The sequence below is a fragment of the Rhodnius prolixus genome, unplaced genomic scaffold (genome assembly GCF_049639745.1).
Source record: "Rhodnius prolixus isolate KJV_2025 unplaced genomic scaffold, Rpr scaffold_3, whole genome shotgun sequence".
Taxonomy (NCBI): domain Eukaryota; kingdom Metazoa; phylum Arthropoda; class Insecta; order Hemiptera; family Reduviidae; genus Rhodnius; species Rhodnius prolixus.
The window spans coordinates 1,626,796-2,713,762 of record NW_027411603.1 but is presented as its reverse complement, the minus strand read 5'-3'; the positions used below and the strand labels follow the sequence as shown (position 1 = coordinate 2,713,762).

The 1,086,967-nt window shown below is 35.1% G+C and overlaps 19 protein-coding genes and 6 long non-coding RNA genes across 59 annotated transcripts; 15 read left to right on the top strand and 10 right to left on the bottom strand.

Moving 5' to 3' along the window:
- Nucleotides 1–3,485: 3,485 nt before the first annotated feature.
- LOC141452848 (pro-neuropeptide Y-like) lies at nt 3,486–183,875 on the bottom strand. 5 transcript variants are annotated; one of them, XM_074125303.1, is made up of 3 exons: nt 183,636–183,875; nt 4,781–4,968; nt 3,486–3,705 (listed from the first exon to the last, which is right to left on the bottom strand). In XM_074125303.1, the coding sequence occupies exons 2-3, from the start codon at nt 4,966–4,968 to the stop codon at nt 3,576–3,578; spliced, it is 318 nt and encodes a 105-aa protein (XP_073981404.1). In that variant the 5' UTR covers nt 183,636–183,875; the 3' UTR covers nt 3,486–3,575. The 5 variants fall into 5 exon arrangements, with proteins under 5 accessions (XP_073981404.1, XP_073981407.1, XP_073981403.1 ...); XM_074125306.1 differs by lacking the exon at nt 183,636–183,875 and adding an exon at nt 183,469–183,490; XM_074125302.1 differs by lacking the exon at nt 183,636–183,875 and adding an exon at nt 91,704–92,003.
- Nucleotides 47,012–49,670, top strand: Gr22e (Gustatory receptor 22e). Its single transcript, XM_074126945.1, has 4 exons — nt 47,012–47,945; nt 48,039–48,101; nt 49,291–49,380; nt 49,462–49,670. The coding sequence occupies exons 1-4, from the start codon at nt 47,037–47,039 to the stop codon at nt 49,516–49,518; spliced, it is 1,119 nt and encodes a 372-aa protein (XP_073983046.1). The 5' UTR covers nt 47,012–47,036; the 3' UTR covers nt 49,519–49,670.
- LOC141452203 (uncharacterized) lies at nt 85,421–87,314 on the top strand. Its single transcript, XM_074124122.1, has 3 exons — nt 85,421–86,260; nt 86,333–86,803; nt 87,198–87,314. The coding sequence occupies exons 1-3, from the start codon at nt 85,421–85,423 to the stop codon at nt 87,312–87,314; spliced, it is 1,428 nt and encodes a 475-aa protein (XP_073980223.1).
- On the bottom strand, nt 109,359–111,259 carry LOC141452926 (uncharacterized). Its single transcript, XM_074125481.1, has 2 exons — nt 111,186–111,259; nt 109,359–111,083 (listed from the first exon to the last, which is right to left on the bottom strand). Exon 2 carries the CDS (start codon nt 111,080–111,082, stop codon nt 109,745–109,747), a length of 1,338 nt encoding a protein of 445 aa, XP_073981582.1. The 5' UTR covers nt 111,083; nt 111,186–111,259; the 3' UTR covers nt 109,359–109,744.
- spab (space blanket) lies at nt 119,675–187,699 on the top strand. The gene is made up of 6 exons (XM_074125300.1): nt 119,675–119,934; nt 129,856–130,030; nt 157,328–157,454; nt 161,196–161,339; nt 162,060–162,148; nt 185,320–187,699. Exons 2-6 carry the CDS (start codon nt 129,884–129,886, stop codon nt 185,455–185,457), a joined length of 645 nt encoding a protein of 214 aa, XP_073981401.1. The 5' UTR covers nt 119,675–119,934; nt 129,856–129,883; the 3' UTR covers nt 185,458–187,699.
- A 2,282-nt stretch (nt 187,700–189,981) lies between these two features.
- On the top strand, nt 189,982–191,473 carry LOC141452849 (uncharacterized). Its single transcript, XR_012457656.1, has 2 exons — nt 189,982–190,360; nt 191,138–191,473. It is a non-coding gene; the product is annotated as an uncharacterized lncRNA (long non-coding RNA).
- Nucleotides 191,474–196,386: 4,913 nt separating this feature from the next.
- Nucleotides 196,387–201,487, bottom strand: LOC141452404 (uncharacterized). Of its 7 annotated transcripts, none has more exons than XR_012457380.1 (8): nt 200,572–200,913; nt 200,358–200,455; nt 200,156–200,283; nt 199,937–200,079; nt 199,691–199,786; nt 198,158–199,383; nt 197,810–198,057; nt 196,387–196,733 (listed from the first exon to the last, which is right to left on the bottom strand). It is a non-coding gene; the product is annotated as an uncharacterized lncRNA (long non-coding RNA). The 7 variants fall into 7 exon arrangements; XR_012457385.1 differs by having other exon boundaries at nt 198,291–199,383; XR_012457379.1 differs by having other exon boundaries at nt 197,810–199,383; nt 200,572–200,914.
- Nucleotides 201,488–205,033: 3,546 nt separating this feature from the next.
- Nucleotides 205,034–248,060, top strand: LOC141452121 (uncharacterized). Of its 3 annotated transcripts, XM_074123988.1 has the most exons (7): nt 205,034–205,177; nt 236,018–236,164; nt 243,385–245,409; nt 245,509–245,695; nt 246,530–246,798; nt 246,911–247,065; nt 247,308–248,060. In XM_074123988.1, the coding sequence occupies exons 2-7, from the start codon at nt 236,041–236,043 to the stop codon at nt 247,476–247,478; spliced, it is 2,931 nt and encodes a 976-aa protein (XP_073980089.1). In that variant the 5' UTR covers nt 205,034–205,177; nt 236,018–236,040; the 3' UTR covers nt 247,479–248,060. The 3 variants fall into 3 exon arrangements, with proteins under 3 accessions (XP_073980089.1, XP_073980087.1, XP_073980088.1); XM_074123986.1 differs by lacking the exons at nt 205,034–205,177; nt 236,018–236,164 and adding an exon at nt 241,638–242,991 and having other exon boundaries at nt 247,308–248,056; XM_074123987.1 differs by lacking the exons at nt 205,034–205,177; nt 236,018–236,164 and adding an exon at nt 241,639–242,755 and having other exon boundaries at nt 247,308–248,055.
- Nucleotides 213,315–239,186, bottom strand: LOC141452122 (uncharacterized). Of its 7 annotated transcripts, none has more exons than XR_012457238.1 (5): nt 238,526–239,186; nt 238,031–238,335; nt 224,944–230,764; nt 216,232–221,954; nt 213,315–213,731 (listed from the first exon to the last, which is right to left on the bottom strand). It is a non-coding gene; the product is annotated as an uncharacterized lncRNA (long non-coding RNA). The 7 variants fall into 7 exon arrangements; XR_012457240.1 differs by having other exon boundaries at nt 216,232–230,764; nt 238,031–238,113; nt 238,249–238,335; XR_012457239.1 differs by adding an exon at nt 237,103–237,429 and having other exon boundaries at nt 216,232–230,764; nt 238,249–238,335.
- A 2,406-nt stretch (nt 248,061–250,466) lies between the features above and the next one.
- On the top strand, nt 250,467–254,343 carry LOC141453680 (uncharacterized). 3 transcript variants are annotated; one of them, XM_074127162.1, is made up of 5 exons: nt 250,474–250,519; nt 250,617–250,725; nt 252,113–252,280; nt 252,420–252,586; nt 253,240–254,343. In XM_074127162.1, exons 3-5 carry the CDS (start codon nt 252,124–252,126, stop codon nt 253,606–253,608), a joined length of 693 nt encoding a protein of 230 aa, XP_073983263.1. In that variant the 5' UTR covers nt 250,474–250,519; nt 250,617–250,725; nt 252,113–252,123; the 3' UTR covers nt 253,609–254,343. The 3 variants fall into 3 exon arrangements, with proteins under 3 accessions (XP_073983262.1, XP_073983263.1, XP_073983261.1); XM_074127161.1 differs by having other exon boundaries at nt 250,467–250,725; XM_074127160.1 differs by lacking the exons at nt 250,474–250,519; nt 250,617–250,725 and adding an exon at nt 251,468–251,782.
- Nucleotides 254,344–257,760: 3,417 nt separating this feature from the next.
- LOC141453681 (uncharacterized) lies at nt 257,761–276,411 on the top strand. 3 transcript variants are annotated; one of them, XM_074127164.1, is made up of 4 exons: nt 257,761–257,918; nt 271,715–271,876; nt 274,653–274,822; nt 275,853–276,411. In XM_074127164.1, the coding sequence occupies exons 2-4, from the start codon at nt 271,720–271,722 to the stop codon at nt 276,216–276,218; spliced, it is 693 nt and encodes a 230-aa protein (XP_073983265.1). In that variant the 5' UTR covers nt 257,761–257,918; nt 271,715–271,719; the 3' UTR covers nt 276,219–276,411. The 3 variants fall into 3 exon arrangements, with proteins under 3 accessions (XP_073983265.1, XP_073983264.1, XP_073983266.1); XM_074127163.1 differs by lacking the exon at nt 257,761–257,918 and adding an exon at nt 259,620–259,650; XM_074127165.1 differs by lacking the exon at nt 257,761–257,918 and adding an exon at nt 271,477–271,628.
- A 3,288-nt stretch (nt 276,412–279,699) lies between these two features.
- LOC141453682 (uncharacterized) lies at nt 279,700–285,128 on the top strand. 3 transcript variants are annotated; one of them, XM_074127168.1, is made up of 4 exons: nt 279,700–279,858; nt 283,364–283,527; nt 284,012–284,178; nt 284,326–285,128. In XM_074127168.1, exons 2-4 carry the CDS (start codon nt 283,368–283,370, stop codon nt 284,689–284,691), a joined length of 693 nt encoding a protein of 230 aa, XP_073983269.1. In that variant the 5' UTR covers nt 279,700–279,858; nt 283,364–283,367; the 3' UTR covers nt 284,692–285,128. The 3 variants fall into 3 exon arrangements, with proteins under 3 accessions (XP_073983269.1, XP_073983268.1, XP_073983270.1); XM_074127167.1 differs by lacking the exon at nt 279,700–279,858 and adding an exon at nt 281,674–282,485; XM_074127169.1 differs by lacking the exon at nt 279,700–279,858 and adding an exon at nt 282,621–283,154.
- A 3,314-nt stretch (nt 285,129–288,442) lies between these two features.
- Nucleotides 288,443–296,132, top strand: LOC141453679 (uncharacterized). Its single transcript, XM_074127159.1, has 4 exons — nt 288,443–288,557; nt 294,254–294,417; nt 294,875–295,041; nt 295,557–296,132. The coding sequence occupies exons 1-4, from the start codon at nt 288,496–288,498 to the stop codon at nt 295,920–295,922; spliced, it is 759 nt and encodes a 252-aa protein (XP_073983260.1). The 5' UTR covers nt 288,443–288,495; the 3' UTR covers nt 295,923–296,132.
- A 1,334-nt stretch (nt 296,133–297,466) lies between these two features.
- On the top strand, nt 297,467–302,285 carry LOC141453714 (uncharacterized). Of its 3 annotated transcripts, none has more exons than XM_074127253.1 (4): nt 297,467–297,844; nt 299,707–299,870; nt 300,686–300,852; nt 301,214–302,285. In XM_074127253.1, the coding sequence occupies exons 2-4, from the start codon at nt 299,711–299,713 to the stop codon at nt 301,577–301,579; spliced, it is 693 nt and encodes a 230-aa protein (XP_073983354.1). In that variant the 5' UTR covers nt 297,467–297,844; nt 299,707–299,710; the 3' UTR covers nt 301,580–302,285. The 3 variants fall into 3 exon arrangements, with proteins under 3 accessions (XP_073983354.1, XP_073983353.1, XP_073983355.1); XM_074127252.1 differs by lacking the exon at nt 297,467–297,844 and adding an exon at nt 297,999–298,324; XM_074127254.1 differs by lacking the exon at nt 297,467–297,844 and adding an exon at nt 298,730–299,506.
- Nucleotides 302,286–302,635: 350 nt separating this feature from the next.
- On the top strand, nt 302,636–305,875 carry LOC141453715 (uncharacterized). The gene is made up of 3 exons (XM_074127255.1): nt 302,636–303,459; nt 303,962–304,124; nt 305,332–305,875. The coding sequence occupies exons 2-3, from the start codon at nt 303,966–303,968 to the stop codon at nt 305,695–305,697; spliced, it is 525 nt and encodes a 174-aa protein (XP_073983356.1). The 5' UTR covers nt 302,636–303,459; nt 303,962–303,965; the 3' UTR covers nt 305,698–305,875.
- A 1,829-nt stretch (nt 305,876–307,704) lies between these two features.
- LOC141453716 (uncharacterized) lies at nt 307,705–314,300 on the bottom strand. The gene is made up of 2 exons (XR_012458132.1): nt 313,941–314,300; nt 307,705–308,446 (listed from the first exon to the last, which is right to left on the bottom strand). It is a non-coding gene; the product is annotated as an uncharacterized lncRNA (long non-coding RNA).
- LOC141453712 (uncharacterized) lies at nt 308,169–321,262 on the top strand. Of its 2 annotated transcripts, none has more exons than XM_074127248.1 (6): nt 308,169–308,328; nt 309,072–309,238; nt 309,448–309,809; nt 313,327–313,490; nt 314,751–314,914; nt 320,503–321,262. In XM_074127248.1, exons 1-6 carry the CDS (start codon nt 308,169–308,171, stop codon nt 320,869–320,871), a joined length of 1,386 nt encoding a protein of 461 aa, XP_073983349.1. In that variant the 3' UTR covers nt 320,872–321,262. The 2 variants fall into 2 exon arrangements, with proteins under 2 accessions (XP_073983349.1, XP_073983350.1); XM_074127249.1 differs by having other exon boundaries at nt 316,278–320,567.
- Nucleotides 321,248–347,641, bottom strand: LOC141453713 (uncharacterized). The gene is made up of 10 exons (XM_074127251.1): nt 347,451–347,641; nt 345,945–346,066; nt 343,856–344,009; nt 342,696–342,878; nt 326,977–327,093; nt 324,274–324,365; nt 323,683–323,860; nt 322,953–323,079; nt 321,787–321,956; nt 321,248–321,439 (listed from the first exon to the last, which is right to left on the bottom strand). The coding sequence occupies exons 1-10, from the start codon at nt 347,524–347,526 to the stop codon at nt 321,303–321,305; spliced, it is 1,356 nt and encodes a 451-aa protein (XP_073983352.1). The 5' UTR covers nt 347,527–347,641; the 3' UTR covers nt 321,248–321,302.
- Nucleotides 347,642–448,157: 100,516 nt separating this feature from the next.
- Nucleotides 448,158–454,376, bottom strand: LOC141452606 (uncharacterized). 2 transcript variants are annotated; one of them, XM_074124915.1, is made up of 4 exons: nt 454,239–454,376; nt 453,988–454,152; nt 453,581–453,747; nt 448,158–450,358 (listed from the first exon to the last, which is right to left on the bottom strand). In XM_074124915.1, the coding sequence occupies exons 2-4, from the start codon at nt 454,142–454,144 to the stop codon at nt 449,996–449,998; spliced, it is 687 nt and encodes a 228-aa protein (XP_073981016.1). In that variant the 5' UTR covers nt 454,145–454,152; nt 454,239–454,376; the 3' UTR covers nt 448,158–449,995. The 2 variants fall into 2 exon arrangements, with proteins under 2 accessions (XP_073981016.1, XP_073981015.1); XM_074124914.1 differs by having other exon boundaries at nt 454,218–454,344.
- Nucleotides 454,377–468,745: 14,369 nt separating this feature from the next.
- Nucleotides 468,746–480,689, top strand: LOC141452403 (uncharacterized). Of its 2 annotated transcripts, none has more exons than XR_012457377.1 (4): nt 468,746–469,354; nt 473,760–473,952; nt 474,045–474,261; nt 476,157–480,689. It is a non-coding gene; the product is annotated as an uncharacterized lncRNA (long non-coding RNA). The 2 variants fall into 2 exon arrangements; XR_012457378.1 differs by lacking the exon at nt 468,746–469,354 and adding an exon at nt 470,526–472,261.
- Nucleotides 480,690–483,446: 2,757 nt separating this feature from the next.
- On the bottom strand, nt 483,447–1,085,960 carry LOC141453409 (uncharacterized). Of its 2 annotated transcripts, XM_074126614.1 has the most exons (11): nt 1,085,304–1,085,960; nt 982,000–982,084; nt 781,024–781,120; nt 598,741–598,943; nt 548,245–548,381; nt 516,984–517,184; nt 514,935–515,278; nt 500,085–500,304; nt 488,117–488,410; nt 486,703–488,006; nt 483,447–486,193 (listed from the first exon to the last, which is right to left on the bottom strand). In XM_074126614.1, exons 4-11 carry the CDS (start codon nt 598,940–598,942, stop codon nt 485,878–485,880), a joined length of 3,018 nt encoding a protein of 1,005 aa, XP_073982715.1. In that variant the 5' UTR covers nt 598,943; nt 781,024–781,120; nt 982,000–982,084; nt 1,085,304–1,085,960; the 3' UTR covers nt 483,447–485,877. The 2 variants fall into 2 exon arrangements, with proteins under 2 accessions (XP_073982715.1, XP_073982713.1); XM_074126612.1 differs by lacking the exon at nt 781,024–781,120.
- LOC141452136 (uncharacterized) lies at nt 793,308–806,501 on the top strand. 5 transcript variants are annotated; one of them, XR_012457248.1, is made up of 8 exons: nt 793,308–793,485; nt 793,851–794,139; nt 794,224–794,449; nt 794,544–794,678; nt 795,590–795,815; nt 796,364–796,477; nt 799,286–799,329; nt 805,828–806,501. It is a non-coding gene; the product is annotated as an uncharacterized lncRNA (long non-coding RNA). The 5 variants fall into 5 exon arrangements; XR_012457250.1 differs by having other exon boundaries at nt 793,308–794,139; nt 795,620–795,815; XR_012457247.1 differs by having other exon boundaries at nt 793,308–794,139.
- On the top strand, nt 905,301–910,852 carry LOC141453410 (uncharacterized). Its single transcript, XM_074126615.1, has 3 exons — nt 905,301–905,855; nt 905,952–910,285; nt 910,369–910,852. The coding sequence occupies exon 2, from the start codon at nt 907,082–907,084 to the stop codon at nt 910,088–910,090; it is 3,009 nt and encodes a 1,002-aa protein (XP_073982716.1). The 5' UTR covers nt 905,301–905,855; nt 905,952–907,081; the 3' UTR covers nt 910,091–910,285; nt 910,369–910,852.
- Nucleotides 911,638–912,864, bottom strand: LOC141452198 (uncharacterized). The gene has a single exon (XM_074124119.1). It carries the CDS (start codon nt 912,862–912,864, stop codon nt 911,638–911,640), a length of 1,227 nt encoding a protein of 408 aa, XP_073980220.1.
- Nucleotides 914,057–914,800, bottom strand: LOC141453411 (uncharacterized). The gene has a single exon (XM_074126616.1). It carries the CDS (start codon nt 914,798–914,800, stop codon nt 914,057–914,059), a length of 744 nt encoding a protein of 247 aa, XP_073982717.1.
- Nucleotides 1,085,961–1,086,967: the final 1,007 nt, after the last annotated feature.

Below are 1,086,967 nucleotides of genomic sequence, written 5' to 3'. Positions count from 1 at the left end.
ATTGGTACTGCTTATTGTTTTAATTATCTTATTATTTATCATTATTGTTATTAGATTATGTTAAAAGTTTTAAAAAAAATATCCAATGGATATTCATGGATACTCACATATCGCAGCTAACATATTTATTTTAAAGCTTAGAAATGTTACTTGACCTTTCAATTTAAGTAAGTTACCTTAACTTACCATTGGAACCATTTTCCAAGTATTAAGAAATGAAGAAAATTGTAGAAGATGTTAAAAAAAAAAAATAAAAAATCTCAAAAACAAAATGGATACAATTAAGTGAGACTTTAGATTAGATTAAATTAGGGTGGCCTCAAGGCCTGCTCCACCGCGACCCCTATGGATCTATTTTGGCTCCCCGGCTTTAGAGCTCACCCTCCAGACCCGTCCACTTAATCAGACTCTTAATTCTGGAGAGTGGCTCCTGGGTAAAGCTCTCAGGCCTTGGTTTTTCCTCCCCGAGAAGTAACATCCTTAGCCATACGAGCCCCTCACACTGACACAACACGTGCAGTGCCGTTTCTTCCTCTTCCTGACAGAACCTACAAAGGCTATCATCTGCCAGGCCCATGCGATGCATGTGCTTTCTGAGCCTGCAGTGGCCCGTTAATAGGCCTACAATTATCCTTATAGCCCCAAGTGAGACTTTACTTCCAAGCTCACGCTTTTTCGAACTCAAGATCGATCTCAAATCGATATTTCCGGTGAAAATTAAAAAAAAAAATCGAAAGTTTAAAAAAGATCGCCAACTTATGATGCAGTAAGAGCATGTCTGGTGAGTTTTAGATTTCTTTATTTTATTTTTTTATTGTTTTTTTTCTACTTAATTTCTAGCTGAAGAACATTCTTTGTTAAAAAGAGACTTAGTATTATTGCTATTATTTTTTTTAAAAAATTAAAAGTTATTTGGAACAATCAGTGACTCAAGTTTGCATTTTAGGAATTTTATTTATATTGTTACTCATTATGTTATTTTATTGTTTGTAAAATTATTTAATTTGATAGATTTTTTGTCTTATATTTACATGGATGCCTTTATTATCTTGCCAAAATAGTTGTTGCAGTATTATTATAATTATTAAACGCTGATTATTGAAATTTTTGTACTTTGACTTCAACCTTACTCTTTATCTAGCAAGGCTAACCATTCATCCAGAAATCCCTACTCCTTTTTTTAATAACCAGATCAAAAGGATCATTAAGTGCTAAGGCCCATAAATGACTTATTTTCCAATTTTCTACGAACAGAATTAGATGAATTTTACAGGCTACCCAATAAGTATTTTATAGCACAATAATTATTGATTGGACTATTTGCCACCGCCAAAAGTCTTGATCAAGTTACTTAGTCTCAAAACAAAAAAATCTTGTTCGGTCAGGCAAATTTTATGGAATTTATTAACATTATAGGACTTGGGACTCCTAATTTTTGTTTATCTATATAAAGGTACCTAAAAGTCCATGTGGTTAATAGATTCCTAACTTTTGTTGACCCATTTTATAAAAAAAATTATAATAAACAAATAATAATTACTTGTACTCGGCAAACAAAAAAGGTGAAATACTATGACTTTTAGTTGAGACTTATTTTAACCAGTTAAGCGTGGAATTTAGTTTTAAAAAACCCCACAGTGTACGGAATTAAAATCAGACAATGACGTGTATACACGTCGAACGCAGCGTCGAAAACAACCAAAAGTCTACAAAGTCGTAATAGTCCCTTGCAAGCGACTTTTTCTTCAATCTCTCTGGAGGCTTGAGATTCTGTGCTCACTCAAAAAATCTTGCACCGCTTCACGTATGCATTGCCTCTAGTTAACTAGGGACGCACAAGAGCTTTGAACAAGGAAGAAAAGAGCTTTTTGAATTCTGTGCAAAATGAAATCATGGTCTGAACCTCTGTCTAAAGTAAAAACGGCATTAAAGATAATTAGAATCATCAGAGTTTCGTAGGTAAGTGTGTAAGCTACACACTTAAGTTTAGTAGCTCAAACGAGAAATTGGTATGAATACTCGAACCAGTTAAGCGTGGAATTTAGTTTTTTTTTTTTTTTTTTTTTTTTTTTTTTTTTTTTTTTTTTTTTTTTTTTTTTTTTTTTTAAAAACCCACAGTGTGCGGAATTAAAATGCGTCAGACAATGACGTGTATACAAGTGTCGAACGCAGGGCAAAACAACCAATTGTTTACAACGTCATAATAAGTCACTGCAAGCGACTTTTTCTGCAATCTCTCTGTGGGGCTTGAGATTGCAGAGCATTCTCTGTGCTCATTCAAAAAAAATCTTGCACCGCTTCACGTTATGCATTGCTCTAGTTGACTAGAGACGCTAAAGAGCTTTTATAAGGTAGAAAAGAGCTTTGAATTCTGTGCAAAATGAAATCATGCTCGTACTGGAAGTCTGAATCTCGTATCTAAATGGTAAAAACGGGCATTGCACAAGGGTTGAGTGCTTCTATTTTGTGTGAGGTAATTTCCCCAATCTCTAATGCGGAGACCAAACATGTACCAACCACTTATCATTTGGCTGACTCCTACCACACCCCTCCGTATAAAATACTTAGCAGTTCTATTGGTAAGATAAAGGGGAAACATCCCTACCAAATAATATTCTTATTGTATTTTATTAAAATTTCGAGTTTTTATAGTTAACGGCAATTTTATATTTTTCACGAGTATACACGTCAAACGCACCGTAATAGAGATGTGGTTTGACGTGTACATACACGTCAAACACGCTTAACTTGTTAAAGTCACCTTGGAGCATGTAATAACTAAATTTTTTCAATAAAATCGAAAATTTAAAACAAGAATGAGTAATGAGATTAATAGATTTTATTTAAATCTATTTAAGGAGAAATTGATCTGATGCTGCAAGCTCAAAAAAAAAACAGAGTAATAAGGAATGTATTTCTTCTGGTTTAATCGTAAGGATACACAGAATTCTTTTTCTTTCCAATGCATGTTATTTACACAAATGAATAAATAAACATAAAAAATAAACCAAAAGTTCTATCACATATATTTTTAAAAGAAATCCTTAAAGTAAAATAAAGAAATAATTTAAAAGTAGTACATTTTTAATAATTATTATATTTCAAATGTATATAGTACATAAATATATGTTATATATTAATTTCCAGAGATTATATTATCCATTTGACCCTTTTTTTAATAAGAGAAAGTCATTTCTTACTTTTGTAAGAATAATTATTCTTCAATGAACAATCTAAGTAACAATCATCTAAAATATAAGTAAGAGTTTTATCATTTTATATTATTATCCCAAAACTTTATAATATTTACAATCCTTTCCTCTTATTTTTGGTAAATATTTTAACTTAACAAAATTTTTTTTTGTTTGTTTATTAGATTCTTTTTTCTCTTTGTCATTATTTTGAAAATACAGAAATATGATTCCAATCTCTTTGTTTTCCCCCCCTAACATAATTCAATTAATTTTAATAAAAAAATATCATCATTATTATTTTTTTTTTTTTTTTTAAATTAGCGTAAAAGAAAAAATCTGCGTAACAAAGAAAACTGACTTCTAAAAAAAGAAAAAAGAATTTCATTCTGTAGACTGTTGTTGGAAAAGCAGATCGTAGAGGTCGCTTGCATCGGCTAGTGGATACCTGTAGTTGACACCGTCCACTGCTAGATGGAGTCTAGGATTAATTCCGCCTGCTCTTTTGCCAAATCTAATGAAAAGAACAAGGAAAATATTAATTAACAATTAGGTCAGGCTAGTTGCTGATTAAGGTTAGGCTACCATGTCATGGTGTATAAAAGACTTGTAATGAAATAATTTAAAAATGTAAAACGTAAAATTTAATACTTTTGGTTTATATGAATACTGTTTGTCGCCTGGTGCTACTTACTTTTAGTCAATATAATCACATCAAACTATTTTGTCTTTTTTCAAAACCAGACTATATTTTACTAACTTTGAAGGCTCTTTTAACCATGTTTAATGACGATTCTCTTGTGTAATTTAGTGATGGGCAGAACGAGTCCACCTTTGGAGTCGTTGGATTTGAATCAGTTCCAGGGTTGGAATCGTTCACCTGATTCTAGCCTCTGTACTTACCCACAATGCATTAGTACAAAATGTCACCGCAATTTGCTAAAATATATCATTAAAATTTAGCTTTCCCAGTTAATAACAAAACTATATTTCTTTAACACACGTTAAGTACTATCCCTAATTTCCAATTGCTCTCATAAATATAAAATTAACAACGAATATTAACACAAAACTAGGCTAGTCAAATATAAAAATTAAAGCAATGCAGTTTAGTCATTATCTAGCTTGACCAACTGGCAGACTGGAGTTAACTTGCTTCAAGAGGATTTAAGGTAGAGAAACGGAAATGGGTAGGAAATTATTCCCATACAAAAATTCAAACCCTTCAAGCAAAATGATAATTATTCAAGCTTTAAAAATATGATCTTATTGTTTTACAAAAAGAAAAAGCTGTGTGCTTAATCTTTAACTAAGCGCTGGACACTCTTACTCTTATCTTCATTGGCGTATGTTTAAACTTGTAACATGTTCATGCGATGGGCAAAGTAAAACTGAGCCAAAATGTAGTATTACCTAACTGGGTTACTTGTGTAATTTTTGTGTACGCTTGTTATTCTTCCATGGGGAGCGAGGAACCCAGTCTTAAGATACAACCACTTTGCATCCTTGTTTACAGTTAATTTAGAAGAAAGTTACAAAAAAGATGAAATAACAATATATCCGTGTAAAGATAATGCTTTTTCTTTTACCTCGGCCTGCCGGCAACAGCATAATATTGTCCTAGTTGGTCAAGATAGGTCCTTAGGTCGTCCGGTGAGGCAAAGGATTTAGGTCTAGCTGGACGTGCCATTGCGTCAGCTGGAATAGGTTGTGCCATAGCCATGGCTGCATTGCAGGCCATCAGTCCGGTCCAGAGCCACAGCAGCCAACAGTTCATCTGCGCAAAAATGCGATAAAATCAGTTATTCAGATGAATGTAATTGTCACTAGGAGACCATAATGTGGTACAGAATAGAAAATTCATGGGTAACTTTTAAAATTATTTCAATAACCTCAGTCAATATACCTCAATAATATACAGAACAGATATGCAATATTTTTTTTTGTCACAATCCTCAGATCTCAGTCACTAGGCAGTCAGTCTATAGTTATATTAAGAGCAGTAAGAATAAGCTTACGCTAGTAAGTAAAGAGCGGAAGTCTTAAGAAATATTTCTGTATCACCGACCAGTTAGCTGTAGGAAGCTCTTAGGTAGCAGCTGGATTCGAACCCTGGATCTCCGCGCGGTAATCCAGCACACTAACCACTAAGCTAATCCCTTTCCTAAGACGTTAGATATTAAACAAGTGCAGACAAAATTGGTAGTGGGGCAACACCCCTTTACAGAGAAATCCCTAATTTCCCTCGGGCAGTCGGGGCAGTTAATCGCCAGTCCTTTCTTAACTACTAGAAAATCTCTTGAAAATGTTTATTGCCATCCGTTTGAATTTATAACCAGTTATTTCGCTAAAAATTGTGAGTAATTTAACGCTATAACTTAATCATTGGACGCTACCAGTTGTAATGGTTTGTTCAATTGATGTATACACCAAACATCCTAGATATTTACAGTGGCAAATCTGATGCATGTAATGCATTACAATGATTTCAATTACAATCAATTTCGACGATTGCATTACAATGATTTCAACCAATATGCAAATGCCACTAAATTACCTATTTGGATATTTCTACCGTTTATTCAGAGCGCAGACTTTATAGGGAGATCCTTTCCAATCTGGAGTATTCTCCAAATGTCGCCCCATTCTGTTTGTTAAGAGAACTTCGCGATCCGATTCTTCACAAATGAAATCATCTACAGAATTACCTTGATAAGTATTTTGCAGCAAAACCAGTTCGTTTTTCCGTAGTAATTTCAATTGGTCCAGCGTTGAATAATTTGTCTATGCTCACTTCAAATCAAGATAAATTACTTTGGAAAAGAAATCGCATGGGTTTTTCTTTTGCTTCAAGCAGTAAATCATTAAATTTTTAATATTTTTTCTTAATTAAAACAAAAAAAATCACATAAAAATAACTAATCCAATTTAACATCAATTAAATTGTAAATTAATTTTCTTCAGTCAACTCCAGAACATTTTAATTGTCTGTTGACTTTACTTTGTATTTTTTAAATTATTTTTTAATTAATAAAACTTTGCAGGGCTGCGAAGTTTGATATGTTTTGTAATTAAAAGAAAAGCCGGCAGGTGGTGTTGCGACATGAAGAGGAGGTGAGTGTGAATGTTGCACAGTTTCAGGTTATAATTTGGAAAGACACCACGATTTTAGCGCTAAAACGAACATGTAGTCGAGAAAAATAACATTTTCCAATTTTATTCAACTAATTCAATTAAGTTATGATCTGTTATCAAATCATGATTGATGAACATGTCTCTTTAAGAAAGCAGTGTTTCAAAAATTTAGTAAAAGACAGGTCCTTAGAAAGAAGTAAGAGTTTCAGGGCGGCTATCTTGTTAATTTTGTTGAGGTTTTGCCAGGAAGCGGTGGTGACAAATCAAAGCCTAGGGTATCCGTGTACTTGCTGCAAAAATTGGTAGTGTCTTCGGCGCATTCATACTGTGGTAAAATGGAATGTTGGATAGTTCCGCAGAACTTACTTCTTAACTGATTGCCAGGTGATTGGATCTTGCCTTGTTCTTAAATCTATCTGATTCAGGCTTTTGAAAAATAATAGTGACATGTGTGATCAAAAGTGGATTAGCTGGCTAAATCCTAACGCAGATGGTTAATTGTTGGACTGCTGTCAAACTAAACGTTCTTTGGTATTGCAAGGCGGCTATTTCCACTGTTAGGATTCGCAGCTTCTACTTTTGGAATATTTGGGAGAGTTGTATTGATGACTCCTGTGAGGGGCTATCCTTGACTGCTCTCTTCCTGGAACTTCCCAAGAGGGCATGGTTCCCACAATCTGGGATCCATTGTTTGAAAATCTAGGGAAGCGTTGGGTATTGGTACGAGTTTACTCTAAATGCCAGCTTCCACTACTCAACCTACTTTGATCAGCAGAAGTAACAATAATATCTTGATATAGTGTTGCTTTTCTTTAAAGATTAATTTTATTAAAAGCAAATGAAAAAAAATCTCATCTTAAGCTTAGAGATTTCATAGCTTAATTTATGTAAGAAACCGGGCCAACATAAGGAGGACCACTTATGCTTACATCCTAGACAGATTATAATTAAATTGAAATAATGTTTCATAAGTCACCAATATTAACAACCTACATGACGTTAATTAGATAGATAGCGGTGGTAATAAACCTGAGCAGTCTATTGGCTGCTCACATTGGAATGAAAGATGGGGAAGAGATGTTTTAAAAGCTCGCTCGCTTCTCTTAATGTTCGTCTAATTTTTAAGCATGTTTAATCAAAATTAGGGTCTGAGTAGGGTTTTTTTTAAGTGCATCATGGTTTCCGGTTTGAATTAAGGTGTAAAACAGCTGATATCCCTACTTACTAGCAGTATTTTATTCATTAGAATCGTTCAATTACCCGTCTGTGCACTCTGCCAACGATGTTCTTTTGATTAATGAATGTGTTCACCTTGATTAATTAATCAAATTAATGAGTGAGTTAACATGCTTTAAAAATAAAGAAAGATCAATTCGTTAGAGCGTGTAATGGCGGCAGAATCAGAAAAGCTGAGAATTCGAAATAGGAATTCAGAAATTAAAAAACTAATTTAATGAATATGAAAAACCCAAGTTAGTCACAGTTTTGGTGGTGCAGTCGGAAAGTAAAATACAAAAAGGAATTAATCTTACAAGTTCAGGGTGGCCCCTTAGATGGGTAACATCGATACAAAGAAGATGAATACAAAGAATTTCTTCCTTTGTCTAAACAAAGTGGTATCATGCATTAATAGCCCTAAGTGATGGGACAAGAACTTTAGATCATAGTGCCAAAACGAGGGATTTCAAAAAAAAAAAAATGCTTTGAAGAAGTCCTGCCCAAGATTTTGAAACGTCTCAAATTTCACCCTATAGAAGGAAGCTTCATCAGCATTTTCAATTCTCTTGGCTACCATGAATAACATCAAACTTTCTTTTCCTACCTTCTTTATGGAGATTCACGTAGTGAAAGATGTCATTGAAGAAATCCAACCATAATCTCAGAAACTCTTGCACACTCCATAGACTTAATCCAATCATTATTTATTGTAATAATGGCAGTACGAGCAAGACGTTTAAAAGTTTCGTGTCAAATAATTTTAAAGTAACAATTTTTTTAAATTGAATTATGTATATCTTTCGCCATATTTTTATTGAATAAAATATAATGTTCCCTGTCAAACAGACATGATTTCAAATGATAAAAGAAGAAGAAGAAAAAAAATAAGTGAATCAACTTTCTTTAAATAACCTTCTACTGTAAAGGGAAGGTTATGTCAGACAGGTTGAATTTCTTTCACTGCCTTCTAGCTAGTGTCATTCTTTTAATTTGAATCTTGGAAAAAACAATTATCTTAGTTCTTGCTTAATTTTCTCCAGTTATTCATGGAGAAATACTCATCCTCCCTTTTTCCCGTTTTTCATTTTATTTTATTTTTCTTGCTGGAACAATTGGTTCGTTAATGTCATAATTTATTTATAGTGAGAATATAAACTAAATTATGTTACAGTTGGAAGGTTATTAAGAATTTAATTCAACAGTTTGTAAGAACTAAATTAAGAAAAGAAATAACAACTTTCCTGTGACTCACATGACTTTCTCTTACTACTAAACTCAAACTTCTAACTTACAAATTTTCTTCGATTATCCGAACGTTGGACTCATTTTAAATTCTTATCGATTTAGAAGGAAACTACCCAACCCCTCTCACAGCATTATCCTGAATGGAATTTCTGGGAAAAATGTTTCCAGTAAAAGTTGTAGATTTAGGAGTTTGTAATCAGTATACAAAGTTTAATTAAAATCACAGCAGCCGTTTGTGAGAGAATCTACAAAAACTGAAGTTTATCATGGGAATATTTATTTTTATTTTTTGTCGAAAGTGCCTATTATGATTTGGTAAAAGTAATCGTCAATTTTTTCCAGGCGGAGATTAACGTCCACTACCTAATTAGGTGTCGTGGACTCGGGGGCAGGAGCTCATAATTTACTATAAACAATTTTTTCTAACAAATAAAAAAATAGCCATACGCTGGATTCGAACTAGTGATCTCCAACTTACAAAGCCATCGCTGCTCTTGACCACTAGACCAACACCCGCCCCTCATGATTTGTATTCTTGCAAAATCGATTAAATACAATTAGATTAATGTTATTTTATTTTTATGTAATTATTAATTTAATATTATTTTTTCTAAGAAAAATCTTTTCTGTGGGCGGATAAGGATAGATTTTTCCTTAAAATATCAATTTCGGAATAAATGTGCAGTTTTATGATCTTGGTTAGGTTAGTAAGAATTAAATTTGTTTTAAAAGTACAGGGTTTTAACAAAAAAATCGATAACTTATAATCTCGAGTCACGTCAGGTTTTTTGTTTTTGCTCACAGTAACGATGTTTTCTCGCGGAACACTTCGAGAAGATAATATTGTTTACAGCTGTGACGTTAACAAAATACTTATTATTGTATATTTATTGTTTATTTTATAGCCTGGAACAATAACAAAAATTTATTAATGTTTGTTATATTTCCTGTTTTTTTGGTTGTTTGCTTTTTATTATTATTATTAAAAGAATTAATATTTCCATTTTATTAGGTTGAGTTGCAAGATGGTTGCCGTATAAAAATGTGTGCGTGAGCAAACTGTTTCCCCTCACATAAGAGATTTTTATGTTCATATTTACGGTGACGTTAACAGTTTTTCCGGGGCTGTGGAAAAATATGCTGGAGAGTACACTCAAACGACTTTCTCTAAGAACAGTTTACGTAATTTGGATTTTCTTGAATTACTCAGACTCAGTAATATTTTTAGTCGTGCAAATTTTCAAGTATTTAATGCTTACCGAAAATGGACGTTTAGATGAGGCGCTTTGAGTCTAAAAAAGTTATTGACGTGAATACGTCTTTAAATTTGCTATCATATGGAGGCAATCCAAAAAACCTAATGATAACAAAATCGGGGGATACAGTTTGGCATTATAGTTTCGAATCTATCGTCTACATCCAAAATTAAATTAGACCCACTGGTTAGCTAAAGGATCAAAGAATTCATTACGATAAGCGAGGAATGTGACGCATCGCGCGCGGTGGAGAGGGAAGTGCCGCCATTTTGAGATCATTTTGCTGCGTATCGAGATTTGCAAATAGTATAACTTTTGACTCGGAGAAACTACGGACGTTCGTTTAAGTTTTAATCGTCAGCTGTCATCACAATTTATCGATTGTATATAAAACATTAGTATAAAATAGTGACAGTGAATATAATAAGGTGTTAGAATAAAAAAATATTATCAAAAATATATAATGTCGGCCTATACGCGTCGAAAAGCCAAAACCAAATACAGAGATCGTATACGGTTGGAAAGGGCTTCTCAAGAACTATCGAAAAAACACCATATGACCGAGTCAAGTTGTGCCGGGAACGTAAAAGAATGAATGCGGCCGAGTGGTGTCAGTACACCTGCAGCTGGGGCGGTTGAAATTATGCAAGTGGATGATGAAATCGCTTCTACATCGACAACGGACTGTATAGGCATAGATTGTGTTCGATCGTCGATTTGTTTCCTTGATTTCATCCTAAATACATAAATAAAAACATTTTGTATAAAAAATATAACTCGTTACGTAAAAGTATTCACGTACCACACACGGCCGTGTCCATGACACAGCCACAATGTGTATGTGATTGTGTGTCTGTCTGTCGATCATTTTTCAACTCAAAAACGAAAGACGCATCATCTTCTTCACTTAGGTAAGTTTTTACCATCAGGTGACGCAACAATAAGGTTATGATTAAAATTAGGTAACCGATAGTACATTTTACTGGCTGAACTCTACTTTTCATTGGGTCAGGGCGTGGCTTATTTGTAGAAGACATGGCCGCCTAACAATCCCGACTTTTCATTGGCCTTTACAGAACGCCTACATTTTCCATTTCAATGCACCACTGTAATTGGTCATTTCTTTATTTTTTTCACTAATTTTCACCCGTAGGTATTTCATATCTAAGTTGAGAGAAAATCGCTAGACGCGTTTTCGTAATTAAAAGAAAAAAATAAATAACGAGGAAATCGGAAATTCAATTCATAAAACGGTCATTTTACTTTTACCTACCAGTTTTTAGGAAGTAGTTCAATCGTGAGATTTTCGACTAGTTAGTCGTACCAAATAGCTAGTCTTTGACTTTAATATACATGTTCACTACAGTAAATGTAACGTACTTCCGGTGGATATTCGAAAATATAAAATCCACGATAGCAAAATATCTTCTCATTCGATGAATAAAAGGAAGTAGAAATGTAGAGTTTCCTGTTTAGTTTCTAAGTAGAAGAATTTCCTTTACTTATTTGAAAAATTCCAAGATTCGAATCAATCTTAAACATATGTATTTATTTTAATTTTGTAAATTGTTGTTTTTATCCAGCATCTACATAAATCCTAAACAGGAAGTGAGTACTTTATCGATTCTAACAACATGACGAGTACTGTGCGGTTCCATTTCAGTAGTTATCCATTTAAGTGCAGTGCTTTTAAAGGAATTAAATATGTAGTTGCCTGCAATTTACACAATCAATCACTTTTAACACACTTAGCACACATTCCAATGTTATTTGCAAAAACACTGGTTGTGAGAGAGCATAAAATACTTTTGCTGTATATTTGAGAGAGGCTTTACTTACCAATTTTCGTAATAAATGATAACTTGTTCATCGTACGTTCGATACGAAGAAGTTACGTTCGATCTCATTTTTCTCGACCAATTAGAATGCTCCTAGAAATTTTCTTAAATGAGTTTTCCTTGGAAAATGTTTTGAAATTAAAGTTTTCACCATGCTGGTGAAAAGTGCAGGAAATTTTGAGAAAAACCTCGATGAAACTTTCAGTTACCCACTTCCTGCAGTATTTTTAGTAATTCATTTAACTTTGCTTTTAGTATTATACAAGTGGTCAAATCGTACATTACACTCAAATGAAACTTTAGAGGGAAGCGAAACTACTTCTTTCCCCAGTGGTGCCCTAAAATGAATTAATTTGGGAAAATGTTTTAGATAAACGTGTAAAATCTGTTTGTAAAATACTACGTTTAAAGGTAAAAAGTTAAAGCCATTTTGTGGAAAAACGTTTAACAAATTAAAAAATCCGTTTAATTAAGTATTATTTGTGGTTAAGAGATTTCCTAACTAAGTTATGGACAGAGGTCAGAGTTGTGTTTATTTAGTATGTTTATTTACAACAACAAACCACCACAAAGCTAAACTTGTAGGTTACACAAAATATAAAGTCACCAGTGATTACAACATGTGCAGGTAAATTTAAAGTTATTTTTGATATACGAGGGTCGTTTGAAAAGTCAGTGCAAAGTCAGAGAGATAGCACTACTGGCGCGTATCGAGGTTATGTCTAGTTAGTAGCATCTCTTGGAAGAACAAACACCAAGTTTCAGCCACATCGGTCTATTTCTTTGTGTTTGGCATTCGTTTGAATCGAGGAAGTCGAGTGATTTTCAAAAAATGGACGAAAAAGAATTTCGTGTGTTGATTAAACACTACTTTATGAAAGGCAAAACGCCTCAGGAGACTAAAGAGAAGCTTGATAAACATTATGGTGACTCTGCACCTTCGATTAGAACAGTTTATAAGTGGTTTCAAAATTTTCGGAGTGGCCATATGGGCACAAGTGACGCTGAACGTTCTGGACGCTCTGTTGAGGTTACTACTCCAGAAATCATTGATAAAATCCATGATATGGTGATGGATGACAGAAGAGTGAAGGTGCGTGAGATTGTTAGTGCTGTGGGCATCTCGAATGAACGGGTACATAATATTTTGCATCAACATTTGGACATGACAAAGCTCACGCTTGACCAAAAACGAAATCGTGTGAAGTGTTGCAAGGACGGTTTGCAGCTGTTCCAGAAGAATCCGCAGGACTTTAAGCGTCGTTTCGTCACTGTGGATGAAACATGGATACTTCACTACACTCCTGAGACCAAAGAACAATCTAAACAATGGGTTACCAAGGGGGAATCTGCGCCAAAAAAAGGCGAAGACCGTTCCTTCGGCCGGAAAGATTATGGCGACTGTCTTTTGAGATTCGCCAGGAATAATCCTCATCGACTATCTGGAAAAGGGTAAAACTATTACAGGTGCATATTATTCATCGTTATTGGACCGTTTGAAAACCGAGCTGCAAGAAAAACGCCCACGATTGGCCCACAAAAAAGTCCTTTTCCATCACGACAACGCACCAGCTCACACCTCAGCAGTTGTGGTCGCAAAATTAATGGAAATAGAGTTCCAACTCGTTTCACATCCCCCCTATTCTCCAGACTTGGCTCCCTCGGACTACTATTTGTTCCCCAATCTGAAGAAATGGCTGGCGGGAAAAAGATTTTATTCAAACGAGGAGGTGATTGCAGAAACGAATGGCTATTTTTCAGACATGGACAAATCCTATTATTCGGAAGGGATCAACAAACTAGAGCAGTGTTGGACGAAGTGTATAAGCCTAAAAGGAGGCTATGTTGAAAAATAAAAAAGGTTTACCCCAAAAAATTAAGTAGTTTTTATTTTTGCACGGACTTTTCAAACGACCCTCGTAGGAGTGGCAGCACTGATGAGGGTGTGTTGAGAGGGGATGATAGTTTTTGATGGGGTGAGTAGTCTTTATGTAACACGTGGTGTTTTATGTTAGCGTTTATGTATTTATTTATGTGTTAAGTGAATTAACCGAACTTAGGTTTAATTTGTGTTTGATTCAACCATTAAGTAAAGTAATACATCTATAAATTTTTCTCTTTTACACATGCAAGATTTTTATTATTATCATTTTTTTTTATAAAAATGCTGCTCTACTTATCTCTTGCACAAGAGCTTTACGGGTCCTGAATTTTCTCAGCTTCTACAGCATCTACTCTACAACTTTTCTATTCTCTGAATGTGCAACACTCTCAGGAAACAAAATTGACTTCTTCATTTAGAAGCTCAAAAAAAAAAAAAAAAAACTAGTCATACATCACTCTTTGACGTCAACGGAAGCCTCATAATCTCACCTCTGACTTGAATATTTGAGAATGCGAACAGATTTCTTTTACAGGTACCTCAAATCGTCGTTATATTTTTGTACGTATTCTAAATAATGGAAGCGTACACAAATTTGGTCCTGATAAGGCAATAAATTTGTAGGATTGCCAGGGGAAAATCCTAGATATCCCTAAAAATGCCTACAATCGTAAAACTCACAGATTTTGCTGCCTTCATCAATGTACTCTTTGAATTGGATACTCTGAACCATGGTTCTCAATAATTTTATTTCCATGTGGGAGAGAATCTCTAAGAGGCCTAAATATGTGGTGTTTTCTTCCAAGTGAAGAGGTAATTGCAGCGCATTTTCTTAATGCATAGGATTTAGATTCGACCAATCGCTCAGGTAAATCAGGTCTTCTTGGAACTTCTGATGGTTCTCAATCACTGTTTTCTCAGAAAATGTTTCAAACCAATGTCAAAAAAAAAAGAAAAGAAAAGTGATATCTTCGAAACCGTCTGGCAGATCGTTCATGAAAGTCAGACACATCCCAGATCCAAATTCAGATTCTTTTCAAGAGCTGAAGAAATAAATCTATAACATTTGAAGACCTGCGTTAGTTACGATAAAAACTAAAATGCGTAGTGATCCCCTAATCCAATGCCAGTAAAATAAAGTTTGCCTTTCCCGCGAATATTTCCTTGTTTAAACATTTTGTTCACAGATAGACTGACAAACTTTTCAATTTTCCAGGAACCCTTTTCTTTGTGGGGTGGGTGGGGCACTTCAGAGACCTGAAAACTGTGTCGCTCCTCTATTCCCTTTAAAAGAAATATAAAAAACTTTCGTGATAATCTCAGTACTTCCGCTTTCTGTCAGTTGGAAGGAAGTAGAAATGGATACGATATCATTACTTCCTCTGTAGGATGTAGTAACAAGATAAAAGTGATCCTTTATACCTGAGGATGCTAACATTTAATCCCAGAATGGTATAACCTACTTAGTCTCTCGAATTTCCTAAATTCAATTTAACCAAAATGGAATGTCCTGTCTGAGAACAGAAACTATATAGTTTGATCCAATTTCATTTCTTACTCATATATAGGTCGCTAGAGGCTAATCTGATTGGATACTTGAGTAATAACCGACAAGAAGATATATAGATAATTCTAACCTAGATATGTGAATCATAAAAACTCTCCAATTTTGTTCGGAGGAAGAACGTTACTTCTTATTTTGTTTATAAAAACAAATTAATATTCGGCGAAAACATAAAAAATATAAAAATCTGCATGATTGGCTAGATTTTTTTTTTACAAAAAATTGAAGTTTTAAACTTAGAAATTGAAACCCAAAGTGTTCTTTATAAGGAACCCTTATCATTCTTCTTCAGGAAAACGTTGTGTATAAAAGTTATCGATAATAGATCGATATACATATAATCATGAGTGGTTCTTGGTTGATGATTTTGGGCAAACCATTATCATGGCGTTCTTTGCTTTGCCACATTCTGAAAAAGTAACCTTCTTACTCCAAACAAAACGATATAATTGGGGAGTTTCTATTATATACGATATAGGTTATTATTATATATAGGTTAGAAAATATCTATTTACCTTCTTATCCAGCGTTTCCCAACCTTTTTTGGCTCACCGTACCACTTGGTGGTAGTACATCATGCTAAATTGTACCACTTCGTAAAAATGTTTAGTATTTCGTGAAATTTGTTATTCCGAGTGTGTTATTTGTATAGAGATAACAATGTATCTGCTACAAAGGAGTTCCTAGTTCATGTTCACTTTATAAACTTTGTAAAGTGTAAGATCTTAGTTTTAAAACTTTTTTTAAATAATGCAAAAATTGCGTACATACGAGGTGTGTTCAAAAAGTAACGGGAATTTTCGTTTTTTGAAAAAAATATTTATTTATTCATCTACATTAATATTGTCGCCTTCAAAGTAGTCCCCTTCGCATACAATACACTTGTGCCAGCGCTTTTTCCAATCCTCGAAACACTTCTGAAACTCGATCTTTGTGATAGCTTTCAGCTCTTTCAGCGATTCGCTTTTAATGTCATCTATGCTTGTAAAACGACGGCCTTTTAATGTTCTCTTTATGTTTGGAAATAGAAAAAAGTCACATGGAGCCATGTCTGGCGAATATGAAGGCTGGGGCATCGTTAAAGTTTTGTTTTTGGCCAAAAATTCACGAACAAGCAATGAAGTGTGAGCAGGTGCATTATCGTGGTGCAAAATCCATGAATTGTTTTGCCACAAATCCGGGCGTTTTTTTCGGATTGCTTCACGCAAACGGCGTTGAACTTGTAGGTAGTACTCCTTATTGATTGTTTGACCTTGTGGCAAGAATTCATGATGCACTATGCCATTAAAATCGAAGAACACAGTGAGCATAACCTTCACATTCGACCGCACTTGTCGAGCCTTTTTCGGTCTTGGCGATCCAGAATGCCTCCACTGGGACGATTGAGCCTTAGTTTCGACATCATATCCGTAAACCCATGTTTCGTCACCTGTTATAAAACGTTTCAGTAGATCCGCATCGTTGTCGACTTCATTGAGTGACTCTTGAGCAACTTCCATTCTCCGCTGTTTTTGTTCGAAATTCAACAATTTTGGAACAAATTTTGCTGCCACACGTTTCATACCCAAAACATCCGAAAAAATTTCATGGCATGAGCCAATTGATATGGCAACATCATCAGCGACTTCTCTGATTGTGATTCGGCGATCGTTCATAACCATTTCTTTCACTTTTTTCACGTTTTCATCGGTTGTTGATGTGCTTGGACGTCCAGGTCGTTCGTCATCTTCAACGTTTTCGCGGCCATCTTGGAAACGCTTATACCACTCGCAAATCCTTGTTTTACTCATAGCAGACTCACCATATGCCTTTATTAACATTTCACACACTTTATTACACTTTATTTCATTTTTTACGCAAAATTTAATACAAATTCTTTGATCCATTTTTTTTAACAAACAAAAATCGCCAAGCTCGAAAAACACGTCTAACCTTAACGGCTGCCACTTAAGAAGTAAACAATGAATATTACTGAAAATTTTATCGTACTTCAGGGGCATGTGTACCAACATAATAAAAAAAAAAATTTTACAATCAGACTCTCCAAACCCGCGAAATTTAAAAATTTCCGTTACTTTTTGAACACACCTCGTATTTTTCTCTTCTAAATTATTAATTAATTTACAAAGTTCTTCCTTTAGGATTATTATATTTGTGCCCAAAATCTTCTAAATTAATCTCTTTTAAGCAATCAACTACCTGTAAGTACCAATTAAATTTAATGTTGCTTAGATAGAGCTTACTCATTACAATCCAGTCACTTTAAACAGAAGATCTTTACATAGTTATCATTTAAGTTCTGTCACATGATAATTCTATTAAATTTTCTTTATCTTTTTGTTGATAATGATGTAGCTTTACCTAAATTTTCTTCATAGAAGGGGGTTTGAAATCCAATTATCATTTGTTTTCAGATTTTGGGAAAATACTCCCATGAAAGACAATTTTAATCCTGTTAAATGTGCTCTTTATATTTTCTCGTATATCTCGAGACAGACTAACCTTATTACTCTACATATTAACAACTTTACTGTTCTAATATTATTAATTAAAATAATTTTTATGTATTATTGGGGGAAAAAAACGTTTCTGTGATATTTTTGATTTAATTTTTTGTAAATTTTTTATGTCCGCCATTATTGATTATTTTTCGCGTACCACCAGGTTAGGAAACGCTGTTCTAATCGATTATTACACAAGCATCCAATCAGATTATATCGAATTTGAATACAGACGTATTCAAGTTTAGAACTAACAGAAACAAAACCCTCTTTTATTTAAGGCAAAGGAAAAATTAAATCAAAACTCCGGAAATGGAAAATAGAAATAAACTTTAACTGTAAAATTCTTATAATAATAGTTACAACTTAAAATTAGAAGAAAAGTAAATAAACCTTAAGACGTCACAAGAAATTTAGGCGGAACATTTGCAAAAAGTAAATTTACGTTATCCCAAGTGCGGTAGACAATAGAAGTATAAAGATGTACAGCTGCACTGGACCAGAGCCAGAGATATTAGTTATTATTGTTGACGGTAAAGACACTTCATAGGTTATTGCAGTGTAACAGTCAGTGAATGTTTCCCTTGTAGTAATAAAATATAGCCAATTCGAACAGCCTATGCCATCTAGCGTATATTTGGGTTACATAGTGACATCTCATAATGGAACTATTATAATATTTTCTCTTCCTGATGGAATAGGGGGGGAAAACATTCCGAGTTTACAGAAAATTTTACGAGAAAATAATGAAAGTGTACCCTTCTGATTTTCTTTTTTAGAAATTCATTTCTTTTTTTTATTTATTTATATTTTTTTACTGTGGTGATTACTATGGTGATTGCTTTTTTATTCACTTTAGATTGGGATATTTTTTTTTTAAATTTGTTTATTTTTTTAATTAAATTTAAAAGCTGTCCTGTGCCTTTTTTTTTTGCTGCCTGTAGTTAGAGTCATTTTCACTTTTAACTGGGATTATCCTCTTTACACCCTAAGCTGAAAGCATGCACCAACCTGTCTAAAGTGGTGCACAAAGTAATTCAGCTGATTGGAAAACAGACACACCGATCTCCTTTATTGACCATTCTCAGCAAGTATTAACCATCGTCGTTAAATTTTATACATTCAATTTAATTAAATGTTTGATTTCTAGGGGGGGGGGAAACTATATAAATAAATATACCTATTTGAGTTAGCTAGCATTTCAAATCAATTTGATAAATTGATTCAGATAAATTTTGCAATTTTCAAAGTTAAGTTCATGCCTAACTTTTCCAGCTTTTCTAGCCGGTTATTGTAGACGGATGCTATTCCCCTTCCCCCCTCGAAAATTATTTAATAAAGGACCCATTATTGTATTAAATACAGTGCAGGAACTAGGCGCCACGGTAGCCCTTGCGGTTATAGGCTAGACCCGCAAAGCTAAGATGTATTGCGGTAGTAGTCTAGCCCTTGGATTTTATTTAATGTGTTAATATGAGGAATTTATAGTAAAGTGAGTTGGGCGGTTATAGGCTAGACCCGCAAAGCTAAGATGTATTGCGGTACTAATCTAGGCCTTGCATTTTATTTAATGGTTAATACGAGGAATTTATAGTAAAGTATGTTAGGCGGTTATAGGCTAGACCCGTAAAGCTAAGATGTATTGCGGTACTAGTCTAGCCCTTGGATTTTATTTAATGTGTTAATATGAGGAATTTATAGTAAAGTGAGTTGGGCGGTTATAGGCTAGACCCGCAAAGCTAATATGTATTGCGGTACTATTATAGGCCTTGCATTTTATTTAATGGTTAATACGAGGAATTTATAGTAAAGTATGTTAGGCGGTTATAGGCTAGACCCGTAAAGCTAAGATGTATTGCGGTACTAGTCTAGGCTTTGAATTTTACTTAATGTGTTAATATGAGGAATTTATAGTAAAGTAAGTTGGGCGGTTATAGGCTAGACCCGCAAAGCTAATATGTATTGCGGTACTAGTATAGGCCTTGCATTTTATTTAATGTGTTAATACGAGGAATTTATAGTAAAGTATGTTTGCTAGTCGCCTTCGTCCACGACACCTAATTTGGTAGTTGGACGTAAAGCCCGCCTGAAAAAATAGGCGATTATTTTTACAGTATAGTATCTTTAACATTAAAGAAAGTCTTCACCACTTTTATAGTATTTGTCCAGTCTATAACATGTTCCGTAATTAAATTCATACCATTATTTGCTCTTTTACCTATCACAAGTTTTTGCTCTGTCTTTTCACACGCTCTCCAAAATTCAAATTATAGTCTCTAAATCTACACATTATTTTGTTTCAAATTAAAATCGTTTCTTTTTTGTAATCTTCCATTTCTTTTTGTAATATTTACTAATCTAATAACAGTTTCAAATTTCGTATTTGGTTATACTGTTGTAAAGTTATTATTTTGTATATTTTTGTATTATTGTACCCAAACTGCTTTGCATGGATGGGGCAAGGCCCCGGTCGCAAATAAATAAATAAATATCTCCTTAAAAAAACATCACTTTACAATTTGAAACAAATATAAGCAACATCAGTATCTACAATGGTGCGAAATATAAACTCAAACGATAGTTTAAGAGAAAACGGGCAGCCAACTTTCTTTAATTTCAAACTTAAGCTTGAATTTATGACCTAATATCTAGGTTTAGATTCATTGGATTATGGTATGGCTGTATCTTTCAGAATTCTTCCTTATAATCTTCTTTAATGTGTAAAAATGAGAGAAAAAGCAAAATTCTACGTTTAAATACTTTTCTTAAGGCTTGAATTAAACACAATTAAATATAAGTTTAGTTTATTCACTTAATACATAACAAAATACATAAACGCTAACATATGGCACAACATAACCTAAAAGGACCACTCGCAACTCAACATAAACTATCATCCCCTCTCATACTCACCCTCAACAGTGTTGCCACTCCTATATCAAAAATAAATTTAAATTTACCTACAAATGAAAATAATTTCGGATGAATACAATGCTTTTCATTCGGAAAAGTTCTCGGTTTAAGTAAAACGTTTTACACGAAAACTGAAATGAAAATTGTGAAAAGATTTCGGCTAATTATCTTGGGTACTAATTGGATTTATTTATTAAATTCACAATGAGACTTTGAAATCGGAAATAGTAACAATGTTTACTGTATTTGTTATGTTAATTATAGTAAGAAGTATCCAGCCTCTCTGCCACTAATTATCTCTGCTGTTGTTACCATAGTACAGGTCAGATAAGCTAGCTTATTGCTGCTAGAATGTATAAATAATCTTTTGCAGCAGAAAAAGAAATTACTGATTTCATTTATAAAGAAATATCGAGAAGGTAAAGCTAGAATCGATTTCCTGCTTCTGTGAGAGTTTTCCCCCACTCAAGGAAAGATAGGCAAGCTTAGTGGAATTGAAGAAAAACATTTTTCACATTTTTATTAAATTTTTCCGCATATTTCTTAACAGCTGCACTACAAAGTATACAGTTTACAAAGTACTGGGTCATAGATAAAGTACTCGTATACTTTAGTAGTTTTACGTAATTCTATTTTATTTTCAGTTTTGTACATAATAGGTTTGTGTCAGATAGGTTACTTTGTTTGAAAGAAAGTTAAACATTAATAATCTCCCTTTTTTATTAAAGGGAATACAAAACGAACCCTTTTTTGGATGCGTTTTAAAGGTAAGCTCTTAAAGAATCGTTTAGTGGATGTACTTTCAATAAAAAAAATGGAATAAAAACAGCTCTTTTTGGGGGGCATCTTTATAAACCGATCGAGAGTACACTATTCGGGGGCCGGCAGTGCCACTAACCACTGAGCTAACCTCTTCCATAGTAAACAACTGTCTATTTTATTAAAGGGAATACAAAACGAACCCTTTTTTGGATGCGTTTTAAAGGTAAGCTCTTAAAGAATCGTTTAGTGGATGTACTTTCAATAAAAAAAATGGAATAAAAACAGCTCTTTTTGGGGGGCATCTTTATAAACCGATCGAGAGTACACTATTCGGGGGCCGGCAGTGCCACTAACCACTGAGCTAACCTCTTCCATAGTAAACAACTGTCTATTTTATTAAAGGGAATACAAAACGAACCCTTTTTTGGATGCGTTTTAAAGGTAAGCTCTTAAAGAATCGTTTAGTGGATGTACTTTCAATAAAAAAAATGGAATAAAAACAGCTCTTTTTGGGGGGCATCTTTATAAACCGATCGAGAGTACACTATTCGGGGGCCGGCAGTGCCACTAACCACTGAGCTAACCTCTTCCATAGTAAACAACTGTCTATTTTATTAAAGGGAATACAAAACGAACCCTTTTTTGGATGCGTTTTAAAGGTAAGCTCTTAAAGAATCGTTTAGTGGATGTACTTTCAATAAAAAAAATGGAATAAAAACAGCTCTTTTTGGGGGGCATCTTTATAAACCGATCGAGAGTACACTATTCGGGGGCCGGCAGTGCCACTAACCACTGAGCTAACCTCTTCCATAGTAAACAACTGTCTATTTTATTAAAGGGAATACAAAACGAACCCTTTTTTGGATGCGTTTTAAAGGTAAGCTCTTAAAGAATCGTTTAGTGGATGTACTTTCAATAAAAAAAATGGAATAAAAACAGCTCTTTTTGGGGGGCATCTTTATAAACCGATCGAGAGTACACTATTCGGGGGCCGGCAGTGCCACTAACCACTGAGCTAACCTCTTCCATAGTAAACAACTGTCTATTTTATTAAAGGGAATACAAAACGAACCCTTTTTTGGATGCGTTTTAAAGGTAAGCTCTTAAAGAATCGTTTAGTGGATGTACTTTCAATAAAAAAAATGGAATAAAAACAGCTCTTTTTGGGGGGCATCTTTATAAACCGATCGAGAGTACACTATTCGGGGGCCGGCAGTGCCACTAACCACTGAGCTAACCTCTTCCATAGTAAACAACTGTCTATTTTATTAAAGGGAATACAAAACGAACCCTTTTTTGGATGCGTTTTAAAGGTAAGCTCTTAAAGAATCGTTTAGTGGATGTACTTTCAATAAAAAAAATGGAATAAAAACAGCTCTTTTTGGGGGGCATCTTTATAAACCGATCGAGAGTACACTATTCGGGGGCCGGCAGTGCCACTAACCACTGAGCTAACCTCTTCCATAGTAAACAACTGTCTATTTTATTAAAGGGAATACAAAACGAACCCTTTTTTGGATGCGTTTTAAAGGTAAGCTCTTAAAGAATCGTTTAGTGGATGTACTTTCAATAAAAAAAATGGAATAAAAACAGCTCTTTTTGGGGGGCATCTTTATAAACCGATCGAGAGTACACTATTCGGGGGCCGGCAGTGCCACTAACCACTGAGCTAACCTCTTCCATAGTAAACAACTGTCTATTTTATTAAAGGGAATACAAAACGAACCCTTTTTTGGATGCGTTTTAAAGGTAAGCTCTTAAAGAATCGTTTAGTGGATGTACTTTCAATAAAAAAAATGGAATAAAAACAGCTCTTTTTGGGGGGCATCTTTATAAACCGATCGAGAGTACACTATTCGGGGGCCGGCAGTGCCACTAACCACTGAGCTAACCTCTTCCATAGTAAACAACTGTCTATTTTATTAAAGGGAATACAAAACGAACCCTTTTTTGGATGCGTTTTAAAGGTAAGCTCTTAAAGAATCGTTTAGTGGATGTACTTTCAATAAAAAAAATGGAATAAAAACAGCTCTTTTTGGGGGGCATCTTTATAAACCGATCGAGAGTACACTATTCGGGGGCCGGCAGTGCCACTAACCACTGAGCTAACCTCTTCCATAGTAAACAACTGTCTATTTTATTAAAGGGAATACAAAACGAACCCTTTTTTGGATGCGTTTTAAAGGTAAGCTCTTAAAGAATCGTTTAGTGGATGTACTTTCAATAAAAAAAATGGAATAAAAACAGCTCTTTTTGGGGGGCATCTTTATAAACCGATCGAGAGTACACTATTCGGGGGCCGGCAGTGCCACTAACCACTGAGCTAACCTCTTCCATAGTAAACAACTGTCTATTTTATTAAAGGGAATACAAAACGAACCCTTTTTTGGATGCGTTTTAAAGGTAAGCTCTTAAAGAATCGTTTAGTGGATGTACTTTCAATAAAAAAAATGGAATAAAAACAGCTCTTTTTGGGGGGCATCTTTATAAACCGATCGAGAGTACACTATTCGGGGGCCGGCAGTGCCACTAACCACTGAGCTAACCTCTTCCATAGTAAACAACTGTCTATTTTATTAAAGGGAATACAAAACGAACCCTTTTTTGGATGCGTTTTAAAGGTAAGCTCTTAAAGAATCGTTTAGTGGATGTACTTTCAATAAAAAAAATGGAATAAAAACAGCTCTTTTTGGGGGGCATCTTTATAAACCGATCGAGAGTACACTATTCGGGGGCCGGCAGTGCCACTAACCACTGAGCTAACCTCTTCCATAGTAAACAACTGTCTATTTTATTAAAGGGAATACAAAACGAACCCTTTTTTGGATGCGTTTTAAAGGTAAGCTCTTAAAGAATCGTTTAGTGGATGTACTTTCAATAAAAAAAATGGAATAAAAACAGCTCTTTTTGGGGGGCATCTTTATAAACCGATCGAGAGTACACTATTCGGGGGCCGGCAGTGCCACTAACCACTGAGCTAACCTCTTCCATAGTAAACAACTGTCTATTTTATTAAAGGGAATACAAAACGAACCCTTTTTTGGATGCGTTTTAAAGGTAAGCTCTTAAAGAATCGTTTAGTGGATGTACTTTCAATAAAAAAAATGGAATAAAAACAGCTCTTTTTGGGGGGCATCTTTATAAACCGATCGAGAGTACACTATTCGGGGGCCGGCAGTGCCACTAACCACTGAGCTAACCTCTTCCATAGTAAACAACTGTCTATTTTATTAAAGGGAATACAAAACGAACCCTTTTTTGGATGCGTTTTAAAGGTAAGCTCTTAAAGAATCGTTTAGTGGATGTACTTTCAATAAAAAAAATGGAATAAAAACAGCTCTTTTTGGGGGGCATCTTTATAAACCGATCGAGAGTACACTATTCGGGGGCCGGCAGTGCCACTAACCACTGAGCTAACCTCTTCCATAGTAAACAACTGTCTATTTTATTAAAGGGAATACAAAACGAACCCTTTTTTGGATGCGTTTTAAAGGTAAGCTCTTAAAGAATCGTTTAGTGGATGTACTTTCAATAAAAAAAATGGAATAAAAACAGCTCTTTTTGGGGGGCATCTTTATAAACCGATCGAGAGTACACTATTCGGGGGCCGGCAGTGCCACTAACCACTGAGCTAACCTCTTCCATAGTAAACAACTGTCTATTTTATTAAAGGGAATACAAAACGAACCCTTTTTTGGATGCGTTTTAAAGGTAAGCTCTTAAAGAATCGTTTAGTGGATGTACTTTCAATAAAAAAAATGGAATAAAAACAGCTCTTTTTGGGGGGCATCTTTATAAACCGATCGAGAGTACACTATTCGGGGGCCGGCAGTGCCACTAACCACTGAGCTAACCTCTTCCATAGTAAACAACTGTCTATTTTATTAAAGGTTACGTTTGTATCTTTAAACCAATTTTTGTGTTTGAACTCAACGATTATTAACGAGCCAAATTAGTAAGAGAAAAGAAAAATTGATTTTCAATTTTTCTGACTGAAAAGGGAAAATTTGGATGACAGTGTTCAAGAATCATTTCCCGCATTAGTTTTCCTAAATAAATAATTTATTGTTCAACTGGGTAGGTTTCGCAAATCTTCGACGTGAAGGACCTGCAAACGATGGTCCTTGCAAAAGCTGATAGCAAAAGCTCCTTGCAAAAGGTTCTTGCAAAAGCCTCACTTCGTTCAAAACGTCTCCCATTAAAAAAACCAAAAAAATTCACAGGTGCTTTCCAGGATGATGCAAGCTTTAGTTAGGCGCAGTAGTACATTTTTGGCCATTCAGTCTCTTCTAGGCAACAGAAATTTGAACCTTTCAGGGATAGCCCACTTAAGTCCAGTAATTGATTGAAAAATCTTAAGTGGTAGCAGAGATAAAAGTAGAATTATTTGGTTTTTTTTTTACTTACGGCGAAAGATTAAAACGAAGATTTGTAAGACTTGTAAGATTTTTGAAGGTTTAGTGGAAGTAGATAATGGCCGCTCCAGATCTCTTGGAGATTTGTACTGGTATAATATGGGATTAATGTGTAGAACGTTTAGAATCAATGGTGAGTTCTAAGAAGCATCACAGAATGTGGGTCCTGATACTGTGTAAAGAGATAAATCTAGTTCTTAAAGGCTCTCCCAAGTCTTGTGCAATTTCCCACTAAAGGTAGAAGATACTCAATGTAATTTATTTAATAAAGGACCAACTATTGTATTAATAAATACAGTGCAGGAACTAGGCGTCACGGCAGCCGAGCGGTTAGAGGGTAGACCCTCAAAGCTAAGATGTATTGCGGTACTAGTCTATGCCTTGCATTTCATTTAATGTGTTAATATGAGGAATTTGTAGTAAAGTATGTCAGGCGGTTAGAGGCTAGACCCGCAAAGCTAAGATGTATTGCGGTACTAGTCTAGGCCTTGCATTTTATTTAATGTGTTAATATGAGAAATTTATAGTAAAGTATGTTAGGCGGTTACAGGCTAGACCCGCAAAGCTAAGATGTATTGCGGTACTAGTCTAGGCCTTGCATTTTATTTAATGTGTTAATATGAGAAATTTATAGTAAAGTATGTTAGGCGGTTACAGGATAGACCCGCAAAGCTAAGATGTATTGCGGTACTAGTCTAGGCCTTGGATTCTATTTAATGTGTTAATATGAGGAATTTATAGTAAAGTATGTTTGCTAGTCGCCTCCGTCTACGACACATAATTGGTAGTTGGACGTAAAGACTGCCTGAAAAAATAGGCAATTATTTGCGCCTGAATTTTTTGGGCAATATTTGTTCTTGCACGAATTCAGCGGGGAAAATTTCACCTTTATGTCAAAACTGGGACAACCTACGTGCCATTCGAGGACCCTAATTGTAATTCTCCAGGTTAATAACCTTTTTTTCTTTAAATCCTAATTGTACAAAGTTAAAAAGACATTCAGGGAATACGACACCAGACTGGAGTTTTTATCGCACGCACTGGCCGGCTGCTGTATCTTCAGCGGAACAATTACTAGGAGTACAAGAGCTGAATAATTTAAGGGGTCGTAAACCTTAATTACCTAATCTGTTTTCTTTTTTCCTTACTGCAAACAGGAACAATTTGATTTGGTCCGACCGGAAATAGAAATTTTGAGGGATTCGAAACTTAATGTAACTAAAGTTTTGGGACCTTAAATTAACTATGGATGTATCAAAAATTTTACTGCTTGTAGGTTAAAATATTGTTATATACTTGCTGAATGAATTCAGTTATTGATGACGTGCAAGAATGCAGGAGCTTAAGTATGTCTTTGAATGATATTTCTATTTTATTATTTTGGAATAAAATTAGTAAATTATGCATTTTATTATTGTAATTAATATTGATTAATTTTGGTTAAGCGCACAAATCTTTATCATATCCAATCCATCTAATCTAAATACTTCACATCGTCCAACTAAAAATCCATCCAGTTCTTGACCAAGGCAAATCCTTTAAACCAAATCCACCACCCAAGGACGATCGATTGCCTCGCGATCATCTGATCGCTTTACAGAAAATGACAACCTATATAGCAGTCACAATATGGCGTTCTCTTTGTTTTTGTGATAATTACAGATATCTTCTTTTTTTTTTTTTTGTAATTGTAAATGAATTATAAAAGAATAACACTTTGTGACAGAGACCTTTTATCCCCGAGTGGTTGTATAAATATAGGCTAAACGCGTGGGAGAAATTGCTTGCCCCTACACATTTAATTTTTTTACTTCTATCCCTTCAATTTTATTTCCTCCCATCTATGCCTTTTATTCCCCAACGAATTCGAAAAAAAAAACTAGTACGAACAATAAACATTAGCATGAATTTAGATCGCCTGTTTGACGGGAAGGAAGTGTGTGAGAATGGAGACACGCAAAGAGGAAGGAAGTCTTTGAGAATGCTCTTTATAGTACGGTAATGTCACTAGATATATTTACAGTAATTTCATCACGTTAGGTTGGTAATGCGAGCCCAACTTGCCCTTCTGTTTCCGTTAAGATACACATATAACCTATAAAAACACCCACGGGTTTTCCTACTTTACTCCATTACCTTTTAATACGATTTACTACCATTAGACAAGCAATATTTACAAATGCTCTACTTCTGTAAAGATATTCTGATGTAGCTACCATTTTAGGTGTGTTATTGTTTTGATGGTAAAATATTTGCTAAAAATCTCGAAACCAGACTGCATTTACGTATTTTAGTAAACAACATCGTTTTACTGGGACATCAGGCTGGCTGGTCCTGTACATTAAGACACTGCAGCCAGTCTTATTGTACCATCCCATTGGAAGTTCTTGTTGATCAAGCCACACCCCCTTTTTTACAGGTCCAGGTTATTACCCACTACTCGGTTTCTGGGACATAATCTTCTGTGGTCTCAACATACCACAAAGATCTTCTGCCACAGCCTAGCGATTTGGACATCGACAATCAGAGAGGTCATCTCCTACTCTCTTGTCAGTGGCTGCATAAGGATACTAGGTGGATGACCTTATCCTGAGAAGATAACAGGCTTATTGTGGTGACTACTTGTACGCCTATTTTGGATAAAGCTCGCCCTTTAAAGAAGTCCAAGGTCCTGCAAGTGCCGGAGGTCTTGCTTCGCAAACCAGCGATTACCGTGTAATCTGACGAACGGTTAAGAGAAGCTTCCCCTCTTCCTATCACAGTCCCTAAGGAATTGGATCCACTTACAGCAGAAAACTGCGAAGATTTTTTTTCTTTTTCTGAAATATCTTACCGCAAAAGAAGACATAGGATGCCAAAAACCCGCGACTAGTTACCAGTTATTAGCCGGGACCTCTTGGAGGCATGTCTTGACCAGCAGATGCCTCAAAGTAGTCCTGCTTCTCCAATCCAAGAACTGCAATAGCTATTGGGTGGAAGGGTTAGTTTCGAAATGATCTTCGCCAATTTAGGGTCTACGTTACTTTGCCCACAACTCTTCAGAGGCACTCCACATCAACCCAAGTTTAAGTGGCAAACCACCAAAGTTTGGTGACGTAAGTGTCCAACAACTAATCGTAGTTAACTCTTTGTGACACCAGCACTGTCTGGTGCAAAATGACCAACAAAATGATAGCCACCACTTCCCGCCAATTACCGTTCTAGTAGATATGCACTTTGTCCAAGGTTAATGTCCAATGAATAGAATTCATCCCTGAAGTACGAACAACTTTGCAAGCTCACAAATACTAGGTGATTCGGAAACAGGTAGAAGTGTTTGACTGCTCATCAAGCTCTCTGGAAGATGGACAATCTACAGATAACTAGTTTAGACAACAAAAATATCTAGGAAAGTCTTAAATTTGCAAGAAAAACTATTTAATACAAAGAAAAGCTCATTACGTCAGAAAGTAATAACCCGGGGGGAGTCAAATATGGCAGTTTAATGACGTACTTAAATACATTTTACTGTTGTTACTATAACAACCATGCAGTTCTGCCAACATCGTTTCATAAAAAAAAGAAAAAAAGAAACAAATTAAAATGATTATATCAATTTAATGCGAGTGAATTAGATTCAATCAACTAAATATATTGTGGGGAGGGGGCGAAGGACATTAAAAATGATTTTAGTAATACTCGGTGTTGAATGACAACAACATTTGTGAAACAGAGTCCTAAATATTGTAATGATATCGATTATACAAAGTGATGTGAGTGACATTTTGCATAATTTATTGACAGTTGACTTGAAATCAAGACCCTCCCCAATCACCTGATATGTCACAAAATTGTTTGAAGTAACAGTGAACAGGGAAATTTTAATTTAGCCAACGATATATTGGCTGCACTGCACAATAAACAGGATAGCTCTAGGTGAATCAAAGCTAATATTGTTTTAAACTAAAAGTTACCATTTTATCTGTTTCATTTTAGTTCATCATCACTCTGCTATAGATATTGTAATCGTGCAGATTATCGATTTCTGCTATAGATATTTTGATCGTGCAGATTATCGATTTCTGCTATAGATTTTGTAATCGGGCAGATTATCGATTTAGAGCTTATTACCGGAAATGACCTCCGTTTAGAGGTCCCTTGAGTCAGAAAAAGTGGTTTTTCTGGATAGGGCTGTTACGCATGCGTGTACATGTATGTTTCCGCCTCACTAGAGAAAAAATAAAAAAAATTCAGGAAGTTCTAATTTGCTCATTAGCAAAGGCACCAACCGGAAGTACTCCTTTGCTGATGCGAATTTTGTTAAAATTTTCTCGCAATCAGCTGTTACGATTTCCTTTAAACTCTGTGCAGTGATTACACACACACATAAATCTTTTACTAAGAAAACATGAGTAGGGAATTCTGAATTCTCCTGATATTGTTTGTATCCCACTGCAATTGAAGAAATGTTTTCTCATCAAAGTGAGAGGAACATGTGAAGAAGCCCAGATCTTCAAGATGTGCTGAGGTTGGCTCCCTCCCTAAATCAAGGAACCAGACTTTTTCCAGGGTAGTTCTAAGAAGAGAGAGAGAGGGAGTGAGAGAGAGAGAGAGAGAGCGATTGACAGGATAAGCACTTGCCCTTAACCTGCGGATCCCTGTAGGCCCTAAAGTTTGGCGAGGTTCCAGCAAGTGTTATCCAGCGTTCCTTTCCTAGTGGGGAGGGATGGCCTTTAGCGCATTCTATGAGTAGAATAAATGAACTATCACCATTACTTATGGACTTACAAAATTTTTCTTATTAAATAACAGATAATATATTATTAATCATTAATATTATTCAATTTATCATTTACTTTTTAAGGTCTGCTGGAATTCAATAATAAAAAAGGGGACAATAAAATGCGAACAACTGGATAAAACCAGACAGTACGCAATAGCTAGCCGACTTGATGGGCGTTTGTCCGCGGTAAAGTTAAATATTCCGTCAACAGGTGCGAACAGCTGTGTCTGTACGTGAATATGTTTGTAGCTATCTCTTCTCATTCGATCTCTCTTCCCCTTCTTGACCTTCGCCATTTTCATTTACATTTAGCTAAATTTAATTTGATCACTTATTTATTATCATTTAATTAGAACTGAATGTAATTATATTTGCACTTTTACTCGTTATCTGGTAAACGGAAATATTGCTATCATGGTTTCAAAACCGAGTTTTTACCGGAAATATCCAATTGAGCTTCACTGAGTCCAACTTTATGAACACTTGAGCTCAAATAAGTGGGTTAGAGCTTTTTAAAGATGGCCGCCCACATGAATGTTCATGATGTGGAACGAATTGAGGGTGACCTTCAGTTTATTTCTGAGGATTTGATGCAGAAAGTTGACGTAAAAGTGAACTACCAGTATACAGTATACATTTCTGCATTTGAAGATGCATCTGAGTAGCCAGCGCCCACGACGACGTCGATGATGACGACAAAACGACCGTATTACAGTGTTTGTCAAATCAGGTGGCAGACTTCTATGAGGATGGGATTCCAAAAGCTGGTTGTACAATACGATAAGTGCCTTAATATTAGTGGTTATTGTGTAACAAAGTAGATTAAGGTTCCAGGCTTTCTTGTAAAAATCAAATTGTTAAGAAAAGTATACTTTCTTTCATTTCAAAGCGGTACTTTCAAAAACACGTCTCGTATTTCTGACGATTGAAAATATTCTGTATGTTCGCTCTTAAATTAGGGTTCTTTTGACGGAAGGCAATACAAAATAAACTAGAGAAACTTAATGCCGGAAATGAGAGTAGCATTGTCGTTCGTTTGACCATTCATTCTTCATTAAAAGTGAATGAAGAATGAATGAATTTTTAAATATAAAGGAAGTAATATAATAAAAAAATGGATTTATTGATATTAAAGGCTTTCATAGAAAAATAAAATTGTTAAGAAAAGTATACTTGTTTTTCTTATATTTACTGACTTAACAAACACACGCCACGAAATAAGCGAACATTATACTGAATGGGTACTTTTTTTAGAGAGAGAGAACGATATCAACACTCTCTCACCTTTATTTAGGATTTTTTTGGGACAAACTTGTCGCCTAAAATTAAACTTACGCACCTGCATAACTGCAAAGAGGATGCTGAACTTAAAGAAAATCTTTTGAGTTATTTTCGAGGAAGTGTAAAAAAAATAAAAAGAAAATGGAAAATCTATTCACAGGAAATGCTACTTCCCGTTCCGGGATTTCGCTCCTTAAGATACATTTAGCGCTCCTGTTGGGATCTAATCGAAATATTCAGTTTCAGCTTCCGGCTACCACCCACACAAACTGTGTGTGTGTGTGTGAGAGAGAGAGAAATTTCTATGAAACCTCTTTTTTTCGAACTCAACGGAAAATCAAAATAGCTATTTCCGGTAAAAATCGAAATATCGAAATTTTGTTTGGTCTGATAGCAATATCGAGAAATCTCCAGGAAAGAGAAACAATACATGAAAGTCAGCGCCAGCTGATACTATTCACAATGAAGACTTTGAATCCAGAATAATCTAGACCAACTCTACTCGCAAGGGGATAAAAATGAAAAAACAGGTTTTTACATATCCAGGTTACAACGAAGTGCAAGCTGGAAAAGCTGCGCCTAGGTTTTCCTTCTCTCTTTTTTTCCCCTTCTTTCCCAACATCAAAATGTGCTAAGTAGGTGGGTGACATTGCAATAAATCAATAAAGAGAGAGGATTGTGTCCTGGGAAATCGCGCGTCATACCGGATCTACATACGAAGAGGAAGTGTAAGAGCGGTTAGTGCTTTCCCCGCCGCTCTGTCACAAGTCACAAGGCTTGCACAGACACACATGCACAAACCATGTAAGATGTAGGACCGAGTGCTTCCTGAGTGAATCTTCCAAGTCAAACTTTTACCCGCCTAGTAACTATCAAGCATCTGCTCAACTAGTTCTTCCACGTGAACTTTAAGACTTCCTTTTTTGCTCCAATCTCAGGGAAGTCATCCGACTTCCTCTTGCCAAGTTATCCCAAGTTGTAACTTTTACAATTTTTCAAATCCTAAATTTTAAAACTTAATTCATTTTATCCTACTTGAACAGCCCTTTATATCAAACGAATTTTTTCTATAAAAATTATTCAAGTAAAAGCTTTATATGTGTGTATTTGTTGTACATAGAAGTTTAAGTGAAAATCGTAAAAACTATTTTGGAAAAGTCCCACGAAAAGGAAAAATCCAATCAGCCTTCAGTTAAGAAAAAAAGAAAAAGTAATGTCTATTTTTCCACGTGGGCTAAAGCCATCAAAAGGTGTCTTAACGTAAACGTTCTACCACCAAATTAGGTAACGTGGTACATCCGCTAGTGGAATTTTCTTCAAAAATTCAGAATTTCAGCAACACATTTGTGCGCATAACGTAAAAGAGCAGTTTCGTAATGTTTACGGAAATAGAACTTTAGAAGGCAAAAAAGTAAAGTAAAGTAATTGCCCATTTTTTCAGGCAGGCTTTACATCCAACTACCAAATCAGGTGTTGTGGACGGAGGCGACTAGCAAACATACTTTGCTATAAATTCCTCATATTAACCATTAAATGAAATGCAAGGCCTAGACTGTACCGCAATACATCTTAGCTTTGCGGGTCTAGCCTATAACCGCCCAACATATTGTACTTTGCTATAAATTCCTCATATTAACCATTAAATAAAATGCAAGGCCTAGACTGTACCGCAATACATCTTAGCTTTGCGGGTCTAGCCTATAACCGCCCAACATATTGTACTTTGCTATAAATTCCTCATATTAACCATTAAATAAAATGCAAGGCCTAGACTGTACCGCAATACATCTTAGCTTTGCGGGTCTAGCCTACAACCGCCCAACATATTGTACTTTACTGTAAATTTCTTGTATTAACCATTAAATAAAATCCAAGGCCTATGTCCCACAACACATATTAGCTTTAAAGTCTCGCCTCTAACCGCTCGGCTACCTTGGCGCCTAACTTTAGTAGGAAATGTACGCCATTTGCCTAGAAGTTTCCCAAAATTGAATAATTTGGAAATGACGTTTCCTTGAGTACAACGTGTGCATAATGTTTATAAGAAAATCACAAAAAATATCTATGTGTGTGTGTGTGTGTGTGTGTGTGTGAAAAAATATTTCAAAAAAAGGCAAATCATAGGAAGCTGAGATCCTACCAGGGTACCCGACTGCACTCTAGCGGTCAATATCTCTGAACCGGAAGTACTACTTTAACAAAACTATTTCTTTTCTTTTTTTGGCGTATTATCAGAAAAAAAGGCATCAATTTTCTTTAAACTTTTTATGCTTATAATCCACTCAAACAAAGATAATTTATGCTTAAATAAGTAAGCATTAAATAAAGGGCCAGAAATTTCGAGTTCAGAAGGAAATGAATGAGCTTAAACCCCGGAACTGCAGTAAAGAAAAAGTCGTTTCGAGTATTCTCACCAATTTCTCGTTTGAGCTACTAAACTTAAGTGTGTTTTGATTTTACCTACGAAACTCTAATGATTCCAGTTATCATTAATGAAGCTTTTGATCAATAACTTATCACCGCCCACACCATCCAGTTAATAATGGGCAATGATTAGAAAAGCATCAAATCGTATGCAGACTAGCGGTAATATGAGAAGCTCTAAAAGCACAGAGAGGTTTTGGGCAAAAAAGAGAAGCACTTCAAAGAAATTATTTTAATTAAATCACAGCTACATAGAGTTTTATTTATTATTTATAATGAGGCAAAAAAAAACAACATTAGACCTGTTATATCCGGTTACAGACGGATGCTGGTCAGTTTTCCTAGATCTCCTATTTCAGGAGTGTTTTGTTAAGTTGAACTTTGGTATTTTTTTTTAAGTTTTCAAATTTCTATGGTACTTGCAGAATAAACAATCTCTTTTTAAGTGCAAAGGTTAGTAAAATACCGTGGTTCCCTCAGGTTCGTAGGGGCTATATTCACTTTCCCCCACCTGGATTATAATTCTCAAGATCAAGTAATGAAAAGCTACAGAAATTTGCTGAAGAAGCATATTTTAAGTTATGCTTTATAAAAAAAAAAGAATAAAAAATAACAGTACGTCACCACCAGTTCTTGCTTGAACGTCCGGGAGTAAATGATAGAATGTTCTGAACTGGTCAAAATGAGCGATCTATTTTCAGAGATGACAACTTGTGGACGGTTCTCATCAGATCAGTCCATTGATGGTGGGACCGTAATGATGAAAACGGAGCAGTCCAGCTGGTTCAACGAACCGCAATATATCACGTGTACTGCCAGAACTATGGGTGGGGGTGAGTTGGTAACTATGTATGTATCTCCCGCCAAAAACATACTGCCAACTTACTAACTTCCGTTCTATCAACTCAATTTATTTTCTTTCATTTAGGAAATCTTTTACTCCTCGTACGACGTTTCGTGAATGTTTTCTGTTTCCGGTTTTTTTTGGGGGGGGGGCCGGAAATGCACTTCTTTTTTAACCGCCGTAAAAAATTATTTTATTGTGCTCACAATGGAGAAAAAAGCGAGCGCATCAGCCACTGCTTCTGAAATCTTAGCATTTATTGTGAACATCTAACTACGTAAACAACACTTCTTTCCTTCACACAATGAAGATATTGTAAAGTTTTTCCTTCTATTTGAAAAACTGTGAATACATCTTGGTGACTGCCACTAGTTAATAAGTGGGTTCGTAAATAATAAAACTCGCTAAACTAGTAACAAAACCTGATTTATTAGCACATTAAATAACATTTACTAGCAACTATTACTATTCACTACATTTACTATTCCCAACAGTCACAACAGTTTACTGTTGAAACACTTACTACATAAATACACGATAAAAACTGCTTAATGACTGACTACTGGACCGTACTGCACTGAATTGCACTAGACTCGACTGCACTAACAAAACTCAACTCAACTCAACTGTTTACTAACTAACTCACTCACTGGAGCCACTCTCTTGGTTTTTTTTATATAGCCGTGGAATGTTCTGGAGTTCTCCAGAAATTTGCAGAAAAATCTTTCTGTCTGGCCCTGGTAAAGTCTGGACTTTTGTTAGCTTCTCCCCAGCGGCGGCTCTCCAACAAACCATAGGCCCTATTTAATGCTTGTTCAGTTTAATGCAAGGTGACGTGGCCAGTCAACTGGAGATCGTGTTTTCTTTCTGAGACAACTGGCGCTCTCTGGAAGTAGGAAACCGAGCTGAATGTGCTCTCGAATCGATGGTTCAGCTGGGTGAATAGTTAATTCGTTATTATTGTGACCAACTACTTCCAAGTCTATTTCCATGAACGAAAGTGCGAATGACATCCATTAATGTTCCTTTCCCCCCCCCCATTCTAGACTTTCTGTACTAAGTTTACGATCAATGAGGAAGTCGACTATTTCTCACCGGAACTTATTAATACTCAAATTGAATCACTCGCTCTTTGTTTTTAATTATTTCTCTTTAATAGACACCCAATGTATTAAAGTTATAATTTCCTAAGGTGATTTGTAACTTTTCAAAGGCGAGGAAAAAAGGATAACTTTTTAAAGATTTCCCAATATTAAAGAGAAAAAACTTGTTTTCCAGAACTTTTCATGTAAAAAAAACATTGATGTCCTCCGCTGTATAAAATATTGATAAGATTGGAACGAATCCATCAATATTAGATCAAACGGAAGGTAGTTTTGTTGTGACTTAATTTTCTTAGCTCTCGATAGAGTATAAAGGAAGCTTTTCTATTAAGTTCATATTAGTTTAGCTTAGAAAGCGAGCTTTGGCAATCTGTCCTCGATTACTTTCATCTAAGTTCAGAGCCGTTTTCTTTGAGCCTGACTCTCCTAATCAACATTTTATATATTGTCGCGAAGGTATGATGCGAAGCCAACTTCCAGTGGAAGTCCAGAGTGAAAGAAACGCCCTTAGGGTCATCAACAGCAGATTAAGAATAAATATAGGCGGCCCTGATTTATTGGTACTAAATGTAGATTTTTTTTTTTTTGTAATTCTTAATTAAAAACTAAGAAAAATATTTTGGGAAAAGATCCTAGAGACGAAAGGTGGTTTAAATTGTTCTGTAGAAACAGGAAAAGGCAGTCCGCAGAGTCTAAAATGCATTCGTCCTAAGACCTGGACCGTATAGAGAACGATTCTATTTTAAGGATTTTGATTGTTAGGATGTAGTTAGATCAGTAGTGTGATAACGACGATTCTGGGTCAAATTTTTGAGCCCAGTGTATGGGGAGATGAGGGGCTGCAGGGGGGAATCTCCCCACTCCCATGTGCTCTAGGCCTATTCTGTGTCAAATTTTTGAACCCAGTACTATATGTTTTAAAAATAAGGTGTTTTATACACAGGTCAAAAATACAGATATGTATTTAAAATTCTTGTTTCATACACGTAGAAAATACTACATAATATCCTTGTTATTAAAACGCGCTCGCGGGCTCAATTCTAGAGCTTCACCCTGCAGGCCCGCTCAGCACAGTTCTTATGGAACTCAAAAAAATTTGACCCAGAACTCCCGAAATGACACTACTTAGATCGCCCGATAGATCTCAATCTAATCACGAACTATCCAGCTTCCTGCGATTTTTAGTTTTTTTACGATAATTTTGTTCACACAGGAAGACCACTTTGAAAAAAAAAAACAAACACTTTTTCAGACTCTGTGGACCTTAAAACGTAAATAAGTTAAAAATATGATCGCAAAACTTTCCCTTAGCTGGTAAGAGGAAAAGAAAAAAAATAAAAAGAAGCTAATTGCCCCAGTAGCAGTTCCGAAAGATCCCCTTTAATGGAACTCAAGTTAGCAATGGCAGGGATCACGCCTGGGATCACTTAATGCAAAGATATCTAACTCTCCAGATATTGTTCCCCGGAAGGAAGAAAGCGGGGCGTTATTATCAGCTTGGTTTAACTATCGATTATCGACTTATTAAAGTGGCCACTTATATGTTAAGGTGACACTGGATTATTATACCACACCTCACGTCCCCCTCTAGATCAAGTTCCTCTACTTTCTGTATATTTTTAATAACCCTATCAGGGCACTACATAAACGATGACGTAAGAAAATTGATTGTCACAAAGTGGGTGTTCTTACACGTGTAGTTTAGGAGTGAATAAATTATTTTAAAAAGAGATTTTACAAATATTTTGTTTATATTATATGAGTTCATTTTTGGTAAAAATAAAAAATAACATGACGTCATCAAAAACTTGGGTCAATTTAATTTTTGCGTTTCAATTTTTTTCTGTCTCTCTCTCTCTCTCCCTCTACTGCGTAAGCAGTCTATGACGTTTTATCGGGTTTCCCTCAAAAAAGAGATCGTATATTTCCGGCAAGAATTCAAAATAGAAAATCTGCACCGATTACTATACTTCCTCTTACCTTACTACAGGAAAAGGAATTAAAAAAAACTTTTTTTTTACACCAATTAGTAAAGAAGTAAAGTAAAGTAATTGCCTATTTTTTCAGGTGAGTCTTTACGTCCAACTACCAATAAGGTGTCGTGGACGGAGGCAACTAGCAAACATACTCGTTCTTTATTATAAATTCCTCATATTAACACATTAACTGGAATGCAAGGCCTAGACTAGTACCGCAATACATATTAGCTTTGCGGGTCTAGCCTATAACCGCCTAACATATTTTACTATAAATTCCTCATATTAACACATTAACTAGAATGCAAGGCCTAGACTAGTACCGCAATACATCTAGGCTTTGCGGGTCTAGCCTATAACCGCCTAACATACACTTTACTTGTAAATTTCTATTATTAACCATTAAATAAAATCCAAGGCCTAAGACCGGAAATCGAACCCAGTACCACAAAACATATTAGCTTAATTAGTTAGTAAAGAAGTACTTTCTTCCGTTAGAAAGATTTTGATGACCAAATTACAGTCAAGTCCCCTGAAGTTTCCGCGGTCCGCATGACTTTGCTTAGCTCGTGTAACAAAATTGAATAAAAAAAACAACATTATTATTCAAATAATTTATTTAAATTGATTATACTATTTTCATAATTTCTTTATTGTTAAAAAATAAATTAGTAATAAAGTATCACATTTAATATGGAATTTATTACTTTCATTAATTGTGTCTAACTAATTGTATAAACAATGCCTAATTTAAATAAAATTGGTCAATACTTTCGTTTGTCAAAAATAGTAGAAAGGAGAATATATAAAAAAAAAAAATATACAGATCTTCCATTTTATTACGGGCAAAAGAGGGCGTGGCGTAACATACATGGACGGTAGGCGTGGTTTCAATAAACTGTTCTCACTTCTGATTGGCTCTTTAATCAACCTATTTTTTACAATTCCATTCTTCACTGTGGTTGGCCAATTCTTTATTAGTAATTATTTCTATGAAAAATAGAAGTTTAATTTTTTTTACTAATTTTTCTTCCGTAGGTATTTCACGAAGTATCGAATTATCCAATAAAAAATTTTCTCAATAAAAACTTGAAAAATAAAAGATTTTTCTTGCTTAATGTCTTGTTTTCTGTACTAATAATGGTAAGGGTAAACAGAATATTGGGAATAATGGTTATTTTCTCGGGAAGTAGGTAAAAGGAAATTGTGGGTCCATCTGTGGGTATGTTTATCTGCGTAGGGCTGTTATTTATCGATTTTTAATGATTTAATGATTAATAGATTGATTGTAATCAATCTAAGTTAAATCGGCGCTACAATTTACTGAACAAATATTTTTTGTATTTGAAAACGGCCTGCATAAGGTTCTGTGTCATCTAATAAATTCTAAACTATATTAATGAAATGTTAAAACAGTAAAATTACGATACTAATAAAATTTAAATAAAATACAGAAGCTTGTTCGTACGTTTCTAAATGGCTGAAATTACGAGCTGAAGTATGAATGAAATGTTGGGTACTTGCTGATTTGTTTAATTTTTATCGTTTAATCAACCCTTAAACTTTAACTTTTTAAACTGTAAGTTTTTGTTAAAGAGATATAGACATGGTCTATTTTTGATAGTTGATTAGAATCAACAAATACAAGTTTGTTGATTGAATATGTGTCCTAAACTTGTTATTGAAGTAACAATCGGGCAATCAAACCACTACCAAACTATTGTTAACATTTTCCAAACAAATACAGGTTCCCCTTCCTATGGCCGAAAGAAGTGAAATAGATAATTTCTCTAGGATGCACTCTGGTTGGCAAATACTTTCAATAACTTCTGATGAAATAATTCCTCTACCTTGTTTTATTATTTCACTAGCATCATTCTACCAATAATAATGTTGGTAACAATTAACTGTTTTTTTTAGTGGAGTTATTCAAAGAGAAATATCTCACAACTCACACGAAATGTTAGCCGGTTATAGGCTAGACCCGCAAAGCTAATATGTATTGCGGTACTAGTCTACGCCTTGCATTTTATTTAATGTGTTAATATGAGGAATTTATAGTAATGTATGTATGTTAGGCGGTTATAGGCTACACCCGCAAAGCTAAGATGTATTGCGGTACTAGTCTAGGCCTTGCATTCTATTTAATGTGTTAATATGAGGAATTTATAGTATAGTATGTTAGGTGGTTATAGGCTAGACCCGCAAAGCTAAGATGTATTGCGGTACTGGTATAGACCTTGCATTTTATTTAATGCATTAATATGAGGAATTTATAGTAAAGTATGTTTGGCGGTTATAGGCTAGACCTGCAAAGCTAAAATGTATTGCGGTACTAGTCTAGGCCTTGCATTCTATTTAATGCATTAATATGAGGAATTTATAGTAAAGTATGTTTGCTAGTCGCCTCCGTCCACGACACCTAATTTAGGTAGTTGGACGCTAAGCCCTGCCTGGAAAAAATAGGCGATTACTTTACTTTACTATGGTGGTTCACCCAAACGCTCAAATCTCTCTAAAGGATCCATCCAATCCTAGCAGTCTTCTGCTCTATAGTTTAACGCTCCTTTCACCAATCAAACCATTCACACAGACTTTGTACATTCCTTTCTTGTAACACAAGTTACTCGAACACGATACAGAAAACACCATCTTAACATTTCATCACAATCCACTGGTACAGCATCTATCTTCCAGAACATTTCCAGGGCATTTCTGGAAGAGAAGTTGGTGTGGCTTACCTCTACTAGAAGTGGGGGGGGGCAGTGAAATGAAGCCACGATATAACTGCTGAAAGTGGAGAGATAGTCTGATGCTGTATGGGGGGAAAAAAAACAATTAACTGATTTCATTCTACTACCCGCAAAAACGGTCGGGTATAAAAAAATTAATACCAGAGCTTACAAAGAGTCAAATCATTGTGTTACCATGGAGAACAGTGTTTTCCAATTCATCATATTTGTGGGTTCTCCCACTCAGCCACACACTAACACACAAACACATACACACACACTTCTAAATTCATTGTCGTATCGCATAAAAAAAGGTACACACACGGAAATCTCCGTCTACTGTGGGATGAGTCTCGAAAAATGTTTGTTTGTTTCTTTCAGTTTCATTCATATAGCTTTGTTTGAATGCGTTATTATTCATTCTAGCGTGATGCAATTTTACGAACATCCGGTAACATTAATACGCAATGTTTGTGCGTTTATCAGTGCGTAGTTTTATGTATTTAATCATTTTTTTTATTTTATTTTTTGTAGAACTAATTGAATGTGTTTCTATTTTTTTACTTTTTTATTCAACTTCGAGAACACATCAGCGCTCACTCCATCTCTCACGAATGCAGACTCTCTCTGTCTAATCGGATTTGTCATTAAACCGCCATCGCTGCTGAACAGAATGCAGTGAATGGACAGGAAGTAAGTACTAAATGGCTAAATGAATGAAAACTAAAAGCCCACCAATGAATGATCGAATTGTCGAAGTTAAGAAAAAAAAACGAATAAACGAACAAATCATATTATATTCAACAAACTGGTATCCTGTATACAAATCAAATCCACGACAAATTTTATTTAAAAAATTAACTAATCTTAGGCTATTATTTTAAAAATAAACGCGTCAATATCTGCGATCATTTTGGACAGGAGCTTTTACTTTTTCAGTGCATCCTCTCTCCCTTCGTACTGTTTAGAATTGAACGAATTCTATACCAAATTGTAGAAAAAAGTTAGCTGTATAACCGATGAAAAAGGGCCATATTTTAATGATAATAGTTATTGAGATATGGAAGTTTAAATTTTCGAGGTATTGTAAATGGTCCGAATTTCCAACCTTTATATCTCTTCTTCTATTCATCAGAATGCAATGAATTCTATACCGAATTGTAAAGAATTCTAAGCTCCATAGCTGATATAAATGACATTGTTTTAGTGATAAGAGTTATTGAAATATAGAAGGTTAAATTTTGGAGGTTTTGTAAATGGTCCAAATTTCCAACCTTTATATCTCTTCTTCTATTCATCAGAATGCAATGAATTCTATACCGAATTGTAAAGAATACTAAGCTCCATAGCTGATATAAATGACATTGTTTTAGTGATAAGAGTTATTGAAATATAGAAGGTTAAATTTTGGAGGTTTTGTAAATGGTCCAAATTTCCAACCTTTATATCTCTTCTTCTATTCATCAGAATGCAATGAATTCTATACCGAATTGTAAAGAATACTAAGCTCCATAGCTGATATAAATGACATTGTTTTAGTGATAAGAGTTATTGAAATATAGAGGGTTAAATTTTGGAGGTTTTGTAAATGGTTCAAATTTAAACCATTATATCTCTTTTCCTATTCATCAGAATCCAATGAATTCTATACCAAATTGTAGAAAAAAGTTAGCTGTATAACCGATACAAATGGCCATATTTTAATGATAATAGTTATTGAGATATGGAAGTTTAAATTTTCGAGGTATTGTAAATGGTCCAAATTTCCAACCTTTATATCTCTTCTTCTATTCATCAGAATGCAATGAATTCTATACCGAATTGTAAAGAATACTAAGCTCCATAGCTGATATAAATGACAATGTTTTAGTGATAAGAGTTATTGAGATATAGAAGGTTAAATTTTGGAGCATTTGTAAATGGTCCGAATTTCAAACCATTAGGTATATCTCTTTTTCTATTCATCAGAATCCAATGAATTCTATACCGAATTGTAAAGAATACTAAGCTCTATAGCTGATATTAATGGCAATATTTTAGTGATAATAGTTATTGAGATATTGAAGGTTAAATTTTGGAGGTTTTGTAAATGGTTCAAATTTCAAACCATTATATCTCTTATTCTATTCATCAGAATCCAATGAATTCTATACCGAATTGTAAAGAATACTTAGCTCTATACCTGATATAAATGGCAATGTTTTAGTGATAAGAGTTATTGAGATATAAAAGGTTAAATTTTGGAGGTTTTGTAAATGGTTCAAATTTAAACCATTATATCTCTTCTTCTATTCATCAGAATCCAATGAATTCTATACCGAAGTGTAAAGAGAAGTACTTGCTTTGCGCGCTAATCTAGATTAAGTCCATCCTGTTTTCACTTTCAACCGCTAAAAAGATTAGCAGCATTACTTCCATAGGGTGCAAGTCCTTTCTGCAGTTTGAAGGATGTTTCTCTCTTTGGCTAAATACCGCGGTTCAACAACCACTTTTACTTCTTCAGTAAACTTCTATCTACTCCATCAACGTAAGTTCATTAAAGTTTCTAGAACTAGATGAATTGTACAGGCTAAACAGTATCAGAGTTCTTAATTGTATAGTTCTAACGCGTGCTTAATGGGATCTTTCAATTTATGTACGACTCGTAAAAGTCGGAAACAATTGGATTTGGCGGCTGATTTTTTCAGAAGGACGGAAGGTCGTTCCCTTAGAATTCCTTAGAAGAAATAGGTATTTGGAGAAAATAAGGTCGGTTACTGGGTGGCGGATGCTGAACTTAGCTCTTAATTTGGAAAGAGTAATCTAGGAAGAAGCAATTTCGCTTGGAACCAGTAAGGGGGCCGTAGTAGACCTGTAAAGATCGCATATAAAACCCTCTCCCAACCAATACCAAAACAATTAAACGATTCTTGAACAATGATCCGTTAGGAGCTTTGAGCTGCCATTGATTCACCGGTAAGTTTAAGCGGAAGCAGCTTAAGCTATTGATCATCAAGATCATGGACTTAATTTCCTCAAACTCCAAACGGAACACCGTACTGCTAGCGATCCTAGGTGGATCTCTAAGAAATGTCCGTAAAATATCGCAGAATTTATTTTTTTTAGAATAAATTCATCTTTCATTACCGTTTTTTTTTTTCCTCATCTGTTTTAATGATTCCACAAACTAGGAGGAGGTTATAAATACCCAGTTGGCAATCTTTAGGGCCAGAAGATTGTTTTTTTAAAAAAAACTTTGTAACCACACGCAGACGAAACTAGTAAAAATCACTTTTTCTGATTCAGAGGTCCTCAATAACGGGGGGGGGGTATTTCCGGTGAAATCGCAAAAGCGAAAAGACGCACAATTACAGTACTTCCTCTCTATGCTGTTGGGTAAGAGAATAGTAAAACAGTGTGCTCAATAAACTGTAATTATTGTGATGATCGATTATATTAATCATCGATGTAATTGTAACGATATATTACCTGCCAACTTCAAGTAAAACCAGCAGAGATCCAACTTATGTTACTGTACCAGCTTAGCGTCAAGGCTTAACTTCCGCTGTCCAATCAAGCAGGAAGTTTTTTTTCTGGCAGAAATTACCTAACGGAAATATCTGGGACCAGTAAGGGGGGTCATAGTAGACCTATAACTTGTAAAGATAGGTAGATTAAACTTGAGGGCGGCCTCAAGGCCTACGCCACTGCGACCCCTTTGGATCTATTGTGGCTCCCACTACTCTAGAGCTCGCCCTCCAGACCTGTCTGACCTTTTCATCAGATTCTTGATGCTAGAAAGGTAAAACTCTCAAGGCCTTGGTTTTTTTTCTCCCCGAGAAGTAACCATCCTTAGCCCAGACAAGCCCCTCGCACTGACAACACGTGCAGTGCCATTTTCTCTTCTTCCTGACAGAACCTAAAAAGGCTATGTTCTGCCAGGCCCATGCGATGCATGTGTTTTCTGAGCCAGAAGTGGCCCAGTTAATAGGCCTACAATCATCCTTATAGCACCACGCGGCCTTGACGGATTAATTCTGCGGTCAGCCTCGGCGAATAGCTTTTAATAAACTCCTTCAACTGTCTCTGCCCGGTGGTGGCTGGTTAAGGGGAGACATTTTTTAGGTTTTCAGGAGGTTTTCCCTGAAGTAGCCACGCCTAAATAAACTATACGAGGGTCGTTTGAAAAGTCCGTGCAAAAATAAAAACTACTTAATTTTTTGGGGTAAACCTTTTTTATTTTTCAACATAGTCTCCTTTTAGGCTTATACACTTCGTCCAACGCTGCTCTAGTTTGTTGATCCCTTCCGAATAATAGGATTTGTCCAAGTCTGAAAAATAGCCATTCGTTTCTGCAATCACCTCCTCGTTTGAATAAAATCTTTTTCCCGCCAGCCATTTCTTCATATTGGGGAACAAATAGTAGTCCGAGGGAGCCAAGTCTGGAGAATAGGGGGGATGTGAAACGAGTTGGAACCCTATTTCTATTAATTATGTGACCACAACTGCTGAGGTGTGAGCTGGTGCGTTGTCGTGATGGAAAAGGACTTTTTTGTGGGCCAATCGTGGGAGTTTTTCTTGCAGCTCGGTTTTCAAACGGTACAATAACGATGAATAATATGCACCTGTAATAGTTTTACCCTTTTCCAGATAGTCGATGAGGATTATTCCTTGCGAATCCCAAAAGACAGTCGCCATAATCTTTCCGGCCGAAGGAACGGTCTTCGCCTTTTTTGGCGCAGATTCCCCCTTGGTAACCCATTGTTTAGATTGTTCTTTGGTCTCAGGAGTGTAGTGATGTATCCATGTTTCATCCACAGTGACGAAACGACGCTTAAAGTCCTGCGGATTCTTCTGGAACAGCTGCAAACCGTCCTTGCAACACTTCACACGATTTCGTTTTTGGCCAAGCGTGAGCAATCGCGGCACCCATCTTGCCGATAGCTTTGTCATGTCCAAATGTTGATGCAAAATATTATGTACCCGTTCATTCGAGATGCCCGCAGCACTAGCAATCTCACGCACCTTCACTCTTCTGTCATCCATCATCATATTATGGATTTTATCAATGATTTCAGGAGTAGTAACCTCAGCAGGGCGTCCAGTCCAGAACGTTCAGCCCATATGGCCACTCCGAAAATTTTGAAACCACTTATAAACTGTTCTAATCGAAGGTGCAGAGTCACCATAATGTTTATCAAGCTTCTCTTTAGTCTCCTCAGGCGTTTTGCCTTTCATAAAGTAGTGTTTAATCAACACACGAAATTCTTTTTCGTCCATTTTTTGAAAATCACTCGACTTCCTCGATTCAAACGAATGCCAAACACAAAGAAATAGACCGATCTGGCTGAAACTTGGTGTGTGTTCTTCCAAGAGATGCTACTAACTAAACATAACCTCGATACGCGCCAGTAGTGCTATCTCTCTTACTTTGCACGGACTTTTCAAACGACCCTCGTAGTAGCACTTTATTGCGTTACTAACCAACAACCAAATTTCCCCGGATATGAACGTCATCTCTGAATAAGGCCGAGAGCTTTTTGACGTTTCCTTTTTTTTTTTCAGCATCACCACTGAAAGTCATTTACCTAGCCATAGAAATGAAGTATGGCTTTCAGTAATTGAATTACACGTGAAAGACTAGAGTACAATTAAATGTAAATTAAACAACATTTATGACGTAAAACACTTATTTCATTTCTTTAATATGAACCTTTTTCCTTCGAATACTTGAGGGACGAAAGGTAGACACCATATCTAATCATTTTAAGGGCTAACATATCCAATTATATAATTTCAGTAATCGATATGAAAGTAAACACGTAAGAAAATGATCTATCATATGATAAGAGATAACCTATCTATACCCTTCCCACCATGGGAAAAAATACACCCATTGATCATATGTTCATTGTGGGGGGGGGGGGGGGGTGAGCGGGGGATGGAAACAAAATTAACTTCTCCAAAAGTCCATACAACTTTAGTGTGGTAGAACTGCTCCAGTGTGCAAGTACCATGTCACTTCCGTTAGTGTTTACATACGGTGAACGTAAAAATCTACGCGTAACCAACATATTTACGAATACCATTGATTATAGTAAACAATTAGGCTTACCATTTACTATTTCCCGTTTACTAGGCTTATTTCCATATGATAATTACTTTAATTTCTGTAGATTTTGGTATATTATCGGTATAATTGATGTTATATTTCAATGCGTGGCCATCTTGATGATTATTTTCTTTCAAACTTATAAACATATGTTAGAGAATAAAACGGAAATATCAATACTATTTACGCTAACTTTTAGTTTATTTTTACAGAATTTCTTACATTTATATTCACAGTATTGTGGCGAAGAGATCTGGCTGAAATTCTATTCATATCTGAAGTATTACACAAATAGTAACAGAAATGTTGGTATTACTTGGCCCAATATCATTTTTTGGGTTTCATTTAGTATGTCCTCGGTTGGATTACTGATCAGAATTATCATATTATTTGTGGATAACATAAAATCATTTATAATGGCTTTTTCATTTCTATATCTTTGTGAAGCTTCAATATTGTATCAATTTTGTGTATACTTGGATTTATTAAATATAATCATGAAAGAAATCAATCATGAATTGATTGCAATCAACGATGTTAAATATGGACAGGAGAAACTGATTGCTTTAACAGATAGTCACTCCAGTTTGATTGATTTAGCTGAAAAAGTGAATCTTGCTTTTACTAAACAAATGCTGGTGATTTGTTTATCAACTTTGGCGGCATGTACTGGCGGTATTTATAGTGTCATCAATGCGGCCGTTTGTCGGCCGACTGTTCATGTTAAGATTATCTATAGGCTGGAGGATGTTATACGTAGTTTGTTCAAGATTTTTGCTATTGCTTATTTCTGTGAACAGTTAGGAAATAATGTAAGAATAAATTTTGTTCATAATTATCTTGGATTTTTATTTGGTAATATTTTATTTTTAATTTAATCTCTTGTTTTATCTTAAAAAAAAAAGGTTCGCCAGTTTAACGTTAAATTGTTCTATCTGCTGAAAAAATCTATTGGAATGAAGAAAAATGTAAGTTATTTTTTTAAATAATTATAATCCTATTTTACTATAAATTCCTCATATTAACCATTAAATAAAATGCAAGGCCTAGACTGTACCGCAATACATCTTAGCTTTGCGGGTCTAGCCTATAACCGCCTAACATACTTTACTATAAATTCCTCATATTAACCATTAAATAAAATGCAAGGCCTAGACTAGCACCGCAATACATCTTAGCTTTGCGGGTCTAGCCTATAATCGCCAAACATACTTTACTATAAATTCCTCATATTAACCATTAAATAAAATGCAAGGCCTAGACTAGTACCGCAATACATCTTAGCTTTGCGGGTCTAGCCTATAACCGCCTAACATACTTTACTATAAATTCCTCATATTAACCATTAAATAAAATGCAAGGCCTAGACTAGCACCGCAATACATCTTAGCTTTGCGGGTCTAGCCTATAATCGCCAAACATACTTTACTGTAAATTTCTCATAGTAACCGTTAAATAAAATGCAAGGCCTAGAACAGGGATCGGCAACCTATTTTAAGTAGAGAGCCATTTCTCCTTAAATAATTTTAATAAATCTTACCAAGAGCCGCAAGGATGATAGTGTAAAGAACTCTGTAGATCATTTGTATTCACAAATTATTATTTTATGATATTCAATAACATTCAAATGTTTTATGTATTTACTTTTAACATATTGCAAAGTAAATAAATATAAATAAATAATAACTAAACCTGTGTTTGAATGAAAATGGCGACAGTCCGATATATTACGTACTGTATTTTAATATAATTCTATTCAATTTCTAACCTATCACATTTAAAATTCTTTTTGAAAAAATATCTTTACTTTAATAAATGAAATTTTCATATATTTCAATAAAATTGAAATATACAATATATTTTGGACAGGCTGAAGAGCCAAAAAATTTGGATAAAAGAGCCGCATGCGACTCGCGTGCCGCGGGTTGCCGACCCCTGGCCTAGACTAGTACCGCAATACATCTTAGCTTTGCGGGTCTAGCCTCTTAACCGCTCGGCTATCGTGGGACACATGGATACATTACATTTATTCTAATATTTTAGAAAAAAATATTTAATTGCTGTTCTCAAACTTTTTTGCATGTTTGAACGTGCAGAAATTGTAGTAAGGGAGGGAACCATGTGTTTGCTTATTAGCCAGGATATACCTGTTCACAGGAAGAGCTGGTATTTTACTGTCTGAAAGAGAGGAATATCAAGTTCACCGCTGGAGGTATCATTAACTTAGGATATCCTTTTATCGCTTCCGTAAGTAAAGTAAAATAATTTATATTTTGTTCTGTAATTGAGAGTGTTATTAACAATTCTAAAAAAAAATTTAAATTACAGATGTTGGGTACAGCGATCACATACGTAGTGGTTGTAATACAGTTCAGCTCATGTTAACCAGTAAGACTGGAAGTTAGGACCATATTGTTTGGTCTATTGACCAAAAATTTTATGGGCGAAGTCCTGAAGTACTGTGTACATTCACTTAAAATAATGCAAACCCACTTACTGTTCCTATTTATTATCAGGTAATTTATATGTGTAAAATAAAGGTGAATCTTATTGAGTTTTATTTATAATTACTTTCTCTTACTACAAATTAAGGGAAGTGCTGCAATCGCGTCAAATTTTCTATATAGAGTTTTCACAAGTCGTTTTGAGGCTATCTGGGTTTGGAAAAGCGATTTTTCTTTTTTTTATGGAAGATTGATCTGGAAAATGGCTGTGCAAAAGTTGTCCTTTAAATCGCAATCATACAAAATTTTATTAGGAACATTTTTTCCTGGGACATTTGATTAAGGGAACGAAGAGGACTAGTTAGCTTTTCCTTAAGGAGCCTTTATAGGGAAATATACCGTCCATTTGGTCACTTACACGTAGGGTCCCGAGGGTCGGCAGATTTGGGTAACTACTACCTGGAACTAACATCCCTTCCCCTATTTATCCCATTTCAAGTCAGACGTCTTGATCGTTGATTGAAACTTCGCGATACTTCTCTTCTAATTGAATAAAAATACTCCCGAGCAAGATTTATTGACTAGACGTTGTAGCGTATCCAGGCTGGTGCTGCTATCTCCTTGATAAACACCTTGGAAAGTGTCTGTCTTCTTGTAAGTCAGGATAAACGAATATTTCGACGACTATGGCCCCCGGATAATTGCGGATTAGGCTGCCCCCTTCCACTTGTTACGCGAAAAAAAAAAGTGGCCCACTTCAGGCTTGAGAGTAGAAGGGAAAGTTCTCGGGAACTCTCTTGGAAGGCAAGCCCACCCTCCAGAGCCCTAATTTTCAAGCCCAGTTTTGTGGGGCTTTGTTCAGTGAATCGCGCGGACAACGATTTGAGGCTAGCTTTGTGTTGATATTATTAGGCTAGGCAATTATAGCTGTGCCTTCTCTACTCTTTGCTGGTTTTGGTTGGTTTTAGTGTCTTCACGTTAAGCCACAAGTGGTTAGCGATTTTCTCGCTCACTAACCTAACCATCCTCTCTTCAACATATGAGCTTTCCAAGCTCATGTTATTCTACGAAAATCTATTTTTTTTTCTAAGCAAGCGCGCTTAGTAACGGTTCTACACAGTTATTCTAAGAGTATTGTTTGTAGTGTTATGCTGGGCTATCCACAGGGACGCCAAAAGGATACCTGCTAGCAGAAGTTGCTAGTCCACAAATCTGCTGACGAAAAACTCGAGAAAATGTTTAAGATTTAAGAAAATTAATTGAAGAAAAAACAAACCACAGAGTTTCCTCTGTTTCGTGTATAATAAGTAAATAAAAAGGCAAAAAAGGTAAGCACATAATTTGATTACGTCATAAATACGTAAGAAATTAATACAAACACCTCACTTCCTGACTGACATACGTATTCTCACACACACACTCACATATCTGTTCAGTAAATCTACCAAGAGCAACTTAATTAATGTTTACTGGAGAAATCACTTGTACCAACCACAAAACAATATGGTAGCTACACCTGGAATATTGCAACTTCCTGTCGCTGAGTTATACAGCTAAATTTCCGTTCTAATATCTACAGTTTCTGCTAGCAGTGAATCCATTTTATCCTTTAATAGGCTATTTAATTGCAAGAATATAATTCCACTGAATCAAAATTATTCATATTTTGAATACAAAATATAAGATTTTTTTTTACAATTTACATTTTTCTTACTATGAAACGGAAGTACTACGATCGAGTGAAATTTTTTTTTTCAAAATGCACCGGAAATAACAAGTTTCCCTCCTTCAGAGTTTAAAAAAGCGGGGTTTTTTTTCTCCCGCACGGAGAATGTTCATATTTTGTGTCAGGTTCTACGTTCGATCTTTGCTAGTTGCTTCAAGGTGTACCGTTAATATCGACCGCTTTATTGAATCGATTTTCCAGTTTTTGGGGTTAAGGGTTATGGGATTTTCTCGAATATTCTAATATTTACTACAATCATGTCATACTAATAGCATAAAAATTATTTGAAACATGTTGTGTCCTGCATAGACATTAAACAATCTCCAATCTTTTTGATTTTATCCGTTGCAGCACGCATATTTCCGGTTTCCAGACTTTTATCCACCATCAGAGGTAGACGCAGGGGTCGCCAAACGTTTTTTTTTTATCATGGACCCCCCCTATATAATTTTTCGAAATCACCATCGAACCCCGTCCCATAAAATTAATTTTCAGTTAATTAAAAATAAAACTATCTATTAGGTACTGTGTTTGTACATTTTATTTTATGATTTTAAACATTTTGTTAAAGTAATTTTACATTGTGTAACAAATAGTTTTATGAAAAATATCTTGAATGTTGAAATTTAAATACCTTAATATTTATTAAATAATAAGTGATTATAAATAAGTAAAGTAACTACAGTATCGCTTCTTAATTAATGGGATGGGTATGCCTGGGTGTTTCTTTGCAAGGTTCCGCTATATTGGGTTCGAAATTGTTTTTCCCAATCGACCCCCTCGCTCAAATCGACCCCCTACTTTTGTTAAATAGACCCCCTGGGGGGTCTAAAGGGTGACCAGAGTCATATGCTCCACCCACTTTTTTTTTAAACGGCGGGAAATTTCGAAAAAATAAAAAACACGTATTTAATCATTTTTAGTCTAGTTTATTTTCAGTGATTGACCCATTTTTTTTTAAAAAAAAAACCTGTATCTCGAGATACAGCATCCAACTTTTGTTTTTCAAATGGAATGTTATATTTTTTGTTGCATATTTTTATAGTATTTGAGTTCCTAAAAAAACAAAAATTGTCAAAATTGCGTTATTTTTTGTTTTCAAAGAATCTGTTCAAACTGGGCACAATCAACGGATAGGCAAGCCAAAACTCTGGACTCCCACGCTTTACTTGTAGCAGCAATTATGGTGGCGAAGTCAACATCTTGGCAGGCTAGAGTTATTCGACGTTCAGGTTGTTTTTTCTACAAACGTTTGGTGTGGAGTTTTAGGAAATCAACTAATCGGCCCATACTCCTACAGAGAGAACTTAACTGGTGCAAGGTATCTAAGTTTTTTAAAGAGACATTTTGCCAGTTCTGCTTGAAGATGTTCCTCTCTAAAAACGTCGGCTAGATATTTATTTTCACCAAGATGGTTGCCCGGCACATAATGCGAGAGTTGTTCAAGGTTACCTGGACAGAAATTTCCATGAAAAGTGCTTAGGGACTCATTGTCCCATCCAATGGCCACCTCGATCTCTGGACTTAACCCAATGGACTATTTTTTCTGAGGATATCTAAAAAATAAAGTGTACAGTATCCTTAATTCCGTGGCTTCAGTCGATGATCTGAAACGTCGAATAACTCTAGCCTGCCTAGATCTTGACTTCGCCACCATAAGTGCTGCTAAAAGCAAAGCGTGGGAGTCCAGAGTTTTGGCTTGCCTATCCGTTGATTGTGCCCAGTTTGAATAGATTCTTTAAGAAAAATAACGTCATTTTGACAATAAACTGAAATTTGTTTTTCATATTTTAAATTACCATAACTTTTGAAAAACCTAACCGATTTCAAAAAAATTTTGTTTTGTTTTTTTAGGAGCTCAAATACTATAAAAATATACAAAAAAAAAATATAACGTTCCATTTGAAAAAACAAAGTTGGATGCTGTATCTCGAGATACAGGTGTTCAAAAAAATGGGTCAATCACTAAAAATAAACTAGACTAAAAATGATTAAATACGTGTTTTTTATTTTTTCGAAATTTCCCGCCGTTTAAAAAAAAAGTGGGTGGAGCATATAACTTTGGTCACCCTGTGTATTGTAGACCACTTTGGCAACCTCTGAGTTAGATTTATTAGTTTGGAGTTTAGAGATTTCGACTTCACTTCCGTTAACGTCTTGCACTACACTTCTTGACTAACTTCACTTCGCTCAGTTGGGCAAAAAAATGTTTTTCTACCCATAGCAGGAAGGCGAAATATAAAATTGGAACTTTTTAGTTTTTTTTGGGGGGGGGGCCCACAGGAAGACCTTAAAACTTGAACTTCCGGTGTCTGTCAGATCGCAATACTTCCTATTACGAGTGGTAAGAGTAGGTAAAAATTCCAATATTAATAGAATTCTATTAAATACCAAACAAAATCATGGAAGATGTGCTTAGGAGGAGAATGAATTGATGCAGGACTGTTATGTTGAAAGTACGTAGCCAACTCAACCAAATATATCGATACATGCAATCGAAGCGTTTAGAAACACAATTATATTACACATACTAATCTATCATTAACTAGATTTCTGTAGTTAGGTTAGTTGTCTAGACACAAGTTTGTACCAGATGAGATCTGTCTTAAATCATAAAATCTTTATTCTTTACTTCCTTGTTTTATAGTGAGCCACTATTGTAATTGTGCAGATTTCCCAATTTTAGGTATATACCGGAAGTAACTTTTTTTTTGAGGTCCCTTGAGTCCGAAAAAATAGTTTTTTTTTTTTTTATAAAATGAGTGACAAGTGACAAGCTAGTAAGTGACTAGTTTTCGTCAAATTCGATCAACCAGAAGTAACATATTACTGTTTAAATTACTTATCGATTAATTGTCGACTTATCGATTGCATAATATTGATTAGTTTGTTTTTTTTACAAAATGAGTGACAATAAGCTAGTAAGTGACTAGTTTTCGTCAAATTCGATCAACCGGAAGTAACATTACTGTTTAAATTAATTATCGACTTATCGATTGCATAATATTGATTAGTTAAACAAAAAATCTTTCAACTTTAAAGAATATCGGCTTACCGGAAGTGCCACCACTTCATGAATAGATTTTTATAAAAAATATTTTTACGAAAATAGTTTTTATAAAGTAACTATTCTACAAAATTCAAAATTTCAATTTCAATTTTATGACGTAAACTATGGTTTATGGAAAATACGAGGGTCGTTTGAAAAGTCCGTGCAAAGTCAGAGAGATAGCACCACTGGCGCGCATCGAGGTTATGTTTAGTTAGTAGCATCTGTTGGAAGAACACACACCAAGTTTCAGCCAGATCGGTCTATTTCTTTGTGTTTGGCATTCGTTTGAATCGAGGAAGTCGAGTGATTTTCAAAAAATGGACGAAAAAGAATTTCGTGTGTTGATTAAACACTACTTTATGAAAGGCAAAACGCCTGAGGAGACTAAAGAGAAGCTTGATAAACATTATGGTGACTCTGCACCTTCGATTAGAACAGTTTATAAGTGGTTTCAAAATTTTCGGAGTGGCCATAAGTGGCTGAACGTTCTGGACGCCCTGTTGAGGTTACTACTCCAGAAATCATTGATAAAATCCATGATATGGTGATGGATGACAGAAGAGTGAAGATGCGTGAGATTGCTAGTGCTGTGGGCATCTCGAATGAACGGGTACATAATATTTTGCATGAACATTTGGACATGACAAAGCTATCCGCAAGATGGGTGCCGCGATTGCTAACGCTTGACCAAAAACGAAATCGGGTGAAGTGTTGCAAGGACGGTTTGCAGCTGTTCCAGAAGACTTTAAGCGTCGTTTCGTCACTGTGGATGAAACATGGATACTTCACTACACTCCTGAGACCAAAGAACAATCTAAACAATGGGTTACCAAGGGGGAATCTGCGCCAAAAAAGGCGAAGACCGTTCCTTCGGCCGGAAAGATTATGGCGACTGTCTTTTGGGATTCGCAAGGAATAATCCTCATCGACTATCTGGAAAAGGGTAAAACTATTACAGGTGCATATTATTCATCGTTATTGGACCGTTTGAAAACCGAGCTGCAAGAAAAACGCCCACGATTGGCCCACAAAAAAGTCCTTTTCCATCACGACAACGCACCAGCTCACAACCTCAGCAGTTGTGGTCGCAAAATTAATGGAAATAGGGTTCCAACTCGTTTCACATCCCCCCTATTCTCCAGACTTGGCTCCCTCGGACTACTATTTGTTCCCCAGTATGAAGAAATGGCTGGCGGGAAAAAGATTTTATTCAAACGAGGAGGTGATTGCAGAAACGAATAGCTATTTTTCAGACTTGGACAAATCCTATTATTCGGAAGGGATCAACAAACTAGAGCAGCGTTGGACGAAGTGTATAAGCCTAAAGGGAGACTATGTTGAAAAATAAAAAAGGTTTACCCCCAAAAATTAAGTAGTTTTTATTTTTGCACGGACTTTTCAAACGACCCTCGTATGTTACTGTTAACATCAGATTGTGGTGTTTGATTTATTTAAATAGAGTTACGTCTTTATATTAAAGAAAAAGGAAGTTCCAAAAGGTCTTGTTTTTTTATTTTTTTTTTTAAATTCAAGTTCCTGTAATAAGTTCACCATTTTCTGGGCGTAAGTCCCTAGTGCGACCCTGTTATTGCAGAAGTTTTTTAATATAAAGATGTATATATATATTAAGGTAATCCAGACATTTCTCGAGTTCCTCAGGGCAATGCTTTTTTTATTTTAAGCTCAAGTAAATTTTACTTAAATTGTAGCAGCAATAGTACAGGTGTTTTTATTTTGCGAAAAGGTGTTTATATTTGTGGGCGGTACGTCATAACAATGACGATATTAAGCCTCAATATTTTTCTTTTTAAATTTAATTTAATTTATTAAATAATATCATTGGCAGGAATTTTGCCTCAAAGTAATACCAGCCTATCCTAGGACAACAAACCAACTAGGGGAGCTATTCTAGCCAATTCTAGCTCTGGACATAAGAGATTGAATAGCTTCAACGAATATGGGATTTACTGGAGTAAACAACAAGGTGGAATGTTTTTTAGACTTCTAGAAGGATTGTCAGGAAGATTTGTCCAGGAAGAGAGGCGACGAACTAAGGGATTATGACCTCTGCAAGTAAGCTGTGGTGGGATTCCTGGTAGCGGATCAAGTTTAGGTCGGTTAGGAAAGGAATATTAAGGTCGTTAATTATGGTTTCCTGTAGGAGGGGGCGTTGATGATTGGACGGATGATTTTGGATTCACTCCTCGGGGAGGGAAAAGGCCTGTGAGCTTGGCCCAAGAGTCTCTCTCTCTCTCTCTCTCTCCAGAATTAAGAGTCTGATTAAACGGACGGGTCTGGAGGGCGAGCTCTAGAGACTAGGGGGAACCACCATAGATCCTAAGGGGACGCAGTGGCGTAGCCCTTCAAGACCGCTCTACTAGAATCATATCTTATCTTATTCCTGGCAGGTTAGACCGCTTGGCGGAACCTCCAAGGACGACTCTATCTAGGAGGGATTGTCAGGATTTCTTAAGCAAGATTGGCGACAATTGTCTAAAGGATTGATGCGCTAATAAGATGTTGAATTTCTGGTGGTGGATTTAGGTTACTTTGAATAGGAAAGTAATTCCCATATTGAGGCCATTGCGAGAGGTTCGGTTGGTTAAGGGAGCAATGACAATGACAATTATTTGGAGGATTTATGATTGCAAGGTTTGACGTTGGTCCATATTGGTTCAAGTAGTACAAGAGGCTGTTTGTTCTCTAGTGATAATCGTGATCTGTCCGTATCGTGCGTTCAATGCTTGTCACTTAAGTCGAGTGTGAGGGTTCCCAGTTAGTCTTTTATCGATGAACTGCCTAAGATGGTGGACGACACCAGTGATTTGAAGAACAGTTTGAGGAGGCAATGGTTATTTGCTCAAAGTGTGAAAGTAATATAACACCTAAATTTGAACGGTGATCCAGCATATTTCTGTGGTAGATTACTAGATCAAATATCAGTGTAGAGGATAACAGTATCATCAGAACACTTGGGTAAGATAGTCTTAGGATCAATTGGAATATTTGCAGTGTGTACTCTTTACAACAGGAAACCTAGCATCATGCTTCCTTCCGGGAAACTCGCTTCTGTTTAACAGAAATGTGATAAAGTGATGGCGACCATTACGGTAGGAAAGTAACGGTCAAGGAGGTATGACCTATGGAGGGGGTTATACGTTTCCAACTTTTTTTGAAGTTATGGAGCATTCTTTTGTTGAAGGGCCAGAAAAGAAGCATAAAGTACCACCCTAAAGCTTTCATCTATGGTGGTGGGAAAAGCTTTTTAAGACAGAAGAAAAGCATTAGGTGAAGGTCATGCCCTTCTCACCCTAACTAGGTGGAGAGACAAAGAGCGCAACAATCAAATCTATCCTGAATAAAAGAAGCTACTGCAAAGAAATATTCGAATTTACTGGAAAATAATTCCGCAAAGTGCCACTTCCGGTTCGATTAATTTTATCGATAAGGTATTATTACTTGGTATCGATTGTAATAGCTAAACCAAATATCTGAGTTCAGCCCACATCAATGTGCTGGCCTCATTCATTCACACAAAACGTAATACCAATTTTTTGAACCCGGGGCTCTTCTAGCTCGTGCATTTTCCGGTAAACACAAGAATATAAGATCTGCAAAATTGCAAGTAAATCTGTACAGCTGTTTATTTATTTATTTTTGTCGTCAATTCCAAAAATATAAATAAAAAAATATGATTTAAAAAGCCATAGACTTTAATCGATTACTAAAACCATAGACTTTAATCGATTACCATTATATGAGAGAGAGAAAAAAAAAGATATGCCCCCAGCAACAACTTAAAATATCTGCAAAATTTACAATAGCTAAATCTTCTCAAACTGTAGCTAATTATTATTCAAGTGGGCTTGGAATAATAATGTAGCAATTGTAATGAACAATAAGCACTCAGATCATAATTCTGCTTATTTAGTTAAGAATACTTTCGCCATGTTTAATAATATTTCTATTAATAACAATACAAAAAGCTTTAAATTTCTGTCTGAGAATTGTTATCTACGTTTTAATAAGAGAATAAATTTACAAAGAAATATATCCAAGTACTTCACAAGTACTCTTACTTCTTCTACATTCATCAAGTTCGTGCAGAAGTGTTCTTGATTGGTAAGTCTGCCAATCTGGTATGAAACAATAGTACGACTATCGATTATCGCAAATATTAAGCTATTAATTTATACATTTTCTTTCAATAACGGAATCTTAAAATATAATACGGTAAATTACTCAGAAATGATATCTTGAAGGAAGATTACCCCCACACCTAAGAAGGAAACCGCCCTAACAAGGAATTTTCTTATTACGATTATTCAAAATAAAGTTATAGGACAATGAAAATATAATTATATCTTTAGGTTGGATCGAATTGCGAGAGAATATCAAAAAAGAAAACAAAAAAGATCCGGTGAAATCTAAAAGTGAAATACTACTTCCGGTGGGAGGAATTTCCTTTAAACTTCCAACTTCAGCAACCCCCCACTCAATAGAATTGAAGTGAAGTGGAGTGGATTGACGCTGAAACGGCATTTTGGACTGAAACGTTCCCCGCTTCCTCTCAAACGTATCCTAAGTCAAATTACTTAAAAAAAAAAAAATATATATATATATATAAAAGATCGATGTAAGCAATTAGTTTACAACAACAATTTTAAAGAAAATCAACAGAAAATTTGGAAATCCGGTTAGTTACCAAGTTTGGGGTGGGAATGGAGGTGGGAGAGGCTTAGATCTCTAGAGATTTTTTTTTTTTCACAGATTCTTCTGAGATTTCTCAAGATATCTTGAATTTGAAAATATTAAATCTAAACTGGGCGAAGTGATTTACTCCGTGGTTAATACGCCACGGTAGCCGAGCGGTTATAGGCTAGACCCGCAAAGCTAAGATGTATTGCGGTACTAGTCTAGGCCTTGCATTCTATTTAATGTGTTAATATGTTGAATTTATAGTAAAGTATGTTAGGCGGTTATAGGCTAGACCCGCAAAGCTAAGATGTATTGCGGTACTAGTCTAGCCCTTGGATTTTATTTAATGTGTTAATATGAGGAATTTTGTAGTAAAGTATGTTTACTAGTCGCCTCCGTCCACGAGACCTAATTTGGTAGTTGGACGTAAAGCCTGCCTGAAAAAATAGGCAAAAAAAAAAGTTAAAGCTAATTTGAGCAAGTTCGATGTTACGTATAGAGTGGCAATCCACTTGACTGAAGACAATGTAGCCGATTCCTCAGGCATCCTAGAACAGTCCTAAGATAGCTACTCAACAGCCCAAAACATTTACACAATGCACATTAAACCTTGGAAATGGATTTCCTCTAAACTTCATAATTATTTTAAAAGTTTTTATCTAAATAATATTTTGAGGGGGGAAATTCGTTTCGGCCATATTGGGATGTGTCCAAATGTTCCCCTGTAAGACAGGAAGTCGTGTGGGTGTTACACCATCTTTTTGAAGTAGTATTTGTTCACCAGGTAATAAAATGGAAAAATTATTTGTACACACAATGAAATAAGCGAAATTTAAACATTCTCTATCGTGTATGCTAACAGCTGTTTTTCGGGAACAGTGAAATCACGTATTAGGGATATATTCCCATATAAAATCAATATGGTGTCCAATCTACAGCCAAAGTAACAGCTGGATAACAGCAATATGCAAATTTGGAAGTAATGAAGATATTTTTGGAAGTACGTACGTATGTACGTAATGTACGCATAAGATTAAATAATAGATTTTATCTTTACACCAAAAATGTTTGCTTCTAATTAACGAGAACGTTTACGTTACCATTAAAGTACGATAATAATCTGGCAGTAAATTCACAGAGCGCAGAGTACTTTATAGTTCTAGTTATTGTCCTTTCTCTTACTCCTAGTCAGAGGTAGTTTAGCGATCGTGATAAATTATCGAAATATGCTTTTTACCGGAAATACCAAAAGGATAGTGCCAAATTTATCATCCGCATATGGATGACGTTGTTATCAATGAAATTTTATTGACGTGAATACGTCTTTAAATTTGCTATCATATGGAGGCAATCCAAAAAACCTAATGATAACAAAATCGGGGGATACAGTTTGGCATTATAGTTTCGAATCTATCGTCTACATCCAAAATTAAATTAGACCCACTGGATAGCTAAAGGATCAAAGAATTTATTACGATAAGCGAGGACTGTGACGCATCGCGCGCGGTGGAGGGGGAAGCGCCGCCATTTTGAGATCATTTTGCTGCGTATCGAGATTTGCAGTTAATATAACTTTTGACTCGGAGAAGCTACGATGTTCGTTTAAGTTTTAATCGTTAGTTGTCGTCACAATCTATCGATTGAATATAAACCATTAGTGTAAAATAGTGACAGTGAATATAATAAGGTGTTAGAATAAAAAAATATTATCAAAAATATATAATGTCGGCCTATACGCGTCGAAAAGCCAAAACCAAATACAGAGATCTTATACGGTTGGAAAGGGCTTCTCAAGAACAATCGAATGGTAATAATAAAACACCTTATGACTGAGTCAAGCTGTGCCGTCGGGAACGTAAAAGAATGAATGCGGCCGCAACGGATCAACGACGGTGTCCAGTAAATCTGCAGGTGGGGCGGTTGAAATTATGCAAGTGGATGATGAAATCGCTTCTACATCGACAACGGACTGTATAGGCATAGATTGTGTTCGATCGTCGATTATGAAGACACGTTGTTTCATCCTAAATACATGAATAAAAATATTTTATATAAAAAATATAACCCGTTACGTAAACGTATTCACGTACAACACACGGCCGGGTCCATAGCACAGCCTCAGTTTTTTTTATTATGTTTGGTACACGTATCGCAATAGTTAACTATATCTGTCGAGTTATTTCCTGTGTATATTAACGTTAATGTTAATTTGATTCCTGGGAATAGATAAACTAGTATATCGCGACCTCATTAAACATCGTAAAGGATAGTTTATCGTCACAGTTCCTGGAAGTCAGGCCCCAATCATAGTGAAGCATGGAGCGGATATCTTTGTCGTAACAATCATGTAGATGAACTACGGTCCAAAACTGCAATCACCTAAGACCATAAGACTAGAGAAATTAGGAAATAGTAGTAATAATAATACTAAAAATACAGGAGCCTAAAATCAGAGAAACCACCAATCAGAAATGATTTTAAAGCGTCCTTTTTCTCGGGAAAAATGGTGGCAGATCAAAAGTTGCTCAGCAAACAATGGAGCCGGAAACAATTTCGTGAAAATCTCGAAAATAATGAGAAATTAACTGTGAAAAATGGTGCTTCCGGTAGGGAAATTATGATCGTTTAGTTAATATAGCGGAAGTACACAATGGAAATTCTAATCTATCAGATATGTTTCCGAGATGTATACACCAAACTACCTCTGATGGTGGATGAAAGACCGAAACCGGGTTACAATACGCATGCGTATTACGACGGATAAAATGGATGATTTTTTTAATATTTTTTTTTTCAGCAGTTTGATGAGAAACTCTTCAAATATTCTGAAAGAGAAAGTATTGTGTGTAATTACTTCAGATTTTCTCTTGGTCTGAGGAGTCATTAGTTACCTGTTGCCTTTACAAAGAGCTAGGTAAATAGCCTAAGGCTTACCAAACTAATTGTCACTCACGACTATGTTTCGTAATTTGTGTAAATAGCCTAGATTAATTGTAATTCCGTTCTCTTTAGACAAAATAAAAGTTGTGACAAAGAAAATTCAGTATTCAAGGGGCAGAACAATATTTCATTGGAAAATGTAAAAGAAAAACGATAACAAGAACAGTTTTCCAATTCTAATTGTAATTTTTGCTCTCGTAGCTATAGAGTTGTCTTTTAAGAAGGTTGAGGATAGCATTGAAAGAAAGCAAATGGGGTGCTAAAAAAGAATCAGAGTATTAAAGTGAAGCATAAGGAGGTGAGGGGGTAGTTTTCTTCTGGCAATAATAGAGGGTATCGTTAGCACATTTCGATTAGACTGCCGCAATCTCCACAGGCAGGATATGGCCGGAAATAATACGAGTCAGAACTTTCTTAATTGCTTCATTTTGTAATAGACTGAGTCTAACATCCTAAATACGCTCGTCTCCCATTAATACGAGGCGAAGAAAAAAAAAAACAAATTAAAATCATTTCTCGGCTCAATATGATCCACCTCTTTTCGCTGGAAATAAGAAGAAAAAAATCGATGGTGAGTTTCAAAAACTGTTTACACTGATACCTAGTATTGCATGGTAAGATAGATTTCCAAAACGTGGAGAGATTCAAGTTGTTTTAGGTTATATTTTTTGGGGGAAAATGAAAGCAGAAAGGGGCTGTGACAAAGCCAAACCAAAAAAGAGAGTTACCCCCCAGCTTTCTATTTATTCCAAGATTAAAAGACCGACGTTAATCCCACAGGAGCCGATGTTTGGTAGAAAAAAAGGTAAGGTTGACTGCTTTTTAAGAATAGAAGTTCTTGGCGATCCTATAGGATAGCTCCCTGGATATAGTAATAAAAAAGTACAACAGGTTAGCCGAGCGGTTAGATGCTAGACCCTCAAAGCTAAGATGTATTGCAGTACTAGTCTGGGCCTGGCATTTTATTTAATGTGTTAATATTAGGAATTTATAGTAAAGTATGTTAGGCGGTTATAGGCTAGACCCGCAAAGCTAAGATGTATTGCGGTACTAGCCTAGGCCTTGCATTTTATTTAATGTGTTAATATTAGGAATTTATAGTAAAGTATGTTAGGCGGTTATAGGCTAGACCCGCAAAGCTAAGATGTATTGCGGTTATAGTTTGGGCCTCGCATTTTACTTAATGTGTTAATATGAGGAATTTACAGTAAAATATGTCAGGTGGTTATAGGCTAGACCCGCAAAGCTAAGATGTATTACATCTTAAAGGCCTTGCATTTTATTTAATGGTTAATATGAGGAATTTATAGTAAAGTATGTTTGCTAGTCGCCTCCGTCCACGACACCTAGTTTGGTAGTTGGATGTAAAGTACGCCTGAAAAAATAGGCAATTACTTTACTTCACTTTTTACAACAGGGTTAGTGCAGTAAGAGTTTGCTCAGATATTCCAGGCTGTTTTCTAAAACCCTGGGTAAAACCAAGTTATTCATCAAAGCTGACAGATGGAATGTAGAAGAAGACTTTAATGGATTAGGCCTGAAGAAAACAGTAAGCCTACTCTGGGTTTTTAGGACATCTACGGAATCCAAGGCAAAGAAAAGGCATATGAGTTCTTGAAGGTGTAGGCTCTCTTCACAACTATTCATAGACCCAGAACCCAATAGCTTCCAGAATCATAAGAACTTCCAGAAATGGAGCCCCCAAGACTTGGCTCAATGAAAGAGATTTATTTAGCAGGTTAAGTTTCCCTTAAGATTACTAAATTGGAGCAGGAAGAAGAAAGTCCTGCACCTGTGCCTGGTGTATCTAAAACGGTTTGTTAATACAGAATTAGAGAGTGGTGTCGATGAGCTAACCTTCCTCTTCTGTACACGCATGTTCTCAGATACTTGGAACAGATGAGCAAGGCTTCCGTCGTGCGTAGCCCTTGATTATCTGTAAGAGATGTTTCACACGACTCTTCAGTCCCATTCAGAGCATGTAATTTCCGCCAGAGAGAGAGAGAGAGACACTTAGAGTATCCTAGCTTTCCTTCCCAAAGAATCACAGGGAAGTCCCTTGATCAAATCCAGCCAACAAACGCCAGCTCCAGATTACTTTTGAGTGAAACCATCAGAGTCACAGCAGACTCCTGCCGGATAACAAGACGCGTTAAGACACAGACTTCTGTGTGGTGTTTTAATTCTTTATTTTTCTTAAATTTGGTTTTGCTTTTAGCCTAGAACTAATTAAAACCTAACTTATTTAGCAGAACAAGAAATTAACCACAAAAACTTTTAATGGAGTTACTGGAAAAAAAGAAAATGATCTTTCCTTCATTTTTATAAAAAAAAAACTCATCAAATTTTCCACTAGAAATTTTTCAAACTTTAAAAAAAAGAAAAAAGAAAAGCGAAAGTAAAAACTAGCGAGAAAATGAAGGAAAAAGTGACCTACAGAATTAAGTTTAAATTTAATTAAGTAGCTAAACGAAGTGAATAGAAACTTAGGATTAAAAAGCAAGAAAAGACAGGCCCCCAAGTTGCAACGTCATCTAGTCCGTTTATCCATTTACGTCATCGATAACTTGTTAATATTTTATGAAAAAAAAAATATGGCGGAAAAGGAAGTTTTTACTTAGCTTTGATTAAATTTGACATTTCATTTTTCAAGTGCAGAAATTGATATTGAAAGAACGAGTTGCTAAAAAAGGTGAATCATTCTTAGCTTTTAATCTCATCTTTTTAGAAGTTGAACTTACTTTAGGTGGAACTTTGTCTTTTCTAGTGGGTGTCGTTGTGGAGGCAGGAAACAGATGCTTTGTTCGCATGTTCAAAAAAGGTTTTGTGGTTTAAGGATTTGTCCCGCAAGGATAAGATAATAAGGATAAGGTCTTCAAAACCATTGTCTGATTCATCGTCACTTGCGCCAGCAAAACTAGTAACGAAAATGAGATAGATTCTCATTGATTGGGGGGGGGGAATATTTAGAAAGACTTTTTGCCTGAAGTGCTGTGAATGGCTGTGTCTGGAAAAGAAGAAAGAATCAAAAGCTGATGGAATTGTTTGGAGAACCAGATACGTATGGTCGAGGGGAGATTGAGATGGCTGGGGGACACGTGGAAAGGATGCCTGCGGGAAGAGTACCCCCGAGGGAAACTGCTAAATGAAAACCCAGGAGACAGAAGAATTCAAGGACACCCTAGACTGGAGATGGCTGGAGGAAGACCTTCGTCTTCAGAAGATGGCGCCTTAAGGCCGCAGATGACTGGAGGGGGGAACTTGTTGAGCAGTTCCAGGTCTTACTTTAAGGACTGTTGAAACCAAGTAGTAAGTAAGTCGTTGCGGTGATGAAGATGTGAGAAATATTAAGAGAATCCTGGAGATTCTTTAAAAAGTTGATGGTAATGGAATGATGTGGTCTTCTACGGGTGGAATACCAAATAGTTGTTTGGTTTAGCGCAGCGGATATTAAGGAAGGCTGCAAACGAGAGATCCCAGAATCTTTAAGAGCATATAGTAACATTCCTCGATTACCAAAAGTGGCTTAGAGCGTATCTGCAAGGCTAATTCTTGTTCAGCCTTCATAGCCTAAGGCGCTTGAGTGGCAGCTCTATGTCCATCTGCATTGACCTCGCTCTATGAGGCTGGAAACATAGCGATGATAGCGAAGAGCAAAGCGGCGAAAACAAACACACAAGTTAACCGTATGAGACCGCGCATAGTGGAGAGCAAAGCAAAGATAGAGCAACGCTATCTATAGAGTTTTTGTTTTCGCCGCTTTGCTCGCCGCTGCACTATGTTTCCAGCCTGACTCAACCTGTATCCTCAGGTCAAAGAAAAAATCCTGTGATGACCATTATTGACTCATGTTTCTTCTGAGCCTGCAATGTCTAGTCGAAGATTCTCGAATCATCTGACTTGAGTTCAATGACTATCTACACCAACCCCCCCTCTTTTAGAGACTTTTATTCTCCATTATAGTCTTGATCTGTTGTCTAATAGTCTTTTGAGCTATCTGGTATCATAGTCTATTTCGCTTACGTCGAGTGTGTGAGTTCTATGTTAGTCTTATTTCGATGAACAACCCAAGGTAGTGGACGACATCAGAGGAGGTAAGCTGACTCTATATTACAGCAGTGTTTTTTTTTTTTTTTATCATTTAAGGCGCCTCAACATCTAAGGTTATTGGCGCCCGGAGCTTTTTTCAGTGCACTGCCGGCCTCCGGACAGTGTTCTCTCGTTACATTCATCACCGGACAGTGAGCTGTAAGAAGCTCCTAGGAAGAGAAAATCTAAGGGTCAGCAGCTGGATTCGAACTTGGGACCTCCGTGGGAGTCCAGTACGCAAACCGCATAGCTAATCCCTTCCCTTACAGCAGTGTTATTTTTTAAAACGGAAATAATAACTCAAGCTGACTCCTACTTCCGTTTCATGTCCAACCACGAAACAATCTATACTTGGAACTTTATTTAGTGAGAGATTATTGGGTAAATGTCTGAGGTGTGGCTGGCAGTGTATACGTGATGAATCCTAGGATCGATTGAGATATCTGCAGTGTATACCACACGATATAGCAGAGATATCCTGTTTCTGTTTTTTGTCAAAAGGAGAGGTTCGCGATCATTGCCTGAGAGATATAATTTTAGGGGTGCTTAAATGGGGTGGAAGTCTAATTTTAACTTCCTGTGTAGACGAAGAATGCCGATTGTACGATGGTAGAACCTGAACGAAGACAACCAAGCAACATTCCTTCCGCCCAGAGGGGCAAACAATAGTTTGTGACTGAATGGGCAGAATGATGTTTACCTGAAGCCAAATTTTGACGGGAATTCCCGCTCCTGCAGAACATTTGGTTTCAATCCTTCAAAACACACCCACGTACCTTCGAGAACATTTTCGTTACCAACCCAGCTGACCTTTGAAACATTGTATTTTCGGTGAACTTTCAATTTAGGACCAACGGGCCGGATGGAGACCTAATACATCCTTTTTTTTTTAGGGCAAGAAGAGGTAATTACATCTGACAAACATCAGAACAAATTAGATTCAACCAGATTATTGAATAAGGTTGAAATCGATATCGAAACGTTAGTGCTCGTGAGGGTGGGGGCCAATAAAACAAAGGAACCTTTATTTTTGTGTATCCTCATTCAGCCCATAATTTGATTTTTCATTTTTATGACGTAATCTACGTTTGAACGTTTTACGTCCTTCTTTCAATTTTCGTTTGATTGAGCTTTTCAATTAACGTCAAGCTTTAATTTCTAATTCAGAAAAGCTGTAACCACAGCTTTAGGTTAGCTTTTTTTTAAAATCTCTTAAATAAGAAGTACTTATACAACTTTCTCAGAAGTAACGAAGTGTTACGTCATTAGGTTTCAATCAAAACTTATTGCTTATTTTAAATAATAATATATTGGCAACAATATTATACACATTTCGCTACAATAAAATGGTAGTTTTGAAGACAGTATGACGTCATAGCTATCCTAGAATCAACAAAAATTTCATCAACAATTTAAAGTGAAAATTTATGGTGCCTAAAGTCCACTACTATTTATTTTTTTGGTCCCTCTGTGACGATATAACACGCCCATCAAATTGCCTGTCGAGATATCTCTGTACATGCCTGATGGTGTTATATCGACTCGGGGGCCAATTCAGTGGCCACCTCGTTTACCGGATTTGACACCTAAGGACTATTTCCTTTGGGGACACCTGAAAGACAAGGTGATTATTCATAACTTTTTCTTTCTTTCCTTATTTCTGCTTACCTAAAAGCATTTCTAAATCTAGGTGCATCTGAATCAAGCCGGAATTGCATCTGTAGATGAACTAAAGCAGAGAATAATAGGTACCTGTTAGTCGGTTAAAGGCGAATCTATTTCTTTGGCAGTAAGGTACAATTGGCAGGAAAGAGCATGTCTATGCATCTCTAATGGTGGAGGACATTTCGAGCATGATCTGTAATATTAAAGGGGGAGTAAAATTTATAATAAAATAGTACTTTTCTTCTTATTCAATCAAAAAACCGTTATAATATTATCATTTAGAAATTTCTTATAAGAATCATGTTTTCATTCCTAACTTCTAAAATATCGCTCACAGAAAAAAACCGTTTAAGTAAATTTTTCTTAAAAAAAAATAGAGGAATCTATGTCTTAAATAAAAACCACACCCCCCCCCCATTTGAAAAAATGAAGTTGGTGCCTGTATCTCGCTTCTGGAAGCAACGAAAAAAATTACAAATTAATTTTGGATTTCTAACAAACAGAACTAAGGGAACACGTATTTTTTAGTTTTTTTTCTAAGCTATCTTTCCGAGAAAAAGTCGTTATCCATATACCTTGGGGACACCCTGTATTTGTCGAAACGTTTCGGCAAAAAAAAAAGACGAGTTGTTAGTTTTTTATTTCTGGACCGATTCTTCGCCAATTTGAATCCTTAATTCAAATAAATTTTTCTTAAAATTTAATTTTCATTACCATAATGTGGTTTGAAGTCAACTACCATTTTTTTAAAGTATAAATTCTTACTTTCAAGGGAAAAAAAGAAATAAATTACGTAAATAGTTGTAAAAGGAAGTCATGAGAGTCTTTACTGCTGATTCTTTTTTTTTTATAAATAAATAAACGTCATACTTTTTACAAAGAAATATATATATTTTTTGAAAAGAAGATATCTACATAAAAGACGGGCACCTAAGGGCGTGTAAAGGAACTGAAGCGAATGTCTGTCTACCTGCCTGAAATACAGACATGAATGGTAATATACCTGGCCAGAGAGTGGTGGAAGGGACAGCCGAGAATATGTCACAGGTGTTACTTTTTGGCATGCCTTATATCAAGAAAACCCTACTGGAGGACATCTGTTACGGCTGCTACCCACGGCCATAGAGGTCAGCACCGCAGAGCAATCATGATCTGAGTTTATTCACATGACGCCTTGTATTATTATAGCTACTTTGATCCTGTATATCTATTTACATTTTTGGGCTTGTGGAGAGGGGGGGGCAGGAAATAGAAGTAATATTTATATTTGAATGTTCAAAAAGGAGTAAATTGCTTCAGGCTATTTTTTAACCAATTGAATTTTATTTTTTGTAGTTTTTCATGAAAACAGATTCAATGATTTTCTTTCAAGTTGGTACATCACCATTGAACACACGTGAGATCAATAATTTGTATTTTTGTGGAATTTTCCAAGAAAATTTGATAAAGGATACTCAAATCAGAAACCAACACACTCAAAAAAAGGAAAGTGCTAGAAATGATGTACACTAAGAGGCAAAACAAGTGGCCACCCTTCAGGATGTGTACTGATTTCAAATCAATTTCTTATTAACGTCTCCAAATACTTTTAGAATAAATAACAGGCCACTTGTAACATACTTAGGAATATTAATGGTAAATAATAACAGGTGGTATTGCGGCTCCTGGTAAGATTTATTAAAATTATTTAAGGAGAAATGGCTCCCTACTTGAAATAGGTTGCCGTCCCCTGTCCTAAGGGATACTTTCATATTCTTCCGCTAGAACAATCCTTAACTCCTGAAGCGAATCTGCTAATGTTGGACGTCTCTTAATTCGTCTTGAAAAACTCATCCCATAGATTTTCAATAGGGTTTAGATCTGGACTACATGCTGGAGGCCCACTCTAAACATCGGATTGAAGCGTTTTCCAGGTAATGGGAAACAATCTTTGCTACCTATATGGGGCCGTGCATTATCGTGCATAAACAGAAAATTCCTCGCCAACGTAGATGGGACAACAGCCTCCGAAAGAATGGTCGTCTATGTAGCCTGCAGCTGTTAGAGAGACCCCCTCTATAAAAATACATATTTTACATATACATACATAAAATACATATTTTAAGGGTGGCCACTTTTTTTGCCGCTCAGTATACATAACAAAGACAGAAAATAGTCTAAATTTCAAAACTGACTCGAACTATTTATAAACAACATATACACCAGCTTACTTACTACAAAATACTTGACAATTGGCAACACTGAGACTTCCTCACAACCAAACAAAGAAAACAGATCACACTTAGTCCCATGAGCAAACAAACAGAAGACACACCAACCCTTTAATGAAGTAAAAGATTACATTACGTCAATTAGGTAAATATACTGATGGACAAAATTAGCGCACCACTCAGTTTTTGTTTAGTTAAAATTAAATAAACTATTTTCCGCTTTTGTTTTGGAAGTACATCACTTGTCTAAAGCGATTTAGGGAGGCAAGAGGTCATTCAAGAAGAGATGTACAGCAGAGAGAGAAACGATAGGTACATCTGGCACCTGGCTTTGCGAAACAGAAGTATAACGGGAAATGAGATAAAAAGTCTCATAAGGCAAGTCCAAAATGTTTCCATCTCCAGCAGGGCTGTTAGTAGAAGACTTAATGAAAGTAACCTTAGAGCCAGACATCCTGCTCGTGGCACTCTCCTTACCACAGTTCACAAAATGACCAGGCTTCAGTTTGCACGTGAACATGTGAATTGGACTTTAGACAACTGGAAGAGAGTTCTCTTTACCGATGAGGTGAGAGTAGGCCTAAATTCTTCAGATGGCCGTAGTTACAAATGGCTTATTTTTTCAGCCAACAATATTTTGAAAGTCCAAAATTTGCACAAATTGGAAATAATAAAAAAAATAAGGGTGGTGCGTTAATTTTGTCCATCAGTGTAATTTTGTAAATTTCGTCACATTATACATATTAATTGGTAATATAATTATTGTTAACAAACTGTAAAATATGTTCCACAGCCCTGAAGATGACCTATGTCTCTAGGTCGGAAAGCTCGGCATAATAAAAATATATCATGACTGAAACTGGCAGTTATTTTTTCATCCTACTGAAACTATGAATCAGTCACCAAAAATAATGAACAGTAATTGATAAAGGACCCTGATTAGATAACGGGATTACGTACATTCCGGAAACGCTACAGAAAAATCGTCATTTTTTTAGTGCTAATAAACGATATCCGTATCTTGTACCTCCCTTACCAAATACGTACTTACATTACAAAAAATGAAGTATAAAGTACAAGAAGCAAAATGAATGACAAGGAAAGAGAAGATGGTGAAGATTTTTTGCGATATTCCTTTAGTTAAGATTTATCAACTCTTTTTATTATTTCAACTAAACTTAAAAGTGATGAAAGTAGGGCTAAAAGAAAGACTGTGGTCGCATTAAGTGGTTCAGCGCTGAATGATTGGATAATTCATGATGATAGCCGCATTATTTCCACCAATGGGGAACGAATAAATGAACCACTTAGCGTATTACCTCAATCCCACATTTTTTTTTTTTATTTCTTACCCAGAAGGAGATATTGCAATCGATAGAATTTTCGATATTTAGTATTGACCGCAAACTTCTGTTATGAGTAGTCGGCAATTAAATACTTAGGATGCACATTAGTACATCAGTGCTAATATGAGTGCAAGAATCAATCGTGAACCATTAAAGAGAATTAAAATCGAATTATATTTTTTAAAAATTTGAAAAAGAAGAAGTGAAAAATAATTGATCTAAATCATGCAAAAGTGCTGCATTCCGCCGAATGCACATTAATGCATTCTTCAGCTTATGAATGCTTCCACTACTGAGAGCGAATCTGACATTAGAGCTACATTAGCGGAGCGGAAAAATGGAAGAATTGTACGATCTACAATACATGACGTATTACTTCCTCTTTTTTTTTTCTAATGATGTAAGGCGCTCGGAGCTTTTTTTTTCCGTGCACTGCCGGCCACCAGACAATGTTCTCTCGTTACAGACAACACTGTGAGCTGTAAGAAGCTCCTAGGAAGAGAAAAAAACTAAGGTCCCAGCAGCTGCTTTCAAAACCCGGGACCTCCACGTGGGAATCCAATACGCTAACCACTCAGCTAATCCCTTCCCCCTACTCAATTCCTAATGTACATGAATCTATGATTGGCTACTGATACACAGATGGAACGAAAAAAAAATTCTACCTTGTAATTAGATTAGATTAGATTAAATTAGGGTGGCCTCAAGGCCTGCGCCATCGCGACCCCTATGGATCTATTGTGGTTCACCGGCTTTAGAGCTCACCCTCCAGACCCGTCCGCTTAATCAGACTCTTAATTCTGGGAGGGCGACTCCCCGGGTAAAACTCACCAAGCCTTGGTTTTTTTCCTCCCCGAGAAGTAACATCCTTAGCTATACGAGCCCCTCACACTGACACAACACGTGCAGTGCCATTTTCTCTTCTTCCTAATAGAACCTAAAAAGGCTATCTTTTGCCAGGCCCATGCGATGCATGTGTTTTCTGAGCCTGCAGTGGACAGTTAATAGGCCTGCAAATATCCTTATAGCCCCACGGCCTTGACGGATTAATTCTGCGGTCAGCAACCTTGTAATTACAATAGTATTGGAGGTAAGTTGTCAGAACTTGGTAATTTCCAAAATATTATATATTTATTTATTGTTTTATAATACACTGTACTTTAAACAAAGAGTTGGCCTGATTACATTTTAGGTAATACATAATAAATTAGATGAAACAGAACAGAACAAAATTCTTACTAAATTAAACAAACGCAAGAAATTATAAAAATAATATTACAAGAAAAGATATCAGAACTAGGTTACAAAAATTTCATTGAATAAATCTTTTTTAATACGAGGGTCGTTTGAAAAGTCCGTGCAAAGTCAGAGAGATAGCACTACTGGCGCGTATCGAGGTTATGTTTAGTTAGTAGCATCTCTTGGAAGAACACACACCAAGTTTCAGCCAGATCGGTCTATTTCTTTGTGTTTGGCATTCGTTTGAATCGAGGAAGTCGAGTGATTTTCAAATCGTGTGAAGTGTTGCAAGGACGGTTTGCAGCTGTTCCAGAAGAATCCGCAGGACTTTAAGCGTCGTTTCGTCACTGTGGATGAAACATGGATACATCACTACACTCCTGAGACCAAAGAACAATCTAAACAATCGGTTACCAAGGGGGGAATCTGCGCCAAAAAAGGCGAAGACCGTTCCTTCGGCCGGAAAGATTATGGCGACTGTCTTTTGGGATTCGCAAGGAATAATCCTCATCTACTATCTGGAAAAGGGTAAAACTATTACAGGTGCATATTATTCATCGTTATTGGACCGTTTGAAAACCGAGCTGCAAGAAAAACGCCCACGATTGGCCCACAAAAAAGTCCTTTTCCATCACGACAACGCACCAGCTCACACCTCAGCAGTTGTGGTCGCAAAATTCATGGAAATAGGGTTCCAACTCGTTTCACATCCCCCCTATTCTCCAGACTTGGCTCCCTCGGACTACTATTTGTTCCCCAATATGAAGAAATGGCTGGCGGGAAAAAGATTTTATTCAAACGAGGAGGTGATTGCAGAAACGAATGGCTATTTTTCAGACTTGGACAAATCCTATTATTCGGAAGGGATCAACAAACTAGAGCAGCGTTGGACGAAGGGTATAAGCCTAAAAAGAGACTTATGTTGAAAAATAAAAAAGGTTTACCCCAAAAAATTAAGTAGTTTTTATTTTTGCACGGACTTTTCAAACGACCCTCGTAAACCGAAATATTAACCTGAACTTTGTACATATAATATATAATTTAAACTTATAAAATTAAAAAAAAAAAAAATTTTAAAATAAACGTTTAAATTTACCTTAATTTTCTAAACGTCTTTAATAACAATTTACAGTCTGAAGATTCATTAATAAAAAAAATCACTTCTCACTTAAATTCCCTTAAGTGATGATACAGAAGAGATTTATGGGCGGAAGCAGTGTGATAAACTGACCTCATGCATCTTCATCCTGCTAAGTGCCTAAGTCTGCTAAGTGATGTTCTGCTATTTTAACTGCTTAGTTTACCCGATTAAATTTTTTAGCAAAAATTCAAAGAGAAATTTATTTATTAAAAATAAATAAAAAGATATTGATGCACTTTCATTGTTTTTTTAGTAGAACTGTCATTTTAAGATGTACAGTTAGTAAAAAAGTAAAGTAAAGTAATGACCTATTTTATTACTATTAAATAAAATGCTAGTACCGCAATACATCTTAGCTTTGCGGGTCTAGCCTATAAGCGCCTAACATACTTTACTATAAATTCCTCATATTAACACATTAAATAAAATGCAAGGCCTAGACTAGTACCGCAATACATCTTAGCTTTGCGGGTCTAGCCTATAAGCGCCTAACATACTTTACTATAAATTCCTCATATTAACACATTAAATAAAATGCAAGGCCTAGACTAGTACCGCAATACATCTTAGCTTTGCGGGTCTAGCCTATAACCGCCTAACATACTTTACTATTAATTCCTCATATTAACACATTAAATAAAATCCAAGGCCTAGACTAGTACCGCAATACATCTTAGCTTTGCGGGTCTAGCCTATAACCGCCTAACATACTTTACTATTAATTCCTCATATTAACCATTAAATAAAATGCAAGACCTAGACTAGTACCGCAATACATCTTAGCTTTGCGGGTCTAGCCTATAACCGCCTAACATACTTTACTATTAATTCCTCATATTAACCATTAAATAAAATGCAAGGCCTAGACTAGTACCGCAATACATCTTAGCTTTGCGGGTCTAGCCTATAAGCGCCTAACATACTTTACTATAAATTCCTCATATTAACACATTAAATAAAATGCAAGGCCTAGACTAGTACCGCAATACATCTTAGCTTTGCGGGTCTAGCCTATAAGCGCCTAACATACTTTACTATAAATTCCTCATATTAACACATTAAATAAAATGCAAGGCCTAGACTAGTACCGCAATACATCTTAGCTTTGCGGGTCTAGCCTATAAGCGCCTAACATACTTTACTATAAATTCCTCATATTAACACATTAAATAAAATGCAAGGCCTAGACTAGTACCGCAATACATCTTAGCTTTGCGGGTCTAGCCTATAAGCGCCTAACATACTTTACTATAAATTCCTCATATTAACACATTAAATAAAATGCAAGGCCTAGACTAGTACCGCAATACATCTTAGCTTTGCGGGTCTAGCCTATAAGCGCCTAACATACTTTACTATAAATTCCTCATATTAACACATTAAATAAAATGCAAGGCCTAGACTAGTACCGCAATACATCTTAGCTTTGCGGGTCTAGCCTATAACCGCCTAACATACTTTACTATTAATTCCTCATATTAACACATTAAATAAAATCCAAGGCCTAGACTAGTACCGCAATACATCTTAGCTTTGCGGGTCTAGCCTATAACCGCCTAACATACTTTACTATTAATTCCTCATATTAACCATTAAATAAAATGCAAGACCTAGTCTAGTACCGCAATACATCTTAGCTTTGCGGGTCTAGCCTATAACCGCCTAACATACTTTACTATTAATTCCTCATATTAACCATTAAATAAAATGCAAGACCTAGACTAGTTCCGCAATACATTTCAGCTTTGCGGGTCTAGCCTATAACCGCCTAACATACTTTACTGTAAATTCCTCATGTTAACCATTAAATAAAATGCAAGGCCTAGACTAGTACCGCAATACATTTTAACATTGCAGGTCTAGCATCTAACCGCTCGGCTATCGTGGCGCCAAAAAGAAAAAGGTTGAATGCATGGAAAAGAATCTATTGGATCCGGCAGTGGGTAACTTGATTAGGCAGAAAAGTGTTAAAAAAAAGAAAATTTGCGGGAAGCTGAGACTTTACGAGAATCCGATTGCAACTTTAATATCAACGATTCTCTCACAAACAAAAGTGTTAATTAATTTCCTCGAAAACGGAGATTCTTGGCGGGCTCATTGCTCATATTTGTTAAATGAAAACGAGATTAAGGGTCTTTCCAAAAGGAGAGAGTGGTAGTTAGTCTTACTTCTGAATTAACACAGCAGGGCAATATGCGTTCGTACTGTTAGTTATAAAGTATTAAGGAAGTATAAATGAGCTAGGCGCTACGATAGTCGAGCGGTTATAGGCTAGACCCGCAAAGCTAAGATGTATTGCGGTACTAGTCTAGGCCTTGCATTTTATTTAATGGTTAATTTGAGGAATTTATAGTAAATGTTGTTAGGCGGTTATAGGCTAGACCCGCAAAGCTGAGATGTATTGCGGTTCTAGTCTAGGTCTTGCATTTTATTTAATGGTTAATATGAGTAATTTACAGTAAAGAATGTTAGGTGGTTATAGGCTAGACCCGCATAGCTAAGATGTATTGCGGTACTAGTCTAGGCCTTGCATTTTATTTAATGTGTTAATATGAGGAATTTACAGTAAAGAATGTTAGGTGGTTATAGGCTAGACCCGCATAGCTAAGATGTATTGCGGTACTAGTCTAGGCCTTGCATTTTATTTAATGTGTTAATATGAGGAATTTACAGTAATGTATGTTTGCTAGTCTGCTCCGTTCACGACACCTAATTGGATATAAAGCTCGCCTGAAAAAATAGCCAATTACTTTACTTTACTTTTATAAATGAGCTTATGCAACTTGCAACAGTTAATTATCGGCTAAAGTTTATATGACTTGCCGGAACTTTAATATTTATTTTTAAAAAAAGGAACACAAATGTTTTTGTTAATATTTTCAAGTACTTCTGTGGAACCTTGCTTCCTTAGAGTGATTGGACCAATACGGTGAATGGTAGGGAAAACTAAGTAGGTATTCGCAGCCGTGGAAAAAGGAAAAACTTATCTAAAGAAAAGTTTGCAACAAAGTTACAGATAAAGACGAGACCTCCCGCCTCACTTGTTGAGGAAATGAAGGTGAGTTGAGGTCAAGAGGAAGGAAAACCTCGAGACAAACAATCCCACGCTTATAGTTTCCGTTTTTCCCCGGAAGTATTTGCATTTACGTATTCTCTTTTAATTGAACTATTGATTTTTTTTTTTTAATTTCACTCAAAAAGTAAGGTTATGCTCATAAAGGGTTTTCTATTTTCAGATTTTTTTCAGGAAATAACACGTGATCGCCAGGGTACGAAAAAAGCTATTCACAAATTGTTTTGCCTGTCTGTACTTTAGTCAACTTATTTTTTTTTTTAAATGGCATCCCTTATACTTAATATATTTTATTTTAAATTGTTTTAACTTCGTCAAGAGTTTTGGAATAATGAAAAATTCAGCCCAAGAATTCTGCTGTTTACAATTGAGTGTTGCTGCGCTTACATTGACAGCTAGCTGACTGTAGATTTTCCTATATACTGTGACAACAGAAGAAAACTGTATTTTAAAGGAAAAAATAACAAAATGTCTAACTAAATTTAAAAATTATTCAAAGAGAAACTCGGAGGTCCCGCGGGTTCGAATCCAGTTGCTGGCCTCTTTAGATTTTCTCTTCCTAGGAGCTTCTTACAGTTCACTGTCTGATGGCGGAGTAACGAGAGAACACTGTGCGGAAACTGGCACTGAAAAAAAAGCTCCTGGCACCAATGATCTTAGATGTTGACGCGTCTTAAAAACTAAGAAGAAAACAAAAATTTAAGAGAATAAGTACGCCAACGATTACGTCATTTAAAGGGGGTCCAATACGATACTAAAATTCTAATGTTGATGAAAATCGACCGGAAGACCCTATTTTTCCGAATAAATATTTCATTTTTCAGGGATTTCTTTTTATTGAGTGCATTTTTCCCAGTAAGTTGGTTTTCCCGAGAGAGAGGAAGTTGAACTTTTCTTTAAAGCGCCAGTTTATAATAAAATTCTGCGATAGCCAGCTAGTCCTTCCGTTTCCTTCAACTATTTCAGTTTTATTGTCTTGAAAATCTAAATAATATATTGAAGCCATTCCATGTATTTTCCATGAAAACTTCCAAGAAAATTTACTCTCGTATACTATGTCAAGGAAAAGCCTCGTCAGTTTGAAAACCAAATACTTTTTAATGTTTTATTTTGGACAACCGTGCCTTTGCAAAACCCAGTGCCACCGACAGTGCAGATATACGGCAGATTGAATCAGTTTGGTTCTGGAGAAACGTTTCAACAGTCATAGACATCAAAGTGAAATATATATAATCTGTACACTAAATCATTTCCGGTTTGCTGGAGTGAGATTTAGAACGCTTCGCTACTGTTTGCGTCACATTTGTTCACCTCTTTTCCGCGTATAGATGAGTCATTAAAAAACTATGCAGTCAAAGAGACCAGCTCAGGGGAAAATTTATGGGAATTTTCCCGATTTTCCTATTGGTTTACCTGTTGTTAATTATAAACAAGCTTTTGTATGATTCTTACAAGTTGTGGGAAATTTTTCTGAACACATTTTCTTTTTCGGAGGAAAACTATTTTTAAAATTTTCATGTCGATCACAATACCTATCACCTCTCTCACAATTTATGGTTTTGAGAGAATGTAAACAAAAAATAGAAGATTACTAAACGGAAATATATTGTGTACAAAGAATAGCAGTAGATAAATATTTTCAAAATATCAATGAGAAAAAATATTGGGTAAAATATCAGATCTTTCTCCATTTACAAATATTTGCGAAATATAGGGAATACAAGAACTGAACAAACAGAGACCGGAAAAAGAGCAAAACAAGACAAGAAAATACACGAGTGAGACCTTGTACTTCCGGTTTAATTGCATAGAGTTCCACTGAATTCCGGCCATTATCATTAATTCTTAACATAAAATATTCTAGTTTGATTTCTCATACAATTTTCTCTCTTGTTTGTATTTCTCGTGGTTTCAATTTAAACACTTTTTCATATACTCAAAATATCCATACTCAATACTTAATTATTACGAGGCACCTCGGTAGCCGAGCGGTTTATAGGCTAGACCCGCAAAGCTAAGATGTATTGCAGTACTATTCTAAGCCTTGCATTTTATTTAATGTGTTAATATGAGGAATTTATAGTAAAGTATGTTAGGCGGTTAGATGCTAGACCCGCAAAGCTAAGATGTATTGCGGTAATAGTCTAGCCCTTGTATTTTATTTAATGGTAAATACGAGGAATTTATAGTAAAGTATGTTAGGCGGTTATAGGCTAGACCCGCAAAGCTAAGATGTATTGCGGTACTAGTCTAGGCCTTGCATTCTATTTAATGGTTAATATGAGGAATTTATAGTAAAGTATGTTTGCTAGTCGCCTCCGTCCACACCTAATTGGTAGTTGGACGTAAAGTCCGCCAGAAAAAATAGGCAATTACTTTGCTTAATTAATACGAACATTTTTTTTTTCAGCAGATGGCACAATTGCACATCATAATAACCTAGGAGGTATTTCCGGCGAATACTTATATTCGAAAATTTGACACAAATACAATACTTTTCTGACGCAGTTTTAAAAGGGAATTTTCCCATCGGTACCTACTTTACAAATACAAGTTATGTGCAGAAATGAAAACCCATTATTGAAAATTTTCCACGATTAAAAAGAGATAAAAGAGATAGTAATAAATGAAAATGAATAGCTGCATGTTAATTAGGAAAGCTCTGGTGGCTGGAAAAAGCAAACGGTGGTAGCGGTAATTCAATATTTGTTAAGAAAAGAACTTTGACAGACTTGATTGTGGCGCTTAAAAAAAGAAAAAAAGAAAAGCTCTCGATAAAGCGTGGAAATTCCTCTTCCGAAAACAAGAAGATATTTTTAGACCAATACTTTACAATAAAGCTCCTCAAGTAATGAAACTTTTCAGCATAGTTTTAGACGAAATTAAGTTTGTGTAAAGTGTTAAAGTGTACCAGATTTGAACCGAAAAGTTTAACAATAAAACCAATCAAATGGAATCCAATTGGATGTTCTGCATGTTTGAAGTAAATTTAAATTGAAAGACAATAAAAATAAAAGACAAGTTAATCTTGCTTGAATAGACATTCAAGGATAGGGGATTTGAATAGAATTTCGGAAGTATGTTGTAGGTTCACATTGCGCTAAGATAGTTATCCGGTATCATCTACAGAATCGAGGCGCCACGGTAGCCGAGCGGTTATAGGCTAGACCCGCAAAGCTAAGATGTATTGCGGTACTAGTCTAGGCCTTGCATTTTATTTAATGTGTTAATATAAGGGAATTTATAGTAAAGTATGTTAGGCGGTTATAGGCTAGACCCGCAAAGCTAAGATGTATTGCGGTACTAGTCTAGGCCTTGCATTTTATTTAATGTGTTAATATAAGGGAATTTATAGTAAAGTATGTTAGGCAGTTATAGGCTAGACCCGCAAAGCTAAGATGTATTGCGGTACTAGTCTAGGCCTTGCATTTTATTTAATGTGTTAATATAAGGGAATTTATAGTAAAGTATGTTTGCTAGTCGCCTCCGTCCACGACACCTAATTTAGGTAGTTGGAGGTAAATCCTTTCCTACACTCTCCTACCATTCCTGACAATTTTCGCTAAAGCACCCCAGGTCCCGAGAACTCTTCCCCGAGAACTGACCAGCGAAAACGGGTACCACTTCGAGAGTGGATAGTTTTCCTCACAAGACTGCATTCTTTGGGCCCATTATCTGATTTAGAGGCAGAATTGAAGTTATTCTTATCTCTAGAAAAACTATTTTTCAGTGTATTTTATGCTTCTAAATTCGAAATAATATTTATGAGTAGATTAGATTAGATTAGGGCGGCCTTAAGGCCTACCGGCCGCTGAGACCACCTTTAGATCCCTCCATTTTAGAAAAAGCTCGCCCTCCAGACCTGTCCTTTTAATCAGACTCTTAATTCTGGAAAGCGACTCCTTGGGTAAAACTCTCACAGGCCTTGGTTTTTCCTCCCCGAGAAGAAACATCCTTAGCCAGACAAGCCCCTCACACTGACACAACACGTGCAGTACCGTTTCCTCCTCCTCTTCCTGACAGAACCAACAGAGGATATCATCCACCAGGTACCCATGCGATGTATGTGTTTTCTGAGCCTGCAGTGGCCGGTTAATACGCCTACAATTATCCTTATAGCCCCACACGGGCCTAGACGGATTAATTCTGCATATTTATGAGTGAGAAATTTTTGCAACCAAAATTCAAATTTAGGAGTAGTTCACCGGAAGAGCGTATGATAGAGTAGCCAGTTGCCAAAAGATTTTTATCTAAACTAAGACTACAAACATTTTATGGATTTTATGAACTTTTGATGGATTTTTAATGGAGCTGTGACTTCACGTTTCCACCAATAGAATCTTTTCTTGCAAAATATTAAACAATGCGATCTTTTCAGTATAAATGTTTTAAAGAAATATAATGTTTTAAATTGCACTTATTCATGATCGTTTTCTTCTAGCGTCCTGAAAGCACACAGGAAGTGAAGCCTAAGCTAACATAAAACAATTTCCTTTGAACACAAACTAATCCTTAGCCTTATTTAACATTGAAAACACTAAGCAAATGTCTAGTTGGTTTATTTTTGTCAAGTTAATATCGTATTAAGTTTGTCTAAAATACTTTTGGAGGAATATCTAGTCTTATAGTTAATTAATTTCCCCACCTGTGGTTTCACCTGTGCAGACATACCTACGCATAAATATTTGATCAAATTACACGAACAACATAGCAGCAAAACCAAACATCATACATCTACGCATATAATGTAGGTACAAAAAAAAATTATCTTTCCTAATATGTATATGTATAATATACTTCGTCCTACATGCTGTTATATTATAACAATTATTAAGATAATATGTTTTATTTTAATTGATATTATCACAACTTTTAGACATTAAAAACTTTGTACAGGTATTGGTGGTTGATGTTTCCGTCATTTATCGTACCGGATATGCTCGTGTTTTTTTAGCGACAAAAGTTTTTTGATGTTGATGCAAATTATTTTAAAGTATACATGTACCTAATATTTATTATATGGAAATCTGATGTGCACAATTACAACAACTAACCACTATTCTATTCTCTTGCCGCCATTTACGTACGTAATGAAACTTAAGACTCTGGACATCAACATTATCAACAAGTTCACTGCAATAAAAGATTTCTGCCGGAAGATAAGTGACGTCACAATTGCCCCTCCCCCTAAAATTGCACTGTTCTGAAAAATTTTCAATCCAAACTGATGGATAGGCCTTTTAAAAAGTAAAGTAAAGTAAAGTAATGGCCAATTTTTTCAGGCGGGGCTTAACGTCCATCTACCAATTAGGTGTCGTGGACGGAGGCGACTAGCAAACATACTTTACTGTAAATTTCTTTTATTAACCATTAAATAAAATCCAGGCCTAAAGACCGGGAATCGAACCCAGTACCACAATACATATTAGCTTCGCAGGTCTCGCCTCTAACCGCTCGGCTACCGTGGCGACTAGCAAACATACTTTACTATAGATTCCTCATATTAACACATTAAATAAAATGCAAGGCCTATACTAGTACCGCAATACATCTTAGCATTGCGGGTCTAGCCTATAACCGCTCGGCTACCGTGGCGCCTTGTAGAGAAATAAAATTGGACAAACATTCCGATATTAAAGAATATTAATATAATTAATATTTAAATATAAGAATATTAATGAGTTCATATCTTGAGAATGGCAGAATAAGAGGCTGTGAGTGATTTATATTTTCAGAAAACACTTCATCAATTTCCACGTTGCTCTTTTTTTCCTTATGAATGGGAAAACAGCCCGCCCACCCCTTCTAGATTGTACAGGAAATTAAATTCAGTAGAAACCCTTATCACATCTGGTGACAATTGTGTTTTTGAAAGTGTGATTTAAACAATGTTTAGAAAAAAAAAAGTCACAAATGTTACTTTAAGTAGAACGAGTTGTCACCACACGAGTTTTTTTTTAAAAAAAAACTGTCACCAACAATTAAAACTTTGTTCACCGGAAGTTGAAGAATTCCAGCATTCTTTGACTATTCGTGATTACGTCATCATTGTTTAATAATTTATTACAACAATTTATTTATTTATTTCAATTAATGTTTAATTTTTTTTTTTTTTTCTTGTTTTTAATGATTCATGGCGTTGTCAACATCTGAGGTTATGAGCGCCTGGAGTCTTTTCCGTGCACTCTGGACAGTGTTCTCTCTCGTGACAGACAACACTGTCGCATCACCGGACAGTAAGATGTAAGAAGCTCCTAGGAAGAGAAAATCTAAGGGCTCCAGCAGCTGGGTTCGAACTTAGCATTCGCTAATCACTTTCGCTGATCTTTACTCTTTCAATTATTTTCTATATAGGGCGGCAAGAAGTATTGGCGTAAGATTTATAATTTTCCGGATGTACGTATTGAGATTGCTAGAAAGTAATCTACAACTTCCAGAAAATACTCGATCTAGGAGAAAATATGGCTTTTCACTTAAGGGCCATTTGAATACTATAAATGAGGGATTGAATTTGTTGCTAAAATCCTGAATTTAACGAAAATTCCACTACCGGAAGTATTACTTTGCTGAATGGATCATTTTCTTCTTTTTAGGATTTCCTTAACCCTTAACTTGGCAATTATATATTTTTTTAATATCAAAATAATATTCATACATAAAGTGAAGTTTGACAGCTCATCAGTCTGGCCAACATAAAAAAAAAAAACTAAACGTGCGTTCGAAAACTAAGAAATTACCTTAACTAAAAAAACAATGGCATTAGATTTTTTCGAAATACTGATGTATCTCCACGGATACATTATCAAGAAAAGGGTTAAAAGTAGTTCTACTTTAAAACTATTCTCATTGCAGTAGTGGCGGTCTTCAACTATTTCTTTTTTTTATCAATATTTCCGGGACAATTCGATTAAAGGGACTTTTGGGTAGCGGAAGTGGCTATTCTGTACTCCAAAGTTCCCTTTCAGGATAAAGTAAGATTCTGCTTGTTTTATATTACCAAGAACGATTCAATGTCTATATTAAAGTCCTATTTCTAAGAAAAGTCTACATCTTCCGGAAGTAACTCCATTACTCAACAGATTATTCAAGTTTCTGATATTTGGGGGGGGGGAAGTCTTCAAAAATTTTCTCTTAACTTCCTATTTATATTTAAAAAAAATTATTTTGAAACATTTGGGTAAGGGGCGAATTCCTTTTAGGCATTTTGAGTAGTGTCGTCCCCTGTAAGTCAATAAATCGAGCATAGTAATTAGTAAAAGTCTTTATGTATTTAGTTAAAACGGAAATATTTAGTAAAAACACAAATTCTGATAAAATTCAGGTAGCCCAAATACTTAATACAATCCGTGGTATAACCAAACATTATAGACGAACATTACACTGAATGCTAATTAGGAGCTCCCATATGGTGGTCCAGCATCTAAAATAGTGCGGGTATCTAGTACGCAGCATGCATCTGATATGATCGTGTTCAAGATTAATAAAGTTTAATTAATGTAGATGTATATGTATACATTTTGGGGGCGGAGAGATTAAAGAGTTTGTTTTTGTTTTTAATTAAAGGGAAATGATTTGCTGCTTTGGTTTCCGGTTATCCTTAAGTACTGTGATCGTACAGATTATAGATTTTTGCGTCATGATCAGAAAATAGCGGGGTTTTGAACGGTGAACATGGCTTTTTCTGGCTACTATTCTCAAGGTTCGAACCCGCAAATTTTGGATTAGTACTTAAATTCTGGTCAACATTATATAATTTGAAAGAAAAAAAAAAAAAAAAAACGAACTATACAGTGAAATGAATCAGTGAAATCAGTTGATACAGTACAGATCAGAGAATTATCCAATTTGAATATTACAGAAATACTCAAGGAACAAAATCAAAAATATAAACAATTAGAACAAGAAAATTTAGAACTGACTGATTTAATATCAAACCAGACAAGAGAAATAGAACGCATTAAAAGAAGAAATAATGTTGTTTTCTTTGGTATACAAGAGGAGGAAGAAGAGGATTATGAGAAATTAGAACGTACTATCGTAGACGTTTGTACAAACGTGATGTCAGTAAATCTAGATAAATCTCACATAAACTACGTTAGAAGGTTTGGAAAGAATAAGGGGAAAAAACGTCCTGTTGTACTCTCCTGTGTTTCTAATAATTGTAAAAGAAAATTACTGAAAAACTCCTCGAAACTGATTGGTTCGAATATATTTATCGCCGAAGATTACGACAAGGAGGACTTACTACAGAGGAAAAAACTAATAAAAGAACACTTAAAATTCAAAGACTTAGGCCATATAAGTAAATTAAGGAAAAACGGCCTAGTAATTGATGGTAAATTCATGCATGTCACTAAATTATTGGACAGAGAGCAGAAAGAAAACAATTTAACTACACAAAAAACGTCACCAGAAGAATTTAAAGGAAAACAAACTAGAAAGGAAAAGAAAACTGTGTTAAATAATATTTCTGGATCTAATTTGAATTATCAGGGTTTAGATAAATCAATGAAGAAAATTAAACATGATCTAGCGGTATAGCAATTACAGAAAAGTGATACTTGCAACGAAGAAAGTATCAATGATGAAAACATTATCCACATATATAGTTATAACTGTCGGACACTAAAAGATAATAATAAATTATTAGAATTAATAGAAGAAATGAAAAATGTAAAATGGGACTTAATTGGACTATCTGAAGTAAGAAGAAACGGTGAAGAGTGTATAGAATTGCAAAACAATATGAAATTTTACTACAATGGCGATGGAAGTATAGGGGGAACTGGTTTTTTAGTTAATAAGCACCTGGCAAACCAGATAACATCATTTAAAAGTTACTCACAAAGAGTATCAAAACTAATATGGAACCCTGGTAGAAAGAAAATAGGACGAATTAAGATAATACAAATTTATGCCCCGACAAGTGACTCTACAGAAGAAGAACTAGAAGAATTTTATGGTAAACTTCAACCAGCAGTAGATGAAGATCCCTGCAGATTCACCATTATAATAGGTGATTGGAACGCTAAAGTGGGAAAAACGGAAGGAGAGAATGCAGTGGGAGGGTTTGGATTTGGAGAAAGGAATGAGAGAGGTAATGAAATGATTGAGTTCGCTGAGGCTAATAACCTAGCAATTATGAACACTTTCTTCAAAAAAGATCCAGAAAGAAAATGGACATGGATTAGTCCAGACGGAAATACTAAAAATGAGATAGACTATGTAATAGTAAATAGAAAAGAAATAGTGATTGATGTAGATACTGAAGACAATATCAATATCGGAAGTGATCATAAAGCTATTAAAGCTACAGTTAAATTAAAATTCAGAAGAAAAACTTATCAGCAAAGTAGAAAGAGTGAAATAGATAAGAAACAATTAATGTCGCAAGAATTCGAAAATAAATTAATATTAAACCTGGATAAGGAGAAAGACACAACTAAAGACCTTAATAGAATGGAAAAGAGATTAGTGAAAGCCATAAAGGAAACAACAGAGGAAGTAATCGGAAACAAAGGAAATAAGAATAGAAAAAAAGGAAGATTTCCTGATGAAATAAATAAACTGATGCAGAAAAGACGTAAACTGAAGAGGAAAGGAAGAGAGAAAATAGAATTCACAGAAATTTCTAAAACTATAAGAAGAATGATAAATGAATGGAACTCAAAGAAAAAGATAGAAGAAATGGAAGAAGTCATACAAACAGGTAGTAGCTTAAAGAAGTGTATAAAATCTCAAATGTTAGGAAGGAAAAGCATTATAGCGATGAAAGATAAGAATGGGATAATTAAAACAGAAAAGGAGGATATACTAAATATTATTTGCGACTTCTATAGTGAACTATATAGTGCACCAGAACCGATAGATCAAGTGCATTACGATAATCAAGACCTAGCGGAACTTCAAAAGATACTACCCTGCGAAGTTGAAAATGCTATAAGTAAATTGAAATGTGGTAAGACTGGAGGACTAGACGATATTGTGAACGAACAGCTGAAAGTGGGTGGTGAAAAACTAGCAATTGAGCTATGCGATTTGTTCAATGTTTGTTTACAAGAACAAAGCGTTCCTCGGTCCTGGCTGAAATCAAAATTAATCTTACTTTTTAAGAAAGGAGATAAATTAGATATTAAAAACTATAGGCCATTAAACCTCTTATCTGTAATATACAAACTATTTATGAGTATTTTAACTAAAAGAATGGATAGACATTTGGATTTCGATTCACCTGTGGATCAAGTTGGTTTTAAGAAGAATTTTTCCACTTTGGATGCTATTCTGGTGATTCGTGAACTAATAAGAAAAGCACAAGATTATGGAATCACCCTGCTACTACTGTTCATAGACTTCGAGAAAGCCTTCGACAGTGTGTACACCGAAGCAATTTTGAAAACCTTAAAGAGTAAACAAATTAAATATGAATACATTAAAATTATAGAATTTATTTACAAAAACGCCGAACTGCAAGTTAACATTGGAAATCAAAGAAAGAATATTAAAATACGAAGAGGTCTACGTCAAGGAGATGTACCTTCTGCAAAGATATTTGGAGTAGTAATGGAAGAAATTTTTAAGAGTTGCCAGTGGCATAACTACGGTATTAAAGTGAATGGTGAACAATTGGTCACTATGAAGTTCGCAGACGATTTAGTGCTGATTGGAAAGTCTCATGAAGAGATAATGAATATGTTGAAAGACCTAGTTAAATATGCCGAAAAACTCGGATTAAAAATAAATCCACAAAAAACTAAAATAATGAAAATAAATAACACTGAAGATATGATGGTAATGATAAACGAAGAACCAATAGAAGAAGTAGTTGAATATGTATATTTAGGGCAACTCATTGATAAAGAAGAGAAAATAGATAAAGAAATTAACAGAAGAATAAGACTAAGCTGGGGAATGTATAGTAAATACAGAAAATTATTTAGATCAGACGTGAGTATCGCAGTAAAGAAGAAGCTATGGAACTGTGTAGTGAGACCAGTCCTAACATATGGATGCGAAACTTGGAGTCTGACTAGAAAAGATTTGGAGAAGATAAGAAAGACAGTAAGAAAGATGGAAAGAAGCATGATGAAGATAAGTAGGAGAGAAAGGAAAAGCAACAAATGGATAAGGGCACAGACTGGAATGGATGATATTATAAAGGTGATCTGCGAAAAAAAATGGAAATGGGCTGGCCACATTGTGCGTTCGGAGGATGGCAGATGGGCCAAGAAAATACTGGAATGGTGCCCCCTGGGTTTAAAAAGAAAGAGGGGTAGACCTAAAATAAAATGGGATCACGAGATGAGGAAATGCTGCGGCGGAGTAGCATGGAAGAGAGTCGCCCTTGACAGAGCAGAATGGAGGAGAATGAGCGCAATATATGTTGAAGCCTGGCTACCACAGGAGAAGTAAAAACAATACAAAATATTAGCAATAAATTCGGTGAAAAATAAAATAATTAGAAGCAAAAATAATTAAATTAAAATATGTTGGTCTATTAGTGTAATACTCTGTGTGAATAAAGATGTAAATAAAAAAAAAAAATGATAACCTCTGAAATTGTAAAATTCTGTTTAAATTAGTATTTTTGTGTAAGTTAATATTTTTAAACTATTTTATTAAGACTATATAAATTTAAATAATTTTGAATTAAAAAAAAAAAAAGTACATTTATGTTGAAGATTATTTGATTTGAACTAAGAACAGATAAATTTTATTTTTAATGATTAGCAACTCAAATTTCCCTTAGGGGAGCCACAGCATTAGCTGATTTAAATATTTAAATGTATTGTTTAAATGATTTAATAAATGGCTTTCATTTCATTTCATTTCATTTCACTTAAATTCTGGTCAACATTATATAATTTGAAAGAAAAAAAAAAAAAAAAAACGAACTATACAGTGAAATGAATCAGTGAAATCAGTTGATACAGTTGTTAAGCTTCTGAACGGCGCCCTAATGTTTGGTATCATACCGGAAGAGCTATTTTTAAGTAAAATTACAAAAAAAAAACACTAGAAAATGCCCTACACTCCGAAAAAGTGGCACTTCCGGTAAGTCGTTGTTTTTGAAATTTAGAAACAAGAGTTTCTAGGCTAAATTCGCAAAGCTAAGATGTATTGCGGTACTAGTCTAGGCCTTGTATTCTATTTAATGGTTAATATGAGGAATTTATAGTAAAGTATGTTAGGCGTTTATAGGCTAGACCCGCAAAGCTAAGATGTATTGCTGTACTAGTCTAGGTCTTGCATTTTATTTAATGGTTATAATATGAGGAATTTACAGTAAAGTATGTTAGGCGTTTATAGGCTAGACCCGCAAAGCTAAGATGTATTGCGGTACTAGTCTAGGCCTTGGATTTTATTTAATGATTAATATGAGGAATTTACAGTAAAGTATGTTAGGGGGTTATAGGCTAGACCCGCAATGCGAAAATGTATTGCGGTACTAGTCTAGGCCTTGCATTTTATTTAATGATTAATATGAGGAATTTATAGTAATGTATGTTTCAAGAGTCCTACATTTCATTCGTATAAATTTTATGCAGGTAACAATATTGTCAAAAAAAAAAAAAAAAAAACAGTAATGGCATTTTGAGAAAAACTATCCCCTCTCTCCAAGAAGTAAAATCTTAAACTAATTTTCCCTCCTGGAAAACTCTTCCAAAATTGTGTGAATTTAAAAAAAAAAAAAGTTCAACAATTCATAAAAGCCAATCAATCAACAGTGATGACTCAATTTTTAAGAAAACCGGTCCAATAAAGTGATATTTATGGTTTAGATTGATTTTGATCCAAACCTTCGAATTTCCGTCCCAGTGATGTCACTAAATCAACGCTTGAAACTGCAGCAAGAACATTGAAAATAAGAGAAATCAAACAAGTGCATGACCGACCAGACGATGCAGGTACCCCCGGTACTTGCTTGTGACTTAACCTGCTTGCTAAGGTTGCCTGCAGCATGTAAATAGACTTCACACGTAAGCAGATCATTCATGTTTTAAAGGAATTCTTAAAAATGACTTTTAAAAAAAGTAAAGCAAAAAATCTTGAAACGAGCCCAAGAAAAAAACAAAAGCAATAAATAATTTAAACCTTGAAAATGGAAGAAGAAAACAATATGCCACATTGCCAAAGTTGGCATCTTATACAATCAATCAATATTTATTGTCAATTATAAATAAATAATGATTGATCGATTGCATTCGTAACAAAATCACTTTCAGTATAAAAAAAATAATAATTACAAGATGATAATATAAAAATTTATCGTACATAAATCTAATAATGATAAAGTCGAAACCGGTTTTAAAATAGTAATCATTAATTTCAAATATCCTGATGCATCCTTCTACTATCCTTGGAAATTCCAGACACTGAAATCGCTGAAAGGCACTGCACAACCCTGTACTAATCTAGCAATCAACTTCCTTGAAGAGATCTTTTTTGTGGTTTACAATCAAGGATTTGAGTCTGAGAAATGTTAAGTGTAGAAGAAATAAAAAACTGAAATTGAGCATTAAACTCAAATTGATGGTAAAATTGTCTCGACTATCAGCCTAGACGGGAGTCCATTGTTAAGTCTTAATACTCAATAAATGTTGGTCGCTTTAAATCAGTTATTGAATCAAAGGAATCTTTGAATTTAGGGGGGCAATTGTAAATAATGTTTAATTGAGTTCGTAACGCTTTTGACGTAATTTAACATAATTTTGGTTCAAGTTTAAACCTGTAAAACAATTTTTGATTGTACCAAATTTGGCACTTCATTTTTATTTATTAAGATAGTTTTTGTCATGATTATTGTTTTAAATTCTACGCAAATCAGAGTGATAAGAGTTTTATTGTGTTTTACGTACCCAAATCATCGATTGTTTTTTGTGGGGGGGGGGTTAAGGTAGAGAGAAAGTGACCCAAAATACTTGTACAATGTTAAAAAGAAATAAGTCGAAAGCAAGAATTTAGAAGGGGGGACAGATACTCGACTTCATCCTTGAACAAGAACCCCCTGAAGATCAAAAAGTCATCAATTACAATTATTCTAGATTTCAGCATCAGGGTGCCCGTCTCCAAAAATAATCAATTCCAACGATTGGATTTTACTCCAAAGTAATTAAAGATTAAGAATCCAGAACATTTCCATTTGAACGTTTTTTTCCGCAAACTCCCTGAGACGAAAGATCTAAAAAAAAAAAAAAAGAACTACAAAAAAACGTTCAAAATACAAAATATAATTACTACTCAACATAGAATAAACATTTTTGACCCTTATCAGCAACTTAATATTCTTGAATATTCTTTTTTCATACTTGTATATGTAAAAGTTATTTTACTTCAATTTTAAATATTTTGATTAATAGGAAATAAATGAAATCAAACTAAAGATAAGAGGACAAAAGTAATCAAAAAACATTTTGTAAAAAAATTGACTACAGCAATACACTGCTGTAATGAAGGCTTAGCATACCTCTTTAATCATTTACAGCTAATTCAATGAGATGTTCTAATTGATAAGTAGGTATTTAAAACACGACCGGAGTCCTGGGTTAGGATCGTATTTTACAATTTTTAATTGAGAATCTATTTAAATCATATTATTAATAAAATAATTGCAAATAATCCGAAAAAGTATTCATAAATAAATAAAAATAAAAGAAAAGATAAAAATAATAAATGATAAAAAAGATAAAGGTATTTACAAACAATGATTATACAATACAGCAATACACTCATGTATGGTTGGCTTAGCATAATCCTTTTGTTCTAATTCTGAATTTCTGTGAGAATTACAGTATTTGAATTACAGAATGAGAATTAGCCATTTTTTTTTAGTACTGTTATTGTTTAAATTAATTTTGGGAGCAGGAATTCATCTTAAACAGTAGGTCCGATATAAATTAATGTATTTATTTATTTTTTTAAAGAAAATAAAAAAGTAAACTTTACGTACCTTTGAATTCGACTTTGTTTTTAAACTGAAGGTTGACTCGGTTGTTTCAGCAAGTTTTTTTTGATGACGATGAAAATTAAATTTTGTAAACAGATTAAGTAATTAACAGGAATTACTACAAAAGATCGGATTATTTATTAATATTTTTTTGAAAGAGGAATAAAAAATCGATTTCTGAGATGTTCAGACAAACAACAGGTATGACTGGACGAGGTAGTATTTTTTATTTTTTATTTTATTATTATTATGGTTTGTTATGCGAAGGAGAGAAAGGGCCGTTTGTGAAGGAATAGCGGACCAACGGCTGTCTTATATAAGACCCTACACCCAGGCGGCACCCCTTCTACAACCCCGGGGCTACTGGTGGGGTGCCCTACTGTAACTACACTGACTAACACATAGACACATGCTCGTCGCGCATACCCAGCCAGAGCAGGGGGTGCCTTGCCGCCCCCTAGAGGGGAAGGGAACTGGCTGGCAACAGGTGGAATCCTGTCACGCTGTGTGTGTGTGAGTCACATTTCCACCTGCCCCCCACTCTTCCCTTTCCTAGTATCAACTACTAACTCAAAAAATTGTCAACCCCAGTTAGTTATTTTTTGTATTCCATTTCTTTTTTTAAATCTATTTTATTATATTTTTTGAATTTCTTAAAAGATTATAGAATTATTCGAGAAAAATCAAATAAAATAAAAGTCGATAGAAGTTGATGGCGAGTTTTTATACCAAATTTAGACGATTAAAAACGGCATTTCCAGGAAAATGGATTTTCAGTTATGCGCGTTTCGTCTCAAGAAGAAAAACGTCCCTTTTTGATGTTTTTTTAAATGCCATTTAATGGTTAATGAGTAAAGTAATTGCCTATTATTTCAGGCGTGCTTTACGTCCAACTACCAAATTATTAGGTGTCGTGGACGGAGGCGACTAGCAAACATACTTTACTATCTTCTTCTTCCTTTGGCACTACGGCCCTTGTAGGACCTTGGCCTCTTTAAGCAGATTAGACCAGCCCTCTCGATCTACTGCCTTTCTTCTCCATTGGAGAATCTGCATTTTTTGGAGGTCATCCTCCACATCTTGTAGCTAACGGAATCGCGGTCTTTTCCCCCCAGGATGTCCAAAGCTTTGCGTGGGCCTCTCCCACGCTCCACTTTTTCTATGTGCCCCAACCATCTCAGTCTTCCAACTTTAATAGCGGTTACCATGTCCGCATCCTTATAAAGTTCCTTCAGCTCGATGGTACTTTACTATAAATTCCTCATATTAACACATTAAATAAAATGCAAGGCCTATACTAGTACCGCAATACATATTAGCGTTGCGGATCTAGCCTATAACCGCCTAAAATACTTTACTATAAATTCCTCATATTAACACATTAAATAAAATGCAAGGCCTAGACTAGTACCGCAATACATCTTAGCTTTGCGGGTCTAGCCTATAACCGCTCGGCTACCGTAGTACCTATGGTTAATGAGTTTGTACTGTGGTATGAACGTAGTTTAGCGAAGCAAAGCAAAAAAAAAATCAGAATTTGACTAAAATTTATGGAAAAACTTGGAAAATTTTAGCGAAAAAAAGAGAATTTTCATCAAACTTGGAATTTAAGAAGTATATTCTCTTCGATAAAGGCTTCTTTAATCGATAAAGATAACTAAATCGATAAAGGCATCTTTAAGAGAATCCATTCATTATTTCCGGTTGACGATTTAGATCGCTGTTTCAGTTAGACCTCTTGATAGCCCAATCTAAATATAACATTTCAACTTCCTGCTATTTTTGGTACCATTTTTCTAAAAACTACAGTTTCGAACTCAGAAGACGTCGAAGCGATCGATATTTCCGATGAAAACTCAAAATTTAAAATATGACATCATCGAAACACTTCCTCTTATCTAGTAAGTGAAAATGACGTTTTATTCTGAAAACCTAAAAATAGTAAAAGTAGGAGATTTGGATTGAGCAAATCAAAGCTAGTTTGATCATATTGATCAGTTTCAGGAATTTCCTGTATATCATTGTGTGCACAAGGATTCACTTCTGTCAAAGTTGCTGTGACACTTTTGCAGAGCATCGCAATTTGGAACAACTGTCAATATATTGACAAGGGCGATGATTTCCACGATAGTTCGCTTAATTAGATAACGGGGGTACCGCGCTTGCCTAAATATCTGAACTTCCATTACGTAATTAATGATTTGTAGGTAACAGTTATGAACTTTGAAAGGGAATCATTGCATACTAATAAGTCTTATGAAAAGAATTGAATTATATTTAGATATATACAGGGTGAACCAGTAAGTATTGTACATAGGCCTACTGTGAGTAGTACATCTAAAGTGGAGTTCAATGACGTATTGGCCAACTTCATCTTTTCCTCTGTTCTTGAGTGACGTGACTTTAATTTTTTGTTCTAAAATCATTACTTTTTTCCAATAAAAATGTTATTACTCAGAAAGTTTTAGTCTGAATTCGATTCCGATGACACGGTTAGAAAGACAGATAAATTTTCTAAAAATTGATACCATTTCGAAGCATAAGTTATTCTCCAAACTGCCTTAATCTCCCTCCGGATGCTTTTTTAGATGGACCAGTAGTCAATATTTTTCTTTTTCAACAGTGTATTGTGTGTGAAATTGTAATTTGGAGTAAATACAAACTATATGATTTTTTTTTTTATATAAAAATAGTACTTGTTTAAAATATTTCCTAACATTTTCTCAGATATTTCAGAGTTTAGACTTGTTTTTTCTTTTTAGTGCAATTTGTAACTTTTGACTTCGGGTCATTCCATGTCAAATCAACACGGGGTCTGAACCTCACCATCTCGGATTTTCTTGAAATTTGGCACATGTGTACTATTGGTATAGGCTTGGAAAAATATGAAATTTTACTGTGATATGTCAACTGGTTTATGAGTTACAGGGCTGTAAAGTTGCCAAAAATGGGCTGAAAAACAGGGAACCCCGTGTTTTTGAATTACTGTAGAAGCTTTCCTAATTGAGCTACAGACTTGGGATTGGTGTCATTTTATAGCATATGTAATGCCCTTTCCTGTGATATGCGACACCATATGGGTTAGGATAGATAAAGTTTGTTAAATTTAAATTTTAAATTTTTTAAAAAGTACATATTTTAAAATTTTCAAATTAATTCCATGAATAGCTAGTAGTGTTATGAATCACTGGGCAAAATATTAATTTGGGACGACAATGGCTTCATTGTTAAAAAAAATTAGGACTAAAGCTCCAATCCGATTAATTCAACTCTGAATTCATGTTAATACAATAATGCTAATAATAATTCCACTAATAAGTCCAAAGTAAAACATACTGTTAAGTAATAGGATCTCTTTATTATTTTAAGCTTGAAAAGGCTTCATTTGTTCGACATGCATCACTTTCTAGTAGGACATATGTAGGTTCTTCCAGTCAGAGTCACAGGATCAATTTTATCAAAACATCCACTACTGAGACCCAAAGAATATCGGCATTTCTTGGATGCCAGATGATTTAGAGAGTCCAGCTGGATGAAGAAAAGTTACTTTTACTTCATCAAGTTCTTCATTTTTCTCTAAAACATATCCAAGCCACCAGTTTCTTTATAGACTACACTGATATAACCTGATATGTCGGCTAATTTTTAGTTTATCAGGGAATTTTGAAACTTCCATTTCGCAAGCTTCTGAGTTCATAGAAAAGTTTTTAACCAATATTTTGGATTTACTTCAGGGAATGAAAGCATGGTATTGCTGTGTTCCTTTAATAGCCAATGCTTGAGCAAACCGATTTTTTAAAAAACACTCAGATTCAACACAGTCTTCCTGGGTTGAATATGCAAAGTCTATGTTGGTGATGTTTTCTACTGCCCACTCAAAAAGTTGTAGTGAAGTTTGGATTTGATTTTCATAGGGTCGTTGCAAACTGGCACGAGCTGCCAGTCTCTTTACCTAACTCCCTACGCCATTACAAGGCCCTTTGCCGACTTAAACCAACTTAAAGAGGCTGTTATCTCAGCCAAAGAAGACTGTTCTTGAACAAAGATATTGAATTGAATTATTTTTGTATAATTTGATTAACTGCATAATTTCATTAAAATAATATATTATAATTAATATGAATAATTACTGTAATCATAATTATTAATTCTAAAAATGATTTCAAAATCAATATTTTAAATCTTAATAATTATTAATTATGATTCATTGATTCATTATTACTATTTTCAATTTATTTATCACTTTAATTTTATTAAAATATATTTTCCATGAAAAGGAGCTTTAGTCTTAAATTTTTTTAACAATGAAGCCATTGTCGTCCCAAATTAATATTTTGCCCAGTGATTCATAACACTACTAGCTATTTATAGAATTAATTTTAAAATTTTAAAATATGTACTTTTTAAAAAATTTAAAATTTAAATTTTAAATTTAAATTTAACAAACTTTATTTATCCTAACCCATATGGTGTCGCATATCACAGGAAAGGGCATTATATATGCTATAAAATGACACCAATTCCAAGTCTGTAGCTCAATTAGGAAAGCTTCTACAGTAATTCAAAAACACGGAGTTCCCTGTTTTTCAGCTCATTTTTGGCAACTTTACAGCCCTGTAACTCATAAACCAGTTGACATATCACAGTAAAATTTCATATTTTTCCAAGTCTATACCAATAGTACACATGTGCCAAATTTCAAGAAAATCCGAGATGGTGAGGTCAAAAATGGTCTTTTTTTGTGTTTCCTAATTTAAGGACAGTCTACATTAAAATTGACTACTGGTCCATCTAAAAGAGCATCCGGAGGGAGATTGAGGCTGTTTGGAGAATAACTTATGCTTCGAAATGGTATCAATTTTTAGAAAATTTATCTGTCTTTCTAACCGTGTCATCGGAATCGAATTCAGACTAAAACTTTCTGAGTAATAACATTTTTATTGGAAAAAAGTAATGATTTTAGAAAAAAAAATTAAAGTAACGTCACTCAAGAACAGTGGAAAATATGAAGTTGGCCAATACGTCATTGAACTCCACTTTAGATGTACTACACATAGGCCTATGGACAATACTTACTGGTTCACCCTGTATATTTTTGTTTGCAGAGAAATCTGAAAGAAGATGGATTAATTCGAGCAAAAGATTTTTGCAATTGAAATGGAGCTAAGAGCAAATATTATACAGCCTAAAAGAGCCTATGTCTGGAGCAAAGCATGCCCTAACAATCAATCAATCGAAAACCCTAATTCCAGTCAACCCAAGGAGACGAAACACTTCTACAGTCTCCCGGAGTGCTCGAATCAATGCTTCATCAACTTCTTCATGGTCCGCTGCAAAAGTTTTCTGTCCCAAACTTGTTTTCTTGTCCGCTTCCACTTATATACGGAACCACAAAAAGTTTTTCAATAATTCCGCAGTTCTTCCGCTCTCCCATGGCATGCCCTGATAACCTGAAGAAGTCTGTGAAGTTAATAGGAACAAAAGGCGCAATTCCTGTGCGATTACATCAATTTTTGTAGGAAGTCAGATTATCTTTATAAAAATGGCTCTGATGAAAAGTAAACTTAGAAAAAATTCGATAGAATTTCTAAGCACCCTTTACTAGAGATAAGCGAATCAAATTATCATAATTTTAAATTAAGTCCAGCTTTTTAAAGTACAAAAAGTAAGACAAAGAATACTTGCAAAGTTGAACGAGGCGAACACGATAATAGCTTGCCAAGCAACTGTGAAGCAGCCCAACAGGAACTGTGAAGTTCATCACGATTATGTTCAATTACCTTGTCAAGTTGTTGTTGCTCCACCTGTTCCACTTCCGCTCTAAACGCCGTTGTCAACACATAATCCAGTTAATTTAATATACAATTTCCAATTAAACTCTTCTAATTTAAAATTATACCGGAAAAGTAGTATTTTCACTTAATTAGAATTCAGAAAACTGGTATAACGGTGTAACGGAAGTCGAACGGGTAGTTTATATCCAGTGTTAACAGCTACATTTTAGGGGAGCTTTAGTTACTTTAGGTGATGCAACAATTTTCTTTTCAGGTTCCTTATCTAAACAGATGTTTTTCTTTTTTCCACGATACTTCAAGGATGTTGTTTTTTAATTTTCCTCTGAATTATTTCGAGAGGCTTTTCCATGTACACTACTTCCTTTTCTTTCCTTTAAAATTGAATTAACCGCCGTGTATATTTCCGGTCTCAAAAAAACCCAGAGAAACATGTTCTTTTATCATCTTGAACGTGATACACAAAAAGTACCAAGCACACAAACTTGACATTCTATAATTCAAACTTGATAGTACTATAATCGCTTACCGGTAACCGGAAACAGAGGTGGAGCAGTGGATTTTTGAAGGAACATCGGAAACGGTGGAGATCTCGAGAGCTGACTGCCGACCAGGCTAAGGAAATCCTTGGCCTGCCAAAAACGGCTGTGTTTTGGCTTTAGCAGGTCCCAGGATCCGGCCAGTTGGTTCAGGTTGGTTGAGTGGACATGCGAATTTAGCGTACCCATCTTACCCAGTCTCGCCAATTTGCGCTGGCTGTGGTGAGTCTCCAATGAGACTGTGCGGCACTTTGTAGGAGGTGTGTCCCGCGTTTATTCTAAAACGTTTGGCTTTAGCAGGTCCCAGGATCCGGCCAGTTGGTTCAAGTGTTGTTGAGTGGACATGCGAATCTAGCGTACCCATCTTTTCAGATGCGATCTTACCCAGTCTCGCCAATTTGCGCTGGCTGTGGTGAGTCTCCAATGAGACTGTGCGGCACTTTGTAGGAGGTGTGCCCCGCGTTTATTCTAAAACTAGATTTCTCGTCTTCGGGAGGTTTAATGTTTCCCATCCCGGAGATTGTAGCTTCTTTACCAGAACTCTCTTAGGTTTATTCCAGTGCACTGAAGCGATTGAGTCGCCATGCTCCTTAGTGTCCTGTTGCTACTTTATTAGTTTATTATATTGGCATCTGGCCACCTTTAGCCGGATTTACTGGTTTTAAAGCCCCGGTATTTCTTGTAAGGGCGGAGAACAATGGGCATTTTGGATTGCCTGCGTTCCTTCCCCTTTTTGGTGGAACCGCCATTTTAATACAATCTAATCTCTACGGTAACCGGAAACTGTAATTTTATTGATACAATTTTGAAGTTCAAATTGCAGCAAAGGAAGTCCAAACTTTTTATTACTTTTTGTGAATTACCACAAAATGGGACTCGATCGTAACTTATAACTAAAATCTAACTTAACCGGAAATAATTACTTCATTTATTCCAAACTATTTGATTTTCTGGAAAATGCTTTCAACAATTTCCTTGTTCTATTTATATCTCGTTCCCATGGAGATCCACAATATTCTTTTGAAACATTACTTCCGGGAAAAAATTTTGTTAAGGACACTTCCTGCAGAGGGAGGTTTTCCGCTATTTATTTTATATTTGAGACAAACTGGACTTTAAAAAAAAAAATTACTTTTATCCGATTTTTCATACAAACAGACAAACTTGTCCCCCACTACTCATACACAACAGAGAAATACCGACCTCCACACAAGTACGGCTACCTAGGACTGTATTTAGATAGTCGACTTACATGGAACCCGCACACTAGACTGAAAAGACAAGAAGAACTCAACAGATGATACGGACATGAACTACGAAGACTGCTGGGGCGGAGATCAGCCATGAACGTACAGAACAAACTGACTCTATACAAGGCACTACTAAGACCCATCTGGAGCCTACGGAGCTGAGCGTGGGGCTCTGCGAAACCTTCAAACATCCAAAGAATCCAATCCTTTTGAATCTAAAGTCCTTCGGCATATCTTCAACGCTCCTTATTATGTATCCAATTTAACCCTTCATAAAGACCTCAATATCCCTTTTTAAACCATTCTCGGCTTCCTTAATTTCCATAATAGCCTAACCATACATCCTAATCCCAATAGCACAAGCCTTATCCACACAACAATCCATCCCGACAGTCCTCCACAGACGCCTGAAACGACGTTGGCCCCGGCCACCTTTTACATATTTCCTAAACTTCCTTCCAACCTCTAGAAGAGTTCCAGCATTGGCTGGTGGCCCCTCCCAGCATGCCTTCCCCGATTGTGGCGCTGGATCCTCCAGCATTCAGCCTACAATCTGTGCATAACTAAATGATGATCACATTTACTGGATGTATATGTATACAGGTTGTAAATAAATAAATATATACAATAAAAAAAAACATAACCGAAATAGCATGAAGTCGAGTGAGTATACGCATCAGACGCTTTTTAAATGTAGATATGTAGATCGAATTTAATTAAGATAGACTATGTAGTTTATATATACGGGAAATTATCTCTTTAAGCTAAATGTATTCATATTTATACAATTTATGAAAGAGATAAATTATTTTTTGACATAAGTGAAAATAAATTGAAGCTAGAAAATTAATTTAGTGAATCCCCACCCCCCAAGGTAAAAAATTAGGATGTTAAAATAAGATTTTCCTTGGGTGACAGGAATTATGAAAATTGTCTGATAAGCAAATGGCGGCGGGCTGCATTCTAGGTTGATTGTTCCATTAGAATATACGAATGTAAACAAAAACATTATCATAGCCGCCATAATTATCAGCACTTTTTTTTTTTGGCGCGTCAATAGCGCGCTCTAATATGGCCGCAAATCGATCACGTCTACCCCGCCGCCTGCCGCGGGGGGGATCGCTTTGAGATCTCCTATAAATAGTTCCCTCAGCCTCTCCGGCGTGTCCCAAAAACAGATTTACATGTTAATATGAAAAGTTATTTAAAGTTGTTCTCGTTTAATTAAAGTTTATAGCTTTCTGAAGAGAAACAACATGTGTGGAAGTTTAGCTGGAGGTGGGGTGGGGGCCGGATGGAGACGGCAATGACACGGTGGTTGGTTGGTTTGTGTTTGTCAGTATCCAAGAGGCGCGGGAAATGATGAAAACATTAAACAATCTTGTGAGTTGACATGTGTGTGTGGCAGAGAGAAGTTGGCTACACCGTTGCTGATAGGGTTGCCATAAGGTTGATGTTGAATCTGTGGTGTTTGGCAGGCAGGAGAAGGAGAGGGGATAACTCTTACTGCTGAAAAGCATCTGTTGCGATCAAGTTGCTAATCGGAAATCAAGTCTCAAGGGAAATTTAGATTTCATTATATCCTTTTATAAACAAAAATTATGAAAATCAAAAAATTCAACGACTTCCTCTTTTCCACAAAGAATTTCTTTCATTCACAATATACAAGACACAGTTCTGTACTTCTTTTAACTAATTTTGACTATAATAATTTGTAAGTTATCGATTATTTTTTTGCACAATTGATTTTATTTAAAAAGATATTTGGACACTTTTCATTATTATCTTGTGCAAATGACCGTCACCGCATCGTGAATCGTTAGAACATAGATCAGCATGCAAGATGGATTCTTTCAAGTTACACGTTGAAAGTATCTAAAATTTCATATCTAAAATTGATTGCTAACTTAAGATTTCAAATTTAAAATTGTAAATTATTCAAATGGATTTAAAAATTAAATTATTTGGTTATTATGATTAATTTTGAGATGAAAACTTACTTACTTACTTATTGAAATTACTAGTGTTTGAATACTGAGCATCCTTCCGTAATCCTCAGACCTAAGAGCGTCGTCTGGCCCATTAAATTACCACTAACAATAATACGAAAAACAAATGACCACCCAAGACGTAATATAATGAACATAAAAGGAAGTGAAAATCTTGACAATGAAAATAAAAGACAATAAAGTTCATTCAGGACAATAAAATGTGGAGGAAGAAGCGATTCAAGCGATGAAAGAGTATAAAATAAATGGAAAATATTCTAAAGTAACTAAACATTTAATTGAAGTGAAAAAGATATTAAGCTGATTAAAATGAAATGGATAGATTTCAATTTAATTTGATGATATCGCTAAATGTATACCACGATATGGAATGAATGATATTTGATCACTAAGTGACCGGTAAGTCTTCCGGAAGGCTCAAGTATAAGTGAAGTATAAAGTTTCTGTTTCCTGCAATGTGACGTACTTGAGATACGTTTTTCACACGCATTTTGTTGCATTCAAAGTCTATTTACTTAAATTCATTTTTTTCTTTTTTTAGGACCTAGCTGATGTTAAAATAGATGATTCTGGGTGTAAAGTTGAAATTAAAAAAAAATTAACTCATCGGCGAGGCTCCTGAATTCCTGTCCTCTTCCTTGGTACAGATCTGGTGCGCTACCTTGGGCTCTACATAGACAAACGACTCACGTGGAACCCACACACTAGACTTAAAAGACAAGCAATGACAAAACATGCGAAACTGCTTAACAGAGAGTACTTGGACGACGCTCGAAATTCACTGTAGAACTGAAACGATTGAGATTAAAATACTTATTCTCAAACCTAAGTGGACTTCCGGACTAGATCTGTGGAGTTCAGCCAAACCTACAAACATACGGACTGGTCAGACATTGCAATCAAAAAACTCCTGTGACAGATAGTTGACTTGAATAACCTCACTCTTCACAATGACCTCAACATCCTCATTCGTACACCAACTCGCCAAGACTAAATACCAAAAGTTCCTTACTGCTCTCTCGACTAGCTCTAATCCTTCCTTGACATCTCTGAATATAGTACTGAATCGCCAGTACTATACTGCTCTCTCTACTTGCTCTAATCCTTCCTTGACATCTCTAACAATACTCCTCGCCCGTACTATACTACTCTAATCCTCTTGTACTGTCTCTCGCCTTCTCTGACATCTCTAACAATCCTCCTCGCCGACTGAATCGCCAGTACTATACCGCTCTCTCGTCTAGCTCTAATCCTTCCTTGACATCTCTAACAATACTCCTCGCCCGTACTATACTACTCTAATCCTCTTGTACAGTCTCTCGCCTCCTCTGACATCCCTAACAATCCTCCCCGCCGACTGAATCGCCAGTACTATACTGCTCTCTCTACTTGCTCTAATCCTCTTGTACAGTCTCTCGCCTCCTCTGACATCTCTAACAATCCTCCTTGCCGACTGAATCGCCAGTACTATACTGCTCTCTCGACTTGCTTAATCCTCTTGTACAGTCTCTCGGCTCCTCTCACATTCCTAACAATACTGAATCACTAACGGCCCCGCGACTTCCTTGCAGTCTGAAGACCTAAGGATTATTATATCCTGTAGAGAGAGCTACCGCTGGGTAGTTTCTCTCCTCCTGCTCATCACGCACCAATACGAGTATATCTCATCCACCTTCTAATTTACTTATTGTATATGTTTACACAGACTTTAAATAACTAAGTAAATAAATATTTTTTAAAAAAAAAACATGATCACTTAACTTTTGACTAGAAGTTTTTTTTATTTTTATTTTTTTTAATTTTTTTAATCATTTATTTAGTTACAATCAACGCATTTTGCGTTATAAGCAACAATGATAACTATAAATAACAGAATAAAAGAGTGGAGAAGTTACCCAGCGGTAACACACCAAAAACATTCTACATTCTACAGACTCTCTTCATCAGAGAGGAGATCGCGAGGCCACAGTCTTTTAAGACGTCTGGAAATGTTCTTGAAGATAGATGTTGTACAAGTGGATTGTGATGAGATTGAAGGTTAAGATGGAATTTTCTGTATCGTGTTTTCAGCAACTTGTGTTGCACGAAAGGAATGTTCAAGTCTGTGTGAATGGTTTGATTGGTGACGTAGAAAGGAGCGTTTACTATGGAGCGAAGAATTTTAGATTGAAAGGACTGGATCCTTTGCAGATTTGAGCGTTTGGTTGAACCCCACAGTTCGATGCTATAAGCCCAGACTGGCTTTAGTATACTTACATATATAAGTCTTTTGTTGTCCAGAGTGAGTTTTGATCTGTTGTCGAGTAGTCTTTTCAGTTGTCGGAAGCGTCTGTTAAGTTCTGTTCTCTTAAGTCGAGTATGAGGGTTCCATGTGAGTCTTCTGTCAAGGTAAAGCCCAAGTTAGCGGGCTACGTTGACAGCTGGTAAAGGAATAAGATTGTAAAAGACAGGAGGAAGAGTGATGTGTCGAAGAGTGAAGGTGATATTTTGAGATTTAGTTTCGTTCAGTTTGACAGCCCATTTTTTGAACCAATTTTCTAAGGAGGTGAGGTGAGTCTGAAGGTTTCTATGAGCTATTATTGGGTATTTGTCAGTAGATAAGATGGCAGTATCGTCAGCATAGGTGAGAAGAGTAGTTTGAGGATGAGTAGGTATGTCTGAGGAGTAGATTGTGTACAGAATGGGGCCTAGTATGCTGCCTTGCCGGAACTCCAGCGTCAGCATGGCTGAATGGAGAAAGAATAGTTCCTACCTTCACTCTAAAATGTCTGTCAGTCAAGTAAGATTTCAAAATGAGGAAATAGGTGGCTGGAAGGATGGTCTTGAGCTTCCAGAGAAGTCCAGTGTGCCACACTAGGACTAGAAGTTAAGATAATATTTTCAAATAAGTCTGGACCATAATCTTTTTTGTGCGTACCGCACCCACGCATTCTTCCGGGACTAATAATTCTTGCCTTCTTCTCTCATATGTTCTCCTTTTTTTTACTAATTATTGTTTATTATTTTTTACTTTTTTTAAAACAAAAAACTCAGATAAAAGAAAAAGATTTTTCCAAAGGAAAATTATAATAGAAATAAATAACATTTCTTTTTTACATTTTCCATAATGGACGGGCCATGTCAAGTCTGAGCCTTGTTTTCGATGAAGGCGGATTGTATTTTTTAGCCCCTAATGATCCTTTTGCTTTCGCTTAATCAAGTAAAGAAGGATGGAAGATATTCCCCCTCCTCCTCTTTTACCCTTTATCCTCTTATAACAAAGAAATATTTCAATCTTACAGATCTCTGAATAATAATCTTACAGGATAATTAGACTCTTGCAAAACAGGAGCTTTAGAGAATGATTTTTGAGTTTGGGGTTTTACGATCAACATGGATAGGTCAGAAATCCTAAAAAGGGGGGGGTTTATTGTAAAAACTATCTGGGAGAAATGATATAAGTAAAGTTATTTCCGGTAACTTAGCGATCAAAACCCTTCCACCGGAAGTAGTGCATTTATTGAATAGGTTTTGCCATTATTTTTTTTTTTGTTTTTGTTGAAGATGGCTTTGGATCCAGCTTTAACGATTTCCTGTGTACATCGTACACGGATTATACCCGCAAATTGCGTGTTTTTTTCCCCTCTCCGGAAACTGATCATCATTCTTCCCTTCAACTTACACCCGTACAGAACCGTTTGACTTTTTTTTTCACTTGTTTAAAAAATTTAAAAATGTACTTTTTCAAACCGTTACTAGTTTGTATAGAATTGGTTACCCAGAAATGCAGTGTTTTTGAACGGATTGCCTAGGATTACTTTTGGACTTTGCACGAAGAAGGTCGAGCTGGATGCATGGAACAGCGTGCGATCTTGTTCTCAATTTGTGGACTTGTTTATAATCCTCGTGAGCGAAATGCTTGACAAAAGTTCTATTTGTGGTTTGAAATATAAGAAGCTACAAAAAAAGTTAATATAGGCAACGCTATCCATTTAAGAAAACTTTTCGGGCAACCTTAGCCTAGAGTCTAAAATAAGTGGCTACGTCAATAACCAATAACTTTTCTACGATTTCCCTATAGAATGCGCCACCTTTCCAATATTAGTGCAGAGAAACGTTAGAATGCGCTAGTAGAATGCAGCATTCACTTGAAACTATCTTGACAAGGATGTGTAGGATAAATGTTTGGAAGGTTGCGTGTCTGAAGAAGTCATCCTAAGTCATTGTCGTGATGAACGGGATGTAGGACAGGACTTGTGCACTAAGATGGGAGCTTCGGGAAGCCAGAATGGGTTATTGCTTGGTAGCAATAGATGTCCTCCAGATCTTTGTAGAGTGTAGAGTTTTGTTATGGTAGACAATAAGGCGGAAGGCTTTAGACTGAAAGGATGTTGGATTTACTGAAAGTTGAAAGTGTTTCCGGAAACGGTGCCGCTTTACTAAGTCCAGATCGTTGCTAAGGTAATGATTTTTGAAAAATTTATTTTGCTTTCTAATTAATGATAAGTCTGTCTCCAAGCATTGTTCGTAAATTTTGTTTAATTCTTGTCTTATCAGTGTGGTTAGAGAGCCCCAGGTAGGTCGGTTCTCTAAATTCAGTCCCAGGAAGTATACCTGCCCAGAGATTGGTGTTGATTTGTATGGAAGGACGTAAAGACTCAGTTGCCATTTGTTTTCGTTCAGACATGTTTCAAATTTTTTTGCACAAATAGAGAAGACAAACTTTCACCGAGTTCTAGGCTGTTGTATGAGGACGATTGAGTTAGATTGGGAGTTACAGATTAATGGATTTTTTTCTGGATAGGTGGGAATATCAGCGGAGGATACTGTAACCCAAGACGACACTAAGGATCCTTTCTTGCCTGTGCACTGGACTGGTGCGACTTTGATGTCAGGGAATTCAATGCCGCACACGTAACTCGTAGAGTTTTTGAAGAAAACGGTAAGATGAATTAAGTGCGCTTATACAACCAACACGCTTGGATGTTGCACCGAACTGAAGATGATGAGTTACGTTCAAGATCGCATCTAGACAGAAACTGCTTTCCTTTTTTTCTTTTTGAAATGAAAATATTTTATTAGAGCTCATCCGGTCATAAATAAAGGAAAATACAATAACACTTTCCAAAAACTCAATTACACCTCTATCCCACGCCACAAAGTGAATGCTTAAAATGAAAGTATAAACCAGCGCTTTCTATTGGCCAAGTAAGAAATCACAGACCAGCCAGACTCCAAACAAGCTCCACAGAATGCGCTTCTTTATTTCAACAAAAGAAAAGTCTACATTCCACTTTCTGTAGAATGATGCGCTCGCTGTCCATCATCTAATGTTTACTACGTTAAACGTAAGAATGCGTTTTTTTTTTGTTTTTTGATCTAAATTTTTGATTTTTGCCAACTTTTGTCGCTTACAAAAACGTTTTTGTAAAAAATACATCTAAAAATAACTTCGATTTACGTATTTTAATGCTTCGTTAATCTTCAACATCGATATTGTTGCCGACAAAGGAGTCTCAGAATGATGGAGTAGTTCCGCAGGAAGAAAGTAACTCTTACTCTTCACAATTTAGCCACTAGTTTGTTAAGTTTCTGTTGCAATGTGAATTTCGAGACTAAAATAGATCTCGTTAAGGTGTACATTCTTCCGGAATCCGGGTTTTTCTAATCAGAATTACATATTAATGTAGCTAAAATTCCAACATTAAAAGAAATCGCTTACCAGGTTATCTTCTTACAATTATCAATAATAATTTTTTATCTCTTTTCCCTTTTATTTTTTTAATTAAAAGTGCATCAACATCTGAGGTCCTTGGACATTGGTACTCGGGAGATTCTGGATAATATTCTCACGTTACAGACAATATGGTCCATCACCATAACAGTGAACTGAAAGAAGCTGCTACGAAGAGAAAAAAAAAAACTAATTGGCAGCTGCTGCAGCCCAGTTCGCTAGCCACTGATCTAATCCCTTACCACTTGTAAAAGAAAATGTCCTGATTATGACGTTTATTTCGATTTTCATTAGAAATATCCAATCAGAAGTCTGGAAAAGAGTTTTTCACGAAATGAACAGAGCTTTCTGGGTTATTTGCTTAAGGGATTTTTCATGACCTTGAACTTGAAAGCTCTTGTGTTCAAACTTTTTTCCTCAGCATAAAAAAAAAAAATGTGAGGTTCAGGGAAAATTGTAACCCGAATGTTTTTCTTTTGGACAGTATCACGGAAATGCGTGTTTATTTCGAAAACTGTGTTCACAGGAAGTCAAAGAGAGTGTTCAAATCGGAACTTCATCCGTTCAGAAGACATCAAAACAGTGTGTACTGCACAATGATTGGGTACCATTTTGAAAAATTAGATCCCTACGTCACAATAACTTCTCTTTAAGTAACTGTTGAACTTCAGGACAGACAAGTCCCCCTAACTTAGTCCTAAGTTCACATGAGACATTCGGTCTTTGTTAAAAAAAAATTACGATCAATAAAGGCCAAGGACATCATTTTACAGCCTAAAAACGGCATTAACAACCCTTACTTAATATTAAACCAATATTCTCCGCTATAATCGTGAGCCTTTAAATTATTTATATTATTTCCGCTACACTTGTCACTTCCTCTTTCGTCTTTTAATGATATTTTATAAAGTGTAGCCCTTTTATTAATTTCTTCAACTACATAAACTAGTATTGTTGGCAATTTTTGATCCGGAATTTCACTGTGAATATTCGTGAAAATGAAATGCAAGGCCTAGACTAGTACCGCAGTACACCTTAGCTTTGCGGGTCTAGCTATAACCGCTTAACATACTTTACCTCAAAATTCCTTATATTAACCATTAAATAAAATGCAAGGCCTAGACTAGTAGCGCAATACATCTTAGCTTTGCAGGACTAGCATATAACCGCCTAACATACTTTACTATAAATTCTTCATATTAACCATTAAATAAAATGCAAGGCCTAGACTAGTACCGCAATACATCTTAGCTTTGCGGGTCTAGCCTATAACCGCCTAACATACTTTACTATAAATTCTTCATATTAACCATTAAATGAAATGCAAGGCCTAGACTAGTACCGCAATACATCTTAGCTTTGCGGGTCTAGCTATAACCGCTTAACATACTTTACCTCAAAATTCCTTATATTAACCATTAAATAAAATGCAAGGCCTAGACTAGTACCGCAATACATCTTAGCTTTGCAGGACTAGCATATAACCGCCTAACATACTTTACTATAAATTCTTCATATTAACCATTAAATAAAATGCAAGGCCTAGACTAGTACCGCAGTACACCTTAGCTTTGCGGGTCTAGCTATAACCGCTTAACATACTTTACCTCAAAATTCCTTATATTAACCATTAAATAAAATGCAAGGCCTAGACTAGTAGCGCAATACATCTTAGCTTTGCAGGACTAGCATATAACCGCCTAACATACTTTACTATAAATTCTTCATATTAACCATTAAATAAAATGCAAGGCCTAGACTAGTACCGCAATACATCTTAGCTTTGCGGGTTTTTCATTACAACTCTTTTAAGAAAATCGTTCTACTCCGTTAGGTTCACGCGATCCTATTATAGGCCATTATTTAGTGCTAACTAGAGAGCACTAGCATTAGCTACTCTAAACTGTTCGAATTTTGCGTTTCTTACCGGAAATACTGGTTTTGGAGCTCCAAAGAACGCACACACCCAGCCGGAACTTAACTGACGATATCTAGCCTATACACAGCGGCTTCAATACTCCCAAACTATAACAAAGTACTGTTAATTTTAAGTTTAAAAAGAAAAGCAAATACTTAAACTGAGCTTCAAGAAAGCAGACACCTGTGCATCGTATGCATAATTTAAGTTTGTGTGCATAAAAACATTTTAGCTGAAATTTGTTCTTGGTCAGAAACAGCGTTTGGGCTAACTTCAATATACGAGTATTATATAAATAATTATGTAAAAGAAATTGAATTAAAGGCTTATTTATTATAATAAAAGTTAGTTCTGGCGGAAATTTAGAAAAAGAAAATAATTTAACTCCACCGGAAACTATAAATCTAAAACCATAAAATAGAATATTAAAAAGTCACTGACTTTGTAAATAATTTTATTATTTTTTGGGGGGGGGCAAACTAGTTAAACATTTGTTTGCATGTTTGGGATTCATCTTTTAAGCTGGGGATTGTGTGAGTGAAATCCATTTATAGAACAAATTGCTACCCATAACCGTGGTGTGTATATTAAATTCGTGTTCGAATCTGTTGAGAGAGCTTTTCTACCATAGTTTTGTTTAAATTGTGTTCATCACTTTCAAAATACTTTTTTTTTCTACACTATCCCTACTTAAAGGACTTAACTAGGAAACCAGACTTTTGTCCACCAAGTTCCAAGCACACTTTGTGGGCGACGCTTAACTAAAGCTTTTTTTTTTTTTTACCAAGAAGCTCAAGTTGGCCAAACACTATTCCAACACTATTTATTTAAAATTATGTCCCAACACGGACTTAGTGTACTCATCCAGACTTGAAGAGTAAGACCATCCCGTTTCACGCACCTTCTTCTTACCCAATGAGCCGATATCTTCTAAAATTTTCACATCGAATTGATTGTACAATTTGGTACGCGTTTTCTTAGTTTTCTTGCTTGGATTGTGAGCACTGTTAGTGTTTCCGCCATTTTGGTCAATTAATTCACTTTTCTTATGCAATTCGTTGAACGTTATTGGCTGTAATTCTGGTGTACAATGTGTGACGATTTTCCCAAACAATCCGCATGAGTATGTTTGATAATCGATATTCTGTTGGAAAACGTATCTTTTTACATTTTGATCGATAGTTTGTATGGATAGATCGATATGTTGGTTGTGTGTATGTCGAATAGTTCTACAACGAAACCAGCCGTCTATACAACAATAGATATATCCCTTACCATCCATATAGTAGCACAAAACGTTCGGCAGATAGGTTAGCAACAGATCATTGACGTAAGTCATATTCCCATATCTGATACCTCTTTGTAAATACTTCATGAGATGGAGTTCTTTTTGACCAAAATCAAAGTATTCGTTGAAATCATTTAGTAGATTGCAATCGTAAGGTATGTTACGTAATTGTAAAATCATTTCAATTTTAGTTACCATACGATTAGTTTGTTCGTATGTGATTTGATAATTGGCCGCCGGCGATAAAGTGACAATATCGATGAATTTAATTAGAAAACGATTCTTTTCAATTTCATCCTCGTTGAATCTAATCTCAATGGTATCGTGGAAATCGTTGATAAATTCTTGCAATTGTGGATGTACCATACGACAACCGTCGTAGAATAATCGATTATCTTTCAATTTACTTATGACAACCATTTCACGATCGATTTCATCCATGATTGGTTGCATAAATCTAGCTAAATAAGACCATATATGTATATTCTTTACATATCTCCATACTAATACATAAAACTGGTGTACATCACTTTGTAGAAACGTCATCTGTATCATTGCCTCATATATCCTATTGATATTGTATTTATTTTTTTGTAAATTCTGCCACATTACCATAACTTCCGTATCGATACGCCGTTTTTGGCTTAATAACTTATCACGAGTATTCAAGGCTATGGCATGTCTAAATAGCCTACATTCTGTATTTAAATTCACTAACTTACTTAAATTTACATAAGTGAAAATTTTGACAACCATCTCTAAGGAAAGCTCTTGGAATTTAATATTTGGCTGAGTTTTCAAATAATTTTCTTCTGTATTTATGGCAACACTGGTACAGGTTTTCTTTTTAACTTTAGACTTTCTTTGACTCATTCTTTTGGGTGTCCAAAAAATAAAAGAAGAAGAAGATAAATCGAAGAAATTATCGAATCAAAAAAATCGAAACCATTAAGAATTGAAAAAACAGTTTTCTTACTTTCGTTTCCTTTTTTGTTAATAAATAAAAAATAATTATAAAAATAAAAATTGTAACAAAACTAAATTAAAAACACTTTAAATTAAATAACGTATGTTATTTAATTTATTTATAATTAATTAAAAATTAAATAGGTAAATTATCATCACATGATTTATTTACATCTCAACTTACGGCGAGGAAAATATTTTTGCAATTTTCATTTTCTGCAAGTACTGCAGAGAAAATGTTTTTTGACGTGAATACGTCTTTAAATTTGCTATCATATGGAGGCAATCCAAAAAATCGGGGGATATAGTTTGGCATTATAGTTTCGAATCTATCGTCTACATCCCAAATTAAATTAGACCACTGGATTAGTGCTGCACGAGAAAAGAGACAAATCCGAGACGAGACTTGAGCAACCGAGACCGAGACCGAGATCGAGACATGATATATATCTCGTCGAGAAATCTCGGTCTCGTCTCGGTTTTTCAAATATTAATTTTTAGCTACAAAATTATAAAATTGTGTTCTTTATTAATAAATAATCATTACGGGTATTGAATTAATTATTAAAAGATACGATTTTATTATATACGTTCAATATTACTACATCTATTTGACTTCGAATTACTCGTACATAAGTAAAGTAAGCAAAGTAAAGTAATCGCCTATTTTTTCAGGCGAGGCTTTACGTCCAACTACCAATTAGGTGTCGCGGACGGAGGCGACTAGCAAACATACTTTACTGTAAATTTCTCATATTAACCATTAAATAAAATCCAAGGCCTAAGACCGGGAATCGAACCCAGTACCACAATACACATTAGCTTCGCAGGTCTCGCACCGCTCGGCTACCGTGGCGGCCCCCTTCGAATTACATAATTTTTACATAAATTCACTAAATTTCACTATTCATATCATTCATTCATTCAATTTCATAAATTTCACTATTAATAATCTAATACTTTGAACTTAGATATTATTTGAATTATATTTTAGAATTTTGGAATTAGTGAATTTGAAAAAAAAGACTATCACCTAAAAATATTTCCACAAATTTTCGTTTTTAAGATACACTTTGTCCAAGCATTGATACATAAAAGAACTTTTACTGAGTCAGAAGTTAGAGAAGATCTTCTATTGGTCATTATCATCTTTCCGATGGCACTGAAGTTGCACAGATACTAAAAATATCTTTCGCCATTCTAGACAAATTTTTGAAGGTTTTCCACCATTCTAAAATGTCAACGTCTACTGGTGCTTGGTCTAATTTGGTGTAATTAATTATTTCTGTCTTCCATGCTTCGGTGATATTTGCTGATTTTTGAGCAAATGGTGCAAAAATATTGATGCAGTCGTCGTCGTCGTCAAAAGGTGAATCATCAGATTCTTTATCTTCACCAACAGCCATAACTAATGGAGCGGGAAGTTTGTTGGGAGGTGTATTTTTTATTTCACGAATCGACTTGTTATAGCAGGCAGATATGTTATTTGGGTCTTTCATTTGGCGCGTTTTTAACATCTTTTTGAAATTATATAATGATATACAACAGTAATAGTAATATATGATGCATTGAAGTGTAAGTAGTTGTCTTCTTTTACACACATTTTCATTACCAATATATAAATTAAAATAATTATTAGAAAATAACATTTTTTGAAAAGATTATTAATAGCAAACCGCTTTTAATACTTAAACAAAAATTCAAAAAACCGAGACCGAGACCGAGATCGAGACTGCATAAAGTCTCGCCTCGTCTCGGTCTCGTGCAGCACTACACTGGATAGCTAAAGGATCAAAGAATTCAGTACGATAAGCGAGGACTGTGACGCATCGCGCGCGGGTGAAGGGGAAAAGCGCCGCCATTTTGAGATCATTTTGCTGCGTATCGAGATTTGCAATTTGTATAACTTTTGACTGGGAGAAGCTACGATGTTCGTTTAAGTTTTAATCGTCAGCTGTCGTCACAATCTATCGATTGTATATAAAACATTAGTGTAAAATAGTGACAGTGAATATAATAAGGTGTTAGAATAAAAAAAATATTATCAAAAATATATAATGTCGGCCTGCACGCGTCGAAAAGCCAAAACCAAATACAGAGATCGGTATACGGTTGAAAAGTGCTTCTCAAGAACAATCGAATGGTAAAAGTCGCAAAGCCGGTGGAGTCGCCATATATCGCAACATCAAATAGCTTCACTGATAGTAATAGAGTTAACATTGACATTTCGGAAATTTATTTGGAAATGAAAGACGCAAAAGCTGGTGATGTCTGTCTAGTAAACGGAAAAAAGCCAAATGGCATCTTCAAATTCGTACTCAGGTTTGTGTATATCCTATCCGGGCACAGCGTTAGCAGAAATTAAACTCTTTATGTTACGATCGTTGTTAAAATATTCCAAAATCATTTCTAAAATTATAACCTACGAGCCCTGATCTTACTACACCAATTATGATAGTTGGTGACTTTAATGTTGATGTCTCACAAAACCGCTCATTGCCCCGACTTCATGCTCAGCGAGTTCAATTTGTCTTATATTGAAACTTCTCCAACAACGTTAGGTAATACCTATTTTGAATTAACGTTTACCAGAAATCTCGATGTATCTTGTATGCCATTTGTGTCGTACTTTTCGTATCACAGACCTATAATTAATAAAGTTATATTGTAACACAGTAATTATTTATTTCCTTGATTTCATCCTAAATACATAAATAAAAATATTTTATATAAAAAATATAACCCGTTACGTAAACGTATTCACGTACAACACACGGCCGTGTCCATGACCTCAGCCACAGTAGGGCTTTTTTTTTAAAAAATTTTCATAAAACGAAAAATCACAGAAAACTGAAACTTCATATTATTTCATCCAACCAGAAAATACGATGGTAACTTTGAAACCGGAAAAAAAAAACGTCAATAGAAATATAAATTGATTTTTCGCAAATATATTTACCCGGAAATGGCTTCAAATAAATGTGAAACTATGTGTGTATTGTATGTACACTGTAACTATGAAGATATACGAGGGAGTACCCAAAAATAACCGGAATTGCGTTGCCGCGCATGGTGCTTATGTAGTACGCATTTCTGCCGCTAGACGTGAATAGCGCAATTCCTTGCCAGTTCAGTCCTGCCTGTGTTGTCTGCCTGGCTTGTTCTGTTCATCTGCAGTGATTGTTTTTACCAGCGCTGTTTTGTTCTTTTTTCGTTTTTTATGATGGCAAGTTTAAGTGAACAACGTGCAGCTCTGAAATTTTGTTTTCTACTCGGCAAAAATGCTGCTGAAAGTGTTTTAATGTTGAAAACAGCTTACAAAGATGACGTTATGGGAAAAACTCAAGTATACGAGTGGTTTACTCGGTTTAAAAATGGCGACATGTCGATTTGTTGACAAACCTCGTTCTGGACGTCCATCAACTGCCCGAATCGACGAAAATGTTGAAAAAATTCGAGAGCTGGTGTTCACAGACCGTCGACAGACAATTGATCAACTGTCAGAGAGTAGTGGGTTATCTTGGAGCTCGGTTCAGCGAATTTTAACGGAAGATTTGGGGATGAAAAGGGTTGCTGCCAAGTTTGTTCCTCGAGTTCTGACTGACAATCAAAAAGAACATCGAGTTGAAACATGTCGTGCTTGGAAAAAACAGCTTGAAACTGATCCAGACTTTCTGTCAAAGGTCATTACTGGTGATGAGTCATGGTGCTATGGTTATGACCCAGAAACAAAGCAACAGTCGAGCCAATGGAAGACGTCATCTTCACCCCGACCAAAAAAATGTCGTCAAGTCAAGTCAAACATCAAAACAATGCTGATTTGCTTTTTTGATGCCAAAGGCGTAGTCCATTCAGAGTTTGTCCCCCCAGGTCAGACCGTCAATCAAACCTTGTATTTGGAAGTTTTGAAAAGATTGCGCAATAGTGTTCGCCAAAAAAGACCCGATTTGTGGCAAACAGGAGACTGGTTCTTCCACCACGACAATGCACCTGCACATACAGCCATCTCTGTTACACAGTTTTTGGCTAAAAATGGCATGGTTCCGCTGCCCCACGCTCCTTACTCGCCTGACCTGGCTCCGTGCGACTTTTTCTTATTTCCACGCATGAAAAAGGGCATGAAAGGTCACTGATTTGACAACATTGAAGAGGTCAAGAAAAAAACGAAGAAGGAGCTGTCAGCCATTTCTAAAGATGACTACAAAAAATGTTTCGAACAGTGGAAGCACCGGTGGGACAAATGTATTAGTTGTAATGGAGAGTATTTTGAAGGGGATAAGGTTGTTCTGTAAAAAATTTGTAAATAAATAGCTTTTAAAAAATAATTCCGGTTTTTTTTGGGTACCCCCTCGTATTTTATAAATTTAAGATTCCTCAGATAACATCTGGAGGTCTTCAATAAGGCTTAGAAAGTGTACCCAATAAAAAGAAATCACTGAAAAAGTGAAACATTTATTTGGAAAATTAGGGACTTCCGGTTAGAAGACTTTTCATCGATTTTAGTGACTTATTGGACCCCCTCTTTAAATGACGTAATCGTTAGCGTACATACTTATTCTCTTTAATTTCTGATTCCTCCTTAGTTTTTAAGACACGTCAACATCTAAGATCATTGGCGCCAGGAGCTTTTTTTTCAGTGCACTGCCAGTCTCCGGACAGTGTTCTCTCGTTACTCCGCCATCGGTCAGTGAACTTTTATAAAGCTCATAGAAAGAGAAAAATCTAAAGAGGCTAGCAACTGGATTTGAATCCGTGCACGATTAAACACTGAGCCTTCCCCCCCCCCGGTTATATCCGACTTTTCTAAAGCAAATTCTGGATGATTGGGTGCAGTTTAGGCATTCCTCTAAAGTGCTCTTTTAGTAGTATGTACAGGCCAATGTGCCTTAGGTATTTTAAAAGAAGGTTGAAGCAGTTGCTAAAATTACTAGTTAAAGAAAAAATGATTTTTCTTTTTTTAGAGAGAGAGAGATTTTCTGGAAAATTGATTATATTATTATTTATTTTGTTTTAAATGCAATGAACTTTCCGTTTTGTATCTTCTCTTGAAACAAACCATAATAAAAGAGATGGTGCCTAATGATGCACACAAATATTTATTGCAATGTTGCAAGTAAATGCAATTTATTACTATTTAAATATAATCAAAACGAATGTATCCAGTAAATTTTAAACGAGCTATTGACTCGCGTATCGATTTTTATCAATTTATGTGATTTGCAATGCGATTTTTTGCGCTGATCTAATGGAATCGCGCGTATACTTTTCATTGCTCTAACTTATTATCGAGAACATTTTCCTCTCGATCTTAATAAGCGAGCTCACCATCTTTCATTAACTTCCCTCAACAAGCTAGTGGAGTTTGCTTTCCCCCTAACGAGGCAACAATGAAAATTCAGTCAATCCATAACAAGGAAAAAGGATATAATCTAGCAGAAAGGGCGCCACGGTAGCCGAGCGGTTATAGGCTAGACCCGTAAAGCTAAGATGTATTGCGGTACTAGTCTAGGCTTTGCGTTTTATTTAATGGTTAATATGAGGAATTTATAGTAAAGTATGTTAGGCGGTTATAGACTAGACCCGCAAAGCAAAGGTGTATTGCGGTACTAGTATAGGCCTTGCGTTTTATTTAATGGTTAATATGAGGAATTTATAGTAAAGTATGTTAGGCGGTTATAGACTAGACCCGCAAAGCTAAGATGTATTGCGGTGCTAGTCTAGGCCTTGCATTTTATTAATTTAATGTGTTAATGTGAGGAATTTATAGTAAAGTATGTTTGCTATTCGCCTCCGTCCACGACACCTAATTGGTAGTTGGACGTAAAGCCCCGCCTGAAAAAATAGGCGATTACTTTACTTTTTTCGTATTGGATACATTCATATTGGATATATATTTAAATATTTAGTAACAAATTGCATTGACTTGCAATATTACAATAAATATTTGTGTGCATCATTAATCACCAAATCTTTTATTATGGATTGTTACAAAAGAAGATACAAAACGGAAATTTCATTTCATTTTGAAAAAAAAATCTTAGAATCAATTTTCCAGGAAATCTTTGGGAAAAAAAATCAATTTTTCCAAAGTAGTACTTTAAGGATAAATTTTTCTTAGATCAACTATTAATTCTAGAAACTGCTTCAACGTTCTTTTCAAAGATTTTTTCGCTGATATAATGGAGCCGTCGTAAGCTTCTCATTGCTCTAACTTATTATCGAGAACATTTTCATTTCGATCAAATTCTTAATAAGCAAGCTCATTAATTAACTTCAAGCAAAAAGCTACTGGAGTTTGCTTTCCCCCAAACGAGGCAACAATGAAAATTCAGTCAATCCATAACAAGGAAAAAGGATAAATATAATCTAGCAGAAACAGATTCTCTGCCCGTATTTAATAATTTAATAATTATGATAGGTGAAAATTACTTTCATGAAAATGAAGACAAAGGTTACGTAACTTGTCATGTACACATGTTCGTGCGTAGGAGTAGCCCGTAGGCTGTGGAAAATGCTAGAGTTTTCTTTTGAAGTTTGGTTAATAAAACTATATCCTAAGGGAACTTAATTAATTTGGAGTTAATTAAATAAGAAAATTGGCGTGCTAAATGAAATGTGGACTCCACTTAAAAGGAAGTACGTTATTTTCCAAATTCGAGTAGATTTTCGATTTGATATTTTCACCGGATATATGTATTTTGTGAACCAGGAAAATATGTTGTTCACAGATTTTTTTCTGTGTCAGCAGCGTAAATCCCGAAAAATCAGCTGACCGGAAGTGCCTCTTTTTTTTTTAATGCATAGTTCCCTTTTTCGGAAATGGCGCCAAGGCTTTTCGACAAACTTTGTATTGATCAGGTTAGGCTACTCTGTGAGGCTACATTTCAGAGTAGTGTACGCTTTTACCAATTATAATGTTGGTAAGAATTATATGGGTCTAATAGTCCGAGTTTGAAGAGTTATAATGAGTTCGAAACTCGGGGATAGCAGTAAGGGAAAGGCTAGGGGTGGGTTCATCTAAGGTTTTTTTTTTCTATATTCTTTGTTTGTTGAAAAGGAATTAAAAAAGAAAAACAAGAAAAATGCAAAATTGGTGGGAGAGAATATAAAAAAAAGTAAAGTAAAGTAATCGCCTACTTTTCCAGGCGAGCTTTACATCCAACTACAAATTAGGTGTCGTGGACGGAGGCGACTAGCAAACATACTTTACTATAAATTCCTCATATTAACACATTAAATAAAATGCAAGGTCTAGACTAGTACCGCAATACATCTTAGCTTTGCGGGTCTAGCCTATAACCGCCTAACATACTTTACTATAAATTCCTCATATTAACCATTAAATAAAATGTAAGGCCTAGACTAGTACCGCAATACATCTTAGCTTTGCGGGTCTAGCCTATAACCGCCTAACATACTTTACTATAAATTCCTCATATTAACAAATTAAATAAAATGCAAGGCATAGACTAGTACCGCCAATACATCTTAGCTTTGCGGGTCTAGCATCTAACCTCCTAAAATACTTTACTATAAATTCCTCATATTAACCATTAAATAAAATGTAAGGCCTAGACTAGTACCGCAATACATCTTAGCTTTGCGGGTCTAGCCTATAACCGCCTAACATACTTTACTATAAATTCCTCGTATTAACCATTAAATAAAATCCAAGGCCTAGACTAGTACCGCAATACATCTTAGCTTTGCGGGTCTATCCTATAACCACCTAACATACTTTACTATAAATTCCTCGTATTAACCATTAAATAAAATGCAAGGCCTAGACTAGTACCGCAATACATCTTAGATTTGCGGGTCTAGCCTATAACCGCTCGGCTATCGTGGCGCCTAAGAATATACCAAAAATTAAAACTGTTTTGCAAAAGAAGCTGACTAGTTGCACTCTTCGAAAGAGAGAGAAAAAGGAAAAAAACCATACTGCAAACAACTATCTGCTAAAAAAAACCATCCCCCGGTGGTTGCAAAGCCTCTCCATGGAACATGTTGTAGGCGGTCAGAGACTATTCCTGGTGGACGAGTGAATGTGTAGATCGGGTGACGTAGGTGTACAGTTGGGAGGCCTCCTTTTTTTTTTTTGGTGCGGGGAAGATAAGGTAGTGGGGAGAAACCACTGTGGGATCACAGGTGGGTTTTGGTTGGGTTTCCCAAGTACGGTGCGTACCATTTTGGAGTTTTTGATGACGGGACTTTGGGGCCTACACGGGAAAGGAAAGATTTCACCCACCTCTTGTTGTGAAAATTAGCCAGAATGAGAGAAGTGTACGAGAGAGAGAGAGAGAGAGAGAGAAGGATAGACTGGGGCGTGATAAGACAGGTGTTAAGAACCTGGTTCGTACAGTGAACTGAACCTCCCCTCGCTAGAACGGGATGGTAAACAGGGGTTAAAATAAACTTCTTTTTACAAGAATGAGCATGCGCCGTGAACGCCATTCAGGGTGGGGGGAATTTTGTAGCAGGGGGCCGCTTATAGATCGACCCGCCTAGCGTACAACTCATCACTGGGTGTCCTAGCACAATTGCGCTCAACCACTTTTACGCTGTTCTGCACTTTAGTCTCATCCAATCCAGTAACAAAGATACACATCCTATAAATCTGTAAAAAAAAACATTTCGTCAGTTAGAGAGCAGTTTCTCTTCTGCTATAAAACGCTTACAATTTTCACGAAGGCGCTTTCAGATTTTAGTCACTAAACCCACACTAAGAAAAATAACCCCAGTAAATCGCAGTTATTGTAGTAAGTATTAACAATATTAATTAATTAATTAACAAATCATTATAACCGGAAGGAATTGATCATTTATTTCCAAATTTTCTTATATTTTATTTTGTATTCTTATTTATTGCTGCTTTCTAATCCATTTTTTAAATTACACTAATTAGTGAATGCTTCAATTTTATTACATTTCGCACTTTTTATTATTAACGCACTTATAAATTACAGGAGAAAACAGGACACGATTTTTCATTGGTAGATATCGTCCATGCCAAATTTTCTTTATTGTTATTCTTATTTTTAATATCGACAAGGGGGAAGGATATTTTCTTTGTATGTTTTTTTAGAGTTTTCCAACTGAATATAGGTTTTGTAACAACAGGATGGAAAAAATTAATGCCAGTTTCAGGTCATTATAAACTTTATTCTGCCGGAGCTATCCGACCTAGGGACTAGGTCCATCTTCAGGGCTAATTTACAATTCCATGAAGAGACAAGACAGAAGACACATCAACCCTCTAATGATTGCCCTGAAGATGGACCTAGTCCCTAGGTCGGAAAGCTCCGGCATAATAAAGTTTATAATGACCTGAAACTGGCATTAATTTTTCATCCTACTGAAACTATGATTCAGTCACCAAAAATAATGAACAGTAATTTTCTAATAACATTTTATATTCTGAATGGCCCTGAGATTGAATGAAAAAGGTTTTGTGAGTTGTTGTATGTCACAACCGGATGTGAGTGCAGAAACTGAGCGAAGGTGTATAAAGATCAAAGTTCACAAATCTTTCTCTTACAAGGTCACAGGTGACATTGTATTGCTTCGAGTCAAATTTTTCAAGATTGGATTTTAATTGGAAATATCTTTTTTATTTTTGAAATGCTCTGGGTGAAAGGAATTAGTTGATTGGTTAGCAAATTGGATTCCCACACGGAGATGCTGGGTTTGAAACCAGCTGCTGGCCCCTTAGATCTTAGGAGCTTAGATCTCTTCCTTATTTATTTATATTTAAGTAATATTTTGTTTAGGAAATGTCTGGCCCAAAATCAGTATTATAAATAATGTCAGCACACCGGAAGTGAATTTGCTTGGCAGTTCCCAAGGTATTCATGTGCATATCGTCAGTAAAGTGTTTTCCTTCATCCCTAGCGAGCAACCCCTTCTACTCTTCCAACTGGTCCTCCAGGATAGACTCAGGCCGGACCAGATCGCTCTCAGTCTGTCCCCGTAAACACTGACCTGTCACAATTATAAACGGAAGTTCTGTTTCTCACTCATAAGCGCAGCTTTTTTTTTTTTTTATAAAGTACCAAGTTTATCACCTGCTTACTTGAGTTGAGCGCTTCTTCTGCTTCCGAAACATTTTTTTTTATAGACATCTTCTAGTGCAATTTCCGGAAGAGCGATTAGTCGGAAATTCTAGTCTATTCTTATTTCTAGTTCCTGTTTAAGTATTTTGAGGCATTTTTTTTCGGGACGATTCCGGGAAACTTAGCCAGATAGTTCTCATTTTGAAGGGCTTACTAGTAGACCACATTATTAATTCATACATAAGCGATATTTGTCCAAGCCCATCTTAAAGTCCATGTCGTTTGTAGACTCTTGTCCAAATTGCTGGAAACTGAATGTACCATAAAAATCCTTCAATTATAGTGTAAATATTTTCCTTAATTAAGCCATCACTTCCTAGACAGGTCTCTTGATCCTTGCAAGGAATCTTGAAGGAATGCTGTGGTGCTTTGCGTCAAGTTCCTTTACTTAATTTACGAGATAAGATTATTTCCTGTAATTTTCCAAGACTACAGTTCTCCATTTCCCAATCACGTAACCTGTACTTTCAGCAGTTGATTTTGTAAAAACAATGGTAGTCTCACATTGGTCCACAGAAAAATTATTATTGAGGGGGGACTCTTATTGCAACTTACTTTTTTTTTCTTTTTTTTTGGAGCCAATCAGACCAAAAATCTACCGACTACGAACAATCACAGTCCAAAATACTACGCAGTGTAACCAATACTTATGTTTTTACTAACTAGAACTGTTCACTCCGAATAAAATACATTTTGTCCATGAGTTAATTTCGGTCCAGACAAGAAATTTCATTCCCCTTACTCTCCTCTAGTCCCAAACCATCTTATTTGGCCAACCTTCGTCTTTAACCCTCTATCAGACAACTCCCTAATCATCGCGGAAATGGTCACGGAGATGTATTCGGCCGGTAAAGGCCATGATTCTCTGGAAAGCCGCTAGTAAGTGGTAACTCCCATGAGTGGATAACTCCTTTAATGTCACGGAAACTGATTACCACTTGTTGCCCAGAATTCCAATAAATTATAATTCGGTTTATAGTTATTTCCGGAATCAAATAGGCACAGTTCTTATGAAAAAAGTCTTTATAGAAACTTCCAATCAATTATTTGATAAATACCAAATTTTAAAAGTCTTGGGAGTGTCTGAGATTATCTTTTAAAAAAAACAAAACAAGAAAAGTAATTATCCCTGATAAAAGTAATTCAGAGCCTATTTTATTACAGTCCCTTTATTCCAGGCTGTGTGCTCATCATTTAATTGAAAGATAATTGACGCTAAACAAGATTGATTGTGGGTGTCCATGAAATTCTTAGTCTAGAATAGAATCAGCCATTAGCTGAAACCGGACCAATCAGAAAACGTCCCACTACAAGATTAACTTCTATTGGATAAACTTTGGAGCCAATCAAATGACGTTTTTTGGTGAATTTAATCTTGTGGTGTGTAATTTGGTCCTTTCCTTTATTACAGGCTCATAGTTCTATCTTTATTACAGTCCCTTTATTAGCTCTTTATCTTTATTACTTTCAATTTCATTACTTGTGGGGTGGCAATTATTGCGATTCTGGAAAGATTTCAAAATTAAGTTTACGATTTGATTTCTTAGACATCGACAAGACTTTGTTCTAATACTTTACACACTTCGCCTAATATTCATTTTGATCTTTGTTCCACCATATTTTATTATTTTATTTTACTACTTTAACTAATGCGGTTAGCATGCTGGACTCCCACGCGGAGGTCCCGGGTTGGAATCCAGCTGCTGACCCTTAGATTTTCTCTTCCTAGGAGCTTCTTACAGCTCACTGTCCGGTGATGGACAGTGTTGTCTGTAACGAGAGAACACTGTCCGGAGGCCGGCAGTGCACTGAAAAAAGCTCCGGGCGCCAATAACCTTAGATGTTAACGCGCCTTAAATTATTTTAAAAAAACAAATAATTAATTAATTTTGCACCAGAATTGTCGGCAGTGTGTATAAAATTGTGGTGAGTGTGTGTGATTGAATCTTGAATCTATGGTCCACCAGCTAGATTCAAACCCATGATCTCCGCTAGGGAATCTAGTAAACGCTAAGCACTGAGCTAGTTTCCTTCCTAATGCAGCGGGGAAGCCGGAACATTACATTTCAATCATGTCGCCCCAAAGAGGATGCGAAATTAAGAAGCGATTACAATTTCCCAACCGTATGTACCACTTTTCCTAAATGGGAGTTTTCACTTTTTCAAAAATGGCTCCCTCCAATTTTCTTTAAACTAGGTAATCCATGTTGTTCTGTACAGCATTTGTTGTTAACGTTCTTCTATGGAATTTCGATTAAGTACACTTCCGAAATGTCGGGTGGAAATGCTTCCGTGTAGAGTCATTTTCGGTGTATTGTGTACGATCTACCCAATGTTAGTAAGAATTAAATTTTGTTATAAAAATTCAGTGTCTAAAAAAAAAAAAAGTGATAAAAGTTAGAACCTTTGGGAATTATAGTTAATAAAAAAGCACTGTTTAGTCGTTCCCTTTATTTTCAACTAATTTATTGCGGAATAAAGAGAAAGAAATGATGTTGGAAAAAAAAAGGTGCGGCAATGAAGAGTAACTGCCAGAATGTGGGACTGGGATAAAGTGCCCGTGGGATCCCCTGAGAGGGAGAGTGACGAGGGTAAACAAAAAGTTGTGGAATTTTGGCCGGGTAAGTTCCTTTACTTTATTATTGGCCTTAACTTCCTAAACTTCATAAACTTTACGCGCTTTTGATGTTGATCGTTAAGAAAAAAAAAAAAAGAAACCCTCAAAGAAATAAGGTTTAGGACATGTTTGATTTTGAAGGGCATAAAAACGGGGTTTAGTATATTTTCTTCTAGGACCTTCAATACGCTTAGGTTTGGTGCTTTAAATTGCTTCTATTTTCAGTTTATTTTAAAGTTTTTCACAATAAAAGGAAGTATTACAATCTAGACAAAGTTTTAGTTACTGAGTTTTCAGCGAACGTACTTGCCTTAGGCTCTCCTGGACATGAAGACAAATCTGCAGTGAACACTAACCCTACTTCCTCTTCAGCCAGTTATTCCAATGCTAATTATATCAATCGATCTATTAGAATTTCCTACTAATAATGAATGAACGAATACACCTACGTTGGACCTGTTAAACTGACCATTGTAGGCGCCACGGTAGCCGAGCGGTTATAGGCTAGACCCGCAAAGCTAAGATGTATTGCGGTACTAGTCTAGGCCTTGCATTCTATTTAATGTTAATATGAGGAATTTATAGTAAAGTATGTTAGGCGGTTATAGGCTAGCCCGCAAAGCTAAGATGTATTGCGGTACTAGTCTAGGCTTTGCATTTTATGTAATGGTTAATATGAGGAATTCTGAAGTAAAGTATGTTAGGCAGTTATAGGCTAGACCCGCAAAGTTGGTTTATTGGGTTCGATTCCAGTTCTAGACCATTTAATGGTTAATAATGAGAATTTAATACGTATGTTTGCTATTTGCCTTCGGCATGACTCCTAATTTGGTAGTTAGACCTAAAGACTGCCGGAGAAAATGGGCATTATTTTCCTATTTTTGTACTACTAGTACCTTTGCATTTTAGTACTGGTATCACAACAAGTTTTGCAAGTGTTTTGTACACAAATTTTTATAATGTCGGTGATGTTCAGTTTAAATTTAATTCTGTCAGTTCATCTCGCGTGCTCTGAGTGTAATGCTTCAGTTTGGAGCTGGTTGTTGTTGTTGGCCGCGTCGTTTGCATAGCAGATTAGCCGAGTCCCTTTAGAAATACAGTATATATTATAAATTAAATAACAATACCCATGAAAAATAATTTAAATTTTATATGGCAAAAATTGAGTTAGCAGTGGTTTTCCTTTTTCTCTTAATTACTTCCGCTCAGTGGAGGAGGCGACCTCTCGAGTCCCAGGGTCATTGTTATTTCTAATAAAATATTCCTGGGTTACACAATTTTATCCCACTACTACATTACATTGTTAAACTTAACGAGATTTATTTTTTATTTATTTATTTTATTTAAGCCACGTCATTGGTAGTTTTAGTGCATCGCCAGCCTCCGGGCAGTGTTCTCTCGATAAAGATTCATCACCGGACAGCGAGCTGTAAAGAAGCTCCTAGGAAGAAAAAAAAATAATAATCACCAGCAGCTGGATTCGAACCCGTGACCTTCTCGTTGGAACCAGTATTCGCTAACCACTCAGCTAATCTCTTCCCTTCGTAGATTTCATTAAATAAATGAATAAAAATAAACAAAAAGTTTATTTAAGCGAAGTTTTTTTTTTAGAGAGAGTTGAAATTAAAAAATTAATTCAAATGACAGTTATAAACTTCCGCGCAGAAACTTAATATAGATGAGAACTGTGACGTAGTTAGGTCACATGATGAAACTGTGCGGGAAATTCCGTCACTCATTCATCCGAGGGTGATGTCAGTGTACACTTACTTGTCCAGTAATACCTTAACAGCTAACAACACGCAACCCTAACTACGTCACAGTTCATTGCTAAAATATTTCTCACCTTTTATTCATTTTTTTCTCTTACTTCGCGTAAATTGCGTAAATGCAAGAATCGAGATCGTTGATTTTATACCGGAAATACACTTTTTTTTGAGCTCGAGAATAGAGGTTTCGAATTCGGGTTCTGAAAGAACAAATAAAACAGAACTTTTAAACAGCAATATTTTGATTACAATAACAACAAGTGGTTTAACAATTCAAGATCAACAAGTTGGTTTTTCTTTTTGCACAACCTGGTAGTTTCCTGTAAAATTTAAATTACGTAAAATACGAAAAACGGAAATTCAAATCAGCTGTTCACAATTACTAGATTGTTAAAATTAATTAGCAGTGAAATTGGAAAATGATATTCAGCCATTAATTGTAACTAAATAGTCCAATAATATTAAGTGAAAACCATCTGCAATGCAGTGGCTTAGTAAAAGCTACTAACTTTTCATTTTCATTGACTTTAAACAGGTTCTATTTTCTTTTTATATATTTTCACAGGAAGGGGTGTGACACTTATTTTCCACAACAACACCTGCTACTTTTCTATCTTCTTAAAGGTTTTTTCTTTTTTACTCGTTATTTTCCATGGTTTCCCCATTCTCTGATGGGACTCTTTTTCTTATCGTAATTTCTCTTGGAGAAATTTTATGGGGAGGAACTAGTAAAGTAAAGTAAAATAATGCCTACTTTTTCAGGCAAGCTTTACTTCCAAATACCAATTAGATGTCGTGGACGGAGGCGACTAGCAAACATACTTTACTATAAATTCTCTCATATTATCTATTAAATAAAATGCAAGGCCTAGACTAATACCGCAATACATCATAGCTTTGCGGGTCTAGCCTATAACCGCCTAACATACTTTACTATAAATTCCTCATATTAACCATTAAATAAAATACAAGGCCTAGACTAGTACCGCAATACATCTTAGCTTTGCGGGTCTAGCCTATAACCGCCTAACATACTTTACTATAAATTCTCTCATATTATCTATTAAATAAAATGCAAGGCCTAGACTAATACCGCAATACATCATAGCTTTGCGGGTCTAGCCTATAACCGCCTAACATACTTTACTATAAATTCCTCATATTAACCATTAAATAAAATACAAGGCCTAGACTAGTACCGCAATACATCTTAGCTTTGCGGGTCTAGCCTATAACCGCCCCTAACATACTTTACTATAAATTCTTCATATTAACACATTAAATAGAATGCAAGGTCTAGACTAGTACCGCAATACATCTTAGCTTTGCGGGTCTAGCCTATAATCGCCTAACATACTTTACTATAAATTCCTCATATTAACCATTAAATAGAATGCCTATACTGGAACCGCAATACATCTTAGCTTTGCGGGTCTAGCCTATAACCGTTCGGCTATCGTAGCGCCTAAACACTGATTACTGTTCATTATTTTTTGGTGACTGATTCATAGTTCCAATAGGAAGAAAAAAGAACTGCCAGTTTCAGTCATGTTATATTTTTATTATGCCGAATTTTCGACCTAGGGACTAGGTGAATCTTCAGGGGCTAATTGACGTAATGTAATATTTTATATCATTAAAGGGTTGGTGTATCTTCTGTCTTTTTCTGCTCATGGACTGAATGTGATCGGTTTTATTTGTTTGGTTGTGAGGAAGTCTCAGTGTTGCCAATTGTCAAATATTTTTGTAGTAAGTTGGCGTATATGTTGTTTATAAATTGTTTGGGTCAGTTTTTTTGAAATTTAGACTGTTTTCTGTCTTAGATATGTATACCATTTCTAGCACTTTCCTTCTTTGGGCGTTGGTTTCTGATTTTAAGTATCTTTGTGTTATGATGTAAAATAGTACATCATTGTAAACTAGGTAAATATTTTTGTAAATTATGTTACATTATATATATTCATTTTAATATAATTATTGTTAACACACTGTAAATATGTTCCACAGCCCTGAAGATGACCTAGTCCCTAGGTCGAAAGGTCGGCATAATAAAAATATATCATGACTGAAACTGGCATTAATTTTTCCTCCTATTGTAAACACTGATATTTACGTGCAAACTTCAATTAAATTTAGACAAGATTTCCTTTAGGTAATTTAGTAGGAGAAAAATTTAAAATAATTATGTATAACCAAACATTTATTTATTTTTTTTATATCCATATAAAGGTAGAAGGGTGTATAAAAATGGGGAAGTTAAATGACAAGTCCTACAATTCTCCTGACGATGACTGACATTCAAAAGGGCGGGCGGGGGGATAAAAACCTGTTCGTACTGCCAGGAACAGGATGAAAGGAGAGCGGAACTCAGATAGTTACAGGAAGAGTTCAGCTTCCCTCAATAAAATTGGTCTGAAATAACGAAACGACGGGGGGTGCGCTGATGTAATCATGGAAGGCAGACTGAATAGCTGACTCTACTTCCGTTCTGCACACGCACGCACACAAAACAGGAGCATGTATACTGAATATAAAATAGAAAAGCGCCCGTCTCTACCTTCAGTTTCCGCCACCGTTTCCGGTATAGCCGGGCTTTTTAAAGTACCAAATTACATCCTCTGCCAACGGCATACCTGGATAGGTATTAAATTTTTTATGCCCCCCTCTAGAAGATACGTTTACTTTAATTTTGCTTTGTATTAAAATTTTTTTTTTTGACCATCTTTTAATATTCAAAAGGGGGACCCGGCGGATTTATTCCATTTTGAGTATTTCACCAGAAATACAGCTTTGAAGCTCATGGAAGTCCTCAAAAAAGCTCAATTAGGGAGAACAAGCTGAAACTTTGATGTATTCCATTGCTAATCTCATGTAGGTTCAAGCAGAGGTAAATTCAGAGAAATAAAAGTAAAATTGAGAAAAAGCAAGACTTAGAAAAGAACCCAAAATGAGGTTATATATCTGTAACCCTAATAAAAGTAGGGAGTCCATCATCCAACGGGGACATTCTCCTCTCACTCCCGCAGAACAACCAGAGTAAAATTCAATTAGTTACAATGTGATAATTAAACATAACCATTCCACTTATCGTGGCATACGAATGAACTGAATTATTCCAGAAATTAGCCAATTAGTATATTACAACATAAAGTCTCCCCTCCAAACTATTAAATTCATGTTTTCATTTAATTTTCCCCCAGATATTTATGAAGGAAAATGAAACTGGTTAAACAATTTTCAGATTTTTTTTCACACACTAAAAACTGATTTTACGTGGAAAAATTGCAGTCAACTTGATTTCCACCACCCACCAAACGGAATAGATGTCTCCAGAGAATTCGACAGTATATGAAAATATTGGAAAATTGAGCTCAATTTTTCCATTCATAAAATTTTTTAAATTAAATGTTTTTTAATGCATCCCCAGGGAGAAAAAATGTTTTGTATAATCCTGGTTTATTTTAATCTGTTTTCCCTATAATAATAGGGATGCATTTAAAAGGAAAAAGAAAAGGAAATTCCGGCTGTTTGCGCGTCATCAGAGCGTTTGGTACCGCCAACAACCGCCAGGATGTTTTAAATTCCAACAGGAAGGCAACAATAAGGTTTCTGATTACTCGGAAGTATTACACAATTGACTCGATTTTCTACTTTTCGTGAAGCTTTTCCTCCTGTTGGCTCCATCTCCCAATTACATCCAGTAATTTTTCTAGCCAATTATAGCAGTAAACATTTTTAATGGCGCCACGGTAGTCGAGAGGTTATAGGCTAGACCCGCAAAGCTAAGATGTATTGCGGTACTAGTCTAGGCCTTGCATTTTATTTAATGTGTTAATATGAGGAATTTATAGTAAAGTATGTTAGGCGGTTATAGGCTAGACCCGCAAAGCTAAGATGTATTGGGGCAATAGTCTAGGCCTTGCATTTTATTTAATGTTTAATATGAGGAATTTATAGTAAAGTATGTTAGGCGGTTATAGGCTAGACCCGCAAAGCTAAGATGTATTGCGGTACTAGTCTAGGCCTTGCATTTTATTTAATGTGTTAATATGAGGAATTTTGTAGTAAAGTATTATGTTTGTTAGTCGCCTCCGTCCACGACACCTAATTTGGTAGTTGGACGTAAAGCCCCGTCTGAAAAAATAGGCAATTACTAAACATTTTTATTGAAAACTTTTCCAGATAATCTCAGATTTTGAACCAACCAAGCATGCTGTCCGTAATACTGCTCCTAACTATAGGCGTTCAAGCCGCTTTCGGCTGGGGTGGACTCTTCAATAGATTCAGCCCAGAGATGCTGTCCAATCTTGGTTATGGTGGGCATGGATCTTCGTACAGGGTGCAACCATTTTTACAGGTAAACAAGTCTTAGTTGTTGTTTTCTTTGATTTGTATCTTTATCTATCTTTTTTAACTTACAGTTTGAAAAGTTAAGTAAAAAGGTTAATTAAACACCAAAAGCTACACAAATCAGCAAGTTACCCAACATTTCATTAATACTTCATTGATATCGTTTAAGTAATTACACTGTACTAACTTGTCATTAATATTTTTTAGAATTTATTAGATGTCACAAACCCTAATTCTGTCTATTTTCATCTACAAAAATATTTGGCAACTAAATTAAAGCACACCATTTAACTTGAAATTGATTGCAATAAATATTGATCTTCCATTTTTTTTTACGGGCCAAAGAGGGCGTGGTGTTACATACATGGGCGGTAGGCGTGGTTTTAATAAACTGTTCTCACTTCTGATTGGCTCTGCACCCAACCCACTTTTCACTCTTCCATTCTTCACTGTGGTTGGCCAATTCTTTATCAGTAATTTTTTGTATGAAAAATTAAAGTTTAATTTTTTTACTAAGTTTTCCACCGTAGGTATTTAATGAAGAATCCAAATATGCAATGAAATTTTTTTTTTATAAAAACACGAAAAATACAAGATTTTTCTTGCTTAATGTCTTGTTTTCAACACTAATAATGGTAAGGGTGAACAGAAGATTGGGAATAATGGTCATTTTCTTGGGAAGTAGGTATAAGAATATCGTGGGTCATGTTACATCTACTGTTTCCTGCCATTTTGTATGTTTATTTGCATAGGGCCGTTATTTAATGATCTTTAAAGATTTAATTATTAACAGTTTGATTGATTATAATCAATCTAAGTGAAGTTGGTGCTACACATTATTGAACAAATATTTAGTAGATGAAAATGGCCAGCATAAGGGTCTGTGATATCTAATAAATTCTAAAAAATATTAATAGAGACTTTAATGCAGTATACGAGTAATTTCGACTTGAATGATATCAATTGTTTTAAAATTTAAATAAAATTCAGAATCTTTTCGGTACGTTTCTAAATAGCTGAAATTACGAGCTGAAGTATGAATGAAATGTTGGGCACTCGCTGATTTATGTACCTTTTGGGCGTTTAATCAACCCTTATAATTAACTTTTTAAGCTGTAAGTTTTTGTTAAAGGGGATTTTTGTACCTTTTGGATAGATTGTCCTTCTTTTTTTTTTCATAATTTGAACAATTTGAAATATATCTAGTGGTAAATAAATGTTAGGATAACTAGAAAAATTAGGCTGATAAACGACGGGAATAGGGGATACAAATGCCTTGAATTTCTGGACGCCCACTCTCTTGAGACATTTGACATCATTGTCACAGGATAGGACAATTGTTGATAGCAAAAATGAAATTCTGAAATTACCATGTTAATCAATGGAGTAGTTCAGCTGAAAGAGGAAAATTCAGGCAAGAATTGAATGAAGGGATTATTTTCACCGCTAACTAACAAATAATCCCTACAGGGCTATTTCACCATCCGGAAAACCCACCACTTGGAAGTAATTTAACTGTAGTAAGGACCCACGAACCCATGAAAATTCAAACTTCCTGCTACACCCACTTAGAAGAAAAATCTCCCTTGTCACAATTATATTTCCACATCGGAGAGAGTAATTGGGAAATGAGTTTTTCTTTTTTTTCACTCTTTCTTTTTTTTTCTAAGTAATTAATTTAAAACGTTTCTCTGGCGGAAGTTTTTGCCATTAATTTCCGTCAGTTTAGTCAACATAATAGCTGTAGAAAATAAATTGTCGTATATTTTTTTACCCCCCCCATTTTCTGATCTTACATCCCCTCTTATTCTCGTATTTTCCCCCCCTCTTGATTGTGTTCGAAATTGATTTTTCACTGGGGAAAATTTTTAAGGCCCGCAGGAAAAGAAGGGGCATTTACTTGGGAGGGAGGGAATCTCATTTTTATTTTTTTAGGGCATCGGTATTACCCATACAGCCAGCATATCATTTTTATTTGTATATTTAATTATACAGGGTGTTCATTTTAAGACGGCTCAAATGCATTTCATGTGCTTAAACGGTTAATCTGAGCGAAAAAAATGGGTCGAGGAAAAATTTGTGTTTTTCTTAACTCTTTGATAACAAGTTAAAAAATTTGAAATATGATTAATAAATATGTACCAGATTTTGAAATGGCCTAGCACCTTTAATTTTAAAGATTTATCGAATTGCGGTTTCCGGTTTCTTTCATAACTTTTTTGCACTCTTTAAAAATGTCTATATGAAAATGGGGGGTCAACCGCAAAAACACTCACTTTTGGTCGCGCGTCTGCCGCGTATGGAGGGCAGGAATCTAAAATCAAGTCACATATTCTGAAACTAGAGGTGATGGGCAACAAATTTTTCCTCTACCATTTTTTGCTCAGTTTAACCGTTTAAGCATGAAATGCATTTGAGCCGTCTTAAAATGAACACCCTGTACGAGGGTCGTTTGAAAAGTCCGTGCAAAGTCAGAGAGATAGCACCACTGGCGCGTATCGAGGTTATGTTTAGTTAGTAGCATCTCTTGGAAGAACACACACCAAGTTTCAGCCAGATCGGTCTATTTCTTTGTGTTTGGCATTCGTTTGAATCGAGGAAGTCGAGTGATTTTCAAAAAATGGACGAAAAAGGATTTCGTGTGTTGATTAAACACTACTTTATGAAAGGCAAAACGCCTGAGGAGACTAAAGAGAAGCCTGATAAACATTATGGTGACTCTGCACCTTCGATTAGAACAGTTTATAAGTGGTTTCAAAATTTTCGGAGTGGCCATATGGGCACAAGTGACGCTGAACGTTCTGGACGCCCTGTTGAGGTTACTACTCCAGAAATCATTGATAAAATCCATGATATGGTGAGAAGAGTGAAGGTGCGTGAGATTGCTAGTGCTGTGGGCATCTCGAATGAACGGGTACATAATATTTTGAAACAACATTTGGACATGACAAAGCTATCCGCAAGATGGGTGCCGCGATTGCTCACGCTTGACCAAAAACGAAATCGTGTGAAGTGTTGCAAGGACGGTTTGCAGCTGTTCCAGAAAAATCCGCAGGACTTTAAGCGTCGTTTCGTCACTGTGGATGAAACATGGATACATCACTACACTCCTGAAACCAAAGAACAATCTAAACAATGGGTTACCAAGGGGGAATCTGCGCCAAAAAAGGCGAAGACCGTTCCTTCGGCCGGAAAGATTATGGCGACTGTCTTTTGGGATTTGCAAGGAATAATCCTCATCGACTATCTGGAAAAGGGTAAAACTATTACAGGTGCATATTATTCATCGTTATTGGACCGTTTGAAAACCGAGCTGCAAGAAAAACGCCCACGATTGGCCCACAAAAAAGTCCTTTTCCATCACGACAACGCACCAGCTCACACCTCAGCAGTTGTGGTCGCAAAATTAATGGAAATAGGGTTCCAACTCGTTTCACATCCCCCCCCTATTCTCCAGACTTGGCTCCCTCGGACTACTATTTGTTCCCCAATATGAAGAAATGGCTGGCGGGAAAAAGATTTTATTCAAACGAGGAGGTGATTGCAGAAACGAATGGCTATTTTTCAGACTTGGACAAATCCTATTATTCGGAAGGGATCAACAAACTAGAGCAGCGTTGGACGAAGTGTATAAGCCTAAAAGGAGACTATGTTGAAAAATAAAAAAGGTTTACCCCCAAAAATTAAGTAGTTTTTATTTTTGCACGGACTTTTCAAACGACCCTCGTAATTGTATATACAAATAAATGGTATGCTTATATATGGGTAATGCCGATGCCTTAATAAATTAAAATAAATAGAAAATAAGATTACTACGAATACAGGACCGTTTGTAATACTGAAATTTCTATTAAATGTTATTAAACGTAAACACTAAGAGATGAATAAACAATATGCATATTTAAATAAGCACAAAATAAACAACCTGTTGTTGGTTTATTTTCATTTGTTTGTCTGTTTGTTTGTACTCCACAAAAAGATTGTGTTTCGTAACAAAGAAAACCTCCAAAATGTAATTATAAAACAAAAAAAGCTAAGAAAAAAGTTTCGTTAACAAAAGTTTGCTTTGTCTTTATTTATAATTTCTCATCAGCGATTTTCTCTGAGATAAGGTATTTTTTCTCTTTCTCTCTACAATAAGAGAAAATCTTTTTATTTTTTCATATAGAGTTTCAATTTTGTGTATTAATAAGAAAATATCCGTTTTTCCTGCATTCGGAAAAATGAATTGAATGAGATCGCAATATGAATGTTCAAAATTAGAAATTTCTCTTAGTGGAGCGGCGAGCAAAGCGGCGATGATGGCGAAGAGCAAAGCGGCGAAATCAAACACAAGTAAACATATGGGACCGCGCATAGTGGCGAGCAAAGCGAAGATAGAGCAACGCTATCTATAGAGAGTAGAGCAACGCGTTATGACATGTTTGATTTCTTCGCTCTTATCGCGCTCAATTTGTAAAGGTTATTTTTCAAAGGTTATGGTTATTGATACATTATTGGTCTAGTTTGTTTAAAGAAACCTCTGTGGGACCATAATATTTGCGAAGCTACAATAGTTCTTAACAATTAATAATTAATAGTTAAAATTAATTAACAATTAGTAGGTAATGGAGAATTCGGGTAATTTTTGCTACATTTAATTTGGTTCTCAATCCCTTATGCTAACTTTCATCTAAATACTAGGCAAAATTAAATTACATTTTCACGTCCTACTACTTCTGATCAGAACGAATTCTCCAATCCTTCTTCTGTAGCGTCGTACTACTCCAGTTTTTCAGATGAACAACATTAATTTACGACAAATCATGTAGTGATTTAATTTTTTTTTTTTTTAATTGACTAATTTCTTTTTATCTGCATATTTTGTTACCTTAAAGTAACTGCTAGGATTAATGGGGTTACACTTGGCTAGTATGTAATCAAATGTTGTTATAGACATTCGAAAATACGCATGAAACTTGCCAGGATGCTCCCGAAGTTGTTGGTACAAGTGATGAAATTCACCAAGTTCATTTCTAGACTTATTTATGTCATGTACACTGCAGCTCCTACTACTAAGCTGCTGCAAATACCAAAGTTTCAACGAAGAATTTTCATATAAAAATAGTTCCTCCATCTTGTTTTGTTAAAAGGAGAACGCGACTAAGCTCGTCACTATGTGCATGCGACTCTTTGCTCGCTGTTCGTTGCTCTCTTTGATTTGAAGCAGCTATCATCGCCGCTTTGCTCGCCGCTCCACTATGTTTCCAGCCTTAGGGTACGTTCACAACGGAGCTGTGAGCATAGATGATAGCAGTGATGCATCAGCGCTTATAGAATAACCTAGTACATTCTTATGTGAGCGTGCACAACGAAGCTTCGACTAGTGACTCATACGCGCTGCTATAAACGAGCATAGCGATAGAATTGAATTTTTCATTTTTCTGCTAGCTGAACTCCAGTATCGGAGCTTCAAAATGGACGTCGAAAAATTATTTAGTGCTCTCTTTATTCATTATTTTTGGTTATTATTTTATTATTTACTTTTAAACAATATTTTGTTTTTTAAATCGTGCTTACATTTATTTTCATGTGTATTTATTTGTTTTTTTTCAATAAAATCATTACTTACCTCAGAGTAATCACTAGTTTTTCTTCTATGGTTATAGGATTTCCATGACAATTTTTCCAAAGTTTTCTTAATTTTGACCTTATTTTTTCTAAAATATAGTCGAACGTGGGTGGACCCATCCTCACATATTCAAAAAAACGATCCGGATAATTTCTAAGTTCCTTATATAAATGGTGAAATGCGCCCAAAGTACTTCGTTTTTTATTTATGGGATGTACATGATATTTTCTAAAGCGTTTCTTCTTTAAAATATACCATTTTGTTGCTGGTGAACATAAAAACTCTTCTTCATTACTCGGGCATGTTGCATGTATCACAGCTCCGTTGTGCACACTAATCAGCGATTATATTTTACTCTCTCAGTTATCATCTCTGCTATCATCTATACTCACAGCTCCGTTGTAAACGTACCCTTAGGCAGCCAATAGACGATAGCATATCAAAGGTTTTCCATGATAAAACCTGTCCACCGGAAGTACCACAATATTGAATAGATTTTTCCAGTTTTTCCAGAATTTTCTCCAAAAAAACGGCTAAAACTAATTTCCTTTAAACTTGACGCGCTAACTTAGATCCAGGAAAACTCTCCTTCAAGGGAGTAGGGTTGTCGTTCCCCTTGAATGTTCCATTTCAGTTAATTTATGGACTTACCACTTATTAAATATACTCAATAAAGAGTAAGCTGGCCGGAAAAGCCACATATCACTGAATAGATTTTTTTTTTTGTGGAAAATGGGGGTACCTTCACCTTGAATAATGGAGACATCAAACATACAGCTCAAATTCAGGATTCAAAGAAAATTTGATCTCAAAATCTGCGGAAGAGCGTAAAGATTAGATTTCTAAAAAAATTATCATTAATATATTTTCTTTCTTAGTGGAAAATCTCTGAGTTTCCAATCACCAGAAAAACACCTTATAGATTACCTGCTTAACAGTTTTCTTTTTTTAAAGAAAGAAAAACATCTTCACCTTGACCTACACCTACACTCAGCTTGTGGCTGGAAAAACAACAACAAAAAAAAAAAGGAAGTCAAGAAAAGCTAAAAGAAAATTATGCGTAGTTTTCCCCCCTCCCCTGGCTATAAAATTTTAAATAAGTTTTTCACGCTTCATTAAAGGGCAGCCTTTTCTTTGGAAGATGAAATACAAGAGGAAAACTCGGAATTGGTTTTCAGTTCGTCCAGATTTCTATTTTTCCGGTTTCAGTCAATAGCTAATATGGTCAGGGTCAGGGCTTCATTTGGAAACCGAGAAGTAAAATACAAGGCAAAAAAACCGGAAGTGGCTCCCAGTTTGTCCAGATTTCTATGTTTCCGGTCTCAGCCACCTACATTTAGGGCTAAAGGTGAACTATACATCAACTGTAGCCCTCATTTAGTAAACGCAAGGTAAAATTCAAGAACGAAAAATACGGAAGTGGCTTCCAGTTCGTCCAGATTTCTATGTTTCCGGTCTCAGCCACCTACATTTAGGGCTAAAGGTGAACTATACATCAACTGTAGCCCTCATTTAGTAAACGCAAGGTAAAATTCAAGAACGAAAAATACGGAAGTGGCTTCCAGTTCGTCCAGATTTCTATGTTTCCGGTCTCAGCCACCTACATTTAGGGCTAAAGGTGAACTATACATCAACTGTAGCCCTCATTTAGTAAACGCAAGGTAAAATTCAAGAACGAAAAATACGGAAGTGGCTTCCAGTTCGTCCAGATTTCTATGTTTCCGGTCTCAGCCACCTACATTTAGGGCTAAAGGTGAACTATACATCAACTGTAGCCCTCATTTAGTAAACGCAAGGTAAAATTCAAGAACGAAAAATACGGAAGTGGCTTCCAGTTCGTCCAGATTTCTACTTTTACGGTTTCAGTCCCCAAACTTTTGTAGCTAGCCCTTCTCAGGGTACCACAAAATATGTAAGCGCGTGTGTCTATAAGTACTTTTTACGTTTGACATAAAAAGCTGTTTCCGTTTTGACGATCACAGCTAAAGCTGGACATTTATCACATAAAACTGTAATTATTTTTGTATTTATATAATATAAAAAAAAAGAATAGGTCGCTTGCTGACAAATTATCCCAGGATTCGTTAAAAAGAGATCCAAAGGGATGCGGCAGCAGCATAAGGGACAATGTCGCCTGCAAGCGGGAAAGCGCCTTAGATAAGAGAAAACGAAGCTGAAGAGAGAAAACGAAAAAGCTCAAGCTCAAGTTTTCTACAACTTTGAGGAATTGAGCTTAAACTCTAAAATCTATAACAAAACAAAAAACCTGTAGTGAGAGAGCAGTTTTTAGATTTTTTGTATCGCACTTTCTAGAAGTATTAAGGGAACAAAAACGATATTTTTCTTTCTATTGGATCACATACTTGGTGAACAATATTATAAACAAGTTTGCTTATTGGTTGGCAAACTCAGCCAATAGGAAACAAGGTTAGAGAAGGGATAAAGATTATTTTAGTTTCTTTACTCTTTACTTTGGGAACTGGAGGATATTTCTCCATGGGAAAAATCCACTACCGCTTTGAGAACAATGGCTTCCTTGTTTACTCCCTATTTTAGGGTAGGTACTTTGAGCTTACTGTTCTATTTTATGCCCAAAACTTAATATCTTAACAAAATGGAACATTATTTACTTTACAAAACTCAATTATCTAAAATACCAATAAAGTACACAAGTACTATTATCTCTCTACAGTTTGAAAGTTTTAGGTAGCCATTTTGGGGGGAGTTACTATCCCCTTGTCCATGGAGGCCAAGTATCTTGGGGTTATCTTTGATAAAAGGCTCACGTGGAATTCTCACCTAAACATGATTTCCCATAAGGCAAAAGTTTCCTTAGGATACTGTAAAAGGCTGTGTGGGAAAAGTTGGGGACTGAGCCCTAAGATGACACTCTGGATTTACAAGAGTGTAGTAAGACCCATGGTGTCACATGGGGCGGTGGCTTGGTGGGCAAAAACCTTGCAGGTGGGTGGAGTCCGGGCGCTCAGTGGTATTCAAAGGCTAGCGTGCCTGAGTGTCACCGGTGCCATGAGGACCTCCCCTACTACGGCCTTGGAGGTTTTGTTAAATCTGCCCCCACTGCACATATACATTCAAGGCGTTGTAAGGGCCGTTGTCGTTAGGCTTATGGAAGGACAAGCTCCTATTACCGTCAGGCATGGAGGAGCATATCAAGAGTTATATGAGGAGCTAGAGGCCGATTCTATTTTGGGCCTGCCTTCGGATTCTATGACTCCCAAATATAACTTCGACAAGCCGTTCAAAATCTGTATTGGAGACCGGGAGGCTTGGAGACGTGGACCCCCAGTGGTGGGAGATTCAATGTGGTACACTGATGGCTCCAAGATGGAGGAGGGAGTGGGAGCGGGAGTGTACGGGGTGAAGCCGAAATGTAGCTTTTCGGTTAGCCTAGGGAAGCTAGCTACAGTTTTTCAGGCTGAGCTGGCTGCAATTAGGTTCTGTGCTACCGAGATTGAAGGGCGAGGAATTATTAATTCTAAAGTCGTAATTTTCTCGGATAGTCAGGCTGCTCTACGGGCAATTAGTTCCTATCAGGTTAACTCAAAACTGGTTTGGGACTGTCTGGGTGCCCTCAAGGAAATTAGTGACCAAAATAAGGTCTTTCTGGTCTGGGTACCTGGTCATTCAGGACATAAGGGTAACGAAGCGGCAGATTTATTGGCCCGGGAAGGCTCTGCGAGATACTTCGTTGGCCCGGAGCCCTGTTTTGGGGTTCCGAAGTGTATTAAGACTGCGACCATTAACTTATGGGTGCAGAGTAGGTCTCAGGAGTGGTGGTCTGCCACCACTGGACAGAGACAGGCGAAGGAGTTTATTAAAGGCTATTCGCCGAGGCTGTCTGCAGAATTAATCCGCCAAGGCCGTGGGGCTATCAGGATGATTGTAGGTCTATTAACTGGCCACTGCAGACTCAGAAAACACATGCATCGCATGGGCCTGGCAGATGATAGCCTTTGTAGGTTCTGTCAGGAAGAGGAGGAAACAGCACTGCACGTGTTGTGCCAGTGTGAGGGGCTTGTTTGGCTAAGGATGTTACTTCTCGGGGAGGAAAAACCAAGGCCTGTGAGCTTTACCCAAGAGTCGCTCTCCAGCATTAAGAGTCTAATTAAAAGGACAGGTCTGGAGGGTGAGCTTTAAAGTTAGGGGAGCCACAATAGACCCAAAGGGGTCGCAGTGGCGTAGGCCCTGAGGCCACCCAAATTTAATCTAATCTAGGTAGCCATGTTTAGTGATGGTTCGTAACATCGAAGGCAATTTAATCGAACTGTTTACAAAAGATATTCGATTAAAGAATTTTGTAAGCTCCCTATACAATACAAAGTTTTAACCAGTGTTTATAATAGATCTCCTTTTTTATTTATTATATTTAATACCTTTTCAAGACCAGCTGATATAAAAAAACAGTGTTTACAACACAAGATCAGCTGATAAAAAAAAAAAATCCCGTTAATTATAAAACAGATGATTAAAGCAGTTATTATGTTCTATTGATTGGATATTTAAAAAAAAAAAATTAAAAAATATTTATTAAAAAAAAGAGAAAATCTTTTTTCCTTTAGAATAATTTTCCGGCTATAAATAAAACACCCACTCAAGGAAAAGTGGAGTTTTCTGATTAAGAGATTAAATGAAGCAATTTTAAGATATTCTTTTTTTTTCAAATATTTATTTTGTAAAGCTCTTTTGAAGGTCACTTATACTTCGCGTAATCATTTTCTTTGCTTTTAAGTTTTTATAAATAGACCGCCATATTTTTTTTTATAATTTTCTCGTAATATCATTTATTATGGATTTTTTTTTTATGGTCAAGTTAATTGCAACCTTTTTCCTCATCAATTTTAACTAATAATTTTATTGCATTGAATATTATTATTTTTAATTTTTAGTACATTAACTTTTAGGTTTTTTTAACATCCCAATATTTATATCTTATAGATGCTCACTGAAAACTCCGAAGGATTCTAATAAAACTCTGGTTTCGTTGAGTTGTTTTTGTTAAAACTTAACCAAAAGATTCTGCAAGGATGTGTGCCCTCATCAGTGGCTACATTAGAAGACGAGTTTTCGTGTTCTACGTATATATACGAGGGTCGTTTGAAAAGTCCGTGCAAAAATAAAAAACTACTTAATTTTTTGGGGTAAACCTTTTTTATTTTTCAACATAGTCTCCTTTTAGGCTTATACACTTCGTCCAACGCTGCTCTAGTTTGTTGATCCCTTCCGAATAATAGGATTTGTCCAAGTCTGAAAAATAGCCATTCGTTTCTGCAATCACCTCCTCGTTTGAATAAAATCTTTTTCCCGCCAGCCATTTCTTCATATTGGGGGAACAAATAGTAGTCCGAGGGAGCCAAGTCTGGAGAATAGGGGGGGGATGTGAAACGAGTTGGAACCCTATTTCCATTAATTTTGCGACCACAACTGCTGAGGTGTGAGCTGGTGCGTTGTCGTGATGGAAAAGGACTTTTTTTGTGGGCCAATCGTGGGCGTTTTTCTTGCAGCTCGGTATTCAAACGGTCCAATAACGATGAATAATATGCACCTGTAAATAGTTTTACCCTTTTCCAGATAGTCGATGAGGATTATTCCTTGCGACTCCCAAAAGACAGTCGCCATAATCTTTCCGGCCGAAGGAACGGTCTTCGCCTTTTTTTGGGCGCAGATTCCCCCCTTGGTAACCCATTGTTTAGATTGTTCTTTGGTCTCAGGAGTTTAGTGATGTATCCATGTTTCATCCCACAGTGACGAAACGACGCTTAAAGTCCTGCGGATTCTTCTGGAACAGCTGCAAACCGTCCTTGCACACACTTCACACGATTTCGTTTTTGGTCAAGCGTGAGCAATCGCGGCACCCATCTTGCGGATAGCTTTGTCATGGTCCAAATGTTGATGCAAAATATTATGTATATTCGAGATGCCCACAGCACTAGCAATCTCACGCAACTTCACTCTTCTGTCATCCATCACCATATCATGGATTTTATCAATGATTTCTGGTGTAGTAACCTCAACAGGGCGTCCAGAACGTTCAGCGTCACTTGTGCCCATATGGCCACTCCGAAAATTTTGAAACCACTTATAAACTGTTCTAATCGAAGGTGCAGTGTCACCATAATGTTTATCAAGCTTCTCTTTAGTCTCCTGAGGCGTTTTGCCTTTCATAAAGTAGTGTTTAATCAACACACGAAATTCTTTTTCGTCCATTTTTTGAAAATCACACGACTTCCTCGATTCAAACGAATGCCAAACACAAAGAAATAGACCGATCTGGCTGAAACTTGGTGTGTGTTCTTCCAAGAGATGCTACTAACTAGACATAACCTCGATACGCGCCAGTGGTGCTATCTCTCTGACTTTGCACGGACTTTTCAAACGACCCTCGTAGAAGACGAGTTTTTGTTTCTACGTATAAATAGCAATCAAATTAGAACACAATCTACAATTCAGAATATAAAAGATGAAAAAGAAATTGTCAACAGATGTCACCATAAATATTCATTCTCTCTCCATGGTATTCTGGTTTTCAAATGCTGTACTTCCCATTCTGATTTTAACCTCATCCTTGCTTCATTTTTTTTTCTAAAAATTGTTGCAAAAACTGTCCCAATATACGTGGCTTTGCCGAGGAAAGATTGACAAATAGAATAATTTGTTACAAAACGTCAACATTTTTTAACAAACCAGAAATTCAAAACGACAAAGAAGTAACGTCAACAAAACAAATGACGAACAAAAAAAAAATTGAATAGAATTTAAAATCATAACACAAACAATAAGACTTAAAGTTTTGTTAACAAGCTGTGCTCATCCGACTAAAGTGAAGCACAAATAGACGACATTAATTTAGATAAAATGGACAAAGTAAAGTACAGCCAAGTTAATATAAATAAGACTTTAGCCAAGATAAAGTATCTTTAGTGAAGCCTGTTTCGACGACGGGTACTTATTATGATTTAATTTGGTCAAATTTATTATGACAGTTAAGTTAAATAATAATAATAATAATAATAATAATAATAATAAATAATAATAATAATAATAAATAATACGTAATAATAATAAGGGAAGGTATTAGCTATGCGGTTAGCGTACTGGACTCCCAAAAAACAAAAAACTTCTTACAGCTCACTGAATGATGGTCGGTGTTGTCTGTAACAAGAGAACACTGTCCGAAAGCCGGCAGTTCACTGCAAAAAAACTCCAAGCGCTAATAAACCCAGATTTTGAAACGCCTTAAATTAAAATAATAATAACAACTAGGGAGGCCACGCCGAGATCCCGGGTTCGAATCCACCTGCTGACCCTAAGATTTTCTCTTTCTGGGAGCTTCTTACAGCTCAATGACCGGTGATGGACAGTATTATCTGAAAAGAGAGAACACTGTCCGGAGGCCGGCAGTGCACTGAAAAAAAGCTCCGGGCGCAAATAGCTTTAGATTTTCTCTTCATAGGAGCTTCTTACAGACAACACTGTCCGGTGATGGACAGTGTTGTCTGTAACGAGAGAACACTGTCCGGAGGCCGGCAGTGCACTGAAAAAAAGCTCCGGGCGCAAATAGCTTTAGATTTTCTCTTCATAGGAGCTTCTTACAGACAACACTGTCCGGTGATGGACAGTGTTGTCTGTAACGAGAGAACACTGTCCGGAGGCCGGCAGTGCACTGAAAAAAAGCTCCGGGCGCAAATAGCTTTAGATTTTCTCTTCATAGGAGCTTCTTACAGACAACACTGTCCGGTGATGGACAGTGTTGTCTGTAACGAGAGAACACTGTCCGGAGGCCGGCAGTGCACTGAAAAAAAGCTCCGGGCGCAAATAGCTTTAGATTTTCTCTTCATAGGAGCTTCTTACAGACAACACTGTCCGGTGATGGACAGTGTTGTCTGTAACGAGAGAACACTGTCCGGAGGCCGGCAGTGCACTGAAAAAAGCTCCGGGCGCAAATAGCTTTAGATTTTCTCTTCATAGGAGCTTCTTACAGACAACACTGTCCGGTGATGGACAGTGTTGTCTGTAACGAGAGAACACTGTCCGGAGGCCGGCAGTGCACTGAAAAAAAGCTCCGGGCGCAAATAGCTTTAGATTTTCTCTTCATAGGAGCTTCTTACAGACAACACTGTCCGGTGATGGACAGTGTTGTCGGTAACGAGAGAACACTGTCCGGAGGCCGGCAGTGCACTGAAAAAAAGCTCCGGGCGCAAATAGCTTTAGATTTTCTCTTCATAGGAGCTTCTTACAGACAACACTGTCCGGTGATGGACAGTGTTGTCTGTAACGAGAGAACACTGTCCGGAGGCCGGCAGTGCACTGAAAAAAAGCTCCGGGCGCAAATAGCTTTAGATTTTCTCTTCATAGGAGCTTCTTACAGACAACACTGTCCGGTGATGGACAGTGTTGTCTGTAACGAGAGAACACTGTCCGGAGGCCGGCAGTGCACTGAAAAAAAGCTCCGGGCGCAAATAGCTTTAGATTTTCTCTTCATAGGAGCTTCTTACAGACAACACTGTCCGTTGATGGACAGTGTTGTCTGTAACGAGAGAACACTGTCCGGAGGCCGGCAGTGCACTGAAAAAAAGCTCCGGGCGCAAATAGCTTTAGATTTTCTCTTCATAGGAGCTTCTTACAGACAACACTGTCCGGTGATGGACAGTGTTGTCTGTAACGAGAGAACACTGTCCGGAGGCCGGCAGTGCACTGAAAAAAAGCTCCGGGCGCAAATAGCTTTAGATTTTCTCTTCATAGGAGCTTCTTACAGACAACACTGTCCGGTGATGGACAGTGTTGTCTGTAACGAGAGAACACTGTCCGGAGGCCGGCAGTGCACTGAAAAAAGCTCCGGGCGCCAATAACCTAAGATGTTGACGCGCCTTAAATCATTAAAAAAAAAATTAAAAAAAAAATAATAAGGAATAATAATAATAATAATAGAAATAATAATAATAATAATGCATAATAATAATAATAATGCATAATAATAATAATAATAGAAATAATAATAATAAGAAGAAGAAGAATAAGACTTTGTTTTGGTCGGCGGAGAGTTCAACTTCTGTGTCGTTACGTCCCCTTTGAAGTCCTTTTTTTTTTTTAAATTGCTTCAGCATCTAAGACTCCCTTGGCCTGGGCTTCTTTTCGGTATTCTATTGTTGTTATAGACAACCACTGTCCATCACTCTGTAGTCAACAGTAAGAAAAAACTACGAATAAAAAAAAACCTAAGGGCCCACAGCGGGATTCGAACCCATGATCTCCGTGTTGAAAACCAGTATACGCTAACCACTCAGCCAATCCGTCTCTGGTTATTTCATGTGTAGTGCGCCATTACTCAAGATGACTGTAGCTATTTAATATTTATAAAAAAAACTTCGATATATGAAGAAACAAGATATTACCTTCGAGTTGTGCGTTTTTGTATTCACGCTAGATTTAGATATTATATAAACGATTTAACCATACACACGTACAAAAACCTGTAGACTAAAATATATTTATTAGAAATCACAAAATATGTTTAAAAAAAGTGTTGCGAGATGTTGGCATAATTCCAGCAAAACATGTAGAATCCAAAATATTGCTGTAAAAGATTTGCTAAAGTATAATATTTATTGTTCACATATTTATGTCAAGTTGGAAACGTAATTTTTGGTTTAAAGTTGAATCAAATTAGTCCAACCAAATTGTGTCCAAAATTAAAAATAGTTTGGCGTTTTTTTTTTTGAACAATTTATTGTCGTTTATCGACCATCATTTTTAGAAACATTTATATGGTGCCCATGAAGTCAAAATCTTTACACTAAACTGAACAATCTTCTTCTGATTATGGATGGAAATCTGAAACCAGGGATACAAAAAAAACATGCGGACTGTGAGGAATAAAATAAAAATATATTATCCAGCAGTGTGAGCGAAACTACGTTTTCAGGATAAGGAGAATCAGGCTAGCTACTTCTCCGGAGCCCGTGACGTTCCTACGGGAATCCCAGATTGACCGCACGAGTAAAAACAAACAAACAAGAAGCCTGCACATGTAATTAATGCGTACCACAATTCGGGTTTAGCAAACCCGCAGCTTCACCAAGTTTTTATCTTCATTAACTCTTCCATTCTACAAGAATACCCAATCACAGTCACAAACCCGCCACCGGACTGCTGGGACTATTGGGGTTTTGGTTGGGGTTGCTTGGAGTTTCGATTCTTTGCAATACTTACTACTATAAAAGGACAGTCTCGAAACGTGACATCACGACTCCTCGTGATAACTTACTTGCTTACTTACTCAAGGGCTCTAACGGTCCATGAAGGACCCGAGCCACAGCCACTACAGCTTTCCACCTCTCTCCTATCTCTTGCCGACGTTTTCCATTTCTGCTGACCAAGGGCTTCCAAATCTTCTTGCACGTCGGTCAACCATCCTAGTCGAGGCCTAAACCCTCGGCCTTTTTCCACCAGTGTGTCCATATAGAGCTTTCCTGGGACCTCTCTCGTCTCTCCTCCATTCGGTGCAAATGTCCCAGCCATCGTAGTCTACCCAGACTTTATAGTGGCTACTATATCAGGCTCACCGAACAGTTCAACGGTTCTATAGCCATCTTGCGTCACTTACAGGTCCGAAAATCCTTCTTAATACTGCTTTCTTTCCCACCTGCACAACCTTTTGTTCGTCCGCTTTGGTTAACTCGTGATTACTGCTATCAATATTTCCTGAGAACAAGTTTCCAAAACTAATGAGGCTCTGCGTCATGTTGAACTCCCCAAATTAAACCACTCCTAGGATTGTCTAGTCAATAAGTTGGCTGATGTTCATGCTAGTAATTTAGTAAGTCTTTTCATACTTATAGAAATATTATACACGCTAGAAAGTGGTTTGTTTCGTCATGCCGGTTCGTTGAATATCGTTGATTAAGGTCGAGAATGGAAGTGAATTTTAAAGGAAACACAAAGATCAAAATTAAAGGAACCTTTTATTAAAACAGAAAATTAGTAATTATAACTCAGGAATTCCACCTTTACTAACGGCGTACTAATGGTCGTACTGGACGTCTCCAGGTCGGATGCCACAGCTGGCTAGAGACAAGCGGCAGGTAACAGAGCGCTACTCCCTCCTCCAATAAGCCTTATCCGCTCCACAGGCCACCCTGACTCTCTTCTCGCTGTGATGTCCTATCCCCACTCCACTCCAAGTCTTCTCCGCCCCCCCACTCCTCACAATAATATCCGCCATAACATGCATACTTCCGGTTTCGGTCTTTCATCCACCATCAGAGGCTAGACTAATCACTTTGGCGTAAAGATTTCATCTTCACTTATGTTTCCGTCACACATACTACAGCTTGCTCAATCTCACTACATTTGCTGGGCTTCTAAGTAACTACTTGAGTGCTCCTATTACTTGAGAAGGTGAAATTCAAGGAGGTTTAGGTTGTTGTAAGTAGTAATTAATTATTTGACAGGAGTCCAGAGGAAGTGGTATCAGATATCTCCCAGAGCGGAAAGATGAAACTACTATTGTTGAGCCAAAGTTAGGTTTAGTACTTTGAAGTGTTGTTCAAAACTCCATGAGTGATTTTGAAAGCTTTTGAAGAGATTCAGTCTTGTTTGTTGGTCCATATTCCAATATCTTGTCTTGCTCTATCTACTGAGACAGATTGAGAGATTTTAGATTCCACCGGAAATACACGTTTTAATGGCTCCTGAGTCCGGAAAAGTGATTTTTGCAAATTGTTCTGAGTTTGTACATCCGTAAGTCAATTACGAAAGTTCAAATTTGGTATTTAGTCTAGGTACCACCGGAAGTACCATTGCTTGAGCAGATTTTCCAGTTTTTTTTAAAGGAATTTTATAAAAAACAGCTCTTAGGATCTCCTTTATTGCCACAATTCACGATACTGGAGTTTTAGAGACAATCTTAGCAAAAAAAGATTTAAACAGAAAAGTTATTAGTTTTCTTCCGATAAAATGAATAAAAGAAACTTGAGTCAAAAGAAAAGAAAGTGAAATGTAGTCCTGATTTCCATGAAACATGAAAATGAGTTTTCCTCTTTTGGGTGACAGAGCGGAAGAGATTTTTCCCGATGATGTATTGACTAGTTGACGTGTTTGAAATTTAAATCAGCCTCACTAAGCCGAGGACCAGAGAGAGAGAGAGAGTGAGAGAGAAATAAAGACAAGTTTGTTTAAGCACCAGCGAGGTGTTTATTTAAGATTGTGTACCCGGGTCTGGTGGTGTCCAATACCCCTAGAAGATGTAAAAGTCGTCGAAGAAGCCGAGGCAATAGCAGGAAATATGGTAATGATCACGATCTGGGGGACGACAAAAGAGAGTGTGTGACATGAATAAAATACGACCAGGGTCCTAAATACCTTCGCCCGTCCTTCCTTGAATCCCGGGTCTTAAAAAAAACCTTTTGCCTTGGCCCTGATGGCCACGTCAGTTCGACGTGCTTTAAATATGGCGGCTGCAAGATGAAGCCCGGTTCATAACTTTACTGATCCTTAAGTTTTATGCTTTTTTTTTTCTTTTTCATGCTTACAGGAAGTACTGCTGTGATGCAGATTTTGGGTTATTTCAGTCTTCACCGGAAGTCGATGGTTCTACCATAGTTATTATCATTATTTAATGATTTAAGGTACGTCAACATCTAAGGTTATTGGCGCCCGTAGCTTTTATCAGTTCACTGCCGGCTACCGGATAGTGCTCTCTCGTTACAGGCAACACTGTCCATCATTTCGTTCAGTGAGCTGTAAGAAGTTTTATTTTTTTTTTGTAGGAGAAGAAAATCTAAGGATTAAATCCGGGATCTCCGCGAGGGAATCCACAGTACGCTAACCACTTAGCTAATCTCTTCCCTTATTTTTTTTTTTTTTTTTTTTGGCGCATCAACAGCTGAGGTCATTAGCGCCCGGAGCTTTTTCCAGTGCACTGCCGGCCTCCGGACAGTGTTCTCTCGTTACAGACAACACTGTCCATCACCGGACAGTGAGCTGTAAGAAGCTCCTAGGAAGAGAAAATCTAAGGGTCAGCTGCTCTTCCCTTATTATTATTATTATTATTATTATTATTATTATTATTATTATTATTATTATTATTATTATTCGCCATACTTCTATACGGGTGTGAAGTTTGGGCCGACGCTCTTAAAAAGGAAAAGTACCGGAAGCAGATGGCTTCGGTACAAGGAAGAGGAGCGTTCATCGAACAGTCTCGGAGCCTGCGGCACTGGTGGTGGCTGGAGTGATCCCCCATTGATTTGATGGCCAAAGATCGTAAGATGCCTTACGATCTAAGGGAAGTCCTCGGAAGATCGGAGGTGAAGGTGGTGGCCAGGGATCACTCAATTCGGTCCTGGCATGAGAGGTGGCGGACGGACAGCCGAGGCAGATGGACTGCACGGCTCATTGGCAATCCCTTCTGAGTGGGCCGGTAGAGAGCCTGGCGAGGTCGACTACTACCTCACCCAGTTTCTCACAGGGCACGGGTGCTTCTCCTCATACCTGTATAGGATGGGGAAAGTTGAAGACCCTGAAATGTATCTCCGGAGACTCTGACCTCGATGAGGCCCATCATACCATTCTTTCTGTGTGATAGATGGGTGCCGGAGAGAGATAGCTTGGAGCAAGAGATCGGGCTAATCATGCCCGAAAATATAATAGAGATTGTGCTCTCCCACAGAGTCGGCAGGGATAGAGTGGCTACCTTTGTGAAGGCAGTATTGGTAAGAAAGATACAGGAGCTGGATTTCCGTCTGCTCCGGTCGTTCCAGAGAGGAGAACACTGTCCGGTATGAGCTATTGTGAGGCACCACCCTAAAGTAATACGTAAGTGGTTCCAACGGTGGGTTTCAATGTCTCTAGGGAGGTGGGTTTTTTAGTGGGTGAGGGTCCCACATACTGTGGGCATTTCTCCCACAATGATGCATTATGCATTTTTCCCGCTCCATACAAAAATTATTATTATTATTTTAATGATTTAAGACGCGTCAACATCTGAGGTTATTAGCGCCCGGAGCTTTTTTCAGTGCACTACCGGCCTCCGGACAGTGTTCTCTCGTTACAGACAACACTGTCCATCACCAGACAGTGAGCTGTAAGAAGCTCCTAGGAAAAGAAAATCTAAGGGTCAGCAGCTGGATTCGAACCCGGGACCTCCGCGTGGGAGTCCAGTACGCTAACCGCATAGCTAATCCCTTCCCTCATTATTATTATTATTATGTTATAAGCATTGTCCCCAGGCTTTAATTAATATTATTACAGAAAAAATTCATGCACAAAAAAGTTATATTAATTTGAAGTAAAAGAACAATAGAGTATTTAATATAAACGAGATATAAATCAACTCAAATTGTTTCTCTTTGCTCACTGCCTTATAACAGATGCCCATTCAGAATTTTCCTTTCTAAAATTCACATAATACTTCCGCTTGTGTACTTACATACTTACATGCAATATAAACACTGAGTTTCCTTTTTTGTCTGTCAGTACGCTGCGAGCTTTGTTCCTATATATACTTTTGTTTGCCCACATTTTCCTGCCTTGTTTAACTTTTCGCCCGAGTTAAACAACGACCGTCTAGGGACCCGTTTTCTCGAACAATACGGCAAACAAAAAAGAAAAATTAGAGAAATAATACAAGTATTTCCGGTGAAGTACGCAAGCAACCCCCGAGTTCTCTGACCTTCTTCCGCTTCTTTCATTAATAAAAAAAAAAAAAAAAAAAAAAAAAAAAAAAAAAAAAAAAAAAAAAAAAAAAAAAAATAATTTAATAAAAGTTCATTTATTTTTATTTATTTATTTATTTCATTTTTTTGAAATATCACCGGAAGTAACCTTTCCTCTCAACACGAAAAAAAAGGTTACAACTAATGTTGCAGACAACAATTAAAGAAGATAGAAATTATAATTGGCAAAACAAGAAATCAATCAATCACACTTTAATGCACACAACGGATGTGATTCATTGAGCACTATTATCGGCCTGTTTATGACGTCATAAACAGCGTTGATTTATGTTTTCGTATGATGTGATTAATTGATTTAATAAAACAACAAATCACATCCATGGTTATGAAATTATCCTTTAAAAATGTGATATTTGTGAAATATACGGTGCTACACTTTGTGTACTGTTAAGGGTGGGGGTAAATGAGTGGCTAAAATTGAGTTGAAAAAAGTGTATTCGGGGAGGGCTTGGGGAGAGGATTTCCCTCGTTTAATTTCAGTGTAATGTACGATTTTTACAAACTGTAATGTTGGTAACAATTAATAAAAAAAAAAGTAATTGTCTATTTTTTCAGGCGGGCTTTACATCCACCTAATTATGTGTCGTGGACGGAGGCGACTAGCAAACATACTTTACTATAAATTCCTCATATTAACTATTAAATAAAATGCAAGGCCTACCCTAGTACCACAATACATTTTAGCTTTGCGGGTCTAGCCTATAACCGCCTAACATACTTTACTATAAATTCCCCATATTAACACATTAAATAAAATGCAAGGTCTAGACTAGTACCGCAATACATCTTAGCTTTGCGGGTCTAGCCTATAACCGCCTAACATATTTTACTATAGATTCCTCATATTAGCACATTAAATAAAATGCAAGGCCTATACTAGTACCGCAATACATCTTAGCTTTGCGGGTCAAGCCTATAACCGCCTAATATACTTTACTACGAATTCCTTATATTAAACATTAAACAGAATCCAGCATAATTAAAAAAACAAAAAACAAAAATTTGATTGAAAATCGTCACAAAAGCTCAACATTTTTTTGTATGCCTTCTTCAGTGTCTCTGTTGTGATGAAGACGTGAGATTGAGGTTAAAATTAGGTTTTATTTTAGTTGAGAAATGATTTACTTTGATTGCAGAAAATGAATGGGGGGGAAGCCTTCCATTTCCGCCTCACTCTCGGGGAAAATGTTATAGGTCTGGGCTATTTTTTTGGGATAAATTCAAAGGAAATTGTAGGAGATATATTTTTTTTTTTTTGAGAAAATAACAGGAATAGGGGAAGTCGATTTTGTATTGTGGCACTTCCGGTGGTTGTAGGGCCTATAATAGTTGTGCCTAACACTATGGTTCCTCGTTATAGGGTTACGCTGATCTTACATTCCACAGGCAGACAGACAGATATCCGGTACTTACAGACCAAGTTTTTTTTTTTAGGACTCAGGGTCGCCTTAAAAAAAATATCCAAGTCTAGACAAAGTAAAAACTAAATTAAAAGGCATGTCAGAGAGAATATTTAAAGGTGATTCTCTTTAATATTTCTCTCAGTGAAAATTGCTAGGGGATTTGCGGGGAAGTAGGGGAGTTTGGAGGATGAGCGAAAGCCGGGTTAGCTGAGGCGGCAATACGGAGGAGACTGCAGCGCAGGTGGTGCTGGGGGCGGACGGTATTGATTTGGCCCCCAAACTGGGAGCCGCTACTATGCTCCTCTGCCTCCGGTGGCCATTCACCCACACTAAACAGCTCCACTTGGCGCTGCTCTACACACACAAACACATAAAGCAATTCTCCTACCACTTCTTCGTCGTTGTTTCCAACACCACGCTCTTATCAACACTTCATTCTTAGGGCGTCTCCACGCGAGCTTTATATTCCGTGAGTGCCACTTCATCACAAGCACCGCCCTCAAACTAACCTTTTTAACTCTTCACCCCTTCTTCTTTCAAAGCTAGATTTACTACTATTTTTCGAAATTGAATTACCACCCATTTCCGAATTTGAGAATGTACCCCGGAAGTGAACGTTGTCATCAGGTCTTGTTGGATTGGATCGCTTAGATTGCTAGGGTTGTTGAAGTATGTGAAACTTTTCCGTTTAATGTAGTTCAATTTTATCATTGTCCTATACTCTACTGGAGCACTCTAGCCTGCTGGAACAGAATGCTTCTCCAGAACAGCAGGCATGGCCACTTCCAGTACTCCTCCTCCGACCTCCATTCTACAGTTTACCAACATCGCCAAAACGATCTTAGTAGAATGATATTTCGATTTCTCCATCCTCAGTCCTCTATTCTGCAGTTATCATCTTCGCCTAACGATCTTGTTAAGATGATAAGTTACCACAGTCGATTTCTCCAACTCAACTGCAGTAAGAGAGATTGGCAGTAATCGAGCAGAAAAGTTCTAACCGGAAATGCCGGTATTAAGGTACCCTAGAGTCAGGGAAAAAGGGGTTTTTACAAAATAGTGAGTCTGTCCGTCTGTCTATATTCACCATAACTCAAAGACGAATAATAGCAGGAAGTTCAGAGATGATATTTAGCTCAAGTACAACACAGGAAGTCAAATAAGACTTCAGCCTACCGGAAGTCTCACTTTTCTGGGTAGATTTTTCAGTTTTTTTAAAAAACTTTTCTCGAAAACGGCTCCAACGATTTTCATTTATGATTTAGTGCAGTGATTACAAACACATAAGACTACAATTTATATCGGAAATACTTTTCCTGAAATTTAGATTACGTGTAAATAGTGTGGGAAAGAGATGGGTAGATTCTCTCCCAATAAGGGACGGGTACTACCTTTTGTATACGTATTGTTAAAAAGGGTTAAAGCTATTGTTAAAATTCGGGTCGGAAGAAAATCAAAAAATCCTCTACCGGAAGTAGCTCTTTAATCAACGGAAAGTCCACATACTCCAAACTGGGGTCTCTGTGACTGTTTGGGATAGGCTTCTGTTTATAGTTATATTTTCAGTGTAATGTACGATGCTACCGAGTTTGCAGGAAATTAATGGTTCAGAACCTTGAGAATGGTAGTTAAAGGTATTTTTTTTTTCTGTTCAAAGGTTTCGATTAAGAGAGTCTAACCTTCATCAAGTGGAGCTGTGACCGGTTAAATATAATATGATTACTTTAAATGAATTTTTTTACAAAGATAATTTCCGTTTTACTAAAAATTGAAACTGACTTTAAATTTGAATGGTACGTGCTGTGACCACTCACACTACTTCCCATTACTGCCATACTCAAGGTTCGAACTCATTAATATTCTTCGAACACGGAATATTTAACCCTTTATTAAATTCTTACCAGGCGCCACGATAGCCGAGCGGTTACAGGCTAGACCCGCAGAGCTAAGATGTATTGCGGTACTAGTCTAGGCCTTGCATTCTATTTAATGGTTAATATGAGGAATTTATAGTAAAGTATGTTAGGCGGTTATAGGCTAGACCCGCAAAGCTAAGATGTATTGCGGTACTAGTCTAAGCCTTGCATTTTATTTAATGTGTTAATATGAGGAATTTAATAGTAAAGTATGATAGGCGGTTATAGGCTAGACCCGCAAAGCTAAGATGTATTGCTGTAGTAGTATAGGTCTTGCATTTTATTTAATGGTTAATATGAGGAATTTATAGTAAAATATGTTAGGCGGTTAGAGGCTAGACCCTCCAAGCTAAGATGTATTGCGGTACTAGTCTAAGCCTTGCATTTTATTTAATGTGTTAATATGAGGAATTTAATAGTAAAGTATGATAGGCGGTTATAGGCTAGACCCGCAAAGCTAAGATGTATTGCTGTAGTAGTATAGGTCTTGCATTTTATTTAATGGTTAATATGAGGAATTTTGTAGTAAAGTATGTTTGGCGGTTATAGGCTAGACCCGCAAAGCTAAGATGTATTGCGGTACTAGTCTAAGCCTTGCATTTTATTTAATGTGTTAATATGAGGAATTTAATAGTAAAGTATGATAGGCGGTTATAGGCTAGACCCGCAAAGCTAAGATGTATTGCTGTAGTAGTCTAGGCCTTGCATTCTATTTAATGGTTAATATGAGGAATTTTGTAGTAAAGTATGTTTGGCGGTTATAGGCTAGACCCGCAAAGCTAAGATGTATTGCGGTACTAGTCTAAGCCTTGCATTTTATTTAATGTGTTAATATGAGGAATTTAATAGTAAAGTATGATAGGCGGTTATAGGCTAGACCCGCAAAGCTAAGATGTATTGCTGTAGTAGTATAGGTCTTGCATTTTATTTAATGGTTAATATGAGGAATTTATAGTAAAGTATGTTTGCTAGTCGCCTCCCTCCATGACACCTAATAAGATGGACGTAAAGCCCGTCTGAAAAAAAAAACGCAATTACTTTACTTATTAAAGTTGCCAGAAGTCCTATCTAACTGTATTAAAGTTCCAAAATTACAGGAAATCGGTTGAACAAAAGTGCCTCCTTAATAAATGTTTACTCGAGTTTTCTTTTTACCGGAAATATCCGTTCTACGGCTCCCTGGGTCTGAAAATTTGATTTTTAGAAAATGAAAATGTGTCCAGAACTGGCAATCACAGGAAGCTGTAACTTCAAATTTTGATTAGACCCCACCGGAAACTGGATTGTAAGCTAGCGATAAGAAAATCCCTAAACCGGAAGTCCCTCTTTAACGCTTTATTTTTGCTGTATAACCTAAAAAAAAAGAAGGCACCATCAAGTAGGCCAAGATTGTGAAGTGACATTGATAGTAACAGTGCCTTAATAGTTCCTAAAACCCTAAAATAATCCAAGTCCGTGTTCTTCCTTTAAGACACCTGACATTTACTCGAAACCTCCCACTATCGAGTCGAGTCAGATGTATAAATGCGCCCGCTTTCTCTCTCACTAAAAATCGCTTAAGTTATTAATTAAGCTTAACTCTAGAAGTTATTTTATAAGCAACAATATTCCAGAATAACTTAAGCTCCTAGTAGGATGTTATCGCCTTAATATTTATTTCTGATTAAACCATCATCTCAACCCACTCTGCAGCCCGTTTTATAAACTATTCAAGAGATTACCATAAACTGTTTCTCATAATCAAAAAACCGTTCTGAGTTTTCCTTATTTTCCCAAGCTCATCGTATTCTATTTTCATCCTCGTGGAAATTTCAGTTTGAGTAAAGAAAAGTTAATTAAAAAGAAAATTAAAGATGGAAACTCAAAAAACTGGACTAAATTAAAAGTTTTAAATCTATATTGAATTATTAAAAAAAACCTTTTAATTTTTTAAAATAACGCAAAAGGAAATAAGTCTACTTTTTTGCTTCCTGCCGTGAAAAAAAGAATTAAAAAAGAGAATTTAAAATACTGCATAAGCGGATTCAGTTCATCCTTCATCCCTGAAAATGGAAATCCTATACTTTGTTAGGACGAAAGGGGAAGCTTAAGTAAACGATACCTTTGACCCAGCTTAGGTTTAAGTACGTTGTTGAAAAACAAGTAGAAGAAAAACAGTCAGGCCTTCCTTGCATGTCCTAAATAGATAATTTTTTTTTTCCAGGTGGGCTTTTCGTCCATCTACCAAATTAGATGTCATAGATGGAAGCGACTAGCAAACATATTTACTATAAATTCCTCATATTAACCATTAAATAAAATGCAAGGCCTAGACTAGTACCGCAATACATCTTAGCTTTGCGGGTCTAGCCTAGAAACGCCTAACATACTTTACTATAAATTCCTCATATTAACTATTAAAAAAGAGATAAAAATTATCAAAGTTGAGTGTTTTTCAACGTTACGCTTTTTCGTGCAGTTTTTGACGATCAACCCTTATACAACTGTCATACCGGACAGTTTTAATAAAATCCAATGCTTAGACTAGTACCGCAATACATCTTAGCTTTGCGGATCTCACCTCACCTTGGCTCGGCTAACGTGGCATCAACCGGAAGTAGATCTTTACACAACGGCCTTCTCGGAAATGACTTTTCTGAAATCTCCGGATATATACACTATAGAGAGTAGCATTAATGACGCCCTACTTTTTAACAGAAAACTCGGCAGTTCTCGTGGAATTGGGCTTATCCATAAGCGGTGACCCAATTAATTGAACTTTTCAGTTCTTGATTTGCAGTACAGCAGTGTGTTGAGGTTAAATTATTGTCCCGGTTCTTGAGGGATCAAATTTATCTGAGCAAGTAGTGCCAACTAAACGCTTATGACGCTACATGGTTATTACATTAAATCCTTACTTTAAACTGTTGAATTTGTTTATTTCCTTCCAACAATTACAACAATACTTCCGTCAGCGATCAGCAAGAGGAAGTGAGAGAAGGGGATGAGCTCTGATGTTATCATGACGCGTGGAATTCACGGTTGAAAAGTAATCATCCAAAATTGAGAACATTATCTTCTATTTCTCGTACTCAATCTATCTCCCCCACCCCCTCTAACTACCTCTCTCTCTGTGACATAAAATAACGTCCTTGATGAAAGAATATTTCATCGTAGATTGCAGCCTAAGACTGTTCCAACGCAGTCTACGTCTCTTAAATTTATGAGCTCCTATAATGATAAGCACACCTGGAGAAATGGCTCATTTCTTCCAGTTTATTGTGGAAAAGTTTTTCCTCCAGCAATGCTTAGCCATTCTTACCAACATTCCTAGTCCTCATGTTCACGTAGTTGGTCTGAGACTTTTATTAAACAACATTTATTTATTTTTTACTTTTATTACTCCCTTTTACTACAGGAACTTTTGGTACAACCGCTCGGCCAACGTGGCGCCTAGCAACTTTAATAATAACTTTGGTCAAAAAAAAAAAAGTGGGGCGGTTTCTCCTTCTAGAATTGAATTAGGTCGCCATAATAGACTTCTAAACCTTGGGAACAGCATCCACCTTGTATGATCTAATACGATTTGAAATTCTAATCTTCAGGGGGGGGGGAAAAATAACAATGAATCTCTGTTCACAGAACAATGGTGCCATGGAGACTCTGCAAGAATTACAAGAGGCAGAAATGGAAGGACCTTGCTACGGCAAACGGTGCACGGCCAATGAACACTGCTGTCCAGGATCGGTTTGTGTTGACGTAGACGGAAGTAAGTTGAATTCTACTGTACAATTCTTAGAATCCAATTTGGCTTTACTAATTGGCTCCAGTAAATAAGGAAAAAGTGGGAAAAGTTTTAAAGTAAAATCGAGTTAAGGGAAACTACTTAGGCGAGGACTTTTGCGGAAGTTACAATAATCTAGTTGGGCATTCTAGGCTTTCTTTGATTGGCTGGAGAAGATTGCAAGCGAAGAGAGACTACTTTACTGGCACAATACCATTTGGCCAGACAAGTATTTCTTTTTACTATTACGTCAAATTTTACTTTCCACCGGAAGTATCTGCTTTAAAGTACTCCAAGTCACAAGAAGTGGTTTTTTGAAAGGGTGTTTTCTAATAATAATAATAATAATAATAATAATAATAATAATAATAATAATAATAATGTATTTATGCATATTACATATTACAGGGAGTCAGCTTCGTACATTTTTTTTAACATCCATTTTATTACAAATAAAAGAAATAAATGAAAATGAGAATAATTAGTTAAATAATAAACTCCTTTTGAAAATAAATTAATTAAAAATAAATAAATAACACCAAATAAATTAAAGTATACATTTTAAGGAAACATAAATTAAGTAAAATAAAATAACAACGCAAAATCCCTTCTTTTAATAACAGCCAGCATAAAGAATGCTATAGATTTCAGTTTGTTCAAATCATTAATCATTAACAGATTTACTGAATTTTCTTCCTCGCTGATATTTTTATCAATGTATCTTTCTAGGAATTGGTCCAATTGGCGACAATTCTAATATATTTGAGATTGCAATTGTATTTAAGGTATTGTTCGCCACCAATAAATGAAGCCATCAATTTATAACTGTTATTATATCTCGAATTAAGGATCCTTTCAATGTCTTTACTTTGTAAGTGATTAGCCCATTTGCTTAGAATGTCATCACAGTTATCAGCAATAGTTTTACAATCGTAAGTCATATTTAAAATTGAGGGACATCCCACGCACGTTAAGATTTCATTTAAATACGACAACCAATTTTTTGTGAGATTTTTTTTAGAGAAAAAATTTGTAGGTTAAAATTTTGGAGATTATTTGCTACAGGAAGTCGAGTGAGTGTTTTCCGAAACAAGAGAAAAATAAAAATTTAAGCAAAACCCTAATTTGCATCGTAATCCGAATATTCCTCGATGTACACTCGTGTTATTTCCGCCTACAAGCTTGTAGCTTGATTTACTTCCGCTCTAGTCAGCTGCAAACAGGAAAACTAGTTTGGTTTTAACTAATTAAAAGCTCTTATAATTAACTTCTGAAAGTTATTATGTTGCACATATCCGGTGTGAGATGCGACAGAATTGTATTTGGCGGACAGTTTGTCTGTGTGCATTTTATGTACACGTATTGTAATGGTAATAAAAGTGTGGGCGTACTAGGGGAATGATGGGTAATAAAGGTGAAATGAGATTTCCGGTTACACTGCTTCCTGAAGACTCCTCTCTTCAGGGCTTCCCTGTTTAATTTGCAATAACAACAAAAACCTTCGTACAAAAATTCGTGAGGTAATTTGTTCACAAATACTAATTCTAAATAATGTTTTCCATGTTGTCTCTTTAAAGGCAGTTTTTATATCTGTCACACAAAATTCTCAGTTACTTCGCAGACCAGCTTCCGCTATAACAATTCCATGGTACAATTACACCGATTACTGGATGTAATATCTCTTGTTTTAACCAATTTTTAGACCTGATTCTCAATGCCTTGCAACTCTCGATATTCGAATCTGGCTGACCATCCTGAGTTTGACTAAAGCGCAAGTATAATAAAATATAATCCTCATTTAGGCCCAATAAACTGATATCTCTGTACAAGCGACTATAGCCAGAATGAACGGGCGGCCCCTATCGACATCGAGCGAAAGAACATGATTAGCCCACTTTTCAATCAAATCTGGTACCCTCTGTTTTATGCACCTCTCATTATCGCAAAGAACGAAATCAGATACGCCAATAACAGCGTCATTGATTTATCAAAAGATCGTACAGCACAGAATCCCTGAAAGGTGTATATTGAAACACTAAATACAGTAAATTATCTATGTAAGTCGTTAGATGGTCTACTCCTGATATTTTATTAATAGCATTAAATGTAGAGTTAATTAGGAGTTACATAATTCTGGCGCCATGAAAATTTAATCCTGATTCAGGCGTTTTCTTATCCCGGCCAAAGTTCATTTAATTTCCCAGCTGGGTCTCTAAACACATGTAGCAACTTGCCCATTAAATACGCCCACGCGCGAGGAAAATGCCCCGCCCCCCACTCACCCACACTAAAACTTTCCCATTATCATGCATTAATGAAAACTGTACCATTTCCATTAAGCCCTGTAGCATTATCTCTAGTCGGCTCTTTGGGAAATTTATCTGATAAAGATAGTAAACTTGGGTTTTTGTTTTTTTTTTACGTCTTCTTTCTCTAACAAAGAGAGTTACAGGAAGTATTACGATCATCTCGAAGCTGTTCGTCCGGAAGTAGAAATATTCAACTGAAATACACTCACTTGACTCTTACCATAAGTTACGCAATAAAAATTTCTTAAAATTAAGACTTTATTCTTTAAAAAAAAATAGTTGAGGCTTCAGTGTGATAACGTAATAATGATACTGTGACGTCACACACACACACTCGCACTGTCAGTGAGCGTATATTTCTGTGTTATGTATAGTGACTCAAAAAAAAAGGCAGAAAATTTGTAATTCGACTTTTCACCAATCAGAAGCTAGAACTGTTTATTAAGCCACGCCTACCCGTATGTCACGCCACGCCCTCTTTGGCCCGCCCGTAATAAAATGGGCTTAAATTATATTATTAATATAAAATTTTGAATAAAACAAAAATAAGCTTTTTCGAACGTTTCTAATTGGCTGAAATTATGAGCTGAAGTACGAATGAAATGTTGGGTACTTGCTGATTTGCGTACTTTTTATCGTTTAATCAACCCATAACTTTTCAGCCGGGCTTTACGTCCAACTACCAAATTAGGTGCCGTGGACAGAGGCGACTAGCAAACATACTTTACTATAAATTCCTCATATTAACACATTAAATAAAATGCAAGGCCTAGACTAGTACCGCAATACACCTTAGCTTTGCGGGTCTAGCCTATAACCGCCTAAAATACATTACTATAAATTCCTTATATTAACCATTAAATAAAAGGCAAGGTCTTGACTAGTATCGCAATACATCTTAGCATTGCGGGTCTAGCCTATAACCGCCTAACATACTTTACTATAAATTCCTCATATTAACACATTAAATAAAATCCAAAGCCTAGACAAGTACCGCAATACATATTAGCTTTGCGGGTCTAGCCTATAACCGCCTAACATACTTTACTATAAATTCTCTAATATTAACCATTAAATAAAATGCAAGGTCTAGACTAGTACCGCAATACATCCTAGCTTTGCGGGTCTAGCCTATAACCGCCTAACATACTTTACTATAAATTCTCTAATATTAACCATTAAATAAAATGCAAGGTCTAGACTAGTACCCAATAAGGTTACATTTTAGTATAATTGACGGTTACAGAATGTGTTTTAAGTTCGTAAAAATGGTGTGAATGTTAACACCAGATTTTCTTAATTTTTCTGGAGTCACCAAAAATCTATTTTCACAAATCTTGGGAAGCGCACGTACAACGAACAACCTTTAAATGTTGTGAATCATCATTAATGTGTTGGTTTTTATCTCTCTTTTCAGTGGGATCATGCTTGTTCCCATATGGTCTTGGCCAGGGAGAGCTGTGCCGAAGACACTCCGACTGTGATACTGGTCTGATCTGCTCTGACACTGGAGACGGCGCTAAAACCTGTCAACCACCATTTACCGCACCCAAACAATACAGTAAGTAGGTCATACGATTACTCACAAAATAGGATCCAGTAAAATGAGTGAATTTTTAGAATGTTTAGAATAATGTAGTATAATCTAGTGACTGGAACTGAGATTGCGGAGCCCCAGGTGGTTGTTTCATTATACAGGAAGTTCGAGGGAGGAGGCCGGGGTAAAATGGGATGCATGACCATGCTCAATATCAGCAATTAGCGCACGCACGCATGCGCACCAACCTAGCTCACTATGCACTGGTCTAACTCCTTCTGATGAATGGTAAAATATCACGGAGTTTGTGGGGGGGTTCACTCTATCCACTCTATCTGTACTATAAGACCCCCCTTGGGGCAAAGTACTTATTATAATCTGAACGGGAACTCCCCCTGGGGAGTCTTGTGTCCCTGGTCCATGCTGCTATTGTAGCATGTAATGTCAAAGTTCAATAGATTGTTCGCCCTAATTTCCCCATTACCTAACTCTTATTAATTTAGAACAGAGTTCATTTGGGCCACTTTGTTATTAAAACCTTTCTTGTTTTTATTTTCTAAATAAAGAAACTTCGAACACTCGCATGACTATTTCTTACAACTGTTTCCAAGGTTAAAGATTACATAACTTTTACAACAAACTCTGCATATCAAAACAACTTTAATACTTACTAACATTGTGACCAAAATGCCCCTTTTTAAGATAGAAGCATGCCACGATCACACGAACTTCAACCTGTTTCAGGCGAGGAGTGTACAATGAGCAGTGAATGCGACATACATCGTGGTTTGTGCTGCCAATTTCAACGCAGACATCGACAAGCCGCAAGAAAGGTAAGTATTCGAATTTTTATTCATTTAATATAAATTAATTTTTCAAATATTTATTTTGTCATAAATTTAGGCGCCACGATAGCCGAGCGGTTATAGGCTAGACCCGCAAAGCTAAGATGTATTGCGGTACTAGTCTAGGCCTTGCATTCTATTTAATAGTTAATATGAGGAATTTATAGTAAAGTATGTTAGGCGGTTAGAGGCTGGACCCGCAAAGCTAAGATGTATTGCGGTACTAGTATAGGCCTTGCATTCTATTTAATATTTAATATGAGGAATTTATAGTAAAGTATGTTAGGCGGTTATAGGCTAGACCCGCAAAGCTAAGATGTATTGCGATACTAGTCTAGGCCTTGCATTCTATTTAATGCGTTAATATGAGGAATTTATAGTAAAGTATGTTTGCTAGTCGCCTCCGTCTACGGTACCTAATTTGGTATACGTATCTAAAGCCTGCCAGAAAAAATTGGCAATTACTTTACTTAGTCCAAAAACATCTTCCAATCAAAGTCAATGAACGAATGAATGTTAGCTTTACGACAAAGATAAATGCCACTTTATTGGAGAAAGGTTCTTTCATGGCAATAGTTAAAAAAACAAAAAAAATCCAAGGCCTAGACCGAGAATCGAACCCAGTACCACAATACTTCAATACAGCTTTGTAGACCTTGCCTATGTCGTTCGGTTACATCATAGAATATTTTATTCCCAATTCGTATGGAAAATTTCCTGTAAGAAGCTTCCGCTAAAAACGATATAAATTCTCACTTGTATAAGCAAAAAATAGTTAAAAGAAATGGTTGTAAAATTTAAAAAATCGATCGGCTACAAAAAAGCTCGAAAATCGATTATGTTAAGTTCAACTATCCAGTTGAGGAATATTGGCCAGTAACTTTTAAACGAAAAGCACTAGTTTTTAACAAAAATTTAACCAAACGGAATACTGTTCGTATCTTTAGAAAGAGGAAATGAAAAATACAAATTAGACAACATTTAATTAGTTTGACTAATTGGTCTATAAAAACTAATTTAAGAGTGACAATGAAGACGATTGCTTGTTGGTACATGAGGAGATCAAAGCTAATCAAGGCGTTAATAGAGTCAAGCTTTAGCTTGCTACAGGCAGGTGCAGAAGCAATGAATATTCTACGATCTAATTAACAGCTTCCTGTGTAAGAGATAATGGATTTGCAAAGCAATAACACCCTGTGACGGACAGCTTCACCAAACTACCACGGATTTGTTTACATCAAAGATATTAACATTTTATTAAAAGACATTAACCTCGTTACTTGCAGAGCAGAAAAGTTTGAGCTTCACTAATTTGCCCCCCCACAAAAAAAAAGCACAACGAAAAACAGCTGTTAACATACATACGACCAAAATCCTCGAAATTCGACGAACTGAATAAATTTAACCAGCCTTTAAATGCTACAAAAAGAGGAGGAGTTTTCTAAAAAATAAGAAATTTTAAAAACACAATCATTTTGTTTTTGAGATAACAGCAGATAAACTTTCCACCGTTTGCAAAACTAATAAATTACAAGTCTCAATATACAAGAATCAATACATTTATACACAATATCATTCACTATAAAAGTGTACAATATGATCCGTTTCTTCCCTTTAGTTTAGGAGATATTAGCATTAAAAGTTTTCACCGTTTGGAAAACCACCAAATTTCAACTCTCAATATCTCACTCCCATTTCAACAAATTGATAAAAGAATCTTTACATTTATACACAATATCATTCACTATAAAAGTGTACAATATGAACCGCTTCTATCCGTTAGTTTTGGAGATATTAGCATTTAAAGTTTTTACTGTTTACAAAATCAGCAAAATTCAACTCTCAATATCTCACTCCTATTTCAAATGATTAATACAAGAATCTATACATTTATACACAATATCATTCACTATAAAAGTGTAGAATATGAACCGTTTCTATCCGTTAGTTTTAGAGATATTAGCAATTAAAGTTTTAACGTTTGCAAAACCACCAAATTTAAACTCTCAATATCTCACTCCCATTACAACCGATTGATACAAGAACCTATACATTTATACACAATATCATTCACTATAAAAGTGTACAATATGAACCGCTTCTATTCGTTAGTTTTATAGATATTACCATTAACAGTTTTCACCGCTGCCAAAACCACCAAAATTCAACTCTCAATATCTCACTCCCATTTTAACCGATTGATACAAGAACCTATACATTTAAACACAATATCATTCACTATAAAAGTGTCCAATATGAACCGCTTCTATCCGTTAGTTTTGGAGATATTAGCATTAAAATTTTTCAACTTTTGCAAAACCACCAAAATTCAACTCTCAATATCTCACTCCCATTTCAACCGATTGATACAAGAATCTATACATTTATACACAATATCATTCACTATAAAAGTTTACAATATGAACCGCTTCTATCCGTTAGTTTTGGAGATATTAGCATTAAAAGTTTTCACCCTTTGCAAAACCACCAAAATTCAACTCTCAATATCTCACTCCCATTTCAACCGATTGATACAAGAATCTATACATTTATACACAATATCATTCACTATAAAAGTGTACAGTATGAACCGCTTCTATCCGTTAGTTTTATAGATATTAGCATTAACAGTTTTCACCGTTGCCAAAACCATCAAATTTCAACTCTCAATATCTCACTCCCATTTTAACCGATTGATACAAGAATCTATACATTAATGCACAATATCATTCACTATAAAAGTGTACAATATGAACCGCTTCTATCCGTTAGTTTTATAGATATTAGCATTAACAGTTTTCACCGCTGCCAAAACCACCAAATTTCAACTCTCAATACCTCACTCCCATTTTAACCGATTGATACAAGAATCTATACATTTATACACAATATCATTCACTATAAAAGTGTAGAATATGAACCGTTTCTATCCGTTAGTTTTAGAGATATTAGCATTTAAAGTTTTAACGTTTGCAAAACCACCAAATTTCAACTCTCAATATCTCACTCCCATTTCAACCGATTGATACAAGAATCTATACATTTATACACAATATCATTCACTATAAAAGTGTACAATATGAACCGCTTCTATCCGTTAGTTTTGGAGATATTAGCATTAAAATTTTCACCTTATGCAAAACCACCAAAATTCAACTCTCAATATCTCACTCCCATTTTAACCGATTGATACAAGAATCTATACATTTATACACAATATCATTCACTATAAAAGTGTACAATATGAACCGCTTCTATCCGTTAGTCTTGGAGATATTAGCATTAAAAGTTTTCACCTTTTGCAAAACCACCAAAATTCAACTCTCAATATCTCACTCCCATTTCAACCGATTGATACAAGAATCTATACATTTATACACAATATCATTCACTATAAATGTGTACAATATGAACCGCGTCCATCCGTTAGTTTTGGAGATATAAGCATTTAAAGTTTTTACTGTTTACAAAATCAGCAAAATTCAACTCGCAATATCATTCACTATAAAAGTGTACAGTATGAACCGCTTCTATCCGTTAGTTTTATAGATATTAGCATTAACAGTTTTCACCTTTTGCAAAACCACCAAAATTCAACTATCAATACCTCACTCCCATTTTAACCGATTGATACAAGAATCTATACATTTATACACAATATCATTCACTATAAAAGTGTAGAATATGAACCGTTTCTATCCGTTAGTTTTAGAGATATTAGCATTTAAAGTTTTAACGTTTGCAAAACCACCAAATTTCAACTCTCAATATCTCACTCCCATTTCAACCGATTGATACAAGAATCTATACATTTATACACAATATCATTCACTATAAAAGTGTACAATATGAACCGCTTCTATCCGTTAGTTTTGGAGATATTAGCATTAAAATTTTCACCTTATGCAAAACCACCAAAATTCAACTCTCAATATCTCACTCCCATTTTAACCGATTGATACAAGAATCTATACATTTATACACAATATCGTTCACTATAAAAGTGTACAATATGAACCGCTTCTATCCGTTAGTCTTGGAGATATTAGCATTAAAAGTTTTCACCTTTTGCAAAACCACCAAAATTCAACTCTCAATATCTCACTCCCATTTCAACCGATTGATACAAGAATCTATACATTTATACACAATATCATTCTCTATAAATGTGTACAATATGAACCGCGTCTATCCGTTAGTTTTGTAGATATTACCATTTAAAGTTTTTACTGTTTACAAAATCAGCAAAATTCAACTCTCAATATCTCACTCCTATTTCAAATGATTGATACAAGAACCTATACATTTATACACAATATCATTCACTATAAAAGTGTAGAATATGAACCGTTTCTATCCGTTAGTTTTAGAGATATTAGCATTTAAAGTTTTAAAGTTTGCAAAACCACCAAATTTAAACTCTCAATATCTCACTCCCATTACAACCGATTGATAAAAGAACCTATAAATTTATACACAATATCATTCACTATAAAAGTGTACAGTATGAACCGCTTCTATCCGTTAGTTTTATAGATATTAGCATTAACAGTTTTCACCGTTGCCAAAACCATCAAATTTCAACTCTCAATATCTCACTCCCATTTTAACCGATTGATACAAGAATCTATACATTTATGCACAATATCATTCACTATAAAAGTGTACAATATGAACCGCTTCTATCCGTTAGTTTTATAGATATTAGCATTAACAGTTTTCACCGCTGCCAAAACCACCAAATTTCAACTCTCAATATCTCACTCCCATTTTAACCGATTGATACAAGAACCAATACATTTAAACACAATATCATTCACTATAAATGAGTACAATATGAACCGCTTCTATTCGTTAGTTTTATAGATATTAGCATTAACAGTTTTCACCGTTTACAAAACCAGCAAAATTCAACATTCAATACCTCACTCCCATTTTAACCGGTTGATACAAGAATCTATACATTTATGCACAATATCATTCACTATAAAAGTGTACAAAATGAACCGCTTCTATCCGTTAGTTTTATAGATATTAGCATTAACAGTTTTCACCTTTTGCAAAACCACCAAATTTCAACTCTCAATATCTCACTCCCATTTTAACCGATTGATACAAGAACCTATACATTCAAACTCAATATCAATCACTATAAAAGTGTAGAATATGAACCGTTTCTATCCGTTAGTTTTAGAGATATTAGCAATTAAAGTTTTAACGTTTGCAAAACCACCAAATTTAAACTCTCAATATCTCACTCCCATTACAACCGATTGATACAAGAACCTATACATTTATACACAATATCATTCACTATAAAAGTGTACAGTATGAACCGCTTCTATCCGTTAGTTTTATAGATATTAGCATTAACAGTTTTCACCTTTTGCAAAACCACCAAAATTCAACTCTCAATATCTCACTCCCATTTTAACCGATTGATACTAGAACCTATATATTTAAACACAATATCATTCACTATAAAAGTGTACAATATGAACCATCTATCCGTTAGTTTTGGAGATATTAGCATTAAAAGTTTTCACCGTTTACAAAACCACCAAAATTCAACTATCAATACCTCACTCCCATTTTAACCGATTGATACAAGAATCTATACATTTATGCACAATATCATTCACTATAAAAGTGTACAGTATGAACCGCTTCTATCCGTTAGTTTTGGAGATATTAGCATTAAAATTTTTCACCTTTTGCAAAACCACCAAAATTCAACTCTCAGTATCTCACTCCTATTTCAAATGATTGATACAAGAATCTATACATTTATACACAATATCATTCACTATAAATGTGTAGAATATGAACCGTTTCTATCCGTTAGTTTTAGAGATATTAGCATTTAAAGTTTTAACGTTTGCAAAACCACCAAATTTAAACTCTCAATATCTCACTCCCATTACAACCGATTGATACAAGAACCTATACATTTATACACAATATCATTCACTATAAAAGTGTACAGTATGAACCGCTTCTATCCGTTAGTTTTATAGATATTAGCATTAACAGTTTTCACCGTAGCCAAAACCATCAAATTTCAACTCTCAATATCTCACTCCCATTTTAACCGATTGATACAAGAATCTATACATTTATGCACAATATCATTCACTATAAAAGTGTACAATATGAACCGCTTCTATCCGTTAGTTTTATAGATATTAGCATTAACAGTTTTCACCGTTTACAAAACCAGCAAAATTCAACTATCAATACCTCACTCCCATTTTAACCGGTTGATACAAGAATCTATACATTTATGCACAATATCATTCACTATAAAAGTGTACAATATGAACCGCTTCTATCCGTTAGTTTTATAGATATTAGCATTAACAGTTTTCACCTTTTGCAAAACCACCAAATTTCAACTCTCAATATCTCACTCCCATTTTAACCGATTGATACAAGAACCTATACATTTAAACACAAAATCAATCACTATAAAAGTGTAGAATATGAACCGTTTCTATCCGTTAGTTTTAGAGATATTAGCAATTAAAGTTTTAACGTTTGCAAAACCACCAAATTTAAACTCTCAATATCTCACTCCCATTACAACCGATTGATACAAGAACCTATACATTTATACACAATATCATTCACTATAAAAGTGTACAGTATGAACCGCTTCTATCCGTTAGTTTTATAGATATTAGCATTAACAGTTTTCACCTTTTGCAAAACCACCAAATTTAAACTCTCAATATCTCACTCCCATTACAACCGATTGATACAAGAACCTATACATTTATACACAATATCATTCACTATAAAAGTGTACAATATGAACCGCTTCTATCCGTTAGTTTTATAGATATTAGCATTAACAGTTTTCACCGCTGCCAAAACCACCAAATTTCAACTCTCAATACCTCACTCCCATTTTAACCGGTTGATACAAGAATCTATACATTTATGCACAATATCATTCACTATAAAAGTGTACAATATGAACCGCTTCTATCCGTTAGTTTTGGAGATATTAGCATTAAAAGTTTTCACCTTTTGCTAAACCACCAAAATTCAACTCTCAATATCTCACTCCCATTTCAACCGATTGATACAAGAATCTATACATTTATACACAATATCATTCACTATAAATGTGTACAATATGAACCGCTTCTATCCGTTAGTTTTGGAGATATTAGCATTAAAAGTTTTCACCTTTTGCTAAACCTCCAAAATTCAACTCTCAATATCTCACTCCCATTTCAACCGATTGATACAAGAATCTATACATTTATACACAATATCATTCACTATAAATGTGTACAATATGAACCGCTTCTATCCGTTAGTTTTGGAGATATTAGCATTTAAAGTTTTTACTGTTTACAAAATCAGCAAAATTCAACTCTCAATATCTCACTCCTATTTCAAATGATTGATACAAGAACCTATACATTTAAACACAATATCATTCACTATAAAAGTGTACAATATGAACCGCTTCTATTCGTTAGTTTTATAGATATTAGCATTAACAGTTTTCACCGTTTACAAAACCAGCAAAATTCAACTATCAATACCTCACTCCCATTTTAACCGATTGATACAAGAATCTATACATTTATGCACAATATCATTCACTATAAAAGTGTACAGTATGAACCGCTTCTATCCGTTAGTTTTGGAGATATTAGCATTAACAGTTTTCACCGTAGCCAAAACCATCAAATTTCAACTCTCAATATCTCACTCCCATTTTAACCGATTGATACAAGAATCTATACATTTATGCACAATATCATTCACTATAAAAGTGTACAATATGAACCGCTTCTATCCGTTAGTTTTATAGATATTAGCATTAACAGTTTTCACCGCTGCCAAAACCACCAAATTTCAACTCTCAATATCTCACTCCCATTTTAACCGATTGATACTAGAACCTATATATTTAAACACAATATCATTCACTATAAAAGTGTACAATATGAACCGCTTCTATCCGTTAGTTTTGGAGATATTAGCATTAAAAGTTTTCACCTTTTGCTAAACCACCAAAATTCAACTCTCAATATCTCACTCCCATTTCAACCGATTGATACAAGAATCTATACATTTATACACAATATCATTCACTATAAATGTGTACAATATGAACCGCTTCTATCCGTTAGTTTTGGAGATATTAGCATTAAAAGTTTTCACCTTTTGCTAAACATACAAAATTCAACTCTCAATATCTCACTCCCATTTCAACCGATTGATACAAGAATCTATACATTTATACACAATATCATTCACTATAAATGTGTACAATATGAACCGCTTCTATCCGTTAGTTTTGGAGATATTAGCATTTAAAGTTTTTACTGTTTACAAAATCAGCAAAATTCAACTCTCAATATCTCACTCCTATTTCAAATGATTGATACAAGAACCTATACATTTAAACACAATATCATTCACTATAAAAGTGTACAATATGAACCGCTTCTATTCGTTAGTTTTATAGATATTAGCATTAACAGTTTTCACCGTTTACAAAACCAGCAAAATTCAACTATCAATACCTCACTCCCATTTTAACCGATTGATACAAGAATCTATACATTTATGCACAATATCATTCACTATAAAAGTGTACAGTATGAACCGCTTCTATCCGTTAGTTTTGGAGATATTAGCATTAAAATTTTTCACCTTTTGCAAAACCACCAAAATTCAACTCTCAGTATCTCACTCCTATTTCAAATGATTGATACAAGAATCTATACATTTATACACAATATCATTCACTATAAATGTGTAGAATATGATCCGTTTCTATCCGTTAGTTTTAGAGATATTAGCATTTAAAGTTTTAACGTTTGCAAAACCACCAAATTTAAACTCTCAATATCTCACTCCCATTACAACCGATTGATACAAGAACCTATACATTTATACACAATATCATTCACTATAAAAGTGTACAATATGAACCGCTTCTATCCGTTAGTTTTGGAGATATTAGCATTAAAAGTTTTCACCTTTTGCTAAACCACCAAAATTCAACTCTCAATATCTCACTCCCATTTCAACCGATTGATACAAGAATCTATACATTTATACACAATATCATTCACTATAAATGTGTACAATATGAACCGCTTCTATCCGTTAGTTTTGGAGATATTAGCATTAAAAGTTTTCACCTTTTGCTAAACCTCCAAAATTCAACTCTCAATATCTCACTCCCATTTCAACCGATTGATACAAGAATCTATACATTTATACACAATATCATTCACTATAAATCTGTACAATATGAACCGCTTCTATCAGTTAGTTTTGGAGATATTAGCATTTAAAGTTTTTACTGTTTACAAAATCAGCAAAATTCAACTCTCAATATCTCACTCCTATTTCAAATGATTGATACAAGAACCTATACATTTAAACACAATATCATTCACTATAAAAGTGTACAATATGAACCGCTTCTATTCGTTAGTTTTGGAGATATTAGCATTAACAGTTTTCACCTTTTGCTAAACCACCAAAATTCAACTCTCAAAATCTCACTCCCATTTCAACCGATTGATACAAGAATCTATACATTTATACACAATATCATTCACTATAAATGTGTACAATATGAACCGCTTCTATCCGTTAGTTTTGGAGATATTAGCATTAAAAGTTTTCACCTTTTGCTAAACCTCCAAAATTCAACTCTCAATATCTCACTCCCATTTCAACCGATTGATACAAGAATCTATACATTTATACACAATATCATTCACTATAAATGTGTACAATATGAACCGCTTCTATCCGTTAGTTTTGGAGATATTAGCATTTAAAGTTTTTACTGTTTACAAAATCAGCAAAATTCAACTCTCAATATCTCACTCCTATTTCAAATGATTGATACAAGAACCTATACATTTAAACACAATATCATTCACTATAAAAGTGTACAATATGAACCGCTTCTATTCGTTAGTTTTATAGATATTAGCATTAACAGTTTTCACCGTTTACAAAACCAGCAAAATTCAACTATCAATACCTCACTCCCATTTTAACCGATTGATACAAGAATCTATACATTTATGCACAATATCATTCACTATAAAAGTGTACAGTATGAACCGCTTCTATCCGTTAGTTTTGGAGATATTAGCATTAACAGTTTTCACCGTAGCCAAAACCATCAAATTTCAACTCTCAATATCTCACTCCCATTTTAACCGATTGATACAAGAATCTATACATTTATGCACAATATCATTCACTATAAAAGTGTACAATATGAACCGCTTCTATCCGTTAGTTTTATAGATATTAGCATTAACAGTTTTCACCGCTGCCAAAACCACCAAATTTCAACTCTCAATATCTCACTCCCATTTTAACCGATTGATACTAGAACCTATATATTTAAACACAATATCATTCACTATAAAAGTGTACAATATGAACCGCTTCTATCCGTTAGTTTTGGAGATATTAGCATTAAAAGTTTTCACCTTTTGCTAAACCACCAAAATTCAACTCTCAATATCTCACTCCCATTTCAACCGATTGATACAAGAATCTATACATTTATACACAATATCATTCACTATAAATGTGTACAATATGAACCGCTTCTATCCGTTAGTTTTGGAGATATTAGCATTAAAAGTTTTCACCTTTTGCTAAACCTCCAAAATTCAACTCTCAATATCTCACTCCCATTTCAACCGATTGATACAAGAATCTATACATTTATACACAATATCATTCACTATAAATGTGTACAATATGAACCGCTTCTATCCGTTAGTTTTGGAGATATTAGCATTTAAAGTTTTTACTGTTTACAAAATCAGCAAAATTCAACTCTCAATATCTCACTCCTATTTCAAATGATTGATACAAGAACCTATACATTTAAACACAATATCATTCACTATAAAAGTGTACAATATGAACCGCTTCTATTCGTTAGTTTTATAGATATTAGCATTAAAATTTTTCACCTTTTGCAAAACCACCAAAATTCAACTCTCAGTATCTCACTCCTATTTCAAATGATTGATACAAGAATCTATACATTTATACACAATATCATTCACTATAAATGTGTAGAATATGATCCGTTTCTATCCGTTAGTTTTAGAGATATTAGCATTTAAAGTTTTAACGTTTGCAAAACCACCAAATTTAAACTCTCAATATCTCACTCCCATTACAACCGATTGATACAAGAACCTATACATTTATACACAATATCATTCACTATAAAAGTGTACAATATGAACCGCTTCTATCCGTTAGTTTTGGAGATATTAGCATTAAAAGTTTTCACCTTTTGCTAAACCACCAAAATTCAACTCTCAATATCTCACTCCCATTTCAACCGATTGATACAAGAATCTATACATTTATACACAATATCATTCACTATAAATGTGTACAATATGAACCGCTTCTATCCGTTAGTTTTGGAGATATTAGCATTAAAAGTTTTCACCTTTTGCTAAACCTCCAAAATTCAACTCTCAATATCTCACTCCCATTTCAACCGATTGATACAAGAATCTATACATTTATACACAATATCATTCACTATAAATCTGTACAATATGAACCGCTTCTATCAGTTAGTTTTGGAGATATTAGCATTTAAAGTTTTTACTGTTTACAAAATCAGCAAAATTCAACTCTCAATATCTCACTCCTATTTCAAATGATTGATACAAGAACCTATACATTTAAACACAATATCATTCACTATAAAAGTGTACAATATGAACCGCTTCTATTCGTTAGTTTTATAGATATTAGCATTAACAGTTTTCACCGTTTACAAAACCAGCAAAATTCAACTATCAATACCTCACTCCCATTTTAACCGATTGATACAAGAATCTATACATTTATGCACAATATCATTCACTATAAAAGTGTACAATATGAACCGCTTCTATCCGTTAGTTTTGGAGATATTAGCATTAAAAGTTTTCACCTTTTGCTAAACCACCAAAATTCAACTCTCAATATCTCACTCCCATTTCAACCGATTGATACAAGAATCTATACATTTATACACAATATCATTCACTATAAATGTGTACAATATGAACCGCTTCTATCCGTTAGTTTTGGAGATATTAGCATTAAAAGTTTTCACCTTTTGCTAAACCTCCAAAATTCAACTCTCAATATCTCACTCCCATTTCAACCGATTGATACAAGAATCTATACATTTATACACAATATCATTCACTATAAATGTGTACAATATGAACCGCTTCTATCCGTTAGTTTTGGAGATATTAGCATTTAAAGTTTTTACTGTTTACAAAATCAGCAAAATTCAACTCTCAATATCTCACTCCTATTTCAAATGATTGATACAAGAACCTATACATTTAAACACAATATCATTCACTATAAAAGTGTACAATATGAACCGCTTCTATTCGTTAGTTTTATAGATATTAGCATTAACAGTTTTCACCGTTTACAAAACCAGCAAAATTCAACTATCAATACCTCACTCCCATTTTAACCGATTGATACAAGAATCTATACATTTATGCACAATATCATTCACTATAAAAGTGTACAGTATGAACCGCTTCTATCCGTTAGTTTTGGAGATATTAGCATTAACAGTTTTCACCGTAGCCAAAACCATCAAATTTCAACTCTCAATATCTCACTCCCATTTTAACCGATTGATACAAGAATCTATACATTTATGCACAATATCATTCACTATAAAAGTGTACAATATGAACCGCTTCTATCCGTTAGTTTTATAGATATTAGCATTAACAGTTTTCACCGCTGCCAAAACCACCAAATTTCAACTCTCAATATCTCACTCCCATTTTAACCGATTGATACTAGAACCTATATATTTAAACACAATATCATTCACTATAAAAGTGTACAATATGAACCGCTTCTATCCGTTAGTTTTGGAGATATTAGCATTAAAAGTTTTCACCTTTTGCTAAACCACCAAAATTCAACTCTCAATATCTCACTCCCATTTCAACCGATTGATACAAGAATCTATACATTTATACACAATATCATTCACTATAAATGTGTACAATATGAACCGCTTCTATCCGTTAGTTTTGGAGATATTAGCATTAAAAGTTTTCACCTTTTGCTAAACCTCCAAAATTCAACTCTCAATATCTCACTCCCATTTCAACCGATTGATACAAGAATCTATACATTTATACACAATATCATTCACTATAAATGTGTACAATATGAACCGCTTCTATCCGTTAGTTTTGGAGATATTAGCATTTAAAGTTTTTACTGTTTACAAAATCAGCAAAATTCAACTCTCAATATCTCACTCCTATTTCAAATGATTGATACAAGAACCTATACATTTAAACACAATATCATTCACTATAAAAGTGTACAATATGAACCGCTTCTATTCGTTAGTTTTATAGATATTAGCATTAACAGTTTTCACCGTTTACAAAACCAGCAAAATTCAACTATCAATACCTCACTCCCATTTTAACCGATTGATACAAGAATCTATACATTTATGCACAATATCATTCACTATAAAAGTGTACAGTATGAACCGCTTCTATCCGTTAGTTTTGGAGATATTAGCATTAAAATTTTTCACCTTTTGCAAAACCACCAAAATTCAACTCTCAGTATCTCACTCCTATTTCAAATGATTGATACAAGAATCTATACATTTATACACAATATCATTCACTATAAATGTGTAGAATATGATCCGTTTCTATCCGTTAGTTTTAGAGATATTAGCATTTAAAGTTTTAACGTTTGCAAAACCACCAAATTTAAACTCTCAATATCTCACTCCCATTACAACCGATTGATACAAGAACCTATACATTTATACACAATATCATTCACTATAAAAGTGTACAGTATGAACCGCTTCTATCCGTTAGTTTTATAGATATTAGCATTAACAGTTTTCACCGTAGCCAAAACCATCAAATTTCAACTCTCAATATCTCACTCCCATTTTAACCGATTGATACAAGAATCTATACATTTATGCACAATATCATTCACTATAAAAGTGTACAATATGAACCGCTTCTATCCGTTAGTTTTGGAGATATTAGCATTAAAAGTTTTCACCGTTTACAAAACCAGCAAAATTCAACTATCAATACCTCACTCCCATTTTAACCGATTGATACAAGAATCTATACATTTATGCACAATATCATTCACTATAAAAGTGTACAGTATGAACCGCTTCTATCCGTTAGTTTTGGAGATATTAGCATTAAAATTTTTCACCTTTTGCAAAACCACCAAAATTCAACTCTCAGTATCTCACTCCTATTTCAAATGATTGATACAAGAATCTATACATTTATACACAATATCATTCACTATAAATGTGTAGAATATGAACCGTTTCTATCCGTTAGTTTTAGAGATATTAGCATTTAAAGTTTTAACGTTTGCAAAACCACCAAATTCAAACTCTCAATATCTCACTCCCATTACAACCGATTGATACAAGAACCTATACATTTATACACAATATCATTCACTATAAAAGTGTACAGTATGAACCGCTTCTATCCGTTAGTTTTATAGATATTAGCATTAACAATTTTCACCGTAGCCAAAACCATCAAATTTCAACTCTCAATATCTCACTCCCATTTTAACCGATTGATACAAGAATCTATACATTTATGCACAATATCATTCACTATAAAAGTGTACAATATGAACCGCTTCTATCCGTTAGTTTTATAGATATTAGCATTAACAGTTTTCACCGCTGCCAAAACCACCAAATTTCAACTCTTAATATCTCACTCCCATTTTAACCGATTGATACAAGAACCTATACATTTAAACACAATATCATTCACTATAAAAGTGTACAATATGAACCGCTTCTATTCGTTAGTTTTATAGATATTAGCATTAACAGTTTTCACCGTTTACAAAACCAGCAAAATTCAACTATCAATACCTCACTCCCATTTTAACCGGTTGATACAAGAATCTATACATTTATGCACAATATCATTCACTATAAAAGTGTACAATATGAACCGCTTCTATCCGTTAGTTTTATAGATATTAGCATTAACAGTTTTCACCTTTTGCAAAACCACCAAATTTCAACTCTCAATATCTCACTCCCATTTTAACCGATTGATACAAGAACCTATACATTTAAACACAATATCAATCACTATAAAAGTGTAGAATATGAACCGTTTCTATCCGTTAGTTTTAGAGATATTAGCAATTAAAGTTTTAACGTTTGCAAAACCACCAAATTTAAACTCTCAATATCTCACTCCCATTACAACCGATTGATACAAGAACCTATACATTTATACACAATATCATTCACTATAAAAGTGTACAGTATGAACCGCTTCTATCCGTTAGTTTTATAGATATTAGCATTAACAGTTTTCACCTTTTGCAAAACCACCAAAATTCAACTCTCAATATCTCACTCCCATTTTAACCGATTGATACTAGAACCTATATATTTAAACACAATATCATTCACTATAAAAGTGTACAATATGAACCGCTTCTATCCGTTAGTTTTGGAGATATTAGCATTAAAAGTTTTCACCTTTTGCTAAACCACCAAAATTCAACTCTCAATATCTCACTCCCATTTCAACCGATTGATACAAGAATCTATACATTTATACTCAATATCATTTACTATAAATGTGTACAATATGAACCGCTTCTATCCGTCAGTTTTGGAGATATTAGCATTAAAAGTTTTCACCTTTTGCTAAACCTCCAAAATTCAACTCTCAATATCTCACTCCCATTTCAACCGATTGATACAAGAATCTATACATTTATACACAATATCATTCACTATAAATGTGTACAATATGAACCGCTTCTATCCGTTAGTTTTGGAGATATTAGCATTTAAAGTTTTTACTGTTTACAAAATCAGCAAAATTCAACTCTCAATATCTCACTCCTATTTCAAATGATTGATACAAGAACCTATACATTTAAACACAATATCATTCACTATAAAAGTGTACAATATGAACCGCTTCTATTCGTTAGTTTTATAGATATTAGCATTAACAGTTTTCACCGTTTACAAAACCAGCAAAATTCAACTATCAATACCTCACTCCCATTTTAACCGATTGATACAAGAATCTATACATTTATGCACAATATCATTCACTATAAAAGTGTACAGTATGAACCGCTTCTATCCGTTAGTTTTGGAGATATTAGCATTAACAGTTTTCACCGTAGCCAAAACCATCAAATTTCAACTCTCAATATCTCACTCCCATTTTAACCGATTGATACAAGAATCTATACATTTATGCACAATATCATTCACTATAAAAGTGTACAATATGAACCGCTTCTATCCGTTAGTTTTATAGATATTAGCATTAACAGTTTTCACCGCTGCCAAAACCACCAAATTTCAACTCTCAATATCTCACTCCCATTTTAACCGATTGATACAAGAACCTATACATTTAAACACAATATCATTCACTATAAAAGTGTACAATATGAACCGCTTCTATTCGTTAGTTTTATAGATATTAGCATTAACAGTTTTCACCGTTTACAAAACCAGCAAAATTCAACTATCAACACCTCACTCCCATTTTAACCGGTTGATACAAGAATCTATACATTTATGCACAATATCATTCACTATAAAAGTGTACAATATGAACCGCTTCTATCCGTTAGTTTTATAGATATTAGCATTAACAGTTTTCACCTTTTGCAAAACCACCAAATTTCAACTCTCAATATCTCACTCCCATTTTAACCGATTGATACAAGAACCTATACATTTAAAAACAATATCAATCACTATAAAAGTGTAGAATATGAACCGTTTCTATCCGTTAGTTTTAGAGATATTAGCAATTAAAGTTTTAACGTTTGCAAAACCACCAAATTTAAACTCTCAATATCTCACTCCCATTACAACCGATTGATACAAGAACCTATACATTTATACACAATATCATTCACTATAAAAGTGTACAGTATGAACCGCTTCTATCCGTTAGTTTTATAGATATTAGCATTAACAGTTTTCACCTTTTGCAAAACCACCAAAATTCAACTCTCAATATCTCACTCCCATTTTAACCGATTGATACTAGAACCTATATATTTAAACACAATATCATTCACTATAAAAGTGTACAATATGAACCGCTTCTATCCGTTAGTTTTGGAGATATTAGCATTAAATGTTTTCACCTTTTGCTAAACCACCAAAATTCAACTCTCAATATCTCACTCCCATTTCAACCGATTGATACAAGAATCTACACAATATCATTCACTATAAATGTGTACAATATGAACCGCTTCTATCCGTTAGTTTTGGAGATATTAGCATTAAAAGTTTTCACCTTTTGCTAAACCTCCAAAATTCAACTCTCAATATCTCACTCCCATTTCAACTGATTGATACAAGAATCTATACATTTATACACAATATCATTCACTATAAATGTGTACAATATGAACCGCTTCTATCCGTTAGTTTTGGAGATATTAGCATTTAAAGTTTTTACTGTTTACAAAATCAGCAAAATTCAACTCTCAATATCTCACTCCTATTTCAAATGATTGATACAAGAACCTATACATTTAAACACAATATCATTCACTATAAAAGTGTACAATATGAACCGCTTCTATTCGTTAGTTTTATAGATATTAGCATTAACAGTTTTCACCGTTTACAAAACCAGCAAAATTCAACTATCAATACCTCACTCCCATTTTAACCGATTGATACAAGAATCTATACATTTATGCACAATATCATTCACTATAAAAGTGTACAGTATGAACCGCTTCTATCCGTTAGTTTTGGAGATATTAGCATTAAAATTTTTCACCTTTTGCAAAACCACCAAAATTCAACTCTCAGTATCTCACTCCTATTTCAAATGATTGATACAAGAATCTATACATTTATACACAATATCATTCACTATAAATGTGTAGAATATGAACCGTTTCTATCCGTTAGTTTTAGAGATATTAGCATTTAAAGTTTTAACGTTTGCAAAACCACCAAATTTAAACTCTCAATATCTCACTCCCATTACAACCGATTGATACAAGAACCTATACATTTATACACAATATCATTCACTATAAAAGTGTACAGTCTGAACCGCTTCTATCCGTTAGTTTTATAGATATTAGCATTAACAGTTTTCACCGTAGCCAAAACCATCAAATTTCAACTCTCAATATCTCACTCCCATTTTAACCGATTGATACAAGAATCTATACATTTATGCACAATATCATTCACTATAAAAGTGTACAATATGAACCGCTTCTATCCGTTAGTTTTATAGATATTAGCATTAACAGTTTTCACCGCTGCCAAAACCACCAAATTTCAACTCTCAATATCTCACTCCCATTTTAACCGATTGATACAAGAACCTATACATTTAAACACAATATCATTCACTATAAAAGTGTACAATATGAACCGCTTGTATTCGTTAGTTTTATAGATATTAGCATTAACAGTTTTCACCGTTTACAAATCCAGCAAAATTCAACTCTCAATACCTCACTCCCATTTTAACCGGTTGATACAAGAATCTATACATTTATGCACAATATCATTCACTATAAAAGTGTACAATATGAACCGCTTTTATCCGTTAGTTTTATAGATATTAGCATTAACAGTTTTCACCGCTGCCAAAATCACCAAATTTCAACTCTCAATATCTCACTCCCATTTTAACCGATTGATACAAGAACCTATACATTTAAACACAATATCATTCACTATAAAAGTGTACAATATGAACCGCTTCTATTCGTTAGTTTCGGAGATATTAGCATAAAAAATTTTACCTTTTGCAAAACCAGCAAATTTCAACTCTCAATATCTCACTCCCATTTCAACTGATTGATACAAGAATCTATACATTTATGCACAATATCATTCACTATAAAAGTGTACAGTATGAACCGCTTCTATCCGTTAGTTTTATAGATATTAGCATTAACAGTTTTTACCGTTGCCAAAACCATCAAATTTCAACTCTCAATATCTCACTCCCATTTCAACCGATTGATACAAGAATCTATACATTTTTATACACAATATCATTCACTATAAATGTGTACAATATGAACCGCGTCTATCCGTTAGTTTTGGAGATATTAGCATTTAATGTTTTTACTGTTTACAAAATCAGCAATATTCAACTCTCAATATGTCACTCCTATTTCAAATGATTGATACAAGAATCTATACATTTATACACAATATCATTCACTATAAAAGTGTAGAATATGAACCGTTTCTATCCGTTACTTTTAGAGATATTAGCATTTAAAGTTTTAACGTTTGCAAAACCACCAAATTTAAACTCTCAATATCTCACTCCCATTACAACCGATTGATACAAGAACCTATACATTTATACACAATATCATTCACTATAAAAGTGTAGAATATGAACCGCCCAATATGAATACCTTGGTCCCAATGTGGGGCCCGAAGAATTAGCTGAATGTGGCAAATTTGCAGATGTAGAGATTTGTATGAATGGTTCATTAAAACAGGTAGTTAGCTAACTGGAGGATGAAGATTCAGTTAAGGTGTGAATTCACAGTGATTTTGGTGGGGATTATTGAAATAATTCACAATAGATGGTTTTGTGTATGTGTGAGTGAGGTTTTGGCGGGGGACATTAATGGCGGATAAATTCAATTTATTAGTGCTGCGTGCTGTTTTGTAGTACTTCATTCTGTCGTGAGTGCAGCGCCACTCTTGCCCAATTGCTATTCTCCTCAGGCTTACCAACTGGATTACAATAAAAGTTTTTATTCTTTTATCTGGAAATGGGGGGGGGCCTCTATAAAACAAAAAAGGCTAATCGAAATCAGGGGAGCCAAAATCGATAAAGCACTCAGCTTAATGCATATCTCTATGAAATATTCATACCCGAATAATGTGAACTTTCACAGGAGACCCGCCCCTCTAACTATAATTTTTTAAATGAAATTTTTGATTATGCCCTTTCTTGATTATATGATGCCTATTTACCCCAGAGAGCAAACTAACCTACAAGTCTTCTCACAGACTTTTCGAGCGTCATACATTCAAAACTAATTTTTGAAAATTGATATCCTAGAACATTGATGGCGAACCTATGACCCGCGCAAGCTTTTTCACTGACCCACAATCAATCATTACGCGGGTTGATTTAGTTTAGATTTTCTAATTGTTGTGGATAATTTATATTCTATCTGTATTTTTTTTCAATCACGCATTTGACACAAAAGCAATTTAAATGCTATCTTTGTTTGATCATTACAGTTCTAAAAGCGCAAATGACGACAAATGCTTTTGTAGTATTTGAAATAAAGCAAAATTGTTTACAAAATATCAAATAAAGTGTATAATTTTACTGATATTTTGTTTGTTAAAAATATCGATAACCCAAAGTAAATAACCATATTTCAGATTTTTCTTCAGATAAAACACACTTTTGTAAGGTTTTGTTCAGTTATGTTTGTAAAAAGAGACTTCCATAGCCACTTGTTTCGTCCCGTTTTACCCGTTAAGCCAACTGAATTTTAAAGATGTTTAGTTTTGAAAATATTCAGTTTAAACATTTTTAAACTTAACTCTAGTGCAAATGGGCATTAGTGACCCAAGAGCTAGTACTAAAAACAAAAAGAACAAAATTTGACCCACGTCTCAAAAAGGTTCGCCATCCATGTCCTAGAACAATAAATAAGTCGGTTATCTTGGTGGACTGACCACATTGATTTCGATGGATTTATTGTGTGAAAACTGAAAAAAAAGGGTTCTTCTGGAAATTTTCCCTTCAAAATCTACGCAACATTATATAACCTAAGGGCTTTCGCTTTAAAACAACCCTATTGCACCATGCAGCTATACTTCATTGCACCCTCTCCCGTCAAAAAGCGGCCATATCATCTTCTTTTTATCAAAGGGCAAGCTTTGTCGAAAAACTGATGTTTACTTTTTACGTTTTCAATAAAAAAAAACCCTTACAATTTTATTGTATGAAGTAATCTTTGTAAGTCTTCATCTGAGTACGCAAAGAGCTATCCGAATCTAATAACATATCCATTACCATTGGAAAAAGATCGAATAACCCTAATTGAATTTTCCCCGGCGAAAAACCTAGTCACCTTGCTCTTATACTATACATCATGGAAAGAAAACTCTTCGCCCTTTACTTTTTTAACATTTCTATAAAGGTGAAAAATATGGCATATAAAACATTCACCTCATTTTCTGTAACAGCAGTTCGCGTAATTAAATTTCCACGTAACCAAAATGATACGAAACACAGTTTTTCTCACGTTTAAAACAATATGATAACTGACAGGTAAAATCACAGAAAAAGTCAAAACAAGTGATTAGGCCAAATGCAAATATGAACTTTGAACTCACCTTTATTGTTTTTAAGTTCCTCTAGTTACACGCACTCAAATAAAAGGTTTCTCCCGTTTGAAAGTTAATAAATTACACTACTTTATCATCCTCTTTCAGCTAATCTCTTTGTAAAACAATAATTAGATCGAAACATATGTAAATGTTAAATTTAAAAGCGAGCTGACTTATAAACGCATTGTACATTATACGTCTTTGTGTTTATTTAAATTAGTTCTAAAATTAGTTACAAAACAAACATGTAAAATTTAAATTACATTATCTTTACAAATTTAATGTTAAAACACCACTAATTACAATAATGAAAATGTTTATCGTTTGATTAAAACAAAATATTTGTGTTTACAAAAAAGGTTATATTCTGCCAGCCATGTGCTACTATCTGGCGACGAACCTATAAATTATTCTCTCTTCACTGCTTCATTCGATTCTTAATTTTTGCCCAAATAGTCGAAAATTGGACATTTTAACTGTAAAAAATAATAAATCCAATTCATTTTTTACGATCTCCTTTTTCCATTCAAATGGAATTAAATTTCCTTGTAACCAAACTGATACGAAATACAGTTTTTCCCACGTTTAAATCAATATGATAACTGCCTGGAAAAATTACAGTAAAAACCAAACAAACCTTTAATGATGCACTTTCAAGTGAACTTCCATTTATCTTCGTATGAGAAATTACGTTTGTTTTACAAGAAAACGTGTTCACGAGCACTCAACAGTGTTAGTTATCAAGTTGTTTAATTCATTGAAAACTCTTTTAGGTGGACCTGTAGTCAATTTTTACAGTAGATTGTCTTAAAATAAGGAAGTTAAAGGTTACAAATAGCACTTAAACAAAAAAAAAAAAAATTACTTCCGATCTCTCTGAAATATTTGAGAAAATGTAAGGAAATATTTTAAACAAGCACTATTTTTATAAACAAAAATTCATATGTACTTCCTCTAAATTACAATTTCACTCACAACTACACTGTTGAAAAAGATAAGAATGTGAATACGATATACCTTAACAACCTTTTTTTTTTACTACTTTAAAAATTGACTACTGGCCCACCTGAAAGAGTTTTCAATGAATTAAACAACTTGATAACTAACACTGTTGAGTGCTCGTGAACACGTTTTCTTGTAAAACAAACGTAATTTTCTCGTACGAAGATAAAAGGAATCCTGGGAAATGATATACCGTTTGAAAGCCCATTAGACAAGGAAACTTTTATAAAAAGTGCCAGCACCTAGGTCTGATAATGATCACGTAAGGGCCTAATGGAGTTTTCTTAATGAAATTTCGATTACTTTTATTTTTCCAGCATTCGGTGGAAGATTGAGGCTGTTTGGAGAATAACTTATGCTTTGAAATGGTATCAATTTTTAGAAAATTTATCTCTGTCTTTCTAACCGTGTCATCAGAATCGAATTCGGACTAAAACTTTCTGTTTAATAACATTTTTATTGGAAAAAAGTAATGATTTTAGAAAAAAACTTTAAAGTGACGTCACTCAAGAACAGTGGAAAATATGAAGTTGGCCAATACGTCATTGAACTCCACTTTAGATGTACTACACACAGTAGGCCTACCTATGGGGACAATACTTACTGGTTCATCCTGTATATTGGTACTAAATATCGCATCTTAAGGTAAATCACAGCAAATTAATAAAAAATTTCTAACTGTTCCCAGGTATGCTCATATTTCAAAGACCCAATGGTTTGTATAGGACCTGTAGCTTCGGACCAGGTAAAAGATGATATTGAACGAACCGCTGGCGAGAAACGAATCACCGGAAAGACGGCCGCTTTTAATCATCTACGTCGTTAGAGAATACAGGAAATGTGGAAAGAATTAAAAAAAAACATCTTTCTGATTGGTAGAATCTGTGTGTGTGTGTATGGGTGTGTGTGGTCGAAAGGGGCCTATGATTACTTTTTCTTTTTTTTTTGATTTGTTGTTTTCTAAATTTTAATTTTTCAGTTTTAATTTCAGTAGTAAAAACAAAGTCGCCCCTCTTTAAATAAAAAAAAAGTAATTAATATCTCAAAAATTATCTCAAAATAAAGCAAATAAATTAACACTAGAGAAAGACAGCCTAGTCAAAAGCGTAACCTAGATTCTAATTGTGTAACCTTCCACTTCTTTCTTCCATTACAAAAATAAAATCTCTTTGTAGGAACTTTATTTTTTATTCCTTAAAATATATATTTTTTAATTAATATTATTTTAAATATATATTTATCAAATGTATCGGCACAGTATATAAAATTACATAATTATATATATTTAGAAGAGAGATATATTTATCACATAATTGCAAATATATTAAATTTAAAAAAAAAATACATATCAAAAAGGAAAACTAAAAAAATAAATATGTACTCTTTAAGGCTACAAAGCAAACTAACAACATATCATAGCTCCTAAAACTAAAAATTAAACATATCATAGTTTTTATTAGTTATAGAAATATTTTATTTCATTTTTTTTGAATAAAAAAACCATTAATTAAAAAAAATAATAGTAATATTAATAAATAGAATAAAAGAAAAAAGGCGAATAATAAAAGAAAATATTAAAAGATATTTACCAGAGTTACCAGTGCAAATCCACAATAAATAAATAAATAAAAATTAATAAGTTTGGCCTAAAATCATAATGGCTTTAAACAATTATTTGAAAAAAAATAAATTATAAATGTATGTTAAAAAGTCTTTTTAAAAAATTATTTATATAGATGTATTTTATAAAAAATAAAAAGTTTTCAAAAGATAATATTATAATCATAATAAATAAATAAATTTATTTTATTGCTTAATAAAGGAATATTAAACAAAAAAAAAAGTATATATATGCTCAGGAGCGATATTAATAAACGACATATCAAGAAGGCCGTGAATTAATTTTTAAAAATGCAATCAGCTGTTCTTAATTTATGACAACAATGGTATTGTTATTTTCAAAATAGGTTAGTTTCATTTTTATTATTATTATTTGTTTATGAAAAAAGAAGAAAAAAAATAATTAAGGAAGAAGGCAGAAATGAGAAATTTCTTATCCAATCCACTACAACAAGTAGCCGGCTTGGACAGTGTTAGCGTGATCATAAAGAGCTACAAATTAACAATCTAATTACATTAATCTGAGCCACTCTCAGTAGGATACCCCGAGGGGCCCCTGATTAAAGTCCTGTCCCTAAGCACTATGTAATGGCCAAAAAAAAAAAATTATGATTTAAACTTTAGTACAACTTATTAACACTCTTCCAAGTATCTACCCTCATTCCAGCCAGTAGTTCAACTCCGCCGCTAAGGAAGAAGTAGGAGACTCGGTTATCGTCCTATGATAAGTTTTTGGGAGGGAGAGGAAGTTAAGGTTAACGCTGGACACCAGAAGGACGGCCAGTCCATGAAGAACAATCTTGCACCGAGTATACAATGTTTGTCAAAACGATTAATTTTGTTTAGTCATACAAATCGATAGTTAGTTCATTTAGTCTAAAAAAAAACCCGGTCGCCTAAAAAGCAATGGGTCAGCATCGTTGGCGTTGCGCAGTAGAGCGCCATTTTTTAAACCTTAAACATCTTTTAGTTCAACCATTTCCATTATCTTCATTCTCTTAATCACTTATTTCTCCCTGTTCATATTTCTCACGTTACTCCTAACCTTGAATACCATTAAGCGCTCTCTTATTGCAGAAGCTCACCGGCAGAGTTGCGAAGCTTTGCGTTTGTGACCGAGTCTTTTGGCTGAGTTTGCGCAGTATAGAGTGTTAACCTCTTACCCACCTGACTCGTCGTAGTGGAGGGGATGAAATTCTCTCACTTGTTCTGTAACAAATGAAAATTATTTTGCCGGGGAATTTATTAATTTTTTATTAATACAGGCTGAAACTGTTAACTTTAATAAAATAATAAATTACTAATTCATCTGTTAATTTGATTAATTCGTTATATTAAAGCTACACATATCATTAATAATATTATGACGGTTTATATTAATAAAAATATAAATATATAAATGATAAATTTAATAAAAATATTATTAATAATAATAATTACTTTATTGACCCCGTAATTTTTTTTTTTTTTTTAATCTAAAAATCTAATTCTACATTATTACATTTTCAGCAGATATATTCTAGTGTCTGAAAATATTTATTATCATCTAAAATAAATAAACTGTAAAACATGTTATATGAGTGTATACTTACAGTAACACAACTGATTCATTCTTAAATAAAAATATATTAATGGAATAAAAATATGTGTATTCTCTTATACATCCTGAAATCCTTTCAGTTTCAGCAACAAGTAGGAGAAAATACGATATTTTTGTGTGTGTGTGTTAGCGCAAACCTGATTAATGATGATTATTTAATAGATGTGTGCCTTCATCACAGGACCACAGAAAACGATGGTGTGCTAACTTGTAGATTTTAGTAACAATATTTTCTCCTACTTAATGGAGTCCGAGAAAACAGTACAGAAACTTTGTCTAGTTTCGAATTTCAAGAGAAAATAGAGCGTTGAAGTTCTAAGATTTAGTCCTGCAGCAGCTACTGGGGAAAAGACTGAAGACTAAACGGTGTCCAGGCGATTTGTTTATCGTCGTAACGGACAAAGGAGCGACAAAATGCGGAAGTAGCCTTAGTCAAAGTTTCCAGAATATGTGTTTCATCTAACAGCTGTAAACAAATCAAGTTTCAAATTTTTTTTTGTATAAAATTTAAAGAAAATCATGGAGCCATTTTCACGGAAACAACAAAAATGGTAAACCAATTCAGGGGTACTTCCGGTAGCGATTTTTTTTTTTTCTAATTCGATTTAATAATAACACAATAATCCTTCCTTGATAATATACATGAAACTTAGCGCGTCATCCTGAAATACTGTTTTAGAGACGAGCTATCCCAATTTTATCCCCCAGAACTGCTCTTAAACATTTTGGGACAAAATTACACATGAGAAATATCGTAATAAGTAATTAATTATGAGTAGGCGGTACAGTTTAAGGAAAATCGAATATCGATTAAGGCTAACGAATATCGGATAACCACGCACCACTTATTCGTTCGATTTTAAGGTAGCCTATGATAGTGTAGATAGAAGTAGGTTATACCAGGGGCATTGGTGGATATGGGAATTCCTGCAAAATTGATTCGACTCGTCAGGATGACGATGAATAAGCCATGTGGACAGGTGCGAATACAAGATCAACACTCCGAAGAATTTGAAATTGATATTGGAATACGTCAGGGGGGGGGAAGCCCTAGCATGCCTCCTTTTTAATTTCGCTCTAGAAATGGTGGTGAGGTAATCCAACATACAAACGAACAGCACTGTTTTCAATAGAATGAGGCAGCTACTCGACTATGCAGACGATATCGATATAGTGTCAAGATCTATGAGGAGAAATGGAGAAAGCATTTACGGATCTGGAAGCCACCGCAAGAGTTTTTGGTCTAGAAATAAACCGGACAAAAACAAAATACTTGCAAGTCCAAATGCCGGAGGCCCCCACGCCACAGTCATTACCATTGGTCCGTACACTTTCGAGTGGATAGACCAATTTATCTATCTGGGATCAGAAGTAAACGCCCAGAATGACATTTTCCGAGAGTTAGGAAGGAGGATTGCTGCAGCCAATAGATGCTATTTTGGGCTTAGCAAACATCTCCGGTCTAACCTGATCTCAAGAAAGACGAAGGTGGGACTCTATAAATAAACACTGATACGGCCAGTTCTCCTGGACCTGGACCACCAGAAAGGCAGATGAAAAGAAGCTCCTGGCGTTTGAAAGCAAAATACTCTGTAAAATACGATATATGGCCCGGTTAGGAGCACGCAGATATGGAGAAGAAGGAAAAACCAGGAGTTTTATAGCCTATATGAGGAAATGGATGCGGTAAGGTTCATAAAATTAGGAAAGCTAATATGGGCAGGAAGAAGGCGATATAGCCAGGAGAGTGCTGAAAGACGAGGAGCTCCACAGTCTAAGAAAGATTGGCCGGCCGAAGGCGAGGCGGTGGATTGATGGTGTTGTCGCGGACGCAAGTTCATCACTTGGCGTCACAAACTGGATGGCTGCCGCACAAAATAGGGACGCCTGGTGGAGGCTTATTGAGAAGACCCAGACCCATTAGTGGGTTGTTGCGCCATTTAAGTAAGTAAGTTAAGGAAAATCGAAGGAGCCGGATTTTGACAAAATTTCGTCAAATAAGGAAATAATGTTTTTTTCTGTTTTTCTCTTAAGGAAAAGCTCGCGTATTGTGAAGGACATTTGCTCATAGCGTAATAAAATAGGCAATAAAACTATTACTATTGTGAATCGATCCGTCTTTATCTTCTTTATGATTTCCCGTAAATTATCCCCCTTTTGCTTCTTTTTATTTTTCAAGAACAGTAGAGTTTTTTGTCCAGTAAATCACAGCGGATGTTGGATGAGTAGAGATAGTAACATCAATATAAATACATACGCGATACAAAGCGACTCATTCATACAATCACTTAGCAAGTGAACAAGTTGATACTGTACTCGTCCATTCTATTAACTGCAGCCGTGTTGTATAGATTCCCAAATCTATTAAAACAAAATGTTTATCTATTATACAATTTTCTGTCTAGTTTGTCTGTCTGTACTGCAGACGATAACCACACTTCCCGTTATTGACAACCAACTGTTACGCCCTCAAGACGAAGAAATACCAACTTCGCTGGATGTTTTATCTGTGAGTCGTTGTTAATTTTTTTCCACGTATTTAAAAGTTATTTGAAGCACTGAAATGTTTGTCTGTAAGTCGCTTGAAAGTTCAAATGGTTTTCTTCCTTTAACTTGACGGAAGAAGGGAACTGTTTCAAACTCTGCAGCTTAACGATTTCAAGTTCTCTTCAGAAAAACAAAAAATCTAGTGTCCCTCTACTTTGACTAACTTCTATTCTCAACATTTTTAATTTATTTTATTTTATTTTCACCACAAACAGCTGATTTAAAAATATATTTCAGGCTGGCCAACAATAATCGAGTAAATAAAATTATTGCTGCATTAAAGTTGAGAAATTTTTCTCAGAGAAAAACTGTTAGCAACACATTTAACTTTCCTTATTAATAGATATAATAGAAAGAGTTCGGCCTGTGTTGTAGTGAGTTTGAGAGTGAGTAGATGTTTACAGAAATATCGATGAGAAAAAAAAAAATCGATAAATTATACTGAAAAGTATCTTTAGAGGGAAGCCTATCTCTCTCCGAAAAGAGCTATTAATAGAATTTCGAGAAAAACATAGATTAAAGAAAATTTACGAAGAAAAACTTAAAATTTTTCTTTAAAATGGTACATCCGGTAAAGGGATTTTGAACGTTAAGATACAGACTGATACCAAACTGGGAAATTTTTAGTTACAGCTTCCGGCAAGATTTTTCTTATTTTATTTTCTGAAAACCTAGTTATTTTCCCCCCCGAACTTAGACCACGATCTCATTTTTTTTTTTTTTTATTAAATAATTTCAGAAAGTCATGAAACCATGCTATGGTTTTCCTAAAGGATGTAAACGAATCAAACGCAGTTTTCCGGAACTGGAAGTGAACTTACTGGAAGTGGTTTCACCGGAAAGGCTTCACAATGGAAGACAGCCGAAAAGTATTCAAGAATAGGAGAGGTCACGTTTGCTGCTTAAGAATTGTATAAATATTCGAAACCAAACTTTCGAATCATAATATTATTTATTTATTTTGATTAAATCTAAATAATTAATTCAATTACCAAAAATGGAGAAGTTAAATTGTAAACAATTTTTTATTGACAAATTGAAATTATTTGTAAAAATAAAAATGTAAAACTTTTAAGGTGTTGCTCTATCATTTAAATATGGATGTAGATGGAAATAAAAAACTTTCCAATTTCCCGGTGATGGCCCGGAAAGTGTATCCGCAGTGTAACATGGTTATGGAAAATTATTTCATCATAGTATAATGGGGATACTCTGCGAACTCAATTAAGCTCTACTGGCACCCAGTTGATGCTAAATGACTTCTCCCACAGGCGATGAAACAAACCTGATCCTCTAAGCAAGTTAGAGCTGGCAGTTTACTCCCAACGATCCACAGATTTTCAGAGAATGGCTTCCCTCTAAGAACCAGGCTCTCCAGCCAAGTGAGAGGAGCCGTTAGTCCAGGTATAATCACTTAATTGATGTCCAATAAGCGCGTCCGGCTAGCAACACTCTCCCAAAGTTGGTTCCCCCAAATAAGACTGACGGAAGTTCTCGAAGAAGGGCATAATTCTCTGGAGGAATCCCATAGACTGGAAAGCTGGTAGACTGGGGATAACCATACACCTTAATTGCAGACAACCCATCGTACCATAAATGAATGTGCTTCTGAGGTAATGAAATGCCCCTTTTCTAGTTCGTGTTACGCAGGGGGTGTTCTTTCTCCAGACTTTGGGGTCACCGTACGACATAGGATAACGCATGACGCTTTGAACTGGGCTAGAGAAGATGGAATAGCATCTGTTAGGGACGTCGCACTCCCTAACACCTACCATACACTCCCTTCCTTTCAAAACTCTTACTTAGATGCCCTGAGGATGGTCGCGTTTGTTCACCTCCTTAATAAGGGTGGCATTGAGGATTATATCAGACATGGCTGTGCGATAAGTTCTCATATCGTCATCTTTTAGTATCTAAAGGAAATATTTCCCTCGAATTTCCGTTGAGTTTAACACACACACACACACCTCTTCCGGTGAAAACACAACAAAGAAAAATCTACGACAATCTTAAGAAAATAAAAATTCTTGAGAAAAATTACGTGTAAATGTCATAAAATACGAGCATTTCCTGTCCCAATACATAAATATGGAAGATTTTTGTATAGAAAAAAACAAAAAATACAAACAAAAATAAAGTCGCAAAAGTTTGCCAGTAAACAAGTCGTAGTAATTCACTTCCGGAGGAACTATCTTCTTGCTTATCGCTATCTCCATGGCAACAGCTCAAATAAACATCAGACAAACTTCCGTAATGAAATTCTTTGTGCTGTCTTGTTTCCATTTAGATTAAATTCCCCACACTTGTTAACTAATTTACTTATAATGCAAACTTTTAACTAAATTACAAAATTATTTTTTGGAAAAAATTAAATAACAGATTATTTAATAGCATTCTTTGAACGTAAATTAGTTTTTCCAGTTTGTCATTTAGAGTTTTTAAAATAATGTGCCAATCTTTTTAACTGTTTCTAAATTCTATCAGAGTAAGAGAAAGAGTTCTAATCGAACTGTATTTCTATTTTATTCGATAGTGAAAACTGGTAATCGAAAATAAGGTACGATCACAGTATTATAAGAAAAAAAGTTAACAAAGAAAAATGTTTTGAGATTCAATTAAATCTACAGAAAAATAAACTCTTTCTCTTTTCTCTTCCAAAGCAAAGTATTTGGTGTTGTTTGTTGAGAAAGCCATCCAAAATGAAAATAACCAAGTATAAACGAGTTAGCACTTCAAAGAACTTGCCGACATAAAAGTTTACAAACAACAATAATGGGAGCGCTCCAATTCGTTGGAAAACTTCTTTACCCTGGAGCAGAACAAAGCGCATCGATATTAGGATTTTGTTCGGTAAACGATGAAAGCGGTGAAAAAACAAGCAAATTAGATTAAGACATAAATCCATATAGAGGAAATGACAGCCGATATAGTCTTCCAGAATAAAGAGCACTGGATGCTAAGACTGTAATGGTACTTCCATCTCTTGGATCGACTGGAAATATTTAACTATAAATAGCATAAAAGAAGACTAAAAAAAAAAACTCTAAGAATTAGAACGCTACAAACAAAAGAAGATAGGAATATAATCTGCGTTCTAAAAAACTTCTTTTTAAATTTTAATCGCCTTACACATTTCTACCTAGCTATGACTGCATAATACTTGGAAATATAATTTGATTTGTAAAATAGGAATTACATCATTCGTTACTATTAAATAAATACAGCAACGCGGCTCTACGTGGATTGGGAGTTCCGTAGGATATTATAGACGCCACATAAAGGTCTTTTATAAAATAATAATTCCATGTTTAGTTAAAACATTTTATTTTAATACAAAATTTATTAATAACCTCCTTTATTAATATTTATAGTAATTATAAAATAAAATAAAACTCTACATAATGCAAATAATTACAAAAGGTTTGCGTTTTCTGGATTAATAATAGTTATGAACAAGTAAAGACTGGAGATCATGAAATGTGTTACTTGTAGAATGACTCTCCAGGCGAAAACTGATGGCAGTTGAAGAGAATGGGAGGTCGGTGGTGAAAGAGAAAACAACAACAATCATGTAATGGAACCGAGGAAGCGAATGATAAGCGAAGAGGTAGACCTGGAGAAAAATGGCCAAAAAAGAGAGCAACGCTACGGTGATTAAAGGGACAGTAAAGGATGTCAAGGTGCCCTCTTGTCCATGATGGCAACTCTTCCTGCAGGGAAAACACAGCTGCAGGTGATCATTGGCGTCTGGAGCTTTTGTTTTCAGTGCACTGCCGGACAGTGTTCACGGGTTACAGAGAACACTGTCCGGGGAAGGGCAATGAGCTGTAAGAAACTCCTAGGAAGAAAAAAAAAAAATCTAAAGACCAGCAGCAGCTGGATTCGAACTCATGATCTCCGGGTTGGAATCCAGTATCCAACTAATCCCTTCCCTACAAAACTCGAAAAACTATAATATAGTTAGTTAAGATGATTATTAATGGATTTAAACAAGTTTTATAATGTGCAAAATGCACAGTAAGTGGTAAGGCAATTCTAATAATATACTCGTAGCTCCTAAACAAAAACTTACAGTTTACAAAATTAAGTAAGTATAAGGATTGACTAAACGACCAAAGGCACACAAATCAGCAAGTACCCAAAATTTCATTCTTACTTTAGCTCTAATTTCAGCCATTTTGAAACGTTCGAAAAACCTTATTTGTTTTATTCAAATTTTATGATAAGTGATTTTACTAAATTAAATTTTCATTATTGTTTAGAATTTATTAGATATTTCAGACCCTTATGTATTTGTTCAATAAAGGGTAGCACCCATTAAACTTAGATTGTCTGCAATAGACTGTATCAAACTATTAATCATCAAATCTTCAAAAATCATTAAATAACAGCCCTATGCAGATAAACATACAAAATGGCAGGAAACAGTAGATGTAGCATGGACCCACAATTTCTTTTTGCCCACTTCCCAAGAAAATAACCATTATTCCCAATTTTCTGTTTACTCTTACATTGTTAGTACAGAAAACAAGACATTAAGCGAGAAAAATCTTTTATTTTTCAAGTTTTCATTGAGAAAATGTTTTATTGGATAATTCGATACTTCATTAAATACCTACGGAGGGAAAATTAGTAAAAAAAATTAAACTTCTATTTTTCATAGAAATAATTACTGATAAAGAATTGGCCAACCACAGTGAAGAATGGAAGTGTGAAAAGTGGGCTGAGTGCAGAGCCAATCAAAAGTGAATAGTTTATTAAACCACGCCTACCGCCCATGTACGGCATACCACGCCCTCTTTGATTCGTAATAAAGTGGAAGTTCTGGATTTTTTCATTATTCTACTTTCTATTAGTTTTTACAAGCTCAAGTATTAGCCAATTTCTTTTTAAATTAGGAATTTTTTTTTGGGGGGGGCACCTAAATGAGGCAATCGGCAGAAAATAGGTGTAGTATGCAATTTTTTGTTTAATAACAGTTACTTGATTGACTATAATCTTAAATTTTTATTTCAAGAACAATCTCTGATCATAACTTCATCAAAGAATCACTTTCACATATCATTTATCTTTTTTCGTAATCTTCTTTTTTGCCTTTTTTGTTACCATTGCTAATTTAATGTCTTTTTTTAATCCCAAACATTTTTTATTTCTATTTTAAGAACCCAAAGTTCTAGTTATTTATACAATGTTTACAGTCACTGTCCTGAGACTATAAACAAAGTTAGCTGTTTCGAGTTTCTATAAAAAACATTTTCAAGTTATTCAATTTCAAGCAATTAAAAAAACTTAACTACAAGTGATAACACTGTTAAGACCCAAATGGATATACGGAGCAGAAGTGTGGGGCTAAACCAAACCTTCCAGCTCCGAACGCCTGCAGACACTACAGTCTAAAATCCTACGGAAAATCCTTAAGGCTCCATACTACATCTCTAACCTTACCATACACACTGGACCTTCACATCCCTTTCGTCACTGACACCTAATAAAGTCTCGCTACCGCAACTTTTACAGCCTCCTCCTAGCTCTCCATCCAAATCTCTCTTGTCCAACAACTCTCCTCTCCTCCCCTTCCAGACAATCCTCCTCGTCGTTTGAAGCCTACAGATGTGGCCTACAGATCTATTGTGATTAAATCATTGTGAAAGAGTTTCACCAGTGGGTGATTGCTCTAACCATGACATTACAAGTGAACTGAACCAGTAAGATCAAATTTACTTGTTGCAGTTGTAAATATATAAATAAAATGAAAAAAAAAAACTATAAGTGGTAATGATAATTATCTTCGGTTCAATATTCACGACCAAAATGAGATTTTGATAATTAATGTTACATTATTTTGTTTGTTTGAAAGATTAATATAAAAATCATAACTTATAAATTAAGCTCACTTTGAAGTAATTTAGAAGACTGTAATTGAAAATGGAATTTCATTTACTAAGTTCAGTACAGTAATGGGCTTACTATTTATCGATTTCAAAAAAATTTAGTTAAATTTTGTATTTATATGCATATTTATCTTTAAAATAGGATCAAGATAAAATTTGGCTGCGCGATTTTCAAAGTGCTTGGAGAGCTTTGTGCTTTCCGCAGCAAATAGCAGTAATTGTGTAAAAATTCTCAGTTATTATTAGCGTGATTCTTCAGGTTATTGAATAACTTCCTTTCTTGCCCAGTGTATTGAATGTTCAGCGCAACAGATGGTAGAAACGGAAGATACGGCATCCAAAGCTTCCATGATTTCTTTTTTTTTCCACCTCCTGTAAATGGATGAGATGATGAAAAGTCGTATGAATGACACTGGATTCGTTTTTTGCAAAAAGTGTGACAACCTTGAAACACAAAAGAAGAGGAAAACATGAATACTTAGCGTAAAAGTTGCCGCTACGTTTTTTACTAATGCACAAGGGCAATATGCATAAAGTGCACCGCTACATTTACATTATTAATCCATCTAGTGACGACCATAAACCAGGCGTATAATTAAATATGCTCAACTGCGAGTTAGCTCTCAGTGTGAATAATGTAGATTCACTCTCTAATGAACACGGTTTGAAGTAACTAAACTGAGGTGAAAACAAACACTGAAAACCACTTATAGTTTTTATTTTTTATTATTATTTTACTATTTACAGACCGACAGACTTTCACCATAAAGTTTCTTAAAATAAGTAAAAGTTCAGATACATTTCCGGAGCTAGTAATTATCAAGTCGTTCGGTGGAGAGTGTTCTATTCATTACCTAGTGTTAACTGGGAAAATAGACGAAGGAAATTTCTTCGGAAAATAGATTGCAATTACTTTCCACTGGCTGGGTCCTAAATAATTTCCAGTCGATACTTTTGTGCTCTAAGTACTGTGGGTACCAAATTATTCATCGAGCTAATTCTGAGAAGATTGGATCGCTCTGGAATTGGTACTCGAAGGGACAGTTATTGAACAAGATATCCACCAAACCAAATTTGATGCTAAAGTTGTGAATGCGGCTGAAATTCGTCTATGAGATCAGCGTTGATTATAGAGAAAACATTATGAGCAGCGAAATGTGTTAGAGTTGTTAAAGATAGCCTCACGTATGTTCATGATGTGGAACTAATTGGAAGACCTTCGCTTATTACTAAAGATTTGGTGCAGAAAGATGACGAAAAAGTGAACAAGAGTGAACTACCAGTCACTGTTTCTGCATTTGAAGATGCATCTGAGTGGTAAGCTATACGATGACGATGATTAGGTCAAAACGACCGTGTTGCAGTGTTATCAAGTCAGGCAGCAGACTTCTATGAGAATGGGATTCTAAAAGCTGGTTCTACGATACGATAAGTGCTTTAATATTGGTGGCAATTATGTAGCAAAGTAGATTGAGGTTCCAGGCTTTCATTTAAAAATCAAATTTCAAAGCGGTACTTACAAAACACTCCTCGTATTTCGTCGTCAAAATGATGCTCCTTTTTACTAATCACCCAAAGTATTTCGCTCGCTTGCCACACTATCGATCCTGCGTAGGATTTGATCATTGATTTCGATAGCACGATGAGGTTCGATAAAATCAGTTTACACGAAATGAGTTTTCCTAAGCTTTCTTCGAGCTTTTCTTTAAACTAATTTCTATTTGCAACTTTTCCCCAGGATGTTATTTAAGGGCACCATTATTTGCTCCTGTAATTAAGAAAAACTATGAAACGGTAAGCTTTATTTAATTTTTATAATTTATTGCTTTGCAACAGTTATTTATATAAATTGTTTTCCATTTAATTACACTTTATTGCGGAAAAGTCTGCTTTAAATTTCCATTTGTATTATTATTTTTTTTCTTCTCAGCCAAATTATAGTAAAATAACATGGAAATTTTGGCCGTTCGTGATAATATCAAAGAAAATTTATTCAGTTACTTCTAAAAGTGTGGATGTTTTTGGTCACGGTAGCAGATATTGCCGGCGCCATATTCGATCCACAGCATTTCTGCTATTTACTCTTATCATAATAAAGTAAGAAAAATATTGTGCTCATGGCAAATTTCCTATCTTGGAGTTTTCTCGGTTTTTTTAGGTGTTTCGATATTGTCTGCAAAAACAACAACAAAAATAACTAAAAATTGAAAATATAACAACGATAAAACTCAGATCTCTTCTTCTTCTTCTTCTTAGTCAATCCTCGTCTACCTTTCAGTGTCGAGGTTCCTTTACTAAAACCTTCCAGCTATCCCTATCCTCAGTCAAATTTCTCCTTCTTCTCCAATCCAAGTTTTTCCTTCCGAAGTCCTCCCTCACTATCCCTTCCCATGTGGCGCGCGGTCTGCCCTTGCCTCTTTGACACTGCATCTTAGCCTCATAGCAAAGTCTTGCTATATGGCTTGTGTCCATCCTCATCACGTGCCCAAACCATCTTAGCCTGTGCTCTCTCAGCAGCTCTTCCACCGGCCTGACGTCGAGATTAGACCTTATTGTAGAATTTTGTTATTCTATCTCTCCTCGTCTTTCCCTCTATTTTTCGGAGGAAACGCATTTCGGCTGCCTGTACCTGACTGCTGTATTTGGAAGTTAGAGCCCACGATTCGCTGCCGTAGGTTAATATTGGGAGAAAACCGTTATTTTTGTGCCCTTCGTTGCTTCCCTTTTAAGTAATAAATCCTTCCTTAAGGGCATTGAACATTCTACCTGCCGTAGCCACTCTTCCGTTAATTTCTCCGTGGATTCGGCCTTGTTCATTAATATTAACTCCCAAATATTTAAAATCAGCGACTTGCTCCAACATAACATTCCTGATTCAGATCTCTTTTAACCTTATATTTTTCGACAAGCATACTCCTGCGGATCAGACATTGAGTCTGCGATGAATTTGCCTTCAACTGGAGGAACCATCTTACTGTTCTCTTTTCTTCGCACTTTCAGAGATTTTGTTAAAAACAGCTGGATGGATAGGTTTTGAAACCAGGTACAATCCTGTTACGCTCATCTTGCCAAGAAAGTTTTATTCTGAGAAATTCTGAAACAAGAATTATGGTTAGACTTTTGGCTATCCTACTTCTCATATCTTATTAAATTAAGGATTAAATAGTTAGCTAAAATCCGGAGTTTGCGGTAAACACCTTAAAAGGAAAATACTCTTTTGGGTGCATTTTCCACTTTCCTGAGATTTAATCAACAATGGATTTTTGGATTTTTCCGTTATGTTCGTACTTACATACAAAGTTCAATAAAATTAAATTTGAATAAATTTATTTTTAAGAAAATTGGTTTTAGGAAAGGGATTGGAATTGGCTTCCATATAACCTCAAAGGCTGTTATTTTACCATTCTACAAGCTGTCTGAAGTCACTAAAAATTCACGCACTCAATTGCTGAAAAACTTTTCCGAGCTCAGAGGTCCCGTATTGACGTCAGTGGAAACTAAAAAAAAAAACAAAAAATAATTTGCACGCTAATTTATCAACGAGTAAGTCGATAATATATTCAGATTTATGGGGAGGCTACGTAATCTGTAAGCAGCTCAAAACGGTAGGACTAATGTGGACAAATAGTGACAAATGGCTCTCTCACTATAAATCTTATGAGATGATTTCTCGTCGGTCCAGGCACCATCATCATTCAGAATACAGAATGTGCCCTCACTCAGCATATTGGTCCAGTTATAAATTGCCTCGCTGTTGCACTTTGGAGGGTGGATGTGGGCGGAAGGTCGTCTAGTTTAGTTAGAGGCAATGTCAGTGCTTTGTACTGCAGTGGGAGTGACTCACACTAAAACACAAACACAAATACCTCTACTGTTGTTGATCTTTATCATTCACCGCCATCCCCCGTTACAGCTTCTAGCTAGTGATGCGAGAATTCTGCACGCCTATGGATGATCCCGCTCTTCATGAATACACTTTCTCTCCCAAAGTAATCTAAAAATAATTTACTTATAGAATGTAATAAAATACAGACGATCTAATAAACTAATTAAACATTTGTATTTCACCAAAACAGTTGAAAAATTGAACAATCCAGTGATTGATAAATCACAAATCAGATATGGGACACAGTAAATTTATGAAATGACATTTGCATTCTCATATCCTGAAAATACGGCAAAATAATAGAATTTAGTCACGACTTTTTACTTCAACAATTTTCAAAGTTCTGTCTTTAACACTTAATGCACACTCTAATTAATATTAATTTAAAACACTAACCTTATTTAATAGATATTAAAAGCGGCCAAAAGTTGTTAACTTGTCGTAAAAGATTCAGAAAAAAAACAAAACAAAAGTCGAACTGTGAAATATTACCAGCTAAGCTAGGTTTCTTTGCGACAGGTTATTTCCACGAGGATTACCCACAAAAAAAAAGAGTAATACGATACTTTTATCTTCACTTGTAAAGGTGGAACACTGTCTACAATAATACCACTCTACAGAATACCAAGTAAAAATTTATCGTACCCCTATTGAACAAAATCAGAGAATCGGTGTTAAAACTGACAGTCAGTTGATACATATATCACATGTAGATACGATAATACGAATATATTGCTCTCATGTAATCGATATTCACGCCACATTTCAGGCAAATCCGATACTCGCCTGCCTAGGCGTTTGCAAGAAGGTTATTTTGGGGTTTGAAACCCATTAAACATACAATGATATGAATCGATATTCTCTTACTACCATATTCTCGAGTTGTTGACTCTATAGAAAAATTGCGTTTACCTCTTAAAATGAAAAAAAAAAACGAATTTCTTGGATAATTATTCAGGATAATTATTTAAATACATTCTTAGAAGACAGAACATTTCAAATTATAGGTTAGAACGTATGCAAATTGTATGAAAAGGAGATTGATAATGGAATACATATTATTTGTAATTGTCCAATTTTTAACGAAATCCAGAGAATTATGATTTCAGAACCAAATTAACATTGAAATATTTATTACCTGCCAAGATAAGAAAAATTTATTATTTTTTATAAATGTATGGATTTTATTTTAAAATTAGGAGAATTTTTACCTTTATACCTAAATCATACTTGTTTTGTTTACATTTATTTTGATTTTAATTTTTTGCTTGGTCATTGTACCAACCTTATTGTACATGTGTTTGTATTACACTACTATTAACTTAATGAATTATTATTATTGTTATTATTATTATTATTACCGCTATTATTATTTCTATTATCTAAGAACAATTTACAATGAGCTGACTTATTTTTAAATTTTTTATTTGTTTCAAACATTTCTTTTTGGTTGGTATTCTTCACTGTTTAATTAATAATTAGTAAGAATTCTTTTATTTTATTTTTGTTATTTAATATTGATCGAACATTGTATCGATGTATTTCTATTACAATAAATAAATAAATACATTCTTAAAATTTAGAGCCCCCTTCTAAAAAAAAAATTTAAACATTTAAAACTTAACGTCTTCTTTTTTACATTATGATTCAGATTTTGATTTATATTTATTTACAGTGTGAACCGAATTCATAAAATCAAAACCTATTATCTACCAAATTGTTCTCATAGATAACGTCGTATGGTATACGTCATACAGTTGAATATATACATAAATATCTACTTTCCTTTTTAATATGAATTGGTGAAATTTCTGTTTTTGTTGTTACATTGCCTCAAGTTCATTTTGTTGCGGTTGTTTTCTCTAGATTGTTTGGTATTGTCATGACTGATTTATCAGACTTGTTTGCGCTTGTCCATGAGTCATGAAAGGTGCACCACTCTCTCTCTATTTGTGTAATTTTTTTCTTTCTCTATTTTTACCATTAAATCTGCATTGTTTTTGTGTACATACCGGTTTGGCAATTTATCTAATTCGCCGAAATGGCCTCAATATATAGTTTAGGAGGGGGAAATAAATGAACTTATTCATGCTGTTATTTCGTTTGTAAATCTCAGGTTTATGACCTGTTGAAGTATTATTGCTTTGTTTTATTGGTTTTACGTGCGAGTGACCTCGAAATAAATATAGAGAAAGCTGTGGTTAAGCCACACGAAGGAATCTTACTCAGTTAGAATGATGAGCTGGTCGAAGAATCTGTTTAGAGACTTAAACAAAGCTGGAAGTCTTGAAGCAACCTAGTATTCGTAAAAGGAGCTGTAAATAGCAGTTACACATCATTAGCTATAGTAAGATTTGGTCATCGCCTTAGGAATCGGTGACTTTCTGGGTACGTAGCGACATTGGAAAAAGATTTTTTTTGTAGAATTCTAAGCCCCACAGCTGATCTCTTCCGTTTGAGTAGTTCTTGCAGGGTATTTAGCGCATGGATTTAGGTGGTCAGATGGACATGAGTATTTTGCATCAAGAATGGTACCTATTCGACCTCAGAGATCATGACTGGAGTTATGATTTGAAGTCAACCTGTTGATGGCTAAAATCTTCTACCTTCTACTCATGGAATGAGTTGAACCAAGTTCTTGTGGAATTGGATTACAGTAATCCTGTATTGATCGTGCCTTTGGTACCGTTGGATTTCTTGGATTCCCTATGATCCTTTAATTTCAACACACAACAGAATAATTGCATCTTTGACTTTCCCTTACTGCAATTTTGGTGTTATCACGGGGAAACATCGGTTTTGATGTCCTCTGAATCTGAAAAAGTGGTTTTTTTTTACAAAATTAGTTGCGAGTGAATGTGGGTCTGTCTGTTCGTATCCACCTTCATTTCCAGCGGGAACTCAAGACCAAAAATTGAATATGGTCACACTTCTTGCTGTTGGGCTCAAGGTTCTGACGCAAAGTGAACCATATGTAAATTAACATATTAACACAGCGGTATTCTAAACGGTTTTTTAAAATGTTAATTAGTTCACGATGTGTCCTTTAACAAAACCAAAAACACACACTTATGTTTACACATCAGGAACACAAAACTCTTTCACTATAAAGATCGACCTTAAGTGAGATACATGCGGTTAGGTAGGGCAAAACCCTTTCTAATCTCAAGTTTTGTACTTAAGTAGATTAAAGAAGAATCCTGTTTCTCTAACCTCAATTCCAAACCAGCCAGAGATTCATGTTTTGACCTCAACAGGGTCAGGCACCTGGTCACGCTTCTCTGATACATCACTTTAGCGATCTATTTCTGCGTCGGTATTTACAAACGAACGTAAACGATATAGGTTATGTGTTTTTGGTTTTGTTTTGTTTGGAAGCAAAAGGTTAGAATTTACCAAGTGACGATAAGTAATTAAATTCTCGTACTCCTCCGTTTGGTGACAAAATCTTTTGTGGCTACTCACATGACTTTCTCTTACTCAATCTCAAGGTTTCGAACTCACCAATTTTGAAATAATATAGTCATGTTTTAATACTTCAGAATATTATACAGTTTGTAAACAAACCTTATAACCTTACTGTGAAACCTACCCCAATCCTTCGTCGAGAACAGACGAAAAAACGAATATTTTTTTTAAAAATGCAAAAAGGCCAAAATTAAATCTATGTAAATGTAATGTATATACTGCATTCAGGGATTTACCATCGGAGGAGAGAATCAGCACAGTTTCACTTTTAAAATCAGGTAAGTCCATTTTTAATTTTTATTTATTTTTTTAAATTTAGCTTTAATTCCAATTTATTTTGATCTTTGTTTTTGTTACGAAAGATACGAAAGTACTGCGATCGCGTAAAATTTTTCGATTTCAATTTTCCACTATTTGAAGTAGTATTTGTAGTCTCCCGAATACGAAAAAGTTGTTTTTTTTTACAAATCGTGTGTTTGTTTGTCTATTTGCCTGTGTTTGGACAACATAACTTCAACAAGGAAAACACATGATGTTCAAATATGGTTTCCGGTTTATCTACTTTTTTTTGGTAAAATGAGGGATTTGCTTCAAAACGTTGATATCTTTGCTGCTCGACAAAAAAAGGAGGTTTCGTCAGGAGCGGATGTGGACCAGGAGCGTACAACAGAAACGTCGCTTCACACGATTCGCCAAAGAAAAATTTTTCCCAAAAAGTGCATTAGGATGGTAATGTAACGAGTTTGTTCAAGATTCCACTTCCGGAATTGCCAGTTTATTGAATTGATTTTTCTTTTTTCACTTTGTACAAAAATTACTTCCACAAGTTTTCTTTAAACTTCCTTTTCTAAACTAACCTTTTCAGAGAAAGTGTAACATGACCTTGGTGTAACCCCCTACATAACCTTCCTTATTAAAGGTTATATGATGGTGGAAGTTGAACACAAAGCTGAGTGAGTCTGGCATTAAGATAGATTGAGCTTAAAACATTTAGAAAACAACAACTTAGGCAGGAAACAGGTAAAAAAAAAAGAAGAAGACTCTTTTAAAGAAGACGTTTAAAGAGAAGGGGGATGTGATAAGATATGCTGCTGACGATGCGTATCGTGGAATGAGATAGATGTGGAGGAATACGGTGTGTAGAGGCAAGTGGAAGAAGACGAAAAGTAAGTGAAGTTTTTCTGGTGGGGCATAGTCTGGAAGACAGGTAGTACAGTGGAAGAGGAGAATCCGTTATACCTGGCTGGGTCCTAGCTGGAGTGGTGGCGAAGTATGTAGAGGAGAACACGTCGGCCAGATGGAGTCACTAAGTCAGTAGGACAGTGCTACAGGCTCTGGCTCAGTCTATCCAACTTGTCCGTGAACTGCCATCATATCTCGTAACCTCCACCGCACTGTTGCCCACTACGATTAGAAAAGGTTAACCACGGACAATCCAAACACGGGCGCCAAAGTTTTCTTTTTTTAAAAAGGGATATTATTTTTTTCCTACTGTTCAGCATTTTTGTCAACACTGTTTCACTTTTACAATCAGGTGAGTCCATTTTTATTTTTATTTTTTAAATTTAGCTTTAATTCCAATTCATTTCGATCTTTGTTTTTACTTTTCTGACGGAAGATAAAGTATTGCGATCGTGTCACATTTTTCGCTTCCGATTTTCCACCGGAAACGTTTGAAGTCCCCCATATACGAAAAAGTGATTTTTACGAATCGTCTGTACGTTTGTCTATTTGCACCGTGTTTGGACAACGTAACTCCAATCGGAAAACGCATGATATTCAAATATGGTTTCCGGTTTAGCCGCTTTTGGGCAATATCCCCTTACCGGAAGTCTCGCTTTACTAAATAGCTTTTTTCTTTTTTATAGTTTCCTCAAAACCGGCTCTTACTAGTTCCCATAAACTTATAAACGCTCCCCATGGGTAGTTTGAACTTTTGAAACATTTTCCCGGGAAAATTCGAATAAGGGTGGGTACTTCTGGGTTGGGGCTTTTTTTTTTTGCTAAAGTGCCATTTCAGCCTAATGTACGGGCTTATCAATAAGGACGAAAAATGTACCTAAAATAACCGGAAGTGCATTTCACTGATTTGATTTTCAAAAAAAAATTAATTACCTAAACAGCGGTAAGCAGGAAGCTTCAACCATAACTTCTCGCCCCACCATCTCAGCCGTATAGGAATTTCAGTCCCTCCAATTTGCTCTTGCCCTGCTGATACAATTATAGACGCCAACCACCTGATCCTCGATTGCAATAGTCACCAGGATGATAGGGACAAACTGTGGAATGCAGTCATCAAAGCGAAATGTCCACTTCCTGCCAACCTGCATACCATCCTCACAGAACCAATATTCGAAACGTATCTGGCTATTTTCCAATTCACTACCAAAAACAAAATCAAACTTTGAAAATAAAAAGTAAAAAATAAAACATAACAGCAACTAAAACAAAAATAACAATAGTACTCATAACACATCCCATTAAATAATACATTAGTACATCCCTGGCTAATCTGCACAGACAGGAAGCCAACAAACAAACAAAAAAAAAAAAAAAAAAAAAAAAAAAAAAAAAAAGTCAATTTTAATAATGAATCCATGATTAGGTTAGGGCAGGGGTCGGCAACCCGCGGCTCGCGAGCCGCATGCGGCTCTTTTATCTAAATTTTGTGGCTCTTCAGCCTGTCTAAAATAAATTGTATATTTCATTTTATTAAAACAAATGAAAATTTCAACTATTAAAGTAAAGATATTTTTTCAAAAAGAATTTTAAATGTGATAGGTTTGAAATTGAATATAATCATATTAAAATACAGTACGTAATATATAGGACTGCCGCTATTTTCATTCAAACACAGGTTTAGTTACTATTTATTTGTTTATTTACTTTGCAATATGTTAAAATAAATATATAAAACATTTAAATGTTATTGAATATCATAAAATAATACTTTGCGAGTACAAATGATCTACTAGAGCTTTTTACACTATCATTCTTGCGGCCCTTGGTAAGATTTATTAAAATTATTTAAGGAGAAATGGCTCTTTACTTAAAATAGGTTGCCGACCCCTGGGTTAGGGTCATCACAGTGCCTTCATTTCCCGCTCAATTTTAATGACTGCCAGCTGATTGTATAGAATCAGCTGATTTCTCTCCGCTTTGTCGACTTGTTAATATTTTCTAAACAAAAACAGCTGAAAAAAAATTCTTTTATTTTTTTTTTATGACGAACAGCTGTTAGATTATTCTGTCTGGTTTCCAGAGTAACTCCTCAACGCTATAGTTTTAAGTAATTATTTTCCGCTCATTGTAATTTAGCGCTAACTAAGATTTCCTTTTAAAGGAATAAAAAATTGAGTCCTTAACAAAAATTAATTTCACAGATATTTTAAAACTATGCACGAATATGTACTTTTATAATATATGTATACAGGAGGCTGTGTTACAATTTGTTAGTGAGTAATACAATAATTTTGTTACCAACATTCTTCTTTAAATATATTTTTTAAAAAAAATATATCAGCTGTTTTGTGGCTGAAAATTGAAGTGATTAATTAAATTCAATTTTCTATGCAGAAGATTGAATTTTTAAGGCTCTATTTAAGAAATGGGAGTTAGGTTTTCCTTTAAATTGCAATTTCAGCGTATTTGACGATCTGTTCTTCTGAATAGCACGAACAAGAATGAAATATGGAGCAAAATTGGTCCACATTTTTTTGGGAGAATCGATAGGCTTGTTCCATTTTATCGATAAAAAGTTTTTTTTAGGTTTTAGATTTCTTTTTGTAACTTATTCCAGGGAACTTCCTAAGATTCAAGGGTTCTACTAAGTAAAGGGACGAATCTCTTCGTACCCTGAAAAGTACCGTTGCAGTCTTCAGTAGGCTGGCCGGTATAATAACGGGATCAAAGTTGAGAGATCAAAAAATTTTGAAATTGAAGTATGTCAACTGATCAGAAGTACAACTTCACAAGTTTAATTCTGCGATTCGACTAAATAATCATCTCAATTTGACTTCGAATAGATTTGACCTATCACTTTGGGGGAGCTGTGACGTCACACTTTTTCCGAAGCAATTTATAATTTTGGTAACTTTTATAACAATAAAAACACCAACTATACCTCGCTTTAAACACTATTTTAATGAGGCAAACTATAAAAACATTTGAGGTATCAGTACCAAAGTTATACTGTTTGTAGAATCGTGCATTATGCTGAAATCAACCCTAACATTGAATACGATCATATGATCTGAACTTCCTTTGATTTTTCTTCCTGTGTTACTTAAATTGCGCAAACTATAAATTCATTTTCCTTAAAACAAAACAAAAAATTTGTTATTAATTTATAAAAAATATTCTTTAAATATCTAGCTAAGGCATTCAATTCCCATAAATAGGGATCTAGAGAAAACTCAATTATTTCCGGTTAAAAGATACTAAACATCAGGAAACTGGAGAAAGTAAAAAAAAAAAAACAAGTTCCGGTTTTAATTGCTTACTTTTATGGCGGTAATTAGTTTGCTCATTTTCTAAGTCTCTAGGAGGCATTGGAAGAGAGTAAATTGTGTGGAAATGGATCAATCCATTTTTTACAAGCTATAATTTATCTTAGATATTCCTTCATTTTCTTAACTCATTAAGTACTTTCTTCTGTCTTTAAAAAAAAGAAAAAGAAAAATCTGCGTAACAATTAAAACAAAAGGGAAGGGATCAGTTCAGTGGTTAGCGTACTGGATTCCGAAAGCGGCGATCCCTGTGTTTGAATCCAGTTACTAGCTCTTGCAGAAGCTTCTTACAGCTCACTCTGTCCGGTGATGGACAGTGTGTAACTAACGAGAGAACATTATCCGGGGGGGGGCAGGGCATTTTTCAAAGCTTCCGGCGCCAATGTCCTCAGATGTTGACACTCCTTAGATTAAAGAAATATATTTTTTGTTTTCATTTTAGTGAATGAGAAAAATGAAGATTCTTAACAATTCGTTTCCTTTAACCGTGGATGACCGATTATTTAAAATTATTTCTATTTAAAACTTAAAGTAATCGCCTATTTTTGTAGGCAGGCTTTACGACCAACTACCAAATTAGGTGTCGTGGACGGAGGCGACTACAGAACATACTTTACTCTAAATTCCTCATATTAACACATTAAATAAAATCCAAAGCCTAGACTAGTACCGCAATACATCTTAGCTTTGCGGGTCTAGCCTATAACCGCCTAAAATACTTTACTGTAAATTCCTCATATTAACACATTAAATAAAATGCAAGGCGTAGACTAGTACCGCAATACATCTTAGCTTTGCGGGTCTAGCCTATAACCGCCTAACATACTTTACTGTAAATTCCTCATTATTAACACATTATATAAAACCCAAGGCCTTGACACCGGGAATCGAACCCACTAAACCAACAATACACCTTAGCTTTGCGGGTCTAGTATCTTAACCGCTCGGCTAACGTGGTGCCCAAAATTATTTGTTTATTAAAGCTGTATTTGTAGCCTGAAATGTTAGCCTTGAAGCATAAAGGAAGGCATCGCTTCCGGCATTTACGGTGATCTTAAACTTTTATTCGAAGATTTTTCATCGACTGATTCAACAATCGATACGGAAGAAAGGTTTATTAGCCAATTTCAGTTATTTATTCATTTTTCGCCAAGTTATCGATCTAAGGGACTAGGTAATCATCTTCAGGGCTGATGCTTATTTACAATTATAATAGTTGCAAACTGTTTGTGAAAGTGTTGCTAATTTACTATTCTATCAGTAGTGCGCCGTGTTTATTTCACACTACTGACTAGACCAGATCTGTGCTGTTCAACTTACTGTTTCTAGTTTGTGTTTCTAGTTATATAGTTATTAGTGAGTTCATCAGAGAATATATAGTGAGCATTGTGACTAATGTTAGTTTACTTGTAATGTCCCACAAAAGCTTAAGTAGTTTAAATTAGAAAGTTCTTTCTCTCTATATATATACGTATATAGTTTTATATCTAACAGTTTCCGGTCTCTTCTCCTTCGTAATTTATTTTCTATTTGGAATTCTTCAATCGAATTTATTTGAAATTAAAATGACTCTACAATAAAGTGACCGGAAACAGTGCAGCTATTCAACCGGTCTTCCGGCCAAGAATTGAGGGGTGATCTCTTTCTCTTGGGGCAAAAAAGTCCTTTTTTTTCTTTGACTTTCTACATTCTCTTTACTAAGTAAGAGGAAGTACGCGTTCGTGTTTAATTTCAGCACCGGAAATAACTATTTTGTGAAACCCTGAAACCCAGGATAATTCTTACTTTCATTCCTTAATTAAAGACAGGAACAAAAGAGACGTAAAAGCACAGGACAAAGTTTAATGGTAGGGAAACTTATGTACGGTAAAGTTTACACATTTATCAAAAGCATAATTACAGCTGGTTTAACTGTGCCCAAGCTTGAGTGTGGCTGGAATATTTCCCGCCTCCATCTTAAAATTTACATCACCTACGACCTAAATAATGGATCACAGGTCCAGTCGTTAGTAAAACGTGGTTAAGCGCAATTGTACAGCTGTAAGAGTACGTTTAATTAACTGATGGAGTTAACCGCTGTGGTTTACGCTGTGTTCTGAGCAGTTAACCTACTTTTTGTTAGAGTTAGGGTTGCCTAGGTGATAGTCCGTTGCCTAGGTGTCCGTCACATACTAAAAACTGCCGTAGTCCAAGTGCACCAACAATTTGGGTTTTTGCAACTTCCTTTAACTTGTAGTAACAGGAAACTGTTATAATCGAAACAGATTATATCGATTTTCACCGGAAATATCCGGTTTTGAGTTTTCCTCAGTCCGGAAAAGTGGTTTTTTGTGAGTGTATGTGTCTGGTCGGTCTCTGGGTGAGTTTGTTTCAAGCGACTGACTTGGAGACTGGCCATCCCGTCTCTGTGGTTAACGCTTCCTTCATCGAACAGTTTCTTTCCCACTCCAGGAGAGACTGCAACTGAAGATAATATGATCCCACGTCTGGTGACAAGAGACTTTGCAGCAGCAAAGCGCGCTTATCAATTAGCCCCCAATCTGTGGAAGTAAGATGGATGCTTTTTTGATGACTTCTTAGAGCTTGGGCTAGCAAACATTCCAAAGGCAAATACTCTTTTTGTCTTTTCCAGGACTTGTGGGTAAGTATTGCTTAGTAGCACTTCCTTTAGGTGTCCCAAGCTAAGTTTGCTCTCCACAGTAGACTCAGCAAATCCTTGGCATGAGTGTCTCTGGACAACTTGATAACAACAGCAGCCTCTTTCGCCAGTGTGACATCATCACCATAACTTTGACATCATCACGATACACTTGCTTTTTTTTTACACAAAAAGCATGTGAAAGTAAAACAGGGAAAACTGCTTACATAAAAGATGATGAATCAAGCGAATAGATGCGTTCCAAAAGATGATTAGACACCCTTGTTGCAGTAGCGGCCGTCCTCTTAACTCAACTGAATCTAATAAAATCCACCTTCTCCGGCCTGGAAGTGTATCTAAAGAGATGAAGAACTCGTGTGCGTCGATCTGGCAGGATGGAAATTAGCGGAAAATTCTGAAAGTGAAAGTGACTCCTTAGCCACTCGTCAAGACTTGGCCTGAATTCGACCGGAACCTCCATCTCAATACACTTTCTCCTTTTACTGCAAGCGGAAGTAATGTGAGGAATTTGGGAAAAATTATTTTTTTTAACGATTTTATTGGAAATGGTTCCAAGGTCTGCGCCTTCTATTTTTCGATTACATTTATTGAGATTTTTACTTCGGCACAGAAATAACAGATGTCTTGTAATAGCCCATAAGTGTGTGCTCTCATGGGCTGAAGACCAAGATACAAACCATGGTCATGACTAGCGTGAGCACTACCTTATATCTAGGCACTAACATAAGATTCCAGTTAACTTTATTATGTAAATTAAGAGAAAGTCGTGTGAGTATGTTCAAGATACAGTTCGATCCTTGGACAAAGAACAATGAACGATCTGGTACACACAGAGAAAAAAAGACAGACCAGTTTAAACAGGTAAGTTACAAGCACACACTGGATAAACTTGTAGAAACATGCGGGCACGCATTTGTGACAGACAAGTGTCACACAAACCCACAAAAACATTTTATTTGTGAGGCGATGAACAGGTGTTTGCCCTAAGATGAAGAAGGTGGGCAGAAAAAATTTAAAAAAAAATTATAATAATAATAACCTTACTTGTTTTACCTTCTTATAACCAACCACCAACCAGCTGGAGAGATATTGTTGTTTGTCGTATGGGTGCGGCCATTTTTATTTACCACTGCTATCTAGATCTCATATACACACATATGATGAAGGCAATGCCTTCTATATTAAGTCATTAATTTCGCTCTCTCTTTAGCAGGTCTTTTCACAAGTAAACTTATTCATTCATTAGTTTTCTAAAACTAAAACTATTAGAGAAAGTTTATTTTTTATTCTTCTTTTTTAGCTTTTAAGAAATAGTTTAGATTTTATTAGGTTCTACTTTAGATATGTAGGTTGTTTATTGTTAAATATTCAAATCAGGGTTAGTTATTATCATAAATTCTTGCGTTGGAGATGGGGAAAGAGGAATTTACGTATTTTTAAGCATCTCTCATAAAATTTATTACATATTTTTATAATATAATTTAATTATTCTAAGTAGGTATTGATTTATTTATACTTTTAATGATTATTAGTGACAGCTAAAGAATACTTTATTCGACTCGTCTGACTTTTATTATTATTTTCCTAACAGCTGTTCTCTCTTTTTTTAATTTTTAATCGTATTTTTTTACTTCGTCCTGTATCCTACAAAATTCTAATTTTATAACCTGAACTTTTATGCATATTCAGACATAAAATGAATCTAGGCATGTTTTGAAGCCTCCCCGTAAAAATATTTTTTTTATAGCATATGAGTGTACGTATGTAAGAGGACTTGAAATTAAGGTATTAGCCAAACCGGAATCGGAAGTACAACTTTACTAAATAGATCGTTCAATATTTTGAAATTTTCTTGATAACGGTTTATACTTTTTTCTTAGTGATCACATGTATTTAATCTACTGCTTTTCTTTAAAATATATTTTCTGGGAAATCCAGTGACGTCTACTTCAGGGAGAAGGATTTAAAGGAGTCCCTTAAAAGTACCTTTTTAAGGTTTCAAAAATGAGATAAAAAAAGGTTCAATTAATGATTAGTATTAACCGTACAATAGTGTTTTATGTATAGTAGGTGGGATATTTTGTATTATTAATGCGGTAGTGGCCAGACTGGAGCACTATTTACTGTTAACTGTCTATTTATACAGAGATAACAAGTATGTGCGTATTGATTAGACCTGTGTACTGTATTAATTTTCTTTGTAACATTAAATGTAGGTTTCAAGAACTGCACTCTCGTGCAGTTGCTCCATCTGGGCAGGTTCTACTGAGAATTATGGACAGATATGGGTGTGGTCAGCCTCGGCTACGACCTAGAATGTCATCCCTTGTTGGGCATTGGAGTCTGAGCAGGTTTTGTTCTTCGGCAAGGATGAAGGGGAGGAATTTATTGACGCAAATGATTGTATCTTGTGACTGGCTGGCTGCCTAGAATTTGCCTGGCCTGAGTAGAACCTGAAAACATGTACTTATCTATCGATTTACCAGGAAGATCGGATCCGTGGATCGAATAAATCGATAATTTATTTATTACAACATGCTTAAAATTTAAAGATACAGGAAAAACATATGGCGGAAACACTCTCATGACTTCTTCAGACAAAATTAATTTTTTTTTTCTTTACAATTTAGTCTCAGCATCAAAATGGGCATCTTAGTTCCAAAATCGAATAAATATCACATTTGACATTTCTAATCAGTGCCACCATGGGTTCCGGTTTATAAACTTTTGTACCGAAATTCTGCCAACCGGAAAAGGCACACTGTTTTCTTTTTTGTTTATCCTCGGAAAAGGCCCTTGTTTTCCTCAGTTTATCCGCCACTGCAATTCATCGTCCATCATCAGTGGTAGATCCAGTTTGGTGTTCGGAATGAAGACTTTAACTAGGCTTCCGTCTTACACTAACTTGCTGACTGAGTGATCTGTGACGAATAAAATCATCGATATTATTGATTCAATCAAAATTATAGTGTGAGAAAACATAATGGAAATCAATAAAAATAAACTATTCAAAGCAACTTAGTACTTCCGTTTGAGTAGTTTCCTTCGGCCCTAGAATTACAGTAATTCATTAAATACTCCTTAAGTGGTAGAACCATATACATTACACTTTAGAGGGAAATCTACCCGGAAAAAGTGCCCCGAGTTTGCTTTAATAGAATTTTCCTGCACAAGAAAACGTTTTGGATTGATAAAGAAACTCTTTGGAGCTGCTTTCGAGAAAACTCAGGAAAAACTGAAAAGTGATCATTCTGTAAGATCATTGTGGTCAGGTCGCTCAGGAATATTCGATCAAAATCGGAGTTTTCTTGATTTTGAGGGGGGCCTTAAAATTGGACCAATTCTGGGGCAAACTTGTTATTGCAACATTGTTCGCATCAAATTACGCTTCTTTCCCCTTAGTAAGAGGAAATAAACAGTGAGAATGTGGGCGAGAAAGTTACGTAGTGTTGACTTCCGCTATGATGTCGCCATTTCGCGCCATTTTACCTTTACTCCCGCATTAAAACCAATGAATCCTTCACTTTCTAATTTCATCGATTATTGCATCTGTAAACTTTTCACAAAATGACCAATTAACCAACACTAATACCGCATGTTTACTGAACAAAGCCAGCCAGTCTGTTGGTAATTAGACGAAGAGATACCAAATGAAAGTCTGGAGCGTGCAGTGAATTGGAAAAGAACCAGAAGAAAGAAAGAAAACAGAAACTGTTGAGGTCGACGGATGCAACAAAATGACCAATTATCGATGGCCAAGGCGAGAAAACAAACGTAACAAATAATTGGGTGGGGAGGCCCAGTGAAAGTATGATAAATGCGGCCAATCAGCAGTTTTTATTGGCATTCTGCTAGACCAATCAAACTGTATTAATAGTTTAATAGGATTTTTTTTGTGTGATTTTTCTAGCTTAAATAAAAAATAAATATTGTTAGTGACAACTCGTTATTGTAAAAGTTCGCTAATAATATAACCTAATCATGTCGATATTTTATAAAAAAAAAGTATATCGATTTATACGTTACATGTATCATTATTACTAGAGATCGAGCTTTCCATCGATTTGCATGCACATTTTGTTACTTTCACTCGCTAGTTAGGAAAAGACCTTCTATTAATAGTTTAATACGGTTTCTATGATTTTTCTGGTTTAAAAAAATAAATATTTTTAGTGACAACTCGTTATTGTAAAAGTTCGCTAATAATATAACCTAATCATGTCGATAATTTTTTTTTAAATATATCGATTTATACGTTACATTCGATTATTACAAGATTTCGAGCTTTCCATCATTTGCATGGAATTTTTTTTACTTTCACTCGCTAGTTAAGAAAAGACCTTCATGGGAAAGTATTGTACAGGAAATGTGTTGCCGAAACTCCACCACCGGAAGTACCTCTTTGCTGAATGGACCATTTCCTTCCTTAAAGCTAGTTCTACTTTAAAACTATTCTCCTTGCAGTAGTGGTGGCCATCAACTATATTTTTTTTTTATCATTATTTCCGGGACAATTCGATTTAAGGGATCTTGGGAGTGGGGGTCTTTCCGTTGAAGTACAAAAAGCGGTAAAATGTCTCAATTAAATTTTGAATTCGAGAAAATTTTAAAAGTTCCGGAAGTATCTCATTACTCACTGGGTTTTACACTTTGAGGATCATTACTTTTATTTTACGTTTATAGTACTTAAAAGTTAATAATTAAAATACCCAATTTGAATAAAATCGATTGAGCGGAAGTGCCATGAAATTGTGTGATTGTTGTTTACAATAAATCACTAAAAGAAAATTGCATTTCGTAAATTATGGCCAGAAAAAGTGGCATAAATGTTCGCCCCCTGGAAAAAAAGTAAAATCTCTTGGCGCAAATTAGACTTATTTCAGAATATATCGTACTGCAATGTCCACAATGGACATTGCATATCCCAGTGGACTTGAAACGCTGGCTAAAATGTGTAGAACTTTGCAGAGATAAGTGTTAGCCTAGCGTGCGAGCTCCAAGGCAGGGGAAAGTAGAGCCGCCCTCCAGCGACCTGCTAACTTGATTTCTTGTAACTTATGCGCCCTGTATACGCTGTAAGCTTTAAACAAACATCCGGTAATCCCAAGAGAACGATAGATCTAAAACTTTAGGCTGGATAACTCTCCGGAAAATGATAAGTTAGAAGAGAGGGAGAAAAAGGAAAATTAATTGGAAATCTATTTGCTGGGGAATAACATAATCACTTCCTGTGCAATCGGTTGAAGCGCCGACTTTCAATCATTTATTTGTCACCATCAGGAGAGTTAATGATTGTTCAGCAGGATATCCTAAGATATTCACTAGTTACGAACATGATGACATCACTATATCACATGATGATGTCATCAAGATTGAAAGTTATAATGTGAATAGGTATTTAACTTTTTATGAAGTACTTACGTGGTAAGGACTCGTTCATATTTCTGTACAGAAGAAGTTACAAGGTCCCCGGTTACCCTTTTATATGCAAGGCGATTTTACAGATCTTGAGAGGGAAGTCGGACGGAAGCAATGAACGTGAAAGGAAAGCGTACAGAAAATCCGCAGGAAGTTCAGACTTTTGTATTTCTCTGTGCCAATTTATCGATTTCTTATGTCGTACTTTACCTTGAAATGGACCCTTTTAGAGCGGAAGTCAAACACCCATTCCTCTGTTACGAACAGCTGCTAAGAAAAGAATTAACCTACAAAAAAAATTGGTAAAATAAATATGTGTAAGTAGGGTTTTTTTTGAAACAGATTTTATTATACTGAAAAGAATACAATTTTATAAATAAATTAATGCAAAAACAATACAAAGAAATAAAATATGATACATAAATAAAAGAACAATATATTACATGAAAAGAATAATTATTTAAGCCATCACTGAACACTATGAAAACACTCAAACGAACTAAGTAATGTAAACACACCAAAGTAATGCTAAACCTTCCCAGACTGTAACCTAACATTCAGTTTGTGTAGAGTTGTCGGGTTTGCTCAATTGGCTAATATGGTTAATGAAATTGGAATGTTTGCTATTTTAAATCTAGAAACATCCAAGGAATTAGTAAATAATATTTCTTCTGTTTTAAAGTAATTATCAGTGTTATCTAAGAAGCACGGACTTAAATCAATTGTTTACTTACATACAACTAAAATCTACAATTACTTAGATTGTTTTTTTTTTTGAAAGTGATTGTAATGTTCAAAGTTATTTAACTTCTGATTTACAATTTTTATTTAAACGCTTTATTGCACAGTTTAGATTATCTGGGAAATATGTATCTAAATTTAACGATCAGAGCACTCATTAATTTTAAAGCATTTTGAGGAATGTGTGTATTGTAGGAATAACGAACTAATGGACTGTTTTCATTTTTGCCTTACAAAGAACACATTTTATGCCCGAGTTAGTAAATGTAAATTGCCTTATTACTAAGGAACGGATTTTTATGTATTTAAAAATGCCAAATATTTAACTAAAATATGCATTTATTTTCGTCAATTATGTGGAAAATATGATTTTCTTAAAATATTTTCTGGAATATTTAAGAAAAATGGACATTTTTTTTTATGAAAATGGATTTTTTTTTTTTTTGGCAAGTTATAATTATTTATACGAGAAAAGAACATTTTTACAATTTATAATAATTTATTAGGAACAAAATAATTTGTTTTTACAAGTTATAATGATTTATACAACAAAGAACATTTTTACTATTTATAAAAAGATGTGTTAAATTTTCAATTTTGAAAACTTCACCCTTCGAAATTGTTTGCAACCACATGAAATTTCAAATGTTGGAACGTAAAGTGACGACGATCTGAGCACAAATAACACACAGTTAATAACAAGCAGATTATTCAACAACAATTATTCATTTCTCAATTGTAATTTAATTTAGTCCCCCTAATTTTACCTACAGTAAAATCCTGGAATAATTAGCTGTCCTAAAAATATGCATATCTTATTTACTTTATATTACATATTACATTTTTTTTTATAAAAAAAAGTTTTGAATTTTTTAGCCTCATAATTTTTTTTTTTATAACGTTTTTCTTTTTAACCTGTAATTAACAGTTTGATTATTATAAATAACTAGATATTACAGTCAATCTACAGTGCTACTTGAACATATATTTTGTAGACGAAAATGGCCAGCATAAGGGTCTGTGAAATCTAATAAATTCTAAAAAATATTAATGAAAAATAATGCAGTAAAATTACTTAAATATTAATGAAGAATTAATGAAATGTTGGGTGCTTGCTGATTTGTGTACCTTTTGGCGTTTAATCAACCCTTATACTTAACATTTTAAACTGTAAGTTTTTGTTAAAGAGTTGGAACGTAAAGTAACGACGATTTGGGCGTAAGATGGACTTGTAACGACTAAAAGATCGTTCAACATCTACATATGTTATAGGTGCCTTGCTGAAAGAAGTTATCTCGTTGGTTGTAAAGGGGTACACGATGTTCTGAGGTGACTTCTGTTCCACTGATAATATCAGAAATCTTGCAGATGGTCTCCCACCCTTTGTTCTTGCTCAGTACTTCTACCAGTTTTGATCTGATCAGATCTCCCTTACTCCCAGGTATTCCTTCCACCTTTTCGATGACTTTTTTTTAACGTTGGACACGTTTTCTGTCAGTCGAACATTTTGGGACTCAAGTTGGGTAATGGCTTGTGCAAGAAATACGCAATTGGCAGAAATGAATGCAAGGTCGTTTTTTAAATTAGGTTTCTCGAATAAAGACTTGGCTGTATTTATCGCTACTGCTTCGTCTTCGAGATGTGAAAGGACATTCTTGATTTTATTGTAGTTTTCATAGTAATACTGAGCTGCTTCCAGCCAAGTACCCCATCTTGTCAATATTGGTTCTGGTGGAAGGCACAAGTCTGGATAGAGATCTTTTAGCATTTTAATGCGACTTGGTGCTTTTAAGAACACTTTTTTAACCACTGTGATTCACAGCCCTACAGTCTGTGGTTCACAGTTCCTGTCAACCACCTCCCAATTATGAAAATATGCCCAAAATGAAAAATATGTACATATTTTGATTAAATATGTAGAAATATTTATTTATTTTAATCAAATATGTATAAATATGCGATAACATCCAAATATGTGAACTAAAAGTAGACTCAAACGGCTTAAAGAGTGTCAGTATGAATACTTCTAGTTGAAAAACGTCTGTAAATTGCCTAGAAAAAAATATGTAAATACATACGAATCCGTTCCCTACTTATTACGATTTCTTACTACAAAGAAAACACTCTTGAGCAGTAAGCCTGGTAATTTGTATTTATTTACAATTAATTCATTGAAATTTATGAATTTTTTTATTTAAATAATTAACCAAAGTATTAATTAAACAGATCACTTGATCTAATCTAAATAAAGATTTCTTTTAAAAATATCTAATTTATAATTTTTAGTTTTTTAATATACAATTATTATTTCTTTTTAATTTATTTACAAGTATATTGTTAATAGGAAAGTTAATTTAATTTTTGATTATGAGAATTGTTTTTAATTAATTTTAATTTTATACTATAATTTGGAACTTTTATAATTATGTACACTGCTGCTCAAAAGTTTAAGACCACCTGTTATTTATATTAATTAATAAGTTTTAATCACTCAAAACCCTAATTACACTTACGGTAGGCATACGTACAATGGCGGTGCTTCAAAAGACGGGTATAAGATTGTAACAGGTGACGAATCATGGATATATGCGTATGAGCCGGAAACTAGACAGCTGTCGACTGTATGGTTGTTTCAAATCCAACAAAAGTTGTTCGCGCTCGAAGCACTTCGAAACAAATGGTCGCCTGTTTTTTTTTTCGGAAAACCTGGTCATGTGGCAACACTGCCTTTAGAGCAGCGGTTCTCAACCTGTCAGTCGCGACCCCGACCACTGAGAAGAGCGAGAACCACTGCTTTAGAGGAACGTAGAACCGTCAATTCTGAATGGTACACAACCATTTGTTTGCCGAAAGTCTTTGATGAAATAAGGAAAACAAACAAGCGCCGTCGAATCATTCTTCATCAAGACAATGCCAGCTGTCACACACATCTCTTCTAACAACCAACTATTTGAGCACTCAAAAAATCGAATTAATGGGTCATCCGCCGTTCAGTCCTGATTTGGCACCAAATGACTACTTTTTGTTTCCGAACGTCAAGAATAAATTACGTGGACAACGATTTTCGTCGGCAGAGGAAGCCGTTGATGCATTAAAAATACCATGTTTTGGAGGTGTCTCAAGCGGAATGGAAAAAAATGCTTTGACAAGTGGGTTCGAACACATGCAGAAGTGTATAGACCATTAAGGAGAATATTTTGAAAAACAATAAAGTCATTTTCAATGACAAATTACTGTTTTTTTATTATTAGGCTCAAAATATAAATAGTGCCCCTCGTATATTGAACTGTGTACTTCTGTTAACATATATTAAAGCTTCATTGCAGAAAAACAATGTTAGTTTGTGTTATTTATTCCAAAATATATCGAATATTCTCAAAAAATTGAGGTGGTCCTAAACTTTTGACCGGCAGTGTAAATACGGGTCAATCCCTCTGTTACAATGTACGTATGCGCCGGGTATTATTTCATAAACCCAAAATTAGTTGAGTTATGAAAAGATTTTCGAACCAAAAAAAAATCAATTATAATGTACAGATAGCGTGATAGCTTTCAATTTTATTCGAGTAATTAGAATAATTAGGATTCTAATAATTTAGAATTAGCTAGGAAGGGGGGGGGGTCAAGAACAGGGAAAAAAACAAACTGTCATCGATGGCAACACTGATTTAGCTGTGACAGTGTTGCTTTCCCAGTGTTAATAAAAAAAGGAAAAAACTGTCTCTTAATGTAAACACTGTTATAATACCTATCTATCATAACCTATCAAACTGCAAGACATTCATTACAATGAAGCATATTTACAGACGGGACAGACAGTTTGCTTGTAAAGTAATATTAAAGTTAGTATTAGTAGAAGTGTGTGTATATATATATATTGCAAGTATGTTAGTGGGCCAAGCGGAAGTACAGTGACCACGCCAATGAGAAGTAGTGTGCCGTTGTTAGTTGATTCATGTTGCTGTAGTTAAGTTGAATTGCTGATCTTGTCCAACTGGTTAGCTGCAGCACGGCTATCAACATCTTGTTGATTTACTTCGTCTATTAGCGACTTTTTAAGTACTTTCACAAATGATTTACATATTGATTAATTATCTAATTAATTTGTTGTTTTTTTTTCTGTTCTATGGTTTCTCTTAATGCTCTTGAGGGAAGTATTGTGATCGGGCAAATACTCTTTTCACCGGAAATACACACATTTCGTGGTTTCCGGGACACGATTTTTTTTGAGCTTTGAGATTTTTTTCTCATTACAAATAGAAATTTTGAATTTTTACTCACCAATTCGATGATGGGCAGTTTTGTAAGAGAGGGTTGATGTATCCCTTCTACAGTGATAACAGTGTGACTCAAATATCCGTAAGAGAAAGTCCTGTGAGTCTTTACAACAGACTTTTCCAGTTATTTTTTTAGGGAGTCGTGTTTCCCAATCTTCCTCTTCTTCTTGTAGCTCAACAGCCTGGTGTGTGGGCCTTGGCTTCTCTAATAATGTTACACCCGAGATATACCTATATCTTGCTTTTCCCCTCTCCAGTCATCTACTCCAACGGTCTTTCCTCAACTTCCTGGAGCCAACGCCAACGTGGTCTTCCAACTCTTTTTTTTTTTTTTTTTTTTTTTGTCAAACAGTAATCTGCGCGGCATTCTATTTTCAGCCATCCTTTCCAAGTGACCCAGCCACTCCACACGGTGGACTCCTATAAAGTGCGTTACGCCTTGTTTCCCAATTAAACATGTAAAAAAAAACACTTTACGTGGGAAGGAAAATATTCTGTCCATTTTCAGGGAGAACTCTAAGGAAGGGTAGCTCCCTCTGAAATTTGGTGACGCTCTCTAGGGAAGTCCTTACGAACTGGGGATAAACACTCTCAGTGTCGGCGATCAGCGATTAACTCTTTCCTGGAGGCGAAGACTTCCAAGGCCTCCTAAGTGAAGTAAATCCTGCTCCCAAGTTCTGGTACTCACCTAGGCTTGCTGGTTAACTCCTAGAAAGAAAGAGCTGGGGTAAGCAGTCTAATCTTATCAGGGAAGAGTGCCTGAAAAAAAAACCGTCAATGGATGAAATAGAGACTTGTCTGAACATGCAGATTAATTAAGCAATTTTATTGTCATCAGTATTACAGGTCTGAGCCAGCTTATTTTATTAATTTCTATAATGTGCCGCCCTCTCTAAACATTTTATTGTCCTGCATTTGAAAAGTAAATCCAATTGGACAATACAGGAACAACCGTCAACCATTTAATTAATTTGTCTCTCCTCTCCGCCCCTCGGTACATCGCGGTTCCCAGAGGCGCTAAACAAATAACCTTTATGTTATCCAATTAACTGTCCACAATAAAACTCAGACTGAATGTTCAATGTTTTTGAACGCAAGGTCTGTTTTCATCTAGAATTTACATTTCAATTAAAATATAACCAATCAATAGAGGGCGACGACCACTGTGGCCAGATGACCTAGGTGGACAAAGTTCTCGTTGATGCAGGATGTAAAATTGTTGGTGTATTAAAGCTATACTTTGACCTCGTTGACCTCCACGAGGTCAAATCTTGTGAAATACAATGAAATGCTTGCCATTGAGTCCAGAGCCAAACCGGAATTTGGCAGTATTGGGGGGTGGGTTGGGAAACTTGTGAGAATACTCACACGACTTCCGCTCAACCACAATTTTTCTCGGGGTTATCTTTGATTGTCTTTCTGACCGGTATCGGACTTTTCCATCCATTGTCAGAGGTAGATTACTACTCTCAGCAAGTTACGAGATGGGTGACGCTTTGTAAAGTCGAAATCTCGACACCAAACTGATTAGGCTAACTCTGATGGTGGCCGTAAATCCAAAAACGGTCAGATATCCAATAAGCATGCGAGCTAAATCTAGAAGCTGCCCAACGGTAATGTTCGTAATAAGCTGAAGCTAACCGCAGGCACTAAAGACTCATGGAAAGGAAATAGCTAGACCTCTTTCGTTTATCAAGTTTCTGGTAGGGGTTTCTGGGATGGTGCAGGATGAGAAGTGGCGGTTTCAAGGATTATTGTGGGATTGCAGAAAATTTTTGGAAGTTCTTATAGCAGGATCGGACGATAAAGTTCAGAAAGGAACTTTCTTCAAATTCAATACCAAAGAAGGGATTATTAACGATTATAAGGAGGTTGTAGAGATTTGGGAGATTGTAGGAGGTTGTAGGAATTTGGGAGATTGTAGGGATTGTAGGAGGTTGTAGGAATTGTGGGAAATTGTAGGGATTGTGGGAGGTTGTAGGGATTTGGGAGTTTGTAGGAGGTTGTAGGGATTATGGGAGATTGTAGGAGGTTGTAGGGGTTGTGGAAAGTTGTAGGAATTTGGGGAATTGTAGGAGATTGTAGGGATTGTGGGAGATTGTAGGGATTATGGGAGGTTGTAGGGATTTGGGAGATTGTACAATATGGATATATACGTCCAGTAAGGGTTTTTAAATCGTACTGTAGTTTACTGTTTAGGGAGAGACTGGATCTGCTGTCAAGTAGTCTCCTTGTCATACTTATTTAATTCACGGTCCCATCTCTTGTGAACTGTTTGAAGAGGAATAAATGTGTCACTCAATTTGAGCCGGAAGACGAATTCCATTTTTCAACCGGAAGTACCCCTTTGTTCAATTTACTTTTTTGAAAATGGCTCCTAGGGTTTTCTACGATTCCCTAAGATAGATTTCTTTTTTAATATTTTATTAGAAAGATTTGAATTTTTGTGAAGTGATTGGGGGGCTTCTCTCTTTTTTAGTAACTTAGAAGCGGAAATGCTGAGACTGCAGGTCGTAGTCTTAGTGTTTGTGTAAATCCAGCCTCAATTCCTAGTCTTGATTTTACTATTCCAGACACGGCTTTTAACAGTCTCGCCTTCTTCTGCGGCCACAAATAAACCCTGAAAGAGGTAAACCTTGAAGCTTACGCTTCGTATTTAGCAATTTAGTGGAGGTGCTACCCACCACCACAGTAAATATTTTGTTTCTAATCAAGACAGCAGTGAAATACGAAACTTAATTTTACCTTCGTTTGTAATTCAGTCACGGAAGTTTGGAACTCATTGTTTGATGAGTTGGCACGTACCTAATTTCTTAATTATTTCATTAATGAATTAGCCAAATTTTTGTCCAATCTAATTCATTAATTTCAGGATAGGAAGCTACAATAACTTACACTGGTGCCAACATTTCAGAAATATTTATCTTCAGAACGAGATAACATGCAACGAAAACTCTGTAATGAACTCGCGACCGACTTCCTGTTACTACTATACTCAAGGTTCGAACTCATTAATAGTCTTTAAACTCGGAAAATTAGACCCCCCCCCAAATTAATTATTACCAACATTATAATGTGTAAAAATCGTACATTACACTGAAATATAACCTTACAGTGAAGCCTACCAACCCCCACCCCAGCCATGGAGCCATTTTGGAGAAACGGAACTATCCATTGAATAAATTAGTACTTCCGGTTCGCCTAATTTTGTAGTAAAACCATATTGTAGCTTCTTCTGTTCGTATCTTATGTAAAAATCAAAAATTTGAGCATTCTACGATTTTATTGTTTTTGAGGTACGGGTTAAGGTTAAAAAACTTCGAGGATCAGGGGGGGAATGGATATTTCCGGTAAAAGATCACTTGAAAATCGGCTGGAAATTCCGCTCTTACTGTAGCAGCGGAAGAGAATGTAAAAAAACAACAACAGGAAATTAGGAAGCATTCAATAGGTAGGTATAATGCTCCAAAATTTAGAGAAAAATCAGTGAAACCGGAAGTAAGAATTTACTAGATAGATTTTTTAAAAATATTTTTGTCGAAATTGATTCCAATTTCCGAGGTAGTCGTAGAATTGGTTAGCACGTGACTTGTGTTGGGTCGGGTTTAAATCCTATTAGGAAACAGGCAATACTATTTTGGGTGTAGCAGTGACGGACATGAACCGTAATATTTTATAAATAAGGAAGTCAAGTTACGTTTTTAATGAAAACTTCAAAGTGTCCAGAAAATTAAAAGAAAGCTTGTGATTGCCCAAGGCCAGATGTTGCTCGAGTATAAAGTTCTCCGAGCCACTTCCAGACTCTAGAGATCCACCCGATTTCTCCTTCAATTTGAGGTCAAACTAACAACAAAAAAATTGAATAAAATTAATCAGATAAAATAACCCCCCCATGAATTTAAAAAAAAAAACAGGTCAACAGATTTGAATATCCAATTGGAATGACAGAAACTTTTTGTGGCCCCCCCTCTCCGCTCCATAAATATTTTAATGATGGCCCTAATTCTCTCTAATCTATTTTTAAAGTCAAATTTCCTGTCATTTCCAGATGATTGTCATCATTCTTTTTATAGTACTGGTAACAGCAACATTTCTAGAGACACCTGTGGCGCTAATCGCCGGTCAATGGTACTAACCGGCACTTCTTAGTACAAAGTGAATGTGCATTATATTTGTTATTGAAAGGGCTTCCTACTTTCTACCGGAAATCCTGAAGCTAAGGACTTGTGTTCGTTCCACAGAATTTTTTTTTTTTTTTTATGGTAGTGATTTTTCAAATTTTATTAGGTTTATATGGGGTTGGTGGAGGGTAACATTTTGCTGGGATTTACACCAGTAAATCTTTGCCGACGTGAAAGACAAATGGATGCATCCCATCAAGATGAAAATTGAGTGACCTTGAGTTTTCAAGGTATTCGACGAATGCTATATTATCGCCTGATCCTCAAAGGTGAATGTTGCACCGTTCAGAAAATTATCTAGATCAGAGATCGCCAAAGTGGTCTATATAGCCCCCCAGGGGTCTATTTAACAAAAGTAGGGGGTCGAAGGAAAAACAATTTCGAACCCAATATAGCGAACCTTGCAAAGAAACACCAGGCACACCCCATCTCATTAATTAAGAAGCAATACTTGCAGCTCCTTTACTTATTTATAATCACTTATTATTTAATAAATATTAAGGTATTTAAATTTCAACATTCAAGATAATTTCATGAAACTATTTGTTAAACAATGCAGAAATTACTTTAATAAATGTTTTAAAATCATAAAATAAATTGTACAAACACAGTACCTAATAGATAGTTTTATTTTAATTAACTGAAAATTACTTTTATGGACGGGGGTCGATGGAGATTTCGAAAAATTATATGGGGGGGGTCCATGATCAAAAAAAAGGTTTGGCGGCTCCTGCGCTAGATGCTTTAAAAAGGCAATGATGAAAAGCCTGGGGAAAAATGGTGAGCAGTTACCCAAAATGTTGCCCCAACTTGACCACAATTCAAGTACCAGTGCGTATTCAAAATATATCCACTTTGAGTCAGATATAATTTTTTTTTTTTTTTTAAATTAGCCGGACTTAAAAACGGAAAATCGTGGAAATTTCAAGTATGAATAGACGTATTTCCGGCAAGTTGACGAATAAACTCATAGTTTCCGGCAGAATCTGATTCCATTAAAAAAAAAAAAAAACTACTTCAAAACAAAAATAACAAAAAATTATCGAACTTAAATAGAAACTGTAAAATATCTACAGGAAGGAAGCGATAGTTACTCTTAGTATGCATACAAACTACTGAAAACACCTACGTCTTTTCTTGTCATAGATGACGTAATTAAATTTTTTTAAAACTTCAAATTTTGTACCACAAAGATGGTTGAATTTATTAATATAAATTTTCATAATTATAAAATATATTAAAAGAAGGAAATGGCTTCATAGTTTCTCCCCTGAGCCTGAATAAAATCAACTTGAATGTGTAAAAGTATCTAAACTAATTGTGATTGGCCTAAAAACAAATCATTTCCTATGATTAAATACCTGATGTCTTAATCAATCATAGACTGGACTGGTCATAAAAAACTAATTGATTGAACATGCTGTAATGTTGGTTCACAGCAATAACAGTTCGGCCCTGCACCTGTTACCAATAGACTACTAACACATAACATTCACGAGAATACCGTTCGTCATTACGTACGTGTGCTGTAACAGTCGAAATAAATAACAAAAAATAAATGTTACCTCTTTTTCCCCTGTCCTGTAGGACAAGACGTTCAAGATGGTACACGAAAGAATGCATTTCTTATGTTATAAGGGATCCGATTTATCAACAATCAACTTCACAAAAGAACATCACAGAAAGAAGGAAATGGACCCAGTATTATTCACAATGTGGCGTATCACTGACGACGACAGATTTACAAACATACATCGGAATAATGATGCAACTGGTCACGGGGAAATCAAAGCATTCAAGATATCTTTTTTTTTTATGTATTTATTTCTTTTTCACGTGCATAGATGAACGGTGCCGAGGAACGTTGCTGTCATTGCTGGTGCCATCTAGTAGTGGTTAGTGTGTACTTTTGTAAAAAAAAAAAAAAAAAATCCGTTAGTTTTCTCAAAATTAAGTACGAGCCCGCCCCACCCGGCAAAATGGCCAAAATATTTTCTCCGAAATTTAACTTCCAATCTCTTCCAAGCAGTAATTAAGAAAAAGGAAATAAGTCGATTGTGTAAAATGTTCGATTAAGCTCTTTTACTCCGGCGATACCCGATTGGAGAATCGACATGTTTTTGAGAATCATGTCTATCTGCATGAGCTTCAGTCTAGTGTAGCAAGTTAAAAATCTGATTTAGGCAGAACTTTTTTTAATACATATTTCAAGGAAATTAATTTAGTTAATTTTACTACAAGAAGATGGTGCAGATTCTTCGGCAGATTATTGTTTTGCCAAGACAAAATATCAGTGATTATTAATCACATGATAAATTATTCAAATATGGTGTACGCACCGAGAGAAGTGGGGTAGAATAATTTCACTATTAGCCGGTGGGAGAGCAGCACCTTGGGGCGCTAAGTAGAGCATGCAAGGTGGGTAACTATGCCGTGAAGAAGAAGACTACGTTAGCTGCTGTGCATACATCACCAGATCTGTTTGTTCAGTATGATGATGATGATGATGATGTAGGCAAGATTGTTTACTTAACCTGTCTACCTTGTAACCTCTCTATGCTTTGCATGCTTTTTAATTATAACATTTATTATAATATGATTATTTTTGGACCAAACATGATCGTACATCGTATCTCTTTCTACTAAGTAAGCAAAATAACTGATATTTCAAGTATTGTTTGTTTTGTGCTCTGTTAGTACTATAAACAAACCAAATAAAGCTCAAACGGTTTTGTTAACAAACAAAGCCGTCGAACAAATTAAACTTTATCCTAAACTGTACCAAAATTCTCCCTATTATAATAATATAATAATACTATAATCTCCCTATTCGATAATAATCTTCTATTTGTAGATTACATAACAAACTGATAATTATTAGCATAACTTTTACTGTATATCTTTATAACTCAGTCTTTAAGATGGTAATTGTGGCTAATCTGCACGCCCAGAAGGCAAAAAAAAAAAAAAAAGATGGTAATTTCAATTGTAACTGCCTACATCTATTACTCGTACTACACTATTATTAATCATCTACAGGCGCCACGGTAGCCGAGCGGTTAGAGGCGAGACCTGTAAAGCTGATATGTATTGCGGGTATAGTAGGTTCGATTCCCAGTCTTCAGGCCTTGCATTTTATTTAATGGAATAAAAAGAAATTTGCAGTAAAGTATGTTTGCTAGTCGCCTACGACTCCTAATTGAACGTAAAGCCCGCCTGAAAAAATAGGCAATTACTTAATAATAATCTACAAGACTTCAGACTTTTTAAAATAAAGTACTGAATGCCCCCATCGTGTACCAGGAACACACAATTTCACAGAGAGAACTTCGACATTCAATGCCATTCACACTCACATGACCAAAGTAATGGACAACTGCTTTCTTACTTAGAGCCATCCACACATCTCATTACCACCTTGGCAAGCGTACAACTTCAAGAAGTCTGGAAACAAAAGACTTTCTCAAGATCTATGATAAATTGAACTCTATTTGGAATTTGTATCAATACGTCGTGAGCCCGCAATGAGCTGGTCCATACTTAATTTGTAAATAAATGATCTTCAAGATTTTTTTCCTCAAGGTGTACATATTTACTTACAGGTTCTTACCTTGTTTTTCTCTGCTTTTCTATTCATAATCTTCGTAAACACATTAAGTGCTGATAGATTTACAACTTTTACATTTATTGTGAGTTATTTACCTCGAGATAGTCGTCACACTATTCAAACTAGTTTTTCTGTCATTGTTTAGATTTAGTGAGAGAAAACGAACTTAAGTGTTTTTCTATTCTCAGTAGAAAGTTTAAAGATTCTTTTTTTATTATTTATTTTGTACTCTGTTAAACATACTACCAGTTGGAAGGTATGGCGGTTGAATCAAGAGAAAGAAATGTAAGGAATGAAAATAAACAAAAAAAACAGGGAATAATCAGGTGGAAGGAAGGTTTGTAGTGGCTGTGGTATTATGGGGGAGGAGTTAAAGACGTCACAGGAATGGAAGAAAATATTGAATAGAAAGATATGTAGGTTTCCGTTTTGTGTAGTTCTCGGTGTTAGTGTATCTATGGGAATGTGTTAGATGAAACGTCATTAGAGAAAGTGAACCTCCTTCGTGGCCAGCGGCGATGTAGTGGAAAGAAGATATACTATGGGCCTCGTGTCTATTCAGCTTCTGTGGTCGTGCCCCCCCACTCTACTCTCAGCGGTGCAGTGGGCCAGTGCTGGAAATTGGAACTTTCAGTATGACGTCACCACTGGGAAATCAAGCGCCATACATCCTGCCGCTCGCTGAAAGGGAAACCTGTTACTATTTAGCCGAGGCCGTAATGGCGAATGGTTTATTCGCTTAAGAAAGAAAATCTAGTGGCCACACCCCGGCGATTTTCTCTGATTACGATTCTCGAGATGCTGATTTTTAATATTTTACCATATACCTCCAAATAGGCTAACGGCAAAAGGCTTTTAAAACTGAAAAATCCATTGAGTGAAGACTTCCTTCCGGTATTAATCCATTCCTCATTGGAGTGGAACTTTTAGCAGCCTAACTACCTCCTTACTTCTCCGGAAGTGCCCTTAAACGTATTTCCATAAGAAAATGTAAGTAGTAAAGTTTTTTGAGTTCTTGCCGTTTCAGACGTTTCATGTGAATTCCATGTCCTTGTATAGTCCCAGTTATCGTTCAGTGACAGTGCAAGGAAGTGCTGTCCGGTTGTAGCAAACTGGAGGACAGATCAGGCACGTCTACGAGTGAAGATTATTTGTGACACTTTTCGTAGTTTACTTTCATTTTCCATTTTTTGGAAACCATTTTTCTAGAGAGTTTGGACGTTGTTGTAAAGAAGCGTGTAGATTTGAACTGGGTCTGAATGTGGAGTGGAGATGGCAGTGTCGTCATCATAAGCAAAAGATAATGATGCAAGAATGCTGCCTGCCTAACCTTTAACTTTTTATTCGTACAATTATTACAGGAAGTAATTGGCAACCATAATGAAATTCAACAATTCATTGCTTTGCCTATATTGCTGTACATTCAGCGATTGCACCACGCCTAATAGTAAAATAAGGCTGCTCTCAAATTTGAAACAAACGTTTAGTAAAAAGTCAAAGTTGGCTGAAATGTTTAGAAATGCAATGAGATAAAGTCGAATATTTTCCAAGGGAGAGGATTGGCCGAGTGGTTATCGTGTACTGGATTCCAACGTGGAGATCATGGGTTCGAATCCAGCTGCAGGCTCTTAGTTTTTTTTTTTTATTATTATTCCTAGGAACTTCTTACAGCTCACAGTCCGGTGGTGGACACTCTTGACTGGCAGTGCACTGAGAAAAGCTCCAGGCGCCTGTAACCACAAATATTAATCCGCTTTAAATTAAAAAAAAAAAAAAAAAAAATCAACCCAGAGAAAGTACTTTAAAGCAGAGAATATTTACAGAGAACTAAATCCAATTATAAATAAGATTTAAGTTAAACAACTGTGATTTGTGGAAGAGTTAATTAACGAGTTAGATTGGTTGCAGAGTGGGGGCACCACTGACCCACTGACCAAATGTTTGATAGGCCAAGGGTGGCAACACTGTCTCCTCTTCTATGGGAGAAAGTAAGGCTACCAACTTAAAACTTTATAGAAACTGCTCGCTTCTCATTCATATATATATATTTTTTTTTTCTAACTAACTCACAATCCAACAATTGTAATGATCTGTAACAATGTAATTTTATGGACATGATATTTAAATGAAAATTTTGGTCACGCAAATTTAACCTGTAATGTTTTTGTGTTTACTAACATGAAATTGAATATTTTTGTTGACTTTCTCTCATTATCGATGAGCAAAGATGTGGTGTGAACAATCGATTCTCTTTTCTCGAAGTTCTATAATAACTCAGGACATTTCGTTCAAATCCAGAGTTTTAAAATATATATTTATATATTTCGCGCGCGCCCCCCCCCCTCTCAGAATGTTTTAACAACCAATTTTTCGTTTTGTAGATAATCGAAGGAGTCATTTTCGAAGAAGTCCCTTTCAGGAACACAGAACTTCTGGTTTAAATATTTTGATCGTCAAGTGACAGACCAAATCCAAATATAAAGTTTTTTTTGTAAACAAATATGTATTGCTCATTTTTTCTGACCCAGGGGAGTTCAAAATGAAAATTAGTGGTGAAAATCAATGACGAAAATTAGAGCTAATCTAAATACTTTCAGGAAAAAGTCCATCCAGCAAAATGCTACAAAGAGATTTGGTTTGCAAAGTGCATGGTCGGAGACACTAAGGCGACACCCAAATACAGGGTTGGTTCTTCACTTGGTTTTTACTATTTTTCAACAACCCTACTTAAAGGGGCAGGCAGACTTCAAAAGTTTATATTTTCTAAATACCACTTTTTTTTAAAGTGCCCCAAAACGTATGAAATCCCTGTGAAATCGATAATTTCATGGATATTTCGAAATATCGATAATTTGACACGATTACAATAATTGCTCTAACCTAAAAGAAAATAAATATGAGTAAAATGTGTTTGTAAGCTAGCTAACCACAAATTTATATTCTAAATTTTAACTAACTAAATTTTGCACCACAATTCTGGAATATATAATCTTGGCTATGGAAACCAGAAAACCAATTCTTATATTGGAATAACGGTAACAAATTATTTGATTAGTCTAAACTTATAACCACTAACTATTGCGGCTAACTCCTATTTGAATTAGAATCCTGATTTAATGATTATATCTATTACTTGTTAGCATTCTTGAAGTAAATACATTCGTAGGAAAATATATTTACTTAAATATTAAAAAAAGAATTTACCATCAACAAATAAATAATTTAAATTTAACTAAATATTGTGGAGAAGTACAGGTCTGGCCGACTTCCAGCGGTACTTTGATAAAAAATGCACTTTGATTATTCTAGCAAATGGAATAGTTGATTTGCGGTAGCCACAAAGCTCCACAAGGTACCTAACACACACATAAAACAAGAATTAGAGGGGGAAGATCAGCTGGTTTTTCTAGGTACAAATATGAATCTTGCAAAAACCTGTTTTGTTAAAACCTTCCGTTATTTATTTATTTACTTTTAATATCTAACTATATTTATTGGCTTCTAAATATAATTTAGAAAGTGCCAAAGTTAGTTACTTTAAACAAACATCTGGTATGAACACTCACACGTCTTTATAGAGGGAAGCCTAACCTAGAAGTACGCTTAATCGAATTTTCGGGAAAAATGATGGAAATAGAAGATCTACAAGGTCAAGTTACAAGTTATAGGTCCATCTACAGGGTCAAGTTACAAGTTATAGATGTACATCTACAAGGTCAAGTTACAAGTTATAGGTCAATCTACAAGTCAAATTACAAGTTATAGATGTACATCTACAAGGTCAAGTTACAAGTTATAGGTCAATCTACAAGGTCAAGTTACAAGCTATAGATCTATATCTACAGGGTCAAGTTACAAGTTATAGATGTACATCTACAAGGTCAAGTTACAAGTTATAGGTCAATCTACAAGGTCAAGTTACAGATCTACATCTACAAGGTCATGTTACAGATCTACATCTACAAGGTCACGTTACAGATCTACAACTGGTTAAAAGTTCATTGAAAATCGTATTGGTTCAATACAAGGACTTCTCAAGCCGACACAAGACACTCGTAATTTCAACCGTTAACTATGCTGTATTTATGCCAGATTATCAAGTCATCATAACTGGACAATCTACGTCTATATTTTATATTTTTAAATTACTAGTATTGTTCTTATCTAATCATAAATTAGTTGTTACATACCTAAGTTCTTAGATAACAATCTACTCCTCAAATAAGAGTTTGTTCTAAAATGTACAAATAGTTATAACCCAGCCGTCCTACGATGTAAATAAATATTTAATAGAGTTATTTATTTTGTAATATATTCTTATTTAATGTTTACTTTGTTAAATAATTATCAAAATGTAAATTGTAGCAAAATAAAATACATAAAACCTTTTATTGAAGGTCGTGAACTTTTGAACTTATGATTTTGTGTTAAGTTAAAATCGCTTAAAGAAGTACCTTTATGCATGCTACATGAAAGCAGCTGTGGTAGTAAGTAAATAATGCAATCCTTCTATCCCAGACAAGGGGAATTTATAATTTATCCTTCTTAACGTTGGTACAAAGTTATTAAAATAATCCAAGGATTTGTGTGTCTGCGCGTTCAACAGAATATCTGTAAAACACATTGTTGCCAATCGATTTCTAATTACTGTGTTATCGGGACGGCGTCTTTACTAAATCGATTTTTTCCCCCATATTTTGAGATATTTTTCGAAAACAACTCCTACGAGTTTGTTTTAAACATGGCGAACTAATATCGCCGGGGAAAAGGCAAATAAGTGGAGCAAATACGTCTTTACAATCAAATTAGTTTTAACATTTAAGATGGAAAATGAGACTGAACGAAGACAAATGCCAACAGATAACATTCACCTTACGTAGACAAACTTGCCCCCCACTACTCATACACAACAGAGAAATACCGACCTCCACACAAGTACGCTACCTAGGACTGTATTTAGACAGTCGACTTACATGGAACCCGCACACTAGACTGAAAAGACAGGAACTCAATAGACGATACGGACAACTACGAAGACTGCTAGGGCGGAGATCAACCATGAACGTACATAACAAACTGACTCTATACAAGACACTACTAAGACCCCTCTGGACCTACGGAGCTGAACTGTGGGGTTCTGCGAAACCTTCCAACATTCAAAGAATCCAATCCTTTCAATCTAAAGTCCTTCGGCATATCGTCAACGCTCCTTATTATGTATCCAATTTAACCCTCCACACAGACCTCAATATCCCTTTTGTCAATGACCTAATCCATTCTCGCTTCCTTAATTTCCATAATAGCCTAACCATACATCCTAATCCCACAGCACAAGCCTTATCCACAACAACCCATCCCGACAGTCCTCCACGACGCCTGAAACGACGTTGGCCCCGTGACCTTTTACCTATTTCCTAAACTTCCTTCCAACCCCTAGAGAGTTCCAGCATTGGCTGGCCCCTCTCACCATGCCTTCCCGATTGTGGCGCTGGATCCTCGGGTTCAGCCTACAACCTGTGCCTAACAAATTGATGAACGCATTTACTTGATGTATGTTATATGTATACAGGTTGTAAATAAATAAATATATACAATAAAAAAAAAAAAAAAAAAAACATTTAAGATCTTTGTAACCTTAACTTTCCAATGCACTCTTCATTAATTTGGCTAGAGGTAAATACAGTTCTAAAAGAAAGAAATTTCGACCAGGTAGAAAAGCGATGAAGTAGTCTAGGACATTAATTAACTCGGCCAGTAAAAGAAAAAACGGTAACAACTCAACGTTTTAAGGTGAAAATCGTGATCAGTCTACTTTAAGAGTAGTTACTAAGTCTTTAAATTTAAATGCAGAAATTAACATGAAGCAGTCTGTGGAATGTGGGTCAGACAGCTGATGTCTGTCAAGGTCATTGGCGTGCATCTGGGTTTCTCTTTCTGTGCATCCTTCCGGCCCATTATCTTTGCAGATGGTCTCTTTATTGTTTTCATTCCTTTGTTATTATTATTATCATCATTGTCATATGAACATTATCCGGTAATTGGGGAAAGCTAAGCAAAGAGCTTAACAGGAAAACCCCCAATCAAAGAAGTCTCCATCCCCAATTATACACCAATTACCTTCGTTCTAGAAATTTCACAAAATAAACTCCTTAATTCAACTTTCAAATCTTTTTTTACTTTTTTTTAGGCGTATTATTGTGATGAGATCATTGGCGCTCGGAGCTTTTTTCAGCGCACTTCCGGCCACCGGACAGTGTTCTCTCGTCACAAAAAATACAGCCCATCACTGGACGGTCAGCTACAAGAAGCTCCTAGGAAGAGAAAATCCCTAGAAGGGTCAGCAGCCTGGATTCGAACTCGGGATCTTTGCATTGGAATATTACGCTAACCACTCCCCTTAATCCCTTCCCTAACTTCAAATCTTCTTACAAAGTTAGTTCTCTGTGTATCCTTTATTTTACAGTCCCCTTACATTCGATCTAGGAAGTTCTGTGCGAACTACTTCTAAGTATCCAACGTAGACCAGAAATATGGTAGTTACACTCTTTGTGGCCAAATTTTCTCCACCTGTTTTCGGGAATTTGGTAGTGAAAAAAAAGCCTGTCGGAGTGAAAGTTCGGAGTAAGGATTCTAGACTAGGATCTTTGCTTGGGACGATTCGGAAGGGTAATCGTCATTGGTTCAGGGTCATTGTCGTTGTCCAAACCGTTGGTGTAGCACTAGGACATCTCTAACTGGACCATAGACTCGATGATTGTTCCAGGAGACTCACTGGAAAAGCTGGAAACCTGGCTTTGTCTCGGTCACACCATTGAATTATTTGTATACAATTATTTCCGGTGGAAAGACAAAAAATCTAAAATCTGCACGATTACAATTCTTTCTTTTAAATGAAAGTAATATTAATAACTTTTGTTTTTAATTGTATGTGTTAACATTGTTGCACTATAATGCAGTCTAATTGATCAAATCCAATTGTCCAGGTGAAGAAAGCGCAGACAGACCAATGGGAGCGCTAGCGGAGACATCGCTGCACTATGTTTGGTTGGCCAATCTTGTACTCACTACGGTGCTGCCATCTGTGTGCACTTTCTCCGCCATCTACCATCAGTCTGAGTTACAACCACAAGGTAACCTACCAAGAGCTATATAACCATGTTTTACACAATTTGTTTTTAGTTACATGCAGGAGGTAACTTTGTAAGTGATAATTCAAAGAAAATAATAATCCAAGAAAGCCAATTTTGATTTTGTTTGCAACTTGATTATCTGTTGTCACTGAAACTCTCAGACAATACTGTTTAGGCAAACTCGGTGTTTTTATGAAATGAGTGTTCAGATTATCTCTTAGTTAAACGTCTAATCCAAGGAGTTGTGTGGGGCATAGCCCTCAGGCTCTGGCCTCCAGGACCGAATAAGCTTATTGCAACTACTTTACCGTGGTGAGAGACTGAATTTCTGGTTGGAGTCCTTGCTAGGTATTGTGGATTCTAAAAGATATTTCTAAATCAGTTTTCATTAAAATGCAGTACGCCATATTAACACCACAACATGGCGAACTTCTCCTGATCCAACTCTGAGCAGATTTGAGTTTTTCCTCCTTTTTCCGGAAAATCTTACAAAACTATTAACTTTTCTTTTTTTTTCCTTGAGCTTAAATAAGATTTAAAAAAAATGAATACTATCACATTTAAACAGTTATTTCATACTTAACTGTTATTGCATATTCTGATAATTTATCAAATACCTACGGAAGAAAAATTGGTAAACAAAATTTAAATTTAATTTTTCTATGAAATGACTAGAGTTATGTAATTACCCAATCAGAATACAGAGGTAGAGGTGTGAAACATAGGCGGTTGGATTAGCCAATCAAATGCTAAAATTTGAATCACGACTACGCCTACAGCCACGCCCTCCTCTCCTGTCTTATTACAATGGATACTATTTGTTATATGTAGGCTTTACAGTTCATAAATAGTTTTGAACTATAAAAATTAACTATTAAAAACTCATTTATCAAAAATGGCACCAATGATTTAAAAAGAAAAAAATGCACACTACTTACATCTGGATCAGTCTCATCCTTCCGTACATTACCGGTACGGGCCTGGAATTCTTATTTATATTCCTAATGAAAGGAAGTATTGCGATCGCGTTAATTCTCTGAAATTAAGATTTCACAGAAAGTGACATGTTATGAGAAGAATTTGAAGAGTTTTTATCTGAAAACGAAAAAATACGAGTATTTTAGCTAGGATCTGTGAATTTATGGTTTAGAATGTCACGACTTTTGTACAATAATTCTGATTTTAAAAAGGTTTTGCACTGCAACCTGTTCTGAGCTGCAACCTGTTCTGAGCTGCAACCTGTTCTGAGCTGCAACCTGACAATTCTTCAAGACAAACAAAAAACGTTCAAGCTTTGAAGTTTCTTATTTGACAACTTATTTTAGCAAGAATTATTCTTTTTTTTTTAAGAAAAAGAAGCAAAATTTTCACTTAACAGAAAAACGAATTACAAAGAAAAATAGTTTAATTCAAATAATATTTTATTTTACTTTAACTTTTACGGTTATTTATTTACGTAAAAAGTAATTTTTAATTAAAATTTTAAAGAAGCTAAAAGTCGATAATTAGCTAGAGCTCCCAATGTTATAACTTTCAAATAGAATAGATTCTCACAGTGACAGTAGCAGAGATAAGACAATAATAACAGACGATTTAGAAAACCAATTGGGCAACTTCAGAGGTTCATAACCAGGTTGTTAAAAAAAAAAAAACGCTATCGAGAAGATGATGGTTGTAGAGATTTTTAAATATGCAAACAAACCATTCATCCCGTTAAATGACACACTTGGCATCACGTAACTGCTTGCTTTATTCTAAATTATTAGTGAAAGCAAATTCACCACTTGCATGCAGATAGAGTTTTATTTGGCGTTTTTAACTCGGAAACCGGATTAAATGATTCAAACTGCTAGTTTTTTTACTTACTTTTAATTAATTTCCAACTCTTAACTCACCGGAGTGTCACAAGGCGAACTCTTGGGTTCTGTTTAGCTCACTAAACGTTCGGACTGGAAAGTAGGAGAGTCCCAATTTGAGTCCAGTTTTGTAGCTATTTCTTAAGAGTAAAGAAAGTGGTTCAGCCACCGTCCACGACTACAGTTAGGCCCTGCCTGCGAAAAATAGGACTCACTTTGTTTACTTACTTTGCAGCTAAAATCTCAGCATCCAAAAACTGCCAGCGCTGCAGGTACTTCTAAGTCATATTCCCCATCAGAATTTAATGAGACCCCCTGCAAACGAAAAAATTACTAGTTGCACACACACATTAATTATTTTTACTGCAATTTATGTAATCACTTACCCCCGAAATTTAGATTTTTAAGGGGAAAAAAATGTTTAACTAATTTTTCGGAACTTGTAATTTTACTTATGCTTGAAGTGAAGTTTAAAACAATGTTTACAAACAATTATTTCACTTACCGAAAGGCCAGTGTTTTCTGGAGAGATTATACGTGTTGATGAGGATTTTGCACACGTTTCATTAAAGCATTTCAGCGATGTGAATCTAAATACTGGGAATATGTTGCACAAAATGCCTTGAATAATAAGAAATTTCACAGATACTTCAGAAATTCCTAACATCCGAAGGTTGATAAAACACAAACATGCAAAGCTTACAAGTAAAAGCACCGCAGAGAAAGTAAAAGAAATGAATGAAAGTAATACTAACAAACAAAAAAGTGCCAAAGCCACATAAATCATAATAGAGAGAAGGAGGTCAACTAGGAGAATATTTAGAGCCAATAATGGTACTGTTTGGGCGAGAAAAATAGAAATCAGTGATGCACATCCATGTTTAGTTCTAATTGGAACAAAAACAATTCTTGCACAGAGTGAACAAAAAAAAAGAACTAAATAATTAATTACTTAATGACAAATCACTTTCACAAAGAAAAGTTTGCGTCATCAATAGTGACGATCTGATGCAAATTGAAGGAATCAGCCGTGACGAATAAACGGTCTCTCTTGTCGTCGGGAGGGGGGCTGATGGTAATTTGCTATGAAGATGTCAGGTTATGTGAGGTTAGTAAATGATGAACTACGTAATTTTTAAAGCATGCTTATTATTGAAAATAAATGTTTTTATCGAACTTAAATTACAATATATTTAAACAGATAAACTAAATCGATATAGCAAGCGTTATTAGAGATCTGCCAGAAGTTTGGGTTTTGCACCTGTTCGATGAATTATATTCGGGAATCTTACTTCTTATTTAAAAACCCAAACTGATGCGAGGACTAAACTTAATTAATGTGAACACTCACCCGACTACTGATCTCTAAGTTCGAACTTAACCAGTTTTCTCCCAACTTCGGACATTTGAGACATAATTAATTCTTACCAATTTTAGTAAAGTTGGACTTTTCATTTCATTTTTTTTTTTTCGTTATAAATTAGGTGTGACTTAACGCGCGTGGGAAGTTCTGCAACTTTTATTTGAAACAGTTTTCCGAGAAAATTCAATTAAGGACAACTCTCTTGGTGGGGGGGCCTCCATATAAGAATGTCATTTTAATTTAATTTAAGGGACTCTTATATCTACTGTTACTGCGTAACCTATTTGGTCATACGACATCGAAGTATGGGGATCGACTAAGCGTTCCAACTCACTACGCCTCCAGGCATTGCAGTCCAAAAATACTTCGAAAACTTCTTAACGCTCCGTTCTATGTATCTAACCTCACACTATCCATAATGACCTCAAAATCCCTTTCATTACAGATCTTGCTAACACTCGTTTTTTCAAATTTCATTCCACTCTACAGCAGCTCATCCTAAACCCCTCTCATAGAACACCTATCTTCCCTCCACATTACCAGGAGGAATCCTCTAAGGAGATTGAAGAGAAGATGGCCTCGTGATCTTTTTTTATCATGAGAGCAAAGCACGTTACTGGAGTGGCACCACTGGGTGCCTTCTCCACTCGTGATTTCCTTTTATTTCTTTTTTCTTTTACCATATTTGCTTGTTGCAACAATTGTTGCAGTGGTAAATTACAATAAAAGATTAAAAAAAAAGGGCTTAAAACTGTTTAATATTTATAGGGAAATAATAACATGGTAGCAAAGTTCTGAATTAGAAGGAAGTAAGATGATGATCGGCTGAACCAATGAAAGCAACTTCCGCCGGCAAAGTTGTATTGTATGTCAGTCCTAAACAAATCACAACAAATTTATGAAAGTAGGAATACAAAAAAAAAAACTTAGTCAATTCTCGCCAGATTCCTACTTATAGAAGAAAGACCAGCCGTCGAGAGTTAGATGAGTAAGCGGAAAGAACGCCGCCGGGGAGTATCATTCTAGAGCTGGGTGCGCTGGCGATATCTTGGAGAAAGCCGGAATCCTCTACCGGTTTTCTTGCGTCCACAAATAGAAATCTCACTTCTCTTTAACAGAAAGACCTTGATTAGCGTTTTATATTTTAGTTTGGAATAAGATTCCCAAGGAATTCTTTCTTCGTTTTATGAGAACATTTTTTTTCTTTATCGATTTGACCCACTTATAAATATTTATCATCTTCCGCTTAGATTGCGTTTTTTCTTTTCTCTTTTTTTCATTTTTTGTACCTTTAAAATGATGGCTTCATAAGCTGACACACTTATTTGAATCAAAACGCTATTTATTTTACTACTATTCTAAAAGAGATGTAAAAGTAAAGTAGGTAAAGTAATCGCCTATTTTTTTCAGTCAGGGCTTAACTTCTAAAAATACCAATTAGGTATCGTAGACGTGGGCGGAAGTACATTCTTTAATATGAACAGCTGGGTATCACCCAGTTACAAAGCCACGTTCATAACCACTACGCGAACACCCGCCTCCGCCTTTATTCTAAAAGTTCTAACTCATAAATTTTCGTCAAACTGCGAACGTTTGTGTCACATTTTTATTCTTATCTTTAGCGGGAATCTACCCCAATCCTAATTCAGGAGAAGTACCCTCAATCGATTGTTTGGAGAAAATGTTTTTAGCAATACAACAGTGCTTGGGAGGGAAGGGATTAGCTATGCGGTTAGCATACTGGACTCCCACGCGGAGGTACCGGGTTCGAATCCAGCAGCTGACCCTTAGATTTTCTCTTCCTAGGAGCTTCTTACAGCTCACTGTCCGGTGATGGACAGTGTTGTCTGTAACGAGAGAACACTGTCCGGAGGCCGGCAGTGCACTGGAAAAAGCTCCGGGCGCATAAAAAAAAAAAAAATTCTTGGACATCTCTGTAGAAAGTTTAAAGGCTGAATAAGTTTAAAGTAGTCAATCTTTTCTTAATAATATCATGTGAGTGGTAAGCTAGTACAAGCGACAATAATGATACATTAGAGCAGTGATGGCGAACCTATGACACTGACCTGCGCAAGCTTTTTCACTGACCCACCAATTGCTAGGCAACCATTTGTTTTTTTACACGGGTTGATTTAGATTTTCTAATTGTTGTGGATAATTTATATTCTATCTGTATTTTTTTCAATCACGTATTGACACAAAAGCAATTTAAATGCTATCTAGGGAATCTAAAACGCAAATGACGACAAATGCTTTTGTAATATTTGAAATAAAGCAAAAGTGTTTACAAAATATCAAATAAAATGTATAATTTTACTCATATTTTGTTTGTTAAAAAAATCGACAACCCAAAGCAAATAACCATATTTCAGATTTTTCTTCAGATAAAACACACTTTTGTAAGGTTTTGTTCAGTTATGTTTGTAAAAAAGAGACTTCCATAGCCACTTGTTTCGTCCCGTTTTACCCGTTAAGCCAACTAAATTTTAAAGATGTTTAGTTTTGAAAATATTCAGTTTAAACATTTTTAAACTTAACTCTTGTGCCAAATGGACATTAGTGACCCAAGAGCTAGTACTAAAAAAAAAAAATGAACAAAATTTGATCCACGTCTCAAAAAGGTTCGACATTTCTGCTTTAGAGGAAAAATTGACCAACCCTCTCTTCACAAAGGATCTTCTTTGGCGTCTGCCTTAACAGAAAAGACGTAAAATAAGATAACAGAACTTTGGAATAACACTAAGTAGATTTAATCTAAAGTGCCACTTTTATTGTACTCGAGTACTGTTAGAGAGGGTTAAATCTTTGGCCAATATTTGGAATTTAAAGAAAACATCTCAACCAGAAGTAAATTCTTTGCTCAATATGAGTAGATGGTTAACCTTTTGAAATTTTTATTAACATGGCCGCTTAGATTTTCTGTAAACATCGTACATTGATTAATAGACATTGATTTCTACTTTTACTTTAATTATAATTCTATTAAAATTTATCTCAAGGCAGTTCTTGGAGGGGGCTTTCCAGTGTCATTTCAATGTTAAATACAGTTTAACAAATTTTATGATGTTGGTAAAAAAAAAAATAAGTAAACATAATTGGTTTGAAAGAAACGTAAGAAGACCATGTGAATTGTAGAAAGAGAAATCCGTGTGATTGTTCACACCAGGTTTTTGTTATTGTTCCCCATTTTTATAACTACACATACAATTGATCAAAAATAACAATATCGATTTTCAACAATCAGTGTTGCCACGCATGAAATTAAATCGGAAAAAGGAAAAATTCCCTTTTTTTAAAAAGTTTGAAGAATGAAAGCACAATGTTGAAAGCGTGTGTGTGTGCGTATGGTAACGACCTGAATTCACTCAACAGGTTATTTGTTTGTTTGTCTTGTATGTTATGTGTTGAACTAAGCATGAACTTTACATTACTTAGATATGAGTATCACATACACATAATGCATGTTCTATATCGTACACATTGTGAGAGTCTATACAATGCCGCATAAACATAACCTAGATTTTTTTTTTTTTTTGCAAGTGTATTCTAAGTGCAATAAGTGAAATTTTGATTCCGCTTTCACCCTCATTCAATGGAGCGAAGTATTGGTAATTCTTAAAACTAATAGTTTAAATATGAGTGTGTTACAAAGAGACATTATGAGTACTGCTTATTTTTACATATTTTAAATGAGATTGCATTGTTTTTGGTAGATTCTTTAGAGAAATGTTTGGAATTTTTGGAACAAAACTTTTTCTTCTAAGCACTTCCATGCATACAAATATTATAAAGTATTATTGTTTGTTTATTCCCTTCGTAATGGGGCCGATCAATCTTTTTTTCTAAATGCTGATTGTCTCCTTTAATTTTGGGGAATCCATTGCAGTATTTTTAAAAAAAAGACTGTACCCCAACACTCATAAGACACAAAACTAAAAAAGATCTCCAGTACATAGCATAGAAAATCATCAAACCAGGTTAATTTTTTCTTTCTATTGCAGGAAGAAGATTTGGAGGTTACCGTATAGTCCCGAAAAGCTGTAAAGATGTCTCGACTTTTGGAAAATCTAGTGGTATTTGTATGTTCAATTATGAGTGTTCCAAGAAAAATGGCACAGTTATCGGATCCTGCATGGATGGATTCCTTTTCGGCGCTTGTTGTCGGCTACCACCAGGCGCCAACTTTGTAGCCATCGACATACCAGATCGTCCGAGCACCTACAAAACCACCACATCGCTTAAACCGGAGCATTTGAATGTGGACTCCACGACGGCCACCATTCACGGAGTAGCCGATACGGTTCTCTTACATGAGAATGGTACCATCGCAAATGAAGCGTCCAGGCCTGAGGATTTCGAGTTCAATTCCAAACCGGAGCTATATGTGGCCACTGATGTTACCACCTCTTTGCCGACAAGATATGCGACAAATTCACAGAAATCAACAACCTGGAAAGTGACTACGGAGAATTGGTTGACTACAAAACATCACCGGCCTTGGACAACACTTGCTGATGATAATTTGGTAGAAGTGCCAACACTGTCTGCTGGAAGCGAGCAGGATGCAGATTCGATCAATCACATCCTTTCGATATTGGATGATAACAATACCCCAATTGCGGAACCCAAACCTCAGTTCCCTGGGGAATCTTCAACTACGCCTACCTTATCCACTTGGGTGTCCGTTGATTCCAAGCTCACCACTTCTCCGTATAACCCAACTACGCCAGCTTATACTCAGTCGCATAAAACCACACTTTATACAAAGCCCAGCACGAACGTTCATGTAACATTGTTTCATACCACAGAATCGCAAAAACAAACCTATTCCACTCCCAAACCGTACACCACACCTGTGCGCATTAGTACCCATAAACCGCAGATACATCACTCTACATCAAGACCTTCAACTACTATCGCATCGTATCACCCGACAACATCACAGCAGCAAACCAGTCATTACAAACCACTAAAACCGCAATCTGCAACGCAAAAACCACTGCATTCCTATACGAAGAAACCCACCACTGTTGTACAGATACAGTACACAACGCACAAGAAACCGGTATACCCTGCTACTAAGAAACCCTCTACAACTACCCAATACGTACAAGGTCCTGGCTTCCAGGTGAGCATTTCACCAAAACCGTCAAGCACGAGTCCTGAACCACCTCCAACAGTGATCGTACTAGGACCGGTGAACAATACTAAGAAGCCGGTCAGTCCACCCATTGGCACGATAATCACCGTTAATCCTGAGGGTAATGTGGTGACGTACAAACCGGCACCGCCTCATTCATCATATGCCACTGTGAAACCAGTCTACCACATTCCGGTCTATACGACGTTGAAGCCTGAGATAAGTACCCACGGAGTATCTGGGTCACATCCTTATCGACCCATTTACACTACGCCCACTGAAGTGATCAAAGATGGAATAACCAATTCCACGGAATTATTCGCATTTCCACCAGTCAGAGATCCAAATGTCAATCTGTCCATCACACAACCAGAGCCGGAAGTGATCAATTGGATGACGCAGTCCACATTGAACGAAGAAGAAACAACTCCGCCTTTAGTGGAAGATCAAAATTTAGACAACAAGGTGCACAAATTTGTGGAGAAAATTGTACAAAGTTTACAGGGTAATTTTGAGGATTTAGAGCAAGTCTTGATTGAAGGTGAATCCACGCAGAATGTTACAGTGAATTCTGTCGCGACACAGCAACCACCGGTAAAACGTCCGACTACAACGAAGAAGCCGACAAGGCGGCCAACAAAGAAGCCAGCATCATCTCTGTATACGACTACAGCAAAACCTTCGAGTCGACCTAAACCTACGCTTCCGTTGATAACGAGGCCTCCACCTAGGCCTTCAACGTCCAGCACCCAGCGTCCAGTGCCTACCAAGCGACCATCACCACAAGTTCCATCTACGACTTTTTTTTTAGAACATACTGAGCACAGCACCTCCAGCGAGCCTCCGCCCTATTCTACGACCACACAAGACGTGGACTATAAAAATGGTATGTATGCTCGATGTTTGTTAACCCAAAATTTTTGGGTATTTGCATTTTTTTTTTATTTCAACTTTAATCAGAATTTATTTTATGCGCATGACGCAGAATGCGGCGTGAGGCCATTAATGAAAAACGGAAGGATTGTCGGCGGAAAGGGCGCAACATTCGGCGAATGGCCTTGGCAAGTGCTAGTTCGTGAGGCAACCTGGTTGGGTCTGTTCACCAAAAATAAATGCGGAGGAGTTCTGATTACCAATCGTTACGTCATTACAGCAGCACATTGTCAACCTGGGTAAGCTAAACTCCCCATAATTCTATTAGAAACTTAAACCCTAGGATGGGCACAATACCAGGGTTTTCATTTAAAGTAATTACCACCGTATTGGTGATTATCTTCGTCGTTGCACGTGTTTTTTTTTTAAATTTCTCACCGGTTTCAGAGAATTTGGATTTTCATCCACCACCAAGAGGTTAAAACAACCAATTGGTGAAGAGAATTTGACTTCCAAAGTCAAGAAGTCCAAAGTGCACTTAGTGACTAATTGAGGGAGAGGTTATGGTGTATGATTAAATAGTGTGTTACTTAAAATCTTAATGAACAGCGAAACATTTTCGTAAAAATAGTATTCTAATTATAAACTAAATATAATCGTTAAATTTATTTTATTATTTTTAAAAAGTATTACGTCGATTAGCTAAGTGGTTAGCGTACACTTGATTCCAACGCGGAGATCCCTGTTTCGAAACCAGCAGCTGGCCCTTAGGTTTTCTCTTCTTAGAAGCTTCTTACTCACACTGTCCGCTTTAAAATAATATTTAAAAAAATGAAGAAGCTCTTATACATATTAAGCCTTCCTTATTCTGTCAGCAAATATACGAGTAGTTTAGGATAAAACCATAGTGAAAATAAAATTCTCTTCTCGAAACTGATGAAACTGACCTCTGTTGATGGATGAAAATTTGAAATCGATCAGAAATAAAAAAAAATAAAAAAAATGTAAAATCAAGGAGACAATTGAATGATATTTCATTGCGGAACCATCCGCATTTTCAAATAATTCATTTTTTTCCTGCATTTAATTAAAACTAAAACTTAATTATTTGTTTTTTTTTCGGTAAACAATAGCAGGTTTCTCGCGTCACTAATAGCAGTTTTTGGCGATTTCGACATCAGCGGCGAAGTGGAATCGAAAAGATCGGTGAGTCGTAACGTACGACGAGTAATTGTACACAGACATTATGATGCGGCCACTTTTGAAAATGATATAGCACTGCTGGAACTGGACACTCCAGTCGAATACGATCAACACATAGTTCCTATCTGCATGCCAGAGGATGACGAAGATTTCACTGGGAAAGTGGCCACTGTTTCCGGTTGGGGACGTCTAAAATATGGTTAGTTTGGATTTGTATCAATTTTTAATTGCCTTTGACCTGAACTTTGACTACAATCTAGTAAAAAAAAAAAGCACTAATGCCCCCAAAAAAATCAAAACTATTTTCTTAGGAGGTGGAGTTCCGAGCATATTGCAGGAGGTTCAAGTACCGATCATGGAGAACAATGTCTGCCAAGAGATGTTCCACACAGCCGGGCATTCGAAGACGATACTTCAAAGCTTCATCTGTGCAGGTTACGCAAATGGACAACGAGATTCTTGTGAGGTAGTTATGATTCAAATCTTCTTTTAAATCTCTCTTGCGTGCAGTTCTTAAGCAAAAATTTCTTTCTTTCGCTGTACCTCTGGAGAGCAGGGATGCATCTATTAGGAGAGGACCACTAAAATCTGTCCACAAACCTATACTTCTTATTTTGTTCCGTAATTCTCTTCCATGGGCCCCAACATTCAATACTCTCATTTAGAATCCAGGGGACTTTCAACTAAAAGCCATTTTTTTTCTTTCAGGGTGACAGCGGAGGGCCTTTGATGATAGAACGACCAGATGGCCGTTGGGTTCTAGCCGGTACAGTGTCCCATGGTATCAAATGTGCAGCACCTTATCTACCCGGAGTCTACATGCGAACCACCTACTATAAACCATGGCTCCAGACCATCACGGGAGTTAGAAATTTATAATGGAATTTATAATTGTAAAACAAAACAAAAATTAAAAAATCTGATAAAAAGTAATCAGTACAAAGAAGAAGAAATTCATTACATAAAAACGTACTGATGAAAACGCTAAAAAATGACGGGGATAAGTAATTACGGGTATAAAAATCGACGAGGTATTAAAAACATAAAATAAATGATTATTTAATTAAATGTATAATTAAAAGATTACAATTACAAAAAAAAAAAATATGAAGAAAAGATATACAAAAAACTTCGGACTGTATTACAAAAAAAAAAAAAAAAAAGTTAGTACAAAAAACTTTGTACTAACTACTTTGTATTATATTGTGATATTTATTTTAAAAACAGTTACGTATTTTATATTAATTATTGATGTAAATATATGAGTATAAAAAAATTGATGAAAAGATAAAATATAAATTTAAATGAAAATTGTCAAATTTAGTGTAAGAAGGACTGTTTTTTTGTTTTTGATTTTAATTTTTTGTAATTATAGTTATAAATTAATCGTACTTCAAAACATTACTTTGTAGAAGTAATAAACAAATGTATTCTTTAGAAGAAGAAACATTTAGCATCTATTTTGTAAAGTCTTATTTATTTATATTTCTATTTATAATTTATTTATTTAAATTATTTGCAAAATGTAATATATTAAACTCTCTTTTTTTTTTTGTAATATAGTATTTATTTAATATTGATGGAAAAATCATCAATATAAATTTTTTTTTTAAATATTTGTGTATAAATTTATAAATACAAAAAATTACATTCCAAAGTTGTCCTATACTTTTTTTTTGTTCTTAACTTTGTAGATATTTTATTTGTAAATAAAGGTTTTATATTTGTGTCTTAATTTTAGAGCGGATTTTTTTTATTTCTTTGAAAAATTCATTGTGCATTGTATAGAGCTATACAATTTTTATCTGACGTCTACCATTTTGAAAAATCTTGTTAGGATGGTCTTACTGTTAGAGTGATAACCTTCCTATAGGTTGCAGCGACTATTCGCAATGGTCCAGCGTTTTCTTTTTACGTTTTGGAAATCTTAAAACGGATATTATGGTTGAAAATCGATGTTAATATCGACTCTAGTAAGAGCTTCTTACAGTTCACTATCAAGTGATGGACAGAGTTATCTGTTAACGAGAAAACACTGTCCGGAAGCCAGCAGGGGACTGAAAAGAATCTTCAGGCGCCAATGACCTCAAATGTTGTCTCACCATCAAAAAAAATAATAGTACAAATTATAATAATAAACCATAAACGAAATATGGTAAATTAAAAAAATATTAGTACAGTAAAACGACACTTGAGTTCGCAACTTGTCTAACATGTCCAGTATTAGTTCAGACAATAACCACTAGGCTAAAGAAATGTTGGTTCTTCAAGTCGCCACGTGGTAGCAGCAAATAATGGCATCTAAACTTAAGCACCATGAAATAAATTGGAAAAGTTTCCAAAGAAAAAAGCTTCAATAAGCTTTTAAAATGTTAGAAATAAATTAATAAAATAGGAAAATCAGTATAGAATCATTATCTTTCTATAATTTAAAAAAATTAAGTTTCTAAAAATAATTTTGTGTTGAAGTTACATTTAAATTGTAATTTAAAAGATTTACTTTAGTTAAGAAACATGTTTAAAGAGATTACGGTTCTTGAATTTTAAAAATAAACTTTTTATGAATATCTAACGAAATTATTTCATTTAAAAACTTTGAATTTTTAAAAATAATGCAGAATTGCCTTTTTACCTAATCAGATATCAAGGTTAAAAATTGTTTGTTTTGAAAAATTAATAAAAAAAGATTATATATGTTTATATCCTTCAACAAGGACTTCATTCCTAATCAAGGTGAACCGAGCAAGTAACATTAGGATTGCAGCTTGATATTGTATTTTTATACTACTGAAATTATTTTTTGCTAAGTTTTATATAAAATTTTATCTGTAGACAATGATTGGATATAAAGACACTATTAGTATAGGTGAAAGTTCCGCCAGCTTTTCAGAATTTACTTAAACTTTTTTGTTGCAGAAAAAAAGCTATCCATAAAAATTATGGGGTAATCTTAAAGGTAAATGAACTATATCATGAAATTGATGAGCAGATTCCCAAGAAAATTCAAAAAGATAAATCTATGCATAAAACGAAGCACTTCCGTTCTATCGATTTTACTCAATCCTAGATTTTCCAGCAAGGCTATAAAAAAAAGTAAAGTAATTGCCTATTTTTTCAGGCAGTCTCTACGTCCAACTACCTAATTAGGTGCCTTGGACAGAGGCGACTAGCAAACAATACTTTACTGTAAATTTCTTTTATTAACCATTAAATAGAATCCAAGGCGTAAGACCGGGAATCGAACCCACTAACCAAAAATACAACTTAGCTTTGGGGGTCACGCCTCTTAACCGCTCGGCTACCGTGTCTGGATTCACCAGGTTGATACTTGAAGATCAATATTATCTGAATAATTTTCGTTGCACATGTTGGTACTTTTCCGTTAGCCGGGCGCAAATTTCGCCAATTGTGAACCAAACGCGAGCCAAGTCAACGGAAAACGTTCAACTATAAACAAATATTAATGAATTGTAAAGAAAACAGTTTTACCCAATACTGTTTTTCGCTTGCGCCCGGCTAACGAAAAAGTACCCACATTTTTTTGTAAGTTATTTCGACTAAAGATGGAGAACGGTTAGGTTCCCTTAAAGCGTCATTTCGACATAACGTGCGATAATATAATCTAGATTATGTTACTAGGTATTATTAAAAAATTCAGAGTTTTGAAAATTGCACAATAGAACTTCGAGAATTATAATAAACCGAAATTCTGTGAATATATTGCTTCTATGAATCTCCTTTGGTTATCATTAGACACTTAAAGTGACGATCAGCGTTAAGAATCTATCTTTATTTAGGTTAATTCTCCCCACTATAGAAGCTTTTAATGTTACGTAATCCCCACTATAGATATTTTTTTAAAATTTCAAGGTTAGACAACTGCAGCTTCATTAGAAAGAACCGCTATTGTGTACACAAAGGTAGATTCTGTTGTGAGAATAACATTTGAAGTGTATTATGTCGGAGAGATTTTTTTTAAATTAAAATCTAGTTATTTTATTTTTTGTTTTGGATTAGTCTCTGGTGCATTGGAAAAGATTAAATGGTATTGAAGTTGTTTTAATAGAACTCCAGGTTTGGAACTACTTTGTGAAAAGATTAGTTTTAAGGCAATCAAAATAAAAAGGTAGGTCTATAAAATGCATTAGTGTTTTATTTTCATTTTATTTGGTCTCATAATTTGGTACAGACTGATTAAATATTGATCATTAGTAAGTCTAACCTACTACGTAGTTAGATATTTCTCATGAATTGAGATAAAACTTTTTCGTTTTTTTTTGTTTTCGTTCAAATCTACATATTTGAGTTTATCACAAAATTACGTACTAAAATAGACTCTAATCTTTTATAAAATGTTGGTGTTTTGTTTTGATTAGAAGATAACCTAATTATTATGAAATAGATAATAACCCGGCATATTTAGTCTATAAAAAAAGTCAATTTTTCATTTTCTTTTTGTCGTACTTTTGGTAACGAAAGAGGTATTGCAATAGTGCAGTTTTAGGATTTCTAAATTTTCAATGGAAATGCACCTCTTAAGTAAAAAAATAACCTCATGACTTTCTCCTGATAGTAATATTATAAAATTATTTGGTACGCAAATGTGTATTTTAAAAAAAAATCTCAATTCTATTAATATTGAACTGCTATCACATTGTTGAGTCTGAAGTGTAGGCATTTAATTAAAATTGTGGCGTTTAGAAGATAATTTTTGACGATCTCCATATGCATTATCATAAACAAATATCTTTTTTTGTTCGTTTTTCTCATTAAAAAAAGTGCCACTTTAAAGACTCGTTATTCAGTTTATTGCGTTTTAGACGACAGCGTTTTTTTTTTACTTATTAAGCAACTGTTTGTAGTGGAATCTTCATCTTCGCTCATGTCTTCAAAGAGACTTCTTTTTCTTTTTTCCTATTTATGTTTTGATTTGATTTGAATGTGTACTCTCTCTTCAGTGGTTGAAATGAAAGGAGTTATGCTACACACTACAGAAAAGACTAATATAATAAACAGGTTTAAATGTTAACCACTTTGTAGCCACATATTTAAGTCAAACTTTGCAACATTTGGGGAGCAAAGAATGGAACAACTGGAGTACCAGAAGAAGTGCTTTAGCACACACAGATTTCCAACACCCAACCAATTGGTTATGGACGAGGACAAATCACCTAATAAACAAAGTAATTAGTTGCGAGATGTTGCACATAGTCAAAGATTTTACGTCAAATAACATGAACCAATTGTACAACCATTAGATGAAAACTGAAGAAGCCTTTATTATTACCTCGTATAACCTCAACAGAATGTTACCCTACGAATGGCAATGTAGTATGTCTTCTTACGTCTATAACAGAATTGGCTATCTTACTCTTGTAAGATAGTTTGATTTTTGAAAGAAAGTCATGTATATGCCACGCTAGAGTTTTTATTATACTTTATTATTTCGTAACTTTAATTTTTATTAATCATTACAAAAGATTCTAAAGAATACTGTTTTTTAAATTTTTCAGACTGGTCTGAAATGTCTCCTAAAGCCTTACATTTGGGCAGATATGTAGCCTCCAGAAATGGTGTCACTTTGAGATATACCATACAGACTGTCACGCCAGAACTTTCAGAAGATGTAATCGATCACATGAAATATTATCTACAGCGGGAACCATTAATATCACATGATAGTAAGTATGTGTAAGTAGTGCGGTGCTAATGTCAACGTAATGCATCGTCGTTTTAGAATCTCTGTTTCTGATTTATTTATCTTTTAACTTCTTCTTCTTTTTAGTGGAAATAATGTTGGTTCTTTCTTTATTTTTTTAGATTTATTAGGCGACCCATCTTCGTATAAGAGCTACAAAACGCTGTGGAGAAAAGCGATTTCCAATGGTGTATCCTTGGTTGCTCTGGAAGAAACCCAAACCGGCAGTCCCAAAGTTATTGGTGCCAATGTTATCTATGTGGCTGAGAAGGACCAAGTCGATGATACGGTAATCGTGGTTTTATTCTCAGAATTTTATTATTTTTGTTTACTTTGTTTATTTAAGATTGTTGGAGGGTCCGATATATTCACTTACGCCATACATGAGCTTTTATTGTGCAAGAAAAATGTGCTCTAAATGGATAGAATTCAGGCTTGAGTTGGTTTGTAGTTCTATTAAGGAACATTCAAATAGCTATGTGAAATTAAGAGCAGATTTTGTTTTGGATTTAATAAATTATTACAACAACGGCATGTCTAAAATTTACAATTATATTGATGAAAGTTTTAAAATTGAGATCTTTTCCATTAGAATATATTGAGACATCACTCAGAATATAACTCAAATGCTGTTATTTAGCATTTACACGTAATTAGTACAAATAGCAAAATCTATTTATTTTATTTATTTATTATTTTTTTAATTAAACGCGTAACAACCAATTAATTCGTCGTTTTCTTTCTGGCGACCCCCATTCTGATCCTGCCTAGAACTTCTATAGAATATGAGTGGTTACTCTCCTAAAAATGAGTAACGCCCCTAAAAGTTTAAAAACCAACAGACATCTCGCTTAATACATATTCTACTAGTTATTAAATGGTTGGTTACCTTAAGAAACAAAAAAAATGTTCATGTGATAATTTACAAATACGTTGTTACAGAAATATGAAGGAAAGATTTTCAACCATGTTATGAACGCTTTTAAGGAGATAACGAATCGTGGTAAAATCTACGAGAAATACGGCATAAACCGATACCTGGCAGCGCACGGCCTGACCGTTCATCCAGAATACCATGGTTGCGATATTGGCTATCGTTTGTTGCAATGCAGAAAACCATTGTGCAAAGAGCTTGGCATCACAGCCACTGGTACAGTGTTCACGGCCAAAGTGTCCCAACATCTTGCCTCGAAAGTTGGATTTGAAGTCTTATCCGTGGAAGATTATCAGTCGTTTGAGGTGGATGGTGAGAAATCTTATGAGGACGTCGAGGGTGATATTAGATTTATGGGACTGAAGTATAATAAGTGATAAATCATTCATTTACAATTTTCTCTTTGTAAATAGAAATGTATTTTTGTACTCTTTTTATAACGCCTTTGTTTCAACAAATAGCTTTCAGTTACTTTGTAATTGTCAGAGCTCCCTGGTGACCAAACCTTACAATTGTGCGGACATGCGCAGTTAATCCATTAATTTTTTTTGTTTATATATACTTCATGAAGGTTATGAATTTACTCAATGCAATTTTAAAGGTCGATTCACTTTGTGAAGACAATCCTTCAGCTGACCTTATTCTACACTCAAATTACAATTCGGTTAACCTTCAGAACTTGACCATTCTCGCCAATAAATACATTCATATTAATAGTTACTTTCTTTGCTACATCCACAACATAGCGCTGCTTGCGTTACAAACGCAATTAGTTGCTAGGTAACCGAAAATTGTTTGTTGGAAAATGTTAAATCACCTGCCTTTTTAATTATATAAAACACTGTGAATATTGAAGTCAATTATTTGTGCCAAGTTTTTGTTTTATAATTTTTTATTTGGTATTTTAAGGAAAATGTATGATTCTTGTTTAAACATTGTTTGTACTAGCACAACCAAGTAGCTTCCATTATTGTTCTCCTGGAAACATGGTCTTTTTAGTTTCGCTGGAAAGATCCCTTGTTTTCTTTTAACAATTCTAGTAAAATAAATCTATTTAGATATATATAAATTGTATTCTAGCTTCTAAAATTAAAAGACAAATTTATTTACTATGTTTTGAAATAGTTTTTGTTCCTGAAAGATCAAAAATAGAATTCAGATTCATACTCAAAATAATATTTTTTAAAAATGAGGTTGTGAACAATCTCCGACTATATAAAAGATTACTCTATTTATTATAATTAATCTCATTATTCAATAATTTGATGAGAGTTTCAGTGAGAGGCGGCCGTATGTGTTTAAAAAATCTAGGGACTCCAATGACGGGTCCAAGACCTATAAGCAGCATTGTAACGTGCTTGTTTTTATCTGGGTAAACTGTAACCATTTAATTATATCATGAAAACTACTCCTAGCCAACTTATTCGATTAACTTACCTGTATCTTGGTCATCAAATCCAAATTATGTAGCAACTTGCTGCCATGTAAAGGAACTCGGTTTTTTATTTTTCCTGTCAGAAATACATACGGATCTGTTTTTGGAAATCTGTAAATTTTCCATGAGCAATTTTTAAATGGTAGAAAAGCGAGTTTATGTTATTGTAATAACTTCGATCAGAGTACGAGGAAAGAACATTTTGTTAAAGTTATTCGGTAAATTTACGTTTTCGATTAAAACTATGATCTCTCTTTCGTGGACAAAAAATATAATAATAATTTTCATTTCCTATCTAACTATAACTAACGTAAAACAAATAACAGTGCAGTGATATGATTGTCCAGAAGAGAGCACTAAGTCTGACAGACATTGTTCTTTAATAGAGTCCAATGTAATAAATTATTCTATTTCAAAATCATAATGTGGTTAAAGCGCGTCGCCTCATCTCTTTGACAACTTCCGCAGTTAGCCGAATTACTATCCTTCGGTACCTTTGCAGTAATTGCCATTGCAGAACGCTGCCAGACTTTGGTATAGCTCTTGAACGTTAAGGCTCTGCTTTTTAGAGCTTGTAATTCAAAATGGTCTTCTTTTTTTTTACAAAAAAAAGTATTTTCGTCCAGAAACATTGATAGACTTTTTTTCCGAAAACCACTTCATTTTGGACTAAGGGGACCTCGAAAACAGACTCAATTCCCAAAATTGGGCATCGTAAAAGAAAGTAAAATGATAGATTTCTGTACGCTGATACATTCTGTCAATCATAATTCAAAACACGGCAGACAGCTGACGCCGTTTCTAATAATAGTACTTACTGTTTACTACTAGCCAGCTGTTATAATTTCAGATTCTAAGTCGAGTTCAGTGACTCGAAAGAAACACGTGTACAGGTGATAGCTTCGGGAATTTTTGTTTCATTTGTGACCGATATTTTAGTTGTAAATATAATTTTTTTTTTTTTTTTGAAATTGTTTTGTATTACAAGATTGTATTTTTAATAATTTATTTCAGCATTTTGCGTTCATTGCTTTATTTTTAATCGATTGAGAATATTTCTTGAACATGTAGCCACGGTGCGTACTTGCAATAGTACGTAATTATGTTTAAATTGTCCTTAATTTGGAAATAACGTTTTTCATAGGTTAATCGCCAATAACCAGGTAAGTATCTTTACAGTTTTGAACATAGCAGTTTCCCCGGCTAAAACGCTTTGGTATTGATCCTGCAGGAAATAAATAACCATTAAAAAAAGTTGAGATGACCACTCTCACGACTATTTCTTATCGCCATGTTCATGACGAAATTTCCTAAAAATAATAGACGTTAATGTTGAATCATTGAAAATGATTTTCAACTCCGACTTTCGAAGAAATTGCTAAACCCTACGAACACCTTTTCGGTGAAATTACACTTTCGGTCTGGTAATTTTCAATAAATATCAACAGCAGATAAGTCCGTAAGATAACTCTGAAAGAGGGCTTTACAGGAAAGCCCTGAAGTGCCCTTAACCTTTTATAAAATAATTGTAGAAGTAAAAAGTTTAGTAATGCCCTAGACCTAGACAATGACCTATACAAACGGTTGACATGGAATCCCCATACTAGACTGAAAAGACAATAAACTAACCAACGCTACAAACCTCTGGCCAGACTACTTGACAAACGTTCGAAACTTAACCTACAAAACAAAAGACTCTTATATCTTCTGTTACTGCGACCTATTTGGTCATACGGCATCGCCGTATCAACTAAGCGTTCTAACTCACTATACCTCCAGCCATTACAGTCAAAAATACTTCGTAAACTTCTTAAACGCTCCGTTCTACGTATCTAACCTCACTATCCATAATGACCTCAAAATCCCTTTCATTACAGATCTTGCTAACACTCGTTTCTTCAAATTTCATTCCTCTACAGCAGCTCATCCTAACCCTCTCATGGAACACCTATCTTCTTCCACCATTACCAGGTACTCTAAGGAGATTGAAGAGAAGATGGCCTCGTGATCTACTCTTGTCGTGAGAGCAAAGCACGTTACTGGAGTGGCACCACTGGGTGCCTTCTCCACTCATGATTTTCCTTTATTTCTTTTTGTTTTTGTTTTTTACCATATTTGCTTGTTTCAACAACTGTTGCAGTGGTAAATTACAATAAAAGATTTAAAAAAGAAAGAAAAGTAATGCCCATTTTTCATGCTTCATGTCCAACTACCGTTAATCGTGGATAGAGGCGATTAGCAAGCATACGTACTTTACGATAAATTCCAATTATCAACTATTAAATAAAATCCAAGGCCTAGACCAGGAATCAAACCTAGCAGACCTCCACCCTAGCCGCTACCATGTTCAACTAGCAATAATCACAACTCTGGAGGCCTAGAATTGGTTAGGATATTGCCAGTGCGCTAGGTCAGGATGTCAGGAACTATAAAATGGGCAATAAGCGTTCCAAGTTTAGAGTAAATCGTAGAAGCCGGTAACAAGGAAATGAAGAAAAACGGAAAAGTGGATTCGGTAGGCGCACCTCCGGTGAAGAAATTACGAGCACTAGGATACCAGTTTCTTGAAGCGAACAAAGAAGCTACGCTTGAAGTTTCAGCTATTTCAAGTTTACAATTTTAGGGTATTCAGTACAAGCACTGAAGACTAATTTCTAAAAAAAAACGCTTTTTTGGGCTCAGGGGGACTCAAAACGTGGAAACCTAAGGTCGGAAATTTGGCATGATCGCAGATCTCTTGCCTAATCTGAGGAAGTAATAAATAAATCTGTAGTTTGACGTCAGTTTTGTGAATTGGTAAAAGATAAGTCAATAGTATTTTTCTTCAAACTCTTTAAAAATTCACTTTTTTCTTTATCAATTTTACTCAATCATGCAATAATTTTCTTGTCAAATTGATAAGTACGAGATGATTGCATTTGTAGGTGACTCATGTAAACAATTGTTATGTTAATAAGGCTGTTAAACAAATAATACTTCAAGATAACACAATGTAATTCAGTTAGTTAACTTAACTACCAAATTATATTCTAGCAGATTGCTTGTTTTATCCATCTGTTTGTCGTAAAAAAAATAAATGAAACACTATTTAACTACTTAAATAGCCAATAGTAATTACTAATTGTTTTAATTCCGTTCCCCCACTACCTCACGACATCACAGAAAAGTAAATTGCTCTCAGTTGATAGAAGAATGCGTTGCAGTGTGTAGCAGACCTAGTCAGAGTGCAGTTGAATTACATAAATTGACAAGGTAATATTTAGCCCTTTGTAAACTTGACCCTAGGGAAATCAGAGCATTATAGTCCGTGCAGATTTTTTTGTTTTGAAATTTCTGTTTTTGAGATTCCGTTCGAGTCCAAAGAAGTGGCTCTCTCAATAATGCATACACTGTAGCTCAAAATGGGAACTCACAGATAATTTAAATTTGTTATTATCCTTAGAGAAAAGACCCAAGTTTGTCCTAAATTTTTTAGGACAAAATCAGTCAGCCCTGATGTACATCACCGAATGAAATTTCTCAGTTTTTTCGGAAATGAGACTTTTTTAAAAAGAAAAAACTGGACACTACTTTGATGTATGTAGATTTATAACCATATCTGAAACATTTTTCAGGAAATCAACGTTTTCCTGGATCTAAAACCTATTCGTAAAATTTGTTCCTGGAAAATTGCCTTTTAGGGCAATTCAGAGAATGGATTTGGGGTTAGGTTCCTTCTTACGTGCCATTTAGATGTGTTGTGCAGTTTTTTCAATCAGGAAGATTGGTAAATAGATTTAGATCTGTTTTAATTAGAAAGAAATCTGGTTTTTGAGAAAATGTTTCAGTTAGAAGCTCTCGAGAATAATGGCGAGAGAAAGTCGTGTGAGGACCCGCTGTTCTTTTTCCTCAGTTGATAACATTGTTTTTATGAATCCATATCACCAGCAGAGAGCTGATAGACATGTCTGCAAATTGACTGGTCACGATTGGTGGGAATCACATCCTTGACTCGGTTATCCTAAATCGATCGATATTGCGTCAATCAGTCGGTTACACGTGCTTGCTACGAAATATGTAATTTCTATGAATTATTTTCTATTCTCTCAGCTGCGATAGCAGGAAACGTTTATTCATGTTTTGCGTTTAGTCTAGGTACCGCTTTTTAGTATTTCATAATTTTCAATTGTAGCAAGAACATGACGTTTATTAAGAGGAAAATTCTTTGAAGAGATTAGCTCTGACATTGCTCCAAATTCTGACATAGTCCTTACGCTTCATGGCCTAACGAGTTAAGGTTACTCCAAGCAAAGTTAGATTTAAAAGGGAGAGGCAGTACTTGTCATAACATCGTAAGAGATGAATCTGTAGAAGTCACCCACTTTTCTGTTACTGCAATCCTCGATAGTTCTTCTCATAGAAGTGCCCCCACAATGAAATTTGTCTGATTTATGTAAATATAAAACATAGTTCAGCAGTTTTTTTTTTAATAAATTTCCGCCCTTCCCAAACAAAAAAAATCGATCGATAAAGTGATACTTTCGATTGGTCGATTTTGTCCAAAATCATTTTGCAGAACTCCAATGATGGCATCCAAGCCAATGATCCAAATTGTACACTCTGTGAATTTTCTTGTATTGAGTCCATGGCAAGAATTAGCATCTGTATGAGAACGAGCCAGTGGGACAAAAAGAATCCGCTCTTTGTACTATATATTCAAGCAATTTATAGAAAATTAAAACTATTTTTTAGTTGAATTACTCCATTACAGTAGGTATTACAATTTCCTGTTGATTACGTAACCAATGTATTAAGGAAATATGGCTGCAAAATAGTGAAAGAGTGGTAGTCTATAGCAATTAACTTTATTTCTTATCTGAAATGGTCAATTAGAAATATCAGCAGGCATTTTTTTTGGTATCGGTCTATTTATATAATTGCCATTTCTATTAGCCGTCTAGAATAATTTAAAATTTTGGCCTTTTTAGAATGTCTACACTCAAAGGTATGATTATATATTTTCTCCTTAGCTGCAGGTTTTTCCTTTCCTTTTTCCCTGCATTCCTATCCTGCTCATCTTAACCTTTCTAATTAGCACTGTTGTGAAGGTAACAATGTTTTGTTCATTACACTTCATTTATTTATCTTTCGCATCTATATTAGGGTGTTTCAAAAAATGATGACTTTTAAATTTTAAAGAGCGCCGGGTGGAAAATCAAAGTTCATTTAAAAACAAAAAGTTTCGTTCGAAATAGAGCAAAATCGATTAATATTTAGAGGTCGCTACCATCGATCGAAAGATTTTTGTTTGGCTTTTTTTTTTTTTTTTTTTATAAAAAAAATCCTAATTAAATGTTTTGTATCTTTTCAAATTATTAGCAAAACCTGTAATTGAACAAAGTTTATTTAAATATAATTGGCTATAAAGACAATGCAGTTGGAATCATTTTGATGGCCATTTTATTTTCAAAGTTATGAATAATTAAAGAAGCTGTATCTTTTCAAATTATTAGCAAAACCTGTAATTGTACAAAGTTTATTTAAATATTATCCGCTATAAAGACAATGCAGTTGGAATCATTTTGATGGCCATTTTATTTTCAAAGTTATGAATAATTAAAGAAGCTGTATCTTTTCAAATTATTAGCAAAACCTGTAATTGTACAAAGTTTATTTAAATATTATCCGCTATAAAGACAATGCAGTTGGAATCATTTTGGTGGCCTTTTTACCTTCAAAGTTATGAATAATTAAAGAAGCTGTATCTTTCCAAATTATTGTCTTTATAGCAAATTATACTTAAATAAACTTTGTACAATTACATGTTTTGCTAATTATTTGAAAAGATACAAAACATTTAATAAGGATTTTTTATATACAGGGTGACCAGAGTTATATGCTCCACCCACTTTTTTTTTTAACAGCGGGAAATTTCGAAAAAATAAAAAATACGTATTTAATCATTTTTAGTCTAGTTTATTTTTAGTGATTGACCCATTTTTTTGAACACCTGTATCTCGAGATACAGCATCCAACTTTGTTTTTTCAAATGGAACGTTACATTTTTTTTTGCATATTTTTATAGTATTTGAGCTCCTAAAAAAAGCAAAAAAAAATATTTTTTGAAATCGGTTAGGTTTTTTCAAAAGTTATGGTAATTTAAAATATGAAAAACAAATTTCAGTTTATTGTCAAAATTACGTTATTTTTTTTTAAAGAATCTGTTCAAACTGGGCACCATCAACGGATAGGCAAAACTCTGGACTCCCACGCTTTGCTTGTAGCCACCACTTATGGTGGCGAAGTCAAGATCTAGACAGGCTAGAGTTATTCGACGTTCAGGTTGTTTTTTCTACAAACGTTTGGTGTGGAGTTTTAGGAAATTAACTAATCGGGCCCATACTTCTACAGAGAGAACTTAACTGGTGAAAGGTGTCGCAACTTTTTTTTTCAGAGACATTTTGCCAGTTCCGCTTGAAGATGTTCCTCTACAACGTCGGCTACATATGTATTTTCAACAAGATGATTGCCCGGCACATAATGCGAGAGTGGTTCGAGGTTAGCTGGGCAGAAATTTCCATGAAAAGTGCTTAGAGACTCATTGTCCCATCCAATGGCCACCTCGATCTCCGGACTTAACCCAAATGGACTTTTTTTTTTGTGGGATATCTAAAAAATAAAGTGTAATGTATCCTTAATCCAGTGGCTTTAGTCGACGACCTGAAACGTCGAATAACTCTAGCCTGCCTAGATCTTGACTTCGCCACCATAATTGCTGTTACAAGCAAAGCGTGGGAGTCCAGAGTTTTGGCTTGCCTATCCCTTGATTGAGCCCATTTTGAACAGATTCTTTAAAAAAAATAACGTAATTTTGACAATAAACTGAATCTTTTTTCTCCATATTTTAAATACCCATAACTTTCAAAAAACTTAACCGATTTCAAAAAATTTTTGGTTTTTTTCAGGAGCTCAAATACTATAAAAATATGCAACAAAAAATATAACGTTCTATTTGAAAAACAAAAGTTGGATGCTGTATCTCGAGATACAGGGGTTTAAAAAAATGGGTCAATCACTGAAAATAAACTAGACTAAAAATGATTAAATACGTGTTTTTTATTTTTTCGAAATTTCCCGCCGTTAAAAAAAAAGTGGGTGGAGCTTATAACTTTGGTCAACCTGTATATATAAAAAAAAAAAAATCTTTCGATCAATGGTAGCGACCTCTAAATATTAATCGATTTTGCTCTATTTCGATTGAAACTTTTTGTTATTAAATCAACTTTGATTTTCCGCCCGGCGCTCTTTAAAATTTAAAAGTCACCATTTTTTGAGAAACCCTAATGCAGTGGTTCTTAACCTTTTCATTGACGCGGTTCACAATTATATGTATATATTTTTTTCGCGGAACACTAACATTAAATAATTTGAAATTAGGTATTTAGCAAGAACTTAAAATCAAATTCAAATTAAAAAAAAAAGGAACAATGTTTTGTTTTCGTATCTTTCCTAAGTTTCTAAATTTCAATACATTTAAAATTGAAATTTCGCGGAACACTTGGACCATATTCGCTGAACACCGATTAAGAACCACTGCTTCATATCTTCTACCTTTTTAGATCTGTGCATAAAATAACTATAGTTTATAATTGAGAAAAACAAAGTGTATAAGAGAACAAAATTTCATACGAATACGTAGTTCACAGTGGAGATATAGAACGGCCATAATTTTACAGAATTTCATGACCCAAAACATTTTCAACCCTTTATATGTTCTACCTTTTTAGATCTGTGCACAAAATAACTATGATTTATAATTGAGAAAAACAAAGTGTACAAGAGAACAAAATTTTATACGAATACATGGTTCACAGTGGAAGATATAAAACGGCCAGAATTTTACAGAATTTCATGACCCAAAACATTTTCAACCCTTTATATCTTCTACCTTTTTAGATCTGTGCACAAAATAACTATAGTTTATAATTGAGAAAAACAAAGTGTATAAGAGAACAAAATTTCATACGAATACGTAGTTCACAGTGGAGATATAGAACGGACATAATTTTACAGAATTTCATGACCCAAAACATTTTCAACCCTTTATATGTTCTACCTTTTTAGATCTGTGCACAAAATAACTATGATTTATAATTGAGAAAAACAAAGTGTACAAGAGAACAAAATTTTATATGAATACATGGTTCACAGTGGAAGATATAAAACGGCCAGAATTTTACAGAATTTCATGACCCAAAACATTTTCAACCCTTTATATCTTCTACCTTTTTAGATCTGTGCAAAAAATAACTATGGTTTATAATTAAGAAAAACAAAGTGTATAAGTGAACAAAATTCCATACCAATACGTAGTTCACAGTGGAAGATATAGAACGGCTATAATTTTACAGAATTTCATGACCCAAAAAATTTTCAACCCTTTATATCTTCTACCTTTTTAGATCAGTGCACAAAATAACTATAGTTTATAATTGAGAAAAACAAAGTGTACAAGAGAACAAAATTTCATACGAATACCTAGTTCACAGTGGGAAATATAGAACAGTCATAATTTAACAGAATTTCATGACCCAAAAAATTTTCAACCCTTTATATCTTCTACCTTTTTGGATCTGCGCACAAAATAACTATAGTTTATAATTGAGAAAAACAAAGTGTTCAAGAGAACAAAATTTCATACGAATACGTAGTTCACAGTAAGAAATATAGAACAGACATAATTTTACAGAATTTCATAACCCAAAAAATTTTCAACCCATTATATCTTCTACCTTTGTAGATCTGTGCACAAAATAACTATAGTTTATAATTGAGAAAAACAAAGTGTACAAGAGAACAAAATTTCATACGAATTCCTAGTTCACAGAGGGAAATATAGAACAGTCGTAATTTTACAGAATTTCATGACCCAAAACATTTTCAACCCTTTATATCTTCTACCTTTTTAGATCAGTGCACAAAATAACTATAGTTTACAATTGAGAAAAACAAAGTGTACAAGAGAACAAAATTTCATACGAATACGTAGTTCACAGTGGGAAATATAGAACAGTCATAATTTTACAGAATTTCATGACCCAAAAAATTTTCAACCCTTTATATCTTCTACCTTTTTTGATCTGTGCCCAAATTAACTATGGTTTATAATTGAGAAAAACAAAGACTACAAGAGAACAAAATTTCATACGAATACATGGTTCACAGTGGAAGGTATAAAACGGCCAGAATTTTACAGAATTTCATGACCCAAAACATTTTCAACCCTTTATATCTTCTACCTTTTTAGATCAGTGCACAAAATAACTATAGTTTATAATTGAGAAAAACAAAATGTACAAGAGAACAAAATTTCATACGAATACCTAGTTCACAGTGGGAAATATAGAACAGTCATAATTTAACAGAATTTCATGACCCAAAAAATTTTCAACCCTTTATATCTTCTACCTTTTTGGATCTGCGCACAAAATAACTATAGTTTATAATTGAGAAAAACAAAGTGTTCAAGAGAACAAAATTTCATACGAATACGTAGTTCACAGTAAGAAATATAGAACAGTCATAATTTTACAGAATTTCATGACCCAAAAAATTTTCAACCCATTATATCTTCTACCTTTGTAGATCTGTGCACAAAATAACTATAGTTTATAATTGAGAAAAACAAAGTGTACAAGAGAACAAAATTTCATACGAATTCCTAGTTCACAGAGGGAAATATAGAACAGTCGTAATTTTACAGAATTTCATGACCCAAAACATTTTCAACCCTTTATATCTTCTACCTTTTTAGTTCTGCGCACAAAATAACTATAGTTTATAATTGAGAAAAACAAAGTGTAGAAGAGAACAAAATTTCATACGAATACGTAGTTCACAGTGGGAAATATAGAACAGTCATAATTTTACAGAATTTCATGACCCAAAACATTTTCAACCCTTTATATCTTCTACCTTTTTTGATCTGTGCCCAAATTAACTATGGTTTATAATTGAGAAAAACAAAGACTACAAGAGAACAAAATTTCATACGAATACATGGTTCACAGTGGAAGGTATAAAACGGCCAGAATTTTACAGAATTTCATGACCCAAAACATTTTCAACCCTTTATATCTTCTACCTTTTTAGATCTGTGCACAAAATAACTATAGTTTATAATTGAGAAAAACATAGAGTACAAGAGAACAAAATTTCATACGAATTCCTAGTTCTCAGTGGGAAATATAGAACAGTCATAATTTTACAGAATTTCATGACCCAAAAAATTTTCAACCCTTTATATCTTCTACCTTTTTAGATCAGTGCACAAAATAACTATAGTTTACAATTGAGAAAAACAAAGTGTACAAGAGAACAAAATTTCATACGAATACGTAGTTCACAGTAGGAAATATAGAACAGTCATAATTTTACAGAATTTCATGACCCAAAAATTATTCAACCCATTATATCTTCTACCTTTGTAGATCTGTGCACAAAATAACTATAGTTTATAATTGAGAAAAACAAAGTGTACAAGTGAACAAAATTTCATACGAATACATGGTTCACAGTGGAAGATATAAAACGGCCAGAATTTTGCAGAATTTCATGACCCAAAAAATTTTCAACCCTTTATATCTTCTACCTTTTTTCATCTGTGCCCAAATTAACTATGGTTTATAATTAAGAAAAACAAAGACTACAAGAGTACAAAATTTCATACGAATACATGGTTCACAGTGGAAGATATAAAACGGCCAGAATTTTACAGAATTTCATGACCCAAAACATTTTCAACCCTTCATATCTTCTACCTTTTTAGATCTGTGCACAAAATAACTATAGTTTATAATTGAGAAAAACAAAGTGTACAAGAGAACAAAATTTAATACGAATACGTAGTTCACAGTGGGAAATATGGAACAGTCATAATTTTACAGAATTTCATGACCCAAAAAATTTTCAACCCTTTATATCTTCTACCTTTTTAGATCTGTGCACAAAATAACTATAGTTTATAATTGAGAAAAACAAAGTGTACAAGAGAACAAAATTTCATACGAATATCTAGTTCACAGTGGGAAATATAGAACAGTCATAATTTTACAGAATTTCATGACCCAAAAAATTTTCAACCCTTTATATCTTCTACCTTTTTTGATCTGTGCCCAAATTAACTATGGAGAAGAACTAAGATTACAAGAGAACAAAATTTCATACGAATACATGGTTCACAGTGGAAGATATAAAACGGCCAGAATTTTACAGAATTTCATGACCCAAAACATTTTCAACCCTTTATATCTTCTACCTTTTTAGATCTGTGCACAAAATAACTATAGTTTATAACTGAGAAAAACAAAGTGTATAAGAGAACAAAATTCCATTTCAATACGTGGTTCACAGTGGGAGATATAGAACGGCCACAATTTTACAGAATTTCATGACCCAAAACATTTTCAACCCTTTATATCTTCTACCTTTTTAGATCTGTGCACAAAATAACTATAGTTTATAATTGAGAAAAACAAAGTGTACAAGAAAACAAAATTTCATACGAATACGTAGTTCACAGTGGGAAATATGGAACAGTCATAATTTTACAGAATTTCATGACCCAAAAAATTTTCAACCCTTTATATCTTCTACCTTTTTAGATCTGTGCACAAAATAACTATAGTTTATAACTGAGAAAAACAAAGTGTAGAAGAGAACAAAATTTCATACGAATACGTAGTTCACAGTGGGAAATATAGAACAGTCATAATTTTACAGAATTTCATGACCCAAAAAATTTTCAACCCTTTATATCTTCTACCTTTTTTGATCTGTGCCCAAACTAACTATGGTTTATAATTGAGAAAAACAAAGACTACAAGAGAACAAAATTTCATGCGAATACATGGTTCACAGTGGAAGGTATAAAACGGCCAGAATTTTACAGAATTTCATGACCCAAAACATTTTCAACCCTTCATATCTTCTACCTTTTTAGATCTGTGCAAAAAATAACTATGGTTTATAATTAAGAAAAACAAAGTGTATAAGTGAACAAAATTCCATACCAATACGTAGTTCACAGTGGAAGATATAGAACAGCTATAATTTTACAGAATTTCATGACCCAAAAAATTTTCAACCCTTTATATCTTCTACCTTTTTAGATCAGTACACAAAATAACTATAGTTTATATTTGAGAAAAACAAAGTGTACAAGAGAACAAAATTTCATACGAATACGTAGTTCGCAGTAAGAAATATAGAACAGTCATAATTTTACAGAATTTCATGACCCAATAAATTTTGAACCCATTATATCTTCTACCTTTGTAGATCTGTGCACAAAATAACTATAGTTTATAATTGAGAAAAACAAAGTGTACAAGAGAACAAAATTTCATACGAATTCCTAGTTCACAGTGGGAAATATAGAACAGTCGTAATTTTACAGAATTTCATGACCCAAAAAATTTTCAACCCTTTATATCTTCTACCTTTTTAGTTCTGCGCACAAAATAACTATAGTTTATAATTGAGAAAAACAAAGTGTAGAAGAGAACAAAATTTCATACGAATACGTAGTTCACAGTGGGAAATATAGAACAGTCATAATTTTACAGAATTTCATGACCCAAAAAATTTTCAACCCTTTATATCTTCTACCTTTTTTGATCTGTGCCTAAATTAACTATGGTTTATAATTGAGAAAAACAAAGACTACAAGAGAACAAAATTTCATACGAATACATGGTTCACAGTGGAAGGTATAAAACGGCCATAATTTTACAGAATTTCATGACCCAAAACATTTTCAACCCTTTATATCTTCTACCTTTTTAGTTCTGCGCACAAAATAACTATAGTTCATAATTGAGAAAAACAAAGTGTACAAGAGAACAAAATTTCATACGAATACGTAGTTCACAGTGGGAAATATAGAACAGTCATAATTTTACAGAATTTCATGACCCAAAAAATTTTCAACCCTTTATATCTTCTACCTTTTTAGATCTGCGCACAAAATAACTATAGTTTACAATTGAGAAAAACAAAGTGTACATGAGAACAAAATTTCATACGAATACGTAGTTCACAGTGGGAAATATAGAACAGTCATAATTTTACAGAATTTCATGACCCAAAAAATTTTCAACTCATTATATCTTCTATTATTGTAGATCTGTGCACAAAATAACTATAGTTTATAACTGAGAAAAACAAATTGTATAAGAGAACAAAATTCCATTTCAATACGTGGTTCACAGTGGGAGATATAGAACGGCCACAATTTTACAGAATTTCCTGACCCAAAACATTTTCAACCCTTTATATCTTCTACCTTTTTAGATCTGTGCACAAAATAACTATAGTTTATAATTGAGAAAAACAAAGTGTACAAGAAAACAAAATTTCATACGAATACGTAGTTCACAGTGGGAAATATGGAACAGTCATAATTTTACAGAATTTCATGACCCAAAAAATTTTCAGCCCTTTATATCTTCTACCTTTTTAGATCTGTGCACAAAATAACTATAGTTTATAACTGAGAAAAACAAAGTGTACAAGAGAACAAAATTTCATACGAATACGTGGTTCACAGTGGGAAATATAGAACGGCCATAATTTTACAGAATTTCATGGCCCAAAAAATTTTTAACCCTTTATATCTTCTACCTTTTTAGATCTGTTCCCAAAATAACTATAGTTTATAATTGAGAAAAACAAAGTGTACAAGAGAACAAAATTTCATACGAATACGTGGTTCACAGTGGGAAATATAGTACGGTCATAATTTTACAGAATTTCATGACCCAAAAAATTTTCAACCCTTTATATCTTCTATCTTTTTAGATCTGCGCACAAAATAACTATAGTTTATAATTGAGAAAAACAAAGTGTACAAGAGAACAAAATTTCATACGAATACGTAGTTCACAGTGGGAAATATAGAACAGTCATAATTTTACAGAATTTCATGACCCAAAAAATTTTCAACCTATTATGTCTTCTACCTTTGTAGATCTGTGCACAAAATAACTATAGTTTATAATTGAGAAAAACAAAGTGTACAAGAGAACAAAATTTCATACGAATACCTAGTTCACAGTGGGAAATATAGAACAGTCATAATTTTACAGAATTTCATGACCCAAAACATTTTCAACCCTTTATATTTTCTACCTTTTTAGATCTGTGCACAAAATAACTATAGTTTATAATTGAGAAAAACAAAGTGTACAAGATAACAAAATTTCATACGAATACATGGTTCACAGTGGAAGATATAAAACGGCCAGAATTTTGCAGAATTTCATGACCCAAAACATTTTCAACCCTTTATATCTTCTACCTTTTTAGGTCTGTGCACAAAATAACTATGATTTATAATTGAGAAAAACAAAGTGTACAAGAGAACAAAATTTTATACGAATACATGGTTCACAGTGGAAGATATAAAACGGCCAGAATTTTACAGAATTTCATGACCCAAAACATTTTCAACCCTTTATATCTTCTACCTTTTTAGATCTGTGCAAAAAATAACTATGGTTTATAATTAAGAAAAACAAAGTGTATAAGTGACCAAAATTCCATACCAATACGTAGTTCTTAGTGGAAGATATAGAACGGCTATAATTTTACAGAATTTCATGACCCAAAAAATTTTCAACCTTTTATATCTTCTACCTTTTTAGATCAGTGCACAAAATAACTATAGTTTATAATTGAGAAAAACAAAGTGTACAAGAGAACAAAATTTCATACGAATACGTAGTTCAAAGTGGGAAATATAGAACAGTCATAATTTTACAGAATTTCATGACCCAAAAATTTTTCAACCCTTTATATCTTCTACCTTTTTAGATCTGCGCACAAAATAACTATATTTTACAATTGAGAAAAACAAAGTGTACAAGAGAACAAAATTTCATACGAATACGTAGTTCACAGTGGGAAATATAGAACAGTCATAATTTTACAGAATTTCATGACCCAAAAAATTTTCAACCCATTATATCTTCTACCTTTGTAGATCTGTGCACAAAATAACTATAGTTTATAATTGAGAAAAAGAAAGTGTATAAGTGAACAAAATTTCTTACGAATATGTGGTTCACAGTGGGAGATATAGAACAGCGAATTTCACGACCCAAAAAATTTTCAACCCTTTATATCTTCTACCTTTTTAGATCTGTGCACAAAATAACTATGGTTTATAATTGAGAAAAACAAAGTGTACAATAGAACAAAATTCCATATCAATACGTGGTTCACATTGGAGATATAGAACGGCCATAATTTTACAGAATTTCATGACTCAAAAAATTTTCAACCATTTATATCTTCTACCTTTTTAGATCTGTGCACAAAATAACTATGATTTATAATTGAGAAAAACAAAGTATACAAGAGAACAAAATTTTATACGAATACATGGTTCACAGTGGAAGATATAAAACGGCCAGAATTTTACAGAATTTCATGACCCGAAAAATTTTCAACCCTTTATATCTTCTACCTTTTTAGATCTGTGCACAAAATAACTATATTTTACAATTGAGAAAAACAAAGTGTACAAGAGAACAAAATTTCATACGAATACGTAGTTCACAGTGGGAAATATAGAACAGTCATAATTTTACAGAATTTCATGACCCAAAAAATTTTCAACCCATTATATCTTCTACCTTTGTAGATCTGTGCACAAAATAACTATAGTTTATAATTGAGAAAAAGAAAGTGTATAAGTGAACAAAATTTCTTACGAATATGTGGTTCACAGTGGGAGATATAAAACGGCCAGAATTTTACAGAATTTCATGACCCGAAAAATTTTCAACCCTTTATATCTTCTACCTTTTTAGATCTGTGCACAAAATAACTATAGTTTATAATTGAGAAAAACAAAGTGTATAAGAGAACAAAATTTCATACGAATACGTAGTTCACAGTGGAGATATATAACGGCCATAATTTTACAGAATTTCATGACCCAAAACATTTTCAACCCTTTATATCAGTGGTTCTTAACCTTTTCATAGACGCGGAACACAATTATATGTATATATTTTTCTTGCGGAACACTAACATTAAATAATTAGAAATTCGGTATTTAGCAAGAAATTAAAATTAAATTCAAATTAAAAATAAGGAACAATTTTTTGTTTTCGTATCTTTCCTAAGTTTTTAAATTGCAATACATTTAAAATTGAAATTTCGCGGAACACTTGGACCATATTCGCGGAACACCAGCGTTCCGCGGAACACGGGTTAAGTACCACTGCCCTAATATATATATTTTATTGAAATAAAGATTTATTTCAATTCTATATTTTCTCTTTGCTTCCAATCCAATGCAGTTTGCTTCCAAGTCGTTCTTTAAGTCCGATTTAAACGCTGGACTTATCGTTTTATTGAGTGACTACAAACATAACAACACTGTCTTCTGTTTTCCATTCAATCCACTTTTCAATTTCTTTTATGTCAAACCTTTATGTTCTGGTGGTACTGCAGTATCAGTATCACCCATCAGACAGTGTGGGAAGAAAAGAAGCTGAAAATGAATTGGTACAAAGAATGGCTGCTGAATATAGCCCAATTCTTCTTCTTCTAGATCTTCAGGTTTCTCGGCAGGTCATGGTCGTTTGAAAATACGTATTTTTCATCTGCCACCAAAACAGAAAACTAAGTTTTAATCATTGCGCTTTTTTTTTTATTTCCTATTACGATGTGAACGTTGAAGGAGGGCATTGAAACGGATGTAACTGGAGTAGGGATAACCGCTCGGTTAGAGATGTCGGCTAGCTCGTTAATGTCCAGCGGCAATATTTGCCCAACACTTAGCGTGTACTCTATTCTCTAAATAAGCAGACAGTTGTGGTGATACATGTTTAAATAGAAATAATCCCAGACTTCTATTACAAAACTAGGTTTAGCTGGTTGGTTTATTGAAGGGAATAACCTACCAATTATGTATACATAACCTTATCATAAATATTTCTTATACCATTTTCTGTCGCTTGAACTGACGAATGTTTTTTTTTACTTCTTAATTACAGATAAGATGACGGGTTGTATTGAATTAGGGCATTATGAAGCAATCAGAAATGGTGTGCCTTTACGTTACCGTATCCAAACCATCACGCCAGATTTAATTGACCAAGTTATGGACCTAATGGTAACTTATTTCTTGTCAAGGGAACCTCTGACCTCGCATGATGGTAAGTTTTTAATTTTGATAACTTATTTCTAAGTAAGAAAAGATGTTTCAAAACCTGGTTGATCTTTACAATAGCCCACGGAGGTGTGGCCTATTTATTTTAAGCGCATGCGCAGTACAGCACACTTACCGTTGACTTTTTAAACTACTTCCCGCCAATGTCCAATATATTCTTTTTAAATTTCTCAACTTCCCGCTAATGTGCTGTATATAATTTTTTTGAATTTCTTGCCTATTTATTTTTAGTGAGCATGCGCAGTACACTCACACTTAGTAACTGCTTCCTTTCCAACGTATTATCAGTTCCCGCCAGTGTCCAGTGTGTAACTTTAGGTGCGTTTTTTTTTTAAAGTTCATAAAACATGAACGTTTAAAATCTACAGTTTTTCTTTTATTTAAAGCATGTAGTCTGAGTGAAGATGGAGAGATGAAAGTTTCAAAATTTTGAATGAGTGTTGGTTTCATTAGTAATAGATATGTAGGTCCGAAGTGTGTTAAGTATGAAAAGGAGTCATTCTTCCATGGGCGATCAAATGAGAGCATTATTTAAGGGAGTAAATAAATTGTATTAACAGAAGGATAGGGATTGCATTGAATAAGGTAGGCTTCTTTTCTTTTGTTTTTCATGCGTCTGAATTACAAATTAGATTTGTGTGTGGATTAGTTGTAGTGAGGGGGTGTGGGGGGCGAAGCCCCCCATAAAAACAAAAAATAGATCAGGGGGCGTGGGGGCAAAGCCCCCACAAAAAAGGGGGGTGTGGGGGGCACAGCCCCCCACGAAAATTTTTATAAATAAAATTTTCAATCTTGAATTAATAATTCGAAGTGATTCTGATTCGCGTTACCATATAACCCGCCAGATTTAAATGTAAATATAAAATAAAGAAATATTTTTATATTTACATTTGAATTTGGCGGGTTATATGGTAACAGCGAATCAGAATCACTTCGATATTAGGCCACACCTCCGTGGGCTATTGTAAAGATTTACCCAAAACCTTTCGAAATTTGGTTTATCATTCCGGTTTGATGTCATCTCCTTAACAAATACAGCTAAAGAGGATATCCGCTTTAAGCCTAATTTATGTATAAACAGAAAACAATGTAATAGTAAAGTATTAGCTATGCGGTTAGTGTATTGGATTCCCACGCGGAGGTCCCGGGTTCTGAATCCAGCTGCTGACCCTTAGATTTTCTCTTCCTAGGAGCTTCTTACAGCCCACTGTGCGGTGATGGACAGTGTTGTCTGTAACAAGAGAACACTGTCCGGAGGCCGGCAGTGCACTGAATAAAGCTCTGGGCGCCAATCACCTTAGATGTTGACGCGCCATAAAATCATGAAAAAGAATTAATAAAGTAATAAAAGCTCTGGAGAAGAGGCAGCCTAAAGGTTAGAGTAATATATTCACACGGAGGTATCCCGGGTTCGAATCCTAGCTGTTGGACAAGTTCACTGCTGGTTTTTTTTACAGGCCATAGTCTTTAACGAGAGAACTCTGTCCGGAAACAGGCTTATTACTGAGAAATGACCTAAGATGTTGACGGTTAAAACAATACATTATACAAATTGATGAACCCATCAACCGAACTTTTGTTTGAAAATTCCATATTTGAAGAAATGGAGCGCTTAGGCGGTCGCCTTTGAGCAGTCCCGCGCTTCAGCTCACTTCATTAAAATATCAATTTGCGCACTACACTGACCAAGTATTTTGACATAAAAATAAAAATGATTTTATGATATAAGAAACAGCTACATTATTTATTTTATTTATACTACATTAAAGCCTGAGGCTTATTGTAGGGAGTTGGGTAAAGTATTTACATAAGTATTTACAAAATTGAAGAACATAAAACAAAACAAAAGAAACAGCTACATAAGTAATAATTCATACTCAATTTGGTAATCTACCCAATCTTCACGAAACAGATGTTAGATTATGCAAGATGTAAAGTGCTCCAATTGATTCAAATCGAACAATTGTGCTGAATTAGTTGAGAAGATTCTTTGTTCTAACAAGGACAAAGATGCAAATGTAAATGAAGAGAAAAAGACACGGAACACATTAATAATTTATTACGAATTATGAAGTTATTGCTTCCATAGAAGTACAAAAGGATATCAGAGTTTCAGTAGTCTATTAGGACATACATGTAAGGGTCTACGCGAACATGTCGGACCCTAAAATAAATATTTTATTTATTTAGTTTCTTTTGTGTTCAAAAAATTATAACAAATTTTGTACTTGTTTTATGTTTAGACTAAACTATGTATAAATCAAACTCTTGCTTTAAGACCAGGTCTTTATACGATAAGCAATAAGTACAATTACAATAATGATTTATTACTCGTAAACAAATAAAATGTCCTCAATAAAAGAGTGACGTTAAAGTGATAAGAAAAAGCAGAACAGGAACATCGTGCGGTTATCAGTCAACTGTTTTTTTCTATTTCCTCTTTGAATTCAATTTCTAAATGAATCTTCTAATTTTTTAAATTTAAAACGTAAATTTAATGTCTTTCCATGGAAGAACTCCCGGGAGTTCAATTAGAACTCAGGAATTCAGAATCAAGATTAAAAAAAAAAGGAATTGTAATTACTGAATGACGAACTATGATTACGTCACTAATCTCGTCAGATAATCGCATAGTTAGTATAGTAATGAATTGTGACGTTTTTTACGAACTCTGAGTCCTCAAAACATGTATTTTTCTTTAAAGTACAAAACTCTGTAAAAGCGAATTCTTTTTATTAAAAAAAAAAATATTATATTTACAGAATATCTTGAAGATCCGGTAGCCTTAGAAGAAATTAAGGTTCTATGGAGAGACACCATGAAAGCAGGTGCGGCGTTGGTCGCTTTAGAGGATACTGATGATGGTAGTATTAACGTAATTGGCGCAAATATGACAGTGGTCACGAAGAAAGAGAAAGATGGCAAAATTGAGGTAATTTTAGAAGGTTAAGTGAGCACACAGTGTGGTAGATTAGTGCGTGCGAGCCAGAAAGACATTGCCACAGCGATTCTCGAGGTAGTAGGATGGCAGGAATTAGATTTAGGAGTCTGGGAATCAAAAGACTTAGAAAAGCGTAGTTTTTCTTCACCAAAGAGCCGAACTCGGAGTCCTTCCAGTCCTTCGTACTGACACAACCCGAGCAGTACCATCATCTCTTCTATCTGACAGTCTCACTATCCGTTCTTGATCCCGATGCGAATACGTTTTTCTTCAGTCTGCACTTCCAGTAGCTTGTGAGGAAGCCTGTCGTGCAAATACCCTCCTGGCTTATCGTCATGAGTAACGCAATCTGCTGGAAGGCGTTAGGTAGCTAAGAACAAGGGCATCTGCCCAGACTCGAGAGAGAACTCTCTCCTGCCCCTTAACAAGGGATACGGACATCCGCTCTGGCGTCGTAGCAATCATTCATCAGAATAATATTTATTCCCCACCGATTCTCCATTCTTTCGTATTTAATTTTCCATAGATTATTCAGCGTAATTTCTCGTAATGGTGGTTAACGCTATTCAGTACTAAACTTGAGAAATAAAGTAGCATTCAAGGTGCTAAGATTAACGCTAAACGGTGACCTTCGGTAACAGGTAATTTCTTACATATTCACCTTCAGGCTGATCACAATCTGTTCTAGTACTTGATCTAACTGTGCCTTCGCTTTTTCTATGATTTGGAAATACATTGTGTTTATTTCTGCTTTTCCTCACACTGCAGACATCCTTTTCATTCTATGATGGCCTTTCATTACATCTAAAGATTTCGACGCTCTTGAGAATATTTTGCTCCTAGAGAATATTCTCCATCGGACGAATAACGCTAATTCTATAATGCCTTTCGAAATCACATTAGATATCCTTCCTGAGATGCAGAAATTTGTTTACATTTATCTCTCTAAACGACAAGTAAAGCAGAAGTTGCACCAGATTTTTGCCACAACTAATCTTGTTTTTCATTTCTGATTTCCCAGGAATATGAATGTGAAAAATTCAACAAACTGATTGTAGCATTAGTAGAACTCTCGGAAAATGGAAAACTCTATGAAAAATATAACGTTGACAAATATCTAACAGCTTACGGACTGACCGTACATCCTAACTACCATGGCTACCAGATTGGTTATCGGCTGTTGGAAGCACGCAAACCATTATGCAAATCATTGGGCGTGGAAGCTTCAGGTACCGTCTTCACAGCACAAGTTTCTCAGCATATCGCCGCTAAAATCGGCTTTGAAACACTTTCCCAACAATTGTACAAGACTTGTTTGTATAAGGGACAATTAGCATATCCAAATTTAGATGGTGATATGAAATTTATGGGCATTAAGTATACTTAAGGTTCAATTTATATAAATTGTGTGTATATTCTGTAATAAAATAATTATTCATTGCTAGAAAATGATTGAATATTTTGTTTACACTTAAGAAGTTTTCAATTTTGCAGCCTTCAATATTTGTAATTGTTGCTAGCTACACAGTATTAATGCTAAATAAATATTTATTGAAGAATAAAGATAGTTACAAAGCAAATTAGCGTTTGAGAGAAGGTTTTCATTTATAATTGTTTACAATTAGTTAAGGTTATTGATCCATTTTCCTTTAATTTGTTTAACTCTTGAAATAAATGAACAATTCTATAAAATCCCCCTCTGTTTCCAAATTTGTTTCTTCCTTTTCTTTGGTAAAGGATTAAATTTTAAATAAGTTCTACGAAAAAAGAAATTGTAATATTAGTTTATTTATTATCTTTAACAAAAACTTACAGTTTAAAATGTTAAGTATAAGGGTTGATTAAACGCCAAAAGGTACACAAATCAGCAAGCACCCAACATTTCATTAATTCTTCATTAATATTTAAGTAATTTTACTGCATTAATATTCATTAATATTTTTTAGAATTTATTAGATGTCACAGACCCTTATGCTGGCCATTTTCGTCTACAAAATATTTGTTCAAGTAGCACTGTAGATTGACTGTAATATGTAGTTATTTATAATAATCAAACTATTAAATACAGGATAAAAAGAAAAACGTTATAAAAAATAAAAAAAAATTATGAGGCTAAAAAATTCAAAACTTTTTTTTATAAAAAAAAATGTAATATGTAATATAAAGTAAATAAGATATGTATATTTTTAGGACAGCTAATTATTCCAGTATTTTACTATAAGTAAAATTAGGAGGTCTAAATTAAATTACAATCGAGAAATCAATAATTGTTGTTGAATAATCTACTTGTTATAACTGTGTGTTATTTGTGCTCTCGAATATTTCGGTAAGACGAATTCAAGACAGTAGCCTACTCTAACTTTGTCTTTTTCTACTTTAACATGCATGTACATATGTGTGATTTATCATAATTATAACAAAAAAATATTATAAATGAAGTGGCCAGCATAAGGGTCTGTGACATCTAATAAATTCTAAAAAATATTAATGAATATTAATGCAGTAAAATTACTTAAATATTAATGAAGAATTAATGAAATGTTGGGTGCTTGCTGATTTGTGTACCTTTTGGCGTTTAATCAACCCTTAAACTTAACATTTTAAACTGTAAGTTTTTGTTAAAGAGATTTTTGTACCTTTTGGATAGATTATCCTTTTTGTCTATTTTACAAAGTTACATATCTGCTTTACAGATTTTTTTAAATTTGGAATAAGCAATTCTATCATTATAACCTGATAAGATGGTAAGTCGGAACCGTAACTACCACTAGAGAGATCTTTTTAAAGAATGATTATCGTTAAGGTCCCCCAAACCATCCTCAGTAACAACTTTTTTTGAAAAAGCGTTTTGAATAACATAGGAAGGTACTTGTGCGTGAATAGCAAAATTAAACTGCGATTTCATTACTTCCTTTTAAGAGGAGTAAGAAAAATAAACTGCGATTGCAGAACTTCTAGGCAAAGAGGCAAAGATTTTTTAATCGAACGACAATTCATTGATTTAAATCGGTTCACTCATTGATAATTTAAACGATTGCAGTACTTCCTCTTAGTAGGTGCAAGAGCATCAGCAATGTAGAGGAGCTTTAACCACTTATTCGAGCTGAATTTTATCAAAATCGGACTAAGCGTTATAGAAATATTGGTAATAATAGTTTTAGAAAGGGCCTTATTTGGGTGGGGCAAACTCTCCTCCTTATGAGGCACAGCGTCGAGACTTTTAAAGTGCAAATCTGTACAAAATTTCGATTCGAATGACATTTCATTCATGAAAATCGGTTCACGTGTCGATAATTTGAAACGATTCCTACACTTCCCCTTAACAAGTGTAAGAGCTGATCGCTGCTTTAATGTTACGTAGGGGAGCCCTAACCCTATCATCCTACCAAATTTTATCAAAATCGGGCCAAGATTTACAGAGTAATTAGTAATAATAATTTTGGAGGGGGCCTTACATAAAGGGGGCTAACTCCTCTCCCATTCGATGTACAGGGTCGAGACCCCCAAAAGGCACATCTACATAAAATTCCGAATCGAATGACACCTCATTCATGAAAATCGGTTCGCGCGTTTAGGCTGTACGTTGTTTACAAAAAAGGTAACAAGAACAACAACAACAACAACAAGAACAAGAACATTTTTTGAAAAAGCCGTTTTTGCTCATTTTCGGCAACTTTTTTCTCGAAACCTATTAGATCTGGGTTGTTGCAAAAAAATTACAGCTATAAAGGAGGATTTGCCCCATATTTTAAAGAAAATTTGGGAATTTTATCTTTAGTAGAAAAAGAGAAAAAAATTGTCAAAGTTGGGTCTTTTTCAACGTTACGCTTTTTCGTGCACTTTTTGACGATCAACCCTTATACAACTGTCCTACCGGACAGTTTTAATTACTAAAATAGTAGAAAAATTTTGTTACAGGAAGAATAAGGAATAGAAGTTTAGGGATTTGGAGGAATAAGGCTCATGCTTGGGCTAAGAATTAGGACCTTCGGGGAAGGAAAATTGGTTCCTTCAAGTTGTTCCTCTCAAGTCTGATTCCCCTGACAGATTTGGAAGTGGTACTCTTAACTACGTAATAAGTAGGTGCCATCATAGACTCTCTGACAGTGGCTTTCTAGGTCACCCTCATTAATCTACGACACTGTGCAGATCAGCCTTCTCATTCTTTGTAATTAATTACAACCAATGCTGCATCTGCTTCCACTTACTTATGACTCAAATCTTGAGGATTGGAAGAAAATTTGTAAGGAAAAACCTTTAGAATAGTAAGAGAAAAGTGGGTTCACACCAAATTTTTTAAGGTGATTTTACAATTATTGTATTTTAATTCACATATTTTTAAAGGATTCATTTTTTTTGTTTATTATGAAATGTTCTATCTCCCTTTTGATCTAAAAAAAAAAATAAATAAACATTCTCAAAGGATTTTGTTTGTTCTTTACAGTGAACAAACTTTTTTGTTCTATTAATTCCTAAAATTCTTTATTATTAAAAACAGTTTAATGATTTGTATAGCATTGTTCCTGATCGCTAACGCAGACTGGTGGCCTTATTTGTAAGTTTGATCCGTTCATGAACTTAAAAACCTATATTTTATAATTTTTTTAATTTTCATTTTTCGTCTCTTACACATTGGTGCATAAAACGTTTTATAAATTTAAACGTTTAATAATATTAACAATGTAGAGATTTCTAATTATTTTAATAATGTACATAAATATAATGTTAAAACTCTTTATCACATTGTGCTATCATAAAATTAAGGATATTTAGCTATGCGGACCCAATTACATTATCAAACTTTCTTTAACCTTGAAGTTGAAACTCGCTCTTTTTTACTTGACTATTATTAAACTAATGCTTAATACTGCAGTTGTTTGTAATCGTGTTAAGTGGATCGTCTAATAATAGAAATATATTTTACTTCTAATCTTTTTCTTTTTTGGTGGATTGATTGGCTGTAAAAATTTGTAAGGTACATTTAGTGTTTTATTTATTACAAGACTTGTGAAGAAATAATTCTAAAAGTAAGTAGATCTGCTCTAATATTACTTTGTAAGACTAAACTTTAATTGTACAGTGACTCCCATTAATATTTATATTAATACATTTATTCAAATTTTTATAAATTCATTTCATTTTATAATTACTATTAATTAAATAAAAACTATTTAAATAAGTACATAAAAATGTTTTGGTAGATTAAAAAAAATATATATAATAATAAGTGCAAATTCTACCTCTCATAAATATTGGGACACTATTATAATTTATAGTTTGTCCAAGGTTTTGCCCGAATATTTATACAATTTGTAAATATTTACCTTAAGCATATATTCTATATGAAATTAATAATTAAATTAGTTTATATAAATCAAGCCAGGTGTAACATGTCGCGCAAAAATACAAATACAACGATTGAACAAAGAAAAATTGTAATTTCTATGCACAAAGACAAAAAAAAAAGTGTTAGAGGGACAGAAAAACTGATCGGACCTAAAAAATCTACTGCGTGGAACATCATTCAGCGTTACCAAAAAGAACAAAGAATTGTTTCAACCCCACAAAAAGGCCGTCCTCGACTGCGTTATATATTAAAAGAATTAAAAAAGATCACCGACTTAGTGCTCCAAAACTTCAATGTGAAATTTTTGACATGTTTAGAAAGCAAAAAAGGGGCAGAAACTGTTCGGAGAGTGCTAAGAAAACTCGACTATCATGGTAGAGTAGCCTGGAAGAATCCTTTTGTCAGTAAGATAAATCGTGCTAAAAGAGTGAAATTTGCCGAAAAATATTTTAATGAAAATAGTGACTTTTGGAATGATATACTCTAGCGATGAATCAAAATTTAATGTTTTTCAGTCAGATGGATGGGTTATGGGCTGGAGGAAAGCGAATGCTGAGCTCGAAAAGAAGAATTTACAGCCAGCATTAAAGGGTTTTAAAGCTCCACCTCCGGGTGGAGGTGGGTCAGTTATGGTTTGGGGCTGGATGTCCGCATCAGGATTTGGAGAATTAGTGTTTATTGATGGAATGTTGGACAAATTAGTTTATAGTAATATATTAAAATATAATTTGGAAAAAGTGCCAAAAAATTGGGTATTTTAGGGTCTTCTAAATTCTACCAAGATAACGACCCCAAACCTACGGCTTGGGTGATACGCCAGTGACTGTTTTATAATTGCCCAAAAGTATTCCAAACCTCTCCGCAGTCTCCAGGTCTTAATCCCATTGAAGATTTATGGCAATATTTAGCTAGTGCTTTAAGTAAACGAGTAATATCTAACAAAAATGAATTAAAACGATGTTTCCTGGAAGAATGGGAAAAAAACACCACCTGAATTAACCAAAAACTTGTTTCACCTATGCCTGATCGTTTGAGGGCTATTGTAAGTCAAAAAGCAATTATTAAATTATTACCAACCAATTATTAAATATTGAACACTTAAACTCTAGCACTTCTGGTGTCCCAATATTTTTGAGAGCCTTATTTTACACTTTTTCAAAAAGTACTACCTAACAGTTTGGAATTTCATCGATTTATACTTATATATAATTTCCACAGATGTTGCTAATGTTATTTAAAAAAAAAAAAAATTCCAAACTTTTGTATGTTGTTTTCATTTTCCTTTTAAATCATTTTGTAATAGGTGTCCCAATATTAATGGGAGTCACTGTATTTGTTGGCATTACACGTAAATAGACAAATTTCAATCAACTTATTCTGAGAAGTGCTTACGAATGGAGTTCGTTCTTCAAACAAAAGTGGCTGGCATTTTAATTGGGGAAAATGATGTAGTAAGTTTACAGGAAATTTGAGAAATAAAAATCGGAGCTTTTTTCGAAAATGTGAAGCTGAGGAATTTGGGCCAAATCTTAGCGATGGAAACAACCAGCTTACATGGGAAATTCGTCTAAGGGCAGTTTGGCCACTTCTCCAACGCCAGTCCCCACCCCCGAAAGCAGCCCTTCTGAGTTGATTTTCACTATTTCCCGTTGATTTTCTCCAAACAAAATTTTTAATAACGATTAAAAACTCGTTGATCTATAACATTTTATCTGAATAATTCTATTTTTATAAAAAACATTTTAAGAGCAGTTCTAGTTGAGGGGTGTAGCAGGTTTTCGATATTCTAATTTTGAGTTATGCTTACACATTCTACGCATACCTGCACATGTAAATTAATTTGTTAAAAAGTACTTTTTTGGGCTAGGAGGACTTAAAATGTTTTGTGTATATTTTTTTATGGGGGGCAGTATCCCTAAATAAAATCGAAATTATAAATAAGATCGATTATGCTAAGTTTGCAATGGTTTAGCATCCGAATCTTCCAAGGTTACCTCTAATGTGCAGTTGATCACGTACAACTGTTGCATGCATAATTATATCCAAGTAGAAATTAGAATCAATTTGAAATAAGAAAAATCCAGTCTGTTCGGAAATAAATCTACGGGGAAATTCCCTCACTTTAAATCAGAAATTGCTTTAAATTAAGTTTTGCCAACACTTTTTCCTGTATTAGTCAACTGTGCATCGTAGACTGAATTGGATTGATCTTTAACTAACTTAGTTTAGTCAGATCAGCGAGCTCAACGGTTTAACTTCGTTAAAATGTTATTTTAAACCAGTTCGAAACACTACCTGCCCTTTTAGGTAAGTAATTTTTTTTATTCCTTTATTATACATGTGTGTAACTCACAAGACGGCCTCATTTATAATACTCCACATTCTGAATTAATATATTTTTTTAAACCAGATTTTTGCTAAGGATAATTTATTTATAAAACTGTTGAGTGGAGCAAAACTTCCGTTTGCGGGTTTTTCGCTAAGTTCCTGACACTTCCTGTGGCCGTGGTTTGAACGATAGTTCCCGATGATGCAGTTTCCATGGCTACATTGCTGAAGTTTGCCCACAATCCGTCAACAAATTCACCTCTACCAGTTCAGCCTATAAAGAAGTGAACGGTGTTAACTTGATGCATCCCTGTACTTCCTAATCTTTCGCACTTCCAAGTCTAAGGAACATTAAACTTTATGATTTTATAAAAATGAAATAATATAATTAGATAACTCCATTACGTCCAGTAAAAAAATCAAAATTTATAGAAAACTAGTCAATAAAATGGGTTATATCGTGTGAGTGTCCAAAAGGAATGTTTGGCTCTGCAAGTGATGATTGGTTGCCATTAGCGTCAACAGCAAATAGGGAACTACTCTGCCGTGTGTAACTTTAAGACAAACAAACCTAATGTGTAACTTACAAAAGTTAAATATTTATTAGCCACAAAAAAATAACATCTTTGGTTACATTCCTGGAGAATGGTTTGTATATTTACTTACTAATCTGTTCATATGCTTAGTTATGTTATTAATTATACTACTGTAAACAAAAAAAATATACTTAAAGCACAAATAAAGTGTTATCAACACTTGCGTGGCATGTTCACTAGCGATCGCCTGAACGATCATCAGTACGTGAACTTCAATATGTTGCTAATTTTATTAACTTTTCATTTTTTCCTCTTGCCCAGAGACATGTTGCTGAAGAAATTAAATTTGAGAAGTTTTGAAGAAGTAAGGAATGGAGTGCCGTTGAAATTCAAGATACAAACGATCACACCGGATCTGATAGAGGACGTACTGAGGCATATGTTCACGTATTTCCTCACTAGAAAACCAATAACAACTTACGACGGTAAGTAATATGTAGTTCTGTAACTATCTATTATAAGAAAAAAAAATACATTAGTTATGGGTTTTTTTTTGGGTGGAGGGATAGAGTGGTTGTTCTTGAAGTTTTGGAAGCCAAGCGAACTCAAAAGGTACATTTATATCAAATGAGCCGATAATGAGGTAGTTTGAGCACGAACAAAACAAATTTTGCGCTTATCTATCTTTGTATTAAGTCATTCAGTTTTCTGACAAGGTCACCGTCATCATTTTCCTGTACTTTTGATGGTATTTTTAATGATAATCAGAAAGACTTTAAGGTTATCATTTTGGAACGGTGATCAAGAGTCCGGGTACATAAGAAAGTGCTTATAGCACTCCTCCTGGAGTGCGGAGTATGAGTGATAGTTAACATAAGTGCTCAAATTTAGGTAGATGAATGATTTCTTGAGTCGTAGAAGAAGCAAAAATAATTGCATCCTAATTTTATTTTAATTAAACCTCTACAGATCTTCTGCAAGATGGGAAGTCAGTAAGCAGCTACACACGATTCTGGAAGAAAACTTTGCTGTCCGGTGAATCGATGGTGGCACTTGAACAACGAGACGACGATATCGTGAAAATTGTTGGGGTGAATATAACCACTGTAGCCGATAAGCATAAAAATTACAATGAGGTAAAATGATAAGTTCTTTCATATCCATATAAAAGCCTAATTCTATTTGAAACATTGATTGAGAAGCATTTATATATTGTCTAAATTATTGTAAAGTATTACCTAAATTCCTTACACCTTATTAACCAAACAAAACTATGATTTCAGGTATACGAAGGCAAAGTGTTTAACAATGTATTAAATGACGTTAAGAACCTCACCGAAATAGGAAACGTTTACAAAACGTATGATCTTGACAGATATCTGACATCGCACGGTTTGTCCGTGCACTCGGACTATCATGGTTACAATATCGGCCTTCGACTACTAGAAACACGAGAGGTATTATGCCAAGAACTTGGTCTTAAAGCCACGGCTACAGTCTTTTCCAGCAAGGTTGCTCAATATCTGGCCGCAAAAGCTGGCTTTAGAACTTTGGTCGAACAGAGTTTTCGAACGATAAAAGTTGATGGCAAAATTGCCTATCCGGACGCCGATGGAAGTCTTAAATTGATGGGTATCAAATATGTTTAGTCAAATTTCTTGTATTTATTTATTTTACAACAAAATTGTCATTAATTTCTTTTTTATAATAAGTTTGTCAAAATCAGTATTTTGAGTTCATCTATCCGGGTATAAAAGGTCAAGAAATTTGACTTCAGTTTTAATTTTTAAGAATTATTAATTAAATTTTATGCCAAAAATGATCCATTATTGGTGAAGGAAGTTTAATTTAGTCGCAACTTATTAAAGACTTTTAATAACGGTTTGGGTCAGTGTGCTTAATTAGTAAGTTTTGATTTTTAAATGCATTGTATAACAAAAGAAGTTATTGTGAAATTCACTTGAATACAGTTTTGAATTTAAAATTATAATCTAGCAATAAATTTTAAATATTGTATTATGAAATTTTAGGTCCTTCTCCTGTAATTTAAAAGAATCATTAAATATTGGTCTAACTTCTAACATCATCCGGCGATGATGTTATTTTCACGAGGTAATCGAGAATTATCGTTTTTTACTGTAATTATCCGTTTTGGGCTACACTGAGCCATCTTCAGCGCTTAAGTGTCTTTACAGTTATATTTTTTACATTTTTAACATCAAAGGGATGATGTTATATCGAAGGATAAGTACGTAATTAGTCAGGACAGGAATTGATACACCAAACTTTCATGATAACAAAGTGAAACCAATTATAATTGCCAATAAGTTGTAACATAAGTCCTGAAGATCACTCAGTTGGAAAGCTTAGCAAAAGAGATAAATAAATAATGGCGGCAATAATATTTCTTCATTTTGGATCAATGAATCAGTCACCCAAAACTATGAACCATGTTCCAAAAAACAGTAAGTTAATTCTAATGCTTTACAAGGCCATGACGCCCCGAAAAGAAGGAAGTCCAAGAAAAATTCCTCTGAGCCAAACAAAATCATCTTTAACTAATCCAACAACCTCAACATCAACTGTACGAGTACAATTAGGTTGTGGCCGAAGATATACTGCAAATGTTTTCTCGCCCAGTAACTTGTACTCTTCAGAACACAGTTTCCTTTTGCAAAATTAAGTTCTGAAATTTTGGTTTATAACTGAAATTGAAAAATTTTGAAAACGTTGAAAAAAGAAAGTAAATTATGGTTGATCATTTAAAAAAATATGAATTTTCTTCCTGTTGGAACGAAATAAATCGACTATTTTAACGAAGAAGACAATGAGTTCCTAAAAATGATGACCTTGCCTTCTAAATCATTTTAGATAAGATAGATAATCTATCAAGCAAAAAGTTAGGCACTCACGTATATTAAAACTGTCCGGTAGGACAGTTGTATAAGGGTTGATCGTCAAAAAGTGCACGAAAAAGCGTAACGTTGAAAAACACCCAACTTTGACAATTTTTTTCTCTTTTTCTATAAAAGATAAAATTCCCAAATTTTCTTTAAATCTTACTCCAAACCCTCCTTCATAAGTGTAATTTTTTTGCAACAACCCAGATCTAATAGGTTTTGAGAAAAAAGTTGCCGAAAATGAGCAAAAACTGCAATTTCAGAAATTGTTGTTGTTCTTCTTCTTCTTCTTCTTCTTGTTGTTGTTGTTGTTGTTGTTGTTGTTGTTGTTGTTACCTTTTTTGTAAACTGCGTAGCGCCTAAACGCGTGAACCGATTTTCATGAATGAGGTGTCATTCGATTCAGAATTTTATGTAGATGTGCCTTTTGGGGGTCTCAACGCTGTACATAGAATAGGAGAGGAGTTAGCCCCCTTTATGTAAGGCCCCCTCCAAAATTATTATTACTAATTACTCTGTAAATCTTAGCCCGATTTTGATATAATTTGGTAGGATGATAGAGTTAGGGCTCCTCTACGTAACATTAAAGCGGCGATCAGCTCTTACACTTGTTAAGGGAAAGTATAGCAATCGTTTCAAATTATCGACACGTGAACCGATTGTCATGAATGAAGTGTCATTCGAATCGAAATTTTGTACAGATTTGCACTTTAAAAGTCTGAACGCTGTGCCTCATAAGGAGGGGAGTTTGCCCCACCCAAGTAAGGCCCTTTCTAAAACTATTATTACCAATATTTCTATAACGCTTAGTCCGATTTTGATAAAATTCAGCTCGAATAAGTTGTTAAAGCTCCTCTACTTGGCTGTGCAGGGCCATCAAGCTCTTGCACCTACTAAGAGGAAGTACTGCAATCGTTAAAATTATCAATGGGTGAACCTATTTACATTAATGAATTGTAAATCTTTGCCTTTTAGGGAGAAGTACTGTAATCGCAGTTTATTTTTCTTACTCCTCTTAAGAGGAAGTACTGAAATCGCCGTTTAATTTTGCTTTTTACGTACAAATACCTTCCTATTTTATTCAAAACGCTTTCTCAAAAAAATTGTTATTGAGGATGGCAACTATAATCATTCTTTAAAAAGATCTCTCCAATGGTAGTTACAGTTCCGACTTAACACCTTATCAGGTTATAATGATAGAATTGCTTATTCTAAATTTTAAAAAAAATCTGTGAAACAGATAAGTAACTTTGTAAAATAGACAAAAATGAAAATCTATCCAAAAGGTACAAAAATCTCTTTAACAAAAACTTACAGTTTAAAATGTTAAGTATAAGGGTTGATTAAACGCCAAAAGGTACACAAATCAGCAAGTACCCAACATTTCATTCATGCTTAGCTGATATAATTTAAGTAATTTTGCTGCATTAACTTTTTCTTCACATTTTTTTAGAAATTATTAGATGTCACAGACCCTTATGCTGGCTAGATCATTCATAATATTATTTTGTTATAATCATGATAAAATGTATATTATATCTTCGTTTTTAAGTATAGGTACTTTATTTTAACTCCATTTCAAATTATTCTTTGGATTTATCTTTAATATGCCCTTTATTTTTAGTAGTCACATATACATTCATGTTAAAGTAGAGAAAAACAAAGTTAGAGTCGGCTACTGTTTAAATTTGAATCACGGATTTAACAGAATATTTCAGTCTTGAATTCGTCTTACCGAAATATTCGTGAGCACAAATAACTCACAGTTAATAACAAGTAGATTATTCAACAATTATTCATTTCTCAATAAATTGTAATTTAATTTAGTCTCCCTAATTTTACTTATAGTAAAATACTGGAATAATTAGCTGCCCTAAAAATATGCATATCTTATTTATTTTATATTACATGTATTCAACATTGTGAGAAGAACAGCTACATTGAGAATGTAATTGAAGAAAACTATATTATTTGCGATAAAGCCAGGTAATTATTACCTATTATTATAAACGTTTGACTACTACATAAAATAACAATTACTTTAATCGAAGAATGAACTTAAACCGACGATTTAAAAAAATAAATAAAATAAAATAAACAAAATCATTGATGTATGTTGATATAAGCATTTTTTAAAAAAAGGTTTTGAATTTTTTAGCCTCATAATTTTTTTTTATTTTTTATAACGTTTTTCTTTTTCACCTGTAATTAATAGTTTGATTATTATAAATAACTAGATATTACAGTCAATCTACAGTGCTACTTGAACAAATATTTTGTAGATGAAAATGGCCAGCATAAGGGTCTGTGACATCTAATAATTTCTAAAAAAATGTGAAGAAAAAGTTAATGCAGCAAAATTACTTAAATTATATCAGCTAAGCATGAATGAAATGTTGGGTACTTGCTGATTTGTGTACCTTTTGGCGTTTAATCAACCCTTATACTTAACATTTTAAACTGTAAGTTTTTGTTAAAGAGATAAATTCTAAACTAAAAACGAATCTTTGCTAGTGCTTAACATACATTTTTGTGCTCCATTAACATAGTTTTATGAAAATCGATTATTTTTCCTCAGACACCCAAATATCTCGAAAATTATATAAAAAAAAAAGGTATGTTCAAAATTAAATTATTATTTTTTTTCACTCATAAATTAAAACTGTCCCGGTATAAGGGTTGATCGTCAAAAACTGCACGAAAAAGCGTAACGTTGAAAAACACTTAACTTTGACAATTTTTATCTCTTTTTCTATAAAAGATAAAATTCCCAAATTTTCTTTAAAATATAACCTCTTTTAAAACTGTAATTTTGTTGCAACCACCTAGATTAAATAGATTTCGAGAAATAAGTTGCTGAAAATGGGCAAAAACGGCATTTTCAAAAAATCTTCTTGTTACCTTTTTTGTAAACAACGTACCGCCTAAACGTGTGAACCGATTTTCATGAATGAGGTGTCATTCGATTCGGAATTTTATTTAAATATGCATTTTGGGGGTCTCGACGATGTACATCGAATGGGAGAGGAGTTAGCCCCATATATGTGAGGCCCTCTCCAACATTATTACTAATAATAACTCAATAAAACTTAACCCTATTATGATGAAATTGGGTAGGATGAAAGGGTTAGGGTTCCCCTACGTACCATTAAAGCGACTATCTGCTCTTACACCTACTAAGGGGAAGTTTTGCAATCATTTAAAATCACATAAGACGAATTCAAGACTGAAATTTCGTTTTAACTCCGTAATTTAAATTCCAACAGTAACAGACCAACTCTAACTTTCCCTTTTTCTTCCTTAATATGCGAGTGAATTTGGTGATTATTCAGAATAAAGATAAATCACAAGAATAATTTGGAACAGGGTTAAAATGAAGTGCCTTTTTAAAGTAAACATTTCTTACCGACCTCTTTATATCCTATCAGCTGATGATTAGGCTATAAGTCGATTTAAAGTCATATTTGGATATGATTGTACAGGGTGCGGCAGCATAACTTCCTTTTTTCGAAACTTAATCAAACCCATTGTATGAATCAGAACATTTTTATTTATTTTTTTATGATGTAGGTGCATGTCTAAAGTTTTGTTTTACATAGTTTTGAAGCTAAAATCAGATAGGGGACGTCCCCCCATTGCTCCATACACTGAGTAAACCGATTTCTGGCGTTTGTCATGACTAAGGAACGGATTTTTATGTATTTAAAAATGCCAAATATTTAATTAAAATATGCATTTATTTTCGTCAATTATGTGGAAAATATGTGATTTTCTTAAAATATTTTCTGGAATATTTAAGTAAAATGGACATTTTTTTTTATGAAAATGGAATTTTTTTGGGAGGGAGTTATAATTATTTATACAAGAAAAGAACATTTTTACAATTTATAATAATTTATTAGGAACAAAATAACTTGTTTTTACAAGTTATAATGATTTAAACAACAAAGAACATTTTTACTATTTATAAAAAGATGTGTTAAATTTTCAATTTTGAAAACTTCACTCTTCGAAATTGTTTGCAACCACATGAACTTTCAAATGTTAGAACGTAAAGTGACGACGATTTGGGCGTAAGATGGACTTGTAACGACTAAAATCCTTTGAAATGAGGATTTTTAAGTTTGTGGAAAGGGAAATCTGCTCTAACCAAAGCCCGACACAGATCTGTACTCAGAGTAGACTTACTTGATGATGGAGATGTAAGGAAGGCTTGATAGGACGTCCTCTCTTTCTTTCTGTTTTTATTCACTATGTGCGATCCGGTGGCAATATGTTGGGTGACTCGGCAACGTTGAGAGCAAGAAACGCGCTTGTTACAAGCTGTGAAATACAAAATGTCTCCATCACTTCGAAAAAGTTCTGCTGGAAACTCGCTAAGATATTTAGCAACCAGTTGTTTGTTTGAGGCCGATGTTCGTGGCATTTCACCCAAAAAAAAAAAGAATACACTAAGTGACCGAACGAAATGAATTGGACACTTCAACGAACGAGCTGAAAGAACAGACAGCGTCAGACAACTTCAAAGAACTAACAAGTGCCCGTCACTGTTTAGCAGCATTCTGTGTAAATTACAATAACCATTGTACCCACTGTGATTCACAGCCCTACAGTCTGTGGTTCACAGTTCCTGTCAACCACCTCCCAATTATGAAAATATGCCCAAAATGAAAAATATGTACATATTTTGATTAAATATGTAGAAATATTTATTTATTTTAATCAAATATGTATAAATATGCGATAACATCCAAATATGTGGAAATATGTGAAATAAAAGTAGACTCAAACGGCTTAAAAAGTGTCAGTATGAATACTTCTAGTTGAAAAACGTCTGTAAATTGCCTAGAAAAAAATATGTAAATACATACGAATCCGTTCCCTAGTCATGACTCTTGCCTGCATAGCAGGCGTTATGTTGGCAATTTCTTCCTGGATAATGGATTGCATCAAAGGTCTTTGCATTCACCTAAAGTCACAGTGTGGTATGCAATTTCCTCAGCTGGAATTATTGGTCCCCTGGTTATTTGAGGAAAATGAAGTCGCAGTGACAGTGAATTCGGTCCGGTATGTAGTTTCAGACAATTTTTTTTTTTCACGGCTAGATGAGGTGTAGTTAGGGGACATTTGGTTCCAACAAGACGGTGCAACGGCACACCACTTCAAGAGCAACGGTGGCTGTTTAGAGGGAACACTTCCCAGAGCGCCTCATCTCAATTAGGGGCGATTTGGAGTGGCCGGCCCGCTCTCCCGATTTGGTCCCGTGTGATTTTTTTCTATGGGGTTTTTTGAAATCCTGTGTTTGTGTGAACCATCCAAGGACCCTACAAGGTTTAAAGATCAACACACAGAAAGAAATTGCCAACATAACACCTGCTATGCCGGCAAGAGTCATGACAAACGCCAGAAATCGGTTTACTCAGTGTATGGAGCAATGGGGGGACGTCACCTATCTGATTTTAGCTTCAAAACTATGTAAAACAAAACTTTAGACATGCATCTACATCATAAAAAAATAAATAAAAATGTTCTGATTCATACAATGGGTTTTATTAAGTTTTGAAAAAAAGGAAGTTATGCTGCCGCACCCTGTATACAGGGTGACCAGAGTTATATGCTCCACCCACTTTTTTTTTAACGGTGGGAAATTTCGAAAAATAAAAAAACACGTATTTAATCATTTTTAGTCTAGTTTATTTTCAGTGATTGACCCATTTTTTTAAACCCTTGTATCTCGAGATACAGCATCCAACTTTTGTTTTTCAAATGGAACGTTATATTTTTTTTTGCATATTTTTGTAGTATTTGAGCTCCTAAAAACAACAAAAAAAAATTTTTTTGAAATCGGTTAGGTTTTTCAAAAGTTATGGGTATTTAAAATATGAAAAACCAATTTCAGTTTATTGTCAAAATTACGTTATTTTTTTTAAAAGAATCCGTTCAAACTGGGCACAACCAACGGATAGGAAAGCCAAAACTCTGGACTCCCACGCTTTGATTGTATCAGCACTTATGGTGGGGAAGTCAAGATCTAGACAGGCTAGAGTTATTCGACGTTCAGGTTGTTTTTCCTACAAACCTTTGGGTGGAGTTATAGGAAATCAACTAATCGGCCCCATACTTCTACAGAGAGAACTTAACTGGTGAAAGGTATCCAACTTTTTTTCAGAGACATTTTGCCAGTTCCGCTTGAAGATGTTCATCTACAGTGTCGGCTAGATTTGTATTTTCAACAAGATGGTTGCCCGGCGAGAGTGGTTCGAGGTTACCTGGACAGAAATTTCCATTAAAAGTGCTTAGGGGCTCATTGTCCCATCCAATGGCCACCTCGATCTCCGGACTTAACCCAAATGGACTATATTTTGTGGGGATACCTAAAAAAAATATAGTGTAAAGTATCCTTAATCCCGTGGCTTCAGTCGATGATCTGAAACGTCGAATTTACTCTAGCCTGCCTAGATCTTGACTTTGCCACCATAAGTGCTGCTACAAGCAAAGCGTGGGAGTCCAGAGTTTTGGCTTTCCTATCCGTTGGTTGTGCCCAGTTTGAATAGATTCTTTAAAAAAAATAACGTAATTTTGACAGTAAACTGAAATTTGTTTTTCATATTTTAAATACCCATAACTTTTAAAAAACCTAACCGATTTCAAAAAATTTTTTTTTGTTGTTTTTAGGAGCTCAAATACTACAAAAATATGCAACAAAAAATATAACGTTCCATTTGAAAAACAAAAGTTGGATGCTGTATCTCGAGATACAGGGGTTTAAAATAATGGGTCAATCACTGAAAATAAACTAGACTAAAAATGATTAAATACGTGTTTTTTATTTTTTCGAAAGTTCCCGCCGTTAAAAAAAAAATTGGGTGGAGCATATAACTCTGGTCACCCTATATATATAAGCTTATCTATGAAATCATCAGGCTGTAACATCGATAAAGTTATCCTCGATTTTTTTAAACAGGGAAAAATCGAAATTTGTAACAATTAAAAAAAAAAAGTATATTAATTTTAGGCTTATCTACTGAGGAAAATAGTGATCATTATAAAAGCAATTAAAAGATCAAATTAATATTAACACTTTTTAGAAATAATAAAAAAATATCATTACTTCATTTTGCAAGAATTTTGCCGTATTGAAACAGTTAAATTAAAAAATTAGATTAGTTTTTGAAGTGAAATTTTTTATAGCGTGTGGTGATTCTTAATGAAATTCCTACGAAGGGGAAAAATAGTAAACAAATTCTTAACCATTGTTTTAATAGAATTATTTAGCATTAAAAATTCTAATGGCGGATCTAACAAGTGTGTAGTAGAACACTTACTGCAGCACAAGCTGCGTAAAGTGCATTGTTGGATAAATTAAGGAATAAGTTTGATTCTGTAAGTGAAAGATATTGATCACTTAAATATGTGTCAGGAGGTTTCCAATATTTTTTGGTAATTAAACGCAACTCTCCCAAAATTACCAAAGAATTTATTAAACCTTCTTGTTTTGTAACAGATGTAAAATTATTTTTTAGCCATTTTGTGTATGCTTGAGAACTTATTTCCCGATATTAAGAAAAATACTAGCTTTACTGCTTTGGCAATACTTATAGTAGAAAGGGGATGAAAAAATACATAAAAATGACCTATCGCGTGCTCTTCTTTCTCTTTGATAACAAGTTACAAAAATTGAAATATGATTAATAAATATCACATTTTGAAATGGCCTAGCACCTTTAATTTTGAAGATATCGAATTGCGGTTTCCGGTTACTTTCATAACTTTTTATATTCTTTAAAACTGTGTATATAAAAATGGGGGTAAACAAACCCTAATGTGTAACTTTCAAAAGTTCAATATTTATTAGCCACAATAGATACCATCTTTGGTGGTTACATTCTTGGAGAATGGTTTGTACATTTACTTACTAATCTATTCATATGATTATTACAGTTACACAACTGTAAAAAAAAAAAAATAAAAAAAAAAAAAATTAAAGCACGCATAAAATGTTATCAACACTTTCGAGGCATGTTCACTAGCGATCGCCTGAGCGATCTTCAGGGTGTGAACATCAATATGGAATTTGGGCCAAATCTTAGCGATGGAAACAACCAGCTTACATGGGAAATTCGTCTAAGGGCAGTTTGGCCACTTTTCCTACGCTAGTCCCCACCCCTGAAAGCAGCCCTTCTGAGTTGATTTTCACTATTTCCCGTTGATTTTCTCCAAACAAAAGCAGAATTCGCCTGAGCGATTTTCAGTGCGTGAACTACAACATGTTGCTAATTTTATTAACTTTTCATTTTTTCCTCCTGCCCAGAAACATGTTGCTGAAGAAATTAGATTTGAGAAGTTTTGAAGAAGTAAGGAATGGAGTGCCGTTGAGATTCAAGATACAAACGATCACACCGGATCTGATAGTGGACGTACTGCAGCATATGTTCACGCATTTCCTAACTAGAGAACCAGTAAAGGCTTACGTCAGTAAGTATAGGCAATGCCAATAGTACTGTAACATAAGAAAAACATTTCGTTAGTTATGGTTTTGGGGGGGGGGGATGGAGTGGTTGTTCTTGAAGAGTTTGAGGCTAAACGGACCCAAAAGGTACAATTGTGCAAAATGAGTCGATAATGAGGTAGTTTGAGCAAAATCAATACAAGATTTGCTCTTATCACGCTACTCTAAATTAAGCCTTTCAGTTTTATGTCAAGGTCATCTTTATAATTTTCCAGTACTTTTGATAATATTTTCACTAATAATCAGAAAAACTTTTAAGGCTATTCGGGAACGGTGATCAAGAGTCTGGGTACATAAAAAAGTGCTTGTAGCACTCCTCCAACATTGGGGAGTTAAGAGCTCAAAATTAGGCCGAAGACTCTTAGAACAGGAGTGGAAACAAACTTCATTACAGGTTAATTTATTTTAATTAAATATTTCCAGAACTTCTGGAAGATGAGCAGTCTGTAAACAGCTACGAACGATTTTGGAGGAAAACTTTGCTGACCGGTGAATCGATGGTGGCGCTTGAAGAACGAGACGACGATATCGTGAACATTGTTGGGGTGAATATAACCACTGTAGCGGATAAGCATAAAAATGACAATGAGGTAAAGCGATTTTCGGACAATTATAAAAAGAATAAGTTCTTTCATACAAATTTTCTGGAAAATACTGTTTAATGATTGTTCAGCCATTATTTTCATGAGTCAATCTGGTGTTCACGAGATAACACAGCAAATCCAATGTGGGGGCAGTGCCATAAGTACGAGTAGGAGGCGGCAACTGTTCGGTTCGGAAGCGCCATGTTGGCCATTTCTTGTTTAGAATCATTATCACTGGACTATTCACTAGTCAAAGTTTTCTTGTCCAAATTGAATTCCCATTGGGTACTCAAGATTCAGGCAACTCTAATTTCACATTACGTGTTTTACAAATTTATAAAACATAAGTATTAATTTACGTAGACCGTACTAATTATTTGCCGTTTGCTCTTATTTAATTAAAAACCTTGTGTATTACAAACATCTAAAAGCCTAATTCTATTTGAAACATTGATTGAGAAGCATTTATGTATTGCCTAAATTCCTTACATCTTATTAACCAAACAAAACTATGATTTCAGGTATACGAAGGCAAAGTGTTTAACAAATTATTAAAAGGCATTAAGAACCTCACCGAAATAGGGAACGTATACAAAACGTATAATATTGACAGATATCTGACATCGCACGGTCTGTCCGTCCACTCGGATTATCATGGTTACAATATCGGCCTTCGACTACTAGAAACACGAGAAGTATTATGCCATGAACTTGGTCTTAAAGCCACGGCTACAGTCTTTTCCAGCAAGGTTGCCCAATATCTGGCCGCAAAAGCTGGCTATAGAACTTTAGCCGAACAGAGTTTTCAAACGATGGAAATTGATGGCCAAATTGCCTATCCGGGCTTCGATGGAAGTCGTAAATTGATGGGTATCAAATATGTTTAGTCAAATTTCTTTTAATTATTTATTTTACAAAAAAAAATTGTCACTAATTTCTTTTATAATAAGTTTGTCAAAATCAGTATTTTTAGTTTATCTATCCGAGGCTAAAAGGTCAAGAAATGGCCTCAGTTTTAATTTTTAAGAATTAGTAATAAAATTTTATGCCAAAAATGATCCATTATTGCGCCAAATTTTGTGAAGTATAATTTAGTCGCAACTTATAAAAGAACTTTTAATAACGGTTTGGGTCAGTGTGCTTAATTAATTAGTAAGTTTTGATTTTTAAATGCATTGTATAAGATAATAATTTAATATTATAAATTTATTGTGAAATTCACTAGAATACAGTTTTGAATTTAAAATTATAAACTAGCAATAAATTCTAAATATTATGAAATTTTAGACACTTCTATTTGTAACCTAAAAGAATCCCCAAATGTTGGTCTTACTTCTAACATCACAATGCGATGGTGTTATTTTCACGAGGTAATCGAGAATACTTTTTTAATCATCGATTTTTTTTACTGTGATTATCTATTTGGGCTACACTGAGTCATCTTCAGCGCTTATGTTTCTTTACAATTGTGATTTTTTTTTTACATTTTTAACATCAAAGGGATGATCAAAGGATAAGTACGTAATTAGTCAGGACGGGAATAGATACACCAAACTTTCATGTTAACAAAGTGGAACTAATTATATAAACCAATAAGTTGTAACATAAGTCCTGAAGATCACGAAGTCACGAAGATAGAGAAAGACGGCAAAATTGAGGTAATTTTAGAAGATTAAGTGAGCACAGTGTGGTAGATTTGTGAGTCTGAGCCAGAAAGGCAACGTCACCGCGGTTCTAGAGGGACTTGGATGGCAGGAATTTGATTTAGGAGTCTAGGAAAAGAAAGACTTTGAAAAGCTTAGTTTTACAAGATTTTCTTCTCCAAAGAGCCGAAATCGGAGTCCTTCCAACTGACAAAACCCGAGAAGTATCGTTACCTCTTCTTTCTAAAACAATCTAGTCTCGCTACCGCTCTCGATCCCGATACGAACACGTGTTTTTCTTCAATCTGCACTTCCAGTAAGTTGAGTGCAAATACTCTTCTGCCTTAGTGTCAACGCAACCTCCGGGAAGGCGTCAGGTAGCTAAGAACAACGGCATCTGCCCAGACTCGAGAGTGAACTCTCTCCTGCCTCTTAATAAGGAACACGGACATCCACTGTGGCGTCATATATTGATGGAAAGAACACTTTACTAATTAAAGATTTTCTTAAAAATAGTTGCAACTATTTTCTTTAAAATTTGTATCCTGATTACACTAGTTCGTCTTCAACTTTTATTTGAGAATTTTTTTCGGGATTATTCTATTTAAGGGATTCTAGTAGAGGGGAAGGTATAATAGCCTAATAGTACTTTATTGTTTTTGTAAAGTATTTATAAACTTTTTAATAAAAACCTCCACAAAAACGATCCGGTAAAAACCAAGCTGGGATCCGGTTTCGATTTCTTAACCTTAACCTTGTTGATTTAACCTTCCACACTCAGACCTGCGACTCGAACTACACAAATCATTTTCTGATGTTAGACGAAATGCTGATTTTGCACAGAAATCAGGAAACTAATCTAACGTTTGTGAATAAAATTAACGATATTATGCTATGCGGACCCAATTACATTATCAAACATAATTTAACCTTGTGGTTGAAACTCCCACTTTTTTTTTTGTTATTACTTGACTGTTATTAAACGAATGGATACTAATGCTTAATTCTTGAGTTGTTTGTGATCGTGTTAAGTGGATCGCCTAAGCAATAGAAATATAATTTACTTCTATTCTTTTTCTTTTTTGGTGGATTGATTGGCTGTAAAAATTTGTAAGGTACATTTAGTGTTTTATTATTACAACACTTGTGAAGAAATAAGTCTAAAAGTAAGTAGATATGCTTTAATATTATTTTTTATAAGACTAAACATTAATTGTATTTGTTGGCATTACACGTAAATAGACTAGACATCTGCCCGATTGCAGTAAATGAAATTGCAATTAGAATCGATTATGCTAAGTTTGCAAGGGTTTAGGCCCCCGAGCCTTCCAAGGTTATCTTTAATGTACAGTTGATCACGTACAAGTGTTGCATGCATAATTATATCCAAGTAGTAGTTAGAATCAATTAGAAAAAACCCATTGTTAGGAAATAAATCTATGGGGGGAATTCCCTCACTTTAAATCAGAAATTGCTTTAAATTAAGTTTTGTTAACACTTTTTCCTGTATTAGTCATCTGTGCAGTCTGTATTGGACTATCTTATTTAAAACTTAGTTTAGTCAGATCTGCGAGCTCAACGGTTTAACTTCGTTAAAATCTGATTTTAAACGAGCAACCAGTTCGAAATACTACCTGCCCTTTTAGGTAAGTAATTTTTTTTATTCCTTTATTATACATGTGTGTAACTCACAAGACACCCTCTTTATATAATACTCCACATTCTACCTCTTAATATCTTTTTTTAAACGAGATTTTCGCTCGTTTATTTATGAAACTGTTCAGTGCAGTAAAACTTCCGTTTGCGGGATTTTAGCTAAGTTCCTGACACTTCCTGTGGCCGTGGTCCGAACGAAATGTAACTTTTGGGTTTAAGTGTTCACATAGACTGAGAGAGAGAGGCACACAAACCACTAAAAATCACTTTTTCTGTCTCACGGGACCTCAAGACGAGTATTAACGAGAAATTTCTCGTCATGTTAAATTTGTCGTACTTCTTTCTTCCTCGTAACAATTATGAAAGAGATAAAAACTTTTAACAAATTAAATTCAAATTATAAATTTATTGACCTAGTAAGCAAGGTAGAAGTTAGGATCTTTCCTTGTGCTTGCATGACATAGACCTAGTTTCCGTTCGATATATTACCATTTCAATGTCATCGCTTTCATGTTGTGAATAAAAAAAAACAAGGTTAAATTTTTTTCTTTGTTTTATTAGCTGATAAAACTTAAAATGTTTTAAATATATTCCGATAATTTCCGACTTTTACTGTTGTATTGTATGAGCAGAAATAATAAACTGTCAATTGAGTTTATCGATAATTGAACTGTACCGATAGATTATCGATATTTAAAGCAAAAATTCTGGTTTGCTCACGATAATGCAGTTTCCATGTCTATATTACTGAAGTTTGCCCACAATCCGTCAACAGATTCATCTCTCCCAGTTCAGCCTATAAAGAAGTGAACGGTGTTAACTTGATGCATCCCTGTACTTACTAATCTTTCGCACCTCCAAGTCTAAGTAACATATTAAACTTTATGTTTTTATTGAAATGAAATAATATAATTAGATAACTCCATTACGTCCAGTAAAAAAAATCAAAATTTATAGAAAACTAGTCAATAAAATGGGTTATGTCGTGTGAGTGCCCAGAAGGTAAGTTTGGCTCTGCAAGTGATGATTGGTTGCCATTAGCGTCAACAGCAAATGGGGAACTACTCTGCCGTGTGTAACTTTAAGACAAACAAACCTAATGTGTAACTTACAAAAGTTAAATATTTACTAGCCACAATACATAACATCTTTGGTTACATTCCTGGAGAATGGTTTGTATATTTACTTACTAATCTGTTCATATGCTTAGTTATGTTATTAATTACACTACTGTAAACAAAAAAAAAATATTTAAAGCACAAATAAAGTGTTATCAACACTTGCGTGGCATGTTCACTAGCGAGTATGAACTTCAATACTTCAATATCGTATGTTTCTAATTTTATTAACGTCATTTTTTCCTCCTGCCCAGAAACATGTTGCTGAAGAAATTAGACTTGAGAAGTTTTGAAGAAGTAAGGAATGGAGTGCCGTTGAGATTCAAGATTCAAACGATCACACCGGATCTGATAGACGACGTACTGCAGCATATGTTCACGCATTTCCTTACTAGAGAACCTATAACGACTTACGACCGTGAGTAAGGGCCAATAGTACTGTAACTATCTATTATAAGAAAAACATTTTCATTGTTCATTCTTTTTGGTGACTGATTCGTAGTTTCAATAGGATGAAAAAATAAATGCCATTTCAGTCGAGTAAAATTTATTTTGCCGAGCTTTCGACCTAGGGACTAGGTCATCTTCAGGGCTAGTTTAGAAAGTATGAGTAATACCATTACATTTCAGGGTTGGTGTGTCTTCTGTCTTGTCTATTCATGGACGGACTTCATAGACTGACACTCAGTCCATGAACAGACAAGACAGAAGACACACCAACCCTGAAATGTAATGGTATTACTTTCTAAACTAGCCCTGAAGATGACCTAGTCCCTAGGTCGAAAGCTCGGCAAAATAAATTTTACTCGATTGAAATTGGCATTTATTTTTTTCATCCTATTAAAAACATTTTCGCTAGTTATGGGTTTTTTGGGGTTGTTCTAGAAGTGTTCGAGGCCAAAAATTCATTTTTGCCAAATGAGCCGATAATGAGGTAGCTTGAGCAAGAACAAAACCAATTTTGCGCTTATCAAGCTTCTCTAAATTAAGCTATTCAGTTTTCTGACACGTCACCGTCATAATTTTCCAACACTTTTGATGGTATTTTTACTGATAATCGTTAACAATTCAAGGTTATCATTTAGGAACGGTGATCAAGAGTCTGGGTACATAAGAAAGTGCTTGTAGAATCTCCTAGAGTGCTCAAATTTAGGTGGAAGAATGACTTCTATAGAGTAGGAGTGGAAGCAAAAATAATTACAGGCTAATTTATTTTAATTAAATCTTTGTCAGATCTTCTGGAAGATGAGCAGTCTGTAAGCAGCTACACACGATTCTGGAGGAAAACTTTGCTGACCGGTGAATCGATGGTGGCGCTTGAAGAACGAGACGACGATATCGTGAACATTGTTGGGGTGAATATAACCACTGTAGCCGATAAGCATCGAAATGACAATGAGGTAAAGCGATTGTCCAACTGTTTGGTTCAGAAGCGCCATATTGGCCATTTCTTGTTTCGAATCAGTATTACTGGACTATTCACTAGTCAAAGTTTTCTTGTTCAAATTGAATTTTCATTGGAAACTCAAGCTTCAGGCAACTCTAATTTGACTTTACGTGTTTTAAAAAATTTATATAACAGAAGTATTAATTTAAGTACACCGTACTAATTATTTGCAGTTTGCTCTTATTTAATAAAAAACCTTTTATATTAAAACACATAAAAGCCTAATTCTATTTAAAACATTGATTAAAAAGCATTTATGAAAGTATTGCCAGAATTCCATACATCTTATTAATCAAACAAAACTATGATTTCAGGTATACGAAGGCAAAGTGTTTGACAAAGTATTAAAAGCCGTCATGAACCTCACCGAAATAGGAAACGTATACAAAACGTATGATCTTGACAGCTATCTGACAGCCTACGGTTTGTCCGTGCACTCGGACTATCATGGTTACAATATCGGCCTTCGACTACTAGAAACACGAGAGGTATTATGCCAAGAACTTGGTCTTAAAGCCACGGCTACAGTCTTTTCCAACAAGGTTGCCCAATATCTGGCCGCAAAAGCTGGCTATAGAACTTTAGCCGAACAGAGTTTTCAAACGATGGAAATTGATGGCCAAATTGCCTATCCGGGCGTCGATGGAAGTCTTAAATTGATGGGTATCAAATATGTTTAGTCAAATTTATTTTATTTATTTATTTGACATCAAAATTGTCATTAATTTCTTTTATTTATTTATTTTACAACAAAATTGTCATTAATTTCTTTTATTTATTTATTTTACAACAAAATTGACATTAATTTCTTTTATTTATTTATTGTACAACAAAATTGTCATTAATTTCTTTTATTTATTTATTGTACAACAAAATTGTCATTAATTTCTTTTATTTATTTATTGTACAACAAAATTGTCATTAATTTCTTTTATTTATTTATTTTACAACAAAATTGACATTAATTTCTTTTATTTATTTATTTTACAACAAAATTGTCATTAATTTCTTTTATTTATTTATTGTACAACAAAATTGTCATTAATTTCTTTTTTATAATAAGTTTGTCAAAATCAGTATTTTGAGTTCATCTATCCGGGTATAAAAGGTCAAGAGATTTGTCTTCAGTTTTAATTTTTAAGAATTATTAATTAAATTTTATGCAAAGCAAGGATGCATTATTGCGTCAAATTTGGCGCAGGAAGTTTAATTTAGTCGCAACTTATTAAAGAACTTTTAATAACGGTTTGGGTCAGTGTGCTTAATTAGTAAGTTTTGATTTTTAAATGCATTGTATAACAAAAGAAGTTATTGTGAAAATCACTTGAATACAGTTTTGAATTTAAAATTATAATCTAGCAATAAATTTTATATTATGAAATCTTAGACACTTCTACCTGTATCCTAAAAGAATCCCTAAATATTGGTCTAACTTCTAATATCACAATACGGTGATGTTATTTTCCCGAGGTAATCGAGAATACTTTTTTAATAATCGATTTGTTTACTGTAATTATCCATTTGGCTACACTGAGCCATCTTCAGCGCTTACGTTTCTTCACAGTTATAATTTTAATATTTTTAACATTAAAGGGATGATGTTATATCAAAGGATAAGTACGTAATTAGTCAGGACGGGAATAGATACACCAAACTTTCATGTTAACAAAGTGACACCAATTATAATTGCCAATAAGTTATAAGCACTAGAGATCATTCAGGTGGAAAGCTTAGCAAAAGAGATGAATAAAAAATGTCGGCAATAATCTTTCTTCATTTTGGATCAATCAATAAATCAGTTACCCAAAACTATGAACCATATTCCAAAAAAAACAGTAACTTTATTCTATCGCCTTATAAGACCATGACGCCCCGAAAAGAAGGAAGAACAAGAAAAATTCCTCTGAGCCAAACAAACAAAATCATCTTTAACTAATCCAACAACCTCAACATAATCTGTACAATTAGATTGTGCCGAAGATGTACTGCAAATGTTTTCTCGCCCAGTAACTTGTACTCTTCAGAACACAGCTTCCTTTTGCACAATTAGTTTCTGAAATTTGCCTTGCCTTTTACGATCCGGTAAAAACCAAGCTGGGATCCAGTATCGATTCCTAACCTTAACCTTGTTGATTTAACCTTCCTCACTCAGACGTCAGTCGACAGATCGAGAAGTGAAGTTTTTTCAGATGAATTTTTGCGACTCGAACTACACAAATCATTTTCTGATGTTAGACGAAATGCCGATTATGCACAGAAATAAGGAAACTAATCTAACGTTTGCGAATAAAATTACGATATTATGCTGTGCGGACCCAATTACGTTATCAAACTTTATTTAACCTTGAAACTCCCACTTTTTTACTTGATTATTATTAAACGAATGGATATTAATGCTTAATTCTTGAGTTGTTAGTAATCGTGTTAAGTGGATCGTCTAATCAATAGAAATATATTTTACTTCTAATCTTTTTCTTTTTTAGTGGTTTAATTGGCCGTACTTTGCAAGGTACATGTAGTGTTTTATTATTACAACGCTTGTGAAGAAATAAGTCTAAAAGTAAGTAGATCTGCTCTAATATTATTTTGTAAGTCAATACTTTAATTGTATTTTTTGGCATTACACGTGAATAAACTAATTTCAATCAACTTATTCTGAGGAGTGCTTACGAATGGAGTTCCCTGAAAACACCTGTAAAATTAATTTCACTGGTGAATTTCTTCAAACAAAAGTGTCTGGCATTGGGGAAAATGATGTAGTAAGTTTACAGGAAATTTGAAGAATAAAAATCGGAGCTTTTTTCGAAAATGTGAAGCTGAGGAATTTGGACCAAATCTTAGCGATGGAAACAACCAGCTTACATGGGAAATTCGTCTAAGGGTAGTTTGGCCACTTTTCCTACGCTAGTCCCCACCCCTGAAAGCAGCCCTTCTGAATTGATTTTCACTATTTCCCGTTGATTTTCTCCAAACAAAAGCAGAATTCGCCTGAGCGATTTTCAGTGCGTGAACTACAACATGTTGCTAATTTTATTAACTTTTCATTTTGTCCTCCTGCCTAGAAACATGTTGCTGAAGAGAGTAGATTTGAGAAGTTTTGAAGAAGTAAGGAATGGAGTGCCGTTGAGATTCAAGATACAAACGATCACACCGGATCTGATAGAGGACGTACTGCAGCATATGTTCACGCAATTCCTAACTAGAAAACCAATTATTATTACGACCGTAAGTACTTGCCAATAGTACTGTAACCAGGCATAATGACCATAGCAGTTAAGTGCCTTACAAAAAAAAAAAAGTACTGTAACTATCTATTATGAGAAAAACATTTACGTTTCTTATGGGTTTCTTGGGAAAGGAGTGGTTGTTCTTGAAGTGTTAGAGGCCAATCGAACTCAAAAGGTACATTTATATCAAATGAGCCGATAATGAGGTAGTTTGAGCACGAACAAAACTAATTTTGCGCTTTATCTATCTTCTCTGAATTAAGTCATTCAGTTTTCTAACAACGTCACCGTCATTATTTTCACTGTACTTTTGATAACATTTTCACTAATAATCAGAAAAACTTTTAAGGTTACCATTTGGGAACGGTGATCTAGAGTCTGGGTACATAAGAAAGTGCTTATAGCACTCCTTCTAGAGTGCGGAGTATGAGTGGTAGTTAAGTGCCCAAATTTAGGTAGAAGAAAGACTTCTTGAGTCGTAGAGGAAGCAAAAATCATTACAGGCAAATTTTATTTTAATTAAATCTCTACAGATCTTCTGCAAGATGGGAAGTCTGTAAGCAGCTACACACGATTCTGGACGAAAACTTTGCTGACCGGTGAATCGATGGTGGCGCTTGAAGAACGAGACGACGATATCGTGAACATTGTTGGGGTGAATATAACCACTGTAGCCGATAAGAATCAAAATAACAATGAGGTAAAGCGATTTTCGGACAATTATAAAAAAAATAAGTTCTTTCATGAAAATTTTCTGAAAAATACTGTTTAATGATTGATTAGCCATTTTTTTTATGAGACAATCTGGTGTTCACGAGATAATACAGCAAATCCCATGTGGGGGCAGTGCAATCGGTAGAAGGGGGCATCTGATCGGTACTGAAGCGCCATATTGGCCATTTCTGGTTTCGAATCAGTATCACTGGACTATTCACTAGTGAAAGTTTTCTTGTTCAAATTGAATTCCCTTTGGGTACTCAAGATTCAGGCAACTCTAATTTCACATTACGTGTTTTACAAATTTATATAACAGAAGTATTAATTTAAGTACACCGTACTAATTATTTGCCGTTTGCTCTTATTTAATAAAAAACCTTTTATATTAAAACACATAAGAGTCTAATTCTATTTGTAATAAGAAGCATTTATGAAATCATTGCCAGAATTCCATACATCTTAATAATCAAACAAAACTATGATTTCAGGTATACGAAGGCAAAGTGTTTAACAAATTATTAAAAGGCGTTAAGAACCTCACCGAAATAGGAAACGTATTCAAAACGTACGATCTTGAAAGATATCTGACATCGCACGGTCTGTCCGTCCACTCGGACTATCATGGTTATAATATCGGCCTTCGACTACTAGAAACACGAGAGTTATTATGCCAAGAACTTGGTCTTAAAGCCACTGCTACAGTCTTTTCCAACAAGGTTGCACAATATCTGGCCGCAAAAGATGGCTATAAAACTTTAGCCGAACAGAGTTTTCAAACGATGGAAATTGATGGCCAAATTGCCTATCCAGGTGTCGATGGAAGTCTTAAATTGATGGGTATCAAATATGTTTAGTCAAATTTCTTTTATTTATTTATTTTACAAAACAAATTGTCATTAATTTATTTTATTTATTTATTTTACAACAAAATTGTCATTAATTTCGTTTATTTATTTATTTTACAACAAAATTGTCATTAATTTCTTTCTTAAAATAAGTTTGTCAAAATCAATATTTTGAGTTCATCTATTCGGGTATAAAAGGTCAAGAGATTTGACTTCAGTTTTAATTTTTAAGAATTATTAATACTTTATGCTAAAAATGATCCATTATTGGTGAAGGAAGTTTAATTTAATCGGAACTTATAAAAGAACTTTTAATAACGGTTTGGGTCAGTGTGCTTAATTAGTAAGTTTTGATTTTTAAATGCATTGTATAACAAAATAATTTAATATTATAAATTTATTGTGAAATTCACTTAAATACAGTTTTGAATTTAAAATTATAAACTAGCAATAAACTCTAAATATTGTATTACGAAATCTTAGACACTTCTACCTGTAACCTAAAAGAATCCCTAAATATTGGTCTAACTTCTAATATCACAATACGGTGATGTTATTTTCCCGAGGTAATCGAGAATACTTTTTTTATCATCGATTTTTTACTGTAATTATCCATCTTGGGCTATTCTGAGCCATCTTCAGCACTTACGTTTCTTTATAGTAATATTTTTTACATTTTCCAAAAAAACAGTAAGTTAATTCTATTGCTTTACAAGGCCATGACGCCCCGAAAAGAAGGAAGTCCAAGAAAAATTCCTCTGAGCCAAACAAAATCATCTTTAACTAATCCAACAACCTCAACCTCAACTGTACGAGTACAATTAGGTTGTGCCGAAGATATACTGCAAATGTTTTCTCGCCCAGTAACTTGTACTCTTCAGAACACAGCTTCCTTTTGCACAATTAGTTTCTGAAATTCGCCTTGAAAACTGAAATAGAAAATTTTTGAAAACGTTGTAAGAAGAAAGTAAATTAGAGTTGATCATTAAAAAAGTCATTCTTCCTGGAAATGAAATAAAAATCGACTATTTTATCGGAGAAGACAATGACTTCTTAAAAATTATGATGACCTTGCCTTCTAAATCATTTTAGATAAGATAGATAATCTATTAAACTAAAAGATATGCACTCACGTATATAAATTCTAAATTAAAAACGAATCTTTGCTAGTGCTTAACATACATTTTTCTGCTCCATTAACATAGTTTTGAAAATCGATTATTTTTTCTCAGACACCCAAATATCTCGAAAAATATATAAAAAAAAAGAAGGTACGTTCAAAATTAAATTATTATTTGTTTTTCGCTCATAAATGCTTAAAGAGAGATCTTATGCATCTATCAAACTGTCAAATCCTGAAATGCATCGAGAACGATTCTCAGATTTATCTTTGCTTCAAATTTGTATTTTTAGTAAATGTTATTCGCATAAGTATACTATCGCAATCAGACTTTTGTTGGAAGCGTTTTTTCACAAAATCCCTTTATCAAGTTCAATCCAAAGTATCATAAAACTTGAAAAAGAAAAAAAAACAATTTAACATTTATAATTGAGTTTTCTCTTTATCTTTTTTTCTCTGTTTACAATTTTCAAAAGGCTAACTTGTCTTCTGAATGCCCTGAAATTGACAAGAAATTGACAACATATTTAATCTATTTGATCTAAGCCAGTTTGCTTCTAAAACTTTTTGCAACTGCGACCCCTTTTTAAAGTAAACATTTCTTTCCGATCTCTTTATATCCTATCAGCTGATGATTAGGCTATAAGTCGATTTAAGGTCACATTTGGATATGATTGTGTATATAAGATTATATATGAAAACATCAGGCTGTAACACCGCTAAATTTAACCTCGACTTTTATAAACAGGAAAAAATTGAAGTTTGTAAAAAATAAAAAAAATCGTATTTTAATTTTAGGCTAATATATTTAGAAAAATATCGATAATTATAAAAACAATTAAAACATCAAATCAATGTCAACACTTTTTTTAAAATACCAATAAAAAACATAAACATAAATTTTATTTTATATTTTCACAAATAAACTTTTATTGTAAAACTAGAAAACCATGAAAAATGTTTCGTATTAAAATGGTTTAATTGGTTTTAACGAGAAGGATGTACTTGTTTACCTTCATACAATAAATTAAATCTGGGATAAATATTTGTTATTGAAGGTTATCGAAGGTTATAACATTTTCAATATTTTAGAACGGTACTTTGTTTTTATTGATGTTAAAGTTGAAAATGATAATTCACATAAGTATGTGGTAGCAAATGGCAAAAGAACTTTTATTGCTTCGTCAAGAGATTGTTAGATATTCTTTTTTAACTGCAATCCAAAAAATGTGTGCCTAATTTTGATTTGATTGAAGAAGTTAGTCGGAATAAAACAGTTAAGTTAAAAATTATATTAATTTTTGTACTAAAAATTAATTCGTTTATTTTACTTTTTTTTTTTTATAGAATTTTTAAACCCATGGCTACAAACAAAATCGTTTTAGGAAGATACGAGGAAGTTCGAGATGGAGTTCCATTAAAGTACAAAATTCAAACTGTGACGTCAGATCTTATTGATGATGTCATAGAATATATGATGGCACACTTTTTAACAAGACAGCCGTTGGTTGCCCACGATGGTAAGTGACTGTAGAAGTTTTTTGGCTTTGTTCAGAAAGGTGACTTAACAGTTGTAGTGGTTGAACGATTCCGTAGAAGTAATTTCTTGTAAACGGGCGATAAATTACTGGGAACAAACTAGAACAGATAGAAATAACGATAGGTTTAATACTATATAGTTTGATGAGTCCATTAACACTAGCAGATAACAATTTAAATTTAAAAGATTAAGGCTAAACGGGTAATTATTAAGTATAAATGAGGGAAAAGTGGAACCTGAAGGACATCAAGGAACGTACTGGGCCGGGGTTGGACAAGCCTCAGCCCTCAAACAGTTCCTACTGTCCAACACCCTTTTACAAACCACGGTTACGGGCTGCTGGTCGATGACTTGTGTTTTGACAAGTAATCGACAAAATCTACCGGAAATAATCGCTGGCATTGATCAGTCGAAATGTTCAAGCCTATTGCAGGACATTGCTCCTCCACGTAATTCACAAATGGCCGTCTCGAACTTCTACAAGACAGCCACATTCCTCTCTTCAACGGATTACCTACACACTTTGTATCCAATCCGATAACTCTCTAGCTTATACAACCAGACTAGGCGTTGCTCGAATTACTTGATTCCCGTCACCCAATTTTCCGCATGATGAGATAAATCGACTGCAGTTTAAATTGGATGAGAGAGACAGTGACGCTGTGTCCAACAATTTGAAAATATTCACACAATTTTCCTTCCAACCTAATTTTTGACTTGCAGGTTTACTGAAAGAGAAACACTCGGTCAGCAGTTACCAGAATTTCTGGAAAAACGTTTTGGAGTGTGGAGAATCGATTGTAGCGCTGGAAGATAGAGAAGACGAACGAATAAATATACTCGGAGTCAATCTGTTAAATACTAGCAGAAAACGTCAACCATTCAAAGAGGTAAGAATTATCTACAACATTATCTTTCCCCTTTGTAAGAAAACTTTCAGTAGTATGAGAAAAGATTTGGTTCACCGTGCCCAAATTACCCAATTCAATAACATGATTTTCGAATTGTCCTGAAAGAGGAAGTAGAACTAGATTGTAGAGTTACTATTCCGGAGGTGACGTTTTCCTATGAATAATTATGATTATTTATTTTATTGCAGGTGTACAAAGGTGAAAAATTTAATAAATTTCTTAAATTTGTCAAAGAACTAACAGCGAAAGGAGAGGTAGTATTTGAAGCGCACGATATAGAAAAATACCAGAAAAGTTGTGGACTGTCCGTTCACACGGATTATTCAGGATATAAAATTGGTTACCGGCTGTTGATCTGTCAAGATCTGCTGTGCAAACGACTTGGCTATAGATTTATATGCACCATATTTACGTCTAGACCTGCGCAACATCTAGCTGGCAAACTGCACTACCAAACAATTGCTGAAGAGAAATATGAGACGATGGAAATTGATGGTCAGATTGCATATCCCGGGCTTACAGGAAGTGCCAAATTGATGTGTAAAGCTTTGTAAGTTTTATTTTATGGTATATGTTACATTGTTTTATAAAATCAACTTTGCATAAAAAAACTTAGCATAAAATTCCAAGGTTCTCTGTTATTGTTACGTTTTGCAGATCGATCAAATTTCAAACCTTTATATCTCTCATCCTATTGTTCAAAATTTAATCATTCCTTTACCAAATTATAGAGAAAACTTAGCTCTATAACTGATACAAACCGCATTGTTTTAGTGATAATAGTTATTGAGTTATGGAAGGTTAAAGTTTAGAGGTTTTCATTTTGATTCAAATTTCAAGCCTCTATATCTCTCTTCCTAAATTCAGAATTGAATCATTCCTTTACCAATTGGTAGAGAATAGTTAGCTCTATAACTGATACATATCCTAATGTTTTAGTGATAATAGTGATTGAGATATGGAAGGTTAAATTTTAGAGGTTTTGCATATCGTTCAAATTTCAAACTTCTATATGTGACTGTGAATTTTAATGATTACTTTACTTAATTGTAGTGGATAATCAACAATAACAACTAATGTAATTTACTGTAGTCTTTTTAATTGAGCTCTTGTAGTAAAATACTTTAATAATTTATTGGCTGAGCTAAAAATGTATCTTTATCTACTTTATATTACATATAAACAACACTGTGTGAGCTCCTAGATTAAGAATCTGGTTGAAGAAAACTATATTATTTATATTAACTTAGATTAATTATTACCTATTAATATTAACGTTTTCACTTCATGTATTAGTAAATGAACTTGAACCGTCGATTTTTATTTAATATTTACCTAAATAAATAAACAAAATCATTGGAGGATGTTGGTGTTTGTTTGTTTTAAAAGGTTTTTGAAGTTTTTAGCTTATTACTTTTATTTTTTACAAAGTTTGTATTTTTAACCTGTAATTAATAGTTTGATTATTATAAATTAATAGATATTACAGTCAATCTAAGTTAAATGGTGTGGTACTTGAACAAGTATTTTGTAGATGAAAGTAGCCAGCATAAGGGTCTGTGACATCTAATAAATTCTAAAAAATATTAATGTAAAGTTAATGCAGTAAAATTTCTTAAATGATACTAATGAAGTATTAAGGAAATGTTAGATACTTTCTGAATTGTGTACCTTTTGGCGTTTAATCAACCCTTGAACTTAACTTTTAAAATTGTAAGTTTTTGTTATAGATAATTGTTTTTTTACGTTATCTTGCAAGAGGAAATATAGCCATCAATCAAATCATTTGGCGTGAATCAGTCATACATCTTTCTATCGCAACAACTCTTCTAATTAAAGTGAGCGACCTTGTACTGCGGATTAGTACTTAAAATAATGTAAGAAGCGCCAGTATTTGGAATCTTTATGTTCTCCTTCAAGCTGTTTCTAAATGCACCCGCTAGATAGCATAGGCGTGTACTTCTACACAAAGTTAACCTTTATTTTTCTTTAACTCAATAAAGGTTCTTTGAAGAAAAATGTCACTAAATATTGATTCAAAAAGCTGATAATTTTTTGAATTTTAGATTTTTTTTTTTTTGCGTTTATTTTTGCTACAATCAGCGCGTTAGCGCTATAAGTAACAGTGATAACAGGGTAACAACAAATAACAGAAGAATACGAGTGGAGAAGTTACCCAGTGGTAACACTCCAAAACAGGCTATTAGTCGCTCTCTTCACTTGAGAGGAGATCACGAGGCCACTGTCTCTTAAGGCGTCTTGTCGGGTTGTCAGGAAGAGTTCTAGAAGAAAGATTTTTAGCTAGAGGATTTATATGAGATTGCAGGTTGAAGAATTTTAGATTTAAAAACCTTACAGCACAAAATTAAAACCGGCAATAGTTCCGCAGCGAAGTATTTGGTAAACCACAAAAATCAACTTCATTCTTTGTATCCTTTCATTAAAAATTATGTCTTAAGATTGAAATGCACGTTTTGACTTTATCCTGACGATTGTTGATTCTGCTTCTTCAGTAGGATGCTAATTTATTTATTATTTAAGGCGCGTCAACATCTAAGGTTATTGGCGCCCGGAGCTTTTTTCAGTGCACTGCCGGCCTCCGGACAGTGTTCTCTCGTTACAGAAAACACTGTCCATCACCGGACAGTGAGAGCTGTAAGAATCTTCTAGGAAGAGAAAATCTAAAGTCTCAGCAGCTGGATTCGAACCCGGGACCTCCACGTGGGAGTCCAGTACGCTAACCGCATAGCTAATCCCGGATCTGCACTGAAACAATATTTTTTAAAAATGTTTTGGGAAACATCGTTTCCAAATAGAAGTACTAGATTTATGTAGATACAAAGTTTTAGGAAAACCGTCAGACCAGTTGTCGTAAAAAAATATAATGAAAAAACCAAAATGTAAAGTGGTAAACCGCTTCCGGTTGAACATTTACTTCGCTAAGTCAGGCTTCATGGTGGGATTTAAAAGGAAATATTATGTCTGACCTCTACTGCGTTTCCAGCGTTCACACACGACAAGTACAACCCAGATCAACTCCTAAAAAAACACTTTTTGGCCTAGCATACCATGATACACGGATATTTCCGATTATATTTGAAAATTTGGACACGAACATAGTAGTTTCCGTTCCTAGCACCAGCGGAAGAACGCAAGGAAATTAGAATAGCTTGGTTCACCCCAAATTTCAGAGTGTTTTTTTTTTTTAAATGACAATTTTCTTTTAATGTTTCGCGTGACATTAACATCATTATTTACATATTGTCATTGTTGAAGCGTGTAATTTATTATTTTTAATGAAATAAGCGGAACAATGAGTGTGGTGCCTAATGTTACGTAATTCTAAATGATTAGATTTAGCCTTGAATGTCCCCCCTCCTAGAGAAAAAAGTCCTTCCTGAATTAAGTATTCTTTGGCTCAGTGAGCTCACGATCGACAAGCGGTGTGACTCTCGGCATCTTCAGAATTCACGATCTACACTTTTCTCTTCGTTGACCAACTCTTCAATTACAGGTATACAGTCTCCGTCATCTTTACAATTTCTTACTAAAAATTGCAAAAAATATTACGATCAAACTTACGGTATTAAATATGAATATCTAGGCTTCGTGACCGTAAATTATTAAACTAAGGATTCAAGAATGACGAGGAATCGGTTTCTGTAACTCAACCAACTCGCATAGCCACGCCCTGAAGAAGACAATCTATTTGACGAAAGGTTGGCAAAAAGACGAGTTGTTGTTTTTATTTGACCGATTCATCGCCAATCTTGAATCCTTAGTTTAAACGTTATTAAATTTAAACCGGAAAAATATATTTTGAGATAGAAAAAAATTAGTGCTTAGAAAATATAGGAGTGGGGGGGTGTTTAAATTTCTCAAAAATGAAAAATCGTTAGAATATTTCGATTTAGTTCCTCCGAGGGACCCATCTGAAACTTAGCAATAATAATAATAATAAAAGTTAAGTTTTATGAAAGCTTGAAAAAGACGATTTTTCTCTAATTAAAGAAGGCTTTTTTTTTAATAATTATTTTCTTCAGCCAATTAATTGTTGAAATTTTCAGAGCAATGCTTAAGAAATTGCAACTGGGAAGTTTTGTAGAAAGCCGGAAGTCTGGAGAAGTTTTGAAATACAGAATTGAGACTATTTCACCGGAGCTTATTGAACCAGTTATTGAACACATGGTCAAATTTTTCCTGACGCGTGAACTAATTTCTGTTTATGATGGTAAGCATTTTTATGATTTAGTATGATTAAAAAGTTCCAAGAGCATCTGTAGTTTAGTGTAGATTAGAACGAGGAGACGTTCCTTAAAGCACAGCAATCAGAATCTTGCTTAATCCCTCCTTTGGTATCCGGGAGCCTAAGATCTCATACAATGTCCAGTGCTTTCCCCGCCAACAAGTTTTTGCATATTTCCCAAGTGCTCATATCAACGACGGTAATGCAATGTAAAGCATTAAGAGAAATTTACTAACGTCTTGACGCAGCCTCCAGAATGAAACACTCTGCAGAGAGGTTTTCCGAGACCATTCCTGCTTTATAAGTAGCCTAAGGGCACAATAAATTGATATCGACTGTTAGTCAAGACCTCCAGTGACTGGCGGAACCACTACGGCTCATAATTAGCAGAGGCTAGACTTAAAATGACTCATGCTTTCAAGCAAGTAATGGTACCTCTCAAACCTTCAAGAACTGTGGTGCAAGGAAAATTCTTGCAGAACTACAGCTAGCTGCTTCGTCCTCGTGCACTCTGGACGCCCAAAATGCCTACTGCATATCCAAAGCTATATTGCTTCCAAGATGGACCTTCGCTAGAAGCCTCTTGTGTTAGGATCGTCTCCCAAACGACCTGTCTCTGCTATAATCGCCCAGTACCTGACGAGAAGGCAGGCGGATTCTTTGTTGAAGACAATTTCCTTGCCATCTAAAGTAGATCTGATTATTCAGAATACAAAATTAACTTTAATTCATTAGATTGTTTTCTTGGCTCATTAATAAAAATAATAAATAAATCAAACAAGAGATTAGATAAAGAAATTATAGCTAATCCCTTCAAGGTTGTCGCGATCTATTTAATGTCAATAAAAACGAATAAACAATTTATAGGGCAAAATTATGGGAAAGTGATTGAGTCATTAACTGTAATCGACATAATACTCGTATGTTAGTCCCATAATAATACACGATATTGTCTGAGTGCAGTTTTTTTTTTTTTTACTAATGCACTGGAATCTGCCGGAGCCAATACAGTGCACTGCCAACCCAAGGATAAAGTTCTCTCATTACACTTAGGACATGCTCTAGGTTAGCATCCTGGAATTAGTAAATCTAAAGGCTCCATCTTACTGCAAAATTATATTGAATAATTTTCGAACAAAGCAGGATACACTACCATCCTTAATAAATAGGCATTACTTTTATTGCAATGAAGAAAACATTTTTATTTTCCCCTAAATGTACTAATTTTTCTACGGTTACTTCCAGGAATATTGAAGCAAGAGGAATCATTTAATAGTTTTATCAAATTGTGGAGGGATACTTTACCAAGTGGCACGGCGATGGTGGCGCTGGAGGAACGAGACGATGGTGTGGTGAACTTGGTCGGCGTCAACGTAACTCTGATTCTGGAAAAGGACAAAAAAGAAGAGGTAATTTTATGGTTACTTGTTCGAATCTAGGAGGAATGAAAGTGTCGGACACCATATCCTACTCCCGGGAGCAGCATTCTATTCATTGAAGACCTGTTTCGCTGAGGAATTGATTACATTGGACGCGAAACACCCCAAACTTACTATTCCGATTTGGTAATGTCGCTAACAATCCCAAATGTCCATAGAAGTCCGTCATAAGCAGATATTCTAGCCTAGAAAGCTGACCCCAACAATAGACGCTGCTGCCTCTTCGAGCCGTCTTCAATCTCAGAAAATGAAGGGAAAACTTTGGCGGGAAGTAGCCCATTCGCCTCTTAAATGCCATACATGGTTTTGCTACTTAAATAATATTAAAGGCTGATTAGGTTAGTTTAAGATGATTAGTGTTTACCTGTCAAGCATTTCCGGGAGAACCTTTTTGGATTCCAACGTGACTGTCCACGAATCCCCAAAAGTGTGTGTGTAGTACAGATCACTGCATAATCCAGTGTAAATATCTGAGCTGTGGTATTCACTGGATCGTCCTTCCCTAAGTGGTTGCATGCAACCCCTTTTTGATTGGAGTAATTCTGAATGACCCTTCCAGCCGAAAAGCAAAACCGCATAAAGGGTTATGAAAATTCACCTTATCAGGTGTTGATAATGTGAGCAAACCGCTAACTAATTCTGCTGAACGAGTAAAAACCAAAGTTTTGTGGTGGAATTTTCAAATTTCAATATTGTTATGACCGATTTAAATTTCTAATAATGACGGGTATAATGGGTTTACAGCTAAATTGGCTGTTTTGTGTGGAAAAACAGATGTGATGTGGTCTCATTTGAATTTGTGTTTTCATTTCGTAAAAGGGAAACTCATCGATTTGTGTTCCGAGTTTATATTGTATGTAAGGGCACAGCAATGACTCTTAGGATTATGGAGTTTCCATACAACCAGGGCCGGATTTAGAAGAAAAGAGGCCCTAGGCCAGGGGTCGGCAACCTATTTTAAGTAGAGAGCCATTTCTCCTTAAATAATTTTAATAAATCTTACCAAGAGCCGCAAGGATGATAGAGTGTAAAAAAACTCTGTAGATCATTTGTATTCACAAATTATTATTTTATGATATTTAATAACATTTAAATGTTTTATATATTTATTTTCACATATTGCAAAGTAAATATACAAATAAATAATAACTAAACCTGTGTTTGAATGAAAATGGCAGCAGTCCTATATATTACGTACTGTATTTTAATATAATTCTATTCAATTTCTAACCTATCACATTTAAAATTCTTTTTGAAAAAAATATCTTTACTTTGATAAATGAAATTTTCATTTGTTTCAATAAAATTGAAATATACAATTTATTTTGGACAGGCTGAAGAACCACACAATTTGGATAAAAGAGCCGCAGGTTGCCGACCCCTGCCCTAGGCTATTCCACTTATGAGGCCCTTTCACCTCCCATTTTTAAGTTTGTAAATTACATGAGAGATAATAAAATACATCACTACAGTGATGCATCACTAAAACAGTGTTTTAGTGTTCACTGATTTTAGAATAGAGTAAATTTTAATTTGGCTAACAATTTGAATGTTGGCCCCTCTTGATCTTGAGGCCCTAGGCTGAAGCCTAGTAAGCCTTTTGGAAAATCTGGCCCTGCATACAACTGTTGGCAAAGCACAAACCGGAACTTGCTTTACATTTCAATTAAATCATTTCTGTAATTTCACTAATCTTCAGCGATGATTCTCGTGTAAAGCAAATTGTGAAAAACCTTTTCGCCCAATAAGGAATATTTCGTTCCTTTTAAAAAGAATATGCTTTCCCCTATATTTGCCGCTTTAGCATAATTTTGTTTTTGTTTTTTCTCGTCATCAACATTTTGCTAACACTTAAGATCTCAAACACCTAAGTATATGATGGTACCAACTCCAAGTATAACTTGGAGAGAATCGTGACTGTCAGTACAGTAAGCAGTGATCCGACAGTGACTCCAAGAAACAAAGCATGGCCAATCAGTTCGGACATAACCAAATTACTACATGGACTCCAGTGAGCTATAATATTCATTATTCAACCGACCTTTGAATCAGCATGAGAAAAGTTCGCATCATGTTTTGAACCAGGAATCGCCATAAAAAGCTAATTCGAAACTCCGTAAAAACACGTAGTTTTCAAATTATGAAAACCTTGAGTAACAATTATAGTCCTGAACTGCCCTTAATTGATTATGCTGTCCCGGAAAATTATTCAAATAAAAGTTTCAGGTCTAATTAAAAGTGAGCTAAATATTTAAAAAAAAATTTACAATGAGAATGACATGTTTAAAGAATATTGTTAGTGTCTTTTTTGGGGGAAATCACAGAAAAGTGGGAAAAGCACAGTTGTAAAAATCACATTAACGAGATCACCAAAGTTGAAATAACAAAATTGAAAATCTACACATACGAGGAGTATGAGAAAGAATTAGCCCTGAAGAAAAATTAAAAGAGAATAATTTCGAATCTGAGAGTTAGCGGATTCGTTCATTATGCTATCGATAAGCTACTCAATTAGTCGCCTGCTTGAACGTCCTCAAATTGATTTTGTTCGTGTATTTTTAAATATTTTTTTCTTAAAACTAAAATAATTGCTAACTAGCGAGCAGTGTTGCCTCTAATTTTTGGTGACCTGTGTGCGCACTTTTTTAGGGGTGTGCAGTTTTTTCCAAAATAAACAACTTTTGTGCGGCAATTTAAAAAAGTGCAAAAAAGATAATACAATAATAGTATTAATATTCAGCCAAATTTTGTACCTACTTATAGGCATTGACTCGATCTTACAGCGTACCACACATTTCAACGGAACACAATGAAAAAACTACCCTAAAATCAAGTCAAAGCATTAGTTCGTGGAGACAGAATTTAGCTGATTACTGTGGCTCCCCTTTTCCATTCAAATGGAAAATAAGAATTAAAACTGTCCGGTAGGACAGTTGTATAAGGGTTGACCATCAAAAACTGCACGAAAAAGCGTAACGTTGAAAAACACCCAACTTTGACAATTTTTTTCTCTTTTTCTATAAAAGATAAAATTCCCAAATTTTCTTTAAATCTTACTCCAAACCCTCCTTTATAACTGTAATTTTTTTGCAACCACCCAGATCTAATAGGTTTCGAGAAAAAAAGTTGCCGAAAATGAGCAAAAACGGCTTTTTCAAAAAATGTTCTTGTTCTTGTTCTTCTTCTTCTTGTTCTTGTTGTTACCTTTTTTGTAAACAACGTAGCGCCTAAACGCGTGAACCGATTTTCATGAATGAGGTGTCATTCGATTCGGAATTTTATGTAGATGTGCCTTTTGGGGGTCTCGACCCTGTACATCGTATGGGAGAGGAGTTAGCCCCCTTTATGTAAGGCCCCCTCCAAAATTATTATTACTAATTACTCTGTAAATCTTGGCCCGATTTTGATAAAATTTGGTAGGATGATAGGGTTAGGGCTCCCCTACGTAACATTAAAGCGGCGATCAGCTCTTACACTTGTTAAGGGGAAGTATAGGAATCGTTTCAAATTATCGACACGTGAACCGATTTTCATGAATGAAATGTCATTCGAATCGAAATTTTGTACAGATTTGCACTTTAAAAGTCTCGACGCCGTGCCTCACAAGGAGGGGAGTTTGCCCCACCCAAATAAGGCCCTTTCTAAAACTATTATTACCAATATTTCTATAACGCTTAGTCCGATTTTGATAAAATTCAGCTCGAATAAGTGGTTAAAGTTCTCTACATTGCTGATGCTCTTGCACCTACTAAGAGGAAGTACTGCAATCGTTTAAATTATCAATGAGTGAACCGATTTAAATCAATGAATTGTCGTTCGATTAAAAAATCTTTGCCTCTTTGCCTAGAAGTTCTGCAATCGCAGTTTATTTTTCTTACTCCTCTTAAAAGGAAGTAATGAAATCGCAGTTCAATTTTGCTATTCACGCACAAATACCTTCCTATGTTATTCAAAACGCTTTTTCAAAAAAAGTTGTTACTGAGGATGGTTTGGGGGACCTTAACGATAATCATTCTTTAAAAAGATCTCTCTAGTGGTAGTTACGGTTCCGACTTACCATCTTATCAGGTTATAATGATAGAATTGCTTATTCCAAATTTAAAAAATCTGTAAAGCAGATATGTAACTTTGTAAAATAGACAAAAAGGAAAATCTATCCAAAAGGTACAAAAATCTCTTTAACAAAAACTTACAGTTTAAAATGTTAAGTATAAGGGTTGATTAAACGCCAAAAGGTACACAAATCAGCAAGCACTCAAAATTTCATTAATTCTTCATTAATATTTAAGTAATTTTACTGCATTAATATTCATTAATATTTTTTAGAATTTATTAGATGTCACAGACCCTTATGCTGGCCACTTCATTTATAATATTTTTTTGTTATAATTATGATAAATCACACATATGTACATGCATGTTAAAGTAGAAAAAGACAAAGTTAGAGTAGGCTACTGTCTTGAATTCGTCTTACCGAAATATTCGAGAGCACAAATAACACACAGTTATAACAAGTAGATTATTCAACAACAATTATTGATTTCTCTATTTTAATTTAATTTTACTTATAGTAAAATACTGGAATAATTAGCTGTCCTAAAAATATACATATCTTATTTACTTTATTTTACATATTACATTTTATTTTATAAAAAAAAGTTTTGAATTTTTTAGCCTCATAATTTTTTTTTATTTTTTATAACGTTTTTCTTTTTAACCTGTATTTAATAGTTTGATTATTATAAATAACTAGATATTACAGTCAATCTACAGTGCTACTTGAACATATATTTTGTAGACGAAAATGGCCAGCATAAGGGTCTGTGACATCTAATAAATTCTAAAAAATATTAATGAATATTAATGCAGTAAAATTACTTAAATATTAATGAAGAATTAATGAAATTTTGAGTGCTTGCTGATTTGTGTACCTTTTGGCGTTTAATCAACCCTTATACTTAACATTTTAAACTGTAAGTTTTTGTTAAAGAGTATTTAAATACAATGTAAAAATGTTGTCTGCTTCTAATTTTTTAAATTTACACATTTGTCAAAACAAACAGACAAGAACGACAATTCACAATTATATACTTATTATTGAACAATTTTAGATTTAAGGATAACATTTTTTATTAATAGTATTTATTTTATAACTTCTCTCTCCTGTCTTTTGGTTTTAACCATTCTGCATAAACTTAACTTAAATTTACATTGTTTCCGTCATTCATATATGATTTTACTCTTATCAGCATATCCATATGTTCCTGCAATCGATTTTCTTTGTTTGGTTTTAATCAAAAAATTTTTGTGCGCGCAAATATTTTTCATGTGCGCTATGTTTAAAATGTATTTGCGCGCGCACATGCGCACAGCTTAGAGGGAACACTGCTAGCGAGGGGCCGCAGCATGCGGTGGTAAAACACTAATCAGTTGGCAATAACTATTTAGGGAGCTCTCAAAATTTAATGTTTGCTTTTTCAGATTAGACAGCTTTAATCTGTAAGTTTTATTTAAAGAAAATAAAGTTCGCTAAATTTGTATTTTTCTTTTCTCCACAGAAATTTGAAGGCGAAGCATTCAACAAGGTGCTAAAAGCTGTCAACATTATCACCGAAAGAGCCAACCTATACGAACGCTATAATGTTGACAAATACCTGTCAGCATTCGGCCTGTCAGTGCACGAGGACTATCATGGTTTTAAGATAGGCTATAGACTGTTATCCTGCAGAGAAGCATTGTGCAAAGCGTTGTCATTGAAAGCTACTGGCACTGTATTTTCCTCGAAAGCTGCCCAAATTAGTGCAGCTAAAGCTGGTTTTGAGATATTGGCGGAAGAAAGTTATGATACTTACCAGATTGACGGGCGGGTGGCGTATGCTGGACTTGATGGTAGTTTGATGCATATGGGCAGGAGGTATTCTTTTTGAGAGTGGCTGTATCTAGTGGAAATGAATTTTAATTATTTGAACAGAATTTGAAAAGAGTGCTAACTAGCGGCCGCCTTGCTGTGAACTATGAAGAGCCATTGCAAGTGCAGTCCACTTACTTAGTGTAGCTAAAATTTTAATGTTACGGTGTGTAGGTCGAAACGTCACAGGCAAATGGTCATTTTCAAAAGATAAAAAACTGGTGTGATTACGGAAGAGAGGTGGCCCTAGGCAGCGGTGGAGGAACGGTCACTGGCAGGATACAAAGATCTGCAATGCAATGCACAAAATTAATACAGATTTGTAATAAATAATTAAACACAATAAGTAAACAAAAACAAACATTGCTAATACTATTTTAGACAAATACAAAAAATCAAATCTAGCAAAATTTTTATTCTTTATTTTTAACCAATCAAACCATTAATCAATTAATATAGCTTTATTAATTTTTTAGCTTTTTTTGTTCCATATTTATTGATGAGGTATTTCTCCTTTTGTTCTTGAATTTTTTCAATCACCAATTTCGCTGCAATTCTTTTAGCTATCTCCTTTGTTCGTCCTGTTCCTTTGGAAGGAGTAAGTATTAAATAAAATCACTAGAAATACACTGTCCAAATTTATTTAAAAGTACCTTAACTAAATTTATTGTAGCAATGGATAACGGTAAATCTTACAACTATGGACAACTCTCAAAGTCCTGATTGTAACAACCGTCCCAATTTAACTGTACCATCAGTATGGATTCTCAGCTACTCTATCCAGACATCTGTCTCCTATCTACTACTGAACGATTCAAAGGGGACTTTGTAAGATAAATTTAGCCAAAGTGTCTGGGCTGAGCAATAGAACAAAGTGCAGTAGATTGGTACTCAAAGTAAACTTAAATATCTTTAATTATCAAGAATTACTTACCAACGCCATTGAAGCCTACTGCCTTACATCTGTAAGAGAACTGGCCATTTGGTACGTTAAATATTGGAGAATATTGTGGTGTCCGGTTTGTGTTCAACTTGGACACCATTGTATTCAGTATTTCCTCGTAGTTGATGTGTTCACAGGCTAAACTCAAGGCAAGTTCTCGCCTAAAAATCAGAAGGATACAAATAAAGTAATCATCATTAGTTCGCAGAGTATGGCTCATCGACACTGATTTACTGATCCAAAATATAGCAAGATTATAACCAATTTCGGTAATAATTTTTCATTATTTAAGTTTTCGTCCTAAGATCTAGGTCATCTTCAGGGCTTATGCTTATAAACAATTATAATTCATTTTTTTACATTGTTAACGTCAAAGATTGAATTTGTTTGGAGTGCCTAAAAAATTACGATTAAAATTGCCAAAATCTTTCTTATAATTAGTTTCCTTAAGTTGAATTAGGTAAATTTTGACAAAGGAAGTTTATAGCTAGTTAAAACAGAGAAAGGGCGAAATTTAGTCAAGACTAAATTCTAATGATTGAATTAGTCATAGCCTAATTAAGATTGACAAAAGATTAATACTTATTCATCTACAATAATTTGAGGATGATGAATTACGGCTGTAAAGTGTGATTGTATGCACAAGAGCGGGAGCTAACTTGAGGGTCACAAAACGGAACAGTTGCATTCATCAAGAACCTCTGCCGGACCACAACGTTAGTGTAAGAGTTATCCAGCATTGAGAGGGCGTACATTGGTAACGGGTAATGGTTACCTATGACTGCCAATTCCTTACTCTAGCCAAGAGAGCCTGGATAGTTACCAGATGTTGAAGGAGAGCAGTGTCCTCCGTAGCATCACGGAGTAATTATGGACTGTCGATTCCCTTATTCCAAGAATTTCCCTGGAGAACGTGCTTTCCTCAATCCTTCTCGGAATATCTAGGCTCTTTCTCAAACTTCACTAAAAAAGAACCTGGTTGAGTAGTTACATCAAAAATCTACTCAGTTCGACCAGGCTGAAGAAGTGGCTAGATCAGTTCCGTTACAAGATTATGTGTATACTTTTAGTCATTTAGACAATCTTTAATTTTTCTACCTTAATCGGACTACATTAATTCAGTCATAACAAAGAAAAATTTTAAAAAAAATCCTTACTCAGCCAGATCTAAGTAACCTATTTCCTCCGGAAGGGTGCCGTTCTTCTGTTTCACCAACAAAGTAGCCAAAACTTGAGCCGAAGCTGCCTGTTTCGCCATTAGTACATTTTTTCCTTTGCTTTCCGCTAATTATTTTTGTTGCATTTAAGAAGAAAAACACAAAACGAATGTAAATTAAACATTAATTTCATATTCTATTAATTTTAAATGTTTTAATCAGTTAACAATGGTAATAATCCACTTTGTATTTTGGGAAACTGTTGGAGTAATTAGATCTTGTTTACCTGTAGGGAAAACGTGGGATATCAACTCCCTTTGGGATCTTAACAGGTACCCCAGCAACATGAGCAACACCTCCATCGCTCACGCTAATGCCACAGTGACCAACAACTACCTCCTGTGACATAGAGCAAACTCCTAGCTCCCACATATCATACCTTCCCATCTCCTTTTCAAAAACAAGATTACGATTGATGCGACACTCCGCTGGAGACCAGCCATTGTGATAAGAAAAACGTCGCGGTAACCACGTATTTCATATGGAGCCTTAGTTACCATTAATATGAAGACCAGTTTAAAGTGCTAAGACGAGCTCAGATGGGAGCAGAAACATCTAACTGATGGTGAAAGTTAGTGCAAGCAATGGAATATCTTTTTCACCCGCTGGCTTCTAAATCTAATACAAGCTTTAAACTATTTTTTTTTTATTTTGCAGTTAATTCACTTACCTCCAATCGTATGGAAACGGCATGCAATGTACGGCTCTTTTGAAAATGGTTTTATCTGATTTGGCACCTGAGAATAGTGTAAAGATAAATTATTTTTTTGAGCTAAATTTTGTAAGAAGCTGGCCGCGGTCAATTCGTATTCATTCATAGCCATTCTAAGATTCCTCGGGTCGTCTGACTGAAAAAACAAAAAAAGTATTAATAGCAATAATACTTTGAGCAGTGGATTTATTATTTAATTTATTTTAGACATAATCCATTGCACTAGAAGAGACAAAGTAATTCTAATATCTTAGTGATTAAAATGCAGGTTATGAGAACATTTGGACGATGTCTCACTGTGGAGAAACTGAACAAGCCATTGGACGGGTCAAAGATCACCCGGCTTGCCCCAAAGCTCTGGCCTCATACACATTTCTGCCATCACTTCATGAAGTCATTGCATTCGTGAAAATAAATGGAAAAATTTGAATACTCTAGGAGTAGCCCACAATTTGGAGGTTGTACCAAAGTTTAGAATCGAACAGTTTAATCTTCTATGTTCACTAACTAGTATTTCAGAGAGGACCATGAATAGATAAAAATACTTACTGATAGATTATCATTTAAGTGATCGTCAGCTAAGAATGAAGGATTTCGCTCAGGAGTCTGACTTTGGCTGACTTTTCTAAATCTTAATGGTTCTGAAATTAAAAAAAAAAACCATAAAAAAGTAAACCATATGTTTTATTGAGAGGTTATTATAATTGAATCAGCGAAGAGTGGGGTAAACGGACGGCCGACCGGGTGTCAAATTTCAAGCTTAAAAGAAGAAAGAAGAGATTAAAAGAAGATTATTGAAGTTAAAAGTAAAAAAGATCTAACCCATATACTTAGGAACTAAAGTATCGCTGCGCAACAGATACCTTCATATCGTAATAATAAAACATTCTATAAGCACATTTAGGATATAAACACATCATTGTAAAACCAGGTAAACTGAAAGGTTATAACATATGTTTGTTCACATTATTAAAAACATCGATTTTCAATGTGCAAATCAACTCATGTGTTCATATTTTGAATATTAAAGAGAGTATTAATCTAATTAAAAATTTTGTGTAAAAAATTCACATGATTTTCTCTCTCTAGAATTCTCCAAGCTCCAACTCTCTGAAGCTCGGCATTTCCCAACAGATTTCATGTTCACTCTCTCTTTACGGTCCCTCATTCTACTTTAGTAAGGGTAGGTATTGTAATGGTGCAGATCTTTGATTTTGTGTTCACTCGAAACAGGGATTTTCACAAAATGGAGTGTGTGTTTTATGGCGTATCCACCATAACTACGGTGACCATTATTTTTGTATCAAAAAACAGGACAAGGAGCAAAAAAAAACTATAAAAAATATTAATACGTTTGAAGGGAAGGGATTAGCTATGAGGTTAGCATACTGGACTCCCACGCGGAGGTCCCGGGTTCGAATCCAGCAGCTAGCCCTTAGATTTTCTCTTCCTAGGAGCTTCTTACAGCTCACTGTCCGGTGATAGACAGTGTTGTCTGTAACGAGAGAACACTGTCCGGAGGCCGACAGTGCACTGGATAAAGCTCCGGGCGCTAATAACCTCAGCTATTGATGCGCCAAAAAAAAAAATAAATAAATAAAATAAATACGTTTGTTAAAACGAGATCGGTTATTACAAAACAATGGCCATATAATAGTATAGGTTAGTTTAGTTATTAGTTTTTACATGACGTTCAGCGATCGATGTTTACACTAGTCGATTAGTCTACTCTATCGGTAAAACAGGTTGTGTTTTACGCTAAAAAAGGTTCGTCCAAAGTTAATGTACACAGAAAAATTTTTTCTAAACGATTATTTGCGAACTTAATACATTTATACTATATTTTTACATTCAAAAATTAAATTTGAGTGTAATTTAATTTTCATTGAAAAACAGGACAAAACAGTACAAATAAATAAAAAACAGGACATTTATGCTTAAAAAAAAAAATAAAAAAGGACAGCGTCTTAAAAAACAGTACTGTCCTGCCAAAAACAGTACAAATGGTCACCGTAACCATAACTTAAAGTTGAAATTTGATGTTTCGCCAAATCGTTAACAGAGGACGCCAATAAGAGCGAAGTTTCATCCACATTATACAATCAGTAACCTTTTAATGACTTAAAATTAAAATAAAGCTTATTCATTTATTAAAAGCTTTTTTAAAATAAAAATGTATGAGCTTTTTTGACAAACACCTAACAAGGAAAGTCTGCGCTAAGTCTGAGGACAAATCTAAAGTTTTACCAAATCAAAGTAACAGATCTTCGTGTGTTAAAAGTAAATGCCAAGTTTTAAAGAAAACGTAGGTGGCAGTCCGGAGAAAGTCTGTAAAAGTGAACAAAACTGATTCGAGAGTCTGGTTGATGTTGGCACTGCTATTAATAATAACCTACACATTGGGCAGGTTACTTGTAGCCAGGTTACACGGCAACAGTTATGCTCTCTTTCAGAAACATCCCACTTCAATTTGTGTCGTTCACTTTACTTTCTCAATTGATCATTTCCCACAAAGGGACAGGTAGGGGATGAATGCGCCTGGCTGACAGTGTGTGTTCGCTGGCTTGGAGGCGGCAGTGTTGTTGTAGTAGCTTGTCTAGAAATGGAAGGTATAGGAGTGCAAGAATTGTATGGCGCCGGTTTGAGAAATGGACTGGTCTATTGAACAAGGCAGCCGTTCGAATGAAGTTGCGGGGGGGGAGGGGCGAGTTTGAGTGAAAAAGTAATCTGGTAGAAGCGCAACCAACCCTCCTCGCATCCTGGGCCCATTTCCGGTCCTCCATACTGATTTCCGGCGTCCATATTACTGGCTTGCGTGTGGAATTATTACAGTATCGCTGCCCCGGCCGCTACTTCTTGGCATTCTGGCGATTTTTCTGTCATCACATTACCTTTCATTTTTTTTTCGCCAACAATTATTTCTTAACATTCACTAAATTCTGGGAAGAACATGTACATTTGTATTTATATTTGAGACGTTCTGGAGAAAATTTAAGAAATTAACGTTAACAAGCAAAGCAATCTCCAGGTAATATTTGTGCCTATAGTGTTGGGAAAGATTTCTTGACCCGGAGAAAGATTCACGCGTTCAGGATCTGCACTCCAATCAAAGGAATCATGGGGAATCTTCTTCGCCTAAAAGAGGTAGACGAAGCAGCTTTACCGTAAACAGGTTCCAAGAGCAGCGAAAGGACGCGAAGCAAATCCATATAAATGTTACTCGTATATCACAATTAATATTAATGATAATACTTTTCTCCAGCGGCGGTACAGGAAGATTATGCTCCACTCCTTCGCCCTCCAACAGTCTTGTAAACCTCACCATTAGGTTGTAGCCGACTGATTCCAGAATTTTCACCCTGTCTTTATCTGGAATTAAGCAACAAAAAAAAAAACTAAATTAAATAAATAGGAACTATAATCACTGCATCAAGAAAAGCAAGAGGATGCTCTAAGTTCCTTACTTATTGTTGGGTTTGTGGAAGAAAAGGACTGTTCACCCACGGGAAACAGGACCAACAACAAACCTTTCATCCAACTCCTTAAAAGAACCTCACAGTTTAAAAAGTTAAGTATTCGGGGTTGATTACTGTTCATGGACCAATTTTGACTAAAACTTTATTGCTACTCTAAAGTTGCACTACCAACTGTAGTCTATCTGCGATTTATCCCCTTTGAGTTTACAACTGATGCACCCAAACACAAAACAATGACAAATAAGTATAAAATAGCTTTTCCTAATACGGGTACCTTAAAACGTGATATATCCGGTCGAAATTGAGCAAGAATCAAAGATATTACGACGGGAATTGAAAATATAAATAAGTTCAATTTAATTAATAGAAAAAGAAGAGAAAACTTTAACCAAATAAAAGTATTCCAGTGATTATCGTAAATTGTTCAAATTAATTATAATTATATTCGTACATCCTGTCCATTTCGATCAATTCCGGAACATTCACCAACTGAATGACGAATAACGTACGATAGCAAATACATTTCCTATTATGATTGACTCAATTGTAGCCTTCCAACCATTAGAATTATGAACTCATCTATTGGGAATTATATCAAGTTATTCCCCTGTAAATATTTCAATTGTACTCTTAGAATAATATTACTTTTTATTATTACAGAATAGAAAAAACATTTGATTTAAAGAAAGCATTTAAATATCTTTTAATATTCAAAGTATAAAATAATTCTGGGATATTTCGTCAAAATAAAAACAACCTGATTTGAACTTTAACCTGACTTGTTACCTTATTGTTTACGTTTTTCTCAAAATGTAGATTGGAAGAAAAAAAATGATGTTCTCCAAGTTTTACTCTATCGTTGCAGTAATTTACCGTTTGAAAATCACAAAAAAGTTGAATTCCAACGAGTTTCTGCGCAGGAATGTGCGCACATACAAAAATACACAGCTGATTTGCTAAAACACTTTTCGGATTCGCAAAACCTCGCTAACTCCGATTTAAAAAAAAAAAATAAAAATACAAATAAAAATCGAAAACAAAGTTCAATCGCATTAAAAAACTAAACTTCCAAGGCGAAGAATAGAACAGAATAACTAAACTCTAAAATGAAATGAAACTGCAAAAGATATGGGAAGCATCTTGTGTTTGGCGGGAGACGGTGTGCAGTGCACTCTAGGGAGCAGACTATCACTTAACTTGCATGCTGGTGAATGTTTCAACAGTTCTGGAACGCGCTGGCATCGCAAACTTTACTCTTCTAAAATTTATAAGCTTTAACTTCCAAACTATATTTAAACTTAAATCCCGAAAGAAATGCACTACCATCTTTGGAAGCACATCTCAGGATGCTTAACTATTCAACTAACTGTTGAGTGATTCATGCTTACGTTAAAGGAGAAAGTATTGCGAACTAACAAAGTTTTTAAAATTCAAGTTTTCACTGAAGAAAAAACAAATTTCAATTGAAATGAAAACTCAATGGCAAGTGATCACAGTACTTCTCTTACAAGGCAGCAAAAAAGTAAAAAAGCAAAAATTATTTCTTCCATTTCTAATATTTCCATTACCCAATCTTCTGTCAGATCTACAACTGAGATGGACTGCGACAAAAACTGCAGTACGACTGTGTTTATAAATAAATGATACAGCAAAAATGGGATGCAAATAAAATTTTTTGAGATAAAAGTGTGAAAATAACATAGATAATGTATTTTTATCTATCACAGGTCAGAGAGCTATTGAGAATAATGTAGATTATTTTATTCACGCTCTAAAATACATTTATGTATCAAGATTTAGTGCTATTTTTGTTTCTTTAGTTTTGTTTATCAAACACTTCCGTCCCGCCACTAGAAAATTGATGTATACTTCCTGTACACGGTTGACTAAATCGCAATTGTTTTACTGCCCACAGCTCGCCTAGTTGATGTTGAAGATTGATCCTTGTTGAGCATCGTGAAGTCTAAAAGAAAAACAAAAGCCAAACTACGAGGGTCGTTTGAAAAGTCCGTGCAAAAATAAAAACTACTTAATTTTTTGGGGTAAACCTTTTTTATTTTTCAACATAGTCTCCTTTTAGGCTTATACACTTCGTCCAACGCTGCTCTAGTTTGTTGATCCCTTCCTAATAATAGGATTTGTCCAAGTCTGAAAAATAGCCATTCGTTTCTGCAATCACCTCCTCGTTTGAATAAATTTTTCCCGCCAGCCATTTCTTCATATTGGGGAACAAATAGTAGTCCGAGGGAGCCAAGTCTGGAGAATAGGGGGGATGTGAAACGAGTTGGATCACTATTTCCATTAATTTTGCGACCACAACTGCTGAGGTATGAGCTAGTGCGTTGTCGTGATGGAAAAGGACTTTTTTGTGGGCCAATCGTGGGCGTTTTTCTTGCAGCTCGGTTTTCAAACGGTCCAATAACGATGAATAATATGCACCTGTAATAGTTTTACCCTTTTCCAGATAGTCGATGAGGATTATTCCTTGCGAATCCCAAAAGACAGTCGCCATAATCTTTCCGGCCGAAGGAACGGTCTTCGCCTTTTTTGGCGCAGATTCCCCCTTGGTAACCCATTGTTTAGATTGTTCTTTGGTCTCAGGAGTGTAGTGATGTATCCATGTTTCATCCACAGTGACGAAACGACGCTTAAAGTCATGCGGATTCTTCTGGAACAGCTGCAAACCGTCTTTGCAACACTTCACACAATTTCGTTTTTGGTCAAGCGTGAGCAATCGCTGCACCCATCTTGCGGATAGCTTTGTCATGTCCAAATGTTGATGCAAAATATTATGTGCCCGTTCATTCGAGATGCCCACAGCACTAGCAATCTCACGCACCTTCACTCTTCTCACCATATCATGGATTTTATCAATGATTTCTGGAGTAGTAACCTCAACAGGGCGTCCAGAACGTTCAGCGTCACTTGTGCCCATATGGCCACTCCGAAAATTTTGAAACCACTTATAAACTGTTCTAATCGAAGGTGCAGAGTCACCATAATGTTTATCAAGCTTCTCTTTAGTCTCCTCAGGCGTTTTGCCTTTCATAAAGTAGTGTTTAATCAACACACGAAATTCTTTTTCGTCCATTTTTTGAAAATCACTCGACATCCTCGATTCAAACGAATGCCAAACACAAAGAAATAGACCGATCCGGCTGAAACTTGGTGTGTGTTCTTCCAAGAAATGCTACTAACTAAACATAACCTCGATACGCGCCAGTAGTGCTATCTCTCTGACTTTGCACGGACTTTTCAAACGACCCTCGTAATTGCTGGCAATTTACTATTGAAAATACGACGATAAATTTTCTACGGACTTCTAAATACTTTATACAAAATTTCAAACTGAAATGAAACAACTCACAAGCCAAACTCTCTAAAATTCAAGTTGAAATTGTTGCAGAATGGTGCTCACCTTGTTGAATGCATATTCACGTACAGGTGATCACAATACAGTGTAGTACATGATTGTGGCAACCGTGGGCATCGTTGCTTTCACAGATAAGAGTGGTGGGAAACCATTCTTAAACAACCATTGCCCGGGACTACGCCGACTACGTCAACAACAACAGGCCATCGTGTACACGCGCAGCACAGCTTCCGCTTTACACACACTCGTATCGAACAAAAACACATTCACTTTCACACACATACAGACACATGCACCCCCCTCCCGTTAACACATGTTTTCAATGTTGACAATCAAATCTTCGCCAAAACTAAACCCAGTCTTTTTACCTTTCTTCTGGGTCTTGTTGTTGTTATTCTGACACAAGTTCCTGACATAGCAGTTACCGCCCGTATAATGGATGAGCTTTGGCTCTAGTCTTAGGCAAATAAAGTGTTAACTCCACTTCCTCTTGGTGTTAGAATCTGCTGAAGATACAGGATGTCCATCAACTTTTAAGAAACTTTGGGAACCAGTTATTGTTGTAAGAACAGACTGTGCTGCTGCGATCTATTTCAGAACAACTGTAGATCAAAGTTCTATCGAGGCAAAAGCACATTTAGATCTTCATAACAATGGAAATGGAAAAAAAATCAAAATTGTTAATTTTTAATAGAAAAATTAGCTCAAAGGGTGCTTCTTGAGACTGAATTTGTGCTTAAGCAGATGTTAACATCTGCGAATCGCACAAGATCACCGAAAATCATTAATCTAGCAAGCTAGTAAAACATTATAGTTATAAAATATTGAATTGAAACACAAATCAAATCCAGCATCCTGAGGAAATACCACCAGAACAATTCATAACATCCAGCAATGATAATTCTAATAATCGATCATCCAGATGTCTTTGGATTAAATTGGTACTCCTTTTCAGGAATCTGATTCATCATCTCTTTTTTTTCAAATATTAAATTAATAAAAAAGTTCTCTTGGAAAACCAAAAAATGTATGTATAAATGTATCCAGGTATCATTCCTACAGAAGTGAAGGGAAGTGATTCAATGTTTTGAAATAAGACCGTTAATTAAGACTGCATAAAATATTACGTCATTAAGGAAGACTACGTAGCGCATATATTCTTTCGTACATAATGGGAGAGATTTGAGACAATGAGTGTTTTTTTTTTACTCTTAGAACTTCATTTTCAAATATTTCGGGCAACTCCTGAGGTTCCTACACTAAGATATTTAGCACAGTTTTAGAGACTAAGATTTTGTAGATTCTAGTTCAATTTTCGTACAGATTTAAACTGCAGAATAAGAGATTAAAACTGTCCGGCGAGGACAGTTGTATAAGGGTTGATCGTCAAAAACTGCACGAAAAAGCGTAACGTTGAAAAACATCCAACTTTGACAATTTTTTTCTCTTTTTCTGTAAAAGATTTAAACTCCCATATTGGGCAAATCTTCGTTTACAACTGTAATTTTTTTGCAACATAGATTTCGAGAAATACATATCTGAAAATGGGCAAAAACGGCATTTTTTCAGAAAATGTTCTCGTTCTTCTTATTGTTGATCTTGTTACCTTTTTTTGTAAACAACGTAGCGCCTAAACGCGCGAACCGATTTCCGTGAATGAGGTGTCATTTGATTCGGAATTTTATGTAGATGTGCCTATTGATGTCCCTACCCTCCTTTGCAGCTGTAATTTTTTTTTGCAACAACCCAGATCTAATAGATTTCGAGAAAAAAGTTGCCAAAAATGGGCAAAAACGGCTTTTTCAAAAAAATGTTCTTGTTCTTGTTCTTGTTGTTACCTCTTTTTGTAAACAACGTAGCGCCTAAACGCACGAACCGATTTCCATGAATGAGGTGTCATTTGATTCGGAATTTTATGTAGATGTGCCTATTGTGGGTCTCGACGCTGTACTTCAAATGGGAGAGGAGTTAGCCCCATGTATGTGAGACCCCCTCCAAAATTATCATTACTAATAACTCTGTAAATCTTAGCCTGATTTTGTTAAAATTTATTGAGAGTGGGATCCACAACTACATGCTGATGTTTAACAGATTTTTTTTAAAATTTATTTATTTTTTAATTTAAGGCGCGTCCAACATCTGAGGTTATAGTTAAACCTGCCGCCTATCACCTGTCAACTGTAAGAAGCTCCTACGAAAAAAAATTCTAAGGTACCAAGAAGCAGCTGGATTCGAACCTGTGACCTCCGCATTGGAAACAAGCATTCGCTAACCACTCAGCTACTCCGTTTCCTACTATTTTTTTTTGCAATTCTTGTTGAGAAGTAGTATGCTTCACTCCCAAGTGTTATTTAAGTGGCTTGATAATTTCTGGCATATTAATAGGAAATTAAAATGTGTAAATAAAATTCAAAAATTTGAAGTATATCATTTTGGCGGATGTACTATCTTAATGACTAAATTTTATAATTTTTAGAGAATTATTTTTCTTACAAAATGGTTTTTAACAATAATTGGGTCACATAAATAACAGTTGAGAGGAAGTCTCGTGAGTTTTTTTTAACAACAGAATCTCTTTTTTTGGGTGGAGGGGTATTATATAAAAAAATGAAATGAAATGGCGGATTTAATGAATACGTAAAAACGTAAGGTGGTTGTGCTCCCTTCCGGAAAGCCCGGAACTGTTAAATTAATTCATAAAGGAGTGAATAAAAATTTATTTTTGCAGAACTTTCAGAGAGCAAGTGGAGGGGGGAAAGAATGATATAAATTCATAGGAGGGGGAGAAGGGAATACTTTAACTTATCCCCTCCAATTTTTTTTTTTTGCTCTCAACAATTTATTCTCAAGGAGTTTGCATTATAGCTTGCTCGTTAAGCAAGGGGGATAAACTTAAAATTTAATGGCGGCCAGCACAATTACCTTCCCCGCCTTGTGCTAGCGTATTTGTGTGTGCGAAGCAAGCAGTTCCGTCCTCTTCTAAACAATTATGCCAGTTTTAAGCTAATACCCAGATAAAACCTCACTGAATGAGGTGGGGATAGAAAGGACATTGGTGGCGCTAGCCGATTTGATCCTGAATTCACCTTTTGCACCTACTAAATAGCTTCTTGCTATGTGTCACTTGTTTGTGGCCATAAAATAAGTAACGATATTCTCAAATTGTACAAGTGATAATTTTGTGGTTAACTTATAAGCTTCCCTCTCACCCATCTTGGTTTATAATATGCAGATAAGAGAATGTAAGAAAGATGGAAAATTGTTTTTCTCAGGGATGACATGTTATTTCTCAGCTTAGAGACAAGACGGGGAGATAGTGTAGCTCGCACAGCTGATCTTTCTGTTCAACAGCTGATGCTTTACAAGATGATTTCCCCTAAATACATGGTAACTTCCATCTCATATATTTGCCCTCCACCAAGCACAAAACTAAAGTTACTTTCATGTGAAGAGATGTACAGCGACAGTGGTAAATTTAATAGTAAATATAAGTAGTAATCTCCTTAACAAAAACTTACAGTTTAAAAAGTTAAGTATAAGGGTTGATTAAACGCCACTTTTAAACCAGTAAACGTACTTTTTGGCGTTTAATCAACCCTTATACTTAACTTTTTAAACTGTAAGTTTTTGTTAAGGAGATTTTTGTACCTTTTGGATAAATTTTCCTTTTTGTCTATTTTGCTAAGTTACATATCTGCTGTACAGATTTTTTAAACTTTGGAACAAGCAATTCTATCATTATAACTTGATAAGGTGTTAAGTCGGAACCGTAACTACCACCGGAGAGTTCTTTTTAAAGAATGATTATAGTTGCGGTCCCCAAACCATCCCCAATAACAAGTTTTTGAGAAAGCGTTTTGATTATAATAGGAAGGTATTTGTACGTAAATAGCAAAATTAAACTGCGATTTCAGTACTTCCGTTTAAGAGGAGCAAGAAAAATAAACTGTGATTACCGTACTTCTCCCTAAAAGGCAAAGAGGCAAAGATTTTGAATCGAACGACAATTCATTGATGTAAATCGGTTCACTCATTGATAATTTTAACGATTGCAGTACTTCCTCTTAGCAGGTGTAAGAGCATGATGACACTTCACAGCCACGTAGAGGAGCTTTAATCACTTTTTCGTGCTAAATTTTATCAAAATCAGACTAAGCGTTATAGACATATTGGTAATATCAGTTTTAGAAAGGGCCTTATTTGGGTGGGGCAAACTCCCCTCCTGATGAGGCATAGGGCGAGACTTTTAAAGTGCAAATCTGTACAAAAATTTCGATTCAAATGACACTTCATTCATGAAAATCGGTTCACGTGTCGATAATTTGAAACGATTGCTAGTCTTCCCTTTAACAAGTGTAAGAGCAGATCGTCGCTTTAACGTAGGTAGGGGAGCTTTAACCCTTTCATCCTGCCAAATTTTATTTAAATCGGGCTAAGATTTACAGAGTAATAGTAATAATAATTTTGGAGGGGGCCTTACATAAAAGAGGCTAACTTCTCTCCCATTATCAAGCTCCCAAGTACAGCATCGAGACCCCCAAAAGGCACATCTACATAAAATTCCGAATCGAATGATACCTCATTCATGAAAATCGTGATATTGTAGCTGTGTTATGCTTCCCTAGGAAGATCCAAGTTAGTTATGGTATCAGGAGCTATCATAGATTAGCACTGCTTCTGCGTCAGCATACTCTTCAGCCTGGGCAAGAGCTTTACTAACCTTCTGATGTAGATTTATGTGAAATAAGAACTCCTACAATAATAACAATTATTCGCTGATTTGTTTTTAAATATCCTATTTTAATTATTTCTCCTCTCGCCAATAAGGTTTGACACAAACTTTTTTTTTCAGCACTGAATTTAAAATTCAGTTGAATGAATTTGGCGTCGGGTCTTCACTACAAATTAGAATGATTCGCATAGTTTTTAATGTTGAGCATCCAGTCATCAATGACTGGAGAAAATCTTTAAAGACTCTTCCACTTTAGATGAGGAACAGAAGAGAATCTATCTATAAAAAATTCTACATCGACGTACCGGAGAAAAGAACTGGATAGAGTTAAGTTTTGTTGGAGGAGATCCCCCCGGGAATGGGCCGTTCTCTATTCTGGGCACATCTCCTACATGCCATTTCCTTCACTTTACTCAACGCTTACAACTTTCAATTGGCTTCACCGGCTCTATTACTAACAGTTTGTCCTCTTCCCAGGTCTTTGTTTTCAACTCTTTTTATTAATATTATTCTGCTCCAACTGCCAAATATAATCCAAATTTTAGAAACATTAAAAAAAATAATAAAATCTCCTCAACAAAAACTTACAATTTAAGAAGTTATTAGTAAAAGGGTTGATTAAACGCCAAAAGGTAAACAAATCAGCAAGAAGTATCCAACATCTCATTCATGCTTCAGTAGCAACAAAATTCCTAATTTAAAAAAAAAATAGCCAATACTTTTGTTTGTCAAAAATAATAGGTAAGTAGAAAAATGAAAAAAAAAAAAAAAACAGATCTTCCATTTTCATTACAGGCCAAAGAGGGCGTGGCGCGACCTAAATGGATGGTAGGCGTGGTTTAATAAACTGAACTCGCTTCTGATTGGCTCTTCTATCAACCCACTTTTCACACTTCCATTCTTAACTGTGGTTGGCCATTTCTTTATTAGTAATTATTTCTATGAAAAATGGTAGTTAAATTTTTTTAATTAATTTTTCCACCGTAGGTATTTGATGAAGAATCAAAATGTGCAATAAAAAAATTTCTCAATAAAAAGTTATAAAATTAAAGATTTTTCTTGCTTAATGCCTTTTTTTCTGTACTAATAATGGTAAGGGTGAACAGAAAATTGGGAATTATGGTTATTTTCTCGGGAAGTAGGTAAAAGGAAATTGTGGGTCATGTTACATCTACTGTTTCCTGCCATTCTGTATATTTATCTGCATAGGGCTGTTATTTAACGATTTTTGAAGATTTAATTATTAATAGTTTGATACCTGCTATTGCAATCAATCTAAGTTAAATGGGCGCTACACTTTACTGAAACCAATATTTTGTATCTGAAAATGGCCTGCATAGGAGGGGCCTGAGATATCTAAGAAATTCTAAGCAATATTACTGAAAAGCTAATGCAGTTGAATTATTTAAATGAAATCAATAAAATATGAATGAAATGTTGGGTACTTGTTGATTTGTGTACCTTTTGTCATTTAATCAACCCTTGCACTTATTTAACTTTATAAACTGTAAGTTTTTGTTAAGGAGATTAGTAAATAATATTTTTAAAGGGCGCTTTACATAAATGGAGCTAACTCCTCTCCCAATATATATACCAGCTTTGAGACCCCCAAAATACACATATACATGAAAGTCTGAATCGAATGACACCTCATTCATGAAAATCGGTCCGCGCGTTTAGCCGCAACGTTGTTTACAAAAGAAGAAAAATTTCTGAAAATGACGTTTTTGCCCGTTTTCAACGTTTTTCTCAAAATCTATTTAATCTATGTGGTTGCAAAAAAATTACCCTTGTAAAGGAGGATTTGCCCTATATTTTAAAGAAAATTTGGAAATTTTATCTTTTATAGAAAAAGAGAAAAAAAGTTGTCAAAGTTGGGTGTTTTTCAACTTTAAGCTTATTCGAATAGTTTTTGACGACCAACCCTTATACAACTGTCCTACCGGGCAGTTTTAAAACCATCGATTTGTTTAATTAATACAATTCAATTATTATTTTTTTTTAAAACCTTCCATCACAGTTTTCGCGAGTTATCTGAGAGATTTAGACGCACATTTTTGGTTTTACCAAGCAAAAAGTGATTCGCATTACCCTGCCATCTTCATAACTTCGCTGGTTTAGATGAAAACCTTAACCCTTCGAAGGGTTGACAGTAATGCTATTAAAAAGTAAAGTAAAGTAATCGCCTATTTTTTTTAGGCGGGGCTTAACGTCCAACTACCGTTTACTAGGTGTCGTGGACGGAGGCGACTAGCAAACGTAATTTACTATTTCTCATTTAACGAAATCCAAGGCCAAGACCGGGAATCGAACCCAGTACTACAATGCATATTAGCTTCGCAGGTCTCGCCTCTAACCTCTCGGCTACCGTGGGCTTTACTATAAACAGGTTCCAAGAGCTGCGAAAGGACGCGAAGCAAATCCATATAAATGTTATATCACAATTAATAATAGCAATGCTATTATTTCATCTGTTTTGAGTAAATCCGCGTGAGTACTTGGTTTTCTTCATCTCTCTTCAAATGTTAAATTTAAATTATGTAATATTCAAAGTTGTCTACTTACTTAATTTGGTCTTTTTTTTCCAGATCGCCACGACCTCTATCAGCTATTCTTATAACTTTTCTTTTTCTTTTTGGACTAGATGTTTCTTTACTTTTACCCACCATCTTCATTTTCGTATAGGTTATAATAATTATATTGGGTGAAGTAAAGCCAATTTCGGTCACGTTCTGGCGAACAATGCGTTTAAACCATAAATGTATAAAATAAATTTGATTTGTTACAGGATGCGATGAAAGTCCATTGACCGCAGTTCTCATCAATTAAACTAGCAGCAGCGCACAATGTGAACCGCGTCAGAGGTTTCTAGCCTCCAGCTAGCCACACTAGCGCAATCTATCAAGCCTCCACACGTATTAATATCATATTCCCGCCAGTATAATTCTACGCATGCGCGTATGCATAATATAACAACAACAGAACAATATGTATTGGTACGCCTTAGGCTAGCAAGCTCTCTACGTGTTTCCAAAGATTAATTCCGTTTATGCAACGTCAGTACTACACCAGTACTGACGTACTCGTAGGTAATAATTCAACAAATGAATAGATGTATTAATGTCAATAGATTTAGGAAATTTCATCCTATGGTACGAAAGGAATTCCAGCTAAACAATGTTTGTTTGGAAATCAAGCTGTGTATAGTTCACATGATAAATGTGGACGAGTGTCCGGGCGTTTGGTGAGCTCCGGATAGCCCTCGGATTAAGTTAATTCTCCACGCCCACACTCATAGAGGATCGTAAACAAAATATTCCAAAACCTGAAAAATCCCAGGCAGCAGGACCTCCTCCATATTTTTTGTCCATTAGGATCTTATCAGGGGATCCAATTGTAACTTAACGATCAAAATTCCACAACCGGAAGTGTGCCACGTTATGAATGGATTGCGTCACTTCCGATTAATTACAACTATTACGATCATTTTTTTCCCCCCTCAATTTCTCTGGACTGAAAATTCCTCGGGTCCTAAAAGTGGGCATTACTGCTTCTAGGCAGGAAGAAAAGATAAGAAATTAGGTGGTTGGTAGTTAACAGCATTTTGCGTACAGGTAGAGTCAGTAGTAGAGTTTAGGAGCCAGAGTCTTCCTAAATTTGAGCTTCAAGGAGTCAGAGTTTCCTTAAAACTGAGCTTTAAAGAGCCAGAGTCTCAACTACAAGGCGATGATGCTTTCGAATCTTTTTTTTTGTTTAATGTGATATTTTAACTGTAACATGTTACGTAAAAAAAGTTAACTCTAGTTTTGAAACCTCCTCAAAAAACGGTGCATGATCAATCTGTTGGAACAGGGGTCGGCAACCTATTTTAAGTAGGGAGCCATTTTTCTCTTAAATAATTTTAATAAATCTTACCAAGAGCCGCAAGGATGTAAAAAACTCTAGTAGATCATTTGTAATCTCAAATTATTACTTTATGTTTTTCAATAACATTTAAATGTTTTATATATTTATTTTCACATATTGCAAAGTAAATAAACGAATAAATAATAATTAAACCTGTGTTTGAGTGAAAATGGCAGCAGTCCTATATATTACGTACTGTACTTTAAAATAATTATATTCAATTTCAAACCTATCACATTTGAAATTCTTTTTGAAAAAATATCTTTACTTTAATAAATGAAATTTTCATTTGTTTCAATAAAATTGAAATATACAATTTATTTTGGACAGGCTGAAGAGCCACACAATTTGGATAAAAAAGCCGCATGCGGCTTGCGAGCCGCGGATTGCCGACCCCTGTGTTGGAAGAACATTATCGTAAAAACACTGTTCAATCAATCTTACCAACTGCAAATCCTCTTTGATGGGGGGGGGGGATTTTGTAAATAAAGAGCTTTGTGATGCCCATAAAGGTTGTATTAAGCAACATATAGTACCTATTTTACTGTCTGAATACAATAGTTTGTAACAGTGCTGATAACATTGAAATATACAGGAGGGGCGATGGCAACACTGTGAGATAAAACGCAGTAGAGGTTGGTAGAACTGCCTGGAGGTCGGTTCGCCAGTTCATCTTGGGCTTCCATTTACCCTATCCCTTTCCTCCCGTTCTCTCGCCATTGTCTGACTGTGTGCGAACAGTGACCACCCTGTAGATGTGCGGGACATCCCTCCCTCCCAGTAAGAACTAACCATTGCCCCGAGATTCATAGAGATAAAACGATGAATAGAGAGATTCGCCGAGGAGACTAACTTAACGCCATCTGTTAGTGGCAGTCTGCACTACCATCATATTAGTCGGCGTCGCTCGCACAGATAATATTTAAATAATAGCAGTTAACTTCAAACTGTTTATGATGCAGCTGCTCAATGGTTTTTTTTCACTTCTTCTCTGCTAACAAGAAAAGGAAATGCAGTCGAGAAGATTTAGGTCCACTTGGTATGAAATAGTGGGTTTAAAAATGGTGTACGTGGGTGTGTTTGTCTTTCATTTAGGGGAGATCTGCAGCCTATCCTACAAAGCGTTACAGGTCGCTAGCATAGGCGATTTGGGACACACCCGTGCCTTGCCCAGGGTCATTTCATTTTCTTTCAATCCTGTACGCTTCGAAACTGGATGAGTTATTTATTATTCCAGCAGAGATCATCAAGTATCCAGATGGCACCTAGTTCAGGATAATAATCTCCTTGCACTTTCTGTTGAGCTTGATGATGAATGCAACTTTCTATTGCATGAATTTCCGTACAGAAGAAGCTGGTTCTTGGCACAAACGTACCAATCTTAGTGCGCGCTTCGGATTTCTCGACCTATCTAAGTAAAAGTTAAGTACAGTAAAGTAAAATAAAGTAATTGCCTATTTTTACAGGCGGCCTTTACCTCAAACTACCAATTAGGTGTCGTGGACGGAGGCGACTAGCAAACATACTTTACTGTAAATTTCTTTTATTAACCAATAAATAAAATCCAAGGCCTCTAGACCGGGAATCGAACCCAGTACCACAATATATATTAGCTTTACTGGTCTCGCCTCTAACCGCTCGGCTACCGTGGTGCCTCCTATCTAAGTACCAATCGCACAACCTGGATAGTACAGACACGCTGTTCCATTTCTTCTTGGAGCACAACTTAGAAAAAAAAGTTCTGGACGAAGCAGTGTGGTCCAGTATCTTTCCATCATTATCATTAGCAAAGAGAGCTAGCGTACAGGGATGAGACTGCTTCCTGCTGATAGTGCCCTCCTTGTCTCCAGGGCCGTCCTTAGTTACTCAGAGCCTCCTAAACCTTCATTCAACAACAAGGTGAAGTAGGTATCAGTTTAGGGATCGTCTCTTTCCAGTTCTCATTGCTCCCGTCATACTTAAACGTTGCACCCTTCCTAGCGTTTTCCCTAGTAGTAAACAATTTCATCTTACCTGCCCAAATCCTGAAGGAAAATCACAGTTTCTCTTGTACGTCTTAGGATTGTTGAGGAACTGGCTAATGTTTACTCGTCTTACCACAAGAACTTGGGTGATTTTTTACTAACATACATATTTCAATTTACCTGTTACAGGAACAGGTACATATACCAAAAGAAAGCACTAAGTAATCATCTTCCATTGGAAATCATCTCCAGCCAGCCAGGTGCTATGAGTTGTGGACTTGAGTGTTTGCGGAGGAAATTTGACACGATGAGTTTCCTTATTGGAATAAAAAGAAAGTAAAAAAAAATTCAAGAAGTTTTTGTAAAGAAACTGTCAAGTTTAAACCGGGAAGGAAGAGCCCCCTCCTTTAAATAAAGAACGAAATGAAGAGAGATGTCTCGGACTTTCTAAAAGAGTTTTGTAAAGATTTGTGCGATTCATTCATTCAATACTTCTTAAGGAGTGGGGATGGTTGAAAGAGGGGAAGAGGTGGTTAATATTGACCCTGCTGAGAGAAAACTGTTCCTTCCCCCACCGCGGAATAAGTCTTTTAGCATTCAATATGGAGCGTGTGAATAATTCAATGTTGGCGGAACTGCTCCCTTAAGTAATCTCCTTGAAAAGTTGGTAAACATGGATGGGAAGAAATGACATGGTTCGTTATCTTTTTCTTTAACCTTTCTCCTTCTATCTCTTTCACTACTATTTCTTATTTTATTCATATTATGATGATTACTTCTTTCTGTTTGAATAAGATATATTTATATTATTTAATTAATGCATACTCAATCAATACATGATAATAAAAGGCACGGGCATTCATCACGTGATTCTAAACTAACTACGAGTACTATTTTTTTATTTTATCCGGTAATGATAGTTGGTATCACTGTGATTTGTTTTGAGACAGTTATTCTAACGGAAATGAACGCCGGACTTGATAAACGCATTACTGAAGCGCAAAAATGGAGAGGTCAGCAAATAATCATATATATCAAATAATCATCAGGTCAGATAGGATTATTTAAAAACGGAGTTAAGCTCAGCAAATGCTATTGGAACAATGGAGAAGTTGGCAATGTGTAGTTGAGAAAGAAAACAAAGTTTACATCTGAAAGATCCAAGATTTCAGGCCTTAAGTCAGAGTTCCGGCTAACACGATGTCTTTAGACAAGGAAAGATCTGTAGAAAAGCTGGTGATAACTCTCCTAATTTAGACGAAAAGAGAGTGTCTCTCTCAGCTGTGTTGCTTCGCTAACACGATGTCTTTAGACAAGGAAAGATCTCTAGAAAAGCGGGTAATAACTCTCCTAATTTAGACCTAAAGGGAGCGTCTTTCTCTGCTGTGTTGGCTTTGAAGCTTTGGCGCTTAGAGCTTGAGCTTCCCTCTCTCTGAGATCAGGAGAAGCTAAAGCACAACATTCCACGCCATGTTCTTCTAAAACTAAAACTAGCATAAAAAAATAAAACAATTATTTACAATACTCTTGCGGTGGTACATTTTGCTCTTTGTTCCAAATGAAACGGTTCACATTGACCGCATGTGGCTCCATCGTGATTGTGCTTACGAACTTCTTCATAACATTTACTCCATTGTTTATGATTTCTTGGAATAACTTCTCCCTGTTCCAGTAAGAAAACCAATCCCCTTTGCTGTACGTAACTGTTGAAACAAATAATAAATTATTTGTTAGTGCTAAAACAGTTTACTGATTCGTGTAGGGTTTTAGAGCTTAAAGCAAGTTTTGGACCATATTGCAATGGAGAACCTAATTATTGTGAATGAGGATTACCAAACACCCCGTTTTTACGAGGACTCTCTCCTTTTGAAGGCACGTTCCCGGTCAGAGAATAATTTTATCCCGGTTATTTGCTAAAACTTGTAAAGTGCTCAGAAACCTTACATCCTTCAACAAAACTATCTGATCAGAGACTTTGTACCTTCTTGTAGCATCCCAGCAATAGAAGTTAACCTCTTCCATCTTACCAACTCTACAAATAAAGGACTGGAATAAGCCCCATTCTAAAGAAATAGCTTAATTTTATGGACATAATGCTCAGTGAGGAATCCTACAGTAATCAGATTAGATGTCCTTGAAAGACATAGCGACTTCCTAACCATCAAAACAGCACTTTGATTGCAGCGAAAACCCATCGAACTCAATGAACATTATGAAAGTGCGATTTTTGGTGTGTCTTTAATTTCGGAAACTTGATTGAACTATGATTTACTCTGTTTGATAATATCGGACCCGGATAAAGTACAGTTACTCTGGCCAATGGCAGTACGTTACCTGACGCAAGATGCGCTACAGAGAGGTCGGGCTGGGGGGACCACTGCAAGTCAAATCTGGATGGAATCCCACACCAGCCTGGAATTGACTCTAGAGATATCTGACTGTTCTCTGGTAGGACAACACAACCCTTTCGACCCAGATAATCCCCGACTTATTCGATGATTCCCATTCTGTACCTAGCTTAATAATAGGTTTCCCTAAAACCATCAGCCATCTGGAGTCATCTAAGAGCCAGACTGCTCTTAAAGCTGAAGACCGTGTTTTGAAAGCTAATTGAGAAAAGTTTCAGTAGGAGCTTCGCAAACTAACTTGCTCACCCAGTAATAGGAATCATGCAACTCACTGCTTCGATATTTCCTAATTTTGGCATGATCTTCCACAAGGTCCACATATCGTTTAAACTGATTTATGGTGTCCTTCATGTCTTCGTATAGCGCCTGGCTGTTATTGAGCGCTGGCCTCTCACCTCTTTCAAGCTCTTCTTGTTCTTTGGCTAACTAGAAGGACAAAATTTGGGTTGAATAACTCAAATGTCATTTATTTGCTTACTTCTAGGCTTCAGGAAGTACCTTGATCGTGTTAATTTGTTGAGCTCTGACCGGAAATAGATCCAGGTTTTGTGCGTGCCAACGTAGTACGTGATCAGCATCGCTTAAAAACAAAAAATCTCCGCTAGTTCTAATTTGAAAGTTGCTTTAATCGCCACAATAAGAGAGTAACGACAATATCAGCCTCCAGGCTTTACTGAATAGTTCTTTTAGTATTTTTTTTTAAACTTGGATTGCTCATCGTGTAAATTTTGCGAACTTTTTTTTTCCGGGAAGATTCATACAAAGGCAGTAAGGAGAGAGGAAGGACATCCTCCAAAAGGCCATTTCACGGTAATGTACGGTCATATCCCTTAGGCCAGTGATTTTCAACCACTTTGCCGCGGCACTTTTGCGTGCCGCAAAAGTTTTGAAGTGTGCCGCCAAATTTTAGAAATGCATACAATAACAATTATATATTAAACGTAGAAGACGATATGAGAGTAGCATTATCATTTATACGACCAAATATAAACTGTAATTATCAACAAAACATCAAGCTCAAATTTCTCATTAAAAGTATTCTTATTATTAACTTGTAATTAATCCCTTAATAAACATATACTGTTGTTTTTGTAGTACATATTATTTTATTTTATATTGAAAATAAACATAAACTATTTTACACAGTGCATTATGGGATAAGTAAAATACTTTTAAAGTTATCTTATTGTTGGTGTACCGCCAAATTTTGAAATTGTTAAAAGTGTGCCGACAAATCAGATGTAATAACACTCTCATTCCGTGGTCTACCCACGTTAAGTACTTAGGGCTAACTTTAGACAACAAACTGACTTTCACTACACCACGTTCAGGACAAAGTAAACGCAGGCAAACTGGACTACACGACTATTATTTCCTCTTCTCTCACCTGTCTCCAAAATGACTGTGGACCAACAGACTCCTCCTCTACAAAGTAGTCATTAGGCGCCGATGTTGCTCCTACGCCTGCTCCGCCTGGAGCCTTGTAGTAGCAACATCAAACAACTTCAGATAACCCAAAACAAATTTCTAAGACTCGCAACAGACTCTCCACGACGCACTAGAATTGACTCACTCCACGGAGACTGCGTCCATTATCCGCCGGTACACTCCTATATCCAAAATCGTCTGCTCAAACTCCTTTCCATCCTAGACTACCATCCCAATCCACTCTGCCGCGACATAGCCTCCTACAGATCCAGAAGGATCTGTAGAAACAACATACAGACACAGAAGACTAAAACATATCCTACTCTAACTCTCTACACTAGCTGCAGGTTTTTCCTCTCCTTTTTTCCCTGCATTCCAATCCTCCTCAACTAACTTTTCTCTTACTTCACTTAGTTAAGAAGGTTGAAATGTATTGTACATTAATACTCCTATATTTATTCTATGTATTTATTATAATAAATATTTATTCTATTCTATTCTGTTAAAAGTGTGCCGCGACATAAAAAAAAGGTTGAGAATCATTGCCTTAGATTGGACCATCAAGGTGGATTACATGAGTTCAAGTTCCGACTTTCTCAGGGATAACTCTATCGGTTTAATGTAAACTTTGTGCCTAGTTCACAAACATTCTCTGTAACTTGATGTCAATAATGTTTCTAGAAAAATTGAAGCGATTTTTGGATACGTTGGGCTTGCCTTTGAAGCGCTATTTCATGTGAGATATTTGATTTTAAAACACTGCAAAATTTTTTGGAAAGAAATTGAATAAAAAATGTTATTTTTAAAGATTTCGAGTTTTCTTTTTTTTTTTTATAGTTAAAGAAAAATCTTGAGAGGAATTTTTCTTCTAATTTAAACTACGAAAAATTAGCGAAAAACTGTGAGGAAATGGTGGGAAATAAAGATGATTACCTGGATAATTTTATCTTTCATGGTAAATATATCTAATTTTCCTTCCGCGACATCAAGATTTCGATAAAGATAGTTGGTAAATTTTCTGTTTTCATCTTCGCTTCTTTTAATGACATCTTTGTCTGAAAAGAATGATTACTGATGAAGTGATGATTCACTTATGACGCTTTGCTTAAAACTGAAACGTTTTCTTTTCGGAGCTATGGCTGACAGTTTATGACGTCGTCAGTGGATCATGCTAAAGTCGGTAAGAAATGCTTTCGCCCTCCATGTACACTAAAGTCAGAATTAGGGACATGGTTGAGAGAACACTTCCTCAGTTGGTTCAGTGAGAAGTTGCTGCCTCAGCTGGAACCTTCTTCACAATTTGGGATGATTTCACCTCAACCTAAAGGAGCTTCCAAGCATTCTTATCCAAGAAATCCGTTCAATATCCTCCCTGGCCATAATCTGAGTCTAATCAGTGGATGATTCCCTTATAGTGGTGCCATAAAACAGGGCTTCAACATCACTAACTTCAACTACATCGACAACATCTGCGTTATTGTAACAACATGACTGTAATCTGGGCACACCTGATTGTTAAATTCATTGACACATTATTTTTTATTCAAATAAAACAAAAAAGGCGTGGCAAGTATGGAAGCCCTTAATCAAGTAGCCTAAACTGTGGGTACCAGGAACTTAATAAAAATGTAAGGATAAATAGAAACAGGTCAGCTGAAAGGTTTCAAGCAGAGAGGTTGCTAAAGTTTACTTCTTATAAGGTTAGCAAATTAAAAAATAAGTAAGTGAAGGACTTCTAGATCTCGTGTGTTAACAGCCAACTATAGCGCAGGTTACGATACTGCCGAGTCCACCGGTGTTGGCAATTTCAGGGTAGCGGGAAGAGCTACGCAGTAAGACACGTGGCTTCTGTAACTTCCAAGATTTCAGATAAGGCAAGTTCTGGAAATGAAATTACCACTTGGTGCCTGCGTGAATGAAGATGACCAGAGGCGTCCAACGAGATGAGTAAACAACCTGTTTGCAAAGCGTAAGTTCACCCTTAAGGCTATGCGGGTGCTGCATTTGGACCAGCTAAAGATTAGCTGTTGCGGAAATTTTGTTTCCTTAGACTTATCTTGGATAATTATAGAAGGGATTACATTAGGGCAATTAGAAGGAAGCATAATATACAGCCAAAATTTTGGAGACTCAGCATCTGGGATGATAACGGGGCCACACAATGTGAATGGAAGGCAAAGCCAAAGTTCATGGAAACCAGATCGATTAGCAGAAGAGCAAAAAGGGGATTTTTCCATTGAAAGATTATAAGAGGCAAGAGGGCTTTTCCTTTCAGAATCTGTCTTTTACTTATCGATAAATTTTATCGCTCCTAATCGGATAAATATTAAAAAAAAGAAAGAGAGGGAGAAAAAAAAGTTAAGCCACGCCCTACCATAATCCAAATCTGATTGGAGGATAAAAGAGTATCTGCTACTAAACAAGCAGAGACCTGTATACCTTCAATGAATGCCGGTGACTTCCTTTCAGCGACCGGAAGAGGATTATCTGAGATGTCTGAGAGATAATCGATCATTTTCTTTCTTTAGGAATGATTGGTTTCACATTCACAAAAATATAATCCCTGATTGCTCACTACTCGCTATATCATTGGTAAAAATTTTACTTTATTACAAAAGGGTTTAAAATGTTACATGTGTTTTTAACTTTAACATTTGTTTTCTTATTTTTAATTATTTCTCAATTTTCCGTGATATTAATGTTGGTTATTATGGAAAGTCTGATGTGAACATAAACGCTTTTCTGATACCACAATTGGCGTCACGATTGGCATCAAAATATATTATACAAAAATATAATACGTTACTTCCGGCCAACCAACTTTCTTTTTCTTATGGAAGTTCGGGGTACAAACTTAATCCCCTTGATAATATTAACAGATGATAAAATCCATACATAGCACAGAAATGATACTTCAGTGAAAAGCGTGCCCAGATGTGGGCTTTAATTCCAAAGTTATAGAACTATTTCATCGCAATCAATAAAATAAATAAATTATAAATAAGTTTTATTGGGGTTCTACGTTTTGGTTGTAACATTGCTACTTGCATTTGTTTTTAAAGTAAGTACCGTTTTGAAATTCGGCCGCTGCAGTGCTGCGGTCGGCATTTGGCGCATGCGCTCTGTGCACCAACATCTGTTAGAAAGAAACATGTCGACCGTGTTTACGTTCGTTTGTAAGTTTTTAAAGTGCAAAATTTTCCTTTTATGAAGAATAAGGTGATGCTATATTAATAATAATTGTAAAAAAATACTGTAATCATAGTCTTGTGAATGTTGCAGGCAAGATTTTTTTTTTTGAGGAGGATTGTGGAGTTATTTGACAGTTGTTTGTAGGATATAGTCAAATTGATTACTATTTATTCCTGGTCTCTAATTAACCTCTCTGACAGACCTTGTTTGACGGACAGACCTTGAACAAAGATGGTTAATATCAGTACTGCCCCTCAGTACTATCTAGCTGTGGAGATGATCACAGAGTAATTTAGCCTCTTTCTGAGCTGATGAGTGCTCAGTGATGCTGTGAATTTCACTCTTGAGTTGTTGCTTTTGTTAAGTACGACTCGGAGGAGAAAGAGAGAGGCCATCTGGACCGACCCTGATAGATCATCTCCACCGCTCTGAATTTCTGCTTTGGTCACGTAGCCGTGTGTTAATTATAAACCAAAAGCATCACTTTGATCTTCACTTCCCACATATACGAGGGTCGTTTGAAAAGTCCGTGCAAAGTCAGAGAGATAGCACTACTGGCGCGTATCGAGGTTATGTTTAGTTAGTAGCATCTCTTGGAAGAACACACACCAAGTTTCAGCCAGATCGGTCTATTTCTTTGTGTTTGGCATTCGTTTGAATCGAGGAAGTCGAGTGATTTTCAAAAAATGGACGAAAAAGAATTTCGTGTGTTGATTAAACATTACTATGCTATTTTATTTATTGCTATGCAGCTACAAATGCGAGTCAACCAAAGGGTCGTTTGAAAAGTCCGTGCAAAAATAAAAACTACTTAATTTTTTTGGGTAAACCTTTTTTATTTTTCAACATAAGTCTCCTTTTAGGCTTATACACTTCGTCCAACGCTGCTCTAGTTTGTTGATCCCTTCAGAATAATAGGATTTGTCCAAGTCTGAAAAATAGCCATTCGTTTCTGCAATCACCTCCTCGTTTGAATAAAATCTTTTTCCCGCCAGCCATTTCTTCATATTGGGGAACAAATAGTAGTCCGAGGGAGCCAAGTCTGGAGAACAGGGGGGATGTGAAACGAGTTGGAACCCTATTTCCATTAATTTTGCGACCACAACTGCTGAGGTTGTGAGCTGGTGCGTTGTCGTGTTGGAAAAGGACTTTTTTGTGGGCCAATCGTGGGCGTTTTCCTTGCAGCTCGGTATTCAAACGGTCCAATAACGATGAATAATATGCACCTGTAATAGTTTTACCCTTTTCCAGATAGTCGATGAGGATTATTCCTTGCGAATCCCAAAAGACAGTCGCCATAATCTTTCCGGCCGAAGGAACGGTCTTCGCCTTTTTTGGGCGCAGATTCCCCCTTGGTAACCCATTGTTTAGATTGTTCTTTGGTCTCAGGAGTGTAGTGATGTATCCATGTTTCATCCACAGTGACGAAACGACGCTTAAAGTCCTGCGGATTCTTCTGGAACAGCTGCAAACCGTCCTTGCAACACTTCACACGATTTCGTTTTTGGTCAAGCGTGAGCAATCGCGGCACCCATCTTGTGGATAGCTTTGTCATGTCCAAATGTTGATGCAAAATATTATGTACCCGTTTATTCGAGATGACCACAGCACTAGCAATCTCACGCACCTTCACTCTTCTGGCATCCATCACCATATCATGGATTTTATCAATGATTTCTGGAGTAGTAACCTGAACAGGGCGTCCAGAACGTTCAGCGTCACTTGTGCCCATATGGCCACTCCGAAAATTTTGAAACCACTTATAAACTGTTCTAATCGAAGGTGCAGAGTCACCATAATGTTTATCAAGCTTCTCTTTAGTCTCCTGAGACGTTTTGCCTTTCATAAAGTAGTGTTTAATCAACACACGAAATTCTTTTTCGTCCATTTTTTGAAAATCACTCGACTTCCTCGATTCAAACGAATGCCAAACACAAAGAAATAGACCGATCTGGCTGAAACTTGGTGTGTGTTCTTCCAAGAGATGCGACTAACTAAACATAACCTCGATACGCGCCAGTGGTGCTATCTCTCCGTCTTTGCACGGACTTTTCAAACGACCGTAAGTACAATGGAATTAATAAGAAACAGACATAATATTGAATAAAATTAGCAAAACAAGGTAAATATTCTCTGAATAAAATTCAAAAAAATAAAGTGCCAGAAGAAATAATTGAATTATAAGTTGGGTAAGTAAGAAATAAATAAAAGATAATAAATTCGTGCTAGACGTAATTATTATGGACGTACCTATAAAAGAAATATGATCATTAATAAAATATAATCTTCCAAAACAAAACTTCTTATTGTTAGTGACTGAAATTATAAATAGCATTCACTTTGTTCTTTACAAAAGTAAACAAGCATTGAAATTAAATTTCCTTTGTCCGGTATAAAGCGGATGTTAGAAACTAGAAAAGAAAAAGAAAATGAAATGTTTTACAAACTTCTTTTATTTATTTATTTTTCTTCATTTCCTTTTTTATTTAGACATTTAGAAGAAAATATACAAATAAGTACTTAAAAGTTAAGACAGGTTTTTGAAATATGGGTGTCTTGACAACTTGGAGGAGATGCTTTCCAGTAGCACCATTAATACTACAAATTACTGGTGCTTATTAAAGAAGACAATCGTGAGGCCAGCGATGTTTCAGTCTTCTCGGAGAATTGTTTGGGTTTCAGAGTGAGGGGAGTCTTTGAATGAGCAGGTTGGGATGCTTGGACGTGGAATTACAGTTTTTTTTTTTTTTTTTTTTTTTTTTTTTTTTTTTTTTTTTTTTTTTTTTTTTTTTTTTTGTAGAGTAGTGCAGCAAAGAAGCTTCTTCACAAATTAAACAAATATTTTTATAATCAGTAAAATATATGGGCAGGTGTTGTTTTAGTTGATTCCCAAATACAACACGTAATTGGACATTAAGCCTCGCCTGAAATAATAGGCATTACTTTACATATTTAAGCAGAGATTCCCAACTTTTAAAGTACGTAGGTCGTTCTTGAAAGAAAGAGAACGCAATACTATTGCAGTGTTACTTTTCTTACAGATATTGTTGACTAAATGTTAGTTTGGAGACGACCATGTTGGATTCAACTGAAAGCAATCAACCCAAAAAAAATCTGATTCTGAACCTTTCGATTATTGATCATCTTGTAAAAAAGAATGCACTTAGTTTTGCCCTTATTCCAGTGTAAGGTTTGTTATTAAATATCTAATCATTTTTTGCGTTTCGATGATCGATCATCTTGTAAAAAAGAATGCACTTAGTTTTGTCCTTATTCCAGTGTAAGGTTTGTAATTAAATATCTAATCTTTTTTGCGTTTCGATTATCGATCATCTTGTAAAAAAGTATGCACTTCGTTTTGCCCTTATTCCAGTGTAAGGTTTGTTATTAAATATCTAATAATTTTTGCGTTTCGATGATCGATCATCTTGTAAAAAAGAATGCACTTAGTTTTGTCCTTATTCTAGTGTAAGGTTTGTAATTAAATATCTAATCATTTTTTGCGTTTCGATTATCGATCATCTTGTAAAAATGTATGCACTTTTTCGCTTATTCCAGTGTAAGGTTTGTAATTAAATATCTAATAATTTTTGCGTTTCGATGATCGATCATCTTGTAAAAAAGTATGCACTTTTTCGCTTATTCCAGTGTAAGGTTTGTAATTAAATATCTAATAATTTTTGGGTTTCGATGATCGATCATCTTGTAAAAAAGAATGCACTTAGGTTTGTCCTTATTCCAGTGTAAGGTTTGTAATAAAATATCTAATCATTTTTTGCGTTTCGATGATCGATCATCTTGTAAAAAGTATGCACTTAGTTTTGTCCTTATTCGATTTATACTTAATTATAAATTTTAATTTTGGTGATTCTATAATTTCTCTTACGACCATAAGAGAAGATGTTGCAATGGTGCAGATGTTCGACTTGGAGCATGCACGTTGAATTTACGAAATGTGCAGTCAACCGGAAATACGATACATCAAAAATGCATTTTGCAATTTCTAATCATTTCTAAGTAAATCATATGGTTTCATTTAAGTTGGTAATAAGTTAAGTAAGTAGCCTAACACTTTTTATGATCTTTGAAAGTTCAGAGGAATTAGTGCACTTCCGGAGGAACTGTGACGTCTTTCTTCCTTTCACGTAATCTTTTTTTTTTTTTTTGTTACAGAAAAACGAAGTAAGTGAAGCCTAATATTTCTTTCAGGTGGGCTTTACGTCCAAACTGTCCCCAAATTGGGTGTCGCTGATAGAGGCGATTAAGTAACTATATTTTACCATTAATTTCTCAAGTCAACTGCATTAAAAAAATCCAGTTCCACAATACGTGGTACTTTTGCGGCCTTCCGTTTTGCTACAGTGATGCCTTCATTTTCTTACCGTAAAATAGATCAACATTTACAATATTGACGTAATCCATATCTTTGGTACAAATTCTAAAGGTCAAATTTAATTACCTAAATTACAGTAAGAGGAAGTCGTGTAAGTGTTCACACCAAATCTCTGTTTGTTTTTCTTCCCGGAAGTATTAATTAAGGAAACTTTGTTTATAAACGGAAAGAGATTACCCCCAAGTTTTTCTATGTGTTGGTGAGTGAAATTAAATTAATGGAAATGAGATTAAAGGAAATAAAATATCGAACTTGTGTTGAGCACAGATTGAAAATTCTGACCTACTACCGCGCCAGTAAGTACAGCCAACCAGACGGCAAAAAGGTTTGGAGCAAAACAGCGAATCCTCGGAGTATAGGAAAGTAGATAAACAGAGATTGCAATTAAATCGGCAGTAAATATGTTGGGTCTTTGGTTGCTGCTTCAGTTGGAATTGGGGATGGTTTGATGTGAAGGAGGGTGGTAAGTGGAGAACGGGGAAATTGGGGGAGGTCGGCCTGAAGAAGAGACCAGAGAGTGCGGGAGGCAGGGTATCTGGAGATCTAGAAGTGTTGGCTAGGTGTAGGGACCAGGCCAGCAATTATAAGAGTCGCTGTGGCAAGGTTTAATCAAGACCGCAGACACTTAGAAGGATATAAGAAAGTAGGAGCTAATGAAACCTGGCAACCATCCTAACCTTATCGTCGTCCCACTCTCAGAGCACCGCTCGACGACGCCGTCAACTGGAAAACTTCTACCAGCTATTGCCGATCAGCTCATAACATTTTAATTTTACAGACTCGTAATTTACTTCAATTCCCCGTTGTATTTCTAAATTGCATCATGTATGCATCATACATATGTTTCAAAGTAGAAAAGCAAGAAACTGAATTTACCGCGCCAGGAACTCCGAAGAACGCATCATTTTTTTAAACGCGTATTAACATCTCAGGTCATTGGCACATACGGCTTTTTCCAGTGCACTGCTCCGCCTCTCCAGACAGTGTTCTCTCTCGTTACAGACAACTCTGTCCATCACCGGACAGTGAGCTGCAGGAAGCACCTAGGAAGAGAAAATCTAAGAGCCAGCAGCTGGATTCGAACACAGGAACTCCGCTTTAGAATCCCTTAGGAAGAGAAAATCTAAGAGCCAGCAGCTGGATTCGAACACAGGAACTCCGCTTTAGAATCCCTTAGGAAGAGAAAATCTAAGAGCCAGCAGCTGGATTCGAACACAGGAACTCCGCTTTAGAATCCAAGATACGCTGAGCACTTGGCTAATCCTTTCCCAAAATATCCTTTCTTTAAAACCTTACCAAACAAAGTTATCTTTTTAGTCAACAGCTTTTTCTCTGGCTCTTCTGAGAGAAGATCTAGCTGGCGATGGTGCAGATTTTTCAAAGAATTAACTCTTCAATGAGGGAAGGGGAAAGAAGCACAGAATAATGTTGAAATTGTGGTCAAAAATTGACTGAAATGGAGTACATTAAAACTCATTTCAGAAATGAAATTCTTTTCACCAAACTGATTAATCTATGTCGTCACTGATAATGGCTAAAAGTCCGAAACTGGTGAGAGATACACTAAACATGCGTGCTCTTACGGATAAAATCAGAGCCATTGCTTCCCCAGCTCATCGTACACATGTAAGATCTATAACTTAGACTTGAAACATTTCCATCTTCAGGCAGTTCTAGGGTCAGAGGTGGGTTAAGCTTCCCTCTAAAGTGAATTTAAAAGAAAATTTTGTTGCGACAGTAGGTTATAAAATACATTTTTTGAAAAGGTATAACACCCACTGTTTACAAACATTTATAATCTTTGAAGTGGTTAATACACGTATATATGGATCTAAACTACTCTAGCTTATCAAAATTAAAGCTAGTACAATTCTAGATTTCAATTTATGAGCGTAATTTTATCAAAAGACCGGAAGTAAGTGCAGCTAATGTTAGACTATTAACGTCCTAATGACTCTAAAACATTTTAAGGGGCCCCCCTCATTTCTTCCCATTTTCAGTCAGGTAGATCGTTACGATCTTGTGTGCGGCACACATGCACCAAAGTAGTCTAGCGATTACCATCAGCTTTGGGGGGGGGGGAAAAAACCCACATTTGTATCGAGAATGAAAATTCCCTTATAAAATACAGAACATGGCAACACTGTCTATTAATTCTTTAACTTACCAAACTGTTAAACCGAGCTACAAGGCACTTCGGCAATTAATTTGCAGGAGTGGGCGCTATTTCTAATTACTGGGCTCCCTTTTGAACTTTCCCTTCACTCTTTGCAGGCTTTTCTTCCTTTTTGAGGTCACTCCTTCCTTCCTTATGGGCTTCCTTATTTCCCTTTACTTTTTTCACCGCTCCTTATTTTACTTTTTCAAGTGGAAAATATATTAAATACGTATATTTACAATTTTTTTTTTTTTTTTTTTTTAATTGATATTCTGCGAATGTATTAGCTTTTCTAGGGCAGCTTTTTGATATAGAATTTACCCAGAAATTACGTTCCAGGTGCCCTGGTTTCGAACAAACAGATGAGTGAGTGTTGTGTCAGCAGAAAATCGCAGAAGGTTGAAATTAAACATTTCGACTTGGTATTTCCAAGGAGCTGGTACAAGTAAGGTTTTAGTCAACCGGAAAACCATTGGAAGGACTTCTTTTTTAAGATTTCCTGGAATTGGGCTACTACGATGTTAAAACTCCTCATACTCATTAAAACTCCTTATGTTCATTAAAACTCCTCATGCTCATTAAAATTCATGCTCATTAAAACTCATGCTCACTAATACTCCTCATGCTTATTAAAACTCCTCATGTTCATTAAAACTCCTCATGCTCATTAAAATTCATGCTCATTAAAACTTCTCATGGTCATTAAAACTCATGCTCATCAATACTCCTCATGCTCATTAAAACTCCTCATGCTCATTAAAACTCATGCTCATCAATATTCCTCATGCTCATTTAAATTCCTCATGCTCATTAAAACTCCTCAAGCTCAATAAAACTCATAACATTTATCTTTTATTTTCAAACACAATCCATTTTAGGGCATTTCTCAACGAGAGATGGATTTAAACATTACATCATTTTTAAGGTGGTCTCGATTTTTTAATCGGGAATTTTCCTTAAGTAGAACGATTTTTTAAAAACATCATAGCCACATTTGCTCACTGGTAGATCTACATTTACTAGAAAAATTTTCGCAGGAGTTTCTATGGCGGTTTTGCAAGTGAGAGATCCCCAGCTCGAATCCCGAGCCGGGATTCCTTTTTATTTGTTAAAAAAAATTGTTATTAGTGACTTTTTTTTTTTATTTCAATAAACTTTGCAACTTTAGAAGTGACCTGCTTAGCACTTCTGAATCACTTTTCTGAGATATTAACTCAATCTTATAAACAAACTTCGAAAAAGCTGTTGAGACCGTCAAAACATCTTTCTTTGCTGGCTATTTATTTGGATTTTATTGGGACGATAGGGCCATTTTGGGCCAGATTTTTGTTTCTTGTTCTTTTTCACTGAAAGGGTGAAGGGTCGTTAGAGCAGAGCTTTGGTACTTAGTGCCTGAACTCGCCCTGAGTTCCCTAGAGCATCATTGAACTTTAACCCTTGTCACCCGTATAATCAAAAGTTGAGATGTTAAAAGTCAAAACTAGTAGATACTGTGTGCAGCTTTACTGCCAAACTAAGAACAAAAATAAAAGGAAGTTGCACACACTCACACGACTTTTTTCCTGTGTATGGGGGACAATTTCTGTTGCTGCAGCATTTTAATATCATTGTACAGGTTTTCTCCAATCAAATTAGGTTTTTTAAGAGAAACCCAGTGATCTAGCAATGCCAGGATCTGCCCCGCTCCAAAATAAACGGGAGTCCTGTAATAAGGAATAAATCATAGATACTAACTTAGCATGTCTAGGGCGATACGGGAACACAAGTGAAGCCGAAATCTCTCCTCCAATTCACCTCTGGTGATGGCTGCAAGTCTGAATACCGGTCAGGGATATAACTAAGACGGATAAAATCAAACAGGCAGAGTAACCATCCTGCTCTTACACCCACTAAGGGGTAGTACTCTATCATAAAACTATTCCAGCTTTAAGAGCAGATATTGTGCGACAATTTCTCTACTGAATTTTTCTTTTAAAGACGCCTATAACTTAACCCCGTTGGGTTCGAAAACTCTTTTCCTACTGGTTTGTTTTTCTAACTATTATAACTATTATTTTATAACTATTTCTCTGTTAACCTTAAATTCGTGGAAATTCTTTAAAAGTGTTTATTTTTATTTTTGGATAAAACTTGCCGACAGAGAGAGAGAGAGAGAAATATGCACCTTAATAGTGTAGAGCAGGAGAAAAATAACTGCACCCATGCCGCCGACCCTACTTCATCCTAGTCCGCCATGTTTACTGAGCTAGAAGCCTCCTTTTTACACTACTAGTACGATTTACATGAATTGCGACTGAGCAGTTCAGCGTCTGAACTAAGGAACTTGATGGTAGATTCCAGTCAGAGCTGGAATTTCCTAGTATTGGGGATAGAAGGAAAGGGAGTGAGGAGACTTATTTTCAAATGTCGCGGTGCATTGTCAGGATATGGCTAGGATTAGGATGATCCTGGAAATTAGTATGGGAACTTTTGGAAGCACCAATGAGAATGAGCGGAAGGATGTAGTTGGCAACGTAATGGGGTGCATTGACTTCTTGGCGAAGGAGTTCATGGGTATTGGAAGGAATGTATGGGGTTTATATTGGGAGGGGAGTTTGGTGGAGCTCCTAAAATTCACCTCCGTAGGTGTATACTATCCTGATTAGTGTTTTGTAGAGCATAAGTTAGTTATATTACTAACATACTAAAAATATTTAGATAAAGTTAGGTAGCGGCGAGGGGGTGCACATCTGAACAAGGGGCCACCTTTGAACAGTTTTAATTTCTCGTCAAATATTTAAAACATTTATGATTGGTTATTTTCTCCGTATTTTGTGGTAGACCTGCTGTGTAATTGACAGAGTTTCCCTTCGTTTTCATTGTCTGGTAAAGTCCAGAATTGAGGAATGTTTTATTTTGTAAGGTGGAAGTAAAATTTTTGTTGCAGCTTTGGAAGTGTATTGCGATAAGATTGAAGTGGACAAGGTGTAAGTATTGTTAGCCCATATTACCATTTGGAATTCGTATTTTTAAATCTAGTATTTACAAAAATCTATTTACTTGCAAAAAGTGATGGATATTATATTTTCTTTTATAGAAGGAGAGGGGGGCACATTTCTACATCACCAGTTAAAATGTGCCGCCCTACCGACCTGCAAGTTTGAGACTTTGGTTTAATCGCAGAGAAGGGTTAGTGGTCCGAAGCGCAACAAACCGAATATTTTGTTCAAACTTCCTAAGTCCATCACACTTCGGGTACAACATCCCGAACTGAGTCCATTCTTGATTTTTGAACTAGATTTCAGTGGTTTAAAAGAGAAAGTAATGTAGTAGTGAGAGAAATAACTGATAGAAGGTAGATTCAGAGCAAAGTAATGTCATTTCTTTCTATTTTATATTGTGTTCAAAGGTGACCCCCACCAGTGGGACAGATATTAACATTTGACACAAAATTTTTAAATTAAAAAAATATAGATATGTATGTAAAGTACCAACTGTTTATTGATATAGATCTGTTAAAAAGACTTGAAAGTTGTAGAAAACGAAATAAAAAGGTTCAATAATACGATTCTGTGCGCACTCTGTAACAGAAAATGTAAATTCTAATCAAATGTGCCCCCTCTTTCCTACTGTTCGGATAAATTCAGGAGTAGCCTGTGTAATCCGTAATGTCTGTTAAATCCCTGGCTTTTAGGTCTTGTGAGTGGGTTCCACGATGGACGATTGTATTCGTTTTTGAGCTAGGAAACGTTCCAGAAACTAGATTTAATATTTGAAGTGACCGAACACAAAAGTAAGAAATATTTAAGATAAAATAGGCACTGAAAAGTAAGGTTTAAGAAAAATCGCCATAAAGAACAGCGTCATTGGCAATGTAAAGGTAAAGCTGATAAGAAGTTATTGCTGGAAACCCTGCTGGTTAGTCCTGTATCCTGTAGGGTTGAAAAAGGAAGCAGAGATTGTTGTTGTTGAAGAATTGTTATTTCTGGAGATCTATGCCAGACAGTTCTGTTGTGTGTCAGTGAAGCTGGCAAAAGAAAAGGTTGCACACAAAATGGACAGAGTATGGCTCGACGTGTATGAAGTGCTGTGTGTTGAGTTCGCGTATTCAGAAGGTTGTTCATAGTAGAAAGTCAGTAGGGTTTGGAAGACAGACAAGAGACTAGGCGCTGTTAAGGAGGTCCGCCTCATCCTTCGCAATCCATTAGCCAGAACAAAGAGATCTTACTCTGGAGTAAGTATTCAGTTCACTGATAGTTCTGTAGTGGTAGTAGTAGTCAGGGTTGCCAACCAACTCCCCTCTTCCTCTTGCTACCTTAAAGGTGGTGAAATAGGTGGCCATTCACCATAGTTGGCACCACTGACAAAATTATCTTTGCCAGACTTCTTCTTTGTTTACGATTTCCATGCTGACCTTGACTTCTTCCTTTAGCTATAATGTTTTAATTCCTCTTACTCTACCAGTAAGAGAAGCTTTGTAATCTTCAGATCTCCGCCTTGATATCCCCTGAGTCCGAGAAAGTTTTTTTTTTACAAATTCGTGTGTGTGTGTGTGTGTGTGTGTGAAACGCAAAAAGGGAAACATCGCCGGAAGTTTAAATTTCAACTTCACTGAATCGTCTTTCCGACGGACAACGATTTTCTTTTCCCTTATATCACTAAAGGTACCTTACAAAGAAACACAACTATCTATCGACTACTTCTTTTCTTCTTGGGGCTTCTCTTGATTACTTGGGGACGCTACAATCTCTAACTTGTCTAACATCAATGGGAGTTGTAATGGAACTCTTTGGTCACAGGACAGGTGCTCCGTTGATGCAGAACTGATCTAAAAACAAGCTCATCTTTTTTCTTGTGAGCCTACATTGTCCTGTATGTTGAGGAGGATACATGCATTCCTTGGTGGAAGAGGAGGTCTCTTTTTGGCTCCAAGGGATGGCTATCCCTAAACTGCCAGCTTCCAGTCCTTCCTGGATATTCCCTAGCAGTACTGGGTAGTCCAATGAAGTGAAGTAAAGTAATTGCCTATTTTTTCAGGCGAGCTTTACATCCAACTACCAAATTAGGTGTCGTGGACGGAGGCGACTAGCAAACATACTTTACTATAAAATTCCTCATATTAACACATTAAATAAAATGCAAGGCCTATACTAGTACCGCAATAAATCTTAGCTTTGCGGGTCTAGCCTATAACCGCCTAACATACTTTACTATAAATTCCTCATATTAACACATTAAATAAAATGCAAGGCCTAGAGACAGGGAATATCTTAGAAGGATATTGAAAGAAAGTTGAGCTGACTTCGCTTATTTCCGGCTTCAAATCAAGATGGGTGATGTTCTAGAAGACTTCAGATAAATTATCTTCTTATCTTGGACCGGTTTGAGCTCATGAAATGCTTCATGTTTTCAATTATTTTTCTATCCAGACATGGCCTCGCTCATTTACAGTTTACAGGCATTCTTTTCTCTTACACTTGGAAGAGTAATGATTGTCAAAGCATGGGTGAGCATGATTAAGGTCAGCTCACTATTCCTCTTAACTAGGTAATATCCTCTGAGAAATGACCAGCGGACGGCCGGAGTGCTGCTATCTATAACAGGAACAAAAAGCCTGAAGAGTTTCATGGTACCGTCTTAGTGATTAAGATGTTGGTACACGCAATCCACACATTTGTAAGTTAATGTTTTAAAAGATTAGCTATGGTAGGGGGAGGGCCGGCCACGTTAGGGGAAGTTTTGTTTTGTTGTGTTGGTAACTCTGCAATAGACGAGTCTAATGTGGTTTTCTTTTTTCATTCTGTTTTTCCTTCTTCATTTTGTTCGGTAAGTTATGGAAGGCGTTCGATCTCGGGCCATGTTGCATTCTAATTCTAGGGTTAATTACATTCTCTCTGTATCAGGAGATAAGCTCAATGAAGATTCGAGGCTGTGAGTTATGAACTTAACAAATAATTTGTTTTACTTCATTGTACGCTAACTAATGTGAGAAAGTATTTTAATCATGCAAATGTATAATTTGGAGATTTGACCGGAAGTAACCGCTTTGAGATCTTCCGCAAAAATTTTTTTTTTTTGCACAAAATGGTCTTCCTTTACATCCGGTTTGTATCCACCCTAACTCAAAACGGAAATATTAGCGTGAGTGGCTCCACAATTTGGTCAAAATCTATCGACCGCTTTAGAGAATCAATAAAAAATAGGGAACATTTCGATATTGCTTTAATTTTTTTTTTTTTTAAATTCAATTCAATTTTAGACATTAAACTGGATTTGAAATTGTAATGAATGGTAGTTAGGTTAATGCAGCGTGAACTATTTGTGATAATGGACATGTACATGCAGGCGAGAATTAATGTGGCTAGTTGATTGGCTGAAGATGAAACATCGATTAGGCTATTCATGTAGTAGTCCTAGATTAGATTTAATACTCTGTGCATGATAAATTATTATGCAGTAATTGATTAGGTGCATCAGTTAGGGGCATCGTTTCAGCCAATCGAACAATATTGTTTGAAATTCGGCCAATAAAAAATTGTAGCTTGGTAAGGATTTGTTTCGATTGACGGGGAAATTTAGGTAAAAATAAAAAAGAAAATGTGATGGTCTTTCCCCTCAAAAAAGGAAGCATTGTAGTCGTGCTCAGTTTGAATTTTATTCGGAAAAACTCACAGAACATGTACTCCTTCATCTTTTCTTTTAGGTTTTCCCCCAGCATCTTGTTCATGCTTTCCTACCCAAGGCAACCGCCAGGACAGCGCTTCTTTTGATTATTAATGGACCTTTCTCAACTCCACAAAAGTGATAAAATTATTAATGTTAATTAGACTCCTCATTGGCCACAGGGGATGTTGCGAGAGATAAGGTAAATAATAGGATCATGTCCAGCAAAATACCTGAACCTGAGTCAACTTTACTCCTTATAATGAATAAACTTTATATTCTAACTTCCTTTTACTAGTTAAGGGAATTATTGCGATCGTGCCTAATTTGAGGAAGTGAGTTTTTGAGCGGAAGTGACCACCTTGAGGTTCCCTGGGGGCCGGAAAACGTTTTTATTTTTTTAATGTCAGTTTTTTGGTCCATCCTTCCAGCCACCTATTTCCTCATTTTGAAATCATACTTGACTGACAAGACATTTTACAGTGAAGGTAGGAACTATTCTTTCTCCATTCAGCCATGCTGACGCTGGAGTTCCGGCAAGGCAGCATACAAGGCTCCATTCTGTACACAATCTACTCCTCAGACATACCTACTAATCCTCAAACTACTCTTCTCACCTATGCCGATGATACTGCCATCTTATCTGCTAACAAAGATCCATTTATAGCTCGCAGAAATCTTCAGTCTCACCTCACCTCCTTAGAAAAAAAATGGGCTATCAAACTGAACGAAACAAAATCTCAAAACATTACCTTCACTCTTCGACGCATCACTCATCCCTCCTATCTTTTACAATTTAATTCCTTTACCAGCAGTCAAAGTAGCCCGCTACCTTGGGCTCTACCTTGACAGAAGACTTACATGGAACCCTCATACTCGACAACAGACGCTTCCGACAACTGAAAAGACTACTCGACAACAGATCAAAACTTACTCTGGACAACAAAAGATTTATATATGTAAGTATATTAAAACCAGTCTGGGCTTACGGCATCGAACTGTGTGGGGTTCAACCAAACGCTCAAATCTGCAATGGATCCCAGGCTTTGCAGTCTAAAATTCTTCGCTGTATAGTTAGACGCTCCTTTCTACGTCACCAATCAAACCATTCACACAGACTTGAACATTCCTTTCGTGCAACACAAGTTGCTGAAAACACGATACAGAAAATTCCATCTTAACGTTCAAACACATCACAATCCATTTGTACAACATGTATCTTCAAGAACATTTCCAGACGTCTTAAGAGACAGTGGCCTCGCGATCTCCTCTCTGATGAAGAGAGTCAGTAGAATTTAGAATGTTATGTACGCTGGGTAACTTCTCCACTCTGATATGTGTATGTTATTTATTGTTATCTTGTTGCTTAAAACGCAAAATGCGTTGACTGTAACTAAATAAATGATTTTTTTAAAAAAAAGAAGTTTTTTTAGTTTTAAGAAAATTTGATAACTACATTGTTGTGAGGGGAAGAAAATTGAGGAAGTGAATCATACTAGATTTCTAGAAGCATGAAGGACTCAAGTTTGAATCCTTGGAGCATTAACAGGTGGCTTAAACGGGGAGGAAAAAAAAATAAAACTCCCAAATTTAAAAGATAATTCAGACTGAAAGGAAAGCCCAGGATGAAATAAAATAGACTAGGATAGAAAGGAAAAACGTCAGGGGACCATATAATTTTATTTATGATCTCAGTCGCTGGCTTCTCTGTACATTGAACAATTTCAGGGGCAAACCCCTGGCCGCCCCCAAGAAAATCTGCCCCCAATGCTCCGTGCACGGCCTCCAGTTTTGGCAGTACGCCAAGTTCCCCCCAATATAGAAGGACAGTTGGTGAGAGTTCTCCGGGCGGGCGCTATTTTCAACACTTGACACGTCAAATATCTCTCTTCACCTAAGTTCATCCCACATTAATTTATTTACTTTATAAGTTTTATTATTTACGTTTCTAGTTCTTTTTGTATTTCTTTTCTTCTATATTTCTATCGGGGTAGAAATATTCCATTATTCATTACCGGAAATGAAGCGGAGAAGAACTCACACACTCACAAGACTTCTTGTTTTCTGCATTACTACAATTTAATAGACGAATGGTTTCTATTATTGTTGAATTTTGCTTAAAGGTTTTTCCAGCTTGACTTCCTGTTTAGTAGGGGACTTTCGGGTTTTCCCCGGAAATATTCATTTTGAGGTCCTCGGGGCCTTCAAAAAAATGTGGAGTTTTTTTTTTAAGAAAATAGTCTATGGGTGAAAACAAAATTAATTTAAAAAAAATAATAATAATAATGAGTAAAAAAATCACAGAAAGCTGAAATTTTGTATTTCGATTAGATTAGAAAATCGAACCGTAACGTATCGATACAAATAGATTTCTCTCCCCCATCACCACAAAAAAGCTCTCAAGATTGTCACTAAACTTTATGCACCCCACCCTTTTTCCTCATAGTGATCTACAACTTTTATTTGGAAACGATTTGCCTGGAAAATTTCTTTAAGGAAACTTTTGGGAAAGCGGAGTAGGCAGGCTACGATCTATGGCCCATTGGTTCATCTAAGGACCATTAGCCCATCTAAGGACCATTAGCCCATCTAAGGACCATTAGTCCATCTAAGGACCATTAGCCCATCTAAGGACCATTAGTCCATCTAAGGACCATTAGCCCATCTAAGGACCATTAGCCCATCTAAGGACCATTAGCCCATCTAAGGACCATTAGCCCATCTAAGGACCATTAGTCCATCTAAGGACCATTAGCCCATCTAAGGACCATTAGCCCATCTAAGGACCATTAGTCCATCTAAGGACCATTAGCCCATCTAAGGACCATTAGCCCATCTAAGGACCATTAGCCCATCTAAGGACCATTAGTCCATCTAAGGACCAGTAGTCCATCTAAGGACCATTAGTCCATCTAAGGACCGGGGTATATTACAAAAGATCCATATGGATCCATATGATCCGGTAGTCCGCCGACTAGCTCCTGATTCCGTTCTAGGCCTTTACTTACCTTTAACTCACATACCTTTAACAAAAGTTGTTTATAGTTATAGTACCCTTCTGCAAATTAATCTATTCATCCTCGAATGTACTAGCTGTGAGTGAATGAATATCTTACGATATATCTGAAGGTTCTGCGTTCTATTCATTAAAGAGCGTCATTACAGGAGAATGACCAACAGCGGAAAGGATGTAAACTCATCTTATTAAATTTTTTAGCGCAGGCTTTTTTTTTTTAAAAAAAAGAAATAACAGTTAGCTTTAATAAATAAATAAATCATTTATTTGTTTTTAAGAAATAATCCCTTTCAAAGGAGCTGTGTTTACATTAAAAGTAAATAAATTTCTTAATCTAAGAATAAATAAAATAGAAATAATAAATGGAAAGAGAACAGAAAAGTAAATAAATTTAACATTCTTAGCAATCATAAAAATAATAAGAATGAAATAAAATACGAAAATAGAAATAAACGTAAATATAAAACATAACGAACAACAGATTCTTATCATAATAATGAATCTAAACAAACTTTTCTGTAACTTAAGGCAGATGTTACGTAATAAAAAATATTTGTTAACTTTTGTATTTTCTCTTATTTCTAGAAGGAATATTTACATTCTCTTGGGCGCCAACATTATTTTTTTTAAAATGATTTAATGCGCGTCAACATCTAAGGTTATTGGCGCCAGGAGCTTTTTTCAGTGCACTGCCGGCCTCCGGACAGTGTTCTCTCGTTACAGACAACACTGTCCATCACCGGACAGTGTTGTCTGTAAGAAGCTCCTAGGAAGAGAAAATCTAAGGGTCAGCAGTTGGATTCGAACCCGAGACCTCCGCGTGGGAGTCCAGTATGCTAACCTCATAGCTAATCCCTTCCCTTGCTAACATTATTAATAATATAATCAGAAAGATACTTGTTCCGGTAAGAGTTGTCTGATATTAGAGGATTAGATTTAGAGTTTAAAAAGCGGGACGGGACTTATGCCCCACGGCACTGCAGCTGCCAGAAGAGGCTTATTGTGCCTTCCCTTTTTGGATCTAGTAGATGGAACTTCCCCTACTAAAGAAGGGGAGGACTTTCCCTACCAGTTCTTTCCGCGCTACAATCTCCTCAAAGCTCCAAAGGTTTCATAGCGCAATCACTCATTTGAGAGGTCGTTTACTCCTCTTCCTGGCAAAATCTGCACAACGGTTCTTAGCTAATAAACCCAACCTTGTGCAGTTGCTTCCTGAACCTGCCGTGCCCCGTGTGAATAGGCCTGCCTGTAACCAGAGTAATCTGATTTTCTGCCCAAGCCCAGAGTTGTCTTTGGTTCTTTGTTTACACAGCAAGGACATGGACACTCTTGCCCTTGTTTGACCCCCGGGGAAGCATCACCTAGTTCTTTTCATGTTCTCTCCTGAGATCCAATCTCTGAGAGCCTCACGAACTGCACCCTTGGTGATCCCCTACTAGGAGGAAGTGAGAATGAGTTTTACTTATTGGACAGCAGTCATCACCCTTGTAACAAAATTCCGAAGTAACTCGGCCAACATAAACGCAAACTGACTTACGATACTTTGGCTAGAAATGTTGGCTTTTATGTTTAAATATTTCTCTGCCTCAGCACCCTACTAATGCTCTTATAGTTTGGATTGAATCGCGAATTCAGAACATTACTGATGTCCAATGCCCACATTAGTTCATAATTAATAAGTTTAGGATATCCATCAGTACTGCACCTACCTAGAGCTTTGTAGGCAAACAAGGCTGTCACCAAGTGTGTAATTATAGCCTAAAGCAAGTATAACATATGCATAGATGTAACATAAACCAATAATTCTATGAATTAACCATCTGTTAACCAAGCATCGCCGGAAAGCGTAGACAAGCAATGCTGCAGGCCAGTCAGCGAAGCAGGCTAAACACTATTAGAGGGACTGCTTAAATTCTGCCTACAATTACATTGATCATCAAGTGTAATTAAGTTAATTGAACGCCAGTCTAACAGCTGGTCGATGCCAACAACAATGCACTCGATGCGACGATGTTAGGAATCAAAGTAAAAGAAGTAGACGTTGAGTGGGGGAAGTGCTGGAATACCCGGGACTTAGCCCTAGGTTTGCATCCCAGTGACGGCCAACTGGGATCCCTTCTCCCACTTCTCCAGCCAGAGTTTTATTTAAGTCACTCTATTTCTTTTCTGGTTCTTTTATCTATGTGCTTTGGCACTGCCATTTCTTCCAATGCTACCATCATTTTTTACCATCTACCATGCAACAAGGGAAATCACCAATCACTTAGCCACTTTGCTGGAAAGAATTTGGAAAATTTAAACGTTCATCGCATAGTGTAGATGTAAAAAAGTAAAGTAAATGCCTATTTTTTTCAGGCAGGCTTTACGTCCAACTACCAAATTAGGTGTCGTGGACGGAGGCGACTAGCAAACATACTTTACTATAAATTCCTCATATTAACACATTATATAAAATGCAAGGTCTAGACTAGTACCGCAATACATCTTAGCTTTGCGGGTCTAGTCTACTACCGCCTAACAAACTTTACTATAAATTCCTCATATTAACCATTAAATAAAATGCAAGGCCTAGACTACTACCGCAATACATCTTAGCTTTGCGGGTCTAGCCTATAACCGCTCGGCTACCGTGGCGCTTAGTTTTTGCTTCAATAGAAGTACAATTGAATAGCAGAGTTTTAGTTTTCGTCCATTAGGGCAGTGTACGTGAACATATCGGACCCTCTAGTGTAGATGTATAACATTTACTTAGAACATTTGCCCTGGAAAATCCCTTCTTAGGCAGTTTTTGAGGGAAATCTCCTAATTTGAAGTAAAATCGATTGAGTGATTAGGCTTTTGTGATTTCTCTGGCGATTTTTCCCAACAAATTTTTAAAGCTAAAGCAATTTGTTGATTGAGGTGAAATAAATGCAAGTGACGGTGACTTTTGAATCTCATCCTATGCAGTGGTGTCTGTAGTAGACTGTATGTACGCAACAAAACATACTCACCAGTTTCCCTCACATAAAACGGATACTTCCGGGGCGTTAAAAAACGTAATATGAACATCTGACAAGATCGTAACAATTTCCTTACCCAGTAAGGGCAGCCACAGACAATCCCTGGATTATTTGTTGAATAGTATCAGATTATCAGATACAGTTAAGAATGGGGATAAATAATGTTTAGTCTGGATACCAGGGTAAGTCTTGCTAGATAAAGCCAGGAGAGTTCAGAGTAGCGGACTTCACTGATCCTTGTCACATCCTTCGCCAATCTATTCACTCCCGCTCCCGCCCACTCCCCCAACACATGAGATAACAGTCCAACTTGAGCTTTTCCCAGCCAAGCGGAAGAGCTTTTTGGTTTGACATTGAAGAGCTATCCGCCCCCCCCCCGCTTGGAAAGCTCATTTTGTTAATCCGTCACCGTCGGCAGAGTTAACGGATTAAAGCGTCCAATCAGTATTCTAGATGTGGCACGACAGCAAAGAATTATATTCTACACGGGTCAGCGCACTCTATTACAAATCAACTGAACTATTAATTCTTTTTAGACTAATTCTATAAAATGAAAATTCTATATTTTTAAATTTGAAAAGTCTAATTAAAAAACCAAGTAAGAAGAAGTAATTGGTACACCGGAAATGCGTCTTCTGGTGAGGCTTATCAATTTGTATTGAGTGTTTTTCACAGAGAACAGTATATGACGTCATCATTCTATAACAGTGAAGTTGTATCACATTGAAGACAACCATCATTTCAGGACAAATTCCGAGTTTCAAAAAAAAAATAATAATAATAATAATTACGCAAATCGTTGTAACAGAGACTCAGGTAGGAATCCATAGCAGATTTATATCTGAGTTTTGAAGCCCCCCCGAGGTCGAAAAAATGTGTTATTTAAAATAGCCTGTGTGGTTTGTGCTTGAGCAGAACGTCCTTAAAAAGTTAATCTCACCAGGGAGATCTAACTGCAATCTAGCGATCCTAAATCTATCTACCGGAAGTTCCGAATTCTCTCGAGAATGGATATTATTTGAACTTTAAATACCACGGCATTCATTGAGGTCTCCAGCATTTACTCTTCTGGAAGAAGAGGGTTGGTTGCTCTGTAAGTGACAATTGGGGTAATATTGAGCCATGTGTTTAAAATCAAATATTATAAATAACATTTTTAGATCAAAGTAAGTATAATTAGAACTCCAAGTTTAAATTATACAAAAGTGGAGTGCTATACAGAATGGCAGCGGATATAAAAATTGTCAAAGGCGAGAAAAGGCCCAATTTTACCCACCATCCAATCTAGGGTCCCCGAAAGACCATGTTTTTTTTTTTTCAGATATAAGAACAACAATAGGAAGTTTGTTAGCACACTCATTAGAATTGAGGTTTAATCACAATTATTCGCCGCACCATCTAGCCCAGGATTGGTGTGTGGAAACATCTTACAAGTGTTCCTGTACTTCTGGATGAATAGCAGACGCCAACCATCTAATCCTGGAATCTGCTAACAATACTAAAGGAAGAGAATGATTGTGGAGGGCTGTGATAGCGACTGGATGCCCCTTTACCTGCCAATTTAAATACTATTCTGGCAGCTGATGATGGCAGCATTTACACAGAGCTCTTTGACAAACAACAAGATAACTCTGTAAATATTCAGTATACTAAAGAAGCTTCGAAAGAAGAATGTAAATGACTGATTTGCTAAGCTCAAGTGGCCAATAACAAAGAGAGAGAGAGAGAAAGAAAAGTTTAAAGAAAATCATAGCAACAGTGAAACAAACTGGAAAATCTACTCAGAAAAGTGATACTTCCGTTTGACTGAAATCTTATTTGGCTTCCTGTGTTGCACTTGAAGCTGAATATCAACTCTGAACTTCCAGTAATTATTCGTCTTTGAGTTATAGTGAATATAGACAGACGGACAGACTTACCATTTTGTAAAATCTCTCTTTTTAATGGTACTCTGACCATTTAACAAGATCGACCGCGTTGCATCTCAGCTCTGGAACAGCTAGGCCACTCTGTGTCCACCATTATTTAGAGAAATCCCTGGAAACATGAGAGAGAGTGGTCTCTATTGTCTGAAAGAGAGCAGCAGCAGCAGGAACACATTGCTCCACCAGTGGTCCGGGATGTAGCTGGGATAACACAGGGTTTCCTTGGCTAATTCATTTGTTTGGATGTATAATGAGTAGACCCGGGGTTCTGGTCCTTGTGTTTGCTCTCTGCCCATGACTGCTAACATTCTCCATAAGTGGAGATTGCAGATTGTCCATGTTCCAGTCTAGGACAAGGGGTGGTTCAGGACCAGGAGGAGGGATCTTGTTTTAGACCCAGGAGCTCCAGAACATTAAGGGTTGTAAAACCCACTCTGTTCAGAAACATCTCTATACCCTTTCTTTACCCCCTCTACCCGCCTCCAATGGGACTTGCGTTTCCTTTGTTATGGAGGAGTGTAAGACCGTTTTTAGGCGCTCTTGTTTCCTGTTTTCTACCACCCCGCATTTCTAGTCAAAAGTACATACAGTGTCCCCGTCTCGCCGGCAAATAATCAATAGTGGTGCTATTTTCTTTAGTGTCGCCTACCCACCAAGCTTCATGCTCGCCTGGAGAACTCCCTCTTTCCCCATGGAGAATTAGCCTTCTCCTTCCACCTTACCAGCTCCTGGGGGGGGGGGGTAATCAGCCTTATTTCTTCGCACATCCATCAATCGTAATGACGTAGAGGAGAGTGCTCCTCTGTCAACAACAAAGCCCAATGTCTACCATCTCATTCGTCCTGCAGCCACGCATTGCCTAAGATAGTAAAAGGAAGGTTTTGTTGTAGTCCTATAGAAATGATTTTCTGGGTATGAGGTAAACAAAACCAGAGATCTTGTTCAGTGTAAATCTGGCTTCCCTTGCGCCCCACACGCTAACCCTGGGTTACCATTCATTTTCCTGCCACCGCTCCTGCCAGATCCAACTGTCATCTCCAGCTAAACAATGATTGATACGATTGGCTGTTAAATGCTTTCACAGGTATTCTCTTACTCCCTTTTTTTGAGATGTTTACAGCATCGTAAGATTCTTACATCTTTCGTAAATCCTAGCTTATCCTCTTCTACTGTGTAGATATGTGTGATCTAGACGGCTGCTGGTAAACTACAACTTTTCGCAATCATACTCCTATAATCGTAGTAATAGTTCCCAACCAAATAAGACAACAAAAGCGACGTAAATAACTTTCAGATCTTCAGGTACCCTCCCTCTTCCTCGCCCACACGCTCACATCATACACTCACATACACACGCATGCGCCGCCTGAACTCCAACAAAGGTCCCTCAATTTCCGTTTAGAATATGCTAAAGCTACAGAGAGAGTGTACGGTGCCAATTTGGCTATAATACCCTACAATAAACTGTGTAGAACTTCTCCACCAACCCTTCTCACCCCCACCCTGGTCTGGTACCCTTTCCAAGTCGAGTCAAGTGTAAGCAGGCTTAAACTCGGCGTAGCGGTGGCTTAAATATACATATATATACTCAACCCAATACTTCGTACCCTCTCTTTTGTCTGGATTTTACAATGGGAGAGTGGTTTTCCAGTCCATGGCATACTACTCCATAACCCTTCTCCAACTTTTCGTGGCCAGGGACTTCCAATTGTTGAATAGTATTCTCGGTAATCATACCTTGGTCTTGCCGCTAACAAAACACCGTACACATTTCTCTCAGTACATCTACTATTTATTAAAATCTGACCCACTTGAAAAGCCCTGGTTTTTTAACCCTTTTTGACGTGAATACATCTTTAAATTTGCTATCATATGGAGGCAATCCAAAAAACCTAATGATAGCAAAATCGGAGGGATTCAGTTTGGCATTATAGTTTCGAATCTATCGTCTACATCCAAAATTAAATTAGACCACTGGATAGCTGGATAGGATCAAAGAATTCATTACGATAAACGAGGACTGTGACGCATCGCGCGCGGTAGAGGGGGAAGCTCCGCCATTTTGAGATCATTTTGCTGCGTATCGAGATTTGCAACTTTGTATAACTTTTGACTCGGAGAAGCTACGATGTTCGTTTAAGTTTTAATCGTCAGCTGTCGTCACAATCTATCGATTGTATACAAAACATTAGTGTAAAATAGTTACAGTGACTATAATAAGGTGTTAGAATAAAAAATATCAAAAATATATAATGTCGTCCTATAAGCGTCGAAAAGCCAAAACCAAATACAGTGATCGTATACGGTTGGAAAGGGCTTCTCAAGAACAATCGAATGGTAATAATAAAACACCATATGACCGACTCAAGCTGTGCCGTCGGGAACGTAAAAGAATGAATGCGGCCGAGCGGATTAACGACGGTGTCCAGTACATCTGTACAGCTGGGGCGGTTGAAATTATGCAAGTGGATGATGAAATCGCTTCTACATCGACAACGGACTGTATAAGCATAGATTGTGTTCGATCGTCGATTATGAAGACACATTGAGCAGCAGCTAGTGCACGTTTCACTACGACGTTTGTCAACAATCCATTCGGACATAAGTGTGATGTGTGTGATCGTCTATGGTTTCTGCGCTCATTGAAGCTAACAAAAGAAAAACACTTATCGCTGCTTAATAATACTTTCCCGGAAGAGCCAGTAGCGGACTTTTTTGTTTCCTTGATTTCATCCTAAATACATAAATAAAAAAATATAACCCGTTACGTAAACGTATTCACGTACAACACAAGGCCGTGTCCATGACAGCCACAGTTTTTCTTTTAAAGTTCTTTTCCCGTAAAAGAAGTGTTCAAAATGATGAACAAAGATAAAGGAAAAGCCGAACTTAAGTAATGTGGATATCTATAGCTCACAGGAAACGGTCGTGAAAAGCGCCTAAGATTTTGGCGGACCATCGCTAAGTATTTGCACGTTTCCATTTTTGATCGTTGCTTGATGTACTCCGAGATGAGATATTATCCAGTGAAAGAAAAGCACACATTGGCTTTTCTATAAATAATTTCCCTACCCCCACACTTTTATCATTCGACCTACTCTTGAATTTTCCATCATATTACCCTCTCATCAACATAAATTACTTCAGGTGGATTTTCTTTAAGAAAGCTGTCTGCGTTTTTATTTCAGTGGTGGTGAGGGCGCGGGGTGGGGGAGGAGAAAGAGATATTAGTGAAAAGTTTTGTAAACTTTTGGGGAAAAGCAAAAGCGCCCGGGAAATGGGTCGGGAAAAAGTCAGCACCAACGATTTTACAACCAATTACACTTTTCTTAACTAATGAAAATTTAGTGGTAACTTTGGAAAGTTTCCTGGCCGAACTAACACTCCAGATATATCTTGTTCACGCTTCGATTAATACTTGCGGCCTTCTTGGAAACTGCGTAACGCCAGGATGGTTTTTTTTTTCTTTGAACTTCTATCAGATAGAATGGGATACTTCGAGAATAGAAGATTCCCAGCAGCATGATGATCTGTTATTTTATGCAAACACTCAGCGTATAGCCTCTGTTCTGAGAAAAATGTTGAGCTTACGATCTGTTGGGTTCCAGTACAAGTGGTTTGAAGGGCACTGAAATCATGCTTTTCAGGATTTAAATTTGAAAGAGTCTTACAGAAATGTTGCAGGATTATTTAAAGAAAATCCTTACCTGTCTAAGGAAACACCGTCTTGCAGGCCGACCGACTGGGCCAACTCTCTGAAGAGCACATCACAAAGCAAGGCTTTCCAAGCTGGAGAACAAGCTCAATGACTAGGATGAGCTTCAAAAGTACTTGACCTCTAAGTGGCAAAGAGCAGATACGATTCTATCTAGGTCCAAAACGATGGGTTACCCTTCTTGGTTATTCAAAGATCAATTGACCCAAATTTTTCTCCCATAGGTATTTGATAAATTATCGAAAAATGTAATAAAAATTGATATCGTTAAAATGTCCAAACTAAACATGTTTTGAACATTGTATATCCGGTTTCATAATTCTAATGTAATGCTGAATCAAAAAAGATAACGAAATATTTTCTAGAAGTAAAAGAAAGTAAAATCTAGATCATTGAATGAAAGTGAAAGAGCACCATTTTATGTACTGGATGACAGTGCTTTTATTGGTGAGGGAGTGGCTTACCGTGTCACTACGTCATCAGCTAGAGCCCGCCTACTTCACACATCCCGTTCGCCAATGAGATTAGCCAATCGTTTTTGGTAATTATTTCCAGGAAAAATACAATTTTAATTTTTTTTACTATTTTTTCCCCCATAGGTATTTGATAAATTATCGAAAAATGCAATAAAAATTGATACCGTAAAAATTTCCAAAATAAACATGTTTTGAACATTATATATCCGGTTTCATACTTCTAATGTAATGCTGAATCAAAAAAGATAACGAAATATTTTCTAGAAGTAAAAGAAAGTAAAATCTAGATCATTGAATGAAAGTGAAAGAGCACCATTTTATGTACTGGATAACAGTGCTTTTATTGGTGAGGGAGTGGCTTACCGTGTCACTACGTCATCAGCTAGAGCACGCCTACTTCACACATCCCGTTCGCCAATGAGATTAGCCAATCGTTTTTGGTAATTATTTCCAGGAAAAATACAATTTTAATTTTTTTTACTATTTTTCCCCCATAGGTATTTGATAAATTATCGAAAAATGTAATAAAAATTGATATCGTTAAAATGTCCAAACTAAACATGTTTTGAACATTATATATTCGGTTTCATACTTCTAATGGAATGCTGAATCAAAAAAGATAACGAAATATTTTCTAGAAGTAAAAGAAAGTAAAATCTAGATCAATGAATGAAAGTGAAAGAGCACCATTTTATGTACTGGATGACAGTGCTTTTATTGGTGAGGGAGTGGCTTACCGTGTCACTACGTCATCAGCTAGAGCCCGCCTACTTCACACATCCCGTTCGCCAATGAGATTAGCCAATCGTTTTTGGTAATTATTTCCAGGAAAAATACAATTTTAATTTTTTTTACTATTTTTTCCCCCATAGGTATTTGATAAATTATCGAAAAATGTAATAAAAATTGATATCGTTAAAATGTCCAAACTAAACATGTTTTGAACATTATATATTCGGTTTCATACTTCTAATGGAATGCTGAATCAAAAAAGATAACGAAATATTTTCTAGAAGTAAAAGAAAGTAAAATCTAGATCAATGAATGAAAGTGAAAGAGCACCATTTTATGTACTGGATGACAGTGCTTTTATTGGTGAGGGAGTGGCTTACCGTGTCACTACGTCATCAGCTAGAGCCCGCCTACTTCACACATCCCGTTCGCCAATGAGATTAGCCAATCGTTTTTGGTAATTATTTCCAGGAAAAATACAATTTTAATTTTTTTTACTATTTTTTCCCCCATAGGTATTTGATAAATTATCAAAAAATGCAATAAAAATTGATACCGTAAAAATTTCCAAAATAAACATGTTTTGAACATTATATATCCGGTTTCATACTTCTGATGTAATGCTGAATCAAAAAAGATAACGAAATATTTTCTAGAAGTAAAAGAAAGTAAAATCTAGATCATTGAATGAAAGTGAAAGAGCACCATTTTATGTACTGGATAACAGTGCTTTTATTGGTGAGGGAGTGGCTTACCGTGTCACTACGTCATCAGCTAGAGCACGCCTACTTCACACATCCCGTTCGCCAATGAGATTAGCCAATCGTTTTTGGTAATTATTTCCAGGAAAAATACAATTTTAATTTTTTTTACTAATTTTTCCCCCATAGGTATTTGATAAATTATCGAAAAATGTAATAAAAATTGATATCGTTAAAATGTCCAAACTAAACATGTTTTGAACATTATATATTCGGTTTCATACTTCTAATGTAATGCTGAATCAAAAAAAATAACGAAATATTTTCTAGAAGTAAAAGAAAGTAAAATCTAGATCAATGAATGAAAGTGAAAGAGCACCATTTTATGTACTGGATGACAGTGCTTTTATTGGTGAGGGAGTGGCTTACCGTGTCACTACGTCATCAGCTAGAGCCCGCCTACTTCACACATCCCGTTCGCCAATGAGATTAACCAATCGTTTTTGGTAATTATTTCCAGGAAAAATACAATATTAATTTTTTTTACTAATTATTCCCCCATAGGTATTTGATAAATTATCGAAAAATGCAATAAAAATTTATATCGTTAAAATGTCCAAACTAAACATGTTTTGAACATTATATATTCGGTTTCATACTTCTAATGTAATGCTGAATCAAAAAAGATAACGAAATATTTTCTAGAAGTAAAAGAAAGTAAAATCTAGATCAATGAATGAAAGTGAAAGAGCACCATTTTATGTACTGGATGACAGTGCTTTTATTGGTGAGGGAGTGGCTTACCGTGTCACTACGTCATCAGCTAGAGCCCGCCTACTTCACACATCCCGTTCGCCAATGAGATTAACCAATCGTTTTTGGTAATTATTTCCAGGAAAAATACAATATTAATTTTTTTTACTAATTATTCCCCCATAGGTATTTGATAAATTATCGAAAAATGCAATAAAAATTGATACCGTAAAAATTTCCAAAATAAACATGTTTTGAACATTAAATATCCGGTTTCATACTTCTAATGTAATGCTGAATCAAAAAAGATAACGAAATATTTTCTAGAAGTAAAAGAAAGTAAAATCTAGATCATTGAATGAAAGTGAAAGAGCACCATTTTATGTACTGGATGACAGTGCTTTTATTGGTGAGGGAGTGGCTTACCGTGTCACTACGTCATCAGCTAGAGCCCGCCTACTTCACACATCCCGTTCGCCAATGAGATTAGCCAATCGTTTTTGGTAATTATTTCCAGGAAAAATACAATTTTAATTTTTTTTACTATTTTTCCCCCATAGGTATTTGATAAATTATCGAAAAATGTAATAAAAATTGATATCGTTAAAATGTCCAAACTAAACATGTTTTGAACATTATATATTCGGTTTCATACTTCTAATGTAATGCTGAATCAAAAAAGATAACGAAATATTTTCTAGAAGTAAAAGAAAGTAAAATCTAGATCAATGAATGAAAGTGAAAGAGCACCATTTTATGTACTGGATAACTGTGCTTTTATTGGTGAGGGAGTGGCTTACCGTGTCACTACGTCATCAGCTAGAGCCCGCCTACTTCACACATCCCGTTCGCCAATGAGATTAACCAATCGTTTTTGGTAATTATTTCCAGGAAAAATACAATATTAATTTTTTTTACTAATTATTCCCTCATAGGTATTTGATAAATTATCGAAAAATGCAATAAAAATTGATACCGTAAAAATTTCCAAAATAAACATGTTTTGAACATTATATATCCGGTTTCATACTTCTAATGTAATGCTGAATCAAAAAAGATAACGAAATATTTTCTAGAAGTAAAAGAAAGTAAAATCTAGATCATTGAATGAAAGTGAAAGAGCACCATTTTATGTACTGGATGACAGTGCTTTTATTGGTGAGGGAGTGGCTTACCGTGTCACTACGTCATCAGCTAGAGCCCGCCTACTTCACACATCCCGTTCGCCAATGAGATTAGCCAATCGTTTTTGGTAATTATTTCCAGGAAAAATACAATTTTAATTTTTTTTACTATTTTTCCCCCATAGGTATTTGATAAATTATCGAAAAATATAATAAAAATTGATATCGTTAAAATGTCCAAACTAAACATGTTTTGAACATTATATATTCGGTTTCATACTTCTAATGTAATGCTGAATCAAAAAAGATAACGAAATATTTTCTAGAAGTAAAAGAAAGTAAAATCTAGATCAATGAATGAAAGTGAAAGAGCACCATTTTATGTACTGGATAACTGTGCTTTTATTGGTGAGGGAGTGGCTTACCGTGTCACTACGTCATCAGCTAGAGCCCGCCTACTTCACACATCCCGTTCGCCAATGAGATTAGCCAATCGTTTTTGGTAATTATTTCCAGGAAAAATACAATTTTAATTTTTTTTACTATTTTTCCCCCCATAGGTATTTGATAAATTATCGAAAAATGTAATAAAAATTGATATCGTTAAAATGTCCAAACTAAACATGTTTTGAACATTATATATTCGGTTTCATACTTCTAATGTAATGCAGAATCAACAAAGTGAACGAAATATTTTCCAGAAGTAAAAGAAAGTAAAATCTAGATCATTGAATGAAAGTGAAAGAGCACCATTTTATGTACTGGATAACTGTGCTTTTATTGGTGAGGGAGTGGCTTACCGTGTCACTACGTCATCAGCTAGAGCCCGCCTACTTCACACATCCCGTTCGCCAATAAGATTAGCCAATCGTTTTTGGTAATTATTTCCAGGAAAAATACAATTTTAATTTTTTTTTACTATTTTTTCCCCCATAGGTATTTGATAAATTATCGAAAAATGCAATAAAAATTTATATCGTTAAAATGTCCAAACTAAACATGTTTTAAACATTATATGAGGGAGTGGCTTACCGTATCACTACGTCATCAGCTAGAGCCCGCCTACTTCACACATCCCGTTCGCCAATGAGATTTGCCAATCGTTTTTGGTAATTATTTCTAGGAAAAATACTAATTAAAATTTTTTTACTAATTTTTCCCCCATAGGTATTTGATAAATTATCGAAAAATGTAATAAAAATTGATGTCGTAAAAACATGTTTTGAACATAATTTTTCTGGTTTCATACTTCTAATGTGTTGCAGAATCAAAGATTCTTATACACTCTTCTAGTAATCTTCATAGTGCGTCCTTGTTATTGGCGCGCGAGGGCGTGGCTCAAGGTCGGAAGGGCTACAGCTATAAAGAGGGCAATCAAAAGATACCCTTGCAGATGAAGATGCAGAAAAATGGATGCTGAAGAGATGAATATGTACATTACAGAACGTGCTAAATTAAAAACTTCAAAAAATGAAATTAAAAAAAAACAGGCTTTTTTGTAATCATCACTTTTTCTGACTTAAGGGACCCCAAAACGGATATAAATCCCCGGAAAATCAATTTCACAATTCATCATCATCGCACAAGTAAGGAAAAGTAAAAAATAATATATATATGAAGAAATCAGAGAGGAAGTCTACAAAGTTATTTCTCTTTAATGTAACGATGTTTATTCTTAAGCTGGTAACTAGAAAGGGCTAACAATAGTCTACATATCACTTGGCCCTTGTTAGCCGTGACAAACTAGCGACCATCCAAGGAAAACTCTGATAAAAACTTCTTCCTGTTTTTCTTCAACTGGAAAATTTCTTCTCAACTTTTTTCTTATCGTTCATTAAAACGTGGCCAATTATACGACTTATTAAACTTTATTTTTAACTTAATGTTTTGCTAAGATAGAAAATAAATCGTTTATTAGGAGAAGATGTTGCAATGAGTTGAAGAATAAATATTCTTTTGAAATTATCTTTATTTAACAAGAGTGTTGGTAAAATAACCACTTCACAATAATTAAACTTTTGACTAAATTGTTGATGAAAAATGTTGATTACTTTTATTTACTAAATAAGAAGAAGTATTGCAATCAAAAGTTTAAATAGATGTTCAATTTGCGCCGGAAATATTCTTTGGAGACTTCCTGGGCTAAAAAAAATTGATCAATTATTTGTTCTAGAATTTTTGAACGAATTTTAAAATGTATTTAACCAGTTAAGCGTGTTTGACGTGTATACTCGTTGTGAAAAATATAAAATGGCCAATAACTATAAAAATTCGAAATTTTAATAAAATACAATAAGACTATTATTTGGTGGGGATGTTTCCTTTATCTTACCAATAGAACTGCCAAGTATTTTATATGGAGGGTGATGGAGGAAGTCAGCCAAATGATAAGTGGTTGGTACATGTTTGGTCTCCGCATTAGAGATTGGGGAATTACGCAATTACAAATAGAAGCACTCAACCCTTATGCAATGCCCGTTTTTATCTTTTAGATAGAGGTTCAGACCATGATTTCATTTTGCACAGAATTCAAAGCTCTCTTTTCTTCCTTGTAAAAGCTCTTGCATCTCTAGTTAACTGAAGCCGTTGCATACGTGAAGCGGTGCAAGATTTTGGAATGAGCACAGAATGCTCTGGTAATCTCAATCCCCATAGATTGTAGAAAAAGTCGCTTGCAGTGACTATTATGACGTTGCAAAACTTTTGGTTGTCTTGCCCTTCGTTCGACTCGTGTATACCACGTCATTGTCTGATTTTAATTCCGCACACTGTGGAGGGGTTTTTAAAAAAACTAAATTCCACGCTTAACTGGGGTTAACTTTTGTCTCCTCTCTAACGCCCAAACATGAATTTTTCCTTATCAAATTATTCACAAAGAAAACACTTCTGCTTAAAGATTTTCCTTCAAGAAAAGCCTACCCACTCTCTCCAAAAAATCTAATTTTCCTGCAAAATGTTATAGACCTTGAAGTCGACTGTGTTCACAAAATTTAAAAATATTCATTAGAGTCATTTAGAAACAAATCTTTATATAAAGTGGTGCTTACCGTTAACAAAATATTTTTAGTCATTAAGTTACAGATCAAAATATACAAATTTCAATTGACTAGTTATTGGATATTTTGTTCACAAACTGATATTTGTAAATTACTATAAAGTTTTATTCATTCATTTTATTCACTGGAATAACATTCACAATCAAATTGCAAACAGCTGTTTTTTAAAATTAATTATTCACCATTATTTCACAAACTGTCAAAAAGAGTGCGCTGATTTCCATTTATGCAATTAGATCAATATTAAATAAGGAGGGTTAACCTAATTAGAATTTATAACCTAAACTTTTAGACATAAAGTGGAATTAGCACTTCCAAATCAAAAGATTTGAATGAATAAACAAAATGATAAATATATAATTAGCAAAAGGAAATTACTATTTCTAAGAAAGATAGGATAAAAGGTAAAAATCTTAAACTAGTCACCTTTCTACAATTATTTATACTGAATGAACGCTTTGAAGATGTTTTAATGATGTTATTGATTGAATGATTGATTGATGATTCCTTGCGTCATTTTATCTAATTAATAACCCTCATCAATATTACATAATGAAAGAGATAGAAAGATGATTGTATTTCTTTCATTAATATAATTTAAAAAAAATAAAAGAAATACTCCATTGATTCAAAAGAATTGGATTCAATTGAATTCAAGGGAAAATTGATAATTAAATTTTGCCCTGATGAGTAATTGTGTCTGCAGACTCATTCATTAAGTTCATTAACCCACTTTCATCTCTATATAATAATATACAAATAATTAAATAATTTGCCCAACCCCAATAAATTAAACTTAAATTTATTGGATAATTCATGCAGCCAGGGGCCGACAAATTGCTGCAAAACAACCCAAAATGAGGATACAAGAGAGCCATCAAAATTGGACAGAAATTATTACAACTTCTCTTTCTTTACTCAACCTGAATGAGTACAGATTTTCGATTTTTGAGTTATCAAAAGAAATATCCATTTTGAGATCTTACCTCAGTTCGAAGTGTTTCTTTTTTGGTCCAAATTAGTTTTTTTGAGGGTACATGGATGAGCAGTTAAGCTAATAAAAACCGGGAGGAAATTTGCAGGAACTTCAGCTTTTAGACGGAAGACAGCCAACGGAAGTGCCGATTATAGTTAAGCAGTTATAGTTTTTATAGACCTTGAAGTTGACTGTGTTCAACTATAGTTTTTTTTTAGAGGATAATCTCGAAAAATGGCCTCAAAGCATTGCTTTAAGCTCTGTATGTCTGAAAAATATTTTAGGAAACCGCTTCTTTGGACAGTTCTTGGAGGATAGAGGTGTTTTGAGCTTTCTCAAGAATGGTTCAGGTGTAAGGAGCTGCCTAATTACCTGGATACTGTTAACAGGAATTAGGTATCCTAAGGCTGGAAACATAATGGAGCGGCGAGCAAAGCGGCGATGATAGTTGCTTCAAATCAAAGAGGCCGACGAGCAGCGAGCAAAGAGTTGAATGCACATAGTAATGAGTTTAATCGGGTTCTCCTTTCGATGAGATATGATGGAGGAATTATTTCTATATGAAAATTCTTCCTTGAAAATTTGGTATTAAAATAGCTTAGAAGCAGGAGCTGCAGTGTATAAACATATTTAGACATGTACTTGGTGAACTCCATCACTTGTACCAACAACTTCGGGAGCATCCTGGCAAGATTCATTCGTATTTTCGAATGTCTATTTCAACATTTAATTACATACTAGCCAGTGTTGAAGGCAAGTTAATCAAGACTAGGACTAATTTCAATGTTAACCCCATTAATCCTGTCCCATTTCTTATCCAACACAAATCGGTTGTGATGTAGAGGATCCTTTTGGTCCCACAGGAGGTTTCTTTGAAAAAAAAACTACACCAATAAGTGCAGCAATATCCATTTTAACCTTGAAAATTGAGCGCGATGAGGGCGAAGAACTCAAACATGTCACAACGCGTTGCTCTACTCTCTCTCTTGGTTGCGTTGCTCTATCTTCGCTTTGCTCTCCTCTATGCGCGGTCCCATATGTTACCTTGTGTTGATTTCCCCGCTTTGCTTTTCGCTATCATCGCCACTTTGCTCGCCGCTCCACTAGGTTTCCGGCCTAATTCAGAGTAAATCAGCTGAATAGAGCTTCAGTTCACAACCGATTTCTTTTCGCTCGCTCAAGCTCCCCTTAATTGAAAGCACCCAGTGTCTAATCGTTGCACCCGTTTAGTGCCAGCCTACATCCCTCATTCCTGCTTTGCTTGTTTAAATACCCAACTTGCCGGCGGTGGTTCTCTCTGTCGGTTTAATCAAACGATCCGCTTGCGTGTGAGAGCCTCTTTAGAACGGCCGCTAATTTCTCTCACACTTCTAGAGAGCATTAAAGTTACTCCTCCTCTTCCTGGGCTACATTAACAAGCTAGCCCCCAGCCAGAGTTGGGTGGGGGCCTAGCTGTTTATCAGCTAATGAGCCGGAAGTGCTGCTTGCAACTTTCAGTTGAGCATAAATTTCAATCAGCCGCTTTTGCTGGAATAAAACACCTCCGCCCCCTCCACTCTGCAACTCGTGTTCCTTCGTTATGAAGACTTCTCCCTGACTTTCCCCCACTATTCTCAAGATGCTGACTCTTAGATTTCCTTGCAAAAAAAAACAAAACAAACAAACAAATTTTTGACTCATATTAAACTCATCATCAACAATTCACAGTTTGTAAAACTGTACATTGACCCAGAAGGACAGCAGTGTACCAAAAACCTCGCTACCAAAGGTAAGCAGTAGTTATTCTAGATCAGGGGGTCCCCAAACTACGGCCCGCGGGCCACATGCGGCCCCCCGGAGGACATTTATCCGGCCCTCGCCGCACTTCCGGAGGGGGCATCTCTTTCATTGGTGATCCAGTGAGAGAAGCAGCACTATATGTGGCGCCGCCGCAAAGCTCTGCCGTCGCTCATGTACAGTACTACTTCCGGTGACGCTGGACGTACGCGTTACGGCTCCGAAAAATAACAGCAGAAGTAGGAAGAAAGGCAAAGCACTGTAACTAAACCGGACATTGGACCATCTCATTAACCAATAGTGGGTCCATAGTTCCCACAGAAATACTGGGCAGTTCGTTGATTTAAATTTACTTGTTCTTTATTTTAAATATTATATTTGTTCTCGTTTTGTTTTTTTTTTTTCACTTTAAAATAGTTTGTTTTATAGTCCGGCCCTCCAACGGTCTGAGGGACAGTGAACTGGCCCCCTGTGTAAAAAGTTTGGGGACTCCTGTTCTAGAAGGTACCTCAATAAAATCATTTAATTTGCTTTCAAAAAAATTCCTAAATTCTGGCTTTGCCTCTATCATATATACGCACTTCCGCTCCATCTAAAATTCTTTAAAATGTAGGAAATGAATTTACTTTTAATATCCTTCCACCAAAACAGACGGACAACTAGTTAGTCTCAGTTAGCTACTTCTTGCTCGGTCCATTCCCCTAGATTCTTATCTCATAAAGCCAGACATTTCTAATAGTAATAAATAGAGCTAAAAACTCTACTTTTCTGTGGGGCGCTTCTAGCAGACGATATGCCCCCTCCACCTCATTGTCCAGTTCAGCTACATCCACTCTACAGCCACCAAAAACAACTCTGTCCTTTATTGATTGTTATGTTTGTTAGTCCGGGAAATAGAGTGGTTGTTTTCCTGGTCAAAAAGGGATATTCCTCTTAAGGAGGGGATTACTCCCGCCTCTTACCACGATCTCTTCTTTCTCCTTCACGCACTAACACACACTCTTGCCCAATATCTGCTTTAACATGCTGTGACCAACTAAAACAACAAAGATAAAAAGTCACCAAACAGGGCGCCACGGTAGCCGAGCGGTTAGAGGCGAGACCTGCGAAGGTAATATGTATTGTTGTACTGGGTTCAATTCCCCGTCTACAGTAAATTTACAGTAAAGTATGTTTGCTAGTCGCCTCCGTCCAAGACACCTAATTGTTAGTTGGACGTTAAGCCCCACCTGAAAAAATAGGCGATTACTACTAAGTCACCAGTCACCAAACGAAAAGAAGTCTAATAAGTAATCAATCAGACTGTAATAAAAATATTTCAGAGTCATTCTCTTTAAATAACCCAATAAGGCGAATAGCTTAGGGTAGCCGAGCGGTTAGAGGAGAGACCTGTAAAGCTAATATGTATTGTGGTACTGGGTCCTATTCCTTATCTCTGTCTTGAATTTTATTTAAAGGTTAAGAAAAGAACTTTACAGTAAAGTATGTTTGCTAGTCGCCTCCGTCCACGACACCTACTAATTTGGTAGTTGGACATGAAGCCCGCCTGAAAAAATAGGCAATTACTTTACTTTTTATAACCCAAGACCAAAAAATCAATTAGGTAGTATTATTTTTTCTGAAAGAATTTTGTCAAAAAACCTAAGCTAAAATTTTCTATAAAAATGTATTATACTCAATTGCACATAACCTCGATCTAAGAACTTCTATTCGAACTTTATTTCTATAAACAGTTGGAAGGTTACAGTTCAGTGCAATGTAGTTTTACTGTGGTGTTGGTGAGAAACAATATGGGATCAAATATTCGTAGTTTGAGGAAGTTAATAAGGTTAGAGCGTTCAGATTATTAGTTTATATCACATCCTTTTTTGTTTTTAGAAAAGTTTTGCCACAATATTTGATGTTTAAAAAAAAAATAGTAAAATGGGGTTCACATTATGTGGGTGGTATACAGGTGAGGTAATACTTTGGGCTCGTGTGTTTTGTGACCCTATGTGTGAGCCGCTATCAGTATAAGTGCAGTATATAAGATCCTATTTTTATTTTATTTTCCTGCCACTAGAGTGTAGCACAGTGTGTATAGCACCACCATGTTATTTTCACTAACACCTTTCTTTCTACCAAATAGGTTTCAATAGCAACAGACTGTCGATACGATTTAACATAATCCAACCTGCTTTTCTATAACCTTCTTGAGAGTTTTCTTATTTTCATTCTCCACTTCGTTCAACTCCGCTATTATTCTATTTTTCCCACCTTCCTTTTTTCCCCCATATGTGTGTGTGTGTGTGATAGACGATAAGGTTAGGAGACGCTGAATACTTTTCTTTCTTTTTCCCTTTTGAATAGGGGGGGGGGAAAAAACAGAGATATTTTTCTTTGGTTAAATTCATAAAAGATGAAATGAAAATAAGGAAATTTTAAGGACAAAATTATAATCTCAACGAAGAACAAAAGACAAGTTCCGGGGTTGTAAATCTGTGTTCAATCCTCGAAAAGATGTGCCGGCCCCCCGCTTATAATTTGACAAATTGGCTCTGGTCGCGCCGCATGTCTGCTGTTGGCAGAACTGGAGAAGAGGTAGGAGAGGGGGCTGCAGCCTGGGAGTTTCGAGCTAGTTGCCCGGGGGCTTCTCACCTTGACTTTACGAAGGAGTGCCGCTTCAGTGGTCAGCACTTAATAGCCAGGGTCCCAGCCATCCGGTGTGTCTTAAAGAAGAAAACAAAATGGGGAACTCTGTTTTCGTTTTGTGTTAGATCAGGTGCCAGTGTCAATTATTGTTGAACAAGTCAGTCAGTGTTGCAATTGTAAAACAAACGAAAAAGAACTGTAAGTTTTATCAATTATATTTTAGGTCTAGACCCGTATTTGTATCTTTTGGTGTTCTAGTTTTGATTGTAAAATAAAATTATTTTGTTCATCTAAAGTATTTGGTATTCTGAGTGTTTGTGTTTATTTTATGTCATTGTCACTTGCTCTCCCAAGTTGTCCAGGAAGGTCAAAGCTTTTCAAACTGATTCCCTTTATTTTCGCAATTCTCCTTGTTGATATCAAGTAAAGTACAAAGGGTAGGTAACCTTCTCTTCCACATGTTTAATGTTCTCATTATTAAACTGATTAAAGAACTGATTTGTTTCTTACCGATTAAAGCAAAGTAGACACTAACAATAAACATTGAGATCAGTACTCGTTCAGCATGGTACTTCAGCAAATATGCTGAAACTTTCACAGAATCCAGAACAAATTCTTGAAATTTTATTGTTATTTATACATATATGTAAGCATCACACTACCAACAGAAATTTACCACAATGCTTCAAGTCAAAACAATCTGCATGCCCAGAAGGCAAAAAAAAAAAAAAGTCAAAACAATATTTGTACTAACTCAATAATGTTCTTTAAACAAGGAATATTTGACCATTTTAATGAACACTAACATTATACTGAAATATAACCTAGACAGAGAACCTATCCCAAAACAATGCGAAGTTTACAGTATTGCCTTGCAGTCATTTACGAGAAAGTGAACAATCCATAGACTGAGGAGGTACTTCATATTGAGGAATGGGCTTAAAACTTGATCTTAAAATTATAAATACAACCGTTTTTTGGAAGTACCCAAGAGATTAGACCGTACTTTAACCAAAAATGGCCCTTTGAAGGCAGTCTAACTATCCACTTTCTCAGAGAAGTACCCTCGAATCGAATTTTCCGGAAATAACGTTTTAAACATAAGTTGTAGATTTGTATGTGTGTAATCACTATGTGAAGATTAAAGAAAATCCTAGGAATCGTTTTTCGGGAAATCTTAAAAAAACTAGAAAATCTTTTCAGTGAAGTTGTGGTGATCCTGTTTTTTTTTGTAAAATTTGGGGATTTAGTTTCACTTTAATAAAATTACTTGCGGGAAAATCTAAAGGGTTCAAAACAGGGATTTTCGCTGGCCATTGAGCTGAACCAGCATTTCCCAACCTTTTTTTGGCTCGCGTACCACCTGGTAGAGTTCATCATGCTAAATTATATCACTTCGTAAAAATGATTATTTCGTGAAATTTGTTATTCTGAGTGTGTTATTTTATTATTATCATCTTTATTTTGTATAGAGATCCCAATGTATCTGTTACAAAGGAGTTCCAAGTCCATGTTCACTTTATAAACTTAGTAAAGTGTAGGATATTAGTTTCAAAACTTTTTTAAATAATTAAAAATTGCGTACATATTTTTCTATTCAAAATTATTAATTAATTTACAAAGTTCTTCTTTAGGATTATTATATTTGTGCCCAAATCTTCTAAATTAATCTCTTTTAAGCATTCAACTACCTGTAAGTACCAATTAAATTTAATGTTGCTTGGATAGAGCTTACCCATTACAATCCAGTCTCTTTAAACAGATCTTTACATAGTTATCATTTAAGTTCTGTCACATGATAATTCTATTAAATTTTCTTTATCTTTTTATTGATAACGATGTAGCTTTTCCTAAATTTTCTTTGTAGAAGGGGTTTTTGAAATCCAATTATCATTTGTGTTTTCAGGTTTTGGGAAAATACTCCCATGAAAGAAAATTTTAGTCCTGTTCAATGTGCCATTATATTTTCTCGTATACCTTGAGACAGACCAGCCTTATTACTGTACATATTAACAACTTTACTGTATAATATTATTAATTAAAATAATTTTTATGTATTATTGGGCAAAAAACGTTTCTATGATATTTTTATACTTTATTTTTAACTTTTTAATTTTTTATGTCCGCCATTATTGATTATTTTTCGTCTACCACCGACCAGCAACTCGCGTACCACCAGGTTAGGAGACGCTGATAATTTTAGATTAAAATCATGAGTAACGAATGAGTTATGCGAGTTGCACCCCAGATTTTTCTTATATCCAATAGTTTTTTTTATCCAGAATCATGCTCAGAGAGCATGAAAATTAATTCTCTTGGAGCATGATTTATTTCCTGAAATATTCATTAGGTGCCATTGCTGGCACTTCCCCCCCATACCCGTTATTCTATTCCATTTTTCTGCAATATTTTTTCTTTTTCTTTATCTTTTATATTTTAATAAATATATGCATTATCTATAGCACAAACGTTAGAAACAAATATTACATAAAACGTTGTTTGGCCAGTTGCCAAATATGCCATTTTTCTTATTATTAATGGTATATTTTGATTGTTACTGTTTAGCTTGGTTGTAGTATGAAAGATTGCCGCTTGGAGCGGGGTAGCCCAATCTTGCTTATTACATTTAATCCAAAATGACAAAAGTGGATTAGATTGCCCTGCAAAATTTATTATTATATTTTTGTTTTTTATTCTTAATACTATCGATTCAGGTTACCAATCGATACTTTTTTTTTTATATATCAATTAGGTTTTCGTATTTATATTAATCAGCTTTAAGGTTTTTCTATATTAAAACTGGCCGGTAGGAAAGTTATATAAGAGTAAACAAAAATTTTCACCTATTTTTCTATAAAAAAAATTAAATTTCAAAATTTTCTTTGAAATATAGGTCAAATCTTCCATTATAGCCGTAATTTTTTCTCAACAACTCAGATATATTAGATTTCGAGGAAAAATGTCCGGAAAACGAGCAAAAACGGTATTTTCCAAAATTGTACCCCTTTTTCTTGTAAACCGATCTTCATAAATGAGGCGTCATTTGATTCAGAATTTTATGTAGACTTACCTTTTGGCGGTCTCGACGGTTAACATCAAATTGGAGAAGAGTTAACCTCTCCACAGCTATTACAACAAATAACTCTGTAAAACTCAGGCCAGATATAGATAAAAACTCAGCAGGATGAAAGAGTTAGGGCTGTCCTACGTAATATTAAAATGACATTCTACGATTACACCTATAAAGAAAAAGTGAAGAAATCGTTTCAAATAACCGACGCGCTTACCAATTCTCATGAATGAATTGTCATTCCAAACGAAATTTTGTAAAGATTTGTTTTCTAAAGACGCCGCTCTATTTTCATTATCCTTCAAAAATTTCAAACTGTGTAAAATAGAAAAAAACTTTAACTCTAAATATCTCGTTTTCTACTCGATAGATTTACACTAAACTTCATACAATTATAGACAATATAAGTCTCCATATACAGGTAAAATATGAACAAAATCTATCGAGTAGTTTTCGAGATATTTGAAGTTAAAGTTTTCACTGTGTAAAATGGAAACAAACTTTAACTCTAAATATCTCGTTTTCTGCTCGATAGATTTCCACTAAACTTCATACAATTATAGACAATATAGGTCTCCATATACAGGTAAAATATGAACAAAATCTATCGAGTAGTTTTCGAGATATTTGAAGTTAAAGTTTTCACTGTGTAAAATGGAAACAAACTTTAACTCTAAATATCTCGTTTTCTGCTCGATAGATTTCCACTAAACTTCATACAATTATAGACAATATAAGTCTCCATATACAGGTAAAATATGAACAATATCTATCAAGTGGTTTTCGAGATATTTGAAGTTAAAGTTTTCACTGTGTAAAATGGAAACAAATTTTAACTCTAAATATCTCGTTTTCTGCTCGATAGATTTCCACTAAACTTCATACAATTATAGACAATATAAGTCTCCATATACAGGTAAAATATGAACAATATCTATCAAGTGGATTTCGAGATATTTGAAGTTAAAGTTTTCACTGTGTAAAATGGAAACAAACTTTAACTCTAAATATCTCGTTTTCTGCTCGTTAGATTTCCACTAAACTTCAAACAATTATAGACAATATAAGTCTCCATATACAGGTAAAATATGAACAATATCTATCAAGTGGTTTTCGAGATATTTGAAGTTAAAGTTTTCACTGTGTAAAATGGAAACAAACTTTAACTCTAAATATCTCGCTTTCTGCTCGATAGATTTCCACTAAACTTCATACAATTATAGACAATATAAGTCTCCATATACAGGTAAAATATGAACAATATCTATCAAGTGGTTTTCGAGATATTTGAAGTTAAAGTATTCACTGTGTAAAATGGAAACAAACTTTAACTCTAAATATCTCGTTTTCTACTCGATAGATTTACACTAAACTTCATACAATTATAGACAATATAAGTCTCCATATACAGGTAAAATATGAACAAAATCTATCGAGTAGTTTTCGAGATATTTGAAGTTAAAGTTTTCACTGTGTAAAATGGAAACAAACTTTAACTCTAAATATCTCGTTGTCTGCTCGATAGATTTCCACTAAACTTCATACAATTATAGACAATATAAGTCTCCATATACAGGTAAAATATGAACAAAATCTATTGAGTAGTTTTCGAGATATTTGAAGTTAAAGTTTTCACTGTGTAAAATGGAAACAAACTTTAACTCTAAATATCTCGTTTTCTGCTCGATAGATTTCCACTAAACTTCATACAATTATAGACAATATAGGTCTCCATATACAGGTAAAATATGAACAAAATCTATCGAGTAGTTTTCGAGATATTTGAAGTTAAAGTTTTCACTGTGTAAAATGGAAACAAACTTTAACTCTAAATATCTCGTTTTCTGCTCGATAGATTTCCACTAAACTTCATACAATTATAGACAATATAAGTCTCCATATACAGGTAAAATATGAACAATATCTATCAAGTGGTTTTCGAGATATTTGAAGTTAAAGTTTTCACTGTGTAAAATGGAAACAAATTTTAACTCTAAATATCTCGTTTTCTGCTCGATAGATTTCCACTAAACTTCATACAATTATAGACAATATAAGTCTCCATATACAGGTAAAATATGAACAATATCTATCAAGTGGATTTCGAGATATTTGAAGTTAAAGTTTTCACTGTGTAAAATGGAAACAAACTTTAACTCTAAATATCTCGTTTTCTGCTCGTTAGATTTCCACTAAACTTCAAACAATTATAGACAATATAAGTCTCCATATACAGGTAAAATATGAACAATCTCTATCAAGTGGTTTTCGAGATATTTGAAGTTAAAGTTTTCACTGTGTAAAATGGAAACAAACTTTAACTCTAAATATCTCGCTTTCTGCTCGATAGATTTCCACTAAACTTCATACAATTATAGACAATATAAGTCTCCATATACAGGTAAAATATGAACAATATCTATCAAGTGGTTTTCGAGATATTTGAAGTTAAAGTATTCACTGTGTAAAATGGAAACAAACTTTAACTCTAAATATCTCGTTTTCTACTCGATAGATTTACACTAAACTTCATACAATTATAGACAATATAAGTCTCCATATACAGGTAAAATATGAACAAAATCTATCGAGTAGTTTTCGAGATATTTGAAGTTAAAGTTTTCACTGTGTAAAATGGAAACAAACTTTAACTCTAAATATCTCGTTGTCTGCTCGATAGATTTCCACTAAACTTCATACAATTATAGACAATATAAGTCTCCATATACAGGTAAAATATGAACAAAATCTATTGAGTAGTTTTCGAGATATTTGAAGTTAAAGTTTTCACTGTGTAAAATGGAAACAAACTTTAACTCTAAATATCTCGTTTTCTGCTCGATAGATTTCCACTAAACTTCATACAATTATAGACAATATAAGTCTCCATATACAGGTAAAATATGAACAAAATCTATCGAGTAGTTTTCGAGATATTTGAAGTTAAAGTTTTCACTGTGTAAAATAGAAAAAAACTTTAACTCTAAATATCTCGTTTTCTACTCGATAGATTTACACTAAACTTCATACAATTATAGACAATATAAGTCTCCATATACAGGTAAAATATGAACAAAATCTATCGAGTAGTTTTCGAGATATTTGAAGTTAAAGTTTTCACTGTGTAAAATGGAAACAAACTTTAACTCTAAATATCTCGTTTTCTGCTCGATAGATTTCCACTAAACTTCATACAATTATAGACAAAATAGGTCTCCATATACAGGTAAAATATGAACAAAATCTATCGAGTAGTTTTCGAGATATTTGAAGTTAAAGTTTTCACTGTGTAAAATGGAAACAAACTTTAACTCTAAATATCTCGTTTTCTGCTCGATAGATTTCCACTAAACTTCATACAATTATAGACAATATAAATCTCCATATACAGGTAAAATATGAACAATATCTATCAAGTGGTTTTCGAGATATTTGAAGTTAAAGTTTTCACTGTGTAAAATAGAAAAAAACTTTAACTCTAAATATCTCGTTTTCTACTCGATAGATTTACACTAAACTTCATACAATTATAGACAATATAAGTCTCCATATACAAATAAAATATGAACAAAATCTATCGAGTAGTTTTCGAGATATTTGAAGTTAAAGTTTTCACTGTGTAAAATGGAAACAAATTTTAACTCTAAATATCTCGTTTTCTGCTCGATAGATTTCCACTAAACTTCATACAATTATAGACAATATAGGTCTCCATATACAGGTAAAATATGAACAAAATCTATCGAGTAGTTTTCGAGATATTTGAAGTTAAAGTTTTCACTGTGTAAAATGGAAACAAACTTTAACTCTAAATATCTCGTTTTCTGCTCGATAGATTTCCACTAAACTTCATACAATTATAGACAATATAAGTCTCCATATACAGGTAAAATATGAACAATATCTATCAAGTGGTTTTCGAGATATTTGAAGTTAAAGTTTTCACTGTGTAAAATGGAAACAAATTTTAACTCTAAATATCTCGTTTTCTGCTCGATAGATTTCCACTAAACTTCATACAATTATAGACAATATAAGTCTCCATATACAGGTAAAATATGAACAATATCTATCAAGTGGATTTCGAGATATTTGAAGTTAAAGTTTTCACTGTGTAAAAGGGAAACAAACTTTAACTCTAAATATCTCGTTTTCTGCTCGTTAGATTTCCACTAAACTTCAAACAATTATAGACAATATAAGTCTCCATATACAGGTAAAATATGAACAATATCTATCAAGTGGTTTTCGAGATATTTGAAGTTAAAGTTTTCACTGTGTAAAATGGAAACAAACTTTAACTCTAAATATCTCGCTTTCTGCTCGATAGATTTCCACTAAACTTCATACAATTATAGACAATATAAGTCTCCATATACAGGTAAAATATGAACAATATCTATCAAGTGGTTTTCGAGATATTTGAAGTTAAAGTATTCACTGTGTAAAATGGAATCAAACTTTAACTCTAAATATCTCGTTTTCTCCTCGATAGATTTACACTAAACATCATACAATTATAGACAATATAAGTCTCCATATACAGGTAAAATATGAACAAAATCTATCGAGTAGTTTTCGAGATATTTGAAGTTAAAGTTTTCACTGTGTAAAATGGAAACAAACTTTAACTCTAAATATCTCGTTGTCTGCTCGATAGATTTCCACTAAACTTCATACAATTATAGACAATATAAGTCTCCATATACAGGTAAAATATGAACAAAATCTATTGAGTAGTTTTCGAGATATTTGAAGTTAAAGTTTTCACTGTGTAAAATGGAAACAAACTTTAACTCTAAATATCTCGTTTTCTGCTCGATAGATTTCCACTAAACTTCATACAATTATAGACAATATAATTCTCCATATACAGGTAAAATATGAACAATATCTATCAAGTAGTTTTCGAGATAGTTGAAGTTAAAGTTTTCACTGTGTAAAATGGAAACAAACTTTAACTCTAAATATCTCGTTCACTACTTCATAGATTTCCACTAAACATCATACAATTATAGAAAATATAAGTCTCCATATACAGGTAAAATATGAACAAAATCTATCGAGTAGTTTTCGAGATATTTGAAGTTAAAGTTTTCACTGTGTAAAATGGAATCAAACTTTAACTCTAAATATCTCGTTTTCTGCTCGATAGATTTCCACTAAACTTCATACAATTATAGACAATATAAGTCTCCATATACAGGTAAAATATGAACAACATCTATCAAGTGGTTTTCGAGATATTTGAAGTTAAAGTTTTCACTGTGTAAAATGGAAACAAACTTTAACTCTAAATACCTCGTTTTCTGCTCGACAGATTTCCACTAAACTTCATACAATTATAGACAATATAAATCTCCATATACAGGTAAAATATGAACAATATCTATCAAGTGGTTTTCGAGATATTTGAAGTTAAAGTTTTCACTGTGTAAAATGGAAACAAACTTTAACTCTAAATATCTCGTTTTCTACTCGATAGATCTACACTAAACTTCATACAATTATAGACAATATAAGTCTCCATACACAGGTAAAATATGAACAATATCTATCAAGTAGTTTTCGAGATATTTGAAGTTAATGTTTTCACTGTGTAAAATGGAAACAAACTTTAACTCTAAATATCTCGTTCACTACTTCATAGATTTCCACTAAACTTCATACAATTATAGACAATATAAGTCTCCATATACAGGTAAAATATGAACAAAATCTATCGAGTAGTTTTCGAGATATTTGAAGTTAAAGTTTTCACTGTGTAAAATGGAATCAAACTTTAACTCTAAATATCTCGTTTTCTGCACGATAGATTTCCACTAAACTTCATACAATTATTGACAATATAAGTCTCCATATACATGTAAAATATGAACAAAATCTATCGAGTAGTTTTCTAGATATTTAAAGTTAAAGTTTTCACTGTGTAAAACGGAAACAAATTTTAACTCTAAATATCTCGTTATCTACTCGATAGATTTTTACTAAAATTCATACGATTATAGACAATATAAGTCTCCATATACAGGTAAAATATGAACAAAATCTATCGAGTAGTTTTCGAGATATTTGAAGTTAAAGTTTTCACTGTGTAAAATGGAATCAAACTTTAACTCTAAATATCTCGTTTTCTGCTCGATAGATTTCCACTAAACTTCATAAAATTATAGACAATATAAGTCTCCATATACAGGTAAAATATGAACAATATCTATTGAGTAGTTTTCGAGATATTTGAAGTTAAAGTTTTCACTGTGTAAAATGGAAACAAACTTTAACTCTAAATATCTCGTTTTCTGCTCGATAGATTTCCACTAAACTTCATACAATTATAGACAATATAAGTCTCCATATACAGGTAAAATATGAACAATATCTATCAAGTGGTTTTTGAGATATTTGAAGTTAAAGTTTTCACTGTGTAAAATGGAAACAAACTTTAACTCTAAATATCTCGTTTTCTGCTCGATAGATTTCCACTAAACTTCATACAATTATAGACAATATAAATCTCCATATACAGGTAAAATATGAACAATATCTATCAAGTGGTTTTCGAGATATTTGAAGTTAAAGTTTTCACTGTGTAAAATAGAAAAAACTTTAACTCTAAATATCTCGTTTTCTACTCGATAGATTTACACTAAACTTCATACAATTATAGACAATATAAGTCTCCATATACAAATAAAATATGAACAAAATCTATCGAGTAGTTTTCGAGATATTTGAAGTTAAAGTTTTCACTGTGTAAAATGGAAACAAATTTTAACTCTAAATATCTCGTTTTCTGCACGATAGATTTCCACTAAACTTCATACAATTATAGACAATATAGGTCTCCATATACAGGTAAAATATGAACAAAATCTATCGAGTAGTTTTCGAGATATTTGAAGTTAAAGTTTTCACTGTGTAAAATGGAAACAAACTTTAACTCTAAATATCTCGTTTTCTGCTCGATAGATTTCCACTAAACTTCATACAATTATAGACAATATAAGTCTCCATATACAGGTAAAATATGAACAATATCTATCAAGTGGTTTTCGAGATATTTGAAGTTAAAGTTTTCACTGTGTAAAATGGAAACAAATTTTAACTCTAAATATCTCGTTTTCTGCTCGATAGATTTCCACTAAACTTCATACAATTATAGACAATATAAGTCTCCATATACAGGTAAAATATGAACAATATCTATCAAGTGGATTTCGAGATATTTGAAGTTAAAGTTTTCACTGTGTAAAAGGGAAACAAACTTTAACTCTAAATATCTCGTTTTCTGCTCGTTAGATTTCCACTAAACTTCAAACAATTATAGACAATATAAGTCTCCATATACAGGTAAAATATGAACAATATCTATCAAGTGGTTTTCGAGATATTTGAAGTTAAAGTTTTCACTGTGTAAAATGGAAACAAACTTTAACTCTAAATATCTCGCTTTCTGCTCGATAGATTTCCACTAAACTTCATACAATTATAGACAATATAAGTCTCCATATACAGGTAAAATATGAACAATATCTATCAAGTGGTTTTCGAGATATTTGAAGTTAAAGTATTCACTGTGTAAAATGGAATCAAACTTTAACTCTAAATATCTCGTTTTCTCCTCGATAGATTTACACTAAACTTCATACAATTATAGACAATATAAGTCTCCATATACAGGTAAAATATGAACAAAATCTATCGAGTAGTTTTCGAGATATTTGAAGTTAAAGTTTTCACTGTGTAAAATGGAAACAAACTTTAACTCTAAATATCTCGTTGTCTGCTCGATAGATTTCCACTAAACTTCATACAATTATAGACAATATAAGTCTCCATATACAGGTAAAATATGAACAAAATCTATTGAGTAGTTTTCGAGATATTTGAAGTTAAAGTTTTCACTGTGTAAAATGGAAACAAACTTTAACTCTAAATATCTCGTTTTCTGCTCGATAGATTTCCACTAAACTTCATACAATTATAGACAATATAATTCTCCATATACAGGTAAAATATGAACAATATCTATCAAGTAGTTTTCGAGATAGTTGAAGTTAAAGTTTTCACTGTGTAAAATGGAAACAAACTTTAACTCTAAATATCTCGTTCACTACTTCATAGATTTCCACTAAACATCATACAATTATAGAAAATATAAGTCTCCATATACAGGTAAAATATGAACAAAATCTATCGAGTAGTTTTCGAGATATTTGAAGTTAAAGTTTTCACTGTGTAAAATGGAATCAAACTTTAACTCTAAATATCTCGTTTTCTGCTCGATAGATTTCCACTAAACTTCATACAATTATAGACAATATAAGTCTCCATATACAGGTAAAATATGAACAACATCTATCAAGTGGTTTTCGAGATATTTGAAGTTAAAGTTTTCACTGTGTAAAATGGAAACAAACTTTAACTCTAAATACCTCGTTTTCTGCTCGACAGATTTCCACTAAACTTCATACAATTATAGACAATATAAATCTCCATATACAGGTAAAATATGAACAATATCTATCAAGTGGTTTTCGAGATATTTGAAGTTAAAGTTTTCACTGTGTAAAATGGAAACAAACTTTAACTCTAAATATCTCGTTTTCTACTCGATAGATCTACACTAAACTTCATACAATTATAGACAATATAAGTCTCCATACACAGGTAAAATATGAACAATATCTATCAAGTAGTTTTCGAGATATTTGAAGTTAATGTTTTCACTGTGTAAAATGGAAACAAACTTTAACTCTAAATATCTCGTTCACTACTTCATAGATTTCCACTAAACTTCATACAATTATAGACAATATAAGTCTCCATATACAGGTAAAATATGAACAAAATCTATCGAGTAGTTTTCTAGATATTTAAAGTTAAAGTTTTCACTGTGTAAAACGGAAACAAATTTTAACTCTAAATATCTCGTTATCTACTCGATAGATTTTTACTAAAATTCATACGATTATAGACAATATAAGTCTCCATATACAGGTAAAATATGAACAAAATCTATCGAGTAGTTTTCGAGATATTTGAAGTTAAAGTTTTCACTGTGTAAAATGGAATCAAACTTTAACTCTAAATATCTCGTTTTCTGCTCGATAGATTTCCACTAAACTTCATAAAATTATAGACAATATAAGTCTCCATATACAGGTAAAATATGAACAATATCTATTGAGTAGTTTTCGAGATATTTGAAGTTAAAGTTTTCACTGTGTAAAATGGAAACAAACTTTAACTCTAAATATCTCGTTTTCTGCTCGATAGATTTCCACTAAACTTCATACAATTATAGACAATATAAGTCTCCATATACAGGTAAAATATGAACAATATCTATCAAGTGGTTTTTGAGATATTTGAAGTTAAAGTTTTCACTGTGTAAAATGGAAACAAACTTGAACTCTAAATATCTCGTTTTCTGCTCGATAGATTTCCACTAAACTTCATACAATTATAGACAATATAAGTCTCCATATACAGGTAAAATATGAACAATATCTATCAAGTGGTTTTCGAGATATTTGAAGTTAAAATTTTCACTGTGTAAAATGGAAACAAACTTTAACTCTAAATATCTCGTTTTCTACTCGATAGATTTACACTAAACTTCATACAATTATAGACAATATAAGTCTCCATATACAGGTAAAATATGAACAAAATCTATTGAGTAGTTTTCGAGATATTTGAAGTTAAAGTTTTCACTGTGTAAAATGGAAACAAACTTTAACTCTAAATATCTCGTTTTCTGCTCGATAGATTTCCACTAAACTTCATACAATTATAGACAATATAAGTCTCCATATACAGGTAAAATATGAACAATATCTATCAAGTGGTTTTTGAGATATTTGAAGTTAAAGTTTTCACTGTGTAAAATGGAAACAAACTTTAACTCTAAATATCTCGTTTTTTGCTCGATAGATTTCCACTAAACTTCATACAATTATAGACAATATAAGTCTCCATATACAGGTAAAATATGAACAATATCTATCAAGTGGTTTTCGAGATATTTGAAGTTAAAATTTTCACTGTGTAAAATGGAAACAAACTTTAACTCTAAATATCTCGTTTTCTACTCGATTGATTTACACTAAACTTCATACAATTATAGACAATATAAGTCTCCATATACAGGTAAAATATGAACAAAATCTATTGAGTAGTTTTCGAGATATTTGAAGTTAAAGTTTTCACTGTGTAAAATGGAAACAAACTTTAACTCTAAATATCTCGTTTTCTGCTCGATAGATTTCCACTAAACTTCATACAATTATAGACAATATAAGTCTCCATATACAGGTAAAATATGAATAATATCTATCAAGTGGTTTTCGAGATATTTGAAGTTAAAGTTTTCACTGTGTAAAATGGAAACAAACTTTAACTCTAAATATCTCGTTTTCTGCTCGATAGATTTCCACTAAACTTCATACAATTATAGACAATATAAGTCTCCATATACAGGTAAAATATGAACAATATCTATCAAGTGGTTTTCGAGATATTTGAAGTTAAAATTTTCACTGTGTAAAATGGAAACAAACTTTAACTCTAAATATCTCGTTTTCTACTCGATAGATTTACACTAAACTTCATACAATTATAGACAATATAAGTCTCCATATACAGGTAAAATATGAACAAAATCTATCGAGTAGTTTTCGAGATATTTGAAGTTAAAGTTTTCACTGTGTAAAATGGAAACAAACTTTAACTCTAAATATCTCGTTTTCTGCTCGATAGATTTCCACTAAACTTCATACAATTATAGACAATATAAGTGTCCATATACAGGTAAAATATGAACAATATCTATCAAGTGGTTTTCGAGATATTTGAAGTTAAAGTTTTCACTGTGTAAAATGGAAACAAACTTTAACTCTAAATATCTCGTTTTCTGCTCGATAGATTTCCACTAAACTTCATACAATTATAGACAATATAAGTCTCCATATACAGGTAAAATATGAACAATATCTATCAAGTGGTTTTCGAGATATTTGAAGTTAAAGTTTTCACTGTGTAAAATGGAAACAGACTTTAACTCTAAATATCTCGTTTTCTGCTCGATAGATTTCCACTAAACTTCATACAATTATAGACAATATAAGTCTCCATATACAGGTAAAATATGAACAATATCTATCAAGTGGTTTTCGAGATATTTGAAGTTAAAGTTTTCACTGTGTAAAATGGAAACAAACTTTAACTCTAAATATCTCGTTTTCTTCTCGATAGATTTACACTAAACTTCATACAATTATAGACAATATAACTCTCCATATACAGGTAAAATATGAACAAAATCTATTGAGTAGTTTTCGAGATATTTGAAGTTAAAATTTTCACTGTTTAAAATGGAAACAAACTTTAACTCTAAATATCTCGTTTTCTGCTCGATAGATTTCCACTAAACTTCATACAATTATAGACAATATAAGTCTCCATATACAGGTAAAATATGAACAATATCTATCAAGTGGTTTTCGAGATATTTGAAGTTAAAGTTTTCACTGTGTAAAATGGAAACAAACTTTAACTCTAAATATCTCGTTTTCTGCTCGATAGATTTCCACTAAACTTCATACAATTATAGACAATATAAGTCTCCATATACAGGTAAAATATGACAAAATCTATTGAGTAGTTTTCGAGATATTTGAAGTTGAAGTTTTCACTGTGTAAAATGGAAACAAACTTTAACTCTAAATATCTCGTTTTCTGCTCGATAGATTTCCACTAAACTTCATACAATTATAGACAATATAAGTCTCCATATACAGGTAAAATATGAACAATATCTATCAAGTGGTTTTTGAGATATTTGAAGTTAAAGTTTTCACTGTGTAAAATGGAAACAAACTTTAACTCTAAATATCTCGTTTTTTGCTCGATAGATTTCCACTAAACTTCATACAATTATAGACAATATAAGTCTCCATATACAGGTAAAATATGAACAATATCTATCAAGTGGTTTTCGAGATATTTGAAGTTAAAATTTTCACTGTGTAAAATGGAAACAAACTTTAACTCTAAATATCTCGTTTTCTACTCGATTGATTTACACTAAACTTCATACAATTATAGACAATATAAGTCTCCATATACAGGTAAAATATGAACAAAATCTATTGAGTAGTTTTCGAGATATTTGAAGTTAAAGTTTTCACTGTGTAAAATGGAAACAAACTTTAACTCTAAATATCTCGTTTTCTGCTCGATAGATTTCCACTAAACTTCATACAATTATAGACAATATAAGTCTCCATATACAGGTAAAATATGAACAATATCTATCAAGTGGTTTTCGAGATATTTGAAGTTAAAGTTTTCACTGTGTAAAATGGAAACAAACTTTAACTCTAAATATCTCGTTTTCTGCTCGATAGATTTCCACTAAACTTCATACAATTATAGACAATATAAGTCTCCATATACAGGTAAAATATGAACAATATCTATCAAGTGGTTTTCGAGATATTTGAAGTTAAAATTTTCACTGTGTAAAATGGAAACAAACTTTAACTCTAAATATCTCGTTTTCTACTCGATAGATTTACACTAAACTTCATACAATTATAGACAATATAAGTCTCCATATACAGGTAAAATATGAACAAAATCTATCGAGTAGTTTTCGAGATATTTGAAGTTAAAGTTTTCACTGTGTAAAATGGAAACAAACTTTAACTCTAAATATCTCGTTTTCTGCTCGATAGATTTCCACTAAACTTCATACAATTATAGACAATATAAGTGTCCATATACAGGTAAAATATGAACAATATCTATCAAGTGGTTTTCGAGATATTTGAAGTTAAAGTTTTCACTGTGTAAAATGGAAACAAACTTTAACTCTAAATATCTCGTTTTCTGCTCGATAGATTTCCACTAAACTTCATACAATTATAGACAATATAAGTCTCCATATACAGGTAAAATATGAACAATATCTATCAAGTGGTTTTCGAGATATTTGAAGTTAAAGTTTTCACTGTGTAAAATGGAAACAGACTTTAACTCTAAATATCTCGTTTTCTGCTCGATAGATTTCCACTAAACTTCATACAATTATAGACAATATAAGTCTCCATATACAGGTAAAATATGAACAATATCTATCAAGTGGTTTTCGAGATATTTGAAGTTAAAGTTTTCACTGTGTAAAATGGAAACAAACTTTAACTCTAAATATCTCGTTTTCTACTCGATAGATTTACACTAAACTTCATACAATTATAGACAATATAACTCTCCATATACAGGTAAAATATGAACAAAATCTATTGAGTAGTTTTCGAGATATTTGAAGTTAAAATTTTCACTGTTTAAAATGGAAACAAACTTTAACTCTAAATATCTCGTTTTCTGCTCGATAGATTTCCACTAAACTTCATACAATTATAGACAATATAAGTCTCCATATACAGGTAAAATATGAACAATATCTATCAAGTGGTTTTCGAGATATTTGAAGTTAAAGTTTTCACTGTGTAAAATGGAAACAAACTTTAACTCTAAATATCTCGTTTTCTGCTCGATAGATTTCCACTAAACTTCATACAATTATAGACAATATAAGTCTCCATATACAGGTAAAATATGACAAAATCTATTGAGTAGTTTTCGAGATATTTGAAGTTGAAGTTTTCACTGTGTAAAATGGAAACAAACTTTAACTCTAAATATCTCGTTTTCTGCTCGATAGATTTCCACTAAACTTCATACAATTATAGACAATAAAGTCTCCATATACAGGTAAAATATGAACAATATCTATCAAGTAGTTTTCGAGATATTTGAAGTTAAAGTTTTCACTGTGTAAAATGGAAACAAACTTTAACTCTAAATATCTCGTTTTCTACTTGATAGATTTCCACTAAACTTCATACAATTATAGACAATATAAATCTCCATATACAGGTAAAATATGAACAATATCTATCAAGTGGTTTTCGAGATATTTGAAGTTAAAGTTTTCACTGTGTAAATTGGAAACAAACTTTAACTCTAAATATCTAGTTTTCTACTCGATAGATTTACACTAAACTTCATACAATTATAGACAATATAAGTCTCCATACACAGGTAAAATATGAACAATATCTATCAAGTAGTTTTCGAGATATTTGACGTTAATGTTTTCACTGTGTAAAATGGAAACAAACTTTAACTCTAAATATCTCGTTCACTACTTCATAGATTTCCACTAAACTTCATACAATTATAGACAATATAAGTCTCCATATACAGGTAAAATATGAACAAAATCTATCGAGTAGTTTTCGAGATATTTGAAGTTAAAGTTTTCACTGTGTAAAATGGAATCAAACTTTAACTCTAAATATCTCGTTTTCTGCACGATAGATTTCCACTAAACTTCATACAATTATTGACAATATAAGTCTCCATATACATGTAAAATATGAACAAAATCTATCGAGTAGTTTTCTAGATATTTAAAGTTAAAGTTTTCACTGTGTAAAACGGAAACAAATTTTAACTCTAAATATCTCGTTATCTACTCGATAGATTTTTACTAAAATTCATACGATTATAGACAATATAAGTCTCCATATACAGGTAAAATATGAACAAAATCTATCGAGTAGTTTTCGAGATATTTGAAGTTAAAGTTTTCACTGTGTAAAATGGAATCAAACTTTAACTCTAAATATCTCGTTTTCTGCTCGATAGATTTCCACTAAACTTCATAAAATTATAGACAATATAAGTCTCCATATACAGGTAAAATATGAACAATATCTATTGAGTAGTTTTCGAGATATTTGAAGTTAAAGTTTTCACTGTGTAAAATGGAAACAAACTTTAACTCTAAATATCTCGTTTTCTGCTCGATAGATTTCCACTAAACTTCATACAATTATAGACAATATAAGTCTCCATATACAGGTAAAATATGAACAATATCTATCAAGTGGTTTTTGAGATATTTGAAGTTAAAGTTTTCACTGTGTAAAATGGAAACAAACTTGAACTCTAAATATCTCGTTTTCTGCTCGATAGATTTCCACTAAACTTCATACAATTATAGACAATATAAGTCTCCACATACAGGTAAAATATGAACAATATCTATCAAGTGGTTTTCGAGATATTTGAAGTTAAAATTTTCACTGTGTAAAATGGAAACAAACTTTAACTCTAAATATCTCGTTTTCTACTCGATAGATTTACACTAAACTTCATACAATTATAGACAATATAAGTCTCCATATACAGGTAAAATATGAACAAAATCTATTGAGTAGTTTTCGAGATATTTGAAGTTAAAGTTTTCACTGTGTAAAATGGAAACAAACTTTAACTCTAAATATCTCGTTTTCTGCTCGATAGATTTCCACTAAACTTCATACAATTATAGACAATATAAGTCTCCATATACAGGTAAAATATGAACAATATCTATCAAGTGGTTTTTGAGATATTTGAAGTTAAAGTTTTCACTGTGTAAAATGGAAACAAACTTTAACTCTAAATATCTCGTTTTTTGCTCGATAGATTTCCACTAAACTTCATACAATTATAGACAATATAAGTCTCCATATACAGGTAAAATATGAACAATATCTATCAAGTGGTTTTCGAGATATTTGAAGTTAAAATTTTCACTGTGTAAAATGGAAACAAACTTTAACTCTAAATATCTCGTTTTCTACTCGATTGATTTACACTAAACTTCATACAATTATAGACAATATAAGTCTCCATATACAGGTAAAATATGAACAAAATCTATTGAGTAGTTTTCGAGATATTTGAAGTTAAAGTTTTCACTGTGTAAAATGGAAACAAACTTTAACTCTAAATATCTCGTTTTCTGCTCGATAGATTTCCACTAAACTTCATACAATTATAGACAATATAAGTCTCCATATACAGGTAAAATATGAACAATATCTATCAAGTGGTTTTCGAGATATTTGAAGTTAAAGTTTTCACTGTGTAAAATGGAAACAAACTTTAACTCTAAATATCTCGTTTTCTGCTCGATAGATTTCCACTAAACTTCATACAATTATAGACAATATAAGTCTCCATATACAGGTAAAATATGAACAATATCTATCAAGTGGTTTTCGAGATATTTGAAGTTAAAATTTTCACTGTGTAAAATGGAAACAAACTTTAACTCTAAATATCTCGTTTTCTACTCGATAGATTTACACTAAACTTCATACAATTATAGACAATATAAGTCTCCATATACAGGTAAAATATGAACAAAATCTATCGAGTAGTTTTCGAGATATTTGAAGTTAAAGTTTTCACTGTGTAAAATGGAAACAAACTTTAACTCTAAATATCTCGTTTTCTGCTCGATAGATTTCCACTAAACTTCATACAATTATAGACAATATAAGTGTCCATATACAGGTAAAATATGAACAATATCTATCAAGTGGTTTTCGAGATATTTGAAGTTAAAGTTTTCACTGTGTAAAATGGAAACAAACTTTAACTCTAAATATCTCGTTTTCTGCTCGATAGATTTCCACTAAACTTCATACAATTATAGACAATATAAGTCTCCATATACAGGTAAAATATGAACAATATCTATCAAGTGGTTTTCGAGATATTTGAAGTTAAAGTTTTCACTGTGTAAAATGGAAACAGACTTTAACTCTAAATATCTCGTTTTCTGCTCGATAGATTTCCACTAAACTTCATACAATTATAGACAATATAAGTCTCCATATACAGGTAAAATATGAACAATATCTATCAAGTGGTTTTCGAGATATTTGAAGTTAAAGTTTTCACTGTGTAAAATGGAAACAAACTTTAACTCTAAATATCTCGTTTTCTACTCGATAGATTTACACTAAACTTCATACAATTATAGACAATATAACTCTCCATATACAGGTAAAATATGAACAAAATCTATTGAGTAGTTTTCGAGATATTTGAAGTTAAAATTTTCACTGTTTAAAATGGAAACAAACTTTAACTCTAAATATCTCGTTTTCTGCTCGATAGATTTCCACTAAACTTCATACAATTATAGACAATATAAGTCTCCATATACAGGTAAAATATGAACAATATCTATCAAGTGGTTTTCGAGATATTTGAAGTTAAAGTTTTCACTGTTTAAAATGGAAACAAACTTTAACTCTAAATATCTCGTTTTCTGCTCGATAGATTTCCACTAAACTTCATACAATTATAGACAATATAAGTCTCCATATACAGGTAAAATATGAACAATATCTATCAAGTGGTTTTCGAGATATTTGAAGTTAAAGTTTTCACTGTGTAAAATGGAAACAAACTTTAACTCTAAATATCTCGTTTTCTGCTCGATAGATTTCCACTAAACTTCATACAATTATAGACAATATAAGTCTCCATATACAGGTAAAATATGACAAAATCTATTGAGTAGTTTTCGAGATATTTGAAGTTGAAGTTTTCACTGTGTAAAATGGAAACAAACTTTAACTCTAAATATCTCGTTTTCTGCTCGATAGATTTCCACTAAACTTCATACAATTATAGACAATATAAGTCTCCATATACAGGTAAAATATGAACAATATCTATCAAGTAGTTTTCGAGATATTTGAAGTTAAAATTTTCACTGTGTAAAATGGAAACAAACTTTAACTCTAAATATCTCGTTTTCTACTTGATAGATTTCCACTAAACTTCATACAATTATAGACAATATAAGTCTCCATATACAGGTAAAATATGAACAACATCTATCAAGTGGTTTTCGAGATATTTGAAGTTGAAGTTTTCACTGTGTAAAATGGAAACAACCTTTAACTCTAAATATCTCGTTTTCTGCTCGATAGATATCCACTAAACTTCATACAATTATAGACAATATAAATCTCCATATACAGGTAAAATATGAACAATATCTATCAAGTGGTTTTCGAGATATTTGAAGTTAAAGTTTTCACTGTGTAAAATGGAAACAAACTTTAACTCTAAATATCTCGTTTTCTACTCGATAGATTTACACTAAACTTCATACAATTATAGACAATATAAGTCTCCATACACAGGTAAAATATGAACAATATCTATCAAGTAGTTTTCGAGATATTTGAAGTTAATGTTTTCACTGTGTAAAATGGAAACAAACTTTAACTCTAAATATCTCGTTCACTACTTCATAGATTTCCACTAAACTTCATACAATTATAGACAATATAAGTCTCCATATACAGGTAAAATATGAACATCTATCAAGTGGTTTTCGAGATATTTGAAGTTAAAGTTTTCACTGTGTAAAATGGAAACAACCTTTAACTCTAAATATCTCGTTTTCTGCTCGATAGATTTCCACTAAACTTCATACAATTATAGACAATATAAATCTCCATATACAGGTAAAATATGAACAATATCTATCAAGTGGTTTTCGAGATATTTGAAGTTAAAGTTTTCACTGTGTAAAATGGAAACAAACTTTAACTCTAAATATCTCGTTTTCTACTTGATAGATTTACACTAAACTTCATACAATTATAGACAATATAAGTCTCCATACACAGGTAAAATATGAACAATATCTATCAAGTAGTTTTCGAGATATTTGAAGTTAATGTTTTCACTGTGTAAAATGGAAACAAACTTTAACTCTAAATATCTCGTTTTCTGCTCGATAGATTTCCACTAAACTTCATACAATTATAGACAATATAAGTCCCCATATACAGGTAAAATATGAACAATCTCTATCAAGTGGTTTTCGAGATATTTGAAGTTAAAATTTTCACTGTGTAAAATGGAAACAAACTTTAACTCTAAATATCTCGTTTTCTACTCGATAGATTTACACTAGACTTCAAACTATTATAGACAATATAAGTCTCCATATACAGGTAAAATATGAACAAAATCTATCGAGTAGTTTTCGAGATATTTGATGTTAAAGTTTTCACTGTGTAAAATGGAAACAAACTTTAACTCTAAATATCTCGTTTTCTGCTCGATAGATTTCCATTAAACTTCATACAATTATAGACAATATAAGTCTCCATATACAGGTAAAATATGAACAATATCTATCAAGTGGTTTTCGAGATATTTGAAGTTAAAGTTTTCACTGTGTAAAATGGAAACAAACTTTAACTCTAAATATCTCGTTTTCTGCTCGATAGATTTCCACTAAACTTCATACAATTATAGACAATATAAGTGTCCATATACAGGTAAAATATGAACAATATCTATCAAGTGGTTTTCGAGATATTTGAAGTTAAAGTTTTCACTGTTTAAAATGGAAACAAACTTTAACTCTAAATATCTCGTTTTCTGCTCGATAGATTTCCACTAAACTTCATACAATTATAGACAATATAAGTCTCCATATACAGGTAAAATATGAACAATATCTATCAAGTGGTTTTCGAGATATTTGAAGTTAAAGTTTTCACTGTGTAAAATGGAAACAAACTTTAACTCTAAATATCTCGTTTTCTGCTCGATAGATTTCCACTAAACTTCATACAATTATAGACAATATAAATCTCCATATACAGGTAAAATATGAACAATATCTATCAAGTGGTTTTCGAGATATTTGAAGTTAAAGTTTTCACTGTGTAAAATGGAAACAAACTTTAACTCTAAATATCTCGTTTTCTACTCGATAGATTTACACTAAACTTCATACAATTATAGACAATATAAGTCTCCATACACAGGTAAAATATGAACAATATCTATCGAGTGGTTTTCGAGATATTTGAAGTTAAAGATTTCACTGTGTAAAATGGAAACAAACTTTAACTCTAAATATCTCGTTTTCTGCTCGATAGATTTCCACTAAACTTCATACAATTATAGACAATATAAGTCTCCATATACAGGTAAAATATGAACAATATCTATCAAGTGGTTTTCGAGATATTTGAAGTTAAAATTTTCACTGTGTAAAATGGAAACAAACTTTAACTCTAAATATCTCGTTTTCTGCTCGATAGATTTCCACTAAACTTCATACAATTATAGACAATATAAGTGTCCATATACAGGTAAAATATGAACAATATCTATCAAGTGGTTTTCGAGATATTTGAAGTTAAAGTTTTCACTGTGTAAAATGGAAACAAACTTTAACTCTAAATATCTCGTTTTCTGCTCGATAGATTTCCACTAAACTTCATACAATTATAGACAATATAAGTCTCCATATACAGGTAAAATATGAACAAAATCTATCGAGTAGTTTTCGAGATATTTGAAGTTAAAGTTTTCACTGTGTAAAATGGAAACAAACTTTAACTCTAAATATCTCGTTTTCTGCTCGATAGATTTCCACTAAACTTCATACAATTATAGACAATATAAGTGTCCATATACAGGTAAAATATGAACAATATCTATCAAGTGGTTTTCGAGATATTTGAAGTTAAAGTTTTCACTGTGTAAAATGGAAACAAACTTTAACTCTAAATATCTCGTTTTCTGCTCGATAGATTTCCACTAAACTTCATACAATTATAGACAATATAAGTCTCCATATACAGGTAAAATATGAACAATATCTATCAAGTGGTTTTCGAGATATTTGAAGTTAAAGTTTTCACTGTGTAAAATGGAAACAAACTTTAACTCTAAATATCTCGTTTTCTGCTCGATAGATTTCCACTAAACTTCATACAATTATAGACAATATAAGTCCCCATATACAGGTAAAATATGAACAATATCTATCAAGTGGTTTTCGAGATATTTGAAGTTAAAATTTTCACTGTGTAAAATGGAAACAAACTTTAACTCTAAATATCTCGTTTTCTACTCGATAGATTTACACTAGACTTCAAACCATTATAGACAATATAAGTCTCCATATACAGGTAAAATATGAACAAAATCTATCGAGTAGTTTTCGAGATATTTGATGTTAAAGTTTTCACTGTGTAAAATGGAAACAAACTTTAATTCTAAATATCTCGTTTTCTGCTCGATAGATTTCCACTAAACTTCATACAATTATAGACAATATAAGTCTCCATATACAGGTAAAATATGAACAATATCTATCAAGTGGTTTTCCAGATATTTGAAGTTAAAGTTTTCACTGTGTAAAATGGAAACAAACTTTAACTCTAAATATCTCGTTTTCTGCTTGATAGATTTCCACTAAACTTCATACAATTATAGACAATATAAGTCTCCATATACAGGTAAAATATGAACAATATCTATCAAGTGGTTTTCGAGATATTTGAAGTTAAAATTTTCACTGTGTAAAATGGAAACAAACTTTAACTCTAAATATCTCGTTTTCTACTCGATAGATTTACACTAAACTTCATACAATTATAGACAATATAAGTCTCCATATACAGGTAAAATATGAACAAAATCTATCGAGTAGTTTTCGAGATATTTGAAGTTAAAGTTTTCACTGTGTAAAATGGAAACAAACTTTAACTCTAAATATCTCGTTTTCTGCTCGATAGATTTCCACTAAACTTCATACAATTATAGACAATATAAGTGTCCATATACAGGTAAAATATGAACAATATCTATCAAGTGGTTTTCGAGATATTTGAAGTTAAAGTTTTCACTGTGTAAAATGGAAACAAACTTTAACTCTAAATATCTCGTTTTCTGCTCGATAGATTTCCACTAAACTTCATACAATTATAGACAATATAAGTCTCCATATACAGGTAAAATATGAACAATATCTATCAAGTGGTTTTCGAGATATTTGAAGTTAAAGTTTTCACTGTGTAAAATGGAAACAAACTTTAACTCTAAATATCTCGTTTTCTGCTCGATAGATTTCCACTAAACTTCATACAATTATAGACAATATAAGTCTCCATATACAGGTAAAATATGAACAATATCTATCAAGTGGTTTTCGAGATATTTGAAGTTAAAGTTTTCACTGTGTAAAATGGAAACAAACTTTAACTCTAAATATCTCGTTTTCTACTCGATAGATTTACACTAAACTTCATACAATTATAGACAATATAACTCTCCATATACAGGTAAAATATGAACAAAATCTATTGAGTAGTTTTCGAGATATTTGAAGTTAAAATTTTCACTGTTTAAAATGGAAACAAACTTTAACTCTAAATATCTCGTTTTCTGCTCGATAGATTTCCACTAAACTTCATACAATTATAGACAATATAAGTCTCCATATACAGGTAAAATATGAACAATATCTATCAAGTGGTTTTCGAGATATTTGAAGTTAAAGTTTTCACTGTGTAAAATGGAAACAAACTTTAACTCTAAATATCTCGTTTTCTGCTCGATAGATTTCCACTAAACTTCATACAATTATAGACAATATAAGTCTCCATATACAGGTAAAATATGACAAAATCTATTCAGTAGTTTTCGAGATATTTGAAGTTGAAGTTTTCACTGTGTAAAATGGAAACAAACTTTAACTCTAAATATCTCGTTTTCTGCTCGATAGATTTCCACTAAACTTCATACAATTATAGACAATATAAGTCTCCATATACAGGTAAAATATGAACAATATCTATCAAGTAGTTTTCGAGATATTTGAAGTTAAAGTTTTCACTGTGTAAAATGGAAACAAACTTTAACTCTAAATATCTCGTTTTCTACTTGATAGATTTCCACTAAACTTCATACAATTATAGACAATATAAGTCTCCATATACAGGTAAAATATGAACAACATCTATCAAGTGGTTTTCGAGATATTTGAAGTTGAAGTTTTCACTGTGTAAAATGGAAACAACCTTTAACTCTAAATATCTCGTTTTCTGCTCGATAGATATCCACTAAACTTCATACAATTATAGACAATATAAATCTCCATATACAGGTAAAATATGAACAATATCTATCAAGTGGTTTTCGAGATATTTGAAGTTAAAGTTTTCACTGTGTAAAATGGAAACAAACTTTAACTCTAAATATCTCGTTTTCTACTCGATAGATTTACACTAAACTTCATACAATTATAGACAATATAAGTCTCCATACACAGGTAAAATATGAACAATATCTATCAAGTAGTTTTCGAGATATTTGAAGTTAATGTTTTCACTGTGTAAAATGGAAACAAACTTTAACTCTAAATATCCCGTTCACTACTTCATAGATTTCCACTAAACTTCATACAATTATAGACAATATAAGTCTCCATATACAGGTAAAATATGAACATCTATCAAGTGGTTTTCGAGATATTTGAAGTTAAAGTTTTCACTGTGTAAAATGGAAACAACCTTTAACTCTAAATATCTCGTTTTCTGCTCGTTAGATTTCCACTAAACTTCATACAATTATAGACAATATAAATCTCCATATACAGGTAAAATATGAACAATATCTATCAAGTGGTTTTCGAGATATTTGAAGTTAAAGTTTTCACTGTGTAAAATGGAAACAAACTTTAACTCTAAATATCTCGTTTTCTACTTGATAGATTTACACTAAACTTCATACAATTATAGACAATATAAGTCTCCATACACAGGTAAAATATGAACAATATCTATCAAGTAGTTTTCGAGATATTTGAAGTTAATGTTTTCACTGTGTAAAATGGAAACAAACTTTAACTCTAAATATCTCGTTTTCTGCTCGATAGATTTCCACTAAACTTCATACAATTATAGACAATATAAGTCCCCATATACAGGTAAAATATGAACAATATCTATCAAGTGGTTTTCGAGATATTTGAAGTTAAAATTTTCACTGTGTAAAATGGAAACAAACTTTAACTCTAAATATCTCGTTTTCTACTCGATAGATTTACACTAGACTTCAAACTATTATAGACAATATAAGTCTCCATATACAGGTAAAATATGAACAAAATCTATCGAGTAGTTTTCGAGATATTTGATGTTAAAGTTTTCACTGTGTAAAATGGAAACAAACTTTAACTCTAAATATCTCGTTTTCTGCTCGATAGATTTCCACTAAACTTCATACAATTATAGACAATATAAGTCTCCATATACAGGTAAAATATGAATAATATCTATCAAATGGTTTTCGAGATATTTGAAGTTAAAGTTTTCACTGTGTAAAATGGAATCAAACTTTAACTCTAAATATCACGTTTTCTGCTCGATAGATTTCCACTAAACTTCATACAATTATAGACAATATAAGTCTCCATATACAGGTAAAATATGAACAAAATCTATTGAGTAGTTTTCGAGATATTTGAAGTTAAAGTTTTCACTGTGTAAAATGGAAACAAACTTTAACTCTAAATATCTCGTTTTCTGCTCGATAGATTTCCACTAAACTTCATACAATTATAGACAATATAAGTCTCCATATACAGGTAAAATATGAACAAAATCTATCAAGTAGTTTTCGAGATATTTGAAGTTAAAGTTTTCACTGTGTAAAATGGAAACAAACTTTAACTCTAAATATCTCGTTTTCTACTTGATAGATTTCCACTAAACTTCATACAATTATAGACAATATAAGTCTCCATATACAGGTAAAATATGAACAACATCTATCAAGTGGTTTTCGAGATATTTGAAGTTAAAGTTTTCACTGTGTAAAATGGAAACAACCTTTAACTCTAAATATCTCGTTTTCTGCTCGATAGATTTCCACTAAACTTCATACAATTATAGACAATATAAATCTCCATATACAGGTAAAATATGAACAATATCTATCAAGTGGTTTTCGAGATATTTGAAGTTAAAGTTTTCACTGTGTAAAATGGAAACAAACTTTAACTCTAAATATCTCGTTTTCTACTCGATAGATTTACACTAAACTTCATACAATTATAGACAATATAAGTCTCCATACACAGGTAAAATATGAACAATATCTATCAAGTAGTTTTCGAGATATTTGAAGTTAATGTTTTCACTGTGTAAAATGGAAACAAACTTTAACTCTAAATATCTCGTTCACTACTTCATAGATTTCCACTAAACTTCATACAATTATAGACAATATAAGTCTCCATATACAGGTAAAATATGAACAAAATCTATCGAGTAGTTTTCGAGATATTTGAAGTTAAAGTTTTCACTGTGTAAAATGGAATCAAACTTTAACTCTAAATATCTCGTTTTCTACTCGATAGATTTCCACTAAACTTCATACAATTATAGACAATATAACTCTCCATATACAGGTAAAATATGAACAAAATCTATCGAGTAGTTTTCGAGATATTTGAAGTTAAAGTTTTCACTGTTTAAAATGGAAACAAACTTTAACTCTAAATATCTCGTTTTCTGCTCGATAGATTTCCACTAAACTTCATACAATTATAGACAATATAAGTCTCCATATACAGGTAAAATATGAAAAATATCTATCAAGTAGTTTTCGAGATATTTGAAGTTAAAGTTTTCACTGTGTAAAATGGAAACAAACTTTAACTCTAAATATCTCGTTTTCTGCTCGATAGATTTCCACTAAACTTCATACAATTATAGACAATATAAATCTCCATATACAGGTAAAATATGAACAATATCTATCAAGTGGTTTTCGAGATATTTGAAGTTAAAGTTTTCACTGTGTAAAATGGAAACAAACTTTAACTCTAAATATCTCGTTTTCTACTCGATAGATTTACACTAAACTTCATACAATTATAGACAATATAAGTCTCCATACACAGGTAAAATATGAACAATATCTATCAAGTAGTTTTCGAGATATTTGAAGTTAATGTTTTCACTGTGTAAAATGGAAACAAACTTTAACTCTAAATATCTCGTTCACTACTTCATAGATTTCCACTAAACTTCATACAATTATAGACAATATAAGTCTCCATATACAGGTAAAATATGAACAAAATCTATCGAGTAGTTTTCGAGATATTTGAAGTTAAAGTTTTCACTGTGTAAAATGGAATCAAACTTTAACTCTAAATATCTCGTTTTCTACTCGATAGATTTCCACTAAACTTCATACAATTATAGACAATATAACTCTCCATATACAGGTAAAATATGAACAAAATCTATCGAGTAGTTTTCGAGATATTTGAAGTTAAAGTTTTCACTGTTTAAAATGGAAACAAACTTTAACTCTAAATATCTCGTTTTCTGCTCGATAGATTTCCACTAAACTTCATACAATTATAGACAATATAAGTCTCCATATACAGGTAAAATATGAAAAATATCTATCAAGTAGTTTTCGAGATATTTGAAGTTAAAGTTTTCACTGTGTAAAATGGAAACAAACTTTAACTCTAAATATCTCGTTTTCTACTTGATAGATTTCCACTAAACTTCATACAATTATAGACAATATAAGTCTCCATATACAGGTAAAATATGAACAACATCTATCAAGTGGTTTTCGAGATATTTGAAGTTGAAGTTTTCACTGTGTAAAATGGAAACAACCTTTAACTCTAAATATCTCGTTTTCTGCTCGATAGATATCCACTAAACTTCATACAATTATAGACAATATAAATCTCCATATACAGGTAAAATATGAACAATATCTATCAAGTGGTTTTCGAGATATTTGAAGTTAAAGTTTTCACTGTGTAAAATGGAAACAAACTTTAACTCTAAATATCTCGTTTTCTACTCGATAGATTTACACTAAACTTCATACAATTATAGACAATATAAGTCTCCATACACAGGTAAAATATGAACAATATCTATCAAGTAGTTTTCGAGATATTTGAAGTTAATGTTTTCACTGTGTAAAATGGAAACAAACTTTAACTCTAAATATCTCTTTCACTACTTCATAGATTTCCACTAAACTTCATACAATTATAGACAATATAAGTCTCCATATACAGGTAAAATATGAACAAAATCTATCGAGTAGTTTTCGAGATATTTGAAGTTAAAGTTTTCACTGTGTAAAATGGAATCAAACTTTAACTCTAAATATCTCGTTTTCTGCACGATAGATTTCCACTAAACTTCATACAATTATTGACAATATAAGTCTCCATATACATGTAAAATATGAACAAAATCTATCGAGTAGTTTTCTAGATATTTGAAGTTAAAGTTTTCACTGTGTAAAATGGAAACAAACTTTAACTCTAAATATCTCGTTCACTACTTCATAGATTTCCACTAAACTTCATACAATTATAGAAAATATAAGTCTCCATATACAGGTAAAATATGAACAAAATCTATCGAGTAGTTTTCGAGATATTTGAAGTTAAAGTTTTCACTGTGTAAAATGGAATCAAACTGTAACTCTAAATATCTCGTTTTCTGCTCGATAGATTTCCACTAAACTTCATACAATTATTGACAATATAAGTCTCCATATACATGTAAAATATGAACAATATCTATCAAGTAGTTTTCGAGATATTTGAAGTTAAAGTTTTCACTGTGTAAAATGGAAACAAACTTTAACTCTAAATATCTCGTTTTCTGCTCGATAGATTTCCACTAATCTTCATACAATTATTGACAATATAAGTCTCCATATACATGTAAAATATGAACAAAATCTATCGAGTAGTTTTCTAGATATTTGAAGTTAAAGTTTTCACTGTGTAAAACGGAAACAAACTTTAACTCTAAATATCTCGTTATCTACTCGATAGATTTTTACTAAAATTCATACGATTATAGACAATATAAGTCTCCATATACAGGTAAAATGTGAACAAAATCTATCGAGTAGTTTTCGAGATATTTGAAGTTAAAGTTTTCACTGTGTAAAATGGAATCAAACTTTAACTCTAAATATCTTGTTTTCTGCTCGATAGATTTCCACTAAACTTCATAAAATTATAGACAATATAAGTCTCCATATACAGGTAAAATATGAACAATATCTATCAAGTGGTTTTCGAGATATTTGAAGTTAAAGTTTTCACTGTGTAAAATGGAAACAAACTTTAACTCTAAATATCTCGTTTTCTGCTCGATAGATTTCCACTAAACTTCATACAATTATAGACAATATAAGTCTCCATATACAGGTAAAATATGAACAATATCTATCAAGTGGTTTTTGAGATATTTGAAGTTAAAATTTTCACTGTGTAAAATGGAAACAAACTTTAACTCTAAATAACTCGTTTTCTACTTGATAGATTTACACTAAACTTCATACAATTATAGACAATATAAGTCTCCATATACAGGTAAAATATGAACAAAATCTATCGAGTAGTTTTCGAGATATTTGAAGTTAAAGTTTTCACTGTGTAAAATGGAAACAAACTTTAACTCTAAATATCTCGTTTTCTGCTCGATAGATTTCCACTAAACTTCATACAATTATAGACAATATAAGTCTCCATATACAGGTAAAATATGAACAATATCTATCAAGTGGTTTTCGAGATATTTGAAGTTAAATTTTTCACTGTGTAAAATGGAAACAAACTTTAACTCTAAATATCTCGTTTTCTGCTCGATAGATATCCACTAAACTTCATACAATTATAGACAATATAAATCTCCATATACAGGTAAAATATGAACAATATCTATCAAGTGGTTTTCGAGATATTTGAAGTTAAAGTTTTCACTGTGTAAAATGGAAACAAACTTTAACTCTAAATATCTCGTTTTCTACTCGATAGATTTACACTAAACTTCATACAATTATAGACAATATAAGTCTCCATACACAGGTAAAATATGAACAATATCTATCAAGTAGTTTTCGAGATATTTGAAGTTAATGTTTTCACTGTGTAAAATGGAAACAAACTTTAACTCTAAATATCTCGTTCACTACTTCATAGATTTCCACTAAACTTCATACAATTATAGACAATATAAGTCTCCATATACAGGTAAAATATGAACAAAATCTATCGAGTAGTTTTCGAGATATTTGAAGTTAAAGTTTTCACTGTGTAAAATGGAATCAAACTTTAACTCTAAATATCTCGTTTTCTACTCGATAGATTTCCACTAAACTTCATACAATTATAGACAATATAACTCTCCATATACAGGTAAAATATGAACAAAATCTATCGAGTAGTTTTCGAGATATTTGAAGTTAAAGTTTTCACTGTTTAAAATGGAAACAAACTTTAACTCTAAATATTTCGTTTTCTGCTCGATAGATTTCCACTAAACTTCATACAATTATAGACAATATAAGTCTCCATATACAGGTAAAATATGAAAAATATCTATCAAGTAGTTTTCGAGATATTTGAAGTTAAAGTTTTCACTGTGTAAAATGGAAACAAACTTTAACTCTAAATATCTCGTTTTCTACTTGATAGATTTCCACTAAACTTCATACAATTATAGACAATATAAGTCTCCATATACAGGTAAAATATGAACAACATCTATCAAGTGGTTTTCGAGATATTTGAAGTTGAAGTTTTCACTGTGTAAAATGGAAACAACCTTTAACTCTAAATATCTCGTTTTCTGCTCGATAGATATCCACTAAACTTCATACAATTATAGACAATATAAATCTCCATATACAGGTAAAATATGAACAATATCTATCAAGTGGTTTTCGAGATATTTGAAGTTAAAATTTTCACTGTGTAAAATGGTAACAAACTTTAACTCTAAATATCTCGTTTTCTACTCGATAGATTTACACTAAACTTCATACAATTATAGACAATATAAGTCTCCATACACAGGTAAAATATGAACAATATCTATCAAGTAGTTTTCGAGATATTTGAAGTTAATGTTTTCACTGTGTAAAATGGAAACAAACTTTAACTCTAAATATCTCTTTCACTACTTCATAGATTTCCACTAAACTTCATACAATTATAGACAATATAAGTCTCCATATACAGGTAAAATATGAACAAAATCTATCGAGTAGTTTTCGAGATATTTGAAGTTAAAGTTTTCACTGTGTAAAATGGAATCAAACTTTAACTCTAAATATCTCGTTTTCTGCACGATAGATTTCCACTAAACTTCATACAATTATTGACAATATAAGTCTCCATATACATGTAAAATATGAACAAAATCTATCGAGTAGTTTTCTAGATATTTGAAGTTAAAGTTTTCACTGTGTAAAACGGAAACAAACTTTAACTCTAAATATCTCGTTATCTACTCGATAGATTTTTACTAAAATTCATACGATTATAGACAATATAAGTCTCCATATACAGGTAAAGTGTGAACAAAATCTATCGAGTAGTTTTCGAGATATTTGAAGTTAAAGTTTTCACTGTGTAAAATGGAAACAAACTTTAACTCTAAATATCTCGTTCACTACTTCATAGATTTCCACTAAACTTCATACAATTATAGAAAATATAAGTCTCCATATACAGGTAAAATATGAACAAAATCTATCGAGTAGTTTTCGAGATATTTGAAGTTAAAGTTTTCACTGTGTAAAATGGAATCAAACTGTAACTCTAAATATCTCGTTTTCTGCTCGATAGATTTCCACTAAACTTCATACAATTATTGACAATATAAGTCTCCATATACATGTAAAATATGAACAATATCTATCAAGTAGTTTTCGAGATATTTGAAGTTAAAGTTTTCACTGTGTAAAATGGAAACAAACTTTAACTCTAAATATCTCGTTTTCTGCTCGATAGATTTCCACTAATCTTCATACAATTATTGACAATATAAGTCTCCATATACATGTAAAATATGAACAAAATCTATCGAGTAGTTTTCTAGATATTTGAAGTTAAAGTTTTCACTGTGTAAAACGGAAACAAACTTTAACTCTAAATATCTCGTTATCTACTCGATAGATTTTTACTAAAATTCATACGATTATAGACAATATAAGTCTCCATATACAGGTAAAATGTGAACAAAATCTATCGAGTAGTTTTCGAGATATTTGAAGTTAAAATTTTCGCTGTGTAAAATGGAATCAAACTTTAACTCTAAATATCTTGTTTTCTGCTCGATAGATTTCCACTAAACTTCATAAAATTATAGACAATATAAGTCTCCATATACAGGTAAAATATGAACAATATCTATCAAGTGGTTTTCGAGATATTTGAAGTTAAAGTTTTCACTGTGTAAAATGGAAACAAACTTTAACTCTAAATATCTCGTTTTCTGCTCGATAGATTTCCACTAAACTTCATACAATTATAGACAATATAAGTCTCCATATACAGGTAAAATATGAACAATATCTATCAAGTGGTTTTTGAGATATTTGAAGTTAAAATTTTCACTGTGTAAAATGGAAACAAACTTTAACTCTAAATAACTCGTTTTCTACTTGATAGATTTACACTAAACTTCATACAATTATAGACAATATAAGTCTCCATATACAGGTAAAATATGAACAAAATCTATCGAGTAGTTTTCGAGATATTTGAAGTTAAAGTTTTCACTGTGTAAAATGGAAACAAACTTTAACTCTAAATATCTCGTTTTCTGCTCGATAGATTTCCACTAAACTTCATACAATTATAGACAATATAAGTCTCCATATACAGGTAAAATATGAACAATATCTATCAAGTGGTTTTCGAGATATTTGAAGTTAAATTTTTCACTGTGTAAAATGGAAACAAACTTTAACTCTAAATATCTCGTTTTCTGCTCGATAGATATCCACTAAACTTCATACAATTATAGACAATATAAATCTCCATATACAGGTAAAATATGAACAATATCTATCAAGTGGTTTTCGAGATATTTGAAGTTAAAGTTTTCACTGTGTAAAATGGAAACAAACTTTAACTCTAAATATCTCGTTTTCTACTCGATAGATTTACACTAAACTTCATACAATTATAGACAATATAAGTCTCCATACACAGGTAAAATATGAACAATATCTATCAAGTAGTTTTCGAGATATTTGAAGTTAATGTTTTCACTGTGTAAAATGGAAACAAACTTTAACTCTAAATAACTCGTTTTCTACTTGATAGATTTACACTAAACTTCATACAATTATAGACAATATAAGTCTCCATATACAGGTAAAATATGAACAAAATCTATCGAGTAGTTTTCGAGATATTTGAAGTTAAAGTTTTCACTGTGTAAAATGGAAACAAACTTTAACTCTAAATATCTCGTTTTCTGCTCGATAGATTTCCACTAAACTTCATACAATTATAGACAATATAAGTCTCCATATACAGGTAAAATATGAACAATATCTATCAAGTGGTTTTCGATATATTTGAAGTTAAATTTTTCACTGTGTAAAATGGAAACAAACTTTAACTCTAAATATCTCGTTTTCTGCTCGATAGATATCCACTAAACTTCATACAATTATAGACAATATAAATCTCCATATACAGGTAAAATATGAACAATATCTATCAAGTGGTTTTCGAGATATTTGAAGTTAAAGTTTTCACTGTGTAAAATGGAAACAAACTTTAACTCTAAATATCTCGTTTTCTACTCGATAGATTTACACTAAACTTCATACAATTATAGACAATATAAGTCTCCATACACAGGTAAAATATGAACAATATCTATCAAGTAGTTTTCGAGATATTTGAAGTTAATGTTTTCACTGTGTAAAATGGAAACAAACTTTAACTCTAAATATCTCGTTCACTACTTCATAGATTTCCACTAAACTTCATACAATTATAGACAATATAAGTCTCCATATACAGGTAAAATATGAACAAAATCTATCGAGTAGTTTTCGAGATATTTGAAGTTAAAGTTTTCACTGTGTAAAATGGAATCAAACTTTAACTCTAAATATCTCGTTTTCTGCACGATAGATTTCCACTAAACTTCATACAATTATTGACAATATAAGTCTCCATATACATGTAAAATATGAACAAAATCTATCGAGTAGTTTTCTAGATATTTGAAGTTAAAGTTTTCACTGTGTAAAACGGAAACAAACTTTAACTCTAAATATCTCGTTATCTACTCGATAGATTTTTACTAAAATTCATACGATTATAGACAATATAAGTCTCCATATACAGGTAAAATGTGAACAAAATCTATCGAGTAGTTTTCGAGATATTTGAAGTTAAAGTTTTCACTGTGTAAAATGGAAACAAACTTTAACTCTAAATATCTCGTTCACTACTTCATAGATTTCCACTAAACTTCATACAATTATAGAAAATATAAGTCTCCATATACAGGTAAAATATGAACAAAATCTATCGAGTAGTTTTCGAGATATTTGAAGTTAAAGTTTTCACTGTGTAAAATGGAATCAAACTGTAACTCTAAATATCTCGTTTTCTGCTCGATAGATTTCCACTAAACTTCATACAATTATTGACAATATAAGTCTCCATATACATGTAAAATATAAACAATATCTATCAAGTAGTTTTCGAGATATTTGAAGTTAAAGTTTTCACTGTGTAAAATGGAAACAAACTTTAACTCTAAATATCTCGTTTTCTGCTCGATAGATTTCCACTAAACTTCATACAATTATTGACAATATAAGTCTCCATATACATGTAAAATATGAACAAAATCTATCGAGTAGTTTTCTAGATATTTGAAGTTAAAGTTTTCACTGTGTAAAACGGAAACAAACTTTAACTCTAAATATCTCGTTATCTACTCGATAGATTTTTACTAAAATTCATACGATTATAGACAATATAAGTCTCCATATACAGGTAAAATGTGAACAAAATCTATCGAGTAGTTTTCGAGATATTTGAAGTTAAAGTTTTCACTGTGTAAAATGGAATCAAACTTTAACTCTAAATATCTTGTTTTCTGCTCGATAGATTTCCACTAAACTTCATAAAATTATAGACAATATAAGTCTCCATATACAGGTAAAATATGAACAATATCTATCAAGTGGTTTTCGAGATATTTGAAGTTAAAGTTTTCACTGTGTAAAATGGAAACAAACTTTAACTCTAAATATCTCGTTTTCTGCTCGATAGATTTCCACTAAACTTCATACAATTATAGACAATATAAGTCTCCATATACAGGTAAAATATGAACAATATCTATCAAGTGGTTTTTGAGATATTTGAAGTTAAAATTTTCACTGTGTAAAATGGAAACAAACTTTAACTCTAAATAACTCGTTTTCTACTTGATAGATTTACACTAAACTTCATACAATTATAGACAATATAAGTCTCCATATACAGGTAAAATATGAACAAAATCTATCGAGTAGTTTTCGAGATATTTGAAGTTAAAGTTTTCACTGTGTAAAATGGAAACAAACTTTAACTCTAAATATCTCGTTTTCTGCTCGATAGATTTCCACTAAACTTCATACAATTATAGACAATATAAGTCTCCATATACAGGTAAAATATGAACAATATCTATCAAGTGGTTTTCGAGATATTTGAAGTTAAATTTTTCACTGTGTAAAATGGAAACAAACTTTAACTCTAAATATCTCGTTTTCTGCTCGATAGATTTCCACTAAACTTCATACAATTATAGACAATATAAGTCTCCATATACAGGTAAAATATGAACAATATCTATCAAGTGGTTTTCGAGATATTTGAAGTTAAAGTTTTCACTGTGTAAAATGGAAACAAACTTTAACTCTAAATATCTCGTTTTCTGCTCGATAGATTTCCACTAAACTTCATACAATTATAGACAATATAAGTCTCCATATACAGGTAAAATATGAACAATATCTATCAAGTGGTTTTCGAGATATTTAAAGTTAAAGTTTTCACTGTGTAAAATGGAAACAAACTTTAACTCTAAATATCTCGTTTTCTACTCGATAGATTTACACTAAACTTCATACAATTATAGACAATATAACTCTCCATATACAGGTAAAATATGAACAAAATCTATCGAGTAGTTTTCGAGATATTTGAAGTTAAAGTTTTCACTGTTTAAAATGGAAACAAACTTTAACTCTAAATATCTCGTTTTCTGCTCGATAGATTTCCACTAAACTTCATACAATTATAGACAATATAAGTCCCCATATACAGGTAAAATATGAACAATATCTATCAAGTGGTTTTCGAGATATTTGAAGTTAAAATTTTCACTGTGTAAAATGGAAACAAACTTTAACTCTAAATATCTCGTTTTCTACTCGATAGATTTACACTAAACTTCATACTATTGTAGACAATATAAGTCTCCATATACAGGTAAAATATGAACAAAATCTATCGAGTAGTTTTCGAGATATTTGAAGTTAAAGTTTTCACTGTGTAAAATGGAAACAACCTTTAACTCTAAATATCTCGTTTTCTACTCGATAGATTTACACTAAACTTCATACAATTATAGACAATATAACTCTCCATATACAGGTAAAATATGAACAAAATCTATCGAGTAGTTTTCGAGATATTTGAAGTTAAAGTTTTCACTGTGTAAAATGGAAACAAACTTTAACTCTAAATATCTCGTTTTCTGCTCGATAGATTTCCACTAAACTTCATACAATTATAGACAATATAAGTCTCCATATACAGGTAAAATATGAACAATATCTATCAAGTGGTTTTCGAGATATTTGAAGTTAAAGTTTTCACTGTGTAAAATGGAAACAAACTTTAACTCTAAATATCTCGTTTTCTGCTCGATAGATTTCCACTAAACTTCATACAATTATAGACAATATAAGTCTCCATATACAGGTAAAATATGAACAAAATCTATTGAGTAGTTTTCGAGATATTTGAAGTTGAAGTTTTCACTGTGTAAAATGGAAACAAACTTTAACTCTAAATATCTCGTTTTCTACTTGATAGATTTCCACTAAACTTCATACAATTATAGACAATATAAGTCTCCATATACAGGTAAAATATGAACAACATCTATCAAGTGGTTTTCGAGATATTTGAAGTTAAAGTTTTCACTGTGTAAAATGGAAACAACCTTTAACTCTAAATATCTCGTTTTCTGCTCGATAGATTTCCACTAAACTTCATACAATTATAGACAATATAAATCTCAATATACAGGTAAAATATGAACAATATCTATCAAGTGGTTTTCGAGATATTTGAAGTTAAAGTTTTCACTGTGTAAAATGGAAACAAACTTTAACTCTAAATATCTCGTTTTCTACTCGATAGATTTACACTAAACTTCATACAATTATAGACAATATAAGTCTCCATACACAGGTAAAATATGAACAATATCTATCAAGTAGTTTTCGAGATATTTGAAGTTAATGTTTTCACTGTGTAAAACGGAAACAAACTTTAACTCTAAATATCTCGTTCACTACTTCATAGATTTCCACTAAACTTCATACAATTATAGACAATATAAGTCTCCATATACAGGTAAAATATGAACAAAATCTATCGAGTAGTTTTCGAGACATTTGAAGTTAAAGTTTTCACTGTGTAAAATGGAATCAAACTTTAAATATCTCGTTTTCTGCACAATAGATTTCCACTAAACTTCATACAATTATTGACAATATAAGTCTCCATATACATGTAAAATATGAACAAAATCTATCGAGTAGTTTTCTAGATATTTGAAGTTAAAGTTTTCACTGTGTAAAACGGAAACAAATTTTAACTCTAAATATCTCGTTATCTACTCGATAGATTTTTACTAAAATTCATACGATTATAGACAATATAAGTCTCCATATACAGGTAAAATATGAACAAAATCTATCGAGTAGTTTTCGAGATATTTGAAGTTGAAGTTTTCACTGTGTAAAATGGAAACAAACTTTAACTCTAAATATCTCGTTTTCTGCTCGATAGATTTCCACTAAACTTCATACAATTATAGACAATATAAGTCTCCATATACAGGTAAAATATGAACAATATCTATCAAGTGGTTTTCGAGATATTTGAAGTTAAAGTTTTCACTGTGTAAAATGGAAACAAACTTTAACTCTAAATATCTCGTTTTCTGCTCGATAGATTTCCACTAAACTTCATACAATTATAGACAATATAAGTCTCCATATACAGGTAAAATATGAACAAAATCTATTGAGTAGTTTTCGAGATATTTGAAGTTGAAGTTTTCACTGTGTAAAATGGAAACAAACTTTAACTCTAAATATCTCGTTTTCTACTTGATAGATTTCCACTAAACTTCATACAATTATAGACAATATAAGTCTCCATATACAGGTAAAATATGAACAACATCTATCAAGTGGTTTTCGAGATATTTGAAGTTAAAGTTTTCACTGTGTAAAATGGAAACAACCTTTAACTCTAAATATCTCGTTTTCTGCTCGATAGATTTCCACTAAACTTCATACAATTATAGACAATATAAGTCTCCATATACAGGTAAAATATGAAAAATATCTATCAAGTAGTTTTCGAGATATTTGAAGTTAAAGTTTTCACTGTGTAAAATGGAAACAAACTTTAACTCTAAATATCTCGTTTTCTACTTGATAGATTTCCACTAAACTTCATACAATTATAGACAATATAAGTCTCCATATACAGGTAAAATATGAACAACATCTATCAAGTGGTTTTCGAGATATTTGAAGTTGAAGTTTTCACTGTGTAAAATGGAAACAACCTTTAACTCTAAATATCTCGTTTTCTGCTCGATAGATATCCACTAAACTTCATACAATTATAGACAATATAAATCTCCATATACAGGTAAAATATGAACAATATCTATCAAGTGGTTTTCGAGATATTTGAAGTTAAAGTTTTCACTGTGTAAAATGGAAACAAACTTTAACTCTAAATATCTCGTTTTCTACTCGATAGATTTACACTAAACTTCACACAATTATAGACAATATAAGTCTCCATACACAGGTAAAATATGAACAATATCTATCAAGTAGTTTTCGAGATATTTGAAGTTAATGTTTTCACTGTGTAAAATGGAAACAAACTTTAACTCTAAATATCTCTTTCACTACTTCATAGATTTCCACTAAACTTCATACAATTATAGACAATATAAGTCTCCATATACAGGTAAAATATGAACAAAATCTATCGAGTAGTTTTCGAGATATTTGAAGTTAAAGTTTTCACTGTGTAAAATGGAATCAAACTTTAACTCTAAATATCTCGTTTTCTGCACGATAGATTTCCACTAAACTTCATACAATTATTGACAATATAAGTCTCCATATACATGTAAAATATGAACAAAATCTATCGAGTAGTTTTCTAGATATTTGAAGTTAAAGTTTTCACTGTGTAAAACGGAAACAAACTTTAACTCTAAATATCTCGTTATCTACTCGATAGATTTTTACTAAAATTCATACGATTATAGACAATATAAGTCTCCATATACAGGTAAAGTGTGAACAAAATCTATCGAGTAGTTTTCGAGATATTTGAAGTTAAAGTTTTCACTGTGTAAAATGGAAACAAACTTTAACTCTAAATATCTCGTTCACTACTTCATAGATTTCCACTAAACTTCATACAATTATAGAAAATATAAGTCTCCATATACAGGTAAAATATGAACAAAATCTATCGAGTAGTTTTCGAGATATTTGAAGTTAAAGTTTTCACTGTGTAAAATGGAATCAAACTGTAACTCTAAATATCTCGTTTTCTGCTCGATAGATTTCCACTAAACTTCATACAATTATTGACAATATAAGTCTCCATATACATGTAAAATATGAACAATATCTATCAAGTAGTTTTCGAGATATTTGAAGTTAAAGTTTTCACTGTGTAAAATGGAAACAAACTTTAACTCTAAATATCTCGTTTTCTGCTCGATAGATTTCCACTAATCTTCATACAATTATTGACAATATAAGTCTCCATATACATGTAAAATATGAACAAAATCTATCGAGTAGTTTTCTAGATATTTGAAGTTAAAGTTTTCACTGTGTAAAACGGAAACAAACTTTAACTCTAAATATCTCGTTATCTACTCGATAGATTTTTACTAAAATTCATACGATTATAGACAATATAAGTCTCCATATACAGGTAAAATATGAACAATATCTATCAAGTGGTTTTCGAGATATTTGAAGTTAAAGTTTTCACTGTGTAAAATGGAATCAAACTTTAACTCTAAATATCACGTTTTCTGCTCGATAGATTTCCACTAAACTTCAAACAATTATAGACAATATAAGTCTCCATATACAGGTAAAATGTGAACAAAATCTATCGAGTAGTTTTCGAGATATTTGAAGTTAAAGTTTTCACTGTGTAAAATGGAATCAAACTTTAACTCTAAATATCTTGTTTTCTGCTCGATAGATTTCCACTAAACTTCATAAAATTATAGACAATATAAGTCTCCATATACAGGTAAAATATGAACAATATCTATCAAGTGGTTTTCGAGATATTTGAAGTTAAAGTTTTCACTGTGTAAAATGGAAACAAACTTTAACTCTAAATATCTCGTTTTCTGCTCGATAGATTTCCACTAAACTTCATACAATTATAGACAATATAAGTCTCCATATACAGGTAAAATATGAACAATATCTATCAAGTGGTTTTTGAGATATTTGAAGTTAAAATTTTCACTGTGTAAAATGGAAACAAACCTTAACTCTAAATAACTCGTTTTCTACTTGATAGATTTACACTAAACTTCATACAATTATAGACAATATAAGTCTCCATATACAGGTAAAATATGAACAAAATCTATCGAGTAGTTTTCGAGATATTTGAAGTTAAAGTTTTCACTGTGTAAAATGGAAACAAACTTTAACTCTAAATATCACGTTTTCTGCTCGATAGATTTCCACTAAACTTCAAACAATTATAGACAATATAAGTCTCCATATACAGGTAAAATGTGAACAAAATCTATCGAGTAGTTTTCGAGATATTTGAAGTTAAAGTTTTCACTGTGTAAAATGGAATCAAACTTTAACTCTAAATATCTTGTTTTCTGCTCGATAGATTTCCACTAAACTTCATAAAATTATAGACAATATAAGTCTCCATATACAGGTAAAATATGAACAATATCTATCAAGTGGTTTTCGAGATATTTGAAGTTAAAGTTTTCACTGTGTAAAATGGAAACAAACTTTAACTCTAAATATCTCGTTTTCTGCTCGATAGATTTCCACTAAACTTCATACAATTATAGACAATATAAGTCTCCATATACAGGTAAAATATGAACAATATCTATCAAGTGGTTTTTGAGATATTTGAAGTTAAAATTTTCACTGTGTAAAATGGAAACAAACTTTAACTCTAAATAACTCGTTTTCTACTTGATAGATTTACACTAAACTTCATACAATTATAGACAATATAAGTCTCCATATACAGGTAAAATATGAACAAAATCTATCGAGTAGTTTTCGAGATATTTGAAGTTAAAGTTTTCACTGTGTAAAATGGAAACAAACTTTAACTCTAAATATCTCGTTTTCTGCTTGATAGATTTCCACTAAACTTCATACAATTATAGACAATATAAGTCTCCATATACAGGTAAAATATGAACAATATCTATCAAGTGGTTTTCGAGATATTTGAAGTTAAATTTTTCACTGTGTAAAATGGAAACAAACTTTAACTCTAAATATCTCGTTTTCTGCTCGATAGATATCCACTAAACTTCATACAATTATAGACAATATAAATCTCCATATACAGGTAAAATATGAACAATATCTATCAAGTGGTTTTCGAGATATTTGAAGTTAAAGTTTTCACTGTGTAAAATGGAAACAAACTTTAACTCTAAATATCTCGTTTTCTACTCGATAGATTTACACTAAACTTCATACAATTATAGACAATATAAGTCTCCATACACAGGTAAAATATGAACAATATCTATCAAGTAGTTTTCGAGATATTTGAAGTTAATGTTTTCACTGTGTAAAATGGAAACAAACTTTAACTCTAAATAACTCGTTTTCTACTTGATAGATTTACACTAAACTTCATACAATTATAGACAATATAAGTCTCCATATACAGGTAAAATATGAACAAAATCTATCGAGTAGTTTTCGAGATATTTGAAGTTAAAGTTTTCACTGTGTAAAATGGAAACAAACTTTAACTCTAAATATCTCGTTTTCTGCTCGATAGATTTCCACTAAACTTCATACAATTATAGACAATATAAGTCTCCATATACAGGTAAAATATGAACAATATCTATCAAGTGGTTTTCGAGATATTTGAAGTTAAATTTTTCACTGTGTAAAATGGAAACAAACTTTAACTCTAAATATCTCGTTTTCTGCTCGATAGATATCCACTAAACTTCATACAATTATAGACAATATAAATCTCCATATACAGGTAAAATATGAACAATATCTATCAAGTGGTTTTCGAGATATTTGAAGTTAAAGTTTTCACTGTGTAAAATGGAAACAAACTTTAACTCTAAATATCTCGTTTTCTACTCGATAGATTTACACTAAACTTCATACAATTATAGACAATATAAGTCTCCATACACAGGTAAAATATGAACAATATCTATCAAGTAGTTTTCGAGATATTTGAAGTTAATGTTTTCACTGTGTAAAATGGAAACAAACTTTAACTCTAAATATCTCGTTCACTACTTCATAGATTTCCACTAAACTTCATACAATTATAGACAATATAAGTCTCCATATACAGGTAAAATATGAACAAAATCTATCGAGTAGTTTTCGAGATATTTGAAGTTAAAGTTTTCACTGTGTAAAATGGAATCAAACTTTAACTCTAAATATCTCGTTTTCTGCACGATAGATTTCCACTAAACTTCATACAATTATTGACAATATAAGTCTCCATATACATGTAAAATATGAACAAAATCTATCGAGTAGTTTTCTAGATATTTGAAGTTAAAGTTTTCACTGTGTAAAACGGAAACAAACTTTAACTCTAAATATCTCGTTATCTACTCGATAGATTTTTACTAAAATTCATACGATTATAGACAATATAAGTCTCCATATACAGGTAAAATGTGAACAAAATCTATCGAGTAGTTTTCGAGATATTTGAAGTTAAAGTTTTCACTGTGTAAAATGGAAACAAACTTTAACTCTAAATATCTCGTTCACTACTTCATAGATTTCCACTAAACTTCATACAATTATAGAAAATATAAGTCTCCATATACAGGTAAAATATGAACAAAATCTATCGAGTAGTTTTCGAGATATTTGAAGTTAAAGTTTTCACTGTGTAAAATGGAATCAAACTGTAACTCTAAATATCTCGTTTTCTGCTCGATAGATTTCCACTAAACTTCATACAATTATTGACAATATAAGTCTCCATATACATGTAAAATATGAACAATATCTATCAAGTAGTTTTCGAGATATTTGAAGTTAAAGTTTTCACTGTGTAAAATGGAAACAAACTTTAACTCTAAATATCTCGTTTTCTGCTCGATAGATTTCCACTAAACTTCATACAATTATTGACAATATAAGTCTCCATATACATGTAAAATATGAACAAAATCTATCGAGTAGTTTTCTAGATATTTGAAGTTAAAGTTTTCACTGTGTAAAACGGAAACAAACTTTAACTCTAAATATCTCGTTATCTACTCGATAGATTTTTACTAAAATTCATACGATTATAGACAATATAAGTCTCCATATACAGGTAAAATGTGAACAAAATCTATCGAGTAGTTTTCGAGATATTTGAAGTTAAAGTTTTCACTGTGTAAAATGGAATCAAACTTTAACTCTAAATATCTTGTTTTCTGCTCGATAGATTTCCACTAAACTTCATAAAATTATAGACAATATAAGTCTCCATATACAGGTAAAATATGAACAATATCTATCAAGTGGTTTTCGAGATATTTGAAGTTAAAGTTTTCACTGTGTAAAATGGAAACAAACTTTAACTCTAAATATCTCGTTTTCTGCTCGATAGATTTCCACTAAACTTCATACAATTATAGACAATATAAGTCTCCATATACAGGTAAAATATGAACAATATCTATCAAGTGGTTTTTGAGATATTTGAAGTTAAAATTTTCACTGTGTAAAATGGAAACAAACTTTAACTCTAAATAACTCGTTTTCTACTTGATAGATTTACACTAAACTTCATACAATTATAGACAATATAAGTCTCCATATACAGGTAAAATATGAACAAAATCTATCGAGTAGTTTTCGAGATATTTGAAGTTAAAGTTTTCACTGTGTAAAATGGAAACAAACTTTAACTCTAAATATCTCGTTTTCTGCTCGATAGATTTCCACTAAACTTCATACAATTATAGACAATATAAGTCTCCATATACAGGTAAAATATGAACAATATCTATCAAGTGGTTTTCGAGATATTTGAAGTTAAATTTTTCACTGTGTAAAATGGAAACAAACTTTAACTCTAAATATCTCGTTTTCTGCTCGATAGATTTCCACTAAACTTCATACAATTATAGATAATATAAGTCTCCATATACAGGTAAAATATGAACAATATCTATCAAGTGGTTTTCGAGATATTTGAAGTTAAAGTTTTCACTGTGTAAAATGGAAACAAACTTTAACTCTAAATATCTCGTTTTCTGCTCGATAGATTTCCACTAAACTTCATACAATTATAGACAATATAAGTCTCCATATACAGGTAAAATATGAACAATATCTATCAAGTGGTTTTCGAGATATTTAAAGTTAAAGTTTTCACTGTGTAAAATGGAAACAAACTTTAACTCTAAATATCTCGTTTTCTACTCGATAGATTTACACTAAACTTCATACAATTATAGACAATATAACTCTCCATATACAGGTAAAATATGAACAAAATCTATCGAGTAGTTTTCGAGATATTTGAAGTTAAAGTTTTCACTGTTTAAAATGGAAACAAACTTTAACTCTAAATATCTCGTTTTCTGCTCGATAGATTTCCACTAAACTTCATACAATTATAGACAATATAAGTCCCCATATACAGGTAAAATATGAACAATATCTATCAAGTGGTTTTCGAGATATTTGAAGTTAAAATTTTCACTGTGTAAAATGGAAACAAACTTTAACTCTAAATATCTCGTTTTCTACTCGATAGATTTACACTAAACTTCATACTATTGTAGACAATATAAGTCTCCATATACAGGTAAAATATGAACAAAATCTATCGAGTAGTTTTCGAGATATTTGAAGTTAAAGTTTTCACTGTGTAAAATGGAAACAAACTTTAACTCTAAATATCTCGTTTTCTACTCGATAGATTTACACTAAACTTCATACAATTATAGACAATATAACTCTCCATATACAGGTAAAATATGAACAAAATCTATCGAGTAGTTTTCGAGATATTTGAAGTTAAAGTTTTCACTGTGTAAAATGGAAACAAACTTTAACTCTAAATATCTCGTTTTCTGCTCGATAGATTTCCACTAAACTTCATACAATTATAGACAATATAAGTCTCCATATACAGGTAAAATATGAACAATATCTATCAAGTGGTTTTCGAGATATTTGAAGTTAAAATTTTCACTGTGTAAAATGGAAACAAACTTTAACTCTAAATATCTCGTTTTCTACTCGATAGATTTACACTAAACTTCATACTATTGTAGACAATATAAGTCTCCATATACAGGTAAAATATGAACAAAATCTATCGAGTAGTTTTCGAGATATTTGAAGTTAAAGTTTTCACTGTGTAAAATGGAAACAAACTTTAACTCTAAATATCTCGTTTTCTACTCGATAGATTTACACTAAACTTCATACAATTATAGACAATATAACTCTCCATATACAGGTAAAATATGAACAAAATCTATCGAGTAGTTTTCGAGATATTTGAAGTTAAAGTTTTCACTGTGTAAAATGGAAACAAACTTTAACTCTAAATATCTCGTTTTCTGCTCGATAGATTTCCACTAAACTTCATACAATTATAGACAATATAAGTCTCCATATACAGGTAAAATATGAACAAAATCTATCGAGTAGTTTTCGAGACATTTGAAGTTAAAGTTTTCACTGTGTAAAATGGAATCAAACTTTAAATATCTCGTTTTCTGCACAATAGATTTCCACTAAACTTCATACAATTATTGACAATATAAGTCTCCATATACATGTAAAATATGAACAAAATCTATCGAGTAGTTTTCTAGATATTTGAAGTTAAAGTTTTCACTGTGTAAAACGGAAACAAATTTTAACTCTAAATATCTCGTTATCTACTCGATAGATTTTTACTAAAATTCATACGATTATAGACAATATAAGTCTCCATATACAGGTAAAATATGAACAAAATCTATCGAGTAGTTTTCGAGATATTTGAAGTTGAAGTTTTCACTGTGTAAAATGGAAACAAACTTTAACTCTAAATATCTCGTTTTCTGCTCGATAGATTTCCACTAAACTTCATACAATTATAGACAATATAAGTCTCCATATACAGGTAAAATATGAACAATATCTATCAAGTGGTTTTCGAGATATTTGAAGTTAAAGTTTTCACTGTGTAAAATGGAAACAAACTTTAACTCTAAATATCTCGTTTTCTGCTCGATAGATTTCCACTAAACTTCATACAATTATAGACAATATAAGTCTCCATATACAGGTAAAATATGAACAAAATCTATTGAGTAGTTTTCGAGATATTTGAAGTTGAAGTTTTCACTGTGTAAAATGGAAACAAACTTTAACTCTAAATATCTCGTTTTCTACTTGATAGATTTCCACTAAACTTCATACAATTATAGACAATATAAGTCTCCATATACAGGTAAAATATGAACAACATCTATCAAGTGGTTTTCGAGATATTTGAAGTTAAAGTTTTCACTGTGTAAAATGGAAACAACCTTTAACTCTAAATATCTCGTTTTCTGCTCGATAGATTTCCACTAAACTTCATACAATTATAGACAATATAAATCTCAATATACAGGTAAAATATGAACAATATCTATCAAGTGGTTTTCGAGATATTTGAAGTTAAAGTTTTCACTGTGTAAAATGGAAACAAACTTTAACTCTAAATATCTCGTTTTCTACTCGATAGATTTACACTAAACTTCATACAATTATAGACAATATAAGTCTCCATACACAGGTAAAATATGAACAATATCTATCAAGTAGTTTTCGAGATATTTGAAGTTAATGTTTTCACTGTGTAAAATGGAAACAAACTTTAACTCTAAATATCTCGTTCACTACTTCATAGATTTCCACTAAACTTCATACAATTATAGACAATATAAGTCTCCATATACAGGTAAAATATGAACAAAATCTATCGAGTAGTTTTCGAGACATTTGAAGTTAAAGTTTTCACTGTGTAAAATGGAATCAAACTTTAACTCTAAATATCTCGTTTTCTGCACGATAGATTTCCACTAAACTTCATACAATTATTGACAATATAAGTCTCCATATACATGTAAAATATGAACAAAATCTATCGAGTAGTTTTCTAGATATTTGAAGTTAAAGTTTTCACTGTGTAAAACGGAAACAAATTTTTAAATATCTCGTTATCTACTCGATAGATTTTTACTAAAATTCATACGATTATAGACAATATAAGTCTCCATATACAGGTAAAATATGAACAAAATCTATCGAGTAGTTTTCGAGATATTTGAAGTTGAAGTTTTCACTGTGTAAAATGGAAACAAACTTTAACTCTAAATATCTCGTTTTCTGCTCGATAGATTTCCACTAAACTTCATACAATTATAGACAATATAAGTCTCCATATACAGGTAAAATATGAACAATATCTATCAAGTAGTTTTCGAGATATTTGAAGTTAAAGTTTTCACTGTGTAAAATGGAAACAAACTTTAACTCTAAATATCTCGTTTTCTACTTGATAGATTTCCACTAAACTTCATACAATTATAGACAATATAAGTCTCCATATACAGGTAAAATATGAACAACATCTATTAAGTGGTTTTCGAGATATTTGAAGTTAAAATTTTCACTGTGTAAAATGGAATCAAACTTTAACTTTAAAAATCTCGTTTTCTGCTCGATAGATTTCCACTAAACTTCATACAATTATTGACAATATAAGTCTCCATATACATGTAAAATATGAACAATATCTATCAAGTGGTTTTCGAGATATTTGAAGTTAAAGTTTTCACTGTGTAAAATGGAAACAAACTTTAACTCTAAATATCTCGTTTTCTGTTTGATAGATTTCCACTAAACTTCATACAATTATAGACAATATAAGTCTCCATATACAGGTAAAATATGAACAATATCTATCAAGTGGTTTTCGAGATATTTGAAGTTAAAGTTTTCACTGTGTAAAATGGAAACAAAATTTAACTCTAAATATCTCGTTCACTACTTCATAGATTTCCACTAAACTTCATACAATTATAGACAATATAAGTCTCCATATACAGGTAAAATATGAACAAAATCTATCGAGTAGTTTTCGAGATATTTGAAGTTAAAGTTTTCACTGTGTAAAATGGAAACAAACTTTAACTCTAAATATCTCGTTTTCTGCTCGATAGATTTCCACTAAACTTCATACAATTATAGACAATATAAGTCTCCATATACAGGTAAAATATGAACAATATCTATCAAGTGGTTTTCGAGATATTTGAAGTTAAATTTTTCACTGTGTAAAATGGAAACAAACTTTAACTCTAAATATCTCGTTTTCTGCTCGATAGATTTCCACTAAACTTCATACAATTATAGACAATATAAGTCTCCATATACAGGTAAAATATGAACAATATCTATCAAGTGGTTTTCGAGATATTTGAAGTTAAAGTTTTCACTGTGTAAAATGGAAACAAACTTTAACTCTAAATATCTCGTTTTCTGCTCGATAGATTTCCACTTAATTTCATACAATTATAGACAATATAAATCTCCATATACAGGTAAAATATGAACAATATCTATCAAGTGGTTTTCGAGATATTTGAAGTTAAAGTTTTCACTGTGTAAAATGGAAACAAACTTTAACTCTAAATATCTCGTTTTCTGTTTGATAGATTTCCACTAAACTTCATACAATTATAGACAATATAAGTCTCCATATACAGGTAAAATATGAACAATATCTATCAAGTGGTTTTCGAGATATTTGATGTTAAAGTTTTCACTGTGTAAAATGGAAACAAAATTTAACTCTAAATATCTCGTTCACTACTTCATAGATTTCCACTAAACTTCATACAATTATAGACAATATAAGTCTCCATATACAGGTAAAATATGAACAAAATCTATCGAGTAGTTTTCGAGATATTTGAAGTTAAAGTTTTCACTGTGTAAAATGGAAACAAACTTTAACTCTAAATATCTCGTTTTCTGCTCGATAGATTTCCACTAAACTTCATACAATTATAGACAATATAAGTCTCCATATACAGGTAAAATATGAACAATATCTATCAAGTGGTTTTCGAGATATTTGAAGTTAAATTTTTCACTGTGTAAAATGGAAACAAACTTTAACTCTAAATATCTCGTTTTCTGCTCGATAGATTTCCACTAAACTTCATACAATTATAGACAATATAAGTCTCCATATACAGGTAAAATATGAACAATATCTATCAAGTGGTTTTCGAGATATTTGAAGTTAAAGTTTTCACTGTGTAAAATGGAAACAAACTTTAACTCTAAATATCTCGTTTTCTGCTCGATAGATTTCCACTAAACTTCATACAATTATAGACAATATAAGTCTCCATATACAGGTAAAATATGAACAATATCTATCAAGTGGTTTTCGAGATATTTGAAGTTAAATTTTTCACTGTGTAAAATGGAAACAAACTTTAACTCTAAATATCTCGTTTTCTACTCGATAGATTTACACTAAACTTCATACAATTATAGACAATATAACTCTCCATATACAGGTAAAATATGCACAAAATCTATCGCGTAGTTTTCGAGATATTTGAAGTTAAAGTTTTCACTGTGTAAAATGGAAACAAACTTTAACTCTAAATATCTCGTTTTCTGCTCGATAGATTTCCACTTAACTTCATACAATTATAGACAATATAAGTCTCCATATACAGGTAAAATATGAACAATATCTATCAAGTGGTTTTCGAGATATTTGAAGTTAAAGTTTTCACTGTGTAAAATGGAAACAAACTTTAACTCTAAATATCTCGTTTTCTACTCGATAGATTTACACTAAACTTCATACTATTATAGACAATATAAGTCTCCATATACAGGTAAAATATGAACAAAATCTATCGAGTAGTTTTCGAGATATTTGAAGTTAAAGTTTTCACTGTGTAAAATGGAAACAAAGTTTAACTCTAAATATCTCGTTTTCTGCTCGATAGATTTTTACTAAAATTCATACAATTATTGACAATATAAGTCTCCATATACATGTAAAATATAAACAAAATCTATTGAGTAGTTTTTGAGATATTTGAAGTTAAAGTTTTCACTGTGTAAAATGGAAACAAACTTTAACTCTAAATATCTCGTTTTCTGCTCGATAGATTTCCACTAAACTTCATACAATTATAGACAATATAAGTCTCCATATACAGGTAAAATATGAACAATATCTGTCAAGTGGTTTTCGAGATATTTGAAGTTAAAGTTTTCACTGTGTAAAATGGAAACAAAGTTTAACTCTAAATATCTCGTTTTCTGCTCGATAGATTTTTACTAAAATTCATACAATTATTGACAATATAAGTCTCCATATACATGTAAAATATGATCAAAATCTATCGAGTAGTTTTTGAGATATTTGAAGTTAAAATTTTCACTGTGTAAAATGGAAACAAACTTTAACTCTAAATATCTCGTTTTCTGCTCGATAGATTTCCACTAAAATTCATACAATTATTGACAATATAAGTCTCCATATACATGTAAAATATGAACAAAATCTATCGAGTAGTTTTCGAGATATTTGAAGTTAAAGTTTTCACTGTGTAAAACGGAAACAAACTTTATTTCTAAATATCTCGTTTTCTGCTCGATAGATTTTTACTAAAATTCATACAATTAATGACAATATAAGTCTCCAAATACAGGTAAAATACGAACAAAATCTATTTAGTAGTTTTCGAGATATTTGAAGTTAAAGTTTTCACTGTGTAAAATGGAAACAAACTTTAACTCTAAATATCTCGTTTTCTGCTCGATAGATTTTTACTAAAATTCATACAATTATTGACAATAAATGTCTCCATATACAGATAAAATATGAACAAAATCTATCGATTTGTTTTCGAGATATTTGAAGTTCAAGTTTTCACTGTGTAAAACGGAAACAAACTTTAACTCTAAATATCTCGTTTTCTGCTCGATAGATTTTTACTAATATTCATACAATTATAGACAATATAAGTCTCCATTCACAGTTAAAATATGAACAAAATCTATCGAGTAGTTTTGGAGATATTTGAAGTTAAAGTTTTCACTGTGTAAAATGGAATCAAACTTTAACTCTAAATATCTCGTTTTCTGCTCGATAGATTTCCACTAAACTTCATACAATTATAGACAATATAAGTCTCCATTCACAGTTAAAATATGAACAAAATCTATCGAGTAGTTTTGAAGATATTTTAATTTAAATTTTTCACTTTGTAAAACGGAAATAAACTTTAACTCTTAATATCTCGTTTTCTGCTCGATAGATTTTTACTAAAATTCGTACAATTATATACAACAGGTATAATATGAACAAAATCTATTGAGTAGTTTTCGAGATATTTGATGTTGCTAGTTAGGCTAGTGGCCTCTGGTGTGATTTAATGCTGAATGAAGCCTTAACAATAAAATGCTACCAGAACCATTGCTCCATTCAATAAGCATGTGTATATATCCTAAGACGATTTGTTGCAGGCTAGTTTCTTATTCCTTTATAAATACCCTCCTATATTATTAAAACTGTCCGGTAGGACAGTTGTATAAGGGTTGACCATCAAAAACTGCACGAAAAAGTGTAACGTTGAAAAACACCCAACTTTGACAATTTTTTTCTATTTTTCTATAAAAGATAAAATTCCCAAATTTTCTTTAAATTATAGGGCAAGTCCTCCTTTATAACTGTAATTTTTTTGTCAAGACCCAGATTTAATATATTAAGAGAAAAAAGTTACTGAAAATGAGCAAAAACGGCATTTTCAAAAATTGGTCTTGTTCTTGTTGTTGTTCTTCTTGTTGTTACCTTTTTTGTAAACAACGTAGCGCCTAAACGCGTGAACCGATTTTCATGAATAAGGTGTCATTCGTTTCGGAATTTTATGTAGATGTGCCTTTTGGGGGTCTCGACGCTGTACATCAAATGGGGGAGGAGTTAGCCCCATATATGTGAGGCCCCTTCTCAAAATTATTATTACTAATAACTCTGAAAATGTTAACCCGATTTTAATAAAATTTGGCAGGATGAAAGGTTTAGGGCACTCCTACGTAACATTTAAACGACGTTCTGCTCTTACCCTTATTAGGGGGAAGTATGGTAATCGTTTCAAATTATCGAAACGTGAACCGATTTTCATGAATAAAGTGTCATTCGAATCGAAATTTTGTACAGATTTGCACTTTAAAAGTCTCGTCGCTATGACTCATAAGGAGGGGAGTTTGCCCCACCCAAGTAAGGCCTTTTCTAATACTATTATTACCAATATTTCTATTACGCTTAGTTCGATTTGGATAAAATTTACCACGAAGAAGTGGTTAAAGCTCCTCTACGTGGCTGTGAAGTGCCACCATGCTCTTACACCTACTAAGAGGAAGTACTGCAATCGTTAAAATTATCAATGAGTGAACCTATTTACATCAATGAATTCGATTCAAAATATTTGCCTTTTAGGGAGAAGTACTGTAATCGCAGTTTATTTTTCTTACTCCTCTTAAAAGGAAGTACTGAAATCGCTTTTTAATTTTGCTATTTACGTACAAATATCTTCCTATTTTATTCAAAACGCTTTCTCTAAAAAATTGTTATTGAGGATGGTTTGGGGGACCGCAACTATAATCATTCTTTAAAAAGATCGCTCCAGTGGTAGTTACGGTTCGGACTTAACACCTTTTTAGGTTATAATGGTAGAATTTATTATTCCAAATTTTAATAAAATCTGTAAAGCAGATATGTAACTTTGCAAAACAGACAAAAAGGAAAATCTATCCAAAAAGTCCAAAAATCTCCTTAACAAAAACTTACAGTTTAAAATGTTAAGTATAAGGGTTGATTAAACTGGTCTCAGAGTGTACAAACAAAAACACAAGAAGACGAATCTCAAAATTCTTCAACCGGAAATGCCTCTTTACCAAATAGATTTTCCATATTTTTGAGTTTTTCTCAAAAATGTTCAAACAGGACGTTCAATAGGATCAAATTTGTTACCAAAATTTTTAAATTTTTAAAGAAAATTCTCTCACCGGAAGTAACTCTTTAGTGTTCAACTTTTCTAAATTCTTACTCGAAAATGCTCCGGCGTTTTTGTCTAAAATTCATAGATTACGTACTCGTAGCTACTTGACTTGGATCTTTGTGGAAGTTCTAGTAAGATCAGAGAATCCAATGGCTGGAATAACCATTCCTAATTTTTAACACGCTCCTCCTTTACAAGCCTCAATATCCTGAAGGTTGTATCTCCTAATAAAAGATTCTGAGAGGGTTTTAGAGGGAGTAAGAAGATATCCATTTCCTGGTTATGCTGGTAGTACCAAGTTATTAATTATTAATATTAATGTTATTTATTATTATTATTATTACTATTGTATTATTATTATTATAATTATTACTATTTTTTTTTTTTTTAATGATTTAAGGCGCGTCAACATCCAAGGTTATTGGCGCCCGGAGCTTTTTCCAGTGCACTGCCGGCCTCCGGACAGTGTTCTCTCGTTACAGACAACACTGTCCATCACCGGACAGTGAGCTGTAAGAAGCTCCTAGGAAGAGAAAATCTAAGGGTCAGCTGCTGGATTCGAACCCGGGACCTCCGCGTGGGAGTCCAGTATGCTAACCTCATAGCTAATCCCTTCCCTAATTATTACTATTATTATTATTATTACTATTATTATTATTAATAATTTTATTCTAGCTCCCTAGAGAAGTTCTAGGGAAGGGATTAGCTGAGGGGTTAGCATACTGGGCTCCCACGCGGAGGTCCCGGGTTCGAATCCAGCAGTTGACCCTTAGATTTTCTCTTCCTAGGAGCTTCTTACAGCTCACTGTCCGGTGATGGACAGTGTTGTCTGTAACGAGAGAACACTGTCCGGAGGCCGGCAGTGCACTGGAAGAAAGCTCCGGACGCTAATGACCTCAGCTGTTGATGCGCCAAAAAAAAGAAAAAAAAAAAGAGAAGTTCTAAGAAGAGCGGTAAGCCAGATAGTCTCCCCAGGGTGATGCATTCGCTTCCCTATAACGTTGACCTGGATAGCACCAAACAAATTGGGGAATCCGATCCTAGGGAGTGTAGGACACCGGTCAATTTGGCCAGGCTCACTAGGCAAACCTCAGGAAATAGCGGCCAGCTTGCTGTCTTGGTCATGGACCGAACGCTTCTACCCCATGTGGATATTATCCACCAAAACCTGGTTACAATGCAGACTTCTTAGGCAGTTCTAGGGTGAACTGTGGGAGGCCATCGTCAAATTGATCTCTTCATGGAGGTAAACTACTTTTTAGTGACAATTCAGGGCTTAAAGGAAATGTTATAGCCAAGACATTGTAGGTTTTTACCAAACGCAGTAGGTAAAAGTCGGGTGAGTGTAACTTTTCTTTAAATTTTCATTAAGGGCCATTTTTTGCCCCAACCTTAGACTTGAACCCCAATTGTGCTTTAAAATAAACTTAAATAGAGGGGGGGTTTCCCCTTGATTAGTTTTTTCCATTCTTTTTAATTTTTATTCCTTCCGCCTGCACCGCTACAAGCTAGAAACACAATGCTTCTTGGAGCCAGGTGTTCCGAACCTCTGGCTGACCTTGCTGAACTTACCCTTTTCACCGATGAGAAAATATTCTTTTAATTCAAACTGAGTTATTCCTTCTTCGCCTATCTGTTCCTCCTAGGATGAGGCTTGGTTTATTGTTTGTTTTTCTTTTATTCTGCTTCTTCTTCTTCGCCGCGTGCTTTTCTTTTTGTTTTCTTTAATTTTATAAAAAAAATACAATGGAAAGCTTCAGAGCTTTCTGCTCCTGCAAAGGATTAGCCAAGAGAAAAAGTAAATAAAGGGAGCTTTGTGCATTGCTTTAAAGCTTTTCCAGGATAGGAGAGTGAGACGGAAGGATGTTGTGTGGAGAACAGCTTTAGTACGTGACTATTTTTGTAGTTTTTTTTCTTTCCTTTTCTTGTAGGAGGCGGTAGGGTGGGGGAAAGCAGTTAAGGAGAAAGGAACTCCTGTGTGGAACAGAAGGAACAGAATCCCCAGGAGAGTTCCAGTCGCTTTGCTGGTTTTGCACCAGGTTATAGCGCCCAGTAAAATAAGTGTGAAGTTTTCCCACAGAAGGGAGAGGTTTTTTTTCTTCCCCCTTTTTTTTTGGGAAGGGATGAAAATTCAAGGGGTGAGAATTCTGCGCGAGGGAAATAAAGTATTCCATATTCATTAGGAACATCACACGCACACTCATAGTGCGCCAAGTGGGAGGGAAACCCACAGGAATACAACGGGCGACTCCTAAAACAATTGCCAGAGCTTCGAGTTTGGGGGAGATTAACCTACTACTCTTGGAGGAGTTTCTATAACAAAAGCTGCACACTGTTACTGCGAGGGGACATGAGTGCTCCTATTCAAGCCCTTTCCTGGAGTAAAGGTCCTGCCCAAGTTCTCAATTAGCTGGATTCAGGACAGCCACCTGGATGGTGTCTTTATTAATAAATATGGTATTTTTTTTTTTTTTTTTAAGATATTCAACTTGATCCTGGGTGATTTTAGTTCAACTGTGAGGGCTGTTACTTCCTGTTTTGATTACAAGAAGCGAAAAGATATCCGTGTTTCCCATAGAAACCACCAATATACGTATCTTACCTATTGCAGGAAATCCAGGAAATTGCAGGAAAAATAATTGCAACTTTTTAGATTTTCTGTTTGGAGATTTTAACCTCGATTTTCTTGAAAAAAACTGTGGGGAGCTTAACTCTTTAATACACAGGAAGTTAGTTTTTACGTTTCCCACACATGATTACTTCAGTAAATAAGGCACCTCTCTATGAGTATTAAGTTCAAAACTAAATCACATTTAGAATTTCGAAATCTGAATAAAATTAGTTCATTAAAGTCTTCAATTGAATGTATTTCCGAGAGCCTTACCATTTTTTCGAAAATACGTCCAGAGATTTTCTCTTAACTTGTTCAACAAGAACAAGATTAATTAATTGACAGACATATGCAAGCAAACTTAAAAAGTGGCGGATTTAAATTGAACGAAATGCCTAATTTTCTTTTCTTGTTATTTCAATAAAATTTTCTTAATTTTTCCAATATTTCTATTCTGGCTTACGATATAATGTCGGAAAAATCATAATTTTCAATTTATTTATTGTAAACAGTTTTTATAGCATAATTCAATGATTAATGAAAGAAACCTTCAAACTCATCATTAAATGGACTCATCAAACTCATTAAATGGAAAGTAAAGTAAAAACTAAACCAATGAAATAACCTATAGTAGAAAAATTAATAAGAAAAATTTAAACATCATTTTTCATAAAAAAAAATTAGCAATAAAGAATTGACTAATCAAATTTGAGTATTGTATGGGTGGAAAATGTAGGCGGTGCGTTGGGTTGGTTAGTTGATCACGCCATATTAACTAGGCCACGCCCTTACCAATGGAAACATAGCTAGCTAGTACAGAAAATGATTTTTTTTTTTTTCTTTGCATAATCTTTGCCTAATTTTTTACTCTTTCTTTATATCTGGAAATCATATAATCAGCACTGCCGGCAGCGCACTGAAAAAAAGCTCTGGACACAAATGACGTGAGATGTTGACGCGTCTTAGATTAAAACAAGGAAAAAGAAAATGATGTTATTATTTATTATTATTAAAGTAAGTAAAGCAAAGTAATCGCCTATTTTTTCAGGCGGGGCTTAACGTCCAACTACCAATTAGGTGTCTTGGACGGAGGCGACTAGCAAACATACTTTACTGTAAATTTCTTTTAATTAACCATTAAATAGAATCCAAGGCCTCTAGACCGGGAATCGAACCCAGTACCACAATACACATTAGCTTTGCAGTTACAACCTCTTAACCCGCTCGGCTACCATGGCGCCTATTTATTATTATTATTAGTGTCTAAATTTGAATTAAATCTGATTAGTACCTCTGATGAAATAGTTTTACCAGTTTTGATTTTAGATATTTTGTGTTGTACTGTTTGTTCAAATATGAAAAGCCTAACTAAAATTCCGTGACGGAAGTTCATACTTTACAACTCTAGCCCCTTCCGCTAAGAGCTGAAGTACTAACTCATGTCACCCAACTCTTAAGATGTCTAGCAGGTGACTAACCATAGTCTAACATACTTCTGTAATCACTAGTGTCTGTAAGTTTCTTGTCTGTTTTATATTTCCGCTCTTAGTAGAGTTTTCTATGGGAAAATAGAAAATAAAAGAAGAAAATAGGGAACATAAATAAGTTATTTGTTTTCATGGCAGAAGTTTTCCCAGTCATCTCATCAGCCAACTTTCTAATCTATCTTAACTTATTTGACAGGCCTTAACTAGTTGAAGAAGTTTGCGCCGACTATATAAATTATAAAAGATAGTAATGTTGAAAATTTTATTCTGTACGTCTGTACGTGCTGTGGAAATCCTTGTTTTATTCTTAGTTTTTCCAGTTGATGTTGAATTGGTTTTGGCATCTACAAGCGGAAGATTCGATTTATCAATTATGTATTTGCGAGCTTCATTTGAATAGCTGGAATCTCTAAACTGTAAGAACATCGCTTGGCCGGAAGTGTAAATTTCTTGGACGTTTCTTTTTTACTCTGCAATAGTAAGAGAGGTTATTGTAATCGTGCTGATTTACGATTTTCACCGGAAATAGAGGTCCCTTGAGTTTGAAAAAGTGGTTTTCAACAATTATTCTGTGTTGTTTGCATTAGTCGTAACTCAGAAACAGGTAGGAACATAGTTCAGGTACCCTACAGTAGATGCCAAAATAAGATTTTTTTTGTCAAAATCTCCCAACCGGAAATACCACTTTACAAAAATCAATTTTCTAATTTTTTTAAGATTCTCCCAAATATGACACGTACGATTTACTTATTGCACACACATTTTGGAGCATTTTCTCGAGAAAATTGGCATAACGGCACACTTCCGGACGAGAGGAGTGGTGGCGCTGTCCCCCCCCCCCCCCCCACAACTGCAGTATATATCTGCAACAAGTGAAACTGATACAACATGATAATGGAATAGATACATGAATACAAGAGGGAAGAATTCTCCCATTGGTGAAACTCCCAAAGTGGTACAGTTCCAACTATTGTACACTGGCACTTACTTCATTTAGAAGATCGCGCGTGGCCACCCTTCAACCGTCTGGGAGGATTTCTCCTGGTAGAGTAGTAAGTTGGGATACTAGTGGATTAGGATTTCAGGTAATTGAAGTATGGAATTTAATGTAACGGGATTTTACAGCTTCTGAAACATAGGGGAACAAGGAAATCTTGGTGCAAGGTACAGCTAGGGACATAGTAAGACTATGTCTAGACTCTAGTATGTGGATTGCCAGGTTAGGCGTTTGTCCATGAAGAGTCCTAGGAACACTATCTGCTGTGGGAAGAGGAGTAAGGTTTAGGTAAACGGGTGATTAAATATTTAAAAAAAGGAATAAATATGTTCCACATATTCCAAAAAATGTTTTGGACATTAGCTGTCTCTTAGAACAGAAGTGCTGTTTCAATATATTTTTTTAAGTACAAATTGCAAGTTTTAAGAAAATTCAAGTACGTACCCCGCAGTAATAGTCATGTGAGTTTCCACACCACATGGTTCCCCGAAAATTCACTCGTTTTCCGCTAGGATTGTAATCATTTTCATGGAGCACATATTTATATACTTAATATATACATTTTCAAACTTTTTATCCCATCTGGGCCCATCGATACATATTCCAATTAAATATTTCCTGTCGAGTTCCCGTGTAACTCCTGGCAGTCAAAGGTAATTATTCCAATTTGTGAAGGAAATACAGGATTAAAAGCAGAGAAATCAGGAACGGAGAGGAAAAACTAATCCAGACATAAATTTCCAACGATATTGACTTTCAAGAAAAATTAATTCAAACTCGTGTCTCTCATTGATTGACCAAATTAAAAAAATTAAAAACTCTGCGAAAAAGTTTAAAAAGTTATTGTGATTAAAATGCTAACAAGTATTTTTTTTCACGATTGCAGTCTAAAAATATTTCTCATTACTTCCTATGTTACTAGGTTAGGAAAGTATAGCAATCATGGCGCATTTTCTATCTCAGTTCTTCCTTGATATATCCATTTTCTAGGTTTCCTGAATCGCAAAATATGTTTTTTGGTTTAAATAAACAAGGCATGTTTTTTTAAGTAAGTAGAGTTTTGGAATTCAGCCGCTGCTGTGTTGCGGTCGGCATTTGGCGCATGCGCGCTGTGTGCCTACATCTGTCAGAAAGAAACCAGACGCCATTAAGGAAACATTCGGCCATGTCAGTGCTTATAATGCCTACTTACGACTTCAGTGGGTGCTTTTATTTGTTTTCTTAGTGCTAATGGCATGAAAACGGCTGAGATCAGGTGAAGTTTATGGAGAAAACATTATGAGCAGTGAAATGATGGTACACGGAACTGGGTTAGGTTAGGTTAAAGATGCCGCACGAATGTTCATGAATTGGGAGAATTTGGCTGGGAAAAGTTTGATCACCTCCTTACAGTCCTCATTTAGTGTCCAATTACTACATTGAAAGAAGCATCTGGGTGGTTAGCTTCATGACGACGATGATGACGACAAAACGACCGTATTGCAGTGTTTGTCAAATCAAGAGGCAGACTTCTAGTAGCATGGGATTCCAAAAGCTGGTTGTACGTTACGATAAGTGCCTTAATATTAGTGGCAATTATGTAGCAAAGTAGATTAAGGTACAGGATTTCCTGTAAAATTAAAATTGTTAAGAAAAGTATATTTGTTTTTCATTTATTTCAAAATGGCACTTACTTAGAAAACACGCTTCATATTTATTTATATATTTTTCTCACTCAGCTGTATAAATAATAGGAGTTACTGCAGATTTATGCAGATTTTCTATTTGTCTGTTTATCCATGGTAACGCAAAAAAAAAAGGGGGAAAAGTTTGCCGAAAGTATAAACTTGATGCTTCGTTCAGTGTCAATGAAGACGTTTTGGTCACAAAGTTTTGGTTAAAATCGGTCTACCGGAAGTACCACGTAGTAAAACGTTTCCTACAATTTTCTTGAAACTCAGTCATATTATGTCATAATTATTATTAGTCATTTCTTGTCGCATATTATGTTTATCTAAAGCATTTATATCGATTTCTCTGGAAAAATCTATTTAGGTAACTTCTAGGAAACAGCTGTGGTCCAGACATGTCTATTAACTACCCTGGTAATTAAACTGTCTTGCTAACTAAATTCTGACTACGTACAGTCCCTTCTAGAGAGAGAGAGAGAGAGAGAGAGAGAGAGAGAGAGAAAACATGTAAATTTCAAATTTGAGTGCCTTTTCTGACTGTACACTTTTCCCTAAAGTCAGACGATCATCCGGTTATAATATTCCTAACTGTATTTATTTAAACTGACAACTATTGTACGTCCACCTAAATCTGACAGTAGATTTATCAAAATAACATTTCAGTAAATAAAATTTACCTAAACCGCATTTATTAATAAATACACCAAGTTTACGTTAATTTAATAAAGGTAACTGAAATGAAATTAACTTGTTAACAACTAAGGGCGTAGGGGCCCTTGATTCTAATATTAATTAACTTCGTGTATATTTGAATACAAATATTATATATAAATGTACAAATAATTGTGTGTTTTAGGAATTTGAAACAAAATATTTTAGTGGTAGAAATAATTTCATTTAAAATATACATCAACGAACATGCTGTCTCTGCTGTCATGACAACTAAGTGGAATATTGGTCGTATATTGTTAACAATATATTCAGTTTTACCAGTCTAGAATTACGTTCTATTTTTATCCCAAGAATTTCATTGAAATGGATAAACCAAAATATCGTGACGTCATGGAATTCTTCTTTTTTTTTTTTGAAGGTTTACTGGTTGATGAAAATTAGTTCAAAGTAGGGGTGTTAATTAACATTGTCTTACTTCCCTTAAAGAATGGCCGAAGATTGCAACTGCAGTAGAAAAACGCTGGAACGTGAACAGCAGTATTAGACGATTGGCGATTTAAGACGGGTGACGTAGCTTACAGATGAAACGTTACGGTATATTTTACTTATTTTATTTATTTATTCATTTGTCTCTAAGGCCTGAGCCTTTTACAAACGGAGTTTCCATAAACAAATTACATACATAATATAGTTTTTGACGATCAACCCTTATACAACTGTCCTACCGGACAGTTTTAATAATTAAATGAAATGATAAAACTTGATAATAAAAGTAAAATAAAAACAATATCATTAATGAAATTAAAATAAACAAACAAAAAGTAATAAAAATAATATTTATAGATTCTGTCCAAAGGAATAAAAAAATATAAAACCTGTTTAAAACACAAAAACAAAACTTTAACAACTGAAATTATTCGTTTAGTAAAAATGAGTGAATTAAAGTTAACTTTAATACACTAAACGCGTAATTATAAGCATTAAGTAATTTTGATTTTTCGCAACTGTACATTAGTTCTAATAGACCTCTTTGTACATTAGTGGGCAGATTACTTTTGAAATAATAAATCCTTATGGAGGCATATAGAGGACAAACAGCAAACAGATGCAAGAAATCCTCTTCAACGTGCATATCACAAACAGTGCACAACAATTTACTATATTTTACTTAGAAAAATTCAATCTGAGAAAGCAAGAAGGACGTTGTTTTTGTTAAATGATGACCACAAACAGTCGCTAAGTGTTGATCACAAACAATCGCTAAGTGCTAACCACAAACAGTCGCTAAATGATGACCACAATCAATCGCTAACTGCTGATCATAAACAGTCACTAAGTGTTGATCACAAACAATCGCTAAGTGCTGATCACAAACAGTCGCTAAGTGCTGACCACAAACAGTCGCTAAGTGTTGATCACAAACAATCGCTAAGTGCTAACCACAAACAGTCGCTAAGTGTTGATCACAAACAATCGCTAAGTGTTGATCACAAACAGTCGCTAAGTGCTGACCACAAACAGTCGCTAAGTGTTGATCACAAACAATCGCTAAGTGCTAACCACAAACAGTCGCTAAGTGCTGGCCACAATCAATCGCTAAGTGCTTACCACAAACAATCGCTAAATGTTGACCACAAACCGTCGCTAAGTGCTAACCAAAAACAGTCGCAATAAGTATCTTCAGTTTACATAGAAACTCACCCCATCTAATTCATCCATCGAAACATGGTTGATCAATATCGTATTGTGCAGGTTCGAAACTTCCGGTTTTTCCCCATACAGCTAGCATTGGATTCTATTCAGGAAAAACTATTACTATTTTCATGCATTAGTGACTCTGAGAGACTACATAGAATTGAATGACATATGATTGAATAATCATAATCTATTAATACTTTAGTGTCATAATTTAAACATCACCTAAATTTTGGAAAATTGATTTCCCAAATGCTTTTCTCGCACTATTTATTAATACTTTACCGCCATAAATTTAACATCACCTTCTAAATTTGGAAAAGCTAATTCATCATTAATTTTATAATTTTTATAGACAATTTCGGCTAAAGTTTCAAAACCAGCTTTCTTGGCTAGATGCTGTGAATTCTGCGCAGTAAAGGCTGTACCGGTGACTGTTAGGCCCAGTTTGGCGCACAGATCTCTTCTGGCGGCCAGCAGACGATAGCCAATCTGATGTCCATGATAGTCTGCATGTACGGTTAGTCCAAAAGCGGAAAGATATCTGTCTATGTTGTACTTTTCGAAGATGTTCGCTCTGTTGGTTACTTCCTTCAATACGATCAATATCTTATTGAAGTTCCTATCTTCCAGTTCCTGGTTAAATGGGGAAAAGATAAAATGAAGAAATAAAATAATGAAAGCAAAATGGGCGTCTATTAATTTAAGCTGGAGTAACGATTACCAAATTACTGTAGTAGAGACACGCAGGTCTCGAACTCAGAATCTCCCACTTACTAGTCCGCACTCATAACCATTAACCCCTCTAAATGGTAAAAGATTTTAACATTTCTTCTTAAACAGTAAAAATCTTCATTGAGAATCTCGTGTTTTCATTACTACCAATATACCACTCTAGTAAAGTAAAGTAATTGCCTACTTTTTCAGGCGGGCTTTACGTGCAACTACCTAAATTAGGTATCGTGGTCGGAGGCGACTAGCAAACATACTTGACTATAAATTCCTCATATTAACCATTAAATAAAATCCAAGGGCTAGACTAGTACCGCTATACATCTTAGCTTTGCGGGTCTAGCCTATAACCGCCTAACATACTTTACTATAAATTCCTCATATTAACCATTAAATAAAATGCAAGACCTAGACTAGTACAGCAATACATCTTAGCTTTGCGGGTCTAGCCTATAACCGCCTAACATACTTTACTATAAATTCCTCGTATTAACCATTAAATAGAATGCAAGGCCTAGACTAGTACCGCAATACATCTTAGCTTTGCGGGTCTAGCCTATAACCGCCTAACATAATTTACTATAAATTCCTCACATTAACCATTAAATAAAATGCAAGGCCTAGACTAGTACCGCAATACATCTTAGCTTTGCGGGTCTAGCCTATAACTGCCTAACATACTATAAATTCCTCATATTAACACATTAAATAGAATGCAAGGCCTAGACTAGTGCCGCAATACATCTAAGCATTGCGGGTCTAGCCTATAACCGCCTAACATACTATAAATTCCTCATATTAACACATTAAATAGAATGCAAGGCCTAGACTAGTACCGCAATACATCTTAGCTTTGCGGGTCTAGCCTATAACCGCCTAACATAATTTACTATAAATTCCTCACATTAACCATTAAATAAAATGCAAGGCCTAGACTAGTACCGCAATACATCTTAGCTTTGCGGGTCTAGCCTATAACCGCCTAACATACTATAAATTCCTCATATTAACACATTAAATAGAATGCAAGGCCTAGACTAGTGCCGCAATACATCTAAGCATTGCGGGTCTAGCCTATAACCGCCTAACATACTATAAATTCCTCATATTAACACATTAAATAGAATGCAAGGCCTAGACTAGTGCCGCAATACATCTTAGCTTTGCGGGTCTAGCCTATAACCGCCTAACATAATTTACTATAAATTCCTCACATTAACCATTAAATAAAATGCAAGGCCTAGACTAGTACCGCAATACATCTTAGCTTTGCGGGTCTAGCCTATAACCGCCTAACATACTATAAATTCCTCATATTAACACATTAAATAGAATGCAAGGCCTAGACTAGTGCCGCAATACATCTAAGCATTGCGGGTCTAGCCTATAACCGCCTAACATACTATAAATTCCTCATATTAACACATTAAATAGAATGCAAGGCCTAGACTAGTGCCGCAATACATCTTAGCTTTGCGGGTCTAGCCTATAACCGCCTAACATACTTTACTATAAATTCCTCATATTAATCATTAAATAAAATGCAAGGCCTAGACTAGTACCGCAATACATCTTAGCTTTGCGGGTCTAGCCTATAACCGCCTAACATACTATAAATTCCTCATATTAACACATTAAATAGAATGCAAGGCCTAGACTAGTGCCGCAATACATCTAAGCATTGCGGGTCTAGCCTATAACCGCCTAACATACTATAAATTCCTCATATTAACACATTAAATAGAATGCAAGGCCTAGACTAGTACCGCAATACATCTTAGCTTTGCGGGTCTAGCCTATAACCGCCTAACATAATTTACTATAAATTCCTCACATTAACCATTAAATAAAATGCAAGGCCTAGACTAGTACCGCAATACATCTTAGCTTTGCGGGTCTAGCCTATAACCGCCTAACATACTATAAATTCCTCATATTAACACATTAAATAGAATGCAAGGCCTAGACTAGTGCCGCAATACATCTAAGCATTGCGGGTCTAGCCTATAACCGCCTAACATACTATAAATTCCTCATATTAACACATTAAATAGAATGCAAGGCCTAGACTAGTGCCGCAATACATCTTAGCTTTGCGGGTCTAGCCTATAACCGCCTAACATAATTTACTATAAATTCCTCACATTAACCATTAAATAAAATGCAAGGCCTAGACTAGTACCGCAATACATCTTAGCTTTGCGGGTCTAGCCTATAACCGCCTAACATACTATAAATTCCTCATATTAACACATTAAATAGAATGCAAGGCCTAGACTAGTGCCGCAATACATCTAAGCATTGCGGGTCTAGCCTATAACCGCCTAACATACTATAAATTCCTCATATTAACACATTAAATAGAATGCAAGGCCTAGACTAGTGCCGCAATACATCTTAGCTTTGCGGGTCTAGCCTATAACCGCCTAACATACTTTACTATAAATTCCTCATATTAATCATTAAATAAAATGCAAGGCCTAGACTAGTACCGCAATACATCTTAGCTTTGCGGGTCTAGCCTATAACCGCCTAACATACTATAAATTCCTCATATTAACACATTAAATAGAATGCAAGGCCTAGACTAGTGCCGCAATACATCTAAGCATTGCGGGTCTAGCCTATAACCGCCTAACATACTATAAATTCCTCATATTAACACATTAAATAGAATGCAAGGCCTAGACTAGTACCGCAATACATCTTAGCTTTGCGGGTCTAGCCTATAACCGCCTAACATACTATAAATTCCTCATATTAACACATTAAATAGAATGCAAGGCCTAGACTAGTGCCGCAATACATCTAAGCATTGCGGGTCTAGCCTATAACCGCCTAACATACTATAAATTCCTCATATTAACACATTAAATAGAATGCAAGGCCTAGACTAGTACCGCAATACATCTTAGCTTTGCGGGTCTAGCCTATAACCGCTCGGCTATTCGTGGCGCCTATTATACCACTCTAAATAACAAGTTTTTTTCCCAAGTTTGATTGGACAAGACAAGTTATTTATTCCATTTAGGGGCCCGATTCGTAGTAATGGTCACTTGAACCGTGGACTGGCCAATGGGAGATCTCCCCCCACACTTCAAGTAAAAACTCAGTGTAATATTTTACCTCCAAGTCTTCCTTATCTTTTTCAGAAATCGTAACGATATTAGCACCAATAATTTTTACATTTCCATTGTCTACATCTTCCAGGGCTACCAACGCAACACCATCTTCCAACAGCTTCCTCCAAACAAGATCTATATGGTCCAGGGTCTTAGCATCTTTGTGTACACCTGTTGATTAATTAGATAAAAATTAGCACCCTAAGCTCAATACTTTTAGGAATTTGTTACTTAAAAAGCAAAACTATTAAACAAAAAAAAAACTTGATAAAGTGGAAGACAAAAATCTAAGTACCCAGCAGCTGGTTTCGAACCCATGATCTCCGCGTTGGAATCCAGTTTTTGCTGATCACTTAGTTAACCCTATCCTTAATTATTTAAATATTTCAACATTCTATTGTAACTATATACCTAAATATGAAGACAGCGGTTCTCTTGGCAGGAAATGTGTAAACATTAGATCGACTACATCGTCTATCAGTTCCGGTGTAACTGTTTGGATTCTATATTTCAATATTTTACCATTTTTAGCAGATTCAAATTTTCCTAGGTCTATCCTTTTTGCCATTTTTTGACCTGTACAATGAAACAAGTATTAAAATAAAAACTAAATTTTAATTAATATAAATTAAAAAAATTACCTTAAAGTTTATTAAAGATACCTTTAAAAGATTGTTAAAAATGACCCTGATCAATAAAAGAATTTGATTGCACACGACGCTATCAATGAAGCACTCTGATGTCGTCAGGTCTTGCACAAATTTACACAATTATAATCTTAAAGTGTTTACACAATTAGAGGGGATAATAGACTGTTCGAGTCTTATCACAAACCGTAAAATGATAATATTCCCTAGTTATAGTCTAATTATTATTATAATTTTCATTTTTAATTGAAATACACTCGTCTAACTAAATTAGTCTTTCCTTTAAATTAGAAACTTCCGGAATGAAAAAATTCTCTCATTCTAATTCTAATTTTTGATGACCTTAGATCTCCCGCATGGGGGACCAGTACGCTAATCACTTAGCTGATCCCTTCCCTAGGTATAATTTGTTCAGTATTTTGTGACGAATTGTATGAGGTTATTGAGCGCTCGTAGCTTTTTTTTTTTTTTTTTTTTTTTTTTTTTTTTTTTTTTTTTTTTTTTTTTTTTTTTTTTTTTTTCTGGACAGTGTTCTCCTGTTACATCACCGTACAGTGAGCTAGCTATAAGCTGAGCTCCTAAGAAAATTTAAAAAATAGCCAGCAGCTGGATTCGATCCTATGACCTCTGCGTTGGAAACCAGTATTCGTTAACCACTCGTCTAAGTCCCCCTACTTTCAGTGACGAATATAATATTTCCAAAATTCAATGCAAATAATTTAAAAAAAAAATATACAATTTTTTTTTTTATGTTCATATTATACCCCCTTTTTTCTTGTTCGATTCCTCGTTTAAAGTGAATCGCTTGACCGGAAGTGAGTTCTTTTTTCTTTTTTTTTTTTAAAATACATAATTTCCAAGCAAATAAATATCCATCGCTTTGTTTCGTGAACCTAAACCAATGAAATTCACTAAATTTAGTAAAAACTCCAAGTTCGAAGAACCCTAAAGGTGGGAGGAAGTCGAGTGAGTGGTTCACACCAATCCTAGAAATTCTCCTTAAATTTTATCCACTAAAAATCATAATTACTTGCGTAAGAGACACAATCATAGTTGGGTACAACATGGACGTTGTAAAACATAATCTAATTTCTTTGTCAACTTCAATTAAAGTTGAAAAATAAATTGACCATTTAATTAATTATTTCGATTAATATGGTTTCCATTATCAATTCTATTATTGAACCGAAAATTTAAAATACTAATTACATTTATTATAAAGTATTTAAATTACGTATTTATTTAATTTTAGGTAACATCTAATTTAACTAATTAAGGCGACTTTCAATAAATTATTATTCGATAGTAGCATAATTCAACTTTGAGCCTTTATATTTAATTAAATTTTATTTCTGTAATATGTAAATTAAAGTAACTCGGACGTAAAGTTATCTTTAGTACCGTAATTTTGTTATAAATAACACGACTCTACAAAAAAATTTTCGTTCTTTGTCCTAAAGTTTATACTATTATTTTCCAGTTAGTTATGCACAAAAACGAAAAGAAAATACCTTTTTTCGGTATAAAGTTTGCTTTTGTGATAGTTATAATAATAATACTCATTTTTCAATTTTTTCATAAATTTTAATTGATTTTAATATTTTTAAAAGTATCCGTGTTATTTGTGCTTGTGGGATAGCAGAGCGGATTCTAAACACTATATTCAACGGTCATGGCCTGTAAGAACAGAATTGTGTGTCGGAAAACAGAACGTCAAATTTGAGCCGATTGTTGAAGCGGAAAAAGTGTTAATGCCGCCTTTGCACATTAAGTTAGGGTTGATGAAACAATTTGTTAAAAAACTGGATGAAACTTCAGAAGCTTTTGGATACTTAAAAAAATTTTTTCCGAAGTTATCGGAAGCAAAGGTTAAAGCTGGGGTTTTTGTTGGTCCGCAAATAAGACAGATTTTCGCCGATGAAAAATTTCCAACGTTGCTGAATCGTACTCAAAAAGCAAGTTGGAACAGTTTTAAAGCAGTAGTTTCTGGATTTTTAGGAAATAATAAAGCTGAAAACTACGAAAAGTTGGTTGAGGATATGCTTACAAATTTTAAGGCCATGGGCTGCAGGATGTCATTAAAAGTACATATGCTGCATGCTCATTTGGATAAATTTAAAAACAATATGGGAGCCTATTCCGAAGAGCAAGGAGAACGTTTCCATCAGGACATCATGAATTTTGAACAACGCTATCAAGGCCAATACAATGAAAACATGATGGGCGACTATATTTGGGGTTTATTGAGAGAAAGTAGCTGTGAACATAAAAGAAAAAGTAAAAATGTGCACTTATAAGTTATTTTCTACTTTTCTGTAAGCTAATTTGATAGTAAAACTTAATAAAAATAATAAACATTTTTATTTCAATAGTTTTATTTTCAATCAAAAATTAAAATCCGAGATTTTTGAAAATTTCGTTCAATCAGTCTTCTAAGCACAAAAGCAAAGTTTTTCATGCTATATATTTTTTTTCCGTCTTATTACGACCTAAACTACCGAAATTTAATGCTTTGCAATCAAAGTCAAATTTCATGTTGACCCGTGTAATATAATATGCCTTAAGCTCAAGTTTTATTAGTTATAGAAAAATTAGAATGTACACATTGCTTTCCCTTCGCTCAGAATTAAATTCTAAAAAAAATAGGAGGGAAGAGATTATCTATGCGGTTAGCGTATTGGGTTCGAATCCACTTTCTAGGAACCTCTTACAGTTCAGTGTCCGGAGTTCTGTAAAGAGAGAACACTGCCCGGAGGCTGGCCAATATTACCGAACATTTATTTGGATAGCCATCACGAATTCGCACATTACGAGATGTGGCTATTAAATAACGAGATGCTGCTACAGAAGAACTATACAAGCGCCAAATCCTAACGACCGACAGCTGTGCAGAGTAAAGCCTTCTCTTTCGATTGCAGCGTCTCACGTGTTTTTGTAGATAAATCTGATAAATCTGGAACTGTCGTTTGTGTAAGAGGTGTTAGTTTCGTTTTGCCGAAAACATGATACTTAAAACTTATCTTTTATTAAAAGAAGTTTATGGCGATGAATGTTTATCACGTGCGCAAGTGGTTCAAGCGTTTCCAAGATGGCCGAGAAGACACCCAGGTCGCCCTTCCACGTCCAAAACGGATGAAAATATCAATTATAATTAAAACAACATCACTACCGTGAGGTGCTTGCTCAACTCTGGTGAAAGAGTAAGGAAAAAAACGACCCGATTTGTGGGTCCATCAAGACAACGCGCCGGCTCACACTGCATTGTGTGTCGCAAGACGTTTCCTAGCCAAGTACAACATCCCGGTTTCTAGGCCTCCATCTTATTCGCCTGACCTGGCCCCATGTGACTTTTATCTGCTCTCCGAAGTCAAATTTGCATTAAAAGGAACAGGATTTCAGTCCGTTGAAGCTGTGAAAGCAAAAGCGGCACGCGTCATGCAGGAGCTCACAGAAAAAGACCTTCCAGCACGGTTTCGAACAATGGTAAATTCGCATGGAGCGTTGAAGGGATAGGGGAGGGGTGTGTATTGAAGGTGATAATAACTAAATATGTATAAATTTAAAATAAAATGTTTTACAGCAATAGTCTCATTATTTAATAGCCACACCTCGTATTTCATATTTTTTCTGAACAAAAGTTTAATCCACTAAAGAGTCCAAGTTTTATAAAAAAAAAACTTAGTCATTAAAATTACTTGAATGAGCATTCATTGAAAGTGCTTCACACCCTGTTTCCTGTTTCCCCTACTTCTTCTTTGAAAGATGTTAGTGAAAATTAGGTAGTAGCTGTTTCCGGTAGGGGACGTGAAATCCTAAGATTGTTATGTGGGCTGGAGGATGTTCTATGACCTCCCTCTCTCTCCAGGCTCTCCAGGAGTCGCTTGCCAAATTGGCCCAACATATCTTGACAGGAGATCACAATTTATTGCCCTAGATAGATACCGCTGGCTGGTTGCCCTTTTTTACTCCTGGGATGAGAGACTAGATAGACAAGGATAGCTAGGACAGAGAGCGAAAAGAAATCAAGAGACAAGGAATGTACGGTTTTAACGTTAAATAACAAAACCGCCAATCGCGCTGGAGCATTTTTAATGATTCTCGTTTCCTTTTGGAGATTGATTGATATGGAATCATTCTTTTTATTACAGTAAGTTGTTGGGTGCCTTTCTGACCGTCATGGACTGAACAGACAAGACAGAAGACCTCTCTGTTATCTTCGAATAAAGGGAAAACCACAACAATGGTTTCTAATCGAATTCAAGAACAAAATGACCCAACTGTCAAGTTTTTAGGCATTACTATAGATTCAAATCTCTCCTGGGAAGGTCATCTCATACAGGTGCTGAGTGGTAAGCTGGCACGATTGATTTACCTATTTAAAAAGCTCAGAGATGTGGTATCTCTGGAGGTTCTGAAAACAGCGTATTTCGGATTGTTCCAGTCCAAACTGAGTTATGCACTGCTACTATGGGGAGCAGCCTCAGATGCAAAAATCATATTTAAAATGCAGAAAAAGGCCTTACGGATCATGTTTCACAGCAGAAAAATGGACAGCCATTATTTAAACCATTATTTAAAGAGAATAGAATATTAACTTTACCATCGTTATTTATTTATGCTAATATAATGCATATAAAAAACAACGAGAAAAATGTTTTAAGAAGTGATGAACATCCCTACAATATAAGAAGCAAAAATGACTTACATTTGCCTAGAAGGAGATTGTGTAGGTCTGACAAGGCGCCGGGCATGATGGCAGCCAGGGATGTTCAACAAAATTCCACAATCAATAAGAAATACAGAAAAGAAGGCATTTCAGAAAATTATTAAAGACTTTTTATTGAATAATACATTTTATAAAGTACAGGACTACTTGACCAGTAGATGGAATGTTCCTCACTTCAAAGTGTAAGTGTACTGACATTGTTTGACGGATCAGTCCAAAGTTTATTATGACGAGCCTATTGTATGTGAAACATATGTTCAGGCAAAAGAAAAATAAAAAATGATGTAAAACAGTATATTGTAAAAATTAGCCCTGAAGATGGACCTAGCCCCCTAGGTCGAAAGCTCAGCATAATAAAGTTTATAATGACTGAAACTGGCAGTTATTTTTTTCATCCAATTGAAACTGATGATTCAGTCACCAACAATAATGAACAGTAAAAATATTAATTAAAAGTATAGGGAGGTATTAGCCGAGTGGTTAGCGAATACTGCTTTCCAATGCGGAGATCACAGGATCGAATCCAGCTGGTGGCCCTTATATTTTTTCTACGTAGGAGCTTCTTAAAGCTGACAGTCCGGTGATGGGCAGTGTTGCCTGTTACGCAGTGCACTTAAAAAAAAACTCAGAGCGCCAATAACCTCTGAATTGACGCCCCCCTTAAGTACAAAAAAATAAAATACTAATTACGCAGTGGTGTCTTTGAGCAGGAACGCTCCGGAACGTGGTTCCGGTACTTCCTTTTTGGACAGGAACGCGTTCCGGAAAGATGATTTCTGATTTAACGATAATTGGTTGATATATTTAAAAAAAAAACGTGAATACAATTTTCTACATCTGGTCACTTGCGAGGTCAAATTCAGCTCTCAATTCTCTAATTTATGTCTTGTATGTGTTTACTATTGCATTGCATAATTTGCTATTAAAATAACTAACTGCGACGTCATGTCACGCTTATCCGTGATTGCACTATAACTAAATCAACAAAAAAACATGAAGCTTAGACTTCCTTGACCAGGCCATGGAAGTCCCATGATATAAGGGAAAGTGGGGGAGTGGTTGAGGTATCATCGTTCAGCAGATGGCAACAAAATAAAGAAAGTTCAACCAAAAGATCCTGAACATAATCCAATTTGGAATATTTTATAAAAATTTTGTTTATGAGTATAATTTGTTAACTATTTTTGTAAAATTCACTTATTATTGTAATAAAATGGGGTTCGCAATGATTTCCGCTTCCTTTCCTTTTTGGTGCATAAAAAATATTTTAATATACAGGGTGTTCATTTTAAGACGGCTCAAATGCATTTCATGCTTAAACGGTTGTTCTGAGCGAAAAATGATAGAGGAAAAATTTGTTGCCCGTCAACTCTAGTTTCAGAATATGTGACTTGATTTTAGATTCCTGCCCGCATACGCGGCTGACGCGCGACCAAAAGTGAGGGTTCGCAGTTCACCCCCACTTTCGTATACACAGTTTTAAAGAGTATAAAAAGTAATGAAAGAAACCGGAAACCGCAATTCGATATCTTCAAAATTAAAGATGCTAGGCCATTTCAAAATCTGGTATTTTTAATCATATTTCAATTTTTGTAACTTGTTATCAAAGAGAATGAAGAGCACGCGATAGGTCATTTTTATGTATTTTTTCATCCCCTTTCTACTAAAAATATTGCCAAGGCAGTAAAGCTAGTATTTTTCTTAATATCGGGAAATAAGTCGTTTTCCGAGTGTTTTTTCTAAGAAAAATCAAATGTTAAGAGCTTTAGATGTTCTCAAGCATACCCAAAATGGCTAAAAATTAATTTTACATCTGTTACAAACAAGAAGGTTAAATAATTATTTGGTAATTTTGGAAGAGTTGCGTTTAATTTCCAAAAAAAAATTGGAAACCTCCTGCCACATATTCAAGTGATCAATATCTTTCATGTAAAGGATCAAACTTATTCCTTAATTTATCAAATAACGAACTTTATTCAACTTGTGAAGTAAGTACTATGCCTTCAAAGGTGGCTCCTCAGATACAGAGAGCAGTTGATAACCTCCTGGCTAACCTGGCTTGCGAGCCAGAGGAGGCACCTTTGAAGGCACAGTACATGCTTCAAAAGTTGAGTAAAGTGCATTATTTGATAAATTAAGGAATAAGTTTGATCCTTTACATGAAAGATATTGATCACTTAAATATGTGGTAGGAGGTTTCCAATTTTTTTGGTAATTAAACGCGATTCTCCCAAAATTAACAATTAATTATTAAACATTCTTGTTTGTAACAGATGTAAAATTAATTTTTAGCCATTTTGGGTATGCTTGAGAACACCTAAAGCTCTTAACATTTGATTTTTCTTAGAGAAATCACTCAGAAAACGACTTATTTCCCGATATTAAGAAAAATACTAGCTTTACTGGCTTGGCAATATTTTTAGTAGAAAGGGGATGAAAAAATACATAAAAATGACCTATCGCGTGCTCTTCTTTCTCTTTGATAACAAGTTAAAAAAATTGAACTATGATTAAAAATACCAGATTTTGAAATGGCCTAGAACTTTTAATTTTGAAGATATCGAATTGCGGTTTCCGGTTTCTTTCATTACTTTTTATACTCTTTAAAACTGTGTATACGAAAGGGGGGGTGAACTGCGAACCCTCACTTTTGGTCGCGCGTCAGCCGCGTATGCGGGCAGGAATCTAAAATCAAGTCACATATTCTGAAACTAGAGGTGACAGGCAACAAATTTTTCCTCTATCTTTTTTCGCTCAGAACAACCGTTTAAGCATGAAATGCATTTGAGCCGTCTTAAAATGAACACCCTGTATACACACACCTAAGCGTTCCACTAAAAAAATATTTAACAGGACACCCCTGTAATTACACAATGTGCGTTGCGTGATGGTGGCTTTTATTTTAACGTAACTTATTACGATAATTACCTGTACGTCATTAATTAAGGAAGAGTGACTCATTTACACCATTTAAGCTTATCGATGTGTTGTAAAAGACATTTTTTTTTTTGTAAAGTATCGTACGAGTATCGTACAACAAATCAAGTTGGTACCACTGTAGCATGATACCTAGTCATCCTTCAAACTCAATCAGATAATCCCAGCCAGTTGGATGTATACATCCTGGGCACCTGCAGCACGTACAACAATAGCAATAACGTCTAATGGTAGTCAAGTGCAGGGAGCCATCATTAACCTAGGAGTTCATGCCATTGGAATTTCAACTCGAATAATCAGTAATTAGCTCTCTACTGATGATGATGATGAAGATACGCTGATGAGTAAAAGCTTTATTCCAGCAAATTTTATCATTAAAGCTCTATTTTATGTTTTCTGTGTGTGTGTGTTAGGAGGAAATGCAAAGCCCAAAGGCACGAAGTAAATGCAGTGATACCAACATGAATTACTAACTTCACAAATACCCGGCTACAAGGTAAAATGTGGTTTAGACTAACAAACACTTTCACAATACAACTTACGTAACGTAAGTTTTTCATGGAAATTACGATTGGCCCTGAAAAGTAGTTGACCTTCAGTAGTTATACCAAGTTCGCTACAAAACTACCATTTCCGGGGGAGAGGGGGGGATTGCTTACTGATGAAAATCTTTTCAGTGAAATCGTATTTCCGGTCAGTTAATTTTCTTTTCATTTTTAAATCTGTATTAGCCCCCCTCCGATATTTTATGCCTTCAAATATTTAATAGGTGATAAGTCTGTACATTATACTGTAATAGTGCTTTAGAATACATTCTTTTGTAAAAATCTCTTTTTCCGACTTGAGGGACCACAAAACGGAAAAGTCATGAGAGTGTACATGTCTGATGTTTTTCTGCGCCGTGAAAAGTTTTTGAGACATGATTTTCTTAAAAAAATACTATTTGAGCCCCTAAAGTCTTTTATTAGATCTTACAGGGAGCTCCATTTCCTGCCCGGTTGAGTGATGGAAGGAAGTGAATCTATAAGAACGCCTCTCCTTAACTGGAATTTTTCTCCAAAAAAAATAAGATTAAAAAAAAAAATGAAGCTTAAAAGTCCCCATTGTGGACTTAATTCCCTACCCTGGGCAAAGACCCGGTAAGCGGGACTTCTTTGCTGGCAGCGAGCTGCTCTACTTTCCAACATTTACATTAATATTGAATTCTTTATTACATAATTTAGCAGGCAGTGGCTAGAAGTTGGGGAAGGAAGTTAGTAGTAGAAGTTATGTTAGTGTGTGAAACGTTCACATGGCGTGCTGATGGTGATATTCCGAGAATTCTACGTCAAACTAGGGTTTTTCACTCAACTTTTTGATCAAATTGCAGTTTAAGATACAAAGCTAACTCCCTGCAAGCCCCAATCTGGGACCTAAACTGAAGTTTAAGCTAGGCGCTCCAATCTTAACCACATCCTACTTAAATCCTACCCAACATCCTTGACGCACCATTGTACGGTGGCAATCAGACTACATATTCACGATGACCCGAAAATCCATTCTTGTTTTTTCCCCTTGAACTAGCCAACATCCCGTTACAACAAAGTTCATTCCCATACTGTCCCAAACCAATACTCAATCTGACCCAAACTATCCTCTCCTCGATTCTTCCCCCAAGACTGAAAAGTCGATGGCCATTGTGACCTTGCGAAAAGGGCAACTTCATTGGTATCCTGAGTTAGCCCAACTCAAGAGGATCATCGTTTTGATGGTCCTCAATCAGTTCTCTCAACTTTGTTTTATATAGTCCGGTGATGGACAGTGTTGCCTGTTATGCAGTGCACTGAAAAAAATACTCAGAGCACCAATAATCTCTGAGTTGACGCCCCCCCCCTTAAATTCAAAAAAATAAAATAATAATTACGTAATGTGCGATGCGTGATAGTCTGATAGTGGCTTTTATTTTAATGTAACTTATTACGATAAGTAACCTATACGTCATTAATTAAGGAAGGGTGACTCATGTACACCATTTAAACTTATCGATGTGTTGTAAAAGATAATTATTATTATTTTTTTTTTTGTAATATATCGTACGAGTATAACAAATCAAGTTGGTACCACTGTAGCATGATACCTCAATCATATTTACCTTGTTGCCACTGGGCTGGCAGATGTAAACTAAAAGAAGGGAGTTTAGAAAAAAAGGCAGGTTCTGCACTTCGCGCAGAGTGAAGCCAAAAGGAAGGCTCACTTACGGCTTTAATCCGCACAGGATTTCAAGTTCCGTTGGTCTTATATTGCAATCGTACAAGATATAAACCTCTCTCCAAAGGCTGAAAGCAATGTCCTATCTGACATCCTAATTCATCTGTATTCGTTGACTTTTAAAAAGGCGTGTCAGGTTATTTATTATTATTAATATTATTATTTGAAGGGCCGCTAAAACAATAAAAAGTCATAGTTTGAAGAAAAGTGTAAGAACATTGAGAACTGCATCAAGGGAAAGCCTAAATTCTACTCAATTAAAGGCAAACAAATATGTTTTTATAAAGTGCCACAGCGAGAGACAATAGAATTTATAAACTGGCCAGTACAATAGTGTCTCATTCTCTGTCGGTCAAATAATTTCACAGCCAGGTACATGTGACCAAAAATGTTTTGATGGCCACCCTGGAACGTGTTAGTGAATACCACCCTGGAGTAGGTAGTAGGGTGCTACATTGTGGGTCTAGTATTGTGGAGCTACCCAGTTTGGAGACCCCTACAATCACATATATTATACAGGGAGTCGACTTCCACAAAACCAGAGCTGGGCATCTCCCAGCTGACTGCTATCCACCAATAATGCATTATACAACATGGTAGGGTAGGATTGTGCAGGTCTTGTTTATGTCTCTTGTTTAGCCCCGGGTGTGTTTAGTTGTGTTGGTGGCCATGATAAATTATTGTTCCTGGAACCTCGGAACAGTTTTTTTGGCTCCGCTAACTGGACTCTAGTGGAATATCGGCGGTTATTGTGTCGTCTTTGAACTAAACGCAGTTTCAAGGCCATTTATACTTTCCCTTACAGAGGGGCCGATATGTTTACGTACACCTTTATATTGATGTCCTAAATGGACGGATACTTTGAAACTCTGGTATTCATTTGTACTTCGTATGAAGCAAAAACTCCGTCCACGACACCTAATTGGTAGTTGGACGTTAAGCCCCGCCTGAAAAAATAGGTGATTACTTTACTTACTTTCCCTTACTTTACCATGAAAGAGAGAGCGCATTGCGAACAAGCAGATTTGCGGTTTAACCTGGATATATCCGTTTTTAAAGACAAAAATATCAGTCGGTCTGTCTGTGTTACGCGTGAGTGATCAGCATAACTCCAAAAATGGGATAATCGTGAAAAGTTCTAATTTAACATTTCGGCTAGTTAGCACATAGGATACATGGAAATAAGATTTGAAAAACAACCAGAAGTGTCACCGTACAGATTCCCAAGATTTACTCGCAAACGGCTCCAATGATTCTCCTGAACTTTCTTGTTGTGTGTGTTTGTCCACGTATACATAGATCTGCAACTAGAAACATTTTCCCTGGAATAAACTGGTTTTAAAAAACAGTTCCGTAAGGAGAGGCATAGGTTAGGCCTTCCTGTAAAGAGACACGTAAGTATAATGCGTCTCCACATTTCCTGCACTTCAACTGTATAGAACAGTGCTTCCCAATCTATACTACTACGGTAGAAGTGTGCCGTGGCAAAAAATACAAAAAAAAATTATAATGGCGTTGCATTAAAATTAATTATAAGTTAAAATAGTATACCTCATATTTCCTATAATGAAATAAAACATAAAACGATGCCGGAATACCATTAGTTCCTAAATAAAACAAACCTCACTTCATCAGTTCTGCTTGGCGGGGACGCCCCATAACAATTTCTATAGCGATGGGCAGAACGAATCCACCTTTGGAGTTATTGGATTTGAATCAGTTCCAGAGAGTTGAAATCGATTCCAACAATTCGTTCACCTGATTCCTGTGAACCCTATGAATTAGTACAAATGTCTCGCAATTTATTAAAGATATATCATTAACAGTTAGCTTTCCCAATTAATAGCAAAACTATATTTCTTTAACACACATTAAGTGCTATCCCTAATTTCCAATTGCTCTGATAAATATAAGATTAACAACAAATATTAACACAAAAACTAGGCTAGTCAAATATAAAATAATTAAAGCAATGCAGTTCAGTCATTATCTAGCTTGACCAACTGGCAGACTGGAGTTAACTTGCTCTAAGAGGATTCAAGATGGAGAATTAGTAAAATATGTCTTAGCTTTCTTCGTTCTTCTATATTGACTGTTTGGTTTTTGGTAACTTTAATCTCATTTAGAGGGGCTTTTAATCACTTTCTTTTAGTTAGGGATGAATTACAGGCACTTCTTGATGGCATCAATAATGGGGCATTAAAATAAAGAATTTCTTTGTCTTGAAGATTCATTGCTACTGTATACGATGTAGTTAATTGTATTGACAGAGAACGGTAATGATTGGGTTTGTTATTAATGCTACAGCCTGCCACGAAAACTTGGTATTTTTGTAGGATTGTAATAGTGTTGTTATTACAGCACTAGTTGAGAGCATAATACGTCATTTTAAAATGAAATGGGAGCAGTTCCAGTGTGGCGTTTACTGTTTGGTATCTTGTCTAATGTGCCATGGCCAGAAAAAGGTTAGGAAGCACTAGTGTAGAAGATCGGTAAAGCGGAAGAGGTTACCATTACTTCCTCGTACTATTACAGTTAGATGAAGTAAATTGTAAATTTTGTATAACCTGAACCGATAATATTTATATTTCGCTTTGGGAGGGCGCTGAATGGCCCGGGACCACACCCCAGGTAATCATAAAATAAAACAGAAAAAAAAAGGTTACAAATTAAATTATTCGCACACAGGACTGAAAAGAGCAAAAATTAAGGTAAGGTCGGGGCAAACAGGGTTTCTATCTGGGGCCCAATCACAGACAGGCAAATAAACCCTAGGGCCGTGTTCACTATCTTGGGCCACCTTTCGACCTAGATTTGCTTCTTCTATTTTTTCCGCTGCCCCCGCACCTCCACCGATTTAGCAGGATTCTGTTGGGGTAAATACTAGGTACATAAAGGTCTACTGCATGTTATTGCTAGAGCGTGGAAAATGCTCACCTTGTTGTAGTAAATTCTAGTTTGGATGCTGGTTTTATTTTTTTGAGCTTCTATTTTCCGCTGGTACACCTTCATGTTCATATTTGTAATACAAACAAAAGGTTACATACAAATAGCTTGGTTTGACCTAATTTCTACCAGTTGGAAAGTTTATATATAAGTATAGATAAATATTGGCTAGAAAATTCTAGGAAGTCATTTTACATGTCCAGTTATTTTATGCAAAGTTAAATTGTCATTTGAATAGTAAAGAATTTTTATGCTGTTTGTAACCATGTAATACAGAATTTAGAATTATAGAATGGAGCGTAGTAGTATGATTTCGCCGATTCCAGGACGAATTTTTGCACCGGAAGTGATGGCCTCACATTACGTCATCATGGCGTCACAAGACATAGTTTTGTGGTCCCAATGGATGAGGGGGATAGGTTTGTGACGTCAACACTACGACACAATACGTCACGATGACGCAACTTGATAGAGGTATTTTCCTTGTAGCGCATCTCCTACGTCACAAGGAACGCAAGTCCTACGTTCCTTGTGACGTAGGAGGTGCGCATGCATGGTCATGGGACAGGACAAACATGTGACGTACGCGATTCCCCTATCCCCTCACCCATTTGGACAGCATGAGGGGTATGCCTTGTGACTTAGGATTTGCGTTCCTTGTGACGTAGGAGATGCGCTACAAGGAAAATACCTCTATCATGTTGCGTCATCGTGTCGTATTGACGTCACACCCCTGTTCCCTCATCCTTTTGGACCACAAAATTAGGATGAAGGGTACATCTTGTGACGTCATGATGACGCAATGTGGGGTCATCACTTTCGGCGCAAAAATTCGTCCTGGAATCGGTGGAATCATACTACTGAGCGTTAAGAAGTTTTCGTAGTATTTTTTGTACTGTAAAGTCTGAATGCGTAAAGAATTGGAACGTTTAGTCGATCCACCATACTTCAATGCCGTATGACCAAAGTAGGTCGCAGTAAGAATAGGTATAAGAGTCTTTTGTGTTGTAGGTTAAGTTTCGAACGTTTGTCAAGTAGTCTGGCGAGAAGTTTTGTAGCATTGGGCTAGTTTCTTGTCTTTTCACATTCTTTTATGGGGGATTCCATGTCAACCGTTTGTCCTAGGTACACTCCAAGGTAGCGTACTTTGTCCACAGTTGGTATTCATAATGACCCCAACATCCCTTTCATTAACGACCCTTACTAAAAATCGTTTCTTAAAATTTCATTCCTTTACAGCAGCTCATCCTAATCCTTTAATTGAACACTTATCGTCTTCCACATTACTAGTTAATCCTCCAAGGAGATTGAAGAGAAGATGGCCCCCGCGATCTACTCTCCTCATAAGAGCAGTATAGTGATCGATTCACGTTAATGGAGTGTCGCCACCGGGTGCCTTCTCCAATCTACATTCAAGACATTACATAACATTACATTTGCTTGTTGCAACAACCGTTGCAAAAAGCAAATAAAATAAAATACAGAATTTTCTCAAGTATGTTTACTAGTGAAGGTTGAATGTACATAAAAATGACACAAACCACGCGAGACTGGTCATCCAACTTTAACACGTCATTAAAATGATTGCATTGTGTTGACATTCAGACAATTTTATCCCCTAGTAGAATGCATGTTTTTTTTTTTTTTTTTTTGTATATCTGACCAGTTTTGGGCCTTCAGCCATCATCAGAGATTGAATTAATCTCACTTTGTTGTAATTATGTTTTCCTCTCGCACTTCGCTTATAGTTGGAGTTATATTTTATAGCAGAGGGGGCGCGCATTTAGGCTGGCAACACTGTTTTTCACTTAGTTCGATTGTGATGGGAAATAATTATTGTTAAATACAACTTCAGTTTTACTATTCATAAATATTATCTCGTACAGAACTTCTTGAGATTTCATTAATTTTATTCCAATAGTTTTACAAAAAAAAGTTTCTCTGTTCATTAACACTTTAAATTACATGCAAACCTTGTAATAACCTCTACCAGTTACTCAGCAACTGCAGTGTGAAACATGAAGTGTTTATATTGATGTGATTAGTTAATGTCAGATGAAAGTCTGAAACCTGTCATGGATACAAAATAACATGCATTTCTATTTAGTTTCTGCGATTTACAGTATTTCAATTAAAAGTAGGGTACATACACAACCAAGTACTAATTTATACAAACACTTCAGAAAAAGTACCAGGACCAGCAGAACTTGAAGCTGATATTTCAGGTGCAAACTGAAAATTCTGCCAGACTACAATATCAGTAGAAAAAGAGAAGGTAAAAAATTAGTTTAAATAAAACTCTTAAAAATGATCATAAACAATGTTTGTTTGCTTTAAGTTAAACTGTTAGTTTGGAAGTGTAACTAAGCCCGGGTTTAGGTAACAAATCGTAGTTAGCTTTACAGTCGAGAGAGAGAATATAGTTGGTGCTATATCTCATCCAGTCTCTGCCTGCACTAAACATGCACATACGTGTTCGCCACGTACATACGCACGTTCTCAGTAAAACCCAGGGCAGACAAAGGAGTAAAACTCTGTGTATAAAGTTGTCCTTCTTTTAATGGCCTTCCATTAATAATGGCGGCAGACTCGATGTGTCCTTAGTCACTTGTTAAAAAAGAGCCTCATCGTTAACTAACTAGACGAAACCACGCAAGGTACGGTTAGCACGCTGCTAAGCCACCATTGTGAGTAGTCATCTGAATAGGCGTATGTAAAAGTAAGATAGAGTTGGTATGTCTACTCAGAACACTATAGAGACTGTTCTCTACCGCAAGAACTATACGTACACTTCTACCCAACCATACAAATATGGTAGGCGCTAACACAAACACGCCTTCGCACATCTCCAACCAGGATGGAGTGTGGGCTCTTTTAACCGAGCGGTGTTGTTGGCTATAGCATAGAGAAACCGCCTTTACACTATACCATCCGCATTCTGGAACTGGATGAGCTTGGTGGCTGTTTTATTAAAGTCCTTTACCTGCCGACCAAATAATATAACAGCTCTGTTACAGAGTTCGCCTCATCTCCTCATCCTGCCAACATACACTGTTCTATGTCTGTCCGTGGAATTTCTTTTCAGCATTATACAGAAATTAAAACTGACCAGGATTTTTGGGTTTAGGTGCAATTGGAGCTCCCTAAGTGATAGGGTTACCACATATTTTTTACGCCAAACCGGTACAGTCAGGTAAAAATAATTAAACAGCTTAATTTGTTAGATTTTTTCATTGTTAATAAAGTATAACTTACACTTTTATGAATATTTTGTTATTACAAATTATTAATATTATTGAGTGTCACAAAACTAAACGTATATCGTAAAAAATCACAAAAATGTAGGTATTAAATATAAAAATATAATAAAATGCACTTACATATTAATAGTAGTAGTATATGTACTATATTATTTACTTTTACAAGAGTATTTCTCAGAAGATTGTACTTTTTTTTTAGAAAGTTTTCGACATTTCTAATTAAATCATAAAATTTACTACATTTCAAATTTAGATTAGTTTTACAAAATAATAAGGCACCAACGTTACACTCAAGCAAACGATTTCTTTATATTTAACAAATATTAAATCTTTTTTTTTAACCTTTAAAAACCGGGACACATTTAACAACCTGCTGGGACAAGTGCTTAAAATCGGGACAGTCCCGGCCAAACCGGGACTTATGGTAACCCTACCTAAGAGCGATCTTTTTCGTCAAAGTTAGCCATCCTAAAATGTCATTTTACAGGTGGCATCCGGTTTTGAGAAATGCAGTGTGAAGAAAGTGGTAGGGGGATTTATTTCCGCTCCGCGTGTAGTTGATACTGATGCCACTAATTGGCTAGAGCGCTGCCAGCATACTTGGCAACAGTAATTAATGTTTTTTTTCGTGGTATTGAACGATGTCCCCAAGAAGCGAACATTATTTCCCATCATCTCTTGATTGAGGAGCTATTCAGTGAGGTGTACAGATCCTTTTATCACATCCTCTCACTTGTCGTGGCGGAGCTGTTGAAGACATGATTGTTACCATGGTGGCAAAGTATGGAGCAATCTGCTCCATGGGGGGCTAGTACAGTCTGGGGAGGAAGTGTTGCCTAATTTCAAATTGTATGGCCACAAAGCGTGCCAAACTCATCACTAGGGATTCAGTGGTATGATAAAAAAAAGAGGGGGCTTCAGCTTGAAGGGTCTCCGCCAGGGAGGTGGAGTTGTTGATTGAGTTCCAGGATGGGACACTCCAGGGGGAACCCCAGCCAAACTCATCGTGGCTGGACCCCTTCTCTTTTTCCCCCAGTTTGGCCATCTCCTTTTGTGTGCACGTGTGTGTGTTCGTGAGTGAGGAAAATTGCATTTGGGCTTTGCTTTCACACCCGGAAACGCTCGTTGCAGACCATGTTCGGCCCACGATAATCTCATTACCAGCAATTCTCTACTAGTCAAAGTGTTGCGAAGTAGAGGAAACAGGGACTTTGAACTTAATTCCAAACCAGTTCCGGTTCAACTCTGTGCATCTCAAACAATATGCAGATTTTTCATTTTTTTCAAATCCTTGGTTTCTCTCTGATTCACGGACCTCAGGCTCATTTGTGTCCCCACTTTGTTGTTTATTCAAAACGTTTTGGTTTTACAGCTCAACTAATTAGTTTAGTGGCACTTTCAACCGACTTTATACTAAATCGATATTTTGTAGTTTAATATTTTCTCGATTTGTTTTAAATTTTTAGATGCAAAATTTATTTTTTGGAAAATATTTCCCGAAGAGAATTCGATCAAGGACCATTTAGGCTGTTTAGATTTCCCTCTAAAGTTTGTGAATTGTTAAGGTGGATTCACTTTATGGGACTAAAATCCAGAGTATCAAAAATTTGGAATGTAATTGAAATCAATAAGCAAAATTTAAATAAATTCATAGCAGCTTTTTGCAAGAAAATCCAAGAAAAATTTGAGTTGATATCATTCAAATTTGGAAATTTAGTTTGCAATTTGATCCGTTTTATGGTTACACAAGTAGCGAGACATACCTCTTGGATCCATAACTCCTATTTTAACGATGTCTTTGGAGACTGTTTCAGGATAGTTGCCTAGATAGGCTTCACAGAGGACATTTCAATGAAGTGTAAAGCTTTATTACATATGTACCTAAATTAGTATGCATGGAATTCGGTCTTTGATGAGACTTTGTGAGTTAAAAGTAGTTATTAATAATAGTAATAATAACAATAATATTGATAATAATGTTTTATTACAAAAAAATAATACGAATACAAGAGAAAACAATTAAATAATAACACTTAGACATAGACTCAAGGTCAGTCTGCCAAATTGACTTTACAGTAAACAAAAGAGTTTGTTTATATAAACAAACTGATAAGAACTCTAAATTGAAATAGTATCTAACCTGAAAATAAGTAAATAAGTATAATAGTAAATTTATTGTACATTCACAAATTTATGAGATAAGAATTTAATTTTAAATTTTGGAATAATCATAAAAGACCTTTTAGATACATGAATCAATAATAAAAACAGTTAAAACTAATAATTGAATTCATGAACCAAAAAAGATCTATATTTCAATGGGGAAAACACAGATTATCATTCTGAGAATACTTTGTTAATTTTCATTTTATTTGTATTCAACTAAACTGAGTTTGCTTCCTTTTGTATTTATTATTGAAAAGGCGATTTATTACTCAAGGATTTTGTAATTTAAGTAAATAATGTAATAAAACGTGTATGAAACGGTATAGCTGAGTGGTTAGCGAATACTGGTTTCCAATACAGAGTTCGTGGGATCGAATCCAGCGGCTGGCTCTTTGGATTTTTTTCTTTCTAGGAGCTTTCTTACAACTCAATATTCGGTGGCTGGCAGAACAATGGAAAGAAATTCCGGAAGCCAATGATCTTTTTAAATATTGATAGGCCTTTAAAAAAATTAAATATTTGTAGAAAAGGTTTTCTATAACTGAACCAATGGGGGTTAGATTTGTCAATTTATTTTATTGTTAGTGTTTTTAATCACCCCATTGTTGGTGGCATTTTCAGCTACATTAACCTCCACCTCTCTCCAGCAGAGCGCGCTGTAGACGGGGTACTCCCTCCCAGACATTCTGGAGATTTTTTTATTTTCCACATCCCTTTTACAGGATCCATGGTAACCTGACTCCATCCAGAGGTAGATAACAGTTAGTTTCAACAGCTGGCGAAAAACCGCAACCATTAGCCAGTTTTCCCCCACTTTTTTTTTTGCGCCACACCGATTGAGCTAAATAGCTTTCCGCTAAATTTTTCTCGGCTAATTTTAATTTTCCTTTAACCCCTTCCTCCTATTGTGGTTTTCTCTAGTGAGGAGAATCATATGCATGAAATTGGGCTGTTCACTCCTGGCCGCGGCCATTTTACCTATTTTTATTGTTTTCACTTAATAGCTTATCGCTTAAACAGGAAGTGGTAGTTTTGAGGTTCCCTTTAACGATATGTTCATTTCCGCTTTTACTTTATACTTTAAATTTTAATAATATCTAATTCTGGTTAAAAATGCGTAAGAATTAAAAGCAACAAAAGGAAGTAAAAAATAATCTGATTTAAACACACACGTAGATTACGTATTTCAATTGCCTTGCAAGTTGTACTAAACTGTCGTTGACTTTAAAGTAATTGCCTATTTTTTTTTTTCAGGCTGGCTTTACGACCAACTACCAAATTAGGTGTCATGGACAGACATACTTTACTGTAAATCCAAGGCCTAAGGCCGGGGAATCGAACCCAGTACCACAATACTACAGTTGAGCTTCGCAGGTCTCGCCTCTAACCGCTCGGCTACCGTGGCGCCTCATGTCGTTGACTCTTTAAAAGCTGTAAAGCACTTCTGGTTTGCCAAGTTTCCTCTAATTTGGATTTTATTTTTGTAACATATTTAATTCCTTATCAACTGCTATACGTTGCCTTTAATTGAATTTGCAGGAGAAAACGTGCGTGAAAATTAAAAAAAAAAGTAAAAAAAATCGATTCAGTTAATCGACGACTTCCGGTAGACCGTTTTTTTTTTGTCTAAAACTTTACTGTGGGCTCCAAATTTGAACATCCTGTGATATTCCATTTTGGATCTATACACACCACTCTACGGACACAGTTGCAGACGGATTTTAGGACTTGGAGGAGCTCAAAGCAGATATTGCCGGTGAGAACTAGATATTGTTAATTTCTGCAACTATTCCCCCCCCCCATCAACAGGTACCCCCAGCTGACTCATTACAGCTGTTTTGAAACAAGTCTTATTAATGTAATATGGCCACAATTACAGCGCTCTTGAAAGAACAATGTAAGCTCTGCCCTGTACAATGAAACCACAAATTTAAAACCTTATTTAAGGCTAAACCTTGTAAGCCGGTCTGAATGCTAGGGGAACTTTCCAAGACAAAGTTATACTAACAAACAAAACTCACTCTACATACATACGCGCGCACACTTCCTCCCATCCACTTCATCCATTTAAACAAACTTCTAAATGTATTCTGTATTCATATACAAATTCTAAAGATTAGACGCGTATATGTAAGGAAATATATGAAAAGGCAAATTCGTTATATCTCCGAACGCACCATGGAATTACAACACTCCAGCAACTTTCTATTTTGTATTTTATTCCCCCCCCCCCCAATGATTGTCTTAATCTTGTAATTAATTAATTTAACATGGAAAAAAAAAGAATTAAATAATATAGGAGTTGCGATCTCTTAACCTCAAAGCCGAAAATGCAACACAGACTGCAGATTAGTCTGACTATTCTGCAACAGTCACTATTTAAAGCTCTTAAAAACATCGTGAATCTGCTGTTAGCCAGGTATGGTTAATTTAGATTGATCCGATTAGTATATAAGAGGTCTGGCTATTAAATAACAAGACTGCGCGCGCAGAAGGTGTCCTAGAGGGGTATGGTGGGAAACGAATGCAGCGTTGGATAGCTGGAAGTGTCTACTATTCCAGTATGGAAACACGTTTTTGTCGCTGTAGTGGTATTGTTTCTATAGAGGTTAGAAAGGAACGTGTTTTCTTCTCATGCCGATAACAATGTGTGACGAAAAACACGAGCAAGGGATCAATGTGAAATTTCTCGTTAAATTAAAAAAAAAAATAAAAACTCCGACTAAGTGCTGTAAGTTGTTGAATGGTGGTCTATGGTGAGAATTCTCTATCTCGTACGCGTGTTTTCGAATGGTATAAACGATTTTCTGAAGGCCGAGAGAGCATCGAAGATGGCCAACGTCCCCAGGTCGACCTGTCTCTGTTTCAACTCCGCCAACAGTGACCAAAAATCAATGAAATTGGGTTCCAGAGGGTCAAACTGTAAACCAAACTTACTATTTGAAAGTTTTGGCAAAACTGCTCGGAGCGAGTTCGTAAGAAACGGCCTCGAGTTGTGGAAAAACAAGTTGTGGATCTTGCACCAGAAGAACGCATCTGCCCATAACGCGCTGTTCTGTGAAGCGTTATTTAGCCGCTAGAGGCGGCACTCCAGTGCTCGAACACGCGCCGTACTCGTCTCGATTTAGCACCCTGTGACTTTTTCCTGTTTCCGAAGATCAAGTCTGCCTTAAAAGGAACCCGGTTCGAGTCGATGGTGAAGCGAAAATCGGCGAAGCTCCTAAATGCTCTTACAAAAGAAGACTTCCAGCATTGCTTTGACCAATGGAAAAAACGAATGGAACGGTGTGTGGCGAGGGGAGGGGAGTACATTGAAGGGGAGCAATCATTATAGAATAATTTTTAAAATATAACTCTTTTTCATAAGCAGTCTCGTTATTTAATAGCCAGACCTCGTACATACTCTGTTTCCGTCTCAAACTATACGACTCCAGTTCATTGCTTTGTATTTCTGCTTGCATAAGAAACATATCAAATGTGCAATCGAGTTTCTAAATTTTTCAGGAAATCAGCTAGCCTGAAATGACGTAGTTATTTCCGGTATTTGGAGATTTTCTCGCAACCAGCTGTTGCGATTTTATTTAAACTTTGTACTTTGTTATTACGAACAAATCTGCAACATTAATTGGTACATTTCTCTTTTGTTTCCAGGAAATCCGCTTAAAGATTACCTCTGCGACGAAGAGTGGGTAGATTGCTTCTAAAGTGATCAAGAAAGACACAGACTTTCGGAGAATGAAGATCATTTCATGAGCTCTGGAACTTTCGAGAGCAGCCGATACAGGAAGTCGTGAGAGTGTTGCCAGCGGATGTTTCGACTTCTTTCCGGGCATTTCCATATTAAGAATACAGTTTATGATGAAAATTAAAAAGAATCAAATCCAAAGTAGAAAACTTTAAAGAAATAATAATCATTAAAGGGAAGATTAAGAAAGAAATAATGCAGTATAATGTAACAAATGTTAATGATGCATAAGATTTATTTTTAACAAAAGGGACATGAAAGTAGGACAACTGGAAAGCTTGCTGAATGAAAGTTAGTAAACTGAAAGCCGCCAGCCAGTTCTCATCCAAGATCTGATCTAGAGAGTGGTCTTTTATTCAGCTTCCAAAAGTTCTCCTTTGGGAGTATAGCAGCTAATTTCAAAAGGAATATTATAATTATTATAAATTGCTCATCTTTTGTATAAGTGCTCTATTAAATAAGAAAGGGTAACCCGGCTAACCCAGAGGATGCTGAGGACTGAGAGCAGTAAGGCTGCGTAATGATGTTGAACGCTAAATTTTCGACTTTTCAAATCAGTTATTGCTTTGACTGGATCTTTATAAGTAGTACTTTATTGAAGTTTATTCTCTTCCTTCTACGCTTACCTTCTACCAGTAATAAAAGCTTGCAGGAGTAGCGAAGCGTGGTTTCTTTATCTGGGTAGACAGTAGACTGTCTACAATGCACATGGGATCACAATACTAACCATCGCTACAATCTTCTTGCATCGCTACTTGTCAAACATTCAAATCTCAACTTAAATAACAAAAGACTCGTATACCTGTTGTTACTGCGACCTATTTGGTCATACGGAATCGAAGTATGGGGATCGACTAAACTTTCCAACTCTCTGCCAAGGCTTTCCAGTAAAAAATACTTCGAAAACTTCTGATCGCTCCATTCTATGTATCTAAACCTCACCATCCATGACGACCTCTAAATCTCTTTCGTTTAAAGATCTAGCGAAAACATGTTTTCTCAAATTTCATTCCTCTACAGCAGCTCATCTTAATCCTTTAATCGAATATCTATCGTCTTCCGCTTTACCAGGAAACCTCTAAGGAGATTAAAGAGAAGATGGCCTCACTCTTGTCCATGAGAGCCTGCAGGTTGTTCTATCTTTTTTTCTCAGCTTGTCCCTATTCTAACCCTAAACTATAATGAAGGTTGCAATGTAAATTCATTTGGCACTTACATTGTAATTAATTCTAAATATTTAACTACATAGTTTATCTTATATATTTATTTATCTAGAGAGCAGTTGGAGGATAATTGTTGACATTTCATTGGTCGCCTTCTGTTATTGTGTTGGCAACAATTATTGCAGTTGTAAATTTAATAGATTTAAAAACAACTAAGTCCAAATTGTTGAAGAAAAAGAAGCTTAAATTTCATGTACTCTGCTTGTACCAGGTATGAAGCTTTGGAGGCTGGATACATTAAAAACACCTAATGCTTTCCTCTAGAAAGACGTAGTCAGTTGAACAGTTTACTTTATGAAGATTCCAGGTTTTAAGAGGCACCAAAGGCGAGCCTCTAACCTCACCATTTCAGTGAATTACACTTGTTCTACTACCTGTAAAAGTTAGGGGGAATTAAATATCTCATTCAAAGTCCAGTATCTTAAAGACAATATCTGGAACATTCACTCAGATAAAATTATTTGATTACCTGATCCAATTGATTCAAAGCCCAGACTTAGATTGCCAGGAACTGCAAAAAATCAATGGTAATCTTTCTGAGAGCCACTTCTACAGTCGATTTGCTCTATTTGATGGCACTAAATTATGGGCATTATGCCTAACAATTTGGCATGAGTATAGGTATATATATATATATACAAATGGAAAAGTACCTTGACGATTTATGTATTCATACAGGTTCTACGGCAAGATCTGTGGAAGCATAAGGAAAACCAACAAGCTGCTGTGACGTAGTAATGAGGCTGGAAAATGTGAGGTAAATTGTGCGGGAAAACTATCCAGAGTAGGACGGAAGAAGGGAGAGCGTAAAGTGGGCGCTTCGACCCTGCAGTCGGGCGCTTCAACCCTCTGTAGGGATGGCGAGGGAGTAATGAACACGATTTACTCAAGTTAACAACTTACTTACAATATGAGGAATGTTGCTAAACCTCGACCACTTGATTCCGGTCCTTTGACTAAGAAAAAAAGATTTTTAGAAAATTCGGAACATTTTTGTTAAAAATTTGTTCCTAAAATTCTGAATTCGGAGAAAATTACTCCGATTTAAAGAATGGATTTTCCATTTTCTTGAGAATTCTCGAAATACTGGGATTGTTCAAACTTGGTGTACTAATGACGTAAAGTAAAGTAAAGTAATTGCCTATTTTTTCAGGCAGGGCTTTACGACCAACTACCAAATTAGGTGTCGTGGACGGAGGCGACTAGCAAACATACTTTACTATAAATTTCTCATATTAACCTCTAAATAAAATGCAAGGCCTAGACTAGTACCGCAATACATCTTAGCTTTGCGGGTCTAGCCTATAACCGCTCGGCTATCGTGGCGCCATTATGAAATACGCTTAAGTAGATCATTCACTTTAAATTTGAAACATTTTTCCCAGAAATTTCGACTGTATTTCTGGAAAGAGGGTTGGGAAGATTGCCTCTAAAGTGCCATTATAGTAGCCTATCATGTCATGTGCATAATATTGTTGGCAACTGAAATGTTTAAAATTCTCTATTTGAATGGAAACGTTGACGCTACTACAAAGTACTAGGCACCATTTTACTTGCTACTAAATTTACTATTAACAAGGATCCGGAAAAGCCTGTACAGAAGCTTAGCATTTCCATGATCGTGGTACCTCCCTCCGAACAGACATGATGAATGCGATGGGTGCCCCTAATTACTCTATCATGATGTTAAGTTACACTGTGACAGGTAAAGGTGGGGGTTAATGGGGACTAGTCTAAGGAGGAGGAGCCTACATGTTCCCCTAATATTCAGTAACTCCCTACATAAAAAAAGGGGGCGGCGTTTGTTTAGAAAATCCCTAAAGTGTTAACAGAATCCCCAGGCAGTATTGTGAAACGTAACTTCTAAATTTACTAGGCAATTGTAGGCATTTATGTTCATCCCTTTTTAGTTACTAAATTATCGTGCATAAACCTTACCGCTCTCTCTCACCCCCTCAAACTCTCTTTGTCTCTACCGCGCATGCGTACTTCTCCTCACCGCTCAGGCCAACTAACCTCCTATAGTTACGCATTCAAAATTGCCCAGCTGGAACTTGACTGGCTAAAATTCTTTCGCTTTGTATTTAGAACGCTTCCAACTTCCTGTAATTCCAGGAAGTTTTACGAATTGTGCACCAAAATTTTCGATTTTGAGGTTTCTTAAGTATGGATAAAAATTATACTCAGGTTATAACATAGGATTATATTAACCTAAAGCCTACATTTATTTACGAACGCACACGTGCCAATAAACCAATCGCTTTCCAAACAAATACATTCGCACCGAGCTCATAATATACTCATTAAAAATAAATACCCATTAATTGTTGGGATTGAATGCTTTCCCTAATCTCTAGCTCAATATGGAGATAAAAGTTATTGATTTACGCCTATTTAATCTCACTTTAAACGGGTTTTCCCATTAAAATTTATTAATAAAACATGTAGATCAACGTGAGTATTCAGATTTAAAGAAAGCATTTTCAAATGAGAAAATTTGAATTGAAAAACTCACTGAGAAAAAGTGTATTTCCATTTAAGGCATTCCAAATTTAAGCAATTCTTTTAACTCTTTGTAAGACCATAAATTATGCTGCAATGATACTTCAAAAAGGTGTCTAAACATTCATCTCTCTCACATGAAATGTTCCTGGAAAAATTTAAACTGGATTTGTCACTTTACTGGAACGATCTTCTTCTTTTTTTTTCTGGAAAACGAATCCAACGATTTTCTTCAAAAAATGGTATCTACTGATTAAGTTAGGAGGGAAAAAAGTGCGTTGGCTCAAGGGATAGTTATCCCTAAATGCAAAACGCTTCCCACAGAACTTCGCAAGAGAACCTGGGCAGCAGGTGCCGTTGAGGATGTGAGGGTCTCACCTAGCATTACTAAGGGTACGTTCACAACGGAGCTGTGAGCATAGATGATAGCGGAGATGATAGCAGTGATGCATCAGCGCTTATAGAATAACCTAGTACATTCTTATGTGAGCGTGCACAACGAAGCTTCGACTAGTGACTCATACTCGCTGCTATAAACGAGCATAGATGATAGAATTGAATTTTTCATTTTTCTGCTAGCTGAACTCCAGTATCGGAGCTTCAAAATGGACGTAGAAAAATTATTTAGTGCTGTCTTTACTCATTATTTTTGGTTATTATTTTATTATTTACTTTTAAACAATATTTTGTTTTTTAAATCGTGCTTACATTTATTTTCATGTGTATTTATTTGTTTTTACTCAATAAAACCATTACTTACCTAAGAGTAATCACTAGTTTTTCTTCTGTGGTTATAGGATTTCCATGACAATTTTTCCAAAGTTTTCTTAATTTTGACCTTATTTTTTCTAAAATATAGTTGAATGTGGGTGGACCCATCCTCACATATTCAAAAAAACGCGATCCGGATAATTTCTAAGTTCCTTATATAAATAGTGAAATTCACCCAAAGTACTTCGTATTTTATTTATGGGATGTACATGATATTTTCTAAAGCGTTTCTTCTTTAAAATCTCTTTGACAAAAACTTACAGTTTAAAATGTTAAGTATAAGGGTTGATTAAACGCCAAAAGGTACACAAATCAGCTAGTACCCAACATTTCATTAATACTTCATTGATATTATTTTAAGTAATTTTACTACATTAATTTTCATTAATATTTTTTTCAATTTATTAGATGTTTCACAGACCCTTATGCTGGCCATTTTAATCTACAAAATATTTGTTCAAGTAGAACACCATTTAACTTAGATTGACTGTAATAAGATAAATAAGATATGCATATTTTTATGACAGCTAACATAATTATTCCAGTATTTTACTATAAGTAAAATTAGAGGGACTACATTAAATTACAATTGAGAAATGAATAATTATTGTTGAATAATTTACTTGATATTACCTACGCGTTATTTGTGCTCACAAATACTTCGGAAAGACGAATTCTAGACTGAAATATTGTTTTAAATCCGTGATTCAAATTTAAATAGTAGCCGACTCTGCCTTTGTCTTTTTTTACTTTAACGTGCATGTACATACATACGATATATGTGACTATTCAGAATAAAGAGCATAATAAAGATAAATCAGAAGAATAATTTGGAATAAAGCTAAAATAAAGTACCTATTTAATTACGAAAATATAATATACATTTTATCATAATTATAACAAAAAAATAAAATATTATGAATGAACAAAGGGAAGGGATTAGCTATGCGGTTAGCATATTGGATTCCCACGTGGAGGTTCCGGGTTCGAATCCAGCTGCTGACCCTTAGATTTTCTCTTTCTAAGAGCTTCTTACAGCTCACTGTCCGGGTGATGGACAGAGTTGTCTGTAACGAGAGAACACTGTCCGGAGGCCGGCAGTGCACTGAAAAAAGCTCCGGGCGCCAATAACCTTGATGTTGACGCGACTTAAATCATAAAAGAAAAGAAAAAGAAAATGAATGAACTGGCCAGCATAAGGGTCTGTGAAACATCTAATAAATTGAAAAAAATATTAATGAAAATTAATGTAGTAAAATTACTTAAAATAATATCAATGAAGTATTAATGAAATGTTGGGTACTAGCTGATTTGTGTACCTTTTGGCGTTTAATCAACCCTTATACTTAACATTTTAAACTGTAAGTTTTTGTCAAAGAGATTTTTGTACCTTTTGGATAGATTTTCTTTTTTGTATGTTTTGCAAAGTTACATATCTGCTTTACAGATTTTATTAAAATTGGGAATAATAAATTTAGTCGGAGTTACTACCACTGGACAGATCTTTTTAAAGAATGATTATAGTTGCGGTCCCCAAACCATCCTCAATAACAATTATTTTGAGAAAGCGTTTTGAATAAAATAGGAAGGTAATTTGTACGTAAATAGCAAAATTAAACTGCGATTTCAGTACTTCCCTTTAAGAGGAGTAAGAAAAATAAACTGCGATTACAGTACTTCTCCCTAAAAGGCAAAGAGGCAAAGATTTTGAATCGAACTACAATTCATTGATGAAAATCGGTTCACTCATTGAAAATTTTAACGATTGCAATACTTCCTCTTAGTAGGTGTAAGAGCATGATGGCACTTCACAGCAACGTAGAGGAGCTTTAACCACTTCTTCTTACTAAATTTTATCAAAATCGGACTAACCGTTATAGAAATATTGGTAATAATAGTTTTAGAAAGGGCCTTACTTGGGTGGGGCAAACTCCCCTCCTTATGAGGCACAGCGTCGAGACTTTTAAAGTGCAAATCTGTACAAAATTTCGATTCGAATGACACTTTATTCATGAAAATCGGTTCACGTTTCGATAATTTGAAACGATTGCTATACTTCCCCTTAACAAGTGTAAGAGCAGATCGTCGCTTTAATGTTACGTAGGGGAGCCCTAACCCTACCACCCTACCAAATTCTATCAAAATCGGGCCAAGATTTACAGAGTAATTAGTAATAATAATTTTGGAGGGGGCCTTACATAAAGGGGGCTAACTCCTCTCCCATTCAATGTACAGCATCGAGACCCCCAAAAGGCACATCTACATAACATTCCGACTCGAATGATACCTCATTCATGAAAATCGGTTCACGCGTTTAGGCGCTACGTTGTTTACAAAAAAGGTAACAACAACAACAAGAAGAAGAAGAAGAACAAGAACAAGAACAAGAACAAGAACAATTTCTGAAAATGCCGTTTTTGCTCATTTTTAGCAACTTTTTTCTCGAAACCTATTAGATCTGGGTTGTTGCAAAAAAATTACAGTCATAAAGGAGGATTTGCCCTACATTATAAAGAAAATTTGGGAATTTTATCTTTTATAGAAAAAGAGAAAAAAATTGTCAAAGTTGGGTGTTTTTCAACGTTACGCTTTTTCGTGCAGTTTTTGATGATCAACCCTTATACAACTGTCCTACCGGACAGTTTTAATATACCATTTCGTTGCTGGTGAACATAAAAACTCTTCATTACTCGGGCATGTTGCATGTATCACAGCTCCGTTGTGCACACTAATCAGCGATTATATTTTACTCTATCAGTTATCATCTCTGCTATCATCTATACTCACAGCTCCGTTGTGAACGTACCCTTAAACGCTGTTACAGTAAGCGCTGTTATGGTGACGAATTTAAACGAAGTTGCCCGAAAGATTTCCGACTAAACATATCTGCAAAACAGAGCAGCGATATCACGCAAACCTTTATAACCTCTTCTTTTTTGTAACCATTACTTTACTTCACTTGTGAGTAAAAGTGATGGCATCTATTTCTCTCCATTGTGTGATAGGTTGTTCTCTATTGTTTTCATTTAATTTACTGTAACAAAGTTATATAGTTTGCAGGAAAAATTAAATAAAACCTCCGACATCAAAATTATTATTTTTATTAATTTTTTTTTGGTTTGTTTTATGGTTGTTTTTCATAAAATTTTACAATGACTTTACATAAATTTTTTTTTTACTAAATAACTAATTATTTATATAATATATATTTATATACATAGACAGTTAATGTTTTTTTCGTAATAATCACATTAAGTTCTTTTTATATAAATATATCTCAAAATAATTATTATCAACAGAGAGAGCAGAAACATACGTCTCGACCTATTCCTCATTGGGCCATTGAGTTCGACGACTGTATCTAGGCCTATCATTCGATTACGAAAAAACAATAATAATAATAACACAAAAACCAATAACACAATAGAAAGATGTGCTTAGTACAAGTCGTCAAAATGTATGTTTGTCTTTAAAATAAAGAATTCAATTAAAAAATAAACTTGACAAAAAATAATTATTTTAAAGTTAAATATAAGCTGCTCAAAATTAGAACCATTTATTTTTCAATATAAAGGTTATTTTACGACAAAAACTGGAGCGTAAGTTACCGAGTCTGAGCCGATTCAAGCCGAGAGATTCATAACTTTTTACATAACCTTTAAAGAGCTTCTAAGCGGCTATAGAAACGGAGTTTCTCCGAACAAGTAGCTAGGCCCCCGACAATGTGCGAAGATGTCCGAATGATCTCGTGAATACGCCTAGGCTAGAAATGCTTCTAAAAAAAAAAAAAACGCTGTTATAGTGACGAATTTAAACGAAGTTGCCCGAAAGATTTTCGACTAAACAAAAACAGTTATATTTGATTTGTACTTGATTCACCATTTTCTTGTGTGAAGTACAAATTATTGCAATTAATTAATAATAATAAAAAAAAAATATTTATAAACGGTTGCACTGCGTACATTTTGTACTAAGAGCATTTCCGGATGAGAAAAGTGTGATGAAAGGAAGCGATAAAAGTGGAGGGAAGTTGAGGAATGAGTAAAGACAAGGTTTAGTGGATCGATAAACTCGCCTGGACCAATAGCCATTAGATTATTTCATTTTAGAAAATGACGTGAGTTTTAGGTTAACTTTTTTGAGCAGCAAGAAAATAAACAACAAAAGCATATACAATAAATAAATTAAAAAAAGGTAAAATAAATAAATTGACCTATTTTATTTGTATTAATTTATTTTTACCTAACTTTATAAAAACTGAAAATACTTTATATAAACAATAAAAAATATGACGTAATTTTTCTTCTTATCGTTTGTATAAACAGTATTAATATTTACATTTTATTTTTATTTTATTTATTTATTTTTTTTTATTTTTGACAAAAATTTATTTTGTTGGTATAAAATAAATGTATGTTGACGTTTTTGACAGCTGATTTATCGATTTTTCTCATTTTTTATTTGTATTATCAATTATATCGTTTTGTTTTTTTTTATAAATAGAATATTTTACAAATTTTTTGTATTTCTTTTAAATAGATTTTTGGATAACTTTTTTGTTTTTGTCCTATGTTTAATTGTTAATTACCTTAAAAGTAGATTTTGAGTTCGAAACTTCATTATTTATCAAATTATTTATTTTTTTTCTTATATTTATTTTTTAAATCGGCAGTATTGTCCCAAAAATAAAAATATTACACACAAAAAGTTGGCCTTAAAATTATATGTTACACTGAATTGAATTATAATTATTGGATTTATTTATCTAAAAGGCCCAGCGTAAGGGCGAAAAGGAAGAAGGGGCTTTATTTTGAGGAAATAATTTCCAAAACTTTTTTGGGAAGATTTTAGGGCATGCTGTCACAATATTTATACCTTAGTTTTTATTTTTTAGAAATTTTTATGACCTTTTTCCATTAAAACTTATTCCCCCAACTCAGACTATGTTGAGCAATCATCACGCACGTTTTCTATTTTATCTTCTTGCATTTATTTCTCGCCACTCGAGGAATATTCAACTGCGTCAGTCGTGAACTGACGACGAATTCCACAAATCACCGTCGTAGCGTTGTATCTGGCGCAAAGCGAACGTGTGGTGTCAGACGGTAGTCTCGAGGGCGACCACGTTCTGTCAACAGAGTGAATCCTTACCATCCATGTATAGGTCTTCCGGATTGGGCGGATAACGAGAGCCTGATAATCCTGGATTTGGGCTGCGACAATTTTTCTTACGGCGATTTTTACGCGCTTGTCGGCATTTAAAACAAGCGGTCACGGCTATCAACAAGGTAAGCACAATCAAAGCACCGCCGCCGATCGCCACATAGAGTACGGGTACGCCAAATTGGAAAGCACAGTTCGTTTCTTCTTCGTCGAAGCCAGATGGACAGTGTTTGGCTCCGTCACACCATAGTGCTGAACTGATGCAGGCGTTCAGTTCAGGACATCTGAAACATAAATATTAAGCAAAGTAATTATCAAGGGTTCGTACGGAAAAACAGTCTGTGTGAAGATTAACAAATTAAGCAATTAGGGAAGGGATTAGCTATGCGGTACTGGACTCCCACGCGGAGCTCCCGGGTTCGAATCCAGCTGCTCTTTCTAGGAGCTTCTTACAGCTCACTGTCCGCTAATGGACAGTGATGTCTGTAACGAGAGAACATTGCACCGGAGGCCGGCAGTGCAGTGAAAAAAGCTCCGGGCGCCAATAACCTTAGATGTTGACGCGCCTTAAAACCTTTGACCTTTTAAATCATTTTTTTAAAAAAAACATTAAGCAATTGTTTTTCTCAAAATCGAATTGATGATTTTCCAGGATGTACCGGTTCCAGCCTGCCACCACTAGCAATGCGCACCCTTCAATCCTCAACACAGTATGATTGTATACAGATTATTCCCGTTGGGGACGTACTTCACCAAGAAATATGTTGTATTTGTATAGGAAAGTAATTCTTACCTGTAAGGGCAGTCAATGGTCGTGGAAGACATGACAAAAGAGGAAGTGGCAGTCAACAACGGTCGCTTGGACACCTCCATCCAAGAAACAGAATAACTTCCCGGCTCTTGCTCCAGAAATTCCACCACAAATGATCGTGTATTTGGATTCAATATCGAGATCGATGTGCTATGGTTCCATCCATCGGAGAATACTTCAACTACACGATGCGTATTCACTGGCGGACCTTCTTGTGGGCAAACCACTTTTGGATCTCTTGTCTCGATACCAGAATATACGATGATTCGATTCGACGTTTGACACTGGAACATATCGCTTTTCCATCGATTAGATGGTAGTTCATAGCCGCGGACTTTTAAATAGAGAAAATTGTTCGTATTATCGTCCGGTTCAATTAGCCAAGGATGTTGATCACAGCCGACATTGAGATTATCAAAGACACCATTGATGCTCAGCTTTTCGGCGATTATCTCGTTTACATCATCATTCTTTCTTGTGCGCGGACTCTTCAAAGCTATATCACCCGATGATCCCCGTAGACGTCTTCCTTTCTTGTACTTTATACAGTTCTCCACGTCTTCTTCGGAAAATGTAGATATAAATTGATATTCACCCTCGAAATTGAAATGATTAAAATCTTGCGTGATATTCATCAACGTAACAGTGAAATTCACTTCAACCGACGAAGAAGTGAGCGTTGTAATCACCAGCAGATCAGATAGATTCGAGCAAAGACAGTCTCTTGGTAATTGAACTCCTGGCCAGGGATATTCAGATATCCATAGTTCCGCTATGCCGGTAACGTTCGGCGAATAACTATGGACACACCGCCAGCGTCCAGTTCGGGCGTCCTGTTGCGTGGAACAAGCACGACCACCGAACGTTGCTTTCGTCAGCGTCAACTGGACACGTTCGCCAAGCGTCGGCTCGAAACGTAAAATACAACTGAGATTGTGCGCACCGCCACGGCCATAGTAGAAAACACTTTTCGGCGATTGGAATTTACCCCCGGATGGTGATGTGACGGATGATGTGAACACACGATCGCATGGGTTTGCCGAGCCTTTTACGTGAACCCCTTCCAACAGAGTGTCCACGAATTCGTAGCGTACCATGAAATCCAACGGAAACAATACTGAGCCTTGTTTTAGCGTTTGTTCCAGGGTGAGCTCACTGCCGGATGACACGTAACTCTCCGACGGAGAACAAGGACGCGTAAATCTTGAGCTGTTACTCAGTAAAGTATGGTCACAAAGTCTTGGTACTTCGTCTTTGCAAAATTCTCCAAGTAGACTGACGTTCATCTGGAAAATGTAACAAAAGGGAAAAAAAGATGGCATCTCTGCTAAAAACAGGAAATCAACTGAATATAAAATCCAATAACTCCCCGATAACACTAATCAATTCCACTCACCTGCTGTCCGGGTAGGGATGTAATCCTTCCATCCCAGATCCTAAGCCTGGCATTACATTCAGCAGTCAGCTGGTAAGCAGCCGGATCTGCAGGTGCAGCATGGTACTTGATAAACGAAACCCAAACGGTTTCATGTTTTCTACCTTGGAAATGATAACGACAGGTGGTATTCGGTGGCAAAGAATGGCGTGGATTTTCCAATATGCCCCAAGCGGAATCGAAACTGGTCAACAAAATCTCACAATGATGCACGTCTCGCACATAATGATGTGACCTTGAATCTACGAAGAGTACCTGCAACAGTTTTACAAATGAAATAATTATGTAAACCATACTTCAAATATTGATTTTATCCGCCATAATGCGCATGCTTATTGTAACCATGACTGGTTTCGAACTTACAGCCATCATCAGGTGGGGATTTATCAGTTTAATATAGAGATTGTGGGGCGTCACGGTAGCCGAGCGGTTAGAAGCGAGACCTGCGAAGCTAATATGTATTGTGGTACTGGGTTTGATTCCCGGTCTTAGGCCTTGGATTTTATTTAATGGTTAATAAAAGAAATTTACAGTAAAGTATGTTTGCTAGTCGCCTCCGTCTACGACACCTAATTGGTAGTTATTACCTTTTTTGTAAACAACGTAGCGCCTAAACGCGAGAACCGATTTTCATGAATGAGGTATCATTCGATTCGGAATTTTATGTAGATGTGCCTTTTGGGGGTCTCGATCCTGTACATTGAATGGGAGAGGAGTTAGCCTCCTTTATGTAAGGCCCCCTCCAAAATTATTATTACTAATTACTCTGTAAATATTGGCCCGATTTTGATAAAATTTGGTAGGATGATAGGGTTAGGGCTCCCCTACGTAACATTAAAGCGGCGATCAGCTCTTACACTTGTTAAGTGGAAGAATAGCAATCGTTGCAAATTCTCGACTCGTGAACCGATTTTCATGAATGAAGGGTCATTCGAATCGAAATTTTGTACAGATTTGCACTTTAAAAGTCTCGACGCCGTGCCTCATAAGGAGGGGAGTTTGCCCCACCCAAATAAGGCTCTTTCTAAAACTATTATTACCAATATTTCTGTAACGCTTAGTCCGATTTTGATAATACTATAGAGATTGTGACTTCACGTTTCCGATTGGTAGTGTAAGCAAGCGTAGCATGCAACGAAGGATAAAATGAAAATATATCCAGCACTGCCAACCTAAAATCATTTTCCAAAAAGTAGACCGCATTGACGCGTCTTCTAATGGGTGTCTAAATTAAATACCTAATTTGAGTGAGAATTCTGTTTTATATTTAATGAAAAGTATTCACTGGAACTCATTACAAGATATTATCCATTAAAAAATGATGTAGGTAAATTTAAAGTTATTTTTGATATAGGAGTGGTAACACTGCTGAGGGTGTGTATGAGTGGGGATGAGTTTTTGTTGAGTTATGAGTGGTGCTTTTAGGTTATGTTGTGCCGTACGTTAGCGATTATGTGTTATGTGTTAAGTGAATAAACCGATCTTATGTTTAACTTGTGTTTGATTCAATCCTTTAAGAAAAGTAATAAATCTATAAAGTTTTCTCTTTTTTACAAAAGAAAAGTTAAAAATAATTGGGTTAAACGATATTTATTATTATTATTGTATACTAATTGCTTTTTAGTGTTTATCATACAGAAGTTATCAATCTAACAAACAACAATAACTTACTTCTTCAATTAGTTTTATTACCCAGGACTATTTCCTGTTAAAAGAGAGAATATTCCCCACACTCCAGTAGTAATAAAAGTTTTCCAGAGAGAGGTTTCTTTTTTATTATTTATTACATCCGTCTGGAATACATGCATATTAATTATTTATTCCACTATAAAATTTATTGCTTTTTAATTATTTATTTTAATTTTATGGAATAATTTCACATTTTTGTTTTATTAATTTCAATTTGAAATGACTTCTAGTTTTCACTGGAAGTATTCGTTTTGGGTTCTTCCGGTTTTTGTTTGTAGTGGGTGCGTCTATTTGTGTGCACATAGCTGCTTATCAAGGGAAAATTCCAGGAAGTTCAATTTGCGATGTTTTGCTAGAAAAGGAGCAAGTTGGCTAGGTACTAAGCGGAAGTCCCATTTAGCGTATTTCTAAATAGAATAATTCATATTAATGGGACTGAAATATTAATGCGATTCTTAAAAATTTGTAATTAAATTTTAAAAAAAAAGTAATTTCAAAACCCGTACCTGGTTGTAATTATTTATTTTAATTGTATATTACAATAAAAAGAAAAAATACGTCTTTAGAATTGTAATTACACGTGACCGTACACGTGGTGTGGCCGGCCACTTTTAAGCCTCACCTTAATTGTTGCACTTTATCAAAGTGACCATTATCTTGGGAACCGTGAGAAACTCATTTTCTCAACTCTACTTAAAGAAAAATTGCCTTTTCTATGTTTACGTTTAACATTTTTCACTTTTACTTTATGCTGGCCACACGCCTAGTATGGCGGCCATGCCAAATTTTAATTCTTACAAGCAGTATGCAGCATGTAAGACTGTAAATTATATCGAAATGACAATTTAGAGTAAAGTCCAACTCACAATTCAACTACAGAACTGACTTAAAACATTTTTCACTTCGACATCTTCTACACTTCTACAATATTCTATCGTAAATGTGCTCATTTTAAAGACACAAAATAAATTAAGTCAACAATTAATCTAATTAGGGAAGGGATTAGCTATGCGGTTAGCGTATTGGATTTCCACGCGGAGGTCCCGGGTTCGGATCCAGCTGCAGATTTTCTCTTCCTAGAAGCTTCTTACAGCTCATTGTCCGGTGATGGACAGTGTTGTCTGTAATGAGAGAACACTGTTCGGAGGCCGGCAGTGCAAAAAAGCTCCGGGCGCCAGTAACCTGAGATGTTGGCGCGCCTTAAATCATTAAAAAAAAAAAATTAATCTAATTTGACTGCCTGGCATCAACTGTAATAGAACTACTAATTCTAAAACCAAAAAATAAAATATAAACCATAATTTTACTAATATTTCATGTCCAGTACAGATTTCCTTGGTACAGGCGTGGCCATTGTGAATTGGGCGTGGCCTCTATGACGAGGCGTGGCTAAGTAAAACTAGCATGGCTTCCTATTAGCTCAACTATCCGCCTACATTTCTGCACTTCTACTCTCCAATCTGATTGGCCACATTTTTAATGTCAATTATTTCTTATTAAAATACATTTTAGATTTTTTTAAACAATTTTCCCCCCATAGGTATTTGATGAATTATCAGAATTTGCAATAAAACCAATTTATGAAAAAGACACCAAAAATCGATATTTTTCTTGCGTAACATTTTCTGTTTTATGTTACTAAAGCAAGCGGAAATGGATAAGTTACGGGAAATTGTTATTTTCTTATTGAAAATTAATAAAAACAACTGTCGCGTATTGTTCCCTTAAAACATCTGAACTGATTGAATCGCACTCGAATGACCTCCTACTGAAATTCATCCCTTCGCTAAACACGTTTAAGGAAATCTATCAGCTGGTCCTCCGGGAAAATTCGGGAACTCCAATTCTGAAAATGAAGATACGATTCCAACACTTCTTATTAGGCGTAAGAATGTAATCTTGGTCAACACTTTCCTTTAGCACAGCTGATCTTCAAATTGTACTCGTAGCGATTGCTTGAAGGCTTGCGGTGATTACGGCATTCTGATCTATCCTGTCAAATTCTGTTAAATTCTTATTTAAACGATTAAAACTTCAGAAAAAAAAATTAGATCTTTAATCTGCTCTGGTGTACTGAAAAGGTAGGTCAGAGCATTGTAAATCGGCTAGCTCCTTTATTGTATCAAACAAGCCACAACAATTTCAGTTCACAGAATTACTGAAAACGATCTTTGCAATTATTGGTGAAATTAATCAAAATTGTGTTCTCTACCGAAATGTGGGCATTTCAGTGTCTTGTGACGTTATATCTCAGAAGCCAAACGTCGTTACTATTGTAAGAGGCAATTAATTAGCTTAGAAACGTTTCAACAATTAACCGGAAGGAGAAAATAAAATGTTCATTTTATGAAGCTATTTCCGCCGTGTAATTTTTATTAGATCTCAAAAAAATAAAATAAAAATCCCCTCCCCTGAGTTACATCTTAAATAGTGTAAGAAAGAACTGCAAGACCATTAGTAGGCAGTAGGCAGGAAGTAGGGGACCTTGGGACCTTTAAAAAAGTTTTATATCAGCCACTCACGGAAATGGTACGACAGAATTCGTGGGTGGAGACAGAGCTAGGAAAAGAAAGAGAAGGAAAACTTTCCTCCAGCTACCCCCAATTAGTGTGAAAATTTTAAAAGAATGCTTTCCCCTGGTTATATAACAATTTTTTTTTTTTTGAAAATTATTTCCACCTGAGAGCCCATTCCTTTGCCCATGTTCTTGCAAAGCATCGACAGTACAAAATTGAATCGCTAGAAATTGTGGTTTTTATCATGATGCTACGTTATGATTGGCTCATTTCTGGGGGCCATATTCATCCATGTTAAGCTGTAAATCCATGGCCATGTTACTGTTCAGCCCTTACCAGTACTAAATTATCTGGAGGCAGGATGTTGCCTCCTGTTATTTTCGGGGACTATTACGGTGTGGCAGGGGCAAGTTTTTTTTGACGTGAATACGTCTTTAAATTTGCTATCATATGGAGGCAATCCAAAAAAAACCTAATGATAACAAAAAATAGGGGGATACAGTTTAGCATTATAGTTTTGAATCTATCGTCTACATCTAAAAATTAAATTAGACCCACTGGATAGCTAAAGGATCAAAGAATTCATTACGATAAGCGAGGACTGTGACGCAACGCGCGCGGTAGAGGGGGAAGCACCGCCATTTTGAGATCATTTTGCTGCGTATCGAGATTTGCAATTAGTAGTAACTTTTGACTCGGAGAAGCTATGATGTTCGTTTGTTTTAAAAAGTCAGCTGTAGTCACAATCCATCGATTGTATATAAAACATTAGTGTAAAATAGTGACAGTGAATATAATAAGGTGTTAGAATAAAAAAATATTATCAAATATATACAATGTCGGCCTATACGCGACGAAAAGCCAAAACCAAATACAGAGATCGTATTCGGTTGGAAAGGGCTTCTCAAGAACAATCGAATGGTAATAATAAAACACCATATGACCGAGTCAAGCTGTGCCGTAAAACGTAAAAGAATGAATGCGGCCGAGCGGATCAACGACGGTGACCAGTACATCTGTGCAGCTGGGGCGGTTGAAATTATGCAAATGGATGATGAAATCGCTTCTACATCGACAACGGACTGTATAGCGATAGATTGTATTCGATCGTCGATTTGTTTCCTTGATTTCATCCTAAATACATAGATAAATATATTTTATATAAAAAATATAACCCGTTACGTAAACGTATTCACGTACAACACACGGCCGGGTCCATGACACAGCCACAGTTTTTTTTAGAAGACTGCAGAGGAAAATTTGCTAAGCCAAGAGCTTGGATCTGAAATCTCTTCATCACAACCAACAATACTGCGGATATTCCTCCAACAAAGTGGGAGCTGGGAACCCTACAACAGGCAGCTGAGAGTGGACATCCATCCCAGGACACTAGATCCCATATTTGGAACCTCACCATGTGCGGAATGATCAAAAATACAAAATTTCATCAGATCTGTTTCCATAAATGTGATTACCAAAAGGGAACCTCCTCCTCTTCTGGAGGCGCATTTCTGGTTCACTGTATCCCGAACGATATTTATTTTCAATTACTGCTCACCAGTAAAATTTAAAAAAAAAAATTAATTAATAAAAGTAAAGATATTTTCAGGGAAAACTCTCCCCCATTTAATCTTGAAAATAATTATAACCCCCATCTCATTAAATTGATCAGCCGATTTTGTTTACCATGCACTCTGGCTCGCTGGAATACTCTTCTCCAGTTCTGTTCTCAAGTGTGTTTATTTAGTGGTGGGGGGGAAATCGGTTCAGAGGCAACCCTGAGGGGCTATGATCGGGTAATTGATTGGATTTCGTTTGACAAATCCGGGGAAAGATTTATTTATCATTCTAAACTGGAAAAGCGCCCAATGGAAATCCAATTCAATTTTTTTATACCAAGTTTGTTTTTCCAACCAATCAAAAGGGGATTGTTTAACATGTCACTGTTTTTGAAATGGGAATGCAATTTTAGGTACTTTTTATTATTTACATACCATTTGGACATTAAAGGTAACGGGGCGAAACCTATGCCCCTCGGCAGTCAAAAAAAGGCTTCTTGTGCCCTCCGCCGCGACGATCTCGTAGACGAAACCTCCCCTCCAAAAAAAAAAAAAAGGTTGAGGACTTTCCCTACTAGTTCTTTTTGCGCTACAATATCTCCTTTGGTCCCAAAGAGCCAAAGGTTTCATAGCACGATTGCAGCGCCAAAAGAGGCTTATTGTGCCTTCCCCTTTTTAGGATCTAGTAGGCGTAACCTCCCCTACAAAAGAGGTTGAGGACTTTCCTTGATAGTTCTTTTTGCGCAACTATCTCATTTGGCCTCAAAGATTTCAAAGTGCAACCACTCGATTGCAACGCAATCGAACAGCAAGTGAGTTTCCGGTCTGACACAAGCTGCACAACGGTTCCGAGCTAATAAACTCCACCATGCAGTTGTAAGCCTTTCAGGCAATCAACTGCAAACAAATGCCCAAAGCGCTTTCCTCCAAAATATAATTCCAAATCCTCAAGTTTGCAAGGCGGACAACTTCCAGCACTGATTAACCTTCAACATGGTTCATATTAATTTGTGACCGGCAAGAAGGGAGAGGGAGGGACGGAATCCTTACGGGCGCCAGAGATAGCCGAAGATAGCCGGAGCTATCAGAGACGATATCCCTAACCAGCCCCAAACAGAAAGATACCCTTAAGGGCGCCTCTGGCGGGATAGCTCACTCGAGAGAGGAGGGAGGATCCTGTAGACAATCACCCGGGGTGACAGGGAGCGAAATAAAATTCTCTCTTGTGCTATAATTGGACAAACAAAAGAATACCTTTATTTAAGGAAAGATTGTTACAAAGAAAGATCGAGAGATTTATTACAGAACAACTGTAAGTAAGTTCTAAACTAAAGCAAGGTAGAGCGAAAAGCGTACAATGAAATGAATAATTACTTTAAATACAACAAAATAACAAGAAAATACAAGACTCACAATGACGATAACGATATCAAAGGCACTGGCCAGGCCGAGCGTACGGGAAGGAATGAATTTCTTATTTTTAAAAATGTTAGCGGTAAACAGTATATCGCTCTTGCAGTTCAAAGGGTTACTCCAAATTTATATTAATGCGGCAGCTCCTGCCATCTATCGCCCATTTTTCGGTTTCAAATTTCCACGTTATTATTAACTAGTTAATATTTCCGAGATCCCGATGACCTTGTTTGTTGGGGGATACGCGGGCTCTTTGGCAATATGTCTAGATGGTAGATCTGATTGCAGAGATTTATTTCTTGGTACTTAGCAACATCCAGTGTTCCCTTACTTGTTCTTTTCTTTTAGTTAATCACTAAACAGAATTAAGTTGACTTGAGTTTGTTTCTTCAGTAATACTTCGCGAGCGTCTTTAAACTGGCAAGTCCGCAAAGTCCATGCCCGGGTGTCCATTAAGAAACCACATTCTTCTTATTCTTTACCTCCCTTTATCACTTTTCCATACTGGATAGTGATGGTAAAAATTAGTTGTTGAGTTAGAAGTATATTCAAGAGATAGAACTTCGAGAATAGTAGATACAGTACGTCGTGAGAGTGTTCATACCAGATTTACTTAGAATGGCATTTTCGCTTGTGTTAATATCTTCAATGAAGTACTTCTTGGTAAGTACCACTGGCAGCTTATGTCATAGTTATATTTGAGAGTGGCGGCCAGAAGTATAGAAACATTTTAGACAGACGGGATAGACTAGACAGCTGCTGTGTTCCATCCAGCATGACGAGTGAGGGGGAGCACAGAAGAACCAGCCACAGAGTAATCTCTTAAGAGGGAACACTCCACTGGACATTCTGCAGCTTTGAGAGACAGACACCACCCACATTAGGGAAAGCTGTGGCAGTGCGGGACTTTACAGGGACTTTCCCACTAAGTACGAACTAGCTAGAACTTCTACCCCTCCAAGGGAGGGAATAGTCATCGGGGGGTATGTGATGGTTGTGCCGACGTATGTCGTCTACCTCATCGAATTCCCCTAACCTCTGTTTCGTCATCAATCTACATTCACATCAGTCACAGGAAAGAGATTAAAAAAAAAAAAAAAAAAAAAAAAAAAAAAAAAACGGAAACAAGTCTTAAGTTTCAAAACTGGATTTTCATGTTCGGTACAAAAAATTTACCAAAAAATACAAACGTCAGAATAATGCAGGAAATATTCGACTTAAGATTAGTCGAATCGATCATGTGGTTAGGTCCGCAGTGCTGGGAAATATTGCCGATTTCCTCCCCATCCGGTTCCAAACTTTCGATGTTTGATCTAGGGGACGTCCCCAACCCCCACTACACTTGCTGACCGGAAGTACCACTTTACAGATAGATTTTCCAATTTTCTAATAAAATTTTCAGTAAAATACTGAGTGCGATATTTTGAGTAAGAAAAAGTGTATACCTCGAGAATGTATGAGAAATGAAAAGCAAGAAATTCCGGAAATAGAGTGCACTGGAATAAATTTCATTTAAAAAAAACAACCATCAATAGAAAATAAGGAGCAAAAACTTCTGGATTGACTGCAGCACAATAGACAGTTAAAAAAGGCTGAGGAGGAGTAGGGGAACAACCAGGTTATTAACTGGAGTCCGAGTAATCTTGCCTCCACAAACTAACAATGGCTGGATACTTGAACAGCATCATCTGTACAAATACTTTTTCTTTAATCCATAACAGATAGATTGTAAGTATCTGGGCTGCTTCATTCCAGGTAGCGAACCTGAGGGGAGAGTCCAGGAGGGTAGGGGATGAATAAGCAAAGCCAGCTGATGGAAAAGGGACTCTGCTGTTTCAGGAGGAAGTTTGAAGCTGAATCTCCGGGTACTCCTTCTTCCTATTCTGGGGCAGGAAAGCTGCAGAGATATTGGAAGGATGAAGTCGATGCCTTCCCCCCGTTATGCCCCAGTGCAACACAATACATCTTGTGGTCCAAAGAAGAATGAAGAATGAATAAGGCAGGAGGTGCTATTTCTTTTGAAAAGCTAGGGGGGCGTGGGGAAGTAAGAAAAGAAAATAAGAGATAAGGTCTAAATCAGAAGGACCAAGGATAGGAAGGGGAACACTTGTAGGGAACCGTACAACAATCATGTTCCAGTCTCATCTGCTCCTGAATTCTGTAATGCACAACACAGAGACACTTTAACTAGAGCGGAGATAGGACGATAGGACCACCAGGTGGACATATGGAGCGGGAGAGAGTGGTAGAAAGTGGGCAGAATTACCTGCCACCCCCTTGTCGTTATAGAGCAAGGGCTATAACAGGGAATGGGTGGGATGTTTGGGATGCCAGGTGGACGTTCTACCCCACAAAAAAAAGAAAAGATGGAACTCCTACAGGCGACCAGGCGAAGAGTGTGGAATCACAGACACACGGGCAGACTCTGGACGCCACGGAATTTTGTCCAGGAAAAAAAAAGAAGTGGAAGAAGAAGGGAATATATTTTTGTCATCAGAGTGGCGGGGAGCGGGACAGACAATGAGATTAGAGGATTTGGCTGGTTACAGCCGGATAGCCGAGCCATATTCATCCTGTTTCTGCCAGAAGGAACCTGCTAGTCGTGGTTCGTCCGGGGAAAACCCGCTTTTCATACATCTCAACAAGGAATAACAAGGAATAGAGAAGAAATCGCTGGTATTAATCGCAGGCATTTACTAAAAATAGAACAATGCTTCAAGTGTAATTCACAAAATCAATTATCAAGCATGTAATTCTTACAGTAACCGAGAAAAACGGGACGATAACAAGAAAAGTTTAAAACTTTGGTAACCAAGCTTTTAAAACAACTTTTACGAAGACGTCGAAGATGATGACCACCCGTGTCGCCCTTAATTAATCAACATTACTACCGGTGAGGTGCTTGTTTCAACTCCGTGAAAGAGTAAGGAAAAAACGACCCAATTTGTGGAAGAACAAGTCACGGGGTTCTCCATCAAGATAACCGGCGCCGGCTCACACTGCATTGTCTGTCAAGACGATTCCTAGCCAAGTACAACATCCCAGTCTATAAGGCCATCCGCCTTATTCGCCTGACCTGGCCGCCCCATGTGACTTTAGATCTGTTCCCCCCAAAGTCAAATCTGCATTAAAAGGAACACGATTTCAGCAGTCCGTTGCAGCGGCACGCGTCATGCAGGAGCTCACAGAAAAAGATTTCCAGCACTGTTTCGAACAATGGTAAATTCGCATGGAGCGTTATAGGAATAGAGGAGGAGAGGTGTATATTGAAGGTGATAATAACCTAAATATGTATAAATTTAAAATAAAATGTTTTTTACAGCAATAGTTTCGTTATTTAATAGCCACACCTCGTAATGACTGCATAATAAGGCAAATAGCTGAGAACGCGAAATAAGAATTCAGTAATTTAATTAATTTAAAATACTAAAAAAGGAAGTCATCTGATCTAATCGCTCACAAGACTTCCTCTTACCGCAGTTTACGTCATTACATTTTTTTGAAACTTGGAGTTTGTACTCAAAAATAGTTCGCTTCAATATCATACATGGTCACTTTTCAAGGTACTGTTTAAAGACAAAATTGCTGTCTACAAAAATAATATTTAGTATAACGCACTTCCTTTCAGCGAATTTGCTCCAAATTATGAATTTCCGCTTAGAATTCTAGTCCTTAGCAGTCAACTAAGATGGTATAAAACCAACCTTGGCAGTGAACCACCACTTTAGAGTAAAGCCCAATCATCTCCCTCGCCCAGATGACGAACAATAAAAGTGGAAGTCAGGACAAAAAGTCCTGCCAGACAGATAAATATTTGAAGCTGAAGCTAGCACTCTGATCAAGGGGTAAGTACGTGTCCAGAATGGAAATCCCCGAAGAGGATATTCTCAGAGCGGTTACATCCAGGAGCAGGATGTTCATCAATATCACATTAGCATCTTCCAGACGGCTCTAGTAATGGAGATTCCATTTCCGGACATAACTGTAGTGTGCAATATCGCATTGTATAGCATTTCTTATAGCAATTTACACTAATAAATAGAATTTATTGAACGTTGTATGGAATACTTCCGTTTTGGACATTCATACGATCTCCTCTTACTGTAACAGGCGAGGAAAGTATGGCGATTGCTTCAAATTTTCCAAACGGATATTTCACTAAACGGATATCCGTTTTTAGGTCTAAAAATTGGGTTTTACACATTGTTAATGCTAGCCATTAATCTTACCTTTAATTCTATTTAGCCCCTCAGCCTCCCTAATCAATTCTAATCATCCGTTCAGGCCTATAAATTAATAATTAATTTCTTAAATGTTCTTTTCGAGGCTGTAAAGTAACGCCTAATTTTTCCAGGCGGGCTTTTACGTCCAACTACCAAATTAGGTATCATGGACGGGGGCCACTATAATTAAAAACATAATTTACTAAAAATGTTTCATATAAAACATTAAATAAAATCCAAGGCCTAAACAGCGGGAATCGAACCCACTATACACCACAAATACTATAACATATTAGCTTTGCGGTCCTTCCTTCTAACCACTCGGCTACAGTGGCGGCTTCTATTGACCATCATATACAGCTAACAACACACGGTGATTGCAAGTTGACGTTGTTAAAAACTTTTGATATCTGTATAATTAAACCTTCAAATAGAACTTATTTTACCTTCAAATCACTTATTGTTAAAAAGAATTAGCGAATATTCAGCCAAAGATAGAACCTTAATCAAGGAAAACCAAAAATCTTACCTGAACTTCCAGTTCAAATCCAGGCAGAAAACTGAGCGGTACTGGATGGAAAGGATTATCATATGGCGACGTGTGGAACTCTAACAGCATGTTGTTCCCACTGGAGACGATATCCGGTACTGCGTCACCGCCACACAGACGTACCAATACTGGATCAGTGGTCGAACCACCGTCGTATACCGTCAAATAGTCTTGCACTACGTTACATTGGTCCCATACTCTGCAAATCAGATAACAATTACTGGAGATATAGTTTAATGGAGGGGCCAGTTAAGGTGGAAGTGGAACTAAGGAGTGTAATAACTAAACCCAGGAGAGAAGGAAGGTGCTTTACTTTGACGGGACGAGAGTTACTATTGTGTCGACTTCGAGCTGTAAGTACCATCTACTGTCTGTAAGTACCTTTTACTGTCTGTAAGTACCATCTACTGTCTGTAAGTACCATCTACTGTCTGTAAGTACCATCTACTGCCTATAAGTACCATCTACTGTCTGTAAGTACCATCTACTGTCTGTAAGTACCATCTACTGTCTGTAAGCACCATCTACTGTCTGTAAGCACCATCTACTGTCTGTAAGCACCATCTACTGTCTGTAAGCACCATCTACTGTCTGTAAGTACCATCTACTGTCTGTAAGTACCATCTACTGTCTGTAAGCACCATCTACTGTCTGTAAGCACCATCTACTGTCTGTAAGCACCATCTACTGTCTGTAAGCACCATCTACTGTCTGTAAGTACCATCTACTGTCTGTAAGCACCATCTACTGTCTGTAAGTACCATCTACTGTCTGTAAGTACCATCTAATTCAGTCGGGAATAAAAAAAAAATTGCGGCTACAAAATATTATTTTTTTTGTGTTCCACAAATCTAGAGAAAAGCCGATTTTCTTCGTTTCTACTTCCTGTAATATCCTTTTCTATTGAAGAGTATTAAGAATTTTTCTTTTAAATTTTTTATTCTTTATGCGATACATATTGGATTTACTTGGGGTAAATAGTGGAAAAGGAAACTCTGACTTCTTTAGTCTGTGCCGCCTCCAAGTAAGCCTGGCCGGGGACAGAGCAGACGGGAGTACATATGTAGGAGTGGTCAGCATAGTGGGTGTGGTGGTGGAAAAAGAATTGATTGACTGGGAGCGAACCCAACACTGTTCCCAGACGTCAGATGCTGTCTACATCTTTGAGAATTTGTGTTTGCAAAGTCCTGTTAGCTCCTGCTCGGCTTACTCTCCTGTCTCCCCGTAAGAGGGAGCTCTTTTATCCTCTTTCCTCAATTTCCTTTACTTACATCTTTTTCTCTCACACACCATTGTGACAAATTTATTTATTCATTGAAAGATTTTTGTATTTTAAAGATGTACACAATATAATAAGTGTGATATTGATGGTTGAGTGGTCACTAATCTAAACCTTCTAGAAATATTGATTGTTTTGGATTTTGAAGCGGATGATGCTCAAGATATTAGCGGAACTAATGATGGATTAATGATTCATATACTAGCTAATGACCGACTGAATCAATGCTGCACATTCCGTGTACCACTGCCTGACCAATCTGCAAATCATTAGCCCCTTAATGAATATTTATTCCGGTATTCTAATGCAAACTGTTTCCTGGCCCATTATTAGAGTCAATTTTTTTACATTTCTGTTTTTACTGGCTCTTACTATCAAGAGAACGTTTTTATGCAATCGTGCATATTATTGATTATGAGATTTCAACGGAAATTCATCGTCTTTGTGGTCCTCTGAGTTCGAAATAAAAATTTTACAAAATGTCTGTGAATGAGTGTGTATACCCACCGTAACTTAAAAAAATAAAAATAAAATATAATGGTAGACAAGTATTTTTTTTTTAATTTTCTCAAAAACAATTCCAGCGATTATTCCTTTAATCATGGTGCGCTAGTTGTATGCATGTAGATATACTCTAACATTCAGGAGCGTGTGTTGGTCTAGTGGTCAAGAGAATGGCTTCGTACGTGAGAGATCACCAGTTCGAATCCCGCGTATGGTCACTTTTTATTTGTTAGAAAAAAAAATTGTTTATAATAATGAATGAGCTCCTGCTCCTTTCCACGACTCCTAATTGGTAAGTTGGGTATTAAGCCCCGCCTGAAAAAAAAAAAAATTGGCGATTACTTTAATTTACGTAACTTTAATTTTAAAGATAAAGGCACTTCTGGGTTAGAGAGGTGGGGAAATTGCCAATAAAAGTGCTGCCATTTGTTGTTTTCTTATTGTAAAGCTCAACAACAATCAAGTTTGTAGAAAATTCTTCAACCGGAAGTGTCTCATTTTTTCACTTCCTCCAAAACGGCTCCCAGGCTTTTCTGTAAATTTCCTGTATACGCTGACATTTATTTATTAATTTTTCTATAAAAACTCCTTTCAGGGCTGTATCTGGAGATGGTTGAAGACGGTAACCTGTAAGGTTACATCTCTGTGCAGTGCATTGTGTTACAAAACCGTGTAATATTGGTATTATCGATCGATAAGCGAAATTAGTCCGTAATTTTTGTGACTTTCTCTAATCCACTGGAAGGGGATGCCCTGCAATCGTGTAGATTTCAACTACAGGAAATATACTCTCAGATCCGTGCTTTGCATACAAAAGTGACTTTTATAAGTCAGTAAATAATTGTGGCAAACATAACTCAGAAAAGTGAAATATCCTAAATTGGATTATCGGATTTGGATGCCCCCCTGAAGAAGTCTACAAAGAGGGGAGGAAAGATAATCAAATCAAACAGGATGTATTGTGTTTTTTTTTAAAAAAGAACTGCTGAGGGGAAGTTTAAATGTAAATTTTCCAAGCAGTGAATAAAGGAGATTTCCGTTTAAGGAGGAAGCAGTTAAAAAGCTAAGACTGGCAAAAGGAGGAGATCTAGATAGTGGAGGGGGATGTTGTAGAGCAACACCATCACCGGGACCTGTCTAGCAAGGTCTAGTTCGAGCGGCGGAGGCTGTGGAGCCGTTCGTCATCTTCAGTCTAGGGGGGGGTGTGCAGAAGTGATTAGTTTGCCTAAAGCGTCCCTCTCTCCTACCCCCAGGCACTCCTACAACGCGGCCCTTTTCACATCCTGCCTTAACCCAAGCCTCCTCACTTTATTTCTGCCCCGATCAAACCCCTTATTTTCACTCAACCAATCTTCTAATATTCCCGGCCATCAACTCCAATCCTGTACCGTGCATCCTTCGCCCATAATTACACCCTTAGCTTCCTTTTGGGTATTTCATTATGTTGCATCATGTTTTGATCTTCCCTCAATTCCCCCTCGCCCAGTGTTTATTTTGTATACAGTTCGATTAAGATCAACTCATAATTTTATTAGGTTTAATAAAAGTGATAATAAGGAAGTATAACTTGGCTCCCTGACTTCCTATACCCCTAGAATGTCCTCCCTGCTACACTTCATAGCCCGCACTTAGAAGACCCTACAAGTCAAACAAACTGCAAAAACGTGCTTAATAAGCATCTTGTTCTATCGATCTCTTGTATTAAAGTGATTTTTTTAAAAATAATTTTCAAAGAAACCTCTCTTTGCCTGACTGCTGGAGGTCGGCTGTCACTATTACAAAATGGCGCTATGAATTGATGCCATCTTTTAAGTAAAAGCAGTTCCGAGTGTTCATCAAAGCTGTTAAGGGATAACCTGATTTTGGGTGTATTTAATGAGGGAATAACTTGGAACATTTGGTATGACGTTGAAGTGGTGGATAAAATATATTTAAAAGAAAGAATAAGAAGAAGAAAGGCAATGATTCAAAGAATGATAATAATAAAGAATAAGATAAATAAAGAAAGAAAGAGACATTAATGCTGCATCCACCAGTAAGAGAAGGCTCGCCGAAGATATACGAGTTAGTAGTCATTGTGTTTGTGCGTCTGGATGCGACTAGTATGCGACCGCACTTTAATGGCAGTAAATTTAGTTTAACAGTTGTTTAATGATGCGCAAGTCGGGGGCCCCTGGCCGCAGACCAACTTACGGACATAAACGCTGGCTTTGTGCTCGGCCTGTGGAGGGGCGCGGCAGCTCTGGCAGCCAAACCACACACACCAGGAGCAACTCCTTGGTCAGTGTCCTGGCGCAAAAGGACTCTCTCTCTCTCTCTCTCTCTCTCTCTCTCTGGCGTGTTCCTGGCTCGAGCCTGGCGTGCTCCCAAACTCTGTGACAGCCTCCTTCTCCTCCTCCTGCTGCACCCCAACTCACACACCATTACCCACTCTTTATTCCCGTATTTCCTTCCAGTATTAGCACTATTTCCCGACCAACACTACATTCTACGGTCCCGGCCGGCCGGCCCCCTCACCCAAAAATGCCACTTATGAACCTTCGCTGTTCTCTCAAACAGAGTCACACTCCTCCACACCTAACATTTCCCTCATCTCCCTCTTCTTGGGGGCCAAAAAAAAAAAAGAAAAAAGAAAATGCGAGATAAATCTAATTCCAACTATAATTTTCCTCTAAAATATAAAACACTCCTTTTTTCCACTGCTTTCCACCGTCTCCATCCATTATTTAACTGTTTATTTCCCCCCTATCATTCGTGCAGATTTTCATTTTTTAGGTAAACGCACGTTTTAAGGGAAAAATGAGAAAGGAAAATCTTGTGGGACATTTTCAAATTAATTTTCCAAGTCCAATCTTGCAAATGCTCCACAAACTCCAAATATTGGAATCATATTAAATTCTTACCATTAATAAGTTATTACAACCGTAAATTACACTGAAATATAACCTTAAAGTAAACAAATATGAAAACAAACATAGGTTTCGTGACCGGAAATTATTAAATTAAGGATTCGAGATTGAGGAGAGGAATCGATCCAAATAAAAACAACAACTCGTCTTTTTGCCAACGTTTCGACAAATATATTGCCTTACTTAACTTACAGTTTTCTGTAACTCAAACAACCACGCCCTGAAGAAGGCTTTATAATTTTGTGTTCTTAACTTAAAGGAAACAAATTTTTATCAAGAAATACAAATAAATTAAGAAAAGGATTGAAGTTAATATTCAGAAGACAGTAGAGAAAAATCTAGAAACTGAGCAATCCATTGAGTTAGGTACTACTTCCGGTTGAGGAATTTCTTTCAAACTCGGGATTTTGGTAGCACATTTTAACTTCCCTTAATAGTGCACAAGAGATAGTAGCATGCATTACAGGAAACTGGCACAGTTCAGAGGGAAGCCTAACTACAGCAATCCATCGTAAAGAGCTACTTCCGGTTGAGGAATTTCCTTCAAACTCGGGATTTTGGCAGCACTTTTTAACTTCCCTTAATAGTGCACAAGAGATAATAGCATGCATTACAGGAAACTAGCACTTCAGGAGGAAGCCTAACCACAACAATCCATCGAGTAAAGAGCTACTTCCGGATGAGAAATTCCCATCAAACTCGGGATTTTGGCAGCACATTTTAACTTCCCTTAATAGTGCACAAGAGATAGTATCATGCATTGCAGGGAACTGGCACACTTCCGAGGGAAGCCTAACCGCCCATCTCTCCTGGAAGTGCCCTCAGTCAAATTCCCAGCGGAAAATGTTCTAAATGACAATTATAGATCTAAATATACAGAAATGGTGAAAAAAAAAAAAGGTTTGAAGGAAATCTTTGAAGCAGTTTTCCCCCGGAAATCGTGAAAAACACTGGTAAAAAAAACTATTCAGTAAATTGGTACTTCCGGTATGGTTAGTGTGACCACTTCTTCCGGCACCTAAGCTGGAATGTGGAAATTTCAACTTTTTCGTACTTTCGAGGACGTCAATAGTAATATATCTGATCCAAACTCAGTGATACAAAATTCGTACGGTTACAATACTTGTCTTAAGAATAAACCACAGAAGAAAAACCTGTTCTTTCTCTGCGAGGTTCGGACTTAGGATTTCTGGAAAGAGCTGAGAGCTAACTTGGACGTAGTTTCATTTCACGGAAGAGTAGAAACTTTGTGCCATAGAAGATCTCTTAACGCTTGCGCTATAGGTCAATAGGTGCTGATTGATTGCACTTTTTCGGGGAAAAAAGCATGCTTAGGTCAAGCGAGGATCAGTTTCCTGATTGACTGCAACGCCATCATTAAAAGAAGATTTAGTTGGCTGTGAAGATTAGATAAGGACATATCTAGGTCTTAGAATCCCTTTTCCTTTCTCTTGGAAGGGGTGCTGCAGTAAGATCCGGACCCCAGTAAAGAGAAACAATGGAGATCCCCGAAGGTCGCAGGGCGTCTTCCCTTCCACCGCCCTGCCACCACCCCAAAGATAAAACTAATTAAAATAAAATGGAAAATTAATTGGAAAATAAAGGATTTTAATAAAATGCAAATCAATTGGTATTAAATAAAAGGGGGAATTTTCAGAAAAGCGTATCCATTCACAGAGGAGTCAGTCTGTTTGATCGAAAGAATGGGGTCGCTGAGCACAGTGGCGCATCCCATTGGTGGGGGACTAGAACTAAATCAATTAAAATTAATTTCAAACTAAATGCATTCAGCCTTTCAACTAAAAGAAGGGGAAAAAAATTCATTTGTGGGGAGGGCCCCCATTGTAATTATATTCATAAAAATTAATATCATTCACAAGTATTCTATGAATAAAATACACTAAAATTTCCCTAAATCGCCTAGCCGGCCTATTTCTATCTTTGTTGCTTACCGACTGTTGCGAACTACGACTACTTAGATGTACAGGAAGTGGGCAGCCACTTTCGTCACTTACTTTTACTCTTTTGTCAGAAAATTGTGCGAGCAAAACAAGTGTGTGCAAAGCTGAGTATTTGAAAATCCAGAAGTATCCGTTTTGTGTGAGTGTGTCTGTCTGTATGAATCGATTGTAAATGAAAAATCGAGAAATCGCTAAAAGTTGAAATTCGCTGTTTACCTTAATTGGCCCCCAGAGGAGCTCTAAACAGGTTTCGGGTAAAAAAAAATCGATTAATCGAAAAGGGCCACATTATTGAATCGATTTTTCCGAGGACACAGTTCTCCTGCGATTTCTCTTCAAACTTGGTGCACCTGTAACCATTATTTCAAACATAGCCTCCCAGAAAATTCAATTAAGGGAGAGAGATTGAATAGACAGACTCCCTCTAAAAAGTTCCATACTCGGCAATCGGCGGCAACCTAACCCTTGTTAAAAATTAGGTTAAAATAAGTTTTACTTTGATCATTCTTCTAGAGAAATTAATTGTTTTAGGGACAGGTTTTCCCTAAGGTAACCTGTAAGGTTGGTTACATTAACAGCTGTTAGTCATTTCAGGTTACATTGTAAACTGTAAAGTGTTGGTAAGAATTATTGTAAATATGATTCAAAATTCAGAGAAAATACGTTTTTAATTAATTTAATCTATAGTAAAAACCCGCCTGGACGTACGATATTGATCTGTGGGGTTCAAAGAAACGCTCCAATCTTCAAAGAATTTAATCGCTTCAGTCTAAAATTCTTCGCACTATCGTTAAACCGCTCCATTTGACGTTTCAAATCTAACCGTCCACACAGACCTGGAAATTCCGTTTGTAGGTCCAGGTTGCACGAACTCGTATAAAAGTTTTCATCAGAACTTCATCACTCTCATTCCAATCTTCTTGCCCGCCATTTATCATCTCATCACCATCCAGATCATCCTCTTAGACGATTAAAATCAGCCAGTGGCCTCACGATTTTCTCTCTTCTGCAGAGAGTAGCTAATCCTGGAGACGACTTAGGGAGTGTTATCATTGGGTAACTTCTCCCCTCAATTAGTGAGTTTGTAGTGGTGTCAGTTATTGTCATTGTTACTTATAGTGTATCTAGCGCTGGTGTAACTTAACAAAAAAATTGAAAAATAATAATAATTTAAAGATTTTTTAATTAATTAAAGCAGTTAGATTAAAAATACATAAAATCTGTGTAATACCATTAATAATTTAGGGCAGAATTAAATGATTTAATGTAGAGCGGCTTTCACCTCCTCACCCTGTGCCATGAAGTCGAGGAAAATGATATCTAGAAAGCAAAGAACATCAGGAGACACATAATCTCTCGGGAAATGAGGTTGAGAAGGCTTTCCTTTTGTTCAATAATAACTGGAGAGAAAAGTTTAAGCCGATTTTCAATGGCTGATTCATGGACATTTCACTTGTATGGAAAATTCTCTTGATTTTTCCTTTTATTGTGAGTTTTGATATTTTTTTTTTCTGAGGTGGAAATTCTTCCTAATTTCTTATTCTAATAATTTATCATTCCAGGAAATTTTCCACCATCAATGTGATCCCCGAAATAGAAGAACCAACTCGCACCTCTTTCTCCCAGTCTCTGACCCAGTCCTGGAAAAACTATTGCTTTAAAGCAGCGTCTCCCAAGCTGTGGTACGCGAGTTGCTGGTGGGTGGGACCCGAAAAATAATCAATAATGGCGGACATAAAAAATTAAATCATAAAAATATCACAGAAAAGTTTTTTCCCCAATAATACATAAAAATTATTTTAATTAATTATATTAGAACAGTAAAGTTGTTAATATGTACAGTAATAAGGTTAGTCTGTCTCGAGATATACGAGAAAATATAAAGAGCACATTTAACAGGATTAAAATTGTCTTTCATGGGAGTATTTTCCCAAAACCCGAAAACACAAATGATAATTGGATTCCAAAACCCCTTCTATGAAGAAAATTTAGGAAAAGCTACATCATCATCAATAAAAGATAAAGAAAATTGAATAGAATTATCATGTGACAGAACTTAAATGATAACTATGTAAAGATCTTCTGTTTAAAGAGACTGGATTGTAATGAGTAAGCTCTATCCAAGCAACATTAAATTTAATTGGTACTTACAGGTAGTTGAATGCTTAAAAGAAATTAATTTAGAAGATTTTGGGCACAAATATAATAATCCTAAAGAAGAACTTTGTAAATTAATTAATAATTTTGAAGAGAAAAATATGTACCCAATTTTTAATTATTTTAAAAAAGTTTTAAAACTAAGATCTTACACTTTACTAAGTTTATAAAGTGAACATAAACTTGGAACTCCTTTGTAACAGATACTTTGGTATATCTATACAAATAAAGATGATAATAATAAAATAACACACTCGGAATAACAAATTTCACGAAATACCATCATTTTTACGAAGTGGTACAATTTAGCATGATGTACTACCAAGTGGTAGGCGAGCCAAAAAAGGTAGGGAAATGCTGGTTTAAAGAATCCCCATTATCGTGGAAATGCTTCTTTACCCTCTACCCAATAACTACTCTGCAATCGAAAGTTTTATAAATTATAAAGGATGGTTAAATGTCTGGATTAAATTACGAGTTTGTGGAAAATTATCAAACTACCGGAAATACTATATTATTAAATGGATTTTTGCTTTTCTAAAATTTTTCTTTCGTAAGTGCCTCAAAAAATTTGTAATAAATGTAGAATTTATAGTTATTTGAATAATTTGATTAGAAAGTTTGAGTTGTAAGTTAGCATGTTTCTTGTAAGTCAGAAACACGTGAATAATAGTGAGTAAATGTCGCGCGAGTGGCCCCAGCTGATTCATTTTAAAGCCACACCCCGTTTTCCTGTACATAAATCTAGACAAAAATGTTGAAACATATAATATGGACAATTTGGAGGAACAGAATGGGCTGAGAGCAAGGGCGGATAAACATGAGGAAAATAGGGAAAATTATAATAAAGATTGCCTTGAGTATTTACTCAGTAAACATACTGAGCAAACACACGAAGTTTTTATTGTGCTTGGATAATAGTGACGTCAGCCTGAGAAAAGACAACATACCGCTCTAGTATATGACGTCGTTTTAGAGTTAGTGAGCAAGGGTGGGAGTGTGTGTGTATATATATAGAACGGAAGTAATGTTGTGCCGTAAAAGAAGAGACTATTGCTGCTAGGAGCGCTCTGTAGAGGCAACCGCTGGTACTACACGCTTTACTAGCATCACCGACACAAAGATGGACTTTCGAGAGTGAACAGCGTTCACTCACAGGTTCGCGCACAGTACATTGCAGCCCTGTTTTGCCCTGTTACAACGGCATAGCTTCCATGCATAAAACATATCCCCCGCTCCACCCCTGGCCAAGAGCTAGCAAAAGCCAGCCGACGACCTCATCTTGTGCTGTAGGAGCGCAGCGTAGTGGAGAGAGCCCAAGATACAAGCTTCACTTCCAACTTTGTCCCCTCAATAAGGCTTCCAACCCCGCCCCCGCTGCTCCAAAGGGCGGTGAGAGAGACTGTGAAGAGGGGGTTTACTTTACTTTATACAAAGCAAGGTCGTAAGGGGCGTTTTGTTGACCTAAGCCAAGTCACAAAGATTCAAAGCGCCCATAGTTGCCAGGCTAGCCAACTGCTTACCACCAGAATCTAACTTCAAATCCGATCCTACTTTTAACTTTTTTTTTTATTACTTTTAATTTTATGTAAAAAAAAGAAATAAAAAAGTAATACCAGCCTTTCCAAAGGATTAAATACTTGCCACCAATGAATGCTTCGAAAACAAGTCTCGCCTTTAAGATCTTAGGGTCTTTCTTTTTTTTCTTTTTTCCCTAAACTTTACTAATTTAATCAGCAAGTCAATTAATATTCTGACAGTAAACAAGCTTTAAAAGTGCCTAAACATGTATTTAGGGAAAGCCAAACTTTTACTTTATTGTTAAAAATGGAAATTTAGTGGTTAAATAAGCTTTCTATGGATATGGGATTGTTTCTAGTATCTTTAGTAAGAATCCCTGCGATACGGAAAGCACAGGTTAGGGTACGTTCACAACGGAGCTGTGAGCATAGATGATAGCGGAGATGATAGCAGTGATGCAACAGCGCTTATAGAATAACCTAGTACATTCTTATGTGAGCGTGCACAACGAAGCTTCGACTAGTGACTGATACTCGCTGCTATAAACGAGCATAGATGATAGAATTGAATTTTTCATTTTTCTGCTAGCTGAACTCCAGTATCGGAGCTTCAAAATGGACGTCGAAAAATTATTTAGTGCTGTCTTTACTCATTATTTTTGGTTATTATTTTATTATTTACTTTTAAACAATATTTTGTTTTTTAAATCGTGCTTACATTTATTTTCATGTGTATTTATTTATTTGTTTTTTTCAATAAAACCATAACTTACCTAAGAGTAATCACTAGTTTTTCTTCTATGGTTATAGGATTTCCATGACAATTTTTCCAAAGTTTACTTAATTTTGACCTTATTTTTTCTAAAATATAGTCGAATGTGGGTGGACCCATCCTCACATATTCAAAAAAACGATCCGGATAATTTCTAAGTTCCTTATATAAATGGTGAAATTCACCCAAAGTACTTCGTTTTTTATTTATGGTATGTACATGATATTTTCTAAAGCGTTTTTTCTTTAAAATATACCATTTCGTTGCTGCTGAACATAAAAACTCTTCTTCACTACTCGGACATGTTGCATGTATCACAGCTCCGTTGTGCACACTAATCAGCGATTATATTTTACTCTATCAGTTATCATCTCTGCTATCATCTATACTCGCAGCTCCGTTGTAAACGTACCCTTAGAGTTACAGGTCACACATTAGTAGCTTCCCTCCTGCCTCAGAAATGGGAACATCCTGTGGAGTTTAGTGAACAGGAATTTCGTACAGACGGGGTTGTCCTGTTTGGAGCAATGGAAATATACAAGTTCAGCTTTCTGTGATTTCCACACACCCACACAATTGTCGGAAAAACACTTTTCCAGGACTCAGGAGACCTTAAAAAACGATCATTTCTGGGGATTGTTCATTCAACAATAATAAAATACATTTTTATTTTTTACTAATACCAGCTGCATGCCAATAATTGACCATCTATCATCTGCTATGCGCACAAATTACTCTAATTTGGTAATAATAAGTAAATTATTACATTTGAATACATAAAAATCTTCTTTTTTTTTAATTTATCTTGGAGCCCCCACACTAGACTTAAAAGAACAGAACTGAACAGACGCTATCGACTACTTAAAAGACTCTTAGACGATAGATCAAAACTCTCTCTGGACAACAAAAGACTGATTTATACTTCTATTTTGAAACCCATCTGGCCGTATGGAATAGAGCTGTGGGGGGTTCAACCAAAACAGCACCAATTTCCAAAGGATTCAATCTCTTCAATCTAAAATACTTCGAACTATCGTAAACGCTCCATTTTATGTTTCCCAACCTGGGACTATACACACTGTGACCTTAACCATTCCTTTTATCACCGAAGTCGCTGAAAACACGATACAGAAAACTTCACTTCAGCCTGCAATCTCATACAAATCCTCTAGCTCAAAAATCTTTCTTCTAGAACTCTTCCTGATAACCCGGACAAGACGTCTTAAGAGTCAGTCTGGCCTCGTGATCTCCTCTCTAGTGAAGTGAGTGACTAACCATAAAATGTTTTGGAGTGTTACCATTGGGTAACTTCTCCACTCATTTACTTTTCTACTGTTCACTGTTATTATTGTTACTTATAGCGCTAACGCGCTGATTGTAGCACAATAAACGCAAAAAAAAAAGTTATTTAGTTATTTACAATCTGTATACAGTATACAATAAGTAAATAGGAGGTGAATGAGATGAACTGGTGCGGGAGGAGAGCAGGAGAAGAGAAGCTACCCAGCGGTAGCACTCTGCAGGAGAGAGGGAAATGTGAGGAGGAGAATGTGAGGAGGAGAGTAGAGAGATTTAGTTCTTCAGACCGTAAGGAAGTCTCGGGGCCACTGGCGATTCAGTCGGCGAGAAAGAGTATTAGGGATGTCAGAGGAGGCGAGAGATAGTACAAGAGGATTAGAGCAAGTCGAGAGAGTAGTATGGAATTACTAAAAAATCAAATAAAATAACGTATAACACACATAACATTAATTTAAATTGGTTTCCAAAAAATCGGTTACATTTAAAATTTTACAGGAGAACGTTTTTCGTACAATACCTCGAAAGTTATACTTTTTAGCACATAGCAGATATTGGTTTGACAACGTCGATATTGTAGAGTTAACTCTGGTCGTAATCTAATTCTGCATGTTCTGCATTTTATTGAAATCTAAAAATTTACTAAGAATTTTAAACTTAGGATGGAAGATTTGCGAGGAATCGGTCAAATAAAACAACTCGTCTTTTTGCCAACGTTTCGACAAATATATTGTCCTCTTCAGGGCCTGGATATTACAAATACAAAACAAATACAATTTACAGAGTCAGTAACATAGAAAAAACAGTAAAAATCAGTAATACAAAAATAAACAGTAAAATACAATAAATTCTTTATAATTATTGAAACTTACATGGCTATGCGTTTCGACAACCGTTGGCAAAAAGACGAGTTGTTTTATTTGACCGATTCCTCGCAAATCTTCCATCATAAGTTTAACAATTTGCGGTCACGAAAACTATATATTCACTAAGAATTAACTATTAAGAGAAACGTAACAAAAATAAATAGCATTAATAAAACGTTTTGATGCTAAAAATCAAGCAAAAATAATAATTACATTTAATATACGGACAGATTAAGAAAATAATGAAAGCAATTAGTAATTTTGGGTCGCGTGTTCAACTAGAAGACAAAACAAGCTCTCGTGTTTAATTGCAACGATACCAAACACGACCTCCGCTCACTCTGTTAGACTAACCAAGCAACTACTTTGCAAAAACTAGTTGTAATAAATTGTGTGCCAATAGCACAAGTAATTTCTCTCATATTTCAAATTGTATTGGAAAAAATATCAATTCTCAGGAACTTTTTCCTTTTTTACGTCTACAGTAAACAATTTTTAAATTATTCATTTCTAGGTATTCCAGGGTTGTGTATTGACTCCTGTTAATGTTTCCATTGTTTGCCTAATGGCTGGGTCTAAAATAGAAAACCTCACCACTATCCACAATCTTAGTTAATAAAAGTAGTTTATTTTAATGAAACTCTATTTTATTTTTATTTTTTTCCTGTGGCCCCGGCCGTTAGTTTGATAAAAACTTTTATTGTCTTAGATTTAGACTGGCTGACGCCAATATTCTTGAGGTTCATTTATAAATATTTTTCCCAATAATACTGTTTGGCCGGGGGGAGAGGTCGCTGATGTGATTGTTCACTCGGTTTTTTTTCCTCTTGTCTCTCTTCCTTCCTCTTTTTCGATCTCTCTTCCTTCCTCTTTTTCGATCTTTCTTCCTTCCTCTTTTTCGATCTTTCTTCCTTCGACTCGACAGTCCTGGTCGCTTTTTTTTGCTAGATTCGCTCATTCATACTGGTCTGTTATTTGTCTTCTTCATTGCCTTTTTTCCAATTTGTTTTCCCCTACGCCACCTAGACGTTCTCTTGTTCTTCTGTCACCAGAATAACCTTCACACTCCACTTCCAATTCGCGCAATGGTCTCAAATCTTTTATTTTTTGTAAGAAATAAATATATAAAAAAATAAATAAATTGCATTGTAACAAAATAATGCTGAACATTCTTTATAAAATTGTTTATCTGATTCCTGCACATTCCAACGTAAATGATCGAACATTCCAGATGGAGCATAACGTCCAACCAACAGAGTCGGAGCTCATATTTTACTAATAACTTTTTCTAACAAATTAAAAGTAGCTACATTAGGGATTCGAACTGATAATCTCCCACTTACAAATCCACGCTCATAACTACTACACCAATCATTTTTTAGCTGCCCTCAAAACGGATTTTCCGGTCAAAACGCTAAAATGAAATTTTGACGTGGTCACAATACTTCCTCCTACCTAATTTAGTAAGAGGAAGTTAATAACTTGGATACCGGAAAGGTTATTGCCTTCCTCAGGACGGAAGTTGTGCGGTGGTGAGAGAAAAAACTAGAAAAGAAATAACCCACCTGAGTACTCGTTGACTGCGATCATACTTGACGATCTGATCCTTAATATGTACTTTGTGGCTGTTACGTTGTCTAACAGCCAGCAGGGCGTGCTTCCCGCGCGGCACCATACGATGTTCTATACGATAATAGCAGGTGATGTTCCTCGGGTAGACGCCTGGATAGTTGGGCGATTGTATACGGCAAGGCCTGGAATCGCAACGTTCTAGGATTCTATCACAGTAGCTGCCGGGCACCAGATCTCCTCGCCAACTGGAGACCGTGTTGTTCCCGTAGCGGAGATGTGCTTCGCCTCGCTTCAGGAACTTGTAGGCTAGCTTAAAATCAAAGTTGTAACCTATACCCTGGAAAAGATAAGCAGGAAAATTAAATTATGATAGATTAAAGATGTTCAATAAAAGTGAGGCTAAGAACTAAGTTCTATCCAAATCTCATTAAGTTGTGTGGGAGGGTCTAAGGAAGTATCTGAAGATCTACTTCCGTCATCTTCTCCTTAACAAGAAGTCCTTGGCCGAAGAGGCTTTCCTGACAAGTCTGTATCTGGAGAGGATGCTCTTGCTACGAGGTCTGCCCGAACGGATAATTTTCGACACAAATGACAGTCTACGCTCTGTGGAAATCATGTTGTGCTTCTAGTGAGACATGTTTGGCTATGTTAGTTGGTAAATGCTGCAGGGATCAGATCAGCAATGAACAGCTGCGCCGTGTTAGGGTGGCAATGCAACAGAAATCAACCCCTTAACGACGATATAGGTACACCTGTCGTCCTGATAGTGCTGGCACCAGGACATCACTTACGAATTGCTGTGCTATCATTCAAAGAAGATTAATATGTCTGGGCAAATACCAGGTGTTGCTGGAGAATATACCACTTCCAGAATCGCAATTTGAAAGGAGTGCTGTTGAGCGAAAAGATCTTGCCCTGCATCAATAATGATCCTAAATCTATACATCCTAAAACACCTAAAATCATCCTTTGAAGCTATTTAAATACAATTCCACAAAGTGCCTTAATAAACCAGCATACATCTTTAATTAAAGTAAATATAAAACTGACCAAGCATATATTTTTCGCTTTAGAGAACGTAAATAAAAATTAAACTCAAAGTAAGATTTTCTTGAATTTTTCTCCACGTTTTTCTTAAGTAATGTACAACTGCACAGAAGAAAAGCTGCTTAAAGGAACAAACTCTCCGAAAGGGGTTTTCTTTTTCTTTTATAAACTTTTTTTATTTTATTAAAGAAAAGAAAAAAAACAGAAATAATTGGTTAGTGAAAATGTGTATATATTTTTTAACTCCGCACACAGCTCTGAGAAAAGCAATGGAAAAGTTTTTCCAGCAGAATCTAAGTGGTGAGCTGGCGCTTTTTAACCCACAGGATAAAAGGAAAAAACTTATTTTTAATGTTCATTTTTTCTGCTGTTCTTACATAGTACTGAAAATACTTTAAGACCTTCTGTGAATCGAGAGGCAAGAGTGTATTTCCAGAACAATTGGATCATCAGATGGTTTCAGGGTATCCAGAACTATCATTGTGTTTAAACCCTTTCTCACTAGAGACTTGTCTGGCTAAGGATGTCACTCCTCGAGGGTGGAAAAACCAAGGCCTGAGGAGCTTTACCTAGGAGTCGCTCTCCAGAATTAAGAGTCTGATTAAATGGACGGGTCCTGGAGTGGTGGGAACCACAATAAATCCATCGCAGCAGGGTAAGCCTTTAAGGCCGCCCTACAGGAATCTAATCTAACCCGTCCACACACTGAATAGACTGATGATGAAAGGTATTTCGTTGTAGTCAAATAGGTATTAAAAGAGCAATTATCATAAAGATCGGCCGGCCGAAGTTAAAGTAAGTTGATAGTGTAACCGCGGATGCGATCATTGGCCAACCCTTCACCGTCTGCAGATTAATGTCACCTCCGAGAGGATGGTGTAATGGAAATTCTGCAATTTAGAAAACTTTATTTTTTCAACGACCCAGGAAAAAAACTGACACAACACCCCCAAAAAAATTAAAAAAAATAATTATATAAACAAACTAAAGCAGACCTGTTCTGACAGCCTGTCAAGCTGTAAAGTAAGATTTAAAGACTTGGTCTCGCTGTAGTAGACAGTGTAGCCCCAGGCACTGCCGCACCACTGGCCGCCCGTCAGCGGTCTCTCAGACTCCTGGATGGCCATGTGTCCATCTGGACAGCCGTCCGTTGTGAACGATACAAACTTGCCGACGGTGAACGTATCAAAAGTCAACTGTAATACAAATATTTCATTTTTATTTTTTTAACAACACACCATAATTACAAAAATAACAAAAAAAAAAGATGTAAATTTAAGTTATACGAAATAAGTAATGGAGGGGGCGCAACAAAAAAATGTGGTTTTACAACTTTTATCAACTTTGCAGCGAGTGGGAATGAATGAGAAGATGGAGCTACAAAAGTAATGAATAAAGCCTGTAAAGTCATAAATACTAGGCTATATTGAAATTTTTGAATACAAAATACCAGCTAACTAGATAAAACCAACTGATTAACAATGATTGTAAATTTAATTATGAATATTAGATAAAGCGATGATCAAGTGTCGTGCAAAGTGGTGCTGAACTCTTGTAGTGGCGCACTGAACTGCTAATGTTCATGTTTACCACAAATTTACTGCCCCAAAAATCGCGGGGATGACGAGAAATAGTATTCCCGCCAATTTCTCCCACTCTAGAACTTATAGACAGCTGGTTGTATCACAACGTTCTAATTGATCTCCGAATTTTGATTATAACCTAAAACTTAGCTTAATCCAGCGTTTACCCAACCTTTTTTGGCTCGCGTACCACTTGGTAGTACATCATGCTATAAATTGTACCACTTCCTAAAAATGATGGTATTTCGTGAAATTTGTTATTCCGAGTGTGTTATTATATCTTTATTTGTATAAAGATACAATGTAACTGTTACAAAGGAGTTCAAGTGCATGTTAACTTTGTAAAAATTGCGTACATATTTTTCTCTTCTAAATTATTAATTAATTTACAAAGTTCTTCTTTAGGATTATTATATTTGTGCCCAAAATCTTCTAAATTAATTTCTTTTAAGCATTCAACTACCTGTAAGTACCAATTAAATTTAGTTGTTGCTTGGATAGAGCTTACCCATTACAATCCAGTCTCTTTAAGCAGAAGATCTTTACCTAGTTACGATATCATTTAAGTTCTGTCACATGATAATTCTATCGAATTTTCTTTATCTTTTTATTGATAATGATGTAGCTTTTCCTAAATTTTCTTTATAGAAAGGGTTTTGAAAGCCATTTATCATTTGTGTTTTTGGGTTTTGGGAAAATACTCCCATTTTAATCCTGTTCAATGTGCTAATTAAATATTTTCTCGTATATCTTGAGATAGACTAATTTTATTATTGTACATATTAACAATTTTAGTGTTGTAATATTATTAATTAAAATAATTTTTATGTATTATTGGGGAAAAAACGTTTCTATGATATTTTTATGAATTAATTTTTTAAGACTGCCATTATTGATTATTTTTCGTGTACCGCCAACCAGCAACTCGCGTACCACCAGGTTGGGAAACTCCTGGCTTAATCCATTATCCACGATGGTCGAGCGGTTAGAGTCTTAGATGTATTTGTTTTGTACTGAGTTCGATTCCCGGACTCTAGGCCTTGCATTTTTATTTAATAGCTAATATGAGTAATTTTATAGTAAAGTATGTTTGCTAGTCGCCTCCGTCCTTGACAACTAAAATGATAGGCAGTAATAAATTTTTTATAGTCAAAAATTTGCCATCCAAAAATGGAAAACGATTTCTGTTCCAACAATGGTGCATCGAAGAAAATTTAGTCGAGTTTTGTTCCTCATTTTTTAATATTTAAACTTAACCTGAGCAGACAATTGAAGTTAAGTTTGTTTAAAAATTCTCTTCTGCGCAGGTGGGAAAACCCACCGCCAACTAAATCTCCCCCACCTACCTACCGGCCAGAATAGTACCTTCATCTATTAAGGTATTCAGGTCAAACACACTCTGGAGAGTAATTTGGGGATACTTATGATGAATGAAAAGCAGTTAACCTGGAAAACGAACTAAAAAGAGAAAAAGGAAAATTCCTGTAGTAAAAAAAAAAAAAAAGTTAACATCTTGTTTAGGTTGATGTGGTTTCAGTTCGTGGGTTTTTTTAGTTAATTACAGTTTGTAACTGCTGGAAAACCTGGCTAATTTTGGTTCTTTTCTCTTATTGTGAGATAACCAGTTTGTCTGTATGTTTGTTACAGTAAAATATCGAAAACTTTTCCAGCTCACTGCTGAAAAACAAAAAAAAACAGATTAACTTTTCACTTTTAACTTTTCCTTAACAAAGCCTACATTATAAATGGCTACGACTGTTACTACAAAAATATATATACTCTGAGCATAAAATTTAACCAGCACGTACCGTACAGCAAATAAAGTAGAAATATTTACCCAGGGGATCTGTCCCACAATTATTATGGGATGGTTAGACCCTTTTATACTAGAACCCAACACTCTTTTTGGGAGCGCTAAGGGATTTTTTAAAGTTTTTATTGTGCGCTATCTGTTATCTTATTTAGGAACTAATTACCTTTTTTCTCTAGTATTGTGAGCGGAACGAGGGTAAATGTGGACCGGTCTTTCGATTTCCTAAGGTCGAACGCTTGGCATTAATACAATTTAAAAATATTATCTCTGAAACTGGCAACAATCTATCTACCGTTTGGACCAAAATGAACAATGGATCTTCAACTGATTTTGTATTAAAAATTCTGTTGTTTTAGTGCAAATTATTTAGGTTAAGCGTTAAGACCAGCTGATAGATTATTTTTATTCATATTTTATTTACTTGCCCAGCCCTTAAATCATTGAAGATCTATTTATTTATACGATTATGAATGGGCGCATTCAGCAGACAAGAGCGCTACGGAACTATCCGCTGAATGGCGCACTTTTAGCATCGCTCTCACAACATGTTGTGACAGCGGACGCCATCTTATGGAGCGGAAATTTTCTATGCTCCTTCGACGGAGCGGTGATCGCTACTAGCAAAGTACGTGTACTTTATAAAAACAATTTTGAAATTTTTCCAATTTTTTTGGTAATTAAACGCAACTCTCCCAAAATTACCAAATAATTATTAAACCTTCTTGTTTGTAACAGATGTAAAATTATTTTTTAGTCATTCCGTGTATGCTTGAGAACATCTAAAGCTCTTAACATTTGATTTTTCTTAAAAAAAATCACTCGGAAAACGACTTATTTCCCGATATTAAGAAAAATACTAGCTTTACTGCCTTGACAATATTTTTAGTAGAAAGGGGATGAAAAAATACAAAAAAAATGACCTATCGCGTGCTCTTCTTTCTCTTTGATAACAAGTTAAAAAAATTGAAATATGATTAATAAATACCAGATTTTGAAATGGCCTAGCACCTTTTAATTTAAAAGACGAGTTGTTTTTTATTTGACCGATTCCTCGCCAATATTAATTAAAAAAAAAGGTTATGTTTAAGTTATATTAGTAGCAGAGCGTTCAGAGAAATAAAGCGCTCCCTTTGGGAGCGATCTGGTAGCGCTCTTGTCTGCTGAATGCGCCCAATGACCCCTCAGCTCTCTACAAAGCGATCTCCATCACATTCAAAAAATTAATAATATTTATAAATATTTTCTACAGGCCATATGTTCCTAAGGCAGGGGTCGGCAATCCGCGGCTCTTTTATCCAAATTTTGGTGGCTCTTCAGCCTGCTCCGAAATAAATTGTATATTTCAATTTTATTGAAACAAATGAAAATTTCATTTATCAAAGTAAAGATATTTTTTCAAAAAGAATTTCAAATGTGATAGGTTTGAAATTGAATAGAATTATATTAAAATACAGTACGTAATATATAGGACTGCCGCCATTTTCATTCAAACACAGGTTTAGTTATTATTTATTCGTTTGTTTACTTTGCAATATGTGAAAATAAATATATAAAACATTTAAATGTTATTGAATATCATAAAATAACAATTAGCGAATACAAATGATCTACAGAGTTTGTTTACTCTATCATCCTTGCGGCTCTTGGTAAGATTTATTAAAATTATTTAAGGAAAAATGGCTCTCGTACTTAAAATAGATTGCCGACCCTTGCCCTAAGGGATCTTATAAATTAATTATTTCCCGTTATCTGTTTTATTTGATTCACCCTAAGTTCATTCCTTTTTGTTTATTTTTATAAATTTGTTTTACCTTCTATTATCCAGAATTTTCTGTTCTATTTGTTATTGTTTCCAACATAATGCCTTTTGTTTGTTTATCTTATTTTATAATTATGTAAAGTATTGTATTTTGTTCTTATTTTGTAATCAAAATTGATATTTATTTTACATTCTTACTTTGTCTCCGTGCTATTTTCATTTTGTATAAGATTTTGACTGATCTTACTCTACTTGTAAAAACATATGTTTAAACAAATAAATAATAACTTGAAGTTGATTATTTTTATTAGGCTGAAGGATTTTTAATTTTTTGTAAATTTTTTTTTTGACTCATTTAAAATTAAGTTTTAAAACACAACTTCTGGTAGCCGGTTTCTATCTTCCTCGAATAGAGTAAAGTTGTACTTCCGGTAGGAGGTTCGCTTACTTTCCGTTGGTTCCTGTGAAACGAAATATTGAATAGAACTTCCTATCGGCGATTTTTATTTTTTATTTTTGCAACAAAAACATGGACAGTTCCTGTGAAACTTCGGAGGTTTTCTTTTAAAGATACTTCCTGTGACTAAGGAACGGGGAAGAGAAGAAGGGCAACACTTTACAACTTGAACACACGTTCACAAACTGAAGCTATGGTGGGGTACAAGGTAGCCTTGGATAGCATCGGACTTCCGACTTGCACATTTACGATTGTATTTATGTAGCCTCAAAAAAAGTGTTAACAGTTTTCAGTTTACGATACATAGCAAAATAACAATTACTTCATATTAATGTACGTAAATATTACATTAACCTTCTTGATTAAAAACTGGAAGGTTACAAATATATATTTATACATTCTGAACTATACAAATAGTAATATTAGTAGATCTGCAGTCAGTTCAAAAAAAAATTGCAGTCTTGAAAGCGTGGTGGGAGATGCCTCCCATTGGGAGAACTTCCTGTGGAGGTTACAAAAGAAAAAGAAAGCAGAGGAAGTGATCAAGTTGGGGGAAAATTGAAAAATTAATAGGAGGGGCAGTTTCAATCAGAGGAGGCCATTATCTGACTGGGGGAAGTGGTGTTCCATCAGCTGTTAGAGCAATTAAAAGTGTGATTAAGTCACTCGATCATCGCATAGCCACGGCCAACTGATTGTTTTAAGATGAAGAGTTTAATGTGCGTGGATCCCGATCAGTACAGCGTAGGGTATTGGGTATTTATGATTGGTCCAAACCAAAGCTAAGATCTGATTGGCTTTCTTTTTTTTTGCCTTTACTTTGGTGCTTTGGTCACCCTTTCAATAATAGCAAGGCTGTGCAGCCTATATACAGCTTGTCCACAGGGGACATGAAGATGATGAATTCGATGGATGAAGAACTTTGTAAATAACTTTGAGTGTCCGGAAGCAGGAAATGTTATCAGACCGGAAATGAAAGAAGTACTGGAATGTGTACTGGTATGCCCCAGGGGTAGGACATGCGCACCGCGATTTTGGGAGCAATCATGGTGATTCACAACAATTCTTTCTATTACGATAATTCGAATCTTGACAGTTTTTTTGAAGCTCCAAATGTTCGAAACCTATTTGAATCTATAGAATCTTACGCAGAAATGATATTTTTAAAGCAAGCCTACCACTTCCCTTCACCTAGTAGCACTTTAAATCGAATTTTTTGTGACATTTCGATTGTTTATTCAATAAACTTGAATGATTTACAATGCGGAGTGAAAACATTTAACAATCGAAACTTTGGCAAAGTAAAACGAAACAGTTTTTGTCTTGTCCTGACAAAAAAAACATCAAAAACAAAAAGAAAAATCTTCATTTGTAAATAAAAAGTTTATTTATTAAAAGTTATTTATCTGCTTAATATAAACACGAAGTAAATACTTATAAAATAAATACGAAGTTTATAAAAAATTGAAGCCGAAATTTTTGAGAAAATATAAAAAAAAACACTCAGAAAACTGAGTTAATAATAATAATATAAGGGTAGGGATTAGCTATGTGGTTAGCGTACTCGATTCCCACGCGGAGGTCCCGGGTTCGAATCCAGCTGCTAACCCTTAGATTTTCTCTTCCTAGGAGCTTCTTACAGCTCACTGTCCGGTGATGGACAGTGTTGTCTGTAACGAGAGAACACTGTCCGGAGGCCGGCAGTGCACTGAAAAAAGCTCCGAGCGCTAATAACCACAGCTGTTGATGCGCTAAAATTCGTAATGACAAAACAACATTTAAAAGATAAACTGCATTTAATTAGGAAAACATCAAATTGTAAGAGATTATGACATTTATTGAAAGATTAATTAAAAAAGATAAAACAGAGAATGTCTGTATAGAAGGGGTGACATTCGAATAAACTCAATGACAATTTGATTACTTAATAACAATATACAATCAACAAAACATAAATACGAGTAGTATTTAAATGACAACCATTTAAAGAAAATTTAACTAAAAAAAATCTAAATCAAACTTATGCTTTGTCTTTAAGGAGCAAAATCCGTAATCAATGCATAATTGATTGCAACCCAATCTACGGTAATAGCTGAGCACTCAGATGATGCTGCGGATTCTGAGCAAAAACAAAAAGAAATCAATAAAGAACATGTAAATTTTGACCTTAAATAATGCATTGTCTATTGATCCCAAATAGTTCTAATTTTAGACATCAATGTTGTCTTTAAATAAACAAAATTCCATAGTATTCCTAACAACGATAGAGATAATGGAACTGAAAGTAAAAAAAAATCATCATCGCAAAGTTTTATTTTTTAAATTATTAACGATGATGCAATTCAGCAGTATTAATATTAAAGTTGTGTGAAGTAATATGGGTTATGTAAATTTGATGGAAACGGCCGGTCGTATGGGAGAAAGAGCTAAGTTTAGTTATTATTTAGATAACTTTATCTTGTCTCTCAAGTCTTGTCTTCTGAAGCGTATGATAACCGAGGAATGGCGATGTACATGTGGTGAGTGTGAATATGATAAACATTTTGTGCGGGAGATGAAAAAAGAGATTATTAAAAAAAAAAAAGAAGTTGAGGGCTGGTGGCGCAGCCTAGCTGTGGGCGGGGAAATTATAAAGTCAAATAATGTTGTATATGTTTAGGACAATCACTGTATAAGTGTGCGAATATTAAAAAAGGAGAAAAAAAAAATGATTGAAGATGGAAGCGAAGTATTAGGATGAATTTCGAACTACCAAAGGAATTGTAAATGATAAAATCTCGAGATTGAAGAAGCGTATATCCCTTTCTCTCATCGCAATATTCTTGAAAAATGGAATTTATAAATTACATTTTCACTTTAATACATTGAAGTACCTAATTCATGACGTAACAGCTCCCCTTTCTAAATCAATATTCCCAGCAAAAACCTTAGTCTAACATAAGTTTATCTCCTTGTTTAAACTAAAAATCCTTTAAAAATGGCCGTAGACTTTTTTGCAGGAAATGGTTTTTTTTTTTTTTGGTACTGTACAGATGTACTTCCGGTAAACTGTTAATCTGCTAAATCGGAAATGTTTGTTCGGACCTTTTATAACCATAAATATTGCCGGAAGTAGTTTTAGAACCACACTGGAGAGACAATTAAGGAAGTGACTTTAATTCCACCTATTCCAACCGATTGTTCACTTACTTGGGAACTACGTACGCACACATACTATCTACACAGATTTTTTTTAAGTTTTTCTTTGATCATTTTTCAAAGTAAATTAATTTTTTTTGGGGGGGGGCAGTATTCGGTAAGTTTAGTTAGAAATTACTTCTCATATCAACGTCTGGAGTGTTTTTCAGCAAAATGATCGATGTTTATCACTTCATGGTTGGATTTTCTGTTAACAGCCTCTCTGAGTCAGCTTCAACTGCCACCAGTTCGTCACAACACTCTGAATGAAATCTCTGGATGCAGGATCGCACTATCGGCTAATCCATTTACTTTTTATTCCAGATCAAGAAAAAGTACGATGTTCTGAAAATCTTTAAGAGAGAATACAGAATAAAAGACTTGTAACGTTTTCATACAAATTTAAAAAAAAAAAAAAGACCAAAGGATTAAAAGACTTTCAGTGTTGAGGAATCAAAGAATTGCTAACTGAGATTGAAGAACTAAAAAAGGGACCCAGAAGAAAGAGACAACTTCCAGTGAAATCTCCAATAAAAGTTATTAAGAGCCACCATTACGCGATAGGAAAAATTACAGCAAGACTTTACCCATACTTGAGAGAGTAGAAAACGTGGCGCTTCAGGTGTTAGAGTTAGTAGGAAAGTTAAGGACTGGCTGGAATTTATGCATGGCAGATGAATAAAGTAGAATAGTAGTAGTATAAAGGACATTCTAGCTCATTGTAAGGTTTTTCAACAAAATGGTAGTTGCAAGTAGGGGTTTTAGTACCGTTGTGTTATCAGTACGCATGCACTGATAATCACATACGTAGGACCAACATACCACCACACCTACACACATTCAATACAAAAAAAAAAGACTCAAGGTTATAATTCTAGACTTCCTGTCGTGTACTAAAAGCTTTGGTAGGTTACACCTGATATTAAACGCGCTCCCAGTGAGCGTTAGCAGAACTACTCTAACGAAGCATTGCTGACCTACTTAACTTTACAGCTTTATATTTGAATTTATTTATTGCTTTAGCATTAAATGTATTACATTCTGTAATTCCGTTTTATAATCTAATATATTAAGAAGTACATAATTCTTTTATTCAATAAATTTACTAACTTACCGACGCTCAGTAAATTTAATACGACTAAAGTAATAAAGTGGTTTCATACGCAGATGGAAACGTTCGTTGTGGAAAGCTCAAATGACTTCCTTACGGTACAGGAGGTAGGTAATACTGATGGTTACGAGCACGGCGGAATGTGCGTATTCACGACAGAAATTTACTTTTCGCCTTAATACCAAGTTTAAAAATTAGATAACCAAGTTATATTTTACATTAATCTGTTTCATAAATTGTAATTATTGTTGAATATTAAAATGGATCAAGTTATTCAAGTTTGAAGGACTATTAATGAGCAAGGATTGGATTAGCCGAGTGGTTAGCGAATACTGGATTCCAATACGGAGATCACAGGTTCGAATCCAGCTGCTTGGCCTTTAGATTTTTTTTTTTTGTAAGAGCTATTTACAGCTCACTTAGGACGCCATTAAACCTCAGATGTTGGCACACCTTGAAAAAATAAAATAAATAAATAAAAAATAGAACCTTATGACTTGTAGTAACAGAAAGTCGTAGAAAAAGAAATAAAGTCGTCTGAGAAAATGAATCAGATTTATCATGAAGGGCAGTGTAGGCGCGTGAGGCTTACATCCAGATGCGGAGAGGGGAGAGTGTAAACGTAATTTAAATCGATACGTGATCGGGGGGGGGATAAATAAATACAAAGAAAATATTTAGTAATGAAAATGGTCAAGAAAACACTTACCTTTAACGCACCGAAAGCGAGCGCACACAGCATCCGCCAGGCGGTGAAGGATCTCTAATTAAGCGGTAGAAGGGAATAGGAACTATTAAGAAGCTTAGGTAAACAAGTGGTATAGATGTGTGTGTGTAATGTGTAGCTGAGCTCCTAGAAGCGTAAGAAATATTGGGGTTCAAGCCCAAAGAGGCGTATTAGAATTGGAAGTGAGGTAAGCGGAAGAGGGAAGGGTAATAGTGCACCAAGTGCACTAGATGCGGATGAGGAAGAGGTAATAGTACAATCAATGCACTAGATGCGGATGAAGCGAAGTGCTAGATATCAGCGGAAGTGACTCTTAGCAGGTTGAGGTGCAGTAAGAAGTACAACAGCAGGCAGACTCGAGTGACGTAGGGCCGGAAGCAGCCGATGATGAGGCGTTGCGGAAGTACGAAAAGTTGTACTTGAAGCGTTGGTCCAGCGGACGCGTACTATATCTGATGCAGGGCAGAGCCGGACGTCGACTCGTTATGGAGCGGTATGGAATTGAGGAGAACAAACTTATTTGCACAGAGTCAGCGGCGTACTGAACTACAGCAGACAGAAAAACCCCACGGGTAAGAGAGGATGGAGAAGGGGAAGGTTGAAACTATGGGAACTGAGAAATAAACAAAACTACAAAAAAACAGAAAAATAAGATATTGGCGGCGACACCAAAGGAAACGATTAACGAAAAATAACGCGTACTACGAGGATTGGAATAAGGAGAGAGAGAGAGAGAAATAGAAAAAGGCGAGATGGAGCACTGTCAAACGGTACCGCCGAGAAAGGACGGTACGCGGCTTAACAGGCAGGCTAGGTCCTGCAATTTTTCGTTTAACAGCTGTTTTGTTTAAAACACATGCAGAGACATGCTCAACAATTTCATGTGCTCAAAACTAGCATGTCTGGAGAAATTCAATCTTCTAATGAAGGAAAGAGAAGAAGAAATGAAAAAGGATGGAAAACTTGGCGATCATCTTGAATTTAAACCAGGCAGAAGATCAAATTAATTTCCTTTTCTTCAACAACTATTTGACCACTTTGTACCTTTCAAGTTTTACTTTGGAGAGCCCTAAAACCTCTCTTAATTGCACTTGTCTATTGCCAAGGGAACTTCACTTCAAGTATTGTGCACTTAGCTACTTGATTGATTATATTGTTCAAGCATGCCACTACAGCTAGGTGTGTATACAGTTAATTTGGGATATTTAGCCAGCAACAGGCCAATTGCACTTCTAGAGCCCTCTCTGCACTTACAAAATTAAAAAAAAACAAAACAACTAATTTTTTTTGAAAGTTTAGATACATTGTAACGATAACGATGGAGCGTAACCGTTAACAACAGCATCGTGAAATAGAACTTTCATAATGAATCGCCTTAAAACTTTAATTATACTTGAAATCCATTAAAAAAAAATCTGTCATGAAGACTCACACGACTTTTTTTTTAATACACTTATTTAAACTTGTTTTTCAAACTTGGAATGTTTGGATACAAAATACATACGAGTATACTTCTTACAAACATAACTGCCTGTTAGTAGAACCTGTCGATTCACTGAAATAACACTGAAGAAGGAACGACTACCACCTTTGCCCCTCCACAAGAACAACAATCCCCCCCCTTACACAAGAACTGCAATAAAATTATTTTAAATAATGTCATTTATTTTTTTCTTGTTTGAAATACCATCATCAATTTCTATGTGATGTTAATTTGCCAGCCGCAAAGAAAAAAAAAAAAAAGTTTTCAACGAGAAAACTAGCCAGTTATTGTTACGCAATCGAGGAAAATTGTGGGAAAAACTCTTGAATAAAAAGTTCGAATACTGGTTAGCCTAACGATCTTTTTCTTTATAAAATAAGATTTTATTTCATTTTCCCTTTTTTTCTATTTTCACAAATGTATACATACATGTTTGTGCATGCAAGCCAACAAATGAACTATTGTTCACTCTTGTTTTGTTCCAACAATTCATGTTTTCATATATAAAGACAGAAAATTCTTTGTGAAAAATAAATAAATAAATAAAATGTAGTAAAACTTTTTCTCACGTAATCCCCGCTCGAGTCTAGAATTTATTTTTTCATCCTCTTACGTGCAGGAAGAGGAAGTACTGCACTCATATCAATTTTTCACCGGAAGCAAAAATATTTTTTTTGTGGTGCCTCGAATATGGAAAAAAATAGTTTCTTAAATTTCTGTGTGTGTGTGTGTGTGTGTTTGAACGCGTGTTTTTGTTAGTGTGTGGGTCTAACCCAATGAGGACCCTAAGAATTGAGTCAGTAAGTGTAGTGCAAAATGGTAGATGAAGTCAATATCTCTACAACAAACTAGATTAATCTAGATCTCTGATGATGGACGAAGTTTCAAACTGTTGAGTGATGTAATAAACACGTGTTCTTTGGCGGAAGTTATCCAGCACTGCGGACCTAACCATAATTTCCGCAGTTGAAATTTTTCCGTTTACTGTACATACACACTTTTTTTTTTTAAAACTTTTTCCGACTTCAGATGAAAACTTGAAATGGAAAATTTGATACCCTCGTAATGTATGCCTCACTAAGTAGTGAGTAAAATATTGTAGTTCTCCCATTAAGCCCATCTCTATTACAAAGCCTCCATAGTTCTAACAACTAGTTTCCTAGTTACAGTAAGATCGCACGTTCCTAGAAATCTTAGAACATCACACCTAGGAGCGGAACTATTCAATAACTCGCCGGTGGTGGTGGGGGATGGGGGAGATTCTAAGAGGTGTTGGAGTGATTATGTGGGGGGCGGGTGGGTCTCAGCGAGTTTCCCCAGCGCCGACTTGATCTGCTAGAACTCTCCCCAAATACGATGTAGAGAGAGAGAGAGAGAGACTCTGCGGGTATGAAATATGCAATGCAAATTCTACCTAAGCTATATCTCGCTTACGTTAATACCCGCGGTACATGCTGTTATATGTGTAAATATATACCACATATAATTTAGCACCAATTCATCTCTTGGGCTTCATTTTATAACATCTTCATTACTGTGCACAAACTATTTTGCATAAAATACTCACTTTGTAATCCAATTTTATGGATTTTTTTTGACGTGAATACGTCTTTAAATTTGCTTTCATATGGAGGCAATCCAAAAAAAACCTAATGATAACAAAAAATAGGGGGATACAGTTTGGCATTATAGTTTCGAATCTATCGTCTACATCCAAAATTAAATTAGACCCACTGGATAGCTAAAGGATCAAAGAATTCAACACGATAAGCGAGGACTGTGACGCATCTCGCGCGCGGTGGAGGGGGAAGCGCCGCCATTTTGAGATCATTTTGCTGCGTATCGAGATTTGCAATTAGTATAAACCTTTGACTCGGAGGAGCTACGATGTTCGTTTAAGTTTTAAAAAGTCAGCTGTCGTCACAATCTATCGATTGTATATAAAACATTAGTGTAAAATAGTTACAGAGAATGTTAGAATAAAAAAATATTATCAAAAATATATAATGTCGGCCCCATACGCGTCGTAAAGCCAAAACCAAATACAGAGATCGGTATACGGTTGGAAAAGGGCTTCTCAAGTACAATCGAATGGTAATAATAAAACACCATATGACCGAGTCAAGCTGTGTCGTCGGGAACGTAAAAGAATGAATGCGGCCGAGCGGATCAACGACGGTGTCCAGTACTTCTGCAGCTGGGGCCGGTTGAAATTATGCAAGTGGATGATGAAATCGCTTCTACATCGACAACAGACTGTATAGGCATAGATTGTGTTCGATCGTCGATTATGAAGACACATTGTTTCATCCTAAATACATAAATAAAAATATTTTATATAAAAAATATAACCCGTTAGATTGTGGTAGAATGGAAATTAGATTGTGTTCGATCGCTGATTTGTTTCCTTCATTTCATCCTAAATACATAAATAAAAATATTTTATACAAAAAATATGTTTGTACGTAAACGTACTCGTAGTCACGTACAACACACGGCCGTTTTTTTCTCAGCGAAATTCTATTAAAGCGCTATACGGTTGGCTGCCCTGTACAGTTCCGTGAGAATGCGTTTAAGACAATGGGTAGCGAATTTTTATTTTACTTTTTTTAAAAATATATTTTACCTTAAAATGAAAAACATGGCCCGTTATTCGCGAAAACTCAAATAAACTAACTAAACGGTTTGTATTTGATTTATATTTTCGTTTCTTACATTGGCAACATTGTGTATGAAAAGCTTGAGTTAGAGGGGTGCATTTGTAAACAGGCTCTCATTTGGGTAAACAGAGCTTTTTGGGCCTCGCCAGGGGTGACACGATAAAGACCCGGGCGAATGATTTACTCAAAAGCACAACTTGCAAGTCAATGACGTGTAGAAGAATAAGCTAGGGCATCTGGAGGCTGAAAACAGCGGCCCCTTCCCGGGCTGAATCGTCCCACGCGATTTCCATTGTCCTCCAAGACTGCAGAGAGAGAGAGACTGTTCAACCAACCCACAGAAGCAGAGCACCTTTATCTCGGAAGAACTCCACTGTGCGGGCCCTATAACTTTTAAGCCCCCCACAACCCAGACTCTTTATCCTAAATACAGTATATCTTGTTGTTTGCTTGCTGAAGGGTACAGAACGTACGTCTAGTTAATGGACCACACATAACTAACCTTAGTGGTAGGGGGTAACCTTCCTCCACTTCCGGCAAGTAGAAACAATTCAGTACAATATGTTGTTCTTCCACCCTAGGGTCCAATCCCTGGCTTGTTTACCCATTGTGCACCCTCCGTGAGCCCTCAATCCCTTAGTTTCTCTCCCCCTCTACATTAATCAAATTACAAATGTCGGAACTAATGGACTCGAGAACAATTTATAAATGGACCAATCAAACTGTTTGAGCTAATTATTGATAAATGTTTCTCTTTTACTTCTTAAAAGGGGGATTATGATCACGTCAATTTTCGAAATCGTGTTCGAAAACCCCGGAGTCTAATTCAGATATTTGTATTGCAACTGTGGTTAGATCCGCAGATCTGGATAATATCTTTTGATTGTACCTGTTGAAGCATGCATATTTATTGTAACATATGCCTGATTGGTTTCGGACTTTCATCCATCATCAAAGGATATTGACATAGCAGAACTAAAAAATTGGGGAAAAAGTTACAAAAATTCTAAAATTTTATCTCCTATTTCGACGTGACCACCGGATCTTAAAATGGTTTTACAACCGGAACTGCCACTAATTAAACCAAAATTTAATAAATTTATCTTTTTTTATGTGCGTTTTTTTGATGGAAATTTGTTCCAACGACTTCCTATAGAGAAACTACAGGGTGTCCACCCTGAATTCGTCTTTTCGATTCTTGAGACTTCAGATGGACTTTATCTGCAGGACATGTGCTATAAAATAATAGTAAAATAAAAAGTGGGGAAAAAAACTGAGCTTTATAAACTTGACAATTTTCTTTTTTGGGAGGGGGAGAAGGATATGGTGGGGGAAAACTTTCCCGAGGGTTTTCCTCATAGTTCTATCTTTCTTAATTGTTTCCTCTTCTGGCCATTTTACTTAAAAAAAAAATATAAAAACTGCCATCTTACTGCTGGTGTTGCTATGTACGAGTGGAAAACTCTTTGTGGAAAGAGCTTTTACGAGCATTATTTTCATGTCTAGCTTTTCTTTTTTATATCCTTTTATTTATTTAATTCAAAGAGTAGGTAATAATTTTTCTAATTTGTTGAAGTTATTTCATTAATTTTCGTCTTTTAATTTTCCATACTTTTCTTTGGAAACTTATATTTATTCCAATTATTTTCTTCGATTGATTAAAGTCAATTGATTGATCAATTGTTACTTCAATCAATTAACCAATTAGCCTACAAATTAAGTCATTTATAAATATTTTTTAGTAAAATAATGCCTATTTTTTCAGACAAGCTTTACATCCAACCGCAAAATTAGGTGTCGTGGACGGAGGCGACTAGCAAACATACTTTACTTTAAGTTTCTTTTATTAACCATTAAATAAAATCCAAAGTCTAAGAGCGGGAATCGAACCTACTATACCACAATACATATTAGTATTGCGGGTCTAGTATCTTAACCGCTCGGCTACCGTGGCGCCTATTTTTTAGTACCATTTTTTTTATATATTTTATATTTTACAACGTATTTTATTTCTTCCAAAGTATTTTAATGGATCCAGAACTTTTATTTGAATCGTTTTTACAGAAAATTCAATTTAGGGCAGCTCTGATGAGGATGAAAGTTGTCTTTACTTTAATCTGTTTATCTTAGTAGAATGTACGATGCTACGAAATCTTGTATAATAAAAATTAAATTTGTTTCTATAATTCTGAATTTAAAGGAAATCAGAATGGTAGGGATAAAGTAATAGAGAGAGTCGTATGAGTGTGCACGTGTGAGAACACGTGTTTTCACTTCCTTTTACGTAAGAGTCAGAAAATTTGGATTCTTAAAAAGATCTTGTAAGTTTGAACACAATATTCTGAAAACTGAAGAAAAAAAAAATCACAATAACTGAAACTGAATATATAGTCCCTCCACCGGAAGTACCAGTATACTGAATGGAAAAGTGTTTCTGGTGAAGGGAACTTTCGGAATGGAGGTTTCCACTAAAGTACCATTTCCAGTCAAATAAACTGTTTTGTGTCTTAAATAATTACAGAAGGATTAAACATTGGCTACTAACCACTTTTGAATTGTAAGAACTTACTTTAGAAGCATGCAACTCCCAATTCCTAAAGCACGAACTTTGTTAAAGTTCAAAAAGAGTGATAAAAAAAAAAGCAAAAAAAAGAAAAGTGAAAATGGCCGGGGTTAATACTAAGACAATAAAAGCGAGATAGGAACTAGTTAACAGGTGAAAGTTTTCCACGCTGACGTAATTTACCGATTTAGAACTTAACTACTTAGTGTTAAAAGTGTTCGGCTTAATAAGTGAGCATTTTCTATTTAGTGAACAATTTCCCGGACTTCCTCCCTCGGCGCTCTTTATTCGCCTAACTTCTGGTTATATATATATATTTGGACAAGTCACGCCCATCTTTACAGTCATTTTTCACAGTTTATTTATTCATTTTTATTATTTCTTACTTAACAGGTGAATGGAATCTAGTGGAATGGAACATACGAACCATCCTAGTACACAATGGAGGCTGAATCAGGAGCTTTTTTTTACAACAGGAACTTGTTAACAACAGGAGCTTGTTAACAACAGGAGCTTGTAAACAACAAGAGCTTGTTTACAACAGGAGCTTGCTTAGACTACCATCAGACCACCAGTCTACCCATTCAGACTACTATCTTTTTTGATGTCTGTCTACTAAACTCCACTGTAACAATGAGAATTCCCTTAAAAAGTACTGTACGAAAACAAGACTTCTGAATTTGTAGTAGCTTTAGCAGAGCGATTTCTGTAGACATAAAAGAAATATAAAAGGCAATTGCACTACAAGTGGAAATTCCAAGGAAATGTGAAACAGTTTTAAGAACAAAAAAAAAAGGAGTCTTAGAACAAAAAGAAAATGAGAAAAACCATTTGAAATGATAAAAACTAGGACAGGAAGGAAGTAAATTAGATATTAAAAAGTTAGCGTGAATGAGAAAGTAGAGAGTTTAGGAGTGCTCGCACCCATTATGACGTATATAGTGCCTAGAGGGAGATATATTTATACCTATTCAGGTCCATTCTTCCTCTCCAAGTGGAAAACAAGTGAATAGATAATGAACAACAAAACTTGTGTTAGTGTACTACTTTGTGACGTCAACCGTCCACCATTATATCCACAGCAGCTGCAGTAAAGCTTTAATGGTATTTCCTTATAGTTTCCTCGGCGGTATTCCTCAGTGACTCTAAGCATCTTTTGCTCTATAAATTTTCTAAAACTATCCACATTGTTTGGCTGGAAATGAGCTACTTTACGTCTTCCAGGTGGCAATGTTGGTAACACTGACTTTGACGCGCTCTCTTCTTGAAATTTCTCAAACTTCAGTTAGGTTCTTACTTACTTGTAATGGTTTATTAATTCTTTTATTTTTAAATTATTCAATAAGAATGTAAAAAGTGACTTTTGATAGAAAGATTGCATGGGCATAATGGTGTCGAGTATCGTCACACGTTCAAAACACAAAACATTTATTGTTTATGAAATAAGCATCCATTATAACAATAAAAAAATCAGAAAGAGTTCATTTAAGTCCTATTCGTTTACTTATTAAGTATAATCAGAATTCAAGAGTTCCGTTTAACACACTAAAAGTTTAATTACTTAAGACGCAAAAGTTTGTGCAAAGAGAAAAAATGACGTTTAACATAAAACTAAAAAATAGTTAAGGTTCAAAAGTTCGTTTAAAGAGAAAAAAAATGACGTTTAACACAAACTAAAAAATAGTTTAAGGTTCAGGAGTTCGTTTAAAGAGAAAAAAATGACGTTTAACATAAAACTAAAAAATAGTTAAGGTTCAAAAGTTCGTTTAAAGAGAAAAAAATGACGTTTAACACAAACTAAAAAATAGTTCAAGGTTCAAGAGTTCGTTTAAACAGAAAGAGTGACGTATTACACAAACAACACACGTTGTTTACAGAGCTCAGTCTCGAAACACACTCCCCACCTCTAGCTCACGCTGGCTTTCTTCAAAGAGTGGGGGATGAACGCTAGTGCTGCCACTCTGCGCTCAAAAACAGCGTTCCTTCAGAGTGGAAATTTCCAAAATTTGTTCAATATTTATTTACAATAAAATTTTTAACGCTACCCTTTTTTATTTTATTTTTTTGGAATAGGGAATTTTCCAAGCACAAATCCCCTCTTAATAACCGCTACTTCAATGCCTGTTTTTTTGTAAGTGGAATAAAGAAAGGTGTAGTGATACTTTATTTTATGGCCTAAGACGTTTACGCCGTTACCAGATCTTCCTGTTAGCGTTTCTTTAATAGGCTAACATGTTTACTAAATCCCTAATTGGAGCCCACTATCCCTTAAAAAAAAAGGAAGTGGATTGGTCGGTAAAAAAAGAAAAAGGGAAAAAATGAATTATTTTCTCATGTTAGTGGCAGTGGGCAGAAGGAGAAAGTTAGTTTGGGGGCAGTGAAAATAGTGAATGGGCGGCTTGGCCAAAAGAGGCGGCATTTTAGAATATTTATGTTCACTGGGTTTTAGTGAACGTGAGGAAATTGCAAGGTGTATCCATTAAACCCTACCACTTTGCTTTCTGGGTTATTCTTAAAGGGAGCCCATAGAGCTTGCGGCAAGCCCAATGGGTAGAGAGGCCGGGGGATCCACCATGGCCAGAGCAAACTAGGTCGGTGTTTCCACCCAGTTTTCTACCCATACCACCAGATCTTGTTCATTACCTATTTACTACTAGCCAGTGAGTAAAGTCTATAACGGGTTGTTGGGGCTGGGTAGCCTAGCCCTATTATACACCCATGGGTCCTGGGTCCAGCAATCTCTTGTCTATTAATTACAAGCAGTTTAATTTTTAATGAAAAAACGCTCTAATTAGTTAAATAAAAAGGGAAACTAATCTGCCTCGTAACATTCACGCGTTTTTTTCTACTTTCAACCGCAATTTACTTTCTTAAGTAAATTTTCTTTAAATTTAGTAAAAAGAAAAACGCTAGCGATTGTCTGGAAAATTACAGGAAACTGTGTCGACTACATAGGATTTCCGCCGGTACAGTAACTTTCAGAAAGTGATAGGCTGAAAAGAATATCGGTGGTGGCCAAGTTTTTGAACAGATTTTAAAAGCTATAGTTCTCCTAGAAAGAGAAAGGAATAAGTTGAGGATCTGGGTGCAGATTAAAATGCTTAGGCAATTTTTTGAGGAAGTGGGAAACGAGAGAATAGGTCAAAAGACTGTTTCTAGGATATCCAGGCCGATGTTACTCTACGCCAGGCTCCGCCTGGAGCCTGACACTTGTAAGTAGCAACATCAAGAAACTCCCGGACAACGCAGAAAAAATTTCTGAGGCTAGCGACTGACTCACTTCACAAGACTGCGTCCATTATCCCCTGGTACACTCCTATATCCAAAAATCGTCTGCTGCAACTCCTTTCCATCCTGGACTGTCATCCAAAATCCACTCTGCCGCGACATAGCCTTCTGCAGATCCAACATGCACAAAAGAATTAAACAGACACTTCTCTAACTCTCCACACTAGCTGCAGGTTTTTCCTCTCCTTTTTTCCCTGCATTCCTAACCTAACCTTTCTACTAGCACTGTTGTGAAGGTTACAATGTTTTGTACATTACACTTCATTTATTTATTTTTTGTATATATTTGTATTGAAATAAAGGTTTATTCTATTCTATTCTATCCAGGTTGAAGATAGAAAGCGAGGAAGGCTTCAAATGAGACGGCTCGACAGCGTTGAGGTAGATTTGAAGGCAGCAAATATGAAAAGATTAAAAAGAGCCGACCGGATTTGAGGGGGTGGACCGCAAAGACAAATCAGAAGAAGAAGTAGTGAGTTCATTTGACTTACGTCATCATCCCCAGACAAGAGAAAGTAATGACATCATTGAAAACAACAATAATCCTTCCCTGCCCTCATAAAAAATATTAAAATTAAAGAAAAAAAGCGCCACAATCAACAAAATAGAAATAATAATAATAATAATAAAAAAAGACTGAGCGAACTAAAAAAAAAGTAGCTGGGCACAGTGTTGCCAAGCTGTGCACATTAATATTAATATTCCCTTTTTTTTGTTTTTTTTTTTTGTTTTAATCTTTGCCCTGAAGATGGGGGAAAAAAATTCCCAGGGCCACCATCCTGTTAATTAAATGCTCGCATTTCCTGATAAATGTGAGACAGTTTTCATTTACATAAACTGCGAGAAGAAAAGCTGACAAAAAAAAAATTGTAATGGGAGGACAATGAGAGAAATTAAAAAAAGGAAACTGTACCGGTCTTGGAAAAACTTTTAAATACATGCAGCACCTTTTGGTACTTTTTTATTTTGTTTTCTACCTGTGAATTTTAAGTATTATTTTTTTTCTGAGCTCCTGCTAAATTCTGTGGTACCCTAGTATTCTAGATTAAGGAATCCCTTGATCCAGACATTCTGAATCCACGCAATCAATCATTAAAACTGCCCGATATCTGGAATGTAGGCAGAGGCAAGGATTCCTAAGTAGGCTACAAAGGCTGAGCCTACCCAAAATATTCTACCTTAACTAAATCATTGAGATCTTAACTTGGTTTAAACAATTTTTGCCCGCGTTGCAAACATAGGTGGTGAAAAAGTACTTGTTACCGGTGAGGATCAGGAAAAAAAAAACAAAAAACAACTGTGTCTGTGCCATGGACACAGCCGTGTGTTGTACGTAAATACGTTTACGTTTCGGGTTATATTTTTTATATAAAATATTTTCATTTATGTATTTAGGATGAAACAATGTGTCTTCATAATCGACGATCGAACACAATCTATGCCTATACAGTCTGTTGTCGATGTAGAAGCGATTCCATCATCCACTTGCATAATTTCAACCGGCCCCAGCTGCAGAAGTACTGGACACCGTCGTTGATCCGCTCGGCCGCATTCATTCTTTTACGTTCCCGACGGCACAGCTTGACTCGGTCATATGGTGTTGTATTATTACCATTCGACTGTTCTTGAGATGCCCTTTCCAACCGTATACGATCTCTGTATTTGGTTTTGGCTTTACGACGCGTATGGGGCCGACATTATACATTTTTGATAATATTTTTTTATTCTAACACCTTATTATATTCACTGTAACTATTTTACACTAATGTTTTATATACAATCGATAAATTGTGACGACAGCTGACGATTAAAACTTCGAACGAACATCGTAGCTTCTCCGAGTCAAAAGTTATACTAATTACAAATCTCGATACGTAGCAAAATGATCTCAAAATGGCGGCGCTTCCCCCTCCACCGCGCGCGATGCGTCACAGTCTTTGCTTATCGTAATGAATTCTTTGATCCTTTAGCTATCCAGTGGGTCTAATTTAATTTTGGATGTAGACGATAGATTCGAAACTATAATGCCAAACTGTATCCCCCGATTTTGTTATCAATAGGTTTTTTGGATTGCCTCCATATGATAGCAAATTTAAAGACGTATTCACGTCAAAAAATGGCGCCAGACTTTTGCTCATTACCGGGGCATAAACTGTTTTTCTTCCGCTCTTTACCAACCAACTGTGCTCCAACAAACGTGAACTGAATGCAGTATCTAAGATTATAAGTATAATATGCAGTTTTTTAGACAATGAAATCCTTTCGACGAAAAACAATAAGTGTATTAAATCATATTATTTAATGATGTGTAAGATTCTAGAAAACCCTTAAACACAATTCTCCTCAGAATATTTCAGAAAACAAAAGGAAATCAAACTCCATCCAATACCCTAACCTAAACAGTAGTAACTAAGTAAGCAGGCAAGCAAGCAAGCAAGAGCAGGGCTACCAACCTACACCTCTCCCACCACACCAAATCTACTCTTCTCCAATGTTGCCAACCTTGGCAGAGCTAGTAATTAGCAACAATTATACAAACTGGTGATGGCGGTGGGGGGGACCTTTATACCCTTTGCCCATTCCACCATTCCATCACCATTATAGCACTTTAAGGTGGTAGAACTGCTGCTGCTGCTGTTACAGGGCTCTGGGCTAGGGGTTTAGGAGGGAACCTCCTGGTACGTATTACTAACTTTCCCATTTACAACAATCATTAAGTTTTATATATATATAAGAGCAAGGGTTCTTGATGAAATAGGATGGTAGGGGAAGCCCTTATGTTTTGTGTGATTCATGGAGAGCTAAATTTACTAAAATTTACGTGCTTGTTTTACTTATATATATTTATTAAGCTGGTACATTTACTTTATTTATGCACGGTCTTCCCTTTGCTCTCTTTTGGTGGTCATTTTCTCTTTATTATTACCATTTTGCTAATGTTTGGCTGCCTCTAGGCGGGAGAAGCGCTTCCACTTCTACCAACTTCTACCTGAACACCTGACAAACACCACAGCCAGCTGTATCTATTGTTTCAACTTCAGTTTATGCATATTGCGTTTAGTGACAAAGAATTAGGATATTCTAAAGATGGAAAATGTGGTTTTGAAAGGTTTAAAGGATTAAAGCCCTAAGTAGGGCTCAGAACAATAGAAGCTGCCCGAAGCAATCAGGGTATATAAGATCGCCATACGATCGCTCGGGACACTCAATGCTCCTCAGATACAGAGAGCAGTTGATAACCTCCTGGCTAACCTGTCTTGCGAGCCAGAGGAGGCACCTTTGAAGGCCAGTAGATGCTTCACAAGTTGAGTAAAGCGCATTATTTGATAAATTAAGGAATAAGTTTCATCCTTTACATGAAAGATATTGATCACTTAAATATGTGGCAAGAGGTTTCCAATTTTTTTTGGAAATTAAACGCAACTCTTCCAAAATTACCAAATAATTATTAAACCTTCTTGTTTGTAACAGATGTAAAATTAATTTTTAGCCATTTTGTGTATGCTTGAGAACATCTAAAGCTCTTAACGTGATGAGTTTAAAAGTCATCACTCGGAAAACGACTTATTTCCAGATATTAAGAAAAATACTACCTTTACTGCCTTTGCAATATTTTCAGAAGGAAGGGTATGAAAAAATACATAAAATAAAGTAATCGCGTAGTTTTTCAGATGAGGCTTAACGTCCAACTACCAATTAGGTGTCATGGACGGTGGCGACTAGCTTTTACTTTACTGTAAATTTTCTTTTATTAACCGTTAAAAATCCATGGCCTAAAGACCGGGAATCGAACCCACTAAAAGAATAGGGCGCATCCAGCATTACCATTAATAGGCAGTATATTTTGGATATTACAGCCGATAGATCAAAGAGTTAATGTGTGTCTGTCCGTAATTTATTTAGGAAATATATATGTCGGGAGGTTCCCGGTAAACATTTTTATCGGAACAAAGAGTATGATAGAGTACAAAAGGAATTAGTAGAAGAAAGTAGAGGCTGCCTGGAACAAAACAGCGAACAAAACAGGATAAAGTAGCCAATGGTGGCTAGTAGGCGGAGATGATAGGGTAACATAGTATAAAGACCATGTAGAAGTGGAATGTTCTTCGAATCCACTTTGTTAAACTCATCACGTAACGTCCTGGCACAATTGAGTTTCTAAGGGACTTCCCCCCTCTCCTTGTTCCTAACCTCCTCCGGCTTGTCCTTACAGAGGCACTCTGCCCTTTCTTTCCATTTCGCCCAGTAATTCTTCTTTGCCTTGGTCCTTTCTTTTCCCCTAGCATTGGATAGAGCTTTAGGACATCCTAGTAACAATACTGTTACCAAGAAATGGCGAAAAATCCAAGGTGACTGTAGATAATTCACTACAATCATTTTCTTTTCATTGTTTCACGTATAAAATTTATATTATTTTAATAGCCAATAAAATGATTTTATTATCACCTTGGATTGGGCTGACCTAGAATGTTCTCGAACATTCTTAAGGCCAAAAATGTTGTGCAAGTTTTCTTCGGCTGCTTCACTTACTACGTGAAAGTCGAGAGTTGTTACTGTTATGAATCTTTTTAAGCTGAGATCCTCGCAGGTGGTGCCCAAGATCTCTGAAGCAGTAGCTCGTCACACTTCCGCCAATGAGAGAAATTAGAGGAAGTCCGCAAGTTATGCACATTTAACCTCCTTCTCAAAAATAATGCGCTTCCGGTTGAAATACCACACTTTGCATTGTCGGTTCAAAGCGGAAGTAAAAAAAGAAAATAGATGGACAGACGTTACTCTGTTCTCTGTTGTTCCTGGATAGCCGACAAGGACGGAAATTCTTGTTTTGTAATCTAGTTTCCACCCCCTCACCCACTGCACTAAACACAACGGACTCCTACCAATAACACTCGCAGCGCTAGTACTCCGCTCTCTGTCTACTACGTACAGGAAACTGTAGAGGAAAAGGACAGCGGCCCCAAGTAACTACTTGCAACTGTCTCCAGGGTGTCTTAAATCAACTATGATTCGTGAGTCACATATTTCTACACCTAGATTTTCACCATTGTTATCTTTCTTCCATAATCTTGGAAGAATGTTCGTAATTTTCACATACCCAATTCCTTTTTGCTGCCAACTAGGAAAACTTAACTACAAGCACCATACGTGGTTGGGAAATAAAACCCTTAAAATAGAGAAAGAGAGGAAATTACAGTGTTTCCTCTTCATACGCCTCGCCAAGTTTCTAATCATCCTATTCTGTGCGCCTAATGTTCCTCAGGAAGTGAAGTGTAATACAATCAGGGGGGGGGACATTCTTAATTCGAATGGAAATGCTATTTTGCTGATACTCATTCTCTGTATAACATCATTTAGAAACAATATCCACAGCCTGATGGTCATTATAGCTCAAGAAACTGCTAAAACCATGGACTTTAAGTAATCTTGTAACACTAACAAGGAATTGGTAGTCGTAGCAGCAGGAAGACTTACGCTATCTTGAAGAACTACCGGCAGCAAGTTCGGATGCTTAAAGTGGGGTTGGTGATGAAGGCTAGATACCCCCAGCTTTCACGCCTATGTGGAGCAAGACAAAATTATCACCACCCAATTGGAAAGATTGTCATTATTACATCACGATTCGATTACGTCACCATCATCGTCCAGCATTTTATTAGAAATCTACAAGTTATTATTGTGTAATACATCAGGGAATCTAGTTCATTGTTTAGCTGGATGAAACAGCGTAATTAAAAGGGATTAAAGTTGATCGTTTTAACGTTCAAAAACTGCACGAAAACGCCTTTGCATAAATTTTTCCTCTTTTTTTTTTTTAAATAAAGTAAAATTCATAAATTTTCTTTAATAAAAAGAGCATATCTTTGTTTAGAAAAGTAATTTTCCGAGTTCGGGAAAAACATTGCCGGGAAAACCAGGGAAAATCGATTTTGGGCAGAGATGGGCACTGATTAAAAATACAATTTAATAATAAATTTAATTGATTTAAGTTTTTTTTAAATTTCAATCAAAATTTAATCGGTGAAATCGATCGTAATTTTAATCAATCATATGACAATTAATTAGTGAACTAAATTTCAAATTAGTGAACAAATTGATAGGTAAAATTAATGAGAAAATAATAAAAGATTTAAAATTATAAGGGAAAAGTATTGAAGAACCATTTTAATACGCTTTAATCAGCCATGACTCGTTTACATTGGACGGGGCGTGACTAACACTTGAGGTGGGCGTGACTACACTAGAGGTGGGCATGGATCCGCCCACAGTCTGCAACCTTACTACACCGTGATTGGCCACTACTTTAAACTTAATAATTTCAATGAAATAATTAATTTAAATTATTTTTTCCAACATTTCTCCCATAGGTATTTGATAAACTTTCGATTTAAACAAGAAAAACGATTTCTCTTTAAAAATACGATAAATAATATTTCTTTTGGATTAATACTTCACGTTTTACCCAATTATCGTTAACAGAAACAAAAAAAGTTTAGAATTTGTATTGTTTAATCGTGAATTAGATAAAAGAGGAATAGGCATATTGTAGACTAGAGAGCCGCCATTAAATAGGCGGTAAGCTTAATTTATGCTCCATCCGGTGGAGAACTCTATTGGCAATTTCTGTAAACATAAATGCAGTCTCTACGTTCACATTTAACCATGTTGACGACTCACTAGACTTATGTTAGATAGATAGAACCACCTCTCATTCACATTTAACCATGTTGGCGACTCACTAGACTTATGTTAGATAGATAGAACCACCTCTCATTCACATTTAACCATGTTGGCGACTCACTAGACTTAGATAGAACCACCTCACATTCATATTTAACCATATTAGTGACTCACTAGACTTAGATAGAACCACCTCACATTCATATTTAACCATGTTGGCGACTCACTAGACTTATATAGAATCACCTCACATTCACATTTAACCATATTGGTGACCTACTAGACTTGTATAGAACTTTCTTACACTCCCATTTAACCATGTTGACGACTCACTAGACTTATATAGAACCACCTCACATTCATATTTATTTAACCATGTTGGCGACTCACTAGACTTATATAGAACCACCTCACATTCACATTTAACCATATTGGCGACCTACTAGACTTGTATAGAACCACCTCACATTCATATTTAACCATATTGGTGACTCACTAGACTTAGATAGAACCACCTCACATTCATATTTATTTAACCATGTTGGCGACTCACTAGACTTATATAGAACCACCTCACATTCACATTTAACCATATTGGCGACCTACTAGACTTGTATAGAACCACCTCATATTCATATTTAACCATATTGGTTACTCACTAGACTTAGATAGAACCACCTCACATTCATATTTATTTAACCATGTTGGCGACTCACTAGACTTATATAGAACCACCTCACATTCACATTTAACCATATTGGCGACTCACTAGACTTAGATAGAACCACCTCACATTCATATTTATTTAACCATGTTGGCGACTCACTAGACTTATATAGAACCACCTCACATTCACATTTAACCATGTTGGCGACTCACTAGACTTATATAGAATCACCTCACATTTACATTTAACCATATTGGTGACCTGCTAGACTTGTATAGAACTTTCTTACACTCCCATTTAACCATGTTGACGACTCACTAGACTTATATAGAACCACCTCACATTCACATTTAACCATGTTGGCGACTCACTAGACTTATATAGAATCACCTCACATTCACATTTAACCATGTTGGCGACTCACTAGACTTATATAGAATCACCTCACATTTACATTTAACCATATTGGTGACCTGCTAGACTTGTATAGAACTTTCTTACACTCCCATTTAACCATGTTGACGACTCACTAGACTTATATAGAACCACCTCACATTCACATTTAACCATGTTGACGACTCACTAGACTTATATAGAACCACCTCACATTCACATTTAACCATATTGGCGACTCACTAGACTTATATAGAACCACCTCACATTCACATTTAACCATGTTGGCGACTCACTAGACTTATATAGAATCACCTCACATTCACATTTAACCATGTTGGCGACTCACTAGACTTATATAGAATCACCTCACATTTACATTTAACCATGTTGACGACTCACTAGACTTATATAGAACCACCTCATATTCATATTTAACCATGTTGACGACTCACTAGACTTATATAGAACCACCTCACATTCACATTTAACCATGTTGGCGACTCACTAGACTTATATAGAATCACCTCACATTCACATTTAACCATGTTGACGACTCACTAGACTTATATAGAACCACCTCATATTCATATTTAACCATGTTGACGACTCACTAGACTTATATAGAACCACCTCATATTCATATTTAACCATGTTGACGACTCACTAGACTTATATAGAACCACCTCACATTCACATTTAACCATGTTGACGACTCACTAGACTTATATAGAACCACCTCACATTCACATTTAACCATATTGGCGACTCACTAGACTTATATAGAACCACCTCACATTTACATTTAACCATGTTCACGACTCACTAGACTTATGTTAGATAGATAGAACCACCTCTCATTCACATTTAACCATGTTGGCGACTCACTAGACTTATGTTAGATAGATAGAACCACCTCTCATTCACATTTAACCATGTTGGCGACTCACTAGACTTAGATAGAACCACCTCACATTCATATTTAACCATATTAGTGACTCACTAGACTTAGATAGAACCACCTCACATTCATATTTAACCATGTTGGCGACTCACTAGACTTATATAGAACCACCTCACATTCACATTTAACCATGTTGGCGACTCACTAGACTTATATAGAATCACCTCACATTTACATTTAACCATATTGGTGACCTGCTAGACTTGTATAGAACTTTCTTACTCTCCCATTTAACCATGTTGACGACTCACTAGACTTATATAGAACCACCTCACATTCATATTTATTTAACCATGTTGGCGACTCACTAGACTTATATAAAACCACCTCACATTCATATTTATTTAACCATGTTGACGACTCACTAGACTTATATAGAACCACCTCACATTCATATTTATTTAACCATGTTGGCGACTCACTAGACTTATATAAAACCACCTCACATTCATATTTATTTAACCATGTTGACGACTCACTAGACTTATATAGAACCACCTCACATTCATATTTATTTAACCATGTTGGCGACTCACTAGACTTATATAAAACCACCTCACATTCATATTTATTTAACTATGTTGATGACTCACTAGACTTATATAGAATCACCTCACATTCATATTTAACCATATTGGTGACTCACTAGACTTGTATAGAACTTTCTTACACTTTCATTTAACCATGTTGAGAACTCACTAGACTTATATAGCACCATCCTGCATTCATATTGAACTTATTTTTTACTTCATTACATATGTATTATGTAAACTATCATTTTGTCAATCTATCTCCTACACATCTCCAAGTTTAGAGAAGTAAGTAATTTGAGATACTTCTTTTTCATCTTTTTGAACCGGCTTGGTTACTTAACGCGAATAGAGAGGATGTGTTTTATTCCTCATTTATCAGTGTTTCTCCGTGAGCTGGTAACACTTTGCAAGATAAAAGTATTACTTGTTACTCCTCCAGTAAACTATCTATTATGGGCTTATCTGTTTTATGGATTTCAGATTTTAAGTTAAACTTCACTATAAATGACCATTTGATTTAAATGAAAGATTTTTACCCTTATATTACCGGAAGATTCCACAACCGGAAGTACCTGACATTATTGAATGGATTTTTCACTTTTTTGAGATCATTTTCTTCATGATAGCTTTATCGATTCTCTTTAAATTTGATTTTATCCTCATTGCACTAGCGATAGTCAACTACATTTATTTCGATTAATTTTTCCAGGAAATATCGATTCAGCGGGTTCTTGCTGAAAGGTTATTCTTCTAATTTCAGCATACCCTACTTTTCTGTGTATTATTAAAACCGGAAATATTTTACAAATATTCTGTGAAGTATTAAATACGTAAGTGAAAATGTTTTATTTGACAAATTCGTGTGTGTGTGTTCACGGCAGTTTCATTTTCATGATTATTAGGCTAATATTTGTAAAATGAATTAATAAAATTTAATTAGTTACGAACGAACTCACAGTGCTTAACTGCTGAAAAAGCTGAATGGCTCATTTCCATATAAAACATAAGTACAGAATTATGTACAAAACTGGTGATGAAAGCAAAAGAATTTAATTCTGCAATAAACTGCCTTGTTGATTGTGACGTAGAAGAGTCGCTAGGGGACCGTAATAAGAGAAAGAGTTGAGTTCCTGTGCGCTAATTAAAATAACAGCGTCTGGTTTAACAGCGTCGTCGTCTTAGACGAGAGTACAAAGACGAACAGCAGCAGAGGGAAAGAGACGTAACTGGGAATTCTTGTCTTGTTTGCAGTGTTCTAGCCTGGAGGACATGGAATAAGTAGCGACAAGTAGAAGAAAAGGTTACATAGCCTGGAAATGTACATAAAATTAAGTAGTAAAGACTCGTATATTAAAGTTTTACATCGGGGGCGGATCTTGCGCCCCTGTTGCTTTAAAAAAAGAAATGCCTTCGTCCAAGAATTACACTTCTTCCGGTTTACATCGTAAAGTCTTTGAACTCGAAACACTCTCACCAATTTTGAGAATTAACTTATTCTCTTCTTTGTCTTTAGGAACTTCCACCAATTCTAATAAGTGCGAACAAACAGTGGTACCACGGGATGCAGAATTATATTCCTTTACATACTGTCCACTTACAATTATAAAACATCTACTTCCGGAATTAACTCCATTACGGTGATTTCACGTGAAATATCGGTTTTGACGTCCCTTTTGTGGGAACACTCACATGACTTCCTGTGAAAATTCTAACTTACTAAATTTTCTTCACTAGCTGAACGTACGTATGACATATTTATTTCCAATATTAAACAGTTTTTAGTAATACGTTTGGCAGTAGTAAATACGGAAACTAATAAAATTTAGTTTAATTGTTTATTTTTTTTTAGATTTACTTTTATTAACCATTAATAAGAAAAATCCAAGGCCTGAGACCGGGGAATCGAACCCACTATACCACAATACACATTAGCTTTACAGGTCTCGTATCTTAACCGCTCGGCTACCGTGGCACCTAATTCAAACTATATATTTTGCATTATTTCTTAACACGACCCTACTGTTTATACTTATAGATGAGTGAATTATGTAATACGCAAGTTATTAATTTTCAATAAAGTCTAAGTTATACCTAAAAGTTCTCTATTTTAATATTAGTAGATGATTGTTGCTTTATTTTCTTCAACAAAAAACTTAATTCAAAACTCTAATTCTATTTTTTAACTAGTGGTATAAAATAACTTTTTCCCAACGGCACTGCGGAAAAGTGCTCTTTATCACATAGTTATAAGATTGAATACTATTATTTAATTCAATTCTTTTTATTTATTCATCCAAAAAAATAAGTAAATTTACAGTAATAAACTTGTAATATTCTTCACTCGTGAGGAAAACAATTACTTTACTCACTTGTTACGTACAACTATTCAAACATTCTTACCTGTATAAGATCACCTAGATCACCGCCTCCAGCTGTAAAATTCAGGTAACATATGAAGGGTAGCCGATCCTCTCTTGGCCTTCTAATTTCTAATTCATACGTCCGGCCTACGTCACCGAAGTAAGTCCTATTGCAAGCTAAAAACAAAGACTTAGTTTAGTATGTACACGTTAATATATTTTATGGGGACTTTAGAAATTTGGTGAGAATTTAAAGCAAGCTGAATATTGAGTTGTATTCAATGAAGTGTTTATTAAGATCGTAACCGAAGTCCTACCCTTCCCTGAAAACTGTTTTTTGATTTCAGGAACACGGTTTAAGCCTCCTTAACTGTTGCACAAGAGGTAGAACCGTATATTTCTAGTAGTAAGAGAAAGTGATTCTCTTAGAAGAGTGAGAGAAATTAAACAGGAAATAGACTCAACATAGTTAGACGAAATCAAGGATCCGTCATTCTCGGAATCCTGAACGGGAAGCTGGATTTTATTACACAAATAAATACTAATTTTTAGAGGTTTTAATGAGTAAAAACAGGATTTTAAAAAAATAAAAGGATAAAAAAGCTTTTAAAAAGTAGAAAGCAGTTATTTCCTGTTTTAGTGTCAAAGTTAGATTAGCGGGCGTGTGTTGTGGAGAAAATGAGCAATTTACCTGTTAATTTCAGTTGGTGGTAAAAAAAAATTGGAGATCCGGAAGGGAAGAGAGCGGAAACAGAATGAACGCCCCGAGAATGTCGTTTAGGATTAGCGCTGGAATGGATCAGTGTTTGCAGCTTTTACTGACAGAGACTCAAATACACATGTGCTAGCAAAGTCTGTCACATTTTTCAACTGACCATCAAATTAAGTGGGAAAATGAGTGAGGCAAGGGATATAATTGAGTTTCGATCTAACACATTTCCTGCACGGATACATCACTATATGGAGTAGCTGGCTGAAAATGTCTGTTCTACAGCATGGGGGGAAAAAAATTATAATAAACAAAACAACCTGCCAGCTGCCACAATATGGTTATAATGTATCTGTTATTACATCGAAAATACACTCACATGCCTTTCTTTTACCCTCAATTATCTTGGTGGATGAGTAAGTATACACGAACACTCGCCCAAAATTTGTAAAATCCATTTTCAGGGCACAGGGAACCTTAAAACGGTTATTTTCTACTCAAAAAACTAAAAAATTAAAAAACTGCAAGTTTTTCTGCGCAAGCGCAGAAAAGGACAAGCCTTGGGTATAGTTCTTGAATATTCAAGCTTCGTACATAACTAGTGCACTACATGGTGGTTAAAAATTACTTATTTATCAAAACAGCATTAAAGTACTGAAATTTAGATATTTTTAAAAAGAATAATGGAAGCAAAGTTTTATTTTGAGTAGACACAGCTACATAAAGTATGAGGAAAAACAGAAATAAGAGAATAGATTAGAAGAAGGAAGGAAGTTAGAGAGAGAAATCCGTTTGAATTGGGCAGTTGTTATTGAGTTGTACCAGTTGGAGACGTTCTTTAGTTTTAAGTAGTACCCAGCTGTTTAAAGGAGTTTGTTTATTTAAGGTTGCTAGGTAACGGATATTTGTTTTTTTAATAGTTGCTAGGTTACGGATATTTGTTTTTTCAAGGTTGCTAGGTTACGGTTTGTTTTTTGGTTTTGCAAATTGAAGAGTTGGGAGGTTGTAAGTGAACAGTTCAGTGTTTTTGGTAGTTTACATTGTTGTATTTATTGAATCAATTGTATTTTGAAAGTTGAATAAAACAGTGATTTGTTGTTATTGTAAATGAAAGCCTGCTTAATCCAATTCCCTTTTCACTATTTACAATATAAAATACTCGTTAAAAATGGAAACTGCGTCACTGCTTCCACTTACTTCAATAACAGGAAGAAGAAACTACCAAATAAATATTCCAAACCATTAAATAATAAATAACAAAGAAGAAAATAAATACGAAAATTGAAAAGAATGAAAATAGAATGAACACAGAAGAGGAGCCGGAGAAAATATGTAGTTGTTTGGAAAAGAAGTAGAATTTACGATTGTAGAGATGTTACAGGTGGCACACCTGTGCTGGTCAGCTGACTTCCTTTTCTTTGCTTTTTTAGTCAAGTGAGCTTAGTTGAGTGGTAACAATGATCTGCTTTAATCTCTCGGTTATAGTTTAAGGTTAACCATCGTAATTTAGCCCTTAAGTGAAAAATATCTCTGAGAATAGTGATTTTTATTGATAGTGACATTAGATTTTTTTTAAAGACCTATGCAGTTGACTGCATGGGAACATGCAGTTTGAAGTGGATGCATAGTGGTAGGGCCAGAATTGCTTGATAGACTGCAGATAGACTGATGTTACCTGGTAGATAATGGGCCAGAATCACCTTCACGAGAGCTGGCAATGGTACTGAAATTCTTCATTAAATTGCATTTCTTAGCTTCCGTATCCAATTTCTTCTTTAGCTGATAGATTGATGTGTGAGGTAAGAATCGTTAACTAATCAATTTTTACTTAGATAATGGAGGGGGAGGTAATTGAACCAAACTTCTTGCATCTTCATGGGAAATAGTTTGCGCAAGTTTCCCAATTAAAAGAACTAACTTCCGTCTTACCGAGGAATTTTCTAGTATTTTGAAACTTTTAAAGATTCATTGCGTGAAATTCTAATTACCATTCTAGGTAGCCCAGTTTTAAGTTCACCTGTTGGGATAACATTTCGCCAGGATGTTTGAAAGGGTAGGTCTTGATTTACTTTCACTTACTAGGGGGGGAAGTAGACTTGTAATCATGGCAAACTTACCAAAGTGAATTTTGCACCGGAAATAGTTCCCCTAAATTAGGAAATGGTCCGAAAGTGCGGGTATGAGTACGTGATTACGGAAGTTTCTCGTTTCATTTGAGTACTCCAATGGGAACTTGAGTTCCTGGCACTTTACCTTTAACTTAAAGTCCGGATTGGTCTAGATTGATCACCGTCCCAACAGTCGTCTTAGAAGTGCACAGATCGAGTTTAATACCTGTTTTTCCAGTCTTGTATGTGGGTTCCGGTTGTCTAACTACAGTCTAAGATAGCGTACTTGATTGGAAGTCGATATTTCTCGGAGGGGGGCCAGGTTTGTCCACGCAAAGAGAAATAGTTGATGTTTGTTTACTTTCAGCCTCATTTCTCCATTGGAGAGGAGATGACCTCGAGTTGTTCTTGAATAGGAACAGGATTAGCGGATATTGTACTATCATCTGCACAGGTTGTAATCAGGGTTTCTGGAAAAACGGCTGTGAATTAATTATTAAATGAATTTTCCTTTAATGGAGATTTACTGGAAATAGAAATAAGATTTCCTTTAAATTAAGTAAATCCTGTCGTTTAGAACTTTTTCCAAACAATTTTCCTGGAAAATTCCTTTATGTCCACTTCAGTATGAAGGGGTTGGTAGACCTGATTCTCAAGTACCATTCCAGCGTTACGTAAGCTCCAATCATTTACGTACTATTAAGAAAGGTTATGTTTATTGCAGAAATAAGAAGTTCGATGGAATTACATGAACGGTAAGTACCACTGGACTTTTCTTTTATTAAGGTTTCCTCTAAATTGGTTTCTAAGGTTATTTTCTTGAAACTACACAGTACGTACACACAGATCTGTACCACTTTCTTATCGTAGCTTTTCTCCAGTTCTGAGGGCAGCCGTGACCCTAATGTGCATCTAAAGCACGAGGAGCCTACTAACTGTATAACATTAAAAGCTCTGAGTTCCCCTCCAAAAAAAGTCTCAAGTTCGAACCTGCAGAAAATGTGGTTAGAGTAAGTCATGTGAGGATTCTTCAGATTTTTTTTTTTAATTTTGTTGTGGATAGTTTTGATTGGTTAACGTGTCTATTGTACTGAAGGGTAACGAACAAAATCAAGTTAAATTAACGGAAGTTTAATAACCATCAAAAGACAGCTGAACCCGTTCCACTTGAGGGTTAAGTTGAGCGTATCCATTGGCAGAATTCCTCTCTAGTTGTATGTACGCAAAGAATGTGCGTACGTGTGGAAATGATGGAAACGAACCAAACGAACGTATCCACCTTTTTCCCTATTTTGTTTATTGTGTGAATAGAAGGTAAAAACTGTAGTGTCGTTTGGATGTGCAAAACTTCCTTCCAGTTGCCGCGTATCCAACAATGAGCGGGTTATTGCTCCATAAAAGTGATATATCCGCACCACTACCGGCGCCAATCTTCCCAAAATATCATCTATAGGCAAAAATGGCCGGCTCACGAGAGAAGCATGGTTATGACTTTTTTATAACGTGTTGGGAGGCGGAGATGAAATAAATATATTTTACAGCGAGGCAGTTGTGGGGGGCAGTTACCGGGTGGAGGCGGCGACAAGATAACTATTCTCAAATAATCACCGGTGAGAATGCTCACACAATTTCCTGTTTCCGCAGTTTAGTTCTGGACTAAGATTTTATTCATGAAGCTCCAATTTGTAATGACTATTGACTCCAAAAAGATACCTGTTCACTTTCAAGGTCCTGTAATCCAATCAGTGAAAAGCACTTCCGGTTAGTCCAATGCCATATTATATTCGGAACTATGGTTTACACAATTAATAGGTGGGAAATCCACACCTCACACTGAACGAACAGGAGCTTCAGTCCAACCGGAGCTCTCATTTAGATAGATAGATAGATAGATAAAAATACTGTATTTTATGTATTTACATATTACAGGGGGTTCTGTTTGTGTGTTAATTTCCATTAACAATCTGGTAGTGTTTAGTAAACAAATAAAATTAATTACTCAGTTACAAAATTAAATTATACATAAATAAAAAATATCTAATGACAAAAAAATTAAATAATAATTAATAATAATAAGACAAATAATAATAAAATACTTAACTAAACTCACGACTTGACATGACAAAGTAAACAAAATAGAAATAAATAAAATGAAAATAAATAAATTAATTCCGACTAAACTTAAAATATTACCTTCATATTCGGACTGTATACATTGAAGAGGATTCAAAATTAATTTATCTTTTGAATTAGATTTAAACGATAGTAATTAAAGCTCAATCAAAATTTTCAATTATTATCATTATTATTATACTATTATTCGTTTATTATAAAAGATCTTAACTTGAGTACTTCTATAGTATATTGGTACACACTGTTCAACTGTCGGATTGAGCAGATTGAGAGAATAGCAGTTAAATTTGTGTAATTATCTACGCTAAACATATATTCAGATAAATGATGCTGTCTAAGAGATGAATATATTGGACAGACCAAGAGGATATGTTCCAGACTCTCTTTGCAGTTCAAATTACAGAGGGTACAGGTAGAGCTTGTCTCGATGGAATGGTATCCATTTCTATTTCTTACTCCTTAACAAAAACTTACAGTTTAAAATGTTAAGTATAAGGGTTGAATAAACGCCAAAAGGTACACAAATCAGCAAGTACCCAACATTTCATTAATACTTCATTAATATTTAAGTAATTCTACTGCATTAATTTTCATTAATAAGTTATTTTTTAGAATTTATTAGATGTCACAGACCCTTATGCTGGCCATTTTCATCTACAAAATATTTGTTCTAGACTGTAGATTGTAATATCTATTTATCTATAATAATCAAACTATTAATTACAGGTTAAAAAGAAAAAAAAAATTAGGCTAAATATTTCAAAAACTTTTTTAAAAAAAAGTTTACACCAACATACATTAATGATTTCATTTTATTTATTTTTATTTTTAAATAAAAATCGTCGGTTTAAGTTCATTCTTCGATTAAAGTAATTGTTATTTTATGAAGTAGTCAAACGTTTATAGTAATAGGTAATAATTATCTGGCTTTATCGCAAATAATATAGTTTTCTTCAATTACATTCTCAACCTAGATGTTCTTCCCACAATGTTGTATATATGTAATATAAAATAAATAAGATTTGCATATTTTTAGGACAGCTAATTATTCCAGTATTTTACTATAAGTAAAATTAGGGGGACTAAATTAAATTACAATTGAGAAATGAATAATTATTGTTGAATAATCTACTTGTTATTAACTGTGTGTTATTTGTGCTCACGAATATTTCGGTAAGACGAATTCAAGACTGAAATATTGTTTTAAATCCTTCGTGATTCAAATTTAAACAGTGGCTGACTCTGACTTTGTCTTTTTCTACTTTAACATGCATGTATATGTGACTACTCAGAATAATTCAGAACTCATTTTATCATAATTATAACAAAAAAATATTATGAATGAACTGGCCAGCATAAGGGTCTGTGACATCTAATAAATTCTAAAAATGTGAAGAAAAAGTTAATGCAGTAAAATTACTTAAATCATATCAATGAAGTATAAATGAAATGATGGGTACTTGCTGATTTGTGTACCTTTTGGCGTTTAATCAACCCTTATACTTAACATTTTAAACTGTAAGTTTTTGTTAAGGAGATTTTTGTACCTTTTGGATAGATTTTTCTTTTTGTCTATTTTGCAAAGTTACATATCTGCTTTACAGATTTTTTTAAAATTTGGTATAAGCAATTCTATCATTATAACCTGATAAGGCGTTAAGTCGGAACCGTAACTACTGTAGAGATCTTTTTAAAGAACGATTATAATTGCGGTCCCCAAACCATCCTCAATAACAATTTTTTTGAGAAAGCGTTTTGAATAAAATAGGAAGGTATTTGTACGTAAATAGCAAAATTAAACTGCGATTTCAGTAATTCCTTTTAAGAGGAGCAAGAAAAATAAACTGCGATTACTGGACTTCTCCCTAAAAGGCAAAGATTTTGAATCGAACGACAATTCATTGATGTAAATCGGTTCACTCATTGATAATTTTAACGATTGCAGTACTTCCTGTTGGTAGGCGTAAGAGCATGATGGCACTTCACAGCCACGTAGAGGAGCTTTAATCACTTCTTCGTGCTAAATTTTATCAAAATCGGACTAAGCTTTATAGAAATATTGGTAATAATAGTTTTAGAAAGGGCCTTATTTGGGTAGGGCAAACTCCCCTCCTTATGAGGCATGGCGTCGAGACTTTTAAAGTACAAATCTGTACAAAATTTTGATTCGAATGACACTTTATTCAAGAAAATCGGTTCACGTCTCGATAATTTGAAAGATTGCTATACTTCCCCTTAACAAGTGTAAGAGCTGATCGCCGCTTTAATGTTACGTAGGGGAGCCCTAACCCTATCATCCTACCAAATTTTATCAAAATCGGGCCAAGATTTACAGAGAAATTAGAAATAATAATTTTGGAGGAGGCCTTACATAAAGGGGGCTAACTCCTCTCCCATTCGATGTACAGCGTCGAGACCCCCAAAAGGCACATCTACAAAAAATTCCGAATCGAATGACACCTCATTCATGAAAATCGGTTCACGCGTTTAGGCGGTACGCGGTTTACAAAAAAGGTAACAACAACAACAACAACAACAACAACAACAACAACAACAACAACAACAACAACAAGAAGAACAACAACAATTTTTGAAAAAGCCGTTTTTGCTCATTTTCGGCAACTTTTTTCTCGAAATCTATTAGATCTATGTTGTTGCAAAAAAATTTCAGTTATAAAAGAGGGTTTGTCCTATAATTTAAAGAAAATTTGGGAATTTTATCTTTTATAGAAAAAGAGAAAAAAATTGTCAAAGTTGGGTGTTTTTCAACGTTACGCTTTTTCCTGCAGTTTTTGATGATCAACCCTTATACAACTGTCCTACCGGACAGTTTTAATTCTTAAAAATCTGTCACTAGAAACTCTTAATTGACTAAGCACCCTGAGTTTGTCTATAGCACATGTATAGTGAATATATTCCTCTGGAATTCCTAACAAACTTATTTCTCTGTAAATGTAACTATAACCGGAATGTATAGCTCTCTCCACATCCAATGAGATCGCATGGTTAGTCCACTTCTCAATTAAATCAGGGATATTCTTTGTAATATACTCCACACTATCAGAGTGAATAATATCTGACTCCCCAATGATACTTAGCCACTGAGAAAGCTGTGTGAACCAGTTCCACTCATCTTTATTTAGAAGTGCTTTTAATCAAATTTCCTCATGAAAATAATTCAACTATATGTGCGCGATAAGCATGCCAAGAGGATACGTAGACATTCTGAGGTAGTTAAATGCTCTTCCAAGCTTTATTTTACAATTGTTAGGGAAGTCAACTTATGCGAGACCTGTAAAGCTAATATGTATTGTGGTACTGGGTTCGATTCCCGGTCTTAGGCCTTGCATTTTATTTAATGGTTAATATGAGGAATTTATAGTAAAGTATGTTAGGCGGTTATAGGCTAGACCCGCAAAGCTAAGATGTATTGCGGTACTAGTCTAGGCCTTGCATTTTATTTAATGGTTAATATGAGGAATTTATAGTAAAGTATGTTTGGCGGTTATAGGCTAGACCCGCAAAGTTAAGATGTATTGCGGTACTAGTCTAGGCCTTGGATTTTATTTAATGGTTAATATGAGGAATTTATAGTAAAGTATGTTTGGCGGTTATAGGCTAGAGCCGCAAAGCTAAGATGTATTGCGGTACTAGTCTAGGCCTTGGATTTTATTTAATGGTTAATATGAGGAATTTATAGTAAAGTATGTTAGGCGGTTATAGGCTAGACCCGCAAAGCTAAGGTGTACTGCGGTACTAGTCTAGGCCTTGGATTTTATTTAATGGTTTATATGAGGAATAGTATGTTTGCTAGTCATTTCACAACACCTAATTTGATAGTTGGACGTAAAGCCTGCCTGAAAAAAATAGGCAATAGGCAGTAGGAAGTCATCTTACTGCCTTGACTGGTACCTCTGAAGGTTCTGATCTGGTCAATATGGCTCCTGTGTCAGCCATCTTAGGCGCGGTTAGGATTAGGGAATAGCCTGGGAACGGAGGAGAGTAAGGGATAATATCCACACTCTTTAGCCTTAGATCTCGCATTCTTCCCTTAAACTCCTTTTTCCTGATGTTCTGAGGATGATTTCCTTGGCCGACATTTCAGCAAGATGAGAAAAGTGTAAGAGCAATATCGGCTACATTGCGAAAGCTCTATTACTGTAGCTGTTGGCCTGGTATTCTCGGAGTCGTTGCCCGGTAGAGCTCTGCCAGGAGGTAGAGATGGGATTTTTTTTGGCTCTTTTCAAGGAGGTTGTAATTATATAAACTTATGTGTTGGTGTACCCGCAAGATTTGTCCATGCCTTGTCTCCTTGACGGAGAGCAATAAACTTCTATACTAATTTATCACTTCCATTATTATCTACTTTTTTTTCCTACCTGCAGAGAAGATGAAGAAGAAGTAATAAAGATTGCAAGATACGTGTGGGATGAGATGCTGTGTGAGAAAGCATATAAGCCGAAATGGGTTTACCCCCTCCATCAACCCCGAAGAGATATATATATGTATGGATAATGCAGACTGCATACCTAATATCTGTAGGTTCAAATCTAAAGTTGGGACTGGGAATATATAGGTCCAAAGAGGTATCAGTACATTGGGTATATGACTTCATTCCATCTGCTATCTGAATACCTCTATGGTCCATGCCCCCTCCCCCGCTAGCACGCTCGCTCGCACGCACTTACACTTCGAAAAGGTAGTAAAATATGCATTCGGTTTTATCTGTCAGAGAATCATCCCCATATAAAATAGGGAGCGGATAAAGGAACTAGGAGAGCATTGTGACGTAACACTAGCCTTACAAGGCACATAGGCTGCAGCTTCCTGTTTGTTCAATTTTAATTGTACCTTAAGGAAATAACTATTGTTTCCGGTTACCTAGATTTATATTACGTGGAGAGTTGCCGATTACAGGATTTCAGCTTCATCATGTTCCTTTTAGCAAATGGCAGTAAATTAAAGCGACGCTAGCACTACCTACCGATCAGAGAAAAATCATTAAGTCTATTAACTAATTCCCTAACCACTCACAAGAGGAAGTATTAGAATGATGCCGCTTTTCGATTTCAAAAAATTTAACGGGAACTATCTTTTTTTTGAAAGTCTATGAACAAGTGGTCTGCGTCTAAGTATCCACTGTAAGTTGAAAGACAAAATCTACGGAAAGAGCAATGTTGATATTTCGCTAAGAGGTTACCACAGGAAGCACAATGGGTTCTACCGGAAGTTACCACTTTACACTGCCAATTATTATTATTTTTTTACTTCTGGGTTTTCCTCTAATGTGCCATTACTGTTCATTGTACCAGCTTACCACCTGTTTCATATTAATAAGAAATAAATTTGAGACTGAATTTCCAAATTTGATGAAAATCAGCAGACCAGAAGTGCCACTTTTCCGAATAGAATTTTCCAGTACTTTGAGATTTCCTCACGCTTGGCTCCAACGATTTGCATTTAAACTTTGTACAGTGATTTAAAACAAAATTTATTTCCCCCACCCCCAAAAAAAATCGATTGAGAGATCTTAAAAGAAAATGGTGGATAGATTCCTTCAGAAATGGTATGAATTAAATACTAAGTGGTTACCAAACTGCACCCTTGGAGATCCCCAGGACTGGTTCCGTACTAGCTCCATTCCTGGCCAGTTGATCAGCTAATTCATTCCCTTTAATCCCCCACATGACCCGGCACCCATTCCAGTCGAACCCTGTGAGTGTTTACTTTAATCAGAGCTGAACTCTCCGGCACTTTTAGAGGGCACAAATTGGTCGCAGTGCACTTTATCCCTAATGCAAATTATGAGATAATTCAGCCCAGCACAATATCTTAAGTATAAGACGTTTTCACCAATCTACAGCTCTGAAAGGCAACTTTAAAGAGAAATTGCAACTTTTAAATTTATTACAAACATTGAAAATAATCACAGAAGTACGTTGAACTTATTATTAATTACGTAAATAAAGATGAAGCCAAAAAAATTGAGGAACAAAGAGAGAAAAATGATGATTTCTCAAAAAAAGAGAGCAAAATGATGATTTCTCAAAAAAAGAGAGCAAAATGATGATTTCTCAAAAAAAGAGAGCAAAATGATGATTTCTCAAAAAAAGAGAGCAAAATGATGATTTCTCAAAAAAAGAGAGCAAAATGATGATTTCTCAAAAAAAGAGAGCAAAATGATGATTTCTCAAATAAAGAGAGAGAAGCTTTCTAAGCAAAAATAGCAAACATATTATTCAAACTTGTTTAAAAATTAAAAGTTATTTATTGGAGTAAGAAGAAACTGATGGTTTAATACGATGACGTAAGGAATAGATGATGTCTTGTGTGTGTGAGAGAGAGAGAGAGGGAGAGAGAATATGACGTAGTTCTTGAAAAGGGTATAAAGTAGTAGAGAAGTAAATAAACTGGAAGAAAAGTCATAAACTGGATATATACAGACGACTCAAAGGATGAAAAGGGGAAACGAGAGTTTTCTTACAAATATTTCACCCAATTTTCTCGTATCCCCTCTCCCGATATATATACACACACAGGCGTAACTCTTAGCTGTATTTACATATAAATATAAAAAGGAAAACTCCTCTATATATTTATATCAAGTATTTATCTTTCAGTGTTCATTATATATTTTATGTATCTCTTATATAAGCGTGTATTTATATATATATATATATATAAATGTTCCTTAGGGTTTAGAAAGGAAGGAAATTCCTTTATTAAGGTTCCCTTTATTACTGAAGAGTTTTAGCAACTTTGTTACTTTAATCCACTGCCAACACAATTAAATATATATTATATATTTCTAAATTATATTACGCCAAACAGAAACACAACGACTCAGAAACATATTTGTAACACTAGTTTTGTATTTCCTAAAATAAAGAACAACATTCGTCTCCACTAAATCTATATAAACGTTTTCGTGGTCCGAATATTTCAGCTTGTTCGTGCTTGTTTTAACACTTATTAAATGTAATTTAACGTTCAAAATACCTGAACCGGAAATGTCATTTCACTGAATAGATTGTTCACTGATTCGAGATTTTACGGAATTCGAGTTTTGTCTTCGGAAATTAATGGAGAGATTTCTTTCATTTAGATCTAAAACATTTACTGAAAGGACTGATGTTACTTCTCGGGGAGGAAAAACCAACGCCTGTGAGCTTTTCCCAGGGAGTCGCTCCCCAGCATTAAGAGTTGAGTTAAGTGGCAGAGCTTAAATGATAACTGTGTATGTTAAAGATCTGCTTAAAGAGACTGATTGTAATGAGTAAGCTCTATCCAAGCTACATTAAATTTAATTTAAAAAAAGTTTTAAAACTAAGACCTTATAGTCTACAAAGTTTATAAAGTGAACATGAACTTGGAACTTCTTTGTAACAGATACATTGGTATCTCTATACAAATAATTTTTTTTTTTTTTTATTTATTTTTTTTATTTTATTTTTTTTTTTAGGGGCGGTCCCCGAGCGCTAGCTCATACCCGCCCCACGTATACACTCCTCCGTTCAACCAAACGACCACAAAATGAGCTCTCAACACTCACAAGTCCCGGCCAACAAAGCAACAAAGCCAACAGGCACAGAGAATCTCAACAACAACAACAACACAACACAACACAACACAACAACAACAACAACAACAACAACAACAACAACAACAACAACAACAACAACAACAACAACAAATCATCAACAACAACAAATCATCAACAACAATCACACAATTACAAATAAATAAAACAAATAAAATCACACACACACTCGCACACACCCAACACAAACTCGAAAAATACGCACCAAATCAAACTCCCAACAACACCCTTCAACCAACCAACCAGATCTACTTCATCTACCAACCACCGAGGTCATCCGCCTCTCAAAGGCCGCCTGCGCGAATTCGCGGAAAGCCACATACGCAGACGCGTTCTCCAGTAACAAGGGGAAAACGTCTCCAGCCAAGCAGAACGGAAATCCCACTCTCCGCCACATAATACAGCGCAAATCATTATAAAGATCACATTCCATAATAATGTGCTCCGCTGTCTCTGGATCTCCACAAGCGCAATATGGGTCCGTTGCTAAGCCCATTTCGAACATTTTGGCGCGCAACATACCGTGTCCCGTGACCAATCGTGCAACTGCATATGGCATCTCAGGGCTAGAATCAAAATGCATGACGCTGTTATTATGGGTACGCTTCTCTATGCAGCACATATATGGGGCCTCAGGTACTGCGATAGCTTAGAGTCCTGCCATTTGAGCTTTTTTAAAAGTTTGTTTGCACTTCCGCGTAATACCCCCAACTTTGCGGCTCGTTTAGAGTTGGGAGTTGATCATATTAAATTGAAATTATTAAAGTTATGCCTTAATTGGTTGTTCAAACTAAAGACTATGCCATCAAATAGATACCCCTCTCGATGCTTTGCCAGACTCTGTGTTCGGAATAATACTGTAAATGTTCGTTATAATTGGATTTCACAACTGAGCTGTATATTTGACTGTATTGATTTTTCTGAAATGCTGTTAATTCATGATCCTGAATTGGTTAGAGAAAAAATAAGAAACATTTTAAGTTTTTATGCTAATTACCTTAGAGAGAAGGACATTGATTGCGTAAACAAATCAAACTTTAGCTTAGTTTATTCAGTATTGTTTTTTCAGGAGCAGCGGCCCCAGTTTTATTTAACACAATGTATTCCTTTTAAGTATTTAAAGTTAATGGCCCAACTAAGATTAAGCTCTAGGTTTGTAATTAAAATTTCAATAGGCATCATCAAATACAGCATAAATCCAACCGAACTTTGTTCTCTTTGCAATCAGCAGCAACCAGAAGATCTATTCCATATTTTATTTTCCTATCCATTGTACACCTCTTTTAGGAACCATTACTTAAAATCAGTTTTTAATACAAATTTACAATATTTTGATTATCCCCTGGTTTTTCGCTCATTATGTCCCAATGAGATAAAAAAATTATTTTATTTTTTTGCTGAATCACTAAAACTAAGATCATTTATTTTGAACGAATAGTTTAAAAAATAAAGCTGGTGAAGTGTCTTATAAAATTTACTTATGTATAATTTTTCTTTGTATGTTTTAGTTTATCTGTGTTTATTTAAAATCAGTATATGCTTATATTTCTCAGTTTACTTTTTTAATGGTGTATTAAGAGAATTCTTTTATTTTAGTTGTTTTCACTATGTAGCCATTACTTTTTTTTTTTTTTTTTTTTGTGTGTTAATTTATGATGTATTCAAAAGTTTAACTGTAATAACCGAACCCTTTGTATAGGGCTTTTTTTGCCCTTATAACAAATAAATGAATAAAAAAAAAAAAATATGGCATCTCAGTGGAAACCAGCCGCCTACCTCCGGCAGCGTCGGGGACGAAACTAAAGGTTGTTCTTCCCTTAGTTGACGCTCGCCACCTACCCCTCCATTCCCGATTCAATTCCTCTTCCACTTCGCCATACATTCTTTCCCTAAACCATAACCGGTAATCTTCGGTTATATCAGCCACCGACAATCGTAAGGCTCTTAACATGGCTCTATACAAATAATAATAAAATAAAACACACGGAATAAGAATATTCACGAGATACAATCATTTTTACGAAGTGGTACAATTTAGCATGATGTACGCGAGCCAAAAAAAAGGTTGGAAAACGCTGACTTAGAATGTGAAAGCTTCATCGTTGTTGTTTCCCCAATGTTGTAGAGTGAAAATACATCTCAAATAAAATTGAAATAAATAATAATGTGTGGCTCTCAGTTAAGGTTGGTTTTATCTTATACTTGAACCAGATGTGATAACTGTACCTCCCAGGAATCGCGCTCTTGACGAAGCCTTATTTTTAATTGGAAATGAGAGATACAAGGTACTGATCTTCCATACTTCTTGCCCGCAGGATGGTGATGAACCAACCTTTGCAGGGAAAAACAAAACAAGTGAATCTTTGCTGTAATGAACCAATCCGGTATCATTTTTTTTTTTATTTTATTTTTTTCAAATATTGAAGTTGGAAAAATATATTCTGCTAAGTTCTATGGGTTTACGAATAAAGGAATTGCCTTCTTCCTCTTTCTCATCCCTCCTTTTCCCGGGCGGGAAAGAGTGATGGCGGGCCCGCCACTGCTGTCTATGTATATAAAGTGTGAAGCGGGCAAAAAAAAAGAAGTAACGCTGGCGATAGGATAGGAGGGGAGAGTTTTATATGGGATTGACACAAGATTGCGCCTTTTGTATACTGGCGGAGAATTGATCGTCCCCTCAGTAGTGCCAACTGTGTGGTGCTGTATTGTAAATGTACTGGGTTCAGTTGGCTACACTGGCTCTATTAGGCGCGTCGTTTACTAGGCCAACTTTTAGTGCGCGCTCTATTTTTTTTTTTTTTCCACCGCCCTTTCTTTGCCTCTTCTCCTATATTGTTATATTCGCTTATCCTATTTCTACGGCTCAGTAAACACTCTGGTGGGAAAAGCGCACCTCAAGGCACGAGATCTAGGCAGTGGTTATAGCAGTGCGTCAACATGATGGAGTGTCTAAGATGTATATGTCACCAAAGCTGTACTCCTTTCCAAATCTGCTTCTTCTTCTTTGCAGCTTCTTTTGCATTTCCCCCCCCCCCTGGATCTGGCTCCCTATTCCTGTCGGATACTCTAGCAGCTCACCTCCTTCATCTACACCCTTCAAAAACTGTCTCTCTCACTTCACTAACTACCAGAGCATTGAAAGCAAATACCCCCACATCCTTGTAGTAAGTTAAAACACGAAGGGCCTCAAACTTCTTCTTTCTAATGAGCTGAATGAATTTTCTTTAGCTATAAGAGTTTGAGAAATATAGACAAATGTTTGCTAAAAAGTAGTAGTACCTTGAAAAAACATTAAATTAAAAATATCTACAAAATGGAGCCGAATCGAGCCATAGTTTATATGGAATTTTTTTGTTGCAGATGATGCCCAGAATCGCCTCCCCGAAGTTGCGGTAGTCTTATGCTGAACACCCTATAATTATAGTATAATTATATATCTTATTTTAAGAACCTAAAATAGAATTTACGCATCTAAAGAGGGTCAAAGGAAAATTAAAACGTGATTGGTTTAGTGAAGAATCCAGACACAACTGCTCCTGGACATTCCCCACGCTTCAGCATTAAATTAGAAAGTACTGGGCTTTCCCTTCATTCTGTTTCAACTCCTCTACGCTTTTCCAGCAGATGGAGATTGTTTAGGGCAAAAAGAAAAAAGAGAAACTAATGGAATTTTCCGAATTCCCCCCATTATAGCTCTATATTTCTGTGTTAGTGGTAAGTGTGACTTAGGAAGGAGAAAGCTGCCCAGTAAAATAGGAGAATTGGAAGAAGGACCAAGAAAGTACTATTTCCTAGAGAGCACGGCCATTTGATTTATTGACAATGAATAGAAAGGCAGGGAGATAATAGAAGTGTGTGTTGTGGTGGCCAGCCTGGGGACAAAATGGCTTCTTGGCTGGACAGCTGTTCTCTGTGTGTGCATTCGCGCCCATTACCGTCTTGTATTACCGACCCTTCCACAAGGCCTTCTACTACTCCTTCTGGGTGCCCTTTGTTCGCAGTGTAGTTCAAAACTCCCTTCTACAATGGCTACAATCAACATTAGCCCTGTTGGCAGGACTTGGCTATGATATTTCCTCGCACAGATGAAATATTACGAAGTTACAGATAGTTTATTTTGAGTTACACCGGAAATGCTAATTAAAAGTGGTCAAGTTCGAAAAATAATTTTTTTAATTGATGAGTACATGTGGGAGATTCAAAACACTTCACTATATTCCAAGCTAAGAACAACTCCATCAAGATCTAAGATGAGAACTCTTTAAAAGTAGAAAATATATTTATCTCTTCATCGCTACCAATTATGGACCGTAAGAAGAAATTGATGAAACCAATAATTCCTACGTACACACGAAATAAAAAAACCCTAATTTGTAACAAGATATAGAATTTCGCGATGGCACAAGAATGTGAGAATATGCTGAGGATTTGGGAGCGAAAAGTGTTGCGGAAAATGTACGGCCCGGTGTACATTGACGCGGGTTGAATGGAGGCTCCGAAAGAACGAAGAACTCAAGAAACTGCTACGGAGAACCCGACATAGTTTCTTGTAACACAAAAAAGGCAGGCTGAGGTGGCTCTCGGCCATGTTGAACGGATGCCCCATCACCGAGTTCCTAAAAAAGTACTATATGGTCACCCGGGGAGGGGGCGCAAGACGTAGAGGTCGTCCCAGGATAAGGTGGTCAGATGACGTAGAAAGAGATCTGCGAAGGGTGGGTGTTAGAAGATGGCGCCTAAAAGCCGATGATAGGGAAGAGTGGCACTCTCTCTTAAATGAGGTCCAGGTCCTATTATAGGACTGAAGCACCATGGGAAGAAGAAGAAGATAGAATTTCGCGACATCAAAAAACCTGGAATTTCAACGTAAATATTTAAACATTTGTCAGTTCACAATACTTGTGTTTGCCAAAAGTAAGAAACAGTAAACAAACTGGAAAAAAAAATAAATAATACAAGTTCAAGGTGAGGCAAAAGAGGCGTGGCTTGACGTAGTAGGCGGGTTAATAAAACAGTTGTCAAGTTCTGATTGGCTCCTACTTTTCGTACCTCCATTCTTCACTGCGGTTGGCCATTTTTCTTTACTGCTAATTATTTCTATGAAAAATACTATTTAATTTTTTCTCCCGTAGGTATTTGATGAAGAATCAAGTCATGCAATAAAACATTTTCTCAATAAGAACACTTAAAATAAAAGTTTTTCCTCGTCTAATATCTAGCGATTTTCACTACTATTATAGGGAAAAGCGGAAAAGTGGTTATTTCATTGGAAAAGTAGGTAAAAGAAAATTGTGGATTATGTTCACCCTATTGTGCGGCCATTATCAGTGTTTGGTTGCATATGGCTGACAATTGACTGTTCAAAAATCAGTTTCAAAACTCTTCTTAGATAAATTCATAAATTGCAGAAACGGAAATGCTTCCGAAAAGAAAATTGGTTTAGAAATTAAAACGTGGTTTTAAATCCTAACATTTCCTTAAGACAACGGCTTTTTTTTCAAACATATTTAAATTTGTCATGGTTGCAACACTTTTTCCAACGAGGTTTATGAGAAAGAACTTCTAATTTAATTAAAGGAAGGAAGAGAAATTCTTGAGGAAGCGTGATCATACTTTTAGCCCAGCCAATGCCTGAGTCAAAATAATAAATCTAACCGTTAGTAATCATGCTAAACTTCCATCCCGTATCATTTAACCTACCTGCTTTTCCTGTTCAATATTTCCTCAAGAGAGAAAGATCACTCCAGCCACTTTTCTAAAACAGGAAAGCTTGGCAAAGTGTCCGGAAATTGAATTTCCAACGTATATGGTTTCACCACTCCAGGAGTTGGCAATTGCCGGTGCCTGCAGTGTTATCCAGGTATCTGTAGCCAGGAGTTGGAAGGAAATTTGTGAGAACAGTGCTAAGAGGAAGTCATGTGAGTGTGCATTCCGGAAGTTTACTGCCAAATAGCGATGATGGGATTTTCTCAATTTTTTAAAAATAATAAAATTTAAGGAAATTAAAAAGAAAATTTGAAAAAAATGTTTTCAATTTCCTTTCACAAAAAAAAAAGAAAGAAAAACTCAACGAAGGAAAGTCTGAGATAAACTAAAAAGGAAGTATCTTAAAGAAGTGAGAAGGGGAATCCGGGAACTCGGACAGGGAAAGCCAATTTTAGGTAGAGATTGTCACGCTGAGGCGATGGAAACACACTATTGGCTGTCGGCTATACAAGCTTTAAGTTCGGCAGCTTTAAGGAATCTTTTATTGTGGTTTCTATTGGTTTCTCCTTGAATGACACTAAGCCTTATACCAAGTCGTGTAACAAAGCATTTACACAGCCTTTTAAAGAAAATATAAATTTTCTTTATTTCATTTGTTTTTCTTTTTAAAAATGTCGTGTTCCTTTTAAAATTGCGTTTCCACCGGAAATACAATTTTAAAGTGTCGTAAAAAAGCGTTTTGTTTTTTTTTTTTGTGCAAAACGAACCGGATACGCAAACAATTGGTCACTAAATCTTTTGCAGCCCAAATTGAAACAGCCAGACCACCAGTCATATACAGCACAAATGATCAGTTTAGTTCGGACAAGATCAAAGCAAAAGGTCGAATGGTTTGAACTACCAGCCTTGGCGCCAAAATTTCATGTTTACAATATGGAGGGAATAAAAAAGCGGGAACATTTCCGTTATATTACTAGATATCCCGCGCTAACAGATATTACTCGTATTTTAAATAGTCGTTTTATTGACAAAATATATAGTGCATACAGCTGTTAATTGGACTCTGTATTTCCGTTACCTTTTCAAAGCCTGCACGTACAGAGGAATTCCTCGTTTCCGAGTTTAATTTTAATTAAAAAGTTTTACTTGTTCATTTCTATTTTGATCTGAGTGGTACCAGTTTCTACTTTGACTATTTATAATGAATGTTAATGCTCTTGAGAATAACTGTTATTTGTTAAGAATTGTAAAAACGTCCTTTTAATAATAACAATAACCATCATTACTGTTATTGATTTAGTCATGTTTTCTGTATCTTTTATCAATTGAAAATTGTTATTTTTTCTGCAACCATGTAGGAATGTTCTCATTACTCAATTAAAATCAGCTGTGTAATGCCCACCTTTACCTCACTAGAGGGGAAAAATTTCCATTAGTGTCACTTTCCTCACTAGTGAGTGAAAAAACTTTATTGTGCTTCCTTGATACAAGAAGTTTTGTTATTAAATATTTTCTGTAAAACTATAATAAGCTTATTTAACGTAACTAAATAATTAAAAAACGAATATTAAATAGAAAATAAAAATTGAAAGGAATATAGAAATAAAAATAATACTTTAATAAATAATTAGATATTTTTAATTATAACAGTTAAAAAGGTTATAGTGTTACCTTATAGAAATTTAAAATGGATTCTAGTGATTCCTGTTTAGTTTTTTTTTTAATTAATAACCCTAATGGTTGCAGAAAATATATAATATTTAACTCGAGTGTAAAGTATTTTCCTCACATTCGACAGTTTGCACTTGCACTCGCCTCGCTTCGCTCGCTCGTGCGTGCAAACTCTGCCTCGTGTTAAGAAAAGTACCTCTTTCCACACTTGTTAAATAAATAACTATTGTTACTAAAAGAACATATTGTCTTAGATTTTATAAGTTGCATCACGCAAGTTTATTGTTTCCCCTGACCGATTTCCGATGTACGGAAATCTCAGTATAAAATTGATTAATGTAACCTCTGCTGATGGATGAAAGTTAGAAACCGGTCAAATTTCAATAAACATGCTTCCGGTGACGAATAAAGTCAAAGATTTAGGGCCAGCAATGACTAACTAATTTTCAACAGCACATATCGTGTACTTATTATTAGTAGTAAGTGTACAGCTGTTGACAGACAGACAGACTTTTAGCACACTGTCTAAAAGCGTTCGCTTTCATTTTCATAATATACACTTTCAACCAATCAAATCTTCCGGATACTGAGCGCTCCGGCCAAAACTCCGCCCATTAACAATCGGAATTTTTGTACGACTCTCTTAAATTAGTTGATAAATGATTGAACCATACTTAATGCTGAAATGGAAAGTGAGACGGAAGCATCTCTTTAAGAAGAATGTTTAATCAAATTTTCTTGGAATTTTTTTTTTGAATATTTATAGACCTGCGTCAGTCTGCGAAAAAGGAAGAAATCATTTTCAAGGAAATCTTTAAAAAATGGAAAATTTCATCAAAAAAGTATTACTTCCGGTTGAGCGTTTTTGCGTCCCCCCCCCCACACACACAAACAAACCACTTCCTGAAAAATTATTAATTTGGACTCAACTTCCTTTAAAGCAGGTATTTCCCAATTACCTGGCATTCCGGAATTCGACACGATCCACTTCCTCTTATTTAGTAAGAGAAAATGATGGCTGAACAGTTTTAGTGAAATTGGAGTAATCTGATTGGTGAAAGAGAAAATCACGCAAGTTTTCATTGGCAGATTGTTTCCCCCCACTCTCCTTGCTTTATTTCAGTTTTAACAACACTAAGACAATTCAGGGCTACACTGGGTCCAGTAAGTGTTGTTCCACGTACAGGCATGTATCAGTATGATGTCCCGTATTCACCAAGACAAGAATAGTATGAGGACAACCCAAACTTACTCGGCTAATAACCAACCAAAGTTTGATCTGCAAACTGGGAGGGCCAGCAATAAATCAGAATCAGGTCACAGCCTACTGCCCGCTGTCAGAGCTTAAACTCTCCACTTCCTCGCCCACAAAACAGCTGTCTTCTGAACGGACTTGTTCCGTTTCAGCGCGTCGTCGTTTGTTTTTCTTTTTTTGAGGGTGGTCCCATTTGGTGAATAGCAGATTAATAGTTTGGAAACTGGGCTAGCAGAAGAAAGAGCGTAAACAGAGCTGAGTAAATTGGGTTAGCCGGCGGTGGGTGGGGGTAACTGGAGAGACGTCTGTCCGGTTGGGCCTAGGGAGCAAAAAGCCAAGGTCTCGTATGGGAAACGCATTACCGCTTTCAGGATTAAACAGGGTTTCCTTAATCATCGTCCCTTGCTCGGCTCCATCATCACGGGCCAGCTCCCTTACACCCTGACCCTGTAACTTCTTCTCTTTTAAATAATTACTTGCCGTATCAACCACCACGTACGTTCAGACCAATGATTAACAGTTGAATCCAAAAATACAATTCTAATGAATTAATTATAAATTATTTTAACATAATAAACTCTAATTCTTGATGAAGTTTCTTTGTTTCCCTCGAAAACAACCGGATATATGGTTAGAGAATATTGATACTTCTGCCGGAAGAATGAAATCTAGATGTGAATTCACACTGTTTCCTGTCACGAAATTAAATCGTATTTAAAAACAAATAATTGCACCACGAGAATTGATGGCGTCACAGTTTGCCTAGAACAGGAATGGCGAAACTTTTTGAGACGTGGGTCAAATTTTGTTCATTTTTTTTTAGTACTAGCTCTTGGGTCACTAATGCCCATTTGCACAAGAATTAAGTATGTTTTCACTTTATTAGCCATATTTACAACTGCAACAATAGTTGCATCAAGTAAATTTGATCTTACTGGTTCAGTTCACTTGTAATGTCATGGTTAGAGCAATCACCCACTGGTGAAACTCTTTCACAATGATTTAATTACAGCAATAGATCTCTAGGCCACTGCCGCTTCAAACGACGAGGAAGATTGTCTGGAAGGTGAGGAGAGGAGAGTTGTTGGACAAGAGGATTACGATTGAGAGAGCAAGGAGGCTGTGAAATTTGCGGTAGCGAGACTTTATAAGGTCAGTGACGAAAGGGATGTGAAGGTCAGTGTGTATGGTAAGTTTAGAGATGTAGTATGGAGCATTCAGGATTTTCCGTAGGATTTTAGACTGCAGTGTCTGTAGGCGTTTTGGAGTTAGAAGGTTTGGTTGAGCCCCACACTTCTGCTCCATATGGGTCTTAACAGTGTCTTACAAATTGTCAGTTTGTGATTCAAGTCAAGTTTGGATCTGCGGTCAAGTAGTCTAGTAAGTAGCTTGTACTAGTGTCTGTTCACGTCTTGTCGTTTCAGTCGAGTATGTGGGTTCCACGTGAGAAGAGTTAAGTTTAAAGAATTTTAAACTGAATATTTTCAAAACAAAAGATCTTTAAAAAATTCAGTTGGCTTAACGGGTAAAACAGGACGAAACAAGTGGCTATGGAAGTCTCTTTTTACAACAAACATAACCTGAACAAAACCTTACAAAAGTGTGTTTTATCTGAAGAAAAATCTGAAATATGGTTATTTACTTTGGGTTGTCGATTTTTTTTAACAAACAAAATATGAGTAAAATTATACACATTTTACTTGATATTTTGTAAACACTTTTGCTTTATTTCAAAAATACTACAAAAAGCATTTGTCGTCATTTGCGTTTTAGAACTGTAATGATCAAACTAAAGGTTATAGATAGCATTTAAATTGCTTTTGTGTCAATGCGTGATTGAAAAAAATACAGATAGAATATAAATTATCCACAACAATTAGAAAATCTAAATCATGCCGCGTAAACAAACAAATGGTTGCCTAGCAATTGTGGGTTCGCCATCACTGGCCTAGAACCTTACTGTATATTCTTGAAGATCACAACCCAAACTGACTCCTAACGCACGTGTTCACTTTCCAAGTTTTGTAGTCGGTCTGCTGCTGGAAACTACAAGCGTTCTATGTGGATATGCTAGGATTGTTTGTCCAGGAAGCTTGCTCCTAGCAGGATATCTGTTTTTGCAGCATTCCTTCCCTGCCTCCACCCTCAGTGCTTCTTCTGAATGCTTTTTTTTTCTAACCACCTAATCTCACCTCACTGGCTTGCTTTTTACGCCACTCTTATGATGTAATAGTTGGTTGGGTTTGGGGAAAGTAAGGGGAGAAAAATATGGCTCCCTTTCTCTCCAGTTTATCCCCTCACTAACGGAGGGGGGTCGTCTCCTTTTCTTGTAATACCTCAACAAAGAGGAGAAGGTCACCCGGGGGTGGTTACAAAAAAAAAAAAGGAGAGAAGCTATTTGGCAAGCAATGAAGGGCTGTGGCTATGACAACCGCCTCCAACACAGACCACTGCTGCCTCAACGGCCCCCAGGGGCGGCCAGCTTTCTACCTTCTATTTTTATTCACTTTTACTTTTTTTTTATTTTATTTTAGACAATACAAAAAAAAAAATTGCCTCTTATTTTATACTGGCTCCATTTTAGGCCTAGAACTGTTCAAAGGACCCCCCACCAAAGACTCTTTTGTTTGGGGGTTATCAATTGTAAAACCAGAAACAGAAAGGTTATTGACTTACATCTTCCTGTTCTACGTCAACAGAAGCAGTATCAATAAAAGGACTCTGGGAAGAGATTAGCGCAGAGGTTAGTAAACCCGGGGAAGCCATGCAAAGATTCTGGGTTCGCGTCTAGACTTTTCCATTCTTAGGAGCTCCTTACAGCGCACCGTCCGGTGAAGGACAATGAGTGAAGACTGAACAGTGATGGCTACTTCTAAGTCGTGTGAGTCACCCAGTGAGAGTAGTTTTTTATTTGCAAGCAGAAAATTTTTAAAAGAAAATGTATAAATTACAATTGTAAAAGAAAAAAAAGAGGGAAGAATAAATCAAGAAAATTCTGCGAAGTGAACATCTCTGACAGAAATGAAAACCTCCCAGTTCCTGATAAAAACGCTACCACTTGCTCTGTAGCAGCAAAGATATAGGAGGGAAGTAATCCTGTAGGATAAAGTATTGTCTTCACTTCAATAAATAAAGAAAACAAAGGAGGGTATATAGTGGATGAACGGAAGTGACAAACTGATAAAGGAGACTTAAAAGTAAATCTCTCTTTTTGGAAAGGAAGTGTCTAACCTGAACAATTGATTTCCACGAGTATGGGGTGCGGGCGGGCGAAGAGCTGTGACTAATATTCTTCTGTTTGATCTTTATCAAAGGACAAATTCTGCACAAAGTAGAAGAAACAATATATAATAATACAAAGCATTGCCGGCGCGTTGCTAGGAGAACCTGGAGTGTACTTCTCCAGTCAATCAATAGCAGCAAAAGAATGACAATAAATAGTCGAGGACTGTTTGGAACTGTCAGAGAGGCTGTTATTATCTGGGTTTTAAAAATGGTGCCTTCAACAACCTTCACTATTGTCACACTTTTCTGAAGTAATACTCTGCTTGATCATATTAGGGCCACTGATGAAGGTACACTCCGTACGATAATGGGTGATATGGATACGGAGTTGTGTGATCCATGCGGTTGTTATGTTTAAGGTGACTTTAATGTTGCCGCTACCTTTTCGATAGCATTTTGATAGTATTTAATTACTTTAAGGTGACTTTAATGTTGCCGCTACCTTTTGGATAGCATTTTGATAGTATTTATTTACTTTAAGGTGACTTTAATGTTGCCGCTACCTTTTGGATAGCATTTTGATAGTATTTATTTACTTTAAGGTGACTTTAATGTTGCCTCTACCTTTTGGATAGCATTTTGATAGAATTTATTTACTTTAAGGTGACTTTAATGTTGCCGCTACCTTTTGGATAGCATTTTGATAGTATTTATTTACTTTGCTATCTACTTTAATAACTGCGTTTTTTTAGTTTACTGAAGTAAAAGTGAAACCATCTTTATTTTCTGCAATCGATCAATAATAGAGCCATTGTTTGAGTTCAAATGTCCATCAACATTTTCTGCGTTGATTAATCTCACGATATTGATGTTCATTTTATGTGAACTACATCAATTGCAGAAAACTAATAGATAACAACTAATCAACAGCAGGATTACCTACCAATGATAGTTCATATAAATTCATCATAACAGTCCTTTAATGGGTACACTAAGTGTAAAAACGTCTGGCGGGCAGTAAATAATCGTCACATATCTTTTGATACTACTAAGTCCAAGTATTAAGTTGTAAATATGTAGTTAAGTTATCGCGTATACATTATTTTTATTTTGGTCCAATACATTCTGAAAATACCTTAAACGGTTCCCGTTGAAGTTAGGGTATCCTAACAAGCTACGGGAGCTTTGCCCTGAAGCTGAAAATGTAGCCATTTATTCATCTAAGGACTCCCCTCATTAATATTTCAACATAGATTTAAATAAATCCAGACGGAAAAAATGAAAAAAAGACAAAAAGAAAAACGTAAACAGAATTAACATAAATACGAGTCACAATCCTTGAAAGTTGCCGTGTACACCTGAATCCCATATTAATTAGGGAAAACAATGGCAGGAATTTCTTTTAAAAAAAGTCTGGAAGCTCCCTCGTGGCAGTGTGCTTTTAAAAGCTTAACACTGTGTGCGTCATACGGACCATTTTCATTTATGCAAAAATGGAGGAACACAGCCAGCATGATATTAACACTTAATTAAACATATTCTCACGACTTAAAATATACTACCGGATGTTTCGCTCGTTATTTGTTTGGGGACCATTAGTAAATTAGTAGCGTCATAATTCTCACTTCCTCTTGGTTGGTTGTACGTATACAGGAAGTGTTTTTGAAGAAAATGAGTTTTCCCCGGTAATGGATTGATACCGACAATATTAACCCAAATTAAAAATGTACGAGTTTCAAGTCCGACTTTCCAGTTCAACTTCAGTTCAACTTCATCTCCAGTAAAATGTTTATCACAAAAATAATGAATCATGGATCGTAATAAGTAGAAGTGCGAAGAAGTGATTTCCGGGTTGTAAGTAGAGTGAGGAAGACGTCCAGCTGATTAATTTCTGAGTCAGTCTGACGCTAAATGAGCGGGTCTTGCACTACTATCATGTTGAAAAAGAAAAAAGCTGAGGCTGTGTCATGGACCCGGCCGTGAGTTGTACGCGGATACGTTTACGTAACGGGTTATATTTTTTATAATATAATAATAATAATATATTATTAAGCAGCGGTAAGTGTTTTTCTTTAGTTAGCTTCAATGAGCGCAGAAACCATAGACGATCACACTTATGTCCGAATGGATTGTTGACAAACGTCGTAGTGAAACGTGCACTAGCTGATATCCAATGTGTCTTCATAATCGACGATCGAACACAATCTATGCCTATACAGTCCGTTGTCGATGTAGAAGCTATTTCATCATTCACTTGCATAATTTAAACCGCTCCAGCTGCAGATGTACTGGACACCGTCGTTGATCCGCTCGCCCATATTCATTCTTTTACGTTCCCGACGGCACAGCTTGACTCGGTCATATGGTGTCTTATTATTACGTACCATTCGATTGTTCTTAAGAAGCCCTTTCCAACTGTATACGATCTCTGCATTTTGGTTTTGGCTTTTCAACGCGTATAGGCCGACATTATATATTTTTGATAACATTTTTTTATTCTAACACCTTATTATATTCACTGTCACTACAATATTTTTCACTAATGTTTTATATAAAATCGATAGATTGTGACGACAGCTGACGATTAAAACTTAAACGAACATCGTAGCTTCTCCGAGTCAAAAGTTATACCATTTGCAAATCTTGATACGCAGCAAAATGATCTCAAAATGGCGGCGCTTTCCCCTCCACCGCGCGCGTTGCGTCACAGTCCTCGCTTATCGTAATGAATTCTTTGATCTTTAGCTATCCAGTGGTCTAATTTAATTTTGGATCTAGATTATTGATTCGAAACTATACTGCCAAACTGTATTCCCCGATTTTGTTATCATTAGGTTTTTTGGATTGCCTCCATATGATAGCAAATTTAAAGACGTATTCACGTCAAAAACAACTTATTCTTTTTTGTTGACTAAAATAGGGGGGCTGTGGTGAATAGAGACTTGATCTGAAAGAACATCACAAAGTTCCGCCATTAACTGGACCAAAAAAATAAAAACAGTTACACTTCCTTATAATGAGTACAGAATCACTTGTCGGAATGTTGTCCTAGGTGAGAGGGATTTCAACCATTAAACTTCCGTTCAGATCGCGTTACCGTTGTTTGATTTCTGAAGAAATAATTCAATTTCAAAAACTTGAAAAGGAAACGTAATGCTTTCTGTTAGGAGGCGGTAAAACGCAAGAAGGTAACAATAAACAGGTGAGTGTATTTATAGTGTGATGTCATTAGGTTGAATGAAAGCAATTGGATGCGAGTTGTTTTTGTTTTTTAGGTTTTTAGGTTTAGGTTTTAGTCATTTAGGTTTTTCATCTGGGGGCGAAGGAAATTTAGTCAAAGTACTTCCTCCCTATTAATAGTGAATTAGATTAGATTAGATTAGGTGGATGGGATAATTATTTATCTTGAGCGATTAGCCCTTCACTATGTGGTCCACCCAAAAAGATACAAGAAAAGAGAGGAAGGTGCCCAACATATCCAGCATCTCTCTCTCTCTCCCCTCCGTCGACTGTAGTCGATGGTCAAATGATTGGAGAGGGAAGATGTGCTCCGGTGTCCCTCGGCTCCATACTGCCTCCTGATGGAGGAGGTACCATCTGAGTAAGAGAGGATTTTAAGGGACGAGACGGCGCAGGGAAGGTTGCGTTGGGTGGGACATGTGCAGAGGATGGAGAGTGAGAGAGCACCACGAAGAGCGCTGGAGGGTCACCCTGGAGGCAGTAGACCGAGCGGGGAGATCTAGGCTGCGTTGGATGTGTGATGTGGAAGAGGATCTGCGGGAGCTGAATGTGAGACAGTGGAGAAGGAAGGCTTTGGACAGAGGGGCTTGGGGTCAGATACTGGCGGAGGCCAAGGTCCTACACGGGCCGTAGTGCCACAGTTGAGTTGAGTTGACGGCGCTAATGGCCAAGCTGTCAATGCGCCGGAAAAAAAAAATAAATAAGTAAAAATAAAAATAAACAGTTAAGAATCTCAGATTTAAAAGAAAACCTAAACTAATTGCCGGTATTTGATGCGGGTAGGACTATGTAGGCACAAGACTGGAAGGTAATATAGAGAGCGAACAGAGAAGCGGTTTAATACTGGAAGGCTGGAGGCAACTAGCTGTCTCGGAGGCGGTGAAGCTGGCGACTGGGGGCTGCATCTACTTCTTGCCGAGCTTGCTAAACAACCGTATTCATAGTCATTATCTATTCCCTTCAAACAACTAGGAGACGCCGAACTGCTGGAGAGGACGGAGAGAATTCACCGTCGCCGCGGAACGTCGAGTAAGCAATTCTCCCCTGCTGGTACTACCCAATTCTAGACCACTGCTGTTCCCCCCCCCCCCACCTCCCAAGTATTACCTGGAGTAACAAGGATTCTCTCTGTTTAAATCTCACTATTTATTCAAGTAAGCAAAGAAACCCGTGTGCAAAGACGGATTTCCTTTTATCAGCTTTCCACGCTTTGTGGTCTGGACAGTTCTCCTATAGATCTCTTCTCGGCAAGCGTGCTGCGTTTTCCGCAGTAAATCTTCAAACTGTGCTAAATTCTTTAGTAGATCACCGACAACGCTAACTAGACGGAAAAAATAAAACTGAAAGCAATAAATAAAATATTTGCTTTGAGAAAATAAAATTCATGTTAGTATCATTGGAAGTGGAAACGAAGAAAATTCTCTGCAAATAATTTCCCAGGTTCTAGTTCGTAGATTTTCTCGGCCAAATTCTGCCTGTTAAAACTTGTTAATCCAACCAGATGAGGTTATGTCGCAAAAAACGACTAATTGTTACAAGTCCGTGCATTGCGTTCAGGGGCGAGATTTTATCGTCCAGTCATTTCAAGGAACCAGTGCCATGGGGAACAGACCCATCCTGTGTACTGATCTAACCCTTGTCAGTGGGTACGTACGTACAAAACAGAATCAATAATATACTTCTCTTAATATTAATTAAACCCCCAAAAAACATAAAATTACGTTGATTTAGTAGAGAAGGGAGGAGAAAAAAACCTTATGCCATCAAGTACAAGCCCTAAATGTGACTTATAGTTCTGTAGGGTCTCCCCCCCCCAAAAAAGGGACGTACACCAACCCTAAAGCTGATCAAAAGCGTGAGATAGTATTATAGCATTTAGAATCGATAACACCAATGAGTTCGCTCGTAGCAGTGCTGGGGTGCTGTTGGATGATTTATGACAAACACACAGCATCCCTGTGCTACATATCGGATAAAATTATCGACACTCGTACTTACGCTACACGCGCACGCGCGCGCTCAAGTTTATACGTGCACATACATGTTTATTTTATGTATACAATTTTCAGTATATACGCACACGTTACTGCGCACAAACTGACAGAGACACACAAACCATTCACAAAAAATGCCATACACAAACTAAATGGACATCTACATAAACAACTCTGGAGAATGAGGGGGAGTTTTTCTTTTTTTCCGGCTTCAGTTCGTATTTTTCAAAATAAATTTTCCTGAATGGAAAACAATTTCTAAAAGTATTTATTTATTTATTTTGGGGCTGTAGTGTTGGTAATACTGGAGGCAGAGTGCGCGTCAATTGCACAGGAAATGCAGGGTTGCAGACAGACAGACAGACTGAGAGAGAGAGAGAGAGAGAGAGAGACTAGATCTTTTGCAGAAGTTAAATTCACATAAAAGCGGAAGTAGCATTATGAACGAGTCTCTTGAGTCCTTTTCACTTTCCTTGGTCTCAGGAGACCTTCCAGATGAAAAAATCTGAACTTCAACGATCACGTAGCAGCCAAGGAAAGCTTTGGGAGCCACTTCTAGGAGCCACATGCGATTGTCTATGGACTAGATTGGATTAGATTCTAGAAGGACTGCCTCCTACGCCAACACGACCCTGTGGATCTATTGTGGCTCCCACCACTCTAGGCGCTCACCCTCCAGACCCGTCCGTTTAATCAGACTCTTAATTCTGGAAAGCGAGTCCTGGGTAAAGCTCACAGGCCTTGGTTTTCCTCCCCGAGAAGTAACATCCTTAGCCAGACAAGCCATTCGAACTGACACAACCTGTGCAGTGCCGTTTCCTCCTCCTCCTGACAGAACCTACAGAGGCTATCATCTCCCAGGACCTTGCAATGCATCTATTTTCTGAGCCTGCAGTGGCCGGTTAATAGGCCTAGAAATAAAAAAAACAAAAAAAAAAGTTAAGTAAAGTAATCGCCTATTTTTTCAGGCGGGGCTTAAAGTCCAATTACCATTTACTAGGTATCGTGGACGGAGGCGAATAGCAAACGTACTTTACTGTAAATTCCTTTTATTAACCATTAAATAAAATCCAAGGCCAAGACCGGGAATCAAACCCAGCACCACAATGCATATTAGCTTTGCAGGTCTCGCCTCTTAACCCGTTCGGCTACCGTGGCGCCTAGGCCTACAATTATCCTGATAAGTACACGGCCTTGATGGATTAAGTCTGCAGTTAGCCACGGCGAATACCCAAAAATGTCGCTCGTCTCTGCACCAGTGGTGGCCAAACCACTACTCTTGAGACCTACTCTGCACCCATAATTTGATGGCCGCACTCTTAAGGCACTTGGGAAGACCCCAAGAACTAAGAAGAGAAGGCGCCATTTTAAGACTGATCTTAGAACATCACAGTCTGCATGAGCAATTGCACTTTTTTTTGGAATGCACTCTTTTTGTTCGGAATGCAAAATATGACGGCACCATTTATTGTGCAGCATATAGTTAACAAAAACACCGACCGACAATCCTTACTGCGAGTTCAATATCATGCTGAAAAAAAGGATTTTAAAATACACAAAATTATGTATTATGGACTGCCAGGCGTCTTGTGGCAGAAAAGCCAAATGTGGAATTGAGGGACACGCAATTACTGGTTCTCTCTCACAAGGGCCTGAGCATCAAAATTGAAAGTGAATAAGTTCAAAAGATGTAGCTGGGATAGCATGAGTATCAAATAGCTTTTGTAAACTTTTTCGCTGTTGTTAACTTCTCATCCAAATATTATTGTTTTCTCCAACTTACTATTCCTTCTAAAAAGCGTTATTCCCGGTGAAAAGTCCCCAATCAATAATCATCACGATTGGAAAACTTGTAGAGAAAGGGAAAGAAAAAATTCTTGCTAGCGCAGCACAATTCCAGTAAACTGTTGTAGCAATAGAAATAGGAACTGGGAGCACACGGTCTGAGAGTAGGTAACCAGAGAAGTAATTCAGGATAAAACGGGGATAGCGGTGTGGGGGGGGATAAGTCCTCTTTGGTCAAACATTTCCTTCGGCTTCATAAAGTTTGATTCTTTGTTGATCATGCGCCGACCCCATCACACTAGCTACGGCACCATCAAATAACTCCAAGATGGTAGTTGCTGGTCGTCTCATCCCATCTTGCGACATCAACAATAACAAACTACAATAACTCGTAACAACTAACTTTTAGATTACACTGATGTTCTTGAATCCAATCGAACATCAAAATAAACCAACTCCAATGACATACATCAAGTTTGATGGTTTGCAGTTCAAAGATCCAACTTTTTTTTTCTTAAAGCTTGATAACAATTTTCCGGAAAGCTTACACGCTTTTCCCCTTCTTCCTTTTATTGTTTTCCCAACTTCCTTTTACAAAACTATTTTTCATTGTATTTTCTTTTACGCCTCAAAAGGAAAAAGAAAACTGTAATATTATGTTCTTCTTTTGAGTTTCATTGTATGATAAAGACAGTTATGATCACGACCGTCTATTGTCTAATGATTATCTTACTTTAATGATTAAGATGCCCATCTTCACTACTTCAAAAATACTTAATTTAAGTATAACCGTAGGGGAAAGTATATTAGCAACTTCTTCAGGCTAGGGGAGAGGGGGGGCACCTTTGAACAGTTTTAATTTCTCGCCAAATATTTAAAATATTTATGATTGGTAATTTTCTCCATATGTTGTGGTAGACCTGTTGTATAATTGACAGAGTTTCCCTTCGTTTTCATTGTTTTTATAAAGTCCAGAATTGAGGAATGGTTATAATTTGTATGGTGAAAGTAAAATATTTTGTTGCAGCTTTGGGAAGTGTATTGGTGAAGATTGTAGTGGACAAGGTGTAAGTATTGTTAGTCCCCATATTAACATTTGGAATTCGTATTTTTAAAAACCTAGTATTTACAAAAGTCTATTTGCTTGCAAAAAAGTGTTGGATATTATATTTTCTTTAATGGAAGGAGAGGGGGGCACACATTTCAACATCACAGTTAAAATGTGCCGCCCTACCGACCTGCAAGTTTGTGACTTTTTTTTTGTTTAATCGCAGAGAAGGGGAAAGTGGTTCGAACGTACATTAAGAAGCGCAACAAACCGAATATTTTGTTCAAACTTCCCTAAACCCATCACCAATTCGGGTACAACATCCAGCACTGAGTCATTATAGATTTTTTGAACTAGATATCAGAGTGGTTTAAAAGAGAAAGTAATGTAGTAGTGAGAGAAATAACTGATAGAAGGTAGATTCAGAGTAAAGTAATATCATTTCTTTCTATTTTATATTGTGTTCAAAGGGACCCCACACCAGTGGGGCAGATATTAACATTTGACACAACATTTTTAAATTAAAAAAATATAGATATGTATGTAAAGTACCAACTGTTTATTGATCGTACATCTGTTAAGAAGACTTGAAAGTTGTAGAAAACAAAATAAAAGGGTTCAATAATACGATTCTGGGCACTCTGTAACAGAAAATGTAAATTCTGTTCAAATGTGTCCCCCTCTCAACTACTTGACATCCCTGTAGGTATCCCAGCCTAACAATGAACATATTGCTGTTACACCCCAACACAGTACACATAGGACATAGCCATCTGTACAAGGAGGGGCTTATTAGCTCGGAACCGTTGTGTGCAGATTGTGTTAGGATGAGGAGTAAGACGGCCTCTTACTGGCTATACTGCCTATGGAGTGGTTGCGCTATGATATCTTTGGAACATTGAGGCCAAAGTAGATTGTAGCGCAAAAAGAACTGGTAGGGAAAGTCCTCAACCTCTTTAGTAGGGGAGGTTTTGTCTACTAGATCGTAAGACGGAGGGCACAATAAGCCTCTTTGTGACTGCGGTTCCGTGGGGCGTAGGTCCCACCCCGATAATCTAATCTAATTTAAAGTTGAACAAGTAATTTATAAACCTGCCAAAAATTACCTCTTCAAAATCTGAACTCCGTATTCAAAGTTTTTATCCGGAAGCTATAAAAAAACGTTAATTCCGGAAAATATGTGCTTAACCACAATAATTAATGGACATGCTCACGGTGACATCGAATCCTGAGAGCCTCACTTCCTCATGACCGACTTCTTCGAAACCCTTCATGGAGTTTAATGTCCATCAACGGACATTTTAGAGGATATCCCAACCCATTCGCCCTGAAGCCACCTCTAATCAATTCCCCTCCCCTTCAGGGAAAAGGTTTCAAACAAAAGTTTGTGGAACTACAAATGAGCAGGAACCATGTTTCAACCAAATCTTAGTGCCATTTCCAAGAAAATGCAGGTAAAGTGAAGGAGAATTTCCGGTTGGCTGTGTCAAAAAGGTTATGGTCGAGTCCAATGGAGGTACTTCCGGTGACTTTTTCAATTTTGAGTAACTCTGTGCCCACATTCTGCAGATAGAACAGGGAAAATAAACAAATAGAGAGACCAATTTGCTAAAAAACACATTTTTTCGTATTGAAATATATTTCCGGCGAAAACTGGAAAAGCTACGGATTGATACATTTCCGGTGACATCAAGGTCAGCGATTTTCTTGACGATAAGTTCGTATTGTGCTGATATTAAGCCTGCAATAATTTGCAGCGTTGCGGTTGTTTTATAGTTTATAATATCCCCACCACTGAAGTGTTGCAAAGTGGGTATAGTGTTTATAATATAGAGGCCCACCACAGAAGAACACTCCAATCTCTTTTATTGCTTACATCTTCAGTAATCTGCCCCCTACTCATAAACAGTACTCTCCATTAGAGCCGTAAGTACACCATCCAACTTAAAGGGGGTTAAATGGAGTGCAAGCTTAAGTACACACTGGCAACAAGAAGTGGCGCACACAGAACCATCCAAAGAGGGGATACCGCTCTTGGTGTTTCATATTGTTCAAGTTAAAGTGAAAAGAACTCTCCTCCTCCTTCGAAGGAGGGTAAAAAGAAAGAATTATTGTTACAACTAAAGAGTAGTAAAAGAAGTGGAGGAGCTAGCGAACTCCACAACTGCCAGGGATGGTTATAAACTTGAAGAAGTGGAAGAAGAGAAGGAGAAAGAGCAACGTAAGGTTATCCTGACTAAGTCTGGAAACTGGATGTGGTGGTTGCTGGCCAGTGCCCGCCTCTTCAGAAACCAAGTAGGAGGAGCTCCAAGTATCCTGGAGAGCCTGTTTTCTTCTTACAGGATCAATCTGTAACACCGCGCTCATCCTCCTCCTGCATCATTTCTTACTTCTTACAGAGCACAGCCTCCCCAGGGGGAGTGGGTCTTCCTATTCAATTATGCTCATCTACTCACTTATGAATACAAGTGCCTACTGAATTTTCTATAAATATGGCGCTCGTGTTCTAAATAAAGAAAAAAAAAAGGATCTTGTTCAGTCAATGAGGATGTAGCGTCAAAGTAAACAACTGACGTCAAATATCCAACTTCAAGTGCTATTAAGTATAAAATCTCTATTACTAATACTTTATTATACAAAGTGGTAGAAGCGTACATTGCATTGACCATTCAGAGAAACATAAAATCAGCATGGTTTTTGAGGTCATCAAGGATCGCGTCATAGAATTCATAGTTTTCTCCCTTTTTTGGAAGGAAATTCTAAATTAGGCAGGAAGGACCAGCGTATCTGAATAATGTTTTTAGAAATTTAGCCTTTCCTTTAAAAATTTTACTTCTCTTTATCAGGCTCAGGCTGAGAAGATAAACCTGTAATTTGCGCGAATTGAAAACAAAGAAACAAGTATGTCGTACCAGAAAGATTTCAAGAAGTAGTAAAGTAATCGTCAATTTTTTTTCAGGCCGAGCTTAACGTCCAACTACCAATTAGGAGTAGTGGACGGGGACAGGAGCTCATTCATTACTATAAACAATTTTTTTCTAACAAATAAAAAGTAGCCATACGCGGGATTCGATCTTGCGATCTTTCACATAAGAAGCCACTCTCTTGACCACTAGACCAAGCGGATGACTGTAATGTCATTATGTGAGAAAGGCAATTAAAAATATCTATAGATTTTTGAATATATTATGGTTTAATGATTAATATTAACACTATCTATAAATCAAGAGATAATTACAATAATTAACTATGTAAAATTTAATATTAAGGGATTATAGCTAAAATGGTTTTAAGTGGGTAGCAGGACAATTTGTTGTGTGACGATTAGAGAGGGGTAGCTATGATTTTAGAAAGCACGTTTTTTTGGGACACAGAGGATCAGAAAACGTAGACTTCCGGTGAAAAAGGAAAAATCTTCACGATTATTATACTTTTCCTTTTAAGAAGAAAAGAACAAACGATTCTCCTTAGAGGGCAGCTTTATTGGTCTTTATTTTGGGAATGTAGTTTACAAGAAAGATTATGCAGACGATTATTGATAAAAATCGTTAAAAAACGAACATTCTTAAATAATATAACATTTCTATTTGGTTATTTTTTAAATAACAAAAAATAAATAACCTTGGTGTTAGTTGCGATCAGAGATACTCTCAAAATAAATTGAAATTTATTCAATTTAAATTTAGAGTTATTGACAGAGGATGTTATTTGTTAAAAAAAACTGTTCACTCAGGATAATTTTGCTGACCTTTGCATTTAATAGTTTGGAGAATCGTTTGTTTAATTTGGATAACGATCACGAACAGTCGGCAATCGCCGCCGATACACATTCTGTCTGTCTGTTCAGTTCAGTTCAGTTTAAAACGCACAAGAGTGGCGATAATGTTTGCCAGTTGCCTGTTTTTATCAGTTTACATTCCACTTGAATACGCATTTTCATTGTTCACATATCGTTGTTAATTCAAGCGTATTGATTACTCTTTCTGTTTTTTATCAGTTTGTATGTATGTCTATAATTTCTTTTTTTTTTATTTTTGTAAAATCAATAAAAATACAGGTCACGCGTGACAATTAGCTGGTGAACTTCTACCTCGTTCTTCGTTAATATTATAGCTCCGTCTTAAGCTTCTTGAGGAATGGTTCAGGCGATGGATAATCAACATTAATAATGGATAAATGTTACCGTCTCCATCCCCATGGAATCCTTCTATCCAGCGGCTCTTCAACATAGCAAATTCCTTTCTATTCTTTAACTAAGTACCCTACTTTACTTTACGCTGGACCGTACCAGGTCCAAACACCAACTTCGGAACCCAAAGACCAAACTCTGAAGACAGGAAGCAGAATGACGATACAAACCCCTCTCGACGAACCTTTACCTTTCTAGACAAGGAAATTAACAAAAAGTTTCCCATATTTGAACTTCCACTTGTCTTGGGTAAGAAATGTGTCGCCATCTTGTCCAATTTTCCTTCATCAATTTCCACCGGAATTGGGTGTTTTGGAGGTGCCATGCGCAGGAAAATTCCAACTTTAAATTTCCTTTACTAGCTGACGATAATTTAACGATGAAAATCTCAACCGGAAGTACCACTTTTTCTCGATTTCCTGGAAAATTGCTCCCACGTTTTTTCCTGATTTTTTTTACTACACTACACACACACTCACTGTTGTACCACCCTTTTACTAATTCTCAGGGGACCCAGTGTTGGGGGACACGCTAATTTCACTAGAGTTAGCTACACCGGAAATGTGAACATCTTTTTTTCTTTAACATCTTATGACGTAGTCTTCACAGTTTAAAACACTTCCCATGAACGTTGGACAAACTTCGCAATATCTGAACACCAACACGACTGCAAGACTAAAAAAAACCCAACGTCACATTATCTGCTCTCACTAAACACCATCCTAGACCAGCAACACGAATTTGATTTTGACAACACTTTCCCATACTTGCAACGAACACCAACAGAAACAAACGTCACATGTTAGAAATGATCCACAATAAACAACAACAAAAATCCATCAACTTTAGGACAGACACGAGAACAACCTTTCGAATTTCTACAATAACATTCTTCAAACAGAGTAACTTAACAAATTACTCACCACATACCTGAGGTTTTTCCAGCCCCTCCCTTACCTCTATATAAACCCGCTTTTCCATGAATCCTCAACACAGTTACAGATGATGTAGCTTAACATTAAACTCCACAAATTTTATAATACCCTGAAGAAGGTAATATACAGTACAAGAGTCCATGAACAGACAAGACAGAAGACACACCAACTCTGTAATGTAAAAATATTACTTTGTAAACTAGCTCTGAAGATGACCTAGTCCCTAGGTCGAAAGCTTGGCAGAATAAATGTATCACGACTGAAATGGCAGTTATTTTTTCATCCTATTGAAACTATGAATCAGTCACCAAAAAGAATGAACAACAAATACAGTACAACCCGGATTAACCGGACTGACCTCCGGCTATACCTACCCCGGGAAAACTGAAGTCCCGGTTAAACCGAATACACAGTATTACATAGTAATACATTACTGTTTCGTCCCAGAGATCAACTCCTATCTTAGACGGCAATCCTTTTTTTTTTATTTTTTACGTAAATCCCATGGTCTTTTGTAAGACCGTGGTAAATTCCAAGAAGTTCAGTACTAATTGCACCATATTTTGGGTTTTTACATACATACATACATAAGCACCCTTCAAGAAAATCAGGTATAAAAGAAGAGTTGCTGCCACGCCTACAATTATGTTACATCGGAAGACAAAAAAAATTTCCTGTCGCCACCGAAAATTAACTTTTGTTTCGGAGATGTTCTTATGATGACTCAACATGATCCCGGTTCACCGAGGGCCGGTTAATCTGTGGTTGTACCGTATTTACCGAAACGTTGGTATGAAGAAACAAAATTTGTTTTGTGAATTTATTGACCCCACCTCAATATTCACCCCCCAAAATCAACTGTCCATGAACATTAAAGGAGGGTGTTCCTGAGCGTCCTGCTTTCCTCAAAAGGGTATTTATTGTAATGAAAGCAACTAACGCTTATTAGAAGTGGAAGGATAGCTAGCTGGTACTAGTTCGAATCTTACTGTCAGATTTAGTCACTTCCTGTTAAAGAATCGCCCCTAATAGACAGTCGAGTTCTACAATCGATATTGATCATCATGAATGTCATGTTTCTGTCAAATCATTTCTTTTTTTCTTAATAAACATTTATGGCAGTAGAGGGAGTGGGGGGGAATATCGAGTTCACCGTTCGGAATCTGGTTGTCAATCAAGTTCAGCGTAGTGGCAACCATTTACATGCTGAATGTCTCCGGCTATAGCCGTCATCCTGGTGAAGGGCGAAGGACAGACAGTTACGCCATTGTTCTGTAGGCTAGAGGTTTATTCAATCAGGTTAGCTCTCTGTTAGCTTACTCTCCCCTCCGGAAGTTCCTGAAACAGCCCTTTCGCTTGTCTTGCCAATTAATGGACTCAGGTCATTCATATCTTTCGCTCATCACTCTATCGCCATCACGCTCGTGCCACAATCCATTGATAATTCAATTCACTTTATCCTGGAATTCTTTACCGCCATCTTTAATCAATAAAACAACAATAGCAACAATTTAAAAGAGCATTTTAATCAGCTGTTCAAAAAAATGGCGCCAAGAAATAAGTTCTGTTATATTTATTTATTATTATTTAAATTTAAGTTAAAATATACCTAAGACTTTCTTGGAACCCTCACACTAGACTTAAAAGAACAGAACTAAACAGACGCTATCGACTACTTAAAAGACTCTTAGACGATAGATCAAAACTCTTTCTGGACAACAAAAGACTGATTTATACTTCTATTTTGAAACCCATCTGGCCGTATGGAATAGAGCTGTGGGGTTCGACCAAACGCACTAATAACCGAAAGGATTCAATCTCTTCAATTTAAAATACTTCGAACTATAGTAAACGCTCCATTTTATGGTTCCCAACCTGGGACTATACACACTGTGACCTTAACAATTCCTTTTATCACTCAAGTCGCTGAAAACACGATACAGAAAACTCCACTTCAACCTGCAATCTCATATAAATCCTCTAGCTCAAAATCTTTCTTCAAGAACTCTTCCTGACAACCCGGACAAGACGTCTTAAAAGACAGTGTGCCCTCGTGATCTCCTCTCAAGTGAAGAGAGCGACTAAACAGTCTAATGTTTTGGAGTGTTACCACTCAGTAACTTCTCCACTCGTTTACTTCTACTGTTCACTGTTATCATTGTTACTGATAGCGCTAACGCGCTGATTGTAGCACAAATAAACGCCCCCCCCCCAAAAAAAAAGTTAAAATATAGGGAAGGGATTAGCTATGCGGTTAGCGTTCTGCATTCCCATGCGGAGGTCCCGGATTCAAATCCAGCTACTGGACCCTTAGATTTTCTCTTAGGAGCTTCTTACAGCTAACTGTCCGGTGATGATCAGTGTTGTCTGTAACAAGAGAACACTGTCCGGAGGCCGACGGTGCACTGAAAAAAGCTCCGGGCGCTAATAACCTCAGATATTGACGCCGCCTTAAATCATAAGTTTTTTAAGTTTATATGTATTTGTAAAGTACTGTTTATTATTTTCGGGGACTGATTCATAGTTTCAATAGGATGAAAAAAATAACTGCAAATTTCAGTCATATTTTTTATTTTTTTTGTGCCCAGCTTTCGACCTAGGGACTAGTACATCTTCAGGGCTAATTTACAATTCCATGAACAGACAAGACAGAAGACACACCAACCCTCTAATGATGTAAAACAGTACATTGTAAATTAGCCCTGAAGATGACCTAGCCCCTAAGTCTGTAAGCTCCGGCATAATAAAAATATATAATGACTGAAACTGGCAGTTAATTTTTCATCCTATTGAACATTTGTAAAATTTATCAGTTTATGCAAGAAAGCTTAATATGTTTGTACTTTGAGAGCCTGGGGATCTGCAGCGGTAGTAATCTCACCTGGCTATTGGGAGGGAAACGTTAGATCTATTATTTGGTCGTAGCGCTGTATACAAAGTTATTAATATTGAAAATATTATTAATTTTTTTAAAATTAAAACGTGTCAACATCTGAGGTTATTGGTGAGCTTTTTCCATTGCACTGCCGGCCTTCGGACAGTGTTCTCTGGTAACACTGTCCATCACCAGACAGTGAGCTGAAAGAAGCTTCTAGGAAGAGAAAATCTAATGGGTCAGCAGCTGGATTCGAACCCGGGACTCCCGCTAATCCCTTAGCTAATCCCTTCCTAATCCAGAAAACCCACACTATTACAATATCTTCCCTCAAGAAAGTAAAGAAAGAGGAAGACAAAAAAAAAATGGTCAAAAATTCGGAGAAGTGTGAACAGAGTTCTGAGTGAGGGCAAAAGTTAGTATATAGAATAGAGTTGGTTGTTACGGTAGTGGCTAGAGTTTGAAGTTTTCCATTTCTGACAATAAACTATGACAGAACAGGTTGTGCAGGATGTTTGTCAGAACAGTGGGTGCCAAAGTTGGTTGGCGACCCCGTGGGTTTGAATGGTAGATAACACTCATTAGTGTTCTCTTTCTCTCTGGTAAACAACAACCTCTAATGTTTTATCTCAACCGACCGGTGGTTTCTACCATTTTGTATTTCTGGTAACGTCAACGTTCGCCATTGTGCACATGCGCAGTAGACTATTGTAACACTCGCATCATTCTGTCTCACTTTATCAAACACTCTCTCTCTAACACCCACACACTAGCACAAGAGGAAGTACTGTGAGGAAGTTATGCTCTTCATTTCCGGAACTAGCTTTGAGATTTCCGTTTCAGAAAGTTTTTCAAGAACATCGTTAAGACTCGCAAGACTTTCTCGTGGTCGTAAGTTGTGCATTCTTCTTCAATTTGTTATAACCAAAATCTAATTTATGTACATTGTCGTATGACTAAGTCCTGTTACGTAACTTAAGTTTTTTCCCCACCCTAAAAGTAGTTAAAGAACTTTTTTATTCATCTTGTAACTTAAGATCTTTTAAGAAAGAAAATAAAAATTAGCAGAAATGAGCTTTTGTAGTCTTGGGAAATACTTTATATGATGGGGACGCCGGGGGGGGGGTTGCTCCCTCAGGGACTATTCAAGCAGAAATGGACTTGCTCTTTAAGCCATCATTAATCAAGCCCCATTAGGGTCTCACAAGGAGCAAACAAGTAACTCTAGGAGCGGTACTAAAGCTCACAAGTGCATTTAGCAAATGAGCCCCAGGGTTGGGGGATTTATTTGTGTGGTTTAGTGTGGATAGACCAGCCTTCCAGGGGGAGCGAGCCCTAGATCTGCCCATTCCCTTCAGAAAATTCACTAACTCTCATCCACTTCTTCCTGCACTATCTTAGAATCGCCTCCCACACCAAACAACACCGATATATTTCTTTCCCCAAAGTGGGAAAATGCTTCGGTGGCTTAGCGGTACCTCTTACAGCCTGCTACTTCAAAAAACAATAAACTAAAATTACTAAGATTTCTTTGATGAAATAAATTGATCAAAACCCATTTTCCACTCCTTGGCCTCGATCTGGAGGTCAAGATGAGCTCATTAAAACTGTCCGGTAGGACAGTTGTATAAGGGTTGATCGTCAAAAACTGCACGAAAAAGCGTAATGTTGAAAAACACCCAACTTTGACAATTTTTTTCTCTTTTTCTATAAAAGATAAAATTCCCAAATTTTCTTTAAATTATAGGGCAAACCCTCCTTTATAGCTGCAATTTTTTTGCAACAACCCAGATCTAATAGGTTTCGAGAAAAAAGTTGCCGAAAATGAGCAAAAACGGCTTTTTCAAAAATTGTTGTTGTTCTTGTTCTTCTTCTTCTTCTTCTTCTTGTTGTTGTTACCTTTTTTGTAAACTACGTAGCGCCTAAACGCGGGAACCGATTTTCATGAATGAGGTGTCATTCGATTCGGAATTTTATGTAGATGTGCCTTTTGGGGGTCTCGACGCTGTACATCGCATAGGAGAGGAGTTAGCCCCCTTTATGTAAGGCCCCCTCCAAAATTATTATTACTAATTATTCTGTAAATCTTAGCCCGATTTTGAAATAATTTGGTAGGATGATAGAGTTAGGGCTCCCCTACGTAACATTAAAGCGGCGATCAGCTCTTACACTTGTTAAGGGAAAGTATAGCAATCGTTTCAAATTATCGACACGAGAACCGATTGTCATGAATGAAGTGTCATTCGAATTGAAATTTTTTACAGATTTGCACTTTAAAAGTCTGAACGCTGTGCCTCATAAAGAGGGGAGTTTGCCCCACCCAAGTAAGGCCCTTTCTAAAACTATTATTACCAATATTTCTGTAACGCTTTGTCCGATTTTGATAAAATTTAGCACGAATAAGTGGTTAAAGCTCCTCTACGTTGCTGATGCTCTTGCACCTACTAAGAGGAAGTACTGCAATCGTTAAAATTATCAATGGGTGAACCTATTTACATTAATGAATAGTCGTTCGATTCAAAATCTTTGCCTTTTAGGGAGAAGTACTGTAATCGCAGTTTATTTTTCTTACTCCTCTTAAGAGGAAGTACTGAAATCGCAGTTTAATTTTGCTTTTTACGTACAAATACCTTCCTATTTTATTCAAAACGCTTTCTCAAAAAAATTGTTATTGAGGATGGCAACTATAATCATTCTTTAAAAAGATCTCTCCAATGGTAGTTACGGTTCCGACTTAACACCTTATCAGGTTATAATGATAGAATTGCTTATTCTAAATTTTAAAAAAATCTGTGAAGCAGATAAGTAACTTTGTAAAATAGACAAAAATGAAAATCTATCCAAAAGGTACAAAAATCTCTTTAACAAAAACTTACAGTTTAAATTGTTAAGTATAAGGGTTGATTAAACGCCAAAAGGTACACAAATCAGCTAGTACCCAACATTTCATTCATGCTTAGCTGATATAATTTAAGTAATTTTGCTGCATTAACTTTTTCTTCACATTTTTTTAGAAATTATTAGATGTCACAGACCCTTATGCTGGCCAGATCATAATATTATTTTGTTATAATTATGATAAAATGTATATTATATCTTCGTTTTTAAATAGGTACTTTATTTTAACTCCATTTCAAATTATTCTTCAAATTTCTCTTTAATATGCCCTTTATTCTTAGTAGTCACATATACATTCATGTTAAAGTAGAGAAAAACAAAGTTAGAGTCAGCTACTGTTTAAATTTGAATCACGGATTTAACAGAATATTTCAGTCTTGAATTCGTCTTACCGAAATATTCGTGAGCACAAATAACACACAGTTAATAACAAGTAGATTATTCAACAATAATTATTCATTTCTCAATTGTAATTTAATTTAGGCCCCCTAATTTTACTTATAGTAAAATACTGGAATAATTAGCTGTCCTAAAAATATGCATATCTTATTTATTATATATTACATATATTCAACATTGTGAGAAGAACAGCTACATTGAGAGTGTAATTGAAGAAAACTATATTATTTGCGATAAAGCCAGATAATTATTACCTATTATTATAAACGTTTGACTACTTCATACAATAACAATTACTTTAATCGAAGAATGAACTTAAACCGACGATTTAAAAAAATAAATAAAATAAAATAAATAAATAAAATAAACAAAATCATTGATGTATGTTGATATAAGCATTTTTTAAAAAAAGGTTTTGAATTTTTTAGCCTCATAATTTTTTTTTATTTTTTATAACGTTTTTCTTTTTCACCTGTAATTAATAGTTAGATTATTATAAATAACTAGATATAACAGTCAATCTACAGTGCTACTTGAACAAATATTTTGTAGATGAAAAGGGCCAGCATAAGGGTCTGTGACATCTAATAATTTCTAAAAAAATGTGAAGAAAAAGTTAATGCAGCAAAATTACTTAAATTATATCAGCTAAGCATGAATGAAATGTTGGGTACTAGCTGATTTGTGTACCTTTTGGCGTTTAATCAACCCTTATACTTAACAATTTAAACTGTAAGTTTTTGTTAAAGATTTCAATAAAGATATAAATATGGAAGTGGTAACCGTATTGGAATCCCATGCCAAAGATCCTGGGTTCAAATACAGCTCCTATCTAGTTTTTAGTCTAGTTCGTAAGGTTAATCATGGTTACACTTTAGGCGCCGAGCGGTTATAGGCTAGACCCGCAAAGCTAAGATGTATTGCGGTACTAGTCTAGGTCTTGGATTTTATTTAATGTGTTAATATGAGGAATTTATAGTAAAGTATGTTAGGCGGTTATAGGCTAGACTCGCAAAGCTAAGATGTATTGCGGTACTAGTCTAGTCCTTGGATTTTATTTAATGTGTTAATATGAGGAATTTATAGTAAAGTATGTTAGGCAATGATAGGCTAGACCCGCAAAGCTAAGATCTATTGCGGTACTAGTCTAGTCCTTGGATTTTATTTAATGTGTTAATATGAGGAATTTATAGTAAAGTATGTTAGGCAATGATAGGCTTGACCCGCAAAGCTAAGATGTATTGCGGTACTAGTCTACGCCTTGGATTTTATTTAATGGTTAATATGAGGAATATATAGTGAAGTATGTTTGCTAGTCGCCTCCGTCCACGACACCTAATTTGGTAGTTGGAGGTAAAACCCGCCTGAAAAAATAGACAATTACTTTACTTTACTTTTTTTTACAGCTCCTATCTAGAAGCTTCTTACAGCTTACGGCGGAGGACAATGTTTTCTGCCACGAGGGAACACCGTCCGGAAACCGGCAGTGCATTAAAAAAACGCCAATCAAATGAACTCAGATTAAGCCTAAAATTATTTTAATATCAGAGAGGGAGATTAGTACATTTTTGGCTTTTTATAGGAGGCTACAACTTCCTGGAAGGCGGCACTTTAAAGGGGTGTGATTTCCCGATTAAAACTTTTCTAATCGATAATATTTACATATGTTTCAAATAAAAGTTGACAGGCATAGACAGGAAAAAGACCCTTTCGAGACAATCTAAAAAATACAGAAAATCGCTTTAGTAAGGACGCATTTCTGGTTGTCGTATTTCGGCGGAAATGTAATTAACTGAAACGAGACCAAAACGGAAATATAAAATTCCGAGTTTTCTGCCACTTTTCCATTTTTGGGAATATTCTTTTGTATTTTTATTTTTATTTTTTTTTTGAACGTGAGGAAAAATTATCATGGGGAACTAGTACGGAAGTGTTGGCTTATTCCTGCGGATGCACCACTCGGCTCAAGTCGCAACACTTTCCGCACTAGTCTCAAAATAACTTATTTCAAGCTCATAATATTGGGAAAATAAAAGATTAAGGACTTGAAAATGTTTTACTCCGACTTTAAATAGGAGGGAAATCTTTGGACTTAAATGTTGGACATTGAAGAGCTTAGAAGAACTGATCCCCTTTCCAAGGTTAAAACTCTCCAGCCAAAATTACAAAAGAAAGAGTATAGTTTATAAAATATGTTCCATTCAAACTGAAGTAAATAAATAAGGAAGGTGTGGGGCAGGGAAAGCCCTTAAAGGGATAAGATTGGGCCGGAAGTAGTGGAAGGAAAGAGGGGATAAATAACTCAACCAAGATCAAGATCCTGGAGGGCACAGTCCGATACAGCGTTCAAAGGTTCCATAGAATTTTATTGGCCGAATAGAAGAGGTCCCCCTTTTCTTTCTCTCTCTCTCTCTCTCTCTCCCCTTTGCCAAAGAATGGTGAAGAGCGGAAGAAGTCAAGGTATTAAAGAAGTCGGCTCTTGAAGGAGATGTACTTCACAGGAACTTCCTCTCTGTGTAGGGGAGGCCAAAAAAAAAAAATATGAAATAAAATATAATAAAATGCCACTCGACAAGTTTGGGGGATAAGTGGGGAGAATATTGCCCTCCGCCACCCTCCTCCCGCAGAAAGACTTCTTTTCTAGGATTACCGTGCCAGAAGTCACCTGGGCAACGCGGCTGAGTGGCTTTGCTGTTGTCATTAAATGAGAGTTCATGACTGCTATTTCGGTTGGTTCTTTGGCCAGGTCACTTTTCTGTATCTATGCCTCCTCCCACTTCTGGAGCTCTCTCACATTCAGTTTCTGCCAAAACCCCAGAGTAGGGAATCCTGTGGAGGGAGGGTGAAGTCAAACGGGTGGTTTGGCGTATGGGTTTCCTTCTGTTCAAAGTTCAAACTATAAAATAAAGGCTGAGGAAAGAGAGAGCAGCTGGGGGTCCTCTTGGACCACTGCCAGAGTAAGGAGAGGCAGGAGATGACTGCGCTCTGGTGGTTGAATTCACTATCTCTGTCTCTCACTCAGAGTCTTCAGAGTCGGTTCACTGGGCGTACTCAGAACGGAAGGGAATCAGGCCCACACCGCGCCAAACACTCCCGACGTACACTTTATTCAAACCACACTCTGTGTGTGTCTGTGCAGGTGGAACAGTTTATTCCCTCCGACAGGAGGAGAGATCCTCTCCAGTACCTTGTGTACTGCTGCTACAACGACCAGCCAGAAGTCCTGTGTGTTATTTGTGTGGAAAGAGAGTTGGAAGGAATAAAAAAAAAAAAAAAAACTGGGCAAGCTGTGCCGTGAACACAATGTTCTCTCCTGGAGCTGGAGAGAACTGCCTCCAGCGGCCGTGTCCTAAACCTCTCTGACATGTTTATATTCAAACTCTATTTTCCAGCCTATCTATTCAGTTCTCCAGCCACCCCTCGCCGCTGTTTCTGCCACATTTCCACTCGTTATTTTACATATTTTTCTTTTCTTTTTTTTTTAAACCTCTCGTAAAGAAAAAGTGATCACGCACATTTCCGATTTTTATTTTTTTCACAGGAAGTCTATGTTTTGAGCTCAGCTCAAGTCTACAAAAAAATGGACCAAAAGGTGGTGTGAATAAAATAACCTCAAGACGAATAATCGATTGCGGGAAACTTAACGACTAACTTAGCGATTAAAATTCCACAACGAAAACTGGTTTACTTCCGGTTCTTCGTACGGCTTTGCTTTAATGAGAGCCTTTAAACTACGAGGGTGGTTTGAAAAGTTCTCGGAATCACCGCTAGATGTCTGTGCTAGAGCAACGAGGTTTCCGCGCAATAATCACACATCATCCTTTGTGAGTGAACACGTGGCGCGTCAGTGCTCTTGCTGCAGGAAATTGGTAGTGACGACTCTTTGTTGTTGTTCCTGCTTAGTGATTTGTGACAATGGAAAAAAAACAAAAAAAAACTGAGATTCGAGAAGTGATTAAGTACTTTGTAAAGAAAGGTATGAAAGCAAAGGAAATTCATGGCGACTTTCAGAACACACTGGGAGACTCTGCTCCTACATATTCAACTGTTGTACATCCGGTTGGTTTCAATCTTAGAGTCGATCATTTCACATGCTGTAGTTAACTGGTCTGAGTTTTGATTTCTGACTCCCAAATCTTTTCCATCATTTTCGTGAGGAGCAATAGTGGTTCTATTGTTGATCGATGCCTTAATCGATTTACTAGTAAAGAAACCACGCGTGAGTTTCAAATCAAATAAATTACCTCCCCCCCATTGCATTTTACTCAGAGTATTAAATTAATAGAAACTAAAATAAGTTGCCATTTCAATTTTTAAAGTTCTCATTTTGTATTAGTGCAGCGAGACTACACCGAGAGATTACACCGAGTAAAGAATTCTCCCTGTCTTTGTGAATGAATGAAACGCCCCCAAGTTGATAACCAAGAGCAAGGCCAGCCGCCTCTTGTTGCTGCCTCCGTTTCATCATCATTCCAGTTCCTTGCTGCTGAATATACCTCCCCCACTTTCAGTCACAGACCCTAACAAGGCAATGCTCCCTGCCGTCATATTCACTCCTTCATTACAATGGAAATCATTAAAACTGACTTTACAATCCTTCCCGTGGAAATATTTTACATTTTTCGATCTGAATCTCGCCTCTTTGTTTAGCCAATCCTGCCCAGCTTCCAAGTGTTGCTCTTCTTCCCTCTTCTCCCAGCCTCTCTCTCTCTTTCTCACGCAGACTTTATCTCTTTTTGCTCCTTTAGATCCAAGTATGAATAATACTAAATAATCAATTATATTCTCCGTTAAATCTTTTACTTATTTCCTTATTAAATTGTTTGAAATGATAACTTAATTTTGAATTACTGTAATTATTTTTTTTCCAAAGTAATGTATAAAAACCCGTATCGATCATTGAATTTGAAAAAAAAAAGGCTCTTTCAGATCGAAACATTCCTTACTTCAACCTAGGTTAGGTTAGGTTAGGTTAGGTTAGGTTAGGTTAGGTTAGGTTAGGTTAGGTTAGGTTAGGTTAGGTTAGGTTAGGTTAGGTTAGGTTAGGTTAGGTTAGGTTAGGTTAGGTTAGGTTAGGTAAGGTTAGGTAAGGTTAGGTTAGGTTAACCATGAATGCAGTTTATTTTTTCGAAAAAACCTCCTTTGATTTTCATTGGACTTTGTTTAAATTTACGTTCTCTTAAATCAATAACTTAAATTTGAATAAATTTTCCATTAAAAATATTTATATCGTACATATATATTATTTATATCGTATCGTAAATATTTATATATAATCTCGTAGCTTTCTTTGGACATAATTGGGCATAATATTATATTTTTCGAAATTCGTTGGAATTTCGAAAAAGTGTTTAAATTTAGTGAGTCTAGGATTTTATGAGAAACTCTGGATGGACTAATCAGACCAGGGTTGTGCAGATCCTGGTGGATCCAACTGCATCGAGTGAAAAGAGAACAGGATCACTTGCCATTACTACTGAAATAGATCATTATGGAGTATGCACATTGTAAAACTAAAAACGGAAACAGGTGTACCATGTGGCAGACAGGAAGTGTCCCCTCACTCTCACTCTCCGTCGAGAGAATATCAACTAGGAAGATGGTGGCCTGGGTGAATCCATCTGTGTCCTGTACTAAATAAAAGCGGGCGTCTAGGGCTTTATTATGGTGCCACCTTAAGGGCTAAACTGGCTGGCGCCGATATAAAGTCGACTCGGGGGCCCTTTAGTACTTCGGCTGTGTGTCGCGCACGTACGCACCTGTGCTAAATCCCTAACACCTGGCTTCGCTTCATTTGGGGGCTGGGCGTTGGATGTATGTATATTACAGGTACACGTATGTGAGTAACACCATCTCCACGCATTGAACACGCTGCTGGGTATTTACGTACATCCTCTCCACACACCCCACCATGTGTGGTTATCTGTTACCATCACAGGCTTCGAAATGCCGGAGGCCATTTTCCACTCAGATGCTTTTTTACTTTGTTTCTGTGTATTTGAACAGTTTAATGCGCATGCTCGTTACACAATCTAATGGCCACCACATTTTGTACAACACCTTGCTTCCATTGTTTTTGTACTCCCCACCCTCCTATTCTAAATATATATATTACCAAATACATATTATTATAAAGAGTTATCCTGGATTATGAATATTTATGAAGCAAAAGTTATGTCTTTTTATTTTTGGATTTTGCTGGCTCAAAATGAAAATTGTGTACAAACTTTCCCCCCCCCCTCTCACTGCGTCTTCATCACCGGAAATGTCCCTTTTGACGTCCCTTTAAGAGCTAAATAATGGTTTGCAGGAAATGACTAGCGAGGGTTCACCAAATATCTCAAAAATGAAAAAAAAAAACGCGAGAAGATAAAGTTAAAAATAATTCGATTTAGATCGATCCAGAAGAGTCGACAGTAACTTAAAACCATAAATCTGAACCGGAAGTGCGAAACAAAAATTGTGTGTAAAATCCACTTGTTTCGTCACGTGGGAAATTTGAGTGGAAAAACTCAAAATGAAAATCCGCACGATTAAACTGCTTTCCCCATACACGAAGTAAATCCATTTAGAGCGGAACCTGTGCGCATGATCAATAACAGTTCGAACACCAATTAGTTTACATTCTCATGGAGAAATATGTTCACCAGAAAACTCAACCACATTACGTCATGTCACCGCCATGTTTTCAAAGTTGTGCAATCAACATTCCATGCATATTAAATATAAATAATATAAATTTTATTAAATAAATAAATCTACTTACGTGAACAATATCTTGGTTCATCAGATTTGTCTGTACAATCGTAGGAACCGTCGCAGTATCTATCCAGGGCCACACACTGTCCGGTGTCGCAGAAGAATTCTGATACACGACACGCAGAATGTGATCCGCAGGCTAAACTAGTCAATCCGACCAAGAAGTACAAACTTCTGATTGTAATAGTTCTCAGTCTATTCACCACCATTCTGCAACAGACAGGAAATAAACTATGAATTTGCTAGAATGTACAGGATATACGAGTGTGTATGAAAATTATGGATAGTTTCACAGTACTGAATAATATTCAACTGATTTTTATTCGACGCGTTGTAGGGCGCGCTTTTTTGCCCCGTTTCGAACTTCACCCATCATCAGAGGTAAATTATTCTGTATGGTGTAAAGATTCGACTTCAACAATGTTTCTGTACCATACTTTACTCGTTCACTCAGCAACATGAGCACTACGACTGATCGCAATAAGCGATATATTCTATTTATAATGAACTGTGGTCTCTGAAGTCTATTTCAGGATGTTACTCCCCCTAATGATACCTGAATATACTACGTTAGTTATTCTCAATTTGATCAATAAATCCATTGTTTTATTTTATTACTTCCTTAATATTTAGAAATTATTTATTATTCATTCACTTTTAATGAAGAATGAATGGTCAAACGAACGACAATGCTACTCTCATTTCCGGCATTAAGTTTTCGTGTTTATTTTGTATTGACTTCCGTCAAAAGAACTCTAATTTAAGAGCGAACCATACGGAATATTTTTAATCGTCAGAAATACGAGGAGTAAGGACCGTTTTGAAAATAAAAGAAAGTATACTTTTCTTAACAATGAATATATAGGTTTCGTGACCGTAAATTATTCAATTAAGGATTCAAAATTGGCGAGGAGGAATCAGTCCAGAAATAAAAAACAACAACTCGTCTTTTTGGCCGAAACGTTTCGACAAATATATTATTGCCTTCTTCAGGGCGTGGCTATGGCGGGTTGGTTGAGTTACAGAAATAGTTTCTGTGTTCAGAAACGTTGGCAAGAAAAGACGAGTTGTTGTTTTTATTTGGACCGATTCCTCCTCGCCAATCTAGAATCCTTACTTTCTTAAGAATTTTATTTTTACCTGAATTCCTGGTACCTTAATCTACTTTTCCGCATAATTGCCACTAATATTAAGGCACTTATCGTATCGCACCGAAATAGCTTTTGGAATCCCATCCTCATAGTACTTGACTACCACTGCAACACGGTCGTTTTGTCGTCATCATCGTCATTGTAATGCTGACACCACCCAGATGCATCTTCAAATGCAGAAGACAGAGTCATTGGTCGCTAGATCGGAAATGTTCGGAAGGCCAACTTCCTGCACTGCGTCTGAATACTCACACGACTTTGCCCGGTCCCAAACTTACGAAATATAATTTGCATAAAAGAATTTGTTCCCAAAAATTGTTTTTCATATTGAGGAGATGTTAGGATAGGGTTTCCGGCAAAGCTTGCATTTCCGTGTAATGTACGGTGCTACAAACTGTATGGTTTTAGATTAGATTAGATTAGACTAGGGCGGCCTCAAGGCCTACGTCACTGCGCACCCCTTTGGATCTATTGTGGCTCCCCTCACTTTAAAGCTCACCCTCCAGACCTGTCTTTTTGATCAGACTCTTGATACTGGAGAGCGGCTCCTGGGTAAAGCTCCTCAGGCCTTGGTTTTTTCCTCCCCGAGAAGTAACATCCTTAGCTAGGACAAGCCCCTCACACTGACACAACACGTGCAGTGCCGTTACCTCCTCCTCCTCCTCCTGACAGAACCTACAAAGGCTAACATCTGCCAGGCCCATGCATTGCATGTGTTTTTTGAGCCTGCAGTGGCCCAGTTAATAGGCCCTACAATTATCCTTATAGCCCCACGCGGGCCTTGACGGATTAATTCTGCAGTCAGCCTCGGCGAATAGCCCCCTAATGAACTTCTTCGCCTGTCTCTGCCCAGTGGTGGCAAGCCACCACTCCTGAGACCTACTCTGCACCCATAAGTTAATGGCCGCACTCTTTACACACTTCGGAACCCCAAACTGTAGTAGGTTTAGGTAAACATTTATTATGATACCAATGTTCGTAAGTTCGAAACTCAAGAATAATGGTAAGAAAGAGTCGTGTGAGTGGTCACATCAGATATTTATTATGACCATAATATTTTTTTTTTCAATTTGCTGGATGCGATCCAGAGGAGTGTAACTGGCTGGAGATAAGAGACCTGTGAACAAATTGTACGTTTTGCTGCTGGCCGACTCGTGCCGTCCTTGTCCCCCTAGTTGTGGTAAATGTGGCTGTTATCCCCCAGGGATACAGCAAAACTTGGTCCATGGCCAATTCTCAAGATTAAAGTTGAAAAAAAAAAAAAACATTCTGATCAGTATCTATTTTTAGAAGTAGATAATTAACCTTCTTTCTTAGCCATGGGTATGGGTGCCTTTATTTACGACTTGGTCGTAGAAATTAATTATTAAATAAAATTTAAAATGTTATTGAACTATTTCGAAAGAAAATTGCTTACTCCTTCCACATCTTCTGTGATAGTAAAATCTATTTAGAGATCTTGTATAGCCTTCTTTACTCGCCTTAGTTGTTTACCATGGTTCCGTGCTCAATCTTCACTTGGCTTTTTAGCAAATCTGTGTTTTGACAGAGCGGGGAGCTGGCGCACAGCGTAACCCCCAACTCGGAGAACCAGAAGTTTTATTTGGGGGGTACTCCTCCCCAAGATGAGTTGCTTTCACGTGTGAATACTTGGCTCGCGCAGATAGCAGAAGTAATGATAGTGAGAGCTCTAGGTGAAAGCGACGCTCAGGATAGGGAAGCATGGATGCAAGGAACCCTGGTTAGGGGTATCCCTTGGAGGTGGAAGAAGAAGAAGAGATTCTGTGAAGATAGTAGAATTACTTGATACTGATATAGCTGTATGACGTCACTTCCTGTCGAGACATGACGTAATACTTTACGTCCGAGTCAATTGCTCAAAATTGATTTCTTTCAGATATCAACAGCTGTCTGTTGGCGGACTCAAATGTGAAAAATAATAATGAAATATTTTTAACAACTCAAAACCACTTCAGTGAACCTCAAAACGGATATTATTGGTGAAAACGAAATTTAGTAATTATCGTTAGCCAATTAAGAGAAAGTAATTTCATTAATTATTGCAACTAACCAATAGTAATTTGTGTTAAAGAATTTAGAATATTAAATCCCACAAATATGATTGGCCAAACTTCATGATATTCATTAATGAATAAATGCTTCGTGAAAAATAAAATAGAAAACTATTTTAGGAAATAGTTTGTGGCCGGGAAACTTGCCGGCCAAGTAACGGGAAACTGTACTCGCTATCAAGCTGGAAGTGAGTCTCTCCGCAGGTATGACGGGGTGGGATGGCTAGGGTGTGAGTTGTTGGAAAAGCGGAAGGAAAATGCGAGGCCATTGGTAGTAATGGAAGTGAGTTTCCGCTATATATATATTGCACTTCCTGCTGCTTTTAGTGCAATTGAACCATGGACCACGGTCGGCTATGTAACATTATCTAAATAGTTGCATTTGTGGGGGGCGGCGGCAAAAAAAATTGCAATTCATTTTCAAATAAATGAAGGTCGTTGGAAGGATACGCTCAGCATCCTGAATCTGTTTTCTTTCTGACCAGGAAAAGTGACTGCAATTTAAAAATACACTACCCAACATTATGTATACATTTTTAAATAATTATATAATCTACAGATGATCCTGAAGTCGGAAAACTGGCAGTGCTCCAGGAGAGAAATTACTATTACTGTTTTTCCGGACAGGCTGTATTATGTCAAAATTGTGATCAGGTGCTTTGATCGAAGTTGACTGATATCGATAACATATTTCGCTTCTAAATATCTAATATTTCTTTTTTTTTAAAATGATTTAAGGCGCGTCAACATCTAAGGTTATTGACGCCCGGAGCTTTTTTCAGTGCACTGCCGGCCTCCGGACAGTGTTCTCTCGTTACAGACAACACTGTGAGCTGTAAGAAGCTCCTAAGAAGAGAAAATCTAAGAGTCCAGCAGCTTGATTCGAAACCTGGGACCTCCGCGCGCGAATTCATTACGCTAACCGCATAGCTAATCCCTTCCCTTTCAATATCTAATTATATGAACACGTTTTATCTGGAAAAACTGGCGATAGTTTTTCACAAAGTATCTACCACATCTCCGGGACATTTGAGTTCATATTTAATCGAATTTCCGGGAGAAAAAAATGTTTCCGGTTAGAAGTTGTAGATTTAGGTGTACGTAATCACTGCACAAAGTTTAAATGAAAATCGCAGCAGCTGATTGCGAGGAAATTTTAAATTACAGGAAAATTCTATTCGGAAAAGTGGCACTTCCGGTCTGCTGATTTTCATTGAATTTAGAAATTCAGTCTCACTTTTGATTTTTATTAATATTATGCAGGTGGAAGCCGGTACAATGAACAGTAATGGCACTTTAAAGATCAGCCTAACTACTTCTCTGTAGCAGAAGTGCCCTAATACAATAGAATCTTCACGGAGAAAATGTGACAGGTAAAAGTTTTAGATCGAAGTCTGAGCACTAAGCACAGTGAGTTTAACGGTAATTGTTGAATCCATTTCCGAGAAAATGATTAAAAAAAATGGAAAATCTATTGTGTAAAGTTTGTACTTCCGGTTAAAGGGTTTTGACCTAAACCTGATTGTAGCATCCTCCTATTGGTTCTACTATTTTCGGGTTTGAATCTTAAATTTGCACAATTCCAATACCAGCTGTTACAGGATAGGTTAATTTCGTGTTACAAACATTTGAAATCTTTTCCCTAGATAATTTTTAGAATAATCCTGTGGGAAAAGGTAGCCATTTTGGTGTGTGTTGTTCAGTTTCATGAAGTGTAAAATGAGTGTGTTAAATACTTTTAAAATTCGAAATTACGAAGAAAAAAAAATGTGCAAGATAAAAAGTACCTTGAGTAATCTAGTAAGTCGTGTGAGTGTGTGCGTAACCATGCCTCAAGACGTGTACTTCCGGTGGAAACTCTATTCTGGAAATTCGACACGATCACAGCGTTCACTCTGACTGGGATAAAGAGAGAGGAAGAGAAAAGTTTTATTGCATTCCCAATTTACTCGTTTCAAGCTTGTCTCCTGTAACTAGCCGTTTCCGCTCTGCCTAGCATATAAACATTTACCGATCGTAACTGGAAAGCGTGTTCAGTGTTGGCGATGTATGCACGATGTGTTGTGTATTTGTGTGACAGTATAGGGGTGGAAAAGCCAATGGCGTTTGAGGTTGGAGCGTTTTCCCGTTCCGTGGCGATTTTCCCCACAGTGCGGCGCCTGGCAAAGTATATTGCGCTTTTTTCCTCCATAAACTTTTCTCACCCTGTAGTGCTCATCCAGAATATAGATGCGAAAAACTGCTCTTCCAGTAAACCATGTCCACTATTCTTCTGGAATGTCCTCTGCAGATATTCCAACGTTGAATGTAAATCGGTACAAAACGTTTATACCCACTTTACACTTCACTTTATTTCTCACGTTGTTTTCTTCAGTTTAACATAAATACTCTTTCCGCCAAATGGTTGACAAAACATACGCACAGAGATCATGAGCATTATTTAAAAGATCAATCAGTTCAGGAGAGCTAATAAGATGAAGAGTAAATCTGAGAAATCGATTCTATTACTAGGATGGATCTAGGACGTCAGAGGCAAAGTAAAGAGGCCAATTCAAAAATAATGGTACGAAATTTAATTAAATCTAAAGATTATATTTCTTTTCAAATAAATATAGAACGGATTAGCCGAGTGGTTAGCGAATACTGGTTTCCAATAAGGAGATCGTGGGATCGAATCCAGCTGCTGACCCTTAGATTTTCTTCTTTCTAGGAACTTCTTAAAGTCCACTGACAGTGTTGTCTGTAACGAGAGAACACTATCCAGAGGCCGGCAGTGTACTGAAAAAAGCCCGGAACACCAATAACCTCAGATATTAACGGCACCATAAATTAAAATAAATAAATTTTAATTTGGTAGCATTGTCTTCATGTCCGCCATTATTACTAATCTCTTTCAGGATCGCCAAAAACTCGGTGCCACAGTGGAATCGAGAATACTGGATCAACGACAGCAGTTAGTTAATGTATGTCTGTAAGAAAATTTAAAGAATTAGTGTTTCCAAAGAAAATAGAACCAGGAACATAGATCTGCTTTTCTGCGAAGGGTTGCAGACAAGAAAGCGCAGAACTAACAGGAACTGAAGTCTGAATAGAAGGTAGGGACATCGTCTATCCCTCGTCTCCTTGGCAACTCTCTTCCAAGCAGGACCATTCTTTTTTCTTTAATAATTATAAAACAGAATTCAAGAGGTCAACAAAAAAAATAGTTTAAAATAGTTTTCTTCACGATTAAAAAGTAAACAAACTGAAGAATATTGTCAAATTGATAACGCTGTAGATAATGTCCGCACGATATGACAACTGAAAATAGAAACTATAACAGCAGCTCATCAGACAAGAACTTCATAACTAGGCGTATCAGTAGTCGTCTAGTGATAAGGCTGTCATTTCGCTATACACTATCCTCGGTCTCCTGAATTCTGGAAATGTTCACTACCCTCAGTCCCTGTGACCTTTAAACTGTTCCAAAATTGTTCTTGTCACGTTCCCTCGAAAGACACGCCATGTTCGCTTTCAACTGCTTTTATACTTCTTCCTCTTCAAACTTTGAAATTTTTGAGACATATGTATTCTGCGGGAGGGATGGGGTTAGGGAATTTATCAAAGATAAATAGTTTGGTACAGAGAATTTTAGTTTCAATTATGTTTCCGCGTAACTGAGAAAGCATTGTGCTAGCTAAGGCGGACAAAATCAAAGAGGAACTAGAAGTTAAGCCATGGGATAAGCACCTCTTCATATAGAGCGACAGACATACTGGGCGGTAGATGCCCTTTGAGCCAATGATGACGTAAAAAAAAAAAAAAAAACTCTTCCAAAACTTTCAAACCGGAAACGCAGTTCTATTTGGCGGAAAGACTACACCCAGCCGACGCAATATTTCCCACAATCAATCCTTTTCTACATTAAACTTTATCATCATGTATATTTATTTACTCTCCGCTTTGAAGAGCTGGAAAATGAGTTTCACAGAATATGAGGGAAAAGTAATTAAGTTCCCCCCCATCCTTCCACGTAGGTATTTTTTCAAGAAAGTATAATGAAAATTCTTGAAAAATTCACGTTCATTAAAACTTAATTAACAACATGTTGTATATTTTCACATCATCTACAATGACTGGATTTTTAATTTCAAACTCATTATTTATTTATTTTTAAGCTGAGTCAATAATAATTATAATGCTCTTATACAAAGGATTAATATAACCTTTTTTATTTTATTTTCATTATTTTATTTTTTTTAATTTTTAATTTGCAACTTAATATTTTGCAGGATAAAACATGAAAATTATGCGTCATCCATTTCACAATGAGATTACTTTAATAACAAGTTTTTTTTTTTTTTTAAATATACACGTCACTTCCTGTTTGACAGGTTCTCTGTCACCTTTATGTATTACTCTCTCTATCCCGAATAAAGTAAGGAGTCGTGCAGATTTCCGATTTTAAATTATATTTCACCATAAATAAAACTTTTTAGCATATTTTTTTGAGGTTATCTTGGCTACGAATATAATAAAATAGGCCTTATTTTGTAATAATTTCATACGTTACGTAATTATAAATGTAATTGGAGAATTAAACTCAACACTGCTAAATGTGTACAAGTCAAAATTTACACTCCTTTTCGAAGGCAGTCCTGCGAACCTCTACGCATAGAGGACTTCATTGTCATGACGGAGGAGGCTACGATTGGAGACCATAATCGTAAGGTGCGTTTACGCATAAAGAACTTGGGACTGAAAGGTTAGAGGGGATTTTAGACCAAAGCGTCTCCTGGGGGAGTCCTTGTCCCAATCACATCAATAACCCTGAAATTCTCACTTCTAAACAAAGGTTCTTAGGGCTCTGACTCTTTCAGAGTTCTTTCAAAGCTAGAGCAACGAGGAATATTTTGATCACTTTATTGAGGTGAATGAAAAAAATCTACTGAATCAAACGATTATAACAAGTAATTTCTTTCTCTTTGAAAGAGGAGGTGGCCACATTTTGACGATTCTGCAAATCTCTCCCACATTCATTGATTTACCAACGTTACGCTCTTCGCTCAAATATCGATCTGGTCGGCGAGAAGATAATCGATCTTGAAAAAAAAAAAAAAAAAAAAAAAAGATTTAGGGGGAAGTTAAGGTGTTTTAAAAAAAAATAAAACCCAGGAGTTGATATATCTGATAAGTTAAACCAGAACAGGGTGAACCGGATTCAATGAGAACCAACAGGGTCCATATACTCCCCCGTATTTACACTTTCTCCCCAATCCAGAATATTGGACAATATAATAGTAACAGTAGCATAAATCAACAGGCTGGGGCACCCTTCACCAATTATAATTCACCCATGACAATCTACACGCTGTATGATGTCATACATAACATGCATGTGACACATGTCGCCGGTCCCCACTACTAGAGTGCAGGCTACCTTCCCCAATAAACAACTAGAGTTACATCAATACCTCTCAAGCCTTATCATTTAGTTATTCATTTCAATTTTACCAACATTCCAGCTGGATTAAAAAAAAAAAAAAAAACTCAATGATCATGATGGCTTTTAGGTGTTCTTTACTTATCTCTTCCTCTCTGCTAGTAACAATACGTATTGTAATCGTGTAGATTTGAATAAAAATTGTTCTAACAAAATTAGTTCTCAAGACGCCCTGAAGAGTGCAGTGTGCACTCCTTATAATTTTGAAGTAGTAATGATGAAATACAGGAAAATTATTATGTAAGAGATTGTTTGTAAGAAAAAGACGGTGAGAAGAGAAAATGAAAAACTTTTCTCTCAATAAAAATAAGAAAATAAATTATTCCTGTCTTATGAAATTCTTTTGAAATTCTATCAACGTGTAACAAAGAAATTTGATACAAATAATTTGAGAAAATATTAAATTCAATAACAAGTTAGAATCTTAAAGCTAAAATAAATAATACTAGCACCAATCTTTATATTAAATTTCAAAAAATAATAAAAGTTATTTCGCAAAGGACTCACGTAATACCTCGTAATGATTTACGTCATATCAAAGCAAAGAAAGGAGAGTTGGCAAATACATTCGGTCGTGTATTAGAAATGTTGGAGAATAGCATCATAAATATGTAAAAAAACATGACGAAGAAAAGAAAAGATGAAAGCAAACAAAAAAACTAATTTTTCCTTTTTGTTTTCTTTTTTTTGGGGGGGAGGGGCAAGAGAAAAGAGAGAGAGAAAACTACTGTCAAGGGAAAATTACATTTCATACGGTAGACTGTAACATGTTTCAACATGTGCGCTACCTAACCTATTCAGAATATTTTCGTTTTTTTTTTTGTTTTTTTTCTTTTTTTTTTCTTGATCTTCAACAAAGGTACGTATAAGGTCAATTCATTTTTATTTCTTTTTCCTTTTTCTGTATTTCCCTTTTGAATGCTTCAGTCCAAAGTAATATTTCCCTCATCAATATTCATCATAATGCCGTTCTTCTGCCTCTATTTTTTTTCTTCTTTTTCTTATCTTGTGGATTTTTAAAGACAGAAATTGAAGAGAGATTTTGAGAAGAAGATTGGAAAAGAAATACATTTCATTCTTCAAAATAAATGGAAATATTTAACTCTCAACATCTCGTTTTCTGTTCATCAGATCAATACGAAATTTTAAACAATTGTAGACAATATTAGTCTCTATATACGGATAAAATATGAACACTATCGATTCATTACCTTCGGAGATATTAGCAGTTAAAGATTTCATAGTTTCAAACAAGCCAAAACTTTAGCCCTCAATATCTCAATTTGTGTTCATCAGATCAATACGAAATTTTAAACAATTATAGACAATATAAGTCTCTATATACGGATAAAATATGAACACAATCGATTCATTACTTCCGGAGATATTAGCAGTTTTTTTTTTTTTTTGTTTTCTTTTTTTGGCATTGGCTTCCGCCATACAGCCAGCATCGTCTAGCTGCTTATCACTAGAATATCACTTACTCTCCGTTCTTACCTACAAATACATTCGCTTCACACATTCATCATTCTACTATATACCGCTATTTACATAAACTACTGCTAATGGATGGAGCAGCACTCTGTGCTCCTGCCATCCTTCTCGCTTAACCAAAATTAAAATCACGTAATCCTTCTCTAAGCATTTTGTTCCATTCATTCTAATTCGGCTATAGCTTCTAAATACATTCATATTTCATTGCTAGCCCTGCTATCGACTTAAGCACATAAATGTTGGTGGAGAATATAATGTCTTCGTAGCGAAATGGTGCATCTAAATACCTGTATATATCGTCAAACATTCGTTTCCTTTCTACCACATAACGTGGACATATCATTATTACATGTTTGAAATCTTCCTCCTCATTGCAATCTACGCAAAGAGGAGAGGACCTTTTGTTGATCCTGTGTAGATACGATCCGCACACCGCGTGGTTCGCTCTCAGCCTGCTTATTGTCGTAACAACCCATTTATTAGTGCCAGTTCCCTTAAACCATAGTTGTCTAGGTAACTGATCTGCCATAGAATCTACCTTTATCACCATTATTGTAATCTGTCTGCCATTTTTGTAGTGCTGCTTTTGCAATTATACCCTTGATATCGGTGTGTGGTAATTTATAATTAGCCATTTCCCCACTATTAGTGGCTTCCTTTGCAAGTGTATCAACAATTTCATTCTCTTTTATACCACAATGACCTCTTACCCACAAAAAATTAAAGCAGACTCCCTTCTCTTTAAAAATGGCAATAGTTTCTACAATCTCTGCGATAATGTGATTCATTCCTGTAGACTGGTTGTGTATATGTGATAATTTACACAACGCACTCTGGCTGTCACTAAAAATGGTATATTTTTTCTCCGACAACGAATAAATATATTTTAAAGCCGTTAAAATAGCAATTAGCTCCGCTGTATAGATGGACGCCTCATCTTCTAATTTAATTATCGTAAAATAGTTCCGAACCGGATCATACACAGCACTTCCGACTTTATTATTGATTTTGGACCCATCTGTAAATAAACGATATGAGCCCGGATAATGGGAAGAAATGTAATCTTCGAAGGCCGCAGTTCTCATTTTTTCCGGTACCTTTATCAAGTCGAAGGAAGTGTTAACACTTAATTCGCTCAATAAATGTTCGTATTTTAAGTTGTACACATCTAACTTATTATTCGAATATACCTTATCTCTAAAGGTAGAGATTCTAATAAAACTTTCTGTGTAAATGGGGCCTTTCTTTTTTGTCCAATATTTGTGAGTGAGGACTTCGGTATTTAATTGGCTTATTTTGTTATAAATTATATTAGCAGTTAAAGATTTCATAGTTTCAAACAAGCCAAAACTTTAGCCCTCAATATCTCGGTTTGTGTTCATCAGATCAATACGAAATTTTAAACAATTGTAGACAATATCAGTCTCTATATACGGATAAAATATGAACACTATCGATTCATTACTTTCGGAGATATTAGCAGTTAAAGATTTCATAGTTTCAAACAAGCCAAAACTTTAGCCCTCAATATCTCAATTTTTGTTCATCAGATCAATAGGAAATTTTAAACAATTATAGACAATATCAGTCTCTATATACGGATAAAATATGAACACTATCGATTCATTACTTTCGGAGATATTAGCAGTTAAAGATTTCATAGTTTCAAACAAGCCAAAACTTTAGCCCTCAATATCTCAATTTGTGTTCATCAGATCAATACGAAATTTTAAACAATTATAGACAATATCAGTCTCTATATACGGATAAAATATGAACACTATCGATTCATTACTTTCGGAGATATTAGCAGTTAAAGATTTCATAGTTTCAAACAAGCCAAAAATTTAGCCCTCAATATCTCAATTTGTGTTCATCAGATCAATACGAAATTTTAAACAATTATAGACAATATCAGTCTCTATATACGGATAAAATATGACACTATCGATTCATTACACTCGGAGATATTAGCAGTTAAAGATTTCATAGTTTTAAACAAGCCAAAACTTTAGCCCTCAATATCTCGGTTTGTGTTCATCAGATCAATACGAAATTTTAAACAATTGTAGACAATATTAGTCTCTATATACGGATAAAATATGAACACTATCGATTCATTACTTTCGGAGATATTAGCAGTTAAAGATTTCATAGTTTCAAACAAGCCAAAACTTTAGCCCTCAATATCTCAATTTGTGTTCATCAGATCAATACGAAATTTTAAACAATTATAGACAATTTCAGTCTCTATATACGGATAAAATATGAACACTATCGATTCATTACTTTCGGAGATATTAGCAGTTAAAGATTTCATAGTTTCAAACAAGCCAAAACTTTAGCCCTCAATATCTCAATTTGTGTTCATCAGATCAATACGAAATTTTAAACAATTATAGACAATATCAGTCTCTATATACGGATAAAATATGAACACTATCGATTCATTACTTTCGGAGATATTAGCAGTTAAAGATTTCATAGTTTCAAACAAGCCAAAACTTTAGCCCTCAATATCTCGGTTTGTGTTCATCAGATCAATACGAAGTTTTAAACAATTGTAGACAATATCAGTCTCTATATACGGATAAAATATGAACACTATCGATTCATTACTTTCGGAGATATTAGCAGTTAAAGATTTCATAGTTTCAAACAAGCCAAAATTTAGCCCTCAATATCTCAATTTGTGTTCATCAGATCAATACGAAATTTTAAACAATTATAGACAATATCAGTCTCTATATACGGATAAAATATGAACACTATCGATTCATTACTTTCGGAGATATTAGCAGTTAAAGATTTCATAGTTTCAAACAAGCAAAAATTTAGCCCTCAATATCTCAATTTGTGTTCATCAGATCAATACGAAATTTTAAACAATTATAGACAATATCAGTCTCTATATACGGATAAAATATGAACACTATCGATTCATTACTTTCGGAGATATTAGCAGTTAAAGATTTCATAGTTTCAAACAAGCCAAAATTTTAGCCCTCAATATCTCAATTTGTGTTCATCAGATCAATACGAAATTTTAAACAATTATAGACAATATCAGTCTCTATACACGGATAAAATATGAACACTATCGATTCATTACTTTCGGAGATATTAGCAGTTAAAGATTTCATAGTTTCAAACAAGCCAAAACTTTAGCCCTCAATATCTCGGTTTGTGTTCATCAGATCAATACGAAGTTTTAAACAATTGTAGACAATATCAGTCTCTATATACGGATAAAATATGAACACTATCGATTCATTACTTTCGGAGATATTAGCAGTTAAAGATTTCATAGTTTCAAACAAGCAAAAATTTAGCCCTCAATATCTCAATTTGTGTTCATCAGATCAATACGAAATTTTAAACAATTATAGACAATATCAGTCTCTATATACGGATAAAATATGAACACTATCGATTCATTACTTTCGGAGATATTAGCAGTTAAAGATTTCATAGTTTCAAACAAGCAAAAATTTAGCCCTCAATATCTCAATTTGTGTTCATCAGATCAATACGAAATTTTAAACAATTATAGACAATATCAGTCTCTATATACGGATAAAATATGAACACTATCGATTCATTACTTTCGGAGATATTAGCAGTTAAAGATTTCATAGTTTTAAACAAGCCAAAACTTTAGCCCTCAATATCTCGGTTTGTGTTCATCAGATCAATACGAAATTTTAAACAATTGTAGACAATATTAGTCTCTATATACGGATAAAATATGAACACTATCGATTCATTACTTTCGGAGATATTAGCAGTTAAAGATTTCATAGTTTCAAACAAGCCAAAACTTTAGCCCTCAATATCTCAATTTGTGTTCATCAGATCAATACGAAATTTTAAACAATTATAGACAATATCAGTCTCTATATACGGATAAAATATGAACACTATCGATTCATTACTTTCGGAGATATTAGCAGTTAAAGATTTCATAGTTTCAAACAAGCCAAAACTTTAGCCCTCAATATCTCAATTTGTGTTCATCAGACCAATACGAAATTTTAAACAATTATAGACAATATCAGTCTCTATATACGGATAAAATATGAACACTATCGATTCATTACTTTCGGAGATATTAGCAGTTAAAGATTTCATAGTTTCAAACAAGCCAAAACTTTAGCCCTCAATATCTCAATTTGTGTTCATCAGATCAATACGAAATTTTAAACAATTATAGACAATATCAGTCTCTATATACGGATAAAATATGAACACTATCGATTCATTACTTTCGGAGATATTAGCAGTTAAAGATTTCATAGTTTCAAACAAGCCAAAACTTTAGCCCTCAATATCTCGGTTTGTGTTCATCAGATCAATACGAAGTTTTAAACAATTGTAGACAATATCAGTCTCTATATACGGATAAAATATGAACACTATCGATTCATTACTTTCGGAGATATTAGCAGTTAAAGATTTCATAGTTTCAAACAATCCAAAATTTAGCCCTCAATATCTCAATTTGTGTTCATCAGATCAATACGAAATTTTAAACAATTATAGACAATATCAGTCTCTATATACGGATAAAATATGAACACTATCGATTCATTACTTTCGGAGATATTAGCAGTTAAAGATTTCATAGTTTCAAACAAGCAAAAATTTAGCCCTCAATATCTCAATTTGTGTTCATCAGATCAATACGAAATTTTAAACAATTATAGACAATATCAGTCTCTATATACGGATAAAATATGAACACTATCGATTCATTACTTTCGGAGATATTAGCAGTTAAAGATTTCATAGTTTCAAACAAGCCAAAATTTTAGCCCTCAATATCTCAATTTGTGTTCATCAGATCAATACGAAATTTTAAACAATTATAGACAATATCAGTCTCTATACACGGATAAAATATGAACACTATCGATTCATTACTTTCGGAGATATTAGCAGTTAAAGATTTCATAGTTTCAAACAAGCCAAAACTTTAGCCCTCAATATCTCGGTTTGTGTTCATCAGATCAATACGAAGTTTTAAACAATTGTAGACAATATCAGTCTCTATATACGGATAAAATATGAACACTATCGATTCATTACTTTCGGAGATATTAGCAGTTAAAGATTTCATAGTTTCAAACAAGCAAAAATTTAGCCCTCAATATCTCAATTTGTGTTCATCAGATCAATACGAAATTTTAAACAATTATAGACAATATCAGTCTCTATATACGGATAAAATATGAACACTATCGATTCATTACTTTCGGAGATATTAGCAGTTAAAGATTTCATAGTTTCAAACAAGCAAAAATTTAGCCCTCAATATCTCAATTTGTGTTCATCAGATCAATACGAAATTTTAAACAATTATAGACAATATCAGTCTCTATATACGGATAAAATATGAACACTATCGATTCTTTACTTTCAGAGATATTAGCAGTTAAAGATTTCATAGTTTCAAACAAGCCAAAACTTTAGCCCTCAATATCTCAATTTGTGTTCATCAGATCAATACGAAATTTTAAACAATTATAGACAATATCAGTCTCTATATACGGATAAAATATGAACACTATCGATTCATTACTTTCGGAGATATTAGCAGTTAAAGATTTCATAGTTTCAAACAAGCCAAAACTTTAGCCCTCAATATCTCAATTTGTGTTCATCAGATCAATACGAAATTTTAAACAATTATAGACAATATCAGTCTCTATATACAGATAAAATATGAACACTATCGATTCATTACTTTCGGAGATATTAGCAGTTAAACTTTTCATAGTTTCAAACTAGCCAAAACTTTAACCCTCAATATCTCGCTTTGTGTTCATCAGATCATTACGATATTTTAAACGATTATAGACAAAATTAGTCTATATATACGGTTATAATATGAACACTATCGATTCATTACTTTCGGAGATATTAGCAGTTAAAGTTTTCATAGTTTCAATCTAGCCGAAACTTTAACCTTTAATATCTCGTTTTGTGTTCATCAGATCTTTACTAAATCATAAACAATTGTAAACAAAATTAGTCTCTATATACGGATATAATATGAACACTATCGATTCATTACTTTCGGAGATATTAGCAGTTAAAGATTTCATAGTTTCAAACAAGCCAAAACTTTAGCCCTCAATATCTCGGTTTGTGTTCATCAGATCAATACGAAATTTTAAACAATTATAGACAATATCAGTCTCTATATACAGATAAAATATGAACACTATCGATTCATTACTTTCCGAGATATTAGCAGTTAAACTTTTTATAGTTTCCAATTAGCCAAAATTTGAACTCTTAATCACTTTACGTTTATCACAACTATACGAGTTAGGCAATATCAGTCTCTATATACAGGCGGCTAACTTTATGGCAAATAGTTTCTGGATGCCTTATCGTAAAGTAGAAAATGAATACATTCTATAAATAACTAAAATTCTAAGTTTTTTTCCAGGTTTATTGAAATTATAAATTAGATTACATAATAATTTGTTTTAAAAGACCCTTAAAACTATTTGGAAATTGTACCCAGTTTAGTCAAATTCCCAATTTGCTTTCCAGCAGCGCGAACCCATTTCTCGACAGTCCTAAACCTCCTTCAGGCTCTCCCCTACTAACACACCCTTGCCGGCCGGCAATCCACTCAACTCTAAAAGGGGTTTTACTTGATCATTAGCACGTCCTATACTGGTGGGCGGGAGCGGGAGCGGGACGGCACTGGCGGATTCACGCTCCACTACTTGGAGTAGGTTGGCAGCCTTGCACTCTCTCCTTGTGTTCCATCCGCCCTTTATCACTTTGCCATGGCCCTTATTCATGGAATACTAAGTTCTTAGGGCTGTAGGGTGAGGAGCACGGTCGGACGGACGGACAAACCTTCCTGCCTTAAGACCCTCCTCACAAATGGACATCCAACTAACCATTTCTGTATTCCCAGTTCCCTCATCATCTTACTATTCCCTCCAAAAACCCTTTTCCTAACTCCCTTTCCTCCAAGATCCTTTCTAACCTATAAGATCCTCTATTTGCAACAAGGACCCCCCAACTCCTGCTGATACTGCTGATGCTGTAGATGCTGAAGAGGGAGACCTACAACAGTCTTTACTATGAAAAGACAGGGTCGGTAGCTACCACTGCCAGCAAATATTTGCATTGCTAACATCTAGATCGCTAACAGCGACCTCCAGTTCTCTAAGTTCCTTTTGCCCTTCTGCTGAAACAACTGATACAATTGTTTCCAATTAGCTTCATCATTAAACTGAGCTCAATGCCGCTAAAATTAGCATCACTATCACAAAGTATCTGCAATCCCCCCCCCCCACAAAAAAATGGTATTTTCTCTAACCTCTGCATTTTTACTAAATGTTAGATGATTTCTATCATAAAAAAAGCCTGTAAAACCAATTCCTTGAAAAGAATTTTTAACAAAAACCGGAAATCTTTTAGCTGATATACCCGAAGATTAAAGAAGTGAAAGAGATAATATTAGATTTGTAAGAAAAAGAAAGAAGAAGGAAGAAACGCGCGTTGTGAAGAAACAATTCATGCCGGCGGCAGAGTGGCTCCAAGTTTCTAGATTTATCAATATTCTCCCTGGAGTTTGGGGTACAACCATCCGACCCTTGTGAGCCGGTTGCCACTGCTTGCTAGATTTACAAAGCAGTAGAGATAGATAGTGGTGGGAGAGAATGTGGAAGTTACACTTAGGGGCGTTATGGTGCCCACCGGCGACGTCTTCTTTCCTTTTTCTTCACATTGGTATTCCTGGTCTTCTCTGTTCGTTTCCTTTCTGTTCTCCCTTGGGATTAAGATAAAATACCCTCCGGCTAAGTTCGGTTTTTCTAAGAGCCAAAACCGAGCCGGTATCAGAGACATCAGATCGCGCAGGTATAACGCGGGGGTCGAAGTCCTACAGTTCTGGATAAGAAGAAGACGTGGATGCCATTATCACTGACGTTTCCGTATTCTACACGCACACAGTGTGTTCCTCCCTCTTTACTTTCAAGAACCCATGATAACTGTTCGCCAAGACAAGACACCAAGTGGAAAAGGGTGAATGAAATAGCTTGAAAGCCTACCCTATCTTTGTGCCCAAACTGTGCCAGGTTATGGAAATGGCGAGGCAAGTTTGCATATGCGTGTGTGTGCGCGTGTGTATGTGTACTTGGCAGTGAAGAGGAAGTGATGTCATCCCCCAAAGAATCCGCTATGTATGAGTGCACGTATGGTTGCCGGGGGTAACCGTGATGGATGAACCCAGTTTGTCTGAGGCTCCTGGAAATAGAACTACTTTCCTTTTGGGGTTGGGGCTGTTGTACCCTCTTTCCTGTACACCTCATTGTCAGTCCCCCCGGTAGGCCAGCAACATGCCGCTGGGCGTCCTCGCAGCTTCCCACAGACCAATCTTGCCAAAGAGTGTTTTCATTCACTAAGTAATCCATTCCTTTTTCTCTCCTAACTTTTCCCTATTAATACTAACATAGATTTTCTTTTTAACTCTCCTGAGTATATTTTCTTTGGATTTCCTCAGCCCTTTCAATCGCCCTTCCATAGAAAGTTGTAGGCGCGCATGTAAAGACCATGCAGAATGTGAGGTCTCTTTGTGTTCGAACACCGGAAGTAAAGTAGATAATGCTGGAGATGGTATACTTCCACTCCACGTAATATGCCAGCAGTAATGTTGGCACCCTTTGCCGATAGCTCATTGTCTTTCATTACTTCTCCTTGCCGCTAAGTAAGCATTGCAAAGCACTGTTAAGCTCTGCGAGAGATTATTACATCTTATTCAACAAAATAAAAGGTGTGACTTTTTAATTAATCAATATTACTTTAATCGAATTTAACTTTTAATCGAACTTAATCCACCGAATCTTGGATTCTAATCGAAAAGGCAAAAAAGCCAACTCCAAGCGATGGATGCGAAGGGACTAGGAAAAACAAAGAAGGACCAAAGTTAGAAATGCCTATGTCCAAAATTATCTGGGTGTGGAAACTGCAGTGGGCCAAATCGGAACTATTCAGCTGCGATGGTTTGGGCACTTTACCGGAGAATGTCCAGACGGATATAAAAAGCAGAAGCGGAAGGAGAGAATAGACGTAGAAGGGAAAAGGAGGAAGGGGCTAGCTGAGAGCAAGAGGATGCACTATTTATCGATGTACTTTAATCGAATTAATTATTCGACAGGCTGCGGTTGGATACAAATTTAGTAATTTTCTATTATTAAATTAAAATATGATCAGCAGGCAACTGCATCTATCACCTGCACCTAACTTGCATTAATAGCCAGCATTGGGTTAAAGGATTAAACTATTATAAAGTTAAAAGACTAATCTACTTCATTTCCAGTTAATCGATTTTCCAAGTCGATTCCTATTTACGTAAAGTCGATTACTATCTATCTGTAAAGGTTTTGCAAAGCCAAGTGCTTTGTCTATTATGAGGAAATATCGATGTAGTATTATTGTGTGTACAATAATAAATAAACTATACAGGCTTCATAATCTACAACATTGCTCACCATCTATAGTTAACTATAGAACTCACAAAAGCGTTTGAGCTGCCAGCGATTTAGATTAATGAATGTTTGATTGAATATCATTAGCGATTCCTGAAGGCCCCCAGAATATCAAAGAGGCGTTTATCGTGAATTATGTTTGGATAGTGTCTTCTAAGAAGCAATTCTGCCCAAGCTATTCAACTTACTCTATATAAACCAGCGTTTTCCAACCTTTTTTGGCTCGCGTACCACTTGGTAGTACATCATGCTATAACTTGTACCACTACCTAAAAATGATTTGTATTTCTTGAAATTTATTATTCCGAGTGTGTTATTTTATTATTATCATCTTTATTTGTACAGAGACACAAATGTATCTGTTACAAAGGAGTTCCAAGTTCATGTTCACTTTATTAACTTTGTAAAGTGTAGGAACTTAGTTTTAAAACTTTTTTTTAAATAATGCAAAAATTGCGTACATATTTTTTCTCTTCAAAATTATTAATTAATTTACAAATTTTCTTCTTTTAGGATTACTATATTTGTTTATTCGGAGTGGGGATTCTAAAACTTTCATAGACTTGCCGCAGCTAATAAACAATTAATGTTTCCGGCTCGTTCTTACAACACATTAAACAATGGATCTTTGGTGTTTGATTGTACAAAGTTACATTATTGATTTTTAAATTTAATAGCATAAGGGGCCACCCCAATCTTATTTCAGAAAGAATTCTTATAACTTGAAAAATGAAATGAATTTATCTAAAATATTGTTGACCAACATTTTGAGAATTCCGAAATATCTTAAAGATAATGTTATTTACTTCATTTAAATCAGTTAAGTGCAAATGTTCCCTGTTTTATTATAGAAATATTAGGTTTGTGATATAAGCATTCTAATGAGCAATTCTAATTCTAGGAAGGGGGTTTGTTTATGAAAGACAATTTTTAATCCTGTTAAATGTGCTGTTATATTTTCTCGTATATCTTGAGACAGACTAACCTTATTACTGTACATGTTAACAACTTTACTGTATAATATTATTAATTAAAATATTTTTTATGTATTATACAGGAGAAAACGTATCTATGATATTTTTATGATTTAATTTTTTATGTCCGCCATTATTGATTATTTTTCGCGTACCACCAACCAGCAACTCGAGTACCACCAGGTTGGGAAACGCTGCTTTAAAGTCACCGACAGCAACAACTATCTACTATCACCTTTTAGTAGCTACTATCGCTCCTTTAAAAAATAGAAATAGTTTTTTTTTCTAAAGTAAAAATCTGACGTGGAACGCCGAATCTCTAGGCATCATCAGCAGATAGGACAGAAGACACGCCCACCTTAAGAATGTAAAAAATATTATTATTTTCAATTGCCTTAGCCCTGGAGATGACCTAGTCGCTAGCTCGAAAGCTCATTAAGCTAATTGAGCTTTTAGAAGATCACAAATTTAAAGCCCTAAACTTAGAAATGAAATTAGACGAAAAGTAATGTGTAATAAGTAATTATTAAAGATCTGGAAAGCAAGTAAGTATGACAAGAGAGGAAACTAACTCCAGTTGAATAAAACGACTTTGAGTTTGTAAGAGTTCCTGTAGTTGCAGGATACATTAAACAGATAATCTAATGACAGTCGCTTGCAATCAAATGTCATGAAAAATGCCACACTCCTTAACTTTATGTGAAGTCTGTTTGGATGTATTAGTTTCTTGCGTGCTTTCTGGCGTCAAGTTTCTGGAGACCATTGGACGGGAAAGAAGCAGAAGAAGAAGAAGTTGGAAGATCAAGAGAAAAGCAGACACCTTTCACGTCTAGTTAAGGGTGGATAATGTAAATTAGCTTTACTGAGGTGTCACAAACGAAGAGTGCACACAACCAGGAAAGTTGATGAACGCTCGAGTTCTTTGTTTTGATGAGGAAGGACGGAGTTCCTGGTGAAGCCACAAACACTGAGACACTTTTAACGTCATCACACACATACACAGAGAGATAAAGTGTGGGAATGGTCTGACAGGATGAGCAGAGGAGACTCCCACTTCCAATCTGCCATAACTTTTGCCTCATTTTAAAATCAAATCCTTCAAAGCAATCCTCGCTCCTGTTTATTGTTTGGAAATGTTCACTTTCTGCCACTAGCGGGGAAACAAAGGATCTTCCTATGCACCCGTCCTGGCAAAAGACACTCATGCCATCCCCCATATCAGACTCAGCAACTACACCACCTATCTGCACTGAGCTGAACTATGGGGTTCCATTAGGTTGTCTGTTTTCAATGATTCTAGTGTGGATCTTACGAGGTATTTACTCCACATTTCATTTAATGGCATCCTAATATTTTAGGCACCATATTGAAACCAACCAACCATCTTTTAATTGCATTGTCTAAGTAATAAGTATAATGCCAAAGACTAAAAAAAACGTTTTTAAATGAACCTCAGTCCAACTTGGACAACATATCTTCTTCCAGTCGTATCCAAAATCTGTGAAACGCATAAACCATGCGTTCCATGCTTCGAAGAAACCTACGAGGTCTGTAAATTAAGTAATGAGACTGATTTTTAAAAAATTTTTATTCAAAAAGAATTACAATTCTATATTGTCACCTTCAAGATAACTTCCTTCTGAAGCCAGACAGCGCTGGAGACGTTTCTTCCACTCCTCATAGCAGTGCTCGAGAACTCCGATACTGGAATAGCCTTCAGCTGGTCGGTTACAGCCGTTTGAATGTTTTCGACTGACCCCAAAATGGGTTCCCTTGAGGTGATTTTTTCAACTTCGGGAAGAGAAAAAAAAGTCACAAGGACTCAAGTCAGGCGAATAAAGAGGCTGAGGAGGCACAGGAATGTTTTTACTGGCCAAAAACTCGTTTTTTTGAAATTGCTGTGTGACAAAAGGAGCATTATCGTGATGCAACCATCCACTTGTTCTTGATGTTTGGTCTCACACGAATGACCCTTTTTCGAAGTTTTTCAAGAACCTCTCGGTAAAAGTGTTGACTGACCGTTTGACCTTGAGGTAGAAATGCTCTGTGGACGATTCCGTGGATATCGAAAAAACAAATCAGCGTGCATTTGATCTTCGACTTTGCCATCCTTGCTTTTTTGGGCTTTGGAGAGGTTGAAGTGTGTCCACTCCATGCTCATTCCTGTGGCTCCTCGGCCTCCTTATTCGCCTGACTTGAGTCCTTGTGACTTTTTTCTCTTCCCAAAGTTGTTGAAAAAAATCACCTCAAGGGAACCCATTTTGGAACAGTCGAAAAAACATTCAAACGGCTGTAAAATCGACCAGCTGAAGGCTATTCCAGTATCGAAGTTCGAGCACTGCTATGAGGAGTGGAAGAAACGTCTCCAGCGCTGTCTGGCTTCAGAAGGAAGTTATTTTGAAGGTGACAATATAGAATTGTAATTCTTTTTGAATAAAAAAAATTTAAAACATCAGTCTCATTACTTAATTTACAGACCTCGTATCTGTAATTTTATCTGCTGTAGAACGCATTTCCCTGACCGGTTTCGTATATTTATGATCAGAGGTTGTTCAGTTTGGTCTAGAAAATTTCCCGTCTCCCACTACAGTTGATGTCCAGTTCATTTATTACAGTATTAATTACAGCGGAAGTAGTGATATGACCAAAAGCTTATTGAGGCGTCCTCAGTATTTAAGCGAAAAATATCAAATTTAAACTAAACTACGATTTATCGATTCTGAGTTACGACAACCCCAATTTGTAAAAATCACTTTTTCGGACTCAGAGGACCTAAAAACGGCTATTTCCGGTGAAATATAAAAAAATTTTAGAAGCAAAATATGAATCTAAACACATAATTTTGTAGAATCAATAGATTATTCTAAAAATTGGCGTGAAATGCGTAAAAGTTATCATTACTTATTATTGTCTCAAGATATTTTACAGACAGACAAACAGAGACTCTAACCCAATCACTTGAGTTGCCCTAGCAGCACTATCAAGGACAAGTTGGCAAGCCAAACAGTAGATTGGTTCGTCTTTAAGTGCTAATAGTTTTGCTCTACAAATTAAACATACTAACTACATTAGTTTGTTGTTAGTTGTAAAGTTTCAGTTCTACACAGCTTAAATTAACTTTGATGTGTTGTTGAAGAGGATCTTGGTAACAAACTAGTGGCGCCCTCTACTTCCTTAACAAGCGGAGAAACTACTTCCTGTAGACGTCACTTCTACACACGCATACAGTTGGTCAATTTAATCTTAAACTCCAATTAAAAATCAAAATAATAAGAAAAATTAAACTCTGGTGCGCACACTCACAATACTTCCTTTTACCGCTACTCTCAGTGATGCCAACTCATCTACAACAGACCCCTCACCATAAAAGGTATTTTTCAGTAAATTAAAGTAAAACTATCTATTAGGTACTGTGTTTGTACAATTTATTTTTATGGTTTTAAACATTTTATTAAAGTAGGGCGCCACGGTATTCGAGCGGTTAGAGGCGAAACCTGCGAAGCTGACTTGTATATTGTGGTACTGGGTTCGATTCCCGGTCTTAGGCCTTGGATTCTATTTAATCTGTTAATATGAGAGAATTTATAGTAAAGTATGTTAGGCGGTTATAGGCAAGACCCGCAAAGCTAAGATGTATTGCGGTACTAGTCTAGGCCTTGCATTTTATTTAATGTGTTAGTATGAGGAATTTATAGTAAAGTATGTTAGACGGTTATAGGCTAGACCCGCAAAGCTAAGATGTATTGCGGTACTAGTCTAGGCCTTGCATTTTATTTAATGTGTTAATATGAGGAATTTATAGTAAAGTATGTTTGCTAGTCGCCTCCGTCGTCGACACCTAATTTGGTAGTTGGACGTTAAGCCCCGCCTGAAAATTTATTAAAGTACGTTTACATTGTGTAACAATAGTTTTATGAAAAATATCTTAATTTTAAAATTTAAATACCTTAATATTTATTAAATAAATAAGTAATTATAAATAAGTAAAGTAACCACAGATATTGCTTTTTAATTAATGAGATGCGTGTGCCTGGGTGTTTCTTTGCAAGGTTCCGCTATATTGGGTTCGAAATTGTTTTTCCTTCGACCTCCAATCGACCCCAGGCCGTTAGTGATATTACAATAAATACATGCGCACTAGAGTGGAATAAAATCAACTAGTTTCGAGATAATACGCTACATATTCAAATTATCATTTTTTTGGGGGGGCAAACTGTATTAATAAACACAACTAACATAGAAGACTGCACAAATGCTAAAAACATCGTCTTAGTATCCACTTCCGGGTGAAAAAACTCCATTTCGAGGGAAATTTCCGGTTGTGGCACTGTTTTTTTGTGTAAAAAGGAAGTTAAAAAAACGAAAAACAATGGCTACAAAGAGAATAATATAACAAAATAAATGTTGTCTTTAATAGAAAGTAAAATAAATAAATATAGAGTGATAAATACGAGTATATACAATTTTCTTTTTGGTCTGGATTTAAAAGGGAAAATGAAGGTTGGGAAATTGATGGAGATGGGAAAGTGTATATATAAAGATGGATAAATAAAACGAGAAAACCGTTTAGAAAAGAAAATAAATCAACTCCTTAGAGTTTTCTTTTTTTTTAATTCTTTTTCTTTTTACTTATTTATCCATTTTGTTTGCTTTTTATATTCCCACCATATAATGGGAATGTTTCTCTTTTATGGGGAGAATTTTCTGTTTTTAACTCGGACGGATATTATTAACCAATTTTATTAAAAACTTTTTTCTCTTTTGCAAAAATAAATTTATTGACACTTTGTTATTAATTTTCTCTTTAATAAATCTCCGGCTGGATTGTCTTTATTAAACCCTTTACCCCTCCACCGCTGAGCACGAGTGGAATAAACATTTATTATTGTATTATATTATGTTGAGAGGGGAGGAAAACTCATCCCCACCTAGAGTTTCATCTCTTTTTATGGCCATGGTTGTTTAAAAGAATTAATGCAATTTGAAGCTGCAGAGATGCTGCTGAAGCTAAGTCAAGTTATTTATTATTTCAACCCTCTTTATTTAATTTACAACTGTTGATTGGCAACAAGTAAATCGGATTACAATACATAATTAAGAAATGGCTTGAAAGATTTTGAATGAGGGCCATCCAACGATAACCATCATGAGTCGGCTAACACAAGATACCGTTGAAGTGAATTCGAAGGATGCCCTTTTTCTATCATGCGTTTCAGGTGATCGCAAGGTCATCGACACTTCAGTCTTCGGGCGAGGATTTGAGGGGAAGAGTAGTTTGGGATAGATTTTTGGGAATGAGCGGATTTTAAGTGTCGGGGAAAGTTTGGGAATGAAATTTGGTTGTAACGGGACCTTTGGCTAGGTCAAGGACAATTGGGATTATTAGGTCATTGTGGATAATGGTGATTGCTTACGTAGAAAGGAGCATTAAGGATGCTGTTGAGATTTGGAACGCTTTCCAGTACCCGTACAGTTCAAGTCCGTATGTCCAGATCGGGGGATGTAGTAGAGCTGAGTAGAGTTTCTTTTTGTTGGTAACAGACAATTTGGCGCGTTTGTCGAGGAGTCTTTTGGTCATTCGGTAACAAAAAGTAAGAAGTCTCAATTTGTTGGTAGCTTTGAATACTGTTACGGTTGCTTGGTCCCCTGGTCACTCTGGGATTCCGGGTAACAAACTTGCCGATGAAACAGCAAAAGAAGGAGCTGCGATGATAACAATGACTCCTCAGCCCATTATCCCTGTATCCTATCGACGTTGTAGAACAGAGCAGTGGAGCAGTGGATTTTGAAGGAACATCGGAAACGGTGGAAATCCCGAGCTGACTGCCGTCAGGCTAAGGAAATTCTTGGCCTGTAAAAAACGGCTATAGTTGGTTTTAGCAGGGCCCAGATCCGCCAGTTGGTTCAGGTGTTGAGTGGACATGCGAATTTAGTGTAGCCATCTTTTCAAATGGGGCCTTATCCAGTCGCCAATTTGTGCCGGCTGTGGTGATCCAATGAAATTGTGCGGCACTTTGTAGAGGTGTGTCCAGTTTATTCTAAAACTAGATTTCTCGTCTTCGGGAGGTTAAATGTCTCCCTACCGGAGATTGTGGCATCTGCTAATCTTTACCAGAACTTTCTAGGATTATTCAGTGCACTGGGCGATTGAGTCGCCATGCTCCTCTAGTGTCCTGTCACTATTTTATTAGTTTATTGTATTGGCATCTGGCATCCTTTAGCCGGATTTGTTTTTTTTTAAAGCCCCGGTATCTCTCATGAGATGAGGGGTGGGCGGGGAACAATGGACATTTTGGATTGCCTGCGTTCCTTCCCCTTTTTGGTGGAACCGCCTTTCTAATACAATCTACAACAAAAAGTAAAGTTCTTGTCGCTTAAGTCGGGTATGGAGGTTCCAAGAAAGGCGTTTGTCGAGGTAAAGTCCAAGATCTGCCGCAGGAATAGGAATATGGTCCAGACAGATTGGCGGGAGTACCTTGTGATTGAGGGTAAAGGTTATGAAATGAGTTTTAGACTTGTTGACCTTTATTCTCCATTTGCGTAGCTAAGTCAAGTAAGCATTGTACTTATCCAACTTACAGCTTTACTTTTCCAAATTGAAGCGATTATTGAATTTTTAAAACTTTAATATTTCAAATCGAAAATTGAAATCAAATAGTATTTAATGCAAGTAAATTTATTAAATTTAAAAAAATAAATTAATGACGTAAATGGAGGTAAGAGGAAATCGAGCAAGCGTTCATACCGGATATTGCCGCGAACACATACAGTGCAGCCACTGCCTTATTCAAGTCTATTGAAATTCTGTTGAACCATTTACACTTGGGAATATAATAATTCAAGCTTACTAAAGTTTACGCCATTCATTAAGTAAACAGTTAATAAACTCCAAGTTATACAAATATTAAATATTAATCAACAATCTTCCAAAATCTATGGAGATAGATTTAGATTCTAGGCAAATGTAACACACTAAGGGTAAACGCCCTGAAGGAGCTCAGGCCGGCCCTCTCTCACCGCAGTTTCTACGACCTGTGTACCCTTTGAACTTAAGATATATATGTATATATAGGGTTCTTAGATACGGCTTGTTCGTTATGTAAATTTATACTATATTTCCTCACCCATTTTGAACGAATATATATATTCCAATACATGTGTGTAAAGTCAGATAGTATGTAAATTAAATAATTTAGTCTTGGGGATAATACTATAATAATGATAAACTGATGGATTATATATTTTAATGTTGAACAACAATCAGCTGTAAGAATTTCTTGTTCATGGTTAATGTTGACAAAATCAATTAAATATCTAATTCAACGAAGTGCCCAGTTAGACTGGTTAAAGCAAAGTAATTTAGGTGTGGAAAGAGGTGACTAGCAAACACTACTAAAACTCTCAATGTTAACTAATAAATATGATCCCTATGGATGGAAAGCCTATGAGGCTGACGCCTGCCTATTTTAAGTAGAGAGCCCATTACTCCTTAAATAATTTTAATAAATCATACCAAGAGCCGCAAGGATGATGGAGTAAACAAACTCTGTAGATCATTTGTATTCACAAATTATTATTTTATGATATTCAATAACATTTAAATGTTTTATATATTTATTTTCACATATTGCAAAGTAAATAAACAAATAAATAATAACTAAACCTGTGTTTGAATGAAAATGGCGGCAGTCCTGTATATTACGTACTGTATTTTAATATAATTCTATTCAATTTCAAACCTATCACATTTGAAATTCTTTTTGAAAAAATATCTTTACTTTAATAAATGAAATTTTCATTTGTTTCAATAAAATTGAAATAAACAATTGATCTTGGACAGGCTGAAGGGCCACACAATTTGGATAAAAGAGCCGCAGGTTGCCGACCCCCGATCCAAGGCATAAATAAAGACCGGGATTCGAACCCACTAACCAGCAAACAATACCTCTTAGGGTACGTTTACAACGGAGCTGTGAGTATAGATGATAGCAGAGATGATAACTGATAGAGTAAAATATAATCGCTGATTAGTGTGCACAACGGAGCTGTGATACATGCAACATGCCCGAGTAGTGAAGAAGAGTTTTTATGTTCAGCAGCAACGAAATGGTATATTTTAAAGAAAAAACGCTTTAGAAAATATCATGTACATCCCATAAATAAAAAACGAAGTACTTTGGGTGAATTTCACCATTTATATAAGGAACTTAGAAATTATCCGGATCGTTTTTTTGAATATGTGAGGATGGGTCCACCCACATTCGACTATATTTTAGAAAAAATAAGGTCAAAATTAAGAAAACGGAAAAATTTTCATGGAAATCCTATAACCATAGAAGAAAAACTAGTGATTACTCTTAGGTAAGTAATGATTTTATTGAGTAAAAAAACAAATAAATACACATGAAAATAAATGTAAGCACGATTTAAAAAACAAAATATTGTTTAAAAGTAAATAATAAAATAATAACCAAAAATAATGAGTAAAGACAGCACTAAATAATTTTTCGACGTCCATTTTGAAGCTCCGATACTGGAGTTCAGCTAGCAGAAAAATGAAAAATTCAATTCTATCATCTATGCTCGTTTATACCAGCGAGTATGAGTCGAAGCTTCGTTGTGCACGCTCACATAAGAATGTACTAGGTCAGGGGTCGGCAACCTATTTCAAGTAGAGAGCCATTTCTTCTTAAATAATTTTAATAAATTTTACCAAGAGCCGTAAGGATGATAGAGTAAAAAAGTCTGTAGATCATTTGTATTCACAAAATATTATTTTATGATATTCAATAATATTTAGATGTTTTAAAACTGCCCGTTAGGACAGTGGTAAAAGGGTTGATCGTCAAAAACTGCATGAAAAAGCTGTAACGTTCAAAAACACCCAACTTTGACAATTTTATATATTTATTTTCACATATTGCAAAGTAAATAAACGAATAAATAATAACTAAATCTGTATTTGAATGAAAATGGCGGCAGTCTTTTATAATTACGTACTGTATTTTAATATAATTCTATTCAATTTCAAACCTATCTCATTTAAAATTCTTTTTGAAAAAATATCTTTACTTTAATAAATGAAATTTTCATTTGTTTCAATAAAATTGAAATATACAATATATTTTGGACAGGCTGAAGAGCCACAAAATTTGGATAAAAGAGCCGCATGCGGCTCGCGAGCCGCGGGTTGCCGACCCCTGTACTAGGTTATTCTATAAGCGCTGTTGCATCACTGCTATCATCTCCGCTATCATTTATGCTCACAGCTCCGTTGTGAACGTACCCTTAGGCTGGAAACACAGTGGTGCGGCGATGATAGTTGCTTCAGATCAAAGAGACCGACATGCAGCGAGCAAAGAGTCGCTGTGCACATAGTGACTGAGTTTAGTCGCGTTTCTCCTTTCGACTAGACATGATGGAGAGGAATTATTTCTATATGAAAATTCTTCCAGAGAAAATTTGGTATTTACCAGCAGCTTAGTAGCAGGAGCTGCAGTGTGCATGATATAAACAGGACTAGATATGAACTTGGTGTATTCCATCACTTGTACCAACAACTTTGAGAACCATCCTGAGCAAGTTTCATGCGTATTACCAACTGTCTATATCAACATTTGACTACATACCAGCCAGTGTTGAAGGCAAGTTAAACTAGACTTGGACTAATTTCAATGTTTGTTTTTTTTCGGCGCATCGACTTCTTGGTCATTAGCGCCCACTATCTTGTTCCTTCCTCGTGGGATGACACGTGCAGACCCATAGCTTCCAATCACTACACCTTGCTTAACAAGGTAGGGTGGAGCCTGGGTCTGCTAGATTGTCTCCACACATCCCCTCTTATTTCATCGACATTGTCGACAAGGGGGAGTGTGGAATATGATTGTGTCATCCCTTAAATAAACTTAACTTTTATAATACATACCTAAATCTGAATAAATAATTTTAAATGTTTTCTATAATATTTATTGTTAATTCTCCATTAACTACTAATTGTAGCTTCGCAAATATTACGTACATAAATAAATGCATTTGCAACTTGTTGTATTTATTTGTTTGGCAACATCATCCCATTCCTTGTCCAACACAAATCTGTTGTGATGGAGAGGATCCTTTTGGTCCCACAAAGGTTTCTTTAAAAAAAACTACACCAATAAATGTATCAATATCCATAACTTCTAGACTTACAAAACGAATTTGACTTTGACAACACTTCCATACTTGCAACTAACACCAACCGGAAACAAACGGAACATATTAGAAATGATACACATTAAAAAACAACAAAAATCCATCAACTTTAGGACAGACACGAACAACCTTTCAAATTTCTACAAGAACATTCTTCAAACAGTAAAATAGACACGTAGAATAGACATAAGAACTAGACGTAAGAAAATGCATCCCATTATAAACAATCATTCCGGAAGTTATGGCCTACCTTTCTCTTTAAACTTTAAACAAAACAAAGATAAGTAAAGAAATATAAATGTTATAAGTGAAAGAAATAAATGAGAATAAAAAGATGGCGGTCCAGTAAATGTGGAAATGAATTTAAAAGAAAACTAAACAAAAAATAATAATTTCAAAGAAAACAATATAAAAACTTTTCTATTCCAATTAAGGGGGGTTGAGGAAAAGTGCAGCCAAAGGAAAATTCTTTAATTTTTCCCCCCTCTTTTTTCTAAAGGTTATTATTATAATTTAGTTTTTAGTCTTATCTGGAAAAGTGAGTTGTCTTTCATTTTGCACAATAAGAAGAGGAAAATGAAGAATATGGTAGAGACTAGCCAGCTGTAATGGTGAGGAAAATCGCCTCAACTCAGAGGAGCTTGCGTTGATCTTACCCCTGCGAAACTCGGAAAAGCACGAGTGGGGGTCAGTGTGCTTAATATAAAGTAACTTTAAAGTACTACATTGACGTCACAATCTCTTTCTGGAAAAACTCTGACCGGTTTACAAAAGAGAAAATATTAAATGAAATTACTGATGCGGAATAAAAGCGTAACCAAGGGGTGCTGAGAGGAGGGGGGCCGGCCTGCTGGCTGGCGCTGCAGAAAAACAGGAAATTGAACTTTGTAAAAAAGGCGGTTAATAGAGGAACGGCTACTTATTTCCGCTTTTCTCTCCTTAGGATACTTTGCTATAGTATTTATTATTAAATAAATTTTATAATATATAAAGTTTGTTTTTTTGGGGGGGAGTGGGGGGTTTATTTTTGTTCTTTTCGAATGTTTACAGTAATAAAAGGCCAATTATTTAGAAGGCTCTGGCTTTAGTTAAACAAAGAGAAACATTTTTATAATCATGCAATATCGATCAAGTCTTTTGACTAAATTATCGATATTCAATCACTAGAGCAACACTTCATGCAGTTTTGAACTATCTGCTTTATCTAGGAACTTTACTCATCCTAATTTGTTAATCCTATTTTGATCATACTTTTTTCAGCTTCACCTGCAACAGAGCTAATCCCAAATCCATTCAGCCTGAACCAATTTTTCAGACTTAGTGGACCTTTTAAGAGATTCCTGGTGAAAAGTGCAAATCTAATGAACGCTGAATATTACCTTTCATTTTCCGCAAGATGTCTCCCATCTAATTGGGTAACAGTTACTGTACAAGTAGAAATCTGGACGAAGAGGGACCCAATTCGGCAATTTTTCTGTCTATATTACCTTACATTTCCCAAAAGAAGGCTACCTTTAATGTACTTATATCTTAGCTTTGACCTTAGGGTCTGGCATACTACCGCCCCTAAGTACAGAACCAGATGGCCTCAGTAACCTGAGGAAGGCACACCATCTGAAAGTTTTGTGTTTTTATTTTAATTTAAAAAGGCTTCCATTGTGTTCCCATGAGAAGTGGGGGGGATTAACGCAGCAAGAAGGTTATGCCCTTGTTGTGCAAACAAAGGACCAAAGTGACTATAGCTTTGGGTAGGAATCAGATCACTCTGATCTACTGGCCTATACACAGGGCACGGAAGGTTCAGAAAGTACCTGCACAAGATAGGGCTTATTAGCTCGGGGAACCGTTGTGCAGATTGTGCCAGGAAGAGGAAGAGACGGCCTCTCACCTGTTATTCGAGAGACTGCGCTACGATATCTTTGGTATCTTGAGACCAAAGGAGATTGTAGCTGCAGAAGGAACTGGCAGGGAAAGCCCTCAACCTTCGTGGAAGGGGAAGTTTCATCTACTAGACTTAGAGGGGAAGGCACAATAAGCCTCTTGGTGGCTGCGGTGCCGTGGGACATGGGTCCTGTACCACCGTTCAAATCTTAAATCTCTTAATCTTAGCTTTGGCCTTAAAACTAGGAAGTAAAGATCTAGACGAACTGGAATCCAATTCTGAAATTGGTGTAAATTTCAGCTTTAATCTTGAATTGTATTTATTTATTTAATTTTTTTGGTTTAAATTTAAGGCGCGTCAAAATTTGAGGTTATTGGCGCGCGGAGGTATTTCTAGTGCACTACCGGCCTCCGGGCAGTGTTTTCTCGTAACAGGTAAAACTGTCCATCACCAGACAGTGAGCTGTAAGAAGCTCCTAGAAAGAAAAAAAATCTAAGAAACCAGCAGCTGGATTTGATCCCGTGACCTTCGCGTTGGAAACCAGTATTCGCTAACCGCTCAGCTCATCCGTTACCTACAAGAGAAAGAAGTAAGCATTTCATAATAGTTTTTACAAATAAATAAAATTTATTTAAACCCGCGTGGTATTCATGGAGATCAACAGATCTTTACAAACAGACAGTCTGTCTGTCATGATTTCACAAATTACATGCGTGCAATTGAACGGAAAGCATGTTCATTTGATGTCACCACAATTCTACAGCATACAGTAGTGCTGAACGTCGGCATTTTTATGAACTACGGACTGGATTAAATTATTACTTTTAATATCAAGCTGTGGTGGTGGTGGCGGCGGGAGGTATTTTCAAGTAGTGACATGTCGATATGAATTCTGCCAGCAAAGAAGTATACAATTTAATTTTCATTGAAAATTAATATGGTTATAAAACGCTTGCGTCACATCCGTTCATGATAAAAACCGCTGGTATGTGGAGAAGGTTTATTTTTTCCACTTAAAGCGCGAAAAAAAAAATGGTTTATTTAGTTTTTTTTTTGTTTCCGCTGACGTGGCCAGCTCTAAACATCCACAATTCCTTCCTCCTTTAAAGACTTGTGGGCCAGAAATAAACTAGAGTGCAGCACTAACTAACTCTCTGGGCAGTAACTGGCGAAGATATAGACAACTACCATATCCTGCTCCCTAGCGACGGCCATGGCAAACTCCTTAAACCATAATTCCTAAAGACTTAAATAATATATTATCAAGAAGGCATGCCCGGGCTACTTTCGTAATGGCCGACCAGGACTTGTGGGGGGATGTATGTTGTTATATATATATATATATATATATATATATATATATATAAAACACAGGCCATTCCTCCACCCTCCTCCTATCTAAGTAGTTCAGGTTGTCTCCCTATTGGTGCCTCACCGTCTTATGTTTGACTTTAATTAATCCTCAACGTAGACGTCTCCCCTCCAACTGCGGCGGTAAACCTGCGCAACATTTATTTCTTTATAATTATTTATTAAGTGCATTACGTGTACCGCCCTCTGCCTAAAATTTATTACCATGTGTGGTCACACGGAAGTAGAAGATCCATTCATCTTTAAAGTGGTTAAAATCTGGTGAGAATGCATAAAAACTGAATGGTTCCGGTTGATGGCCATTTCTCCCTAAAGCAACACACTCTCATGACTTCCTCAAAACTAAAAAGTCGTAACATACCCACAAACATGTTGTTCTTTAAACACTCAGAATTTTTTTTTCGAATCAAAAACTTGTTTTTGGATCATTTTTCTCAAAATATATTCGTTTTGGGCATTTTGAAGTGTATTAAATTGTGAATATACAGGAAGATCCATTTAAAACGCATCAATCGCTGTTAATAACTTTTTAGGAAAGCGGAATTCCGAAAAAACACCATAATAAAATAAGGGGGGGAGATCTCCCCCACTTACAAAGCCACGCTCTTGACCACTAAACCAACTCCCGCTTCTCCTTGGAAAGATATTTTTCCGAAAACATAGGTCAAGAAGTCTTGCATATGGGGTACATTAAAATGATGTATTTGATGATAAAAACAAATTTATCCGGGATTCACCCACAACCATTGCATTACATTTAAGGCGCCTCGTTAGCCGAGCGGTTATAGGCTAGACCCGCAAAGCTAAGATGTATTGCGGTACTAGTCTAGGCCTTGCATTTTATTTAATGGTTAATATGAGGAGTTTATAGTAAAGTATGTTTGCTAGTCACCTCCGTCCACGACACCTAATTTGGTAGTTGGACGTAAACCTCGCCTCAAAAAATAGGCGATTACTTTACTAATACTACTTAAACTGTATTAAATTTTTTTTAAATCTTCAATTATTTTTGTTCTTTGCATCACAAATAACATTTTTTGCCGTCAGAGGACCTCCCAAAACTGGTGTATTTCTGGTGGAAAATTAATATTGAAAACCGTTCACGAGTAGATAAAATTGTAACTTTGATCTTAAATATCTCGACTAATATTAGGGATATCAAAGCGGGGTTAACGTCATTTTTAACAACTTTTTATGTAGTTTTCTTAATCATTATCAAAACCAGTGGTCCTTATGTAACCCTGATCAGCTTTTTGGATGTAACTCCGCCAAAAATGAAGGTTCAGCGGCGGGGATGGAAAATTTGAAAACTAGACAAAAAAAACATATAGTTTACTTCGTGGGTTTTTTTGGGGGGGGGGGAATTCCGCTTTCCTATAAAGTTATTAGCGATTGGTGCGTTTTAAATGGATCACTCCTGAATAAGTTAAGAACTTGAGGATTCTAGTAAGAGGAGACCTTGAAAATATGGACATTTCGGGTAAAACCTGGAAATCAGAAAATGTACTCGATCACGACTAAGTACAGTAAGAGAAAGTAATCTACTAACTAGGACTTAGAATGGAAATTTGATGAAAGTAGAATAAGAGGAATTATTACTTTGGAAGGGTTTACATAATTCAAGGGTTCGAATAGAAGAACATATTGAATATAAAGCAGAGCCCTATGTGGGTCGAGGTGGCATAGAAACCATCAAAGGACAGAAGGGCGAATATCGTGCCAGAATATCTGTCTGACATCTTTAGCTTCCCAATATGTTGTATGAATGCAGAAGCAGGCAGTTTGTTGGTGGGGGGGAGGTAGCCCTAGATCCCGGAGGCTGAGCTGTACTGAGTACTGGGCCCTATTTGGGGAAACCCTTTTTACTATTTTCCCTTATCTATTCCAAATCATTTCACAGCAAACCTAATAAAACAGGATCTACCCCAGCCCCGAGTACAACTGGTGGTAGTGCCTTGGAGGTGAGGTGTCCGCCTTCCGCCACCTTGGCCTCGTGGAAAACATTTCCATTCTAAATCCTATCCTTTTGCTCTATATACTGGATTTTCCCGCACCTCCTCAAACCCTATCCTCCCAACAGGTTTCCTAATAGATTTCCATTTGAACACACCATAAGCTTTATAACCAATACTCTGTTAACAATATTTCCCATAAAGCATCTTGGATTATATTTATTCCATCGTTTTTCTTCTGCCAATAAGAAGTAACAAATGGCCGTCGAGAGAGAGACAGTTTTTATTGGACAGTTCTTATCTAAGAACTAATTCACGTTTTCCATGTCCAATGAGATTCAGGAGTTCGATTCTTTTTCTTTTTTGGGGGGGGGATGTAGGCCAATAAGTAATGCTTTTTCTCTTGCAACAGAAGGAAAGTAAAACGATCGGGTTAATTTTCGAATTCAGAGTTTTCCGGAAATATCTGTTCAGAGTCGACAAAGTTGGTTTTTAGGAAGTGACGTAGATAGAACGTACCCCTAGCATGCTTGAGCTTACTACTACGTCATACTTGATCACACACATAAACGAGTCTGTTATTAGTTTTTGCAGAGAGAGACGCTTCCGGAACTTGTTGAGATTGGTGCTAATTATAATACCAAGAATCTTCTAGTTTTCTTATTAATAATTGATAAATGTTTAAAAAATCCAAGTGTGACTGTTCAGAATATCAAAATCAATGCAACGTTATAACAGTCTATTTAAACAACCGGATATCCTGCGCACGATTTAGTTTTCTATTAATCTTGTAACTATATTTACAAAAGAAAAACAAATGACGCGATGCGCTACGGTAGCGTTTTACTACAATGTATAGATCACATAACACAGGCATCTCCAAACTAAGGCCCGCGGGTCAAATGCGGCCCCCTGAGGACATTTATCCGGCTCCCGCCTCACTTCCGGAAGGGGTCAGTGAGAGGAGCACTATATGTGGCAGTGCCGCAAAGCGCTGCGTCGCTCATGTACAGTACTACTTCCGATGACGCGGGACGGACGCGTCATGGCTCCGAAAAATAACAGCCAGAAGTAGGAAGAAAGGCAAAGCACTATAACTAAACCGGACATTGGACCATCTCATTAGCCAAAAGCAAGTCCATAGTTCCCACAGCCCGGCCCTCCAACGGTCTGAGGGACAGTGAACTGTGGCCCCCTGAGTAAAAAAGTTCAGGGGACCTCTGACATAGCATAATAACCTTTATTGGAAATCAAAAATTTTAATCGACTTATCACGTAAAGTGACTTTTTGACCCAATTTGGGCACAACACAGGATAAACGTTGTCGCCCCTTGTCCTAGACCTTGCAAAAAAAAAAAAAAAAGGAGAGCTTACTCCTTCTGGACCAGTGAGGATGGTGAAAACAGCTTCCTTCTGGCTACCCGAGGCTAGGGCACAGAAGCCACTCAGAGTGTAATCTAACCTCCGTGACTAGGGGCGAATGATCAAGAGATGATGGTCTCGTTAATTGATACTAATACCTGCCTACACATTATTAATTCCCCTACCTGTGTTTTTAGGCCCTCCAATTACTCAGCTGGAAAAGTTAATCAAATGGAGAAACACACGTCAGGCTGAGCTTCCCTAATAACTTTCGCTACTCTTTATAGCCAGTGTTTTAGTTTTTGTTTCCTTTCAACATGCTCACATACTTCCGGTCGGGCGAAATGTTAATTGCTGTTAGTTATTAAAGACAGCCAAGTGAAAGGTGTAGGCTTTAACTCAGTCTTTCTTTTCCAGTACCAGATCCAGAAGAGTGGCAAGTGATAAATGACGCTACGATAATAAATTAGTGATGGTTAAGAGAAAAGCGTTTAGTTTTCCACTAGACCGGACTCATCTCTCATTCGGCTACAGTGGGTTTTCCAACCAACATCCCACATACACTCACTGTGACCAATGAAAAACCTCTCATTTGTGGAATTCAGCCTAAAACACCAATTTTGTGATGCACACAAACAATGCAGGCACTGCGTAATATCCTCCTCCGTACAGACATGTTTCAACAGGCACACATAAAACTCGTAACTGCCATTCATTAAGTGTCAGTCTTTAATTATCGCATTTATTGGGTTCACAGTTTTTTTTTTTTTTTTTCACTAACACATTGATAAAATCAACCACAATGGCTCCTCTAATCATACCAAAAAGTGGCCACTGACATAAACTATTTCTTGGCCGTGAAATGGTCATGTAATTGGGATTAATTTGGGTTTTAATTATACTACTTTAGTATGACGAAGTAAGGCAAACGTATGGAACGTTTGATGTATTCGAGCTTTCACAGCAAATACGTTGTTTTGAGATCCTGGCCGTCCAGGTGAGAGATCCAGGTAGTCCAGGTTTCAGTTCCAGGTAGTCCAGGTTTGAGATCCTGGCCGTCCAGGTTTGAGATCCAGCTTATTTTCTCAAGTATTTCTTTCCGCTTCCCGAAATTCCCACAAATATCTACAGTCAAATTCTGTCCTGAGTTCAAGTTCAAGTATCCTAAGTCAGAAAAACTGTTTTTCAGGAAGGTACAAGAATAGTGTTAGTGTTTATATCAGATTTTTTAAAATTTAATTTCTATAAAACCAGCTGATAGATTTCTCTAACCGTTTTTAGTAAGGAAGAAGACAGACGAGTGCCACCCAATCAGTTTTGTTTAAATGGCAGCCAAGAGCGAGTAGTCTTAGATAATGGAGGATTTGTAATAACATTATGCTTCAGTTTTTGCTTTTATTTTTTGGCAAAATAATTAATATTTTCTGACTTTTTTCTTATTTCCGCTTGCATTTGTAACCTAAAACTAAAAATATTGCGTAAGAAAAATCTCGATTTTTGGAGTATTTTTGATGTTATTTTTTTGTATCGCATATTCTGATAATTAATTCAATAAAAAAAGATCTAAGATGTATTTTAATAAGAAATAATTGGCACCAAAAACTAGACGAATCAAAAGGGAGTACATTTCAAGTAGTGCTTGAAATGTAGGCGGAGCCATTAGGACGCCATGCTAGTGCTAGCTGGCCACGCCCACCATCATACAGGCCACGCCCGCAAAAAAGAAATCTCCACTGTACAATCTGTTTAAAATGGTGGTCTAAATTAAATTTTGTAGTTTCTATTATTGTTTGCGCCATAATGTATTTAAAAAAAAAAAGCACAAGCATGATAATTCTCTGTTTAATCGTTACGTTGTTTTCAAATATTATTGGTCTATTGTAATAACCAAAATTTAAATGATAAATGTTTTACAACTGAAGATAAAACCAATAATTGTGGTAGATTTTTATTTTTTCTAGAATCATTTCTCATAAGGAGAATCTGGTTGCTTCTTCTGTGGCAAGGATTCATTGACATCGGCATTTTCATTTAAAACATTTTAAAAAAAATTTTGCATACGTAATCTGCAGTGTTGAGAAATTTGCCTACATGTTTAAACAAGACTAAAGCTTACAATCTGATTGGCTGCTAGTTTCTACTTAGGGGCTACCTATTTTAGCCTCATAGAGATATGTTTTTTGGTCTAATTAAATCGAGAAACACTTGTATAAATCGTGTATCTGGCGGAAGTGAGAGAACTATATCCGTTAATGTTGCGACTAGAGGTTATAGAGGAATAAAATTGGCCTTGGTAATTGGGAGACTACGTCAGAGATATGTTTTGGGGGAAGAGAAGGGGGGGAGACAGTGATAATGTTGACGCTCTCGCGGGTGGATTCACGCTGATTTAAATACATGTGTATTCATTACTTTGGGATTATCTCACACTGGGGGGAAGTGTTTACGCCTGTATCCAAGTGCAGGAAGTCCATAAGCACACAAACACCTGGGTATCCGTTGGTATCAATGTGGATATGCGTGAGATAAATACATCAGCTGTTATTAATATAACTATACAAATCGTTAAATCATTTATCCCCTAATAGTCTACAGGATACAGGTAATTCCAGCTAATATTATTATTGCGTCATATATAGGTCATACGTTTACACATATACGTACATAAATAAATACAGGGACATCGCAATTTATTAGTACGGTTTACTAAATACATCATCATAATATTATTATCATCCAATTAAAGCCGTATTAATTATCACTAGCCTTAATATCACTAGATTAAATTTTCACTGCAATAGATCCTTAATTTCAGTAAAAAAAAAAAAAATGTCCAAATACTAAAAGAAAAAGGGGAAATCATTGGGAAAACTCACAATTCAGCTCGAAGCTTCACCCTCCAACCTTCACTCAAAGAAGAAAAAAGCACAACGAAAGAAAAGAAAAAACATTTTCATAGACTTCTGAGAATCGTTCAAGGGATTTTCTTCAAAAATGGAAATTCTAGTCCAGATTATATAAGTAATATGAAACCCAGATTACAAGAAAATGCGCTTTTAGAGGAAAAACCACTCCTACATAAATTACATATGTAAAAGTATTTTTCTTTGAAAAAGAAAAATGTTAACATAAATCTATCAGAGATAAGAATTATCACTTGGTTTAGTGAGATTTCTGATTAAAATCCTTTATACTGATTGGCGCTGAAGATGGATGCAAGTCCGACAGAATGGACAGCTATACAATAAACTTGGATGAAATCAACGATGTTATCCAGCACCGTGGGCCTAACCTGATTTTCAATGCGATCAGGGTGAGAAGTAGAATTTAAACTCTAGCTCACCAACAAAATTTAATTACGTGAATTGCATTAAAAGAAAATCCGTATGTGTGTTCGCATTGTTTTTTTTTTTTATATTTTTATTCTTTAATCTGTTTCGTTTGTAGCATTTTATTGTTCCATGTGGCTTTTAAACATCGTTAATTAAATACAAATTGTTCAACAAAGGAACAAAGCGAAATTTCTGAGGACAGAGAATGGAAAAAAAAATCATTCAATAATAATGATGATTGTTGAAAACAATCACGTACTGCCGGAAGGAGGAGAGTATGAGGAAAGTGGGAGAAGGCACACGTGGGAGGCAGGAAATGGAATGGTAAAGGAAACTCTGCCAGTACTGTGAAGAAACACTGTGGTTATATTGGATTGTCGGGGACGAAATAAATATTTAATGTGCATAGTTACAGTTAAAACTAACAACAGAAATGAAAACACATACCGCCTCCAAACTGACTGCGGCCCCCAGCCAGTAAATCACCCCCCCACACACACACAACCACACACACACACACACACACACACTGTATTGGCTATGTGTACACTCTTCTACCCACCAATCTACTGCCAGTTTGGTTGTATCATCAAAGTAAACAGACATGCCCGCTGTTCTTCCTGAACGACCCAGGTCGTTCGTTACACTGTCAGCATTTCAATGAATGTTTGTTAAAACCATGGTTTTTAAGGGTTTCCGGGCGGGCGGGGGGGTAAGAGGCAGCCAGCTTTGGGGGGGGGGAGAGTAGCAAGTTTTCAAAGTGGAAAAGCGTCCAGGTTTCGCTACGCTTGTATGGGCGTACACGTGCCCTTCAGCACACACGTGTGCTGTACGAATGGCCTCCTACCGCTTTTCTCACGCAGTCAATAAAGTAAATTAACTGTACCTATTCTATTAACTAGCTAATTCCAGCAACCTTACCTGGGACGACGAATAAGAGACTGAAATGGAAATTAAACTCACTGATTAGATAAACCGGGTTTCTCTTTTTGGAACTAGGCTGGAAATTTTGGTAAATTATTTATTGTTAAAAGGCACTAAGCGTACTAAGGGCATAAAATAGAAATGCTCTTTAAATATTCAGCAGTACAATTTTAACCATTGAAACACATTTAACAACCCTGTCACCATAGGCTATCTCGAACATGACCAAATCTTGGCCGAGCCAGATACCTCACATTCTATCTACTATATACCTCTCACAACTGAGACTAAATCTATCCACAAAAAATCAAAACTTTAAAATATAACGATCTCTCATACTACATTCTACTATTCTCAAGGTTCGAACTCATTAACAATTATCCAAACTTTATTAACCTTAAAAGAAATTCTTTTGCCGCTGTTTTCAAGCAACCTCCAGAGCCAACAAAAGTGATAATAGTTATTGAGATATGGAAGGTTAAATTTTGGAGGTTTTGTAAATGGTTCAAATTTCAAACCTTTATTTCTCCTTTTGTATTAATCAGAAATCAATGAATTCTATACCGAATTGTAAAGAAAAGTAAGCTGTATAGCTAATATTGATGGCAATGAGGAATAGTAGAGTGAATTCAGCAGGTGTTCTGTCTTTTAGTGAGTTAATCTGTGCATCCTGTTATGTTGCATTGCAGTGAACAAATTAAAATGAACTTATATGAGATTACTTATGCTAGTGCCTGGATATTAGATTAGTTTTGTGTGACCAATATAATTGTTTGCGGTGCTGTTCAATCTGATTCCGTGTAAAGTGCATCTTTTAGGCCGACGAAATGAAGACTTCTTTCTAGCAGCCCTTGCAGCGCAACATTAAACCATTAGAAAGGAATGTGTGTGGTGGTTGTTGGAGGTGGTGGAACATATCCTTGGAGATTAATTCTCGTCCCAGGATCCTCAATCTCACCCCTCTCTGTACCTGTTTGTAAGTAAGAGTTCCTGTCGCAAATTGGGGTCATGATAGTTTAGCATCTCTTACGAAGATCTCAGTCTAACCTGCCATGGGCGATTCTCCCTACCTAGGCCAGATTACCTGATAGCCACTAATTACTAAAGTAATTAAAGATGGCACAAGAAAAAGAAACACAATAAAAAGTGACATAAAGAATTATAACATTGTGAATTATTTCCTCTGAATTAAAAGGCGCGAAGCAAAAGAAAGAATACTGTAATAAGCGCTTACTAAGTCTTCAAGGCCAACCAACCAGCCTCCCTGCCAACATCATTGTCCCTCCACCTAAAGCTTTCCAATTATCCCAACGGAAGTAGGTGTCGCTGTTTCCTGCAACCAATTAAAAAGTTTCTCTTCTTTAGAAAAAAAACTCTTCGCGGATGATTGTCTACTTCAGTGGCCGGGGGAGGATTTAGCACTTATATTTCAGTTATTAAACCCAACCTGTGAAATGATAATTAGTTTTTCTAAGTCTTCCACCATCGGCCTCAGACCGCTCTCTGGATCCAAGTACTGAAGAAAAAGTTATCTTTCTTAAAAAATTCATGAATAGAATATACCCTTCTCTTCTATTCTTGAGGATTCTTTTCAACTTATCTTCACTAAATGTTAGTTGATTTGAATGTATATCATTAAAGTCGCTCTTCAGAATAAAATGAGTTCTAAAGTTGTTCACTTCACACAAACGGTACCCCAAAAAAAGTATTCTGCCCCCCCCCCCCACAAAAAAATACAATAAATGCTTCAGATATAAGGGAAAATTGTAGTAGAAGCTGGTTAACGACATGGTGTTACTGAAGAAGATCCCCGAAATCCCCCTTAAAGATTTCACTGCCTCAAACGAAACCAAAATTTAGCTCTAAATATCTCGTTTTCTGCTCCATAGATTTTTACTAAAATTTACACAACTATAGACAATGGTAGTCTCGATACACAGGTAAAAAATAAACAAAATCTATCGAGTAGTTTTCGATATATTTCAAATTAAACTTTTCACATTATAAAACGGAAACAAAATTCAACTCTAAATATCTCGTTTTCTGCACAATAGATTTTAACTAAAATTTATACAATTATAGACAATAATAGTCTCCATACACAGATAAATTATAAACGAAATCTATCGAGTAGTTTTCGAGATATTTGAAGTTAAACTTTACACTTTATAAAACGGAAACAAATTTTACCTCTAAATATCTCGTTTTCTACTCAATAGATTTGTACTAAAGTTGATACATTTAGATACAATAGTAGTGTTCATAAACAGATAAAATATAAACAAAATCTATCTAGCAGTTTTCGAGATATTTGAAGTAAAACTTTTCACTTTAGTGGTCACAATAGGAGTCTCCAGATACAGGTAAAATATAAACAAAATCTATCGAGTAGTTTTCGAGAAATTTGAAGTTAAAGATTTCACTTTATAAAACGGGAAAAAATTTTAACTCTAAATATTTCGTTGTCTGCTCGATAGATTTTTACTAAAATCAATACAATTATAGACAATAATAGTCTCCATACGCAGGTACAATATAAACAAAATCTTTTGAGTAGTTTTCGAGATATTTGAAGATAAACTATTCACTTTATAAAACGGAAACCAAATTCAACTCTAAATATCTCGTTTTCTGCTCGATAGATTTTTACTAAAATCAATACAATTATAGACAATAGTATTCTCAATATACAGTTAAAATATAAACAAATTCTTTTGAGTAGTTTTCGAGATATTTGAAGATAAACTTCTCACTTTATAAAACGGAAACCAAATTCAACTCTAAATATCTCGTTTTCTGCTCGATAGATTTTTACTAAAATCAATACAATTATAGACAATAGTATTCTCAATATACAGTTAAAATATAAACAAATTCTTTTGAGTAGTTTTCGAGATATTTGAAGATAAACTTTTCACTTTATAAAACGGAAACAAATTTTAACTCTAAATATCTCGTTTTCTGCTCGATAGATTTGAACTAAAATCAATACAATTATAGACAATAGTATTCTCAATATACAGTTAAAATATAAACAAATTCTTTTGAGTAGTTTTCGAGATATTTGAAGATAAACTATTCACTTTATAAAACGGAAACCAAATTCAACTCTAAATATCTCGTTTTCTGCTCGATAGATTTTTACTAAAATCAATACAATTATAGACAATAGTATTCTCAATATACAGTTAAAATATAAACAAATTCTTTTGAGTAGTTTTCGAGATATTTGAAGATAAACTTCTCACTTTATAAAACGGAAACCAAATTCAACTCTAAATATCTCGTTTTCTGCTCGATAGATTTTTACTAAAATCAATACAATTATAGACAATAGTATTCTCAATATACAGTTAAAATATAAACAAATTCTTTTGAGTAGTTTTCGAGATATTTGAAGATAAACTTTTCACTTTATAAAACGGAAACAAATTTTAACTCTAAATATCTCGTTTTCTGCTCGATAGATTTGAACTAAAATCAATACAATTATAGACAATAGTATTCTCAATATACAGTTAAAATATAAACAAATTCTTTTGAGTAGTTTTCGAGATATTTGAAGATAAACTTTTCACTTTATAAAACGGAAACAAATTTTAACTCTAAATATCTCGTTTTCTGCTCGATAGATTTTTACTAAAATCAATACAATTACAGACAATAGTATTCTCAATATACAGTTAAAATATAAACAAATTCTATTGAGTAGTTTTCGAGATATTTGAAGATAAACTTTTCACTTTATAAAACGGAAACAAATTTTAACTCTAAATATCTCGTTTTCTGCTCGATAGATTTGAACTAAAATCAATACAATTATTGGCAATAGTATTCTCAATATACAGTTAAAATATAAACAAATTCTTTTGAGTAGTTTTCGATATGTTTGAAATTTAACTTTTCACTTTATAAAAAAGAAACAAACTTTACCTCTAAATATCTCGTTTTCTGCTCAATAGATTTTTACTAAAATCAATACAATTATAGACAATAGTATTCTCAATATACAGGTAAAATATAAACAAAATCTATTGATTAGTTTTCGATATGTTTGAAATTTAACTTTTCACTTTATGAAACGGAAACAAACTTTACCTCTAAATATCTCGTTTCCTACTGGATAGATATTAACTAAAATCCATACAATTTTAGACAATAGTAGTCTCCATACACAGGTAAAATATAAACAAAATCTATTGATTAGTTTTCGATATATTTGAAATTAAACTTTTCACTTTATGAAACGGAAACAAACTTTACCTCTAAATATCTCGTTTCATACTGGATAGATATTAACTAAAATCCATACAATTTTAGACAATAGTAGTCTCCATATACAGGTAAAATATAAACAAAATCTATTGATTAGTTTTCGATATGTTTGAAATTTAACTTTTCACTTTATGAAACGGAAACAAACTTTACCTCTAAATATCTCGTTTCCTACTGGATAGATATTAACTAAAATCCATACAATTTTAGACAATAGTAGTCTCCATATACAGGTAAAATATAAACAAAATCTATTGATTAGTTTTCGATATATTTGAAATTAAACTTTTCACTTTATGAAACGGAAACAAACTTTACCTCTAAATATCTCGTTTCCTACTGGATAGATATTAACTAAAATCCATACAATTTTAGACAATAGTAGTCTCCATATACAGGTAAAATATAAACAAAATCTATTGATTAGTTTTCGATATATTTGAAATTTAACTTTTCACTTTATGAAACGGAAACAAACTTTACCTCTAAATATCTCGTTTCCTACTGGATAGATATTAACTAAAATCCATACAATTTTAGACAATAGTAGTCTCCATATACAGGTAAAATATAAACAAAATCTATTGATTAGTTTTCGATATGTTTGAAATTTAACTTTTCACTTTATGAAACGGAAACAAACTTTACCTCTAAATATCTCGTTTCCTACTGGATAGATATTAACTAAAATCCATACAATTTTAGACAATAGTAGTCTCCATATACAGGTAAAATATAAACAAAATCTATTGATTAGTTTTCGATATATTTGAAATTTAACTTTTCACTTTATGAAACGGAAACAAAATTTACCTCTAAATATCTCGTTTCCTACTGGATAGATATTAACTAAAATCCATACAATTTTAGACAATAGTAGTCTCCATATACAGGTAAAATATAAACAAAATCTATTGATTAGTTTTCGATATGTTTGAAATTTAACTTTTCACTTTATGAAACGGAAACAAACTTTACCTCTAAATATCTCGTTTCCTACAGGATAGATATTAACTAAAATCCATACAATTTTAGACAATAGTAGTCTCCATATACAGGTAAAATATAAACAAAATCTATTGATTAGTTTTCGATATGTTTGAAATTTAACTTTTCACTTTATGAAACGGAAACAAACTTTACCTCTAAATATCTCGTTTCCTACTGGATAGATATTAACTAAAATCCATACAATTTTAGACAATAGTAGTCTCCATATACAGGTAAAATATAAACAAAATCTATTGATTAGTTTTCGATATATTTGAAATTTAACTTTTCACTTTATGAAACGGAAACAAACTTTACCTCTAAATATCTCGTTTCCTACTGGATAGATATTAACTAAAATCCATACAATTTTAGACAATAGTAGTCTCCATATACAGGTAAAATATAAACAAAATCTATTGATTAGTTTTCGATATGTTTGAAATTTAACTTTTCACTTTATGAAACGGAAACAAACTTTACCTCTAAATATCTCGTTTCCTACTGGATAGATATTAACTAAAATCCATACAATTTTAGACAATAGTAGTCTCCATATACAGGTAAAATATAAACAAAATCTATTGATTAGTTTTCGATATGTTTGAAATTTAACTTTTCACTTTATGAAACGGAAACAAACTTTACCTCTAAATATCTCGTTTCCTACTGGATAGATATTAACTAAAATCCATACAATTTTAGACAATAGTAGTCTCCATATACAGGTAAAATATAAACAAAATCTATTGATTAGTTTTCGATATATTTGAAATTTAACTTTTCACTTTATGAAACGGAAACAAACTTTACCTCTAAATATCTCGTTTCCTACTGGATAGATATTAACTAAAATCCATACAATTTTAGACAATAGTAGTCTCCATATACAGGTAAAATATAAACAAAATCTATTGATTAGTTTTCGATATGTTTGAAATTTAACTTTTCACTTTATGAAACGGAAACAAACTTTACCTCTAAATATCTCGTTTCCTACTAGATAGATATTAACTAAAATCCATACAATTTTAGACAATAGTAGTCTCCATATACAGGTAAAATATAAACAAAATCTATTGATTAGTTTTCGATATATTTGAAATTTAACTTTTCACTTTATGAAACGGAAACAAACTTTACCTCTAAATATCTCGTTTCCTACTGGATAGATATTAACTAAAATCCATACAATTTTAGACAATAGTAGTCTCCATATACAGGTAAAATATAAACAAAATCTATTGATTAGTTTTCGATATATTTGAAATTTAACTTTTCACTTTATGAAACGGAAACAAACTTTACCTCTAAATATCTCGTTTCCTACTGGATAGATATTAACTAAAATCCATACAATTTTAGACAATAGTAGTCTCCATATACAGGTAAAATATAAACAAAATCTATTGATTAGTTTTCGATATGTTTGAAATTTAACTTTTCACTTTATGAAACGGAAACAAACTTTACCTCTAAATATCTCGTTTCCTACTGGATAGATATTAACTAAAATCCATACAATTTTAGACAATAGTAGTCTCCATATACAGGTAAAATATAAACAAAATCTATTGATTAGTTTTCGATATGTTTGAAATTTAACTTTTCACTTTATGAAACGGAAACAAACTTTACCTCTAAATATCTCGTTTCCTACTGGATAGATATTAACTAAAATCCATACAATTTTAGACAATAGTAGTCTCCATATACAGGTAAAATATAAACAAAATCTATTGATTAGTTTTCGATATATTTGAAATTTAACTTTTCACTTTATGAAACGGAAACAAACTTTACCTCTAAATATCTCGTTTCCTACTGGATAATTATTAACTAAAATCCATACAATTTTAGACAATAGTAGTCTCCATATACAGGTAAAATATAAACAAAATCTATTGATTAGTTTTCGATATATTTGAAATTTAACTTTTCACTTTATGAAACGGAAAGAAACTTTACCTCTAAATATCTCGTTTCCTACTGGATAGATATTAACTAAAATCCATACAATTTTAGACAATAGTAGTCTCCATATACAGGTAAAATATAAACAAAATCTATTGATTAGTTTTCGATATATTTGAAATTTAACTTTTCACTTTATGAAACGGAAACAAACTTTACCTCTAAATATCTCGTTTCCTACTGGATAGATATTAACTAAAATCCATACAATTTTAGACAATAGTAGTCTCCATATACAGGTAAAATATAAACAAAATCTATTGATTAGTTTTCGATATATTTGAAATTTAACTTTTCACTTTATGAAACGGAAACAAACTTTACCTCTAAATATCTCGTTTCCTACTGGATAGATATTAACTAAAATCCATACAATTTTAGACAATAGTAGTCTCCATATACAGGTAAAATATAAACAAAATCTATTGATTAGTTTTCGATATGTTTGAAATTTAACTTTTCACTTTATGAAACGGAAACAAACTTTACCTCTAAATATCTCGTTTCCTACTGGATAGATATTAACTAAAATCCATACAATTTTAGACAATAGTAGTCTCCATATACAGGTAAAATATAAACAAAATCTATTGATTAGTTTTCGATATGTTTGAAATTTAACTTTTCACTTTATGAAACGGAAACAAACTTTACCTCTAAATATCTCGTTTCCTACTGGATAGATATTAACTAAAATCCATACAATTTTAGACAATAGTAGTCTCCATATACAGGTAAAATATAAACAAAATCTATTGATTAGTTTTCGATATATTTGAAATTTAACTTTTCACTTTATGAAACGGAAACAAACTTTACCTCTAAATATCTCGTTTCCTACTGGATAGATATTAACTAAAATCCATACAATTTTAGACAATAGTAGTCTCCATATACAGGTAAAATATAAACAAAATCTATTGATTAGTTTTCGATATGTTTGAAATTTAACTTTTCACTTTATGAAACGGAAACAAACTTTACCTCTAAATATCTCGTTTCCTACTGGATAGATATTAACTAAAATCCATACAATTTTAGACAATAGTAGTCTCCATATACAGGTAAAATATAAACAAAATCTATTGATTAGTTTTCGATATATTTGAAATTTAACTTTTCACTTTATGAAACGGAAACAAACTTTACCTCTAAATATCTCGTTTCCTACTGGATAGATATTAACTAAAATCCATACAATTTTAGACAATAGTAGTCTCCATATACAGGTAAAATATAAACAAAATCTATTGATTAGTTTTCGATATGTTTGAAATTTAACTTTTCACTTTATGAAACGGAAACAAACTTTACCTCTAAATATCTCGTTTCCTACTGGATAGATATTAACTAAAATCCATACAATTTTAGACAATAGTAGTCTCCATATACAGGTAAAATATAAACAAAATCTATTGATTAGTTTTCGATATGTTTGAAATTTAACTTTTCACTTTATGAAACGGAAACAAACTTTACCTCTAAATATCTCGTTTTCTGCTCGATAGATTTTTACTAAAGTTGATACATTTAGAGACATTAGTAGTCTACATATACTGATAAAATATAAACAAAATTTATCGAGTAGTTTTCTAAATATGTGATGTTAAACGTTTCACTTTATAAAACAGAAACAAACATTGACTCTAAATATCTCGTTTTCTGCTCGATAGATTTTAACTAAAATCGATACAATTATAGACAAAAGTAGTCTCCATATACAGGTAAAATATAAACAAAAGCTATTGATTAGTTTTCGATATATTTGAAATTAAACTTTTCACTTTGTAAAACGGAAACAAACTTTACCTCTAAATATCTCGTTTTCTACTCCATAGATTTTAACTAAAATCGATACAATTATAGACAAAAGTAGTCTCCATATACAGGTAAAATATAAACAAAATCTATTGATTAGTTTTCGATACATTTGAAATTAAACTTTTCACTTTGTAAAACGGATACAAAATTTACCTCTAAATATCTCGTTTTCTACTCGATAGATTTTAACTAAAATCCATACAATTATAGACATTGGTAGTCTCCATATACAGGTAAAATATAAACAAAATCTATTGATTAGTTTTCGATATATTTGAAATTAAACTTTTCACTTTATGAAACGGAAACAAACTTTACCTCTAAATATCTCGTTTCCTACTGGATAGATATTAACTAAAATCCATACAATTTTAGACAATAGTAGTCTCCATATACAGGTAAAATATAAACAATATCTATTGATTAGTTTTCGATATATTTGAAATTAAACTTTTCACTTTATGAAACCGAAACAAACTTTACCTCTAAATATCTCGTTTCCTACTGGATAGATATTAACTAAAATCCATACAATTTTAGACAATAGTAGTCTCCATATACAGGTAAAATATAAACAAAATCTATTGATTAGTTTTCGATATGTTTGAAATTTAACTTTTCACTTTATGAAACGGAAACAAACTTTACCTCTAAATATCTCGTTTCCTACTGGATAGATATTAACTAAAATCCATACAATTTTAGACAATAGCAGTCTCCATATACAGGTAAAATATAAACAAAATCTATTGATTAGTTTTCGATATATTTGAAATTAAACTTTTCACTTTGTAAAACGGAAACAAATTTTACCTCTAAATATCTCGTTTCCTACTTGATAGATTTTAAATAAAATCGATACAATTATAGACAATAATAGTCTCCATACACAGGTAAAATATAAACATAATCTATCGAGTAGTTTTCGATATGTTTGAAGTAAAACTTTTCACTTTAGTGGTCACAATAGTAGTCTCCAGATACAGGTAAAATATAAACAAAATCTATCGAGTAGTTTTCGATATATTTGAAATTAAACTTTTCACTTTATGAAACGGAAACAAACTTTACCTCTAAATATCTCGTTTCCTACTGGATAGATTTTAACTAAAATCCATACAATTTTAGACAATAGTAGTCTCCATATACAGGTAAAATATAAACAAAATCTATTGATTAGTTTTCGATATATTTGAAATTAAACTTTTCACTTTACAAAACAGAAACAAACTTTACCCTTAAATATCTCGTTTTCTGCTCGATAGATTTTTACTAAAGTTGATACATTTAGAGACATTAGTAGTCTACATATACTGATAAAATATAAACAAAATTTATCGAGTAGTTTTCTAAATATGTGATGTTAAACGTTTCACTTTATAAAACAGAAACAAACATTGACTCTAAATATCTCGTTTTCTGCTCGATAGATTTTAACTAAAATCGATACAATTATAGACAAAAGTAGTCTCCATATACAGGTAAAATATAAACAAAAGCTATTGATTAGTTTTCGATATATTTGAAATTAAACTTTTCACTTTGTAAAACGGAAACAAACTTTATCTCTAAATATCTCGTTTTCTACTCCATAGATTTTAACTAAAATCGATACAATTATAGACAAAAGTAGTCTCCATATACAGGTAAAATATAAACAAAATCTATTGATTAGTTTTCGATACATTTGAAATTAAACTTTTCACTTTGTAAAACGGATACAAACTTTACCTCTAAATATCTCGTTTTCTACTCGATAGATTTTAACTAAAATCCATACAATTATAGACAATGGTAGTCTCCATATACAGGTAAAATATAAACAAAATCTATTGATTAGTTTTCGATATATTTGAAATTAAACTTTTCACTTTATGAAACGGAAACAAACTTTACCTCTAAATATCTCGTTTCCTACTGGATAGATATTAACTAAAATCCATACAATTTTAGACAATAGTAGTCTCCATATACAGGTAAAATATAAACAAAATCTATTGATTAGTTTTCGATATATTTGAAATTAAACTTTTCACTTTATGAAACGGAAACAAACTTTACCTCTAAATATCTCGTTTTCTACTCGATAGATTTTAACTAAAATCCATACAATTTTAGGCAATAGTAGTCTCCATATACAGGTAAAATATAAACAAAATCTATTGATTAGTTTTCGATATATTTGAAATTTAACTTTTCACTTTATGAAACGGAAACAAACTTTACCTCTAAATATCTCGTTTCCTACTGGATAGATATTAACTAAAATCCATACAATTTTAGACAATAGTAGTCTCCATATACAGGTAAAATATAAACAAAATCTATTGATTAGTTTTCGATATATTTGAAATTTAACTTTTCACTTTATGAAACGGAAACAAACTTTACCTCTAAATATCTCGTTTCCTACTGGATAGATATTAACTAAAATCCATACAATTTTAGACAATAGTAGTCTCCATATACAGGTAAAATATAAACAAAATCTATTGATTAGTTTTCGATATGTTTGAAATTTAACTTTTCACTTTATGAAACGGAAACAAACTTTACCTCTAAATATCTCGTTTCCTACTGGATAGATATTAACTAAAATCCATACAATTTTAGACAATAGTAGTCTCCATATACAGGTAAAATATAAACAAAATCTATTGATTAGTTTTCGATATGTTTGAAATTTAACTTTTCACTTTATGAAACGGAAACAAACTTTACCTCTAAATATCTCGTTTCCTACTGGATAGATATTAACTAAAATCCATACAATTTTAGACAATAGTAGTCTCCATATACAGGTAAAATATAAACAAAATCTATTGATTAGTTTTCGATATATTTGAATTTTAACTTTTCACTTTATGAAACGGAAACAAACTTTACCTCTAAATATCTCGTTTCCTACTGGATAGATATTAACTAAAATCCATACAATTTTAGACAATAGTAGTCTCCATATACAGGTAAAATATAAACAAAATCTATTGATTAGTTTTCGATATGTTTGAAATTTAACTTTTCACTTTATGAAACGGAAACAAACTTTACCTCTAAATATCTCGTTTCCTACTGGATAGATATTAACTAAAATCCATACAATTTTAGACAATAGTAGTCTCCATATACAGGTAAAATATAAACAAAATCTATTGATTAGTTTTCGATATATTTGAAATTTAACTTTTCACTTTATGAAACGGAAACAAACTTTACCTCTAAATATCTCGTTTCCTACTGGATAGATATTAACTAAAATCCATACAATTTTAGACAATAGTAGTCTCCATATACAGGTAAAATATAAACAAAATCTATTGATTAGTTTTCGATATATTTGAAATTTAACTTTTCACTTTATGAAACGGAAACAAACTTTACCTCTAAATATCTCGTTTCCTACTGGATAGATATTAACTAAAATCCATACAATTTTAGACAATAGTAGTCTCCATATACAGGTAAAATATAAACAAAATCTATTGATTAGTTTTCGATATGTTTGAAATTTAACTTTTCACTTTATGAAACGGAAACAAACTTTACCTCTAAATATCTCGTTTCCTACTGGATAGATATTAACTAAAATCCATACAATTTTAGACAATAGTAGTCTCCATATACAGGTAAAATATAAACAAAATCTATTGATTAGTTTTCGATATGTTTGAAATTTAACTTTTCACTTTATGAAACGGAAACAAACTTTACCTCTAAATATCTCGTTTCCTACTGGATAGATATTAACTAAAATCCATACAATTTTAGACAATAGTAGTCTCCATATACAGGTAAAATATAAACAAAATCTATTGATTAGTTTTCGATATATTTGAAATTTAACTTTTCACTTTATGAAACGGAAACAAACTTTACCTCTAAATATCTCGTTTCCTACTGGATAGATATTAACTAAAATCCATACAATTTTAGACAATAGTAGTCTCCATATACAGGTAAAATATAAACAAAATCTATTGATTAGTTTTCGATATGTTTGAAATTTAACTTTTCACTTTATGAAACGGAAACAAACTTTACCTCTAAATATCTCGTTTTCTGCTCGATAGATTTTTACTAAAGTTGATACATTTAGAGACATTAGTAGTCTACATATACTGATAAAATATAAACAAAATTTATCGAGTAGTTTTCTAAATATGTGATGTTAAACGTTTCACTTTATAAAACAGAAACAAACATTGACTCTAAATATCTCGTTTTCTGCTCGATAGATTTTAACTAAAATCGATACAATTATAGACAAAAGTAGTCTCCATATACAGGTAAAATATAAACAAAAGCTATTGATTAGTTTTCGATATATTTGAAATTAAACTTTTCACTTTGTAAAACGGAAACAAACTTTACCTCTAAATATCTCGTTTTCTACTCCATAGATTTTAACTAAAATCGATACAATTATAGACAAAAGTAGTCTCCATATACAGGTAAAATATAAACAAAATCTATTGATTAGTTTTCGATACATTTGAAATTAAACTTTTCACTTTGTAAAACGGATACAAAATTTACCTCTAAATATCTCGTTTTCTACTCGATAGATTTTAACTAAAATCCATACAATTATAGACAATGGTAGTCTCCATATAAAGGTAAAATATAAACAAAATCTATTGATTAGTTTTCGATATATTTGAAATTAAACTTTTCACTTTATGAAACGGAAACAAACTTTACCTCTAAATATCTCGTTTCCTACTGGATAGATATTAACTAAAATCCATACAATTTTAGACAATAGTAGTCTCCATATACAGGTAAAATATAAACAAAATCTATTGATTAGTTTTCGATATATTTGAAATTAAACTTTTCACTTTATGAAACGGAAACAAACTTTACCTCTAAATATCTCGTTTTCTACTCGATAGATTTTAACTAAAATCCATACAACTTTAGACAATAGTAGTCTCCATATACAGGTAAAATATAAACAAAATCTATTGATTAGTTTTCGATATATTTGAAATTTAACTTTTCACTTTATGAAACCGAAACAAACTTTACCTCTAAATATCTCGTTTCCTACTGGATAGATATTAACTAAAATCCATACAATTTTAGACAATAGTAGTCTCCATATACAGGTAAAATATAAACAAAATCTATTGATTAGTTTTCGATATGTTTGAAATTTAACTTTTCACTTTATGAAACGGAAACAAACTTTACCTCTAAATATCTCGTTTCCTACTGGATAGATATTAACTAAAATCCATACAATTTTAGACAATAGCAGTCTCCATATACAGGTAAAATATAAACAAAATCTATTGATTAGTTTTCGATATATTTGAAATTAAACTTTTCACTTTGTAAAACAGAAACAAACATTGACTCTAAATATCTCGTTTTCTGCTCGATAGATTTTAACTAAAATCGATACAATTATAGACAAAAGTAGTCTCCATATACAGGTAAAATATAAACAAAAGCTATTGATTAGTTTTCGATATATTTGAAATTAAACTTTTCACTTTGTAAAACGGAAACAAACTTTATCTCTAAATATCTCGTTTTCTACTCCATAGATTTTAACTAAAATCGATACAATTATAGACAAAAGTAGTCTCCATATACAGGTAAAATATAAACAAAATCTATTGATTAGTTTTCGATACATTTGAAATTAAACTTTTCACTTTGTAAAACGGATACAAACTTTACCTCTAAATATCTCGTTTTCTACTCGATAGATTTTAACTAAAATCCATACAATTATAGACAATGGTAGTCTCCATATACAGGTAAAATATAAACAAAATCTATTGATTAGTTTTCGATATATTTGAAATTAAACTTTTCACTTTATGAAACGGAAACAAACTTTACCTCTAAATATCTCGTTTCCTACTGGATAGATATTAACTAAAATCCATACAATTTTAGACAATAGTAGTCTCCATATACAGGTAAAATATAAACAAAATCTATTGATTAGTTTTCGATATATTTGAAATTAAACTTTTCACTTTATGAAACGGAAACAAACTTTACCTCTAAATATCTCGTTTTCTACTCGATAGATTTTAACTAAAATCCATACAAATTTAGGCAATAGTAGTCTCCATATACAGGTAAAATATAAACAAAATCTATTGATTAGTTTTCGATATATTTGAAATTTAACTTTTCACTTTATGAAACGGAAACAAACTTTACCTCTAAATATCTCGTTTCCTACTGGATAGATATTAACTAAAATCCATACAATTTTAGACAATAGTAGTCTCCATATACAGGTAAAATATAAACAAAATCTATTGATTAGTTTTCGATATATTTGAAATTTAACTTTTCACTTTATGAAACGGAAACAAACTTTACCTCTAAATATCTCGTTTCCTACTGGATAGATATTAACTAAAATCCATACAATTTTAGACAATAGTAGTCTCCATATACAGGTAAAATATAAACAAAATCTATTGATTAGTTTTCGATATATTTGAAATTAAACTTTTCACTTTATGAAACGGAAACAAACTTTACCTCTAAATATCTCGTTTCCTACTGGATAGATATTAACTAAAATCCATACAATTTTAGACAATAGTAGTCTCCATATACAGGTAAAATATAAACAAAATCTATTGATTAGTTTTCGATATATATGAAATTAAACTTTTCACTTTATGAAACGGAAACAAACTTTACCTCTAAATATCTCGTTTCCTACTGGATAGATATTAACTAAAATCCATACAATTTTGGACAATAGTAGTCTCCATATACAGGTAAAATATAAACAAAATCTATTGATTAGTTTTCGATATATTTGAAATTAAACTTTTCACTTTATGAAACGGAAACAAACTTTACCTCTAAATATCTCGTTTCCTACTGGATAGATATTAACTAAAATCCATACAATTTTAGACAATAGTAGTCTCCATATACAGGTAAAATATAAACAAAATCTATTGATTAGTTTTCGATATATTTGAAATTAAACTTTTCACTTTGTAAAACGGAAACAAATTTTACCTCTAAATATCTCGTTTCCTACTTGATAGATTTTAACTAAAATACATACAATTTTAGACAATAGTATTCTCCATATACAGGTAAAATATAAACAAAATCTATTGATTAGTTTTCGATATATTTGAAATTAAACTTTTCACTTTATGAAACGGAAACAAACTTTACCTCTAAATATCTCGTTTCCTACTGGATAGATATTAACTAAAATCCATACAATTTTAGACAATAGTAGTCTCCATATACAGGTAAAATATAAACAAAATCTATTGATTAGTTTTCGATATATTTGAAATTAAACTTTTCACTTTGTAAAACGGAAACAAATTTTACCTCTAAATATCTCGTTTCCTACTTGATAGATTTTAACTAAAATACATACAATTTTAGACAATAGTATTCTCCATATACAGGTAAAATATAAACAAAATCTATTGATTAGTTTTCGATATGTTTGAAATTAAACTTTTCACTTTATGAAACGGAAACAAATTTACCTCTAAATATCTCGTTTCCTACTGGATAGATATTAACTAAAATCCATACAATTTTAGACAATAGTAGTCTCCATATACAGGTAAAATATAAACAAAATCGATAAAATTATAGACAAGAGTAGTCTCTAAATACAGGTAACATATAAACATAATCTATCGAGTAGTTTTCTAAATATGTGATGTTAAACTTTTCACATTAAAAACAGAAACAAACTTTACCCTTAAATATCTCGTTTTCTGCTCGATAGATTTTTACTAAAGTTGATACATTTAGAGACATTAGTAGTCTACATATACTGATAAAATATAAACAAAATTTATCGAGTAGTTTTCTAAATATGTGATGTTAAACGTTTCACTTTATAAAACAGAAACAAATTTTACCTCTAAATATCTCGTTTTCTGCTCAATAGATTTTAACTAAAATCGATACAATTATAGACAATAGTAGTCTCTATATACAGGTAAAATATAAACAAAAGCTATCGATTAGTTTTCGATATATTTGAAATTAAACTTTTCACTTTATGAAACGGAAACAAACTTTACCTCTAAATATCTCGTTTCCTACTTGTTAGATTTTAACTAGAATCGATAAAATTATAGACAATAGTAGTCTCTAAATACAGGTAACATATAAACATAATCTATCGAGTAGTTTTCTAAATATGTGATGTTAAACTTTTCACTTTACAAAACGGAAACAAACTTTACCTCTAAATATCTCGTTTTCTACTCGATAGATTTTAACTAAAATCCACACAATTATAGACAATGGTAGTCTCCATATACAGGTAGAATATAAACAAAAGCTATTGATTAGTTTTCGGTATATTTGAAATTAAACTTTTCACTTTATGAAACGGAAACAAACTTTACCTCTAAATATCTCGTTTCCTACTGGATAGATATTAACTAAAATCCATACAATTTTAGACAATAGTAGTCTCCATATACAGGTAAAATATAAACAAAATCTATTGATTAGTTTTCGATACATTTGAAATTAAACTTTTCACTTTGTAAAACGGATACAAAATTTACCTCTAAATATCTCGTTTTCTACTCGATAGATTTTAACTAAAATCCATACAATTATAGACAATGGTAGTCTCCATATAAAGGTAAAATATAAACAAAATCTATTGATTAGTTTTCGATATATTTGAAATTAAACTTTTCACTTTATGAAACGGAAACAAACTTTACCTCTAAATATCTCGTTTCCTACTGGATAGATATTAACTAAAATCCATACAATTTTAGACAATAGTAGTCTCCATATACAGGTAAAATATAAACAAAATCTATTGATTAGTTTTCGATATATTTGAAATTAAACTTTTCACTTTATGAAACGGAAACAAACTTTACCTCTAAATATCTCGTTTTCTACTCGATAGATTTTAACTAAAATCCATACAACTTTAGACAATAGTAGTCTCCATATACAGGTAAAATATAAACAAAATCTATTGATTAGTTTTCGATATATTTGAAATTTAACTTTTCACTTTATGAAACCGAAACAAACTTTACCTCTAAATATCTCGTTTCCTACTGGATAGATATTAACTAAAATCCATACAATTTTAGACAATAGTAGTCTCCATATACAGGTAAAATATAAACAAAATCTATTGATTAGTTTTCGATATGTTTGAAATTTAACTTTTCACTTTATGAAACGGAAACAAACTTTACCTCTAAATATCTCGTTTCCTACTGGATAGATATTAACTAAAATCCATACAATTTTAGACAATAGCAGTCTCCATATACAGGTAAAATATAAACAAAATCTATTGATTAGTTTTCGATATATTTGAAATTAAACTTTTCACTTTGTAAAACAGAAACAAACATTGACTCTAAATATCTCGTTTTCTGCTCGATAGATTTTAACTAAAATCGATACAATTATAGACAAAAGTAGTCTCCATATACAGGTAAAATATAAACAAAAGCTATTGATTAGTTTTCGATATATTTGAAATTAAACTTTTCACTTTGTAAAACGGAAACAAACTTTATCTCTAAATATCTCGTTTTCTACTCCATAGATTTTAACTAAAATCGATACAATTATAGACAAAAGTAGTCTCCATATACAGGTAAAATATAAACAAAATCTATTGATTAGTTTTCGATACATTTGAAATTAAACTTTTCACTTTGTAAAACGGATACAAACTTTACCTCTAAATATCTCGTTTTCTACTCGATAGATTTTAACTAAAATCCATACAATTATAGACAATGGTAGTCTCCATATACAGGTAAAATATAAACAAAATCTATTGATTAGTTTTCGATATATTTGAAATTAAACTTTTCACTTTATGAAACGGAAACAAACTTTACCTCTAAATATCTCGTTTCCTACTGGATAGATATTAACTAAAATCCATACAATTTTAGACAATAGTAGTCTCCATATACAGGTAAAATATAAACAAAATCTATTGATTAGTTTTCGATATATTTGAAATTAAACTTTTCACTTTATGAAACGGAAACAAACTTTACCTCTAAATATCTCGTTTTCTACTCGATAGATTTTAACTAAAATCCATACAAATTTAGGCAATAGTAGTCTCCATATACAGGTAAAATATAAACAAAATCTATTGATTAGTTTTCGATATATTTGAAATTTAACTTTTCACTTTATGAAACGGAAACAAACTTTACCTCTAAATATCTCGTTTCCTACTGGATAGATATTAACTAAAATCCATACAATTTTAGACAATAGTAGTCTCCATATACAGGTAAAATATAAACAAAATCTATTGATTAGTTTTCGATATATTTGAAATTTAACTTTTCACTTTATGAAACGGAAACAAACTTTACCTCTAAATATCTCGTTTCCTACTGGATAGATATTAACTAAAATCCATACAATTTTAGACAATAGTAGTCTCCATATACAGGTAAAATATAAACAAAATCTATTGATTAGTTTTCGATATATTTGAAATTAAACTTTTCACTTTATGAAACGGAAACAAACTTTACCTCTAAATATCTCGTTTCCTACTGGATAGATATTAACTAAAATCCATACAATTTTAGACAATAGTAGTCTCCATATACAGGTAAAATATAAACAAAATCTATTGATTAGTTTTCGATATATATGAAATTAAACTTTTCACTTTATGAAACGGAAACAAACTTTACCTCTAAATATCTCGTTTCCTACTGGATAGATATTAACTAAAATCCATACAATTTTGGACAATAGTAGTCTCCATATACAGGTAAAATATAAACAAAATCTATTGATTAGTTTTCGATATATTTGAAATTAAACTTTTCACTTTATGAAACGGAAACAAACTTTACCTCTAAATATCTCGTTTCCTACTGGATAGATATTAACTAAAATCCATACAATTTTAGACAATAGTAGTCTCCATATACAGGTAAAATATAAACAAAATCTATTGATTAGTTTTCGATATATTTGAAATTAAACTTTTCACTTTGTAAAACGGAAACAAATTTTACCTCTAAATATCTCGTTTCCTACTTGATAGATTTTAACTAAAATACATACAATTTTAGACAATAGTATTCTCCATATACAGGTAAAATATAAACAAAATCTATTGATTAGTTTTCGATATATTTGAAATTAAACTTTTCACTTTATGAAACGGAAACAAACTTTACCTCTAAATATCTCGTTTCCTACTGGATAGATATTAACTAAAATCCATACAATTTTAGACAATAGTAGTCTCCATATACAGGTAAAATATAAACAAAATCTATTGATTAGTTTTCGATATATTTGAAATTAAACTTTTCACTTTGTAAAACGGAAACAAATTTTACCTCTAAATATCTCGTTTCCTACTTGATAGATTTTAACTAAAATACATACAATTTTAGACAATAGTATTCTCCATATACAGGTAAAATATAAACAAAATCTATTGATTAGTTTTCGATATGTTTGAAATTAAACTTTTCACTTTATGAAACGGAAACAAATTTACCTCTAAATATCTCGTTTCCTACTGGATAGATATTAACTAAAATCCATACAATTTTAGACAATAGTAGTCTCCATATACAGGTAAAATATAAACAAAATCGATAAAATTATAGACAAGAGTAGTCTCTAAATACAGGTAACATATAAACATAATCTATCGAGTAGTTTTCTAAATATGTGATGTTAAACTTTTCACATTAAAAACAGAAACAAACTTTACCCTTAAATATCTCGTTTTCTGCTCGATAGATTTTTACTAAAGTTGATACATTTAGAGACATTAGTAGTCTACATATACTGATAAAATATAAACAAAATTTATCGAGTAGTTTTCTAAATATGTGATGTTAAACGTTTCACTTTATAAAACAGAAACAAATTTTACCTCTAAATATCTCGTTTTCTGCTCAATAGATTTTAACTAAAATCGATACAATTATAGACAATAGTAGTCTCTATATACAGGTAAAATATAAACAAAAGCTATCGATTAGTTTTCGATATATTTGAAATTAAACTTTTCACTTTATGAAACGGAAACAAACTTTACCTCTAAATATCTCGTTTCCTACTTGTTAGATTTTAACTAGAATCGATAAAATTATAGACAATAGTAGTCTCTAAATACAGGTAACATATAAACATAATCTATCGAGTAGTTTTCTAAATATGTGATGTTAAACTTTTCACTTTACAAAACGGAAACAAACTTTACCTCTAAATATCTCGTTTTCTACTCGATAGATTTTAACTAAAATCCACACAATTATAGACAATGGTAGTCTCCATATACAGGTAGAATATAAACAAAAGCTATTGATTAGTTTTCGGTATATTTGAAATTAAACTTTTCACTTTATGAAACGGAAACAAACTTTACCTCTAAATATCTCGTTTCCTACTGGATAGATATTAACTAAAATCCATACAATTTTAGACAATAGTAGTCTCCATATACAGGTAAAATATAAACAAAATCTATTGATTAGTTTTCGATATGTTTGAAATTTAACTTTTCACTTTATGAAACGGAAACAAACTTTACCTCTAAATATCTCGTTTCCTACTGGATAGATATTAACTAAAATCCATACAATTTTAGACAATAGCAGTCTCCATATACAGGTAAAATATAAACAAAATCTATTGATTAGTTTTCGATATATTTGAAATTAAACTTTTCACTTTGTAAAACGGAAACAAATTTTACCTCTAAATATCTCGTTTCCTACTTGATAGATTTTAAATAAAATCGATACAATTATAGACAATAATAGTCTCCATACACAGGTAAAATATAAACATAATCTATCGAGTAGTTTTCGATATGTTTGAAGTAAAACTTTTCACTTTAGTGGTCACAATAGTAGTCTCCAGATACAGGTAAAATATAAACAAAATCTATCGAGTAGTTTTCGATATATTTGAAATTAAACTTTTCACTTTATGAAACGGAAACAAACTTTACCTCTAAATATCTCGTTTCCTACTGGATAGATTTTAACTAAAATCCATACAATTTTAGACAATAGTAGTCTCCATATACAGGTAAAATATAAACAAAATCTATTGATTAGTTTTCGATATATTTGAAATTAAACTTTTCACTTTACAAAACAGAAACAAACTTTACCCTTAAATATCTCGTTTTCTGCTCGATAGATTTTTACTAAAGTTGATACATTTAGAGACATTAGTAGTCTACATATACTGATAAAATATAAACAAAATTTATCGAGTAGTTTTCTAAATATGTGATGTTAAACGTTTCACTTTATAAAACAGAAACAAACATTGACTCTAAATATCTCGTTTTCTGCTCGATAGATTTTAACTAAAATCGATACAATTATAGACAAAAGTAGTCTCCATATACAGGTAAAATATAAACAAAAGCTATTGATTAGTTTTCGATATATTTGAAATTAAACTTTTCACTTTGTAAAACGGAAACAAACTTTATCTCTAAATATCTCGTTTTCTACTCCATAGATTTTAACTAAAATCGATACAATTATAGACAAAAGTAGTCTCCATATACAGGTAAAATATAAACAAAATCTATTGATTAGTTTTCGATACATTTGAAATTAAACTTTTCACTTTGTAAAACGGATACAAACTTTACCTCTAAATATCTCGTTTTCTACTCGATAGATTTTAACTAAAATCCATACAATTATAGACAATGGTAGTCTCCATATACAGGTAAAATATAAACAAAATCTATTGATTAGTTTTCGATATATTTGAAATTAAACTTTTCACTTTATGAAACGGAAACAAACTTTACCTCTAAATATCTCGTTTCCTACTGGATAGATATTAACTAAAATCCATACAATTTTAGACAATAGTAGTCTCCATATACAGGTAAAATATAAACAAAATCTATTGATTAGTTTTCGATATATTTGAAATTAAACTTTTCACTTTATGAAACGGAAACAAACTTTACCTCTAAATATCTCGTTTTCTACTCGATAGATTTTAACTAAAATCCATACAATTTTAGGCAATAGTAGTCTCCATATACAGGTAAAATATAAACAAAATCTATTGATTAGTTTTCGATATATTTGAAATTTAACTTTTCACTTTATGAAACGGAAACAAACTTTACCTCTAAATATCTCGTTTCCTACTGGATAGATATTAACTAAAATCCATACAATTTTAGACAATAGTAGTCTCCATATACAGGTAAAATATAAACAAAATCTATTGATTAGTTTTCGATATATTTGAAATTTAACTTTTCACTTTATGAAACGGAAACAAACTTTACCTCTAAATATCTCGTTTCCTACTGGATAGATATTAACTAAAATCCATACAATTTTAGACAATAGTAGTCTCCATATACAGGTAAAATATAAACAAAATCTATTGATTAGTTTTCGATATGTTTGAAATTTAACTTTTCACTTTATGAAACGGAAACAAACTTTACCTCTAAATATCTCGTTTCCTACTGGATAGATATTAACTAAAATCCATACAATTTTAGACAATAGTAGTCTCCATATACAGGTAAAATATAAACAAAATCTATTGATTAGTTTTCGATATGTTTGAAATTTAACTTTTCACTTTATGAAACGGAAACAAACTTTACCTCTAAATATCTCGTTTCCTACTGGATAGATATTAACTAAAATCCATACAATTTTAGACAATAGTAGTCTCCATATACAGGTAAAATATAAACAAAATCTATTGATTAGTTTTCGATATATTTGAATTTTAACTTTTCACTTTATGAAACGGAAACAAACTTTACCTCTAAATATCTCGTTTCCTACTGGATAGATATTAACTAAAATCCATACAATTTTAGACAATAGTAGTCTCCATATACAGGTAAAATATAAACAAAATCTATTGATTAGTTTTCGATATGTTTGAAATTTAACTTTTCACTTTATGAAACGGAAACAAACTTTACCTCTAAATATCTCGTTTCCTACTGGATAGATATTAACTAAAATCCATACAATTTTAGACAATAGTAGTCTCCATATACAGGTAAAATATAAACAAAATCTATTGATTAGTTTTCGATATATTTGAAATTTAACTTTTCACTTTATGAAACGGAAACAAACTTTACCTCTAAATATCTCGTTTCCTACTGGATAGATATTAACTAAAATCCATACAATTTTAGACAATAGTAGTCTCCATATACAGGTAAAATATAAACAAAATCTATTGATTAGTTTTCGATATATTTGAAATTTAACTTTTCACTTTATGAAACGGAAACAAACTTTACCTCTAAATATCTCGTTTCCTACTGGATAGATATTAACTAAAATCCATACAATTTTAGACAATAGTAGTCTCCATATACAGGTAAAATATAAACAAAATCTATTGATTAGTTTTCGATATGTTTGAAATTTAACTTTTCACTTTATGAAACGGAAACAAACTTTACCTCTAAATATCTCGTTTCCTACTGGATAGATATTAACTAAAATCCATACAATTTTAGACAATAGTAGTCTCCATATACAGGTAAAATATAAACAAAATCTATTGATTAGTTTTCGATATGTTTGAAATTTAACTTTTCACTTTATGAAACGGAAACAAACTTTACCTCTAAATATCTCGTTTCCTACTGGATAGATATTAACTAAAATCCATACAATTTTAGACAATAGTAGTCTCCATATACAGGTAAAATATAAACAAAATCTATTGATTAGTTTTCGATATATTTGAAATTTAACTTTTCACTTTATGAAACGGAAACAAACTTTACCTCTAAATATCTCGTTTCCTACTGGATAGATATTAACTAAAATCCATACAATTTTAGACAATAGTAGTCTCCATATACAGGTAAAATATAAACAAAATCTATTGATTAGTTTTCGATATGTTTGAAATTTAACTTTTCACTTTATGAAACGGAAACAAACTTTACCTCTAAATATCTCGTTTTCTGCTCGATAGATTTTTACTAAAGTTGATACATTTAGAGACATTAGTAGTCTACATATACTGATAAAATATAAACAAAATTTATCGAGTAGTTTTCTAAATATGTGATGTTAAACGTTTCACTTTATAAAACAGAAACAAACATTGACTCTAAATATCTCGTTTTCTGCTCGATAGATTTTAACTAAAATCGATACAATTATAGACAAAAGTAGTCTCCATATACAGGTAAAATATAAACAAAAGCTATTGATTAGTTTTCGATATATTTGAAATTAAACTTTTCACTTTGTAAAACGGAAACAAACTTTACCTCTAAATATCTCGTTTTCTACTCCATAGATTTTAACTAAAATCGATACAATTATAGACAAAAGTAGTCTCCATATACAGGTAAAATATAAACAAAATCTATTGATTAGTTTTCGATACATTTGAAATTAAACTTTTCACTTTGTAAAACGGATACAAAATTTACCTCTAAATATCTCGTTTTCTACTCGATAGATTTTAACTAAAATCCATACAATTATAGACAATGGTAGTCTCCATATAAAGGTAAAATATAAACAAAATCTATTGATTAGTTTTCGATATATTTGAAATTAAACTTTTCACTTTATGAAACGGAAACAAACTTTACCTCTAAATATCTCGTTTCCTACTGGATAGATATTAACTAAAATCCATACAATTTTAGACAATAGTAGTCTCCATATACAGGTAAAATATAAACAAAATCTATTGATTAGTTTTCGATATATTTGAAATTAAACTTTTCACTTTATGAAACGGAAACAAACTTTACCTCTAAATATCTCGTTTTCTACTCGATAGATTTTAACTAAAATCCATACAACTTTAGACAATAGTAGTCTCCATATACAGGTAAAATATAAACAAAATCTATTGATTAGTTTTCGATATATTTGAAATTTAACTTTTCACTTTATGAAACCGAAACAAACTTTACCTCTAAATATCTCGTTTCCTACTGGATAGATATTAACTAAAATCCATACAATTTTAGACAATAGTAGTCTCCATATACAGGTAAAATATAAACAAAATCTATTGATTAGTTTTCGATATGTTTGAAATTTAACTTTTCACTTTATGAAACGGAAACAAACTTTACCTCTAAATATCTCGTTTCCTACTGGATAGATATTAACTAAAATCCATACAATTTTAGACAATAGCAGTCTCCATATACAGGTAAAATATAAACAAAATCTATTGATTAGTTTTCGATATATTTGAAATTAAACTTTTCACTTTGTAAAACAGAAACAAACATTGACTCTAAATATCTCGTTTTCTGCTCGATAGATTTTAACTAAAATCGATACAATTATAGACAAAAGTAGTCTCCATATACAGGTAAAATATAAACAAAAGCTATTGATTAGTTTTCGATATATTTGAAATTAAACTTTTCACTTTGTAAAACGGAAACAAACTTTATCTCTAAATATCTCGTTTTCTACTCCATAGATTTTAACTAAAATCGATACAATTATAGACAAAAGTAGTCTCCATATACAGGTAAAATATAAACAAAATCTATTGATTAGTTTTCGATACATTTGAAATTAAACTTTTCACTTTGTAAAACGGATACAAACTTTACCTCTAAATATCTCGTTTTCTACTCGATAGATTTTAACTAAAATCCATACAATTATAGACAATGGTAGTCTCCATATACAGGTAAAATATAAACAAAATCTATTGATTAGTTTTCGATATATTTGAAATTAAACTTTTCACTTTATGAAACGGAAACAAACTTTACCTCTAAATATCTCGTTTCCTACTGGATAGATATTAACTAAAATCCATACAATTTTAGACAATAGTAGTCTCCATATACAGGTAAAATATAAACAAAATCTATTGATTAGTTTTCGATATATTTGAAATTAAACTTTTCACTTTATGAAACGGAAACAAACTTTACCTCTAAATATCTCGTTTTCTACTCGATAGATTTTAACTAAAATCCATACAAATTTAGGCAATAGTAGTCTCCATATACAGGTAAAATATAAACAAAATCTATTGATTAGTTTTCGATATATTTGAAATTTAACTTTTCACTTTATGAAACGGAAACAAACTTTACCTCTAAATATCTCGTTTCCTACTGGATAGATATTAACTAAAATCCATACAATTTTAGACAATAGTAGTCTCCATATACAGGTAAAATATAAACAAAATCTATTGATTAGTTTTCGATATATTTGAAATTTAACTTTTCACTTTATGAAACGGAAACAAACTTTACCTCTAAATATCTCGTTTCCTACTGGATAGATATTAACTAAAATCCATACAATTTTAGACAATAGTAGTCTCCATATACAGGTAAAATATAAACAAAATCTATTGATTAGTTTTCGATATATTTGAAATTAAACTTTTCACTTTATGAAACGGAAACAAACTTTACCTCTAAATATCTCGTTTCCTACTGGATAGATATTAACTAAAATCCATACAATTTTAGACAATAGTAGTCTCCATATACAGGTAAAATATAAACAAAATCTATTGATTAGTTTTCGATATATATGAAATTAAACTTTTCACTTTATGAAACGGAAACAAACTTTACCTCTAAATATCTCGTTTCCTACTGGATAGATATTAACTAAAATCCATACAATTTTGGACAATAGTAGTCTCCATATACAGGTAAAATATAAACAAAATCTATTGATTAGTTTTCGATATATTTGAAATTAAACTTTTCACTTTATGAAACGGAAACAAACTTTACCTCTAAATATCTCGTTTCCTACTGGATAGATATTAACTAAAATCCATACAATTTTAGACAATAGTAGTCTCCATATACAGGTAAAATATAAACAAAATCTATTGATTAGTTTTCGATATATTTGAAATTAAACTTTTCACTTTGTAAAACGGAAACAAATTTTACCTCTAAATATCTCGTTTCCTACTTGATAGATTTTAACTAAAATACATACAATTTTAGACAATAGTATTCTCCATATACAGGTAAAATATAAACAAAATCTATTGATTAGTTTTCGATATATTTGAAATTAAACTTTTCACTTTATGAAACGGAAACAAACTTTACCTCTAAATATCTCGTTTCCTACTGGATAGATATTAACTAAAATCCATACAATTTTAGACAATAGTAGTCTCCATATACAGGTAAAATATAAACAAAATCTATTGATTAGTTTTCGATATATTTGAAATTAAACTTTTCACTTTGTAAAACGGAAACAAATTTTACCTCTAAATATCTCGTTTCCTACTTGATAGATTTTAACTAAAATACATACAATTTTAGACAATAGTATTCTCCATATACAGGTAAAATATAAACAAAATCTATTGATTAGTTTTCGATATGTTTGAAATTAAACTTTTCACTTTATGAAACGGAAACAAATTTACCTCTAAATATCTCGTTTCCTACTGGATAGATATTAACTAAAATCCATACAATTTTAGACAATAGTAGTCTCCATATACAGGTAAAATATAAACAAAATCGATAAAATTATAGACAAGAGTAGTCTCTAAATACAGGTAACATATAAACATAATCTATCGAGTAGTTTTCTAAATATGTGATGTTAAACTTTTCACATTAAAAACAGAAACAAACTTTACCCTTAAATATCTCGTTTTCTGCTCGATAGATTTTTACTAAAGTTGATACATTTAGAGACATTAGTAGTCTACATATACTGATAAAATATAAACAAAATTTATCGAGTAGTTTTCTAAATATGTGATGTTAAACGTTTCACTTTATAAAACAGAAACAAATTTTACCTCTAAATATCTCGTTTTCTGCTCAATAGATTTTAACTAAAATCGATACAATTATAGACAATAGTAGTCTCTATATACAGGTAAAATATAAACAAAAGCTATCGATTAGTTTTCGATATATTTGAAATTAAACTTTTCACTTTATGAAACGGAAACAAACTTTACCTCTAAATATCTCGTTTCCTACTTGTTAGATTTTAACTAGAATCGATAAAATTATAGACAATAGTAGTCTCTAAATACAGGTAACATATAAACATAATCTATCGAGTAGTTTTCTAAATATGTGATGTTAAACTTTTCACTTTACAAAACGGAAACAAACTTTACCTCTAAATATCTCGTTTTCTACTCGATAGATTTTAACTAAAATCCACACAATTATAGACAATGGTAGTCTCCATATACAGGTAGAATAAAAACAAAAGCTATTGATTAGTTTTCGGTATATTTGAAATTAAACTTTTCACTTTATGAAACGGAAACAAACTTTACCTCTAAATATCTCGTTTCCTACTGGATAGATATTAACTAAAATCCATACAATTTTAGACAATAGCAGTCTCCATATACAGGTAAAATATAAACAAAATCTATTGATTAGTTTTCGATATATTTGAAATTAAACTTTTCACTTTATGAAACGGAAACAAACTTTACCTCTAAATATCTCGTTTCCTACTGGATAGATATTAACTAAAATCCATACAATTTTAGACAATAGTAGTCTCCATATACAGGTAAAATATAAACAAAATCTATTGATTAGTTTTCGATATATTTGAAATTAAACTTTTCACTTTGTAAAACGGATACAAACTTTACCTCTAAATATCTCGTTTTCTACTCCATAGATTTTAACTAAAATCCATACAATTATAGACAATGGTAGTCTCCATATACAGGTAAAATATAAACAAAATCTATTGATTAGTTTTTGATACATTTGAAATTAAACTTTTCACTTTGTAAAACGGATACAAACTTTACCTCTAAATATCTCGTTTTCTACTCCATAGATTTTAACTAAAATCCATACAATTATAGACAATGGTAGTCTCCATATACAGGTAAAATATGAACAAAATCTATCGAGTAGTTTTCGATATATTTGAAATTAAACTTTTCACTTTGTAAAACGGATACAAACTTTACCTCTAAATATCTCGTTTTCTACTGGATAGATATTAACTAAAATCCATACAATTTTAGACAATAGTAGTCTCTATATACAGGTAAAATATAAACAAAAGCTATCGATTAGTTTTCGATACATTTGAAATTAAACTTTTCACTTTGTAAAACGGATACAAACTTTACCTCTAAATATCTCGTTTTCTACTCGATAGATTTTAACTAAAATCCATACAATTATAGACAATGGTAGTCTCCATATACAGGTAAAATATAAACAAAATCTATTGATTAGTTTTCGATATATTTGAAATTAAACTTTTCACTTTGTAAAACGGAAACAAAGTTTACCTCTAAATATCTCGTTTTCTACTCCATAGATTTTAACTAAAATCCATACAATTATAGACAATGGTAGTCTCCATATACAGGTAAAATATGAACAAAATCTATCGAGTAGTTTTCGATATGTTTGAAATTTAACTTTTCACTTTATAAAACAGAAACAAATTTTACCTCTAAATATCTCGTTTCCTACTGGATAGATATTAACTAAAATCCATACGATTTTAGACAATAGTAGTCTCTATATACAGGTAAAATATAAACAAAAGCTATCGATTAGTTTTCGATACATTTGAAATTAAACTTTTCACTTTGTAAAACGGATACAAACTTTACCTCTAAATATCTCGTTTTCTGCTCAATAGATTTTAACTAAAATCGATACAATTATAGACAAAAGTAGTCTCCATATACAGGTAAAATATAAACAAAATCTATTGATTAGTTTTCGATACATTTGAAAATAAACTTTTCACTTTGTAAAACGGATACAAACTTTACCTCTAAATATCTCGTTTTCTACTCGATAGATTTTAACTAAAATCCATACAATTATAGACAAAAGTAGTCTCCATATACAGGTAAAATATAAACAAAATCTATTGATTAGTTTTCGATATATTTGAAATTAAACTTTTCACTTTGTAAAACGGAAACAAACTTTACCTCTAAATATCTCGTTTTCTACTCGATAGATTTTAACTAAAATCCATACCATTATAGACAAAAGTAGTCTCCATATACAGGTAAAATATAAACAAAATCTATTGATTAGTTTTCGATATATTTGAAATTAAACTTTTCACTTTGTAAAACGGAAACAAACTTTACCTCTAAATATCTCGTTTTCTACTCGATAGATTTTAACTAAAATCCATACAATTATAGACAAAAGTAGTCTCCATATACAGGTAAAATATAAACAAAATCTATTGATTAGTTTTCGATACATTTGAAATTAAACTTTTCACTTTGTAAAACGGATACAAACTTTACCTCTAAATATCTCGTTTTCTGCTCAATAGATTTTAACTAAAATCGATACAATTATAGACAATAGTAGTCTCTATATACAGGTAAAATATAAACAAAAGCTATCGATTAGTTTTCGATATATTTGAAATTAAACTTTTCACTTTATGAAACGGAAACAAACTTTACCTCTAAATATCTCCTTTCCTACTTGTTAGATTTTAACTAGAATCGATAAAATTATAGACAATAGTAGTCTCTAAATACAGGTAACATATAAACATAATCTATCGAGTAGTTTTCTAAATATGTGATGTTAAACTTTTCACTTTACAAAACGGAAACAAACTTTACCTCTAAATATCTCGTTTTCTACTCGATAGATTTTAACTAAAATCCATACAATTATAGACAATGGTAGTCTCCATATACAGGTAAAATATAAACAAAATTTATCGAGTAGTTTTCTAAATATGTGATGTTAAACGTTTCACTTTATAAAACAGAAACAAACTTTGACTCTAAATATCTCGTTTTCTGCTCGATAGATTTTAACTAAAATCGATACAATTATAGACAATAGTAGTCTCCATATACAGGTAAAATATAAACAAAAGCTATTGATTAGTTTTCGATATATTTGAAATTAAACTTTTCACTTTGTAAAACGGTAACAAACTTTACCTCTAAATATCTCGTTTTCTACTCCATAGATTTTAACTAAAATCGATACAATTATAGACAAAAGTTGTCTCCATATACAGGTAAAATATAAACAAAATCTATTGATTAGTTTTCGATACATTTGAAATTAAACTTTTCACTTTGTAAAACGGATACAAACTTTACCTCTAAATATCTCGTTTTCTGCTCGATAGATTTTTACTAAAATACATACAATTTTAGACAATAGTATTCTCCATATACAGGTAAAATATAAACAAAATCTATCGAGTAGTTTTCGAGATATTTGAAGTTAAAGTTTTCACTGTGTAAAATGGAAACAAACTTTAACTCTAAATATCTCGTTTTCTGCTCGATAGATTGTTACTAAAATTTACACAATTATAGACAATACTAGTCTCATTATACAGTTAAAATATAAACAAAATCTATCTAGTACTTTTCGAGATATTTGAAGTTAAACTTTTCACTTTACAAAACGGGAACAAATTTTAATTCTAAATATCTCGTTTTCTGCTCAATTGATTTCCACTAAAATTCATACAATTATAGACAATAGTAGTCTCCATATACAGGTAAAATATAAACAAAATCTATCGAGCAGTTTTCGATATATTTGAAATTAAACTTTTCACTTTATAAAACGGAAACAAACTTTACCTCTAAATATCTCGTTTTCTGCTCGATAGATTTTTACTAAAATACATACAATTTTAGACAATAGTATTCTCCATATACAGGTAAAATATAAACAAAATCTATCGAGTAGTTTTTGAGATATTTGAAGTTAAACTTTTCACTTTATAAAACAGAAACAAACTATAACTCTAAATATCTCGTTTTCTGCTCGATAGATTGTTACTAAAATTTACACAATTATAGACAATACTAGTCTCATTATACAGTTAAAATATAAACAAAATCTATCTAGTACTTTTCGAGATATTTGAAGTTAAACTTTTCACTTTATGAAACGGAAACAAACTTTACCTCTAAATATCTCGTTTCCTACTGGATAGATATTAACTAAAATCCATACAATTTTAGACAATAGTAGTCTCCATATACAGGTAAAATATAAACAAAATCTATCGAGCAGTTTTCGATACATTTGAAATTAAACTTTTCACTTTATAAAACGGAAACAAACTTTACCTCTAAATATCTCGTTTTCAACTCGATATATTTCAACTAAAATCGATACAATTATAGACAATAGTAGTCTCGACATACAGGTAAAATATAAACAAAATCTATCGAGTAGTTTTCGAGATATTTGAAGGTAAACTTTTCTTTTTATTGAAAGGAAACAAACTTTGCCTCTAAATATCTCGTTTTCTGCTCGACAGATTTTTGTGAAATTTAGTACCATTGTATACAAAGGTGGTCCATATACTGGTATAGTATAAACAAAGTTTATCGAGTAGTTTTCCAGTTATTTGGTTTTAAAGATGAAACTCTTACGATTCTGGATTATGTATTAATGTTCTTGTTTGTAGAACGTGATTTTTAGTTGACTTAGATCACGTCTATGCCTTTGCTTAATGTACCTACTGTTCTATACATTTCTTTAGATTGTTTACACGTCACTAGATGAAAATCGTATACCTTTTACCACAGATTTATTAAAAATGAGCCTCAACTTAACTGTGGCACTACGGCCCGTGTAGGACCTTGGCCTTCGCCAATACCTGACCACTGGCCAGTCTATCCAGAGCATTCCTTCTCCACTGTCTTACATTCAGTTCCCGGAGATCCTCTTGCACATTGCACATTCAACGCTGCCTAGATTTCCCCGCTCAGTCTACTTCCTCCAGGGTAACCCCCAGCGCTTTTCGTGGTGCTAAAAAAATGAGCCTAAATAATTATAATAAACCACCGTCGATAAAAATCAAGACTACCGAATGAAATTTCCATTTACAGGGCCTACTAGCCAGGAAGAGGGACAATAACTTTTTAACATAAAAAAAAGGAAGTTAAAAATTACCAACTTGTTAGTAGAAACAAAGTTTCATGCTAAAACACGTTTTCCAATTTTAGGTTAGTTTATATTTTGTACGCCACAACTTTGTTATATGTTCTCCTGATAAGAATAATTCTGTTGTGAATGTAGAAAACTTTTTAATAGATTTTACAGGACGGCATAAGCTTTTAAATATGTTCGTTTTTTTTCATTATAGAGTTCAGTGATGATGTGTAATTTGTTTGTTTAACAAAAAGAATGTACTTCCTGTTCAAAACACGCCTCTCAATAAATTGGCACTTCCGGTTGGCTCATTTTGACCCAAAAAGTCAAAGACCTGAAATCAGGAAGCTCTTAACGGATATTTCCATTGATTGTTCCATGTAGAAAATTCGACTTAGTAGTGGTAAGAGAATCTGCGCACACTTTCATACTGCTATTTCATGTAATTAAATTTCTAGAAACTTGGCATTAGTGCGAAATAAAATTATTTAATAACCCATAAAAAGAAAAAAAATGTATTCATCTTAGAAGGCGCCACGCTAGCCGAGCGGTTATAGGCTAGACCCGCAAAGGTAAGATGTATTGCGGTACTAGGCTAGGCCTTGCATTTTATTTAATGGTTAATATGAGGAATTTATAGTAAAGTATGCTAGGCGGCTATAGGCTAGACCCGCAAAGCTAAGATGTATTGCGGTACTAGTCTAGCCCTTGCATTCTATTTAATGTGTTAATATGAGGAATTTATAGTAAAGTATGTTAGGCGGTTATAGGCTAGACCCGCAAAGCTAAGATGTATTGCGGTACTAGTCTAGGCCTTGCATTCTATTTAATGTGTTAATATGAGGAATTTATAGTAAAGTATGCTAGGCGGCTATAGGCTAGACCCGCAAAGCTAAGATGTATTGCGGTACTTGTTTAGGCCTGGCATTTTATTTAATGTGTTAATATGAGAAATTTACAGTAAAGTATGTTAGGCGGTTATAGGCTAGACCCGCAAAGCTAAGATGTATTGCGATACTAGTCTAGGCCTGGCATTTTATTTAATGTGTTAATATGAGGAATTTACAGTAAAGTGTGTTAGGCGGTTATAGGCTAGATTCGCAAAGCTAAGATGTATTGCGGTACTAGTCTAGGCCTTGCATTTTATTTAATGTGTTAATATGAGGAATTTACAGTAAAGTATGTTAGGCGGTTATAGGCTAGACCCGCAAAGCTAAGATGTATTGCGGTACTAGTCTAGGCCTTGGATTATATTTAATGTGTTAATATGAGGAATTTACAGTAAAGTATGTTAGGCGGTTATAGGCTAGACCCGCAAAGCTAAGATGTATTGCGGTACTAGTCTAGGCCTTGCATTTTATTCAATGGTTAATATGAGGAATTTATAGTAAAGTATGTTTGCTAGTTGCCTCCGTCCACGACACCTAATTTGGTAGGTGGAATAAAGCCTGCCTGAAAATAGGCAATTACTTTACTATATTCAATTAAGTGACCATCCCGTTTAACTAATTTAGTTCGTATCAAGAAATTTTCACTGGTTACCATAAAATCGAAGTCAACCCCCCCCCCCCAAAAAAAAGTCGACAAAACTGTGGTTACCCAACTAATTACCAATAAAATTAATAAATTGAAATTAAACCCCCCCCCCCACACGTAGTTATTTTTAGTTACAAATAGGTGTTGTGGGCATCCCCTGAATGGAGATGGGTCCTGTGTGTGGTCGAAGCTATGATTTATTCGCTTAAACTTAAAACACCTGTCCGCACCTGTGGGCCCATAACTTAATTACCCCACAGGTTGTTTGTGTTCATTGTGGGCTGTCCCCTGGTAATTGGCCCTGGTCAGCTACATCTTTCATTCTCTAACGGGGTTCTATTCTCGATGAAGAATAAAATTTCACGTATTATTTTGTTAAAATATTTATCAATTTTTTTATTTCTTTAATTTGAATGAAAGTTTGCAAAAAATAAGCCACGCCCATTCTCTCTCTCTCTCTCTCACACACACACACACTCACAGAGAAAGTGAGAAAGAGAGAGTGAGAGAGAGAGATTCATTACACAGCTTAAAGCTCTAAAAATTTAAAAACCATAGAACTTGAGGGAGCTAAAATAGAGCTTTCAAGGTCGCCTAGAATGTGGCTTTTAGCCCACTTCCTTTACAATCTTACATAATCATAACTGTCCAATAGGTGTGAGATTTGATTAAAAGCAGAGTTTTTTTTAGGGTACCTAATGGCGTTTTGCAAGGAGAATCACTTAGACCATTTCGCTGCCTATGCTTCGTCCTGGAGATTGGACACGATAGTCAACAGGCTTACAAGGGCCAAGACATGTATGGACCGATTTTTCACGAAGTGGAAAATAAAAATTAACCCCATAAAAACGGAGGCTAACCTTTTCACAAAGCGCAGGCCGATCTTGTATCCCCCACTTCGTCCACTTCGGGGGGCGGATTGTGCCGTGGGCTGCTACTATCAAGTACCTTGGAGTATTACTGGATCGTGGGCCCCCCCACATAAAGGACAGAGTAAATAAAGGCAAGGCTGCCATTCGGGTGCTATTCCCGCTGTTCTGCAGGGACTCCAAACTGCCTCCAGAGAATAAACTCCTGCTGCCACTATCTTGGAGTATTACTGGATCGTGGGCCCCCCCCCCACATAAAGGACAGAGTAAATAAAGGCAAGGCTGCCATTCGGGTGCTATTCCCGCTGTTCTGCAGGGACTCTAAAACTGTCCCCAGAGAATAAACTCCTCCTGTACAAGGTAGTGGTTAGGACCATGTTACTTTATGCTTGTCCCTCTTGGAGTTTTGACATGTCGAGCCAATATCGCCTCGCTGCAAATAAATTCCTCAGGCTTGTGACAACTTCCCCCCGCTACAGACCGTATTATAGACTTACTCTCTAACACCAACATGGATTATGTAGAACACTACATCAAGTACCTCGCTACTGGTTTCTTCAGTAAGTGTGAATCAAGTCACAACCACCTCTGCAGACTAATAGGGGACTATAGTTTGGACACGGTGCACAGGCACAGGAGAGTTAAGGACTCCCTGAAGTAAAACTTTCCTTGGAGGCTGAGGGGTTTTCATCGTTTTTTCCCCTCATTATTTACTTTTATATTCTGTAACAATTTATGTAATTAGCTGGAGGTTATATATTCCTACTGGCGCTCCACCGTACATACTATGTATTTATCTTCATGTAATAAATAAAAGTCTTTCTTTCTTTCTTCTTTTACTTAGTCCATTACTTTTCAATCGATTTTGTGGAATTTTGGAAACAGGAAGAGGATCAGAATGTAGATTTATAAGCGCGGGGGGAGGAGGCAGAGAAGCGCTCCAAGTCTGGCAATGGATATACTTCCGCCAGATATCAGACATCACTGGATCGCACTTGCTTCCGTTGCTAAGTTCGCTAAATAGTACACACATACTTTGTACTGTTTTCCGCAGCTCTTCAATGGATGTTACGAACCACTACCAGCGGAAACGTCCGAGTGTGCTCGGAGCTTCCCCAGAAGTACGCGTCGTGTTTTCTATCCTTTACGCTGACGATTTGATTTAAGTTGGCGGTAGTGAAACTAGGGGAAAAACTACTTTTTTAATCTTTCGATTCATAAATACTAGTACTTCCGGTAAAAAAAACTAGAAGCGAAAATAATCAAAATGCTGGAGGCGAGGCAAAACAATGGACCCAACGAACAAGACACGTGTGGTAATAAAATCTTGAAAAGTTTGGTAATAACCAGGAAGAGTAAACAGGAAGACAAATAAGTTAGAAATGGAAATGACATAATTTCTGGAGAAACTGAACCTAGAGAGTGAATGCGATCTGTGTGTGTGTTTGTTTGTGTTTGAGTGACGCAATGAAAAAGAAGGAAGTGGGATGAAATCGGGGGGGACAGAAGGGGGAGAGAGAGACCAACTTTCCGGTCCCGCTGGCAGTGTTTTTAATATTCTTTAGCAGGAGCTACATGTGTGCTATGTGCTTCGCTGTACGATGCTAGAAGTTGTGAATCAAACTATTCACGGGACCCACAAACTTCCTGCGGCCCCTCAAACCTTGATCACAGTGAGAACTCATCATATTCGCTCCATTTCCGGGACACACTGAAATACTCTTCGATCTGTGAATGAGTTCCTTTCAACTAAGTTCCATGACTATTTTTACTTCCGTTTTGCGTCCCTTTTTATTCATGTAACTTTTTTTGTTGTTCATTTCACTTCCATGCCATTTTTCGTTTTTGAGATCTTACGAGTATTACCTTGTAAGACACAGGACATCATATCGCGAAAATGACTACGGGAATCCAGGACTTGGGAAACTGGAGAGGTTAAATTTGAGAAAAAAGCCTTCATCTCACAAAGTCCTCAATGAGGATCTGGCATGAGTCCATTGAGTTAGACGCAGAGGTCGCCGCCAAAACCTTTTTGATCATGGACCCCCCTATATAATTTTTCAAAATCTCCATCGACCCCCATAAAAGTAATTTTCAGTTAATTAAAAATAAAACTATCTATTAGGTACAGTGTTTGTACATTTATTTTATGATTTTAAACATTTATTAAAGTAATTTCTGCATTGTGTAACAAATAGTTTTATGAAAAATATCTTGAATGTTGAAATTTAAATACCTTAATATTTATTAAATAATAAGTAATTATAAATAAGTAAAGTAAAGACAGTATTGCTTCTTAATTAATGAGATGGAGTGTGCCCGGTGTTTCTTTGCAAGGTTCGCTGTATTGGGTTCGAAATTGTTTTTCGTTCAACCCCCTACTTTTATTAAATAGACCTCTGGGGGTCTATATAGACCACTTTGGCGACCTCTGGTGTAGAAAGCCTGCATTAACCAGGCTAATGCCTAAAAATAGGGATCATATCAGAGACCAAGTATGGAGAGATATCAGTGGAAGTCACAACGTTATATGTGTAAGCTTGGATTTCCGGATATCCAGTAACAGACTTGAAGCTGCCCAAAATGCTTACCATGCTTACGCTGTAAAGCTGTCCATTCCCAGAAGTAAAACTTGTATCAACTAAAGCCCTTGATAGTGATTAAGTTAGCCGATAATTTACGTCAGAACAGTCAACGACTGCCCAATATCATTTATAACCTTTCCGTTGCAGGGGGGGGGGATGCTGAACAGCTGACATAAGAATTGGGATATCAAGTTGTAGTCACCTGCTAGACAGTGGCTATTCAAATAATGAGGGTACATTTCCGGGGGAATACCCAATTTCCGCAACCTCAATACTTCCACTTACTACCACAAGGAGACAGCAGACAGGAACCGATCGGATGTAAAAGTGAAACTGAATGAATCGAGGAAAACTGCTTTTCTTTATGCTTGGTCAGAATTCCACCAATCAGTTTTCATTTTTTCATCCCTCCACCCCTAGATTCACTGATTGGTCAATATAAAAATCTCCCCTCAACATACCTTTGTATGATATCTATTGAATTCTTTTTAAAATAAGCTGAGCAAGCGATGTAAAGTTATTCTAAATAGAGCTTTTAGTTCTGGGTAGAAAATTATATAGCTCTATGGGATTAAGTGGTATAGCTTTTCTTGAAAAAGAATGATTGGAGTACCACCAATGATTGAATTCCTTTAACGTGATGATTCCCCTCGTTAACATGTACTATTCAATCAGAGAAAAGCTGGTCCAACTGTTCAATCAATGTTCGCATGTATGTTCGTAAGTGGATGATGGCTCGTTAACTATAAGTAGTACATTGAAATTTTTTGTGCTTTGAATTATGATTATTTGAACAGTTCTCATAAAAATAGAAATTTAAAATTAATGGCATCCCCTCCCAAGACATCGTAACCAAAATCAGTTAGAAGAAGATAGTGATCAACAAGTGTCACACGCCAACATTACCAAATCTTCTGCAATAAAACTGAAACATTACAAACAGGATGCGAAACAGGACTAGCTTAATGGCTATCCTACTGGAGACCACGCACAGATGGAAACCTTTAATTTCACTGTCCCTTCCAAGAAGGTTTTATTTTTTTACAGCTCAGTATTTGGATTAATAAAAATTAATAATATAATTAAAAAGTTTTAAAAAAATACATTAACTCAAGTAGTTTTTTTAGATTACACGATAACCAAAACGACAGTACTGATTCAAATATTAAAAGCAGATAATAATAACAATAATAAAAAATAGAAAATACGTAATATTAAAACTAATACGAATATAGTAATAATAAGAAATAAACAAATTGTGCTTTATAATTTAAAGATACATAAACTTTATAAAATTTAAATAATTTAGGCGCTACGCTAGCGGAGCGGTTATAGGCTAGACCCGTAAAGCTAAGATGTATTGCGGTACTAGTCTAGGCCTTGTACTTTATTTGATGGTTAATATGAGGAATTTATAATAAAGTATGTTAGGCGGTTATAGGCTAGACCCGCAAAGCTAAGATGTATTGCGGTACTAGTCTAGGCCTTGGATTTTATTTATTGGTTAATATGAGGAATTTATAATAAAGTATGTTAGGCGGTCATAGGCTAGACCCGCAAAGCTAAGATGTATTGCGGTACTAGTCTAGGCCTTGGATTTTATTTAATGGTTAATATGAGGAATTTATAATAAAGTATGTTAGGCGGTTACAGGCTAGACCCGTAAAGCTAAGATGTATTGCTGTACTAGTCTAGGCCTTGCATTTTATTTAATGGTTAATATGAGGAATTTATAATAAAGTATGTTAGGCGGTTATAGGCTAGACCCGCAAAGCTAAGATGTATTGCGGTACTAGTCTAGGCCTTGGATTCTATTTAATGTGTTAATATGAGGAATTTAATAGTAAAGTATGTTTGCTAGTCGCCTCCGTCCACGACACCTAATGTGGTAGTTGGACGTAAAGCTCGCCTGAAAAAGTAGGCATTACTTTACTTTACAATTTAAATTAATTCTAATTCATTTTTTCAATTTAATTTTCATTTTTAATTATTATTTCTTAATGAAAATATATCGACTTTAGGAGAGCAAAAATAAAACATAATGTAGAGCTACTTATTCATTGAGAATAAACGATATTATTTTTGAGGGCTTCAATAGTGAAATAATATAATCTACTCGTATTTAAGTAGACAGGAGAATCGATTGCTAACAATTTTACAATTTACTGGTGAACATCATACAGTAAATACCCGTCTCTGTCTGTTCAGTATGTAACCTGGATAAATCAGAAAATGTGGAACATATCTTGGATCCAGTGCCCTATTTATGACCCAATCAGGAAACATTATTTACCGCACAATAAAAATTAAATTAATGACAAGTTCATATCAAACAAATGGCCTAATTAAAACAGCAAAAACAAACTGGACAGACTTCGAAACGTTTAAAACAAAGTACTGAGCATACAAAGACAAGAACAAAATTTATTAACTACATTCTGTAACCTTAACAACATGTACATTAGCAACTACATTTGTTTTTCTGTATTTGTAGACAAAATAACAATAATAAGAGCTATGTTACATTTATGATAAACCAACTTAATTATCACACATCTAATTTTAACTCACAACTAATTAAAAGTTACACTCATAATAACCTCCGCGTACACATTACACCTTCGAATTATAACAAGAGATGCTGAAGAAGGCACACATGGTTTTAGCAATGATGATGATGATGATAAAAAAAAAGGGAACTTTTTCCAAGTGCCACAAGTTTTCATAATGGTTTGTGTTTAAAGAGGAAGTGAAAATAGAGAAAAATAAAAAGGAAAAACTTTACTTCTTTTTATGCTCATAACTTTTTCCCTTAAGAGACTGTGATCTTATCCAAATTTTGGGAAATAAGTTTTCCACTGGGAAGCTATGAATAGGAAAACACATTTTTAGCTTTTATTTTCTGTGTGTGAGTGTCTTGTTTGTGTATGTAAAAAAAACAGGATATGACGTAAACGGGAACTTGCAGGAACTTTTAAGGATTTAAAAATCATCTCTGATACTAAATTTTTCGTCAGACGTTTTTTTGGAAAAGCTTCTTTATTGGATAGATTTTTCAGTTATATTTAATTATTTTACTGATTAATTATTTAGGCTTATTTCCGGTGAAATGTATTCTTCAACTCAACGTTATCCATGGTGACATTGAAATTTTCCTACAAGGTATTTAACTTGGATACGTAAAACCGACTTAGCGTGGTTTTTCTTACCAAGCAATACGTAGGTGTGTTAAATAGAGGCTCGTAAGCCGTTTCCGGAAACTGCGTTAAATGAGGCTAGTAAGCTGTGTCCGGACACTGTGATACACGAGGATCGCGTAAGACACGCTCAGAAACTATTACAAGAGGCTCGTAAGCCGCGTCCGGGCACTGTGTTATAAGAGGCTCGCTTAAGTCACGCTCAGAAACTATTACAAGAGGCTCGTAAGCCGCGTCCGGGCACTGTGTTACAAGAGGCTCGCGTAAGTCACGCTCAGAAACTATTACAAGAGGCTCGTACGCCGTTTCCGGAAAAACCCAAAAGGCTCGTAAGTCGTGTCCGGAAATGGTTCAAAACTTAATTCTCAATAAGGAACTGGATATTTTTCCTTTTTTTTTAAAACCTTAAGAAGTAAAAAAAAATAGAGAGAAATGTTTGTAACACTAATAATGATTACACCTGTGTTTAGACTTGCAATTACACCTGTAATTTAGTGTTTATACAGATTGCTGAATAATTTGATTTATTTAGGTGTAAATAATATTTTAAATTCTCCAATTAGTTCGCTCGCAACATGTTGGCCAGGTACACCGAATAGAGATAAATAGAGAACGTATTGAAATGTAATATATATCTGATACAATATACTATATAAAGAACAAATACACGCCATACCTTTATATATAATAATGGTATATGATAAATCATATGTGCGAGCAAGATGTTATTTACAGATAGCTGGTTCTACAAAAACCCGTAAACTGGAATTATTATACTATAGTGTGGCTAACAATGTCTAGATACGATATCATCTGGGGTGAATAGCATGTTTTCCCAACCTTAGGTGTGTCTGTATGTACACTATTGAAACCATTGTAAACAATAGAAGCGTATAGACCACTATAGTTGCTGGTCTTCCACCTTTGATTTTAATCGTTGTCTGAGCCTATATGTTAGTTCTATTCTATCTCCAGGCCAGTTTCCACATTTCATCTTGTTTTCTGTAACTATATTAAGACCGTGTTGTAAATCTTGTTCATTTGTTTGGAGGTGCCAAATTATGGAAATGGAGATTTTCAACCGGAAATACGTAACGTAAGAGAAGAAAATCTGGTGCCACAACTTCCTCAATTCATCGTTAGTATAATGAATTTAATTGTCAGAAGTTTTGAAGAATTAAACTTTTTGTTTTTCTTAGTGGAAGCTGTGAAAATATTGATCTATGCACAAATCAGTGCGAGCGTTGTATTTTAAAGGACTTGTTCTAACTGAAAGGTTTTTGAACCGTTTCTGGTCACGGCTTTTGAGCCTCTTGTAACACAGTTTCCGGAAACGGTTTACGAGCCTCTTGTAACACAGTTTCCCGGACACAGCTTACGAGCCTCTTTTAACACAGTTTCCGGAAACGGTTTACGAGCCTCTTGTAACACAGTTTCCCGGACACGGCTTACGAACCTCTTGTAATTCTTGGTTAAGGGCTTGACTAGCGCGAGCCTCTTGTAACTATGTTTCCGGCTTACGAGCCACTTTTAAAACGGAAATAGAATCCTCTGAAGGAATTAACCTATTTTCCAGCGACACTATCCTCAAATTTTCCACTACTTTTACTGAACTTCTTTTGTTTTTCACCGGATGTGCCCGATTTGAGGCCCTCTGCGTCCTCCCCTCAAATAAAAGTAAAAAAGTAAAACTACGATTTTCGATAAACGTGGTATCCTTTATTGAACATAAACAGTTCTAAAACATTTATTGGTAACATTTTCCTTGGAAATCCGATCAAAGGTACCAATTCGATGATTGGGATTCCCTCAGGACTGTCATCTTAGTGCATTAAATGGACATCAGCTATTATATATTAATAAGGATTAAACTTGTAAACGGAACAGGAAATTTGAAGGCTGAGAGGAAGAGCCTTTAATTGGATAGATTTTTTTAAAAATTATTTTTCAAAATGGTAACCGTAAAGTGAGCTACATCATATTATTAAAGTCAACTACAATTTTAGTACAAATTGTAAGTTTTAAAATTTAATTATCTAAACTAGGCTAAAACGGAAGTCGTGACAGATTTATTTTATAAATACTGCCGCCGATGGCCAGTTAAAAATTTTATTTAAAAGAGAATTTGGAAATAAGAAATCAGGCCCTTTTCATTGTCAGGTCCCTAAAAAAGAAAGAAGAAAGCAAACCTCTTTGAATTTCCCTTGACAGAATCTCCTTGTAAAGACATTATCTCAGGACTAAGCCTACCGTAGTAACAGAGAAGAAGCGGTCCGAAGGAATAGATGGGAAGAATTAGATTATGCCTTAATCTTTCAATTTGTCACTCCCTCTAAAAAGGAGAAGGGGCGCGAGTCCTGGGATTGATTAGATCCTTCCACTTGTAGGTCACTGGAATGGAGAACCATCCACCATATTTGGGACTGATAATGGCATTTATTAGAATCTGATTTTTTTAAATTTTTTTATCAGGACTTATTAATTTAATAATCTAGTTAGACGATTGCAATTCTTGGAAATTATAATTGTTTAAATCAACTGCCGTAAGATTTTCTACGTCCTATTTAACATTCTGCGGGAGTGGCGAGCTCCATGTATTTCACTCCTTTACATGGGCAATAATCCCCAATAACTTGCTAACTGATTCATTATTCCGGAATGGTAACCTTGCCTTTGAAGAGAACCAGCACATTACATCCGTCGCAGCGCGCATAGTATTTCCGGTTTTGGACTTACATACATCGTCAGAGGTGCATTAATCCAGTTTGGTGTAGAGATTTTGAGTTCACTTCCGTTTCCGTCTCACACTCTGGCTTGAATAATCTATGAAAGTCCTTGAAAAAATCGGTCAGGGATATAATAAACATTTATGGCTATGACGGGATAAAAATCAAAGATCATGGTGGACCTAATCACATCTTGAACTCTAATAAGATTGTCACCAACCACATCAATGGTACGCTACTTCTGTTCCCCTTGAACCACCGAGCATCCAAATGGGAAACATTTTGGGATCTATCCATCCTACTGCGTTCCTCTTAGCACCTTATTCTCCCAATGTTAATCTGGAATACCAAATCAAGTTATCCCTAGAGGGCAGGTTAATTACAAATTCATTCTTGCTCCCGCTCTGTAGCAAATCTGCAGGGGAATCTTCTCTGATTTTGTACCTGTTCCACCTACACTTTCTAAGGAGTTTCTGATGGGAGCGAGCCGCTAGGGATAACTACCGCCTACAGTAACAACCAAAAGAGGAAGTGGATTAGCAATTGCAGATCTTTGGGCACCTTCCGAGTAAAGGTAAAATAAAATAATTGCCTACTTTTTCAGGCAGGCTACACGCCCAACTACCAAATTTGGTGTCGTAGACGAAGGCGACTAGCAAACATACTTTACTATAAATTCCTCATATTAACCATTAAATAAAATGCAAGGCCTGTACTAGTACCGCAATACATCTTAGCTTTGCGGATCTAGTCTATAACCGCTTAACATACTTTACTGTAAATTTCTCATATTAACCATTAAATAAAATGCAAGGTACTAGAATAGTACCGCAATACATCTTAGCTTTGCGGGTCTAGCCTATAACCGCTCGGCTACCGTGGCGCCTTCCCCTTGCGAGTATCTCAGTCAATTTTCTCTCCACTTAATACCATTCTCGAAGTGCTGACTTGAAGGAACTTGACTTGTTGGACACCCCTCAAAATGTCCAAAATAAATTTACCCCAGAAAAATAATTCAATGAAAAAAACTTTTCATCTATTAAGAAAGTTCATGAGGAAACACTGCCCTAAAGGCTGGCAGTGCTCTGGACCCAAAAAAAAAAAAACTTCAGATGTGTTTTTAAGTTCCAAATTTTTGGAGAAAATTGATACGTTAGAAGTTTAAGAATTCTTGTAAAAGAAAATCAGGTAATTGAAGGTTTTGTGGAAATCAGCGGAAAACTCCAAAATTAAAGTCTGCACTTTTACAAAAGGAAAAGCGGAAAAAGATTTACAATAACAAAAGGAAAAGAAAAAACAACAACTCCATCGGAGGTAATTAATCTTCCAAATTAGTAGTGAGTTAATAGGTTACAGGAACTAGTGGAGTTTATGCTTACGACGCAGCATACTAAGTCTGGGGTGTGACTTAATCTTGTGCCCTGCTCTGGAGCTCGTTCCCTTCACCGGCGACTCCCTTCCAACTAACTCCAGGAGTTTATTTTTCCAGTTCAGTGTTTGGGAACTTTTCTAACCCACCCTCACCACCACCGATCTGCTCCCAACTTATTAGCTGGAGGAGCGTTGTAATGTGCGTGTGTGTGTGTGTGTGTGTGTGTTTTGGGGGTAAGTATTCAAGGAGGGGATCGATGAGAGCACACCCTAGGGAGCTTATATATATAGTGAAAGTTATTTGTGTATGAGTAAAAGATTCTAATCCCTTTGCTACTAAGTATTCAATCATACCCTAGGGTTTAGTTTTCTGCTACCCCCCCCCCCAAACAGGGAGACATTGCATTAAACATACTAACGCGCACCTAACCTCATTCACCCTCTACTCACGCACTTGCCTCCCCCGCTCTCCACCACCACAGGCACATACAGGAAACAAGTTTTAACATGCAAGGATTTTGCAAACTTTCCTCCTTTCTAGCAGTCTTCCTATTAAACTCCTATAGGATGGTAAATATCCATGCCCGCCCTCTTCGCAGTTTTCCAATTCCCTAGTACTTTTCCTAAAACCCTCGTCACATGTCGGCTCCGTTTAATCCTTCAGCTTGATCGGTCTCTCTCTCTAAGTTGTCGTGCGCAGATGTGTGAGTAAAAAAAAAAATAAAAGAAGCTGATCCTTTGCTCTCTGCCAAAGAGTTGCATGGTACTGTTTCCCCACACCACTTTATTGTGAGCAGAGAACTCAGATGTCAGATCAAAGATTTTTATCTGAATGAACAAAAAGAATCTGCGGCTTTGGCCAGCCACATTGCTGGCACATAGGCAAAGACGAAAGAACACTAAAGAGGGGCAAAGGTTGGTAATAGTAACTTTAATTTTATTGATTTAAGTGGACAAAATTCCTTTTTTTGGTCTCTTTCTCTTACAACAGTAAGTAGTGTAAGAGAAAGTAGAAATAAGGAGAAAACTTTTTCAAATTCTCAGATTGAATAAGATTCCCTAGTAATGATTCAAAAAGCTATTATTGAGCTGAATGTTAGCATTACAGATAGTTCGTGTGAGTGTAATCAGCTTGCAACCACTGAGAATATCCTTATATCCCTGTTTCAATCACTCCCGTACGTGAAGAGTGGCGACCCAATCTCAGTACACTGTTCCAGGAGGAGCGTGTATCCGGTCTGAATATACTTCCGGTCTGCTCTCAATGAGTGACTCTGCGCCAGTGCATGTACACTGAGGCTGAAGTGAGGACAGAATCGTTCTGTCTGTTCACAGTCAGGGATGGAGTTCTTTCCAATTACTACAGCCGCAGTTTTATAAAGAGATCTGAAAACTTCACTCTCCTCACCATGTCTTTTAAGCTGCTCACACTGGCTTGCTTTTAAAGCTTCCAAGGCAGAAAATGAAGTCAAATAAAAAGCTCAAGCACCAATTATACAACAACCAGAACTTCTTGCTTGACTAATTCCTCGATGTTCATCATTACTTTGGATGCAAGCGTGCAGAAGAAATCCTCTCTTTAAACCAGCTCACTTTGGTTTTTTTTTGGCTTTGGGGGGAACCCTCAAGTATGAGGGGAATGTTGTTTAGTTGTGTGCGCGCGCACTGGTCTGCAAGCACACGTATATGAGACTGTGCGATGTTCAAAGCGATGACGTACATGGAATGACGAAGTAATAAGTTCTAGAAAAAAAAAAAAAAATTGATCGAAAAAACTGTTAGAAGTAACCGCCTAACATATGTACTTTACTAAAAATTCCACATATTAACCATTAAATAGAATACAAGGCCTAGACTAGTACCGCAATACATCTTAGCTTTGCGGGTCTAGCCTATTACAGCCTAACATACTTTACCATAAATTCCTCATATTAACACATTAAATAAACTTCAAGGCCTAGACTAGTACCGCAATACATCTTAGCTTTGCGGGTCTAGCCTATTACAGCCTAACATACTTTACCATAAATTCCTCATATTAACACATTAAATAAACTTCAAGGCCTAGACTAGTACCGCAATACATCTTAGCTTTGCGGGTCTAGCCTATTACAGCCTAACATACTTTACCATAAATTCCTCATATTAACACATTAAATAAACTTCAAGGCCTAGACTAGTACCGCAATACATCTTAGCTTTGCGGGTCTAGCCTATTACAGCCTAACATACTTTACCATAAATTCCTCATATTAACACATTAAATAAACTTCAAGGCCTAGACTAGTACCGCAATACATCTTAGCTTTGCAGGACTAGCCTATAACCGCCTAACAAACATTACTACAAAATTCCTCATATTAACCATTAAATAGAATACAAGGCCTAGACTAGTACCGCAATACATCTTAGCTTTGCGGATCTAGCCTATAACCGCGCTTACATACTTTACTATAAATTCCTCATATTAACACATTAAATAAACTGCAAGGCCTAGACTAGTACCGCAATACATCTTAGCTTTGCGAGTCTAGGCTATAACCGCTCGGCCTCATTTTATTATTTATTGACTCTTGTATCCTTTTTTCCCCAAAATACCCAGCCGCCTAAGTTGCGTTCTCTTTCATCTCCTAAAACTTTCAGTAGGTATATCCTTTCCTTCAAATTATGTTGATACATGAGAGAATTTCTGATTTTAATAAAAATTTATGAAAAATAAAAAGAATTAAAAAAAAAATCTAAAATAACGGAGTGATATGATAATGGCTAGGCACAATGTACTGACCTCATTATCATATTGAAACAATAAACGTCAGACTTTTATAAATAAAGTTTAAAAATATAATAACTAAATGGTCCTACCGCTTTTTTTAAAGCTCAGCTTGACCATATTTATTCTCTTGTGAAGGAACAGAAGTGAGAAAGAACGAAGGAGGGATGAGATAGTGCGAGGAGGAGATGAAGTATGTGCGGTTTTGTTTTTGGTAGCTTGATGGAGGTACCGGGAAAAAAAAATGAAAATTCCTGTTAAGAGGGTGCAGAAATATTGCATTATTTATAAGCAGTAAATTTCTGCACGGCAGAAATAATGGTCTTCCTTTTTTGCATCCACACATGCTCAACCTTCAAGCACGCACAACGAACGGAAGTTGATTGTTAAGAGGAGCAGCCCGACAGGACAGAGGGCAGAAGGGGAGTTTTGTTTATGAGTCTTCCTGTTTTGGAGGACTCTGGTCTGAAGGATGCTGTAATGGAAATTTAGTGGGGAAATAAATATCCGTCTAGGAAATGTTGGGGAGTTGGCTTTTCTACAGGTTCGGTCTCTGTTTCGGTAGCTCTTCCGGTAGCTGAAAAGTATGTGTAGTAAAATTTTGCTCAAGACATGACACGCAAAATCTCTTAAAGAAATGGCTAGTTAAAGAATTCCGATAACGTTATCTAATGGCAGAAATAGAAATGTTCCTCATTTAACGTGATCCATAGCGATATCCAACGAACTTTTCCTTCTTATCTCAGTCTTAAACGTAGAACTTATATGGGCAAAGTTTAGAGGAAGAAGCCTTACTTTAGTGCCTTAATGGATACTTTCCCGGAAGGCTTTACGCCCAACCACCAAATCAGGTACTTCCGTTTGCTCTACAACTCAATAATAATAATACGAATGGTCTATTTGAATCTAAACACAACAATAGTTAGATTATAATGATAGATCAAAGTCTATTCATATACAATAAGACAATAGATTATCCTACTAATAATTAATAGGTAATCATTAACAATATGGCGTATTGCGTCATCATAATCACTAATCAGCGTATCTTAATCAGCTGTTAACTGATACCCTGATGATTATAGTATCGTAACATGTATCGATCGTTCTTAATCTAATGGTCCCATAACTTTAAGCTGAATATTGTTTACTCGTCAGTCTCTTTTTTCTGCCTCCCCACTCACTTCTGGTCTTGCTCAGAATGATGGTTAGAAATGTCATACGAATATTAGAGCCGCGTACAAAAACCCCAGAAATAGCAGCGCTTAATTTCCATCCGAGACTCCGAAGTGATACGCTGAAATAGAGTTGGCTGGAAAAATCTTTTAAATCATTGTAAAAAAAAACTTGGATGAATGCATATAAAATATTTTTGTACCAGAACTAAAATTATTGTAGGTGCCAGGATAGCCGAGCGGTTAAGAGGCTAGACCCGCAAAGCTAAGATGTATTGCGGTACTAGTCTAGGCCTTGCACTTTATTTAATGTGTTAATATGAGGAATTTTATAGTAAAGAATGTCAGGCGGTTATAGGCTAGACCCACAAAGCTAAGATGTATTGCGGTACTAGTCTAGGCCTTGGATTTTATTTAATGGTTAATATGAGGAATTTATAGTAAAGTATGTTAGACGGTTATAGGCTAGACCCTCAAAGCTAAGATGTATTGCGGTACTAGTCTAGGCCTTGCATTTTTTTTAATGTGTTAATATGAGGAATTTATAGTAAAGTATGTTTGCTAGTCGCCTCCGTCCACGATACCTAATTTAGGTAGTTGGACGTTAAGCCCCGCCTTTCAATAATAAGAAAAAAAATTATTGTGAAATCACTCACATGACTTCCTTTAATTTATGTAAATTATTTTCTTGATACATTGACATGTGATGTGCCGGTAAACAAAGCAAGCACTACCTTCTGCGGAATGCCCGCAGACAGTGTCGATGGCGGGACTTGCAGACGCAGGGCACCTCAGCGACCTCGCAGCACTGAAGCGCCGAGATAGCATCCTATTAATTAGATCGGAGCTACTGTGGAGCTATTTTCCAGGTTAATTGTCCACTTAAAGCACAAACTTAAAGTCAAAAGTACTGCAGCTTAGAGAGCATGCTACAAATCTTTAAAAATGTTGACACTATCAAAATAATTCTTCTGAGCAGAATGAAGAGGAGGAAGTAAGTAAGAAGTTTTATTATGCAGATGTCGATGAATGGACCCGTTCTCTGCAATGTGACTGAAATTTCCAAAAACCGCTTTGCCCTTTAGTACTTTGTTAAGATGGACCTGAGCGGCAGATCGGGAGTGAGCAAAGGGAGGGAGCCTCCTGAGGAAGTGAAAAGACGCAGGAAGTTAAATGGGGGATGATAATGAACCGACGAGATAAGAAAGTGTTTGTGCGATTTCCCCCTCTCTAACACACAAACAGACGGGGAAAGAACTCTCCCCCCTCCACCGCCACCGGTCACTCCCACTTTTCCTCAAATTCTCTCATTTGGTTGGTTTTTTCCCCTCATTCCACCCCCACCTATCAGGTTCCATTTCTTCATCCTTTTGCCACCCCTCCACCAATTTTACTTCACACCAGCTTTTCCCCTTAACTCTCGACGTCATCAACAATACTAAGTGGCAGCTTATCAAAATACGTACCAATGTGAAAAGTATTCTTGCTACACTCAATGGAACTCTCTCTTAACTTAGTTAAGTTAAGAAGTGTCAACTTTGGAGGCTGTTCACAATCTTCTTCTTTTTTTAAATTTTTTTTTTTTTATTTTCACCTCATTTTCTCTTTTATGCGTGTTAATACCATTTGTGACCTCATATTAAATCAAATCAAATAAAAGGAAGTGACGATTTATCTACGTGCGTATACAGTTCGGACCTGTTACTGTTTTTCTATCATTTCCTTTTATGTCACAAGTTTTCAACCATTTCAACTGCTTTTAATTAAAGAAAATATTTCAAACTGTTCACACAAAACGACTGGAATTTAGTTTTTAGTCACTTTTCCAGGAGAATGTATTTTCTAGAGTGTCCTTACTGGAGGCGCTGGAGTAGATTTCTCTCTAAATGTGACAATTCACTGAATTACCCCCACCCCCTCTCCTGTGCCATATTAATGAGAATTAAATTTAGTGAAATTTCCTGTTTGATGATCAAATCACGTGACCGTAAAATGCGAATCTCTTTGTTCAGGTTTTTACCTTCAGGACTTCTACTCGGGTAGAAATATCGCTTTTATTTGAAATTCACTTCATGCGCATTGAAACCCTCGGTGAATCTACATCTAAACCGTCGAGCATTTGAAACAAATTCCAAGATGGCTGAACACACAGTAGACAGGATTAGATTTAGATTTAACGGGCGGGACGGGACCTATGCCTCACGGCACCGCAGCCACAAGAGGCTTATTGTGCCTTCCCTCTAAGTCTAGTAGGTGAAACCTCCCCTTCTAAAAGGGTCGAGAGTTTTCCCTACGTAGTTCCTTCTGCGCTATTATCTCCTTTGGCCTCAACGTTCCAAAGATGTCGTAGCGCAGTCTCTCAATTGCAACGCAATCGAATAACAAGTGAGAGGCCGTTTCCTCCTCTTCCTAACACAATCTGCACACAACGGTTCCGAGCTAATAAGCCCCCACCATGTGCAGATGCTTCCTGAACCTGCCATGCCCTGTGAATAGGCCTGTATCCAGAGTAATCTGATTTCTGACCAAGCCCAAAGTCTCTTTGGTTCTTTGTTTACACAGTAAGGGCATAACACTCTTGCTGTGTTTGACCCTAGGAAGCATCACCCAGTTCTTTTCATGCTCATCCAGTTCTGAACATGTTCTCTCCAGATCCAATCTCTGAGAGCCTTACGAACTGCACCCGTGGTGATCCCCAGGACAGGCTCTGGGCCAATGAAAGGAGTACTAGCTCCATTCCTGGCCAATAGATCGGCTACCTCATTCCCCTTGATCCCCACATGACCCGGCACCCATTCTAACCGAACTTTATTGTGCCGAACCAGTAGTTCCAGAGCCTTTCTGCATTTCCAGACCAGGGAAGAGGTAATTCTGAAGGAGACAATGGCCTTCAGCGCGGCCTGGCTGACCGAAAAGATGCGAACCTCCCTATCCCTAGGATTCATTCGCAGATTTTCCTCAGCACAGGTTTCAGTAGACAGGAAGTGAGCTAGAGTTCACCCTGATCTATTTCCTTTTAAACAAAAAAAAATTTGGTTTGAACCCTCTCATGATTTCCTTCGACTGAAATTGTCTATTGTTCTAACTCTGAGTTCTTAAAAATTTTTCTTTCTTACTAACACTACCAAGATTATGAAACTGCCCATTTCACCAAAAATACTATGAGTATTGTGTTACTTCCGCTGCAAGGACTCCGTTCGCTGAGTCACCATATCGAAATTCGTAAAGCTTTCCGGCTTTCTGCGGTGAGATTTTTTTCACGTTCGGAAGTAAAAAAAAAAAAAAAATAGAACCTAATGGACTTCAAAACCTGTTATTTCCGGTGAAAACTGCCAATCAAAAATGAGACACGATCGCGATACTTTTCTTACCTAGTAAGAGAAAGTTGACAAAACTTCGGAAAAAAGAAGGAAAAATAATAAGAGAATAGTAATACTGGAAAATATGGCATCTCTTAAGAGGATTTTCCCGGGAATGGTCTTGAGCAATACATGAATCGCAGTGATGGATGGCTTGTTGGTGATGATGATGATGGCGGTGATGAATGATGGATATGGCTTCCGTGCAAGCTTTTGGCTGTCATGAAATAACGCCGGAAGAAGGAGTAACGGGGCGGAAGATATTGAATTTAGCAGCTTCATATCACTGGCACTCTCTCTCTCTCTGTCTGTCTCTCTCTCCTAGTATTGCGATCGTCTCGACTTTGTGATATTGGGTTTCCACCCGGAAATACATGATTTGAGATTCCTGTGGGTAGAAGAAGAAGGAGGAGAAGGAAGAGGCTCACCTAGGAATCCATTGTGACGATACCGATTAAGGATGACCTGGCTTAGAGCGCATAAGCAGCTCCCTAAAGCTAGCAAAATTCCTGGATGTAGTCGATTACACTATGTACATCAAGAACTAGCAGCATTTTTCAAATCATCACACGCCACTAAGAGAAATACTTTTTACAAATTTAGGTATTAAAAATAAATTAAATGCAAGCAACTACTTTGAAGTATTAAACATCGATACAAAAAACAAAGCCGTATGGATTTATAATTATTTTTATAACATATGTAGATTACGTTCTTTTTGTTTGGGTCAATGACCCATTTACTATTTGCTATTGTACCCTGAATATACAAGAAAAGTATGCTCTTGTTTTAACGTGTTGATGTAACTTGGATAAGTTTAAAATTAGTGTTGACAAATTATAAAATGTACTTGTGTTTGTGTGTGTAAATGAGAAATAGTATTCAGTCTGTTAATGTACAAAGGCTAAATGTATGTTTTCACTTGAAGGAAATTGTTATTATTTTTTTTCTTCTCTTTTTGTTTACTAGTTATTAACTATTAAGTTTGTTCATAATTGTGTAAGTTTGTTTGTTAATTATGTACTGTGAGCTCTGTCCAACAAGATTTTGTATCTTTAGATGGATAAATAAATAAAATAAATAAACTAGCAGCATTTGAGAGTTCAGGATGGAGATAGAGGACCAGAGTTACCGGGTTTGGACCAAAAAAAAAATTTATGTCAAGTCCACAGGTTGATGAGATTTGGTAGCATAAAATTGGTAATAAGAGGAGTATTGGAGTCCCACGCGGAGGTCCCGGGTTCGAATCCAGCTACTGGACTCTTAGATTTTCTCTTCCTAGGAGCTTCTTACAGCTAACGAGAAAACACTGTCCAGCACTGAAAAAAGCTCCGGGCGCCAATATACCTTGGATGTTGACGCGCCTTAAATCATTAAGGAACCTTTAGGCTCCCCCAATTAAGGAACGAAACCTATTTATGGGCTCCAGAATGCTTAAGTCATCTAAATCAACAATCCTTAAGGTAGGATTAGGCGGGATTACTCAAGGTCCTGTAAAGGATAACTCTGGCTAAGAGAAGGTAGAATATAACTTTTCTTCAATTAGAATGCAATAAAACTGAACAAATACTTTTATTAATGGATTTAGGATAGAAATCACAAGGCCACCGGGGAAAAAAAACCCTTACTCTAAAGTACTTAAACTAATAATTACTACTTAAAATTAAAAGTAAACTAAATAAATCTTAAGGCGTCACAAGAAATTTAGGTGGAACTGGTGCAAAAAGTAAATTTACGTAATTCCAAGTGCGGTAGACGATAGAAGTGTAGAAGATATGCAGCTGCACTGGACCAGAGCCATAGATATTAGTTATTATTATAGACGGCAAAAACACTTCATAGGTTATTGCAGTGTAACAGTCAGTGAATGTTTCCCTTGTAGTAATAAAATATAGCCAATTCGAACAGCCTATGCCATCTAGCGGATATTTAGGTTACAAGATGTGGTGTTAGTTATTGTGACCGAAACAATAATATAGACACAGAAATCCTCCAATCCCACAGGAAAGAAGATTAAATTAATAATATTAATAATAATAATAATAATATTAATAATTTATTTATTTCATATTTTGGAAGACCTATACAAAATGGAGTTTTGTTCTCTTTACTGCATACAATACACATAAAGTGCATAATCTGACAGATTATTCATACATTTTACTATTTATTTATTGTGTATTGTACAAGAATAAACGTTACAATACGTAGAGTTGCGTTTTTATAAAATAAACGATATTAATTAAAAAATTAGATAAAGAAGAAGTAATAACTTTTAAATAAAGAGTAATAATTGAATATAATTCTTTCTAATATTTTCAAATATAAGGCAAATTATTAAAAAATGAAAAACATTTTTAGATTCCTTTAAATTACATAGATCACAAAAATAATCTCATCATTAAAACTGTAACTATGACTTCTATAATGCAATTTTGCATTTTTTAAAGGGTTAGCTAACCTTAATTGGCTTATCACTTCTATGTTTTTTATCATTGGAAGAATAAATTAATTCACTTAACTTTTATCGCGCACTTGGAGCGCTTGGGGAGGGGGAAACGCCCAAAAGTTGATGGGAGTCATCAGTGGGAGACTAATGGCAAGCGACTGGAGTCCAAGGGATTGCCAGGACAACTTGGTGCTGCTTTGTGGCGTGGAAATGGCCCGGCTCCCTTCTCTGGCCCTGTAACCCATCCTGGCGGCCTAGACGACCCGTCAGTGACATAGTGGGTCAGTGAAGCGTGCGATGGAGATGGACCCACCCATCCAGCTGGACTTCTGAAGCAGCCAAGTTTAGCCAGAGCTCCCCCATATCAATCGAGCCGCACATAGCTGACCGCCTCATTCATTCTCTGCAGGACAGAGCACCCTCCAGGCGTAACTCCTAATTATTCTAACTTGTCCAGCTGGACGGTGTTAGCCCACACTCTAGAGACAGATCCTCTAAGTGACTATCTATACTGTCCATTACTCTGAACTAGGCCAGAAAGTATAAAACTGTACTTTCGGTTGATAAATTTATTTTGCCCTTTTACTTCTAATAAAAAGTAAGTTTTGCATTTTTCCCGATATTTTGGGGGAAAAGGGCTTTCACCGGAAGTAAATGTTTTGAAGCCTTCCAGACACACTTATGTCACTGCTTTGCGGGTCTAGCCTATAACCGCCTAACATACTTTACTATAAATTCCTCATATTAACTAATAAATAAAATGCTAGACCTAGACTAGTAACGCAGTACATCTTAGCTTTGCGGGTCTAGCCTCCTACCGCCTAATATACTTTACTATAAATTCCTCATATTAACACATTAAATAAAATCCAAGATCTAAGAACGGGAATCGAACCCATTACCACCATACATATCACAATCATAAGTAATGTCGCAGGAAAGCACAAACATGGCCGACTAGACTTAGTCTAGCCAGTTGATTAAAGGAGGGTTAAGTAAACAGTGAGGGGGGGGAACTTAGTTCGTTGTGAGCCAAGGAGAATTCGCAAAACTTGCACGTAAATAGCAACTGGCTGGGTTTAAAGCTTAAGAGTGTTCTCATTGGCTGCAATAGTTGGAGAGTTCTCTTCCTACTCTTCCTTGTTTCTTGGTGAGTTCTGTTGGTGTCAACAGTGGAGACGATGATCACGTCTGCAATGCAGCGCCGCGCGCAAGGCACAGACCAAACAAGAAGAAGAAGACGGTAAACTGGTAAGCAGCTGAGTTAAAACTAAAGTAATATGAAAACTGACACCACAACAACTACTACGTTGGCTCTAATTCCAAGCTAACAAAGTTTCACAAAGCCTCCTCCCCGACCGCTGTTGCTCTTGCACAATAGTCAACACTACGTAGTGTCCTGTGGGAGTTAAACAATACAAAACCTGTGGTATTTCTCTACACTCCCAGACTTGGTTTACAAGGCGAGTAAGGTCTGTGTGTAGGGTTAGCTGTACATCGTGAAGTATGGGAGTAGTGTGTGGGTGTGTTCGTGAGTATAAGCTTACAGGAAGTGTACTTCCTCCTAAGGGAATAAAAACTCTTCAGCTGGAAGTTATCTCTGGAGACGACCACACTCTAGTTACAAGCTTCACATATCATGAGACAGGTTTGTTGGTAAAACGATTCTGTACAGAAGAAGAAGAAGAAGAAGCAGATGAAAGCTCTTCAGGCTCTCTCTCTTTCTATGGGCCGCGGGAAGGGGAGAGAGAGACGGAACATAGCGGAAGGAGCATTTCAATAGCATGCGTAAAACTTCTGCGAACAGAGAGGGTTTAACGGGAACAATTCGCCACCGGGCGGAAGTAAAGTTATCTCTACAAAAATGAGGGAAGAGAAAGTTTGACCCCCTGGAGGATGCTGCAGTAAAACGCCGTCCTGCTACCTCTTGGCTCTGGGGCCTGTATGCTGAAGAAGCACGTCACGATTGTAATACTATGATGGACGCAAAACCACTTCCGGTTACTAGCGTGTTGGTGAGAGACCACAACCAACAGACTAACTTCCCTCTCTCTCTTTCGACTAGATCTCGTGCTCCATTCTCTCTTGATTTGTTCGCATGACCAAACTCTGAGCTTTCGTGGTGGAAAATTTTATGCCACGTTAACCTGTTATCACCTAAATCAAAATCAAATTCGAAAGTAGAAACTTCAAAAGAAAAAAATAAAATATAGACTAGCATCTTAAATAGATTGTGCAGTGTAGATTTCATTGGTAAAGGCGTGACTTGTTTTTATGTGGGCGTGGCCAACTAACATTAGCATGGACGCTAATTGGCTCCACGGTCCGCCTACATTTCACTAATTCCAATTCTACAAACTGATTGGCCAATTATTTGATGTCAATACGTCCAACTCCAATTAGGTGTCGTGGACAGAGGCAACTAGCAAACATACTTTACTATAAATTCCTCATATTAACCATTAAATAAAATACAAGGCCTGGACTAGTACCGCAATACATCTTAGCTTTGCGGGCCTAGCCTATAACCGCCTAACATACTTTACTATAAATTCCTTATATTAACAAATAAATAAAATGCAAGGCCTAGACTAGTACCGCAATACAACTTAGCATTGCGGGTCTAGCCTATAACCGCCCTAACATACTTTACTATAAATTCCTCATATTAACCACTAAATAAAATCCAAGGCCTAAGACCAGGAATCGAACCCACTACCACAATACATATTGGCTTGGCAGGTCTCGCCTCTGAACCCGCTCGGCTACCGTGAGGTCCTCTTCACCGTTCTGATTAATCTACCTCTAATGATGGCTGAAAATACGAAACCGGAAATGTGCTGCGTGCTACTTCCAACAAAAATCAGCGATGGTTTTTAATAATTTAATGCACCCCCTCATTCTCTTTCACTCTATCTCTCTCTAAAACAAAATAATTTTCTCCCCCTAAAACAAATTTTCTGATATTAATGAAATTTTGCATAATTATTCATCGTTAAATTCTTTAATTATAAATTTGGGTGAAAAAAATAAATAAATAAATGACCCCTCCCTCCCCAAAAAAGGTGTACCAACATAAATTTCATTAAAAAAAAAATAATAATAAAAAACAAAATTATAAAAACACAATAAAGTAGAATATGCCCTAGATTCCAGGCTGTTCCAGGCTGAGAGGGCGCTGCTACGTGGTAGTAATTTGTTATCCAGGCAAACTGCTAACTAGATAGAGAAGTTTCCCCCACCCCATTTTTAATATCACCTTTATTATAGATTTATGCGGCCATTATTCTTTATTAATAACCTGATTAACTGAAACCTCCCTAAAATATATACCTAGCCACCCCACCTCAAAATGAATTTATTAATCCAGCCCCCAACTTCGAAGACTAATGTTTAGAATTAGGTGTGCGCTCCCCCCTCCACGCACTCACAGAACTCCTCCCACTTCCGGTAGCCGTCCACCATGAACAAGAATCCAACTTCTTAGATCATCTATCTGTGTGTGAGTTTTCTACTACTTTTCATACTTTTTTGCTTATTTATTTTTATGTAGTATTTTAAGTAATTACTCAAACATGCTTAAACATGATTACAACCTTCTCTTTTTCTTATAGCTACAGCCTACCAAATGGAGTTACTTAGTTTTTAAAATTATTACCTTGAAATTAATTGAGCAATTTTCGAAGTTCTATAGTTACCCAAAAACTACCTCAAAATACAACATAAATCTCTTGAGAATTGCTCTCAAAAACTTTTAATTACGGCAATCCTAACTTACTTAGTATACAGGGTGTTCATTTTAAGACGGCTAAAATGCATTTCATGCTCACAAGCCACCAGGTTAGCCAGGAGGTTATCAACTGCTCTCTGTATCTGAGGAGGCACCTTTGGAAGGCACAGTACATGCTTCACAAGTTGAGTAAAGTGCATTATTTGATAAATTAAGGAATAAGATTGATCCTTAACATGAAAGATATTGATCACTTAAATATGTGGCAGAAGGTTTCCAATATTTTTGGTAATTAAACGCAACTCTCCCAAAATTACCAAATAATTATTAAACCTTCTCGTTTTGTAACAGATGTAAAATTAATTTTTAGCCCATTTTGTATATGCTTGAAAACATCTAAAGCTCTTAACATTTGATTTTTCTTAGAAAAATCACTCGGAAAACTACTTATTTCCTGATATTAGGAAAAATACTAGCTTTACTGCCTTGGCAATAATTTTTGGTAGAAAGGGGATGAAAAAATACATAAAAATGACCTATCGCGTGCTCTTCTTTCTCTTTGATAACAAGTTAAAAAATTGAAATATGATTAATAAATACCTGATTTTGAAATGGCCTAGCACCTTTAATTTGGAAGATATCGAATTGTGGTTTCCGGTTTCTTTCATAACTTTTTTGCACTCTTTAAAACTGTGTTTATGAAAATTGGGGTCAACTACGAACGCTCACTTTTGGTCGCGCGTCAGCCGCGTATGCGGGCAGGAATCTAAAATCTAGTTACATATTCTAAAACTAGAGGTGACGGGCAACCAAGTTTTCCTCTACCATTTTTTGCTCAGATCAACCGTTTAAGCGTAAAATGCATTTGAGCCGTCTTAAAATGAACACCCATATATTTTTTTGAACAACGAATTTAAATTTATAATAAATGCCCATGAAATGGAAAAACTACAACTTAGGTGGGGCGGGCACAAAACTGATTTTCTAATAAAATAGGTTGACCATTATTCCGGGGAATGGCCAAATTCCAAACATAATATTTCATTGTTGATTTGGTTATATCCGTTGCCCCCGGTACAGTCGACAGACAACAAGACAAAACATCAACTACAGCACAACCATAACTTGCTCTTCCCTCAACCTTCTCCTAACTATTGTTGTTCCTACGTCTACACACATACATTACTACAAATACGTTGCTTAGAAACATCTACCCCCCACCATAGATATAACTACAATATTTGTTGGATAAACTGTACGGTAAATTTCTACAACTTCTAAGTTTATTCTAGGCCAAGTTTATAATATGACATAACCTAGTAGAAAGTTGGTTATCGATGCTTATCTTTGCCAAAGTATTGTGTTATATAGTAATTGTGAATTTTCAGAGCCTAATCGATCCGTTAAATCGATACTCATATTCAATCATTGTCCTAACTATCATATCGAACATTTTTAGTCAATTAAAACAAAAAACAGTGGAAAATCCATTTTGTTGAAAGAAATGAATTCAAATTTATCAAATCCACATTAAAAAGGAAAACACAGTTAGAGCTTGCAACAACGTAAAAGCGTAATTTCAGGAAGTAAAATTTAGAGGCGTTTAACAGGAAAACTTCTGAATTAAAAGTTAGAAAATCAGTCATATTATGTGAAGCGAGAAGAAAACTCTGCTGAAAATATGAGAAAAGCAAAGATTACGTAGTTTAAGGAATGGGAGGGATGAAGATAAGGGAAATGCTAAGGAGAAACAGGATGAAGGAGATACCAGTAGAAAGACATGGACTGAGCGAACATCAAGCGCTGTACGAGTTCAGTTTCGAGACAAAATCGAAGAAAACTGAAAATATGTATCCTAAAAAAATATATTCAAAATGAAATCTATTTAAAAATTTAATTTTAATGGACGAAAAAAGCAATTTCATTATCAAATTATTCATAATGATAACTTTTAATTAATTCCATGGCATTTGGATGAAAATTTAGATCCTAAATTTAAAAAACATCCAAGGCAGAAAATCGGTGTATTGCTCGCCATCAATGATGACACGAGTACATAGCGCAACGGTAGCCGAGCGGTTAGAGGCGAGACCCGCAATGCTAAGATGTATTGCGGTACTAGTCTAGGCCTTGCATTTTATTTAATGGTTAATATGAGGAATTTACAGTAAAGTATGTCAGGCGATTATAGGCTAGACCCGAAAAGCTAAGATGTATTGCGGTACTAGTCTAGGCCTTGCATTTTATTTAATGCGTTAGTATGAGGAATTTATAGTAAAGTACGTTAGGCGGTTATAGGCTAGACCCGAAAAGCTAAGATGTATTGCGGTACTAGTCTAGGCCTTGCATTTTATTTAATGCGTTAGTATGAGGAATTTATAGTAAAGTACGTTAGGCGGTTATAGGCTAGACCCGAAAAGCTAAGATGTATTGCGGTACTAGTCTAGGCCTTGCATTTTATTTAATGCGTTAGTATGAGGAATTTATAGTAAAGTACGTTAGGCGGTTATAGGCTAGACCCGAAAAGCTAAGATGTATTGCGGTACTGGTCTAGGCCTTGCATTTTATTTAATGCGTTTTTTTTTTTTTTTTTTTTTTTTTTTTTTTTGCCTTTTGCCTTTTGCGGTTAACAAATTAGCCATATTAATATGGTGTTAATATTGGTGGGGAAAGATTAAATTTTTATGTTGTTGTTTCTGCTAAATTTGACTATTTCTACATATAGATCATTAGTTTGGCGGTTTAGAATTGTGGAGAGATGTGGCGGAAGTGGAAATTTAGATTCAATGATAAGTTGCCAAAGGATATCTCTACCATGCGTATATTGTGAGCATGCTAGAATTATGTGATTAGCATCCGCTATGGATTCCTTATCGCAGGGACATATTGATTCGATATTAATGCCAATTTTGCCAAGATGATGTGGAGAATAATTATGGTTGAACCTTAACCTGGAGATGACTCCATAAAAGAGTCTATCCTCAGTATGAAGGTGATACCACGGTCTGGTAGGGATTCTAGGCTCTATAGATGCGTAGAATTTTCCCTTGTACTGCTGAGAGCTTATGTACTCTATTTAATGCGTTAGTATGAGGAATTTATAGTAAAGTACGTTAGGCGGTTATAGGCTAGACCCGAAAAGCTAAGATGTATTGCGGTACTAGTCTAGGCCTTGCATTTTATTTAATGCGTTAGTATGAGGAATTTATAGTAAAGTACGTTAGGCGGTTATAGGCTAGACCCGAAAAGCTAAGATGTATTGCGGTACTAGTCTAGGCCTTGCATTTTATTTAATGCGTTAGTATGAGGAATTTATAGTAAAGTACGTTAGGCGGTTATAGGCTAGACCCGCAAAGCTAAGATGTATTGCGGTACTAGTCTAGGCCTTGCATTTTATTTAATGTGTTAATATGAGGAATTTATAGTAAAGTACGTTAGGCGGTTATAGGCTAGACCCGCAAAGCTAAGATGTATTGCGGTACTAGTCTAGGCCTTGCATTTTATTTAATGTGTTAATATGCGGAATTTATAGTAAAGTATGTTAGGCGGTTATAGGCTAGACCCACAAAGCTAAGATGTATTGCGGTACTAGTCTAGGCCTTGCATTTTATTTAATGTGTTAATATGAGGAATTTATAGTAAAGTACGTTAGGCGGTTATAGGCTAGACCCGCAAAGCTAAGATGTATTGCGGTACTAGTCTAGGCCTTGCATTTTATTTAATGTGTTAATATGCGGAATTTATAGTAAAGTATGTTAGGCGGTTATAGGCTAGACCCACAAAGCTAAGATGTATTGCGGTACTAGTCTAGGCCTTGCATTTTATTTAATGTGTTAGTATGAGGAATTTATAGTAAAGTACGTTAGGCGGTTATAGGCTAGACCCGCAAAGCTAAGATGTATTGCGGTACTAGTATAGGCCTTGCATTTTATTTAATGTTTTAATATGCGGAATTTGTAGTAAAGTATGTTAGGTGGTTATAGGCTAGACCCGCAAAGCTAAGATGTATTGCGGTACTAGTCTAGACCTTGCATTTTATTTAATGCGTTAGTATGAGGAATTTATATTAAAGTATGTTTGCTAGTCGCCTCCGTCTACGACACCTAATTCGGTAGGTGGATGTAAAGTCCGCCTGAAAAAATAAGCAAGCTACTTTACTTTACTACATGTGTGTTAGCATTCAAAATCACGGCAAAAGGCAAAGTGTGGCCTAGATATGGTAAAATAATAATAATAAAAATTTACAATGAAAATTCAATTTAGCAAATTTGACAAGATCGCCCTACTTGCCTTAGTACCAAGAAACCACTAATTATTTCCGGTACGCTTAAGGATCAATTATTACTGCCTTAGCACATCCTGGTTATTTAAACGAAGAAACATTAATTAAGGAAACAGATCGTGAAAGTGCGATTATATTATTAAAAACAGATTTGACTTCCGAATAAAAAGAAAAGCATCAACACAGAGATGAGAAAAACAAATTATTCAAAATCTGATGGTGATCGAACAATGTCTGGTAATCTCCAGATTGTTTGAAGAGAATGGAAAAGAATTCGATTTGATTCGCTCAAGATAGGGATAATCCTACTTATCCAAAGCCCTTTTGGGCCTGGAGAGCTGGCTAACTCAGAGAAAAGGGATCGGTGTCTAGGATGAAAATCCAGTCTTAGGCTAGGATCCGCCTAATATTCTTAGCTTTCGAAAAAAAACAATCAGTAGCCTTGAAAGGGAAATAGTCTAAGCACTTCCGCTGATTCTACCCTAGCTTCTGAACGACTTTACAGATTCTAAATCCGTCATGAGATGAATGGGACTCAGCTAAATGATGATGCTTATTACATCTTATTGTGATAGGATGGACGCCGGAGTGCTGTAGTAGAAATCAGCCGGAGATGATTTTAGAAGCAGTGCTAACCTGCGACAAGAACCTGTGGGACAAGTTTGCTACCTTGATTCGCACGTTTTTACGGGGCATTACCCTGAGATTAGGGTCGCAGTGGTTCCTGGACGGGGAAAAGCCTGTCACTTTGGATTGTTTTGGTTTTTAAGATGGGAGCAAGTCACAACACAAGAGTGCATCCTTCAAATACAAACTAGCAAGAAGACAGGAAGGAGGATTAGGTAAGTGCTATATTGGATTCCAACGAGGAGATTATGGGTTCGAATCCAGCAGATGGCCCCTTAGATTTTCTCTTCAGCACAACTGTCCAGTGATGGACCTGTAACGAGAGAACACCATAGGCCGGCAGCGCACTGGAAAAAGCTCCAGGAGCCAATGACGTGTTTTAAATTATAAAACAAAAACACTGAAAATTCGATTTCTTTTCATGAAGTTCCTAGTATTTAAAACCAACAGTTCTTTAATTTTTCGCTAAATATCCTTCTTTGCTTGAACTAACAATCTTTTAAAGCGACTTTGAAAAAAACAAAAGCCGGAAGTAAGGAAGAAGAAGAAAAAAATGAACTTTCAACGTTAAAAATATTTCATAATTCTTCCTGAAAGTTTATTAATAAAAGGTCTTTTTTTCTTTGCCTCTCCTTCCTTCAAGTTGCTAACTTTGCTAAACAAAGCACCGCCGCTGGTCTTTACATCGTGCTTAGCATTTCTTTTTTCCAAGGGGAAAATTCTGCTTAAAACAAGTACAAGTAAAAAAAATATTAATCAGGTTTAAAGATTGTTTTTTATTATTAACCGCCTTCTACCCTGAATCGTTGCGCTCCTCCTGTTCTGAAGCTGACCGTGCAACTCAGATCGAAGAGATTTTTTTAGAGTAGATTTGGACGCAGGAAGGGTTGTCTTTAAAAGGAAGTGACGTAATCAGACAAAAAGATTAAATTCTGTCGTAAACCATTAAATTTGATTTAAGCGGAAAAATATTTATATCAGCTGTTACCTAGCAACACACGTCTTGCACAGACACCTCTACAGGGTTGGATCAGTTCATCCTGGAACCTCAGTTTAGGCTCTGCTAGCTGGAGGAGAAAACCTTCTCAAATCCTATCATTGCGAGGTTGCAGTATGAGATATTTGGCTTTCGATGGGTTATAAGATAACATTTCGCACAAAAAGAGTAGCGAGGAAGAGATCCTGGAGCTTGTAAGGAGAAGAGATTTAGCCTACTGGACCTTCTAGGGTTGGTCAGGATGCAGTGTCGTTTGAGAACATGTTCTCTAACCAAGAGTCAATTTCAAAAATTACTACCGGGAGTTCGCTCTTCTTATTGACTAGCTAACCGAACAATAGACCCAAGAATGCAGCTGCATGGGCGCCAGTGCAGCATAATTCTAACTAACGCTCCGACAATGGTACAAAACAGGAGACTTGAAATATTAAAAGTGAAAACGAAGGGCTGCAAATGAAAACATGTTGCCAACAAGAAAAGCTAAAAAAAGCAAGAGCTTTCTGCGCGGGTCGACAACAGGAGGGTGAAGTAAACAGATCTAGAGAGAGAGGGCATCAGAGACAGGAAGTGACTCTTTTTAACTGATTCAAAAGGAAAAAAAAAAGGATGGCGTTTCAGCACATCCGGCTGGCTCTTCTTCTTTTGTCTTCAGCCGCCTAAACGAGAAAACCCCCGTCCACCTATCTGTTGGTGTCAAAAGGTGTAACATAGGGTCTTCTCGCTTTTGTGCTTCAGTTTGCCCTTCTCTTTTCTGGTAAAGAACCTTGAAAGGTAGATTAAAGAGAAATCTGGTGTGAATCCTCACACGAAGTTCGCTCGCTTCAATGCTCCATGTGTTCGTCCCAATTAAGAATATTCCAACTCACAATGTTAGAACACTTACTGTGGGATAAGCAGCATCTGTAACTTTCATTTGAAAAAAAAATTGCCCGTGAAAGCCTGATTAAAGGCCAGTTTTGAGCCAATGAGTGGTCGGGCTTGGCTCTAAATGATCATTTCCGGTCACTCCATGGATTTATTATGTTTTAAAAAGTAATGAGGAGTAAATGTGTAAACCAAAATATTAAATTTGAAGAATTCAGCTTACCGGAAGTGCTTATGTTGGTATGTAGCGAGACCGAAATTGCTGATGTTTGGTATGTAGCGAGACCGGAAGTTCCGATGTTTGGTATTTAGCGAGACCGGAAGTGCCGATGTTTGGTATGTAGCAAGACGGGAAGTGCTGATGATTGGTATGTAGCGAGACTGTAAGTACTGATGATTAGTATGTAGCGAGACCGGAAGTGCCGGAAGTTTGGTATGTAGCGAGACTGGAAGTGCCGGAAGTTTGGTATGTAGCGAGACCGGAAGTGCTGATGTTGGTATGTAGCGAGACCAAAAGTGCCGATGTTTGGTATGTACCGAGACCGGAAGTGCTTACGTTGGTATGTAGCGAGACCGGATGTGCTTACGTTGGTATGTAGCGAGACCGGAAGTGCCGATGTTTGGTATTTAGCGAGACCGGAAGTGCCGATGTTTGGTATTTAGCGAGACCGGAAGTACCGATGTTTGGCATGTAGCGAGACCGGAAGTGCTTATGTTGGTATGAAGCGAGTCCGGAAGTGCTGATGTTGGTAGGTTGCGAGACTGGAAGTGTCGGATGTATGGTCTGTAGCGATTTTTTTCAAAGTGGTTCCTTGAAAGTGAAGTCGTGGACTATTAAAGTAAACTACCTTTTATTGGTACAAATTTTATGTTCCAAGGAAATTAATGACGTAATTTCGTAAATCCCGGTAAGAGAAAGTCGTGTGAGTGTGTACAGCAGATTCCCCCACCCACGATGGAGGGAGAGATAAAGTTCGGTGGGATTTTTTTTTTTCCTATCCTGGTGAACTGTCCTCACGTTAACCCTTGAGCCGTCACCTTATGTGAAGTGCCATAAGCCGTCACCTCGGGTCATATTGATCCAGCATTAAAAACTATTAAATAAAAAGGAAAACTAACTAATATCATGTTACAGGGAATAGAAATCGAAGACATAACATTTATTTATACTTTAATAAAACAGAATACAAATTTTAAAAAAAAATCTATAACATAAAGATGTAATTTCTAAATGAGGTGCTGCTTAGTATGTAATGAAAAACAGAGAAAATATTTACAGTTTACAATTAAAATTAAAACAGTTAATTAATTACAATTATTTCTACAGTTAGTGCAAATAGTTACTGAGTGTATCTTACATATGTAATTTTTACAGTTACTGCAAAAAGTAGGATATTTATTGACCCTTGTACTAGGGCATATGTGGCATCTTCTTCGTTTTTTAGGGTTAGGGATGTCTTCTCCATTTGTTGTAATCGGAAGAGTTGTTGCGCTTTCTTCTTGCAGATAAATATTGATCATCACCTTCAAATCCCGTGAGAGCACGGTGCTCAGCGACCTTCTGATAATGACGTTTCCTAATGATTGATGCCCCAAACTTTTGAGGAAGGAGCGTCGGTCCATTTTGAAGTTTATATTTTTACATTGAGCATTATTTTTATGTGTGATATACGCATTAATGCCTGACACATTAAGTCCCTTAGCTCCCTTAGCTTTTACTCAGTGGTGGACCGCGATAGACTTCGGTCACTAAACTCCCAGAACAATCTCCACGGACAATAGCTACACCCCCCTCGAAGGCAAGGCCACTTTGATACTCCTACAATATTATTAGTAGCAATAACAATAAAAAAAATTCCTTTTATTGAATAAAATTAAAGAATTACTTGCTTCGGAAACAGTTTTATTGGAGAAGAAAAATGTTACTCAAGGAATCACCTCGGGTCAAAACACTAAGAAATGAATGACACAAGCCGTCACCTCAGGTCAAAATTGCTGGTTCGAGCCCGTACAGCAGGCGGTGGGAAAAAAATCCTATGCCATCTCAATCAAAATACGTCAAAAAGAGAAAAATTAAAAATTTCGCGAACTCAGCCCTTATAGATATTAAAATAGAAGGCTTGAAAGTATGAGTCGGGTCAATATGACCCGACGTGACGGCTGAAGGGTTAATGGTTTGTGTTGTTACGGTGACAAGGGGCGATTTGGTCCAGCAAGATGGAGCCAGACAGAATGCCCGAAAGGCCGGCGCGGAAGTAGTTGCACAACGTTCTGCCCAATAGTTCTAGTATTGGCTGAAAGTTCCGCCTTCTTCGCTCGCCCAGACCGAGTTCTGATCCCTCAGGTCCTGACAGAGGCGGACCGAAGGAGAAGTGGATGACCCCACTGAAGCCTAAATGCCTAAATGCCCGAAGCATATTGCCAGCTAAACTACCTCCTTCTCCTTACAGCACCATCTACATCTCTCTTCTTCCGCACTTTACTTTTAAATCCCCTCCAGCAAAGTCTTTTACCACAACTACTTTAATATTACGAGTATACTTAGATATTTCTGAATGCGTTTGTATGACATGGTGCATACACCCACACCCGCACGAACTTTACTAGCCAAACCCATTCAAAGTACAATAAAACGGTAACCCTTCTGTTCCATGTCAATTTTGACTCAATTATATTCGCTATGCCCATTTCTAAAATCTAGTTTCATTGCAAGGGATTTGCAAAGTCCCATCAAAGTGGCCATTTCTATTTCTGCGGCCATTCCACACATGCTTACTAGCATTACCGTCTCTGTAACCTATCTCCCGCCCGCTTAAAATCCTCGCATTCAAACTATAAACTTAAATATAAACAGGGAATGGCCAGTTTCATTGGCTATTTATAAACAGTGTCTATTTACAGTTAAAATTGGCGCCAAGGTAGCCGAACGGTTATAGGCTAGACCCGCAAAGCTAAGATGTATTGCGGTACTAGTCTAGGCCTTGCATTTTATTTAATGTGTTAATATGAGGAATTTACAGTAAAGTATGTTAGGCGGTTATAGGCTAGACCCGCAAAGCTAAGATGTATTGCGGTACTAGTATAGGCCTTGCATTTTATATAATGTGTTAATATGAGGAATTTATAGTAAAGTTTGTCAGGCGCTTAGACGCTAGACCCGCAAAGCTAATATGTATTGCGGTACTAGTCCAAGCCTTTTATTATATTTAATGGTTAATATAAGAAATTTAGAGTAAAGTATGTTTGCTAATCGCTTCCATCCACAACACCTAATTTGGTAGTTGACCGTAAAGTCCGCCTGAAAAAACAGGCAATTACTTTACTTTACTTTTTAGTTAAAATTGCAACTTGCTCTCACAGGGTTCAGACTTTGGTTTCGTAGACCACAAAACGGGTATAAACTAACGTGATTGCTACATTTTCCTAATTTATAGTACGAAAAACTAAAAAAAAAGCCCTAAAAAAACTCTAATAATTTTCTTTGGAGTAAACTGGATGACTGGAGTAACTTCCCAAAGGGGCCGTGAATTTTGTTCCTATTCAAGTAACAAGGCAGTAGGGTCTTTTGATTAAGGTATTTGGCTGAGCATAGGTCAACCCATAACTATACATGCTATAATATTGACCACCGTTGCTGAATAAACGTGCAGACATGTTTAATTAGAGCCAGGACTTAATTTATTCAGACCACAGTGAGCCATAGCCTAGGATGATAATAGCGGAAGGTTAAATGATCTGCCCCCTGTAGTAAGCCCAGATGCAAAATGAGTAAGCCGTTTCTCTGGTTAGTTGTACGTGAGGTTTAAAACCCTAACCACGGTATACACACACACTAATACAAACTGATTGATAATTAAATTACTATAGAAGTGGCAGGGATCGCCTCAACTATACAAATATCCTGTACATTTAAATTACTCCATTATTTGGGATATGCTGATCTGGAATTTAATCAAATTCAGGAAATTTCCCCCAATCCATTTTCTTGATGCTCATGAGGGCGGCTAGCGAAGACACCTCTACAATTTGGGCTTCAATTCATTTTCTTCCCCTTTAAAAATTTTCATTAAATTCAATTTCATTGTTTTTACCCAGGTTCGTTAGTTGTGGAAAGTGTCCTCCGCAGAAATCTTGAGAAGGGCGTGTCCTGTTCCATCAGAGGACACGATAAGACTAACGCTATAATGTTCCACTAAACGCTGACCCTCTTTTAATCGACAAATCAGACATAATAACACTCTACCCACGTTAAGTACTTAGGGCTAACTTTAGGTCAACAAACTGACTTTCACTACGCACGTACAGGACAAAGTAAACGCAGGCAAACTGACTATACGACTATTATTTCCTCTTCTCTCACGTGACTCCAAAATGACTGTGACTAACAAACTCCTCCTCTACAAAGTAGTCATTAGGCGCCGATGTTGCTCTACGCCTGCTCCGCCTGGAGCCTGACACTTGTAGAAACAACATCAGAAACTCCAGGACAACACAAGAACAAATTTCTCAGACTCGCAACAGACTCTCCACGACGCACTAGTCATTGACTCACTCCACGGAGACTGCATCCATTATCCCCCGGGTACACTCCTATATCCAAAATCGTCTGCTTAAACTCCTTTCCATCCTAGACTGTCCATCCTAATTCACTCTGCCGCGACATAGCCTCCTACAGATCCTTCTACAATATACACACACTGAAGACTAAAACATATCCTACTACTCTAACTCTCTACACTAGCTGCAGGTTTTCCTCTCCTTTTTTCCCTGCATTCCAATCCTCCTCACCTAACTTTTCTCTTTCTTCATTAGATTAGAAGGTTAAAATGTATAATACATTTACACTTCTGTATTTATTTTATGTATATATATATTTATAGTAATTTTTTTCTTTTCGGCGCATCAACTGCAAGGTTATTAGCGCCTTATTTATAGTAATAAATATTGATTTAAATTATTATTCATTCCATCAGGGGACATTGCAGTAAATGAGGCTATTGTACCCTCCCTTTGTAGTTTCCGCTGAGGAGCTCCAAGGTTTAGAAGTTTTTGCGATTTATTCTCTGGTCTCAGCAAGCCAAAGATCTTGCATTGCCACCTGGGCTTTCCCACCAGTAGTCGTCTTTTGCAATGTACTGCTTTGGTCTACCAAGTAAGACTCGGAGCCAGAGAATCTTGTGAACTAGCGCGATCTGGCCGGGATCAAGAGACCTTCCTTTTTTTTTGCTGTCATACTCTCCATTCAAGACTTCATTTGGCAGAGCAACCTGTAGAGATGTTTTTTTTTTTTTACTCTTTCGTGTCTTATTAGAGCGCCAAGACTTTTTATGCGGCGCAAGTGCAGAAACTTCTGTGAATACAGCTATACGGAGATCTGTGGGGGTACTTGTTGACCAGGAGCAAGCAACAAGCGTTTCCCGAAAGAGGCAGAAGACGAAGAAGAAGTCAAGTTATAATGGAAAAAGCTGTTCCAGGAATGCGAGGGTACCTGAAGATTCTGTGAACACATCCTGATATCATGATTTAAGAAAAAAATTAGCTCCTGGTGTTGGAGGAGGAAATACTCTTCGCAGGATCCTCCCAGTAACTCCTCAGAGGAGAGGGTTCACCAATATCTCCATCATCTTGGTAATACCTCTCTCATCCCCCCCCCCCAAACAAGAGAAAGTCGTTCAAGTATTTCACTTCGGAAATCTTTTTCTGACATTTTCTTTTTAAAAAGAAATAAAAGCCCAAGAAAAGAGATGTTAATGTTTCAGAGCTGTTTTACATTTCTAAGTGGGTTACATACCAGGGCGCACCAGGGAGGAATGCTTTGAAGGCCAGATTTACATACTGGACCCATCCCCGCACTAATAATCAGGACCTTACAAATTTCCTACATCGCCTTTATCCCAGTTGGGTCTTGGTAGGTCTTTAAATGTGCGGTCCTGTTTATGTATTCATGATCCCCCGCCCAGGCTACTGCCACGTGGTGCTGTTTAGCTAAGGACTTCACACCAACCCGGCCGGAAGCTGCAGACTGGCGCTCTCTTCTGAATATTATACCAACTAAGCGCTTACCATTTACATTTTTACCTACAAGTCTAAATAAATAAAATATTCGCACATATGAGTTTAAAGATTGGACATTCCGTAAAGGAGGTTAATTTCGTGTTTGTTCCGGGAAATCGCCTGGACTCACTGAAGGCTGGTCATAAAGTTTAGGATTAATGTGGAAAAGTTTCTTTCTATTTTTGGTCAGCATCGTGTAGCGGAAGTTCCTTAAATAAATTTGGAATCGTGATGGTGGTGTTCTTCTACAGAACTTTTAGAGTACACTAACCAGCGCAAAAGGTGGATTAAATAAAATTAGTATTTAGACGAAAATGACACAACCGGAAGTCACTTGTTTTGTTACTTCCTCCAAACAGGTCGCAACAATTTTTTTTTTTACACCTTTTGCGCTCATTGCACCAGTGTTGGTCTTCAATATGTATTTACTTGTGAATTACAACTTATTTATGAATAAATTATGTTGTAACTGTGAAGATAAAGAAGAGTGAACAGGAGAATAGGTTACAGTTTAAAGCCAGCCGAGTTATTGGGAGGAGCTCACGTATCAGGATTGCAGACTTCATCAAGCAGTACCCCGGGCACACCGAGGTGGAAGCGACAGCACTCGGTGTGTGTGTCATCCCTGGCACAACATCTTTCACTTCTCAACAATATCCTACCTCCTACCCCCCCCCAAAAAAAAGCTTTTGCTCATGAAAAATGCAAGCCCAACTTCTCCAGGTCCTGTTTTCCCGCTAACAAGTTTTTGGAACAAAGTGTGTGCACATCGCGTAGCCAGTGCTGTACCAAACATTGTCGAGGAGGGTGGGGGGATGGAAAATAAAGAAAACTCTTTCCATTTTCCAGGAAAAAAACATTACCGCTATCTTCGTCTTTCCAGAGCACACGATTTCTTTTCAACCCACAACTTGTGTCAAAATTCTTAGCATATCCTGTGACCTCGCTGTATTCTGTGTGCAAAAAAAAAAAAAAAGGGACTTAACCTTTCTCTCCCAAGGCATATCCCTGTTTATACGCTACACACCCTGAGTGTAGTTCAATAAACGCACTCTTGTTGGGAAAACCGTTTTAGCCAGTATAGAACAATGACTACTAAGCCTTCATTGAGGTTCAACATCACCTCGCCAGGATAATCAAGCTGCCCCCCCCCCACAAAACTAAGCCACACTTAAATTTTAAGCCCCTACTTCTCACCAACATCCGGTTTACCTTCAATTAAAATTATCTTCAAAATTGAACACGTTTTGGTAAAAATGGTTACATTCACAAAAAATTTTAATTACCTAAATGGCGGAAAGAGGAAGTGAGTGTGCTTTCTCTCCTCTCTTTCTCTTTCTGAATTTCGATGTTTTTACCGGAAGTCCCCCCCCCCCCCCAAAAGTGATTTTTTACAAATTTTCTGAAGTGCTGAATGTCTGTGAAGAGGCGGAAACACATTCAATGGATTTTTCACGCTGGTTTTTTTTTTCTTCAAACATTTGTGAAAAAACTCCCCCCCCCCTGTTTACGAAAATTTCCATAAAAATTAACACTGAAACTGTCTGTACATAAATTTTAGCGAAGTCTCGGGGTCCTGTAAACGTACGCATAAAGGGATAGAATTTATTTACATAAAATTTGTATAAATTGGTTAAATATGTATGTATGTATGCATCATAATGCGTGTGTATGAGTAGAGTTTTAGAGATTCCTTGGGTGTGCGTGGATTTAGTTGTGGAGGAAATGAAGGTTATCCCGAGGGATGATCCCCACACCTCCCGCGAGGGATGATGTGGTGAACCCTCAGGGGAGAGTGTAGGTTAGGTTAAGCAATGCTGCGTCCATACCTGAACAACGCACTCTGGTTAGAGAGCCCGAGATGAAAATATCGGTCAGTGATGCTGGAAGGGTCTGTCGTACGGGACTTGGAAAGCCCTTCCTGGGACAATTCATGCTAGTTTCCCCAGTAACACTTGTTTCCGTTAAAACATCTAGTATAGCAGGGGAAGTATATAGTTATATATTTTTTGGGGGGTATTTTTAACTTTGTATGTGAGTAGTAGGAACGTTGCCCACAAACACCAGCACGCATGCGCGAAATACTAACAATAACAACTTGTACACCGGAATCTAAGGGGTGTGGGGGTGGTGGGGCGTAGAACCGGATGCCTGGAAGTCATGTCTGCCGGATTTATGGAACATCAATCCGGACGGAAACAAACATGTAAATCTCATTTGGAAGCCTTTATTTCTGTGTCTCTCTGTGAGTGTGAATGTGTGTGTGGAGAGAAGTAGGACTATGTGTTCGGGTTTTCCCGAGGTGAGATGGGGTATTTACTGGAGATAAAGTCCTGAGCGGGTTTTGGTTCATGACTAGGGTGAGGGAAGACAAAGACGGGATGAGAACCATACTCTGGAGAACTCCCAAACTGCTTTGCTTCTTCCTGTGGACGTTGTTTTGGCTTTCCAGCGTTCTGCTGAACTGGAAATCCAGTTCTTCAGCGCTTTATCAACTATATTTTAATATATTCAACCAGTGATTGCAACTAGTTAACATGTGGATACGATTTTAATAAAATACGCGAAGCTGATAACAACATTGATTCATAGAACAGCTCTGGAAGTTACCAAGAATAACGCGGCACTTTTGGATTCAAACTAAAAAAAAAAATACTATTTTTATCCTCTCTCTCTCTCTCTCTCTCTCTCTCTCTATGCTAATTCGTTAGTCGCCTGAAACCCACAAAACCATCTCTGCAGTCTCCTGAACCACTTTTCTAGAAGTCTCTTCTAGAACAATTTAGAATGAATCTAAAAACCGCAAACCCTCTCCAGTGTTCAAGTCTGAAGAAATTGAGATAAATCTACTACTTTAACCCCAAAAGTGGCTGAAATTAGCTGGAAAACTGCAGAGAACCAAATTAGGACTTTGCATTTCTGGACAGAATTTTAGTAACATATTTGATCATTAAAAGAAAACAAACTTTTGCACTAGAATTAACACGTAAGAGGGAAGCCTAACCTCTCTCCTCAGCCCAGAAGAGCCTTCCGTAATCTCTGAATCGATTTTTCTGGGAGAAAATGTCTTTAAAACAAAAGAAACAATCTTTTTTTTATTTTCTTAAAAAAAAAGAAGGAAAAGTCGAGTATCTAAAGTGTATTTCCGGTTGTCCCACTTTGACCACAACCAACTGTTCTGCCCTCTCTTGGCATCTACTCGAAGAGAGCGGAAGTAAAGAAATGTACCTTGCATTCCTCTGAACATACAAGACTCACTTACTAAATTCACAATCTAAAAGAAAGTATTACCTATTTTTATCAAGTTGACTCTACGTCCCACTACGAAATTAGCTATGATGAATTTAAAAGCAAACATATTACAATACTATACATTTTTTTTAATTTAATAAATAAACCTTTAAATAAAATCCAAAGCCTCTGGACTGGGAATCGAACCCAGAACCAGCGCTTTGAGTGTCTCTCCCTTTAACCGCTCAGCTACTGTGGCGCTTACAATTCTCGTATCTATTTTTCCTTCAAACACCGAATTTTTTTAAAACAAATCTATTCAAATCTAGAACTACCTTAAAAGCAATAAATAAAAATTTAAAGATCTAATTGCATCTAATTTTCAAAGATGTTTAGAGAATAAAAATGCATAAAAACAAGTTATGTTACCAATGAATGATCCCCTCCATATACGAGTATAGTATCGTAGTTAATTCTGTTAGAATTCTACAGTTGTATTGTTTTCATGTCTGTATTTAAATTAAGCCAATAAAGCTTAAGCAAACAGCGTTAAATTCATATGAATAACTAATTAGTTTGTAATTATTACAAAACAATAATAATAATAGTATCAGGTAAATTAATAATCATTGTATACTGCAGAATTCATCGAAATTTCTAACTTAACTGCGCAATTCCGTTGCGACACTGTCAGAGGAATCTGTTTGATCTATTACTTAGCTTTCTAATGAGAAATGGTGAAATTTAAAATATAATATAAAACGAAAATAACCGAGGAAAGGGAATAGCCGAGTGGTTAAAGAATACTGGTTTCCATTGCGAAGGTCGTGGGTTCGAATCCAGCTCTTTGGCCCTTATATTTTTTCTCTTCTAAGGAGGTTCTTACAGCTCATTCTACAGTTTTCTTAAACGAGAGGACACTGTCCGGCGGTCCGGCAGTTCACTGAAAAAAGCTCCCGGCGCCCAATAACCATAGATGTTGGCGCGCCTTAATTAAATTAAAATTATAATAATAATTATAATAAATACTCTATTCTTGATTTGTAAAATAATTTGTTCATCAATTGTAGACTATTCTCCAGCTGAAAAAGTGATCATTAAGAAAACTAGAGGACATCATATTCCGTCATTTTTTTTATCTTCTATACATACATTTTTTTTAGGATGGCTTCATTAATATTGTCGGAATTTAAACGTAAAGAGTATACTTTAAAAATGGGGTGTTCATTAGTGAATTTTTGTTCAGGTAACGAACTAGGAGGATAGCGTTTTGTGTGTGTGCACAACTTTCAAAAAATTTATCATGAATAAATAAATATGATACTACCTCATTATGCCTTTGAATGGAAGACACATGTTTTTTCATGCTATTATTACACGTCAGAAACATATTAATTAAAAAAAAAAACTTTAATATAACCTCGCTCTACTTTTTCTTATAACCATTCACGAGGTTCTAATTTACATTTTAAAACTCAAAAATTTTTAAAACATATTCAATTTTTCCCACCTCATAATACTATCAAACCAATTTTGGCGCAAATCTTTGGGCATATTTTTCAATTTTCATAAATTGAAATTATTTTCAAGTCCTAGAAAAGTGCAAAAAAAAAGCAGTGAAGTTGTACTTTCATTTAACTTAGAATTACATTTTCTTAAACAGAAGTACTTCTTACAGAATGAATTTTCCCATTTCCTTATCTTTACGGATAGACCTAACTTTTGCCCAGCGACAAGCACAGACATGCAAGCTTTTTGAGAGCAAGTTCAAAAATAAAGGAAAAAAAAGTATTTTTTTTTTTTCTTGTCAATCGACATTTTGGATTTTTTTCATTAAACTCGTTACAGCCACCCACGATTATTTATTTGTTTAAGGACGTAAAGCGGAAATCCGGACCTCGCGTGCCCGTTGCCCAACGCCCACTTGATACCATTATGACGCAGTTTCCACCACATAATAAAAAAAAAATCATTTATCCAATTAAACGCAGTTGTACAAAATTAATTGATGTTATTCTTGATGGTACATACAATTTTAATAAAATCCAATATTTTAAGCGCGGAAATCACACAAACAAATGCAAAACAAAAACATTTGTGGTTTTATACGACATATCTTGGGCGTAACAAGTACCATTTGTGAAACGCTAGACGATGATTTGTTTGAAATTTCCTTTAAACAGTACACTTGTGGGCGGGGCTACAGCATTTAATGGAATTTGTTTTTCCAGGGAAATTCTATTAAGAGCGCTTATGAGGAAGAGTGTTGTTGGGTAGTTTTCTCTCTAAAGGAGATATGCAGTAATAATAATAATAATAATAATAAAACGTTTAGCGTATTGGATTCCCACGCGGAGGTCCCGGGTTCGAATCCAGCTGCTGACCCTTAGATTTTCTCTTCCTAGGAGCTTCTTACAGCTCACTGTCCAGTGATGGACAGTGTTGTCTGTAACGAGAGAACACTGTCCGGAGGCCGGCTGTGCACTGGAATAAGCTTCGGGCGCCAATAACCTTACAAGTTGACGCGCCTTAAATCATTAAAAAATAATAATAATACTTTATTAAAAAAAGTAAATACATCATTTTAAAGACAAGTATATTCGGCGTGGCTACAGCCGTCTGCCAGAGTTTACTATAAAAGAAAACTATCTTTCTTTTAATGAAATAGTTGAACAAAACTAGTTCTCACAAGTAAGAGTATAAAATAATACTAATAGTAGATATGCAGTAGAATGTATGATTCTGTCTATCTACTATTAAAGAGGGTTAAATATGTTGCTGAAAATTCCGAGTTAAAGACTGAATTCCACAACTGGAGGTGCCTCTGTACGGGAAATTCTTCGAGAAAACCTGGAAACTACCAGATCTATAACTCCAATAGGAATAGGGGGTATGTAAATCTGATAAAGGGCATTTTAAGGATTATATCTTAAAATTTCGGAGTTTCAAAACCATAGAAGTTAGAAGACAGGGAATTCGTCTGATTTGATCGAATCAGATTGCTTATTTGGTTTCGAACTATTTGAACTAAATTTCAGAAATTTTTGGAACAAGGATCCACACTAGATTCCTAATCTAAGAGCAATGCTGGCTGAAGTTAATTAGCAGTCATGACTGTAATATTATCTCTTGTGAAAGGAGCCTAGATTGTAATGAGATATAGCATTTGATAATCTACTTTAGCGTCGCGACTGGCAATCAGACTCTAGCGCGGCGAGAAATTACCATTCAATAGTTCATTACGACAAGTTTGTGCCGGCACCCTGGGTAATTAAGACTCATTACCAGGCTGCCTGGTGGCAGCACTGTACCAACTCTCCCCACCACCGTAGCTTGTGTTACCCCCACCACCATCGCTGCTTGTATTCCTCCCACCACCATCGCCACTAGCTAGATAACAACACTTTGCCTGTATTAAACAAAATGACCCTTAATTGAGAGCAATATTGCTGGGGCTTAGTTCCGCCTTAGTCATCTTGTTTAATTTTCCAAGTAATAGATATTTATTTGGTTTCGCTAGTATACATTATCCACGTTGATAGGCGCTACAATTTTGCCTAAAAGAGGGGCTCGCTGGGCTACGTTGTAAATACTTTCTACTTCGATATTCGTCGTGTTATTCATTTTATTTTATCCACCAGTTATTTTTATCTTAACCCAAATATGAACGTGTTATGAGCTATCGATAACGATCGATTACTATCGATTACTAATAGAAGAGCAAATCAAATAATAGAGACACTAAATAAATAATATTGAAAATTGTAAATCCAAAAGGAAAAGGAAATTCCATGATAGCTCTATTCAACATCCTTCTCACTGATAGTAGAAGTATACAGAGGGTTCTGGCACAGTGAGTTCTCCTAACTGCCATTCTCCAAGACCTCGAATTACTCTAAGCGGATCCACTGTACAAGGGAGTATCTCCTAATCCGATTTTAACATTTGATTATTTATTAGATTAACCAAACCGCACAACTGTAATTCCTCAATCGAATGTGAGTGTGTTTCTATGTGTGAAAACTGTGAAAATCAATCGATACAAATACCCTTACTCAATCTACTGCAGTCTGAATCAATCCCGATACAATAGAAATTCTTGGTTTAAACCTCCTCCCATTCTCCGTCAAGCGCTTTTCCAGCTCCCCTTTTTTGCTTCACATGAAAACACCCATCCACTCCCATTTTCCATTACACACTTTCCACAGTCGCTAGCATTGTATAGAGGCATTGGAGGGTTTTTAACTATAGTTAACCCTGTAAACTCCTACTCACTTCTGTCCGTCCCAATCTCTTGAAAGAGTTTAGTTTGGTTGAATCTCTTCACTAGTAAACCCAATTGGTTAAAAGTGGCATTTCCTGGGATTGGGAAAAACAGAATTTGAAGTTTATTGTGGAGACCGGAAGTGGATTTTGTGTGTGTCTGAGATGGTGGCTTGGTTTGGATGGTAGGAGGGAGCCAAGGGTGCGTAACATTGTTGCTGTGTGTGTAAAATCCCTTTTCGCTCTTCACAATATCTTGGAGGTCCTTAAGTCTCCCTTTATATTCTCCCTTCTTCCTGAACACCCTTCCAGAAACCCCAGGAACGGGGTTCTTACAAGCGATTGCCACCGCTGAACTCTCTGGTGAACATGGTTTTCCCCACACACATTTAGGAACAACCCCCAGACAAAGCAACAACAACAACAACATCCGTGAGAACAACACCACATTCTCAACCATAAACATCCTCACTGAGGAACCTCTTCTTTCTACTCCTCGTAAACTCACTGAGAGAACCTAGAAGTCCTCGTAGTAGCTGATAAATCATGTAACCACCTTACAAAATATAACATTCCTCAATTCTGGACTTTACAAACAATTTAAAAACGGAAGGGAAACTCTGTCAATTATACAACAGGTCTACCAACAACATATGGAGAAAATTACCAAAACATAAATGTTTTAAAAATATTTGGCCGGAAATTAAAACTGTTCAAAGGTGCCCCCCCTGTTCAAATTGCCTCCTCTCAAATCTAGAACCAGCACACACGAATTTTCTATTTTCACAGATTACGTTTTAAAAAATGTTTCTTAAAAATCAGGATTTGAGCAAAAAAAAGAGAAGCTTTAACGTCACTCAAGTGGAAAGCTTAATCACAACTTCCCCTTTCCAAGGAGGATTTTTCCGGAAAAGGATGTAAAGGACGAGACAACAGGAAACTCCCCCACAAAATTTACCTCCACCTACTGTTCCGCTGCCTTCTGAATTTCACAATAACTATAAATTTGTTGCAAGTCGCATATTGTTCATCCACTTTGCTCCAAACTCACAGACCAAAAAAGATAAGATACCTAAACAGTTATTCATTTTATAGGATACACCATAACTCATTTCTTTCCCTAAAACCAGTAAATTTATAATTACATATAAGGGCAGAAGCAGGTTAGGTTAGGTTACTGCCTAATTAGGTTACTTACAGCTATTCAACTGAATGCACAATAGCAGGGTAAAACAAAATATTCTCACACTAAGAACAATAAGCTCTACGCGAAACAGAAGTCCGCAGTTACGTTCGGGACCATGCAAGTTTTACAGTTCGTTACACAAGTTATTATTACTTCTAAGCATTCATAGTTTAATGCTTTACAAAGTAATTAGGGACAAAGTTAACATTAATACGATTTAATGGGATTTCAGGGCATTATGGCTGTATACACAAATGTTGTTTAAACACAAACTCCTATCCCTTCTCTTTATCAAAGGTTACGTGACTATTTTTTCCTGCAGACCTCAGGATCTGGGAGTGTTCATCCTTCATCCATTTATAGGTAAACCACCCGGAAATATGAATCATCCAACCAACTAGCTGAGAGATTTGATCACAACTCCATTTTTCCACACAGAATCTATAGGATTTTGTAGCTTATTAGGCGCAACTTTTACTGACCTCTGACTGAGGCGAGCCTTTGATATCTTCTACAACTGCCTCAGTCCCGGAAGTCACTCTTCTGGCTCCGTCTTCCTACCCTCTCAAGGTAGAGAGTACCGGTGATCCCATTAAAGGGTTCAGGGGCCCTACTAGGAAGCACACACAACACCCTGACTTGCCACAGTGTAGTTACCAGAAGGATGTTACTTCTCGGGGAGGAAAAACCAAGGCCTGTGAGCTTTACCCAGGAGTCGCCTCTCCAGCATCAAGAGTCTGATTAATAGGACGGGTCTGGAGGGTGAGCATTAGAGTGAGGGGAGCCACAATAGATCCAAAGGGGACGCAGTGGCGTAGGCCTTGAGGCCGCCCTAGTCTAACTAATCTAATCTAATCTAATCTAGCCACAGTGCCCGTTTCTTCATTCCTCCTCACGGCGACATTTCCTGGCTCTAAAAGTAGCATAACTTTCTTTACTTTTCCCCTAGGTTTAACGAGTCGGAAAATAATTCTGGTCTTGATATTTCCTGTTGCGCTTAAACTTCCAGATAGTGAATCCAAAAAAAAAACTGAGTTCTAAGTTTAAGCGATCCACATGTTTTTTGTGGAATTGATTGTTAAGTTTCAAATGCCTCCAAATATTGACAATCCCCCAACGAAACAACAAAGTGCAGGAAAATGTGTGAAAATAAGTTTCCCTTTTTTATTTTATTTTATTCACAATACACAGTTTTCCGATTCATTGCTTTTACATTTTCTTCTAAAAAAAACAACGTTGCTTCACATCTTCGCCGAACAAGAATTGTTGGAATAGACATTTTCAAGTTCACTACTGCTTTTCTTTGTAACTTAGTTTTTCCACATGTTTTGGCAAGAACTTTTCTTTGTTGGTGGAAAGTTTTTTTTTTTTTTTCATAGAATCTTTTCACTTTGGTATTTTTCTTTTCTCTTAGTGCGCGAAAGCGGAAGTATTATTTCCCTTCAAAACTTAGCCTATCTTTCTTTACTAATCAACACCACTATTTCAGAAAACTATTTGTGCTTACAAATTTTAGAAACTATTAAAAATTTAAACCGAAACTTATACTTCCATTTATTTATAGATCAAACTATAAAACCCATTTGCATCATTAGCGTATATATAAATACGCTCAATTTTCTTGGCCACTATCACCGCAGCGTATAGTAGTAAAGTAAAGTAGTAATCGCCTATTTTTTCAGGCGGGGCATAACGTCCAACTACCAATTAGGTGTCGTGGTCGGAGGCGACTAGCAAACATACTTTATTACAAAATTCCTCATATTAACAGATTAAATAGAATGCAAGGCCTAGACTAGTACCGCAATACATCTTAGCTTTGCGGGTCTAGCCTGTAACCGCCTAACATTCTTTACCGTAAATTCCTCATATTAACACATTAAATAAAATGCAAGGCCTAAACTAGTACCGCAATACATCTTAGCTTTGCGGGTCTAGCCTATAACCGCCTAACATACTTTACTACAAAATTCCTCATATTAACACATTAAATAAAATGCAAGGTCTAGACTAGTACCGCAATACATCTTAGCTTTGCGGGTCTAGCCTACAACCGCCTAACATACTTTACTACAAAATTCCTCATATTAACACATTAAATAGAATGCAAGGCCTAGACTAGTACCGCAATACATCTTAGCTTTGCGGGTCTAGCCTACAACCGCCTAACATACTTTACTACAAAATTCCTCATATTAACACATTAAATAAAATGCAAGGTCTAGACTAGTACCGCAATACATCTTAGCTTTGCGGGTCTAGCCTATAACCTCCTAACATACTTTACTACAAAATTCCTCATATTAACACATTAAATAAAATGCAAGGTCTAGACTAGTACCGCAATACATCTTAGCTTTGCGGGTCTAGCCTATAACCTCCTAACATACTTTACTACAAAATTCCTCATATTAACCATTAAATAAAATGCAAGGCCTAGACTTAGTACCGCAATACATCTTAGCTTTGCGGGTCTAGCCTATAACCGCCTAACATACTTTACTACAAAATTCCTCATATTAACACATTAAATAAAATGCAAGGCCTAGACTAGTACCGCAATACATCTTAGCCTATAACCGCTCGGCTGTCTTGGCGCCCCCACCGAAGCGTATATACGCTCAATTTTCCTGGCCACTATCACCGCAGCGTTTATGTATGTACGCTTCGTTTTTTTGTTTTTTTTTTGTCACTATAATTATCCGTTAACCAGAAAAATAGAAATGGAGATTGTTGTTGTTGGTGAAAGTAGTAAGTCGGTTTATATTCGTTATGACTTTCAAAGGTCGCGACCTTTAACCTCGATTTTATTTATAGAAAAATTTTATTGTTTAAAAATAATTCTTTGAAGGAGAGGTACGAAGGAAGAGCATGAACAATAACGTGAATAAAATATAATAAAGATAATTTCTGGTGATAAGGATCTTCTTTTTCTTACTTCCTTCCGTACGATGCAAATGGGTTAATGTTTTTATTATTGTAACAACCATAAGGCTCAAAAATTGTGATCACAATAAATGGTTAGAACGGAACCAAATTACACAATAAACAAACAAATTAACTCAAATAAATAAAATTGTTGTTAGTCTGGTGTTAATTTATCCAAAACAAAAACAACGACAACGAAAAAACAACAACAATATTTGTTATGGAGGTAATTGAGTTAATATTGAGCTATAAAGCGTTGTTTGTACAAGTGACGTCAGGCGTTCTCGACAATGTCCAATATATATATTTTGTAACAAGTTCTATGTTGTTACGAATGGTAGTAGCATTGTTCTACCACTCTCATTTATTGATAACTCTTTGTCTGTATATGTTCATATGTTCGTAGATATCTTTTGTCTTCATTGTTCTGGCAAACAGTTTCACCCCTTTACAACATTATGAACATAACGTTCCAATGAAGGAAAGAATGTAGAATTTATATTTGAATGAGAATGAACGTTGTTTTGTCTGTTTTCGTAATAATGATCAAAGAATAATGTAGTTAAAGACAAAAGTGTAAAGAAACTTATGGTGGAATAAATGCGTTTGTTTGGACCAAAGTCCTTTTGCTCTTCAGCGGCCCCAAGCTTAAATGAAATTATCTTAAACTGAATCTACTTTAAGGGAACGCCCACACGATGTTCTTATCTTAATAATATCCTCGCTCTCGAGATTCTAATGTTTACCTCTTTTTCAAACTCTGTATTTTTAAAATATATTCAATTTTTACAATTACATTATCCAGATTATAGGACTGCCTAATTCGGGGGACGGATTGTGTGCCGTGAGCTGCCACTATCAAGTATCTTGGGGGTATTACTGGATCGAGGGCTGACCTTTACCCCCCACATAAAGGACAGAGTCAATAAAGGGTAAGGCAGCCATTCGGGTGCTATTCCCGCTGTTCTGCAGGGACTCTAAACTGTCTCCAGAGAATAAACTCCTGCTGTACAAGGTGGTGGTTAGGCCCATGCTACTTTATGCTTGTCCCTTCTGGAATCTGACATGTCGATCCAATATCGCCTCGCTGCAGATCATCCAAAATAAATTCCTCAGGCTTGTGACAACTTCCCCCCCGCTACAGACCGTATTTATAGACTTACACTCAGTACACCAACATGGACTATGTAGAACACTACATCAAGTACCTCGCTACTGGTTTCTTCAGTAAGTGCGAATCAAGTCACAACCACCTATGCAGGCAAATAGGGGACTATAGTTTGGACCCAGTGCACAGGCACAGGAGAGTTAAGGACTCCCTGAAGTGTTACTTTTCTATCAGCTGAGGTTTTTTTCGAGTTTTTTGCCTACCTTGTACAGCAAGAGTTTATTCTCTGGGGACAGTTTTAGAGTCCCTTCAGAACAGCGGGAATAGTACTCGAATGGCTGCCTTTCCCTTAGTGACTCTATCCTTTATGTGTGTGGGGGGGGGGGTAAATGTCAGCCCACAATCCAGTAATACTCCCAAGATACTTGATAGTGGCAGCCCACGGCACAATCCGTCCCCCGAAGTTAAATATACTAGAATCCGATGTGAAGTAACTTATGGTTGCGATCTAAGGGCGGATCCTTGCCAAGTTGTAGGAAGTGCCATGACTAAGTGGCTTTCTAAAACTATTTTCACGGAAACCGGAAAAGGATATTCCCGGTAAAAACTTGGAATTGAAAATTTAATCGATCACAATACTTCTCCTTACTGGCAAGATGAGTGAAGTGTTAAGTACCGAAAGTGAATTGTACATTTCAAAGCCAGTTCAACAGAAAAAAAGGAAATTGATGAGAAGTAACATAAAATTGGAAAAGTGGTAACCATATCTTGGAAAAGTGGTACCAGAAGAAAAGAGGTTTTCCTGTTAGGCGGATACTATATCCGGAAAACGAGTAGAAACGTTGTGCACAGTTCAAGGTAAAGGAACAGCGGAGTACCGGAAGTTTAGAGTAACTCGATGGTAAATGCGTTTATGGTTCAGTTTGGAGAATTTAAAGGAATTGTGAAAAATTGGAGCAATAGGTGGAGGTATTGAAGAAATACAGAGAGTATGGAGAGTGGCTCCTTCTAAATGTTGCAGATCCCCAACCAGTGGCGTACCCAGTGCGGGGGGAACAGTGACAAAGTGTTAGAGCAAGAGAGAGAGTGCGAGTGGAGGGGGTTAGAGAGATCTTGAACGCACTCTGTGCGAGAACAGGTACGGCAAGTCAAGTACTTCCTGTCCAACCACACGGCTTTGGGCTTGACACGCCACTGGGTGGTGGTGGCTGAGATATGATTTAGTTGTGAGACCAACGACTCGTGACGCTCCTAGTAGTGTGGGTAGGGGCAGAAGACATGTTGGGCAACCTTGACGAATCTATCACGTGACTTGGGCTGAACTAGGTCAGCTGGGTAGGTAGCAGCACCTAGCCGGGCATAAGAGAGATAGAGAGAGAGGGGATAGAAGGACGTGTCCAGACTTGCCAACTATTTCCCGCACAAAGCTCTTCTTCTTGTTAACGCCTCTGATGTACTCTTCCTTTGCTAGGAATTCCTAGGGCGTCATCCCCGCCACCAGCTCCGCCAACCAGCTCCATCTTCGTCATACTCGCTCTGTCATCCTGTGCTTTCCCGTTATCCATCCAAAACATTGGTGTATGTCAACAAAAATTTCCAGGCTAACACTTTTTAGCCGGCAAACAAACCCTGGGAAATTGGTCCTTCTTCTACAGACAAACTTAGCAAGGCATGAGTGCACAAGCTTTACCGCACTCCTTACTTAATTTAGTTTGTTAATTTGGACGGAGAACAGACCAACAAAAACCCAATCGATCAATAGAAAGCGGATATGAAATAAAATACAATAGAAAAACCAACTAACAATTTTTCCATTTTGGATAGAACCTTTCTCCGTATTAGAGTTCTATTCCCTCTTACTGTTCTACCAATAAGAGAAGCTTTTGTAACCTGGCAGATTTCCGGTTTGGAGATTTCACCGGAAACGTCCATTTTGAGATCCCCTGAGTGCAGAAATGTGATTGTTTATGACTTGGTCACGCTTTGACTTTCCGGTGTGAGTCTGTCCGGTATTAGATTGCTTTAAACGGGCGGTTCCACCAAAGAAAGGGGAATGAACGCAGGCAATCCAAAATGCCCATTGTTCCCCGCCCACCACTTATCTCATCAGAGATACCGGGGCTTTAAAAACAAATCCGGCTAAAGGTTGCCAGATGCTAATATAAGAAACTAATAAAGTAGTAACAGGACACTAGGGAGCATGACGACTCAATCGTCCAGTGCACTGGAATAAACCTAGTAAGTTCTGGTAGAGATTACCAGATGCTACAATCTCCGATAGAGAAACATGAGTCTGTCGGTATTGATGTACATCCATAACTTTTAGTTAAACATTTTGCCATGAAAGTTCCATTGACGGTATATCTGGAACAGGAGATGGATGGATAGATTAGATTCCTCATAATGTACTATTTTCCTGTTTACTTCCTGGAGAACCAGCTGATAGATTTCTCTAAACGTATTTAACGAAAGGGTGAATTGCAGTTGGAGTGCGAATCTAAAGACACTGGCGGATGTGTTAAGGGAACAATATGCACCTGCTTTCTTACAGATGTCCCGTAAGTTACCCATTTCCCATTAGAAAATTGTATGCAAGAAAAATGTCGATTTTTGGTGTATTTTTCATAAATTGGTTTTATTGCGAATTCTGATAATTCATCAAATACCTATGGGGGGAAAATTGTTTAAAAAAATCTAATATGTATTTTAATAAGAAATAATTGACATTAAAAATGTGGCCAATCAGATTGGAGAGTTGAAGTGTAGGTGTATAGTTGAGCTAATAGGAAGCCATGCTAGTTTTACTTGGCCACGCCACATCATAGAGGCCACGCCCACTTCACAATGGCCACGCCCGTACCAAGTAAATCTGTACTGGACATGAAATATTAGTAAAATTATGATTTATATTTTATTTTTTGGTTTGAGAATTAGTAGTTCTATTACAGTTGATGCCAGGCAGTACTGTGAGAAAATGTCAAGTTAGATTAATTGTTGATTTCATTTATTTTGTGTATTTAAAATGAGCACATTTACGATAGAATATTGTAGAAGTGTAGAAGATGTCGAAGAGAAAAATGTTTTAAGTCAGTTCTGTAGTTGAATTGTGAGTTGGACTTGACTCTAAATTGTAATTTCGGTATAATTTACAGTCTTACATGCTGCATACTGTTTGTAAGAATTAAAATTTGGCATGACCGCCATAATAGGCGTGGCCAGCATAAAGAGAAAGTGAAAAATCTTGTGAACAGAAACATAGAAAAGTTTTTGTAGAGTTGAGAAAATGAGTTTCCACGGTTTCCAAGATAATGGTCACTTTGATAAAGTGCAACAATTTTAAGTGAGGCTTAAAAGTGGCCGGCCACACACGTGCACGGTCAAGTGTAATTACAATTCTGAAGACGTGTACGATTAAAATGAAAAAAAAAAAAAAAAAACACTACCACCAAAAAACTGTTTAAAGCAATTTTCCGGAAGTGCTACTAACCTTACGATGTTGGTTAAGAAATAATTATGACTGAAATGGTCCAGAGTTTGAAGAAAATTGGTGACCTTGAGAGTGGTAGTAAGGGAAAGACGTATCAGTGTTCACGTCGATTGTAACCAACATCCTGTTTAACTTCCTGTTACACACAGTCTGCGAATCTCCAAAACACGCCCACAATGGTTTCCACTAACCACTAAAAAACAAAAAGATCTTCCTGGTTTCCCCCACCATTCCTGGGGGGAAAGGCCATGTTTACATTAAAAACTTTAATCTGTGCCCGGCCAGTCTTGGTCTTTATTCTGGGAGCTTCTCTATACAACTCTGGTCCATTGTATTCCCGGTTCTTTTTTTTTTTTTTTTCGTGGGGAGTTCATTTCTGTATCGTCCATCCAGCCAGCTGTTAATGAACAGAGAGTCCAGGGGGAATGAACAAATTTAAAAAACATAATCTAGGAGGGAAACAGAGAGAGAAAAAGTATTATATCACCTTTTCTTTATAATTCTAATTTTCAGACTTCAACAAAGACTGTCCGTTCATTAGAAGAGCGTGTTAAAAATAACTGCACAATTCTGATAGAATACATCACCACATTCAAGAATAATATTCTTAAGTCATGGTGGAAATTTATGCTGTTACCTACTTATCTCTTTCAATACAAATACAATTTAATGACTTCATACGGTCGGCTGTGTGAAGTCACACGTACTTAAAAGAGAAGCCTTTGCGTCAAAAACTTTGAAGCGTTCGAACTTAGATTTTGTGTTTTATTTTTTGCACAGATCTTGATTTAGTTAGAAATGGCTAAATAATTTCTTTAGTGTTCGGGTCGTGACCTTTGGCCACTTTTGGCTAGTCTCCGATTCGCGCGGATTAGCATTGCGCCCGCGCTCGTATTGACGTACGGATCCGCGTCAATTTTCTTCTTTCTACTTCTTATCGCTTATAACTAAGTTCTTCTTTGTTCACTGAAACCTTCTATCTATCTCAACTTGTTGTTTCCGTTTCTTATGCCAAATACGTCACTGTCTATAGCGTATGTTTCCGTTCACCGTTGTTTCTGTGCTGTATAATCTATACCCTTTGCCTCACTACTTCCTTTTGGACCTTGTGGTCACACTTCCTGTTCAGTTCAGTTCGCTGCTAGGCATTGCTTCAGACGCTTTTCTGCTAATCACGCTTTATCACATCTCAGCCTGCTACGCACCCACTTCCGCTGACACCTAGCAGTTCTCTGTGGGGCATTGCATCATTACGCTTCGGTGCTGTCTGCTTATTGGTGTCCTTCGTACCGCATCTCAGCCTGCTACGCACCCACTTCCGCTGACACCTAGCAGTTCTCTGTGGGGCATTGCATCATTACGCTTCGGTGCTGTCTGCTAATTGGTGTCCTTCGTACCGCATCTCAGCCTGCTACGCACCCACTTCCGCTGACACCTAGCAGTTCTCTGTGAGGCATTGCATCATTACGCTTCGGTGCTGTCTGCTTATTGGTGTCCTTCGTACCGCATCTCAGCCTGCTACGCATCCACTTCCGCTGACACCTAGCAGTTCTCTGTGGGGCATTGCATCGTACGCTTCGGTGCTGTCTGTTTTTTGGTGTTCTTCTTACCGCATCTCAGCCTGCTAAGCATCCACTTCCGCTGACACCTAGAAGTTCGCATCATCCGCATCTAAACGCGTCTCCAAATTATCGCTTCACGCATATTCATCCCTATCTAGTGCATCTATTGCACTATTATCTTTCCTGCATCCGCATCTAGTGCGACTATTGCACTATTATCTTTCCTTCAACTGCACTATTCCCCTCTACTTTTCCGCTTAACCCGATATCCAATTCTGATACGCTTCTCTGAGCTTGCCTACCTTTCTCAGAGTCCAACACATACACACACACACAAACATATACACTCGCTTCCGCTCCACAGATTCTTTTTCCTCTCAGCGCTTCTCAGGCGTCTTGTCAACATACCTCACGCACATCGCTCCAACGCACCAAAGGGGAAGTGCCTTCCCCTTTTATTCTCTACACTTATTCATTCTTTGTTTGTTATTTCTTGCAGCACCCCCTAGGGGCACCTATCGCACGTATTTACGGAGCCTCCTGCATCTGGGTGTAGGCGTATTCGCGTGCCTATTCTTTAGAAATACAGATTTTCTTTTTTACTTATTTTTTTTAAAAATAGAAACAACGAAGAAGTTGCACAGTAATTATGACAATAGCAGCCATTTCCGGGTGTTAGCATTTAGCAGCGTGAATCGTGCTTTCGAGCGCCAATAGAATTAGGCAGGCGGCATTCCACAAAAAAAGCAAGCTTATCACCCTTCTAGAGCACCATTCCCCCTGATTGAATAGACGCTACTCCTGTTAATGCAGGAATTATGTATCAGTAGCCCTTTTTAACTGATGTATTCACCAGGATTAATGTCCACCGGAACGAAATTTTACGATAGTGGTTTTACACATGTTTCCGTTATTGAGCCCCCTCCCCCAACCCAATTTCACGAGAAATAGTGAACTACCACCAGTTGTTGTTGGTGGATACAGTTGGCTGTGGGCTCGGCATAAACTTAATGAACGAGCCACAGCCTTCAACCAGTAGTAATAAGCTAATTCTATCCAGAACGATATCTCTATATAATCATGCAATGGGTATTTTGCTGCTCTCCACTCGGCCACGTTTTAACATGCATAATAACAGACCATTGTTTAAAGATAATGTATCCATTCCATGAATTCTAGCATTGCCATCGTAAATACAGAGGAACACCTGGGATATGTGCTGGCCATAACTGGGATCTACCAATACATAATTACTCATCCCATGGGATCCTATCTCCTGTTCAAAATATTTTCCGAAAGGGAATCTATTTCTCTGTTTTTTTTCTTTTGTTTTTACTTCTTCTTTCCACATCCGGTAAAAGAGGAATCAATCGTGTCCAACTTTACATAGCGAGTTCTTGCCGGAAATACCCATTTCGATGGTGTACAGTCGCTCTCTAGCTGTCTGTTTACCACTACACTCTAAGATTCTAGATAATCTAATTATGAAAAAAGAGGTGAAAGAAAGTCGTTAGAGGGATTTGCATCCGCTTCCGGCGTCAGGATTGTTAGTCAAGATTGCATTAAAACGGAAGTGTAAATTAATTAATTATCTAATTTCTTATTTCACCCAATTCACTTTAAAGAAGCAAAGGTCACAGATTTTTATAATAAGGTAAAGAAGGAAAGCCTGTTTTCCTCTTAAAGAGGAGGAGAAGTAGTAAAAGAAAATCCCATAAAGAAAAGCGGCGAAAAGAAAAAGAAGGACTGTTTGCAATTTCCTGTTTGGTGCGCGCACATTCAGCCACCTGAGCTCAGATGGAATTCAATTTATATAAATCTGCTCCCCCCCCCCCCCATCAAACAAATCCTACATAAAGGAGAATATTTAGTCCTGTACCCCAACGGGGAAAACATTTAATATGAGAAATTCATATGTTTTCCATAACCTTGCATTGCTAATTGAAGAAAAGCTCGGCAAATATTAATTTGATAGGATTAGAGGCAACAGTGGATATGGTAGGGCTTTGTGGAGAAATGCTTTGGGTCCTTCTGGGATCCCAGCAAAGAAAACGTGTGGTATTTCCATTTTTGCTTAAATGTTAGTTTCCCTCACTGGAGGGATAAGAGATTTTCGAGGTATTTTAGGAGTCACTAAGACTTGAGTGCCGGTGATCGACATATCAGATTGGGCTCGAAATGAGCTTGATGCTTAGACCTCAAATTGGGTTTATGAGCTGAAAAAATCGAAAATTAAACAAGATTGAAGTCTTTAAAAGATATAAAGTGTAAATCTTCTTCAACGGAATAGCACTTCCGGTCTTACGATTTTTCTTCAAATACCTAGTAGGAGTAAAGAAATTGCCCATTTTTTCAGGCGGGGCTTAACGTCCAACTACCAAATTAGGTGTCGTGGACGGAGGCGACTAGCAAACATACTTTACTATAAATTTCTTTTATTAAGCATTTTCTATTCAAGGTATAGACGAGTACCGCAATACATCTTAGCTTTGCGGGTCTAGCCTATAACCGCCTAACATACTTTACTATAAATTCCTCATATTAACACATTAAATAAAATGCAAGGCCTAGACTAGTACCGCAATACATCTTAGCTTTGCGGGTCTAGCCTATAACCGCCTAACATACTTTACTATAAATTCTTCATATTAACACATTAAATAAAATGCAAGGCCTAGACTAGTACCGCAATACATCTTAGCTTTGCGGGTCTAGCCTATAACCGACTAACATACTTTACTATAAATTCCTCATATTAACACATTAAATAAAATGCAAGGCCTAGACTAAAATTTGTGGTGCTCACTGAAGATCGAGAATCTGCACTATTGTAGTAATTGAGCTTTAAGGAAAGGTAAAAAAAAAATAGAAAATTGAAGCGGGTATTTTCCAAGTATTTTTCACCAGCTAATTTTCTAGAGCGTGTGACTCGGTGAAAAGTTTCCGCATGGGTGATGGAAATGGCAGAGCTTCAGTGACCTGGTGACAATCTCGTGACCCCCTAACTAATGAGTCCACCGTATCGTTAATCCTCGCGTGTACCCACGGGTGCCAGTGTGTGTGTGTGTGTGTGTGTGTGTGTGGGTTCAAAGAGAGAACAGGGTTACTTTGTTTCCCTGCCCAAGGCCGTAGAAACTTGCTCGGTAAGCTTGGACTTGGGCTTTGCGTTCTGGGGCCCCCCTTATAAATCTCCCCCCTCCATCACGAAGTTCACTACCCCCACTTCACCTAATCAAACAAACTTTAATTAGACTTTATCCCCGGCTAAAATGTATTTATTTGTTTGTGAGAGAGTTTATAGATCTCTAATCCCTAGTTTCGGAACTTTAGGAATAGAGCACTCACACGACTATCTCTTACAACATTTCTTACAGTTGTAGGTAACTAATTCTCTTCGGATTTTGTGCCAATTTTTCTAATTTAGCAACATATATGTCCAGGTGAGAATGAAAGTGGCGTAAGTCCATTTTGAGCGGTTTTGAGATAAAACGAGTTTTGTGTTTTGCTCTGTAAAAAAATGCAGATAATAAAAATAGCTTTATTGTTTTTGTCTTTATTATTATTACATAGAATCAAATTTTTTGGTGCATATTAGAATGTATGGGATTTTAAATTATTTTAGAAAATGCAAAAATGTGACTTACTTCATTGTCATTCTCAGCATATCTGGCGCAAGGTTAAACAAAGCGGCATTTAAAACCAATTTTAACAGTTTTATTCCAAAAACCAATGCTTCAAAATGCAGAAGACTTATCACAGAGACTCATTTTACTAGCAGATCTTATTTCAACATAACCGACTACACTATCCATAGAACTGATCACCCTGATAACACTGCCCATAGGGGGCACTGCAATTCTAATAAAAAAAACTGTCTTCAACACAATCTGATCCCAACTAACGCTAACAATTCTCTTCAATCAACAGTCATCTCTCTCTCCCAATAAACTGAACAGACGATTCAAACTTCTCTCTCTGATTTCTCGACAAGCGATGTAAACTCTCACTACGGAATAAATGACTTATCTACACTATGATACTCGAATTTTTGTGCTGTTACATTTGGCGCAAGTTCTGCCATCAGGTTATCTTCCCTGTTCTATCCTTAATTGAGAAGTAAGTTCAACAAGGATCCACGCATGATTCCTTAAGGATCAGCCAATTCGCTTTCTTTAACACGATCCACATGGCATCTACTCCTTGGGACTTTTTTTGCCCTATCCAATAACTAATTAGTATTAAGCAGCCTGAATGAAGTTTTCAAGAGTTGGACTAACTCCGAGCTGTACAAGGCGAATAGCAGTTGAAGTAAGTAGATAACTCAAGATAAAACACGGAAATTTCAATTATCTGAAGTTTTTTTTCTTCCCCAAATTGATCCCTTCCTTGTTTTCCTGAAAGATTCAATAAGCCAAGAGATTTTCACCTCGCCTCAAGAACAACCTGATAATATTTATATCCTGTACGTTGGGGTATTTCTTGCTCCGTGGAATGTTTAAAATCCACTGGAGTTTATTTTTTCCTGGTTGGAAGAAGGATGAAAAAGGAAGTGAAACTGAAGAAGGGAGTAGAAGGAGAAAAGGGGATCGAATATTCCAGATAAATTGGGTCTAGGGCTTAGTCAGTATTTTAGTAAAGGAATGGGCAGAGGAATAGGGAGAGTTGAAGTAGGAGAGAACGATGGGCTAAGAGAGTAGGAGAGAGCTGTTCAGACTCTCAGCGTAGCTTGGCAACAGTAAGAAACAGTAAGTCTGCACCCGGCTAGTGAACATCCCAACTGGAACGCCGGAACTGTTGGGACTAGAAGGTTGTATTAAAGTAGAATGACTGAGTTCCTACTTCTCTTAAAGGGAGAGGGAGGAGCTTTGTACCAGAACATGACCAGAAGGGAAACTGCTTGCTGGGAACTGGCAAAGAGGAATGGGGGATGAGTTCAGAAATAGCCTTTCAATGTTGGTAACAAGGGGAAAATTTGTCACATCCTTGCCTTGACCCAGGCCTGCCAGCTGGGTCACACAGACTGCTGGCCCCTTCCTAACAAGATTAGCACAAGACAGTGGGTCACACACTTGTGCCTAGTTCAGGCTGCTGTTCAAATACCAAAAGCGGCCGACGAGGATGTGCAAAGACCTCTCCCTCTCCCTCCCGCTGCTGTTCGCCTCTCCTAATTCCTGCACCGTAAACTTGCTTTCCTACTTACTTAGTATTGACTAAGTAGATTGTCCAGCCTGTCAAACAGATAAAGCGACCTTTACAGATGACATCAGCAGAAGCTTGAATGTCTTGAGAAGGGGTGGCGCAATGACCTTCACCACCTCTTTGAAGTCACTCCTTGTAATTGCTTTTCAAAAACCTATTTGGATCTAATCAACACCCTGAATTTCAGCTAAGAAAAATCACAGCAATCGATATTAAGATCGATCATTTAATTTTTTTTTTTTTTTACCATGGTGATGGAATATCTTTCTCAAAATCCCTCTCTTAAAATTGAATCAAAGGAAACTAATTGATAACTTACAAATGTAATAGTAGCAGCTAATCAAACAGCAAGATTAGGACACGGCCATTTAGGGTAACAATTGTAAGTTCTTTCTGCCGGAAGTATACTTGTAACAGAATTTTTCCTGTAAAAATATTACCAGGAAAAGCTGTTCAATTGTTTTCTTTGTTTTCAAAATAAAAATCTTAAGGAACCGTATTCGAGAAAATGTCAAAGTACAGAAAGCCGCAGCTAAGATTAAGAGTTCCCTGATTTCTCCAACTCAGTAATGATATAAATTAAATAATACCAGTCAGCTGACTCGACTGGATTTAATTTCGACAATAACCGACTAGCAAATCCACAAACGTAGTTAATCCAGCCTGGAAGGTGAAGTTAACTCATTTTCCCAAGGCCGCATCTCCATTGTCCGTTGCACCATGCGAGCAAGATATCCAACAACATGCAAGCAATAAATAACATCCGGTAAGTGTTTGAATTTATACAGCCTGTAGTAAAAGGAGGCGTCAGGTTGAATAGAGTAGTGGGTGGGGGGGGGGGGGGTGAATTCTCTGCTGCGAGTACTGGTGACTAAGGGTACGTTTACAACGGAGCTGTGAGTATAGATGATAGCAGAGATGATAACTGATAGAGTAAAATATAATCGCTGATTAGTGTGCACAACGGAGCTGTGATACATGCAACATGCCCGAGTAGTGAAGAAGAGTTTTTATGTTCAGCAGCAACAAAAAGGTATATTTTAAAGAAAAAACGCTACATTCCATAAATAAAAAACGAAGTACTTTGGGTGAATTTCACCATTTATATAAGGAACTTAGAAATTATCCGGATCGTTTTTTTGAATATGTGAGGATGGGTCCACCCACATTCGACTATATTTTAGAAAAAATAAGGTCAAAATTAAGAAAACTTTGGAAAAATTGTCATGGAAATCCTATAACTATAGAAGAAAAACTAGTGATAACTCTGAGGTAAGGTTATATTGAGTAAAAACAAATAAATACACATGAAAATAAATGTAAGCACGATTTAAAAAACAAAATATTGTTTAAAAGTAAATAATAGAATAATAACCAAAAATAATGAGTAAAGACAGCACTAAATAATTTTTCTACGTCCATTTTGAAGCTCCGATACTGGAGTTCAGCTAGCAGAAAAATGAAAAATTCAATTCTATCATCTATGCTCGTTTATAGCAGCGCGTATGAGTCACTAGTCGCAGCTTCGTTGTGCACGCTTACATAAGAATGTACTAGGTTATTCTATAAGCGCTGATGCATCACTGCTATCATCTCCGCTATCATCTATGCTCACAGCTCCGTTGTGAACGTACCCTAACTCAGCACCATTGCGCACACGTGTGCTACTTCAGGCAATGCGAGAAAAGCAAAAAAACAAAAAATTATGATTCTATTAGAGCATTAGGGTGAAATAATTGTTCAAATACTAATTATGGCAAAATTACTATTCTGCAAGCATTGGATGGAGCTACGAATACTGGGGGCCATTTATGGTCGCAGACTACTTTAAATATTTTTTAACTAAACTCGCAATTTGTCTAAACAATATGCTAAAGACTTGCCAACATACTTTACTATAAATTCTCTAATATTAACCATTAAATAAAATGCAAGGCTTAAACTAGTACCGCAATACATATTAGCTTTGCGGGTCTAGCCTATAACCACCTAACATACTTTACTATAAATTCCTCATATTAACCATTAAAAAAAATGCAAGGCTTAAACTAGTACCGCATTACATCTTAGCTTTGCGGGTCTAGCCTATAACCGCTCGGATATCGTGGCGCCTAGCATGTATCTAACCTTACCTCTATCATGTCTAGCTTGTACGTATGTAACGTTACATCTCTGGGTGCACCGGACGATACTTAGCTATGAATACTTACGTCCAAGGAGCTTTCGCACTACTTCATAGGGGAACCAAAGTTTGTCGGCTATATAGTGACATGGTTGCCCACAGGAATAAAAAATGCACTGTAATTAATTATTAATAAATTGCTTATTGCTTCCGGCCAATTCTGAACGGCAGCTGGCCAGATTAGGCCGTTTTTCACAGAATTTAATGTAAATAAGTTCATAAAGAAAATGAAAATAAGTTTTCCTCGCCACTACAAAGTTGTCCACATCAGTTTTCCACCATGGAAGGAACGGCCGGGCTCTTTTCCACTCACTCCTCTGGAAAACTTTCCTCTACTATCTGTTCCCACCCACCCAAAACGTGAAAGTAAACAATTTGGCAGCCCTGCTTTCATCCCACACACCCTCGAGCTGACCTCAAATAATGGCACACGTATGACCGGAAACTCCACCTAACGGATATCTACTCCACAAACTTGGTTTTTTTTTTTTAATCTTCTTTGAGCCGCCTTCAAACGCAAACACCATTCCCCCTCCATCGACCAATATTCCACCCCTTCCATCCAGTTATCGCTCTACTAACAATCCAAGCGCCCCCCACTTTGTGGACTAACAATGTTTTGGACGGCCCACGTCCTGTTGACATTGCATATAAATTAGCAAAAAGCGGGAGATATCTAATCCCCTCCTCCAACCTCCCTCCCTAGTCTACTCCCGGGAAAAAAAAACAGGGAAAAACTTGTTAATGCAGTGTGAAATTGAGTGTGGGTAGCCAAACAGATTGGAAAAGAGTGCGGTCTGTCCCATATATGTAAATGCGACCGATGTTATACGATACAACCTATACTTTTCATTGCTTTATACATATAGTTAACTGTTTAGTAAAATTTATTGCCAATTCCGGAAACAATAAACAGAAATCTGGTGAATACTCACATGACTTTCCCTATAATTATCCACGATCTACTTCCGCACTTTTTTAAACATATATATGTACATTTTACTAAAGTTAAGGCGCCACGGTAGCCGAGAGGTTAAGAGGCTAGACCCGCAAAGCTAATATGTATTGCGGTACTAGTCTAGGTCTTGCATTTTATTTACTGGTTAATATGAGGAATTTATAGTAAAGTATGTTTGGTAGTCGCCTACGTCCACGACACCTAATTTGGTAGTTGGACGTAAAGCTCGCCTGAAAAAATAGGCAATTACTTTACTTATTGTTTTTGGAGAAGAGCTGGAAAATCCTCTCTTGAAAGGGGTACTTCCGATTGGCTGTTAAAACGGAAATCTGATCCTGGTTTTTTTTGGTGACGTCTGAGCGAATTATAAAAAATTTGAATGCTTGATGATTAGTTAGTTTTTGAGTTTCGCAATTTGTGAAAACCACCTCTATTTCCGGTAATAACTGAAAATTAAAAATCTGCACTATCAAGGTACTTCCTTCTTTTGCGAGAAGAAGATGAGAAATTTTTTTAATCATTCGATACTAAATCAAGCGTTAAAATCGCTGGCAGATGCTCCTCCACTACTAACCAAAAGAAGTACGGAAAGACCACGTCAATTTGGAAGTTAGCCAAAAAGGTGAATTACAGTCTTCTAAAGAAAGTGAAGCTTCTTGCAATTAACTACAGCCTTTTTCTTTGCCAGCTTACCAGCTTATATCTGATTATTCTATTAGAAACTTTAAAACAGTAGTAAGCAGAGATTATTTATTTTGGAAACTCAATCGATATTCAAGATAATGGACTCACTTTCTTATAATTAAATATGATTCAAATATCCGGGGATTTTGGGGAAGATTTATGAGATAAGATTGGTTAAGTAAGTGCAAGTCATGTGAGTGCTCTTACCGAACAGTTTCCGGAAAGGAATAGCGGCAAGGTTCTAACAATAAGACGGTGACGCACAGTGTTGTCTCTTTAGTTTACGCACACACTGGCAAATCTTCTGCTGCTTCCCTATTTTCTCGCAGCCAAACCCCTCGATCGTATATCATCCTTACTTGACGAGTTATCCAAGCAGGGTAGCCCCGTGTACTCGACTCTACCTGAACGGCGGAAGGGTTTTTGCCCTCCCGCTCGATTCACCAGCTACTGAGCGACTAAAGACATACACACACACACACACACACACACACACACACACACACACACACACACAGACACTGAGAAACCGGGAGAAAGAGAGGATAACCCTTCCTAATATGAGGGGAAATGTGTGAGGAAAAGCGTTTTATGAGAGAGAAAAGCAGGAGCTTCGGGGAGGAAAAAAGAAAGGATTGCTGAGAAGGAAAGCGTGATGGTGTATTTCCCTCTCAGGTAGCCGGAAAAGGCTGATTTATACTACCGGTGGAGACAGTGGTGGAGATGAGGGTGGAAAACAGGATTTATATGGACAAGTTCATCCCCGGAGTCGTACCCTCTTCCGCCAGTCGCCGCCATTCAAGTGACTATCCTTGTAATTTCAACCGGGAAAACAGTCTCTTGCAGTTTTTCTCCTTTTTTAGAAAACTTGCACGCACGCTTTCCCCTCGCAGCACAAAGCCTAACAGACCCATCCCTGAACTGGTAAAACTTTTTGTTCCGCTTTTCTCTATTTTTTCTTCTTTGTATTGTAAGAATTTAGTTAGAATAATTCGAATTTCCCAGAACTATTTACCTGAAGATAATCCAGGTAAACATTTTTTAATGATATATTTTTTTTTATATTCTTTTATTGAAATTTGCGACTGCAACTGTCGTTGCAACTTTGCAAATGTGATGAAATATAGTGTCTCGATTGCAGATTGGAGAAGGCACCCAGTGGCGACACTTCATTAACATGAACAGATGCAATATTGTACTGTTATGAGGAGAGTAGGTCGCGAGGCCATCTTCTCTTCAATCTCCTTGGAGGATCGCCTGGTATTGTGGAAGAAGATAAGTGTTCAATTAAAGGATTAGGATGAACTGCTGTAAAGGAATGAAAGGTCGTTAATGAAAGAGATGTTGAGATCATTATGAATGGTGAGGTTACAAAATATAGAATGGAGCGTTAAGTGGTTTTCGTAGTATTTTTTGATTGTAATGTCTGGAGGCGTAAAGAATTGGAACGTTTAGTCGATCCCCATACTTCGATGCTGTATGACCAAATAGGTCGCAGTAGTAGCAGGTATAAGAGTCTTTTGTTATGAAGCTTAAGTTTAGATCGTTTGTCTCAAGTAGTCTGGCTAGAAGTTTTGTAGAGTTGGTTAGTTTCTTGTCTTTTCGAGTCTAGTATGGGGGGATTCCATGTCAAATATTTTTAAAATTAATTATATAATAATTTAAGATCTACATATAAGGTGCATCAACGTCTCAGGTTGTTGGTGCCTAGGGGCTCTTTTTAGTGCCCTACCTGCCTTACTGTTACTGTTGGAGGCACACAGGAAGAGAAAAGCTAAGGGCCGGTAACTGGACTAGAACCCGGGATCTCCAGAGCGCTTAACCCCTGGGTTCTAAACCCTCCCGTTATTGTGGGCTTTAAGCGGAAGTCCTCCACTGTATAGAACTCTTTCATACTCACTTCCGAACTACAATCACAAAGAAATTTAATATTTTTTTAATAAAATTTCTGATTCTTTATTGGCCATGAAAACAGATTAGACGGTCATAAACAATCGCAAATTACAATTTAAATTTCCATAAAAACCAAGGAAAAAAGAAGTTAATATTTTATCATGCATGTACAAACATGTCTGATGACTTGTAGGCCAGTAAATGGTTAAAACTTTATTATTATTACCTGGTCATAAACAGGCCATTAATTACTAGCACACTTACATATCCACCATCTTGTTAATTACAGTATTCTTGATGTTACTATCTCAACTGTAATAACACTTAAAATGGCCGACTGTAACTCCTAACTGTTGAGATTACCCCGTTCTTAACCATCAAGTTTTACCATCATACAAAACTCCAATAAAAATAATTAAGCAAGTTTACGTTTTATTTATGTATTAATTTATTAATAATAAAACCCTATTTAATTTTGCCCCTAAAAATTAAAAAAAAAAAAATCTGGAATTAAAATCCATAAAACTCACAGGAGTTTAGTGAATTATAAGAGTTAGAATCAGGAGAACAGAAGAGAGAAGAGGTCGTGCGCTTGTTCATACCATTTTATTTCATACTGCGCTAATGAAAATTATGTACTCGTTTACCAATCAGATCAATATCCAAACTCCTGTGAGTTCACAGGAGCAGCAGCAAGTCTATGCTTAAATTAAAATTGAATCAATAACATTAAATAAATGATGAATGACCTAAAAGGAATACTTTTTAAAATTCAGCACTAGTAATAAAACAAATATATGATTTATTTGGGAAATTCAATTTTGCCCGTTTTTTTTTTATAGAATTAACTGTGGAAAAATAAATTTCACATCGTGAAAAACCGGGAGAAGGAAGGGGGGGAAATAAGCTGTGGAGAAAAAGGTGGGACGCACACAGACTCACAGAGTAGCGGAAAAGTGGCGGGGAACTCTATGCACTGTTTAACTAAATGATTTAATACATCCTGCTGCAGGAGAGGCTGGAGTGGTTGGAGCTGAGTGGGAGGCAAGCTCTACCTTGCTGGAACATTTATCACACAGTAGGAGCCACGGCAGGCCAGTTATTACTTAAGAGTAGCAGAAGAAGAAAAACAGAATCTCCGACTTGAAGAAGAAATAAGAATTGAGTTTACCATGACTCCCTGCATTAACCATTTAAACCTGTTAGCTCATGAGTTTCTTTTCTTTTTTGCCGCCCCCACCCCCTTATTTTGCTAAATATTTTCTGCAACACGAACTCCGATTTACTGTGGAAACTCTCTGCCCGTCCATGACTTCCCCTTGGAGTTCTTTTATGCAACAACCAGAGGAGCCAGGGTTGGCCTCCATTCTTTATACAGGCTAATCTTCTAGAAGGTTTATCCCTTCTTCCCCTGGAGTTCCCCTGGAGTTCCAGTTTCTCATGTACTTATTAACTTCTCAATAAATATTGATTTGAACAAATTAATCCATTTTTCACGATAATTTGCTGTTTACTTTTTTCAATTTCCCTGTTCACTAGCGATGGCGTAAGATTTTCCAATTTAAGTTTTTAAAGAAGTTTCCTTTTTCATAAAATATAAAAATTAAGATTATTATAATTTAATTTTTTTCATATTATTGTTTCCATTGGTAGGTAATCCTGCTGTTGATTAAGAAAGTAAAGTAATTGCCTATTTCTTCAGGCAGGCTTTACTTCCAACTACCAAATTAGGTATCGTGGGCGGAGGCGACTAACAAACATACTTTACAATAAATTCCTCATATTAACCATTAAATAAACTCCAAGGCCTAGACTAGTACCGCAATACATCTTAGCTTTGCGGATCTAGCCTGTAACCGCCTAACATACTTTACTATAAATTCCTCATATTAACACATTAAACAAAATGCAAGGCCTAGACTAGTACCGCAATACATCTTAGCTTTGCGGGTCTAGCCTATAACCGCCTAACATACTTTACTACAAAATTCCTCATATTAACACATTAAATAAAATGCAAGGCCTAGACTAGTACCGCAATACATCTTAGCTTTGCGGGTCTAGCCTATAACCGCCTAACATACTTTACTACAAAATTCCTCATATTAACACATTAAACAAAATGCAAGGCCTAGACTAGTACCGCAATACATCTTAGCTTTGCGGGTCTAGCCTATGAACCGCTCTACTATTGTGGCGCCTCCTGCTGTTGATTAGTTCATACCATTACATTAGTTAGTTACCAATTAGTTTTCTACTTTTTTTGGAGGAGTATTTTCAAAATAATATTCCATCACTATATCGCATGTTATAGTCACAGCGTCCTGGTTGATTTTAATTTTATTATTATTTTTTTTTTTTTTTTTTTTTTTTTTGGCGCATCAACAGCTGAGGTCATTAGCGCCCGGAGCTTTTTCCAGTGCACTGCCGGCCTCCGGACAGTGTTCTCTCGTTACAGACAACACTGTCCATCACCGGACAGTGAGCTGTAAGAAGCTCCTAGGAAGAGAAAATCTAAGGGTCAGCTGCTGGATTCGAACCCGGGACCTCCGCGTGGGAGTCCAGTATGCTAACCTCATAGCTAATCCCTTCCCTAATTTTATTATTATTATTATTATTATTTCTAATTTAAGGGGCGTCAACATCTGTGGTCATTGTTGCTGTCCATCAACAACGCTGCTCCTGGAAAGAGAACATCTTAAGAGTCGATGGCTGGATTCGGCTTGATTGATCGATTGATTGATACTTGATTCACTACAAAAATTTACAGCAATACATTGTTTGTTTTTCATGAATTATTTCAAAATGGAGGCTTACAAATTACGCACTTAAAGCAATTGTGCAAAACAAAAAACAGAAATATGGAAAATCCTTTACAAAATCAATAATAATTAAAGATTTTAGTTCTTTAATTAGAGATTGCAGGCAGAAAAAAATTAATTTTAGAAAAGGTTTGTCCTTCAGTTGTAGCAGCTGGCTGTATACTTTATAGTATAAATTCCATGTTTGAAGATGCATATAAACGCTAAGTAAATATATATATATATTATTAAATTCATTAAATAAAGATCAATAGCGTGGTAGTGATAGGGTAAAAACCCAGCTGTCGGTCGGTCCTACTGTATAATGGAGCAAAACGCGAGAGATACACTCTCCTGGTCCCATGTTAATTGGGAAGCTGTGTTTTAATTAAAGAAATGCAAATTTCCTAATGGGTTAAATAAGGTTAATAAACAGAATGGGTATTCTATAATCTAGTAGTGGATGAAGTAGATAACGGCTTTTAATTGGATAGAAATCTCTGCGATGAACTTGGTGAGAGTTTCACTCACTTCCGTCCGACACCGGAATATATACCTTGAATCAATTCACTTATTTCTGCATACGTTTCCAGATTTGTTCTAGTTTAATTTTCAGTAAGAGTTTACTCATTTTGTACTTTTTTTATTTTTGAGACAATAGTTAGAAATAAAGATATAACTAGTTTTCCTCCAATCAAAAAAAAGGCTTCATGCAAGAAAAACTCCCAACAAAGGTTGGCTACTGCCTTTATTCGGTGATGACGTCGTCTCGAGGTAATGAGCCTGCGTTCAGAAGTCCAGTATTCACTCCTGGTTCAGTAGAAAAAAAAAAAAAAACTGAGGCTGTGTCATGGACACGGCCGTGAGTTGTACGTGAATACGTTTACGTAACGGGTTATATTTTTTATAAAAAATATTTTTATTTATGTATTTAGGATGAATTCAAGGAAACAAATATTAAGCAGCGGTAAATGTTTTTCTTTTGTTAGCTTCAATGAGCGCAGAAACCATAGACGATCACACACATCACCACTTATGTCCGAATAGATTGTTGACAAACGTCGTAGTGAAACGTGCACTAGCTGCTGCCCAATGTGTCTTCATAATCGGACGATCGAACACAATCTATGCCTATACAGTCCGTTGTCGATGTAGAAGCGATTTCATCATCCACTTGCATAATTTCAACCGCTCCAGCTGTACAGATGTACTGGACACCGTCGTAGATCCGCTCGGCCGCATTCATTCTTTTACGTTCCCGACGGCACAGCTTGATTCGGTCATATGGTGTTTTATTATTACCATTCGATTGTTTTTTGAGAAGCCCTTTTCCAACTGTATACCGGTCTCTGTATTTGGTTTTAGCTTTTCGACGCGTATAGGCCGACATTATATATTTTTGGTAATGATCTCAAAATGGCGGCGCTTCTCCCTCCACCGCGCGCGATGCGTCACAGTTCTCGCTTATCGTAATGAATTCTTTGATTCTTTAGCTATCCAGTGGGTCTAATTTAATTTTGTATGTAGACGATAGATTCGAAACTATAATGCCAAACTGTATCCCCCGATTTTGTTATCATTAGGTTTTTTTTTGGACTGCCTTCATATGATAGCAAATTTAAAGACGTATTCACGTCAAAAGTAGTTTCTCTTATAAGGGTAAGAGAAAGTAGAAACAGGAAACGAGTCTGAGAAACAAATGCAATTAAATAATAAAACATGAAAAAACCAAATAAAGAATAAATCTCTACAAACATTAAAAATGTTTTTGTTATTTTTTCCCCCAAGAGATAGAATATGTATATAACGACTAAAGGAATATCTTCTTGTATTTAGAGTTTACATTTAAATTAAAGTTTACAGTATAGAAGTAGGTGTACCTAGCAAGCGAACACACAGAGAGATATCTGTACCAAAATAAGTTGAATCTCCTTGGAGAGTATTATATTCTAACTAACCATCCTGAGTTTCCATGGCAACGCCCAGCTGAACTAGGCCCTCTATATGGATCCTATTTTGGCCCCTATTTCAGCGTTCAGCCAAATCCCCCCTTGCCATCCACACCGCTCCAGAGTATTATTTACTGGGCCGAGCTCAAACGAACGGACCAACTCCACAGTATTGGTGGCGTGGGCGGGAAATTGAAGGCTAGGTAGTAATCCTAAACATAAATATATGGGGCTTCCAGTGGAAGAACATCCATTGCCCCCCTCACCCCCTCTCCCACCCTTACACACACACACAACCTCTTATTACAAAACAATTAATGCTAAAAACAGGCTTGCAGCAAAACCAACTCAATATTTGGCAATTTCCAACATGTTCTAGACAATTATAAACAAAAGCCTGGACAAAGCAATAACTAAAACAAAACAAAGAAGATCTGTTCTGGTAATACTCACATGACATTTCTTCTATTATTATTCCTAATAATCGATAATCTAATTTACAAGATCTAACACCAACTCAACTCTATAATTCTTCTAATATATCTTTCCAAGGAGCAATTTTATCTCCCAATTTTTTTTGATTGGCTACCTCTCTTCCTGAAACTTCAACTGAAGCACCTGATTCCCTTGATGTAGGCAGAGCCAAACTTAAAGCTTCCACTTCTTCTAGAACTTCTCTGCAGAATTTGAGATTCATCTGAGGTTTCCGCAGTGCTGGTTTCCGCACCCTGGCACCAACGGCGTACAATAATATTAAAGAAAAGACTCAATGGAAAACTTCCGTTCCTAATAAAAACAAAAACAAAATTGAAAACTGAATTTCCCAAAAAGTTTGAGTGAGATGAAAATGTTACTAGTTTTTCTTTGTAAAGGTAGAAAAAAGATTTCAATTGAACTGAAAAATAACATTCATTCTTCAATAATAGCGTTTTTATAATCTCTTTATTGTTCCAAAAGCAAAACCCAAAATTTTCGTTGCTATTTTAATAAAACGGATACTACAATAAATAGTTTTAAACATTTGTTATTTATTGCATTCATAACCACACAAACGGTTGACAAGTTTCGCTATTAAATTTAACAGCTGTGAAATGTCTGCTAATACCATCTGTCGAAACAATGCATCCTATTCAAAACCCGAACTCAAGGGACAAAACTAATGGCTAGAACTTCTACCATTCAAAATGGCACATTAGTTTCTACAATTGTTATTAATTTAATTAAATAAGGACATGATGGAAATGTTAGTTATTGCTAATATTAATTATTGGATTGATATCATCGTACTGGTGATGATTTGATTAATTGAACGAAATCATCAGTAATGGATTTTTTTTTTTTTCAGGAACTTAAATTCACTTTAGAACTTAAGCAAGAACGTTACAAATTTCAGGAGATCAGGACACAGTATAGATGGGCGCAAATCTGGTCACTTTTCATTAACTCTGCTACCTCCTACTTCGGAATTTCTTTTAAGCTCTTTGTAGATTTTTATCCTGTTACCTTCCCACGCCACAGACATTACCATTGGTCCGTATACTTTCGAGTGGGTAGACCAATTTATCTACTATCTGGGCTCAGAAGTAAACGCCCGGAATGACATTTCCCGAGAGTTAGGAAGGAGGATTGCTGCAGCTAATAGATGCTATTTTGGGCTTAGCAAACATCTCCGGTCTAACCTGATCTCAAGAAAAGACGAAGATGGGACTCTATAAAACACTGATACGGCCAGTTCTCACCTATGGCTCAGAAACCTGGACCACTAGAAAGGCAGATGAAAAGAAGCTTCTGGCGTTTGAAAGCAAAAATACTCCGTAAAATATATGTCCCGGTTAGGAGCAGGCAGATATGGAGAAGAAGGAAAAACCAGGAGCTTTATAGCCTATATGAGGAAATAGATGTGGTAAGGTTCATAGAACTAGGATAGCTAAGATGGGCAGGTCACGTTATCAGAATGGAACAAGGCGAGATAGCCAGGAGAGTGCTAAAAGTCGAGATCCGCAGTCTCAAGAAAGATTGGCCGGCCGAAGGCGAGGCGGTGGATCGATGGTGTTGACGCGGACGCAAGTTCATTAATTGGCGTCACAAACTGGATGGCTGCCGCACAAAATAGGGATGCCTGGCGGAGGCTTATTGAGGAAGCGTTGCAACTCATTAGTGGGCTGTTGCACCATTTAAGTTAGTAAGTAAGTATCCTGTAATCTATCTATCTTTCTTCTAGTCGCTGTCTTATTTGGCAAATAATTATGAATTAAAAAGCATAAAATTTGTGTATTCTGTAGATCAAAAGTGAAATGTGCAAGAACTGGATGAAACTAAAGTTACCCATATCACAGAGTTTTCCACGCCAAAGTGGAGGGAAACTAGCTTGCCTGCCACAACCTGAGTATGCTACTACGTATATAGCAAGTGACATGAAACGACTACATAAGGTAGTAAAAGGAAAGCTCTTGCTAGCGGCTAAATTTGGTTTGGGGAAAGTGGTTCTACCAGGAGCAAGAAGGAGCTCTTCACAACTCCTGCAAGGAGTTACCTAATTAAAACTTCTAAATGGAAGTGTAACTGCTCTCCAAGAACCGCGTCTGGCGCGCTGAAAAGAAAACTTGCCTCTAACCAACGTTTTCCATTAAATTAAAAGCCTTTACCCAAACATTTTTCTATGAGAAATTAAAAAAATAAAAATGAAAATCAGAGATGAACAGTTTTATTTTACTTGCATTTACCACACAAACTATAAATTTAAATATACAAAATAAAGAGATTTACAAAGTGATAGACATCAAAATTACACAAACAAGTAATAAAAGGGCTTAGACTTAATAGATATCACAAACTACAATAATTCTAACTTCGTCACATCGAAATGATCCTTTAAAGACAATCCATCCCTACTCCTCAAAAAGTCTTCTCTTCCCGCCAAAACAAGATTATTTAAATAAAAATTATTAATCTACACGAGAGTAATCTGTCGGCAGAATGTGCAAGCGGTGGCATTTTATCTAGTTGCCTGGTTACTTTATAAGATGACGTACCGACTTGGGACAGTAAACACAATGAGTTGAAACGCGCAGTTTCACAGTAAGTTTAAAAACTCAGTAAAAATAACTTTATATCGAATGATATTACCCAGAAGACATAAATAAACAGACCGCCGTACACTTTGGTGAAACCTCCCTGACTGTTACATTCTTGTAACCTAAATTGGGTTCTTCGACAGAAAATAGCTACATACAAACGCACATCCTTACAGAATTCGTCCTTGTCGTCTCAACAAAACAACTTTTAATTTATTCAAAGGTTCAGCTCTATATTTAATGCAGTACAGGAAAACGGATAGGTGACCTGTACCAGGTTTATGCGCCAGGTCCCTACAACTTCATGAAATTGGGTCCCAGGGTTAGCTTCATAACCCCTAGTAGCCTAGTTTGCTACGTTGAAATAGCCTAGGAAAAAAAAAAAAGCTAACAAACAAACCATAGGGCTACTAAAAAGGGATGGAGGAAGAAGTGCCCTTCCGGGTCTATGGCAGTGTATAGGGCTAACCAGGTCGCATAGACAACAGACTGGACCCATATCAAATATGGAAAAGCACTTGAAATTCACAGTAAATATTGCGTCTCTTAGTTCTTTTTTCAAAATTTTCTTTATATTTTCTTTTCAACAAATAAAAGTGGAGGAAAACTTTTATCAATTTTCCGCACAAAAAACCAGGGGTCAGCAACCCGCGGTTCGCTAGCCGCCTGCGGCTCTTTTATCCAAATAATGTGACTCATCAGCCTGTCCAAAATAAATTGTATATTTCAATTTTATTGAAACAAATGAAAATTTCATTTATTAAAGTAAAGATATTTTTTCAAAAAGAATTTTAAATGTGATAGGTTTGAAATTGAATAGAGTTATATTAAAATACAGTACGTAATATATAGGACTGCTGCCATTTTCATTCAAACACAGGTTTAGCTATTATTTATTTGTTTATTTACTTTGCAATATGTAAAAATAAATATATAAAACGTTTAAATGTTATTGAATATCATAAAATCATAATTTGTGAATTCTAATAATCTACAGAGGTTTTTACACTATCATCTCTGCGGCTCTTGTTAAGATTTATTAAAATTATTTAAGGAGAAATGGCTTTCGACTTAAAATAGGTTGCCGACTCCTGTACTAGTATGATTATCCTGAAAGAAGAACGAAATAATGCCTACTTCTGCCATTATCTATTTATTTTTACCAAGCTTTCGACCTTGGCTTCAGTGCTATGAATCATACAAGGCGTATATTTTAAATGAACACCGTTTTGAAATTCGGCCGCTGCAGTGCTGTGGTCGGCATTTGGCGCATGCGCGTTGTGTGCCTATATCTGTCAGTAAGAAACCAGACGCTATTCAGGAAACATTCCACCGTGTTTACGTTTGTTTACGTTGTGAAATACGCCTCCGCTGATTTCGTTTTCTTGGTGCTAAAAGTGTGAAAGTGGCTGAAATTAATTTATGACAACAGGTGAAGTTTATGGGGAAAACATCATGAGCAGTGAAATGGGTTAGGGCTTTTAATCCTTAACTGGTCAATCCTCAAAATCTCAACTTCAACTGGTATAGTCGGGTCAGTCAGCTTTGACCCGAAACTTTAAATGCACATTACTTTAAAAAGGTCATTGATATAATTAAAGTCGATTTAGTTTTTCTTAGAAAATTTATTTAGCAAACGAAAATGATGAATATTTTGTTAAATTTGTTTGATAAGATTAAGAAAAACAAAAAAATAATATTTACCTACTGAAAAACGTTATTTTCTTAAAATTAGATGTTCATTCCAAGAAAAGAAAAGTCCTAAAGAGAAAAACAATTTTGTCTTTCCATAATTCTGCAAGTACCGAATTATCATGATGCGAGTATAACATACGAGTATAACGTACTTGTTTTGTTTTGGTACAACCAACCACCGTTTTGTTGCCAATAAAAACAAACAATGAAGTTCCGACGGTAGTTATTTTTATTTGGAATTATATAAGAGGGGTTTTCTTTTTTATTTTTTTCGTAATGTCCCCGAGTAAGACAAATTTAGCTTTCCTAGTCCATGGACCAGCCTAACTGAACAGAACCAGTTGTCAGCAATAATATTAAATATTATGTAATATTTACTATATAATATTTAATATTATAGAATAATATTAAAAAATATAACAGAAAACAATCTCCAAAACGTAAAAATAAAAAATATTAAGAAAAAAGTCATAACGTAAATGGTATTGTCGGGTCGAATTTGACCCAAAACCTATATTTTATTTACTTGCACTGCTCAAGAACGACTGATTTGTCTGGTCGATTGTTGGTGAGGATGAAAGAGGAGAATGCAGAGAAGGGGAGATGTTTATTAGGTAATTCCTACAAAAAGGTCACACAAAAGAAAAACACGCGAGTCAAATTTGACCCGACGATACCCAGTTGAGGGTTAAAGATGGCCGCACGAATGTTCATGATGTGGAATGAATTGGAGGTGACCTTCAGCCATTACTGAAGATTTGGTGCAGAAAGTTTGTCGAAAAAGTGGACAGAAAACAAAGAGGCTAGTGGATCTGTTGATGCATTTGTAGATGCATCTGGGTGATCAGGCGCCACGACGACGTTAGAACGACCTTGACGCAGTGATTCCCCAAATCAGGCGGCAGACTTCCCCTTCTCAAGATTTCTATTCTAAAACTTTCAAGTTAAAGCTCACGACTGTAACTTTTCTCATTTTCTCCTTCTACTATCGAGAGGAATGGCAGAATAATCAGAGAAAGAGCCAGGACGGCGAAAAGAGAAAAAGAGTTCTAAACAGGTATAACCAATGGAATCTGACCGGATGAAAGAAATGGAGAATTGTGGGCGGTTGTATGGATTGATTCCAGTTCAATGGGAGAATAATCCATCAAGCACGGTGTGAATATTAATGAGTGTTTGAACAGCATTGACGAGTCGATCTCACTAAGCGTTATGATCAACTGCTCTTCATCTCTCATCCCTCAATAACCGCTCATTTTAACCGCTAACTTTATTTTTTTTCCAGCCTCCTGGAATTTTATTCTCTCAATCGGTTTTTCTTTTTCAATTCATGATTTTCTCATTGGATTTCCTACAAACCAATGAAAGTTGAAATAATCTTGTACCCCTCTTATTTCGCGGAAAATTGGAAGAAGCTTCAACGTCTATTGATCAAGCGTCTGTGGAGTCTGTACACTGCCAGCCTCAGATGGTCCATGGTCCATCATCACACAGTGAACTGAGATTGTAGCCAGCAAGCAGGTTCAGGATCTACTCCTACTTCTAATTTCTACTTCTTGTTTTTTTCCATTCTTTGATGCAGAAAGGTTTTTGATATAAATAAAGAGAGACGGAAACAAAGTCGGCCACTTTCTAGATTTGCTGAACCGTCCTTTCCATTCAGGATGATCCATTTTACAATTCAGGATTTCCGTTACACATTTCGAGATATCAGAATTACAAGTTTTGCTCATTTTTGGCCAAGCTTCTGCATGTGTTCTTTAAAATATAATAAATACACTTTTATAAGAAAATATAAACTTTATTTGAGAATTTTATCTTTTACAAAAAGAAAGAAATGAAAAAAGTTTTCAAAGTAGGGAGTTTTCCCTACTATTTTGGGGAAAATTTATGACGATTAACACTAATTAAACTGTTCAATCTTGAAATATGGGAAATTCTATTCGGAAAATCGGCCCTTCCGGTCTGCTGATTTCCGTCAAATTTGGAAATTCAGTCTCACTTTTGATTCTTATTAATAATTACGCATGCGGTAAGCCTGTACAATGAACAGTAACGGCACATTAGAGGAAAACCTAGAAGTGCTATCACTCGAATTTTCCTGGGAAAATGTTACTAAGAAAAAGAATAGATCTACAACCAGCACGCCAAGTTTAAAGAAAATCGTATTTTCGAGAAAATTAAAAAAATAACACTGGAAAATCTATAAGTGGTGTACTTCCGGGGGAATGTTTTTGACGAAAACTTAATCGTAGCATCTATTGTTGGTACCTAGACCAAGTACCAAGTTCGAACTTCCTGCGATTTGTCGTAATTAAGTTACGGATGTACAAGCTCAGACCAATTTGTGGAAAAAAAAAAAATCGGATTCAGGGGACCTAAAAACGTTGTATTTCCGGTGAAAACTCGAAAGCATGAAAATCTCAATAAGGTAATACTTCCGCCTTTAAGGAGTCAGGAAGAGTTTCTGAAAAGGAGGGCTAGGAGAAAATGGAGGAAAGCAGAGAGAATTTTGCTATTCACAGCAATATTCAGTAGGCATTGGGAGGGTGGACTTGTTGGTCAATATTCCGTTCAGATAGCGGAATTAAGTTTTGTGCGTGAGCCCACGGCCTCCACGGGAGGCGGCCCAATTCAATTCTCTGACTCAGTAGGGTCGCCACCCAATTTGAGCGGCAAGCTCCACTTTCACAGATATCTCTTAATTCCACACCCCCCCACTTAGACTAATACAGTCACTATCATTAAAACAGTTCGGTTTTAGGCAGCCCCCGGTAGGAGAGGAGAGTTTTGTTTGGAGAAGTTATTCTGAGAAGAAGGAAATACCGAGGAAGGCGGGGGCAGCGGAGAAGACCAGCACAGCGCTAATTACTAGGACTAATTATAAGTAATTCCATAAGCGGGCACTCGCACTGCCCTGTTTACATCCTGCAGGAGGGAGACTTAGTTATCCTACTTCACTATGGAGGACCAGGAGCAGGGGGGTAGGTAGGTTAAGGATAGCAACCCCCAAGGGAGCCCTTGTAGCATTTGTAACAACCTCTTGTTTTACTCTCTGGTAGGGTCTGTGAGTAGTTTGGTTACCAACAACCAGCCACCATCTCACACAAACGCACCGAACATTAGAATGGCCGAAGTAAATTAGCCTTGTATTATATATATATATCTTACTGTAGAGCCTTGCTATTAACAAAGGCCTTACAGTCTGTCGGCGTTCTCCAGTGGCTAACCCGCACCACGGACTGACTTCCAGTAATATAAGGGTCGAGTCCTTGTTTTAGAACGCGGTGGGTGGTTTAGCAGTCAAACATAACTGAACCCCATCAACTATCCACTAACCATCAAGGAGTTTTTACCCTTACATTCCTCTAGCCGGAGTACTTCATCCCACCACCAACAATTCAATTCTTCCTAGTTCAAATTACTGCAGGAAAACGAAAGAAAATAGGAATGAAAATAGAAAAACTGGAGAGAACAATGACAGGACTATTGTCCAGAATCAAATCCTATTGTCCAGAATCAAATCCTATTGTCCAGAATCAAATCCTCCTGCCGCTGATTCACACTACGACCTCAAGTTCTCCAAAAACTAATTTTATCCCCAAAATGTTCACTCTTGGTAATATATAACCTAAGAAATTTAAAGAAAATTGGCAGCAGGCTTTTTCGAAAATTAAAAAAAAGAAAATCTCAGAAAATTCAGTCAAAGTAGCATTTCCGGTGCGTGATTTTGTTCGCTAAGTTGCTGTCAGGCCTTCCGTGTAGGTTAGGTTAGGTTAGGTTAGGTAAGGTAAGGTTAGGTTAGGTTAGGTTAGGAAAGGTTAGATTAGGTTAGGTTAGGTTAGGAAAGGTTAGATTAGGTTAGGTTAGGTAAGGTTAGGTTAGGTTAGGTTAGGTTAGGTTAGGTTAGGTTAGGTAAGGTAAGGTTAGATTAGGTTAGGTAAGGTTAGGTTAGGTTAAAGATATTTTCTTCACATAAACACTCACAATGTACCCTTTTTCTTGCGCACTTAGAGCAGATCAAAATGTACATTTCCGTTAAAAAAAAACCCACGAAATGGAAATTTATTATTGACACAATATACGTATTCCTTACTTAAAACTCATAGAGGAAGTACTTGATCATGTTCAGAGCTAGTATTAATAAATTAATAACGTTTTGGTTACCAGCAAAATTTTCATTAACAGTGTTTTCTTACGTAGTAGCGGTAACTAGTTTAAAAACTGTGTGGTAGCCTTTAAGGTTAACTGTTCATAGAAAAATGAACCTTTAAGGTTAATCAACAGTTAACCTATAAGATAACCTCGCAGTTTTTGAACCAGCTGAACCAAGAAATAGATCCGTAAAAACCGTTAAAGAGAAAGAAGAATCAAATAAAGGGGAGAAAAAAACAGAAGTTGGAAAAAATATAATAAATTATAGTTTAAATTATGTAATCATAATCAATATTTAATACACCATCATATGTAACAATATATATTAATCAGTAAACGCCCTACAGATGACCTACTTCCTGTATCGGAAGCTAAGATTAATAATTTCTATTCCCTTTTAGATGAATGAAAACCAGTATCCAAAAAAAAAGATGAATAGTAACCCCCCCCCAAATTGTAAACTATGAATGAAAGGGGAAATTTATGATTTTGAGAGTTCTAGCCGAGCGGTGGGAGGGCGGTAAATTAAAAATCCATCCATTAAGCGACGAAAAAAGAAAAATTTCCCATTAAGAGTCGTTAAGTTCCCGTATTCTGGAATTCCTTTTCATAAGTAAACACTTGTATATAGATAAATGCGGCCATCTTTCCAGTAAATAATTGTAATCTAGCTCTATGGAGAGGATTCTGGAGCTGTGGAGTTAACTAAAAACTGTCAAAAGCATTTTAACCATCAATTCTCCATTCTCTCTGCTTCTTCCCCGGCCATCGAAGATTTTCCATTTTGCTCTCTTCTTTTCAGCAACAAGGATAAAAGGGTAGTGAGGGAGAGAGAGAGAGAGAGGATGTGACAATGAATAGAGGGAGGATAGGGAGAGAGGGGGGAGGAACAAGCATTTGGCAGAGTATCAATGAAGTGTTTCTGGGCAAGGGGGCTTCACTAGTTGGAACCAAAGTCACGGTGGAGGGGAAAAGACCTCTAAGTCCTTGTTGCCTGCCCAACCAGCTTCCTTCCGATTCTCCTACACCCCGCCCCCCCCAATGCTGGGTTCCTCTATTTACTTTGAGCTTACTCTGAATTCATCCCAGTTCAGAGGCTGCCGCTTCAAAAACCTTCTTCTCCCTAAATAGAGAGACAGAGAGAGAGAGAGAGAGAGAGAGAGAGAGAGAGAGAGAAAAGGAAGAAAGTATATGTAGAAGCGTACACGTAGAAGGTGGTGAAGAGAGTATTGAAAGAAGTCCTAAAAGCAGGACCAGCAGGATAAGAAAGGTGGTTCGCAGAAAAAGCAAAGCGCCATAATTGGGGACCAGTTGACAAAGACTGTCGGCTCTCTGTTCAAGGCACCCCTCCTCCTCCTTGCTGGCACAACCGAAGGGACCACACCCTTCCTCTTCACAAGATCCCCCTAAGATCCCCTTTAATTGGTTAAATGAATGCCGTACAGATACTAATTACCTCCAAGAAGTTGTTGGTATAAAACCACTACAAACAAATATTTACCTAATGAACAAAAATAATTATTGTGACTTTTTTTTTCTCCTAAACTTCTATTTCTTCCTTATTATGCCTCCATAATTATGCCAATTCCTGTATAAGAATTTCCAGGACTAGGACACATTTAATAGGCTGGATTATTAGGCTATCTTTACTTTAGTAGGCATTGTACCAACAGAAATGCAGCATAATATTGAAATTTTCTTAATTACTTTTTTGTGACACGATGATTATTTCCGGTGAAGACGTAAAGCCGGAAGTCAGCTAGCAACATCCTGTCCGACAGTGTGAAGAGAAATTAATAAAAATAATAATGAATTAAATTAAAATTTTAACAAAAAAAAAGGTACCGAAAGGGTAAGGAGAGGAAATAGAACAGGACTAAAAAGGAAAAGCTGCCCTCTCATTCCGGGAAAAGAGCTTCTCCTGCAGAATCTTGATATTATATATCTGGCCGGCAGGGAAACTCGCCTCCGTTTTCCCATTACTAAATCACCAGATGTTCTAATAAATAGGGCGCATCAACAGCCGGCTTCAGCGCTAATAAACTTTTCCCAAACCTATTCCTTACCTCCCCCACCCCATTATTCCAGTGTTATTACTATTCGGTTCCGTCTTTATTTTAATTACGCCATCAACAATTTTATTTTTCTTTATTAAGTGAATTAATTTTTATTTGGAAACAACAAAAAGAAATAAATTTTCCTCAGTGTGACGTCACATCCGCACGTAAATCCTATTAAAATTTATAGTTCCCTGGGGAAAAAAAGTTTGAAATCTTAACAAAAAAACTTACAGTTTAAAAAGTTTAAGTTCAAGGGGGAGTTGATTAAACGCCAAAAGGTACAAAAATCAGCGAGTACCCATTAATACTTAAACTTGTAATTTTAGCCATTTAGAAACGTACGAAAAAGCTTACGTTTTACTCAAATTTTATAACAAAAATATCTTTTAAGTAATTTCACTGCATTAAATTTACATTAATAATGTTTAAAATTTATTAGACATTATCCTTACGTTGGCCAATATCTTAAAATTTGTAAAGTGTAGCACCCATTAAACTTTTTATCAAATTACTCTACTAATTATTTGATTAAAAAACTTTATCTCAAGTACTCAATTAAAGGGACTTAAATTATAAATTAGTCATGAATTATTATTACAAGTACAGTAAAAGCTCTTTATTCGCGGGGTATATGTTCAATAAATATGCCGCGAATACAGAAACCGTGAACACGGAATGGTAATTTATATGGGATTATAGGGGATACGTTCCTAGCTGACAAAATAAAAAAAAAAAACTAATATATAAAAATCAATTTAATTGAAGTTTTTGAACATTTTGATTAATTATCTTAAGGCTTAGGCAATGGTTTGAAGAATTTTGTAATTTTCTCTTGCTTGGCAGTTTTTAAAAGCTTTTGTTTGCAGTCAAAGTTTGAACTTGCCACTACAACTACCATCAGGTTCTTTAAAATGAGCGTAAAGATACTTTGCCTTCACCCGGACCATTGGACCATTCAGGGGCACCCTTTTTTTGGATGCGGTCTTCGATCCATAATGACAACGCCACTTCCATTTTTTTCTATTGCTGGATCACGAACAATTGCTTTCATTCTGTGCGTTTACATTCTCAAAAACACCGATCGCGGCGAAGGCGGCTTATGTGTCAAAGTCCTCGGCGATATCATTTAACAACATACTTTAGGCAAAGTTGTAATACTAAGATCTATTTTACTTTTTTTATTAGTCCATTTGACGGCATTTACAAAGGATATTGGGTTGGATACCTATTGGAATACTTTTATTATCATAGTGTACTTCCGCGAATATCCGCGAATATAGGAATTGGGTCGCATTTTTTTTATTCCGCGAATAGTGAAAACGCGAATGAAGGAAGCGCGAATAAAGGAAGCTTTAACTGTACTTAATTATTTGTGTAATTTGCGCTCTTCTGTAGCAAAAAAAAAAAAAAGTCCTAATTTAAAATATTGGCAACTACTTTCGTTTTTCAAAAGCAATAGAAAGTAGAAAAATGAAAAATATGTAGATCTTCCATTTTTATTAAAGGCCAAAGAGGGCGTGGTGTGACGCACATGAGCGGTAGGCGTGGTATGACGCACATGGGCGGTAGGCGTGGTTTTCATTAAACAGTTGTCGCTTTCTAATTTGGCACTGCACCAAACCTTTTTTTTTTCACACTTCCATTCTTTCCACTGTGATTGGCCAATTCTTTATCAGTAATTTTTTTAATGAAAAATTAAAGTTTAATTTTTTTTACTAATTTTTCCACCGTAGGCATTTAATGAAGTATCGAATAATGCAATAAAATATTTTCTCAATAAGAACTTGAAAAATAAAAGGTTTTTCTCGCTTAATGTCTTGTTTTCTGTACTGAAACTGTAAGGGTTTAAGGAAACTTTGGTGTAATGGTTATTTTCTCGGGAAGTACGAGGTATAAGAATATCCTGGGTCATGTTACATCTACTGTTTCCTGCCATTTTGTATGTTTATCTGCATAGGGCTGTTATTTAATGATTTTTAAAGATTTAATGATTAATAGTTTGATACCGTCTATTGTAATCAATCTAAGTTAAATGGTTTGCAACTCTTTAAGTCTCACTACGAGCATTACTTCGCTCGAAGTCTCACTCATGAAGCGTCATATTCAATTTAAAATTTGCACAAAATAAAATTTATATTTAAATTAACTTCCACTATCATTTCAAAGCGAAAAATATCTTCGGAAAATTTGTCTCTTTCTTGGTTCTAACTTTTACATTTTCACCAGTTAAAGGAAAAGTCAATCCTAATTCAGGAAAACCGTTCTCTACCCTTCCCCATATTTTTCATCTTCTTCCCAACCACAAGAACCCTGCAGGCAGCCTACTCTGGTAGCTCAGACTTGTAAGCTAGAGAACTCGTTAACTTTACTTACTACAACCCCCTTACAAACGTACTTCAAAGATAAATTACCTAATAAATATAGAACTTTGAAAGCCTTCAAAAGAAAAGAAATAAAATAAATAAAAAGAAAAGAAGACTTATAAACTGAAAGCAAACAGCCTCATCCCAAGTTCGCAACCTGTAGGAGCTTGTTTGGTCTTAAGCTTTCAATTTTTTTAAGTTGAGCCACCCTCACAAAAAAAAATATATGCTATAAAAAGAAGGGCGGACATCTTTCATTTTACAATAAAATCTTATATATTTCTTTGCGATCATTTCTCTTAAAAATTGGATAAAAACTAATTTCAAGAAGTAAAATATAATGAAAATTCTGTGAGAAAAATGAACGTATACAAATCATCATTGCTATTTCTGGAAAAGTTTTTTTTGATCGGGGAAAATTTTCTCCAATAAATCCTCCATTTTCCAAGTTTATTAGCTTAGGAGCCGTCTAAGCAACTTTCTTGTACTTTTCTTTAAAAAAAAAATATATAACAAGAAACTTGTTAATCTATTTCACAAATATATCTTTACGGAGAACCAGTTTCTTCAAATATGGAAATCTATTCAACTCCATTACTTTATATCCTCAAATCCAAAGGTTGACAAGAAAACTGATTTCTTTGGAGGGAATTCTGAGAGGGGGGAATAATTGTTCTTATTTTTTTAAACATTCTACAGTAAGAAAAGTAATTGCCTAAAATTAGGTGACGTGGACGGAGGCTAGTAGCAAACATACTTTACTATAAATTCCTCATATTAACCATTAAATAGAATCCAAGGCCTATACTACTACCGCAATACATCTTAGCTTTGCGGGTCTAGCTTATAACCGCCTGCCATACTTTACTATAAATTCCTCATATTAACACATTAACTAGAATGCAAGGCCTAGACTAGTACCGCAATACATCTTAGCTTTGCGAGTCTAGCCTATAACCGCCTAACATACTTTACTATAAATTCCTCATATTAACACATTAACTAGAATGCAAGGCCTAGACTAGTACCGCAATACATCTCAACTTTGCGGGTCTAGTCTATAACCTCCTATCATACTTTACTGTAAATTTCTTTTATTAACCATTTAATAAAATCCAAAGCCCCAAGACCGGGAATCGAACCTACTATACCCGCAATACATATCAGCTATACAGGTCTCGGTCTCTAACCGCTCGGCTACCGTGGCGCCTACATTCTTCTCGTAGGTTTTTGCAACCTATACTATATACACCAAGTCTTACAGAATTTAAACATATGTCGGTTAAAAATGTTAAAAGGAAGTCTAACTTTTTAAATATTCAATTTCAGATTCGTTTATTCTAATAACAGCATTATTGTACAGTTAAGAAAAAAGTTTTAAGCGGAAATGGAACATTTTTACTGTAATTCTGTAGACCACCATAATAAAGTTCCCCCAGAGCGACCGACTAGCGCGACTTTAGACTACAACAAAACTACATTCGGCTGGTCCGTCCAATTACATTAGCCCAGCTCTTAACTTCCCTCTACTGGGCAACCCAAAAACTAGCGGCCAACAAACTTTACTAGTCCAAACTAACTTCACCGACAATAAAAACTTTTACATGTACATATATATATACATGGTTTATCTCTGTAGCAGGAGTCCGCATTCGGCAGGGCTACCAACTAACTGTTGTATTATTAAGTCTTAGTTTTAGGCTGCGACAGGGCAGTCAGGAAAGTTGAAGGTAACACTAAGGGCAAGGATCTTTCTTTTTGAACACCTATAAAAAAATATAAAACTAGGCTAATAAAGTTTTACTCTCCAGGTCCGTCCTAGTTTATGTCTCATAGTTTAACATTAAACTGTGTGGGGGTTGGTTAATTCTCTAGGTCTCTAGGGCATTTAGGCCGCTGAAAAGCTTTGGTTGAAAAAAAAAATTATTGTGTTCCCCCACTAAAAAAGGAAGAAATGTAATGCCTATTTCTTTTTCCAGGCAGACTTTTCCAGGCTAAATTAAATAAGTAAAGTAGTAGTAAGTAAAGAATTAGGTGTCGTGGACGGAGGCGACTAGCAAACATACTTTACTACAAAATTCCTCATATTAACACATTAAATAAAATGCAAGGCCTAGACTAGTACCGCAATACATCTTAGTTTTGCGGGTCTAGCCTATAAGCGCCTAACATACTTTACTACAAAATTCCTCATATTAACCATTAAATAAAATGCAAATCCTAGACTAGTACCGCAATACATCTTAGCATTGCGGGTCTAGCCTATAACCACTCGGCTATCGTGGCGCCTAGCTTGTATCTAACCTTACCTCTACCATGTCTAGCTTGTATGTAACGTTACATCTCTGGGTGCACCGGACGATACTTAGCTATGAATACTTATGTCCAAGGAGCTTTCGCACCATTAACTTCATAGGGGAACCATAGTTTGTCGGCTATATAGTGACGTGGTTGTCCACAGGAATAAAAAATGCACTGTAATTAATTATTCCTCTTCAATTACATAAATTGCTTATTGCTTCCGGCCAATTCTGTACGGCAGTTGACCAGATTAGGCGGTTTCTACAGGAATTTTAAGACCCGGAATTGAACCCAGTTTCACAACACATATTAGCTTTACTGGTCTTCCAGGCTAAATTAGGTGGATTGGGATTTGAAGCTAGTGCCATTCGCCTTTAACCACTCGGCTAACAGGGACTTGCTGTGCATATCTCTCTTCCAAAGCTCAGTAAGAAATCCTACACTTTGTGATTTCATCCCTGGAAGGATGATTTTTCAAATGATACAGAGACAATCAAGGATTCCATCCAATCTTTTTTTTTACCAACTGCCATTACAAAATTTACTCTTCAAAAATTGTTATATTTTCTTTTCAAATGACTGTATTTACTCGTAGGTAAATAATCTATTTACTCAAGTACAAAAAGTAAACAGAACAAATTGCTGTAAAGCTTCCTTTTTGCTAATTCTGGAAAAGTTCCTTTTTACAGGATCTTTTTTTTCCCAACTATTTACATAGCAAAGACAACACGGGCTACATCTAGCAGGAATGGGAAAGAAGTCTTTGTTTAGCATTCGAGTGAGAAATTTCGCTACAAATCCACGAAGGAACAGACAATTTGGACAAGGATGACAGAAACATGTAAACGTTAGAAAGGATTTTAGAAGGGCGTAACATTTACCAGATAGAAAGGTATATTTGTTTGTTTTACAAAACAGTAGAGGAGCTCTTTCTTTTTGCTTTTTTTTTTTTTTTTTTTTTTTATACAGATTGTTTTATTTCCACAGGATGTATTCCTGTAGGACAACTAACAAGGTAAAGAGGGATGGTTTGTACAGGGAAAACAGAAGGTAGAATCTACTGCGTAAATGTCAAGTTGGGCGGGGTTTAAAACATATCTTCCTGAGTGACTATATCCAAGAGACGAGTACAAGCACCTTGTGTCCTTTGTCCTGGCAGAAATGACCTGCAGCAGCCTTGCGGCCTAGCAAGTTTACAGGAATTCAATTCCTCTGGGTGGTGGGTGGGGGGGGGGAATGTAGGTCTTGGTTGTGCCCAGGTTGGTCTCCAAGGATCTTATTACTTATAAAGGGTTCACAGCCCTCTTTGTAACCCATTCCTAACCCCAAAAAAAAGGGAGGAAAAAAAGCAAACAAGAAAAAAATCTTCATTTCTTTCTACAAAAAAATTATAAAATGACAATGGTACAAAAAAAATCCAATGGGGAATTTTACTTCATACTCTGGATACATATTTACTTTTCCAGATTTCTGGCAAGTCAAATAGTGAAGTATGTTTGGGTAAAATTTTAGGTAAATTACTTTTCATACCACTTCTGGATCAGTTCAATCCAATTCAACCAAAATACATCCTGCTATAGTCCATTATTGGTGATTAGAATTGATTCTTTGTTCCCTAGAAGCGATAAACTTGCGTGCTTACTTTTGACCACTTCGATCTCCGGCTTGTTGAGTTAGTTTCGGAAAACTGGTCTTTTTCTACTTGCCAAAGATCTTGGCACATGTGTGCCCTCATCAGTGGAAGATCTTCTAGGGAGATGCGCTTTTGTGAGTGGTAAATTAGCAATTTGGTGGTTATACTCCTTTAGTATTTAGCGAGATTGACTTATATGTAATTCCTTGCATGCCATCAGTTTATGTAAAGAATTTTTTTGTGATCTTGGAGAGTATGATCTACCAAGACAGCGGGATACGGGCATTGTGTGCACAAAGAAATGGAGGATTCATCTGGTTGTCATTGAGATGTTTGTAAAATAGAAAAATGTACATCCACTCCTGGCAGGAACTCCAGCTAGGGTTGGGGATTAGGGAAGAGCCTGCGGAAGAACCTGAAAGTTGTTAACAGAATTTTCCCCCATCTGTTAAACGAATTTCCAGGGAATAATTTATAAATTTAAGAGGATGATAAGGAGTGCCATCGCCATTTTACTCTTGAACAACGGGCTGGCATTATAAACTAATAATGCGCGTGTAGTGTGCTGCCGAAGATAAGTAGTACCACGTACTGGTGGAACAAAACTTGGAAACTGTTGCAACAAGCTAATTATTCCATTCATGTCAAAACTTAATAAGAAATTTTCCCTATTTAAAGGGATTAATTTTCTTGCGCTAAAACTTACTATCAAAATACATCATCGTAGTTGTTCCAATGAAGGGAAATTATTCTCTTCACGGTTTCCTATTATTAAATACTTTTCAATTAAACTTTTCCACAACTATTAAGTACCATCTGGAAAACCCGAATTAATAAATGGTGTCTGGCAGAAATGAGGAGAGTAAAATATAAATTCTTGTACGAAAAATCTCCTTAAAAACGCTAAATTTATTCTAAAAATAGCATTTTCCAACCAAGCTTCTTCAAATTGTGAAGTTAAATTGCATATTGTATTCCAAACAGAACTGTACCGGAAATGAATGAGTTCGTACTTTCGACTAAAAGTAAAGTAAAGTAATTGCCTATTTCTTCAGGCAGACTTTACATCCAATTACCAAATTAGGTGTCGTGGACGGAGGCGACTAGCAAACATACTTTACTATAAAATTCCTCATATTAACACATTAAATAGAATGCAAGGCCTAGACTAGTACCGCAATACATCTTAGCTTTGAGGGTCTAGCCTATAACCGCCTAACATACTTTACTATAAATTCCTCATATTCACCATTAAATAAATTCCAAAGCCTAGACTAGTACCGCAATACATCTTAGCTTTGCGGGTCTAGCCTATAACCGCCTAACATACTTTACTGTAAATTCCTCATATTAACCATTAAATAGAATGCAAGGCCTAGACTAGTACCGCAATACATCTTAGCTTTGCGGGTCTAGCCTATAACCGCCTAACATACTTTACTATAAATTCCTCATATTGACCATTAAATAAATTCCAAAGCCTAGACTAGTATCGCAATACATCTTAGCTTTGCGGGTCTAGCCTATAACCACCTATCATACTTTACTATAAATTCCTCATATTAACACATTAAATAAAATGCAAGGCCTAGACTAGTACCGCAATACATCTTAGCTTTGCGGGTCTAGCCTATAACCGCCTAACATACTTTACTGTAAATTCCTCATATTAACCATTAAATAAAATCCAAAGCCTAGACTAGTACCGCAATACATCTTAGCTTTGCGGGTCTAGCCTATAACCGCTTAACATACTTTACTGTAAATTCCTCATATTAACCATTAAATAGAATGCAAGGCCTAGACTAGTACCGCAATACATCTTAGCTTTGCGGGTCTAGCCTATAACCACCTATCATACTTTACTATAAATTCCTCATATTAACACATTAAATAAAATCCAAGGCCTAGACTAGTACCGCAATACATCTTAGCTTTGCGGGTCTAGCCTACAACCGCCTAACATACTTTACTATAAATTCCTCATATTAACACATTAAATAAAATGCATGGCCTAGACTAGTACCGCAATACATCTTAGCTTTGCGGGTCTAGCCTATAACCGCTTAACATACTTTACTGTAAATTCCTCATATTAACCATTAAATAGAATGCAAGGCCTAGACTAGTACCGCAATACATCTTAGCTTTGCGGGTCTAGCCTATAACCGCCTAACATACTTTACTGTAAATTCCTCATATTAACCATTAAATAAAATCTAAAGCCTAGACTAGTACCGCAATACATGAATGAATTATTGTCTAAAGTTGTAACTAATAACAAAAAATATATTTCAAAGAAAAACTTTCTTACAACGAGTACTTGGAAAATCAATCTCGAAAAAAATCTCTGGCCTGATTTTAATGATTTAATTTTCTCACACACGAATATAAAGAAAACATGAAAAATTTTAGAAAGAAATCCACGACCAATAACAAGTGTTTCCAGATATACCCAGGGATGCTGATTATTTTCTCCTTTAGGGATCACTGGAGCACGCCTGGACCCTTACCCAACCTAGCCCTATCGGCCAATATTTCCCAATGTACAGCTTGGGTACGCAACAAGCCCTAGAGGAGAGCAACATATTGAATACAAAACTTTATTCACATGATATATTTATTCAGAAATAGCATGATGGGAGAACTCCCTCTCTTTCCAATTAGTTTGCCTCAATTCTATTCTAAAAAAGGGATTTCCAACCCGCCCTTTAGCGAGCAGGAAAACTGTAGAATATTGAAGAATGGAGATTTCCTTTTTTCCAGTCTTCGTCCTTGATTAAAATTTTACAACATGATTAAGGGTAGTCGATATATCATTTTGTCAATAACAGTAGCTTAATTGTAATTACAGAGGGGGGAAAAAAATCCTCAATTTTCAAAACCGCCTTTTCTCCCTTCCTCGTTTCTCTCGGCACCAGTAAGAAGAAGTATCGCGATCGCGTCAAAGTTCTCACCGGAAATGTCCACTTTGAGGTTCTTCGAATGCTTTTCAAGAGATCTCTTTCTCCTTTCAACTATTGGAGTTGTGCTCACCAGAGAAATCTTCTCAGCTTTATTTTAGCAACTAGATCAGTGAAGGCGGACCTATGACCCGCAGGTCAGACCCTAACCCGCGCAAGCTTTTTCACAGACCCACAATTGCTAGGCAACCATTTGTTTTTTTACGCGGGTTGATTTAGAATTTTCTTATTGCGGTGGATAATTTATATTCTATCTGTATTTTTTTAAATCACGCATTGACACAAAAGTAATTTAAATGCTATCTATAACCTTTAGTTTACAAAATATCAATTAAATGCTTGTTAAAAAAATCGACAACGCAAAGCAAATAACAATATTTAGATTTTTCTTCAGATAAAACACACTTTTGTAAGGTTTTGTTCAGTTACGTGTTTGTAAAAAGAGACTTCCATAGCCACTTGTTTCGTCCCGTTTTACCCGTTAAGCCAACTGAATTTTAATGATGTTTAGCTTTGAAAATATTCAGTTTAAAACTTTTAAACTTAACAACTTGTACAAATGGGCATTAGTGACCCAAGAGCTGGTACTAAAAAAAAAAATGAACAAAATTTGACCCACGTCCCAAAAAAGGTTCGCCATCCCTGAACTAGATCATTCTTTTTATATAGCTGTCTGGTAGGGGACGTCTTCTAATGATGGGCTAAAAAATGCTACTGTTTTTACAGTCGTTCAAAGTCTCTACTTCGGCTTTAGCCAGCTTCAAGATATCCGATTCACGTATCCCAGAATAGTCTTTCTTACACATGGTGATTTTCGCCTGTCTGGGATATCCCGTAAAACAAGTATTCTGTTGGGAACATAAAAAAAAGAAATTTTGATAGAAGCAGCACTTCCTGTAACTTGGAATAAACAGGAAGTCAATAGATAAATATATTTTACGTTTTTTGGTTGAAACGGATTTAAATTTTATTGACTACAGCGAGGCCTGTAGTGCATAACCGGAGGTAGAGTATTCTACCTTGTACAGCGTACAGCAGAAACCCAATTCATTGCTGAAATTACCACGAATGTAATGAAATAAGAAATATATACAACGAAGACGAGTATTATTACCACCCCTGCATTAAAAAAAATAAAATACATTAGGGGCCGTAAAGAGACCACGTACGGGAGGGACCCTGTGAAATACAAGCACCCCGACAGTCTCAATTCTCCTAGTTCATATCCACGAACAGGATACACTTCCGTTCTACTCGCACACAGGCACTTCCTGTCGGTGTGGGATATACTCGCCGCCTCCATAGTCCCGGAGGAACCCCCGACCTCTCTCCCATACATGTGTGTGCCAGAGGAAGTCGATTACTAGAGGGCTAGCTTGGACCTCTTACTTCCTTCAGACTCCAGCTATCATGCCCATAAAAATGGTAATAGAGTTGTAAAAACAGGGTAATATACCCGGACTTGCCGTCGTCATTCAGCACCTAGCAACTATAAATTCGCGAATATATTTGCTTACTAAATTCACTAGTAAATTTATTGCTTAACATATTTTATTTATGTTTTCACTATAATATAAATACTATAAACAAATATAAACTTAAATGTGTAATTTAAATTTAATTTTCATTAATTATTTAGTGCTTAAACTTCTGTACAGTGCCTTTCTACCATCCAAATGGACATACGGCCTCGAACTGCAACATATTCAAGCTCCTTTTAAACTAATCTAGAATTTCGGCAATTTCTGAAACAGGATGTTAACAGAGTTGCAATGTATATGTTACAAAGGAGTTCCAAGTTCACGTATTAAACTTTGTAAAGTGTAAGATCTTAGTTTTAAAACTTTTTTTAAATAATCAAAAATTGCGTACATATTTTACTCTTCCAAATTATTAATTAATTTACAAAGTTCTTGTGCCCAAATCTTCTAAATTAATTTCTTTTAAGCATTCAACTACCTGTACCAATTAGATTTAATGTTGCTTGGATAGAGCTTACTCATTACAATCCAGCCTCTTTAAGCAGATCTTTACATAGTTATCATTTAAGTTCTGTCACATGATAATTCTATTAAATTTTCTTTATCTTTTATTGATAATGATGTAGCTTTTCCTAAATTTTCTTTATAGAAGTAGGTTTGAAATCCAATTATCACTTGTGTTTTCGGGTTTTGGGAAAATACTCCCATGAAAGACAATTTTAATCCTGCTGTTAAATGTGCTATTTATATTTTCTCGTATCTCTTGAGACAGACTAACCTTATTACTTGTACTTATTAACAACATTACTATTGTAATATTATTAATTAGAATTAAAACTGTCCGGTAGGACAGTTGTATAAGGGTTGATCGTCAAAAAGTGCACGAAAAAGCGTAACGTTAAAAAACACCCAACTTTGACAATTTTTTTCTCTTTTTATATAAAAGATAAAATTCCCAAATTTTCTTTATAATATAGGGCAAATCCTCCTTTATAGCTGTAATTTTTTTGCAACCCCCCAGACCTAATAGATTTCGAGAAAAAAGTTGCCGAAAATGAGCAAAAAAGGCATTTTCAGGAATTGATGTTGTTGTTCTTCTTCTTCTTCTTCTTCTTGTTGTTGTTACCTTTTTTTTGTAAACTACGTAGCGCCTAAACGCGAGAACCGATTTTCATGAATGAGGTGACATTCGATTCGGAATTTTATTTAGATGTGCCTTTTGGGGGTCTCGACGCTGTACACCGAATGGGAGAGGAGTTAGCCCCCTTTATGTAAGGCCCCCTTCAAAATTATTATTACTAATTACTCTGTAAATCTTAGCCCGATTTTGATAAAATTTGGTAGGATGATAGAGTTAGGGCTCCCCTACGTCACATTAAAGCGGCGATCTGCTCTTACACTAGTTAAGGGGAAGAATAGCAATCGTTTCAAATTATCGACAAGTGAACTGATTTTCATGAATGAAGTGTCATTCGAATCGAAATTTTGTACAGATTTGCACTTTAAAAGTCTCGTCGCTATGCCTCATATGGAGGGGAGTTTGCCCCACCCAAGTAAGGCCGTTTCTAAAACTATTATTACCAATATTTCTATAACGCTTTGTCCGATTTTGATAAAATTTAGCACGAAGAAGTGATTAAAGCTCCTCTATATGGCTGTGAAGTGCCATCATGCTCTTACACCTACTAAGAGGAAGTACTGCAATCGTTAAAATTATCAATGGGTGAACCTATTTACATTAATGAATTGTCGTTCGATTAAAAATCTTTGCCTCTTTGCCTTTTATGGAGAAGTACTGTAATCGCCCGTTTATTTTTCTTACTTCTCTTAAAAGGAAGGTCTGAAATCGCAGTTTAAATTTGCTTTTTACGTACAAATACCTTCCTATTTTATATAAAAAGGCTTTCTCAAAAAAATTGTTATTGAGGATGGTTTGGGGACCGCAACTATAATCATTCTTTAAAAAGATCTCTCCAGTGGTAGTTACGGTTCCTACTTAACACCTTATCAGGTTATAATGATAGAATTGCTTATTCCAAATTTAAAAAAAACAGTAAAGCAGATATGTAACTTAGCAAAATAGACAAAAATGAAAATCTATCCAAAAGGTACAAAAATCTCCTTAACAAAAACTTACAGTTTAAAAAGTTAAGTATAAGGGTTGATTAAACGCCAAAAGGTACACAAATCAGCAAGTACCCAACATTTCATTCAAGCTTAGTTGATATAATTTAAGTAATTTTGCTGCATTAACTTTTCCTTCACATTTTTTAGAATTTATTAGATATCACATACCCTTATGCTGGCCATTTTCATCTACAAAATATTTGTTCAAGTAGCACTGTAGATTGACTTTAATATCTATTAATCTATAATAATCAAACTATTAATTACAGGTTAAAAAGAAAACGTTCTAAAAAATAAAAAAAATTACGATGCTACAAAATTTAAAAACTTTTTTAAAAAAATGCTTACACCAACATACATCAATGATTTCGATTATTTTATTTTTAATAAAAATCGTCTGTTTAAGTTTATTCTTCGATTAAAGTAATTGTTATTTTATGTAGTAGTCAAACGTTTATAATAATAGGTAATAATTACCTGGCTTTATCGCAAATAATATAGTTTTCTTCAATCACACTCTCAATGTAGCTGTTCTTCTCACAATGTTATATATATGTAATATAAAATAAATAAGTATTGCATACTTTTAGGACAGATAATTATTCCAGTATTTTACTGTAAGTAAAATTAAATTACAATTGAGAAATGAATAATTGTTGTTGAATAATCTACTTGTTATTAACTGTGTGTTATTTGTGCTCACGAATATTTCGGTAAGACGAATTCAAGTCTGAAATATTGTTTTAAATCCTCCGTGATTCAAATTTAAACAGTAGCCGACTCTAACTTAGTCTTTTTCTACTTTAACATGCATGTATATGTGACTACTCAGAATAAAGGGCATATTAAAGATAAATCAGAAGAATAATTTGGAATAGAGTTAAAATAAAGTACCTATTTAAAAACGAAGATATAATATACATTTTATCATAATTATAACCAAATAATATTATGAACGAACTGGCCAGCATCTGTGACATCTAATAAATTCTAAAAAATGTGAAGGAAAAGTTAATGCAGCAAAATTACTTAAATAATATCAATGAAGTATAAATGAAATGATGGGTACTTGCTGATTTGTGTACCTTTTGGCGTTTAATCAACCCTTATACTTAACTTTTTAAACTGTAAGTTTTTGTTATTTAATATTTTTATTATTTAACTTTTTTTAATTTTTTTTATTTCCGCCATCATTGATTATTTATCGCGTACCACAGGTTGGGAAACGCTGCTCTAATGTAACAATTCGATGTTAACATGAATACAAAAATAAACAATTCGAGTCGTTGTTCAACTTCAAAGAGGCGCGCCAAAGAAAAAGATTAAGAAAGGATGTAGTAAAATATTCCCTGGGGTTCAAACCTCAAGAATTAACTGCCGGCTTTTCTTTTGAAAAAAACAAATTCATTTTTAATTTTGTCTCCGTTTTTCCAAAGAAAAAGATTAAGAATTAGTATAAAACTGTTTTGTATGCGATTAGATAATCCTGTGGGAGCATTTTTAAGATTTATAGATTTCAAAAATGGAACTTTAAACAAAACTTTTGTGACTACGAAAGAAAAAAAAAAAAAAATTACCAAAGTATAGAATTTATATCTATTTCTTTGCTCAGTAAACAGATAGTGGAAGAAACTAAAGTTGAAAAATAGAATAAGAAGAAAGTTATAACAAAGCGGAAAGAGTAAAAGACAAAAGTACGTGAGCAAGGAAGCGACGGAAAGAGAGAAGACACTCCTGTACTGACTGCACTGACGAGGGGAGCGAGGAGATATCGAGAGAGGGCTCCTCTTCTGCAGGAGAAAATAAATGATATTTGTGTGATTTATAACCCGGGAGGTCTTGCCCACCGACAGAGGAGACACCATAGTTTGGCCCTTGATTTATGTTACAAACACCCAAGAAGTGAAATATGGCCAGCAATAATAGAAGAGCGAGGAAAAAAGGAAAAACGTTCATGTATAGTTAAAATTTTCAAAATAATAAAGCTGATGATGGTATCGGGATTTTTCTATGGTCCACTATGTTGCAGCTGTAAGATGATGTATTGTGAGGGTGTCCAAACTGACCAGTCAAAAGGGAAAGAGCGTCTGCCATGGACACTAGCTGGCTTCCTCTTTCTAGGAATCTCCAGGTTTATTAATCAAAAATATATTTAATTCTTCCCGAGGGAAATTATCCTAAAGAAAGTAATAAATCCAACTGCATGCAGATACAAAGACAATCCGTGGAGGTATTTAATCAGTAATTCCAGATGAGAAAGATTCTTCAGGTTCGCAATTCCAGCAAAACATTTATTCCTTCTCTACAACAACCTACATAGATCCGTACTTTGTACTAAAATGATGCTCTAGAGCAGGGTTACCCAAATTACGGCCCGCGGGCCACATGCGGCTCCCTGAGGACATTTATCCAGAAGGGACATCTCTTTCATTGGTGGTCAGTGAGAGGAGCACTGATATGTGGCGGTGCCGCAAAGCGCTGCGTCGCTCATGTACAGTACTACTTCCAATGACGCGGGATGCACGCGTCACGGCTCCGAAAAAATAACAGCAGAAGTAAAGGGAAGGGATTAGCTATGCGGTTAGTGTACTGGACCCCCACGCGGAGGTCCCGGTTTCGAATCCAGCTGCTGACCCTTAGATTTTCTCCTCCTAGCAGCTTCTTACAGCTCATTGTCAGGTGATGGACAGTGAGCTGTCTGTAACGAGAGAACACTGTCCGGAGGCCGGCAGTACACTGGAAAATGCTCCGGGCGCCAATAACCTTAGATGTTGACACGCCTTAAATCATTAAAAAAACAGCAGAAGTGGGAAGAAAGGCAAAGCACTATAACTAAACCGGACATAGACAACCTCATTAGCCAAAAGCAGGTCCATAGTTCCCACAAAAATACTGGGCAGTTTGCTGATTTAAATTCCCGTTTTTTTTTTTTTTTTTTAATATTCTGGCCCTCCAACGGTCTGAGAGACAGTGAACTGGCCCTCTGTGTAAAAAGTTTGGGGTCCCTTGCTCTAGAGTGAAAGTGAATCACAAAGAGGTTAAATTGGAGCGTTGCAACTTAGCTCGATAATGGTGCTTAAATGATCTACTTAAGCGAGCACCATCAGAATGTTTTTTTTTTTTTCTTACAATTCTTGTAGGATTTAGAGAATATATTCCTTTCTGCGTCTCCAGAACCAAACTGTAGAGAGTAGAAAGTAACTCTGTCAAGGAGACACCCCCACTTCAACTGGGAATGCCTGTGTGTTATACAGGCATCTTCAGAGATTTAATATAAGAAACGTGTGCACGTATGCGTTCTTCTTTTTACACCCAGAGGGAATATAAGTAGTCTGTGTAAATACCACAAAAGGATGCATTTAGTTCCGTAATATACTTCCCTCAATGTTACACTGCACTTCTTGGAGCCGTACTGGAAAGTTCTCTAACTGGATGGTTTTCTAGGAAACACAGTCGAGCAGAAATGAGAGAGAGAGAGAGAGAGAGAGCAGTGTATATTAACGCCCTGGGATGCCGTAGGGCTGCAGCAGAAAAACTGGGTGAACACACCCAGAAGATGAAGTATGTCAAGTCGACTGAAGCCATGTCTAGTGTATTAAATATAAAATTGTCTATGTCAGCTGAGCGCCAGTACCTTTAGCCAGCACTTAGCACCACCGTTCTGGTGCTTGTGTCAGTACTTGGGTCGTGGTAAGGAGGGCGAGGAGGAACTTACCCTTTTGGTATATTAAATTATGTGCACGGGGGGGGGGGTCTCTATGTGTGAGTTAGTTCTTAACAACACTAAGATCTGACATAAACCAATGAAATTTTCTACCAACGGCAAGAGTTTCAAATATACCCATTCGCTCCCAGTAAGGGCATACTTAGAAGGTTAGTTTACCCGAGCGGGTAGAGAGCGGGTATTATTCTAAAAGTAAATTCGATCATCGGGGGTATGAAATATCATTTGCCAGCACTTATTATGACGTTACTATGCGGCTTACTGCAACGTCAGCAATGTATATTTTTTTAGCCAAGAAAACTGTCTTCAAAATTTAATTTTGTCTGTTTTCACTTTGCAGCTTCTGTAACCACACACCCCCCACCATCCACGAAGAAGCTACTGCGATCGTAAATTTTTAGTTTTTATAGATAAAGAAAAACCCAAATTTTGGAGCCCTTTCCCTGACGGTTTGTCTGTCTGTGTCCAACATGGTTCTTTAAAAAAAAAAAAAAAGTTCAAGTTTGACAAATGGTGACATTAAATCATGATTTAGGGTTCACGAGAAAAAATCAGCCATCCCGGAAGTTACACTTTAATGTTCCGGTTTCTTTTCCCGCGGAATAAGCTCCAGCGGTTTACAGTAACCTTGTATACCTACTCGTAGCCTCCTAGCAGATCTAGAGCTTTTATTTGTTTTCTCAGCTAAACTTCACTTAAGGGTTCCTTTCAGGGAAGCCTTCCTACGAGGGAAAGAACCACTGCACCGGATGTACGCACTTATTAACAGAATTCAGATTTATTTATTTATTGCTATTAAGCTTACATACGCTTTTGAGCAAGTTAGTCAACCATAAAAGTATATAAGTAATTATAATAATATTAACGACAAAATATAAAAATAAAAAAATACTGTGGCTGTGTCATGGACCCGGCCGGGTGTTGTACGTAGATACGTTTACGTAACGGGTTATACTTTTTATATAAAATATTTTTATTTATGTATTTAGGATGAAATCAAGGAAACAAATCGACGATCGAACACAATCAATGCTTATATAGTCCGTTGTCGATGTAGAAGCGATTTCATCATCCACTTGCATAATTTCAACCGCCCCAGCTGCAGATGTACTGGACACCGTCGTTGTTGATCCGCTCGGCCGCAATCATTCTTTTACGTTCCCGACGCCACAGCTTGACTCGGTCATATGGTGTTTTATTATTACCATTCGATTGTTCTTGAGAAGTCCTTTTCCAACCGTATACCGATCTCTGCATTTGGTTTTTGGCTTTTCGACGCGTATAGGCCGACATTATATATTTTTGGGTAATATTTTTTTATTCTAACACCTTATTATATTCACTGTCACTATTTTACACTAATGTTTTATACACAATCGATAGATTGTGACTACAGCTGACGATTAAAACTTAAACGAACATCACAGCTTCTCCGAGTCTAAAGTTATACTAATTGCAAATCTCGATACGCAGCAAAATGATCTCAAAATGGCGGCGCTTCCCCCTCCACTGCGCGCGATATGCGTCACAGTCCTCGCTTATCGTAATGAATTCTTTGATCCTATAACTATCCAGTGGTGTAATTTAATTTTGGATGTAGACGATAGATTCGAAACTATAATGCCAAACTGTACCCCCCGATTTTGTTATTATTAGGTTTTTTGGATTGCCTCCATATGATTGCAAATTTAAAGACGTATTCACGTCAAAAATAAAATATGAAATACAAAAGTAAAAAATAAAATAAAATAAGAGTAAAAAAACTTCTTAAACAAAAATAATAATTATATCTTCAAATAAGAGAACTAAAACAGACATGGTTGGAAATGAAATATTAAGTTCAAAATAACATACAAACTTAAGAGCCGAGAAATCAACATAAAGTAAAAGAAACTATTCTCCCAAAAGAAAACTTGTAATTCTTAGAGACTGTTTACAATAACTGTGAATGGCATTTACCTGATCTTTAGATTCTATAGTTAATAATTTTTCAAACAGAATTACTTTTGGAGCATGAAAATTGGTTGCTAAAAAATTTGAAAGGAAGTAAGATCTAAGCTGTTGGAGAGTTTTACATTCGAAAAGAAAATGCATTATTGAATCTTCACAAGAACAGGAGACAATTAAGCAAATATCATTGCAGTCCAATATATATGTGGATCCGTTGTTACGATGTTTTTCCAAACGAAACCAATTTTGATGGTATGATTGTAATTATTTCTAGATTTTGTCCAGGTCAGTTAGTTGGAGTTAGGTAAAATCGGGGATTAAGAAAATAAATCTAGGAAATTTAATTAAGAGAAATGAAGAAAGTGGATAAAATTGTACTTGAAGAGCACATGGCTGTGTGAAGAGGGCAGCAGGGAAAAAAGACAATCGACGCGAGCAACATATGGGAGATTGGAAAAACGGACGCCAACTCAAAAAAATACAGATTGAAAATTGGTTGTTGTACGGAGCTGGTTGGAGCCAAAACAAATTGGAGTGAAGAAAAATTACCTAGGCGGGATTTGCCTCAGGGAGAGGATTCATTGAGCGGAGAACCTCTACTTCCCCAAAGGGTAGCTAGAAGGAATAGTACCTGACTGGTGGTGAGCTTCCCATAAGAAGACTAGGAAAGAAGTGTAGATTGAAGCAAAACCAGGCCTGGGATTGACTGTAAGTGTAGAAAATATAGTTAAGAGTGAGACTAGTTTTCTGGTTCTATTGAGGACAATTATTTCGTTACCTATTAATCAAGTTTTGTATTTTTCAGTAGTTAGCAGGGTTTACGATACTGTATGTTTTTTTTGTAAAAAGACTTTTTTTTGTTGTGATCAATAATAATATTTTCATAACCCTGAATCTTTATTTAAACCCCTAGCAGCATCTCACATGGACACTAGATTTAATTTTTTTTTTTTTTTTTTTTTTTTTTTTTTTTTTTTTTTTTTTTTTTTTTTTTTTTTTTTTTGGCGCATCAACAGCTGAGGTCATTAGCGCCCGGAGCTTTTTCCAGTGCACTGCCGGCCTCCGGACAGTGTTCTCTCGTTACAGACAACACTGTCCATCACCGGACAGTGAGCTGTAAGAAGCTCCTAGGAAGAGAAAATCTAAGAGTCAGCTGCTGGATTCGAACCCGGGACCTCCGCGTGGGAGTCCAGTATGCTAACCTCATAGCTAATCCCTTCCCTAATTTATTTAATGAAGTAGCTATCTGGTTAGAGTAGCGGCCAGCAGGGGCGCACTACACAGATTTGCTAACGGCGAAGCTGTTACTAGGTAACTAGTTGGTATTCTAAATTTATTTTTATTTTTTTTCCCTTATTATCAATTTTTTTTTTTTTTTTTTTTTTTTGCGCATCAACAGCTGAGGTTATTAGCGCCCGGAGCTTTTTCCAGTGCACTGCCGGCCTCCGGACAGTGTTCTCTCGTTACAGACAACACTGTCCATCACCGGACAGTGAGCTGTAAGAAGCTCCTAAGAAGAGAAAATCTAAGGGTCAGCTGCTGGATTCGAACCCGGGACCTCCGCGTGGGATTGTATTGTTTTAATTTTAATTCTAATCACTATTATCGTTATTTGTTTATTATTATTCAGCATATTTCCTCTTCCTTGTTTTCTCATTTCTCCTTACCCCCCCCCCCCCCGTCAGCACTGAGCTTGCCTTCTCTAGAGGTGTTTGTATTTGTAGAGGGTGGCGTAACACCGTTTAAATAAAGTTTTGCGCATTTTATTCTGCAAAGACGTATTTACCTTAAGTCACCCTAAGTTTTATTACATTGCAATCTAAATCCAAACACAACTGAATTTCCAAGCTGGAAGTAGTGCTGCTGTCCAGTCAATAAACTAACTTTGACTATTTAGGACCATTACTTTCATTTGAAACAACTTACGCTTTTGATTTTACTATGTTTAAATGGTGCTAAGTAGTTTCGCTTACTTTTAAAGAATTATTTTCTTATGGTCGACCAGATAATGTCAAAACGAACTAGCTTTTGATTAAAGATTCCAAGACTCTAGCAAATCACGCAAACTGTAGTTAGAGGGAGTCTCTGTGGAATGTTCACAGATCACGTTTCACCCTGGACTTACCATTTCAAGGTCATAAAATATGGCGGTAGGAATTAAGACGAAGCGGTTTTTACGGTGGGCTTTTTTTTTTTTTTTTTTGTAGCCTCCTTGAACTTGTTCCGCCCCAAAGTGGTTTATACTGGAAATAGACTATGGATCTAGGACTCTGAGAGCGTGGAGCTGTTCATCATGTTTGTGTGAGTGACAGAGAGAGTGTATGGACGGTGACTAACTGCGATCTACAGGAGCTTCTGTGTGAGAGTAGTTAAGTCTAGTGACGTAGAAGGACGCGTAGGTCCTCTAAGGAGATATATTGCCAGTAATAATTCCTCGCGGCCCAGGGAAAGGAGGCAGGTGAAACACCGTATAAGTCACCCATCACCGATGACAGAGTCGCTGTGCTGGATCAGCCGGCTGAGGAGAGGGAACAGGCGGCAAACCGCCTGTGGCAGACCATGTCGCACAGCGATGGTGTAGGCCATGTCACGTGACGACGGGCATGCCACCACTGACTCCTGGGAACGAGTTCTCTTGCACACTAGAGTGCGCACGCGTCTGCCACTAACCATGAGATCAACTATTCTCATTAAAGAAGATTTATAGAGGCCGGTACACCTCCTAGCCGCCTCCCAACTCGTTAGTGTGTGTCTCCATTATATATATATATATAATGAGTTCTTTGTATGAGTGAGTATTACGGCCTCCACACGAACTCTAAGCTCGACTGAAAGTACTCTAGTAAAGTACTTTTCCTTATTTTTCTTCCACATCTAATACTCCGGTACTTGGGGGTGCTCTCTCTCTCAAGTAATAAGCACCACACACACACATCAGTTTTAAGACTCCCATTTTCCGAGTACAGCGGTCTCCAGGACGTGCAATACCATGTGAAAACTAAACATGGCAAATCTACTCGAATAGCTACAATTTTCTCTAATCCATAGATTTCCAACCATTTCACCTGCCACCCCTATCCACAAAATAATTATTCGACGCCCCCTGCAAATATATCTGGGGGCAAACGCGAAAAGCGTAAATGCTCTATTGCAGTAGGATCAATCAAATCAATCATCTAACAAAAAATTAGACCCCTAGGAACGTAAAATAGCGAAATTATTCAATAAAATCAACATTTATTTTGTAATTTACAATCTGTATAAATATATACAATAAGTAAATAGGAGGGGAATGAGATGAGCTGGAGCGGGAGGAGAGCAGGAGGAGAGAAGCTACCCAGTGGTAGCACTCTCTATAGGAGAGGGGAGAAACGTGAGGAGGAGAATATGAGTGGGAGAGAGGAGATATTTAGTTCTTCAGACCTCAAAGAAGTCGCGGGGCCACTGGCGATTCAGTCGTCGAGGAGTATTAGGGATGTCAGAGGAAGCGAGGGACTGTACAAGAGGATTTGAGCAAGTAGAGAGAGCAGTATGGAATTTTTGATATTTAGTCTTGGCGAGTTGGTGTACGAAGGGGATGTTGAGGTCGGTGTGAAGGATGAGGTTAGTCACCGTAGAAAGGAGCAGTAGTTTTGACTAAAATGTTTTGTACAGTCCGTATGGTTTGTAGGTTTGGCTGAACCCCACAGCTCTAGTCCGTAAGTCCACACACCTATGTTGAGAATAGTACGGTATATTAATCGTTTGAGTTCTGTGGGAAATTTGGAGCGTCGTCCAAGAAGTCTGTAAAAGAAGTTTCGCACGTTTTGTCTTTTGTTTGTCTTTTAAGTCTAGTGTGTGGGTTCCACCTAAAGCGACAATAAGAATAAAGAACATAGAATTTTCATCACATGTTTAAGAGGGAAAATGAAATTAGGGTAGCGACACGTGGGGTGCGAAGGTCATGCTTTACATTGAGCGGCAGTAATTTGAAGATGCAGTGATAGATTATTGGCAATCTACTTCCTTTGTGGTCAACAGAGTTGTGGCTACTGTACAAGTCCACGCTCATCTTCTGTACTACACCTCCTTAATTCAGGACCGAGTTCAAGATATCTGCTTCTGTAGCTATAAATGTTGGACCCCAGGATTTTAATTTAAATTCCTCTTTTGCCATTAAATTTCTATCTATTCCTCTGGCAATATTACAGATTTTTCTGACTTCAGTTGGGTCTGTAGCATAAAAAAAAATCATTGCTTTCCTATGAATTCATCTCCACCTTATCTTATAGAACGCCCCCTAGTTGAACCTTGAACTGCTCCGCTCCCAGAAAGGCGTTATTGTTCACTTTTAAATTTCAACTTTCTACGAATTTCAGTTAATAGAAAGGAAGGGGAAAATAAACACTAGTGGCTGATGTATATCTAAAGGGAACAAAAAAGAAGAAGGTAACTCTGAAGGAGAGTCAAGAGGTGAGACAGAACTCCTGAGGGAGCTGGAGGTTACGCGTAGTTTGAGGCAAACCAGGCTGGAAGGTTACACTAATTGGTGCAGCCAGAGCACAGAGGGGCTTGCGACCCCATCATCCTAGTCCACTTCTTTTGTGTTACCATCTAGGGGATGGCAGGACCAGTATGAAAGAGTATAAAGGAACCAGGACTGGAGGGTTTTTTTTGGGGGGGGATGAGCCAAGCGTTTGTAGAATACTCAACGTTACACACCTAGAGAGCGCTATGGGGATGGACTGGACTCGCCCAAGGGACGAACATAGGCTTTGCTTAGAGCTTGGCGCCTCCAACACACATCTACTGTGAATGCCCTTCGTTACCGGGCCATACACACACACACACACACACACACACACACACACTAGCCAGTTTCACTGATACAAAGAGGAACTTGTTGTCTGGAAGCTGTGCTAGAGTAGCGGCTCGGGGGCGACACACTCATCTCGCTCTGCGACTAACGAGTACCATCATCATCATGCACACATAGTCGCCCTTTACTCACACACACAACCAACTAGAACCTCGGCCCCCCCCCCCGAGAAGAGAGCTTCAAGCAACAACTGGTTGACACACAGAAAAGCTTACCTGCCCAGTGACTTCAGTTTCCCCCGGATCGTCTCCTCCTTTCCCCTCTCTAACTACCAACCCTTCTCTGGTAAAAGTGGATCACCAAATATGTTACCTGCAACATACAATCAAAATTATCTAGGGATACACCTTCATTTTTTTTTGTAAACAAAAACATTTTTTTTTTTTAATTTTTCTTTTTGTATGCAAAGAAGAAATGGAGCTAGCTGTAATCGTGCTGATTTCCGGTTTTCAGTTTTACGCTCGTCTTGAAGTCTTCTGAGCCCTAAAAAAAATACTGTGTATGGCATAACTAAAATGGAAAACCGGAGAAAGAAAAATTGGATATTCCGAATGGTAGTCATCAGGAAATGCGTCAGTCAGCTTTTGGCCGAAATCTATAAACCGGAAGAGACACAGCCTACTTCTTTTTTAGTCAGAAGTTTTAAGTTTCATGAGAGCTTACTGTCCTGTGGGTGGCCAATACAGTTTTTTTTTTTAGCTTTTGTTTTTTAAGCAATATTATATCTATTCCTCCCGAGACTTCCGTTTCTAGCGGTGTGTTGATCAGCACGCCTACACTACGTAGTTCTGGAAGTTGGCAAGTGCCATCGAGCAATCCTCAATCCAATCCAGTTAGTATGCACTTATTAAAAAAGAAATGAAGACCTAAAGATTATAGCTAAAACACTTAGTTTGCAATAAACCAGTAAAGTGTGTGATTAGATGCCTTGGGAGGAACTGCTGGATAAAGCACGGGTTTTTAGGTTCGAAACCTCTATCATAGATTATTAAATGTCTGACCAAAATTTCGAGTAGGAAAGATATTACCGCAAGTGCTGAGGTATTTTTTTCAGTAATCAGTAATATTCTAGGCGACATGAAGTAGTGTTATTCAAGAGCTGAGCTATAAGGCTATAAGGTTCAAGCCTTGAGCGCTCGAGCTCTCAGGACTCAGTGGGTATCTCGAGTCACAGCTCGAGCTGAAGCCTTACAGAGAGCTCGGTGAGCCGCCAAGGCTCGGCTCAAAAGACTCGAGCTCTCAGGACTCAGTGGGTGTCTCGAGTCACACAGCTCGAGCTGAAGCCTTACAGAGAGCTCGGTGAGCCTCCAAGGCTCGGCTCAAAAGGCTCGAGCTTTTTCTTTTTTGTTTTTTATATGAAGCATTTTATTTTGTATTTATTAATAAATTCATTTCTTAAAATAAAATCAGGTTTTGGCAGCTAATGAATTTTTCAACATAGTTTTATATAAATGAATACAATAATTTCTAAAATGTTCATTGTTCATTGATTATTCGTCATTCCTTCAGAATTTTAAAAGGCTTGCATTTTGTGAGCCTCTAACTTGAGCTTCACGGCTCGAAATTCGAGAGCTATAAGGCTCGAGCTCTGAAGGCTCGAGTCGAAGCTCAACTGAACCACACTAACATGAATTGAGTTCATCTTAAAACTGGGTACCAAGTAGTATGTAGGCCTATAGTTTTGGTTCGGAACTTTTTCTCAGATTATACCAATACTAGTGGAGTTCTGAGCGAACTGTGATAGTAACGTCAGCTTCATTTGGTAATAGGACTATCGAGACCTGCGAAGCTAATATGTATTGTGGTACTGGGCTCGATTCCCGGTCTCTAAGCCTTGCATTTTATTTAATGGTTAATAAAAAGAAATTTACAGTAAAGTATGTTTGCTAGTCGCCTCCGTCCACGGCACCTAATTTGGTAGTTGGACGTTAAGCCCCGCCTGAAAAAATAGGCGATTACTTTACTTTTACAGTCAACTATCGTTCTGATTAAAAAAAACTTTAAATTTCGATAAAATTTAATTACAAAAAAAAGAAAATAGAAAATAACATCCGGTTTCTCGTTCTTAGCGAAACCAAACCAAGTGTTTCCGGTGAAAACTTAATTTAGAAAATTTAAGGCGATTTTATTGACATATAATAAAATGGTAATCAAGAATTCCAATCGATGCTTTTCATTAATTATTAAAAATACCATTAATTTTTAAAATACATTATTTTCAAATATTTTAAAGTACCTGATAAAGTTGTTGTTTTAAAAGAAGAGTTTTAATAATTTATGAATCAAATATAAGAGACAGAACTTTTGAGTTGGCAACATTGATGAATAGCATTAAAGCTTAAACTTAGAAGTTACAAAGCTTTGTTAAGGTGCTTACTACGTTGAGAATTAGCTGTTTTTTTTTTTAAATGTCATAATTACTGAAAATTCTGAGGTTGGCTTCATTGTGGAGTGGCTCGAAAATTGAGTGATGACAGAGTTTTCTTTACGGGAAAACTCTGTGTAAAGCATCTACGAGGGGGAGAGGCCTTTTCATAATTTTTAAGTTGCTCATTAATATTCTATAATGAAGCAAAATGGAGGAGTCCATGGCTTGATAGAGTGCTATTTCTGGGAACAGGGTTTTCATGGATAATCCTGGATATATATCCCTCTTCTAACTCCTCTTCATTCATAAAGGAATGCCAGGGTTTTACGGAACGGTAGCTTTAACCAGAATGACTCATTAAAACTGAAAACTGTTTCCCATTGTTGAGAGATTGTGCAAGGATGTTTTACGATGGACCAGGGAGTTAAATGATGAGGATAAAGAAACATTACGTCATTTAAAAAAACAAAAATGGATTAATAATAACGAGTCATATTATTTCTTTACAAATAAAGGGGAGGGGGTTAAAAATATCAGTAATGAGTGACGTTAATAAAAAAAACAGGTGCTTTAAAATACGGTGTTTAAAAAAATGTGCAAATTAGAACCTCGCGAGTTCTAGTAAAAGTTATAACAGATGTTCATACTTCTTAAAAGGAATTCTTCTGAACTAGTGACGTTCCCTACACGAACTGTACGACTGCTGTTAACCAGGCTAGGTAGACCAGGTACCCAGACTGCCCTTTCTCTCTGACCGCACTTTGTGAGATCAAATTTTCTTTGAAACACAAATTTGCCCAAAGCAAAAAGAAATGGCTGACTTCGATAATATACAAGGTCACTCTAAATTAAAAGAATAATTTTCGATTAAATCGCTAAAAACTGCGAAAATCTATACAGTCAAAACAATTAAATTCAAAATTGAAATGTTGGGATTCATATTTAATAGATAAAGTAAGTCCATGCATGACAATTTAATGGAACTTTAACCCAGAAGTGTCTTCAATTGAATTTTCCAGGGTACTTTTTAAGAACTTCCTAAACTCAATAAGTTTAACGAAACGTTGAAAGCTGCTTTCAGAAAATAGAAATAAATCGATTCCACTTGCACCGAAGGTTACACCTAAAACTCTTATCGAAATTCAACTTACAGCGATGATTTGTTTTGAGTTATGCTCACATTGAACAGACTTTTAGAACAGAAAAATACTTTTTCTTTACTCAGATTGTTCGATCTTCGAAAGAATGTGCGGCCCCCCCCTGCTTAGAATTTGTCTGTGTTGGCGCTAACAGCGCATCATTTTGCAGTTGGCAAAACTGCGAATGAGAAAGGAGAGGAGACCGCAGAGACAGTTCGTGGCCAGTTGCCCTTGGGCATCTCTAGAATGTAAAGGAGGTAAATGACAGATTTTGTCTGTGTGTCCACCATTGCCAGGTTTTTAGTGACGTCCTAGCTGGAAGTGTTTTCGCCAGGGACTGGACCAACCCCTTAGCCGCTCGGTAGAAACGTTGTATTTTTGTTATCTTGTGTTAAGCCAATTTGTGAGTGTTACAATAAGTCTAATTGTAAAGCCAAAAAACCTGTAAGTCTAACTAAGTCAGTTTTATGTATTTGGGTCATGATCCATTTTGTATGTGAGTTCAAAGTTGTAAAATAAAGATTATTATTGTATTTTGGCTAAATCGGTTGAGGTATTCTGAGTGTCGGTGGCGTACCCCACCCTTGCCTTTCCTTTATTTGAAGTCATTTTGCCTAGGAAGGTCTATTATTGTCCCTTAGTCAAATATTTTTCACAGATGAAGCACGATCACAATACTTCTTCTAAGCTAGTTTAGTTAACAGAAAAAAAAACATCTTCAAGAATAAGTTTATAGCTCTCACTTTGTGAAAAACTATATCCGTGATAGAGTTTCCCTTTTGTGGATATTAGTTTTTCCAAGACATTCACTTCACTAAAACTATTAAAGGCAAAAAGCTAGTCTACAAGCTTAAAAGTTTATTTAACTCGGAGCAACTTTAATACTGGCCGCTAGATAAATAATTTTAATGTTTTGCTTTCTCTTTTAATGGATATAAGTATTATTTAGAATTGATTTGTTTTTCTTTCGTGGAAAATAAAGTTTTAAGAGAAAATAAATAAATTTCAGTTCGGGAAATGTAAACTAGTATTACTAGTAAGTTTCACTAGTAATATAACACTCGAGTTGTACGCAGATATACTTTAGGGTTTTCTACTAATAACTTTTCTAATTTAGCTCGATTATAGGTTTTGTTAGTGCTGCTTGAAAACATCGAATTAGAAGATGCAGTGAACTATAACGTAGTTGTTCTAACATTGGGTTCAGTGCTATGAGTTAGAACAAATAACTGAACACTAGAATTTTTTTAAAATAAAACACCTTAAAGCTGAACAAGTAATTCAAAGGAAAAACAAAAACGAAAATATCAAAGTGTAATTTTTATTTTAAAAAAAGAATTAATTACAAAGAAAATATATTAATAAGAAAGGTAGATTTTGAAACATCATAGGTAATGAAATTTGACAATGGCAAATATTTACGTTTTATTTAAACATATTTAGAGCTGTTTTGAGTTCTTCAATTTTACGCAGTCAACTTAGTTAAACCAAAATAAAATGTAGTTAATTTTTTTGTCATGTTTTTAAGGTTATTTTAGTTAGTTAACGTCAACTACAATATTTACAACTACAAGTATTTAAAATATTTTTGTACAAACTGATTTCTGTAAGCAGAGTCATGAAGCGTGCATATGATTGCGGATTATTCCTTAGGGATTTGCATTCAGAGGCTGGCGTTTCCTGGTAATACCGAAAACGTTGAAATAAACTTTAGGACAAGCGGGATTGTCCCTCGGGAGCTGAATACAGCCTATGCACTGCGAATCTCAACACCCATTCGAGTAATTTCTTTTGCAGGATCGTTCCCCTTAAACCTCATTGTAGGTACCTAGATCAAAGCGGCTCAATTTTCAACGTCAGATGCTTGTATGTCAGCATCCTTTATCAACTCATCTGTGCCTGCAGTTGAACTCCTTTTCCTTCAGTCCTCTTAGCATTAGATGGAGCTTTCCAGCACATGGGCTGGATTTGGACCCGTCGAGCCAAACCAACACATGCCACCTGATTGTCTACACCTGGGCACGCCGCGAAGAGGAACATAATCCGTACTTTGATTTATCGCATTGTTACACGCTGATTCAGAGAGAAGGGCTTTGTCGCAAATGACAATATAAAAAGTTAATTTTCTTTTAGAGTTTCCTTTGGCTTATATCAGATAATGGCAGGAGGTACCATGCCAAAGTACTCCATTCCTCTCCGTGGTTTAGGAAGTGTCTCCAGAGATTAGACTCTTCCATCTGAGCGACCTAAAATTCTCTGCTGAAAAAGTTAAATAACAACCTACACAGGAGAAAACGTCGTCTTCTTCGTCAACTTTTTTGATAAAGTTACTAAAACTAGCGTTTTCAATTCCTGAACAATCTGCTATAAGATGTAAGGGTACGGTGTTTATACAGTCTTACAAACTGGACTTGGCAGAAGCACGTATTGTAGAGATGCCTTCTTTAAACAATATGGCGATTGAGAGGACCAGATCCAACCAGCCAGGTGGCTGAGACAGGATCTGATAGACCCCCATAGCATATCACATAAGACGCTAGGCTGAATACACATTCTAGACTGTCAGCAGCGTGCAGGGCTCATCCATAAGGTTGAATGCTGCATGGTAGATCGCCTGGAAACAGGACTCGGCAGACTTCAACAGTTGACACGAGACAGATGAGGAGGAAGTTAGGCCCCGAATGGCAGCATAACCACCTCCTGTGTCCCTAAATTCATCCATGAAGCGCAAAGCAGAACCACTTTCGATATCACTGCTTCTCGGCAATGCGGTAGGAGCAAAGTCGTGCAAAGTTCAAAATAGATTTTTGTTTTATACTTAGTGACACTTAAAAAGCATGTATTATTTCAGAACAAATCTAATTTTAAAAAAATTGGACATCTCATTTTACAATAGAAAGAAAGAGTAGACACTGTTGCAGAAGAAAGCCAGCATTCTTAGCATCATTATTGTTCCTTCAATTCTTGAAAGGTAGCTCTTTGAAAAAGGAAGTGCCCTGAAGTTGCAGAGGTCTTACACTCCCACTTATCTAAGTAGAGATAAAGTAGCTGGCTCCTACGCCTGTCCAATAGACTTAAATAAAAATAAAACTAATAAAATAAACCTTCCCTTTTTTTTGCACAAAGGTAAATGGCACTTGTAAGGTAAGCCCACTTCAGAGCACTGCCTCCTTGTTCTTCACAAAGCCCTTCTTTATATACTCGTACTCTGTCACACGGGATTATCTTTGTTTTGTTTCCACTTCTGTCACAATACTCTTGTTCGTCTCGTCTTACGTGCGCTTTAGTCAGCCACACTGTCGCCTGGATACCTATTTTTCAGTATTAAAATTAATAACTTTTAGTTTATACAAGTGAAAGGTCTTAAAACATATTTTGTTTTTAAATGCTCGACAAGGATGTATGCCATCAGCGGCAATGATATGAAATTAAATTGTGGAGTTTACCATCTTATTATTATTGTTTTCTGCAAGGAGACTATTACTAAGTCTCTTAGATGTAGATGAATAGACCCTGCAATGTAGACTTGGAAGACTTCGGCTTCAATTAATCGTATCCTTTTCATTCTGAAGAAAGCCACAATAACTCTTCGAGACTGGTTAGAGTGATTTGTTTTTGTCTCGACAATACTCAGCTTCAGTCCTGGACTTTTTCAGAGTGTCTGGATGGTTACCGTGTTTACTGAGGGCAATGTAGCTAACCTAGAATACTAAATTATGTTTTAAAAAAAGTATCCTAAAAGTTGCTTTCAATTTGGGAGAGTTCGTCTCTTTCTTGGGATGATATCGGAAGTGATGGGCGAGTTTAGCACAGGAAGAGGTAACTAATCCTTAACTTCCAGCTACATGCTTCTCCGATAACGTACCTAGAAAACTTCTTAAGCATAATCTACGGGAATTATCAGTAAATTAATAAAATAAGAATGATCAGCGCAATTGCGCCTAGCTCTCTGGAATTTGCCATAGCTGAATAACCATACAGAATCTGCAAATCCGCTAGCTAGCATTGATAATTAAACATTTACATTCACCCTGAATCCTAGCTGAGACTGTACCAGAAGCCATCAATAGAGCAGCTAATACCGTTGTAGATTATTCGTCAGATAAGCTTCTTAGTAATAAGGTCTGTTTGCTAGTTATTAGTTAACATTACCTCAGTTCTGCTGAGAGAGAGAGAGATTTCCTTCTGTTTTCTGTGCGATTTTCACCATTAATATTCCCTCTGTTAATTAGATTCGAGTAATAATTTTCCTGGACTGAATAATGGAAAGCGCATTGGAAAGTTGTTTCCATTGAGTTTCAGCTAGAGTGAATTTCCTTGATTGTGTGCAGACAATAAAGAAAAATTATATTAGATCCGGTGAGGATTATTGCAAAAAGGAATTAGCGTCAACATCAATACAAAAAAAAAAAAAATTGTAAAAAATATCTCAGCAAGTTCAATTTGTTTCATAATTTTTATCCATCTAAAGCTCAAAAATATTGTAAATTCAATCATTTAACTTAACTTTCAGCTGGTAGTCTTTTAGTCGAAAGTTTTTCGAGCTATTCTTCTAAATCAGCGTTTCCCAACCTGTGGTACGCGAGTTGCTGGTTGGTGGAACGCAAAAAATAATCAATAATGGCGGACATTAAAAAAAAAAAAATGAAAGCATAAAAATATAATAGAAACGTTTTCTCCTTTAATTCATAAAAATGATTTTAATTAATAATATTATACAGTAAAGTTGTTAATATGAACAAGTAATAAGGTTAGTCTGTCTCAAGATATACGAGAAAATATAAATAGCACATTTAACAAGGATTAAAATTGTCTTTCATGGAGTATTTTCCCAAAACCCGAAAGATAATTGGATTTCAAAACCCCTTCTATAAAGAAAATTTAGGAAAATCTACATCATTATCGATAAAAGATAAAGAAAATTTAATAGAATTATCATGTGACAGAACTTAAATGATCAACTGTGTTAAAATCTGCTTAAAGAGACTGGATTGTAATGAGTAAGCTCTATCCAAGCAACATTACATTTAATTGGTACTTACAGGTAGTTGAATGCTTAAAAGATATTAATTTAGAATATTTGGGCACAAATATAATAATCCTAAAGCAGAACTTTGTAAATTAATTAATAATTTGAAAGAGAAAAATATGTGCGCAATTTTTAATTATTTAAAAAAAGTTTTAAAACTAAGATCTTACACTTCACAAAGTTTATAAAGTGAACTCCTTTGTTACAGATATGTTAGAATGTATCTCTATACAAATAAAGATAATAATAATAAAATAACACACTCCGAATAACAAATTTCACGAAATACAAATCATTTTTACGAAGTGGTACAGTTTAGCATGATGTACTATAAAGTGGGTAGGCGAGCCAAAAAAAGGTTAGGAAACGATGTTCTAAATTATTGAAACATTGGAGAAAGGAAATCAATTGAAGGAAGTGTACTTTTCAAACACTTGAGTACAAGAGAAAAGCCAAGACAAGCGAAGCGAGACAATTTCCTCAATTTTACAACAAATAACCACATATATAACCTTCTCTGTTACAATTTGTAAATATTAAAACTGTCCGGTAGGACAGTTGTATAAGGGTTGATCATCATTAAAACTGTCCGGTAGGACAGTTGTATAAGGGTTGATCATCAAAAACTGCACGAAAAAGCGAAACGTTGAAAAACACCCAACTTTGACAATTTTTTTCTCTTTTTCTATAAAAGATAAAATTCCCAAATTTTCTTTAAAATATAGGGCGAACCCTCCTTTATAACTGTAATTTTTTTGCAACAACCCAGATTTAATAGATTTCGAGAAAAAAGTTGCTGAAAATGAGCAAAAACGGCTTTTTCAAAAATTGTTGTTGTTCTTGTTCTTGTTCTTGTTCTTGTTGTTGTTACCTTTTTTGTAAACTACGTAGCGCCTAAACGCGCGAACCGATTTTCATGAATGAGGTGTCATTCGATTAGGAATTTTATGTAGATGTGCCTTTTGGGGGTCACGGCGCTGTACTTCGAATGGGAAGGGAGTTAGCCCCATATATGTGAGGCCCCCTCCAAAATTATTATTACTAATTACTCTGTAAATCTTGGCCCGATTTTGATAAAATTTGGTAGGATGATAGGGTTAGGGCTCCCCTACGTAACATTAAAGCGACGATCTGCTCTTACACTTGTTAAGGGGAAGTATAACAATCGTTGCAAATTATCGACACGTGAACCAATTTGCATGAATGAAGGGTCATTCGAATCGAAATTTTGTACAGATTTGCACTTTAAAAGTCTCGACGCCGTGCCTCATAAGGAGGGGAGTTTGCCCCACCCAAATAAGGCCCTTTCTAAAACTATTATTACCAATATTTCTATAACGCTTAGTCCGATTTTGATAAAATTCAGCTCGAATAAGTGGTTAAAGCTCCTCTACGTTGCTGATGCTCTTGCACCTACTAAGAGGAAGTACTGCAATCATTTAAATTATCAATGAGTGAACCGATTTAAATCAATGAATTGTCGTTCGATTAAAAGATCTTTGCCTCTTTGCCTTTTAGGAAGAAGTACTGCAATCGTAGTTTATTTTTCTTACTCCTCTTAAAAGGAAGTACTGAAATCGCAGTTTAATTTTGCTATTTACGTACAAATACCTTCCTATGTTATTCAAAACGCTTTTTCAAAAAAATTGTTATTGAGGATGGTTTGGGGGAACGCAACTATAACCATTCTTTAAAAAGATCTCTCCAATGGTAGTTACGGTTCCGACTTAACACCTTATCAGATTATAATGATAGAATTGTTTATTCCAAATTTTAAAAAAATCTGTAAAGAAGATATGTAACTTTGTAAAATAAACAAAAAGGAAAATCTATCCAAAAGGTACAAAAATCTCCTTAACAAAAACTTACAGTTTAAAATGTTAAGTATAAGGGTTGATTAAACGCCAAAAGGTACACAAATCAGCGAGTACCCAACATTTCATTAATAGTTAAGTAATTCTACTGCATTAATTTTCATTAATAAGTTATTTTTTAGAATTTATTAGATGTCACAGACCCTTATGCTGGCCACTTCATTTATAATATTTTTTTGTTATAATTATGATAAATCACATAAATATGTACATGCATGTTAAAGTAGAAAAAGACAAAGTTAGAGTAGGCTAATGTCTTGAATTCGTCTTACCGAAATATTCGTGAGCACAAATAACACACAGTTAATAACAAGTAGATTATTCAACAACAATTATTCATTTCTCAATTGTAATTTAATTTAGTTCCCCTAATTTTACTTATAGTAAAATACTATAAATATGCATATCTTATTTACTTTATATTACATATACACAACATTGTGGGATGAATACCTAGATTGAGAATGTAATTGAAGAAAACTATATTATTTGCGATAAAGCCAGATAATTATTACCTATTAATTATTATAAATGTTTGACTACTACATAAAATAACAATTACTTTAATCAAAGAATGAACTTAAACCGACGATTTTCATTTAAAATAAAAATAAATAAATAAAATAAACAAAATCATTGGTGTAAGTTTTTTATAAAAAAAAGTTTTGAATTTTTTAGCCTATTTTTTTTTTTAATTTTTTATAACGTTTTTCTTTTTAACCTGTAATTAATAGCTTGATTATTATAAATAACTAGATATTACAGTCAATCTACAGTGCTACTTGAACATATATTTTGTAGACGAAAATGGCCAGCATAAGGGTCTGTGACATCTAATAAATTCTAAAAAATAACTTATTAATGAAAATTAATGCAGTAGAATTACTTAACTATTAATGAAATGTTGGGTACTCGCTGATTTGTGTACCTTTTGGCGTTTAATCAACCCTTATACTTAACATTTTAAACTGTAAGTTTTTGTTAAGGAGATTTTATTTATGTAGTGAATATTTCACAGTGGCGCACTCACATCTAAAGCTGAAAGAAAGCGCAATTTAAATGACAAAGTAATTACAGACCATTTTTTCGATTTGTATTTTTTCGTTTTGCTCGCCGACTCCTGCCCCTTTCCACAGGGAAATTTGTCCGTCTGTACGCTAAGTTGAACCACAATTTAAGAAACTTTTTAATGAGATGTTTGCCAATTATAAACTTACATCCTTGTTCTGGACCAATGTTTCCATTTATTTTATTTTTTCCCCGGGTAGCCGTCTGGGGAAAAAAATAAATTAATGGATAAAGTTTATTACAATTTTAGCACTTTTTTTTTCAATTTTACTTTTTGTTAAAATTAGTTAACAAAACTGGGTACAGAAAAATATAATGAATACAAAAAAACAAAACGATATTTACTTATTAAAACAGGGCACAATTTAGTTCAAAACAAAATTCGGGAAAAAGCACAAGACAAGAAACTCATCTGAACTCACGCGTCTTCCTCAATAACATCAAATTACTCTGAAATTTAAAAGACTTACAATACTTATTTATAACCATCGGCAATACGAACTCTAAGAGAATTTCAGCTCTTGTTTTCAAAATAACATCTTAGCACATGTTCAAAATGTTAAACTGTATACTTTTAAAACAAAACTGCAAAAAGTTAACAGTAACCACAAATTCATTTTACATGAACCCTATTGTCTGTAAAAGAAGAAAAACTATAATGTAGCCATTTAAAAAAAAAATTAAATTAATTTTAAAATACATGTTAACGATTAGCACTGTGGATATCAAATTAAATAATAATAATAAAAATATTAACTTCTATTCTGTAAAAATAAACAGAATCGGAAATAACGTTTATTATCTCTTTTACTTGTAAATTTAGGCCATTAAAAATGTAAACATAAAAAATAATAATAATAACCTTCCTATTTCGAAACCATTACACACATGTAAATTCAATTATTTAAAAATCATCAAGTTGAAACCAACCTAACCAACCTAACCAACCTAACCAACCTAACCAACCTAACCAACCTAACCAACCTAACCAACCTAACCAACCTAACCAACCTAACCAACCTAACCAACCTAACCAACCTAATTCTAACACTTGTGGATTTTGTATTAAAAAAAAAAAGCTGAAACTGATCTGAATTTCTCCAATCTTTACTACGGAACATTATTGAAATTTAAATTAAAGCATTCAATAGAAGAGAAAAATTAATGTTAGTTACAAAGCTACAAAGTTTGAGAACAAGGTCTATAGTTGAAGAATTCTTAAAGTTGAACTATTTTTAGGAATTTAAAACTACATGACAAGTAGTATCATTTTAAATTTAACATTAAATAAGAAGTTCTTACTTTGAAATGGTGTCACTTCTTCTGCTCTTAAAGAATAATTAAAAAAAAAAAATACAGAGAGATGTAACCCAGCTCCTGTAGTGTAGCGTCCTGTCAGAAATCGATAATCGAATATCGCGAGGTTAATAAAAACTAAGTGAGAATAAAGGCGCCAAACGCCAATGTGACGCGCCTCAAAAATAAAACTAAAACTATAAATAAATAATTTAATTTCACAAAATTTAAATATTAAAACATGCATATTAATTTTTGTATGTTATAGAAGTTTTTACTTGAATCAACGGCGCTGTAACTGAGAAGAGCGCGCAACAACTAGGTTCAGCTAAATGCGCGCCAACCAGGGCTTAAACCTTCTGTGCAGTTAAATACCTCCAAACTGGTTTTAACAACTTCAAGGGTTCGTCTTGGTTTTTTGTGCTTGGAATTTTTATGTGTTTTTACATCAGATTTCTATTTCAAGAACAAACATTCAATGGATAATTATTTAAAAGAAATAACTGATGAAGAGTTTCAAGAATTATGTATTTCATATCACTTCAAGGACAAGCAAGGTAAGGGCTACAAATTTATATGAATATGTCATGAGTTAGGCCAATCTTTATAAAACATTTAAAAAACTAATCTGTTACAATTAGATGTGGCTACGGAGCAGCAGTAATTCAGTTAAGTAAATAAAGACGAAAATACTGAATAGTATCATTTATATTGAGCTCTAAAGTGCGGTAACATTGAAATGTGATGTTTTAGACTCCCATTTGCACATATTAAAAGTGAATGCAGATTTTATTACTTACCTTATTCGCGTGGTCTTACTTCAAAAGTAATATAAGAGTACAGCAGACGAATTGGAGCAGAATTCAGGTGACTGTAATGCAAGCAAATCCTCTTTACCACCATCTCTGCTACACTGTCTTACAAATAAATGATTTTACTGCACATTTTTGTCGTTTTTCAGTTAAACTGCAAACTGCAAAGACATGCGCACAAGAGAAAGTGAGATTCGCTTAAAACCAATATTTAAGATCCAAGGGACGTGCTTTACCGGGCAAAGCTCAATCTAGGATAACTTCCTGCAGCGTGAAAAACGGAGGTAGTAACACTTGAATTTTGTTATTAAATGAAACCCATATATTTTACATTGTATTATAACAAATATTACATAAAACCTATGTGTACTGCTATAGATATCCTGAAGTGTATGCGATGCAATCAAAATGTAATAAAGAGTTATATGGGTTGCTATTAAATGGTAATAAACACTAGATATCTGGTCCAGAACATATTAAATTCAGCGTCCAAGGGCCTTACCCTGGAGTCCTCTAGCGGGAAATTCCATATTCATTTTCTTTTTTGCGAAAGGGTCACATAAAATATTGAATGAAGTTTATTGACTGTAATAAGTTGCAGTTTGATTGGCTCATTCTAGCACATTATCTTGGCTTACATTTTATGATATAGTAAAGTTTATTGCAAATTAATACAAATTGGTGATATTGATTACAAAAACAAGATTGGACGAACACTCATATGACACAATTCTGACGTACTAACACTGAGTTTTATTAAAATGTAAAACTGTACTTCACTTAGAAAACTTTGGAGAAAACCCAACCTAACTCATTGTTCACTTGTAGATCTACAATTTTGGTAATCAAAGAGATTTCAAGAAAGAAGTTGCCAAAAATGAACAAAAACTCCATTTTCAAAAATTGTTACCTTTTTTGTAAACAACGTAGCGTCTAAACGCGTGTACCGATTTTCATGAATGAGGTGTCATTCGATTCGGAATTTCATGTAGATGCTCCCTTTGGGGTATCGATGCTGCAACAAGTTGCAGTTATTCCATTACACTAATGAAATTTTAGGGAAACTCTTTAATACTCATTGCAGATGTATGTGTGCCCATTCGTATGTATTTATGTATTACGAAGCACCACATGTTGATTATGTATGCTTCAAAAGACACCAAATACGGTTACGTTAAATACATGTACGATATAGTTATCAATGCAAGAAGTTTCCGGTGCTCAGGGAAGAATCTCATCACTAAGGGCGGTAAGGGCGAAGGGCTTCCTTTGAACTACTACTAACACCCGTGAAATTGCTCAGGACCGCCTTCCCAACAAACCGCTCTATATTCCTGCCGACTCTCTCTGGCAACAACCTCACTTGGCCTAGGCTTCTGCAGAACCACTTGCTCAGCACTAAAATCATCATTTTGCTTCAGGTGAGCCCAAAATAATCTCTTACATAAATAATGATCATCATAATTAGTTCTATAAACATTATCGTGCAAGAATAAATTTAATATTTCATTACGGCTTCGTCTGGGAGGCGGCTATTGATTATTTCCTGTAATTAGGCACGTGGTCATTGCCACTAGGTTCGAGAAAGTACTGAGATCATTTGCAAAACATCCATTTTGAGGTCCCTGATCCCGAAAAAAGCAATGATCCTGTAGGTCAGTACGAAATATCTAAAAAAAACTTCAAATAGCAGGAATTCGAATGGTTACCTTTGCGATTTGGTCCTAGGAGAGAACATAGCGATCAATAAATCTTTTTTTTTTTTTTTTTCTTTTTGGCATTAGCTTACACACTATATAGCCATTTACGTTAGTAAGATGATCAATAAATCGTTTATCCGGAATCCTGCAAAGGAATCCTCTTTTTTTTTAGTCATCCTCTAGAAATTACGGGATTTTTTTTTGTTTTAATTTTGCTCCCTGATTGTACTCATATTGAACTCCAAAATTAATATTAAACACTTTTTCAGGAGAAATACGATTAAGAGATACTCCAAAGAGAAAGAGAGGGGGGGAGAGAGGTCTTCTATAAGAAAGTGCCATTTCAGTATAATGTACGGTCCTGCGGCTTATCTATCACAAAGGTAGGTTTGTTATAAATATCATATATTCCAAATTTGAAGATAATTTCATAACGGAAGTAGCACTTCATAGATTTTTCACTTTTCTAACATTTTTTCGAAGGGTTCTCGTACAGTATTAAAGTCAAGTAATTTTTCTTACTATCCAAATTTAGTTACGTAAACTACTGTAAGAGAAAGACATCTGAGGGTTCACACCATTATTTTTGTATCCGTTATAGCTTTTTTTAAAAAACTATTTATAGTGATAATAATAATAATACGTAGAAACATGAACTTTTATAGTGTTCACCTCTATTAAGCTTACCTACCGCCTCGCTACAGTACGTCTTCTTTGAAATGAAAACGTTCGGTAAAAACTTGATATGGGAAATTTAATTAGATCGTAATACTTCCTGTTTCTCGGAAAAAACGGAAAACACAAACTAAAACTCTACATGCATGTAATTTAGCGATAACCCAGGAGTGGCTTAATAATGCACTTCATGAAAATTACAGCAGCATGAAGGGTCATGTGCATGACTGAAGGGCATTAAAATCCAATCTATTGCCCGCCTAATATCCCTAGTTCTTAATATCAAACTAATCACATAATATAACCATATTGATCGTCCTTCGTTTTGGTAATATCCGGCACTTTAATTTCTTCTAATGGTCACCTTCTTACGTAAGAATGAAACAGTTAAAAGATAATCTTGTGAAGTCACTCTCACACGATTCTATTATCGGACTTTGCTTGAAACTTATAATTGCTTAATTAAGAAGTAGTTGATTTGAATATTAAAGTAGTTGGCTTTCTAAGAAATCGCTGGAAACTACTAAAATCTTTTCGACAGAATTCCACTACCGGGAAGTCAATTTTCCTAAGTAAACTGGCACTTTTGGTTGCCTGATTACTTAACTTTGCCATTTTTGACTTTGCGTCCTTCAATTTTAGAACACTAAAACTTAAATGGTTTTAAATGGCTGGCATAAATCTTAAATTAGGTGCTTCGAAATTGCAATTGAAATCCTTCAATGACTGTTTATCCCAATGAACTCAGTATTGGCTATCCAGCAGGACTTCAATCAGCTCTACTATCTGTCCAAATAGCATGTCACACTGCCGGCCAGTGAAATTGTCTTAATGTTTACTAAAGTGGCGATCCAGAGTACTCTGGATTTAGTTAGTAGTGACGGCTAGTAGTTTAGAATGTTCATCATGTGGCCGGCTAGTAGTTGGTCTGCCATTGGTCAATCGCCTTCACCACGGGTACACACCGTCCATTTGCAAATGTCAACAGATTTACATATATCTCTGTCATGGACTCACTCTGCTCTCCACAACTTGCACATGCTTATTATACTAAATCCTGAAACCAACAGCTTACTGTGCTTACCATTTAATACTCAACATTTAACTTTATTCTTCTTACAAATATCCAATTAATTCTTTGTTCTTTTTTTTAATGTAATCAGTGATTAAGCATTTAAATTTAGCAAAGATTATGCTTTATTTTTTTCTTTTTTTTAAATCTGTTTCTTTGTTTGTTCATCTGTTTTGTTTGTTTATCTGTTTCTTTGTTAGTTTTGTTTGTTTATTTGTTTTGTTTTGTTTGTTTGTTTGAATTTACTTCCCCTTATTGTACACGTATGGAAATAATTATGATCTTATCAAATTTTCCAAATTGAATTTTCGTAGAAAATAACCGTTTTTGGGTGCTTAAATTAACACACTGATAGTGTTGAATCGATTTTTCAGTTTTGTACTTGTACCTTTGTTGGTAAAAGTGATAAAATTCACCAAGTTCATTTCTAGACTTATTTATGTCGTGTACACTGCTAAGCTGCTGCAAATACCAAATTTTCAACGAAGAATTTTCATATAAAAATAGTTCCTCCATCTTGTTTTGTCAAAAGGAGAACGCGATTAAACTCGTCACTATGTGCATGCGACTCTTTGCTCGCTGCTCGTCGCTCTCTTTGATCTGAGGCAGCTATCATCGCCGCTTTGCTCGCCGCTCCACTATGTTTCCAGCCTAAGACCGGGAATCGAACCCACTAACCAACAATACATCTTAGCTTCGCAGGTCTCGCCTCTTAACCGCTCGGCTACCGTGGCGCCTGAGAACAAATCAATTATATCGCCTAATAAATATTATAAGGAAAAATTATAACCTAATCATCTCTCGATGAACATTGATTTAGGGAGTTTTGGGACGTCGCCCTTCTTTGAACCAATTAATTATTCTAATGAACATACATAATATTGAGGCCACCTTATAGACTTCCTTGGCGTTTAATTACTTAGACTAAGGTTAGAGAAGGTCGTGCCCACATCAGATTTTCTGCTTTCTGTTACTCGTCGAAGTTTTAACCGGCAATGAACCGCCCAATTAACTCTTTCAATGCCAGTATTAAAGCAGCAGTTATTGTATCGCATGTTCTACGGACATTAAAGAATGGCATCAATCTTTTATTTAATTTTTGTTATTATTATTATTATTTTTTTGTTTACCACACAATTAACTTTTTAACCATTTATAATAGTATAATTTCTGAGCTTACATGCATTACTCTTGTACACGATTTGGATCTTGGAGTAATTTGCAATTTCTATTATGAATGACTGAAAGAAAAGAATTATTTCAGTTTTTCTAACTTCCTGGGAGTATTGTGATCGCGAGAAATGTTTGGGAAATGGGTTTCCACCGGAAACGCATGATTAAATTAGATTCTTTTTTTTAAGAAGGTGTTTGAGGGACGTATTTTTCAGCCGGAACTCGGCTTGTAATTGTCATATTTTATTTTAATCAAGTCTTTATTTAACAGATGAATTGCTTCGCAGAATAAAAAGAAAAACCACACACGTGATGGTGAGAACACAATAATTATAAAAAAATCAATCATTAGAAGCAAGAAGAATGGTGTGTTAGACAGAAGTGGCAGGAGATGAAAAATGATGCGCGTGTAAAGGCGCTGATTGATTGTTAGAGCTGTTGATCACGAAAGCTATGCAAACCAGAGAAATTATTTATTGCTTACTCAACCAATGCAATGGCTAGGTCTTCTATTCACTTCCACTTACGCTCAGCCACCGGAAGTATCTTTGCAGATTTTTAATTTTGAGTTTTTTTTTCACCTTCAGAAAAAAAGGTTTGACAAATTGGAGCCTGAATGTTGTCTAACTCAAAAATGGAAATCGCAGGAAATGCAAATTTGGTATGACACCGGATGTCACTCGTCAATAAGCTAAATTTAATTTGAACTGAATCAGTTAACCGGAAATACTTTTTTGCCAAATCAATTTGCTCACCTAATGATTGCACTTCGCCAAACTGAGGATTTGTAGCTTATATTTGGAACATTTTTTGCAATTCCCATTCGCTTCAACCAAAACTCCAACCCGGAAGCGGACAATATCTGGGATTGCGCAAGACGCAAACAAACAATTCCAAACGTTTGCGAGCAAATTATTTTAAACTATCTCTACATCACTAAAGACTGATTGATGCTCTTAGTAACTATGCGACCCACCATACTTATTGTACCTACTGTACTTTCCTGGAGTTACTGTACTTACTGTACCCACCGTACTTGCTGCAACTACTGTACTTACCTGAAGTTACTGTACTTACGAAGCTGAACTATATAGGGATCAACCAAGCCTTGCAATTCCAGTCGCATCCAATCATCACAAACCAAAATCATCCGCAGAATAGCAGACGCTCCCAGTTATGTTTCCCAACATAAGCCTCCATCCATAATGATCTCAATATCCCTTTGATTTGATTACCTCAAGGAAATATAGGGAATTCCACTCCTGTCTCAAAATCATTTTGAGCCATTTTCGATAAAATCGAGAAAAACTGAAATAACATTTTAGTAGAGGAATACTCAATTTGAATGTTTTTAGTTTATTGAGTTTTCTTTTTTTAGTTCATTGGACCTCAATTAATGTATTTCTGTTGGTAACTTAATTTCGTAAATTAGTTTCGATCACAGTACTTTCCCTTATTAACTGAAAGAGGTTGTGAAAGTAAATATAACTCTATACGACGTTCAATATTCAATAGATTATTACATTTTGCGCCAGTCGTAAATTATTCGCTATGTAAGCTCTCAATTTTTCATTTTTTTAATGATTAATTTATGTAGGGCTCTAGGGAGGCAGCTGTCCAAGCCTGGCCCTTTGAAAACGCCCTTACAATAGAACGTTCTCAGATAAATTTATTTTTTTAGATTAATTTTTCATAAGGCTATTATTATCTGAAATAGAATTTATATAATAGATTGAAACCTTGTGTACATAAATTCTTAATCCAACACTCACTGAATAGGGTATTTTGTTCAATGAACACAACAAATATAAGCATTGAACGAAGGCACAATATCGGAGTATTGGGTGAGGTTTTGCCTACAATCGACTAGCACAATAATGAACATAAAACGGAGAGAAAATTACCTGCCACTTTCCCGGCGAATAGGTGAGCAATTAACTCACTAAATTGCTCAGAGAGAGAGGGAGGGAATCAGCTCTTTTTCTCTCAATCTATTCACATAAAATGACTCCATATTATATTCTGTGCCATCTAAATCTGTCGCTGTTCTTTATTGAAACCACTTCCGGGCGATCGATCGATTATTAAAATTGGTTATCCTTTAAAGCCTTTTCACAACTTTCAAATGGTTTAATGGAAAGTTTAGTGGGTTTCCAGAAGGTAAGAAAAACCCAGTTAATGCTCTTTCAAACTTCTGTTCGGAAAAAGCATCATTAGCCATTGAGAAACAAGTCGATTTCTTCCAGTACAGAGGATGGAGTCTTTGGGCTTCAAAGAATTCGATGAATGGCTGGCATTCAATGGAGAAAGTTATACCAGTGATAAAGTTATCCGTTTGCTTGAAAAGGTGATGGTCCGTTGGCGGGTGATCTAGAAAGAATGATGGGCGAGACAGATCTTTAATCTCTGATTCAATCAAAATCAGGAGAGCGTTTTCATGTAATACCCGGTAATTAAAACTGTCCGGTAGGACAGTTGAATAAGGGTTGACCATCAAAAAGTGCACGAAAAAGCGTAACGTTGAAAAACACCCAACTTTGACAATTTTTTTCTCTTTTTCTATAAAAGATAAAATTCCCAAATAACTGTAATTTTTTTGCAACCACCCAGATCTAATAGGTTTCGAGAAAAAATGTTCTTCTTCTTCTTCTTGTTGTTGTTACCTTTTTTGTAAACAACGTAGCGCCTAAACGCGCGAACCGATTTTCATGAATGAGGTGTCATTCGATTCGGAATTTTATGTAGATGTGCCTTTTGGGGGTCTCGACGCTGTACATCGAATGGGGGAGGAGTTAGCCCCATTAATGTAAGGCCCCCTCCAAAATTATTATTACTAATTACTCTGTAAATCATGGCCCGATTTTGATAAAATTTGGTAGGATGATAGAGTTAGGGCTCCCCTACGTAACAGTAAAGCGACGATCTGCTCTTACACTTGTTAGGGGAAGTATAGCAATCGTTTCAAATTATCGACACGTGAACCGATTTTCATGAATGAAGTGTCATTCGAATCGAAATTTTGTACAGATTTGCACTTTAAAAGTCTCGACGCCGTGCCTCATAAGGAGGGGAGTTTGCCCCACTCAAATAAGACCCTTTCTAAAACTATTATTACCAATATTTCTATAACGCTTAGTCCGATTTTGATAAAATTCAGCCCGAATAAGTGGTTAAAGCTCCTCTACGTGGCTGTGAAGTGCCATCTTGCTCTTACACCTACTAAGAGGAAGTACTGTAATCGTTTAAATTATCAATGAGTGAACCGATTTAAATCAATGAATTGTCGTTCGATTAAAAAATCTTTCCTCTTTGCCTTTTAGGGAGAAGTACTGCAATCGTAGTTTATTTTTCTTACTCCTCTTAAAAGGAAGTACTGAAATCGCAGTTTACGTACAAATACCTTCCTATGTTATTCAAAACGCTTTTTCAAAAAAATTGTTATTGAGGATGGTTTGGGGGAACGCAACTATAATCATTCTATAAAAAGATCTCTCCAGTGGTAGTTACGGTTCTGACTTAATACCTTATCAGATTATAATGATAGAATTGCTTATTCCAAATTTTAAAAAAATCTGTAAAGAAGATATGTAACTTTGTAAAATAGACAAAAAGGAAAATCTATCCAAAAGGTACAAAAATCTCCTTAACAAAAACTTACAGTTTAAAATGTTAAGTATAAGGGTTGATTAAACGCCAAAAGGTACACAAATCAGCGAGTACCCAACATTTCATTAATACTTCATTAATATTTAAGTAATTCTACTGCATTAATTTTCATTAATAAGTTATTTTTTAGAATTTATTAGATGTCACAGACCCTTATGCTGGCCACTTCATTTATAATATTTTTTTGTTATAATTATGATAAATCACATATATATGTACATGCATGTTAAAGTAGAAAAAGACAAAGTTAGAGTAGGCAACTGTCTTGAATTCGTCTTACCGAAATATTCGAGAGCACAAATAACACACAGATAATAACAAGTAGATTATTCAACAACAATTATTTATTTCTCAATTGTAATTTAATTTAGTCCCCCTAATTTTACTTATAGTAAAATCCTGGAATAATTAGCTGTCCTAAAAATATGCATATCTTATTTACTTTATATTACATATATACAACATTGTGGGAAGAATACCTAGATTGAGAATATAATTGAAGAAAACTATATTATTTGCGATAAAGCCAGATAATTATTACCTATTATTATAAACGTTTGACTACTTCATAAAATAACAATTACTTTAATCGAAGAATGAACTTAAACCGACGATTTTTATTTAAGAAATAAAAATAAATAAATAAAATAAAATCATTAATGTAAGTTTTTTATAAAAAAAAGTTTTGAATTTTTTAGCCTCATATTTTTTTTTCTTTTTAACCTGTAATTAATAGTTTGATTATTATAAATAACTAGATATTATAGTCAATCAACAGTGCTACTTGAACATATATTTTGTAGACGAAAATGGCCAGCATAAGGGTTTGTGACATCTAATAAATTCTAAAAAATAACTTATTAATGAAAATTAATGCAGTAGAATTACTTGACTATTAATGAAGTATTAATGAAATGTTGGGTACTCGCTGATTTGTGTACCTTTTGGCGTTTAATCAACCCTTATACTTAACATTTTAAACTGTAAGTTTTTGTTAAGGAGTACCTGTCTGCATTGATGGGTTACACCGGTTTTTAAAAAGGCCTAGTGGATGACACCATCGTAACCATGGTTTCTGGCGATTAGAAAGTGTCTGGGATGAATGGGGGGGGCCACCCTTGTCCAACTATTGTCCAGGAAGTTCCGCTCTTCATCAAAAGTGATTCACCGTAAGTCGAATGATACTTGCAGTTGTAGAATTTTTTTAATACTCGGTATTTTATCAACGCGTTTAACCGTACTTATACAGGGTGTTTGCGGAGTAGTGGTCGAAACTTCGGGAGGTAATCCAGCAGCTCAAATGCAACAAAAAATATTCTCTTCTTTTTGGCCCGATTCTCAATAGTGTCCAAGATATTTGCATTTTTAACTTTTCCGACCATACTCCCGTTTTTCGCCATAAAAACGGCCGTAACTTTTCTATCCTTTATCCTACAACAATTCTGCTTATTCCAAACGAAAGAGCATTAAATTTCCTATAAATCTGCTTAACCCAGAGCCTCAAAACGTTTCTTATAACAATGAAATTTTTACTTTAATGTCTAAAAAATTCGTACTCGATGATTATTGTTAAAATTTTCAACTGTATTTATTCAATAATTAATGAATCAAGGAGTCACATAATTTCAGAAAAAGTAGCGCATTTATTGAGCTTCAAGACCATATGGATTTTTTTGGTGTTTAATAAAACCCTACCCCGAACAGAGGGGGGTAAATGCAGAAAACTGGGATTTTGTGTAACCGACTTTTCACTACTAATTTACTCAAATGTCAATTTTTGGAGAAGGAACAAAAAGAACAGTAACCATTTTAAATTTTAACAATCATTATTTAATAAAACGGAAGTAAAAAATAAAGTAGCAATAAAACACATTAGTAAAAAAGTACTATAGGGAGGTGGCTAGCTAAAATTGCTACAAAAATTGTTCGAACTATTCATACAAGGAAGTGGGAAAGAATTGTGGCAAATTTTTAGTTTCTTGACTACAATTGTTTGTGCAACATATTTTAAAGACATAATGGAGTTTTTTTTTTTGGAATAAGCAGATTTGTTGTAGAGTAAAGGATAGAAAAGTTACTGCCGTTTTTATGGTGGAAAACGCGAATATCGACGGAAAAGTTAAAAATGCAAATATCTATTAAAAATAACTATTGAGAATCGGGCCATAATGAATAGAATATTTTTTGTTGCATTTGAGCTGCTGAATCACCTCCCGAAGTTTCGACCACTCCTCCGTATACACCCTGTATAATATACAAGACACAAGACCGTACATTATACTGAACTGGCACTTTAGAGGCAAGCTGTCCACTCCCAGTGCTACTTCCTTCCTGGACAAGAGATTCAAGTTAGCAGTGTTGATCAAAATGAAACCTCAAAAACTAGAAATAATTCTATTCAGCTAACATCCGTTCCGTTTGACTCTATCGGCTTTGCAGATCCTTCTGATCTAGAGATAAGAAACCTCTAGCTACATAAATGGAATCAGTGATGAATTCTCAAGTTAATTTACAGCAGAATATTGTTGGGGAAAAGAAGACCGGACAGAACACATAGCGGGCGTCGCCCCCTTAATGCCACAAAGGGGTGAAAACTACTACTCTACTGGCTGGGCGAATGACTGTAGTAGCCAGGCTCAGCTCTAAATAATCTACATCAAGAACCACTTAAATAGTTAATGTTTTTTACGAACTTGAAAGTTCTCCACTCTGTGTGCTTCATCCTTGGTGTGTGTCTGTAACCTGGAGGAAACCACTTTCAACAGAGAATCCCATTTACCCAGTTCAGAGCAGAGGTTGATCTAGTCTTCTGTTGTGTTGGACATACGATACTACTTCTTCTTCTCTCGGCCTACTTACAGAATGTGTGTGTAACATGCTGTACAACACTTAAGTGCACGTGGCAGTATGAACAATTCCATCCCAACTCAACCTCCTGCCACTTCTCCCCAGGATCCTGTTATCTCCTTAAACTGACTACACTTAAGGAAAATCTTCCTTGACCTACTTTTACACATTCTGGGAAAAGTTTTTCCCACCTAAAAGAGAGAAAAAAGAGCAAGGAAATGATGGTGTACATTATTCAAAATAGGTGTAATCTAGAATTTTATTTTTAAAGTTAGTGACTAATTGCCTTTCTCTTTCCAGCCGATGAGAAGTATTGTGATCACCCTACCTGGAGTGAACACTTCCTCGACTTCCTCATACCACTCTTCTCCAACTTCCTGCTCAGATATTTCAGGCAAGTCGCAGAATTAAGTAGTAAACAAGCATTAACTAATATAAACTTGTTAAAAGAAACCTATATAAAATGTGGATTAAAAAAAGGTATCAATTATTTAGAGTTAGAATTTTGTAATGAAATATTTCATAGAGTGGAGAAGTCCAAGTTTCATTTAGTGTATCAGGATGTGAATTCAAATTTAGAAAATAAAGCGTATATTACATTGAATACTAAGAATATAAACATGATGAGTATAAATTGAAAATGCCAGATCGGACATGGTAAATTTGAATTATGCTGTAAACAGAAGTGAAGATCGATGGCTTTGTTCGATATAAATCGAAAATACCTATCATTTTGTTGGTGTCTGCCCTGTGCTAAATGAATTTAGATTTATGTGTTCAAAAAAGCAAAAGTTTAAATTATCAAGAATTTAGAATATTTTGTAATTAAACGGGAATAATTGGCAGACATTTTATAAATTTATAATTATCGCGGGTGGTTACAGACGGTTTATGATAGGAGAATTCAATTATTAATTAAGGAATTTTTATACGCAAAAGTAACTTAATTAAAAGTAAATATAAGTATAATTTTGTATGTCTAGTTGTTTTATATTTTGTATGTATATTTTATATGTTGTCTAATCATTGAGGTTTTGTAATAGTTTGCATTTAATTTTAAATTTAATCATTTATGCCTTATAAAAGCATGTTATTTATGTTTATATTTATTATTTAAAGTCTTTATTTATAAATGTTACACTCATAAAAAAATACAATAATCAAAATAAAATAACCTCTAAAAACATCAACCAAGGTCATAGGCCGTCGGTAGAATTTATGTTTATATTTGTTTTAATCAAGGTCAACGCCTATGATAGTCAATCGACTAAGGGTGCGTTCCACTAAGCGTTCACAACGATCACGCTCACGACCGCGCGGTTTTGTCCGTTCCACTTGCTTGCGAACGTTTACAATCGAAAACCCAAGTAGAAGGGACTATGGGCGCGTTTTAACCGTTCATGTAAACATTACAAATGGCGACCTCGAAAATAAGTTTGAAGCTTGAAGAGGTTGTTTTTTAATTTTAACGCCGTTTATATGCAGTTATAATGAACTTTATTAATTATTGGTAAAGTTGACTTATATTAAATATATATATATATATATATAATACAATTTTCTATATTACATTTTCGTGGAGTATTTATAAAATTTACGTTTAAATAAAATTAAAATGTATTTTGTGGCAACAGTAGGTGCAACGTAATAATGCTTTAGAAAGTTCTTCATCTAGTTCCGATGAAGAGTGGAATGCAATTTTACAAAATCGCAATGGTGAAAAAGCGAAATCCTAGGCCACTATCATTATTAACTATCAAAGTGTAATTGATCTTTATTCAGTGATTTAGGGGATGTAAAGGGATAAGTAATTTTTCATTTTATTATTTTTTTTAGACTTTCGAGAAACACATTCAATTATTTACATGAGACAATACTTTCATTTACCTGATATAATTTTTTCGGTCGCTTTTAAAAATTGCGCCAAATTTCTGAACACCCACTTCGACCCAGCACCTTATGGTGGGGGGCGTTGTGAGCTTCGCGTGAGCGAAAATAATGAGTTCATTAGTGAGGTTTTCGCCAGGACCACTACGACCGGTCGTCATGTGGAACGCCTGAAGGTACATTTTGATCGTTGTGAGCGCTTAGTGGAACGCACCCAAAGAGTATTGCTTTAAGTTACTTTAAATTCAATTATGCAATTTGGAAGTGTATATTATTATTATTAAATGATTTAAGGCGCGTCAACATCTTAGGTTATTGGCGCCAGGAGCTTTTGTTCAGTGCACTGCCGGCCTCCTGACAGTGATCTCTCGTTAAAGACAACACTGTCCATTACCGGACAGTGAGCTGTAAGAAACTCCTAGGAAGAGAAAATCTAAGGGTCAGCAGCTGGATTCGAACCCGAGTCCTCCGCGTGGGAGTCCAGTACGCTAACCGCTATTATTATTATTTTACGAAAGTAGCCAATCAGTATTAGCTAATCTAACAATCAAAGTCAGCGCTAAATTATTGTGATATTGTATTGCAATGCAAAAAATACATTAAATTGTCAGTAAACTACGTTCCTTTTGAAAACATCACCAAACTATTACCATAACAAAACACGTCCAGTAAAATTCAGTGAAATTAGGAAATTCTCTTTCACACCATCGAGCAGAGATTTTTTAAAAAATTTATTTGACATTTTTAACTAAAATATCCGCTTTGAGTTGGCTAAAGTAGTTGTCACAAATCTGCGCGTGTTTTTCAGCTCATCGCTGGAAAAACTCTTTTCAATTTATTTTCCAAATTTTCTGTCAATAATACCGTCATCTACATACAGCCTGTGTGGAAATGTGAAGTGGAAAAAATGAAAATTTTCTACATCGCTGGATTTGATTTCTAGTTGATTTGATAATAATTAATGAAGTGAATAATATGTTATTTGTTATAAAATGATAATCATCAATAAACAAAGATAAATCCATTCAAAATTTATTACAAAAAGAGATAATAACACAAAACTGAAAATGATAACATTATAATTGGCAGCTAAACAGCCTGGAGGCGTTACCATGGTTGTCATTATTTTCTAGGAAAGCCATTTTGTAAAATAAATTATGTATCAGATAATAAGCGATTAATCTGCGAGTAGTGTAGCGATAAATTCTGTGTGAATGTCAGTGTATGCACTGTAGCATAAGCAGTGAATACTATGGCTCATGGATACCAACTGTTATTTTCACTGTTTGGTAACGCTATAGTGGCGATTATAGACAAATTGAATGGTAGATCTTAGTTACGTACTTCGAGTACCAATTAGATTGAAAGTACTGAAAAGCATTTTGCTATTCTAACAAATCTTATATGTATATCAATTTTCGACTTTGCTCTAATCTAGGCGTGTTTTCTAATTGGGTGCCATTTTGAGATATAAGACAAACAAGCGTACTTATCATAACAATTTTATTTTTACCTGAAAGCCTGTGTCCTAATCTATTTTTCTGAATAATTGCCATTAATATTGAGGCACTTATCGTATCGTCCTGCCACTACAACACTGGATGCTTTTGGCCCCATCATCGACGTCGTAGCGCTGACCACTCAGTTGCATCTTCAGATGCGGGAACAGGCGGTAACGCCTGTTCTCTTTCACTTTTACGTCAATTTTCTGTACCAAAAATCTTCAGTAATGGCTGAAGGTTGCCCCAATTTGTTCCACATCATGAACATTCTTGAGGCCATCTTTTAAATAGCCCTAAACCAGTTCCGGTATACCATTTCACTGTTCATAATATTTTCTCCATAAACTTCACCTGATCTCACAGATGAATTTCAGCCGCTTTCACACCTTCAGCACAAATGGCGCGTACGCCACAGTCGGCGGGATTCTTAATCAGCGGTGGCATTTTTAAATACTCAGAAACAAACGTAAACACTTTCGAATGTTTCGGTAATAGCATCTGGTTTCTTCCTAACAGATGTAGGTAGACAGCACTGCGGCGGCCGAATAAAATTAAATAAACACGCCTGGTATACCGAATGACCTCACAGGGGATCTAGCTGTGACGTAGCAATCAAAATCCCTCACCGGAAGTAGCCCCTTGCTGAATGAGAGTTTCAGATTTATCCTAGATTTTCTATAAACTGGATCCGGCGGTGTTCTCTGCCCTTCCTTTAGAGGATTACCTACCGTAGATATAACTTTATCTTTTTTCAAGGAAACTGGTGTCTAGGGGTATTAGTAGAAGATGGGTGGGACTTGGTATTCCTCTTAAGTGCGATTTCAGCGTAAAGTACAGAGCTACACTTTACACTAATATTAGCAAAAAGTAACTGTTTTCATGGTTTGCAAAAAATGATAATGAATGAGTTTTCCCCGTTTTTATTCCAAGGGCAACCCAAAATATCATATGTTACATTAATCAGAATAAAAAACTTTACATTAATTATAAAATAGTTTTTATATTTATTTAAATAGTAATTCTTTTTTTTTAAATTCAGCCAAAAATTTTCTGTTAAAAACTAAATCAAAGAACATAAATTAAGAAATGTAAATACGTGTTTGGAATAAAGCAATTTAGTAAAATCAGGAAGTTGCCATAAAGTAATATGTTCTCGTGAGTATGGAAAATAACGATTATTATGATCTATTTTTCGGTGAAAGCGATGACGATTGTGTGTGCAATGAGTCGGACGATGTAACTGAGGAGTGCGACGATCTGGTGACATCAACAAGTGAATACTTTACTCAAGATAATAGTACTCTTGATTGTGATTTTATTTTTGATCGGCAAGTTAGTAACTACACCCGCCCAAATAAAAAAGAAACGAATTGCTATAAAAATAGAAGACGTGATTCAAGTGAAAGAAAAACCAAAAGAAAATTACATATCGATTCATCAGAAGAAGAACGCCTGCCAAAAAGGAGACGAAGATACGCCAAAAAACGACGTTGTTCGTCCTTAAAAGAAACAAAAAGCACGTCACATGGACGGCACAGGAAAAGAAGAAGCAGCGGTTCCACACCCAACAGAAGAAACTATAGCGATAGTGACGTAAGGACGCCAAAGAATAGAAAACCGGTAAAAAGCTCGGAAAACAGAATCTTAAAGAAATTGGTGAGAGTAATCCAGAAGTTTCTAAAGCTAAATACTGGGCCTAAAAAGAGAAGCTGCTTCAAGAGAAGACATGTGGGCAGACCGCGTAAGAAAAAGGTTTCCATAAATCTGCAGGATAAGGATGAAAAACCGATGATCAAGGAGATCGTGGAGTCGAATGCAAACGAAGAACCAGTCTCAAGTTCACTATCAAGACCGGAAACTGGCAATCAACCAGGGTTTAAGGAGACAGAGAATACTGCACAAGAGGACTCCGACCAAAAAACCAAAAACCCAACAATAACAACGTGCCAAAGGGGCAACAGCAATAGAACAATCAATCTGTAAGAGTAGACATACTTCCAAGCTATATTAACAATATTGCAATCTCTTTGGCTACTCAACAAAGCACGGTAACTTGTAACAGTAGCGTGTAACTAAAATAGTAATAAATAGAATGATGCACTCAACCCGTATGCATTTCTATTATTTAGACTTAGTTTGTGCCCAAGTGGAACTCGCAGTACGCTTATTACTGGTGTGAATGTTAGTATTTGGTTACTTATTAATTAGCGGTCGTTTAACTTCCTCTCACTGCTGCACTCACTTCCTCTTATTGCTGCACCCACTTCCTCTTATTGCTGCACTCACTTCCTCTCACTGCTGCACTCACTTCCTCTTATTGCTGCACTCACTTCCTCACACTGCTGCACTCACTTCCTCTTATTGCTGCACCCACTTCCTCTTATTGCTGCACTCACTTCCTCTCACTGCTGCACTCACTTCCTCTTATTGCTGCACTCACTTCCTCACACTGCTGCACTCACTTCCTCTTATTGCTGAACTCACTTCCTCTTATTGCTGCACTCACTTTCTCTCACTGCTGCACCCACTTCCTCTTTTTGCTGCACTCATTTCTTCTCACTGCTGCAACCACTTCCTCTTATTGCTGCACCCACTTCCTCTCACTGCTGCACCCACTTCCTCTTTTTGCTGCACTCATTTCCTCTCACTGCTGCACCCACTTCCTCTCACTGCTGCACTCATTTCCTCTTATTGCTGCACCCACTTCCTCTTATTGCTGCACCCACTTCCTCTTATTGCTGCACCCATTTCCTCTCACTGCTGCACCCACTTCCTCTTATTGCTGCACCCATTTCCTCTCACTGCTGCACCCATTTCCTCTCACTGCTGCACTCATTTCCTCTCACTGCTGCACTCATTTTCTCTCACTGCTGTACCCACTTCCTCTCACTGCTGCACCCACTTCCTCTTTTTGCTGCACTCATTTCCTCTCACTGCTGCACCCACTTCCTCTCACTGCTGCACCCACTTCCTCTTATTGCTGCACCCACTTCCTCTTATTGCTGCACCCATTTCCTCTCACTGCTGCACCCACTTCCTCTTATTGCTGCACCCATTTCCTCTCACTGCTGCACCCATTTCCTCTCACTGCTGCACTCATTTCCTCTCACTGCTGCACTCATTTTCTCTCACTGCTGTACCCACTTCCTCTCACTGCTGCACCCACTTCCTCTTATTGCTGCACTCATTTCCTATTATTGCTACACCCACTTCCTATTATTGCTGCACCCACTTCCTCTTATTGCTGCACTCATTTCCTCTCACTGCTGCACTCATTTCCTCTCACTGCTGCACTTACTTCCTCTCACAGCTGCACTCACTTCCTCTTATCTTACTGAACCACAACGAATGAGGTATTGCATTCGTTTCAAAGTTTTGATTTCCAGTTTTCATAGGAAATATGCCCTTTGAGGTCCTCTGAGTTCTAAATAACAAATATTCCTCCATTGTCAGAGGTCAGAGGTAGATTGCTCAGTTTGGTGTAGAGAATTCGACATCAACTACGTTTCCGTCTTACGCTTGCTACGACATATAAAATTAACGATAAAAAAAAAGTTTGTGTGTACGCGTATGTCTGACTGTCGAGTAGTGCGGTCAGCATAACTCCCAATCAAAGATTGATATCTGGTTTACGTGAATTTGAAGAAAATCGATTGAACAGACCGGAAAAAACCTCTTTACTGAATAAATTTCTGTAGTTTTCAGCGCCTTTTTTTTTTTGCGCCCAAATTACTTTCATGAAAATCTCCGCATCATTTAAATTGCTGAAAATGAAAATCGTAAGAGATTTGTATGTGTGTCTAGGATTTGATTTATGTTGATTATAAAGATAAACGCAGGTGGACTGTCATGGAAGGATTACGTAATGGATTATCTTTGTTACATTGTTTCAGAAGTTTTAGTATACTAATTAATAATTAAAGCTACATTGCATGTATATAGCATCTAGGGTATACATGGATTTGTATATAGAGAAGTTTACAGGTACACACGTTTAAGAGGAAATTCAAATATATTATATAGACATGGTTAGCTGTGCGTACAAGTGTGGCCAATACGGAGTGTGGTAGAGAGGAGCCTGGTAAGAGGTGGAGAGAAGTATACAGCGAGAGTGATAAGCTATAGGGGAAGAGTTTATACAGCGTTCCTCCACGCCCATGGGTAGTGCCAAGTTTTAATGGGTTTACCTCTTGGAGCATTGCTCTGCAAGTTGCCATCCTAGGGTTCAATTAGCTTAGGAGAGCCATGCCATCATGGCGGGCTGGCGGCACTGGTGTAGGTTTTGCTCTTAACCTAACTCATGCTCACTGAACTTGCTCGCAACGGAAACATTTCCATTCAACGCTGATAGTGTCCTAGCCCGTTAATAAGACCCTGACGATATCGCTGACAATATTGTCTTTGTAGGCCCCCCTCTGTAAGTTACCACTACTACTATTTGGATACTGACTCTTAGTAAAGTGCTTTTTAAGTTTACACTTGACCAGCAAGCAGTTTATGATTTCTTAACTAATAACATTGAACAAGAAAACTGAAACAAAAAAAAAACAGAAAATCTACAATTTAAAGAAAAGGAAAAATTAAAATTAAAAAAGAAAAAAGATCTTAGAATTATAATAAAAGTAAAGTAAAGTAATCGCCTATTTTTTCAGGCGGGCTTTACGTCCAACTACCAATTAGGTGTCGTGGACGGAGGCGACTAGCAAACATACTTTACTGTAAATTTCTCATATTAACACATTAAATAAAATGCAAGACCTAGACTAGTACCGCAATACATCTTAGCTTTGCGGGTCTAGCCTATAACCGCCTAACATACTTTACTATAAATTCCTCATATTAACACATTAAATAGAATGCAAGAGGTTAGACTAGTACCGCAATACATCTTAGCTTTGCGGGTCTAGTCTATAACCACCTAACATACTTTACTATAAATTCCTCATATTAACACATTAAATAAAATGCAAGGCCTAGACTAGTACCGCAATACATCTTAGCTTTACGGGTCTAGCCTATAACCGCCTAACATACTTTACTAAAAATTCCTCATATTAACCATTAAATAAAATCCAAGGCCTAGACCGTAAATCGAACCCAATACCACAGTTCTAGCCTCTAACCCCGCTCGGCTACCGTGGCGCCTAAAATTATAATAATATTATTAGGGGAAGGGAATCCAGCAGCTGGCCCTTAGATTACCTATTTCTAGGAGCTTCTTACTGCTCACTCACTGTCCGGGGGATGTTTTGAATGAACGCCATTCCAGAACCTCGGCTACCGAGACGAGAGCTGCAAGCTACAACCACAGAGGAGAAGCTCTCCTGGCTTCTAACGTCTGGTTTTCTCGCCTTGACTGATCAGATTTTTCTTCTTTTATTTCCTGTTTGCCATTGGAAAGAAAAGCTATTGAGGTCCTGCGGATTTTCTTAGTTTTTCCACTAAATTATTTTGGAGTACGCTGAGTCAGTAAAAGTGTTTTCTATTTTCAATGTTTTATGAAAATTTAATGACGTAGATTACAGTAGGAGAAATTCATGCTCAGATCAGATTACTTCCCCAACTACAGTTCAGCCAAAAACGTCTTTACTAATGGGCAGAATACTTTAAACTTAAATACTTCTTTAATGGCCACCCGGATGTCAGACAGTCTGCCATCAAGAACGCAGATTCTTTCTCTTTTTGAAGCACAATCTTTTTTTAAAGAGATTTTTTTTTCTCCGCTCTGCTGTATTTTTAATGAAATTCTCTAAAAACCTTGGCAGTTTTATGTTCTAGTAATTAACCCTACAAGTTAAGTCATTCTATTATTACAGCCCTAGGGCAGAACATCCATTCTGTCTTAATATTTCTCTTGTTTTTTCAGTTGAAGGTAATTAATTTATAAAATTGAAGAAAATTGCGATTTTGTTTTAACTCTTAATTTTCTTTAAAATTAATAATAGCTATTAAAAAGAGAGAACAAAATCATAAATTCAATTTATAATCAAGCTTGATTTTCCTCGCTCGTGGAGAAGATCTGGAGCGGGTCTTGTTCTGAGTGCAAGGGCGGAACCAGAATGCCCGTTCGGCGGAGGGAGGAACTGCTAAGGAGATGATAGGGCCGAAAACCTTTCAAGCTTAATAATATTGCCGAAATGCTTTTGCAATGGCAGTGTTATTATTGAAGCCAGTTTGATCAATTTTCGGCGAGTGAAAAACTAAATTATTCTCAATCATATGATTTATGGAATAATATTGTCAGTAAGTTTGGCCATCCAACCCTGATTATGAACTTTATGTGCCATATACAGGGTGTTCATTTTATAATGCATTTTACGCAGCCTGTGAAGCATGTGCTGTGCCTCCTCGGATATAGAGAGCAGTTGATAACCTCCAGCCAGAGGAGGCACCTTTCAAGGCACACTATATGCTGCATAAAGTGCATTATTTGATAAATTAAGGAATAAGTTTGATCCTTTACATGAAAGATATTGATCACTTAAATATGTTACAGGAGAATTCCAATGTTTTTGGTAATTAAACGCAACTCTCCCAAAATTACCAAAGAATTTATTAAACCTTCTTGTTTTGTAACAGATGTAAAATTGTATTTTTAGCCAATTTGTGTATGCTTGAGAAAATCTAAAGCTCTTAACATTTGATTTTTCTTAGAAAAATCACTTGGAAAACTACTTACTTCCCTATATTAAGAAAAATACTAGCTTTCCTGCCTTGGCAATATTTTCAGTAGAAAGGGGATGAAAAAAAAATACATAAAAATGACCTATCGCGAGCTCTTCTTTCTCTTTGATAACAAGTTAAAAAATTGAAATATGATTAATAAATACCAGATTTTGAACTGCACCTAGCACCTTTAATTTTGAAGATATCGAATTGCGGTTTCCGGTTTCTTTCATAACTTTTTATACTCTTAAAAACTGGGTATATGAAAATGGGGGTCAACTGCGAACCCTCACTTTTGGTCACGCGTCAGCCGTGTATGCGGGCAGGAATCTAAAATCAAGTCACATATTCTGAAACTAGAGGTGACGGGCAACAAATTTTTCCTCTGTCATTTTTTTGCTCAGCTCAACCGTTTAAGCATGAAATGCATTTGAGCCGTCTTAAAATGAACACCCTGTATAATCACATGGATCTGCGTAAAAACACTATCTTCTTGGAGATGCCTGATCATGTCTAACCCTAAAAGACGAAAAATTGCCGCAAGTTGTATTTCTTTAAAGTGTCTAGAAGATTTCTCAATAAAATTTTAGTAAAAAATCGATCTATCAATCCATACAACTTGACTGAATAAATCTTTCTGTTTTTTCCAGATTTAGTTTTTCCAAAAACTTCTACGATTTTCCTTAAACCTAAAGCGGAAACACTTCCGGTAAAAATAAAAGAAAACTCGATATCAACCCCGCAGTACAATAATCAAGTGGAAGTAACAGGAGTACTTGGAATTCAGTAAGGCGTGTTCCAGCAAGAGCTCTGAATCTGCCTTTAAACTCTTGAACTAAATCTGTGAGCTACAATGATGGGGTCGAAGATGGGGTGTACGTCATCATTAGTAAAGAGAGAAGGAGACCATTAGCGGGCGCGGTATTGTGTTACGGTGGGCGTCTTCCAAATCGCAGAGCCCATTGTTTCTTGCCCTTCCATTTATCTAAGAATTCACTTTTGTTTTTAAAGTAATTATGACGCAAAAAAAAAAAATTACTTCCTTTCATAAAAGAATGGGGAAAATTGTAAGTGAATTCACTTCGTTTGGAAAATGGAAGGAAAATCAGAAGAAAATGAGTTTCGAGAAGCTTTTAGCGATTAATGTGGTCGTGCCTTAAATATTCATCACTTCAAGGCGCCACGGTAGCCGCGCGGGTTAAGGGGCGAGACCTGCAAAGCTAATATGCATTGTGGTAGTGGGTTCGATTCCCGGTCTTGAATTTTATTTAATGGTTAAATGAGAAATAGTAAAGTATGTTTGCTAGTCGCCTTCGTCCACGACACCTAGTAAATGGTAGTTGGACGTTAAGCCCCGCCTGAAAAAATAGGCGATTACTTTCTTTACTGTAAATATTCATCACATCATATGATCGGGGGGACTAGCCTCGCTTTAAGGCTTAAGGCTCAATCTACCCAAAATATTTTTCAATAAAAGAAACCATTGCTTTTATTCGGCTTTTATAATTACCTATAATAGGCAAAAGCTTAGATTAAAAATTTAGAACCATGTGTTCTACGAATACCCATTGCCTGTACGTTCAAGAATTATATCAAAGGCTATTCACAGCCTCTTGCACATGCGCAGTTATGATTAAAACATGAAGTTCTTAAAGCATACAGACTAGCGTTGCATCTACACATGGAAGTTGTAAGGAAGATTAGAGGCGCCCTAATCACACTGCCACCTTGATCTGGAAAGCTTCATTATACTTTCTGCTATTATCCAAGCATTTTTGATTTTTTTTTTTTTTTTAATTTAAGATATATCAACCACAAAGATCATTACACCCGAGTCTTTTACAGCGCACCACCAGCCGCTAAACAGTATTTTTTTCGTTATAGTAAACCCAGATACGTAAAATAACCATGCTACTCTATTTCTTACTGTTAGTTCTGTCAGGATCGGTAATCTACCGTAGTCATCCCATCCAGTTCATCCTCAGGAATAAAAGCAGTCAAGCAATGCTTTTCTGAAAGTTAAAGACTTGGAAGCCATCTGTCCAAAGACACGCCAACATTATCATACATTATCCCGTTTCGTGAGTCATAAATCAGAGAGAAGCTCTAACTTTCTCACATTTCCCGAAAGCTCCCGAACAAAGGTAAATAAATGAAACGTTTCATTTTTTTGGAAGAGAGAGAGAGAGACAAATAAATAAAATATTAAAACCAGAGAACTCACTTGTGATAAAAGGGTTTTTATTACATTCTTTGCTCTGTTACGGGGGCTTCTCGTTTCAAAGATAAATAGTTGCAAAGTAGCTTCACACATTGTTTAAATGACGTGTTTCTGTCATCGCATTTCCAGAATACATGACACTTCTACTATCTACAATACAAGTCTCCATTTACGCCTTTGCTTTATTATGACTAGAAAAGTCCATATTTTAATATTGCAATCATACTTAATCGCTTATATAAAAAATAATAATAAAATTACATAAATGTAACTAGAAAATATGAACACTATCGATTCATTACTTACGTAGATATTAGCAGTTAAACTTTTCATAGTTTCAAACTACCCAAAACTTATCTCACTTTGCTACCCAGAACTTAAAACAATATCTCGCTTTGCGTTTATCAGATTATTACGAAATTTTAAACCATTGTGGACAATGTTACTCTCTTCATGCAGTTTTATAATAGTGAATTATGCAAAGAAGAGAAAGTAAATTCGAAGAAGGTCAGTTTAATGTATCAGCTAAACGTTGATATTCTCATGTACATAACAGGTATTAGAGGATACGTTTAACTACCATTGATTGCACTCTATTGCATCCTTGTTGTGGCTAATTACTGACAAGACAGAGTACTGCTGGGCTATTGGTCATGTACACTGACGAAGGGAGAGTTTGATTCGCTTAGTATCCAGTGCAAGGTGTGTGGTAGACGACGCCGGTGAATAGCAAGCTAATGTTAATTACCTCAGCACGTGCCATTATGCTGCTTGGGCTGGATTCTGCTCCAGTAACAGCCTTGACTGCCGCTATCTCCGTTGCACCGACTTACTATGCCAACACTGGCCACTAGATATTCGTTGTGCTCTGTGTGAAAAGACAATGTAGCGTCCGTCTGTTGTTTCTATCCAGTATTTCTTCTTTTTAGCGCCCATTGTAGTTGTTAATCAGCTCGCTAAGTCCCCACCGCATTGTAATAACAGTAAACAGGGAAAGTTATATCTCCTGTAGGATAATTAGCAGCCATTCTTTCTTCACAGTAGAACAATTTTAAATTAAGCCTAATTGTATTTACCTTACTCTGCTGTAGTTTTGAAAACTATTAATTGTTTAAAACTTCATATATTATTTAGTATTTTAGAGTTTTCTCAGAAAGGTTTTCTAAGATTTTCTTTAAACGCGTACTAGTTATTCTTATATGAAGATCCAAAACTTTTAGTTGAAACATTCTCCAAGAAAAGTTGATTTAGGGCCCTGTACAGAAAAGGGATAGTTAGGGTTTTCCTTTAAATGTGTCTCTACTGTTTAGTGAACTGTTTTACTTCATCTATTGTATCAATAAAAATAAAAATGTGGGACTGAATTTCTAAATTAAAAAAAATGTATTAATATTAATAATAATAATATTAATAATAATAATATTAATAATAATAATATTAATAATAATAATATTAATAATAATATTAATAATAATAATATTAATAATAATAATATTAATAATAATAATATTAATAATAATAATATTAATAATAATAATATTAATAATAATAATAACAGCTGTTCGATCCTAGAAAGGATTATCGGCCCCCCTGCTTAGAATTTGTCTGATGGCGCTAACAGCGCGTTCCATTTCGCAGTTGGCAAAACTGCGAATGAGAAAGGAGAGGAGACCGCAGAGACAGTTCGTGGCCAGTTGCCCTTGGGCATCTCTAGAATGTAAAGGAGGTAAATGACAGATTTTTGTCTGTGTGTCCGCCATTGCCAGGTTTTTAGTGACGTCCTAGCTGGAACTGTTTTCGCCAGGGACTCAGGGACTGGGACAACCCCTTAGCCGCTCGGTAGAAACGATGTACTTTTGTTGTATTGTGTTAAGTCAATTTGTAAGTGTTACAATACGAGGGTCGTTTGAAAAGTCCGTGCCAAAATAAAAACTACTTAATTTTTTGGGGTAAACCTTTTTTATTTTTCAACATAGTCTCCTTTTAGGCTTATACACTTCGCCCAACGCTGCTCTAGTTTGTTGATCCCTTCCGAATAATAGGATTTGTCCAAGTCTGAAAAATAGCTATTCGTTTCTGCAATCACCTCCTCGTTTGAATAAAATCTTTTTCCCGCCAGCCATTTCTTCATATTGGGGAACAAATAGTAGTCCGAGGGAGCCAAGTCTGCAGAATAGGGGGGATGTGAAACGAGTTGGAACCCTATTTCCATTAATTTTGCGACCACAACTGCTGAGGTGTGAGCTGGTGCGTTGTCGTGATGGAAAAGGACTTTTTTGTGGGCCAATCGTGGGCGTTTTTCTTCCAGCTCGGTTTTCAAACGGTCCAATAACGATGAATAATATGCACTTGTAATAGTTTTACCCTTTTCCAGATAGTCGATGAGGATTATTCCTTGCGAATCCCAAAAGACAGTCGCCATAATCTTTCCGGCCGAAGGAACGGTCTTCGCCTTTTTTGGCGCAGATTCCCCCTTGGTAACCCATTGTTTAGATTGTTCTTTGGTCTCAGGAGTGTAGTGATGTATCCATGTTTCATCCACAGTGACGAAACGACGCTTAAAGTCCTGCGGATTCTTCTGGAACAGCTGCAAACCGTCCTTGCAACACTTCACACGATTTCGTTTTTGGTCAAGCGTGAGCAATCGCGGCACCCATCTTGCGGATAGCTTTGTCATGTCCAAATGTTGATGCAAAATATTATGTACCCGTTCATTCGAGATGCCCACAGCACAAGGCAATCTCACGCACCTTCACTCTTCTGTCATCCATCACCATATCATGGATTTTATCAATGATTTCTGGAGTAGTAACCTCAACAGGGCGTCCAGAACGTTCAGCGTCACTTGTGCCCATATGGCCACTCCGAAAATTTTGAAACCACTTATAAACTGTTCTAATCGAAGGAGCAGAGTCACCATAATGTTTATAAAGCTTCTCTTTAGTCTCCTGAGGCGTTTTGCCTTTCATAAAGTAGTGTTTAATCAACACACGAAATTCTTTTTCGTCCATTTTTTGAAAATCACTCGACTTCCTCGATTCAAACGAATGCCAAACACAAAGAAATAGACCGATCTGGCTGAAACTTGGTGTGTGTTCTTCCAAGAGATGCTACTAACTAAACATAACCTCGATACGCGCCAGTGGTGCTATCTCTCTGACTTTGCACGGACTTTTCAAACGACCCTCGTAATTCTAATTGTAAAGTCAGAAAACCTGTAAGTCTAGTTAAGTTAGTTTTATGTATTTGGGTCATCATGATCCGTTTTGTATGTGAGTTTAAAATTGTAAAATAAAGATTTTTATTGTATTTGTCTAAATCTGTTGAGGTATTCTGAGTGTTGGTGGCGTCCCACACCCTTTCCTTTCATTTATTTTGTTATTTTATTTTAATTTAAGCTTTTTCAATAGTTTTATTATAATTATAATAATGATAGTAATCATAATTGCCTGACAGTTCACAAAAAAACCGATTCCTGTATAGAAACCCACAAGTTTTTTTCAATTTTTATAGGAAACTTTCTCCGAAAATTAGTATGAGGGCACTTCTGAAGACGGAAGTGGGTAGATTGCTTCTAAAGTGATAAGAATTGAAAAGTTTGGAGTTAAATGAATATTTGTAAGTTGAAGCTAGCCAACAAGCAATAGTTTTACATTAAAATTTACTGAGCTCTAAATCTCAGAACTTCTAAAAAAAGACACGGAAGTCAGAATATGAAAAAGAAGATGTAAAAAGTCAACTCTTTCTTGGATTAAAAACATCAACGTTTAAAGTAGACGACATCCAGGAGGGCCTCCTTCTTATAAAGACCCTTAAATATAAGTGTGTGAAGGCTGGATTTAGTACCTAGTCGTGTGAAGCAGAACAGAAATGCCCTTAGACAGACGGGAAAAGGAAGGATAAAACTGGCGTGTGTACTGAAATTAAACAAGTGGAAGAAAAGGTAGTTGCGAAGCAAGCAGTCTACATGAGGGTCAGGTTGCGCAGTGTTGTTTACAGAGGTCAGCACAGTGTCTGCACTGTGTACACGTATCATCAGCTGGAATATAACTTGTATTTTATTTATTTTTTTATAAACTTTGACGGAGACTGTTTGCTTTTCTTTTGACGGCCGCTACCGTTTTTGAAGAGGCTAAATCGAAATAATAAAAAAAATTATTTGATAAGGAGTAAAGTTTATTTTGGTTATCTCTGGGTAAGAAAATGTAACGATCGTGACCAATTTTCCAGTATTTCCCAAAATATCAGTTAAAAGGTCTCGAGAGACAAATTACAAATTAAATGTCATTAATTTTATGACAGACGAGAAGTTTTTAATGCAATTTTTTAAAAAATAAAATCGAGAAAATATAAGTTAGAACAATTGATGGAGTTATAAGTTGGAGAATTGATGTTTTCTACTTGGTGACTAGATGGAAGTATAATATCAGGTAGTGTAGGGTTTGGGCGTTGAGGAATAAACTGCAGATAGCGTTGGTACAGGCTTCGGATATTACAGGAGAATCGAGGTGTAACTTATCAAACCTATCGTCCAGACCCGTGCTGCAACAGAGTAGTGTGTGTATATTATGCCCACGACTACAGGGCTAGCAGCGCCACTGGTTAGGTTGTACTGTAACGCTATCTGATGGTACGTGTTCCTAACTATAGTGTTCCCCCCTCCACACACACACACAATGCCGGCCACCACCGGACACACCACTACCTGTTCATTCCTGTACAATCCTGTCCCAATAGAAGAGGTACTCACCACAGCCATCAATTCACTAACATTTCTCTCCCTTTAGGGTTCACTTAACCAAAACCAGCAGGTGGTGTCCCCCGCTGTACTCCTAAAACCTCTTTTTTGGTACGGCCATGGTCTTGCTTTGGAGCAAGGCGAGTCCTGATATTACTAAAATATTTATAACTCGTCCTACTTATTACTCGACGCAGAGAGGTGGCTAACCCTTCAGTTTATGGGCGTATATTGGTCCATGTTTTAGACTTTCTAATACCTCTTAAATTTATTATACTTATCTTGAATATACCATAATATTGATATTGTCAATAATTAGTTTAGGCATTTTATTATGTTGACATCAAATTTTATAACTATCAGGCTATTTTACGTTAATACTATAACCTCCTCAGGGCATTACCATAACAAACTTAAACTACTTCGCGCTAAGTCAGCGATTCTTCTTGTTCTTCTTCTTTAACAATCTTCTCCATTAAATGCTGCGACACATGCAACTTATGCATTTACTTTTTATGTGTATTTTATTCAATTATGGTAGAGTGGTTATTTTATATGGGTAGCCTGTTGACTCATTAATGTTTATATTAGTAAAAACTTCTTCTTTCTGCATTACGGTCATAAAATACAGGTGTTGAAAACATCTTGGGAGATGCCTTATACTGTGAAGGGAATTTAGCCGAGAAAACTGAGTACCATTTTTCAATTTCTTGACAGACTATAGTTAATATACTTACGAAAGGAAATGGCGTGCACATTTTGCCAATCATGCATTCTTGAAGAGAGATTACTGGGAGATCTTTTAGCGTTATTTATTTCTCTTAGTGAGTTATGGAAGTTGGCATCACCGATAAAGTACCCTTTTTCAGTTGCAACCTCCACCGAAACCTAGAAAGCTTAACTTCTCCCTCAGAGCTGCCTTTACAAATATTCTCCTTCGAAAATGTTTAAAATAAAATTTTAATCCACACATTTGCTTTAAGTATACAAAATTTAAAGAAAACTTTAAAGCCATTTTATCAAGGAATCACAAAAAACTTTTGATTGGCAGAATTTTTCAAAAAGCTTATTTCCGGTATCATGGTTGTAGCACTGAGTCCTAATTCCACGACTTTTCCCTTTTTGAATTATGCTAACCAACCCTCGCATAAAAACACTCTCGCATACATGGGACAAACTGAAACATTTGCATATCTTTAAAAAGTAAGGATATCTTCCAACATCCTCAAGGGATCTCAGGGTATTTCCGGGGAAAACATAAAATCGCATCCGGTCTAACTAGTTGTGAGAAAATGTGATAATATTTATAAAGATGTTTAAAGAAATTCGTTGTGAGTAACCACTCGGAAAATGTACAAAAGAAAAAGAAAAACCCTTCCAGGAAAATGGTACTAATCGATTCTCATCAAAAAAACCACAATCGCAACCTCTTCTACAGAGGACCAAGAAAAAGTAGAATTTTCTCTATAAGGAGAAAGTGAACTTGCAGTTAAAGGAAACATTTAATGGCAATCCCAGATATTTGTTCTCCCACAGGGAGCACTGTATGTGACTTTATTTGCACAGGATAGCATTAAATCCGGGAGTGCAGAATACTGTCCCTCTCTCTCCTCGGACCCTGTCTCGCCGACTGGGCAATCAAGGAGAACTAAGTAAGACTGAATCCACAGGCTATCCCGGATTAAGTTTCAAATCAAATCCTACCCGTTCTGCCTGCCTTTAAGACTGGATAATTAAGTTTGTAAGATAATTATACTGTCTTCAGTTGGTTGAAAACTTTGGAAAATTACTTTTCTTTCTCATTTTCTTCTGATTACTTTCTCTTTATCTTTAGTAAAAGAAAAATAGTGCTAATCGGGCCAAATTTTCTAATATTGCAATCCCACCTAAAAACCCACCAAGGACACTTACCACACATGAAGTAAGACCAGTATTTTTTTTTTAATATCTTTTGGTTATTTTTCTTAGTTTTTCATCAGTAACTCAAATGAAGAAAAATTAATTTTCCACAGTTCCAATACCTCGATGGCTTCGATTTTTGGACTCGTCCTTGGATATTATCAAAGAACTAAACAAGAATTTCGGTCTTTGGATGTAAAGCTCGCCTAATAAAAATAAGCATTACTGTACTTAACTGTTACCATGGTAATAAAGCTCCCTCAGCTAAAACAATATCAATTAATTAACCACAAACATAAGCTAGAATAAACATAAGATTGGTTGTAGTATATAATTGGATAGATATCTCTACTATGGTGTTTAGCTGGAGGATTGAATACAGTGGTATATGTATAGTTGACAAAGTATGTGACTGTGAATGTATACATGTTCACAAATGCTAGCTCCACACCCTGTTTGGTAGCTGGAGTACGCCCGAAGCCATGATGGCGATGTCTGATCGTGCTAACAATGTCAGACTGCCACTGCAACGTCACACAATACAGTGGACGGGCATGCTGATTAGTTGCTTTAGTTACATTATTACATAACATAAACAATTTAATGGTTAGTTACTAAAGTTAATGGTGTAGATTGTCTTGGCTGGAAGAGAGGTGAGGGAGATAGACCATCGTGCCCCAGACAGACTAACCGACAGAATGTGTTGCGTAGCTTTGTTGCCAGCCGCATGCTGATTTAACAAAAGCTGTAACCTTCCAGTTAACTGTAGTCATTACAATGACGTATTAATTATGACTGAAATGCATAACAAATCCAAACCAAAGTTTCTAAATGTAAACATATGGTGGTAATTAGGTAGCTAACTGATTAGGAAAATAGTAGTAACTGGCATTAATCTAAATTTAAAACGAGAAATTATTACAACTAAAGAAAGGAAACTGAAGTAGAATTTGAGGTTAAAAGGTTAAGGTTATACTGTAAATGGCGGATAAAGTGCACAGACCGAATGCTTTGATTGGATGCTCACCAGAGAGAGCAATAGCTATCAGCTGATCACTATGCGTCCTTGAGCTATGCTTTGCCCGCTTTTGCCTTTTTTATAAATTCTGGATAAAATTTATTATTCTTTTCCAGACACTACAATTTATGCACCCAAAACTTACTCATGCTGCATTGTGCCTTTGGGAAAACCGATCCATCCTGCGATCTAATCCAGTCTAATGAACAGAATCTACTAACCGTTCTTAAAGGAAACATGAACAAGTCCAGTAAGAGAAACTCCTGCGAGTGTCTAGACACTTTCTCCAGCGAGAATGTTTCCTGTTTGATGGAACTGATCCAAAATGCACTCGCAAACATTTTTGGAACTGTTCTAAAATGCACACGCAAACATTTTTGGAACTGGTTCAAAATGCACACACAAACATTTTTGGAACTGGTCCAAAATGCACACGCAAACATTTATGGAACGAGTTCAAAATGCACACACAAACATTTTTTGGAACTGTTCCAAAATGCACATACAAACATTTTTTGAACTGGTTTAAAATGCATACCCAAACATTTTACTTACATAACATAACACATACAACTTTTGGGTTCACATCAAGTTGAGTTTCAAAATTATCACCAGCTCTAATGCAGTACATGATGGTCGGGGAGGGGGAGAGACTGTTTAAGTTAAAGCCGTTCAATACAGACTCCTGGACCAGTCACAATGCATGCAATTACAGCCAAGTTTGGACAAGCTCATTACAAGCTCCGTTAATTAGACGACTTTGCAAACTATATACAACTGCATGATTTACAAATTGCAGCATACAAGGACTGCAAAATAGCTATAAATAGGAGTGATTCTGTATTCGATTTCATGTCTCGGCTTTTGTAGAAAATATTTTGCTAAAGGGTGTTAGCTATCCGTCTCCGACTAAGATACCTTGATCGGGAGTTAGAAGTAAAGCCTGCTTGAAGATGCATTATCTTAGACGGTAAGGGATGGCTAAAAAGCTATAGCACTTCCACTCAGAAGGCTTATTGAGCATCCTTCAGTTACAGCTAAGACCCCAGAGTTAAGCTCGTAGGCATGAGTTTCTCTTCTCCAAAAATCCGAACTCTGAGCCATACCTGGTCCTTCGCCATAACACAACCCATGCACTGCCATTTCCTCTTCTCCCAGACAAAACCTAGACGGGTTTTGCTACCATCCATTGCCAGGTCCCAAATGATACGTGTGTAATCCCAGTCTGCCATCTCTTTACAACCTAAATCGCGCAAGTCTAGGTACTCTGTCGAGAAAGAAGTAATTTTGGCTTCCAAGTCGTCCCATTTTTATGCAGACTTCATTCTCGTCTGCAGAAGAATCTCAAAGACACATTGAAAGCTAGTCAAGGTTACTATCCACTAAAAGTTTTCAAAAACTGGTAAAAAACAAAATATATCTATTTCCTAAACAATTCTATTGTTACTCCTCTAGATTTCCCCGCAAAACAAGTTTGTGGTAACTACGTGGGCATTTTTTTATTCCCTCTTATTTCCAGAATTATAATAAAAGTTGTTTTTGGACTGAAATTAGTTTCAAAACAAAAGTTTAAACCAAGGCCGGCAAACTGTATGTGGTGCAAGCACACTTGATACCCTGGTTCATATAAAGTCTCATTTTACAAACTCCAAGGTCTTTGTAAGTACAGTTTGTACTTTCTCTCACTGGGTAAGGTAAGTATTAAGGTCGTGACTAATTTTTTTTAGATTGTGTTTTTCCCAGATATGCCAATTTTGAGGTACCCTAAAATAAAAGAAAAATATGTTTTTTTACAAATTCGTGGACCTGCCTACAGTAGTCCTTATTTTTTAAGGCGTGCGTCCAAATTAGGTGTCGTGGACGGAGGCGACTAGCAAATATACTTTACTATAAATTCCTCATATTAACACATTAAATAAAATGCAAGGCCTAGACTAGTACCGCAATACATATTAGCTTTGCGGATCTAGTATCATAACCACTTGGCTACCGTGGTGCCTTAACGATGATTAATAATTAAAAACGTGTTTGAATATGCCAATGATGTTAGAGCCTCGAAATGGGAAGAAGACGTGTGAGTGTTTTTGCTTCTAATTTCTTAATTTCAGTGTAATGTACGATTCTCCAAACTATCTCAACATCTCCTGTTACCAAGAGAAATCAAAAAGGGGGGGAAAAAGGTAAATTCTAACAAAAAGAATTTAAGAACGTCTTGAAGGAGACAGAAATTGGCGCTAAATATTGCCATAGGTTTAAACAAATTAATTTCCCAGTTCCCTTGAAGGATCTTCGTATCCTTGGCCCAGCAGATAATTTACTACTTTTCTTGCTTGCACTTTCTACAAATAAAGTACTTGGCGGTTTTCAATTATCTCTTGGGTTTATTTTTCCATCTTCCTTCTCCACTCTCTTTGCTTTCTCCTTTTTAATTTCTTCATCCTCTTCCCAAATACTTGATGTTTAATTTGCTGGAGATGCTCACCTTGTTCATTCAATCCTCGACCTCTTTGCCGCGCCTCCGTCCTGGCTACAAAGACTGCCTTTAAAATTCAATACTTCTCTTTCTTTTTTTTCTACTTCTTCAAATTTACACAATAAAATTGGAAAAAGTATTAACAGTTTAGAAGCACCCTGCTACATCCCCTGCCCATCGCCGAAGGGCAGGTTCTACATCAAGTTAATTCATTATTCCAGAAGGTCTTCAGTTTACAGGCTGTGTTCGTGTTGGTGAACTTAAAGAGTGTTATTACGTTAGGATCGATGAAGAGGAGAAATCAAGTCATTTTACTTAGTCATCTATCATTAGGTCATTACATTTTTAATGACTTCTTTCATAATTGATCATGCCGCACTAATTGTTTGGAGGTTTATTTGGAATAACTGGGAGGGAAAAAACACTAAGCCTAAACATTAAGCTTCATTTAGCATGGGGCTCTATTTTGCCTCTCAGAACTTATTATGGTCTGACAGATTTTCATTAAATTATTTTACTATTTTATTGCATCATTTTGTCCAAAAAAAAATATTTACCATCAACTTTCATCATGCCGTGATTACTTCCTTTAACATAATTAGATTTTGATTCAAAATTAGATTAGAGCATCCTGTAGGTCTATTACGAATCTCTCACTTTTCACTTCCTGTTATTCCAGCCGTTCGTGTGCCTTAAAAACGGTAAACAAAGTTACGGAAGAAGAGTGAGAAACAAAGATGCAGATAATTTTCTTTATATCGCCATTCACTTAGTGAAATTCCACACTTCCGCTCAAGATCGTTCTGTTTAAATTTTGAATTTTACTTATATATTTACTGCCTTCCGGTGCTGTGCCCTCTAAGTACACTCCCTTCAAAGGGAGCCAACCCCCAGCTCTATCCCTGGAACTGTCGTAAGAAACAGTTTCCTGGAGATGGCACTTCCGGTTAGGCTGATTTTCTAAGAGATTCTCCAGACTGTAAGAAATAATTGTCATTTGGCTACAAGAACTATAAGGCCGAAGCCATAATAAAACAGAGGACATCCCAATTAAAAAAGGAAAAAGTCCTAACCTAACCTAACCTAACCTAACCTAACCTAACCTAACCTAACCTAACCTAACCTAACCTAACCTAACCTAACCTAACCTAACCTAACCTAACCTAACCTAACCGAACCTAACCTAACCTAACCGACCACTACCCAATGCGACCGGTCCGACCCCCAACTGACCCGACTGGTACGACCCCCACCCCACCCCCCTTCCAAAAGAGCGAAGTTGGCTGCCATTGAGACTTAGAGAGATCTAGGGCTAAGCTTTTAAATCTTGCTACTGTTTTCCGGCGACATTTTTTTTTTTTTTTTTACTTGGATTCCGCTTGGATACAGAACATGTTGAGGTCAATACCCATTCATCGGACGTAGCACTTAAATGATAAGTTTTCCCACTATTTTGACATTTTCCTTTACGTTCACCCGTAGCACTCATTGAGATCCTCGACTTCTTCTTTTTTAAACATTTCCCTGGAAAAGTCTATTCTCAGATAGAAATGGGGATTTTCCCTCTCTTATTTGCCATTTCGGCGTTATTTACAGTTACAGTTACAGTTCCATCACCATTGTAAAATATTAGGGAATTCCTTCTCCCTAAACTTCGAATCCTGATTAGATTCTCATAGAACTGTAACTTTTAACTGAGCAATTTTGCTAGGCGTTTTGATTGGAGTAATATTTCAAGAATACAATTGAGTATAATGTACGGTGTTACCAGCCGAGTAATACTAGTAAGAATTAAATGTGCGTGGGGTTTGAAGAGAATGAGTAAATTACTCACGAAAATGAGTAAATTACTCACGAAAATGAGTAAATTACTCACGAAAATGAGTAACAGAAAGTCGTGTGAGTGTGTCCACAGCATAAAGTAACGTTTGACGTCATAAAAAGGGCTGAAAAAGGGATTTCAAAGTTCAAAACAATCACTTTAAGTAGACTGCAGTAGACAGTTTCCATTATATTTTGTTAGCTAAGTACAGCTTTATAGTTCACTTAAGTTTAGTACTACTTCAAGTTAATAGCAAATTATTATGTAGTTTATTTCTTTTTTTTTAAATAATATCGCTGTTTGATAAAACTTTTTTGCTTGTTTTGACTGGTCCCTTTTACGTCACTTGCTTTTAGGTTAGTTTTTTAATTTGAACAATAATGGCAGCATGAATTAAAATAAATTAATGGCTGCTCTCAAGAAAATTAAAATAAAAAATTCACAACAGAAAAACTAAAAAAAAAAACTATATTCATCATAGTGGAAATAACCAATTTTTTAACAAGCTGGAAAATTATTGGAATGAAGCCGAATACACCAATAAACTAATTGGAATATAAAGAAAAATTGGGCCAGTAAAACTATAGGTTTTATTAAAACTACCATGTAGTTTATTAGCGCCCGGAAATATTTTAAGCTGTCCTCCGGACAGTGTTCTCTCGCAACTGACAACACTATCCATCAATGGGAAATAAGAACTTAATAAAAAAAAAAAAAATCCTGGATCCGATAGCTGGATTCGAACCCGTGATCTCCAGTACACTAACCAATCAGCTGATCCATCCCCGTAAATAGTGTTATAAACAAATAATATCAAACAGAGCCCAATTAAACTTAGTTTAATTAACATAGGGAAGCAACGTTTCTGGACAGACCTGTAATTTGGAGTTAGAGCTTTCTAAGGGAAATGGGAAAGCGCCAGCGTGTTAAAGGAGAAAATAATCAGAAAATAAGATAAATTTTTCCAGTTTTGGAAAAGCCCATTTAAAGTTGAGGATAGAAAGTTTAGGTGGGCGGTGTAAAGCTGCGCCAGTGTGTGTAAAAGCTGCCAAGGCCGTCGATCCGAAAGCTGACGACAATCAGGCGTCAAAAGTTTTCTTATTTATCACACATACATGTACTTGTGTTTGTGTATGTGCGTGACTTCTACCTCCGAGCTTGAGGAGATTCTCCTGACGGTGCTCGTGAAAAGCGTGACACCAATATTCCTTTGTTTTCCTCTCTATTTTCACACTTTTTTCCCAAAGAGTTTTTTGTTTTTTTTTCACTTTTTATTTTGATTAGTTTGGGGGGGGTCTAGTGTTGGAAAAAGCGGATTTCCCGTTCAGGATTTCACTTAGCCAGGACAACAGCTTTCCTTTTTATGTCGCCCTCAAGTTTTCTCAAGTGAAAATTTTCATCACCTGAACAGCTGCTGAAAATGTGATGCTCACTGAGGAGTGGACTTCATCTCGCAGTAATTTACAAAATGGTTGGTCTTTTAAATCAAAACATTTCCGGTAAAGCCACCAAATCTCCTAAAATTGACCCAACTGAATTTCAACGAATGATCAGAGTGGAGGGGAAAGAATTAGGGGTTTCGGCATCTCACAACATGTTGGGAGCGGAAATTTTCTATGCTACTTCGACGGAGCGGTGATCGCTACTAGCAAAGTACGTGTATTTATAAAAACAAGTTTGAAATTTTTCCAATTTTTTTGGTAATTAAACGCAACTCTCTCAAAATTACCAAATAATTATTAAACCTTCTTGTTTGTAACAGATGTAAAATTAATTTTTAGCCATTTTGTGTATGCTTGAGAACATCTAATGCTCTTAACATTTGATTTTTCTTAGAAAAATCACTCGGAAAACGACTTATTTCCCGATATTAAGAAAAATACTAGCTTTACTGCCTTGGCAATATTTTCAGTAGAAAGGGGATGAAAAAATACATAAAAATGACCTATCGCGTGCTCTTCTTTCTCTTTGATAACAAGTTAAAAAGTTGAAATATGATTAATAAATACCAGATTTTGACATTACATAGAACGTGGTGAGGTCAGAATTCATGTTCTAACATGTTGTGTAAAACACAATCGCGTAAAACTATTCCGGGGAAAAAATTCATAAATCGTAATTATAGAAGTTGAGCGATACTCAAAGCGAACAGAGAAAGTATTAACTTGATATCGCAATATTTGTTAAAGTCTCTCACTTGTTTTCTTTCTGATTCATTACTCACAGAGTGGATCCCTAGTCTTAAAATTTGGTCTAGATGCATAAAACATGGCGAAACAGAATAAAAAATAAGCAATTCTACTGAAAGATTACTCATTCTTACCGTGATAACCCAAAAAAACAAAAAGGAAAGCAAGCGAAACAGGATGTTAAGAGATTGGGCTGCCAGGAGATTAATGTCAGTGAGATCCGCCTGACAGAAAGTTTGATCTTGGTTAGAGATACAGCTAGAAAGGGATCTGGGACATGTGAGGAGTGGGGTGAGTTGATGTGGTCAGAGCTCGGCCAGTCAAACTGTCTTCGACATAAAAGAATGATGGTGTAAAATCGATGTTGATGGGCCCAAGGTCCTTCAGCGTTTCTTGGAAATCACCTTTAACCAGATCAGCAGCCGAGACAACTGCGCTGAATTGGTGAGTTATATGTTCTGCGCTGTTCCATTTTTTTTTAACTTCCTCTCTTGCCAATCGTAAAACGGAACCCATGTCACTCCAGTACTTCCTTTACAACTTGCATGAATGCACACCACCGAATGTGCATCACTGTATTCACTCACACGGACAATTGTGAGTACTAAAAAAAACATCAATTTCAATCAATAATTTGTGAAATTTAAAAATATATTTCAATCTGTACCCTTTTCTAACCTCAAACCAGTCTATAACCTAACCTAACCTCAAACCAGTCTACAACCTAACCTAACCTCAAACCAGTCTACAACCTAACCTAAACTTCAACTGGTAACCTTTATGTTTAATTTTAGAGCATTGTATCAGTTGTATTATTGAAACGAAAGCATTTTATGCTGAACACTTGAGAAAAGTGTTTTCATTTCCACGATATAACACACTCGGTGTGAAAATTAGGCTTTTCCTTATTTACACACAAGAGTTATTCTTCTTTCTAGTTACAATAAAATGAGAAATAAATCAGTTTGTGGGATTTTATTACAAGCATTTTAAAAGGAAAATTTTTTTTTTTTTAAGAGAAAAAGCTGTATGTTCTGAGGGGTATCCTAATTTTCCAACGATATAAAAGGGGTGAATCATTTGCAAAGTGATGGGAAATGGGTTTGAACTGTTTTTATGTTGTTTAGAAGTTGATATAGAAAAGCCAGAGAAAAGAAAAAGATGGGAGTTTTCCTTGAGCTTTCACTTTGCTGGAAAAGCTGAGATGTGGGGGGGGGGAGGAGGTTAACTAGTTTGAGTGAAGAAAAACTAGGAGATCCATATTAAACGGGGGGGGCAGTTTTCTCTCTGGACAGGTTGTTGAGAGTTTGAGTTGGGGGGATGGCAGTCCATTAGAGTGAACTCTAAGCAGAGTGGAGGCAACACTATGGGGCTACAGCAATTTACAAAATTACAGATCCAAATCAGAAAATTGCCCCCAACTCGCCATCTAGCGGCATTTCCAAAAAAAAAAACTTCTTTCCGTTTCTGTTCAGTGTTTAGTTTAGGCACACAGTCGACTCAGCACCATTTTGTTATTATCCTAATTTCAAACTGACCGTTTGCAAGGTCTAGCTTAACCTAGTTCTCTTTCTCCATCTGTTTGTCCTAGCTCAGCTGGGTGCTCACCAAGATGGCGTACTGACTTCTCTCCTACCGATACTGCTTGACGCTGATATCTTCCGGTCTCTTTTTTAAACTTGGAACTTCGGCCCATATCGTGCCATTGGAGAACCGGTTTTCCTTATTTAATGATTTAAGGCGGGTCAAAAAAATTTATTGAGGTTATTGATGGCCAGTACTTTTTTCCAGAGCACTGCCGAATCTAAGTAGCCATCAGCTGGATTCGAACCCGTGATCTCCGCTCTGGAGCTAATTTCTTTCCTTGGTATTCATTGTTTCAAAACTTTTTGTAGAAATAATTTTTAAAACTTGGTAATTTCGTTGTGAATAGCCAGCAAATATTAGGTGTGAAAAACTACCAGCTGAAGAGGCCATTCCCAGGAAGTACATTGGCTACAAAAATAAAGGGGTGGAGGCGAGAATGACAACATCCGCTTAACTCTAACCGTCTACTACGCTCATTGTACGCCGGCATTACCCACTTCACCAAGCTGCAAGCGAAGTGTCTTCGTTCAGCACCATAACACTTTTAATAAAATGAAAGGAACGTCCCGTACAAGGGTGAGAAGAGAGATGGAGGGTGAAGTGGGGGAAGTATGGCATATTTTGTGCGCATGTCTGTGGTAACCATTCCCATAGTCATACTCATATACACACAGAATTATTGTGCAGGTGTTTTTGGGTGCGTGTGTATGACGTGGGACGACAACAACAAGCATGTATGAACTTGCACACGTGTAGAAAAGATATAGCTGCTCTCAATTTTGCCATTCTGCACCCTTGTTGGGCTAAGCATCCCATTCTACGAAACTAAACTGCCTAGATTTCTGCACTTTACTGCCTTTTCGTGCTTGGCTCCGATTTACTCGTCACATAAGCTTTGCCCGGGGGTGGAGATTTGATGACATCATATAGTCGTCACAATTTCATTTCCTCTTCTAGATTCTAGCGAAATTGTTTCTTGTTATTACGCTTGATTCTGGAAATTTCAAAAATTGAATAATATGTCTACTGCGTGGGTATTCACACAGTCAAAGCAGCAGTGGATTTGTAATCCCTGAGAAGGGACATTACTAGGGAAGCCTTTGCTTTCATCCCAAGTAACAGGATGTGATCGGCCAGGTTTCCGTACTTTGAGCCTCCGCCGGAAATAGTGTACGAGACATTTCAGCTGGAGTGAGCTACCCAAAAGCGGGAAAATCATAGTTCAAATTAGACGTTTCGATAGAATGCCCGATCAGAAGTCCCGATTCACCAGTAATGTCACGGGGGTTATCAGTTTGTTTTCCTTTTTATTAGAAAATGATCATCGCTTTTGACTTTCTTTAAACTTTTCATTCAATTTTTAGATTTTGATTATATTTTATCAGTATATGGAGACATCTTGTGTCTATAATTGTATAAAATTTCGTGAAAATCTGTGGAGTAGGAAACGAGATATTGAGAGTTAAATTTTGGTATCGTTTGAAACAGTGAAATCTTTAACTTCAAATATCTGAAAAACTACTCGATAGATATTGTTTATATTTAACCTTTTTATGGAGACAACTTTTGTCTATAATTGTATAAAATTTCGTGAAAATCTGTGGAGTAGGAAACGAGATATTTAGAGTTAAATTTTGGTATCGTTTGAAACAGTGAAATCTTTAACTTCAAATATCTGAAAAACTACTCGATAGATATTGTTTATATTTAACCTTTTTATGGAGACAACTTTTGTCTATAATTGTATAAAATTTAGTAAAAATCTGTAGAGTAGGAAAGGAGATATTTAGAGTTAAATTTTGGTTTCGTTTGAAACAGTGAAATCTTTAACTTCAAATATCTGGAAAACTACTCGATAGATTTTCACATGTAGGTATTCTATTACTTTTATTTCAACAAATTATCCTAGGAAATTTTATTTTTTCTGCGTATTTGCACACCAAGTCAGACTTTTCAGGATTAAATCCTCCGGCAGAAGATCACTGAAGGTAACACGAGGGTTACCAAGTTCAGTAAAAAGTAGATTCTTGTAAAATGAATCGAATAAGAGCGCGGGAAAAATGCGTACACTTCCTGTAATTTTTTCCCTCCAAATTTAAAATCAGTCAGGTGGTCGATATCATCAGCCTTCCTAAAGCCTCGTTGAAAAATCGCCTAAAATCTATCTCTTCTCAATCAAACAGCATCATTCACTAGTAATGATCAGTTAATTTCTAAAAATATATTTTATACAAAACGTATGAGTGTTGTTCATTGAAGTTCCGTTTCAGTTCTAAGTTTGAACAGTTTAGACCAGGTATGATTTTTGGAGAATTTCAAAGAATTTATTAGCAATAGAATAAACTCTAAGATGTTTAGAGCAACTTTTGATGGTTAAAATTTTAAGTGGGCTGTAATAAATTCTTAAATAGGAGAAGAAAGAGGTCTGGTTATATTTTAAAGCCGGCTTGATGCTGGGGTTTTCAACAAAGAAGTAAGGTTATCTGAAGCCCGTCTTGTTGAAGGAAGAACGTAACAAACTAGACACCCACGAGGTAAGTTGTTGGAAAAAAACAAAACCTGCCTTGAGATTGGTTCTATTGTAACCTTCCCAGTGGTAACCATCCCCCCCAAAAGAAGTAGAAGACTTCCAAGAAAATGGTGAAAAGAGTTAAAATTTCGCTCCTTTTTCATCCTTGGGTTTTAACTTATTAAAAGGAGACCTTATTGTTTGACTTACCACCAGCAACTAGACCGCCATTTTCCATTCAAAGTTGTTTCCTTCATCACTTGCTTTTCTGTCCGGAGAAAAGCTCCGCCCCCTCCCCCTAACCATTCTCTTTTTTCCTAAGTGCTATGGCCAAAAGGAAATCTTTTCGACAAAAAAACAAAAGATTCTTCTCCAGTGTAAAAGCAGGAAGGCTAAATTGGACCAGTCTTATTGGTCGGAAGATGTCAAGAAGAAAGTATATAATAGAGAAGAATGTTGCACGCTCTTGGAGTTTGGCCGTGTTGAAAACAATGACATAAACACGAGGATTCTAAGGGAATGGTGCGCGTGTCAATGGCACAAGTATAACTACGCAAAGAGACAATGTAAAGAGAGGTAGTCTTCTAGGTAGGGCTAGTGGTAGAACAGGAAGTCTGAAGTAACTAAACAATACTTTAATTCACTTGCTATATAGTTCCGGTGGAAGTCCTGGCAATACTCTGCTTCTCATTTCAATTTAGGCGGGGGAAAAAACGGAAACGGAAAAAAGAAAACCTTTTTTCACCACAAATAATCTTTTCTTTTCTAGCTGAATGAAGATTTTTTTTTTTTACTACAGTGGGAAAACTACTAGAGAGGCAAAGAAAATGAAAAGGGTTTAGGGAAATTCCCCGGAGAGTTTTCTCTATGCAAAGAACATCTTGGTCCCAAAAAAATACTGTAAACAATAACACCTTGGTGAGATCCTCTTTTTAATAACGTGATTAGAGTGGGGAAATTTATTTTCCTAGGCTTTTTTCCCGAATTTCGCTGTTAGTGAACAACCTGATGTGAACACTCATGGTTTTTCTCTTATCCCCCGTTTAAGTAATTAAATTACAATTTAACAAGTGTAATTAAGCAATAAAATTACAATTTGCTTCAAAAAATAATTGTCTTCAATTTTTTATGTGTTTACTTTAGAAATGCTATTTTAAACAAAAAATGCTAATACAAGGCGTGTATTTTAAGTGAAGTACAGTTTTGAAATTCAGCCGCTGCAGTGCTGCGGTCAGCATTTGGCGCATGCGCGCTGTGCATCCACGTCTGTCAGAAAGAAACCAGACGCTATTACGCAAACATGTCGACCATATTCACGTTTTGTTTGTGAGCATTTAGTGTGTGAGTTTTTTGAACATTTTTTTTTCAATTTGGAATTTAGGTTACATGTATAATCCTTATTAACAATGGTGATTATACTGAAAAAATACTTAAGAAACAATTCCCTCCCCTAAAAGAACCTCTAATCGATTATCGCCTAGGATTATTTCAAAGAAAAGTTGTAAAACTAATTACGGGCGCAGACAAGCAGGAAATCCGTAGTGGCTGTTTTTTTGAGGAAGTCTCAAAAAACAGCGAGAACTATTCAATAAAATGGTACTTACTGTTGGCTGATATTGACTAAAAGCTCATAATAGGGTCTGATAATGGTACCCAAATTTTGGGGTGTACTCAAACTCACAGACCTACTTTCATTAAACTCTTCTCTTTTTTTTGAGCTCAGGAGACCAAAAAAAAATTATTATTTCCGTGAGGAGCAAGTAGGTGGAGATTTGGTGGAAGATGAATGAGTGGTTTGGAGGCGGCTGTAGTGTTGTCCTCTCCCTATTTTTTACATAATTAAATTTACCGCCCCCACAGTACCTAGTACGACTAACCCATCTTCCTACTAACGCCATAACTTATTATTCCCGGGCATTAGCAATGTTGCTGGCTGGAGGTGGCAAGGATGTAAAAGAAGGGAAAGAAGCCCGAGTAAATTTAATCAACAGTCATCATCCTTAATGTGTTTGGTGTTAGTGCAGGCCACTAACATCTTATTCCAGCAGGATAACCCCCCAGATAATCTTATCTGCAAGTAACTACATTAAAGTTCACAATATCCTGGAACATCAAGAATGCCTGGGAACGACACTTCTCTACAGGTTTCTGGCCCAGAATTACAAACACACACATTATGCTAGTAAAAGATTCTAACGAGATTAACTCCGCCAATTTCTTTGTTTTCTTTGACGGAAAGAAATCAAATGTTTGCTCCCTGCTATTGCTAGCTTTCCATTTACGAGTAAATAGAGTTAAGTCTCAGAGTGCAGGTACTGTAAATATTGAAATCGTCAGTCAGAAATGAGGTCATAGTTCACCAAACTTTGCTTTCTCTGAGTTACCTCACTGTCATACTTCATTAGTTAAAGCTCAATAAGTCGAGTAATATATTTATATTTTTACAACTGTTATAACCATAAGGTACACAGTGGGAGTTGCACAGATTTACAATAGATGGTTACTCCTAAATTAATATACAGCTGACAAATTACATACAAAAAATGAGCCACAATTATGCGTGCACTAGCCTACAAAATAAGCTAACTAAATCAATACATAATACTTCGAACTAAGAAATCAACAAAACTTACATACAAACAAAAATAGACTATGTACACAAAAATAAACATAATAAATGTGTTTGCACAAACCGAGCGAACAGAACCGAACTTTTCACTATTTTTATATATTTCCTAATTTCATTTTATATATTTATTACTACATATTGCTAACTTTGATTATATTGTAATATGTACAAACTTATTATTTTTTTTTTATTTATTTTATTTCATATAATTCATTTGTTTTTTCTGTTTTATTTCTTTTCCTTTCCTATTGGTTAATGACAAACGCTCTTAGTTTAAGCGCACCCGTACAGTAATAAAATATATCGTCAATTTGCTGTCTACATTTAATTGCAATTAGTTGTTCAAGTCTGGACTCTTTTACTACGTCACCTATGTATTTGTGAATGTACTTATTTCTCAGAGCTGTATAGAGTGGACAGTGGCACAGGAAGTGCTCTAAACTCTCCTCCTCCATGGTGTTACACATTGTCCATATGTCTTCAGTACTCCATATATACTCCTTAACAAAAACTTACAGTTTAAAAAGTTAAGTATAAGGGTTGATTAAACGCCAAAAGGTACACAAATCAGCAAGTACCCATCATTTCATTTATACTTCATTGATATTATTTAAGTAATTTTGCTGCATTAACTTTTCCTTCACATTTTTTAGAATTTATTAGATGTCACAGATGCTGGCCAGTTCGTTCATAATATTATTTGGTTATAATTATGATAAAATGCATTTATATCTTCGTTTTTAAATAGGTACTTTATTTTAATTCTATTCCAAATTATTCTTCTGATTTATCTTTAATATGCCCTTTATTCTGAAGTTGTCACATCTTATACATGCATGTTAAAGTAGAAAAAGACAAAGTTAGAGTCGGCTACTGTTTAAATTTGAATCACGGAGGATTTAAAACAATATTTCAGACTTGAATTCGTCTTACCGAAATATTCGTGAGCACAAATAACACACAGTTAATAACAAGTAGATTATTCAACAACAATTATTCATTTCTCAATTGTAATTTAATTTTACTTACAGTAAAATACTGGAATAATTAGCTGTCCTAAAAGTATGCAATACTTATTTATTTTATATTACATAACATATATATAACATTGTGAGAAGAACAGCTACATTGAGAGTGTGATTGAAGAAAACTATATTATTTGCGATAAAGCCAGATAATTATTACCTATTATTATAAACGTTTGACTTCTACATAAAATAACAATTACTTTAATCGAAGAACAAACTTAAACAGACGATTTTTATTAAAAATAAAATAATCGAAATCATTGATGTATGTTGGTGTAAGCATTTTTTTAAAAAAGTTTTTAAATTTTGTAGCCTCGTATTTTTTTTAATTTTTTATAACGTTTTCTTTTTAACCTGTAATTAATAGTTTGATTATTATAGATTAATAGATATTACAGTCAATCTACAGTGCTACTTGAACAAATTTTTTGTAGATGAAAATGGCCAGCATAAGGGTCTGTGACATCTAATAAATTCTAAAAAATGTGAAGGAAAAGTTAATGCAGCAAAATTACTTAAATTATATCAACTAAGCTTGAATGAATTGTTGGGTACTTGCTGATTTGTGTACCTTTTGGCGTTTAATCAACCCTTATACTTAACTTTTTAAACTGTAAGTTTTTGTTAAGGAGATTTTTGTACCTTTTGGATAGATTTTCATTTTTGTCTATTTTGCTAAGTTACATATCTGCTTTACTGTTTTTTTTAAATTTGGAATAAGCAATTCTATCATTATAACCTGATAAGGTGTTAAGTAGGAACCGTAACTACCACTGGAGAGATCTTTTTAAAGAATGATTATAGTTGTGGTCTCCAAACCATCCTCAATAACAATTTTTTTGAGAAAGCCTTTTTATATAAAATAGGAAGGTATTTGTACGTAAAAAGCAAATTTAAACTGCGATTTCAGACCTTCCTTTTAAGAGAAGTAAGAAAAATAAACGGGCTATTACAGTACTTCTCCCTAAAAGGCAAAGAGGCAAAGATTTTGAATCGAACGACAATTCATTAATGTATAAATAGTTTCACTCATTGATAATTTTAACGATTTCAGTACTTCCTCTTAGTAGGTGTAGGAGCATGATGGCACTTCACAGCCATGTAGAGGAGCTTTAATCACTTCTTCGTGCTAAATTTTATCAAAATCGGACAAAGCGTTATAGAAATATTGGTAATAATAGTTTTAGAAACGGCCTTACTTGGGTGGGGCAAACTCCCCTCCATATAAGGCGTAGCGACGAGACTTTTAAAGTGTAAATCTGTACAAAATTTCGATTCGAATGACACTTCATTCATGAAAATCAGTTCACTTGTCGATAATTTGAAACGATTGCTATACTTCCCCTTAACTAGTGTAAGAGCAGATCGCCGCTTTAATGTTACGTAGGGGAGCCCTAACTCTATCATCCTACCAAATTTTATCAAAATCGGGCTAAGATTTACAGAGTAATTAGTAATAATAATTTTTAAGGGGGCCTTACATAAAGGGGGCTAACTCCTCTCTAATTCGGTGTACAGCGTCGAGACCCCCAAAAGGCACATCTACATAAAATTCCGAATCGAATGTCACCTCATTCATGAAAATCGGTTCTCGCGTTTAGGCGCTACGTAGTTTACAAAAAAGGTAACAACAACAACAACAACAACAACAACAACAACAACAACAACAACAACAACAACAACAACAACAACAAGAACAACAACAATTTCTGAAAATGCCGTTTTTGCTCATTTTCGGCAACTTTTTTCTCGAAATCTATTAGGTCTGGGGGGTTGCAAAAAAATTACAGTTATAAGGAGGGTTTGCCCTATATTTTAAAGAAAATTTGGGAATTTTATCTTTTATAGGAAAAGAGAAAAAAATTGTCAAAGTTGGGTGTTTTTTAACGTTACGCTTTTTCGTGCACTTTTTGACGATCAATCCTTATACAACTAAGTTTTAATCTATTACTTTTATAATATATATTTATTCTTTTTTCGTTACACATTCTCAGTTGGCTAATTATTGTTAACTTTGTAAAAGGTACATCATTCAACAGTAAATAATTGCTGGTAGCGTTTAAGTCACAGATAATGCTTTGAAATAGCGTGTCATAGGTCGAAGATTGTATTCTATCCCAATCATCTTGCCAAATTTTTTTTATTAAATTTTTCTATTAGCTCTTTCCGGGACTCTTTAAGTTTTTGAGGGCATTGTTCCAGCCACACCTGCTCGAATCCTAAATCATACATGATTTTCTTAAATTGACTGACCCAGTTATAATTAACATCATTATTACAAGAAGAATCTACATCCAATAGTCCCCGATAACATCGTTTTTCTACTCTGTAACTGGGCATTAACAATAAACTGTACCACCAATCAATGGCTCTTTTAAATATGCTACTACCAAGTTTTAGTGCATTACATTCTCTACGCACCATATACCCTGGAGTAGTTAAAGGAACACCTAAAAGTTGTTTAAGAAATTTTACTTGTGTTTTCTCTATATGATCAAAATACCTAAGTGACCAAATTTCACTCCCATATAACAGAGTAATATGGGATAAAATAAAATAAAATAAAAAATAAATAATAAAAAAGTCGAGTAATATAAAGTTCCAACTAAGCTTTTACTCCCCAAGTCTGAATTTATGAAAGAAAAGAATTACGATAAAATCATACGCGAAATTTTAGTCGATAGTGAAAATCGATTAAATGTCGATTTACTGGATTGAAATCTGCATAAAGAAATTTCTGATTGGAATATTTTTTTTAACGTAGCAATCGAAATACGAAATTTAGATTAAATCCTTTTTCGATTTATTGCGGTTCGATTACACAGAAAGTATTTTTTATAAATCTTATTTTAATATGAAAATATATTGGTTTCGTGACCGTAAATTGTTAAACTTAGGATGGATGATTTGCGAGGAATCGGTCAAATAAAACAACTCGTCTTTTTGTCAACGTTTCGACAAATATATTGTCCTCTTCAGGGCCTGGATATTACAAATACAAAACAATTTACAGAGTCAGGAACATAGAAAAAACAGTAAAAATCAGTAATATAAAAATAAGCAGTAATTTAATAGACAGTAATAAACAGTATTTTAATTGTCGTTAAAAAAAAACGCGATGTTTTTCAAGGTTAAAACGGCGTACATGTGTTTTAATAATTAAGTATTTCTTAAACTTGAATTAGAAGTTATGAATGGCAAAAAAAGAAATGAGAATTTCGAAACCGATTTTTGAACAGTCAATTGTCAGCCATATGCAACCAAACACTGATAATGGTGGAACAATAGGTTGAACATAACCCACAATTTTCTTTTACCTACTTTTCCAATGAAACAACCACTTTTCCTAACTTTTCCGCTTTTCCTTATAATAGAGTAGTGAATATTGCAAGATATTAGACGAGGAAAAACTTTTATTTTTGGCGTTCTTATTGAGGAAATTCTTTATTGCATAACTTGATTCTTCATCAAATACCTACGGTGGAAAAATTATTCAAAAAAATACAATAAATGGTATTTTTCATAGAAATAATTAGCAATAAAGAAATGGCCAACTACAGTGAAGAATGGAGGTGCGATAAGTAGGAGCCAATCAGAAGTTGACACGTGTTTTATTAACCCGCCTACCTCTATGTACGTCACGCCACGCCCCTTTGCATCGTCTTGAAATAATAAAATTTGTATTTTTCATTATTTTTAAACCTTTTTCTGCTCTTTCTCTCTTATTTTTGGCGATTTTTTTAGTTTTTTGATGTATTTCATTCAGAAAATTCAGATATTATACAAATTGAAAAAAAAACAACTTTTTTTTTGTAAAATTAACACGATAGTTGTACTTCCTTTTACGTGCTATACAGTGAAAGGAAAATGGTTGGCTTTAGAAAATGGCCTTCTGGAGAAGAAGGTGGCAGCCTAAGAAGGTGAATAATTCATTTCCTAGAGGGGAGGGGACAAAAAGGATGGCCGGGAAATATTTGGTTGGAAGACATCATTAAAATAAACGTCTTTTAGAGACATTTCAGAATGGTTTGCGATGATGGTCAATTGAAATCCGTGAACATTTTTTTTTTACAACTGTTGATTTTTTTTGGAGAAGGAAAATCCTTGACACTGCCATGTATACAAGACTTTAGCCAATCACCGATGCCATGAAAAACTCCATGAGCAAAGAAAATTCTCTCAATAAATCTTTGGAGCATAAAAAATTACGCCCACATTAACTATAAGCAACAATATATTTTTGCCTCTCCCCGCCTTTCCCAAAATACCGCACATTTCAGCGTCTGTGTGAGTGAGTGAGTGAGTGAGTGAGTGAGAGAGAATGATAAAGAAAAATAGTTGACTTTTCTTCCGTAGTTACGATCATTGGGTTTTTCCTATTTCAAGCGCCATTATTCACGATCCCTCGTAACTTCCGGTCAGTTTTTCCCAGTTATACATGTGTGTGTGTGTGTGTGGTTTTCAAGGAAGTTCTTTCTTATTTGATCAATGGATGTAGTTAGTTACTGATGTCATTTCCTTTTACTATTTTTGTGTGTGTGTGTGTCGCTACACTGTATTAAAGAATGGTACAGAGTATTTTGTCTTTGACTTTTTTGTTTACCGCTGTTTCAGTAGACGGATGTTAAATCTGAGTTAAAATGAAAATTTTATGGATATAGAAAAACTGCAGAGATCGAAAAAAGGAAGTATGTTTTAAAATTTAATGCTAATAAAAAAAATGCATACAACTTCGGCCATACAGTTTACTGTAGCTAATTATTCTAAGATATATTTAGGTTGAGAAGCCCTACGCACGAGGGGAAGAGGTGAAGAGCGATTAGATTCGTCCAACTTCCGCTGCTATTACAGGAAGCGCTAAGCTAGCTCAGTCTTGTTTCCTCCAATACAGCTTGATCCGGCCTATAAATAATTGATCTGTAACTAAAGAAAGGATTATTTCCTTTCCGTTGCCTTGTCGCTTCTACAGCAGGATCGATCTTCCTGCTTAATAATGCAAAAAGAGATGTTAAGATTCGCTATATAAATTGAAACCTGGCTAATCTGAAACATTTTCTGAATGGCGGTTTCTATAACAACGGAAATTTTAAAGGGGGAAATCTGAGTAGTAAGTAAATTAGTCTAGGTGAGGTTTAACTGAATGTGATTGGTTACAATGTATAGCAGCAACGTTCATCAACTCGGATTGGTTTCAACTTTTGTCACTCTCGTCATTTACTGCTATTGGTTAAACTATTTAAGATGGTACGATGAGGTGATATTCAAGCATGTTATGGGCATAAGTCTGGTAATGCGCCAGTGGTGCCCTAGTGACGAGTCTGATCTTAACGACGTTTAGGAGTGGCATAGACTTTGGGAACAGTGTCAATCCTTATGATCTTAAGACTACTGTCTGGCTGATGCCATCTTCCAAAGAGACTTCAAGAATTAGTCACATCACAATAAGAACAAGATTTTGAATTTTGTATTTTTGGATACGATGGCTTCCAATTAAAATCAGCAAACTGAGCGTAGTTTTGACGCCATCATCTACTTCCCGAAACTTTGCTAACGCAAATTTTTTCCAAGAAAATCTATTCCGGAAAAGGAAACTCTTGGTTGTGGAATCGCGTATTCAAAGCTTTGGCGGAGCAAATCTCCAAAATAAAGCGTAAAATTTCTTAAAAACAGTGCTGCTTCCGGTTGAGGATTTTGGGCGTTAACTTGCGGCGATATAAAGTTTGAGCTTCTAGCGAATTTCCATTTCTGAACTGGCACGCGCATGCGCACCCAGACTCAGCTACTTCAAAACGGATATTTCCGATGAAAACCGGATATCAAACATTGGACACGATCGCTGTTGCTTCCTCTACTCTAACGGATGTAAATACTATAAATTTATCGAAACGTCAGCATGGTTACTTCTTCCCATTTGTGGCAACGCCTTCTCAATAATTTAAATTAATCAACAAATAACAAGACACATTTCCGGCCATCACATTAATTAGAAAGCAGCTGAAGCAGATTTTCGTATTCAATAGAAAGACAGTTATCGCAATTCATTAGCGGGAAGAGAGGCTCAAAGGGCGTTTCGCCGGAGGGGTATTATTCAACATGTTGAAGAATTACATTCGCTACCTAGTGATGCAGTAACCATGGGAACATAGAGAGCCTGGAAATGTATGCGTGTGTGCACGCACTCTGAAGTTAGATCTTAAAATAGAGATTAACGAAGCTGAGAAGCGGCTGGCAGATTCATCTAGAATGAGATTAACAACGAAGTGTCTCTCTGTTTCCCTACATCATTTCGCCCCCCGCCCGCCAGCCGCATCCGCCACGCAAAGACCCCCCCCCCCCGATGATGATGACGTTGATAATGATGACAGTAATGACAGCGCCGGAGTTCTATCTGTTAATCACAGGTCTGTGAGGAGAGTCGTTGTAGCGCACACAGTCCAGAGGGGGAGCTAATGCACCGAAAGAGCCATGAACAGGAAGGGCAAGTCTCCCCCAGTCGATGGAACTCCCCCTCTGAAAGTAACGTATTGTTCCTTGCTCGTAACTTCCAGGATTCTGCAATCCAGCTGTTTCTTCGTTCTTATTTAATATACCGGAACTAGGCAACTGAATTACAACGTGGTTAAACCGTCTAATAATAACCGTGATCGCAAACCAACCTAGTTACAATTTACAAAAATATCTCTGATTTTGCTGCAAATAATAAAGTAAAGTAATTGCCTATTTTTTCAGGCAGGGCTTTACGACCAACTACCAAATTAGGTGTCGTGGACGGAGGCGACTAGCAAACATACTTTACTATAAATTCCTCATATTAACCATTAAATAAAATGCAAGGCCTAGACTAGTACCGCAATACATCTTAGCTTTGCGGGTCTAGCCTATAACCGCCTAACATACTTTACTATAAATTCCTCATATTAACCATTAAATAAAATACAAGAACTAGACTAGTACCGCAATACATCTTAGCTTTGCGGGTCTAGCCTATAACCGCCTAACATACTTTACTATAAATTCCTCATATTAACCATTAAATAAAATACAAGAACTAGACTAGTACCGCAATACATCTTAGCTTTGCGGGTCTAGCCTATAACCGCCAAACATACTTTACTATAAATTCATCATATTAACCATTAAATAAAATGCAAGGCCTGTACTAGTACCGCAATACATCTTAGCTTTGCGGGTCTAGCCTATAATCGCCTAACATACTTTACTATAAAATTCCTCAAATTAACCATTAAATAAAATAAAGAGTTAGTTACTAAGTTCTCAGTGTCACAGTCCTACTCACCCAATTAGAATGGATTGTAGTGTATATTTTGCCTAGTTATATTTATTTAATTGGACGGACCGTGCAGCAGAATGTCCAATTAGATCAGGTCTAGTTCGGCCGGCCCCCAGACGTGAGGCCGGCGGGTGTCACAGAATGAGGGCAATGTAGATGGTGAGGGCGCGCTGGTGTGTTTTCAACTCGATTGGCGATTTTCAATTGCCCGGTATATAACATACACAGTGTTGCCACCGTACTGGCATGGTGGGGAAATTTTATAAATGAAATTGGACAGCCTGTAGGTATGTGAGTGTATATAGATATACAGGTTGAACTCAATTTATCTCTCTCTCTTGCCACTACGTCAGCCCGCTTACCTACAATAAATACTTAGCGCATACATGGGAATCGGCTACAGAATACATATGTTGTGGAATTCCATGTTAATGCCGAATTAAGTCGATAATTGGCATTACAGAGGTTACACTTTTTGCCAATAAAATCAAATGGGTTAATCACAATTATATTTTACTGGACTGTTCGGAGGTACGACATAAATTCCATTTGCAGAAATTGCCGAGTATAATAGTTTTAAAGAGGGACATTAAATAATGCCTATTACCTAGGACCTATTACCTATTAACCTAGGACCGCCATTGCTAAAATTATTTTATATGTTAGTAACAGAGCAAAATTTCCACCTGATTGCCGCCGCACCTAAAACTAAGCCATCAGAGACACCCTGCAATGTGGCCAATAAGAATCCTGGATCAGTTGTTTGGTTACATTGCAAAGTAACTCACAATTTTGTGGTGGAAATAAGGGTTGAATCAGCAGGCTTACTGCCTGTAGGGCTGGCGATCATTAGGGCTGAAAGAGATTACTTAGTAAGAGACTTTGCCCTAATAAGGGTTAATCTTAAGCTTACACCTCGTACTTCCGGATCTCGCCCACCTAATCGAGAACTTTGGCTACGAGCTTACAACTCAGTTTTAGGGCACATTAAAGGTTCGAAGCAGTTCGTATTATTTGTATAACCCTAGTTTTTATAATTGCTAATAGAATGCGCCATTTGCCCAGTCTTGTCGTTTCATGTTAGTCCAGTGATTCTCAACCTTTTTTAACAATTTCAAAATTTGGGGCGGTACACTAACAATAAGTTTAAAAGTATTTTTTCTGCAACCATGTAGGAATGTTCTCATTACTCAATTAAAATCAGCTGTGTAATGCCCACCTTTACCTCACTAGAGGGGAAAAATTCCCATTAGTGTCACTTTCCTCACTAGTGAGTGGAAAAACTTTATTGTGCTTCCTTGATATAAGAAGTTTTGTTATTAAATATTTTCTGTACAACTCTAATAAGCTTATTTAACGTAACTAAATAATTAAAAAACGAATATTAAAAAAATAAAATAAAAATTGAAAGGAATATAGAAATAAAAATAATATTTTAATAAATAATTAGATATTTTTAATTATAACAGTTAAAAAGGTTATAGTGTTATAGAAATTTAAAATGGATTCTAGTGATTCCTGTTTAGTTTTTTTTTTTTTTTTTAGTTAATAACCCTAATGGTTGAAGAAAAAATATAATATTTAACTCGAGTGTAAAGTATTTTCCTCACACTCGGCAATTTGCACTTGCAAACCATACCTCGTGTGAGGAAAAGTACTACTTTCCATACTTGTTAAATAAATAACTATTACTTATCCCATAGTACACTATGTAAAATAGTTTATGTTTATTTTCAATATTAAATTAAAACTGTCCGGTAGGACAGTTGTATAAGGGTTGATCGTCAAAAACAGCATGAAAAAGCGTAACGTTCGACGCTGTATATCGAATGGGAGAGGAGTTAGCACCATGTACGAGGGTCGTTTGAAAAGTCCGTGCAAAAATAAAAACTACTTAATTTTTTGGGGTAAACCTTTTTTATTTTTCAACATAGTCTCCTTTTAGGCTTATACACTTCGTCCAACGCTGCTCTAGTTTGTTGATCCCTTCCGAATAATAGGATTTGTCCAAGTCTGAAAAATAGCCATTCGTTTCTGCAATCACCTCCTCGTTTGAATAAAATCTTTTTCCCGCCAGCCATTTCTTCATATTGGGGAAAAAATAGTAGTCCGAGGGAGCTAAGTCTGGAGAATAGGGGGGATGTGAAACGAGTTGGAACCATATTTCCATTAATTTTGCGACCACAACTGCTGAGGTGTGAGCTGGTGCGTTGTCGTGATGGAAAAGGACTTTTTTGTGGGCCAATCGTGGGCGTTTTTCTTCCAGCTCGGTTTTCAAACGGTCCAATAACGATGAATAATATGCACCTGTAATAGTTTTACCCTTTTCCAGATAGTCGATGAGGATTATTCCTTGCGAATCCCAAAAGACAGTCGCCATAATCTTTCCGGCCGAAGGAACGGTCTTCGCCTTTTTTGGCGCAGATTCCCCCTTGGTAACCCATTGTTTAGATTGTTCTTTGGTCTCAGGAGTGTAGTGATGTATCCATGTTTCATCCACAGTGACGAAACGACGCTTAAAGTCCTGCGGATTCTTCTGGAACAGCTGCAAACCGTCCTTGCAACACTTCACACGATTTCGTTTTTGGTCAAGCGTGAGAAATCGCGGCACCCATCTTGCGGATAGCTTTGTCATGTCCAAATGTTGATGCAAAATATTATGTACCCGTTCATTCGAGATGCCCACAGCACAAGGCAATCTCACGCACCTTCATTCTTCTGTCATCCATCACTATATCATGGATTTTATCAATGATTTCTGGAGTAGTAACCTCAACAGGGTGTCCAGAACGTTCAGCGTCACTTGTGCCCATATGGCCACTCCGAAAATTTTGAAACCACTTATAAACTGTTCTAATCGAAGGAGCAGAGTCACCATAATGTTTATAAAGCTTCTCTTTAGTCTCCTGAGGCGTTTTGCCTTTCATAAAGTAGTGTTTAATCAACACACGAAATTCTTTTTCGTCCATTTTTTGAAAATCACTCGACTTCCTCGATTCAAACGAATGCCAAACACAAAGAAATAGATCGATCTGGCTGAAACTTAGTGTGTGTTCTTCTAAGAGATGCTACTAACTAAACATAACCTCGATACGCGCCAGTGGTGCTATCTCTCTGACTTTGCACGGACTTTTCAAACGACATTCGTATGTGAGGCCCCCTCCAAAACTATTATTATTAATCTCCTTAATAAAAACTTACAGTTTAAAAAGTTAAGTATAAGGGTTGATTAAACGCCAATAGGTACACGAATGAGAAATGTTGATCTTGATGTTTTTTTGATAATTTTGTGTTTATATTTGGTCGTATAAATGATTATGCTACTCTCATATCGTCTTCTACAATTAATATACTTATAATTTTTATTGTAAGCATTTCTAAAATTTGGCGACACACTTCAAAACTTTCGCGGCACGCGAAATCACTGATGTAGACCAGCGTTTCCCAAACTTTTTTGACCGCGGCCCTGTACGAGATTTTAATTTTTTTCGCGCCCTACCTTATAAAAACAACATTTATTTACAAAACTAATTTTATTTTTAATAAAAATAAAAATTCAAGTTATTTGTTTGTTTATTTCATTCACAAAAATTGCAAAATTATGTAACAAAAACATAAGTAATTACAGACAATCCATTATCTTCATTTAAAACTTAAATTAAATTTTGTTTTACTTATTTTGACCTTAGTGCGAAGGATGATGTTGTTTTTCATCACATAGTAATCTCAAATTAGGACTTAATGATGTTAATTTTATTCTCAAATTAGGTTCGACATTCAATCTGTTTCGATACTTATTTTTTAAGTACACCAAGGCTGAGAACGCAGTCTCACACGTATAAGTGGTGACAAAAGGCATTAAAAATTGTATCGCTTTTTTGCTTACGCTTGGATATTCCTTTTGACAGCGCAACCAAAACTTAATTAGTGGTACAGTTTCAAACACTTTTTTGAGATCGGTGTCGCATGAAATTTCAATTAAATTATCAACTTCTTGTTCACTAAGATTAAGCATTTCTTCCTTTTCAATATCGACCGAAGGCACTGAATGACGAATCGAAATCAGCCAATCAGAGCATCCAAATTTAAACGGTCCGGTAGGAAACGGTGGTAAAGGGTTACCACCTGCAGTACTTGAAAAAGTTTCAAAAAATATTAAATTTAGAGCAAAATGTTTTAGATATTTTGTGTTTTTACAATTTTTGCCACGACCCAGCTGAATTTTTCTACGACCTGGTGCCGGGTCGCGACCCACACTTTGGGAAACGCTTTGGGAAATGAAATAAAAACGAAAACTTTTTTTTAAATTAAATTTTCATTATCCTTTATTGGACTACATAGGTGAAGTATCTCTGGGAAATTCAATGTGGTTGAATCCGTCTACAATAGAATATAACCGTAATTAGCATTGTCCAAATTAATTATTTTGAACCAATTGTGTCCTAAGTGAGGGATGTATGTAGAAACAATGCCCCTGCAATCTGATTCAATTAGAAGACCCGTTTCGAAACCCCTTTTTTATGGTAGAGCCAGGATGCTGCACCCTCCAACATTAACAGCTCATCGGGCAGATTCAGCGATCACACGATCAGCACTAACATTGATGGGGAAACTTCCGCCCCCGCTTTTTTTACAACAACCCGCACCCCTACCCAACCCTCTCCACTCCACCTTGCCGCCAACCGATCCCCGCTCCCAACTCACTAGACAGAACTTACATTCAACCAACCAGAGCAGACCGGAAGCCGCTGAATGTTGTACTATGACCACTGGAATAGATTCTGGTAATTGAATAAGTGGTTACAACCATTTTGCTCCAACTATTTAATACTAGAATAATAGTTCTCCAATAAATTTACTTTTCAATTTAAATATTTTTCCCCATTGGTTACTTAAAGTCCAACAAAACTAATCTAAAATCATTATTGATTTCTATTGGTCGCATTTAATCCAGTAACTTCAACTTTTAACTCCATTCACTAAAATATTTTATAAGTTTTGTATTCATGCCAATTTTTATGAGAACAGATATTATTTTATTGATTTCAGCGATATTTCGTGTTGAATCGAGTTTGGTAAAGAGTTAAGGCCAGCAAACTCCAGTAGATTTTTGGAGAGCGTGAACTCCCTTGGAAAGCCAGGTGATGGAGTCTGAGTGTCTGTATGTGACGGAAGTCGAGTTCAATACTAAACTTCTGATTAATTAACCTCTGATCATGGATGTAAATCTGAAACCGGAAAGGGATCCATCCAAAAGAAAGATACGTGCCACGGCGGATGAAATCAGCGATACCAAGTAAGACCCTCTACGCCTAGGTGACGTTGGATTTCCGGTCAACCCCCCCCCATGGAAACGTCTTAGGGTAGCCTTCAGAAGAGAGTTAGGGTTAAGCTTACTCTGCAGTACCATATACGAGTTCATGTCGTGTTCAATTCTAACAGGAAATCAAGTGATATTTTAAAATTTGAGAAAAACGGTTGAGCGGAAGTGCCTCTTTAATGAATGCATTTTAATGTTTTTAGCGATTTTTTCTCGCAATTTATTGAAAAATTGTATTTTTATTGCATTTAGAGAAAGTTGAATGAGTGATGGCGTCGGTTTTATAGGAATACGATAGTTTTTATTATAGTTATTTTTATAAGTACCTATAAAAAGACATTTAATATGCGCTGATGTTAACTTAATCAATTCGCGAGTGATGCTGAGGTGGGTCTAAGTTGGATGGTGGTACGTATGTGCCGCTGAAAGAAGGTAACAAGGAAGTTGAGTAGTTTGTGACGGGAGAAAGCAAGCCTTCCCTTAACTTCCTGAAGGAACCTCCCTCTCCCCGTGTCGCCGGTTTCTCTGAAGACAATAGCCATCTTTACCACCTCTAGTGTGCATATTTCTCTCTCTCTCTATCTCTCTCAGGACTACCCTTTTTATATAAAGAAGGAGATCTAAAGGGCAATCTTCTCCCAAAGGGAGATCCTGTCTTCCTCTCCTCCTGGGAGTTTGCCCTACTACTTGTAATACCAAGCTCCGGGGCACTCTTCAACTTAACTGCCATAGCCAAAACCTCCCTTCAGTCTCAGCCTCAGTGGACTGTCCTACTTCTTCCCTTTGCTTCGCCCAGTAGCTTGTCCTGTTCCTTTTTTATATATAGTTTGTCTGAAGGAACAAAATTAAAACTCATGTTCGCATACACATTGCATTCTTCATCATCTCCAAAACGAAAAAAAAATATGATAGTAGTTGCTAAAAAAGAGCTGGAAAAACATCTTCAACTATTCAAACGGATATTTTGACATCAATTGCCTCTAGGAGGCTGTGAAATATGGTCTAGCTCACATCCTGCAGCTCGAATAGCTAGAATCAGAAAGTTGCTTCCCATCAAGTAGTATGATTTCGGGGGTACTAGGTCCCTTTTTTGTGCGCCGGAAGTGATGACCTTACATTGCGTCATCATGACGTCACAAGAAATACCTCTCATCCTAATTTTGTGGTCCAAATGGATGAGAGGGATAGGGGTGTGACGTCAACACTACGACACAATACGTCACGATGACACAAAATGATAGAGGTATTTTCCTTGTAGCGCATCTCCTACGTCACAAGGAACGCAAGAATCTATTATTGTTTCTCACCGTTTCGGATTTCCATTCATCGTCAGACGATGATTCTACAGTTTGGTTCAGAGAATTTTGTGTACCTTCATTATGTTTTTGTCATGCACTAAACTTGTTGCAAAGTTACGTGCAGGTTACAAGCAGGTTATCTCTTCATAGGCACTCAGTTCCGATGTGCAAATTATTCAGGCAATTCCAGGAGTGGTACGTGCTTGATTTGGAATTCTTACTTCAGCTCAACACTTCCCTAAACTTTAGCTCCAGTTACTTTGCTAAGTTAATAATTTTTTCTCGCCTCCCCTGCTGTTTATTGCTTAAGTAAACATTTAAAAAGAGTTCTTCTACAGCCTAAACAGGGTAATCAGAACGGACAGATATTGGAGATCGGATGGAAACATTGACCCTATCACAGAGTGGACAGGTATAACGAAGGGAAATAGCCGTGAGTAGGGGTCCCAGTGCCTATATCCGGTACTCAGAGCACGTTCTGCCTTCTGGAGAGTTCAGTGGTTTTCTATGTTATACGCTCTTATTTAGAATTCAATCTACATACAGAAATTAATACAGCAGAGAAATGTTTGGCCAGGAGTACACGATTGGTCCGTGCCCATCTTCAAATATTTTTACCCCCACCCGCCAAACATTTACATATTCATCATCTCGAATTTACATTCTCCTATCGTACCTTCCACTTTCTTTACCTTATTTTTGGAGAGGGGGCGCCTGCGGGAGATTGCTGATGCAGATAGCCACACAAAGCGTCAGAAAATGGAACCCCCCAAAAGCACAAAGCTGCGGCATTGATTAAACAAACTGTTAGGTTCCCTCGCTTTGTTCACCATTTAGTTTAATTAAAAAATATAAAAATCCTACAGTTTTTCCCAATCTTTTTTATTAGATATACATTCGGGAAAAATTAAAGTAGAAATTTTCCCTCAAGTCTACGTGATATTCACACTGAATAAAGTAATTTTTGAAGTTCTGTTATTTTTTCGGGATAAAAAGCTTTGTTTGTATCTTTGTACATAGAGTTTTATTTATTTACTTAATTTATTTTTTTCAAAATTCTGGCTCTTTTAAGTAAAAGGTGGAAAACATTTCCATCAAATTATCTTCTCGAATTTCCAGAATTTGTCTTTTAATTAAATTTAAAAAAAATTGCTTTTATTTACTCTAATTATTATCTTAATTATTAAATTAATTATCTTAATACCATGTTACTCCGGGCGAGCCTGGAGGCTGACCTGGTGGTATGAGCATTAAGAAAAATTCCAGGCAACAAGGTACTAAGTAGGCGCCACGCTAGCCGAGCGGTTATAGGCTAGACCAGCAAAGCTAAAATGTATTGCGGCACTAGTCTAGGCCTTGGATTTTATTTAATGTGTTAATATGAGGAATTTATAGTAAAGTATGTTAGGTATATATTAGTTATATTAATAGGCTAGACCCGCAAAGCTAAGATGTATTGCGGTACTAGTATAGGCCTTGCATTTTATTTAATGTATTAATATGAGGAATTTATAGTGAAGTATATTAGGCGGTTATAGGCAAGACCCGCAAAGCTAAGATGTATTGCGGTACTAGTCTAGGCCTTATATTTTATTTAATGGTTAAAATGAGTAATTTATAGTAAAGTATGTTTGCTTGTAGCCTCCGTCCACTACACCTAATTCAGTAGTTGGACGTAAAGCCCGTCTGAAAAAATAGGCCTAGAACTAAGTTCCGCCTATTGACGGATAGTACCGCAATACATCTTAGCTTTGCGGGTCTAGCCTACAACAGCCTAACATACTTTACTATAAATTCCTCATATTAACCATTAAATAAAATCCAAGGCCTAGACTAGTACCGCAATACATCTTAGCTTTGCGGGTCTAGCCTACAACCGCCTAACATACTTTACTATAAATTCCTCATATTAACCATTAAATAAAACACAAGGCGTAGACTAGTACCGCAATACATCTTAGCTTTGCGGGTCTAGCCTATAACCGCCTAACATACTTTACTATAAATTCCTCATATTAACCATTAAATAAAATCCAAGGCCTAGACTAGTACCGCAATACATCTTAGCTTTGCGGGTCTAGCCTATAACCGCCTAACATACTTTACTATAAATTCCTCATATTAACCATTAAATAAAATCCAAGGCCTAGACTAGTACCGCAATACATCTTAGCTTTGCGGGTCTAGCCTACAACCGCCTAACATACTTTACTATAAATTCCTCATATTAACCATTAAATGGAATGCAAGGCTTAGACTAGTACCGCAATACATCTTAGCTTTGCGGGTCTAGCCTATAACCGCTCGGCTGGCTACCGTACACTCTTATTACAATAAATTATTTCAGAATATTATTCTAACTTTGTACAAATCTTAATATGTGTAATTATTTTTTTGTGATAAGACCGCTTGAATGTCAAATAAAGGGCAAATTACTGCCTCCAAGATAGTGGCCCTATCTTACGTCACATAGGCATTTTCATATTTTAATTAAAATGTAAATTTTGTTGTTACAAAAAAAATGCCATTAGAATATATTCATGGAAAATATATTAAACAAAAAAGAAGAAAGAACAATAACATTCATTTAGAAAATGGGATTTTTTTTTTGTACGAGTTTTTGTGTGGCAAGCCTGGGAGCTTATGCTGGTAATATCTACATAAAGAAGATGTAACAAATAAAAGTCATAACAAACAAATTTTAAATAAAAATGTGAAATAAAAACTGGATAGAAGTAAAATATTCTAGGAGTGAAGCACAGAGAAATGGCCAGGATCTGACATGTAAATTTGGGACATTAAATGTGCATCATGCCCTTAGTCGGGATATCATGTATGTCGCTTTGTATGTACACGTATAATGGACGAATGCATGAAGGATGTAGAGAAATTTAAAAGAAAAAAAAATTGAAACTGAAAGAGAAATAATTTTATTTCTACTTCCTGCTGCTCCGCGTGAAAGTAGATGTTGCAATCGTACAGAGCAGTCACCGGAAATGCCAGTTTGCACGTCCTCGAAGTCCGAAAACGGGGATCTTTACGAAATGGACTGAGGTAAGGAATAGGAATGTAATCACACCGTAAATCGAAAAGATATTTCGGTTACAGAGTGCGCCACAATAAGATTTCCGTTAAAATCAGCTGGACTGGAAGTGCCACTTTGATTGAATCAAAGGTTTACCGTTTTCTTGAAACTCGATGTACTTACTATGGCCGTCTATTTGAAATCTTTTTTCGGCCAAATTCGATAATTTGAAATTCGATTTCCTTTGCTGTGCCATCACTAAGGAACGGATTTTTATGTATTTAAAAATGCCAAATATTTAATTAAAATATGCATTTATTTTCGTCAATTATGTGGAAAATATGTGATTTTCTTAAAATATTTTCTGGAATATTTAAGTAAAATGGATTTTTTTTTGGGGGGGGCAAGTTATAATGATTTATACAACAAAGAACATTTTTACTATTTATAAAAAGATGTGTTAAATTTTCAATTTTGAAAACTTCACTCTTCGAAATTGTTTGCAACCACATGAAATTTCAAATGTTGGAACGTAAAGTGACGACGATCTGGGCGTAAGATGGACTTGTAACGACTAAAAGATCGTTCAACATCTACAGATGTTATAGGTGCCTTGCTGAAAGAAGTTATCTCGTTGGTTGTAAAGGGGTACACGATGTTCTGAGGTGACTTCTGTTCCACTGATAATATCAGAAATCTGGCAGATGGTCTCCCACCCTTTGTTCTTGCTCAGTACTTCTACCAGTTTTTAAGTTTGTGGAAAGGGAAATCTGCTCTAACCAAAGCCCGACACAGATCTGTACTCAGAGTGGACTTACTTGATGATGGAGATGTAAGGAAGGCTTGATAGGGACGTCCTCTCTTTCTTTCTGTTTTTATTCTCTATGTGCGATCCGGTGGCAATATGTTGGGTGACTTGGGAACGTTGAGAGCAAGAAACGCGCTTGTCACAAGCTGTGCAGTACAAAATGTCTCCATCACTTCGAAAAAGTTCTGCTAGAAACTCGCGAAGATATTTAGCAACCAGTTGTTTGTTTGAGGCCGATGTTCGTGGCATTTCACCCAAAAAAGAATACACTAAGTGACCGAACGAAATGAATTGGACACTTCAACGAACGAGCTGAAAGAACAGACAACGTCAGACAACTTCAAACAAATAACAAGTGCCCGTCACTGTTTAGCAGCATTCTGTGTAAATTACAACAACCATTGTACCCACTGTGATTCACAGCCCTACAGTCTGTGGTTCACAGTTCCTGTCAACCACCTCCCAATTATGAAAATATGCCCAAAATGAAAAATATGAAAAAATATGTTCATATTTTGATTAAATATGTAGAAATATTTATTTATTTTAATCAAATATGTATAAATATGCGATAACATCCAAATATGTGGAAATATGTGAAATAAAAGTAGACTCAAACGGCTTAAAAAGTGTCAGTATGAATACTTCTAGTTGAAAAACGTCTGTAAATTGCCTCGAAAAATATATGTAAATACATACGAATCCGTTCCCTAGCCATCACTATCGTATTGTCTAGTCACCAATGTAGAGCGAAAATTTCAAAAATTACAGGAAACCAGCTGAACGGAAGTGCCATATCATTGAATAGTTTTTTCCCCCGTATTTTGAGCTCCTACATATTAGTATAAGGAAACATCGTGTAGTGGTTTACAGACATACAAATCTACAACTTTTTTTTTTTTTATATAAACATTCCCGAAAATGGTTCCCTTTTTTTTTGACGTTTACTCCCCTCTTTTCCCCAAACTTCTTCTATAAATACATTCCTAGTATCACGATCCACAATTTGAACAGTCATTTATTTAAGGAAAATTCGTTTTAAGAGAAGGAAATGAGGATAGACTTAACCCAAAATTTTCTTCTTAATATAATGGACGGTTCCACAAAGAGCAAAACTTTAGTAATAATTAAATAAATTTAAACAAAATTTTAGCAATAAAAACTTTAGACAATAACAGCAAGAGGAAGTGGTGAGAGGTGTCTCTGTTGGCGATGATTGTTGGAAGAGAAAATTGCGGAAGTGACGACATCAGACTTCAGAAACTAAACAATTTAACAAATATAACTTCAAGAATGGTAGAAGTAATGATAATAAAAACTAAAAAACACCCACAGAAAACCAAATAAACAGTTTTTTTAAAAAAACTAAATGATAAAATTTTAACGACTTTTACAAAACCAGAATGTGAACAAGTAAACCTCGAACAGAATCTCCCAAGGCAATAAAGATGGCTATGGGAATATATATATACACACAAGCGAAGTGAATATAAAACAATCATAAGAATAAAAAACAGAATATTATCAAGGAATAACATTATTATTCTATACAGCGTTGAGAAACTAACGGCAGATGAGGAGAGTGAATGGGTTACCATAGAAATGGGAGAGAGAGACAATAATATGGCTGCCATTATACCAGCTGGGATCCCAGCATGCGTCTTCATCTAAGAATAAGAAAAATGTCAGTAAAAAAAAAAGGGTAATAATTTTGAATATTTAGACCTAACTTAATGACCAAATTGTTAACCTAATTCTTAATGCAATTCGTTATAACTTTTTGTATTGCCATAATAATCTTCATAAAAATGATATAACTTTCGGAAAACGCGCCACAGCACGGCCTTATCTTGTCTACTAACTATACGATATAGAATTTGTTTTTAATGTGGTAATGTTCATTGTTTTAAATTAGATATGTACTAATAATAGTTGTAATATGCAAATTTTATTGCACTTGCTTGAAGTAATCCCAAGTATTAGGTAGCTTAGGAGTGTCTGTTTTTGTGTGTGGGGGCGGGTGTAGAGAGGGAATGAGGTGAAGGCAGGGTGGGAGAGAGGGGTTTTCCTTCCCCTCCATTCACTTTGCTAGCCCTAAATATACGTTTTACACACACACACACACACACACACACACACACACACACACACACACACACAAAATAAAAGAGAAATTTTCCATTAAAGTGGAAAATAAGCTGTAAGTAGGCTCGATTCTCTCTAACCGCGATTAAATTCTCTTGACACAATTTATAGTTGACTAAAAAAAATAGTTGACATCACTTCCATTTCCGGTACCACTTCCGTAAAAAATAACAAAACCAAAAAAGGAGGGAGTCTTTCTTTTTGCAGTACAATAGTTTTATATCCAATAATTCTAGCCACATATGTAAGTTACTTGTAAGAGATACTGAAGCCTAGAAGGTCAACTAAATATAGTTCGAAACGTTGGCGTAAATTCTGTTCAATTTAAACTGAACAAAACTGAAGATTCTTCAAACGGCAGATTAGCGAAGAGCCATATCCCTTATTCCTAGAAACGCCCTTAGATAAATTTTCCCGGAATAATGGATCAAATAAAATTGACAGGTCTAATTAAGAGCAATAAAAGTGTTTCAATGAAGGCAATGAGTTCAGTAATTTATTGCGTAATTAAATATATTGGTATTGTCTGCAAATTATAATATAAAATTGTAATTTTAAAAAATTTAATTGTCTATATGTATAAAAAAAAGATATAAATTTACTGTTTATGACGCAGCGGCAGGTGTTGGTCTAGTGGTCAAGAGAATGGCTTTGAATGTGAAAGATTCCAAGATCGAATCCCGCGTGTGACTACTTTTTATTTGTTAGAAAAAAATTGTTTATAGTAATGAATGAATTCCCTCCCCCCCGTCCACGACACCTAATTTGTAGTTGGACGTTAAGCTCCGCCTGAAAAAATAGGCGATTGGTAATACTGATCATGACGCTGTCAGGGCAAACGAATGCAATAAAATATAAAATAACCAAACTTTAAAAAAATCAATTAAAGGTTTTTCAAATTAATATGGAAATTTATTACTAAAATTCTTGGTCTGAAAAGAATAGGAAAAACGAAGATAGAAGCGGAAGTGAAAAATATATTCAGTTTAATATTTTAAAATTCAGAGTTGAAGGAAATGTGTTCGGAGTAATTATAGGAAATCGTGAGGGTGATCTTTATTAACCAATTGAAACAAAGTATTTAGGGACTGAGCGGGGAAGAACTCGTTTAGAGAGGGAAAAGAGAAGTGTCGATTCAGCTTAACAGATAACAAATCAAACTTTGTTAATTTACAACTTCGTTTTTGTTGTTTCTTTTTTGAAACAATCTAAGTAACAATACGATTTAACAAAGAAATTAGCAAACAAGCCGGCAATCCGTCGACTGATGTACCCTCGAGATCACTGGTTGTCTGTGCACTTCACCACAGTTCGCCTTGAAGCACCACTCACTGTCCCGCTTCGCAGAGTGAAACAAAAGGAAACAAATACTCTTACTTCCCTTTTTAATTCTAACCAATTAAACTTTCCCCTAATGAAGTGAATGAAAAAGTTGTTTCTACATTTCCTGTTTTGTTTTTCCTTTCTCTTTGTCTATTGCAGTAAGAGAAAGTGATTGGGCGAATTAGCCATTACACCCGTTTTGAGGCCTTACTTAGAACAACAAAAAAAATGAATTTTACAAATAGTATGGTTGTCGGTCCGTTTGTAAAGTAAAGTAATTGCCTATTTTTTCAGGCGAGGCTTAACATCCAACTACCAACTAGGAGTCCTGGACGGTGGCGGAAGCTCATACTTTACTAAAAACAATTTTTTCTGACAAATAAAAAGTAGCCATACGCGGGATTCGAACTAGTAACCTCCCGCATACGAAGCCACTCTCTTGACCACTAGACCAACACCCACCCCGTCTGTTTGTATGTAACCATTCTCCCTCAAAAACAAAGAACCCACAAAATTCAAATTTGAGCATTTTGCTTAACCACAATAAGGTTTTAGATCAAATCCTTCAGCCGGAAGTTCTACTACTAAGTAGTGCTTCTTTCTGCTTAGAAGAGTTTTTCAAAAAACAGTTCTTGCGATATTCTTTAAACTGGGAGAACGAACCGTACAAATTGTGTGAATCTGCCCCCACTTTTATCCTAGATATTATCCCTTGGCAATTCTATTAAGGGAACTTTCTGGAAGAGAGGATGAATAGGTTCTCTCTAATGTGCCATTTTTGTGCAATGTACGGTCCTATCTCTTGTTTACTGCACAGGGAGGTTAAATATGTTGTGTTTCAAGAAAATTCCCCTAACACAACCGGAAATATACCCTTTTCCTCAGTGGATCGTTCACTTCCTGAACCGTAGATCCCAGGCTGTTCTAGAAACTTCCTGCATGAACGTAACCACATGGATTTATAACTTTTTTCATCATTTTTTCGTGAAAAAAAAATATCGTTTTACGGCAGTTTTCAGGGCGAGGTTCTCTGAAAGGTTATATTTTAGTGCTTTTTACAAACGATAATGTCAATGAAAATTAAATGAACCGTTCAATGAACAACTCGATTAACTCCATAAAAAAAAATGGACAAATGTGTTGAAATAATGTATAATACATTGTTTTTTATAATTCCGTATATAATACAAAATTCAAATAAATTTACCGTTATCATTCAGCGCCAGCTATTGAATTTGAGTTAAATTATTACAACGATTTACATTAGAGCACTGAGTTAATCAAAATGACTTCTGAAATAAATTATTTATTATTCAATGGCCAAAAAAATTTGTATCGTTTAAAATGGTGTTAATCTTTATTATTTGGGGAAATTTATTATAAATATAAAAAAAGCTATGACCGAACCAAGAGCTTTAGACACTTAAATTTTAAGATGATACAAAAAAAGTGGTGTTAATCGATTTACAAAGACAAATCGATTTGTGCAGTGAACGGCTCCAATATTTGCAGTTAAAAGAATTATTATGGATTAAAATGTAGTGAGTAGCCTTTACAGGAAGTCGTGTGAGTGTCCCTATTAGAATGTTTATAAATCAAATTTAATTTTACTTGAACATATGTTTTTCATTATTCCGGAATCAAATCGCATTCAGCTGGGGGCGGAATAGCAAACAATGGACGATAAGATTAATTATTTTGATGTTCAACACCAGACATCGCAACAATCAGGAAAGTTATAAACTGCCAATCACAAGTATTCAATTAGAAAAATGATTGCCAATCCTCTACAGTAAACAGATTAAAGTACAACGGCCTACGGGCAGAAGATACAACATGTCTGACCAGATTTTAATTATTATTTTGAAATCTCAGGAGCTATAGGAAGTTAGTTATCAGTTTAAGTAATCGTACGGGATGGTAATTGTTGTTTGTAAAATCATTTCCGGGATAGTGTACCTGGTGATAGATGAGAAGGAGGTTTCACAAAAACAGGGGTGTCCCAAAAGTCCAACCCCGTCCCATATTACCACCTTCTCCTCCTATAAGTTCATGTTAGTTTTGTTTAGCAAGTCCCAACCGGATAAGTCTTGAGATTCATTCACTAAATAGAGGATACAGAGTTGAACAGTAGTGCCAACCCGAAAGGGATAGTTTCACCGGGTGAAAGATGTAGAAGTGGACAGGAAATGGGTTAATTCTCCCTCCCCCCCGGATGGGTCGAATCTTCTTCCTTACAGCCACTAAGACAGACAGTTAACGTCGGATCGTTTTCCACCTTCAAGTTTTAGCCTTGAAGAATTCTGCCTAGATTTAAGCACAGATATTTGGCGTACAAGTAATTGGCCCTTCCGGTAAAAGGAAGGAAGCAATCTCTGTTAACCTTAGCCCTAATGAAGTATGCAGATTGAAGCAGTGCGCTGCATGAATTTATAATTTTGCCATTAATTTAGCTACCTAGCTATTAACAGTTTCACTAACTGATTCCAGCTGTAATTTGCTAGCGGAAAGCTATTAGATTCTGACAGTTCAGGATATAGCCTGGACGAGTGGTGTTAGGGTTAGAGGGTATGCTTGCCTCAAAGAGGCCAGGAGTTCTGGGTTACCGGATATTCTATAAGCTGCCAAAAGGCTGGGTGAGAGAAACCTTCGATCCTGTCCGCTTTATTTAGCGATAGGAGCGCGGGGCTACAAGTTGCACTCTCAGGGTAAAGTAAGACACAGATATTAGGAGTCGGAGGCCACCAGGAGCTCCTGATGAACATTTGGGGTTGGCCACAAGTCTATTCCTGTTTATTTAATCTATAGAACTCACTTTGCAAGGAAAGCGGACAGGGTTTTCGCCGGGTTAGCGCGCCAAAGGTACGAATATCCTTCCTTCTCTTTGTCTTCGCGGTTATCTCTCGCTCTCATCCCCCACTCCCCTTACCATTATCCAGGCCAAACCTAACTCACCTCCAGTGGCAAGGCCCGCTTGAACGGTGAGTAAAACTACATCATTTCCCAAGCCTAAAGGGAATATTAATAAATGGTAGATTAGTTTGATAATGTACAGGTCCCTCTACAGGGCATTATGTATCATTTCTAGTTGGCTCCATCCCCGCTAGTCACCGCTAGCCGTAATGTTACTTCACAAACAATCCCAATCCCTGTGATTTTACTGAATAAATTATATTTAATTTCTCCTACAGCCATCTCTTGCTTTTTCCGGTCACTTAGGGAAGTTCTTCTACATAAAATAAGGGATCATCAGATTATAGAAAAGAAGGTTGATTCTTTGTGGCCCAATTCTCAACAGTTCTCAGAAAAAGCCGCCATTTTATAATTTTTTTAACTCATAAAATTATCGTAACTAAAAAAGGAATTAGTGACTAATAATAAATTAAATAAAATCGAATCAATCGAAAGATCGATATACGAGGGTCGTTTGAAAAGTCCGTGCAAAAATAAAAACTACTTAATTTTTGGGGGTAAACCTTTTTTATTTTTCAATATAGTCTCCTTTCAGGCTTATACACTTCGTCCAACGCTGCTCTAGTTTGTTGATCCCTTCCGAATAATAGGATTTGTCCAAGTCTGAAAAATAGCCATTCGTTTCTGCAATCACCTCCTCGTTTGAATAAAATCTTTTTCCCGCCAGCCATTTCTTCATATTGGGGAACAAATAGTAGTCCGAGGGAGCTAAGTCTGGAGAATAGGGGGGATGTGAAACGAGTTGGAACCATATTTCCATTAATTTTGCGACCACAACTGCTGAGGTGTGAGCTGGTGCGTTGTCGTGATGGAAAAGGACTTTTTTGTGGGCCAATCGTGGGCGTTTTTCTTCCAGCTCGGTTTTCAAACGGTCCAATAACGATGAATAATATGCACCTGTAATAGTTTTACCCTTTTCCAGATAGTCGATGAGGATTATTCCTTGCGAATCCCAAAAGACAGTCGCCATAATCTTTCCGGCCGAAGGAACGGTCTTCGCCTTTTTTGGCGCAGATTCCCCCTTGGTAACCCATTGTTTAGATTGTTCTTTGGTCTCAGGAGTGTAGTGATGTATCCATGTTTCATCCACAGTGACGAAACGACGCTTAAAGTCCTGCGGATTCTTCTGGAACAGCTGCAAACCGTCCTTGCAACACTTCACACGATTTCGTTTTTGGTCAAGCGTGAGAAATCGCGGCACCCATCTTGCGGATAGCTTTGTCATGTCCAAATGTTGATGCAAAATATTATGTACCCGTTCATTCGAGATGCCCACAGCACTAGCAATCTCACGCACCTTCACTCTTCTGTCATCCATCACCATATCATGGATTTTATCAATGATTTCTGGAGTAGTAACCTCAACAGAGCGTCCAGAACGTTCAGCGTCACTTGTGCCCATATGGCCACTCCGAAAATTTTCAAACCACTTATAAACTGTTCTAATCGAAGGTGCAGAGTCACCATAATGTTTATAAAGCGCGATCAGTCACAATTATGTGATCAAACTTAATTCCAATCTAAGTATATTTGGCGAGCATAATAAATTGATAGTTCCGGAAAAATGAAGTATATATCAAACTTATGGTATCTGCAATTTTCCATTTATGAGTTATGACGTCACTATCATGACTCATAACTTCGATAGTCCCTTTTGTTAAAACCACTTTTTTTTAAAAAAGTTATTGCACTTAAAACCGGATAATTGCGCTTAAAACTAGATTACAGTATACAATTGCAATACTTCCTCTTATCTCTAGTACTAATCCTAGGAAGGAGTGGGGGGAGGTCTAATATTATCTGCCAATCAGGACCCATAGTCCTGTTCTTTTCTCCTCAGAATTTTCCCCCGCTAGGATTTAGTTCTCATTTGGCTCAGCTGTACGCTCATCCCCGTCTCCTGGCTAAATTAATTTCCATTTATTCAGGAACAAACAATGGACGTACTTTTTGTTAAAAAGATTAAACACCAACTTAATTCCTCATTTAGTCTAATATATTTTCTTGAAAAATTAAATACATTTTCTGAGCAAAGAGCAGAAGAAAAGAAAACAACAGTTTCCAGTTTCCAGGTTGCGGGGCAGTTCATCCTGGGAAACAGGAAATTAAATATTTTAAAGTCTGGTGAGAGAAGCAGCCGACGGAAATGAAAGAGAAAGAGAAAAAGCCCCCCTCCCCTACACTAAAAAAATAAAATAAAAATCTGGCTTAAAGAAATTAAAAAGTTAATAACAAGTTTCTCAACAAAAAAAGGGCGTAACTTCATTCCAACTTGGCTTTCTGAAAGCAGAACCGGATGTGGACACTCGCACGACTTTGTCTTATTCTCCACGTTTTGGAACTCTCTAAAATTCACTTCAAATTCCATAAATTTGGTTCGTACTTAATTATTACGAACATTGTACAGTTTTGTAAGAGGAAATGACGTACATATGTTACCTTACAGGAAAGCCTACCTCCACCCTTCCTCGGGAACAACATTAAAATGACTTTTCCTTAAAAAAAATATATTTATATACATAAATTGTGTACAATGTATGCAGGAAGTTTACAGAAAAGCCACTATTTCGAGTATAACGAACAATCCATTGAGTTAGGAGCTACTTCCGGTTGAGAAATTCCCATCAAACACGGGATTTCGGCAGCACATTTTAACTTCCCTTAATAGTGCACAAGAGATAGTAGCATGCATTACAGAAAACTGGCACACTTCAGAGCGAAGCCTAACCACAGCAATCCATTGACTTAGGAGCTACTTCCGGTTGAGAAATTCCCATCAAACTCGGAATTTCGGCAGCACATTTTAACTTCCCTTAATAGTGCACAAGAGATAGTAGCATGCATTACAGGAAACTGGCACACTTCAAAGGGAAGCCTAACCACAGCAATCCATTGACTTAGGAGCTACTTCCGGTTGAGGAATTCCCATCAAACTCGGGATTTTGGCAGCACATTTTAACATTCCTTAATAGTGCACAAGAGATAGTAGCGTGCATTACAGGAATCTGGCACTTCAGAGGAAATCTAGCCAACCCTTTTCTCGATTTAAGTTTACTCGATCGAATTTTCCGCGACGAATATTACTACTAAAATTCATTATAGATTCAATTCTGTACAATTTAGTACATCGACTTTAACTTGAGATTCTAATTCAAAGTTTTTCCTCATGGGCACTTCTATGCAGCAATAGAAACTCTTTATCTTTATATGTAGTATATTGAAATGACTTTTTTATTGAGTATTTTTCAATAAAAGGTACATTATGGCATGACAAATTCTTCACTATTCAGTTTGTAATATCATACGTCACACCGAAATGGAAATTTAGAGTGATAGCATACTGGAAAAAACTAAAATTAATTTTACCAACAAAAAATATTTACGATAACATTTTTAGAGCTACAAGAAAATTGTGAACAAGTATAAGAAAAAATTTACATTAAAGAGAGAAACTAAGGAATGGATTCTAACTTGGAGATGCCGGGTTCGAATCCAGCTGGTAGCCATTAAATTTTCTCTTACAAAGAACGTCTTAGAGCACGCTGTCCAGTGATCATGTTGTTAGTTGTCTGTAACCTTGAGAATACCGTCCAGAGGCTTACAGTGTATGGAAAAAAGTACCGAGCGTCAATTATTTCAGAAAGAGTGTCCAAGAAAGAAAGAAAGAAAGAAAAAATTAAAATAAAAAGGAAAATCTCAAGCAAGTGGAAACTGAAATTCTCCAAAGTGGAAACTGCATTCTCCAAAGTGGAAACTCCATTCTCCAAAGTGGAAACTCCATTTTTCAAGATGGAAACTGCATTCTCCAAAGTGGAAGCTCCATTCTTCAAGGTGGAAACTCCATTCTCTGAAGTGGAAAATTCCATTCTCCAAAGTGAAAACTCCATTCTCCAAAGTAGAAACTCCACTCAATGAAGTGGAAAATTCCATTCTCCAAAGTGGAAACTGCATTCTCCAAAATGGAAACTCCATTCTCCAAAGTGGAAACTCCACTCTCCAAAATGGAAACTCTATTCTCCAAAGTGGAAACTCCATTCATTGAAGCGGAAAATTCCATTCTCCAAAGTGAAATATCCATTCACCAAAGTAGAAACTCCATTCATTGAAGCGGAAAATTCCATTCTCCAAAGTGAAATATCCATTCACCAAAGTAGAAACTCCACTCAATGAAGTGGAAAATTCCATTCTCCAAAGTGGAAACTGCATTCTCCAAAGTGAAAACTCCATTTTTCAAGATGGAAACTGCATTCTCCAAAGTGGAAGCTACATTCTTCAAGGTAGAAACTCCATTCTCTGAAGTGGAAAATTCCATTCTCCAAAGTGGAAACTCCACTCTCCAAAATGGAAACTCTATTCTCCAAAGTGGAAACTCCATTCATTGAAGCGGAAAATTCCATTCTCCAAAGTGAAATATCCATTCTCCAAAGTAGAAACTCCACTCAATGAAGTGGAAAATTCCATTCTCCAAAGTGGAAACTGCATTCTCCAAAGTGAAAACTCCATTTTTCAAGATGGAAACTGCATTCTCCAAAGTGGAAGCTCCATTCTTCAAGGTAGAAACTCCATTCTCTGAAGTGGAAAATTCCATTCTCCAAAGTGGAAACTCCACTCTCCAAAATGGAAACTCTATTCTCCAAAGTGGAAACTCCATTCATTGAAGCGGAAAATTCCATTCTCCAAAGTGAAATATCCATTCACCAAAGTAGAAACTCCACTCAATGAAGTGGAAAATTCCATTCTCCAAAGTGGAAACTCCATTCATTGAAGCGGAAAATTCCATTCTCCAAAGTGAAATATCCATTCACCAAAGTAGAAACTCCATTCATTGAAGCGGAAAATTCCATTCTCCAAAGTGAAATATCCATTCACCAAAGTAGAAACTCCACTCAATGAAGTGGAAAATTCCATTCTCCAAAGTGGAAACTGCATTCTCCAAAGTGAAAACTCCATTTTTCAAGATGGAAACTGCATTCTCCAAAGTGGAAGCTCCATTCTTCAAGGTAGAAACTCCATTCTCTGAAGTGGAAAATTCCATTCTCCAAAGTGGAAACTCCACTCTCCAAAATGGAAACTCTATTCTCCAAAGTGGAAACTCCATTCATTGAAGCGGAAAATTCCATTCTCCAAAGTGAAATATCCATTCACCAAAGTAGAAACTCCACTCAATGAAGTGGAAAATTCCATTCTCCAAAGTGGAAACTGCATTCTCCAAAGTGAAAACTCCATTTTTCAAGATGGAAACTGCATTCTCCAAAGTGGAAGCTTCATTCTTCAAGGTAGAAACTCCATTCTCTGAAGTGGAAAATTCCATTCTCCAAAGTGGAAACTCCACTCTCCAAAATGGAAACTCTATTCTCCAAAGTGGAAACTCCATTCATTGAAGCGGAAAATTCCATTCTCCAAAGTGAAATATCCATTCACCAAAGTAGAAACTCCACTCAATGAAGTGGAAAATTCCATTCTCCAAAGTGGAAACTCCACTCTCCAAAATGGAAACTCTATTCTCCAAAGTGGAAACTCCATTCATTGAAGCGGAAAATTCCATTCTCCAAAGTGAAATATCCATTCTCCAAAGTAGAAACTCCACTCAATGAAGTGGAAAATTCCATTCTCCAAAGTGGAAACTGCATTCTCCAAAGTGGAAACTCCATTCTCCAAAGTGGAAACTCCATTCATTAAAGTGGAAAATTCCATTCTCCAAAGTGGAAACTGCATTCTCCAAAATGGAAACTCCATTCTCCAAAGTGAAAATACCAGTTAGTAATGTGGAAACTGCATTCTCCAAAGTGAAAACTCCATTTTTCAAGATGGAAACTGCATTCTCCAAAGTGGAAGCTCCATTCTTCAAGGTAGAAACTCCATTCTCTGAAGTGGAAAATTCCATTCTCCAAAGTGGAAACTCCACTCTCCAAAATGGAAACTCTATTCTCCAAAGTGGAAACTCCATTCATTGAAGCGGAAAATTCCATTCTCCAAAGTGAAATATCCATTCACCAAAGTGGAATATCCATTCTCCAAAATGGGGACTCTATTCTCTAAAGTGGAAACTCCATTCTCTAAAATGGAAACTTCATTCTCCGAAGTGAAAATACCAGTTAAGTAATTTTCTTTAAATACAGAATTTTAGCAATTCACAGAATTGTATTTATACACTCGTAGGGCACGTATATAACGAGTACATTAAAATGCCATTTTGTTGGATGAGAGAATAGAGTTTAATGTAAGACCTAATAAATAATACATTATTCATTTCAGTTATTCATTCTGTCAATTTTGTATTTCCTGTGAAAAATAAATAATTAATTTCCGCAGAAATATCTAAAACAAAATGGACAGGGGAAAAAAATAATGAAAGCAATCTCGTGAAAAACATTTTTTTCATTTGTTTGAAAATTTTTTTTCATTTTTTCATGAGTTTGAATTTTTAAAAAACAGAATTTAACATAAATACGCAAACAGTAAAAATTGGAAGCCGGAGTTTAATTTCATCGTTTCAATGTGCTGATGAGTTGAATTTCCGTAACTTCTGTGGAGGAGGGGAAGGGTGGTCAGCAACTTGAGCTCGGGAAAGCTTTCGTGGAAATCGAAACTAATTGTAAATTATTGGCACAGAGGCCCGCTGTAAGTCATTTATAGCAAATACATTTTATTTAATTACATATTGACATACACACACACACACACTGCTTACGTCATAATAACGTCTGAAACATTTTACGATATTATAATGACTTCAAAAAGTAAATAAATTATTCATAACCCCTAATTATAGCTGATATTAAAGATTTATGTATAATATTGATGAGATAAATGCCGTTACTATAACCAAGTGGTGGGAGTAGGACTCGTATTCGTGACGTAGATAGTGAACCTAAATATATTAGACCAAGCCGGGGTAAAAAGGCCATGTTAGAAAAAAGAAGAAAAATTGCTTAATGATATTCAATCTTTCTCTCTCTCTCTCTCTCTCTCTCTCTCTCTCTCTCTCTCGACGAAGGTAATGTAATTTTGCGCAGATTTTTCGTTCAGAGATTTCAGATGAAATTAATTTTTGCGAGATCAGCTGATCGGCTTTTCAGTAACTCATTTATTTCCTTAAAACTCAATACTACGTGAAACATGTTCCTAGTATCGAGAATTGCTTTAAATCGATTTTTTCCCCAATTAAATGATTGCATAATAAAAGTTATAGGTGAGTGAGTAATGTACAGACAAGGTGTATTAAGGTAACCCCGAAAGCCGTGGTTCAAGAAAATCTAAAAAAAATTTGTTAAGTGAATAAGAGACTTCCGCTAGCGAAATTTTTGGCTAAGTTGTATTTCTAGCGATAAAAGCCTTCCTGTCCAGACAGTACCAGCGACAGGAACTAATATGGCACCTAGAAGGATAGACTATCTATCCCAGGGGTCCCCAAACTTTTTACCCAGGGGGCTAGTTGGTTGTCCCTCAGACCGTTGGAGGGCCGCACTATAAAAAAACTATTTTAAAGTAAAAAAAAACAAAACGGGAACAAGTAGAATATTTAAAATAAAGAAAAAATAAATTTAAATCAGCAAACTGCCCAGTATTTCTGTGAGAACTATGGACCTGCTTTTTGGCTAATGAGATAGTCCAATCTTTCTACTTCTGCTGAAATTTTACACTGCTTTCGGAACCGTGACGCGTGCATCCCGCGCGTCATCGGAAGTAGTACTGTACATGAACGATGTAGCCACATATAGTGCTGCTCCTCTCACTGGACCACCAATGAAAGGGAGGTCCCTTCCGGAAGTGCGGCGGGGGCCTGGATAAATGTCCTCCAGGGGTGGGCCGCATGTGGCCCGCGGGCTACCGTAGTTTGGGGACCCCTGATCAAGCCCGTTAGCCTTTGAAACAAATGGGCACCACTTAGGGTGCGTTCCATTAAGCGCTCACAACGATCATGCTCACGACCGCGCGGTTTTGCCCGTTCCACTTGCTTGCGAGCAGTTACAATCGAAAACACAAGTGGAATGGACTGTGGGCGCGTTTTAACCGTTCATGTAAACATTACAAATGGCGACCTCGAAAATAAGTTAGAAGCTTGAAGAGGTTGTTTTTTTTAATTTTAACCCCGTTTATAAGCAGTTATAATAAACCTTATTATTTATTGGTAAAGTTGACTTATATTAAAAATCTCCTTAACAAAAACTTACAGTTTAAAATGTTAAGTATAAGGGTTGATTAAACGCCAAAAGGTACACAAATCAGCCAGTAACATTTCATTAATACTTCATTAATATTTAAGTAATTCTACTGCATTAATTTTCATTAATAAGTTATTTTTTAGAATTTATTAGATGTCACAGACCCTTATGCTGGCCATTTTCGTCTACAAAATATATGTTCAAGTAGCACTGTAGATTGACTGTAATATCTAGTTATTTATAATAATCAAACTATTAATTACAGGTTAAAAAGAAAAACGTTATACAAAATAAAATAAAAATATGAGGCTAAAAAATTCAAAACCTTGTTTAAAAAAATGCTTACACCAACTTACATCAATGATTTTGTTTATTTTATTTATTTATTTTTATTTCTTAAATAAAAATCGTCGGTTTAAGTTCATTCTTCGATTAAAGTAATTGTTATTTTATGAAGTAGTCAAACTTTTATAATAATAGGTAATAATTATCTGGCTTTATCGCAAATAATATAGTTTTCTTCAATTACATTCTCCATCTAGGTGTTCTTCCCACAATGTTGTATATATGTAATATAAAGTAAATAAGATATGCATATATTTAGGACAGCTAATTATTCCAGTATTTTACTATAAGTAAAATTAGGGGGACTAAATTAAATTACAATAGAGAAATGAATAATTATTGTTTAATAATCTACTTGTTATTAACTGTGTGTTAATTGTGCTCACGAATATTTCGGTAAGACGAATTCAAGACAGTAGCCTACTCTAACTTTATCTTTACTTTAACATGCATGTACGTATATGTGATTTATCATAATTATAACAAAAAAATAATATAAATGAAGTGGCCAGCATAAGGGTCTGTGATATCTAATAAATTCTAAAAAATAACTTATTAATGAAAATTAATGCAGTAGAATTACTTAAATATTAATGAAGTATTAATGAAATGTTACTGGCTGATTTGTGTACCTTTTGGCGTTTAATCAACCCTTATACTTAACATTTTAAACTGTAAGTTTTTGTTAAGGAGATTTTTGTACCTTTTGGGTGATTTTCCTTTTTGTCTATTTTACAAAGTTACATATCTTCTTTACAGATTTTTTTAAAATTTGGAATAAGCAATTCTATCATTATAACCTGATAAGGTGTTAACTACCACTGGAGAGATCTTTTTAAAGAATGATTGTAGTTGCGGCTCCCAAACCATCCTCAATAACAATTTTTTTGAGAAAGCGTTTTGAATAACATAGGAAGGAATTTGTACGTAAATAGCAAAATTAAACTGCGATTTCAGTACTTCCTTTTAAGAGGAGTAAGAAAAATAAACTAGGATTGCAGTACTTCTCCCTAAAAGGCAAAGAGGCAAAGATTTTTTAATCGAACAATTCATTGATTTAAATCGGTTCACTCATTGATAATTTAAACGATTGCAGTACTTCCTCTTAGTAGGAGCAAGAGAATCAGCAACGTAGAGGAGCTATAACCACTTATTCGAGCTGAATTTTATCAAAATCGGACTAAGCGTTATAGAAATATTGGTAATAATAGTTTTAGAAAGGGCCTTATTTGGGTGGGGCAAACTCCCCTCCTTATGAGGCACGGTGCCGAGACTTTTAAAGTGCAAATCTGTATAAAATTTCGATTCGAATGACACTTCATTCATAAAAATCGGTTCACGTGTCGATAATTTGAAACGATTGCTATACTTCCCCTTAACAAGTGTAAGAGCTGATCGCCGCATTAATGTTACGTAGGGGAGCCCTAACCCTATCATCCTACCAAATTTTATCAAAATCGGGCCAAGATTTACAGAGTAATTAGTAATAATAATTTTGGAGGGGGCCTTACATAAAGGGGGCTAACTCCTCACCCATTCGATGTACAGCGTCGGGACCCCCAAAAGGCACATCTACATAAAATACTGAATCGAATGACCCCTCATTCATGAAAATCGGTTCACGCGTTTAGGCGCTACGTTGTTTACAAAAAAGGTAACAACAAGAACAACAACAACAACAACAACAACAAGAAGAACAAGAACAAGAACATTTTTTGAAAAAGCCGTTTTTGCTCATTTTCGGCAACTTTTTTCTCGAAACCTATTAGATCTGGGTGGTTGCAAAAAAATTACAGTTATAAAGGAGGGTTTGGAGTAAGATTTAAAGAAAATTTGGGAATTTTATCTTTTATAGAAAAAGAGAAAAAAATTGTCAAAGTTGGGTGTTTTTCAACGTTACGCTTTTTCGTGCAGTTTTTGATGGTCAACCCTTATACAACTGTCCTACCGGACAGTTTTAATATGTATATAATTCAATTTTTATATTACATTTTCGTGAAGTATTTATAAAATTTACGTTTAAATAAAATTAAAGTGTCTTTTGTGGCAACAGTTGGTGCAACGTAATAATGCTTTAGAAAGTTCTTCATCTAGTTCCGATGAAGAGTGGAATGCAATTTTACAAAATCGCAATGGTGAAAAGGGAAAACTTAGGCCACTATCATTATTAACTATCAAAGTGTAATTGATCTTTATTCAGTGATTTAGGGGATGTAAAGGGATAAGTAATTTTTCATTTTATTATTTTTTGTTTTTAGACTTTCGAGAAATACATTCAATTATTTACATGAGACAATACTTTCATTTACCATGATATAATTTTTTCGGTCACCATCTTTGCTTTTAAAAATTACATTTTTTATATAAAATATTTTTATTTATGTATTTAGGATGAAATCAAGGAAACAAATCGACGATCGAACACAATCTATGGCTATGCAGTCCGTTGTCCATGTAGAAGCGATTTCATCATCCACTTGTAAAATTTCAACCGCCCCAGCTGCAGATGTACTGAACACCGTCGTTGATCCGCTCGGCCGCATTCATTCTTTTACGTTCCCGACGGCGCAGCTTGACTCGTTCATATGGTGTTTTATTATTACCATTCGATTGTACTTGAGAAGCCCTTTTCCAACCGTATACGGGTTCTCTGTATTTGGTTTTGGCTTTTCGGCGCGTATAGGCCGACATTATATATTTTTGGGTAATATTTTTTTATTCTAACACTTTTATTTTATTCACTGTCACTATTTTACACTAATGCATTATACGCAATCGATAGATTGTGACGACAGCTGACGATTAAAACTTAAACGAACATCGTAGCTTCTACGAGTCAAAAGTTACTACTAATTGCAAATCTCGATACGCAGCAAAATGATCTCAAAATGGCGGCGCTTCCCCCTCCACTGCGCGCGATGCGTCACAGTCCTCGCTTATCGTAATGAATTCTTTGATCCTTTAGCTATCCAGTGGTATAATTTAATTTTGGATATAGACGATAGATTCGAAACTATAATGCCAAACTGTATCCCCCGATTTTGTTATCATTAGGTTATTTTGGATTGCCTCCATATGATAGCAAATTTAAAGACGTATTCACGTCAAAAAACAAAACACAAATATTATAGTTACTTTTTAAATAAAACCTAATAAAAAACCGCCATTTGGTAATAAAATGTCCCATAAAATTTAATAAAAATAATGAAGATCTCTAAAAAAAAATGAACACTAAAATAAACTAAGAAAAACTGGGTAACCATAGAAACGAATTTCACCACAGAAAATGTGCCTCCAGTGATATAGTGTTCACGTATGCGTGCTTTCAAAAAAAAGCCGCCATGTTGTGAAATATAAAACTGTTTTAACATTATTTTCGGGGTATGAAATATTCATTAAATAGACCCCCGTGTTCTGAAGCGCCATCATTTTATTTTATTCGCCACTTTTATTTCCCCGGCCAGAATTGCCAACTTAAAACATAGAATATTCAATTTTTTCCCCATTTTTAGTGGGCAAAAAGTGTTTGGGGGGGCGGCGAAACTCCACCTAATTCATACGAGTAATGTGCTGAAAAAAAAATATCAACCACTTTGTGCTAATATCATTTCTTAGACAAGACTTGTTCCACATTCTTTGTAGATTCCCCAATCCAGGGATTACTTAAGCTGCCCCCATCGCATGACGAAGTTCGAAGATTGATAATTATTGTAAGGAAAATTCGTTAGAGTTTTCACAGTACAGTCAATTTTCTAATAGTTACCAATGATTGCTTTGTACCAAAACAATGTTGACAGACTGCTGTTGACAGCAACACGCTCTCAAGTTGTTTGCTCTTTAACAACAAATTATTAACATTGTTGTCGATTAGTTGTTGCGTTGTAATAAACAAAGATGGAAACACCTTTTTAATTAAACAATTTAATAAAGTTTTCTTGAAACATTGATGAAGATATGTTGGCAACATTGCTAAGCAAACATATGGGGGGCTGAACAAACGTGTTTATATTATAGCGTTATGAATACCATTCAAGCAATGATTATGTTATACACAAGAAGGTGTGTTAATGTGCATAAATAAACAGGTGAACCGTTATGTACAGGCTTGTGTACGTATATTTGCGTGTGTATACGTACGGCTGGATGGTTAGAGGCATGCTACTTTGTATACATATAGGTCAAATCATAATATTAATATAGACAAGGAATTACACAATATTCCAAGTTAATATCAAAACTGAATTTGAGATGCTGTGGTTCATGGTTTAGCATGTACGAGGTTTGGCTGCTGTATGTACATATGTCTGTGCATACAAAGCCAACAATACATCCACCTTCGCGGATCTTTGCCTTAGTTTGTTTGATACGGATGAACGTGTCTACTCGGTAACTCGCTAGAGATAATACAATTTTAACTCAAGAGTTAAGCGTTAATCAGAGCAAAGTAACATGGCGCTCAATAAACACCTAAATAAGCTCCAGAAGATAGCTTGGCAGTAATCAGCATAGACTGCAACTTTTACTCTCCATTTATTCAGTAAAGTTAAGTAATCGTACATTTTTTCAGGCGGGGCTTAACGTCAAACTACCAATTAGGAGTCGTGGACTGGGATAGGAGCTCATTCTTTACTATAAACAATTTTTTTTTTTTTATAACAAATAAAAAGTAGTCAAACGCGGTATTCGAACTTGTGATCTCCCACATACGAAGCCACTCTCTTGACCACTAGAACAACACTCGCCCCTTTATTCAATGAACATTAAGTTACTTTGTAACATCTCTTTGTAATAACTATGCAAATGTTTGTGGTACAAGTTGTGTAACAAATTATGTACATACATTTAAAAAGTTATTTTTTCAGTATAACTCAGAGGTTATAAAGTTATGTTTCTATGTATTATTTTATTTTATATAAGATTACAGATTATTTTCATATAATTTATCATGTCTTTCTTTTTGATTTTGTTACCAAACTCTGATAGACGGCGTTAGTCATGTCTTTGAAACATTAATTTTAAATATTATTATATTATTATTATCTATTATTATTATTATCTATTTTTATAACCTATTGTTATTGTTATTATTAACAAACTATGTATGCAAAAAATGTAAAATAAACATTAAGGGAACTTAAAAGAAAAGTCGGACTTCCTTCTCTCCTGGAAGTGGAATTTTCCCGGAATAGATGTGCATGAACGCTGATTTGTAAGAAAATCATCGGAGCACATGATAAATTTATTTTGGAAAAGCGGTTGACCGATTTTCACCAAACCCTTATTGTGACATACTCTAACGAGACGGAAAATATCAATTTCTAACTTCCTGTCAAATTTGTTTGTTTTTGAGTTAAGGTGGACACATATACAAAACCTAAAATCAGAGGATCTGAAAACGGCCATCTTAGGTGTAAACTGCGATTAGTAGATCTCACAATACTTACCTCGAGACTTACTTGGAATGACGTAGGAGAAGCTAAAAGAAGTAAACAAAAACTGTGACGCAAACGGAAATCAACTTCATCTCCTTAGCGCCATCTCCTTTCACCATCTTACAGGGATTATGGACCTGTGCTTAGTTATAACCTCCTCCGCTAAATTTACCAACTAATCTTTAGCAATAACTGTTCTCTGTACAATCGAAATAAACTGATAACGCTTGTTTTGATTCCATTTAGATTTCATTGTAAATGAATACTGATTCAACAACATCTATAGTTCCACATTGTTTTGTGACACCCGCACAATCTGCATATCCGCTGAATTTTGTTTGTCTGGCCAAACAAAGCAATCCTAAGCTCCGGCCAGATGAACGTATCTCTGTATCTCAATGGAATAAACCACGAAATTGTATTATTCTATTCAACTGTTGGAATATCGTTCAGTTAAATAAATAGGTAACTACATTTCTTTCCCCTTCTACTGGTAAATAATGGAAGTATTGGGTAATTTTCAATTTCTACACCCCCCCCCAACATTTGCTTGTTCTGACAAAGCAATTTTTTTTTTTTTTGGCAAATGGTCAGATGAATTTGTTTGTTTATAATTCTGGCCTCAGGCTGAAAGGAAGTTTATTGACGTACCAGTCCCAGTAGTACCAACTGAATGGAAAGCACACCATCTAGTTAGCTCTCTACGTCATTAAGAGAGCTGTAACATAGTGCATCTAAGTAGGAGGCTAATCTTGCACTAATTAATACTTGATTGAATTAGGCGATGTACTGTTGGTTAAAGGGTTCGACTTCCCGGTCTGGGCCTTGGACATGATTTAATGGTTAATACGAGAATTTACTAGTAAACTATGATAGCTAGTCGCCTCTTTCCTCGACTTCTAATTAGGGTACATCCGCCTGAAAAAATAGGCATTTCATTAACTTCCTCCACGTTTGCTATTTACGCTCCCTCTTCTACGAGTCAGCCTAGACCTTGAAACTGGAGCCAACATTCTGAATCTCCGCCTATATAGATATATTTATTTTTTTAATTTAAGGCGCTTCAACATCTGAGGTAACTGGCGCAAGAAGCTTTTTTCAGCGCACTGCTGTCCTCCTGATAGTATTTTTTCATGGCAAGCAGCAATGCCCTATCAAAATATTTGTTCAGTAAAGTGTAGCACCAATTTAACTACGATATGAAGTTTAAAAAAACAAATAATTAAAAAAAACTAATTTAAATAAAATTGTGAAATACTTTCGCTAGTCAAAACTAATAGAAAGTAAAAAAAATGAAAAACACAGAACTTCCATTTTTTTTTACGGGACAAAGAGGGCGTGGTGTGACATACATGGGCGGTAGGCGTGGTTTTACTAAACAGTTCTCGCTTCTAATTGGCTCTGCGCCCATCCTACTTTTCACACTTCCATTCTTCACTGTGGTTGGCCAATTCTTTATTAGTAATTATTTCTATGGAAAATAGAAGTTTAATCTTTTTAATTAATTTTTCCCCCGTAGGTATTTAATGAAGAATCATAATATGCAATAGAAAATTTTCTCAATAAAAACTTGAAAAATTAAAGATTTTTCTTGCTTAATGTCTTGTTTTCTGTACTAATAATGGTAAGGGTGAACAGAAAATTGGGAATAATGGTTATTTTCTTGGGAAGTGGGCAAAAGGAAATTGTGGGTCCATGCTACATCTACTGTTTCCTGCCATTTTGTATGTTTATTTGCATAGGGCTGTTATTTAACGACTTTTAAAGATTTAATGATTAATAGTTTGATACCTCCTATTACAATCTAATTTAAGTGGGCGCTACACTTTACTAAACGAATATTTTGTATTTGAAAATGACAAGCATGAACATGCTTATGAATTCATGTTAAGCAGACAGGACAGAACATGCACCAACCTTATAATAATGAAAAAAAAATATTATATTGTCAGTAAGCCCTGAAGATGACCTAGTTCTTAGGTCGCAAGTTTGGTAAAATAAAAATATCATGAAATTTGCATCGTTCTTTCCTTTCCACGCTAAGTTTTTATTAAGAAGATGAACAGTCAATTTAATAAAAGGAGTATTTTTTTTTTAACGAAGCGTGACGTCATTGCGAATTCTACACGAAATTTTAGCCGGAAATAGTAGTTTAATTGGGACAACTGGGAGATTATGTGCATCTATATTATTGTGTTCCTGTAATTTCCAAAAAAAAAAAATCCAAAAAAGGTTTTTCCTTTTTCGTTAAACTTGGTATTTGTACTAAAATAATACCTGCCGTGCATTCGAACTAACCTATCGGATCTTCTAACTCAGAATTCAGCCAACAAACTGTCACTCTTGGGATACAAAACTCTCGAAACGGTATTTAAAAGAGAAGTTTAACTTCTATGATCTTAGTGAGATCGCTGCTTAAATGAAGTTTCTTGGGGGAATCGAAAATGTTTCATTTGTAGAATTATCATTGCTAATTATCCATCATGTTCCATGAAATACCCAAAATAATTTTCCGGCCATCATTCATTTTTGAGCTAATGTACACGTACTCAAAAGCTGCGCTTTAAAAACTCACTTTTCCAAAATAAGGAACCATCGAAACTCAATTACGAACATTTTACACCAACAGAATCCTAATTTTACGCAGTGCAGTGAAAAAAGCAAAGAAGATCGAGTGGAAAAACTAAAGGAAAACGTGGATGAAATTCAACTTCCATAATATTTGGATCTGTAAATAAATTTTTAGAACAGAATTATTGTTTTTGGTGGCGTTGATGAGGGATTCCAGTCGGGAAATACTATGAACAAAAAAAAAAATCCGATTAAAAGTGTATTTAGTCCAGGAGAGCTGGAAATGAACTGACTGGAGCTGGAAAAATAAATAAATAAAGAGTAACGGGCTAGGTATTAATACTGGACAAATTATCCAGTTCAAAAAAGCTCGACTCTACATACTCCAAAAAAAAGAAAAAAGAAATAACGGCTGAGGAAATAAAGACATAAACAAAAATGGTTGGGAACTAGCCACTATCCCGTGGGCTAAAACTAAACAAACGAAAGAAAAATTAGGGAGAGATATATTTACAGAGGCTGCGTGCAGAGAGATGAAAGATGAAAAGGGATGCAAAAGAGAGAGGCTGGTAGTTCTGGAGGGAAAACAAATGGAGCCGGTGATATGGGGGTTATCACATACCCGTGGGGGTGTAGGGGTTATTATTTTTTTTGGTTTGTTTGGAGGAAAGTGGGGCTACTACACTGCCCAGGACTGGGTACAGAAGTTCCGTGGTAGGGAAAACATAGAAGTGCTCACATGCTGGGAAATGGAAGAGCGGAAAGAGAGAAAGCACTCCCGTCATCGGAGGAGGACAAAGAGAGTGATGGCGAACCTGGAGGACTGGACAGGATGAGGATGCTGGCCAAGCTGGACGGCCAGGTGCGAGCCACAGTCCCCCGAACAACAACGAGGTCAACTCCAGGCCGACTAGCCATTGCCCTGTTTAGCCGCCTCCACTCACACCACAGTCCTGCCGCCGCTGCGTAAATAAATAAACACAACTCGGGAATTTTTACTACTCCGTAAAGCTAATATTTGTTTTGCCTTATGTAGAGCGTTGTGGATGTGTGCGAGTGTCTGTAGTATGTTTACAGGCGCTAATGCACGCCTACAGAGTGAGCGGCTTTTATACCCAACTAGCCGCTAGTCCTGAATTTGGGGGCTCCTCCCCAGTACAGTAAGTGACGGAATGTTTTTTTTTTTTTTTTTTTGTTAGGAAGGGGAAGAAAAAATATTTATAGAACATTGAGGGGGTTACAAAAAAAGAAGTTATTTATTGCACAAGAGAGTAAAGTGTGCTGAACTAACTGCCTTCTGCAATCGTTTCAATGATTCAGAAGACACACCCTAAGCGCAGGGCTAAAAGGCTAGCCGCTGAACGTTAGGTAGTTTAGCATGCTGGATTAAAACGAGCTTTAGCAGGGTAACAATAAGAAACAAATTAAAACGTTGATACTTTATCCATCACTGTATGCATGTTTATTCCTGACTGGTTTGGAACTTACATTCATTATCACAGATGGCTTTAATGCAGTCGTATTGACTTCAGTGTGAGACGGGTACCGTAAGTGAAGTCAAAATCTCTACACCGACTCTGTATTAAATAGTTGGAGCAAAATGGTTGTAACCACTTATTCAATTACCAGAATCTATTCCAGTGGTCATAATACAAACATTCAGCGGCTTCCGGTCTGCTCTGGTTGGTTGAATGTAAGTTCTGTCTAGTGAGTTGGCAGCGGGGATCGGTTGGCGGCAAGGTAGAGGGATGTGGGGGGTGCGGGTTGTTGTAAAAAAAGGGGGGGCGGAAGTTTCCCCATCAATGTTAGTGCTGATCGTGTGATCGCTGAATCTGCCCGATGAGCTGTCAATGTTGGAGGGTGCAGCATCCTGGCTCTACCACGAAAGGGGTTTCGAAAAGGGTCTTATAATTGAATCAGATTGCAGGGGCATTGTTTCTACATACATCCCTCATTTAGGACACAATTGGATCAAAATAATTAATTTGGACAATGCTAATTACGGTTTTATTCTATTGTAGACGGATTCAACCACATTGAATTTCCCAGAGATACTTCACCTAGTGGAAAGGATAATTATAAATTTAATTTAAAAAAAAAAAATTCTTATTTTTTACTTATTGGTCTACACCAGTGGTTCTTATCGCGAATATGGTCCAAGTGTTCCGCGAAATTTAAATTTTAAATGTAATGAAATTTAGAAACTTAGGAAAGATACGAAAATAAAAAATTGTTTCTTTTTTTTTAATTTAAATTTAATTTTATGTTCTTGCTAAATACCGAATTTCAAATTATTTAATGTTAGTGTTACGCGAGAAAAATATATACATAATTGTGTTCCGCGTCTTTGAAAAGGTTAAGAACCACTGATATAAAGGGTTGAAAATTTTTTGAGTCATTTTCATGACTTTCTGAAAATGAATTTCTTCTGTAAAATTATGGCCGATCTATATCTCCCACTGTGAACCACGTATTCGTATGGAATTTTTTTCTCTTGTACACTTTGTTTTTCTCAATTATAATCTATACTTATTTTGTGCACAAATCTATAATTGTAGAAGATATAAAGGGTTGAAAATATTTTGGGTCATGAAATTCTGTAAAATTGTGGCCGTTCTATATCTCCCACTCTGAACTACGTATTCGTATGAAATTTTGTTCTCTTGTACACTTTGTTTTTCTCAATTATAAACTATAGTTATTTTGTGCACAGATCTATAATTGTAGAAGATATAAAGGGTTGAAAATTTTTTGGGTCATGAAATTCTGTAAAATTGTGCCGTTCTATATCTCCCACTCTGAACTACGTATTCGTATGAAATTTTGTTCTCTTGTACACTTTGTTTTTCTCAATTATAAACTATAGTTATTTTGTGCACAGATCTATAATTGTAGAAGATATAAAGGGTTGAAAATTTTTTGGGTCATGAAATTCTGTAAAATTATGGCCATTCTATATGTCCCACTGTGAACCACGTATTCGTATGGAATTTTTTTCTCTTGTACACTTTGTTTTTCTCAATTTTAAACTATAGTTATTTTGTGCACAGATCTATGATTGTAGAAGATATAAAGGGTTGAAAATTTTTTGAGTCATGAAATTCTGTAAAATTGTGGCCGTTCTATATCTCCCACTCTGAACTACGTATTCGTATGAAATTTTGTTCTCTTGTACACTTTGTTTTTCTCAATTATAATCTATACTTATTTTGTGCACAAATCTATAATTGTAGAAGATATAAAGGGTTGAAAATATTTTGGGTCATGAAATTCTGTAAAATTATAGCCGTTCTATATCTTCCACTGTAAACCACGTATTCGTATGGAATTTTTTTCTCTTGTACACTTTGTTTTTCTCAATTATAATCTATACTTATTTTGTGCACAAATCTATAATTGTAGAAGATATAAAGGGTTGAAATTTTTTGGGTCATGAAATTCTGTAAAATTATAGCCGTTCTATATCTTCCACTGTAAACCACGTATTCGTATGGAATTTTTTTCTCTTGTACACTTTGTTTTTCTCAATTATAATCTATACTTATTTTGTGCACAAATCTATAATTGTAGAAGATATAAAGGGTTGAAAATATTTTGGGTCATGAAATTCTGTAAAATTGTGGCCGTTCTATATCTCCCACTCTGAACTACGTATTCGTATGAAATTTTGTTCTCTTGTACACTTTGTTTTTCTCAATTATAAACTATAGTTATTTTGTGCACAGATCTATAATTGTAGAAGATATAAAGGGTTGAAAATTTTTTGGGTCATGAAATTCTGTAAAATTGTGGCCGTTCTATATCTCCCACTCTGAACTACGTATTCGTATGAAATTTTGTTCTCTTGTACACTTTGTTTTTCTCAATTATAAACTATAGTTATTTTGTGCACAGATCTATAATTGTAGAAGATATAAAGGGTTGAAAATTTTTTGGGTCATGAAATTCTGTAAAATTATGGCCATTCTATATGTCCCACTGTGAACCACGTATTCGTATGGAATTTTTTTCTCTTGTACACTTTGTTTTTCTCAATTTTAAACTATAGTTATTTTGTGCACAGATCTATGATTGTAGAAGATATAAAGGGTTGAAAATTTTTTGAGTCATGAAATTCTGTAAAATTGTGGCCGTTCTATATCTCCCACTCTGAACTACGTATTCGTATGAAATTTTGTTCTCTTGTACACTTTGTTTTTCTCAATTATAAACTATAGTTATTTTGTGCACAGATCTATAATTGTAGAAGATATAAAGGGTTGAAAATTTTTTGGGTCATGAAATTCTGTAAAATTATGGCCATTCTATATGTCCCACTGTGAACAACGTATTCGTATGGAATTTTTTTCTCTTGTACACTTTGTTTTTCTCAATTATAAACTATAGTTATTTTGTGCACAGATCTATAATTGTAGAAGATATAAAGGGTTGAAATTTTTTTGGGTCATGAAATTCTGTAAAATTACAGCCGTTCTATATCTTCTACTTTAAACCACGTATTCGTATGAAATTTTGTTCTCTTGTACACTTTGTTTTTCTCAATTATAAACTATAGTTATTTTGTGCACAGATCTATAATTGTAGAAGATATAAAGGGTTGAAAATTTTTTGGGTCATGAAATTCTGTAAAATTACAGCCGTTCTGTATCTTCTACTGTAAACCACGTATTCGTATGAAATTTTGTTCTCTTGTACTCTTTGTTTTTCTCAATTATAAACTATAGTTATTTTGTGCACAGATCTATAATTGTAGAAGATATAAAGAGTTGAAAATATTTTGGGTCATAAAATTCTGTAAAATTATGGCCATTCTATATGTCCCACTGTAAACCACGTATTCGTATGAAATTATTTTCTCTTGTACACTTTGTTTTTCTCAATTATAATCTATAGTTATTTTGTGCACAGATCTATAATTGTAGAAGATATAAAGGGTTGAAAATATTTTGGGTCATGAAATTCTGTAAAATTGTGGCCGTTCTATATCTCCCACTCTGAACTACGTATTCGTATGAAATTTTGTTCTCTTGTACACTTTGTTTTTCTCAATTATAAACTATAGTTATTTTGTGCGCAGATCTATAATTGTAGAAGATATAAAGGGTTGAAAATTTTTTGGGTCATGAAATTCTGTAAAATTACAGCCGTTCTGTATCTTCTACTGTAAACCACGTATTCGTATGAAATTTTGTTCTCTTGTACTCTTTGTTTTTCTCAATTATAAACTATAGTTATTTTGTGCACAGATCTATAATTGTAGAAGATATAAAGGGTTGAAAATTTTTTGGGTCATGAAATTCTGTAAAATTATGGCCATTCTATATGTCCCACTGTGAACCACGTATTGGTATGGAATTTTTTTCTCTTGTACACTTTGTTTTTCTCAATTATAAAGTATAGTTATTTTGTGCACAGATCTATAAATGTAGAAGATATAAAGGGTTGAAAATTTTTTGGGTCATGAAATTCTGTAAAATTATGGCCATTCTATATCTCCCACTGCGAACCACGTATTCGTATGAAATTTTGTTCACTTGTACACTTTGTTTTCCTCAATTATAAACTATAGTTATTATGTGCACAGATCTATAATTGTAGAAGATATAAAGGGTTGAAAATTTTTTGGGTCATGAAATTCTGTAAAATTGTGGCCGTTCTATATCTCCCACTCTGAACTACGTATTCGTATGAAATTTTGTTCTCTTGTACACTTTGTTTTTCTCAATTATAAACTATAGTTATTTTGTGCACAGATCTATAATTGTAGAAGATATAAAGGGTTGAAAATTTTTTGGGTCATGAAATTCTGTAAAATTATGGCCATTCTATATGTCCCACTGTGAACCACGTATTCGTATGGAATTTTTTTCTCTTGTACACTTTGTTTTTCTCAATTTTAAACTATAGTTATTTTGTGCACAGATCTATGATTGTAGAAGATATAAAGGGTTGAAAATTTTTTGAGTCATGAAATTCTGTAAAATTGTGGCCGTTCTATATCTCCCACTCTGAACTACGTATTCGTATGAAATTTTGTTCTCTTGTACACTTTGTTTTTCTCAATTATAAACTATAGTTATTTTGTGCACAGATCTATAATTGTAGAAGATATAAAGGGTTGAAAATTTTTTGGGTCATGAAATTCTGTAAAATTATGGCCATTCTATATGTCCCACTGTGAACAACGTATTCGTATGGAATTTTTTTCTCTTGTACACTTTGTTTTTCTCAATTATAAACTATAGTTATTTTGTGCACAGATCTATAATTGTAGAAGATATAAAGGGTTGAAATTTTTTTGGGTCATGAAATTCTGTAAAATTACAGCCGTTCTATATCTTCTACTTTAAACCACGTATTCGTATGAAATTTTGTTCTCTTGTACACTTTGTTTTTCTCAATTATAAACTATAGTTATTTTGTGCACAGATCTATAACTGTAGAAGATATAAAGGGTTGAAAATTTTTTGGGTCATGAAATTCTGTAAAATTACAGCCGTTCTGTATCTTCTACTGTAAACCACGTATTCGTATGAAATTTTGTTCTCTTGTACTCTTTGTTTTTCTCAATTATAAACTATAGTTATTTTGTGCACAGATCTATAATTGTAGAAGATATAAAGAGTTGAAAATATTTTGGGTCATAAAATTCTGTAAAATTATGGCCATTCTATATGTCCCACTGTAAACCACGTATTCGTATGAAATTATTTTCTCTTGTACACTTTGTTTTTCTCAATTATAATCTATAGTTATTTTGTGCACAGATCTATAATTGTAGAAGATATAAAGGGTTGAAAATATTTTGGGTCATGAAATTCTGTAAAATTGTGGCCGTTCTATATCTCCCACTCTGAACTACGTATTCGTATGAAATTTTGTTCTCTTGTACACTTTGTTTTTCTCAATTATAAACTATAGTTATTTTGTGCGCAGATCTATAATTGTAGAAGATATAAAGGGTTGAAAATTTTTTGGGTCATGAAATTCTGTAAAATTACAGCCGTTCTGTATCTTCTACTGTAAACCACGTATTCGTATGAAATTTTGTTCTCTTGTACTCTTTGTTTTTCTCAATTATAAACTATAGTTATTTTGTGCACAGATCTATAATTGTAGAAGATATAAAGGGTTGAAAATTTTTTGGGTCATGAAATTCTGTAAAATTATGGCCATTCTATATGTCCCACTGTGAACCACGTATTGGTATGGAATTTTTTTCTCTTGTACACTTTGTTTTTCTCAATTATAAAGTATAGTTATTTTGTGCACAGATCTATAAATGTAGAAGATATAAAGGGTTGAAAATTTTTTGGGTCATGAAATTCTGTAAAATTATGGCCATTCTATATCTCCCACTGCGAACCACGTATTCGTATGAAATTTTGTTCACTTGTACACTTTGTTTTCCTCAATTATAAACTATAGTTATTATGTGCACAGATCTATAATTGTAGAAGATATAAAGGGTTGAAAATTTTTTGGGTCATGAAATTCTATAAAATTATGGCCATTCTATATCTCCCACTGTGAACCACGTATTCGTATGAAATTTTGTTCACTTGTACACTTTGTTTTCCTCAATTATAAACTATAGTTATTATGTGCACAGATCTATAATTGTAGAAGATATAAAGGGTTGAAATTTTTTGGGTCATGAAATTCTGTAAAATTATAGCCGTTCTATATCTTCCACTGTAAACCACGTATTCGTATGAAATTTTGTTCTCTTGTACACTTTGTTTTTCTCAATTATAAACTATAGTTATTTTGTGCACAGATCTATAATTGTAGAAGATATAAAGGGTTGAAAATTTTTTGGGTCATGAAATTCTGTAAAATTATGGCCATTCTATATCTCCCACTGTGAACCACGTATTCGTATGAAATTTTGTTCACTTGTACACTTTGTTTTCCTCAATTATAAACTATAGTTATTATGTGCACAGATCTATAATTGTAGAAGATATAAAGGGTTGAAATTTTTTTGGGTCATGAAATTCTGTAAAATTATAGCCGTTCTATATCTTCCACTGTAAACCACGTATTCGTATGAAATTTTGTTCTCTTGTACACTTTGTTTTTCTCAATTATAAACTATAGTTATTTTGTGCACAGATCTATAATCGTAGAAGATATAAAGGGTTGAAAATTTTTTGGGTCATGAAATTCTGTAAAATTGTGGCCGTTCTATATCTCCCACTCTGAACTACGTATTCGTATGAAATTTTGTTCTCTTGTACACTTTGTTTTTCTCAATTTTAAACTATAGTTATTTTGTGCACAGATCTATGATTGTAGAAGATATAAAGGGTTGAAAATTTTTTGAGTCATGAAATTCTGTAAAATTGTGGCCGTTCTATATCTCCCACTCTGAACTACGTATTCGTATGAAATTTTGTTCTCTTGTACACTTTGTTTTTCTCAATTATAAACTATAGTTATTTTGTGCACAGATCTATAATTGTAGAAGATATAAAGGGTTGAAAATTTTTTGGGTCATGAAATTCTGTAAAATTATGGCCATTCTATATGTCCCACTGTGAACCACGTATTCGTATGGAATTTTTTTCTCTTGTACACTTTGTTTTTCTCAATTTTAAACTATAGTTATTTTGTGCACAGATCTATGATTGTAGAAGATATAAAGGGTTGAAAATTTTTTGGGTCATGAAATTCTGTAAAATTACAGCCGTTCTGTATCTTCTACTGTAAACCACGTATTCGTATGAAATTTTGTTCTCTTGTACTCTTTGTTTTTCTCAATTATAAACTATAGTTATTTTGTGCACAGATCTATAATTGTAGAAGATATAAAGAGTTGAAAATATTTTGGGTCATAAAATTCTGTAAAATTATGGCCATTCTATATGTCCCACTGTAAACCACGTATTCGTATGAAATTATTTTCTCTTGTACACTTTGTTTTTCTCAATTATAATCTATAGTTATTTTGTGCACAGATCTATAATTGTAGAAGATATAAAGGGTTGAAAATATTTTGGGTCATGAAATTCTGTAAAATTGTGGCCGTTCTATATCTCCCACTCTGAACTACGTATTCGTATGAAATTTTGTTCTCTTGTACACTTTGTTTTTCTCAATTATAAACTATAGTTATTTTGTGCGCAGATCTATAATTGTAGAAGATATAAAGGGTTGAAAATTTTTTGGGTCATGAAATTCTGTAAAATTACAGCCGTTCTGTATCTTCTACTGTAAACCACGTATTCGTATGAAATTTTGTTCTCTTGTACTCTTTGTTTTTCTCAATTATAAACTATAGTTATTTTGTGCACAGATCTATAATTGTAGAAGATATAAAGGGTTGAAAATTTTTTGGGTCATGAAATTCTGTAAAATTATGGCCATTCTATATGTCCCACTGTGAACCACGTATTGGTATGGAATTTTTTTCTCTTGTACACTTTGTTTTTCTCAATTATAAAGTATAGTTATTTTGTGCACAGATCTATAAATGTAGAAGATATAAAGGGTTGAAAATTTTTTGGGTCATGAAATTCTGTAAAATTATGGCCATTCTATATCTCCCACTGCGAACCACGTATTCGTATGAAATTTTGTTCACTTGTACACTTTGTTTTCCTCAATTATAAACTATAGTTATTATGTGCACAGATCTATAATTGTAGAAGATATAAAGGGTTGAAAATTTTTTGGGTCATGAAATTCTATAAAATTATGGCCATTCTATATCTCCCACTGTGAACCACGTATTCGTATGAAATTTTGTTCACTTGTACACTTTGTTTTCCTCAATTATAAACTATAGTTATTATGTGCACAGATCTATAATTGTAGAAGATATAAAGGGTTGAAATTTTTTGGGTCATGAAATTCTGTAAAATTATAGCCGTTCTATATCTTCCACTGTAAACCACGTATTCGTATGAAATTTTGTTCTCTTGTACACTTTGTTTTTCTCAATTATAAACTATAGTTATTTTGTGCACAGATCTATAATTGTAGAAGATATAAAGGGTTGAAAATTTTTTGGGTCATGAAATTCTGTAAAATTATGGCCATTCTATATCTCCCACTGTGAACCACGTATTCGTATGAAATTTTGTTCACTTGTACACTTTGTTTTCCTCAATTATAAACTATAGTTATTATGTGCACAGATCTATAATTGTAGAAGATATAAAGGGTTGAAATTTTTTTGGGTCATGAAATTCTGTAAAATTATAGCCGTTCTATATCTTCCACTGTAAACCACGTATTCGTATGAAATTTTGTTCTCTTGTACACTTTGTTTTTCTCAATTATAAACTATAGTTATTTTGTGCACAGATCTATAATCGTAGAAGATATAAAGGGTTGAAAATTTTTTGGGTCATGAAATTCTGTAAAATTGTGGCCGTTCTATATCTCCCACTCTGAACTACGTATTCGTATGAAATTTTGTTCTCTTGTACACTTTGTTTTTCTCAATTTTAAACTATAGTTATTTTGTGCACAGATCTATGATTGTAGAAGATATAAAGGGTTGAAAATTTTTTGAGTCATGAAATTCTGTAAAATTGTGGCCGTTCTATATCTCCCACTCTGAACTACGTATTCGTATGAAATTTTGTTCTCTTGTACACTTTGTTTTTCTCAATTATAAACTATAGTTATTTTGTGCACAGATCTATAATTGTAGAAGATATAAAGGGTTGAAAATTTTTTGGGTCATGAAATTCTGTAAAATTATGGCCATTCTATATGTCCCACTGTGAACAACGTATTCGTATGGACTTTTTTTCTCTTGTACACTTTGTTTTTCTCAATTATAAACTATAGTTATTTTGTGCACAGATCTATAATTGTAGAAGATATAAAGGGTTGAAATTTTTTTGGGTCATGAAATTCTGTAAAATTACAGCCGTTCTATATCTTCTACTTTAAACCACGTATTCGTATGAAATTTTGTTCTCTTGTACACTTTGTTTTTCTCAATTATAAACTATAGTTATTTTGTGCACAGATCTATAATTGTAGAAGATATAAAGGGTTGAAAATTTTTTGGGTCATGAAATTCTGTAAAATTACAGCCGTTCTGTATCTTCTACTGTAAACCACGTATTCGTATGAAATTTTGTTCTCTTGTACTCTTTGTTTTTCTCAATTATAAACTATAGTTATTTTGTGCACAGATCTATAATTGTAGAAGATATAAAGGGTTGAAAATTTTTTGGGTCATGAAATTCTGTAAAATTACAGCCGTTCTGTATCTTCTACTGTAAACCACGTATTCGTATGAAATTTTGTTCTCTTGTACTCTTTGTTTTTCTCAATTATAAACTATAGTTATTTTGTGCACAGATCTATAATTGTAGAAGATATAAAGAGTTGAAAATATTTTGGGTCATAAAATTCTGTAAAATTATGGCCATTCTATATGTCCCACTGTAAACCACGTATTCGTATGAAATTATTTTCTCTTGTACACTTTGTTTTTCTCAATTATAATCTATAGTTATTTTGTGCACAGATCTATAATTGTAGAAGATATAAAGGGTTGAAAATATTTTGGGTCATGAAATTCTGTAAAATTGTGGCCGTTCTATATCTCCCACTCTGAACTACGTATTCGTATGAAATTTTGTTCTCTTGTACACTTTGTTTTTCTCAATTATAAACTATAGTTATTTTGTGCGCAGATCTATAATTGTAGAAGATATAAAGGGTTGAAAATTTTTTGGGTCATGAAATTCTGTAAAATTACAGCCGTTCTGTATCTTCTACTGTAAACCACGTATTCGTATGAAATTTTGTTCTCTTGTACTCTTTGTTTTTCTCAATTATAAACTATAGTTATTTTGTGCACAGATCTATAATTGTAGAAGATATAAAGGGTTGAAAATTTTTTGGGTCATGAAATTCTGTAAAATTATGGCCATTCTATATGTCCCACTGTGAACCACGTATTGGTATGGAATTTTTTTCTCTTGTACACTTTGTTTTTCTCAATTATAAAGTATAGCTATTTTGTGCACAGATCTATAAATGTAGAAGATATAAAGGGTTGAAAATTTTTTGGGTCATGAAATTCTGTAAAATTATGGCCATTCTATATCTCCCACTGCGAACCACGTATTCGTATGAAATTTTGTTCACTTGTACACTTTGTTTTCCTCAATTATAAACTATAGTTATTATGTGCACAGATCTATAATTGTAGAAGATATAAAGGGTTGAAAATTTTTTGGGTCATGAAATTCTATAAAATTATGGCCATTCTATATCTCCCACTGTGAACCACGTATTCGTATGAAATTTTGTTCACTTGTACACTTTGTTTTCCTCAATTATAAACTATAGTTATTATGTGCACAGATCTATAATTGTAGAAGATATAAAGGGTTGAAATTTTTTGGGTCATGAAATTCTGTAAAATTATAGCCGTTCTATATCTTCCACTGTAAACCACGTATTCGTATGAAATTTTGTTCTCTTGTACACTTTGTTTTTCTCAATTATAAACTATAGTTATTTTGTGCACAGATCTATAATTGTAGAAGATATAAAGGGTTGAAAATTTTTTGGGTCATGAAATTCTGTAAAATTATGGCCATTCTATATCTCCCACTGTGAACCACGTATTCGTATGAAATTTTGTTCACTTGTACACTTTGTTTTCCTCAATTATAAACTATAGTTATTATGTGCACAGATCTATAATTGTAGAAGATATAAAGGGTTGAAATTTTTTTGGGTCATGAAATTCTGTAAAATTATAGCCGTTCTATATCTTCCACTGTAAACCACGTATTCGTATGAAATTTTGTTCTCTTGTACACTTTGTTTTTCTCAATTATAAACTATAGTTATTTTGTGCACAGATCTATAATCGTAGAAGATATAAAGGGTTGAAAATTTTTTGGGTCATGAAATTCTGTAAAATTGTGGCCGTTCTATATCTCCCACTCTGAACTACGTATTCGTATGAAATTTTGTTCTCTTGTACACTTTGTTTTTCTCAATTTTAAACTATAGTTATTTTGTGCACAGATCTATGATTGTAGAAGATATAAAGGGTTGAAAATTTTTTGAGTCATGAAATTCTGTAAAATTGTGGCCGTTCTATATCTCCCACTCTGAACTACGTATTCGTATGAAATTTTGTTCTCTTGTACACTTTGTTTTTCTCAATTATAAACTATAGTTATTTTGTGCACAGATCTATAATTGTAGAAGATATAAAGGGTTGAAAATTTTTTGGGTCATGAAATTCTGTAAAATTATGGCCATTCTATATGTCCCACTGTGAACAACGTATTCGTATGGACTTTTTTTCTCTTGTACACTTTGTTTTTCTCAATTATAAACTATAGTTATTTTGTGCACAGATCTATAATTGTAGAAGATATAAAGGGTTGAAATTTTTTTGGGTCATGAAATTCTGTAAAATTACAGCCGTTCTATATCTTCTACTTTAAACCACGTATTCGTATGAAATTTTGTTCTCTTGTACACTTTGTTTTTCTCAATTATAAACTATAGTTATTTTGTGCACAGATCTATAATTGTAGAAGATATAAAGGGTTGAAAATTTTTTGGGTCATGAAATTCTGTAAAATTATGGCCGTTCTATATCTCCCACTGTGAACCACGTATTGGTATGGATTTTTTTTCTCTTGTACACTTTGTTTTTCTCAATTATAAACTATAGTTATTTTGTGCACAGATCTATAATTGTAGAAGATATAAAGAGTTGAAAATTTTTTGGGTCATAAAATTCTGTAAAATTATGGCCATTCTATATGTCCCACTGTAAACCACGTATTCGTATGAAATTTTTTTCTCTTGTACACTTTGTTTTTCTCAATTATAATCTATAGTTATTTTGTGCACAGATCTATAATTGTAGAAGATATAAAGGGTTGAAAATATTTTGGGTCATGAAATTCTGTAAAATTGTGGCCGTTCTATATCTCCCACTCTGAACTACGTATTCGTATGAAATTTTGTTCTCTTGTACACTTTGTTTTTCTCAATTATAAACTATAGTTATTTTGTGCGCAGATCTATAATTGTAGAAGATATAAAGGGTTGAAAATTTTTTGGGTCATGAAATTCTGTAAAATTGTGGCCGTTCTATATCTCCCACTCTGAACTACGTATTCGTATGAAATTTTGTTCTCTTGTACACTTTGTTTTTCTCAATTATAAACTATAGTTATTTTGTGCACAGATCTAAAATTGTAGAAGATATAAAGGGTTGAAATTTTTTTGGGTCATGAAATTCTGTAAAATTACAGCCGTTCTGTATCTTCTACTGTAAACCACGTATTCGTATGAAATTTTGTTCTCTTGTACTCTTTGTTTTTCTCAATTATAAACTATAGTTATTTTGTGCACAGATCTATAATTGTAGAAGATATAAAGGGTTGAAAATTTTTTGGGTCATGAAATTCTGTAAAATTATGGCCGTTCTATATCTCCCACTGTGAACCACGTATTGGTATGGATTTTTTTTCTCTTGTACACTTTGTTTTTCTCAATTATAAACTATAGTTATTTTGTGCACAGATCTATAATTGTAGAAGATATAAAGAGTTGAAAATTTTTTGGGTCATAAAATTCTGTAAAATTATGGCCATTCTATATGTCCCACTGTGAACCACGTATTCGTATGAAATTTTTTTCTCTTGTACACTTTGTTTTTCTCAATTATAATCTATAGTTATTTTGTGCACAGATCTATAATTGTAGAAGATATAAAGTGTTGAAAATATTTTGGGTCATGAAATTCTGTAAAATTGTGGCCGTTCTATATCTCCCACTCTGAACTACGTATTCGTATGAAATTTTGTTCTCTTGTACACTTTGTTTTTCTCAATTATAAACTATAGTTATTTTGTGCGCAGATCTATAATTGTAGAAGATATAAAGGGTTGAAAATTTTTTGGGTCATGAAATTCTGTAAAATTGTGGCCGTTCTATATCTCCCACTCTGAACTACGTATTCGTATGAAATTTTGTTCTCTTGTACACTTTGTTTTTCTCAATTATAAACTATAGTTATTTTGTGCACAGATCTATAATTGTAGAAGATATAAAGGGTTGAAAATTTTTTGGGTCATGAAATTCTGTAAAATTATGGCCATTCTATATGTCCCACTGTGAACCACGTATTGGTATGGAATTTTTTTCTCTTGTACACTTTGTTTTTCTCAATTATAAACTATAGTTATTTTGTGCACAGATCTATAATTGTAGAAGATATAAAGGGTTGAAATTTTTTTGGGTCATGAAATTCTGTAAAATTACAGCCGTTCTATATCTTCTACTTTAAACCACGTATTCGTATGAAATTTTGTTCTCTTGTACACTTTGTTTTTCTCAATTATAAACTATAGTTATTTTGTGCACAGATCTATAATTGTAGAAGATATAAAGGGTTGAAAATTTTTAGGGTCATGAAATTCTGTAAAATTACAGCCGTTCTGTATCTTCTACTGTAAACCACGTATTCGTATGAAATTTTGTTCTCTTGTACTCTTTGTTTTTCTCAATTATAAACTATAGTTATTTTGTGCACAGATCTATAATTGTAGAAGATATAAAGGGTTGAAAATTTTTTGGGTCATGAAATTCTGTAAAATTATGGCCGTTCTATATCTCCCACTGTGAACCACGTATTGGTATGGATTTTTTTTCTCTTGTACACTTTGTTTTTCTCAATTATAAACTATAGTTATTTTGTGCACAGATCTATAATTGTAGAAGATATAAAGGGTTGAAAATTTTTTGGGTCATGAAATTCTGTAAAATTATGGCCATTCTATATCTCCCACTGTGAACTACGTATTCGTATGAAATTTTGTTCACTTGTACACTTTGTTTTCCTCAATTATAAACTATAGTTATTTTGTGCACAGATCTATAATTGTAGAAGATATAAAGGGTTGAAAATTTTTTGGGTCATGAAATTCTGTAAAATTATGGCCATACTATATCTCCCACTGTGAACCACGTATTCGTATCAAATTTTGTTCTCTTGTACATTTTGTTTTTCTCAATTATAAACTATAGTTATTTTGTGCACAGATCTATAATTGTAGAAGATATAAAGGGTTGAAAATTTTTTGGGTCATGAAATTCTGTAAAATTATGGCCATTCTATATGTCCCACTGTGAACCACGTATTGGTATGGAATTTTTTTCTCTTGTACACTTTGTTTTTCTCAATTATAAACTATAGTTATTTTGTGCACAGATCTATAATTGTAGAAGATATAAAGGGTTGAAATTTTTTTGGGTCATGAAATTCTGTAAAATTACAGCCGTTCTATATCTTCTACTTTAAACCACGTATTCGTATGAAATTTTGTTCTCTTGTACACTTTGTTTTTCTCAATTATAAACTATAGTTATTTTGTGCACAGATCTATAATTGTAGAAGATATAAAGGGTTGAAAATTTTTTGGGTCATGAAATTCTGTAAAATTACAGCCGTTCTGTATCTTCTACTGTAAACCACGTATTCGTATGAAATTTTGTTCTCTTGTACTCTTTGTTTTTCTCAATTATAAACTATAGTTATTTTGTGCACAGATCTATAATTGTAGAAGATATAAAGGGTTGAAAATTTTTTGGGTCATGAAATTCTGTAAAATTATGGCCGTTCTATATCTCCCACTTTGAACCACGTATTGGTATGGATTTTTTTTCTCTTGTACACTTTGTTTTTCTCAATTATAAACTATAGTTATTTTGTGCACAGATCTATAATTGTAGAAGATATAAAGGGTTGAAAATTTTTTGGGTCATGAAATTCTGTAAAATTATGGCCATTCTATATCTCCCACTGTGAACCACGTATTCGTATGAAATTTTGTTCACTTGTACACTTTGTTTTCCTCAATTATAAACTATAGTTATTTTGTGCACAGATCTATAATTGTAGAAGATATAAAGGGTTGAAAATTTTTTGGGTCATGAAATTCTGTAAAATTATGGCCATTCTATATCTCCTACTGTGAACCACGTATTCGTATCAAATTTTGTTCTCTTGTACATTTTGTTTTTCTCAATTATAAACTATAGTTATTTTGTGCACAGATCTATAATTGTAGAAGATATAAAGGGTTGAAAATTTTTTGGGTCATGAAATTCTGTAAAATTATGGCCGTTCTATATCTCCCACTGTGAACCACGTATTCGTATGAAATTTTGTTTTCTTATGCACTTTTTTTTCTCAATTATAAACTATAGTTATTTTGTGCTCAGATCTATAATTGTAGAAGATATAAAGGGTTGAAAATTTTTTGGGTCATGAAATTCTTTAAAATTATAATCGTTCTATATCTCCCACTAGAAACCACGTAATCGTATGAAATTTTTTTCTCTTGTACACTTTGTTTTTCTCAATTATAAACTATAGTTATTTTGTGCACAGATCTATAATTGTAGAAGATATAAAGGGTTGAAAATTTTTTGGGTCATGAAATTCTGTAAAATTATGGCCGTTCTATATCTCCCACTGTGAACCACGTATTCGTATGGAATTTTGTTCTCTTGTACACTTTGTTTTTCTCAATTATAAACTATAGTTATTTTGTGCACAGATCTATAATTGTAGAAGATATAAAGGGTTGAAAATTTTTTGGGTCATGAAATTCTGTAAAATTATGGCCGTTCTATTTCTCCAACTGTGAACCACGTATTGATATGGAATTTTAGAAGATATAAAGCAGTGGTTCTTAACTGGTGTTCTGCGAATATGGTCCATGTGTTCCGCGAAATTTCAATTTTAAATGTAATGAAATTTAGAAACTTAGGAAAGATACGAAAACAAAAAATTGTTCCTTTTTTTTTAATTTGAATTTAATTTTATGTTCTTGCTAAATACCGAATTTCAAATTATTTAATGTTAGTGTTCCGCGAGAAAAATATTTACATATAATTGTGTTCCGCGTCTATGAAAAGGTTAAGAACCACTGGTCTACACCAATGAATTCTCAACCACTGTAACGCGCGGCACTTTTGCGTGCCGCGAAAGTTTCTGAAGTGTGTCGCCAAAATTTAGAAATGCATACAATAAAAATTATTATATATTAAATTGTAGAAGACGATATGAGAGTAGCATTATCATTTATACGACCAAATATGAACAGTAATTATCAAAAAAACTTCAAGCTCAAATTTCTCATTAAAAGTATTCTTATTATTAACTTGTAATTAATCCCTTAATAAACATATACTGTTGTTTTTGTATTACAATATTATTTTATTTTACATTGAAAATAAACATACAACTATTTTACACAGTGTATTATGGATAAGTAGAATTCTTTTAAACTTATTGTTAGTGTACTGTCATATTTTGAAATTGTTAAAAGTGTGCCGCCGCGACAAAAAAAAAGGTTGAGAATCATTGCTCTACAATAAACTGATTATTTTACCTCTGATTATGGATGAAAATTTGAAACCGGTCAGGTATAAACATGCATGCAACGACAGGATTAAATCACACAGATATGTTCCAGCAATGCGTACTTAACTTTAATTGGAAATAAAGATTAGCTGTTTTATCACATCTGAGAACCACCTTAAAATAACTCGACGATTCTGCTCGCTTATGTTTATAGTAAAAGGAACCGGAAATACGGCAGTGTGAAAGTGGTAAACTAGAATTTCAAGGAAATCCACAATTACCGGCACCAATCTGGAGTTCAAACATTTGAGGTGTCTGACGTCATCAACTGTAATTGTGGTAACGTGAATAAGGTGGTGGGGGGTTGCTTTTCATTTGATTCTGCACCGACCTCCGCTCCAGAGTTACCGCCACAAGAAGATAATCCTCTACTTAGGCGAGAGCACAGTGGTGAGATGCCGACTGACAGACCTCTTTGCAGAACGACACAGAGACTCTTTGAAGTACAGAGTAGAGATAACAGTGAAGCTACTGTTGACACGGAACTGCCGCACAGTTTGACGGCTCTCCTAAATTTTGCTGACAGCATTATGAAAATCTCATTCACCAAGGAAATATTTAGAAATACAATTTTCTAGTTAAATCAAACAGTTAACTTCCTTAGAATATTGCTAATTTTATTTACCATTATTCTTATCCTCACTGGAGAAGGAATTATGAAACGGCTTAGGGCGAACTGTTATGGATTTGGTTTTATCGTGGAAGAAAGCGATTTGATTAAGTGAACTGTATAACAGTGAAGTTGTGAATTATCGAAAGAGCTATTCGATAGGGAACGCTCTCGATAGTAGTAGAGACTTCCTTTTATGTGACAAGCAGATAAGTATTTAATAAAAGTAAAAGCATTTTGATGTATCTATTACTTAGACCAGTGCTACTTCAACTTTAACCCCCTTTTTAAAGTAAGCATTTCTTGCCGATCTCTTTATATCCTATCAGCTGATGATTAGGCTGGTCATATTTGGATATGATTGTATACAGGGTGTTCATTTTAAGACGGTTCAAATGCATTTCATGCTTAAACGGTTTATCTGAGCAAAAAATGGTAGAGAAAAAATTTGTTGCCCGTCACCTCTAGTTTCAGAATATGTGACTTGATTTTAGATTCCTGCCTGCATACGCGGCTGACACGCGACCAAAAGTGAGGGTTTTCGCGGTTGACCCCCATTTTCAAGTACACAGTTTTAAAGAGTACAAAAAGTTATGAAAGAAACGGAAACCGCAATTCGATATCTTCAAAATTAAAGGTGCTAGGCCATTTCAAAATCTGGTATTTATTAATCATATTTCAATTTTTTAACTTGTTATCAAAGAGAAAGAAGAGCACGCGATAGGTCATTTTTATGTATTTTTTCATCCCCTTTCTACTAAAAATATTGCCAAGGCCGTAAAGCTAGTATTTTTCTTAATATCGGGAAATAGTGGTTTTCTGAGTGATTTTTCTATGAAAATTCAAATTTTAAAAGCTTAGATTAACCGTTTAAGCATGAAATGCATTTGAACCGTCTTAAAATGAACACCCTGTATAAGCTTATATATGAAAACATCAGGCTGTAACAGCGCTAAATTTATCCTAGATTTTTACTTAATTATCCACCATCAGTAGAAACACCAACGCAGTTACCCGAATCCAATTACCCACTTTTAAGACAAAAAAAATCATCCACTTTCACAGTTGTATGACCTTGCAATGCCCAGCAAAACAGCTGTTTTGAAACTTTTATACCATTGTTTGGTATACCCCTTCTATTCCTGTTCATTCAAGTTCGGCTAGCAACATCGCTGTAGCAATATACCAAAGATACGAGTAAAATCGAACTCCATTCATTTTATTTTTAAAAATAAAGAAAAAGTTTTTAGAATTTCCTGTCTTATTTTCCTTCTTCGCTCTTCCTTTTGGTTCTGTTTCTTTTGTATCGCCGTGGGAAGATCAAAGAAAATCTGGAAAAGTATCATTTCCTCTGCTTTATATCCATCAACTCCAATTGCGCTACTCCAGTGCCCACATCTCTCCCACAGAATCTCTCGTCTGGATTCTTTATTTACAAAAAAGTTTTCTGTCAACTGTTTCTTCTCTCCCCACTAAGAACAATCTTAAGATGGCTGTTGCAATTTTTTTTTTTTTTTTCCAGTAAAACAACCGCCTCTATCCTGGTGCGAAAGAGATCTTTTGATTCTATTGGATATTGATTCATCTGGTATCTCAAGGTTTATTTTGTTGCTGTTGTTCTCCTCTAGTTATACTTCATCTGCCATCATTGTCTATATTATACTTGCCAGCTAATCTCCTAACGTTAGATTGTTTTCAAAAATGGTTCATCGATTTTAATTGAACCTGGCATACTTATTTGTAATTTTGACCCGATTGTCATCGTAAACACTTTTATCAGGGCCAATATTAAAAAAAAAAAAAAAACTGTGACTGTGTCATGGGCCGTGTGTTGTACGTGAATACGTTTACGTAAAGGGTTATATTTTTTTGTATAAAATATTTTTATTTATGTATTTAGAATGAAACAATGTGCCTTCATAATCGACGATCGAACACAATCTATGCCTATACAGTCTGTTGTCGATGTAGAAGCTATTTCATCATCCAATCGCATAATTTCAACCGCCCCAGCTGCAGATGTACTGGACACCGTCGTTGAACCGCTCGGCCGCATTCATTCTTTTACGTTCCCGACGGCACAGCTTGACTCGGTCATATGGTGTTTTATTATTAGCATTCGATTGTTCTTGAGAAGTCCTTTCCAACCGTATACCGGTCTCTGTATTTGGTTTTGGCTTTTCGACGCGTATAGGCCGACATTATATATTTTTGATAATATTTTTTTATCCTAACACCTTATTATATTCACTGTCACTATTTTACACTAATGTTTTATATAGAATCGATAGATTGTGACGACAGCTGACGATTAAAACTTAAACGAACATCGTAGCTTCTCCGAGTCAAAAGTTATACAAATTGCAAATCTCGATACGCAGCAAAATGATCTCATGCGTCACAGTCCTTGCTTATCGTCATGAATTCCTTGATCCTTTAGCTATCCAGTGGTCTAATTTTAATTTTGGATGTAGACGATAGATTCGAAACTATTATGCCAAACTGTATCCCCCGATTTTGTTATCATTAGGTTTTTTGGATTGCCTCCATATGATAGCAAATTTAAAGACTTATTTAAGTCAAAAAACAATCGCGCAATGTTATTTTTACGTAAAAGTAAAAATTGGTTTACAAACAAACATCTACACAATAAAATCACAATAAAACAAGTGCATGTTTTATTTTTGGTTGATGAGCTTACATGAACATTGTGTTTTTATTATTTTGCAGAGAATTTCCTTCCTAAAGCGGATATGATGTAATACACGAGTTTTTGTAGGATAAACCCGAGTGGTGGCGGGGGAGGCAGAAGAATATATGAGCAGGAATAAATATTTCCCCCATTCGCAACGAGCCGGAAAACATGCAAAAAGCAGATCGTATTTGGCAAAACAGAAACAAAATAAACGATAGAAGAGGATAATAAACAAATGCATAACGACTGTCCACTTAAACACATAAAACTAGGCAAAATAAAAATGTTTCATCAAAAAAAAAAAATACAATCTCTTTGTCGGCTACAACATATTCAAAAGTGATCTCGAGTTTGTTTTGTCCTCAAACTGGTAAAAAAAACATGTGATGGGATAGATAGAGTAAAACAAGTAGATAGAGTTGTCCCATTATTCGTTTGAACATATCCCATTTTGGGGCCGCACTCTACTCATACAAAACTGTAAAGCGCTTCACATCATTACAAGCACCAAGGACTCGCACATTATGCAGACAGACAGACAGACTGACAGAACTCACTCTCGTGGTAATGGTTGGTAAACGCCAAAGTATTTAGTGCTGTTGCATAAAACAAGAGATCATTCCCCCTTCCCTTATCCCCCCCACAACCAGACCAAGAGCCCAGAGTGGGAGAGACCCCAATGCAGCCAACCAAACCGTCACTGCAATCCCTCCGCCAAGTGGACGGACGGTCCACTGGATATCAATGGATAAAAACTTTTTATCATCTCATAAATTTAAAACCGTAGATATAGGGTAAATGCTGTTCAAAACTTCATTATGCTAACAAACAAGGCGACATTAACACACACAGGCTGGCTGTATACAATGCAGTTTTTGAAAGGTGCATTAATTTTATGCACAGCACAACACAGAAACAAAACAAACAAGATACTTCCACCGTTCCACCATTTTTTGGTTCAGAAGCAAGAGGCTGCGGGTAGGGGGACCGGAAGTTATTCCAGTTGCATACATTTCATAAATTTACTCTCAGCATTACTACATACTACTTTTTGTATAATACATTATTGGGTTTATGCAAAAACTTTGTGAATCTGGCAAACCCGAGCGGTAATAAAATTGAATAACCTAATTAGCCCAGTTTCTCTGCCCGCACCACTATCCCCCCTTACTGTACTTGTTCCTCTAAAATTTTAATGTAGCTTATTTAAATTTATAATTATTAATGCAGGCCCAAAAACTCGTACAATTTATTTATGACCTTCTCGTGTCCTCCATGGTAAAAGTATTAATTAAAAATCGAGCAGAGTTTTGGAATTTTTCTATGAAAACTCGGATGTGAAAAAATTATCTTTTATGAATATTTAACTAGGAAAACTTCAAAAAACGGGAGTTCCCAAGAAGATCAAATTTCACATTTCGTTTATATTCACATTTATACTCAGGGTTTTGATTAAAAATCGGTCCACCATAAATTCTACTGTACTGAATGGATTATTGTTCATTCTTTACTCCAAGGATTGTTCACTCTTTATTCCAAGGTTTGTTCACTCTTTACTCCAAGGATTGTTCACTCTTTATTCCATTGATTGTTCACACTTTATTGATTGTTCACACTTTACACCATGGATTGTTCACTCTTTACTCCATTGATTATTCACTCTTTATTGATTGTTCACACTTTACACCATGGATTGTTCACTCTTTACTCCATTGATTATTCACTCTTTACTCCATTGTTTAATCACTCTTTACTCTAAGGATTGTTCACTCTTTACTCCATTGTTTATTCACTCTACTCTAAGGATTGTTCACTCTTTACTCCATCGATTGTTCACTCTTTACTCCATCGATTGTTCACTATTTACTGCATTGATTGTTCACTCTTTACTCCATTGTTTTTCACTCTTTACTCCATTGATTGTTCACTTTTGACTCCATTGATTGTTCACTCTTTACTCCAAGGATTATTCACTCTTTATTCCATTGATTGTTCACACTTTACTCAATGGATTGTTCACTCTTAACTCCATTGATTGTTCACTCTTTACTCCATTGATTATTCACTCTCTATTCCAAGGATTGTTCACTCTTTACTCCATTGATTGTTCACTCTTTACTCCATTGATTGTTCACTCTTTACTCCAAGGATTGTTCACTCTTTACTCCATTGATTGTTCACTCTTTACTCCAAGGATTGTTCACTCTTTACTCCAAGGATTGTTCACTCTTTTCTCCAAGGATTGTTCACTCTTTACTCCATTGATTGTTCACACTTTACTCCATTGATTGTTCACTCATTACTCCATTGATTGTTCACTCTTTACTCCAAGGATACGGTAGACTTATTGAACTGCCCCAAGTTCAACCATACGGGATAGATTCCTCAGACAGTTTTCTGGCCCATCAATAACAAGTTTTATCAGATTCTGATGGGAACTAGCCTGACAGTAATCAAGATCAAGGTTAATCATTTTGATAAATCTATTAAATTGTAACAATTAAATATAGATATGGTTTTAAAAGAAAATGCCTTTTAAACTTTTAAGTCATATAAGTGTTCAGAACAGACTTTTTTTTAGCCATTAAATTTGTGTTGGTAGTTACAATCAAGCTTTTCTATTCTAAAACGTTAGAATCGTCCATTATTCCGACTATTTCAAAATTTTGTGAGTTTTCTGCACGAAAACTGCGAAAATATGATTTGAACGCGAAAAAAAAAAACACAAAACGAACAAAACAGCCAATTAAAGTTGGAATAATAAATAAATATACACAATATTAGAATTATTCCGCCATTTAATAAGTTCTTGGAGAATAAGTTTATTATTCGGGGACTCTAGCCCCAGATGAAATGAGTAGAGGGAAAAAGAGAGATCTGGCGCATTACGTCATCAACGTCGGATCCAAATCCCCTCCTTCCTTCATGTGGGTTGGGGGGTTGGGGGTCAGGTTAATATAAGAAAAAAAGTTTTTTAAAATACTCCTAGCTTCGATCCTGCGATCTTTTACTCTAAAGTCAGCAACTCTAACCACTAGACCATCAGTGTTACTGGTAAAAATATGTATTATTTAAGGTCTATCAAGTTGGGGCGGTCACTCCGCCTTTCCTCGCCGTAGCTGTGCCGATGGAGCGTGAGGTGTATGTTTGCGGGGGGGGGGATATTAAAGTACTAAGTGTCAGTTCATTACCCTCCGCATCTCTACATACATTGTATGTATGTACATTACATTACATTACTTCCGCAGTTCATCTTTTCCTGGTTAAGACCACTAACCTTTTTATATTAAAATTCATAGCTGTCTATATGGTCACATATTGAAATGCTAGGTCACCAATACTAGAAAATGCATATTAATCTTTAGTAAATTAGTTCTACACAATGGGGGAATATTAAAGTACTAAGTGTCCGTTCATTACCCTCCGCATCTCTACATACATTGTATGTACATTACATTACTTCCGCATTAGTTGAAAGTGCAAATGCTAATATTACTTTGAATTGCTGATATTAAATTTTTCCCACGGACATAAACATTCTATAGCCCATCTTCATAAACATGGCTGTTAAAGTACGAAGAATCATTTACCATCGCAAGTTAAATACGAGTTGGTGGGGGAGGATATTATTGTGTTTATAAACCACCTTCAGCTAGGATTTTACTGAGTTTGCTGTCCTGTGTGTCTGCTGAAGAAAACTCCCATATCACAGTTAGTACGATTTGTATGTTTTTTTACTTTTTTTTCTTTCAGAGTCTATAGTAACTAGTAGTTAATTAGCATTACTTTTAATTTCCCTGTTTTTAGATGTCTGATTTAAAGGAATTATTAAACCAAATAGCAGAAGAAGAAGAGACCCAATACCTTTCTGTGAGAGATTTAACTCTCAACACAGCCTACCCCATTATCAGTTTTAATAAAATAAATACGAAATTTGGGGAAAGTATCTACGTAATTCTAAAAGAAAAGAATAGAAAATTGAGATGTTTTTTACCGAAAATTTTCACAAAAAAGATAGATGAAAAAATTATTAATAAATACAAACCTCTTACGCTTTCCCTTATTTATAAGGGTATTGGAAAAAATAAATCTTTTCAGTTAGAATTTGCATAATACATTTTATAAAAAAATATAAGTCTGATAACGAAATAATAACCAAGGTTTTCAGTGGAAATAGAGGATATTCCCTAAGCAAAATAATAAAAAGCTTATAATAATTCACAATAGTTCTGTTTCATTCAGACCTGTGTCAGTGAGGGTTACATGCAAAACCGTGTGTTTCATAATGTCATCCAACTACTGCATTAAATGTAGTAAGTCCTTCACTTTAAAAAATAATCTTCGAAGACATGAGAGATTTTGTGAGGGTAATGTTAGTTACTCTTGCAAAATATGCAAAAATATTTTTAGTAACAAATTTAATAGAGATAGACATGAATCTTTTTGTATTGGACAACCACCTCTCAAGAAAGTAAGAGTTGATGAGGATGTTTCTATTGATAGACATCAGCAAACATTAAAGAAAAACTGTCAGGAACCACCCAAGATTCAACTTTTAAAACTTAAATCAGAGCAATATGAATCAGCATGTTCAGAAAGGTTAAAATCTTATTTTGTGCGTTCTTCGGAATTTGAAGACCTGGTTACATTTCTGCACTCTATTAAAAGCCGTCTGTCTGAACTAATTAAACTTCAGTTAGAAAAGAAACATGCTTTGAAGATTAACATAGTAGTTGAATGCCTCTTTGAAAATGTAGCTGGAGAGCAGAGCGATCGCGCTTTTAAAACTCGCAACAAAGCTGTTTACACAACTACCGATCTCGATGAGTTTCTCGAACAGGAATTCAAGAAACTAGTAAATGAAATGGAAGAAAGTCAGTTAAAAAAAAAGTGGCTGGCAACTAGTTGGCGTTGATGGCGCGAGGTTGAGAATAAATATGTACAAGCCATTGGGAGGGTCAACTTATATAAAACTTCCTGACGCGATTGCAGCTAAGAAAGCTTGTATAAATCCAGAGAATTATGATGAACAGTGTTTCAGATATGCAGTGCTAGCTAAATATGTTGATAAAGATCCTCAACGAGTTAGTAAATATAAGCATATGTCTCACAATTATGATTTTTCCTGTATTGCCTTCCCAACACCGCTTCATCAGATTAGAAAATTTGAGAAGGAAAATAGTATTTCCATAAATGTATTTGCACTTGATGAAGAGGATGCAATTTATCCGTTGAAGGTTACGAACAAAGAATTGCCAGACCATCGAGACCTTTTGCTCTTAGAAGATGGCGGAAAACACCATTATGTATACATTAAGGACTTTGAGAAATTAGTACGTAATCAAAAGACTAGACATAATGGTGTGATTAAAGTATGTAAGCGTTGTTTCACTCACTTTGACAATCAGCATGGGAGAACTGCGGCTGAGAAATTAACTGAGCATAGTATATATTGCAATGATAATGATCCAGTAGCCGTTAAACTCCCAACTGATGAGCCCATTATTAAATTCAAAAACGTTGAACATCAGTTAAAAGTGAATTTTGTGATTTATGCAGATTTTGAGTGCATTTTAAATCAAATACATACATGCACACCTTCTCCAGCGAGTTCATACACAACGAAATATCAAGAACATATACCATTTTCATTTTGTACATACGTTAAAACTAGCGATGAAATAGATCATCTTTGGTTGACTAAAGAACCATTCTTGTATAGAGGAAGTAATGCTGCTCAATATTTCTTAGACCATCTCAAAGACTTATCAGTTTCTATTAACAAAATTTTAAAAATTAATGAAGAAATGCTGATTGACGAATTAGAAGAGAGAGAATGGAAGGCGGCTAAGATCTGCTATCTCTGTAAGCAAGCATTTACAGAAGATAATCACAAGGTGCGTGATCACTGTCATATTTCCGGCATGTATAGGGGACCTGTCTGCAATAAATGTAACTTACGATGTAGGACACCTAACTATGTCCCCGTTATCATTCACAACCTCAGCGGATATGACGCACATCTCATCATCAAAGAATTAGCTAAGGCACCTGGGAGGATTGACATTTTACCCCACTCAGAGGAAAATTTTATTTCGTTCACCAAATTCATTAATGGAATAAAATTTCGTTTCATTGACTCATTTAGATTTATGTCCGAGAGTCTAAGTCAATTAGTTTTATATCTCCCAAAAAACAGTTTCAGAGAAACAACAAAATTTTTCAATGAAACTCAGTTACCGCTTGTATTAAGAAAAGGAGTTTTCCCATATGATTACGTTAACTCTTGGGAGAGGTTAGAGGAAAACAATTTACCACCGAAAGAGGCATTTTACAGCACATTAATGGACAGTAACATTGATGAAGAAGACTACAACCACGCTATGAAGGTATGGAATCATTTCGAATGCTCTACCTTAGGAGAGTATAGTGATATCTATTTAAAAACAGATGTTTTGTTACTGGCTGATGTCTTCCAAAACTTCAGAAATGTAACAATGGAGACACATAAAATTGATCCTGCACATTATTTCACAGCACCAGGAATGGCATGGGATGCGATGTTACGTTTAACCGGTGTCAAATTAGAACTTTTACTGGATTATGATATGATTTTAATGGTTGAACGTGGAATAAGAGGAGGTATTTGTCAAGCTTCACTAAGACATTGCAAAGCTAACAATAGATACATGCATAATTATGATCCGTCTCAAGAATCCGTGTTTATCATGTACTATGATGCTAACAACTTATATGGTGACGCCCAGAGCAGGTTTCTACCATACGGTGGTTTCAGATGGGTAGAACGACCAGAAGAAATAAGAGTTCAGGACATTCCAGATGATTCTGAATGTGGATACATATTGGAAGTGGATGTGGACTATCCTAAACATCTTCATCTGCTTCACAATGATCTACCATTCCTTGCGGAATCAATTGTACCTCCTAGAAGCAAAGCAAATATAAAAAAATTAATTCCTCATCTTGGTAAACGGGGGAGATATGTTGTACATTACACTGCTCTCAAACAAGCTCTCGATTATGGATTAAAATTAGCGAAAGTTCACAGAGCCATACAATTTAAACAATCTCCATGGCTTCTCCCATACATTAAGTTAAATACTGATATGAGAAAGAAGGCGGCTAACAATTTTGAAAAAAATCAGTATAAATTGTATAATAATGCCAACTTTGGTAAGACCATGGAGAATGTTCGCAAGCGAATGAACTTCGAGTTAGTAAATAATGAAAAGAGATTATCAAAATTAATTGCAAAACCGAATTTTCTTGATAGAAAAATATATGACGAAAATTTAGTTGGAGTACAGATGGCTAAAACAAAATTATACTTCAACAAACCCATTTACGTTGGATTATCTGTACTTGATATCTCAAAAACTGTTCTTTATGGATTCCACTATGAAGTCATGCTCAACAAATATGGACCTGAGCGTTTAAGCCTTATCTATACCGACACAGACGCCGTCTTATATAAAATAAGTACAGAAGATGTGTTCAAAGATATGAGGGAGTTGGAACATCATTTTGACACCTCAGACTATCCTCACGAGCACCCCAACTATTCTACCAAGAATAAAAAAGTGTTGGGGAAATTTAAAGATGAAGTGAATGGACAAATAATTAACGAAGTGATTGCCTTAAGACCTAAAATGTATGCCATCAATGTTGATGGTAATATAAAAAAACGTGCTAAAGGAGTTCAGAAAACTACTCTTAAACGGATAAGTTTTGAAGATTACAGACGTGTTTTATTTGAAAATATTTCCATGTTATCCATAATGAGATCTATTAGATCGAAGGAGCATAATGTTTTCTCCCTTGAAGTTAATAAACTCTCTCTTTCCGCAAATGATGACAAACGGGTCATCTCACAAGATTTTATACATACTAAAGCCTATGGTTTTTGCACTGAAACCCTTACGTGAATATTATTAGACTTATATTTAAATATAAAAAAAAAAACATTTGTTTTCTTATATTTTTTCTTAATCATTATTGTAATAAAAAATTAATTCACTCTTGCACTGATATATAATAATTAGTAATATATAATCCAAGAAAAGAAGAAGGCTATGGATTCAATGATGCCTGATTCTATGAACATCAATGAAAAATTTCAAGTAAGTAAGGAGTAAAAAAAAAAAAAAAATGGAAGTAGTAAAAATAGTGACAAAAAATAAGCAAACTAATAATTTTTTTTCAGATAATTGAAAGAATTTTCTTTCATCCCATAATCGAAAACATCAAAACAGTTAAACAAATTTTACAAATATTTAATAATTTCAATATTGCGGCAGTGGCCATAGAACAAGAACTCAATGAATATCACATTTTCGTGAACGCCAAGAACTTTTATTCAGGGAGATTTATACCATCCATATCAACAATTAACTGTTTAAAACTTAGAGGAAGAGAAATAGTGAATGGTGTTCCATGTCTAACTTTTATAAACAGTTCAACTATTTTTGTCTTTAGATTTAAACCAAAGGGTCCTCTAACATTGAGCAATTATGATTATTCTTTGAGAATAAATAATAATCAAAATATTCGTTGTATAATTCAAAATGATTATATAATTCCTATTGTAAACTTTGTTGATATCTCAACTTCATTGAAAATTGTAAGCCTTAAGGCATTTATCTCTAATTGTGATATGACTGTGAGGTAAATAAATGAAACAGTTAAGAAAAAAAAATCTTTTATTTAATCAAAAAACCATTTTTCACAAACCATATACATTCTGGATTATAGAGTTTATGAATTTCACAGGGACACTTCTTAATATTACTTTCTAATTCGAGTCCACAAAAAATACATTTTACACTATGATTTCTTGTTTTGAAAAAGCCATGATATGCTAAAAATTCTGAGGAAAGAGGATAAGTCCAATGGCTAAATGTTTTTTCCCTTATTTTTGCATCATAGAGATCCACCTTTGATCTGTTCCTTGAAATCCAATCAACCAATATTTTTGCAAATTTTAATGAACAGTTGGATTTCCTTCCGCAATGGTAGATGCATTTAGTGAATTCCAACGTTGAAGTGAGACATTTCAGTGATGGACAGCCAAAATCTTGGAGGTCAAAGACTTCTTTTCCTATAAGTTCTTCAAGAAATATAGATTTTTCAAGTCCTTTAGCAAAAAGAATGGTAAAATTTTCAGTTGATTTCTGACATAAGCTTCTTAATTCGGAATATTCCACATCTCCATCATACCAATTTAATCCATGAAGGTTATGAAATATCCATTTATTTGCAGATAAATTTTGAGCATTTTCTTGAGATGGGGGTTTGAATAACCAGTGCCAAAACACTGTAGGGTAGTCCAAATCTATGATAGTCACTTCCTTGGCGATATAACAGTTTTGAGGAGTAAGGTAACCCTGGAAGTCAATCACAGCCGCACGCATTGTGAAAACTGAATTTCTTCTACAAAATCTTCCTCAATTAAATACTAACCCCCCACTTCCACTTATATTCTCCTAACTAAACCGGATAATGGGTCATATTGAACTAAAGCGTCGTGCAAGATTAATGCATAGACTGTTGTATTGGCTTTAAAATTTTCCGTTGTTTCTAGATCTATTCTAATATCAACTGAAGATGATCTGATTGCCTCTGATTGACGAGAACAATCTATAACTATAATAGGACCTTCATCCCTAAATTCTTCTCTGCTTAAAAGAGGCTGATTTTCTTTAGCATAGTAGCTATGTTGAAAATTTCGATACATATAATAAAGAACCGTAAAATGATTCTTGGAAAAATCTATGTTGAGATCATCATAAGGATAAACTTCAGAATTTAGATGTAACTTTACATTTGATATACTACAGTGATTAAACTGAGACATATCACTTTCTGCATTATTCTTTTTATTTGTTTGAAATGCAATTATGATATAACGGGGCTTTTCTAGATTTGTTGATGTCTTCACAGACCAAGTTTGCTTGTTAGTATTAGTAGGCAGAGAGGGGTTCTCTACGAGGTCCCATGATCTAAATGCCATGTGAACGGTTTTTCCTTTATTGACTAAACTTAAAAACTTTAACCTTTGTTCATCAGACACTTTAACATATGGCATTTTCCATTGCACAGATTTTAGTTTAATAGAAGCTTTAACATTGGGGTGATCTTTTAAAACTTGAATGCTATCATTATCCGTTCTACTGCGATGTAGAATTAACTCATGTTTTCCATTTAGAATTATTTGATTGTAATCTTCAAAGAATCCCATAACAATGTCTAGTGGAATGCAAGCATCAAAATTACCATTTTCATCAGCTAATTTAACGTATTCAGTAGGCATCATCCAGCCGCTCATCTCCATTCCTGACGCCTTATCTGGACTAAGAGATGCATAGTTTTTTAATGTACTTGTGATTCCTGGATTTCTAACGTGATCAACCAGCACACCATTCAACTGATACTTGATTTCATCAAACAAAAACAAAAATCCATTTCTTACTATTCTCAGTTCACTTGGATCGATAGTTTTAGAACCTTCTTTAATCAATTGTCCTTGAATATATAGAAAACTTTTGGCCGGAACAGTGTAGATGTCTTGATGTTGAACCGCGATTATTATTTCGTCAGAATTTTCGAATGATTGGTTGAAAGGCTGATGAGAGTGAAATTCAAAGTCTGTTATTCTCTCCTCAAAATTCACTTTTTTATTCACATCTAGTATTTCTTCCATTTTGGTTTAATCAAAAGTCCTATACTTTGTAGAAAGTATATATTTGATGGTGTTAACGCTCGGTAGGGTAATCGTTGAATACTAGCTGATTTCACTTCAGCGTAATCCATTTTATACTTTCGAAAATCAATACCCATTTTTCTTTAGATGCAATCTGATGGTAATTGTTTCTCCGCGAAAATCCACCAAGTTCTGGTTTTGATCTGTTATAGCAAGTGTTATATTGTTGATTACTTCACCGATAACTGGAAAGTAAATGACTGGAGAAGGTTCTTGCACGATTTTAAATCCTGGAGGAACTAATGGTGAAAATTCGTATATAGTATGTCCTGGTTTCCCGTTTCTATATGAACCGGATGCTATATTACAGTTAATTGCAACTGTATTGACACTATGAATCTGTACAATTTCGTCCGATTTATGAGTGATCATTTTTTCTAACACCTCATGTTTAGTAAAGCCCAGTAAAGGACCAATCGAATGTTCTTTATTGAAGTAAACAGGTTGTGTGCATGTTAATTCCACCTTCAGTGTGTTGGTATTACCTTTTAGTTTCAATGAATCTGGTGAATTAATATGTGATTTTAGATAACGTGCTATAGCTTCCACTTCATAAGTTCCTGTAGGTAAACTAATAACATTTTCTCCATAATGAAAAAGATTGTTAAATCCTTCAATGATATTCGGTATGGAATTGTATGACTGAAAACTTAATAAACCAATGCTATAATCACCACCACTGTCTAATAAATTAATTGGTGGAAAAAGATCGGCACTAAGAATGCTTGAAGTTCCTGTTAAGGTAAAGGTGTACGACATGACTGAATTCCGTAAATGCTTATTCAACGTTATTATATAGAAATTTCAAACAGAAATGTCCGCAATATGGTGTATTCCAATCTTGATATCTTTTACGATTGTATGTAATATCACAGTTTCTGAAATAATGTAGGAGTTCTAATGGTGGTCTTAGATTTCCATAAGGATCGAAATAAATTACTTTATCATTTTTTTTAATATAGGCGACCCAATGAGTACCTATGTTTTGCACTGAATCTAGATTTACAATAGCACATTCATTAATTTTAGGAAAATTCGGCAATGAATCACGCATATAAACACCTCTAAAATGAGGTATGTTTTTGGCAAATTTCATCAACTCTATATTTGTGAGAGCTCTGTTAGGTAGTAGTCAATCTTGCTTAATATAAAGACCATATCCTTTTTTATAAGGTTTAAGGTAGAAACCTTGCCCAATTTTTTGCTCCTCCATCTTCTGATTGTGACGTCTCATTTCTTCTAGACGATCTCTAGCATCCCTCGTATCTTTAACTGCCTTAGCAACCGCAGCTGCTCCACCTGCTAGACTTCCTAGAGCGGACAAACCTGCAAATAATGGCACCAGAAAAGGGAGAATACCTCCAATTCTTGGAACTGGCAATATTCTTGGTAATTTGTTTAATTTAGATTTTGATAAAAACGTTTTAGCTTTTTTGAGTGCCGTTTTGGAGGCTCCACTAATTGATGTAGGTGATGTGACGCGAGCTGCACTTATTATATCTTTGATAGTTTTTTTCTTCTTCTTGTCTGCACTACCACCACCTAATTTTACTTTCGCTTTCATCGCGTTTGTAACTGCCCAAGCAGCTGCTTTTTCACCAAAAGATGAGTCACTTGACTTTGTTCTTTGCCAAGCTTTTTCCGCTAAGATGCGATCAGCTTTATGCCTCGATTTCAAATCTTTGTTTTTAAAATAAGCAATGTCATGCTCCTTACAGGCCTCGTCTAAAGGATTAATACCTTTATCGCCCCGGGCTAATCTTTCCTGTAATTTAGTTCCGGGTCCACAAAATCTATATCCTGGAATATGCGCTTCAAATGGAAGCTTGTTAATCACTGAATTTATTAGACCTTTCCCTGTCGTTTTCTTTCCCATTATGATGAGTATTTAGGACTGATTCTATTTATATAGGCCGCATATCAAACTTATCATCATCAGTATGAGATTAGAGAAGCAAAGTGAATGCTTACGTGTATATAACTTGTTTCCTTCAGGTCAGGAAGCAAATGAGGCTCACCATGGCCAATTGTTACCCGACAATATACGTGCACTTATCTGTGGAAGTTCAGGGTCTGGTAAAACCAATTTCATAGCTTGTTTGCTTTTACAACCGAATGGATTAAAATTTGTAAATGTATACTTATGTAGCCGATCTCTAGAACAAGAAAAGTATTTATATTTAGAAAGCGTATTTAAACTAGTACCGGAAATAGGATTTCACAAAATCAATGATACGCAACAGGTAATCACTCCTGATGATGCTGAAAGGAATTCCATTATTGTATTTGATGATATTTCAATGGACCAACAGGACATAATTAGACAATATTACAGTATGGCTCGTCATAGAGGTATTGACTGTTTCTATTTAACACAGAGTTATGCAAGGATCCCTAAACATCTTATACGCGATAATGCCAATTTTATTATTATTTTCACGCAAGATGATTTAAATTTAAGGCATATTTATAACGATCATGTGAGTTCACCAAGTGTGTCATTTAATAATTTTAAAAAGATGTGTGAAGTCTGCTGGAATGAGCCTTATGGTTTTTTAACTATAGATAAAACAAGAGACTTAAATAATGGGAGATTTCGAAAAGGTTTAGATACATTCATCTATATATAGAGCAATATTTTCCATTAGTCTATCATTTTTCATTATGGATCCTAAAGTTACACAGCATCTTATCAAAACTTCTAAATCTCTGCGAGAAAAATTCAAAACTTTAAAGAGAGGTCTTCAATTATCACAGCAAGATCTGGAAAGAAGTTTAAAGCCCATTACAGAACCGCTTCAAGAGTTAGTTGAACAGAGTAAAAAGCGTTCGAAAAAACCTACTTTAAAATCTGACACTTCAACTTCTAAGACATCGCTTGAAGAAGATGTTAAATTACCGCTTAAAGAAGAAGAAGAAGAAGAAGTCAAATTACCGCTTAAAGCTTCAACTCCTATACCACGAAAGGATATTTTAGATATTAAAATGGAAGAAGAGACGTTTGAAGATGATGATTCTCCTCTAGAGCAAATTAAACAAATACATAGTAAAGAGGAATTGGAGAAAAGCTTAGAAGAAGTAGAAGAGATAGGATCTTTAATAAAACCGTATTTATTGAAACATATGACTTCAGATACTAAAGATCTAGATGATAGATACGGCATTAGAATGTTACCTACTGGAGGCATGACGATAGGAAATGCACATGTAGCCATTGATGATAATGATATCAATGTAAATGGAAACTGGTATAAAGGTACTCCTGGGTTATTACAATTATTATTTTTAAAAAAGCCTAACAAATACACTGTAGAAGATTTGGAAAATTATAAGGATATTTTAGAAGTTAGTAACGCACACAAACAACAATTTAGTGATGAAAAACCTCTTAGCTCCAGCAAAGGATTCAAATACAAAAATATTATAGCTCCTTTATTTTATCCTTCTATGGGTGAACAGTCGGCTCAACCCTATTTCACACCACCATCAACTGCAGATCAAGTTACTAGGACACCTCGGACTACAATTGCAACAAAGCCTATTCAAAGAAGATACGGTCTAAGATATACGACCACTACTACTGGTAAAGGTATGGATGTTGGGCAAAATGTTTATGAATACTGGGATGATCCAAATGAATTAGTGGATCGACTTCGGCTCTTATATGCATCAACAAGTGCTGGTCACACTGGACATGGAAATGAAATTCATTCTATAATCGAAGAGTTGAGAGAGGCTGATATTATTTATTAGGAATTACTTGAGGAATAAATTATCAGTTGTTGTTTGGTTTTCGATATGTCTATAGACAAGTTTGGCAGACCTTTGCATCACTTAAAAACAGTATTTCATGCTAGTGATGATGAAGATGGAGAATTTATAGACTTTGAAAATAAACGAATACTCGGAATCAATAGTCCAGTTGGTAGTTCAGATGCTGTTAATAAGATTTATCTTGAACAATTTGTAACTGAAGGATTGGAAAAGTATATAAAAAAGTTAGATTTAGTAACAAATACATATTTACAAGAACAGTTTGTTAGTAAACGTTATCTTTTAGAAACGTACGACGAAGCCCGAAAAAAAGTTACAGATAATTTTGTGCGCGGTTTATTCACTGTTTTTAGGAACCGATTAAGTTTATTGAACCCAAATGTTCCTATAACTGCAGCTACGCTTAAAACGATTTTTGAACCATAAAGACATGTCTAGCAAAGAGGCAGTAGTTGTTGAACTTCATAGACCAGCACGTTCACGCTACCCTCGAAGGCGTACATTGCTCAAAGGTATTGATGATTTATGGCAAGCTGATTTAATGGAAATGATACCATATGCTCGTCAAAATAGTGGTTACAAATATATATTAGCAGTGATTGATTGTTTTTCAAAGTATGCCTGGGTGGAGCCTGTTAAGTCCAAAAGCGCTAAAGATATCACTCAAGCTATGAATAATATTTTTATTTCAAGTGAAAGAGTACCAAAAAATATTCAGACTGATAATGGGAAGGAATTCTACAATTTTTCCTTTACAAAACTCATGAAGAAGCACAACATTAATCACTATAGTACTTACAGCCAAGTTAAAAGTTCAATTGTTGAACGATTTAATAGAACCTTTAAATCTATGCTGTATCGCTTATTTAGTCTCAGAGGAAACTACAGTTATACAAAGAACTTACCTGATCTCATAAATACCTACAACAACAAAGTACACCATACTGTTGGTATGACACCATCGGAAGTAAATTTTAGCAATGAAGCATTCTTACTAGCTAATGTATACTCTTCTAAAGTAAAAAGGAAAGATAAACAACGTTTTAAAGAAGGAGACTTTGTACGTGTTTCGAAAAAGAGAACTATATTTAGCAGAGGTTACACACCCAATTGGAGCACTGAAGTATTTAAAATTATAAATGTCCGTAACACTATCCCATATACTTACTTGTTGGAAGATTTAACAGGACAGCCTATTCAAGGAGCATTTTATGCACAAGAACTGCAGAAAACTAAATATAAAGATGTATATCTTGTAGAAAAAATACTAAGACGTAAAAATGATAAGCTGTATGTAAAGTGGTTAGGGTTTAAGAAACCCTCTTGGATAAATAAAAATGATTTAGTAGAATAATAAAGTTTGTGTAGGTTTTTTTTCTCTCTTATCCTCTCCTTACTAAAAATATTTTAGAGGAATTTATAAAATATAAAAAAAACTTAGTTTGCGGGTGAAAATGTTTATTAATTTTCTTTATAATATGGAAATAATGTATTAGGAACACAAAGTTTTGATAAATAATCCAATTGAACATTTACATCTTTTAACAAGCTTTGAAGTTTTAAGTATTCATTTCTTAGCAGGTTGATTTTCGTAGGTTGAAAACTTAGAAGGTTCTCCAACCAAGTTGCTTTCCCCTGGATGGAAATCATCTTGTGCGTGAACTTAATAAAATATATTGTTGCTTTGTTAAGGTTGATTTCACTTGGAGAAACTGCTTCTTTCCCATTGAAGAAGTCACTGAAAGTCTGCATGCTTGACTTCAAAGTTGTCCAGTCTTCAACATCTAGATAAATAACATCTTTTCTCGATCTCACCGCTATTAGAGGCACATAATCTTGGGAGAGACCAGTAATCAATACCTTGGAGTTGTTTTTGTTGAGTGGAAAACTTGTAGTCAGCTGCAGACCCATTTCACTCATAGCCATGTTTGCGTAAAACTGATGTTATAAAAGTAGAAATCACTGAAAGTCTTGTAGATCCCCCCCCCCACTCACTCTTCACCAAAACGTTTAAAAAAATATCGGTAAAAAATTAAACTGAGAGAGGAGGTGGTATAACGGAAGTTACTTGAGGAACTGTACAGCTAGGGACGTGGAAGAGCACCCTCCTAACCATCGAATAGGGGGGGGGGATCTAACCGTGAACAGAGATGAAGCTGTGGAGAATGCAATACATCCCCCCCCCCACACACACACACACACATACACCTCACGCTCCATCGGCACAGCTACGGCGAGGAAAGGCGGAGTGACCGCCCCAACTTGATAGACCTTAAATAATACATATTTTTACCAGTAACACTGATGGTCTAGTGGTTAGAGTTGCTGACTTTAGAGTAAAAGATCGCAGGATCGAAGCTAGGAGTATTTTAAAAAACTTTTTTTCTTATATTAACCTGACCCCCAACCCCCCAACCCACATGAAGGAAGGAGGGGATTTGGATCCGACGTTGATGACGTAATGCGCCAGATCTCTCTTTTTCCCTCTACTGAAATGAATTATCCTTACATTGAACTTTTCTCTCCAGCTTCATCTCAGGGAAACATTTTAGATGGTAGATAACAGAGCGGAAGATACTGCTCCCCCCGGCCCGCGCACCCACACCCTTCCTTCTGTAAATACTTCATTATGGAGAACTTCCGGCAGCTTAATTTTATCCCTCATTTAGTTAATGTCGGCAGATTTTTTTTTTTTTTCTTCTTCTTAAGTAATTCTTAACACCCTCCTGTGACTTCATCCTGAAGATTATGGAAAAATTAAAAACAAAACGTATTTATTGTGACGTCATCTTGAAAAAGGCAAAAAAAAAAATTGTTTTTAATGAATAATTTTTAAATCTGTTGAGAAACTCTATTCAATGGTTATTTTTGCTGTGGAAATTCTATGCTGGAAAACCGACCTTGTAAGTGCTTTTCCTCACCGCAGAGAAGTGGGAGAAAAGGAGGCAAGCGCTTGGTTTCCATTCAGTCCTGTTACTTCCATTTAGGGTTGCTCCCCTATTTAAAGCTCCCGTCTGTGGGCTATTGAAACTGTTCCCATGTGAGCAATTCGTTCTCCACTTAGAATTACTTCTTTTAAAAGTTATCTCGTTGCATCCGGTTTATTGAGTATTGCTTTGTGAGAATTGTTGAACATTTCATATTGTTAAACTATTTTATCCTTACTTAATGTCTGGGAATCTCCCGCAAGTCCCGCTAGGTCCTATCTCTCTCTCTCTTCCTCAGTTTACTGCTTTACCTCTGGCGCAGACCATACTGACGTCATTCTCTTAATTCCCCAAACTTTTATCCCAAAAAAAACGAATGAAAAAAATTATATTTTTCCTTTAAAACAAACATTGATGAATGCTGGGGGGATCAGTATTTCAGCCGCTGCTGTTCACTGGATCCTGCTCTTCCCTCCACCACAAACTGGTGATAATCCAGTTAAGCCATCCGTACACCAGCGTTAATCTCGTTAATACTCCTGTCGTGTGTTAATGCTTTTAATCGCATATCAAAAGAGAAGATTTTAGCGCGCTTTACACGGGAGAGGAGGGATATTTCCTTTACTATACATGTTACTGGGCAAGAATATGAGCTCGCGCGCGGCTTTTTAGCTAAAATTGAAGTACTAAAATTGAAGTAATAAAAAGACTTTTGCTTAAAAGTAAGTAAATAGTTTGTTTACAATTTTACGTGTTTTCAAATCACAGCCTTAGTTCTTTAATATTATTAACTAGTTAACTGCTTCGCCCTCGTTGGAAAATCTGTCCCCTAGGTGCGTTGATTAATTTACTATTAATCAATAAATTTCAAATTATAATAATAAATGCAAAATATTCCCTAATTTAGACGTTTTAGTGACCAAAATTATTTGTTTTTTAAATTCTGTACGAAACACATAAAAAATGAAGTGATTTTAACGATAATTAATCGAAATTTTTCAAAAATGTATATTTTTCTTAATAATTTTTTTTTTTAAATACAGCTTCTTTAATTATTCATAACTTTGAAAGTAAATTGGCCATTAAAATGATTCCAACTGCATTGTCTTTATAGCAAATTATATTTAAATAAACTTTGTACAATTACATGTTTTGCTAATTATTTGAAAAGTTACAAAACATTTAATTAAGATTTTTTATAAAAGAAAAAGCAAAACAAAAAACTTTCGATCAATGGTAGCGACCTCTAAATATTAATCGATTTTGCTCTAATACGGACCCAAACTTTTTGTTTTTAAATGAACTTTTGATTTTCCGCCCGGCGCTCTTTAAAATTTAAAAGTCATCATTTTTCTGAAACACCCTCATGTAGAGGAATGCTTAACATCATCTCTCTTCCTGAACTACTTTAAGAAAAATTTTTACTCCGATAAATGTATTCACATAGAAGATTTACGTCACTACAAAGTTTAGTGGGACTCCCCTAAATTAGTAAAGGTGGTACTTTGGACCTTTTTTTCCCCAAAAACTTATTGTCGTGACCTCTGGTGACGGCTAGTTGAAATGTCAGATTGAAAATTGTTATGGATTACCCTCTTTTCACAGATACATCCCGTGAAAAATTCACAATGAAAAATCTTTACATTGAATAAAAATAAAGCTCATTGGCCAAAATATAGTCATTTGACCGACCACACAGCAGGTCCAATAGTCTAAGAGCATGGTGTGCTTTGGGCAGCCAATTAAGTGGTGCGTGTGTTATTGAGCCTGGTGAACCCGCAGGAATGTCCTGTGGGTCCGGCGGCTTAGCAGGGAGGGATTAACATCAGAATTACACTCCACTCCAGGCATTGTTCTGCTACAAAAGCCTTTATATAAATTTCAAACGGTTACAATTTATTGACGGAACAGCTGTGGTTCTGCTGCTCTCATCTCATTCAATATTGAATTAAAAATATGAACCCTTACTAGATTTCCTCTTATAACCCATTCTCTGGATAGAATTTCACTTACTAAGTACGGTGGGTATTTTGTGATCGTATTGAATTTTTTGACGTCAACTTTTTACGGGAAGTATCGATCTTGAGATCCCACAGTCTCACTATGAATGTGATCAAAATATCGACTAAATGAAAAATCTCAGAAAGGAAAATACAATTTCTCAGAAAGGATTCCCCATTTTCTGAGATTTTTCTTTAAACATTGTTTTACGCTCTCATTTTGATCCAATTTCTGGTTGTGACATTTCCCCCCACCCTCAATAAAAAATCGATTAAGGGCACTAGTGGAGAAAGGTGTGGGTAGGCTTTCCTGTACATCTAGGGTGACGTTCTTGGGGGCTTGTACGTTAATAAAGGAGGGTTAATTTCCGGAGTTCGGAAGAAATAATCCCTGAACCGGGAGAACCACCTTTACTTCCTGGGATTGTTTCGAAACTTCTAATGTGCTTCTTCTCTTACATCTACAGTTATTTATCTGAATAATTTTCCCAGGAAACTTATGGGCTTCTTTGAAGGGTTAGAAGTGCCATTTCGGTAATGTGCAGTTTTATGAAGCTGGAAAAGCTGGTTTTCCCAAAGGAAAACCCCACTACGTACATTTAACGATCGCAACGCCTCCCTTTAAAAGTAAATTTTGGACATAAAATATTTCCCCTTTTCAGTTAAATCCTAATCAAAAGGGAAGTATAAAATGAAAAGACATAATTTTCAATATTTTCCATTCAAGAGGAAACTAGCGGGTGAAGGAAATTCATTGTGCGAGCATTACAAAAGCTGAAAATCAATAAGCTAAACTTACCAAACTTGAGCGCAGAGTTATTACCTGCAACTATACCTTTATTAATTGGAAAAATGAGGGAAATTCTAAAAGAATTTAATTAAATTTCCCCTTAATAATACTGTCGGAATTTCCACTGATATTACATTTTTTTGGAATTTTCTTTTATTATTTTCATTGCTTTCACTTAATAACAGACGTAATGAAAAGCAAATCTGAGAAAAATTCTCGCTTTCTGCTATCGCCGAGTTCCAACTTGTTTTTCACATCAATTGATGTATTTTCATTGAATCCAGTTATTTTCCACAATTAGTTTCATTTCAATAACTATAAGTAAGGGTCTACATTCTTCTTTGAATTTATTATAGACACGAAGAAGGCAAACACTACGAGGTGTGGCTATTAAATAACGAGACTATTGCTGTAAAATATTTTATTTTAAATTTATACATAATGTTATTATCAACTTCAATGCACACCCCTCCCCTATCCCTACAACGCTCCATGCGAATTTGCCATTGTTCCGAAACAGTGCTGGAAGTCTTTTTCTGTCTGAGCTCCTGCGTGACGCGTACCGCTTTTTCTTTCACAGCTTCAACGGACTGAAATCGTGTTCCTTTTAATGCAGATTTGACTTTGGGGGGAAGAGATAAAAGTCACATGGAGGCCAGGCGAGGCGAATAAGGCGGATGAGGCCTAGAAACTGGGATGTTGTACTTGGCTAGAAACGTCTTGTGACAGACAATGCAGTGTGAGCCGGCGCGTTGTCTTGATGGAGAACCCCGTGACTTGTTCTTCCACAAATCGGGTCGTTTTTTCCCTTATTCTTTCACCAGAGTTGAGCAAGCACCTCACCGGTAGTAATGTTGATTAATTATAATCGACATTTTCATCAGTTTTAGATGGGGAAGGGCGACCTGGGTCGCGTCATCATCTCCGACGTCTTTTCGGCCATCTTGGAAACGCTTGAACCACTCAAAAACCTGCCCACGTGATAAACATTCATCGCCACAAAACTTCTTTTAATAAAAGATAAGTTTCAGTAGCGGTTTTACCAAGTTTTGATGTGAAATTTCACGAGATTCCGTTGCTCTACTATATACTGTGTAGTACTTCATGTTATCACGGCAAAACGAAACTAACACCTCTTACACAAACGACGGTTCCGGTCAAGCACAGATTTCTCTACAAACACGTGAGACGCTGCAATCAAAAGAGAAGGCTTTACGCTGTGCCCAGCTGTCGGTCGTTAGGATTTGGCGCATGCATAGTTCTTCTGTAGCATCATCAGTCTCGTTATTTAATAGCCACAGCTCGTATGAAACTGGCGTTACTTTAGCAGCAGGGTTAACTTGGCCTTTGCTGAAATCGACAAAGAAGTAGTAAGCTACTTTCTTCCGGTCCTAGTTGATGCCTTTATTTCATTATCTTCGTCGTATCAACAATATAATGGTTTCTAGAACAAGGAAGTCGATTTAAATTAAAATAAAACCCTACGGCCAAAAACGGAAATTAAACCCAATAAACAATTTAATCAAAATTAAGTTATGGCGAAAATTTAATCGATTCGGTGATTAAAATTAAAGTTGAATTAAACATTCATATTTAGGTAATAGCTTTTTTTAAATTGGATTAAATTAATTGGATTAACGATTAAATCTGATATTTAGCCGATTAGTTCGTTGGATAATGATTAAAAGTACGATTAATTTATACGATTAAATTCTGATTACAATATTTAAACAAAAATGATTAAATCGATTAATTTTATTATTTAACTTTAAAATGATGAATTTATCGCTAGTAGCCGTTTGTATCACTGACCGGTTTAGGAATGTCTGCCATCATCAGAGGTAATTAATTTGATGTTGTGATTTCTATTTGAGCAATTGAAGTCGAAATCTCTACACTCTAAACGTGCATGCTAGACGGATTGAATCACTGCTGTAGCTCTTAGAAGAGCATTTTTTTTTTAAGCCCTTTCTCTTTGTTCAGGAGAGCTCCAAACTTGTGCTTGCGGTGAAAAGTCGAAACTGAATTTCTGCTCGATCGCAATACGGGGAAAGGAAAAGTGAAAATTCATTTTTCCTTTGATTTTAAATGGGAAATATGAAGACAATATATTACACAGAGGTTATAATGTATGTGAGTACATTAAATGATGCTTATTTAATCGGTTAGCATCGACTGGGCGAACTTGAGTGCTGACAACCATAGCGATGCGCTTGTGAGGGTACAAAAGGATATCCGGGGAGACGACGTCACTACCACAAAGAGGTCGCTGGGCGTAAAGAATATGCGGGATTGGGGGAGGGGGAGCCGGCAAAAAAAATCTTTGGAAAAAACTACCAGAACGGAAGAAGAGGAAGGGTTGAAATATGGGAGTTGCTGACAATACTCTGGTGCCAGAGAGTGGCAGCTTTCCCCAGCCAGCATCCATTTGTCAGATGTCTGGCTGGCGTTTCGACTTCATCCATCAAATTATGTCCACGACTCCACCTTCCCAGGGGAGACCTGATGTCACTCCCAGTGGGAAAAACGTACTGCCGCTGCCTCAAGTACCTATGCTAGAGTCAATATGCCGAAGGTGATTTACCTATTTACTCACATTACCTGAGCTATCACCTCACCCGTTCATTGGCCCAACTAACACCGGAAAGACAAAGAGATTCTATAATTGTGCAATATAAACTATATCTATAATTCTATAATATAAACAAAATCTATCAAATAGTTGTCCAGATATTTGAAGTTAAAGATTTCACTGTTTCAAACGAAACCAAAATTCAACACTAAATATCTCGTTTCCTATTCGACAGATTTTTACTAACATTTTTTACAATTATAGACAATAGTTGTCTCCATATACAAGTAAAATATACAGAAAATCTGTGGAGTAGTTTTCGAGATATTTGAAGTTAAAAATTTCACTGTTTCGAACGAAACCAAAATTCAACACTAAATATCTCGATTCCTACTCGACAGATTTTTACTAAATTTTATACAATTATAGACAATAGTTGTCTCCATATACAAGTAAAATATAAAGAAAATCTGTGGAGTAGTTTTCGAGATATTTGAAGTTAAAAATTTCACTGTTTCGAACGAAACCAAAATTCAACACTAAATATCTCGATTCCTACTCGACAGATTTTTACTAAATTTTATACAATTATAGACAATACTTGTCTTCATATACAGGTAAAATATAAACAAAATCTATAGAGTAGTTTTGGAGATATTTGAAGTTAAAGATTTCACTGTTTCAAACGAAACCAAAATTTAACTCTAAATGTCTCGTTTCCATCTACATTCCAATAAGACTACATTCCATCGTTCCAAGATATACCCCTAGCTAGCTCAATGAAAAAATGCGATTCATCATCAATGGATATCATCTCACAATAAAAAAAACTTGAAATAAAAACTCATCATGACAAACGGGTTAATTAGTATCAAAAACATCCACACCTTGATGTACACACAGAGAGAAACAGCGGAAGGAAGTAAAAAATAAACAAAATTGTAACGATAAACTTTAGGCGTGAGGGAAAAATTACATATATACGTACATGAATAAATAAAAATATATATAAAGTTTATCACGTGTGTGTGTGTGTGTGAGTGTGTTTGTACATGAGTCTGACTGTAAACTTTTAAATACGAAAAAAGAGAAATACGTAAAGCAAAAAATACATTCCAGGGGAGGGTCATAATTTTAAATAGCTAACTAGGAGGCATTGGGTCTTTGTTTCTTTATAAATATAAAGTTCCATTTAAATAAAAAGTTTTACACACTTCTTTGTTTGTCCTAACTTTTTTGTTTTGTTTATATTATATAACTTCTTTGCCTTCTAATGAATAGAAAACAAAAAACAAAACAAAACAAACAAACAAATGTACAATAAGTTTTTGTAAACATGTAACGATAATAAGGGACAATATCTCTTGCCATCAGTTACATAACAAAAGCGGGCAAAATACCAAAATAGAATACCAAATTTTCGGCAATTCAAAGATATTTTTTATTATTATTTTTTATTTATACAAAATTCTTTTTTTATAAAAAGAATATTATGGCATGAAAAATGATTGGAATAAAGATATTATCTATGATAATAAAACTGTCGGCCATATATTTATTTACTGGGAATTCACAGAAAACTTATCTTTTTTGGTAAATTCTCAACTTTTTCTTTTGTACCAAATAATTTTTTTTTTTTTTTTCAATATAAAGATCTGGCAAATACTTTTGTCGATTACTTAATATCGATGGTGAATTAATTCTGCGAGGAATTAAACCAGTGGTCCCCAACCTTTTTTTTTCGCCCCGTGCCGTGCCCCTAAAGAAAGTTTACTCGAATCTCACAGCCCCTGAAATTAACCAGTTAAGCGTGTTTCCCGTGAATACACGTCAAACCAAATCTCTATTACGGTGCGTTCGACGTGTATACTCGTTGTGAAAAATATAAAATTACCATTAACTACAAAAAAAACTCGAAATTTTAATACAATACAATAAGAATATTATAGGGAAGGGATTAGCTATGCGGTTAGCGTACTGGACTCCCACGCGGAGGTCCCAGGCTCGAATCCAGCTGCTGGACCCTTAGATTTTTCTCTTCCTAGGAGCTTCTTACAGCTCACTGTCCGGTGATGGACAACAGTGTTGTCTGTAACGAGAGAACACTGTCCGGAGGCCGGCAGTGCACTGAAAAAAGCTCCGGGCGCCAATAACCATAGATGTTTGACGCGCCCTAAATTAATTAAAAAAAAAAAAAAAAAAAATAAGAATATTATTTGGTGGGGATGTTTCCTTTATCTTACCAATAGAACTGCCAAGTATTGTTACGGAGGGGGAGGTGGGAGTCAGCCAAATGATAAGTGGTTGGTACATGTTTGGTCTCCGCATTAGACACAAATAGAAGCTCTCAACCCTTGTGCAATGCCGTTTACACCTTAGATAGAGGTTCAGACCTCAGTATGAGCATAATTTCATTTTGTACATAATTCAAAGCTCTTTTCTTCCTTGTAAAAGCTCTTACGTCTCTAGTTAACTGGAGCCGTTGCATACGTGAAGGCGGTGCAAGATTTTTGAATGAGCACAGAATGCTCTGGTAATCTCAAGCCCCCGAGAGAGATTGCAGAAAAAGTGCTTGCAGTGACTATTATGACGTTGTAAACGTTTGGTTGTTTTGTCCTGCGTTCGACTTGTATACACACGTCATAGTTTGATTTTAATTCCGCACACTGTGGTTTTTTTTTTTAAACTAAATTCCACGCTTAACTGGTTAAAATTAACATCGAGAATAAATCCAAGTTAAAAATGAGCATTACAGATAACGAACCAAAGACATCTGATTTTGTAAAAATAAACAGAGAGGTAACAATATCACAGGTTATTCTACTTAACACGTGATCTTCTCACATCAAAACAAAGTATAATAACCACCCAAGATGTGAGATATACTCAATAAAATGAAAACAAATGAGATGTTTTCTAAGAAGCTGAATGAATATCTTAATCATGAGAAATAAAAATATGAAAAATATTTGAATTATAATGATATCCTATTATTATCTCACGTCCCCTGGAATATCGTCTCGCACCTCCAGGTTGGGAACCCCTGAATTAAGACTTCCGATAAACTTGATAGAAAACGTGCACTAAGATGAGAAAATAAAGATTTTAAGCTTAAAGACTTATATTGATGGAGTCACCAACGGAAATGATCGCAAAAAAACTGGAAAATCGAACTTCCATTTGTCTGATTTCCGCCAGAAAATGATTACCGGAAGTGACACTAGAATAAAAAAATTAGAGAAAATGAACTGTCTCATGTTTTTTCCCTAACTCTACACTTTTCAAGATTGGAAATCTTATTTTTTTTTTTCAACTAGGTATTTCAAAACACATTATTTTTTTTACAGTTCGCAGAATCGTACATTACACTGAAATGAATCATAAGAGTGAAGCGTACTCTCAGCCCTCGATTTCTAATTCTAGGAAAACCCTAAAGCGAATTTTTCACATAAAAAGTTTTCTAGTCAAACAGCGATATACACATGTTACATGAAAATATTCTGCACGCACCTGCTTGCATACTAAGGCACTTCATTTCAAGCAATACTATCTGTGAAGCCTGCTGAAACGAAGCGATAAACACACAAACTACATCCGGACTTTTTCTCCTGAAATCGATTTATTTTTCGTTTTCAAGGAAAACAAGTATTTCCGTTGATTAAAGAATTTCGAAAATTTAACGTACTTTCTCTTGGAGTGGGAGAATGTAAAAAGGGTCTTAATTACACCTTAATTAGGGGTTCATCTCCTACTCGCAGATTCCATCCCATCCACTACTCCAAATATGATTGTTTACCTAAGTTCGGGTTAAGTAATGTTTCCCACACAAACTCTGCTGCTGTTACAAGCTCTTTCTGGTACGGAAAACATTTGAATCAGAATGGACAAGGGTCATGGAAATAGGGCAAACAATTTTATGCGTAAGTAACACTTACTTATTTTGATACAAATTCGAACCCTGAATCAGGCAGTATTAAAGTAGTATCTAAGAATTTTTGGGTTCGATGTAAAGAGGATCAGCGACATCAAAGAGATAGCGCGATGAAGAAGGCTCGAGGGACGTGAAACGATCTCAAAGCGCCCAAAACAAGATGGAAGCCATTTAATTCCTCAAACAGACTTAAAAACTTCATTACCTTGTTTGACATTCATCCCGGGCACTGGGAAGAGGGAAATCTGTCGAACGGTCTTTAAACGCCAGTGATTATAATATAACTTCACCCCAAACTTCCAGCGGATTAGCTTTTCATCTGAAATGTCGGCATGAATAGCAATGTTGGACGCACTGAACTCTGAAGAGTGAGAAGTTTTAGTTGGGGGGAAAGAGAAAAAGAAAGGACAAGTCTAATCCGGAGAAAAAATCAGGACAATATTAATGAGAGTTTTCCCTTCGAGTTCTGGGAAAACTCACCGAATACACCGGGGTGGCAGCGGGTCAAGTCATAATGAGCTAATGACTCTTCGTTAGTCTTTTTCTAATTCCTCTAATCGCATTAAGAGCAACCACCTCAAGATCGTGGCGAATTTGTGAAATTGAGTCGTTTTTATCGTTAAAATAAAAAATAAAAAATCTGATCCAAACTTGCAAAAGACTTTCTCTCAAAGCTTTTTGCTTAAACTTAATTAATTAAACTTATTTGAAGCTTAGAATCAATATTAGAGAGATGCTGACTTCAAAGCTCATCTAGAACTCCTCTGTAATCATTAACTAGCTAACAAAAATATCCCAAGTTGTTAGGCACAACCTAGATAAGTCCAAACATCAATAGATCTGCTTAGAGATGAGGTAAAACTTGATAAAGCCGTCATTACTTGAGTGCCTGAACCGATGTTCAACCAACTTAGACATTAATTGGACATTTCACACGCGAGGGTAAGAGATGGATATGGTTAAGAGATGCTTCTTGGTAAATTTGGGTCAACGTGGATGGTAACTTGGTCAAACGATCTGTAATGGGTGAGGAAGTAGTCGTAGAAGACCTGGCGGCTTACAGGAAGTCATGTGAGTGTTGATATCAGAATTACCTTGCTTTAAAGAGTGACGCGATCATCAAGCCCCAAATACTAAGTCAGTTATAAAGGAAACTGGACATTTATAACAATTCAGTTCTTCAATATTTCTGAGGTTTATGGATTGTTCTTCAAAATGCTTGCATCAGTCTTTATTTACATTTGGAAGAACAATTTACCAACTTTCATTTATTATTAGAGCTAAAAAATCAAATCCAGACTTCACAGATGATAAAGCTCGCCCACACCCTTGCACTTGTGAAGTCATCCTAAAACAGAGGGTTGATTTCTAGGTATTCCCTTCTTGGTATTTTGACGTCAGCGTTAAACCAGATCGACCCTAAAGTTTGCTGATTATTAGCCATTAGCTAGGAGGGGCCATATGTTCATCAAGCGAAATCAATATTTGCTGTAGGGTCGGCCCCGTTTTGTAAACATTGTGTGCGTATGCTTGGTATAGTTATAGCGGGTTAGTGTAGGACGCGCTTGATGATGGGTGATAACGATGTCATAGATAAGCGCTGTGTGACGCAATCCGACTGATGATGTAATGCGGTCAGATAAGTCAAACATTGGGCTTAGCCGACCTTCTCATTAATACGTGTTTACCAAAATAGTTTGCCCATTTTTTTATGTTTCAATGCGCTGTCAAATCGAAAAACGTTAACTCTATAGCTCTATAGCCTCTCTATAGCTTTAGACTTGTCTTTCCATTTTTCAGGTCTTCTTAACTAATTTATTGTTCATAGTTTTTGGTGACTGATTCAGTAATCCTGAAGAAATATAGGATAATGCCAATTTCAGTTCATAAGCAGGCAGGACAGAAGATACACAACCTTATAATAATGCAAAAATATTATATTGTCAATAAGCCCTGAAGATGACCTAGTCAATTGGTCGAAAGCTCAGCAAAATAACAAATCATGACTGAAATTGGCATCCTCCTACTGGAGTATTTGAAAAGTTTGACTTAACCATAATCTAACATATAACTCAACTCGAAGAAACAGATAACCCACATTTCAGCTGAAGGTAAACTAGAATGTCCTAGTTGAAGAGCTTAAGATAAATAGTGGAATAACCATTTCCAGAAACTATAATTAATCTTGTCCTATTTTAGTCGAACTATATTACTCCCCCGTTGTTAGAGCCAACTCTAGGATCAATGGAGGCTTCCTTCTTACTATTCCTGGTTGCCCTAACAACCAAGGGCTCTAACCCTTACTCTTCCAAACTCATACCCTGCTGCATGGAATTGTCCCATTTCTAAAAGTCGTTGGGGGATATTACTAAGGGGCAGTACAGCCCTGAGAAGAGGAAGAGGTTTGGTTCCCCCCGAACAAATATAACCCATTACGCCTCCGGGAGGAATGAAGAATTACACTTCCCAACTAAGTAATGCTCGTTGTATGAAGTTCTCCTCCACTTCTACCGGGTAGCGGACAGGGGACAGAATTACCACTTCCAATCTAGCAATTCGCTATTAGAGAGATAGACAAGTCTAATATGAAAATTTCACTCTTACTAGTAATTGCAATTCTAATTGGCTGTTTTCTCTTACCATGATGGATACGTGGAAACCAATTTGTCTGTATGTATGAGTGTTTCTGTCCATCTGTCTGGGTGGTCGTCAGCAAAGTTCAAACCAAAAATGGCTGGAAGTCCAAATCTGATATCGATGAAACGATCAAATCATCAGTTTTTTTCAACAAATCAGCCAATCAGATGTGCCATTTTATTGAATTGAGTTTTCAGTTTGACGAGGTATTCTGGAAAACAGCGGCTAAGATTTCCTTTAGACTTCAACTTTCCCGGGAAGATCGGAATAAGGGCAGTACAAAGCGAAGGGATAGTTGTTATTTTCCCACTAAACGCCCTTTTAATCCATTAAATTGCATCTATTAAAATACAGTACAACCTCGATTAACCGGCCCTCGGTTAACCGGTCGATTCGGATTAACCGGGATCATGTTGAGTCATCATAAGAACACCAGGATCGGCGCCGAAACAAAAGTTAATTTTCGGTGGCGACAGGAAAATTTTTTGTCTTCCGATGTAACATAATTGTAGGCGTGGCAGCAACTCTTCTTTTATACCTGATTTTCTTGAAAGGTCATTATGTATGTATGTATGTATGTATGTAAAAACCCAAAATATGGTGCTATTAGTACTGCATTTCTTGGGATTTACCACGGTCTTACAAAAAATCTTACAAAACACCATGGGATTTACGAATAAGTAAACAAATTTGAAATGAATTGGTAGGCCGGAAGTGCATTGCAGCTGTTAGTTATTTCCGGTTGTTTTTAGCGATTTTTTTCGAAAATTGAACCCCCGCTAGTAAAGTAAATTTTCTAATTGAAAGTTTCCGGTCAAGTCTTCACACAAAAAATAAAATAAAAAGGTTTCCACTGTAGGGAACAGGATTTCCCTCTCTCACCAAGGATAGTCCTGGAAGAATTCTTCTATAAAATTGTTATACGAGATCAGATTAATCGATTCTCCTCATCCGTAATGTAAACCCAAAGTTCGAATGGAATCTTAGATGGAATTTTTGAGGAAAATGCAAAGTGGGGGTGCTTCCGGTTAGGAGAGGTTTGATGACCAGTATGCAGAGTGCGCAATCCCATCCCAGACTTTTAATCAAGTGAACAGCTGATACAGAATACTTCACAGATCGCAACAAAGATCATAATACAATAAAGAAATGTCTGACAATCCATTAAATGTTTTTCCTCACATAAAGTTCGCAAAAAAGCCGACCTCCAGCTGAGGAATTAATTCCCAACAAAACAACAGAAACCCCTCCACACAAAATCGGCCACTTTTCATCGTTGATTCCTAGCACGTCTGCAGACAAAGCCTGCTTAGTTCAGGATATAATAACTAGAAACAAGCTGACAAAGACTTAATTGGGAAATCCCTAATTGTGTCGCTCCCCTAGATTCTCCAAGTGGTCGTAAAAGCGCTCTCGTTAATCGATCACACCTTATAAATATACTATCGCCACTAATCTAATGACATCGACCATTAGGGGAGAAGATTGTATTAAGGCTCAAGGGGGCCGATTTTACTCCCTTCGTATGTGACACCCCTCCTCAAATCGGCCCTATTACGGCATGACGTGACATCCGCCCTCTCTCAGATCTAACCAGTGAGAAAGGCGATTAGGGACGATACTTCCTAAAAACTCAAAGCTTGATCAAAAGACGCCAGACGACATGGAAAGGAATGTTGATAATTCCCACTCTGGCCAAAGGACACCCTCCTGGAATGCTGACTACGCTCACAGAGGAATCAAAGAACTAATTCGTGGTGCGAAAAGGATAGGCTCAAAGCCTTGAAGAAGGCGGCCTTAACCACATCCATGTCACCAGAGTTTAGCATTAATTCATAACAACTAAAATCTAAGTTACAATCCAAAATCATCTGCTGAATCTCCTTTCCGTCCTGGACTGTCATCAGAATCCATTCTGCCGAGACATAGCCTCCTACATATCCTTCTATGCCCTACAGGCACAAAAGAATCTGAAACTCCTTTCCATCCTAGACTGCCATCCTACTCTGCCATGACATAGCCTCCTACAGATCTTTCTATTCCCTACAGGCACAAAAGAATCTGAAACTCCTTTCCATCCTAGACTGCCATCCTAATCTGTCGCGACATAGCCTCCTACAGATCCTCCTGTCCCCCTACAGGCACAAAAGAATCTGAAACTCCTTTCCATCCTAGACTGTCAACCTAATCCACTCTGCCACGACTTAACCTCCTACAGATCCTTCTATACCTTACAGGCACAAAAGAATCTGAAACTCCTTTCCATCCTAGACTGCCATCCTAATCCTCTCTGCCTCGACATAGCCTCCTACAGATCCTTCTATACCCTACATGCACAAAAGAATTAAACAGGTACTCCTCTACAGTCTCCACACTAGCTGCAGGTTTTTCCTCTCCTTTTTTCCCTGCATTTCTAACCTAACCTTTCTACTAGCACTGTTATGAAGGTTACAATGTTTTGTATATTACATTCCATTTATTTATTTTTTGTATATATTTGTATTGAAATAAAGTTTTATTCTATTCTATTCTAAATCTAAGTTACAAAATATTTTAACACTGAAGGCGCAAGCTGGAGAACGAATTACGTAAAGATGCCACATTTAAAATTTAGTAATAAACAAATTCTACCAATAAACGTGTATTTTATGTTTTACAACATTATTTAAGTAGAATGTTAGCCAATGATTATGTTACAGTTTTTCCATTTGAAACTTCGTTAACTATCGATCCAAAACGTCTGTCGCTTTAACTGAACCATTTCCCGGAAAAGCTAGTGAATCTGAAATGTGATTCTTGTTTTTGTTTTGTATTTATAGAAACCCCAGATCAAATGTCCCCATTTAAATCTCCATTTGTAAAGTTTACCTGGATCGCCATATTTCTATTTTTAGAATCAATACTTTCTTGTCTTTTATTTTATTTCCCCCATGTTTACGAGTTATCTATTTGTATGCAATACTTTACGACCTAAATAAGGAGGTAAATTAATAAATAAAAATTCTGCCATAGTCCTGGAATTCCATTATTTTACCCCCCTCAATAGGACAATTTTCTTTCAGTCAAGACGGTAGCAGACTGCTGCTACAAGCAATTGCCAGAAACCTGCGCATTCAGCAAAATTCTTCAGCAAAGAAAAGGAAAAAATAAGATAACAAGGAATTTGCTCCCGACGTGTAATACCTTCTTTCATCTCAAGGAGAATCTTGCTATCTCCATTTTATTTTGCTTAATTTTCATTTCTTTTTTTTCTCTTCCTTCCTTCCTTTCTCTTAGTCCTTAACTTTATCGTGATTAGGTTTACACCGGAAATAGCTACGTAATGTTTTGCTAATCTGAGTGCAGCAATAATGAAAATGTGCCAATAATCGCGCAATTTTCAAGTTGGTAACATTGACATTTTATTGTTAACGTAGCACTCAAGTTTATTTTTTATTGGTTTTTTCACTAGTTTTGGATTTCCATCGCGCCAACCAGATAGTTTTAGGTGTCTCAAACTACAGTGAAATTAAACTTACAATCTATACTAGATAAAAATTTAGCGAACGATCACACTAAAAATTTTACGATAGAAATCAAGATAGAATGAATTTATCCCCTAATGAATGTATAAATAAGTTAAACAAAACTTGGTAATTAGGCTGATGCTGGATGGACCAAAATATTGTGGTAATCTGAAACTTTACAGCTTCCCTTTGTAAACTGGTCTCTTCTGTATCCATTAATCTAGTCTGTCAGGAATCTAGTTTGACCAATAATTGGGTAATCACTAAAATTTGTTGCTTTCTACCGAGCTAAGAAATAGAGCCTAATGGAGAACAATTACTTGACTGTAACAAATTACGGGATTTTGGAGGGGAGGGGGAATTATTATGGATTTCTTAGATGCTAGATCTGTAGCGCTGGAGGATTATCTGCGTTTTTACTATTTCTGACCTTAATGGACGAATCATTCTATGACAGGAACTACAGTTGGACTCAAATTTCTTTATACCGAACCGATAAATCAACTTCTGATTATGGAAGAAAATCTAAAACCGAAAAACAACTTCCGGTTTTTATGGTTTTTCCATAAACTTAGAATTTCAGCAATAATTTTTATCACAGATTATGGTTACATAAGAAAGAAAATCGTGCATTACTCAGGAATCTTACTTTAGAGGAAGGAATACCCATCGTTATAACCCAGAAGGGCCTCAATCAAGTTATTCTGGTAAAAGTTGTAGATCTTGAGGCAAAGAGCAAACCAAGTTAAAAGATATATATATATATATATATATATATACAGCGTCGAGACCCCCAAAAGGCACATCTACATAAAATTCCGACTCGAATGACTCCTCATTCACGAAAATCGGTTCACGAGTTTAGGCGCTACGTTGTTTACAAAAAAGGTAACAACAACAAGAACAAGAACAAGAAGAACAATTTTTGAAAATGCCGTTTTTGCTCATTTTCAGCATTTTTTTTTTCTCGAAACCTATTAGATCTAGGTTGTTGCAAAAAAATTACAGTTATAAAGGAGGATTTGCCCTATATTTTAAAGAAAATTTGAGAATTTTATCTTTTATAGAAAAAGAGGAAAAAATTGTCAAAGTTGGGTGTTTTTCAACGTTACGCTTTTTCGTGCACTTTTTGACGATCAACCCTTATACAACTGTCCCCTACCGGACAGTTTTAATCTACGTCTCCAATCACACGATACACTCTGATCTAAATATTCCTCTCGTTTCTGGAAATAGCCCCAATCTCTGCTACATAAAACTCCACTCAAATCTACACAATCATTACAACCCTCTGATGCACAACATGTCTACTACAACACTTCCTTCCAAATCCACAGCGCAGACTAAAGCGGCGGTGGCCAAGCGATCATCTCCACAACATTTAACGCCTGATCTCCTAGGATGGTTGCTGTGTAAGGGTACGTTCACAGCGGAGCTGTGAGTATAGACGATAGCAGAGATGATAACTGATAGAGTAAAATATAATCGCTGATTAGTGTGCACAACGGAGCTGTGATACATGCAACATGTCCGAGTAGTGAAGAAGAGTTTTTATGTTCACCAGCAACGAAATGGTATATTTTAAAGAAAAAACGCTTTAGAAAATATCATGTACATCCCATAGATAAAAAACGAAGTACTTTGGGCGAATTTCACCATTTATATAAGGAACTTAGAAATTATCCGGATCGTTTTTTTGAATATGTGAGGATGGGTCCACCCAAATTCGACTATATTTTAGAAAAAATAAGGTCAAAATTAAGAAAACGTTGGAAAAATTGTCATGGAAATCCTATAACCATAGAAGAAAAACTAGTGATTACTCTTAGGTAAGTAATGATTTAAAAAACAAAATATTGTTTAAAAGTAAGTAATGACAAAAAATAATGCTGGTTTTCACCAAATGTCTTGAAAAACAGAGGTATTTTGAACAGCAGTCAAATTTGAAGCTCATTTTAAAGTCCCGATACTGGAGTTCAGCTAGCAGAAAAATGAAATATTTAATTCTATCATCTATGCTCGTTTATAGCAGCGCGTATGAGTCACTAGTCGCAGCTTCGTTGTGCACGCTTACATTCGAATGTATTATGTTTTTCTTTAAGCGCTGATGCATCACTCCTATCATCTATGCTCACAGCTCCGTTGTGAACGTACCCTAAGTGCTTGCCAACGTGGCTTCCATCACTGGATGGTCGTCATTAACTCCACTCTCGTCTCTTGGCGCACATCCTTATCTCTCATCTCTTCTGCTTGTTGTAATTACTTACAGTTAAAAAATAAATAAACAAATTAAAACTATCGGAAGTGAAATTTAAACCAAATTCAGAATTTTAGTAATACTTTTGTTTTGCAACTTCCCGTTTTTTAGTTTTACCGAAAGATCATTGGCAATGTGTAGAAAGCCAGGACGTGTATTTCCGGCGGAACCCCAAAAGCCTGTAATACTTCCTCTTATAAGGGTGCAAGAAGAAGAAAGATAAAACGGAAGTCTCTGTCACTTTCTTCCCGCTTGTTCCCGGAAGGGTCCTTGTCTCATTATTATGGGCAGTTTTTTGTGTCTGTCTCAAATATATTAGATTCCATTTTTAGTGATCAAATTATAATATTTTGTTTGAGGCATTCAATTTTTTTTTTAACGGAAATTCCATTATTATCGGCAAAACGGAAATTTAATTACATGGTACAGAAGCTTTATCAATTAAGAGCAGATTTAGACAGAACAGATAATTTTGCTCAATGGACCAGATTTTCAAACGTGCCTGATTTTATACTATAATCACATTTTAAAACCCATAATAATGAAAACTTGCTTTAAGGTACTCCAGTCGTGTTTTAGCTGGGATTAAATTAGGTTTTATATCGTGATTTTCCCAAATCACTATTCAAACTGTATTGCATAAAACTTATTCAGTATAAAATTGAATTTTCATTTAGATTCAATTTTAGAAAACGCTGGTTATTTAATTAGAATCCTTTATATGATGAGATATAATTTTGTAAAATGGTTGAATAAGTTTTTTGCCTGGTATTAAGTCGTGATTTCAAGTATGAAAAGAAAAAGTGCATCAAGTAGAATTAAACTTATAACCGAATGGCAACACTGAGTTGTGTGAAGGAAGGTAGCACTAAGGTTACTTCCAGCGTAACCATGAGGCCTCATGTTGCTTTTAGCTTCTTAGTGTGGAGCGTAACTTTAAGGTTTCTGGACATGATTACACCTTATTTGGCGCTCTCGACTTTTCAGAATATTTACCTCCAACATCGCGTCCTTCAAAGATAAGAATACGTATTTGGGCGCCACATTATTTTACAGTAACCCGAATTTACCTTTTGTCCTCACTAGAGAAACTAAATGGCGTTAGATATGGTATTTTGGCTCCAGAAAACTGCCCGATTCAAATTGATGGTCTAGTGGTGGGGCTTTGTACTCGTAAGAGAGAGATCGCCAGTTCGAATCCCGGTATAACTACTTTTTATTTGTTAGGAAAAAAAATTGTTTATAATAATCAATGAGCTCCTGCCCCCGTCCACGACACCTAATAATTGGTAGGTGGACGTTAAGCCGCTACTGAAAAAATATAGGCGAATACTTTATCATTTTAAAAGTGACAACTCAATACTTGTCAGCTGCCAAAGTTTTCGATATTTGTTGTTAAAGAGTTGAGGTACTAGAGCTGAAGACGCTACCGGAAGCCGAGCGGTTATAGGCTAGACCCGTAAAGCTAAGATGTATTGCGGTACTAGTCTAGGCCTTGCATTCTAGTTAATGATTAATTTGAGGAATATATCGTAAAGTATGTTGGGCGGTTATAGGCTAGACCCGCAAAGCTAAGATGTATTGCGGTACTAGTCTACGCCTTGCACTTTATTTAATGTATTAATATGAGGAATTTATAGTAAAGTATGTTAGGCGGTTATAGGCTAGACCCGCAAAGCTAAGATGTATTGCGGTACTAGTCTAGGCCTTGCACTTTATTTAATGTATTAATATGAGGAATTTATAGTAAAGTATGTTAGTCGGTTATAGGCGAGATCCGGAAAGCTAAGATGTATTGCGGTACTAGTCTAGGCCTTGCATTTTATTTAATGTGTTAATATGAGGAATTTATAGTAAAGTATGTTAGTCGGTTATAGGCTAAACCCGCAAAGCTAAGATGCATTGCGGTACTAGTCTACGCCTTGCATTTTATTTAATGTGTTAATATGAGGAATTTATAGTAAAGTATGTTAGTCGGTTATAGGCTAAACCCGCAAAGCTAAGATGTATTGCGGTACTAGTCTACGCCTTGCATTTTATTTAATGTGTTAATATGAGGAATTTGTAGTGAAGTATGTTAGTCGGTTTTAGGCTAGATCCGCAAAGCTAAGATGTATTGCGGCACTAGTCTAGGCCTTGCATTTTATTTAATTATTAATATGAGTAATTTATTGTAAATTATGTTTGCTAGTCGCCTCCGTCCACGACACCTAATTTGGTATTTGGACGTAAAGCCCGCTTCAAAAAATAGGCATTACTTTACTTTTTTAATTATTAATGACTTAATATGACGGTAAAGTAAATAAAGACTGATTATTATTCATTGTTATGAATTAAGCGAAATATGGGATTGAGCAATTGTGGAGTTGTGGCGTGAATAATTCCAGCCGAATGGTCAAATCAATGCTGAATTCATTACGTACATGTTTAATACAAAGTCCGCCTGATTACCCTATCGCTTTTTTATGTACGTATTTATCTGGCAAGGGGAGTGTCAGCGGTCTACCGGTGGATACCAGCTTCTCCTAGTGGAGGAGGAATACAGGAAACAAAAGGAATCTCGATGAAAAATCTCCATCATAAACTTAGATGATATTGAGCGAAGTTACTTTACATTGTATAATAGGAATGCTTGATTCACTGCTTCACTCTTCACTTCATACTTGATTTTGCTTGCTAAGACTGCCGAAGAACAAAGCTACAGACTATAAGAGAGAGAGTGTATTCTACTATGGTATATTGGTAAATGTATTAAAAAGGAGAAAAGCCGCGGAGGAGGAGGGGGAGGAGAAGGGGGGTTTGAGGGCGAATCATGAATAATGAAATAAACACCCGCTGTAGTGGTTTGGAGCGCCACCATCGATCTTGGCTCCCCCTCCTTAGCCCCTTCACACACACGTAGACTTTTTCTTTCTACTTGGCTCCTCTGGCACTTTCCCACCCAAGTTTTTCTAGCTGGTAACATGAGGCAATTTGATGTGCTACATTTGGTTCTAGACTCTCATGAAATTATAATTCCCTCGCGTTATCTCCCCCCCCCCTCCTTACCAGGCTCTTGTCTTCGGCTAAACAAGAAGATGGAACTTACCCTAGATAGATGAGAACTGGATAAAACTAACAAATAATATCATAGAATAGATAGGAAACAATTTATAAATCTCTGCCTCTATAATATGTTCTATAGATAAATAACACAAAGTTGATCTAGTTTTATACTATCCTAGACAAAGTTATACTTAGTTCCTTCTTACTGATTTCCATCCCAGTGTGATAGTTTTTATTTTGCGATTAAGATCTGCTACTTTTTTTTTAATGGTACGAGTATTTCTTATCTGCTACAGTAAGAGATGACATTCTAATCGTGCAAATTTTCCATTCAGGGGAGCATTTTCTGTTTACAGGGCTCGTGAGTCCGAAAAAGTGTTGTTGCAAAGCGATACGAGTGTGTGGTATCCATAGATACTAATAAATCGCTTTGGTACCCCCAGAGAATATCTTGACACGATTTTGGTGAAAATCAGACAACCAGTAGTTCCAATTTCCTCAATCAACTTTTCAGGTTTTTCCAGAAAATATCTACAAGCTTTGATCATTTATCGTTTAAACTAGGTGTACCAGTTGTAGATCTGGAACTTTTTTTGTCTTCCAAATAATTTGATAAGAAAAAGGAAGTGAACGTATTGGGTTCCTAACCGGAAATCTTGGGTTCAAATCCAGCTGATGTCCGCTGTTTGTGAACGCATTGTCGGCAGACCGGAAAAATCTCTGGCCGATCACCTCACAAGTTGATGCGATTTAAATTTTTTAAAAAAATTATCCCATAATCTCATCTCGACTATATGCTGAACTATCTCGTAGAATTATGGAGAACAGGATTATCCTACGGTACAGATACCTTAAACCCTAAAGTAGATAATCCCACTTTCCTACTGCAATTAACAAAACAAGTACAAAACACACAATTCAAACTTAAACTAAATCAATGAAATCTATTTTTACTAAAATTAAATTAAATAAAATATACTAAATCTATTATCCTAGGCTATAGTAGAGATGATTGTTAATAGCCTATATATGATATAATGGTATTATTGGAAATAGCAGGGCATAGCACGATGATGGACACAATCAGGTGTCCTAGGCACATACTCGTATATTGAGAGCGCTTCATTCAACTAAACAACCAAGATATTGACTGCTATGATTGATTCGCTGTCAGTCATGTCAACCACACTGCACCGGAAGTCCGTAGCTTTCCCAAAAGTTCGGTACAATATAAACAGCTTTTACTAATATTTTCATAGCGCTAACACCCTGGTTAGGAGCTAGGGTTTTTTTTTAGCAGTAAATTTATTTTTTGGAAGAAGTATTGTCGAGTACACCGCTCGAAGGTTTCCTAGGGTACGATAAAAGGGGTTTTCGGGAAATTGGTCCCCGCGTGGGTGTTTTCCCAGAGAATTTACATATTATGATAATTTATATATTGAATACTATAACAGCTCAAATTAATAAAATAATTAATAATTAATAATTACACCTAATTTCTGTTAAGTAATTATGTAAAGGTTAACTAACACCAATGTAACATTAACCCATGACAACATGGTGTAACAACAGATCATTATTTTTCGTGACTGAATCATAGTGTCAATAGGATGGAAAAATAACTGCCAGTATCAGTCATTATAAACTTTATTCTGCCGACCTTTCGACCTCAGGGACTAGTTCATCTTCAGGGCTGTGGAACATATTTACAGTGTGTTAACAATAATTATGTTACAATGAATATGTATAATGTAACGAAAATTTACAAAAATATTTACCTAATTTACAATATACTGTTTTACATCATTAGAGAGAGTTGGTGTGTCTTCTGTCTTGTCTGTACATGGACTGAATATGATCGGTCTGTGTGTGATTGTGTTTGGTTGTAAGGGAGTCAGTGCTGCCAATTGTCTGCAGTAAATTGACGTGTATGTTGTTTAAATTGTTGGTTTTAATTTTAGACTGTTTTCTGCCTTAGATTTGTATATCATTTCTATGGTGTAACAACTAAAAATAATGCGATAATTTTGACCCATACAAAGTTACATGTGATCTTTTAGATCTTAGTACTCGTATTAATAAAATTTGACTATTATTTTGTTTTCAAAATTCCACAATTTGTTACAGCCAAGTAATTGTTCTCCATTAGGCTCTATTTCTTAGCTCGGTATAAAGCCACAAATTTTAGTGATTACCCAATTATTGGTCAAACTAGATTGCTGACAGACTAGATTAATGGATACAGGAGAGACCAGTTTACAAATGGAAGCTGTAAAGTTTCAGATTACCAAAATATTTCGATCCATCCAGCATCAGCCTAATTACCAAGTTTTGTTTAACTTATTTACATTCATTAGGGGATAATATAATTTTGTCTGGATATCTATCTAAAATATTCACCATGTTCCAAACCAAACTTTCCATCGAATTTTCTTTTATCTTATTAAAACTACGGTAGGAGAAAAACGTAACATTGACCTTTTTTTTTCTTTTCCTAAAAATTAAAAATATAAAAATTTTCTTCAAAATATACGTTGAGTTATAGGAGGTTAAATTTTAGAGGTTTTACAAACAGTTCAAATTTCAAACCATTATATCTCTTTTCCTACTGTTCCAATTTTAATCATTCCTTTACCGAATTGTAGAGAAAAGTATGCTCTATAACTGGTAAGGATAGCAATGTTTTAGTGAGAATAGTTATTGAGTTATAGGAGGTTAAATTTTAGAGGTTTTGCAAACAGTTCAAATTTCAAACCTTTATATCTCTCTTCCTACTGTTCCAATTTCAATGAATTCTTTACCAAATTGTAGAGAAAAGTAAGCTCTATAACTGGTACGGATAGCAACGTTTTAGTGAGAATAGTTATTGAGTTATAGGAGGTTAAATTTTAGAGGTTTTGCAAACAGTTCAAATTTAAAACCTTTATATCTCTCTTCCTACTGTTCCAATTTCAATGAATTCTTTACCAAATTGTAGAGAAAAGTAAGCTCCATAACTGGTATGGATAGCAACGTTTTAGTGAGAATAGTTATTGAGTTATAGGAGGTTAAATTTTAGAGGTTTTGCAAACAGTTCAAATTTCAAACCTTTATATCTCTCTTCCTACTGTTCCAATTTCAATGAATTCTTTACCAAATTGTAGAGAAAAGTAAGCTCTATAACTGGTATGGATAGCAACGTTTTAGTGAGAATAGTTATTGAGTTATAGGAGGTTAAATTTTAGAGGTTTTGCAAACAGTTCAAATTTCAAACCTTTATATCTCTCTTCCTACTGTTCCAATTTCAATGAGTTCTTTACCAAATTGTAGAGAAAAGTAAGCTCTATAACTGGTATGGATAGCAATGTTTTAGTGAGAATAGTTATTGAGTTATAGGAGGTTAAATTTTAGAGGTTTTGCAAACAGTTCAAATTTCAAACCTTTATATCTCTCTTCCTACTGTTCCAATTTCAATGAATTCTTTACCAAATTGTAGAGAAAAGTAAGCTCTATAACTGGTATGGATAGCAACGTTTTAGTGAGAATAGTTATTGAGTTATAGGAGTTTAAACTTTAGAGGTTTTACAAACAGTTCAAATTTCAAACCATTATATCTCTTTTCCTACTGTTCCAATTTTAATCATTCCTTTACCGAATTGTAGAGAAAAGTATGCTCTATAACTGGTAAGGATAGCAATGTTTTAGTGAGAATAGTTATTGAGTTATAGGAGGTTAAATTTTAGAGGTTTTGCAAACAGTTCAAATTTCAAACCTTTATATCTCTCTTCCTACTGTTCCAATTTCAATGAATTCTTTACCAAATTGTAGAGAAAAGTAAGCTCTATAACTGGTATGGATAGCAACGTTTTAGTGAGAATAGTTATTGAGTTATAGGAGGTTAAATTTTAGAGGTTTTGCAAACAGTTCAAATTTCAAACCTTTATATCTCTCTTCCTACTGTTCCAATTTCAATGAATTCTTTACCAAATTGTAGAGAAAAGTAAGCTCTATAACTGGTACGGATAGCAACGTTTTAGTGAGAATAGTTATTGAGTTATAGGAGGTTAAATTTTAGAGGTTATGCAAACAGTTCAAATTTCAAACCCTTATATCTCTCTTCCTACTGTTCCAATTTCAATGAATTCTTTACCGAATTGTAGAGAATAGTAAGCTCTATAACTGGTATTGATAGCAATGTTTTAGTGAGAATGGTTATTGAGTCATAGGAGGTTAAATTTTAGAGGTTTTGCAAACAGTTCAAATTTCAAACCTTTATATCTCTCTTCCTATTGTTCCAATTTTAATCATTCCTTTACCGAATTGTAGAGTATAGTAAGCTCTATAACTGGTATGGATAGCAACGTTTTAGTGAGAATAGTTATTGAGTTATAGGAGGTTAAATTTTAGAGGTTTTGCAAACAGTTCAAATTTCAAACCTTTATATCTCTCTTCCTACTGTTCCAATTTTAATCATTCCTTTACCGAATTGTAGAGAATAGTTAGCTCTATAACTGGTATGGATAGCAATGTTTTAGTGAGAATAGATATTGAGTTATAGGAGGTTAAATTTTAGAGGTTTCGCGTTTAATGTAATGTACATTACATCTTCATAAACAAATAGGCACTATACTTTAACTCTTTTTCAAATTATTCTTCTGATTTATCTTTATTATGATATTTATTCTATGTAATCACATACAAATGCACGCTAAAGTAGTAATTTCAGTCTTCAATTCGTCTAACAAAAGTATTCGACAGCACCAATAACAAATAGTTAATACCAAGTAAATTATTCAACTACAATTATTGATTTCTCTACTGTAATTTACTGTAGTCCCTTTAATTGAGTACTTGTAGTGAAATACTTTAATAATTTATTGGCTGTCCTAAAAATACGCAAATCTTATATCTACATACTATATACAACATTGTGGGAAGAACAACTAGATTAAGAATGTAGTTGTATAAGACTATATCGTTTAATATTAACCCACATTAATAACTACCTATTATTAATAACGCTTTACTAATACATAAAGTGTATTTGTGAATGAACTTAACCGGACGATTTTTATTTAAAATATAAATAAATAAAATCATTGAAGTATGTTTGAGTAACCTTTTTTTAAAAAAGTTTTTTGAAATCTTTAGCCTCATAATTACTTTTATATTTTATAACGTTTTTCTTTTAACTTGGGATTAATAGTTTGATTATTATAGATTATTAGATAATGCAGTCAATCTAGGTTAAATGGTGTGCTACTTGAACAAATATTTTGTACATGAAAATGGCCAGCTAAGGGTCTGTGATATCTAATATATTCTAAAAATATTAATGACATGTTAATGCAGTTAAATTTCTTAAATTTTTACCATTGAAGTATTAGTGAAATGTTGGGTGCTAGCTGCTTTGTGTACCTTTTGGCGTTCAATCAACCCTTATACTTAACTTAAGTTTTTGTTAAGGAGATGCAGATTTTTTTGATGAAAATTAAATTTTACTTTGAAAATCTTAAAACAAATCTGGCTTGAAAATGTTGCTCGTCCTTTTTTCCAATTGTTTTCATTAAATAGTTTATCAAATACTCTGACATTAATTATTCTTTAGAGAGAGGGAATCTCAGTAAAGTGAACATTGCAGGCAGTAAATTGGTGCCTACTGCATCATGTCTCTTTCTCAATCTGGACAATATGACACGAGCTAACACCTTCCCTGAGACTGAGAGAGTTGTGAAGACTTAAGTAGAGCGCCAGTGATATTTATTTCCACGGTTGCGTGCTTGGTTACCCCTCCTTCACCCTTCTCACTTCCGGCCGGCCAAATCTCCCCATTTCCCACCTTAGCAACTCAGGAGTGACCGCTCCAGGAAATGCGATTGTAGATCACGCTACTTGAGAGGGTGGAGGTGCAGTCGGACTCCGTCAGTAAGTAGATCAGCCGGTAGAGCGCATCAAACAGCCTTTATACGTACTTCCTGTAAGTGATCAAACCTTGGAACATGACCAATATATTGCTGAATTAAACGCAAAGTTTGGAAAATTTCAATTTAAATGTAAATGTAATCTTCTAAATAAGGTGTTACTGGCAAAAGGGAAGTTCTACTTTCGAATAACAGCGGTGTTACTTCCGCTCTAGTTCCGGAAAGTACTGCGATCGTGTCAAATTCTTCATTTTGAATTTCCACCGGAAGTAACCAAAGAGGTTTGTAGAAAGTAGTCTGAGTGTTTGTGCGTGTTTGCAATCGCTGAAATCACAACTAATCTTGTTGAGCCTCACCGGAAGTCTCGATTGTAACTCAGACATGAAAACACGTCAAACGGAAGTACCCCTTGATAGAAAGAATTTTCAACATTTCCAAAAGCAATCCAATCCATTTTCTTTAAAATTTCTTATAATTCTTGATGGTCTACGATGTTTATTTGGGACAATTTTCCAAGGATTAAGGCTCGCCAAGGGAAACGCATTCCTCTAAAGTTCTATTACAGTATAATGAACCGCCCTGCGAAATATTAGGAGGCACAAAATGATGCTGCTAGATTTCCACAGTTTGAAAAACAATTCCAAAAAACCGGAAGTATCTCCTCTTTTAACGCATGGATGATCCACTTTTCTGGGATTTTCCTCGTTAAAAGTGTTATTATCAGCTGTTTTATCATTGCTTTAATGTTAGAAAAATAGCTTTCCAAATTGAAGTTTGGAAAATTTATGCGGAAGTTGTGTGAGTGTTCACACTGGATTCTTTTTGTTTTTCTCTCACTACCGGAAGAGGGAATGTTACGATCATGCTAAATTTTTACCGGAAGTGACGTTTTATATTCTCTGAGACCTGAGCTGCAGCTCAAAAACGAGAAAAAATCGCCGGAAACTCAAAAATTTTTATTAACAACGGAAATATAGTACACAAAATCCGGAATTAACTGGAATTACCGTATGAGTTTTATGAGTAGTCCATACTCCTTCCGCTTCAACAACGAACAAACGGGCGGCTCAATTTGAACAATGGTCGTCGCACTTCTCTTGTAGATGATCCTCTTCTGATAGGCGGCCCAAATACTATGGACCACATATGCAAAAACATTACTGTATAGGAAAATGGGCGAAAAAGGTTAACGCCCTTGCTGTCAGCTTCAGAGTAAAAAGGGTGTATCCTATATTTACACTTTAAGGATTAAACTGGTGACGAGCGAGTTGAAAGCTCGGTATCGCGTTCATTTAATGACCAAATTTAACAGCATTGATTATAGCGTTTTTGTTTTACAAGAAATCAACTTTTATACGCCGATTAGTTACTGTGGTACCGGAACCGTCGTTTGTGTAAGAGGTGTTAGTTTCGTTTTGCCGAACACATGATGTATGTAGAGCAACGAATTGACGTGAAAATAAAACCACTACTGAAACTTATCTTTTATTAAAAGAAGTTTATGGGTGATGGAATGTTAATCACATGCGCGAGTTTTTGGAGTGGTTCAAGCGTTTCCAAGATGACCGAGAAGACGTCGGAGATGATGACCGCTCGGATCGCCCTTCCACGTCCAAAACGGATGAAAATATCGATTATAATTAATCAACATTACTACCGTGAGGTGCTTGCTCAACTCTGGTGAAAGAGTAAGGGAAAAAACGACCCGATTTGTTGGAAGAACAAGTCACGGGGTTCTCCATCAAGACAACCAGCTTACACTGCATTGTCTGTCGCAAGACGTTTCCTAGATAAAGTACAACATCCCAGTTTCTAGGCCATCCCCGCCTTATTCGCCTGATCTGGCCCCATGTGACTTTAGATCTGTTCCCCCCAAAGTCAAATCTGCAATAAAAGGAACACGATTTCAGTCCGTTGAAGCTGTGAAAGCATGCAGGAGCTCACTCAGAAAAAGACTTCCAGCACTGTATCGAACAATGGTAAATTCGCATGGAGCGGTGTAGCCGATAGGGGAGGGGTGTACGAGGGTCGTTTGAAAAGTCCGTGCAAAAATAAAAACTACTTAATTTTTTGGGGTAAACCTTTTTTATTTTTCAACATAGTCCCCAACATACACTTCGTCCAACGCTGCTCTAGTTTGTTGTTTGTTGGACCGAGGGAGCCAAGTCTGGAGAATAGGGGGGATGTGAAACGAGTTGGAACCCTGTTTCCATTAATTTTGCGACCACAACTGCTGAGGTGTGAGCTGGTGCGTTGTCGTGATGGAAAAGAACTTTTTTGTGGGCCAATCGTGGGCGTTTTTCTTGCAGCTCGGTTTTCAAACGGTCCAATAACAATGAATAATATGCACCTGTAATAGTTTTACCCTTTTCCATATAGTCGATGAGGATTATTCCTTGCGAATCCCAAAAGACAGTCGCCATAATCTTTCCGGCCGAAGGAACGGTCTTCGCCTTTTTTTTTGGCGCAGATTCCCCCTTGGTAACCCATTGTTTAGATTGTTCTTTGGCCTCAGGAGTGTAGTGATGTATCCATGTTTCATCCACAGTGACGAAACGACGCTTAAAGTCCTGCGGATTCTTCTGGAACAGCTGCAAACCGTCCTTGCAACACTTCACACGATTTCGTTTTTGGTCAAGCGTGAGCAATCGCGGCACCCATCTTGCGGATAGCTTTGTCATGTCCAAATGTTGATGCAAAATATTATGTACCCGTTCATTCGAGATGCCCACAGCACAAGGCAATCTCACGCACCTTCACTTTTCTGTCATCCATCACCATATCATGGATTTTATCAATGATTTCTGGAGTAGTAACCTCAACAGGGCGTCCAGAACGTTCAGCGTCACTTGTGCCCATATGGCCACTCCGAAAATTTTGAAACCACTTATAAACTGTTCTAATCGAAGGTGCAGAGTCACCATAATGTTTATCAAGCTTCTCTTTAGTCTCCTGAGGCGTTTTGCCTTTCATAAAGTAGTGTTTAATCAACACACGAAATTCTTTTTCGTCCATTTTTTGAAAATCACTCGACTTCCTCGATTCAAACGAATGCCAAACATAAAGAAATAGACCGATCTGGCTGAAACTTGGTGTGTGTTCTTCCAAGAGATGCTACTAACTAAACATAACCTCGATACGCGCCAGTGGTGCTATCTCTCTGACTTTGCACGGACTTTTCAAACGACCCTCGTATATTGAAGGTGATAATAACCTAAATAAATATAAATTTAAAATAAAATGTTTTACAGCAATAGCCTCGTTATTTAATTAAGCCACACCTCGTACTGCATAATCCAGAAACAAGACGAGCAGAGCAATGAGTATGTGGCTCCGCACCGAAAAGAAGTCAGAAGTCGACTTCATTTGAAAGAAAGCTTTGCAGGGTAAAGTTTTTGTTAGCACCAAGTCAAGCTTTTCATAAAGTTCCCAGTCATTTTCTACTTAAACCTTAGAAATATTTTTCGATAATTTATTTCCAAGAAATAATCATTATATGTATTAAAAAAAAAGGCAAGAAATATTATCTCTTTGGCAAAGAGTTTGTTAATGCTTTTGGTTAATTAAAAATCAACAAATCTCACCCTTCCGGCCTCTGGCTTCGTAAAAAAAGAAAAACCTAAATTAAATTCATTCATAATTAATTTATTTCTAGAAATTAAAAGAAAATTAATTAATAAATAATATAGTGAGTGTGTTATGTTTCAATTTTCCAGTAATTTTTCCCTTTGGAGAATTTAAGGGTTTACAGTTGTGGAGGGGGGTGCCGCTAATGGACATTTTCACCATCAGAGTTTTCTTCCGCCAAACTTCAACAAAGATTTCCACATCAAGTGGAAACTTTAGAAGTTTTTTTTTCTTTTAAATAAATAGGAAAGTTGGCGGGAGGGAAATTGATTTTCATATTTTGTTTACGTCATTTGTTTTTTGCATCTTCGAAAGTTTAGATTTTTCCTGTCTCTTATATTGTATATATATTGTAAATCTTCTTAACAAAAACTTACAGCTTAAAAAGTTAAGTAAAATGGTTGATTAAACGCCAAATCAGCAAGTACCCATCATTTCATTTATATTTCAGCTCGTAATTTTTCAGCCATTTAGAAACTACGAAAAAGCTCATTTATTAATCATAAATTTCAATGTAGTTTCCTTCAATTACATTCTAAATCTAGGTGTTCTCCCCACAATGTTATGTACTACATACATTGTAATATAAAATCTATTAAGATATGCATATTTCATAAAATTCATAATAATTATTACTATTTTATTTAATAATAAAACTACTTTAAAAGTACTCAAAGAGAATAAATAAAATTATAGTTTAGAAATAGATTATTATTACAAGTAATTATTTATTTGTTATTAACTGTGTGTAAGTAGTGCTCCCTGTAGCTAAAATTTCTAATTTAAATAAAATTTGCTAACACCTTCGTTTGTCAAAAGTAGCAGAAAGGAGAATAATGAGAAACATAGATCTTCCATTTTTATTACTAGCCAAAGAGGGCGTGGTGTAACATATATGGTCGGTAGGCGTGGTTTTCATTAAACAGTTCTCGCTTCTAATTGGCTCTGCGCTCAACCTACTTTTCACACTTCCATTCTTCACTGTGGTTGGCCATTTCTTTATTGGTAATTATTTCAATGAAAAATATAAGTTTATTATTTTTTTTTACTAATTTTTCCAACGTAGGTATTTGATGAAGTATCAAATTATGCAATAAAATATTTTTTCAGTAAAAATATGAAAAATAAAAGATTTTTCTTGCTTAATGTCTGGTTTTCTGTACTAATAATGGTAAGGGTAAACAGAATATTGGGAATAATGGTTATTTTCTTAGGAAGTACGAGGTATAAGAATATCGTGGGTCATGTTACATCTACTGTTTCCTGCCATTTTGTATGTTTATCTGCGTAGGGCTGTTATTTAATGATTTTTAAAGATTTAATTATTAATAGTTTGATACCGTCTATTGTAATCAATCTAAGTTAAAAGTATTTAATGTAGAATTCACACCCGATAAACTAGATCGTAGAGTAAATCACCTTAAAACTCGAAATCGGTCCTGTAAAGGGGCTCTTCAGATAGTTGGACAAAGGTTGATCGTCAAAAAGGGCATTCTACAATAATAATAAGTATAATAATAGATGCAGAACGTTAAATCCGGAAACTAAAAGTAAAGTAATTGCCTATTTTTTCAGGCGGGCTTTACGTACAACATCTACCCTATTAGGTGTCGTGGTCGGAGGCGCCTAGCTAACATCCCTTACTGTAAATTTCTCATATTAACACATTAAATAAAATCTAAGGCCTCTAGATTCGGGAATCGAATCCTGCACCACAATGCATATCAGCTTTACAGGTCTCGCCTCTTAACCGCTCGGCTCCTGTGGCGTCTAAAACCGGAAACTAAATTCAGGGAATGGCTCAAAATATTCGGAAAGGAGCTTTTGCAGTGGTAACAGGCCTACTTCCGTTCTGCGCATCACGTGCTACATCAACTTCGAGATTAGGCTATCGGAGGAGAGGAGTGTGGAAGATTAGAAGTCATTGTCACCCTTTTGAGTCGTCTCATATACCAAGAATGGAATGCTTTGGATGGATCTCTTAATCCAGAATCATACTAGGTTGAACTGCGACAATAAGACTTTTTAACAATTAGAGAGTAAGATAATTCCTATCGGACCATATTTTATGCGCCATATTGTGCCACCTGTATGGAAGATAGTTTTGTATGTCGCCAATATATCGTAGGTAACGCTTGTACTCCTAGATAAAATGCCTGATATCGCCTTCAAGTCTACACCACTACATTGACATTCTATATGTTCAACATACACACACACGCGTGCACATATAAAATCTTATTGATTCAACGCTTGGCTGCATCTTTTCAGACCATTGAGCCATTGAACGTACAATAAAAACACCAAGGACAAAACTACAATAAAACAATAAGTAATAAAAGGGAAGAAATGGACAAAAAGCGAAGAGAAAAGGTCAAGAAAGTTATGTCCAAATAGACGGAAGTATTTTTCTGCATTCATTGTTTTACACAATTTTTTACTTGATGGCAAAAAAATCAAAATATTCAATAATAATACATTTCCGGCTGACGTGTTTTTGAAGGAATTACGCTTCCACATCATGGCCGATCTCAGGGTTTTATTTCCTCGAAATATTGATCTTTCTGAGAAATTTCTTTGGTCATACAACTTCCGGCCCCCAGATCCAGAATCCATTATGATCACACATTACTGGAACGAGCCCTTTTAGATAATAATTTGTTTGTGCACATTTTTGCAAAGTCAACTTAAACTTAAAACTTAAACTTCCTTCAAATGTATCAGCAAAAAAAAATTATATATTAAAACTGTCCGGTAGGACAGTTGTATAAGGGTTGATTATATATTAAAACTGTCCGGTAGGACAGTTGTATAAGGGTTGATCATCAAAAACTGCACGAAAAAGCGTTAGGTTTAAAAACACCCAACTTTGACAATTTTTTTCTCTTAAAAACTGCACGAAAAAGCGTTAGGTTTAAAAACACCCAACTTTGACAATTTTTTTCTCTTTTTCTATAAAAGATAAAATTCCCAAATTTTCTTTAAAATATAGGGCAAACCCTCCTTTATGACTGTAATTTTTTTTGCAACAACCTAGATTTGATAGATATTGAGAAAAAAGATGCTCAAAATGAGCAAAAACGGCATTTTCAAAAAATGTTCTTGTTCTTGTTCTTCTTGTTCTTCTTGTTGTTGTTGTTGTTGTTGTTGTTACCTTTTTTGTAAACAACGTAGCGCCTAAACGCGTGAACCGATTTTCATGAATGAGATGTCATTCGATTCGGAATTTTATGTAGATGTGCCTTTTGGGGGTCGCGACGCTGTACATGGAATGGGAGAGGAGTTAGCCCCTTTTATGTAAGGCCCCCTCCAAAATTATTATCATTAATTACTCTGTAAATCTTAGCCCGATTTTGATAAAATTTGGTAGGATGACAGGGTTAGGGCTCCCCTACGTAACATTAAAGCGACGATCTGCTCTTACACTTGTTAAGGGGAAGTATAGCAATCGTTTCAAATTATCGAAACGTAAACCGATTTTCATGAATAAAGTGTCATTCGAATCGAAATTTTGTACAGATTTGCACTTTAAAAGTCTCGACGCTGTGCCTCATAAGGAGGGGAGTTTGCCCCACCCAAGTAAGGCCCTTTCTAAAACTATTATTACCAATATTTCTATAACGGTTAGTCCGATTTTGATAAAATTTAGTAAGAAGAAGTGGTTAAAGCTCCTCTACGTGGCTGTGAAGTGCCATCATGCTCTTACACCTACTAAGAGGAAGTATTGCAATCGTTAAAATTTTCAATGAGTGAACCGATTTTCATCAATGAATTGTAGTTCGATTCAAAATCTTTGCCTCTTTGCCTTTTAGGGAGAAGTACTGTAATCGCAGTTTATTTTTCTTACTCCTCTTAAAGGGAAGTACTGAAATCGCAGTTTAATTTTGCTATTTACGTACAAATTACCTTCCTATTTTATTCAAAACGCTTTCTCAAAAAAATTGTTATTGAGGATGGTTTGGGGACCGCAACTATAATCATTCTTTAAAAAGATCTGTCCAGTGGTAGTAACTCCGACTTAACACCTTTTCAGGTTATAATGATAAAATTAAATTTATTATTCCCAATTTTAATAAAATCTGAAAAGCAGATATGTAACTTTGCAAGATAGACAAAAAAGAAAATCTATCCAAAAGGTACAAAAATCTCCTTAACAAAAACTTACAGTTTAAAATGTTAAGTATAAGGGTTGATTAAACGCCAAAAGGTACACAAATCAGCTAGTACCCAACATTTCATTGATATTATTTTAAGTAATTTTACTACATTAATTTTCATTAATATTTTTTTGAATTTATTAGATGTTTCACAGACCCTTATGCTGGCCAGTTCATTCATTTTCTTTTATGATTTAAGTCGCGTCAACATCAAGGTTATTGGCGCCCGGAGCTTTTTTCAGTGCACTGCCGGCCTCCGGACAGTGTTCTCTCGTTACAGACAACTCTGTCCATCACCCGGACAGTGAGCTGTAAGAAGCTCTTAGAAAGAGAAAATCTAAGGGTCAGCAGCTGGATTCGAACCCGGAACCTCCACGTGAGAATCCAATATGCTAACCGCATAGCTAATCCCTTCCCTTTGTTCATTCATAATATTTTATTTTTTTGTTATAATTATGATAAAATGTATATTATATTTTCGTAATTAAATAGGTACTTTATTTTAGCTTTATTCCAAATTATTCTTCTGATTTATTTTTATTATGCTCTTTATTCTGAATAGTCACATATATCGTATGTATGTACATGCACGTTAAAGTAAAAAAAGACAAAGGCAGAGTCGGCTACTATTTAAATTTGAATCACGGATTTAAAACAATATTTCAGTCTAGAATTCGTCTTTCCGAAGTATTTGTGAGCACAAATAACGCGTAGGTAATATCAAGTAAATTATTCAACAATAATTATTCATTTCTCAATTGTAATTTAATGTAGTCCCTCTAATTTTACTTATAGTAAAATACTGGAATAATTATGTTAGCTGTCATAAAAATATGCATATCTTATTTATCTTATTACAGTCAATCTAAGTTAAATGGTGTTCTACTTGAACAAATATTTTGTAGATTAAAATGGCCAGCTTAAGGGTCTGTGAAACATCTAATAAATTCAAAAAAATATTAATGAAAATTAATGTAGTAAAATTACTTAAAATAATATCAATGAAATGTTGGGTACTAGCTGATTTGTGTACCTTTTGGCGTTTAATCAACCCTTATACTTAACATTTTAAACTGTAAGTTTTTGTTAAGGAGATATGGAATAGAAATCAGTGGAGGCACCCCCTTATTTTAGCCAAATACTATTTTATGCGCATATTTATATTGATGGCAATGGCAAATATATTGTTTTGTCTAAATTATTTCAAGGCGTTAATACTATATCATCAGATTTAATGTGTGTTTAAGACGGAAAAGGTGTAAAGGCGATTAAAAATATATTATTGTATCATCAGTGATTCTTGTTTTTCTTACTTTCTTTCTTGTTATTATCTGTTCTCTTCTTTCCTACGTATATATATATATATATACTCAGCTGGAATAAACAATATAATGGGACAGTCTAACTAAACTAATCATGCTGAGAAGACTGGATTATCTGATCCAATGGGGCAAGCAACCGTCTGCAGCTGAGAAATCAAACTTGACTAAGGATTTTATGTGAAAGAATAACAACTATATCAATAACATGTTGTTGAATCAGGTTATTTACAATAACAATTAATTAGCCCGTCTCAACGGACACTTCCGGCAAGGACCACGCCCTTCCCGGGACAACAAAACCAGTTATTATGTCTGTAATGTTTACTCAGGCTGGACATGTGTATTGATGCTGTGTGCTTCCAAGATCTCCTCCCTAACTTGAAGTACTAGTTCATTAAGTAGTTTGTTTAGGGAATTAACTAGACAATATTATCGACCTCATCACTGCCAGTCTGTCTCTCTCTCTTCATGAACCGGATATTTAAAGAACAGAGGCTAAGTGAGAAGTTTTGAATTTTAAAAAAACGGTCCCTCGTTTAATTTCCTCTATTTTTGTCGTGTCATCCAGAAAAATAAAGAAATCGATCGCAGAATGAAGAACGCCCGCGAATAAAGAGCTAATTTTTACAACATTACCCCTCGCCAAAGTGTTGCTTTACGGCAGATTTTGGGTTCAAAGTTTTCCTTGGAAAAACTATCCCCCTACCGGAAGTAGTATTTTATAAAATGTATTTATCACTTGTTTGAGATTTCCACGAAAATGGCTCCAACGACATCCGTTAACACATTTTACTCACAAGTGAATTATAACTTTTAATTTGAAACATTTGGTAAAGGGCAATTATTAAAAATTAAAAGAATGTTTAGCATTTCCTCCAAAAATACCAAATATAATGTTTAATTCTCTCTCTCCAGATCTACTGGTATTAGTGTTTAGAGTTAACTTTCAGCTACAGATTCAATAGGCGCCACGATAGCCGAGTGGTTAAGAGACTAAAACCCGCAAAGCTAAGATGTATTGCGGTATAGTGGGTTCGATTCCCAGTCTTAGGCCTTGGATTTTATTTAATGTTTAATACGAAGAATTTATAGTAAAGTATGCTAGGCGGTTATAGGCTAGACCCGCAAAGCTAAGATGTATTGCGGTACTAGTCTAGACCTTGTATTTTATTTAATGTGTTAATATGAGGAATTTATAGTAAAGTATGTTTGCTAGTCGCCTCCGTCCACGACACCTAATTTGGTAGTTTGGACGTAAAGCCTGCCTGAAAAAAAAGAGGCATTATTTTACTTTTTATACAATATATAATTAATTTTAGAAATACAGTCCTCACTATGCTTTGCGGGTAAACCCGGAAATCCTATTTTACTAGTGGCTTAATCACTTTTTTAAAATATAATAATAATAATGTTTTATTAAAAATATACAATTCCAAATATAAGAAATGATTATATCGTAAATGAAATTCGTGTTGATTTATATTTTTAATTTAAGGCGCATCAACATCTGAAGTCATTGGCGCCCGGAGCTCTGCCGGTCTCCGGGCAGTGTTCTTTCTTTTCAGTCCATCACCGGGTAAAAGTTCTTGAAAAGTGAAAATTTGAATAGCCAGCAGCTGGATTCGAACTAGGGGTCTCCGCGTCGCTAACTTTATTTATTCAATTCATCTAAAATAAATCAATAATGAAATTTAATAAAGAAAATAGCCTAAAATAAAGTAATAAATAAAAAAATCTGTTATACAACTTGTGTCCACTCTGTTTTATGCGGCTCAAGTATATTTTTTAACCTTCATCGTTTTTTTCCCCCCCAAGGATGTTTTAGTTTAACCACTTGAATTCAGGGATGAGTAAACTCTCTTTTTTATATATATATATTCGAATTATATAAAGTCCATATTAATACACTGGCCCATATAGTACATGAAAAGGGCTTTCATATTCTCAGTCTGTTAATATAAGTGTAGTAATAACATTCCCTACTCCTTTATTAACCGCTGTAAAGCCCTTTTTTATATTTATGAATAACTTTACACTTGAATAATCTCTTATATTAAAGTAGACCGTAGACGCGTCGCTACTCATTCAGAAAATCAAACGATAAATGGTTGAATTAAAAACAAAATTATAATTAAGGGAAAGAATTTTTTAAAATTCAATATTAAAAGTAAAAACTTTTTGTGAACACATACAATGTCTGGGAAGAAGAAGAATATTGCGTTCCAATCGAATTTCACCCGTTTCGAGATCTACTGGGTTTATACCAATACAAAATGTGGTACCATCTTTAGCTTTATCCGTCGCTGTACGCATGTTTAGACTTGTTTTAAACTTGTTTAGACTGGATTTAGACTTTCATCCATCATCAAAGATAAAGCCAGTAAATGGTTTAAGGGTTTTGTGCACGTCTAATGCTTTAGAATTATTAAGGTGGACTAATACTTTGTAAGGCAGAAAGAATTCAAGTAGAAATTACTGAATTACACTTAGCTCATTTGTACTGGGTAATAATTATCGTTAAATTAGGTATCGATGAATTTGTGATTCTAATAAGTGATGCGTGAACCGGATACAAGCGTGGTGTGCCGTAAAAAAAAAATCAAAAATGATCAGCGGATGTCAGTTTCGAAAAAAAAACGCTGAATAAACTCAAAATCAACATTTAGTTCTGGTGCCACCATTAGACCCGGCTTTAGGATCAAAATCAGACAAGTATCACTTTTTAAAGATTTTTTTTTTTTTTTTGAAAAACGGATCGTACGATTTCCCGGTACCTGGGTGTACTTTATTGCGCTGAAGTACGAGGGTCGTTTGAAAAGTCCGTGCAAAGTCAGAGAGATAGCACCACTGGCGCGTATCGAGGTTATGTTTAGTTAGTAGCATCTCTTGGAAGAACACACACCAAGTTTCAGCCAGATCGGTCTATTTCTTTGTATTTGGCATTCGTTTGAATCGAGGAAGTCGAGTGATTTTCAAAAAATGGACGAAAAAGAATTTCGTGTGTTGATTAAACACTACTTTATGAAAAGCAAAACGCCTCAGGAGACTAAAGAGAAGCTTGATAAACATTATGGTGACTCTGCACCTTCGATTAGAACAGTTTATAAGTGGTTTCAAAATTTTCAGAGTGGCCATATGGGCACAAGTGACGCTGAACGTTCTGTACGCCCTGTTGAGGTTACTACTCCAGAAATCATTGATAAAATCCATGATATGGTGATGGATGACAGAAGAGTGAAGGTGCGTGAGATTGCTAGTGCTGTGGGCATCTCGAATGAACGGGTAAATAATATTTTGCATCAACATTTGGACAAGACAAAGCTATCCGCAAGATGGGTGCCGCGATTGCTCACGCTTGACCAAAAACGAAATCATGTGAAGTGTTGCAAGGACGGTTTGCAGCTGTTCCAGAAGAATCCGCAGGACTTTAAGCGTCGTTTCGTCACTGTGCATGAAACATGGATACATCACTACACTCCTGAGACCAAAGAACAATCTAAACAATGGGTTACCAAGGGGGAATCTGCGCCAAAAAAAAAAGGCGAAGACCGTTCCTTCGGCCGGAAAGATTATGGCGACTGTCTTTTGGGATTCGCAAGGAATAATCCTAATCGACTATCTGGAAAAGGGTAAAACTATTACAGGTGCATATTATTCATCGTTATTGGACCGTTTGAAAACTGAGCTGCAAGAAAAACGCCCACGATTGGCCCACAAAAAAGTCCTTTTCCATCACGACAACGCACCAGCTCACACCTCAGCAGTTGTGGTCGCAAAATTAATGGAAATAGGGTTCCAACTCGTTTCACATCCCCCCTATTCACCAGACTTGGCTCGCTCGGACTACTATTTGTTCCCCAATATGAAGAAATGGCTGGCGGGAAAAAGATTTTATTCAAACGAGGAGGTGATTGCAGAAACGAATGGCTATTTTTCAGACTTGGACAAATCCTATTATTCGGAAGGGATCAACAAACTAGAGCAGCGTTGGGCGAAGTGTATAAGCCTAAAAGGAGAGTATGTTGAAAAATAAAAAAGATTTACCCCAAAAAATTAAGTAGTTTTTATTTTTGCACGGACTTTTCAAACGACCCTCGTAGTTCTACAGCTTTTTCCCGTAAAATTTGCCAGGGAAAATTCGATTAATTATAATAGAGACCCACATTTCAGTGTGTGGTGTAAAGCAAGCAATATAACCCCCATACTTCTATAATGTGGTATAGTTTTTCCTAAAAAATACCTCACACCCACCTCAAGGTCCACGAAATATTTTCTCAGTTCGTGATCTTCAAGGAGAATAGAAAACATAGAAAAAAACAACTAAAAAATCAAAGTAAGATAAAACTTGGATACGCCATTTTGATGTAATTTTAGTTACTAACACTTCCGGTAGTAAAAGTTCCGGCGAGAATCCGTTTATCTTCAAGTCGTTCTTTACTGAATGGCTTTTTCCATATTTTTGAGCAAATATTTTCCAACAATTACCGAAAATAATAAAATGTCAAGGAAAAATCTAGTAAGTAAACGAATCTGTCTCGATAAACTTAAGTAACATACATAAAGCTACTTAAAAAATGAAAACAGAACAAATATACTGAAATAAAAATATATAGGGTGAAGGGACCAGTAATTGACATACCAGAAATAAACTGGTATTATAAGGGATATGAGCCGTTTTTAGTGGTGATTCTTTCAATTTCGTTATTGAGAAGCCTTTGGGCAGCAGTTCCAGAAAAATATTAATTATTGGAAGGTTCCTTGGTATCAGTGGAAGGTTATTTGTGTTAAAAGTTCAAAATCAAGGAAAAAACAAGCCGTTGCTAAGGAGGATTGATAAGAAAATAATTTTTCTTTTTTCTTATTTTTCGCTTATTTGTTCATATATTCGTGTGGTTATCAATGTTCTGTTATAATTAGTATTACTTGTAGATTTCATTTAAGTAGTTTTTTTTTTAATTATAAGAAGCATTGAGGATTAAAATGGGGCTGTCAATCACTGGTCCTTGAAACGGCAATCTGCCCAGTAATTGACATGTATGTCAATTACTAGTCCTACAGCTTTTTTGTTTGAGACTAGTGATTGACTTCCTGGGAAAATGATAAGATAGGTTGGTAAATTTTATTATAATTAAAAATTCAATACATTGTAAAATAAAATCATTGATAAAAAATATCGGCAACATAAAATAAATAGTAAAACTTCCAACAAAATATGTTTAAATTAATGAATTAGCAAATGTACGCCTTATTTCAAGAGGGCATGCAGAATGATTATTCTGTAGAGAACAACAATGTATGAACAACAAACTGGAATAGTCGTGATCGCCGAACAGCTTCCGAGGCCTACGTGACTAATAAAAACGACGCCAACGTAACGGAGTTGGAAAATCTCTCATTCTCCCTCAGTTTTGGGTCCTAGCCACATGACAAAGAAGAAAGGGAGGAAATGGCTGAACCATAGAATTCCATCAAAGAAAACGGCCAGAGGAAAAATGAAGCTCCCTCAAGAGAAGTACCAGGTGCGAAATCAAACATACGTGGAGAGTTGGTGACTTTGTGATGTTTGTGATGTTACCGGTAGGACAGCTGTGTAAGGGTTGATCGTCAAAAGCTGCATAAAAAAGGGTAAGGTTGAAAAAATATTAGATTATTTAGGTTTGCCTATCTAAAAACTGATTGTAATTAATTATGAATAAGACCGATTTTTGTTATAAATCCAATTGAAAAAGTGATTTAGGTGATTTAAGTGATTTATTTAGATTTAAAAGTGATTTTGAATGCATACCTTATGTCGTTTCATGAATATATTTGTATGTCAATTACTGGTCCCACCCCATGTCAAACACTGGTTCCACCGAAAATTCGGTATGTCAATTACTGGTTCATTGACATACTTACAAATAAAATCATTTTTGGTTGACATAAAGATCGAATTTACTGCTTTTAAAATATTAATAAAATAAAATACATCCTACTGGAGCGGTACAATTTTACAATCTACACCTGGAGCCAAAATAACGGAAGTTATTCTATCTTAAACTCGATTTTTTTCTTAAGCAGTCAATTACTGGTCCCTTCACCCTACCATGTCTTTAATGGTTTTAAAAAGGAGAAGAAAAGAGAAATGCAATCATATTTTTTACACAGAGAAAATTCAAGTGGATAATGTAGGAAAAGCGAGAGATACCAAGTACGATTTTCTTAAAAAAAAAATTGAGGAAAACAAAACAGTTGAAGAAAGAAGGAAAAACCATCATATACGAGTATATACACATATATATACTATATACTCAAATCTGTATTCACAAATATATATATATATACATATATGTAAATACAGAGACTATATATTTTATTTATAAGAATGTACATATGTATGAAAATTCTGGCTGAGAAAAAATAATAGACAAAATGGCTCAAAGAAAAACAAAATTATTGAAAACAGAGAAAATATAAGGAATAATACTTAAATCAGAAACGGTATATATACTGTTATATATTGTTAATATTAGAGTCCATTTTAGAATAGATTCCATGGGGAATTGGGCCAGGAACAGCGAGCAACCTTTAGGATCTATTAAGGGCACAAACTAGTTACAGCGAAGAAGTCTGGTGAAAGGCAAAGTATGAAGGCTAAGGGGGCTTTTCTCCACCCAGGAAGTCGAACTCAGAGGACTTACAATCTCACAGCACACTGTCATAAAATACGTGCAATGCCCATTACCCCTTCTTTCTACCTTGTGTTCAGTTAAACCTGAACGAACAATGGAACTGTTTCAGCTGCCTGAGGATCACACTCCGACCGTCTTGCGGTCCACAAAAAAAAAAAAAGAGGAAAACCTCGTAAGACCACTCCCTGGACCTAGCGAACTGCCGCAAGTTTTGCCCCTACAATGCGAATGTCCGAGAGCTCCTGGACGAGAAAGAGCATACTTACTTTGGCTACTAGTTCAAAGTCAGGCTCTGCATCTAGCAATGGAGTTTGGTAGCTGCAATGAACGTGAATAGATCGCTCTCTGTTGATCTTTAAATTTTATTGGTTTGAAGTGATCAGTTTGCAGTGAAATTTGTCATAGTTTTAGAACATAAAGAATTGATTATATTTGTGAAATTTCATTGAAAATAGTGCATTTTCTTCGGAGAAATTAAAGGAAATTTAATTTAATAATTGATGAGTTATTAGAGAGCGGTTGTTGTGATAGAGCGTGCTGTTCGGAGAGATAAGACAAAGTTCAAGAGCTTTTGTTAGTGTTTCAATTTTTCGTAATCATTTTAAAAGTAACTGAAATAATATTTTAATTTATCTTTAATAATTTATTGTCTCCTAAATTTTAAATAAATATTAGTAATGGCGTATTCAACTGAGGACCTAATGAATGAAATCAAGAAAAATTTAAGTGAGACAAAAGAGATAAAAACAACTTTGGAAAAGACTTTAACAATTATGGAAGATGTAATGAAGCAGTTTTCTGACGTGAAAATGAAATGTAAGGAATTGGAAGAAAAGAATTTTCGCCTTACTGAAGAGGTTATAATGTTAAATAGACAGTTGCGGAAAAATAATCTAATTATCTATAACGTACCTATCGCTGAAAATGAAAACGTTGTAGATACGGTAAAGGAGGTATGTGCTGGATGCGAAATTATAATAACTGATCGGGATATTAATAATTGCTTCAGAATAGGGAAAGGAGGTGAACCACGGCCTATATTGGTTTCGTTGAACAGTTATCTGCTAAAAAGAAAAATATTCAGCAATAAACAACTTTTTCAGCACAGGTATTTCCGATTAAGCCACGACCGTTCTAAAGAGGAAAGAGAAGAAGGAAGAAGGATCTTCGCTTGCATAAGCAAAATGAAGAATTTGGATATAAGGGCAAATTACAATAGGAAAGTGTTCTCATTCAGAGGTAACCGTTACACTTTGAAGGAGGCTGAAGCTCTGTTTACTGAAGAACAGACCGGAAGTCAATCGGATACTCTCTCAGATGAACAAATCAAGAAAAAGAAAAAGGTTGATGAAATCAAAGAAAAAGTGAGTAAGTTTCGATTTCGCCCTAGATCGCCCTCAACTTCATCAGTCAGATCACTTCCCTCCTGATGGCATCCATCTATTTACAACCAACCCTCACGTACTACTGCTTCTGGAGAAAACCATCTACAGGAGCCTCCTGAGGAAAGTTTCGCTGAAATTTTAGTAGGTGATTCTTCTGATTCTTTTAATGATAATTATTATAATTTATTATTTTGGAACATTGAAGGGTTTAATTGTATCTATAACATGAATATTGAAACCAAAAATATGTTAATCAAGCAAGATGTAATATCCCTTTCAGAAACTTTTTTAATTAGTGCTCCATATAGTTTGCCCAACTGGTTAAATGAGTATATTTTTATACATTCTGAAGCAATTAAGGAGAAACAAAAAGGTAGGGCTAGCGGTGGTATAGCTTTTCTTATTAAAAAAAGGTTAAACCAAAAGTTAAGCATTATTAGCTCTACAAACCTTTGGTTAATTATTCATATAGAAATTGAAGGTTTCTCTTTTATTATAGGGCACGTGTACTGGAGACCAACTTGTGATAGTGATGTATGTGTACAGTTATTAGACGATATGTTATTAGAATTAGAAAATGCGAACAAATATGATAATATTGTAATTGGGGGTGATTGGAATGGTCGAGTAGGTAACCTTAATCAGATTGATAAAGATTTATTATTAGGTATTAATTTATATGGAGAAAGAGTTTCATTAGATAATGTTATAAATGCAAGGGGTAGAAAAGTTGCAGAATTAATGGAGGAGCACGGTCTGTTTCTGGTTAACGGAAGAAGTGCGAGCGATAAAAAAGGAAATTATACATGTATAACTAGTAATGGTGCGAGTGTAATAGACTTAGTATGGGCGAATTTTTCTATTGCTAGGGTTATTCATAATTTTGAAGTTTTAGATTTAGTAGAAAATTCTTGTCATCTTCCATGTTTATTAAGTTTAGAGGGGATAAATAGGAATATTAATATAAATATTGACAATAAAGTAATGAAAAAAAGAGTTTTTGCATGGAATGCCGACAAATCGCTAATGTTTCGCACCGTATTAAATCAATCAGAAAAATTGTACTTTAATTCTTGTTATTCAGATTCATTATATAACAATGTCACTCAAGCTATAAATGAAACAGCAAAACAGTTAGATTTAATAAAAGATGTACACAAGCAAAAAGTAAACAGTCATAAAAGTCCATGGTTTAATGCACAATGCTCTGAAGCAAAACGGAAAGTTAAAAATAGTTTTAAAATCTGTAAATTAAATAATTTTAATTCTAATGTACTTAAAGAATATTATGATAGTAAGGTGGCTTACAAAAAATTTATTCAATTAACAAAAAAGGAATATTACAATAGACAAGTCCAACAAATATCTGATGCTAGAAACTGTAAAGATTTTTGGGATGTAATAAATAGATACAAAAAGCCGAAAATTCAAAGAGATTCTGTTTCAGTTGGAGCCCTAATTAGTTTTTATAGAAATCTATACCCACCCAGAGAAGAAATTCTAGTTCGATATGACAGATTATTGAGTGTACCAGAACTTGATAAAGATTTTACTTTAGAAGAATTGCAGAGTGCTATATTTAAAAGTAGTAAAGGGAAAGCACCTGGAACGGATTGTATCCCCTATGAGGTGTACAAAGCAATGCCTGCTAACTGGGAACATTACATACTTAATCTGTTCAATGTAATTTTTAATAGTGGCAAAATACCAGACAAATGGGGCGAAGTATTTATGCATTTCATTTATAAAAAAGGAGATAAATCGGATCCGGCAAACTATAGAGGTGTGGCCTTAATTAATACTATGGCTAAATTGTTCACTTCCGTCCTTGCTGAGAGAATAATTTATTGGACTGAAAGTAATAAAATATTGGCTGAAGAGCAGAATGGGTTCAGAAGGAACAGGGGTTGTGTAGATAACATATTCGTTCTGAGTACACTAATAAATATCAATCTTAGACTTAAAAAGGGATCAGTTTTCGCAATATTCGTGGACTTTAGAAGGGCATTCGATACCATTGATCATGTAAAATTGCTGCAAAAATTATCTAATATCGGTATTAGTATAAAAATAATTAATATAATCAAAGAGTTGTACAGTAAAGCTAGGGTATTGATAGAGGATAAGAGAATAGAGTTGACTATGGGAATATTGCAAGGAGACGTACTTTCACCTCTGCTGTTCTCCTTGTTTATTAATGATTTGGGGAAATATCTTGAAAAGGAAAATACTCGAGCTGTAACTATAGATAGTAGTAGGCACTTGAATATATTACTTTTTGCTGACGATGTCGTGATTTTATCAAATTCGTGGATTGATGCTCAAAAGAAATTAAAATTACTAGAAAGATATTGCAATGAAAATAAAATAGAAGTAAATTTAAATAAAACAAATATTATAATATTTCGGCGAGGTGGAGTAATTAAAAAAATGAAAAAAATAATGTTTAAAGATGAAGAGATAAGAATAGCTGATCGTTACAATTATCTCGGGGTCATCTTTTCAAGCTCGAGCAGATTTAATATAAATACTGAGGCGGTCATAAAGAAAGGCTTGTTGGCTTCAGCAAATGCTAGATCGGTATTGAACAGAGCTAAAAGTAACGTATTGGCAACGGAATTAACTTTGTGTAGAGCATTAGTGGATTCAACATTGCTTTATGCGTCCGAAATTTGGGCTCCCCTCCATTGCTCGAAACTGGAAATGGTTTCGCTTAGGTATTTTAAATGTCTTTACCACTGGGCACGCAATACTCCGAACCATTTAATTCTTCTAGAGACCGGGTACAACCATATTGAAGTAGAAATTGTGAAACGTATGTTTCTATGGTTAAATAAAGTTAACAATATGCCGGATTACAGATTGCCGAGAATATGTATGGAGAGGTTGCGGGCACTAGATAAATGGCCGGGTAATAAAGTGTACTATAATTGGTTTACCCAGCTAAAAGAAAAGCTAGTGGTAGTGGGCATGCGAGAGAACATGGATATAAATAATAGATGCGCAGTAAAGAGGGTACTAGGAAATCTAATTGAAAAATTTAGCAATCACCATGTTTCGAGAGATGTAGAGGCAGCCATAAACTCCAGATATAACTCCTTCTATAGGAATATAAGTACACTAGGTTTAGGAGAACAGTATCTGGAAATACCGAATAGTTTAAGTAAACGTAGAATAATCAGTCAACTTAGAGTATGTAATGAAAATTATTTTAGGTTATACTGCAATGGCACTTTACATAAGTTTGAAGGGAAAGAAAATTGTACAGTTTGCAATATGCAGAAGCCCGAGAACTTGGTGCATTTTTTGATACACTGTCCCATATATAACAGTTTACGCAATAGTTTTCTCCATCAGTATTTGAAGGGAAATGCAAGTAATGAGGAAAATATTATAAATTTATTAAATAATATTACATGTAAGCAACAGATTAACAATCTATATTGGTACACTGAGGCAGCTTTAAAATTAAGAGCATTTGCGTTAAACGAATAAATAAATAGAATTAAGATGTAAATAGTCGGCAAAGGAAAATATAATTAAATAATCAATATTAATAAAATTTAAAAAAGGTTAATGTCTTAAAAAAAATAATAATTTTTTTTTTTGTTTTGTTTCTTGATTTTCTTTTGAAATGCTACTTTTGTTTTGGGTACTTATTTATTTTGTTTTATTTATTTGTTTATTTATTTGTTTGTATTTTTTGTTAATAGTAGTAATGTATTTCTGTTCTGTTATAATTTAATTACTGTAATAAGGATAATTGAGAATACTTTTATGTTTGAGATAGTTATTTTTCTGTTTTATTATGCTTTATTAATTTCGTTGCTATCAATTCCTTGCCAGGAGGAAATGTACTCAAGAGGCAAATAAACATATTCATCTAGCAATGAGCATATTTCATAAGACATTTAAGATAATGACTCTAGAATTAACGCCTAAAAGATTCCCGTTAGCCGCTAACCTAGCTAGGCTAATCGAGATGCCAAATCATGCTTGCATCCTGTGCAGAAAAATATTTTTAGTAAATAATTAAATCAAAAGATAAGCTAAGTGGTTAGATTCCAGAAGTTCTTAAATTTTATCTTATTACTGGGGTGATGGACAGTTTTTTCTTTACAACGAGAGAACACTGCCGAAAGACAGGCAGTGTAGTGACACCAATGATCTCTGATTTGATGTGTTATAATTACTGCAATGATGACACGCTACTTTGATATAGCCATATCTTCAGTGCTTACAGGGAAACTATTCCGGATATCCGTTTCAGGATGAATTCATCCGATTATTGCCAGCTCAATGAATCCAATTACAGTAATATAGAATATATAATAAAGTTAATCTTGCTTTGAACTTCAAAGACTGCCGTCAAAATTGCAGGCCAAGATGTCCGCTCTCTCCTTGGCCGCTCCTGAATTACGATTCTCTTGTCTGGTCTTCAAAAAGATTGGTCTTTAAGGAGTGGGGAGGAGGTCACTACCAAACTCACGCGGTGTTGAAAATGCTACAAAATTTTCTTTTCCTAAATTTTGGTGTGGAAAAGTAAGTTGGCGACAGATTTCCAAGGTTTCCAGATCTTCAACTTTTATTGGAAACAACATCTCTTGGAAATCCATTTTATGGAAGTTCTTGGTTAGAATTTATTCTAAAGTGGTTATTTCAGTATAATGTACGGTCATATCACCTGTGCAAAATCAACAAGAATCGCGTATTTCGCCCAAAATCTCAAAATTGTTGAAGATCAGTTTACTGAAAAGATGTTTCCAGTTTTTAGCGATTAATTGCGTAAGAGGAAGCATTGAGTTCGAATCCAAGTTCGAATTTTCACCGGAAATATGCTTACAGAGATCCCGAGAGACTCCAAAAAAAAAAATGTGGTTTTTCCCAACATCGATATCAGAATGTTTAAGTGAGTCTTGTCACTAGTGTTTGAGCAACCTTCAATCAAAAACGGAAATTAGCAAGTTTAAAATCGATATATTTTGGTTTAGATGCCAACACCGAACTTGACGATAATCTTTTTAGAAAATATCGATCAATCAACCGGAAGTGCTACTTCATGGAATCGATTTTTTCCAGTTTTTTTTTTTGTTTTGTTTTGAGATTTACACGCAAACAGGTTTTCACCATTTCCTTCAAACATGGTATAATTTATAACCTCTATTTCCCAGGGAAATTCCGGGCGAGAGGGTGGGGTTATGTTTTCCTCTGCTGTGCCCGTTCACTGGTGATGTTGCTTCTAGTGAATATTAATAAAGAATAAATATATAACCAAAACTTATACTTAATAGGAAATTGGCCGACCATATGCTGCGTGTACTGAATAAATTTTTTGTAATTTTCAGCGATTTTCCCCTCCAGAAAATTTACGTTTCAGGTAAACAGCTGCAATTTTTTAAATCGATTATTTTTTAGTAAAAATTTACTTACGTAAGCGGCAGTAAGAAAAAGCATAAGAGTGACCATACAAAGTTTACGTTAATAATATCTCTCCTTCTAACAACGTAAGATATGACAATACCTTTAATATGTATTAAAACAATACGCTTGTAGATTGAAGAGGAATTCCCAAAGAAAATCCTAGTTTGTTTTGAAAACGGAAGACAGTGTAAATAGGAAGGAAAATAGAGGGAGAGGAAACAAAAAGGATGGGTGGGTTGTAAATGGAGTGCGACGAACAAACAGACGCGAACGGAAGGGCGACTGAGAAACTGAGAAGACAATAATAACATAAAAAGATAATATTTACAGAAGGTAGATAACGGAAATATCGACGTGACATGAGGAGCTAGCACTGAGGAGGATGTTGAAATTAGAAGAGTTCCAGCAGGGGCGGCAGAGAGTGCTGCTGTATTTATTATAGATAAACATTGCCTGGAAGGAAGTTGGGAACCAGAGTCAATGTTCGCCAATGTGTTTGCTCTGGAACGCTCTAGTCCAGAGAGTTCCGACGACATGGTTGGACGAGTGTGTATATTCGACACCGGATTGATGAGTTCCCAGGGTGACAGGACCAACTGGATCCAGAATCTCATTTCTCGTCTCTTCTTCCAGCATGTTATTCTTGCGCGTGATATCTTGGACGCCATACAGCAGCAGCGGTCTCCAATCAATAAGCAAAATAATATCATTAGTTGATGATCCTCTTTCCTGTTTTTTTTTTTTTGTTTTCTTAAGGCAACGACTTTTGTTAAGGCATTTCCGGTTTGTACTAGTAGTGCGCATATATTGAGTGTTCATCACTGAAAATAACAGTTTGTCATCTCTAACTTAAATACAAAAAAAAACGCGAGAAGTTAAAACGATCTTTTACTTCCGTAAGTTTATCACTCTTATTTCGTAACAGATTAAAGTCCCTTGAACGGAAAGAGAATTCGCTCCGTCACTATGGAAAGGTGGGCTTCAATAGGCCGGAAAGAGAATTGGTTTGGAGCGTTACATTCTCGACGCGCCAGTGACTTACGAGGTCTGTAAATTAAGTAGTGGGACTGATTTTTTAAAATTTTTTTATTCAAAAAGAATTACAATTCTATATTTTGTCTCCTTCAAAATAACTTCCTTCTGAAGCCACACAGCGCTGGAGACGTTTCTTCCACTCCTCATAGCAGTGCTGGAACTCCGATACTGGAATAGCCTTCAGCTTGTCTCGGTTACAGCCGTTTGAATGTTTTCGACTGTCCCAAAATGAGCTCCCTTGAGGTTTTTACTGGCCAAAAACTCGTTTATTGAAACATCAAGAACAAGTGGGTGTTGCATCACGATAATGCTCCTTGTCACACAGCAATTTCAATAGTCAGTAAAAACATTCTTGTGGCTCCTCAGCCTCCTTATTCGCCTGACTTGAGTCCTTGTGACTTTTTTCTCTTCCCGAAGTTGAAAAATCACCTCAAGGGAACTCATTTTGGGACAGTCGAAAACATTCAAACGGCTGTAACCGACCAGCTGAAGGCTATTCCAGTATCGGAGTTCGAGCACTGCTATGAGGAGTGGAAGAAACGTCTCCAGCGCTGTGTGGGGCTTCAGAAGGAAGTTATTTTGAAGGTGACAATATAGAATTGTAATTCTTTTTGAATAAAAAAATTTAAAAAAATCAGTCTCATTACTTAATTTACGGAACTCGTATGGTAAAGAAAGAAGTGGAAGAAGTAAAATATCTCAGATAACGTCGTTGAACTTAAACACGTGAGTTGTTACACCTACTTCCGGTATGCGAATTAAAAAAAAAACATTCCATGACCTGAAACTAGCTCCGCTGACCTCCAGAAATACAGTTCACATCCTGTCTAACTTGCTCTCATTCTGCCAATCTAGAGAATCGTGCTGATTTTAGATTTTCTGAATACACCGGAAATTAGGTTTCTTTTTGACTCCAATGTTTTGCAGTAATTATGTTGATCCGTATAATTTATTTGAAACATTTTTTTTACCAAGAAAAAGGGTTAGGTTGGCACCCCTTATACGGTTGGGTAGGTTTCCTCTAAACTACTACTTTTATTTATTTATTTTTTTTGTAATGCACGTTCCTCTTGTGCACAGAATAAAGTAAGTTTTAATGCGTAGTTAAAATCGCTAATTCCTCAAGCGGAAGTGCCTCTTTCCTAACTCAGTGGATTATTTACTTCCTGTTAGATTATATTTCAACGTAATGTTCGGTTACGAAATGTTCAATGTTGGTAACAATTATTAAATATGACTCAAATATTCGGAGTTTGTGATTGGTAGTGTCAGGAAGTCGTGAGAGTGTTTTGTGAATAAAAAATTGTAGAGCCTTGCAAACAAGTATGAATGAGATCCACCTGCAGGTCAACTTGCATCTACTGCAAGGGCCGGAAGAGGAAGTGAAATTTAATTAACAGTCCGAGTTGACCAAATAGAGGAAACATTAGGAGTGGGGAGACAGGAAATACAGACATCCAATATCTTCCCGATCTAAAATACATTCGAACATTATTGGCATATTTGCGTTCACGGTTTGGAGCATGGAGCCACAACTAATTTACTTTTCCAAACTGTGTGCCAGCGATTCACACAGTTTTAAGGCATCAACAATGATCGGCTTGTTGCGCGAGTGGTTGTGGCTCCGCAGAATTCCAATAGTTTCAATTAAGTTTTTTTTTTCTTTTCTCTTCACAATCCAACGCCCACAATATCCCACAGGAAGTGATGAACGTGAGACGAAGAGCGGGCTGACTGCCGCGGTCGATGAACCAAAGATCCGGAGGCTGTGGTCCGCGGGTTACGTCGCATAACTTTCATAGGATTGGCGGCTTTCATCCTCCACTCTCCTTTCCGGCGGAAACTATTCCAGGAATGCCCAGTTCGAGTAAGCCAGTTCTGCGCGCTGTGCAATATGACTTAATGAACACAGGCTAATATTAAAGTAATTTTTATGCTATTATTTTTGAGCGCGCCTGATGACATATCTTAAATAAGCATTATTCATTTATTTTATTTATTTTCACAACTGCAGCGTATTTCTGCAATAAGTGAAGCTGATAGAACATGATACATAGAATAAATACATGAATAGCACGAGGGGAGAATTCATCCCCTCAAACTGGTGAATTGGTGTAACTCCCGAAGAACAGTTCACTATTGTGCGCTGGCACTTTCATTTAGAAGATCGCGTTGGCCACCTGCGCTTCAAATGTCTTGGAGGATTTCCAGAAAATGTGGTAAGTTGGAATACTAGAGGATTAGGATGTGAGGTAATTGAAGCGTGGAATTTAATGTAACGGGATCTTGTAGCTTGCAGAAACATAGAGAACAAGGAGATCTTGGTGTAAGGTAGAGTTTGGGGAGCATTAGCGATTCGACGGAGTGTTTTTGACTGGAAGGATTGGATTCTATGGATATTGGAAGCTTTGGCTGAGCCCTAAAGTTCTATTCCCATAAGTCCAGGCAAGTTTCAGAATCATGGTGTAGATAAGTCGTTTATTCTATAGTGAGAGTTTAGATCGTTTGTCGAGAAGTCTAGAAAGAAGTTTGAATCATCTGTTTCAGTTCTTTCGGTTTAAGTCTAGTGTTGGGGCGCTGAGTGGGCAGCACTAGCGTTCACCCCCATCCTTTCAAGAAGCCCGCGGGTGCTACAGGTAGACTTTTTCCGAGACTGAGGTGTGTAAGCAAGGTGTTCACTTTGGGTTAAATGTCATTTTTTCTCTGTAAACGAACCTTTGATTCTTAATAAATTAGACTATTCTTTAGAGTTTATTAAACGGAACTATTGAAATCTGTTATAGTTAGTTCATAAACTGATATTACCTAAACGAACTCTTTTTCTACTTTTAGATTTTCATGTATCCTTATTTCCTAAACAATAAATTTTTTGTATCGTATATTAACACATTACGATTTTGTATTTGACACCATTGTGTCCATGCAATCTTTCTATAAACATCTAGTACGTGGATTCCAATTTAGGCGTTTTTGTCCATAAAGAGTCCTAGGTACTTAACACAATCTGCTGTGGGAAGCGGAATGAGGTTTAGGTAAACGGGTGGAAGAACAGTGCGCCTGAAGGAGAATGTAACGTAATTACATTTGCTTTCATTGATTTTAATTCTCCATTTCTTTAGTCAAGGCTCAGGAGATTCTATATGGGATTGAAGGGAACGATAGGCAAGGACGCCGGGTCTTTTTGAGGAGAGAGGATATACCATATCATCGGCATAAGTAAAAAAAAAAAATATGAGGATTGGTAGGAATATCAACGGTGTGTATCTGGTGTAGAGTACAGGCCCAAGGACACTTCCCTGGGGAACACCTGCACGAACTGGGAAACAAGGAGAGTAGTAATTTCCACAGATGACGCTAAGAAAAAGCGTCCAGAAAGATAAGATTGAAGGATGAGAAGATATGTCGTTGGTAGGATGCCTCTTTGAGTTTAGCAAGCTATCCCCGGAAGCCAGGCGCGATCGGAAGCTTGGACAACGTCGAAAAAAAAAAACTCCCGGCCAATACTGACCACCCTCAAGAGAGGACGAGATTATGTCCACAACGCGATGGCATTGCTGTACTGACAATTATGTTTAAAATGATAATGTTTCATAGAGTTACAGCGTTTAATAAATATGTGCCATGTCTCAGCAAAATAAAAGTAGGGTTGTTACAGCAATAACTCTGTAGTTAAGAATGTTAAGGTTGCTGAATCTGGTATAATGAAGTACCCGGAATTAGTCTCCAAATTGTACTGCAGAGGAATCTTTCTTCTTTGCTTTTACTTTCGCTTCTGTCCATTTCTTTTATTCTTAGTTATCAGTTTTATTGAAGTAACACTTTCTTCTGTGACCTCGCCATTCTTTGCCATACTAAAAATTAAATCTAATTGTTAATAATCAAATAGGAAAAAAAAAATAATAATAAAATAATCTGCTAATAAAGACGTTGTAATGGCGTGCAGCAAAGCAATTTTCTGCGCCATTTCACGTCACTGAGGTATTGTTTTCGTTTTTCACACCAGATGGCGTGCGCAATTATTTACCCCAGGAATATGGAAGGAAAATGAAATCGTAGCCTAAAGTTAATAAGGTGTGGTGCCACGTTCGAAATTAATCAATATAGTTTAACTAAATTGTTCGAAAAATAACAATAAATAAAAAAGGTAAAAATGAAACAAAAATAATAATAAATTCTTCCTTGTCTGCATTAATTTTTTGTGGGTAAGAGGTCATTGTGGTATAAAAGAGAATGAAATTGTTGATACACTTGCAAAGGAAGCCACCAATAGTGGGGAAATGGCTAATTATAAATTACCACACACCGATATCAAGGGTATAATTGCAAAAGCAGCACTACAAAAATGGCAGACAGATTACAATAATGGTGATAAAGGTAGATTCTATAAAACTATGGCAGATCAGTTACCTAGACAACCATGGTTTAAGGGAACTGGCACTAATAAATGGGTTGTTACGACAATAAGCAGGCTGAGAGCGAACCACGCGGTGTGCGGATCGTATCTACACAGGATCAACAAAAGGTCCTCTCCTCTTTGCGTAGATTGCAATGAGGAGGAAGATTTCAAACATGTAATAATGATATGTCCACGTTATGTGGTAGAAAGGAAACGAATGTTTGACGATATATACAGGTATTTAGATGCACCATTTCGCTACGAAGACATTATATTCTCCACCAACAGTTATGTGCTTAAGTCGATAGCAGAGCTAGCAATGAAATATGAATGTATTTAGAAGCTATAGCCGAATTAGAATGAATGGAACAAAATGCTTAGAGAAGGATTACGTGATTTTAATTTTGGTTAAGCGAGAAGGATGGCAGGAGCACAGAGTGCTGCTCCATCCATTAGCAGTAGTTTATGTAAATAGCGGTATATAGTAGAATGATGAATGTGTGAAGCGAATGTATTTGTAGGTAAGAATGGAGAGTGAGTGATATTCTAGTGATAAGCACCTAGACGATGCTGCTGGCTGTATGGCGGAAGCCAATGCCAAAAAAAGAAAACAAAAAAAAAAAAAAATTCTTCCTTTTTCAGGCGGGCTTTACGTCCAACTACCAATTAGGTGTCGTTGACGGAGGCGACTAGTAAACATACTTTACTATAAATTCCTCATATTAACACATTAAATAAAATGCAAGGCCTAGACTAGTACCGCAATACATCTTAGCATTGTGGGTCTAGCCTATAACCGCCTAACATACTTTACTATAAATTCCTCATATTAACCATTAAATAAAATGCAAGGCCTAGACTAGTACCGCAATACATCTTAGCATTGTGGGTCTAGCCTATAACCGCCTAACATACTTTACTATAAATTCCTCATATTAACACATTAAATAAAATGCAAGGCCTAGACTAGTACCGCAATACATCTTAGCATTGTGGGTCTAGCCTATAACCGCCTAACATACTTTACTATAAATTCCTCATATTAACCATTAAATAAAATGCAAGGCCTAGACTAGTACCGCAATACATCTTAGCTTTGCGGCTCTAGCCTATAACCGCCTAACATACTTTACTATAAATTCCTCATATTAACCATTAAATAAAATCCAAGGCCTAGACTAGTACCGCAATACATCTTAGCTTTGCGGGTCTAGCCTATAACCGCCTAACATACTTTACTATAAATTCCTCATATTAACCATTAAATAAAATGCAAGGCCTAGACTAGTACCGCAATACATCTTAGCTTTGCGGGTCTAGCCTATAACCGCTCGGCTACCGTGGCGCCTATAATAATAAATTTAACCAAAGATGTAGATCAAAACTATGTTTCCTGGAACTGGGAATTTATACTAAAAATACATTTGAAGATAATATTTTTCATGTTCACTTGTTACAAATTAATCAAATGGTGTATAGGGAGCTTGACGTCACAGACCCTTTGCCTAAATTCCACATCCTCTGAGAGAAAAGTTGGAACTAAAATTATAATAGATCGACCTAAGGACAGAGTTACGACCTAAATCAAATGAAACCCTTTTTGACTGCCAGGAAAATGATAGAACATCTTGTGCGAAATCATATTTCCTACAACAGCAATCTATTTCCGCTTATGTAGGCTAACAGCAAGTGGATATACAGAATTACTGTTTACAATAAAACATTTAATTGGAGAGGCAAACGTTCAAGTAGCGAAATAAATGAAAGTCCTGTTATCAAGCAGGATCAAGAAATGACCTCGGTCGTCATGGCAACCCATCCGATCAGTCCAATTATTTGGCAGACTTTTATATAAAAATGCTTAGTCTACCCAATTTGTCCCAAAAAATAAGTGGAATAATCGGACTAGCCAGAGATCCGGACCAACGCTATTTTCTTAATTTCTTCACTCGATAAAGAGACTGTACTGTGATCAAATCGAAATTTCTGAGTCGAGTGGAAATATCACCGGAAATATCGATTTTTGAGGTCCCGTGAGGCTGAAACAGTGATTTTCAGAGAATGGTTTTTTCGTGTTTTAATGAACTATCGCAGCAAGTTGAAACAGGAAACCCTAACTATAACTTAGCCATCAAAACTTTTCAACCGGAAGTTCTATTTTGTGGAAAACATTTTTCACATTTTTTTTGAGATTTCCTTGTAAACAGGTCCCCCAAAATGCTCTTTAAACTTTGTACCACTCATTGTAGATCTAAGAGTTCGAGAACATTTATTTGGAACATAACATATTTCCAGGTAAACCTCGCAAGCCAGGTTAGCCTGAAGATTATCATCTGCTCTCCGTATCTGAGGAGGCACCTTTGAAGGCACAGTACATGCTTCACAAGTTAAGTAAAGTGCATTATTTGATAAATTAGGGAATAAGTTTGATCCTTTACATGAAAGGTATTGATCACTTAAATATGTGGCAGGAGGTTTCCAATTTGTTTTTTGGGTAATAAGACGCAACTCTCCCAAAATTACCAAATAATTATTAAACCTTCTTGTTTGTAATAGATGTAAAATTATATTTTTAGCCATTTTGTGTATGCTTGAAAACATCTAAAGCTCTTAACATTTGATTTTTCTTAGAAAAATCACTCGGAAAAATGACTTATTCCCAATATTAAGAAAATACTGCCTTGGCAATATTTTTAGTAGAAAGGGGATGAAAAAATACATAAAAATGACCTATCGCGTGCCCTTCTTTCTCTTTGATAACAAGTTAAAAAATTTGAAATATGATTAATAAATATGTACCAGATTTTGAAATGGCCTAGCAACTTTAATTTTGAAGGTGTCGAATTGCGGTTTCCGGTTTCTTTCATTACTTTTTATACTCTTTAAAACTGTGTATATGAAAATGGGGGTCAACTGCGAACCCTCAATTTGGGTCGCGCGACAGCCGCGTATGCGGGCAGGAATATAAAATCAAATCACATATTCTGAAACTAGAGGTGACGGGCAACAAATGTTTCCTCTACCATTTTTTTTGCTCAGATTAACCGTTTAAGCACATGAAATGCATTTGAGCCGTCTTAAAATGAATACCCTGTATAATAAACAAAAGATACTTGTGTTGATAATCTTGCGACTTTAAAGGAAAATTCCACAGAATACGGAATTACCTCTTTAATCCATGGATTTTCCACTTTTCTATTGAAATCGGATAGTTCCGGTGAAAATTCGAAATCTGTACGATCACAAGACCTCCTCTTACTGAGAGCAGAGTAACAAAAAAAAAAGAAATAAGATTCAGAAGAAGAATGGCAGTAGTATTTGGGCATGCGCAGTAATGAGTAGCGCTGGGGAATGTAACAATCGGTTTATTGCTTGCCGATCCCCCGCCGACTGTGTCTCACGGACAGATCAGTGATGCTGGAATACTGCACCCTCTCCCACCCCAATGAAAGCAGATATTGTTAAACGAGACTCACCCCAGGAGAAATCAAAGTTCCCACGCTAATGAGCCGAGGGCGGACAGAGTGTTCCTCTGCCTTGCCCGCACTCCCCCATCCCTGGACAACAGTCCAGAAATTGGACACTTCAACCAGAAAGTTCCAGCAGGGTTCCATGACACAATGGAAATTAAATTTAATGAAAACTTCCTCCGCTTTTTATGGTGTTCCGACATCATTATACTCACAAGAATTCCCCTAGCCAACATTTTACCAACTGGGAATTTTTAATAAAAATAATAAAGGGACTTTTGACGGAAGTGTAACGTCTCAAAATTCCGTCATTAAAATGAAATTACAAAAAAAAAAATCCGAACAATGACCTTCTTTTCCAGCAAAAAGTGACTGCTAAAAAAGGAAGTCCCACTCACTGGGGAAGGTTCACACTGCCGGTCACTTGATTTAAACTCGGCCGTATAAACAACAATATACTTAATTCACATCAATACTATGGGTGCGTTCCACTAAGCGTTCACAACGATCACGCTCACGACCGCGCGGTTTTGCCCGTTCCACTTGCTTGCGAGCAGTTACAATCGAAAACCCAAGTGGAAGGGACTATGGGGGCGTTTTAACCGTTCATGTAAACATTACAAATGGCGACCTAGAAAATAAGTCAGAAGCTTGAAGAGGTTGTTTTTTTTTAATTTTAACCCCAGATTTACACATTTTAATGTATGCGGACGATTTAGTGATGCTCTCATACTCTGCGATAGATGCCCAGTTAAAACTTAATTGCCTCTCTAAATATTGTGAATTAAACTCTCTCACTGTAAATTCCGAGAAAACAAAAATTGTAATATTCCATAAAGGGGGAACATTAGGCAAAACAAATAATTTCTTTTACAATAGCTCTAAAATTGAAATTTGTAAGTCTTTTAATTATCTGGGAGTAAAACTTGCATCATCGGGGAAATTTAGACAGGCAAGCTTATCGTTTCTATCGAAGAATGCCATTGCCAGTCAAAGAGTTAAAAGGTTATTAGGATCGTGTAAGTCTGACTCTTGGGATGCAAAGAATAAGGTGTACGATTCGTTATCTGAAAGCGTGCTGCTGTATATGTCTGAAATCTGGGGATTACAGTATGCTAATGTTGTAGAAAGAGGACAATTAAAATTTTTTAAAATGTTGCTAAGCTTGCCAGTCAATACTCCAGATAGTTTTGTTAGAGTTGAGACGGGACGCTCCCATGTTATATGTAAAATATTAAAACGAACTCTTCGATGGTGGAGTAAATTACTGGAAATGTCTGAGGAAAAATTGCCCAAACAATGTTAAAATAAATTATTGCAAATAATAGATTTTAAAAGTGTTCCTTTTAATTGGACAAAAGATGTAAGGGTAATTCTAAGAGAACTTGGAGCCAAAAATGTATGGGACTGCCAAAATTTGGACAGTGAAAACTTGAAGAGTCTCATTGACAGTATAAACAATCATTATTTAAGTAAAGATATAGAATTTATATTAAACTCTTCATTTAATAAATACTTTCGTAGAGTCAGTAACCTTGGAATACCAAAAGCTTATCTTTATTATAATATAAACTTCTGTAAACTTAAATTGATTTCCCAATTGAGAATGGCAGGCAAAAAATACTCTAGGATTGTTGTAAATAGGGAGAGAATACAATTTAATAAAGATGTATATTGTAGATGTTGTGGTACAGGTGAGAAAGAAGATCTGCCTCACTTTCTGCTTTATTGTCCAGCCCTTTCTCCCTATAGAGCAATATACCTAGACAAGTACATTACAAGTAATAATATGTTGGACAATCTTGAAAGTATGCTATCTGATTTAGATATTAATAAAATCAACAATGTATATTTATTTGTAATTAATAGTTTAAAATTTATAAAATTCATGTTGACATGAGATAGTAGAAAATCATTTTATCTGGAAATAATTAAGTTATATATTATGTTTTATGCTGTCTTTGTTAGTCACTATTGTCAGATCAGTATTCAAAACGTTTTGATCTAAATTTGTTTATTTATTATTATTTTTGGTGCAATTTGAAGTTCAGTTTTTTTTTTTTTTTTTTTTTAAATAGTTCAGTTTGCTGAAAGATATTTAAGTTAATTTTCAATGTTTACATTTTTTTTCCCCCCCACTCACTTGCTATGAATGTAAAATTCTAAAAGCAATAAAGATATATATTAATTTTAACCCCGTTTATAAGCAGTTATAATAAACTTTATTAGTTATTGGTAAAGTTGACTTATATTTAAAATATGGTATATATAATACAATTTTTTATATTACATTTTAGTGGATTATTTATAAAATTTACGTTTAAATAAAATTAAAATGTATTTTGTGGCAACAGTAGGTGCAACGTAATAATGCTTTAGAAAGTTCTTCATCTAGTTCCGATGAAGAGTGGAATGCAATTTTACAAAATCGCAATAGTGAAAAGCGAGAACTTAGGCCACTATCATTATTAACTATCAAAATGTAATTGATCTTTATTCAGTGATTTAGGGGATGTAAAGGGGATAAGTAATTTTTCATTTTATTATTTTTTTTAGACTTTCGAGAAACACATTCAATTATTTACATGAGATAATTTTTTCGGTCGCCATCTTTGCTTTTAAAAATTGCGCCAAATTTCTGAACGCCCACTTCGACCCAGCTCTTAAGATGAGGCGTTGTGAGCTTCGCGTGGGCGAAAATAATGACGTCATTAGTGAAGTTTTCGCCACGACCACAACGACCGCGGTCGTCAAGTGGAACGCCTGAAGGTACATTTTGATCGTTGTGAGCGCTTAGTGGAATGCACCCTATATAGGCGGTTTGTCTGTACAATTGTAACCGAAAAATGGGCGATAGATAGCAGGAGCTGCCGCATTAATATAAATTTGGAGTAACCCTTGAACTGGAAGAGCGATATGTTGTTGACCGCTAACATTTTTAAAAATAAGAAATTCCTTCCTTGTCGCACACTCGGCCTGGCCAGTGCCTTGGATATCATTATCGTCACTGTGAGTCTTGTTATTATTTTTTATTTAGGCATAATTATTCTTTTTATTGCACGCTTTTCGCTCTACCTTGCTTTAGTTTGGAACATACCTACAATTGTTCTGTAATAAATCTCTCAATCTTCCTTTGTAACAATATTTCCTTAAATAAAGGTATTCTTTTGTCTGTTCAAGTACAGCACCAGAGAGAATTTTATTCCGCTCCCTGTCGCCCCGGGTGATTGTCTACAGGACCCTCCCTCCTTTCACGAGTGAGCTATCCCGCCAGAGAAAGCTATACCCTTAAGGGTATTTTCTGTTTGGGGCTGGTTAGGGATATCGTCTCGGATAGCTTCGGCTCTCTGCCGCCCGTAAGGATACCGCCTCTCTCTCTCCCCCCCCAACCGGTCACCCAAATTCAGCAAAATAGCACTTTAGAGGAATGCCTTCTACCACTGCCGCCCACAATCAAAAGTCATGTCTCTGTTCACGCTAGTTTCTTGTGAACTTTAAAAAAAACCTTGAGATAATGGATTTTAGAATCAAAAGCCCTAATGCTAACTTCCGTTCCAATTGGCAAAATTTAATCCTCTTTGTGCAAACTCCTTAAACAATTGTCTATTTCCGGTCGGCTGAACCTAACTTAGCAATATTGATCTCATTAACAGCAGAGAATTACAAATTTGTAATGCAAGTGACAGTTCCATTTAGATCTGACAATATCTAACCTCTTTCACTAACCAAGTTCATTCATGAATATGCTGATGATTACCACGCCATCTTAGCTCTAATCCCGTCTTTAGTATTAAACCCTATTTTCTCAACTGATTAATACAATTAATACAAAATTATTGCAATTTAAATTGACAGATTTTTTATTTATATATTTATTTGGGTCCTTTCTAGATAAGAGTTGGAATTTATCTTAGAACTACAAAGTAATCGGTTGCTCTCTTTGTCTGACTATTCGTATTGGAAGTTGATCCAAATTGCGGAAACGGAAGTGATAATTTGCATTAGAAATTGAAAATTTCAATCAATCGTTAACAAATGAAGATTAAATTTCTGATGTACGAAAATTCTATCGTTTTGTTAAACATTTTTAAACTGAAATATAAAGCAATGTAATTCCTTCAAGTCACTCGCTAGGTGTTTTATTTGACTCTCCTTCATTTGGATCTGGATCAAGCTTGCAAGTGTGCATTTAGGCTAAAGAAGCTTAAGAAGCTTAATTTGATCTATACCCATGGATTATGTTGGCACTTACCTTAAAGTGGGGCTGCGAGTAAACTTCCAGATGAATGTGCCACAGCTTCAGTTGGGTTCGCCGGACATCCTGCCTAGCCGCTCACCTGTACAATCACAGGAATTAATTACAACATCAACATTGTTTAGGAATAATCAATAGATTCTACAGGAGTTGACAAGATAGTTACTGCTAGGATCTATTGTGGAATCTGCTGGCTGGAGCAACCTTTTCCAGTTCTGGAGTTAGATGTATGGGGTAGTGTATGAAGGCGTAGATTTTTACTTCCTCGAAGTGGAGAACCCTTTCACAATGGAGCAGAGTAGTTTTACCTTCTTCCTGGCTCATCTGCGAATGAGCTTATAATAATAATAATAATAATAATAATAATAATAATAATAATAATAATAATAATAATAATAATAATAATAATAATAATAATAATAATAATAATAATAATAATAATAATAATAATAATAATAATCCCTTCTTCGTATAAACAAAACTCTTAATTTGATTAATAATACCAGTCTGCCTTAGGTGTGAGATGGTACAAATCTCCACAAATCTGGACCAAAGTTTAGTGTTGCTAACAACAAGCCGGACATACTAGTTATGGATAGGAAGGGTAGAGTGGCACATATCGTCAATATCGCCATACCCAATGATGATAACATGCAGAAAAGCAGGGGCGAAAAGATCCGGAAGTACCAGGACCTTAGTTTCCAACTAAGAGAAATGTACAACCTGAAAAAAACGACGATTGTGCCTATAATACTTTCCACGAGTGGCCTCGTGCACCAGAACAACGGTGACTGCTGTCAATGAGTTGGGCCTATCCACTGATCTGGTTGTAGAGGCGCAGAAGGCAGTCCTCCTAGATACGGTCCGTATCGTCCGAAAGTTCCTGAGTGCTGCCCATTAAGCAGATCAATACAGCCAATCGCCGCGTGCAGCCCGTTATTATTTGGATCTAGTTTTTAACTCCGAGAGATAGATAGTAATTTAGATAAGGGGTTGTGGCAAAGTCCACCCCCCCTTAAGTGATTTCCCTAATAAGGAGTCAGAAATGAAATAATAATAATAATAATAGTGTTTATTCAAAACTTATGAACATATAAAAAAAGTAAACTATAGCAAAATATTTCAAAACTACACAAAACATTTCTCCAGTTCAAAACTTAACACATTTCGAGCATGGACTAAGTTCGACTGTCTCTATTTTACAATAACATTAACTACGAAAGCAAACATATTTCTGTATTAAAAATTAAAATGATATATTAAAAATTGTCTATAACTCCAAGCGGATATTGCGTAGTTATACAGCTTGGACCAATCAAGGCCATTCAAATGAAGAATAATCTCACCTTTATTGAGTTTTCTATTTTCCCAAGTGCTGTACTCTGAACTCCTGTAAAATCGGACATTCCCCAATAAAATGGATGATATCCTTCAATCGCTCCAAGATTACAGAGAGAACAATAAAGGCCTATTTTCATCCCTGTTTATACTAAAATTTAAGTTAAACAGTGCACCTCTGAGCTTCATTATTACATTAATAAATTGTAAACTATTTTTATCATTAATATACCCGTTTTCCCCTAACAATAATTCTTTGTAAATACCATGGAATTTCGCGCTATTTGCTTTTCGTAACAGACTATCTCTAAATTCTGACTTTATTCCCAACATCAATTCATTATTAGAATTCGTATGAGCTTATTCAATCAAAATTGGCCTACGCTAATCCACCCGAACACTCTTTACACCGTCTTACAGCCGTCAGTGTGACACTCTGAATCGCCTGTCATTGGCGGTCTACGCTTCCAAGCCTTTCTAAGGCGGACTCTGAATCACGCAAAGAGAAATCCATGAGAGGGATCAAAACAGATTAATATTGATACTTAACTACAAAGTTTATAACCAATATTATCAATCATAATACAATAATTAATTGTTCTACCATAAATGGTGGACAAATAAAAACCAAAAGAACCATAAACTGAAGATTGTACAACTGGGAGGTGAGACAAACACATAGATAAGTAACAGGTGTTTCAGACCTTCCTGGAGGAAAGCCGCAGAACTTGCAAAAAAGAAAAACTTGAACGCACCAACGCTTACACATTCACCAGCAGTAATAACTCTCCCAATAATGATGCTGCAGTTAACCAACCCACCCACCCACCCACCACCCAACGTACCACTTATACGTAATTAAAAGCAACGTGCCAGAAGGTGCTCTATCTTTCTACTAATACTTAAGAAGTCTACCTTCATATTTTTTTGTTTTGTTTTGTTTTATTCCTTGGTTTATTTTTTCTTTGGCTCTGCATTACTTCTAACGTTTCATTTCAGTAAAGCACTGAACAAAAGAATATGTTCTTTGCCAGTTATTGTAGCCGTCATGTTTGCCATATTATTCATCTCAAGACTACAACTTTGATTTTTGTTGTGTTGAAAACTTCCATGGCCTACCTTTAATTATCATTTTACAAAAATTGTTCCCGCCGTAGGTATCTTATATCGGTTCCCATGGATATGAGAAGGAAGCTGTTCCTGGTGGACCTCCCCTTGAAAACCCAGGTTAGTTCTGCCGTATATTATTTATACATAGAGAGAGCCTGAGCAAAACACACTTTTTTTGGACTCAAGAGCCTGAAAGTCCAAAATCTACAAAAAAAAAGCATTACTCACCCTTTACTCAGGACCGATGAGAGTAATAAAAACAAACTGAGTAAGAATAGATTTAATTTTTGTTTGTAAAATCAGCAATTGAATTATTGATAAGAGATGAAAATAAATATGGCGACCGCTTTGGATTATTGGCCAGATGAAAATAATCTAAATAAACAGTGGCTAGAGCAAGTTAGCGCTAAGAGCCCGTAGAGTGCCCCAAAAGCCGACCAAAGCGGACGGGGAAAACGATCGAGCCATTTATCATTGACCCCCAGCTTAGATGGTTTGGCAGGGTGGGCGCTAGAAGGAGAAAGAGGGAACGAGAGCAGTGTGACTCCATCACCCTGGGCACTTCCTGTCCCACGGGGAATGGGGAAGAAGGAAACTGTGTCTATTCCATACACTTGCGTCAATTCAGATTATAGTTTCTTTTATCATTCATTTTATCTAAAATTATTCGTCATAATGAAACAAAAATGTATCAAAAAAATCCTGAAACCATTAACCGGAAATTAGTGACTGCTACCTTCCAAACAATGTTTCCGCTTAGCTAGCAATACAGTCTTCCTCAAGAGATTGGCACGTGGCTTTATTTTAAAATATCGATTCTACTACTAAAAATTGTCGATCCATACCTGACGCTCTGTTCACAATAATCGATTTAGTAAAACGGTACATCCTTTTAGACTGATATTGAACAAAAAAAACTATGTTTTTTGCCTGGTGACGCCCTCAAAGAAATGTCGCTAGAAAAATTTTCCAAATAAATGTTAACGGTTGTGTATCTGATTTAATATAAACGAAGCAGTGAAACATTTTCCCAGAAAATCTCAAGAAAAACTGAAAAAAATCTCCTGAGAAATGTGGTATTTCCGGTGGAGGGATTTCCTTCAAACTGGGATTTCCGGGCAATCCATTTAATCTTCCATTATAATATATTAGAGTTGGGACCGTATATTCTATCCATTGTGTGGGAAAAACCAAGTAGTAGTTGGGCTTGATTGCAGGTTGCAGTCGGGACACCTGGTGGGAAACACTTTCCGGTATTTCTGGTGGTAACACCACATGGGAGGGATTAGCTGAGCGGTTAGCGTATTGGATTCCCCCCAGCGGAGGTCCCGGGTTCGAATCCAGCTGCAGACCCCTTAGATTTTCTCTTCCTACGAAGCTTCTTACAGCTCACTGTCCCAGTAATGGACAGTGTTTGTCTGTAACGAGAGAACACTGTCCGGAAGCTGGCCTCAGTACACTAAAAAAAGCTCCGAGCGCCAATAACCTCCTCAGATGTTGACGCGCCTTAAATTTTTTTTTTTTTTAAACCGTATGGACAATTTGGTACGATCGATATACTTTCCGGTTATAATAGGAAGTAGAAATTAATCTTCAGAAAACTGAGAGGCTGAAGCTGAACTCCTGATACACACACAAAAAATTATAGCCATTTTTTTTTGCTCTCGCTACCTCGTTGTTCACTAAATTTCTCTTACCAATAAGTAACTACCACCACTAGCTCCTAGAGTTGTGCGATTGGCATAAAACCTAGCAGACATAAGTGTTATAGATTGTCCCAATCTAGACGGCCCATCAATATCCCACATGTCCAAGCCTGGCCACTTGGCCTTGAAGTTGGAGAGACTCAGTATGGGGGGTATGTGCTCGCCTATTTTTTTTTTATGTTCTTCCTAAAGGCGGACATAAAGTGCAGGCAGGAAGAAAATAAATCTAGGATCGGTCAGGGTTGGGATTGAAACTGAGTGTTTGTGGTATCTAGAAACTCAAATATTATTGGTCCAATAATATGCAATAGATAGATGCTTAGAAGGCTTATTGTGCCTTCCCCTTTTGAGTCTAATAGTTGAAACCTCCCCTTCTAAAAAAGGTTGAGAACTACCCCTACCAGTTCCTCCTACGCTACAATCTCCTTTGGCCTCTAAGTTCCAAAGATATATGCAGCACAGTCGCTCGATTGCAACGCAATCGAAAAGCAGCTGAAAGGCGGTTTCCTCCTCTTTCTGACCACAATCTGCGCAACAGTTCCGAGCTGATAAGCCCCTACCATGTGCAGATGCTTTCGGAACCTGCCGTGGCCCGTGAATAGGCCTGTAACCAGAGTAATCTGATCTCTGACCAAGCAAACTTAAAGGTAAACTGACAGCTCTGGACCTTATAGTTTCAACAAAGAGCCACCCAATTTCTTTCATTCAGAATGCCAAACACTTCCTGCGGTGAGATACGGTTGTCTTGGAGAAAGCCAAGAATCCTCAACTCTTCTCAACATGAGTCAGAGATCGCTATGAAAGTTATACTCGTATACATCTTCCGGGACATTAATATTGGCTCAGGACACGTTTACAGACACAGGCACATTTCGCTCCAGCTTTCTCCCTCTGGATAAAAATATCCTCCAAACAAATACAGGGTTAGCATTATTAGTGACGTAGCTATTTGCAAATCATAAACAGAGAGAGATGAAGTTGTTTGACATTTCGGAAATGATATCATCTCCTTTAAACTAGGGGAAAAAATGAGGTAATCGCCCTTGGGAAAATTCAATGTTCTTTTTGATTGGTGAAATTAGATTAGATTAGATTGTATTAGAAGGGCGGTCCCACCGAAAAGGGAGAAGGAACGCAGGCGAATCCAAAATGCCCATTGTTCCCCGCCCAACTCTCATCTCATCAGAGATACCAGGGCTTTAAAACAACAAATCCGGCTAAAGTTTGCCAGATGCTAATAAAGTAGCAACAGGACACTAGGGAGCATGGTGACTTGAATCGCCCAGTGCGCTGGAATAAACCTAGAGAGTTCTGGTAAAGATTACCAGATACCACAATCTCCGGGTGGGGAACCATTCAACCTCCCGAAGACTGAGGAATCCTAGTTTTAGAATAAACTGGACACACCTCCTACAAAGTGCCGCACAATTTCATTGGACTGGTGAAATTAACTCGAGTCGTAGAACCAATCACCTTCCTCCCATCAAGTTCAAGATGACTGGAGTGGTCGAAACATTTTTTTTTTAAAGAGAAGATTAAAGCAAACATTAATGGAGTCCAGAGAGAAATAACAAAAAATATATTTAGCGTATAACCATCCAATATATAAAAATAACTGTAAAATAGCTTGATGGCATTGCACGATGTCGTCACAAATTCTACGCGATGAAAATCTAAAATGGTGATCACAATCCTTCCATTTGTGAGGAGCAAGAGAAAGATAAAGATATAATATCAGTAATGGGTACTGCTAAATGTTAGTTCCCAAAACGAAAAGAAAATCCCTTTTTTTAAAGAAGATAATATTTCATCATGGGAGAGACCGGACTACTCCCCTACCCCTCTGGCTCCCCACTCGGCGGCATAATTTAAGTTGATACAGTTTCAATTTAAAGCAAACATCCTGCCTATACAGGAAATAAAACTGCTGGAAAAAAGAAAAGAAAAAAAGATGTAAAGGAAAACTAGCTGGCTGGCACACGTACATATAAATAGATCACTTTGAAATGAGTTTTCACGCTGGGAAATTCTGCTATTTGGGGGGGGGGTGGCGTTCCTTTGATTTCCCTGGAGATTACAATACACAATTTCAAAAAAAAAAAAAAAAAAATAGAAAAAACACGCAAACTGAAAAAGTTTTTCACCTCAGATTAGATAACAGCCCTGGTTCTATTTTTTTAATTTTTTGTTTTCCAAGCTTTTCTTTTATTTAAAAAAAAATATTTTCAATTAATTACTGCAATTATATTTTCCCAAATTTCCCTAATTCTATCACCAATTTCTAGTGAAAAATATTTCTCTTTTAAATCTAAGTACTACGTAGCAGGCACAATGCTAAACGAGAAGGGAATATCGATTTAGTGTCAAACTTATAAAGTTCGAGTTTTCAGAGTAAATATACGATCTAAGGGGTTTCCTGAGTGAGCAAAAATGGTTATTTATTTGACAAGTGAGTAAAATACTGTTTGTTTGTTTTTTTAATACTTTTTTAATATTCCGAATAAAAAAAACGAATATTCCTTTATTTATATGAATATTTTAAATAAATTTTTACTGATATATATGTTATTACGTAAGAGGAAACATTGCCATTTCAATACGGGATTTAAACACGCAATATCCGCTTTGAAGTCACCCAAATGAAAAAAGCGGTTATTTTTAGGGATATGGTTTTTAATGTGCACATTTATACTCGTTGAAATCGGCGCCACGGTAGCCGAGCGGTTAGAGGCGAGACCCGCAAAGCTAATATGTATTGCGGGTATAGTAGGTTCGATTCCCGGTCTAGAGGTCTTGGATTTTATTTAATGGTTAATAAAAGGAGAAATTTACAGAAAAGTATGTTTGCTATTCGCCTCCGTTCACGACACCTAATTGGTAGTTGGACGTTAAGACCTGCCAGAAAAAAATAGGCGATTACTTTACTTTTTTTTTACTTTTTTATACTCGTTGAAATTGACAATCAATTGTAACAAATTTCTGGATTCCAATGACTGAATCGTAAGTGCCTGAACTCTCGAAAGGTAGAAACAAAAATTCCATTGTTCCATAGTTTATTGAATTGCTGACTAGTTTTTTTTGGACTTTCAACCATCATCAGAAGAATAGTCAATCAGTTTGGGGTAGAGATTTTCAGTCATCATCCGTTTTTTTTCAGCCATCATCAGTTGTTTTGGACTTTCAACCATCATTAGAAGAATATTTAATCAGTTTTGTGTAGAGATTTTCAGTCATCATCTTTTTTTTTCAGCCATCATCAGTTGTTTTGGACTTTCAAACATCATCAGGAGTATATTTAATCAGTTGGAGATTTTAGCGGAAATGGCTACTACGATTTTCATTAAACTTTCTACACAAAACACTTTGATCAATTTTAATTGAATAATTTTCTGTAGAGCGATTTGTTTTAAGCAGGAACTGGAGGAGAGGTTATGTGCAGGATAGAACATGCAGAAGTTTGTACTTTATGCAGAAATGATAATTTAAATGGGGAAATACCAAACTCATCTCCTAAGAGTCCATTGAAACGATTGCTCAGAAAACGTTGTTTTTTTTTTTTTAATGAAAGTAGTGGAAAGTCGTTGGAGCCATGTTTTAAAAAACGGAAGGAAATCCTTCTTGTAAAGTGTTGAACGTTCTTTTTCTTCTTTTTTTCGGCGCATCTACGTCTATGGTCATTAGCGCCTAAGTAAATTCTTCAAACTCGAAATTTTAGAAAAACATTTCAACTTTTTTTTTGCGCATTTGTAGTACATAAAACCGTACATTGTACTCAAATGGTGCTTTAGAGATAAGAAAACCTATCCTTTAGTGTTTCGTCTAAAAATATCACGTCGTCCTTTCCCTTTGAAACAAAAACTTTAAAATTGGAAAAAGTACGGAAAAAGAAAGAAAAACTAAATGAAGAATTTTCCCAATCAATATAAAGAAATCAGTAAATATTTTGTTATTAAATTTATTGTGTGGCCGCCCTCCCACAAGATCTGGGAGTACGGGGGGGAAGAAAAATTTAATATCAAACTGTTTAGGCAGAGTTCCGCCCAGCCAACATCCGGTTGACTCTCCCACAATCAGATCGTATCTCCAGCCAAACTAATATCAATAAATTTTTATCGGAACAGATCTCCCCCCACTCTCAACTCTAAATCACCTTCTCTCTTTTAGAACGTAGATTATTCGAAGGCACGTTTAATCGATACAAATTTGTTTAATGCTGTTATGAAAAATTCGAGCCAAGAGAGAGAAAAAAACATCGTAGCATTAATTTTACTTCCTTCCTGTACCGAGTAAACTGCGCTCAATGATTGGCTAATTAATGGAACATACACGACTGTAATATCTCTTAGCAACGGAAGTGATGTAAACTCTCTTTTTGGTTCGTTTTAATTACATTGATTTTTTTTAATTTCTCGAGAGTATGTTACCTTCAACCCTTCAAGTCCCTAAATTTATGGTCAGCAATAGAACAAGTATCATCAGTGGCATTCTCGTAAGTGTTCCAGACGTCCGGAGACGGTTATCCCATTGGCGGAACTAATCCTTAATCTCACCTCATCTTGCTAAAAGAGGGGTATAGAAAGCCATTCTTACAACGACTGGGAAGATATTTGGAAGGAGGGAAGAAAGCATAGATCATCCTGAACATAGGTCGACTCTCTCTTCCCAGCACTTCTGAAAGATTCCTGCACAATGGATGATTTGTCACACAGGTTCAACTGGGACGAAAATGGGGAGCCTGAGAGGTAGACCCGGCGGAGTAAGTAATCTGCACTAAGATATCGGGGTGCTTGGAGTAGGCATTTGATCAATCCAGAGTTAATGTCTTCTTGTCGGGAAATGGGGAAGGATGTTCCCTACGTTCGAGAGAGAGAAGGACTTTAGGGAGTGGTCACCTTAATATGACGGCCCTACGATCTCTGAGATTTCTACAGAAATCCTGAGCGGTTACCAGGTTTGGAAGGGTGCATGGCCGATACTCCCAACTTCTTAATCGGGGAATATCTGGAGAGAGCTTTGCAAGGTAAGAAGTACTATACTGTATGAACTAGAGAGATTATATCTGACCATCGGCTTCCCTCTTGTAGAGTTTTCCGGCGGTTTTTTTCCTCCCTGCGCTCCACTCTCACTTGTCTTTACAGTCCTGATCCCCTTGCAGGTACTTCGTCAGCTTCCTGGACTGACGATAGGCCAGTAAAGTCTTTTCCCTCAGTGGAAAAGATGAAAATCCGGTATAGAACCGTCTGAGCTGAAGCACACTCTCTCGCTCTCCCAAGATCTTATCTGGAGAGCTCAGTAATCTGCAAGAGCCATCATTAAAATATGTGAGGATCTCTGAAAGTGATGTAGGTGGAAGCGTTTCCATGTTTATCACAGAGCCTGGATGGTTACAAGCAGTTGGAGAGGATAGGGCCCTCTAGGGGAAGCAACCTTTAGAATATTTACAGATGGCGTAAGGAAAAGGAGGTAGATGGTTCCGAGAAGTCTTCATCCCTTACTGTTGTTCCTTTCGAAGTTCCCTGGGGTACCAGGGTGAGCGAATAGTTCTAATCTAGAATCACAGCGCAGAATCAAATTCAAATGTCATATAAAAAACCAGACGAATTATTTTTCAATTTAAAATTTCACCCGAACATCTAAAACAGTATGTGCATAATAATTAGATATAAATGTCAAATGAAGGTCTATACTGTAAACACTTCTAGTTCTTGCGGGAGCTGGGGGCTAGTTACCATTGTCCAGACCACAGAGAGAGAGGGTGAGTTATACCCTATAGACGCGCACACACTTCGAGGATGTATATTTATGTATTTTATGAGGGTAATTCGTCCTGTGTATATGTGTGTGGAGAAGTTCACAGTTTTCCGCCGGGGAAACTACGGAAACCAAATTGGTAACTAGACAGCGGCGGGGCTAACCCCATTCCCTCGCACACGCGGGCATACATGATGCCCTTGGGTTGTTTGGAGGCCCCACACTGGGAACATTTATTCCATAAAATCAACATGGAGTTGGTGGGACCAAGGCTAACCCACTCTACTGTCCCACTGATGAGCGTTTACATAAATCTCTTCTATAGCCGACCAAACCCATACTCCTCGTGGGTTTCGGTGAGTTTTATACTCTCACCGCTCAGCCACGAAGCAGCAGCACAACCACCCGGCACTACTCCTCTTTGATACCCCCTTTTCTATTCACGAAACTAACCCATACCTAGTTGTGACCGAGAGACACACAATTCACCTACCCACGCGCACGCGCGCGCTAACACTATACCCAGGGCACCTCCTGCATCTCCTTTAACCTCCCTTTCCTCGCATCATTCATTCCCACCCACTCACCCCCCCCCCCAGTAGGCCCAGAAAATCCTCACTCCACCGATATATTCAACCAAATACGTGCCCAGAATATGCAGCTGGAAAAATGATTTACAACTGCGATTATAATTTTAAAAGCGTAATCATTGATGGGGAACGGCCGTGCCTTGCCCTGGGAACCAACCTTGCGTCTCCCCGGGGCTCCCATTTGGAGTCCCGGCTCTTCGCCTATCCAATGACCAAAGGCGCCAGTTCCATTATATTGCTGATTGTTGCGCCACAGGATGCGATTATCATTTTAAATTCTCCTTCGCTTACAAATTGATTATATTTTCACACATTTTGGTTCTATTAATTTTTTTTTTTTATCAAATTACAGTTTCGAACCTGAAAAAACTCCAAATCCTCAGATGAAACTCGCATTAAATTTAAAAAAAAAAAAAACAAGAATTACCAGCCAAAAAAAACAATCGGAAAATGTTGGACCAAAAGAACAACGTTCCCAATCTTTCTTTTCTCTCCCTTTTTAGTTCCAAGTACTTCCGGTTATCATTCGTAAACTGGAAAGCTCTAATTTGTAAAAAGGAAAAATAAAGCCGGCCTGAATACTGGACATACTCGACCAGATGAATGGAAAATATTTTTCCTATTCCCAAATGGGAAGAAGCAAAATAAAGAACAAGAGTGTAGAGAGACGTCGTGAATAGTAAAAGGAAATTGGGGAAAAATCACTTGGCCCAGAAATGTGGATTCTCTTTGGCAAGAATTTCTCAATTTCCCAATACCAGTTTTTCTATTGGGGAAAGAAAAACCCACGTCTGATTTTTTTCTTTTTCTGGTGTGATTGGAAATGAACAGATTTGAAGATTTTTAATTTGAATGTTTTTGTCGTAACCAAAATTTGTAAGGGATTTCTTGAGGCTCAATAGCAAATGCTTCCGCCTTAATAACGTTCAACTTCCTCTTACATCCGGTGGGAAAAAGGGAGAAGTACTATGACCTTGTCGGAGCCCGAACTATGTATTCTGGAGTCTCTGAAAACGAGAAATTCCGTCCGATAATAGAATGCGAGGTGTGGCTATTAAATAACGAGACTATTGCTGTAAAAAAACATTTTATTTTAAATTTAAACATATTTAGTTATTATCACCTTCAATATACAGCCCTCCCCTATCCCTACAACGCTCCATGCGAATTTACCATTGTTCGAAACCGTGCTGGAAGTCTTTTTCTGTGAGCTCCTGCATGACGCGTGCCGCTTTTTCTTTCACAGCTTCAACGGACTGAAATCGTGTTCCTTTTAATGCAGATTTGACTTTGGGGGGAAGAGATAAAAGTCACATGGAGACCAGGCCAGGCGAATAAGGCGGATGAGGCCTAGAAACTGGGATGTTGTACTTGGCTAGAAACGTCTTGTGACAGACAATGCAGTGTGAGCCGGCGCCGGTTGTCTTGATGGAGAACCCCGTGACTTGTTCTTCCACAAATTGGGTCGTTTTTTTCTTTACTCTTTCACGGAGTTAAGCAAGCACCCGGGGCGGTCATCATCTCCGACGTCTTCTCGGCCATCTTTGAAACAACTCAAAAACTTGCGCACGTGATAAACATTCATCGCCATAAACTTCTTTTAATAAAAGATAAGTTTCAGTAGCGGTTTTACCAAGTTTTGATGTGAAATTTCGTTGCTCTACTACGTACATGTGTAGGATCATGTTTTTCGGGCAAAACGAAACTAACACCAACTTACACAATCAACGGTTCCGGTCAGACAGATTTCTCTACAAACACGTGAGACGCTGCAATCGACAGCTTTACGCTGCACAGCTGTCGGTCGTTAGGATTTGGCGCATGCATAGTTCTTCTGTAGCAGTATCAGTCTCGTTACTTAATAGCCACACCTCGTACATCTAAATTTACAAATGGGAGAAAAAGTCTCAAAACGTCTGAAGAAATTTAATGATCTCAAATATCATTTATATTTCGAGCACCAATGCTAACTTACTCCCAAGAGAGTGGGTTTTGTTTGTTGGTTATGTAGTTCTTGCATTACAATTATTAATTTAAATTTAATCAATTTAATTCGTAATTAGGAATTGTATTAATACATTAGAACCTGTAGGATTGTAACCTTCTAAGTATTTATTATTTATCCAATCAGCAGATTGTATTTCTCCATTATCTATCTCATTTCCGCACCATCATTGAAATGGAGCAATCGCACATAAAGCTTAAATTTTGAGCTACAATATAACGTTCACAGGAAGTTTATCAATTTCCGGTGGAAGCTCAAAGTCTTCCGGGGGGGGGCAAGAAATTATAAAATTAGAGGAAAAAATAAATATGGCAAGCAATGGAAGGTATTACGTCAGTCTCCTTTTCTTGGATAAAGCCTTCAATAATATCAGCTTAGAAGATCTGTAGTGGGTCGGTGGAGATTAGAGAAGCTGCTGAGGTGAGATGTGTAGCTGCTGGAGAGAGAAGATGTGTATATCGCTCTGCAGCTCTACCTCTCCCCTTCACAGGGCAATAATCTTCAGGCTAGCTCTCTTAATCCCTGTGTCTGACCTAAATTCCTCTCTTAGTGCAGGAAACAAACAAAGCCCTTGTGAGAGAGAGAGGAGATAAGGGCCCCCCACTAAGACACCCAAAGGAGGAGGATACGGTCAGAATCACTCACAGATCAACGACCAATTGAGAGAATTAATAGGCTTTACCCTTTCTTCCTCCATTTCCGGTTTTACTCACTTCCTTTCTTCAGCGGATTTACTGCCGAGATGAAGTGATTGCCCAAAACTGTTGGAGAAAGAGAAGAGTAGAGCTCTATGGTCTTCCAAGGATTAATAATGCCAAATTTATAAGATTGATGACGTAACCGGATCAGCTAATTTACTTAATAGGAAATTCGCCCACATCCCTGGTGGCCAGTCCGATTAAGAGGGGGCATCACAGGGGATTAAAGCAGGAATACCCCCATTCACTCTGATAATCTTCTTTTAAAACAAGCAGGAATCCACTTCATACTTTAAATAAATCGATTAATTTAAAAAAAAAAAAAAAAAGATTGATTACGTTCCTCTTCAGTCTTTCTTGGTGAGGGGGCCTAATTCACGGAAAATTAAGCTTTCTTTGGGAAAATTTAGGGATTTTTTTAGACCCCCTCCAGTAATCTCTCTCAGAGCTTTCTCACTCCTTTTCTGCACTCATTGTGGTGTACCATGAGGTAGGTACACCAAAATCTGTCAATCAATCGATTTCCCCCCTCACCACTGGCAGACAAATCAAATCGCACATTGTTTGTTGGGTTCTAGGAACTCAAATTACCAAAAAAAAAAAAAAGTATTTTCTAAGAAAATGAAAATTCGGACTAACTGCCATAAAGTATTATAATGTTCACTTCCTCTTCTTGAATTTGAGAGTAAGTGTTGCAATCTTGACATGGAAATATGTGTGTGAGTAAATATGTTACGTCCTGTCTGTGAATGGTCGGTGTTACGAACGAAAAAAACGCCCAAGTTTAGTTTGATTTCCGGTTACACTTTACATTATATCGTACCCACCAATGAGCTCTTGAATACAATTAGCCACTTTACTGAAGTAATTTTTACAATTTGAGATTTCCTGTAAATTTGGTATTCTTATTCCTGGACGAATTCGATTAAAGGCAGTTTCTTTCGTTATCGACAGTGCTGTCCCATCTTTGGAGCTATAAGAAGCTCTTAGGAAGGAGTAAGGACCAGCTAGTGGCAATTGTTAAGCGTCACTGCTTCACTCAAAGCAGTGCTCAAAGATACTTATCCTAGGATGAACTTCCGCTATCCTCATCCCACATAGTGCCAACTTCTCGCAGAGTCTTATTCCGCTTTCAACAAATTTATACCATTTACTTTGGCAATTTTTTTTTTTTTTATATATATCTTCCGCCTTTACCGATCTACCTCAAAGCTGTATAAAAAGAGGAGGAGGAGGAAGTAAGAAGAGCGCCCTAATGGAATGGAGTGTATATCCGGTCCTCAACCCATAGAGCAACCCAATTCCAGAGGATAGCGACTTGTCTTTTATCTTGCTTTTCATATTATGTGAACATAACATTAACCATGGTGGAGCAACTTTATCAAGTTTTGAAATAAATAAATAAAAAGAAGAAGAAGTCGACGCAACTTCCTCTTTGATACAGCCCATACCGGAAATGAATCCTACCCTTCTTCTCCTACTCTTCTGCGACATTCCACGCATAGGTAGCGAGTCAAAAATAGACTTCGATGAACTGAAATCCCCAGGCGATGAAGCCCTCCATTCAAAGTAATCGATATCTTTATGGGTACACCAAAAAAAAAGATGGCACTTTTCTTGTATTTTTGCCTTTCTCAGAGTTTGCCTTATTTTAATTTGAAGACGTAAAATTGTTTACAAAGAGGCGCCACGGTAGCCGAGCGGTTAGAGGCTAGACCCTCAAAGCTAAGATGTATTGCGGTATTAGTCTAGCTCTTGCGTTCTATTTAATGTGTTAATATGAGGAATTTATAGTAAATTATGTTAGGCGGTTATAGGCTAGACCCGCAAAGCTAAGATGTATTGCAGTACTAGTCTAGCCCTTGCATTCTATTTAATGTGTTAATATGAGGAATTTATAGTAAAGTATGTTAGGCGGTTATAGGCTAGACCCGCAAAGCTATTGCGTACGTATTGCGGGACTAGTCTAGGCCTTGGATTTTATTTAATGTGTTAATATGAGGAATTTGTAGTAAATTATGTTTGCTAGTCGCCTCCGTCCACGACACCTAATTTGTGATAGTTGGAGGTAAGGCCCCGACTGAAAAAATAGGCAATTACTTTACTTTTTTAATTTTTTTTTTTTTACTTTAATTGTTTACAGATGTACGCAATGTAGTTAGTGGTTTAGGTTCTAAAATAGATACATTATTAAAGTTGATACGTATAGATATTTTTATAAAATAACTAAGCTTTAGATAAAATGCCACGCTTGCCCGTTTTGCAGGCAGCACACCCCAAAAGTACCACGCTTGCGCGATTTGCAGGCTGCACACCAAAAACGTTTTCATAAAATCTTAAGACATTTTCAAAGAAGAACTTCTCTTCGTTTTGCCTGTAAGCTGGTTAGAATAGAGTATCACCCGCAGCAACCCAATTTGGCCATTTCTTCCGCTATGGAAGAGTCAGAGTAAACAGGCAAAGGGTGAAATATTTTCTCTAATTAGGGAAAACGTAGAAGAATCCCGGCCTCCAGCTCTCCCAACTTACCTCTTCATATATTTGTAATTAGTGCATCCAGGGTGATTACGTATTACTAGAATTAATATTCAACCGTACATGCGAGCCGAAAAGAACAAGGATAATTTGAAGGGATAGGAATCTCCTTTGTGACGAAAAGCAAGGGATACACTGACAACAGAGCCGTAGTGGAGAGGCTAAGGAGGCAGAACATGGACGGCGTTTTGAACAGCGGGCGAGCGGTAGGCGGGGCCCCCTTATTTAGCGCAACTCTTTCTCTAGACGCTTGATGACATCACATCCTTTGTATATTGTATATTATCTTGGCACTATCTTCAACAACATCATCATTATTGTGTCAAGTCTCGTACCTCTTTCACGTCATTCTATTTGATACACAAAGATATTAAATTTCTAAAATTGCGCCTCGCTTCTTTTCCTAAACAGTCACTTAGGATCACAAATCAAATTTCTAAATGACGTCATAAATATACGTTTAAAACTTTTCCTTGATAATGAAAATTGGGAATGAATGATTGGGTGAATCTGTTTTGAACCGTTTACAAAACTACCACTTTTCTACGATAAAACTTTTATTTATCCCTTTAAAAAAGGATGTTCCCCTTGTTGGGAAGGTGGATAAGGCTTTGGAGTGCCGTGATCCTGAAGATCGTTTTAAAGCCAAAAGTCCATCCTGAATAGTATGCTGGTTAATTATTGAGCATCCCATAAAGTCAACAATATACAGTCTCAAGAGAATCTAAAACAAGGTGTAGTACAGTTTGAAGGGTTATAGTCCCTCACACTGGGTATACATTGAGAATAAGGAGGTTTAATGTTGCTAGCTAGTAAGGGCTAGGGACAGGCGAGGGAATCGATTAAATTTGGGTGGAAACATTTAGTCCAGTGAGCACCTTGTTGAACCCTAACATAGTCAATTGAATAGACCGGGTATGTGTGGTGAGTTTATCTGGATGCTAGAAAGGAAAGTGCTGGAGAGGAAGAAGAGGCAGTAACGGAAGTAAAGAGCAGAAAAAGGAAGCTGTGGCGATGAAGGGGTACCGCAGTAGGGTGGAGAGAGGCCCTTAAGAAACAATGGGCTCCCGAGGTGGCGATCATGACCTCCATTGCTTTACATCAGGGCCTTTTTCCATCTTGATTTAGTTCTCGCGCTTACTTCACATCCGGTTGGAGCTATTTTCGGAGTAAAAATCGTAACTTCCATAATAACTTAATTAAGAGATGGTCGTGTGAGTGTTCGCTCAAGATTACCTTGTTTTCGGGATGGCGGGACTCAAAAAATAAGTTTCCGGTATAAATCTCTCCTAGCAGCAAAGAAAATTAGGGAAAATGAAATTCAAGGCAATACATCTTAGCTTTGCGGGTCTAGCCTATACCCGCCTAACATACTTCACTATAAATTCTTCAAATTAACCATTATATACATAGAATGCAAGGCCTAGACTAGTACCGCAATACATCTTAGCTTTGCGGGTCTAGCCTATAACCGCTCGACTACCGTGGCGCCTATCAGTAAAGTATGTGGTCAGCCTAACTTAAACAGGAACTTCAAATATGAGTTCTGGTTTAGGAGCCACCATCAGACTCGAAAAGAAGCTTTCGGACGAAATCTGCAGCAAACCGGAAATATCATTTGACAAAATCGATTTTCTGAATGGGGTGGTTGCGTTTCCCTCTGTATATGGACTTCTCAACTGTCAAATGTTAGTAAGTACTAAATATGCAACCAAAATTCTAAATTTGGAAGAAATTGACACACCGGAAGTGTCACAAATTTGATTTTTTTGTTTTCGAAAATGGTGCCTTTAAAGTGGACATGTTTACATTTTAAGTCAACTAATTTTTAGAAAAAAAAGTTATTAAAATGTGATTACTTAACCTGCAGTCGTGAGAGGATTCACAGCTCATCTTTTTATTTAGGGCGCAGACAACATCTAAGGGCTCCTCTCGCTGTAGGAACCCTTAGAAAGAGGAATTATTATTCTTATTAGAACTGGTAGGGTGCACCAAACGTTTATTTCCGGTCCAAGCTAAATATCAAAAAGCACGATCACAATACTCCCTCCCAAACACTGGCAGCATAAGTAACATTAGTTTTTCAATAAAAAGATTAATCAAACAAAACTTTTTGAGCGATAAATTTCAATTTAAATTCTAAATGGTCTTAAATGGTTTAAACCCAGCTGAGAGTAAATTCAGGGTCTAGTAAATAAGCACATTGGCAATTCCATTAACCGAAGTTAAACACTTATCAATTCTTGTTGCTAATGAATATGTATGATACAGTGCCGGAAGTGAATAGAGTCTGTCCTTGTTTGTATGTTTGTTGGCTGTCTGGTGTTATTTAGAAGTTTAGCTTAAACTAAAACTATTGTTATTAATTTAAATAATAAAAAAAATGTAAATATCAATTTGTATTTAATAATTTACCTAATTATTATCATACAAGTTATTATTAGAAATCAAAAATACTTGGGGCGCCACGGTAGCGGTTATAGGCTAGACCCGCAAAGCTAAGATGCATTGCGGTACTAGTCTAGGCCTTGGATTTTATTTAATGTGTTAATATGAGGAATTTGTAGTAAAGTATGTTAGGCGGTTATAGGCTAGACCCGCAAAGCTAAGATGTATTGCGGCACTAGTCTAGGCCTTGCATTTTATTTAATGTGTTAATATGAGGAATTTGTAGTAAAGGATGTTAGGCGGTTATAGGCTAGACCCGCAAAGCTAAGATGTATTGCGGTATTAGTCTAGGCCTTGCATTCTATTTAATGTGTTAATATGAGGAATTTATAGTAAATTATGTTAGGCGGTTATAGGCTAGACCCGCAAAGCTAAGATGTATTGCAGTACTAGTCTAGCCCTTGCATTCTATTTAATGGTTAATATGGGGAATTTGTAGTAAAGGATGTTAGGCGGTTATAGGCTAGACCCGCAAAGCTAAGATGTATTGCGGTATTAGTCTAGGCCTTGCATTTTATTTAATGTGTTAATATGAGGAATTTGTAGTAAAGGATGTTAGGCGGTTATAGGCTAGACCCGCAAAGCTAAGATGTATTGCGGCACTAGTCTAGGCCTTGCATTTTATTTAATGTGTTAATATGAGGAATTTGTAGTAAAGGATGTTAGGCGGTTATAGGCTAGACCCGCAAAGCTAAGATGTATTGCGGCACTAGTCTAGGCCTTGCATTTTATTTAATGTGTTAATATGAGGAATTTGTAGTAAAGGATGTTAGGCGGTTATAGGCTAGACCCGCAAAGCTAAGATGTATTGCGGCACTAGTCTAGGCCTTGCATTTTATTTAATGTGTTAATATGGGGAATTTGTAGTAAAGGATGTTAGGCGGTTATAGGCTAGACCCGCAAAGCTAAGATGTATTGCAGTACTAGTCTAGCCCTTGCATTCTATTTAATGTGTTAATATGAGGAATTTGTAGTAAAGGATGTTAGGCGGTTATAGGCTAGACCCGCAAAGCTAAGATGTATTGCGGCACTAGTCTAGGCCTTGCATTTTATTTAATGTGTTAATATGAGGAATTTGTAGTAAAGGATGTTAGGCGGTTATAGGCTAGACCCGCAAAGCTAAGATGTATTGCGGTATTAGTCTAGGCCTTGCATTTTATTTAATGTGTTAATATGAGGAATTTGTAGTAAAGGATGTTAGGCGGTTATAGGCTAGACCCGCAAAGCTAAGATGCATTGCGGTACTAGTCTAGGCCTTGGATTTTATTTAATGGTTAATATGGGGAATTTGTAGTAAAGGATGTTAGGCGGTTATAGGCTAGACCCGCAAAGCTAAGATGTATTGCGGTATTAGTCTAGGCCTTGCATTTTATTTAATGTGTTAATATGAGGAATTTGTAGTAAAGGATGTTAGGCGGTTATAGGCTAGACCCGCAAAGCTAAGATGTATTGCGGCACTAGTCTAGGCCTTGGATTTTATTTAATGTGTTAATATGAGGAATTTGTAGTAAAGGATGTTAGGCGGTTATAGGCTAGACCCGCAAAGCTAAGATGTATTGCGGCACTAGTCTAGGCCTTGCATTTTATTTAATGTGTTAATATGAGGAATTTGTAGTAAAGGATGTTAGGCGGTTATAGGCTAGACCCGCAAAGCTAAGATGTATTGCGGTATTAGTCTAGGCCTTGCATTCTATTTAATGTGTTAATATGAGGAATTTATAGTAAATTATGTTAGGCGGTTATAGGCTAGACCCGCAAAGCTAAGATGTATTGCAGTACTAGTCTAGCCCTTGCATTCTATTTAATGGTTAATATGGGGAATTTGTAGTAAAGGATGTTAGGCGGTTATAGGCTAGACCCGCAAAGCTAAGATGTATTGCGGTATTAGTCTAGGCCTTGCATTTTATTTAATGTGTTAATATGAGGAATTTGTAGTAAAGGATGTTAGGCGGTTATAGGCTAGACCCGCAAAGCTAAGATGTATTGCGGCACTAGTCTAGGCCTTGCATTTTATTTAATGTGTTAATATGAGGAATTTGTAGTAAAGGATGTTAGGCGGTTATAGGCTAGACCCGCAAAGCTAAGATGTATTGCGGCACTAGTCTAGGCCTTGCATTTTATTTAATGTGTTAATATGAGGAATTTGTAGTAAAGGATGTTAGGCGGTTATAGGCTAGACCCGCAAAGCTAAGATGTATTGCGGCACTAGTCTAGGCCTTGCATTTTATTTAATGTGTTAATATGGGGAATTTGTAGTAAAGGATGTTAGGCGGTTATAGGCTAGACCCGCAAAGCTAAGATGTATTGCAGTACTAGTCTAGCCCTTGCATTCTATTTAATGTGTTAATATGAGGAATTTGTAGTAAAGGATGTTAGGCGGTTATAGGCTAGACCCGCAAAGCTAAGATGTATTGCGGCACTAGTCTAGGCCTTGCATTTTATTTAATGTGTTAATATGAGGAATTTGTAGTAAAGGATGTTAGGCGGTTATAGGCTAGACCCGCAAAGCTAAGATGTATTGCGGTATTAGTCTAGGCCTTGCATTTTATTTAATGTGTTAATATGAGGAATTTGTAGTAAAGGATGTTAGGCGGTTATAGGCTAGACCCGCAAAGCTAAGATGCATTGCGGTACTAGTCTAGGCCTTGGATTTTATTTAATGGTTAATATGGGGAATTTGTAGTAAAGGATGTTAGGCGGTTATAGGCTAGACCCGCAAAGCTAAGATGTATTGCGGTATTAGTCTAGGCCTTGCATTTTATTTAATGTGTTAATATGAGGAATTTGTAGTAAAGGATGTTAGGCGGTTATAGGCTAGACCCGCAAAGCTAAGATGTATTGCGGTATTAGTCTAGGCCTTGCATTCTATTTAATGTGTTAATATGAGGAATTTGTAGTAAAGGATGTTAGGCGGTTATAGGCTAGACCCGCAAAGCTAAGATGTATTGCGGTACTAGTCTAGGCCTTGCATTTTATTTAATGTGTTAATATGAGGAATTTTGTAGTAAAGTATGTTTGCTAGTCGCCTCCGTCCAGGACACCTAATTAGTTGTTGGACGTAAAGCTCGCCTGAAAAAATAGGCAATTACTTTACTTTTCATAAATACTTGTTCCAGACTATCGCTACTATAATTTTATATAATGTTTCGAGATCAGAGTGGTTTTGAATCGATTTCCTCAAGTTATTCATTTACTTCAAAAAAACACATCAACAAAACTACAACACATCTGAGATATTATGTACACAATTGCGTACCTAAAACCACATTTGCAACTTGTGTAACTCTGAAGTAAACTACATTTATTTTTCTTGTTTTAGATCAAATTATCAGTTTCAAGAGAATTTAATTTGTAAATGGCCGAAACAGGAAGTCATGTGAGTGACCACAGCCGATTTTTTCCCCATTATTACTTTCCTCTGTCCCCCGCTCCCCCCCTCAAACCCTAAAAAAGTTAGAACATTGTTAAACGAAGTTAAAATTAAGTTCAGCTTTTGTGGAATGTTGCTGGTTCAGAGCCCCGGGCATGCGGTTGATAGTGAAGGCTTGCTTGGATTGGCAGAGGGCCGTTCTTGATTGAACCATTCAAAGATTGAATCCTTTCAATTCAAATCTCTTCAGCACTTCCTCCTGCACTCCTCATAGATTCAACCATTGACCCTCCCCTCCTTAATCCACACGACCGAGCTTTCTGCTTTCACACCCATACACTGGCAGCTTTCAAGTTCATTGTACTCTCTAGAACTTTCCAACTAATACAAAGCTGAATTTACTTCCACCATGACATACAGACAATCCTTTGCTGACAATTCCAACTTTATTGTCAGATAAAAGATCCATGCGAGCTAAGTTGCCTTTATTGCGTAACACTTCCTTTCTCTTGATAAGAAATTGAATTCCAATTCCGGAACTTTTTAAAAAAAAAAAAAGTATTGAGATTCATGTCAAATTGTCGATCTAGAAATATTTCACCGGAAATACACATTTGAGATACAATAAGTCTGAAAATTCTGGAGTGAGACTTCCTCACACTTGATTTCAGACAAGATTTTCTTCGAATACCAAACGATTGAGTTTTGGTCATTTTGATCCCCTTATAGCAGCGCTTCCCAACCTATACTACTACGGTAGAAGTGAGCCGTGGCAAAAAATAATAAAATTTTAATGGCGTTGCATTCGAATTAATTATAGGTTAAAATAGTATAACCTCATACTTCTATAATGAAATAAAATGATGCGGAAATACCATTAGTTTCTAAACAAAACAAACCTCACTTCATCAGTTCTGCTTGGCGGAGGCGCCCCATAACAATTTCAATAGTGATGGGCAGAACGAGTCCACCTTTGGAGTCGTTGGATTTGAATCAGTTCCAGGGTTGGAATCGTTCACTGATTCCAGTCTATGTACTTATTTAACAAAAACTTACAGTTTAAAATGTTAAGTATAAGGGTTGATTAAACGCCAAAAGGTACACAAATCAGCTAGTACCCAACATTTCATTCATGCTTAGCTGATATAATTTAAGTAATTTTGCTGCATTAACTTTTTCTTCACATTTTTTTTAGAAATTATTAGATGTCACAGACCCTTATGCTGGCCATTTTCATCTACAAAATATTTGTTCAAGTAGCACTGTAGATTGACTGTAATATCTAGTTATTTATAATAATCAAACTATTAATTACAGGTGAAAAAGAAAAACGTTATAAAAAATAAAAAAAAATTATGAGGCTAAAAAATTCAAAACCTTTTTTTAAAAAATGCTTATATCAACATACATCAATGATTTTGTTTATTTTATTTTATTTATTTTTTTAAATCGTCGGTTTAAGTTCATTCTTCGATTAAAGTAATTGTTATTTTATGTAGTAGTCAAACGTTTATAATAATAGGTAATAATTATCTGGCTTTATCGCAAATAATATTCAATTACATTCTCAATCTAGGTGTTCTTCCCACAATGTTGTATGTATGTAATATAAAATAAATAAGATATGCATATTTTTAGGGCAGCTAATTATTCCAGTATTTTACTATAAGTAAAATTAGGGAGACTAAATTAAATTACAATTTATTGAGAAATGAATAATTGTTGAATAATCTACTTGTTATTAACTGTGTGTTATTTGTCCTCACGAATATTTCGGTAAGACGAATTCAAGACTGAAATATTCTGTTAAATCCGTGATTCAAATTTAAACAGTAGCCGACTCTAACTTTGTTTTTCTCTACTTTAACATGAATGTATATGTGACTACTAAAAATAAAGGGCATATTAAAGATAAATCCAAAGAATAATTTGAAATGGAGTTAAAATAAAGTACCTATTTAAAAACGAAGATATAATATACATTTTATCATAATTATAACAAAATAATATTATGAATGATCTAGCCAGCATAAGGGTCTGTGACATCTAATAATTTCTAAAAAAAATGTGAAGAAAAAGTTAATGCAGCAAAATTACTTAAATTTTATCAGCTAAGCATGAATGAAATGTTGGGTACTAGCTGATTTGTGTACCTTTTGGCGTTTAATCAACCCTTATACTTAACATTTTAAACTGTAAGTTTTTGTTAAAGAGATTTTTGTACCTTTTGGATAGATTTTCATTTTTGTCTATTTTACAAAGTTACTTATCTGTTTCACAGATTTTTTTTAAAATTTAGAATAAGCAATTCTATCATTATAACCTGATAAGGTGTTAAGTCGGAACTGTAACTACCATTGGAGAGATCTTTTTAAAGAATGATTATAGTTGCCATCCTCAATAACAATTTTTTTGAGAAAGCGTTTTGAATAAAATAGGAAGGTATTTGTACGTAAAAAGCAAAATTAAACTGCGATTTCAGTACTTCCTCTTAAGAGGAGTAAGAAAAATAAACTGCGATTACAGTACTTCTCCCTAAAAGGCAAAGATTTATAATTCATTAATGTAAATAGGTTCACCCATTGATAATTTTAACGATTGCAGTACTTCCTCTTAGTAGGTGCAAGAGCTTGATGGCCCTTCACAGCCAAGTAGAGGAGCTTTAACAACTTATTCGAGCTGAATTTTATCAAAATCGGACTAAGCGTTATAGAAATATTGGTAATAATAGTTTTAGAAAGGGCCTTACTTGGGTGGGGCAAACTCCCCTCCTTATGAGGCACAGCGTTCAGACTTTTAAAGTGCAAATCTGTACAAAATTTCGATTCGAATGACACTTCATTCATGACAATCGGTTCACGTGTCGATAATTTGAAACGATTGCTATACTTTCCCTTAACAAGTGTAAGAGCTGATCGCCGCTTTAATGTTACGTAGAGGAGCCCTAACTCTATCATCCTACCAAATTATTTCAAAATCGGGCTAAGATTTACAGAGTAATTAGTAATAATAATTTTGGAGGGGGCCTTACATAAAGGGGGCTAACTCCTCTCCTATTCGATGTACAGCGTCGAGACCCCCAAAAGGCACATCTACATAAAATTGTGAATCGAATGACACCTCATTCATGAAAATCGGTTCACGCGTTTAGGCGCTACGCTGTTTACAAAAAAGGTAACAACAACAACAACAACAACAACAACAACAACAACAACAACAACAAGAAGAAGAACAACAACAATTTCTGAAATTGCAGTTTTTGCTCATTTTCGGCAACTTTTTTCTCAAAACCTATTAGATCTGGGTTGTTGCAAAAAAATTACAGCTATAAAGGAGGGTTTGCCCTATATTTTAAAGAAAATTTGGGAATTTTATCTTTTATAGAAAAAGAGAAAAAAATTGTCAAAGTTGGGTGTTTTTCAACGTTACGCTTTTTCGTGCAGTTTTTGACGATCAACCCTTATACAACTGTCCTACCGGACAGTTTTAATTACCCACAATGCATTAGTACAAATGTCACGCAATTTGCTAAGATATATCATTAACAGTTAGCTTTCCCCAGTTAATAGCAAAACTATATTTCTTTAACACACATTAAGTGCTATCCCTAATTTCCAATTGCTCTCATAAATATAAGATTAACAACAAATATTAACCCAAAACTAGGCTAGTCAAATATGAAAAATTAAAGCAATGCAGTTCAGTCATTATCTAACTTGACCACTGGAAGACCTGGAGTTAACTTGGTTCAAGAGGATTCAAGATGGAGAATTAGTAAAATATGTCTTAGCTTTCTTCGTTCTTCTATATTGACTGTTTGGTTTAATCTCATTTAGAGGGGCTTTTAATCACTTTCTTTTAGTTAGGGATGAATTACAGGCACTTCTTGATGGCATCAATAATGGGGCATTAAAATAAAGAATTTCTTTATCTTGAAGATTCATAGCTACTGTATACGATGTAGTTAATTGTATTGACAGAGAACGGTAATGATTGGGTTTGTTATTAATGTTACAGCCTGCCACGAAAACTTGGTATTTTTGTAGGATTGTAATAGTGTTGTTATTGTACAGCACTAGTTGAGAGCATTAATACGTCATTTTCAAAATGAAATAGGAGCATTTCAGTTCCATGTGTGCCGTTTACTGTTTGATATCTTGACTAATGTGCCATGGACCAGAAAAAGGTTTGAAAAGCACTGCCATATAGGAATGTACCCACACCCCGGAATTTCAGGAAGTATTCCCGAGAATCAAGAATTTTATCCCAGCACTATAGAGTCAACTATTTTTTCAAAAAAATTACGATTTCCTAAGCCAACCCCCCCCCCCCACCAGTTTACGAATTTGTATTTTCACTTTTCTTTCAAGATTCTCTCGTAAAACAAGGTTTTTTTCTTTGATTTTCAATTTCCCGTTAAACTTAGCAGGAAACAACATGTCCTACAACTTTTAATTGAAATATTTTTCCAGGAAGTCTCAATTAGAAGGGAGTTGGGCTTTCACTTCCAAGAATCATTTCAGCGTAACTTTTGGTTTAACCAAAATGTAAAAATTTTTAGAAAGAAACAAGTTAGAATCTAGAGAATCGTAAGATAGAGAAAGTCGTGCCAGTTTCACTTCCGTTATTTTTCTTTAATTGTACTATTAAGAAAAGAAGGAAAATCCGTAGAAAAAAAGAGCCACATTTCCGGTATTTTAAAACTACCTGTAATAAAAAGAAATAGTTAAGATTTTAGGACCCCCCCCCCATTTCTATATAACGAGACGATAATCTTCGAAATTCTTTCATCCGCGGAACTTCATAATGATAGAGGCAAAACCATTTAAACAGAGAGAGAAAAAAAATTAAATGATTAGAGGGAAATTGAAAATCTACAAAGCTGTGTTGGTAGCACTGATTCAAGTCACTCTAACTAGTAAAAAGAAACAAAACAAAGCAAAAAAAAAAGGACAGAAATATTTGATAGTCACGTAATGTCGATAATTTGAAAATTCCCGTGTATCCAAGTTGGAACGTGCGTCGTTTACACTCCTTTTAAAAGAGTAAAAGTAGCAAGGAATCAAAGTACGAACGTTTGAACGGTAGAGGGGGGCCATTCCGGAAATAAGTCCGGAGTAATTCTCACTCACCAGAAGTTGGAACGGGAGCCATTAGTTAGTCGCTTGTGTGTGTGTGTGTGTGTGTGTGTGTGTGTGTATGGACTAGAGGAGAGGTTAAAAAAGGTTAACAGCGACCCAAGGCAGAAACCGGAAACAGGAGAGTTCTGACTGAAATAAAAGCGTCCAAGAAGTTTACCCCCCCTCCACACGAAAAGGTAAGAACAATGTTAAAGAAATAAACTACGCACACACTCTCGGACGTGCAGTTTACCACAACTTTAATGTGCAGAGTTTCGGAGGGGGTACCAGTAGATATGGGTCTAATGTACCAGTCAGCGGAAATCGTCCTCAGGGGGGGTCTTATTACAGAACCATACGACAAATATCTAACTACAGCTTCTATCAAAGATAGCTCTTTCTTGTTCTGCAACTTTTTGCTCGCTTGCGAATTTTCATCCATCGTCAGAGAGTTTGGTAGAAAATTTGGACTTCTATCTGGAATGTTTCTGCCGTACTCGTTTGTCTAGTCAGTTTGTGTAGCCAGAATCCAGTGACGTAGCTCCTAGATGGGTCAACCAAAATACTTTTCCAAACAAGTAAGCGTTCTTTTACTTCCTATTTAGATTTAAGGCTAAGATTTACAGAGTTATTAGTAATAACAATTTTGGGAGGGAAGGGATTAGCTATGCGGTTAGCGTACTGGTCTCCCACGCGGAGGTCCCAAGTTCGAATCCAGCTACTTACCCTTAGATTTTTCTCTTCCTAGGAGCTACTTACAGCTCACTGTCCGGAGTGTTGTCTGTAACGAGAGAGAACACTGTCCGGAGGCCGGCAGTGCACTGAAAAAAGCTCCGGGCGCCAATAACCTTAGATATGGACGAGCCTTAAATCATTAAGAAAAAAAAAATTGGAGGGGGCCTCACATCCATGAGGTTAACTCCTCTCCCGTTCGATGTACAGCGTCGAGACTCCCAAAAGGCACATCTACATAAAATTCCGAATCGAATGACACCTCATTCATGAAAATTGGTTCACGCATTTAGGCGCTACGCAGTTTACAAAAAAGGTAACAACAACAAGAACAATTTTTGGAAAAGCCGTTTTTGCTCATTTTCGGAAACTTTTTTCTCAAAACCTATTAGATCTGGGTGGTTGCAAAAAATTACAGTCATAAAGGAGGGTTTGCCCTTTATTTTAAAGAAAATTTGGGAATTTTATCTTTTATAGAAAAAGAGAAAAAAATTGTCAAAGTTGAGTGTTTTTCAACGTTATGCTTTTTCGTGCACTTTTTGACGATTTAACCCTTATACAACTGCCCGACCGGAAACAGGTTTTAATTTCAAAATATAATATACACAAAAAAAAGTCCTAGTGCGAACACTCACACGACTCTGACTATGCGAGTCATGCGGTCCACTTAGAGGAAGGAGCTCCTTACTAGGATCTTTTATCATCTGTGTCATGAAACTTACAAAGATCAGTTTTTTGTGTGTTGCTTTTCTTGCGTAAGTGTGTGACCCCCATTTGCTCGGGTTAAGTATTATTCTTGCTTAAATCAAGATACGATCTTACAGGAAACCCCAGGGTTGGCCAGAAGTAGAAGTTTCTTTTCCGCTTAAACTACACCTAACTTGGCTCTACATGTGAACGCTTTGTGTCTCTGTGAACATGAATTAACCTAACTTGAAACGGCCGACTATTTGGCTCGATAGAGGACAACAACCCAAGAAATTAGACGGTAATCAGTTGTACATGCATGCATATCTACTCACACATTCAAACAAGGAACGAGGGTAATCCTAAAGGATAGCTTCTAAAATGTACGTGTGATCGTCGTGTGTGACCGAAGAACGCTGTGTTGTGGTGGGTAAAACGAAGACGTTTGGTTGGTAGTTCAGGAAGTCGGAGCTGGTAAGAGTTTATCAGTTGCACGGATAACTACCACATACATGTAGAGGAAGGTGAGCCAAACACGACCAGCCTCCAGCCTCCGCTCAACCCTTACAAATTCCAAACTTAGCCATGGATTCCCTCCAGAGAATCCAGAACCCCTCCCCAATGTTTTCTACGTGCTCCCACCCCACCATTTCTATCATACTTTAGAATGAGAAGACAACTTCCGCGCTCTCTCCCTCCCGCTGACTTCCGGACGCTGTTCAGATTCCTTAGAGAAACTCAATTAGTTGTTCTTAGGCTTAAGTTAATTAAATTGTTTGATAATTAATAGAAGATGGAAGAGAGGAAAATGGATTAAGTTGGGTTACAAGTCGTCCTTCCCCAAGTGCGAACTGAAGAAGAGCGTCTGGAGTGGATAAAGAGAAGAAGGTCAGAGAAGAATGAATTTGCATGGCGCGAACGAGAGATTGGGAAATGGAAAACTCAATGGACACTCAGACGACTTTCTCTTCTGAGTTTTCTCCAAGATCTAAATTTTCTTTCGATTCCAAAAGTGTCTTCTTTTGATTTTGTCCAGATATGTACATTCTGTAACGGTACACTATCCTTAAATTTAGCCTACTTCCAGGAGCTACCATTTTTCTAGGATAATAATGAGAGAAAAAGCGTTAAATCCGTTAGTATGTAAAGTAAAGTAATCGCCTATTTTTTCAGGCGGGCTTTACGTCCAACTACCAAATTAGTTGTTGTGGACGGAGGCGACTAGCAAACATACTTAAATATAAATTCCTCATATTAACCTTTAAATAAAATGCAAGGCCTAGACTAGTACCGCAATACATCTTAGCTTTGCGGGTCTAGCCTATAACCGCCTAGCATACTTTACTGTAAATTCCTCATATTAACACATTAAATAAAATGCAAGGCCTAGACTAGTACCGCAATACATCTTAGCTTTGCGGGTCTAGCCTCCTAGCCTCCTAGCCTCCTAACCGCTCGGTTACCGTGGCGCCTACAATGTTAGTATGCAATAAAGATATTTCCAAAATTCAAATAATTTAATGAAAACTAAAGGAAGTCGTGGGAGTGGTCTGGCTACAGATTTGTTCTTTAGTCTGGCCGGAAGTAAGAGCCCAAGCTTATCTAATTTTACGCCACACGCTTTTGTTTGATAATTATAGGGTGACAAATATTTGGCAATATCAAACCGTATAAATTAATTATAAAATCACATGACCAGGCGTTGTTAATAAATTCCAAGCAATTAATATTAATTGCTAATATATAAATGTTCATGTAATAAATTTTACCCATAATTGCAGCGTGCAACTCGTAATTAGAACAAATAATTATTGCAGCGTATTAAACTTGTGCAGCAATTATTTTGAAACAGGACATAAAATAATTGTTCTATGGCTGTGTTCAGATTGGTCAGATATTAATATTAATTAATATAATATGACAAAAATTTCCAAATATTTTAGTTTTTAGTGGAATCACATCCCATTTGGCACCATCCGCGGCAGTTAGAGGCAATCCAGCGATCACTATCGTATTAAAAAAGGCTACGGAAGCCACTGATCTCATTTGATGACGCGACTTAAATTTAAAAAAATAAATAAATATTAACTTTTTACCAAAAATACATTACAACTTACGAAAAACGTCTATCAGTTATGCTGGTAATGGTCTTCTAAATAATGCGGTTAATACGAAAGTACCGGTTTTCCATTCACAAAGATTCCTAAAAGGATACGCGCTCGCAATTAAAAAGTGAAAAATCCCTAAATATATAAATCATTTTTCCGGAAACTTTTACTATCGATTATCTGTGCTAGTAAAAGCTTTTTGGCGCAGAAAATAGTTGGTTTAACCAATTATTTCAACCAGAAATTCCACCAGACCACATAACTCATAGCACAGCGTCTCTCTAACACGGCTGTTTGTACGAAACGCGATATACATAATTTGACATATTTATTATGATACAGCTGTGTGTGCGCGCGCGCATGCGCCACGCTAACTGTTCTGTGATTCTTCTACCCAATGCCATAAATTTGCCATGACAATGTTATGGTTGGTAGACTTTCGTTGGCTGGCTAAAATCATTATATATATACGTGTCTTCAAAAGTTCTATAATAAATTTCTGTGGCATTGTTTGATTATTTTATCATTTCTCTTACTATTATTTAGAGGAACCAAGGCGATCAGGCACCCCCCCCCCCGATCTAGGTTAAATGTCAAAACAGGATATACAGGGTGAACCAGTAAGTATTGTCCATAGGCCTACTGTGTGTAGTACATCTAAAGTGAAGTTCAATGACGTATTGGCCAATTTCATATTTTACACTGTTCTTCAGTGACGTCACTTTAATTTTTTTTTTTTTAAATCATTACTTTTTTCCAATAAAAATGTTATTACACGTTTTCTTGCAAAACAAACGTAATTTCACATACGAAGATAAAAGGAATCCTGGAAAATGATATACCGCGTTAGAAAGCCCACATTAGACAAGGAAACTTTTATTAAAAAGTGCCAGCACCTAGGTCTGATAATGATCACGTAAGGGCCTAATGAATTTTCTTAAAAATTTCGATTACTTTTATTTTTCCAGCATCCAGGAGCAAGATTGAGGCTGTTTGGAGAATAACTTATGCTTCAAAATGGTATCAATTTTTAGAAAAATTATCTGTCTTTCTAACCGTGTCATCAGTATCGAATTCGGACTAAAACTTTCTGAGTAATAACATTTTTATTGCAAAAAAAGTGATATTTTTAGAAAGAAAAAAATGTAAAGTGACGTCACTCAAGAACAGAGGAAAAGATGAAGTTGGCCAATACGTCATTGAACTCCACTTTAGATGTACTATACACAGTAGGCCTATGGACAATACTTACTGGTTCACCCTGTATGTAACATACAAACACACGCGTCGATCAATTTGTAAGTTTCCCCTTTTTCAGACTGTGAAAACCTCAAAGCGGATATTCCCAATGTGATTTCAAAATCGATAATCAGCACGATTACAATACCTCCTCTTAGTTGAGTAAGAGAAGGCAATTACCGCAGGAAAGTAAGGCCTAAGAGAGAGAGAGTTGGGCATAATGATGGATGTTTTTAAATTACATTCAAAATGATCTCGAGATTTCCAGCAATCATGATGATAACTGTCTCAAGCTCCAACTATTTCTCCAATAAAACTACGTAAATTATCCCCTCCCCCCCCCAAAATGGGTTTAGAGATTTATGGTGGTACAGCCGTACAGAAGGGTATATTTGGGCACGAGGTATCAACTAACTGGTGGATGACAAAGGCGTCGTGACCAATCAAAACACTGTGTGGGAGGTTACCGCCCTCTCGACACGTAACTTCACATAACTCAGTACAGACATACGTACTTTGGGGGGAAATCTCATGCGGGGGAGGGTTCACGTAGCTGGTTCACGTAGTTTAATATTTAAAGATGCCCTAACTCAGGGTCATCATCCTGTAATAGCACTGCCTCTCCCCCCCGCCAGTTCGGTAGTGCGCATCACTTTCCCCCTAAGCCCCTCTTGTTGAACTTTAAAGCACAACTTCCTTCTAGCTTCACCGTGTATTTTGCCCTTCAGACCAAAGGGTAGCTCTGAATGCGCACTAGGGACCATGTACATGTAGATATGTGCAAGTGCACAAGTCGATATGTATACAGATGTATGCACAGCTTATGTACTCGTAACTATAGAAGGGCTTTAATGGCGTGTTTTATTGCAAAGCGCCAAATATTAATCAGGTCATATTTACTTCCGCTTAACATATGTTAACATATTTGAGACGATAATTAAATGTTTAATATTTTCATTAATTTTAATTTAAGTGTATTAAGATGTATTGCGGTACTAGTCTAGGCCTTGCATTTTATTTAATGTGATAAAATGAGGAATTTATAGTAAAGTATGTTGGGCGGTTAGAGGCTAGACCCGCAAAGCTAAGATGTATTGCGGTACTAGTCTAGGCCTTGCATTTTATTTAATGTGTTAATATGAGGAATTTATAGTAAAGTATGTTGGGCGGTTAGAGGCTAGACCCGCAAAGCTAAGATGTATTGCGGTACTAGTCTAGGCCTTGCATTTTATTTAATGTGTTAATATGAGGAATTTATAGTAAAGTATGTTGGGCGGTTAGAGGCTAGACCCGCAAAGCTAAGATGTATTGCGGTACTAGTCTAGGCCTTGCATTTTATTTAATGTGTTAATATGAGGAATTTACAGTAAAGTATGTTGGGCGGTTAGAGGCTAGACCCGCAAAGCTAAGATGTATTGCGGTACTAGTCTAGGCCTTGCATTTTATTTAATGTGTTAATATGAGGAATTTACAGTAAAGTATGTTGGGCGGTTAGAGGCTAGACCCGCAAAGCTAAGATGTATTGCGGTACTAGTCTAGGCCTTGCATTTTATTTAAAGGTTAATATGAGGAATTTATAGTAAAGTATGTTTGCTAGTCGCCTCCGTCCACGACACCTAATTGGTAGTTGGACGTAAAGCCCTCCTGAAAAAATAGGCAATTACTTTACTCTTACTACACTAACACAAGTTCATACATAGTATGTATATGGTGAGTATATTGAAAACGGCCACTAAATTCGTCAGCGGCCCAAAACACAAAGCAGCGGTCACTGAATGATTGTGTAGGTGGACACTGGAAATTAATGATAGAGAAGTGTTTAGTTGGATTCTCTGGTTTGGGCATGGACCTGGGGACACAGTGACGAACACATTGTGATTGCGGAGGCGGATTGTGTGGAGGGGCGGCGGAAGTTGGCCAGCACGATTACACTAAGCTCAATTAACACGCTCAGCCTTTCATCGCCCAGCTTAAAGTGCTGTTCCCATCCTGATCCCCTGGTCAGCGGAAATATCTCCATTTTGTTTCACTTATTTATTTGCAACAATGAACAATTTAGTGCTTTTTTGTTCATTTTCACTTACCAGGAAGTGGGGAAAGTAATTGCGATCGCGTCAATTCTCTGAAATTCATTTTTCACCGGAAGTATCTTCAGAGATCATGAAAGGACGGTTTTAGCGCTTAATAACCGGATATCTCCAAAACGGAAACTCTCTGATAACTGAAACTTGGTATTGTTTCCGGTCGGAACATACTGAGGTCTTGAATTTGTTTTACTTTTTATTGAAGATCAAATGAATACCTAGTAATTTTAAACCAATCATACTGTTTTAACAAAGCTCTGAAACCAAATCTTTGAAGCCATGTCTCATTAAATTTCCACTCTTTGAAAATGGGAGTCAAATTACTGTAGCGTATTTTCCAAAACCCAAAATGACAAACTTCTGACTATTCGTCAAATTAGCAGTCAAGCATAAATAAAGATTGTCCCCACCTGTCGAAACCACCATATTAAAATGTCACCTTTCAGCCATATTGATTATCTGACGTTACCACTTTAAAGTGAAGTCCTGCACGTGCTTTTTCAATTAAAACGTGCTTAACTTCAAAATACATTTTTTTTTAAATTTTGTAATTCATTTCCTTTCCATAATTAATATATAATTAAAATTTAAAAATTTTACTTTAAAAAAAAAAGAAAAGACGATAAAATGATTCTGAGAGGAAGCATGACGTCATAGCTCACGTAGAACCCAACGTGAAATCCATATTCTCTAAATAAAAGCTACAGACGTTCTCGTGCACAAAAGTTGGGTGGTAAGCTGGCACAATTGGTCTGATCAGTTTAAAAAGCTGAGAGATCTTAGAATGTCTTGAAAAATCTGCAGAGGGTATTTCGGATTGTTTCAGTCTAAGACGAGCCACGCTTTGTTACTGTGGTAGAGCTATTGTTACTATTGTCAAAACTATAGTACACTATAGTGCCGAAAAAAACCTTAAGGAAATGTTTAATAGGTGAAAATTGACAACAATAAACATTATGGAGATTGGAGTATACTGTTGTTATTTAGCACACATTCAAGATGGTGAGAATAAGGCCTTAAGAAGTAATGAACAAAAATAACTTGAATGCAGCTAAGAAATGTGGTTTAATTCGATAAAGCTCCGAGCTTAATGGCCACCATAACTTATAATAAAATTCCAGAACTTTTTTATCTAATTGAATAGCACTTAAAAAGCAAATGGAAGGCAATTTCAACTCTGGCTGAATTTGTAGATTAAAGCGCTTGTAATGTGTACTAATATTTTATATATTTACTTTAGATCAAATTTTGTTTATTTATGTTACATCGCGACACATTTTCATGTGTCTATTTTACGCAAAAATTATATATTCTAGCCCTTATGTACACTCCATTTTAGCCACACCCTAGAAAACTGGAAAAAGCTGACTTATGCAGGCGCACATTCCATGAACTGATATTTTTCTTAGATCATTGAGTTTTCCGAGCCATTTCCAAACTAGTTTCCAGACGATGACATTGTATCGTCTGTTCCTTATAAACCAGAGAGTGCAAATTCATCTGCATTCCCTCTTGAAATTCGTAAACTAGTTGCATCTCTTGATCATCCCATCTCTAAGGATGTTAGAGAAAGAGGAGCTAATTGGGATGAACACTCCCTGCTATGAACTAGTACTCTCTCTAGTCACTTTGAGGACAGCTTCTTTTCAACTAACTTTCAACAACAAGGTTTAGATTCTATCAGGGTCAAAGATCTCTTGTGCCTTAGATACGATAAGCTGGAATTTTCATGCTTGAATATTCGTCGATTAGCACGATTAGTGGGATCTGTTCTTCGTTTGTAAGATTTTTCATTGAAAGAAGTAAAAATCAAGAAAATTTAATCACGTCAACGGAAGTAAAGACGGTGAGTGGAACTTAAAAAACATGAATTTCCAACCATTTACAAATTTCCTTATAAGAGAACATTATTCCAGACAGTACGAGAGAAAAACAAAAAAAAAAAAATGTTAACAAAATTCTGGAAAAAAAAAAGAATTGAATCATAAACTAAGGAATAATCCCTGGAGAGCCACGTGAATTACATTCATGTTCAGACATGCAGAGATAGAGCGCGGGAAGAAGTGGGCGCGGAAAACAAGGCAAGTCAAACACATCTACCAACACCAAGGCATGTTAAAAAATAAAATTACCCAACCACAATTTGCCAAAACGAATCTGGTCTGATTTTTTTTTTTTTTTTTAATTTCCTTTTTCTTTTTTTCTGGTGGAAAAGCTTGGTGGAAATTCTCCCTCTAGTTTTTCCCTATTAAAATATTACTCACATTTATCTCCAGAGAGGGGGGAGTTGTTTTTTTTTACCATCTTCTTCTCTATGTTGGATTTATTTTTATGCCATTGCCGCTCGCCCATTCGCGGGGGAGTTTATGTCCGTACTGGCCAGATAGGGTCTGAATTAAGTCAGCTGGATGCTGCGAGGAGAGAGAGTGATGCAAAATAAACGGTAGTTGGATTTAGTATCTTTTTTTTTTTTGTAAAGGAATTCATCAAAGTTTCCTTATCAGTGGGGCTACAGTCAGCTTCATCATCTTGTTATAACACTAATCAGAAAAAAAAATTAATGCGATAACGATAAATGCAAAAGCAAAATGTAGAAAGTGATACCTTAGACTACCTTACAATTCCTCACGGTTGTAAGTGACTCAATATTTTGTAGAATTACTGAAAACATGGAACATGATGCATACACTGTAACAATATTTAAGCGGTAAAACGTTAGAACTCTCCAGGTGTGGCAACTTGAAAGGGAAAACCAAATTTCCCCAACCATTCTGAAATCAGATTTCGGTCAAACAATTTGAAACAATGATAATATCTTTTAGGAGTAATTAGAACATCTAGGCTAAAGTATTCGCTCTCTTTTTCACATTCACCCCTCGGCTGAGGTATAAAATAGGGGGGTGTGTGAAACTATTTCTGTGCGGAGCCTGCACACCCCCCAAAGCAGCTAACAACTAAAACCCAGATTCAAAGAATGGCGAACATTCAAGGAACACATGTGTGGTTGGCATGTTGGTAATCTAATAGCAGTGTATTGTGTTCTTGTAAGCACACGGGGGGGGGGAGGTCAGTCAGTGAGGCAAAGCGAAGCAGGGGGGACCATTCTGGGGCCCCGCTTTTTTGGTCCCGTACACCCTGCTTTCATCCCCCAGAATAATATTAAACTAGGCCCCAGAGTGATGACGTTATTTTGGAGTAAAGAGATCTTTTGTATGTGTGTGAATACATACACACACACACACACGCGCGCGCGCGTCTGTGTTTGTTAAGTCTACGTCACAAGACTGGTCCGTATGTTTGTACATAGAACAAACGCGCCCTACCCCACCCCCCAATCTTGTGTACAAGAAAACTACATGTACAACACGTCAACACTCCGTCAAATACGCACACATGGGCCCACTGCCATTATGATGAAGGCTTCACACTAAAGAAAACCAGGAAAGCACCTATGCCCGGGCTTCCACCTAACATCGTCCACCTAACATCCTCATCCTTTCAGAGTTAACTAAACACAGCCAAACAAAACACAGCCTCCCCTTAGAGTAAACCCACAGGAAGCAGTGTAACCGATTTACATTGTCCTTCCGGCTAAGGTCCTCATCATCCCCTTCTCCTTCTGCGCACCGCTTTCACTCCCCCACCCCCCAACCCTATTCAACACTACGGGTTCTTTTCGCTAATGGAATGTACATTAGTATGGTTTGTTATTTCACCATTCTCCGGCTCCGTTTTATTGACATTTTGATTGGGTGGCACGAAAACTTAAACCAATGGGGTTGCTTGCAATTCTAAAGCCTGGCAATGCTTTTTCCAACAAAAGTTTTTTTTCTTGTGAGCAGAGTCTTCACGTGCGATTTATTTTGGTTAATGGGAATATTATGACCGAAACAAGGTAGGAATGGAGAAGCTGGTCGGAAACCAGCCAATGTAGTATGAAATGCCTTCATCACTGGAAGGAATGTCCGAAAAGAAAAACTGTCAAAGAGATCCGACAGGAAAAGCAGGCGAAGACGGTCTTAACAGACTCGAAGATGCCAAGCAAAATTCCAAAAAAGATACACATTAAAAAATAAGACCCGCAAAGCTAAGATGTATTGCGGTACTAGTCTAGGCCTTGGATTCTATTTAATGGTTAATATGAGGAATTTATAGTAAAGTATGTTTGCTAGTCGCCTCCGTCCACGACACCAAATTGGTAGCTGGACGTAAAGCCCGCCTGAAAAAATAGGCGATTACTTACTTACATTAAAAAATATATTATGATGCCCTGAAAAGCTCCCAACATCAAGTGGAAAGAAACAAACCTACTGGAAAAATCAAAATATTTTAGATGAAAGCCTCAGAACTCTTCGGGCACAACAACAGGAAGCCACCAATTTGAAGACCAAAATAGCGCGAGCAGACACCGAGGAAATGTCAAACATTATTCTTAAACCAGATTGGCTGATTTTGCGGAAGCTTTTAAAGTCAACGGTGGCACGATGCGGATATCAAGTTTGAATTTACTGTGATTTCTTCTTTTTGAGTTTCCTTACACACTTCACCACAAACAGATACATGGACGGAAGTGCAAACCATTTTGTAAAAAAAAAAAAACACTTTTACGAACTCAATATTGATAATTTCGTAAAGAAAATTAAACAAGGCCGCAATACTTCCTTTTTATGCGGTTTGCAATTTTATAAATAATTAGATAATTATAAAAATCATCATTTTCCATCAAGTATAACTATTAAATATTATTATATAATAATTATAATTTTATGGGTGATTAGAAAATTTAACGTTACATTGAACAAACATCGAATTAGGCTAAAAATATCTATTAATAGGAATATTGATTTTACTGACAAGTGGATTGGAACTTATCAAAGTCACCTCTTGGCACAAGTTTTTAATACGTAACAAAAGCAGGGCTTTAATAATCGGAGAGCTCAAAGCTGCCGCCTGGCCCCTTTTCATGTTGAGCTCAGTTATTGATGAAACTTAACTGTGTCAAAGTTACCGCAAAGGAGTAGTTGGTAACTTTTAAAGTAGTTATAAATAGATTATTTTTTATTTGAAACTCAGTATTTTTACTTTCGCTTGCCGCTCATTGAAAGAGGAAATGATAGAATTGGATTACTGAAGGTTCCGATAATTATTTATGTCAAAGTCAGCTGACTACTATTTACTAAATCGATATTTTTATACTTTTTGAATTTTCCTTAAAATCCATTGAAACGTTTTTTTTATAAACGTAGAACACGACTTGAGCACGTGATATAAGACCAAACATTGTGAAAGAAGTTTCCTAAAATCTAGGAGGAGATTATAATTTATAAAAATAGCAGAAAATATAACCTAATATATTGTTGTGCATGCTGCTGCATTATTTTATAACTATCGGACTATAATATAATAACTATTGAACTATATTATATCTGATGGACTATATTCTTCAATAAAATGAAAATTAGGCACATCATAATTAAAATAAAACCCATTCAGCAGTCATTCATAAACCGTAGTGGTTGGTGAAACGTAAAATAAATCTTCAAAATGATTTGTTTATATTTTTGCATAATTTCATTCTTTATTAAATACCTATGGAGGAAAAAATAGTGAAAAAATTCTAGAGCACATTTTTGGCAACAAATAATACCCTAAAAAGTCTTAATGGCGGAACGTAGAAGTGCTATGTGGGCGTGTAGTTTTTCCCTACCACCTACGCTTCTATTGGCCAGTATACACGCCCACTAGACGCTTGTTCCATCCGCCATTAGGATGTTTAACGCTTATTATTTATGGTAAAACTATAGTTTAGAATTTTTTCACTATTTTTTCCTCCGTAGGTATTTCATAAAGAATCCATTTATGCATTAAAAAATTTTTCTAAAAAAATAATTGTAATGTTTATCCTAATTGTTTTATTTCGACAAAATTCTTCAGTCAAATGAAAATTAGGCACATCATAATTAAAATAAAACCCATTCAGCAGTCATTCATAAACCGTAGTGGTTGGTGAAACGTAAAATAAATCTTCAAAATGATTTGTTTATATTTTTGCATAATTTCATTCTTTATTAAATACCTATGGAGGAAAAAATAGTGAAAAAATTCTAGAGCACATTTTTGGCAACAAATAATACCCTAAAAAGTCTTAATGGCGGAACGTAGAAGTGCTATGTGGGCGTGTAGTTTTTCCCTACCACCTACGCTTCTATTGGCCAGTATACACGCCCACTAGACGCTTGTTCCATCCGCCATTAGGATGTTTAACGCTTATTATTTATGGTAAAACTATAGTTTAGAATTTTTTCACTATTTTTTCCTCCGTAGGTATTTCATAAAGAATCCATTTATGCATTAAAAAATTTTTCTAAAAAAATAATTGTAATGTTTATCCTAATTGTTTTATTTCGACAAAATTCTTCAGTCAAATGAAAATTAGGCACATCATGATTAAAACAAAACACATTCAGCAGTCATTCATAAACCGTAGAGGTTGGTGAAACGTAAAATAAATCTTCAAAATGATTTGTTTATATTTTTGCATAATTTCATTCTTTATTAAATACCTATGGAGGAAAAAATAGTGAAAAAATTCTAGAGCACATTTTTGGCAACAAATAATACCCTAAAAAGTCTTAATGGCGGAACGTAGAAGTGCTATGTGGGCGTGTAGTTTTTCCCTACCACCTACGCTTCTATTGGCCAGTATACACGCCCACTAGACGCTTGTTCCATCCGCCATTAGGATGTTTAACGCTTATTATTTATGGTAAAACTATAGTTTAGAATTTTTTCACTATTTTTTCCTCCGTAGGTATTTCATAAAGAATCCATTTTTGCAATAAAAATTTTTTCTAAAAAAATTAATGTAATTTTTATCCTAACTGTTTTATTTCGACAAAATTCTTCAGTCAAATGAAAATTAGGCACATCATGATTGAAATAAAACACATTCAGCAGTCATTCATAAACCGTAGTGGTTGGTGAAACGTAAAATAAATCTTCAAAATGATTTGTTTATATTTTTGCATAATTTCATTCTTTATTAAATACCTATGGAGGAAAAAATAGTGAAAAAATTCTAGAGCACATTTTTGGCAACAAATAATACCCTAAAATGTCTTAATGGCGGAACGTAGAAGTGCTATGTGGGCGTGTAGTTTTTCCCTACCACCTACGCTTCTATTGGCCAGTATACACGCCCACTAGACGCTTGTTCCATCCGCCATTAGGATGTTTAACGCTTATTATTTATGGTAAAACTATAGTTTAGAATTTTTTCACTATTTTTTCCTCCGTAGGTATTTCATAAAGAATCCATTTTTGCAATAAAAATTTTTTCTAAAAAAATTAATGTAATTTTTATCCTAACTGTTTTATTTCGACAAAATTCTTCAGTCAAATGAAAATTAGGCACATCATGATTAAAATAAAACACATTCAGCAGTCATTCATAAACCGTAGAGGTTGGTGAAACGTAAAATAAATCTTCAAAATGATTTGTTTATATTTTTGCATAATTTCATTCTTTATTAAATACCTATGGAGGAAAAAATAGTGAAAAAATTCTAGAGCACATTTTTGGCAACAAATAATACCCTAAAAAGTCTTAATGGCGGAACGTAGAAGTGCTATGTGGGCGTGTAGTTTTTCCCTACCACCTACGCTTCTATTGGCCAGTATACACGCCCACTAGACGCTTGTTCCATCCGCCATTAGGATGTTTAACGCTTATTATTTATGGTAAAACTATAGTTTAGAATTTTTTCACTATTTTTTCCTCCGTAGGTATTTCATAAAGAATCCATTTATGCATTAAAAAATTTTTCTAAAAAAATAATTGTAATGTTTATCCTAATTGTTTTATTTCGACAAAATTCTTCAGTCAAATGAAAATTAGGCACATCATGATTAAAATAAAACACATTCAGCAGTCATTCATAAACCGTAGAGGTTGGTGAAACGTAAAATAAATCTTCAAAATGATTTGTTTATATTTTTGCATAATTTCATTCTTTATTAAATACCTATGGAGGAAAAAATAGTGAAAAAATTCTAGAGCACATTTTTGGCAACAAATAATACCCTAAAAAGTCTTAATGGCGGAACGTAGAAGTGCTATGTGGGCGTGTAGTTTTTCCCTACCACCTACGCTTCTATTGGCCAGTATACACGCCCACTAGACGCTTGTTCCATCCGCCATTAGGATGTTTAACGCTTATTATTTATGGTAAAACTATAGTTTAGAATTTTTTCACTATTTTTTCCTCCGTAGGTATTTCATAAAGAATCCATTTATGCATTAAAAAATTTTTCTAAAAAAATAATTGTAATGTTTATCCTAATTGTTTTATTTCGACAAAATTCTTCAGTCAAATGAAAATTAGGCACATCATGATTAAAATAAAACACATTCAGCAGTCATTCATAAACCGTAGAGGTTGGTGAAACGTAAAATAAATCTTCAAAATGATTTGTTTATATTTTTGCATAATTTCATTCTTTATTAAATACCTATGGAGGAAAAAATAGTGAAAAAATTCTAGAGCACATTTTTGGCAACAAATAATACCCTAAAAAGTCTTAATGGCGGAACGTAGAAGTGCTATGTGGGCGTGTAGTTTTTCCCTACCACCTACGCTTCTATTGGCCAGTATACACGCCCACTAGACGCTTGTTCCATCCGCCATTAGGATGTTTAACGCTTATTATTTATGGTAAAACTATAGTTTAGAATTTTTTCACTATTTTTTCCTCCGTAGGTATTTCATAAAGAATCCATTTATGCATTAAAAAATTTTTCTAAAAAAATAATTGTAATGATTATCCTAATTGTTTTATTTCGACAAAATTCTTCAGTCAAATGAAAATTAGGCACATCATGATTAAAATAAAACACATTCAGCAGTCATTCATAAACCGTAGAGGTTGGTGAAACGTAAAATAAATCTTCAAAATGATTTGTTTATATTTTTGCATAATTTCATTCTTTATTAAATACCTATTGAGGAAAAAATAGTGAAAAAATTCTAGAGCACATTTTTGGCAACAAATAATACCCTAAAAAGTCTTAATGGCGGAACGTAGAAGTGCTATGTGGGCGTGTAGTTTTTCCCTACCACCTACGCTTCTATTGGCCAGTATACACGCCCACTAGACGCTTGTTCCATCCGCCATTAGGATGTTTAACGCTTATTATTTATGGTAAAACTATAGTTTAGAATTTTTTCACTATTTTTTCCTCCGTAGGTATTTCATAAAGAATCCATTTATGCATTAAAAATTTTTTCTAAAAAAATAATTGTAATGTTTATCCTAATTGTTTTATTTCGACAAAATTCTTCAGTCAAATGAAAATTAGGCACATCATGATTAAAACAAAACACATTCAGCAGTCATTCATAAACCGTAGAGGTTGGTGAAACGTAAAATAAATCTTCAAAATGATTTGTTTATATTTTTGCATAATTTCATTCATTATTAAATACCTATGGAGGAAAAAATAGTGAAAGAATTCTAGAGCACATTTTTGGCAACAAATAATACCCTAAAAAGTCTTAATGGCGGAACGTAGAAGTGCTATGTGGGCGTGTAGTTTTTCCCTACCACCTACGCTTCTATTGGCCAGTATACACGCCCACTAGACGCTTGTTCCATCCGCCATTAGGATGTTTAACGCTTATTATTTATGGTAAAACTATAGTTTAGAATTTTTTCACTATTTTTTCCTCCGTAGGTATTTCATAAAGAATCCATTTATGCATTAAAAATTTTTTCTAAAAAAATAATTGTAATGATTATCCTAATTGTTTTATTTCGACAAAATTCTTCAGTCAAATGAAAATTAGGCACATCATGATTAAAATAAAACACATTCAGCAGTCATTCATAAACCGTAGAGGTTGGTGAAACGTAAAATAAATCTTCAAAATGATTTGTTTATATTTTTGCATAATTTCATTCTTTATTAAATACCTATTGAGGAAAAAATAGTGAAAAAATTCTAGAGCACATTTTTGGCAACAAATAATACCCTAAAAAGTCTTAATGGCAGAACGTAGAAGTGCTATGTGGGCGTGTAGTTTTTCCCTACCACCTACGCTTCTATTGGCCAGTATACACGCCCACTAGACGCTTGTTCCATCCGCCATTAGGATGTTTAACGCTTATTATTTATGGTAAAACTATAGTTTAGAATTTTTTCACTATTTTTTCCTCCGTAGGTATTTCATAAAGAATCCATTTATGCATTAAAAATTTTTTCTAAAAAAATAATTGTAATGTTTATCCTAATTGTTTTATTTCGACAAAATTCTTCAGTCAAATGAAAATTAGGCACATCATGATTAAAACAAAACACATTCAGCAGTCATTCATAAACCGTAGAGGTTGGTGAAACGTAAAATAAATCTTCAAAATGATTTGTTTATATTTTTGCATAATTTCATTCTTTATTAAATACCTATGGAGGAAAAAATAGTGAAAAAATTCTAGAGCACATTTTTGGCAACAAATAATACCCTAAAAAGTCTTAATGGCGGAACGTAGAAGTGCTATGTGGGCGTGTAGTTTTTCCCTACCACCTACGCTTCTATTGGCCAGTATACACGCCCACTAGACGCTTGTTCCATCCGCCATTAGGATGTTTAACGCTTATTATTTATGGTAAAACTATAGTTTAGAATTTTTTCACTATTTTTTCCTCCGTAGGTATTTCATAAAGAATCCATTTATGCATTAAAAAATTTTTCTAAAAAAATAATTGTAATGTTTATCCTAATTGTTTTATTTCGACAAAATTCTTCAGTCAAATGAAAATTAGGCACATCATGATTAAAACAAAACACATTCAGCAGTCATTCATAAACCGTAGAGGTTGGTGAAACGTAAAATAAATCTTCAAAATGATTTGTTTATATTTTTGCATAATTTCATTCTTTATTAAATACCTATGGAGGAAAAAATAGTGAAAAAATTCTAGAGCACATTTTTGGCAACAAATAATACCCTAAAAAGTCTTAATGGCGGAACGTAGAAGTGCTATGTGGGCGTGTAGTTTTTCCCTACCACCTACGCTTCTATTGGCCAGTATACACGCCCACTAGACGCTTGTTCCATCCGCCATTAGGATGTTTAACGCTTATTATTTATGGTAAAACTATAGTTTAGAATTTTTTCACTATTTTTTCCTCCGTAGGTATTTCATAAAGAATCCATTTTTGCAATAAAAATTTTTTCTAAAAAAATTAATGTAATTTTTATCCTAACTGTTTTATTTCGACAAAATTCTTCAGTCAAATGAAAATTAGGCACATCATGATTGAAATAAAACACATTCAGCAGTCATTCATAAACCGTAGTGGTTGGTGAAACGTAAAATAAATCTTCAAAATGATTTGTTTATATTTTTGCATAATTTCATTCTTTATTAAATACCTATGGAGGAAAAAATAGTGAAAAAATTCTAGAGCACATTTTTGGCAACAAATAATACCCTAAAATGTCTTAATGGCGGAACGTAGAAGTGCTATGTGGGCGTGTAGTTTTTCCCTACCACCTACGCTTCTATTGGCCAGTATACACGCCCACTAGACGCTTGTTCCATCCGCCATTAGGATGTTTAACGCTTATTATTTATGGTAAAACTATAGTTTAGAATTTTTTCACTATTTTTTCCTCCGTAGGTATTTCATAAAGAATCCATTTTTGCAATAAAAATTTTTTCTAAAAAAATTAATGTAATTTTTATCCTAACTGTTTTATTTCGACAAAATTCTTCAGTCAAATGAAAATTAGGCACATCATGATTAAAATAAAACACATTCAGCAGTCATTCATAAACCGTAGAGGTTGGTGAAACGTAAAATAAATCTTCAAAATGATTTGTTTATATTTTTGCATAATTTCATTCTTTATTAAATACCTATGGAGGAAAAAATAGTGAAAAAATTCTAGAGCACATTTTTGGCAACAAATAATACCCTAAAAAGTCTTAATGGCGGAACGTAGAAGTGCTATGTGGGCGTGTAGTTTTTCCCTACCACCTACGCTTCTATTGGCCAGTATACACGCCCACTAGACGCTTGTTCCATCCGCCATTAGGATGTTTAACGCTTATTATTTATGGTAAAACTATAGTTTAGAATTTTTTCACTATTTTTTCCTCCGTAGGTATTTCATAAAGAATTCATTTATGCATTAAAAAATTTTTCTAAAAAAATAATTGTAATGTTTATCCTAATTGTTTTATTTCGACAAAATTCTTCAGTCAAATGAAAATTAGGCACATCATGATTAAAATAAAACACATTCAGCAGTCATTCATAAACCGTAGAGGTTGGTGAAACGTAAAATAAATCTTCAAAATGATTTGTTTATATTTTTGCATAATTTCATTCTTTATTAAATACCTATGGAGGAAAAAATAGTGAAAAAATTCTAGAGCACATTTTTGGCAACAAATAATACCCTAAAAAGTCTTAATGGCGGAACGTAGAAGTGCTATGTGGGCGTGTAGTTTTTCCCTACCACCTACGCTTCTATTGGCCAGTATACACGCCCACTAGACGCTTGTTCCATCCGCCATTAGGATGTTTAACGCTTATTATTTATGGTAAAACTATAGTTTAGAATTTTTTCACTATTTTTTCCTCCGTAGGTATTTCATAAAGAATCCATTTATGCATTAAAAAATTTTTCTAAAAAAATAATTGTAATGTTTATCCTAATTGTTTTATTTCGACAAAATTCTTCAGTCAAATGAAAATTAGGCACATCATGATTAAAATAAAACACATTCAGCAGTCATTCATAAACCGTAGAGGTTGGTGAAACGTAAAATAAATCTTCAAAATGATTTGTTTATATTTTTGCATAATTTCATTCTTTATTAAATACCTATGGAGGAAAAAATAGTGAAAAAATTCTAGAGCACATTTTTGGCAACAAATAATACCCTAAAAAGTCTTAATGGCGGAACGTAGAAGTGCTATGTGGGCGTGTAGTTTTTCCCTACCACCTACGCTTCTATTGGCCAGTATACACGCCCACTAGACGCTTGTTCCATCCGCCATTAGGATGTTTAACGCTTATTATTTATGGTAAAACTATAGTTTAGAATTTTTTCACTATTTTTTCCTCCGTAGGTATTTCATAAAGAATCCATTTATGCATTAAAAAATTTTTCTAAAAAAATAATTGTAATGATTATCCTAATTGTTTTATTTCGACAAAATTCTTCAGTCAAATGAAAATTAGGCACATCATGATTAAAATAAAACACATTCAGCAGTCATTCATAAACCGTAGAGGTTGGTGAAACGTAAAATAAATCTTCAAAATGATTTGTTTATATTTTTGCATAATTTCATTCTTTATTAAATACCTATTGAGGAAAAAATAGTGAAAAAATTCTAGAGCACATTTTTGGCAACAAATAATACCCTAAAAAGTCTTAATGGCGGAACGTAGAAGTGCTATGTGGGCGTGTAGTTTTTCCCTACCACCTACGCTTCTATTGGCCAGTATACACGCCCACTAGACGCTTGTTCCATCCGCCATTAGGATGTTTAACGCTTATTATTTATGGTAAAACTATAGTTTAGAATTTTTTCACTATTTTTTCCTCCGTAGGTATTTCATAAAGAATCCATTTATGCATTAAAAATTTTTTCTAAAAAAATAATTGTAATGTTTATCCTAATTGTTTTATTTCGACAAAATTCTTCAGTCAAATGAAAATTAGGCACATCATGATTAAAACAAAACACATTCAGCAGTCATTCATAAACCGTAGAGGTTGGTGAAACGTAAAATAAATCTTCAAAATGATTTGTTTATATTTTTGCATAATTTCATTCATTATTAAATACCTATGGAGGAAAAAATAGTGAAAGAATTCTAGAGCACATTTTTGGCAACAAATAATACCCTAAAAAGTCTTAATGGCGGAACGTAGAAGTGCTATGTGGGCGTGTAGTTTTTCCCTACCACCTACGCTTCTATTGGCCAGTATACACGCCCACTAGACGCTTGTTCCATCCGCCATTAGGATGTTTAACGCTTATTATTTATGGTAAAACTATAGTTTAGAATTTTTTCACTATTTTTTCCTCCGTAGGTATTTCATAAAGAATCCATTTATGCATTAAAAATTTTTTCTAAAAAAATAATTGTAATGATTATCCTAATTGTTTTATTTCGACAAAATTCTTCAGTCAAATGAAAATTAGGCACATCATGATTAAAATAAAACACATTCAGCAGTCATTCATAAACCGTAGAGGTTGGTGAAACGTAAAATAAATCTTCAAAATGATTTGTTTATATTTTTGCATAATTTCATTCTTTATTAAATACCTATTGAGGAAAAAATAGTGAAAAAATTCTAGAGCACATTTTTGGCAACAAATAATACCCTAAAAAGTCTTAATGGCAGAACGTAGAAGTGCTATGTGGGCGTGTAGTTTTTCCCTACCACCTACGCTTCTATTGGCCAGTATACACGCCCACTAGACGCTTGTTCCATCCGCCATTAGGATGTTTAACGCTTATTATTTATGGTAAAACTATAGTTTAGAATTTTTTCACTATTTTTTCCTCCGTAGGTATTTCATAAAGAATCCATTTATGCATTAAAAATTTTTTCTAAAAAAATAATTGTAATGTTTATCCTAATTGTTTTATTTCGACAAAATTCTTCAGTCAAATGAAAATTAGGCACATCATGATTAAAACAAAACACATTCAGCAGTCATTCATAAACCGTAGAGGTTGGTGAAACGTAAAATAAATCTTCAAAATGATTTGTTTATATTTTTGCATAATTTCATTCTTTATTAAATACCTATGGAGGAAAAAATAGTGAAAAAATTCTAGAGCACATTTTTGGCAACAAATAATACCCTAAAAAGTCTTAATGGCGGAACGTAGAAGTGCTATGTGGGCGTGTAGTTTTTCCCTACCACCTACGCTTCTATTGGCCAGTATACACGCCCACTAGACGCTTGTTCCATCCGCCATTAGGATGTTTAACGCTTATTATTTATGGTAAAACTATAGTTTAGAATTTTTTCACTATTTTTTCCTCCGTAGGTATTTCATAAAGAATCCATTTATGCATTAAAAAATTTTTCTAAAAAAATAATTGTAATGTTTATCCTAATTGTTTTATTTCGACAAAATTCTTCAGTCAAATGAAAATTAGGCACATCATGATTAAAACAAAACACATTCAGCAGTCATTCATAAACCGTAGAGGTTGGTGAAACGTAAAATAAATCTTCAAAATGATTTGTTTATATTTTTGCATAATTTCATTCTTTATTAAATACCTATGGAGGAAAAAATAGTGAAAAAATTCTAGAGCACATTTTTGGCAACAAATAATACCCTAAAAAGTCTTAATGGCGGAACGTAGAAGTGCTATGTGGGCGTGTAGTTTTTCCCTACCACCTACGCTTCTATTGGCCAGTATACACGCCCACTAGACGCTTGTTCCATCCGCCATTAGGATGTTTAACGCTTATTATTTATGGTAAAACTATAGTTTAGAATTTTTTCACTATTTTTTCCTCCGTAGGTATTTCATAAAGAATCCATTTATGCATTAAAAAATTTTTCTAAAAAAATAATTGTAATGTTTATCCTAATTGTTTTATTTCGACAAAATTCTTCAGTCAAATGAAAATTAGGCACATCATGATTGAAATAAAACACATTCAGCAGTCATTCATAAACCGTAGTGGTTGGTGAAACGTAAAATAAATCTTCAAAATGATTTGTTTATATTTTTGCATAATTTCATTCTTTATTAAATACCTATGGAGGAAAAAATAGTGAAAAAATTCTAGAGCACATTTTTGGCAACAAATAATACCCTAAAAAGTCTTAATGGCGGAACGTAGAAGTGCTATGTGGGCGTGTAGTTTATCCCTACCTACCTACGTTTCTATTGGCCAGTATACACGCCCACTAGACGCTTGTTCCATCCGCCATTAGGATGTTTAACGCTTATTATTTATGGTAAAACTATAGTTTAGAATTTTTTCACTATTTTTTCCTCCGTAGGTATTTCATAAAGAATCCATTTATGCATTAAAAAATTTTTCTAAAAAAATAATTGTAATGTTTATCCTAATTGTTTTATTTCGACAAAATTCTTCAGTCAAATGAAAATTAGGCACATCATGATTGAAATAAAACACATTCAGCAGTCATTCATAAACCGTAGAGGTTGGTGAAACGTAAAATAAATCTTCAAAATGATTTGTTTATATTTTTGCATAATTTCATTCTTTATTAAATACCTATGGAGGAAAAAATAGTGAAAAAATTCTAGAGCACATTTTTGGCAACAAATAATACCCTAAAAAGTCTTAATGGCGGAACGTAGAAGTGCTATGTGGGCGTGTAGTTTTTCCCTACCACCTACGCTTCTATTGGCCAGTATACACGCCCACTAGACGCTTGTTCCATCCGCCATTAGGATGTTTAACGCTTATTATTTATGGTAAAACTATAGTTTAGAATTTTTTCACTATTTTTTCCTCCGTAGGTATTTCATAAAGAATCCATTTATGCATTAAAAAATTTTTCTAAAAAAATAATTGTAATGTTTATCCTAATTGTTTTATTTCGACAAAATTCTTCAGTCAAATGAAAATTAGGCACATCATGATTAAAATAAAACACATTCAGCAGTCATTCATAAACCGTAGAGGTTGGTGAAACGTAAAATAAATCTTCAAAATGATTTGTTTATATTTTTGTATAATTTCATTCTTTATTAAATACCTATGGAGGAAAAAATAGTGAAAAAATTCTAGAGCACATTTTTGGCAACAAATAATACCCTAAAAAGTCTTAATGACGGAACGTAGAAGTGCTATGTGGGCGTGTAGTTTTTCCCTACCACCTACGCTTCTATTGGCCAGTATACACGCCCACTAGACGCTTGTTCCATCCGCCATTAGGATGTTTAACGCTTATTATTTATGGTAAAACTATAGTTTAGAATTTTTTCACTATTTTTTCCTCCGTAGGTATTTCATAAAGAATCCATTTATGCATTAAAAAATTTTTCTAAAAAAATAATTGTAATGTTTATCCTAATTGTTTTATTTCGACAAAATTCTTCAGTCAAATGAAAATTAGGCACATCATGATTAAAATAAAACACATTCAGCAGTCATTCATAAACCGTAGAGGTTGGTGAAACGTAAAATAAATCTTCAAAATGATTTGTTTATATTTTTGCATAATTTCATTCTTTATTAAATACCTATGGAGGAAAAAATAGTGAAAAAATTCTAGAGCACATTTTTGGCAACAAATAATACCCTAAAAAGTCTTAATGGCGGAACGTAGAAGTGCTATGTGGGCGTGTAGTTTATCCCTACCTACCTACGTTTCTATTGGCCAGTATACACGCCCACTAGACGCTTGTTCCATCCGCCATTAGGATGTTTAACGCTTATTATTTATGGTAAAACTATAGTTTAGAATTTTTTCACTATTTTTTCCTCCGTAGGTATTTCATAAAGAATCCATTTATGCATTAAAAAATTTTTCTAAAAAAATAATTGTAATGTTTATCCTAATTGTTTTATTTCGACAAAATTCTTCAGTCAAATGAAAATTAGGCACATCATGATTGAAATAAAACACATTCAGCAGTCATTCATAAACCGTAGAGGTTGGTGAAACGTAAAATAAATCTTCAAAATGATTTGTTTATATTTTTGCATAATTTCATTCTTTATTAAATACCTATGGAGGAAAAAATAGTGAAAAAATTCTAGAGCACATTTTTGGCAACAAATAATACCCTAAAAAGTCTTAATGGCGGAACGTAGAAGTGCTATGTGGGCGTGTAGTTTTTCCCTACCACCTACGCTTCTATTGGCCAGTATACACGCCCACTAGACGCTTGTTCCATCCGCCATTAGGATGTTTAACGCTTATTATTTATGGTAAAACTATAGTTTAGAATTTTTTCACTATTTTTTCCTCCGTAGGTATTTCATAAAGAATCCATTTATGCATTAAAAAATTTTTCTAAAAAAATAATTGTAATGTTTATCCTAATTGTTTTATTTCGACAAAATTCTTCAGTCAAATGAAAATTAGGCACATCATGATTAAAATAAAACACATTCAGCAGTCATTCATAAACCGTAGAGGTTGGTGAAACGTAAAATAAATCTTCAAAATGATTTGTTTATATTTTTGTATAATTTCATTCTTTATTAAATACCTATGGAGGAAAAAATAGTGAAAAAATTCTAGAGCACATTTTTGGCAACAAATAATACCCTAAAAAGTCTTAATGACGGAACGTAGAAGTGCTATGTGGGCGTGTAGTTTTTCCCTACCACCTACGCTTCTATTGGCCAGTATACACGCCCACTAGACGCTTGTTCCATCCGCCATTAGGATGTTTAACGCTTATTATTTATGGTAAAACTATAGTTTAGAATTTTTTCACTATTTTTTCCTCCGTAGGTATTTCATAAAGAATCCATTTATGCATTAAAAAATTTTTCTAAAAAAATAATTGTAATGTTTATCCTAATTGTTTTATTTCGACAAAATTCTTCAGTCAAATGAAAATTAGGCACATCATGATTAAAATAAAACACATTCAGCAGTCATTCATAAACCGTAGAGGTTGGTGAAACGTAAAATAAATCTTCAAAATGATTTGTTTATATTTTTGCATAATTTCATTCTTTATTAAATACCTATGGAGGAAAAAATAGTGAAAAAATTCTAGAGCACATTTTTGGCAACAAATAATACCCTAAAAAGTCTTAATGGCGGAACGTAGAAGTGCTATGTGGGCGTGTAGTTTTTCCCTACCACCTACGCTTCTATTGGCCAGTATACACGCCCACTAGACGCTTGTTCCATCCGCCATTAGGATGTTTAACGCTTATTATTTATGGTAAAACTATAGTTTAGAATTTTTTCACTATTTTTTCCTCCGTAGGTATTTCATAAAGAATCCATTTATGCATTAAAAATTTTTTCTAAAAAAATAATTGTAATGATTATCCTAATTGTTTTATTTCGACAAAATTCTTCAGTCAAATGAAAATTAGACACATCATGATTAAAATAAAACACATTCAGCAGTCATTCATAAACCGTAGAGGTTGGTGAAACGTAAAATAAATCTTCAAAATGATTTGTTTATATTTTTGCATAATTTCATTCTTTATTAAATACCTATGGAGGAAAAAATAGTGAAAAAATTCTAGAGCACATTTTTGGCAACAAATAATACCCTAAAAAGTCTTAATGGCGGAACGTAGAAGTGCTATGTGGGCGTGTAGTTTTTCCCTACCACCTACGCTTCTATTGGCCAGTATACACGCCCACTAGACGCTTGTTCCATCCGCCATTAGGATGTTTAACGCTTATTATTTATGGTAAAACTATAGTTTAGAATTTTTTCACTATTTTTTCCTCCGTAGGTATTTCATAAAGAATCCATTTTTGCAATAAAAATTTTTTCTAAAAAAATTAATGTAATTTTTATCCTAACTGTTTTATTTCGACAAAATTCTTCAGTCAAATGAAAATTAGGCACATCATGATTAAAATAAAACACATTCAGCAGTCATTCATAAACCGTAGAGGTTGGTGAAACGTAAAATAAATCTTCAAAATGATTTGTTTATATTTTTGCATAATTTCATTCTTTATTAAATACCTATGGAGGAAAAAATAGTGAAAAAATTCTAGAGCACATTTTTGGCAACAAATAATACCCTAAAAAGTCTTAATGGCGGAACGTAGAAGTGCTATGTGGGCGTGTAGTTTTTCCCTACCACCTACGCTTCTATTGGCCAGTATACACGCCCACTAGACGCTTGTTCCATCCGCCATTAGGATGTTTAACGCTTATTATTTATGGTAAAACTATAGTTTAGAATTTTTTCACTATTTTTTCCTCCGTAGGTATTTCATAAAGAATCCATTTATGCATTAAAAAATTTTTCTAAAAAAATAATTGTAATGTTTATCCTAATTGTTTTATTTCGACAAAATTCTTCAGTCAAATGAAAATTAGGCACATCATGATTAAAATAAAACACATTCAGCAGTCATTCATAAACCGTAGAGGTTGGTGAAACGTAAAATAAATCTTCAAAATGATTTGTTTATATTTTTGCATAATTTCATTCTTTATTAAATACCTATGGAGGAAAAAATAGTGAAAAAATTCTAGAGCACATTTTTGGCAACAAATAATACCCTAAAAAGTCTTAATGGCGGAACGTAGAAGTGCTATGTGGGCGTGTAGTTTTTCCCTACCACCTACGCTTCTATTGGCCAGTATACACGCCCACTAGACGCTTGTTCCATCCGCCATTAGGATGTTTAACGCTTATTATTTATGGTAAAACTATAGTTTAGAATTTTTTCACTATTTTTTCCTCCGTAGGTATTTCATAAAGAATCCATTTATGCATTAAAAAATTTTTCTAAAAAAATAATTGTAATGTTTATCCTAATTGTTTTATTTCGACAAAATTCTTCAGTCAAATGAAAATTAGGCACATCATGATTAAAATAAAACACATTCAGCAGTCATTCATAAACCGTAGAGGTTGGTGAAACGTAAAATAAATCTTCAAAATGATTTGTTTATATTTTTGCATAATTTCATTCTTTATTAAATACCTATGGAGGAAAAAATAGTGAAAAAATTCTAGAGCACATTTTTGGCAACAAATAATACCCTAAAAAGTCTTAATGGCGGAACGTAGAAGTGCTATGTGGGCGTGTAGTTTTTCCCTACCACCTACGCTTCTATTGGCCAGTATACACGCCCACTAGACGCTTGTTCCATCCGCCATTAGGATGTTTAACGCTTATTATTTATGGTAAAACTATAGTTTAGAATTTTTTCACTATTTTTTCCTCCGTAGGTATTTCATAAAGAATCCATTTATGCATTAAAAAATTTTTCTAAAAAAATAATTGTAATGATTATCCTAATTGTTTTATTTCGACAAAATTCTTCAGTCAAATGAAAATTAGGCACATCATGATTAAAATAAAACACATTCAGCAGTCATTCATAAACCGTAGAGGTTGGTGAAACGTAAAATAAATCTTCAAAATGATTTGTTTATATTTTTGCATAATTTCATTCTTTATTAAATACCTATTGAGGAAAAAATAGTGAAAAAATTCTAGAGCACATTTTTGGCAACAAATAATACCCTAAAAAGTCTTAATGGCGGAACGTAGAAGTGCTATGTGGGCGTGTAGTTTTTCCCTACCACCTACGCTTCTATTGGCCAGTATACACGCCCACTAGACGCTTGTTCCATCCGCCATTAGGATGTTTAACGCTTATTATTTATGGTAAAACTATAGTTTAGAATTTTTTCACTATTTTTTCCTCCGTAGGTATTTCATAAAGAATCCATTTATGCATTAAAAATTTTTTCTAAAAAAATAATTGTAATGTTTATCCTAATTGTTTTATTTCGACAAAATTCTTCAGTCAAATGAAAATTAGGCACATCATGATTAAAACAAAACACATTCAGCAGTCATTCATAAACCGTAGAGGTTGGTGAAACGTAAAATAAATCTTCAAAATGATTTGTTTATATTTTTGCATAATTTCATTCATTATTAAATACCTATGGAGGAAAAAATAGTGAAAGAATTCTAGAGCACATTTTTGGCAACAAATAATACCCTAAAAAGTCTTAATGGCGGAACGTAGAAGTGCTATGTGGGCGTGTAGTTTTTCCCTACCACCTACGCTTCTATTGGCCAGTATACACGCCCACTAGACGCTTGTTCCATCCGCCATTAGGATGTTTAACGCTTATTATTTATGGTAAAACTATAGTTTAGAATTTTTTCACTATTTTTTCCTCCGTAGGTATTTCATAAAGAATCCATTTTTGCAATAAAAATTTTTTCTAAAAAAATTAATGTAATTTTTATCCTAACTGTTTTATTTCGACAAAATTCTTCAGTCAAATGAAAATTAGGCACATCATGATTGAAATAAAACACATTCAGCAGTCATTCATAAACCGTAGTGGTTGGTGAAACGTAAAATAAATCTTCAAAATGATTTGTTTATATTTTTGCATAATTTCATTCTTTATTAAATACCTATGGAGGAAAAAATAGTGAAAAAATTCTAGAGCACATTTTTGGCAACAAATAATACCCTAAAAAGTCTTAATGGCGGAACGTAGAAGTGCTATGTGGGCGTGTAGTTTTTCCCTACCACCTACGCTTCTATTGGCCAGTATACACGCCCACTAGACGCTTGTTCCATCCGCCATTAGGATGTTTAACGCTTATTATTTATGGTAAAACTATAGTTTAGAATTTTTTCACTATTTTTTCCTCCGTAGGTATTTCATAAAGAATCCATTTTTGCAATAAAAATTTTTTCTAAAAAAATTAATGTAATTTTTATCCTAACTGTTTTATTTCGACAAAATTCTTCAGTCAAATGAAAATTAGGCACATCATGATTGAAATAAAACACATTCAGCAGTCATTCATAAACCGTAGTGGTTGGTGAAACGTAAAATAAATCTTCAAAATGATTTGTTTATATTTTTGCATAATTTCATTCTTTATTAAATACCTATGGAGGAAAAAATAGTGAAAAAATTCTAGAGCACATTTTTGGCAACAAATAATACCCTAAAATGTCTTAATGGCGGAACGTAGAAGTGCTATGTGGGCGTGTAGTTTATCCCTACCTACCTACGTTTCTATTGGCCAGTATACACGCCCACTAGACGCTTGTTCCATCCGCCATTAGGATGTTTAACGCTTATTATTTATGGTAAAACTATAGTTTAGAATTTTTTCACTATTTTTTCCTCCGTAGGTATTTCATAAAGAATCCATTTTTGCAATAAAAATTTTTTCTAAAAAAATTAATGTAATTTTTATCCTAACTGTTTTATTTCGACAAAATTCTTCAGTCAAATGAAAATTAGGCACATCATGATTGAAATAAAACACATTCAGCAGTCATTCATAAACCGTAGTGGTTGGTGAAACGTAAAATAAATCTTCAAAATGATTTGTTTATATTTTTGCATAATTTCATTCTTTATTAAATACCTATGGAGGAAAAAATAGTGAAAAAATTCTAGAGCACATTTTTGGCAACAAATAATACCCTAAAATGTCTTAATGGCGGAACGTAGAAGTGCTATGTGGGCGTGTAGTTTATCCCTACCTACCTACGTTTCTATTGGCCAGTATACACGCCCACTAGACGCTTGTTCCATCCGCCATTAGGATGTTTAACGCTTATTATTTATGGTAAAACTATAGTTTAGAATTTTTTCACTATTTTTTCCTCCGTAGGTATTTCATAAAGAATCCATTTATGCAATAAAAATTTTTTCTAAAAAAATTAATGTAATTTTTATCCTAACTGTTTTATTTCGACAAAATTCTTCAGTCAAATGAAAATTAGGCACATCATGATTGAAATAAAACACATTCAGCAGTCATTCATAAACCGTAGTGGTTGGTGAAACGTAAAATAAATCTTCAAAATGATTTGTTTATATTTTTGCATAATTTCATTCTTTATTAAATACCTATGGAGGAAAAAATAGTGAAAAAATTCTAGAGCACATTTTTGGCAACAAATAATACCCTAAAAAGTCTTAATGGCGGAACGTAGAAGTGCTATGTGGGCGTGTAGTTTTTCCCTACCACCTACGCTTCTATTGGCCAGTATACACGCCCACTAGACGCTTGTTCCATCCGCCATTAGGATGTTTAACGCTTATTATTTATGGTAAAACTATAGTTTAGAATTTTTTCACTATTTTTTCCTCCGTAGGTATTTCATAAAGAATCCATTTTTGCAATAAAAATTTTTTCTAAAAAAATTAATGTAATTTTTATCCTAACTGTTTTATTTCGACAAAATTCTTCAGTCAAATGAAAATTAGGCACATCATGATTGAAATAAAACACATTCAGCAGTCATTCATAAACCGTAGTGGTTGGTGAAACGTAAAATAAATCTTCAAAATGATTTGTTTATATTTTTGCATAATTTCATTCTTTATTAAATACCTATGGAGGAAAAAATAGTGAAAAAATTCTAGAGCACATTTTTGGCAACAAATAATACCCTAAAATGTCTTAATGGCGGAACGTAGAAGTGCTATGTGGGCGTGTAGTTTATCCCTACCTACCTACGTTTCTATTGGCCAGTATACACGCCCACTAGACGCTTGTTCCATCCGCCATTAGGATGTTTAACGCTTATTATTTATGGTAAAACTATAGTTTAGAATTTTTTCACTATTTTTTCCTCCGTAGGTATTTCATAAAGAATCCATTTATGCAATAAAAATTTTTTCTAAAAAAATTAATGTAATTTTTATCCTAACTGTTTTATTTCGACAAAATTCTTCAGTCAAATGAAAATTAGGCACATCATGATTGAAATAAAACACATTCAGCAGTCATTCATAAACCGTAGTGGTTGGTGAAACGTAAAATAAATCTTCAAAATTATTTGTTTATATTTTTGCATAATTTCATTCTTTATTAAATACCTATGGAGGAAAAAATAGTGAAAAAATTCTAGAGCACATTTTTGGCAACAAATAATACCCTAAAAAGTCTTAATGGCGGAACGTAGAAGTGCTATGTGGGCGTGTAGTTTTTCCCTACCACCTACGCTTCTATTGGCCAGTATACACGCCCACTAGACGCTTGTTCCATCCGCCATTAGGATGTTTAACGCTTATTATTTATGGTAAAACTATAGTTTAGAATTTTTTCACTATTTTTTCCTCCGTAGGTATTTCATAAAGAAACCATTTATGCAATAAAAATTTTTACTAAAAAAATTAATGTAATTTTTATCCTAACTGTTTTATTTCGACAAAATTCTTCAGTCAAATGAAAATTAGGCACATCATAATTAAAATAAAATCTATTTTGATATTGTAATAAATCATATATTATAACTATTGGACTATGTTATCAGGTTTCATGAGCTTTCCCTAGAATGTTCTTTATTTTTGAACCTCAGTTTATGTGAATAATGTTGGTGATTTGGAGTTCAAAAAATGCATTACCAGAACATCGAGTGCAGTAGTAAGAAGTGCTCAAACTAAATTTCCGTGAACTATGGCGGAAAAAGCCAGAGTGTTTGCACCGCTAGTTTGTCTGTCAGTCTATCCGCTTTTTGAGCCCAAGAAAGATGCATGTCGCACTGTATTCATTAGCCGTGCGGCCTTGTTTGCATCCTTGTTATCCTAAAAGATAAATAGACCTGCCCTCTCTTTCCCCCCTTTCTAGACGGAGAGTAACGTATTATCCCCGGGTTTCTTACGCTCTGACAACCTACCCGCCTGACATGACTCCCCTCTTATAAATGACCCTGTTAATTAATGATCTGCACAGTATTGGTGGAATTAGTTTGCACAAATATTATTACACAGGCAAGACGTGTGCTTGGTGATTAATTGACATTCTTGAAATTACTAAAATTACCTGAAAAAGGAAAATTTAGAACGTGGTTTGTTTTTCTGAGAATTCGGGTTTCACTTATTTGTAAGTTTGTGGAAGAAAATTCGAATTCAGTATTCAAATCGGTGCTTCTATTTGTTGCACAATGTAGATCTGAAATATTATTCCAAGGAAATACTTCTTAAGGCAGTTCTAGTTGGGATAAGGTACCCTCTAAAGTATAATGAGTGACGTCATCACCTGTATGATGCCTTCAAGCACAATCTAGCTTTCTAGAAACTCTATTAACCAATAAAGCGTGGAATTTAATTTAAACCGCCCCCCCCCCCACAGTTTGCGGAATTAAAATCAGACAATGACGTGTGTATACACGTCGAACGCCGGGCAAAACAACGTCTAATAGTTTACAAAACAAAGTTTACAACGTCGTAATAGTCACTGCAAGAGACTTTTTCAGCAATCTCTCTGGGGGCTTACAGATTACCAGTGCATTTTGTGCTCATTCCAAAATCTTGCACCGCCTTCACATATGCATTGCTCTAGTTAGACGTGAAAGCTTTTGCAAGGAAGAAAAGAGCTTTTTGAATTCTGTGCAAAATGAAATCATGCTCGTACTGAGGTCTGAACCTCTAAGGTAAAAAACCAGGCATTGCACTAGGGTTGAGAGCTTCTATTTGTGTGCCTAATTCCCCAATCTTAAATGCAGAGACCAAACATGTACCAACCACTTATCATTTAGCTGACTCCCTTCACGCCCCTCCGTATAAAATACTTGGCAGTTCTATTGGGTAAGATAAAGGAAACATCCCACCAAATAATATTCTTATTGTATTTTATAAAAATTTCGAGTTTTTTTAGTTAATGGCAATTTTATAAATTTCGCAACGAGTATACACGTCAAACGCGCTTAACTGATTAAATAAAACCCTTTGGGCATAAGTTTGCAGGGTTAGGGTTCCACCAAGCATTCCAACTTCTGCCCTTTACGTACAATCTTTCCAGATTTACAATCTTGCTCCGTACTAAACCCTTTACATTGATCGTGATTGTAATTTAATAAGCTAGAAGTTATACCAAGCTAAAACGCCACACAGATGTCTAACCACAAATCTTGCGACTTGGATGTTTTCATGAATAAATCATCCAAATGAAAGATTCACAAATGGATGCAAAAAAAAGTGGAGCAGGTGAACAAAAAAAAAAAAACTCCCCAAAACGTAAGAAATCAAGCCAATAACGTGGCACATCCGGTGGGTTATGTTTAACCTCGGAGAGACAAGAACACACACTATCATGGAACAATATGTAACGAGTTGGTGGGAGAAATAAATATTTCGTTTGCAACAATATTGTTTATAAACTGAGATTATATTTTGATAAAATTATTCTTTTACTGATAATAATAATTATAATAATAAAACAAAATGGAGGAACGGATGTTGTGGGGTAGACGAGGAGAGGCGTCCAATAGATCCGATATTTATTAGAATTAATTATAAATACCGCACTCTGTGGCTCGCAGACGGTAATATTGAAAATTTTAATTAGTGGAGTATGTGGGCAGACAGCGCTAGTAGTACCGACCCTCTACATAATCTCTGCCAATTTTATTACGTCAGGATATAATAACAATCTATTGGGCAGCGATCTAGTCATCCAGGAAATAAATATAATCTCATACTGATAACCAATTTCATGCTAACATATCCATTTTAATCAGGGCCCCTAATGCCATCATATATACTGATGGTCTTGGTTATAGATTACAAAGCAACAGTTAAAATCAAAATTAATAAGTTTAATTATTAATTTTTGTTTTGTTTTGGCTCTAGAATTGGTTTTCCCCCTCCAGCACCAAAAATCAGCAGTCAATATTCACACGATCTTTACCACAATTTGGGTCATAACTTTTGTGTATAAAATATACATACTTCCGGTGTACTGTTATCTTACACCTTGGAAGTTTTTGGACCTAGGACATCGCGCTACTGCTTAGTACCAGGCTAGCTAAATAATTTTCTTTTTCTTAGAAGAGCAAGCCCTTTTACTACAGGACTAGTAAAGTCCCGGACTAGAAATGTCCATTACCAGAAATGTTCAGGACTAGAAATGAATTGAACCAGACATAGTCGCCCAAATAAATTTAGGGGTGATTGAGATGGTTGGGACAAGTTGGAAGAGGATGCCTGCGGGAAGGGTGCCCTTAAAATTATTAAAAGAAAACCCAGGAGGCAGAAAAAGAAGAATTCGAGGCCGCCCTCGATTTAGATGGCTGTGGATGTTGTGGAGGAAGACCTTCGTCGGGTTGGAGTAAGAAGATGGCGCCTTAAGGCTGTAGAGCGTGATGAATGGGAAAAACTTGTTGAGGAGGTCCAGGTCCTAATTTAAGGACTGTCGAAGAAGATAGTAAATAAGTAAGAAATGTCCAGTACTAGAAATGTCCAGGACTAGAAAAGTCCCGGACTAGAAATGTCCAGGACTAGAAAAGTCCCGGACTAGAAATGTCCAGGTCTAGAAAAGTCCCGAACTAGAAATGTCCCGGACTAGAAATGTCCAGGACTAGAAAAATGTCGTTTCCCTTCGTTAAAGAGCAGCGATCTACTAGGTAGTCGAAGCATTCAATACCTAACTCTTGAGGACTTTAGCGTTTTACGCTATTAACAATGAAAATTTTATAACTAATTGAGACGAAACAATTTCATTACTTCAGTTAAAGTTTATACAAATGTACGATATACGTAGTTGTGTTAGAGTTGTTCCAGAGCGGAAATACATCCTTGAACAAACTAGACATATTAGCAAAGAAAACAGATTATTTTTCATTTTCAGCAAACTATTTATACTGATAAGGTTATGTGCTAATCTGTTGTTTCCGTTACACTAAAATTTATTGCCAAACTTCCGTTCTGGATAATTTTATCTGAACCGTTCATATAAACTAGTTACAATATCTCGAACTGTGCGTGTGTGAGATGAAATTTGCACTTTAAATACAAACTGTTGTTGTTATTCACAAGACATACAAACGCTCACCCATATCTTATTCTCATCTGAATTTATTATCATTTTAAAATCGTTCTGGAATATTAATTCAGTTGTCTGAATTTATGTTTTTAACAAATAAAAAGGTCGGCCAATAAATGAGATATTAACAAATAACATATGAATTAGCAGAACTTGGGGCGCTACGATAGCCGAGTGGTTAAGATACTAGACCCGCAAAGCTTAGATGTATTGCGGTATTGTGGGTTCGATTCCCTGCCTCCTAGGCCTTGGATTTTATTTTAATGGTTAATATAAATGAATTTACAGGTAATAATGTGGCCAAGTGCGCAGTGCAGAACGTGATAATAACCACGTAAAAGCTGAGAACACGAAATAATAATATCTCTTTCTTTATCACCAACTTCAAATTATTCACACCATAGTTGCATTTTTTCTTGCGAAGAATTAGTAAGCAAACCAAGCTCATAACATTTACGTATTAATAGGCTAACACCTAAGAATTTTTTTTGAATAAAATGCATACAATCTGCATATCTAAAGCCGACATATTTGCATATTGCATTCTGCATTGAAGGAATTTAATTTACTGATTTAATTAAAAAAGAAAAACAAAAAACTTATTTCCTTTTTATTAGAATAGTTTGGGAAAAATTATTCTCAACTTCTTCTTTTCATTTTCTTAATTTTCCTCAAGTATTCTTTACTTTTCTTAATTTTCCCTCGAGTGGGCTTTCCTGTTATTTTTTTTTTTTTATTACAGTTTTCCTTTCAAACTTCATTGTTTCATTTGCAACAATCTTAAGTCTGAAGAAGTTCTAATAGAGTAAGTAAAAGAAAAGAATACCACTATTTTCTTCGGAAAACTGGGAATAAACCAATTAAAAAAATTTCCGAGTAAAAATTGATTAGGTCCTGGTCAGATTCCCTCTAAAATGGTATTTTTATGTAATGTGTGGTTCTACGAGTATATCTGTGAATTGTTAAGGTGGGTTGAATATCTTGCTGAAATTCCGAGTAAGGAGAGAATTCTGCAACCGGAAGTACGACTTTTCTTTATTGTTTATTTATTTATTTTTTGTAAATTTCGTCTAACATTACATTTACAGGGACATTTTTTTATTTCTAAAAAAAAAATTATTTTTGGGCACCCTTGGTAAACTTCAGTTACGTTTCAGTTTAATCTCTGGTTTTCACTAACAGTAAAATGTTGGTTAAAAATTAAATTTAAGCCCAATTTTTAGAGTTTTTAGAGATTGAGCTTTAAAACTGGTCCTGTGAGAGTTCACAACATATTCTCCTTTGAGCAGGAAATCAGATCGAGTATGTATGACGTAGATACGGCAATCTGCACTGAACTTGATTTGAATCAGGGTCACTAGAATGGAAAGCGATTGTCAGCGGGTTGAAAGTGGGCTAAAGGAGGTCCTCGTGTTCTCAAGCGATTATAAACCCCCGGGTAGACTGTTCTAGTTTCGCCGCTGGAGGCGCTGGGTACAGTCTGTCGGTGAGTGAGTACAAGAGGAAGCCGTACCGTGAATAGCGTTTAATGGCTATGTCGTTGTTTGGGATTTGGAAAGTGAGCAAGCACAAGCAGGGCAACAAGAAGTTGCAGGCAGAACTTACAGCAGAGTGAAGCCTGGGAGATGGCTGAGGCGAAGTAGAGAATGAGAGAAGAGTGACTGTTGGCATGTTAAGCTGCCTGCCAGCCGAGCTTGGCATGGCGGAAGATGGTAATAGCAGGCTAGGTGGAGAGCTCTCTGTACAATTTCCAAGTCTGCCGTTTCCCTCAGGCTTTTCCATCCTCAGCAGCACTCTCTCGCAGAGAGAGTTGGTTGTGATAGCTTTTCCACGAAGCGCGCGCGCAAGAGTGGGAGCCTTGGGGATGACAGCATCACACCACGGGGAGTGACACATTAATTAGAAATGTTACAACTTGCACAGCAGATTCCTGGATCAGCGAGCGCTTCAAGACGGAAGGGTGCGCTAGCCGAGGTTACTCCCACTCAACTTCCAGAACCGCCCCCTCCTCCCGAAAAGCAGGAGGTTACCTCCTCCAGAATTTCCCTAACACCAAACTGCTTCCTCTTTTGTCCGCATTCTGATTAACCATTTTCTTTTTTTAATTTTCACCTTTTTCTTTTTTTTTTTTTTTTTTAAAAATAGTTCAATTTTCCAAGCCATATTGATTTTTTTGTCAGAATTAGAACTACAAGGATGCAAAATGGAATCGTAGTTTTCATTTACGGTCACGCGATTTCATTTCATAAGCGCTAATAGTGAACAATTCAAGTTTAAAGGATGTTACCAACACCTGCAGCAGTTCTTGGCAATAGAAGAGAGTTGGCTTCCCAGTGAAGGTTCATTTCCGCTTTGTAAAGAAAGTAACAATTTCTTTGATTTTATCCGCTTATATCCCTGACTTTCAGCGGTTTCGAACATTCATGCATCGTCAGAGGAAGATTAAACAGTTTGGTGTCACTTGCTGACTGAAAGAGTGCGTGGCGTTAACGGAAGTGAAGTTGAAACCTCCAATTCCAAACTGAATAAATTACATCTGACCTAGAATGAAGGTCCAAAACCGGACAAAGATACAATAAATATGCGTGCTCCGGCGGATAAAATCAAAGTTAATACCAGCACTGCCAACCTAACACATGTTCAAGGTTTAATCTTCTAAATTTCCGAGTTTAAGGTATTCTACAATTTCGGAAGTGCCACTTCACTGAGTAAAAGTTTTGTTTTACTTATCTGTAAACTTCCTGCTTCAGTATATACGAGGTCTGTAAATTAAGTAATGAGACTGATTTTTTTAAATTTTTTTTTATTAAAAAAGAATTACAATTCTATATTGTCACCTTCAAAATAACTTCCTTCTGAAGCCACACAGCGCTGGAGACGTTTCTTCCACTCCTCATTGCAGTGCTCGAACTCCGATACTGGAATAGCCTTCAGCTGGTCTCGGTTACAGCCGTTTGAATGTTTTCGACTGTCCCAAAATGAGTTCCCTTGAGGTGATTTTTCAACTTCGGGAAGAGAAAAAAAGTCACAAGGACTCAAGTCAGGCGAATAAGGAGGCTGAGGAGCCACAGGAATGAACATGGAGTGGCACACTTCAACCTCTCCTAGGCCCAAAAAAGCAAGGATGGCGAAGTTGGAAGATCAAATGCATGCTGATTTGTTTTTTTTTTTCGATATCCACGGAATCGTCCACAAAGAGTTTCTACCTCAAGGTCAAACGGTCAATCAACACTTTTACCGAGAGGTTCTTGAAAAACTTCGAAAAAGGGTCATTCTCGTGTGAGAACAAACATCAAGAACAAGTGGGTGTTGCATCACGATAAATGCTCCCTTGTCACACAGCAGTTTCAATAAACCAGAGTTTTTTGGCCAGTAAAAACATTCCTGTGGCTCCTCCAGCCTCCTTATTCGCCTGACTTGAGTCCTTGTGACTTTTTTTCTCTTCCCGAAGTTGAAAAAATCACCTCAAGGGAACTCATTTTGGGACAGTCGAAAACATTTAAACGGCTGTAACCGACCAGATGAAGGCTATTCCAGTATCGGAGTTCGAGCACTGCAGTGAGGCGTGGAAGAAACGTCTCCAGCGCTGTGTGGCTTCAGAAAGAAGTTATTTTGAAGGTGACAATATAGAATTGTAATTCTTTTTGAATAAAAAAAATTTAAAACATCAGTCTCATTACTTAATTTACAGACCTCGTATATGTATATGATGATCAATAAGTTTTAAAATCGATCACTACTTCCGGTGAAATCTCAATCTGCAAGGTTACAACATCCGCTCTAGTGCTAAGGAAAACAAACATAGAATAACTAGAAAAAATATTTTTCAAGTCAATCTAAAATTTTCAAATAAATATTTTTGAGGTGGGGGAGTTACATTTCCGATAAGATTAAGGATGAAGGCCAGCGAGAAAGAGAAGCGGCAAAAAGGAGAGCTCCAACAGCTATAAAACTTGGCGGGCGGGGGCCGGTTATAGAATAATAGCGCCATAAAAATCTCTTATCTCTCAGTTTAAAATAATAGTAATATCAATAAAAATAGCAGTTCTAGGGCAGCCATCAAAAGAAGAGGAAGTCAGAGCCAGTCTGAACAACAATGCCCCGAGTTTAGATAGAAAATTTTAGATTAAATTAAAATACATATCCCGATGTAATTGTTACATTGTTAGTTACATTTCACTGCGAAAAGTTTACAGTCGAAAAGAGTAATTCTAATGAAATTTTAATTACACTTTTAGTTGCAGGAAATTGTTTACCACCACAGAGTGTGGAATTTCCCTTTTGTGTAATATGCTTTTCATTTTTAGTAACACACAAAGTCGCTTCCTTTGAAAGCGCTGGCTCCACTATTTTAATGGTGGAACAAACTATCACCAGGATTATGGATTTACTCATATTTATTCTCCTTTATGTAGAAGTTACTTATAATTTTTGCTATTAATATTTCTCGGAAAGCCTGAGCCTAAGTTACGTAATCGGGGCAAAAATTTTTCCGCGTTTTTGGCTTTAGCCGGAAATATTGGATCAGTTTCCGCAGGAACGCAAAAAAAAAACAGAATGGCTGAAAGTAAAGTAATCGCCTATTTTTTCAGGCGGGCTTTACGTCCAACTACCAATTAGGTGTCGCGGACGGAGGCAAACATACTTAACTGTAAATTTCTTATATTACCCATTAAATAAAATCCAAGGCCTAGACTAGTACCGCAATACATCTTAGCTTTGCGGGTCTAGCCTATAGCCGCCTGACATACTTCACTACAAAATTCCTCATATTAACACATTAAATAAAATGCAAGGCCTAGACTAGTACCGCAATACATCTTAGCTTTGCGGGTCTAGCCTACAACCGCCTAACATACTTTACCATAAATTCCTCATATTAACACATTAAATAAAATCCAAGGCCTAGACTAGTACCGCAATACATCTTAGCTTTGCGGGTCTAGTCTATAACCGCCTAACGTAGTTTACTATAAATTCCTCAATATTTATACCTTTATATATTAAATACCTTCAATATTTATTAAATAATAAGTAATTATAAATAAGACCCTTGGCAGACGGCTGCATGTAGCCGAGCCTATATACTTTTTTAAAAAAATAAAGTATTATTAGTTTATTATTTTTTTAAATGATTTAAGGCGCGTCAGCATCTCAGGTTATTGGCGCCCGGAGCTTTTTTCAGTGCACTGCCGGCCTCCGAACAGTGTTCTCTCGTTACAGACAACACTGTCCATCACCGGACAGTGAGCTGTAAGAAGCTCCTAGGTAAGAGAAAATCTAAGGGTCTGCAACTGGATTCGAACTCCGGGACCTCCGCGTGGGAATCCAATACGCTAACCACATAGCTAAAATCCCTTCCCTATTATTATTTCTATTAAATAGGACCCCCAATCGACCCCCTACATTTGTTAACTAGACCCCTGGAGGGTCTATATAGACCACTTTGGCGACCTCTGAGTTAGAGTGTTGACTCACACGAACGCTCACCTTTTTTTTCTAAGTCTCTGAGAACCTAAAAAAACGGATGTCACCGCTAAAAATCTGGTCAAAGTAAATTTGTCGCGATGGCATTACTTCCTCTCGACTAGTAATTCAAATTAAAATATTAAGCTGTATTTCATTTGAGGTACTTAATATTGCGTGATATTCAAAATATTAAAATTCAATTTTAATCAATTTCCCATTCTATAAATTCCATGATTTCCTTATCACCAAAATCAGTCGGTTGATGAATATTTAAATAACGGCCATATTGTGTGGCCAATTTATTGGCATCAAATCAATAAACTGCAGCAAGGTCACTTTGTAAAACTGCACCTGTGGTGGAGATGAAAAACTTTTCCATGAAAGCTGTTTGAAATCAGAATTTTCCTTTAAAAATAGCTTTTCAATTTTTCCAAAACTAAGTTTCTGGTGTGTCACCAGCATTTTCATTAATTTTTGCATCGTTGAAGAGCGCGCAATTTATTGCGATCAAGTCACACTTTTCAGCATCGAGTGTTTTACCGGAGATATCCGTTTTTAAAGTTTCCTGAGTCTGAAAAGTTCCCGAAAAAGATGTGGCTGAAAGTGGTTACTTCCGCCCCCTCACACTAATACCAGTGCGATCCGTAAATTTCAGAAGAAAACTTTTTCCCATCAAATAAGGGACTCCATTGAAGAGGCCATAGGTAAGTCCTCTCTCCAAGATCTAGTATACTCTCGAGAGGCATTCCTGGCAAAAGAAAGAGAACTCATCAGTTAGGGGTAACCTTAACACCATGGTGTCAGTTCAGCAAAATTTCAACGTTCCCTCATTGGCGCCAAGCTATTTCAGGGAAGACGATTCCCTAGGTGTCCGCTACGGATTCATCCGAACCCGCTAATGTCTACTGAGTCAGTGAAAAGAGGGTTTTCCGACGATCGTGAATGAGTATTTGCCGGAAATACTAAGTTTTCATTTTTCCCTGAGTCAGGAGAAGTTTTTAATAAAATGATGTGTGCATGCGTATACATGTTCGCCTAATTCGGAATATGAAGGAAATGTTAGAACGTTAGAGAATATTACAAGATGGCCGTGCGCAACACATTTCCTCTTCCTTCCTTCTTTAGACTCCGCTCTCTCCCTTTTTATTATTTATTTACTTTTATTTCTATTGCCATTTTATTTGCTAAACATAAAATAACTTTATGTCTTTTCGCCATAAATATTTGAAAGCGTACACCGGCCAGAACTCCTCAAGTTAGCAAGTCAGTTAGACCAATGGAAATTGAAATAGTTTCAAGACAGCTGATACGGCTAGCTTTTCCAACTTTATGTGGGGGTTTTATGGCGTGTGTATATATCGATATCGCAATCGATTGCACAAAAGGAGAGAGAGAGATTTAATCGAAAGATAATCTCTCCATTTGTAATAAGCACATACTGACGCAATAACATGTTCAACATGGACAAGATACGAGTAACTACTATAACTACGAATAACTATTATAACACCTCATAGCGAAGCTAAAATGACATAACACTCAAACCAGCAGACTTATACATGTTTGAGCTTTCAAAAAAATAATAATACTCTATATGCTATTGCTGAGGAGATTCAGGAAGTTGAGAAGTATTAAACTCAAACTTCGATTAAACATTTGACTCTCATTAAATCGTTCAGCAAAGAGAAGAAAGACCTTAATTTGTCATTTCCGAGTAGGTAATTTGTAAGAGAAAGTCATACGAGTGTTGAAAGTATTAGGTACATAGCCTATGCAAGACATTAACTTCAAGGTGCCACAATGGCCGTGCGGTTAGAAGCGCTGTTCGTTTATGCCAAGATATAAGGGTTCGATTCCCAATCTGGGCCTTGAAGTTTTTTATTTTATGATTTACAAAAAAAAAAAAAAAAATTACAGTAATGTACGTTTGTTGATCGCCTCCTTGCACGTACTTGAAAGGTAGTTGGACATAAAGTTTTTTTTTAAAGAAAACCTTAACTTTAAAACTTAGACAAGAACGAGAATAAGTTAACTAAAATCGAAAAACATAATTATTAATCTGTATTTAATTGAGAAATAAACGGTTCATTCAACTCGCTTTAACGGGGGGGGGCGCGGTGAGTGAGAAGGGGCGTTCCCCGGTGGGGTTACTACTCACGCACATTGACCATTTATCGTGGCTAGCTCTCTAGGAACAAGGCCATGTAACCCTCAAGTTCTGCTCGTCACCCCAATGCCCACTCTTTCTACCTGTCCATTGAGCCGCAAGGACTAAAGTATTAACTTCGATTGCCAGCCGACCTCACGACACCTGCTGGAAATGATATATATATATATAGGGAAGGAATTATCCTGTAGCACACCCTCTCCCTGCTCTGCCCCGGCTTCCCGGTATTCCTGGACACTCACGAAGGTTTTGCCAACAGTGTGTATTGGATAGAAAGTTATGAATATTAAAACCCGACCCCCGGGGTAGAGCCGGGCGAACCTGTACGCCGTTCTATTTATGCCGTGACACGAAGAGACGGCTGTGTGCACAAGGACGCTGAAGAGATGTTATCCAGCAAGGAGAGGCGCTCTATCCGTCCACTGCTATCGCGTTAATGAGTAATCCGAACGACAGCAGTTTGCAGCAGTGAATCCAGGTAGCTTTAAACATTATTTCCGACAAGATATTCCACGCCCCAACTGCTCTAAACTAAACATGAATAATTTAAACGTTCTATCATATCGACTGCAGCGTTTATTAATCTTCATTTTTTTCCCCTGTCTAGTGGTGGATAATAATGCAACAATTATTCAATCAAAACTTTGGAAATATTAATAGCAGGGCGCCCTGAACGGCACGCGACCTGAACGTAAAATGTTTGTGACTCTGAGCCCGCCACCCACAAATCTGCTGTGGTACTCACACGACTTCTTCTGTTCCCAACTTCCTGTCTACGAACTAGGAGTTTTTAATCACACTTAATTCTCGCCAACACTGTTCTGCTGTTCTGCGTAGTTTGCTGCAAAATGTAACGTCACAAGAAAGCGCACCCCTCCCCAAGAACTGTTGTAAAAACGAAATTTTCTGCAAAAAAATGATAAAAATAAAGGTTAAAAAAGTGTATGTGACGTAAATTTTCGAGAAACTGAATAATCCATTGAATATTAGAGGTATTTCTGGTGGAGGAATGTTAGCAAAGTCGATTTTTAGAAATTTAACTCTTCCCCCCCCTTAAGTATCTTGAGACACTTTAGATGGAATATCTTCCTGCCCTCATTTCCGCAAGTACCGTAAAGTAGAATTTGCAGAGAAAAAATTTAAAATAAAACCTACAGATGTGCATTTGTACAATTTAAAGGAAATCGCAACTGCATGATCCTGTACTTGCACACAGAAATCTGCAATCTCATCTCTCCTCATTAGAGCAATGGTTCAAGAAATGGGCTATTTGGGCTTAATGAAAGCAAGTCTCAAAGCATCAGCTTCACTCTTCGTCGCATTACTCTTCCTCCAGTCATCTATAACCTAACACCTCTACCAGTAGTAAACGTTGCCCGCTACCTTGGGCTTTACTTAGGACCGAAGACTTTCTTGGAACCCCCACACTAGTCTTAAAAGAACAGAACTGAACAGACTACTATCGACTACTTAAAAGACTCTTAGACGATAGATCAAAACTCTCTCTGGACAACAAAAGACTAATTTATACTTCTATTTTGAAACCCATCTGGGCGTATGGAATAGAGCTGTGGGATTCAACCAAACGCTCCAAATCTCCGAAGGATTCAGTCCCTTCAATCTAAAATACTTCGAACTATAAGTAAACGCTCCATTTTATGTCTCCCAACCTGGACTATACACACTGACCTTAACTTAAAAGAACAGAATTAAACAGACGCTTCGCCAACTTAAAAGACTCTTAGACGATAGATCAAAGCTCTCTCTGGACAACAAAAGACTGATATAAATCAGTCTTTAAGTATAAACTTCTATTTTGGGCGTATGGAATAGAGCTGTGGGGTTCAACCAAACGCTCCAATCTCCAAAGGATTCAATCGCTACAATCTAAAATACTTCGAACTATTGTACACGCTCCATTTTATGTCTACCAACCTGGACTATACACACTGACCTCAACATTCCTTTTGTCCACTTCAGCCTGCAATCTCATATAAATCCTCTAGCTAAAAAGCTTTCTTTTCTCTTCCTGATAACCCGGACAAGACGTCTTAAGAGACAGTGGCCTCGTGATCTCCTCTCAAGTGAAGAGAGCGACTAACAGCCTAATGTTTTGGAGTGTTAACACTCGTATACCTCTGTAATTCATAGTTCTGTTATCACTGTTACTTATAGCGCCGACGCGCTGATTGAAGCAAAAATAAACACCCAAAAACAAAAAAAATCGAGAAAAGCATATCGAGATTAGTTTTTGAGCAAATTTAAGAGAGACTAAATCTAGGGTTCCGTAAAGTGGTACTTCCGGCACACTGACTTTGCCCAAAGCCTTAGTGTTAGTTTCATCTGTTTCATACCCAGCGGAATTCGATACTCGATATCGAGAATTTAATCCCACCCTAGTAAGGGAAATTGGAAAACGCTTCGTTCACTTCGCAAAGAAATTTCCCTTTCTAAAGGGAAATACAAGTTTTTCCTTACTTACGTCTCGTACTTATGATGTAAAATCAATATTAGCAAAGACCGGGGAGAACCGGAAGCAAAGCACAATATTCAAGAGGGGAGGAATGTAGAAGGAATGCAAGAAGCATGGATTCCATTGGTCTGCGGATAGAAAAGGAATGATCAGACAATGTTGATTCAGTGCTGCAATATATTGGAAGGGGAAAATATTTTATGCAACCATTTCTGTGAAACATGTTGTAGACACACGCTGCAGGGGGCAGTAATGTTTTCTCCACCGGATATTGGGATTCTACCAGAAATACATGTTACATCTGACCTCAGGCTTATTGTGGAAAAAACCTACAAATAAATTATTCACTACGCGGTACTTCCGGTTCATCGATTTGGTCAAAAAAAAAAAGTTTTAATTCACCGGAAACCTTTAAACCGGTTACTTCCGGTGCAAACTCATCTGCCCTCAACATTACACGCCTCAAGAGGAAGTGGTGGTATCTCTCTGTCTTTGTCGTTGGACAGGACAAACTGGAAGAAGACAAGAAGTATGAACGAGCCATGGGAATAGCTGAGTGAGCGTCTTGTTCCCGCCACCATACGGGAAGCAGATGATAACCGCCTAGAAGGAAACAAAACTAGGAGATAAAAGACCAGAATGGAATAGAATCTTATTCAAGACCGCGGTAAACCAACTGAGATATTACGTGTGACTTCGTACGATTATCCCTTTACTGGGGGTCTTATAGTCGGATCCACCCAGCCCTGTGCTATTTTAGCCCCCTACTTTGAGGAGATCAAAATACCGTTCGTTTCCTGGGCAAACATAATTTCGGTACACAACCGCACTACTTCCTGTTACTAGAGTTGAAAGAACATACATTAGAATAATATTCGTTTTACCATCAATTGAAGCTGAATATAACGCCAAAAAAAATCGTCAAGAAGACAACAGTTTATCTCCTACTTATCTGAAGCAGAACAATAAATGCACATTAATTATACCAAGTTTAATTTTTTTGTTTTTTTGTTTTATAGATTTGCGACATCAACGGTTGTTGCAACAAGCAAATGTGATGTAATATAATGTCTTGAATGTAGATTGGAGAAGGCACCCAGTGGTGGCGACACTCCATTAACGTGAACAGATCACTATACTATTATAAGGAGGAGAGTAGATCGCATGGCCATCTTCTCTTCAATCTCCTTGGAGGATTACCAGGTAATGTGGAAGAAGATAAGTGTTCAATTAAAGGATTAGGATGAGCTGCTGTAAAGGAATAAAATTTTAAGAAACGAGTTTTAGTAAGGTCGATAAGTGAAAGGGGATGTTGAGGTCATTAAGAATGGTGAGGTAAGAAATATGAAAGTTATGGTTAAGAAGTTTTCTTAGTAAAGTCTGAATGCGTAAAGAATTGGAACGTTTAGTCGATCCTTCATACTTCGATGGCGTATAACCAAATTAGTCGCAGTAACAATATCGTAGGTATAAGAGTCTTTTGTTTTGTAGGTTGAGTTTAGATCGTTTGTCAAGTTTTTAATTTTAATTATTTTATTTTCCAAGTACTGTTGCCATCATGTGAAAGTTCCTGAATCAAGTTAAACCGGATATAACCATTTTAAGATCCCCTGGAGTTAGCGTTTAGTAGAAAGTAGCCCCAGTGGGTGTGCGAGCAAAGCCAGTACAAAAAAGAGGATTCATTGGAGTTTCCCCAAAGTAGCCCCCCCACACGATTTCTCCTCCTGGAAACATGCGCCTCTAAAGTACTATTTTAGTATAATGTAGTTTGTTGTCGGTCTTATTATAGCTAAATTATAAATTGGGGGGGGGGTTAATGTGTGGGTCAAAATGGCGAGTTTGGAGGAAATCTCACTTCCGGAAGTATCACTTTGCTGAATCGATTTTCCACTTTATTAAGAAAGGAAGTGACGGACTTAATCAAGTCAGCTGTGGGGTGGAGTAGAAGAAGAATTTAAAAACCAGAGTAAACCAGGTAACTAGAAGGAAAACGGAGCGTTAAAAAAAGAGAAAATAGGACAAGGGGAAGGAATAGCAGCTGAAACAAATAGTATGGGAATCCGCAGTAGAGGGGAGAAAACACCAAGAACTAAAGAGTTTAGGGGTGGCCATTGTAAAAGGGACCAATTGGAAAAAGTTTTTAATTGTAGCCGAAATAGAGTTAAGTGGTGGATTTAAATGGAGCCTTCCGGCCAACTGTTATAGGACCACTCCTGGAGGCGGCTGGAGGCGGTTGGTTTGGGGAAGAAAGAACTTAGTTCAGGTTCATTTGAATTTGCTATTTGTAAAGAACTTTTCTTTTGGCCCGGACCAAAAGGGGGACACCCATCTCGCAAGGAGTGACTGGACAAATTCAAATCGTTTCCAGCTGGTATTTCCGTCGGCTGGATTATGCCTGCAAGCAGTTTTCTAACCATTTAGCCTAGGCAATAGTTTTTTCCCCGATATCAAAACCATTATGATCCTTAAAAAAAAGGGGGGAAGACTCTGGTTGTGCAGACTGTAACGACTTGCCCCAAAGTTCAGTCCAGTCTTGGAACATTTAGGCCACATTCAGTTGCCTCCAACAACATACTGTAACGAAGTTGACCTGAGGAGAGAAGAAAGGCCTAGATTGTTCTGGGAATTGAGCGACCAAAGTCGGTAACGGTTCACCACTGGGTAAACAAAAGGCAAGACTTTACCTGAGCCGGAGAAGGAAGGGCTAGACTGTTCAAGGAGTTTAGTGGTGGCTAGCCTGTAACGGTTCACCGCTTTGTAAAAGCCAGCTAAGGGAGCGGCCCCAGTTGGGGTGGTGGCAGTATGTGTTTTCCCCAGCCAGTGAGTGACAGGTGGGAGTGAGACAGACGGAGTTAAAGTGGGGCAGTCCCAGTTGGAGTGGGGGAGTTGGAGTTGGAGTTGCGGTCAGACAGAGTTGCAGTCAGTCTCGGTTGGAGAGAATCAGAGTTGAGTCGGAGTTCGAGAGAGTCAGTGTTGCGGAGTGCTTCAGAGTTATCTAGTTGGGCAGTTAGTCAGTTAGTGAGTAGAGCTTTGTTAGTGCAGCTGAGACTAGTGCAATTCAGTGCAGTGCGGACCAGAGGTCAGTCGTGAAAGAGTTTTGTGGTGTTACGTAGTGAGTAAGTAACAGTAAACTGTTGTAAATGGTGACTGTAATGAATAGCGTTAGTTGTTAGTAAATATTAATGTTAGTGAAGTTAATGTGTTAATAAATCAGACTACTTATAAGTTTAGCGAGTTTTATTATTTATCAAACCCACATAAATTAAATTAACTAGTGGCAGTCACTAGTTGCAGTTGTGAAGTTTTTTTAGTAAAAGGACAAGAAAACTTGACAATACTTATTACGAGGGGCACTACTTATATTTTGAGCCTTGGCAACACTGAGTGTTGTCAGGTGCTATCTGAACGTTTCCACTTGAAAGTTTGACATTTTTGACCATAACCTTCTTCAGAACGTTTTTGTTATTTGAGCGCGATTTGTGTGTTGTTTACACAGTCACTTGAAAATTGTGTCTCAGTGAAAAAAAAATGGACTTAACTCGTGAAAATGATTTCGTGCAATGATTTTATTACGACTTTCGACGTGGATTATCAAGACAGGAGGAGTGCATCGATCAACTTACTTTCACTTTTTGGCGATAAAGCCCCATCCTTTGCCACTGTGAAACGCTGATATAATGAATTCAATCGTGGTCGTAATACCGTACACTGAGCTCTAAGTAACCATTAAAGGAAGCCTAATCCAAACCTCCTCGAAAAGTGCCAAAAAATTATTTTTTGGGGGGAGGGATAATGATTAAAAATCCTAGTAGCGGATAAAAAGGGGCCAAATCCATGGTACTTCCGGCAAAGAGATTCCCTTAAAACTCGAGAATTTCAACAACGACTTGACTGTACCTACACGGAACACTTCCTTTTAGGAACACAGGGGATCTCGATAATCGATTTAAATCATAATCGAACATTCGCAATATTACAATACCTTGTGGTGGGTGGGTGGCAATGTGACCGGAAATCGTGTAAAACTGCACGCGGAATGTTCCATTATCTGGAGTGATGGGCAAACACAGTGATTACGTGTTAGATATACACACAAACTCATGTAAATTATGGCCATTCTGTCCTTCATACTGCAAGCCGTCTTTCTTGTAAAAGACCCTAGTTAGGCAGTTAGAAAATATGCTCACAAAACACACGAGCCATTATGTGGGGAGAGAGAGGGAAATCCTGTGACGTGAATGGCTGAAATTCTTCAAAAAAAAAAAAAAAGAAAGAAAAACTACACCAGCGCACCCTACAATTTATCAGCGGGACAAAAGGGAAAAAAAGAAAAAGGTCCAATCTGGGCATCCCCGCCCTTTCGTGACCTTCATCAAGACATAAATTAGAACTGAGACAGAGGAATTCCACCGGAAACTGCCCGCAACACACGCAAACCATTTAACACAAGAAATTATCGCCCAGGGCATTCTAACGATTTAATTTCCGTCTTTGCAGCCACAATTAACCGTCTCAAAAAGAAAATTTAAAAAAGTTAAAAAAAAGTATTTCCTCTTCAACATGCAATTATCTTTTTATCTTCATTTCATGGAAACATTTTTTCTTTAACAAATACGAGTATCTACATCAACAATCAAATAACCATCTCTTCTAAAAATTTAACAGTTTAAGGTTTAATCAAGATTTTTTATTCATATTTATTAATAACTAACATCCAAAAAGTTGAAAAACCAAATCATATTGCCCAAAAAATATACCCACATTTTACAAATGCACTACCAAGCTACTAAAGTAAGAACTAAAACTGACACAAATAATGACATTTTAGCGATACCAGATATTGGGATATAGAAAGGTTAAATTTTGGAGGTTTTCTAATACCTTCAAACTTTAAACGATTATCTCTCTTTTTCTATTTATCAGAATTCAATGATTTCTTTACCAAATTGTAGAGAAAAGATAGCTGTATAACTGATATAAACTGCCATGTTTTAGTGATAATAGTAATTGAGATATAGAAGGTTAAATTTTGGAGGTTTTCTAATACCTTCAAACTTTAAACGATTATATCTCTTCTTCTATTCATCAGAATACATTGATTTCTTTACCAAATTGTAGAGAAAAGATAGCTGTATAACTGATATAAACTGCCATGTTTTAGTGACAATAGTTATTGAGATATAGAAGGTTAAATTTTGGAGGTTTTCTAATACCTTCAAACTTTAAACGATTATATCTCTTCTTCTATTCATCAGAATACATTGATTTCTTTACCAAATTGTAGAGAAAAGATAGCTGTATAACTGATATAAACTGCCATGTTTTAGTGACAATAGTTATTGAGATATAGAAGGTTAAATTTTGGAGGTTTTCTAATACCTTCAAACTTTAAACGATTATATCTCTTCTTCTATTCATCAGAATACATTGATTTCTTTACCAAATTGTAGAGAAAAGATAGCTGTATAACTGATATAAACTGCCATGTTTTAGTGATAATAGTAATTGAGATATAGAAGGTTAAATTTTGGAGGTTTTCTAATACCTTCAAACTTTAAACGATTATCTCTCTTTTTCTATTCATCAGAATTCAATGAATTCTTTACCAAATTGTAGAGAAACGATAGCTGTATAACTGATATAAACTGCCATGTTTTAGTGATAATAGTAATTGAGATATAGAAGGTTAAATTTTGGAGGTTTTCTAATACCTTCAAACTTTAAACGATTATATCTCTTCTTCTATTCATCAGAATACATTGATTTCTTTACCAAATTGTAGAGAAAAGATAGCTGTATAACTGATATAAACTGCCATGTTTTAGTGACAATAGTTATTGAGATATAGAAGGTTAAATTTTGGAGGTTTTCTAATACCTTCAAACTTTAAACGATTATCTCTCTTTTTCTATTCATCAGAATTCAATGAATTCTTTACCAAATTGTAGAGAAACGATAGCTGTATAACTGATATAAACTGCCATGTTTTAGTGATAATAGTAATTGAGATATAGAAGGTTAAATTTTGGAGGTTTTCTAATACCTTCAAACTTTAAACGATTATATCTCTTCTTCTATTCATCAGAATACATTGATTTCTTTACCAAATTGTAGAGAAAAGATAGCTGTATAACTGATATAAACTGCCATGTTTTAGTGACAATAGTTATTGAGATATAGAAGGTTAAATTTTAGAGCTTTTCAAATACCTTCAAACTTTAAACGATTATATCTCTTCTTCTATTCATCAGAATACATTGATTTCTTTACCAAATTGTAGAGAAAAGATAGCTGTATAACTGATATAAACTGCCATGTTTTAGTGACAATAGTTATTGAGATATAGAAGGTTAAATTTTGGAGGTTTTCTAATACCTTCAAACTTTAAACGATTATATCTCTTCTTCTATTCATCAGAATACATTGATTTCTTTACCAAATTGTAGAGAAAAGATAGCTTTATAACTGATATAAACTGCCATGTTTTAGTGATAATAGTAATTGAGATATAGAAGGTTAAATTTTGGAGGTTTTCTTATACCTTCAAACTTTAAACGATTATATCTCTTCTTCTATTCATCAGAATACATTGATTTCTTTACCAAATTGTAGAGAAAAGATAGCTGTATAACTGATATAAACTGCCATGTTTTAGTGACAATAGTTATTGAGATATAGAAGGTTAAATTTTAGAGCTTTTCAAATACCTTCAAACTTTAAACGATTATATCTCTTCTTCTATTCATCAGAATACATTGATTTCTTTACCAAATTGTAGAGAAAAGATAGCTGTATAACTGATATAAACTGCCATGTTTTAGTGACAATAGTTATTGAGATATAGAAGGTTAAATTTTGGAGGTTTTCTAATACCTTCAAACTTTAAACGATTATATCTCTTCTTCTATTCATCAGAATACATTGATTTCTTTACCAAATTGTAGAGAAAAGATAGCTGTATAACTGATATAAACTGCCATGTTTTAGTGATAATAGTAATTGAGATATAGAAGGTTAAATTTTGGAGGTTTTCTTATACCTTCAAACTTTAAACGATTATATCTCTTCTTCTATTCATCAGAATACATTGATTTCTTTACCAAATTGTAGAGAAAAGATAGCTGTATAACTGATATAAACTGCCATGTTTTAGTGACAATAGTTATTGAGATATAGAAGGTTAAATTTTGGAGGTTTTCTAATACCTTCAAACTTTAAACGATTATATCTCTTCTTCTATTTATCAGAATACATTGATTTTTTTACCAAATTGTAGAGAAAAGATAGCTGTATAACTGATATAAACTGCCATGTTTTAGTGATAATAGTAATTGAGATATAGAAGGTTAAATTTTGGAGGTTTTCTAATACCTTCAAACTTTAAACGATTATATCTCTTCTTCTATTCATCAGAATACATTGATTTCTTTACAAAATTGTAGAGAAAAGATAGCTGTATAACTGATATAAACTGCCATGTTTTAGTGATAATAGTAATTGAGATATAGAAGGTTAAATTTTGGAGGTTTTCTAATACCTTCAAACTTTAAACGATTATATCTCTTCTTCTATTCATCAGAATACATTGATTTCTTTACCAAATTGTAGAGAAAAGATAGCTGTATAACTGATATAAACTGCCATGTTTTAGTGACAATAGTTATTGAGATATAGAAGGTTAAATTTTGGAGGTTTTCTAATACCTTCAAACTTTAAACGATTATATCTCTTCTTCTATTCATCAGAATACATTGATTTCTTTACCAAATTGTAGAGAAAAGATAGCTGTATAACTGATATAAACTGCCATGTTTTAGTGATAATAGTAATTGAGATATAGAAGGTTAAATTTTGGAGATTTTCTTATACCTTCAAACTTTAAACGATTATATCTCTTCTTCTATTCATCAGAATACATTGATTTCTTTACCAAATTGTAGAGAAAAGATAGCTGTATAACTGATATAAACTGCCATGTTTTAGTGACAATAGTTATTGAGATATAGAAGGTTAAATTTTGGAGGTTTTCTAATACCTTCAAACTTTAAACGATTATATCTCTTCTTCTATTTATCAGAATACATTGATTTCTTTACCAAATTGTAGAGAAAAGATAGCTGTATAACTGATATAAACTGCCATGTTTTAGTGATAATAGTAATTGAGATATAGAAGGTTAAATTTTGGAGGTTTTCTAATACCTTCAAACTTTAAACGATTATATCTCTTCTTCTATTCATCAGAATACATTGATTTCTTTACAAAATTGTAGAGAAAAGATAGCTGTATAACTGATATAAACTGCCATGTTTTAGTGATAATAGTAATTGGGATATAGAAGGTTAAATTTTGGAGGTTTTCTAATACCTTCAAACTTTAAACGATTATATCTCTTCTTCTATTCATCAGAATACATTGATTTCTTTACCAAATTGTAGAGAAAAGATAGCTGTATAACTGATATAAACTGCCATGTTTTAGTGACAATAGTTATTGAGATATAGAAGGTTAAATTTTGGAGGTTTTCTAATACCTTCAAACTTTAAACGATTATATCTCTTCTTCTATTCATCAGAATACATTGATTTCTTTACCAAATTGTAGAGAAAAGATAGCTGTATAACTGATATAAACTGCCATGTTTTAGTGATAATAGTAATTGAGATATAGAAGGTTAAATTTTGGAGGTTTTCTAATACCTTCAAACTTTAAACGATTATATCTCTTCTTCTATTCATCAGAATACATTGATTTCTTTACCAAATTGTAGAGAAAAGATAGCTGTATAACTGATATAAACTGCCATGTTTTAGTGACAATATTTATTGAGATATAGAAAGGTTAAATTTTGAAGGTTTTCTAATACCTACAAACTTTAAACGATTATATCTCTTCTTCTATTCATCAGAATACATTGATTTCTTTACCAAATTGTAGAGAAAAGATAGCTGTATAACTGATATAAACTGCCATGTTTTAGTGATAATAGTAATTGAGATATAGAAGGTTAAATTTTGGAGGTTTTCTAATACCTTCAAACTTTAAACGATTATATCTCTTCTTCTATTCATCAGAATACATTGATTTCTTTACCAAATTGTAGAGAAAAGATAGCTGTATAACTGATATAAACTGCCATGTTTTAGTGATAATAGTAATTGAGATATAGAAGGTTAAATTTTGGAGGTTTTCTAATACCTTCAAACTTTAAACGATTATATCTCTTCTTCTATTTATCAGAATTCAATGATTTCTTTACCAAATTGTAGAGAAAAGATAGCTGTATAACTGATATAAACTGCCATGTTTTAGTGATAATAGTAATTGGGATATAGAAGGTTAAATTTTGGAGGTTTTCTAATACCTTCAAACTTTAAACGATTATATCTCTTCTTCTATTCATCAGAATACATTGATTTCTTTACCAAATTGTAGAGAAAAGATAGCTGTATAACTGATATAAACTGCCATGTTTTAGTGACAATAGTTATTGAGATATAGAAGGTTAAATTTTGGAGGTTTTCTAATACCTTCAAACTTTAAACGATTATATCTCTTCTTCTATTCATCAGAATACATTGATTTCTTTACCAAATTGTAGAGAAAAGATAGCTGTATAACTGATATAAACTGCCATGTTTTAGTGATAATAGTAATTGAGATATAGAAGGTTAAATTTTGGAGGTTTTCTAATACCTTCAAACTTTAAACGATTATATCTCTTCTTCTATTCATCAGAATACATTGATTTCTTTACCAAATTGTAGAGAAAAGATAGCTGTATAACTGATATAAACTGCCATGTTTTAGTGACAATATTTATTGAGATATAGAAAGGTTAAATTTTGAAGGTTTTCTAATACCTACAAACTTTAAACGATTATATCTCTTCTTCTATTCATCAGAATACATTGATTTCTTTACCAAATTGTAGAGAAAAGATAGCTGTATAACTGATATAAACTGCCATGTTTTAGTGATAATAGTAATTGAGATATAGAAGGTTAAATTTTGGAGGTTTTCTAATACCTTCAAACTTTAAACGATTATATCTCTTCTTCTATTCATCAGAATACATTGATTTCTTTACCAAATTGTAGAGAAAAGATAGCTGTATAACTGATATAAACTGCCATGTTTTAGTGATAATAGTAATTGAGATATAGAAGGTTAAATTTTGGAGGTTTTCTAATACCTACAAACTTTAAACGATTATATCTCTTCTTCTATTCATCAGAATACATTGATTTCTTTACCAAATTGTAGAGAAAAGATAGCTGTATAACTGATATAAACTGCCATGTTTTAGTGACAATAGTTATTGAGATATAGAAGGTTAAATTTTGGAGGTTTTCTAATACCTTCAAACTTTAAACGATTATATCTCTTCTTCTATTCATCAGAATACATTGATTTCTTTACCAAATTGTAGAGAAAAGATAGCTGTATAACTGATATAAACTGCCATGTTTTAGTGATAATAGTAATTGAGATATAGAAGGTTAAATTTTGGAGGTTTTCTAATACCTTCAAACTTTAAACGATTATATCTCTTCTTCTATTCATCAGAATACATTGATTTCTTTACCAAATTGTAGAGAAAAGATAGCTGTATAACTGATATAAACTGCCATGTTTTAGTGACAATAGTTATTGAGATATAGAAAGGTTAAATTTTGAAGGTTTTCTAATACCTACAAACTTTAAACGATTATATCTCTTCTTCTATTCATCAGAATACATTGATTTCTTTACCAAATTGTAGAGAAAAGATAGCTGTATAACTGATATAAACTGCCATGTTTTAGTGACAATAGTTATTGAGATATAGAAGGTTAAATTTTGGAGGTTTTCTAATACCTTCAAACTTTAAACGATTATCTCTCTTTTTCTATTTATCAGAATTCAATGATTTCTTTACCAAATTGTAGAGAAAAGATAGCTGTATAACTGATATAAACTGCCATGTTGTAGTGATAATAGTAATTGAGATATAGAAGGTTAAATTTTGGAGGTTTTCTAATACCTTCAAACTTTAAACGATTATATCTCTTCTTCTATTCATCAGAATACATTGATTTCTTTACCAAATTGTAGAGAAAAGATAGCTGTATAACTGATATAAACTGCAATGTTTTAGTGATAATAGTAATTGAGATATAGAAGGTTAAATTTTGGAGGTTTTCTAATACCTTCAAACTTTAAACGATTATATCTCTTCTTCTATTCATCAGAATACATTGATTTCTTTACCAAATTGTAGAGAAAAGATAGCTGTATAACTGATATAAACTGCCATGTTTTAGTGATAATAGTAATTGAGATATAGAAGGTTAAATTTTGGAGGTTTTCTAATACCTTCAAACTTTAAACGATTATATCTCTTCTTCTATTCATCAGAATACATTGATTTCTTTACCAAATTGTAGAGAAAAGATAGCTGTATAACTGATATAAACTGCCATGTTTTAGTGACAATAGTTATTGAGATATAGAAGGTTAAATTTTGGAGGTTTTCTAATACCTTCAAACTTTAAACGATTATATCTCTTCTTCTATTCATCAGAATACATTGATTTCTTTACCAAATTGTAGAGAAAAGATAGCTGTATAACTGATATAAACTGCCATGTTTTAGTGACAATAGTTATTGAGATATAGAAGGTTAAATTTTGGAGGTTTTCTAATACCTTCAAACTTTAAACGATTATATCTCTTCTTCTATTCATCAGAATACATTGATTTCTTTACCAAATTGTAGAGAAAAGATAGCTGTATAACTGATATAAACTGCCATGTTTTAGTGACAATAGTTATTGAGATATAGAAGGTTAAATTTTGGAGGTTTTCTAATACCTTCAAACTTTAAACGATTATCTCTCTTTTTCTATTTATCAGAATTCAATGATTTCTTTACCAAATTGTAGAGAAAAGATAGCTGTATAACTGATATAAACTGCCATGTTTTAGTGATAATAGTAATTGAGATATAGAAGGTTAAATTTTGGAGGTTTTCTAATACCTTCAAACTTTAAACGATTATATCTCTTCTTCTATTCATCAGAATACATTGATTTCTTTACCAAATTGTAGAGAAAAGATAGCTGTATAACTGATATAAACTGCCATGTTTTAGTGGCAATAGTTATTGAGATATAGAAGGTTAAATTTTGGAGGTTTTCTAATACCTTCAAATTTTAAACGATTATATCTCTTCTTCTATTCATTAGAATACATTGATTTCTTTACCAAATTGTAGAGAAAAGATAGCTGTATAACTGATATAAACTGCCATGTTTTAGTGACAATAGTTATTGAGATATAGAAGGTTAAATTTTGGAGGTTTTCTAATACCTTCAAACTTTAAACGATTATATCTCTTCTTCTATTCATCAGAATACATTGATTTCTTTACCAAATTGTAGAGAAAAGATAGCTGTATAACTGATATAAACTGCCATGTTTTAGTGACAATAGTTATTGAGATATAGAAGGTTAAATTTTGGAGGTTTTCTAATACCTTCAAACTTTAAACGATTATATCTCTTCTTCTATTCATCAGAATACATTGATTTCTTTACCAAATTGTAGAGAAAAGATAGCTGTATAACTGATATAAACTGCCATGTTTTAGTGACAATAGTTATTGAGATATAGAAGGTTAAATTTTGGAGGTTTTCTAATACCTTCAAACTTTAAACGATTATATCTCTTCTTCTATTCATCAGAATACATTGATTTCTTTACCAAATTGTAGAGAAAAGATAGCTGTATAACTGATATAAACTGCCATGTTTTAGTGACAATAGTTATTGAGATATAGAAGGTTAAATTTTGGAGTTTTTCTAATACCTTCAAACTTTAAACGATTATATCTCTTCTTCTATTCATCAGAATACATTGATTTCTTTACTAAATTGTAGAGAAAAGGTAGCTGTATAACTGATATAAACTGCCATGTTTTAGTGACAATAGTTATTGAGATATAGAAGGTTAAATTTTGGAGGTTTTCTAATACCTTCAAACTTTAAACGATTATATCTCTTCTTCTATTCATCAGAATACATTGATTTCTTTACCAAATTGTAGAGAAAAGATAGCTGTATAACTGATATAAACTGCCATGTTTTAGTGGCAATAGTTATTGAGATATAGAAGGTTAAATTTTGGAGGTTTTCTAATACCTTCAAATTTTAAACGATTATATCTCTTCTTCTATTCATTAGAATACATTGATTTCTTTACCAAATTGTAGAGAAAAGATAGCTGTATAACTGATATAAACTGCCATGTTTTAGTGACAATAGTTATTGAGATATAGAAGGTTAAATTTTGGAGGTTTTCTAATACCTTCAAACTTTAAACGATTATATCTCTTCTTCTATTCATCAGAATACATTGATTTCTTTACCAAATTGTAGAGAAAAGATAGCTGTATAACTGATATAAACTGCCATGTTTTAGTGACAATAGTTATTGAGATATAGAAGGTTAAATTTTGGAGGTTTTCTAATACCTTCAAACTTTAAACGATTATATCTCTTCTTCTATTCATCAGAATACATTGATTTCTTTACCAAATTGTAGAGAAAAGATAGCTGTATAACTGATATAAACTGCCATGTTTTAGTGACAATAGTTATTGAGATATAGAAGGTTAAATTTTGGAGGTTTTCTAATACCTTCAAACTTTAAACGATTATATCTCTTCTTCTATTCATCAGAATACATTGATTTCTTTACCAAATTGTAGAGAAAAGATAGCTGTATAACTGATATAAACTGCCATGTTTTAGTGACAATAGTTATTGAGATATAGAAGGTTAAATTTTGGAGGTTTTCTAATACCTTCAAACTTTAAACGATTATATCTCTTCTTCTATTCATCAGAATACATTGATTTCTTTACTAAATTGTAGAGAAAAGGTAGCTGTATAACTGATATAAACTGCCATGTTTTAGTGACAATAGTTATTGAGATATAGAAGGTTAAATTTTGGAGGTTTTCTAATACCTTCAAATTTTAAACGATTATATCTCATCTTCTATTTACCAGAATTTAATGAATTCATTACCAAATTGAAGAGAAAAGATACCTGTATTACTGATATAAACCGCAACGTTTTAGTGACAATGGTAATAGAGATATTATTATTATTACCTATTGTTATTGTTATTATTATTATTACCAATTGTTATTATTATTACTATTATTACTATTATTAACTATTATTATTATTGTTACTATTATTATTTATGCTTGGCTAAAACTTAAACCAAATTTGTGAATGAACTTAACCGGACGATTTTGATTTAAAAAATAAAGTAAATAAACAAAATCATTGAAGTATGTTGGTGTAACCATTTTTTAAAAAGTTATTGAAATCTTTAGCCTCTTAATTACTTTTATTTTTTATGAAGTTTTTATTTTTAACCTGTGATTAATTACAGTCAATCTAAGTTAAATGGTGTGCTACATCTACAAATATTTTGTAGATAAAAATAGCCAGCATTAGGCACTGTAACATCTAATATATACTAAAAAGTATTTATGAAATTTTAATACAGTAAAATTACTTAAATGGTATCAATGAAGTATTACCGAAATGTTAGTTACTTGCTGATTTGTGTAACTATTTTGTGTTTAATCAACCATTATAACTTAACTTTTTAAACTGTAAGTTTTTGTTAAAAAGGTCATAAACTATGTATTTGATTTGTACGGAAATTCACCAGCAAACCTTTCAGATAATTGCTAGTTCCGTTTGTGGGAGTTTTGGTTGCTGTCGTTCCGCCATTTCCTGTGGGAGTTTCGGAAGGAAATCTAATGTTAGTGGCGATTATGTGCAATGGCACACAAATCCAGAGTCTAGAAAAACCACTACTGACTCTGAGAGCACTTCCTGACGGATATTCCCAGTGGATACTAGATATCGTGGAATGCCTGACGATCGCAGGTCCTCTCTCTCCCTAGCTAGGTAATCTTACTTTCTATCATCATGCTTGGTGGTGGTACTCGGCTGATATTGGAGACACTATACCTGGCCGAGTTAGTAATATCGTTAGAATGTTATTTCAGAGGCTGATGGTGATAGATCTAGTTGGCAGAGTGGAAATAGAATAAGATGAGAGGAGAGAAAGAGAGTGTAGCTCTAGATGTGTGAGTTAGGCTGTAGAGCTTGGATAAGGAAGCGAAGATTGAGGCACTGTCAGTCGGCTAACCCAGGCTAGGAGGATTAACCTCGTGTGGGATCGGAGGAGGAGCGGAAGTAAGGTGTCACCAGCGGATACAGCGGATGAGAGACAGTGGCGTATCGGGCTGTGAGTGATATGGCAGTCACCTTCACTTCCGCTGTCTTCGCCCCCCCTCCAGAAGCGCTTTCTAACAGATCCTGGAGAGGCGCTAAACTGCTGCTGCTGGAATATCTTTGTCAAAGATGAGGGAGGCTCTAGTGGGTACGGCAATGCCAGCAGCCAGTCTACACGCACAAATATACACACACATATCTTTATTCCCCTAATATCCCACACTTCTAAGAAGACGTTGCTCACCACACCTGTACACCTTTCATTGTTGAGCTTATATTGTGTACATTAATAACATTGTGAGAATGATCGTCATGTCTGCACGTGTTTATGTTGGCTACAGTGCAGCATCCATTTTACTTCCTTATAATACCCAGTTAGAAATCTTGTGTGACCACTCACGCGACTTCCTTTACACTTCTCAAGGTTTTAGCTAATAAATCTCTTCCAACTCTGAATTCTTATTAACATTATCTAGTTTCTAAATCTGCCCGCCAGATGAAAATAGCCCTTTAGCGGAAGCTGGCCCCTACCCGTTACCAGAATGCCCCAAATATTCAATAAAGTATTATTTCCGGTTTTGGTGTTTTCTTTGAACTTGGATTTTTTTAAAAAACGCGTTGCTCTTTCTTTTTTACATTTTCCAATACACTTTGATCAAGGTCTGTATATACATAATACTCAGCTGAAGTAGGCGCCACGATAGTCGAGCGGTTAGAGGCGAGGATCACAAAGCTAAGATGTATTGCGGTTCTAGTCTAGGCCTTGCATTTTATTTAATGGTTAATATGAGGAATTTATAGTGATGTATGTTCGGCGGTTATAGGCTAGACCCGCAAAGCTAAGATGTATTGCGGTACTAGTCTAGGCCTTGCATTTTATTTAATGGTTAATATGAGGAATTTTGAAGTAAAGTATGTTAGGCGGTTATAGGCTAGACCCGCAAAGCTAAGATGTATTGCGGTACTAGTCTAGGCCTTGCATTTTATTTAATGTGTTAATATGAGGAACTTATAGTAAAGTATGTCTGCTAGATGCCTCCGTCCACGACCCCTAGTTGGTAGTTGGACGTTAAGCCCCGCCTGAAAAAAATAGGCGATTACTTTACCTTTTTTCTTTTACTCAGCTGATGCTTTTCAGGCTAGCCAACAGCCCTTTCACAAGAAAAAAAAACAAAACCTAAATCAAATTTCTCTGTAAGTGTTGTAGACGACGTTAAATGAAATGCGTAAACGATCTTTCTGTAAAGTGGTACTTCCGGGTTCAGAAATCATAATCGCTAGTTTCCGCCGGATGCCATTGTTGGACCAACTTTAGGTACCATACACCACACAGTCTGATCGGACAGATTTATTTCTACACCGGAAATGTCCGGTGAAAACTGGGTAAAGTTAAATTTACCATGTTCCCATCACTTCCTCTTATGAACAAAAACAGCAAGCGGAAATAAACCCACTATATTTTAAGAAATATTTACGATCTCTACAAAAAATCATATAAATTTAATTACCGTCCGGCAAGCTCCGACTACCATGAATTTTGGACCCAGAGGAAAAAAAAAAAATCGGAATAAGTTAAGTATTTTAATGAGGAGCTTAAAGCGATTTAACGACTTGATTTACTCACGATGGCCTTCCGGACATTTATTGTCTTAATCGCTTAATCCGTGTGTGTGTGTGTGGAGCGGAAATACAAAGTTGCCTTAAATTTATTGGGCGAATTAGTTTTTCGCGCTTTTAATTTAAGTTTATAATAAGTAGAGGGGGAAGTTTTCAAAGCAGAATTTCGAATTTCCGTTTTCAACTAAACCAGGGTTTAGCAACCTGCAGCTCGCGAGCCGCTTACGGCTCTTTTATCCAAATTGTGTGGCACTTCAACGTGCCCAAAATATAATGTATAGCTTCCAATATTAAAGGTATTTTTTCAAAAATAATTTCAAATCTGATAGGTTCGAAATTGAATAGAATTATACAATATCAAAATAAAGTACTTGATGTATATTGTAAGACTGCCGCCTTTTCATTCGTTAAGTTATTATTTATTTGTTTATTTACTTTGTAATATGTGAAAATAAATTATATAAAACAATTAAATGTTATTGAATATCATAAAATAATAATTTGTGAATACAAACGATTACACTATCATCCTTGCGGCTCTTGGTAAGATTTATTAAAATTATTTAAGAAGAAATGACTCTCAACTTGAAATAGGTTGCTGACCCCTGAACTAAACTATAAAAAAAAAGCACATCCCAATCCCAGTCTGTTAGCTCCCAGATTCCTGGGATTTTCCTTGAGATCCTAGGCGGTGACCAGGATTAGAGGGTTGAAAGTACTCCCAACCTTTAATTTGGCTAATATGATGGTGGTTCTATAGAAGGAACGATGTATGGGGACACCAGGCGAGGAGATTACACCTGACATCCGGCTTCCCCGTGGTGAAGAACTACCTGGAGAGTTAGCAGGAATGAAGGGAAGTAAACTACATAATTATCTTGGGAGAAGTGGGGGCAGGGATAGTTTGCTCCAGGGAGCAGTTTTACCCCTTGCTTTTGGCTCCCACTTGTCCCTGGAACTTCCCTAGTATAGTCGCTGCTAGGTCTCACCTGGCTCACACCCGATACATCTAGGTCGCAGAATATCAACAAATGAAAAAATACAATTTGTATTGAAATAATTGGTCTGACAGAAAGTCCTGAGAGTGTTCATATGAGACTTTTTTGGAATAAAGATGGAGAAATCTACGTCAGTGTATTTCCTCGTATTAATCAAATATTTCATAAAGAGGAAATCCAGAAGAGAGAGAGTTTTTAATATATTTGCAATGACAGAGAGCGAGAGAACGGGAAGTGAAGGAGGGCTCACCGCCGCTGCCTCCGAGATCTAGAGTCTTGTATTTGTTCATTTATTTGATTAATATTGACTCCAGATTCCAGCAGCTCTTCCAACTCCCAGCGGAGCAGTCTTTGGGGTTTTTCTCTTGCCGTTCGGCTCCTGCAGCTCGTTTACCATTAAATGTCTGTCTGTCAGTTGGTCCCGGATAAAGTTTCAACTTCCACTCTGCACACAGAATAAATAACCCTCGAATGATCAATCGGGAAGTCTCCCAGCCTCCTTTAGAAATCGCTTCTAACTGAAGAAGCAAAACTTATTCGATTAACTTTTTTTCTTTTTAAATGCTTAATCTTCCAATACTTAGTTATGCTTTATTTTATTTAAACTCCAAAAAAGAGGGTCAATAACTTGAAGTAGGCGATAGTTAAGTTGAAATGGTTGAAAGGAAGTGGGCTCTAACTTACTGCTTTCAACTCCTGATTCTCGTTAACACCATCCGGACTGTAAAACTGGAAAAACACTTTTAACCTTGTAACTGAAAAACGGTCATGGAAGGCAGGAGCTGCCGCATTAATATAAATTTGGAGGGAACCTTTGAACTGCAAGAGCGATATGTTGTTGACCGCTAACATTTTTAAAAATAAGAAATTCATTTCTTCCCGTACGCTCGGCCTGGCCAGTGCCTTTGATATCGTTATCGTCATTGTGAGTCTTGTATTTTCTTGCTATTATTTTGTATCTAAATACATAATAATTCTAATTACTCTAAAGTAATTATTATTTTTATTGTAAGCGGTTATAGGCTAGACCCGCAATGCTAAGATGTATTGCGGTACTAGTCTAGCCCTTGTATTCTATTTAATGTGTTAATATGAGGAATTTATAGTAAAGTATGTTAGGCGGCTATAGGCTAGACCCGCAAAGCTAAGATGTATTGCGGTACTAGTCTAGCCCTTGTATTCTATTTAATGTGTTAATATGAGGAATTTATAGTAAAGTATGTTAGGCGGTTAGAGGCTAGACCCGCAAAGCTAAGATGTATTGCGGTACTAGTCTAGGCCTTGCATTTTATTTAATGTGTTAATATGAGGAATTTTGTAGTAAAGTATGTTTGCTAGTCGCACTCCGTCTACGACACCTAGTTGTTGGACGTTAAGCCCCGCCTGAAAAATAGGCGATTACTTTACTTTACTTTACTTTCTTTTTTGTACGCTTTTCGTTCTACCTTGCTTTAGTTTAGAACATACCTAGTAACAATATTTCCTTAAATAAAGGTATTCTTTTGGTTGTTCAAGTACAGCACCAGAGAGAATTTTATTCCGCTCCCTGTAGCCCCGGGTGATTGTCTACAGGGCCTTCACCTCCCCTCACGAGTAAGCTATCCCGCCAGAGACGCCCTCAAGGGTATCTTTCTGTTTGGAACTGGTTAGGAATATCGTTTCCGATAGCTCCGGCTATCTCCGGCGCCCGTAAGGATACCGTCCCTCTCTCTCCCCTAACCGGTCACAAACCTAACCTCATAACCCCCCAAAAAAACCATTTTATCGCTTTTCTAAAATGCTATTGATAAACGTCTACGATGTGACGTAATCGCAGACGACGTTTCCGTCAAGTGGGGGGAAACAAAACATTCAGTAACGAGGTGTTTCCGGTTGAAAAACTTTAATCTATCATTTACTCAATTTCCGGTCACTAAAAGAAGAAATAAACTTTTTGGATCAGAAGAACCACAAAATAGTTGTTTCCGGTGAAAGCTTGGAATCAAAAAATATGATGGAAATTTTTTCTTTGACCGGAATGAGGAACTAAAATAACGCACTCTCAGTTTTCTAACTCACCAATTTTCCGGAACTCTGAAGATTTGAATCACATCTATTTACTACCGATCTTGTACAGTTCAGTAATCGTATATTACGCTAAAATGTAACTTTAAAGGAAAGATGACCCCCAACTTCTGCACGAAAGCTGGCTCTAAAACGAGTTTTTCCTCTCGGAAAACTGATAAAAGAAAATCGCAGAAAAACAATGCACATCCGGTAAACCGATTTTCATGGAAATTTGACAAATTTAGTTCCACTGCTTTATTCTAATTATTAAAATACAGGTGTGAGGGGCCATAAATTGCATTTTAGATGAAGCCTAACCGAGCTTTCCATGCTCGGAAGTCCCCTTAATCGAATCTTCCTTCATTTTTACAGTTTGTATGGTAAATAATCGAGAAAAAAAAAACTTCAAAAAGCTGAAGACGAGCTTCAGTAATGTGGCACTTCCGGTGGAATACTCTGGTGGTTCTCGATCAAAAAATCTGATTTTTGAGAATTATTGATTTAAAGTTTTCAGTATTTAATTACATACACATTTACAGACCAATTGGTAAAAACCATTTTGTCGTAGGGACCGTAAAGTAGTTATTTCCGGTGGTAAAGCCGCACTATTATAACGAATTCTCTTACTTAGAAGAAGATGTCGGTTAGTGTTAGTAAATTTTCTCTTTTACAAGCAAAACTTTTATAAATCTTAACTAGCCACTTCCGGAAAGGTTCTATTTCTAAAATTTATCACGATCAAGAAATAAGATACTTCCGGCTATAAGGAGTAAGAAGGCTAGATTGTGTAACCGATAGGCCAGCAGGCTATTTGCTGATTTTCCAGGTCGTTAGCTGGAATTAGGAGTGGATAACGCTGGAAAAAAAAAAGTTGAATGTTATGCCCGGACTGATGGAGAGGAAGTCACGACTTCTAGACCGCAGCATCACTTCACACCAGACTGAACATGGCTGCCGCCTGCCCAGACAATGGAAACGAGGGGGTCGAAGTATTCCCGCTGGTAAAATATGTTAGTGGGTTAGCACTGCTATGACTTGTGGCGGTGAATGGAGAAGCTTTCCTCGCACTTTTTCCATTTCCCCAATATCCCGTTTAAACTCGTACATGTGTACATGTATGTACCTCATTGTGCCTCTGTATATACACGTGAATACATCACTCAATCTAGGGGGCAGCAGTGGTGTTCCTTCTTCATAGGCTGCAGGATATCTTTATGATTAACTTTAATCGACAATAATATTGCACTTTCCCTAACTTCTTGACCAATAGAAGTATTGAAATCGCGCTGACATTCCATTTTAAGATTTCAACGCCAATATCCGGTTTGTTGGCTCTTTAAACGTGGTTTTCACAAAATGGTATCTCTCTGAAATGCACATTTGTAATTATACATTTAATCTCTCATAATAATAATAATAATAATAGTAAAATTAATAATAATAATAATAATACTATTTTTTTTATGGAGGGGGAAAAATGCATTATGCATCACGTGGGGAAATGCCCACGGTATGTGGGACACTCATCCACTAAAAAACCCACCTCCCCTAGAGGCACAGAAACCCACCGTTGGAACCATTTACGCATGACTTCAAGGTGGTGCCTCACAGTAGCTCATATGAGCTCCCACCGGTCTTCATTCGGCTCTCTATTACCTCAGGAGCAGACAAAAGTCCAGCTCCTGTTTCTTTCTTTTTAATACTACCTTGGCAAAGGTAGCCACCCTATCCCAGCCGACTCTGTAGGAGAGCATAATCTCTACTAAGTTCTCGGGCGTGATTCTCCCGATCTCTTGCTCTAAGCACTCCCTCTCTGGCTGTCTTACATCTGTCTTACAGAAAGAATGTATGAAGGGCGTCATCGAGGTCAGAGTCTCCGAAGACACATGACGGGTCTCCAACTTTCCCAATCCTATACAGGTACTAGGTGAAACCTCCCCGTGCCCTGTAAGAAACTGGGTGAGGTAGTAGTCGACCTCTCCATTGCTAGGACCGAATTGAGTGATCCCCTGGCCACCACTTTCGCCTCCGCTCTTCCGAGGACTTCCCTTAAATCGTAAGCCATCTTACCTTCCTGGGCCAACAAATCGATGGGGATCACTCCAGCCACCACCAGTGCCGCAGGCTCCGAGACCGTTCGTTAGGAAGACGCGATCCTGAACGCTCCTCTTCTTTGTACCGAAGCCGTCTGCTTTCGGTACTTCTCCTTTTTAACAGCGTCAGCCCAAACCCATAAAGAAGTATGGCGTTCGTTACCGACATCAGAAGTAATAATAATAATAGCAGTAATAATAATAACAATAATAATTGTGTATTTATTTAGAATACATTTACACTTTGTTATCATATACGAAAAGAAAAACGGAAATCCCATCCCCAGGTAGTTCACAGATGATTCACAACACAAATAATTAAGTTTTCTTAATTAAAATAAACAGACGAAAACCGAACTCTTAGTGAAAAAATGAAAACGAGTCAAATATGTCCGTAATAAAAATAAATTAAAAGATGCGTGCCACAACTGATCAATCATATTAGCTAGATAATCCAGCGCTGCCAACCTAACCAATTTGCAACTGCAGATTAATTTTCGTTGTTTTAATGTCGTCAAGATGGGAAAAACGCTTATCTTCTTCTTTTCTCACTACATCTCATTAAAATTCTTGAAAATTACAAAAATCCGTATTTCTGTATCTTATCAAACCGTGATAATGCACCCTATATGCACACCAAAGAGGCATTCCCGCTACACCAGGTGGAAATTCGATAGGAAAACTGGAAATAAAGAAAAAAAGAAAAAATAAATAACTACCGAAGGAGAGGGACCTAGAAGTGCCTGCAGCACTTCTCCAGGACTCCAGGACAGGCCAGGTACACTCTCCTCAAACCTGCTCTCCCAAGTATAAGAAGTGCATTTGTAACTCTGGTCACGCCCGCTGGATAATTTATAGGATAGATGTAAACCACTTACTTGTACGGTTAACAAGAAATAAGGTTATAACGTTTTTCTTTATAGCTGGAAAATGTTCAGTATAAAAAAAAAAGGAGGGAAGTATATGGGAAAGCAAAATGAAGAGGAAAAAATAACTAAATATTTACATAAATTTTCAATAACTACTGAAATGTGGGAAATTTATTTTCCCGAGAGAAAAACTTATTGTTAATGGGCTGGAATTGCCAATAATATTTACTGTTAGTTTTAGGCGTCTGGATGTTCAGGCATTTCAAATAAATAATGGTCTATAGTCGCATGTCTTTCTCTAATTACTATTCTTAGAGTTCTAACTTGACGCATTTTTTTTCTTCAAATTTTAAATTTTTAAACATATTTTTTTGTACCTTATTAAATATCCAGATGGTAAAACTGCGAATTACCCCTGAAATTCAACTCAGAATGGTACAAATGGGACCCAGCATGAATTATTCCAATACTGTGAAAAGTAAAAAAAAAAATCTTATTGTTTAGCATAACCACTTTCTGAAAACCAAAAATGTCGTCCCCTTATTCGTAATCTAGAAAGAATATACAGCAACAGTAAAGGGGAACAGTTTATGAGAGAAGATTCTGTAGGTGGAGGTGAATGAAGGGAAAGAATCCCCTACTGAGACCTTGTGATCATAGTACGTAGTAGATGTGAGAAAGAGTCTGGTTGGTTTACTGGGCGACCAGAACGGTTGGAAGTGGAGGTAACGTTCTAGAAGCAACCACGAGTTTAGGGTGCCTCGATCAAGAGAGAGAGAGAGACGGAAACCTGACTGGAGCAAATGATTTGGAAAAGTGAAACTGAGAACATTTAGGTAGGGTAAGCCTTGAGACGGTTTGCTTTCTATTTTCTAGAATAACGGGAAAGTGAACTCCCAAATACTCTGGGAAAAGTGGAGCTGATGGAAGGGTACAGTTCTGGACCTGGTCCGGCTTTTCCTGCTTTTCCACCCAAACCTCGTACCTTTCTCATCATGTACAACAATTAAAACCACGAACTCAGACGGCCATTAGTAAGCCTAGTTCGGTAAACATGTCCGCTCTATCAGCTCCGCCTCCGAGAAAATAAATTGCACTATTTTCCATCTCTAAAGCGGCCATCTTTAGACCATATCAAGCAGCCCGAAAGTCAAGTCTAAGCTGTCTATCTTCTTTCGCTCACAACGCCAGACTTAGGTAAGGTAAGAGAAATATGAAGTAAAAAAAAGAAGAAGATTAAATATTTTTTATAATAAATATATACATAGAATAAATATGGAAGTATAAATGTATAATACATTTCAACCTTCTTAACTGAGTGAAGAAAGAGAAAAGTTAGGTGAGGAGGATATGGAATGCAGGGAAAAAAAGAGAGCAAAAACCTGCTGCTAGTGGAGAGAGTTAGAGGAGGATATGTTTTAGGTCTTCTGGGTCTGTATGTTGCAGAAGGATCTGTAGGAGGCTATGTCGCAGCATAGTGGATTGGGATGGACAGTCTAGGATGGAAAGGAGTTTGAGCAGACTGATTTTGTGTACAGGAGGTGTACCAGGGGGATAATGGATGCAGTCTCCGTAGAGTGAGTCAATTCTAGTGCGTCGTGGAGAGTCTGAGAAATTTGTTTTGGGTTATCTGAAGTTGTTTGATGTTGCTACTACAAGGCTCTAGGCGGAGCAGGCGTAGGAGCAACATCGGCCTAATGACTACTTTATAAATGAGTAGTTTTGTTAGTCACAGTCATTTTGGAGTCACGTGAGGGAAATATGATTGTGCAGATATCAGATGAGGCAAGATGATCTTTTGAAGACGAGATAGCGTTAATTAAGATGGAAATGATAACACTTTGACCGGATTTTAAAGAAATACACTAAGTAAAGCGAGCACAGATGCATGTTACTAGAGTATTGGACATCCTCAGGGTATTGAAGCGCAGGTTATGCATCTCAAAAATTGGGTTTACTGAACCCTATTTCCGGGACAGATGCTCATAAATGCTTCAGCATCTATTTCAAAGTTACTTTCTCCGCATTACGCCAATGGTTGCGAACCCTACCGTGATAATGTGCTTGTTTTTTGCTCTTTTTTTTGGCCCAGCTTTGTCCACGCTTGTAACCATTACCGGTAAACTGAGAGTGGTTTTCAAAAGTCTTGGTCCTTGGTTGGGTGCTTTATTAACCCTGCGATGTCCTCAAGGTTACAAGAAGCACGCAGGTTGGTCATCCGGAGGGTATTTTGGGCATCCGGAGGGCATTTTGGGAATCCTAAGAGCATTTTAGGCATCCCAAGGGCATTTTAGGCATCCCAAGGGAATTTTGGGCATTCCGAGAGCATTTTGGGCATCCGGAGCGCAGTTTTGACCTACGAGCCTTATATTATCCATCCTTCCAAACAAGACAAAGCAAACAAAGACAAGGAGGTTGACATACAAAACAAATTAAAGAAATATTCTGCTTCCAACTTTCCTTTAACCCGGAACAGTCTGGAGGTGGAGAGGAAGATAATCTAAAATTCCCTTTGGACGAACAGCGAGACAAGATTTTAAAGAAAATAAGAGCAAGATGTAATACAAAAACAAAAAAACTGTATTTTAAAGAGAGAGAAAGAGCGAAGAAAAGAGATCGCCTTAATAGCGGAAGGAGAGGCTGGCTTGACAGCGCGAGAGTGTTACTATTTTGGAGTGTCAGCCGCAGACAGACATGTTGGGAGTTCAAGAGTGCCAGAAGTTAGTCCAAGAAGGAGCAAGGAGAACAACCTCCACTGCGTTGTGAGCGGGCGGAACTTAGGGGTTTTAGCCTGTTTGTGACTCCTCTCTACCACGCAACAAATGTTACCCCCTCTTTAACCAACAACATGCATGGTAAGTTCTACTTTGTTTTATGTGTTTGTGAGTCTGTGGACACAGAAATTTGGTGTGAGCAACTCACACGACTTCCGTATACCGCAATCTACGCGATTAAATTTTCTTGAAACTTAACATTTTTACTGGAAAAAAAAGATAGGTGACTAAGAAATATTAGTTTCAATAGGATGAAAAATTAATTAATTAATTAATGAGCTTTCGACCTAGGGACTAGATCATCTTCAGGGCTAATTTACAATGTACTATTTTACATCATTAGAGGGTTAGTGTGTCTTCTGTCTTTTCGGTTTATGGACGGAATGTGATCGATCTGTGTGGGTGATTGTGTTTGAGAAAAATTAGCCCTGAAGATGACCTAGTCCCTAGGTCGAATAATAAAGTTTATCAAGACTGAAACTGGCAGTTATTTTTCCCATCCTACTGAAACTATGATTCAGTCACCAAAAAATAATGAACAGTAAGAAATGTTAGATCAATTTCTCCAGGACTGTTCTGAGGATTGGCGGTTATTCTTCCCTCTAAAAACATTTCAGTACAAAGTAAAGGTAAAGTAAAGTAAAGTAATCGCCTATTTTTTCAGGCGGGGCTTAACGTCCAACTACCAATTAGGTGTCGTGGACGAAGGCGACTAGCAAACATACTTTACTGTAAAATTCCTCATATTAACCATTAAATAAAATGCAAGGCCTAGACTAGTACCGCAATACATCTTAGCTTTGCGGGTCTAGCCTGTAACCGCCTAACATACTTTACTATAAATTCCTCATATTAACCATTAAATAGAATACAAGGCCTAGACTAGTACCGCAATACATCTTAGCAATATATAACCACTCGGCTATCATGGCGCCTTAACATTTCAGTATATAATCTACAACTCGGCGTTGTTATAAAGGGCTTCTTATATGTCTTGATGAAATTCCGGGTTCGTAGAAAATTCCAATACTACCGGAAGTACCACATTTCCGCGATTTTTTTTTTGTTTTTGTTTCGGAAAAGTCTTCTAAATTTTCTGTGAATTACTTTTTTATATCAAAAGTTTTGGTAAGAATAATTTTTTTGAGAAAATATTTTCGGCATTTTGAGGTGTGTTTTAAAATGGTCCAAGTCCAAATGCAACGGAAGTAAGATAATGCCTTCTTATGTTTCAACAGATGAAGTCCATTTTTTTGTAGCGGGGGGGGCACCCTAACATTAAGAAGAACCACTCGATCACAACACCTGCATTCACTAGCTAATGCTGCAGGAAGTGGGGACCTTAATACCGTGGCTTCAGTCGATGATCTGAAAAGTCGAATAACTCTAGCCTGTCTAGATTTTGACTTCGCCACCATAAGTGCCGCTACAAGCAAAGCGTGGGAGTCCAGAGTTTTGGCTTGCCTATCCGTCGATTGTGCCCAGTTTGAACAGATTCTTTAAAAAAAAATTACGTAATTTTGACAGTAAACTGAAATTTGTTTTTCATATTTTAAATTACCATAACTTTTGGAAAACTAAATCGATTTCAAAAAATTTTTTTTTGTTTTTTTCAGGAGCTCCAATACTATAAAAATATGCAACAAAAAATATAACGTTCCATTTGTAAAACAAAAGTTGGTCAAACAAAAGATACAGGGGTTTAAAAAAATGGGTCAATCACTGAAAATAAACTAGACTAAAAATAATTAAATACGTATTTTTTTATTTTTTCGAAATTTCCCGCCGTTTAAAAAAAAAGTGGGTGGAGCATATAACTTTGGTCACCCTGTATAGGGGGGAGTCCATGATCACAAAAAGTTTGGCGGCCCCTGAGATAGATAGATGTAAAATGTACATATTCTTAACGATATTACTGCTTTGCAAATTAAGTTATATTAATGGTAGTAATTAAGTTAAATAAGCCATAGTAATGTTTTTAAAGCGAGCCAACTTTAATCAACCATTAAAATGAAATTACTGGTAATTAAAATATAATTTTTCTTTTACCTGTTTATTTAATTTTTATATTTTTTGAGAGTTAATTAGGCTGGTTTTATTTTAGAGTTCCCCTTGTTTGATATTCTCTCTCTCTCAAGCTCAAAACAATTTCTGTGCCCCCCTCAGAAAATATATTAACAATTTTTCCAGTTAATTGCAATGAAAATATAATCAAAGGAAAATGCCGGCTAATTATAAAGTTTTGCTGGGAGAGAAATAGAGGACATTATCTCTTTAGCTGGAGTTTTCAATTAATTAGTAGAAAAACTATGAAATATTCGTGAAAACTTTGTTTTCCCCAAAGGGAAAACTGTAAAAAGAAAATGGATGCAGACAACTCGCACGACTTTCTGTTATTACAAAAACCCAGACTTATTTTGACTTATCAAGATCATCTTATCGCAGCTGACAAAGTCTCCTCCTACGCTCCAGCACCTAAAAAGTAATTGTTCTCGGAAAAATATTTGAAAACTTTGGTCTTAAATAGTTGAGAGGACATTTAAGTTAGAGTTAAAGTTAACTATTGCATTCTCAGTCAGCAACATTATCTTGTACCAATAGGGTGAAAAAATAATTGCCATTTCAGTGGTGATATTACATTTATTCTGCCGAGTTTTCGACCTAGGGACTAGGTCATCTTCAGGGCTAGTTTACAAAGTAATATTTTACATTTCAGGGTTGGTGTGTCTTTTGTCTTGTCTGTTCACACTCAGTCCATGAAAAGAGAAGACAGAAGACACACCAACCCTGCAATGTAAAATATTACTTTGTAAACTAGCCCTGAAGATGACCTAGTCCCCTAGGTCGAAAGCTCGGCAAAATAAATGTATCACCACTGAAATGGCAATTATTTTTTCATCCTATTGAAACTATGAATCAGTCACTAAAAATAATGAAAAGCAATTATCTTGTACTCTATTTGTACCCTACAGATGAGGTCTGTGACTAATGTCACGTAAAGAAGATTTGTGTAGCTATGGTCTAAGTCTAGACCAGTGATTCTCAACCATTGTGCCGCGCGGCACTTTTGCGTGCCGCGAAAGTTTTTGAAGTGTGCCGCCAAATTTTAGAAATGCATACAACAAAAAATTATATATTAAATGTAAAAGACGATATGAGAGTAGCATTATCATTTATACGACCAAATATAAACTGTAATTATCAAAAAAACATCAAGCTCAAATTCCTCACTAAAAGTATTCTTATTATTAACTTGTAATTAATCCCTTAAGAAACATTCACTGTTGTTTTTTGTAGAACATATTATTTTATTTTATATTGAAAATAAACATAAAACTATTTCACACAGCGTATTATGGATAAGTAAAATACTATTAAACTTATCTTATTGTTAGTGTACCGCCCCAAATTTTGAAATTGTTAAAAGTGTGCCGCCGCGCCAAAAAAAAAAGGTTGAGAATCACTGGCCTAATATATAGGCATGAGTAGAAAATTTGATTTGATTAGAAAGGCAGAAGACTCATCAGTAACTCGGGAACGAGCTTAAATGACCAATAACTAACTAGGGTGAACTAAATATGAACTATTTCGGAAATAATTGGCTAAGAGGATGAGTAGTAGAGGGACGATGTAAGTTCTGGAAGAAGAGAGTCAAGGAGCCAGAGGATTGGTTTATCGTCCTGAAGGACAGCCGCTCCAGATCGAGGCCCAACTGGATTTAAACACTTTCAACCTTTCATGGCCATTTTTCCCAACTTTTGCATCTCCTAATACTGGACAGACAAAACTTGCAAGACTGCAGAACCTTCCTCAAAACCCAAGCGATTCCCGTTTAGCCAAAAGAATAATTTTTTTTTTTTTACATTAAATAAAGAATGGATTTATATCGAACGACCGGGAAACAAACAAAATCAATGTAACGTTAGGCCAACCACGAGTACCCTGGTCTTCCGTAGCTAAAAGATTTGTGAGCAAAAAAGAAAAAAAAACTCCAGTAAATCATTGCGTTTGCTAGACCTGCAAAGGCTTCCTTCATCTTCGCTAGCTTCCTGTAGATCTCGGCGATTACATCCGGGTCTCTACTTACACAACTAGATCACGTATTCTCTGCTTTGGCGTATCTTACTCACCCCTGCTCTACACTGTCCAGTCCCTCTTCTGCTGGCCGCTCTTTCCGCTTGCTGGTCCACACGTTATTCCCAGATGATTTACAAATACTTGGCAAGGGGAAAGCGGAATATTTGGAGTTTTCCACCCAAGAGTGGCTCTCCGTACCGGAACTACCAATTTACTGAGTCAAGTTTTTCCTTGTTTTTACTGAGATTTTCTCGGACAGTTAGTAACCAGAATTTTCTTAAAGCTTTGATAACGCTCACGTATGACTTGAATTTTATTTAATTTGCTTAGAAAAATACCAAAAAAAAAAAAGTTTAAAGAAGTTCCGCAGAGAATAATCTACTCTCTTAAGGTTATGTTATATTCTAAAATAGCATTTCAGCATAATGTACGGTCTTGTGTCTCATTTATTATAAAGTAAATGTAAGGTAAAAATTATGAGTTAGAAGAAAATTCTACAGATGAAAAGTTCCAATTTATGGAATGGATTTTTTTACTTTTCTAAACACTATTTCGAAAATACCTTTTACGATTGTTTATAACCTGCCATATAACCTCCTTATACGCAATCAGATCTTATTCCAATGATTTTTTAACGGAAATACTTTTTGTAGGTACGAATTTATGGGTTTCATTTCCGTGAAATATATATTATATTGCGTACAATAAACAGTTATGTGCATATTATGTAGTATATTGTAAAGGGCGATTAAATGTTTTTCCTAAAATTCCAAGACAGGAAATTGCTAAAACCGGAAACACCTCTCTTTAGTGACCGTTTCTGCTTTTTCCCCCCTTCACTTTTCTGAAAAATGCTTCTGACGATTTACTCAGAAACTCAATAAACAGACCAAAACTTTTTATTTAAATCATTTTTCTAGGATTTTTTTTTTGGGGGGGGCCTTTTGAGGCGTGTTAAAATTGTTGCTGTAAGTCAACAACTCAGTAATTTTTGAGGAAGTCATGTGCGTGTTTTTTTTTTGGTTTTAAATAACAGGAAAACAAGGACGTTCCAAATAGGGAAGGTTACAATAGAGCAATAACTTCCTGGACTGCCTATTGTTTTTAATTTTATCGGGAATCAGCATTTAAATCATTTAAAAGTCAAAATTTTTAATAAAAATAGTATGTTTAAAAAAAAAAAAAATTGTAAATTATAACCCTGAATAATTTATAGATACAAATAAAAAACAGTCGTGTGAGTCTTTAAATATTTTTATTTTGGGGGGGCCCAGATAATTGCATGCAACAATATTATAATTAAAAAATTGAATAAAGATTATTTTTTAAAATAAAATGAGATAAAAAAATGCTTACCAGTTTGAACATATCCATTAATTGTGATGAACATTTTTTCAACAACAACAACAACAATATGACGTGTGTGTTGTTTGATAACAAAACAAAAGACAAATTACAAAACAAAAAATAGAAAATTAATTTTAAAACAAAACAAAAATTCACTATTGGCTACTCTTTCTCCAAGTTCACTAATTAAAATTAAAAAAATATTTTTGTTTAAATAAACACTGAATGAAAATAAAATTAAATTAACTTTATAAAATTAAAAAATAAACAAAGAATGTTGCTTTGTTTTTGTAATACAAAAAACAAAAATTTTGTAATAAAGATAAAAAAACTTTAATAAAAGCAACTTTTCTTTTGTAATTTTTTATTTATTTTTGACTTCCTTTTCTATTGTTCTTCTCGTATTGTTTATTCCCAGTTATTTCTCGTCCTCACACCAAATACAAATAGATAAATATCCAATTTGGTTTTTTATAATTATTTTCTGTTTTTTATCTTTTTATAGACAAAACTTGTTTTGTGTGGTTTGTTTTTTCCTTTTAATTATTTATTTTTGATGAGACTTTTTTAATTATTTATTTTTTTGTAGTAAAAACTTGGGATTAGGCCGAAAACAAAACGGACACTACACATGGGTCTGTACTCAGTCCCGGCCGTGACAGACTGGCCTCGACTGCCGGTATTGCATCCCCTCCAGTTGCTATTGCGCAGACGCTGATCCTTTAAAAAAAAAGGCTCCCACGCAACTTTGTATATCTATATCTATAGCGCACAACCCCCTCCAGCCACCCCATTTGCAGCCCTTATTCAATCGTTCTCACTCGCACGCCCAGTCAGATCGTATCGTACTATCTTCTTTGCACAGCCGTGACTTGCCTCTCCAGCCTCTCATTGCCCACCTATTCTCAGCGTTACCCTCTCTTCGCCAAGATCCGCTCCTGCTTCTATCTATAGAGTTTCCAACAAACCCTCCCTCCCTTCACCGTTCGCTCTTTATAACCTAGAAGAGCGCTGTAGCTCTCGAACTCAGGTTTTTTTTTTTTTGAATTTGTAAGTTCTGTGCGCGGTTAATTCCTTACTTGACAACTGTTGTCAAACCCCGCCCCCGCCCCCTTATTCTGCTACTAAACGGGCCGATTTCCGTTTTTTGAGATTTCAAGACCGGAAATGTTTTCTCACCCCTTTACTATGTAATAGTGGTTTTTACAAATTGATTGGTCCGCATGTGAGTGGTTACGCAAAAAAACAAACACAAATTGCAGGAAGTTGATGTATAATATTTCGCCAATATGCCACAAAAGGCGCCACAATAAGGCTTTTTTAGTTTATCCGTCCATCGGAAGAAGTATCGCTTTACCGGAAAACTTCTTCTGTGTTTTATCATCGTCTACATCCATTTTCTCCAGACATAACTAAACTAAATGTTTGTATGTAGATCTAGAAAAAAAAATTATTTCTTACGTTTTTGCAGAAAATTCGAGTAGGGACAGGTGAGCCGGGGATGGTTCGGCTAATTCCTGAATTGCCATTAATGGGTCCAACTACCAAATTAGGTGTCCACCCAAACGGAGGCGACTATACAACATACTTTTCTACAAAGTTCTCAAATTGATCATTAAATATAATCACAAAGGCGCCTCGATAGCCGAGCGGTTATAGACTAGACCCGCAAA

Coding starts and splice junctions, on each gene's coding strand:
- LOC141453715 (XM_074127255.1), top strand. CDS start 303,966: ATGTTGCTGAAGAGAGTAGATTTGAGAAGTTTTGAAGAAGTAAGGAAT. Junction 304,125..305,331: donor AACCAATTATTATTACGACC/GTAAGTACTTGC, acceptor CTATGATTTCAG/GTATACGAAGGCAAAGTGTT.
- LOC141453714 (XM_074127253.1), top strand. CDS start 299,711: ATGTTGCTGAAGAAATTAGACTTGAGAAGTTTTGAAGAAGTAAGGAAT. Junction 299,871..300,685: donor ACCTATAACGACTTACGACC/GTGAGTAAGGGC, acceptor AATCTTTGTCAG/ATCTTCTGGAAGATGAGCAG. Junction 300,853..301,213: donor AGCATCGAAATGACAATGAG/GTAAAGCGATTG, acceptor CTATGATTTCAG/GTATACGAAGGCAAAGTGTT.
- Gr22e (XM_074126945.1), top strand. CDS start 47,037: ATGTCACTTCCGTTAGTGTTTACATACGGTGAACGTAAAAATCTACGC. Junction 47,946..48,038: donor GTGAACAGTTAGGAAATAAT/GTAAGAATAAAT, acceptor TAAAAAAAAAAG/GTTCGCCAGTTTAACGTTAA. Junction 48,102..49,290: donor CTATTGGAATGAAGAAAAAT/GTAAGTTATTTT, acceptor ACCTGTTCACAG/GAAGAGCTGGTATTTTACTG.
- LOC141452606 (XM_074124915.1), bottom strand. CDS start 454,144: ATGGCAAAAAGGATAGACCTAGGAAAATTTGAATCTGCTAAAAATGGT. Junction 453,748..453,987: donor ACCGCTGTCTTCATATTTAG/GTATATAGTTAC, acceptor ATTAATCAACAG/GTGTACACAAAGATGCTAAG. Junction 450,359..453,580: donor AAGATAAGGAAGACTTGGAG/GTAAAATATTAC, acceptor CCATTTAACCAG/GAACTGGAAGATAGGAACTT.
- LOC141453411 (XM_074126616.1), bottom strand. CDS start 914,800: ATGGGAAAGAAAACGACAGGGAAAGGTCTAATAAATTCAGTGATTAAC.
- LOC141452203 (XM_074124122.1), top strand. CDS start 85,421: ATGAAAAATGTAAAATGGGACTTAATTGGACTATCTGAAGTAAGAAGA. Junction 86,261..86,332: donor TAAAGGAAACAACAGAGGAA/GTAATCGGAAAC, acceptor AAACTGATGCAG/AAAAGACGTAAACTGAAGAG. Junction 86,804..87,197: donor AGCTATGCGATTTGTTCAAT/GTTTGTTTACAA, acceptor TTAAAATTATAG/AATTTATTTACAAAAACGCC.
- LOC141453409 (XM_074126614.1), bottom strand. CDS start 598,942: ATGGTGGTGAATAGACTGAGAACTATTACAATCAGAAGTTTGTACTTC. Junction 488,007..488,116: donor CATCCCTACCCGGACAGCAG/GTGAGTGGAATT, acceptor TACATTTTCCAG/ATGAACGTCAGTCTACTTGG. Junction 486,194..486,702: donor ACCATTGACTGCCCTTACAG/GTAAGAATTACT, acceptor TTTATGTTTCAG/ATGTCCTGAACTGAACGCCT.
- spab (XM_074125300.1), top strand. CDS start 129,884: ATGCTGTCCGTAATACTGCTCCTAACTATAGGCGTTCAAGCCGCTTTC. Junction 130,031..157,327: donor GGGTGCAACCATTTTTACAG/GTAAACAAGTCT, acceptor CTCTGTTCACAG/AACAATGGTGCCATGGAGAC. Junction 161,340..162,059: donor TACCGCACCCAAACAATACA/GTAAGTAGGTCA, acceptor AACCTGTTTCAG/GCGAGGAGTGTACAATGAGC.
- LOC141453713 (XM_074127251.1), bottom strand. CDS start 347,526: ATGATCGATTATCTCTCAGACATCTCAGATAATCCTCTTCCGGTCGCT. Junction 346,067..347,450: donor GTCACCGGCATTCATTGAAG/GTATACAGGTCT, acceptor CATTCTTTTCAG/ACAAAGATGTCATTAAAAGA. Junction 321,440..321,786: donor AGTAGGCTTCAATGGCGTTG/GTAAGTAATTCT, acceptor CTCCTTCCAAAG/GAACAGGACGAACAAAGGAG.
- LOC141453712 (XM_074127248.1), top strand. CDS start 308,169: ATGGCTACAAACAAAATCGTTTTAGGAAGATACGAGGAAGTTCGAGAT. Junction 308,329..309,071: donor GCCGTTGGTTGCCCACGATG/GTAAGTGACTGT, acceptor TTTGACTTGCAG/GTTTACTGAAAGAGAAACAC. Junction 313,491..314,750: donor ACTAATTTCTGTTTATGATG/GTAAGCATTTTT, acceptor GGTTACTTCCAG/GAATATTGAAGCAAGAGGAA.
- LOC141453682 (XM_074127168.1), top strand. CDS start 283,368: ATGTTGCTGAAGAAATTAAATTTGAGAAGTTTTGAAGAAGTAAGGAAT. Junction 283,528..284,011: donor ACCAATAACAACTTACGACG/GTAAGTAATATG, acceptor AAACCTCTACAG/ATCTTCTGCAAGATGGGAAG. Junction 284,179..284,325: donor AGCATAAAAATTACAATGAG/GTAAAATGATAA, acceptor CTATGATTTCAG/GTATACGAAGGCAAAGTGTT.
- LOC141452848 (XM_074125303.1), bottom strand. CDS start 4,968: ATGAACTGTTGGCTGCTGTGGCTCTGGACCGGACTGATGGCCTGCAAT. Junction 3,706..4,780: donor GCTGTTGCCGGCAGGCCGAG/GTAAAAGAAAAA, acceptor TCTTTTCATTAG/ATTTGGCAAAAGAGCAGGCG.
- LOC141452198 (XM_074124119.1), bottom strand. CDS start 912,864: ATGGAAGAAATACTAGATGTGAATAAAAAAGTGAATTTTGAGGAGAGA.
- LOC141453679 (XM_074127159.1), top strand. CDS start 288,496: ATGAAAATCGATTATTTTTCCTCAGACACCCAAATATCTCGAAAATTA. Junction 288,558..294,253: donor AAATTATATAAAAAAAAAAG/GTATGTTCAAAA, acceptor CCTCCTGCCCAG/AAACATGTTGCTGAAGAAAT. Junction 294,418..294,874: donor ACCAGTAAAGGCTTACGTCA/GTAAGTATAGGC, acceptor AAATATTTCCAG/AACTTCTGGAAGATGAGCAG.
- LOC141453410 (XM_074126615.1), top strand. CDS start 907,082: ATGTACAAGCCATTGGGAGGGTCAACTTATATAAAACTTCCTGACGCG.
- LOC141452926 (XM_074125481.1), bottom strand. CDS start 111,082: ATGAGTCAAAGAAAGTCTAAAGTTAAAAAGAAAACCTGTACCAGTGTT.
- LOC141453680 (XM_074127160.1), top strand. CDS start 251,683: ATGGAACAACTGGAGTACCAGAAGAAGTGCTTTAGCACACACAGATTT. Junction 252,281..252,419: donor ACCATTAATATCACATGATA/GTAAGTATGTGT, acceptor TTATTTTTTTAG/ATTTATTAGGCGACCCATCT. Junction 252,587..253,239: donor AGGACCAAGTCGATGATACG/GTAATCGTGGTT, acceptor ACGTTGTTACAG/AAATATGAAGGAAAGATTTT.
- LOC141453681 (XM_074127163.1), top strand. Junction 271,877..274,652: donor ACCTCTGACCTCGCATGATG/GTAAGTTTTTAA, acceptor TTATATTTACAG/AATATCTTGAAGATCCGGTA. Junction 274,823..275,852: donor AGAAAGATGGCAAAATTGAG/GTAATTTTAGAA, acceptor CTGATTTCCCAG/GAATATGAATGTGAAAAATT.
- LOC141452121 (XM_074123988.1), top strand. CDS start 236,041: ATGGGAGCGCTAGCGGAGACATCGCTGCACTATGTTTGGTTGGCCAAT. Junction 236,165..243,384: donor GTCTGAGTTACAACCACAAG/GTAACCTACCAA, acceptor TTTCTATTGCAG/GAAGAAGATTTGGAGGTTAC. Junction 247,066..247,307: donor GACAACGAGATTCTTGTGAG/GTAGTTATGATT, acceptor TTTTTCTTTCAG/GGTGACAGCGGAGGGCCTTT.